The 1,143,855-nt window shown below is 45.5% G+C and overlaps 50 protein-coding genes and 6 long non-coding RNA genes across 142 annotated transcripts; 31 read left to right on the top strand and 25 right to left on the bottom strand.

The window, feature by feature from the left end:
• Positions 1-4,583: 4,583 nt before the first annotated feature.
• Positions 4,584-15,174, top strand: mfsd14a1 (major facilitator superfamily domain containing 14A 1). The gene is made up of 12 exons (XM_023813320.2): positions 4,584-4,898; positions 6,586-6,681; positions 7,137-7,199; positions 7,297-7,424; positions 7,701-7,815; positions 11,711-11,929; positions 12,782-12,895; positions 13,226-13,297; positions 13,453-13,565; positions 13,653-13,750; positions 13,841-13,995; positions 14,109-15,174. The coding sequence occupies exons 1-12, from the start codon at positions 4,818-4,820 to the stop codon at positions 14,313-14,315; spliced, it is 1,461 nt and encodes a 486-aa protein (XP_023669088.1). The 5' UTR covers positions 4,584-4,817; the 3' UTR covers positions 14,316-15,174.
• Positions 15,175-15,244: 70 nt separating this feature from the next.
• sass6 (SAS-6 centriolar assembly protein) lies at positions 15,245-20,919 on the bottom strand. 3 transcript variants are annotated; one of them, XM_023813316.2, is made up of 17 exons: positions 20,645-20,919; positions 20,416-20,476; positions 20,139-20,218; positions 19,712-19,816; positions 19,411-19,582; positions 18,855-18,932; positions 18,657-18,776; positions 18,294-18,485; positions 18,012-18,206; positions 17,853-17,942; positions 17,581-17,760; positions 17,286-17,367; positions 16,887-17,020; positions 16,661-16,798; positions 16,320-16,420; positions 16,147-16,232; positions 15,245-15,995 (listed from the first exon to the last, which is right to left on the bottom strand). In XM_023813316.2, the coding sequence occupies exons 1-17, from the start codon at positions 20,707-20,709 to the stop codon at positions 15,910-15,912; spliced, it is 1,965 nt and encodes a 654-aa protein (XP_023669084.1). In that variant the 5' UTR covers positions 20,710-20,919; the 3' UTR covers positions 15,245-15,909. The 3 variants fall into 3 exon arrangements, with proteins under 3 accessions (XP_023669084.1, XP_023669086.1, XP_023669087.1); XM_023813318.2 differs by having other exon boundaries at positions 16,320-16,423; positions 16,718-16,798; XM_023813319.2 differs by having other exon boundaries at positions 16,718-16,798.
• Positions 20,920-22,667: 1,748 nt separating this feature from the next.
• trmt13 (tRNA methyltransferase 13 homolog) lies at positions 22,668-31,885 on the top strand. Of its 3 annotated transcripts, none has more exons than XM_023813308.2 (11): positions 22,668-22,825; positions 23,512-23,561; positions 23,647-23,713; positions 27,347-27,409; positions 27,496-27,565; positions 27,770-27,834; positions 27,922-28,089; positions 28,189-28,261; positions 28,480-28,554; positions 30,215-30,578; positions 31,028-31,885. In XM_023813308.2, the coding sequence occupies exons 1-11, from the start codon at positions 22,700-22,702 to the stop codon at positions 31,206-31,208; spliced, it is 1,302 nt and encodes a 433-aa protein (XP_023669076.2). In that variant the 5' UTR covers positions 22,668-22,699; the 3' UTR covers positions 31,209-31,885. The 3 variants fall into 3 exon arrangements, with proteins under 3 accessions (XP_023669076.2, XP_023669075.2, XP_023669077.2); XM_023813307.2 differs by having other exon boundaries at positions 27,728-27,834; XM_023813309.2 differs by lacking the exon at positions 27,770-27,834 and having other exon boundaries at positions 27,890-28,089.
• On the bottom strand, positions 25,660-34,954 carry lrrc39 (leucine rich repeat containing 39). Of its 2 annotated transcripts, XR_011982668.1 has the most exons (10): positions 34,709-34,954; positions 34,230-34,478; positions 33,737-33,842; positions 33,248-33,404; positions 33,022-33,158; positions 32,212-32,357; positions 31,974-32,126; positions 31,601-31,746; positions 30,888-31,478; positions 25,660-30,675 (listed from the first exon to the last, which is right to left on the bottom strand). XR_011982668.1 is itself a non-coding variant. In XM_023813310.2 (9 exons), the coding sequence occupies exons 2-9, from the start codon at positions 34,355-34,357 to the stop codon at positions 31,405-31,407; spliced, it is 1,047 nt and encodes a 348-aa protein (XP_023669078.1). In that variant the 5' UTR covers positions 34,358-34,478; positions 34,709-34,954; the 3' UTR covers positions 25,660-31,404. The 2 variants fall into 2 exon arrangements, 1 of the variants encoding a protein (XP_023669078.1); XM_023813310.2 differs by having other exon boundaries at positions 25,660-31,478.
• Positions 34,955-37,079: 2,125 nt separating this feature from the next.
• Positions 37,080-45,104, bottom strand: dbt (dihydrolipoamide branched chain transacylase E2). Of its 2 annotated transcripts, none has more exons than XM_023813170.2 (11): positions 44,711-45,104; positions 44,096-44,213; positions 43,940-44,015; positions 42,342-42,523; positions 41,453-41,580; positions 40,095-40,341; positions 39,734-39,900; positions 39,504-39,581; positions 38,660-38,851; positions 38,495-38,566; positions 37,080-38,361 (listed from the first exon to the last, which is right to left on the bottom strand). In XM_023813170.2, the coding sequence occupies exons 1-11, from the start codon at positions 44,759-44,761 to the stop codon at positions 38,194-38,196; spliced, it is 1,479 nt and encodes a 492-aa protein (XP_023668938.1). In that variant the 5' UTR covers positions 44,762-45,104; the 3' UTR covers positions 37,080-38,193. The 2 variants fall into 2 exon arrangements, with proteins under 2 accessions (XP_023668938.1, XP_023668939.1); XM_023813171.2 differs by having other exon boundaries at positions 44,608-44,730.
• A 5,424-nt stretch (positions 45,105-50,528) lies between these two features.
• Positions 50,529-56,821, top strand: rtca (RNA 3'-terminal phosphate cyclase). Its single transcript, XM_023813332.2, has 12 exons — positions 50,529-50,737; positions 50,881-50,995; positions 51,132-51,232; positions 51,960-52,103; positions 52,416-52,539; positions 52,627-52,685; positions 53,047-53,188; positions 53,422-53,543; positions 53,786-53,844; positions 54,238-54,332; positions 54,434-54,538; positions 55,018-56,821. The coding sequence occupies exons 2-12, from the start codon at positions 50,951-50,953 to the stop codon at positions 55,114-55,116; spliced, it is 1,095 nt and encodes a 364-aa protein (XP_023669100.1). The 5' UTR covers positions 50,529-50,737; positions 50,881-50,950; the 3' UTR covers positions 55,117-56,821.
• Positions 56,822-60,657: 3,836 nt separating this feature from the next.
• cdc14ab (cell division cycle 14Ab) lies at positions 60,658-92,520 on the top strand. 7 transcript variants are annotated; one of them, XM_072699610.1, is made up of 18 exons: positions 60,658-61,089; positions 61,184-61,240; positions 61,695-61,785; positions 62,102-62,177; positions 64,208-64,252; positions 66,085-66,177; positions 70,176-70,255; positions 78,716-78,782; positions 80,572-80,634; positions 81,385-81,472; positions 81,852-82,082; positions 82,504-82,642; positions 83,372-83,528; positions 85,257-85,351; positions 86,589-86,636; positions 87,348-87,476; positions 88,285-88,672; positions 90,293-92,520. In XM_072699610.1, exons 2-18 carry the CDS (start codon positions 61,195-61,197, stop codon positions 90,320-90,322), a joined length of 1,866 nt encoding a protein of 621 aa, XP_072555711.1. In that variant the 5' UTR covers positions 60,658-61,089; positions 61,184-61,194; the 3' UTR covers positions 90,323-92,520. The 7 variants fall into 7 exon arrangements, with proteins under 7 accessions (XP_072555711.1, XP_023668969.2, XP_023668966.2 ...); XM_023813201.2 differs by having other exon boundaries at positions 60,658-61,240; positions 64,208-64,225; XM_023813198.2 differs by having other exon boundaries at positions 60,658-61,240.
• Positions 92,521-94,542: 2,022 nt separating this feature from the next.
• On the top strand, positions 94,543-96,334 carry gpr88 (G protein-coupled receptor 88). Its single transcript, XM_023813210.2, has one exon. The coding sequence runs from the start codon at positions 94,728-94,730 to the stop codon at positions 95,769-95,771; it is 1,044 nt and encodes a 347-aa protein (XP_023668978.2). The 5' UTR covers positions 94,543-94,727; the 3' UTR covers positions 95,772-96,334.
• Positions 96,335-101,632: 5,298 nt separating this feature from the next.
• vcam1b (vascular cell adhesion molecule 1b) lies at positions 101,633-105,659 on the top strand. The gene is made up of 7 exons (XM_023813169.2): positions 101,633-101,858; positions 101,993-102,268; positions 102,447-102,752; positions 102,891-103,151; positions 103,282-103,560; positions 103,900-104,160; positions 104,280-105,659. Exons 1-7 carry the CDS (start codon positions 101,813-101,815, stop codon positions 104,438-104,440), a joined length of 1,590 nt encoding a protein of 529 aa, XP_023668937.2. The 5' UTR covers positions 101,633-101,812; the 3' UTR covers positions 104,441-105,659.
• An 11,860-nt stretch (positions 105,660-117,519) lies between these two features.
• Positions 117,520-134,554, top strand: slc30a7 (solute carrier family 30 member 7). Of its 2 annotated transcripts, none has more exons than XM_023813286.2 (11): positions 117,520-117,745; positions 118,416-118,517; positions 119,824-119,937; positions 120,417-120,504; positions 121,331-121,463; positions 122,723-122,920; positions 123,080-123,130; positions 124,634-124,769; positions 133,121-133,211; positions 133,292-133,441; positions 133,539-134,554. In XM_023813286.2, the coding sequence occupies exons 1-11, from the start codon at positions 117,666-117,668 to the stop codon at positions 133,584-133,586; spliced, it is 1,191 nt and encodes a 396-aa protein (XP_023669054.1). In that variant the 5' UTR covers positions 117,520-117,665; the 3' UTR covers positions 133,587-134,554. The 2 variants fall into 2 exon arrangements, with proteins under 2 accessions (XP_023669054.1, XP_023669055.1); XM_023813287.2 differs by lacking the exon at positions 117,520-117,745 and adding an exon at positions 117,812-118,229.
• Positions 134,555-135,877: 1,323 nt separating this feature from the next.
• On the bottom strand, positions 135,878-145,201 carry dph5 (diphthamide biosynthesis 5). The gene is made up of 7 exons (XM_023813288.2): positions 144,842-145,201; positions 142,501-142,625; positions 141,580-141,688; positions 140,802-140,922; positions 138,467-138,506; positions 137,092-137,195; positions 135,878-136,664 (listed from the first exon to the last, which is right to left on the bottom strand). Exons 1-7 carry the CDS (start codon positions 144,974-144,976, stop codon positions 136,429-136,431), a joined length of 870 nt encoding a protein of 289 aa, XP_023669056.1. The 5' UTR covers positions 144,977-145,201; the 3' UTR covers positions 135,878-136,428.
• A 33,126-nt stretch (positions 145,202-178,327) lies between these two features.
• s1pr1 (sphingosine-1-phosphate receptor 1) lies at positions 178,328-182,239 on the top strand. Its single transcript, XM_023813168.2, has 2 exons — positions 178,328-178,534; positions 179,407-182,239. Exon 2 carries the CDS (start codon positions 179,619-179,621, stop codon positions 180,723-180,725), a length of 1,107 nt encoding a protein of 368 aa, XP_023668936.1. The 5' UTR covers positions 178,328-178,534; positions 179,407-179,618; the 3' UTR covers positions 180,726-182,239.
• A 1,507-nt stretch (positions 182,240-183,746) lies between these two features.
• On the top strand, positions 183,747-191,244 carry zbtb37 (zinc finger and BTB domain containing 37). Of its 4 annotated transcripts, none has more exons than XR_002838424.2 (5): positions 183,747-184,185; positions 184,447-185,400; positions 185,519-185,618; positions 186,940-187,589; positions 187,699-191,244. XR_002838424.2 is itself a non-coding variant. In XM_023813174.2 (5 exons), exons 2-4 carry the CDS (start codon positions 184,463-184,465, stop codon positions 187,408-187,410), a joined length of 1,509 nt encoding a protein of 502 aa, XP_023668942.1. In that variant the 5' UTR covers positions 183,747-184,185; positions 184,447-184,462; the 3' UTR covers positions 187,411-187,436; positions 187,699-191,244. The 4 variants fall into 4 exon arrangements, 2 of the variants coding, with proteins under 2 accessions (XP_023668942.1, XP_023668940.1); XR_011982759.1 differs by having other exon boundaries at positions 186,940-188,134; positions 188,587-191,244; XM_023813174.2 differs by having other exon boundaries at positions 186,940-187,436.
• Positions 191,245-191,782: 538 nt separating this feature from the next.
• Positions 191,783-196,694, bottom strand: serpinc1 (serpin peptidase inhibitor, clade C (antithrombin), member 1). Of its 2 annotated transcripts, none has more exons than XM_023813322.2 (8): positions 196,222-196,694; positions 195,037-195,412; positions 193,938-194,153; positions 193,708-193,845; positions 193,374-193,592; positions 192,788-192,962; positions 192,171-192,235; positions 191,783-192,070 (listed from the first exon to the last, which is right to left on the bottom strand). In XM_023813322.2, the coding sequence occupies exons 2-8, from the start codon at positions 195,406-195,408 to the stop codon at positions 191,891-191,893; spliced, it is 1,365 nt and encodes a 454-aa protein (XP_023669090.2). In that variant the 5' UTR covers positions 195,409-195,412; positions 196,222-196,694; the 3' UTR covers positions 191,783-191,890. The 2 variants fall into 2 exon arrangements, with proteins under 2 accessions (XP_023669090.2, XP_023669091.2); XM_023813323.2 differs by having other exon boundaries at positions 195,037-195,409.
• A 650-nt stretch (positions 196,695-197,344) lies between these two features.
• On the bottom strand, positions 197,345-221,539 carry rc3h1a (ring finger and CCCH-type domains 1a). Of its 5 annotated transcripts, XR_011982656.1 has the most exons (21): positions 221,406-221,539; positions 213,498-213,919; positions 210,449-210,572; positions 210,092-210,331; positions 209,812-209,987; positions 209,214-209,414; positions 208,548-208,680; positions 208,330-208,448; positions 208,018-208,130; positions 207,663-207,935; positions 207,194-207,393; positions 206,666-207,060; positions 205,856-206,026; positions 205,621-205,776; positions 204,564-204,783; positions 204,387-204,480; positions 204,186-204,291; positions 203,493-203,654; positions 202,908-203,065; positions 198,898-202,809; positions 197,345-198,555 (listed from the first exon to the last, which is right to left on the bottom strand). XR_011982656.1 is itself a non-coding variant. In XM_023813261.2 (20 exons), the coding sequence occupies exons 2-20, from the start codon at positions 213,726-213,728 to the stop codon at positions 202,662-202,664; spliced, it is 3,420 nt and encodes a 1,139-aa protein (XP_023669029.1). In that variant the 5' UTR covers positions 213,729-213,919; positions 221,406-221,539; the 3' UTR covers positions 197,345-202,661. The 5 variants fall into 5 exon arrangements, 4 of the variants coding, with proteins under 4 accessions (XP_023669029.1, XP_023669031.1, XP_023669030.1 ...); XM_023813261.2 differs by having other exon boundaries at positions 197,345-202,809; XM_023813263.2 differs by having other exon boundaries at positions 197,345-202,809; positions 202,908-203,008.
• Positions 221,540-225,191: 3,652 nt separating this feature from the next.
• Positions 225,192-236,542, bottom strand: stil (STIL centriolar assembly protein). The gene is made up of 17 exons (XM_023813183.2): positions 236,207-236,542; positions 235,905-235,992; positions 235,599-235,706; positions 235,391-235,506; positions 235,027-235,214; positions 234,172-234,416; positions 234,002-234,085; positions 233,485-233,571; positions 232,917-233,064; positions 232,575-232,681; positions 231,902-232,028; positions 229,837-230,946; positions 229,475-229,589; positions 229,063-229,249; positions 228,610-228,769; positions 227,904-228,196; positions 225,192-226,589 (listed from the first exon to the last, which is right to left on the bottom strand). Exons 2-17 carry the CDS (start codon positions 235,988-235,990, stop codon positions 225,881-225,883), a joined length of 3,870 nt encoding a protein of 1,289 aa, XP_023668951.2. The 5' UTR covers positions 235,991-235,992; positions 236,207-236,542; the 3' UTR covers positions 225,192-225,880.
• Positions 236,543-243,130: 6,588 nt separating this feature from the next.
• On the top strand, positions 243,131-258,507 carry kiaa1614 (KIAA1614 ortholog). Of its 6 annotated transcripts, none has more exons than XM_023813330.2 (10): positions 243,131-243,427; positions 247,019-247,957; positions 248,775-248,838; positions 249,667-249,810; positions 252,025-253,220; positions 253,763-253,901; positions 254,209-254,446; positions 255,209-255,330; positions 256,533-256,708; positions 256,820-258,507. In XM_023813330.2, the coding sequence occupies exons 2-10, from the start codon at positions 247,054-247,056 to the stop codon at positions 257,011-257,013; spliced, it is 3,177 nt and encodes a 1,058-aa protein (XP_023669098.2). In that variant the 5' UTR covers positions 243,131-243,427; positions 247,019-247,053; the 3' UTR covers positions 257,014-258,507. The 6 variants fall into 6 exon arrangements, with proteins under 6 accessions (XP_023669098.2, XP_023669097.2, XP_072555892.1 ...); XM_023813329.2 differs by having other exon boundaries at positions 249,664-249,810; XM_072699791.1 differs by having other exon boundaries at positions 248,748-248,838.
• Positions 258,508-261,284: 2,777 nt separating this feature from the next.
• Positions 261,285-267,171, bottom strand: stx6 (syntaxin 6). The gene is made up of 8 exons (XM_072699748.1): positions 266,948-267,171; positions 266,138-266,306; positions 265,912-266,007; positions 265,540-265,602; positions 265,055-265,183; positions 264,561-264,667; positions 264,184-264,278; positions 261,285-263,585 (listed from the first exon to the last, which is right to left on the bottom strand). Exons 1-8 carry the CDS (start codon positions 266,980-266,982, stop codon positions 263,509-263,511), a joined length of 771 nt encoding a protein of 256 aa, XP_072555849.1. The 5' UTR covers positions 266,983-267,171; the 3' UTR covers positions 261,285-263,508.
• Positions 267,172-271,943: 4,772 nt separating this feature from the next.
• On the top strand, positions 271,944-273,871 carry ier5 (immediate early response 5). Its single transcript, XM_023813178.2, has one exon. The coding sequence runs from the start codon at positions 272,313-272,315 to the stop codon at positions 273,153-273,155; it is 843 nt and encodes a 280-aa protein (XP_023668946.1). The 5' UTR covers positions 271,944-272,312; the 3' UTR covers positions 273,156-273,871.
• An 11,472-nt stretch (positions 273,872-285,343) lies between these two features.
• Positions 285,344-287,873, top strand: LOC111844664 (uncharacterized). The gene is made up of 2 exons (XR_002838447.2): positions 285,344-285,650; positions 287,371-287,873. It is a non-coding gene; the product is annotated as an uncharacterized lncRNA (long non-coding RNA).
• A 10,549-nt stretch (positions 287,874-298,422) lies between these two features.
• On the top strand, positions 298,423-306,061 carry tal1 (T-cell acute lymphocytic leukemia 1). The gene is made up of 4 exons (XM_023813302.2): positions 298,423-298,579; positions 301,185-301,828; positions 302,651-302,742; positions 304,242-306,061. Exons 2-4 carry the CDS (start codon positions 301,314-301,316, stop codon positions 304,679-304,681), a joined length of 1,047 nt encoding a protein of 348 aa, XP_023669070.1. The 5' UTR covers positions 298,423-298,579; positions 301,185-301,313; the 3' UTR covers positions 304,682-306,061.
• On the top strand, positions 304,708-312,788 carry pdzk1ip1 (PDZK1 interacting protein 1). Its single transcript, XM_023813305.2, has 5 exons — positions 304,708-304,841; positions 310,870-311,003; positions 311,616-311,730; positions 312,049-312,129; positions 312,335-312,788. Exons 2-5 carry the CDS (start codon positions 310,934-310,936, stop codon positions 312,405-312,407), a joined length of 339 nt encoding a protein of 112 aa, XP_023669073.1. The 5' UTR covers positions 304,708-304,841; positions 310,870-310,933; the 3' UTR covers positions 312,408-312,788.
• A 313-nt stretch (positions 312,789-313,101) lies between these two features.
• Positions 313,102-388,042, bottom strand: patj (PATJ crumbs cell polarity complex component). 7 transcript variants are annotated; one of them, XM_072699592.1, is made up of 46 exons: positions 387,979-388,042; positions 386,908-386,960; positions 386,552-386,730; positions 384,616-384,813; positions 384,239-384,378; positions 383,837-384,017; positions 381,208-381,336; positions 378,952-379,191; positions 378,759-378,861; positions 378,557-378,645; positions 378,250-378,388; positions 377,327-377,461; positions 374,772-374,851; positions 374,593-374,649; positions 374,375-374,509; positions 374,121-374,303; positions 373,268-373,468; positions 368,242-368,451; positions 368,047-368,163; positions 362,626-362,880; positions 362,359-362,440; positions 362,169-362,268; positions 361,248-361,331; positions 361,085-361,156; positions 358,136-358,313; positions 357,933-358,049; positions 357,025-357,060; positions 354,627-354,735; positions 338,848-339,044; positions 338,211-338,302; positions 334,438-334,510; positions 333,219-333,311; positions 333,014-333,106; positions 332,729-332,849; positions 332,533-332,639; positions 330,948-331,031; positions 330,498-330,691; positions 329,941-330,088; positions 328,676-328,762; positions 328,370-328,493; positions 327,875-327,912; positions 327,542-327,664; positions 327,056-327,160; positions 316,085-316,188; positions 315,876-315,999; positions 313,102-315,009 (listed from the first exon to the last, which is right to left on the bottom strand). In XM_072699592.1, exons 2-46 carry the CDS (start codon positions 386,927-386,929, stop codon positions 314,863-314,865), a joined length of 5,625 nt encoding a protein of 1,874 aa, XP_072555693.1. In that variant the 5' UTR covers positions 386,930-386,960; positions 387,979-388,042; the 3' UTR covers positions 313,102-314,862. The 7 variants fall into 7 exon arrangements, 6 of the variants coding, with proteins under 6 accessions (XP_072555693.1, XP_072555691.1, XP_072555692.1 ...); XM_072699590.1 differs by lacking the exon at positions 387,979-388,042 and adding an exon at positions 387,506-387,640; XM_072699591.1 differs by lacking the exon at positions 387,979-388,042 and adding an exon at positions 387,445-387,500.
• Positions 388,043-388,081: 39 nt separating this feature from the next.
• Positions 388,082-398,877, top strand: tm2d1 (TM2 domain containing 1). The gene is made up of 7 exons (XM_072699596.1): positions 388,082-388,218; positions 389,145-389,215; positions 389,461-389,569; positions 389,671-389,762; positions 391,694-391,767; positions 395,044-395,167; positions 397,629-398,877. Exons 1-6 carry the CDS (start codon positions 388,082-388,084, stop codon positions 395,152-395,154), a joined length of 594 nt encoding a protein of 197 aa, XP_072555697.1. The 3' UTR covers positions 395,155-395,167; positions 397,629-398,877.
• A 16,354-nt stretch (positions 398,878-415,231) lies between these two features.
• nfia (nuclear factor I/A) lies at positions 415,232-574,877 on the bottom strand. 12 transcript variants are annotated; one of them, XM_023813232.2, is made up of 12 exons: positions 574,651-574,877; positions 518,576-519,104; positions 461,480-461,545; positions 455,628-455,702; positions 442,703-442,820; positions 441,115-441,242; positions 438,531-438,581; positions 434,221-434,349; positions 427,313-427,491; positions 426,627-426,792; positions 426,184-426,275; positions 415,232-419,674 (listed from the first exon to the last, which is right to left on the bottom strand). In XM_023813232.2, exons 1-12 carry the CDS (start codon positions 574,744-574,746, stop codon positions 419,660-419,662), a joined length of 1,644 nt encoding a protein of 547 aa, XP_023669000.1. In that variant the 5' UTR covers positions 574,747-574,877; the 3' UTR covers positions 415,232-419,659. The 12 variants fall into 12 exon arrangements, with proteins under 12 accessions (XP_023669000.1, XP_072555677.1, XP_072555682.1 ...); XM_072699576.1 differs by having other exon boundaries at positions 427,328-427,491; XM_072699581.1 differs by lacking the exon at positions 574,651-574,877 and adding an exon at positions 528,897-529,446.
• A 180-nt stretch (positions 574,878-575,057) lies between these two features.
• frem1b (Fras1 related extracellular matrix 1b) lies at positions 575,058-641,182 on the top strand. Of its 4 annotated transcripts, XM_072699575.1 has the most exons (42): positions 575,058-575,533; positions 583,089-583,144; positions 608,920-609,083; positions 609,537-609,679; positions 609,812-609,933; positions 610,209-610,361; positions 610,732-610,818; positions 611,507-611,893; positions 612,202-612,296; positions 612,534-612,841; positions 615,143-615,342; positions 615,604-615,927; positions 616,157-616,265; positions 616,430-616,561; positions 618,309-618,653; positions 619,778-619,920; positions 620,423-620,619; positions 620,923-621,013; positions 622,386-622,553; positions 623,070-623,278; positions 623,397-623,490; positions 623,856-624,108; positions 624,219-624,407; positions 625,746-625,931; positions 626,008-626,204; positions 626,315-626,540; positions 627,332-627,476; positions 627,828-627,969; positions 628,401-628,596; positions 628,951-629,215; positions 630,586-631,000; positions 635,867-636,068; positions 636,154-636,298; positions 636,788-636,917; positions 637,192-637,264; positions 637,357-637,506; positions 638,253-638,506; positions 638,981-639,028; positions 639,464-639,658; positions 639,852-639,970; positions 640,082-640,167; positions 640,446-641,182. In XM_072699575.1, the coding sequence occupies exons 8-42, from the start codon at positions 611,660-611,662 to the stop codon at positions 640,667-640,669; spliced, it is 6,489 nt and encodes a 2,162-aa protein (XP_072555676.1). In that variant the 5' UTR covers positions 575,058-575,533; positions 583,089-583,144; positions 608,920-609,083; positions 609,537-609,679; positions 609,812-609,933; positions 610,209-610,361; positions 610,732-610,818; positions 611,507-611,659; the 3' UTR covers positions 640,670-641,182. The 4 variants fall into 4 exon arrangements, 3 of the variants coding, with proteins under 3 accessions (XP_072555676.1, XP_023668989.2, XP_072555675.1); XM_023813221.2 differs by lacking the exon at positions 610,209-610,361 and having other exon boundaries at positions 610,395-610,818; XM_072699574.1 differs by lacking the exons at positions 575,058-575,533; positions 583,089-583,144; positions 608,920-609,083; ... (1 more) ...; positions 609,812-609,933; positions 610,732-610,818 and having other exon boundaries at positions 609,963-610,361.
• Positions 641,183-641,391: 209 nt separating this feature from the next.
• atpaf1 (ATP synthase mitochondrial F1 complex assembly factor 1) lies at positions 641,392-644,830 on the top strand. Its single transcript, XM_023813240.2, has 9 exons — positions 641,392-641,632; positions 642,066-642,174; positions 642,519-642,572; positions 642,739-642,801; positions 642,891-642,941; positions 643,054-643,101; positions 643,507-643,602; positions 644,011-644,118; positions 644,405-644,830. Exons 1-9 carry the CDS (start codon positions 641,418-641,420, stop codon positions 644,585-644,587), a joined length of 927 nt encoding a protein of 308 aa, XP_023669008.2. The 5' UTR covers positions 641,392-641,417; the 3' UTR covers positions 644,588-644,830.
• Positions 644,831-644,973: 143 nt separating this feature from the next.
• rab3b (RAB3B, member RAS oncogene family) lies at positions 644,974-663,457 on the top strand. Of its 2 annotated transcripts, XM_023813241.2 has the most exons (6): positions 644,974-645,543; positions 645,796-645,893; positions 646,750-646,974; positions 654,393-654,511; positions 656,154-656,278; positions 661,623-663,457. In XM_023813241.2, the coding sequence occupies exons 3-6, from the start codon at positions 646,750-646,752 to the stop codon at positions 661,808-661,810; spliced, it is 657 nt and encodes a 218-aa protein (XP_023669009.1). In that variant the 5' UTR covers positions 644,974-645,543; positions 645,796-645,893; the 3' UTR covers positions 661,811-663,457. The 2 variants fall into 2 exon arrangements, with proteins under 2 accessions (XP_023669009.1, XP_072555690.1); XM_072699589.1 differs by lacking the exon at positions 644,974-645,543 and having other exon boundaries at positions 645,569-645,893.
• An 11,547-nt stretch (positions 663,458-675,004) lies between these two features.
• axdnd1 (axonemal dynein light chain domain containing 1) lies at positions 675,005-687,963 on the top strand. Of its 2 annotated transcripts, XM_023813179.2 has the most exons (26): positions 675,005-675,040; positions 675,286-675,419; positions 675,675-675,832; positions 676,112-676,215; positions 676,458-676,545; positions 676,793-676,878; positions 676,976-677,032; positions 677,277-677,385; positions 679,125-679,246; positions 679,381-679,521; positions 680,236-680,340; positions 680,479-680,599; positions 680,711-680,812; positions 680,920-681,086; positions 681,204-681,273; positions 681,694-681,925; positions 682,028-682,238; positions 682,331-682,424; positions 682,520-682,719; positions 684,142-684,229; positions 684,501-684,656; positions 684,737-684,796; positions 684,947-685,051; positions 686,029-686,120; positions 686,228-686,358; positions 687,387-687,963. In XM_023813179.2, the coding sequence occupies exons 1-26, from the start codon at positions 675,012-675,014 to the stop codon at positions 687,488-687,490; spliced, it is 3,066 nt and encodes a 1,021-aa protein (XP_023668947.2). In that variant the 5' UTR covers positions 675,005-675,011; the 3' UTR covers positions 687,491-687,963. The 2 variants fall into 2 exon arrangements, with proteins under 2 accessions (XP_023668947.2, XP_023668949.2); XM_023813181.2 differs by having other exon boundaries at positions 675,018-675,419; positions 684,944-685,051.
• nphs2 (NPHS2 stomatin family member, podocin) lies at positions 687,909-690,966 on the bottom strand. Its single transcript, XM_023813182.2, has 8 exons — positions 690,493-690,966; positions 690,302-690,405; positions 690,140-690,212; positions 689,803-689,885; positions 689,500-689,703; positions 689,154-689,209; positions 688,971-689,049; positions 687,909-688,498 (listed from the first exon to the last, which is right to left on the bottom strand). Exons 1-8 carry the CDS (start codon positions 690,824-690,826, stop codon positions 688,232-688,234), a joined length of 1,200 nt encoding a protein of 399 aa, XP_023668950.2. The 5' UTR covers positions 690,827-690,966; the 3' UTR covers positions 687,909-688,231.
• A 656-nt stretch (positions 690,967-691,622) lies between these two features.
• On the bottom strand, positions 691,623-693,690 carry LOC111844605 (uncharacterized). Of its 3 annotated transcripts, XR_002838426.2 has the most exons (4): positions 693,593-693,690; positions 693,298-693,392; positions 692,803-692,937; positions 691,623-692,729 (listed from the first exon to the last, which is right to left on the bottom strand). It is a non-coding gene; the product is annotated as an uncharacterized lncRNA (long non-coding RNA). The 3 variants fall into 3 exon arrangements; XR_011982783.1 differs by having other exon boundaries at positions 691,623-692,937; XR_002838429.2 differs by lacking the exon at positions 693,298-693,392 and having other exon boundaries at positions 692,803-692,860.
• A 41-nt stretch (positions 693,691-693,731) lies between these two features.
• Positions 693,732-704,598, top strand: tdrd5 (tudor domain containing 5). 2 transcript variants are annotated; one of them, XM_072700011.1, is made up of 17 exons: positions 693,732-693,908; positions 694,405-694,634; positions 695,394-695,852; positions 696,005-696,174; positions 696,383-696,466; positions 698,082-698,138; positions 698,291-698,450; positions 698,563-698,744; positions 698,836-699,056; positions 699,155-699,364; positions 699,742-699,808; positions 700,455-700,655; positions 700,765-700,893; positions 701,588-701,677; positions 702,305-702,457; positions 702,908-703,031; positions 703,934-704,598. In XM_072700011.1, exons 2-17 carry the CDS (start codon positions 694,406-694,408, stop codon positions 704,089-704,091), a joined length of 2,694 nt encoding a protein of 897 aa, XP_072556112.1. In that variant the 5' UTR covers positions 693,732-693,908; position 694,405; the 3' UTR covers positions 704,092-704,598. The 2 variants fall into 2 exon arrangements, with proteins under 2 accessions (XP_072556112.1, XP_023668959.1); XM_023813191.2 differs by having other exon boundaries at positions 694,401-694,634.
• Positions 704,599-713,656: 9,058 nt separating this feature from the next.
• On the top strand, positions 713,657-726,148 carry fam163ab (family with sequence similarity 163 member Ab). 6 transcript variants are annotated; one of them, XM_023813196.2, is made up of 6 exons: positions 716,073-716,303; positions 717,075-717,512; positions 722,869-722,978; positions 723,156-723,179; positions 723,424-723,538; positions 724,128-726,148. In XM_023813196.2, exons 5-6 carry the CDS (start codon positions 723,446-723,448, stop codon positions 724,482-724,484), a joined length of 450 nt encoding a protein of 149 aa, XP_023668964.1. In that variant the 5' UTR covers positions 716,073-716,303; positions 717,075-717,512; positions 722,869-722,978; positions 723,156-723,179; positions 723,424-723,445; the 3' UTR covers positions 724,485-726,148. The 6 variants fall into 6 exon arrangements, with proteins under 6 accessions (XP_023668963.1, XP_023668962.1, XP_023668961.1 ...); XM_023813195.2 differs by lacking the exons at positions 716,073-716,303; positions 717,075-717,512 and adding an exon at positions 713,657-714,868 and having other exon boundaries at positions 723,124-723,179; XM_023813193.2 differs by lacking the exons at positions 716,073-716,303; positions 717,075-717,512 and adding an exon at positions 713,659-714,868.
• Positions 726,149-726,553: 405 nt separating this feature from the next.
• Positions 726,554-805,535, top strand: rabgap1l (RAB GTPase activating protein 1-like). Of its 6 annotated transcripts, none has more exons than XM_072699569.1 (26): positions 726,568-726,804; positions 736,544-736,734; positions 736,830-737,001; positions 737,851-738,043; positions 738,632-738,806; positions 739,062-739,222; positions 739,576-739,686; positions 740,284-740,350; positions 743,362-743,464; positions 744,379-744,545; positions 745,609-745,735; positions 748,907-749,000; positions 751,285-751,435; positions 775,142-775,255; positions 777,333-777,407; positions 778,224-778,349; positions 780,544-780,687; positions 782,475-782,516; positions 787,280-787,408; positions 796,158-796,250; positions 798,926-799,036; positions 799,143-799,247; positions 799,852-799,935; positions 800,635-800,706; positions 800,806-801,003; positions 802,260-805,535. In XM_072699569.1, the coding sequence occupies exons 2-26, from the start codon at positions 736,597-736,599 to the stop codon at positions 802,392-802,394; spliced, it is 3,087 nt and encodes a 1,028-aa protein (XP_072555670.1). In that variant the 5' UTR covers positions 726,568-726,804; positions 736,544-736,596; the 3' UTR covers positions 802,395-805,535. The 6 variants fall into 6 exon arrangements, with proteins under 6 accessions (XP_072555672.1, XP_072555670.1, XP_072555671.1 ...); XM_072699570.1 differs by lacking the exon at positions 726,568-726,804 and adding an exon at positions 726,878-727,378; XM_072699571.1 differs by lacking the exons at positions 798,926-799,036; positions 799,143-799,247; positions 799,852-799,935; ... (1 more) ...; positions 800,806-801,003; positions 802,260-805,535 and adding an exon at positions 796,459-797,147 and having other exon boundaries at positions 726,554-726,804.
• Positions 754,678-758,102, top strand: gpr52 (G protein-coupled receptor 52). Its single transcript, XM_023813187.2, has one exon. The coding sequence runs from the start codon at positions 756,407-756,409 to the stop codon at positions 757,529-757,531; it is 1,125 nt and encodes a 374-aa protein (XP_023668955.1). The 5' UTR covers positions 754,678-756,406; the 3' UTR covers positions 757,532-758,102.
• Positions 805,536-822,999: 17,464 nt separating the features above from the next.
• On the bottom strand, positions 823,000-853,777 carry map1sa (microtubule-associated protein 1Sa). 2 transcript variants are annotated; one of them, XR_002838439.2, is made up of 8 exons: positions 853,579-853,777; positions 840,513-840,614; positions 833,090-833,172; positions 830,214-830,354; positions 826,652-830,063; positions 826,250-826,473; positions 823,656-825,981; positions 823,000-823,490 (listed from the first exon to the last, which is right to left on the bottom strand). XR_002838439.2 is itself a non-coding variant. In XM_023813274.2 (7 exons), exons 1-7 carry the CDS (start codon positions 853,733-853,735, stop codon positions 825,826-825,828), a joined length of 4,275 nt encoding a protein of 1,424 aa, XP_023669042.2. In that variant the 5' UTR covers positions 853,736-853,777; the 3' UTR covers positions 823,000-825,825. The 2 variants fall into 2 exon arrangements, 1 of the variants encoding a protein (XP_023669042.2); XM_023813274.2 differs by having other exon boundaries at positions 823,000-825,981.
• A 2,931-nt stretch (positions 853,778-856,708) lies between these two features.
• Positions 856,709-859,941, bottom strand: LOC111844660 (cocaine- and amphetamine-regulated transcript protein-like). The gene is made up of 3 exons (XM_023813324.2): positions 857,991-859,941; positions 857,601-857,684; positions 856,709-857,418 (listed from the first exon to the last, which is right to left on the bottom strand). The coding sequence occupies exons 1-3, from the start codon at positions 858,180-858,182 to the stop codon at positions 857,311-857,313; spliced, it is 384 nt and encodes a 127-aa protein (XP_023669092.1). The 5' UTR covers positions 858,183-859,941; the 3' UTR covers positions 856,709-857,310.
• Positions 859,942-860,083: 142 nt separating this feature from the next.
• On the bottom strand, positions 860,084-866,809 carry LOC111844665 (uncharacterized). 2 transcript variants are annotated; one of them, XM_023813333.2, is made up of 10 exons: positions 866,679-866,809; positions 866,416-866,493; positions 865,880-865,993; positions 865,472-865,639; positions 865,131-865,319; positions 864,899-865,015; positions 864,223-864,387; positions 861,124-861,282; positions 860,847-860,927; positions 860,084-860,761 (listed from the first exon to the last, which is right to left on the bottom strand). In XM_023813333.2, exons 1-9 carry the CDS (start codon positions 866,724-866,726, stop codon positions 860,850-860,852), a joined length of 1,116 nt encoding a protein of 371 aa, XP_023669101.1. In that variant the 5' UTR covers positions 866,727-866,809; the 3' UTR covers positions 860,084-860,761; positions 860,847-860,849. The 2 variants fall into 2 exon arrangements, with proteins under 2 accessions (XP_023669101.1, XP_023669102.1); XM_023813334.2 differs by having other exon boundaries at positions 865,892-865,993; positions 866,679-866,808.
• A 5,474-nt stretch (positions 866,810-872,283) lies between these two features.
• LOC111844594 (growth arrest and DNA damage-inducible protein GADD45 beta) lies at positions 872,284-874,226 on the top strand. Its single transcript, XM_023813175.2, has 4 exons — positions 872,284-872,558; positions 872,746-872,847; positions 872,955-873,180; positions 873,394-874,226. Exons 1-4 carry the CDS (start codon positions 872,515-872,517, stop codon positions 873,505-873,507), a joined length of 486 nt encoding a protein of 161 aa, XP_023668943.1. The 5' UTR covers positions 872,284-872,514; the 3' UTR covers positions 873,508-874,226.
• Positions 874,227-910,732: 36,506 nt separating this feature from the next.
• On the bottom strand, positions 910,733-931,001 carry gng7 (guanine nucleotide binding protein (G protein), gamma 7). The gene is made up of 3 exons (XM_023813215.2): positions 930,984-931,001; positions 915,393-915,514; positions 910,733-915,230 (listed from the first exon to the last, which is right to left on the bottom strand). Exons 2-3 carry the CDS (start codon positions 915,471-915,473, stop codon positions 915,105-915,107), a joined length of 207 nt encoding a protein of 68 aa, XP_023668983.1. The 5' UTR covers positions 915,474-915,514; positions 930,984-931,001; the 3' UTR covers positions 910,733-915,104.
• On the top strand, positions 914,240-916,937 carry LOC140578470 (uncharacterized). Its single transcript, XR_011982647.1, has 2 exons — positions 914,240-914,378; positions 915,140-916,937. It is a non-coding gene; the product is annotated as an uncharacterized lncRNA (long non-coding RNA).
• A 21,395-nt stretch (positions 931,002-952,396) lies between the features above and the next one.
• LOC140578471 (uncharacterized) lies at positions 952,397-955,321 on the top strand. 3 transcript variants are annotated; one of them, XR_011982650.1, is made up of 4 exons: positions 952,397-952,573; positions 954,159-954,255; positions 954,714-954,825; positions 954,955-955,321. It is a non-coding gene; the product is annotated as an uncharacterized lncRNA (long non-coding RNA). The 3 variants fall into 3 exon arrangements; XR_011982649.1 differs by lacking the exon at positions 952,397-952,573 and having other exon boundaries at positions 953,927-954,255; positions 954,958-955,321; XR_011982648.1 differs by lacking the exon at positions 952,397-952,573 and having other exon boundaries at positions 953,927-954,255.
• A 24,070-nt stretch (positions 955,322-979,391) lies between these two features.
• LOC111844593 (uncharacterized) lies at positions 979,392-985,791 on the bottom strand. The gene is made up of 3 exons (XR_002838425.2): positions 985,629-985,791; positions 982,780-982,837; positions 979,392-979,674 (listed from the first exon to the last, which is right to left on the bottom strand). It is a non-coding gene; the product is annotated as an uncharacterized lncRNA (long non-coding RNA).
• Positions 985,792-989,522: 3,731 nt separating this feature from the next.
• On the bottom strand, positions 989,523-1,006,564 carry diras1a (DIRAS family, GTP-binding RAS-like 1a). Its single transcript, XM_023813331.2, has 3 exons — positions 1,006,390-1,006,564; positions 1,006,164-1,006,228; positions 989,523-995,178 (listed from the first exon to the last, which is right to left on the bottom strand). Exon 3 carries the CDS (start codon positions 995,137-995,139, stop codon positions 994,543-994,545), a length of 597 nt encoding a protein of 198 aa, XP_023669099.1. The 5' UTR covers positions 995,140-995,178; positions 1,006,164-1,006,228; positions 1,006,390-1,006,564; the 3' UTR covers positions 989,523-994,542.
• An 8,790-nt stretch (positions 1,006,565-1,015,354) lies between these two features.
• On the top strand, positions 1,015,355-1,043,312 carry apc2 (APC regulator of WNT signaling pathway 2). Its single transcript, XM_023813284.2, has 15 exons — positions 1,015,355-1,015,648; positions 1,024,480-1,024,638; positions 1,028,455-1,028,545; positions 1,028,755-1,029,052; positions 1,029,164-1,029,272; positions 1,029,543-1,029,656; positions 1,029,925-1,030,020; positions 1,031,782-1,031,874; positions 1,031,991-1,032,378; positions 1,032,467-1,032,565; positions 1,033,097-1,033,236; positions 1,033,835-1,033,912; positions 1,034,255-1,034,371; positions 1,034,642-1,034,856; positions 1,036,012-1,043,312. The coding sequence occupies exons 2-15, from the start codon at positions 1,024,498-1,024,500 to the stop codon at positions 1,041,674-1,041,676; spliced, it is 7,644 nt and encodes a 2,547-aa protein (XP_023669052.2). The 5' UTR covers positions 1,015,355-1,015,648; positions 1,024,480-1,024,497; the 3' UTR covers positions 1,041,677-1,043,312.
• Positions 1,043,313-1,043,797: 485 nt separating this feature from the next.
• c15h19orf25 (chromosome 15 C19orf25 homolog) lies at positions 1,043,798-1,046,803 on the bottom strand. 4 transcript variants are annotated; one of them, XM_072699552.1, is made up of 3 exons: positions 1,046,736-1,046,803; positions 1,045,254-1,045,404; positions 1,043,798-1,044,938 (listed from the first exon to the last, which is right to left on the bottom strand). In XM_072699552.1, the coding sequence occupies exons 2-3, from the start codon at positions 1,045,387-1,045,389 to the stop codon at positions 1,044,754-1,044,756; spliced, it is 321 nt and encodes a 106-aa protein (XP_072555653.1). In that variant the 5' UTR covers positions 1,045,390-1,045,404; positions 1,046,736-1,046,803; the 3' UTR covers positions 1,043,798-1,044,753. The 4 variants fall into 4 exon arrangements, with proteins under 4 accessions (XP_072555653.1, XP_072555652.1, XP_072555651.1 ...); XM_072699551.1 differs by lacking the exon at positions 1,046,736-1,046,803 and adding an exon at positions 1,045,901-1,046,124; XM_072699550.1 differs by lacking the exon at positions 1,046,736-1,046,803 and adding an exon at positions 1,045,775-1,045,891.
• A 2,756-nt stretch (positions 1,046,804-1,049,559) lies between these two features.
• On the bottom strand, positions 1,049,560-1,058,752 carry LOC111844595 (uncharacterized). Of its 2 annotated transcripts, XM_023813177.2 has the most exons (5): positions 1,058,691-1,058,752; positions 1,058,270-1,058,531; positions 1,052,531-1,052,661; positions 1,052,367-1,052,445; positions 1,049,560-1,051,410 (listed from the first exon to the last, which is right to left on the bottom strand). In XM_023813177.2, the coding sequence occupies exons 2-5, from the start codon at positions 1,058,511-1,058,513 to the stop codon at positions 1,050,551-1,050,553; spliced, it is 1,314 nt and encodes a 437-aa protein (XP_023668945.2). In that variant the 5' UTR covers positions 1,058,514-1,058,531; positions 1,058,691-1,058,752; the 3' UTR covers positions 1,049,560-1,050,550. The 2 variants fall into 2 exon arrangements, with proteins under 2 accessions (XP_023668945.2, XP_023668944.2); XM_023813176.2 differs by having other exon boundaries at positions 1,058,270-1,058,739.
• A 1,796-nt stretch (positions 1,058,753-1,060,548) lies between these two features.
• reep6 (receptor accessory protein 6) lies at positions 1,060,549-1,067,192 on the bottom strand. 3 transcript variants are annotated; one of them, XM_023813259.2, is made up of 6 exons: positions 1,066,887-1,067,192; positions 1,064,535-1,064,628; positions 1,064,212-1,064,350; positions 1,063,547-1,063,715; positions 1,061,970-1,061,994; positions 1,060,549-1,061,358 (listed from the first exon to the last, which is right to left on the bottom strand). In XM_023813259.2, the coding sequence occupies exons 1-5, from the start codon at positions 1,067,002-1,067,004 to the stop codon at positions 1,061,990-1,061,992; spliced, it is 525 nt and encodes a 174-aa protein (XP_023669027.2). In that variant the 5' UTR covers positions 1,067,005-1,067,192; the 3' UTR covers positions 1,060,549-1,061,358; positions 1,061,970-1,061,989. The 3 variants fall into 3 exon arrangements, with proteins under 3 accessions (XP_023669027.2, XP_023669026.2, XP_023669028.2); XM_023813258.2 differs by lacking the exon at positions 1,061,970-1,061,994; XM_023813260.2 differs by lacking the exons at positions 1,060,549-1,061,358; positions 1,061,970-1,061,994 and adding an exon at positions 1,062,002-1,062,710.
• Positions 1,067,193-1,067,351: 159 nt separating this feature from the next.
• Positions 1,067,352-1,071,611, top strand: LOC111844622 (tetraspanin-33). Of its 2 annotated transcripts, XM_023813257.2 has the most exons (8): positions 1,067,355-1,068,097; positions 1,068,352-1,068,409; positions 1,069,066-1,069,190; positions 1,069,391-1,069,465; positions 1,069,659-1,069,754; positions 1,069,912-1,070,040; positions 1,070,555-1,070,710; positions 1,071,213-1,071,611. In XM_023813257.2, exons 1-8 carry the CDS (start codon positions 1,068,029-1,068,031, stop codon positions 1,071,294-1,071,296), a joined length of 792 nt encoding a protein of 263 aa, XP_023669025.1. In that variant the 5' UTR covers positions 1,067,355-1,068,028; the 3' UTR covers positions 1,071,297-1,071,611. The 2 variants fall into 2 exon arrangements, with proteins under 2 accessions (XP_072555646.1, XP_023669025.1); XM_072699545.1 differs by lacking the exon at positions 1,069,391-1,069,465 and having other exon boundaries at positions 1,067,352-1,068,097.
• On the bottom strand, positions 1,070,842-1,085,143 carry nwd1 (NACHT and WD repeat domain containing 1). The gene is made up of 19 exons (XM_072699538.1): positions 1,082,918-1,085,143; positions 1,082,731-1,082,816; positions 1,081,266-1,081,382; positions 1,080,781-1,081,135; positions 1,079,402-1,080,668; positions 1,079,095-1,079,298; positions 1,078,730-1,078,889; positions 1,078,194-1,078,311; positions 1,077,520-1,077,684; positions 1,077,081-1,077,278; positions 1,076,480-1,076,602; positions 1,076,076-1,076,269; positions 1,075,506-1,075,772; positions 1,075,296-1,075,386; positions 1,074,981-1,075,135; positions 1,074,531-1,074,798; positions 1,073,293-1,073,846; positions 1,073,083-1,073,188; positions 1,070,842-1,072,648 (listed from the first exon to the last, which is right to left on the bottom strand). The coding sequence occupies exons 1-19, from the start codon at positions 1,083,024-1,083,026 to the stop codon at positions 1,072,353-1,072,355; spliced, it is 4,833 nt and encodes a 1,610-aa protein (XP_072555639.1). The 5' UTR covers positions 1,083,027-1,085,143; the 3' UTR covers positions 1,070,842-1,072,352.
• On the top strand, positions 1,084,943-1,089,720 carry sgta (small glutamine rich tetratricopeptide repeat co-chaperone alpha). 5 transcript variants are annotated; one of them, XM_023813252.2, is made up of 13 exons: positions 1,084,943-1,084,985; positions 1,085,253-1,085,380; positions 1,086,300-1,086,446; positions 1,086,544-1,086,647; positions 1,086,782-1,086,872; positions 1,086,962-1,087,061; positions 1,087,650-1,087,754; positions 1,087,847-1,087,985; positions 1,088,101-1,088,163; positions 1,088,264-1,088,301; positions 1,088,482-1,088,574; positions 1,088,829-1,088,951; positions 1,089,055-1,089,720. In XM_023813252.2, the coding sequence occupies exons 3-12, from the start codon at positions 1,086,347-1,086,349 to the stop codon at positions 1,088,938-1,088,940; spliced, it is 945 nt and encodes a 314-aa protein (XP_023669020.1). In that variant the 5' UTR covers positions 1,084,943-1,084,985; positions 1,085,253-1,085,380; positions 1,086,300-1,086,346; the 3' UTR covers positions 1,088,941-1,088,951; positions 1,089,055-1,089,720. The 5 variants fall into 5 exon arrangements, with proteins under 5 accessions (XP_023669020.1, XP_023669019.1, XP_072555643.1 ...); XM_023813251.2 differs by lacking the exon at positions 1,084,943-1,084,985 and having other exon boundaries at positions 1,085,246-1,085,380; XM_072699542.1 differs by lacking the exons at positions 1,084,943-1,084,985; positions 1,085,253-1,085,380 and adding an exon at positions 1,085,398-1,085,537.
• A 998-nt stretch (positions 1,089,721-1,090,718) lies between these two features.
• On the top strand, positions 1,090,719-1,094,087 carry LOC111844621 (zinc transporter ZIP3). Of its 4 annotated transcripts, none has more exons than XM_072699543.1 (3): positions 1,090,719-1,090,769; positions 1,091,399-1,091,745; positions 1,091,848-1,094,087. In XM_072699543.1, the coding sequence occupies exons 2-3, from the start codon at positions 1,091,539-1,091,541 to the stop codon at positions 1,092,583-1,092,585; spliced, it is 945 nt and encodes a 314-aa protein (XP_072555644.1). In that variant the 5' UTR covers positions 1,090,719-1,090,769; positions 1,091,399-1,091,538; the 3' UTR covers positions 1,092,586-1,094,087. The 4 variants fall into 4 exon arrangements, with proteins under 4 accessions (XP_072555644.1, XP_023669022.2, XP_023669023.2 ...); XM_023813254.2 differs by having other exon boundaries at positions 1,090,730-1,090,809; XM_023813255.2 differs by lacking the exon at positions 1,090,719-1,090,769 and adding an exon at positions 1,090,770-1,090,894.
• A 5,766-nt stretch (positions 1,094,088-1,099,853) lies between these two features.
• On the bottom strand, positions 1,099,854-1,109,235 carry LOC111844619 (ELAV-like protein 1). Of its 7 annotated transcripts, XM_023813244.2 has the most exons (7): positions 1,109,026-1,109,235; positions 1,107,879-1,107,959; positions 1,106,031-1,106,208; positions 1,103,750-1,103,853; positions 1,102,847-1,103,000; positions 1,102,529-1,102,754; positions 1,099,854-1,102,398 (listed from the first exon to the last, which is right to left on the bottom strand). In XM_023813244.2, exons 1-7 carry the CDS (start codon positions 1,109,059-1,109,061, stop codon positions 1,102,074-1,102,076), a joined length of 1,104 nt encoding a protein of 367 aa, XP_023669012.1. In that variant the 5' UTR covers positions 1,109,062-1,109,235; the 3' UTR covers positions 1,099,854-1,102,073. The 7 variants fall into 7 exon arrangements, with proteins under 7 accessions (XP_023669012.1, XP_023669014.1, XP_023669013.1 ...); XM_023813246.2 differs by lacking the exon at positions 1,103,750-1,103,853; XM_023813245.2 differs by lacking the exon at positions 1,107,879-1,107,959.
• A 3,364-nt stretch (positions 1,109,236-1,112,599) lies between these two features.
• On the bottom strand, positions 1,112,600-1,123,949 carry tspan37 (tetraspanin 37). The gene is made up of 7 exons (XM_023813271.2): positions 1,123,729-1,123,949; positions 1,122,583-1,122,774; positions 1,119,742-1,119,816; positions 1,119,531-1,119,629; positions 1,116,880-1,117,032; positions 1,115,749-1,115,832; positions 1,112,600-1,112,942 (listed from the first exon to the last, which is right to left on the bottom strand). Exons 1-7 carry the CDS (start codon positions 1,123,786-1,123,788, stop codon positions 1,112,856-1,112,858), a joined length of 750 nt encoding a protein of 249 aa, XP_023669039.2. The 5' UTR covers positions 1,123,789-1,123,949; the 3' UTR covers positions 1,112,600-1,112,855.
• Positions 1,123,950-1,125,139: 1,190 nt separating this feature from the next.
• Positions 1,125,140-1,143,247, bottom strand: LOC111844630 (calcium/calmodulin-dependent protein kinase type IV). Of its 2 annotated transcripts, XM_023813269.2 has the most exons (12): positions 1,143,170-1,143,247; positions 1,142,286-1,142,449; positions 1,139,139-1,139,217; positions 1,139,003-1,139,065; positions 1,138,770-1,138,852; positions 1,138,239-1,138,311; positions 1,128,876-1,128,966; positions 1,128,611-1,128,685; positions 1,128,336-1,128,411; positions 1,128,036-1,128,162; positions 1,127,516-1,127,668; positions 1,125,140-1,126,971 (listed from the first exon to the last, which is right to left on the bottom strand). In XM_023813269.2, the coding sequence occupies exons 2-12, from the start codon at positions 1,142,390-1,142,392 to the stop codon at positions 1,126,453-1,126,455; spliced, it is 1,446 nt and encodes a 481-aa protein (XP_023669037.1). In that variant the 5' UTR covers positions 1,142,393-1,142,449; positions 1,143,170-1,143,247; the 3' UTR covers positions 1,125,140-1,126,452. The 2 variants fall into 2 exon arrangements, with proteins under 2 accessions (XP_023669037.1, XP_023669038.1); XM_023813270.2 differs by having other exon boundaries at positions 1,125,140-1,126,968; positions 1,142,286-1,143,231.
• On the top strand, positions 1,135,616-1,139,096 carry LOC111844633 (uncharacterized). The gene is made up of 3 exons (XR_002838438.2): positions 1,135,616-1,136,335; positions 1,136,587-1,136,780; positions 1,138,139-1,139,096. It is a non-coding gene; the product is annotated as an uncharacterized lncRNA (long non-coding RNA).
• Positions 1,143,248-1,143,855: the final 608 nt, after the last annotated feature.

Below are 1,143,855 nucleotides of genomic sequence, written 5' to 3'. Positions count from 1 at the left end.
CATCCAGTAGGTTGTTGAGAGAGGACAACTTGGCTAAAGTTGCAGAAGCTATAAGAAAATTCCACTCAAATCATGTGAGAGGGTAACAGGAACTGGGCACAACCATGTGGCAGATCCAACTACTCCACATACCACAGATTATCCAGACTTTTCAATGGTTGCCATTACAAGTGCATCAGAAATATCTGTGAAGGTCACTGACAGCAGACATGGCCTTTTTGCTAATGAAGATTGGGAATCTGAGCTGTTCTGGTGTCACCCCCTCTGACTACAAGGCCAATCTGTTCCCGCTCTCCGATCATCTGCTTATTACCTTCAATATAAATCTTACACTTTCCAAGATTTCCACTCCATGTAATATTGCATTTAGGAAAATTAGTAATATTAATCCTGACATCTTTTCATCTGCTGTAAATGACCTCCCCATAGCATATCTACCCCTGATGAACTGGTCTCATACTACAATTCCAATCTCCATAACCTACTTAATACATTTGCTCCAGTCAAACTTCGTTCAGTCTCATTCACCCGCTCAGCTCCATGGTTCACTCCCACCTTGCGCCATCTTAAAGCTAAAGGACGCCAACTGGAACGCCTCTTCGAGAAAACTGGACTCGCCATACACAAAAAACTGTACAATAATCATTTTCTGCTTTATAAGAACTGCATTGCCTCAGCCAAATCCACATACTACTCTGGTTTAATCTGCTCTAGTGAATGTAACCCTAAGTCTCTCTTTTCTCTGTTTAATAATATTTCTAGGTCTCTGGATTTTTTTCCCTCCCATATGTATTCTTCTGATTTTTGTAATTCCCTCATGTCTTTTTTTACATAGAAAAGTTCTGATATCCACCAGCAACTTAATTCTAATGGAGCTGTAGCTCCTGAAGCAGACTCTCTGCTCCCTTCTCAGTTTCCCTGTCAGTCATTTGCAAGCTTCTCTCTCCCTTCCATAAATGACATATCAGTAATTATTCAAAAATCTAAATCGTCCACCTGTCAGCTCGACCCTCTACCCACTACTCTAGATAAAACCTGTCTCCCCTCCCTGGCCCCCCTCATTACCACCGTTATCCACCCTTCCCTTAACACTGGAATTGTCCCTCCATCACTCAAAACTGCTTCCGTTACTCCAATTCTTAAAAAAACAGGTGCAGATCCCTATAACTTCGATAACCTTCATCCTATATCAAACCTCCCTTTTATTTCAAAAGTTCTTGAGAAAGTTGTTGCCTCCCAGCTTCACACACACCTCAGTAACCATAACCTCTATGAACAATTCCAGTCTGGTTTCGCCCCCTCCATAGTACAGAAACAGCATTACTAAAAATCACCAATGACCACCTCGTACCACCTCGAGGGAACATATCATACCAGTCCTTCAACAGCTTCACTGGTTGCCAATAGAAACTAGAATAGTATTCAAAATTCTAGTTCTCACTTTCAAATGCATTTACAAGCTCACCCCTCCCTATTTATCTGGCCTGCTTCACATTGCCACCTCATCCCGATCTCTCAGATCTTCATCTGCCACCCATTTTATTGTTCCCTCTGCCCACCTCATCACCATGGGACACAGAGCTTTTAGTCGCTCTGCTTCCCGACTCTGGAACTCATTTCCGCCGGATATCAGAAATATTGATTCTCTTCACTTGTTTAAGTCAAAACTCAAAACCCATCTGTTTAAGTTGGCTTACTCCTTTTTCATCTATTGTTGTCTGATTATGTAAATAACTCTTTTTAATTATTTGTTTTTATTGTTTATTTTTTATGGGCTATGTAAGGTGACCTTGGGTTTTAGAAAGTAAAATGCATTATTATTATTATTATTATTATTATTATTATTATTATTATTATTATACCTACAGCCTTTCAGGTGTGACCTCCATGCAGGTGACTCCATACCCAATATTACTAAACCTAAAGAGTACCGAAGGCTTCCCGCCCGAGCTTCCAGACGTTGGTGTAGAAAGTGAGGAGCAGATCACTGATGGGATGAGTAGCTCAGATGAAGATGGTGTACCTCCTTTCCTTTTTCTTGCTCTAGTCCAGGCGTCAAGAGAGAGGAAAGAACCCTCTTGGCTTTATGGCAAAGTTCTGTAGGAAAAAGAAAAGCATAACAAATGGGAAAAGCCTTGCTATGTGCTACATCCATTAAATATCAGAGTCAGACATGCCTAGGGATCCATATAGGCTTTGACCAGCACTGACTGTACATATTTTGCATTAAACACAAGAATTACAAAGATTTAAGTAAACAAACACGACCATGATGCAGAGAATACACTGAAAGTGTGAGTTAGTCATGGACTGCTTTCTAATGATGACCATCATTAGAGGTACAAATCAAAATGGGGAACCAAAACACTAATGCAATTCTGATGCCATGCCAGGCTTGTTTGGCTTTGTGATACTCAATCCTCATGCATTTGTGAGAAGTAATTCGTTGGACATTTCTTTACTATATGGTCAAGTAGATATTAACAAGAAGAAAGCAGAAAATGTGGGTAGAAATTAAGCTTATCAATAGATCAATGTCATTTGAAAAATGTGGAAATAAAGTGAGATCATTAACCCTTATGCCTAGAAAAAGAATCCATGATTGCATTATCACACTATTTAAAAGGACTGCAGTTACAAATGTAGACTCAAAAGGGAAGTGTGGTAAAATCAAAAGTGAGAACCAAGTTTCACAGAGTAAGTGAAACTAGGGAACCTTACTGTGTAAGAATACCAAAACATTTTAGAGAATATGTAAATTAGCCATCCACCCTAAAATCACTTAGCCTGGTTAGGAGGCCTACAGTCTGAACATAAGAACATAAGAAATTTACAAACGAGAGGAGGCCATTCAGCCCATCAAGCTCATTTGGGGAGAACTTAACTAATAGCTCAGAGTTGTTAAAATCTTATCTAGTTCTGAGTTAAAGGAACTCAGGGTTTTAGCTTGTGCTACACTAACAGGAAGACTATTCCATACTCTAACTACACGCTGTGTAAAAAAGTGCTTTCTCAAATTCATTTTAAAATGTTCTCCCGCTAATTTTCACTTATGGCCACGAGTTCTAGTATTTAAACTAATATTGAAGTAGCCATTTGGCTGAACAGCATCCAGACCTGTTAGAATCTTATATACCAGGATCATGTCCCTCCTTAGTCTCCTTTGCTCAAGGCTAAACAGATTCAGCTCAGCTAACCTCTCCTCATAACACATTCCTCTAAGACCAGGAATCATTCTTGTAGCCCTACATTGCACCCTTTCCAAGGCAGCAATGTCCTTTTTAAGGTATGGTGACCAAACCTGCACACAATATTGTAGGTGGGGTCTTGCCAAGGAATTGTATAATCGTAGCATCACCTCCCTTGACTTCACACACCTTGAGATGTAACCCAACATCCTATTGGCCTTTTTTATTGCTTCCCCACACTGGTGAGATTGGGACATGGAAGCATCAACATATACACCAAGGTCTTTCTCATAATCAGCTACCTTTATTTCAGTAGAACCCATAAAATATCTGTACTTTATATTTCTGCTCCCTGCATGGATTACCTTACATTTATCTGTGTTAAATTTCATCTGCCAGGTATCAGCTCAGTCGCTAATTAAATCAAAATCCCATTGTAGCCTCTGTGTTGCTAGTTCAGTATCTGCTACACCACCCACCTTGGTGTCATCTGCAAATTTAACCCGTTTACTGTATGTATTGGTGTCAATATCATTAATGTAAATTAGGAACAATAGTGGTCCTAAAATTGAACCTGCGGTACCCCACTATGAACACAGGCCCACTGTGACATTGTGCCTCTAATAACTACCCACTGTTTCCTGTCTGTTAACCAGTTTTCGATCCAAGCTATTACAGTTCCTAAAATCCCTGCAGTTTTGAGCTTAAGCAAGAGCCATTTGTGGGGGACAACATCAAAGGCCTTCTGGAAATTTAAGTAGATCACATCGTAGACCTTTTTCTGATCAATTTCTCTTGAAGCTTCCTCAAAGAACTCAAGCAGATTAGTTAAACAGGATCTACCTCTCCTAAATCCATGTTGGCTATACCTCAGAATGTTATTTGAATCCAGGTAATCTACCATTTTCACTTGGATTATAACTTTGATCACTTTTCCAGTTATGCAAGTTAAACTGATTGGCCTATAGTTTGCTGGATTACTTCTATCCCCTTTTTTGAATATGGGCGTTAAATTAGCATGCGTCCAATCAGGTACCACACCAGCAGATAAGGAACAGTAATCTCATCCTATTTGGTAAGTAAAATGTGGAGCACAAGGTGAGAACCTTGTGACTGGAATTTTGAAAAGCCCTGTATTCAGCAAAGCTGTAACAAACACAGAATACACGGAAGCTGCCACCATTTCGATGAATACTGGCAACTGAATCAAGCAATTTACAGTAATTTAGTTGTCTTTGCGATTTGGCTCCTTAACTACTGTATACTTGTAATGTACTAAGTGCATTACTTCTAAGTCACTTCAGATAAAGCACCTGCTGAATAAATGTTCGTCAATGTCGATTTGTGAGGCGCGAGCATGGAACCTGTCGTGCAAGGATGACGTGCGATGACGTAAATACGTAGGGGGGCAAGCACGAACGAGGCCGGTTTTCGGTCTGCCAAGATGGCGTCGGTGAAGGCGGCGGCGGAAAATGTCTTCAACTAGCTTGTTGTGTTAGATAGGTATTTCGGGTTGCGGCTTGTCTTTTACTTAGGTATACATTTCCAGTCCAAGCAGGACATCAGTTGGGATTGTGTAACCTGCTTAGCGAGCCGCTTTATCTTTAACTGAAGGATTAGGATGGTAATATGACACAGGGTAAGAAGAAAAAGCGGGTGAATCGCAGTCTCCTGCTAGCGAAAAAAATCATAATCAAGGATGGAGGAACGGTAAGTCCGACACATAGCCTTTTTATTTAGCTGATTTCCTTGTATCATCATCATCATCATCATCATCATCATCATCATCATCATCATCATTTAAGATGTACACTTCTTGGGTGGATAGTTGGATGGGTAATGGTCGCTCTTTATTTTAGCGGCCAGTCGCTGTGTATCACCTAGTGTTTGGGTAGAATGCCCTAAAACATGGATCTGGTTTCACATAAACTCATGTCCGTCAGAGCTGTTATTCGCCTGACTAATAGGGATCGTGGCGTTTCAGCGTGGAATTCATCAGGTCCACAGACACGGACATCGGCCGGAGCCCATATGGTTCCTTTAGTTAATAACAATCCTCCGTCCGGGGAAATGACAGCTGTTTAACCTGCAATCTGCGGTCTCAGTCTGCTGCGCTGCCGTCCGTGATCAGGGCCTCCGTAACCAGCGCAATAATACTAAATACTAAATTGTATACTTATGCCATCTGGTAATACAGTTCACGTTTAAATGATCCGGTATTGATACATAATATGATATATGTAAGGATCCACATAATAACATGTCTGAACGGAGCATACACATATAAAATTGAATAGCAGTGATGTATGAATGGCTGATGTGTTTTCCTGTCCGTATCTACAGTTAGGCCTGATAAAATTCATGCCTGCCGTTTGTGGCTTTGGTTTGAGTCCGTTATCACATATGTTTGATGTTTGTCCTATCCGAACAGTTCAAGCATCTCTGGATATATTTTACCCGGTTACAAAGAATGGCTTTACTCAGATCAAGTGCTCATAGTTTTTCTCAGGTGTTCATAGTCGGAGGACTATTAACGCTTTTAAATAGAACTAGCCAAATTATTGTGGTATGAAGAAATAATATAGAAAAGTATCTGAAACCTGAACAAATCTGTTTTTCGTTATGCAAATTATTTCTTGTGAATGGGAATACAATTTATATGGAAAGCATTTGAAATGAGCCGTGACGCACAGGCATTTGCCTCCCAATTAAATTGTTGGTTAACTGCCCACAAATTTCCGAATTAAAGAAGTCCTTCCTGCTCTTTCATTTTCCTAAGCACAACGTGGGTTGCTATGGCAAAAAAACAAGTTAGTTTTCTGGGTGATTCTTATATATTCGGATTTGGAGCAAAAGCGAAACCATAGACATTATGCATTTGGTCAAAGCGAAACTGATACGTTGATAACATGTGTTCGCCCTTAAACTGCAGAGTTACTGTGCCTGCTGCTTTTAAACTAGCTCAGATCAAAGTAAAATCAAAACAAAGTTTATTTATCAAATGTACAACAGTACAGCAATGAAGACTTTCCCGTAAATCTCCTTATAGTAAGTCATAGAAATATGTAAAGAAAATAAATAAAATAGTAAGTAATTCTAAAAATTGTAGTGAAATAAAATAGATGTGTGTAAATTGTCCATACTAATAGCATGATCAGCTGATGCGTGGCCTCGCTGGCTGAGGGTAGATGCTGTCATGGAGCCTGTTCGTCGGTACTCCAATACTGTTTCCCTGACTGCACCTCTTCAAATCGCAGAAAGGAAAGATCTCCTTAAATATACACATGAGATTAAGGGCCGCCCTTCGCTGCAGCTGACCCAGGCACACGGCACACTAGTGTTTTCCAGGACGTTTAGGTACTTGTGGTCAGTTACCTCTTCTTCTCCAACTTGGCAGCCGCAAGGTTTTGGGTCTCCCAGCGTTCATCACGCGGTCATTGTGGTCTTCCTGGAGTTCTTTGCCTGGGGCCTCCTCACTGCACCTACCCTGGGGGTAAGCTTGTTTGTTTGGATATCACATAGGCGATTGTTTCTTGTGCAAAATGGAAGTGTAGGAATAATAGCAATCTGTGAGGAACAGTATCACGTGAAATGTTTACTGTAAAGCTGTAAAATAGCCTTTTCTATTGCATAATTAACCTTCTCTTGCAAGGCCTTATGTGTGCATGGCCCAAATTTCAAAACTATTGTGCAATGCCTACAGCTCTCATACTTATTGCTATAAACAGTGTTCTCTGGCTTGGCCTGCATCGTAAATCTGATGGAAAAAGATGATAAATGTTAAAGAGCACAGTTATATCCTCAGCCTAGAGATATTTTTTAAGTTTATTTCTTTTATTAATATTTTGCTGAATTACAAACTGTCCTTAGTCACTTTCAATGATACAATGACAATTGCATTGTGGGTAGTTCTGGAGAGTCAGTCCTGACATCAGCTGTTCCCTCTAGGTCCTGCACGAGACGTTCCCTAAGCACACCTTCCTGATGAACGGCCTCATCCAGGGTGTGAAGGTGAGCCGCGCCACTCGCTGTGTTCTCTGCTCAGCCTCTCGACTCGGCCCTGCTGCTGTTTATCTTCACACGTGCTCCCCCCCCCCCCCTCCCTTAGGGTCTGCTGTCGTTCCTGAGTGCGCCGCTGATCGGCGCCCTGTCGGACGTATGGGGGAGGAAGTCCTTCCTTCTGCTGACGGTCTTCTTCACCTGCATTCCCATCCCCCTGATGAAGATCAGCCCCTGGTAGGTGGACACGTTATTCATCAGCGTTATAATATGGGGGTATGTAAAACCTGAAATGTAAGAGATTATCGATGGCATCTAGTCCCTCAGAGGGAAACAGGCTGCCGGGTTAGGTGTATGGTACAAACATGGTGTTTGCTAAACATTACTTCTGCACTGCGGTTAAGATCGTATTAGAAGCAGACCGTAACTTGGGTAAGCTCACATCTGTCCGTATGACGTCATTTTCTGGAATGTGCGTCGTGCCACCGCTAATGGCCTGCGCTTCCGTTGCAGGTGGTACTTCGCGGTCATCTCGGTGTCAGGGGTGTTTGCTGCGACCTTCTCCGTCGTATTTGCCTACGTGGCGGACATCACCGAGGAGCACGAGCGCAGCATGGCCTACGGACTGGTGCGTGCCACCCTCCCACTCGTTTGTCCCAAGAGAGCCTGTAACATGCAGTGCGTAATGGGAAGCCTGTGGGCGGCTTATACCAGCCCCCCCCCCCACCCCCCCACGCCTCACACTCAGGATAGCAGAAGTACGACTGATCCTCCATCAGAATGGCTTTTACAAAATGAGGAAGCACGATGAAAGCAAGAGTTGGGTGGGTTTTTCTGGTCTTCCGGCGGTTTGTCTTTGTCTGAGTCATTGGGAGACAGGAATCCATCCCAGGCAGCATGGGGCGCTGAGGCATGCACATACATTTTGGGCATTTTAGAGAGACAGTCAGCCCAACTGCATGTTTTTAGATGCAGGAGGAAACCAGAGTTAAACAGAAGAGCTGCACTGATATTTTACTATTCAGCTTCATCATTACAGATGAAGAATTTCCCTCTGGGATCAATAAAGTTCAACTAGTCTAATCACTAATCTAATCAGTAGTACACAGAGGTACACATAACGAGAAGTGAATATTCACTCAACGTTTCACAACCCGGTCCTCGAGGATCCTCCGGACAATCCACGTTTTTGCTCCTGCATGGAGATGGGAGGGAGAAAAAACATAGAACATCTGGGGTTTCTCAAGGGTCGGGTAGGGAAACACTCAGGGCCGGTTCTAGGCAGGGGCACGGGGGGGGGGGGGGAATGTCCCACCAAATGCTCCGCCTGCCCTACTAACGCCAAAGGTTCTTTGCAAACGCCAAATATCCAGCCCTAAAAATCTGATTGGTTGGTTTGTCCAGAGTAAAATAAAGTGACGCGAGCAGAGCAGTCAGTGTCAACTCTCGTAGGTGTATGCATCCTGTCCATTCTCTCAATCGGTCTGTAAGATTTTGGGCTGATATATCAGGAAATATTTACATGGAGTAGAAGTTGGATTACTATAACAGAGTATAGTAGGTGGGCGCGTTAGTGTTAGATAACATTAGCGTTAGCTGCACTCTTACCGTTGGCCGTGTGTATCTGTACTTTTTTGGTATTCCTTTTCTTTCTATTTTTTCTTAGAGCAAAGTCAAAATAGAGAAGCTATCTCTTGAATCTCCTTTAAACGTGTTTTAGACTGATTTCAACCTAACGTTAGCTGCAAGTTGATGGTTAGCTGACTGTTCTCCTCTGTGTTAGCTAGCATTAGCTGCATATTTCTGAACACTTCAGATCCCCCCCCCCCCCAATTTCAGTGTTATTTTCGCTATAATTTTTCTCTTCGTCATGCATCGATTTATGATTGTCAAATCTAGCAAGGCTGCTGCTCCAGAGCAACAGTCAGCAAAGTTGAACATCCCCGTGTTTTGAAGCGACATCCCAAGCCATCATGGTGCAGCCCTGTTGCCCAGGCACCTCAATCCCATTACCCCGTGCACTACGCCAACGGAAGGTGATTGCGGGACCACGATTACTGATGGTAGCCATGGATTGAATAGCTGTGCTCCAACCTAGTTTTTCCTAAGCGTAACTTCAGCCAGACTGCACGTGCATTCAACCACGGTTGGTACCGTGGGAGACAGTGGCTAGAGTACTCTACAAATCTAGATTCATGTTTATGTTTCCCCTGTCGCAAATTCAGTGCGTCTAATGACAGAGATACTGTTTTTACCAAGCAAGGATTTAATAATTGGAAAACGGCATTAGAGAAAGACAAGGGATTCAGCAAGAATGCATCTAGCCATGGTCATTTGAAGAATGTAGTAACGTGGTCTCTAATGCAAAAGAGGGCGGCAACTGGGAAAACTATCGCAAGGCTTTTGGGGCCCAACCAAATAGAAAAAAATGCATAGTATGTCAAAAGCATAGGAGAGGTAGTAAAGTTCCTTTCAGTTAATGAGCTTTCTTTTTCGTGGTAGCCAGGAAAGGGAGCTTGGTGATGATGAACAGCATTTGTCTGCTGGCCTCTTCCTAAAGCTGTTTGAATACACACTGGCAAAGGATCCCAAACTTAAAGAAATTGCAAAAAGTATTCCTCAAAATGCAAAATGCACATCCAAAAACATTCAGAATGAAGTAATTGACACTCTAGCCACTTTTAGTATTAAAATCAATGATCAAAAAGAAACACAATAATGCAGATCATACAGGGTTTGGGATTAAAAGTGATTCAACTTGAGACAGATGCAATGTGGAAACTCCTTCAGTTATAATTAGGTTCGTGCATGATGGCATTCCTGAGGAACACCTGATTGGTCGTCTTGATCTGAGTCGGCTGGATGCAGAATTCGTTACCTCCCATATAATAAATAATCTTTCTGACTCAGGTTATTAGTCAGTGCTACGATGGGGCCTCAGTTATGAGTGGGGTCAGGGCTGGGGGTCTCGGCCTTGTTGTAACAAAAGGTAGGTAAATATATTCCCTGTATCCACCGCTGTAAGCACCCGCTTCACTTAGCAGTGATTCATGCAATGGAGACAGAGCCATGTGCAAAAACATTTTTTGAGCTATCAAGATCACTACACTCCCTGTTCCATCGTCATTATGTGTCACAAAACTATCAAGTCCCCTCCCTTAAACGCCTGCTAAAGGTGCGGTGGACAAGTCACCATGATGTGACCGTGTCTTGTGGAATATCAGGATGCTATCCTTAATATCCTTTCAGAGATTTCAGAGGACAGTGCAGCAGATGTGAGTATTTGCATAGAGGCATTCGGTTTGTTGATGATGCTGAGAAAACATAATTTCTTTGAAAGAGGCAGATTCCTTCTGAAAGTGCTTGGCGCCTTGAAGCCTGCAAATTCTATTTTACAGGCTCCTTCTGTTGACCTTTGCCTTGCTGGTGAAGTAGTCAGTGCATCTCTACAGACTCTGAGGAAGATGAGAGATGATGACTCACTGAATAATTTTGAGATCGACACCCCTGTTCCTACAACTAAAGGAAAAAGAACAATGGGTTCACAGCTTACAGACAGTGTTGTTTTATACACTGTAGGTCACACTGAAACCTCTGAGAGTCCTAGCCAGGCTTTGAAGAGAGCTCTTCTCAACATTCTGGACAGAGCCATTGTGGAGATGGAGACCAGGTTCTCCAGAGGCAATCTTGATCTGATGATGGCAGTGAATTGCCTTCTCCCACTTCCTCTTTTCTGGATGTTGCCTTGTTAAGCCCCCTGCAGAAGCTGGCAGCTACTGCCTGCAGTGACAGCCTTTCTAATGAAATCTGTGTTGCAAAAGTCATGTTAGAAAAGAAGTTCACCTCTGCTGCTGCAGACCTTTCCACCATTTGCAAACACCTCCAAGAGTTTAAGGAAGCGTTTCCTCAGCTCCATCATCTCTATGTAACTGCTGTTGTGATTGGAGTGTCATCTACCCAACACCCTTCCGATGTACAATGTTACACGAGAGAGAGAAAAACTTGGTGATTCCAGGCTCATGAGGCCATAACAGCTGGACTAGATGTGGCTGAATTTGTTAGGGTTTTTGCACAAAGTTACAGAAGACTGATCCTACGATAGAGAACATATAATATGATCAATGAGTCACTGAAAAATGATAATGGGGGGAAAAAAACTTAAACAGCAAACTAAATAAACTCAAACACTGAGAATATTATGGGTGTGAGGTCAAAATACTAAGATTATGCGTTGGAGGGTTTAAAAATATTAATTATAACTATGGTTTACTTTAGTTTTGTTTAAAAAAAAAAAAAAAAAAAAAAACCTAAAACAGACCATTTTATAGCTTAAACATATAAGTATAACACTAGACGTTGGCGACCCACCAACACCTCTTACTGCCCCCCATTGAATGCAGTCTAGAACTGGGCCTGGAAACACTGCTGTAGATTTGAAACCATAAAGCCTAATAAAAAGGCCACAGGTCCCTTCGCTCTCTCCGCTGACCTGTAATGGCGCCTCATGTTCTGATCTGCTTCAGGTCTCGGCCACTTTTGCTGCCAGTCTGGTCACCAGCCCGGCCATCGGGGCCTACCTGAGCCGCATATACGGGGACAGCCTGGTGGTGGCGCTGGCGTCGGCCATCGCCATGTTGGACATCTGTTTCATCCTGGTGGCCGTGCCGGAGTCCCTGCCGGAGAAGATGCGGCCGGCGACCTGGGGAGCGCCAATCTCCTGGGAGCAGGCCGACCCCTTTGCTGTGAGTGGAGACGGGAGGCTTTACTGCCTGAGCGAATGCAAACATGGTCATTTGTGTCATGACTTAGGATTCTGGGATGTGATTTCCTGCAGGCTGCAGTTTGGTATGATTCGTTGCTTTTATTTGGATGGCCTGAGGGAGGCGCTGTATTACGCTGTTGATGAGCTGCAGCGTGCGCTCCAGGCCGCTCTCGTCATCTCGGCTGAGCGGCCGTGAGCAAATCCGGGCTCGTTTATTCAGACAAGGTGTCTCACACCGTTATCTGATCGGGGAGTAGAATGTTGATTCATGCACAAACCGCAGAGCAGCGCTTTGCTTTTGTCCTGGCAAGTATGAGCAGGTGTTCAGTCCCTGGGAGCGTTTCTGCTTTATTCAGCTGCTGACTGAGTACCTATCAGTCCTCACTGCTGCTGCTTAGGGCTTTATATGGAACTGAATCTAGGGATACACCAGCCCAGTAGGGCTGGGACTCTAGAGCCCACGGGGGGTCGTCTCAGCCCCTGTGTGACAGATCATTAAAGATGTCAGCCTGTTAAGATGCTGGACTCGCTCCTGTCTGACTTCCCACGGTCTGTAGCTTGCTGGCAGTAGATGTCATGCTGGCTATCTGGTTCTCAGGCCTGTAACCTGCTCTTTAGATGGGGCTTTCCTGTAATAAACCTTGGCTGTTCATTCTTTATTCATAATAATGACGATGATCTTGACTCTAAGCCGTCAGGGAAATAAACTTAACTGCAGCCGCTCCTGAACCTTTTCTCTGAGTCCTTGTCCTGATTACGGGGCGGCGCGTGAGGCTGGCTCTGCCCTCGGCCTCTTAGCGTAACGCTGCCCATTCCTTTACACCCCCGGCAGTCCCTGCGGAAGGTGGGCCAGGATTCGACGATGCTGCTCACCTGCATGACCGTGTTCCTCTCCAACCTCCCTGAGGCCGGACAGTACTCCAGCTTCTTCCTCTACTTACGGCAGGTGGGTGGGTCAGACCAGCCGCTCCGCACGTCCTCCTCTGACCTCACAGGCAGACCTTTTTATTGACATTTCCCATAATTCCCTGTTTTTTTTTTTTTTGCCTGGCTAATGTATGTATTGTTGTTGTTAATGTATATTTTAATTAAATAATCACAAGGAAGAATTATATTTCTTTTTCTGGCCTGAAAAAAACATTTCCTGTTAGGATTTCTCTGTTCCAGCCTGGCTGCACCAGTCTGACCTGAAATAGCCCTGATACCTAAATTGCATTGTGCTGCCACTTCTGTTGTGTTCGCCATTTGAGGCTGGTCTCTCTGCTCTGTCTTGCAGATAATGAGATTCTCCGCTGAGAGCATGGTGGCTTTCATAGCAGTGCTTGGGTTACTCTCCATCATCGCACAGGTACCTGTCCGTCTGGTCTCTGCAGTTGGGTTAAATTATAACTGGGTGTTTTATCTGGCTCATACGACATCTCCTTTCTGGTCACATTCACCTTTATACTATGTGTTTTTAATCGGATAGTTCAGGGCTTAATGAAGGACTCTTTCTGTGGCTAGACGGTGGTACTGAGTTTGCTGATGAGGTCCATTGGAAATAAGAATACTATCTTACTGGGCCTGGGCTTCCAGATCCTGCAGCTCACCTGGTACGGGTTTGGGTCCGAGCCATGGTAAGTAGTGTATTGCACTCCATCTCAGTGATGAGAGGAGGGGGTAATGGCTGAGTAAATGGTGTCTGAATGGGATTCCCCCCCCAGGATGATGTGGGCAGCAGGGGCTGTGACAGCCATGTCCAGCATGATCTTCCCAGCGGTCAGTGCGCTGGTGTCCCGCACAGCAGACCCCGACCAGCAAGGTAACCACCACTTCCCCCACGTCGGCTTCCGATGCTTCTGATTGGTTTATACCTGGTGAATTAGGACGTGTCCGGGCTTGTCTCACACAGGGGTGGGCCAGGGCATGATCACAGGAATCCGGGGGCTCTGCAACGGCCTCGGACCGGCGCTCTACGGCTTCATCTTCTACATTTTCCATGTGGAGCTGGACGAGGTGCCTGGAGGCGGTCACGAGAACCAACACCCTGCTCATGACATGCAGCCGGTACGTCGCCCCCTTGTGGTCTGAATGCCTTATTTAAACGTGTTCCTTTAGTGTGCTGGTAGCTTTTGAGGATGTTGGTGATTAACAGCCAGCCACACATCCTCCCCTCCCAGAATTCGGTGATCCCGGGCCCACCGTTCCTGTTTGGCGCATGCTCCGTGCTGCTCGCCCTGTTGGTGGCGCTGTTCATCCCTGAGCACAGCGGGCACACTACACGCCCTGGCAGCTGGAAGAAACACGCCTCCCCTCCTGGCCACCCGCACAGCCCCCAGCCTGCTGGGGAGGCGAAGGAGCCGCTGCTCCAGGACACCAATGTGTGATGGCGCGCATGGGCCTTAAAGCAACGTCCTATATAAGGTCTGCATGTACATAAGAAGGCCAGGCTCTCGGTTTTACTCTGTGGTCAGGTTTTTATAAAGGGGAGTGGCTCACTCAGGGACACGCACCTGAACACAGTGTGTTCGCCGGAAAAGCTTTCCACCACGTTGTCCGCCGGACCGCGTCTCTGGGAGCTGGAGTTCTGGACAGCCGCTTCAGCTTCCTAAAGGCCAGCCTTAATCGACGGAGAGGACTACATGGGGACGTTTCTTCCTGATCATGTCGGTTGCCTGACAACTTATTACCCAAAATTCTAAATTGATTAAATTATCAGGGTGTGATGGTGAAACGTTAGTTTTAGTTTACCAGTATTCGAGAATACTGTAATGGGACCAGATTCTCACACTGATGTTTTTTTTCAACTGCTTAACATAGGAAGTGTGTAGGGCAAGTCCTGTACTTTTTAACCCTGCATATTTACAGCAAACTGTTTACACATCAGATTGTGTGTGTTGCCTTTTAGCTGTTCTGTTGACATCGGAGGCCTGATACTGGTGCATTGTGTAGCTTTGGAAGTGCAAGATCTGTCATCAGTGGCCTTCTGTAGTGTCATGAAAATGCTAATTTACCAAATACCTGAAATATTACATATGGAATTGTGACTATAGTTTTGTGAACCCTTGTTGTATTGAATTGGTATTGTAATATTTCACAATGTTTTTGTTTTACCTGAATGGTTTTTGCTGACTTTTAACCCCTTGACTGATGCTGCTGTACATATGTCAAAATGAAACCAAGATTATTGGTTAATTAGCACATTATTTGTATGTTATGAAGAAAATAAAGTGAGAGACAATCTTATCACTTTGGCCAATGAAGCACTTCACCCCCCACCACCACCACCACAGGAAATATGGAGTAAAACTGATGCTTTTGTTGCAAAGTGTTTAAAAGAATTTTAATGAAAAAATATACATATGCACACCAACTCATCCCCCTATATACAATTTTTTACATTGATAGTCATCCTTCTACCTCAACTAAGGTAGAAGAATGACCATGGTAGCCTACATCAAGTCCACAGGTCAACCATTCTCTGGACATAATCACGAAAACTGGCTCAGATGGCCAGTGAATGATTAATCTCTCCTGCAGGGAATGGAAACGGCGACTGTACAGCACCTGCTCCGTGGCACTGCAGTCTACTGTGATCAAACATACATACATCCTGTAGTGTTTCAAAATGGCAGAACACTGTGCAAGCATTGAAAATATGTATATCATGGCCTCAGATTAGGTGGTTTAGCCTGGCAACAAGCACAGGATGGACTGCCGGGGTCTTTTTGCATGAATACACAGAGACTGCATGGTGCCGACATCATACACTGATCACCAAGGAGACGTGAAACATAATTCACCCATTTCCACATTTGCATACAAGCCAAAGTTTCATTACAGCATGGTAAACTATCGACGACTGGTTCAAAATATTTCCTTTAAAAGCACCACATGCATACACCAGCGTACGTCAACACGCCGATCGGCACGGCTCTGACGGCGCAGCTGGGACCTCGAGGGTAAATCTGTCAGCCACCATCAGCTTGGAAAATATGCTGAGGGGGCAGAGTGCAGTCCGGGCTTGGAGGGGGGGGGACCGGCAGTCAGAGTTGGTCTGGGGGCTTCTGCGGACCAAAACCATTTCAACCAGAAATGAAAAACTGAACAGCTCCCAGAATTCTTTGTTTCTGATCGGTCCTGATTTTGGTCTCACTGCTCTGACTGTCAACGGGTCACTTTACTAGGTGGGAGAGCCAGGAAACGCCAGTGTTTTACCTCTGCTGTTGGGAAGGAGGCCATGCAAGGGAATGCTGTCATCTCGCCTCTCAAAGTACTTGGAGTCCAGTCCTGGGGGCTCCCTGCTACAGGAAGAGAGCAGGGAACTGAGCCGGGGGGGTGGTGAGTAAAGGGGGGGGGGGGGGGGGGGGCTGTCGCACTCCATGACATACTTCTCCTTGTTGGAGGCGGGACCCTGATGTGCCGTGGGGCCCCCCTGCCTCACATCCACAGGAGATGGGCCTGCTTTACAGCCAATGGGCTTGAACTGCACCTGCTCAAGGGTCAGCAAAACAAGAGCAGAGTAACAGCCTTTGAAAATCACACATTATTGCCATTTTTCTGGTAGTTCTGTGGCAGAAATCAAATTCATCTGCATAGCCTACAGCTAGGAGACAGAGGGGTTACTATGTACACACTGACAAAATTCAGCTGATAGCGGTAACCATAGTGACCATGGAGGCAATGCTGTCCAACGACTGGGGGTTACAGAGCTAGAATGAGAGAGGCCTGCCTTGGGGCCAGTGTCCTCGTTGTACAGTGCGAAGGTGGGGCGGCTGCCTGAGCTCACAGAGGATGACAGGGGGAAGGCGTGCTTGGAATTCAGCGTGGAGGTGATGGGGTAGCCTGGGGCGAACGGCCGACTGTCCAGCTGGAGGAGAGACAGAGGAGCACAGGCCAATCAGAGCTGCTGCTATGGAGGCCTCAGAACAAATCAAAACCAGGGATGCAGGACTCACCATCATATGAGAAGAGCCGGTCACTCTGCCACCCACAGCCAGCGGCTGGGGGGGCGGGGTCTGGAACGCCCCCGAAGGTTCCGGCTTCCGGGCCAACTGGTTCTCATTCAACTGCTTGTTCAGCCAATTGATGACTTGGGTTTAACAAAATGAGAGAATATAAACTACTGAATATTTCATGTGCAACACTGAATAATTCACGGGGTGTTATCGCTTAAGGAAACCAGGAGAGGGTCGATAAATCAGGGACACCAGCTGCAATCCTTAACTGCAAATTTTAAATGTATGCAGGACACAAATACAAAATAACCTAACACATAAGTCTTGGGCTATAATTACGCAGAACATCTCCAGAGACAGTCCTCCGCTCACAGACATGGGCATGAACCCTAAGCCTACCATTCTCGTTGGTCTTTAACACCTCTCTGCTCTCATCCAGTTTCTGAGCAGTAGCTTCCAGTTGTTCTTTCAGTTTTGATACCTATGAGTCAGGAAATTACAGTTAACAAGAGCACATTCTTCAGCAACAGTAAATGTACTTAATGCATATTTAATGTACATGTTTATCCAATAGACTGCTATATGAATAGACAGAATGTCATCTATATTGTGATCCCCCTCGACACCCAATCAGCCGCACGCGCGTGTCTGAGTGTGTGTATATATATATGTGTGTGGGTTTGTGAGCCTCGACCTCCTCGTCTCTACGCCTCAGCTGCTGCCTCGTCTCCTCCAGCTCCTTCTGCTCCCTGTGGAGCCTCTCCGTGGTCTCCTGCAGCACCTTCTCCTGAGACACGGTCACTGTGTTCTTCACCTTGATCTTCCCCACCAACGCCCTCGTCTCCGCCTGCAGCTTCTTGATGATGCCGTTCGCCTGGAGACAGGAGGAGCCGCAGACACGTGTGAGGCGACTTTCACGTCCATTGGGGTGCCGGGGGCGTTACTCCATGCGAACGGGCGACGCACCTTGATCAGCTCCTCGGATAAGGACTTTACGGTGGCCTCCAGTTTTCCGATGTGAAGCTGCTTGTTCTCGACGTTCCCTTCCACGGATGTCTGCGAGAATTCAAAGGCGTCACCATCTGCCGGACCTCCCGTTCACTCCCAAATAGATGGACAGCCTACCTTCTGCTGCTGCGTGGCCTCCAGCACCTCCTTGGTGCGCAGCACCAGCTGCTCCTTGTCCTTCATCTCCTGCTCCAGGACGGCCACTCGCGTCTGCAGCTGGTTGACCTGCCGTTCCTTCTCGTGGCACTCCTGGTCCAGCGAGCCATTCTCCCGTCGCAGTGACATGGCCTGCTGCTTCGCCCGCTGGCACTCCTGCCGACAAACATGGAGGGTGCGGTTTGTACGAGGAGGTGGGCGGAGCTCCTTATCGCCATGAAGGCTCGCTCGAAGCAAGCTCACCTCCTCCAGTCCTGCCAGCTTGGCTTTCATGTCACGGATGGTCGAGTCGGCCTTGTACTTCTTCTCCGTCAGGTCTCGGTTGGAGGCTTCCAACTCGGTCAGCCGGCTCTGGAGGTGCTGCGTGCTCTGCAGGTGCGTGGCCTCCAGCTCCCTGCGCAGATGCTCGCTCTGCTGCTGGAGTTTCGTTTGGGTCTGTTCGGGACCGACAGTTCGCAGAGGGATGGGAAGCCAGACTGAGGCTGCAGTTCAGTATGACTTTCAGGACCCTTAAAAGTTACAAGTATGCTGATGCACAAAAGTGCTCAGGAAAATCCATTTAGAGATTAAGCACAAGGCACAGAACATCAGCCCCCGTGGGCTCACCTCTAACGCCTTCTCCCGCTCGGTCGTGAGGTCCTGGGTATGCCGGCTGGACAGGGAGGTGGTGTGGGACGTCCATTCCCCCCGCAATTTATCCAGCTCCCGGCTCTTCTCCGACAGCGTCTGGGGCAGAGAGGTGGAGGATTACGAGGCTGCTGTCGACCTGCACGGTGCATGATGGGCGGGTGGATCGCTCAGCACCTGCTGTGTATAGCTGAGCTGCCTGGTCAGGTCCTCCTCTGTTCTCTTCAGTTTCTGTTCCAGCTGCTGCTTCTCCTCCTGTCACAATGGAGGGACTCACATGTCACTGTACGTCTGTTCGTGTTTATGAAGGTCAGAAGCTGTACATTCTAAATAACCCTGTCAATCCAATTAAATCACTAAAATCCACATATACATAAAATTTGGTCTGCTGTGTAACTGCTAAAGGAGTTTACTTTGATGAATAGAAGATATGACATGTTCTTGCTAAAAAATGCTGAACATACTGTAGATTTATTTGTTAGCAAAGAACAGTGAGTGTATTTTTAGTAAATGGTAACAAATGTATTAAATCTCAGTGTGTGCAAAAACTTGACTGTGAAATTAATACTTTTGAGATTGAAACACAAGCATGGATTTAGAAACCACTATATTCCAGACATGGTCAAAGTTCCCTAAAAAGTCAGCTAAGGTTAATAATGTAGATAGTTTTCCATGGGACTCGCACGGCACTTAGGAAGTAGCAGGAAAACAGTGAAAACCTCCTTCCACAGACCTTCAGCTGGGAGAGGCAGCTGGCCAGATACTTTTTGATATCGACATCCGTCCCATGCAGGAGCTTCAGAGACAGGTGTGTGAGGTGTTTGAATGCGTTGGTTTCCACAATGTTCAGGCTCGCGTGGCTGTGCTCCAGCAGCTGAGATGAAGAGGACAACTGGAGAAGAAACCTACCGCAGAAGAAAATGACAAAGAGTGAAGGCCCAAGGGTACGGAGTTCAAGCAAAAAAAGCAAAGGCAAGTATCAAGTTTTGTCACATACGCAAACATACTTCTATGCGCTTTTTCCAAATGCTCACCTCGGACTGTCTTTGTCTTGTTCAGATATACACAGGTTTAACAAATCGATAAATTTCTGAGGAAAGGCCGAGAAGTCCACCAACAGGCCCTGCTGAACTTTTAAACTGTTAACAACAACACAGGATCTGTATTAACTTCAAAGTCTTTCAGGATGACCGCATGAATCACTACAGCGGTCATACAATTCCAAAAACCGGGTTAGTTGGTCAGAGCATTTCTTCAAGCACATATCAAAAACATTTGGTTTTGTAGGTAAAATGCACTACGCTCCAATTTCATAATAAGCTTTAAAAATATCCCTTAATTCCTTATATGCGATAGTAGTAAAGTACTCTCGTTTAACGTTTAATATAAATCTTTAATATAGGCAAATTACTGGCGATGACAATTAAATTAAAGAACGGGTAATTTTGATATGGTTAATACCTTTGAAAATCCTCCTCAGAAATGGTAAGGTTGTAGAGAAAGTAGGGGTCGGCATCATCTGTCAACCGCACTACCAAATCCTGTCAACCAAAAAGGGACAGGCCGTGCTTGGGGACAAGGACAAACATTTTTCATAATATACGTTCTTAGCAGTCAATTCGGGTAGGTAGTAATTTATAAAGAAAAATATGAATTTCATTGTTCTTGCAAAAAACCCTAAAACAAAGTCATGTTACAGTACTGTTATATTTGTCTAAAATTAAGTGCGATTACTCACTCTCTTGTGCACCGGATTTGTAGTCAGCTGAAGCTCAACGATGATCCGTATGGTGCTACGTCTGTAGAGAGAGAAGAAAAACATATATTAGCCAAAAGTGCAAAGCGTGATACATAAATCAAATATACATATACATTAATGTTCTGTATTGGTAGTATCTTATATTTGATTCAGTCTTTAGCAATTTAAAGCAACAGGCCGGTCGGCTGAAGCGGCTAACCCAGCTTACCGGTCTTCGCAGTCTTTACATTTGATGTGTACTTCTAACACTTTATTGAAAAGTTTCTCCGACATATTTGTTTCATATTCCAGAGCGCCTCGTGTGAAATCCAATATATTCTCTCGAGTTGGATGCAAATCCGTTTAATTTGTTGATTTGAGCTATTTTGAGTTTGGCGCTCCCCTGCCGCGAATGGCAGTTACGGACCAGGACCGGAAACCGGAAGTCGGGTGTAGGGCGCGTTTTGCGCGGTTACTGTGGCGACGCAGACGCTTCCCTGCTGCGGGAAGTGTGCTGGCAGTATGACAAACGAATGAATCTGAAGCATGGTGGGGCTGCATAAAGTTTTAACTTGCTGGAAGTATCGGGAAAACGGAAAATCTATTAACAGTATTAACATTTTATGTTAACATTTTATTAATAATTTCTATAAATCTCTAAAAATATATATATTATATATACACTCACCTAAAGGATTATTAAGAACACCTGTTCAATTTCTCATTAATGCAATTATCTAATCAACCAATCACATGGCAGTTGCTTTAATGCATTTAGGGGTATGGTCCTGGTCAAGACAATCTCCTGAACTCCAAACTGAATGTCAGAATGGGAAAGAAAGGTGATTTAAGCAATTTTGAGCGTGGCATGGTTGTTGGTGCCAGACAGGCCAGTCTGAGTATTTCACAATCTGCTCAGTTACTGGGATTTTCCCGCACAACCATTTCTAGGGTTTACAAAGAATGGTGTGCAAAGGGAAAAACATCCAGTATGTGGCAGTCCTGTGGGTGAAAATGCCTTGTTGATGCTAGAGGTCAGAGGAGAATGGGCCGACTGATTCAAGCTGATAGAAGAGCAACTTTGACTGAAATAACCACTCGTTACAACCGAGGTATGCAGCAAAGCATTTGTGAAGCCACAACACGCACAACCTTGAGGCGAATGGGCTACAACAGCAGAAGACCCCACCGGGTACCACTCATCTCCACTACAAATAGGAAAAAGAGGCTACAATTTGCACGAGCTCACCAAAATTGGACAGTTGAAGACTGGAAAAATGTTGCCTGGTCTGATGAGTCTCGATTTCTGTTGAGACATTCAAATGGTAGAGTCAGAATTTGGCGTAAACAGAATGAGAACATGGATCCATCATGCCTTGTTACCACTTTGCAGGCTGGTGGTGGTGGTGTAATGGTGTGGGGGATGTTTTCTTGGCACATTTTAGGCCCCTTAGTGCCAATTGGGCATCGTTTAAATGCCACGGCCTACCTGAGCATTGTTTCTGACCATGTCCATCCCTTTATGACCACCATGTACCCATCCTCTGATGGCTACTTCTAGCAGGATAATGCACCATGTCACAAAGCTCGAATCATTTCAAATTGGTTTCTTGAACATGACAATGAGTTCACTGTACTAAAATGGCCCCCACAGTCACCAGATCTCAACCCAATAGAGCATCTTTGGGATGTAGTGGAACGGGAGCTTCCTGCCCTGGATGTGCATCCCACAAATCTCCATCAACTGCAAGATGCTATCCTATCAATATGGGCCAACATTTCTAAAGAATGCTTTCAGCACCTTGTTGAATCAATGCCACGTAGAATTAAGGCAGTTCTGAAGGCGAAAGGGGGTCAAACACCGTATTAGTATGGTGTTCCTAATAATCCTTTAGGTGAGTGTATATAGGCAGAGAATAACCCAGGAGGGGGCGCCAACCGATCACCGGGGGCTCAGCTATTTGACTTGACTCAATTAGTGGAAGGTTTTAATAAGACGCTCATCTCAGTCTATCAATGAATTAACAATTTTTTAAGTTTTATTTTATTTTGTGAGATTTCTCGTAGTTACCTTTATATTAATGACATTAGCTTACAGCCATACCTATTCTCAGTTTAACCAGATAAGCCACTATGGGTATGGATCAATAAAAAACTCATTATGAGAAGGGCGGCAGTCGCACTCCACTGCAGTGGGGGGCGCTAAGGGTTTAAGGGTTATCTTTACAAACCAGCCACTGAAGGACCGCTGAAGAAGAGATTTGCTCAGCGTATATACACTAACATGGAGGGAGATGGTGTGTCGGCTCCTTTACCGGGGAGATGTGGCTTTTACGTCGTGAAGAAAAGGCGTTATTGTAAAATGATAGTGGGACGTGGGAAGGCGTTTTGTGGGGAACATGCGAATGTGGTGTGTATAACGGACCAGCGCTGGGGCGAGTCCCATATTCACCTCACATTGATTGACGCGACCTGCGGTCAATGTGAGGCTGAAACTTGCAGTGGGCTTTCATATCATTTTGCGGAATTTAAATATAATTAAGTATGTAAACCCATTAATTTAATATCAACGTATAATGGAGGTTGCTGTCAATGTAGGTAAATCGAATTACTCAATAATGTGTGGACTTATTTATACGTACGAGCTACTGGCTGACACATTCAAGACTTCACAATAATCGCAGCTTGCTAACTGCAGTTCAGATCGCCAAGCAACAGCTGTTCCTCAGATTATGGAATAAACCATTATGGAAGACAGTGAATAAAATAGAAATTGTCCCTGAGGTTTTTGTGTAAATCTTGCTAAAGTTATTCTTCTTTCTTCGTTGCTAAAAATGTATAAATCAAAATGTATAGAGTATGTCCCATTACACCAGTCATATAATGCATTTATGTGCCCTTACATTACTTGATTCTAAAATGATCTACTCATTTAAATTGTTGAAGTACTGTAGTTGGTTTTGATATCTGTTTTCTTAAGAACTACAGCCTTCTCACTGGAAGTGCTGGGATGACATTTCACTCAGTCTGCTGAATCTGACTTAATAAGTAGCTTTGTTTCATGTTTTCTGCATACTTGTGTTTTTCCTTTGTAAGGAGTACGATGCTGAGAGGATAAGAGTCCCGTGTCCCCTGGATCCTAAGCAGTGAGTCATCAGGAGGTGATACTGGAGGGTGTCAGATGGAGGTGGGATCTAGCCAATCACATGCTGCTTTTTTCCCTTTATGCAGTACAGTGTATCAGGACAATTTGGAAAAACATCTGAAGAAGTGTAACTCAAGGGAGAAACTAAAACCGGTGAGTCTTTTAATGCAGTTCATTTCAAGAGCCCTTTGTCTGAGACATTTAACTCTTGCTGTCATTTTAACATGAATGTTGTTATTATTAAAACATACAGTAATGTCCCAAATATGTTAACGTGTTAATACACTGCATTCAGGAAGTACTCAGATCCCTTCAGTTTTTTCAAATTTTGTCATGTTGCAGCCTTAGGCTAAACTCGTTTAATTTTTTTTCCCTTATTAATCTTCATTTAATACTCAATAGTGCCTAAACAAAAACAGGATTTTAGAAATTTTTGCAAATTTATTAAACATAAAAACCAGAACCATCACATTGACATAAGTATTCAGGCCTGCTACTCAGCACTTGGTGGAAGTGATTACAGCGATTACAGCGATTACAGCCTTGAGTCTTCTTAGTCATGCTGACCTAAGTATTCAGGCCTGCTACTCTGCATTTGGTCAAAGCGATTACAGCCTTGAGTCTCCTTGGATATGACACAACAGCTTTGCACACCTAGATTTGGGGATTTTCAGCTGTTCTTCCCTGCAAAGCCTGTCCATCTTTGTCATGTTGGTTGGGGACTGTCGGTGGACAGCTGTTTTCAGGTCTTTCTAGAGATGTGCAATTGGGTTCAAGTCTGGGCTCTAGCTCAAAGACATTCACAGAATTGTCCCTAAACCACTCCTGCATCGTCTTTGCTCTGTGCTAAGGCTCGTTGTCCTGTTGGAAGGTGAACCTTTGGCCCAGTCTGTGGTCCAGAGCGCCCTGGATCAGGTTCTCATTAAGGGTATCTCTGTACTTTGCTCTGCTCAGCTTTTCTTTGACCCTGACTTGTCTCCCAGTCCCTGTCACTGATGAAACACCTCCACAGCATGATGCTGTCACCACCTTGCATCACCACTGGAATGGTCTTCCACAGGTCATGAGCGGTGCCTGATTTCCTTCAGACATGATTCTTAGAATTGAAGTCAGATGCTTAAATTCTGGTTTGATCAGACCAGAGAATCTTGTTTTGCACAGTCTGAGTGTCATTTAGGAGGCCTTTTGCAAACTCAGGTGGGCTTTCGTGTGACTTTTATGGAGCCCAGATCAGTGGAATGATGCAATGATGGTTGTCCTTCTGGAAGTTTCTTCCATCACCGCACACAGGATCTCTGAAGCTCAGCCAGGGTGACTGTTGGGTACTTGGTCACCTCTCTTACCAAGGCTCTTCTGCCCCAATTGCTCAGTTTGGGTGGGTGGTCAGCTTTAGGAAGGGTTTTGGTTTTTCCAAACTTCTTCCATCTCATAATTATGAGGGTACTATGGTCTTTGGAACCTTCAATGCTGCAAATATTTTTTTGCAGCCTTCCCTAGATCTTTGCCTCAACACAATTCTGTCTCTGAGCTCTGTATGGAATTCCTTTGACCTCATGGCTCAGTTCCATTGCCTGACACCATTATATTGACAGTTCTGTGCTTTTTCACTTAAAATGTGAAAAACGTGAAGTAGTACAGTACGGTATAAACGGTATACGATATAAATTTGGCCAACGGGAGAGATTTTGATTATACCGCCCTACCGCAGATATTTCCGCTCCTTGCCTGCAAAAATGACGTAATGAAGTTTCATCAAATAATAATTTATTATTTATATGATTTATATGATTATTGCTGCACCTGGCAGCAGAGTCCTGCACGGGTCTGATTTTGACAAACCGCACCCGCCCGTACCCGTCATCATATCATATCGCACCCGCCCGTACCCATCATCATATCATATCGCACCCGCCCGTACCCATCATCATATCATATCGCACCCGCCCGTACCCATCATCATATCATATCGCACCCGCCCGTACCCATCATCATATCATATCGCACCCGCCCGTACCCATCATCATATCATATCGCACCCGGTATAAATAAATACCGACACCCGACCCACACCCGAATGAAAATCAGTCAGATAGCCAAAATTAAAGACAAAAGTTTATTGCCACAACAAACGACCAGTGACATGTGCAATATCAGTTGAAAAGGCCAAATGAAAACATTGCTTAATAACAGCCTAATAATAAGCAAAACAAACGGTAGTAGCTTACCTCCAAACTCAAATAGTGTTTGATATTGCCATGCCCACACATAGCCTTACCAGCTTACAATCAAACGTGTTAATAAAACTAAAATGATATAAAATGTACATTAGCCTACCCTGCACATTATTAGGTTTTACAGGCTACCTACGTGCACTGTCCATTTTCCTTTGATTACCCCATAGGAATTCCAATGCGAAGGCAAAGACTAGTGTTTGGTGTGGTGCTTTATATTACTGTGTAAAAAAAGGATATCGTCCACAGTTGATGGCCTCAGCTGACTCCTTCGCTCCTGGATGACATTTCCGGCACATGAGAAATCTCGCTCACTTGCGGCCCAGGATGCCGGGGTGGCGAGAGTAGATATGAGCAATATTGGGAAACAAACGCTCATGCTCTCTCCGCCAAGACAAGACGTCTAAAGAGTTGTTTTCGTTATCTGAGATAACTCCGAAATTCAGACTTGATTTTAGTGGTGGCAACTTTAAACTCTCCACTTGCTAGTTTTCTTTTCAACTACTCAGCATCCATTTCAAACAACTGCAGGAGATCACATGCGCTTTTTGAGAATGAAAGATTTTCAAATTTTCAAGATTTTCAAGCTTTTTGAAGATGAGAGATTTTCGGGAATGCGCGTGAAGGCATAAAGTGATATGGATTTTATGTTTTATGATCTTGAATGCAGGGATTTTTGTGTGTCACTAAAATATAGCCCTAGGGTATTTTTTATTGGCACATGATGTTTTGAAAACCGCAATTTAGACCCGCGCTCTCCTGCATCCGACCCGAACCCGTATCCGACACAGTAGAATATTTTTCACCCGTTTCATCAAAATTTGCGGGTCACCCGCGGGTACCCGAACCCGTGCAAGACCATGCCTGGCAGGACCTTTGTGGAAGAGATGGTCATTCTAATATAGATGGAGTTATGACACTAGTCTAATTGTATTAGTTTTGTGGCTTTTGGTTCGGTGTCTTGTTTTCTGCGTATCTACAGTTTACAAAACCAACCTGTGTTTTTAATATAAGATAAAACCGGGGAAGTTACTTGAAATGTTTTCATATTTTTTCTATAATTGCAGATTTGCACAATAAATATTCTACGTTCACGACTACTTTGAAATGTGTTAACAGTTTACTATACAACTTCCTGCTGCAATGCCTTTGCTATGGACATATATTACCCTTTCAAAAACGGTTATATTTAAATTTCCAGATCAAATTATATACCGTCTACCATCTATGGTTCAAATTATACCGCAGTATGAATTTTATGCCATATCGCACAGCCCTAACGTGAAGTAGTCTGAGTACTTTCTGAATGCGCTATACGTTACATCTTAGCAACAAAGTGAGCACATAGTATGCACATATAAACAGGCCACAAGCAGAGCGAAAGCTATCAGTATCTCAGCGTACAGAATTTGATTATGCAGGAAAGTATAATTATGCTGCAGTTAAGAAGTACAGAGAAATCTTGTTGTCAGAGATGGAAGATCTCATGTCTGTCTTTCGTAGATTGAGTTTTATATGCGACATTTGATAATCATTCTCTATATTTCAAATCTAGGCATATTACATTCAGGATGTCAACGCTGGCCCACAGGAAGATGAGGGTCTTCTATTGGATGAGGTGATGCCTGGATGATTCATTATTGGTGAGATCTCTTCTCTCATCTGTGTATTTGTTTGGTTATTAAGATGTTGGCCTTTTGATAGGTACCGCTAGGAGAACGTTCCAAAGAAGAGCTGAACTTCCTGATTCAAAAACTAAACAGTGCAGTCAGTGGTAAGTTAAGGAGACAGTTTCATGTCATATCAGTCAGCACAATGTCTATCACGGCTTCCATGCATCTTCTACAATGTTTCTGGTGGTCACTGCACTATGTATGAAACTCAAAACTGGACTGAGACATGCTTCCTTCTGTTAATGATTGATAAATACTTGTAGGGCTCAATCTTGAACATGAAGAGAGAATTCTGTTCCATCCAGCTCTCTGTGACGCTCTCAACGATCCAAAAAATGGCGATTCTGCATTCAAGCACCTAAAGCAACAGGTATGTGACCGCAGCCTTCGTGTCTTTATTTTTATGGCGTCTGTTTGATCTAAAGGAATTCCGCTCGCTGTGCTGTCGGTTCACAAGGCGTCTCTCCTGGGGAACATGGACGCGTTGGGGCTGCTGGGACCCGAACGGTGCTTCATTGAGTTCGGTGCAGGGAAAGGGAAACTGTCCCACTGGATCCACGTGGCCCTGCAGGGTTCTCGCAGTGTCCATTTCATGCTGGTGGAGCGATCCTGCACACGTTTCAAGGTGCGTGACGTGATGGCTGAGCTAAGGCTATGGCTTCTGGATTAGTCATGTGCCTGCGATGTTCTTCCAGCAGATTTACTGTTATTGTCGTAACTTTAGGTAGACGGTAAACACAAAAATGCAGACGTCACATTTGACAGACTGCAAGTGGACATTCAGCACCTCTGTCTGCGTAAGTATGGTGCATGAAACACACACTACAGTGCAGTTTTATTAATTAAAAATTGTTTTTCTGCAAGTTACAGTTTCTTATACTGAGTAAATCATTGATTCTTAGTCCAGTCTTCAACCTCTGTTCTCCAAACTGAGCACAGGGTTGAATAACACCGGTGTAAATCATTCATTCATTGCTTCATTCAGGTTGTTAATAATTTTGTTTTTGGTTTAAAGGTAAAGTTCCTTTTCTACAAGAACAGAAAGTCCCAGTCGTCGGAGTTGGCAAGCATCTGTGTGGGGCGGCGACAGGTAAACGCAGAGCCGCCTGCAGTTTGACTCCAGTAACCACGTGAAATTGCAGAAATAATATTAGGTCCTGGGGTGGCCCCCTTTTTTCTTACCCTTCAGGGTCGGAGGTTCGAATCCCGCCGCGGTTCTGTGTGTGTGGGGTTTGCGTGTTCTCCCCGTGTCTGGTGGGTTTGTTCCAGGTGCGGTTTGCGTGTTCTCCCCGTGTCTGGTGGGTTTGTTCCAGGTGCGGTTTGCGTGTTCTCCCCGTGTCTGGTGGGTTTGTTCCAGGTGCGGTTTGCATGTTCTCCCCATGTCTGGTGGGTTTGTTCCAGGTGCGGTTTGCGTGTTCTCCCCGTGTCTGGTGGGTTTGTTCCAGGTGCGGTTTGCGTGTTCTCCCCGTGTCTGGTTGGTTTGTTCCAGGTGCGGTTTGCGTGTTCTCCCCGTGTCTGGTTGGTTTGTTCCAGGTGCGGTTTGCGTGTTCTCCCCATGTCTAGTGGGTTTGTTCCAGGTGCGGTTTGCGTGTTCTCCCCGTGTCTGGTGGGTTTGTTCCAGGTGCTTCTGTTTCCTCCCATAATGGAGACATTCTGTCAGGCTAACTGGCATCTCCATAGGGTATGATGGAGTGTGCATGTGCCCTGAAGCGTCAACCCATCCCCAGCCCAGCGTTACTATCGTCGACAGAACCTGAAACTATCAGAAGACATTTCCATAAACGGAAATAAGATGCAAAAATGAAAAACTATGACTGAACCACAACTACGTACATAGCTTCCAAAATAAGAATAAACATCAAATACTTTCTGTTACCGTTTTTACTATTTAATAACACTATTTAGCTAAAGTAATGATTTGTTTATCTTTAATTACCATTAATAATACCTGGAACATTTTTTGCCTATTTGACGACATCAGTGGGGGGTGTATTTTTGTCTCATATCGATACTGATTAGCGGAATGGTCATTTTTTATTCTGTGAAAAATGAAAGATCAGTCTCCAGGTCAAATTTAATAATCCATTAAAAACCAGTTGCAGGCCATACAAAACCGTCTCGCTGTACTTTGAAACTTCTTCTAACTAGAGTTCCCTCCTATCCCGTATTTTACAGGATTCATATCCAACGCAATCATCTACATTATTGTAGTAGTTATGTCTTTAGCCCTAGTGCTACTAACTTTCGATATTTATAAAGTTCAAATATCGGTCAGCAATACTGGCCAAAATTGACACATCGGACCAACACATCTCTAACATTAGTAAATGCATAATGTGCAGTGTGTATTCAGGAAAGATTCTCTAAAGACCAGTCACATTCAAATTTCAATCTGTCCCTAGAAATTAAATTACTAAAAGTTCAATTGAAAGTAAAATATATAAGACCCAATAGTAATATATCTTTAAAAACAAAACCACACTGAAAGCTAAAACTAAACTGGATTTCAAATGAAAATTGAGAATCATATAAAAGTAAGAATTGAATTTTAAAAATCAAACCTGTAATAATGCCACCCCAGCCTTGTGCCCTGTGCTACCTGCCATAGACTGCAGGGCCCCGCGGCCCCCGTGGCCCCCGCCCAGGAGACGTCAGATCACAGGCAGATGCCAGGCCCTTCCTGCCTTGTTGACAGTGACCGCACTGCATTCCTCGTTACGTCAGGGTTCTGTCTCATTCCTTGTCCTCAGATCTGGCGCTGAGGTGTCTGCTGGATAGTGTCGAGGACGATGAGGAGAGTGGAGAGCCCCCCAGGAAGCGCGTGAAGCAGGAGGGGGGGGCTAAGCGTGACCCCGTGGCCGCAGGCGAGGTCTCCGGGCTGGCCATCGCTCTCTGCTGCCACCACCGCTGCGACTGGAGGCACTACGTGGGGAAGGAGTTCTTCCGGGAGCGGGGGCTGGGCGCCCCCGAGTTCGCTGCCTTCCAGCGCATGTCCAGCTGGGCCACATGTGGCCTGAGAAAGGTGGCCGGCGTGGAGGGCCGACCTTCAGCGGGAGAGTGGGGGGCTGAGGAGCACGATCAGGGGGAGGACGCCGTACCCAGCACCTTGAACGAGTGAGTGTGCTTTACTCATGACTGGCAGACTCCATAATCCAACCCAAGAACCAGCACTGGAACTCAGAAGGATCAACACATCTGTTATGCTACTGGCCTGCAAAACAGATGTCCAGATTCACTTTAAGACCAAACAATAAAAGTGCCAAGCAAAGAGGTGGGAGAAATCACACTGAAATCCTCAGAGTACACAGACAGCAACCTCATGTTTTGAGACTCACACTATTTTTCATGATAATGACAATGCAAGAGGCAAAGTTATGGGTATTTTAATGTTGTTTCACGGAAGTTACGTTTTTGAGTATTTACCAAAGTCGTCACTATTCCGAGCCTCATTTCCGTCCTCTGCTTGTGCTGTATTAATGCTGTGACAGGAGAGTAAGGTTATTTTCAGGTTATTTTCAGTACTGATTCACGTCATTCTTCTCCGTCCCTGTGTCCACCTGCAGGCTCGTGTCCGCAGAGGACCGCGAGCGAGTCGGGCGCCTCTGCAAGCTGCTGATCGACTACGGAAGGGTCCACTTCCTCCGTGGCAAAGGGTTCGCCTCCGACCTCCGCTACTACACCAGCAAAGACGTCTCACTGGAGAATGTACTCCTAACTGCAGTTCCAACCAGCATCAGTAGTTGAAGAACCCAAAAAAAGACGGCTGAAAAGGATTTGGACCAGAGAGCATTGACACCAACATGGAGCTTAGCGGCGCTGACTGGAAGCACGGACAAGACGGCCTTGACAGGAAGCGGTAGGCGGAACAACTTTGACAGACGGGACAGCACTGGCAGGAAACAGCGACAGGCACTGGCAGATATGGGGAGCACACAGCATGTTAGAGTGCAGGTGCCGCGTCAGGCCCAGGGCTGATGGTCACGTTTAATACTGTGGTGTATTTTGTCTGGGTCTCTGTAAACAGAAGAACAAATTCACAGCTTAAGTGTTTCGCTCAGAATGCTGTATTTCAGACAGTCAACAAAGTCCATAATTCTACCTCCAGGGCAAGCGGTGAACGTTAATAACAGTGTAACCTCTCTTGCGAGCCTCCTTGATGTAGGCGTGCATGAAGTCTTTTCCGAACATCTCCTGGTCATCCTCCTCCTCGTCTACCATGGCTGCGTCCTGCTTGGCAAGTGACACGTCTAGTGTCAATGGGTTGTCTCTGAAGTTCACGAACCTGAAGGTACAAAATAAAAGAATGTTTTTTGTTATTTTAACATTGTGCCTTAAACTGAAGCAGAAGAGAAAAAGCCTTTATTTGTCAGTATGTGGTCTCTTAATGTGTATTTGTATTTTAAAATAAAATGTAATCACGAGTCTTGTTGAGTGTTGTCAAAGTCAAACCCACAGTGGTTTGGTTGTCATCACTATTTAGCATGGCCTGTAGGGGGTGTCATTCCTCACCTGAGGTTGCTCATGCCCTCCATCAAGGCAGGAATGTCCCTCAGCTTGTTGCTGCTCAGCACCAGCGTCTCGAGGCTGTGCATGTAGCCGATGTTGTCAGGCAGGACCTCCAGTTCGTTCCTCTGCAGCCACAGTGTGTGCAGCTTCTCCATCCTGTCCGGGATGCAGAGGCCGGGGTCACCGGGTGCCGGGCCAGTCATCGAGGGGGGTCACAGGGCCGCGTCCCTGACCGGCTTACTTGTGGATGTTCTCCGGCAGGTGATCCAGCCGGTTGCCACCCATGTCCAGCCACTCCAGGGCTGGCAGGTCCACCACGCTGTCAGGAATGCTGGTGAACTGGTTCATGGAGAGGTCCAGGTGGTACAGCTTGGTCAGTTTACTCAACTGAAGGGAAAAAAAAACATTAACAAGCGGTAGACTCCAGCCATGTTTTTTGCTGCTGCAATTCTCAAATTTTATTTTAGTACTCATTAGTATCTAGTATTTAAATTTTAGTATTTACTTAGTATTCGGTTATTTTAGGACTTGCTGAGAAAGCAGAGAATTTAACTTCATTGTGAATGTGTACATAATTATATTTTTCATTCTGGTGTAGTATAGTATTTGAGAATGATCCCTTTATGATCTGTTATCTGTTATATATTGAATGTCATTTCTGAAGCAGAGTTAATCCAACCACTGATTAGTCTGTAAGTGTGCGTTTTAGGTGTAACACCACTTACAATAATCTAGATTGTGAAGTCGGCCCTCTTTGGGCGATTGAGTTTCACACACTCAGCGCCCGTGTCATAAACTCTTCCAGTGACTGTGATCAGGCAGGTGCCTCTGGAGCCTTGTGGCCGGAACTTAGAGGCTGCCTCATAAACTGAAAATAATTTATAACGGATCGGGAGAATCACAGAGGTGTCTGATTCGAGGAAAGCTTTGACACAGATTCAGGAACGGGGCTGTGGAGATGTTGGTGGGAATATGCCATCATGTCTGTGTGGCTGAAGGAGGCTGAAGGAGGTGTCGAGCCCAAGAGGAGAGCTGGTGCTGCGTGAGGGACCTGTGTGGGCAGCTCGTCCAGGTTCCTGTTGACAGCCAGCTCCAGCTTCTCCAGATTCTCGCAGCAGCAGAGCTCCTCGGGGATGAAGTTCAGCCGGTTGTAGCTCAGTAGCAGCTCTCTCAACCTGGTCATCTTACCTACGGGTCAGGAGCACCGGCTACCTTACCGACCAACGACAACGACGCCAAAAGCCTCTTGGGACCTGAGTCGTGCCGGGGACACTGACCAATCTCTTTGGGGATCTCCGTGATGACGTTGCGGGACAGGTCGAGGACGATGAGGTGCTGGAAGCTGGCGATGAAGCGTGGGATGTTCTGCAGGCTGGTCCGGTGCAGCTGCCACTCCTGGACCTGAGAGAGCTGCACCAGCACTGGAGGCAGGGTCTACGAGATGGAGATGAGAGGTGGCGCGGCCTTTAGGCTCTGCGGAACAAGCTGCCCACTTTCAAAAGCTGCTTTATTAGGTGTATCCCAACCCGGTCCTCGGAGGACCCCCAGACAGACCACGGTTTTGCTCCTACCCGGGTAAAAATATGGACTTTGTGGCAGGGAGCAAAAATGTGGAATGTCTAGGGATCCCCCAAGGCTGAGTTGGGAAATACTGCATTAGAAAACAACAGCCGCATCAACTTCCCATTAATCGTAAACTTATTTGGCATTTGCTCCTTAAGCTCCAATGGTGTTTTGGCTGATACTGAATGTCTTTAGAACCACACCTTCCATTCTTCTTTCTCTATCCTTAAGATCACTCTCCCATCCTCCGTTACCACTTTGTCCTTCAGCTTGGCCAAGGAGATTCGATCCTCCCAGGCATGTGCCAGCCTAAAGTAAAAAACAAGGCATGACAAATGACTGCCTCCCATTGACTGACTAAGGTAAGTTCTGAAGTGTTTATCAATATGCATACTTGACTGTACTTGTGTTCTCGCTTACCCATTTCACATCATGTTCCTTGCCGGAGTACAGTTCCAATATTCAAGTACAGAAGTACGCATGACAGAAAAATATCCCCAGATGTCCTTTTGCCCCGTCCCAAATATCAAGGATGCATCAGTTGCATCCTCACCAATGAGAACAATCCCATGATACATTGCAACCCGAGTTTGTTCTTGGGTTTGTTCTTGCTCTTTGCATTCTTGATATCGAGAAACACCCCTGGACTGGATCAAGTCATAAGAACACATTGTCCGTCCCGAAAAACGATCCTACCTGCCCACCGCTGCCCTCTCCTTCAGATCCTGCTGCTTCTGCTGATCCTCCCTGCATTTTTTTATCCTGGTCTCCCAGAGGGTTTTGATGGAGTTCACCGTACCGAAACACACCGTCACCCCTGTCATGGTGACTCCGGCACCTCCCAGTCAGAGGAGGGACAACAGTCCGGCTTTGTTCAACAAGGACACACACAGCGGAAACAGGCTACGCGTGTGTCAACTGAGAGATGAGGATAGACGTGCTCATCTGTGGAAAAAAAATCTAAATGGTATATATATATATATATATATCTGAATATATCCTTGAAAGTGTCAATAGTACATATTTACTTTATAAAACCATCAGTCAATAAACAATGCACATCCAGTTACTCTAAACAATCCAGACATCCTAATATATAGCATTGTGTGGTCTTAGAGAGAAAGAAAGAAAGCTCTGAAATTACATTGTAGCATTGCTCTCTAGCAGGCACTCACCCGTTTCATGATACAAGATGGTCATCTGTGGCTGTCATTGTCATAAGCCTCACGTGGTACACAAGTCAGGTCCCTACTCTTTCATGCTATTTCCTGAGATCGAATCGTGAATCACTCTTCTGTCTGAGAATTGTTATGCACTAGCCCCCCAACCTTCGCAATTCTGTTAGCGTTACCCCAGAGTGTATCTATTTTTAGGGGCAAGACCGGGAATAGTGCAGGTCACATGGGAGGGTCTGCCTGAGTGTCAGCTGTCTGCTGAAGCGCAGTGTTCTGGTTCGGCGCGATAAAAGGGCCGCATTGTGATCACTTGCCTTTAACGGACAGTGTCTCACCGCGTCAGTGGACGTGCACTCGGGAGGTCGTCTGTGGGCCACGAAATGCATCACACGGCTACTACGCCGTCATTGTGCCATATGTGCACCCGAGTGCCCTGTTGCATCTGTAATGTGTTTATTTTACCCAAGATGTTGCTGGAAATTATGAAACTGAAATAATAAACGGCCGTCTCCACGTAGCTGACACGTGTTAATGTTTTCATTTTCTTTGTACTCATGTGTTCACTTACGTCTCATATGACAAGCTGTTTTAGCTTTAATTCATTTCTAGAGGATATCACAAATTCATTCTAACTAGTTAGAATGCCAGTTCTTGATTTCAGAAATTCAGTTGTGAATACTTATGCCAGTTCTTGATATTGAAAATGATATTTATTCAAAACGTTCTCTGATTAATTTCAATGGAATTTGGAATTTGAACTAGTTAAAATTCCAAATTCTGACATCAGGAATTCAATTGTAACTATTTAAATTTTCATTTTCATTAGTTTTCGAAATTCCCCGTCCGTTTTGAGCCACCGATGCTCCCCCATTCCTGCGGCTCTCCCAATTCAGCCCCGTGCCACTGATGTCTTTCTGTAGCCGAGACTCCCCGCACCTGTTGGCCTTGTGATCTGCGTCGTTTCGACGGCTTTCCGACTCCATCAGAGCGGCCGGCTCCGATGATTTCTAAGTAAACCTTGGCAGCTTTTTCATTTTGCTGTTATTCACTTAGGCCTAAATTCTATGAAAAAAAGCTTGATCATTAATTTCAGCGATCAATACAAATATTAGATAGACTAGTTGACCTTTCAAAACCTTATGATTTAAATATGCATCATCAAAACATGAAAATCAATACGCATTTCGAAATTGTATTCTACAAAGAAAATTTAAATAAGGTACGGAAATTACACCCCCCGAGACGCGGCTTGTGATCTCCTGCTGGAGGGATCCTCAGTGTTGTCCTGAGCTCTAGATTTCATGCTGAAATAAGCACTTTGTACTTTTACTCTCTCCTGCCATCTGTAGTGTAGACAAATGAATTGCGCTCCCTTCATCGATACTCGCATATTCAGCAACATCGCCTGACTCCTTATACCGTCCTGAACATTACGTTTTTTAGATGCGATGTATTGTCATTAAAGTCATACCAATTCTTTCAGATTTTCAAGCTTTGTTTTTGATTGCTGTTAACAACACAGGCTGATTTGTATAGAGATTATTTTTGAAAACTAAAAGGCTACACCAGGGGGCAGGGAATTGCTAGAGATATCGGGCCCACTAGTCCAGACCAATCAGGTTATTTTCCAAATTTTTAGGGCCCCTGCCATAAATCATCCTGACTACCCCCACCAACAACGGAGCCCCTGCCAGGGGTGTTTGACGATGCAGGATTTCTTTCTTAGCCGGATAACTTGTTGCATTTAAGGCAGTCTGAGCTACATGTAAGTGAACAAAGATAAAATCCATCTAGATCAGGCCACCTTAAATCCAACAAGTTATCCGGCTAAGCAAGAAATCCTGCTTTGTCAAACGCCCCCCAGGGGCATAGCCAGAGGAAAATTATCACCATGATCAGTATACTATCGCGGTATTGTTAATATGCTGAAAATGTTCCAAAAGTATTGACAGGCCACAGAAACATTTCACCAAGTTTTACATTGAAAACCATAAATACAAATTAGCAGCACCACACACCATTTCTTTCCATAAATAAAAATAATAATAATAAAGATCAAGACATGTTACAGAAGTATTAAGGTGATTTACTTTTGGGATGAATGAAATTTATTTTTAATTACTCCCCTTAATTCTTATTAAAATTCTGTTTGGTCCTTTAAATACTATAGGAAATACTCATGAATGTACATATCATCAATGTAATTTTCATAATTAATAAAATTCCATACTGTGCTATAAATTGACGGCAATCTGCATTTCAGCTGTTCAAAATGTAACCGCGGTATTGTTACAGTATGTCATGTATGAGCTCCTTGCTATTATGTTTACTTAACATTAGTGTACAATAAAAAACACACAAACACAACATGCACAGATCTGACACCACAAATTTATTAAAACCTTATCCCCACTCGCCTAGCATTACACATCCACTCTATAATACATCAGAGTCTAAACGGTGGCTACAAATGGTTACGGCTGGGAACCACAGCAGTACCAATCTGTGGAAGGCATGTGTCCATTATTCCCCAGTAATTAATGATGTAATGAGAACAGCAACTACTAGAAATAAAATCAAAAAAGCAGCACCTTGGGGAGGGGGGGGGGGGAACTAGCAAATAGAGTAATACCATGATTATTAAATAGGGGAAAGCAATGAATATTCCCTGTTGCAACAGCTTTTTTTCTGGCATTCATTCAGTACAATCTGAGGCATCTAGCAGCCAGTAACGTAATCATTTTAATACATTAATGGTGGTTATTAATGGCTGCTACACCAGCCAATAATGTCATACCCAGTCAATAATGTAATTACTTCTTGTGCATAATGTAAAGTTATTACTTTTATAATTTAGAAATTTTATTATTGGCAGTTATTACATTATTGGCTGTACAAGGCATGTACCCTGAAGGTCCCGCCCCTCTGATTGCTTGTGTGCTATCACTTAGCTGACACACTCGATGCTTTTACCCAAAGAAATTCACCATGATTATCACACCAGGTTCATATAGTCAGATATTAACTAGAGTAATTGAGGTTTAAAAAAATATTTCATGGTCTACCAGCCATGTCCCTTCTGGGACACGGACCAGCAACCTTCACATTGCACATCTGTGTGTTTAACAATTGTGCTACCTACTGCCCCATAGGGTAGGGAACTTATTGACCTGATACTGATGAGCATGCCATAGACAAACAGCAGCTCTAATCTAAGATAACATATAACTCATGACTCAGTACGCAAGACAACAGGAAGGCATGTCGAGTCAACCCAACCCAAAAGGCAATGAGGACCCTACAATGGGATTAGTGTTAAGAATGTCGCAAACGCATTTCATGTGTTATGACCCCATGAACAGCAGTGTGGGGGGGGGGGGGGTGATTAGGACAGAAACACTGGGGTCGAACTCCGAAATAAAGTCAATCGATACCATTAGACAACACGGGTCACTTCAGTTCAGGTGGCTACAAGTGCTGCACGATCACTTGAGATCTAAAACCATGGTGGCTGGGTTCTCCAGGTAGGACTTCCAAAGGTTCGAGAAGCGGCACATAGTGGCTCCGTCAATGATGCGGTGGTCAGCAGACCAGCTGACGTTCATGATGTGCGCTTTCACCACCTCGCCTTTGGAGTTAAACCGAGGCAGGACCTACGGGGACAAGACTGTTTACCACCAATCACTGCACCTACCCTGAGTAATGTTTGCCAAGATATGCAGCTGAGGGAGGCAGCCATTCATGTTCCCCCATGATGGGGATTCCCCATCTCTAAAGGGCACAAACCTGGACTTTCCCCAATGCTCCAATGGACACTTCAGGAGGCAGGATAACGGGCTTCGCATAGGTGCCGCCGATCTGACCACACACACACATACACACGAGAGATGTTACCAAGGAAACCAACATCATCAAAGTCATACAGTGGGCACCTCGGGTTCCTGCTCTCACCGAGCCGATGTTAGAGACGGTGAAGGTGCCTCCGGTGAGGTCACTGGTACCAAGCTGCCCCGTTGTGCCAAGGGACAGTAGACGGTTGAGCTCAACAGCAATGTCAAAGATGCTCAGCATTTGCACGTTCTTCACGTTGGGCACGAGAAGGCCTTGCGGTGTGTCCATGGCCAGGCCGATGTTGTGCGCTGCCTGGAGAAGAGTAGAGGACCAACGCTTAGGTGGTCATATCAGGGTGTACTGGCATCCATCTCAGATCTGTTCTCCATATTATGGAAGTATCACGCAGAGCTTTACTTCAGAAAAGATGGTTTTCATTCTCTGCTTTCTCGTCTTGCTTTTACCCACAGCAAGGGGGTTAGTACTGACTACAGGGTTCCATTTATTTTTTTTATATATATACATATATACAAGACTCATTCTCCCGCTAACTCAAACAAAATCATGTCATTTTGGTACACCTTACAGATTAACTCAATTCAATTAAATCAGATAATGTAAAATATAATGTCAGATGAGGACATATAATTCAACAGTTTACATGACATAAATAGTAAGATCGCGGAATTTCGTCCGACGGAACGATCTTTTGGGAATCTGTTCCCACACGTCGGACGTTCTTTGAGACAACGCTAAACTAAGCGAAACCGTTAACCTGGTCCGGACCAGGCTTGTTCACTCATCTAAGTTATCATGGTAATTCAGCGGGGATTCATTTAAGACACGTTGATGGAACGGAATTTCCACTTAAATGAGCTAGACTTGTCGAAATAAGTCAGACTTTCCCTTAATCCTCCTCCGTGGAATACCCCCCAGAGTTGTTTTTCCTGGATGGAGGGCTTACCTTGTAGGTGATGTTCTGGCAGCCGTCGTCCAGGGAGGCATTGAGGATGGGGTACTGTAGAAGGCCTAAGGAGGCTGCCTGTTCTCACACACACACAAAATCATGTAGATATCAGTGTGGCATAAGGCGACCAACCCACCACACACACACACACACACACACACACACACACACACACACACACACACACACACACACACACTGCAGGTGCTTAAGGCACTAGCGGTTACCTTCATGAAAAACGGCATGTAGGTCAGCTTGATGCCCCGCGCCTCGGCCAGGTCCTTCAGCTCGGAGCGCAGACGCACCAGCTTGCTCATGTCCACCTCGTCGCAGTAACCGAAGTGCGGGATCTTCAGCGCTGCAGTCATTGTTTTCACCATCGCTTTGTGGAACCCTGTCGAGAGATGGGTTCAGCCAAGAAATCAAACTACACTGGCCAGGGGGGTATAGACCACAAGAAATCATCCTGAAATCGTCGGGTGGATATCAAACCCCCTGCGTATTATGATGGTGGGGGTGGTCAGTAAGATAGTCTGGCATTTACATTTGATGTATTATTGACAGGAGAGGTTGGGAATCCCACGTCACCTTTGAGGGGCTCTGTGTGGTCCTTTCCCGTGAACACTGGTCTATGGGACACAGGCCGGGAGACCCCAGGGGGGGCCCTGTCCTTCTGCTTTGCCGCTGAAGGGGCCGCTGAGGGTGGCGGCGGCTGAATCTCCTGGTAGGGCGTGGGGGGCAGGATGGCCCCGGTCTGCTTGGACAGGTAGTTGAGGATGTCCTCTTTCAAGATGCGTCCATCTTTTCCCGTCGCCACTACCTCACTCAGCTTAATCTACAAATCATATGGAGAAGACCGGTGAAGAAGCGGAGACGGCCGTCTCCGGGAGGAAAGGTCAGCGAAAAGGTTAAAGCATAGTGAGGGGCCTTCAAGGATTTCTGCTCAAACTTTAACATAACAGAAGCCAATGATGATTTCACTCACAAATATTTCAGCGGACAACTTCACAGCTGAACAGTACACACTTTCCTCTGGGGAGGGCAATCAAGTACTGAAATACCTCACGAATGCACTTACAGTCATTAATTACAGACACACAACACAACTGATGTCTCTACATACTTGTTACTGTGATGTGACTGTGTTTTCACTAAGATTCGACCTACATTAAAGCAAAACTGGGTACTATGCTATAGAACTACATTATACCCGTCAGATAACTCTGCTGACAGCTAGACTGAAAAGCAAACACATAACTTTTAGCATGTTGACATTACGCTCTTGGATGGACAACAGCACAAGTCCAAAGGGTCAAATTATGGTGTCTGGCACTGCAGTGAAAATTAGCAGTTCACAAAACAAGAGGGATCCCCTTGCCTGCCGAATAGCATTCCAGCGATAATTGCCCAGCTCTTTGGGAATCAGACCCCCCCCCCATGACAAACGCTATGCTTCACCCATCCCCCAGCCAAATAAAAGAGAAGCAGCCATAGCAACAGCACCTACACAGTGTGCAATGAGAGCCAGTTCAACTTGAAGCACACCGGTTTTATTTATAATCCCGGGACAAGTGTAGGGAAATTAACTCAAGCTCCCTGGGAACCGATTTCGGCAGAGAGCAGTCCATCACGGCCCCTCCTCTACTACTGGACCCCCGCACACCCAGCAACTCCGCCACCCCCGCTCTGTGGCAGACTGCCAGAAGGCTAACAGTTCTTCATCCACCACCCACCAACTCTCTACCAAGCACCCTAATACTAACCAGTCCCATCCGTTTGCCGTTTATAGTACAGACAGTACAAAATCTGCACAGAGCAAATTTGTAACTTGCACATGCTGTGAAGGACATAGGATAGCATAAGTACACACAGTGTCAAAGGCCATGAAGTGCTACAGGGAGACGGCGTGATACAGAAGGTGGGCACTGGGAAGCAGAGATGCTTACATTGTTCTCCATGGCCAGGCGGCGGACAGCGGGTGTGGCCTGAGTCTTGTGTCCCTTGATCTCCTGGTGGGTGTGTTCTTCGTGGGACATTGCTGGTGTTTCGACAACATCCTTCTCCGGAGCTTCCTCTGCAGAGACGGAGGGTAACGTCACGTATTGAAACACGCAGAGTGATGAGGGGGAGAGCGACGGAGGTGTAGGGGAAGCATTATCATTTTTCACACAAAGAAAAAAAAAAAACCCACAAAAAGACCACAAAAGACCCCCCCCCCTCCCTCCGACCAGGCTGATCAAACACACTGAATATGTTGTTGTTATATGACCTTTCATGCTCCCCCCCATCATAAATCTTAAGTAATGGGGGGGGGGGGGGTTAAAACATAGACATGCAAGACTATGGAATGAGGTCATGAGAACATCAGAAACTGAGGAAAAGTGGCTGATGTGTAGTGGGGACCCAGAATTAGCTAATCGTCTCAATAACTTCTACTGTCTTTTTGAAGAACAATGCTAGTCCCTCCCCCAGCATGATGTGAATATTACATCTTCACCCCAACTACAGAATATCAGTTTCCTGCTCTCACCTTGTCATCGCTGACATGGATGTGAATCACCAAGTCAAAAACAGAATACTAGGAAAGCAGCTGGTCCTGACCAGATGCTACCTGCCACTGTTCAGATCAGCTGTCCCAAGTATTGACAGACATTTTCAACCAATCTCTGGAACGATGCACTGTTCTGATCAAGTCTCCAGACATCCACTATCATCCCTGTCCCCAAAACACTGATCACTGATAACCAACAGCCAGTCTGTACAATGGCTACAGACCAGTGACCCTAATAATTGGAAGCAGAGTACTCTCAAACAAGACACAAGTCACACTTGTACCCTCAGTCGGCTCGGTTTCGATGTCCACGAGCGGCGTTCCCACCAGCGCGATGGAGTCCACGTCGTAGTGAAGCTTACGGATGACGCCGTCGTAACGGCTGGTTATCGTCACTGATGCTTTGTCACTCTGCACTTCACAGATGCTATCGAACTGGGACACCTTGTCACCTTCTTTCACATACCTGGCGTGGGAGTGCAAAGAAGGTAACTGATTAGGGCAGGAATGTATATAAAAGCTAAGAAACATCGCAATTAAAACCAGCTACAAGTGGACAAAAATTTATTCAAAGTGCTTTAACTTTATTTAATGTACTTTCAAACACCTGAACAAACTCATCAGGAAGGCCAGCTCCCTCACAGGGCTGACCCTGTACCCACTGGAGTCACTGGAGGAGAGGATGTTGGCAAAATTGGGAGAATATTATGAATAATTCTGCTCATCTGCTTTAGGGGGCGCTATACTGGAGCACATTTAGCCACCACAATGTGCTAAAACATGGTTCCTGCCCACTGGCATCAGGCACTACGGCGCCTCCTCCTGACCGCCAGCCAAAACAAGTTAGGAAGTGACCCATGTTTATAATAATGCAAATCCGGTGCTATCTGCTATCTCTAATACCATGTCTAATTTATTATCTGTAAGTATTTATATAATACTAAAAAAATCTTTTTTCAAGATATTCTATTTGTGTAGTACATACTTTTAACATTTGTTTGCACCATATATACTGTCTTTGTGCATTGTCTGTCCTGCACAGTATGCCAAATTCTATGCAGTATTACACTGAGGAACATTATTCTTACATTTTTGCACTATTTTCCCACACGGTCTTTCACAGAGTGGTAAACCTCTCCACATATTCACTGCACTGACACTCTGCCTCTCCGGGAGGCTCTTTTTATGCCCAGTAATCTTGCTGACCTGCTGGCATTTAACTTCATTAGATGTGAGATATTCAACCAGATGTTTTTTTTAGCATTATACAACTTTTCCAGTGTTTTGTTGCCCCTGTCCCAACTTTTTTGAAACATGTTGCTGGTATTAAATTTAAATAAAGCACATATTTCTAATAAAACAAAATTTCTCTGTTCCAACATTTGATATGTTGTCTCAATTAAATATGGGTTTATATGATTTGTAAATCATTGCATTCTGTTTTTATGTATATTTTACACAGCGTCCCAATTTTTTTGCAAACGTTGTTGTATGTTCGTTTGGGCAATACGTTCCTGCTGCCATAAACATCAGAATTTCCCCCTAGGATCAATAAAGTCAATCTTAATCTTAAGCTGAAAGTCCTGACACTTTCTCCAGGTACCGTTTAGATTCAAGTCATTAAGCCTTTAATAGAGTAATATGTAAGACTAATCTTCAAAAAGAAACCATAAAACTGACCAAGTAACCCCACAAAACGTTGCACTCTGATTCATCTGAAAACTAATCTAGACACTTATAATTAATACTAAACAGTCCGATTGCTACAAAGACAGTTCTCGCGACTTATAATCAACTACAATGCCATCTGCAGTCTGTGGCTGGCATGACACAATCCGCTTGTAAAGCGTTTTGAGTTGACATTGTCGGGGAACAAACTTACCATTCTTTCACCGTCACCTCCCGGATGCCCTCCCCAATGTCCGAAAGTTTAAATTGAAAAATCGGGCCGGGATTACCTTAAAAAAACAATACATCGTTAACGCGAGAATAGCAATGCTTTAATATGAACGGCAGTTTGAAAAACAAGTTCACTTACAATTACTGGTCTTAAAACTCCTATATGGCAGGCACATAAAGTGAATGCGATGGGCTGAATATTCCGGTCGTACGACTTGCACTCTTGAGCAGCAATGTTTATAGTACTGTAGAGAGAGCTGCAAAAGAACGCAGAAACACTGGCTTTTAGATCCAGAGCAAAACGTTGCGGGTTATACACGACCGGCAAAATCACTAGACCAATGAGAAGCACAGGTTAAGATTCTGAAATGTAAATTTAGCCATAAAGATAATTATTCATGCATAAAATGTAGCAGAAACAAAATATCAATTTAACTATGTATGATCATTCAACCATTCCTCATCTTGCATGACTATTTGATTCCAGTTTACTTAACAGGAACTCCAAGTTTAACATCCATACAACTAGGTCATAAAATATCGCACAGAACAGTCATCCATCCATCTAGTAGGACACTCGATAGCTGTTTGACTACCCATTAAGTTGCTAGCTGACATGCATTGCACAACAAGAACGTTTCGATCGCTTACATTTCAGTATATCATGCAGTTAGTCAATCTGTAAAATCAAACGGCAGTCGCATAACATAATAAATCATGTCATGAAAGGATTGAAAAAGAATTCAAATCATACCAAACGTCTCATTAACTTGAATGAACCTCTAAATGTTGCAAATGCCGCCATCTTTAGCCCGAATTCCTTGCTCGGCAGGAACTGACGCAAAGTTCACACCCCTCTACAAAAGCCAATCCCACGCCGGCTTTGAAGGACGGTCACCACCAATTCCCTTAAAAGTGTACGCACCACGATACACGTATAGACTGAGGTACTGCTAGAGTTGTAGTTCTTGAGATCAGGTCGACCTAATTTCGGCCTTGAGCCCACTTTGTCTTGAACTTGCCTTGGTCTTTGCGATAAGTCTCGAAGTATTACCAAACATTATCTGAATCGATGTGCAAATATACTTCTTTCCCCTCACTAAGCAGAAGTGAATTTTCCTGCGCTGTCCTCTTGCCTAAAAATGACTACTTCTCCCAGCTGCCCCGGCAGTATAATGCTATTGGACAGCTTCAGAGGGCACAGTGACTGCTGGGCAGAGGTTCAGCAAGCGGGCCCTTTAAAAATGAATGTGAAAGACGCCAGGAAGATCACAATCGTAAGTCAAGTGTGTTTGTTCGTAGGTCTTTCGCACTCTTTTGTTTTACATTTCGACCATTTTGGGTCACCGTTTCCATCTGGATGTATGTACCGTTCTGTGCCTGCTTGTCTTTGTGAGTACGTCTTCAGTGGATACGTCTTCGTCTGGGGAGCGCTCCTAAACAGGGCCACAGCCAGATATGAGGTCACCGAAATCCGAACATCGGTAATTTTTTAAGAGCTAAAAATAATATTTGAAGATAAATATTGACCTGAATAATAAAAAAATCAACAATTGAAATTGAAAATGTCTGCGGGTCAAGTGAATTCTTAATACAATTCAAATGTGTTATCTATAGTGTCTGCTGTGTGTGTGTGTGTGTGTGTGTGTGTGTGTGTGTGTGTGTGTGTGTGTGTGTGTGTGTGTGTGTGTGAGAGAGAGAGAGAGAGCGAGAGAGAGAGCGCGAGAGCATGAAGGAGGATGCGCGACTCACGAACCGCACGTACAGCATTGCGAGGGGGGTGCGCATGCTGCATATCATTAGGAAAGACATATCATTATCTTACCTTTATATGGTTACAAATAACCTGAAATTGCATGCTTCATACCCGTAATATTTTACTGCTCGATTATGTTCTAATGATACAGACCTAAATTCATTCAGTGAGACACATTTAAATAGCGCCACGTAACTTGCTGTAACCTAAACTATCAATTAATTGATATGAACTCTCATTAAAAACTGCTTATCCCCCAGAAAACAAGCCTCTTGTATGTATTGTGTGATTGATGAGACCCCCTTACCCCTGGGTCTCGCACCTCAGTATTTTTCTAACCCTGGCTACGCCCCTGCTCCCAGTCACCTCCCGCTGCATCAGGAACTGGTACGTTCCATTCGGAGAGTTGTTCGCCAGGTATTTCCTTCAGTCATCCATCATCAACTACTCCTGTATTCACCGCAGGTAAAATTAACCAGCAAGAACTAATTTAATAAACATGGATAGACAACATTTACAGTGGTTTTGTTTATCCTGGCAGCCCATCATTCATATTAGCGGCTGTGTGTTTTCTCTCGTGCATAGTGCTCTCGCTGCTGTGATATGCCATCGAACTTGTGGTTTTGTGATAATTTGAACTAGTCCCATAATTACATAGTGATATTGAAGAAAAATATATCTTATAATGATTTGAAGCGTTTTAGAAATCCTGGATGCCCCTCATCTGCCTCTTTGAAATCGTTATCCCTAAGGTGGGATATCTGCTTTTCCATTGATTTCGCGTCGAGTACCTGCAACAAAAGTTGCAAGTTCACTCTTACCGCAGCAGCAAGCCTCACATCAATAAAATATGTTTACGAATATTTAAAAAGGTGTGTATTATTATTTTCAATTTATTCTAAATCTAAACATTTAATATTTATTTCAATTTTGTTTTTACTGTTTAAGGTTTTAGTGTTTGTGAGTATATATTATAATCTCACACAACAAAAACGCAAATAACATTTTTATTGATCATGGCAGTTATCAACGATTTCTTGTCAAATTCCTGCCTAGATAATTTATCAATATGTTAATATGATTTGGATCCTGCAGATTCTAAACAAAACATAAGGTGATTTTAAGATACTGTTACATATCATGTGTAAGCTATGAAAGTTAAACTCGTGAAGAATGGCTCATTTTTTTCCCTAAGAATTATTTATGCATGTACCTATTCTATGCCTGAAAACATCAAAACAATTTGTTTTATGATAGACCTGACATACCCTGATAATGTAGAAAATCATGTAATAGAAGGCAGCTGTGAAATTTATTGTGAACTTATTTTTTAACAATAAAAAACTAAATAAATAATAGAAAGGTAATAATAAATATAGTAAAAACAGCTATGGAATTGAAATAAAATTGAATAAAATAAACATGAATTTATGGTGAAAACCCAGCACTTTCCAGTCACTCATCTGAAACATCACCAACAATATACAAACAATGTTAGTGGCGTAATGAAACGTTCACTTTGTCATAATCCACTGCTAAGCATGAACATTTACATGTTGGAATGATTTTACATGAAATTCTTTACTAAACTGCTCCATACCTATCGAAATAAATTAACTTGGGTCCTTCTCTTCAGATTCCATATCGACGATATTACTGAGCTGTCTTCGTTTGATTCTCTTTTGCGCATGCGTGGGTCAGCTGGGTCCTGAGAGGGGGGAGCTTCAGAGCTGGGGAGTTGTTCTGCGATTGCGTGAACCGGAATGGGGTTGGGTGTGACGGAGCTAGAGCTGAACGATACATCACAGGGGGAAGGAATCCGGATAGGGCAAGAGATTTGGCATGATAGTTATCTGATGTGGAAAGTAATACAATGTGTTCACTTTAGCAATAAGTATTTCCATGATGTCAATCAATACTACATACCAGGGGCTGTCAAAATGCAAAACAGATTTTAGTCCGTTTCAGCAGAACCTATAAACAGCTAAATTGCAGCAAGTAAATGTTATTGTTTTTGTTCTTACAGGCAACACGGTGGCTTATGGGTATCTCTGATAAGGAACATAGCCACTCACAGGATAGTGCTCCATCACATACTCTGGCCATTTAAGAGGCACCAGTTCATGTAGCTGCATGTTTTGTTGAATACTATGGAGCTGAACTTTGGTAGGCCTAAATGAAATGAAATGATGATACTTTATTGATTCCTGTGGGGAAATCCTCTTTTCTCCTGCCCCATCTTGCTCTCCATGACACAAAGAAACAAGACACTCCCTCTGCCTCTGAAGCAGGGGTGGGGAACCTGATCCATGGAGGGCCGGTGTGGGTGCAGGTTTTTGGGATGGCCTTTCAATCAGCCAATAACAGTGGGTTCCCAGGACTGGAGTTGAGAACCACTGCTTTATTATTGGCTGACTGCAGGTTTTTGAGATGACCTCTCACCCACACTGGCCCTCCATGGAACAGGTTCCCCACCCCTGCTCTGAAGGGACAGTCAACCACCTTGAAGATGCAGATGTAATAACCTCGAAGGGCCATGGACTCTGATCCTGGTATTTGACTGGTGGACAGAAACCAGGCTGTAACAAGTGAAACATTTTTAACATGTGAGTGGTTCTGCTGTGTCTTCGTAATGGACAGGGCTCCACCATGCTCACATTTTTAATTTTTTTTTTATAGCCAGAATTTTGTAACTGCATTTATTTAATGAACACTCTTCCATAGTACGGTTATTTAAATTGGAAACAAATTATTGTATTATCTACAACAATATTTTCTGAAAAAGTCATTTATAACTTGTACTTCTAGCTATACTTTAGTGCCGTAATTCCAGATCAGACTCAACTCCAAACCAGAATGCCAGCATTGTAAAGTAACATGGTGCTTTACATGTTTTTAATAAGAGCACCATTTGTCTCCCGTCTCCATGGGAACACCGTAAATAAACCCTGGTCCTTTGTACCTCCTGTTCTCCTTCCATGTCACGGTGTGTTTCCCTGTCTGTGTGTGTATACTGTGAGGGAGGCTCCCCCCTGAGGCAATGCCACAGAGCTACCCAAAGCACGGGCTGTAATGCAGCTGTAAAGCTTTTGTTCAATGCAGAATGAAATTTCCATGACACATAAAAGACGACCAGATGATCAATACTGCTATTAGTTAATGTTACCATTGTGAAACCTGTTAATATTTTCCTGTTAACAGAGGCTCTAGGCACAACACTGAAGAACACAGATTACATTTAACATCAAGTTTCAAAGTTTTGTCACATACACATAGTACTGTGCAGTGAAATGAGTTATTGCTTAGCTGCAGACTGTGAACAGAGGAAAAACATATGAGACATAATTATAAATGGACACAAGTATAAAGACACATGATATTATACATTAAACAATAAATATAACAATATTCATAAATATCCATAGTGTGTAATTAGCAGTAAAGCGGCAGGTCGTGCAAGAAAGTACTTGTAATTAAAACTGTAATTCTGACAATTTTACGGGTTCAGACCACACAGACCACAATATCACAAAATCATTTTCATGGAATAATGATGGAAATGTTACAAATATGACCAGTCTTTCGGTTCAGATCCCAAAAGTGAAATTTTGCTTGTAAATCCACTCAAAACTTGTTAGAGATTAGAGATCGATTTAGATCCATTTAGATAAAAATGTGTCTGTTTGTTTGTCTATTTATCTATTGTTTGTGATATATAAATTAATTGAGGATAGTCAGATTGAATGAGTAGTTGCAGTTTGAGTAGCAGCCTAACATACTTTTGGGTTCCATTAAACACCTGTTTTAGGAGAGAAACCTACTTCCTGTATCTTTTATCAACTGCCTGCGTTATGAAAAGCCACAAGGTGTTTTGCGCCGTTCATTAACCATGACGACATATCCACACATGCAAATAGTCATAGAAACTGTTACACTTGTTGCTGAATGTTCCCATAATTAAAACTTTGCACTTTCACGCCAAGGTGCATTATTATACTTGATAAGATGTCAGTTTTAAAAATACTGTATACTGTATGTAACGTCAGTAAAAATTCTTTCACATATTATAGTTTCCAGGTCAAAGAAGACGCTTATAAATTCGGATAAATACAATTTATCCGAATTCAAACAATTCCTTCCATCCATCCATCTTCTAATCAATCCTGGAAATGGTTAAAAAAGTAAAACAACATAAATGACAAAACCCGGACGTATAAATGGGTAATAGAAATTAGAAAACAATATCGACACATCCGGGTGTAATATATGTTTTGTTGTTTTGGGGGTTAATACATTATGGAGATATCCTTTAGGAAATACTATTCAATAGACTCAATGATTTCAGTTATAGAAAGACAAGATGATACAGGTAGGCTTTAAAATACACGTATAACTAAAATTACTTTTATAAAAACATAAAGTAGGCCTACTACTAAGTATTCAATCATTTTAAACTTTTTTACGTTTTTGAGCGAGATGTTTTGGCTGAGAAATTTTGAAACAACAGAAAGTGACATGGGATTATTACGGTCAGCCCAAATCTTGAAAATAAAACCAAAAAGAAAGAAAAAAACAGAGGCATATCCATATACAAGAGGTATTAAATTTTCGAAAACAAGTTGACATTATCACCATTTCACAGACAAAACAGTTATACAGTATACGGTGGGGATAGGCTATTATGCGATTGAATAGGAAGTCTCCTTTTTATTGTGCAGCACAAGGTCGGGCGTCTGGCGAGCCTTTTCCACATGTCCCAAAGTCCTTTCTTGTCTCCCAACTTTGTCACACAATGCAGTGAAATAGGCGCCTCTGCTGCGCATGCGCATGCACAGACAGGGGCTGCCACACAAACTGCCGCTGACTCGCAGGACGCTCACTTTTCACTGGGGGGGCGGAAGAGAAGATTGTTTTTGGAGGTGTCCGAAATAATAAGAGGAGCTTTTATCCACTACAGGGAGTGACAGAGGTTGCAGTGACAGTGCGTATAAAGAAAGAAAAGGATCTGGCAAACTGGGGGAATTGGTGAGCGCAAAGACTGGTGGGAAGTTCGCGGTTCGCTCATTATTGTTTGCGCCGATTCGCCGGTCTGCGGTACTGGGAGCGCGTCGCCGAGGCTGGTGCTTGGATCGGGGCTGAGAGTCCGGGCTGCTTTGTCTTTGCTTAAGATCTACTCCGTGGTTCCTCGGACTGCGGGATTTCGGAGTTCGTATCGCTACTTTTCGTCCTTCCAGAAAAATGGCCGCAACGACGTTCGAGATGGACGGAAGTGTAATGGAGGGGGTAAGCGCTGAACCGCTGATCGATTTTTTCTTATTTTCCTATGGTACAAATCAAGAAAATGATTATGGAATCAACTTTGGTGGATATTTGCTGCCCTGCTTTCCCCACGTATGCTAATGCGTCTGTTTTCTCTTAGGGGGGGCAGATCCTGAGACTGTCCGCTGCGCTGAGTTGCGTCCACGGCTCCCCTATCAAAATAAACAAAATCCGTGCAGGGAGAAGTACGCCGGGATTAAGGTAACGTTGAATTTCAACTTCTTCCGAGTTCTCCCGTTAACCAAAGACTTGCTGCAGTGTCCCTGCGGTCGTGCCGTAATGCGGAGATAGCCGATCTGCCTGGGGTGTAGGGAGACCGGGCTGCTCCCCCCAACTTCAGCCCAATGCCAAACAAAGCAAAGTTGATTTTTTCGCCCTGCTCTTCCCGCATCTGCCGGATCCCGAATCACAACCCCCCGCAGCTGGTGGTGACAGTTCCGCTGTACTACGTGGGGGTCGCAGTTTTATTCACTTTCGCATTATTTTCACTCCCCCGTTAAAGAGAGATCCGGCCCTCATACATTTTTCATATGATCCTTTGTTAGTTAACGCGTAGGCACATGGCTACTCTACTTAGTTTAATTTACGATAGGGAAAGCCATATTTAAAGGTTTCTGGGTGCATTGTATCCGGCGGTAATGCTGTCTTCAAGTTGGCAAGTACAATTTTGGACATATCATTAATAGGATATTTTTGAGTTGGAAACCAGAGCATAAATTTGAAATCGTGAAAATGAAGTACATGCATGTGTTAATGTCGATGTGGAATATGTCGTAAAAACATTATGCACTTTTTTGTTAAACCCATTGCTTTGTACAAGTTTAACGACCGATATTTAAACCAGAAGGAAATGAATGAGAACCACCAGACGGACTTTCTTTTGAATGTAATCCCCCCCCCCCCGCCCGTCCCCCCCCCATCACTCCAGGCCCCAGCATCTGTCGGGTTTGGAGCTTGTGAGGGACATGACTGACGGGAATCTGGAGGGCGCCGTGGTGGGATCCACAGAGATCACGTTAACCCCCGGCAAAATTAAGGGTGGGAGTCACGTTGCAGACACCCAGACAGCGGGGTAGGAACAGGCTTTCACACAAATGCTAATTTTCCTTATTGTGCCGATTATTCGAGATGTTTAATTTGCAGAATAACATTTAAGAGCCAATATTGAATTAAATCAAAAATCAGTAAATAAATGTGACTTGGTAAGATTATATTTAAATGGAAAAAAATATTGAATTTTATGTTGGCTCGTTTTATTTTTAAGCATTTCATAAAAATGAAACCCTTCAGTAAAACGTCTGCTGGTGTAGTGGCAGTAGTTCTGAGTTGTGCTGGGGGTTTGCTTGCAGTCTGAGTACCTGTCCCCCATTCTCACCTGCTGCAGGAGCGTCGCACTGCTGCTGCAGGTGTCGCTGCCCTGCGCCCTGTTTGCTGGCGGGCCCTCAGAGCTCTGCCTGAAGGGTGGCACCAACGCGGAGATGGCCCCTCAGATCGACTACACCGTGAAGGTAGGGGTTTGCTGGTTGCTGTGGGCTGCTGAAATGTGTCTTTCAGGGGTTTATGTGGTGATCTGATGGTGTACATTGTCTTTTCAGGTGTTCAAGCCCATCGTGGAGAAATTCGGGGTCTATTTTGATTGTGATGTAAAAATGAGGTAAAACGTGGCATTTAATTTCAGCAATTTTTTTTTGCTTTCATCGAGCCGTCTAGCATGTTTCTGAATAATTTTTTACGGTGGGGTGTTCTCAGTGATACACCCACAAGGTTGAGGAAGCTGGACTCAGCTTTCTTTTTAGATTGTGTGGTCTTCAAGTTCAGGTCCAGACGGTAAAAGTCCAGATGAAGATTTTGTTTCAACCAGCCAGTTGAGTATAAAGTCAGTCACAGTCACAGAGTCCTCAACTGAAATCTTGGTCTGGATTATTACTTGGACTATCCGCCTCTGATTGCGTGTGTGTCTGCATTCATGTTTTAGTGACTGTGGATGGAAACTCAAGCTCTGTTCTCTCTGACAGGGGATATTACCCCAAGGGGGGTGGTGAGGTGGTGGTTAAGGTCAACCCTGTGAAGGAGCTGAGTCCTGTCAACATGACAGAGAGGGGCAACATCACCAAGATCTACGGCAGGGCTTTTGTCGCTGGGGTTCTTCCTTTCAAGGTATCCAGGGGTGACCCTGTGGACTTTGTGTGCCAAAATTAGAGCACCTGGTTTACATCCTTGCATGTTAGTGCTTAGCCCATGCTTCTAAAACCCATTCGTAATGTGAGTTTGTGTCACTGTTTTATACGTGTGTTTCACAGAAGCAGGATGGATGAAACCTCAAGGTCAAGTGACGTGGGGGGTGGTCTTTATTCCCATATTTATAACTCTCCCCAATCCCATTAAACTAGCTTGCCAAAGACATGTCAACGGCAGCAGTGAGAACCATCCGGAAGGAGATCAAAGACCTGTACATCAATATCCAGGCTCTTCAGGAGAAGGATAAGGCCTGCGGTAATGGCAACGGCATCATGTGAGTGTCCGCTCTCAACCCGTCCTGTTTCCCCTCGCGACACGAAACCCCTGTCAGAACCTCTAAGTGTACAGGGTTTGTGCAGGGTTGTGGTTCAGGACTCAGACTGACTGCTGATTGACATTCAAGGAAAATATCAATCTGTTTTTGCATTGATATCCTCTGGAAGGCCCTGTAATTTAAGGATGCTGTTCTTCTGTCAAGAGGTGCTGCTGACCAAACCTTTGTTTATTCCTACTCAGAATCATCGCAGAGTCCTCCACTGGCTGTATATTTGCTGGCTCTTCACTGGGTAAAAAAGGTGAGGCTTTTGGTTCATGTCCTTGTGCTAAAGTAGTGTGTAGTGTGGCAGCCATGTTCTTTTTCCCTCAAATATATACTCATCCCTACCACTAGATGGCGATATGCTGCAAATCATTACTCAATACTTCGCTTGCATTAAGTATTTATGGACAGGTAGTGAAGCACATACAATTGCAGATATTTGAAAGACTAAATATTTTTAGAAAAAATGATGGACGTTTTTCAAGTAAACACATGTTTTATTAAATTTTATTCACCTAAAGGTGATTTGATTCATTGTGGGTTCATTAGTAGGTCTGGTTCTTCAAAGAAGCATTGCTTTCCTATAACTACGAGTGGCTGGTATGCATCAGTAGTCTGACCCCTGTCTTTTCCCTTCTGCCTCACCCAGGGGTCTATGCTGACAAGGTGGGTGTGGAAGCCGCGGAGATGTTGCTGAGAAATATCCGGCACACCGGCTGCGTGGACGAGTTCCTTCAAGACCAGGTGAGGACTCAGCCAGCACACACAGTGAAGACGTGCGTCTTGTACACCTGCCTGGCGTGAAACATGAAACGCTCAATGGCGGCTCTGTCTCCGGTCATCAGCTCATCATCTACATGGCGCTAGCCAAGGGCACGTCCAGGATCCGGACTGGCCCAGTCACCCTGCACACGCAGACCGCCATCCACGTCGCTGAGCAGCTCACTACGGTAAGTCCAACACAGATATGCTGTGAAATGAAATGACGGTCCACCTGAAATGGATGCACCGTGCCTGGTCAGCACTACGTATGTACCAGCGGGTTATCGTCTACCTGGATGGGGGGGTGGGGGAGCTTTGCCCCAATGAGGGTCTGTGGTCGGTGTGCCCGGTTCGGGATGTTTCTGGGAGTTCAGTTAAAGTGCCGGGTCATTATTTTTCTCATGAATTGTTGGCCTACTGGTTTCATGCTGGAATGTGAGTGACTCTTCGTTATAAACTGACGAAAATCTGCCCAAGTAGTTGCATGAATAATCTGATCTGTTATGTTCTCCTGAGTAGCTGCCAGTTTTATCCCCTGGAGTCTCCAGTAAGACGTCTTGCCTGAGTCTCAGTCTGGCCTCTGCTGTCTCTGCTGCCGGCGCCTTCTCCGGCCCCTGGGCTTCCTGTTTCCCTAAGTGTCCCTTTTCTGCCTTCCGCCGCCTTATAGGCCAAGTTTTCTGTGACCAAGGCGGAGGACGAGAGCTCCAGCAGTGAGACGTATATCATCGAGTGCCACGGGATGGGAGCCTCCAACCCCAGCCTCTGAGGCGGGCGGGGGTCTGACTCACGCCTTTGCCTTCGCTTCCAGCCGCCATACGCCTCATGCCAGCCTGTGGCCAGGAAGACTGTAGCAGATAAACTACTGTGCGCTGTTTTCGGTTTTTTTTTTTTTTTTTTGGGTTGCGGTTTTACGGACGGAACTTTTTCCCCATAAAGTGAATTTTGATTAAACCCCTTAAAGCTATACCCCCCCTCCCCCGCCCTGCCCCATGTCCTTGTATTTTCTTGGCTTCTGTTACTCAGGGTATTGCCTTACACTGTAATAAATCCATTCTTTGATTTTTTTTTTTCCTTCCTCTCTGTCCCTGAATGAGGGATGTAACTGACTGAAAGGTGATTGTTATATAAATTCTCAACGTTTTTGAAGCTAAATTGTTTTTGCCACAAGAATGCGACGTTGCAACAAAGCACAGTACTTTACTGTCAAGTGGGATTGGTTTTCATTAACCTGGTGACCATTTACTGTTTCTTAAGCAGAGTAGGTCGTCCTGATTCGATTAATTCGATGAAGTTTCTCTGTGCTTGTCTCCGGCTGGATAACTTATGCTGTTTATTTAAGGTTTTTGTTCGATGTCCCTGTAATTGGTCTCTCCCAAATCACTGTGGTGTTAAAGGGCATGATCCACACAGGGCAGAATGCATGCAGGTTTTTTTTTTTGTTTGAAATGGTCCAATTCCTTAGGAAGGAGAAATCCATTTCATTGGTTTATTGCCGTTAATTATTTGCATAATTTCTCGAGCTGGCCAATGGGTGCAGGTGTGATTTAGTGTGAGGTTTCACTGGTTCTGCTCATAACTGAAGCAATGTGGGGTCTTATCTCAAGGTTATTTCACTGCAGATGAAGTACTCGTATTAAACCATTTAGTTAAGGGCCCCCAGCTTGCACCATGAGGGGTGGGGTGAGGCTTTTACCTCATGTAACAGGTTGTATACCTGAGTTTTATTTATATGGTACTCATGCTGTTCCTCCTCGCAGGTCTTCTTGAGTGCCGAGGTCTGGCTGATGGATCATCGCCGGTCTCGGCTACATAACTAATGTGGCTTCCCACGGTGGAGCCCCTAGGTTCCTGCAGAGCCCGCTTCAGGATGTCGAAACCCCCTGGCCTTGCATAATCTGCCTTGGCATTGCGTGGTTTTTCTTTTAGCCCCCATTACAATCTCCAGGCTTTGGCCTTGCTAGCAGCCCTTGTTAAGTATCGGCTAGGTAGGCCTGTGCTGGCTCTGTGTGCTATTAGGAGACAGATGGTGTAGGTTAGGCCTGAGTCATTGTTCCTTTTGTTGTGCGGGGGCAGGAAGATCTTGGGTTCCGTTGTGTTTTTGTCTCAGCTGCGGGAGGTGGGCGAGATGGATGCCCTTCACTGGGGTCAGGGGTTTATACGAGCCTGAATCTGAGGGGGTGGGGGTTACATCCAGCTGACGGGAGGCCCTTGCTTGGCCCTGTGCTTTGATTCAGGGCCTGTCCTGCACATCTGTTCCTCCAGGTGACCCAGACAGGGTTCATCTCCTGTGTTCTCTTTCAGATCTGTGCAAAGCCCAAGGATGTCTGTAAAGTCTAGAATATAGGATAAACACTTTGGAAATATTGTAAAGTCTAGAATATAGGATCTGCTCTTGGAAATACTTTTTCTTTTGATTTGTAAGTTTCCATACAGATTTGGTTTACATTAAAATGGTGATGCATTACTGGGAACTATTGCTGTGCTCATTTATTTAAAAGCAGGTTTTCCTCCTGACTGGTACGGGGCTCTGGTTTCTATGACCAAACGCAGTATGAAATGAGTTCTAACTGGGGGTCTTGTTATGGGGATTTCATAAGACGGTGTACAGTCTTCTGAGACGTCAGAATGAATTTAACAAGTAGTTAAAAGCCTAAAAAATAGATACAAGCCCCCTTCCTGAAAAGTCTCCTTAATTTCAATGGGTCCGTCAATTTTTGGAAAGTTTGGTGTTCAGTGTGGCGCATGTAACGGTGATTTAATGAACAGAAAGTGTTCCTACTCTAATGGGGGAGTTTGAGTTATGTTCCCTGCCCACTGGTATTATGTTAGCAGGGAAACTGTATCAAACTTGTACATGTGTAACACAAAAGAGCATGTAACTCATTGGAAACCACCATTATTTGTAGTGAATATATGCTTCAAATAAGTGATATTAGTTGAACCAGACTTACAGATGCATGGAAGACTATTTGGTAATAAAGTGATGCGGTGGTGATATGCTTTGCAAACAGTGCCATTTGATGCTGGCTGATTTAGCAAAGGTTCTGTGTTTGCATGTAACCTCTGACTATTAGCTGCCCCAAGTTATACGGAGCTGTTGTTAGCGGGCAGCTTGTGTCCGGAGCTTCCTTACCGGGAAGGGAAGGGTAAACGGCAGGCAGTGTGCTCCTCTCAAGTTAAGGTACACTGCGCATGCCATGGGAACAGAACAGCCTGAGGAAGATTGACTAAAATGTTTGCCCTTAGTATGCTGTGCTTAGTCCTGTCCTGCTGTTTCATATCTTTGTGATGCTGTCCTGTTTCACCTCATTTTCAATTGACATGGCAGAAATGTAGCTTTGTGAGAAGTCAAACTGGTGTGAGTACAGAGAAGAGGGTCTGTCTGGCCGGCCAATTCCCCGCCCCGAGGTTACCACCCCCGAGCCAGAAGAACAAAAAGGTAGAACAAGAGGTTCACAGCGAGCGCTGGGCCCTGACTTTTCCGTGATGTCAACATCTTAGGGTATCAGATCTCCGAGTGTAGTGGGGGGTGGGGGGGGGCCTCCTTGCCCTTGGAGTGACATGCAGGAGAACTTTGTCTCCCAAAGCATAGACAACAAACCTTAAGACAGACGGACAAATGATTCTGAGACAGATCAGTGCCTGCAAAGTAGAAAAGAGCAGCAAGAATGCTAGGCTGATAAATCGGAGCAGGACCTGGGAGAGACTTGAAATTCACACCTGACCTGGGATGAAACTGAAGCTGTATGTGAGGGCAGCTCTGTTTCAGTAACGTGAGCCTGTCACCGGAGCCAGTGTCCCACTGCCCCGCGTGCTGGGAAAGGCCTCAGTGCATTCTGCACGCGTGCCTGCTCGCTTGCTCGCTCCGGGAGCCAGTCGCCAGCTGCCTCCCCTCCGGTGTGCATCTTCCCTTGGTGCCCCGCCGGCTCTGACCGTCACGGGTCCCGGTCTTGCCCCCCTAAGTGCACTCCTATGAAGGCATGTCAGACAACCAGCCCTGGAGACCCCAGGGGCAAACTGAGTGGAACTATCCAGCCTCGGATGTCCAGAAGGTCTGGATTTCTCTGATCGCGGGTAAGATCAAAATCAGGATTTTCTCCCTTCTAATCAGAAAAAAATACTTCTTAAGCTGCGTCTATGTCTCATCACAGACACCTAATGCTAGCATTTAGATGAGCTCATTTCCATTCCAGTCTTCGCACTGGCTTAGTCATTTGACAATCCTTATTATGCTAAGGAACAGACTAACAGGTACTAAAAATCTATTTAAAATGTGCCAGTCAACAATATCTTTCTATGATCATTTTTTTCTAAACACATCAGATTTTAAGTGTAACAACATTTATATCGTACAGGTTGTGAGCTATATGGTGCAAGCTGATTATGGGTTAACAGTGCTTTCCGTTACCGTTGGGTTTCTGCGCCGGCTGCGGGGTAGCCTATCTGATCTGTCAAATCTCGCAGTTCGGAGATACCCGCAGGTACAGGGTCAGATGAGAAAAAGCTGAAACCCCGTGACGCACCCCAGTCGGTCTGGCGGCACTCAGACTTATTACTAACATTCATCCAAAAATCTGATCCTATTTTATTGTAATGTTAAAAACAAAAACTAGCTTAATTGGGTCTATTTATGTTTCTTCTGTAAATAAGTTTTCTCATTATTATTTGTTGCTTAGATGACAGTTTAATGGTAAATACTATTTCAATCGTCCTGTATATCTCACTTTTTTACTACAGCACTTTAAGATAAACTGAGTCTCTCTCCATGACTGAACCTGCAGCCTTCATATAACTATTCTGTAATCTACTGTCTGCTGATCAATTACTGTTTGTTTGGTGTTTGGTCCACAGTAACTGGGAAACTAGCGGAGTTAGCTAACAAACTTAGTTGCTGTTGTGATTAACCACACACTGCGATTTTTTTTTCTTTAAAGAAAAAAATATTCATGAGTTGTATGTGCATTTTCCAGTAAGGCTTAGGGAGACTTTTTTTGTCAAATATGTCTGAGAAAGTCTTGATTGGTGACGGTAACTATGCCACCAGTTCATATCATTAATTGCCGGCTACGGCCGCTCTTTGGGTTAATATTTACAAGGATAGCTGTCGCCTTGAAGACACCACACGCTTAGGTATCCTCACTCACGGTAACCCGTGCTTGCTGGTATGATAACAAACTATTACTTCGATACTACCTTCCTGTTATAGTTAAAGCCTTCACATAAAACTAATACCGCTACAGCAATACGATTTAAAACCGTAGGCCCATATGCTCAGCCTTTCGGCATCCGTTTCCGCATCTCTGTTAAGTATTATGACCACATATGAGATATAACCTCTACATATAATTTATGTGCTTTCAATGCACATTCTTGGAAGCAAAATTACGCATGGCCTCATATTTTTAAGGTTTTAACTGCAGTGTTAGTAAATGCCGCAGCTATAAATGTGTCAGACGCTTTCGTAATCTATACCAAGTTTTATTGGGAATAATCACGTTACATTTTAAACTCATCTCACTAGACTAATATTTAAACCGTCGGGCTCGTATTGCCTTCATCCTGCGAAGCCTTGCATAATCACGTGTTGCGGTTTCAGTTAATTACCGTAATTCTCTACCGAGTCCAGTCATATGTCAATGTGAGTAGACAGGAAAGGGGTTTCCCAGACAGTGACACGGTTTGACAGGGTAAAACCGGCGCAATGTCAATCTGTGTGAGTTACTAGACTTTTGTAGGTTTATCTATGAGTGTCTAACTAAAATTTGCTTGTCACACATAGATAGATAGATAGACAGATAGATAGATAGATATGCATTGCACTCGTACGGTTCATGATTATCAGTGTTTTTGAGCAACCGAATTCAGTGCTACTACAAACCATGCTTTGTTTGTTTAAACTTGTTTTATATAGTTCTAGTAGGGAAATTTTACTTTTAATTTCAAATTTTCTGTATAACTCCTGTTAAAAAACTACAATTCAGTCTCAAAGGTTTCAAAAGTAATTTTCATGTAACATTAATTTACTGTACATGGCACTCTTAACATATTAGTTACACATCTTACATTTTACAAGAACTAACACATCGTGCGAAAGTGACAGTACTTTTCGATATCGATCTTTTAATAGATTATTAATAAATTAATCATTCATTCAAATTTGTTTTTCTGCCTACCGGTAGAGCCAGTGGAAAATCTCGCCTGATGTTTATATTACTCGCGGGTTCTGATTGGCCAAAGGCGCTCAAGACTTCGGAACGCGCCTCCGTGTGCTGATTGGGCACCGGCTCACCACGTGACGCCCCTTTAAGACGCACCTAGTAGTGGAGTATTGTTGTACGCGGCCATGGCAGAGAGCAGATTTTTTTCTGAGGACTTTACCTCGGACGGAGCGGAAGGGGGAGAGGTGTCCTGTCGCGCCGCTGGAGCCATGAGGGAGTAGTCCGATCAAACTCTAGCAATTCGAAAGACGGCGTAAGAAGTCGTCTTCGTCGCACTTGTTCACTTTTTTTGTGTCATTTTTTCCCTCGGCGGGACATGGAAGTTGTTGAGGAACGGACGGCTGCCTGGCCGGTGCCTTTGTCGGGCGGTGGGCTGGGGATGTAGTGCTGCCCGCGGTGTAACCTCGACGCTCAGCGCTCCGTTTAAATCCCTGCTGATTTCTCGGGACGTTCGAGGAGGCTTTAAGTCGGTTTCTCGGTTACTTTTATTCCGTCCTCGCTTTCGCCCTCACTTTAACATTGTAAGTTCATATGACTTTTTTATACGTTTTTTTTTGCATTTCATTCCATTGTCGATGAGTCTCGATAACGTTAAATACCCGACGATCCTGTCAGCTTTGTTTAAAATGGCAGACGACAGTGAGCTGATGGGAGCCTCCGAGTTCATAAAAGGTGAGCTTTTACCAGTGATATTATATTTGTTGGACGGTCGTCCAGCTGTTTAAGCAGCTTCATTCACTTTTGGGTGTTTCTGGGGCCGACTAACGGGTAGGCTAACTCGCCCTGAGCGCAGACGGACAGCTAGTGAAGAGCTGCTCAACTTGGTCGCGCGCTGGAGGCGGGCTGTCTGCGCCCCGCCGCTTTTTCCTCTGGTATATATATATAATCTTTTTAAGACTAAATTTATTCAGTGTTACTTTTATTCGTAGATTTCCCAGCGTGGCGAATAAATGTAATTTGGGGTCGCAAAATGTGCGTGTTCTGCGATGTGGGAGCCTTATTAGACGTGTTAACGTTGGCTGCTAACCAGTCTATGCAGTTACACGGGCGTCCTAACTGGGTGTAAGGAATGAGCGCATCGCCTCACCGGCAAAGTGATCTTGTGAACTTGGCGCTTAATTTTCAGATCGCCTGTATTTTGCGACGTTACGGAGCAAGCCGAAGAGTACAGCGAACACGCACTATTTCTGCACTGATGAAGAGTTCGTGTATGAAAAGTAAGTGCCGTCTGTCCCCCCCCGACCAAGCTTTTCTGCACCCCGGCTGCAACAAGTACGTAGTTGTTCGGACCCTGTCTTACGTAACACCCTGCATTGATGCTTTTCCAACATCCTTTTTAAATGTACTTCACTCCCTCTCCATTTTATTTGCTAGGTTTTCCACAATAGGCATTTGATAGTCTTTAGAAACAACTTTAGAAAGTTTAGAAAGCGATATTACATTTCAGTTGGCTATTGGCTATTGTTAACTTTGCTGTCTGTGCGGTGACTGATTATGGGTGTCCTATACACTGTTTCTGTCCCCTTTCCTCAGCTTTTATGCAGATTTTGGACCTCTCAATTTGGCGATGCTGTACAGGTACTGCTGTAAACTCAACAAGAAACTAAAGGTAAGTCACCTGTCTTATCCCTGATTGTACAAAATGAGTCTCACACTTCTGAAGAAATGACTAATATTTACATATGTTCAGCTGCATTGAGGGGGGAAATGTCATTATGTGTTTTTAAAGCGTTTAACCTTTTTGGGGCTTGGCCTGTTTTGTCACTTCTTGTCAGTAATTTCAAAGACTGCCTCTGAAATGTGTTGGTGCGATTTGAGTATTTATTCTGAATATAGAATATAGTTCTGTGGTTGCCGTAATGTGGTAGACTCTTCCAGTATCAATTCTCACTTGTATTTTACACCAAGTATGGTATGTGACTCAGATGTGTCTTCTGTAACATAGAAAGAATGCATTGGATACATTTTGAATAGTTTACTTTTGTCATGATTTGTAAGTGCTGGTAACACTTACTGTATAATCTATGCATTGCATTTTTGCATTCACTTGCCTGCAGTATAAAATGTTAGTGATTACAGCTCTCAGTTTGGTCTTTTCTGAACTGTGGTTTGCTTATATTGTTTTATTAAATTAGTTTTTGCTTTTCAGGGCAAACAGCATATTTAAATAGTGTTTAAATAGTAATAATTAAATGTTTAAATGGTAAACATATTTCATAGTGTTTCTGTCCCAGGGTTCGTGTCAGACTGTCGATGAATCACCATAGTACTGTGCAATGTGTTGAGCATTATTATATTAACTGGCTTTATTCAAAGCGGCATATTGTTCCATTGTGTACCCAGAAGCATTTCTCCTGGCTGTAATCGCCTTTCGCTTTCGGGCTTCTGACTTGCACCAGTGACTGCATTGGGTAATCTTAGGACTTACACTGTCCTAAGTTCTATTTGCGTAACAGTACCAAAGACTGTCACACTATGAGTGGGTGGCCTTTGATTGAATGTTTGTCTTTATTCCCCAATTTATATTTTAAGTGTAGTATTGTTGGCTGCCCTTTGGCCAATGTTTTTTGGCACCCCAGTGGGGATTGTTCAGGGCTTTGGAGGTTATTTGATGGTGAGGTGTGGAAGACACTTTTCTCCATCCAACAGGCTATTAGCCATGAACGTAGTGCGGAAATGTCGACTCCCTTTCTTAGAGAAGTGGAGCGTTTTTACCCTGCTTGGATGAGTCTAGGATTTATGAGGCATTAGATGGATGCCTGAGTGTAACTAGGGTCATGTTGGTCATGGAAGTGGGTGATGGTTGCTCTGTACACTAAAGGATAATACTGAGGCTGATGATGGCTGCTGGTTTTTATATGGATTAGCCCTCTAAGTGTGTGTGGTTAATTTTAAGACTGGGCTTCCTCTGTTTCTGAAACAGTTTTAGTTGGATTCCTAATATTCATGGGCAGTTAAAGTCCATATTAAATAAATTCCTGGTCTGTTACCTGCATTCTCCTGTTTCTGGAATGTGGCTTCTGGGTGTATGCCTAAGTATTCACATATTGTATTTCAAATATTTATCAACCTGCATGTCTTCAGGTATGCAGCTTTCTGCAGTAAGGTGACTGAGGTACATCACGTGTACTGTGTGCATAATATACTGACAATGGTGTTTAGTTTTTAGATAATATTATAGCAATTCATGGTAGCCTACCTAAATGTGAAGACTGTTTCGTTGTCTCAGTTTGAGCATTCAGTTACTCTAGGTCAGAGGTGGGCAGTCTTATCTGCAAAGGGTCGGTGTGTATGCAGGTTTTCGCTGCAACTCTCTAATTAGATTACTAATTAGAGGATTTATTAGCTGAAGAGTCCTCACACCTGTATTTGAACAGCTGACCTAAAGGGTATCCCAAAACCTATATACATACCGGCCCTTTGCGGATAAGATTGCCCAGCCCTGCTCTAGGTAACCAATGGATCAGTCCTGGCAATGAATCCTGATCTTGTGTGAGTGTGCAGAGACCAGGGCTAGCACACTGTAAAAATGGTACCTTGCAATTTTGTCACCTTGCCAAGTTCAGCAGTGATGTTTGACTAATAGAGGTCTTCTATTCTTGTTGTCATGTCTTGTCCTCTGTCATTTTTCTGAAGCAGACAAGGTGTAGTTCTGTGGTATGTACATGTATACAAATGTTGAAGGTAAAGACCAAAAACAGCATGAGACTTTTAATTTTTGTTGTCGCTACAGACCGCCCTCCTCCCTCTACTCCCACCCCCACATTTGCATTGTTTACTCTCCATTGCCATAGAAACGGCATTCCTGAACCTCCCTTGCTTTAGGTCTGCATGTCAAGCTTTAATTTGGACCAACACGAGGAGGGAGGAACAAAAACATTACACTGCAATAAACCAAGTTTTGTGATTTGTGAGACATCTGTTGCTGTATGCGTTAGTAAAACAATGTTTTATTTTGTGAATGGAAGCCCTCCTTGCTTAGTAGGACATGCAGGCCCAAGCTTGTTTTTTTAAACCGATTAAACCAATACTGTAACCTTCAGTTTTTGGGTAGTCACTGTTTTCCCATAAGAATACTCCTCCCTCCCTGCTATTTCTACATCCTTGCACATACTTGTTGTTTATTGCTTTACAGACCTTAATATTCCACTCCAGGATTAATATTCTTTTTATTAGTATCTCCCCTAGTGCTTAATTTGCTGTAGCCTTGGTTTGGCAGGAGGGAAGTGGGATTGAAGATATCTGAAATTCTCTACAAGATGACATGTATAGGGGGCATAGATCTACTGTATTTGTTCTGTGGACTTGGATAAATGCTTTGAAAGTGTTATTAAAGTTTTATTTTGCCCCTTCCTACTCCCCTTCTAAATGTATTCGGCTTCTTTAGATTTTCTAGACTGAAATGTAGTAGCAGTCTACATCCACAGTTAATGGCTATATAAGTGAAAACACTGCAGCCACTGTTTTGGCTGCCTAAATGAGACAAGTACAGGTACAGATTAATCTTGCCCCAAATGTCACCCTACCCGCCTGGCACTGGATACAGCCTGGTTTTTTTTTTTTTTCTCTTTTTCTCCTTGAGTGCCTTGAGCCCCTGCCAATATTGAGGTTGGTTTGGTTTGTGGGAGCATGTTTTAATCTCGGCTTACTAATCGGTGAGGATCAGGATAAAGGCGTGCAACTGAGCTGCTTGAAAGCTGCCCTCCACATAACTGAAGAGTCAATTCTTCATCTAGGTAGTTGTTTTGGACCTTTTTTTCTTGGGTAGTTGTTACGGCTGTCTCGGATTGGATTGGGCCAAGCACTGGGCTGGGGGTGGGGGGTGCTTATATAGTCACTTGACCCTGTTTGTCGATTTGGTTGTAAATGCACAAACTTGAATGTCACTTGCGGGTGAAGCCTCATGGGTCACCCTTCCCTCAGGAAGGTTTCGGCTTCTGTTTGCATGCCAGAACAGGAGAGGGGCCACTGTCAGGTTACTTCAAAGTGTCAATCTTGCCTCTTTACTTTGTGACACCGCATGTGCCTTTACATGCCGCTTTTGCTGCTTGCATAAAGCTGCGGTGCCTGATTTCCCCCCCCCCCCCCTTGCAGAAGCACATCTGGCTGCGGGGATCCAGAGTGCATCCCCAAGCTCGCATGCCTCAACATGTGTGCTGAGCAGATGTTCCCATTAAATTGGCACCAAAGTTCTAAGAGCTCGCGGTGACAGCTGAAAGAGATGGAGCTATGCTTCTGTTCAGCTTAACGCCGTGCCTTACTTCGCTGAGCAGATGTCCTTCTCCCTTTCTCCTGGGGGGTGGGGGGAGTTCGTTTAACCCCGGATGCCCTACAACAGCTTCGACCCAAGCCAGGACAACCCTGCTACAGTTACATCAGCCTAACCACTGTCATTAACAGATTTTACCTGGTTTTGACGCTAACAGTTCTGTGGAATATGTGTGAAAACGGCAGCTATCATTCATGTATGCAGGTCTTATCACCTTAATGCTTTTTCTTTTCATTTCCACCCACAGTCCTTCACTTTGACCAGAAAGAGGATTGTTCACTACACCAGCTTTGATCAGCGGAAGAGGGCTAATGCTGCTGTTTTAATCGGTGCCTATGCTGTGAGTATCTGCTGTTCCGTCCCCTTTCATGTCCGATCTGACCATCACCCGACAGCTCTCTGTTGTATTTCTGCAGAATTGTGTCACACTTGGTGAAACCTTAGCCCCCGCTCTGCCTGCAGGACCTTTTGGCTTTGCTGCCTCTTACAGGCAGGGGCTGGAAGAATGTACTGTGACAGACTGCTCCCTTGTGCAGCAGTTGACTGTGAAAATGAAACCTTCATTATCTGAAAGTTGTGCTTTTGGGACATTGCCTGTATGCCTTTCTTTAATGACTGAAGCATTTCTGAAAGGCTGTATCTAACTGCCTCTCCCACCTTCCTTGGCCCAGGCTAGCACCAGGTTTAGCTTATGCAGGGGTTATTACACCATAACACCCTCTGTCTCCTGGCTCGCCTGTTGTTTTGGCAGCAGCATCATCCGAGTCTTCCTCTCCTGGGGGTTTACTGCCAGGACCAGTTGACCTAGCACCTCAGGGCTTTCTCGGTCGCTGCCACCGGCCGTTGATGGGAATGGCTGGTTGTAGTGTGGGGCAGTGGCTCACTGAGGTGGGCCTTTGAACAGCGAGGCCCAATTTTTGACATTGATCCTGACTGGCACCTGAAACAGGAATGATTGGTCCCTTCTTCTCCACCACGTGGTAAAGACCATTATTTTTGTGGACATGGCTGTGTGTGATTGCATTTTTATAAATATTTGGGTCCCCTGTGTGTTATTTTAAAGTTTGAGTTATAGTATAGTTGCCCGTTTGTCATCCTTAATGCAGATGTGGGTCACCTGTATTTATCAGGTGGAACTTTTAAGATTAGTAGAGATTTCACTGGCTAGTGTTCCCTGTTCTCTTCCCAGTTCCAAGAAGAAGTGGGAGTCTGTGATGGGAAGCACTCCTCCATGGGGGGAGGGGGGGATGTGGTCTGCATGATTTTTGGGTTCATTTTTCCTCTTGCCTGCTGATTTACCCCCGGAGCAGCAGGTCCTGTCCTAATAAGGACGGAAATAGAGTGAAAACCAGCACATCCTGCGCCCTGCAGACCGGGCTTACGTGCACTCTCAGCCAGGAAGACAAGTTGGCAGAGCTGGTACTGGTGATGCTGTCTGGTCTTTCCACTGTAATCTTAGGGGCTTTTTATTTGAATTAAAAAAAATACTTTGATTGATCTGACTGGAAGATGGGGGTGGTAGGCTGGGCTGAATTGTATCCGAACAAGGAAGTACGTTAGTATTGAATCTCGGCATATTTATATGCTTCTGATTGATGGTTTCAGGATGTGGGGGTGGATTTTTATTTGGCTCTGTGCCTTTTGCCTCATCTTAGCTTTGTGTTTGATATTATGTTGCGTATTGGTTTATTGGTCTGGCTGTGCCAAACATGCTGTTGGTGGCGTCTTCCTAGGCACATGTAGAGCTGAAGGTGAACAGCCAAATGATTGTGAACTTTGCAGCTATGCCAGTCCTGCACTGTATGTGGCCATCAATGGAAATGAGGCTAATGGCCCACTGGCATTCTCTCGCACAAAGCGGTGGCTCGTCTCTCAGGTCCCGCTGTTGACAGGTTAATGCTGTAGTGATGCTGTGTCAGCTGATGAGTTTCCATGAGAGCTTGGCTGGCAGGGCTGTTGGCAAACCTATGATGGATTCATCGCTCTCTAGTGATTTTGTTCTTCCAGGTGTGAAAGCTCATTTCTCCCACATGTGTCAGTCTCATTTGCATGAAACTGATTAGTCGGGTTGGTTTGTATTTGCCTGAGGCTGGTCAGAGCATTTTCTAGCACATGGTCCCTCCAGTTGACAGACTTGCCTAATCTGTCTGGTATAGCTTGACCTTTTCTGGTTTATGCTTTTGCATCACCAATTTTTCATCACCAAGGTTTGTGATGTCACTACCTGCTGCGTATGCTCCCATCGGCTGGGCTGTGGCTGAACTTTCTGTGCTTTATGTGGGTCTCCCTCCCCATCACTAAAGCCATCCCCTCCCTGTGTTTATATACTGTTCAAACAATGATGACCATGTAGTCTTCACACGTGTTAGGTCCTGAGGATATCAACACCTAACACCTGTAGTTATCCTTTTAGATTCAGTGAATTCTACATTTGATTTATAGTGTTTATATTATGATAATAGCTTTTCTAAGTTTGGACTTGACCAGTGGCAATGAATTGTCAAGATGACAAATCAGGAATTAGGGTTAAATAAATAAATAATAATTTAGATTTAATGGCCAGAAGCTGTATGTCTGCAGACTGTTATCATTTGAAGGATGGACCAAACTGTACAGAGGTTTTATGTCCCTTTGAAACCGTGTCTACCCCAGAGCCCTGAAACCCTGCACTTCAGGGTAGGTGTGGCTTAGGACAGGATTGGTCCTGATGGGTTTTGGGACAGCACTATCAAATGGGAACCCTTGTAAATGGAGCAGCACAAGCGTAACCGGTCTCCTAGTGCCATCAGTATGGTGCTGATGTAGTCTAAAATTATCCTGCACCCTGAACCAAGATCTAAATTTATCTCTTAACTAAATGGTAGTGTGAGCTCTCCATTTAAAACCAGGCTATATGGTGATCTGCTGCTGTATCTTGTCGGTTATTTTAAAGCCAAGGAGAAAAGGGTGCCTTGGACTTGTTTTCGGAAGTCAAAAGCGCAGAGCTCTTGTCTCACGTTTTAATTAAACTGCTGGGGTGATTGATCTCTACCCGCTGAGTCTGCGATTGGTGCTTCGATCTGTGCCGGCAGAGCTTAATGAACTGACGTTATAGCATAGAATTAAGTTTACAGCAGGTAATTTATTGTCTTCTCAGGTATTGTTTTGGGATTTCATTTAAACTGAGTTAGCTGTTTGGCATGGGAGGATCTGTGAAGCTTCTTGCTACTCCTCTTCTTAGGGAAGTGCTGATGAAGCTTGGTCTGGTGGTGACATTTCTGAGTCCTGCTTTTAAGACACACAGCCTGCTTTTATCCCTAGAATGTGGGAATCAGACTGGTCTTTGGGATTCTGCCTCCTCTTTGTGTTGTTGCACGTACCCTTCCAGTGGCAGAACTTAATCCGCCTTTCTTTCAGTAGGCTCTAATGCATGCATAGTGAATATTTCACGAGGGAGACAAGGAGACACAAAGCCGGGCCCTCTCACTGAAGAGGTGTGTGGGTGCTTCACACACTGCTTCTCACGCTTGAACTTGACTTTTATGGGCTGTGCTGCTTGGCGTCCTAGCTGGGCTGACATTAGCACGGTAGTCGTTTTGGACTAAGAGCAAAGCCAGGCAGGTGTCCTGACAGCTCCTGAACTGCCAGTGAAATGGTACTGTCTGTGCTGAGACTTTCTCTGAAGAAATGCTAATGGACTGACTTTGCTGGTTTCTAGTGCTGAAGTCAACATGCTGGAACTGACTTAATGTTGGCAGGAGGTTTAATATGTGGGCAGTGTGGGACCAGATTCCTATCACTGCCCCTTCAGACCAGGTGACACTGGCGTCTGTCTTGTCAGTGCTCCGGTCATGGTGACGCTCTCACAGCTGAGGGTCAAAAGTTCCTGGGCTTTGACATGCACAGTCCTCTTCGTCTAGTTGTTCTTGGGGGATGAATTTCTGTTTCTGAGATGGATTTGTGACCTGTCATGCCAGTTGTTGGGATAATCAGGGATAATCACTGTCCATGAACACGGCTAGTTTTCTCTCTGATTTTCTACCAGCTTATCTTAAATTCGGGGGAGGGGGGGGGGTTCCCTTGCTGGTAAGTAATGTGAGCATAGCAGCAGCACCTGAGATGGGAACCTTAAGGCTGCCATCTCCTTGACCCCATCAGAGATTTATGAACATGGGGGTGACTGGCCGCTTACAGTGACATTTCTGTGCTACTGTCATGGCCGCAAGACTGATGGGATCAGGTTTCTAGCTGCACAGGCAACCGGAAGCCATCATGTTGCCGGACGGATAAACTGTTGGAGGTTCGTTTAAGCTGTGGAGAGCCTAGCAATGTATCCTCACACTTGTCGTCTCGTTCCAGGTCCTCTACCTGAAGAAGACCCCCGAGGAGGCCTACAGGGCGCTCGTCTCTGGGTTCAATGCGCCATACCTACCATTCAGGTAAAAAAACACGTTCTCTGCTGCTGCGCTGTGGATTATGCTGCTGATAATTGAGTCGAATGTGTTTGAGCAGGGATGGGCTGTCAGTGTGATTATTAGCATGGTGTCGGTGTGCCGGCTGTGACCGTCAGGATGTCTGGGGTGCTGCTCCTCATGGGTTTGTGTGGGAAGTGTGAGAGGGGAATGGGAAGGAGAGAACCTCCTTTTTCTTCCAGTGACTTGCAGTGAGATGGATTTCAGCTCTTGTAAATGTCATGCTTGGCAGGTAGTGACACAGAAACAGTCCAGCAACTTGTTATACCAACTTTTATTCCCTTAAAGACTTAACCTCACACACAGACTGGGGAGAAAATATTCTTGTGGTTTTACTGCGGTCCTTTTAATTAAAGATTGCGCAATAAAAGAGCCTGCAAAAACTGAGCTTTGTTGTCTGCCTCACGATGTCTTCAACACTTGAGTGTCACAAGTGTGAGTACTTGAGCGTGTTGTTGTTGTTGTTTCACTGCTGGCATCGGGATATGAGACAAAACATTATTGGTTATTGATTGATTGAATTTCCTGGCTATGTGGAAGATTTGGATGTGGTAGCCGGTCCCATTTTCGCTAATGTTACAGATCCAAAACCTGAAACCAGATTTTCTGTGGTGCCATGCTGGATCCATTTTTTTCTGGACCAGGGCTAGTTTTTTTGTGGTGGAAATGCACGGAACCAGTTCCAGAGGGGGGGGGGGGAGCTTGGCAGATTCCAGCACCACGTTGGTGGACACGGGGGCCTCTGAAATGCTCCCTTTTAAGGTTATGTTAACAGTAATGGTGACAGTATGATGGTATAATTCAGAGTGAATTCAGTCAAGCTATTGGGATAAGCTTTCAAAGGGCCCTGGTATGTGGGAGGGCTTCTGGGTGTGAGGTAGGGTTCCAAGTGATTGGTGCATGTCAGGTGTTTCACTACTTGGATGTTTTAAAAGGATTAAAACACATGAAACTGTTGGTAACCAATAAGGCAAGTGAGGGAAAAGGATATGGTTTCATTTAAACGGTGTGCTCCTCATTTCTGTCACTAGTGCTCATTCCCTCAAGCCGTGCAGCTTGGCTCCACCTCCGCAGCGGCAGCAGGTTCAACAAGAACCGGGGCGTGTGAAAGACGGGCGTCGTGTGGCAGGCAGACGGCGGCTCGGCACAGATGGAGGGCGACGAGCGATTTTACACCTGGTTATAAGGGTGCTGTGCCCTGTCTGGTGTGTGTGTGTGTGTGTGTGTGTGTGTAGTCTCACTTTGGGAGGCCCCTTCTCTATTGAAGATGGCAGATTAACTTTGCTAGTGCATGAGCTTGGACTATCTGTCGTGCTGTTAATCTTTTTTAGCTAAAGTTTTAGATCTTGAACCGATTTCATAGTGCTGGTACCATTTCCTTAAATTGCCTCCAAATAGTCCCTAATATGTAAGGTCATGATGCATTTCTGAGGTGTGTACAGGGAGTGTTTTTCGACCGACCCCTGTAAATAAGATTTTTTCCTTAGTGAGACCCAGCTGTCAAATGATGTGCAGTTTTCCCTTTGGCACAGCTGTTCAGGATGGACTCATTCCCCAAGGAGATGCTGAGGGAATTTCTCTCCCGTGCCACTTATACAGATGCCTTGGGAATGGGGGTCCTGTAAAGGCGCATGTTATGTGCTCTACGCTCTTGTTCGTCAGTGTCGGTCTCTGTCTCTCTGTTTAGATTTGTCATGCCCCCAAGACTCGTATATGCAAAGTTATAAAAGTTGTGCCCCCATTTTTTGAAAGCTGGATAAACTTTCCAATCTGTTCCTTCACTGTCTGAATGATATAGAGAGAAGAGACTGGGCGTTCCACGAGCTGGCATGGTTTCTAATTATTATGCATTTGGATGCTTTGTAAAATATTGCCCATCTTGTGTAGTGAAAATTATACTCACAAAATAATTAGGACCATGAGAGACCCAAAGGGAATGTAAATCAAGGTTTGAGTGTTTGCTTTCTCGCTGGGCAGGCTGATTGCAGATGGTAGAATGAGAGAAGCCGGTGAACCAGAGACCAATTGGATAGAGAACTGATGGAAAGTTCTTAAAGCTCCTTACAGGCAGCCTGGAAGAATGGCTGACATAAGTCTGCTCATCCGTTTTTTTTTTTTTTTTTTTTTTTAAAGAGCAGCTTATCCTAGCATTGGTACCGGTGCTCAGAAGCCTGTCCCCGGAAGCGCCAGGCTGCAAGGCAGGGCTTTGCCTGGTGGGGGGTCCCAGGTAGAGTTTAGATTCTCTGCCCGAGCCCGAGCCCAGACCCGACCCGACCCGTGGGCCGGGTCGGGCCGATATTTCCTGCCACTATCTTCGGGCCGGGCCGGGCCGGGCGGGGCCATGATCAAGCATTTGTGTGTGTTTTTTTTTTTTAAATCATTACTTAATTAGCCTAATTGGGTGGAGAGCTATGCCATAATTATAAATGTAGCTCCCTCCCGTAAGACACGAGCACAAGAGTCCTTTGCATTTAACTGAGCCGACGGTTTATTCGAAAGACAGTGGCTTCGTTATTATCACCATCATGGCAGACGTGAGAACTAAATACAGATACGGAAACACAAAATCAAGCACATTTACTTACAATATTAGCTAACAAACATTGAAATTCAAATGAAATATAAACATAAATAACAATAAAGACAGCTTAGAGAATTCATATACAGTTAACACGAACCTCAGTTAGCATTTACATTTACATGGCTAAATACAACAAACTTAACTAAAACTTAATTAACACATACCTCATTGGCTGCTTACGGAAGGATGTAACCTTTTTCTTAACCCTTTACTTAAAGTTCGATGCCGAGCACACAAACTGGTTCCAGCAGCAAGCGAACTGGATAAGTGAAAACGTGCTTTTCTTCTAAACGTGTCTCAAAAATCCATTCTGAATAAACAAACAATGCAGTTTACATGCTTCGTCCTTGTTGCATTTTTCATTAAGATAAATCTAAACTAATTTCTGTAGTTCAAACAACTTAGAATTGTAGTTGAGAACGTCTATTACAACGGCTCACGTATTAAAAAATAGTCGGGTTTAAATCGGGCTCGGGCTCATAATTACAGTTAATGTGTCGGACCGGGTCGGGCTCGGACACAAGGTGCACGGGCTCGGGTAGGGTCGGGTTTAATTTTTTGGGCCCGATCTAAGCTCTAGTCCCAGGCTGCCGTTGCTCTGGCCACGCGTGTGTGCAGTTTCACAGGAGCTGGTGTGGGCCACTCACGGCTGTTATAGAAGATGATTGTTTAATGAATGGAATTATGACAGCGGCCATGGCCAAATCACCCAGTGAGATCAGTTGTGGTTCAGTGCCTTCTCAGCACCTGTGGTGGGGGCATCTGGCAGCTGTCATATCGGCGCCAGTACCATCTAGTTGTTAGTGTTTTCTGGTTCTGTGCAAACCAGGCATCTGTTTACAAAATGACGCTGGATTTCTGTTGATGTTGCCATGGCCACCCCAGTAGTGTCTCGCACAGACCAGACGGTCTTGAAAATTTTCTTTGTTGGATCTCGTCTTGGCTAAAAGTTCAAGTTCATGACGTGCTTGCCAGTAATGCTCATGTGAGCAATCAGAACCAGCAAACGCTTTTTCTAAGCTTAAGCGTTGGGGTCTGGCACCCTGGTTCTGAGCCAGTGTCTTACAGCTTGTAATAGGAATATGTGAAGAATAATGCAATTATAGTTGGGGCTACTTTAACCCAAATAACCGTTTAATGACTTCCTGGCTCCACGGTTTGTGTGAAGCCAACTGAACTACATGTAATTATAATCATGTAGTTATCTGGAGCGATTGTGTAGAACTATATATGTGCAGCATAATGTTTTAATTGAATTTAAATGCTTCACCCAAAGATCTAAAAGCAGTATCCTGGTCAGTATCTCACAGCCCTGTTGGGTGCCATGAGCAACCAAGGGACAGGTGGCTAGTTTATCTATCTGAGCTGAGAAGAAGCTGAGATTATCAGTTAGAACTGGGTCAGAATGACAGTCAGACAAAAGATCTGGCGTAGTGTGGGTGGCGGCTGCCCCGTGTGCCAGCCTTCGGCGCCAGTTTCCAGGGCCGTGTGAATTTGTTACGGGCTGACGTCCTCGTTGCTGTGGCTCACTGAGTATTTTCAGGAAAAGCATCGTTGGATGAGTGATGGGGGCGTTCTGGGTCTGAAGTTTCATAACAAGCCAAATGACCAACTCTAGTGCAGCATTTATAGCCGCATTTTTCACGTGTAATTATGTAATTACATATACCCTATGATTTTTAGGTTATTTTGTGCTAATTGCAAACTAAAGATATTTGTGCTGGTTGTCTGCACTTATTTTTGAAAGCACAGGCATCATCAGTTGTCAAAAAAACAGTAGGGTAGCGGTATCCCTCAACCGGAATCTGTTCACCTGAATTGCTGAAATTTAGCTTAATACCCTTTACTGCCCAAAGACATGCCTCATTTCTTTTTCCTTCATGCTTATGAGTAACAAGAGCACAGGGGTATTTTTAAAGTTCACACCCCGTTCTCTAGTGGCATGGTTACTTATCCGCAGTTACTGTCTCCACGCCTTTGTTTTGTTTGGATTTAGTGATCCTCGTGCACTTGTGATCTCATCCCCAGGTTTAGGCTTGTTAGTAGGGGTTTACCTTTTTGTAACTGTTTAACACTTTTTGTAAACAATCACATGCTAGGTTTTTTTGCATGTATCCACATAGTAAGTATCTGATGTGGACCAAGCGTGTGACTGTATTTTATGCAGTTGAATTTCATAGTCTGATTCCCCCACCAGCATGCTGTCATATCATCATCATCAACATCACCACCACCACTAGGTGGCGTTAGTCTTTGCAGTCACTAACAAAATGAAATTCCTGAGTTGTCCTGAGACCTATTCTGACTTTGAAGCACTGGGAGGTTGCGGTACAGAGGGCCGCCTGATTGGGCGGAGGGGCAAACACATGGCCGTCACATGACACCCAGCACTGCAGCTATGACTCTCTGCCTTTAATTAGACACCTGTCATCGCTTATATGGCATATATAATAATCACTCAGGCCCTTGTTGTTGCTCGGATTTGAAGCCCAGAGGATGCAGGTGTGTACAGAATGCCGGTAGGGCATGAGTGTGTCCCTGAGCAGATGCTCTGTTCTCTGTTCTTGGTCCCCAGAGGTGATCACAGTGTGTTCCAGGACGTCCTACAGGCGTGTGTGTGTCGTGGTCTTCTCACTACCATTCCATACGCCGTGGGCGTGGCATGAAAATGGGCTCCATTGTCCAGTCCACTCATTGGGGGCTGATGATGTACACAGAATACAGTGAGTTATGAATGATGGTCATCCTGTTGAGCGCTCTTGGAAAATATGTGGTTTTCTTGGTTTTGTGTGCTTAAGTGATGGTAAGAAAAGAATATGGAAACTGTCCCCTCTCCAGCACCCTGCCCTTGGGGCTTAGGAAGGTATTTTAATCCATGCAGTATTGAGGCTTAGATTGCTGACCCTCTCAGGAAGCTAGTCGGTCTGCCTGGTGAAAAGCCATCTGTCAGACAAAGGATGTTTCAGTACCTCTCCCAGACTATTGAGGGGTTTAATCTGACCAGTCAGGATTCCTGTGGTGTGCGTTGTATGTGAGTGATGAGGAGGTGAACTGGAGATGGACGACACGTAGCAAGAGGGGCTTGCATCACCACAGCCCCTGGTTTAATCTTTTGGGGGAGTGCTTGCTCCCTTTCTCTGAACTCACTCACCCTCTCTCCCTGCCAGCTGCCTTTCTGCTGTAAATAGACTGTGTTATGGCAGTGCGTTCCCGGCCTATGCATTCAGGGGAAGTGTTCGTGCTTCAGTGACGGGCAATAAACACTCTGGTGACAGTTCAGCCATTATTATCCTGGGTGTTAATCAAATATAAACATCACCTCCAGAAGACCAGGCCACTCCCAGGAACATTTGACAGCGAGGGGGCGGAAACACGAACGGCATTTGCTCTTACATCGCAGTGGCTCCACGCCCTGCTCATCCACCCCTGAGCCCAGAGTACAGCTCTGCAGCCCGGCAGTACTGATGAGGGTCTGCTGCACCTGCACTTTGTCCCTTATAGGTCCCAGTACATTTTGCGTCGATTTGATTTATGCAAATTGTTGTAGATATTTGTAACAGAAGGTCCCATTCATTGGTGAGCATGGATAAATTCCTACTAGTTAAACCCCAATTCAAAAGGTCCCCAGTTGCCCAGGTCAATCCTGTAGGAGTATGATCTCGTGAGGACTTTCTTTGAGCTCCTTTCAGCACAGAGCCATAATGGTTGTGGTGAGTGTTGAATATAAGTGGTTGTGTAGGTTTGGCATCTTCTAGCAAACTCAGTCTGCTTTTATGTAGTCCTATGGCTGTATGTGTTTATATCCTGGTACCATGGTGCTGAAACACTTCACGGAAATGCAGCTTTCTTTGCCGTGTATGGGGCTGCTTGGCCTGCTGCCAGTGGAGATGTGGTTATCGGCTCTCAGGGAAGTGTTTATCAGAGAGATTATGACCCTTGTGCTGTCGGATTGCGTGGTGCCATATGTCAGCATTACCACCCAAACTATTGCAGCTGAAGTTGGCGACCAGGTCAGCTTTGGTTTTCACTTCCTTCAAGCCTCTGTTGAGATGACAGAAGTTCAGAGTTGCGTGATCCAGGTGGCTCCTTAGAAGAATCTGTGCATTTGCACGAGGTGAGAGCTACTGTCCACAGCAGGCCTATCCCCATTGGGTTTAGGAGCCGTCCACGGTACAGCCAGGTTAACGCGATTAACCCTGCGGCCTGCTTGCCTCCCTCCTGCTTTTCCTTGTGTAGTAATGGGGATCTCTTTCTGGTGATGTCATTGGCTTATAATTGCCGTTTGTTTGCTCGTAGACATTTCCGTCCCCTGTATCCTTTGTGCCTTTGTTTTCTCCTGCTGCGTCCAGGGCACACGACGGTCTGTCTGTTCTACCCACAGGTCCCAGTGGGCCCAGTAATGAATGAGGTAGTGTGTAGGAGAGGCAGACAGTGCACAAAGACCTTCTGCTGGGGGGGGCTTTGTGGCTCTTCTGTTTCTGCGCCCACTTATTATACTCTGTGGGCATAATGGATTTCTGGTCTTTTTGGTTGGTTATGCATTCCCTGGGGCATAGTCAGGGTCACGACGCTGACTGTCAGCTTGGAGTCAGGTCTTGACACTCATTTTAATTTTATTTATTGCATAATAAAATATTTTCTTTTGCTGGCTTATCCCATTGGTGGATTTTCCAGACGAATGGAAAACCTAGAAGGAAAAAAAGTGGTTGAATTGTCCCTGTAAAATAGTGTCTGGAGATGAAGAAACCTCATAATAGTTGTGTTTTTATGTGGGAGGCTCTGAGTCTCCCTCTGAGCCCCATTCGCATCGTGGTCGCGCTCAGACGGGAGCCAAGCCGAGGGAGAGAGGCCCAGCATACTATAAGCTGACCTGTTTCTTCACCCTTTGTGTGTGAAGTCCCAGCTGGAGCGGCGGATGGGGCTTGGCGTGGTCTGGCCCACCTCCGTGGCTGCGACTCAGGCAGCATGAAGAGCATCACCCACATGACGACGCCGCCGCCACGCTTTCAGCGGCCTGAGTCCGAGAGTGAATGGCCCTGTCCTAGCTGCTTCCCCTCCAGCTCTCGGTTGGCCCTGAACGCTATGAGGCACATGTGAGAGCCTGTGTGTATGATGTCTGGCAGCTCCGTTCCCACCCGTGTGGTATATGCCGTGAGCGGCTTGCTTACTGCCAAGCGCCTCCATTCTGTGTCACCGTGAAATCGGATTGACGATGGGGTGTTTATGACATCATCGTGCGCATAACATCTGACCATCAGCTGTCAAGAGTGGTATTTTTCCATTTAGCCTGTGTGAAAAGGACTGTCGCAGGCATTCTAGCTATACTTCAAAGAGGGAGATGATCCCACCAGCTTGTAGAATTCGAGGGAAAGATGACCTCAGGCCTGAGAGGTGTGAGAATTTGATGTCTGGTTGAAAACATTGGACACTTGAGTGGCCAAAGTATTTAGGTGGCCTCAGAAAATGTCCTTCACTTAACCATTGCTGTGTGATTTTATACAGGAGCGTGTGAGTCTGAATGATGGTTAACCTCAGACAGAAGCTGTACCTCCATAACACCCTAACAGCTGTCAGGTTTCTCCACGGTCAATTTGACCTGCCGGTTGTCAGCCAGCGGTCGGATTCCAGCCTCAATTCCACTTGTCGAGGCTGTGGACTTGGAACTCTACTCTGCTCCAGCCTGACGGCAGCACCTTGCGCTTTCTGTTTTCCTCCCTGAGGGAAATGGGATTCCAGCAGGTTCTGCCAGGTTCCACAGGAGCAGTTCCTGTTCTGCGGGATGCTTGGCTCGTCTCCGTTGTGTCCGATCAGCCGAACTTCATGCAGTCTCCTCTCCTCTCTTGTAGGGACGCCTCTTTTGGGAATTGCACATACAGCCTGACCATTCTCGACTGTTTGCAAGGTATCCACAAGGTAAGAGATGCTTTTGCTGTTTCAGAGTGAGACTTCATGTTTCAGCAGGGCCCTGTGCAGTGCCCCCCATGGAACATGCTCCGAGCTCCATGTGGCCTCGCCGGCTGGCTTGCCGTTCCTATCCCCGTCCTGGCTCTGCCACAGTGGTTTGCCAGAGAACAGTTATGTAAGGGCGCGCCGTCTTTGCATGGCTCCTTGGCGACGGCATGAAGCGTCTCGGCCGGGGGAGGGGAGGGTTTGGCTCGGAAGGAAGGAAGGAGGAACCCCCCCCCCACAGCGCACAGACACACACGCACCCAAACACTGTGCCCTCCTGAAGTAGCGAGTGTCAGTCTACCTCAGTCTCTGGCCCACCAGCTGTTTTCTTTCCCTCCCTCTGGTAAATGGTGATTGGGGGGGTGGTCTGATAGCTGGTGGGGTGCACAGGAAAGCTTAGGGGACCATTGGGGTGGGGGGTGGTGTGGGTATGTTCCAGTCAGTGTTTTACAAGGAGACCTAATAAAAACCATCCATACTGTGTGAGGCCTGGCATCATTACAGCTCTCTGTTTATCCAAGCAGATGGGTGTTATCTGCGGCCTGTGTGTTATTGGGGTACGGCTCTGGCAGGGTGTCTGGTGTAGCCCTGCTCCTTGGTCGGGTCCCGCACCGCTGCGGTGTTGGCGGCGGCCTGCTGAATCGCCCACTCTATTTTCGGCCCGTCTGAGTCAGCATTCCTGCCTGCTCTAGGGAGCAGCCGCTGGTAGGACTCGCTGTTCCCTCGTCACCGTGGGTGTGTGTGCGCCTCCAGGACCTGAGGCCGGCCACATCTGTGCAGACACACCTGACACAGTCCTGGCCCCCGATGCATCTGGATGGAGCTATTTTCTTTAGCGGACCTGCACTTTCACATGCTCAGGGAGATGCAAGAGCCTCCAGACTGAAACCAGAGTTGGCAAGCGGAGTCCAGGCATGTCAGGAGGGCCGTCCGTCCCGTTAGGTTGCTGACTGTCAGGCCTCGAGTGAGGTGTCCGCTGTCACATGCCTGCCTCTCTATGACCGGCTCTCTACCTCCAGGTCATGTGACGAATGGGATCAATCTGTTTATGCGGTCGAGTGATTATCCTCAGCTGATCATAGCCAGGCTGGCACTCAGTCGTTCTGGTTTGGGCCCTTCAGGAAACTTCTGGTGAAGACAGCTGCCAGATTAATCACTTCAGAAAAACAGGCCAGAAGAGATGGTGATTAAGAGGTTGGAATGGGAAGAGGGTGGGGGGGGGCTTACCCAGGATCTGCATGCCCCCCTCAGCCATTATCCTCTTGTTAATCGCACAGTTGATGCTGCCCGTTCAGAGGGAGATGGGGGAGGGTGTTAACTTGATTAAAGGAGTGCAAGAAAGGGAGCTGTTATGTAACTGTGGAGATCTCTCTGCCCTTCCTGTGCCCAGTATACTGCTGTCAGCACCGGGGAGGGGGGGGGCGAGGAGGAGGTGAATAAGGCCTCGTTTGTTTGGTCTCCATGCAGAGTCGTGTGTGTGTGTGTATGTGTGTCACGGTGATGCTTTTCAATCTGCACAGCCTCTGGGCCCAGCTGGTAGCTTGTGTTTCATGTCTCCTACATCTTTGGCACGTACAGCAAGACTAATTGGTTAAGCGGGGTGACATGGTAGCTTCCCCCCTGCCAGCATTTAAATCCTGGGCACGGTCGTGAGGGTCTCCTGTGGGAAGGTGTGGTGTGGACATGTGTCATGGTGAAACTTTCCCACTGTGACCATGTCCCAGCCCATCCTCAAATTGTTTCTTCCGTCCAGGCCCTTCAACATGGATTTTTTGACTTCGAGACGTTTGATGTGGACGAATATGAGCATTATGAGGTAAGCCCCCCCCCCCCCCCCCCATTTTTAATGTGCTGTTTGTAAGACCCAAAAACAACAAGTCATAGTACAGCTGAGGAGATTACATAAGCTTAAGCAAGCAACTCGCAGAGCATTTTTCCTGGGTAGGGTGCAAGTGTCTCATTACTAGCATCTTGTAAAACCATAGCTGGTAATCCAGAGCCTGATCTCAGCTGCTTATGTCAGGATTTCTACACACGCATAGGGCTGCTGTCTGAGAAACCGAAAAAATATCTTTTTAACCTCTTTCAGGTTACATTAAATATCATCTGCAATCCCTCCAAATATATACCATCTATATACATTCAAAACGCAAAGCTAGGTTAGGATTTTTTAAGAGATTGTTCCTAGGTGGTTATGCCACAATCCCACCAGGGGGCAGCAGTCTTGGAAACGTATGGGAATCCAGAAGGCCCTCAGAACTCCGTGGTGCATATCTGTGGTGCTTTAGCGGCAGCCGGCTTCCTGCGAGATCAGAGTGAATTAAATGCTTCTCAGTGTGTGGGTGACTTTCAAAGCTTATTTCGCAAAGGAGGAAATAACAGCTGCGGTCCCCAGGCTTTGTGGTTTCCTTTGAACTATGATGGTACCAGGAAAGTTCTGCTTTTTATATAGCGTAAAAATTTTTAAATAAGTTTATTCTCTGAAAGAGCCGCTCTGCCTTCGCCTGTCCGGCGCTCTTGCTGAGACTGCTTCTGTGTTCCTGTACCTTTTGATCCTCCACGGCAGCGTGTAGAGAATGGCGACTTCAACTGGATAATTCCGGGGAAGTTGCTGGCCTTCAGTGGACCGCACCCCAAGACCAAAATAGAGAACGGTAGGTTGCCTGGCCACCCATATGCTGTAATGCATTCATTGAACAGAAGATGGCACCATTGCTTTTGTTGCAGCCATATGTAATGGAAGTGAAATTGCAGGCCGAAGGTCTGGGTAGTTTTCCTTTCTGTGGGAGCTGTATGTGTGCGTGTGTGGCTGGTATATCACTACATTAACTGGCCATCACACTGCACCTACAGAGATGCACAGCTGGCTGTGCTTGGCCGTCTGACCCACAAAGCATGGAACTTTGCTGGCTAAACAGGAGTGTAATTCACACAGTGGGCATCACCGTTATATTTCAGGTGTTTTAATGCTCAGTGTGTGCTTTATGTGACCGTAAGCTGGTCAGTGACCCACATCCCTGCCCTCCCCCCCAGGCTACCCTCTCCATGCCCCTGAAGCCTACTTCCCCTACTTCCGGAAGCACAACGTGATGACGGTGGTGCGTCTCAATAAGAAGATCTACGATTCCCGGCGCTTCACTGACGCCGGCTTTGACCACTATGACCTGTTCTTCGCCGATGGCAGCACGCCTAGTGACGCCATCACCCAGCGCTTCCTGCATATATGCGAGAGCACCAACGGTGCCGTCGCAGTCCACTGCAAGGGTGTGTGTCGGAAGGACTGCAGTTTGACAAGTGTGCCAAAAGGGGGCAGTGTCTGCTGAAAAAGACTATTTCTAGTTGTCAAATCCACCAGTCTTTCTAAGTATAACACTTTAAGTATTATATAAAACTTTTTAGTTTTGTTATTGTTATTTACGTATATTAAACCAGTAAACTTTATTTTGAATAATTATTGTTATTGTGATAGTTTCTTTGAGGGCTGATGTGCATAAGCATTAGTTACCTTTCTGTGGTGTTTTTTCACACGTTATTTTGCTTTAAGTGCATCTGTCTGTGGGCTGACTTCTGAGGCACAGGCCCCTTCAGCGTGTTAGTGGTGCACAAGTGTCTCCCCCCAGTTCCCAGACGCTCTGCTTACTCTGCTCTCTGCCCCCCCGCCTCCTTTTCCTTGTCCTGGGAGCAGCTGGCCTGGGCCGCACTGGGACGCTGATCGGCTGCTACCTAATGAAGCACCACGGCTTCACAGCTGCCGAGGCCATCGCCTGGATCCGCGTTTGCCGACCGGGGTCCATCATCGGGCCCCAGCAGCACTTCCTGGAGGAGTGAGTGTAGGAGGAGGAGGAGGAGGAGGAGGAGCAGGGGCCGAGGAAGGGTGAAATTTGCGCAGAGCGTGGTTTACATGACTGGGAGTGTTGGATAATCAGCAGCGCTACAGTCTTTCTCTCAGCATGGGTTTCCGTTTCTGTGCTACGCTCCTCCCTGGCATGCCAGAGACTGCAGGAGAGCTTGTTTCATAATCCTGTAAAGCGTGGGAAGCGCTGTGTGTTTCTGAACGCCTGACCCGAGTCCCCCAGTGGTGGTCAGAGCCCTGGCCTGGCCACGGCCCAGTGATGGCAGCCGGATGGTTCTGTGTGCCTCATCTTTCGTGCGGCCTGAGCCCTGGGTCCACATGAGGGTGCCGGGAGAGTCCTTGGCTTGTCATGCCTGAAGCTGAGCAGAGTGCCGGCTCCGCGCTCCCATGTCTGCTTAATGTCAGGAACGTCCGGCCTGACAAAAGGCCAAAGATTAGTAGCTTGTGAGAAACTGGGCTGCTTATCTGCAGACGGCATGCGGCCTGGCGTGCATGTAGGCCTCATCCTGGGTATGTTAGAGGCCTGCGCTGGCTGTGATTTTAAGGACATCAGGCCTCCGTTCCGAAGGGTACCTGTCAGCTCAAACATGTTAGGGCTCTTCATGTGTGGTTAAGCGGCATGCTGAGCACCAACGCGGGTTGTGGCGTCTGCCTAGGGTGGCGTCTCTCTAACAGATGCTCTCTTGCCTCTCACCCGCAGGAAGCAGGCCAGCCTGTGGATGCAAGGCGACACCCAGCGGTCCGAGCAGAAGCAGCAGCGGCCGCTGCCCGGGGACCGCGGCGTCACGCATCTGATCTCCAACCTGGACAACCTGACCCTCGCCACATCCATCTTCAAGTCGCAGGGCGCGGAGGAGGTGAGCCGTCCGCGACGTCGTGCAGTGGCCCCCCCCCACGGCACCCCTGTGCTCCTGGGTTTTTAATTTTATTTTGCTGAAGTCCCTGCTATCCGCTAGCGGGCTATGCTGACCCGGAACCCCAGGGCTGCTTCCTTATTGTGGGTTCTGCATGTTCTGCCTTCCTGTTGGCAAAAAGGTCCAGGCTGACGGCGAGTGAGGGAGGAATGTGTCTTGTGACAGTCTCAGCTCCCTAAACACTCTCAGCCCATAAAATGATTTTGATGTTCTGTTAAAAATGGCCCAGCAATAGCAGTGTAACGGTTCATTAAATTCTCAGGTCGGTGCAAACTTTGGTTTTCGGTCCATGGTTCGGTACGGTTTGTTACAGTGGGGTAAACTGCAAACAAACATAATTAGGAAAAGGCTGTAAACCAAAAGCAATGTGTCTGCCGACGTGTGAGTAATAAAACCTAAGGGACACTTATTTTGCACATTGTGAATTTTAAACATATAAAATAAAAAAATAGCATCACAATCATAATGAACTAAATTCTGTTGAATCCTGTGTTCTCTGCTACCGAATATAGTCGCATCTGTAGCAATAAACACCCCTATAGACTTGGTCTTTTTTTTTATCCCACTGAATTTCTTGCCAATGCGCCTTGAATGCCATGGGGAGACTAACTTGCAGAGGCTGTTTCTGACTTGCTCTGGCTGTACACACACTCAGATGGTATCTCAAATAATATTTGTTTCAATTGAGTTAGTATGTTGGATGCATTTCCAGCGAGTTTGGCGTGACAGAGCTGACAGTCTTGGTATTGCCAATTAAGACTGACTAACTAGCATTAGCCGTAAACAATTCACAGCCAGCTTTAGCATATTGTTTAATGTGTTGGGATCTAAATTCACAAGTAGATGTTTATCTATGTCAATAAATATATACTTAAATGTGCATTTCGAACTGAATATTTAAGCGAGGGGCACACATCAGGTATGTGTCCCATTACAGCCCCCCCCGGGAAGCACGGGTCATCCTGCTCAAACCTGCACGATCCCGTTCCTCTTTCCACCCCTGCCCCCACTGACAAGTTCAACAGCAGCAAGTTATTCTGTTTGTAATTTGGTTGTTTTGGTTTTGTTTTTGGGACTAAACTCAGCCTGTTTCTCGTCTAAATTACAGATCCAGTGTAAAAGGTCAGATAAAAGTAGATGAATAACAGCTCATCAGCCCAGTGGATTCTTGTCTTAATTCTGTATCTTCTGAGAGGTTTTTGTACATTGTTCAGTTTTATTTAAAAGCATTTTCTGGAATGTTTACTACAAAGTTCACAAACTCTGCTATTGGTTGTCTGAGAATTCTCTGGCTGTCATTAGCTGCTGCCTTTTTTGTGGAGGAAGCCTGCTGGCTGGGCTTCTTAGGGTTATGTGATGCCGGATTTTGTTCCTGTGCACTAGAATAATTCTGGGGGGGGCATCTAGCACCTGATATACCCCCTGCCATCCCTAGCAGTTTGCTCAGCTGTTAACACTACAACAGAACAGAGCACCCTTAAGAGTAGACGCATGTTTCTGTGAAGCCCACACCAATCATTTAGATCACCGGGAGATGAAGAGGTCCCCATATCCACGCCGTTGGGACATCGCAGACAGGACACTGTTTTAGTGCTGATGATGGGTCGAGTGTGACTTGGGATAAAAGGTCACGGAACTTGAGCTGTAATGTGTCGACTCCCTTCCCCACAGGAGGACGAGAACAGCAGTGGCCTGACGCAAGGTGACAAGCTCCGTGCTCTGAAGGGGAGGAGGCAGCCACGGGCAGTCACAACAGGGGCACTCAGGTATGTGGGCAGTCACAACAGGGGCACTCAGGTATGTGGGCAGTCACAACAGGGGCACTCAGGTATGTGGGCAGTCACAACAGGGGCACTCAGGTATGTGGGCAGTCACAACAGGGGCACTCAGGTATGCGGGCAGTCACAACAGGGGCACTCAGGTATGCGGGCAGTCACTACAGGGGCACTCGGGTATGTGGGCAGTCACTACAGGGGCACTCGGGTATGCGGGCAGTCACTACTGGGGCACTCGGGTATGCGGGCAGTCACTACTGGGGCACTCGGGTATGCGGGCAGTCACTACTGGGGCACTCGGGTATGCGGGCAGTCACTACTGGGGCACTCAGGTATGCGGGCAGTCACTACTGGGGCACTCAGGTATGCGGGCAGTCACTACTGGGGCACTCAGGTATGCGGGCAGTCACTACTGGGGCACTCAGGTATGCGGGCAGTCACTACTGGGGCACTCAGGTATGCGGGCAGTCACTACTGGGGCACTCAGGTATGCGGGCAGCGCCCCCCAAGGACACCTGTTGGACCAAACGCTTGGCTCAACATTCAGAGGATGACAATAACACACACACACTGAAACTCACTCGGAATGCTGACCGGATAAACATCTCGACACGTATCATGTATCAGACCCGGGTCAGATGTCAAAGACAGAATGACACCTAACCGTGTCGTCACACAATCAATGGTTTCGCTCTCGATAACTCATGTTCAGTTTCAGTTCAGTTTAATTTCTTTTGCATGCTGCATTGTCGCAACGTTACATTGTCTCAAAGCACTTTACATTCCCCGCCCAAACCCCCAGTTAGCCAGCCAGAGGTGACAGTGGCATGGGAAAAACTCCCTAAAAAGAAAAAACTCAAAGGGGAGCCCATCCTCCAGTGGCCTCAGTGTACAAATGTAAATTGTTTATTGGAATGCCGGATGTTTTTAATTTGATAAATAATTTTGTTTGGCTCCTTACCTTGGATTCGATTTGAACTCTTGGTCAGTTTAGGGTCTGGCTGTACTCTGTCATGAGTACTCTGTCATGAGTACTCTGTCATGAGTACTCTGTCATGAGTACTCTGTCATGAGTACTCTGTCATGAGTACTCTGTCATGAGTACTCTGTCATGAGTACTCTGTCATGAGTACTCTGTCATGAGTACTCTGTCATGAGTACTCTGTCATGAGTACTCAGCCCTGTACGGGACCCACTGTCTGCTCTAAACACCGGCTATTTTCTCCAGGTTGGAGGACATGAAATCGCACTCCAGGTCTGCATCCCAGCCCTTCAGGTATGCCCCCTCCTCTGCTGTTTTGTATGTTTGAGTAGTACCCCCCCTCCAATCAGGAAGCTTCCGAGGTGCATATATAAAAGGTGGCCCATGCAGTGCTACTCAGACAGCACCACCCGGTGACGCAGCAATATCAAAGGCGGCCCAACATCAGTCATTCTGCCTCGACGAGCCTTTTTATGTGTCTTGAGGAGTGGATGTGAATTTAGCTCTCCATCTTTGTCCAAATGAGGCAGCCTTTAATTAATCGCCCCTTGTTATTGAAATGAGCTCTTCTGTGCCCCTGCACCTCGCCTATAAGGTGAGCAGATGGTGACGCAGGAAGATGGCCAGGTCAGGCTTGCTGGGTAAAGACCTCTCTCCGCTAGGGCATAAGACTATAATGATACAGACTGCTATTTGCTTTTCTTTTCAGACTGCCCCCCCTTCCCTACCCCATTATTGTAAATGCCCTTTGTTCTTGTAAAGTGTTACTCGTGTCTACCAAGCCTCAGGACGTGTTTTTGAATTGTTTTGAAAGCAGAGCATTGTCCACGTTAGTAACCCTTACTTTAATTACCATGAGCCGTCTTTTCCCCGGGGGGGGGTGGGCATAGCCGCCCAGTGGCTGGTACAGCGGACGACTCCGTGAGGGATTCTCTTCAGGTATCTGCTGAAATTGCTCTCCCCTTGAATGAGTAACAAGGAAGTGTCTGCATTGTCCCATTACAGGATGACCCCCGTTGTGGGTGTTCAGGGCTTGGGGTCTCCTCTGAAGGTGTCCAAGGCCCCCCCCTCAGCATCCCCCTCTGCCAAGAGGATCAGCCACACCTCCTCCACTTCGGCCTCCAACCTCAAGAGGTGAACTTGCTCTCACTCCTCGCGCGCTCTCACTCCTCGCGCGCTCTCACTCCTCGCGCGCTCTCACTCCTCGCGCGCTCTCACTCTTGCACCTTTGCACCCCCCTGCATTATCTGCATCCTTATCCTGTGCCATCTAATCTCCCCTTTTCATCCTGGTATCCCTATTTTCGGTTTCTCTAACTACCTTTCTCTTTGTCTCTCCCCCCCCCCCCTTTCCTGTTCCTTCTGGGTCTCAGTTCCTTGGTGGTGTTTCTCCCCCTCTGTGATTACCCCATGCTGTGAAGTAGGGCAGGTTAAAGCCACAAGCAGGGCGCCCCCAGTGATGTGTGTAGGGATTGCACTGGAGCAGTCAGCCGTGCCACGGGCAGCCTGAGTGTCCGGTTCAGAGCCTTTGGTTATTTTAGTTCCTAAAGCAGTGAAGTTAGTGACTCAACCCAACCTGAAGGAGCTCATTCAGACGAGCCTCTGACCCTGATACACCATTATTCACTTCCCCTGCTAAGGAAAATGGCAGTGTGTCAACACGCAGTGCGTGGGCAGGTTACCCTTGGTATGCAGCAGCTCTGCCAGGCTCTCTGCTGAGCTCAGGAGGTCTGTGTGGTGGAGCTGCACCCCCTGCCCTCCCCCCCACCTCATATTTTTGCCTTCCTTCCATGTCAGTGAATCCTGTCCAGCATTCCGTCTTTGTGCCGTCTTTTTGATTTCTTTATTTGATAAAGAACCTGTGTGCCCGTGTTCATGGTCCCTCGGCCCCCCTCTCCCCGCCGCCTTGTCCCCCCCCACCCCGTGTCTGTGTCCCAATTCAGCTTCTCCATAAACTCCAGATTAGCCAGCTCCTTAGGCAACCTGTATGCCGTGGATGACGACGCGAAAGCCCCCGGCCGGCCGGCCGCCCCTCCGCCCCCGCCTCGGACGGGTCCTGGCTATGCCAATGGCAGCCCGCTCGTGTCTCCTGCCCGAAATCAACTCTTTGAAGTCAACAACAACAATCAGTATAACTGTACCACCTCCCCCGGCTCCCTGGCCTCCGTGGGCCTGGGCAGAAGCAGCAAAGGGCCAGCCTTCAACCGCAACCACGGTAATGCGGCAGGACGCCCGCCCAGGCTCGGGCCAGACGAGCTAGGCCTCTACAGATCAGCACCGCTGTCTGGGCTCGGCGCCCCCTCGGCCCGATATCTCAGCCGCTCCATCCCCGTAAGTGTGCACCCCTAACCAGCGGCAGCATTCTCCTCTTCCCTTCCGCTAACTCCTCGCTGTCCTCCATGTTAGTGTGTCACTTTGCACTCGGGCTGGTCACTGCTTGTCCTTTCAGCTGCCTTAGCTGCGTAGCCTCCTGCCTCCTTAGAGGCGAGTTCAACTATAAATCTCTGACTGCATGAATGTGGCGTCTGAGTCTTTGGCAGCAAGCAGTCACCCGCCCTTAAGTGTCTCTAACATCCTAACAAATGGCTTTGGGATGTTTTTTCCTGTGCTGTGCTGCTTAAATGCTTTTTTTAATGGTGTGTTTGGATGCTGTTAAAATTTTACAGGACAGGGACACCAGTCTTCTAAATCACATGCACTTTTAAAAAGGACAAGGAACACTGGTGTGGAATTCCACAAAAAGCCCCGCAAGTATGGAATTGTGCTCTTTTGCGGATCGGCCCACTAATCGCAGGGTTTACCTCTGGCTGCCCTTTGGAAATTCCACCCCCTGTCCTGTTCACTGTGATCTCACTTTTTGACTTCCTTCCTGTTCATATACACTTAATGAAAACAGAGCTCTGCATGTTGGCTTCATCACTAACTGTTACTAAAGTTCCTTCTAACACTGATGCTATCAGCCATTTTTGAGTTCACATCCCTACTACCAGTTTTCCTTCACTTTTTTACCGAGGCGCTGTATGAGTACGTTGCCAACAAACGACAAGTGTGCCAACAAACATATCCCACGCTGACTGAGCCCTAATATGGGGGATGAGCGCTTTAGCCACTCGCATTGTCATCAGGAAATGCCACCCTTTATTTCCCTGCTGATACCTGTACAGTAAGCCTGGATATTTTAAATGGTAAACAGCTGGGCCTTTTTGAGGGCTCCTCCGTCAAGCACCACACCAGCCCTGACCATGTCCGGGGAAGCCATCGGCACATCTCCCCTCGATGGTGCGATTCCATGTGTCAGTCCGTTACCGTTTGTTCGTAGCTCCAGTGTATCCGTGTTAATTACTGGAAGAAAGTGTGTATTCCTGTAAGTACTTCAAACTGCAGGAAAGTCCAAAACCGGCAAGAGATACAAATCTTTGGAAGCAATTTGCTGCTGTCCATTGAGACGTCTGGAAACAGAGATAAAATGATATTACTTCCTAGAATTATGGGACCTCCGAAAGCCAATCTCTGCCAGGAGTTTAGTTTTACTTTTTGTGCCGCATTAATAGCCTCACAGCTCCGCTCTGTACATAATGACATGCTTGTCATGAAAGGCTGAGCCCACTGTGAGATGTGATGTCATTGTGCCGCCATATTGCTTTTGAACTACTGTCATGAAATGAAAAATGTGCTGCCTGGGGTCTAGGTCGTCCCTGCCCTGAATCCCGTCTTTAATTTCAGGAAGCTGCATTTCAGTGACGTGCCCCCCCCCCCCCTCCCGTAGCTGCCTGCGTTGTACATTGACGCTGTGGGTCGCTTCCCATATCTGCCTCTCTTGTGTTCGTCCTCGGGTCCATGTCCTTAACCCTTTCCTTGTTTCCTCTATTCCCAGGTAAGCTATCACTGTCCCTGTGCACAGCTCATTGTGTTTTAGTAATAACATCTCCTGCCTTATCTCCCTCCCTGCAGTCCCTTCAGTCTGAATATGTTCAGTACTAAGGCGGCGACGTTGCACTGAGGAGCAGGGAGCCAGCCCCCCACCCTGCCACGCCGGGCCACCAAGCAGCCCCCTTTCCTCCCTCTCGCCCCTGCTGTCCCAAACAGGATAAAGGGAAACTGGCCTGTGCACCCAGCACTTCTCTGGGTCAGACTCGTCGTTTTTGACCTGCTGTATGTAGTTTGCCCATGTCACAGGGACCTGGCAGTCCGGAGAGGACTGGATGAGTCCACTCCTTCATGGAACAAAGAGTTCTTCCCTTTGACCTCTGGACTTTAACAGGATAATTATTTGGGACTTGAAGTCTCCACTTAATTAGCTCTGAACATGTCCTGTTCTACCTGCTTAAGCAGGTAGTTGTGTGCATGTGTGTGCGTGCACGTACAGGTACCCGCTCTCCAAGCTAGCACTCTTGGTTATGAGAGTAACAGCAGCCCTCGTACTGCTGACGTATCTATGAACTTTTGATAGGGGATCTTTTTTTATGATTTTTTTTTTGTCTACAGATTTTAAGATTGGATAACACGAACATGTGTTCATATATATAATGAATTGTATCATGGTTTCATGAAATCTTCTGGTTTTTAAACTTGTTCTAGGTGTACTTTATATAGACAATTTTATTGATGTTTCAAAGGGCTTACTTTCCATGGGAGGGGGGCTTTATAATTACTGAAGTATTTACTGTGCCTGTGGAAGCCAGTTTTAATACACTAATATTTCTCGTTTCACTTGGGGGGAGGGAGGGGGACAGTGACTGATTGCAGAACAAAGGCTGACCGGTTGTCTCAGACAGTTTCATTTCACCAAGTTTCGTTTTCAACCTAGTTGGGGAAATGATTTGCCCATTCAGCCCTGGACGCTGTGAGAGGTGTAGCTTAATACCTTTGTACTGCAGTAACTGTGAGTCTCTGTTTAGTCTACTGTTAAAGATGATTCACTCCAGTCTATTTAAATTTGTGAAGAGTTCTATGTAACATCTTCGATGGGGAAAGGAAATACTTATCTACTTGCAGTTGTCTTTAAATGATAGCCTTTGGTGAGAGGCTGTCTTGTTCAGGATGTTGGATGGTATAATTTCCTGCTTCTGAAAATCTCTCCTCTGGCAGTTTTCCCTCTGTCCACCCAAATTGAGATGCTATAAATTTAAAATTCTATTTTGTGTGGTGTTTTCTCCCATATTTGTCTTTAACAACATTCGATAGTGTTTCTGAACGGTAATGACATGCTTTCTAGGATAGTGTATTTGTCTTCTGCATAATTTTAAAACAGAGCGAACAACGAATTTAAAAAACAAATTACTTTGGTAACGAAGTATAAATGTAGAGGACAAGCACTTCGTGCCCTGAGTATGAATATAAAATCTAAATGGCACCTTTTAGTTTTATGGATTAAACGCATCAGATGGCCACACGGGGATCTGTGTTTACATCACAATAAAACCCCTTATATCGGTGCATCAAAGGACAAGTCATACCAAGTGCTGGGGAAGCGAGATGTCCGAAGAGCTTTCTGGAAAGACAAAGAAAGGGCTGCTGACTTTTTCATTTTCCCTTGATTTTTAAACATTTTTCTCTCCAGACTACAGGCTCACATGCACTCCTATCGACATGGTTCTTGTAAATCTCATTTGATTGTGCTGTTCTTATTGTATCTTTGTGATGCTTCCATATTGTACAGTGACAGATACTGTAGGGCAGCATTGCAGTCTTTGATGTGTGATACTGTGTTATATTCTGTTATGGCAGAATATGCTGTTATGGCTCTGCTCTCCGTCTTGAAATGGCCGGATCAAACGGTTTACTTAGCCGAGTGTTAAATGCCTTCCCAGCCTCTCTCCCCATGTACTTTGACTGTTTGTCTTGTTTAAGATCTGACTTGTGGATCCCTTCATTTGCACTGAATCCCTCAGTGTTTCACTGTTCATTCCACGCAGGCTAGTGCTTTTCTTTCATGAACTTTGGGAGAATCTTATTGCTGCAGTTCTTCTACCTCCTTACAGAAAGCACCTGTAAAATATAATATTGCATATATTTTTTCACGCAGCGTGTAGAGAGAAGATATTCTAGAGCAGTATTCCTTTCTACTTATGCAAAATATACTGTAAACATAGATGTTTGTATTTACTGTATGGAAAACTAATACAATATATACAGAGTGCAAATGAAATGTAAAAATAAATTACATTGTTTACATTGAATTCAGTGTCATTGTGTAATGAGTCTCGTACCCATTTGGTTAATATTCAACAATCATTTGACATGGTTGTTAGAGCTAGAAAGGCACAGCTAACAATCAGCATAGGGTTCAAATCGAAATTTTGAATGAAATGGTTTTCTCTCACTGGCAAACAGCCAGAAGGTTAAATGTGTCCAAGCAGGGAGTGACCTGCTGTTTACAGAGGAAAAAGCTTCATGGGGAGTAACATTGACCGGAAGCAGTCTGAGACATGAGAAGTGACATCAAAGGCTGAAAATCAACACTCAGTGGTGACATGCAAAACAAATTGATGACTGTAATGGTCAGAGGGCTGCGATTAATGTGAACCAGTATCTCTCAATACAGTCAAGCAAAGACAGAGCAGCTGGACTGCATGGTCGAGTAGCTGCCAGAAAACCTTCACTTCATGGTGTTAAGTAAAAGACACTACAGGCTAAACAACACTAACACTGGAGTATTCAGGGCGGGCAGCAGGTCTTGTGGATGGATGAAAGTCCACCTATAGGACGAGTTGGACCAACAAGTTTAAAATGAGCGTCTAGCAAATGAGACGGAGCTGTTTGCATGTTTGTAAAGGTGTGGGAGGGTTTGGGCACAAGCTATTTCCTGAAATTGCTGGAAGGGATGCAGTGAATCTGCCGCTGTGATAAAGGCAAGGGGTGCATATTTTGATGAACCTCATACTTAGGCACTCACATTCATTACAAAGCAGAGTACATTGTTACAGTGCACTTCAGAACCAGCCAGTTACGTTTAAGTATTTCTAATATTTTCTTGTAATAAGTTTTTAAAAGCAGTGCATCGTTTATTGTTTTTAAATCCAAGGGTAGCTAATATGCTCCCTAACCTCGTGATGTTAAATCAACTGTGCAGCACATAGATTGTCCTTCATGGACCATAAGGCTGGTTTTAAAATATTCTTTTAGTTCATAACTCTATATACATACATTATTGATAGTTAATACATTATTGGCTGCTACAGTCATTTGCCTTAAATCATTGGTTAAATTAAATACACACCCTCCTGAACCCTCTAAGCCAGGGGTCACCAACATGGTGCCCACGGGCACCAGGATGCCCCCAAGGACCACATGAGTTGCCTGCGGACCTGTTCTAAAAATAGCACAACTCCCCAGTGAGCAGCATCTAAAATTGAATTTAATCCTGTTGCTATTCTTCTTTAATCACATTTGCATTCATATAGATTTGAAATTGACAATACCTAAAAAAAAAAAAAAGCATTCAAAACATGTTTATTATACATGATGTTTAGTTTAGGAGGGCGTTTCAAACTGGTAGCCCTTTGAATGGCTCAGTACCCGTGAAGTAGCTCTCATTTTCAAAAGGGTCTGTTTCACAAAGCAGGATTTCTTGCTTAGCCAGATAACTTGCCAGATTTAAGGTAGTCTGGGCTAATTAGACCTTATTTTCATCAACTTACATTTAGCCCAGACTACCTTAAATCTGGCAAGTTATCTGGCTAAGCAAGTAATCCTGCTTTGTGAAACAGGCCCCTGGTCTAAACTAACTTTACCCTGTTGTTTAACAATGGTAGGCTGAGGAAATTGCATCTAACACATGTTAAACAGCGCTTCTTGCTGAGTATGCAAAAATAAAATCTAAAGTAGGGCAAAAGGGTGTTTTTATGCATCCTTTAACTTCGGTGATTTGTCTTCCCTGGATCCTATTGCAATCTTCAGTCTTCAGAATTAATAATATTTAAATTGGTATCAGATGCAATATTTGGCATCTGGACGCACAATGACATGCATCTTGCATGTTTAGGTTGCCACATTAATGCACGATTCGATTTTGCATAATGTTGATGGACATCTACTTATCCATTGAATCTCTTATAACCGCTTGTTCTGGAAACTATACGTCTATAACATGCTTACATGCGCCTTAGGACACAAATGTTAGTGCTTGCTTATCCACGGAAATCTTGCTGTACAATATCTCTGGGCATGTTTAGTGGTACTGGTATCATCTCCACAGGAGATCGAGTCATCGACGAGCTACGCCTTTGCAAAGCTGCTGCAACTCCTCATCACTCATTACAAAGCTTGCAGGTTCTCGACAACAGAAGTGCGTTATTTTCGTCTAAAATTCCAGGCGCGATCAAATATTTAATGCGTGTAGAATTATGAATTAGATCATATCTCATCAAACGAGAGATTCCTGAGTATGACAAACCATTCGGTACCTGTTTCTGGATGCGAAGTCGGACATAGCGGCAAAACTATCATCGCCTCAATCTATATCTTGATGTGCTTGTTAGGGAGCACTTTAAATGTACTGGTCATTTACCTGGTAGTGTCTTTCAAAAAACTTAGGACCACCAGCAATGCCTTCATAGTGAACGGCTCCGTGGCCGACCTCCTGGTGTGTGCGATTTGGATTCCTCATGAGGTGATGCTGATCTCCACGGGATCTGCTCTCGCGCCGGAGATCCATGCTCTTTCGGAGGCTCTCCTGTTCCTCGGCATCACCGTTTCTCTCTTATCCCACTCTCTCATCGCCGCAAACCGATATGTTTTGATTACCAAAGCACCTGCAACATATGTGTCGCTCTACCAGAAAAGAAATGCTGAATCCATGATAATCGCTTCCTGGCTCCTAGCGCTGGGATGTCTGTTGCCTTGGCTGGTATCTTCTAGGCACGCACAGGAAGGATGCTCAGATCTACAAGTTGGGAAAGCTTTCTTTGGCAGAAAAACGTCCGTTATGTCAAACCCTAATGAAGACGTTATATTGGCTCTGACTATTTTTGCACAGTCTGCAATCGTCCTGTACTGCTATTTCAAAATATTCCGTAGGGTCCAGATCAGCATGAAGAGGGTTAGTATATTAAATTTCCAAATACTTAAAAACCTGCCTTACTCCTTCCCAAGGAAGGACAGACGCCTGGGCTTTTACGTCTTGACAGTGTGCGGCATCTTTCTGATCACCACCCAGCCGCTGCTCTGGGTTTTGGTTGTAGGGCGTTTGAAGCCGGTTCCCTTTGCCCATCGATCGACGTCTTGGATGCTCTTCTGCTCTCTCTTCGTGCTGAACCCCTTCCTATACACCTGGAAAAACGAGGAGTTCAGAAGATCCTTTAAATCCGTGCTGAGGGGAGAGATTTGCAGAGGGTCAGCAGTGGGACTTGCGCCCGTTACCGTCAACACCGTCGCTCACATTCTTCCCCGACAGAACAGCAGAAGAGCGTTTATTGGGCACATGGAGTAAACCTGCACTACCAGAACGCATAAAAGACGCTTTTTGAAACACGCTTTCCTGATTAGGATATAACTTGTTTTGATCGTTTATCGGGGAAATCGGCCAAACCTCCACTATACAACGATGCTTTTCTAACAATGATTTCTTCTTTAAGATAAAAATTTTGCAGCGAGGCTGAAGTAAACATTTCCTTGCTAATATCATGTAATACGTTTTGGGACAGTATCTTAATTTCTACGTAAAGCATTGCCGTTTGCTTTTGTAAGTAACCCCTTAACTGCTGTGGGATCTTGGTTTATATTCATGCGATCTATTTTTGTATTTGTCATTATAATTATGTTTTCGTCATTATGATTGCCTATACATTTTCTGTTGCATGTAGTGTACTCGGAAGCCTTAAATAGACCACATTAGTTTTCAGTGGGCTGATTCGTCCACCCCCACCCCTCATCTGTAGTTCTAGCAAAGAAAAGCAACTTATCTTACGTGGTTGCCATAGCAGCTGAGGGCCCATAACAGCGAATATCTATGAATTTGTTAATAAAGGAATAAAGACATCATCTTTGAACATGCTCTAGGCTTTACTCTTTGTCTTTTTCATAGACCTGATGCTAATACTTAATTTGGCTTTATTTTATGGCAGCTGCAATTTCCACTAATTTTTCCTTATTTTACAAATGTTACCCCATAACTCATCATTCTGGGATTTTAATAGTTTTGTCGCTGCTCAGAAATCAGTGCCCAGGATTAATATATAATTTCAGAAATCAAGCTCATTTTAAAAAGTAGGCTATTCCTCCTTTTGTAGTAACTTTAGCTATGCATTAAGAGTGCGGTCAGTCAGGGTCAGTTTCTATGATAATTGAATGTATGTTTTAAACAAAGGTCATCAGTAGAATCCTTAACCCAAGAAACCGTAACAATGATGATGTCGTATAATGTTCCTAATCCAGCGCTTGATTTGTAGAGTCGAAATGATGTTCCACTGAAAGTGCGAGAAAAATAAATTTCACAAATCAAAACTTACAAGGGGCTTGAGTTCATCAGCTGGGGCCTATATCATGCATTGGAGTTTATAGGAGGTCGGTACCTGACGCACATTACCTTGGAATTAGATGCTCATTGTCTCCTTTTCATTTCCTTTCCCCCCTAAACAGATATGGATGGATCAGCTATGATACTTAGAAACTTTCTTGTAAATTTAAATTTTAATATTCCTAATGCTCTTAGAAGTACCCAATTTGATAATGACTTGATTTATTGTAATTGATCTCAATTCCCCTAAAGATCATACTCCGCATTAAACTGAAACTGATTTGTTTAGAACAATACATCATGCGTCCGTGTTTGCATATACAGATATCTTGAGATTTTATTTATTTTAAATAGCCAGACGATTTTTGTTCTTAATTTTCATTGGTATCTCTTAAAACGGTGTGTACTGCAGATAATCTTGACCCAAAAAAACACTTTCCCGCGGGTTTTACACAAATAATGTTATCCTCCACTATTTCAAAATAAACATTTTTTTTAACTTCATCCAAAACCAGTTTCACTCCAGATAAGGCATGCAGAGCTACACGGGACTTTCCCGAATATGGGCGTTAATAATGGCGAGTGACATTTGGATATTGTACATTGATTTGTTGCATTACGCCACATTAGGCATTTTCAAAGGAACCCCCGAATTTGGTATTTCTAAATAATTAAATCGGGCAGCTGTGTTTTCATTATGACACACCATCTTGCACTTTTGCTTCTGTGCTTTTATTCCTTTTCACATGAATTTCCTTTAAGGAAGTATACCCTACCTAAAACCCATTGTGTGACTCTCATTGTTTACTGCTATTTCATCTTGCTATTTTAGTAGGCCTGTGTTAAATTTTAAATGCAGACGGAAAAAGCTGTATTTCTGAGTCCAGACATTGTTTGGCACTACGGTTTAAATCACTCAAACACGCAGTTACAGAACTCAATGAATTTAGTAATGATTCATAAAATAGAAATGGAATAATATTTTATGCATTACTGTTATGCAGTGATACAAAACTAGAAACACAGGCAGATGACAAGTTTTACCCTTAGTAATGCATTTGATCTGTTCCCCTGTTCCACATAATAATAGGCTTACATGTTTTCCGTTGGTGAAAATGAACCACAGAGCTTGACCGTAATTTTAATTTTACTTTGTTCTCATTTCGCCAGTGTGGAAATGAGTTTTGTAGTAAGCCTACTACGCTCACTGAGGTCTGTCCTCTGTCTAATAATGGTGACTGATGTTGATGACATATCCAGATAGACTGTTTTCTATCGCTGTTCATCCAACACCCACAAAACGCATCATACAGTGGTACCTCAGTTCTCGAACTCATTAGAACTCGAATTTCTTAAAAGTCGAACCAACCAGGTCGAAAAATAATTACCTAGAGCTCGATCTGAATCTCGCAAGTCAAACCGTGAACGCCGACCTAAGAGAACTTGTACGCCCGGGGAAATAAATCACGCCGCACGTCTCTCAGCGGAAACAAAGGGTAAAGCTTCAGTCTCAGCCTGGCATTCGCTGCAATGGCATCGTGCATGTTTACACTAGCTGAATACATATATTTAGACAATGATAGACAGTAACAGTAATTATTATTATTATATAATAAAAAACATTTAAAATGTTCTTATTAATTATTTTAATATTAATAATAAACCATTAATACATTTAACTATAATAATATTGTCCTGTCGAGTGGGGATGGAACGGAGACAAAGGCGCAGATGTCAGGGTATCGGGGAATACGGGGTTTAATTACAGGTAAGTCAGGCAAAATGCATACTCACAATACAATGACCGGACTAGGGAAACAAACTGAAACGCGGAGGAAATACAGCTAGAGGACTAATGACAACAACCAGAAACAGCTGATCACACTGGGATTCCACACGGGGATTCCACACGGGGTTAACGAGGGGGGCGTGGCACACGGAAGGAGCGGAAGATTGGGGCAGGACACATTGTTTTACACATTGTTTGGATACATTTATTTTCTTACTTTACAAATCACTGTTTTGATAAATGTGCTTAGATATATTTAGTACAGTATATGCTCTTCTTGTTTTATCAGGTTCATTTTGTGTTTAAATACTAAAAAAACATATTTAGGTGTAATTTTTGGGGGCTGGGAACCAATTAATTGGTTTTCCATTATTTCTTATGGGGAAAATTCGATCAGAACTCGAACTTTTTAGGATTCGATCCGGAGTTCTGAACGGATTAAGTTCGAGTTCTGAGGTACCACTGTACTTACGTTATGTTTTAACGCGCCTATCTGATGCACACATAACCTATTATTGTCCCGTATCGTGACGTCTAGTATGGTCTCCGATACCTGTCATCTCCGCTCCGCCATCAGAACCCGATATAATTAAACTAAAAATAAATCAGAGTTAAACTTTGTAATAAATGCAAATTGAAATAAAGAAATTAATATTTATAAAATCGTTTCCGTGGTATGATTTCTTGACACGCAGCCGCCTAAATTAGTTTGTTTCGCTTATCTGACTTCTGATTTGAAAGGGAAAACCCGAACCAAATAGATGAGGTCACACGCCAGGTTGTTAGAACAGAATGTTTGAGGCAGCGTGTGGCTCAGTGGGCTAAGCCTATGTACTTGTAATCACAAGGTCGTCGGTTCAAATCCCGCCTCAGCACGTCTGTGGCTCCTTGAGCAAGGCCCTTAACCCCCAGCTTCCTGGGCGCCCCAACAGGTGGCTGCCTTTCGCGGACAATTTACTCTTCAACAGCAAGTTGAGGGAGCCGTAAAAACGTTAAAGTATCAATTAAAATAATAGGACAAGAAATTACAGAACATCGAATGCAAAGCAACAGAGCCATCAGTAAGCGTTTAATGATTGCTAGGGGTAGAAAAACTACATCTCGCTTACCCTATGTGTTAACGTGCGTAGGCTATCTGATGAACACATAACCTATTATTTTGTCGATCAATAAGGTATCAACAATCGGCTTATGCACAGGTCCTTAGTGCCTGCGCAGAACATGCGCAATGCTGATCTTGCCAATTAATTGTAAGAAATGTGTAACACAGGTGAAAAGTTTTATGTAACTAACAGATGTCGATAGAAAATATTGCATTGTTACATGCTTAATTAATTAATAGCGCATTAGAGACCTAGTGTGTATGACCTCGTGGTCTTCATGAGCTCCGGCACTTCAGAGTTTATAAAGTAAGCACTACCTATAGGGAACCAACAAACCGCTTATGCAAATGTGCCAGCATAAAACCTAGACATTTAGACTCAGGTATCGGCGGGGGGGCGGCACTGCCCCCCCTCCAGATTCCACCGCGATGGTAACCCAGGAGCCTATACTATAAATGGCTGAACTAGATAGAGGGATACACTTAGGGAAGCACGCCCATTCATCACAGGGTGCACAGGTCACCTAAGTATATATTTTTGTGGACTGCAGGAGGATATCAGAGTACTAGGAGGAAAGTCACATGACTAAAGGGAAAACATTCAAATTCCACATACAGTTCTCAGGGCAGGAAGTGAACCAACAGCCCTGTATGAATGAGGCAACAGATCCATCCAATAACTATCATCACATAGCCATAGATTGGGTCAAGAGTGTTGGAGTAAAATTGATTGCAAATAAAACAGACGCTGTAATAACCCTCCCATGAATATGTATAGAAACTGCAGGTCAGTGGAATAGAATGACCCAATGTCATATCTCTGGAACCCCCTTGAGATAATGCATGCTCTGCAACATGGCATGTTAAGCTGCTGGAAGTATCGCGTGAAAAAGGCTTGAGTGTAGCCATGATCTGAAGCCCCTGGTCAGCCAGCAGTTCTTAGGTATGTCCAGTGTTGCTTAGCGATGCTGAATTGGTATTAAGGGGAGTATTCATTGCTAAGATAACATCCCCCCCCCAACACTGTTAAACCACCAGCAGCCTGTCCACTGACCAGGGGCAGTGGAGGGGTCTTACAGCGGGCAAGGGGGGGTGGGCTTGGTAAATTTGCTGGCCCAGGGAGGGGGGTGCTTTTGGTAAGTTCTGAAATTTGCGTGATTGTAATCAGAGGGGAAATTTGTAAAATTTGCTGGGGGGGTGGGCAGCCCAGGGACGCTTCTGCACCCCCCCCCCCCCCCACCTCCTCTGCTACTGCCACTGACCCAAGGATCCATGATATTTTTGCCAAATGCTGGTTCTACCATCGGCATGTTACAACAGAAATGAGGATCATCAGACCAGTCACATGTCTCCTCTGTTTGCCATCCAGTTTTGGTAAGTATGTGCCCACTGTCACCATAATCTTAGCTAACGGGAATAATGATGCCTGGATCTACTTAAATGTTTGCACATTATGAGATAACCTTCGGCACACCAATGCTATACTGGACTGTTTTTACACGTCCTGTTAGTTCTACTGAATCTGGCCATTTCTTGTAACCTCTCTCATCAGCAAGGTGTTTTGGCCAGATAAATGACCCTGACTATGTGTTTTTCTACATCACATCATTCACAGGAAATTTTAGACAATATAGTGTGTGAAAATTCCAGGAGGGAGACTTTCTGAAACACTGGGAGCTTCGTTTTGGCACCAGTGACCATTTGTTATGCTTAAATCACGGTCTTGCACATTGGAAAGCTGAACCAAACAGAAACTGAAACTCTTAGACCATCTACACATACTTAGAAAATACGTTTCAATAATGTTTGTCATACTTAGAAATATATCTTAATTTTGAACGTTATGTTCAGACAGAAGGGGGCGCACTTCTCTACTTCTGTCGCGTCGCATTGAGCTGGGCTGCCGAACTGCAGGGGGCTTGTTGTGTGACATTTTTGGGTTTTTTTCGGGGGAGTGTATCTTTTTTTTGGCAGTGAAATTCCCTCTAATCCGCTATAAAAACTGGTCTGTGACCAAGAGCAGAGCATTACAGCTCGGAACGAGACACTGAAAATAACTTCTATCTTTTTCCTTTCCACTTTCATATAGGCTAGTGATATTTCAAAAATATTAACATCTTTAAAATGTCGACTTTCATGTTCATTTGGATGTTCATATTACCTTCAGCAGGTAAGAGACATATAAACATATAAACGTATTATAACGCGTTTGTCCATGGAGTGCAAACTTGACGTATTGTTTCTGCTTTCAAAAGCATGTAATTCCAGAAGATTTACTATTTTTTTGTTTTTTTTTCTTCTTAGACCTTTTCTCCGTAACATTGAGTCCACGTGATCCAGTGTGGAGAGTGGGGGACACGCATGTGATGCAATGCGCGGCGGTGGACTGTCCCCACGGAGCCCATATCGTGTTCAGCCGCCCGGGTGATGAACTCCTGTTCGCTGAAACGCAGCGATTTGCAAACCGATCTCTTATCCGTTTTGCTCCTGTCGAACATCGGCACAACTACGAAATTGTTTGCAAAGTCACTTGCGATGGGCTAAAAACTAAACAAAGCACAACAACAATAACTATATACTGTAAGTAATAATTATACGCTTCATTTATTGAAATGAATATCAAATTTGTTAAAAAAAAATAATAATAATTAGAAAGATTAAACTTATATTTGCGGGTCCAGTGTCAGCTTAATTTCCTTCCAAAATTATCCAAATTTTTTTTGCACAGTTTAACATTAAACATTATTCCTTTTTTCAGCTTTTCCAAATGATCCCGTCATATCTGGGACTACGAATTTAAGGGCGAATGAAACGCGGGACCTGAGCTGTAATGTGTACAATGTCTCTGCGAAGGACTATGTAAGGATTGAGTGGACTTTGGGGGATACGCTAGTTCATGAAGCCGAGAAGGATACAGCGACACGTACTGCTTCCTCCACATACACTATCACGCCAATAGTTAAGGATAACGGGAAAAAGATCACATGCAGGGCAACTCTGTTTGGGAAAGGAATACCCGAAGAACATCAAACCAGAGAAACCACGGAGATCGTCAACGTGCTGTGTAAGTGACTATGTTCATACACATGTAAAGTGAAGATCAAAATATTATGTAACAATGCTCAAAATGTAGACTAAGACTGACCTGCCAGTCGTAGGTTGGAATTTCAGTCATTCAGATTGTGATTTGCATTTTCTGCAGATGCACCCAGAGATGTTAGAATATCTAACCAAATGACAGTGGTCTTTGGGGAGAACTTCACCCTGACATGCGAGGCAGATGGGAACCCAAAGCCCCAGGTGCAATGGAGGATGCTGGACAGCAGTGTCCCCCTTGCCACTGAGCCGGGACAGCAGAAGTTTGTCATTGAGGGTGCCACGCTGTCCCATGCGGGTGAATATGAGTGTGTAGTGAGTAATTCAGTTGGAAGCAAGACTGCGAAAGTGGCTGTGATTGTCCAAGGTTAGTGGCTCAAATGGAATTTAATTATGAGGGGAATGTGGGATTATATAAGGGCTATAAGTAACATGAACAGATCCCCACTGTTTGTTTTTATAATTTGGGATGTTAAACAGATTTATTTCTCTCACAGGCCCACCCCGGAACATGTCGATCATGGTGAGCCCAGCCGGCCAGCTGAAGGAGGGAGACGTGGTGACAATCAGCTGCCTCTCAGACACTGTCCCGGCGGGCCGTATGGTCCTGCGTAGGGTGTCTGAAGACGGGACGACCGAGCTGAACTCCGCGTTCGGCTCCTCCACCTCCGTCACGTTGTCTCCTGCCGTCCTGGCCCACTCCGGCCGGTATGAGTGCGAAGCCAGCAACCAGTACGGCACAGAGACGTCAGCCACGGTGCACGTCAGCGTGAGAGGTAAGTCCCTTGCAGGAATTCCAGGTATTTTCCATTCATGAAGTCATGCGTCCTTTGTAAGCCAAAACACGAATTTCACTTCCGCTTCTTCATGAATTATACTCCTGTCTATTCAAAGTAATGTATCTTCTAGTACCTCTTTACTAAACTTGACATTTACGTACCTTTCACCTACATCAAGAAACCAACTGACTGTACTTCCCCCTTAAACTGCTGCATAAATGTTATCTAAACTTTCAGTGCCGCTGTAACCTTTGTCAAGGTGTGATCTATGCATAGCTCTGAATTTCTGATTACGGCTTAGTGTCTCATATCTCTCAATTCTTGTTCCCCATCCAGCCCCACCCAGAAACACCACAGTCGAGGTGTTCCCTTCGTCACAGGTTCACGAGGGCCAGAACATCACCATCTGCTGTAAGACCGTCAGCTTCCCGGCAGCACGTGTGACCCTCAGGAAACTGGGGGGTGACAGGGAGCTCTATTCTGCCAATGGCACCTTCATGCTGCAAAATGTCATGGCCACTGATGCAGGCTCATACCAGGTCAATGTCACCAACGACCTGGGCTACGAGACGGAAGTTTTCACCATTAATGTGATGGGTGAGTCAAGCAGCAAGGGCAGAGTGCCTTAGCTGCTGATCGGTAACCCAGCTCAGATATATAGGTTGTTGTTGTTGTATTTGTCACATTGATCCGATTTTGTCTTCTGTCACATGCAGAGAAACATACCAGCCCCACACCCGGATGGCACGAGCTGTTAATCCCCGCTATTGGGGTGATGTGTACACTGGTGACGGCAAGCCTGATCATCTACCATCTGCGGAAGTCCAGGTTGAACAACTCCTATGAGATGGCCAAGACCAGCCCTGGGCCTGTATAGTCCCAGACATCAGGAGGTTTTGTGGAACATGCATTGAACGTCAAACCTGCTGGGTGTCAGGAGAACAATGGCCTGCTGGGGGCACTTGTTGAACTTCTTCTTCACAGTTTGCACTTAAATAAAACTTCAGGATAACTGCATAGGGCGGCACAGTAACTCAGATGGTAACAATGCAGCCTCACGTGCCACTGGCTGGTTCCGTATGGGCTGTGCATGGTCTCCTTCTGCCTGTGCCTGTATCCTCTTGCTGTTCAAAAACATTCAATTAGGCCATTTGCTGTTCCTGTATTGCCCATAGTGTGACTATCTGCTGTACCTGCTGCTTCCTTTTATAGTCTTCAGGCTAACCATGATTCTGTACTGGATAAGCAGTTATGGAATATGGACAGAAGTGTGTTCAGGGCCGTTATGTGTAATGTATCTATGAGACACCTATTGGTCGTGAGGGGAACTGCAGGGTGACTGCGTCAGGCCTCCATTAGACCGAAACGGAACATGAGCAGAGGAATAAGCGAGAGATTCTACGTGTCTTCAGCTTTTACTGATCTGTAAGAATACAGGAATGGTGGAAGGATGTCATATGTAGGACAACACAGGGATACAAAATGTAATGATAAAGGGAGCATCCAGCGGTCAATATAAGCTAGAAATCCCTTAAAACTAATACTGGAATGACTTTGTTACTTGGGCTGACAGCCATGACTGAAGCCTATTAACAGGTGGCCCTTAGGTAGCTAGCTGGTAAGATCTCGATCATTCAAGGAATCCTACCTGTACAGCAGCTGATGAGCATGGAAACAACGAATTTCCTTTCCTGCTCAAGTCATAATGGCAGCAGAGTGGTGACCTTTTTAATGGGGTATTACAGACCACGCTGTTTGATTTGTTACATGTCTTACACCAGAACATATCTAACCTGATCTGTTGAACTAATGCAGAATTTATTATTATTATTGTTATTATTATTATTATTATTAAATGATCAACTGCTAGTGACCAGAAGGTTGCCAGCTCAAATCCCAGGATCAGCAGGCTGGTATGTTTCACTGCTGGACCCTAAAGCACAGCCCCCAGTTACTCCAGTGACTGCTAAACTGCTAAAGTCAAATGTGAACGTAAATGTGTGTGAGGATTTTATTGAAATGGGCTGATCTGTTTTGTAGCATCTGTTTTGTTCTTTTTAAGGTGACTTACACAAATACATCGATACCTGTGACACGTTCTGTGTTTTCTGTGCTTTTGTGCTGTATTGTCGTCATTCGTACCTGTTGGTACAGAGAGTCATTATAATTTTTTACCATCAGTTTCAGATGCAGGAGGATATTTTGAACTGGGGGGAAAAATAGATTAGATTACAGATGAAAAATTAGGTTATTTCCGATGGGATAAAGAGGGGAAGTTCTTTTGCTTTTCTACGTGACTCACTTATTGTTCCCAGATGAACTTTCACTTTCTGTTATAGCCTGTATGTATCCTGCGTTTCTCATGGAAATTCAACGCACCACCACTTTGTATTTAAATGTCAGCAGTGGTCCCGTGTGGAGAGCAAAATGTTGGCCCCTTGATCAGGGGCAGATCCAGGGGGCAGCTAGAGGTGGCCATGGCTGCCCCAAGCAAATGCACGGCCACCTCTGTTGCCACCCAACATCAAATAATAAAAAGGAAATATGGATTTTTATTTACTAAGAGGGACCACAGAATAGACAGGGTAGGGCGCTCCCCTCCCATAAAAATTACTCGTCCCCGATGGCCGCCCCAATTGAAATTTTTGGTAGGGACCACTGCCCTCCGTATCAGCATTAGCATCTGGGTCAAGCGTAGCGCCATGGAAAACAGAACCACGTGACTTGAGGCTTTTAAGCGGTTTTATTTTAGACTCCAATTTTCCATGTGGGGAGGGGATTCACCGGCCTTTCAGAAGAATGGACATCGACACACACTCAACAGGCAAAGCTTCATATCGTGAGCAGCTCTTCTCACCTTAATCTCTGCTCTTGCCCGACTTACCGCCGAAACAGAAAACAGAGCCACGCTGGTCGCCATCAAATCAGAGAGCGAGCAATAGAAAGCAAACCCGCACTGTAATCTAGCACCATTTATATATATTGGACTCAGGCAAGCTGTCATTTTCTGCTTAATAGAATAATTTGTGTTTCAGGAATATTATGTTTTAGCCAGAGAGCATGTTTTACAGAACCTACAATGCCATTGAAAAGCATGAGTACACTTGCTTGAAATTAAAATTTTTCATAATGATAGTATATAATATTTTCCTGTAAATACATGAAAATACAAAATAAGCAATATACAAAACATATATGGTTTTCAGTAGGTTTATTACTCCAGCTATTGGCTAGTACACTCTGATGAGCAGTAATTTTGGTGCTTAAAAATCCTGCATGGAAACATTTTTACACAAAAGCAGTAGAACACTATGCACTCTCAGAAAAAAAGGGTACCAGTTTGTACCTTTATTTGTCCTTTTAAGGTACAGAAATTGACTCCCTAAGGTACAAATTACATTAATGTATCCTCAATGGTACAAAAATGTTCCTCAGAGCCATATTACCTACAGCTAAGGGTACAATCAGCAGACCTTTGAAGGTACAGGTCCAATGACAGAAAAGGTATTGGAGAAATTGGTCCTCTTTTTTTCTGAGAGTGTAGGAGTTCTGGACAATGTCAGCCTACTGATGGAAAAAACACTGTCCATAAATTTACAAAATGTTCGTTTTAAGATGCTCCAGCAGCTAACTTCTAGGAAATAATCCTGCCCATATTTGCTGACATGTAGGAGTGCACAGCTTCTGAAGCGGCAAGGAGTTTTATCGGAAAGCGTCGCTTTGAGTGTTTCATGTGGGCTATTCCTGCATTGCACATTCTGCCCTGGCTTTTAAAATAGACTGCTGTCATGGCAACTGTGGAGCTTCAGCACTATGGCAGAAGGATACAATGCTTTTTGGAGAACGAATCGGAGAAGAGAGAGTATTGGAGAGCAGTGAACACAGCCCATCTGGATAGATAGAGGAAGTCTTTGGTAATATTGCTGTCTACCTTTTGTTCCCTGCTTTGTAAGCCATTAAGGGTGACATACTGTAAGTAATATTATCATCAACAACTTATAAGCTATAACTCACTGAGTATGTTGTAAATCTGCTACTACATGTTTTTTTTAATATAGCTCATTTGTAAGTTGGAACTCTGCTGACACCAGCTAATGGTCTCCCCCTCGCATCACCGTCAGTGTGAACAAGATGATCTTCATTACAATAGTGCAACTGAGTTTCTAAGGACCAAAACAGAGTATGATCCTGCCTCAGAGATCAAAAGGAGACTGACCATGCATATCTTTTATTTAGTACCTATAAATGTTTTTATGGAATATCTTAGAGGTGGCCGATGGAAGGTTCATGATTTGTTTCAGAGTAATCCTTGCCATGGTTTTGCTATACAGTAGATTCAGCAGATAATGGTTGTAATAATTAGCCAGTAGCAAGCTGTAGCTAATCAGCATTTTCTGCTACAGATCGAATTGAGTTTACTCAGTCCTCCAGCTGGGGCAGCCTTTGAGAGTGTGGGGCAGCATTAATGTAGCGCAGTGTTTCCCAATCCGGTCCTCAGAGACCCACAGCCGATCCACGTTTTTGCTCCCTCCCAGCTCCCTGCTGGAGATCTTTTCAGTTACATCCTTTTTGTATACCCTAATGTGAACTTGGAGTAACAGTCAAGTTGTTAAAAGGTTAAGCCTTGTGGCCTCTGGCATTCTGTGACTTAGAAATAGGTTGTACTGTTGATCTGTATGGGATGTAAAGAAACAACAGCCATATGGTTACTATTTGAGACAATAGTCATTTATATTAAATGTCTTTCTACAATAAATTGAAGACATAACTGTTTTAACCCCACTGTTTGACCTGTCCTGATCTCAATCCTGACAGTAAGGTCCTTTTACATAACAGAGCCTGAGAAAGGTCCATCTTCCCCTTAGACCTTGTGAGGTTTGCGAAATATATCTTTGGAACTGTTCCATAGTCTCTCCATCACCTCCCCGAGCCCCTCACATCCAAAACCGCCTTCGCTGCAGATCTTCCGGCCTGCCGGCACCTATCAGCTGACTCAGGAGACAGCTTTCCTCGCTGCCGGTGCCCCCGGCCTAAGGGACGCCGTGTCACTTGAGGCCTCAGACGTGGTACATTCGCTGTCAGTGACCCAGCCCTCAGTCAGCAGCGGAAATTATTCCAGACGCGCGAGCAGAATTATCCTCACAGGGAAACTTCAGCCTGACTCCTTGTTGGCGTCTCTCTGACCCATCCTGCTAAATCCAACTGGCCAGCGAGTGGTGATCTCTTGTTAGCCCTGCTTCCCTTCACGTCAGAATACCTAAAACACACAGCCTGGTGTCCTATAAGTCACACTCCTCATAAGGTAGCAGTACTTGTGGATCTGTAGGAGGCTGTAAGGAAACATGGACCACATACTGTACAGTAGCTACTATATTAGACACAATCAATCATTTAAAAAGGTTTTTCTACATGACGACATGACTGTTCTAACCCTCAGTTTCCAGCTACATTGTATTATGTAAGACGAGAACACAGCAGGATGTCCTCTCCTCAAGAAAGATCAACAATGCTGAACCTGAGGCAACAGCTCTTAAGAGAACTTTGCTGAGATTTGCAAGATGAAGATGTTTATGGTTCAGACAAATTCAAGCTGTTTTCTGTTCATTGTTCACCAACCAAAAGCACATCCGTTTGCTCGCCGCATTTCAAGTACAGTAAAATCCCGTTATAGTGGACTTGCTTATAACAGGATATCGTCTATAACGGACGAGGTCCGCTGGTCCCGGCCGTGCGCCTTTACGAACATGCAGAAAAAGCATCGGATATATCGGACTCGCATATAACGGAATTTTGTGTCCCCAGGGCCGCCTTTAGCTGTAGTTTTGTTCGGCTATAATGGCCATGCAGGCTCCGCCTACAAGGCGCGTGGCGTACCGGTGATATCCAGCACAGATACGTAGTCGGGATTATCAGTAGTCACGCTGTATAAATAGGCATGGCGTAACAGCAGGCAACACTGATTGGTCTGTGTGGCTGTCCATCACCAGGCACGCTGGGTGGAGCCCTGAACGGCACGTGGGCATACAGCAACTCTGGATATAACGGACTTTGGATATAATGGACTGTTTTGCCAGGTCACTTGAAGTTCGTTATAACGGGGATTTTACTGTATTCTGTCATTCTAGTGCTAAAGCGGCATCCCAGGTTATATGTATGCTGTGTCTATACACAGAGAGAGCTGATCCTTTATGTACTCCAACTCGGATGGAGAAAGGCGGCGAGGTTCTATTTAGATATCGGACGCTAGTGACGTTCATACAGGATTAGGATCCCCTGCACGGTGGCTTCAGGCCCACTGTGGACTGGAAGGGCACACTGTATGAGGATGTGGAGGACCATGTCGAGGAAGGCCGTATGTCACACCTTTTTCTTCTCTCTGCACTTTTCCATCAGCAGGCCAGCAGCATGTTCTTGTTCCACATCCCTTAGTGAATCCATTGATTCGGAGTGACTCTAACAATTTGGTGAAGGCAGTGATCGATCACTCGTTCATAGATATTTATCATGTGACATAAAAGGCAGATGGATCAGTTGTTGACACATTTGCTGGCATGGACTTTGCCCTTCCAGATCAGGATCGTGATGCTGGCTGCCCAGTCTCGAGCCGTCGACGACCATTTTGGTTGAACGGTGTTGCAAGGATGTTGGCGCCACATCATCTGAGTTCAGTTCAATTCGGTTTTATTTGTACTGTATAGCGTGTTTTTACAACATTACATTGTCTCAAAGCGCTTTACAGCATCCCTGCCCTAACCCCCCAGTGAACAATTCAGAGGCAACAGTGGCAAGATAAAACTCTAATAGAAGGAAAAAATCTTGGGAGGAACCGGACTCAAAGGGGGAGCCCATCCTCCAGTGGTCGGCAGAGGAAGTCTAATGAACAAGATGGCGACTGTCCCAATTTTAACATTTCAGTCTCAAAGCGCGAGGCAGGCAGGTGACAGCAGGCAGTAGCTGGTGCTGCTTCAGATGGCAGGATGAACAGTAGCAGGGGATAAAGGGAAGACTTCACTGGCGAGCAGGGCGGAAAGACGCCACAGGTAGTGGAGACGTCGCAGGCAGCAGAGTAGGCAGGATATCTTGATCTTTTGGGTCTCCAGGCAGAACCCACTGAAGGGGTAGGGGAAATAAAATGTACAATTAGCCAAAGTAGGGAAGACTAGAGGCAGTGCAAACAGTTAGGTGAGTGCAATATGGACGCTCCAGCAGATATGGCCATGGCAGCATAAGTAGGAGAGAGAGGCAGGTGGGAACGCAGGCATGGGGAGTCTCTGAAATGTCACACTGCAATTCCACAAGGGGGTGTGAAGCTAGAGTGACAGCACTGACAGGTCAGTTCATCCAAAGCCAATAGCACCGATCCCCACCCACTCTTCAACTGTGAATGTCATAGGGTCCCGTTGCTTTTCCGTTCTTCATCTTTTGGATTGATGCTTCGACTTCGATAGCAGCGACTGAACAAAATTCCAATGAAATCAGCGATAAGGTAAAACAAATGGACAGATAGGAAAATCTGGAAATTCTGGGGCAATATCCAAGTGTTTTCTATCAAAGTGAATGCTGCTGCTTCTTCAATTGTCACATTACGTCAAGTCTAGGATTTTTCCAAACTTTCTCCAACAATATGCTTGTAGCCTTCTTGTGCTGAATTAGCTGTTCTAACAAGTCAGTCCTTAATTATTAATTCCGTCTTTGTTACTGAGAATAAAAAAACACTGAGTCAAACAAAAAGAAACATCTCATGTTTTGGTTAACCAATCCCCCTCAAAGTCTTTATCCTGCTGTTAATTACAGCTGAAGAATGCAGTAAATCATTTGTACCTCAGTACTTTTTGTTTTCACATTTCCCCATACGAGACAGGAATGCACTAACTGGAGCCGTGCCTGCCCCCCCCCAATTGGCTGGCTTGCAGCTGAATCACTCATGAGAATGATACCAGCTCTGGGGCTCCTGTCTGTTAACACATCTGACAAATCATGAAATAATACAGGCCAGATCTCAACCTGCCATCTCGGAGTGAGTAGAGCACTTCAACCACCATTTTGCTCGAGCAATTTGTTTTAAGTGCTTAGTTTAAAGGTATGGAAGCAAACGACAGTACAATAAAGCATTATTATGTTTCTGTGTAACTAGAAGTGTAATATGGGTGTTATGCAAGGTATCCAAATCGCATGTGATTTGGTAATCACTGTGATCCTTTGAAAGATATAGGACATGGAAATTCACACTCTATATTCCAGTACTTCCCATAAAAGTTTGGTTATGGGTTGAAAAAGTGATTTCAACACTGGCCCTTAACCCCCAGTTGCTACAGTGGTTGTCTGCCGGTTTGGATAAGGGGTAAATAAAGAAATTGTAAATGTACAACAATGAGATTTGGCAATGAGGAACTTCATGGAAGGGGTGCGACTCCATCGCAGTTCTTATCAGTGCATATGAGGGCATTGTCATCTTGGAATATGGGAACATCGTGATGGAACTGTGTTTGCAACATGGGCCGAGTGTTTGCACACTGGGTCCTGTAAAATGGCCTCATGATCCTTTGATTGTTATACGGCCGTGCAGGACCCTGACTCCCAAGAGATGGATGCAAATGGGCTGAAAGCATCATTTGTCTTTCTCTAAATGTCAATGCATCTGAGATGCAAGATAAGGGTGAAAGATGATTCATCAGACCATTTTAATTTTTACCGTTTCTCAGGGTCCGGCTTTAGTGGAAACTAAATCAAACAAGTGCTCGTTCTTCTGACGCTGCGTTTGCGCTTCTTAGCAGCCTGTGACCTTTGACTTGCCAGCACTCCTCCACTTTGCTCATGCTCATTGTCCTTGTTTGGCATATGCCATCACGCTCTTCCATATTGTTCCCTTTGACACATTAAATAATTTTGCAATTTTCATGACTATAATTTTATGTCTGTCAGAAAACGTTTGCTTAGCCGTTTCTGTGAAAGTCGCCCCAGTATTTGCAGTGACTGTCCACTGTACCCATGTATTTATTGAGTCACTATCACACCATGGAACCAAAGCAATGTTCTTAAATCCATCCAACAAGATATCAGCAACTTTTGGGAAGACAGAACAAATTCATGTTCATCTCCATATATTGTAATGTTAAACTGTACTTTTTTCTGAGGAAATATACATTTTTTACCTAGATAAATAACTTAAAAAAATATTTTATCACAATATATATATTTTTCATATCAGTCGATATTGATAATTGTCACAATATAATTCAAGATATTGATCCTTTACTGCTAGGCTTCATTTTTACTTAAAATTCCCTTAGGAGCGTTCTAACATGAAAACAGAATGTGAAAAAGGCAACACAAAATGGACTGCAAAATGACATCTAATTGTAAAAAATAAATCTACAAAAATAAAAATGTTTTGCCATAAGGGGTAACACTAGAAAACGCCGACAGTACGATTTGTTTTTTTCTCTAACCACCTCCCTACTCATTCCAGGGTTCGGGTTTGACATTACTGGTAGAGTTTTCATTAAAATAGTGAAAAATAAACTATGTCCCATTTTTAACCATTTTTTCTCCATAGTGAAAGTGGAAAACCCTATTTGCAGGTGTTTGTGACTGTAAGCATTTGCATTCAGTATGTTCTACCGGATGTCAATGCTTCCAGTGGTGAAACAAGTTCACGATGTTTCCTGCTTCAGTTGGCACAAGTGTTTGGCAGTTTACAGCACACAGCAGCAGTCTGTACCGCGCCCCACCAACCCTTTTAACCTTGTTTATTTATAATATCTTCTTTTTGAAAGCTGCTGTGGCTCCTTAGCCGGCGCCTTCTTCACCAACACTGGAAGCTTCCTTTGAAGGAGTGCTTCTCTCTTCCGTGATACTTCCAAAACAATAGCATGTGGCGTTCTCCGCTAACACAATCAGTCTTACTGTGTGTTTGTTTGTTGTATATTCTTGTGAGACCATTATATGATGAGGGGTGCAGTCAAGTGGAGATAGGTAGAAGGAATCCAAGGGCCCTAAAAAATGTGAAACATAATTGCATTGGTCTGAGTTGGGGGCCCAATATGAAATGCTTTCATGGGGCTCCAGAATCTCTAGCAGTGCCCCTGCATATGATTGGTTGTAATGGCATTTGTTTCTGTGATAGGCTGATTTGTGCTATCAATCAAAGTTCTTTGTCGAGTTTATCAAAGTTTTTGATTTTGTTATAGTTTAAATTTTACATTATGATGTTAGTATATCGTTTATATCACCCATCTCTAATATGCCTAAACATACATTCCAATATCGCGCCAGCTTATCTGAGATTATTTGCAATATATTCATGGCGAGCAAAATTTATTCCGGTTTTCTTTACTTTTTCTTCAGAAGGCAAATCTCAGCAGCTCTCATTAATAAAGACACATGCTGTGAGCTCTGAGAGGGCTTCGGTCAGGGTAACCGGGGAAACTGTCTGGACCATAGATTCCTCTCAATAGTCTACAGAAAACGTTACTATGGAAACCTTTTCATGCTTACAGTCCTTTTTGAGACACAACTCTAAGGATTTCCCTTACTGATTACCGAGTTCTGGGAAATGTTGGAAACTCACTTCATATGTCCTAATTATCTTTGGTAATTAAAATATACTTTGAGATGATCATTTTTAAATAAGACATGACACAAAAAAATATAAAGACGACGTATAAAACCATCCTGTCCGTGGTGTGTCACGGTTCTGGACGGCACGGGAACGGGAACGAGGCATGGTGCAGGCACAAAAAAGGGTGGACGACCCACTGGCGGCTCCAGGAACACAAAAACGGGGTTTATTAAACAAAACTGAAAACACTATAAACACAACTAAACCAAAAAGACCACAAGGGGTCAAGAACAGAAAGGGGATTAAACAAGACTAAATAACAAAAACCGAATACACGCAGAACACTGAAAATATCAAAACCAACGACAATCATGGACATAGACAAACGTTGACATCAGAGACACGACGCAACGCAATGAACCAGCGGGGAACAGAACACAGGCAGGAACTAATATACTATGGGGTAATGACTAACACAGGGCAGGTGAGGCTGATTAACAAAGACTAGGGAAACAGGACACAGGTGAAACTAATAAACTCAAAGGAACAAAAACAGGGAAACTAAGAATTAATCAAGGAAACAGAAGCCAACACTAGGGAATTAAACAGGTAAAGACACAGGCAAGGGCACAAGGAACAAAACCAAAATACAAAAACAGGAGGTGGCAGGATTCGAACACAGGACAGAAGGGTACTCAGACAATAACATGCTCAACACGTTGAGCCATGTGGCTAGACAGGTAACAGGGGAGAACAAAGACTAACACAAAGAACAGGATGACCAGCAGCACCTGCTGGTCAAACAGGGAAGGGACACGGAAGGACCACAGCAGGGGCTGACCCTGACATGGTGTTCCTCTGCCGTATGACTTCCTGTGATTCGCTCCAGGATCTCCATAACCCTGTATTCAAAAGCAGTTAGAAGATTAGTGGTCAATATGTAAAAACATCTTCAGCTGGATGCACGTGATTTAAAGTAGCCTATGGTAAGAAAATCACTCGTCAGAGCTTTCAAATTCTCACAAGACAATTTAGACAGATTAATTGTTCCTAGGATGTCTGAAAGCTTTTGTTAACCTGACCTGAAGACAATCTGCTTCCAAGAGAATTATTGTGCTAGTTCAGTGTTCCTCAAACCGGTCCTATGGGACCCACGGACAATCCATGTTTTTGCTCCCTCCCAGCTCCTGAGAACGCGGTTCGGAAACACAGAGCAAGATAAAAGACATGTGACATGCAACACTAGCTCAAACCCTGCCAGAATGGAGACACACTAATCTGTATCGCATATAAAGATTTCAAATATTTTAAACGGTCAAAATATAACTATAAACATTTCAGCTGAATTATTTAAAAATGATAGCACACTGGCATGTGATTTCTGCTCCCCAGCTATGTTTAGGTCTCAGTGCTCAGACGATTATTGGTTCAAATCCTGTGCTTTTACATCACCATTGGACCCAAAAATTGGCTGACCGTACGTTCACAGGAGGGCAAGATATCATACGTGAAGAGCAGCGTTCCAATGCACTTTGTAAACAAGGCAAACAAAGCATAGTTTCATTCTATTCATTCTGTGCATCCCCACAAAGACACTATGCCGGATGAGTACAGGAACTGAATGTGATAATTTGCAGCATATTGATTATAAAGGATGAGTTCCTGATATTTTATACAGGTATCGGCAGCGTCTCATAAACATTAAACCGACTGTTTGTGCTTTACCGCCGATATTTGGGTGACATCTAGAGGCCAGAAATGAAAACCAGAATAAGGGCATTTATAGGACAATTTTCTCATCATTCACTTTTCAAATAAAAAACTTGTATTTAATATCTGAAATTATTTCCTAACACATTTCCATAGTTATACATTCAGATTTAGTTTTTGTTTTGTTCTGCATACTTATCCTAATTACCCAGGCCTCATGAAAAAAACTAAATGGTAATAACAGGTTTATAGTTATTAACATGAATGAAAATGAAAAATCAAAGTCAATTTTGAGAAAATCGAGTGATGGACAGGGGCGTAGCTAGAACTAGTGGGGCCTCCTGATGAAATGTCACACTGGGATCCCTTAGTACATTTTGCTCAGCATCCCATCCAAGCTTTTTGCTACCTCATGCACTCTGTTTGCAGCGATTGACTACAGGTTGTCCATCATCAGGTCTGAATAAACGGTTATGAAAAACGTGTGTGAGTGTGTGTGCTACAATAGGCTAGCATCCTGTGTAGGGTGTACTTTATCCATGTGCTCTGTCCAGACCCCTGTGATATTAATCAGGACAAGTGGTTAGAAAATGGAACTGTAAAATGTATGTATCTAATATAATTCATTAGAAACACTGCCCCTGCAGTTCAGTCATTTCTGAAACTACAGTTTCTGCTTCTAACATGTTGTTTGTATGTATACTATACAGCTGGGACACCAGACAGTTGTGACTCCCTTAGGCCCCAAGCAGGGCTGAGGGCGCCTGTGTCAGACTTGTTAATGAACTGTTTCTTGTTTACCCACTAAACCTGTAAATATTTTTGGAAATATGAGACGTTTTGTAGCGAAACTTAATACTGGTGACTTTCAGAGTCAGTGGTCCCCTTCCCCACCAGTTTAAACAAAAATGCCACAGATTTTAAATTAACTTAATTGTCACACTAGAGGAAACATTTCAATTACAGATTAAAGGGAAGGACTTAATCAAACAATTATTATCATATAAGAAAATAAAATCCAATCAAGTCAAATTTCAAAGACAACCAATACATCATTCATATGTTATATATTTATTATCGATAAATCGACACGTAGGCCTATATATATATATCGCATTAGATGTATTTAGATAGCCAAAGCTTCGAAGATCGCCATCTATGCGCGGGAGGAATAAACAATGACGATTACGATCCAAAAGCAAAGACCTTTGTAAAACATGACCCGTTTCGGAGATCAAAGACAAGAGCATATCATCCCTGAGATTCGGCAACATTTCGAAATGTAAAATTAATTACTCCTCTTTCATGGCTCACTTTAATAACATATAAGTTATTAAATAAATAAGTTTAACAAAGAAGACATGTTTCGAGTCCAGTAATGATGGAATTACACTCTCTTTTACCTATAATGTCATAGTTCTAATTCTTGGGTATCACAAATGTTTTAATAACACTGTCTGATCTTTTTCGTTTTTCATACAACCCTGATAAAGTTCAAGCATTAACTAACAATATCTGAGTAAACTGACTGGGTCATTTTTGAAGTGTGTTTTCTGACGTAATTTTTTCACGTTTAAATTCAAAGAATCGTACAAAATAAAAATATTTGTATGAGATATTGCTTAAAATTAATTAAATGCGCATGATAAGGCGCTTAAAAACAGCCGTCTAACTTTACTATCCAGCATTATATGAAGGTTATCTACGGTGAAGCAGGAGTCAGGGGTCTTGGTTAGTAAAGTGTCTTGCCACGGACCTCTATCTACAAGCAGGAAACCGGCGAGGCAGAGCGAGCAGTCCGTATTCATTTACGGGACTTAGCAGCTTTAAAATGTTACCCTTGTCTATCAAAGATGATGAATACAAGCCTGCCAAATTCAACCTTCTTGTCAAGATATCGGGATGGTTCAGGCAAGTCGCGCAGTGTTTTAAAGAGGGCTTTTCGGCTTTATTAGTGTGTTCTGAAAGCAGCGGCGTGGGAGTTACTGTTCGCCGGAGCTCGGTTACTGTTTGGGGGCGCATTCCCCGAGGCCGTCGCCGCCGTCCTTTCGGTGCACGAACCACAAGCGGACGAAACAAGCCCAAAGACTGACATAAACTCAGTTATCAAATGGCTGCGTTAGCGGGTCATTTTTTTTAGCTGCATTAAATCCCCGGATTTGTGGGCCATGTGCAATATTATATCAGATACTCAAGAATCAAGACAGTAGAGGCTTTGTTAACAAAATCAGATGAAAAAGTAACTTAGCAGTTAACGCCATGTGTGTAAACACATTTCATTGCAATTGCCTGTATGTTTATTAGATCGGAATCGGTAGTAATTCGAGGACTTCAAGGAAGTAAGGGAACCGTACAGCTTACTAGAGGATAGCAGGTTATTCGTAATCAACTTCAGGTAAATGGGAATCCGGAAAAACTATATAAATAGTTTGTCCGGCTAAAAGATAATTGAGATGTTAGATGGGTCCGTAATTTCTTTATGAAACTCCGGCTTATCACACTAGCCAGTGGTGTGCGGTGCAGCGGCGGATGTGGCCTTTCGCGAAGCCTGCCGCCCATTACTGGTCATTCTCGTCTCCAGGTCGATCCTGTCGGACAGAACGTCCCGAAACCTGTTCTTTTTCCTGTGTCTCAACCTCTCCTTCGCCTTCGTGGAGCTGATCTACGGCATATGGAGTAACAGGTAGGGCAGCCGGAGGACGGAGCGGTGTAGCGGCGGTAGTGCTGCTGTGCGGGCTGTGCCACGTAGCGTTAGCGCCGAGGGGGCGGCTCGAGCGTGGACGCCGGGTGAAGTCGCGTGGTGAGGGTGTCCCCGTGGGGGACATGCGGCACGCTCGTCATCAGTATAGTAGTGGTAGTGATGAATGGTCGTTTCCATTAGTAGTATGGGCAGAATCGATATGATATAGTAAAATTATGGTACTGACTGTGCTATTGAAATACACATCATAGTGACAGTCACAGTCAAGTGTGTGCAAAAGTAAGCTGTATAATGGCAAACATTACAGTCTTGCAGAGATGGAATGAATTAATGAGTATATGAATGAAATTACTCTATTGCTTGGAAGATCAGTCAAACAATTCAGTCACCCTGTATTTCGTTCCCTTAGTCATAGACAGTTTTGCTTCTGATGGCATGTGTGTTTAGGAGTACTGCTGAAAAGGCCTCCACAGAGATAACATACTCCTGTATTCTGGTTCCTCTTACTAAATACCTGTATGCTAAAGTATTGTTACAAAGCTTTATTATTGAGGACAGCAGCCTTATTTATGGACTGACTAGCTTCCATTCTGTACCTGAGTAGGCAGGGTGCTTCTGTCTCACTCCTGTCCTGCAGAGTAGACTGTGTTGTGTGCTTTCAGGCGACACGATAGGAGCACTCGACTGGTAATGACTTAATATCTGTGATATTTTATTGTGTATTAGGATAGTTAGTTTTCCTGAAATTTGTCCAGAATTTGAATAACCGACTCAGGAGTGGGGCCATTAATTGAATAGTTTTCTGTCATCAACAGCAAGAGAGTTAATTAGCTTCACTCTGTTCCATATGCTTATTGGTGGTATCCATGGAGTGCTGCACTGTCTGTTGTGGGTGTCTAAGCTTACCTGGGCACTGGGATCTTGCCCTAAATACTCAGGTTACCCACAGAAACATCACCATTGCTGCATAATCAGGGCTTTGAATCAGTCTGCTGCTGCTGTTCTGGGCTGCAGTGGTACAGTTACATGTGTGTAATCAGTCTTCCTGCTATGAGTTGGATGTTAGCTGGTTTCCTGTAGGAACTGCCTGATTAAGTTGTGATGGCTCCTCTTGTTACCCCTGTGGCAGCTGCTCTCGTTCCCTGTGTGGCGCGTACTCTGACGCAGGTCCGCTGCGTAAAACGGGCTGGGTGTCACCCAGCATGGTGCCACCCGGACACAGTGTACCAGCTCACGTTTGGTTTATGACTCTGTTGTGTTTGTCTGTATGTTCTGGCCTGAATCCCAGTTTAGGACTCATATCGGACTCGTTCCACATGTTCTTTGACTGCACGGCGCTCCTAGCGGGCCTGGCGGCCTCCGTCATATCCAGGTGGAGGTCTAACGACGCATTCTCTTATGGGTGAGTGGGTTGAAACTGTGGGTGAGACCATTGTGGGGGTGGGGGTGCGGGGGGTCATTCTGGGCACTTCTGATTGGATGTTTTCCCTGGTGTTTGCATGTGCATTTTTTTTTCCACAACAGACAACAAGCAGGCACATATTATCAGCCATAAGCACAAAGCTGGACACTACATAGTGCAGGGTTCCCCAGTCCCGGTCCCGGAAGGCCAGTCTGCTACACAGTTTGCAGATTTCCCTCCTCAAATGCACCTTATTCAGCTCAAAGCCAGTTGCCACGTTTAGTAGGTGTGTTTGATTAGGGAAAATTTCAAACTGTGTCATAAACTGACCCTCCAGGACCGGAATTGGGGGACCCTGATGTAGAGTGTAGCTGTAGCAGAAACTTTCTGAGAGATCTCTACCGGTGTTAAAGGGCCAGTTGCAGTGTGCTTTAGGTTTACAGTGGGGGACAGTGGCTGTAACAAGCTGGTTTTTGCAGGTATGTGAGGGCTGAGGTTCTGGCCGGGTTTGTCAACGGCCTCTTCCTCATCTTCACCGCCTTTTTCATCTTTTCCGAGGGGGTCGAGGTACGTCCACATGCGAGCTGGAATTGTCATGTACATTACCAGTCAGACATTTCTGCACACACTGAGATTTTCTACATTTGCATGTTATCCACTTATCATTTACAAAAAAATATACTCAATATTTGTTGCTAATAAATAAAATTATTTTAACCATTTGAGTATCTTTATTAGAAAGAAAATGTCATATCTTTGAATCATCAAAGTAACCTCCTCTAGCAGTTATAACGGCAGAGAAAATTCGAGGCATTCTTTCTACAAGGGACATTAAATACTGCTCTGTTTCATGGGATGAAACGGGTAACTAGTGCATTTAAAGTTAAAGGACAGTCTAGAGTTTGACTGCCATCACCACACAACCAGTTAATAGGATGTCAGACGTGCACTGTTACATACTCTTTCCATGTTATAAAGGAAATTTGTTTTATTTTACTTATATTTTCATCTGTAGTTGTTCACTCAATTTTCAAATTCTTCACAAGAATAAAAAATCTGCAGTTTATGAAATAAATGAAACAGTGGTAAAAACCTGTGGTGTGCGGAAACCTTTGACTGGTAGTGTACACTAAACTCACATTTTTAATTTTAATATGTCTATGCTAATGAGTACACTGTCTGCAAAGGTTTTTTCTTATTTTAAATATTACATGTATAAAATTAAACATTTATGCTTGGTCCTCATTGAAATATTAATTGTGTTAAATGGGTCACACTGGCCACCTTAAGAAGTAACCATGGAAGCTCGTCCTTTGCAGTTGACCTAACATGGCTGTAGGAGTGGAGTTTTGATTTTACCCCTCTATTTCCTCCCCCCCCCCCCCCCCCTTAGAGGGCCCTGGAGCCCCCAGACGTCCATCACGACAGGCTGCTGCCCGTCTCAGTGGCCGGCCTGCTGGTGAACCTGGTGGGGATCTTCGTCTTCCAGCATGGGGGTCACGGGCACTCGCACGGCGGCGATGAAGGTGCGGCAGCGTCCGCCGCTTCCCAGAGCTGCGGCTTTGCTTTTACCAGAACCGTCAAAACCTTCGTGATGTGGGTCAAACGCGTGTTTATCAGTGAAGTCTAATTCTGCATTTATTTGTGCGTGGTTTGGCGTGGTCGCTCCATGGTCTTTGTTGCTAGTTACACCTTTTAAGGAAAATTTATGTGTGGTAAATATGTGTAAATTTCCAGTGAAAAGCTACTGAAGTGGAGGTCTGTTCCTAAAACTAGATTAAGCAAATTGGTCGTTAAGCGATTAGCCGCCCCTTATTGATATTTCAGGCATACTGTAATGGCGGTGGCTTTGTGTCATACATATTTAGATATTGTTTTAATGTCACTTTTGCGCCATTTATAACATTTTTGTATATTTATGAAAGTTTATACACTAGTATACCGTACACGGTAATAACACTTAGCGGGAAGAGTACACTGTTTTTCTCCGTATGTGACAGGTGAAAATCTGTGAGTGAAACTGTAATAAAAGAAACACAGAAAAGACGTGGGAGATCTCTTACCTAGCATGGCGAAGTTACAACAAACTGGCCGATAAGTGCTAATGTTAATCAACGGAATTACAAATTAACGATACGCTAACAGATATAGGCATGTATCGCAAATTAGCATCACTGCAATCCAGCGAATCACTTAGTGTCCTTTTGTACATTACCGAACTAAAACGGCGCATAAAAATAAGTCACTTGTACATATTAACTAAAGTATGAAGCAAGTCAAAAACTTTTGAAGACGTAAGAAAAGCATAAGACACAGGAAAACTTTAACCTTGCACAGGTCCGTGCTTAATGCATTACTGGTGGTTCCCTATATATCCCACCATACAAAGCATATGCATCAAATAAAAGGCAACGTATCAAAATAAAAGTCGATTCCGAGTTCAGTGTAAACTGATATGGCATATCAAAATAAAGGTCAATTACTGCAAACAATATACAACCTTCCTTCGCCGACCCAAATAAATCAGAGAGCAGAATTGAATAGAAACACAGCGCTACCGTTTCCACGAGCGAAGTTCTCGTACAGCTCATGATACTGGCTGGTCGTAAGTCCAGGAGCTCATTACACGGGTAGGTGTGTCTGTGAGGAGTGTCTGTATCCAATGTTACGCCAAATTGGAGGAAAGTGAAACTTTTGTAAAAAGTATTAAAGCACAGTAAGAGTCCTGCTGCGGGATTCGGGCGGCCGCGTTCTGCCCATTAATGTTTCACCGCTCTTCTTTCAGACCACGGCCACAGCCACTCCCTGTTTAATGGCATCGTGGCTCACGGGCACAGTCATGCGGGACACGCAAGCCACGGGCACGGACACAGTCACGGGTCCAAACACGGGCACGACCACGGGCACGACCACGGGCACAGTCACGGACAAGGAGGGCACGGACACTCGCACGGACATTTGCACGAGGAGCCGCATTGCCACGGTAAGCCGACTTCCCCAAGAGCTTCCGGGAGGGTGTTGTAAATATCTTATTATTACTTGCCAACCCGTTTGTAGTGTTATTTCATAAGGGCAAGATGCAGAGTAAAAGCTTTCTGTAAGTGAATGGCTGTTTCTCAAAATAATTTTCCCCATTTTCCAGATGAACATTCTCATACACCAGGAAAAGGATCAAGCAAACAGATTCTGCAAGGTAAGGTTTTTTGTAGTGTAGTACCAACCAAGACCAGCAGATGGCCACAGAGACATTCAGTAATTTATCATAAGTTGTTACCCAGTCACAGTCATAGTTTGAGCCTTGTATAGTCAGTGTACTTTTGTGGAGATGACACCTGAGGCTGGTCGCCGTGACTTCTGCAGGTGAAAGCTAGCTGCTAACTGTCAGTTACCCAGCCTAATTTAAATTTAGTGAATTATATCCGCAGTGGAAACAAGCGTAGCGTCAGGCCTTGCAGCCCTATTGGTGCACAACTGGATGTGCGTGTCTGCTTGACCCCAGCAATGGACAGGGGTCCTAATGGCATTCCCAATTGTCATTATGTTAAGCCTTTTCACCCAGGATATGTGGGATTTGTGTTGGGGGGGGGGGAGTATCCCTCGAATTGGAGCACTGCAGAATTTCTTAGGGGAAGAGTATTGCAGACCATTAACAATGTGGGGGGGGGTGGAATGTGTGTGGAGGGGGCAGGGGGGTGACAGCACTGACACAAACATCCCACAGCATTGCAAGCCCTTTGTGAAGGACTTACTCGGCTGCACCGTTAGCAGTATGTGTGGAATTCCTGGCTCTGTCTGCTTCCATCAGAGTGGTTATCTCTAACTGGGATCATGTTTTACCACATACTCCTCTGGTCGCTTATCAAAAAAACAAACACCAGAATGTTTCACGGAATCAATCTTCCAACCGCTGAATCCGAATCGGAGCCGTTTTATTTCGCCGAAGGCATTTACACGTCTTAGTAACTGAGTAAAAGTACATAGTAAAATAAACTATAATAATATGAGGTAACAGAATACAGATATTTGCAAGGTAATAGACATAACAGAGTAATAGAGAAAATAAATAATAATGTGCAAATTGTGCGTACATATGCATGGCTGTAGTATAATAGTAGTAATGCACACTGGGGTTACTGCACATGGGGAGAAAGTTTACAAGTGCCAAGCTGTTTTTGTGTTTATTGATGGAAAATGAGGGAAGTTTTTTGGCATGATATACCCAGGATGAGAGGGGCTGTTTTTCCAGCACGCTTATTTAACCTGGAATCATCGTTATCAATGGGAGGAAGATCATATCCCAAGTCTTTGCTGCTGACCTGACAATGCGCTGAGAATTAAATCAGAACAGTCTGTTGGAGGTTGAATTGTTTAAGTTGGTGCATGAAAAACACTCATTTTTTCAGCATGGCGGTGGTATTTTCATCTGTCAAGGTCCCTAAAATGAGGCTGCCTAGAAACCTGTCAGGCAATGCACTGATTAAGACAAGTTGTCAGCTGTTCTGTCGGTCTGTCTGCTTTGGAGATGAGTTCTGTGATAAATTTAAATGTGTTCCTGCTCTTATTGGGTGTGTTAATGGAGGCTTATAGCATGATATTGTGCTGGGAAATGTGAAGTGGTGACTGGCTATGGGCTAGCGAGAGGCTAAGCGCACACAGACCTCCAGGCCAAAAGGCTGACGGCCCTCATCTTCTGCAGGAGTATTCCTTCACATCGTGGCGGACACTCTGGGCAGCATCGGCGTGATCATATCTGCCATCCTGATGCAGAAGTATGACCTGATGATCGCAGACCCCATCTGCTCCATGCTCATCTCCATTCTGATAGGAGTCAGGTGAGATGCTACCAGGGGATGATCAAAGGTGGCTGCTCTGGGTTTGACATGAACCGTTCACCAATTCCTCATGTGTCATCGCACAAAAGTAAGATTTCAATTCACAAAAGATGTCTATGAAATTCCTTTAAGTGAAACATCTACAGTTAAAATATGCTGTAGGTATGCACTCCCCGACCCCAGCTTGACACTGCTTTGAAATAGCTTCCATCCATCCGCAGGAATTATGGGAGGAATTATGGGAGGAATCATGGGATACTTTTGGCTGGGTGTGGTTTTTGGGGTTTCTCTGAACATGTGCGGTCGCCTCTCTGCTCCTCCCTCTCATGGCCTTCTTCTCCTACCACCCCAGTGCATTTCAGAGCCCCATTCCAGGCTGTGATGCAGGCCTGCACATTTCCTGTTCTGGAAAAGCTTAGGAAGGCAGGGATTGTGGTTCTAGCACCTGGAGAGGTTCCGCCCTTCATTAGAAAGCACCCCATTTGGTAGGGCTTGTTCCTTCCGCCGTTGTATTACTCAAGTGTCTATGGAGAAGTAGTACGTATTTCACGGTAATGCTTAGGAGAAGCCTGATTCATCCCCGCCCTTCCTGTAATCATAGCGTCCTCTGGCTGTTCCAGGGATGAATTTGCAGCAGAGGTGGAGATTTCAGGTCCAGAGAGAGTACAAATCCAGACTAAGATTTTGTTTCAACCAACCAGTTGAGTATAAAGAGCCACAGTCACAGAGTACTCAACTGGTTGGTTGGATTTGTACGCTCTGGACCGGAAATCTCCACCTCTGATTTGCAGTCGAGTAGCTTCTGTTTGTTGTGCTGTTCAGTGTGTGAGACTATCACCGTCTCCGATGGGTGACTGACAGACCACTGCGATCTCAGTAGGAGCAAAGGGTGTCGTTATACAAAGAGGGTGTGTGGGTGTGGAGGGGTGTGGGTTTAGCGTGTTTGGATATGTGGGTGTAACGGGAGGAGGTTTAGATCTTGGCTGTTTATGCGTGGATTTGGGGTGTGTCTGTGTGGCTTTACAGAGTATTTCCAAGCTGCATGAGCTGTGGGTCAGGTATAATGGCTGATTTATCTGCTGGGGGTGAACATGCCTAGTCAGCAGCTCAGCGAAGCTTTGAGGCGAGGACTATAATGCACAGCGCCTCCTGGTGATGAGTCTATGGAACAACACTGGAATTTTACAGTGACGAGGCAGAAGGCTCATTTATTCAGAACCATGAATCACTTCTCAGACTCTCCTGTTCATCTTTTTCCCGCCACTCTTCCCAGGCTTTTTGCTCTTGGAATGTGCCCCTGATCTCTGACTTCTTTTAAATATTTCCCAACAAAGGGATCTTTTAATATGGACCCCACCCCCCCCGACACCCTTTCAACACGACAGGGTTTTTCTTTTCCCCGACACTTGAGTTATGTCGGTTTCGCTCGAGCGTCTCTTCACAATAGAAGCACGGGAGCGCGCTGAAGTCCCCGGCTCGCGGCCGGACAGCGGGGCCGAGGCGGGCCCCCCGCGACAGAAACGGCCCGGGGACACAGATACCGGGCCCCAAGCCGCAGGTCCCATTTCAGCGCAGGTGCCAAAAGCTCCGGGGGGGGGGCCAGCAGAGGAGCGTGTCGCCTAATTACGCCCTTTATGCTGGTGTTTAACGTGCGTCCCGGCTGGAAGCAGCACATGATAAACGGACGTTAAAGGGCAGGTGTACACGGCGTTTCATTCCTTACGTAGCATTTTCTCATTTCAGGAGAACAAAAAGTGTGTCACATGGGGATTCAGAACCATTTCCTGTTCATGGTTAATTAGTTTGAGCCCCACCCAGATGCAAGAGTAATCTTAAGAGCCTAATCTCCATTTCCTTGAGTTTTACCCTCCTGTGTGTTTGTTTATGTTTCTCCTGTGTCCGGTGTTGTCCCCGGTCTCTGGCGGGCCGAGTGACGTGCTTGTTTTTGGGTCGTCCAGACTGTTACAGTAACTGACTGGGCCTCTTTGCTCTTGTATAATTGCAGATTGTTCACCTTTAAATCACACACTCTGAGGGTTCCATTGTTAAGAGAACGTAGGGTTTCGTTACGGTAGATGGATAACTTCAGGTCTAAATAATCATCTCTTTATTTTTTTCAACGTGTGCCCAGAGGGAACTTGCCGGAACTGGATTGTTCTTTCTGGAGTGTGAGATTCCTGTAGCTGAAACGCAGACTCTCTCTTAGACAATGATTACATCATGTATTGTTGGAAAGGTACAGGAAGCACCACTCTAGTCTAAACTGGGGACTTTGTGCTTGTACAGAGCAGAGGGGCATGTGGTTATGCATTAGCCTACTACAAAGAGTCTCCCACAGGAATTAAGCTGAAGGCCGCCTTTTGCTTTTGGTAGGAGACAAACCCTATATCGCAGTGTTTCCGAATCCAGTCCTCGGGAACACAGCTGGTCCATGTTTTTGCTCCGTCTGAGCTCCCTGCCAGAGATATCTCTCTACAGGGAGCTGTGAGGGAGCAAAAACCTGGACCATCTGTGGACCCTCGAGGACCGGACTGGGAAACACCACTATATTGTAATTTGCTCTTGTCTGGATCTTTCGGAGGAATATTGATGCAGTGGTATCTGGACACAGACAAACTCTCACCAGTGTCCCACCCTCTCCTGTCTTTGAACGTAGCATATGGCCTCTAGGATCCTAACCCTTACTGGTCATGATCTGGTCGTGGAGGTGGGGCGGGAAAGGTCAGTTACCTAGCTGCTTTGGTTAGGGTTCCGAGGACGAACGCTCAGGATGAGTTCAGTTAGCTGACAGAGACCATGCACAAAGAGTGCCCTTTGAAAGCAAGAGGCAGTCTTACCTATCTATTTTGCTTTATTTTGTTTCAGAGGAGACTTGCAGAACGTGCGGATGTTCTTCAGTTTATAGATGCAAAGTGCCGTCCCGGAAGGACATCTAGCCTGTGTTCAATCAGTTATCAACCTTTATCATAAACACTTTCGTCCTGGTTAATTTGGTGTCGATTAAAACTACAGTACATGCATCTTAACCCTTTATCGTCAGTATTTGGCTTCTCTGGCGAGGGCAGCTGAGTTCCAAACTGTGGAGTCACATGGTATTTATTAAAACCAGATTTTAAAGCTGGAAATGTATTCTCCCCTAATAACAGCTTACAGGGTTTTCTCCTATAACCATGTTTTTTACCATTTCTCGTTTTTCAGTCCCGAGTCACACTCGGGGCGGAATCCGCCGATCTTGCTCCAACGAGACCGCAGAACGGTGGGTCTGGACCTTCTCTGACATCCGTGCCGTGTGGGGGGAGGTAATCCTGTTTCGTTTAGAAACGAGATGATGGCAGTGGCATTCTGTGGAATATGGGTCTAAGCGCCGTTCCCCCGTTACTCGCTCTGGAGCGACGTCTCACGCCAGCACTGAGAGCGAGGACATTCCTGAGGTGCACAGGCACGTCATCTGCCACTCGCCAGGAGCACTTCTGTGGTGTGGGCCTGGATTTTCCTGCCTAATATGACAGGCTTAGCATTGAGCCTGCTCTCAAATCAGACGTTAGTCTAAGTAAAGACCTCTTCTCAGCGCGATGCTTTTGAACGCTTTCATGCTGCCTCGTAACTTCTCGCGAACTGGCGACCGCTGCCTTTAAAACTGGGCCTTTGTCTTGTGGAGCCTGAATTTGTAATCGAGATCGAACTGGTGCCGTGCTCTTTTTCCTGTGCCAAGTTCTGGACGAAGGAAAATGAGCACAATGGCAAAATTCTCGGGTTCGCTTTTGTTTTTTCTTTATTTCTGTGCACAGTTTTAATTCTGTTATTGGGGGGAGAAAACGGCATAAATAATCTTTGAACTATGCAGCCTAGAATTATGTGGTGTCATTAAACGTGTGTTTCCCTCTGTGGTGAGTTAACTGGAGAGGCACAGACGGTAATTCTACAAGAGAGCTCTTTTCCCCTACTTGCGATCAATCTACGTAAATAAGGCGTGTAAACATAGAATGTCGCAAGTAGCTGCTTTGGAAACTGCCCCCTCCCTCAAAAAAAAAAAAAAAAGCTGTTTCCGGACACATGAATCCCCGGGAGGGGTTCTAGATAAACCTTTGTAATAGTATTTGTATAGTCTGCTGTTCTTTTTAGTAATGGCTGTTTTCGGGCCTCTGTTGGCCCACTGTTGTACCGCGTCCCCAGCTAACTAGTCGCCTGCCGTTGGCTGGAACCCGCCAGCTCGCACCTTTTCATGTGACTTTGATACACAGGAAATCTTTCATGGTTAAAGCAGAGGCGTACCATGTCTGAATGAGCTGATCCGAGCCGATGGTGTTTGGCTGGGACGTGCACCCCTACGCCTGATGGAACGAGGTGTCCGGTATGCGGTGCAGGAACGTTGTTAGCCTGGCCGGGTTTGTCCCTGTGCTCTGGAACATTTCACATCAGCCCGTGCTGGACCTTCCATGCCTGATGCGGGACATTGCCAGAACAATGGGATGATGTCAGAGCCTGGTGAGGCCCCTGCGATGCCCTTTCCTGTTTGGGGCCCGTCGCCTGGGAGCAGGACAGACGTAGGTCGGGGAGCAGAAAGGAGCCCAGGAGAGAGGAGCCCAGGAGAGAGCCGCCCCGGACAGCAACAGGCTATTGGGACAAACTGGGAGCTTAAACGCTGCTGAGGTCTTTCCTGAGAGACACTGTGACACTGTGCTGGGGAGCAGGTTATTGGGTAGTTTGCCGGTTCATGTTAGCGTCGCTGTGCCATGCTGCCTGGGAGGTCACAGGCTGGCACAAGGCTGGCGTAGCCCAGGCCAGAGCGCAGCTCTGTATGTTCGAAACTCCAGTCCTGCACTAAATTGGAAAGTTGGCGAGTACCTTGTGGCTCAGCAGTATCTCCACATTTATTGGTCATCATCGGACATCAGTAATCAAGCGATAAAGCATGACGGAGCATTTGTTTTTGCAAACTCATAGTTTGCACGTTCTGGGTTCCTGTGCGGATTGTCTGTCTGTCATATGTAAACACTCACATTGGTAACTCAGGTCATGTGGCCACTTGGTGGCGGTTTTTGTTGACGCTGCGGTTGCCACTTGGCAGTGACGCACCAAGCGATTCCCCATGCATGGGAAGGAAGTTTAAAATCAAGAACTAAATATTTGTTGGGTTCTCCAGGCCCTTTGTGCTAAATAAACCCCCTTTCCATCCTTCCATGGGTCTGTCTGATTTTGTCAAAAACTTGATCGTTGAGACAGCAAAGTCCAAGTCATTAGTAAATAAATAGGTCTGATGTATTAAATGCTAATTATCCCTTGTGGTTCCACTTTTAGTTTAACTCTTCAAATTTAAAAGATGCCAAGGACCGTCCCGCTGCATAAGGAGGGTGTGTTGTTGTTACCTGAGTTTGTTTGCTAAGTGATGAAATATATGACTATGCTGGTCAATTTGCACCTGTGAGAGAACTTGTCTCACATGCAAAGCAGCTGCAGCCACAGCCATTGCTTTCATCCCACTGTTGTCCAGCTGGCCCTTTTGATACTAAGTGCACATTTAAACGGCTGCATTTTCACTGGTGTAACGTACGTCCTTTGCTGTCAAGGGTACAACTCTTCAGATTATAGCTGGCAATTTTCAGGTCAGAATTTTTGCTGCATCCATACTGCTGTCTACTCCAGTAGTATGATTAGCAGTTTTTGTTGGTCACTCACTGCTAGCTCAGCTCAGCTGACCTTATACCTATTTGGCTCCTTGACAGCTGTAAGATCGTGATGTATTTGCCTTGCTTGCACGTCGCGTTCTTGTGTGGTAATTATACAGCAAATTCGACGCTAACAAACTAACACGTAGATTTAGAGAATAGTAGTTCATTAGTTGGGTTGGATATGGATGTTGGGGTTAAAATGGGAAGTTTTGAGTGCATTTACAGTGGACCTGGGGTGGTGGGGGTGGATGTGTGGGGGGGGGGCGTGGGAGGCCGAGGGGTAATCAGAGATGGAAGGAAAAAACGCCAAACCCAGAAAGTAATGGCTTGCATGTGTGCCAGTGGTCGACCTGCGGCTTTGGAAGACGACGCAGGACATCATTAGCCTGCCGTGGCTGAGCCGCCTTTCTTGGGGCAGCCGAGATGATTCTGTGATGAGGAGAGAGCCTGCGGTCGGGGGGATTCGTGCGGTACGGCTGGCACCGTTAAGCCGTCTGAGATCATCTGGGAGCAGTGGTGCTGGCCTCAGTGTTTGGGTGGCGATGAGGGTGTTGGTGCTGTAGCTCTCCTACCTTCACCCTGTGCCACCAGCAGACTCCGTGACCCCAGCGTTGGCGGGCGTGGTGTCGCGGTTTGGACAGCACCAGCCTCCCTCCTGGCCCGGGCCGGCTGTTTGTGCAAGCTTCAAGCTCTCGGGGAGCTCAAAAGAGCTTCAAACAAGCTCCAAACAAGCTTCAAAGGCCGCAGGGAAGCGATGCCCGTCGGGGCTGGCTTCCTTAGAAAGGGACGCCAAGATCTGGTTTGCCGAGCCTCAGAATTGGGCAGGGCGAAAAACCCAAGCTGATTGTGTTTCCAGACTTTCCTCTCAAGTTCAACAGCGTGTAGAGAAGGATATATGATGACTTTCCAAGCCTAAGTAAAATTTTCCTGTTTTTCACTGAATAGCTGGATGGTGGTATGAAGCCCCCCCCCCCCAGGATGTACTACTGAGCTCACCAGAGGAAACTGGTCATTGAATAAATATTTCATCGATAATAACATTAATTAAATTGATGGAGAGCCTGCAGTCAGAGACCTTGCCATGCTGTTGAAGAGTTGACGGCGCACACAGTACTAGGGTTGTTCAGAAGTCTACTGCAGGCACTTTCCCCGGGCTGGGGGGGGCGTGGGGGGGTACAGAGCCAGAGAGTCAGAACACAGCATGTACAGCAGCTGGGTAGCTGGGATGGGCTGGACTGAAAACAGACCACATTAGACTGACTCTAAATGCTGAGACTGGTCTTTCTGTTGTATGGGAAACTGGGTGCCCTACGGCAAACCCTACACCAAAAGACTTTACCATCAACGCCTACATATAAAACATTCCATACTGTATGCCATAACCAGCACAGTTAACCAGGGGGAGGCAGGCAATCCATAATGCTTAAGTGACGAGATGATGATTAAGGTCCTTCTGGAATTTGAGAGCTGGAGTGATGCGATGAGGTCATGCTCTGTGGTTTGGGTGACGGCTCACTGTGCTGCGAGTTTCGCTCTGCAGGAGGCAGTATCTGTATGAGCGCCACCTCAGGGCACTGCAGTAGTCTGGCACGAGGCAGGCAAGTGCAGGAAATGTACGGAAGAGTCCGCTTCGTGGTATTTATATCCTGCTCTGGATACCTCACCTCTGCTAAGAGAGCGAAGCAAAGTTTAAGCCCTCAGATCGAAGAGCTTGGGGTAACGTATCGTCACTGTCCGATGGGAAAACGTGTATCTCCAAAAATCCATTATTTAAGAATCGTGAAAAAATGCATTTCCTCATTTACTACTTTACAAAGTAAACTTAAAACAACGTAACGAGACCATACAAACCGCATATAGAAACCTGTCCTTACACAGCTGTCAGTGAAGGTTTCAATATTTTAAATTGACTTATGCGGATTGTTGTCAGTGAGGCACGTTTGTCAGTGTCAACCAGATACAAACTAATATTGTTTTACATTTACAATGAAGTTAGTTATGTAGTAATCTAGCTATCAACGTCAAGTTGTTAAAATTAGCGATATAAAGTAATCCTTACAGATGAACATTCAGAATACAAATGTTATCTAGTACAAACAAATACTAAATAGATGATGTCATGAAACATCTTTTCATTGTTCAGTTATATGTCAAATTATATCAGTAAATGGAGGAGATTCCATCTACAAAGTCACAATTGTCAATTAGTGCGCACATGCGTGGTTTTCATCGAACAGTGAAAATATTTGTTGGGGTGGAAGGGAGATATATTTGTCTGTTTCTTTAATAACTTGATTTAAGATGGTCAAGGAGGTCAATGAGCAAACTAGACAAGCCGCTGTTAGGTTTGCTTGAAGCCTAGCAAAGCTGTGTAAGTGTATCTGAATTTTATAAGACCCCAGAGGTACACAGTGATGATCGTGGGGGTTTCCAGTGAGGGCTGAGCCCATCCGCTGGCCTGGATCACGCCTCTGCCAGTTTATCCCCTGCATTTGCACCCAGTTTTCCTGTCAAACGGCACCTGATGTTTCACTGCCCTTGATTGTTCATCTAAAGACCGACCAGTTAAAATGAGCAGAAGCATCAGACGGGCTGGGAAAGCAGGAATCGGCCGAGGGGAGAGTTTTGCACGGCTTCTGGGCCGTCAGAAGCACCGATTCATCCTGCCCTGCTTGTTTACAGTGTGGTTCCCCTGCTGAGAGAGTCCATCGGGATCCTGATGCAGCGAACGCCCCCAGCCCTGGACCACGCCCTCCCGGAATGCTACCAGAGGGTATGTAGAGCATCATTATTAGTTTTTTTTCCCTTTCTTCCTTTTTAAGATGCGGCGTTTAACACGTGGTCGCTGTGCAGGTACAGCAGCTGCAGGGCGTATATAACCTCCAGGAGCCGCATTTCTGGACGCTCTGCACAGACGTGTATGTCGGTACGCTCAAGCTGCTGGTTGCGCCCGACGCCGATGCCCGCTGGATTCTGAGCCAGACGCACAACATCTTCACACAGGTACCTTCACCTGGGACAAGATGAACGTGTCCAGCTGTCTCCTCAGAGTGCGAGGCGTGTCTGACCATGTGCTTGCGTTTGTCTCTCCCGCCACCAGGCCGGCGTTCGGCAGCTCTATGTTCAGATCGACGTGGCCGCCATGTAATGCTGGACTCCCTCGCTCTCGGGGCTTCTGGGACCAAAGGCATTCATGCCACCATGGAGAATTCCCCTCCATCTTAAACCATGCAATTTGAGATTTCAGAGTCTCCGTACGATTCCAGGGACCAAGATGGAGCAGCTGCTTTCAACTCTCGCCAGGAAATCAAAAAAAAGAAAACAAAAAATAAAACTTGAACGTAAAATGGGGGAATAAAACTAGCTAATAATCATGTGAAATCTAAGCAAAACAAGGTGAATTTTGTCATCAGTTGCCAAAACCCTCCTCTGAGTACACCCATCTGGATGCTGTTTGTAATTTTGGTCATTCTCTCTGTTTGATCATCAGTGTATTAATTTTCCAGTAGGGGTGTCCTAGCTCTTGAAGTTGGTGTCCTGAAGTTGTAAGAAATTGAACTGTAGTTTTTTTTTTTAATATACGCATCATGCCTGACTGAGACACCGTCATGAAGAACTCCAACTGGCCATTCTTATTGCACTTTGCGGACTTCTTGAACCAAAACTCATTTCTTGGTTTCCAAAGTGCCTTTTTAATCGCATTAAGGATGACCTGAAGTAAACTGTTGCAGAAAGCAGACCTGACCATTTAAGTAAGAGTTACTTCGACTTGTTTATGGCAAAGCAACGCAGAATCTGAGGATCCTCTCTGGGTTTGGCGTTCCAGCGCCATCGGAGTTCCAGCCCGCCGATATCCCCTCTCCGTCGTTCCGGAATGCCGTGACTTTCGCTCGACCATTCTTAAACACTAGCATATTGCGTGGACGAACCCTTCGGACCACAGGAGCATCTGGTTTTGCAGTCGTCCTCGTTTGGGTCCACTAAGAGCACATGTGAACGTGAACTGCATCTGTGGTTTCACTGCCCCAGTCGGTCTTAGTTTTTAACAAGCCAAGTTGGCCAGTTATACATATACTTTTTTTGCAATGTAATAAACTGTTTTACTGCACGTTTAAATGAATTTATTTTTGTGTGTGTGTGGTGGAAGGATCTAGCATAGGAGATGCTTTGTGGAAAGCTTTAGGGAGGCTAAGCCCTCAACAAATACCGTTTTTGGTTCATCCAAGCGTTCGCTTTGCACCTGGTTTTCGTTTCTCGGTTCATTTTCAGAGGCTTCCCAGAGTTCTGGAAGAGTGCAGCGTCTCATGTTGTGTGGCTCCCCATTCAGAAGTGCACTGCAGCTTCGTACCTTCCTCTCATCTTGGCCTGTCCTGCTAACCTGACGCAGGATATTTAGTTAGATGACAGCCACATGAATGGTATGAGTACAGCTTGGGTGCACATTTTCTGATATCATTCTGATATAATCCACAGAGGTGATTGACGTTTTATGAATCACATGGGAGGACGAGCACCCATAAACTTGTCCCATGTGCAGATGAATGTGAACCCAGCTGTAATAAACCATATTGCTCTCCCTGAACAAGGAAACCTCTACTGCCTTGGAAGGTAATTCATCCCCAGACCCATAAATGGGTATATATCTATAAATAAATGGATGTAGATTAGCTGCAAGTCTGAACTTTTGCACAGGTATAATACGGCATGATCTTGCAGAGCTGGTTTCGAATGAATACAATGCAGCTATTCATGGTTGCATGCTTGATTTATAAGAGTGACCATTCAGAGCAGAGAATGAAATTGAACCACATACCCAGCCAAAAAGGGATTACTGAGCAGGTCCAAAGAGCAGAAAGCTGGAATCCCAGGGTCACGCGTTAAGTAGCGAAGCATCGAGGACGCTGCCTCATTACAGGCAGCTGCTGGAGGAATGGCAAGAATGATCTTTGGTCACTGAGCTTGGGTGTGATTCAACAGGCAAACGACGAGGGACACAGATAAGGTCGAATCTGAGGAATAATTTAATTAGTTCCGATTCAAGAAGATGAGACCCAGTTCAGCCCAAAAGCAGCACACGAAGAAACTCTACTACTGGCCAAAACATTCAATTAGGAATGAATTTTGCATTTTTCATAAAAACACCGGCTGATCCATTAGACCTGCAAGAACTGCAGCATGTCGAATAAGTTCACTTTTGCTGAAACCTGCAACCCACACGCACGTGAAATCTGGAACACTCCTCAGCTTCCATATGCCGCCCTGTGTGGGGGGGGGAGGGACGGCCGGACGGACAGACACACACACACACGTCTTCTCACACTGTTTCCTGCATGTGACCATGCAACCTGTTTCCAAACTCAAAATAGGAAGCAAATTTTTTAACATTGCAGCAAATGCAATCTGCCCAAAGGGTTGAAAATATGACATATTTTCATGAAAAGCATTTTTGAACAAGGATTATATTTAATTATTGCTGAACATAGTAACTGTCAAGATACCAATAGCACAAGACTTTATTCCTAAACTGTGCTTTTACCATCTCCCATTTTATTTTGCCCTATAACACTTGATTGTGGGGTTTTAACCTTTGAATGATGAATAATACCTGGTTAATCTTTTCTGGGGTTTAGGCAACTGACATTTAAGGGCTTTAAAGTGAAGATGAATTCTAAGGTATATTACAGAAAATCGATGCAGACCAGTTACGATACAACAAATGTAGTTTTGGGGGATTCTCAGGTTGTCCATCTGTCACAAGCAGTCCTTCATGAGCCATTTTCTCATCAGCTCTTCCTGAATACACCAGAAGGTAGCAGATGCACACATTCCGTGTGGAAATCCCAACCGGGAGGCGTGGTCTTCTGAAGGGAGAAGTGAATAATCCAGCGTACCACAGCGTCTGACTTTCAGCCTGGCCTCATCTCACAGGAGCGCGTTTGAGGTACCGGCCCTCCTGGGCACCCTGCCCTCCCTCTCCCTGCACACTGCTCCTAGGACACATACGTGGAGCTGTCCGTCATCTTGAGATTCGGAAGGGTGTCAAGCTCAATGGCAAAAAGGCGGAGCATGTCCACCTCCAGCGGGTGGAGGTGCCCCGTAACGACGAGTGAGTGGAGGGGCCCGCCCAGGTCACATGATGCCAGCTGGTGCAGCGTCCCCACCGCGATTGCCTGGTCTTCGGCCCCCACCCTCGCCAGCCCCACGCAGATGGTGTCTTCAGTGATGGCTGATGGATGAGGAGCACAGGTGAATGGCGCGCGAGTGTTAAGGTTCTTCATGGGAAGCAGTATCAGCAAATCAGAACCGCAATGAAACTAGGGAAACTGACTCTCTACACTGGGTCGTTCTGGGCCTGAAGGTCCATAGGTGGAGATTACTTGGTGATTACTTGGACAGTATAAGGCCCCGTTTTGGATCAATAATTAAAAGCCAGTGGTCCTCAAAGTGAGGAACTTCTCATTTGTACTGTGGGAAAAATGCACTTAATTTCAAGAAGGACAGAATTCATAATCTTTAGAGCACATCTAAAACTACCTTCAGAAACCTCACCAAATACTATTATACCAACAGCAATGGAATGCTATTCCTCTAACTGTTGCAGAGTCATGGTTCCTTGTGGTATCTGCGGGGGAGGTCACACCGTGTCCACTCACCAAGGTCTTCCTGCCGCTCCCTCCGGTTCTGCACGATCTCCAGGAGCTGCTCTGATGCCTGATTCACGCTCATGTACCTGGGCGGCTCGTAAATCTTACGGCCCCTTTACAAAAAAAGAAGACAGGGGTGATCTCTCCGCTGAGCTCTTCACCCCTGAGCAGCAGAAATTCTCAGATGGTTTACTGTATGTTGTTCTTGGTTTCTCTGTGGACTGTCTCAGTACCTCGTTGGGTACGGGCTTGGAGACAGTCTCCCCAATCTCTGCAGTTTTCCAGAATTGACATTATGGTTGCACACGTTCTCTCAGCTGAAACTTCAGCTAACCACTCTTTCTGATCACTCTTTCACTGTCCCGTTTGTAACAAGTTATGTATACTCTCTCCTGAAAATCTTTTAAGTAATATCTTTACAAAATACTAATTAAAATGCTGCAATCTATTCATATTTAGATGATTCAGATATAAAAGCTCATTTTGTGAATAGAAGATGAAAGTGTAGTTTGAATTCTGTGTAAACCTCAAAAGACGCAAATTGAGAGGCAACTGAATGAGGATAAAATCAGGCCATTTCCCATTTTCAAAGTGGGTCAATAAAGAAATATTCTGTGTAGCTTTATTACCATAAACACTCCACTAAATGTAATTATTTAAAAAGGTGTTCACAGGTGTTAAAGCACATCAGGAGTGACAGAGTCAGATTTAAACCTAATTACTGAAGCAAACATCAGATCATCTCTCCCTTTGTGAAGCGCAGGGCTGACTTTTGACCTGAAACTCACAGTCGTCTTTGGCACTTTTTAATAGGATATTCTGGTGACCATAAAGGTCCGTTTTTATGCTGTGACCAAAGAGCCTTTTCTCTCATTTACCCCCCACCTCATTTACGCTGTTTTACCTACACATTCATAAATCCGTTCGGCTCCCGGCAGCTAAGTTAATCACTTAAGAGTTTTTAAGTTTCCTGAAAATGGGGAAACATTCCCCATTAGATTTTTTTTTAAAAGAATGACCCCCAATAAAATACCAGGTCAGGCAAAAGCAACATTACAGCACAAAGAGGGTATGTTTAAAATCCACTGTAAATCTTTTTCCCTTAGAACATAGCGGGCAGTGCGACATAAAACGTCTCAGCTGGACACAGGCCACAAGCGGCCATGATGACAGAGCGCGCAGCCAAGACAAACATCTCATCCCTGCTCCTCTAGGCCCGCGGACGCGGCCAGCCAGCTTCGCGTATAAGCGTACAGTAAATTCATGCCTAGAATAAACCTCAAACGGCACGCATTGCAAGGCAGCATTTATCAAAAAAAAGAATGTAGGACAGGGATATAATTCAGCAAGGCCACCGTCTGTTTGGGCAGAATGTGAGACGTACCTCATCAAGTTCTCCATGGTCTGTTCCTTGACTTTGATGTCTGGAAAACATGAGGCAAGAGCTGCGTGAAGACCTGACCCCCTCGCCCTCGAATCCATAAAATACAGTGGGACAGAACTGACGGCCACAATGGGCTTTATTTTAGTCCTTGCTGGGTGCCGGCGCCGTGGGAGTTTGTGCGTCTGTCATTATTACTGGGAATATCACTGTTAGAATGAAAGCGGGGTGGCTTGGGGGCTTAATTGCATGAGTATAGTATGTGGTAATGAAAGGCAGTCATCACATCATCCCGTCTTTCTATGGAGGCCTTTTGTCATGCAGATTGGTGGGGCAGGACAGGTTCCCGCCGATGAGGTGCCTTTCACTAGTCTCCACTCAATAACCAGCCCCAGCCCTCCCCCCCTACCCTGCACACACGGCGCTCAACACCTGGGGACATATTGGGGACGGGGGGGTCGACACCCCCAACCCAAATCGCTGGGTCTGCCGCAGAATGGCGGGGGACCATCAGCCCCCATCGCCCAGAATGGTAATAAAAGTGAATTAAGATCAGTGTGGCCATCTGCCTGGCCTGTGTGCCGTCAGCAGCCAGCCGGGAAAACACCCTCACTGGGCCTCAAACAGGGCTCCTAATGTGCTGCTCCGGGGAAAAGCAATTCTGTGGAAAGTGCTGCAAGGCTGGCGCTTGGCAGGTCCCCAGGGCCTTCACCCCACCGCTCTCCCACCTGGGGAGGGACCAGTACATGTGGGGAACCCTGGAGAATAAGCCTGTAATTGGGGGGTTTGCCCGGACTGGTCACACACGGTTCTGTAGCGTGTGGTGACTGTCACTCAGTTACCGGGCGTCCCACCGTCACTCACCGGGCGTCCCACCGTCAGTCACCAAGCGTCCCACCGTCAGTCACCAGGCGTCCCACCGTCACTCACCGGGCGTCCCACCGTCACTCACCGGGCGTCCCACCGTCACTCACCGGGCGTCCAACCGTCACTCACCGGCCGTCCCACCATCACTCACCGGGCGTCCCACCATCACTCACCGGGCATCCAACCGTCACTCACCAAGCATCCCACCGTCAGTCACCAAGCGTCCCACCGTCACTCCCCGGGCGTCCCACCGTCAGTCACTCACCAAGCTTCCCACCGTCACTCGCCGGGCGTCCCACCGTCACTCACCGGGCTTCCCACCGTCACTCACCGGGCGTCCAACCGTCACTCACCGGGCGTCCCACCATCACTCACCGGGCATCCAACCGTCACTCACCAAGCATCCCACCGTCAGTCACCAAGCGTCCCACCGTCACTCCCCGGGCGTCCCACCGTCAGTCACCAAGCGTCCCACCGTCACTCACCGGGCGTCCAACCGTCACTCACCAGGCGTCCCACCGTCAGTCACCAAGGGTCCCACCGTCACTCACCGGGCGTCCCACCGTCAGTCACTCACCAAGCTTCCCACCGTCACTCACCGGGCGTCCCACCGTCAGTCACACACCAAGCGTCCCACCGTCACTCACCGGGCGTCCCACCGTCACTCACCGGGCTTCCCACCGTCACACACCAAGCGTCCCACCGTCACTCACCAAGCATTCCACCGTCACTCACCAAGCGTCCCACCGTCACTCACCGGGCGTCCCACCGTCAGTCACACACCAAGCGTCCCACCGTCAGTCACACACCAAGCGTCCCACCGTCACTCACCAGGCGTCCCACCGTCACTCACCGGGCGTCCCACCGTCACTCACCGGGCGTCCCACCGTCACTCACCAAGCGTCCCACCGTCACTCACCGGGAGTCCCACCGTCACTCACCAAGCGTCCCACCGTCACTCACCAAGCGTCCCACTGTCAGTCACTCACCAAGCGTCCCACCGTCACTCACCGGGCGTCCCACCGTCAGTCACACACCAAGCGTCCCACCGTCACTCACCAAGCGTCCCACCGTCACTCACCAGGCGTCCCACCGTCAGTCACACACCAAGCGTCCCACCGTCACTCACCAAGCGTCCCACCGTCAGTCACCAAGCTTCCCACCGTCACTCACCAAGCGTCCCACCGTCACTCACCGGGCGTCCCACTGTCACTCACCGGGCGTCCCACCGTCAGTGACACACCAAGCGTGCCATCGTCACTCACCAAGCGTCCCACCGTCACTCACCGGGCGTCCCACCGTCAGTCACACACCAAGCGTCCCACCGTCACTCACCAAGCGTCCCACCGTCACTCACCGGGCTTCCCACCGTCACTCACCAAGCGTCCCACCATCACTCGCCGGGCGTCCCACCTTCACTCAGCGAGCATCTCATTGTCATACAGCAAGCATCCCACCATCAATCACTCACCGAGCAAACATAGCGTGTGCAACCCACTGTCACGGTTCCTCTTGATTTTGTCGTAGAAGCTCTCAGGTTTCCAAGAGTCTGTCCAGAAGACTATAGACACGGTCTCACCAAAGTTATACAGCTGCAAAAAGAAGCACCCATCACCATTATTATTACTATTCTGCATTGTGTAAATAATTGTAAATGATCACTTAAAGGGCTAATACTTCATACGGTTGATAGATGAGGCTCTGAGGGATTGTGGGACAGTTTTTTTTCGTGAATTGTGTCTGTTTCTCTTCGTCTAGCCTCATAACTATGAATGTTTGCGAAACCACCCGGCTCTGTTTGAGCACAGCTGATTACCTAGCAACAGACTTCTAGTACAAAGAAATCCAGGCAAGGTGCTTCCTGTTATTCTCAGGAAGTGATGTCATATGGCCCGGCAGTGTGGAGGGGGTGTGGCCCAGCCTGGTGACCGCACCCTCTGGTGACAGCTCATCCCACCCAATGAGTGGCCTTAAAGGCAGGCTTGTTAGTCCAACCCCCCCCCCCCCCCCAATAATCCACACCCCCAACTAGTCTCTGAGACCAAAGAGTCCTTCACATAGAGTCGAGCTTGAGGTCACTTTAGGCTACGGGCCTCTGGCCATCACTTAATTACAGCTTATACTGTACTTTCTGCTGTTTTTACTCAAAGGTGGTACCACTATTCCATGGGAAATGGCAACAGGAATCCCCAAGAGGTGAGGAAGATTCCTCAATCATTTCTTACTGAGGATGCTGAGGGAGTACCTACTTGAAGACCACAGCATCCAACCGCATTCATAATGGAGGCATTGTGGATGACCGTGTATCTGATGCCAGCCTTCAGCGCCCTCAGGACCAAGTCGCTGTGGGTGGTAGCCCTAAACAAGCCCAAAAAAGCATATCAAACCAATGTAGAGTTACAAACACAAGTGTTGCTAGCCTTCAGCTGTTCCGGTAAAAGTCCTGTAGCACCGTACACAGTCAGAGATCCAGCCAAAATGGAAACACACATTTTTGGCCTCCTGCTTCATCCACGGACCCACAATATGTGATTAACTTTATAAAAACCGGAGTGTGTGCCAAGGATATCGTGACCAAGAGGGAAAGCGAAGCCTGGAGCGGGAACCTCATTCATATGGGCTTTCGTGGTTGCGGGTGGAAAAAATCTGCCGAGCTAAACGTTCTGCACGTCTTTGCCTGCGACACAAGCGGTTATAGCAGATGGGGAGTCTGTGGATCTTTCCAGAATGCTGCCCCGGCTATTCTGATGCGCTTAAGTCCAAGCTGTTTGGTCCTGTATTCTGGGAAGCACCACCAGACCTGAACAAATTCCCATAAATATTTGATTTCTGTGTTGGCTTTTAAATTCCCCTTTAATAACTTGTGCTGTCACGACCTACCATAATGAATCATAGAAAGGTCCAGAAGAAAAGCAGGGCAAAGTGCCCTGTTCACTCTCCTCTAATCACTACAGAAAACATGCCTGTGTATCCCAGTTGTATTATATCTTTAACATCAAGTTAAGCTATTCAGAATACTGTACTATACTGCACATAATCTCTTCAACTATTTAACATCAGACTTTTTTAATGTTCCAAAACGGACTCCTTGTACCCCCAAGATAACAAAGTTGGAAACTTAAATGCTAGGGTTACTTAAGATACCCCCAGTTGTGCAGCGTCCTACTCACCCGAATGGATCGCCCACAACCAAGAAGGCCACGTCGACGGTGTCCGCCCCTTTAAGGATCTCGTCAGCTTCCTGCTCCACCATGTCCCGGTCCGCAAGTATCAGCTCACGGCCGTAGAATTCCTCCTGGGTTCAAAACATACCGAGTGACGACGAGAGCAACCAACAGTGTTGGGTTTCGCAGATGGTAGATCGTGGGAAGATGTCACCCGTAGCCGCTGTGAGGTCCGTGCAGTTTGTTACGCCATCTGTCTTTGGCTTATTGTCAGCCCATAAATCTTTCTGCCACTTGCTCATTTCAGCAAGACATAAAATTTTGTGTGGTTGACATATCTCACATGAAAAACGAAAACAAATGCTTAGAACAAAACAAGACCAGTAGTGGGCCAGACTGCTACCTAAATTGATCGTAAGCAATTAGTAGAGTATAAGCTGATACTGATACCATGCAACAGTGATTTATTTAATATCGATACATATTTTTTTTACCAAATGATGCACTGCTTTTTCTGGAGCTGGTTGCTGACAGAATCCCCCTTCCAGGATTTAAACATGCAGCCTTCATCCTCAATTTTGATAATTGAGTGGCCAAGATGTAACATGCTAGCTGCCCGTTTGTCAGACCTGGCATAGTATATGGAGTTGGGACCTCAGACATACACGAGCTCATTTGGAAGGAACCCCCAGTTCCCAAGGGTCTGCTTTCATTGCTGGACTTGCCTGGATAACACTGTGGCCCTTAAACGCTGACATAGGTCTGTACTGGGGGCCGTGTGTGCTGGTCTTTAGTGTAACTCAGCACTTCATTCATGAGAGAGCTGGGAGTGTGACTTTCCTGCTAAAGACTGTCCCCTACTCTTTCTATACTGGTGGTCTGTATTGTAATGATTTATAGTTGTTACAATGACCTTACTTTGAAATAGGAACTGAGACTCTTATAGTGCATTACTGTAGTTTTTTTTTTCTTAAACTTACAGATGACTGACAGTTTCTTCTGGGTGGTGGAAAAACTGTTTCATTGTTGTTTACTTGGTAACTGAAGGAGCTGCATTTATTTTACTGTAATTTATTCTCCTTCAGCTTAGAACTAAATGATGGTTTGCTAAGCTGCAATGAATGTGGTTATGAACTTCAGGTAAAACGGTGCGTAATCAGGAAAAGGAAGGAGTATAAGAGAGGAATGGATAAGAAAGACTTTGATTATGATCTTGTTTTTTTCGGAACTTATCTTTTTGCTCAATCACTGTATGCCACTAATGCGCTATGGACCCACTAAGTAATGATGTGGATCTGTGCTCCCAGTCTCCAGAGTGAATCCTTTAACAGGGATCTCCCCAGTGTGAAATATCTGTACCCACCCATGTTCTGTAACCACCTGTCACAGCAGGGGGGTTGGGGGTGTCCAGAACCTATCCAGGGAACAACCCAGGATGGGGTGACAACCCAATGCAGGGCACATTCACACATCTACGGACATTCACACATCTACAGACATTCACACATCTACGGACAGTTTGGTAGATGTGCCTACCAAATCTGGTAACTCCAAATAGCATCAGCATGTTTTTGGACACAGGGAGAACATGCAAACTCCACACTCCACAGAGGAGGAGGAGGAGGTAAGGGACATGCACTGATTACAGCGTGTTGCCACACCCACCACATGACAAACCACCTCAGGGATGAGAACCTGAGTGCAGCCATGTGGCAGGTGATACCTCAGCATGCTAGTCTGAATGGACCAGTGTGGGTTTCTTCTGGTGGCTGGAGTGTCAATCCTGCCACCAACCTCCAAGTTTTTCCCTGTAAGTTGGAGGACCTCCTTACAGGGTTGAATGTAGATTAATGTCATACCCAGGACAAAGAAATTGCAGGTTAAGGGCCTTGCTCAAGGGCCCAACGGAGTAGAATCACTACCGATTCATGGGATTTGAACCCACAGCCTTCCAGCTGCTGGCACAGATCCCTATCCTCAGAGCCACCAAAACTCCTAACCACTGCGCCACCATGCCTCCTGTGCCAATGCCTGTACCAGTTTCTCAAAGCATACAAAATGTTCCCCTTTAAAGCTCCTCTATAAGTCACTCACTAAGCACATACAATGTGTTCTAACCGATGTTTCACCTGCTTTGTCATCTTCACTTTCGTTAGTTTTACACTGCAATCTAAATAAATCCATTTCTTAACACAAGATCTCGCTTGATATTTTGACGATGGCGTTTTGCTTTACACTGGTACTAACAGCAAGGAATGGCAGATAGTTTCCTCCTCGCTACAATTCAAACGATGTAATAATCCGCACTGAAATGAGTGAAATTTCAACAGAATAAAAACCAACCTACCAAAGCTTGTTTACCGACAGTCAGTATGGACGTGTATGCTTCCAAGTAGACACGACTGCATTGTTTAATGATTTCCAGTCCCTTTACAGTGATGTCTTTCGCATCTCCTAAACCAAGGCCAATAAAATACAGCATTTCCACTAAAGTGTCAAGTTAGAGTTATCTCATGTAATCGAGACAAAAAGCCCAGGTTAAAATATTCGGCTTCGTTGTAATTATACTATACTATATAATACATCTATGTATTATTATAGTATAGAAATAGTATTTCTTCAAGCACGCTCTTTCACGTATTCGCTACCCATGCATGCATGCCGGAATGTTTCTAACTACGATCAGCAGTCAAAACGCTGGAGCAGGCTTCTGTCGCAAAATGAAAAACGTGCCGCCGTAAAGCAGAAATGCAGTACGACACTGTCGTAGTAGTGAACAGAGTAGTTGGTGGTTGTTCTAACTATACCTATAACAAGTGGCTTTAGGTTTTTGATTAACTACATTGTGAATGGGAAAGTTTTGTATGTAGATAAGGTCGTGTAAATCCTAATAAAGTTTGGTATGAAATAGTTATTGAACATCTGCATATTGACACATCTGAACATCTGGGGGAAAAAAATAATGGAAAAAAAAAACTTAGACTTACATTAGCGTGACCATCTTTTACTTTGCAAAATAAAGGACAGAGAGATTAGAGAGTTGTCAAAACAACGCAAATATGCACAAATATTAGTATTGACTATAGAAAACAAATGCATGGTTGCCATCTCTCACGCTCATGCAAGACATCTTACAGCAAATGTATAGTATTCCATTATATATATATATATATATATATATATATATATATATATATATACATATATATATATATATATATACATATATATATATATATATATATATATATATATATATATATATATATATACACACACAGGGCGATGCTAAAGATTCTGGGCCCCATGAAAACATGTGGCTTTTGGACAGTTTTAGCCTGACGTCAGGGTTCCACCCCTACTCTTTCACAAAGATGCCCAGGGATCTTTCATGACCTGAGAGAGTCAGGACCTTGGTTTTACATCTCATCCAAAGGATGGCATCATTTTTACAGCACAGTGTCCCTGTCACTGCACTGGGGCACTGGGACCCACACTGACCACTGTTAGTCATAGCACCTCTTCCAGCAGCAAACCTGCTTTCCTAGTTTGGTCTCCCAACCAAGTACTGGCCAGGCCCAAACCTAGCTTTAGGTGTGTGTGTGTGTGTGTATTTTATATATCATTTCATGAAATCAGAGGCACTACCACGGAACAGGCAGGGCAGGCAAGCTGGGAGGGGCCCCCAAGGGCAGCCGATTACATAGCGCACATTGCAACGACAAATATGCTTTATTTCTGTATTCGGTTCTTCACAAAAGTAAAAATAAAGATGTTTATTAAATTCTCTTATTGATATTACTAATTTACACTTCATGGTAAAATAAAGAAAATTAATTGGACCATGCTGGGGGAGGGGGAGGTTTTTGCTCTGTTGCTGCCTGGATGCCTTTTCACAGTTCTAAGGCTGTGTTTCTCCTGGATTGCTCTGGTAAGGGGGAGGAGTCAGCATTATTATGGATGCAACTGTCTAATGAATGGAAGGCTCTGGGATTCGAAGGCAGTGGGGGACAGTGTGTGATCCTGCAGGTTAGGACTCCTGATTGGATGGTCACTGGTTCAAATCCTGTTGATGGTAGAGTGATCTTACTGTTGAGCCCTCAGGCAAGGCCCTTACCCTCTATTTCCCCAGACACCGACTGATCCTGCTCTCCGATCCTCATGTTGTTTTGGACAAAAGCATCTGGTAAATAAAGAAGTGTGACACGTTCACTGCACATGGGAACTGTACAGTGTTGACATTGATTTTCAGTTAGGAAAGCTGACATTCTATGGAAAAAGAGACATGAAGATGACCTCATGCAAGGAGAGAGAATGCAAGTAAGTGACCTGCAGTTGGGTTTATAATGAGTCAGGATAGCGTTTCTGTGGAAATGCATTTATCACAAACAAACTCCTCATATTATGAAAGCAATTAGATTTAAAGTAGTAATTTGAAGGAATTTAAAGCTGACAATTACATTACAAGTACAATAATTATAATTTATAAATTATAATAAAAGACAAAGAAATGGGCCAATCAGGTTTTTCCCTGGCCCGCACATGATCATCATCGCTCAGGATCCGCACTGTTCAGCCCCCCCCCAGGCTCAGCGGAGCCCACACGCCCCGTCACGCATGAGCAGTGGTGGCGCGAGCGAAAGGGAAACACTGTCAACGGAAAACCCTGTCCTCTGACCCCCCCCCAGGGAAATGTCCAAGAAGGTCAGACACAGGCCGTGTTTCCAAGCACCCGTGTGGGAAACCAGGGCGATCGTAAGGCTTCTCTCTGCAGTTTGTTTTCCCTGTCCTGGTATCTTGAGGTGGGTTTGGTGGAGTTGATTTATAGTCTGTGTCCAGCCCAGTCGTATATCTGGTAAAAGTGGACATTTTCTCTTCACCCCAGGGGGTCAGGTCCAGGGTCTGTGCAAAAATAGATGCTTGTACACTTCTGCACTACAATAAAGGCGCATTGCTGGGTTTATTTGAAGCTATTCTGAACACTGAGGGTTGGTCATCTTGCATGTCAGCGGTGGACTTGATAAAGTCAATCTCTCCAGCGTCTAATACTTAGTGGACTGCATCTGCGCTCCACACGCGAAGGAGATTCGCTTTGTTACTGTAACGCGGCCTTCGGTTCAGGAGGGCTGAATGAAAACACGGGCAGGTATAGAAAGGCGGTGAAAGCCGGCGCTCTCCAGCCCTCCTTTCTGAACCGTTACGTGTGCCGACGTTTGCGTTGAAAAGGCTGGAAAACAGCCCCCTTTCCTTTTTAATTTCTTATTGGAGAAAGGGGGAAAAAAGTGGGAACAGGGGAAAAGTGGCATTGAAGCCCCTTTGAGGGTCCCTGCTCGTCCCCACAGCCTTTTCAAAGGCCCAGCTCTGAATGGGCTGAGTGATGGGACGAGCCATTGTGCTGGGGGGCTCTGTTCGGGGGGGTAAAGAGACCACACCACTGAACCCCATAACCCCATCCCTCCCACCATCGCCACCACCCTGAAAACCAATTCATCAGGGACCCCCACCCCTCTTTCCCTCACCTTATGTGACCCCCCCCCCCTTAGCTCCAGCTGTGTCCCAGGCCCCTGTCCAACAATCAGCTACCGGTAAGATCCTCTGCTGTCCGTGGTCGGGCTCTGGCTCAGAGTACGGCACGGAAGCCTCCTGTCTGCTCTAAGGGCCGTATACAATATTATTCTCAGTTAATCACTGCTGTGCCGGCTGGTCTTATATATTTATCCCTATAAGGTTTCAATAGTTATATATCTAACTATAAAACTCAACAAAGTTTTTAATTATGTCAACATGAATTGGCAGATTAATTTGTGAACATTGTTTTTCCCACCAGAATGTAAATATTGTACTATTGCATATCAGAATCAGAATCAGAATCAGAAAAACTTTATTTATCCCGGAGGAAATTGCTCATGTTACTACAAACGGTCACACAGAGACACAGGACAAGAACATAAAAGAAAAGAATATCAGATATAAGAATAAGAACTAAAAATAAAGTTATAAGAGACTCTGCGCTATGTACACCATGATAAATACAGAAGCAGAAATACAATATATATAAATAGAATAAATATTGTTAAGTGGTAATTTACACAGGTAAATTACTGTGTGAACATTGCACATCCGAATAGCAGCAGGTTTCTTGCCCAGGCTAAGGTCTGGTATGTAAGGTAGGTATGGTGAGTGGCAGGATGGAGTTTATTTATTTATTTTAGCGTCTGAGGCTGGGTGTGAGATCATTTTAACGAGTTATAGAGTCTGATGGCCGTGGGTAGGAAAGATCTTCTGTACATCTTATGTATATAAGTGACATAATGACCATTTCTCATTTATACGTGTAAAGTAAGACTTTCATTGCATAATGGAACTGACTATTCACTATGCATATGGCAAATGAAGTCTTGAATCTTGAGTCTTATTCGTGTAATTAGTATGAAGTCTTTTCCTTTGTTGGCAGAAATGTGTAGCAGGATGCCCACAGGGTACGTGATGAGAGCTCACTGTACACATGACCTGAACTATTTCTCAGTCAGTCCCTGGACCAGGAATCGTGCGCCCAGGCATCCGTACGCCCCAGCATGCACCTGCAGGGGAATGTTTAACAGCACAGGTGGAGGTCAGAGGAACAGAGCCCCAGTGGATTATGGGGGGTGTCTGGTTTCCTCATTCATACTCACCCAGGCTGTTTATATGAAAAGTGTCTGTCCCACTATTCGCCTTTGATTAGTGACTTGCAAAATTTTCTGTGAGGGCCTTCAGATGCAGAGAAGGCCATGTCAGTGCGGCTCCGTCCCCAACTGGAGATCAGCAGGGCTGAAAATCGGCAGCGGCTAGTGATGTTTACACCTTCCAGCAGGTACCGCTGCAGCGCAGGCTGGCTTTCGCAGAGCAGAAGGGCCACCCGCCGGTACACTTTGTGCCCTGCAGAATGGGCTCACTGGGGCCCGGCGATGCGGCTTGCGGGAAGCCCGGATCTCACACCGCTGCTCTGCCGCGCGGACGCCAGGCTGCCCCCCATGCCTGAGCCGTTACTAGGGAAACCCCCCCCCCCCCCACCCGGCCCCCTTCACCCAGCATCTGAAAACAATTTGGCTGTTAATGAGAATTTATTTTGTGCGAAACGGTGGGAAACTGTGGTGAGGAAAGAGAGAGAGAGAGAGAGAGAGAGAGAGAGATATCCCAGGGAAAAAAAGAAACGCAGGAAGGAAGGCGTGAGGGCCGAACTGTTCCATGCGTGTGTCCCGGCCGGCACTGACGGACAGCGGGGATAGAACAGCCGCTCTGCATTCCAGAACCTCTACGTCAAGATGAATATCTATGTGTTGCTCATAAAGGACTTACTATATTGTTGCCGCTATTGTTCTAAAATCCAAGTTATATATTCCTGATATATATTTAAATCAATATTACATATTCCTGCCAAAAGTACTGTATTATTTAGAATATTTACTTTATTAGTTTGAGTTCCCCCACTGCTGTTTTCACATTACTGTTCACTCTCAAAAATCTAAGGCATAGGCCTCTTGATAACATAACTCCCTGTCTGGCTGTTCAGCAGGATTCTGCAAACTGCAGAAGATACTCATGGTCTTATTCTGCACGCTGGAAATCTTCAGAGGCACCATCCCCAGGTCTCCAAGGTCCCGAGGGACGTCTCCAGATGTAGCTGTCACCCAGCTTGCGATCCGCTGTGTCAGCAGCCCGTCTTTCGTCTTCTGGACACGTTACTCTCACTGTCTGAGGTTCTCCCCTTCATGGAGCTGGTTATGGTTCCTTGTGATGGGTTATGTAACGCCGGGACTCTCGGCGATCGCGGGGCCTTCGGTGCCGCCCGCGGGTGCACGCCAACTTCAAATGAGTTCTTGCTTTTGTTCAGCAGTTTCTTTTCCCCCAGTTTTGTTCACATCTAGTCAGCCAGTGGCTAATTCTCCCTGCACGGGGGGGGGCGGGGGGTTCCTGACTATGTCGAGATTGTCCTGTTGTCAACATTTTAACCCTTTTCAGTCCGCTCTCTTTTGCTAGCTGGCAACTACACCATGAGAACCAAGGAGAGGCGGGGGATGGGGAGCTGGAGAAGGGCGGAGGGGAGCGTATCAATGGACGGGACACTTCCTGTTCAGCTCAGGATGTCCTTTAAAATTCTCCCGGCTTATAAGGCGCTGAGCAGTCGGGCCCCCGCTTATCTGACGGAACTGATTTAGTGCACACACACCCAGGAGCTATCTCAGCTCAGAACGCAGGCCTGCTTTCTCATTTCTCAACTCAAGAAAGGAAAGACATTAAAGCCTCCTGGTTAATGGAATCCATAGCTGATGTAAGCTATAACTCACTGACAATAAATAACCCTGTTGATACTCCAGGCCATACGCCTGTATCCATCGTGCCTAAGTATCAGGACAGATCCTGATGTCAGCTTCCTCTCCCTGCCTCCTAGGAAGTGGGCGGGACTTCCTCAGCTGACATCACAGATTCAGAGCCATTACAGGCTGACCAGCTGATCAACTAATGAGGTCTGGGCAGCCCCCCAGCGTCACTTCCCAAAGCACACGGGCACCTGTTTCTGCTGCTGTGTTCTTTACCTGTAGCTAAGGTTGGAGTTTGTCTGCTGGCCCTATTGACGCCGCGTCGCTTTAAGCGCCATCCGTCCCCGACGCCGCCGTTGCTAAGTGTCTGCCGGGCTCGTCGAGGCAGCCCCTGTGGGAAGGGCTCCGTAAAAACAAACTGCATTTAATTGACAAGAATAGCTAAAGAGTGCCTGAGAAAAGAGAAGAGAATGGACAGGCGAGAATGAGAGGGCGAGCGAGACAGAGAGAGACAGAGAGAGAGAGAGAATATGTGAGAGAGCCTTAAGCTGAATGGGGCGAGAGAGGAGCAGAGAGACAGGGAGAGAGAGAGAGAGAATATGTGAGAGAGCCTTAATCTGAATGAAGCGAGAGAGGAGCAGAGAGACAGGGAGAGAGAGACAGGGAGAGCTCACACAGTGGGGCTGTGCTGCTGAAATGCCCATTTATCTTTGTTTTTGTTCAGTGCTTATGAATTCTTATGTAATATTCCAAAAACGGCCTACAGTCATTCCATTATGAACTGTCCAAGAAAATGGAGCCTTTCGGAACTCTAATAACTGTAATAACTCTATAATATGGAGTAAAAAATTAGAATAATTACAAAAATATCATTTGGTTGAGGACTTAAGAAATAGCTAAATAATTCTGCCAGTAATGAAGAAATTATTCTTGGACTTCCATATTTTGATAAAAATCAGTGCCTATTAAGGAATAAACTGTTTGAGCTAAACGTGAATTAAGGGGGTGGGATTCAGCCATAAAAACAAGACCCCACCCCCCACCCAGGCAGGGGTGAGTAACACGGTGAGGAAACTGAATGGATTAAATGAGCTAATTGCAGGAAGACTGTCCCCGTGTCCCTATCCTCCAATCTGGGTGCATAATGAACGTTTTCCTCTTGCCACTGTACTTCTGCAAGAAAATTTCTGCTCCCTTATTCCGGGTGCAGTACAGCTCAGGGGAATATCGAAGTATTTCTAATTTGGTGAAGGGGAGGGGGTGGTCCAGTTTGTTTTTACATGTCTCAGTGCCCCCCCCTTGCCCGACAGACTGTGACTTTGTAGTGAAACGCGACCCTGACCAACATGGGCTACTCCTGGTTTAGGGTGTCTGTCCATCAGCCCCGCAGAGAAACAAGGCTGGTGACCCTTGGCTTGACTCCCCCACGCAGAGGGGACCGGAGGTCACGCAGGTCAGAAGCACAGCTGCGGACTGAATGCTCGTCACCGCTGTAGGTACTCCTGGATCCACACTGGTTTTTGTTAGCCATATTTCGGTCTGGTAGGAAATGGACCATAATGGCAGGTAGAAATGCTTAGGATGGGGGCCTGCAAAGGCAAAGTGCAGAGAGAGGACCATCCCAGGGCTGCTGGGAGCAGCATAACCAGACCAGTGCTGAAGATGGACCATCTGCCTTATGCCCTGCACTTTCTGTGATTGGGTCGGCCCCTTGTATCCCAGTGCTGTATAATGTTGGAGGATGGATGGATGGATGGATGAATGTTGGGCCCATAATAGGCAACAAGTACAGAAAAGCATCATATATAAGAACACATGTTCCAGAGAAACCCGTAAAGTCAGTCTGATTTCTTTCACTAACTGTGAGTAAAACAAATCTGGTGAATTTATTTCTAAGTTCCGACGGTCCATTTCCCGGTCTAATCGGCCAACGAGCACCCCTGGTGGTTCTGGGCGGTCCACGCCCACCGACGCCCGTGCTGTCACATGCTGGGGGGCCGCAACCTGAATGTTTGCCCAGAGTCTCGTGCTTAATTACAGCCCACTTTAAACGGGGCCATTCTCAATGTAGCGAGGAATCGCAGCATATTAGAACGTGTTTACACACCGGTGGGGCTGTAAATGCGAAAGCGTAAACGTTTCTGACTCTGGAATCAGCAGGAAAAAAAGTGAAAAGTACGGGAGAGGAAAGTAGCAGCACGGATGTTTGTCTGTGGTGGAGAAGCACAACAATGGGTGGTCAGCAGGCAGACGGAGAGTCCTGCATGGGCACCTGCGGCGGACCGATAAGGTTAGCCTGCAGCGGTTAGAGGAATCTGCTGCTTTTCCAGAAACGGGACGCAGAGGTGGGGATTGCTCATTTCCCCTGGCACCTCAACTTCCACTGCTGCCAAATTTTATCAGTCTGGAGGAAATGGGTGGGCGTGGGGATGAAATGACAGTGGGGTTACCTAAGTTCATCTGGTAAATTATACATCTTGGATTTACACGGTGAAAATTCATAGCTGAGTATTTACCAGGAAGCCAGCAGTGTCCCATCTAATATGTTAAATACCAAACAATATAATCTATAAATAGGTCTCATAATTGTGTTGCACACACACACACACACAGACACACGCACACACAGGTTTGTAATTATATCTTTGTGGGGACTCTCCATTCATCTCTATGGGGAAAACTCTAATCCCAACAATGACAACCTTAACCCCTACCCAGCCCTGACCTTTACCATAAGTAACCAAACTATTTTTAGTTCTTTGATTTCATTCACAGATTTTTGGTCCGCAGAACATCAAAATAACAGGTTTTTATCACATTGTGGGGAACATTTGCTTCCCACAATGTAATACAAACATAATCCACACACACACATAAAGAAAGATTTATTTGTACTATTCTCTAAATTTTAGAATTATAATAAAGACATAAGAACTATAAAATAACATGCATGGAATTATTCACTGACCAAAAAAAAATATTTGTTTGGTGGGGGAGGGACTGCGTGGGTTGGGACTCAGAAGGTTGCAGCTTCAGATCCTGTGGTCGGCAGAATGATCCCACCATTGGGCTCTTGAACAAGGCCCTTAACCCCAGTTGCTCCAGGGACTGGCTGACCCTACTGTCTCCTCTAAACCAGTTCCATGAGGTGGCCTCCTGGGATGCTTCTCCTGCTGTCCAGATGGAGGTCCCACACACTATGGGACACCTTGCCATTACCCCCACTGGAACTTGACATCCCATATAGGCCTCATATGGAGGAACAGAAAAGAGCCTCTTCCCTAAACTGTTCCCACAAAGTTGGAAGCACAGACATGTCCAAAATATCTCCGTGTACATATTCTAGAATTGTTATGCAATTCTATACAATTCTACGTAGTTTGGGGAAGGCCCTTTTCTGTGCCAGCAAGACATTGCACCAATGCCCAAAGCAAGGTCCATAAAGTCATGGTTGGGTGAGTTTACTGTGGAAGAACTTGACTGGCCCACACAGAGCCCTGACCTCAACCCCATCAAACACCTTTGTGATGAATTAGAAGAGATTGTAAGCCAGGCCTTCACTTCAAACATCAGTGCCTGACCTCACAAATACTCTTCTGGATGAATGGGCAAAAATTTCCACAGACACTCTCCAAAATCTTGTGAAAAGCCTTCGCAGAAGAGCAACAGCTGTTATAGCTGCAGAGGGGGGACCAACTCCATATTGGTGCCTATGGATTTAGAATTCGATATCGTAAAAGTTCCTGTAGGTGTAATGGCCAGGTGTCCCAATACTTTTCTTCACGTGATACATATGATGAGCACTTATTGGTTCACTCCTGCACTTTCTGGTCAAACTCCTTCAAAAGCACCTCTTCTGCCTTTAGGTCAGGTACGTTTTTCCCAGAAAATCCAGGACACAAGGTTGTGAGATATTAGATATAATACATGATGTACAAAATAATGCATTTAATAAAATGTATATGTTTCTCAATGACCTTGACCATGATAAGCCATTGTAGGATGGGTGGATATATTTATATGCCGTGGCATTATAACGCAAATATACTGTCATATGTGCCGTAGAATGATATGTAGTGCATATTCTTCACATGGACAGTTCCAGCTGTGCTCACCAGTGCACGGGTGGCACAGAGAATCCATTCATCCTCAAAATGCACTGTTTCCCACTCAGCTGTGACCAGCAGCCTCTTTAACTGCCAAATGAAAGGGATAAAGAATCGGTTTGTTTTTGTAAAGACCCGTCAGAGCATGAAATTAAACGGGGCTGCACGACGTCCGTCATTTTCGAAACGTTTGACGAGCCGGACCCGTCCGCACGCCTCCCGTCGGAGCGTCGATCCCGGCGGCGTCCGACAGAGGTGTCCTGTGACTGCCTTGGAATCAGCTAGCATTCCAGAATGACTCATTATGCATGCAAAGCCCCGATGTTCGAACCCACGGCTCCTGAATGAAGCCCCTTTGTCGTGTAATTGGGGGATCGTTCTGTGTGGTGCACAAAAGGAGTTCTGGGCCTCTTTCCTCCCCAGGGTACCCTCTCCTCGAACACCGCTCTGTCCCCCCCCTCCTTCCTCTTCATTTTCATTTCAGGGCACAGACTCCTCTTGGGTTCTCCTCATGACTGCACCATATTTTAATGTTATTCTAACTGCACTATTCACAATACCCATTTTGAATTCCTTTTGTGTTTGTGCCAAATCAAAGTTTTGTTTTTCGTTCAGTCTTCCTGTTATCCATCTCTCCCTCTCTTTTCTCCCATGATTGGCAAGGTTCTGCGACGTTGACCTGACATTCTCAGGCACCGCGACACACAGCTGCCATAACACGGATGAAATCCGTCTAATCCCCTTTCTGATTTTGTTTAGCTTCTTGTCTCAGCTCCCAGTCCTCCCAGCTCCTAAGTTATGAAAACAGACCAGGGGAAAATGGGGCCACCCTAGGCTTCAGGATATCTCAGCCGGAACCGTTTGTGTTCCTGGTTCATTTAGAAGCTTGAATTTCAAATGTCCAGGTTGTCACTTGGACTGTCCCAACAGACCTGTCAGTGGAAATATTGGAATGGTTATGGTATTTCCTATATGATGTTTATGGACCATACACTTCCCAAAACAAACTGCTAACACAATAAGTAAGTTTTGGGGCATTTTTTCACCTACATTCAGTCTGTGGTCACCGTTGAATGACATGGCAATCGCGATCCTGAAGATCTCCTCTCCCGTGCGCCTCAGTAAGGACTGCATTCTGCCAAAATGTGTCTTAGATCCCCAAGTGGCCGTGAGTCAGATGACGTGGAGACAGAATACACAATGGGACCCATGTTTCTATACCGCTGTCTCTCTGTTTTGCCTGCTCCTTAGAGCGCACTCTTTGGTGCCGGACTCGCAGAAGCGTGCGGTGAGTGGAGCCTGAGAACAAGTGGCTGGCGAGGGCTGAGGCTGCCGTGATGCCGGCCTGACTCAGCTCTTGGGCGACGTCAACAGTGTAACCTCCTAATTTAAGAAAGCTCCTTTTTTTCCCACGGCTTGTGTTCTTACACGTCATTGGCGATCCTGCGTATTTAAGAACAAACAAGCTACCATGAACGTCCTGCCTTTTGAGCCCCAGGTGACGCCGTTTCAGATGGGAGATGTTCGGCACCTACGACACGGTGCCACTCGCTCACTTCCATCCTGAATCCCCTTCCTAAGTCATCCTTAGAAGAGAGGATCCTTGCATTACATGCTCTGTCCTCCCAGTATGGTCAGTCGGCTCAGGGGCTAAAATGCAGTCAATGACTCTATTGAAAGAGCCCCTCGGCCAGCTCTCTGATGGCCTATTAATGTGTCTCTGCACGCACATCACAAGCAGGAAGTGACATCGTCACAGTGGGGGAACGAGACAGCAGATAGCAGTGAGGCTTTTTTCCCTCCGTTTTTTGCTGAGGTTGCGAAGCGAGGCTCGTTTCATGCATGATGTGCCACAAATGTAAAAAGCTTCACTTCTGTAAAAGCTGTGGAAGAAAGTGATTTTTTCTACCACTAATATTTGTTTCCACATAATTATTTTAAGCAACCATACTGAAATTGTGCACATTGTGTGCACAATATATATACAACAAAAGAGTCAAAAAATAAAACACAAAAGGCATCTATTTACATACCATTATTATGACCTTGCTGCCAGTTTTGGATCATGAACAAAGCCCTGCCCTTTGTGGCATATTAATCAGTTTTAAAGGTGACTTCATCTTGGCCCCTGACAGCTCAGGAAAATGTTGTAAAGTAGATAAACATGTCTGCATCTGCTCTGTTCTTCATACAGCTCTGCATTGTATGCGAGGGAGCTAACAGCTGGACTTTGGGTTGAGGGCACAGTGTACATGACCTGGATCACTCAGAACCTCATTACTAGTCCTACAATGTGAAGGACCAGATTCCTGCTTATGCACAAGTTATTTTGGTAACACTTTATTTAAAGCAGTCATCCATCCATTTTCTGTAACTGCTTGATCGAATCAGGGTTGCGGGGGTGGGGGGGCATGTCCCAGTGGCTACAGGCACAAGGCAGGGAACAACTCAGGGTGGGGCGCCAACCTAATGCAGGGCACACTCACACACCAGTCACTCACACTTATGGGCAATTTGGTAACTCCAGTAAAAATCGGTATGTTTTTGGATTGTGGGGGGGAAATGGAGTACTATGGGGAGAACATGCAAACTCCACACATAGAGCCATGGCAGACACCTGAACCCAGGTCCCAGAGGTGTGAAGCAACAGTGTTAACCACTGCACCACCATACCACCCCTTATAGCAGTCATGTATAATGCTTTATAGATACCGTCATAACTGATATAATTCATTCATAAAGTAGTAGTATAAACATGGCTATAGCTATTTATAAAAAGGTTTAACACATTATAGTCATGTTTATTATGCATTATGAATGTTCTATGAAGCTCTCATCTATAATGCACTACAAATACCTTAATAATGCAACACAAAGCATCCTTAATTCTTATACCGACCATTATAATGCATCATAAAGGTATGTATAGTGCATTATAGATGAGAGCTTTATAAAGCATTCATAACGCACAGTAAACCTTTTTATAAATAGCTATAGCTATGTTTATAATACTTTTTGAATGCATTATAATGCATGTTGCAGATATCCATAGTGCATCATGATGACTACTTTAAGTAAAATGTTACCGCTATTTTTTTTACTATCAGTTCATTATCTGTGACCTTTTACCCAGAACGGGATTACGGCCTGTTGCCCTGTAACAGGAAACGCAGTGCACAAGGCAGGGGGCTCCCTTATCAGATGTCCAGAGACGTCCTGCTCTGCTTCACAGTTTTGGGTCTGAACCCACACACCTGATGCTCAGGACTGGGGAGTGCGATGTGCCCAGGCACTCTGGTGCACAGGATGATGTGATGGCTTGTTCCGTAGTGTATCCTCAGCTTGTGCTGAAGTATCTGGAGCTACCATCACTTTAGCAGAGAGTACAACTTTCCTCAAGCACCTGAAAGCTTCCGTAGGAGGTCGGGGGGGGGGGGGGGGGGGCATCATGCCCATCGAGCTCCTCTCTGCACAGCAGCCTGAGTGTAACCAGAATTCACACACAATAGGCTCCTCCTCCATCATGCAGCGTCTCACATCATTCTCAGAAGTGTATATTAGAATAATTTTTCAGCCAAAACTATTACATTATAATAAGATGTATTTATTTTGTCACCTTTTATATTATTTATATTTAAAATTAGTTCTACATCTACATCTACGTCTATATCTATGTCTATATCTATATCTATGTCTATATCTATATCTCAAGTAGGGTGAGCACTTGTCCAGATTTCATCTGCCCGGAAGGCTGCTGGGTGTCCTCCTTTTGCCCCCCCCCCTTGCTCTCCCTTTAATCCCCTTGTCCTCCCTTGTCCTCCCCCCAACCCATCCCATCAACAATTAGCGCCACTCTCTCCCACCTTCAGTCACACAAAAAACGTTTAACACCTGCACACACACATGCTAAAGGAGCTGAGAACGGCCAAGCTACCCATAATTACCAATATAATAATTCTCTCAAGATAACGAGATAATTATATCAACAGGTGCACTGTTCTCAGCTTCTGTAGTATATGTACTGTATGATATAACCCCCTCCCTTCGTGGGTGTCCTCCTTTTTGAACAGAGGTGCACCTCCATTTTAGTGTCATTCCAGTGGTCTCCCCAGTCTCACGGTATTCAAAGGATTCAAGGGATTTATTTGTCACATGTGAGGCATACAGTCAGGATATAACCTGCAGTGACACGCAAGGTGGTCAACTCCGCCATAGTAAGAATTAGTGGAAAGCAATAAGATATAAAGTAACGGTATCATAAATATGTGATAAATAATGGACAGTATAGATATACTGGGAAACAAGAGAGAAAAAGGAAAATCACACATGAGCAACAGAGCTCTAATGAAGTCACTGGTGCATACGTAAGCAGTGAATGTTTAATCACACCTGTCAGCTAAGTGTTAAGTAGTCTGTTGGCCTGGGGGTGGAAGCGTCTTCTGGGCCTCTCAGTTCTCACTGACACAGCAGACGGACTTTCCAAACCTCAGCCTGGTATAGAGGTAGCTGTTAGCGTGGGTTGTACCTTGCAGATGCATTCGGCTAAACTTACTACCTTCTGCAGAGCTTTATGGTCCAGAGCAGAGCAGGTACCAAACCAGGCTGTGATTCCCATGCTCTCTAAAGCTCCTGAGTAGAAGGCCCTGAAAACGGCTGGTGAGACTTGAAAACCTACTCAGCTGCCTGAGATGATGCAGCCCATGTCTGGCGTTAGATATCTGAGTCTGTACATCTAAGTCGGTCTCTATGTTTATGCTTCAATCTATGCGTATATCTATATAAAAAGGACACACCCAACACCAGAACTGCCTCTGGAAACCGCAGAGTATATGAAGCACCACTTGGCCAAACGCACCCACTGCCACCCCTCTGTTCGTTGTGCATCTCCAAGGTCGCTGTGCTCCAGCCCCTCGGGGGTCGGGGGAAGCAGATAATGAAGGGCTTGGATGACACCAACGAGATCTCTGGACCTTCTGCAGATCTGCACTGGTTAGCCTGAGATTAGCCCTCTGTCTGCTTGTTGTGAACAGTTGGGCTCAAGTGGAGTATCCAGTTAGTCCCAATAGTCAATAATAATGAACAGTTAATGCCTTACAGCGGCTACCCAATTTCCAGCTGCTCATCCAGTACAGAGTTAGCCTGGAACCCATCCAGGTAAACACAAGGCAGAACACAGGATGCCAGTGCGCAGCTGGGCACGGCATTATGGGTAATTTAGAAGTACTGCACTGCCTAACCGCATGTTGACTGAGTGAGGAAGAGGGGGGAAAAGAGCTGCATATTGGCACAGAGTGGAGGTATGAGGCAGCAAGCCTACCTTGATACATTATTCCTGTGCCTAATAGCATTTACAAGGTTAATAAATGAGGGTCCGTAAATAAAGGTTTGGGTCATGGCCAACTGCAGAACTTTGAATGAGGGATAGAGTAGACGTGTTTGAGCACACTACGTGACAGGCTGCCCAAGTCACTGGGCAGAGACGGGGCAGGATATGGTGTCAAACACAGCACACTGTCTGTCTGTGTTCAAGGCGTGAAGCCGAAGCAGATTCCATGAACACTGGCGTTGATGGGCTGAGGTGTGCTGTGATTGGTGGAAAGACACATTCCGTACTGACAGACGACAGGACGGGCAAATCAGGAAGCGTGATTGTGCTCATATGCTGACCGAAGCACTTTAACATGGTCAGAGGCCCTTGGACTATGTAAGTTATCAGAACCAGGGTGACAACAGTAAATGTTGTGGTTTGAGGCCCCTTTTTAGCTGAAGCCCCTGAGCACCCCTGTATATTAACCATTTTTAATAGTATGAGGCAAAGCGTTAGGACCCCTCCCATCATCCAGGCCTGTTCTGAGGGATTAAATGAATAATAGGAATTTAGCGATAGGAAGGACTGCAGCTGTGAACTCTGCTCCTGACCCTCTGTCATTGGGTACATAGCTTGCTGCTGGCTGTGCAGTAATCACGCGACAATCTCCGGACACCAAAGCCTGTTCTCAGGACCTGTGTCCCGTCTCTGAGGTTTAATACTCTTCATTAAATTCTGTTTATTCCTCCAGTTTATTTTTATTTTCAGCTGAGTTCACAAAGTAATAATAAAGTTGTTTTTCTGCATGCCGGAAGTGATTGCTATTGATGCTCTTCATCCTATCACAGTACTTTTTTCAAGTGCTGTCTTCTGTGTGTGTGTGTGTGTGTATATATATATATATATATATACTATTCAGCAGCAGACCTAAGAATTTAGGCCACTTGCATCAGTTTGCACTTGCAGGGTAGGCCTTCTTGATATTACATTAAAAGATGCTTGTGAAACACATGAGTAAATTTGCACAATCAAAGAAATTACTCGTTGAAATGAATCAATCCTCCTGTTGTAATTTTCTCGTATATCCATGTGAGCTTGTATGCTCAACTCCGACACCATGGAGTCCATGGATCCCTCGTGGATTTGTAGGGACCTTGTGTAACTCTGGTGGAATCCCCCATGTCCGTGTAATGTGACGTGTCCCGCCGCTGATCCCCAGCTCCAGCAGGCCGCCGGTCTGGCTCGCTCGCTCACTACCGCCTGTCTCAGTGGCTGTGTTTGGTCACCAGCCGCACGTCCTGTCGCACCGCAGGTTTCCTTTCACCGCTTCCCCACGTTTCTGTCGCCGGGAACATGGCATGCCTTACAACACCCTCTCTCTCTTTCTTAACTCGTCTCTCACACCCTCTCTTCTGCTCAGTTATTCTTACCCAATTCGTCACAAAATGGATCCTCAAGCAGAACTCGGACTCTCTGCATTATCCATCGCTGAACTTTCCCTTTTTTCTGTCGATGTTATGAAGACTTTTTTGCCAAATTGCACTGGAAATGTGTCATTTCCATACCAGCTGTAAAGCATCACCTATAGTTAATAGCCGGTTAGGTGTTTTTCCAGTTACTTGGTGGCCAGCTGCGACACATGTTTGCAGGTAATAACTCGTAAAATTGAGGTGGATGCCTGAATGCCAGTTGTGGTGGTGCATTTGTGTGAGCTTTCAAATAAGCCAGAGTTGTTCTCTATTTTGTTCCTGAGCTTACAGTGATGGAGGAAGTATCTTGCGAGGTTCCTCACATATCTCTCTGACCAGTCCTTCCTTTTGTACTGTATGTACTAGACTTTTTGAGTTTCTAGAAATGAAACAAAATTGGGCTGGGGATTCCCGGGGCGGCATGGGGGAGAGACCTAAACAAAGAGTGGCTGTGTGTCTCAGCGGCCCGCAGCTCCTTCAAAGGCCATCAAATGATGCCCATTCCGCAGTAAACCTGCTAAGAGGTGCCTCAGGCTGGCTAGGAAAAGCAGGTCTCTGAGACAGCAAGGTCTTGGTGTTAGGTCTTGGTGTTAGGTCAAACACTGTCTCCCTCTGAGAACGTCTCCCTCTGAGCGTGCCTCTGCTTGAGGGTCTCTCCAAGTCCAGCCCACCTCCCTTCTTCCACTGGTTACCTGATCCTCTCTAGTTTATTGGAAATTGTCCTGAATTCCTCTCTTAAATGCATCGTGACATAGTGCACGAGGGATGAGTGACTCAGCCATGAGCCTTTCCCAGCAGGAGTCCGGATGACGTTGAGGGAAACACAGGGGCCACAGAAAATGGCATTCCAGTCTTGTGCTGTTTCCTGTCAACCCCAAGCCCAATACTTTCATACACACACAGACACACACACACACACACACAGTCGTGTAATGATATCTTTTTGGGGACTGCTCATCCATTTCTATGGGGAAAATGGTAATGCTAACTATGACAACCTTAACCCCCACCCTGCCCTAATCATAACTATAACTAACCAAACAATATACAAGAGTTTTTGCATTTTTAGTTGTTTCATTGCAGTCACAGATTTTTATAAAATAGAGTTTTCCTATATGGGGACCAGGAAACTGGTAAAAAAAAGGGTATTCCTCACATTGTGGGAACATTTGGTCCCCACAAGGTAAGGTATACCTGGACCACACACACACACATCTACCATGGCTCCTTTTATCTCTCTATTTACAGTCATCATGTAACCCCCCCCCCCACACACACACACTTCTCCAAGAGGGCAGAGGAAACAGGTAGTCGGTGTTGATGAAAAAAGGGGATTTTTGTTCACTTGTCAAAGCTCCCTTGTCTGAAACAGATGCCATAGTCCTGAGATCAGCACATGACATCACACTAAATATGACATCAGTCAGGAAACAGTTGAAACCAGCTCCTAATCTGCATTATCCAACTGCGTCTCATTTCCCGTCCATTCAGAGACAATATGAGAAATGTAGATGAGTCTGGGTCACATCCCTTAGTCAAGAAATAGCTTCTGTCCAACTCTGAGGTAGGAGACCCCTCCCACTGGGAGTGGCCTATGGGAGCTGCCCCTCCCACTGGGTGTGGCCGGCGCGGCCCAGTCGCTGCCATCAAGACTGCCCCTTTTACATTGTCTTGGCATGTTCTGCTGGGCTTTTACGCACTGTTTCCACCCCCCCCCCCCCCCAAAAGCTTTGCATCACTCCCACGGCTTATCCTTGCTGTCCCCCAGGCTTGACCCCCCCCCCAGTCCCCAGCCGATTCAGACAGAAAGGTCCTGAACTCCACTTCTGTTCTACGTCAATTTCCCTCACATTTTCCCATTTTTCACTGATTTCTCATTCTCTTACCAAGGATTCCAGGAAAACTATCTAAAAAGCTTTAGGGACAGCCGGGCAGTGATATTTAAATAGTATCTACACAAACATCTGGAGGATAAATTTAAAACCGAGCCTCTCTCTGCTTTGTTTGCCTTACCATCTCACAAACAGCTGCAATAGACTCGCACACCATGAGAGTTGGGGCTAAGAATGTCGACAGAGAGAAAGTAGTCGAACATTTTCAAAAAACTTACATTATCATAATTACAATTGCAACTAACTGTAATTCCAGTGGCGAAAGCTGGCATTGTAAAATACAGCGTGATTTTGGGGGAGATGGGGAACAGCGGGTCAGTGTGCACATGAATCAGGCCTCAGGCTGTTTTCCGGAACTGTCCGTCAGAATTACCCATTCATTCATACCCATTTATTATTTGTACATACATGGCAATCAAGTGATCTATTGTCAAAACTAAGCTTAAAATTTAAAATTCAAGAACAGATAGCTATAAAAGATAATGAAAATATCTAATGCGTTAATTATATTGCGTGACCCGGGTGGACACCAGCACAGCCGTGTGCTACAAGCCCCCCGAGGAATCGCTGGTGCCAAATCCATCTCAATCTTTCATCTGAACAATTGAAATAAAGCGACATTTCCATAAACAGTTGCACGCAAAATTGTTTCAGAGCTTAGAAGGCAGGCAGCTCCCAGCTTTATGAAACAGGTCTTTTGCCTTCTTTGTGTCCCGATTGATTGGATCAGCATTATTTATTTATGAATCCACACGGCTGAGTGTCTTTTTTTGGTTCGTGGCTCTTTAATTAAGCAGATTTATTAGCTGGGGAGTCGTGAGCTTTTCCTTCTCAGCTGGGATAATAACCTGGAAGTGGCCCAGTCTCCCCCCCCCCCTTTGTTTCTGGTCACATTAGTGGCATTAGGTGGCAGCTGGTGCTTCCTGGAGTGTCTGCTTTATCCCGGTCTGGGCTTGGCCCCCTGACACCAGGCATTCAGGCCCTGTGGTCCACTCCTGGATTTTCCTGGAAAAATCATCCATCCATCCATCCATCCATCCATCCATCTATCTATCTGTCTGTCTATCTATCTATCTATCTATCTATCTATCTATCTATCTATCTATCTATCCTGCCATCCACCCTGCCATCTATCTATCCAATCATCCAGAGGTGGGGCACCCAAGTCACATGACTTAACCTGAGTCAGACTCGAGTCACACATTGGAGCCCTGGAATTACAATGATAAAAGACTCAACTTTGACTTGGTGTTTATGACTTGAGACTTGACGTAGACTTGAGACAGATGACATGAAAGGACTTTAGTTTTTTTTTTATTAAATATCCGCATTTAATTAAATATAAATATTACATATAAATAAATATTTGCTAGATTTTCAGAAGACATTTTTTGTTTTTGAAACACGTTGGGTGATTTTCAGTACAATCAATCAACGTGCGCAAACCAGGCGACCTACTAGGAAGTGGGAGTGCAGCAGAAGTCAACACAGGAGACAGCGTCATGGAGGGGGCTTGCATGCATGGAGGGGGCTTGCATGCATGGAGGGGGCTTGCATGCATGGAGGGGGCTTGCATTCATGTAGGGGGCTTGCATTCATGGATATTGTTCTTGATGGCAGTAACAAGAAGAGAACCGCGGTATGCAAGGTCAGCAGCTCAAAAATCAGTGACATGACCATATTTAATTACTACATTTAATGTCAGTAATGTTTACAGCATATACATATTTTTGTTTGTTTTGTATATAGTTGTTTTTATTTTATACACTATTCAGCAGTATATAAGTCATATTAGAAGCACCTTAGACAGATGCGTTAATAGGCCTCAGAAATGGTACGACTCTCCTGAAGGAGACCTATGGAACATTGTGATGGAAATGCTTTTGTCTCTTACTTCTGTTTTCACTTTAGAGCCCTTCAGAGCAATAGGGCTCTATTATAATTTGAGTCCCTGTCTCCATTGTTGTTCATTCAGGAGGCTTGTTATTGATTGCCACAAAATGTCAATTATCAGTAAGATTTATAAGGTGTAAGCAGGCTGCAATAGTTTTCATTCATGTTGAAAATAAAACTCAACTTTTCATGACCACCGTCTGGTTTAACTGATTTAAATGTGGAAACTGTGGTAGATCATCAGAATTTCGTATGACTTAACTTGTGACTTGCATGACCTGAGCAATGCTTTGAAACGTCTTGCTTGACTTGCAGGGACTTGACTTGCCTTGTTTGAATCTCACCACAGTAGCTCGGGACTTGCTTGAGAATTGAAGGTTAAGACTTGAGACTTGCTTGTGACTTGCACATGTGCGACTTAATCCCACCTCTACATCCATCTGTCCATCTGTCCATTCAACATCTATCTACAGACCTGGACAAATTTATTGGTACCCTTGCAGCTCATTGAAACAATGCTTCATTTCTCCTGAAAAGTGATTCAATGAAAAGCAATTGTGTACTGTCTTTAGTATGTGATAGAGTAAACCAATAAAATTGTGAAAAAAATGATTTGTTGTTTATTTTACAAAGATACACTAAAATAATATAGACAGATTTGTCAGTACCCCTAAAAAGATTATTTATCCTTGTATTATAGTCATCTTTCAAACTAAGTGTTTAACCTTAATTAGTATCACGTGCCTTCAAGCTTTTCATCAGCCATTCAGCCTATTTAAAGGGAAAGAACATGTTGATGTGTTGTTTGGTATCATTGTCTGCACCACACTGAACATGGACCAGAGAAAGTAAAGGATAGAGCTGTCTGAAGAGCTCAGGAAGAGGCTTATAGATAACCCTGTTAAAGGTAAATGCTATAAGATCATCTCCAAGCAGCTGCATGTTTCTGTGACCACAGTAGCCAATATTTTTAAAAAGTATGAGGTTCATGGGACTGTAGACAACCTCCCAGGACATGGATGCAAGAGGAAATGCAGCCCCAGGTTGATCAGAAGGATAGTGCGGATGGTAGAAAAAGAGCCAAGGAAACTATCCAAAACCATTCAAGCTGCGCTCCAAGGTCAAGGTACGTCATCTTCTGATTGCACCATCCGTCGCATTTTGAACAATAATGGGCTCCAAGGAAGAAGACCCAGGAGGCTCCACTACTGACAGAAAAACATAAAAAAGCCAGAGTGGAATTCGCCAAAATGCATGTTGACAAGCCCCAAAGTTTCTGGGGGAATGTCCTTTGGACTAATAAGACAAAACTGGAGCTTTTTGGCCAGTCACACCAGCTCTATGTTTACAGAAGGAAAAATGAAGCTTTAACAGAAATGAACACCATACCTACTGTGAAACATGGAGGGGCTCGGTGTTGTTTTGGGGCTGCTTTGCTGCATCTGACACGGGGAACCTTGAATCTGTGCAGAACACAATGAAGTCTCAAGACCACCAAGGCATCCTGGAGCGAAACATACTGCCCAGTGTCAGAAAGCTCAGCCTCAGTCGCAGGTCATGGATCCTCCAACGGGATAATGACCCAAAACATACGGCACTCAAGAATGGCTGAGAAAAAAAAAACATTGGACAATTCTTAAATGGCCCTCCATGAGCCCTGATCTTAATCCTATTGAATATCTATGGAAAGATCTGAAAATTGCAGTGGACGCCACCTGAGACAGCTTGGGCAGTTTGCTCAGGAAGAGTGGGCCAAACTACCTGTTGGCAAATGCAGACGTCTCACTGTGAAGTACAGTAAGCAGTGATTGCTGCAAACGGTGCCGCCAAGCAGCGATGTCGTACCCGTACCAGGCTGGTTGAAACAAAACCTTGGTCTGGATTTCCACCAACTTTCCACCAACTTTCCACCTCTGCTCTCTTATGCCCCCCGGCCCAGACGCTGGTGGAGGTCAGGGCTGAGGACACGTCTGCTCTGTGAACCCGTTTCCCGTCTCGCTCAGCCTTTGGAGTCACATGATCTGAGGGCTGGGTGGCCATTGTTCAGGATCGGCACGGCGCAGCGGGAACGCCGTGTACCGACAAACGCGAGGTCAGGAAACAGACCCACAAATCGGGGAAATTAGCAGCTCCTCAGGCATTTCGTGGCAACTTATGTTTCTACTCATACTTTTATATGGTGACAAAATCAGATCCCTTATCAGCCCTTAGTATCAGTAAGCAGAACAATCCCAGAACAATCCTTTTAAAAATGCAGCTCCGACTGTCTCAGAGGAGAGTTCCTGGGTTTGTACCCAGTGTATGTTTAAACTCTCACCTCCATATTATCAATTGGATGCACTTGGTCATAGTCTGGTTCCTTTTAAAGATGGTGTGTAAGCCTGGAAGAGGCTACTTAAACATTTTGGAAACTACTTGTAGATGATTGGTAGATGTTTTAGATCAGGGGTCTCCAACTCCGGTCCTGGAGAGCTACCGTCCAGTAGGTTTTCTATCCTACTTGGCTTCTGATGAGCCACATCTGCTCCTGGTATTTACCTTAGAACAGGTGTGGCTCATCAGAAGCCAAGTGGGACAGAGAACCTACTGGATAGTAGCTCTCCAGGGCTGGAGTTGGAGACCCCTGCTTTAGATGCTAAACATCCTTCAGGTAATTTCATTATAATTCACACCACCTAACCCATGTCACTGGGGACAATATGAGCCAGAACAGGGTTTGTAAACTACCAGTGCAACAATTTAAATTAAAAGGACCCGGATATCACTTAAGCAGTGAGTTCTTGCTGTGTGCTGATTGGTTAGTTTACTATAATAATGCAAATATGGACTAATGTTTATGTGAAACAGCTGGATGAGTCTTTTAATCAATGAAGGAAACAAATCAGTAAAAGTACAAGACGAGCCGAACAATTTAGCCGAACATGAGAGCCTTTCAGTTTGTAAAAGCTGAAGTAGCTCATAGTGTCCCCCCCCCCCCCCGACATGTATAAGATCCACACCCCGTTAATAAGTTATTGTCCTGTTATATTATGACATAAACAATGTGCAAGAAAAAGTTGAATTCAGCTGTGGAGACCCAGGGCATTGCTAAGCAGCCCTCAGTCAATGCTAAAAGGCGACTAGATGCGTGTGTACACAGAGAGCTGCACGGATGATCTGGGATCAGGTCTGAGGGCTGTTTCTGGGTAGGACCAGGTGGATGGGGGGGTGGGGTGATGGGCGAGCTGACACACATTCACTGAGTGATGGCTCCGGTCTCGCTTCCCGTGAGGCAGAAACTCCTCGGCTGTTAGAGGAAAACCAGAGGAAGAAAGGGCTGGAGAGGGGGGCATATTCCGGAACAAAGGGCGTTTCCCGCGGCTGCACCCCCATCTCCAGGCTCAGCATAGCTCGCTGTGTGCCCCGGTTACCCGCCTCTCACACAGCCCTTCTGCATGTTTTTGTTTATTTTCTCTATTTTTATTGAGCTTTTACGGGAAAGAGTCACTCCAGGCAGTCAGCATATAACGGGCACCTTGCCGAGTTTCACTTTTCATAATTACTCCTCCATCCATCTCTTAACCGCTTATGTGAGGCCTGGAGCCAGTCTCAGGCAACGTGGGGCACCAGGCAGGGTTTCACTCTGACGGGATGTCGGACTTTTCATAATTATCCTTCGCATAAATCTTTTCTCATGTCCTTCACACATGAACTCGCACACAAAAACGTCTGCACTTACAGGAATGCCATAGTTTCCTACAGGACATTCCATTCAAAAAGTTCAAGGTCTTAATATCTGCAACTTTAGCATGTGACCAAATAAAACTACTAAAACACCATTTTCCCAATAATTAGTCCACTAAAAAGCTTCTTTTTATCAAGGAAAATTACCCCTTACTCCCTCCAAAACAGGGAGATCAAATTGAACTGGACAGCAAAGCAAGCATGAAGCCTCAGAAAGAGTTAACTCTCTGTCTTGTTTTCTGTGTGAATCGAGTTGTCACCTTGTGTCCCTCCTCAGAATGATTGGGCCCCGGTACCTGCTTACATAACTGAGTGTGGGTACACTTTCTTTGTCCTGTATTTAAAACACAAAGTGCTCTTTTGTTTCATCAAGCCATACTAAGAAACGGACTCCTGTGAAACGGCTTACTCTGAGCTGAGTCACACCGGACTGGGATTTGCACAATGAGAAAGGAGCCCAGCCACACAGTCATCTGGACCAAAATCCACACGTCCGGCTTTATTCAAACCCTGTTTGTGAATTCCATTCCCTCCAAAACGTAAAGCACCAATGAGACAGATATCTTCTCTGAATGTGCTCCAGCTCTCTGGGTGACGTGTAGACTCGGCTCTCCCCAGCTCAGAGCAGGACCTCATTGCGGAGAGGCTTTGTCCTCATTCATGAACCTTCTAATTCTTTCTATAAGCAGTAGCATGGTGGAGCGTTCCAAGGCTCTGGATTAATGCTCTCCAAGGGCATAGGTTTGAATCACACCTCTGGCAGTGCAGCCTGTTCTCACTTGTTTAGGGGCTGTTGTGTGGATCTCCGGATAAGACTGTGCACACGTGTCTGGATGGTTGTCCATTTGAATCCCATGACCGGCAGGTAAGGTTATGAACCTTAAAACCTGCCCCAGGAATGCCGGATAAATGGCAGGCTCTGAACTCTGGCCGCAAACTTTGGTCTTGATGCCTGTGTGTGTTTCTCATGGAGAATATGACTGGATATGTGAAAAGCAGGAGGATTCCTATGTACTTGTCCTCATACAAATAGCTAATGATAGGGTCTAACCTTCTGAGCCCTCAAATGCACTGGCATCTTGTAATCACATCAAGGGCAGAGTATGGGGGTGACAGCAGGGGGCAGCGCCACCCCTACTCACCTTAGTCGAAATTGCAATGAAGTGGCCAAACTAGCATTGTAATGATCAGCAGCAGTAGTGTCCCTCACACAGAAATGCCAGTGGGACTCAGGAATCTCCGTACGAGCAGCATCCGACTCCTCAATACATCTACACACAAACGTAGAATTTAACTACATTTAACTTCTGTTAAATTCTTGATTTGTGCCTTGCTATTAGTAGTGCCTAACATCAAGGGTGTAACTTTAGTTTCAACACTGCGGGGTTGAGGTCTCTAAATATTTATGGGAAGACATGATTATTGGGGGAGCTGTATTGGATGGTTTTGATTATTAACCACCCCATAATTTACGCCCATGCCTAACATAACTGTGATGACTAACAATCTGTAAATGACTTTAACTAAACATTTTTCACATATGGTATTCTTTCATTTTTAACTGGCTGCTCTCGGCATGGAGCCAACATAATCGTGCCCTGCAGCTCATTACCGAAAGCGCGCTGAACATGCACATATTGTTTTCAACTTGGTTAAACAAATGCCGACGGGCCGGGCCGATGCTCACCAAACGAAGACAGCTAGGAGAAGCACTGACCTTTACGCAACAGGTACCAGAAGATAATTGTAATGTATCGGACACTGCTACCGTTGTCATATATATGTAATAAAGAAAATATATATTGCTGCATTCCGCAAACCCAGCTATACGATAAGGCAACTAGAACCAGTAATAAGTGGTAAAACAGCCTGTTTATTATTAGTTCTTAAAAAGAAATTTTACAACCCGCAATTAAGCAAGAATGAATCTTATAACTATACTGGGTCTCGCTATTCAGATCATTTTACGGTGGAAAGTCACTTACACAGTAGGTTCTCCACACGTCAAGCAGCTGGAGACACATGTGGATCGGATAGGACTCCCATATGACACAGGCACACGCGACATGCGGAAACACAACTCAGGTATTTACAAGAAATGACATACAGGGGCAGTATACAATCTCCGTAGGGGATGGGATGACGGGAGACGCAAATAAGGTCCCCAGCAAGGGATCCAGCTCACCAATGCCACAGTATGTTACTTGTTACACTGATTATTTGATCCTGTGGTGCACCGATCCATGTGGCCCGAATACAGAGACCCCCTGATCGGCAGCATTGCGTTGCATTTTAAGTGTTTTACCTGGCTTGCAAACAGAAGGTATTATGCGCGTATTCAGCAGTTGTTTGTTTTGGTTAGTTGTTTGAATGGATCAGTATGTCGACGATGTTGTGAAGGTATATTTGTGTTATATTCTGGCACTTCACACCTTCATATAAGTGGTTTGTTGGTATCCTGTAGGTCTGCAAAATAACAGGATATGTGTACTTCAGGTGTGCGGTAACACACAGGGTAAGCAAGATGCATGTAAATGTCAGACCAATGTGCTCCCCTGCACAAACAGACCCTCAGAGTTGATGAAGCCACCCACTCACTTCTTTGCAGTTATGACAACCTTTCAAACATTCACGGTTTGGCCTCGTGATTGTTAGGGAGGGATTCACAGTTGCATGTTGAATTCCTTTTGTCTCATCATAGCTCCGCCTTCCTTCTGAGCTATAGGAGGATTCCTTTCCCAAAGTCTTGCCTATGGGAAGTAAAAGTGGACGAGATTTCAGGGAATTCACAGCTGGTTACGGGGAGCCGGGCTCAGCAGGACATGGCAGCAACTGGGAACATCTGGGCAGCTGGAGAAGGCCAGTAAAGCCACGTGGGGAGCTGTAAATGACCCCCGCGGGCGTGTTTTCATCGCAGCATGGAAGTACTCTCCCAGACGGCTGAAGTGTGCAGAAGTAGCATTAATGTTACTGAAAATGTCACACCTGAGATTCGTAATGCTGGGAATCCACTAAACCAGCAGTCCTGCTCAGAATGAAGGCGTGTCCAAAACCCAAAGGCAGATAACTGGCTGGCAGGGTTTGTGTTTAGAGAAGGATTTAAAATGTCACAAAGCCACTTAAAAACATGGGGAGGGGTGTGGGCAGCTCGTTGTAGGAATCGCTGGGTACCATCGTTGCTCCACGTGGCTGTAAAATTGCCAAGGAATTCTACAGAGCAACCTTCCCCCACGGTGTGACCTGTACGATGATCCCACATCCCAAGCTGTAACGCCCCCTGCATCCTGCTTAGCAGCTTCAGGACTCACCACTCAGTCAGCAGATCTAAATATCATCCATTTTATAGCTTAGAGGAAATTCTGGAGCTGAAGAGGATTTCCTCGTCCTTCATCCCCCTTTTTTTGGAAGAACTGCCCAGAATCCCAGTTCTGAGACTTTATGACAACATTCTGAGGACTGAAGCTACTAGCTTGGTTAAGAGTGACCCTGCTCCTTATCATGCCCGTGACGTTTAGGTGATTCTGTTGTCTTGTCCATCCTCTGCACTTACATTGTTCCTTTACTGGTTTTAATGTCCATGCTGCACATACACAGACGTTCAGCCCTTCACCCTACAGATTTTGGCCCATGATGCAGTCAGTAAGAGTGATATGTTTAACAGGAAAGACCAAATACAGTGGAGTGAGTCAGCAACACGGGTGCATTCTGATTGCACTAGTTCAGCTGGTATCGTGTTATTTTTCTTGTGTTTTGTTTGTGTGCTTTGTCATGTTATTTTACATTAGCCAAAAGAGATACAGATCAGCTAAATATGACACAATTTGATCAAATATCTAGTCTTAAATGCAAAGTAAGGCTAATCATCAGCTAATTAAGAGTCAAACAGAGCTGTATAATGGGATTTACTGTAATACAGATTATTCCACTTTATAATATTTACTTAAAATGTCAGTCTGACAGCAAGATGAGATGTTCTTCTTAGATAATCACAAATTCCTTTTCTTTACTTGGCCTGTCATGCCTGGTGTCAATGGCCCAGCGATTAAAGCGCCACTCATTGTTTGTTTGGAGCCGTGCAGGAAACTCCCTCGGAGGTAAAGGGAAGCCGGCAGGAATTCCACACACGGTATCAGCGTGTCATCCGTGATAGTCTCGCTTTCTCTGGAAGTATCACTCTGTCTCAGCTCTGGATGGCAGACTCCCATTATCCCTCTGGGTGTGGTGGCCGGGACCGTGGGAATCCATCTGGGAAAGGGATAGGCATGGTACCAGGATGTCTCCATTCATATCTACTGCGGAATAAAATTTCCTTTGCAAAACCGATATTTATTTTGATCTGATGTGTTGGAAATTGTTGGACTGTTTCGTCACTAGAGGGATTTTTAAACAAATAGTCAGTAAATACATAACATGCATACTGCTGAGGAGTTGTAACCAAATTCACGAATCGCCTCTCTTCCTAAAGAGATCTTACGGTCTTCTCTGGCCAGAGAAACGCTTACCCTTTCTTCTGTTCTCGGCATCTCCATACCTGCCCAGAGCCACATCCTGTGTTTCTCCCTTTTAATATGACAGCAAACCCCATGTGACTCCATGCCAGCGGCTGCAGAGGCCCTGTGAAGTCCATTTGCTTCATCTGCACTCTCGTTTACAGCGCGTCTTCCTGCAATTAGGCTCCTCAGGAATGTTTACCGGGCGTCTCTTATGAGAACCATGTGGAGGCATTTTTATGGCCCCTCTGCATGTCTCCCTGCTTCCTGTCCGTCGCACTGGCCCTCCTGTTTTTATTTCTCACATACACAGTTATACTCAGTACAATGTGCAGTGAAATGCACGATTGCCAGAAGTGGAAAGTTCCACCCCTTACTGAGATCTTTACTAATCTTCCTGGCCCTGGACCTGCATCATCTCATGTATCTTTTCTGGAGGTTGGGCGGAGCATGTCTGATGAGTTGGGCTGACCACACCGCCCTCTGCAGAGCCTTGTGGTCCTGCTGTGTGCTCGACCGAAGCAGGCGGTGATGTCACCTCTCAGCATGCTTTCGATGTTGACAGTGTAGAAGTTCTATAATATTGAGAGGGGCAGCCTGAAGGCCCTGAGGCATCTAAGGTGGTACAGGCGGTGGCATGTCCTCCGCCCTGAGGAGTAGGGGGAGCCTCTGAGATCACCATACACAGGTTCTCCTGCCACCTTCAACATCCTGTATGTTTTTAAAGGAGGTGGTCTGAGTCAGGGGTGGTGAACCTGATCCATGGAGGGCCGCTGTGGGTACTGGGTTTTTGGGATGACCCACTGGGGACTCACTCTTATTGGCTGATTGAGAGGTCATCCCAAAAAACCTGCACCCACAGCGACTCTCCATGGATCAGGTTCCCCATCCCTGGTCTAAGCTCTCATTACAGGGCACAGCAAGTTACGTGAGACCATAGAGAATCAGTGCATTGGTGCTGGTTCTATTTTCACTTCCCCTGCTTTATCCATTCTTTAAAAATATACAGTGCCAGTCAAAAGTTTGGACACGCGTACAGAGGAGAGTGACAGTGTCACATCACATGACCTGGCCACCTAACCAAAACACAGTACAAATGGTTTGGAGGAGTTCGATCAGAGAGTGAAAGCAAAGCAGCCAATGAGAGCTCAGCATATATGTGGGACCTCCTTCCGGACAGCTGGAAAAGCATCCCAGGAGGCCACATCATGGAACTGGCATAGGGGAGACAGTAGGGTCAGCCAGTCCCTGGAGCAGTTGGGGTTAAGGGCCTCGCTCAAGGGCCCAATGGTGGGATCGCTCTGTCGACCATGGGATCTGAACTTGCAACCTTCTGAGTGCCAAGCCACAGAGTTGCCCTCCACCCACAAATTAATCTTCTTGTTTTGTTTAATTTTTTTGGTCAGTTCATAATTCCGTATATGTAATTGTGTAATGTCTTCATTATTATTCTTAAATGTAGAGAATATTACAAATAATCCTTTCCATGGGTGGGTGTATATATATATTTTTTTTTTAATTGCCCTGGCAGATGATGATTATTACACACCAGCCCAGCTGAAGCCTCCTTCATAGCCGGCCTTCTGCCAGTGAGGAGGGGCAGGAAAGGCAGGAAGCTGCTGATGGGAACAAAGAGGCTGCCTATGAATGGGCATGGCGGCCCACTGATACAGTGTGAGGCCAGTGTGGGGCAGTGCAGAGCAGGGCGAGGCCCCCGACACTGAGGGCGGGGTGGACCCCAGGACCACCTCTCCCTTTCTCAGGTTCACTTACTCACTTGGCCCTTCCTTAGGCACATTATACTGTATAAGTGAGTGTATAGCATACTTGTCAAACAGGAGTGTCACTAGAAATTAATGAAATGGGGTCGAATCTTTACTGGGGGGTCTGATGGAAATGGCCCACATTATTTAAACTAATTAGTGTACATCCCGTTGAGGGAGGGGTTTATAACCCCTCTAAAACGCCCCTGCGTTCAACTACCAGCCATATGCAGCTTAACAAACTTACTGAGGTTTTGTGAATTTAAAGATTTAGTTTATCTTTTTACTAATAAAGCCAAACTAATACCTTTAAATTCATTGTTGCCCCCAGAAGGTTGATGTAATACCCTGTCACCTTGAGGTATCAACACTCAGTGATGTAAACAGTGAAAGATCAAGTCTGTCAGAGTGGTGAGTCTGCATGTGGGGTAGAGGTCTGCTTGGACATGTTCCTATTCCCTCATGATCCTGCAGGATGAGGATGAGAATGACTGGCACTGGAAAAACCCGGGATCAGTGCACATTCTCCAGCTCCCATCTTTCCTGACATTTATCGGAAGGGTAGGAAATGTGGCCTTAGAAACACCTTATTTCATCAGGGAATCATGACCTCAAGGTCCCTCCATGATGAGTCACGACATTTTGTGACACAGGGAGCCCTGTCAGGCCGCTCTCACTCCCTCTTCCCTTATTCCTCCGGTGTAACAGACTGGTTCTCCCTCTTTTTTTTGGACCTCATAGCCAAAGGGGGCCAATCGGCCCCAACAGTGGAGTTTCAAAGCGGGTCGATTCTGTTACTGAGAAGTTGGTCTTCAGATGTGCATTGAATCCAAGAACAAAGGGAATAGTCTGTTCTTGGCACAGGGTGTTAATTGTACAAAGTGTATTTGTCTTAAACCCTTTCATTTGGATAAACCCTTTGCCCACTATTTTTAGGGATTCTGATGATAAATTTACCCATATAAGCACTTTTGTTTTACAGCAGTAATAAAGTCCATTAAACTCCTATTCTTTCTACATCTGCAAGTCACTTAATATTGCTTTAAGGCACTGAACATGAGAGTCGCACGCATAAAATCACCCAGAGTCACATTTGCTTTAAATTCTCGCTGCCATAAAATCTGCGCGACTGACTCTGTGGGCGGATAAGTGCTGCTTTTTAAAAATTATTTTTATTTTTCCAAAATCATGCGTGTAATTTTGCGCAACATCTTAGAAAAGGAGGCTGGAGATAAATAAATAAATCGGACGGATAACCACGCGACTGCTGAAATGAAAGGGCTCGATCTTCCCCCCTCAACCCAAGCGTTTGATCCTTAGCGGGGCTGGTGGCAGTAATGCTGGGGGCCTAGTTTCAGATGGCTGGTAGGATTGAACATCCTTCCTGTTGTACACTGCAGCAGACGGAGATCACTGAGCACAGAAATTCTCGTCACCTCACTCTTGAAAGCATGTAGGCCTTCTCTCAATTCCTCTTTAAGAGTTAAGCACTAAGAAAGAAGGCCGCAGAACAGTCAGACACAGATAGTGGCTGAGAACACCCAGTGAGGTGATACCAGAGGTCCTCACAAACCATCTTGGAGACCAGGGTGGCAAACATTAAGTTCTCATTCTTAATGCCCCCCCCCCCCCACCACCACCACCACCATCATCATGGGTACCCCCACAGCCAGACGTCGAACAAAGTCATCAAGCCGTTCATCCAGCTGCCTGACTTGCCCAATTAGTTTTTCATTGTTGATATCATTTTCCCCCACTGACTGACAAATTATGTCTAGCCTGCCTGAAGATGTGTAGTGGAATAACAGACCTTGGCAGTTAACCCCCAGCCCTGCCCTCATAGGTCTACCCCCCCTCGTTGAAGAACTCATGTCACTCCCCCCTTGCCCCTGAGCCTGAGGCTAAGGGACAGTGGAGAATGTGGCCAGTGGACCTGAAAAGACCGTGAAACTATTGCATTTGACATACAGAAGATGCAGGATGGTTGGGTTTGGATGGGGAGCGACATGTTTTCATCTGGGGAGACCCAGCTGGCGTCTTCCCTGAAGATGAAGAAGAAAAACACAGGCAATGTGACTGCTTCAACTGCTACAGGAAATTCTAGAGGAATCACTTTGCCCTGTTTAAGATCATTTTCTAAGCTATAAAATAAATTCTGGGCCAAAAAGCAGTCAGCATTTTCATGGTCACTGATGGAATTTCTGCATACATTACAACATTTTTCTAGAAAAAAATTAGATTACATTCTTAAATTAAAATATTTGCCTGTGTGAATTTTGATTGCTTAGTGAAGTGATTTTAGATGAAGAAGTTATTCAGAAATACTTATAGTTATTCAGAGTTGCTACACGCGATGAGTTCTCTAAATGTATTAGACGTTTCGTTTGTAAATTTTGGTAACAAATAAAATTGGCAAAGGTATAAAAATGCATATTTTTCTTTAATTTACACCTCTTGCCTTTGGCTACTGCAGTTTTTATGTTTTTTAAAATGAATTAAGTTACAGAAACCATAGGCTTATTTATATAAAATATATTTTTTAATCACCAAACTTTGGTAAGATTATTTTTAAAGCCGTTTTTTCAGGGTGTGCGATGATAAACGATTAATTGGTGACGTTATAACTTGGAATTATAATTAACACAATTAATTGGTTACATGATAGTTAACTGGCCGCATAAACGTACCTTAATTTACACAGGAAGTGCATATGTCGTTGGCATTTACATATCATCACGTGAGTTAAAGTCTTGATTTTATTTCAGCACAAATGCAAGCGATTGAATTTGAGGAATGTGCAGTGTGGATTATCTGAAGGCGAAGGGGGAGGGGAGACTGCGTGAAGACCCCCCGCCCCCGACTGCACAAAAAATTTGCTTTTACAGATACTTCAGGGAGAGTTGCAGTCACAGTCTACATGGAAGGTTGTCCCATCGGTATCTATTACTGACTTACCATTATTTGAAACTTTTTATATTTATAGCTATTTATATATTTAATTCTGTATGTTTATTCGTTTATACATACATGTTTTAAGGACACGTGTGTTTTTCCGGCTGTAATTCATACTTTCCTGTGCAGTTATCCAATTCTAAGGTAAGGCGCCAACTATTACATTTTTTTCAACTTTAATGTGAATCATAACAACAAAAATAGTTAATAGGCTACTTAATTGTAAATAGTACGTAAACTAGATGGAAGATACGGGCGCTCAACACGAAGGTGTGAATTTAAGGGTGGTAGTTTTTCTTTCAATTAATCTAAATTCTGTGTCCGTTTGCACGGTGTCTACGAGTTCTGATGTTTGTTAGCGGTGTAAATGCGGTACGCGAATATCGAAAAGCAAGCTAACTTATTGAAGTTGGGCTATTAGACTTAATAGTATTTACACTTGACCTTAGCCGTTTTGTCACGAGTAAACTATTTTTCTAAGTGGATTTATATTTCTTTGTGTATTTTGTTCATCTGTTTTTTGGAAATTACCACTTCTGTTTTATTCTACAACTACTTGAATTTATAGTTAAAATAACGGCACATATTTCAGTTCTAATTAGGGGTTTCCAGTAGTCTCATAGCCTGTGAATAATATACATTGGATGTAATTATTAATGCTATTTCTAGCCTATGTATAAGTGTATACAAAACATAAAATTATTTGTCCTGTTTACAGAAACTTTAAAATTTGGAGAATAGCGGCATGACGATGAAGTTATAGTTTTTAACGTGTGGGATCCACAGTACTTTGTGTAAACTAAATATTATTTATCGCTAATTAATCTATCAATAATACTTTTAAGACAACATTTTAAAGAAACTCGATAACAGAGACGTAAGATATGCTGGTATAAGATACACCTGCCGATCTTAACGTTTTCAGGTAAACTTGCTGTTCTCGCTGTAAACCAGGATACATTGTTCTATATGTAATAAACTATTTATTTTTAAATAACAACATTTTCTTTTTTCAGGGTCATCACAATGTGGTCTACATGCATATGGAGAACATTTTTTTGTAATAGGGATTTTTTTTTGACCTGAAGGAAACGTAAGTTAGCATCGGGATCAAGTGGAATAGAAATTTCAGCCTTTGCGTTGGACGGTGGTCCTCTAGCGCCCTCTACAGACAGTGCGGAGGATTACGACACTACGTTAAGCAGGATTTTTGATCGTACGATAAGCTATGGCTGTAGCTGATTCCATGTACCCTGACTTGATATCAAGACATTACAATTTCACGGGGAAGCTGCGAAAGGTGGAGCAGGACTCGGGTTTGAAGGCAGACTCGGTGGTCTTCATCATTGTGTGCTGCTTCATCATCTTGGAGAACCTGATGGTCCTGCTGACCATCTGGAGGACCAAAAAGTTCCACAAGCCAATGTATTACTTCATTGGGAACCTGGCACTGTCGGACTTGCTGGCCGGAGTGGTGTACACGGCCAACATCCTTCTGTCGGGGGCAAACACATACAAACTGACTCCAACGCAGTGGTTCTTCCGCGAGGGCAGCATGTTCGTGGCTTTGGCAGCCTCCGTTTTCAGCCTGCTGGCCATCGCCATCGAGAGGCACCTCACCATGCTCAAGATGAAGCTCCACAACACTGGCAACACCTGCAGGGTCTTCCTGCTCATCAGCACGTGCTGGTTCATCGCCGCCATCCTGGGTGGTCTGCCTGTCCTGGGGTGGAACTGCATCGACAACATGAAGAGGTGCTCCACCGTGCTGCCACTCTACCACAAGACCTACATCCTCTTCTGCACCACCGTCTTCAGCGTCATCCTCATGGCCATCGTCGTGTTGTACGCGCGAATCTACGCGCTGGTGCGCACGCGCAGTCGCAAGCTGGTCTTCCGCAAGGTGTCCAACGGCCGCAGCAACAAGAACTCGGAGAAGTCACTGGCCCTGCTCAAGACGGTCATCATCGTGCTGAGCTGCTTCATCGCCTGCTGGGCCCCACTTTTCATCCTGCTGCTGCTGGACGTGGCGTGCGAGATCGGCAATTGCGCCATCCTTTACAAGGCAGAGTGGTTCCTGGCACTAGCCGTGCTGAACTCCGCCATGAACCCGCTCATCTACACCCTCACCAGCAATGAGATGCGTCGCGCATTCATCCGCATGCTCGTCTGCAGCTTCTGTAGCCGACCCGGTGGGAAATTCACCCGGCCCATAATTGGCGCCGAGTTCAGCCGCAGCAAGTCGGATAATTCCTCCCACCCCAACAAGGAGGAGCCTGAGTACTCTCCACGGGAGACGGTGGCCTCCTCTGGGAATGTCACATCATCCTCCTAAGGGACCTCCCCCCCCCCCCCCCCCACGCTGATTGGCGTTTCACTCTACACTAATTTGTGAATGTATACATGTATGTATGCCCTGGGCTTCCTCAGAGGACACCCGCGATGTCAAAGAACCCCAGAAGGAGTTCAGCGAGTCATGAGGAGTGCCACGTGAAACGAAAGCGAAAAACACATACAACCAGCAGCTGTATGAACTGGCAGCAGTCTGCGGAGATGTTGTTGTACGTCTTTCCTAATGGCTGAAGGACTGACGGCCCCAGACACTTACTTGCCATGATTTTCCATAGGGAAACACTTAGCACATGATTGTAACCTTCGTCGGTCAGTATTACCTGTGTGAGTTTAATTTTATTTTCGTTAGCAATGCACTTGTTGGAATTGTGCAAATAAAAAACTTCTAAGCATTACTGACACTCTCTAAAATGTGTTTTTCAAGAAGGAGTGAAATTAGATGCTAGTTATTATTGCTGTTATTATTGAAACATTTCAGAAATACAGCTAATGAAGGACTTTTCTCTGAAGTAACTCGGAAGTTTAGTACAGTGGAAAACCAACCCCTGATTGAGAATGTTTCTCATTAAATTTTATACTTTCACCAACATTGGATAAACATTTATCGTCGTAGCAATGCTCTGTAGATGCAATAACAGTTTGTTTTCTGAAGCATTTCAAATGGGCTACATAGTGATAGAAACCCAAAGGAAGTTCTTACATCAGCCGTACTTATGTTGCCTTGTAGGGGGTTTCCATGGAGACGATATTAAATATCTTGAGACACTGATACCTTGAAATATAAAGTGGTCCGTCATTGAAATACTCAGTGACAGACTGACAGTATTTTGGCTTAGCATCCATTGGCAATATGAGAAAGCAAGGCAGTGTTTCCCAATCCGGTCCTCAGACACCCACAGATAGTCCACATTTTTGCTTCCGGTTTGGTAGGGAGCTCAAAGGAAGCAAAAACATGGACTGACTGTGGGTCCCTGAGGACCACATTGGGAAACACTGCTTTAAAGGCAAAGTTGTGTTTTGTCTGGTCACATGCAAAACTACCATCCAATTTGTGTACATCATGTGACAGACCAGAGATGGACAGTCCACAACATTCACTTGCAAACTGAAACCTGTAATTAAATCGGACCTGTTCTTCCCTAGCACCTGTTCTTTCTGGCTGGAGATGGATTTTGGCTTTGTGTTTGTGGCAATAATAACGAGAGTATTTAAATGTAAGGTGAAGAAGCAGCCAAAACTTTTAGCACATGCTAAAAATTTCCTATGGAAACTCCCATTGTGTATTTTTTTGTAAAATGTTTAAATGTTATACTTTTCAACATCCTCTTCTGTCCAGTATAAAGGCTTCATACCGAAGCACGTTCATTACTGTTAATTTGCCAAAACGTTTTTCTCTCATTCGACCATGTTGTCCCACTTCTTATTTGCACACTTTAATATTTGTGGTATTTGTGTAATTGTATTTGTTAGATGTTAATAAAATAATTCTTAAAAGTGTTTTTAGCAGTTATTTTCAGACTGGACTTATTGAAGAAAATCTTATCATCCATCCATCCATCCATATTCCTGCCGTAACTGTGGAGCCCAGCCCACGGAGCACAGGGCAGGGACACCTCTGATGGGATGCTGGTCAAATATTTCTTATTTAATAAAAATAAATCCTGTTCTGTCCTGCTACATCATGTATCACAAAGAAAACGGCTACAATCACTCCCCTGAGATACATTCACTGGCAGATACTTGTAGATACAATCAGCTAAGTGAACATTTAAATTTTAATATTCATGTTAATACTTGTAAAAACAAAATATTCAGCGATTCATGCAGCAGAGTATACACATTTGTTTATAAGAATATACCCTTAGAAAACTTTTTAATTACCTAAATGACAATTTCAGATATTTTACTGAAAATGTATCTTTTTATGGAAAAATGTAATGTTAAATAAACAAACAGTTCAGGTCAGTTCTGTCTATATAATCTAATGGTACATCGCAAATGCAAAAAGGCGTCTCATGTAATGCTTTTAATCCGTGTATATAAACATAGGTATGTTTCATCACAATATTTATTTCACTGAAATTTATATCCTGAAAAAAATACCGAGCTTACCGGGCGATTAAATACGCCTGTGTTAAATCCAGTATTGGGTCAGTATATTTTAACATTTAGGAGGGAAAACAATTTTTGAAAAACACGAGTTTCTTGCCAAAATATACAGACATAATCCTAACATCATCAAAACAAAATACAACATTCCGAAATTTTGTTTAGAATTGAGATTTATGCTAACGCAGCGCCACTTTGTGGCTTAATATTCCAATGGCACTTTAAATTTAATATTAGCTGACATACGTAACAGAAGTACAGTTTATCCATTATACGACTTTCACAGTTTTATCATGATAGGCTTGGAAATATTATAATTAATGTATTCTGCAGATTTATAAGAGTACTAGAAAATGAAGTAGATAATATAAACATACTGATAGCAATAAATGATTAATAAGTGGCCTTTTTGTGGTCGCAGGATGGAATAATGACGGCTCTTGTCAGGCTTCAAACCATGCATGCATGCATACATGCATAGATATAAACATACAATCATACATAAGGAAAATTTCATATTTTACTGCATGCCGGATATGCAAATTAGGAAAATTAAGGAATGAAACCATTTTTAATATAACCATTGTTCAATGTTCATTTTTCAATGCGTAAAATTTCTCTCGCCGTCAAAAGCAGAGTCGGGTTCTAAAGCTTGTAACTGGTATTACACGCATCAAAATCTGTCATCGCTGACACTATATGCGATACTAAGAAGCACTTGTTAAAAGTTGAGCAGACCCACCAATCTCTCTGTCATCCCGTGCTGCGCATTGACTGCGGGCAGTGCATGACGGGATTATGAGTTCAAGTTCAACGACGGCAGTTCTTTGTTACAGTGTTAGTGTTGGGAAAGAACTACTTTTCCCAGAGTATCCAGGCGTCGGGTTAGCCAACGTCTTCTATTGTATTTTGACCCAGGCACAGCGATGAAAGTATGCGAGGCAAAAGAAGTAAAAATTATTATGGATTTTATGGACACTATTTGTAGTCTCTTGTGTTATGTTCCTCACAATGCATGGGACCATGTCTAAATGACAGTCAGGATTGATTGCTGTTATTGCTTGGCGTTAACCGGGCTCCTCCCCGTATATGGAAATAGTAAGATCAGCTAGGCTCGGGATCATGTCAGTTGTGCACTAATGCGATTTCACCGCCTTGTAATCATAACGCAGCGCTATGCGTTAACTTTTAAAATGTCAGAAAAAGAAACTACGAGACAAGAATGCGTAGAAGTTGGCTTTAAACGGCGAGGCGTTTGCTGATGTCCAGCTGTCAAACGGGCAGCCAGTATACCCCAGCTGACGGTATTCAGTGTTTCATCAGCCTGTGTCCAAGTAAGTTTTTAAAACCATTTTCTGATTCCACCAAGTCAGCTAACAACTTTTGTATTCGTGAAAATGAGTCGGACTGTTTTAAGATAATTAGATCATTTGTTTTTGCCAAGGAAACTGCGGTATATGGACCGTACTTATCACTGCTGCAGGTTTAAATCTCGGTATCTCAGGTAGTATTGTAGGTAGGTGTAGACTAGGAGCACAGCAGAATGTTTCAGGACATAGGCCATTTCTCAGACTGTAACCACTGTCTTTGAGCAGGTGAAGCCACGCTGGGATGGAGCAGACGAGCAGCGTGCAGCTGGATATCCCGGATTTCAGTAACTCTGTGCTGTCCCACCTGAACCAGCTGCGCATACAGGGCCGGCTGTGCGACATAGTGGTGAATGTGCAGGGACAGAGCTTCCGTGCCCACAAGGTGGTCCTGGCTGCTAGCTCGCCGTACTTCCGGGACCACATGTCGCTGGGCGAGATGAGCACCGTGTCCATATCGGTGATCCGCAACCCGTGTGTATTCGAGCAGCTGCTGTCCTTCTGCTACACGGGCCGCCTACGACTGCGGCTGGCCGACATCATCAGCTACCTGACGGCGGCCAGCTTCCTGCAGATGCAGCACATCATCGACCGGTGCACCCAGATCCTGGAGGGCGTGCATTTCACACTCAGCCTGGCCGATGTGGAGAAGGGGCTGGGGGTCCGGGGCCAGGTTCACGGCGGTGAGGCTCGGGCTCCAGGGTCTGGAAGAAGAGGGGAAGTCAGGGCTGGGACCCAGCCTCTGAGCCCCGGCCAAAACACCCCCCAGGCCGGGGATGCGTGGAGCTGTAGAGATGCTATTAGTGATATTCAGGAGCAGACGGAGGTGTGTGAGGTGAGCCCCCCCGGGGAGTCGATGAGCCCCCAGGTGATAGAGCACAGTGAGCCGGGCACCGGAGGTCATGGGGGCTCAGAGGAGCCCTTCCTGCGGATAAACCAGTCAGGGCAGTGGTACGTGGAGGCAGGGCCTGAGGCCGACGGGGGCGCCGTCCGCATCAAGACCGAGAGCCTGGAGGACTGGACTGGGGCGGAGGCTCCTCTCACAGGCAGTGAGGGTGGTGCCGAGGAAGGCGCCCCAAAAAGGACGGGGCACAGGGTGTGGGTGCAGGAGGGCTTCAACGCACAGCCTTCTGGGAGCAGGAACTCCCATCAGCCCACCAGCAGCCTCCGTGAGACGGAGAGGTGCGTACGGCTCTCGCACTGACCTGTTTAGCTCGTTTAAATGAACATGTGCCATGTTACGGTGATAAGGTCACGTGTTCCCTCGCTGCGGAAGCTCACTCTCCCACCCCCGCGGCAGATTCAGCCCGACAGGCAGCGTGGCGGAGAAGGCCGAACGGCACAGGGCCAAGGCAGAGTCTCCGGGGAGGGGTGACGATCAGAGCCACCCCACCTCGCAGGTAAGTGACCATCTCCAAGCGTGTGTGTGTGTGTGTGTGTGTGTGTGGCTGAGAAAGTGGAACTTCCAAGAAACATTGCAGTCGTGTCCCTGCAAAATGAGCAGATTTTTTTTTTGCTTATTATTTCATTGCATCGTCTGCTTTTTCTTCTTCGGTTTTGTCGGGGGGGGGGGGGTGCATTAGCCTCTGCTAATTGTAATATGGGAGTCAATTGTGTAAACATGGCCATTTATTAGTAAGACATAAATACACTCAGTGACAAAAAAAGTTAAGCACCGAAACGGAGTGGTGGAAATTAAATGAACCTGCACGTGGTATAAGGTCATGTGACTGTATCGCAATGATTATAATATCAGATCAAATGGACAACAGAGTTGGCAGTATGGGCACACTGCTGGTCCCATGTCAGTAGGATGTGGCACCCCCGGGTCTGGATACATGTGGCAATATGATGATGACAGATGACCTGAAGTCATACCCTATGGCTCCCACACCATGATGCCAGGAGTAACGCCGGCAGGATTGGTTCTCTCCTCTCAGTGCTGCCATATGCGCACACGACGGTCATCCATGGTAATGCAGAACCGCGATTCATCGATGAATATGATACGATGCCACTCGTCACCACTCCATGACCCTGAGTTTTGGCACCACAGAAACGCAGCCGTCTCTGCGCTGGTATTAACGCCAGCCTACGCATGGGACGGTGAACCCATAGTCCGGCTGATGCCAGTTGTTGAGAAACGGTGCAGGATGCCACCGGGTGCTGTAGAGAGTCCAATACCTATGTCCGGATGGCGGGTGCAGATGTCATAGGGCTCTGTAATGTTTGTGATACGACGATCCTTCCTTGGTCTGTCTTTGGTGACTGGAACCTTCACGACGTGTGTGGGAGCCCTCATGTGCCCATTGGTTCCAACATGGGGCAACTGTCACATCTGCATGCCCCACATGCTGGGCAATTGCACGATTAGACCACCTGGCCTCATGCAAACCCACAATGAGACCCCTATCAAACTCTGTCACGTGCTGGTAATGCTGTGTAATGCGTCTACGAGGCATCCTCTGTGTCTGGTGACTAAACATGCCAGCTACTTGCAAATCGAATCATTTACATGCCCATCGGTGGTCTGCACGTGTACCAAACTACATCCAAATCAGAACATATCTTCTGGGTGCTTAACTTTTTTTTGTCACTGAGTGCACCTAGGCGTGAATCCCTCGAGCAAGCGGCACTCATCTGTGCATTATTCTCACGGGTACCGGATGTGCATTGCATGAAGTGCAACGAAATCACGGCATCTCTCCCGCTGCCCCCCAGGGCGAGGAACAGGCAGCGTACGACGGCGGGGGGTATGAAGAGTACCTGCGTGAGCAGGTTGGCGACCCCTGGTTCCGCTACAACCCACGGCTCACCTGCATCTACTGCTGCAAGTCCTTCAACCAGAAGGGCAGCCTGGACCGGCACATGCGGCTGCACATGGGCATCACGCCATTCGCCTGCCGCATCTGCGGCAAGAAGTACACGCGCAAGGACCAGCTGGAGTACCACATCCGCAAGCACACGGGCAACAAACCCTTCCACTGCCACGTTTGTGGCAAGAGCTTCCCCTTCCAAGCCATCTTAAACCAGCACCTTCGTAAGAACCACCCAGCCCGCGGTCCACACAGTGCCTCGCCTGAGACCACCACGCAGGCCGGCCCCCGGGGGGATGACTCCCCTGGTCGTGAGGAGCCCGAGGGCTCCGGCGGGGGCGGGGGGGCCTCCGTTTCCACCACGGGACCCGACTGATAGAAGGATGTCAACACCATGATGTGGTGGGTGGTCTGGGTCACCTTTTTTCCCTTCGATTTGTTTTGACACACCGTCAGAAAAAAAACTACCAATTTGTACCAATGAGGGGTACAATTACTTCTCACTGGGGCTGTACCTTCAAGAGTTTGCCAATGCCTAACTGTAGGCATTTTAAGGTAGAGAAATGGACTCTGAGGAGCATTTTTGTACCATTGGAGGTGCATTCATGTTGTTCGTAAATTGGGGTACAAAATTGCACCTGGGCTGTACCCTTTTCTCTGACAGTGTAGGGACCTATGGAGGTGGAGGCTTGTGGACCGGAACCAAAGGCAGAGACCCAGGAAGATTGATGGTGCTCAGCATTGAGGAGCTGAGAGGACTTTCTCAAAGGACCAACCGGCTGCTCGGCAAAGTGCTCGCTTAGAGATGCCTGCCGTTGGCTTGCCAACCAAACACATTAATGCCTCTATCAAGTTACCTTACACTATCCTATAAACAATGTTTTTTTTCCAGTTTACCATGAATTTTGAATATTTGTAGATGCAAGCCAGGTCAGATTAGGTCAGTTGGTGTTCGCCCCTGCCTTTTATAACAGTGAGAAATCCTTGTGTGTCAGGTACGAGACTCAAGTTTAAAATGAACCCGTTAATTAGTGGGAACAAATTTAGCATGAAGACAATCTGGATGATCAAACTTTGGAAAGCAGTTTTATCTGCTTCAGGTTAGTCAAACATGTTTCCTCAAGCAACTCGCACATGCTGTGACAGAGCAGCTAGCGTAAATGAGTATGGGCTGTACCATCTACAGCCAGCTGGGAGGGGGAGGCGTACACTCTAATCCTTGTCCATTTCAGACACTTTTCAGACTTTCATTAGCCGTATACTAGTTAGCCAGGGTATTTATACATGAATATACTCTCTCATGGTTTCCCAAATCCGCTGCTGAATGTTTACTCTTCAGAGAACAAGAAACACAATATCGACCTGTAGATAAGCTACTTTATGACTGTTAGCGCATATTACGGCCATAGCACAGGTGTAGTAATACACGCACTTGACGGACTTTTGTGTGGAGATTTTATATTTCCTCACGGTCCTTTTTTCCCTACATACATATGACTGTTTTAGGATCTTTTCATACATTCTGACTAAACTGTGTCTGTGTGTTTCTCAGAGCTTGAGTAACACATGTGGAAACAGACCAAACCACAAAGTACCCATCAAAGTCATCGCTTCACAAATTAATGAACTGCTTGTACAGGGAAGCCGTGCATGGTGCTTGGAAGGGGATCTGTGGATCAAGGATTCAGGGCTTCCAGGAATGCGGAGACATGGGCAACATCTCAGCAAGCCTTGTTCGCCAAGAAAATAACATTATTCTGTAACTCCTAGAAACACTCGTAAACTAAAACGACAATATTTAACACTTCATTACAGATCTTGATTTTTAAATGACTCCAGAAATACTGAGATTATGTATAATTTACGTAAGTAGTACATTTGTATTTGTACTTCTTGTACTTGTCATTTTGCGAGCAGAAATTTTCTGAAAAAAGCAAATGTAGCCGGTGACTAATGTACTGCAGTTTTTATACTCTGAGCTGTGAATTTACACCCCTGGGATTCTTTGCTTGAATGCAAGTTTTAAAACGGCTACTGATTTTATAGGGTGTTTTGTTACATGCAGTCGCTCACAGGTTATCTCCACCTCAACTGTACCCAACACAGCCAATATCCACCTCAACTATGGCCAACACAACTGATCTCCTCAGCTGCACCCAACACAGCCAATATCAACCTCAACTACATCCAACACAGCCAATTTCAACCTCAGCTGCACCCAACACAGCCAATTTCAACCTCAGCTACACCCAACACAGCCAATCTCAGCCGCAATACACCCAACACAGCCAATCTCAGCCTCAGCTACACCCAACACAGCCAGTCGCAACCTCAGCTACACCCAACATGGGTGATCTGCAACTCAGCTACCCTCAACATAGCTAATCTCAACCTCAGTTATACTCAAACCAGCAGATTTCCACCTTCGCTTTACATACCTCTGTCTGCACAAATTACAGGTGTTCAGCAGTAGCTGATAACAGGTTTATGCATTTTTTTTACTCCTATGTATAGGTCTGGTAGTAATCTTCATATTTCCCTACGTGAGCATAAAGATACACGTGGTTTCAAAGAAGTGTTCTTTGAAAAAAATATTCAGAAATAATATTATTCTGTGATAAACAGTGTGGGTAATGTTACATGTTATACAGTTTATTGAAGCATGTTGGTCACTGACCTTGTGGATGTTTGTATTTTACTCAGACATCCTGAGTCTAGTCATAGATATTTGATTAAATGATCCAGTACACACATAAACATCCTTTTTTATAATTTAATGTACATTTCATTCATAAAACACAATCTGATTATTATCCAGGCCAAGATGGAGACATTAATGTGAGCTATTAAGGGACCAGTCAAGGTCAGCATGCTGTCTTTGAAGATGTTGAAGTTTATCATTGTTGTTACTATTTTGCCAAATGGGTGCAGATTTGCCTTTTGTACAAAAATTAATTACATGTGTGAAAAAAGAGGGCATTCGGACCCAGGGAAGCTGGTGTTTGTGCTTCCCCAGTCACCAGTATGTGGTACAATATATAGTGAAACTTATATCTGAGACCCTGGTTTGTAGTGAAATCAAAATATGTATGTTTTGGTTATTGACAGAACAAAATTCAGTATCATAATTTTTCCCTTTAGGTGCAAAAAGCTAAACAGGAATATCTGTGCTGGGATGCATGTGCAGAGTCACAGGGCTACAATGGTATTGCAAACAAAAATATTCACACGTTTCGGTCATGTTGTTTACTTTCTTAGTTATTTTTTAATGAAAATTATCTGCAGTAATATATTTCCCTTTTATAGCATTTTAGTGCTTAGCACTGTCGTCTAACACCCCTGGGACCTGGGTCTCTGCCCTGGTTCCATGTGTGTGGAGTTTGCATGTTCTCCCCGTGTCATCGTGGGGTTTCCTCTGGTATTCCCCCACAGTCCAAAAACATGCTGAGGCTAATTGGAGTTACCAAATTGCCCATAGGTGTCCCTGTGATGGGCTGCTGCTCCCATCCTGGGTTGTTCCCTGCTTTGTGCTCATAGCATCCATGACCCTGAATAGGATTAAGTAGTTTCAGAAAATGGATGGATTTGTGAAGAAGCATTACAATCAAAGTTGTGTTTCAGATATTTTTGGTGCATTTCCAGAACTTACCAAATACATTACCAAGAGTAATATTGTTTGTGTTACTGAACGTTTTAGTTTATACTGAACAGCACAGGTTTCAAATGAAGAAACTATTGAAACCGATTGCCTGAATAAATTGTACTTAAACATCATCTGAGATTTAAAATAAAGGCAAAATGTAATATCTAGTAGCTCCAACTAACAACATGAAAAATTAGTTTTATATGAAATTCTCTCCTTGGGAATCATTTAGCACTTGAGTTTAGAGGTTTTCATGACATTTTTATTATTCATTGATTCATTCAGTGCACTTATAATGTGCTGTATCAGTGGTTATAGGTGGGTCATGGTTGGAGGGACATTTAAGTTTTATAGCTAATAGTCATGGTTGTGCTACACTTTATGGAGTGTGAATAACTGCTCACAGTACTTACTGTTACATAGATATAAATGAAATATTTCCTAAAGCAAAGCACTTTACGTGTTACTGTGAAGGAAAGTGTAGTATATTTAAGGAGTGATAAATCCATTGTTTGATTTTGCCATATGTTACATAAAACCAATAAAATGGTTTGAAAATGTCACAAATGGAGTTCTTGATGTCTGTCTTTATGAAGTATGTTTTTGCATAGTTGGCAGTTATAATGGATACTTTTTTTCTTATAATGGATGACAGGGGTCACATAGTTTATAGGTTTCTGTGGTATAGGACTCATCATGGTAAAATCAATTAACACTTTCTTGCATTTCGTTTAACAAATTAGGAAGAATTTAGAACTTAGTGATCAGTGGTTATTGTCAACACACCACAGCACACAGTGCGCAACAACGAAATGTGACCTCTGCATTTGACCCATACAGTATGTGACTTTCGTGACATAGCAGGGGGCAGCTAATTCAGCGCCCGGGGAGCAGTGCTTGGGGACGGTACCTTGCTCAGGGTACCTCAGTGGTGACTTGCTGGTGGGGGATTCGAACCTGCAATCTTTCAATTACAAGTGCACTACCCTAACCATCAAGCCACCACTGCCAAGAAACCTTTAACTCAAGTGGCAGTAGCATCTTTTTTAAGGAGCGATCATAACGTGCATGAACACCAGGGCAAGCAGAGAGGGATTTTGGTCAATTTATTTGAGGAGCACAACACAACAACATACAAACATATCTTTCTCTTGTGAGCCCTGCGGCAATGACAGGCTCCGCCCCCTGTAGGCGTCTCTGAGGAGCACACCTTCTAAAGCTGGTCACATGGGTTGGCCACGCGGCCATTGAATATGATGGTGTTGGTGGTGGACATCCGGATCAGCAGGAGGAAGGGACGGTTGGCGATGAAGACTTCCCGCTGGAAGTTGATGGAGCGGCCAACGGCCACCACAGCCGTGGTAGCTGCAGCCTTACTGCCCTCCTCATTCACCTACAGTTTGCAGAGAAGTAGTTCTGTCAACAAAATATCACTAAAAATAACAATTTCTCCTGCAGTGTGAGGTATATTAAATAACAAGCAACGAACGTACCTCCAAGAATGCCTTGTGGAAAGCGTCTGAGATGTAGAGATTATTCTCCGTTTCTCCACCAATTCCTGAAAGATTTTCCAAGCTGGGTGTTAACATCACTTAGATATTAAAAAAAAAATGTCTAGAAGGTTTTATGAAATAATCAGTCTGATACACTGATAAAGGCATAGTGCCAAAATGCTGGCACTGAATCCATGGGGGGACGAATGCAAACCACCTGAGTTTAGTGAATAACTTCATTATTTTGAGTGTACTGCATTGTCTATGAATGATGGTATCAGTCGCCTGAGTAGGTAGGGCACAGTGTTTTACATCTTTATCCTATAGAATGTTTTATGGGATATCCAAAGATTTCTTTCATAAACAAGCACACCGGGCTAAAGAAGATGACATCACAACCATGATGATTAAGCTCATGGGAGTTTTACACAAAAATGTTCAGAGGGCAGCGAAAAAATGATTGGATCAGAGATATAACCAGTCATATTGTAGAGGAAGTGGGTCCAACCAATCAGATGTCTTGGTCCCGCCTCATCTAGTTGCTTGAACCCTGTGGCCCTAGAAAAGCAGCATCATTAAATTGCTAATATTTGGAATGTTTTTCAAGGATGAGATACCTGGCAAGCTGGCCCGGCTCGGGTCAAAGAGGTCCTTCAGGCCCAGTGCTTCAAGATTTTCCTTCAGTGTGAACTCATCTTCTATGCGGAATCTCGGGATCTGAATGGACACCTTGGTCTCCACCAAGGCGTCCAGCCAGCCAGACAGTTTCTTTAACTGCAGGCTGCTCTCAATCTTAAAACACAAGACTGTACATTTCATATATTTTCCAGGAAAAACAGTTCTATATAAAACAGCTTACTTATGATCATATTGCATTAATTAGCTCCTGGAATTATACTGGATGGCGATATACAGAAACAACTTTTCAAAGCAAGGTTCATAGCAGGAGTTCCTGTGACTGTAAGCTTCAGTGAAGTACATTTTCTTGCTACCATAGTTCTACATGTTGATGTTATCAAGCCCAACTTGGATATCAAACCCCCTCTGCCTTGTTACTCATTCATTCCAGCTCTCCATCCTCTCCTTATATCATCAGTTATATCTGCACCCCTTTGTTTGGAACTGAAAGGTTATATGTAAATGCTATAACATCATAGTCTTGCTTACTCAGCTAAGACAGACAGTAACAAGGTGGAGACCAACCTCGGACAGTGGCGTGTCTTTTCTGGGCAGGATGAGAACCATTGAAATTTCTCCACCTTTGTATGGAAGGCTAAGGACTTGGACCTTATCTTCACTGAACATCTTATAGTAGAATTTGTGCTCCTGGTACATCATGGACACGGGGCAAGAATGTGACTCGGTAACAAAAAATTCTGTCTTGAAGACGTTCTCCTTATCAAACTGCCTTTCCCATTGGCCCTGCAGGAACAGCATGACACAAACCACATGACAAGACACTCTTCTGAAAGTGGCAAGACGGGCCATCTTACAGACTCTAAAGGATAACAGATGAGGTCCAATTCTCTTTAAGCACCTTAAAGTAGATGGTGTTCACCAGAACTAGCACTGTATTGGAGTCTATTGCCCCATCTGGAAGCGTCTCCTGGATCTTATTCTCTGTCTTATTGGAAATCCATTCATTGATTATCATCCGTGATAACTCTGGCTTCTCCTGGAGGGAAGGGTGTAAAAAGAGCTACAGTCAAGTACAGTGAAAACGCTAACGGTCTGTTTACAGGAAAGCGTCATGGCGATATGAGTGACCTTGAAATTGAGTGGCATCATTTTGGCTCCATACACAAGCTCACTGATGTTCTGATAGGTTTCGTTGATAAGGAAGGACTTCTCCCCAAACAGGCGGTTAGCTGAGACCAGTTCAATGGATTCATGCTTTTTACGATATATCTGGCAGTTCAATTTAGCAAAAAAGTAGTGAACCTGGTCAGATGTCTTCTCCTTGATAGAGCTAAACTCAAAAACCTGCAAGAGGCAGATTAGATATGAGATTTAAAGATTAGTACAGATGTAGCATGGAAGCTAAGACATTGTACATGCATCCAGAATGCTACTGTAGTAACATACTCAATTGAAAAAAGTTTCAAAACATCCCAGAAGCTTAAAGTCATTTTGTGCATGTCCTGTCATACAGATAATCACAGTGAACAGTGATTGGGAAGTTTACTTTTGAAAGGTAATAGTTACTAGTTACCCTGTTTAAAATGTAATAAGTAATGTATGTGTTTTGATTACTTCATCAAAGTAATATATAATTGCATTTGATTACTTTTTCTAACAAATGTTTTAAAGTGGGCAATAAAGCTGAAAATGCCAATCCTGGCTTTGCTGAGCCACATTGTCTGGAAATATGCCAAATGGTATTTCCACATGGCAAAAAGATGCAAAACAAAAAGAATGATATATTCTACAAAGAATATATTTGGATGTAACCTCTTTATGATCACCAACATTTTGATTAGTAACTAATATTACATATTTTTTCCTCTTTAACTGTAACAGATTACAAGGTTACAATGGGGTTATGTTCCGATAAACCTATTGTAAGGCGAAAATGCATTTTAATACAGTTCATAATAAACATCATGGCCTAGCCTAAGGGAGTGTCTGTACATTTATTTTGTAATTTCATTATGTAATGTCATTACATGTAACTAGTTACTTCACAACACTGTGAGTGAGTTGGGCATAATCCCAGAAGTGTGTTGCTGATGTTTAGCTGTATTTGGGTCACCCTCAAATCATTTTACTATTGTAGGGTGGAGTGGGGAGTAGTTGACTTCCTGTTGCTTGCACCCACTTCCCCCCATGCCAGCTGCGGTGTCACCCCAGAGCCACCAACTCTTACGTTCATGAGCTGCTCCAGCGTGGAGTTGCAGGCGCCCAGCTTCGTCATAGCGAAGGCATTGGAAATGCTGAGGGGGGACATGAATATGTTGGCGGTGCTGGGCTTAGCCTGTGCTAGGTGCCCGTACAGGGTGAGGGCGAAGCGGCTGTTGGCCTTGGACAGCTCCCACACCCGGGGGTTGGTGCCGTTGGGAACCTTGTCGGGCCCCTGCTCCAGTGTCGTGCCCTTTTCGGGAGACTCGGGCTTGCGATGGACACACATGGGCTCCAGCTTCAGGCTTTTGGGCTTGGTGTTACAGATGTCGACAAGGCCCAGGACGGCCGACGCCAGGCACAGAAGCCACAGAGACCAGACGCCAACAGGCCAACTCATCCTGCTGGACCAAGAAGAGCCCTGCCTATGATCGTTATTCGACCTTCCTATACTATTCCAGAGCAGCCAGAGATTCCAGCAGAGACAGAGGTCAGTACAATGTCAATATTTTTAGGACAAACAGCAAATAGTTGTCATGTTGCCCAAGCTAAACCAAATGGTCACCAGCAAGATTTCAAATTACTGAACCAGTATAATTATATTTAACACGCATGCCAGGATCAGTAGTGATGTCTTCAGTCTTTTGTCAGAAATGAATCTGAAAACTGAGTGGCTTAGAAGGTGCACCAAGGCTCAGAACAATGTACACAGCAGCTTCCCACGCATTATTGTTTATATACCACAAAATAATTTGTTTGAAGGCCATGGGTCATCAGATATGCTGCTTGTCCAAAATAATGAGGAATAGACACCTCTGACTCCTGCTGTTCATATTCACACTGCTTTGCAAATGCCAAAATACACAGGAACAGCAGCTAGATGTCGATTAATGGTCCCATCGACATAAACTGTCATCATGTGGCATCTATCATTACCAAATTAACTATTCAGATAAAATGTATCTCCGAAATAATTATCATTTACAGAATCAGTTACTTCACAGTCAATTAAATCTTGGGAAATTCATGCATTATAATAGTAATTCATTTTCAGAGTTTTCTTCTAATTTTGAGTAAAGCAAATTGTTCAATGCTGTTGATTTTCTGAAATGAAAAGTGCCCATAGACTGTAATTCAACAAAAAAAAAAATACTACGAGTCCAGAATGAATTGGTTTAGCAGAAAAAAGTAAAAAACACAAACACAAGCTTACCTGTATTCGATAACTTATTCTGTAAGAAATGGGGCTTGAAGAGAGCAGCCTGTCAGGCAGGGTAAAGAGGCACTAAGAAGCAGATGGGTCAGTACGCTGCGGTGCATCCTGGGACTTTTGGGGAGAATAATTTGCTCAGATCAACACAGTTCAGTTACCTTTGAGCTATTGATCACTTGCTAAATGCACAACCCAAAGGAATGGCTTTTGCCTTCACAAACACTAAGTAAAATCATTTTGATAGAAAATAAGCATCAAATGTGTAGCTAACAAATAAGATCAAGGAAAGTTTTTAGAGCTTAGACGTCTATCAAAGCACAAACATTTTTCCTGGAAACCATGCTGCTGCCCCCCCCTGTCCCCCTACTGAAACTGAGCACCAAACTCCTGGGGAGGGCTCTGTCCTTTAGCCCAAAGCTCAGCAAACAGTGCAGCATTGCCAAACACATCTGTTAGGTGACTGGGATAGAGACACAGAGCAACCAAACAACTTTTTTAAAAAAATAAAAACATGTATTTAACCAATAAGGTTATTAAACTTTAAGGCTGGGGGCTCCACCTTTGTCTTTTTACAGTGAGAGTAACTTCTACAAAGAGAATGATGCAAGGAGCCAATTGAGTTTAAAGATGGCATGATATATCTACAACTTTTCTTAAAATCCCAGCCACTGAATATTCATTAACTCCTCCTTACCCATCCGGGTGCTGAAGTAAAGTGACAGGCAGGTTGCCACGCCCATCCAATCAAGGCCTTTCAGGCTCAAGACCAGTTATTTAAACAGCAGCATATTCAGGTTAGTCTTTAGATCCTAAAGGAAACAATGATGACCGGAAAGAAATGGGGTGCCATTCAGAAAAAGTGGATTAAGTAAATGCAGCTCAGAGCACTCCACATGTAACTCATTAAGAGAAGTGTTTACCATGTTAAATATGCTTCAAATGCAAATGAGTTGGATTAATTAGAATATTTAATTAACCTTAAACCCCCTGGGTTCTCAGAATCAAGGTTAAAGAAGTGGTGCATTTACAGCAAACCCCTCAAGTCGAGAGGTAAAGATCCCTGACTAATTGGTGCAGGTGCTGGGGCCGTCTTGAGGTGTAAAAACCACACTGGACAACAGGAGATTTACAATTATTTAATCACAGTCCCTGCCAGTAAAGAATCACTGTTACACATAACTTACATTTTTAATTTCACAGTTTTTTTTATATTTTTCCCCCAAACTTCCAGTTTGTCATCCCTTCCCAAGTCAAAAGAAACAAGAAGCAGATTGTATTATACAAAAATGCAAACAAATTTTCACACAGTGAATTCTTTTACGAAGAAAATGGTATATTATCAGCTACATCCACATTGGAGAAATATAATTCTAAACATTCCTTAATGGAGTATAATATAAGAAACAAACTTTTTTCTTGAAGTTAACTTGTACCTTAATTTAAGCAATCTTTTACAAGACAACATGGGAGTAATCGAACAGCAATTACATTTCCCAGTGTTAGGAGTAAAATTCAAAACTATGCAAGAACAGCCTGATCTCGTGATAACAAAGCCAGTCTGAGACTGAACACGGACACTCAGCCGGAGTATACGGACTCCTAACAGGCGTGCCTGGAGTGCAGGAACTGGAGTGGACAGACTCCTCCAAAAATCCTGTGAATGACCTAATAGTGTTTCCCAACCCGGTCCATGTGGGTCCCCAGCAGTCCATGTTTTTGCTCCCTCCCAACTCCCAGTAGAGAGCAAAAAAGTAGGCTGTCTGGCTGGGAGCTGGGAGGGAGCAAAAACGTGGACTGGACAGGGGCTCCTGAGGACCGGGTTGAGAAACACTGACCTAAAACTACGAGCTACAACACTGCTACTAGAATGTGCCCTTTGTGCTATGCCCCCCTACCCCTCCCATCTGCCTATCCTAAGAGAACATCTTACTACTGAGAAAACAGGAGCATAAGTGGGATAACCAATCTCACTGTTCCTCAAACCATTTGCTGGGGGGGGGGCACCCCTGTCAGACCGCTCACCAGGTTGAGTGACCGGCGCGGGGAAGCTGTGTGTGTTCGTGCGTGGCTAGTGAAAGCGGAGTGACCAGGAGAGAATCCATTTTCAAAATGGAGCGAATCTCAAACGTGTTTCCGTCAGGGATCAATGATCAAGGCAGCGGCCTGAGAGTCAGGAGGGTCAGGAATCTGGCTAATCGCTGTCGAGACGTCGTCACGAAGCGCGCTACATAGTTACAATGTTTTCAGGAAGAACTGGTGCCGACCACAGCCTTTCCATGGTGGGGGGTGGGGTGGGGGTTAATGATGAACGGTGAATCCAGTGCTCAGTTACATCTGCCAGTAAGATATATACAAAAATTAGAAATTGCTAAACCACTTAAAACCTGCTCAGCAACGTGAGGACTTGAACTCAAGCATGTTCAAATTCCCCACACATTTTTAATTACAAAACATTTTTTAAAATCTTTAATCCCTGAATTAATTGCAAACTTCAAAAGGTAATAAAAATGAGAATTATGTGCAGGTATATTTATATAACCCTAGTTAAATGAGTCGCGGTGAGGTATTAAATACTGGAAAAAAGACCAATTTTTAAAAATGCCAATGGTTTTTTCTGAGCAGTTGAAAAAACAGCTACATAAACACATTGTAATTGCTGCCAAGGCAGTTCTTTACCTTAGAAATAGTAAGCGATAATCAGCTCAGCATTGGTAAGCAGTTCTCACAGATCTTCGCATTACCGATCCATAGAGGTCATTTAATATAAATGCAGACTCGAAGCGAATGGGGAAGCGGCCCTGCATTGGAGTGCTGTGTCCTGGAGAACAAAACACAAACTAACGAATCGCCATCAGCCCGTCAGAAAGGCACGTCGAAAGCGCGGAGGGATCTGCACGGCCGAACGACAGAGGATATTAATGTTGGAAGCCAGGTCTGTTCTCACACCCTGACTGGATTAAAAGCACATTAGTTAAAAGGTAATAAATGGAGAACCATCACAGGGTGCATGCAATTTTCAAGATTGGAAAGTTGAACAACTGGGAGGAACAACAAGTCAGCCACACAACCGAAGGGAAAGTCAGCCGAGGCCAGACAAGGGAGGTCACTGCTTCAGAATTTGAAACCCAAAGGATGGTGCCGAAGCAGCAGTTTAGAGACGGGTTTGGGGCGGCTGGCTGAAAGCAGCCTGCCTTCCGGGGGTGGCCATGTCCGACAGGGCTGTTTTGTGCCCAATCTTGGCGATTGCTTAGAAGTCCAAAGCTCTTTCACAAGCATAAAAACAACTATAAATGTATTAAGCAACATTACACAGAAATCAACTGGTTCCACCAAAATAGGTGCTTTAAGATCGCAGACTGTCTCCAAAGACCAGTATAGATAAGTAAACAAAGTAACCAAAAGAGTAACGTAGAAAGGGCATTGGTGGATGTGCCAATTAAGACAACTAATGTAGCAAAAATGTACATCAGTCTACTTGTGTTACGGTGGAGGCAGACCAGGAGAAAAGGCGGCAATGTGAGGAGGGAATGTGTCGCCGCTGGGAATCCCTGCATCCTCACGTCAGACCTGAAAGCGACCCCCCCTCCCCCCAACAAAGGCAGGCAGATAACTGCCTAACAGCGACACACTGAAAATCACTGAGCACTACCTCACCCAAGACAACCTGCACTGAACAAACTGAAAGCCCCCTACCCTACTGGGTGACTGCATGAGGTGTACAGTGAAGAACTGAGCACTACTGTGCAATGGCGTCATTTACCTTAACATCATGGTGATCCTCACAATGTCTTAAGTACGAGTATGTCAAGAACTACTAATGCAAGGTGATATTAATTCTTCCTAAAAATATGGGGGGGGGGGGGGGGCAGGAGTCCTGGGACTTACAGTACCTTCAGAAGTAACACGAGGAATGAGCAAGCAAGGACCCACCAAAAGGTCTGCAGTGCGTCTGCTTGGAGAAACATTCCGGGTTTACACTCCACTATCCTCACTGCCTGTTACTGCAAGTCCAAATCTGTTCTGACCAAAGCCATCAGAATGGAAAAAGAATTATTATAATCCCGTCATAAAGCCAGAACTTCAGTATGTTTGCATTATTCTTTTTTTTGGGGAGAGGGGTTCCTGTTTTCCTCTTTGTGGGAATATTTCTTATTAATGTGGAACAGATCGACTACACTGCCAGTTTTCCTAACATAAGGATTCCCCGTGGTTTTACGTACAGCTGTGATCTCTCGAGTACAACAGACAAAATGAGAAAACCACTCCAGCTATGAAGCTCAACCTGTACAAAGCCAACAATCCTTTGGAGAATATTGCTGTCACTCGACTGATTTCTCCAGTAATGTCAGACTCCTGGAGTGAAACAGGGCATGAGAAGACATGGGAAGATCAGGAATTTCAGCCTTTTTCTGAGCATCCAGATCCATGATGCCACAGCATAACATTTGCTGGAAAAATGCTCAGTAGTGAAATAAGCTTAGAATTTCTTTGTTATTTTTACTTCCCAGACAACAGCTGTATAAAAAAAATCCTTTAGATTAAAACAGAAGTATCAGTTGTTTGTAATTAAACAGTGTGAAATTCTTGGGATATAAAATGTAAAGTATTTCCACAGCAATATATCATTTAAAAAATATGAAATATTTGCTGGAAGTCAGATCTTTTTCCTTCCTGGAAGACGGTCATTAAATTGTGGGGAAAGTACTGGCAAGCATAATGTCAGAGAGACTGTAGGTACATCATGTGGTTAAAGGGGAATCGTGGTGCCACCACACTCCCTCAGACACCTCCCAGCGCAGAGATTAACATTCCTTAACAACTTCATAGAAGTTAACGTTAAATTTAACGTTTTTTTCCCCACCTGTTGACAAAATGAGGTCACAGAACTCCTGTGAACGCAGTGGATGAGGGCGGCGTGTGCAAGGCATGAACGTAGCGGTGAAATGCGTGTGGCACAGTGGCAGGACCGCTTGGCGTGCAAGACCATAGCTCTGGTTGCCACAGAGATCTCCTTACTGGGCATTCTTAATAACAGAATGTCCCAGTCCGTCCCCGTGTCGCTACGACACCCCCGACAGCCTGGGCCTAGGAGACAGATCTGTCCACCATTTTGTCAACAGGAGGTTTGCGCCTAAAAATTGTGGAATATATTTTTTTTATTAATACAAAAAGTTTGCAATAAAACCAAACGGGAAACAAAGGCTCGAATGCCAAGACGCGCGACACAGCCTTTCCCTCCCAGTCCCACCGAGCACAGCGACGGCTCAAATTCAATATGAAATAGTAGTTTTCTCTGGCTGTTCTGCCTCTCCAGAGGTGGATGCTACAGGAGGTGTGGTGGCCCTACATCCAGAGCGACCCAGAGTTACTGTGGAAGTATGAAACGGGGAGGAAAGCCTCCCGTCCAGCTCCATTACACGGCACCCAGTGAGCGGAGGAACCACGGAGAACATAGGCCCGTCCTGGAAACCAGAGGCCTTCAGTTTAGCCCAATGATACCGGAAAACAGACTGTAAGACATTAATTTGTAACTTTAAAAACATTCATGTTGTATAAACCCCACAAATTCTCCAAATGCCTCAAAGTCACTTTTTTTAGACAAAATACGGTAAACAAAATTCTTAACACAGGTAAGGCCTGTGCCATCGAGTAAACCCCCCTTATCAGCAACAGGAGCCCTAAGAGGGTCACCCTGAATGGAGTTTCCCCTGCTGTCAGAAACCAAACCCTCAAACACTTCGAACCAGAAGTCAGGCATATTCAGAGACAATCGAATGGTGGGACTGACAAGTAACCACAGAAAGGAGCCTTTGCAGCAGACAGGAAGTCCAGGTGTCAGAATCCCATTACTGCCGTAATTCCGGTAAACACCCAAGTAGGTGAACATGTCACTTCACCAAAAAATTTGCTTACAAGTTTCACTTTCCTCGTGTTTGTTTTCTTAAATTTGACCTATTCTGGCGACTTTCTGAATAACCTAAAAATACTTTAAATATCAGTTTAGCAAACGACCATCCAATGCAATGAGTTCCATTTAAAAAAAAAAAAAAAAAAAAAAAAATCATTCATAGAACAAAAAGTAGATATCAAATACACTGCAGATGCTGCTTATTTCTAAAGGCTTGTGCCAGCTGGGTGCACTTGCATGACTGCGGTCTAAATCCACAGAGGTCATTTACATAACCCCACCCCCATATGCAAATATAACGCAAGCGGTGACCCCCAATCCCACGGTGTATCTAAGGCAGGTCCTACTCTGCAGCTGCTGAAAGCCTAAAACGGCCTTTCGCAGCTGAGGCTGGGGATCCGGAGGCTTCCGGCCCTCGTTTCCATAGAGTCGCCAACGAGTCTGAGGGAACGGGGGCCGGGTGTGGCCAGCGGGGCTGGGGGGGCCAACTGCCGATGGATCTGCATTGGGGGGAGGGTTGCTGGACCAGGGACTAGGAGCAGGAGTGAACCACGCCATTCTTCTGCAGGTCCGAGGAGCCGCCCCCCAGGTCGCTGGCCAGGCTGAGGGAGGACGTCCTGCTGGCCAGGGAGGTGACACTGCTGTCCTGAGGCAGGCTGCTTGAGCCATTGGAGACCTCGCTGTCAAATGAGGGAAGGAGAATGGAGTCAGACAGACAGACATACACCACAGCTGGGGGGGGGGGGGGGGGGGCTGTGTCGGGGTTCTGGCTGCTCACCCAAGGCCCAGGGGCACGTCCTCGCGCTGGCCGTCGTGCTCTGCCTGCCCGTTCTCCAAGGGTTTCATCTTAAACTTCACCTCATGGGACAGGTGGTTCTCCTGAAGGAAAGAGGCAAGTCGGCACTTGCTTCGCCTGCTAGCTTTCGATACAGTCGTCTGTTGGATGGAGTGCGGTGTTGGTGACATGGTGCGTCACCCAGGCAGGACATCAGTGACACCCCCCCCCCGCCCCACCCGTCAAACAGAACTTAGAGAGGCGACATGCAGAGAAACATTTGTGGTGCTAAATCTCAGATATGCAAGATAAAACATACAGTATATACAGGCAGCTGTGAGGTCATAATGAAAAAGGAAGGAGGGAGGGAGGCAGCGAGAGAGAGAGAGAGAGAGAGAGAGAGAGAGAGAGAGAGAGAGAGAGAGAGAGAGAGAGAGAGAGAGAGAGAGAGAGAGAGAACAGCAGAGGGGGTAAAGCAGAGCGACAGGCGGGTGAGCCAGTGGCCGTGAGCGCGGGATGCCGGCATGCGGGCGGTTCCCTCCCGTATCTCTGGGTCCAGCACCTCTGCGCTCCCCGGTGCCGACTCACCAGCGCCATCTCCCGGGTCCTCTTGCCAATCTCTCGCTCCACGTGGTGCAGCTCCAGGCTTAGCTGCTCACTGGACAGGCCTCCCGCGGGCCAGTCCCCGGGACCGGGGGAAGGAGCTAGTGGGCCCGCCTCCCTCTGCAGCAGCAGGGTGTTGCTGGCAGCCTGGGGCGGGGGGGGGGGGCACAGGGAGCCCACACAGGGGGATAAACAGAGTCCCAGACTTCAGCACAAGCAGTGTAGGAAGAAAGGCGTAAATGCTGGAGGGTAGTGAGCAAACGGACACAGGTCACAGGTCACTCACACAGGAGACCAGCAACGGCACCGACGACTGACAGGAGCCAGCGAGGCACAGACACTTCAACTGCGAGCCAAGTGCAGCCCAGGAGGCAGAACCGCGCAGGGAAAGCCACCCCCCCACACGCATTAATACTCAACAGGCAGCATGTAGGAAGAAGAGGATCCCTAAGCAAATGCATTACTGCTGATGCTCATCAGCATCAATCAAGCTGGTCTTAGATGGAGATTTTGGGGTCTTTGTTCACTAATGCAATGTAATTTAATTCAAAGTGACAAAGGGAGCTGCCAGCCTCTACATGTGTCTGCCGATCCAGTTCCGAAATTTCACAGATGACCTCCCCATAGCACTGGATACTGGGCTCCAAAACGGCAGACGTATGAAGCACCCAGACACACCTCCAGACCCCGCATCTGTGTCTGCTGGCTGATCTGCTCGTTCACCTGCCGCAGCTCCATCTTCAGCAGCTCCCGGTCCGAGGTGGGGGTGGGAAGACTGGGGGGGCTGAGAGAGAGAGAGAGAGGGGAGCACTAAGGCCAACAGGCTGGGGGGGAGTGAGGCTCTGTAGACACGGGCGACGTAGGCGGAGCTGCCCCTACCGCTCACTGAAGTGTCCCTGAGAAGCCATGTTTTGGTGCTGAGCGTAAGAGGCGCTGCCTCCCCAGGCTCCGTGGTTCCCGTAGGTGTAGTCGGCTGCGAGGAAGCAGCAGGGACACATCAGAGAACACAACTCGCACACGGAGAGAGAACGAGGAGCAGGAGGGATGCAGCCATACCGGCAAACGTGAGGTGTTTTGCGGCCGACCCCTGAGAGGAAGCCATGGCCTGGATGGGCCCGGTGGTCTGGTAGCCCATCTTGGAGGTCCGGGAGATGGCCCCGAAGCGGGACACGGTGGGCTGTGGCCCGAATGGGATGATGGGGTCGTCGTCTTTGGCCTCAGCCGCCCGGCGCTGCAGGTCCATCACCGGCTCCCTCAACCCTTTGCTCTCCGAATTCTGCGCTCGGGGGCACAGAACAGCCTTCAGTGACAGTCCTCCAAACAACCACACACCAACCTGATGGTCAGAACCAGCACGGGATGGGCCGGGATTCACTAAAGCCCGACACCGCTACGGCACTGAATGACACGTTACTGTAACTGAAACATAAGTTGAAATGCAAGAATCACACATGATGTTATCTGGCTTGACGACGTAACTGAAGGGGGAAACGCGCCCTTCATGCTAAAAACCGGGAAACGGGTATAAACACAGGGCCGGCATCCTCAGCGAACTGAACCACGTGAACCAACGGGCGCCAACACGGGCGAAGAGATTAAAAACTCCCAAGCACGGACAGACCTTTGGATGGCCAACAACAACAGCAGAGCAAACAGCAGATAAGCCACAGATAACCTTCACCTCCCTGCTTCTGTTTCATAGTCAAAGGGAGCAGCATTGCCCAGCAAGTCCGTGCCAAAGAGCAGAGGAGAGCCCAAGCCCCAGAGGGGGCTAGACACTGCTTAGGTATGTGTTTATTTTAGCCTCCTGCACACCCTCGGGCATCAACATGTGGCTGCTGCCACGTTCAGCAGTGCTGCTGCTATAAAATGCAGCGACCCCACCCACAAGCACACCCACACCCCACCAACTTTTCCGTTTGCTGCAGGAACCACCAGCAGCTCCATTTGAGGCCGTTACAAAATTAGGAAATGTGTTTGATGACAAGGCTGGACATTTTGAAATGCTCAGATACACAGATTTCAAAACAGTTTGACAGACACCCTCCCGATAGTGGCCAAACTAACGCACGGCTTGTTTTATGAAAAGCAGAAACCTGCGCTCCTCACTCACCATCATCTCCATGCCGCTGGCCGTCACGTTCTCTTTGGACTTGCTCTCCTTGGTGCTGATGTAGGAGCTGATGGTGTCACATGACCAGGGGGAGTACTGGCTCTCATAGTCGGCCTCGGGACACTTCCCGTAGCCCTGCGAGTTCTCCTCGATGTACTGAAACAAACGGGGGGGGCATAATCACATCGGCATTCCTCTCGTGACCTTCACAACGACCTCAGCAGTGAGGACTCACCTTGCGCTGATAGTTGTTGGGGAACGTATGGGGCAGCACCGGCGAGGGGGTGAACGGCGGAGGGGAGAGCACTTCTCTCTCCTCCAGCTGGGCCATCAGCTCGTTGCGTCTCTGGACCAGGGAACCCAGGCTCTGCTGAGGCCGACTGTAGGGGTCCTGAATGGTGTTGGGCTGAAAGGAAGAGGACCACAGGGGTCAAACCAGTCCCCCAGGATTCCCACTATAAGCCTGCCACATTACAGACTAATGGGGGCTTTAGAGAAAGTAGGAAAAGGTCTGAGACACTGACATCAACATGGCTGAAGTTGTACCTGAAAGCTTATCTTCGTAGTGAATTATGTAGCCTGTCAGTATGTTGATAAAGCCTTCAGTTTATAGGCCATCAAATAACCATGGAGCAAACTTGCAGATAATTATTATGGGCTGCATTTAAGCGCTAGCATCTTCACCAGATTATGAGACGCTACACATTCGGACACTTCTTGTACTTTGTTTCCTGTCACATGACTCATTAGCACTTATGTGCTATAAATGACAATATTTATTACTATTAGCTCATAATAAAATACCAAGTACTGATCTACTCATCCTCCAGACAACGCTACATGCCATCCCCTGACACGTTTCACGTTCTTCTCTCTGAATTTTAAGATGGCCAGTACCCTGCCACACATTTAAGAAGCTCTGAGCGTTTTCCTACTGAGCCGGCAAAGAGCCAATCAGCATAGAGCCAGTCCAAGCGTGACTATTACTCTTTTGACACTCACATTTGTATTGTTCAGGACTTGAATAAAGCAGGCGGTGTCTCACCTTCACCCATGGCCGCACCTGAATGTGAGGCCCCACGGGGCAGTATGTATCCGAGGAGTACAATTCCCGGGAAGATTCCTGAAGGTATGCAGATCCCGTCGATGGGGGAGGGGGAGGTGGCGGTGGGGGGACATCGACAGGGCCGGGACTCATGCGGACCAGGTCGTCACGTGGCAGGTAGGACTGGCTTGTAGGGGGGGGGCGCCGCGCATCGTAGTGGTGGAACATGGCGGAAAACTGAGGCCCAGATTGAGGGGTGGTGTACTGGCGTTCCGGCACATAGGGTCCCGCGTAGGGTTCCTGGTAGGGGAGCAGGCCCGGCTCGCTGGCCTGTGAGGAGGTGCGGAGGTAGCGCTTCGGGAGATACGGCGAGGGCTGGTAGGGATAGGGGGTTCCTGCAGTGGAGAACAGAAACACACACATTGCCGGGCAGCTGTATTTATATGGGAAGGCCTCAGTCACCTTACAGAAAGGGAAGTCCCTGGGGGGCGGGGGGGGGGGGGGGGGGGGGGGCGGCCGGCCTCTTACCTGCAGGGTAATGGGAGGAGTCATACTGCATTGCAGAACCCGGAGGCCGGGGCTCGGGGTAGATGACCTCAGCCTGCTGTTGCGGGTACATGGGGGGACCCCTGTGGACCAGGGTCCCCTGCCGGTGGCCTGTGAGGGTTTGCCTTTGGTTCGATAAGTGGTGGTTCATCGCCACCAGCGTTTTGGGGACGGGGTCCAGGCTGAGGGGGGAAACCCGAGCCTGAATACCAATGCACGTGGCAAAACACAGACAGGAGCAATCGCACTAGAGCAAAGGCATGACCAGCCAAACAATGGAGGCCAAACTCCTGAGGATGACCTTGAACGACACCTCCTGCAATAATTACTGCTGTAATTCAGCCACCTGGTTAAAAACACACCGGCTTTAACCAGGAGAAGGCAAGGCCAAGATTGAGAAGCCAGGAAGAGAGGGTTAAAACGGAAGGGGAAACAGAGGCAGTTCGCTCACCAGTCCGGGGGTGATCCCGGGGCAACAGGGCTGCCAGCGTCGATCCTGGATGGCTTGCGTCCGGGGTCACAGGAACTGGGGCCCCGCGATATAAGCTGTGGCAGTGGCGAGCCGGGCCCCGCCGCTATGATACCGTTGCTGAAGCCAGGCGACTTCCGGGCCAGGGCATCACGGGCCACCTCGTCCTCATCTGGCAGCCCCGCCTCACCGCCCGGCAACATGGATGGGCAGTGGGGGCGTCGCGCCGGAGGGCGCCTGCTCATCTTGCGGTACCTGCAGCCGGACCGAGAGATTGCTCGCTCTGCGATGGGCCGCAAAGAGGATGCAAGCATGATGAGGCAGACCAAATACTCACTTGTCGAGCTCCTCCTGGGAATGCGCAAAGGTACAGCTGGCCCCGCGGGGGCACCCCCCCTTCTGCTTCATGTCCCGGCACATGTATGTCTTGTACTTGCTGTGCTGGGACGGCTGCAAATCAGACATGCGAGTGTGACCAGCACAATCACATTTGACATCAAGAAACACTCAAAATCAGGCTGTCAGGAATGCCAACGGTCAGGAAGTCAGAATACCGTATACCATGGTATATAATGGTATGGAAAATTAGATTCCACCTGAGCCTATCGGTAAGACCGTTTTTGATGGCACACATTTGATGGTGACTCACCTGTTGCTGATCATTCCCCTTCTTGCTGTGGTTCTGGATGAAGTCCACCAGGCCATGGACCACAGTCTTCACTGCCACCAACCCATTGTCAAGCTGCTCCCATATTGGGGGTGGAGCATCTGGACAGGAAGGTAGCAGTGAGGTCACATCCCGTTGCCCATTCGGGCTTTGCATGTCTGCTCTCTGCTGCTCCCACTCATCCCGGCCTGCATGCTCACCTGGGCTGGGATCGATGTCAGCCAGAAGCTCGAGGTGAGGCCGCAGGCGGTTCAGGTTAGCAGGGTCCCCGGTCCTCTGGAGGGCGATGGTCAGCTCCTGGACGCTCTGTGCAAACGATGCCGGCGTCTGGAGCTGCCAAATCAGACACAGATAAACAATAAGTGGGTAACCCCTCCCCCAATGAGCAGCAGTGTGACTGCGAGCCCCGCCAGCCGTCCTCAAAAGTCAGCAGGTGACCTCCCCGCCCCCCACCGCCCACAAGCTGTCCTGACTCCAAAGCTCCCCAGAGATGCACAGCTGCAAAAAGTAGAATTGCCGAGTGGCACCAGACATTGGCGCCACCTTGTGGCTATTGTGGGCCAGGACATCACTTTAAACCGCACGCCCTGCAAACTCTGCAAGCCCTCAACTTCCTAGTTCATACAGAAAGGCCAGACTTGTTTTTGATTCAGTGGGGGATCTGGCTTAAACTTAAGGTATCACAGGATAAAAGCTACGCATTGTGCTAGAGGTGCAATTTTATTTAGATTTTATAACATGGTGGTCTTGCACAATCTGAATTTCTAAATGCTTAACTTCACAAAAAAAAATGTTAATCATGGGCCAAAATAGGTAGCGTTCATATCTGACGTGACATGGGACTGTAGTGGTGCTTGGCGAGCTACCTTGTCGATGATGGACTGCATGTGGGACTTGTGTGATTGGTCTCCGTAGAGCAGCGAGGACCACTGGTCAGGGGCGATGCGCAGCCCCCCCTCCATGGCGATCTGCACAATCTGCGAGTCATGCTCGCGTCGCAGCGCCTCATACGTGCGGAACTCCTCCTTCAGCTGCATGAGGGACGAGTCCTCGTCGCGTTTTGTTACCTGTGAGCAAAGTGGCCATTTAGCTGTGGGCTGAGGAGGGAGAAGTGGCAGCTGCTGACCAAAATTTTTTATGAAGCCAACTCTACATTGAACCCTCCCCCACCAGGACAAACATTTAAATACTCATTACACTGTAGTCCTAAACATTTTCCATTGGTTACTAATTTCAAACCGAATGCATCCCTATTTGGCCTGTATCTCAGCCTTCAGTTGTGTAACTATTAACCTGGCAAGCTGATGCTTAGAAAGTGATGGTGACAAATTGTTTAACAGGTGCAGTCTTTTCTGAAATAACATAGAACAAATACAATGGTAAATGGATTGCAATTATACATACATACATACACATACATACACACACACAAGCTAGCAAGCTGGTCAAAGGGGAGCAGTCTACCTTGAAGCAGGAGGCACGGTACAGCAGCTGCACCACGTGCCCGATGCTGGTTTTGGAGGCCTGTGGAAAGCGTGGCTCCAACCTCTGCACCACGAAGAGGACAAGGACCTTGCGAGACAGGGCCGAGCCATCTTCCAGGGCCAGCAACACCAGCTTCAGAGCCTCTTCCTGCATGGCTGAATGGACACACGAGCTGTAAGCACCATACCACAGCCAACAGTGACAGAACACGGTCACGTGCCAGACGGACGGAGGCCAGTCTGCAGTTCCCAGAACATACCGGGCCCCAGGAACTGGCAGCCGCGAGCACGCACGGCAGCCCACAGGTTGGAGGAGAGCTGCTGGGGGTTCTGGTGCTGGAGGATGAGCTCGGTGACGGTGCGCTCGCCGAGCGAGCGGGCTGCCCGCATGGCCCGCACACGGCCCTCCTCCTCCACCAGCTGGCAGTGCACTAGCGTCACCAGCTTGCGCTGCATGGGCCGGCTCAGCATGCTCTGGGCCGGGCTGCTCAAAACCAGGCCTGGAGGGGGAGAAGAGCAGAGGAGGGGGTGAGCGAGAGGGAAAGGCAAATGGGGGAGGGGGCAGAAGAGAGGATGAGAGGGGTGGGCAGACGTGCGGTGGGCCGCGCAGGGCTTACCCTTGCTGCTGCCACCGAGGGGTTTGAGGTAGAGAGCCAACTCCTCCACACAGCGGCAGGCTTCCTCATAGTGCTTGGTGTCGTCGGCGCCGCTTAGCAGGGAGACAGGCTGCTGTCTGGGGGCCTGCGATAACGGGGGGGGCACAGTGAACATCAGAGCAAGCCACATGCAGACTCCAGGAAAATTCAGAAACTGAGTTTTGGGGGGGGGGGGGGGGGATGACACGATGTTGCTGTGAATTACCAAATAAAGCCCAAAGAGCATAAGCAGGGCCAGACCCCCGCAGAGAGCCAAGTCTGCTACAGCGGCACAGACTCAACTCTCCATTACAGCCCCTCCGGCAGTGACAGGAAGGGGCTGAACAATCCCCTCTGACACACACCATCTACGCTGAAGAGAAGCCAGCGCCAGGCACACGCTCCCCTTTAAGGGAAACCATGGGCGAGCCTGACAGGAACTGAAAGGAGTGGAATAACAGCAGTCACTGCTACCCCTTAACGAGGAAGATCCATGTGTTTAACATAATAGAAAAACGCACCTTATTCCTGCTTGTTAAAATGGTTCTGCATACATAAATTACATTTATATTAATGTGAAAGCAACCGCAAGTTAGCCAATACTACACAGCAGCGATTTAGTAAACAGCAAACCACTCTTTCCTGCTGCGGCCCAAATATAGAAAACTGCGATGATATCTCAGCTTTAAATAGAATAAAATGCATTACTAAAGGATAATAGAGAGCTATTTCTGAGTACAGGAAAGAACAGATTCAGTGAGTCATTTTTAAAAAACTCCCTTGCGAGTCTGATGACGGCCAGGTGACTGTCTGTGTACATGGTGCCCCAGCAAGCACTGCAGAGCTCAGGTGGCTGGGTGGGGCCGTGCCACCCAACTTGGAAGCTCGTTGGACCAGATTGGCAAATCGACACAGGCGAGCTCCAACCACACGCCTAAAAGCAAACACGCACTTCCAAGAACAACCCACGTGTTTCTCTGTAGATCTGAAAACACGTGTCCCACAATCACAAGCAGCACTGCCTCAACCTCCCCGCCACCCCCACCCCAACCCCAACCCCAACGGTGATAAAGCTGATCACTAAGGTCTGCAGATTCCTCCTTTAAAGACACTACTGAGCAAAGGTACTTCAATCAAGGAAAGAGGAAGACAAGACCAGACAAAGCTAAACAGGAAAATACTGGAACCACTGTATGCCTACATTTAAAGTAAATACTGAGCCAGGGTATGGAATAGTGGTGTGTCAATTTAGAAGTTTACCCTGATGGGACATAATTTCTGTTTAATATAAGTGATACCAGCATTGTGTGAAATACGGGGGGGTCCATCACCCCCGATTAACCCATGAGACCCCCTGAAAGCCTCAAAAGCAAAATTTTAAGGGGGTCTCAAGATAGGTATTGCGCAACAATAGGGAGATGGGGACCCCCCGAATATTGACGGGTATTTCGCACACTGGATACCAGTCCCCAGCTAACGCCTCAGCAATTTGCAGGGGGGTTAACGACTGCAGTGGAATGATGTTACATCATTTTTTATTCTGTTGAAAACAGAATCATATCTGCTGGCCAGGTAAAGAATTAAAAACTTAATAAAACATATGCAGGCTGTGTAAAACCAGTCCCAAGGGCTGGTACCTCTTTTGAGCAGAGATGCCACCTGTCCCGTATTGTAAAGTAAAATGCTGTGTTGTGTTTTGAACCAATACAGAATGCAATTAGTCACATATTTTCAAAGACCACAATCGTTCCCCACACCATAAACAGGGCTCTACAATGCATATGCAAGAAAAAATGTTCGAATGTGCGAACGTGAAAAAACATTTAGGCCCAGTGGAGCGAGTGACCTAAAATTATCTTTGACAGTGACAGATTATATTATATATTATTTTTTTATAAAGTAGCATGTCCAGTCCCTTTATGTAATTTTATTTTTTATACGGTATATTAAGTACACTTTAATCGCTATTACAGTTGGGTATGGGTGGTCTAATTACAAAAAGATATAAAAGACATATGTAATGTTTTCTCGTTACTCCAATAATTATTAATTGAACAATTAAAACAGAAGAACAAGCTGCTTCAGCGAAATCAGTGCATTTCACATTTCAAATAAAACGTAGGGTTGCCAACTTTGGTCAGCTGTGAGATTTACAATTCAAGACAAGTCTAGACACACAAGCACACACATGTAACATGCATGTAACAGTTTTATTACCTTGTCAATAGTCTATATGGTTTGTAAAACACCCCAACCTTATAATTTTAGATTTATAATGGCAAGACCTATAGTATGAATTGTAATGTGAAATATGACTGAACATCAAAAGAAATCCAAAATATGAAAATAAAAATCTAGTTTGTTGTCAGTTTTGTCCGTCATGCACAACTTTTCCACCCTACTCCTTGGGGAAAAAAGTTACCATAGAGCCCTCATAATACCGGGGGTTCACTTATTTCCTCAGACTGAAAGTGGCAACCCTTCCTCTAAGTGGTTAATTAGCTGACAAAATCCCTTGTCCTTCATTATGGAAAATGGCTGATCATTCAATACAATCATCTCCATTTTTTTTAGCAGTTGCATATTTAGCTCTGATGCTGCTAACTTTAAATATCAAGTTTAAATATTGCCCAACAATACTGACCAAGACTGACATTAGATTGAAGCTGATATCTTGATCTTTTAGCAAATGTCAATATGGATACATTAAACAGTAATCTGCATCTTTAGTGCAGAAGCTGCTATTATTGTGAGGGAGTCTTTCATAAAGGAGGCGTCACAAACGCGGCACTTCCGAAGAAAACCACTGATGTCATTTCTCCCATGGCTTTTGTTTTTATGTTACGAAAACACAAGACCCAGCAAATCACCAGAAATAACTATCCTGGAGGGTGAAGATGAGCCGACACCAATAGTGTGGCAGGATCACGGGACATGGCACACAACCCTGGGCACACGGAATCAGCAGGGAAGGGGGTCAGGGGTGGAGACTCGCCAAGGGGGAGGAGAGGGGAAGACGGGGCAAACTCACCTGGCCGCCCACCAGCTGCAGCAGGGCCGTGTTCACGGGAAGCAGCTCGATGTCGGTGCTGATGGCCGTCTGGTCGAAGGGGCAGGCCTTGCGGTGCAGCTTGTTCAGGCACATCTTGCACACGGTGTGGCCGCAGCCCAGGCTGATGGGGCGCCGGATGGTCTGCTCGAACGTGTGGGTGCAGATGGGGCACGACAGAAACTCCGTCCATTGTGGGGCTTGCACGGGCATTGTAACAGGCTGGCGGGCCAGGGGCACGCACTGCGTCTTAGGATCTCTCCTCCTCAAACGTCTGTGTGCTCAACTTAAAAAATAAAAAATAAAATAAAAATCTAGATTCCACTGGAATCAAAAAAAAAAATCTTCAAAACAAATATTTTCAGACATCTTGGACGTTCAGCACATAGTGTGAAATATACAACCTGAAAGACAAAGAAAATGGAAATATGCATAAAGCAGACACTGAAGATGAAGCTTGGCCATTTCCGGAGTGAGCTGGGTACAGGCGTGAACTGTTAGGTGCACAGCACCTCCAGAGGACAAACACTGGCATTACGGTCACAGGAATCCTGGGAGCCACAGATACCACAGTGCTGACCAGAGAACAATCAGGGTGTAACCGGGAATTGGGCTTCTGATGAAGAGTCCGGCTCCACAATACCAGAGGACATCGTTGACCAACAGCCACTGTAAAATTTATAGGTTGATCACCAGATCTAGCAAAGCAATTACTAGATTTTAGAGTGTAATTCATACTCTTAAGGAATGAACTCTAAACTAAACTGCATCAGAAAAGAAAACAGCTTTGTAGGAGGCTGGGGGAAAAGGGTGTGCTTCAGCTAATCTTACCACGTGTTTCTAAAGATGGAGAATGCCCCAAGTTGTGTAGTTAGGGTTCATACCGAACGGAGAGATTTAGCAAGACGAAACAGGCCGAGACTGCGCCTCGCGGAAATGTCGAAAGGAATTATGAGGCCAATAAATCATGCTGTAATTGCAAGCTTTTATCATCTGCACAAACCTGTCTAACAACAGCAAACAGACTGATGAATCAGCTGAGCAGTCTTGCAAAGTAAAAAAAGGGGGTTGGTACATTACAGATTGTAACTACAGAACGGAATGAAGCCGCTTTTGTCATGACTACAGGTTACTCAGATATGTCATAAAATGAATTATTCCAGCGCAGCCATTAAGTATTCTTGATGATAGCAAATCTAAAGGCCTTAATGTCACTGAACTCTATTAACCAATAAGGAATGAGAGGACCTCATCTTCACGAGACAAATACAATGCAGAATATTCACTGGGCCAGCATGTACTATGACAATCTTCACAGCCTTCACTCCCAGTTCCACAGCTCAGCTGTGCTTTGGGGAATTAGCTTTCCATTGACACAATTCTGCTCTTTCAAGCTAGATTCCCAAGTCTCATATGCATCACCAGCCAACATCCATCCATCTCTGCCAAAATATTAAGTGGGACATTCACACCAAGGGTATTTTCTGGCTGGCTTTCTAGTCTCTTAGTGGACGTTCCTCTTTCAAACACCAGTTGAGGAATCACTGTGAGGTCGGAGGAGGGGTCCCTCTGTACTAGAAGACCCTCCACAAAGATAATTTACCTTTCCAAGGGTTTCGAAGAAGAGAGTTCAGTGATTAAGGAAATTATGACAAAAAGGCACTATGACAAAGGACAGGAAGTGCTTGCGTAAAACAGGAAACACCATCAGTGAAGCACAGAGAGAAGTGAGTCCTTCATAGATGGAAAGAGGGAGACACTGGGAATTTAAGGTATGCATTAGTGTACAGTGGAATAAGAATATAAGTCTGAACAAGTGAACACAAATGTTAGCACATTTCTGAATTTATACAGACTACTGACTTTTGGACATCACAATACACATCACATTAATATCTTAGGCACACTACTAATTTGCTTAGCAAATTGTGGCCATAAGTAAATGTCCGTAAAGTACCGAATGGCCGGCATCCTGACAAATGTTTGAGCCCTGGTGATTATTGTGCATGTGCCATATAATCGTGATTACATAGCGACGTGATCAGGGCAGCCCTTCTCAGGGACTCACTGGGGGTTCAAATCCCACATGTGTGGAGTGTGGAGTTTGCCTGTTTTGCCCATATTGTGTGGGTTAACTCCCACAGGGATAACATCAGCCTGACTGGCATCTCTAAATTGCCAGTGTGGAACAGGCATTGTACCACCCAGAATGCTCCCCAGGTTAAGCAGCTGGAAGATTGATGGACAAGTTTAGAAAGATGAGCTGTCGGCTAATAGTTAAACAGCCCTGAGCTGCTGTTCATGTTTACATTTCCTTACTGTCCTGTTCATCTCACCGCAGGGCCATGTGACCGCAAGTCACATGACCACGGCTCTGGGCCTGTTGAATTTCTCACTACGGGTAGCACAATCACGAAGTAGAATGGTGAGTGATGCTCGTAATGTCTACTGAGCCGGAGACAGTCATGCTCTAACCATTCATAGTAGTCAGCCATATGAGTGAGTATGTTTTGTTTTCTCACCGGCACCCAACGGAACAAAGGATGATTGAAGCAGAGGTAAGCGGCAGGTTTCCGATAGATGAACTACAGGAAGTTGTTGATGGCGATATGACTCATCAAGGTGAGAACCCTGACAAACAAAGGACAAGGTTCTACCCAATCACTTACAAAACAGAGCAATATTTGACTGAAAATGTCTAGTCAAAAGCAAACCACAACAGATTCCATTACAAATACAGTAAACTTTAAAATCAACAAGTAACGATTACGGGATGACCTTTGTAACAAGATGACACAAATGAGTAGTCCATGGATTGTTTTGATCTTTAAATTAAGACTTGCAGATATAGCAAGCTTTACAAAAACATGCAGCCCATTTTATCAGTGTCTACATGAGGCACCATGGTAGGCGATCTTGTGATCAGAGATCCTCTGGATCTCTGGCACCTCATAGCTCGAGACCTGCAACCCTGTTCTTCTCAAACTACCATCCAAACAGTGATGCAAGTAGAGCACAAGCCCCCACTTCCCTCAGTAATTTGCTGCTTCGCCTGAATGGGCCCCGCCAACAGAGTTAGGGTTACATTACTATAAATACCCAAGTAGAATCCCAAACAGAGCACTTGCCTGCCCGGCCTTCTGTCCATCTTTTGAAAAGCCTGTCTGGTTACTTTTCATCAAGGACAGGTAAATAATGTCTAGACTCAAAACAGCAAAAGAAACTGTACACACCAATGCGTTTATAATACTACAGGAAAACCTTATACTCAAACAGGGCTTATGAATCAAATGCCAAATCATATCAAATACCCATTGCCGATTAGCCACTTTACATTAACACCAGGGCAGGGTATCGCTTATAATTTTGGAACCAATACAATACACCCCCACTCAAATTTTATTTACAAAACACTGCAGCAGAGCACCGTGAGCACAAGATGATTTAAAAAAACCTTTAATAGAATGCATGTCTCAAGATACTCAGGAGGTAAATGCTACTTAGTACTTAGACACGCATGCCTTTTTAACTTGCCAGCGGTGAATCTGCAGATGCATTTTCTGTTTATTCGACAGCTAATTTCCCAGCTGACTGCCCAGCTACGCGGCTTAGTCAAAAACACTGGGTACCCTGCTTGTCGACTCGGGCTGGGGACAGGAAGACGGAACCTCATTCGTGTCAAGGGTGGGCGTGAAGCTGCAAGATTTCTTGTGCAGTCAAAAAATTTTTTGTAGTTTAATGCTGTATATGATCATGTTTCATTAGGTTTGGTGTATCGCCAGATCTGGGCCTAGCTGCTATTTTTGGAAAACCCGAACCATGTTCCTCTCTTATGTCAGCTTACGTGGCAGTGAGGGGCCAAATACCGGTCACGTCACGTACCAAAAAAAAAAAACAAACAAACAAAATCCACCAGAAAAAGTATGAGCAAGTCAGTGCAAATTCATCTGAGAAAGGGTGGTCACAACCACATACTAGATACTGTTAAAAGTGCTGCAATCTAGCACCAAATATTTGTCAGCCTTCGACAGTAATAAGACTGAGTTACTTCCTTAGAACTACCAACTTTCAGTATTTAGCCCTACTCATCTGGCAGTTCATGTCAGCCTCCCACATTCTCCCACTTATGATAATTATGCAGAAGGCTTTTGGAAAAAAAATATAATAGGTACCAGGTAGACAATCTTATCCAGCTCATTTGTAAGCTACACCAATTCAACAAAAAGAAAAATTCTAATTTCACTGCATTTGTAAAGAGCGGAACTTTCCATAGTCTTACTATTGATGCTGATTCACCACTAAGGTAGTCGAAGGCAGGGCATTATAACCAGATACAGCCTTCTGAAGTTCAGACATGCTGCTTAGAGCTGATGTTCTAAATGCGTAGGTGGGCTTCTCACCCGAAAACAACTACAGTCAAACAGGACTCTGAAACTGACTGCAGCTCCCAGAGAGTTAACATTACATAACAAGGGACTGAAGACACCATCTACATTCTCAGGTATATTTAAAGTTTCATTATTCACAAGAATCCAGGACCCATCCCTTTGACCTGTTTATTCCATAATATCCCCTGTCAATTAAATGTTTTTATTAAAAGTTTTGCATGGCATTGGAAAGGATGGGAAAGCTACAGCTGATGTGTAAACAATCATTCACAATCGTTTGTAAAAACACAGATGTGGAGCCAAAGAAAACTAATTAAGAAAGAAGTTAACAAGATACAGCCCACAAAGATTAGCAAAAAAAATCTTAACTGGGAAGTTCCAAAAGCATGCAGGGTAACCCGAAGTAAGACAACAACCTGCTTCACCTCCAAGACACTTTACAAACCATTTATTTCGGACTTGCAAAGCCGGTTAATATTCCCTGCAACACCCACCACCCCGAGACTCATAAAGTAAGTATGACAACAACCTTTGATGTAATTCAAGCAAAATGTTTTCCTTAACTTCGTACTTAAAAAAAAAAAGAAAAGAAAAGCTTACTATCTACTTAACAGTTGCATTTGTCGAAAACAGCAAATGTGCCTATACGGAAGCATTTTACTATGAATATGATATGCTGCATATTTCCCCCACAGATGAATACTACAAATCCCACAACCGTCAGTCTCTGAAATTTCCAAGGTTTCGGCTATTTTTCCATCAGTCTTTCGGCTTTCATTCACCAGCATGTGCTGGCCACATACATGGTCCCATGCTCAAACAGCACAACAAGCACTGACGACAGAGAAGTCTTTAAGCAGAGTTTGCCATTTGGGACAAAATATTTGTCATGAATTTCTTACATGTGTAATTAGGAGACATGAACATCATATAAAAACTTTGTCATACACACAGTTACACTTACAACAACAATACAACACAGCCTAATGCTAACAATAACATTAACTAAAATGACAAAGAATCTGACGTGCAGGCAAAACTGTTACGGAAGTTATACCTACATCATAACTAAAAACGCTGAATTACCATACCAAGATACGACCAGCTAAGCTGAACTCTGCTGACCAACGCACTTTGAGTCTACATTGTTTTCCAAGGAACTTAAAGATGCAATGTGTGTTATTCCCCATTTTAAAACAGTTTTATAATACAATCAGAGACCAAAAAACAAGAGCTATTCAGGTATACACATGTAAGGGAAAAAAATAAGTAATTCTGCTCAAATTCTATTTAAGAAAACAACTTGCTTTTTTTTTATGAATTCAACATTGTACATTTTTTCAAGATCTAGTTTGAACTGACTTGCCATCCTGTCTAAATCAAAAGCCGCTTTATCCACCCACTCACATGAATAAACTATCAAATTAGGGTCTCTGATCCACAGCCCACAATACACATAAAACACCCCCTCCCACCAGTGTTTGCGCGCGTGCACACACACAGACACACACTTCATTAAAACATTTAAAGCATAACAACCCACACTGCTTTAGGAGTATAAAACCGATGAGTTACAAAGCTAGTGACTAATAAATTAAGACTTAACCATTCAAGAGCAAATCAAATGGAAATGTTTTCATTTTCAATGTTTTCAGGGCTGACTCATCTTGCATTTTCTTGACAAAAGGACACTTAATCCACTTCAAAAGTATCTGCTATCATAAAGATCTAGGGCCTTTCCACAGTTCACCCTAACCACATCCATACCTTGTTATGCCTGTGCTTTGAAGGAACCTTAAACCTGTTCACACTGATAATACACAACTGTTATACACAATGTAGTAATGAATTCAAATTGAAATATACAATAAAGCTCGGGATGACAGTTGTCCAATTCTGTGGTGCATGTATTGGCAAATGAGGTGTAAGTTTTTATAAGGGGGGAAAAACGTGTATTGGAAAGTTGTATTTCAAAATGTATCATTTACAGTAACAATACACTCAGTTATACGGTCAAGACGACGCAATGGCAAATTTATCAGGGTTATAAAATAACTGGATCTAACAGAAATTAGACTATAAAGAAAACACCGCTTTGGTTAAAAAAAAACCATTAACAGTAAATATGTCAAGCCGAGATATGAAAGCAGAACATAAAAAGTAATATAATAGGTGCACGGATCATTTTCCATTACATCGTGAAGATAGAATATATTGCCAACAAAGAAATGTGTTTAATACTTGTGCAGACGATCGGGAGCTACCCGGAAGAAACACAAACGGCACAGCAGCTCCGTCAGATCGGGGCGGGGGGCTGGGCCGCCTCTCCCGGGAGACACCCTTCCCACTAAGCTGATGGGGGTGGAGGGAACCGGGAAAGGCCCTAGCGAGCTAAGCCGTCTCCGCACGGGACAATGGGGAACCCTACCTCCTTGACACCCCGCTTTCGGTCCTGGTAAACAGCACACGGCCGATTCAACTTTCATGTCGCCGTGAGCTCCAAGCTGCCTCAAATTATTACAAAACTACCCACAATTAAACATTTAACTCACAAACACATTAAATAGTAAATCAAACAAGCGCAGACCGCTAAACGCCGAGCGCCCCCCACGTCGCGGGGCTCGGCGGGCGAGGCGCGGCCGGGGTAACAAAGCGAGCTGGGAGGCTGCGGCCTGGTCGGCGTGCGGCCAAGAGGATGCAGTCGTGCGGCACCAAAGTACCGGCGCGGCGTATGGGTCGTGGAGAACCGTCCCCGATAACAGGTCTTCGACGTTTCTCCCTTTCTTCCGAAGGTTTCACCGGAGGCGAGTGCCGCAGCCGCTTCGGCTAACGGTTGGTTTGGTTTCCACGGCCGATGGCCGACTATCAGGCCGTCGATAATGAAGCCCGATTTAAAGAAAGATATGCAACCGCGAAAGGAGCGAAGTACGGGGCGGGCGGCGGTGGTGATACCCCCACCCGACCCCGGAGTACAGCCAGCCGTGCGTTACCCACCGGGAAACAGAAGAGCGGGCGCTCAAAACCTTTAAGTAACATCCAAATAACATCGAACTATCGTCCATAAATATTACGCATATTCCTCAAAGCGTGGAGCCAGGCAGCATCCATCCGGACAAGATAATTCCGTGTCTTCAGCTCACAAGGGCCTGGAGCGCAGAAAGGCCGCTGGGTTCGGCTTAGTATCGACAGCTGCTTCAACTGTGGAAACCACTTTTCCGAAAGCAGTAACCGCTTAACCAGCCCAACGGGCTCAAGTTCCTTAACTGGTCAGTAAGAGCTCAAAGGACGCTGAGTAACCGGCGAGTCCGACAACACCCCAGTCTACCATAACAGCGCCCGGCCGTTTTAGCGGCTCCCGAGATTCCTCGCCGAAACTGGACCGCGGTACCAGGAAGACACCCGCGGCAGCGTCATAGCTCATAGCCCAGCTAGACAAAGCGAAAGTCGGGCTGGTTATATCCTCCCCGATGGGCTCGCGGTATTCCGGTCCACGGCTACTCACGGTTTGCGATTGAACAGTGTCAATCCTCAGCCGTCGGCGGAGAAGCGGCGGAGTCGCCTCTCGGTCGCCATCTCGTCCGTGCAGCGGCCGCCAGGGATCTAGAGCGGACACTCAGCGCAGCCGCCCGCGGGAGAGGCTGTGGGCGGAGCGTCTAAGAAACTGCCGATGGGTGCCCCTAGTGGACAGACGTCGCTACTGTATGTACCTGGACGGAGGGGTGGTTGCATCTTGACGCTACCTTCACCGGTTACAGAGAAATGCTGGGTTGCCAGCTCTCACGCATCTGGCGTGACACTGACGATAGAAATCTGTATAATTACATTATAAACCTAAAATTAGCTACATCAAAAGGGTTGGGGTGGTTTGCAAACCCTACAGACTATTTACAAGGTAATAAAACTGTTACATACATATAAACGCGTCTACAGCCTTGTCTCGAATTGAAACTCTCACTCCAGCCCATCAAAGTTGGCAGCCCTGGAAATGGATCAGTAGACATGGATGAAACTCATATCGATGTACAGTGATTTGTACGTGCATATTCATTTATTATGCTTTCATTGCGTATGGTTTTTAGTATGACAATATACGCACATAAATGTTATTACATTGACATAATATGTCCTCCTCATACATGTGTAATGACTCAGAATTTCAAGCTATTATGTTTTTATGTGGGTGTCACGTACAAGATTTGAAAAAAGAAAAAGAGTTTGGCAATCCCCCATCAACTGCAGTTATAATGGAGTCTGTGGTGCTTGATGTGGTGAACGCCAGTCGTGCCAGTTTTACTTGGTTTGCTGTGCGACGAAATCAGGTTTTCCTTGCCACGGGGATATGCCGTTTCCTTCCGACATCTTTAGTTGTCTCTTCTATGAATTAAATGATTCGTATAACCCCGTAAACGCGTTAGCTACGGTATATGAATTACAACGAACCAGATATTCCCAATCAGTGTGACAATGATTAAACATGTTATGGGCTCCCATGAGAGCTAGCGGAAAAGTTTATTCCTGTTTTCTCCTCCTCTTTTTATGTACTGCGAATTATTTGTATTTAAATAGCGCAAATCAAAAGCACACTTCACATAATAATTCAAATGAAGGCTATAATGACCATATTATTTTTAAAGTAACCCCCTGTAGAAAACATTAATGAGTATGAAAAAAAACAAAGAAATGCCAAATACCGTGAAAAGGACTGGAAGTAAAATTTCTATAAAAAATTCTGTAGTTGACTAAAACTTATTTTGTGCCTATATAAATCGAATATAATGATCATTTTGAAAACTCAATTAGGAGCCTTCCTGTGCTCCTGGCCAATTAAATGTGCAAATCATTGGTTCATTTAAATCGAACAGTAATTTATCCCGGGGATCGAGGCATTACGATGCGTAAATATTTGCACAGAAATTGTCTCTCATTTAGCTGTTTGTATATTGCATTGAAATGAAATGTTTGACTATGTTTCCAACCAGTACACTGCTGTTTATAGTACACATTTCTTTTGTGAAGTGTTACTCCGATTTTAGAGCCAGCATTAGCTGTCAGTTATGGGGGCCCTTAGCCAGACAGCCTGCCTTCCCTCCATCCGGAGGCTGTGGAGCAGTTGGTAGAATTTTTCTGGGATATAATCTAGACATGGCTTCTTGTCTTTACTTAACACAGTTCAAGAGGGTCCCTGGTGCCCACACCCTTCTGCCAAGAAGCAGCTCTGTACAGAAGCCTTAACCATTTCAGACCACAATATAGGAAGATTCTGGGCAGCGGTGGCTTAATGGTTAGGGGGGCACACTTGTAATTGAAAGATTGTGGGTTTGAATCCCCGACCGGCAAAGCACCACTGAGATACCCTGAGCAAGGTACCGCCCCCAAGCACTGCTCCCCAGGTGCTGAATTAGCTGCCCCCTTTTCATTCCATTTCATTGCTGCGGTGTGTCAACAATGACCACTGATCACTAAATACTTCTGCCAGTGGACTGTAGGTCAAATTTTATATCCATCCATTTTCTGTAACCGCTTGTTCTGTTCAGGGTCACAGGGGGTCTGGAGCCTATCCCAGAGGCTACGGGCACAAGGCAGGGAATGATCCAGGATGGGATGCCAACCCATCTAAGGGCACACTCACACCTATGGGCAGTTTGGTAGCTCCAGTTCACCTAAGAATATTTTTGGACTGTGGGGGGGAAACAGGACGTGGAGAAAATCCCATGATGGCACAGGGAGAGCATGCAAACTCTACACCCATGGAGCCATGAACGCAGGTCCCAGAGGTGTGAGGCAGCAGTGCTAACCACCGTGCCCCCACAGAGATTTACATAGATCAGGAAATAGGTGAGACCCAGACACCTTAGGGAGTAAATGTTAATGTATCATGGAGGGGCAAATCATGCTTTCAGCGACTGCCACTCTCCATCCACTACTATAGTTCCTCTCCTTTAAACCATCTCCTGCAATTGCTGGCTCTTGCCATGAATGGTGTGATATTAATTTGAGGAAGGGGACCCTCAGCTGCCGTGGTCATACATCTCGTACTACGATCTCCCAGTGTGATGCAACATGGATTCTTCTGCTCACCTGACGTTTAGAAGTTACATAAAAGATGTTCTGATAAATGTGCCTGATTTTGGCAGCCGAATGACACAGAACTGGGACAATGAGGTCAGTAAAACAGTGAGTCACACTGACACGGGTTTTAAATTATCACGAACTCCTATCAGTAGATGTGCTGAAGAATGTCTGACAATAATGAACAAAGCCATGCAAGGAGGGATATGCATGTTTGGTGGTGGATCTGTCTAGTGCACAGATGGCTGAAGGGAGGTGGATCTGCAGTGTTTTTTTATTGGCTCAGCGTTGGATATCTTTGTAGCTTCCACAACTGCCCATGAGTCATTGTTACTGCTGTCACTTTCAGTGTGTCTCGGGAACTAGGATCTTCGATGTTTATGGGGGCGTGCAGCTCGTTACCTTCTGTTCTTGAACAAGGTAGTTTGCATTTTGAAAAAGCAAAATCAGGGAGGTGACAGACAATCAAAAAATGAGCCCAAATTAGATCTTTTTAATGTTGAAACATAGATGCTCCATATTGACGGGTTAATCGTGTAAGGTCTGTGAAAACTCCAGTGAAATCTGTTTAAAACATCCACGACTGCTCTAGGAAGCTTGGCTGTCCTTGTCCCTTTCTCCTTTTAAGGACGGATGTGCGGGGATGTTCATTAACACGTTACGCAAGGCTGGTGAGCAGGGAGTTGTCAAAGGCAGCCGTGAGCTTAGGAAGCAGTCAGGAGGAAACAGTAGACGGAAACCGGTGTGCCACCGCTGTCGATCATGTCGAAATATCAGAGCACTGTCAGTGCAGAAAACTTTTCAAAAACCCCATTGTCTGTATAAGTGACTGTGACTGCAGTGACAACATGCCACCAGTCTGTTTACGCTCTGTATTGTATTATGGATTTTGTGCTTCCTGGAAATCTTGCTCTGTAGTTACACCATATTATTTGTCATTAGGTGGTTCTCTTGAGCAGTTAGCTTCCCAAAAGCAGTTAAACGAAATACTCCCATAATTTATTATGAGAGCATTATGAAGAGCTTCCTAAGGTGCAGCATGAGTAACAGATACATGATCTCACTGTGATTCTGAAACTGGAATTTACAAAACAGAAGATACCTTTTGAGACGTTCAAAAGAATGCAATGTGATCTCGTCTGAAGTTTTCAGATAAACAGAACCATTACTAACAATCATTAAAATGTGCTCTACTTGTGGAATAACCAGTTAGCAAACATTTTAAAAAAATCAAGTAGACCTTTATTTTAATTAAAAACAAATCAGAATAGTGTTAGCATAGTGGTGTCAAAAAAGTGGAGGTAATTGATGTAAGTTTTCCAATAAAATAAAAGCAAATAAAATATAACACTGACTTTGTTCACAGCCACCTGATTTGGAAAACAAATGTGGAACATAGACTGACCTACAATCAGCCAAAAATAAAATTCCATTACAGGAAGAGTAAACCACATATAAAAACATGTTCCTGACAAACAAAACATTTAAAAGGTTAAAATAAACTTAAAATGTAAACATACCCAGGTTTAAGTAACTGAAATCAATTCAATTAGCATTGATGTTTACTTCTAGCAGCTCTCCACAGAGAGACACGCACATCTTTAAAGGAAAAAAGCCAGTTCTGAAATGCTGGCGCTGACATCATGCCTCCCTCCCATTCCTGCAATGCAGCCACATCCCAAAACAAGTGACTTCAGGTTGGTGCAACAAACAGGGTTGACAGTATTGACTACACTGTAACTAATGAGGGAATAGCATGGATTGGTGATACCAAACCAGGAGGGCAATGCGGACAATTGCACTGACATCTACTGTAATCTATAAACAAACATTTTTCAGAAGTTGTCACATGTACAGTTCATTTGTTTGAATAGTTACCGCTCGAGCCAGTCAGCGGTTATGTGTTTGTCAGAAGAGCTTAGGGAGCTGGCGGAGACGGCTAAGGTCCAAGAAGTTGCCCACAGAGCTCTCTGCCGCTGAAGGATCCCGAGACGCCTGGGCTCCCACCCACACGGGCTGCGGACCTCTCTCTAGCCCCCGGGGGTCGTTCTCCTTTTGGGATCTCTTTTTGGCACCACTTGAGAGAAGCTGCATCTTTGGTCGTAGGTCTCGGAGAAGTTGGCTCTGGGAGCCCGCCTGGTTGTTCCCAATGTTCTTCAGGATCCCGCCTCGCTCAGGACTGAAATTCTCAGAAAGGTCTGTCCGGGTGGAGTGCCCCAAGGCCGAGTCCCTCCGCAGATCCGTGCTCTCTGCCTCTTCCTCCATTTCCACCTCCTCCTCGCTACTGTCTTCCTCTATCAGCCCATACTTCTTCATGTACTTCCTGGTGGCAAAGGACATGTTGCTAGAGGACAGCACGCTCAGCCCTGTCGTGGCACATTCTGTGGAAGCATTCCCAGAATGCACTGCACCGGGGCTCTGCAGGGGTACTGAAGGCCTCATCCCCAAGGAGAACCGTGAGAGATGAGAGTCGCTGAGGTATTTCAGGGCGATGGCGTTGGCCTCGAGGCTCAGGTCCACGCTGCCCCCCACACTGGGGGCCCACATGCTTGTCCCAACAGATTCTGAGAGGGTCAGTCTCGGGACCACTGCCTCGGGACTGATGGAGGCCAGCGTGCTGTAAGGGGACAGATGGAATCCTGATAAGCTTGAGCATGTTGAATGTCGAAGCAGGTGACTGAGACAAAGGCATGGGCAGGGCTAGACATAAGGATTTAGGAGGGCACAGCCACTTTGGCCTTGGCTATTCATATTTTTTCTAGGGCACAAGGCCATTAAGCCTGGGCACAAGGCCAAAATCTGGAGTAAAAATGTTTTTTCATTTATTTAAATTTCATAGGACACCTCGGGCCTTGTGGAGGAATTTTATTTCCATAAAGGATGCATTTTTTTATTTTCAAAAAAGCAGAAACTTTCCAAAAAGGCATTGGGCCAATACTGAGTCACTAATTACCAATTACTGTAATTACCAAGTTTAGACAACCTACGCAATACGACCTTCGATTTGAGACAGAATATATATATATATATATATATATATATATATATATATATATATATATATATATATATATATATATATATATATATATATATATATATATATATATATAGCTTTATTTCAAAAAACAAAATCCAACAATAAAGGAGCCGTCAATTTTTTTGTATTTGTTTGCTCAGAACACCCGTATTCTTTTAGTGTACATGACAATTGACTTGACGTTCGTTTTTTGCACACTGCACGCTACCAGTCCTATATCCTCCCAGCAGAGCTTGGTACTTCTCTGAGTCAAATCTGCTCTGCCTCGGCAAATGTTTTTTTACAACACCATCTGACACTTACCTGAACAAAGTAGATAATTTGCAACATTTTGCGGCAGTAGCCGCGAGTTCAGCTTGCTTTCTTTTACGTTCTCCGATCTTTGCGAGGCATGGTGACAGCATAAGCAGCAGACGACAACTACACGATGATTACCGAAACCGTCGGATGGCTTTTCCAATCAAAAACGTAACCCCTGATGATGCACCATTGTCATTGCTGTGGCTCCATAGTAGGCTGGACGATACATACCGTACCAGCCAATCATGCGACGAACACATGATCGTATTAGTCCAGAATTCATTGCGGTTCATTCAGTAGTTGGGAATTACGAGATGTGCGGGTCGACCTCGTTTCTCGTATCGAAGGTTGGGTTCGGGTTCAGTACAGATGCATCGATTGTTGACGAGGTAAAGTGGACCGTGTCGTGCGCAAGTCTTTTGTGTAATGAACGTTACTTTCGGTAAAAAGGGGGCATACGGCCAGACAAACATTAAAGGCAGGCCAGTCTTGGCCGTAAGGTACTTCAATTTTGAGGAGGCGTGCGGCCAATTTTGAAAGGCACGACGGCCATTGGCCGCGGTTTATGTCTAGCCCTGCATGGGGTGTTACCTGGTGCTCTCGAGGGTGCTGCGCGTGGCCTTGCCCTGCCGGCCAGGGTCCAGCTCCAAGGTCACCCCCAGCTTCTGCAGCTGCCTGAGTGTGGCTTGCAGCACCTGGTCTTGCTCCGGCTTGTCAGGCTCTGAGGTCTTCTTCCGTCCCTTGAGCTGGGCAGACCTGGGGGGCGGAGCCTCCTTAGGGGACAGGCTATGCCTCTCCGTGGGGGGTCCAGTCCATACAGCATGTTCTTGCCGCTCAGCCTCTTCCTTTCCCAAGGAGACTCGAAGGCGACTGTTCACCTGGCCCTACAGACAGACAGGGCTATGGGATCTGCAACCTTAAAGAGTTTACAGCAGAACATGGGCTATCTAGCCCCACCACCGGCCAAATTTGGGTCGTGCTTTTCTGAACAAAGGGTAATGAGGGTCCTGAGGCCAGACTAGCTGAGAACCAGACCATAAGTGGATCTGCTGAAACAGGCCAGTCTGAAGGCCACCAAAGGTTATGTGGGCAGGCTTCTGATCTTCATCTGAAAGCCTTTAATAAGTTCTAAGAGGGGGCTTCCCATGTTTGTACGTCAGGGCACCTCATGAATGCCCCCACCCCTAGCCTCCTCACGTTCACTCCAGAAGACAGACTAAAAAATATCTTTGGGGGGGGGGGGGGTACCCTCTGCACGACATCATATCAAAATTCATGCCACAAATGACAAACTGACCAGCAAGACTTTGTAAAATCTCTGCTGCTCATCCTCCGAGATGCTGGCTTCCTGCTGGGGGGAGCCCAGCTTGTCTGGAGACCGGGTCTGGTCACACATCCTGGCAGACTCTCCCAGCACTGGGCTCTGGAAGACGTGCAGTCCATCGCCAGGCGGAGATCTACGAGGAACAGGTGAGGAATGGACCCTTGAGGACTGCAAAGCTCTCCTCTGCCATCATACACCATTGACTCGCCCTGTGAGAGTAGCTGCTGCAGACTGATGTTTTATATGCAAAAACATTACAAATAGTTCATGGTCATTCAAACCACTCTGCTTGTCTGTGTGCCTCTGCTTGTCAGACAGAGGCAGATGATCCTTATTCACTGCAGTGCTGGCAGTTTTTTCCGATCCCTGTCAACCTTTACAGACAAAGCCCCGCCCCTGCGATGAGGGCACCGCGAGAAGCCGTACTTAGGTGAAGCCACGCCCAACGCCTGCCGCTGCTCATCCTCCCTGTCCGGGCCGTCGCTGAGCATGGAGGGAGAGGCGTGTTCCTCTGGGGCGGAGGCAGTGAAGGCGGAGCTGGCCTCAATCTCACCCTGTGCCTCAAGCTCTGACTCAGGCTCTCCTTGCGGGGGACTCCAGAACAAGCTGGCTCCTGTAACAGACAGAAACCCCCCACACATGCAGAGTGGGACAGACCCCAGTACAGTTACTGCCTTTTGGTGAGTTTACACAAAACCCTAAACCCAACCGCTTCCCACCCCCACTGCACCCCCCAGATAAGTATTACATTCCTAGCTTTAGCCCAGCTTTAAGCACAAAGGCAGTTAAGGGCCAAGGGCAATAGTGTGGCATAAACGTGAGATCCAGACTGCGGTACCTGTGCTCACAGCGATGCTGACTTGCTCTTTCACCTCCTCCTGCCGCCTCTCCATGGAGGATGGGGGGGCTGCGGGACTCGATTCTTTGTCCTGAGCTTCAAGGAGCTTCTTTATCTGGGGGTGGGTGGTTGCATTTAGTTAAAAGTAATGTTACAATGTATTAGAGAACGGCAGACAGGATTAGAACAGAATGACGTATCGGAATCCTCCCCTTCAGCCTCCTGGGACTAACTTAGACCTTCTTTCAGAACAGCAGCATCTTTCATAGACAGATGAGGCTACTTAAAAACGTCCAGTCAGCAAATCTGCACTCTCTGAACCCCAATAAAAGTGCCTCAGAATGATAAATTCAGGGCCGAACCTGAGCGTGCAGTAACTTCAGCTGACGGTCCTGATCCACGAGAATCCTGTAGGCATCAGCAGACAAGATGCCAGTCACTCCATCAGCTGGAGGTCCAGGTGGCAAGGCAGGGTTTGCTGCTTGGCAACAGGGGGCCTGGCAAGCAGGGGCCGGCTGTTCCATGAGCCATCTGGTGGGGGTGCTTTGCTCCCTGGCAGGGGAGCAGACTTCATGGGGGGAAGAGTGGTGGACGGGGCTGCTGGTGATGCAAGCGGGACTGTGGTGCGGAGACGACTGGCAGCAAGGGCGACGAGGTGAGGAACCGCAGCACTCATGACGTGGGGTGCTGTCCGGTGTGGGGCAGCAGACCACACCAGCACCCCCAGAGGACAGGCGGGGTACTGCAGGGCTGGGGGGCACAGTTTGCCAGGAGAGGGGAGTGTTCTGGGAGATGTGGCCATGCTGCCGGACACAGCAGTTACAGGGCAGCCCCACACACTCAGAGCTGGGCTTTGAGGACGGGGTACTATGCATGTTGCTGGATGGATGGTGGTACAGGGGGACTTGACTCAGAGAGGCAGTGCTGCACCTGAGGCTGTGGTACCCCAACGGGGGGGGGAGGGCAGGGGATGACAGTGGTGGATGAGGAGTGAAGGGAGACAGGCCTTTGGGGGGAGCCGCCAATGGCTGTGGTTGGCTTGCAGATGTGTCGGGTGAACCGTTGGTCATGGGCGTGGACGGTGTGGAGGACGAAGAGGCGGAGTTTGCTGGTGATGGTGGACAGCCCCCCGAAGATGACCTTCCGGAAGGGGAGGCGGATTTTCTGCCCGCGTTCGCTCGTAACCTCTGCTCACCGGGGCCGGGGTGATCTCTGGTGACCTTGGCAGGCAGGGTCCCTGGAGCAAGTGGCCTTCTGAGCCGGGGCGGGCCGGCGAGTATGGCGGCCCGGCCGGGCGGCTGGGAGGCCGGGCGGGAGCCGTGGATGGCAGCACCTCCTCGCTGCTGCAGAGCCGGCAACGGCGTGGGACCCAAAGCGTGGGGAGGTTCACGGCATGAGAGCTTCCTACCATCCAGAAAACTCCCTTCCATGACCAGGGAAAGCTCAGGCACTGAGGGGTGGATACTCCTCGTCTATGAGAAAACAACATTCAAATTAATACATATTTCAATGAACCTATTTTAGTCTGAATGTGATCCAAGACCCTACATGCCAAAAGCCTTCCCTACTCCGCCAGTCAGTAAGACTCCGTAACAATGAACACACTGGTTACCAGAGGTGGTTGCTAGGGAACCCAGGACACAGACTAATCTGCTTCTGTTGCAGAAATCTTGACCAGCAAGAATACTTAGTAACTAACCAACTGATCATTTAAATGCTCAGCCAGAAGAAATAAAACAATAGCCATTGGTTGCCCCGCAACATTTACAGACCAGGCAACTCTTACTCAGTATACTATTGGCACAAGTGGCTGGCAGGTTATTCCACTGTCCAATAGGAAGAGAAGGAATGCCCATGGAGACGTGGCACCTTGGAGAGCACAGGATGTACCCGACACACAATAGCGAGAAGTTAAGGTTAAACCAGCATTTAGGGGGAAAAGCCATGAGCTCACAGTGGCATAATGACGACCTCGCAAAACGCAGAAGCTTTATAAGCCAAACAAGTATGAAAAGGAAAAGCAAACAGATCTAACTGTACTTAATGTATCAAACTTTGGAAGACATTGTACCAAGAACTTAAGCATATGTATAGGATGGACCTCATCCAAACTCACAGAATCTGACCCACACTCTAAACATAGATCTTCTGATACAAGAGTTCTTCAGCTTAAAAATCAGAGATTGCTCTTGCAGGCCAACATGGAATATGGTGCCAACTGTCCCTGGGGACAAACTACCAAACCCAGGACCCCTCACCTCAGCTGGAGGCTTAGCCACTGGAAATTACTAGCCGCCCTGACAGGGGGCTGTAGAGAACAGCACCAATTTGTGTGTGTTGATGTTCCAGAGGGGCACAAGTCCGTTATCTCTCTACACTGACTCTATGAGGAGATCTGGGGCAGCCACCTTGAGATGGACACCTTACCTGTTGGCTGAGTGGGTGAGGGTTGGGAGACGGCCTGGGTGAGAGGTCCTCGTCCTCCACCCCCGAATCCTGGTCACTGATGGAGAGCTTATTTTGTGGGGAGGCTGAAGATGCGCCACCGGAGCTCCTGAAGTGATAAAAATAAAAAGGTCAGATCACAAGTCGGGGAATATGCACTGGTACAGCGTGTTGCCACACCCACCACACGACCAAACACCTCCTTCCAGTTCCACCCTCCGAAAATGGCTGTCTTATCTACCAGGTGTTACGTGTGTGTCCCCTCGGCCTGGTCCAGCCATTTTGGTCCTAAGCAATGAGGATCCTGTGAGCCGGATCACCTTCCGGGAATCGTGCCATGTGGCCGTAGTGCCATAACTGATGCTCCATCACAATGCGGGTGATGTGCCTCATTCGGGACTCCTCTAGCTAACGCTTGCTCGACACAAAGTCAAACCAGCGGTACCCAAGAATTTTCCGAAAACACACAGTCCCAAAGGAGTCCAGTCTCAGGTCACTGGAAAGTGTCCATGTCTCACAGCCATACGGAAAAACAGGAAGCACCAGGACTCTAAAGACTCTCTAAAGATCCGGGTAGGAGCATGAAACATCTCAACTCCCCGGACTTTAGTCACATCCAAAATATACACATCAAGTAACCAGGTGCCTTTCGTACCTGCTGAAGGACACACTGGATGCCACCCTCTTGAAGAATTCAGTTTCCTGGTTTACGTTTTCAGGACTCAGCTCGAACTGCAGAGGTCGCCCTGTTACCTCAGCATGCTTCCAGAAAGAACAAGACAAAAGGGTCATCTTCAAGGAGGCTTCCGGAATCCCCTGCTGAATGTAAGCTTCGTGCAAAAACTGCTAACAGGCTAACAGACCTTACTTAATTTAGATCAAGTACCAATCACTAGATTTAAATATTCAATGCAGCTTCCAGGCATGCATGTACACTATGGTAATACAGTCAGACTTGGGTTGGCATGAAAAACCCCAAACTGAGAGAGCCACCAACCTTGTAAAGGGTGATGGACTCCGTACTCGTGAGCAGCTGGAAGGTCATCTCCTGCTGTCCCCCACACGGCTGGCACTGGTAGAACTCAGGATTCCGATGGGTGAGAGAGTACAGCACCACCAGGAAGGCCCTGCCCTCAGACATCACCCTGAAATGGGACATCAGGTGCACACACACACACACACACACACACAGGGTCAGAGGGGCTGCCAGTGACCACAAAAAGACTGTACAACAGCCCCTGAATTTTAATCTGCCAATCAAATAACTGGTAACTGAAGTAAAATTTGGAAAAGCTATGCCTTGTAAATAACAGTTTAATATTTTACAACACATTTCATAATCATAATTCATTTCTATTATATCTGTATAAAGTTTGAAGGAGTATCACAAAACCTAAATAGACCCACCCAAAGAACACTGCTCATATAACCAGGTATATAAAATCACACACTGTTATGTGTTGCACAAAATATATGTCTTCAAATATGTGTCTAGTCACAGTAGGAAAATGGCACAGAAAATCACATGTACTGAGGCTGAAATGAACTCATGGATACTGACGCACCTGTCCCGGAGAGCAGCGCCATACAGGTACCTCAGACCCCACGCCCACACTTGGGGACTGTGGATGTGTGTGACCCCACTCAGCCATCTGCACCCGGGGGGGGCAAAATTACTGGTTAGCTCAGCTGGCAGCACGGGGTACGCCAAGCGACAGTTTAACAGCAGATGTCGGAGTGGCTGCCAGTGGCAAGTGGGCGGAGCCAAAGTGCCATCAGCTAGCTTATCCTAGGCCAGTACTCACGGACATATTCCCCCCAGATTGAAACCAAGCACCTTAATTAAGCATGTAGCCAAAGGGATTAGATCGGACTGTCTGGTAGGGAGCAAAAACATGGACCGTCTGAGGGTCCCCAAGGACCAGGTTCAGAAACACTGGATTGAAAACAACAGAACTACACGCCCACCCACTGAAACGACAGACCACCATCCAAAAAATATTGCGAAGAACATATTTAAGAGTTTTACAAGTGATCCACATATAAAAATAAACCAAGAGACAGAAAAAATGATTAACTCACACTCCCACAAGAGGCAGTGAGTACGCCTTTGGGTCAGATTCAAGTACGAGGAGGAGTTTACGAGTTTGATCCATGGTAAGGAACCTGCAAGACAAAAATAGCAGCTTAAAAATAAGCAAGTGATGTTAAAAAAGCTTTTATTCCCCCTAAATGAGGACAGGTGCTCTCACCCCCGCTTCCGACAGACGGCCTGCGTCACGCTGGCCACGCCGCTGAGGTTCCTGGCCAGCGCGGTCGGGATGACGGGCACCGGCCGCACGGGGACGGCGTCCAGAGTGTCGGCCACCGTGACAGCAGCCCAGCGGAGGCTGAAGCTCAGCCTGTCCAGCTGCTCGGAGCAGACCAGGCGGGCCCGCGGTACCAGGAGGTCAGAGAGCTCCACGCCGTCCCTGCTACAGCAGCTGTGTCGCAGAGTCTGGTGCGGAGAGGAGAAGGCGGCATTGGAGAAACGCCACAGCTCACAAGGATATCTGTGACATCTGCAGGGTCCTTGTGCAGCGACTGATCCATTGGTCCTTTTCTGTCAGGCACTGAACTTTGAGTATGCTGTTAGATGGGGCCACCTGTCAGTTACAGGCTGCAGTAACTGCAGGGGGAGGGCGGCACTCAAGACCACCTGGCCAAAAAATAAATGCCCCCTAATTATCCTCGTTAGGTAATTGAACGAGGTCTGATGTGAGATGGGGATATTACAGAGAAGCAACCAGCTAGGCGAGACATAGAACTATAGAAATCTAACAAACAAACAAATAAATGAAAATGCCCCATGACCCTGGAAGATGGATGGATGGATGAGTAGACGCTGGAGTCTTGCAGATGTACAGATGCATTAACAGCATTGTCCTGATGGTCCTACCTAAATTCCTAACATCAGGCCAAATCATCCCAATTCCTACAATGAGCATGAGCTCTACATTCCTCCATGACTGACTTATTTAATCACTCAATCAGTTAAGGAACAGCTCTATGCGTCCTGGATGACCCCAACATGCCACTCCCCCCCAACCAATGGGTTGTTCCTTTACCTTGAAGGTGACATTAAGGTCCTCGGCCGAGTGCAGCAGCAGATCCGCGGATGTCGCCCCCTGTGGGCCAATCACGCAGGGCAGGAGGACATCGCCGGGCAACAGGGCCGTGGGCACCTTCGCAGGCAACCCCGGCTGCTCCCGACCCGGGTCAAACCGGTCCAGCATCAAGGTGACTCCTTCCTCATCTGGGAAAGAAGGTGGGTATGACCAGACAGCGGACAGAAACGACAGCGTCAAAACAAACAACTTCCCTCACTATTGATCAACACCTATCAGCACGTGGTTTCTGAAGTGCTCAAGGAATCAGCAAACAGAAGAAACAGGTCATTAACAGGTCACCCTATTCCCCTTTCATTCTTACCATCATCCACGGTTAAAGCTCCCAGCAGGAAACAAGAAAAGATGGCAGTGCTACTCTGCCGTGCCTGGCGGTAGGCCAAGCGGAGGGCCTTCTCCGCCAGAATAATCTTGGGATTCCTATAAAGAACAAAGAGGCATGAAACCTGACACAAGATTTCATTCATTTCAGTTTAAGGTAGAGCCTTATAAGCTCTTTAGGTTAATGTCACCTGTAATAGCACAGATGGAGGCTGACAGAATCCCCGATAGGAGCTGGATCCCACAGTGCGACTTTAGACTTGGGGAAACTGAAAGGAGTGATGACATTCTCCGAAGACCTGTACAAGAATACAGACACGCATGACAGTGGCATTCCAAGAAATAGATATAAAAAAAAAACACAGATTATCGACACAATACAAAAAAGCAAACATGTGAAAAATGTTAATATTAGCTGTGAATGTAGAACTTTGTATCGTCTTTCATTTAAATACATACAAAATTACTGCACAATACCAAAAAGCAGATGAATTCACCTGAGCATTCGCTGGGGATCTGGGTTCTTGCGAACGCCTTGCAAAACGTGAGGTGGGAGGGCTGTTAAATTCACTTTAACGCTCATTTCTGAAAACCGGAAAAAAGCAATGGCAGGTTACCGACCGACGCTTAAATTCATTACAACATTTTAACGTGTTTTGCACCGGACTTGCTCTCAGCAGCAGAGCTCTTTGCACATTAAAGAACATTTAGATAGCCTGACTAAACACGGTCCGTAGTAATACGTGGAATTTCACACAATTTAGGCACATCATGCATGGCCAAGATGTGTTCTACTTACCAGAAAGCGATCGGGTTTGTTCATTGCTCCAGAATAAATCCGGTTTTTGGGGGGGTATGAGCAGCTGCCGTAGAAGGTACAGTAACGTGTAGCAGGCCGGATAAAGCTGCAAGCACTCCTCCAAGGCTACAGTTAGAGACTGCCAGAGGTCCCGGGGCGGTCTAAAACGCGGTAAGTCGGAGTCTTTCGTTTTTTTTTTGACTGTTTCAACACTTCTCTTTCAGCCCTGCAAATCCACAACAAAAAACGTAAACCAATCCACTTTAGGCGATTATCAAAACAGAGATTCCATGAGTTAAATCAAATGTAAATTTGTGGCGCTGTTTCCATGTTCCAATGGCGGGGCAAAACGTAAGACCAATGGGAACGCGGAATTGTCTCTCTGCTGACCAATCAGAAGTGCAATTCTTGCTCGCCCCTCCCTCCCAGTTTTTCGAACGGCTCGGTTTAACTGACCAAGCAGGGGCGGGTCGCGCAAAAGAGGCGGGGTCTCGGGTGTTACGTCACTAACATGTGATAGCCGAGGCGGACACATTCATTAAATGCCAGTCTGAGATCCTAAAACCGAAACTGACATTTTTATTGATAGCTGGAAAACTGTCACCTAATTGAATGTTGATTATACGCTGATGGCAGAAGTATACACTCAAAGATTGAAGCATGTGAGTAAAATCATAAAAAAACAGTATATAACTTGTAATATTTGCCAATGTATAGATATGAAGGATTTAGGTGCTAATTTTATTTCTTGAATTTTATAAGGCAGGAGTGTCGAACTCCAGTCCAGGAGGGCCGGAGTCCTCTATAGCTCAGTTCTTTCCCTGTTCCACAACAAATGATTCAGCTCAAGAGTTGTGTGGTAATTAGCACAAGGAGTTGTATCAGGTGTGTTAAATGAGGGTAGCCCAAAAACTGTGTAGGGCTCCGGCCCCCCTAAACTGGAGTTTGACACCCGTGCTATAAGGCTGATGACAATACTGTATTATTTATCATTTTTGGAAGACTGGTTTTGGATATTATTTTAGGTTATGAAAAACTTTTATAGTGTTTCTACATGTTTTACAAAGGTTTCTCTCATTCACCCATCCATCTTCTGTAACCTTTTGTCCTAATCAGGTGGCGGGGGGTCCGGAGCCTATCCCGGAGGCTATGGGTGCAGAGCAGGGAACAACCCAGGATGGGGCACCAACCCATCACAGGGCACATTCACACACCATTCACTCACACGTGCACAACTATGGGCAATTTGATAACTCCAATTAATCTCATCATTTTTTTTGGACTGTGGGGGGAAACCGGAGTACTTGGAGGATAGCTCATGACGACACAGTGAGAACATGTGTACTCCAAACATATGGAGCCATGGTGGAGACTCCAACCCTGATCTCAGATTAAATTCATGTGTTTTGTTCTTATATAGATGAAATAAAGCATTGCACAGTTTCTGAATATAAACTGAGCCTACACACTTGCACAATGACTTGCCCACGATACCCATTGAGCTGGCCAATAGCAGTTAACAAATTTTGCAAACAAAATTAATCAAGACTTTCAGAAGGAGGGGGGAAAACCCACAATCTCAGCTTTTGGGAGATGTGGGGTTTCAAAGGGGCCCCAAGGTCGGCACCCCTAGTGGCTGCTGTGGCTAAATTCTAGCCAGTGGTCCCACCTCTAAAAAACTCATCCCCAGCACCACTTACGGATCCTCTCGCTGTTGTCATCACATTGTCCTCAAGTTCTCTTCAGCACCAAAGTATTCTGGCCAGCCACAAACACCGCAGAAAGTTCCAGACTGTACAGTAAACAGCCTTCCAACTTCCTTGCTGACATCAGAATTAGACAATTTTTGGTGATGTCACTGAATATACCACATTTCCTGTTCTAAATGCATTCACACAGTAATTATGTGCTGAATAAGTGGTGTACACTCATTAATCATTAGTCTCATTTTACCACATGAGTGTACAGTTTCATTTCGAAGCCAGATTGCTGCAGGCATTAAGGAAACATCTTAATTTGCACTTGTTGAATAACTGGAACACAAGATGAGGTGTCCAAGTAATCACTTAAATAAAGCTATTAAATACCAAAATTTAAAAAAAAAAAAAAACAGTACCCATGCGGTAATACTTTGGTAGTGTTAAGCTGGCAACCCAATCGCTTTTTCTTTTGAAGTTCTGTGATACCTTAAGATGAGATTATTTCTGTAAAAAAATGGCTTAATTTCTGAGGTCTGAATATGAAGTAATAATTGAGATCATATCCTTAAACCCTTGCATCATCTAAATCCTAATTAAACTTTCTATCAAGTTCCGTGCAGCTAGTTAAAACAAGCATATTATAAATGGAGCTGAAGTTCTTCCTGAAGATCTGGTCATGATGGACTGTCAAGGATGGGAAACCAGCATTCGATTAAGGCACGAATTCCACCTAAAAGTAATGATAAGAGCGTTCTATTCGTTACTAGATTATATTTGAACTATATAAAAGAAACCATACTGAAAGAAATCATATGCAAGTAGAAAACTGAAACTTTCTGTTGGATGTTTATGGAAAGTAACATTTCTGGAAATTACAGCATGTTTGTATCAAAGTACTACAGAATATGAGACAATGGGGGTAAATGTGAGTCAGGTCAATAACCAAAGAACAAAAGTGTGGGAGACAATGAGGATTCAGTCAAAAGGGAACTTTTGAACTTACAGCTTCGAGATGAAGTTGAAACTAAGCAGTGGACTTGTCACCACGTTTCACACTCTGCAAGTAAAGTCAATCCGAATTCTGTGGAAGTCACAAGGGTTTGGGAGGGATTGGGTTTAACTGGGTGAAATCGCTAAGGAGTTGTGCTGTAACGTAAATTGTGAGAGCTGTATACTTCGACAGTGCTTCGCTTCGCAGCTGTTGAAAAGCGCTTTGTCAATTTCGCCAACTACCAGATATTGATTTCAATGCACCACTAGGTGGTGTTGTTTGACTGTTCGCCGTACAGAATTTCATCACGCATTTCGTTTCTATTTGTGAATGAGACTTGGTCGTTCTCAATGGCCCCCGCTTACTGGATATCGTCAAAGGGCCAGGTTGATTGCCACCTTTTCCCTCCCGTATTCATAGGCAAAGCAAGCGCAGATAAGAGTATGTCTGTGGAAATAGTGTGGCATGTCTGGCAGTGGACAGTGAGTAGGGGTTCAGCAGGTATGGTGGAGGTTGGGACATTCAGGCCAACCTAAATTTTGCCCCCTCTGTGACCCAAGTCACAGGCAGGTGGCTGTTATATTTAAACCGCACAGGAAGTAATGGCCTGTACTCTTAAAGGCCCATAGGGGCACCTTTCTAGACAGCGTGAAATGCATTACACATTACACATACCCCCATCTTCCAGTGGCATATCCAGTACTGGTGTCCCCTACCTCATGGGACAGGCTCCAGACTCACCACAACCTTGTAATAGGTAAGCAAGGATGGATTCAGGATTTATTGACAAAGATTATCATTTTAATGACCAGCACACAGTTTAATGTATGTAAATAGGAAGAATATTACAGTGCCACCAAGACAAATATGATGCTCGTCACCAAGACATATTTCCCTAATGGTGTGATTTAGTTAAGTGGCATGTCAGCAGGAATACATGAATCTTTTTGGTCCCTGGTTCATTTTGTGATGTAAGCGTGATAGCTGTGGCAATACCATGAGTCAGCGGGAGTGGTAGCAGCGTGGCTGTACATCCTCGTGGGCCCATCACCGTAATCTCACAGCTGGGGTCACTCAGATTGCAGAGGATTACGTAACATTTAATGCAGCGGAACTCATTTCAGTCTAATCCACATGATTTTTTTGGTTAAGGATTAGCAAAGTGATCGTGAATATTGGGGGAGAGATGTTGTAAGAAACTGGCTCTGAGACTGGCACAGAGCGAGCAAACATACACATACTCTCTGCACAAAAGACAGGGTGGGTTTGAGTGCTTTGGGCTGCAGGGTCCATGGTGATATGGAGCTTCGAACGTGACCTGGATGCCTCAGATAAGACAGATGACATCCCCGCGGGAAGCTGACTGAGAGGTAAACCCACCATTCTCATGTCTATATCAGGAATAAGAGATTGTTTTCAAGCTGTGACACTTATTCAAAATATTAAATATGTGCTATTGCAATAGTTGTTTCAGTATAACTTTTCTTAAGGTTTTGTGGGTGATGATTAGATTCATCCTGCAGTTATAATTCTTTACATCAGTGTTTCCCAGTCTGGTCCTCCACGACCCACAGACAGTCCATACTGGGAGCTGGGAGGGAGCAAAAACGTGGACCGTCTGTGGGTCCCCCAGGACCGGACTGGGAAACACTGCTTTACATATTAAACATGGGCAGATAATTTTGCTTGTAATGCAGTTGTGTGAATAGTTACTGGACCCTAACTTGCAGAGTGAGATTGCAGTGATTTAGCTCTCGCTGTGATGGGTTATGGGTGGCTCAGTGGCTCGCACTGTAGCCTCACTGGCTGTGGGTTTGATTCCTGCTCTGGGTCAGTGTAGTCCCTCTTTCCTGGGATTAGCTCTAAGCTCACCACGACCTTCTACCCCACATGCGGCTGGATGTGACAGCCAGAGAGAAGCTCACTTCGTCAGTCCCAAATGACAGCCGGGTTTACCAGCCTGATGTCATTTAGCAAAACTCTGAGCGCAGACACAAAGAGCAGAACTACTGGGGTGGTCCGCTGGGCAGGACTGCAGACTTCACAATGTAAAAGATAAATCTCTGACAACACTGGAAAGGCACATAAAGCTACAATCCTTGTCCTCCTACGTGTTTAGCATCATTAGGGTTCATGTCTAACTAAAACGCCCATTAGGTCTTAAATCTCCTACTTCAGACAGACTTGTGGTATTATTGCAGTAGGTGGGAATGCAATGTCATTTTTGGGAGCTTCCCTTGGGTGTGTACCTTAGGCTGAGACAGAGCAGCCCAGACCAACAGCACAAATGCCCCTCGCTGCTGTTGACATTACAGGCTGCTTTATGTTCACTTGCTTTTCCTGCAGATGAGCTGTTCAACTGCAAATTGCTTTGTTTACTTTAGCCGCTCTGGTCAAAGCCGGGCTGTAGCCATGCAAAAAGTTAAAACACCCTCAAAACAAGGAACATTTATCACACCCTAATTGTTTTTCTGAGACGTGGTGTCAGAAGTCACGTACAGTTTATTTAAGGCTATTTAAGATAAATGAAAAATGTTGAGACGTGAATTAAATGTGCTTAGAAACCCAGAGAAAGTTTTTTTCTTCCATTCCCCTTTGTTACTCCCATTCTTGGATACATGGTGCCCACACACAAAGATTGTTCCATGATGTTTTAATAGGACTGGTATTTAGAAAAAGTGCAAATTCTTTGTGACTTTGTATGCAATTCTGAGTAATAGAAACCATTTAAAAATCTGGATCTTTTTTTTAAAAAACAAAAAAACAAAACAATTAATTCAGGAAATTTTAGTAACAGGCAATAGAAGACATAGAGTCTATATACATATTTAGGCTATTTGGAACAATCATCAGCTATAAAGGATTCAGCAGTCAAGAGATGTCACAGGCTGGAACTTGGATCAGAGTTTTTCCAAATGGTATTTCAGAATCAACCTTTATCAGCCTTTATTCGCCAAGTGTGCTGGGGCACACAAGGAATTTGTTCCGGCAGCTTGAGACTCTCTCGTACAGGTGCCTCCTCATGGATGCGAAAGCTGGACAATGAAGAAGCAGGAAAGGAAGAATATTGATGCCTTTGAATTTTGGTTCAGATCATTAAGGATATCATGAACTGCAAGGCAAAAAATAAGTGGAAGGAAGAAGAGGGTGCCCCTGCCCCCCCCCCACCCCCCACCCCCGCTTTCTCAACTGCATGTCGCTTTAAATGAAAGCGCCCCCCCCCCCCCTCCCCCTTTAGTTTGGGACTAGATAACCCTGCTTGAAGTCCTTTCAGATTGAATCTTCAAACAATCACAGCATTCCTGGCCTTGTCAGGAAGAAGAAGGGTTTGGTTGAAGGCTGTAAGCCAGAATGCAGGTGGTGATGGCCCTACAAGGGTGGAGGAGGTCTGAACCGCAGAAGGACGCAATGTCACATTAGCTACCCTGGGGTGGAGAACCTGAAGGAGAATAATGGGCTTTGCCACCTTACGAACCAAAGTCAAGGTCCTGGGTGGGGGAAGGTCATGACTGCACAATGGAGTTTTTGTTGAATGGGGGGAGGGTTGTTCTTTCCTGATTAATGAAGTTGTTCAACCTAACATCAGCTATTAAAAACCAACAAGTATTTGGTATTTCCCATAGACCATGGTGACTGCATCTACGAACCTGTCGGGTGTAGATAGAAGGTTTAAATTTAGGGGGGAGCCAGACATGACCTCCTCCCCCTCTACCACCGAATGGTATGTGCAAGGCTACAATAAATACTTCACTTGAGTTTTTACACTTGAGTTAGCGTGCTGTGATTCTTGGATCTGAATGTACAGAAGCTAAAAATCCCCCTTGAGCTTCAAATTACACTCGACTGCTCCTTGCCTTCATAGACCTACAAATCCACTCTGCCAAAAGGCAAGTGTTTTATTGACATCCTACGTGTTTATTGCAGTTGCCCGTGAATTAGTTTCGGAATTGTTCGAGGGTATATTTTCATCAACGTTGATTAAGGCACGTAAACAGTACGCCATAAACAAAGGAAATCCCTAGGCCTGAGTCTAGGTCTGAGTTTGGTCTTCCTTTCCTCTCTGCAGCAAGATTCCTTAGTTTTTTTTTTCCTCTCAAATTCAAGGATAATGTTACGAGGCTCCTCCCACTGGGACTGACCCATTCGGGCGTCTCCACCAATAGTTTCGCTTTTGCCTTCCTTCTTGAACTCTGGGCAAGCCAATCGCCATCGGGCCTAGCCGTGACTGTCTCCCCAGGCAACAAAGAGGTCTCACACGTGTGGACGGCCTTCTGCAGGCAGCTGCTGCCTGCTGCCTGGTGTAGATGGTTTTGGGGGGAAAGGGGCAGGCGGGCAGGGAGGCTGTTTGGGTGCTCAGCGCCCAGGGGGACATCTAGGAACTTCAGGCACCGCAAGGAGAGAAAGTTTTAGACTCTCCGAAGTTGGCTGAGAGCTGCCAAAATTCCTCATGGATTTTCAAGGAGGAAGTTTAGAAATCTGTGGCCGGGACCAGCCCATCCTCGGAGCCGACAGAGCAATGGGGAGGGAGAGGTATGTGCGTGCATGTCTCACTGTGCAGCCTAGTCATTTCGCTTCCTAATTTGGTTCTGATTCTGTCTATATGTGGAAGGCTTGGTTCTGTTAAATTGGGGTTTAATGAAAGCTTTAGAGAGCATGCAAGTTTGAAGCAGAAACGTCTTGTGACACAACTTTTTCTTAGCAACTGCAGATGTGTGTAGTGATAGAGAAAAGTTCACAGGGGATATAAGTAAGTCCGTAGTTGGACTTTCCTTCCGCAGCCCGCTGCCCCCAGCACCGGCCACAGGCATTCAGACAGCCGTCCGTCGCAAGGCGGCTCCTTGGCAAACTCTCCGACGCGTTCCTCATCCCTTGGTCACGCCAAGGAATTCGGAGGCATCTGAGAGCCTGGCTGACGTGTTGTTGTGCCGTGGCATTAAAGTGTCGGCGAGCAGCTGGCTTGGGTGCTCAGCGAGAGACAGATGGAGAGGGGTTTAACGCCCCTCTGGGGTGGCGCCGCATAGCCACTAAGGTTAATTTTTCCTCTTCCCATACAATTTTACACTGTTCTTGTGTCAACAACTGCAGCCGGATATTAATGTGCCTCTTCGCCCCTTCATTCATTCCCCTCTGTGTTTATCTCGCCTTCCATCTTGGTTCTCTTGCTGTTGACATCTGGCGGGATGGGCAATAGGGGGTTAACCATGCAGTTCTGGAAATTACCACGGTACTTTCTAAGCCAGCCGCCCAACCTTCCCAGAAAGCTAGGAAATAGTTGTGCTGTGACTGGAGACGCTGTGAAGGCCTGGCTGCTGCCACTCATTTCCTGGGCCCCATAAACCAACATTATCTCCTCCACCGCCCCCCCTCCCACTTGTTTTGAAATCACAAGTGTGGTTAAACGTTGCCCAGATTTCTTACTCTCCGACTACTCAAAAGAGATTTTTTTAACCTCTACATTACTTATTCACCACCAGGGAGGATTTAGTAGGATTTGTAGCAGTTTGTTATAAAGACACGTAATCTCCTTCCAGAAGACTAGTTAGTGTCTGTCTGAGGCCTGCAGATGCTACCGGGGGAAGAGCTGAGATTAAGAGGAGGGAGGGTCTCCATCTGCAGAGATAAATTAAATTGAATTAGATTTCCAAAGGGAAGAATATTTGGGGACCTTAATTCCCACTGCTGTCATTTTTTTCATCATGGTTGCAATAATTGGACTGCAGATTGTAGATAAGAGGCCATCTTTGTGGGAGGTCAGGGTTCATTGCTGAGCCGTTCCACAAGGAGGCGCCGCAGAGCCTCCGCCGGACGGTCCACACAGGGTTCCTGAAGGCCTCATTAGGTCAGCATAATTATTGTCCTGATTAAAAAGGAGCACGAAAACTTTTAAGCTGCTAAGAGATGTCAGGTCAGGTTCTCAAAGGCTTTCATGGACGTTGTGGTCCATGTTAGCTCATTCGCTCTGCTGTGAGCCTCATAAGGGCTTTGTGTTTGCCAAAGGGCATTGTGAACAGGATTTTAGCGAACACTGAGGGACTCGCTCATTCCGACCAGCACTTCCGCAGAAGTGGAGCATAAAGATCGTATCGTGACCCCTGCAACCCTGCGTGCGGGCCTGTACCCTCGCCCAGAGACACGGCTGCAGTGCTGCTTGGCTGCACACACTGTCAGCGTTATTGCACAGATCTGTTTCCAGCTGATCAGGCTAATGCAATAGGTGGGGGGGGGGGAGCGCAACACATGCAAACAGGCCTTCACATAACACGCATGCAGAATGCATCTCTGCACAGAGCTTCTTATGGCTGCAAGGAACAAAAATGACAACTTAACCACATTGATTTACACCAAAGTGCAAGATTGTTGGATGCTGGATATTTAATTTTCCGATTCCTACGCTGGCATTACAATCACTGCAGGCAAGCAGTGTGTGTTTTCAGTAACACTTTACTTGCCAGGGCACAAATACTTAGTAGTAACTAAGTTACTTCTGAAGTACAAATCATGAACAATTATAATTGCTACTTAAAATAAAAGATGCATCTTGATTCATTAATGATGAACTAACATGAGATCAGTATTTCATTTGTGTTATTCATGACTTGTTCCTTCACTAGTTCCTTAGTAGTTCCTTCAGTAGTTCACAAAGGTTTATAGAATTAACAGATATAGCAACAAATACAGTAACTGCTTGGGATAAAACATGGGTCACAATTAATTAATGATGAATTAACATGAGTTCAGAATGTAACTAAGACTTAGTTTGTGGTTAATTAATACATAAATAATAGCATAATGCTACCTTATCTGTGCCCCGTCAAGTAGAGTGTTACCATATTTTTTCTTGCATATTTCAAACTATTATATATATTCGAGAATGATGACCAGCGAGGAGGGGCTGTATAAATACGTCACCTCTTTGGCGTCACAGAGGTTCCCCAGAGCCTCTAAGGAGCCTGCAGACCTGAACTCAGGGGCTGTTGTCACAGCAACAGTGCAGGGCTGCCGGAGCACTCGTTAGGGTAATTGACTGGTTGCTAGGCGTTTGAGGAGGAATGGTGAGTGTCTCCCGACCGTTCACACTTAAAATGACATGCTGACCCCCACGTGTCGAACAAAACACTGCGGTGCTGACTATAGACATGGCCACTTGTAGTTCTCTGTGGCACCCTAACCAGAAGTCTTGATGCGTGTGAAAAAGCTGCAATTAAACCGGTATAAGTGAGTTTTAGGTATAAAGCTTTAGTTAGTGGGTTCAAGTTAGATTTTAAAGGAGGGGTCTCAAACTTATCCCATAGACTGGGGGCCACTGGCTAGGATGTCTCTTTCCAAAGGGGTCACTTAAGCTATGTTTTGTGCCGAAAGAGAAACAAGAGATAACTGAAAATAATGTACCGACAATAATCCGCTAATCATGCCAGCGGTGAAACTAGCTGGGTGGGGGTGGAGGGATGACCTTACATTTTTTATTCTCTGTGGAAAAAGACAGATCGATCTGTTGTCCAGATTTAATAATGAATTAAAAACATGCTGTGTGTGTGGGCTGGATCTCTGTGGTAACCCAATATTTTTTAACAGAGGTCCTTGGGGACCCCCCAAGTTGGCCCACATTTTTGCCCCCTCCCCGCTCCCTACCGAAAACGTGGACCCTCTGGGGGTCCTTGAAAACCAGTTTGAGAAACACTGTTCTGAAACACTTCAAATGGGAAACAGAAAAAGAAATGGCAGGTATGGGCCTTTGTCCCGTACCTTCTGGGTGCTGGGTTTGATCCCAGCTGACATCAGTGGATCCCATACTTCCTCTCTCATTTGAGTGGGTTTCCTTCAGGTCCTCCCCTCTCCACACAGCTCTACATTGGCCTGTCTGACTGTGAGTGCTGCCTCATTAACTGACAGCCCCTCCCCTAGAAATCCCCAGTGATGCTTTTAAATCACACTCCTCCCTGCTTCCCTGATCAGTACAGAGGCTCACTCAGTCTTTGTGGCCATATTCAGGACGACAGACTTTGATTTCATTTTATCTTCTTCCGGTGTTAATCCTCTGTTTGTGTGGTCAGTGTCCGCCCCCCCCCATCTCAGTCATACTTTGACATCCATCCTCCCAATCACATTACTGACATTTTCCAGCCATTGTGTCACACCGAGGACCTACTAAGCCAAGCATGGAGGAAGGAGGCACCCCAGTCAGGCCGGGAGGAAGAAGGCACCCCAGCCCCCTGCCAGGCGGCCTGCGCGCAGTTCTGCCAGTGGATGCCGACCAGCACCCTACCGCCTCCAGCCCAGAGCCCGGGATGCCGTCACCCTGCTTCCCGCCGGGGTCAGCGGTGTCTGCCCTGCAGTCTAAGGTCAACGCCCTTTCCAAGCACAGGGCGGTGGGGAAGGAGCGAGACAACAGGGGGCAGCCAGTCAGATCCAGCCACTCACATGGGGGCAGGAAACTGTCACCTGTGCTCCCGGGTCCAGGATCACCCCCTTCCTGCAGGTCGTGGCACTGCAGCAGTGACGATGAGGGGGAATCCCAGCTCCAGGACCACGCCCATCCCTGGAATCACTTGACCCCACATGACATGGAGGTGCAGAGGGAGGTGGTGGGGGAGGATGAGGGTGAAGGAGGAGCCACCTCTAGTTCATCCTCTTTGCCTTGGGAAGCCTCTGCGGAGTTCAGTGTGGAAATCCTCCAGGAAGGACCATCTTCCAAGCCCCGCAGCCCCTGCAAAGGCTTCCCTCGACCCGGGACGCCTCCCACGAATGGGGGCACCCCCCTGGTGGAGGGGAGTCCCCATAGTGAGCCGGCAGGGAGCTCGTTTGTATGGAGGGACCTTCAGAGGTCGGACAGCCTGGAGAGCCACTTTCGGCGATACTGGGAGGGGGAGCCGGACCTGGCGGCCCCACTGGGGGGGCTCTGGAGGGCCGACAGCTGGGAGAGCGTATGCAGCGGCGGGGGCGCCCTCTCGCTGGCCGAGAGGGTCGAGATGAACCGCGCCATCCTCAGGCAGATGCTCAACAAGCCCAAGAGCATAGACGCTGAGGGCCTGAAGCAGAGGCCCAAACAGAACGGGAACAAAGGTAGGAAATCCCTCATGACACCAGCGGGATCATGTTTTCTCAGCAGAATGATTAAGGGCTGTGCAGGAATCTCCTTAATCCTCAATCATGCCAGGGCCACATGTGACCAAAGGCAGCAGAGCTTAGCTCCAGATGCAGAGCAAACAGGGAAGGCTGCTGTCCCTCAGAGCGCAGCATAGAAAAGCAGGAGACCAGGCAGGCAGAAAGAAACCATGGAAAAAGCAAAGAGGGATAGAAGCCCCCATTCTGAATCAGAATTGAGAGGAGCAGAGTAGGGAGAGCTGGAGAAGACAGAGAACTGAAAAGTAAGGGGAGGAGCAGCATGCCCGTCGTATGAAGGTCCGCTTAGCCAGGGCACCCCCCTGCCTGAGGGGTAAGAGACCAGTGAGCTGAGCCCTGATACCCTGAGACCCAGATGCTGGGAACTAACAGAGGTAGGCTCAGCCAATCAGGGATTTGGTTTGCCATACACCTGAGCCAATCAGGGGCTGGGTTTGTCATACACCTCAGCCAATCAGGGGCTCGGTTTGCCATACACCTCAGCCAATCAGGAGTTCAGTTTGTCACACACCTCATCCAATCAGGGGCTTGGATTGCCATTGATCTCATTGCAAACGCCGCTGCTGTGTAAATTCACTTTAATAAATTAAGGCAAATTTATTAAGATCCGGCCATCAGAGTAATATGTAGGAATGACTTGGAATGACTAAAGCACTATTTACGGTCAGTGATATATCACCACATGTATGTCCTTATAATGAAGGGTAACAGTGTTGTGCTTATTGAGCAGATGTATCTCTGTCTCTGAACTCCAAAGCAACCCTGAATGACAGCGACTGGGACTCCGGCATCTCGCTCCAAGATGGCGAGCACTGCGCAAGGTACGGCTGAGGCTGCGGGCTGCCCCGCTCCCGTCCACGTGGCCACACACACGACAGCGAAATGCTGTTACGGCTTCACAAAATACAACAGCCAGGCCCTTAGGAGCCTGTTTGTTTGTTATTAACAGCGCCTCCAACGAGCTGTGCAAAGGCAGACAGATCACAGCTTGTTCTGGAGACATGCTGTGATTGGTCAAACCTACCACTCAACATGAGATGCTATTGGTTGCTTCTGTAACCCCTCCCCCATTTCCTCACCTAGGATGACTTCATTACACAAATGAAGAGTCTTCAGCAGTCTAATCTCTATGATCCTCTGTCAGCAGCATATGCCATTAGAACCGTTCTGGACTGACGGGACACATACTCCCTTTCCAACTGGACCTGTTTTACGTGTTTTTTTTCATGGCAGTAAATGTCCAAAGACAGCATTTCAGACAGAACATCGTCCAAACATTACAAGTCGACTTACATAAGCTATGAAACCTATTCAGCGGCAACCTGGATGCAGGGGGAAAATCCGGCAATTATGGAGAGAACGCCACGTGTAAATCCGGGAAAGCAAATAGGAAAATGAGAAATACTGGATATGAAAAACAGCAGTGAAGGAGAGCAGTGTGAAGGCACACAGTGCATGTCCACACGCGCAGGCAGGCGTGCACACACACACACACACACACACACACACACACACACTCAGCCCCATCAGCTTAATTAGCAGTGACGGCCTGCTTTGGCTAATCCTGCACTCTCTGAGTTGTCCCCCCCCCAGAAGCTGACGTATATCTCTCTGTCCCCTTGCCCCACCCCCTCTCGCATGGGCAGCAGGGCCTTTGTGCTCGGTGATGACCTACCTCTGAGCCCCCGGCAGGAGCAGGCCAAGAGGCTGCTGGAACGCGCGCGTATGAAGGCCCGCTGCAAGCCGCTCAAGGCGGACCACAGCATCCTGCCCGTCCCGAGGGACAGCAGTCCGTAAGTGCGCCCGCCGCCCCCGCCTGCCCGCCGCCCCCGCCTGCCCGCCGCCGTTTATCCGCCAAGCTTAGCCGCCGCAGACACCTGGCCCCGGGATCCCAGCGCAAAGCCAGTATAAATTAGGAAAGCCTCCCCTTCTGCTCCATCCCTCCCCACCCCAACCCCCTTCCCGCTTCCCTTCCCTTTTGCTTCATGGGCTGAGCGGCTGCGGCTCTGCGTGTTGCTTTTGTGCCGCGTTCAGACTGGATGGTGCCGGCGCGTCCAGACGGAACCTGGCGGATCACGGGGAGCCCTCCGGGGCCTCGGGGCCGCCCGATCCGCGCTGGAGGGGCGCCTTCGGTCACACACACACTTACAGCCCCCTTGATTTCACTCCGCGCCGTCTTTAAAGTGCAAAGTGCACAGGCTCATTCTGACCACAGTGCTCACCAGGGCTCACCAGGGCCCCACGAGTTTGTGCATCTCCTATATTAACCCTTATTTGTCATTCAGCAAGTCATAGCACATAATCTCTAAACAGCATTACCTTGTTAAATATATAAAATATACGATTCCTTGTCCTGTGAATGTATGATCTGTCCTTCACAGTCCGCCGATGTTTTTGTGCAGAGCTTATGAACCAGCTGCTGCCAAAACTAACATCAGGAAAAAAACATGAAAGTATAACGGTTCACCAGTATATACATCTCCTGGCTGTAGATGCTGCAATGTTTGTAAAATCTTATATAATCTTATAGAAAACCTAAGTTGCCAAAATAAAATGGGTGCCATTATGTCCTGTCCTTTTCAAAGCCTTAGAGGTTTTTATAAGAGGCTGAAAAAGAACTGTCTGTGGGACAAACAGCTGGACCCCCCCCCCCCAACCCGCCGTGTTATGCAAGCTGGCCAGAATTATGCAAGATATTCTTGTGATTCATGATTATCACTTAATCTCTGCGCTTTTCAGTTACATTATGATCAAACAACCATAAAGAGGAGATTTCCCCAAAATCAGCATTCTGTTCTTTGAAGAAATATTTATATAGTTCATTTATTATAAATTTTTTTTTTTTTTTTTTACAGAGCCAATAAATGTAGTTGAGGATGTATTGTCATTGTGCTGGTTACAAGTGTAACAAAACTCAACATTCACCTAGAAACATGAATCAATAAAAAAATACTAAAAAGCACAAATAGAGATTCCCGGTGTTAAAACTCACAGCAGCTGCAGTGATTTATCGCACCACGTCCCAACGGAATTACGTAATGGCTTCGCATTTACATCGCAGTTTAAACCAGACACGTCTAAGAAAAACATTTTCTTTCTTAAATGTTTTTTTTTCTAAGAATGCGCATACTTTTTCTTAGTTTCTATTCACTGTATTATTTTAAGATTGTTCAAATTGAACAATTTCAGGATATTCCCTTGAATCACTAAAATATTTCATTTCCTAGTCCGTATGGGATGGACATAAATCCCCACATAAGCTGTAGCAAATAGACTGAGACACTGAAAAGAGAGTGAAACAATGTTACAAATACAGTGTAAAAGCCAAACCCTGAGACACTTACGTAACTGTAATGTCCTACAGTTTGTGTTATGCAACTACCTATTAAAATAACAGCTCCTGAAAAGAAAAGCAGTAACGTGGTTATTATGAATAAATCAAGATTAAAATATAAATAACATTCTTTGCAATCATTTACTGGCAATATGACTGAATGTAAACCATACCATTGTTGACTAACTGTCACAGGAAAACACAATTTTATCTGCAATATATCGGATAATAATGTAGATGATGGTTTCTTGAGTTCTCATTATTTATATAAGATCCATTTACGCACCCAGAAGCCCTGGAGACGTAAACACTGACCCATAATTAAGATTCCAGAGGACTGTCAAGAACATTAGAGACGAATCTCCTTCAGCGTTAATGCCACTTTACCAGTAATAATTGTGTGTGTGTGTGTGTGTGTGTGTGTAATGTCCCCATAACGTGATAAATATCCCCATAAGGGAAAACTGTATTTTATAAAAATCTGTGACTGCTATGAAAAAACTAAAAATGCAAAAACTCTTGTATTTTGTTTGGTTACTTATGGTTATGGTTAGGGCAGGGTGGGGGTTAAGGTTGTCATAGTTAGCGTTAGCATTTTTCCCATTGAAATGAATGAGCGGTCCCCATAAGGATATGTTTACCCTACATGTGCGTGTGTGTGTGTGTCCGGCAGGGAGGCCCTGTCCAGGGCTGCAGCACCGCTGCTCAGGTCTCTCCCAGGAAAGGAAGGGGCAGCATCAGGAAATCTGAGTGACTCATCGAGCAGCGACTCAGCCTGCGGCCCCCGGCGGCGACACGGCCAGTCCCCCACGCGGGTGCGCTTTGAGGACGAATCGGAGAAGGACGCCGAGGTGCGCTACCTGGAGAGGCTGCGGCAGAGGCGGCGGGCGGGCGAGAGGGCGCAGGGCCTGCTGGTGTCCAAGCCCAACCTCTCTGCTTACGTCAACGGCAAGAAGGATGGCGGAGATCCTGGCGGAGCGGCCCGCCGAGGGCGAGTGGCACAAACCGTGCCTGAGTGCCGGGCCTGGGGGCCACAGGAGGACAGCCTGGGGAATGGCAGGGGGAGGGTCATGATTGTGAGTAAGGATCCGACCAGCAGGAAGTGTCACTCTTGCGGGGGCTTAGTGGATGGGCCCCCAGGGTCCCGTGCCAATGCCGGCTTGAGCCCCCCATCACCACAGCAGCCCCATGGGAAGGGCACGCCGAGCCAAGTGCCGGTGAACAGTGTGAAGCGCACGGTCCGCACCGAGCGCATTAAGGAGACCTACATCGGCGAGGTTGCCCTCACAGAGGACCGTGGCCCTGACTGCCTGCACAGTGATGGCGGGAACCTGAGCACCAGGCCGTGGCCCCCTGGAGAAGAGTGGCAGGTCTCTGGTGATGTCACAGTGCTGCCTCCCAACCCATATGCTGCAGAGCAGCCTGAGAAACCCTGCCACTGCTCGGTGTCCCTGGAAACTCAGGTGCGCCCCCCGATGGATGCCAGTGGCCATAGCCATCAGGACACCAGTCCTCTGCCAAAAAAATCTGCCCTGAAATTGGGGCCCAGGAACCGGCCGAGCGGCCAGTGGGTGATGAAGCTCATGCCCTCACCTCAAGGCCTCTCCCCCCACTTGGATTCCCCTGAAAGTCTGGAGTCAAGACTCCCCCAGGGGGCGGAGCAAGAGCCACCTGCCCCTGCTGCTGCATGTCCCTGCCAGGAGCAGCAGTGTGTCGGGCCGGGCTACAGGCCAGAAAGCTCCGCTCTACCCCCTCTGAGCTGGGGCCCAGGTCCATGCATCAGGCCCTCTGTACTGAAGCTCCCCCCCAGCAGGGCTCTGCCTGACCACCCGGCTCTGGAGCCCTGGGATGGTGCACCGGAATCAGCAGGTCAGCACAGGCACACGCATGCACACAGGTGCTGCACCAGCATGCACACCGACACTGCACATCTATCCATCCATCCATCATCTAACCATTCTTCCTGGGTAAGAGTCACTTTGGGCCTGGACCCCATTCCAGGCAGCATTGGACACTAGGCTGGGGTGCTGTAGCTTTGCAAAACCTGCCATGGAAGCCATAATTAATCTCAGAACTTACTGGAACAAATACCTGGCCAAAGCAAGTTAACCTTAAATAACACTAATCGTTGCACATTTAACGACTTCATTCACTCGCTGCCTGGGTTTTGGGGGCTGCGGTAAGATTTCCGTCCCTTCTTCATTCACACTGCACTCTCAGAACACTGCCCATAACATCAGATGATGATGCGAAGTGGCGATGAAGGTGCCAGCAGATCGGCAGTGAGCCCCCTAGAGGGTCACTGAGCCAAGCTTAACGCTGGACAAAATACTCAGTTTGTCTAGAGACACATTTACTTTGAAGGTTGTTGATATGTTTTTACAGCCCTGCTGCTCTTCTCTCCTCCACAGGTCACTACCAACAGTGGAATGGAGACCAATGTCAAGACCCCGCCTCTGCCTCACGAGCCCCCAACTGTAGGCCTGACGGGCGGGTCAGGGGGCCAATGAGAGCGGAACACCTGAGGGCAGACAGTCCTGACATGACTCTGTGAGTAGCAAAATTGTGTCATGCGGTCATATGATAATGGTTAAGAGACTAGACTTTTTTTGAAGGGCAGGTTTGGGGGGATAAACTCAGGAATTTAAACATAGGACTCTGGTGACAGTCAGGAATTTAAACATAGGACTCTGGTGACAGTCAGGAATTTAAACATAAGGCAGATCCAGGTAGTTTCAATTATGATGCAACACTACCACCTCTTGCTCAGAAAGGGAAGTGCAGGCTTAGATAAACTGACCTTATCTGCAGTGAAGTTTTCTCAGAGCCTGAGCTTGTGTCCGTCTCCGCTTGTCAGCAGACCGGAGCCCTACAGGCGGGCCCCAGAACATGGTTCTGAGCAGCGTGAGGGCAGATCCAAACTATCACTGCGCAAGTTCTTCTCTGCTATTGGACTGAACAGCGTCGGCAAGCTGGTGAAGGCACGTTCCAGCAGCATGGAACACCTAAGCCTGCCTGCCAAGCAGAGCGCTGCCCCCCTCAGCCCCCCCCACGGCCAGCTGAAGAAGGCACCCTCACTCCAGACACTGAATGTGGTGAGGCCCCTCACCCTCAGCCTCCCTCTTCCTCCTTCTGGGAGCTCATAGATTTACACGTGACATTCAGTACATCCATGAACCTGATCATCTATTAAAGCAATTCTAGGGCTCCATGCAGGAGCAGAGTTACTAGAACAAGGGGTGTCTGTAGTCTCTTAAATCAGGGGTCTCTATCCAGCCCTCGATGTTTATTAACCATAATTAAATCGATGGATCGTTTTCCAGAGAACATTAAAAAACAATAAAACAGCATTCTGCTAGTCAGCGTCAGCAAAGTCTGGCAACATCAAATGACAAATTCATACATGTCAACCTAGCTGCAGTGAAAACAGTGAGTTGGGTGTTGGAAAACATGTACATTTTGTTGAACTCCTTATGCTCATATCTGTTGCTTTTGTTATTACTCTTATTACTACAAAAGAACGCTTGTAGTTAAACAGACACAATTTGCGGGTGACTTTCGCCTGTTTTGATTTCTCGATACAATCATACTGAAGGTTCCTTTGATCTGACAATTTTGACAAATAATGCCCGGGGCGTTTCGCTTCTGGCTGTCTTGTCTCAACTATTTTGGCCGTAACTGACTGCAGTATCACAAAACTACTTTGCTGCCCGGGGTCCCAGCAGAGACGCACCGGCTCTGTCCCATGTGCGTGCATGTCCGTGCGCTTAGCGCAAGTATTCAAAGGAATCCCGTTCCGGATGATGTTGAAATCCCGCTATGAAAATGGTGCTGCTATGGCCTCCTTTCGCCACCAGGAGTCTCCCTTGACCCAGTTGCGGAAAGCCTCGTCTGTACAAAGCCTGCAATCCCCCAAGAGGAAAACAGACCGGTCGGGTGCGTATGCCCCAGGACAGCAGCCTTGCAGCCCAGTTTACAGGTAAAACTACAGCGGTTCAGTCCAAGGCCACTGCTCAGTTTATGGTTAATTATAGTCTGCTAAACATTCCTTAAAATTAAGAATGAAGTTCTACCTCTGCAGTGTTACAAATTAAACATCATCCTCACTTTGGAATAATACTCTACTGAAAGAAATTATTTTTAATGGAGCATGTTGGTTTTTAACATGCACAGTTTTAAAAATATACCAAAATAAGTGACTTCTTGATCATTTTCCCTCCGGATTATCTCTGAAACTGAAGACAACCTATTAATCCTAAATTAAGGAGAGCTGTGTTCTGTTAGCACCTATATTCCTGCCACGAAAGCCAGCAGGAAGGTCGCGGAGGCGACGTGTCAGTCCGAGAGTGTGTCGACACACTGTTAATGGGCACTGCTAGAGCAAAGGGGTTTGCCAATTAAAATAAAGACGAAACACTATTAAATAAGTGCAATTAGAATACAGGCCTTAGAATAGTTAGTGTGATTGTTAATGCAGCTGATAACAGAATTCCACATTAGCAGCCTGAGGGTTAGAGGAATTCATCTGGACGTCCTGACTGCTGCGAGATGTTTATGAATGAATATATATATCATTTATCATGTCTGGGGGGGGGGGGGGGCATCCACGGGGGCGCGTGTTGGCCGCGATCAGGAACGGCTGAAGCATTTCCGGCCCGTAGAGACAGCTGGTGTTATGTGCGACTGGAATAGTTTCCATTTGTGCCAGTGCGGGTGGGGGGGTGGGTCTGCTAAAAATAGTGAGAAGCATGCAGCCAAAAAAAGTGACGATACACAGGAGGCGGGTGGTGGATGTGGAAGGGCGGGGGCAGAGTCTGGAGTGGGGGGGGGGGGGAACCCGATAGCTGCTGTGACGGGGACGGGCTGGGAGTGGCACTCGGCCCGTCTCGCACGGGATCCCGCCGTCGTCAGCGTAGATACCGGATCCGACATGCAGATGTCATCGCTCTCCTCTCAGGCCACGCCCCTCCAACCGCTCATTGTGTAGGAGCCTCTGATCCGGGACTTTACGTTTTTAATATTGCATGTTTCCCCGAAATGTCTTGTTATTGGGTAGATGCAGTAAATGCACCGACATTCCCTACGTCTAGCAGGTTTGTGGCGCGATTTAGTGTTTGCTTTTCTGTTTCAACAATAACATGTACCCAGATGATCCTCTCCCCTGTATGTTTGTGTGTCCAGCAGGGGGCTCCAGCGAGCACTGAGCGTGGAGGATGTGGGCTGCCCCAGTCTGGTGCGGTCAGTGGGCCGGGTTGCCCAAGCCTTCCCTGATGGGACTTTGTTGCTGGAGCTCAGCAGACCCTCCCATGGCCCCTTTGGCTTCCTCATCTCTCGTGGGAAAGGGCGACAGGATTCAGGTACTGGAAGGATCCCCCGTGCAGCGTCTGCATTGTCGTGATTATGTTGATATTAAGGATACCCCCATGAGAGGCGCGTTGCTAGCTGATGGCCCCCCTCCCGTGTCGCAGGTGTGTACGTGGAGGAGATGGGGGACAGCAGCACGCAGAAGCTCTACGCCGGTCTGCTGGGGATCGGAGACGAGATCCTGGAGGTGAACAGGGAGAAGGTGGCCGGGCTGAGCCTGGACCAGGTCACACGGCTCATGACACAGGAGAGCACGGCCTCCATCCGCGTGCTCCGACACCGCCGCTTCCCGCGCTGACTGCAGAGCAACCAAGCCTGGGATGGCATCCAGGCCGAAGAGGAACATCATGGGGGAAGCAGGTGACGAGACATCCATCTCCTCAGTAGATGCCTGGGGGATTTCAGAGCTGTCATGTTATTCCTAAATGCTCTTCCCATCCTTCTTAAACCTTTACCTGTACTTCAAACTGTGGAGATTACAGTGGACTTGCTTCAATGATTAACATATACAGTAAGACTGTCTTGTGGCCATCCTGCAATCCAGTCTGCCCTTGACCTAGCCCAGTCATGTGACCTGAGTATGTTGATTTATGTTCCTGGCCTGGTCATGTGACAGGAGGATGCTGGTTTATGTTCCTGGCCTGGTCATGTGACTTGAGTATGCTGATTTATGTTCCCGGCCTGGTCATGTGACTGGAGGATGCTGGTTTATGTTCCTGGCCTGGTCATGTGACTGGAGGATGCTGGTTTATGTTCCTGGCCCGGTCATGTGACTGGAGGATGCTGGTTTATGTTCCTGGCCTGGTCATGTGACTGCAGGATGCTGGTTAATGTTCCTGGCCTGGTCATGTGACCTGAGTATGTTGATTTATGTTCCTGGCCCGGTCATGTGACTGGAGGATGCTGGTTTATGTTCCTGGCCTGGTCATGTGACTTGAGTATGCTGATTTATGTTTCTGCTTGACTCAGTATGGATATTTAGTAAGTTCTGGTTATGATTCAATATTCAAGGTTTTCTAAATCCTTTGTTCCCCGTAACCTCATTATCAGTGTTTATTAAACATAATTGTGTTTTTAATTAATGACTTTATTACATAATAGTTGTTGGAGTCATATATCAGATGATGAAAACTAGGTTTAATACTAGTTTGAACACCTTCATACTTATTGAACTTGTAACTCTTCTACTCACAGAACATAGCTTTTAATGGTACCCACTGGTAAAATGAGGCCGCCTGAAACCTAAACCAGCATACACAGGGCCAAGGCTGTATCCTGGCAAAACTATTGAGATTCATAAAATTAATTTTCTTATTAGGGTGACCAGACAAACATTGATGGGCTAGCAGGGGGCACAGTGCCTAAGGAACTGGCCTGACCCAAAGCCTGCAGACATTAATTCTGAGTTACAGCCCTGCTGTTGTTCCCTGAAATGCGAATCCTGAACAATGAAATTGCTTCTTAGGTCACAAGGTGACGCTGCAGAAGATTCCGACTTCAGTCGCTTATTAGGAAACAATCTGGCACGTGTTCTAAAGCCAGAGATAAGCCACCTATGAATTAACACAGATCAGATGAGGCTGTGAATTGTGCGGATTTATATCACAGTGTCATTTATCCCGCCATAAACACCCGCCCACGCATCTGAAGGCTCCGGATACCAGCGCATTTAGACGGATTTATTTTCTATGTCCGAAGTTAACTTGTGCTTTTCTAATGTAGAACCACGCTTGACAGAAGGGAGGGGGAGTGCGATGGCATTTATTAATAAAAGACAAATCATTCATGTTTACATGACAACCCTTGTGAAACACGTACAACTCCCTGGTAGAAATATTACGTTAATGTTTACCAGGTAATTCGGGGGACATCAGGGGAGACACAAAGCAGTCCTCGCTTCACGAAGCCTGTCTGCAGAGTCCTGGTGTCCTGTTACGAAGGGTGACCAGGCCAATTGCCTGGGCTTAAACTAAGGAAGGCTCTCATTTTTTCCATATCTAGATGCATAGAAAACATCCAGGCGAAGGACCACCTGAGAGTGTTTATTTATTGGGGATCAGAAAGAGTGAACTTTATGAAGCCCGAATCCCAAATGACAGTGAACAGGGCAAAGTAGTTATGAAAAACAGTCCGGTTGTGTAGTGATTCCACAAGAAGGGTTTGTTACAGGGAGGCGAGGTGCACTCACTCAAAAGATGGAGTGATGAAACTGAAATCACAAACTTTCAGCCAAGACCAACAATTTCATGTTGTTTTTTCAGATCAGATGATGTCATTTGGGTTATTTTTCAAGGGATTTAAGAAAAAGTGAAAACTGTGATGTCTCCAGTGCCCAATGACTCAGCCTAGGATGCATAGAATATACATTTGCACATTTCCACTGCAGTGTGTGCCAGTATTAATTTAGTCCTGTGATGTAACAATGTAACACTTTCCATTGGTGACAAAACATGGTGCTGATACCAAAAAAGGACCCCAGTGCGATTAATGTTTCACATCCGGACCAGCGAGGCGGCCCGTTTCCCATTTTATCACCTACAACTTTTTCACTATATAAAAGCTGAGAGTCATTCTCTAATTATAACAGGTCTCTGAGGTCACAGCCAACCGGACGTCAGGGCTTACCTGCAAGGGCGGGACATGAGCTCATATCTACAATTGCATTATTACACCTTCTAGGTATTTCTGCTGTCATGTTTACAAATCAAGGCGAATAAAGAATTTGAATATATGAAACTGTACATTATATCTTTTTGCTGTTTAATCACTGGGTGTAAAGTCAACACAACTGAAATGTTTGACGGTGGCTGTAGGTGTGTAAGACATACCGAGGGCAAGCTTCCTATAAAAAGAATCCCGCATGTGGACATCAGTTGTGGTTTTGTGGGAAAAAACAGATATTTGGTTCACGACTCCATGCAACAGACGCGGACACCCCTGGCGGTAACAAACCCGGGCTTCATCTGTTCAAGGAACCCCCCACCCTGGCTGACAAAAAGGGCCGCTTTCCCTTTAAGAGCAGTGGGCCGGAAGCTCAGGGGGTGGGGGGGGGCTGAGCAGTGACAGATGTGTGGAGAGCTCAGGGCCTCAGGTGGCCAGACAGCCGAAAGAGGAGATGCGGGAGGGTTCTGGCGATCAATATGCTGCCCCACCCCCCCACCCCATGATGGGTTGAGAGATCAGCCCACACCTGCACCCAGCCACCCAGTACCCTGTGAGCAGACACACAGCCAGACCATAAAAGGCAGATGTATAAAATGTGTAAATGTGCACCTCACTCCCAATAAGACTCCTATATATTTCTTTGTTCTTCAGAATCCTGTGACATCATTTCGTTTTCTTGGGAAGTTCGGAATGTTCCATTCTGACTGTTGCCAGTAGGGGTGTGAATGTTTAATATCATCTGACACCCTGTCATAGATTACACCGACGTGACTCACCGAGTAGGCGAAAAACGTGGATGTGCGGCCGGTGGACACGGTGCCCCCCCAGAAGGGGACAACAAAAAGCCGATTCTTTAGAAAAAATGGCACTTAGGGGGGGGGAAATCCCCGCACACTGGGAAATGCAGCGAGCCGGGGCTGCAGCTGAGGTAGCCGATGGGGGGGCTGTGATGTGACGCAGGTAGGCAGGTTATGCGTGACGCGGATCCGCCTACGAGGCCCAGCGGCACCAGAGAGGCCGGGGTGTGTGCGGCACGTCCCCCCCCCCCAAACGCGGCCCAGCACGGCCTCCCAGCCTTTGTCTCTGCCTACGAGTATATGCACGCGCAGGTTTAGGGGGGGGCGCTCCTCGTGGCCCTGACCCCCCTGACAGAAGCACCTTGCGCTCTCTAGCTCTGCATTGCTATGCTAATGAGGCCAGCTGTCTGGGCCCTCCCCCCCTACCCCCGGGGGGGGTGTGCTCAGCTGGCTTCCACCCCCCTTCTCTTTGTGGATAAAGGGGGCGAGTCGGAGACCTGCAGCCTGCACCTGCTGCCTGCCAGACGCCCCCCCGGCCCCGACGCAAACAGACCTCCGGTAATTAGCTCTCCCTGGCCTTTGTAAGGAGACACCCACAGCCACCCCCACCTCCATCACCCGCCTCTTCCTGGGACTCTTTTAAAGCACGACCCCCCACCCCGGTCCCAGAGATGCAGATGACGCTGCCGAAAAGCGACTTACGGACCCCGGTGGTTCACTCAGCTCATTGACGATGAACCACAACCGAAATAATAATGTGTGACAGGTGAATCTGCTTTATGGGCCGCGGAAAGGGCTTCCCCACAGAGTCATCGGGGACCCCCCCCCCGAAATGAAGCGGGCAAGTGCGTGTTTCCCACTACTTCATGACCATAACCCAGCTACCCTCCACTTTTAGGCCGAATGGGTGACGGGAGTCTGGGGGGGGGGGGGGGGGGGCAGGACCATGTAGCAGTCATTGGTTGCTTTGTTATGATTCATCTACCCATCTTTCAGCTCCTTAGAAGGGGGTCTAATCTTGGTCAGGGAGCCTGGAGCCGATAATAATAATTATGAAAATCATATTATCATCATATTATTATGCTTCATAGGAAGAAATACACTGAAGTCAGAAGGGCAAAACACTTTAATGATGACAACTGCAGCAATTTTCAGAAGTCAGACCTTGTGATCAACTAGACACATGATCCAGAGGTCAAAGGGTTTCAGAAACAAATGGCTGGAAGAACTGTGCACACACACACACAAACACACACACAAACACAAAAACACAAACAGGAGCCCTAACGACAGATGGAATGCTCGTTTGCTCATGTCCTCATTCGTCAACGGCACACTAGACGAACAACAAAAGTGTTCAACTCAGTCAACAATGACGCCCCTCTGACATTACGGCTGATGTCCAAATATTATTTTACCTCATGATCCATCATCAGTCTCATATTTACAAAAAAGTCACCAACTCCAAGACATTTTCATCATCATATTTCCTTGTAAAAATAACCTCTTTCCGTAATGGGAAAAGCAACAGGGCACATCGGGAGCTTGGAAACAATTTTAAAACACAGATTACAAAGTTAAAAAGAGAGAAATCAACCAAAAACAACAAAAAAAGCACAAACAAATAGATCAGCAGGTTGACACACTGTCACACTTAGTTAAAGTGGCTTTATGTCGAGGACAGGCAGCAGAGAGAGTGGCTGATTTTACCCATCAGAAAGCATCTCCTTAGCGAGATCAGATCAGGGTGTAAACTCACACGCTCTCTGTCCCCTACGCAGTGTTACCCCGTGATCCCCACGGACCACAGCCATGACGCCGATGAAGCCCCAGCTGCACTTGGGTGGTGCCGCAAGCTCGGGGGATAAGGGCCGAACAGTGTGGCTCCCCTGTGCATCTCCCCCTGCAGGAGACAGGAGGCACCACACCTGAGGCACCCCCCCCCCCCCACCCCCAATGTCCGCAAACACTGTGTTGATCTGCAAGCCCTGGTTCTTCTAAAAAAAAAAAGCAGAGTGTTTTTGTATATCCAGCTTGGGATGCCAGTCCATTGCAGGGCAGACAATCAAACACAGAACTACAAGCTATGGCCACAGGAGAGACACCTGGTCTGAAAGTCCACATAAGCAGGGGAAGAACAGATACCCAGTGAAGGCCCAAACCCAGCATCAGCGCCACCTACTTGTCATATGATGTATTACTGACTGGTCCTCAATCACGGCACACTATGTGGACACTTGTTAGGGGACAGACCACCATACAGTCATTAAGATATAACGTTTCCTGCTGGTCATGACCAGCAAGTTCCAGAGGTGAATCAGCGTGAAACCAAGGTCACAGCGGACTGTCCTCATCAGTGTTATTGAATTCCCCATGACAGCCTATATCAGCCCAAGCAGTAGTAATACTCTTGAAGAACAAACGCAGTTTCTCAGTTTTATGCTCAGCATATTTCATACGCTTCTTCTGTGCATTAGACCATTTCTAGCAACTGGAGGCCAAACACTCCAGAAGTCGAGTGTTAATGAGGTTAGTGATTCACCTGCTCAGTGACGGTGACATAATCCTGTCAAACATCCCAGCGCTGACAGGCACACGTATGCGCACACACACGCGCACACGCACACACACACACACACACACACACACGCCCGGCTCCCCACCGTCTTCCAGAGCTGGGATTACGGTGCATCAGGAAGACAGACAGGCCACAGGGGAGGGTTCGGAATGCCGCATCTCCATGAAGACAGGCAGCTGCGTGCTATTCCCCTCTGCCAATCGAACCCGGAGTCACACATTTTCAGAACTGAAAGGTAAGACTGCCTAAGAAAGCCACCCTGTGAACAAACACAAATTCAAAAAGGTTTTTAAAATGGCTTTCATGGGCCACCTGCAGAAAATGTTAGAGACTTGCCTGGAAATGTTACATAGCTGCTGGCCCACAAGCCTGACAGAGACACACAGCTCAGCTTGTCACTGTAAAGGGGCAGGGGGGGGGGGGGGGGGTTTGACCTTGTAGCACTGCAGTGGGTGGGACTAGGCAGAGCCCCCCTGGGACAAAGCCAAACTATCCCACAAGCAGATTGTGATGTCAATGGGATCCAGGGTGTTTTTTTTTTTTTTTTATAAAAAAAAAAAGCATTTTTCAACGTGAAACCGTGTCGCATGAAAGAATCTGGAGGTGCCATTCTACCCAATTGGAAGGCAGGTGAAAAATCTCTCTTCCCAGTCCTGACATGGTGAACCCAACAGCAAACTGGGAAGGGAGAGGGCTGGGACTGTGCCAGGGAGCAGCGTGGTTAGTGGCGGGGAAGGGGGGAGTGGGCTTGTCGTCACAGAGCATAGAAGAGGATGAGGATCACGAAGAGAATGGCCAGGAGAATGCCGATAGCACACCACTGCCTCCTGTCTGCAAATGGAAGCAAAGACAGGAAATAGTATGAGTGGCAGGGGGACCGGATCCCCCCCCCAGCTGACAGCAGCAACAATAAAACAAGGATGTACAAAAAAAATGAAAAATATCCAGATCTGAATGAATTTCCTGTCTCTGTACCAAGCACTTCCTGTGCGGGGCTGAGAGCGGACTTTCCGGGGGTGGCAAGCTAAGAAAGAACCGCCTATCCTTCCTCTCCAGAGTGACCCCAGCAGACGCTGGGACAGGAAGCCCAGCAGAAAATCACCTGAGCTGGGAGAGGCTGACCGACCATATTCATACATCACAACAATCCGGGGCCCCAAACACATCTATAACGGGCAGGAAAATTCTGATACACGTTACCTGTAATAGTACCTTCATTTATTTACTAGGGAAGAAACCATTAGACAATTTATTACTATTATCAGTATTTCCCAATCCGGTCCTTGGGGATTCAGGGAGCTCAAGCGTGGACTGGCCATGGGTCCATGAGGACTGGATGGGGAAACACTACTATTATCATTAAAGAATGAAGAAGTGAGACTGGTTAACCATGATTATGACTGAAGGTTAGCACAGCGCCGCGACTCACCGCTGGTCATGTGAGAAACCTTAGCCAGCTTCTTCATGACGTTGTCCAGCCGTGACTGAGTGTTCTCCATCTCATGGGAGAAGTCATCGAGCATCCTGAACACAGAACACAGAAACCCCAGGAGGTGAAACATCACACGTATCACCCAGAAAGCCAAGGTATACACCACTTAGCTCAAAATAACAGCTAAAGGTTAAGTCCATCTGTCATCAGCAGTGCTCCTTAAAGGTCACGTGGTTCAACAAATGTACCCAGTTTCACTTTCTGGACCACAACCAAGTCAGCAGGGGGAGCATTTCGTATTTTAATAAGTGGACGGTAAAAGCGCGTCCCCAGCAGCCTGATGTTGGCTGAGTACTGACAGATCGGCATCTCACACTGCCTGCTCGTCCAGCTCCTGGCCGATCCGCTGCGACATGTTCTTCAGGACCCCGATGCTGCCGGACACCAGCTCCAGCTGCTCGTCCTGCTGCTCGGCGATCATCTGGTATGGGGACGTGACTAAAATGTCACCGAGCGGCTGGTGACGCGAAGATGGTTGGCAAGGCACACACCCTCACGGCCAAATACGGATAACGGAACAGAGCGAACGGCAAAGACATAAACATTGGGAGAGAACATTCCGGTGCTTATTCACAACTGTGACTTAATGGGGAAAATAAGTCATTATATAACATAATCTATACTAAGGAGAAAGGTTCAAATGACATCACCACAATACTGCCCATTTGAGCCGTAAGAACATGGATCCATACATTACGATCAGTTATAAATAACCACTCATCTGTCTAGGGTGGTGATGACTCAGAGGCTGTGTGAGTAGGAGGGGGCGTAGGGGAGCGCGGTGGAGGTGGGGGTAGTCCTGACGCACCTGCTGCTGCGTGTGTTGCTCCTCAATGAACTGCGAGTTGGCGGTCTGCAGTTCGCGGTCCAGCCGGCTGTATTTGTCTGGCCCCGGCTGCCACTGTGGCCCTTGAGAATTGCCATCCCCGAGCAAGGTCTGCGAGAGAGAGAGCGAGCGAAAACAGTAATATAGTTTGGAAAGATATGATCACAAAGTGAAATTTGTGAATATGTGAACACGTTCATCTATGGTTTGACCCCAGCGATATCACCCAATGCTCACTGGCAGCCTCTCACGCCTGCTTGCGTTTTAACTGCAGATTCACAGAATGGTGCCCAGTGCTGCTTCTAAATGACCAGACCTTCCTCTACCTTCTATACACCCAGACGAGGTCCCCCCTCTGCGGCTGTCGCTCTAATAAACGGACGCCACACCCCTTGTGTGACTAAACTGTCTGCTTTCCTTCATCTCCCTCCCCTTCAGACCACCAAAACAATCTTTGGGTAACAGACCTGCCTGCCCTTTTTCTCCGACATCGCTTGGGCCCTTGGACTAGACATGCTGTCCTTCATGTCCTGTGGGGGAGGGGTAGAAACCAAATTATGCTCAAACAAATATATATATATATATATATATATATATATATATATATATATATATATATATATATATATATATATCATACTTATGTTGCATCAATTACTCATGTACAGTAACCTACTGATTAGATGTAATTATCGCAACTGTATTAGTATTCAAATATGTCATTTCAGTTACCCTAACAAACATCCCGGGATGTTTACTTCATACAGCAAAAGTTCATTTGTTCAAAGTGTTACTTCCTGAAGCAGTTCTCACTCCGGGTGTCAGTGAGGCAGACTCACCTTCACTGTCTGCCGGGTGCTTGTGATGAAGGCTTTCCGTTTGTTGAGCTCCAAGGAATCCAGGTTGAACTTCCTGGGATTTGCCTCAACAATGCTTTCACAGAGGTTAAGGGAGATATTTAAGATTAAACATGCACTAATGTGTCATTAAATGTTAACCAAGTTTAACAAAGGTAATGAAATAGGTCTCAGTAATCAATTAGAGAAGCCTTAGAATCAGGATATTGATGGTCTCATCCAGGTCTTCCAGGTCCCACTCGATAGACCTCAGACTGTTTCGCAGCTCATTAGTGGTCCAGTCAACCTCTTCCTTGGTGGCAGCGGAAGGGTCCTGCAATAGCTCAGTCCATCGCTGGTGCAGCCCTTGGGCTGTATTCACAGCCTTCTGCACCTCCCTGACCAAAAAGGTGCATACGAGATCAAGATGCTTCCCTTACACTTGTCTTCTCCCCAAGCAAAATTATTCTGGTAGCGGCAATAAAAGTTGCAGCGATGTGGGCCAAATAGTCTAGACCAGAGACTGAAAATAAAACAACCAATCCTTTGCAAGGGGATGTTCAGCTACTTAATCAATTCATAAAATCAACAGCAGTGAGACGTTGTGGTGAATTTCTTTTCATATATTTTGCAATGGATGATTTACTAGCTATGACAATTTTGGTCAATTTCCGGCCAAATCAATGACATGATGTATCGTCCACCGTTGCGGTGATCGTAAGACTGCGACGTTTTATTTAGGGACTCCCTCAACAAACTATTAAACAAAACTTTCAATACTTCTCAGCAAACTAATATTATTTTTAAGTGATTAATTGACTACACATCCGAATATGGATCTGGCGTGATGTCTAAATCCGTGTAATTTTCCTCCACCCCAATTCTAAGACACCAAGGCTGTTGTAGACCAGGTCGTGAATTAAAGAGGAAAAGTGTCATCATATCCTTCAGCGAAAACAACACGCCATTGTCTAAGTTTTCTGCTCCAAGAACCGCAAGCTAGCTAAATGGACAAGCAGACGGATGAGTCCTCCCTTACCCCTTCACGACGAAAAACGGATCCTCCATCGACATTTTTGCAACTCACTTTCCGTAGAGTTTGTTCTGTAACCTCATACTCCAACAACGGGGCACGATGGCCAGGTTAATGAATGTTAACTTTGCGATGAAACATTCGCCACTGCGGCTCTCTGTTTACACAATCGGAGCCCCTTTCCGAGCTCCCATGGCCCGGCGTGATTCCTTCCGGGTCGAAGGTCAGATCGTTCTTCGTGTTTTGTCATTCGCCTAGCAACATGCATAGAAACAAGATGGCGATGAGACATGCGGAAGTACGCGCAAGTACACTCAGAACCTCTCAGCCGTGTTCGGGTTTCTTGCCTTGGGGCAACTGTGTTGTGAAAGACGCTATATAAAATTACATTGAATTGAACTGAATTATATTAAATTAAAACAGGAAAAGGCAGTGTATTGATCATTGTGATCAGTCTCAATGCTAACAACAACATTTCTAATGATAAGTTTTATTTGTTCACACGTAAGTATTCAGACACTTAGGCTTAGTAATTGGCGGCAGGCTTTTTCTTCTCATGTCTACAAACATTCGATGCGATGTTTACCCATTCTTGGAATGTTTGCGCAAGTTTTCATAACTGGTTTGTTATTAAAGACCGGTGTTCAACTGTTTGCAAAGATGCTTGAAATAAATGTCTAATTTTGTGATTGTTAACACAGATCATTCCAAGGACCCCACACAGTTCCTGAGCAAATATTTTCTTTTTATTGGGTATATGATTATGACCCAATATGTCCACTGCTATATAGATAAGTGGAAAATAATTAATTATTAATATTATATTATTATTATTTTGAAGAAAAGCCTAATCAATAAAATAACAATGAGGCCACAGAAGGGCAGAAAACTATTTTGATTGATATATTTTTCATTTCTCAGAATTGACATATCAGGTAGCATCAAAACTGCTTGCTCATTAATTAGACACAAAGCAATGGTATGTGGTGACATACACACTTCGACTCAAGTATGGAGAAGAGTTTTTCACGGCTTTCTCCTTTGAAGAGGATTATATATGTGTGGCTTCTGTCTGGGATTTTCCTGTACTGGATTCACAGGTTAATATTCTGGTGAAACTTGGCATGAATGTCATTGGCAACCAACTCACCAATATTAAACACTCAGATTTGCTCCTGGGGATTCAAGTGCTGACCATGTGAAACTTGTTTGGCCAGTTCATCAAGTCTCAAAGGTAAAAACATTTTTAAGGAAGGTAACAGCTTCTCACAAGTTTTTAGAAAGACAGTGTAAAATATTTCTTAGAATGTCTAAATATAGAAGAAGTACAAAGTATACGGACTAAACTACAACTTTTACTTTCCCTGTCTGGAAGAGGCACTTTTATTAGTGCAAGTTTCAGCCATTTTAAATTTTATTTAATAGAAGCTTTTATCCAAAGCGACATACATTTTTGTGAAAGCAGACAGTTCCAGGAGTAATTGGGGTTTTTAAGGGCCTTGCTCAAAGGCCCAATGATGAAATCACTATACAAACCTTGGGATTTGAACCACTGACTTCCTGCTCTCATCCACACCATCTGTATTTCATGTTTTAATTATTACCAGCCAGGTGACTAATCATTAATTGTTTGTATTATTCACATCGAATGACCAATAATATTGTCATGACCAAAATGTAATGTGATCATGACTTCTACTTCCTTTAAATATGTACTCTGAGTTAGTGGGAAAAATAATTGTGAATAAACAGTAAGGACTTCAGGATCCACCCTGAGCGATTTTATTTTTACTGTGTACTTTTAAGGATAGAGTAGGTGGGCTGTTACTGGCATCCAGCTGGTGAATAACAGTCATGAATCCAGGGGTGGTTATCACATGTTATTTCCACACAAAAGACTTTATGGTTCTGTAACACTTAACTTGGTAATCACAAAGATATTTATCTTTTCCCACTCATCCATTCAGTTCTTATAAAGCACCTTTAGTGACATATAGCTTTACAATTATACAGTATATACAACAGATTATACATTTTAACTAAGAAACAAATACATGTATATTACAAACCCTATTACCAAAAAAGTTGGGACGCTGTGTGAAATGTAAATAAAAACAGAATGCAATGATTTACAAATCATATAAACTCATACGATCGTGTCCCTCGGGGGGTCCTGTGGTGGGTGCTTCAGGAATATCGGGTATGGGGTCCATTTGGCTGTTCATTCATGGCAAAGAGGGAGTTGAGCTGGAAGGCAAAGCTCTCGATTTATCAGTTGATCTATGTTCCTATCCTCACCTGTGGTCATGAGCTCTGGGTAGTGACCGAAAGAACGAGACCGTGGATACAAGCGGCCGAATTTAGTGTCCTCCGTAGGGTGGCCAGGCTCAGCCTTAGAGATAGGGTGAGGAGCTCAGATATTCGGGAGAAGCCAGTTGTGGTGGTTCGGGCATCTATCTAGGATGCCTCCTGGATGGTTCCTCTGGGGAGGTGTTTTGGCCATGTCCAACTGGGAGGAGGCCACAGGGCAGACCCAGCACATGCTGGAGAGATTATATCTCTTGGCTGGCCTGGGAATGCCTTGATGTTCCCCGGAGGAGGTGGCTGGTGAGAGGGAGGTCTGGGCATCCCTGCTTAGACTGCTGCCCCCGAGACCCAACTCTAATGACCCCCGTAATGCACCTCTATACCATCACGGATGCTGGTTTTTGAACTGCTGACAACAATCTGGATGGTCCCTCTCCTCTTTAGCCTGAAGGATATGGCATCCATGATTTCCAAAAAGAATTTGAAATTTTGATTCATCAGACCATGGGACAGTTTTCCATTTTGCCTCAGTCCATCTTAAATGAGCTCGGGCCCAGAGAAGGTGGCAGCGTTTCTGGATCATGTTTTCTTTGCATGGTAGAGTTTCATTCTGCATTTGTGGATGCAAGGACAAACTGTTCAGACAATGGTTTTCGGAAGTGTTCCTGAGCCCATGCAGTGATTTCCACTAAAGAATTGTTTCGCTTTAAGATTACGGCTATCCAATATTTGTTTTCAGCCTCCTCCTTTGCATACAGAGATTATTTTAGATTCTCTGTATCTTTTAATGATATTATTTACTGTAGATGATGAAATTCCCAAATTCTTTGCAATATTACATTGAGGAACATTATTCTTAAATTTTTGCATTATTTGCCCATGCAGTCTTTCACAGAGTGGTGAACATCTCCCCATCTTCACTGCACAGAGTGGTGAACATCTCCCCATCTTCACTGCACAGAGTGGTGAACATCTCCCCATCTTCACTGCACAGAGTGGTGAACATCTCCCCATCTTCACTGCACAGAGACTCTGCATCTCTGGGAGGCTCTTTTTATATCCAACTGTCTTACTGACCTGTTGCTGTTTAACTTAATTAATTGTAAGATATCTGTCATAAAACAATAAAAATCTCTCAGTTTCAACATTTGATATGTTGTCTGTTTTATTTACAATTAAATGTGGGTTTATATGATTTGCAAATCACTGTATTTGGTTTTGATTTCCATTTTACACAACATCTCAGCTTTTTGTAAGTAGGGTTGAAGCAGAGCGAAAATATAACCAAATAATACACCAAAGGTAAAGGTTCCTAAATGAAACTGTAACGAGAAACACTTTAAATCTTAATAAGCAATACATAAACATCAACAAATGCCATTCATTATGACAATAAGCACGTATTGCTACATAATAGTGTATGGAACTATCTCTGGGGCTAATTCACAACGTCTTAATTTTCGGGATATAAACATTTATAAATAATACATTCTCAATTTTCAGAACCACGCCTGTGGCGTGGCAAGACTCTCCCATTTAGCACAAACTTACCATTTGACCAAACATCAACTATTATTTCATAATGAAAATAAGATTTAAGTACTCAGCAGGTTACATTAGTAACGAACTGATTACTGTGGTTCACAAATAATGCCGGACATTATGATCGTGTTAAGCAGTTAAAAATATAAGATATACACACAGCAGAAAATAAAATGAATATTTCCCAGATGAAGCGGAAACAGGTGGCGCGTTTCAGCTGGGTGTGTTTATGGGAAAGTTTCTGCTCTTTCTGGTTTAACTGGCTGGACCGTTACGTCATGCTGCCCCTCCTCGTTCACTCTGCTTTGTTTTCTACAAACATGACGACGATTAAAGACACACAGACAGACACACACACACACCTGCTCCTTCCGTTTGGTTCCTCTACTTACTTACTACGCATCTCTGCTTATGGTTACATTAAAATCCCATTCTCCCCGCCTATAACCTAGAAGCGTCTCGATCAAAACAGCCAGGTCACCCCAACCCCCTCTTTAACTCCAATGGCTCCATTTACCAGCCCTGCCTCGGACACCGCAGCGTAGATCTCACTCGCACAAAAGCGTCATGTGACTTCACCAAAACAGACGAACCATTACATCAGTCGCAGAATGTCGACTACCAAAATATAAATACTCTTAAAGGGGACACGACATATTTACACATGTAACCACTGTTATACGTTATGCCCTGTGCACACGCAGATAAACAAGTTATGTATAATGTGAGAAACCAGTGATGTATACGTTATATGTATACGTTATAAATATTTATTATTACATTATAATACACTTAGGCAATAAAAACAACGTTTACACAACACGCAATATTTTTGTATAGCTACTTTCCTTGGCGCCACAAATCTTAACAAACGCAAGTTCAAAACAGAGATCTTCTTTTTATACCATTTAAAATGAATACTAATAAATCGCTCTAGTAAATTGATAAATTAAGCTACGTTTATGTGCCTAAATGCATTTTCCCCTTTAAATCTTCTTCCCACGTTAGTATTTAAATCTTACTTGACGGTATTGCGTCCTCTGATTGGTCCAAACGCAGTTGGCGGGGAAAAATTCCAGGCATTTGTAAGAGAGCAGCTTCTTTTCATTGGGGAACGTAATCGTTACGTAGAACTATATATGTAAGTTAAAAATAGAAACCGTCTCATTCTCTTAGCAGCAGTTTGGCGGGTGGCGGGGAACGATGAAACGTTAGAGGGGTTTTAATTCCTGTAAAATAGAAATTTCCTCTTTCTATTGGTCTAAACGGCGGGCCGCTTTAGTAAAACGTTTAAACAAATAACATTGTTACTATTATTGTGTAGTTAATTCACCCCCCACTACACGCACTTAACTAATTAGTTAATGATATCGAAAGGGGATAAATATTTATTAGTATTACTATTTATCTTTTTGTCTTTTGACTGAAACTGATCTGCGGGATTTTTCACGGAGGAAGCCGTCGTAAAAGTTTCATTACACTGTAACGGGTCGCCGTTTGTCCGACCAGCTCGATCTGAGATATGGAGTATAAAGTGGAGGCTCATCGGATCATGAGTATCTCTTTGGGGAAGATCTACAACTCCAGGGTCCAACGAGGGGGGATCAAACTGCACAAGAACCTACTGGTCTCGCTGGTCCTCCGGAGCGCCAGGCAGGTATACCTCAGCGACTACTACGGCGGCGCCTGCCTGGGCTCCCAGCGCGCCGAAGCGGGGGAGTGGGCAGAGGGGGAGACGATGGAGTCGTTAGAGGGAAGGTCGAGCCCCGGAGCCGCCGGCGCGGACAGCTGCGAGTCCGAGACGGAGTCGCGGGAAACCTTGCGGGCGCCGGAGACTAACGCGCAAGCCTCGGTCGAGGTAGCCGCGGAACGGAACGCCGAGGAGCCGGCTTCAAGTTCGGATTACAACTGGCCGCAGGGCGGCGAAACGGATGAGGAGCGAGCCCCAGGTCAAGCGGAAGACAGTACGCAGGTCCCTAGCTGCCCTGTCCCGGAGAGCCGGTTTGAGTGCGGGGCGGCCAACGCCGACGAAGGACCGCAAAGCCCGGCGGCCGCGGCGCCCTGCTGTACCAGGAAGAGGAGCGCCGGCAAGTCTCCATACGCGGGATCTCCCGTGAAAAGACCTAGACCCGGCTCCGTCCCGCCGGCCAATACCGAAGGCGGGGACGCATCAGAAGACATGGACACGGGTAACGTGTCCAGCCTCATAACGATATTCGGCTCCAGTTTCTCTGGACTCTTGAGCAAAGACGGCGCACAGGCAGAGCCAGGGGCGGCGGACGGCGACTCGGGTTCTGGGACGATCTGCTGCGAGCAGATGCTGCCGAACCTCAGTCCATGGAGCACCGCTATCGTGGCTTTTTAAGACACTCATTTTCGACTGGACACTTGAAGTTGTGAAAGTGTTACGAACTTCGATGGACGGTGGGAGACTCACTTCCCGTAAGGACAAGCTGCCCCCCCTCTTAGCTGCTCTCAACCACGTGGAAAATAGAGGAAGAGTGCAATACGGGGCTTCCCCTCCCAGTGGCCACATGGCCACGCCGACATGTGCCGGGTGTTTGTCGGGGCATGTCCCGATCGGGGCTGGGGAGGAGGGGGGTGGCACGATCCTACTCTAAACGCGAGGGGTATCGGGGGGGAGACGTACGGATGTACCATAATCGTCAGTAAACATGGAGTTTAAAGCTACACTTTCCGTATATTTTGCACACTTCCCAGGTTTCTTTTTTTCTACCTTGAGTGGTTGAATATATTGCGGAAGAATAACTTGAGGTTAATGTGATGGTTCCCATGTTCGTGTTTAAATGTTTGACAAACTAAGTGCTGGTTAATGTGAATACTTGTTAACAGTGCTCAGACCATGAAAATGCAGTTATCGGTGCTTAAGCTGTCTGTAACGCATACACATTGCTTGGTCACTGATCTTTCACAACTGTCTTTGTTTTAAAAAGACTTGTATATTTGTACCTGGATGCTTGTATGGGTTTGTTTGTAAATGTTATCTAAATCTGTATTTTGGTATTTGCTATCGATTATGATATTTGCGTGGTTTACACGTATTAAATTTTTTGGAAAATTTTCTGTGCTTTTGTGCGTTGATGGGCGCCTCTGGGGGAGCGGGTGAGATTGTTAGCGTGTGCGGCCAAGTGGGCTTAGTTTCCTGAGTCTGAAGAGCCATGTGTTTCTGCTTTAGACGTGGCTGAAAAGCAGTTTCCGGGGGGTTGTTCTCTTCCTCAAAGCGATATACATATTATCACCCCCCCCTGCATAAGTAGTGCTTTGATTTGGATGATTGTTTTCAAAATGTACGGTGTCCTTTAAGGCTGGAAAATGGTTTTTGAAACGTACTTCCTTGTGCGATCGTGAATCATTTGACTAACCCGGCTTGTATGGAGTCCTGCATTGACCAGCGTGGTTGCGACACACACGGTTGGGTAACCGTACAGTTTATTACACGTGATTTGACCAGCATATAAACATTCCTTCATCCTAAAATTCGCTCAGCCTCCTCTTGTTTTAGTTACTAAACATTTCGCGTAATAGTTGTATAACACTATTATATATCGTGTTTTTTGCCCTGTACAAAAAAATTCGCTTACGCTTTATATATAATTCTTATGTACTCGGTAGAGCACTTCAGTCAGCGCCACTAGCTGCAGCATGAGGTCATTTAGTATATCCAGCTCCCTGCAAGGTCAGCTATGATTTATGCGCTAAAAAATTGTTTGCCTGACGTTCCTCCAAGACAACTGTATTCATGGGTGCAATCTTCCGTAAATAGATTATATGGAAATGCTGTGTATTTTACTGAACCGCAACCATAAGTAGTAACCAACTAATATCGGTAAGATTTACTTCCTATCACACATTGGCTCTCTACGAAGATTATAATTCTATTTCAAGTGAAATTTGATTGCCAATAAGACATAAAGATGATGCTACCGCTGGGTATGTTTCACACAATGGCCTGTCCTTCGTTTCCTGACAGCTGACCTCATCCTCTTCTGGGCTGTGTGTTTCTCACCAGGAGCAGAATACAAGAAGCCACCCCTCTATGACACACGCAATGGTACAGTCCTGGTACAGACCTTTAGACGGAAAATGAGGAGCTATGCAGAAGTTACGGGCATGAGGAGCTTCCATGAAAAAGGCGTGGGGCATTAAAGATGCAAGAAAGATGTTCTCCTATGCCTTTGTTTTGAGCCGTATTATTTTCAGTATATTTGTGCCATGACTCACCTGTGTCCATACAATAGGAGCTGTATGGCATCATGGGAAATTCTGCTGACAAGTCAGAACAAATACGCTTTGTGAAAAAGTTTGTAAAGCGTGAATGTTTCAAGTGACAGGAGAGACATAAAAAGAATTTGGGTAGTGCTATTACCCAAGGACACGTTTTTAAATGCTACCCTGTTAGACTGACAATCAGACATCAAAAGGCTAATATTAAGTCCATCCATCCATATACGCACACAGTATCGGACATAATGGGCAACTTAGCCTAACACTGTGTCTTTGCACTGTAGATGGACATTGGAGTACGACACAGAGAGAAGATGCAAAGTCATACTTTGGTCAGAACGTTAATTCTTGTGTTCAAGTTTAAGAACTTTTGAAAGTCAGCAGTAAGGATTTCTTTAGCCCTGAGATGACCTACCCTGAGATGACCTACCTCCTGACTGCACCAACCAGTTTCTGTGCTTTTGTGTAAGTCCAGCTTTTCTTGTTGGTCACTGCACTTCTACATTTTAACCGGATAATAGTCACTTTCTTTTATGTCATGTCTTCAAGCGAATTGGTATTTGAAGACACGAATATCAGCATACTGCCACCCTATGTGATGATTAATGCAAAGGGTTAATTTTACGTCTATGGACCCGGACTTCACATACCGTGAGTTAACATGGAGCAGCATTGTTTTGCTGTATGTAGTTCTGAAACCATAGTACTCACTGAGAGGTGCTATCTGCTTTTCCTGATTGCTCTTCTAGATCGTTCCACAGACAGCTTGTGGGTCTAAGATCAGTTGACTAGGAGAAAGAGTTGCTTATGGTCTATGAGGTGAATTCAGATCCTTTACGGCCCTTTCAGGGCCTCATGCTGCGACAATCATACTCCGCAGCACTCAGATCGTCCTCAGGCTGTCGTCACACGTGATCTTGTCTGTTCGTGGAGGTCACCCTAGACGACGTGTCATCGGGTCACATGACCACCAGGGTCCATTGCCTATGGCTACTGGCAAAGTCCATTTTCATGTGCTCAGCCCTAAACACAGCCTGACCTAATTTGTTTGTACACAGTAACTTAGGAGTGCTAACTTCTAATCTGTGACAACCTTGCTTATTTACCCTATGGGTTACGTTCTATTTGATGCAACTTCCCGTAAAACATTTTCAGTTTCCACACTGTTTTTCAATGTGGCATCTGCTTTATGTTCGGAAGCAGTTAATCAGTATATCACATTTATTATTTGCAGTGACTTAGGTGTTTGTGTAACCATTCCAGTTCAAAGAACCATTCTTTGCGTGCAATAAGTTTATATATAGATACCAAGAAGGGTTCATGGACGGAGAGGTATGTGCATATTTCAGATACCAGTCTCAAAACCCCTTTTGAACACATGTCAAATGTCCCATTTACATTCCACATTAAACAGACCACATCTGTGGGCAAATCCAATCCAGTGTTACTGGTCCAGTAACATGAGTGTGTTTGAATCTTGAATCAACATGTTATGAAATGCCCCGATCCTCTCGATCGCTGACGGGGAGTCACAGACGCCGTGTGACTCTGCGTTGGCTGTATACCGGGGATGGGGGGATGGGGGCGATGTGCTGAGAAACATTTCAGATTGTTTTTTATTTTTGTAAGAAATAGCATTTTTTTTTGAGAGAGAGGAAGGTAATATCCAGGGATATATTACCACTTAATAACAGCAAGATTCTTAAAAAAATTGTCTTTCCAAAACCATATGGAGGTGTACAGGCACATAAAACCTGCCCATGTTATTTGCAACTCACCCGCAGTATTTTAATATATTATTTACCGTCATTATATTGCTATATTGATCTATAATAAAAATGCATTCTTTCATGACCCAGTATGCATTCGACACAGACTCATAACTGAAAAGGTCTCAGGTTTGAACGCCAGCAGTGAGTCTCTTTACATACCACTGAGAACGGTTATTTTACTTAACCTGAATCCCTCCTCAGAACTCCTCACGTGAGTAAGCTGCATTTGAATAAGTGTTGACTAATCAGACAAAAGATGTCAGACTGGTCTATCGCTTGAACCCATTTTCCCTCAGACTATAAAGTCGAAGGTGGAGTACAGAGCCTTGTTTTGGCCTGTTATTTAACTTCTAAGGAGGCTTCGTCTGCTATGGAACAGACACCCTAGCTGGATAAACAGGTGCAGCAGTACATTTCATTTTTGATGAAAATCCCCAGATCACAGGTCATATTATAGAAAGGATCAAGTAAGATCATTATACTTATATATGTATATATACAGACTACCATGTATTGCCACTTAAAACTCTGGAAAATTGCGATGAGAAGAGCAGCGGCTTTGGAGGATGATATATTGCCGTTTAGTGGGAATGACAAGGGTAGCTTCCTGTCCCATCCCGCTCCCAGCGCCCTGGCACTCTTTCGCAGAGACCGTGCCGGGTATTTATAGTTCTGTTCCTTGGAGGCGGACCAGAGGGCAAGTATTAAGCTGACGGATCACTCGCTGTTACCGAGATGAATGTGGGTCACTTAGATCCAGCCCTCCGAGGCACCTAAGGACCGTAGGACATCCGGGGAGGGGCGGCCCAGGGGAGGGGCGGCCCAGGGGAGGGGCGGCCGGGGCGACTGCCGGTCTCAGGCACCGCATAGCATCCTTTGGTGTCGGCCTCTTGTGAGGTACCATGGTCTTCAGACAAGGGTCATGTGAGTGCATTCCCGGTGGAGGAAGTTCCTCCTTCCCTAGGAAATGGAATCCAATGACTGGATTGCTGCAGAGAGCAGAACACCAGCCTTGAGACACGTGAGCAAACTGGGGAGACAGATTCACATTCCCTAAAAGTCCAAATTTAACAAAACTCTTTTCCAGTGTTTATTTGTTTATGTACAAGTCTGACTACCACTGACATCATCTCTGTGAATATTTGTGAAATCCTTCAGATATCTTTTGCATAAAGGATAACTATAGATGAATTGTACGAAGCTGCATCAGCAGGCATTTTTCCTACATATACCCTATGGGTATATGCCCAGGTGTCATGCGAGCTCACTGTAAGTGCAGTGCAGAGGGCAGAGCACGCCACACACTGCAAAGTCTGCCCCACACACAAAAACGGGCTCCCAGGAAAAGTCGCGGGCAAACAAAGAGCCTCTCTCATTCACACAAAGACGCGCAAGCCTCACTCAATGGAGTCATTGTCCGCTCAGTAAACCAAGCACCCAGAACATATGAGCGAAATTTAAAAAAAAGTTTTAAATAAAGTGTGACAGTTACATAAACTGCATTGGACATGACTACAGCTTGTACAGCTTACCTGCGAATGTCTCTGATTTGTTTAACGGTCCAACATGCACAGATATATATGGACCTCTCATGCTTGGGGGGGGGGGGGCATACTGACTTTCCTTTAACCAAACTCTCCCTTTTTTGGCCTAAACCTAAAAGGCAAAGAGACCATTTAAATGTCCGCAGCGCTTGACAGGTGTACAATGCCACTCTCTCCAACCCCCACGGCCTCCACAAAGACATTCTGCAGTCGTTTCAGAAAAAGGAGGAGAACCTCCCCCCCCCACTTTGGCCCCCGCTATTCATGCCTGTGACCCCCGCTGGAACCCAGACAAACTAAAGTCTTTGTTTATCTTGGGAACCGACAGAGGACAGGCGGCCAGGGAGGAAAGGGTGGGGGTTAGGGTGGGGGGGGGTTCAGGGAGACACAAGGGGTGGAGTGATGGGGTGGGGTTACTGGGGATGGGTGTCGGGGGAGGGGTATCCTGGGAAAAATGCCAGTGTGAGATCAGTGACAGGGTTGGGCTTCCTGAAATGCGAGCGCACAGGAGTTGGGGGGGGGGGGGGGGGGGGCGGCTGTAAGTAGATAGCTCTCCACAAGAGGAAAGCACTCTGGGAACATATGCACAGAGACAAACATGCATTCCACACACATTGCGGCTGGGATCACGCATGTATGAGCCTGGCAGCTATCTCACACACACGCACACACACACACGTGTGGCCCTGCTGAGGTCCATATGGAAAACATCTTCAATATGGCCGTCTGCAGTGGAAGGTCAGAGCTACGAGGGTTCGAGGCGAGACCTGAGTTAGTGCTGGCTCCCTCGCACCCTCGGGTTTTCTATAATGAGGGGTGTGTCTGTGTGTGTGGTGTGTGTGTGTGTGTGTGCGTGTGTGTGCATGCTCTCCACTGGCAGGGGCCTGTTCAGACAGATCCGAACGAAGAACAAAGCTGCATAGACAAGACTAAAGGAGTGTGGCTAAGGAGATGGAAAGGGCATGAGTAAGGGGAGGGAATACTCTGCAGTGTGCTCACAGTCTGCACTCAGACATGCAGTCCTCACTGTATTCTCAGAGGGCGAACGTCTTACACACCAGTCACATGTCCGGCTGGAACATGAGATATTAACGTGTAGTATAAATTCCTCACACAAACAGTTTCATAAAGTAACTTAACACCCCCATGAAGGTAGGTGCCCCTGCCTTGTTAATAAGTAACGCGGCATGTTCAAAATGTCCAGAGGAAAACAAAAAACGCAGATAGGGGGATGGGTGACAAGATGGTGGACTAGCTAATTGGCATTACTGCTTTAACCCTTTTGTGTCTGACTCAGCTGTTGAGAGGAAGCACTTCCTGCTTGGTGGGGAATGTGTGATAAAGACGGAAATGTGATGGCTTTAGTGGAACTTACATAACAGGGTTAGCTATCACACGATAAGCGTCAACCATACACAGACGACATTTCTAAGTGCTTGAGAAAAATCTGAAGTTTAAGGAACACCTTACAAGACTGGGAATCACATGGGAGGTCTTTTCCGAAACACTTCAGCTGTGATTTATTTGTCCAAATCTCCGTCAAACATTAAACTCAAAGCCTGAAGAGGCTGACCTTTATATGCCCAGGTACAATCTGACTTGACTTTAAACAAATCCACGTGTTTGAAGGCCTTTGTGTTTATCCGGGTTCCCTTTCGGGTGCGGCTGGGAATGTTTCTCGATTTCCTCCCCAGAACTAACCTGTGACCACCCTCAGCTCAGGAGGGTCATCACGGTAATTCCAAATGTGATACCCCCCAGGAAGAACAGAAAGGCGGAAAAACCTCCCTGACGGATTTAGAAGAAAACAAGGCCGCAATATCTAAGTCAAAACTTGCCTCTGGCAAAAGCAGTATGACATGTTTAATGGACAAACTGTTGTTATGGAGACTAAAACCACCCCAGAAGCGAGAGAGCGTGGCTTAGTAACATGACACAACCGTCTCCATACTAAACAGTCTTAACCAGTTTAAAACCATACTGGTGCAATATGAGTACAGTGGTTTCCCTTTCAGTGCATACTTTCTTAAAGCTAACAACAAATATTTCCAATTTAATTGCAGAAAAACAGCTTAGAAAATATCATTTACATCCCAGACTTGTGTAAAAGACTCTATTGAAATAGATGCAGAAAATGAGGGAAAAGTGATCGAATGAGGAAGTCAACAGCAGGGTTAATAGTGCGTGACTCGCTGGTGTCTGCGTCCCCTGAGCAGCTCCTGGCTGAGCGTGCTCCCTCCGCCACGCCGTAACAGAAAACACCACGTCACGCTGCCTAGCAACAGTGATGTAATGGCAGGCCGAGCCAGCCTTGGGTAGCCTTCTCATAATCAGGAAACCTTTCTCCACAGAGAAACGGCTGCCTGCAGAACTGCTGTGTCATGTTTCGCGGAGCGCCGGCATCTTCCGGCACATTAATTGACCAATAAGGGTCGTCTCTGCCATTTGTGACGTTAGTGGGAGCCGTACCTTAATGCAGAGGAGGGTGGCGGAGATGAATTCCTCTTCATGGTCTAAGTGATTCTCCTTATGCTTATACACTCTTACTTATACACCATTACTGTCAGGCAGGCTATTTTTGAAAAGTGCTTTCATTTTAGGACAGAGGTTAAGAATCTCCCTCTTTGTGAGTAATAAGTATTACACAAATCAGCTTTATTGTCATTGTGCTGAGTACAGGTACAGAGTACAGGTACAGAGTACAGGTACAGGTACAAAGCATCTAACCAGGTGCAAATACATATAAACAAATGCAATAAATACAATAGATAATTATAGGTAAATGGGAAGTGTATCTTATTGTATGTTGTTATTGTATAGTGTATATTGTGTTCTGAGCACAATATTCATAAGGTAGACTGTAGCAGACAAGAAATACATGGAGAGAGATTGACCAGATGCAATGATAGAAGCGCAAACTGGAAATATATGCTAATACACATTGGAGATAAACAGATACTATAACTGGCATGTGAGAGGGGATAAATGACTGTGTTTGATATGTGTTTGGGAGAGATATATCTGGGTGAAAGTGTGACAAAGGCTTGGCTGGGGTCCTCAAACCTGTGTGCGGGACAGCGGAAGCACACCAAGCCCCTTAGAGAGGTGAGCACTCACTGACAGACTTACACCTCGTTACCGTCTGGCTGACGCGTTAAAATGAGCTGCCCTCAGGAGATGGGGCTCAGCCAGCCTAGGATGGGTGTCAGGAGAGGTGCCCCCCGCACCCCCTCCCCCCCGGCACCATGCCGATGGGAAGCGCTGAGCTGGGAAGGGTGACTGTATAGTAAATATGTAATCATGCCTGAAAGCTAGTGGTTGGAGATTCCGTATTTTACTTCCTGGACTTTTTATGGCACTGGATGCCCTACTGGTGTGTGTGAGTGTGTGTCTGTGAGTGCGTGTCTGTGAGTGTGTGTGTCAGTCATCGTCATTTGCATTTTTCTCATTTCAGATCTTCCCTCACTTCGTTTCTGAAACCTTGTGGGGGGGGGGGCTCAGTCTGTACCTGGGCTCTGACCCCGCTGTCCCTTTGCAGGGATAAGGAGGAGGAAGGAAAAGCAGGCATGACGTGAGGCCTCTCACCGGGCCCAAAACGGGGCTAAATGAGGAAAACAGGCTCAAGCGCCCCCCCACCCCCCCATATGGATCCGCTCAGCACGGAGGCAGTTTTTCGGATCTTCCTGGGATGCATGTGGACAGCCGGATGCAAACGGGAGAGACGGGAGACAAAGGATGGGTGATGGTGTGCAGCATGCAGGAGTGAGGTGGAGGTTACGCTCCCAAGGGGGGGTGGGCTGGGGGTGGCAGATGTCTGCTCAGCATGGCTTCAGTGAATCTGTGGGGGAGGGAGGGCACTGACTCTGACACAAGCAGTGAGTACCTTCCTGGGTGAAGGCTTGGTGTGTGTGTGTGTGTGTGTGTGTGTGTGTGTGTGTGTGTGCATGTATGTGTGTGTGTGTGTGTGTGTGAGCGGGTTTACCTATCCTTATGGGGACACAATGTCCCCATAACGTGATAAATATCCGTTTTTTTTATACTCTATTTAAAACTCTATTTTATAAAAAACGGTGACTGCTATGAAAAAACTAAAAATGCAAAAACTCTTGTATTTTGTTTGGTTACTTATGGTTATGGTTAGGGCAGGGTGGGGGTTAAGGTTGTCATAGTTAGCGTTAGCATTTTTCCCATTGAAATGAATGAGCGGTCCCCATAAGGATATGTTTACCCTACATGTGCGTGTGTGTGTGTGTGTGTGTGTGTGTGCTGGCCTGCCCCAGATCCTCCTTCCCTTTCGGGAATGTGAACGTCAGTCTGCATTTGCCTTGGTCAGCGGGTTTATGGGCGGGGGGGGGGGGGTCTGCCTACAGCTACATTCAGGTACCAACCCTCACAGAGTGATGGGCTGGATCCACACAGACACACACACACAGACACCCCCATTCCCATGCCTGCCCCCACCCCCCATTAATGCGACACAGATGCCCCGCTTCCGGCTGTCTGTCGTCCATGTTCAGCTCGGCACAGACACAACAAGCTCAGACTTGGTGGGGGGGGGCAGCCTCAGGGAGGAAATGTGAGTGGCACGTAAACGCCAGGGAGGGATGGGCTGAGACCACACAGCGAATGGGGGTGCAGGTTCAGACAGGTCGCTGTGGGAGGGGCCAGAGAGACACGACGCACAGCCGCCAATCAGCATGTGCATCACGATAAATAATAACACATTCACTGCTGAAGGTTAATATGCACCATTGTATCATACAGGGTGAGCGACCTCTGGAGAGTATTTAAACATTTTGGGGAAACTGAACACCCCCCCCCCCCCCCCCCTGCTTTGTGCTGCTCCTGTTTCCACGGCGCCCTGTAATCCCTGCTTCCTGAGAGCTGGCTTCCCATTCATCACCCCCCCCCCCCCCCCCCCCCCCCCGCCCCCACCCTGCCGGGCCATCAGCCCCCCTCCCCCCCCCAGGTCAGAGATGAGCAGTAAGGACGTCGTGTCCTATATGAGGCAGAGCTACTGTTATATAACAGGGGTGTGGGGGCACATCTTCCACTGCCGCTGCTGGGTTTTCCCGGTTTGGCTGCTGATCTCGATGCGCTTTTCTGCTCGATATTCCCAGCGCAGGAATCCCACCGGATACGGAAGTGTCACCCGTCTCCATAGTGAGCATATGTCACTCAGCCCCCCACCTCAGTTCTGGGGCTTCTGGTGCATTGTGAAAGCCAGAAAAATCCACCCCCGACTGCCAGAGCCTCACTGGGGGTGGGGGACACTCATCTGCTTGTACAGAGGTACTGGTCCCCATCACACAAATCTGTACTGGGGCTGTGTGATCTTCACTGCATCATTTCACGTTTCCTTCATTCGGGAGCCGCTCTCGCCCAAAGGCAGACGGCACATTCCCAGCACACGGCCATCAGGGCTGCCTGAGCGTAAGCGGCCCGGCTGAGCATGCAGCGTCAGTGCATGTCTGACTCACTCCTGCTATCAGTCACATGACTCTGCTCCCGCACACAAACAGCCCATCTGTGAGCCGCTGACGAATGAGGAAGCAGCAGGATGATGGCACTCGGGGTGGGCGGGGTGCTGGGAGACAATGTCACCCAACCGGCCGGTCTGGTGTGACACAGTGACACATAACAAACGGGTGTCGCCGGGGCCACATGGGCAAACCCGTCCCTGTGAGCCGCTGACCGGCACACGCCCCCCTTTAAAGGGACAGCGTCTGTTTCCCTTTGTCACCTTGTTGACATGCCACCATCCCCCATCCTCTGGTGAGAGATGCTCGGCCGTTAGGGGGAGGCTTCACCTTGCGCAGCATCCATAGTCAGCACCGCGTCTACCGTTTATTCTATATAACACGTCTACAGCCCCAAACATAATCAGTATTGCGTAAATAACACTGAGAGGATCAAAAGTTGCCCTGAATGTAGAATGAAGCCTTTAAGGAGGCAGGGGGCATGGTGGCCGTGGGGGGTATTTGTGATGCAGACAAAACGGGGGGCTCTGTATGGCTGTGACCGGGGGTGTGCGGAGGGGAGGGGGATACCATATCGCGCAGGCTGCACGTTCCTCACACGCGGTGTCTCGTTCAGGTGGCTACCTTTCCAGCGTCAGAGGAAAGCACTAATGCGACACCTGACTCACCCCACCCCCCTCAGCAGGGGGCACTGTCCTCATGACTCAAGAAACCAGTCGCCCACTAAGACCCACACGTCTACCTTCAGCACTCATAGTCGTCCTGACTAATGCCTGCCTTCAACATGCTTTTTCCGCACGGGAGACGCGCGGACAGCTGCTGCCTTTTTCAGGCATGCTAAAGACATGTACAGCACTGCGATGCCGTCGGACAGCCGGTCCCGTGTGACCGGCCTCTGGCACAGCCGCTGTCTTCCTGCCGCCCAGCCGAGCTTCGAAGAGGCAACCGGACAGGCAAAGGGGTCGTCTCAGAGGAGCTTCCCCAAATCACCAGACCCCTCCCCCCAGTATGCACCCTGGGACCTTTTGGTGGGGGGTGGGGAATAGAGGGGGAGGGTAGGTTGCCGAGGACAAGTAAATACATTCCTAAGAGAAGAGCTGTGGAAACCCCCACCCCCAAAGCCCCCAGGCATTGCTTTTTGTGTGTCGTTCTGACTACTCAGCCAACGTCCCCTACAAGGCACAATACACAAGGGCCCAGTGCAGCCCTCCCCCCTTTGACACCTCTGACAGAACCCCCAGCCCCCCAGGCCCAGTGGCTGCCCCATTGTTCAGAGCCTCTTCGGAGCGTTGGATCACGGAGCCACCCAGGACACAGCCTCGTGCTCCAGACGGTGCAAATACAGCAAGACTGAATACAGGAGGTATCTAATGCAATGTAAATACAAATATGGACGGTCAGTGCAGGGGAAACGTGTATAATAATCACTTTACTAGGAATCCCTACATAGTACCAGGTAGGACCTTCTAAAGAAGTTGAGTTGTGCATCTACATAACAGTTCAGTTTTGTGTTGTTATTATTATATGATAACTGCACTGTTACACTCAGCTGCTGTTTCTTGCGTTGGCGGCCTTCCCGTTTTAACGAGTCTGGCCATCTGATCTCTTCCATCAACGAGGTGTTTTTAGCCACAGAAACGCCGCTGCCTGGACGGCTTCTGTTTTTTTGTTCTTCACACCATTCGCTGCAAACTCGAGACACCGGAGTGTGTGAAAATCCCAGGAAGGCGGCTGTTTCTCAGATGCTGCAGGCGCTACGTCTGGCACCAAAGATCGCACCACCTTCAAAACCGCTTAGATCAGGCGTCTTAGAAGAGCAGTAAGTGAACCCCTCGACCTCGTCTGCTTGCTGCATGTATTCAGTTACAGCCGTATGATTGGCTGTTATGAGGAACGGGCCGTTTCCCTAATAAAATGGCCAATGAGTGTAATAATAAATCCAATAAGGACAGAAAGAGAAAATGCAGGGCTGCTATTGGACAGCAAGGTCTGTAAAGGCGCTCATTATGAAGTAGCTTTTTGTTAAGGAAATGCAGACAGTTTGGAGGACAGTACAGCAGTGGAGAGAAACCCGGAGGGCGGGGTGCATGTCACCATTACCCGCGTTAGAAAGGGACGCCCCAGCGCCGCGATTCATGACATCAGCATAAGGACACAGTGGCAGCGAGCCACGGCCTTCCCTGCGCTCCCAGCGGACCGGAACACGCTCTTCGGTCGCGCTGCAGTGCTGGAAGGAAAGCGCGTCCCCGCGGAAGGTTAACTGCACGCCTGTCAAAACACGATCTCACCACATTCATCTTCAACGGGCACCGCAGGCAGACAACAGACAGCCGTCCTCTCTGGCCCCCCTCCCCCCGGGGGGGCAGTGGGGACACAAAGCCGAAAGGGTCAGAGAGGGACACCTGAGGTTCTTGCGTGCATGTGGGGACTGGGAGGCAGGGGGGTATACACACACACACACACACACACACACTTTTAACCACCAGCCCCCGGGCTGTGATGTGTCAGAGTGAGGAGGCTCTTCAGTAACCTGGATGAGACGCCCAACGAGAGGAAACACGTCCGTCAGTTACCTGGGAAACTGCCATCAGTCCGGTCACATGGCCTTAGCCACATCCCTCTGAAAGCCTGACCCCAGTTATGAATGAGGCACCTCCGAAGGAGTAAGACAGAATGAACAGGGAGCGAGAGAGCATGAGAGGAAGGGAGGGAGGGAGAGCAGGAGCACTGCAGCGGACCGCTGTGCCCCCGTGCCAAGTATAGCGTGGGCCGGATATTTATAGAAACAGAGAAGCAGAGGCCTCGGTGCCTGGCGAGTCGAGCATGAATCACTCATACAACCTGGAGAGATGTGAAGTGAAAAGCCCGCCTGCAGCTGGGGCCCCCGCCCCGCCCCCACCCTGACATGTACACCGATACTTACAAACACAGACGCTGACGTGGCTCCGCCTACTCCCTATCAGGGCTGTGAAGGTGCCTGGACATTACTCCCCCCCCGGCGAGATAACGCACGGCACTGAGAGAGTGGTAAACGAAGGGAGGGTGACGACTCCTAATCTGTGCCGGCAGAGAGGCCAGGGGGCGACGCTGTAGATTAGGGGGGACGGTGGGTGGCAGGTTGGGGCCATTAACCCGCATATGGCTGCTGCCCCCCTCAGAGGAGCTCAGTCTGTGCGGAAACACCCTGCTGTAATGATACTTAGAACTAAAACGTTTTACATGAAAACTGCAGCCAAATGCCCTCTGCCTACTAACAATAAAACCTACAGTATGCATAAATTACTGAGAAAATAAAAAAAGGATGAACAGGTAGATGGAATGTCTGTCTCATGTTGTTCCGAGTCCCACCTGCATGTGCCCCATTCAGTACGTTTGCTCGCTCCAATCTGCAGTTTTTCCGTGTCAAAGGGGAATCGTCTAGATCACCCATATACATAAGGCAGCCCCGCAGAGCCCAACATAAACACTTAAATTAGCACACTGGCCCGATTTGTGACCTGTTTAGGAAAAGTGACCTCACTTGTGTTCTTTTCCAAAAGGCCTGACTCATCAAGCGCATCACAAACGCCTTAGTCTCCCGGGACTGATTCAGCTGCAGTGAATCGCTCCCCCTCGGCAATGTCCACACCGGCGCGATGGGGAGGGAACGCTGGCTAACATGCTGAGCGGAGGGTGGATACTGGCCATGAGGAAACCCAAAGCGGACCTCCTGTGCACACAGAAGACCACCAGACACCACCACAAAGACAGCGTCGGAATGAAGAGAATGTGGGACTCTACTTAAGGAAAGATGTGTCCTGAAACATCTAAGATACACATATGTACACTATATAAGAACAAAATCAATAATAATAACAATAATAATAAAACAATGTGTTTATCAAAGGGGGTCTGAATCTATTTTTGTCCTCATGAAGGGACAGAAGTACATATCATAATGGGAAAAAATACACATATGGTGTTTCTGTTTGGTTTAAATGTGTCAGATTACTGTAGTTGGCCTTGTGTTTGAAAAGACAAATAAAACCTTGGAATGAGCTGATTTGGTTAGTTTTAGTCTCTCACCAGTCTCTGCACTGTCCTAATCTAGTCTGGATACAGCTGTGAGCACATGCAGCCTGGGCGGAGTCGAGTGACCTAATTTGAACGGAAAGAATGTGTTCCAAGTGATTTTTTTTGCCACAATCTAAGCCGCCAGTGATGAGAAAAATCAAAACCTGCATGATCAACCTAGCCAGCAAGATTATGCAACAGCGACATCTACTGGGCACTTAAAGAACAACAAAAACATAGGAATTGCGCATGCGTTTACGTGGAGGAAATGTTGTATTACATGACAATAAACACATGAATTACAATGTAAAAGGAGCCATAAAAGCCATTAAGAATAAAATAAAAGTGATGGAATTACTCAGACTGAATCGTACGATGGTGAATAAACGAAAATATCTCGCATGTGGCATATACATTAGAATTAAACACTGGTAATAGATCGTGGTTGAAGCAGAGTAAAATATATTAATGCTTTACAGTGTAAAATAAGAATCGGTTCTTCACTGAGGTTCACGTATGATTGGAAATTAGACTACATTAATTACTGATATCAGAACGGCAATGTAAGTCTCAGAATAAAGAAATAAATCCACCACACAAAACGCAATATATTTTCATTTAAAAATCTTTAGTCTCAAGTCTTTTGCACAAAACATTTGAACGAATTGCAGCGCCAATCTCAGGAAACGCCAATAAAATACACTTTGTTCCGACCGGATGGGGTACAAATATCTGACATGGTAAAATTACTTCTGTATTCGACAGTCTTGGTAAGAGGGATCAGACGCTTTAGTCATGACAGCAGGCTGCCAACGTTTTAGGAACAATACGTCGAAGGAAACGACTGTGCAAGAATCATCATTTAAACGCGAACTGTGAAGATAAAGAAACAAAAGTGTCAAGAAGCGGTGGCGCGGGGAGGAAAAGGGACTGCGGGGGTTAAGCTTTTTGGGGAGGGAGGGGGGACCCTGCGCCATCGCCTGTAACTATCAAATTTAGCGGCTCTCTGGCTCTTACACGGGTGAATGATTTTTCATCGTTTCCCTTTTAGTTGCTGTTGCTGGCTGCAGAAAGATACTTAACGTGGCCTGAGTCAGCAAATACACAGTTACAGCGCTGGGAGCAGTAGGGTAACATTCCCATAGATATTCGTCTCTTAAACGATTTCACTATGTCTTGCAAGTAATTGTTTGTCACTAAACATTAGCACTCGGTATTTTGTAAAAACTGTATGGCCGGAGACTCGTTAAAGCAGTGGTTCCCAAACTTTCTCTGCAGGGCCCCCCTTTTCTAGATAGGAACATTCTTGACCCCCCCCCCCCCCCCCCCATTCAAACTACACAGGTTCAGATTCAAACTTTATTTGAAATACAACTCCCTTTTCTAACTAAGGGAAACAAATGCAATTACAAAATACAAATGGTGCAATTTCACCACTGTGGGAGAAAAAAGAGCAATCAATTAAAAATAAAAGTTTGAAATTATGCAAATGAAGATTTAACATTCCTGTTAATATTAATTGGCGTACACAAATTAAAGTTTGTTTTACGATTACCGCATTTTGTTTTTAATGATAACAGCAGTGGCCTGTACTACGAAGCGGGGTTACTGGCTTATCGGGGTAACTTGTCGGATTTAAGGTACCACAGTTTAAATGGACTTCATATTCGCTCACTTACATTTTGCCCAGACTACCTTAAATCCAACAAGTTACCCCGATAAGACAGTAACCCCGCTTCGTAGTACAGGCCACAGGTTTCAGCCTATACTATAGCACAAAACAACACTAAATCATACCCATTAATTGATAGTCTCCCTGCACTTCATGTAGAAAGTTTTAAACCTCGTTTTTCATGATATAGTTAGATTTTTTTGTCCGGCGCTGCAAAACGTCCTCACGCGTCACCATGTTACATGGTACAAAAACTTTGCAAGAGCAAGACGACTTAAGACAGATCGCACAGCACCTCTCAGCCGGCTGAACAAACTGGAACAGCCTCCAGACGACACAACTTTGCCCTTATTGGCTGAAGGACGTGACGTTTGTATGATGTTTGTATCCCTGGAAGTTCCGATGCGTTTATTTGATGTTTTATATTGGACTTGTATGTCTGCTTGAAGTTAATAAAAAAAAAAAAAAAAAAAAAGTTCCGATGCGTTATCTGCTATTTCTCCCGAATGTCACGTACAGCAGTGAGAACTGGTTTTCAGTTAATTTACCTGGTAAAATAAAGTTTAAATAAATTACATAAATGCTCTAATAGTACACGTAAGTTAGTGGTTTATTTATTGTTAGTTACTGTAATGTTGCGCTGCTTTATTTGTTTAATGGTCTAGTCTGTGAAGAGATTATTTTAGGGTGGCACATGCCCCTGAGGCTATCCCATTGGTGCGCCCCTCCGCAAAACCTCTGTGCCCCCTTAGGGAGGCGCGCCCCCCAGCTTGGGAACCACTGCGTTAAAGGATGACGCCTAGTACCTAAAAATAGGGAGAGTTTGCTAAGTACGGCAGCTGATGATGAAATTTGACATGTGATGAGTGTTTATTGATAATACAAAATTAATAATGATACGGTTTTACTCTCATACGACAAACATCGCTGTCAGCATTCATCAGAACCTTGGCACGTAGCTCGCACTTTGCAAATTGCGGAATAAAGTACCTTCACGATCATTAATCATTAATTAAGGTACATTCTGGGGCTGCTGGTTAATCATAGTACCACCAGAGGGCAGGCTTGTCTTATAATCTATCACCACATTTTAAGCTAAAGAGATACTGTGAACGCACCTTATCATTGACACTCCAAAGATGAAACTGCTCAATATTTAGCACAAGGAAGGAAGTCTTACCCTGCGTCACGTAATGTAGTAACCATCACGTAATTTTCTGTCAATGGTTGAATAATTTGCCTGATATCTATGCGTATATGTAGTAAAGTGAGTCATTAGTTTTTAAAATTATTATGATTTGATTTATTTTGTGTATCCAGCCCTACAGACAGCTATCCAGTATTGACTGATGTTCCAGGAAACTCAGTGAGAAAGGAGAAGAGTGAATGATTATAACAGTTATCTCTAGCCTCTTATCTACCCAACAACAAACACTCTGTTCACAAACTAATTTCACTGATTATCCAGCAAAGTGGATCTAAAATGCATCTAAAGGACTTAATACTTCGTTCAGTTTTTGGGTGAATGTCATACAACTAGGCATGAGCTAAAAATGAATTTGAACTAAATGATAGACAGAATTGAGAGGAGCAGATGAGAACAAAGATCATAATAATGGACTTTTAATTCATTATGTTAAAAATAGTTTTAACCAAACCAGTTTTCAGTCATTCAAATGGGAAAAAAATCCATCACATGCTCAGTGCTATGGGTACTGCTGATGACGGTGATGTTGTCCATTTCTGTCAGGAATGTTAGTGGTCAGATGTTTGGTACAGTAGTTAATGATGATCCAACTGGGTGCCACAAACTCAATCATTTACTGATGTTGTGTTGGTTCCAAATGATCCATTTTTCATGTAGACATTACATAGGAAAAACTCCACCGATCTTGAGTTCACAATTGTCTTCTTCCAATCCAGCTTCTCTCTGTTTATATTTTGCTTATAAGTTAAACAGGAAAATTGATGTTACGCATCCTGGTCAAACTTCTCGCTGGAGGGCAATGAGTAACAACAGTTAGACTGTTAGTGGTATTATAACAAAGTGGAAGCAATTAGGAACAACAGCAACTCAGCTACGAGTGGAGACAACGCATGCTGAGGCGCGCAGTGTACAGAAGTCAGCAACTGTCTGCACAGTCAATAGCTACAGACCTCCAAACTTCATGTGACCTTCAGATTAGCTCAAGAACCGTGTGTAGAGAACTTCATGGAATGGGTTTCCATGGCCGAGCAGCTGCATCCAAGCCTTACATCACCAAGTGCAATGCAAAGCGCCGGATGCAGTGGTGTAAAGCAGAGCAATGGAGACGTGTTCTCTGGAGTGACGAATCATGCTTCTCTATCTGGCAATATGATAGATGAGTCTGGGTTTGGCGGTTGCCAGGAGAACGGTACTTGCCTGACTGCATTGTGCCAAGTGTAAAGTTTGGCGGAGGGGGGATTATGGTGTGAGGCTGTTTTTCAGGGGTTGGGCTTGGCCCCTTATTTCCGGTGAAAGGAACTCTTAATGCTGCAGCTTTCGAAGCCATTTTGGACAATTTCATGCTCTCAACTTAGTGGGAACAGTTTGGGGATGGCCCCTTCCTGGTCCAACATGACTGCGCACCAGTGCACAGAGCAAGGTCCATAAGGACATGGATGAGCGAGTCTGGTGTAGTAGAACTTGACAGGCCTGCACAGAGCTCTGACCTCAAACTGATAGAAACACCTTTGGGATGAATTAGAGCAGAGACTGTGAGCCAGGCCTTCTTGCCCAACATCAGTACCTGACCTTAGAAATGCTCTCCTAGAAGAATTCCCATAAACACTCTCCTAAACCTTGTGGACAGCCTTCCCAGAAGAGCTGAAGCTGTTATAGCTGCAAAGGGTGGGCCAGCTTCATATTAAAGCCTATGTATTAAGAATGGGATGTCATTAAAGTCCATGTGTGTGTAAAGGCAGGTATCCCAAGTCTTTTGGCAATATAGTGTATCTTGGATGACAATGTCCTGTAATACTCACTCAAACCAGGGGTGGCGCCAGAGATTTTCTTTTTTCTGTTTTCTGCGAGGGTGCTCTGAAATTTTGTTTCCCCTTAATGTGCTAGTTGTCACAGTTGAATTTCTAATGCAACCCCCCCAAACACATGTATAATAACAATTGGTTTGTTTTATTTATGTATATATTTTTTCAAAGTATAATTTATAGACCTAGTATTCACACATTAAAATGTAAAAAATTCTAAACAGAAATGTCTTGGGGGTGCTAAGGGGGTGGCTATCATAGGGGTAGCTACAGCACCCCAAGCCCCTCCCTGGTGCCACCCCTAACTTTTAATCTTATGGATCCATAAGAACATAAGAACATAAGAAATTTACAAACAAGAGGGGGCCATTCGAGGCTCGTTTGGGGAGATCCACCCCATTTCTACTTTATTGTTCATTTCATTGAGTAGTAAATGGACCTAATCCAGTCCATCTAAGTTTGCTCATTTCTAACACATCACTCTCCACCTTCACTGGATTCAGCTTTCCCTGCTGCATGCTCCATACATTTCATGTTCCAGTGATTCTTTCTGTCCAGCATTCATATTTATTTTGTGTAATGGCAGCATTGGCAGATAAGTATTCAACCACACAATCAGCAGATCTGCTTTGAATGACACTTCCTCAGTCACCTGAATGCCTTTTCATCTTCCAGCAGTTTGTTTTGGGGTGTGTCCATCCATATTGGTCTCTCGGCCTGGTATAGATGTGGTTTACCACTGTCCTCTTTAGCACAGATTGTAATTTATTGTCAGTGATGTTGTTACCAGTGCTCAACCCACTGCCAACACACTGTTTACTACATATTGTCACTCCCCAGTAAAGATGGTGGGTTTGGTCCGATACCTCTACTCCAACCTGCCTGCCATAAAAGACCACAGAAGACCAACACTGATAAGAGGTAAGAATGCATGCAAGCCTTCTCACAAAGCACAGTACAATGTAGATGACTTATTTGCTTACAAATATATAGTTTGATTGTCATTCAGTGGAACACGCAGATATGTTGTCTTTATTATAACAAAACTCTGTGTAAAATGTTACTCTCCTTCCTTTCACAATCACATAGCGCATCCCCCGTTCTCGTCTCCCTTCATCTCCTTCCTACTTCTCCATGAAACATGATATAAAGTTCATTATTTTCTCACTGAATAGCAGAAAACTGGTAAATTAGTACCCAGGTAAGGCTAAAGTTAATTTTTCCTGAGAACTGACCTTCAAAGTAAACCGTTCAAAGGGACTGAGAATTACATTTCACGTTCACCCCAAATACGGCCGCTTAGAATGAACAGCTTTTGTTTGTCATTTTCTTCACATGAGTAAAAGCATAAAACTTCAGTTTAAATCAGGAGACACTAAGGAACACATGGTATGCTCAGCAGCCTAAGTATACCCGCTTTAAATAGAACATTATATATTCCATAAAGATGCTTTATATAGGCAAAATTATAATTTAATCATTTAGGTTTTAAAAAGTAACCAGCATTTAAATGACTGCTAAACAGGCACACATCACTCCACAGAACATTACACTGCATAATGCTGGAATTTTGTCACTGTCCTTCACACATATACCTTCAAAGTGTAATGCGTATTATTTAGAAATAACGTTTCAAAAGAAAACCCTCGTCTTAATTCAGACTGTCAGCTCCAGGGATGAGGTCTCCTATCTGGTATGGAGACATCTGGTCAGTGGAGGAGGGTTATGTGCATTGGTTTTACTCCACTGTAAAGGATGTTTTCAGTGGGTGTTGTTTTGTTTGGCATAACAACACAACAATAATGCTAATAAATCCTACTACTACTACAACTACTACTACTACTACTAATAATAATAATAATAGCAACAACGAGACCCTCATTAGACACAAATATAAAAACTTTAGAAATTATGTACTTTAAATTTTAGCTGATAACTTAAGACAAGTAAAAAAATTGGATTTTTAAAATTGTTTTATCAACTAAAAGTTTCATTTGCGTATTTCCGAAGGCATATTCACGAACAGGTTACTTCGGCTCATCAGTCATGATTTTAAGCCATTTATGTGTTACCTCAAAATGATCAAAGGGGGGCGCCAGAATACCAAGCAATCTTCTTATCAGCAGTCTTGGCCTCTACAACCTGCTTAGTGTGCAGGAAAGTGAATATGCGATTATTATAAAACATGATTGAATGTATGTGTAAATGGCCACACCGTTTCTACCAACCCCACATTTAGGAAAATAGCGGGATTATTTCACTTTGAGAAAAACAAACTTTGGTCGTTGGAATATTCGTATTTTTGTTTTATTTTCATGTTTTTAACAATTTATTTTATTTATTTTTTAATTTAATTCTAACAATCATAAGACATAACTAAATTATCATGATTTTCAATATTTTATAACATTTCGGGAACGGGTTTATTTTAAAGAGGGACTTCAGAGAGAACATTTGTTCATTTTGGTCCTTAAAATAATAATTACGCCGAATGTAATTACAATTCATTATTTAAATGTTTAGCTTGCGTAATAATTTATGGTGCCTGAATTATTCCCTGAATTAGTACTCCTAATTGAAGTGCGCAAATGAGCAGAGGAGAGCGAATTCATTCATTTCAGCAGAAATGTGCGTGATCAGTCTAAACGATCAGCAGTTTGTAGCTCTTAATAACATTGTGAGTATATACATTTTGCTCATGAACACCAGGCTTTGTTAAAGTCTTTATTCAGTTATACGTAGCTACACTAATCCATTGTCGAGGGGGGGGCAGTCCTGTTCATTAACCTATTACAGACCAGCTTTGCAAAGCTAACATTTGCGAAACTTCAAATATACTGTTACGGGTTAAAAACTGGTCATGAGATATAAGTGTTATGAAGGGCAGTAATTACACGTCAAATGCAGATCACTAGAAACATGTATTGGTTATTCAGTATAAATCAATAACCGGCGAGGAAAAGTCGCTGTTGTTTTTACAGGGAGTTATGAAAAGTGCCATCTGTCCACAATGTACCATTACTTGTCGTTTCCACTAATTTGTATGCACGTTTCCTTTTTTAAAAAAAGTTATGAAAACAGTCTGACTAGTAATTCAAATTATATTGACGATTTTTATACTTAATGACTTCCCGAGAAGCAGCTGGGAAATACAGTAGTAGAAGCCACACAGCATTGGTGCTGGAGTATCTTTGCGAGCAGCGGTCCTTTCTCTTGTTTCCTGCCTTTTTGAAAGACTTTTGGGGGGAGGCATGTGTGGGAAGCTGAAACTGGCAGAGTTTCCTGTTTGGTATTCTTCCATTTTAGCCCTCACCCACCGCACCAAGCACCCGCAATTAGGGACGCGTGTGCAGGATGTTGGTCGTGACGACGGCCTGCCAGATGCGAGATGTACAGGAGGACTAACATCGTGACAGAGAAGAGAGCCGTTCTGCTGCAAACTGCCTTAAGACCCTTTACAGTGTCATTCAAGTTAAAAGACGGCGTTTGAAGTTACTGAGCAGAAGCGACGTGTATGAAGTTGGAAATGGCGCGTGACCAAAAATCCATATCTGTTTATGTTTTTATTATGCATATATTATGTATATATATAACAGTTTACGACATGTTTTTGTAAAATACGAGTGTTTAATTTTATGTGACGTTTAATTTGTTTAAGCAGGTCAATTGCGCTCAATTGATAGGGAAAAATTGATGTTTCGCGCGTGACTTCTGAAAGTCAGATCGATGCCCAGGCGATGCAAAGATGGTCTGATTAAAGAAGAACAGCGATGGAGCAAGAAGTGAAACAGCGGGAGCCGGAGGCGACGAAGGGCGCCGTGTTGTGGCTAACCGAAAGCGCCGGTACATTGCGACATCCACAGGTTACACGCCCGGCTTATCTGCGGGGGTCCCTCTCCTGCTCGTCGCCTGATGGATGAACTGAAGGTCACGGCCGTAATGATACTGTCTTATCGCAATTTGCAAGGGTGCCCTTTGAGATTTACGCCAAATCCAGAGAGTGTATTTGGCCATTCTTCTTATATTCCAGTTTTGGTTGATTTAAACATGTATGCAGACTAAATTAAACATTTTTCCTTAAAATTAAAATCTCAATGCCCAACGAGCATAACAGCCATATGAGTCCCACTTGTGGCAGCAGTACTGACAAAAAAACAAAACAAATAACAACAATACATACTGACAAACAACATAAAAACGGGCGAATTCTACTGTTAATCTTATCAGTGACACTTAGCCTACACTTTTAGCTTTGCTGTCAATGCACCGCGCCCACATACTGGATAACGAAATGTGTGGATGGATGGATTGTTGAAAATTATTTTGCCTCTATTTAAGCAAAATTGTTAGAAATGGCGCGAAACACTGAACATAGACGGGGTCAAAGACGTCACACACCCACAGCAGTGTGTAAAAGTGTGTAAAAGGCAGAACCGCTTCAATATATTACACTTCTGTGGGTTGGAGCATTTCCTGAAGCGTGACCAGATACAAGTTCTGCTTTTCTCTTTAATCGCACCACTTTGTGGTCATTCTACGACAGATGGACCCACAGTAAGCATTAAAGAAATTAATACGCAACATTTACTTCTCACAGTTAAGAAAACATAACCTCTTAATTTGCCAGAATTGACTGTTATTTAACCACATGTAAAAATGAACAAACTACAAAGCCCCATTTGTGCAGATTTGCTCGCAATAGCGTAAGAGCTTGTATTTTCTGTTCAATCCAAACTGTAAAAGCTTACCTTGTATTACAGTGAAAAGACACAGAAACGCCCATCTCATTAGAGAAATATGCATATTCAAATGCGTTAGATTTTTCATTCATCTGTGGCTCTATTGCTAATTGAGGTCAAACTAGATTTGACGATGATTTGATGACAGAAAAAAGCCTCGGTTTTTCTCAAGTTGTTTATTACAATTCAATATATCTCTAATGATTTACTTATTTGAATAGTGGACTACAGTCGAGAGAAATTGATTGTTATATCAGTAATTTAATCCTATGAAATTATTTTTGCAGCAGTGCGCATAAAATCATTTTTGTATTCCCGTACTTTTCTTGTTTGTGACAGGTATTACCTAATAACTGAATAAGCAAAATGTATAAAATTTAAATTTTGTATGACAAATTCTTTGTGGTAGTTGGAGAGGGGAATACCCATTCATGTCAGAGTTTATTTCTTGGTTGTTTTATAAAATGACATTCGAAAGTTAGAGGGTAATCTGAAAAAAACGCCGCAGCAGAAGCTGCAGTCTTCGGTTGGCATTACTCTTAAATGATTAGCAGCGTGTGTGGAATTTGAACATTTTTGGATGCTTTCACGTTGCACATATCAACCACTCAAACATGATCAAACATTAATCACGTTAATAAAACCTCAAGTGCATTCAGCCATGTATAATTACTCGAAAATTGAATGCCAGTCTGTAAAGAAAGTCATACTCAAGTCAAGGGTGACAAGGCTGACATTTTTAACTGTCTTTGCCACATATAGGACAACGTCGCTTTGTCTTAGATTTATGATTATTTATACATCCTATCATTCAAATTTGTTCCGTCACTCTGCCCAATTAATATTTACCTGTGTCGTGAAGCGTTTAAACAAGACAATTTTCGTCTATTTTATTTATTTATTTGAAGGACAATGCGAAAGGCAACGATGAGCCCTTCCTATGCATATCCATATACAATATTGGTCTACACAGTTTTTTTTCTTCGCGTTTGCCTTCGATAAAAAAAGCAAAATAATAATGAATCATTTCATAAATAATGGGTTTAGGGGCTTATCGACAACGAAGTGGCCACTGCCGTGCTCTTATCTCGCCTGGCCACATTGCTGCCGTGTTCCGCTCCCCATACTAAGAGGCGCGCTGGACGTGATGTGGAATTATATAGACCTCACTTCCAGCTGCACACAGCTCTTCAGTGAATCTAAAACCTCAGACATGGATGACCCTCGACAAAATGGCTCCACACATACAGTAACATCAACAACACTGCGAAAACGGTAAGGGGAAAATATAGCCGTATTCATCGACCTTATAGATTTATAGCAAATCTAATTCGATACGAAAATATTGGCATTTTTATAAAGATATGCATTTCAATATGTCGGTCATTGTTCATTAGCAGGGATATTTGGTTTGTTTTATGAATCGGTCTTTGGGATAATGAGGCCCAATTTCCTTTTCTATGTCCAAAGTAACGTTACTGACCATTTTGTTATAAACTGATGCGGTACTTCGAACGAACCAAGTTCAACAAAGCTATATATTTTATTTTCATTTTTTAAAATGGCAATAGATGAAGCTTTATTTCTTTAAATGAAGCTCTGTCCCCATACGTAGCGATTTTATTAATCGCCTTAACCGTTAAGTTGATGATTCTACTATCGACATTTTTAGATTTCATAATAAAACGCACATGACAGTTGAACCCAAACCTGAAAAAACAAACGTTTGTTGGAAATGAATGCTGCAATGTGAGGCACATTTGAGAATGGGATATTGTGTTTTTGTCTGGAACACGTTTAAGGATAAGCATGCTTGTTTTCAGGCAGTATAAAAATACCTTACTAATAAGAAATATTTAAATAGTCCCATCGATTCAAATAATCATCTTAGTACAGAAATATCACGTTAAAGATACATTAGGTTTGTTACGAATAAATGGAACTTTAAAACAAAGTCTTGCGATTTCATGTTACGTAGGCCCATGATTTATCACATGATTTGTATTTATTACAAAGGTACTTTGTGCTTATATATTTAAATTGTTACGCCCATATGAAAACCACCAATAAAAAGTAACACCATAAATTTACGTGCATGTTTGAAAAAAGAAAGATGCGGTCCAGGAGTAATAAACATACAAACACGCAACAAACGATTTTTCCGAGGATATGATAATTTGAAAAAACGTGGAAGACACAAATCATGTTACCGGCTACATTACGATTGTTGCCTCAGGGCTACCTGCACATGACCGTTAATCAAATGAATTTTCGAATTTATTTACTCGACTTACTGTCTGTATTATTTCTCGAATGGAATAATTATACTAAACATTTAAAGGATATGAGTGCCGAATCGAAACGTAAATTCAGTCGAACTGCTTTACAAGATATCAATAACTGTATTTTATATGATATATGTCGCGCCTTGGATATTTTAGTGTAGATGAGCAGGTTAGGTGGATATAATTTTACAAACGCTTGTGGCAATTTTGTTTTCGATGATATGAGAAATGATAGGAGGATTGGTTTATATGGAGGGCTAAATGAAAAGATAATGGCTGTTGTAAATTAAAAGAAAATTAATTATTAAGACGAAAACAGGAATTAATTACTGACAAACCATTTGTTAATTGATGCATTATCTGAATCTTTACATTGTGAAATGAACATAATGCAAATTTTCGATTATTATTATTATTATTACTATTAGCCTATTATTATTATTATTCATAGTTTATATCACCAACCTCTCTAGAATAAGAACATGTAATTATATGTGTCATGGAGACTGACGAATAATTACAATGTGTTATAATGGATATTATTAATTTATAACAAAATTATACCTTTTTGTTCCATCCCTGTGGAATAAGAAATCGCAGAGAAAAAGAAATAACTTGTTCTAAACGGAACATTGCAGGCCGAATATATACGTCGAGGCAGAGATGTGAGATTTGACCACATATATATTCTGTATAAAGATCTCGACGCTATGGGAGGACCCGTTATATAAGCCTGACATAGTCTGACAAAGAGCAATTCGTATTACGTGGAGACCAATCAAAACATCTAGCTGCCCAGTGATACACATGAACGTCAGTTAAACTGTACGCCGCCTGATGCGCAGGATCTAACAATGTTTCTGGCTGATAAAGTCACACCCCACGCTCGCTTACACTTCAGGCGCCTTATCGGTGGATATAAGGCAAGCAGGTTGTATGAAACTATACCTCAAGTTAACATACCTCAACCGGGGAAAAGGAGTTAAAAACAACATCAAGCATGAAATGTAATCTATATGTGCTCAGGTGTGTTTGTAGTATGCAAACAAATTAAAGTTCTAATAAATGTATTTAGCTCAAATCCTTCAATCAGTTATAGTTTATTCCCCAACAAACAGTATTTTTTAAGTATTCTAACTCATTTTACTACATTAAATTATTAGTAGGAGTCAAGTAATATATCACGAACCACAATTTTCTAACTATACAGAATTAAAATGATTTAGGGCGTGATTTCATTTCAATCTGAAAATTAAGGAAAACGCGAATTATTTACGCAGTACTGTCTATTAACATGAAAACCCCTTATGTCTATTCATACAAAAAGAAAAAACAACAACACAGTTATTATAATACAGTTACAAATAGATTATCAAGCATAACTGATAGAGGGACAACTGCCCATGCAGCAGGCTACGCATAAGACGGTAGTAACGGCTGGGTTGGTCTATGAGGAAAGACAGTGTTAGGTACACAGCAAATGGGGAAGGAGTGCATTCTGTCTCGGATATTTCCGTTAAAGATAAAAATAAGTATAGCTTCTAAATCATATTTGTCTAATGTTACACATGTACTTCATACATGCTCTTTTTCAGGTTGCATCACGGATAACGATTGGTGGAATGCGAGGTTCGCTAAGGATTTTGCCTAAAACGTTTTCACACATTGTAACACGCGGCCGCACGTTTTATGTTTTTCATTAGTTTAGTCGCAAAATAAAGATAATGATGGAAAAACTGAAATCGGAGCTCGGACAGAGGAGTCCCGAAGGAGAGGCGTGCGAGTCGCCGCATCACGACGCATCCACCCCTTCTGCGGGTCTTTTCGGCGCTGAGGGGGGCGAGGCATGTGAGAAACAGGAAAGCACGACTGCGGACTCGGCTGAGAGTGAGCGGAGAGATGAGACCGTCTCCGGGGACCACTGCAACGGGACTGTCATCGTTAATGGCGTTGCCAAGGAGACGGCTTACAACAGCAGGGAGCCCAAAAAGGAAGTGCCAGTGATCGAGCTGGGCATGAGAGGAGGGAGCACCGATATAAAAGCCAGAGACAATAAGGCAGACAGCAACCACAAGGTGCAAACCACCGAACTGCGCAGACCGCCTGTGTCTCTGCCGCTGCCTCCCCGGGACCCGCTAAGCGAAACTCGAATGGTGCAGTTGAGTCCACCCGCTTTTCCTCTCCCAGCAAGAGCGATGCTGTACAGTAACGTGACGCAACCGCTCTCCACCCTAAACAGGTAAGACTTTATTCAGCACTTACAAACATTTCCTCCATTGTACTGAATACTAGGCACTGAGTACAGATTGTACTTGATGCATTTTATGTAGTTATTTTAAAAAGTTACAGTTAGTTAAAATGTCTAAATGGCGATTTCAGATGATAGGACGCACTAGGAAGAAACTTTCAAATTAAAATTGATAACATTTTATTTGAATGACAATAAATGGCATAGTTATTAATATGATCACTTCATACCCAAATTCCAAGAAAGATTTCATAAACTATGAATAACTTCAATTTCAGAATGTTGGCAAAAGGCTTCGTTTTAGATTTTGATTTAAAAGTGAAGGACAAGCGTGTTTTGATAAGGTCGCCGTTTTATTTTCAAGATTTTAACGCTATTGAATAATATACATTATGCATTTATATTATATAGCCTACTTAATATAGATTTCAAACGTACAAAATGAATCGATTTGCATGTTCTCTGCTAACGGATATTTTCCACAATGCATATTCATAATTAGGCCTACGACGACATGATAATTATATGCACAGCTCTCTTGTTGATCGTGGTTAACGTTTTAATTCACTGTATATATTTCGTTATATTCGTCATATGCATAAAGGGACCTAAATACATTTAACAGGTTTTCAGAAGCCATATAGTTCACCTCTGTTTGGAGCAATTCACCGTTATCGGTGCCGTTAGTGAATTATAAACGCAGTTGGGTAGCGACACTGTCGCTATAGGTTTTAACTGGATGACTAAGTTAAATTATTTAAAAATGCTGTTTTTGCTGTGTAATTTATATATGACGGAATCTTGTTCCCACAGTGGGTTTGGTGGCGATCCGGATCAGTACGGAATGTACCCCAGCAGCCGAGTAAAGCGTCGACCTGCGCCTTATGAGGTTGAAATCAGCGATGGTAGGCAGATTTTGGATCTTTATAAGTATGGTAAAATACCATTAGTTGTGTCTTGATTTTATCCTAATATTAGCGACCTCATACTTGCTCAGTCTCTTTGACGCACTTGTCGGCAGTCAACTTTTCAAAAATATATATATGCCCAGAAAGTATAGTGTTTTTTCCTCGAACAGCTGATATCAAATACTTAAGTATACAATGCTGTCTACAGTCACTACAGTCACACTCTTTTTATTTACGCATTTACTTCATTGTTAAAATATAAGATGAAATAAAGGCAAGCGGCATCCTTCGCCAGATTTTACTTCTAACATGTCCCTTCTGAAATCAGCGGTTGCCACAGCTGGATTTATTTTCGTCTGCACGATATTTTATGCAAAATAAAAAAGTGTTTATAAGAATTCCCGTCGGAAATAATAATTCCCTTTCGATTTGTGCATATATTAAACACACGCGTGCGCGCGCACACACACACACACACACACGCACAAGCGCACACACACACACACACGCACACGCGCACACACACACACACACACTGAGACGCACAAAATCTCTGGCAACTTGCACATTTTAATTAATTTGGTGTTTTTCTCAATTTCGTCCCCCTTTGAGAAAACATTCGGTTATGGATTCTGTGAGGGAAAGGGAGGGATAACAGGAAGTGTGGAGGCTCGCTCTGAGGCAGCCCTAGGCGCAGCTTATCCAGCGCAGATAGCTGGTGGATGCCCATAAAAATGCTAATAGTTAGCAGTGGACCCGGGTGCCGTGGCGGGATTAAACGTGAAGGCAGAGCTGTGTTATAACCAGATATAGTTTCACATAGGTGGCCCTGTTTTCATTTGATCATTTTCTGCTTAGGATAGCACTTTGGCGAGCAGCCTTCAAGTACAGATTCATTCAAGTTATTTTACTGTATTCATTTAACGCTAGACATGTTTGCTTTAACATGTTATTTCTGTGAAATTCCTGGATTTGTGCAATATAAATGCAAAATGTTGAGTCAGTTAAGCCAAATTATTTGCCCGGGTGAGAAGATTGCAATGCAAATTCGGCCAGATAGAGTAGCAAGCCAACATATTCTGAGACTTGAATGTACTCAGATTGTTGCAGGTTGATTTAGACCAAATGTAAGCTAACAAATAATATGGTTATTTAGATCAGCTAGTTTATGGTCCAGTGAAAAAAGCATTCGAGACAGCAAACTGCATACATATGCAATTATTGTATATATGATTAGGAGAATCTCCCAGAGAAATGAACCTGATCAGAAATGACAGGAAAGCTGGTTCTGTTCTTTAGAGGATGTTGTAAATGCAGTCCAAACATGACCACAGGCCATGTGGTGCTGTTGCTGGTGGACACTGGGATGTGAAACCTACTTTCTGTGCTGTGAAACTGACCTGCAATCAGTCATATCCATTTCACCAGGACATGTGAGGTCAGATTAGAGGCCGTAAGCCACTATTCATGCTCTCCTTTTCCCTCTCGCTCCTTAGGCTCGCAGCCCAAGGTCGTGCGGCGGATCTTCACCAACAGCCGGGAGCGTTGGCGTCAGCAGAACGTCAACGGCGCCTTCGCCGAGCTCCGCAAGCTCATCCCCACGCACCCGCCGGACAAGAAGCTCAGCAAGAACGAGATCCTGCGGTTGGCCATGAAGTACATCAACTTCCTGGCCAAGCTGCTCGACGACCAGGACGACATGGTCGGGGCCGGGAACGCCGGTGCCAGGGTGCGGGAGGGCCACGAGGCCAGCCTGGTCAGGGAGGACCTGCTGCAGGAGATGCTTTCGCCCAACTCCAGCTGCGGCAGCCTCCTGGACGGCGACGGCAGTCCGGAGAGCTTCACCGAAGAGCAGGACTCCTCGGTGGAGATGCGACCTGCTCCCAGGGCTTTGCACCACCACGGACTTCCATCAGACGGGAGCCACCAGCGATGATTGACTCGGCTTTCAGGAGAATGAGGAAGCCAAGTTCAGAGGGGAGATGCTTAGCCGGCTCTGGATGCTGGGAGAGGAACGATGGGGGAGTGAGGACAGCATCCAGCAGCAGCCTTTAAGAAGCGGCCTGCCCTCATGCTCTGTCGACCATACGGCTTCTGTACGTTGTTCTGTTTGATTTTCTTGCCTTGCTGTTTTTCTTTGTCAGTCTTTTCTACTGATGCTCCCCCAGCAGAGTCTTCTGTAACAGACTGTGGTACATGGGGGTGGGGGGGGTGGGGTCTCCAGTCTCCAGCTGATGTAGGTCTGTTTTTCTTCCTGCTGTTGTAAGCGGGTTAAGGACTGTGGGCCGGCTAGACGTGTTCCAGGACAATTTCAGCTCATGAATCAGCCCAGCAAGAGAAAAGCAAACATGATATTATTACAAGACAAAATGGGAAATTAAATGAGAACACTGATTCCAAAATGGTAGCTTGCGTTCACCAAAAATCACAGAAGGTACTGTACAACAGATTGATGGGAAGATTACTGGGATTGTACTGTACTACACAGGTAGTACAGCAGACAGTTTGTAAACATACATACTCACTCTTTGCTTGTAGCAGACTATAAACAGCATTTCTTAGAGAAAGCACACATCTTAGGCAGTACTAAATCAAACTAAAATCGTATTTTTTAAAGCATACAGTTACCTATGTTGGCACAGGTTATGCATTGTGTAGGGGAGAGGGGTCTAGGACAGAAGCATTTCATTTCGGAACATTATGTTAACTAAAGCAGGCTAATACAAAGGTTGGATTTTGGAGATGACGTCATAGCCACAAAACCTTTTCAACTTTATTACCCTTTAAAAAAGGGAGAAAAGAACATGGTATTCCAGGAGGAAACGCAAAATATTTAAGGTGTAGAGAGGGACATGTTGGTAAGTTACAGGAAGTACTTTTCAACGGTGTGTGAGGTACAAGTGGTCTGAAGTGTTCAAATGGGGGAGGTGTATATCTGCGTTCGTTCCCTATACCACTCACTTTGTACATATATATATTTTTATTGTGCTATAGTATGGTACATTGGGTTTATCTCCTTCTACACCGCCCCCATTTCATTGGTATTAAAGGCACCGCCAGACCGTCCATCGACACACCTTGGTTAAGTAAATGTTTTATTAGTGTTTAATATAATCAACCCCTGCTTTCTTTAGCAGGTGTTTAAGTAACCAGTCTTGGTACCTTCAACTCTTTTATGTATTGAACAAAAAAGGAGAGTTTTGATGTGACATTAGTAGAAACATGATTGTTGTAAAATGATTATATCTATAAATAGATGCGGTGTTATCTCACAGAATTTATTATAAAAAATCGCAATAAATAGAATAACATGAAAGACTTGTATTGTAATCTTTATAAAATTACAGATGGCGATGGCGTTACTGAATGATCTCTATATAAATGACTCATGCAGACCTTAAATGTTGTTTCTTTTGAACTCACATTGAGACAGTCTTAATTTACCTCTGATGGTGCACAGGAATCCGATGGCAATCACAAATGAATGCGAGTACGAAGTACGCAAAATTTAAATCACGTGGTTTTCAACTTGAAACATTTGGAAATTGGAAGTTGGTCAATTTATTCGAAAACGACGTTTAATGTAAACGCACAGCAGACTGGATGTATATACTATATCATATGCATTATAAATACCGAATGAAAGAGATAGGTACAGCTAAAACAAATTAAAACAACGTCACATGTGTCATGAAGTGCCACAGATCCACAGCAGGTTGAGACCTAGACCGGCACACACGCAGCGCCATGCAAATCGCATCATTACTGAAATGTTACAAACGGTTCTTTATAAGAAAGTATACATTGAGATGATTTTTAAAATAAATAAAATGCACATTTTAGACACCGTCGGACTTTCTGGGCAAAACCAGGAAACCTTGATGGCGGACCGAAGCCCGCAGCTACCGTTCTCCTTAAAGTGAGGCTTAAATTCAGATTCAGATAAGAGCAAATCGAGACACCGTTAACGCTTTTATCTATTAGCTATTAATGCCCTGAAACAAAAGCACTTTGTAATTTAATTATATAGATTCAATTACACCTTTTCAAGTGTGAAAATACAGTAATGTAGGATATGTGAGGCACAACGAACAAATTTTGAGAAATGTACTTAATTAGGTACTTTTCTGTCCAAATAAGTAACGCTTGATGATACGATACGAAGAGTGGCCACAAGCCCATTTTTTGGCATCACATCTGATGGTAGACCTGTGGCTATTTGTTGGACTGAAGGATGGGGAAGAGTGAACTATAGCGTTACGCCGAAAGGACATACAGTACAAGCGAACTAATAAACTCACCGTAAACGCTAGTGGCCCCAATTGTGGAAACACTTCCAGTTTCAGAGATTGCAGAACTTTAACTGTTGCTCCAGTTACTTATTTATTCGTCCGGTGTATGATATTTGTAAACATTTGTAAACATTCTTTATAAACATTACCGTCAATATTCGTATAGTAATTTATGAAAGCGCCAAAAATGCTAGGTGTCTCCACAATTTTGGTCATTAGTATATGTGTGCAATAATGTATAATAATAATAATAATAATAACCATGTTAGTCCCACTGAGATTTAAAATTTCTTCTGTAAGTGGGACCTGGCCAAGAAAGGCAACAATAAGTATTAATTTCATAGCACACATATAAAAAACGCGTATAAATGCAGTGAAGCAATTGTCAGGCTGTTTACCGTTGGCGGTTGGCTTATTTCCTGACTCGCGGGAGCAGGTCACGACCTAATATGAGTGAAATAAAATACTAAAATAAAAAAGATATGAAATAACAAACACAGGTGCATCTCCAAGATCAGCTCTGACATGTAAGGGCCCAGCAGGCAGCACACTGTCACCTCTCATGTCCCCAGCTCTGACTTAAGGGGCAGTGAGGACCCCTGGAAGGACAGACAGCTCATTTGGTCCAAAAGGGATAACTACTAATGACTGATAATGAAATCCTTCATGTCCACTCCCACCCCCACTGTTTCCCACGTTCGGAAAGCAGTCGATCATGTGTTCATATCACCAGGTCAATGTCTGCTGTGGGTGGGGTAGGGGGACACTAGCATTTTCCCCAGAGCTGGGTGCCGGATAGTGAATCTGATGTCTGACAACATCTTATGCCAATGAAAAAGCAATCAGGCCCTTCTCCAGTCCCACTGGGACGGGACAGCAGCCTGAGAGCAAAACCTGAATCCCAGCAGATTCCCAGTGGGATCATGCACTGATTCCCAACACAGACCCCCTGTTTTACCCTTCACCCTGCAGAGCCCATGGAAGGCAACGGAAAAACATTTAGTACATTAAGAAAAGGCAGATCTTTATACTGATACACCCACCAATCACATGTATGTATCATAGAGTATATCAATCTATCGTAAAAAATAAGTGGGATCCCAAACAGAAACTGCAGCATTCCTACCAATGCCCATCAATAAAGATTGCAATACTTTTAAGTATAAAAAAATCTGCAAGAAAGCTTTTTAAACATTGCGCTAAATAGATGAGCCAGTATGAATAACAGTATCCATTATCTACCCATTAACTCATCCATCTTGTATGTTGCGTACATGCCAGGGATTTAAACAAGTCTGGTGGTCCCCAAACAAGGCATTTAGGCCTGCTAACTAAATCAGCACAGGGTCTCACAATAGTTTTTCTTTTTTTAATTAACATGAATAATTCCTCAGTTTTCCCACAGAATCCCACGTGAGAACAGGCAGGACCCAAACTTTGATAGATCTCAGTGGACCATCCTTTCTGTTAAAGACCTGCTTACAGGCCGATAAAAACCATCACTGAGGCCTGAGATACGTAGATAGGGGAGAAGAATTCAATTAAAGGGCTCCTCCCTCCCCGCTGAAGGGACGGTCCACAGGGACCCATGGGCCTTCAGTGAACCTGAGAGCAGGCTGGTTCTCAGCGTCCGCAGGGAGTGATGGAAGGACCCCACAGCGCTCTCTCATCAAGCGAGCGATCCCCTGAGGGGGCGGGGCATCATCAATGAGAAGGGGAGGCAGTTGTGGGGGGGGGGGTGCACGTTCATGAAAGAGGCCGCTAATTTGGCCCACTGAACAATGACCCACCGTCACAATGCCGGGCTCTGCCATAGTACAACTGAGCCGGGCTCCCACCCTGACGAGTCCCTGGGGGCCACGAGAAGGGTGTGGCCCCTGCCCTTGCAAAGGTCCCTTCCCTCCGCACCGCTAATCAACCCCGCGACCAGTTTCCTCATCATCCTCAGCCTTTACAGCAACTGCAGCAGTTTGTTAGTAAGATGCTCTCAGCAGTGCCTGTAACAATAATGAAAGAGACACATAAACATGTCTAACAAGGTAAAAGGATAAAGACAAGATCCTCCAAGTATCCATCCCAACCCCAGGCAGCACCTGTAGCTGCTGTTAAAATGACAACAGAATTAAGCTGAATTTTTGACATCCTGCATAGGACAAGTGGGTATAGAAAATGGATGGATGGATGGAGGGATTGGATGGATGGATCGATGGATGGATGGATATCTGTGTAGTGCCATTTATGAATATGTGACTAAGGCTAACAAATTCAAACTAATACTTCAAAAAGTGTCTCATACACTTGTAATTTATAAATGTAAATCTGCAAAATCTGTAACCATGCAAATAAGAGAATCACCATAGAACTTTTTTTCCCATTTGGACACATTACTAAGAAGAAGACAGTCTCAAGCATATTTAACTATGGATAAGAAGTGAGGATCACACACTAACAGATACTCTCTGTAGTTACCAGGACACGGTGCAGCATTTTAGGCCTTTAGCAGGACTACAGAGAGTCTCGCACCTGGGCCGTGAGGAGTTTGTATGTGTGGACGGTTTCCTCAGAGCTTGTAACTCATTTGCCATTAACGTGTGTACAGATGCATGTTATGTTGCATTCCAATTGAACCCAGAAGTTGAAATTTCTGAGTTCCTAGTTGGAAATTTCAGCTGGACCACTCCCTGAAGTTGGAATCCCAACCTGGAAAGTTGGAGGGACCTCTGCATCTCAGACCTCAGAATCCAAGATGGCTGCATCCTTCATCAACAGAAGTGAAAGCTGTAGTTTTATACTGTCTATTAACACTTACATCTTATTTGTGGCTCATTAAATCGGTCGTACGCACAATACTGTCCAAACACTGTCTGTGGATGTGTTGGTACAATGTTTGTACTGTATGTGCCAAATACCATGTAATACATTATCATCAACAGGTATTGCTAACAATGGCTAACACTTAACTGGGCTAGAACTGGGGCCTATTTCAGAATGTGGGATTTCTTGCTTAGCCGGATAACTTATCGGATTTAAGGTAGTCTGGGCTAAATGTAAGGGAATAAAGATAAAGGCTATTTAAACTGGGGTACTTTAAATCCAACAAGTTATCCCACTAAGCAAGAAATCCTGTTTTTGAAACAGGTCCCTGGTATTGCTAAATGGCTTAGCGACTTGTTAAACTGGAATGAGGTTAACTCAGGTGTGACATCATTCCCAGCTGCGAGGTAAATGGAATGCAGCATTATTGCCATGCCAGGGTTCTGACACCCCATGAAAATACCCAGACCTGCCTTTGATACATACTGCTACATACAAACTGACTGACTTTACCCTGGTCAAAACACTGGACACTGAATAACCCACACACTAACTGTAGCAAAACTGCATACTTTCCAGGAAACTGAATGGGTCTGCCAGTGGCAGCCATCATTAGAGGACCCCCCCACCCCCCAAGCACTATCACTCTCCACTCCTAAGGCCATTAACAAAAAAATGCTTCCTGGTCCAATTTCATTTGGAAAAACATTTCCTGAACCCTGTTTCTGTGAAATCGAAAGTGACGGCAAACAGCCAATAAGCTCATTTAAACTGTGTCCTCATTACCTTCAGAGATTGTGCACGTCTGGACAGTGAGTAGCTGGATTAACCATAAAAACACTCAAAGCCTTACAGATACAGGCAGGGGCTAGATGTGCTTATCTATTCAGCACGTACTCTGCCATCACCCGGCCGTCTGTTTACCTTCAGAGGGGTGCTGTGTGGACAATGATTGACCGGGGAACTGGGAGGGTTTCTGGGAGAAGAAACGGCAGGTGATTCCTTTCCACTCTCCAAGGTGCGTCTGTGCTGCTCGGACGATTATTTCCAACTTTGGTCTTCCGCAAGACAGTCAGGAGATCATGATGAAGGCCACCACTACTGTCCCGCTCCTGCTTCTGCTGCTGCAGGGGGCAGCCACAGCCCAGGAAGGTAGGAGCCCCCCATCTCTCGCTTTCCTGAACCCTAACCTCTGTTACAGTTCACATTCTCATGGCTGCCTCGGGAAATGTGATTTAAGTCAGGTTCTTACAGGAGATGGTGGTATGGGGCTCGTTTGGCTCACATTTGTGGTAGCTAATTTGGGGGGGTGGGGGTGAGGTTAAATCCTGTACTGTTACCACTGCTCAGAACTATGCACAGCAGCACACCACTTCAGAAAACTGCGTATTTACAGTTTAACTGATGTTGCATCATTCTTTTTGTTCTCTAGTTTTCTGCTGAAGGTTAAATCCCCGTTTTTCAGGCATTTCGGGTGAAGCAGATTGAGTAGATGCATCTCCGGTTGGGTCAAAGTTATCGGAGGAAGAGAGAGAGAGAGACACCCAGCCACTTTTAAATCAGCACGGCTGGGGTTTAGAGAGCGAGTTATGGACCACAGGCGGGAAACGGGGTCTTTGCTGAAGGGCTAGAGCAGTTTTTAAGAGGACACAGCAGAGAGGTTATCTGTGAATGCAGGTGAATGCAGCAAACACACACACACAGACATGGTCATAGGTGGTATATGTGACGGCTGGGACCTCTACCTCTGTACCTGCCTCCCAGACAGGGAGCAGCGGGTGCTGAAGCCGTGGATGACCGGGATAATGGCAGTGACCGTCTTCCTCTTCCTGGTTTTCGTGGTCTTCCTCGTCAAAAAGTCGTGGTGCGGGGACTCCAGGTAACATGCCACGTGGAAGCGTACGGAAATGTGGTCACACCCCAAGCAGCCCAGAGCATCGCAATGTTTTACTAGAAGAATAAATCACTGCGGTGTGAAAGCACTGCTGACTGCGTCATTATGAAGCAGCCAGAGAAAAATTGTAGGATGGATTCTCAATCCGAGGGACAGAGCTGGGGGGGCTTAAAGATACAGTTATGATGTCACCCTTCAGGAGAGCAGTGCTAATGTTCTCCATGTGGTTCACACCATCCAGCACCATGAACATCTCCTTGCCAGGAAGCACACCGTTAATATGCTGCCATTTACTCCTCTTAGTAACGAGGAGGAAGTGGCCCAGGGCAAAGACTACAACAGGACTAACGATTCCATGTGCAACACGAATCTGAACATGGTCAGGTAAGGCTGCCATAACCACAAAACATTGGTAAATCCACCATTTTGTTTTGTCTACATACACTGAAGTACATCCTAGGTTACTAATGTCTACACAGAGTGTGAATGTGATGACTCAACAAGACCCTAAAGGTCACACAGAGAGCGGATCAGGCTGTGGGCTGCAGGCCTTATTCTGATACGTGGTTTCTGCATGTCCGTTTTCCAGGAGCGATGAATGTGACAATGCCTTTGATAACATAGCTGCAGAGGGGAAGGGAGTGATCATCACCGCCATGTGACACCCGATGCACCAATAGAGGCTTACCGTCTGTCAGCCCACCTGGCCACCATCTCCCAATGGGGCCTGTGTCTCGCTGTCTTTGGTAAAAGTGCCACTATTTAACATATATCTAACAGTTTTGCCTGGTGCTGGTGGCAGACTGAGGAAGCAGAAATCTGGAAGTTTTAGCAAAACCCCAGCCGAAGATGGTACAGCTAAAATATCCCTCATCAAATCTCTCGTTCTTTTTAAATGCAGTGTGTTGGTGATCTAATAGCACTGAGTTAGTGTTCTTGTGTAATTTTGTTAGTTTTTTATATATTAAATTTCACTTATTCTATTTTTGTGAGAACACCAGTCTTTGACCATAGCATTAAAGGTTAAACACGTACACACCTTACGTCTGTGCATTTGTTCTTGTGTTTTTATTCCTCCTCAAAAAAATTCCTGTACCAATAGAAAGGGACATAAGGGTGAATTATTATCCAGATGCTGTGCTGAGTAAAGGAGAATGTTTCTGCTGAGCGTGAGGTTTGAAGGCGTAAAGCAGAACTCAGTCCACAGGAGTTAATAACCGACTGACCGACAGCCATGCAATGAGCGGACAGTTAATCATTTCAGTGGCGTGATGTATACTGTGGGCAGAGAAGAGCCTCATGGGAAGTATGATTAAACCGCAAAGCTGAGAGTCATGACCACTCCACAGCCGAAGACCACGTGTGCATCGTGTCTTTTATTACAGCGTTAAGTGATTTCAACAATTTCTTTGGATGTGAAGACATTCTACATAGATTGGCCGACAGGTACAAAAAGAGACCCTTCTATGGCACTACAGGGGACAGAACTCTGTCACTGAGAGGTCTGAGAAGCTCTGAATACTGCGTTCTGGGTTAGACGATTCGTTGCACGGCTCCTAAATTCACCATCGGGGTGGACACACCTACTACTTTTTCTTAATCAACAGAAAAAAAAAAGACATAAGCAACAGACATTGGGCTGGACATAAGATCCGACGGTGGTGGTCGGGTCTCAGGAATGGACCTACAGACGACAGGAGGATGCTGGGAAGGGATCCAGCATCTGGACAGAATGAAAACATGACAGGGGAGGCCTAACACACAATGCAAATCTGATGTCATTTTCAAGGGACAGACTCCAGGATTGGTTATGAACAATGCAGTAAGTTACAGGGCTGGTTTCCATAGCAACGCAATAACCAATCAAACTAGAGGCACCAGTCAGAGGGGTAGACAGGTCAAAGGCTTCACCACAGCTAGCACATGTTTGACAGTCTCCTGGTACGTGGTAAACATCAGCAGAGCTGGGTGCATCCTGGTAATGCTTGTCCCTGTGCAGTCCGGATCCCAGATCTCAGCTTCCCCATGGGATGATGCCTTCTGGGAACCAGGCCCTCGAAATCCGAAGCCCATGCAGAATCACAGGCCAGCGACTACAGACCAGGCGGGATTTACTGACATCATCGGCACCGGAGAGATTCAGGCATGAGAGGGGAGACAAATGGAGGCAGACCGCCGGACACAGCGGGCAAACATACCAACACAAACGACATAAGGCATCTGAAAGACGGCATACAAAGCAAGACAAGGCTTAGCGAAACTGCTACTTGAAATCAATCAGCATTTGCTCAATTTTTAATTAAACTCAAGGCTTTTCTATGCTGAATGTTGCTTTATGGTTCGGGACCTGGAAGAGGTGCCGCCACACGAAGACCCAATGCAGCCTGGGACACACGTGATGGGCACACTGACCCCTGGCTTCCCGTCACATTTGACTTTTGTCTTCTGGTGAATGAATACGAAGTTGCCGAGGCCAGGCTTCTGCCCAGCCAATCAGAGTGCAGCGCGTTGTGAACAAGCAGCATCTGGATGAGAGTGAGCAGGTTCCCATCTCCCCCTGGTGATGAGGAGACGAGGGCAGGAAGCATTTCACAAGCTGCTGGAGTCCTGTGCCTTGGTGTCCTCAGTCCCTCGGTGACCGTGTGACAGGTCCAGTCCACACTCCGGAGCACCACCCAGACCTCCCGGCTGCACAGACCAGGGCTGTGTGTGCATTTCAATGGGCTGGTGATTTTCAGACACACATCCCTCAAACTTGACCGAAGGGCTGCATGGCACCACGCAGGGTCCCGCTCGGATCACTTTCCTCATCCTGACGGATCTCCTGCACTCACGGAGTTAAAAATTGTGATAAAAAAGGGACAAGGACACGTCCTGCATACTCCACAATCCCTTTTCAGTGGTACCTTCCAGAGTAACACATACCCCATAATCCTTCAGGCCAACCTAAGCTCCTCTTTTGGAAGGAGAACAGGTGAAGTGGGAAAACTGGGCCAGGCTCCGCCCATCTTAGAACTCCTCCAGTCCCCATGCTCTCTCCTTTGCTACCTCACCCCGCATCCCCTTCATGGCCCATACAGTAGCTCCCAGTCAGTAGGGGTGGGGGAGGGGTGTTAGCTAGGTCAGGATTTCCAGTGTAACTGTCCCTCTCTGGCGCTTCAGCACAGCCACTGCCTGCTCGTGTGTCGCCCCATCCAGGCTCTCGCTGTTCACGGACAGAATCTGATCCCCTCGCTTTAAACGCCCATCCATGGCTGCTGCCCCCTGCAGGTGGGACACAGAAATAGCATCACCACACTGCAAAACATGGAGGGTAGTTCCCATTGTATGGATTATGTTGGGGGGGGGGGGGGGGGGGAAGGAAAAAAAAAACTCTACATATAAATTTTCAGAGAGGAATAGAAGAACAAGCTAAATTTAATTAAAATACAGTAGTTGGGTTAAAAAACTTTCTGATTAAATTATACATTTATCTGAAAGAGGACTAATTTAATTTTAAATGGACTAATACTTCTTATGCTGTTAATCCCCATCCATATTTTCAACTTTTGCATTGAAAGCACAAGACATTTGTAAATTCCTGTCTTTTCTGCCCAACTGTTCAAATTTGTTTTTCAAGTAAAGTGTTTCAAAACTTGAAAGTTGGCTGAATGCAAGCAAAAAACATTGTTCTCCAATTATTTACTGTATAGAGCAAACAGGGATTAATAACACATTTTATTAAAGATTACGACAACTTCTCAGAAGTGCCCACCTGTGACTGCATGACGATTGTACAGTAGATGTTTAACCACTTGGATTAATGCCATTTTATTTAAATCCTTTGTATTTGATACTTGACATTTAAGAATATCTGACACCCTGATATTTAGGAATCAATATTTATTAAATGTTTGACTCTAAATGGTTTGGTTTACACTGTATAACTGTATAATTGGAGCTTACTGTCTTCAGGTCATGGGTATTCTCATAAAAACTGACTGGGGAAGGTTGGAGGGTTAGGGTTAGGGTTAGGCGAGAGCTTCTCTGCTGTCCTGCCTGCATGAGAACATGGACTTTAACCCTGTGAGTAATGCCGCTGTCAAGGAGGACACTGTGAGCGTGAGGCTTGGGACGAGAGAACTGCATGCCTTGGAGAAGACGGTCTTGACGTAGATGGGGAGGTCTCCGTGGGGGCTTCCGTACCCCCCCACGATGCTGAAGCCAAGGCCGTCGCAGCCCTTCTCCAGGGTGATGCTTTTGGGCTGCGGGGTCCTGCGGTATTGGGGGACAGGCACACAGAGCATCAGGGTGGCCGGTGTTACGACGGAGGGGCCTCGGTGAGGAGGGGGACACTTACTGGGGCTGGCCTGCCGGGGCTTCCGGCACACTGGGGGGGGCGGCACCACTGGACAAGCTGCCCACCTGGCTGGCAATAGCACTGATGTTGGTGTCTGCGATGACCTGGAGGCAGGAACACAGACTCTCACGTCACACTCACCGGCTCACGCACGGCTGCATGCCCTGACAAAGCTCACAACCCTGCGGGCTGCTTCGAACCCAGCACCCAGACAACAGGACCGGTAAGCAGGAGGCCAGAGACAGACTCCTCATTCACACCCCCGTCACTGTGCAGGAGATATAGCTGTTCGTATTTTATGAGTCTGCTGCAGGGACTAAAGAGGTAATGGAAATATTAACAAAAAATGAAATTTTCTTCATTACTGCACAGTAGGAGGATTGGAGGCTGAAGAGCAGCGGCAGATCGAGGCCTAATATGGAGTGGCAGCCAGGCCTGGGGGGCAGGTCAGCCCCCACGGCCATGGCTCTGCCTTATCTGCCTGACACAGCTTCCTCAGGAGGATGCTGCAGACGGGGGCAGCAAGCTATGGAGCTCTGGGAGGGGGGGCAGGTGGGTAGGAACATTCGGATGTAGAGGGGGAACACAGAGGATGCGGATCTCAGTGGGTACAGGGTGCATGGTTTAAGGGTGTCTTTCTCTTAGGGTTTAAATACATAATGTATGTTTATATATGCAGGGTGTGCGTGGGATAGTGGGTGTGTGCATATCTCTGTGTGTGATATGGTGTGTATATATACAGGGTGTGTGTGTGTGTGTATGCGTAATATGGTGTGTATATATAGGGTGTGTGTGTACTTGTGATATAGTGTGTATATATATGGGGTGCGTGTGATGGGGTGTATGTATATGGGGTTTGCGTGTGTGATAGGGTGTATATACACTATATTGCCAAAAGTATTGGGACACCCCTCCATATCATTGAATTCAGGTGTTATAATCACTTTCATAGCCACAGGTGTATAAAATCAACACCTAGGCATGCAGACAACTTCCACAAACATTTGTGAAAGAATGGGTTGCTCTCAGGAGCTCAGTGAATTCAAGCATGGTACCGTGATAGGATGCCACTTGTGCAATAAGTCTGTGAAATTTCCTTACTTCTAAAGTTAGTGGCATTATAACAAAGTGGAAGCATTTGGGAACAACAGCAACTCAGCCACGAAGTGGCAGGCCACGTAAAATCACAGAACGGGGACAACGCATGCTGAGGCGCACAGTGTGCAGAAGTCACCAACTGTATGCAGAATCAATAGCTACAGACCTCCAAACTTCGTGTGACCTTCAGATTAGGTCAAGAACAGTGTGTAGAGAACTTCATGGAAGGGGTGTCCATGGCCGAGCAGCTGCATACAAGCCTTACATCACCAAGTGCAATGCAAAGCATCAGATGCAGTGGTGTAAAGCACTCTGCCACTGGACTCAAGAGCAGTGGAGATGTGTTCACTGGAGTGATGAATCACGCTTGTCTGTCTGTCAATATGATGGACGAGTCTGGGTTTGGCGATTACCAGGAGAACAGTACTTGCCTGACTGCATTGTGCCAAGTGTAAAGTTAGGCAGAGGGGGGATTATTGTGTGAGGTTGTTTTTCAATGGGTTGGGCTTGGCCCCTTATTTCCAGTGAAAGGAACTCAATGCTGCAGCTTTCAAAGTCAATTTGGACAATTTCATGTTCCCAACTTAGTGGGAACAGTTTGGGGATGGCCCCTTCCTGGTCCAACATGACTGCGCACCAGTGCACAGAGCAAGGTCCATAAGGACATGGATGAGCGAGTCTGGTGTAGTAGAACTTGACAGGCCTGCACAGAGCTCTGACTTCAAACTGGTAGAAACACCTTTGGGATGAATTAGAGCAGAGACTGTGAGCCAGGCCTTGTTGTCCAACATCAGTACCTGATCTCAGAAATGCTCTCCTGGAAGAATTCCCATAAACACTCTCCTAAACCTTGTGGACAGCCTTCCCAGAAGAGTTGAAGCTGTTATAGCTGCAAAGGGTGGGCCAGCTTCATATTAAAGCCTGTGTATTAAGAATGTGATGCCATTAAAGTTCATGTGTGTGTAAAGGCAGGTGTCGCAATACGTTTGGCAATACAGTGTATACTGTGTGTGTGTGTGTGAGATATAGTGTGTATATATGTACACACAGGGTGTTCGTGTGATAGGGTGTATATATATATATACGGGGTGTGTGTGTTATACGGCGTATATATATATACGGGGTGTGTGTGTGTGTGTGATACGGCGTATATATACATACGGGGTGTGTGTGTGTGTGTGATACGGCGTATATATACATACGGGGTGTGTGTGTGTGTGTGATACGGCGTATATATACATACGGGGTGTGTGTGTGTGTGTGATACGGCGTATATATACATACGGGGTGTGTGTGTGTGTGTGATACGGCGTATATATACATACGGGGTGTGTGTGTGTGTGTGATACGGCGTATATATATACGGGGTGTGTGTGTGTGATACGGCGTATATATATATATATATATATACGGGGTGTGTGTGTGATACGGCGTATATATATACGGGATGTGTGTGTGTGATACGGCGTATATATATATACGGGGTGTGTGTGTGTGTGTGATACGGCGTATATATATACGGGGTGTGTGTGTGTGTGATACGGCGTATATATACATACGGGATGTGTGTGTGTGATACGGCGTATATATATACGGGGTGTGTGTGTGATACGGCGTATATATATATATACGGGGTGTGTGATACGGCGTATATATATATACGGGGTGTGTGTGATACAGCGTATATATATATATATATATATATATATATATATATATATATATATACGGGGTGTGTGTGATACGGCGTATATATATATATATATATACGGGGTGTGTGTGATACGGCGTATATATATATATATATATATACGGGGTGTGTGTGTGTGTGATACGGCGTATATATATACGGGGTGTGTGTGTGATACGGTGTATATATATATATACGGGGTGTGTGTGATACAGCGTATATATATATATATATACGGGGTGTGTGTGATACGCCGTATATATATATATATAACTGGTAGAAACACCTTTGGGATGAATTAGAGCAGAGACTGTGAGCCAGGCCTTGTTGTCCAACATCAGTACCTGATCTCAGAAATGCTCTCCTGGAAGAATTCCCATAAACACTCTCCTAAACCTTGTGGACAGCCTTCCCAGAAGAGTTGAAGCTGTTATAGCTGCAAAGGGTGGGCCAGCTTCATATTAAAGCCTGTGTATTAAGAATGTGATGCCATTAAAGTTCATGTGTGTGTAAAGGCAGGTGTCGCAATACGTTTGGCAATACAGTGTATACTGTGTGTGTGTGTGTGAGATATAGTGTGTATATATGTACACACAGGGTGTTCGTGTGATAGGGTGTATATATATATATACGGGGTGTGTGTGTTATACGGCGTATATATATATACGGGGTGTGTGTGTGTGTGTGTGATACGGCGTATATATACATACGGGGTGTGTGTGTGTGTGTGATACGGCGTATATATACATACGGGGTGTGTGTGTGTGTGTGATACGGCGTATATATACATACGGGGTGTGTGTGTGTGTGTGATACGGCGTATATATACATACGGGGTGTGTGTGTGTGTGTGATACGGCGTATATATATACGGGGTGTGTGTGTGTGATACGGCGTATATATATATATATATATACGGGGTGTGTGTGTGATACGGCGTATATATATACGGGATGTGTGTGTGTGATACGGCGTATATATATATACGGGGTGTGTGTGTGTGTGTGATACGGCGTATATATATACGGGGTGTGTGTGTGTGTGATACGGCGTATATATATACGGGGTGTGTGTGTGTGTGATACGGCGTATATATACATACGGGATGTGTGTGTGTGATACGGCGTATATATATATATACGGGGTGTGTGATACGGCGTATATATATATACGGGGTGTGTGTGATACAGCGTATATATATATATATATATATATATATATACGGGGTGTGTGTGATACGGCGTATATATATATATATATATACGGGGTGTGTGTGATACGGCGTATATATATATATATATATACGGGGTGTGTGTGATACGGCGTATATATATATATATATATACGGGGTGTGTGTGATACGGCGTATATATATATATATATATACGGGGTGTGTGTGATACGGCGTATATATATATATATATATACGGGGTGTGTGTGTGTGTGATACGGCGTATATATATACGGGGTGTGTGTGTGATACGGTGTATATATATATATACGGGGTGTGTGTGATACAGCGTATATATATATATATACGGGGTGTGTGTGATACGCCGTATATATATATATATATATATATATATATATATATATATATATATATATATATATATATATACGGGGTGTGTGTGTGTGATACGGTGTATATATACGGGATGTGTGTGTGATACGGCGTATATATATATATATATATACGGGATGTGTGTGTGATACGGCGTATATATATATATATATATATATATATATATACGGGATGTGTGTGTGATACGGCGTATATATATATATATATATACGGGATGTGTATGTGTGATACGGCGTGTATATATATATATACGGGATGTGTATGTGTGATACGGCGTGTATATATATATATACGGGATGTGTATGTGTGATACGGCGTGTATATATATATATATATATACGGGATGTGTGTGTGATACGGCGTATATATATATATACGGGATGTGTGTGTGATACGGCGTATATATATATACGGGATGTGTGTGTGTGATACGGCGTATATATATATATATACGGGATGTGTGTGTGTGATACGGCGTATATATATATACGGGGTGTGTGTGATACAGCGTATATATATATATATATATATATACAGGGTGTGTGTGATACGGCGTATATATATATATATATATATATATATATATACGGGGTGTGTGTGATACGGCGTATATATATATATATATATACGGGGTGTGTGTGATACGGCGTATATATATATATACGGGGTGTGTGTGTGTGTGATACGGCGTATATATACATACGGGATGTGTGTGTGTGATACGGCGTATATATATACGGGGTGTGTGTGTGATACGGCGTATATATATATACGGGGTGTGTGATACGGCGTATATATATATACGGGGTGTGTGTGATACAGCGTATATATATATATATATACGGGGTGTGTGTGATACGGCGTATATATATATATATATACGGGGTGTGTGTGATACGGCGTATATATATATATATATATATATACGGGGTGTGTGTGATACGGCGTATATATATATATATATATATATACGGGGTGTGTGTGATACGGCGTGTATATATATATATATATATATATATATATATATATATATATATATATATATATATATATATATATATATATATATATACGGGGTGTGTGTGTGATACGGTGTATATATATGTATATATACGGGATGTGTGTGTGATACGGCGTATATATATATATATATACGGGATGTGTGTGTGATACGGCGTATATATATATATATATACGGGATGTGTGTGTGATACGGCGTATATATATATATACGGGATGTGTATGTGTGATACGGCGTATATATATATATATATACGGGATGTGTATGTGTGATACGGCGTGTATATATATATATACGGGATGTGTATGTGTGATACGGCGTGTATATATATATATACGGGATGTGTGTGTGATACGGCGTATATATATATATACGGGGTGTGTGTGTGTGATACGGCGTATATATATATATATATATATATACGGGGTGTGTGTGTGTGATACGGCGTATATATATATATATATATATACGGGATGTGTGTGTGTGATACGGCGTATATATATATATATATATATATATATACGGGATGTGTGTGTGATACGGCGTATATATATATATATACGGGATGTGTGTGTTATACGGCGTATATATATATACGGGATGTGTGTGTGATACGGCGTATATATATATACGGGATGTGTGTGTGTGATACGGCGTATATATATACGGGGTGTGTGTGTGATACGGCGTATATATATACGGGGTGTGTGTGTGATACGGCGTATATATATACGGGGTGTGTGTGTGTGATACGGCGTATATATATACGGGATGTGTGTGTGTGATACGGCGTATATATATACGGGATGTGTGTGTGTGATACGGCGTATATATATACGGGATGTGTGTGTGTGATACGGCGTATATATATACGGGATGTGTGTGTGTGATACGGCGTATATATATACGGGGTGTGTGTGTGATACGGCGTATATATATACGGGGTGTGTGTGTGATACGGCGTATATATATACGGGATGTGTGTGTGATACGGCGTATATATATACGGGATGTGTGTGTGTTATACGGCGTGTATATATACGGGGTGTGTGTGTGATACGGCGTATATATATACGGGGGATGTGTGTGATATGGCGTATATATATACGGGATGTGTGTGATACGGCGTATATATATACGGGATGTGTGTGTGTGATACGGCGTGTATATATACGGGGTGTGTGTGTGTGATACGGCGTGTATATATACGGGGTGTGTGTGTGTGATACGGCGTGTATATATACGGGGTGTGTGTGTGTGATACGGCGTGTATATATACGGGGTGTGTGTGTGTGATACGGCGTGTATATATATATATATATATACGGGATGTGTATGTGTGATACGGCGTGTATATATATATATACGGGATGTGTATGTGTGATACGGCGTGTATATATATATATATACGGGATGTGTGTGTGATACGGCGTATATATATATATACGGGATGTGTGTGTGATACGGCGTATATATACATACGGGATGTGTGTGTGTGATACGGCGTATATATATATATATATACGGGGTGTGTGTGTGATACGGCGTATATATATATACGGGGTGTGTGTGTGATACGGCGTATATATATATATATATATATATATATATACAGGGTGTGTGTGATACGGCGTATATATATATATATATATATATATACGGGGTGTGTGTGATACGGCGTGTATATATACGGGGTGTGTGTGTGTGATACGGCGTGTATATATATATATACGGGGTGTGTGTGTGTGATACGGCGTGTATATATATATATACGGGATGTGTATGTGTGATACGGCGTGTATATATATATATACGGGATGTGTATGTGTGATACGGCGTGTATATATATATATATACGGGATGTGTGTGTGATACGGCGTATATATATATATACGGGATGTGTGTGTGATACGGCGTATATATATATACGGGATGTGTGTGTGTGATACGGCGTATATATATATATATATATACGGGGTGTGTGTGTGATACGGCGTATATATATATACGGGGTGTGTGTGTGATACGGCGTATATATATATATATATATATATATATATATATACAGGGTGTGTGTGATACGGCGTATATATATATATATATATATATATATATATATATACGGGGTGTGTGTGATACGGCGTATATATATATATATATATATATATATACGGGGTGTGTGTGATACGGCGTATATATATATACGGGGTGTGTGTGTGTGTGATACGGTGTATATATACAGGATGTGTGTGTGATACGGCGTATATATATATATATATACGGGATGTGTGTGTGATACGGCGTATATATATATATATACGGGATGTGTATGTGTGATACGGCGTGTATATATATATATATGGGATGTGTATGTGTGATACGGCGTGTATATATATATATACGGGATGTGTGTGTGATACGGCGTATATATATATATACGGGATGTGTGTGTGATACGGCGTATATATATATATATATACGGGGTGTGTGTGTGTGATACGGCGTATATATATATATATATATATACGGGATGTGTGTGTGTGATACGGCGTATATATATATATATATATACGGGATGTGTGTGTGATACGGCGTATATATATATACGGGATGTGTGTGTGATACGGCGTATATATATATATACGGGATGTGTGTGTGTGATACGGCGTATATATATACGGGGTGTGTGTGTGATACGGCGTATATATATACGGGGTGTGTGTGTGATACGGCGTATATATATACGGGATGTGTGTGTGTGATACGGCGTGTATATATACGGGGTGTGTGTGTGTGATACGGCGTGTATATATACGGGGTGTGTGTGTGATACGGCGTATATATATACGGGGTGTGTGTGTGATACGGCGTATATATATACGGGGTGTGTGTGTGATACGGCGTATATATATACGGGATGTGTGTGTGATACGGCGTATATATATATACGGGATGTGTGTGTGTGATACGGCGTATATATATACGGGGTGTGTGTGTGATACGGCGTATATATATACGGGGTGTGTGTGTGATACGGCGTATATATATACGGGATGTGTGTGTGATACGGCGTATATATATACGGGATGTGTGTGTGTTATACGGCGTGTATATATACGGGGTGTGTGTGTGATACGGCGTATATATATACGGGGGATGTGTGTGATATGGCGTATATATATACGGGATGTGTGTGATACGGCGTATATATATACGGGATGTGTGTGTGTGATACGGCGTATATATATACGGGATGTGTGTGTGTGATACGGCGTGTATATATACGGGGTGTGTGTGTGTGATACGGCGTGTATATATACGGGGTGTGTGTGTGTGATACGGCGTATATATATACGGGGTGTGTGTGTGATACGGCGTATATATATACGGGATGTGTGTGTGATACGGCGTATATATATACGGGGTGTGTGTGTGATACGGCGTATATATATACGGGGTGTGTGTGTGATACGGCGTATATATATACGGGGTGTGTGTGTGATACGGCGTATATATATATACGGGATGTGTGTGTGATACGGCGTATATATATACGGGGGATGTGTGTGATACGGCGTATATATATACGGGGTGTGTGTGATACGGCGTATATATATACGGGGTGTGTGTGTGATATGGCGTATATATATACGGGGTATGTGTGTGATATGGTGTATATATATACGGGGGATGTGTGTGATATGGTGTATATACGGGGGATGTGTGTGATACGGTGTATATATACTTGGTGTGTGTGATACGGTGTATATATGGGATGTGTGTGAGATACGGTGTATATATGGGATGTGTGTGAGATACGGTGTATATATGGGATGTGTGTGAGATACGGTGTATATATGGGATGTGTGTGAGATACGGTGTATATATACTATGTGTGTGAGATACGGTGTATATATGGGATGTGTGTGAGATACCGTGTATATATACTTGGTGTGTGAGATACGGTGTATATATACTTGTTGTGTGAGATACGGTGTATATACGGGGTATGTGTGTGATACGGTGTATATACGGGGTATGTGTGTGATACGGTGTATATACGGGGTATGTGTGTGATACGGTGTATATACGGGGTATGTGTGTGATACGGTGTATATATATGGGTGTGTTTGAGCGCATTGCTCTATCTGCTTGCTGGCGAGCTTGCTTGCCCATGTACATATACACTGTAAGTGTGTGTGTGTGTTTGTATTCGCGTGTGTCTGCTAGAGCAGTAAACAGTAATTGGTCTCCTCGGTGCTGTAATCAGCGGCTGGCAGACATGCCCCCCCCCTGCCCCCCCCCCCCGCTTTAAAAGCCTGGCGCACTCCTCCTGGAGCGGCGCTGATAACGGTTCATTTGCATAAACGCGCAGGATTATCTGGCAGCACGCGCCCGACGCAGGCGGCTGCAGGCGGCTGATAGCTGCACGTCTCAGCGGCGGGTCCTGGCCACGCAGCCCTCACCAAACAGGCCCATCGAGCGCCGCGGGGACGCGCCCCCGCCACATACACGCACACGCACACCGCCCATGGGTGGGGGGGGTGCGGGGGGCGGAAGGAATGCCGAGGCCTGTGGGCTCAGCTATGGCGGGATGAAGAATGTCCACATACACACACACAGAAAGTGCTGAAAAACACACACAGTACTGAATACACATTCATGCACACACAGCACTGAGCACATAACACACACAGTACTGAATACACATTCATGCACACACAGCACTGAGCACATAACACACACAGTACTGAATACACATTCATGCACACACAGCACTGAGCACATAACACACACTGTACTGAATACACATTCATGCACACACAGCACTGAGCACATAACACACACTGTACTGATCGTGGTGCTGAACATACCATTAAAAAAATAACATATTGTACTGAAGACACAGTGGTAAACAAATACACACAGCTGCTAAATGTTTGGAAGCTGGGAGCACAGGTGGGTTAAGTCGAATGAGGACTCATTTAGGAGTCTGAATTATGTTGTTTCTGGCTTAGAAACTCAGACAAAACCACACCATTAAACAGGGAGCTTCTGCTGGTCGCTCTGAGAACCAGGGAGCTCGCAGATTACGGCCTGATGGGCTTCGCATTGGTGTGAAGTCAGCTGAGCCATCCATTCTGTGTGTGTGTGTGTGTGTGTGTGTGTGTGTGTGTGAGAGAGAGTGAGAGAGAGAGAGAGAGTCTCTTACGCTCTGTCAGGGCCTGGCCTCATTATGAGGGTAAGCTGAGGACGGACACGTACAGCAAGTGTGCTTGCGTTTGTATGTGTATGATGGACCAGGGAGAGAGTATGGGCGTGAGCATATGTGTATATGTGTGTGTATGTGTTTATGTGTGTGTGCGCGTTTGTGTGTGTGTGCGTGCATGTGTGTGCGCGCGTGTGCGTGTGTGTGTGTGTGTGTGTGCGCGTTTATGTGTGTGTGCGTGTGTGCGCATCTGGGGATAAGAGAGAAAGTAAGATGGAGAGCATGTTCATGCAGACATGCTGGTCTCACACGGATCATGGGGTTATAAGCAAGACACCCCCCTCCCCCCACATGTCCCGCAGCCTCACTTGCAGGCTGATGTTGCCGAAGGAATTCTTCAGCATGTTGACCACCTCGCCGTGTGACAGGCCCTCCACCGCCTGTCCGTTGATGCTCACAATCCGGTCGCCCACCTGTGGGGGCAGGGCCACCAAGCATTGGATCACTGTGGGGGAGCACGGCCATGGCGACCGGCCACTCTATCTCGATTGGCCAGAGCGGCGGGAGGAACAGCCTATCTGAGTGAGGGAGAGGGGGATGCAGCAAAACATCTGGACCAGAAGACCTGCACCCTCAGCACGGGTCCAGAGAGACCCAGAATACAGCTTTACATGGAGCAGATTTACAGAGAGACGTGTATAATGCGGTACCGCTGTGAGTCCTCCATCAGAAGACGGAGAAAGGGAAGGAAGAAGGTTGAGGAAGAGGAGGACAGGGGAGACACAGCAGGATAGGGAGGACAGAGAGGAGGAGGGACAGGAGACAGGTCAGAGGGAAGGGGGTCAGCAGCCCACCTTGAGTTTGTGTGTCCGGGCTGCCATGCCGTTGGCCTGGATCATGGCGATGAAGATGGGGATGTCGCCCAGGGGGCTGCCCTTACCTCCGGCGATGCTGATGCCCAGGGCATCCGCAGGGCCCTTCAGGGAGGGGAGGGAGGCAGGGACAGGACTGAGCACTGGAGGGCAAGCTGATACTGCCACACACACAAATACATGGTACTATCCCGATGGAAACAAAGAGCATCAGTGGGTCCTGATGGGATCGTGAACGGAAGAGGAGGCTCGGTCAGCGTTATCACAACACGCCGACACTGTCGGCAGGACGGAGGCGATAAGTGCTTCTGGTACCCGTGTAATCTCCACGGTGCGCATCCCCACGTCGCCTCCTGCAGGGACACACAGAGACGACAAGCTGTCAGCGCGTCACCGGCTCACACCCAGGCCCGTCTTTGCTCTACTACATCGCCTTCATCGTCCCCTCTTCCTCATTAACCCACAGGTACTTATGGATTAACTGCTAGTTAATTAGACACTACACCTGAATCAGGATATCCCACGTAATCTCACTGCGGATTTGTAGAGCACCACTGTCCCCACAGCAGGGAGGTCAGTACCGTTTATGGACTGGAGCAGTGTTTCCCAATCCGCTCCTTGGGGACCCGCAGACAGTCCATGTCTTTGCTGCCCCCCAGCTCCTGGTAATGCGTACTGTCTGGCAGGGAGACGGAGGGAGCAAAAACGTGGACCGTCTATAGGTTCCCAAGGACCGGATTGGGAAATACTGGACTGGAGGGACAGACCCAGTGGATGGCTACAGCAGGGGGGGGGATTGGTGTCTCATACCTGGGCTCTTGACGGCAGAATCGACCGTAAGCTTCCGAACACTGTTGGTGAAATGGGAGGTGGGGGGGTTGGCAGTCGGTGCCAGGGACCCGGTGCCGGAGCCGTTGGTGCTGCCGTGGCTCATCTGGAGGCAGGGGGAGCAGGATGCAGGCTAAGCACCGCAGCGGAGTCTGCCAGCACTTTCATTTGACTTTCATGTCACCCAGCCCCACTTTCCAGAACTCAAACAGGTCAGAGTCTCTATTTAAAGACTGAGAAATAGCGGAAGGCGTGAAGAAGCACACGCACGCACACCTCACTACCCACCTGGCTCCCCTGCGAGTTGTGGCGGGACGAGACCCAGGAGGCAGCCTTCAGCCGGCCCAGCTCCAAGAGGACCAGGCCCTTGGCGCACTGGGGGTGGGGGAACGGCGGGTCAGGAATCGCAGCTCACAGCACACGAAGCGTCCCCGAGCGGGACATTATCACCGCGGCCATCGGCGGGCTGGCCTGATGCGTGTTTCCTGCCCCGCCAGGAGGACCGAGCGCTCCATCACACTCACAGTAAGGCGCTAAGCCTGGCCTACATTGACGTGGCTGGAGATGTGTGTGTGTGTGTGTGTGTGTGTGTGTGTTAAAGGCCCCGTACAGTCTGCCAAACGCTGTTTCTGCTATGACACTGTGCTGGTGTCCCATAACCAGACCAGCGCCACCACCACTGAACCAGTCAGTAACCGAGTCCTTGTCAGCAGCAGCTAGCAAGCCCCTCACTGAGGTAACTGGCAGCATCGTGATTAAAGCAGCTGCTTTTTAGTAAGACAGCGTGTTAATGGCGGCAGAATCCATATCATAACACAGTCTCTCCTAATGAGCTCCCGACCGCAGCACACTCCTCTGAACACGCGCCCCGGTCCTCACACTAACTCACACGTACCGTTTCATTACTGATGGATGGATGTCAGACAGATTTAAAATGATGGTGTTTCAGAATTAGATTTTAAAAAGTTATACGTGTGTGGGTGTGTGTGTGTGTGAGGCGGGGGCTGGAATTAACTGCTGGGGATTTGAAGGCATCAAGGTTCACTGGCGTGTCACCCATAACAGGAAATTGGATTAAAACTGAGCTGGGGGGTGAGAGATTGATGAAACCCCCCCCCCGAATCTGAAATTACTCACCTGACTCTGAGGTTAACAGCTGAAATGGAATGTGTGACATTCCGCATCTTCATTCTTTCATTTTTCTCTCCATCTTTATACTACTGGGGCTTCCATTTCACAAGTTTGTTTAATACATTTTGCAAAAAAGTGCATTAATTAGGCTGTGCCACCTCTCTGCTGCAGACTGTCAGGCTAAAGACTCAGTGAGGGAAGTGATTAATATTCATGAGGTTTTCATATGTTAATTCAGACTTCCTTTTACAAAGAACTGATATGGTATATCCTCTCAAACATAGCTGGCATTTCTATAAGCAGCCTACAGTGCCGCCTTGTGGCAGATACGGAGAACAGCAGGAGACCTGTCACTGGCAAATCATTCTGCACTGCTGAAGGCCCCACACACACCTAATAAGTGCTCCCCCCACTACCTTCACCTTAAGGATGGCTGCCACGGTTTCTTGTGAGGCCTGCCTCATGTCCTCCCCGTTGACGGACAGAATCTGGTCCCCCTGCATGAGCCGACCATCCAGGTCGGCCGCACCACCCTTGACCACGTCTGAGATGAACACGCCGGTTCCATTGCTGTGGGGGCCGCGTGGACGAGGAGGGAGGAGGGCAGGGAGGAGAGAGAAGGAAAAAAGCAAGATAAATAAAATGGACAGGATGTGAAAGAAGCTGCTGCTGTTCAGAACAATTATACTGATCAACCAGCCTTAAAACCCACACAACAAAAGTGAGCCAACAGCAGCAGGTTAGTTATCCATACATGTGTCCTACCAATCAGTCAGAGCCTTGCACAAGGGCCTCACAATTTACTCACCAGACATGGGATTCAAACCCACAACCTTCTGGACACAAGTACAGATTCTATACCTACACACCACCCACAAAAGCCAGCATTCACACAGGCTCCCAAAGCACTCTAAGGCTACATGCTAACGGTGTCTTTGCTAACTGTAGGTGGGACAGGCCGGCGCAGTGTCCCCGTTACCGCTTGCCGACTATGCTGAGGCCCAAACCACGGCCGGTTTTCTTCTGCAGCTCTACGCGGAACACGTCCAAGTTCTCCTCATCACGGTACTGGCTCTCATCTCGCAGCACCATCAGGCGCACTTTGGCCGGGGTCTGCCTCAGCACCGTGATGGCATCCTCATGCGCAGCGCCACGCAGGTCCACGCCATTTACCTGCAACGTGCACGCATGCCATTGCTGTATGCTTTCAGGGGTGCAAAGGGCCAGAGCGCATTGCCAACTTCGGCCACTAGATGGCAGCATCACGTCGGCTAGGGACGCACAAAGACAGCATCTCTTTAGGACAACTACAGTGCAACGCCGGCCTATTTTCCCCTCTGGCGATGAGGTTACAGAGCTGTCAGGCAGATAATGTGGGGCTTTGGTGCCCAGGTGAGCATGCTGTATGGAGGCGAGGCCGTAAACTCACCTCCAGGATCTGATCTCCAGCCCAGAGCCGGGCGTCTCGGGCTGCTGCCCCCTCTTCGTACACCTCATGGATCACGATGGCATCCTGGCAGTGGGCGAGAGGCAGGAAGGTGTGATGCCCGCGAGCCCCTACTGGCTAAGGTCCCTCATTTCTTTTAACACCCTGAAACGGTTTTCCCTTAAATAACTGTGAGCAGGAAGTGCAGCAGCCCTGAAGCACAGCAGAGGGCGCCGCAGAGCAGGACACGGCATTCCAGTGGGAATGCCAGCAGTCAGGCTTATTCCCAGGGAGCTCTAGGCATGCAGCATCGCTCCAAAGGCCCCAAACGTCCACATTCATCGCAGCCCTCATCCATCTCCGGCTTCTCCATCATGACGCTCTGTTTCTCTGTGTTAATTAGAAAAGGCCCAATTCAATTTGAAACGGCTGTTGCTTTCAGCGGTTGCTGCCCGTGACGGCGGCTGCAAGACGGCGCTGCTCACGAGGGCTTCATTGGGATGAAATTGGTTTGAGTGCAGCAACCTCAACCAGTAGATGAGAAATTAGGGTCTCAATCTGAAATGGGGGGGGGGTTGTGATGGTCAGAATAGACTGAAGGCAGACGCCTGTCCAGAGCTGCAGCCCCCCCCAGGTGAGCTTCTGCTGGAAGGGGGTGATGCCTTAGAAACTCCACTTCTATGCCATTTATACATCATTCTCAGGTAAATGTGCTTTGTCTGGGTTCCAGTGCAATTCCTCTTCCTAACAGTCAATATCTCAGCACTGTCCTACGTCCATTGATTTTGGTTAATATTTACAGCCTCGTTATGCCGGACGCTCATGTGCTCCTGCTGCCTCAGTCCTACCTACACTGAAGAAGCACAGTCAGACCTCACAACCCCCCCCCCCTTCTGACATTACAGCCCATAATCTCACACAGCAAAGGACAGAGCAGAGCGCCAACCCCAGCATGGCCCCCTGCCTCCCGCCATCCTGCCTCCCAAGACGGGAAGCCTGTCTCTGCTCTCGTCTGGCCAGGATGCCCGGTGGCTTATTTCAGAGCAATGCTGCCAGGTCTGCTCAGGCCGTCACCCTCACACTGAAGATCACTGCTGCAAATTTCAGTCCCATCCCTGCTGAATAACTGAGGCCCTTTCTCCGCAAGTCTGCGGAGGTGAACACACGCCCTGCAGGGGGGTCTGTACACAGCCACTGGGCCTCCACACTGCCCCTGGAACTGGCATCACTAACCGATTCATCAGTGAAGATGACAAACCCTGATGCTCGCAAAGATAAAGTGGAGGGAAGAAAAATATGTGTAAGGGCCCATCTGGGGACCACTAGGGGCCACTACCAGGCAAGGCTGTGCTCCCACACTCTGATGGCGTCTGCGAGCTGTTGGTTAGCTCAGTGCAGCTTTATGAAGGTACTTCAGCTGGTTCATACTAACACTGTGAGCCGTTGTTTACACAGCCAGCTGGTAGATGAGAGGTTAATATGACCAGCTAGTACCGAGACTGTACAGAGACGTACAGTAACCTGCTGGGCTTCCCCGTCTGCAGGGGAGGAGGAGCGGTTGGGGAAGGGGAGCAAAGGCTTCGCTCACCAGCTGCGTGTCCCGCCCCCCCACGATGCTGAGGCCCAGCCCCGAGCGACCCTTGGAGATCTCGATGACCGTCTCCTGACCGGGGACAATGGGACAAGTGGCTGGATCTGGAGACAGAGGAAAACAGAGGAGAAATCATGACCACTAACTGTGGACGGTCCCTCTGCAAGCGAGACTTGGTGGGACAGGCCTGTACCTGGACAGCAGTACTCAGGGTCGGGACTGGCACTGGATGGGGCAGGAGCTGCAGAGGGGGACGTGGGCTTGTCTAAGGGCAGCATGTTCAGGCTCTTAGAGAGTTTAGGGAGGCTGGAGACCTGGAAGAACAAAGCAGACAGTGACTAATGCCACACTGCCAATCATAACCTGGTGTCACCCAACACAAACCAAGGCAACAGAAAGGAAGCAGCTCAAGCTGACTGGGTATTGAGCACTACGTGACGCTCCCGTCCCCAGGGCGTCTTCCCGCCATGACGCTCACCTTAGAGGCCGATTCGCTCTCGCTGAGGGTCCTACGGGCTGTGTCCCCGAAGGAGGATTCCATGCCCCCCCCAGGCTCCAAGGCGGCCATCTCCTGCAGAAAAGGAGGTGGGGTCAGTGCTCTGGACAATAAAATAACACCCAGCTAAAGAGAGGGGAGCCCTGGACGTGGCCTCTTCTCACGAGACCCATGGGCAAAGCCTCACCTTGGCCGCAGGGGTCTCTGGGCGGTCGGTGCCGAGGGCCAGGCTGTCAACTGGCAAAGGCGTGTCCTCGAGGGACACGGCGTTCTGGTAGGGCTACAGAGAAAGACAGACAGATGGATTGACGGGGCCGGAACACTGCATATATTCAACGTGTGCCATTCGGTTGCACCAGCGTTTCCCAATCCAGTCCTTGGGGATCCACAGATAGTCCACACTTTTGCTCCCTCCCAGCTCCCGACAGCAAAAACGTGGACTGTCTGTGGATCCCCAAGGACCAGGTTGGAAAAAACTGGGTTACATTGTTGGTTTGGTTTGCACAACGAACGGAATGAATATATTTATTGACAAGGGCGGAACCTAAATTCTCAAGTATATGTTCAACATGGAAAACGCTAATTATGGCTGTGAGTTGGTTACGGCAAAAGTTGGTTACAGTCAGTCATAATCACCGGTTTGGGAACGTTTTGGTTTCCCAATAAATTACACCAGCACTGCAAAGAGACAGTAGTTGATAAGACCAAGACTGTCAGCTGTGTCATACCAAACTCGCTGGAAATGCATCCAACATAATAACTCATTTGAAACAAATATTATTTATTTGAGACATCTGAGTGTAAGACACGAGCGGCAGAAACAGCTTCTGCAAGTGAAGACGTCTCCCTGTGGCATTTAAGGCGCATTGCCAGGAAATTCACACTGGGCTAAAATAACAATAATAATAATAGTAATAGTAATAATTAAATTATTGAAATCAAAATTCAGTTCCCCCTGCTGCAAAAAAATTGCACCCAACTGTGAACCCAAAACTGAGGAGTGTATCGAACTGTGAATTTTGAGTACTGTTGCACCCAAAATAAATAGATTATAGAGAGATAAGACATAATATACAGATTAGATAGACAGAGAAATAAGAGAAAGATTAATGGACAGGCAGACAGGCAGACAGACAGGCAGGCAGGCAGGCAGGCAGACAGACAGACAGACAGACAGGCAGGCAGGCAGGCAGATGTTATCAGTCTCCGAGGGAACATGGGGACACGTGGAACAGGAGTGCACACCCCCTCCATCATTCAGGCCACTTGCAGCCCCGTCAGTGAACATAGCATGGAAATGTGAGACATGTCGATTTGTGACCCGCAGTATCGACCCGTTTTCATGGTGAGGGTGGCCTGGAGGAACCAGAGGTTTCAGCGGGGAGGTGGGGGGAGACACGGCTCACCTCAGGGGGGACGATGGGCGGCGGCGGGGCGGGGAAGGGCGGCACGGCCATCTGATTGATTGCATCCTCGTTCCTGCAGGGAAAGAGGACAATATGCATCACATATACACTCATCAGGGGGCAGGGAACAGAGGAGGAGGGGGCGAGAGCGACCTTCACTGCAGGGAAAAGCAGCAGGGAAGCCAACATCGGAAAAGCATCCTCTGGAGATATATGGTATGGCGACACCTAAACAAGCCTCATAGCATCACCATAATAATGTTATTAATAATGACAGTGCAGTTTCCTATTCAAAGCAGAAAATGAGAGGTTCTGATGGCATCCCCGTCTCGGAAGCAGAAGAGGACGTGGAGCCCCATCTGCTGAGGCAGGGGCTCCCACGCTCTCCACTCTCTAACAGATGTTCAGGTGCTAATGCAGGGGACCCGACACGTGGCCCTGTGATGCATCCAGAACTCGTCAGGGAGGACATCCAAACATGTGAGGTGGCACTGAGTAGGGGTGCCAGGGGGACCGGGGGGGGGGGGGGGCATGTGCCCCTAAGCAGCCGAGCAGAGCCAATTAAACAGGGCCATGCGTACGAGGGTCGCTGACTGCAGGGCGGCACCACGGAGCCATGCGATTGGTCGCATGAAAAGGCGAACGGATTTGGAGTAGGGATCAGCCAGGTGTGATTAAAATAAACATCAGAGTGAGGCCAAACTGGGGTGCAAACGGGTCAAAGGTTATGATCTGCACAACCTGAGGGTTGGCAACAAGGCAAGAGCAGCGCAGACAGAGCCGGGGAGGCGCTGTGCCGGGATGTGGAACTGGGACAGTGCTCAGGAGGAGAGCGGCTCTCAGGAGGAGAGCGGCTCTCAGGAGGAGAGCGGCTCTCAGGAGGAGAGCGGCTCTCAGGAGGAGAGCGGCTCTCAGGAGGAGAGCGGCTCTCAGGAGGAGAGCGGCGTAGCACCTTACCTTACCTTATCCTGAGCACCATTTACTTCCTCTTAAATTGTATTTCATCCATCATTTTAAAAATGGCAGAATATAGAGGCTGGGCACCATGTAAAACCACACAGGCCTGTAACTCAGGGATCTGTACCCATAAGGACAGAGGATGGAGAGGCCGAGCGCATCACCTCAGACCGCAAAGGTCCAAGCAAAGCTGGAATGACACCCAGCATCCAGTCGTCCTGCGTCCCAAGACAGGAAGCCTGCTCCACAGACCTCTCACCGGGCCGGAAATCCACTTCAGCATCATGGGTTCTGACCCAGCGTTTCTCGTCACCTTCGGGATCCATGCGGAGCCCAATCGCGGTGATCGGGTCACGCTGGGGCACTGTCAGAGAGAGGGAGATCTGGAACCTTCCCTTCCTCTCCCTCCGACCAGCCCACTCAGTGACCGAATTTCAATTACAGCTAATGTGTTTTTCTTTTGTATCATGGTGGAGGCAGGGGGGCAGAGAATTTACTGACCCATCAGCCTGCAGCTTACACTGATAAACAGCAGCCGGGAAGGACAGCGCACGCTCGGCACTGGTGAGGGCCCAGCTCCACACAGGACATGGACCATTGCAGCCAGTCAGTGTGCCTGCATCCATGGTAACTACTGTCACCATGGGAATAAGACAGAACCCCCCTAATCAGTGATTCGATGGGCGATCTTTGGCCCTTGCATGTGATTTATGATAACGATTGGTGCCAGAGTGGCGTTGCACACAGGAACCCGGAGACAGTACACACTTACAAACACTTATGTCATTCTGAGGACAAAAACATTTTGAACGGGGTTTGATCCAACTTTTCTTCATGTGATGTGTGACTCCACAGGACCCGTGCTGTATTCCTCAGAGTAAGACACCATAAAACAGAAGCGGATATGAATTGAGAGCAAGCAGCACACATAATGTGATTCTACATTAATCACGTGGGATGTTGAGAGAACGTCCCAGGTTTACGGCACACACGCTTCCTTGTGAAGGAGTCCTTTAAAAGCATCTCCTCATAGAACCTGACAGACCCGCTTCTTTGTTTGCTCCTCCCTCGCAAAAATGTGATTACGCAGAACCTCATTTCACAAAAGAACATAGTGGAGGACAGGACTGGAGACCACAGCTGTGGGAGCTCACAGCCACGGGGTCCTGGTGTCACACTCACTGCCATTTACATCACTGGTATGTAAAGGAGACAGTGGAGTAGTTATCTCACTGTGTTTGCTTTAGGGTGTGTGCTGATGAGATTGTTGCTAAGTTACGCCCCTTGCCAATATGGGTAAATAGATTACACCATTACTTGGGGCCTGTGAGGTGGATCAACCCCTGACAGATACTTGGGTGTGCACTGATCTGGACTAACAGGCCTGGGTCCAACCAGACCTCTCACAAGGAACAACTTGCAGTTTAACATAGATAACAGTACGATCAAACGAAACACGTAGCGGCCCTGGCAGCTCACAAGAAAACAGAGGGACACATCACTGCAGATGGCACTGCACAAGGAAACACAGCACAGCAGAGGAAAAAAGAGGGCACATCATAGGGAGACACAGCACAGTAAATGAAATACAGCACAGCAAGGAAAACATCACTGCAACGGCATTGCACAGAAAAACACAGTACAGCTGGGGAAACAATTCTGCATAGGGTGCTGCACAGGGAAACATCACAACAAGTAAAATACAGCAAAGGAGAGGGAAATGTACAGGGTAACACAGCACAATAGAAGCACTGCACAGGAAAACACAGTACAGCAGAGCAAAACAGCACTGCAAGGGCACTGCACAGAAAAACACAGTACAGCAAAGGAAACAGATTTGCACAGGTCGCCGCACAGGGAAACAGCATAGCAACTGACACATGGCACAGAAGAAGGAAACAGTACTGCAGAGGGAACCACATTGGGAAACATGGCACAGCACAGTGAAATACAGCACAGCAGAGGGAAACAATCACTGAAAGGGAAGGATCACTGCAGAGGGAAAAGCAGCACAGCAGAGGAAAAAAGTACTGCAGAGGGCACTGCACAGGGAAACAGCACAGCAGAGGGCATAACAGAGGAAAACACAGCACAGCAGAAGGGAAACAGCACAGCAGAGGGCACAGCATAGGGAAACACAACAGAGAAGAATGAAACACAGCACAGGGCACAGCAGAGTGAAAAACAGCACAGCAGAGGGCCCAGCTGAGAGTATGACAGAGAAAAACACAGCACAGCAGAAAGGAAACAGAACTGCACAGGGCACCGCACAGGGACACACAGCACAGCAAGGAAAACATCACTGCAGAGACCCTGCACAGGAAAATACAGCACAGTAGAGGAAAACAAAACTGCAAAGGGAAACAACTTAGCACAGGGCACTGCACAGAGCAACACAGCTCAATATTGGGAAACAACATTGCACAGGGAATTGCACAGGGAAGCAGCACAACCATGTCTATAGAAGTTCTGCATTTCTTATGTGGAAAAAAAACTCCTCATTGCCGTCTTATTTCCTCAAAATGTGGCAGGCACTTTTGTTAAGGTTTAGTACAGTAATTCATTACAGAGGGACTCTAGGTAGGCCACGTTCTCCATGGCGACCAGGCTGGAAATAACTAATCATGGGGAACAGGGCAGTGGGGTCTCATCTGGCCTGTGTCCCTCGTGAACCCCCTGACAGACGGGCGGTGGGTAAAAACAAGGCGCTCCAAGGGCTGGAGACGGACGGCCGATCTAGGGCATGCCGTCGATGACAAAGTGGGCAACAAGGGAGCTGAGGGGCGACTCAGTGTCCCGTCCAGGAGGGAGCTCACCTGATGAGAACAATCCTGACCCGGGAGGGAGCACTCTTAATGATAGCTGAGGCATTCTGGTGACTCCTGCCATACAGAACCTGGTCGTTAATCTTAAAAGAGAGGAAAGAAAAAGAGCTTAACACATGAGTACTGATGATGTCATAAGCACATTCATCATCACCACCACCATGTAGCACTGTCCCTGTCCTAGTTCAGGTCACAGGCTGGACAGGATTCAGGTGCAAACTGCCACCATAAACATAATGATGCGACCGACCTTTAAAGGGCACAGGGAAGCATGTGAGGCACACAGCGTTATTTTCCGCTACATATCCTGCATTAACGGGAGGTCATAGTGACACCACACAAAGCAAAGGTGGGAATTTCCATCCAAATGATGTGACTGGTAAACAAACCTTCCCCGCTGGTACCTTTGGATTAGTTTGGATTAGCCCTTCAGAAATGCACAGAGGGAAATGCGTCTCCCTGCGGGGAAGCGAGAGTGCTGTCCATCATTAATATTAAGCGGGAGACGCTGCCCCTCCTGGGCTCGGAGGCACGACTGGCTGGATGGAAGTTGGCACGGAGGGAAAGGCCTCATTTTGCATGTAAGTTGGACCCGGGCGGCAAGGCAGAGGGGGGTGGGGGGTCTTACCTCCAGCAGCTCGTCCCCGATGCGGATGCGGCTGTCGCGGGCCGCCGCCCCCCCGGGCGCGATGCCCACCACAAAGATGCTCATGCAGGAGCGGTCGCGGTTTCCTGCCAGGCTCAGGCCCAGGCCCTGCCGCTCCTTGTCCAACTCCACCAGCAGCAGCTCCCCGGGCAGCTCGCCGTATGTCTGCCTGATTCGCTCTGCGGGGGCGAGGGGGGGGACACGTTTACACCGGAGCCATCCTGGGATCAGCCCCCCCCGCCCACCCCAGTATGTGTGACATGGGTGTTTAGCATAGAAAACACCACTGATTTTTTGGGAAGACAAACTGATAGAGCAGGCAGCCGGCGAGCTCTGGGGTGCCACAAGCAGAGCGTAATGTTCTCCTGGCCATGATTCAGTGCTTGCAGCCTCCTGAGGGCTTTGAAAGGGTGCACAGGTCACAGGTCTCTCTGGACGGCAGGCACACTTTTGGGGATTGGTTGACTTTTTTTGGTTTTTGTGCTGCTTGCAATCAGAGCTCTGTGTCTCAACCTTAGGATGGCGGGATGCAAGGGGGGGGGAGGGGAACCAGATATGAGCAGCTGACAGACAGACAGACAGACCTCCCCTCCTGGGTCTGCAGCTCCCCTCTTGTCCCATTGTGCTCCTTCCCTTACCCCCCTGCCCCCGACCTGCAGCCTGACGTGCCTGCTGTCATGGAAACCACCACCATGCGGCGTTTCACTTTAAATCTTGAAGAGCTTCTTTCCCCTGCTAGACTTAAGCTGAAGGTCTCACACCCTCCAGGCAGACAGGGGCTCCCTGCAAAACTTGCACCACCCCCCCCCCCCCCCGCTAACCCGGCACATACAGGAGCTCATCTGACAACTGCATTTAAAGTGACAGCCGCATCAGTTCAGCAGGAACCTGCGAGATTGTTTCATTAAGGAAAGACTGTGGGGGGGTGGGGCCGGGCCAATGCGTTTCACCCAGAGCTGAGCTTCCATGCACACAGTCGTTTAAACACCACCTGTGAAAGGCAGCCTGCTTTGCAGAGGGGGGACCTGCCTCCCCTGTTCCAATATTCAATTTATTTTTACGGCAGGGAAGCTATTAATTCTGCAGCGATGCAGGGAGGAAATTAAAAGCCCTAAGAGGCCTATAAATTCAGGTGGAAAAACTGTGGCTCTATTTCCCGCTGGGCTGGGCTGGGCTGGGCTGGCGCGCTCGGAGATGGCTGGAGACGGCAATCTGCTCCCACGTGATTAAACCCCATCTCTCCCATCAGCCGCCTCTTCATGCCCCACCACAACTCTGGTGTTACTTGTCTGCTTTTGCTCATGATTAACTGAAGAGTCATGGGATGGGACAAAGCTGCCAGCCCATGCCGGACACGCCCCCCTTTCTGGGACTAATCTGTAAGTTCAGGAACTGCATTCCCCTTTCTGCTGCTGCCCCTCTAAATACATGGAAAGTCACAGAACAGTAAAACCCATATACCGGGGGAAGGGGTGAAGCATGTTTTAAGAATGACCTGAAAGAAACAAGAGCAGCTCTCTGGAGAAACTGCTCTCCATGACAATTACCCAGAAACGCTCAGGTAAAAATACTCGGGAACAACAACAGGTTCACTGCTCTGGGGGGAAAATGAGCCACTGGATGTGACAGCAAAGAAACCGGCAAATTCTAATGACGCTCACATACACACGCGCACAAAAGCAGATGCTCAGAACCACCCACCACACACACACACACACACACACACACACACACACACACACACACACACACACACACACACACACACACACACACACACACACACACACACACACACACACACACACACAGTCCACCAGGCTTTGTTTTAATACAGTGGAGTGAGAATGGGGTCTAATTATAAAATGCAGTTTTTTCTCCAGCAAGATGTCATTATCTCAGCAGTAATTATGTATGCATATTCAAATGTCATATTAGGAGTGTAACTCAGAGCTGGTTAAGCTGCACTTAGTCCTGCATTCCTGTTTTCTGAACTGGCTGGAGACAGACAGAGAGAGACAGACAGACAGACTGCATATTTGCTTTTCTAAGACACTGTATCCTTCGACAAATGAAGGACCAACGTTTCATTATCAACCAGAAAACAGCGGCGGTCCAAGAATAAAGAGCACAGAGGGAAGTATGGAAATTGAAAGACGACAAATTAATGAAAGACATAAAAACACCCTTGGGAGCTAAATCATCAGGCATGACGAAAAGGAGGGTAAACATGAAGCCTGGACTGGCTGCTCCAGTGGCCTGTACTGCGAAGCGGGGTTACTGGTTTATCTGTGTAACTTGTCAGATTTAAGGTACCACAGTTTAAATGGACTTCATATTCGTTCACTTACATTTTGCCCAGACGACCTTAAATCCAACAAGTTACCCCGATAAGCCAGTAACCCAACTTCGTAGTACAGGCCACTGGTGGGAGAAAAAAACGAACCAGCAGGTCCACCAATCAAAGTGGGCTACAGTTCTGAGTGAGACGAGGGTTGGGGAGTAGAGACTGACGGCTCCTGAAAGCCACCACATGAATTATACATACTGCTCTGGGAGCCCAGGCAGGTACAACCGTCCCCAGGAGTATTTCCCTAAGCTCCAAGGGTCAATATGTGACACTGACCAGTTCACAAGGATTATAGAATGTGACCCTTGCTCTGTGCTGAAGGTTTTACGGGTGTGAGACCAGAGGTTGCTTGCCCACACTCCCAGATTTGGCTCCATAGCAAGCTTCCCGCTAGCTGGAAAAAGCCTCATTTAGCATAATGCACCATTATTCAATGGAGGAATCAGCTGGACAAAGAGACTCGCAATGAATATCAGTATAACCGCATCCATGTGGACAGCTCTCACTGTATATCACACCTCCAGCCTTGTTCCACCTGAAACTAGGGCACTGACAAACACCTTCTTCCCATGAGCCTCAGCAATGGAAAATGGGTCTCCAGGTGTGATTTAGCCCATGGAAGCTTGCATCCCGGCAAAATTGGCTTTGGAAAGTATGTTACAGTGGCTCCTTTTCAAAGCTGCTGGCTTCTATTGATCTCCCGCAGCTGCTGTGTTGAAGTGCAACGTTTCTCCATGAAGTATTGACCCCGTTTTGGCAGAACACAAGGACACCATATCACAGTGGAGCTTATAAAGGTGTTTATGCTGCTCTCCATTTACAGTCAGGCTACAATTTACTTTAGGCCAGCTTCTCAGACTAGGAGTTGACTGGCAAACTTGATAAATTTTAAAAATCATTATCACAGCTGCACTCCTGTGCGATGAACACCCACGTGAGTCCAAAGACCGAAGGTAACGGTCCACAGGAGGACTCAGTCACTCTGAGGGCAATGGTCCGTAAGTCTCTCCCTTGTCACTCCCATGGAAAGAGTCCATAGGAGGTCTTCATTACTCTCATGGTAACGGTCTGTAGGAGCTCCCAATCATTCCAAGAGCAATGGTCCATAGAAGCTCCCCATCACTCTCAGGGTAAAAGTCCTTAGAAGTTCCTTGTCACTTTGAGGATAACAGTCTGCACTAACAGCTTCAGAGCAGTGGGAACTTCTCCTTGACTGGAAGGCAGATTTTTGCCCACATCTGGTAAACATGACAATCATGCACTGCGTTTGCTAAGCACATTTGGGAATTTTATGACTCACACACAGTGAAAATCCGAATACACCATGACCAGTAGCTAAGGAGTCCTGAGATTGACGTCCTTTGATCTTTGATTTATTCGCACACCTAGAAATCTGCTGGCACTCGAAGCAGCTTCACAGCAACAGAGGAGGAACACTGCTCCTGCATCCTCTGGGGAGGGAGAGCCTGATCCCGGTTGAGCGCTGTTCTGTGAGGAAATGGCCTCTGTGACCACACATCCCTCCCACCTCCTTTCATGGCCTAAGAGACATATTGTTTTTTTCAAAGCCTAGATCTAGAGACCAGGATGAGAACTGATGTCACTTTAATTAACCCGTCATCCAGCACCCCACAGAACCAGGACATTTCAGCACAGGGAGCCAGAGCTGACACCGCAGCAGTAAACTGGTCCATGCAGGAACCTGCTGTTTGGTCCGTTGAGTGTCGGAGAACATGCGGCCCCCTGGCAGCGCCAAGGTGGTGCAAAGGGCACCGGGGCCCACAGCAGCACCTGACGACGCCAGAGATAGCCCCACAATACTGTCCCTGCATCGCATGACTCCAGAGCTAGTTCTGAGGACACAGAGCAAGCGTACGCTGTCAAATGACTGCTTCACAAGCTGTCAGCCCAACTCACAGAGCATTTACGGCAGTCAGAACACTCTTAGCACATCATATTATCTTCTTCCACACAGAAAGAACTGTGGACTGCAGTCAATAAAATATCAAACTACTTCAATAATGTACAAAAACTTTATTAAACTTTAAGCAAACTGTTAATTCTTTTATTCTTTCCATTTTAGGGTTATTATAATTGACGTGTTAGTTGACCACAACAGACTGCAGTTCCCTTGAAGTTGCAAGGCTGTCATTTTCTGCTTACCGGCTCAGGTTAATGCAGCTTGTAGCATGAGATGGACAGCGGTTTGAAGACATGGATAATCCAGCTGCCTTATAACAGGAAATCTAAGATGGTGGTGAATGTGTAAGTGAAAAGATTTTTGAAAAAAATTCAGGGGAATCTGAAAAGGGCCTGTTGTCTTTGCATTGCTTAACCTGTATAACTCCTGCAATTTACAGTGCAGTATGTAAATGGGTGGAAGACCAGACCTCATTCATTTCAACTGAATTTATTTCTGTATATTGTCCTTGACAAAGCTAACCTAATCGTATCAGAGTGTGTAGCAGCTAAGAAAACTGCCAGTGGTTCACATCTGTCGTATCTTTGAGGGAAGTACTAAAGCTAAATTAAATTACAAAGAGCCACAGCAGCAGTTAAAAATCATACAGTATTAAAACAGCCAGTGGGCAGAAGACAGAACTTAACTCAAGGAGAAAATAAACTGAGGTCCAAGGCCAGCCAGCTGATGGGCACCCCCTGGCCAAGCAAACCAGACAAGCCAGTGGCTGATAGCCACATGCAGCCTGAAGGTTACACAGCTGCTTACAAAGTCTTGAAGAAAAGCTTGATGCACAGAGGCAACACAATAAAGGCGAGACTGACATCTGTTTCCCAGCCAGAAGGTAAAGCATCACCGCCCCCTACAGGTGTGGGTTGGTAATTCAGCTGACTCACCTCTAATTAAGCCAACCCCGCCAAGCAGCAGAAAGAAACCCCCACGCAGAGATGCAGATTAAACAGCTCCCCCTCCCAAGGCACCCGCCCGTGTTCGTGAGCCTGATTCAACCCCCTGCCATTCCCCTTCCCCCGGGAAAGTCAGAAGCGCCCCAATGTGCGCCGACAGATACCGTATGCTTGGAGTTTATTTTTCTGTACACTGTATTTTTAGCAGCCTTACACTGAAACTGTCTCCCATCTGACAAAGAGCACCTACCTCCCTCCTCTTTTTGAAAATCCAGAACATTACACCCTCCGCAGGAACTAAATCAGCACACAAACCCCGCACACCCCCTCCCTGGTTAGCGTCGACAGCTGGCCCTGCAAGCCAGCCTCTGTTCGGTGCTGACACCTGGCAGGCCATACCCAAAAAAAAAAAGGGGGGGGGGGGGCTGGAATTAAATCACGGCCACCTAGAAACCTTAATAAGGGGAAGGTGCAGAGGAGCCTGGTGCAGTGACACACGGCCTGAGGCAGTTGGGTGACCCGTTTAAAGGAGGGGAAACGAGGCTCACAGCTCACAAACCCTCAGTGTCGTTTCAAACAGAGAGAGTGCCAAGCATATACAGGGGCTCCCAGGACAGCCACTGACATAGCATCCTGCTCTGAGATCTCCACTGGGGAACAGGTGGGAAAACAACAGGACCTTGCCGGCCACATGCACCCCCAGGGTCACTGCAGCCCCGTGCAGGATCGGCACTTCCCTGTCCTGACAGACCCACCCCCACACCTCCAGCCCACTTGCCACGTGACACGCAACTCATAATTCTTTTCAAGTTTTCCCGCAGCACGGATTATGGGATCTGCAGCTGCATCAGAACAGAAGGTGAACGAGCAGACTTCGCTGATGAAGGAGATTAAGAGAGCAACACAATGAAAAGGCCGGGTCTTAAGCCGGGCACATCTCTGCACAAACTTGTCGCAGTCACGTCCGCGAAAGATGCCAAGGTCATCACGCGACGGCCGTCCCCTTCTGCGGGCATATCACAGCTTCTACTCAACACACAGCGGCCAATCAAAACAAGCCCCTCGATCTGGCACCCTAATCTATTGAGACGAGGTGCCAGTGAAGTCGGCGGGGAGCTCTGTTTTAACAGAGCATGTTAGTTAAAAGGAACAGCACCCACTGATACACACACAGGCTCCACGACGCTAACGTGCACATCCGTGGGCGGGCTTGCCAGGCTCGCCGCTTTAATCGCGTTAACGTTCTGGGGGGGTGGGCTTCAAAGATCAAAGAAAGATGGAGGGTTAATAGGGGACAAGGACAGAAGGGGAAGCTGCATCTACATGAATGACCCCCCTCCCTCTCAGGGGATAAGATGACTTTCCTCCAGTATGCCTGTTCAACAGAGGAGCAAAGTGATGCCACAGCTTCAAACTGCAACAATCAGGTGATTGGCGCATGCGCGCGCGCACACACACACAGACACACACAGACACACACTGTAGTGGATCCAAAATCAAATCAGTCAATAGTGAGTCATTACTGTTTACCTACACGCACCCCAAGAGACCAAAGTGCAGACAGAACACACACACATATAGACCAACAGTCTTGCTCTCTCTCTCTCACACACACACACACACACTCACCTGGCAACATAGTCCATGCTTCAGCGTCCCAGTGCTTCCTAGCTGAAGGTCTGCATGCGCAGTGTGTGCGTGCACGGCGGTGTGCGGCGGTGTGCTCGTGTTGGCCCCTCCGGTGCCTAGCCTCGCGGCGCTGGACGGGAGAGCGGCGGAAGGCGAGGCGTCATGCCGGCGTCTCCGGGAGGTGGCATGCAGGAAGACGCCTCCAGCGGACGGGAGCACAGAGCTGTTATGTGCCTGAACGCCAGCTGCAGTCTCTGCTCTACAGCACGCAGGGAGCAGGCGCACTCCCCCCTTCCCTTCGCAAGGTCTGCCGCTCTCTCTCTCTCTCTCTCCCCCCCCACTCCTTCTCTCCCCCTTACACTTACACGGCTCCCTGCACATCCTCTCTCTTTACACAGGATTCATTTTCTCAATTTCACAACCTCTCTCTCAAATCGTGCACAAAATGTGAACAGAGACCAGGCTGCTGTGGATGGAGCATCGGTGAGGTGTTGGGGACATCGCGGGCCGACCCAGGTGCAGGGTGATGGGGAACCTGAGCACGAGGTGCTTGCTTGGCAAAAATGAGCAGCATGGGCCAAACACACTGCAGTGCAGTGGAGAGGGGGCGCCCTGTCAGCCCGGCCTGTGACCCCCGCTGCCAGTGACAGCCTACCCATCAGGCCCCTCCCTCTCCGCAGCCCCACGGCCTCCATCACATGCCGTCATGGAGGACAAAGTCACAACTTTACATATAATTCAAGGGATTTGACTGCGGAGTCATTTTAGCAAAACAGCACTGCGCTGTGTGTGGTTTGGACGCTTCGGGAGGCATAAAGTCCATCAATCGCGGCTGTGGGAAAGCGCCCACCACTAGGCTTGAGTATTGTTTGGGGTTCTTCTGATATCGGTGCTAAAACGATACTTTTAATATGGTGATGGTACCCAGCACCAGTATTTAAAAAATAAGGCACAAAACAAAAGTCGATGACATTAAATAGCTTTTTTATTTCTAAGGCAAACTTTACTTTAAATTGAATATATTAACGTGCTGAATATTTCAACAGCTCAGGCATTTACGTGGCACTGAAATGAGGCACCGAAATCTGTGGCAGTGCGGTCATACATACAACCCTACACACACACACACGATACCAACAGTCACAAGATAAACTGGCAGAGGGGACAGGAATCAGGCCTTCGGGACAAAAGGGAAGCCCCGAGAGACGGGTCCAACAGCGCCCCCTGGCTACAGGCGATCTTCACTTCAGGGTCACCCACGGCCACTATCTGTGTGTGACGGTAACGCGGGAGGGAAGTGAGGAGGGCCGGCGAGTGCTGGGAGATTTTCCCACAGTCCTCGCCGCCTGAAAGGCAGAACAGTGATCGATGAAACCCTATCTTCCACGTCACACCTGCACAGGTGCTCAGCACATTGCTGCAGCCTGCTTTGCCTGTCTTTGCTGATTATTCACGCTGCCACAGTACCTAATTAATAAAGCATTTAGATGTAAAATATGCAACAGTGACAGCGCTACATACACGCTGTTTGGGGATTAAAGTACCAGCTAGGTACACAGCGTCCCTGACGTAGGAGAGGAAATGGCCCCACCTTCAGCTTCTGCTGTATTGGGCCGGCTGCCCGTCCACCTCCACAAGCCAAAGTATCACAGAAGCCCCCCCAGTCAGATAATCACCATGTCAGTGGCAGGTGTAAACAGGCAGGGCTAACGTGCTAACTGGGAAGTAACTGCTGATCCTGAGCGAAAAGGGTCGAAAGGATGATGCAGAAGAAACTGGTTCACCTTGAACACTGAAAGCAGAACAGCCACAGCGAACCTGCAGTCCAAAACCAGTATGACACTCGAGAGACTCCATTTATCCTACAGCACAGACAAAAGATGCAGGATGGATCGAGGACAGTTTTCTGTGGAAGTTGGAGAAGCTGCGAAAGTCCTGATTTTCCAGGGTCTAGGAGACACAGAATAAGGGCCAGAAGCCAGAGACCACTACACACTGTTAACTGGCTGATGGGCTCGCACCAGAGGCAAAGGAAAAACCGTGCCACAGCAGGATGCCAACGCCTCACTGTGCCACATTCACCACAAACACGTAATGCTGCTTTTACACTGGTATACAGGAAGTCGTATACGGTATATGGCATAGTGGTATATAATCTGAGTCGTACTGCACAGAGAGACTAGTTACAGTATGGTTCCAGCTCACTTTGGCAGAAGGGTCACTCAATAAAGGCATTGCTGGATTTGGAGAGTGAAGGTGACATAATCCTTAAGAGGCACTTATTAACCTTTGACACGGTGTTCATCAAGAAATACTATGTGCTGAGAGTTGCGGTCTTACAACCCCAATTTCCAAAAAAGTTGGGACGCTGTGTAAAATGTAAATAAAACCAGAATGCTGATTTGCAAATTATATAAACCCATATTTAATTAAAAATAAAACAAAGACGATATATCAAATGTTGAATCTGAGAAATTTTATTGTTTAATGCCAAGTATTTACTCAATTTGAATTTGATGTCAGCAATATGATAAAAAAAAAAAGTTGGGACAGGGGCAACGAAAGGCTGGAAACATGTAACGCTAAAATAAAACACCTGATTGAATAACTCACAACTAACTAGGCTTATCGGCACAGGTCCGTAAGATGATTGGGTATAGAAGGAGCCTTCCAGAGAGGCAGAGTCTCTGTGCAGTGAAGATGGGGAGATGTTCACCACTGTGAAAGACTGAGTGGGCAAATAATGCAACAATGTAAGAATAATGTTCCTTAACGTAATATTGCAAAGAATTAGGGAATTTCATCATCTACCATACATAATATCTTCAAAAGATTCAGGGAATCCGGAAAACTCTCAGTATGCAAGGGTCAAGGCCAAAAACCAATACTGGATAGCAATGACCTTAGTGGAAATCACTACAGGGGTTCAGGAACACTTCCGAAAACTATTGTCTGAACAGTTCCCCATTGCATCCACAAATGCAGGAAGGAAACTCTAACATGCAAAGAAAAATATCTAAACCCGTTCTAGAAACGTCGCCGACATTACTGGGCCCAAGCTCATTTAAAATGGACTGAGGCAAAATGAAAAGCTGTTCTGTGGTCTGATGAATCAAAATTTCTAGATTCTTTTTGGAAATCATGGACACTGTCTAAAGAGGAAAAGGAGCATCCAGCTCAAAAACCATCAAATTCAAACCGCCTCAAAAACCATCAACAGCTCAAAAATCGTTAAATTCAAATTGAGCATATATTTGTCATAAGACAATAAAATTTCAGTTTCAACATCTGATATGTCTTTGTTCTGTGTTTCAATTAAATATGGGTGTATATAATTTGTAAATCATTGCATTCTGTTTTTATTTACATTTTACAGAGTGTCCCAACTTTTTTGGAAACGGGGTTGTATATATATACAATATATATATATGCATCAAACGCTAGCAGAATTAGCATTCGTTTGAGTAAATTTGCATTATGAAACTATTTCATTTAGCTGTTCTACAGTACTTTTCCAAGCAGGTGACTGGAAATATTCAAGTTCCGAGATATCGGGAATGTATCAATACATCGCAATGTGTGATACTACAAATGAATAATATATAGAATATGCCCTCTTTTCCTTCAGATAATCCATGCATGCTGACACAGTACACTGATATCTCCCTGCATTTTGACTAATCAGATGGTGGTGATGCAACCAGCTCGGTTTGATCATGCTTTGGCCCTTCTACTACTACAGCCTCCAACTCGCAGCTGTACGACAGCTGTGCTCCATGCGACCATGCAGTGTGACCTCCAACACGCAATTCTACAACACCTGTGCTCCATGCGACTGTGCAGTGTGACCTCCAACACGCAATTCTACAACACCTGTGCTCCATGTGACTGTGCAGTGTGACCTCCAACACGCAATTCTACAACACCTGTGCTCCATGCGACTGTGCAGTGTGGCCTCCAACATGCAGCTGTATGACACCTGTGCTCCATGCGACTGTGCAGTGTGGCCGCCAACATGCAGCTGTATGACACCTGTGCTCCATGCGACTGTGCAGTGTGACCTCCAACATGCAGCTGTATGACACCGGGGCTCCATGCGACAGTGCAGTGTGGCTTCCAACATGTAGCTCTATGATAATGCGTTCCGAAGATGATGAAGGAGGTGATGGAGTGTGGTCGGGTCAATGAGATGATGGGAGAGCCTGAGATTCTGAAAGCAGAACAAAGAGCAGCAGCAACCTTGCCTCTGCCAACACCCTGAGATGGGGGAGGGGGGGGGCAGACTGAAGAAGATAGTCAAGGAGGCATTATGATGTTGGGGTCCAGGTGCCACAGGGGGCAGTGCATCTCACTGTAGCTTGGGGAGATTGGAAGGGGAGAGATGGAAGGAGAGATCGGGGAAGCCATGTAACGTCACGGAGGGACGACACCAAAAGCCTCAACTCCAGCGCCAGCAGAGGCTGCCAGTAATTACAGTCAGACCCCAATGCCTGCGGATAAACGAGGGCGGCACAGTGCCAGCCTCCGCAGCGGGTGATAGATGGGCCGTCCCTCATCTCTCTGCCTGCTGCTTGAGGCGGGGGGCACCTCTACTAACGATGTGATCATTCACCCATCGCATCCTGGTCAGCTCATGGGGATTTCCATGTGGTTTCACGGAGTACCTGGATTGGCTGTTATTCAAGCCAAAATTCCAAAAAGACATCGGTCGAGGAAAAATAAAGAATGTGAAAGACACAAAACCGCACAGCGATTGCACTGCACCTCACTGACCCCATCACCAACTGCACCCAGGGAGGTGCCATTTCTAGCCATGGACCAGACAGCAGAAACCGGCTTTAAAAAGGGGCGTCGCCAAGCTGGACCGGAACACTTACCACAGACCACATGACCACGCACGGCCCATATGACCACCAACGGCCCAAGCGACCACATGGGCCTGTAAATCAATATCCCCGTTCACATCCCACAACTGAAGAACTTCTGAAACGACACAGTATGTCAGGTTGATAATTTATTGCCATAAATGTTACACTGACAGAGGTCTCAGACAAATGCAGAAGTGATGATGGATCGGACACCAGTGTGGGGGTGGGGGCGGGGGCGGGGGCTGCTGCTTATAGCCATGGGAAGGATGGGGAGGAGAGCGATGGAAAGCGAGGTATGGGAGCAGAGGCCTCAGGTAAAATCCACCTGAATGGCTTCTGGTCTGGCATATAAGCCAAAGAAGAGATCTGATTGGCTGCCAACGGCATAGGAGTACACAAAATCAACCAACCACAGCCACCAAGGGAAGCGCAGTGCCGAAACCTGCCACCAGAGACCACGACAGGACAGAGACGAGCCCAAAAGCCTGGGGTACGCCCGAAACGCAGCCTAGTGCCCCAACGATCCGGAAGGAAGGACACCCCCCGCCCTGCGCCCAGCAGCAGCGGCCTAATTCCATCGTGTTGATCATGTTGGTCTATCGACTACAACTCAGCAGGGGCTCCAGCATCCGGCCTGAAGCAATAGAGCGGTCAGCCATTAAACCCTGCAAAGAGAGAGAGACACGTTACCTCAGGGCCAGGCGCCCGAGCGGCCTTCCTGGTCTCCGCTAACCACCGGGGTCGCCTCTTCCATGTTACCGATGCCGTTTAAACAGCGGAGCTTCAAACGATACTCATGACATGTATAACATGCTTGGGCCACAAGAGCTGGGTACAGGGAAACTAGCACAGGTAGCTAACCATCAACTAGAGAGGCAGCGGGAAGACACCCATCTTTCCAAATAGGGGAAGCCTTGTCTGTCATGCTAGAGGAGGGATGAAGGAAGGCACCCCCCCCCCCCCCTTCACAGTCATAGGGAGGGAAGGTGACTAATATAGCCTTGTCTGCAGGAAAGCGGGTCCAAGAAGCACGACCGTGAGATCAACACACGTTTAAATAGGCAGCATTAGCATGAGCATCACTGCCATGTGCCACGTGTGATAACTGATAACTCGGGGTTAGAGGGACAGCCGGAAGGCAGAGCCCACACACACAGGTGACATTTGAAGGGCTTTAAATGTGAAGAGGCAGCCGAGGCGGGAAGAGTGCAGAGCCGTGTCCGACTGGAGCGTGAGCGGCGACAGGAGACGACAGGGGGCAGGCGGATCGTGGGGGGAGGGGCGGCACCGCTCATAACCAGGTGAGACAGCGAATGGTAAGAGGCGGGAGGGAGGTTCTCAGGATGGAAGAGCAGACCACGGCAAACAGGGGGTGGCGATGCGAGAGACCTTATTAATAAAAGATTAACTGCCTACTACTACAGAAAGGTGGCATTTTTCAATAAGTTATCAGGACAAAGGGATTCAGGACAGCAATGTTATAACCTCTTGTGTCTCCGACACGCCTCGCAGCACTGGGGGGCTCAAGGGGGGGGCTTGAAAAGGAGGCTCCTTGGGGAGTCTCACCTTCATGATTCTAGACACGTCTTGCTTACACCCCCATGCGCCGACATTTCCCTGCGTCAGGCTGAGGGCAGTCAGGCTGCTCAGAGTAACTCGAACTGTTTGCACCAGGCAGACTGAAGGATTCTCAGTCACACAGCACTGGCTCCATATACTGGGTGCACTGATGAAGGAAACGCCCCCTAATTCTAGCACATGTTACTGCAGCCCACGGCAGGAGAAATAGAGCTGTCATCACGTCCTGTAGCCTCCTGCCGTACAACAACGCCTGGCCCTCACCAGGGCTCTGTCACTGCATCTTTCGGAATTATAGGGTCATTAGAGGGCAAAGTGAGGGCCGGCGTGGGATTGAAGTCAACCATCCGTTAGTAATGACCCTGCGTGAGGATGTGGGCTATGATCACAAGTATAATTAGAACTAAAAAGCCTCCCTTAACACCCAGCAGTGACGCGAGAGGCTCATTACAGGTCAACCGACTGACAACTAGCGGCGAACACTGCGACCTGACCCCGCCTTCTAAACAGGCATGAGCAGCACCCAGAATGCAATGCAGGAGCGAGCGGGCCTCTAAGAGCTCAAGATCCGTGCTAGGAGGAGGACAAGAAGCCGGCAGAAAGCTGACGGATACGGTCGTGGGCACGGCCGGCCTCTCCTCTCCCCTCTCCGTGAGCCCATTACAATTCCCATCATGCTGCCCGGCCACGAACCCCCTCCACATGCCCCGTGCGCCCGCCGTAATTACTGCGCGGTGGGACACCGGCGCGGCACCACGATCGATCAAGACGGTGTAATTAAAAACGGACAGAGCGCTGACGCGCTTATGAATCACGGCAAAGTAACGCCTGTTTGCGGGTGGCACCTCGGCGATGGAGTGGGCTGCAGAGGAGGGTGTCAGATGGGGGGGGGGGGAAATGGGGCACCCCTGTAACTCTGTCAGTCCACAGGCTGGAAGTATAAGGGAGACTGAAATGGGCAGAGTGCCACACAAACACAAGCACACACCTCCATCAGCCCCCATATGTGTCCTGCTGCTGTTCTAATGAATTAATGAGGGACATGGTGGACAGTAGGGGGCGCCCCACCTCATTCACAGACCTGCCCGGAAAGCCCCCCCATGCCATACCGTCAGGCCTGAAACCTTTTTATGAACCCATAACCCACCGCTTGCATAACAGGTTGTGCCCCCCCCCCCCCGCTCCCGCTCAGCATTCCGGAAGCGACCTGTTGACTTTCCCGGCACCGGAGCAGATGGTTGCATTAATTCCGAGTTTCACACGGATGCTAAACCATGCTTAGCGGCCGGCCATCCCAGACGGGAATGGAGCGGCTGGCGAATGACAGTGTTTCGGTAGACTTAACGCTCTGGAAACCACACGCTCAGAGAACGCCACAACACGAGGGATTCCCTCAGCCTGACGCTGCAAACTCAAAGGTGCTCAATGCTGCTCTGCAGTAAAAGGGCTCTGCTCACCGCTCCGATGTGCCAGGAATTCAAAGGCCAGCCGCACTCTTATTTACACGTAAACTTCTCATCAGTAATGGCTGGAAGAAATCTTCAGTGTGGGCTGACAACAGGCAGCTGACCACTCCTGCCTCTAACGAGCAGATATTACTGCAGCCTGAACACTCATTGATCTGCCTGCGATACAGTAACGACCTGGGAGCGCGCTACCCGACACAGAGATCAATCTATCAATACCACGATAAACATGAAGCGATGACATTGTTGTCTATTTTTTCTTCATTAAGGACAGTTGACATTTAAAAATAACAACAAGGTTCGAAAGTGAGGCATGACAAATGCATGGATAAAAACAAATAGCTCTTGCACAAGTTCTGAACTGGTTTTCTGACCGTTATTCTGATGACGTAAAACTCTGTGCACAATGGGCTTTGCAGCATTAGGAACTTATTATATATTCCAACACTGATGTATCTGAAACGTTAAATATATTGATGATGTGGCAAGATGGTATATTACAGCTGTATCATTAAACATAATATATAAATCACTACGCCAACCCATCAACATATGGGTGTACACAAGACAAACACTACAGAAAAACGTAAAAAGCAAAAAAAAATAATTTAAAAACAGGAGAAATATTCAGTAGCCATGTTGTTCACAAAAACTGTAAACTGTTGACTGTGTCAGTGAGGAGGAAGGATGAGGGGTGTGATATCCCATGAAGGAGAGGTTTAAACAGCGTTTAACTGGATAATGCCATGGAGGTGACTGAAAGGAGAAAGTCACTGTGTCATGCATACAGTGCCCATGATTTTGATCGCAGCCCGTCCAGAGAAAGACGACGATGTCAGGAATGACCGAAGAAGAGACTCGACTCATCGGCATCCAGCTAACAAACACCAGCAGGGTGTGTGTGACATGCTGAGTCCGTTATGTGAAGCGGGGGTGTCTGCAGTGACTGCAGGATGCTCCAGCAGGGGGCGGCCTTGAGCGCAGAGTGGAGACATGCTCACTCACCTCTGGCACTCTCCAGGTCCTCCTGCTGCTCGTCACCCAAAGGTCCACTGGGTGGCCTGTATGGTGGGGGCAGCCTCATTGGTGGGGGGGCACTCCCTGCATCTGTGTCCTGTTGGGAGCAAGCAGAAAACCAGTGTGCTGCGTGGTGCGTGTGAAGGGCAGTGGAACAGAAAGGGTGAAACTAGAGGGGACCTGGAAGGAAGCGGATGCGCTGTCACCGACTCGGGGCCTGTGTGCGTCACTAGCCCGGCCTCAGAATCAAACAGAGTGAAGAGTCTGTTCTGCTAAATGTCCTTTGGTTAAATTAAACCCCCCAAGGCTGTAGGACACAGAGGCAGGAGAGAGCAAGCTGGAGTCTCAGTGTCATACAGCATGTCACACATGGGACTCAAGGGAACAAGCTGTCTGCTCCAAGATAAGAGAGCCTGTATACATTATACAAACACCAGCGCAGACAGACTGACCTCAAGCACCACATGCACATAGACAGAAACAGAGACAGAGCTCACGCACCACACAGACAGACAGACAGACCTCACGCACCACACAGACGGACAGACAGACCTCACGCACCACACATACGGACGGACAGACCTCACGCACCACACAGACGGACGGACAGACCTCACGCACCTCACAGTCGGACGGACAGACCTCACGCACCAGACAGACCTCACGCACCACACAGACAGACAGACCTCACGCACCACACAGAGACAGACAGACAGACCTCACGCACCACACAGAGACAGACAGACAGACCTCACACACCACACAGAGACAGACAGACAGACCTCACGCACCACACAGACGGACGGACAAACCTCACGCACCTCACAGTCGGACGGACAAACCTCACGCACCTCACAGTCGGACGGACCGACCTCACGCACCTCACAGTCGGACAGACCGACCTCACGCACCTCACAGTCGGACAGACCGACCTCACGCACCTCACAGTCGGACAGACCGACCTCACGCACCACACAGACAGACGGACAGACCGACCTCACGCACCACACAGACAGACCGACCGACCGACCTCACACACCACACAGACAGACCTCACGCACCACACAGACAGACAGACAGACAGACCTCACGCACCACACAGACAGACAGACAGACCTCACGCACCACACAGACAGACAGACCTCACGCACCACACAGACAGACAGACCTCACGCACCACACAGACAGACAGACAGAACTCACGCATGGAGCCACAGACAGAGTAAAAGGACCCAGGCTGCTGTGTCACCTGGGCTGGGAGGACAGCCAGGGAAACTGCCCAGCAAACACTGAAACCCCCCCCCAACACACTTCTCTAAGGGGCCCCTCGAAACCATAAAGTGTGCAGGCTAAGCAGGCGGCACCAGATGGGGCACATCCTCAGTCCAGTCACGCACAGCAAGCCGCACGCTCTGGCCTGCACCCCCATCCCCCAGCCGGATAAGGAACCATTTGCTGGGTATTCATCACAGCGCAGCCATGTGTAATCAGGGCTAATTGTGCCTCCACGCGGCCATGCCGCATAGCTCTGCCAGTGGACAGCTGGGCCCGTCCTCAGAAGGGCGTGATCGATCACCATTAATGAGCGATTATGCTCTGGGGTGCCCGCCTCATTACAGGCAGCAGCCCCAGCATGGGCATGTGTGGGGCTCGGTGTGGCCACACCCCGACAGCCCTTTAATACCACCCAGAAAAAACAATATGAGCACGCTCCACAAAACCGTTCCTAAAGCTCTGGCCCACAGGCAGGTACGGCGTGCGAGACGATTCCTGCTCAGTCTCGTGCTCCCCCACCGCAAGGTGTCCCTGATGGCTGTCCGCGTGCTTATCTAATGTTTTGACACTCCTCAAAGTCTTAATTAGATTTGCCTGCTGTAATTAGGCCTTTTCACCAAAGTGGTTAACAGTCTCTTAACCCTCTGGAGCTGAACGCGACACAAATGGAAATAAGTGCAATTAAGGAAATGACTATTTCAATTAACAGGCCTGATAAAAGTATTTTACATTAAGCCCCCCCCCCCCCCCGGACTTCTGCAGAATCAGAGATGGGGCTTGATAGTATTCTTCCAAATGCTGGCTGTCACCCCACCCCCCACCCTTCTAGGCTACGGCCCAGGAGTGTGACACTGGGGATGACATATTACAGAATACAGAGACCCGTGTTGGTCGTCCCATCCCAAAGAAGGGCGGGCTACTCTTCACTCAGTGACCAATCAGACAAGAGGACTGTATGACTGAACTTGACTGACGATGAAAGTCAGAGAGAGGCTTGACAGTGACACGTGTCTGCCGAGGGAAAAGCAGCTGACAGAACGGCGAGCATTTACCGGAAAAAAGGAGACAGTCTGACACACGAAAGACAGACCAAAGTGAGGGAGGGGCTTACCGGTGGGGGTGTGTTGTAGCTGGGAGCTGCCACAGGCTGCAGGGACACACAGAGTATTCAAAATAATCAGTCACACCTCCCCTTAGTGCCAACAGCAACAGAATAACACACTTGTAGGATTAAGCACAGTGGCTCAGAAGGGCTTTTATTAATATTAATAAATAATCAGACTGAGGTTCAGAGGAGGGGCGGGCTGCATAGAAGAGTGCGGCCCTCAGCTTCAGGCCATGACCGACAGCCAGCGACACGTTACAGTAGACGCCCATTGGCGCCCTTCAAGGCACTTTCATGTGTCTGTTCATTTTTAATGCGCTCCTTGAGAGCTGCAGTCAGACCTGCTTTCCTGGCATTCACAGGGACAGGGGAAACTGGCACGACACTGGCAGATTTCGGGGGGGGGGGAATGTATGATAGGTGGAAAAGGGAGATAAGTGTGAGCCAATGTAATTAATGGCGGAATCTCATATCTGAAGGCTGCAGTTGCATCTGGCTGTTTAACAGATAATTAAATTAGCCGTCTCCATTTCATTCCCCTTTCTAATCCACATCTGTGGCTTAGAACAGCTGTGCTCTGATTTGATCTTGATTGAGAGTGCTGGTAATTGTCTCCTGAAAAAGGTAAATGCTATAAATATTTCTCAAAGGTGTGGGGAGGGGGGGGCAGGCAGGAGATGCTGAAGATTTACCATGGAACACAGGGGATCGAGGGGCCGTTGAGCCCAAGGATGCACACGCACATAAAGACATGTGCACACGCACACGCGCACACACACGCGCACGCACACACACACACGCACGCACACGCATACGCGCACGCATATGCACACGCACACGCGCACGCACACGCATACGCATACGTACACGCATACGCGCACGCACGCAGCGGGTGAGGGGGTATTTGGACGCACCGGCAGGCGTGGGGTGGACGACAGGCTCTGAACGATGAAGACCACAGGACTGGGAGCTGCCTTGATGACCTGGACCGCTTCCTCATGGCTGGAGTTCTGCAGGTCAACCCCTGATACCTGGGCGTGGAAAGCGGCAGGAGGGTCAAAGGCGGGGGCGGGGCCCCCCAGAGCGGTGATGACGGTGTGGGTTTCGCCCGCCTCACCTCCAGGATCTTGTCACCGGTCTTGAGGGCATTGCAGCGCCCGGCGGGGCTGCCCGGCAGCACCTGCTTGATGAAGATCCCCCGCAGCTCCTCGCCGTTCTTCAGCCGCTTGATGACGGTGCGCCCCCCCACGATGCTGATCCCCAGCGGCTCGCCTGGATCCGAGTATACCTCCACCCTGTGGTGGGGCGGTGCATCATTAAAGGGTCAACTGAGATCAGAGCACAAAGCGGTGTGAAAGACAGACAGGGAGGCAGGCAGACAGAGATAGACAGAGAAAGAAGGGGGCAGGCAGAGAGAGAGAGAGAGAGAGAAAGAGAGGGGCAGGCAGGCAGAGAGACAGGCAGAGAGACAGGCAGAGAGACAGGCAGAGAGACAGGCAGATACTGTACTTTGTGTACTTTGAGAAAGACACTGGTACCGTCCTGGAATGGCATCACAATTCTGCCTTTTGCTTTTGCAGGAGACCGGCATGCGTTCTCCGAGACAATCATAATCATTTTCATTCTCGCTGTTTAAATCACTCCTAGACCGGTTTGTGAGAAATTTAAGAAATGCTTTTTGCTTTATAAATACCCCAGTATTTTTACAGCAAAATTATCTGAATCACATCGGTAGTATATTAAACAAAATACTTTTTCAAGTATTTTCAAGTATGCCATCCTGATCTTTTTGTTGCATTTGTTTGACCAGATCGCAATATTTTTAATTTTTTTTTACTACGTTTATCGCTTTCCGAGTTCGCAACTTTTTTCACGATGGCGTTTCACGTGGATGGCAAAAAATTTTCTAATGTTAAACACAGAAAAAACAGAAGTACTGGTGATTGGTCCCAAGGCTGCAAGAAATAAGTTTCACCACCTCAGCATTAGTGGCCTTCCTACACAACCTAACACAGTGGTTAGAAATCTTGGTCTTCTAGTAGATTCAGATCTATGTTTTGATGCTCACATAAGAAGTATTACTAGAACTGCGTTTTATCATCTACGAAACATAGCCAAGCTTCGTAAGATGCTCTCACTTCGTGATGCAGAAAAATTAATACATGCCTTCGTAACTACCAGACTAGACTACTGTAATGCCCTCCTTTCTGGTTGCCCGTCTGGTTCCTTAAATAAACTTCAGCTGGTACAAAATGCGGCAGCCAGAGTTCTCACAAACACTAAAAAATTTGATCACATCACACCAGTCTTATCCTCCCTTCATTGGTTACCAGTTAAGTCTCGGATTGACTATAAAATACTGCTGTTAACCTATAAAGCACTGAATGGCCTTGCACCAGACTACCTTAATAATCTGCTGACCACATACAATCCCCCACGCTTGCTTCGATCTCAAGGTGCGGGATATCTGTTAGTACCTAGGGTAGAAAGATCTACGGCAGGCTGCAGAGCTTTCTCCTATAGAGCTCCTCAGCTGTGGAACGGTCTTCCACCGGATGTGCGGGTTTCAGGCTCACTTTCAATATTCAAGTCTAGACTAAAAACACACCTATTTAGTTTAGCTTATAGGGACACTAGTTCTAGCTCTAGCTAGCTTCTCACTCCCAGTTAAACCGATAGTGTGAGGTGTAGAGCTGGGTGGGGATCGGTGCCATTGGCTTTGGATAAACTGAATTGACAGTGCTGTCACTCTAGCTTCACAATTGCTTGTGGGATTGGAGTGCTGACATTTCAGGGACTCCCCATGCCTGCATTCCCACCTGCCTCTCCCTCCTACTTATGCTGCCATAGCCATATCTGCCGGAGCATTGCACTTCATATTGCACTCATCTAACTTTTAGCACTGCCTATAGTCTCCCTTACTTTGACTAATTGCATTTATTTCCACCACCTTCTCCTGGGTGGTGCTACCTGGAGCCTTCAATCTATCAAGATGTCCAGCACACCCTGCAACATGTGACGTCGCCACTGCCAATGACGACTGTGCATCCAGCTCGCCGTTCTGCCAGTGTCATCTTCCTTGTATGACCCGCTCCCTGCCTTCTGGCTGCCTGGCGATTGGAGGAAGTGTTGGCACCGGCTTGTCATCTCCCCCTGCTCCCCGTTTGTGTTTCAGACTAAACTGTATTTGACTCTCCCTGCCGGCCCCTGGAGGATGGGCTCCCCCTTTGAGTCTGGTCCCTCCCAAGGTTTCTTCCTTCTAGGGAGTTTTTCCTTGCCACTGTCGCCTATGGCTTACTCACTGGGGGCTTTGGGTGGGGATGCTGTAAAGCGCTTTGGGACAATGTAATGTTGTGATAATGCGCTATACAAAAATAAATTTGTTGTTGTTGTTGTTTCAGAGGCAGGCTATTTGCATAACCAAAGGACAAAGAAAGTGTTTCAAGTGCCACCCCAAAGCACTGAAGTACCAAAGCAGTATTCCATTCTTTTTGTACTGGAACTTTTGGTACTGGTACATCACTAAGGAAAAGTACCAAAAATACTGTAACAGAAGTGCGGTGGAAAAACTCCCATAGACAGAGATAGACAGAGAGAGGGGCAGAGAGGGGCAGGCAGGCAGACAGAGGCAGACGAGGGGCAGGCAGGCAGACAGAGGCAGACGAGGGACAGGCAGGCAGACAGAGGCAGACGAGGGACAGGCAGGCAGGCAGAGGCAGACGAGGGGCAGGCAGGCAGACAGAGGCAGACGAGGGGCAGGCAGGCAGACAGAGGCAGACGAGGGGCAGGCAGGCAGACAGAGGCAGACGAGGGGCAGGCAGGCAGAAGCAGACGAGGGGCAGGCAGGCAGAAGCAGACGAGGGGCAGGCAGGCAGAGGCAGACGAGGGGCAGGCAGGCAGAGGCAGACGAGGGGCAGGCAGGCAGAGGCAGACGAGGGGCAGGCAGGCAGAAGCAGACGAGGGGCAGGCAGGCAGAAGCAGACGAGGGGCAGGCAGGCAGAAGCAGACGAGGGGCAGGCAGGCAGAGGCAGACGAGGGGCAGGCAGACAGAGGCAGACAGGCAGACCTGCGCGGGGGGCCCCAGTGACTGAACACAGGCGTTTCCTCTCCTTCGCCTTCCTCGCGCTCCGGTAACTCGCTGAAAGGAGCAGACAGAGGGCGCTCAGCACCCAGAAACACACAGTAACACAGACTTCCACTTCCACTTATTTATTTAGCAGACACCGTACCTGTACCTATGTGGCCCTCTAAGAGGCAGAGTGCTGCTTTTCACCCGCGTCCTCCACTTCTCTGGGGCGGTGGGGTGGGCGGATCTGGCAGAGGGGGAAGGAAGGTGGTCACCTGACAACGTCATGCCTCACACACGCACACACACTTTGCAGAGCACCTGAAACATGCCGGTACACAACCAGGAGGCCCAGGGATGTCTGCAGAGCTACGAAAGCCTGAAGCTCAGTTGAATGGATGCAAGGTGCAGCATTCATTACAGTGGGTATGACACAGACCAGGCCCTGCACCACAGAAAGTGGCTGTGTATCAGGAACACAAAAGCACCCATGACAGTATGGTTTTGGCGGTGCTACGAGATTAGAAGCCATTCTCCATGGTCTTCATTTCACTATGCTACACGTCAGATGAGCTCCTAGCTGCTTCTCAATGTCGCTCGACAAAGTGGCAGGGATTAGAGCCAACTTCAAATTCTCTGCCGTACCACATTTCCACCAGCAGGTGGCACTGCAACCCCTCTTATCTGCTGATGAAGCGAATAAATCACAACCAGAAGAGACTTCAGACGCCACATAACTAAAAGCAGCCAAAAAGACTTCACTGAATGCTACAGCACGTCGGCTTGATTATTTAATGGATAACAGGCTGTTATACAAACACTCTTCAGTAACTTGAGTGAAATTGTGCGCTGTGCCTAAATTTTAATTTACTGACTCATAAAAAAAATAAACTCCAAGGAAAAATACACAAAATTGGAACACTAAATCAACAGCCAGAGAAATAAAAAAAACAAAAAAAAACAAATTACCAAGTACAACCTATGAGAAGCCTGAGAGCTTTGGTCTGGCACACGCACAAGTGTGGGAGTGCGTGTGTGTGTGTGTGTGTGTGTGTGTGTGTGTGTGTGTGTTGACAGGACTCACTCAGTGTCTGTGTCGGATGCCGGCAGCTCAGACACACTGGCCCTGGAGTCAAAGGGAGCGGCGCTTTCGGGGGGTCCAGACCATTCGGCTGCTGACTGGCCTGCGAGACGAGAACCGTCTGACACACACACCCCAAACACAGCTGCTGAGTGAGAGCACGGACGCACTAATACCCCACAGAGACACTCACTGGGAGGGAACTGGGCTCGGGGCTCCAGGCCTGCCCACCACAACCACTCGCCTCGAGCCTGCTCATCCTCCTCCTCTTCCTCCTTTCAAAAAAAGCAGTATTCCTACATTTTAAACAATACAGGAAACTTTGACCTTAGATCCAATGGCAAAGAGACAACAGTAAGGGAGCGATCAATGTTCACTGCTATAATCACTGGCTTCTGAAAAGCCACACAGGAGCAATACAGCTGGGTCGTCCGCTTCTGACCTCGCCCCCCAGACTCACCCCAGTGGGCAGGGGATTGATGTCGTCGTCTGGCTCCGCCCACAAGGTGGCGCTGGGCTTGGAATACAACGGCAGGTCCTCCACGCGGTCTTTCAGATCGTCAATCTCCGCCACGGGCTGCTCATCGTCCACAGTCATCTCGGTCTCCTCTATGGACAGAGGTGAGGCGTAGTGGGGCAGGGAGACGGAGCAGTCCAGAATCAGCTCCGGGTCGTCCACCAGCTCCTCCGGCGAGGGAGGCCTCAGGGCTTCACTCTGTCAGGATTGCAGGGGCAGGGGTATGCAAACGGAAGAGTCAGACACTCACATCACACTCTCCCCTATGTAGAAGGTTACCTCAAAACCTGCAAAGTTTAATGAAGGCCATCATGAGGAATAACCATGAAAGGACGTTCTGAGCACTGAGGCCTGTGTGCGTGTGCCATTTTCATTAACAGAAAACTGGGAAATGGTCAGATCTGGCTCTTGTTGGGGGAAACGAGTGGCCAGCTGGACTGAAGTCGAGGAGGTGGCAGAGTTTGGGGTTAAAGCTGGTGTCCTTTCAGGGTCAAGCTCACAATTACCTTGCAAAACCAAAGCGCCACATTAGACAATCGCTAACAGTGGCTACACATTGTTTGTGGACAGATGTTAACAATGAAATACCAGTGATATCAGATCACAGCAGGAGTGATAACATCTGAAGCGTCCTGTTGTATCAGTAATGTACGTGTACAGAAACACGCAGATCTTGAACCTGAGCCGCAGATCCAATTTCATTATGAAAAAGGCTTTTATTTCACAGCCCAGCTATTTCATTTCTCTTAGTAGCTTTGATTCATAGATACCGCAGTTTTGCTAAATTAAATCAGTTCCAGTACAATGTTAAAGAGCCATGCAAGGAGGAGTGATCTCAATACGAGCTGCACACTGCAGAAAGAGAATAAAACCTGTCAAAAGTACGACCTGCTGTCGTGAGTCTGGTACGGACCGGAACATGCAAATAGGCTTTTTTCCTTGCCCCAGCTTTTTAGGAAAACGGTGGTAAACAGGCCTATAATTTATAACTAACGTCTTCACGGACGCCAACAGAGCCAAGACGCTTATCAGTGCTTTATTTACGGTGTTAAGGGTGCTACTGACCTCATCTAATTCGCCAACGGACTTCTGAGTTGTAAACATCCCGATAGCGGATCTGCTATGCATATACAGCTCAAATCAGGTAATAATAGACAGTGAATAATATGGAATTTGCAACAAATTGAAAGCCGAACACCAACTGGATGCAAAAACATGCACTCAATAAGCCCCTTGCTAGCTTATTTCAGCCTGTTTCCATGAGGCTCTAGGTCAGGGTTTCTCCAACTTTCCATCCACAAGGCCCAGCTATTCATCATTTATCATGTCGGTGGGCCGGGGTGTCCCCCTCTAAGTTTGATTACCTGGGGCCAGTGGTTGAGAAACCCTGCTCTAGGGAATACGTTGCTGTAAACACTGTTATGCCACCAACTGGTCCAGTCACGCGCCCAGATTCAGCGCCTGACCCCTCCCACCTCCTCGCCCCCTCTGCATACACAGGGTGCTCTGCTGGGTCTGGCTTCTCCCCCAGTGACACGGGCCTAGGCTGCCCTGGGACGCTTTTATTTTGTTGCCCTAGCTACATGGCAGCTGGTTTCTAGGTTATTCTCCGTTGTTTTCCAGGCATTGCGTACATCCTGTCCACCCAAAACACATTCCAATTTTCTCCCCCCAAAAAAGAAGCCTTTCCAAACGGGACTGTCCGCGTGGCTCTGGTCCCCTTCATGTCCCAGTACTGCATGTTCCATACAAATTTACGAAGTAACACAACAATAAAATACATTTTCCATTAGTCAACTTAAAATTTATAATGCCCCTGCCTCTGCAGCCTGCGTTTTGGGATTTTCAACAGCAGTTTCTGCTCATTGGTCACTGTGAAACAATTTTCTACAAAATTTCATATAAGACGCCTTAATAAATCTCAGTGTGAAGACACTGGAAACTGCAAAGCCTACAGGAACGCAAGTGGAGGTACCTCTACTTCCCAGAACCTAAATGAGAATTTCATAAGAATCCAGCTGAACAGCTGTGTTTACGGTGGTGGGACCGATCTTAATTTGTCTGTCCAGTACGCACCCTGCCAAAACACTTCCTACCTTCTGCACGTCTGTCTGCCTGTTTCCCATTCTCTTCTGCATGTTGTATACTGTGGTTCCTCATGCTGGGTTTGGCTGAATGTGACTGAATGAGAATTTTAATGCACTTGTTACACACGACCAAAGACGGTTCTTGGAAACTCGGAAGATTTTGAACAGGAATAGAGGTGATGGGGAATTTCTATTTAACGTAATATCACAAGGTCTTATCAGCAGATAAATCAGATTGAATACTATGAAATGTACTTAGATTTAAGCACAATTCAATTGTTACCTGTAGATTTTAGGTGGAGACTTGGTATTCATTTGGGATTCCCCGATAACTAAAGCACAGCTCCTTGGCCCGCCCATTCTCCCCACGGTCGGCCGAGCACCCAGACCTCCATTTACACAGCAGCAGAGGGACGTCCCATCCTGGGAAGCTCAATAGGCGAACATGATTTCCTGGAGGGGGGGGGGGGGTCGTCCTCGAGCTACACTTGAGCCAGCCGCTTTGGGGATCACGCAGCCGAAAGCTCACTCACACATCACGCCACCCGACCACCGCAGAGGGGCTGACTCAGCGACTCTGTACCGGGGCTCCTTGAAGCCCAGAACCAATTTACCATGAAAAATGTGCAGTCTCTAAAATCTTAATAGCACAATTACTCCCCTTTTCGGTAGATTTACGGCAGCACTTGACTCCTCGACGAAATGACATCGGTGCTAAAATCCAAGGGTAATCTGGCACACATCGAGTGATCAGAGGGGCCGTGCGTTGACGCCACTTCTCCTTTCATATCAATTTAGGCTTTTATTCCTTCGCTAAGACCACATACTCATCCCACACTTATCTAAAAATAACACCATCAACACCAGTGCTATTTAAGCACATGGCCATAAAAGGAGGCCATTCAGAGATTATAAAACTCTTCTTCAGAAACAAAAAAACTCAAAGAGACGCTGATGGACTTTAGAAAGTTGGTCTTGCAAATGTTGCCCATAATACTTACCCACTCATCCATGCATCTACCCCCTACCACTTACCCTGGTCAGGCTCTCAAGAGGATGACACTTACGCATACTTATAAAAATCAGCCATTACTATATTAAATTGTTCGCAACCTGCTGATTTTATCAGTTTTTCGGAAGTACATGCACAGATATAGAGGTAAAGAGGCATCACCTCATGTGCTGAAAATTCAGTTAAAACAGGCAGAGATTTAATAATACAGAATGAATATAGAGGCAGCCGGCGAGATAAGAACATCTGACTAATACTGACACCTCGTACTTACCAATGGGACGCTATAAAGCCCATTACACTAAAAGGTTAACAAACGCGCTACTTTGTGACACTCATGAAAACATTGCGCAGATTCAGTGGCTCAAGGTACAATACACAGTGAGTCCTGCTACAGCACGTGATATCACACCACGAATCTGTTCTAATGCCACTGATATATTAGTACCCAAGTCCAGCATAACGCAGAATCGCATACGTATTGGAGCGATTTTCCGTCGGTGTAGCACGCAAAACAACTATCCAAGTGACTGATAGTGACGTCCGATTAGTCATGGAATCATTCTTTAGAGCCGGTTCTTTTCAGTGAAACGGTAGAACCGGTTTTCAAATCTAAAAGAATCAAACTTCTACACACTGCACAAGTCAAAATCTTAGATTCTAAAAATATTTGGCAAATGATCATATAAAAACATACAGCAACCTTTGTTAATTCATGTACACTTGCGCTTCATAGACTGACGACAGCCATATTATTCAGCGACGCTCCGCATGCCGTAATGCATCGTGTTTGGGCTGTGTGCATGTCAGGCCACACGGTGGCCGTGGCTCAGTCTCTTGGCTCTCGACAAGTTACCAAGTTCTGTATGTTCAGTTGAAATGGTCACTAGTAGGGATGAACCTATCCACATTTTTTTCATTTCTGATCCGATTCCAATACACAATTGGGGATACCGATACAGATTATTATACAAGAGCTCATTTTACTTCAATATTTTAATATAACAAATATATAGAATATATTTATAATTTGTGTTCTTAAAATTTTTAAACTAGTAGATACAAATGAAAAAATGTAAAAAAAAAAAATCTTTAATTAGGCTACTAGAAACATGCATAACATACTGTTCTGCCTCATTTGTACTTGTTTTAAGCATTTTCTGATGCACTTTGAGTTCAATTTGAATATCTTTGAAGGATAGTGTATACGCAAGTGACAAATGCTTAGAATGCACCATGATTTTTCTCCCACTAGCAATAGTGTCATTTACACTTCACTGCTTTTGCAGCCCCTCGAGTATCACAAGCTGCACCAAGTGTGGAAAACACCCCAAGTTAGCGACTCCCAAATCATACACTGCTTTTTCATATTACGCACGCTCTCACACAATTGCGTGCACTTTGTTTAGTGAGATTTTCCACTAAATGCTACTTCTATCTCACAAAACTGTTTTTACGAAGATTGCAAAACTGTGCTACTAGTTGTTGTTTAAAAGCGTAAAATATTCCCAGACGGTCACGTTATCAGATGTTCTTACGCCCCCCCCCCCACACCCCCTAAGGGTATGCACATGACATCACAGCAGACAGAAGTCACAGCGCTCACACCCACCGAGTGGCAGCGTTAGCATTCAGCTTTAATGCCACAAAAAAAACTATAAACCTAAAATGGGAAAAGGCGGTCATGCGATTGATTGTGCATATCGATTTTACAAGAAATAGGAGCCATCTTTTTACAGACTGCCGAAAACTAAATAAGTAAGTATCGGACGTGGATCTGTCACATATGGCCAATACCCGATCCGTTTAATAGGTCTGGATCGGTGCCGATACTGATCCGAATATTGGATTGGTGCACCTCTAGTTACTAAGCAATCCCCGCGAGACTCATATAACCCACAGGAGAGATTTATGATGTAATTTATTATTGTATTAAAAAAGTTACTTTGGAAGTTTTGGAGTCACATTCCCCTAACCCTTTTTTCCCATCGGATATGTGTATTTGAGTATGCGATTTTAGTGAACGCGAGGATTTTCAGGAATGCATTATAGCAGGACTGACTGTACAGTACCGTATACAGCCACTTTTATCATTATTGTATTATGTAATAATATTATGTATTATTATTATGCCTTACCTACAAATTCGACAGATTTAGGGAATGGATCTTGTTCATAACTTGTGGTTTGCCTGTACCCAGGGCAGTTCTCTCTATATCTGTGTGTGACTCTTTATACTGACTGCTGATAGGGCTGTGGGGTTACCTTAGGTACGGCCAGAGGGTCAAAGGGTCCAAGAGCCTCCTCCTGCTTGGACTCTTCTCGCATCCCAGCATGGTCCCCGTCCTCCTCCGGGATGCTGCTGCTCTCTGGCGCCTCCATCTGGTCAACACAGGCAGCAGGGTTAGAGCTGAGGAGCCACACCGTTTAACACGGTGAACCCTTCTGTGACCCGCCTACCTGCAGGGGCTTCTTGATTCCCAGGTAGACCTTGCCAGGTGGAGCCGACTTCAGCACCTCCACCGCCTGGGCCAGGTCGCACGCGTCCAGGTGAGTGTCATTGACGAAGACCAGCTGGTCCCCCGGGAGGAGCCCACCATGCGTGTCAGCCACCCCCCCAGGCACGAGGGAACGGATCACGATGACGGAGCGTGTGGCGTCAAGGGGATCCTGCAGAGGGCAGTGCAGACCATGCCAAGTGGGAAGTGAGACGGCTGACGTGCCAGGACACACGTGGGGGTTCTGAGGAAGCCCGATCCGACGTGCGGGAGAGCAGTTGGAAAGCTACGGCAATGGATAGGCTCCATTCCCATGCTTGTTGTAATTTCTAGGACAGAGATAATTCCAGCAAAGTGATGGACACACTCACTGCTGAGGAAAAGCGACAAGCCATTTAGCTCCATTAGAGAATTCCAGGGCGAGCTATAAATAAATAAGGCAAAACGTTGGGATCTCTACTCCACTGCTGAATGTTGGACATTGAAAAATGAGCATTTACAAGCCGCCTTTGCCGATAAAGCCTCACATTCAATCTCAGGCTCCCTAAAAAGTCCTCTGTCTGGGTAAAGGCTAGTACTTTAAAGTGAACACAGGGACAAACTCAGGGCGATGAATTGGTATGAGTGATGTGCTTTCTGATAACCAACAAGTAGGAATAACATGAAATAAAATTTAACCTACAGTTACAGGCAACACTGCTGAATTCCTCACGTGCAAAAGCCCTATGACTATAAATCACGATGCAATCAGGTCACACCGTAAAACTACTATTCAGCTCCGATTCGATGAGGAGCACAATATATTTGACGAGCCATGTGGGCTGGTTTTATGTGACGAGCAGCGATATAAAAGTGATTAACACGTGGTTTTCTTCACAGTCACGGAAACCAGAAGTCATACCAGTGTAACGAGGGAGGGCTTCTGTCCGGAAAGGAAGTGAACCATTTACGAGGGTCTGCTCTCAGAGGTTACTCTGCTTTAATTTACTACCTATGAATTCAGACAGACTTCTTTTCCTTGTTTAAAGGGCAGAGGGTCCAAAACGAGCTCCGCCAGGATGCTGATCCTGGGGTCAAAAGTGAAACATGTCCTCGGTGGTTCTGGCTGCGAGTCCCAGGTCACCACGGGGCCGTGGAAAGGGGGCTCTGGATGGGGCCCTCAGGCAGCTGCTTGACAGGTGCTCTGAGGAGGAGGCTCCTTATGATCGGGGAGATGGGGAAAGGCGGCGGGAACTTTAGGGAGAGGGGAACTGACGCCCGCCGAGTACATAAACACCCGGACATGGTGAGGTGGGGGGGCAAGAAAAAGTCAGAAAGGGGATTTGAGGTTGCAGGCCAGCTGCTTCTCTGCAGAGACACAGGCTGCATTGTCTGCCTCCGGATTGCCAGCCAAGCGAGTTCCACTCCCGCTGCCTCTCTGTCCCACATGGCCAGTGATGTCAGAGCCTGAGAGTGTGCTAACAGGAGGCAGGGGGGGCAAGGGGGGTGGGGGGGGGGGGTCTGACCGCAGAAAGCCGGCGTGTGGGGGGAGGGGGGGCTGTGCTGTTGGGACGGGCCTGCTGTGATCAATATAGGCTCTCGGACCACAGTGCCTTGAGAATAGCAGTCTGCTCCTCATTTGCAGGGGGGGGTGGTTGGCATAAAAAATGAGGGAGTCCTCAGCAGGGGGCTCAAGGCGGCCCGCCGTGTCACAGGCATGCTTCGAAATTGGGGGGGGGGATTGTCCTCCGTGGTTACGTCTACATGAAGGAGGAGGCGGCAATGACTCAACAGGACCGCAGGGGTATGTGCCGTGCTCATTAATCAGAACAACACGGAGAACCAAGCTCATCAAAGCAGAAGTCAGCGCGCAGTTGGGCGGCTGTAAATACACTGCATTCATTCATCTTTAATTGTGTGCTAATGGGCGGTGACTGGTTCGTGACGATCACAAAGTTGAAGTCACAATGCCAGCTCGGTTGTACCTCCTTTAAATGGACACTAGGGGGGGCACACACAGCTAAGGGAAGGTCGATCCGGTACGCTTTAGGGTCATCGAGCCTCCAAGGTGCAACGTCAATCATGATGAACAGTGACGCACTGTCAAATCCAAACTGTGGTGATTTTTGCTGTAGTCTGCATTTCTGTACATATTGGGGCACGATAGAGAAATGGATAGAAGTTTCTCCCAAAGCACAAAACACAAACGCATTACCAAAGTCGCCGATGGCGCTAAGCTGGGAGACGTGAGTTTACTCCCCAAACAAACAAGCACATAAGCTTGAGCGCCACAGCGGCTCCACAGCACCCATGCCTCAGTGAACACGGGTGGCCGGGACCCTGCATGTCACATGACCCAATGGCACGTCTGGAACACGGAACAAAGGGCCCCCGCCTTCACTCTGCTCTCACCCAGCTGTTAGTTACTGTGTTTATTTTCTTCAAGCACCCGATTTTCTCAAAGGGTACCCTGCCTCATTAGGTTTACGTGCAGATATAAATACACTTAACAATTCTTTAGGGGAAAAAATAAATTAGGGACTTTAAATGATGGAAATGAAATGCCAGCCCAAATGTCATCTGATGACAGAAACAATGGGGACATGCACACTGATTCTCATCACTTAGTGTAACAGACAGTCTGAGGGCTGGAAACACCACCAGCAGTACAATGTTAACAGCGCCCCTCAAGGGTGACTCTGGGCACCGCAGTGGCACGCTAAGGCTAGCGCTAAACACACTGACTTCACACCCAGTACCCAACGACTTTTCATATTGTGCCGTCTCACCGGCCTGGAAAAACAGCTGCTGAGTGTTTACCCAGACGGTGGGTCAGACTCCACGTGGGCCGTCCCAAGGAAAACTGGGTTAGGGTACCATGCGCACTGGGGCTCAGCGGGGGCCGGTGGAAGGACACGTGAAGCACATCTCAGTGCACCGGGCATCGGAGGGAAGGGAAAAAAAAAAAAACACATCTTCATAACTTACAGCACAGTGGTGGAATAAAACTGACTCCTAAATGGCTTCAAGAAGGTTTGCATGAAAGTGATCCAAGACCCCCCAGTGAACCCGGCTCACGCCAGGCTTCAGATGGGCTGTTTTAAACAGGGCACCTTCATCAATCTCCATTACGGCCATTAGCCGGAGATATGGGGGGGTCCTGTCCTTAGTGCGCGTGTCGCCATGGATGATTACCATCACGCTGCTCGTTTCTGAAATGTTATTAACGTCAGAAGAGAAATGGGGGGGTTATTTCATACTTTGGCATCTCCAGAGCAGTTTCGTGTGGCGTGAAAAAATCACAAGGGCTACGATTGCAAACCTCACATTACAGGCGTTCTATTAATCAATACACGGTTTCAGGCGGGCCAGCTGGCTGTCGCTGAAACACGATCACTCCTTAAATCTACAATGGACTCGGCCGGCTCCGGCACACACCGGCGAAACATGAGAGGGGGGGCCTGCAGGCTGCAATGCTCGGTGCTGGGAGGAGGGTCTAGGGGAAGGGAAAGGAGAACAAGAGGAGCGGTGCTGAGGTCCCAGTCTCCAGAGCCAGAGCTCCTTACCAATCAACCGAAACTGACGGCACCCCGAGCATCGAATGGCCTAACAGCCATTTCACTAAGTGTTGCATTTCTGGGTCCCTGAATGACACACAATGACTGATATAAAGTCTTGCTTGTGTCCTGCTCTTACTTTAAATACCTCCCTCACGCTGACTCGCGTTCCACGATGCCGCACACGTGTGTGTGTTAACACAAAGGGCTTGCCCTTGATGTGAGAAATAGAGCAGACGCACGCCTACTGCCTCAAGCCCCAGGGTGAAAACACAAGGCCCTGGCAGGCGCAGGCACACAGGGACCCTCAGCCCCTCAGGCATCAGCACCGCCTCCTCTGGAAGGGAGGACGTCTCCAGCACGGGGTGCCTCCCCTCCCCAGTGCTCATTACTGGCTGCAAAACAAAAAACACCCTCAACCGATGGAGCATCTCGTTCACACTCTCAGATAGAGGGGCAGAGCTGAAGGCCTCTCTCTGACTCATTTAAGCTTCCCCCAGACATCAGAGGAGGGCCAAAATCTTCAAACACCAAATAAACATCTACCAATCACAGAGGAGACGAGAAAAGGATAAAACAACTACCAATCACAGAAGAGCGAGATGACGGTTTGACATGGCAGAACGGGCAAAAGCACACAGAGCATGACATTGTTCTTTATTATATGACCCATCTGCCGTGACACTGACAGACTGAATTTCAGGGATCACCGCTTGGGTTACGGTGATTAAGGAAGAGCGCCCCCGCCAAGACGGCAGATCGTGGCGTGGCAAGGAGGTCGGCCACGTCGGATTCAAATCCTCAGGCCCTCTTCGGCCGTTATATTCCAGCGATGCCGCCGTAAAAGCGCGGCTCTGACCATATTCTCATTATATTTCCTTTTAGCACGTGGAGCGCAGACTTAGCCGGGAGGGAAGGAAGCGGCGCTACCTGGCCGGTGTCCCCATCACGCACGCAGACGCCCGTCGGTGCTGACGGCTGGCTAATGAAGGGAAGGGAACACGCTGGCCATGTAAAGCCGGTGAAGCCGCGCCGCGTTCGGCTTTGGCCGCTTGCCATGTAAACACGGCCCCTGCCAGAAGGGTACTGATGCAGCCCTTTGTTTTAAGTCCCCGTCACTGGCCGCTCCAAATGCCAACTTCCTGCTGTCGCACCAGAACATCGACGGGGGCTCCTGAATTTTAAAAAGAGATCCACGAAACCCGGACATGCCGCTCTAAACGGACCCTTGCCCTCTGAGAGCATTAGCTGTTGAGCCCTGGGTCTCCCGTGCCGGGCATCTGCACACTCATGGCTCTGATATCGATCTGCCAGTCCATTTAATTTTTTCAGCAATGTGGGGATCTGCCTTTAAGGGCTTTGGCTGATGTTGCCCAGAGCCAGGAACAGAGTGAGGGCTGGCACACTTGGGAAAAACATTCCCCCGATGGATTGCCAGCTGGGTTCTCCTACCTGATAGTCCAGAACGCTGAATCCCAGGCCTTGGTCTGCTTTCTCCAGCTCTAACATGTGGATCTTTGGGGACCATAGAGCCAGCTCTGGCTCATCGTCCTCCTCAACTTCCACATTCTCCCCTTCCTCCACAAAGTGATGCTGCTCCATCTGGGGGCTGTCCTCCCATTCGTCATCAGGCTCCTCCAGGATAGCCTGTTCCTACAGGATGAGGATGGCACACAGGCTGGAGACACGCGTGCATGTAGGCTGTGGTTTTCACCTCCCTGTACCTGAATTGTTTATTAGAGGCTTTTAACAAACCTTCTCCGTCACCCCAGAAAAACAACGTAAAAAATGTCCTGGGAGTTCGGGAGGGTCACTGTTTTAGTCTGCGTACTGAAGACGCCCCCCCCCCCCACCTGCTTGGCAGGTGAATTGCATCCTACAGTACGAGGTGGTGGACTTCTTCATATTATTTTCAAAACCCTTGGCCACACAGTGGCCCTGAACCACACCCGCTGTTTACCAAGTCTTTCTGCCACCTGGGAGCCCAGGAAATGTGAAAGATTGCTGCAGAAACAGGGAGGAGGGACGGACATGTCAGACCGTACATCAGGTCACGGTCGCAGCAGGAATGGCCGGGGGACAGTACACTTATATAAAACCCAGCTACCACGTGTACATAGTGAAGGAGAAACAGTGTACTGACCATATCATACCCTGGAAATGGGCATGTCTGTCTGCCATGAGGCATTCTGGGTAATGCAGCGCAGCCATCAGCGCTAGCTTTGTTAGGGGCAGCGTCTGGTCAGACAGCATTGGTAGCGATGCCTGTACATTTTTGTGCCTCAGTGAGTGCAGCTAGCTGTACCTGGAGCAGCGGCGGTCCGCCGCTCAGCCAGTCGTCCAGCTGTGGCTCCTCCACGTCGGGCTGGAGGTCGGCACTCTCGGCGCTCAGGTGGCGGCAGCAGACCAGGGTGAAGGGGGGCGGCACCTCCCGCAGGAAGGCCACCGCCTCACGCCGGGACTTCCCATACAGCTGCACTCCATTCACCTGCAGGGGGCGCCAGAGGTCAGCCCTACATCAAGCGGCTCTCAGCATGTGGAAGGCCGTCAGGCGCTCACCTCCAGCAGCTCGTCCTCTGGTCTCAGCAGCCCGTGCTCAGCCACAGGGCCCCCTGGGGCCACGGTGGAGATATAGTGGTGTCCATCGAAGGAGTCCAGCTCTACGCCCAGCCGCATGGTGTGGATCGGAAGGAGCTAAGGAAGACAGCGTCAGTGAGTCACGCAGCAGGCCAGACTGCCGCAGAGCGGACAGCACATTGTCACCACCATTACGCTACCTTGGAGTATTTCTGAAGCTCAGCATCATCCTCGATCACTGGATCCAACTCGACAACCTTTGGAGGAGGCAACACAAAAGGTTTCATCTTCCCACAGATCTCACTCCCCAGGCCTTAGTCCTGGAAGTTTCTGGCAGAGCTTCCCACTTCACTGCGCTCTGTGGCAGACGGGCTCTTACCAGAACTGTGTACTCGGGTCCCAGCGCCTGCTCCCACTTTACCCTCAGCTCCTTCTCGGCGAGCAACACTGGGTCCAGTGCTGGAACGACATGACTCCATTAGAGGCCTTGATCAGGGATAGTGGCGCAGGTAAGCGGGTGTTAACATAGGCAGAGCGGGACGGCAGTCGCAGCACGACTCCAACTGCACAGCATGATAATGGCATTTACTGGGAAAGTGCGGGGGCATCCCCAGCCGCTGCGGGCAGAGCCCTGGAGGCCTAACCAGCAGGGTGTAGGCCCAGGAAAGGTGTTACAGGAAGTCACACGTCGTACAATAAACTGGACAACCCGGCATGCGAATTACAAATCACAAAAACATCACGCTGTTGATGCCAGTGGGATTCTGTGATAGTGACCCCCCCCCCGCCCAGCCCAGCCCATCAGTGGGTTGCACACACACAATCCTCAGAGCCCCGGGAAGGGGCAAAGAACCCCAAACACTGCCAGGGCGGGGCAATCTGCTCCTGTCATATTAGTACGATTAAATTCCAGAGAGGCACCCTGTGTTTACACTGACCGCTAAGAAGGGTTAGCAGCTCTGATGGGAAGACGGTCAGTCATCAAGGGATACATACACACATACACCTCAAAGCCCAGCAGGTATTAAATTATCACCAACACACTGAAGCAGACACTTAAAATAACAGCAGTAAATGCCCCGAGAGGGTGAGCGAGAGGCTGCAGAGTTCACCCCACACCTCAGGGTCAGGGTTCAGATCCAGCCTTGGGTTCCCCTGCATGGCCCACATTCCTCCCATATAAAATACGGTTCTGTGTATGTGTATCACTATGACTCGCTGCGATTCCTGGATCTGCCATCTATTGGTACTTTTCTACTACCACCAAGAACCAAGCCGTACCCAAGCCATAATCACGCTGACATGGCCCTGTGTACTAGCAGACTGAAAGCTGTTTGTGTCACCAACATCTCGGAGACACATGCAGACACTGGTGTTCTGCATCGATATGAATGAATAATCTGAAGATAATGAATAATATATAGAATATGCCCTTTTTTATCAGCAGTATCGTACATTCCCGATAACTCAGAACCTAAAAATTTCCAGCCACCTACTTGGAACAGCTGAACAGATTGATTTGTAATGAAAATTTTACTCAAACAAACGCTAATTCTGCTAGAGTTTGATGCTAACAAAAGACTCTCAGAACACAGTAAACCATGTACTCCATGTGAACAGTAAATCAGCATCTCTTCGGTTTTACGTCACTGTCACTCTCCAAATCCCGCAGTGCTTTTACCAGCCCGTTTTTTGCTGGAGCTTCTGCAGTGGAACCAAAGCGAGCTGGAACTGCGTTGTAACTAGAATCTTTGTGGTATGGCTCGATTCCTATATGCCAGTGGAAAAGCGCCATAAGGTTGATAGACAAACACACCTAACTGCAAGTTTCTGTACTGGGTGAGGAAACCTGAGTGACCCTGGAGAACATGCAAACCGCACACACAAGAGCAGGGCAGGATTTGAACCCTCAACCCTGAGGGCCAGATCACTTAAACACAAGTTACACTGGAGCTGGCGCTGCATGGACAAGAGGCTGTGAGGTGGATTCAGTATCATGAGATCATAGGATACAGAATTCAACACCTTAACCAAAAAAGCCCTTAAAGCTGAGCCTTGCAAACCAAATCCTTCATGCTGGGCTCTAATGGTCAGCACATAACAACAGTTTGATATTAAGTATGAAAAGAAAAGGCTATTACCATCAGCAGGGGTGTTATTTAAAATCAATCTCAGTTTACTGTGGGAAATAAGATCACAATGTGCTGCCAGCACGGGGCCCGTCAGCGCGGGGGCCCGTCACTGGTGGCCCCATGCAACACACACCCTGCATACAAGGGTTTGTAAACACGGCCCCGTCTGGATTAATTAGGCTGCAGTGTAATTCAAGCCGGGCCGTTCTTCCGCTGGCGGCCCTGGCGTGCCGATACATATATCAGTGTATCAGTGGGGCTGTCTAGTGTGACAGTAACCGGGCCGGGGGGGTGGGATTTGGAGTGACAGCCTAGCCTCACCATGACCCCGCATTGAGTTCCAGCAATGCACCGATGTCAGGCAGCTCTTACAAATCCTGAAGGACCCCTGAGCCAGGCAGGAGTCACGGGGGAGGGGCTCCGCACCTCGAAGGCCCTTACTCATTACAGCGACGCCGCGGCCCAAAACACAGATTCCATTAAATGATAAAGCCGTACCGCCCACCACCCAAGCACACATCTGCCATAATTTTCCCCACTGCAACCACCTGAATCACCCTGTCTCACATTAATAAGTCTGTTTCATTTAGTAGTGAAGGGATGCAGTTTTCTGGCACCGTGTCCTATTTATAATGTTATAAGCAGGAGACTGGGTGGGGGGCCTCGTCCTTGGAGCTGCACGGCTCTGAGCACCTCGCTGACACCCACCAATCACCTACTGAGGCCAGAGGAGCAGGGCTGCACGGCGACATGGTGATGACGGCGCCCCCGCGGAAGCGTCAAGCAGACAGCGAGGTCTCACCTCTGGCTAGCTGCGGCCTGACCCCAGAGACAGGGCTCTCTGCAAGCTCGGGGGCGGGGGGGGCCTTCTGCACATCCGAGCGGACCTTGACCTCGGACGACCTCTTCAGAGACACGCGGGAGGGCTCCCTGTGGACTAGAGAGAACGAGAGCGCCCTCAGGCGGATGCTGGGAGGACAGCGCACACCTCTGCGGTCCAGAGAGCACCATCGCCAGGCTGGATGTCGGCACAGTGCAGTACGATGAAGACTGACACCGCAGCAATGTGACCAACAGGCAGGCATGTGGAACCGTTTCCTCGTTTTTTGGACAGATGCAGAGATAAAAAAATAAAATTAAAAAAAAACCTAATACCGTTTGCAGTCCTCTCAGCGCCCAACCTAGGGACAACCCCCAAAAAACGCTCGCCTCATCCGTGCAGGTCAAGCCACTCATTACTTCAAGACCAGGTGTTCTGCTGCAGGAACGTGTGAAATGGACAGTTTTGGGAACCAACTGGCAAAACACAAAGTCATGCGGACTTTCTCCGCAGATGAGCCTTGGGCAGTGTGAGAGGTGACTTTGTGCTAATGACCCGCAGGGGGTGATTTCCGAGAAGCTCTGCACTGTGAATGCAGACTGCCTGTGATAACTCTCCCATAGAAAGCCCCAAGCAGGACGTTATGCAGACACTGTCTGTAGGTGCTTCTCACTGCATAATTAAAAGCTTGCTCGCTTATTTACATATAAGTTAATTATGATGAGAGCAATAAGACATTTAAGGAAAGATTAGGCTTTATGGAAACGCAAGGTGTGCACTGAAGCTCACAGAGCCATTGTGGCAGATCACTGCAGGCACTGGGGCGGTCTCCAGTGAGGGGAGGTGGCCGAGGTGAGCTGCTGGGGGGGGGGGGGGGGCAGAGTAAGCAGGGCACCGCCACTCACCTTTATCCAGGGAGAGCTCCTTGGGCGTGGCCTTGGATGCCATCTTCCTGACCAGGGTAAGGTTGACCGTTGAGCCGGTGTGCTTCATCACCTCCAGCACCTCCTCATTGGTGAAGCCCTGCAGGTTGACGCCGTCCAGCTGCAGGAAAAGGGCTATTCAGACAGGTAGCGGAGTGCAGACACGGTGCCGTGCCTGATGGGGGCTCCCCAGTACTCAGCATCCCAGCTTCTGCCGCCAGGTTCTGCTCCTCTCCCTCATACAAAAAAGTTGGATAAATTATAATTAGAGCGTGATGGAGAGGCTCACCGCTATTATCCTGTCATGGACACGGATATTCCCGCTCTGCTCAGCGGCGCTCCCTGGAATGACGTGCTTTATAAAGACCCCCACGGCATCTGAAATGCAGAAGGACAGAGACCATGAATGGCGGTCGCTTACTCAGGCACCCGTGTGGTGTTCCTGCCCCCTGGGGTACAGACCCCACCCTAGCTCCGGCGGCAGCTCTCACTCTCGCTGGTCATGGCGTTGTAGCCCACGATGGAGATACCCAGGCTCTGACCCTCCTTTTTCCTCAGGACCACCTCGTGGATCTCATACCCATCCAGGTTCGGCTGAAACAGACGCAGACCGTGATGCCGTTCAGAAACCAGATGAGAGAGTGACTGAAAAAGAACATACGCCTCTTCATCCATCACACTCACCATCCTGGTTCCTCTGCGAGAGGGAGCCGGGACCGGAGGCAGCGTGGAAACAGGGGCGACGGCAGGAGCCGGGGGTGGCGGCGGGGCCACGTGCGGCCCCCCCAGGGGGTCCCGGGCGATGAGCATCCTGATGCGACTCCCGCAGCCCTGCAGCACCCGCACAACCTGGTCGCTGGCCAACCCCTGAGTCGGAGTCTCCCCAATGCGGAGGATGTTGTCCCCTGTGCGCAACCGGCCGTCCTGTAGGAGGCGACATTGAGACGAGAGTGCCAGATAGAACCCGTACCCCATACTTCCTGCATCTTCCACTTCCTGTTAGCATCCACTTGGGTGAGACTTCAGAGTGCTATTTACAGACAGTTACCAGGCACCAGTCAAAATGTTTTTAGGTTTCTCAAGGCAGACAGGGGCGCTGCGAGGCTACCCAGCTTCTACAGGCCGTATCCGAGGGCCTGGAGGGTGTTCAGACGGTGGCGGGACTCACTTAAAGACTCCAGTCATGTAAGCCTCCTTATGTAAATCAAGACCGATATCCTGCTGATACAACTGAATAGCAAAATAGAAGCAAAAGAGTGCAGTCAGCACTACAGCCACTTCCCAGCTGACGGAAGAGTCCGCACAATCAGACGGCAGAGACTTAAGTGGATGAAACTGCAGATCAGCCGCAGCCGCCGCAAACCCATAACTTCGGAAATAAAGAGAAGTCGCAGAGAAGTTTTAAACGCTATTCCCAGGTCGGGAAATTCACCACGATCAATAATGCAGCCTGGGTTCGCCACAACATTTAAAAAAAATAATAATAAAATAAAATGTTCTCTTCATTGGTGGAACGGGGTTGACTGGCATGAAGAATAGTGGTCCTGGAAAACCACTGGGTTCAGGTTTCCTTGGCTTGGAAAACCACTGGGTTCAGGTTTCCTTGGCCTTGAGGCTATATTAATAGTATTATTAGTAATAATAGCATAGTCGCCGTGACCCTGATCAGAATACGTGTTAGAAGACAGACAGAGAGAGAGACAGATAACAGGCAGAAAAGGGAGTACAACATAAAGCTGCTTCTTTGAGACATTCTCGGAGGAACACCTCACTGCATGGCTCAGTGCAAAAGAAAATGCATTTCTGCTGATGTCATTCCTTCCCCAGTTTAGCAGGAAGGTGCCGCCGCCTAATGCATTCCGGTCACGCAGTAAACACGGCGAGTATCGGTACATGCGAGCATGGGTATCATTCTGCCGGTAGCTGGGTGGGGAATGGAGAATTCACCTCAGGCCTGCTGAGGTCGGCAGAAAAGCGGGCAAGGTATCGAACAACGGAACTGTAAGCAGGGAAACTTCTGGAAGAAACCCGGGGGGGGGGGGGGGGGGAGATTGACTATCATTCGAGGGAAGACAGCAATCTGTCAGAAAATGAAAACAAAGACATCAAAAGCATCGAGCGAGAGCACGATCAGGCCGCATGTCTCCCACCCCCACCCGCGCACGTGCGTACGCGCAGGGCAGCCAGCAGGGGGCGTGCAGAGGCGAGGAGGACAGGGGACAAAAGGCCAATTTTGACAGCTTTTTGGAGCGTGAGCTCCGCTGATGTATGAAACACGACGCCGTGGCTTTCCAACAAGGAGGGTTTTGTTGCTGGGAGCAGGAGTTTTGAAAAGGGGTGGAAGGCGGGGGCGAGTGCGCGTTTGGGTTATAGGGTGACAGAAAGCCCGGCTGCTCCATGTGGAAAAGGGGCTGGGGAGAACTTCAAAAAGATGCAAAAAAAAAATAAAATCAAATGTTAATTATAATGGACAGCTCTACAGCAAAAAGGAAAGGAGAAAGCAGGATATGAGAGCAGACTGGAGCTGCTCGGGGCTCCTGCGGGTGAGAGCAGGGCCTGCGAGAGCATAACCCACCGACAGGGATCTTTCCCCGCTATTATATAACAGCTGATACAAGGTTTTTTCAATTATGTTTTCATTCCACTCAAGCGGCATTTAAACACTTTACAGTGCTGCTCTCGAGGGAATCGCAATTCCTATACAAGTCTTTTTACATTTTGTACAGACAGGACAAACACAACCAGACTTGTCTTACATTATATAGAATTACAATACTATATTATTAATAAAGTGAGCATATAGCTTGACTTTAAACACATTCAGAAATATGCTAGCTTGTAATTTGATATATATGAATTAAAAATACGTAAAAAACGTAAACCATGGCATTTGCTGAGCCAGATATTTAATACCATCAGGGAGATGCAGGACACACCAACCTTGTCGGCCACGCTGCCAGGCACCAGGGTGCGCACCACCACACCTGTCGCCTTCCCGCCCACGATGCCGAAGCCCAGGCCGGAGCCGTCGTTCACCAGCTCGATCTCCTCCACGTGGCCCCACAGCTCCTGTGGAAGCGGAGTGACGCGGAGTCGTGATGCCTCCCTGCCACTGCTGCCTCTCCCAGCTCCCCGCACTGCCCCCTTTCGGTTCTTACTCTGCTGCTCATCACGGAGTTCATACTAAGTAACCAAGACTTATACTCATCTATTCACGTATTTTTATGGGCTAATTTAGGTTAAGTACTCTGCTCAAGGTTAGAAAGAAAGCCACCCCCCAGGGACCTAAGCAAGCAACCTTTCCGTTACAAGTCTGTGTCCATAACCATCACACCGCCTGCTACCATGCAATAAATTAGGGTGATAAAAATGAGTAAATTATCATCCATGCTTTCATTTTCAGCAACATCCAATAAGGGAGGCAGTGATGCAGAACCTATCCCACATAAGGTAGCATGCGGTGTGATACAGGGTTACACCCTAGAGAGTCTATCAGGCCCCCTGTGCAAGCGCTCACATTTACACCCTAAGGGTGTCGACAAGCCCCCTGCGCAGTGAGCCCCTCTGTCATAAACCACGAACTCCGCACACAGAGCTGGACACGACCCACTGGGTCACAGCGCCGTGAGAACAGAGGTCCTTAAAAACCAGGGCCCTTCAAGGTCAGAAATGTAACTTGCTAATCAGTCGGGGTCAGAGAGTCTCCAGGGCCTCCTCTCGCGTGCCACCCGCTCACAGATCACAGGCAGCGTGCGTGCACACACGTACGTACGTACACACACACACACACACACACACACACACCTAAATCACCAAAGTCTCCTTGGGATTTATTAATGATCATCAGTCAGGGCACCCCTGCCCCCCTCTATGGTAGCCTGCTTATCAGATGGGTGACTTCCGTGGCAATTTTCCCCGTCTAATGAAAGAGCAGCGCTCATCGCTCCTCGGCAGATGAGTCCCTATCCAAATGCTTAGCGCAGAGCAACAAGCCGCTTCAGAGATAAGGGCACACATTCCGGCGCTGGCTTCCTGTTACCTCCTCAGCCGCTGTCTGAAGACCCGCCTACCCTGACAGCAAGCTCCACCGCTTTAACAGCTAAAATATTTATTACACAAGCAGAGAAATGAACCAGGCCAATTAAGCAGCTGAAATATCACAAAAGGAACCTTGCTCTTTACCCTAATGCTGCGGTGAAAAGTACGGTGAAAAGTACAAACACCCAAGAGACCCAGATGCTAGATTATCACTCAACGTCGCCCCTCCCCCCGGTTCATGAAATATGACGAGAATCTGAAACATGTTTGGAAAGAAAATCAAAGCAGTTCTAAGACATTAATACAGCCATAGGCAGTAGACATGTGTAGGTATACTTTACACTATTTCTCAGCTGAAAGCAGGTGGCAAGGTGCTCACCTCCTATTAAAGCCCTAGCAAGATCATCTACTGCAATGGGCAGCCCCTGTTCTTCCTAAAAAGACATTCCTCATGGCTCTCCTCTGGCCACTGCACCACTTATGAGAAAAATGGCTTCCTGGGACAGCCTGGGATGTGGTTTAAGCCCTGTCCCTCCCGGAGAGGGCAGCCCGGCACTACGTGGCAGAGCTGCTTGTTTTTAAGCATTGTGATGCACTATAATTAGCATGAAAATATTTCTGCAAGAATCTGGAATCAGTGTTCTGTGAAAATGTCAGGCTCAAGACTGTTAAATGGGGGGTCTACCAGAGTAACATTGGCTAAATCCACCATTTAAGGCACAGAGCTCAAAATCCCAGGAGCTTAGAAGACGGCACCCTGATGGATAAATATTGTTTCAGCTTTTCGCAGTAAAAGCTCAGCTATAGATAGAAAAAAGGGAGAGAGTGTAACTGTTTATACGGCCTGGGAGCCACAGAGTGGGAAAGCAGATGTGTATGTGAGAGCTCGGTGATTCAGTGGACAAAATAATCCTGGGCTTTGACCTCACCATGACAGACATGCGCTGGGGGCCGCTCCTTCATTTTTTGTTTATTAAACTGCTAAGTACAGCTTGGGGGGGGAACGGTTAGGCGTCCCGTCACACCTCTGAGCAAACAGACGCTACAGCCTCAATACATGATATTTCACAGGTGATTCTTCCAAGTCCCTCATTAATCTTTTTCATGACATTCACACAAAGCGCAAATATATAAATCAGATGACTGACTGCCAAAAAGATAATTGATAAATATTTTTGGGAAAGAATAGTTGTGGCTTTTTGTTGTTTTGACCTTCTTGTCAGATACTTAAATTTGAAAGCTGCGATAAAACAACCCGGCTCTTTTAGCACCAAAATTCAATTAACTTGATTTCTGGAGGGGCGGCGAATGAAAAACTAGCTTGATGGGGGAGCCGACGGCCAGCAGCGGGCACTCACTCACTCATAGGGATTAAAGGGGCATTAATGAAAACAGAAATAAAGGCCTCAGGGGGAATAATAATTATGTCTTATTCTGCAGGCCCATGAGCACTGTGCCGCAGGATCCTGAAAAGCACACGCTCCGTGAAGAGTATCCAGGCACCTCCACATTCAGCTTGAAGCTTCCTTACCGACTGCACCGGCCCTGGCAAACGGGCAAGGCGTTGGGCTGCCGGGTCCCTGGCCACCACCAGGTCCACCCGCTCGCCAGACTGCTGCAGCAGACCAATGGCCTGCTGCTGGGTGACGTTCTTATCCAGGGGGCTCCCATTGATCGCCAGAATCTGGTCGTTCTCCTGCAACCGTCCATCTCTACGGGAAGAGAAGAAGCTGTCAGGTGGAAGGTGCCAGGGAGCACACACTGAGTAACGGCGCAACAGGACACCCTACCGTGTCAGCTGGTAAACTGCAAGCATGCTTCAAACCATGCAGCCTAGCTACGCATTCTTAAAATTCAGTAAAAAAAAAAAAAAAAAAACAGCTAAATAAACCAGCATACAACATCAGGACCAGTAAAGGGAGAGACAGCTCACCTGTGTGCGATGCTTCCCGGCTGCACCTGCCGGATGAAGACGCCATTGCCGCCCACGCCGTCGGGGCCGAGGCCCACCACACTGAAGCCGAGGCCCCCGGACACCGGCTTCGGCAGGCTGATCTGCTCCGTCGGCCTTCCCTGCGGAGAACAGGCTGACTCAGCACCAGTCATGTCCAGTGGCAGCCCATTTGTTACCTCGTCAATCCAATTTTAATGACTTCACCAAAACAATCAATATATGGGTGGGGCAAAATATCTTTTCGGGCATTATTTTAAGTCGCTTTACATTATACCAGTAGAAAAATCACTTAAAAATGTGAGACGCTGCTTTTCTGGCTGGGAAATGTGGCACTTCGGTGACGGGAGGGAGCCAACCTCCGCTGCCGCCTGGATCCATCTCTGCAGCTGCTCGGGTGAAATGCGGCCCGGCAGGCAAAGCCCAGAGCCATTGGACACCAGTGAGCCTGGGGCAGCCCCCAGCAAGCTGCTGGGAGGCCGGCTGGCACTGACGATGAGCTGCCCCTTCCGGGAGAAACTAAAATCGCTGCAGGTGTCGGCTGGCAGGCAGTTCAGCTGGGGAAGAACGGAGATGGGGCGTTTCAGGGTTTGTGAATGGGACTCCTTTTTTGCAGGTATATCACCAAAGGGACTAATCTCTCAGAAAAAAAATGTTACAAAACAAGTGCAAATGGGGAGGAACTACAACAGATTACAATATAAATGAATACTATTATCAATTGGATTTATCCAACTTCCTAAAAAAGTGTGAGTCCTTCAATAAATTATAACAACATACCAATGACAATTAAAATCATATAAACAAGAATCCATAAGCAAATTCATGGAAGCACAGGGTCAAATTAAAGAAGAGTGACTGTTTCAAGTTCTTTCAACTGTAGAACATTAGTTTTCAACAATCAGAAAAGAGTGAAAAAAGAATCAGGAAACACACACCACTCAAAACTGTCTCGATGGGAGCTTAGGGGTGGGAATCAATACATTCTTCTGCTATGTGCCACAGCATCACACAGGTAATGTATTAATGACCTTTAGACTAACAGAGTGTAAACTTATCAGTCTTCAGCTTATTTAGCCTGGGCTGACAGGGCAAGTTCTCATCCATTTCATCAATACATCCCTGACAAGGCAGTTACTCAAACCAAGAGCATATTAACAGCTGACAGATCTATGACAACATCCACCGTCACTGAGGACGTCTGAGTGCACATACTCTCACCTCCACCTGTCTATCTCCAGGAATACACAAGATTGCTTCCTGCCAGTATCTTCATTTGGATCATGAACTGTATCAATCAATTTAAAAAAAATTCAATAAACCCCTTACCTTCCCTCCCTAACCTGGGGACAGTCACACATATTAAACCCCTTACCCGCCCTCCCTAACCTGCAGACAGTTACACATAATAAACCCCTTACCCGCCCTCCCTAACCTGGGGACAGTCACGCATAGTAAACCCCTTACCCGCCCTCCCTAACCTGGGGACAGTCACGCATAGTAAACCCCTTACCCGCCCTCCCTAACCTGGGGACAGTCACACATATTAAACCCCTTACCCGCCCTCCCTAACCTGCAGACAGTCACACATAATAAACCCCATACCCGCCCTCCCTAACCTGGGGACAGTCACACATAATAAACCCCTTACCCGCCCTCCCTAACCTGCAGACAGTCACACATAATAAACCCCATACCCGTCCTCCCTAACCTGGGGACAGTCACACATAATAAACCCCATACACGCCCTCCCTAACCTGGGGACAGTCACACATATTAAACCCCATACACGCCCTCCCTAACCTGGGGACAGTCACACATATTAAACCCCATACCCGTCCTCCCTAACCTGGGGACAGTCACACATATTAAACCCCTTACCCGCCCTCCCAAACCTGGGGACAGTCTCGCATAGTAAACCCCTTACCCGCCCTCCCTAACCTGGGGACAGTCACACATAATAAACCCCTTACCCGCCCTCCCTAACCTGCAGACAGTCACACATAATAAACCCCTTACCCGCCCTCCCTAACCTGCAGACAGTCACACATAATAAACCCCTAACCCACCCTCCCTAACCTGGGGACAGTCACACATATTAAACCCCTTACCCGCCCTCCCTAACCTGGGGACAGTCACGCATAGTAAACCCCTTACCCGCCCTCCCTAACCTGCAGACAGTCACGCATAGTAAACCCCTTACCCGCCCTCCCTAACCTGGGGACAGTCACGCATAGTAAACCCCTTACCTGCCCTCCATAACCTGCAGATGGTCACATGTAATCAATGGCTTACCTGCTCTTTCAGCTGTTTGATGGAATGCTGAAGGGTGAGGATGTGACCCAGCAGAGGGCTCCGCAGCGTGTCGCTCAGGGCCCCCAGCCGCTCGCTGTGGGTCCACTCCTCTCGCTGAAGAAGCTTGGCCTGGAGCCTTTCGAGCGCCTGCAGGACCCGCTGCCGCTCCACAGCAGATACTGCACAAACCAGACAAATGCAGGGTGCTGACCCTTTCACCATATATATCAGCTTCCACATTACATCCATTAGTAACTGGTTCAGAGGGGTCACTTTGCTACAGATGTGAATTTATTATAACCCAATACATTGCTATAACATAGATAGTATTAATTAATATTAATTTTACAGCATACCTGTGGGAACATTTTCATACATTTCAGTGATATTTTCTCAGATGTGACACAATCTGCAAGACAAATCATAGCTATAAACATAACGATATTCGGTGGAGTAACTGTATATAACACAGGCATTTCCAAACGATCGTAACGACCCCGATGAATAAAAATCAAGTAACATTACAGGCAGTTACTTCACTGTCGTTCTGTATGACAACACGAAGCAGTTCTCCGTAATCAATGCAGCTTCCGTGTAGTTCTGGCAAATATAATGTGTTTTACTATTAAAATTATAAATACTTTTAAACTAACGCTGATTATACAAGTACCTTTTTAAAACGTGGCAAATGTTTAATATAACTTTTTAAACAGAACACCACTGGTAATTTGGTATCTATAAACAAATCTGAAAATGATATCCAGGTTGTCTAATCCAACTGATAAACTACAGGTTAGCCTGTCTGCTGGTCAACGCAGATCGCCGCCCGCGACTAACAACTGGCTAACAATCTACCCCGTTAAGCCCGTCAACTGCGGCTCGCACATACGCACTCAGGTATGAAGTAGACAGAAAGCATGCAGGCAGACATTTGCGAAGCTCGCCAATCCTTACCTGTCCGACGGAAGTGAACAGCCCACGCCTCACCTGAAACAGGAAGTGCTGTCGCGTTGCGCAAGAGTGAGCCTTGAACTACAGTCACTATGGTAACGGATAACGGTCAAGCCAATGTAGCCTGCTAACTAACTGCGCTAAAGTTACTTATTTACCAGATGGTGGGGAGCTAGCCGTATCCATTAATCTCGTTTGACCAGCAGGTGCACGCTGTAAGTTACTCGGAGGCAAAAACGCTTCCAACATCTCGGTCAGCTCTGGTTTCCACCTACTAATAAAGCTAGCTAGCTGGGGTAACGTCATTTGAAATGGACTTAACCGCTCGCGAGCTAACCTGTTGTTAGCTGACAAACTTTCCGTTTGTGACAAGGCACCCGTAGTCACATTTAACGCGAGCTGGCTGTCACGGATAACATTTATGTCGCTTTGTTTTGCGGTGCGTTGCTAGCTGTAGTTAGCAGCGGCATTCTTACAGGTGGAAATCTGACTAGAAGTCGGGTCTGACGGTCGGCGTGGCGCGGTCCCTTTAAGGTCACGCGGTTCTCAACGATCACGTGGCTAGGAAACTGCGCCAATATGGCGGCTTACTGGAGGATGTCGCTTTGTTTATACCCCAAACTCCAGCTCTTTTTGTTCTGTTTAATTTATTGTAATTTAAATTGTATGTTAGCGACCGAAGTGGAAGAATGCACAAACCTACGCCTGGGACAATATCCTTCGCTCCGAGGTTCAGAAATCGAGCTGCAAATCGTTATTATGGCCTGAGCGATGTGGTTTGTTGGCCTGTTGTCAAGCGGACTGGCTTAATACTAACTTGCGGTATAGTGAAAATGTCCTTTAATTTTTACCAACCTGCTTGGCATACGTAGTCAAATCTGACATCCGTGAGTATGTCCGTAGTCGAGTACTTATTGATTTGGATCAAACATGATTTGTGTGATGCATATCCTTGTTTAAGAAGAATACCGATAGTATAGTATACACGCTTAAATACATCTAAACGGTGAACATGAATTCCGCTAGCAATTTAATTTCGTGATGTCTGGAAAAAGTCTTTTAAATGAATTCCATATCTTGCAATTTGAACGAAACATCGTAAACGTTATCTACACCAGCATCAACTGTATGTATTTAAAACGCCAAACCAATTAACTGCTGTAAATGCTGAAAATTGTCAATTTGCAGTTGTATTGATCATTCTGAATGATTGTGATTTAGGCATTTTCGAATGAAAATGAGCTATATTCATGAATTTAATAAAACACCAGACGAACTTCAAGACGTTTGTAGAAAATAATATAACTGGAAGCGAGTTTACTACAAGTATCTATTTAGATTGATTAATTTTGTCGAGATTCTTTGAGTTATATGCAACGTACACATTTTGCGATTTAGTCAAATAAATACTGAACGTTTATTTGAGGGCTTTTAAGGTGAACGATCTGGCCTTCTTTCTGAAGAGGGTTTTCTTTGGCTGGTTTTCTGAATGGTGAGTCTAGGCAACAGTTGTGTCATTTTATATATGATTTGCCTGCTATATATGTATTTATAAAAGCTTGTTAGTTGGTGTTTCTGCATGGGACGCTGAAATTATTTTCTGCAAATGTTTGATCTCAGTTTCCTTAACACTGATCACATACCGGTGTAAAGACCCTAAAATAGATGATGCCACCCAAGAGCCTGAAAATTGCAAGCACTCTTTCGCCTGGGGTAAGTAGGTTTCTTTTAATTTTAGCAAGGGAATTAGGGGTTCCTCTTAATCATAAGTGAAAACCAGTAGTCTGGGATCAGTACTAATCTGTGTGTGTGCGCATGTGTCTGTGAGAGGCAAGGATTGTACAATTTATAATGGCCTATCAGTGTCACTTTATTAATGGAACATATATAGAAAATAGCACTTTATAAAACATGTTTTTTTCATTTGTCTCCTATTGAAATCCATCTTGTGGTTTCAGTGGAATGCCTGCCAGCCCCCAATGTCACCTGCCGCCTTCCCAACAAGACACATTTTAAATTCAGTGGGGAGGAAGTTGGATTCAACAAAAGTATCCCTTGTCGAAATGTGTATGTCCTATTTCCAGTATTTGTTTCAATGAAATAGCTGACAGTGTTGAAATGTTTACTAAGCACAGTTTTGTTTGTTTTTTTTCTCTCTTGCCTTTCAGGAATGGCTATTCGTACAAAGTGGCGGTGGCCCTCTCTCTCTTCCTGGGCTGGCTGGGGGCCGATCGTTTCTACCTAGGCTACCCTGCTTTAGGTGGGCCTGCACTGCAACATCCCACCGTCTCAGGTGTTGCACAGAATATCCTGTAATAGTCCATTGTTTCATGGTAAAAGCCACTTCAGTCTCCCAATTACTGTTTTTTTTTTTTCTTTTCTTTTTCCCCAAAGGTATTGTCGGTAGCTTTCTGTGCAGAAATAACTTTTAATTTAAATGGTGGATCAGCCTTTAAAACACAGAGATGCAGCATCTCCCTTGTGTGGCAGGGAGGAGGTGTGTTTCCAAGCAAACACACACAGCATTTTTAACATAAAACTCCCCTTTTTTTTAATGAAAACTGCAAACCATACCTGCATCAAATGCAGAGGAACGCTGGTAATGAGGTATGGCATGAAAACATTGCAAAATCATCACAGAAAGCCATAGTGTTTGTGTGGAAGGCATCGGCACATAGCACACAAGCTTTTCATACATTTGAGTCACATAGAACAGTTTACCATTGTGTCCTCTCAGACATTCAGACATACTTTTATTACAGTTAAAAGCTGGATTAAAGGTCCTCGTATCCTCTCCACATCCATGATCGTTTTGATTCAGTATTCCGGATGGGTATTCTGCACTGTCCACTAGGGATGTTGATGGCAACTGGGTGTGTGTTGCCTGTGTGGAGGAGATGGGGGGGACATGCAACCTGGCGTAACACAGCGAGGCAAGGAAATGGCTGGTTTGGCATCTTATTATTCCGCATCATTCATTGGGGCCTAAGGGAACAAGAGCCCAGGCCTGTAAACCACAGGAACAGGAGCTCACCTGCCTTGTCTTCCAGGGGGGGGCACTGGGGGGGCCCAACGGAGCGCTCGCCTTCTGCTCCGCGAAATCGGGCTGAAAAATGGGCTCGGGGGGCCCAGGCTGGGAAAGCAACTTTGTGAAAGAGTGGGGGATTAATAAGCAGAGGCTGTGCCCTGCACCCTCCCGGTAGAGTGAAGGGAGCTGGTTCCTCCCGTGAAGAACGGAATAATGCCACCATTATCTCACCCAGAGGCACTCAGTCGGTAAATGGGAAATACATCAAAACACTGAAGTCAAGCATGAAGCAGCATGTATGTTTTTTTTTCCCTCCTTTTTTTTCTGATTGAGGTCTTATTTTTAATTAAGCACCTGCAAGATCACAAAGGCCCCAGCGGATGAAAGGCCTCCCTTGTCCCAGGGCTTTTTGTTTCCGGCGCCCAGGGACAGGAATGGCGGTTCACACTGTGCGGGCGCGAGCCAGCCCCGGTCCCCGCGCGGCACAGCACCTGGCCCTGCCTGGCAGCGGGCGAGCCGTGGCACCGCTGTGCCATTAAGCCATTAAGATGCGGCTGGCCGCCGGGCTGCGAGGGCCCGGCTTTGTGGCGCAGACGCATGGCAGCTCGTTCTAAATGGACACTTCAGTCAGTCGCGGAGCCGTCGCCGAATGGCCAATTTGCAGGAATATTAATGATAATTCCTTGTAATTACGTTACATTCGCAGGGGTTGAAGCTTTTTTTTTTTTCCCCCCGTGTAAATTGATTGTAATTTTGTTTGTCTATCCGGATGGTGCCCGGAACGTGGGGTGAGGAGGGATTTTTTTTGCACGCTGTTGCGGCGGTGACAAAGCGAGGAGGCGAGCTGGCCCAGGACCGGCCGCAGCGGCGTGTTCAGCAGGCCTTAATGCCGGAGGACGGAGCCGGCAGCCAGGGAGCTCTGCTTGCGTCGGAGTTGGAAGTACAATGAGAACTGGAGGACTCGTCGATGTTGTAAACAGGCAGATCTGCATGGGTGATGCAGGTTTTAGTTAGGAACAGAGATTCTTAAGAAACAGGACCAGTAAATGAGTGCTCGCCCTATTTAACATCTTCAGTGCTCACGTTTGCAAACGGCACACATGGCTGCATCTTAAAAATCCCCGTATGTTACAGCACAGGCTTGCAATGCTTTTCTCTTCTAGGTTTGCTGAAGTTCTGCACCGTGGGCTTCTGTGGCATCGGCAGCCTGGTGGACTTCATGCTGATCTCCATGCAGGTGAGCAGCACCAGAGGGTATTGGCGCATTTTTATCGAACAGTAAAAAACCCCGATTAATGTGATGCTGGCTTTTTAGTGATGACCGTTATTTTGTCTTTTAATGTTGGTGTCTGTCTGACAATGGCCTGTTTAGCCTGTTTTCCAAGAAGAGTAATAGTCGTCTGCTCAGAGCACACTAAGCCAGTGTTTCCCTACCTGGTCCTCGGGTACCCACAGACGGCCCATGTTTTTGCTCCCTGCCAGACAGTCCAGAACTGGGAGGGAGCAAAAACATGTACTATCTGTGGGTACCTGAGGACCGGGTTGGGAAACACTGCGCTAAGCATAAGAAAGCAGTGTGTAGCGATGAGTGACTGGACTAGTAGGAGCAGCCCAGGAAATGAGGCCCTCACCTCACTGGCTTTTCTGCCCTATGTACCCTGGGTCTGTGGGAAGCATGTGGCCAGAGTGGAGTTATGGGATGTGACCCAGCTTGATTTGAGGGAGTGCAGGTCAGGAGTATGTGCTTCTGTGTGCAGAGACAGGCAGTGCTCTGTGCCTTTGATATAACTAGACGCCTGGGCTAGGTGGAATGTGAATGGTACCCAGAGGCGGACATTTCTGGTCCAGAAAGTAAAAATCCAAACCAGGATTTTGTTTCAACCAACCAATTGAGTATTCTGTGACTCTAGACTCAATTGGTTGGTTGAAACTAAATCCTGGTTTGGATTTTTACTTTCTGGACCTGAAATGTCCGCCTCTGATTGTACCCCATTATCCTTACTGCATCCTGACAGCACACTACTGTAGACGCTCACTGCCACCTGAGTGTTGGGGAGTTCCTCGCCGGCAGGCAGGCCGCCAGCACCACTGGGGACTGCAGCATGTTCCCCCAGCCCAACCACCCTTGAGGCTCGGAGGCCTGACAAGGAAAAGCCAGGCCATTTGTTTGCCCCGCCCCCATCCCAAAGTTTACACTGAGGCATGTGGGTCTGGAGAAACATTGAACTGATTTAAATTTGGCTGAAGGATGTTTTAATGTGTCCAGTGCAACTGCAGGGAAAACAACATGCCGATCTGGTCCCAGTTTAGCGTTACCCACATGCAGCCTGATACAGCCTGATACATCGGGAGCTGCCCCCGAAAGTGACTCACTCAGGGGCTTCACTTTGTTTGACAGTTTGTTTTTAGAAAAGAATGCAATAGTTACCCCCTCCGGCCCTGTATTGGGAAAGCAGTTGGGAAATGGATGGATGTAACAGACACCAAACACAGAAAAACATCAGTGAGTCCGTTTTATATGAGGCTCCCATGACTGTATTTTGACCATTTGACATTCATGTCAATGTCACTTTGATCCACAGAGCTGAATATAGCTGTGGGTGTTTGCCTGCCCAAGCCGCTCATTTTGGGGGTGGAAATGGAGTAAAGTTTAGCTTTAGTTTTTTTTAGTTTTGAAAGAAAAGGCCTGAAGAGGGATCCAGCTCGCCGGATAGGCGGCGTGTCAGTCGGAAGGCGCCGTCTTTTAGTGTGAAGTTTCTCTGATCATGTGGTCGGCCGTAGATGAGCCGGCTCTCCGCGTGCTGCCCCGCTTTTGCAGATAATGAATTAAGCTAATCTCAGAATGGATCGGGGACATAAATCTCGCAGACACCGGCGGCCTGCGGGTTCTCACGCCGGTTTGGGGGCCCGTTGGGCCGCAGCGGTTTAAACGTATAACTCATAGATGCCCCGCCCTGTCCCGCCCTGCAAAATAATATTTCCTCTGACCCCAACCAGGTTTCAGAAATCTGTCTTCTTCAAATGAGACCGGCAGCTTTTCCCAGCCGAAAAAAATAAATAAGAAATCATTTTTATTTATTATTTAAAAAGTGATTTATGGGGCGGCGGCCGCGGCTTTGATTAACGGGGAGCCGGCGGTGTTTATTGTTCGGTTAATGCCGGATTGAGGGCCCTGGGAGAGCAATGCTTTTAAGGAGCGCCTCTGGCGCAGGGCACCGCCGCACGCTTACATTCGCAATTAGCTGTACTCCGTCCGGGTGCCTCCGCCGTCGCCTTAGAGTGACACCGCTGATAAAACGCTCGCTTTCCCCAGAGCCCATTTATGTACGCTATTACTTGCTAAAGTGCCATATTTTAAGTATAACTACCTTGGCTAAGAGCAGCGCCGACAAGGAAATGCCTCTTTGAGAAGTAATGAATAAACACCTAGTACATTTAATTATATGTATGTATATGAGGGTGGGTGTGTGTAGGTTTTGCTGTCCTTGCCATACTTGCTATATATTTATATTCTGAGGATTTGTCCCCACAAAGACTGCGACTGCTGGATGCTCTTCCTTTGTTGGGTTTCAGAACCATGAATAGCGTTAAAATTAGAGTTTAGGGGAACTTCCCCTAAGGAGCCCAGGGATGGCGTGCGAGTGTGTCTGTATACCAGTGACTGAGTTACTTCGCCTTGTATGTTTTTGCTGAGAAACAAACGTATTCATTTCTGTGAAAACAGTCCTCTCATTGTTAAACCACGAATGACGGCAGATCGCAGGCAAGAGGCTGATCTTGGTTACCCCGGATTATTCGCACACGAGCCATCGCTAACCTTGACATTGTTTAACGCAGAGTCGGCTTCAATCACAGTCAGCCTTTCCCTGCCCGCCCCCCCCCCGGCACTGTGCACCAGATGGGTCCCCTCCCGTCAGAGGCACTCCGCAGAGGCCAGGTGTTCACGGCGCGCTCGCGGGAAGCCATTACCCTGTCGGTGTGTGTCAGCTTCTCGCAGTTACGTTGATACAAGCTGATCTCCGGGCTGGACGGCGCCCAGCGTTTCCGTGCCGACAAGGCCGAGGCAGGCCGGGCTCCGATTCAGAAGCGTGACGCCTGTCCTCAGGTCGTGTGCATGAATATTCTTACTCATGCCGCCCGCCGTTTTCAGTGGAATAAATGCTGCGTGGACGTCTGGTTCAAAACCAGCCCCCGGCTCCTTTAAGAATAATGAGTGATTGCTTAAAAGTGTTTCGGTGATACATTGTGTAGCTTAGTGGGTTAGTCTCTGTGCATCCGTCCAGGAGGTCGTCGGTTTGAGGCGCGTAGCTGGAGAGCTTCTTAATCCCAAGTGCTCAGGGGGCTGAATGCTATTTAACCCCTAAACTAAGTTTTACCTGTATATACACGTGTCTGTCTCTGTCTGTCTGTCTCATGGAGAGAAGGGATGAATAAAGTAGCCATGTCTCTCTTGTTCTGCACAGCCCCTTGTTGGGCCCAGGATAACGTGTCTCCCTGGTTCCCGTCTCCATAGATTGTGGGTCCTTCGGACGGCTCCAACTACATAGTGGACTATTATGGTGCCCGTCTGACCCGGCTGTCCATCACCAACGAGACGTACAGGAGGACTCAGCTCTCGCCCTGAATGCTGGCGCCAGGTGAGGATGGTCTAGATGGTCCAGCAGCGTCCTGCTGTCCCAGCACATCCGGCCCCCCGAGACAGAGACCTGGCAAAGATCTGAAATCACTTCCAGAAACACAGACATCCCCCAATAGTCTCCATGCTGCAGTGCCGTAACCTTTCCATTAACACAGGGCCTTAGAAACGTTTACAGTTCGTCCCAGGAGCTGCGGTGATCCGCTGGAGAAAACAAGCAGACTCCAGCCCCCCTCCATCTGCCCGGGGTGCGGCTGGCCTTGTGCTGGGCTTGTGCTGCCCCCCGCCCCTGATCCCTCCGGTCCCCAGCCGCGGCTGAAATGTCAGGCTGTAACGCAAAGCATTATGGGGGCAGAGGCTCAAGACACGCACGCACGCGCGTCCTGACTGAGACTGGCCCCTCGCTGGTCCCCTACGTTCTTCTCCTCATCCATTCCAGTCTGCGCCGTCTCTTACTCTTCACTTGGCTTGTAAGCTTCAGCTGTGATGGAAGCGTGTGCCTCTCTGCAGCCGCATGTGGCGTCCATTACAGGCATCTAAATGTTTATATTGTTACAAGCTGGAACGCCTGTGAGGGCAAAGCTCTGCTTTTCGCTGGAGTTCTCATCCGCCCCTCTATCTATCCCCCCATGCACTCATCCCTCCATCCACCCCTCCGTCTGCCCTTTCCTTCCTGAAGTACCAGCCGGCGTCTCCGTTAATCCCAGCTGCCTTCGGCCTCAACCCACGCTTAGATTCGGCCCTGTAATGTGTGCCTTTGCTGGGTGCGTATTTTCCATCTGCACCCTGAAAATGAGACGTTGGTGGTGTCTGAAAGGGATGAGCGTAACGTGATAGTGAGCTGGTAGTGAGCTCAGGCAGGCAGACGGCTCCCGCCAGCCAGGGAGTTCGGCTGCTTTGCTCCTTCAGTCTCCTCCTCGTCCTCCTCTTCTGCCTCCTCCGCATCAAGGCAGGCCTGTCCTGGGCGGGGGATTGCGAGTCTGCGCATGCAGCAAAGCGTGTTTCCGTGTGGAAACCGTAACCGCGGCTGCCACAATCGTTATGTTTGACGGGAGACATCTGATATATGGGAAGAAATTAACCCTATTTAAAATGCCTCCCCAACATCTGTCACCTTACACCACTAACTTAAATTAGCTTTATTTTAAATGGCTTTTGCTTTGGTGGTTTTTATTGTATTGTTTTTGATGTGTTGCTACAAGGATTGTGATTTAAATTTAGGGATTGTTTTAAATCAGAGCGGAAATATTGCTTGTGCACTGAGATAATAAAATAGTAATTACAGTTAAATTGGAATAATGAGGAACAAGATGTTTTCATCCTGTGAGAGCAGGCAGCGTAAATGGTAAATATATCAGCTGTCCTGTTCGGCTTTTGCTCAGGATGGGATTCTCCTGATCAGCGAGACGTGGCATGTAGTGGCACCGTGGTAAATGTGCTCTGTGAGCTGTGGCGTTTTATCTAGTCGCAATTGCAGTGACGTGGCGCTGTGATGTTTGCTGACAGCTGGCTGGCTGTCATGCTGTCCCCACGCCCTCCAGCAGGCGGTGTTCGCTTCTCGATGCTGCCCCCTACGGACATGATTGCGGATGTGGCTTTCGCCGTCGTCCAGATCGCCAGCCACAGGAATGCCTTCCCGCGGTTGCTAGTCCAGCCCCCAGCGTAGGAGGCTCCCATAATTCTCTCCATTCAGCCAGCCGAAATGGGACTTAAGCGTGTTCTGTGGTAGCTGGCAAATTAATTCAGTAGGGCCTATATGTTACTTGTTATATCAGATTAAGTTTCATGCAGGAATCTGTCACTTTTTTAGCTCAGCTGCGCCATCTGCAGTGTGGCAGTTATTCAGGAAGCTGCATGTGAACTCTAGCCTATAAAAAGTACTGCTGGGGGGCTCCCCAGGGTCACAGAGGGTCAAAGCAACATGTGTCCTGCAGTGGTGGTTTGGGTTACATTTATTTAGGTGTTTTGGTATGTGGTCATTTTATCAGTGTTAAGTCATTTCACAGAGAAGATCTCCATTGCAAAGATGCTGTTAGCCATTATTTTCTTTATTTTATTGTGATTCCCCGCCCCCACCACCAATTTTTGTTACATTTTTAGGAGAGAAGGCCATCTGTTATATAAACGTCCAGAAGTAGCAGGATTACAGTCTATCCAACGTTGTGAAAATATCCCTGTTTTCACGCTGTCTCAGAATAACGGTGTTTTCTTAATTTAGCCACACTGTTGATGATTGTAATTAACCTGCGTCTATTGCTCCAATCCGTAGAGTTAATCTGTGTTCAGATTATGGTGAATCGTCAGAAGGTGTTTACGGTAGATTAACTCACTGATTTCTGAAGCGGCGACAATGTGACATGCATAAGGCTCTTGGTTTTATGCATTTAAGGAACAGGGATGTGAAAATAAGATCTGCTTGGTTTCCCTGATCACCCCCCCCCATTTCTCTCTCTTCCTTTTAGGTGGAAAATAATCAGCACAAGATCTGAATTACTGATTGAAACAAGACTTATTCTTTTTTGTTTCTTGAAGACACTCCAGACCCGAGAGAGGAAATTGAGTCGTGTTTTATGGCGAGAGAGACTGAAGGAATTTCTTTGTGGCACCTTAAGCTCCAAACCTGGGATGCTGATGCTGATACTGAGCCCTTGTCCCTTGTCCTGAGTCCGCTTAGGCCCGGATATCATAAGCAGTGTCCTGCCGCAGGGGCCCTGCAGTCTGTTTGTGTTCATCCCCACTGTTCCTGTTGTCATGGACCTGAAGGTATCAGCCTGTTAGGAAACGCCCCAGTGCTGTCAGCTGTCACAGTGCCGAGCTGTAAATAAAGTCAGCGAGGAAATGTCCACGGAGCCCAGTTTATATGAGGTGCCCTGTGTGCGGCCTTGGAGATCACGTGCAGGTCACCCGCGGGTCTGCGCCGTCCGATATATGGTTCATTTCCCCTTGTAAATGCCGTCCTGCTTCTCCCTGAGCTATCTGAAAGGAATCAGAGTTCAAGCGGTGTCAAGTGCGCTTCCATTTTCGCTTGAGCGTGTTCGAGTCTCGCTCGTGCACCTTCGAATAGAGTAGGGCAGTTAATCAGAGCCGTGTGATTAGTTTACAGGCCGCTCCAGTGTGTGTGTGTGTGTGTGTGTGTGTGTGTGTGTGTGTGTGTGTGTGTGTGTGTGTGTGTGTGTGTGTGTGTGTGTGTGTGTGTGTGTGTGTGTGTGTGTGTGTGTGTGTGTGTGTGTGTGTGTGTGTGTGTGTGTGCGCGCGCGCCCATGCCCACAAAGATGCAATCAAAAAACTAAAAATGCCAAAAGTCTCATATTTTGGTTGGTTACTTATGGTTAAGGTTAGGGCAGGTTAGGGGTTAAAGTTGTCATGTCGGGATTAGGGTTTTCCCCATAGAGAGTCCCCACAAAGATATAGTTACAAACCTGTGTGTGTGTGCGACAGTCTGAATCACTGCGGATATGGCTGCGCGAGCACTCTGGCTCACCCGCCAGAACCATTGTTCATGTCAGGATGTGTTAACTTCTCTAATTAGTTAATGTGGGTGCGGAGGATAATGAGGGATTGTGTAAAAAGGAACAGAATCTTAAACATTTCAAATAAAAGAGCAGCGTTAAGATAATTGGTGATGAAAACGAAAATCCTTGCTTGGGGAAATGGTGAAGTCGCCTCCATTCTGTAATTGTGACAGTGTAATAAAAGTGTAACGTGCTCATATTTATTTTTGAGTGACTGACTGCGAGCCGTACAATAGCCACGCTGTCTGCGCTCAGGCTGCTCTTTCTCGCAGTCGAGGAAGGGTCCCGCCTGGCACCTCGGATCGCCGTAAACACGCCACTGCGATATGCCACAGTGCCATCAAAAGAAGCGCATTCCGATGTTATGATGCATGTGTTGTTTGATGTGTAAGGTTCACGTTTCTGAATGTGCAGTTGTTGAACGAAAATGATTACAATAGTTACTGCAGCTCTCTGGATAGACTTCTTTAGCGTGTCGTCCGGCCCCCTTGCTGTGTTACTCTGGCTAAACCACAGCTGAGCTTATCAATATAGCACAGGGATAAGAGGGGGGAGATTTATGGAGCTCTCAGGAATCTAGCAACCTCATCCTCCATGCGCCAGGGGAAACGAAAGCACCCCTCATCCCGACGAGTGTTTTATAGGTACACCGTCCCCGTGGCGCATGTAGGCTGTAGTGCTGGGATGGGTCCCTGGGAGGGCTGAGCCTTCTGTCCCTCCCCCACGTCCAAAAAAATAAAGCTGGACCTTCAAACCACCCAGAGCTCTGAGAGCCCATACTTCCTGAAAGGGGACGGCAGCATCCCTCGCCCCTCTTGTAAAATGGGGTTCGGCGAGACCTCGGATTACCTTTCTAATCATGCTCATCGCTTCCCGGAGGCCTGGGCAGTGGCTCCCAGAATCCTCAGCGGCCTTTCTGCTGGACCGTTGATGTGGAATAACAGGAAAACCCAGATGAGATCATCCGGCTCTTGACAGCGTCTTTAAGGAAATTAATTTCATAAAAAATTGGCAGGGAAAATTCTGGCTGCATGTGTCACCCTGCTGGCGTGGTGTGGTGTGGCATGGCGGGGCGGGGCGTGGCGTGGTGGGGCGTGGCGGGTAGGATAGAACTCCTCCAGCTGCCTGCAGTAAATGAGGCTGACGGGATTTTTGGAAACGTGACGCTTGGACCCACGATTTTGGCGATCGTCAGCGCTCATCCTTCGCCGTTTTAGTTTCGGTATTGTGCTGATTCTAATTGTAGGCACATCATAGCACTTGCAAAGAATGAATAGAGTACTCATACTGCGAGTGACAAGCATTCTTAGTTGACAAAAGACAAGCTGCAGTCAATCCAAAATTCTGAAATATGTTTGCCAGATGCATTCAGCGCAGGCAGACATGGAGAGAACCTGGGCACACAATAAGACCCACAGACGAAGGAAATTAAAAGGGCTTCTCTTTCAAAGCGTGAAACGTGTTTTGGATCAGATAGCCTGAGTGTCAGCGAGCCCCTGACGTGTCTGTGACATCATCAGTAGCCTGTATTGGTGCCACGTTTAGGATTTGGTGTTAAGATGATCCCTGGCTCCCTTTTGGTTCGATAGATAAAACACCTTTATTGCTATTTTACAAGTAGCAGACACAATGAAATTCAATCTTCACACATCTCAGCCCGCTCTCCTGTGAGGCACACACCCCCATATTAATACACGGGTAAAAGCCTGCACTCAGCATGGAGGTTTTCTTTGTACCCCGGAAGAGTTTTCGAGGGTAAGGATCTTGTTCAAGGTCCCAACAGCAATGATTACTCTGCTATCCCTGGGATTCAAACCTATGACCTTCTGGACACAGGTGGAGGTATCTAACCCACATCACCCCACAGATGAAAGCATATGTCTGTTTTAAGCTGTGTGTGAACTGTATTTTGACCCCTTGTGGATGCCTGACAACCTTCTCCTAAGTTCCTGAGCAAGTACACTATCTATACGCAAGGTTCTGTCACTAATCACTACATATCACTACTGTCACATTTATAGTGAGGGGTTGAACCATAGAGTTCTGAAGAACCAAGAGGAGGGTCAGGTGACCCTTTAGTCAGAAGCATCTCGATTTTACTGTTTCATGCTATATCAACACAAACAACAGTCAGGTCAGGATTACGGAGGATGTCGGCTCTCTTACAAGGTCGTTTTTTTAAGCTGTAGTTAAGGGTTAGCTATAGGTCATGCGTCATCAGAAGGCTCAACATCAATCTTTGATGTTTACTAAGTGTCTTTAACGTGTCTGTCCTTCACGCTCGGATGCCGGCTGTAAGCTGATCTTCCTGACTGCGATCACTGGACGCTCTGCGGTCAGCAGGAGAGATGGCAGTTTCGGTGACAGTCTGTGAATTACCATGTAAACATGCCTGTCTCTCAGGACACAGCGAGAGTTACCTGCCCCTGTGTTCTGCCCCAGCCTCATGCGGGATTCCGCTACGGCCAGAAAGCAGACACCTTTGCGTTACCTTTCAAATATCTGACAGATCCTAGCTAAAAACAGACAGAATGGAAATATAAAGAAATCTTTGTTCCCCAGCTGTCCCTGATTTTCATACATTTCATATATCTTATCCCCCTCACTCCGCCACCCCCCCCCCCCCCATCCAACAAAGCACATCCTGTTTTCTGGAAAGTTCCCATCTTCTCCAGCAGGTCACGCCTCCCTGTACGGCCACGCGGGCTCACAAGCCATGTGTGTTTAATCAAAATTCAATTACAGCACTGTACCACGCTCTGGAGACCCCTGGGCTCCACGGCCCAAGTTATGAAGTATGATGAAACAGGCCAGACCTAATTGATTCAGCATGGAGGCAATATCTCCCCAACATGTTATGATAAACAGCTTCCTGTGTTAAAGGTTCTCTGAGGTATGTAAGCGGAGAGGGCCTTCCTCTCCTGGGCTCCTGTACCCACCCAGTCTGCAGACACTTTGTGATATCGCACTGGGGAGGAGTCACACCACTCCTCACGTCCGGTAACTGAGGCTCAGGGCCGCTGTATTTGAACAGCACAGCGTTAAGCGTCTCAGATTTGTACAGTTGGAATAAATTTATGGGGTTCTGTTGATGTCCTGAACAGGTAATTGAGGATTTGAGTAAAATCTCCTTGGACGATTCGCTTTTCCCCCCATAGTTCCTTCCAGGAAACCCCATGAGGGGAGGTGTGCTGTGCGATGGCAGGTCAAGCCCTCCTGCTGCCCTTTGCTTGTGCAAATGTCCCTCACTCAAAGCCTTATAAGGACTGACAGCAGCACGTAGCTCGGGACCGACGGAATGTGGACTCGGAGACCTGATGCTCCCAGAGGACTTTCGCAGAGGAAGAGGAACCCCGCCCAAACACTGATACGGAGTTCATGTTGTTTATCCAAAGAAAATAATGCCGTATTCACCTTAGACAGAGGGCTGGCTGCACCAATGGTGACAGGTTTGTACCTAGGGGACATTGTGGCTCTGCGCTCTGCAAATCCTGCGGCTCATGCGTGAACTCTAAACATTAAAGGACGTTCAAGGGGGTCTCACCTTCCCCAATGCTCATGCTGTTTCCCAGGAATCATTAGTGCACTGAGAAGACAGACTAGGACAAGAATATAAAACTGGCAGCTACTGGCCTTGGTCCACACAGCAGGAAACAGACCACGAAATAGCATTTTATCATACAGGAAAACAACATAAGGATTGTCTGTAGTTTCCGATGCATAAATCCTCCAAATTTGGTGGAGTTGCCCCTTGAAGGTGTTCGGGGTAACACACGGGCTGCACGCTGGCCCCCGCGTTCAGGCGTTACAGGAGATGTTCCCCACCTCCCACGCGGGCTTTTTTATGTCTGAGGAGTGAGGCGGGGGACAGGAGTGTGGAGCAGCGCCTCACCCAGGCGCCCCTACATAGGTCGTAGGAGCCATGAAATTACAGTCATGTCAGTCGGAACAACGTGTCGGGAAGAATTAGCGATAAGGTGACAAGCTTCACAAAATGTTGATCTATAAATAAATAAATGAAATAAATAAAAGCCCCTCGCCTCGCTCTAATCCTTTATTTTAATTTCCACATGTCTTACTGGCGTCTCACCAGATAAGCCAGTCTAATATTCGCACATGGCCTCAGTCATGGCTTTACCCGGCTGACAAGTGGGTTTCCTGCCAAGGCGAACCAGGGGGGCGGGGCAGGCTCCGTCACTGGGGGTGGCCCTCGGATTTGTGCAGACACTCGGGGCGCTGTAGGGGAGCGGGCCGCTACGGTTGGGGCCCCGATAGCAGAGCCCCTGAACACTCCGGGCCGACTCCCACGGATTAAATACCGTTACGCCGACGGACCAAACAAACAGGGTGTGCGTAGGCTGAAATACAAATACCCCCCCCCAACGCCTCCTGCCGAGATTAAGGAACAAGGGGGTCGTAAAAATACACGAACCCTGTCAAAGTCTTTGCTTTAATCCGGGCCGGAGTCTGCCAATTCACTTAAAATAGAGCAACAGCCGTGAAATAAACGGCACCTGTTTGTGAGGCGCGAACGCAAGGGCCACGGGGCCCGGCATGAGCCCGGTGACTGGCCTGGGGAGGGGGGCGGGGGGCGGGGGGCGGGGGACTTTAACCTGGACAGGCGTCTGCCGCGGCCAGCTTTAAATCGCACCGTGACAGCAGCGCTTTAAAGCAAATGGATTGCCGGCTTTTTACAGGATGTCCGCGCGCGGCGACTCCTCAGGAATATTAAACGGCCGGCCCGTTGCATTAATACGCCGCGGATTTACAAATCTGGCATCGCGGGACTGACCCACAGGACCTTGCGGGGAAGTAAAGATATAAAAAACGACTGAGCCTGCAAAGATGTGAACGGTCACCGTTAAGAGGACAAGTTATTAAACACATCTAATGAATTGGGCCTCGTCTCTCGGCCGCCCCTTTTAGCGGAGCACTTGGCAGCGGCGCAGGTTTAAAGGCGCCGTCCCGCCAGGCGCAGTCTCTGCAGCAGTACGCGCTGTAATGCGACTAATCTGCTTCTTAAGAATTACTTCAAATTTTTCAAAATATGGTATGAAAATCCACAAAAATACACAGTTCCTGCAGGTCCTCGTCCACAATAAGGGCAGAGAAGCTTTTAATCGGTATTAACGTCCAACTTCCGAGACATATCCTGTGACATTCATCAGAACGACCAGCGGTAAAAAGAGTTTTCCCCATGAAAATTTTACCAGGCCGTCTTGATGACTGCGCGACCCCTAAATCTGCATGATAACACAGTAACCGCTTCAAGAAACACGCCTACAGGGGGCGATGTTTCTGCATATAGTCGACACCTTGTCATTTTGTGTATCACCCCATGTTCCTTGTTTCTTTCGAGCAAGATCTTCATTGGAAAGACAGCAAATTAAAAAACTTAGACGCACAGGGAAATGGGGAACAGGATATGCATGTATAAAATGCAGAAAAACCAGCCTCACGGGGGTGCGGCTCTCGTGTTTCCGGGGGGGGGGGGGGGGGGGGGCGCCCCTCGTCTCTGGCTTAAGGCACAGCGGGCCCACATGGTCAGTGTGAGCGACTCCGCCTGGATTTCACCAGCCAGTGGAGAGTGAGCTGGGACGGCTGACACTCTGTCTGTGCGGCATGGCGGATAGCTGGAATGTATAAGACGAGCTGGTGCGTTGAGGGAAGCCCAGGGGGGGCCACAGTTAGGGGCCACTGCAAAAGTGATCTAAGAGGGAAGGTCAGGGGGAATGCGTCTCATATTCACACACGTTTGGGCACAACCCCCACAAAGCGGCTTTCTGCTGGGCTATGCTCGCTGACATCATCACAGGGCATGGTCCCACAGCTGAATGAAACAGGGTCTGGGCAGGAAAGGAGCAGAGCTGCGAGGTCTCCCTGTTGTTGCCTGTCCAAAAACCCCTGCAGTTTATAAATCTGCGACAAAGCAAAAAACAGAAATAGCAATTTGCAGCAGCAAAGCTGCAGGTAGGCAGCCAAACAGACTGGGGTCACATGACCTGCCTACTTCCTGCTTCCCGCCTCCCACCCTGCCTGAGAACAGGCAGCTTTCACTGACAGCATGCTGGGAGGGACAAGGTGGGGAGGGGGAGTGGTCAGGACGTAATTACCGACCAGGGATTTCTAACACGTATAAATGAATCGTCGTCGTTTTCGTTCCCTAAGCAGATGCCGGTTCCCAGAGTAACCCAACACGTTTCCCCCCCGAAGCCGCAGTCTGGCTTAAGCGTCCCGCTGTGCTGTGTAAAGGCTTCTCGGACCTCACAGTACCTGTTGGCTTTGGTTATGAGTCTCCGTCATAGAAATAACATTCATGAATGATGAATGACATCTTTTGACTTGGAACCGATTATTCAGTCATGTGACCTCTCTAATCTGGGTCACCTGCCCCCCATTTGCATTTGAGTTTTGTGGTGACATTGTGTCCCCATAAGGTAAGGTATACCTGCTCACAAACACACACACACACACACATACACAAGAAATGTCCCCACAAGGTCACATTGTTGTAACTTTATATTAACTATTCCTTCATAATACCTTTACCTTCATAATGCATTCATAAACAGCATATAAGTATACCGTAACATCCTAACATACCTTATCAGCTTTAATACACATTAATAGCAATCAGTAGAGGCCAGAAGTCATACTAGGAAGAATTGACGCGCAGAAAAAAAAATCGATGTTGCGGACAGGAAACGGGAGCCTAACAAACACAATTTGGACTTACAGTCCTCTTCGTTCGTATGTCTGAAAGTTTGTAAGTTGAAAGTTTGTAAGTAGAGGAGCGTCTGTACTTACATGCTGCTTATGAATGTTCTACAAATGCATTATAAAGGCATTATGAAGGCGCAGGTAATGTAATGTGTTTTCCAATGTAATATATACACAATCACACACATACAGTCTCTCTCTCTCTCTCTCTCCTACACACCTACACACACACACCGTGCATTTCTGGGGTTTTCAAATCCGAAATGTGACCACAGAAATGAAAAATGAGTCAGCTGGACATCTTCCACCCAGAAAAAAATAACAGCACCACTGAGATAATGTTCATGAGAAGGTCACCGAAGGCCTCCAGAAAACTTGATGAAATACCTGCTCTGGGCTCCACATGCACATGGATTACCACTCCCCATAACACACACACACACACACACAAATCATAGCAATACATATATTCTTAACAGAAACGGCCTGAGAAGCAGCTGACACAGAGCAGACAGGAAGTCATCATGTTTCGCCAAATGACGAGGGCTGCTGCACGAGGGCGGTAACTCCGGGTCACATGAAGGTGGGCATCTGCCAGGCCTCGTGTCTGAGCAGGCTTCGGAGATGGGGAGACGGGGCCACGGTGATCTGCGGAGAAGCATTTGTGTATCTTAGCAGTCTTTCAGAAGAGAGACACTGCATATGTGTCAGGAACTGTCTAGAGATGGATTTTCTCCATACTGTGTCATAGACCAGAGGATCACATGGCTCCTTTAAGCCTGGGCTGGTCAACCATGGTCTTGGAGCTCTACCATTAGGTGCAGCCCTAATCTAATATACCTGATACAGCTAATCAGGCCGTACAGTAGCATCTCATTAGAGCCAGCTATGTCTCTGCAGGGTGGTAGATCTCCAGTAGCAGGGTTGGGCCGCCCTTTTTTAAGCCAATGAACTTCTCAAGGGTGAAGAGAAAGCCAGCAGGAAGGTAGTTAGTTAGGTCACCAACTCAACCAGTGGACAGATCGCAGAATATCATCTTTGAGATTTATAACCTCCAAGAGCTCTTGCTGTAGACCTGGGCGACACCACGGAATTGCTTTAGATGAACGGGTCAGCGGCTGAACGTCCCTGAATGAATCAGGCCAGAGTGAGGAGGACGTAACACATTTCTTCACCCTAATAGGTCTTCCTCACGCACCACTTCAGCAAAGTCATATTCCTCTTCTGCAGGCCAGTCGGGACCTGAGTGTCCACTTGGGTTTTAAGCGCTAATGACTCTCTCTGTGGCTCGTTAAAATTCCAAGCGGGTCCAGCAGAACTAACAGTCTCTAATGTTATCAATGCCTCTTCCCTCTTGACCAAGCGTTGATTAATGCTGATTTCTAAATGGGCAGTGGGGACATTATCCGGCTCCCCTAACCCCCTTCATTATGGATTCAGGTGTGGTGGGGGCCTTACATCACTGCTAATCAGCACGTGCTCGGGATCCGGAGTCTCTCTCTCTCTCTCTCCCTCTCTCTATCTCTCTCAGATGTTTATTGTTTTCTTGGGGAGATTTATGTCCACGGTCGTTTCACGGGCCTCGCTTTCTTACAGGGCCGAACCAAGGGGAGGCTCTTTGACGTAAATCGAGCCGATCCAATCGGGGGATACGGTCCCGGCTCAAGCCGCCCCGTTTCTGTCCAATCCCTGCCAAGTGCTGCCTCCACAGCCCCCAGTGACATACAGCAGGGCTCCGATCTAGGGATCTCTTGCCTGAATCAGGGCCGGCAGATGGAGAACGGGGACCCGGCGGGATGCCAGGACTCCGTCACCCCAATGAAATGCGACTCAGCGGCGCCCACTGGGGGCAGGAGCGTAAAGGGCGGAGAGAGGCAGGGGGTACAGTGGAGGCAGGGAGTAGGAGAGGGAGAGGAAGCCGTGAGCAGGAGAAAACAGAGCTGTGGAGCGAGACAGGGGGCGACGTGTGGCGAAACGTGGAGTTTGGGGTGTCCCAAAGGGAAAAGTCCCTCTCTAAACTCCCCAACATCATCGCATGTCCATGTGATAGCACGATAATGGGCTCACTGTCACATGACATGTTAAATAAATGAAAAGATTACGTTTAAATATAGTTTCCGAGCATGTCGCTGTTTTGCATTAGCAATTCCTGTAGACAAAAAGTGTCCATTTGCAATGAAAACAGAAACGCAAATGAAACATACGATCCCAGCTTCAGCAGTTCCCAGCTCCTCATGAGGCATTAAGGTCCCCCAGTCGCCAGCTTCAGAGGTCTAACCTCCCCACCCCAAACCAATGCAGGTCCCTGCAGCTGCCGTGACCCCGCGAACCCCCCCCCCCCCAACTCCCTTGAAACGGCGAGCCTGAGTTTGGCGGCCTGTGCAGACGGGGGTCGTCCTGGTGTGGAAACCCGACGCCCCATGTTGCTTGTGAATTATTCACAGCGCCTCTCGTGGGTCCGTCTCGGGATTGTCTCTCCTCCCGAAACTCGACTCCGCGGCTGAGCTGCCCCACGGGGGGAATCCAAGTTCGCTGTCACACAGCTGCACAGGGAGACCTGTTCTGCAGTATTTCTGTGTGTGTGTGTGTGTGTGTGTGTGTGTGTGTCTGGCATCATGCAGGTCAGCAGTGTAGCTTCTTCTCAGCCAGGCTTCTCATGAAGCGGATGCAGATCCCCAGGGCATTTCTGTTATACCACCAAGGATGATCCAACCCACTTCAGTGGACGCTCTGAAATATGTAAGTATGAAATTACAAGCTACGTGTCTATAAGGTGACTATAAGCCATAGGAATCTGGAGGCTGTCTGTCAGCACAGATATTCATCCATCTCCTAGCAGCTCATCCTGGTCGGGGTCACCTGCAGTCTATCGCAGGCAGCATAGCATGGTTGAGGCTGAGGTACCCCCCACATGCAATGCCTGTCCATCACAGGGCATACACACACACACACACACACACACACAAACAGAGGTTTGTAATTATGTCTTTATGGGGACTCCCCAATCATTTCTATGGGGAAAACTCTAATCCCCACATGACGACCTTAACCCCTACCCAGCTGTAACCTTAACCATAAGTAACCAAGCAAAATACTAAATTTACTAATACTAAATTTTAACTTTTTTGATAGCATTCATAGCTCTTTCTGGGAACCTGAAAAATGGTCCCGACTAACGCCAGAATAATAGGTTTTTATCACTTTGTGTGGGACATTTGGTCACTACAATGCAATATAACCCTATTCCACACAGTGGGAAATTTAGTGATTAGCCTGAAGAAGGAAACCCACGTAAAACATTCATATCTAACCTATTTAGTCTATTATGCCCAGGAGATGATGCCCAACATCTCTGTCAGCAATGGGATTCAAACTAGTGACCTTCTGCTCACAGGCACAGTGCCCCAACCCAACAACTGGGATAACATGAAAACTCCTCACACACTAGTGGAGGCTGGATCAAAACGCACAACAACAGTTTTGCAACCAACTGTGTTACCCTACAGCAAACACCCCCATGAGTTCATGACATAGATTTTGACCCCACGGGGAATTCACTGGCCGCACACGCCAGTGATGTGACACACGATAAGCATGGGAAAGGCACTAACATGCGATCATGTGTCATGACTGTGACTCCCAACAGCACCTCTGCATCTGGATGGACAAGAGCAGAGTCTAAGCTCCAGGTGAGGCATGTCGAAAATATCACATCCGTGTTTCTAATCAAGACAAAGCGGCTCGGGAAACTGAATGATTTATTAAACAGAACGTTTAGCCCTCTGTGGCTGAACGCTGACTGATTATCGCTGGCAGCTTGTAATTATTCCCATCTCGTTTCCAGGCCTTTCTTTGATGATTCAAGGTGTTACTTATTAAATACATGAGCAGAGTCATTAAGAACACGTTCGCTCCGCTTCTTGCACGGAAAACACGATCCAGCGCAGCAACCGGTCCTGGTGCGGTCGGGAAGTTTGATCGATGTGAGCTGATGTCATGGCATTCCTGCCTCCTGGGAAAGGGGCCAATGAAGCACCTCAGCCCAGGAACGCAACCCGAACACCTGTGGTCCTGATTGGCCTGCTTCTCATTCTGTCATCAGCCTGCGCCGCTCGTGTATGACAAAGGTACAATGGGGCCTAATTTAGCACGATGTGGTTCGCGATGACCTGAGCTATCCAAGGTCGTTTCTAGGACTGTTTAAGGTGGGGGCATAAGGGGAGCCATAATTCATACCAAAGGGCAAATGATATGTTTTGAACTGGTGAGTGACTGGAGAGGGGACACTTCAGGAGCCAATCAGCTTTCAGCTGGAGCCAGTGCACCTGTGGTCCAACCCCTATATATACACCTGGACCTACCCCAAATATTTAAATCTACCTAGGCAACTTTTACCATACCTCCACGAGAAAGGAAGTCCTCCTTATAAGGGAAAGTAACGAAAAATCCCGGAAGCTTTTACCTGAAGTAAATCTATGTTTCAATATTTGTACTGGATTCACTTGCAATGCAGATTTTTAATCTCTGCATCCATATTACTGGGTCTGTTTACACGTGAAATGCCAGTTTCTCAGGCTGCCGTAAAACACTGTATTTATGCTAACGACAGAAGCACACTCTAGTTAGATCCGTTAGCACGGCTATCATGCCCAATACCTGCTTCGCAGCAATCCAGATGGCCCTGCTACGAGGTGACAGCCTTTTAGCTGTAATATGCCGTTATATATTTGTTTAGCAGATGCCTGTATCAAAGCTTCCTTACAAATGACGCTATTTAGCCCTTCATGGAAGCGGTTATTTACTGAAGCAATTCAGAGGAGGCCTAACATTCACCTAAATGATAAATGAGGGCTGCTAGCTAACGGCCACCTTCCCAGGATCCTCCACCAGGTCACATGGCTGAATGCTGCTCCGGTATTGGCCTGTATTTGCCACCAAAAGAGGCATCTGGACGCTGGTCCGCTATATTAAAAATATTAATAATAAGCTTAATAATTGACTCAGGAATGCATTTTATATTTATTTTGAGGTGATGAAAGTACATAACACTGGCAAACGTCTACCTTCTAACAGGTTAATGTCGAATTCATTACAAAGGTAATAAGGAAATGCCAAAAATATTAATTTCTTGGACAATGTTGAACAATATTTTTCATCAAGATTGGGAGTTCAACACAACCAGACTGAAACCTAACAGTCTGACGTTACAGTTTGTTATGAAATGATGCTATCCTGGTAGATTCAGGGGGTCCAGGACTTTACAGGGGTCTTTGAACATGTAAAATTGCAAAATTCTATTATACTGGCGGGGGGGGGGGGCAACTCAGAATTTCAATCTACACCCCTGGCTGTCCCACATGCAAGACCCAGAGTCGGAGAGAAACACAAATAAGTTGCAAAGGCGCTAAAGTACAGCATTAGCGTTCATATTTATTTTATTTCATTTATTTTTTTTCCGTTGCATAGGAAATGCACAATTTGCTTCCAGGAAGTTGAGTGAAGACATGGTTGCACTGATGGGTCAGGAGGTCTGTACCCCCTTTGAGAAAAGAAAGACAAAATAGAATAAAATAAAAAAACGGTAAGAGTACGGTAAGTTCAGTCACATGTGATATGTACAGACACAGTGGAACTCAGCTAACCAACAATGGAACCAGTGACATCATCAGTAAACAATGGGCACTCATGGATACCAGTCAGTTCAGAAGAGGTGTATTAGAGGCACAAGGTTTTGTTTTATGTGAAACAACTGTCAGATAAATGGAGATGCTTGTGTGGTGTGATTTCTGTGGAATGGACAGAACAGGAGGGGAGGAATATGTGGGACAAACGCGTATGAAACGATGACCAGGAGCATGGGGAGCAGAGAGGTGTGTCCTCCAGGTGGGACGTCACACTGACGACTGACCCCCCCACGCCAGCACGCAAAAATATATCGCCGGGATTGTCTTCATCGTGATAATTAGTCTCCAGCCACGCACTGCACCGTGTGCCCTTGAAAGATCCCGAAAGCCAGGAAGATGCTGCACACAATGATATTTCAAAGCCGAAATGGTCTTTCACAATAACCCCCAAAAGATCAATTCAGTTTTTCATTGCATACTGTGTTTAAAGTCTTCTGGCACTGGTCAGATTATGGAAAACATCTACACTCTCATCTTCTCTGCATGTTACACTCTGATATATATTTAAATGTTAGGAAAGCATGAAGGGATAGTGCAGTACACCATATGAATAGCTAGGCGGTATACTGTAGTCTGTCCCTTTTCTTCATTTATTACCCGTGACATCCTTAGATGTGACCCTCATACGGGACTTGCTGCGTGTTTGACTGCCATCGACGTGCGTCGCATGTGGTCAGGCAGGGACATCGACCGCCGAGGGTCAGTCATCGTGCCGTTCGTCGCTCTCAGGTCTTCAGCCCAGGTGTCCTGATCAACCTTTCCATCGGAAAGCGATGCCTTTGATGCAGTATCGAGGGAACAACCCAAGCTCATCTCTCAAAAGCTTCCCGGAGCCCCGCTTTGCTCAGGCAGGGATTCTGAGTCCAATAGTGCTGAATGGGCTTTATACAGCTGTCACATCGATTCCTCAGCTAGCTTAGCTTTCGAGAAAAGAGGCCTCGGATGTACATCCCAATCACTTAAAATTGCCAATTTCCTTTCCTCCTTCTCTAGCACAAGAGGCTGTGGGCGGGGCGCCCTGCTCCGTGCATCGCAACAGCACGGCCCCGGCGTGGATGTGGGGCGGGGGGCAGCTGCACTGGAGACTAACGATTGTCAGATTCGGACGTCTGTAAGAAACGCCTGGTGAGAATCCTTACAGCCTCAACCAGCAGTGCATCCATCCCCGGGGAAGCGATGGAGATCTGAGAGAACGTGCAATGAACCCCCCCACCAGAAAGGAACAAAATAAAATAGTGATTCTGAATCTGAAGGCAATGGCTTTTCCATACAGAAGAGGGGAAATACTTATAGAAAAGACATAATTAAAAAACACACCCTCACACCCAGAAAAGCAGACAGCCGAGAAAATCGAATGCGAGAATGTAACCGGGGAGAATCGGAACAAAACAGACGAATGAACAAACGAATGAACAAACAAGCAAACGATTAAAACGAAGACCAGCCGAGTAAGAGAGGCCTGCAGGAATCCACAAGGAATGATGGACGGAAGAAAAGACTAACATAACCCTTTAGTGTTTTTTAGTTTTTTTAGTAATATTCATAACAGCTTACTAGGCGATTATGGAAGAGCATGCATTCATATTCTATGTTACTCGTACATCAGTTATAAGAGGGTCTGGAAAAGGATCCTGGTGTCGAGGAACTTAAACAAAATCAAACAATACTCAGTATTCCGAAGAGCAGTATAATACAGTCTTTCACAGGCACTACATTTGTTCTTTTTTTAAATATATGACGTAATATGCTGGTTCGTTTCTCGTTAAATATTAGTATTAGGCTTTTTTTTTTTTGATTTTCACATGATTTATTCTGTAGTTAAGCTGGCATATTGAAAAACACATTGGCCATTAAAGGAGGCAAAGGCTGCCATTAACAAAGTAGTTCACTATTTTAGAGAATGTTTATATATGTATATATGTATATATACATGTGTAATTGTGTATATATACGATTATATATATATAAACGTGTCTGTATATTTGACTGATTAGTGCATAGACTTCATGCAGATAGAACTGCTATACTTTATAAGCTGTCAGAAAGCTGAATGAGCCCCGATTATCACATTGTCAGCATGTCCTCCTTCAGACCAGCCTGAATTAGCACCACGTGAGCGTTTTGCAATAGAACAGTTCAAAGGACCAGTGGCTTCATTTGGGTCACAGTCACATGCTTCCTGCTCCTGCAGATTCCTGTGGGTTTTTTTTTTTTCTCAGATTTTTTTAAAAACAGTCCCCTGGTAGAGAGCACGGCTGTGACAGTGCGAAGGAGGTTTCCAGAAGCTTGGTTCTAATGCCGCAGTTACTTGTGTAAACTGTCAAAGTAACGACCGTGACAAAAGAGGGACAGCAACCCCGTTTGCTCCCGGAGGATCCACGTTATCACTATTGAAATGCAACATTATTGTACTAAGAAAGTTCTACTGCCGTTATTATTCACTAATATTATTAATTTCTGGTTTTAAATACTAGGCATCTCTGGTAAGGAGGAAGAGAGAATACACCTTCCTGCTTTAGGTGTCTCTGAAGCTCCTCAGACGTGGTCTTAGAATCAGTTTCATTTTTTTTTTACCCTGAAGAAAAAACATTTTTGCAGCTCTACATTTTCACACACATATATATATATATATATATATATATATATATATATGTTGCTGCTGTCATACCCAAGAAACAGCCTGACAAATTCTGCCAATACTATTGCAAACCATATTTCAAGTTTCATATTCATGTCTTTTTTTTTTGTTTTCCATTTTCCTCATACTTGTCCAAGGACTAGCGATAATACTGATCCAGGCACAGTACCTGCAGGAAGTAAGACACTGGCAAACACAGGCAAGGGCTTCACTCAGCCCCATTTCCTGCTTGGGGGGCAGATTTTCTCAGACAGTCAGGGAAGTACAAATGATAGAGACGATTGAGTTTGGAAACTCAGGCATAAACGTCCTGCAGGAGAGGAATACGTCAGTGATTACCCCTTTCCAGTCCATGTCCCCAAATGGATAGTGATGTTTAGTGTGACACGGAGGCCATTGGACAATAAGTACTTGGGTCACCCCAGGAAAACATTTTAACCTTTTGAATAACAGATATTTCTGATGGTCTAAACACTGACTACCAACACTTTCTTCATTTTGCTAAAATAAATGCAACTAATCAACAGCCATGTGACAGGTGCACATGGCTCACCGCCGGTCACATGGTCATTATAAATGCGTGTGATTGGTTTGCCTGGCCTTTGTAGGCCTGCTAAGGTTCATGACTTCCTGCCTCCACAAGCCGCTTGCTGGTACGTACAAAGGTGATATTCCCTGACAATCTCCAAGGCGTTATCCCTGTTCTGTGGCTGCCGTGGCCATCCGGACTGATCGGAGAGACATGGCAGAAGAATCTGATGGAAACAACAGGGATGAGATGGCATGAAGAGCTGTCGAAAACGAAGGACAGTGGGAGATCGGAGGCGCTGGGGAATTTCGGGATGTGTGCGTTTGTGGCTCGCAGCATCGCGTTAGCGTGATAAGGGGAAGCTGGGGGCCCACATCTTTGGCAGTGATTGCCATAATGCTTTAGGGATCCTTGGAAATAATTAAAAATCCACGTAGTCAGTATTCCTCCAAGCAATCACCTTCATATACTGTAAAACCAGAAATGCAACTGAGTAAATCCCATCTCCTGTCCCCCACCAAACACAACACCTGGAGAGAGGCCTTCTCTGTATGCATGTCCTGTCTTGTTGCAGGGAGCATTGTGGGATTTTATGGCCCTCTGAAGTTCTCCACTGCTTACCCAGCACCCCCTGTGTTGGCTGTGGATGGTACAGTCCATATAATGTGGGCCATCTACAAACCTCTGCATTGAGTCTGCATTGAGAAAATTGCATGTGTGTAAAAAGGCGAAGAAGAGGGGACTTTCTAACAGCCTCCTTGGGAGTCCTTGAGAGTTTTTTGGAAACTGGTGGCAGGGATAGCAGGCGATTGGCTACTACAGGGTAACTTGTGTGGGCTGAATGGAGAGCAGGACCAATGAGAAGGGATAGAATGGAGTGCACCGCAAATAGGAAGCACCTGGGGATTTGAGGGGGACCATGAATGGTGAGAGTGGGGTGGGTCAGGCGAGCTTTTACCAAAAAGAAAAAAAAAGAACCATGTTGCATATCCAGATGTTTATTTTCCTGCATGGAATGGTGAACACAAAAAAGATGCCAAGATGTATTTATAATAGGGGGCATCCTTTGGCTGCCTATGTCATTGTCTTTTGCCTAAACTAATTTTTTAAAATGCATATAAAACACTCTCATCTCTTGCCATTGAATTACCTAGATTTAGCTTCAATACTGATGCAACAAATAACCTTCAAAACATACAGCATACTTGCAACATCAATTTACAATAGGTATTTTCACCTCAACATCCTATACTTTTCAAATATAGGAATATTCTATATCACTGAAAGCTGAAAGAAAAAGTCCTTAAATACATACAAAAAGGAAAAAAAAAGAAATATAAAGGAAACAGGAAAGTTTTCAACTTAAATCCAGTTCCCAAAGAACAAACAAAACCGATTCTATTAATGTGGCCTTGATACAAACAATCATAAATTTCATAACACTATTTTTCCTCATTTAATCAATGTTACAAAAGTCCTGCATTATAAAATAGGGCAGCTTTAAAATCAGTGTAATTAATAAAACTATACAACATACAAATGACAAATCTCCCACGCCGTCGGACACCCCCGCCCTGCCTGCCTGGGGGTCCTGCTGTCCGTTGTTTGATTTCCATTTCTGGCATCATAACTAAGTTACGCACACAACGAAAACAGACTGCCCAAACTATTGCTTTGATATTCCTGTTTTTCGTTTTTTTTCTTTTCTTTATAAAGGGTGCAATTTCGTCGTATCTTACACACACAGCCAAATGTCACTGATTAGACGCTATGCTGCTCAAAATATTTTTTCTTGACAAAAATGTCCGTGCAATTAATTTTTCCCTTCGCTCATAAGCTCCAGAAGCCGCATTTCTTCTTAATGTTCTCGCTATTTATTTATATTTAGTGCACATAATTAAGAATGTAATGCCCAACTCAATGCTAAAGGGTAGGCGAGGACAGTAACAAAAACATACACTACTGTCACGCTAAAAAAACACAAATCCTGCACAAGGTTAACTACTAAACCATGGCAGACAGCTAGGAGAACGATCCCCGTACTCTAAATGCTTCTTAATGATATTCGCAACACGTAAGTAAACAATCTCTATAACTTCGAAGTTGTCAAAATGTATATATAAAAATGGACTTTTTAAACTCGCTTCTCCTGAATGAAATAAACTGTCACATTTAAAAATAATATCAATGTGGGTTTGTGAAAAAAAAAAATGACGTTTAAGTTTCGTTTAAGGCTTGCTTGTGAAAAAAGAGAGAAAATACCTACTGTTAGTTCAATTGTAAAGATTACGAAAAAGGAAACACTCAAACTAGGCTGACTGGGCTTTATATACTGACAGTTATCCTGTAGTCAGGTATCCTTGCAGACTGACAGAGTTCAGCACTAGATAAAAAACAATAATAATAACTAAAAAAACAAAAAAACAAAATTAGTGTCTACATGAGTGCAAGCAGGTATTGCATATTATTTTTTCTCGTTACTCATTTCTGGGAACAAAAAACAGGAAGACGATAAAAAAAGACATTTCCATTTAAAAATTGCAGCAACATCCATAAAGATCATTAAACCAGCGCCGACGTGAATGGAAATCAGGGCACGAGGGGCCTGGACTATCTACAGCACATGAAGGACCTAAGATCATACACCCATTCAGTGTACACTGGAGGGGGGGCATGTCTTGTAGATGGAAGCTGACCTAGCTCAACAGCAGCAGGGCCCCACGGAGCTGTGGTGTGTATGTATGTGTGTGTGTGTGTGTGTGGGGGGGGGGGGACCTCGCTCGTACACATCACAGGTGGGGGTGATTGCATCAGAATAAGTAACACACTGTCATCATTACTCAGGCCTGAGATGTGTTTCGTTAAAAAAAATGGCTGAATGTGATGCTGTTTTCCGCTATAATCATTAACGCAGTTACTACTACAATATCCTATTAGCAACAGAATCCAACGACTAAATTCTCTGTGGTTTCCTACACAGTAATGGGTTAGGGTTGGGGGGGGGGGGGGGGGATCAGCACTAAATAAAAAGAAAAACTCTCCACAACTTGTGCAACAACTCAGGACTAGACCACCGCTCAAGGCACCTTGATGAGGAACAATTGTTTCGTGCAATTTGAGAACGTAAAAGGGATATATATATTCTTTAAACAAACAAAATTCTGATAGTTTCAAATGGAACAAAAGACAGGAAACATCAGGGAAATGGGAGGCAAATCTGAGGAAACGTTTAGCTGGTTGATTGTGAAGGATAGTAAAAAAAAACCCTTTGTCAGGATGAAACAAGTGTAGGGCTATTGGCAAGTGCCTGGTTTTGGGGTAACAATATTGTGTTTGTTCACACTACTTTAAGTCTACATAATCTATGTAAAAATTTGTCACTAACACTAGAACATGCAGATTTTTTTTTAGTTTTTTAAAATATTTTTACTCAGTCTTGATCGACGGAGGACGAGTCAGTCATACGATTGTAAATATATGTATAGATAGGAAACGATGAACAAACAAAAAAAGGTAGCAAGTTGCATGTGAAACAACAGAGAGGCTTCGCTGCCTGACCGCCCAACACGAGATTCTCCTCATATTCCAAAGGAGGTCCTTTGCCCACTTTTTTCTCCCTCTCTTAGAGTCCTATTTGTATTTATTTAATTTTTTCTTCTCCATCACACGCTACTGACTCACAGCCCACCTCAGGGATAAGTGCATGGTTCTGGAGAGGGCCGGAGGCAGACCGCTCTCTAATCAGCGCTCCCGCCAAACCCGGGCCGCAGCCAGGTACCACCTTCACGACAGAAGAGTTGGTGGGTTAGGACGGATGTGGGGTGAGCCCGACCCCTTCGCGCCGTTCCTTCTGGATTCTGTCTCACAGGAAATTAATACAGCTAACATTGTTTTTTTTCAAAATCATGTGCTTCGTTAAAATAAGCTGGTTGCTTATAGTCTTTTTTTTAAAAAAAGAACTTTACATGATCTAGCTTAAAAGCGGTGAGAACGTCTTAAAAAATGATTGTTTAGTGATTTTAAAGGGATATTTGTAGCAAAATACTAAATAAATTTACAAGATGAATAAACAATTAAAAAAATCTACATAAAATCAAATACAACTCCCCTCATTTCTCACAAGGCTATAATTTTTTTTTCTTTTTTACCCCAATATTTTAGAGTCCTGGAGGTGTAATCGGACTAGGAAGAAATATATATATGTATATATATATATATTTTTATATATATATATATATATACTTTTCAACAATCATCCCATTAATGTCTATCTTACGAAGATATTTAACTATCCAACAGCTACCAAATGAAATTGCACTTTCCTCAATTCAATATTCCATTGTTTGCCTTAAGTCATTATTGTCAGTGTTTGCGGAAGTACAGGCCACCTCTGTGCCTCGCATTGCACTGGAGGGGGTCTTTAAAATCGCCAAAATGCATCCTGCTCAGGGGACAGGACTGGACTAGTTATCTGAACACACCTTGGTAAAACACTTGACGTTTTTTTAAGCCTCTGAGTTCTTGATCTTCTGCCAACTGACCGTCATCGAAACATCAGGACCGCCTTCCCCTGCCGCCATGCCACGCCGCCGGCCCGACACCCCCCATGCCCATGAAGCGGAGAGGATAAATGGATTTGTTTTCGCTTGCTTTCTATTCGCAGTATGGCATGTCCCTGAAAAGCCCGGATGCAAGGGCCCGCCTCTTGGGGGGGTGGGGGTCCACTTCCCACGGCCAGCGCCGGTGAGAGACGGCGGTATCCAATTGGAGAAGGTTCTAGCCGGTGTCAGACTAGACGAAACCACTGGACCAGACAAACACAAACTACTTCACTCAGATCCATGAAAAAACAAAACAAAACAAAAACAAAAAACAAAACAAAAAAAAAAACAAGAAAAAAACCTTCCAAACTATTCTGAGATCACGGACCATACGCTATATATACACACCAGTCTGTAGACGCCCAGAGGCCTTCAGGACCAGCTACAGCAAAAGGATGAGAGAGGCTGTTGGATCGAGTTCCGTCCATTTTGCCCCTCTGGCCTCGGGTGACAGGAACATATCGTGCGCTTTCCCAAAAGAAATGAATCACTCCTCCATGATGCTCCAACAAGCAATTCCAGCAGAGACTGACTGCACCCATATATAGATATAGATATATAAACCATACATATAAATAAATATATATGGGTTTCATAGATATACGTGGCATATGCATGTGCCGGGGTGAATATTCCTCATGGTTCAGGGAGGGGCCGGGGTTCTGCTGTAGCCATGCGTCTCTTAGGAGCAGGTGTATCTCGGGGGTGGGGTGGGGGGTCGCTCCTCTCTGTCAGACGGGTGTACAGGTTTGCGGGCCGCACTCAGGGGAGACAGCGGGAGTTGAGCGGGCAGTGAGACTGTGGAGTCCTTAGCCCAGGTACCACTGTGGGGAGAAGAGGAGAGAGAGAGGGAGGTCAGCGCCGGGCTGTGAGGGAGTCCCGACCCGCAGGACCAACAAACAGCTTTGACGCATGTAGCCCGGCTCCCGGTCCTGCCCACACCCCCCCCGCCCCTTAGGCCACACACTTCCGGATCTGCAGCATTTCACTGATTGCTTTTTTTCCTGATGGGAGGGGGGGAGGGCTGTGAGGGAGGGGGTGTGTAGCTGGGGGGGGGAGGGTGTTCTTCACACTCCTGCCTATTCAGTAAAGTGCCTGGTGGGCAAGGTTAGCCGACGCACCCCCGTAATCCTTCAGTGAAATGGGCTTATTGATCGCTCTGCTCCATTGTTCACATTTCCAGCGAGTGGGCAAGCAATCCCCCCCCCCCCCCCCCCCCGCCTTCTCAACTTCCCTCCTCTCTCCAAGTTCAAGTTCATCCTGGTGTTACATCATGTCTGGTTGCTAGGGACAACCAGACGGCTGTAGACGTGACTATCATTAGCAAGGCCGGCCGCTGCACCCTGTATACCTCTCCCCATTTCTCTCCCCCTTTCTCTCCATCTTTTCTCCCCTCTCTTTCTCTGGCCCCCTTCCCACCGTTCTCCCGGCCCCTGCAGCAAGCACACAGCGCTATTGATTCAGCCTGATCCGTGAACCCCCCCCCGCAGCCCTCCTGTCCACCTCCCCACACACCCCCGCCACCTCTCCACCAATCCAGGACTAAGTTTAATTAATCCCCAAAAACTTTGCAGCCAACCCTGTTCAAATGAAGACAATAGTTCAATTATGGCATTTTAACTCCTCTTTGCATACTAAGTGTGGGGTGTGCATGGGAAAACATTTGGACGGGGCAGAATTATGGCCCTTTCCCCCACCCCCCCAAAGCGTCTCTTGTCTTAGGCCCATTAAGGCCACATGACATACTTGAGATGCTAAAAAGAATAGAAAATGGGAAGGAAAAAAAAGAAATGAAAGGGGGATGAAAAAAAGAGGATAAAATAAATAAAAGCGAACAGGCCAAGGGGGTGGCCACAGGGGGGCGGGCGGTCGGTCTCCTGAAGGTTCCGGCTCTGACCGCTGCCCCTTTAAATTCCGCCACCAGCACGGAGCAGAGACTCTAAGGTTAGTTTTTAATCAATAGGAGTTGCTGACTCGGGACTTTGCTTCCCGGCGCACTGCAGCGTCCTCGTGTCTTTGTCTGACGGCTTGCAGGCCCCCTCGCCCCCCCGCCACACCAACTGTCCCCCTCCCACTCACCGTGGGTGAGGTAGGGGTAACGAGCCAGCGGTTTGCCGGTGGGGGGTGGGGGGGGGCGCTCAGGGAGGGATGGCCACCAGTGCAGACGGAGAGGCACCTGGGCACAGAGGCTGAGCGCCTTTCATGCCCTTTCCTCTGTCCTCTCACCTTACAGGCACCCTGGACCTGCAACCCCCCCCCCCCCCCAATGCCCCAAAACACCAATCCACTGTAGCAATGTCACACTCAGAAAGTGTCTGGAAATCACAATGATCCACCAAAATCTTTAAAAAAAATCATGGGGTAGATCTCAGCAGTCATGGGATAGACTGGGAGAGGGACTGGGAGAGGGACTGGGAGAGGGACTAAGAAAGGGACTGGGAGAGGGACTGGGAGAGGGACTGGGTGCAGGGTGGCTATCCCTCAGGAGGCCATCGTCATCACAGTATGGCAGAAATGAGAAGTTGTGCTGATTTCCTGGTGAGCTCCCAGTGTGGGGGGGTGAGTGAGCTCGCCCACCATAAGGCTCCCTTACTGTGTCGCTCCCCTTCAGCCGGTGATGCCCTTCACAGCCAGGAGAATGAGCCGTAAAACCACAAGCGCATTTTCCCCACGCACAAACGGGGGCGCTCCTCTGCCGTTTTTCATTACCGCCCCCCCCACTCCCCCCCCATCCCTGGGGTGACTGTACCTAAGTGAAACCAGACTCCCTGGGTGACCCCCCCCACACACACACACTGCCACTGTGCTTGCCGCATGGCAAAGGCGCTGTAAATCTCCAGGAACAGCTGGATTCTGTCGGAATCCAGGAGGGCTGCTATCCCTCAAGGCTGCATCGGGAAGGTCCCTCTGCTGCGGACACATCTGGCCCACAGTCATGTTTCTTAGTGGGGGGGGGGGAGCGTGGGTCGGACATCAGGTCTCACCAGAAGCCCCCGCCCTCTGTTACCACACGGCTGCCTACAGGCACAGTGCAGAGCCACGAGCAGAGTCACCTGATGCGTGTTTACGGCACACGCCTCTCACTTCACACTGGGAGTGTGGTACTGCTCCAGTGCACCAGGACGGACTCAGCCCCTCACTCCTCTCAGGGTACAGCGCCGTGATTGTGAATAAAAACCACCACTGACCGTCGCTTACAAGAGAAATTATGTGATTTTCAGGATAACATCCCCCCAACACACACACACACAGAAACTGAAGCCACCCCCCCACCCCCGGCCCGTGGCTGTCCTCTCCCAGAGCCTTGAAGGTGAAACTGCCTTTTAAATGGAGAGGTGGGCGGGGGCACAGACACGCGCACACACACATACAGCTCATCACGTCGCGGGGGGGGGGGGGGATCTTTGGCTGTTCCTTCAGCTCTCTGTCAATGGAACAAGTAATCTCATCAGGCATAGGAGTGCTGACTCAGCCCCCCCCCACCCCAGCCCCCAAAGTGCCCGTGGATGAGTGTCATCTCGCAGGAATGCAGACCCACGTAATGCAAACCCCCCGCCTGCGGCCCGCCGCCACTTACCGCTCCCACGGGGGGGCCCCAGACACCAGCCCCATTATTTATTTATATCTCAAATTGCTGGGCCATCGGAACCGTGTTTCCCCTGTTACTAAGACACTGATTAGACTCTTATGAATTATTCCTACCCCAAGCTACTACCATCCTGCTCACCAAATTGCTGCTATGACAGCTTTCACCATTATTTTTAGTATTATTATTATTATTATCAGGCATGTCTTCCGGAGATTCGTCAGCCAATTGCAGCAGTTCTCCCCCCAAGCCCATGTGCATGGAGTTCTGCAGCTCTGTCCACACTCAGCTCAGGGCAAAAACCATCAGATTCATCTCAGATAATTAATATAATAAAAAAAACAAATAGATCTATGCCCCCTGCTGGTTCGAAGGGGAATGACATGCACCTGGAACGTGGCCCTGCCTACAGTCCCGCTTTCCCGGTCGGTACCAGTGTCGTCACTTGTTCAGTTCACTTGCTTATTCAGCCTGATCCAGAGGGAGGATCTTGCATCCTCAAATTATCACTGGGTTCAGTGCTGTTAACATCACTGCTATTTCGAGGCTGACATGTCGACCTCTCAGAGCGGGCCAGGCTGACATCAGGCTCAGAGGTCACCGGGGGTTGGATCTGCTCTCGCTGCACCTGTGGAGGGTGTGGAACCTTCTCGCAACTGCCCATCCTGCATTCTGAGAGCAGAGGACACTGTACACGGCTTCAGCAAAGCGTGGCCAATCAGAGGAAGGCACGGCCGTGCGCGTGTAAGACTGCATATACCTGCACTTGGGCTTTATGGCTCCACAGCTGCACGTTAATGGCAGCTGCAGCCCAAGACTCCAGTCTTATAAATTAGCCAGACGCGGATACGGGGGGGGGGGCTGACTATGGGATGTTTGGAAGGCAGTATCTGGGCTCAGTTACCATGAGACCACGCCGGTGTCTGCGTTCGCTGGAATGCCTTTGTTGGATTAAAGGCGGGGAGGGGCGGGGGGGCTGGCACGTCTGGAGCGGGCCGCCCCCGTGGGAACCCCCATCCACAGCAGGCAGAGGGAAGTGGCATGAAGAGGGGGGGCCCTCCGTGCTATGCCAGCCTCTCCCGTTTCGCCGGCTCTGTGCCACCCACCCGGCGGCTCTCCTTTATGTGCCGGGGCCCCCCAGCACCCGGCCTCCAGCTCCCCACGAGGCCCTCAATCACCACCACGGCCAGGCTGCCTGTCCAGGCGCGCGTTGCTGGGGAGCGACTGCCAGGAATGTTTACTGTTACTGTCCCATGTCTCACTTTCTCTGAGCCCCCCCCCCCCCCATTTCTCCTTTCTCCCCTTAACATCTGCCCCCCGTCCGGGTAACTTTTGTCCTGGGAGATGCAGGGATGTTTACAGCGACCAGGAAGCACATTCAGTTTGCGCCGTGCTTACCGCTGGGGGGTCACTTTGGGCTTTATTTGTGCAGCCTGGATGGGGGGGAGTGCTGCTTTTCTTGTTGCCCTTTAAAATAAGCACATTACAATGACTGTTACACTTTATATGACATGTAATAATGAGCACCGTGCTAGGAGGACTGCCCTCAAAATGTCAGTGCCGTTGTTTCGATCAGATGTCAAGCTCTTGCTGACTCTGTCTCACTTTATCTTTGTCTGTATCTGTCACAAAGGCCCGAAGCTCCAACGCGCACCCCTCTCCCCCAGGGCAGACTAGGAAAGTATATCTTAGCTGATAATCCTGCGATTTCCCACAGACTACCTTTCCGTGCTCCCAAAAACCCTCTGAGTTTGTCTGACTGCAAGGACGGCAGACGAATTAAATGAACTGAGGTCCCACACAAACAGAGGAGCAGAGCAGACGAAGCGGACAAATGTGAGTCAATCAAACATAGGAGTCAAGGAAAGGAGTCAAACGAACAGAGGAATCAAACACTGGACTCAAATGAACAGAGGAGTCATATAAGGGAGTCGCATAAACAAAGGAATCATACATGAGACTCAGATGAATCAAACAGGAGTAAATTGAACAAGGGAGTCAAACAGGGGACTCAAATGAACTGACGAGTCAAAAAGAGGAGTCATATAACACTAATTAAATAGGAGGGTCAAACAAACAAAGGAATCAAACAGAGGAGTAAAATGAACAGAGGAATCAAACTGGGACTGAAAGTCAATTGATCAGACTTTGAATAAAACAAAAATGGGAATCAGAGTCAAACAGAATTTACAGACAGAATAGAGGTGAAAAAATGAATTGAGTCGAAGAATTCAGAAACGACTGTCATCTGGTCGGAGGCTGAGGTGGCCAGCACTTTGGAAAGAGATCAATGAAGAAATATTCGGAAGGTGTAGGAAGGGTGGGGCTTGGGGACATGTGTGTGTATATGTGTGTGTGTGTGTGTGTGTGTATGCGTGTGTGTGTGTGTGTGTGTGTGTGCGTGTGTGTGCGTATGTGTGTGTGTCCGTATGTGTGTTTGTGTATGTGTGTGTGCGTGTGTGTATATGTGTGTGTGTGCATATGTGTGTGTGTATGTATGTGTGTGTGTGTGTGCGTGTGTGTGCGTATGTGTGTCCGTATGTGTGTTTGTGTATGTGTGTGTGCGTGTGTGTATATGTGTGTGTGTGCATATGTGTGTGTGTATGTATGTGTGTGTGTTTAAGTGTGTCAAAGCAGACTGCAGAGGGCAGGCCTCATTGTCAGGCCCGTATTGAATGCACACACTGTCACTCTGGAGGTGGAGTATAATAAAGGCCTGACCCTGCCTCAGCCATCTGATAAGGTGGAGGGTTGGAAAAAACAAAAACACAAACTGTCAACTGACAGACGGCAGCAGATAGTATCCACCCCCCATCCGCACACCCGCCTCTGTTTCCTGTTCAGGACAGCGTGCGCTGTGGCTCCTGACAGAGTCAGCAATGGTACCCTGGACAGAGTCACGGACACCGTGCAGTGATACCCCCCACCCTCATCCAGCATCCCCTACGTGGCTCTCCAGCCCTCATCCTCTCTTCTTCCCCCCCCATCCCTCCATTGCTACCCCCCATGTCCCCGCTAAGCCAATCCAACCTCATACTGCTACACTCGGGACCGACCACGAATGGGTGAATCCGGACCATGTTACACCCACAACGACTCTCCTGCCGCTAAACTAGCCGCCCTTGACTTTAGCTTTCTTTCCCCATCACACAGGCTTGTCCCAGTCAGCAGGACTGAGGAAGAAATGCCTGTGCCACACGTGTCCCTCCAGCAGGGCGGCGCCCTCCTCCAGGACCTTAAATGAGAGCTGTATTCCTCTGCTGGTGAGGAGCTGAGGGTTGAGGTTAACCACGGCAGTCACGTGCATCGCACACACGCCCACACACACGCCCGGACAAGCTGAGGGCTCTCTGGGACCCCCCCCCCCGTCTCTCAGGGCAGATGCACTCATTAGTGAGCATCACTTTTAATGTGCAAGGAGAACTGCGCGTTATGATGAAATATTGAAGCTTTTAGCATTTATACTGCCCGACGCGTGCCCCCTGTCCAATCGGCAGCGAGACTGCAGCAAATGGCCCCGCCCACTTCACCACCAGCCTTTCCTCCGCACCTGGTAAAGGGGATAAATCACAAGGCGGGGGTGACCCGTTTCCGCAGAGGACCCTGGGGTCGAGCTCATTACAACCCCGATAAATCAGTGCCCTCCACAATCCAGAGGTGGTCCAGAGGAATAGGAAGCAGATCCGTCACCCCTGGGCTGAGTGCGAGGTTGGGGGGGGGGGGGGCGCCGGAGGTGCCAGTGCTCACCTGAGGCTGCTGAGGGATATTTACAAAGCCGGGGTCCCGGGGGCCAACGCTGACAAATCGCTGGGCTGGAGACGTGCTGGGCGTGGAGTAGGCTGGGGGGGAGAGAGACAGGGTGGGGGCCCGTTAGTGAGGAAGGCCCCTGGGGCCAAAGAGGCTGGGGGGGCACTAAAGCTACCTGTCCTCCACACAAAAAAATTAAGAGCTACATAACTCAAAAGGAATGGCTGTTGTACCCTTGGTTTGGGTGCTTGGGCTGTACTGGTTGAATAACATACTCAGCTGTCTAAATGAGAAAAGCATGAAGCTGTGAGCTGTGTAGTCATGTGACTGTGGACAGAAGCAATTGCTAATTTAATCAAGTAATTCCTTGATGAATTGCTTTGATAGGTGACAGGAGCAGTGAGGTGTGAGGCATTATGTAACGACAGTGTGGAGGTACTCACTTGGTGAGGTGGGGGAGTTGCCCCCCCCCTCGGTGGAGGTGGAGGGAGGTTTGGAGTCTGGCACGGGCAGGGGCACAGGTCGCGCCATGGGTGGGGGGGGTGGGGGGGGCAGCATGGGCGTGGGCAGGAAGGGGTTGTGCACCTTTCCCTGGCTGCTCCCGTTGGGCTGTACCGAAACGGGGAGAAGACAGGTCAGCACTGGGAGGTGAGGAGCGTCCCCCCCCTTCCTGGCAGACCCGGCAGGTGTTACCCAGACGATCTCACGACTTTGCTCAGATGCACCGGGGCCGCAGACGTTAGTGTGCCCGAACTGGACCCCCCCCACCCTCCCCTCCCCGCCCCATGCGACCGCATGCGTCACTGCTGGGGCCAGAGAGCGCACGGCGCATTAAGGACCCATATCGATTCGCCGTCTAGACGTAAATATATCAGCTGTCTGACTGCAGACGTTGGGCGAGACCCACAGGCACGCCCCCCCCCCCAACCGGCCTGCCGGCGAGACAGCCACGCTGCGCCGCTTACATGCGTGCATGCGGTTGGCGCAGCCATGCGTCACGTATAAAACACGCCTGGCCGTGCTGACCACGCACACACTTCACAGACATGCCGTGGTGTGGGGGAGGGATGAAAAAGAGGACAGGAGAGGGGGAAGAGGGGGAAAGGTTCTTTAAAATGGTCCTTCTTACATTAAGGAAGCCCACCTGTCCGGCCTGCTGACCACTGTCAGGGCAGACAAGCTGGACAAACTCCTTGAGGGTCTCCTGGGGGTGGTAGCGGATGGCTGGGTGCGAGAAGTAGGAACCCGGCTGTTGGATGATGGGCGACGTGGGAAAATGCAGGCTGGAGGGCGTGGTGTGTGGACTCGCTGCAAGAGAGAGACACAGCGCATTAGGGGTTGGCTGCAACAGAGAGACACGGCGCGGTAAGGGCTCACTGCAGCAGAGAGACATGGCACGTTAGGGACTCGCTGCAGCAGAGAGACACAACGTGTTAGGGACTCGCTGCAGCAGAGAGACACAGCGTGTTACGGACTCACTGCAACAGAGAGACACGCCGCATTAGTGGCTCACTATAGCAGAGAGACATGGCACGTTAGGGACTCGCTGCAGCAGAGAGATACGGTGCATTAGCGGCTCGCTGCAGCAGAGAGACATTGCACGTTAGGGGCTCGCTGCAGCAGAGAGACACAGCGTGTTAGCGGCTCGCTGCAGCAGAGAGATACGGTGCATTAGTGGCTCGCTGCAGCAGAGAGACACAGCGTGTTAGCGGCTCGCTGCAGCAGAGACACAGCACGTTAGGGGCTCGCTGCAGCAGAGAGACACAGCGTGTTAGCGGCTCGCTGCAGCAGAGAGACACAGCGTGTTAGCGGCTCGCTGCAGCAGAGAGACACAGCGTGTTAGCGGCTCGCTGCAGCAGAGAGACACGGCACGTTACATACTCACTGCAACAGAGAGACACGGCGCGTTAGTGGTTTGCTATAGCAGAGAGACACGGCACGTTAGTGGTTTGCTATAGCAGAGAGACACAGCGCGTTAGGGGTTCGCTACAGTACACAGACACAGCGTGTTAGCGGCTCACTGCAGCAGAGAGAAACGGCGTGTTATGGACTCGATGCAACAGAGAGACACAATGTGTCAAGGACTCTGCAACAGAGAGACATGGTAAGTTAGGAACTCGCTGCAACAGAGAGACACAGCGCGTTAGGGCCTGGGGGGTGGGGGGGGAGAGGCAGGCTGCATGCTCGGACGTGCATATTGGGGAGGCATGCTAACAGACACGCACGTGCGCACACACACACACACACAGGTTTGTAACTATACTTTGCAGGGACTCTCCATTAATTTCTATGGGAAAAACTCTAATCACAATATGACGACCCCTACCCACCCCGAACCTTACCCATAAGTAACCAAACCAAATACGAGACTTTTGGCATTTTTTTCTTTTTTGATTCCATTCACAGATCTTTGTGGGGACCTGAAAAATGGTTCCCACAATGTTTAAAAATCAGGTTTTTAATACATTCTGGGGGACATTTGGTCCCCACGATGTAATATAAGCCTAATCCACACACACACCTCCCAAATACCCCCACGAGAGTAACTGCAGGAACCAGTCCCAGTGAATGAATGAGTTGGTCCCGCTAGCCTGCTATCTGAGCTAGTGGCGCTTATTTAGAAAGTGAGGTTATCTACCCCCCCCCCCCCGCCCTGTCCCGCACAGGAGAAACGACGCAGCCTCGGAACAGGACAAAATGTTCAGGCTGGTATTTCATTATTGTCATTTTTTTTGGAACAAGTTAATACAAAAGCGATAAAAACTCGGCACGGGATAATAAATGGCTGGGGGGGGTGGGGGGGGGGGGGCGGAGCGCGATGTCGCATCTCGCACCTGCGACCGACGGCTTCTTAATGCATCGGGGCTTATCGGCTCTTTAATTGTGAGCGGCTCAATCTAATTAGACTGCTCTTAATAGTGGTAATATTGGCTTATTGGTTATTAGTATAATACGGCGCGCTCTGCGGCTGTGATGTATTGCGGCACAGTTAATAAGGCCGGCTGCTCCCATTTCCTGTATCAGCGCCGGGCTCCCTTTCAGGGGAGATGGTAAGCTGATACTACGTAAACATTGTTAAAGCCACAGTTCCTCACTGCAGTAATTCACTTAACTTTGTGTGATTTATGGCTCTGTCAATAGAGAATGACTGGAAACCCCGGCCGCTGCTTCGCTATGTAGGCGTCCTATTTACAGTAATAATACAATGGATGGCTTTTTCTGCCCTCCGCTGACCCCCCACCCCACCCTACCCCCACCAACCTGCATTTTTTCCCTCACTCCCCACCCCCCCATCCCAGTTCTGGGGCACACACACACACACACACACACACACACACACAGGTTTGTAATTATATCTTTGTGGGGACTCCCCATTTATTTCTATGGGGAAAACTCTAATCCCCACATGACGACCTTAACCCCTAACCAGCCCTAACCTTAACCATAAGTAACCAAACAAAATACGAGACTTTTGGCATTTTTACTTTTTTTATCGTAGTCATAAATCTTTGCGGGGACCTGAAAAATGGTCCCCACAACCTCAAAATAACAGGTTTTTATTACATTGTACACAATGTAATATAAACATAATTCACACACATACACATGTGTTTGTGAACGCGGATGTTTTCTGACACCCCAGAAGTGCACAGATGCAGAGATGGTGGAGTGCCCCCCCGAACCCCCGCCCCACCACGCGCACCCCCACCCTGCCCTGTCACAGTCCCGTCTGACCTCTGGCTAAAACGGCATCCATGCGGCGTGGGCAGCGGCTGCTCAGGACAGGCCTTTAATTTAAACTTTAACTTGGCTTTCATACGACCCGATCAAACGTCATCAGCTCCGCGTCAGAGCCGTGAACCGCTATGGTGACACGCTGCCTGCGAAGGTCAACCGAATCAAAATCGATAAATAAATCTGCCTTTTCCATATGCAGCCCTCTGGGAGGCGCCGCGTATCGGACATCCATCATTCGATACCGCGGCTCTTTGGATCCCACATCGACCTGTTTGCATTGACGTGCGGAGCCGGGCAATATTCCCGTGCCCCCCTGCAACTCCCGCGCAGCACCGCAGCCTCAGGAAGTGCCCCCCCCCCATCCGGCAAGCACGGGATAGCCGCAGCGTTCGGACCGGGGGCCTTTAAGGCTGGTTTCGGAACCTGAAACCATGCACAGAAGGGCACGGGAGATCCCGGCTGTATCCCCAGCTGTATCAGCAGGTGTCATTTATGAATAGATTACAAAAAAGAGTTATAAAATAAAATAACACATTTTTAACAGTTACATAATTTAACTTTTGACCAAGTGTCTCCAAGGAAAGTATCCATCAAAGAGTTTTGAACTTAAACTTAATCCCGTTGAGCTTTGCGCCAGCTGTACACAGGTCTCTAATATTTATTTACGCAGCGGTGCGTACCTGTGCTGAAATTGCAAACCAACAGCCCTTTTACAATATCACAGGCCGTAAGCTGGAACTTAATGATTCACAGGCTCTCCTGCTATCTTTAATGGTGTGTGAGCCGCCCGCGAATCGCGGCGAGACCACAGTCCTAGGGTGCGCTCCCTGCCTTAGCCTCTGTATGCCTCAGGGGGCGCCGCCGCGCAATGTGGCTTTCATAGCCATAGATACAGGGTGCTGTGAACATGGAGGGCAAAGCAACCCGGTTGTCACTACAGGATCTGAGTCGACCGTGGATTTGAGTCAAGCATATGCTGCCCATCTGAGTCAACCGTGTTAAAATATTAAAGTATTAAACTATTCAAGCAATAAAGGGCTATGTGCCAATCCTGCACCCTTACCCATGATAGACAGCTAAGGTCATCTCTTGTATTTGCATACATTTTCATACAATGGCTGATTATCTTTTATTGTCTATACTGACACTGGCAAAGTCCCTCACAGGAACTGGATATATATGTTTTTTCTGTTTGACTTGCTTTTACTTAGTTTTATTATTTTTTTTTTAGTTAATTTTATTTCTCTTTTAGTTGCTTTTGTATTTGACTTCCAACACTGGCACATGTGCCGCTCACATCCACGGTTGACTGACATTCTGTAGTGACACCAGTACTCGGGCTTGGAATGAAGGGCACGATGTGACAGAATGGGAGTGAAGAACTGCTAGGGTCTAGTGGGGACTTTGGGTTGTTTCTCAATATGCGTACTTGACCATACTTGTGATCTCGTATACCCGTTTTACTCCATCTTCCATTGCCGAAGATCGGTTCCAATACCAAAAACAGAAGTACAGCGGATGGTAAAAATCCCCAGATGTCATTCTTGCTCTGCCCTAAATATCAAGGATACATCAGTTCCATCCTCGATAGATGAGACCAGTCCCTGATTCATTGCATCCCAATTTTGTTCTTGGGAGGAACCCAAGGCAGGTCTTGCCAAGACCACAAGTACAATCTTTGCATTCTTGGTATTGAGAAACACCCCATGTGACAACCATGTGATACCCATGTGACGAACATGTGACACCCATGTGACGAACATGTGATGACCATGTGATGAACATATGATGGCCATGGGAAAACTATGTGGGGATCAGAGAAAATATCCATTTGTGTTAGTACCAAAGACAAGTATATTACAACTCCCTCTCACTGCCCAAACCAAGCAAAAAAAGGCATGTCATGTCACATCGGTAAGGAGATACTGACCCATCTGTGGCCTTTTCCTGACAACACCGCGCATATTGATGTGCTGTCTGAATATTACATTTTAATCTCTTTCTACACATGAAAAATGTTCAGTGGACACTGGATGATGGAACATAGAGACTAAGGGGTATCTGCCCCCCCCCAACCAATGAGACAGGTATGATTAATGAAGCACCCAGTGCCAAGGGGCGCCCCCCTGTGTGTGACATGGGAACAGCGGAGTGGGGGGAGGCCGGGCAGGCCTGATGAGGCCTCTAATGGGGGCTTTTAGCTGCCTTTAGCGCGTAATTATGGCCCGTTACATGAAAGTGAGCGCTGGCATGGCAGGTCTCTCAGAACGGCAGTCCCAGTGGGTGGCCCCCGCAGTTAATCTGGGGGGGCTCTGCTCCGGTGACAAATATGTAAATAATAACGCCATCCTGAAAGGGAGAGCGGTTCAGACAGCTGTCGGGTATGCGCCCCCCCTCCCCCCGCCCATTGTATGACGCCTGTGTGGATGGCCGCATGCGGGGCATGAAGAGGCCGGATTAGTTCCACTTTGCAAATCGCATTGCTCCACTGGCTTTTTAAAAAAATTCATCTATTTATTTATTTATTTATTTTTTGATCACTGACTTTACTGGAGGAAGATACTTACAATCCAAAGGGGATTATCAAAATAACTACGCATGTCTTAAAATGTTCTGTTTTTTCCATAAAGATTATTTCTGAGATGTTTTAGCATCGCTGGGACCCGCATTATGGTCCTCACCAGGCACGTTGGTTATTCTGTTACTTGTGTGTGTGATTCAGTTGGTTAAGACCCTATACCTCTGCTCAGAAGATCACTGGTTCGAGTCCCAATGTCAGCAAAGTGGTTTCGACACTGGGTCCTGGAGCAAGGCCCTTAACCTGCAACTGCAGCAGGAACTGTCTGGCACTGCTGTCCCAAGTGTAAGTCGCTTTGGATAAAAATGTCTGTGAAATTAATAAATGAACAGCGCTGACATTTCCCGTATTAAAAAAAAAAAAGTCTTTAGTGCACATGACTTTTGAAAAAGGACAGTTTTTTTTTCCCTCTCAGGTCCTTCAGAATGCGGCACGTCACAGTGTGTTCACAGTCCTGCCCGTGACCGCCTCCTGTGGTTCTGACTGGAAAAGTGTCCCACACGGTCCCTCAGGGGGATTCCACTCGCGGCCTAACACTGTAGAATGTCCTGGCATGATGGAATTCGCATGTGGTGCGGTAGGAAGGCGGGGAAGTGATAACAGGTGAATCCAGACATGAGAACGGTGTTCAGGTTAGTGACGCAGCAGATTACTAACTAGATTAGAGTTTCTCAACCCAGTCTTCGGGGGCACTCCCAAACAGCCTCCCTGGGGGGGAACAAAAATGTGGGCGGTCTGTGGGTCCCCAAAGACTAGCTTGAGACACACTAAAGTAGAACTTCCTTCTGTCGGCCATCTTTTTAAAGTCCAAGCCAAATATAACCAACACTGGTTACCTCATCTGATAGAGTTAATAAAAATTACACTCTTACACCATGATGACAACGAAGTGATGGGCAGTGGGGTGGGGTGGGGGGGTGGGGTACCAAGTCTTGGTTTATTCATTTGCAAATACTGAAGCGAATGTTTATGCCGTGAATGAAACAAAATGCCCGTCAAGTGAGAAAAATCTAGGGGCAAGAGATTCTACTCCCCACTTCGGAAGAGTCCCTGTGGTCCGAGGCTGATGGCCCTGCCTGATCCTACAGCTAGTAGGCGCTCACTGGAGACGAAGAAAATTATGCAAGGGTGCGGCCAATCGGCACACGCGAGCTATAAATGACGAGCCAGTCACACACACACACACACACACACACAGGTTTGTAATTATATCTTTGTTGGGACTCTACAATCATTTCTATGGGGAAAACTCTAGTCCCAACATGACGACCTTAACCCCTACCCATGCCTAACCTTAACCATAAGCAACCAAACATGGTACGAGGCTTTTGGTTTTATGACTGCATTCACAGATCTTCGTGGGGAACTGAAAAGTGGTCCCCACAATGTCAAAATAACAGGTTTTATTACATTATAGGGAACATTTGGTCCTCACAATGTAATATAAACATAATCCCCACACACACACATACAGAAAATATCTATATGCCTCTGTCTGAGTTTACATCTTGAAGAATTTTTAAAGTAAAGGGCTTATGGTTGGGGGAGTGCTGATTTGTGCCCCCCCCCCCCACTGGCCCCGACATCACTGTCCCGGGGGCTGAGGCGGGTGATGGTTTCCACGGCGTCCGAGGCCAGGAGGACGTAGGGTGCCAGATGTGGTGGGTGTTTCGAGGGTTGGACAGGGTGGGGCGAGGTGGGGTAGGGGGAGGGGACCTCACCTCTGGGTCCTGTAATGACAGGCCGATGATGGTGTGTGAATGCCGTTCGGGGGGAGGTGGTCTGCGAAGGCACAGGGCTGCTGAAACCAGACTTCTCTGACTTCTTTAATGTGGTAGGCGATGGCATCCCTGGCAAGAATGATCGATAAGTGTAATTTAATAATGCAAGGTCATGGAGACACAGGCTGGGTCACAGGTGAGGGAGGGGCGGGGAAAAGGTGTGGCGTGGAAGGAGGGGGCGGAGAGTTGAGCTGTGGGGGGTGGGGGGGGGCAGGGCGGAGGGAGTGGTCAGGGCCCAGCGGACCGTCGTGTGAATTGTGATTGCGTTGGGGGTGTCCTCTAGAGGCGTGGCTCTGAGAGAACTCTGAGCCCAGAGAACATGTACGCTTAACTGTGAATGATGTGTGTGACCATCCTGGGCCTTAGGGGGGCGCTGTGAATGATGTGTTCCTGCCTGCAGTCGGACATTAAATATGTAAGCAATGTGGACTTACAGTAAATGGTATAACTCTACTTTATATATACTGTAACACTGCATGCAGAATAGTAAAAAACTGATAGCTTTTCCTAAATGGGCATCAGCTACAATTGGTGAAATTCACACTTTCTGTTTCATTCTCGTTAAATTAATATGGGTATGTATATTAGATTTACACGTATTTTTGATAATGTTAGTTTTTTGTTGAAATGCAATGGCTTTTGGGACTGTAGTTAATAATTCATTAGCATAACATCTTTGTTAATGTGTCGATTAGCATGGGTCTATGGATGGGGGTACTGTTACTTTTTGTATATGTAAAAATATGCATGAAATGGGAGAAGTAAAAAAAAAAACCAATGTGGCTAAATGGAAATGAAGGCAACTGTTCCTGGTCCGTGGGCTGATGGGCGGGTGGGGTGGGGGGGGGGGGTGAGATGAGGGCAGGAGGTCAGATGATGGAGACATGGGGGAGAGAGACAGGTTAGGCTGACGGCAAGGCAAACAGTTAGAGTGGGGGGGCCACGCTTCGCCACCGAGGTGACACCAAGCACAGGGGTTAAGAGACAGAGCAGAGGCAAGCATCAGTCAGTACAGACATGCAGGGCAATGCCACACACATATCAGCCATACGCCTCAAAGGTTGAAAAGCTTTTTCTGGGATGGTTATCCCCCCCCCCCATAAGCAGAGCAGAATCTGATGTCTGCTGACGATGGCGTGGACCGTCAGCTGGTTGGGTTCACAAAGCTCTGTGGCCTCCGCTCACTCAGCGAAGAGGGTCTGTCTGTGCTCCGGGCTCAGGGCCACGCAAGCGTTTGCAGGTAGATTCTCAACCTTTGTAGGGTGCTTCAATGGCCATTAGCAATGGAACATGTTCATCCAATGGTAAAGAGGTTCATCCAAGCTCATCCAATGGGACAAAATGACAGTTACCCGTCATGATCCGTACATCCCGCCGCCATCGTGCTATTCGCTGGCCCAACACCCACCTTGCTCTTTCCCCATACCCTAAATTCAGAGTTATGTCAGAAGCAGGCATGCGTGAGGGCGTTCTGAGAGAGCACATGCACCACTCGCCAAGCTCGGCACCCCTGCAACGTCGGCCTCCTGGGAGGCCACGGAAGAAGGGGCTGGGCAGGGGGTGTGCGTGTGTGGGGGTGGGGGGGTGTTGGAGGTACCTGATGGGACATGCGTTGTGTGTGTGTATGTTGGGGGGGTGAACTGGTGGAGCTCTTCATGGTGGTTTCTCCAGCTGGGGGTTTACAGTTTTGCTCTCCCATTCAGAGAGGGGGCGCCCCTCTACTGGCCCCTCCCCCACTTGGTTTACCGACTTATGCTGGGGACCGGTGACAAGAGGGAGGGGCACGTATGAAGGGAGGGAACAAGGCTGGGGTGGGGGGGGGGCAAGGCGTGAGAGAGTTACAGGGCAGGAGGGCGACTAATTCTTTTCAAGACCCGCCCCCTGGGTCACTCCCCCATCTTTAGGAGGTCACAGCGTCTTTGTTAGGGATGAAAAGATGAAGGTCTGTTTGAACATGGGACGTACTGAACGGACCAGGAGCTCAGGGCCACTTCACCAGGACGAGGCCCCCTAAGGCGTCTGCCTCCCTGCCTGTCTTGGTGGTCTGGCCAGGATTAAATCTCACAACACCCTCTCCAAAACACACCCAAACCAAAAATCAGTTCGGAAACCCCATGTTGTCCCAGGCTACAACCATGCTACTTGAACCGAAAGAATCTCATACTCTTGAGTATTTTACCATCGGTTCAGATAAACTATGGCCGCTGATGGTCATTCTTCACCCGCTGACGACATGAGACCAGAACTCGTACGTTTCCTGTTGTGCAAGTCGAATACCTCATGTCTGGGTCTGTGAATGCTGGCGGGACAGGCCCCGATAACTGCTGGACCCCCGCGGCCCTGTAAGTGCCAGAACTGCGTCCATTCTCCTTAAAAAGTTGAGCAATACTAGGCATTACGTGTATAGCGATCTGGCAAATGGGTGTGTGACGCTAGCATTTGATTTTGGCTCAGACTGGGGGGAGGGCAGGCATTTGGCCAATAAAGGCCGTCTCAGCTGAGTTCACCGCCGGCGTGAAAGGGGCGAATGTTCCTGGGAGGGAAGAAAACCACGGAAAACCACGGAAAACCACGGAAAACTGCTTAAGAGATAAGCAGGGCTGATCTATGCTAGACGCTAATCCTTAATCTTAAAAACACCAGCTCTGTTTCCTCTTTCCCAAAAGGGGTGGAGGGGCAGCTGCTGCCAGGGCATTCAGATGGGACATGCGTACTTTCAGAAGACAAATCCAACAGACAAATCCCGGCTCTCTGGTCCGGCGAGATGAAAGGCCGAGTGGGAGAAGGAGCCGCACTTTGAGGTGGCTAACAGTCAAGCGTGCTACACGCTAATCTTGCTTTCAAAAGCCCAGCGGCTTCTGTTGTTTCCTCCAGATAAAAAATGATGACAAAGGAGAGCCAGGCATGGCGCAGATGCCCCCCCCCCCAGTCAAGGGGTCCGGGTTTGAGTCCGCCGGCTCCTCACAGTCGCCCATGCCGGATTGTGGTCGATAAACCCGCGGCTGCTTCCTGGGGGAGGGGGGTGATCGCTTGGGATGCGGGGGGGGTGCCTCTCACTCCTTTCGGCCCCCAGTGCTCGCTGAGGGCGGGGGTCCACCAGTGAGTAATGAACACCTGAAGAGGTTCTGTCAGGTGGAATCAAAGCTCAGCCATACTCAGCGCTTTCTTTTCCGAAATGTTATTACGCTCTGGGCCGTTCCCCCATCCTTTCATCCCCTCCTCTCTTCCCCCGTCTCCTGACAAATTGACGGGCCGCCAGCGAGCACTGAGGCGATTCCGTATCGAGCATGTCACCCTGGCCCATGTGCCCCTGCGCTCCTCCGGGGCACCAATCAGCTGCGGAGTGGGGGGGGGGGGGGGGTTGACATGGCACAGATCTAGCCTCCTGCCCACCTTCGTCACTAACACTACACCTTTGCACGTCACCCCATTGGAAAGCCATCCGCCACAGTAAGCTCTCCTTTTCTCAGCCCCCCCCCCACCCCCCCAAGTCCCCAGTATTTCAAAGCTGCCAGGTTTCCCTAAAACCAAGCATGGCCATGAGAAGCCCTTTGGCCCCGCCCAGAGCAGGCTGAACCAACAGTTTCTAGGGGCGAGGATAAAAGACTCATGAGGGAAATGGTCACTTAGAGCACAACAGGGTAATGAAGGCAGTGCTCATCTGAAATAGCCCTTTTTTACATAAAGACGGTGAACGAAAAGGACGCTGTCACAGGTGAAGGTCTCAGGTGATACCGAATATTCCTTCGGAAGTGAACGCATGCAGGCAGGGCAAACGGGTGTGTGTGTTTGGGGATTCTCCCCCCCCCCCCCCACACACACACACACACACACACACACACACGGCTGCAAAACCTCCCATTCTGGGGGGTGCCTGAATGATCCCCAACTGACACTCAAGATGCAACACCAGCCCCCCCCCTCCCCCCCCCCACTTGCATGCACCATTCGACGATCCCAACTCCCAACACGGGACCCCAAACGTGCGCTCTCAGCAAGCGACAACGCACAGCGACACACCAGGGACGCTGCAGGGACTCCGCTCAGTACGCGTGCGTCAGGCAGGACGTCTCACCCCCCCCCCCCCACCCGTGGGGCGGGGGGCCCTGCTTACACACAGTCACGCCAGCCGAACGTGTACCTGGACAAAACACCCACAGAACAAGACACCACGACAAGCTATTCTCTCTCGCTCGCTCGCTCGCTCTCCGGCACGCGGTGGGAAATTGTAAACATTAATGTTTCATTACCTTGTCTTGAGATGAACGTATTAGCTAGCGAGCCGCGTAGCTTATATCCAGCTTTGAGAGACAGAAAGAAACAGGGGGAAAGGAAAGGAGAGGAAAGAGGCAGGTGAATATACCTCAGAGCAACCAGCATTACCTTAGCAATTAACTATTCATGCGGGCCTCGCTCCCTCGCTCCCTGTGCTGAGGCTCGCGGCTGGATCACGTTCCCGAATCAGAGAGCTCAGAGCAGGCGCTCTGACACAGGGACCAGTAAGCCGCTGCCCCCCCCAAACCCGCCTCCCGCCCCCAAGCACCACACCCTCACAGGTGGGTCCGGCTGACGACCCAACTGTCACGCAACCTCGCCGCAACGGAAGAGGCTGGTTCTCCCATTGCTTTGCGCTGCTGGGGCTTTGGATCGCTGCAGTTCTGAAACCGGACCCACCGGTAAAAGCGCTCACTGTCTGAGGTGGGACCTCCGCGGCATAAGGGGTACAGGGTGGGGGGGTATGAGGAGGAGCAGGGGAGACACACATGCCACCACACTTCATTCACGACATACAGGAGCCTCCTGAACGCCGGACAACATCTCTGGCCATTTGAGGGACCTTTACAGCAAGCCCAGGATCATACGTGAGATTATTTGGTGGACGCCGATGTTTAATCTGATTGCAAAACCCGGGGAGAAAGGATTTACTTTTCAAAGCCTTCCACTTTTGGCACGGAAGATCCAGGGAGATCCTGTTGCCTTCCGAGAGCCAAGGTGCGGAGGCGCGGTGACCCTTAAGCAGATAGCTGGGGAAAACCCACCAACCCCAAGAGAGCGTCCTCACGGGCACGACACCCGAGCTACAGAAAGCAAAGCACATCCGAACCTGGACTGCAGCATCTCCTCAAGGGCCTTTACGCATTAAAGCCACTCGCAGGGATGTGAAGACAACGGCGGACAGGAGACTCTTCAGCCGTGTCGCTCATTGGGATATTCCGGGTTCATCCGGAGTTCATTGCTAAAGTTAGGGGTCACCGCTGGCTTCCCGTTGAGCTTGGGAAGGTTACGGATGGAGCAGAAGCGAAGCTGAGAGACTCCTGTAAGGTCCTCAGCTGCATCTGCTGGGCTCTGTCACACTCGGGGACGCGAGGTGACGCCCGGGCGTGCACGTCAACGCAGCTCAGAGACGGCTGTGACAGAGAGTCGCCTGGCGAGGCCGACTCTATATTTACAGCCCCTGTCAAACCTGAAGGCCAACATTCAGGAAGAGTGATTGTGTTTAGTGCCATATGTTAATGTCCTAGGAGCTGGAATCAGCAGATCTCTGTAAATATATTTTCCACTTCTACCGCCGGTGTAATCCCTCCCGTGCGGAGTCCAGCAGGGTTGGGGGGGGGGGGGGGGGTGAATTTGGTATGATGTAAGAGGCTCCAGAGGAGAATGGGAAGAGGATGGATTTACAGCCCAGAGCTCAAGGCACAGCGGTGACTTCCGCAGGACAGCAACACCCCCAAAGCAGGGACACACTGCGGACCCACAGCGCACTGTGACAGACAGGAACAATCACACACAGAAAGATGCACCTGCGCACAGCAACAGTCATTCACAGGCAGGAACAATCACACACAGAAAGATGCACCCCCAGAAATCAAGTCATTCAAGGACAGGAACAATCAAACACAAAAAGTGCACGCTAGACAGTGACCATAATTTACAGACAGGAACAATCACAGACAGAAAGATACACCCTATGACAGCAACTATAACTTACAGATGGAAACAACTGCACACAGAAGGATGTACCCATAAAAAGCAACAGTCATTCAAGAACAGGAAAAATCACACACAAAAAGATGCACCCCAAGACAGCATCCATAATTTACAGACAGGAACAATCGCACACAGATGTGCTCCCAGACAGAAACAGTCATTCACAGGTAGGACCAGTCACACACAAAAAGACAGACCCCAAGACTCAAACAGACAGGAACAACTGCACACAGGACCTCACACAAACAAGCACAGAAATGTGCAGACATTTACTCATAAAACAACACATATAAACACACACCTACAGATGCACATAGGACAGCTCTTCTCACAGCCTTCTCTACAGACCGTATCCATGTAGCATTTAACAGAAAACTACCACACAAACATGTCAAAGTCATTATTTCCCAGTAGATTTATGGTCCTCATAAAAATGGGTTTTTAATTCACAAGCAGCTTGGTTTCTGCTTGCTCAGGTGAGCTAGCAGTCCAAGGCGTTTAAGGGGAAGAAATAAAAATGTAGAAATAAAGCGACAAGTCTGGAAAGTTCTGTTTTGGAAGAAACTTAAGAATGCAGCCAACAGCAGGACTATTGACTATTTCTGATAAAATGTGAGGAACCAAGATGAGATTTGTTAAAACACATGAATCGACAAATATTAGGCCCGTATTTGTTTTTCATATTTCTTGCTAACCAGGTTGCAATCAACGTTACAAAGGCTATACAGTCACATTTCTGTTATTAGTGAAAGACACCACATACACACACACACACATACCCATCACCCCCCCCCCTTAGGCATGGAGGGGGTGGGGGCGCAGTGGGAGGGGCCCTGGAGGACATACCTGGCTCCACGTCGTGCCAGCTGCTGGCCTGGCTGCCGCTGCCGGGGGAGCGACCCTGCCCAGGGTAGTAGGACTCCTCCCCAGGACTGTCCACCTCGTCTTCCATGCACTTGATTCGCTTTGCCGAGCTGGAGGGCAAAGAGGGGGTCACTGGCCTGGCATAACCGCAGTGACAATCAGGTAGCTAAATATACGTTTGGAGTTGGTGACTCTCCATTCATTTCTATGGGGAAAACCCTAATCCCAACATTACAGCCTGAACCCCAACCCAGTGCTAATCATAACCATAAGCAGAGGTGGACATTTCAGGTCCAGAAAGTAAAAATCCAGACCAAGATTTTGTTTCAACCAGCCAGCTGAGTACTCTGTCACTGTGACTTTTTATGCCCAACTGATTGGTTGAAACAAAATCCTGGCTTGGATTTTTACTTTCTGGGTCTGAAATGTCCACCTCTGACCATAAGTAACCAAACTAAATACTTTTGGCAATTTTAGGTTTTTGACTGCATTCACAGATCTTTGTGGTGACCTGAAAAATTGTCCTCACAACATCAAAAGGTTTTTATTACATTGTGGGGAACATTTGGTCCTCACAATGTAATATAAACATAATTTACACACACACACGCACACAGTATAATTTTGTGTCCCGAAAAACGGAAACAGAAAGGGATGCTTTGTTCCTCGACCCCTCTGGATCCACCTGTCCTCCGGTGGGCTCTGCACCGGGGTGGGGCATATGGGGGGGGGCAGAGCCTCATGAATAAGCAGCCCTCCCCAGAGTAAAGGCCAGATGAATGGTAATCCTCTTAAACAGCAGTGACTCTGGCCCCGAATCAAGAGCAGGGATCACAGCAGCTCCCTTAAGCAGAGTGGCCTGTGGGGGGCGCCCCAAGCAGTGCAGAGGTGGCCCGGGCTGCAGCGTACAGAGGTCAGGGCTCCATGAGGGCATGGTGTTGAAGACAAGTGTAAGAGATGCTGCCATTTTAATGTCAGTCAGATCTTGACACCATGACAAAAGCACCAGCAGACACCCCCGCTTCGGGTTGGCCCGTAAAGCAGGCCCAGAGGACACTCCTGCACTGTTCCCCCACCCCTCCGCTTCGGGTCAGAGCGTAACGCAAACCCAGAGGACGCCCCACACCATCCCCTCGCCCCCAGCCATGCCGCGGCTGACGCATTCGCGCTGAGGAGTTAGCACTCCCCGTCTGCGTGTTATACCTTCCCTGCATGGGCTTCCTGACCACATGCACACACATGCCGCGAGCCTGGAGGGGGGTGCCCCAGAAATACCCAGTCAGCGTGGTCACATGGTCTGTCCACCTGCCTGCAGTCAGGCAGAGCGGTGGCATCAGGCCAGAGGGCAGGAGAGTCCGTGATGGGCCACTTTCCGGGGGTAAAGAGTGGCGGGGGGGGGTGGGGGGGGCAGTAGAGACAGCCCATGTTTACCTTGACTCATGCCTGTCCCCTTTGTCCTTCTTCCTTGTTCCTGCAATGAACCCCAACCCGACTGACAGCTAGCACCACCCCCAGCCCAAGCCCCACCCTCTCAACCCAAGCCCCGCCCCCTGCCTCCATCATGTAGTACCTGCTGGACGAGGTGCTCGGCAGTGGTCGGCGCATGGCCCCCGGGCTCATGCTGTAGTAGGAGGAGCTGTCCAAGTCAGCCAGGGAGAAGTTGGGTCCCGTCCCTGCAGCGATGGGGGCTGCGAGATGCACAAGGAGACAAGGCAAGGTCATGGATCCTGTACACTCAAACAGCAAGGTGCTTAAAGGTACAACTGGGTTTCTATTGTTGGGATTCCAGCAAAACGCCTACACTGTTACAAGGGGGCTCACCATGTAGATGGAATCCCTGCAACACTCGCGGTGGAGGACAGGGGTGAAGGCCAGGCTTTTTATACAGGATGTTCAGGTGAGCATGTTTCTGATGGGGACAGTGCAAACGCATGGGGGTGGTGCAGGCTGTGATGGGGAGGATTCTGGGAGAGGGGGATTCTGGGAAGGGACAGCTGGTACCCAGGGGACGAATGCCGTCAGGTGGATTAAGTTTAACGAGTGGTGATCCTGAGGTGGGATGGGGCTGGAATCGATAAACTCTGAGTCATCTCTTTATTCTGCACACCCCCCAAACCCGGAACGCCCCCCACCACCTCACGCCATGGTTATTTACGAGGTGCAGTTAAAGCGGCCCCCACATTTGCATGGCTAATAGTGGGACGTGAAGTAATTTGTGTGAGAGCTAACCTGGGCAGCGGACCGCAGTAACTCAGCCGTCCCACCCCACCCCCCCACCCCCACGCCCCCCCCCCCCCCCCCCCGGCTGGCCACGGGTGAGAAAAACAGCCACACTGCAATCTCCCTGACTGGAGCGGAAATCAATCACAAAGGTAATCCGCAGTCCCCCCTCTTAAGGGCTTTATCAAGTGCTTTCCGTGGGGGGGGGGAGGGGGGAGCAGCTAAATGCAGCCTGTCCGTATCGAGCTCGTATCGATCTGCCCCCCCCATGGCCCCCCACCCCTCGCATCTGTCTTTCCCTCTCTCTGATTTAACCCCCCCCCCCCCCCCCCAACCTCGTTACCTGGAAGTGCATTAGCGGAAACTTTAAGTATATCTGTTTAGCTTTTGAGGTTTTCACGGGGTGGGGGGGCATGGTGGTCCAGTGGCCAGGGTGGGGCCCACGCTACAGAGATGAAGGCTGGGTGTCAAACTCAGCCGATCCGAAACCCAAAGCACGGGGGAGTGGGCTCCTCTCATGAAAGCGTGCCCCCCAGGCATCCCACGGTGATCGTCCGCCTTCCGCAGATGAGCCCCCCCCTCCCCACCCCTTGTCTGAATACCGCCCACACACTGACACACTGGAAGCGCAACCTTAAAAAAAGCTGGAGGGGGTTTCTTTTACAAAAAAAAAAAGAATGAGATTGAAATCAACAGAACGGGGCACCAGAGAACTAACTTCAGAAGTGGGTCCCCCCCCCCGTGCTTATTGCTTTATCGACTGGCCCCTGCGATGAGGGCCTCGTGCCCTGACAGGACTCTGGCCCGGTTCTGCCGGATCAGCGCTTCCTGCGAAGCTCTCCAGACCTTCCTCTCTGTTTCCACCGGCACTTTTCCCCAGAATAAAAGTGAAAAATGATGGTAACAAAAAAAAATGAAAAGAAGCAGAGGATGGAAATGGCCTGAGAGCAAAGTGGGAGCACGGGGAGCCGGGGCTGGCAGGGGGGGCACGGCCCAGCCGGGGCTGGCAGGGGGGGGGGGGGCACGGCCCAGCCGGGGCCACAACCCAACAGACACAGCGGCCCCACATGGCTGCAGGATTTACCGCCTGGATTATTAGGGTTCCCAACATCTTGGGGCCGTGGGTTCGAGTATGCCCTAGGCCGGCGTGTTTCTGAGATCCTGTGCATGGCTGTAATGTGTCCTTAGTGCGTGACACCATGTGCACATGTGCATGCGTGAGACTGCAGTGGGAGCGGCTCTGAATCGCGGGACACCGCCGGATGCGCGAGGGACAGAAGAAGAACGGTGCAGGTGATGATGGGTGCTGGGGGGTGGGGGCATCTGTGATAATCACAGCTGCGTCTTCAGATCCAGATGGCAGAGCTCCCTGGAATGCCCCCCCAGCCAATCTGTGTTGGTGCGAGAGCCACGCCCAGAGGTGGTGCCAGGCAGTGCCAGGCTGTGGTGAGCCTGTGACAGAGGGGGGCTTCTTCCCCGCTCGCTGCTCCTCCATTATTCATCCCTCCCCCCCAGTCCTGTCATATGGCGACCCTCCCAGTGCCAGGCGGGGGCCAAGGAAATCCCAGCCATCCCCACTCCCTGGCCAGCTAATCCACACCATCCGCGGTGTGCGGGACAGTGAAATAACCTGGACTCTGGGTCTCTCCCCCCCCCCCCCCCTTCTGAGGCTAGGGGTAGGAGGGGAGGTGGTCTAACCTTGCTGGAAGAAACCTCTCCCACCTGTCGGCTCCCCCTCCCTCCCTCCTTCCCTCCCTCTGGGGTACGCTAGGATTCTGTCACATCCATTGACAGAAGCCACCAGAAGGGAATGCCTCCCTTCCCAGGAACTGGGGAAGGAGCTGGATGGGGAGGAGAAAATGGATAGGGAGGGAGAAGAGGAGAGAGCCATGGTGGGGTGGGGGGGCAAGAGGGTAGTATGGAAAAAGAGGACCCAATCTCTGAAATTACCCAGGCCCGGTATTGACCGGCCAATTATGTGGAGTTCCATTTACAAAAACGCAGCCATAACTGCTAACTTTATGGAGACTTTCATCTCTCTCCTGCGCCCCCTCCCCCCCCCCCGCCCCCGCGTGCTGCTTTAATAGGATATTGATCGACAGAAGCAAATTCGATTGGGCTGCCACTGAATTGTGTAATGGGTGCACAAAGCCAAGGTCACAGCACAGAGACAGGCGGGGTGGGGTGGGATGGGGGGGCCTGTCGTTCATTCAATATCGCGACCTTTCATCTTCCAGCGGGAGCGGGAGTTTGAGCGGCTCTGCCTCTCCCATTCACTTAGATAAACCACACGCGCCTCCCTGACGCGCCACTGCCTGCCCTCATGCCATCCCCACGCCGCCGCCCTCACACCGCCACCCCCACACCACCGCCCTCACACCGCCGCCCTCACGCCGCCGCCCTCACACCACCGCCCTCACGCCGCCGCCCTCACGCCGCCATCCTCACGCCGCCGCCCTCACGCCGCCGCCCTCACGCCGCCACCCTCACACCACCATACTCACACCGCCGCCCTCACGCCGCCGCCCTCACGCCGCCACCCTCACGCCGCCACCCTCACACCGCCATCCTCACACCGCCGCCCTCACGCCACCATCCTCACGCCGCCACCCTCACACCACCATCCTCACGCCGCCACCCTCACGCCGCCGCCCTCACACCGCCGCCCTCACGCCGCCGCCCTCACACCACCACCCTCACACCGCTGCCCTCATACAGCCGCCCTCATGCTGCGTTCACACTGCCATCAATTTGCCCTCACACCACCCACCCTCACTTTGCCATCATGCCACCCGCCCACACTCTGCCCTCACGCTGCCACCCCTATGCCCTCACACTGCCCTCCCACTACCCTCATGCCACCTACCCATGCCCTCACACTGCCCTCATGCCACCACCCCTACGCCCTCACACTGCCCTCCCACTACCCTCATGCCACCTACCCATGCCCTCACACTGCCCTCAAGCCGCCACCCCTACGCACTCACACTGCCCTCACGCCGCCACCCCTACGCCCTCACACTGCCCTCATGCCACCACCCCTACGCCCTCACACTGCCCTCCCACTACCCTCATGCCACCTACCCATGCCCTCACACTGCCCTCACGCTGCCACCCCTACGCACTCACACTGCCCTCACGCCGCCATCCCTACGCCCTCACACTGCCCTCACGCCGCCACCCCTACGCACTCACACTGCCCTCATGCCACCACCCCTACGCCCTCACACTGCCCTCCTACTACCCTCATGCCACCTACCCATGCCCTCACACTGCCCTCAAGCCGCCACCCCTACGCACTCACACTGCCCTCACGCCGCCACCCCTACGCCCTCACACTGCCCTCACGCTGCCACCCCTACGCACTCACACTGCCCTCACACTGCCCTCATGCCGCCACCCCTACGTCCTCACACTGCCCTCCAGCTACCCTCATGTCACCACCCCTACGCCCTCACACTGCCTTCACGCTGCCACCCCTACGCCCTCACACTGCCCTCCAGCTACCCTCATATCACCACCCCTACGCCCTCACACTGCCCTCACGCCGCCACCCCTACGCACTCACACTGCCCTCATGCCACTACCCCTACGCCCTCACACTGCCCTCCTGCCGCCACCCCTACACCCCCACAGTGCCCTACCCATGCCCTCACACTGCCCTCAAGCCGCCACCCCTACGCACTGACACTGCCCTCACGCCGCCGCCCTCACGCCGCCGCCCTCACGCCGCCACCCTCACACCACCATCCTCACACCGCCGCCCTCACGCCGCCCACACGTCACCACGCCCTCACGCCACCACCCTCACACTGCCATCCTCACACCGCCGCCCTCACGCCACCATCCTCACGCCGCCGCCCTCACACCACCATCCTCACGCCGCCACCCTCACACCACCATCCTCACGCCGCCACCCTCACACCACCATCCTCACGCCGCCGCCCTCACACCGCTGCCCTCACGCCGCCGCCCTCACACCACCGCCCTCACACCGCTGCCCTCATACAGCCGCCCTCATGCTGCGTTCACACTGCCATCAATTTGCCCTCACACCACCCACCCTCACTTTGCCATCATGCCACCCGCCCACACTCTGCCCTCACGCTGACACCCCTATGCCCTCACACTGCCCTCACGCCGCTGCCCTCACGCTGCCACCCCTACGCACTCACACTGCCCTCACGCCGCCACCCCTACGCCCTCACACTGCCCTCCAGCTACCTTCACGTCACCATCCCTACGCCCTCACACTGCCCTCCAGCTACCAACACGTCACCACCCCTACGCCCTCACACTGCCCTCACGCCGCCACCCCTATGCCCTCACACTGCCCTCACGCCGCCACCCCTACGCCCTCACACTGCCCTCACGCCGCCACCCCTACGCCCTCACACTGCCCTCACACTGCCCTCATGTCACCAGCCCAACGCCCACACACTACCCTCATGCCGCCACCCCTATGCCCTCACACTGCCCTCACGCCGCCACCCCTACGCCCTCACACTGCCCTCCAGCTACCCTCACGTCACCATCCCTACGCCCTCACACTGCCCTCCAGCTACCCACACGTCACCACCCCTACGCCCTCACACTGCCCTCCAGCTACCCACACGTCACCACCCCTACGCCCTCACGCCACCACCCCTACGCCCTCACACTGCCCTCCAGCTACCCACACGTCACCACCCCTACGCCCTCACACTGCCCTCCAGCTACCCACACGTCACCACCCCTACGCCCTCACGCCGCCACCCCTACGCCCTCACACTGCCCTCATGCCGCCACCCCTACGCCCTCACACTGCCCTCCTGCCGCCACCCCTACACCCCCACAGTGCCCTACCCATGCCCTCACACTGCCCTCAAGCCGCCACCCCTACGCACTGACACTGCCCTCACGCCGCCGCCCTCACGCCGCCGCCCTCACGCCGCCACCCTCACACCACCATCCTCACACCGCCGCCCTCACGCCGCCCACACGTCACCACGCCCTCACGCCACCACCCTCACACTGCCATCCTCACACCGCCACCCTCACGCCACCATCCTCACGCCGCCGCCCTCACACCACCATCCTCACGCCGCCACCCTCACACCACCATCCTCACGCCGCCACCCTCACACCACCATCCTCACGCCGCCGCCCTCACACCGCCGCCCTCACACCACCGCCCTCACACCGCTGCCCTCATACAGCCGCCCTCATGCTGCGTTCACACTGCCATCAATTTGCCCTCACACCACCCACCCTCACTTTGCCATCATGCCACCCGCCCACACTCTGCCCTCACGCTGACACCCCTATGCCCTCACACTGCCCTCACGCCGCTGCCCTCACGCTGCCACCCCTACGCACTCACACTGCCCTCACGCCGCCACCCCTACGCCCTCACACTGCCCTCCAGCTACCCTCACGTCACCATCCCTACGCCCTCACACTGCCCTCCAGCTACCAACACGTCACCACCCCTACGCCCTCACACTGCCCTCACGCCGCCACCCCTATGCCCTCACACTGCCCTCACGCCGCCACCCCTACGCCCTCACACTGCCCTCACGCCGCCACCCCTACGCCCTCACACTGCCCTCATGTCACCAGCCCAACGCCCACACACTACCCTCATGCCGCCACCCCTATGCCCTCACACTGCCCTCACGCCGCCACCCCTACGCCCTCACACTGCCCTCCAGCTACCCTCACGTCACCATCCCTACGCCCTCACACTGCCCTCCAGCTACCCACACGTCACCACCCCTACGCCCTCACACTGCCCTCCAGCTACCCACACGTCACCACCCCTACGCCCTCACGCCACCACCCCTACGCCCTCACACTGCCCTCCAGCTACCCACACGTCACCACCCCTACGCCCTCACACTGCCCTCCAGCTACCCACACGTCACCACCCCTACGCCCTCACGCCGCCACCCCTACGCCCTCACACTGCCCTCATGCCGCCACCCCTACGCCCTCACAATGCCCTCCAGCTACCCACATCTCACCACCCCTACGCCCTCACACTGCCCTCCAGCTACCCTCATATCACCACCCCTACGCCCTCACACTGCCCTCACGCCGCCACCACTACGCACTCACACTGCCCTCATGCCACTACCCCTACGCCCTCACACTGCCCTCCTGCCGCCACCCCTACACCCCCACAGTGCCCTATCATTGCCCTCACACTGCCCTCCAGCTACCCTCACATCACCACCCCTACGCCCTCACATTGCCCTCACGTCACCATCCCTACGCCCTCACACTGCCCTCCAGCTACCCTCATGTCACCACCCCTACGCCCTCACACTGCCCTCACGCCGCCAGCCCTAAGCCCTCACACTGCCCTCCCACTACCCTCATGCCACCTACCCATGCCCTCACACTGCCCTCATGCCACCACCCCTACGCCCTCACACTGCCCTCCCACTACCCTCATGCCACCTACCCATGCCCTCACACTGCCCTCAAGCCGCCACCCCTACGCACTCACACTGCCCTCACGCCGCCACCCCTACACCCTCACACTGCCCTCATGCCACCACCCCTACGCCCTCACACTGCCCTCACGCTGCCACCCCTACGCACTCACACTGCCCTCACACTGCCCTCATGCCGCCACCCCTACGTCCTCACACTGCCCTCCAGCTACCCTCATGTCATCACCCCTACGCCCTCACACTGCCCTCACGCTGCCACCCCTACGCCCTCACACTGCCCTCCTGCCGCCACCCCTACACCCCCACAGTGCCCTATCATTGCCCTCACACTGCCCTCCAGCTACCCTCACATCACCACCCCTACGCCCTCACACTGCCCTCACGTCACCATCCCTACGCCCTCACACTGCCCTCACGTCACCATCCCTATGCCCTCACACTGCCATCACGTCACCATCCCTACGCCCTCACACAGCCCTCCAGCTACCCTCATGTCACCACCCCTACGCCCTCACACTGCCCTCACGCCGCCACCCCTATGCCCTCACACTGCCCTCCCACTACCCTCATGCCACTTACCCATGCCCTCACACTGCCCTCATGTCACCACCCCTACGCCCTCACACTGCCCTCCCACTACCCTCATGCCACCTACCCATGCCCTCACACTGCCCTCAAGCCGCCACCCCTACGCACTCACACTGCCCTCACGCCGCCACCCCTACGCCCTCACACTGCCCTCATGCCACCACCCCTACGCCCTCACACTGCCCTCCCACTACCCTCATGCCACCTACCCATGCCCTCACACTGCCCTCATGCTGCCACCCCTACGCACTCACACTGCCCTCACGCCGCCACCCCTACGCCCTCACACTGCCCTCACGCCGCCACCCCTACGCACTCACACTACCCTCATGCCACCTACCCATGCCCTCACACTGCCCTCAAGCCGCCACCCCTACGCACTCACACTACCCTCACGTCACCATCCCTACGCCCTCACACTGCCCTCACGTCACCATCCCTACGCCCTCACACTGCCCTCACACTGCCCTCATGCCGCCACCCCTACGTCCTCACACTGCCCTCCAGCTACCCTCATGTCACCACCCCTACGCCCTCACACTGCCCTCACGTCACCACCACTACGCCCTCACACTACCCTCATGCCGCCACCCCTACACCCCCACACTGCCCTATCATTGCCCTCACACTGCCCTCCTGCTACCTTCACGCTGCCACCCCTACGCCCTCACACTACCCTCACGTCACCATCCCTACGCCCTCACACTGCCCTCACGTCACCATCCCTACGCCCTCACACTGCCCTCACGTCACCATCCCTACGCCCTCACACTGCCCTTCAGCTACCCTCATGTCACCACCCCTACGCCCTCACACTGCCCTCACGCCGCCACCCCTACGCCCTCACACTGCCCTCCCACTACCCTCATGCCACCTACCCATGCCCTCACACTGCCCTCACGCCGCCACCCCTACGCCCTCACACTGCCCTCATGCCACCACCCCTACGCCCTCACACTGCCCTCCCACTACCCTCATGCCACCTACCCATGCCCTCACACTGCCCTCACGCTGCCACCCCTACGCACTCACACTGCCCTCACGCCGCCACCCCTACGCCCTCACACTGCCCTCACGCCGCCACCCCTACGCACTCACACTGCCCTCACGCCGCCACCCCTACGCACTCACACTGCCCTCATGCCACCACCCCTACGCACTCACACTGCCCTCAAACTGCCCTCATGCCGCCACCCCTACGTCCTCACACTGCCCTCCAGCTACCCTCATGTCACCACCCCTACGCCCTCACACTGCCCTCACGTCACCACCCCCACGCCCTCACACTACCCTCATGTCACCACCCCTACGCCCTCACACTGCCCTCCAGCTACCCTCACGTCACCACCCCTACGCCCTCACACTGCCCTCACGCCGCCACCCCAACGCCCTCACACTGCCCTCATGCCGCCACCCATATGCCCTCACACTGCCCTCCAGCTACCCTCACGTCACCACCCCTACGCCCTCACACTGCCCTCCAGCTACCCTCACGTCACCATCCCTACGCCCTCACACTGCCCTCACGCTGCCACCCCTACGCCCTCACACTGCCCTCACGTCACCACCCCTACACCCTCACACTGCCCTCACGCCGCCACCCCTACGCCCTCATACTGCCCTCACGCCGCCACCCCTACGCCCTCACACTGCCCTCACGTCACCACCCCTATGCCCTCACACTGCCCTCCAGCTACCCACACGTCACCACCCCTACGCCCTCACACTGCCCTCCAGCTACCCACACGTCACCACCCCTACGCCCTCACACTGCCCTCCAGCTACCCTCACGTCACCACCCCTACGCCCTCACACTACCCTCATATCACCACCCCTACGCCCTCACACTGCCCTCACGCCGCCACCCCTACGCCCTCACACTGCCCTCATGCCGCCACCCCTACGCCCTCACGCCGCCACCCCTACACCCTCACACTGCCCTCCAGCTACCCTCACGTCACCATCCCTATGCCCTCACACTGCCCTCACGCCGCCACCCCTACGCCCTCACACTGCCCTCACGTCACCACCCCTACGCCCTCACACTGCCCTCACGCCGCCACCCCTACACCCTCACACTGCCCTCCAGCTACCCTCATGTCACCACCCCTACGCCCTCACACTGCCCTCACGTCACCACCCCTACGCCCTCACACTGCCCTCACGCCGCCACCCCTACGCCCTCACACTGCCCTCCAGCTACCCTCACGTCACCATCCCTATGCCCTCACACTGCCCTCACGCCGCCACCCCTACGCCCTCACACTGCCCTCATGTCACCACCCCTACGTCCTCACACTGCCCTCACGCCGCCACCCCTACACCCTCACACTGCCCTCCAGCTACCCTCATGTCACCACCCCTACGCCCTCACACTGCCCTCACGTCACCACCCCTACGCCCTCACACTGCCCTCACGCCGCCACCCCTACGCCCTCACACTGCCCTCACGCCGCCACCCCTACGCCCTCACACTGCCCTCACGCCGCCACCCCTACGCCCTCACACTGCCCTCACGCCGCCACCCCTACGCCCTCACACTGCCCTCACGCCGCCACCCCTACGCCCTCACACTGCCCTCCAGCTACCCTCACGCCGCAACCCCTACGCCCTCACACTGCCCTCACGCCGCCACCCCTACGCCCTCACACTGCCCTCACGCTGCTGCCCTCACGCTGCCACCCCTACGCCCTCACACTGCCCTCAAGCCGCCACCCCTACGCCCTCACACTGCCCTCCAGCTACCCACACGTCACCACCCCTACGCCCTCACACTGCCCTCCAGCTACCCACACGTCACCACCCCTACGCCCTCACACTGCCCTCCAGCTACCCACACGTCACCACCCCTACGCCCTCACACTGCCCTCCAGCTACCCACACGTCACCACCCCTACGCCCTCACGCCGCCACCCCTACGCCCTCACACTGCCCTCACGCCGCCACCCCTACGCCCTCACACTGCCCTCCAGCTACCCTCATGTCACCACCCCTACGCCCTCACACTGCCCTCACGTCACCACCCCTACGCCCTCACACTACCCTCATATCACCACCCCTACGCCCTCACACTGCCCTCACGCCGCCACCCCTACGCCCTCACACTGCCCTCATGCCCCCACCCCTACGCCCTCACGCCGCCACCCCTACACCCTCACACTGCCCTCCAGCTACCCTCATGTCACCACCCCTACGCCCTCACACTGCCCTCACGTCACCACCCCTACGCCCTCACACTGCCCTCACACCGCCACCCCTACGCCCTCACACTGCCCTCCAGCTACCCTCACGTCACCATCCCTATGCCCTCACACTGCCCTCACGCCGCCACCCCTACGCCCTCACACTGCCCTCACGTCACCACCCCTACGCCCTCACACTGCCCTCACGCCGCCACCCCTACACCCTCACACTGCCCTCCAGCTACCCTCATGTCACCACCCCTACGCCCTCACACTGCCCTCACGTCACCACCCCTACGCCCTCACACTGCCCTCACGCCGCCACCCCTACGCCCTCACACTGCCCTCACGTCACCACCCCTACGCCCTCACACTGCCCTCACGCCGCCACCCCTACACCCTCACACTGCCCTCCAGCTACCCTCATGTCACCACCCCTACGCCCTCACACTGCCCTCACGTCACCACCCCTACGCCCTCACACTGCCCTCACGCCGCCACCCCTACGCCCTCACACTGCCCTCACGCCGCCACCCCTACGCCCTCACACTGCCCTCACGCCGCCACCCCTACGCCCTCACACTGCCCTCACGCCGCTGCCCTCACGCTGCCACCCCTACGCCCTCACACTGCCCTCACGCCGCCACCCCTACGCCCTCACACTGCCCTCACGCCGCCACCCCTACGCCCTCACGCCGCCACCCCTACGCCCTCACACTGCCCTCACGCCGCTGCCCTCACGCTGCCACCCCTACGCCCTCACACTGCCCTCACGCTGCCACCCCTACGCCCTCACACTGCCCTCCAGCTACCCTCACGCTGCCACCCCTACGCCCTCACACTGCCCTCAAGCCGCCACCCCTACACCGTCATACTGCCCTCCTGGGTAGCATTCCGAGCTACCCAGCTGTTACCCTGCATCGCTACACTCAGTGTGTGGCCACACCCCGTGACCAGCCCCTCCATGGGAGAGATGAGCCCTTGTACAGAAACGCTAATTTCAAAAACGAAAAGAGCCCCCCCCCCCAAACTCCACTGGTCCAATATCGGCAGTGTCCCCCTGCCCCAGCCAGAAGTCACCCAGCTATGGCAAGTATGGCAAGGAGGGGGGCTAAGGAGGGAAGTAAAGGGTGGGCAGGGTGGGGGGGAGCACTTGCCACCCAGTGTCGGCCTTACTCCCCCGTGTCACAGATGTTAGGATAAAAGCGGATTCTTTCCCAGAGCTGGATCAATTATGCATATTCCTTAATCTTGTTACAATCATATGCCAGGACTTCTGATGCGGGGCCCAGCTAGCTGGGCTAATCGGACTAATACCCGTCCCCCCTGCCCCAGGAGCCACACTCTCAGAGCTTTAACCCCTACCCCCACACCCCCATGACACCGGCGACAGACCCCTCCCTGCTCACCCCTCTCTGGGGTTAGCCGGCCGGCCAGACTTGAAGGCTCACCCCCAAAGTACACGTCTGAGAATGTGCCCCCCAACCTTTGGCCCCAGGTCCAGGGTGGGGTACCGAGGACCCCCACACCCCACGTGATCGATGCGCCTTTGATCGGGCCGCCCCTGTGAGTGCTGACGGGCATCTTGGCCACGCTATTGTTAGCGTCTATCGACAGCGCTGTATGGATCGGCCGCTCTGTCACTCTCCGCCGTGCACGTCGGCAGATTTTAAAGGTCGCCCCCCCCCCCCCCCACACACACACACACACCCCCTCTCCACCTGTGTCCCTCTCCTTCCTGTCCACCCCTCTCTCAGCCCTCCCGCACCTTCAATAATCTCCTTTCTCTGGTCTTAAGTGTCTGGGGTGTTCAGTGGGACATGGATTACTGTGACGGGGAAGAGCGGCGAGATTAGGCAGTGCAGTTAACCAGTGGTGTGTTTGGAAACCCTTTAATTAACAGGCTGGTGTATCTTGGGCACCCCCTCACTGAACATGAGCTAAACAGAATACTAGCTGAGTGTGAATCAGGTGGGGGCATTACCCAAACTTGCTTACTAATAATGTAAAAAGCATAGAAACAGGGACTGGCTTGTCGAAGCCAGAGGAAGGGAAGGGCACTTACTCTGGGAGACTCGCACAAGCTCAGTGACGCTGAAGACACCCGGCGTGACGAAACTGTCCTGGAAGCCCAGATGCCCTGAGACACAGACAGAGGAGGGTGGGCGTTAGTGACAGGGTAACAACTGGCAAGACAGGGAAAGAGGATGGAAATGAGGCAGGATGGGGTGTTAAATAATGCAAGGAAGCGAGGGTCCTGTCATTCATGCGCAGTGTACTGACACAATGTACTGACACACTGCTTGGTACTGACACACTGCTCGGTACTGACACACAGTCCTATGAACACTGTACAGACACACTGCCCAGTACTGAAACACTGTACTGACACACTGTCCTATGCACACCGTACTGACACACTGTCCTATGCACACCGTACTGACACACTGCTTAGTACTGACATACCTTACTGACACACTGCCCAATACTTAGTACTGACAAATTGTCCTGTACACACTGTACTGACATACTGTCCAGTACTAACATACTGTACTGACACAATGCTCAGTACTGATATACTGTACTGATACAAAGCTTAGTATTTGAACACTGTCCAGTACACACTGTACTGACAGACTGCTTGGTACTGACACACTGTACGGACACACTGCTTGTTATGGACACACTGAACTGATGCTCTGTACTGTACTGACACACAGTCTTATGCACAATGCATTGACACACTGTACTGACATAATGCTGTATGCACACTGTACTGACATACTGCTCAGTATTGATGCACTGTACTGACACTGTCCTATGGACACTGTACTGACACACTATCCCATACACGCTGTACTTACACACTGTCCTATACACACTGCACAGATACACTGTCCCTTTCCCAGCATATGTGCCATGCACCCCAGCATGACATACTCCTCACAGCAGCCTCTCGGTTCTCTCCTTGGCAGGGCCGTCTGACCTCCCAGCCCGCAGGCCCATGGCAACAAGCTGAGCCGCCCCTTGGTGAAAGAGCCGACCGACGCAGTTCACACAGAGTGCCAGTGGAGTACCCAGTGGAGGCAGGGATGGATTATAGGTTGTGTGGGCCCCTGGGCAAAACGTTCGCGAGGGCCCCCCCCCACTACCACCACCACCACAATTCAAGGGCCCTTGGCAGCCAAACGCCCTCCCTCCATGTTTCCATCAGAGGCCCTATAGGGTCAGGGGCCCTTGTAGGCAGAGGATCAAAGAATGTAGGCCCTCTAAAATAGACAAACGAAAATACATTGTTGATAAGCGTTGCAAATTGTTTTGGGCTAGAGGCCCTGCGGGCCCCCTGCACCCCAAGGGCCCCTGGGCAGCGGCCCCGCTGGCCCGGTCCGTAATCCGTCCCTGAGTGGAGGTGAGGGGGGGGGAGGTCGGGCCTAGCTGCTGCTCCCCCCATCACTGGGATATCCGTTGCCAGGGTATTTTATTACATATGCCACTCAGCTCCAACACATCAGACTTTTCAATGTACTTAAAGGTACAAGAGATCAGCCATGTATCCTCTCCTGCCAAGACAGAAGGCACATAAATGTAGAGTTCGGGGGGGGGGGGGGGGCAAGCAGGAGACAGGGTAGGGTGGTGGGTTAGGAGGTCAGACGAATGGGCAGAGTTTACAGATGGGCCCTAATTACTGAGCCTATCGACCCTAAAGCACCTCAACCAGGTCTGGCTGGGGAAACCTGCTGGTGCGGTCACAGTTCGGCTCGGTTACCAGTAGGCTGCAGCTTGGGAACATCTCGCCTCCACTCACATCCGATCCGGCGCCTTCACCTCTGAGCGCCCTCATTACAGGGGTCGCATTAACAGTAACACCTTTAAATTTCCGAGCCCTGACAGCCAAACCCAGCCTCACACGCATAAATCCGCGGTTTGGCTGCTGACAGTTTATGCCGTCGGTAGGTGGTTTTGGGGGAAACCGTCAGCCCCCCCTGAGCGTAATCCAGAGACCGCGCTCCCCCCGCACCAAACGGGCCAGGCCGTCCTCACCACAAGGTGGGAAAACACTCAGGCCCAAACCAGGAAAAGCATTCAGGCAGATTGGCAGCCCACATGTGCCGAAGACGGGGTCCTTGCGGAGGCTTTAAACACCGGGGCCGCAGGCACTCAGGGCTCTCCTCATATAACTCTCAGCTTTCCTGTGGTTTCCCTGTGGAGGGCAGGCTAGCAGAGACACAGATTAATAATAAATAATCACGCAGGCAGTCGGAGTGGACGCAGCTGGGCCTGGAGGGCGGTCGCTCGGGGGGAGGGGGGTCGAGCAGCCGGCGAGACTCCACCTCCAGCACCGGGCGGCGAGGACATCGTAAATAGCCGGCAGCAGAAATGAGTTTAGCCGTGACGGGAGCTGTGGCGGAGAGACGTGTAGCATGTGGGCTGGCAAAATAATAAATGAAAAGCACGAGGTGGGGGTGGTGGTGGGGGGGGCAATCTATGGCTCGCTGCTGCCGAAACTGCTGACGCGAGCTGAAAACAGCATCGACCCCAGAGCGGACCGGCGCCCCTGACTTTGAGAGCACGGGGTAGGGGGGGAGTAAGAGACAGCGGTGTGGGGACTCGCACTGGGGGCACGGCAAGCGCCGGTGAGGGGGGAGGGCGTGTTCCTTCGCAGATAATCGCTCCCAGCTGTGTGCAGAGCCCCCAAGGCGCAGGGTTCACAGTGAACTGGCAGCATGCGGAAACACACCGAAGTGATGCCCGGCGCAGACAAGATGGGAGTCTAAATAAAAAACTAAATAAAGGAGAAGGTTTGTACCACCGCGTCCCCAGGAGTCCCCAGGCATCTTACGATAGCACTGGGAAGGACATCCTGTTGGCTTTCCTGCTGCCCTCTGAAGTGTGTCCCCAAAAGTCTGAGGGTGGCCATCGGCACGTAGCGCCGGCCAGGGAGGTCAGGGTGTAAAAGGGAAACCCCACCCCCACCTCCCATGTCGCACCTTCCTGAGCGGAAAGGAAAAGGAGGGTGGAAAAGAGGGGAGAAGGGATGCCCGGGGTGGGGGTGGGGGGGTAAGACAAAGGGAGGAGAGCCCAGTTTGGGAGTGGGGGGGGCAGCGACCGGCAGGGGGGTCAAACACAGGTCGTGCAGGATGCGTCTGGTGGAGGCTGGTGGGCTCTGCGGCTTCCCGGATGCGGCTAGAAGACCCCCCCCCCCCCCAGACCTGATCGACTTCAGGGTCTGTCTAACTTTCTTTATTAGTCTGTTGCCTACCCAGCATGCCGCTCTTCTCTAAAGTAAATGGCACAGCAAAGCCCTATTCCCTCAGACCCCAAAACCACACCTGGCTCTGAATCCAGATGAGGCTGCCATTGAATGAGGAGCAGAGGGACAGAGGTGTCCAGGTGTGTCTAATGTGGCAACCCAGTCTGGGGCACCAGCCAAGACCCCCCGAGCTCAGCCTTTAGGAATGGACATGATAGATGCCAACCTGAAGGGGGCGCTAAACCCTAGATCCTCTGACTCGGGTGTGAGTGAAGCAACTACAGGGAGCGGGGAGGGCATTACCGCACGCCAGCATGTACCCACACAGGGGGTGACCTTCAGCTCGTCCCCGTGCCGACGCCGAGCTGACATCAGCTACATTTGACAGCGGCTGAGCCCCCCCCTCTCCGGTCCCACCACGGAAGATGGCAGCCACCGTGCTGCGTGCGTCCACCTAAACTGCGACGAGCACCACATTAAAAGATCTGCAAAAAACAAGCAAGCCCCAGCTGAAAGCTCATTGGCCCCTGGAGTACCTTCTCCCCTGTCAGTCACCGAATCAAAACATATGACTGGCTAATAATTAGGTTGGCCCTTCTGTATCTATTATGGCTCTCCTTTTGTCCCCCACCTTAAAGAAATCCTAGAACCACCCCTGAATCCTACCTCGACATTACAGGTCAGTTTAATGGGGCATGTGGTGCTGAGGATAGGGGGAGATGCTTCTCGCTTCTGAAAAGCAAGTGTTTGGATTGATAACTGGTTAACGGATAGGAAGCAGCGAGTAGTTATAAGAGGCTCGATGTCACAGTGGGCCTGCGTTCATAGTGGGGTACCGCAGGGTTCAATTTTAGGACCACTTTTGTTCCTAATTTACATAAATGATATAGACACCAGTATATACAGTAAACTGGTGAAATTTGCAGATGACACCAAGGTGGGTGGTGTAGCAGATACTGAACTAGCGGCTCAGCAGCTACAGCGGGATCTTAATTTAATTATTGACTGGGCTGACACCTGGCAGATGAAATTTAACATAGACAAATGTAAGGTACTCCATGTAGGGAGCAGAAATATAAAGTACAGGTATTTTATGGGACCTACTGAAATAAAGGTAGCTGATTATGAGAAAGACCTTGGTGTGTATGTTGATGCTTCCATGTCTCATTCTCGCCAGTGTGGGGAAGCAATAAAAAAGGCCAATAGGATGTTGGGGTATATCTCCAGGTGTGTGGAGTTTAAGTCAAGGGAGGTAATGCTAAGATTATACAATTCCTTGGTGAGACCTCACCTAGAATATTGTGTACAGGTTTGGTCACCATATCTTAAAAAGGACATAGCGGCCTTAGAAAAGGTGCAGCGTAGGGCCACAAGAATGATTCCTGGTCTTAGAGGAATGTCATACGAGGAAAGGTTATTTGAGCTAAATCTGTTCAGCCTCAAGCAAAGGAGACTGAGGGGGGACATGATCCAGGTCTATAAGATTCTAACAGGTTTGGATGCTGTTCAACCGAATAGTTACTTCAGCATTAGTTCAAATACAAGAACTCGTGGCCATAGGTGGAAATTAGCGGGAGAACATTTCAAACTGGATTTAAGGAAGCACTTCTTTACACAGCGTGTAGTCAGAGTATGGAATAGTCTTCCTGATAATGTAGTGCAAGCTGAATCCTTGGGTTCCTTTAAATCAGAGCTAGATAAGATTTTAACAACTCTGAGCTATTAGTTAAGTTCTCCCCAAGCGAGCTCGATGGGCCGAATGGCCTCCTCTCGTTTGTATAGTTCTTATGTTCTTATGTTCTTATGATGCGTTTGACCGGAAACGGCTGCCGTGCCGTGTGATGGACGCCCCAGGCAGCCTTCGAAGCCTCAGCCGCATTCTGTGTCTCACTGACCGCCAGATAAATCTGGACAAGTATGGAAATGTCGCAGGGGTGGCCTATCTTATCCGCAAAGGGCTGGGGTGTATGGAGATTTTTAGGTCAATTGTTCAAATCCAGGTGTGAGAACTCTTCATCCAATCAGTTCTCTAATTTATAATCTAATTATTGGGCTGCAGCAAAAACCTGCATAAACAACTGCCCTTTCTGTCTTGGACTGGCCACCCCTGATATATCAGAGCAGCTATATTACTTCTCACTCAAAATGCTCCAAACAGGGAGCGCTCCCGGCCGATTCCTCAGTCCGCATGCCAGGGTGTAATGCAACTCGTGGGCTTCTAAGATACAGTACGGAGTTTAGCTTGAGGGGCTCCAAAGTATCAGGGGACAAAAAACATAAGGATTCCGAAGCAAAAGTCATGATGAGCAGCTGTACTCTGCCCCAAACACAGTGCCACTAAAAAGCCGGGTGAATCTCCAATCGTCAACGTCCCACTCTGCTTGACCTTTGACCTAGACGCTCAGTCTGGTCCCCCAGTGCTGCCTTTCAGCGGTCCATGTTAAATGTGTCGAGAAGTGTGTTTTTTCTAGCATGTATCAGCACTGGACAGGGCAAGGTAGGGTTTCCCTCTCGATCCAGGCCATACAGCAGATCAGATTCTTCCTATGAAACCCGAGATGTGTTGGCAGCAGAACTAACACACCTGCTCCATCGCTAGGTGCAGAGCGGGTTGGGGGGGGGGGGGGCATGGAGGGAGCAATGGGAGCGCGATGGCGGCAGCTCACCATTTTCCGGCTGGTCCTTGATGTCAGCCTCGCTTGCTTGGTTCGGACTTTCGGTCTGGCCCGACTCTGCAGGCAGAAGAAAGAGATATGTTGGGTTTGGTTACAGGCGGGGTGAACAGACAGACAGACAGATAGACACAGGCAGACAGACGCACAAACACACAGACAGATACAGGCAGACAGAGATACAAAAACACAGACAGTCAGACACACAAACACAGTCAGACACACAAACACAGACAGACAAATAAACACACAGTCAGACACACAAACCCATAGACAGACACAAAAACACAGACAGTCAGACACACAAACACACAGTCAGACACACAAACCCACAGACAGACACAAAAACACAGACAGTCAGACACACAAACACACAGTCAGACACACAAACACAGACAGACACAAACAGATGGACACACAGACACACAGATAAACAGACACACAGACACATACAGACAGACAGATACAGCCAGACACAGACAGACAGGATATCAGTATTATATCACACTACAGACTCATATTTTAGTAAAGGAAAAAGACTGAATGCCAGCGCAGTTTGGTTGGACGCCATGAGTTTGGTGATAAGTTGCGGTGTTTCGTCCCACATCGACGGCCTGGCCGGCATTTTGGGGGAAACCCTACACCCGCGTCTCCATCTAAGAAGGTGCTCTGCTCTGGAGATCGATGACAGGGGTCTCCGTGCCGGTCTGACGGCAGACTGCCAGTCTCAGGGCATGTGGCCGGGGGGCGGGGGGCGGACAGGAGTCTGGGAGAGAACACTAGGACCTCTCCTGAACCTTCTCTCCACCCACTCGCCTGAATTATTTCACCCTTTAAACATCTACTGTAAATGTTAAATGGCTTCCCGCCCTAGTCTGACCCTGAAGGACCCCGAACATTGTTCTCCTGATAAGGTGCTTTATATAAACTGCCTGGGTAATAATACTCAGCACTGCATACACGTAATATAAGCTGCTTTGGATAATACTGCCCGTTACGTAAATGTGTACACTCATAAATGTATGTCACGTTAATAATATCACAGGACTCTCCCACATCCTTCTCCTGGGTCATATGAAAAAAGATGATTCATAATAATCATCCTTTCTGGATCAAATCCACCAGGATGGCATTGGACTAGGAGCAGGTGACCCTGCTGTGGTCTGTGCGAGGGCCTGTGGCTCGGAGGAGCCTGCAAGCCGTCAGTGCAACAGCGAGATGAAAGTGCGTCGCCGGGGCACTGAGCATTAGGGCTGGAACCTTTCTGAGCTTACAAAAAACCCAAACCACCCTGCATCTAGCAAATACAACAAGCCCTTAAAGTGGGTCAGCCCAGGTCTCTAACGAGCGCTGCTAATCTGCACCGATCGCTGTGAAACGACAACAGTGGCACATGGTGCCGGAGCATCCTGCCGCACGGAGGCGCCCCCTGGCTGACACACCTCCTGCGTGATTTGGCCGCTGCGCCGGTATTGATCTCACACTGCAGATACATTTGTTGGACAAAGATGAACATTACTCATATCCAGAGAAATTCGGCAGACACTCGCTGCAGACCCGACCTCGCCCGCTGCACTGACCGAGCTTGAACTGGGACAGCCACAAAAGGGGATGTTCGGAACCATGGTGATATGACCGCCTTCGCGAATCGTCTTCTCATCTGCTGCTTTTATTTATTTGTGTGTGTGTGGCGGTCAAGAAAGCGAGCTTAAAGCTTCCAGAAGGCTCCATGCTGAATCTTTAAGTTTTATATTCAACGCCGGCTGACCAGCCCTTTTCATTCCGGGGGAGGAAACAAAACGGGACGATCTATTACTTACTTGGCATGGGGGGAAGGGGGGGCTGGCTCAGGACGGGAAGCAGACGTGATGGGAAAATCTTAACGACGAGGCGTCCGAATGTGAACAAAACAACACGTGACATAAGTCGTGGGACAGAAAAGGCCGGGTGCCCCTCCCTGAGCAGACAAACTAAACAATTTAAAGAGTTGTTTGCATTCTGTTCAGGGTTGCGCTCGCATTAACAGCTTAAAACAAAGGCAATCTGCACTCCGGGGGAACAAAAAAAACGCGTCCCCCAGCAACAGCAGAGAGATATGTGAGAGCGGGGGGTTTTTTTTTTTTGGTGGGGGTGGGCGGTGGGTGCTGGGTGCAGGCGGGGAGGTATTTTCACACAGTCTGCCGGTGCCCCCTCAACGAAGTGCTCTCACCCGAGTCCCCCTCGCTAATTAAACATGCAAATGAGGCGTGAGATCCAGACTCTGTGTGTCACACCTGCATTTACCCCCCGTCGAGGGCCCTTCCTACATAGAAAAACCCGCTTCGAAATCAACAACAACAACGGGCAATAAAACAAAACATCCCGCACAAACACGGCCGCTCGGGGGACCCCTGACCTCCCGGACGCGTCTGCGACAATCGGGCCTTTCTGTGGGAAGCGCCACATCCCTCTGGGACCCGTTGCCGCGGATCGCTTCTGGTGAGCAACAAGAGCCACGTCGTGCATCTCGCTGCATCGACCGCGGCCCAATCAACCGGCTTGTCCATCACCACCGACCACCATGCGGTCCGTTATTCACCAACATGGGCGGATGATGTTGGATATAAGGGATCCTGTCTGCCAGGTCCCTGCCCACATCTATGCCACCTGAACAGGCTGCCAACGGTACCGTATTGACCTGTGATGAGCTGGAAGGTTCCATACGGACAGAGCAGGAGACGATCCAGTGATTAGAAACCACCGGGAACGTCCATAAACTTTTCATTTTCAACCGGTCGATCCGGGCGATTAAATAACGCCTAAATTAACAGTAACGAGCACCTTCTAAACACTACATGTGCATTTTATTTCTGGAAGGGCTGGCGGCCCCCCCCCCCAGGGTGCCCGGTTTCCAGGGTTGCGATCTGCAGGCTGCCGCCCCCCCTGAGCCACTTCATTATGCATGCGGGGGGGGGGTGTGCAGGTCTCCGTCTGGGCCAGTGCCTTCTCACCAAGTGCGCCGCTGTAATCCAATTGTGTGCCGAAACCGGGCGCTCAAAGGGGCTTTTACGCAGCGGCCCGGGAACACAGGGAACACACGGCACCATAAAAGGGAGGCAGAAACTTCATTTAGTGACACAAACGGGCCTTTCTGGGCCCTCAATGGAAGGTGAAGCCGGACGGATCGCCTTGTTGTTTCCAGAAGTATCGTCTTCTGAGAAAGAAAGCGGGAATCAGAGCCAGGCTGCTGGTTCACAGGCCGCAACTGTGAACCCACCTCTTACAGACCTCTCCAGGCAGGGGGTTTGCTGGGGGGGGGCACCTTCGAAAGGTCTTGGATGGCAGGCCGTGCATATAGATGGGAGGACAGGGCCCTGACCGCAGCGTGTCTGAGTGACCGCGACCACTCTGACCGTGACCGCTCTGACCGCGACCACTCTGACCGTGACCTCTCTGACCGCGACCACTCCCCGACCACACGCCACATGTTTGGACAAGACGGCTGGTGGCTCTACTCCTCATCCATGGTTCCTCTCGCGATCGGGGTGGGGGGGGGGTGTCTGGGCTATTTTTCTTGTCTATAGAACGTACGTCTGCTTAAAATAATGCTCTTTTTCTACAGATCAGGAGGAGGGACGAAAAAGGGCGGATTTACAGCTGATGTTTACAGGTCCTGTCTGCAATTTAAACACATGCGCGGAGCGGCCTGCGAGATAAAGAGTAAAGTACACGGCTGTAAGGGGAGTGCATACGGGGGGGGGGGGTGGGGGGGGTTAGATGGGCACCATCATGGCCTTGAACCAAAAACTGAGCACACGAACAATAAACAGACTAAACAAACAGATAAACTGCTGCAGCTCTGTATGCGGCCTGGCGTGAAGGGTGCAGCAGGGACGCAGGGCGACCCGTCCAGCTGGGGGGGCCGCAGGGGCATAACCCCAAAAACAGCAGCAGGTGTATGTCCGTTGTGTGAGCACATGGCCCCCCCTCACGCCTGCACACTGGTGGCACACAAACTGACTCAAAACCAAAGCGGTCCATATTGGGTTACTGATTTGCTGCTGTAAAAGGCCGACCCAGTTCTGCCCCCAGCACTTTCATATCAGTCTTTTTAAAGTGCTGCCAGCCCCCCCCCCCCCACAGATGGGGAAAGGTGACACGGGGTCATAGGGTCACAGGGCACCACATGAGCGTCCGGCCACCCAGAGAGCCCGGCCTGTGTAGACGGGCACCTGAGCGGTTCTGCCGAGGGTCGGCTGGGTTCGGGTTTACCTGAGGGCACCGTACCGATAAGGAGACATGCACTGTGCTTTTAGTAACCGGGTCATTAAAGTTCAACTCGGGTTTCTGTGACAGTATCCCAAGAGGCTCTGGAATCCCAATCTGCGGGGAGCTTCCGGACAGGCGGGTGGGGGGCGGGAAACACGGCGCTGACTCCGAGCCTCTGCTGCGGAACATGTGGGAAAAGCGGCTGCTCCCTCAGCTTCCCGTTTAACGCGCCCCCTCCAAAATGCAGACTCCCCTGATACGGAATGCAATTTCCAGGAAAGAGCAAGGGGGGGTGTGGAAGGAACAGGGGAGGGGAAAAGATCTTGGCCTTTTCCCAGCGAGGCGAAGGGAAGCTGAATCCCACCATTCCCCAGGGATACGCTGAAATATACAGCCTGTGGCTGCTTTCAATTTACTCCCCTCTCCCTCGCTCAGCGACTCTCCCTCTCTCTCCCCCATTTCTCTCTCCCCATCTCTCCCTCTCCCCCACTTCTCTCTCTCCATCTCTCCCTCTCCCCCATTTCTCTCTCTCATCTCTCCCTCTCTTTCTGTCTCTCCCTCTCTCTCCCCCATCTCTCTCTCTCTCCGTCTCTCCCCCTCTCTCCCCCTCCCCCATTTCTCTCTCTCCATCTCTCCCTCTTTCTGTCTCTCCCTCTCTCTCCCCCATCTCTCTCTCTCCGTCTCTCCCTCTCTCTCCCCTGTCTCCCCCCTCCCTCTTGCTGTCTGGCCCTCTCCCTTCCTCTAAATAGCTGGGCTGTGAGAGAGAACTTGAAGCTGTCAGGGATCTAATGTGTAATGTCCCCCCCCTCAGACCTCTGAAGGGAGACATATTGAGGGGGAGGGGGGTCAGTTGTGTGTGAGAGACTGTGTAGAGATTCCAGAAACTTTAATGGCCGCAGAGTGAAAGGCATCCATATCGGCACAGCACTGGAAGTCCGGCGGGAATTGGACAGGGCACCGCATGCTGATGAGGGCTCTCTCTTTAACTGAACTGATGTGTCCGGGCCCCTAGTACGACACTTCCTACGTCTGTCTAACACCTCTCTCCCTCCACCCCCACAGCAATGGCATTCAGGGGTCAAGAAACATAGCTGGGTTTGACCTCTGAGTGGCTGGGGCCACCTGCGAAATACACATCCCATAATACTCACTGTACTACACCCTACAAGCACCTGAACCCAATCTTGGTACCCACTCAGCATCTCTCACTGCCTTTTCGGCAGAGACTTAAACAAAACCAGAGGAATTATCAAACAATGCAGGAAACAGCATCCCAGAGAGTAAAACAAGCACCTAGTTTAAAGGCTGTCGTGGGCGACTGAAAGGACAGCATGCTAGTCCTCCAGGTGGCATGGTGACGTGGGTCTGAGCCTGGGGCCATGACGACCCCAGGACGACCCTGTGACGACCTGCTGACAAGCCCTAGAGCGGAACTCGACTGCTCCCGAATATCTGGGCCTGACAGAGCAGTACATCCATTCGAGTGCCTGCCCGCCCCAAAACCACACACTCCTTTAAACAAACTCGCGACTGTCCACATAAACAAGCCTCTGGGGGCAAATGGCTAAATAAATCAGCTGCAATGAAATAAACAAGTGCCCTGTATTCCTGCCTCGCCTGCGAGGGGCGCACATGAGCCCCGGACACAGCCCTGTAACTCCGCCCGGCCTCCTCGCTGTCTCCATCCCCCCCTTGGAGAATGAAAACAGAAAGTGTCGACGGTCTTGGCAGCACGTCACTGGGGGGGGTTGGTCTGGGTGATTCGCTTTGGCAGAGGCCGCGCTCCCTCCCGCGCCTCACTCGCAGCCTCTGGCCGCTACCCCAGTCTGGAGCCGACCCCAGCCCGCCAGGAGGCTGCCAAGCCCGCCACCGCCGCCGCCTCAGACGCGACCCACTGGCACAGCATCACACGGGGAACCCCCCTATTCGGCCCCGCCGCCGGACCGCCGGCCACTGCCACCTCGTCCAAGCCAGGGCGGGAGGGAGGGGAGGCTCCGTCTCCGGAACATTCCGCCGGCGTCGCCGCGCACTGGCAGCCAGGCGACGGAAGGGAGCATCCTGACCATCGTGCCAGGACCGTGGGTCACGTCGAAAAAACCCAGAGGACCTGAAGGAGGCCCTTGTGTAAATGCCCATGCCGATGTTTCTGATAAGCTGCGTATTTTGATGTGTTACACACTTATATATGCACAAAAAAGAAAGTCGGTAAATTATATAATACACAGATTTATTTCACATACATATATTACTATGTATTTATGCACTGTACATTTATTGTTTATTCTTTTTCAAAGACAAATCGTTTTACCGTAAACACTATTATTTTTCATGCGTTATTACTGGAATATTTAAATTTAGAAATGGCCTCAGTTAAAATATATTTTCCACAAATAAACTGTGGCTTTATGGAACTGCTCAATTTATATTTACTTTCAAAGTTTTATAATGATATTTTTCATATTATTTATATTTACATTGATCATTTCAATGGTTCTTCTATTTCTTATATTTAGCTACATAAATACCATGTATGATAAGATAACATTTAAAAATAATCTGGACACTATAATTTAGTAGATTTTTTTGTACTTTCAGGAAAATTTTTGTCAAATTTATTTATGCAGTTTTCTTTTATATTTATGGCGAAAGGTACGGTATTTTATGTGTATAAAAGTAATTTTGAAATTAATTCATTTAAAAAATCATTTGAGGGGCAGCAGAGAAAGGAGCATAAGGCGGGGGGGGGGGGCGCGGCCGGTCCTGGGGAGGCAGTTACAGCCCAGCCAAGTGGCACTGCCCCCCGCTTGTGTGGAGGCTCTCGGATGCTGCCAGCCAACGCGCTGGGCTGTCGCTCCCATCCTGGCAGCGCCCTGTACTGGCAGTTGGACCAACAACGACGAGGGAGTGGGGGTGGGGGTGGGGGGGGGGATTGCTGTTTTTTTGTCTTCACCCTTTGAGACGGTTCGACAGCCGAATCAAAACGCGACGGTCTCTCATCGTCACTGATGTTATAGGAGATATTAAAATGAAAAATATTCAATAAAAATGTTTCTCAAACGTACTATGGAGCCCTGACACTGTGCCAGGAGTGTGGGGGGAGGGGGGGGGGGGGGGGGGGTGCGTGTTTCCCCCGTCCTCCTCTTTTACCCTAAAGCGTCCAAAGCACCCGGGGCCATCTACTCGGCACCCCTCCCGCAGCCTCCATTTTCTGAGCCTCTCGGAAAGCCACCATTTTAGAGATCCCTCCTGAAGCCCGGCAGCCGCAATCCGGCGCGTGCGATTCGCTGCCGCGCTGCCAAGCTGAACGCCAAAACTTTCCACGCGGAGTCGCCTGGGACTCCAGCCGATTATTTTGTTCGTTAAAAATAAAAATGCTAAATTAAAAAAAAAAAAAAGGCGGGAAATCGCGCCTTCAAGCTGCCATTTTGAAAGCTGGCCACGCCGCCGCTTTCTCTCGCCGCCCGCCCCCCTGACCCCCCCACTCTGCGTCTCAATCGCGTTTGCCCGGACCATAGCCGCTAAAGCAGCCTGCCTGGCTAGGCTAGGCTACGCTACGAGAATCATGTTAAGTGTGTCTATTGCTGGATGACACATAAGTCATTGCTGCCATGGTCCTCACTGCCAAGTTGAAGTTAATTCTGATTTATTTTTAAAAACACACATATGCAGACGCAAACACACACAGCAAGGTTTAGGACGACATCACAGACAAAGCAATGTTCCCCATTCCATCAGGTTCCCCATTTTCCCCTGAATATTTATCGGCAGTATCGAGCCCTCACGCCCCCGTTTCCCACCTCTAAATAGCCAGCCCCTTGGCAGCCATCTTGAAAGCTTTGGCAACCATTTTGAAAGTGTTTTCCCTGTCCATTCAGAGCCTGCCACATTTAGTGTAATATTTTTTCCAAAGCGACAGAGGCTGTAGGGATTACCATTAATAGCTCTAATTGGAAAGCCAGAGTAGGTAAGACAAGAAATGCAGGCTTAAAAAGAAGTTGCTGCTTGGCAGAGGAATTTGGGAATATTCAAGCCCAGAATTTTCAGGACAACGTTAAATCAGCCCAAAGAAAAGGCGGACATGCATTACCTCTACTGGGTATCAGGGCGGCACAACAGAAAGGAACATTAGAGAATTCTGAAGGCCAGTTTATAAGCTACATTATCACTTTATCAGAAATGTTTTTAGTTCCCTAAAACCAATACCGTTTCAGTTTCAGTCCTCTTCGGAATCCTGCCTAATGAGAATTTTTTTTTCGATTTCAAACTATTGAATCAATGAAAGTCACACCAGACATGACTCCACTTTGTTCAAAAACTGTGACTAACAAGGAAACAAAGTTGGAAGAGATACAACTGTCTTGCTCGCATTCCATTGGTAAAGGGCAACAATGTAACAGACCAATGGCGTGTACATGCCATTGAATCAGCTTTTTGCTGAACCAGGGGGGCTGTTCCTGACGACACCAGGAACCATCTTTTTTTTTATCTGTTCTGATACTCTGGATGGTGAACACTATAGTCACCCTTGAGAAAAATGCCACATCATCCGATTTTCTGGGCATCCAGCTACTGGAAGGTGGGCTTCCATGTCGACATGGATCCGGGCATCTGAGCGTAAGTGCTCCACGGGTGGTGGGGGGGGTGGGGTCTCGGAGATACATGCTGGACAGCTGTCCAGGTTGATCAATTAACGACGGCATGATTAACATTGCGCAGGGGCTAGGGGGAGAGTAATGGACGTCCCGAGAAAGTGGATTAAGCGGGCCGGAGCCTTGATGCGCGGCGAGATAGCGCACAGCTGAAGGACACAAGTTGGACCGAAATAGTTCGGAAAGCCGTTGATGAATTGCCATATTGATTCGCCTGAGCCGCACTTACCATAATTATAGCGCCGTAATGGATGGCATTACCGGTGTTGTTTGTCTGTCTTCCTCTCCCTCTTCCTCTGATCCCTCACTGCGAGTCCCTCAGCTTGACAAAAGTGTTCACACTGCCCCCATGGGGCCCGACACAGGTTCGAACCAGTCGAAAGGCAGCTACCATCAAACAAGTCTGGCAGGATGCTGCGAAAAATCAGCCGGATGCTTCCGGACGTGACCGTCCCCTTTCCATGAGCCCCATTATTTTCCTTTCCCATTTCTATGGTGGGCTTGTCCTTCCCATTCCATAGGACACGGAAGGAATCAGACAGACCCCCCCATCCTGCGGAATGGAGTGGGGGCTCACACAGGGACTTTCTAGCTTCTCCGATACACATCACATCACCGACGAGAGCGAAACGTTTGCAGAACGAGATTACTGAGAAGCAGACAATGGGTCCCCTGTTATGATACTATAGTCCTGAAAAGAGAGTAAAGTGGGGGGCGTGGGGGAGGGCCGCATTCTGCTCTGTCTGCCTGAAGTCCAGGTGTACCATGATGCAGATCAAAACATTCACTCAACTGCAAAGTGGAGCCTGACATGAGCTGAACTGATTCATCACTTGTTCCTTCCCCAATATATATATATATATTGTGTGTGTGTGTGTGTGTGTGTGACACAAAAAAAAATCAGAATGAAAAAAATGTCAGTGCTGCATCATATTGAGAGCATTGTGATGAATGTAAGTGCTGTTATTCTTGAAGAGAGAGCGCTTCATCACCCTGAGAGACGGAAGCCCCGATTGGGACGTCCCAGACTGAAGAGCCGAGGTGGGTGGGGGGGGGGGTTGGAGTAAGAGCGATCGATGGCCCTGCCGGTGAGCGCCCTCACTCAGGTTACCCTCACTGTCCTCCAGCCGCGTATCGCGCTCCATCCTGCACCCCAAACACGGTCACTGGCTTGCGGGCGGCTAACAGGGGCTCTCGCCAGTCAGGACTGCACGGGGCCCTCAGCTGGAACGTCATCCTGATTAGCTGTTGGCTCCTGGGGCATGTGCATCCCTGGCGAGACCGACGGGAAGGCAGAGCACCGTGACAGGAAACCGCGAGCGGAGCCCCTGTACTCCGGCATGGGTTAATAAAGCTGCACATATTCAAATTTACGTATCCCAGCTGGCCGTGCTCCCTGAGCCACGTACGAAGTCAGCCCAGTGCATCGACCGGCGTATCGATTTCCACCCGAGGAGGCTGGGAGCAGGGTTAGTGCATGCCACGCTCACCCTCCCTCCCTCCCTACAGCTCTCTCTCTCTCTCTCTCTCTCTCCTGCACTCTCTATCCACAGTGTGGCCGCGAAAGGCGCAATGCCGCCTGCTGAAATTCTCCGTCACAGTTGGCCGGGACGGAGCTGGGGAAAATCCGTTTGGCCGCAAAGTGCAGGGCGAGCTGTGCCGCTGTTCCTCCAAATCCCCATATTTCCCAAAATGGGGTCAAACGTGCCCTGTATAACTGCCTCTCTTTATGCTCAGAAAAAAAAAAAAACGCTGTACTTTGTGTACTTTACATCATTTACCATATGCAAGTTCAAAAATCACTTGATGGGGACTGCGAACAGGACAGAACATTGCATCACTGAGAAGCTCATAAGAAAGATATCACAGTAATGAATAAAACGGTGAGTACCTGTACTTAACTGGGGAGATTTTCCTAATGAGACACCATCCTCACACCCTGTCCCATGTCAGGTTATGCCCAGACCTGAGTGTCCCCCAGCCGGGGCACAACCCCCCACATCCCTATGGCTGCCCCCACCCAGAGAGCCAGAGAAGGCCTCACAGCAGCTCCCCTGGTCAACACCCCAGCTGCTAATCGTCCTGCAGCTCGGACCCCACCTCCCAAGGCCGTGCCCCTCACCCCCAACCCCCCTGTGCCTCCGCCCCCCCCCCAGCCCTGGACCTCTCAGACATTCCTCAAATCATAAATACACTTGGTGGTGCTAAGCTAAGGTCAAGTACGTTTGGTTTCACAGGCGGAGGGGAGAGCCCTTCTAGGAAAGCAACAGTGCTCTGTAAATCCGGGGGGGATCAAATCTCCAGGTGCCTTCAGTCCATATTGACTAAGAAGGGACTTAAACAAATCACAGCCTGGGACAATAAAAGCTCAATTAATGCCGGTAACAGGACATATCACCTTGCACACACATATTGCACATATGGATCGTCCTTAAACCGCATCTGTATGAACACGTCACACCACACAGGCTAAATCACAATGAAAAGCTTTTAAATGCTTTTAAAATAAATCAGTATCAATCAGAAAATATTTTTATTTGCTTTTCTTAGTAATATAAGCAAGAAATGGAAATTCTCAGTATTACCTCATATTATCATCTTTGTTCATCTTAATATATTTAATACTACAAAAATACCACAGAGAAATGGATCCATTTAGCAGGAAGCTCGTTACACACAAGAAGCCGTGTCTGCAATGCTAAGCGGCATCAGGGCCCCTGAAAAAAGACAAAAGCAGGAGCCATGCCAAGGCTGGTGCCCCCCACCGCCCGCTCAGCTCCCGAACGGGGCCTAAGCCATCCCAGCTCCGAAGCAGGAGGGCATCGGGGGGGCTGGAGAGCTTTCTAGAAGCAGAGCCTCTGAAATCATGTGACGGGAGACCGGCAATGACAAAAAGGAGCCAAAAACATTACGGTACTAAATTCTGGGATGAAAAGAGGAAGAATGGATGAGGGAGTCACCGTTGGCCCTGAAGACACACAATGGTGGGGTGTGTGTGTGTTTGTGTGTGTATGTGTGTGCGCGTGAGTGTGTGTGTGTGTGTGTGTATGTGTGTGCGCGTGAGTGTGTGTGTGTGTGTGTATGTGCATGCGTGTGAGTGTGTCTGCGTGTGTGTGTGTGTGTGTGTGAGTATGTGCATGCGTGTGAGTGTGTCTGCGTGTGTGTGTTGGGGGGGCAGGGCGCTGAAAGGGGGCACTGTTTACTGTCTGCTCTGCCCAACACCACGCAGCCTCTGTGTGCTGAAACAAAGCCACTGGCAGGCGTGGGCAGGCCCCCGCTTCAGGGCCGGCGCGCTTTCAAAGCGGTTAAAGAGGGCGGCCGTCTGGAGGCTCCGGGGCCCAGGCTGGCGGACTTGGCTGCCACCGTGGCCAGGTGGCTCGGGCACACTGGCAAGGCGCTGGCACGCAGCCCGACGCAGATGGGCCCCGCCGCGCCCTTCCGAGGCACCCCTCTCATGCGAGGAAGTCGGCTCAGGGCCTCCCGTGCGGGTCGGGGTGCCGCCCGCCATCCCGTAACGAGCCCGTCGCGTGATTTAATGCCCCTCGGACAGATAAATCGCGCCACCTTCGCCCCGGAGTGGCACCCTGTCACGCCGCCACCACCCCATCACCCTCCCAGGTGCGCCCCCCCCCTCGGCTCTCACGTCCCTCAGGCTGTCCCCTACCCGTTATCGGCACCGCGTTCCAGCTCGTTATCGATCGAGGAGCGGGTCCCCCTGTCTAATGATGTCTAATCTGGCCTTTTTGCAGAAAATGAGGTAATCCGTGCTGATGGAGGGATACTTTTAATAAGGTGCAGTAAAGGGGCCAGTCAGAGAACAGGGAGACAAAAGAATAACCGGTATCACATCTGGCGTCCCGTTGCCATCGCAGGGCTCGATAGGGGGCTCGATGGGAACGGCCGGCCGGGCCACCACTAATCACACGGGGTCCGGTAGTGGGAACGCTGGCAGCAAAGCTGCGGCGTGCCCAACGCTATGTGCGGCTAATTTGGAGCTCAGAGAGGAGAGGGGACCCCCCCAGGCCCGTGAGAAGCGGTGCAGGGAAGCCCTTCTGAGCACCACCCCCCATCTCTTTGTTTATTTGTTTTTCCCAGCGGTCCCAGTAATCTCAGCGCCTGCCACGGCGCTCCGAGGATCTGCTTTGTTTCATGCCCCCCCCCCCCCCCCCACACTACCCCACCCCTCTGTCAACCCCCCACCCACAACCCATTCCTGTCTCGAGCACTCAGTCGGGAATGACGGTGTCTGATCTTTCATTTAGGGAGGACAAAAACGGCGGAACGCTGGTGCTCTAAGTCGGGGTTGGGGGGGGGGGGGTGGGGGTGCATTCCCACACATCTGCCTGAGAGGGATCCGGCACTTTTTCTAGGGATCTTTATTTTAAGTACAGAATCACGGCTCTTACGCAGAATCACACCCGCCTGGCGATGCAGCTCGTGGAAGCACTGACCCTTCGCCCCTCCCCCCACCTCCGAACCCCTGTTCCGCGCCTGGCTCTTCCCCGTCTCCCGAGCTTGCCTCCACAGGCCTGGAGCAGTGAATCCCCCTCCGCCCCAGTCACCGATAGCGGGGGCCAGACGTCTGCTGCTCTGGTTGTGCCTGGTGCTCCCCGAACATATGGAGGGGGATCCACTGTACCTCGCTTCACAGCTGTCTGCACGGGGCACTGCTGCCCCCCCCCCCGCCCGCTGTTCACACACGCGCACACACACACTCATACGCATGCACAGCCTCACACACATGCTCTCATGCCACCTGCACACCACAAAAACAACGAAATAGACGCGGGCGTGAGTATAAACATGCAATAAACAAACAGAGGGTGATGGCGTGCCGAGAGCGGAGAGCGGAGAGCAGGAGCGTTCAGGGAGCCGGTTGTAGGTTCGTGGCCATGTAAGATGGGCGGGAGGCTGGGGCCGCTTCATGCAGTTAATTATAATCATAATTATACGGCCCGCAACGATCGACGAGGATGGCGAGCAAGGTCGGCCTTCATCGCATGAGCCATCCCTGATGAATCCCCAAAGTCATCACAAGTTTCATCACAATCCCAGTCAGAGGGATCAAATCCTGGGACGTGAGCCGAAAGTGCCCTGCATGTGGAACAGCGCCGATCTTGGGATGGAGATTATCGTTAAAAAATAAAAATTAAAAATGAAAGGAAACTAAACACGGCGGCATCCTCCATCGGCTGAGCTGCTTAGAAACAGCAGCATCAGGCAGAACCCCGGGGTGCGGGACCAGTGTTTTTGTAGCTAAATAGTTAAATGCAGCCTTCCATTACAGCCCCCCCTCCCCAAGGACCCCCCCGCCGCCGTTCCACCTCCCAGCCCCATTCGGTCCCAGAGCCTAAAGACCGGACAATGTGGCATTATTACAGAATCATTATCTGGTTTTAGAGCTGACATCAGAATCACACACATTCTGAAAGAGCCCTTTCTTATGGTGATTAGCCTCTAAAACATTTCCTCATGTTACGCGCCCCCAGCCGGCTCTCCCAGAATGCACCACCAACAATTACAGTGCCGAAATGAACTGTATGCCCCGCTTTTACTGATTCGCCGATAAATGCCACAGAGAAAGGGGGAGCGGGGGCCAGGGGGGTGGGCAAATAAAAGAGGGAGAATTATAGCGGGGGGTTTGGCTAAAGAGGGGTCAAGCTTTACCCAAAACACTCATTGAAAAGGTACAACTGGCCCAGACCTCCTGTATTGTGTGAAAAGCAGATCAGGCCCTGCAGCCTTTTAATGATATTTGTACATTTTCTTCTTTCCTCCACTACACTGATCCGTCTTTCAGCCTGATCCACATAATATCCCTTACAAGCCCCCCCCCGCCTGGCCCATCAATGGGGCCATCGTGCCACACGCTCCTGCCACCTCCGCCGGCCCCCGCGCGCTCCTGCCACCTCCGCCGGCCCCCGCGCGCTCCTGCCACCTCCGCCGGCCCCCGCGCGCTCCTGCCACCTCCGCCGGCCCCCGCGCGCTCCTGCCACCTCCGCCGGCCCCCGCGCGCTCCTGCCACCTCCGCCGGCCCCACGCGCCCTGAACCCGCCCCGCTTCCACTTCTCTCAAGGTGAGCTGTGTTGGAGGAGTGGCAGACACCTGTCGACCCCAACTTCTAGAGCCCTTGAAAGTGTCAGTGCCCGTGCGGTGGAGTGGGGGGGGGGGGATCAGGGGAGAGTTATGGTCGCCCCAGGGTGACTGCAGTTCATCCCCCCGCAAGTGATGCACAGAATCGGGATCTGTCCAGCCTTTTCCCATGTGGCCCCCCGCACATAAAACTAAACACCCCCACAAACAAGCCAGTCATCAATAAAAACTACATATATATCTACATGCATTTTTTTCTTGTTTATTGACTGAATCCTAATCATCAAAAGCAACCCCATGAATGCTATCTTCCACTAGGATAATTTCTATCCTTCAAAATACACTAACTGCCCCCCCCCGGCTCGGATCTTGCCCCAGGCTCTGGGAGAGCCCCCTTCCCATGGAGGTTCCTGCCTGGCATTGTTTCCTCGCGCACACGGAACGGGAAGCCGCACATCCGCGGCCGTTTTGAAGTTTCCCGCTGTAACAAACAACGAGAAATCGCATTCGGAGGATGCAGTGGAACGACATCAAAAACAGATTTTAATCCTGTCTGAATTCATCGCCGTCCTCTTTACTATTAATAGCGAGTAAGGGGAAGGAACATGGATTTAATTTATTTACTGTGTCATTTATTTAGATCCACTCTCCGAAAAGGTCCCCCATGCAAAATTAAAACAAAATAAAATCCTTCTCTCTGTCTGATAACCTAATTCCGAACAGAATTAAATTTGATATTCCGCAAACCCCCCCTCCCCCCCCCCCCCCCCCCCCGTAGTATTTGTGTTTATATGTCATCCCGCTTTAAAGTTTCTGTTTGATTTTCTAATATTAAGTTCATTGCGCTGATTATGTTTTAGCAGAGATGGCAATTTGAGGTCCAGAAAGTAAAAATCCAGACCAAGATTTTGTTTCAACCAACCATTCGAGTACTCTGTGACTGTGACTCTTTATGCTCAACTGGTTGGTTGAAAGTAAATAATGGTCTGGATTTTTACTTTCTGGACCTGAAATTGCCACCTCTGTGTTTTAGGTTTCTGTTTTGATGTGCTTCGGCCAGTGAATATTGTATCCCCTATAGATTTACAGCAGACCTCCTTTTATGCATTTACCATCATCATATACACAATTCGTTTCTTTGTTCCTTGCCGGCAGGAAAGAGCAGTGCTGTGGCATTTAAAAAGGAAGGTTCTGGAAATCAGAACCAGGTCCCCACTGCCGTTTTCCCGCCGGAGCGGCAGCACGCTGGATCCCTGCCGCTTTCAAAAGGACAAAGTTCTGCGGTGGGGGCACCTGCCTGACGGCCTCTGGCTAACTGGTCTTGGCAGGAGCCAGGAAGCTGGTGTGGGTGGGGGGTAGTGGTTCCCTATGTCTCTGCTTCACCCCCTGAGGTGGGCCTGACACCCCAGGTGTCAATTCCACTTCACGGGCTGTTGGAGAGGGCCCACGCCGGACTGCCTAACTGGGGGGGGACTCACAGGCCAGACTCTGCTTTACTTAGGACCTCTTCAGTGCCATCTCTCTCTCATCTCTATCTCTATACCTCTACTTCTGTCTTCTTCTCTCTCTCTTTCTACTTTTTTCTCTCTGCTTCTCTTTCTGTCTCCCTCTACCACTCTCTCTGTCTCTCAGCCTCTCTTTCTCTCTATTTCTTTCCATCTCTCTCTTTCCACCACCCTCCCTATTTCCTTTTCGGTCTCAGCCCAGCACTGACTGTGCTTTGTTGGGTGGGGGGGTGGGGGGGAGTAGAAAAAAGGCCATATTCACTTGATTTGTGCCCCAATTTGAACCACAGCACTCGCGGTGCACCACACTTTATAAACAGAGGGAAGCGCTTCCCATGCAACGCCCTGAATTAATCAGCGGGGCCAGCCGGCCGCGTCAAGGGGAGGACCGCAGGGCGCTGTGGCTTTAAGAAGGAAAAACAGAGAAAGCCAAGCGGCGTTCTGTTGCTGAGGAGCCTAAATATCCGAGTACAGCCAGCCTTCGCCAAAACTGAGATAAATACGTACTATTACTGTGATTATATAAAACCCGGCATGGCTCCCCCGCTCGGCCACGGCGGTCCGGAGCCACCGCCACTGCCGCTGACGAGTGTAGACATGTGTTCCCCATTTATCTGAGAGGGTTTAACTGCTAACAGCGCTTGGCGGCTCTCTCATTACCCTGCCTGGTGGGAGGGGAGACCAGCAGCGAGGAAATCGAGCCGGAGGGAGTGCAGAGAGGGTGGCGGGGCTCCTCTCCGATTTGGTGCGGCATGGGCCCAAATCGGTCCCAATCTACAGTGGGGAAGGGAGGGTGTAGCCCAGGCCAACCACTGACCATGCCGATTATGTGTGTGCGAGCATCTGGAAGCTCCAGGGCAGACTGAGAGTTCACACTCCACAGAGATCCAAGGCAACCCCACATATCTCACAGAACAGACCACACCCCCAACTACAACAGACCACACCTACTGATGTAAAGCCCCGCCCCTGAGCATAACAGGCCCTCCCACTGGATGTGAACAGGAATCAAGGAGCTGGGTCTAAGGCACTTTCTTGCACCTCGTAACTATCACCTCCAAACTTTCATTACTTCCAGGTCTCTTTCCACGTTCCCTCCAGTCCCTGTGTCACATGTGCAAGTGCGGAGCAGGACCCAAAGTGGCTGTGCTTCACCCACTGCCACCCTCATCCCTTCGCACAGGCTCAAAATAAAAATAATACTAAAGGAAGAATGTAACATTAGGAAACCTAAACAAAGAAAATCACTGAAGGCATTCAGAAAGCAAAACCCAAGTGCTTAACACCAAACTCTAAAATGAGTTTATGAGTTTAGGAAGAGTTTAGGAGGAGTTGAGGAAGAGTTTAGGACGAGTTTAAGGGGAGTTTGTGAAGAGTTTAGGAGGATTTTAAGAATAATTTAGAAGGAGTATATAAAGAGTTTATGTAGAGTTTAGGAAAAGTTGAAGAGACATTTAGGGAAATTTTAGTTTAGAAAGAGTTTAGGAAGAGTTTAGAAAAAGTTTATGAGTTTAGCCAATGCAGACGAGCAGCAGACTTGGAAGTGTTACAGCCAGCAGATATCTCCCCTGGGGGCCGTCTGAAAGGGTACCTTTGTCAGCCTCCCATCCCATTCAGCCTCTGCCTGAATCACCGTGGCCCCCTTCTCCAGGACCAACACTGGCCTTGATAGTCTGTCAACTCAGCTTGTCACCTGTCACCTGAGTCAGCTCATTCTGCAGCTGGGACACCCTTGGCACCCAAGTAGTTGCCTTTGGCCTTGCATCAACACCTGGTACCACAAAACAGCACCCAGGACAGAGCCGTGCACCGCAGAACGTCTGCAGTCACCCTTTAATACCTCTTCCTACGGCCCCAGGGAAGGATGTCGGCATGCGAGATCCTTCCTGATGAGCCCTGTCACCCAGAGCAACTTGCAGCTGGGTCGTTCCGAAAGGAATACTCAACAGAACAAAAATCCACGGCTGTAAGGGGCTTAGCCGACTCCACGGCTGGACCCCAGAGCCTCCTCTCACCTCCACTCTGCTTGTAAATCAGCCTGGTTTGGGCGCCGCCATACCTACGAGACATTTTAGGTGAACAAAAATTCTACAGCAGAAACACAGCCTGTTATATGTTATGTAGCCTGTGTAAAATTGGCAGAGGAAGGATCAGTCAAATGCTGTTACCAATTGAAACCCCTTGGATATGATGGCAGGACCCCTCGGTACGTCCCCATCAGCCACCCACCACCCCTTCCCATGTGCACTACGCATTCCAGGCTTTTTCAAATTAACCACCATTCACTCTGCTAACTGGAAAGACAGACAGAATTGAGACAGGAATTGGGACACGTGACGAGAGGTTTCTACAGAAACGGTCCAAAACCTCAAGAAACCATCCTCACATCTCATTGGGCATTATTTTAAATGACACCCCTCCTCTGACAAATGGTGGATAAAGATGGCGAGGTTGGCCATGGTTTCAACAACCCCATCACTCGTCCGCCTTAAATCAATCTTGATGTCCTTTCACTGGCCGCAGCACCCCCATGGGAATTAGCCAAAGAAGAAGGCAAATAAAAATGAAAGATTTTACAAGATGAAAGTAAAGACTTTAATGACGCTGGAACTGAAGTCACTTGCTTTAAAGCAAATTCCTGCTAATTCTGAACTCTGGCATCATGGCTGAGATGCATGAGAAGGAATTCTGTCAGGTGTTTGCTCAAACACGGGCGCTCCGGGTCGTGTACCACTCCATCCTCATTGCGTCATTGTGGTGCTTTTTATCGTTTTGTCACTAATCTTTTCATGCTTGGTTACAGGTCAGGGCAGGAAAAAGGAGGGAAAGATAGAAAGATTGGTATGTCACACCAGGAGCAACAGTCTCCCTCCTTCCCTCCCTCTCTTTTTTTCTCTCTCTCTCTCTCTCACCTCTCCGCTTCGGCCACATCTCTGGCTCTTGGACGCCGGCCAGGAAGGGAAATCCACGAGAGGTGAAGAATGTAAGCTGTGCGGCGAGAGCCTCGGGACGAGCGCGAGGAGGAAAAAAGGAAAATAAACACGCTGGCAGCAAGCCAGGCGGAGGTGGGCGGTTTGCTGCGCCGTTAACCTGGACCGAGGAACGTCACGAACGATCCAACGTCAGGAAGCATGGCGAGTCACAGGAGGGTGCGCCGCGATACGGTGTTTAGAGGAGAAAAGGAAGCGGGTGGGGGGGGGGGCAAGCTAGGAGTAAAGAGGGGTGCTGCAGCAAGAGCCCGGGAGTGCAATCGTGGCACGTCATGTGACCAGGCAGAGTCCATCTGCTATTGGTCTGGAAGCTGCACAAATACATCCGCCATGTAAGGAGGGCTGAGACATTCCCTTCGCTCTCTCCCGCCTTCTCCCTCTTAAAATGGCCGCCCCCCGAAAGTGAGCCAAAAAACGAAGAAGACGTACTGCGCCAAGCAAGTCTCCTTCTTACTGACTTCATCTTTCTTTTTTTTTAAATCCAGAAACTGGAGTAAATCGCAGGTGGGATAGCTGCTATGAGTGGTGACTTGGATCTGGCTAGCTGCTATGAGAGGTGACGCTTGTCTATGGGCCAGGAAAAAATATTAACCATGCCGTGCCCAGGAGCCCAGGCCTGGAGCTGGAGCCAGCTGGACGGGGGGATGCAGAGGCGGGGGAGGGCTCTGAAACCACAGCAAAGTTTTGGCACAAGACACTCTCCTGGGACCCGCAGAAAACAAAAGCATGTCACAGCAAAGTTTAAGCACAGTGACAGAATCGTAACTGTCATTTACATGGATACTGTAAATTGGCACCCACACGCATTCACACACGCGTGTACACCCCCCCTCCTCAGCTAAATCCGTGTGAATATGACAAATGTTTGCCTGCGGGCTATGGCTGATGCAGAAAGGTGGGACCGCAACCGCTGCCAGGCAAAGGACCAGGAAGGCGGGGCCAGATTCCTGCTGTGCTGCGATTGGCTGGGCCTTCGTGGGCAGGTGCAGCCAGGCCCAACCGTGGTATGAGTGTGGAGAGCCAGCATCTGTGCATCTCATAGCCCTGAGATCTCTTCACTCATTAGACAATTAGTGCAGCCCAGGTGCAAACGGGCTGCTTCCACATGTAACGAGCGTGATGATAGGAGAGGCGAGTCACTGAAGAGCAGGAAGTGGAAGACTGTAGGTGAAAATCCCCTGAAACTCTGACATCAGACCCAGGGTGCCCCCCCCCCAAGCCCCCATTGCAGCTCTCCTCTCTAAGCCACCAAGTTTAAGTCAGAGGAATAAAAGGTCATATTTTGCTCCAGGCGGATTATCGGTTTTAAGTCCACAGTCAAGTATGACCCCACCCCCTCCTAATTCACTTTGGCCAGGGTTGGGGGAGGCCAGTTCTTTCAGCAGTACCTTTGGGGGGGGGGGGGGGGCACAGTGCCTTGCCTAAGCAGAGTCCCACCTGCTGCCCGTTTGCCCAGACCTGCTTTTCTTCCTCTCTCAGGCAGGGTATGAGGAAGCCAGCAGGCTAATCGCACCGGGCACCAGCGGGTCACATGAAAGCGGATCACGGAGGAATGTCCTGCTCCTCGCCCGGCCCTGTCAGAGTTAACCCTGCCGTGGGTGCCCTCCACTGGGCTGGCCGGCCACAGCCCCGGTCAAACAGATTATCTCTCAGGGTGCACCCAACCAGTCCGTGCTATTAAAAGAGATACTTATAAGCCCCCCCAACTGCTGCTCTTTCACTTTTGTGTGTGTGGGGAGATGGGGGGAGGGTCAGTCTTTTGGAGGGGAGCTGTGCATTTCAGTTTTTGCCAATTCTATTGTCAATTCCAAAAATAAGCTGTGAAATCTGCGCCTCTGAAAAGCGCCAGGGCCCTGTCGCCACAGCGGGATGCCGCGGTGCAGCAATGCAATCGAGACAGAGACTTTACCGTGCCTTAAAATGCGAGCTCTGTGTGACCGCGGTCCGGAAATCGGTCTAGCAGCACCCTGACACCGATCGGGACAGGTGCAGTCACATATACACCCCCCAGACTGCTGCCATCGCGCCACACCCCACGGCTGACTGCATTCCCTATGGTTTATGGCTGACACACCCTACAGTCAACGCCCCAGGACCTGCGATGAGCCCCCGGCACAGACAGGACCGGGAGACACCTTCCCTGAGTCGCATTTATTCCGACTGATGAATTTTTAAAACTATTATCATTACTTTTGGTGTTCCTGAGCAGTTAGCTCTTAATACACAGTGGCACGCCGTTAATGACCCAAACAATCTCTGCTCCGTGCATACATATTTAATTAGAACAGCTGAACAAATTACATATTTATGGTTTATAAAGGGGACCGCCGTTCGGGTTCATTAGCTATGCAGGCAGGTACAGGAACCCCATCTGCGACGGCATCTGTACAACAAGGGCTGGCGATTACAGGCCGCGCGGCATTCCGGCAGGCCTAGGCTCAGATGCCCCCCCCCCCCACCCGCGCGCCCCAACAAAAGGGGCCAGGGGGAGGGGCAGCCGCCTAATGGCTGCTAGAGTTGCAGGCATTGGTGGTGATTTGAGGGGGGGGTGCATTGAAGCGATACCATCAAAGACATAGCTAACTGCGCGCTCCGCGTGAGCAAGACCTGCCGATAGCAAAGAGTTATAGGTTCACGCAAGTGCCCCTCCCAGCAAAAGCCATACGAACCTATGGCCTGCTACACTGCATTCGTTTCCGTTGAACTTCCTGACTCTGGCGCCATTCACTGCTCCAGTTGAGGGATCCAGAGAGGTAATCTGACTCCTTCACAATCTAACAATCTGCTTTTACAAAAAGTTTCTGCACCATGAAAGGGCCTTTTCTCCTACACGGACAGCCCCCCGGTCTGGACCGGGTCCTCTGAAGGCATTGTTAGAACCAAAGCAAAGGCGAGTGCTTACTTTGAACCAGCCGAGAGAAGGCGGACGTACCAAATTCAAGAAGCACTGAAAGGCTGAGAAGAAAGACCACACAGACGTGCAACTGAGAACACCACCGAGGACACACACCCGGATTCTCGGAGATCTAGATGTACCCCGGTTTCTCTTCAGGTCTTGAGAAATCTAGATATACCCCAGTTACTCTTTAGATAATTTTCTGTACCCCTGTGAAATCCCATCTCTAGCTGTGACCCAGCGATAATAGCGGACAGTCGAATCTCACATGGGCCCCTGGCTCTCTGCCCCTAGCGGCTGTCTGATAGGGTCGCAGTGCGTCCCGCAATGCCCACGACACATGCTCATTGGCCCCTGCGCCGGGTTCAGGGCTGGGGTAATCAGTCCGTCTTTATTAAGCCACGGCAGTAGTCCCGTTACCTGATCAAGGATCTCATTCCGATAAAAACCTGATCTGGGAAAAGAGAAAAGGAAATGTGGATTACGGAATGCGGAACAGCTGCTCTCTCTCGTGGCGCGGAGAACGGCGCGTTCCGGCACGCTAACAACCTTAGCGGGGATAAGAAGCCTGATCCTGCCGAGTTAGGCTCATTACCGCCGAGGGGATTTGGGGCTGCTTTTCCTGTCTGGGCCGGCAGGGTTACATCTCCAGGGATCGGCTGCAGTTTACCCTGGGCTCACCGAGAACGCGTGGTGAATGCCGCAACCGAACAGGAAGCACGGGGCCCACCGCAGTCTGGGCTCTGCCGGAGTGGCCCGCGTGCCCACGCCTAGGATGGGGAAGGCGGGGTGGGGGAGCGGGGGAATGCTGGTGGCTAAGCTCAGGGGGAGGGCTGGCTATGGCACGGCTGGTTCTGGGGATGTGGTGACAGGGGGCAGCGTGTGTGGTCAGCGAGTCACAGCCCAGGCAGCCGCAGGAGGGAAGAGGGAAAGTGGGAGACCAAGAAAACCGCAGCGTGTGCTCAACACGTGGAGGCAGCCTCTCACACACACACACACACAGCATGTGCGCACACACACACACAGACAGACACACACACACACACAGACAGACACACACACACAGCATGTGCGCACACACACACAGAGCATGCACACACATACACACACACACACACACATACACACACACATCATATCGATCATTCATTTCCATGAGCATAACCCTAATCCCAACAATGATAACCTTAACTACCACACATCCGTAACCTTAAACATAAGTAACCAACCAAATACAAGACTTCTGACATTTCTAGTTTTTTTATTGCATTTACAGATTTTTCTAAAATTGAGGTTACTCTTGAGGGGACCCAAAAAAGTGTTTTCACAAAGTAAAAAGTAACAGCTTTTTATCACATCGTGGTGAAATCTCATCTCCACAATGCAATGATTGCAAAAGGGTGCACACACACACACACACACACACACACAGAGTGCACACAGCCCAGTCTAATTAAAACCATACAGGAATCTGCCACGTTTCCTTGAATTTCCCACGTTTCCCAGCATTGCCTGCGGTCCGCATTGCCAAGATTCAAAACGGCACCTTTTCATTCTCCCTCACACCCGATTAATAAATGCTCAAACAAAGTTTATGCGCCGTGACATTCGATTACGATTTCGCTTGCAGGCCAAGGTAACGACGCTGATCCAGTGAAGATCCTCACGTGAAAACAGAACCTTGTCTGATTTCTCGAAGACGCCTGAAGCCTGTACGCCCCGAAAAGGAAAAGCCGGCAAACTTGGAGGTACTTAGCTTAATGCTGTCCTGCTTTGCATAGCGCGGCCATATTTCATTAGGGTGATCCTTTTATAAAAAGAGTATATAATTTAAAGTCTTCATTTGGATTATCGATAGATATTAATCACCGAATGGGCCAATGAATAAACGGTGTGTGCGGTGCAGCCGGGATGGCCGGCACTCAATGAGACTGCACAATGAGGGGGGGCGGCGGCCCAGCCTCTCATTAGGATTCGCCGGGCGCAGTGACTCAGCCCATTTCGGTAATGGAGAGCCCCGGCCACCTAAAGATGGAAATGGCAATTTTTCAAACTCCACATTTTCTATATAAATTATCCCAGGGAGGGGGGGGAGAATGCTGCAAGGTCATTCTCAGATATTTCGGATGCCCTCAGCTGGAACGGAAGACAGGGCGGGGGGGAGGGGATGGGGGGGGTTTAGAGGCAGGGCATGTGACAGGGGGTGCATAGAGGCGCTGTTGGCGGCGGTCGCTGGGCCGGGCCGACTCTGACCCGTTTGGGCCTCCGCCGCACCGCTCTCCTGAGCTGAGGCTTCACGCGGCACTGAGGAGCGTGACTCTGTTCAGCAGTTATGTTAAGCAGCAGATATTGATCATTCTAATGGCCGAGGCGGCATGAGGACACTTTAAATGATGAACATACTTCTGTTACCTTTTACATATGCATATTTTCCATAAATACCCCAGGGCCATCCGAAAGAAACGATAAAAGCTGCATTTTGTGGTTTAGATGGATGAAAAGCTTCATTGCACTCAGGATGTATAGAGGACTAGACCAAAAAGTGCTCAAGATCCGATAAGGCCCCGAGCGAAACAGGTTACACCGGCCAGCATCGGTGATCACCTTTGCTCAGAATAAACCAGGAAATACAAACTACTGCCTGCAGAAAGGAGAAAAACAACAGCTTCAAGTTCATGACTAAAATCCTAAAAAAATAGTCCAAGGGGCCCCAAAGGGCGGTCACCCCCACAAGGCCTTCCACTGCCCCCCTAAATGTCCACCTCACATTCCCGGGGACCAATCCACTTGAAGATAGCCGACCCCCTATTAATCACATGACTGACAGAGCAGATGATTGGGGGCTAATAGGGGGCGCCGTAGGGCAGGAGCCGTCCGTGTAGGAGGAGGCTGCTTTGTACAGACTAATCCAAGTGTGAGCGGGGTCACGCCGCGACCAGATGGGGTCACGCTCCCCCCAACCCCCCAGTCCTGCGTCCCAATGACATTGAGTGCACTTCAAAAACTGGCGCGTGAGGTCAGGGGGTCGGCCATGTAACAAGCCAGAAGGAGCCGGAAAAGCCCGCTGATGGCGCCCTCGTCTTGCCCCCCCCCCACCCGTTCCGTCCTCTCCTGACGTGAATTGAGAGCAGACCCCGGGCCGTGGGGCTATTAGATTTAATCAGACTGGATTTCTGGATTACCAGTGGATTTCCTCCCTAATCGCACCTGCGTGCGTCCCTCTGCTCACGTGTGGTTGGCCATGGGGGGGGGGGGGGGGGGGGGGGGTTGTGAACTTTCTCATCTGCCTCTGCGGCCGGAAAGACCAGCTCCTCCCTGGCCACGCCGCCTGTTCATGGTAGTAATCCTGCGAAGGCAGGACCCCATGCTGGAGGACATCAGGGCCCTGTGAGCCACCTGCCGGCCTGCTGAGAGGCCATGCTGAAGGACCACGTTTCTAAAGATGGGCTTTCAGTAAGTGACTGAACAGACCCGACGAGTCGATCTGATCTGGCCCATTATTCCAGGACTATGAGCAGGAGGCTTCTCAGGGCAGGTCTGCCATGGGGGTCACTATCATCCCGTTTATCCTCCCATTTCTGTCTTCCCCGCTCCACTATCACAGGGCACTGATAGCCACGGGGGGCGTGACTCAGCTCCTTATGCCATGACAGTGAGCGGCTCAGTGACGGTCTCTTAAAAATGTTAATAAGCCGACGGGTTGGAGAATAAGAGACACGCAGTGCTGAGAGATGCTGCTCCTGCATTTCGGTGCGAGCCGCACCATCCCCAGCCCTGCTGCGATGCATCCTGGCAGCCTGTCCTATGATATCTATCTTACGAGTTGACAATCTTTCGCAGCAATTAAAGCAATCGATACAGGCTTGAGAGAAGCCTCTTACCCACAGTAATAGCTTTCACTAAATAATAAATAACACAAAGCTCAAAATGACCATGGAAACAGATTGAAGTAGCGCGAACCCTACATCAAAAACCATTGACCAACCGTGAGAGAACCTCCCCCTCCATCTCTGCTAGTCAAAACAGCACAGAAAGAGCCGGTTTCAGGGCTTGCCGCTCTGTTCCAGCCGAGCATGTGTAACCAAGTTAACACTGATTATTCCACAGAGAAATCACATTTACATATATTGCATATTGCACCTTTGACGTTATAAGATTTTACAATTGTGTCGGGCTAATTGAGAGTTTGGAATGTGACTGTACGGGGCCACCAGCGTGTGCCCGTGTCTGTTCAAACACTGACGCACTAACGCGGGGAGGACTTCACTCCTACGTTACACAGACATTCCAAAAGTTTTAAACGGAATCCCAACATTCTGTCCATGATCTCCACAGTGACGCTTGCTTTCAAAACTAATAGTAATTATCAACAGCTGTGACCCTCACCAGAACAAGCAGTTTGAGGGTGCATCAATGGATGAACGGATAAATAAACCAGAATCCAGAACCAAACTAAATAATTGTAGTAATAGGAAGAAGGTTATAAAGGGCAGGCCTCACTAATATCGGACAGTTTTAGCATTGCTTAAAAATGCAGTTGAGGTTAATGCAGGTATACTGAGTTCTTGTTCTAAAAGTCCATGTCCTTCAGAATCATAGCTGTGCTTAGGACCTCTCTGACATTAACCACAGCATTAGCATCAGCCAGGATGCTGGGGAGCGCCTTGCCATTCCCGCGCCTTCAACATGCTCCCAACATCCTCCAGAAGAACAAAGAGCTGAACGCTACCTGGACAGGAATGTCTGATTCTGAGCATCGAGAAGCTACGGCACCAGAGTCGAAACTGTCATCATCAACATATGAAGTCATGGGATGAGTCCTGACTCCGCTGCTTCCACCTGAGAAAATCTCAGCCTAGAAGGTACTTCTCTCCCAGGAGAGATTAACAAGACTAAGGAGGTAAAGTCACTTATAGAATGGCCAGCCATCCGTCACTAATCCTGAGACATTAAAAATCGTTATTACATTCACTGACGTGCATGACAAAGGAATGGATGTATGGACGCTATTGTCTCAACGACTCCAACAGAAACCACTGATCCTGATCACTGCGTCGTCCTTCTGGATACCTGGGTGGGGGGGGGGGGTGACCTAGATCCACATCTTTAAAGTAACCCCAGCTGCCAGGAAAAAGGGTGTGAGCCTGTAGATCAGAGTTTCCCATCCCAGTCCTGGGGGACCCACAGACAGTCCACATTTTTGTTCCCTCCCAGCTCCTGGTAGCAAAAACGTGGACTGTCTGCAGGTGGCCGAGGACCAGTTTGGGAAACACTGCTGTAGATCAATCGATTTCCTGATTGCAAATATACACAACGGCAAATCATCCCTACCCAGGATGGTAGCCTTATGATAGCCCGAGGTCCTGCTGGAGATAAAGGGAACATCCTGAACTGTGTTCTCTGATTTGCAAAGCAATCTGGCCCGAGCCACAGATGTCTACAGTCACTTCATCCTCCACATGTTCGGAGGCCACTATAATTTAGGAATGTGGACAGTATATCTTTCCAAGATCTCCCGTGCCTTGATTCAATCGACTGTACAAATGCAGCTTAGAAAGATGATCATTTGAACAGAAACGATGTATAATGGCCATGTTAAGCCCGGAGTGCTGCAGACAAAACACACTGTAGAACGCAAAAGTAGAAAGTACAACACAGAGAGACTGAAACCATCTTTTTATCTGGCTTATCTCAAAACTCCTCCACACATATGCCAAATGTCCCAAACCAGCTCTACCCTCCATTTTCTTGGTTCTTTAATAAAAGTTAAATCCTCTGTGTTATAAATGACTCTCTTATCATGCCTATGCATCAGCAGTCTGGAAATGTCAGCTTGTTAAAGAGAGGTTGACCTGGATTGACCTGGACTGACCTTCGGTTGAGGCTGACCCCTCTCATGTAACCCTCACATGACCCCTGAAGCCAACGACCCTAACAGACACACACACATTTCCTCTCCTGCACTCGCTGGCCGGGTTCTCCTCTTAAGCTATATTAACAACAGAAAGATGGAGCCCTCTATCTGATCCTCAGGCATGTCTCCGGTGAGGGGAGAAGCTTGATTAGCCTTCGTTGTGAAGACAGAAACGAAGCACACATGTGCAGAGACAAGGAGATAAGGCTCAGGGGAGGGGTGCAAGAAGGAGGAAAAGGAGTCGATGCCGTCTAATGGGATTTTTAAAGTCGAGATTGATGGACAGTCCAGCCTATCGCCGGATGCAATTTATTTTTAAAGAGATTCTGCTGACCAAAATATTTTTGTCCGTGTCAATTCAAAGAGTTTTACTGGTGGGAGTACTTCTGACCACGCCCCCCAGGGAATATATTTAGAAGAGCATGAGGGGAACACTATTAAACATCAGAGTTTCTTTAAGTTTATCGGATTTCAACTGTTCAGGACAGCCAGACGAGAGGCGGCAACAATCATTAAAGGAGAAATGCGAATTAAGGAACAAGAAGGAGTTGTTTAGTGTTTAGAGATGCGAGTAACTACAAAGGTTTTACGTCTCAAACTAAGAAAGTTCTCAAAAACATAGCTGCAAAGGCCGAGCAATCACCCCTAATAAGCTATGAAAACATCAACTTCTGTGTTTGTGAGAAAGAAGCAGCGGAGGATTATTTATTTGTTCAGAGGCAAAACTATTTACATCTGTGGTCCGGCGGGGTCACGAGCTCTGCACTCCGCATGCGTGTCTCTGGAAGCCACAGGGACCAGCTGAGAAACAGCCGTCCACTCTGAACGACAGAAAATCTCCTGTTTGTTTTGAGTCCCCCGGATTACGGCATAACAAAGGTGTCGGCCCCAATGGCGGCTGGTCTGGGGGGAGTCACGTGCGCCCAACTTCCCCCTCATCACCTGCGTCAGCTCCTTGCTATGCTCTACCTCTTCACTGGCACCAGAGAAAAGCAAAGAAAGAGCCGAGAGTCGTACGTTGCGAACAGGAAGGCCCACACAGCCCAGCTAACGCTAAAGTGCTAACACGCCCGGCGAACCTTCTCTAGTGCTTTAGCAACATCAGAGCTTTTTATTACTCTGTAAAAAAGGGAAAAAACTGCACATTAACCACAAAGCGACAACGTTCAGCCATACACCCGCCCATCTGTTTTCTCTTACACTTACTCGGTTGAGAGTAACAGTAACTACTGGCATAAAAAAATAGCTATGAAAGGGCAAATTAAGCAAAACACATTTTTTAAGAGTCCGTCTGTCTGCTGCTATTTCCCGATTTCTTTCATTCCTCCCTTCGGCCCCCTAAGGAGCGAGTGCAATCCAGAGGCCACCCAACGCGAGGATGCGCTGCGCTCGGGCGGGAGAGGGGGCTGCGCCGGGTGCTTGTGTGATCTTCTTCCTGTGTGGCTCTCGCCCTGTGGCTGGTGTATCCTTCATTCCCTCCCCGATCTGGCCTCTTGGCCCTACTCCCCATGACCCACCCCCACAGAACTGAGGCAGCTCCAGTCTGCTCACGGGCCATCCTTTCCTCTGACCCCTCCATCTCTGACGGCCCGCTGTGGCTCTGCCGCTCGCCGTTATTTTGGGAGCAAGGGAGGCCCAGGGGCCATCGAATCGGCAGCGAGGCTCAGTGCTTCTCGCAGTGCTTCTCGCAGTGCTTCTCGCAGTGCTTCTCGCAGTGCCGCGCACGAGCGCCAAAGTCTTCCTTCTTTGTGCGCTCCCTCATTCTCACAAAAAAAAACACGAGCGGTAATGAGAGATTAATAGCAACTGTGGATATCAAACTCCTGATCTCGGAACAAGAACCGGCGGGATCGATATTTCATTATTCGGGACGAATCATTCGCCTGCGTTTGATGTCGAAGCCTGTGGGGGTGAAGGCGATCCTGCCAACCTTTACGGGGAGGGGACGGCCCAGGTGGAAGCAGTGGGGGGGGGGGGGGGGGCGGGGGGTTGCGGCATACTAACCACACAATATACCATCAAATGTAACCACAACAGGTCACCCTATCCCTCAGCAAATGCCTTAAACCTCATGACATTCCTTAAGTCCCAATATCCAAAAAGAAACAAGTCAAATCCCAGCAATGTTCTGTAGAGTCAGTTTAAAATTCACTACTACATGTATTACTATTATTACTCAAAGCCCACAACCAAGCAAACCTGAAAATGCGTGCATCTTTGCCAGCTAGCCTGCTGTGATAGCTGTCACCAATTCCTGCACAAAGAAGTTCTGGTTGTGGGTTAAGAAAGTAAATAAATAAAACTAAGTAAAAATTCGTAGCCAGGACTTTTGAAATCGAGGAGAAAAGAAGTGATTCTTCATAAAGAGCGCTTGAGGTGCACTAAGCCTTTAGTTTTTTGTTGTTGTCTTGTGGCTGTGAACTTGTTGGGGACACCCCCTCCCCCCCAGCCCCCCCCCCAGACGGACGGCGGGCCCGTCTGGAGGAGGTCCACTGAAAAGGGTGCTGTAATTGCGGGCCGGTGCGCCTCGGCGCGGATAAAGGCAGCCGCCCGGGCGTTCCACGCCGCACTCGCGCTGCTGTCACCGGGGCTATTGTGCCGAGGGGGAGGGCCACACAAAGGAACAGGGGGAGGCCACTTAATCCTGGCGGGGTGCAGTCACTCGGAGCAGGAACCGGCCACCACTTTACAATTTATCTATTTTACTATTTAATTAGTACGTTCTCCCCGCGACGGACCAGGCTTTTTCATTTTTTCCCCTTTATTAATCCTCTTAATGAAACACGCAGGCATGCGGGGGAAAGGGGCACTTCTCATCAAAGTCTCCGATGGAAGGCGGGAGGGGGGGGAACAGCATTAATAATAATTATTTAAGAAAAAGGGAAGATTAGGGTCAAAGTAGCCCATGTGATCGGGATGGGCTCGGAGAATATCCTTTTTTCTAAATATCTGGTGAAAAAAAGGCAGCATTCTTCCTGCCGGAGTGAAAAGGGCCCAGCAGGGCTTACGGCTGCTGGAAGCTTAGGGTTGTTATCCTAGCAACTCGAGATAAAACCGTCTCCAGGAGTCTGTGGGAGACCGGCTGTTCGGAAGAGCAGATCCCTCAGGCATTTCCTGGTGCAGAGGTCCTCAGCTCCTGCCGCTCTGGCTCCGGGCTCCGATCAGATGAAGGAGCCTCCGCGTAGCGGCGGAGCAGCTGAGGAGGTGCGGCAGCTCGCTCTGGTCGGGGGCAGACCTCTGAAGCGCCGCTTCACTCTTATTTATTTATTTGTCAGCTTGTTTGCTCGGCCCGTTTGTCTGTTTGCCTCTCGCACTTATTCGGCCTGTTATTGCTGCACGAAATATACAAAACTGATCCAAACGCATGAAATGCATTATCTCCGTGTATAATGATCTACAATTATAGCCTGTAATCATTGATTAGATATAAGACTAATTGATCTATGCAACTTAATAACAGAGAGATAAGATGAAGGCGGGGAACTGGGTGATATATGATCTATATACTTGAGACTCTTGTGTTTGAATTAAGGACATTTCCCAGAGAGTTTGTTTGTTGATTTGCTTTCCATGGCAAATTTGTGCTCTCCCCTGTTATGAGGCCCTGAGACAGCACACCCTCCCAGATGAACACAAGTACAGCACTGTACAGTGCAAGGAGCTTGCAGGTGGTATCAATACAGAAGCACGGCCCAGCTTCACTCCTCTCCCAGTACCCACTCGTTGACATGCCCCCCCCTCCCGCCATTCATAGATTGTCCCCCAGCTTCATTGCTACGTCCCTCCTTTGTAATGGAGGTCGTGTATTAGTCCTGACTGTCATTTATGAGAGGTGCTGGGCCGGTTGCTGGGACGCTCTTGTCTGGAGGCGACCCGCAACGGCAGCTCCCCACGGCGCCACCGAGAGGGCGGCCCTGGCAAAGCTCAGCGTGTGGGGACGTGTGCGCAGGTGTGCATGCTCACACGCACCGGGGTGACGCGGCAAGTGACGCTCCTCATGAGACCTTCGCGTGCATCCTCTCCGTCTGCCTGACCTGCGCTGCCCAAAGCACCGCTAAGTTATCCTTCGTCAATCATTTACAGTTTTATCACTAAAAAGACTGAGCAATGTTCACAGACAGTGGTGATACCAAGGAAGTAGGAGGGGTCCACGCAGTGCTGAGGACCTGGCGGGTAACCTTGTCCATGTACGAAGCGTGGCCCCAGAGAGACACACGCCATGCCATATTTATCACCCATGCTCAGGACGACATCCGGAAGGGGCAGCGAACAGTGACCGAAATCTCAATAAATGCTAACAAGCCTGAAGCTGTCAAGGGGGACCAGCGTTTTGCTCGGAGTGGGGAGAGATGGCTCGTCCTGAAGGTGACACCTTAGGAAAGTGCAAGTTCCGGTTCTTTTTCGATATTGTTTCTTGCTCTCCAGTTTGGTTTTTATTTGTATTCTTCCACAGTGGCACAATGCGTCATTTGCTCGAGCGGATGTTGTGATTACGATGAATAAAACGCCTTCTGTGCAGGCCTGACCATCCCCTCCACAATATGTGTGCAGCATCTGTCCATGTTTAATGTCACCCAGCAGGCATGGAACCCTTTTGTTGTGCCCCCCATCCTTTTTTTTTTTTTTTTTGGGGGGGGGGGGGGATTGCCCACCGCTCACCATGCCATGGCCTGACCCAGAACCCGGCCTGGCCACTGTTTCCGCAAACACGTCGAAAACGCCCATCTTCTGCCTCAGGGACCCCCTTAATAACTATCAGCTTACAGGGTGCATCCACCCACCCACACGCCCCCGCATCCAAATGCTCCACCGCCTCACAGAAAGTCCCCCCCCCCCCCCATAGGCTCATGCTCAAGCACCACCTCAGATGTCAGAATAAAGGCTACAAGTTAGCCTGCCCCAAAGCTGCCGTAACACCACTGACTTTGCCTTCATCTCCCCGATGCCGAGGGATTCGCAGCCACCAGCCCAAGCCAGGACGCCTTGCTGCATTTTGTCTGTTCTGATCCGGGATTTTCCCCTCCTCTACCCTGAGAGCATGGGGCTCTGCATCACGGAGCCAGCGAGGTCAGAGCAGGGCCGAGGGATGACAGAAGGGGCTTAATTCTGTGTTAAATGGGACATTGCCACGATAAATGAAGGTGAATGCCGAAAGCTGCCCTAAGGACTCTTGTCTCTAGTTGTGAAGAGGACTTCTGGTGTGGAGAAGTGAGTGGGTGGGGGCTTTGGGGCAAAGCACCTGAACTGACCCACGCCTAGTCTGGGTTCCTGCCGGCTGCTGTGGTTAGTGACGGCTGTTGCCAGGCAACATGTCTGTTGATCACCCCATTCACAGCCACCCCCCCCCCCCACCCCCCCACTCCCCCACCCCAAGTGCACTAAGCATTCTTAAAGTGCTTAGGATTTACACTATCCGGAAGCGGGAGGGAGCCTCAATCCAAACGGCCAGGAAACCTGTTCCCAGGCCACGACTCCCACCCCTCCCCCAAAAGAAGTGCCTGGACTTCCTTGTTTAATGCCCCCCCCCAGCCCCCCCAAAAACAGATCGTCTTTCCAGCTGACACCCCAGCACCATGACAACTCAGCGGATCTGTCACAAGCGTCATAAACACAAACAGCTGCGCACGAATGCTGAGGCTTAAAATCTGCAATTTTAATAAGTTTGCGTAACCTTCCTCCCCGGGGGGAGAGCGCAGGGCCCTGACACCTCAGCGCCGGCGAGGAGGCGCTCTGGAACATTCTAGAATGAATCTGCTGGACGCAGCTCAGGGACAGCTAGACTTTCTCCCTAGACTGCAGCAGAGTGAGGACTTTCCCAGGCTGCGGGAGATGAGACACAGCTTGCCCCCTCACTGAGGGATGTGCACTTTGTCATCTCCTGCTCCTTGGAGGGAGGGTGGACCCTGGGTTGGGGGGGGGGGAGATACATCACGTGGGCCTCTAAAGTTTCACGCAGCTAGATGTTCTACTGTTGCATCTTCTCACCCAGAGGGTTCTGGTCTCTGCTGCTTCATCCGGTTCCAACACTATCAGTTTCCACAGTTTTTTTTTTTTTCTTTTTTAATTTTTAAATTTAAATTCCATCATCTCTGGGGGGCAGCAATAGTTATTATTAACACAGCAGAAAACTATTATACATTGAAAATGTACAACAAAATACATCTGACACACTGAAATCGGCTTTGAGTAATGTGCATTCAAAGCTACACTGGAAAGAGATCATGACAGACCCTTCCACCCCCCCAAAAAATATATTTTCTGTCCTATTCTAAATTATGGCTTCTCTGCTGGGAAATTTCAAATGAGAGCAGCATGCAATGCACTTTTTTGAAATTGCCGCAGAGCTAGAAGCTGCTAAAATGATTGTGTACAATTACGGGCTTTATTAATTCAAAAGCCAAATGTATTTTGGGCACCAATTTACAAACAGATTTGGCGCTGCTGCAGAAACCCAAGTCAGAATATTCAGATACTTTTACTTGGCACAAGATTTACACAAAAAAGAAGCTGTACTTTCAGGTTAGAAAAAAATTATAATGTGTGCTTTAAAAACTGGCCTTGATTTCCTACGCTCATAGCCGCAGTTTAAAAAGAAAAATTAAACTCGCTTGACTGCCACAAGTGTAGAGAAGCCAAGGTGGACAAGACACTGCTGAACACTATATGTTAAGGAGCATTTGCTTAGTCTGGAGTGAGACCGTGTACTACAATATAGGGATGGACTGATAAAGCTACACCGAAGTCAGCTGATAAATTAAACACTTTCATGTTTTTCTCCCCTTAGTTGATTAGGACACATGTGAAATCTGAATATTTATTTAATTTTAGTGTCAGTTCTGTAAGATTTCAGTGGTAAGCTTCAAATAAAAAAGTAATCTTTTGATCATCTAATGACCAGGCTGAGCACACTTTCAGCAGGTACAAGCCTGTTTGTACGTTATGAAGAAAATTTCAAATAAATACAGGTTGTTTTCGTACATATATGCACACAAACTCAAACAGAAGGGCTTTTCAAAAACTGTTTACCTTCGAAACTGTTTAGTTCTGAAAGCAGCTGTGGAAACATTTAACACCTGCGCCGGGCTTCTGAAAGGCTTTCCGTTAGCGTCGCCGCGCTAATGACAGGCGCTAATGAGTCGCGCAAATCGCATACGAGCGGCGCACGCGAATGCCGCTGAGACGCCGTGGCCACAAGCCGTGCAGAGGTGGCGGCCTGCCTCCGGTGCCCTGACGACAGAGGTGGCGGCCTGCCTCCGGTGCCCTGACGCCAGTGGTGGCGGCCTGCCTCAGGTGCCCTGACGACAGAGGTGGCGGCCTGCCTCCGGTGCCCTGACGCCAGAGATGGCGGCCTGCCTCCGGTGCCCTGACGCCAGAGGTGGCGGCCTGCCTCCGGTGCCCTGACGCCAGAGGTGGCGGCCTGCCTCCGGTGCCCTGACGCCAGAGGTGGCGGCCTGCCTCCGGTGCCCTGACGCCCATGCAGGTGCACATGCTTCCTGCTCAGGCAGGGACAGCCATCGCCAGTGTGGAATAAGGCTCTCTCTTCCCCTAGCTGCCCACATTCGGCCACATAGGGACAGTTAGAAGTGACACGTGGACCTGGCGGGACACGTACCCTGACATGCGGACACCGAAATGCCATGGCGACGTTGGCATCGGAACCAAGTCCGGCCCCTTCTATGACACAGAGCATCAATTATGCATTGCAGATTAGCACGGGGCTGCCACGGCAACGCGGAGCGGTCAGGGCCGGAGCGCTATCAGCCGCTCCAAGCAAACCCCTACTTAAATTCCCCTCTAATTCCCTCGCACACGGTCCGCTTTCCAGATGGGCCCCGAGCCCCCCACGCACTGCCAGCGACAGCTTGCGCTGTGTTTGTTGAAAACAAAGATGACGGATTAAATATCATGTGCCATGTGAGGGGTGGGGGGGGGGTAGATAATTTTGCATCTACTTAGCTCCTGCAATGATGAGAGATGCCCCCCTGGAAAAGACTAAAACGTGAGCGCCCAAATGCCCTCACAGCGGCATGGCGAGTGAAAGGGCAGCCAGAAGGGGGCGGGCGGCTGATGACGGCACCCCCATCCTCGCCCGGCATCTCACTCTGTGCTCCTGCTCTCTGCAACACGGGCACGGACTTGGCCTGGAGAAGCACGAAGATTGTGCCCTCTGAGCGTCTTATCTTCCCGTGGTTCCCATTATTGCCACTGTGAGTCGAAACTATGGCAACCGAAGGCGCACACTTAAACGTGCTGCCCGCCTTCCTCCCATCGCTGATGAAGGGCAGCGCGTGCACTGACCTGCTGCGCGCTTCGCCTTGGCAACGCGTTCGCACCGCTGTGTAACCGTGACGATGCCTCCTTTCCAATTCCAATTTCTTTGACCTTCAAATTATTTCAACGTAACGGTGAAGTAATTCAAGTGTTTCAGGAAGTGGTGATATAAAATGAAAATTTGAAAAATACAGGATGTTAAGGAGACGTTCAATCCACAAGCTGTGTTACGTTTAAACGATGTTCTCTGTCTGCATTAGGATCTTTCTTTTAAGATAGTTTAACTCTTCCCTAGGCCAGGTGGTCAGCCAGGGACGTGATGAAATCTTTGCCCAGCCTTCCCAAGGAGCTTCGCCATCCCGTGGCATTTAGCGGCTCAGAAACCTGGCACCTCCACCCTGCCTTCTACTCCTGTGGATAATATTTATGGCCTGGGTAAAGGAGCAGAGGGACTGTCTGCAAAATCACAGCCGCATCCCTGTTACAGCGTCATCAGTCAACTGCAGGGGCATTTAACGAGAAAGAGGACACACGCATGGGCGAATGACATAATACAACAATGCTGAGGCTGAATTCAGACAAAGATCTTTGATCAGGGCTGAAACAAAGACCCGGCTATGAAGGGGTCACCAGGAAACAGAAAGAATCTGAGATACCCAATAAAAATATTTCATCGCATCCACCAGGCACCAGGCAGTGCCCAAAGATGCTTCCCCCTTCTCTGTTATCCCCCGGCATTGGTCAGCTGGCTGAAAACCTGAAAACGGCCCCATTTCAAGTTTGATGGTCGGGTTGGTCGCTGACGTAATAGCGGGGAACCACTGATTAAAGCCAGCAACTAATTGGTTTCTGCGGCATCTGAAGTGCTAGAAAGGCCTTTGAACCTCAGCAAGATCTGCTGCAACGAGGTGCAATACGGCAATGGGACCAATGGCACTGGGAGACTGAAGGCAAATAAAAGAGAAATGAAAGACAAGCAAAAGGTAAACAAGAGGAAGAACGAAAGGCAAACGAAAGTTAAAAACAATCAGGTGCCTCACGCTGCCAAATTCTCTGCAAGAGGGACAGTGAGGAGAAAAAAAATGAAAGAGGCTAGTTTTGCACGCAGAAAAACAAACAGGCTATGGTATGAATTATGTCTGGGGTCAGTATAGAGCAGGTTCAGTGTGGCCACACAAATTACACCCCTACAGGCCACGCCAGGCTACAGTGTGAGCCAGCAGGACGCTATGGTAAAAGGGAACAAAAATAAATCACGAACCCCATCATTTTGGCTCAGCGCAAAGACAAAAAATAGAAATATTGTTTTTTTTTTGCATTAAAATAAAAATCCAGTGCTGACCAAAGTCATTGCCATTCACAACACATGGGGAGCTGCGTTTGGAGGTTAACAGCATCAAAGAGGCCCTGACATAATAAAATATGTGTTGAAATTGTAAAGCTCTAGCAAGATGCTTTCATTTTCTAATTGTACTTAACTTCTTTAATTGAATTTCGTTTTTACTTTATTTCATTTAGACAAAACAGCACCCAAAGAAATTCAATGCCCTCTTAGCGTAATTTAAGAACACTTTGATTACGTCGTATTTCCATTCTATTCCTTGGATTTCCAAGAACAGGATGGGTATCACTTTAATTCAACTGTCGAGATCGTCCCCGAGAAGCAAGGCTTAACTGAGCACGCGGCCCTCGGTTCCGAGCTCGCCAGCAGGGACCCGACATCTGCCCCCGTCCCGCGGAGGTACAGAGGGCTCCGGCGGCTCTCATCCTGCCCCGATGGTGGACTCAGGTGGCATTCCGGTAAACGACAGAGCGTGGCCTCCCGGGACGGCTGCACATGCCGACCACCGCACGACCTTGCCAAGCCTTTCAGGCGTGATGCCGGATTCTCTCCATGGAATCAAGTGGGCAGGATGCTTTCCGACCAAGCCGACTCATTTAAGGGCTCCACTTCTAAACCAGAGTTATTACAGCCTAGAACTGGATGTTTGGCTGCTTTTAAAGCAAGGCTCACACAAGAATAGTGAGATCTCACAAGCACAAATTACAAATATAATGACAGGTCAGAATTAATTTGACATAAGCCGAAACATTCCTTGGTGCACATGACGGCATCCCTTATTTTTGTGCGGATTTGCGGCAATGAGACCAATCCCAGCGTATCCAGTCACACAACTGGCACATAAGGAAGGGCCTGTCCTCCAAAACGGGAATAAAAAGAAAGTATTTATGCCTGCATTTTAACTGGAGATGCTTGGGATTAAGGTTCTTCAGCCAGTCGGCATTGTTTTGATGGAGGGGAGGAGAGGAACGCAACAAGTCATGCAGATGAGATGTTAATTAAGCTAATGGTGACCCGGAGTATGCGGGCACCAAGCGGCCCGTTGGAGTGGGACTGTGGGAATGGGGTCTGCCTTTCTGCCAGCTGCACCTCACCTCCCCCCACCACCCAGCTTCGTGCCTGCCCCCCCAGTTCGGATCCCTAATTCCCAATCCAGGAGAATGCGGCCCTGAAGCATCCGATCACTCTTCGATCTGGCTGATCATTTGCACACTGAGTTGCTGCATTCGTCGTTACGGATTTTTCCCGTTTTTTTTCTCATTTCCCGACTCATTTGCCCATTTAGCACTTCGCTGTGCAGGGAGCACAGGCCTCGGTGCTCATGGACTTATAATGGGACAAACATGGATGAATAGCAATTCAGATGCTAATGAAGGGTGAGGAAGCAATAGGACGCTCTGTTGTTATTTCTTCTAAATTTTTGTTTGTTCTAGGCCTGCTTGGGCTGGGCTTAAAACAGACTGCAATTAACTCTTTGAAGTCAGGGGCGCTTCCAGAGACATGCCACGGGAAGCCGTCTTCTGCAGCCACATTTTTTTTACTGGTTACAGGCACCCAGAGGTATGACAGCATTAACTCACAAGAGATTTAGAACCAAGAGTCACCTAAAGTCAACTGCAGAATTGTTTTCCAACACAGTAAAGTCACACACAAACCAGAGCACCAGATTAAGACACTGCTCTAAAAAGATGCAAACAAATCACTTCTGGGTGTCTCGTGTTCAGATTCATAGAGCACATGCCTTAACTGAAATGACTGACCAATGTGTGAGCCGTCTCCTCCAGGCCCTGATGAGCGGCGTGAATGCTGCACGGGCTGAGAGAAGCTCCGACACATGACAAGCTCTCCCTGAGACCCAGTGGGCCCTAAGGAGTTAAGGAGGCATTTGCCCTCAGCCTCAGATTCCCCTGGTGTCTTTGAAAGCTCCTACAGACGTATAAATTCTTCACTGTTTACTGGCTGTCAGAACCCAAATAATACTTGCTGTGTCTTGCAAAATTTTGCTACCCTCTGGGCACAAAGGTGTGAAACTGAGAAGCAACGTTACAGGTCCGGCTAGAACACAAGAGAAAAAAATTATTTAACTGTTTCTTTGCTCCATATTTTACAGCGAGCCACAGATTTGCTAATTCTTTTCTTCCCAGGTCGACATACTGTATTCACCCGATTAGTTGATAGCAGATCAAATAACATTTGAAAATGGGGCAAGACGCCCAAGAAGACTGTATGATGAAGCAGAGCACTCCTATTGGCTTGCTCCAACCACATGTTTTCTTATTACACATCATGTGGTTCGGTTTGGTGAAACATATCACACCGGTCTCTTCACGCTGAGCTCTTCACTGTGTTGAACAAATGCAATGAAAGTGCAAAACTGACCCGTGAACTCTGGCTTCTACCTTGAAACACATGCCGCCTTTTTAATTTCATTTGGATGCCATTTGGAAAAGCCCATTAGAGTCACTGGTTAGCTATTCAGAGACCCAGCTAGACTTTATCGACCTTCGAGCGTTCAACCTTATCTTAAACTGATGCTTAAGAGAACGTCTCTCTCTAGACCAAAGGAAAGAAACAGACATAACAAAGTCCATGCAATATGAATATTTACTTGCTCAAATATATATATTGTAGCATAAATGGTACATAATGATGTATAGTCACCTTATGTAGTAGTCCAAGTGTCCTCTAATTGGTAACCCTAGAGTAGCATTTCATAACCTCATCCTCTACGAAAATTAAACCATTAAAATATTTCCATTAAAATAGTCTGCCTATTGATTTGTCTGGCTATTAGGATGCAATGGTGGTGTCATTATCAGAATGTGGATATCTCATGCTGCTAATTAAGTACAAAGGGTTAGTGGCTAAATTTTTCCTGCTTGTGAAGTGCTGGGGATCAGGCCGATAGGTGTGGGAACCACTACGTTCCTGGGGCTGGGCTGTACCTTAAATCCCCCAACACGTGGATGTGACCCTCCTCACACACTTAGCACAGTCTGCCTGAATGGCAGGTTGGCCCCGATTCAGCCACCGCGCTCCTCAGCCCAGCCGGGACATGGCCCGATTCGACCCACCAAATTACACATCTGGTTTGGACCATGGCTGCCTGCCTGGACCAGGAGCTCTCCACTGAGGCTTCGAAGGAGGCCGCAGTCAGCCAGCGCCCTCTGATCTTGGCACTTGTGGCCGTGCAGTGAGCTGCTCTGTGACACGAGAGTCCGACCGTGGGCCTGCAGATGGTTAGACAAGCCAGCTATAGACGCCCCCCCTAAACCTCACTCAAGTCTCACTTTCAGCAATTAAAACTTGACTGACCTGGTCAAAACCCGATTTAAGCTCCCCCAGAATGCTGTGGAGGATCAAACCCTCTTTGGGGTTTGATTTAGTGACGCTCCATGACAATTTGCTGAAATTCTTCCAGAGAGATAAAAAAAATTAAACTCCCCAAACTGGGGTAAAACGAAAATAATAACCTTACCGCTCCAAAGATCTACTCCTGAATAGTCTAGGAGACTATAGATTACAAATGCAGCTATAGTAGGTACATGAAATTGACCTGACTGTGGACACTCGGGGGTGGCTGATGGAGGCTGAGGTTTGGGGGGCTGGTGAGGGGCGAGAGGCCCAATATGGATGGCTCTGTCACCACACGGGATCAGGCCAGCTCAGGATCCATGCCCCAGACGCCGTTTCAAGCCGGATGTCTGGGCCTGGTTGATTAAAACATTCCAAAGCTGCATTTTTTTAATTTTTTTTTTTACCCCACCTCCTCCCCCCCCCCGCCGATACCTTCCTTCAGTCTGAAAGCATGTGGTAACCCATGGATGCGTAAAAGCAGGGGGGGGGGAGGGGGTTGAATGAATAGCCGGGGTTCTGCTGGCCATTACCGCGCGGCTGTACCTGTGTTGAGTCAGCAGCGAGCTCACTTTATCCCTCTAATGGACAGCGGCGGAATTTAATTAGCAGGAGGCTGCAGAGTGGGGTTCCGAAGATTCCCCGAGCTGGGTGTGTGTATGTGTGTGTGTGTGCGTGTGTGTGTGTGTGTGCACGGGTGGCCGTGCTCACGAGGGGCTTGCAAAGGCACTCATTTCTCATTACAAGGAGGTACACTTGTTATGGTCATAAATCAGGTCTTCACAACCCTGGCTGACCGACAGGCCCAGGTCCACGAATGGTCTGGTCGCGAATGACTAGGGACCTCTGCTCTCCGAAAGTCAGCCTGAGAACAACATCAGACACCAGACCCCCGGGATATCTTCCCTAACTCTGCAGTGGTGTGGGGGGGGGGGGGGGTGGGGGCAGAGGAAGAGCAGGGCACTAACTTTTGCCTGGCTGGTCACAGCAAGAGCGGTGGAGTTGCGGCGGTCGCACGGCCCAGAGTCTCCATGATTGATCGCCGCCTTATCTCAGTATATCTGACTTTGAGTTGTACCCTGTCTCCCCCCCAGTTCCCTCCGCAGGCCCCCGGACCAGCCCCGCGTGTGGGAGAGAAACAGGACGGGGCTCCGACAGATCAGTGCATGGGAGCAGGCAGAGGCTGCTGTGTGTGACGTGGTCGGAAGGCCAGGATGCCTGGGTTCTGAGGCTGGGGAAAGACGTGACACAGCAGCGTTAAGGGAACACCTAGCGATACATACTCAGCTGTGTTTAGGGAATACCTAGCTATAGATTCTCAGCTGTGTTAAGGGAACACCTAGCAATAGATACTCAGCTGTGTTAAGGGAACATCTAGCGATAGATACTCAGCTGTGTTAAGGGAACACCTAGCAATAAATACTCAGCTGTGTTAAGGGAACACCTAGCGATAGATACTCAGCTGTGTTAAGGGATCACAGAGTGATAGATACTCAGCTGTGTTAAGGGAACATCTAGCGATAGATACTCAGCTGTGTTAAGGGAACACCTAGCAATAAATACTCAGCTGTGTTAAGGGAACACCTAGTGATAGATACTCAGCTGTGTTAAGGGATCACAGAGTGATAGATACTCAGCTGTGTTAAGGGGACACCGAGCGATAGATCCTCAGCTGTGTTAAGGGAACACCTAGCAATAAATACTCAGCTGTGTTAAGGCAACACATAGCTATAGATTCTCAGCTCTGTTAAGGGAACGCCTAGCAATAGATACTCAGCTGTGTTAAGGGAACACCTAGCGATAGATACTCAGCTGTGTTAAGGGAACACCTAGCAATAAATACTCAGCTGTGTTAAGGGAACACCTAGCGATAGATACTCAGCTGTGTTAGGGGAACACCTAGCGAAAGATACTCAGCTGTGTTAAGGGAACAGCTAGCGATAGATACTCAGCTGTGTTAAGAGAACTAGCGATACTCAGCTATGTTAAGGGATCACAGAGTGATAGATACTCAGCTGTGTTAAGGGGACACCGAGCGATAGATACTCAGCTGTGGTAAGAGAACACAGAGCGATAGATACTCAGCTGTGTTAAGGGAACAACTAGCGATAGATATCAGCTGTGTTAAGGAAATACCTAGCAAATGATACTCAGCTGTGTTAAGGAAACAACTAGTGCTAGATACTTAGCTGTGTTAAGGGAAGAATTAGCAATAGGTACTCAGTTGCATTAAGGGGACATCTAGCAGAGATTCTCAGCTGTGTTAAGGAAACAACTAATGCTAGATACACAGGAGGCATCTTATGTGGTATATAGAGCTGTTAAGATTACTTGATTAAACTCAGTTATTTGATTATTTAAAAGCATCGATTAAAAAATTCCTTCTTGATTACTCAGCAATATGGCGGAAGGAAGAGGGCACATTTAGGATGAGGATCCAAATTAAGAGCGCAAGTATCAGTTGTGTGGAAGCACTTCACATTAAAAGTGAATGAAAATGCATTTGTCCCTCAGTATCACAAAGCAGAACCTAAATATCACCACAGAGCTACTGAGATGCAAATGTATCTTAAAAGACGACATTTGGGTTTAAAGGACTCATCCAATATTGTGAAGTTAACCATAGATACGTGCCATGTGGAGTAGCCTAGCCTGTCTGTCATCACTGACTTAAATTATTTTGTTTAATTTACTATCTACAATTCCTGTACATCAAAATGATCACTACTAAAATTAAATTTAGCCCTGTTGCGTAGCCATATCAATTTACATCATATGGTACATAATAATCATATAATATTAATTATTTTTTGTAAATGTATTGTGTGATTTGGTAAGGCTGAATGAAATTGGAAAAAGCTGCGACAGGTTTTGCAATATTTGAGAATTACTAAACTTAATAGCCAAATAGAGCATATTATCTGCCATTGCGATGAAACGACTGCATATATAAGCGATTACTCAATGAATCATCAGATTAATCAGCAAATTACTCGATTATTGATATAACCGATAGTGACTGCCCTAGTGGTATAAGCGTACAGCTCATACCACGGTATTATACCTGCAGATATAAAAACAAAATAAGGTAAAGTGCGTAAAAACACAGGCGTGCAGCCTAAGCGAGGCTCCCTTTCAGCGCTAGCGCTGCTCTGAATCACACGCCGGTGGATTTCTCACATAACCGGGAGCATAAAGGTTATGGCTCTGAGGGCTGTTTTTGTCCCCGAGTTCCCAGTGCTTCCCCCCAATTCCCCGCCCCCCCCCCCCCCAGGTCTCAGCCTGACGGCTCCCATCATCCCACGAGCCTCCTGGAGCCCCCGGGTTATGGGTGTGAAAACGACACAATTGTACATGAATACCGAGTTCGAGGTGCTCCCACATCTCTCCCCCCCCCCTCACGAACACCCCCCACCCCCCTGGCACTCACTTTCAGGGTTAGGCCTATGATAGAGATGAATTAACAGAAAGAAGGGAAGAAAGTGAATGATTACTCCTCTGAGAATAATGGGCAGTGACATAAACATCTCTAAGTGGGGGGGGGGGGGGGGTCCATGTTGTTTTTTAATAAAGTTACCAATTAGCTTGGTCACCAAGTCCCTCAGTCCCAAACAGTTCACTGGGAATCAAGGGGCTCTTTTGTCCCCCGCTGGAGCATGCGGATGAACATGAAATAAAGGGTCTCCCGACAGATTAAGAACAACTGGCCAATCGCAGCAGCCGAGGTGGACGCTAACGAAGGTGCTACTGCTCCGCCCCCCTGGACAAATCAAAGGCCACACCCCCAACCCCCGAGCATATGCTGATTTCATTGTTTATTTTAGTGGGAAATACTTCAGGGGAGAGAACCATGACAGTATCCTGTCTGGCTTCGCAGGGAACAGGCCAGGACAGCAGAGGGACGAGCTGGTGTCCTACACGTCCGGCTCCGGGTTCGAGTGAGCCACACTTTTCTGACTGCAGTTCTGTTCAGGGTGCTGTAGAACCACCTCCATCTTTGCAGCAGACGTACTGGGCCGACACCACACGGCACCATCTTTCAGCTGAACGTGAGCGATGTTTAATCATGTGATCTGCACTTTGGCAATTAATTCCCTGCACGGTTATGCCCCAATCCGAATCTGCACCTTGGCTGCCACGCAAAACCCACAGAGAAAAAGAAACACGTTGCTTGAAAATGTTTCATAAGTCCAGGGAAAGTAGGGGACTTGTTAAGCATTTGAGGCCATTTCTTATTGGGTTTCGTTATGCAGAAGGGAAACTTTCAGAAGGTCATATCGCCCATACCGCTGAAGTCCTGGGTCCCATCTTTCCTGCGACCACGGTAACCCCACCCACTGCGTAATGATGGGGACTTTTTCAGTATCTAAAATCCAGTGTGCCTGTTCACAGAAGCTCCCGAATGAGGCTTGGTGTTTTACGAGGTTTGCTGGTGCCATCCCACCATGGCTAACGAGGCACCAAGCGCTCTGGCCGTCCGCTGGACCTGCACCTTCCCTCCATTTCTCACTCATTCATCCGTTTGCAGGTGTATCCCTCTGTTCATATTTCCTCCTTGGGACAGCCAGTGAACCCCAAAGTCACCTGAACACTCAGTCCTGCCCCCTAATGTCTCTCAGTTATTAAAGCCGACATTAAACGAAACCCAGAAACAAATTATGACTAAAGCCCATCATGCAATTCGGGGAAATGCTTGGCAACGGCCCCCATGCTACATACTGGTTAGTTTGTGCTCTTCCCATCCAGGAAAGGCTCTGATTGAACAGTGGACAGACCTCTTTAAAAAAGCAGGCATTCACATGCATACTGTCTTACCTCCTGAGTGAGTCAGGACCAAGTCAGTAATAACAAGGAGCTGATCAGTACATACACATCTTCATTTGAGTGGGGGGTGGGACATTTTTCCATGTAATACATCACTTGCATTGGAGTTCACTGGCCATCTGACCTCACAATCGATAACCGGACAGCTGAAAGGTCCGTATTTAAAGGCGCAGCTTTAAGTGGCAAAAAACAGCGAAAATGTAAAACTGTGCGTATTAAGAAAACACAGATTGAATCTCAATCTACAAGAAAACATCTCCAGCCCTATAAATGGCTAATATGGGGCGTTAATGTGTCGAAAAATCGGCCTTAAACCGCGTGGCAGACGGACATAAAGGGTGTGAGGATAAATCAGTTCCTGCAGAAACTACTTCTCCAAAACACACATAAAATGTAACACGCTCACATGCCCCCCCCCCCCCCCGGTGCGTACACACGCACACAGACACGCCGCACGTGAGAAGCTCTCCCACAAAGCCCAGGCCTTTCTTCTATATTCTACCAGCCATACGGCAGTTTATTTTTCACCTCTCGCGCCATCTGTAGCAGCTTCCCCCACAGACGGTCACAGCTGTGCCGTTTCATGTCTCCACGTTCTTTTATATTCCATCCCAAATGGTTTCCCAGCACAATGGTGCCCCAATCCCGAATCACCAAGCCCTCTCTCTCTCTCTCTCTCTCTCTATCCCAGTCAGTCTCCTTCTCCCTGACTTTGGCACAGAGCTCAAACACTCTGGTTGCAGTACCAGCAGTAGACTCCTGCAAAACCAAAAAGATAAGATATCGCCCAGAAATTATTTCCTGCATGATGCCAGGCAGGTAAAATGTGGTGTTTTTTTTTTGTTTGCCTTTGTGTTTTTGTTCTGGTTCATTTCCCAGTGAACTGCACCAGGAAAGGCAAGCAGGGATTCTGGTCGTTTATGAGAAAAGCTCCCAAACTGTATACCATAGGGTCACAGCCCAGCACAGGGGGGAGATGAGGGTGGCGGCATAACCGTGTGCCTCTGGGATAAACTGAAAAAAGTGCTTGTGTTACTCCAGAAGCTTTGGGGAGGGGGGTTCGAGGGCCCCTTAAGAAACCCAGCCACTGAGTGCCACAGTTATGACAGTCAGCTACGGTTTGTCATGAATCTCGACCCACGCTGCATTTTTGGAGTTGATGAACAAAGAGGTGGGGAGGGGGGGAGATCTGACATTTAAACAAAGCCAGAGATGCTGATAGTTCAGCTCTGTCTTCCCACTCCTCGGTCCACCCCCCCCCCCCCCCCCCCCCCACTTCTCTGTGTGACAGCGGCGAGGTTTCCCCCATCCTTAAAAATTCCCAATTGGCCTTGATTACGCCCCATGAAAAAAATAAAGAATTGCATCCAACCTGAAAGTAATCAGATGATTAACGGGGGTCCCCCATCAGCCGGAGGGGCACATGAGCCGTCTGCCTACGATTCAAATGAAGTCCTCACCGAGCTCCAATAGATTCACGGTGTGCACAATGCAGGCTGCGCAGTGGCTAGCGCCGTGCTAGCGGGGGCTTAAGACAATAGCACTCTTGTTGAATGACGGAGAGGCACAAAGGATCCATTCTGAGGAGTTGGTCGAAGCTGTGTTCGGGAGTGGTTAGAAACGTCCACTCCCTTTACGGGCTCAATGGCACAGGCCATTAGGAACGGATCTCCCCACAGAGTTTAATATGGTTTAACCCATTTGGGGTGAAGAGACTTTGGGTCCCGTATTGTTCCAAAAAGACTCTGATACCCCCATAGGATATTCAACACCCCGGAGAGGGACCTCTCATAGCCATCCGCGGGAGAGAGGGGTAAAATCAAAAGGGGTCAAAAAGGGCAATTATCGGCCCCTTTCACCCTTGCTTCCTGGAAATGTACTGCAGGGCCCAACAGCCACATGAAGGCAAGGCTTAGAAAAATGACCATGGAGCGGCTTGGTGCTTTCAGTCACTGCTAAGATGCTGCTCTTGCTTTAATGCAAAGTTGATGAAAAAAACCATCATGGTGCCCGGCCACACCCTTGTCCCCTCACGCTCAGAACGCACTCCACGCCAGGACGGCGCAGGTTCGACACCACCATACCTTTCATTCTGTCTCGTTCTTGAACTGTTTATCTGAAAGACTCACGGGCCAAACAAAGGGCTGTTGCAGGCAAAGGCTCGCATGCTCGCATTCATGCCGACTAACGTCTGCAGGGGTAAAGCAGCTCCAGAAAGAGGAACAATAAGGAGAAAAAAGAAAATCTGCTAAATCTCTCAAATAAGAGGGACTGATCTGCAAAATATGGCCAAAGGTCTTACACGTGGAGCTGCTCTGTGCTATAATTGTTGATGTTGCTTTTGTTTTTTTGTTTTTTTTGCTAAAATCCTCCCAACCAAAGCCTGAAACTATGCTCCAAATCCGTGAATCTGAACGGATTTTGGAGAGAGATCGGTGTTGACAATAGACATTAAACGGATTACCTGAATTTGCTGCGCAATCAGGTTTGCGCGAGATGTACCCACAGAAGGGTGACGTTGTTTGACAAAAAAAAAAAAAAAAAAAAACAAAGTATTTCACTTCAGAGAATCTTATCAGCTTTGTTTAATCCGATAAACTGTGGTGGAAAAAACAGTTGGAAACAAGGTCGCGCCTCATAATATATGGCACACCAGAGTTCCAGCGTATGCTCTGTCACGGGGCCTGACGGGCCCCAAAGCCAGTGACATATGTGCATGTGGTAATGTACTCCCAATAATTATCAAACTGGAAAACCAGGTCCAGCAGCAGAAGACACACCTAATAGGGTAAAGAGTGCGCAATTTGTATAGGCCAGTGCAAAAAGCCTTCAGGCACGAATCTGCAACTCATCCATCCATCCATCTACCTTATCTCACCTTTTCAAGATTTGAACATAACATAAAGTTAATACTGAGGTATTTATGTTGTATATATGTAGGAAAAATACAGCAATCTATCAATTTACTTTAATCCTTTATTTTGCCATAACGAGTGCTGAGTTTTAATCTACAAACCAATTTCCTCAACATAACATTTTCTGCCATTGAATATACTAAACAATGATCAGGCAGTGATTTTTCTGACACTATAATTTGAGAATATTACACATCAACATTTCTGGGCCAACAGAAATTTTATTTTATAGATTATTTATTGCAAACTGGTGTTCGGTAGTTATAAAAGCTACTTTCATTGTTCTACTGATATTTGAGAAAATTACTTAAGGTGTTAGGTTGGATTGAAAACACTATTTTAAATAGTGGAAATAGCTTTTTGACTTTAATTTTCTCGATTTGTGTTTTTCTCACGTTTGTTACATTTTTTTCCACTTTACACTTTTTTGCTTCGCTTTCGATTTTTCAGGATCAAATTCATAATGTAAATTGAGGTAAGACTGTGACCAAATTCAGTGCATGGGCAATTTCTGATATTGTTACACAGAAGACAAGAAGTTGGACGAAACAGGCCTCGGCGTGGCTGGCTGCTTCCCCTCTTTGAGAGCACTTGCCCTGCATGTGTGTGTGCGTGTGCGAGCATGCCGTCCACACGTGTGAAAGCGCCACGAAGCCGCCGCGTCACTCTCATGTTACGCTAGCTGCCGCTGCACAGCATCGCGAGCCGATCGCCAATGGGCGGCTCCAGGGAGCGGCGAGGGGGCGGAGCCCCAGTGCACACACGAGTGCCCGAAAGCCACAGTGTGTACTGCTGTAACCACAACAAAGACTGTGGTTTATCCCACAATCGCCTTAAATAGCTCCAAATTATTGTTATTCCTCAGGCTTGTGGAAAGGATGGGAAATACAAAACGTCTGTAACGTGAGACTTGCCAAAAGGCAGGCGGTGCGTATCGGTGATGCCGTCGCCCGCAGCTTGGGCCACGTGGAACCCCACACACCCCCAGACACAAAGCAACGGCGTGCACCCGTCTGCCACGAATCTCACCTACGAACCTACAGGACCAAAGGCCCAGCCCCCAGAAAGTGGAATTTAGGAAACGCTGCATTCCAGTCCATGGATTGAAATAAATCTCTGCTGCAGGGGTAACGAGTTTCTGCACTGCAGAAACAAACGACCCCAAATCTTTGCGTCCAAAATTCTAGCATCCGGAAAGTGTTTTTCATCAAAGTCGACCAGCAGACGGTGACGGTAAATCTCGGCATGAGCCTTGGGACGGACGGGCAGGGTGTCTTTCAGATGCGTCGGTGCAGCCGGCTGAGGTCAGCTGAGGTAAACGCTATATACATGTCAAAGAGGAATGCTGAATGGGGCCCCAGCGAAAGCCTCAGCGCACGGTGGGCCGGGTGGAAAGGCCGATCCAAACGACCGAAACACACTATTCCTGACGTAAAAGTCGTGAAAAAAATTTTAAACATGCCATTTCCAGTAACGACACTTGGCGTGAACAGCCAAAATATGTAAACACGCTGATATTTTTCTGGCGAGTACATCACGTCAGCACTCTTTGTCAAAACAGCAGAGCAGAGTGAATGTGGCGGCGTTGAGGACCAGGAGGCTCCGTCCCCAACCCACATCCCCTTCACTAGTGACTAACGAGAAGGGATGTTTATCAGAGAGGTCAAACGCCTCGTGCACGGGGTCACAACCCTGGCAGCTTAAGCCCTGACCCCCCCCCTTGCTGCTGCGATCCTGCCGGCTGGCGGAGGGCCTAGACGGAGGTCGAGGGGGCCCTGCCCAGGGAAGGGAAACGGGTCTCCTTTTCCAAGTGCTGACAGAGACCCGAAACAGGCCTGGGGTGGACCTGGAGGTCATTACTTTGGCGAGACTATTTTCTCTTCTGACAGCTGGATGGCATACTAGTCTACGTCTCCACACAAATATATATATATTTTTTTCTATTTTATGTATATTAACTGAATCCTCATAAGGGTTTAAAAACCCCTAAATGTTCTACTTTCATTGAAAAATCGTGCTTTATCTTCAAAAGCCAAAAGCGTTAATAACGTTGGGAAATGAAGGGTGTCACACAAGACAAGACTGAATGAAAAAAGGGGTGTAGATGCAAAGGATTGCACACAGAGACTGGTCTCACCGCGAGCGTGAGGAACAAGCCTGTTCACCGTGTGAGCCGAGCAGGAACAGCTACAGGGATCGGGCGCGGGAACCCGCCGGACCTATAGCGTCCGGGAGGATCACGACAGGCAGCACCTCAGGGCACGGACTAGGCGTACCCCGCCCACGGCATTACTCTACATGGTGCTCCCATCCTCCTCCACCTCGCCCCCGATGCCGCCAGTCGGACGTAGGCGTCCCTGGCAGTCAAGCTGGCAACAATCTGCTGCTCCCCCTCCAGAAAAATGGGAGCAAAGGAACAAATAAAGAAAAACAGAAAAAAATAAAATATTTTGCACAGTACAACCGGAGCAAAGGGTTATTGTAGAGGCTGGCCTGGGCCAGCGACCTGCACTGTATGTAACTCTGAGCGATTCTGAAAGAATTTTCCAGAACAAGCAGTCAAGTGGCTGCAAAAAGGAGGTACACAGGCAAGATGGTGCGACATTGACGCAGACGCCGAGAAGAGAGTCCTAAGTTGACTCAAAGCCTTTGTGACGTTATTTAATCTTTTAAAGTAGTGGGAAAAAATCAAGCTATAAAATTGCACTTGTTCATAAGCCTGGGGGCAGGCTGGAGGGGGCCAATGAAAGAGGCTACATTTTTCTGGTCATAACGAGCAGTGAAAACCGCCTCAATGTTGCTGGGCCGCGGAGCATCCCACGGGCATTTGGATGCAGACATAAAAGCATCACACGTAACAGCCGGACGACACCACATCACTCAAAATATTGATTTCTGCGCCCATTGTGAAAATGGGCTTTTCTCATTAACCAGCTGGTCTACACATGCACCAAATCACGTCTTACACGAGCCAATCAGATCACACCAATGACTTAACGATATCAATGCTTGCTACCATAGGCTTCATTGCGGAATTACAGTGTCTCATACATACTTCATCCTCAAATGAAATTTAGCAGAGGATGGCCACATGATGGCGCTATGTTGGCCCCCAACAAATCAGATTTCAGCAAATCAATCACCTTTTACCTCACACACATATAGGTATATTTCATATTAATCATATGACCTATATTTCCCATACTAAATATAAAACATACAGAGCAGCATAACTTGGCAACAACCCATCCAAGGTTCGTGTCAAGAAGGCCTCTAGAGACCCATCCATTCCTAAGGGGGAAATTTAGTGAATATTTTTCCATATTTTCAAAACTACAAAGCAGATCAGCAGTAAAAGCATCACTATAGAAAGCTAGGTATCACTTGGTACTTTCCACTGTGTAAAAAATTATGTGTTTTGTGCAGTTTTTCCTCGAAAAAACACAGAAATACCATATCCATTTGATGTTACCTTATCACCTGTTGCCAGCTATTATCTTGCTCATACGCATAAACTACTACAGTTTATTGTCATAACGGCTTCAGGCTCCATGAGTCCTTAACTTTACGCACTCTGCTGCATCATCAGTCACACTGCACACAGTCACAATGTCACAGGGGGTAACACCGAGAGGACCCCCCATCCCACTCACGAGATCCGTTCAGGTGGATAATATCGTGAAATAATGCTGAACGAATAAATAACGTTGTTAATTAATGTCATCTCTCTGATTTTAAAGGAGTGCAGGGAAAGGAGAGTCAGTCTCCCGTTACCCTTTGCCCTGACAGGACAGATAAATTTAATTACTGCCCCCCCCCGCCCCGAAGAACCCCACCTTCGGAATGCGAGCGTGAGGTAAGCGGCTCCGAGGATACCTTTTAATCAAGAGGGATCCTGAAGCGTTCCGCTGCTTTAAATAAGACAGAAGCGGAAACCTGATCTAGAGGACCGGGCAGCGGGGGGGCGGCGTGGTGTGGAGCGGGGCGGTTAACCCAGCAGCGGGGCGACGTCCGAGAAAAACCGGACCTCAGTCTTTGGCGCTTAATTCCTTCTCTCTTTTGTGCTCCCATTCTTGCCACTTTCACTCGCAGTCAAGCAAGAGCGCAGGAAACCAAAAACCCGCTTAAATAATTACACTTTCAGTGCCGGTCGCTTCTTTTGTGGCGAGGGGGGCGGCTCGCGAATGCTTTTCAAAGCACTTTAATGGAAAGTTTCCTGAGCCGAACTGAAGCGACTGGGAAGCCGCCGTGCGCCGCACGTCGCGCGGAAAGCGCAGACCCCTGCCCCTCTCGTGACGACCCACGCGCCCACACCAGGCCAAGAGCAGGGAAGCGAAGGCAACGGCGGCGCCCTCAAGGAAAACGGCACACAAAAGCTACTAAATTTCATATTAGCTGCATATTATATAACAATTTAATATGCACTATATATGTCTACATAAATATTACACACTACCTATATGCATCGTATTATATTTAAATTGAATATTTATACAATATATATGACACCAATACACAAGACAGCTGTAGGCAAAAAGAAAGTTTGTCTTTAATAATATATACTACTAATAAAACAAGGTAGTAACACTGTCCTTCCAAACTTTAAGCCTTGTGGTGACAAGGTCTGACAGCAAATGGTTGTAACCAAGCTATGTAACCATGTAGCTGGTCGCCTTGCAATAGGTTTGTGTCTCTCTGAAAGTGGAGTGGGGTGGGGTGCAGTGGGGGGGATGATTCCTGGCCACTGCTTACCACTTGAAAAAGAGTTTTGACATCCCCATGCAGCTGGGGACAGCCCTCTCTGTTCAGGCCTGGCGCTATTTCAACCACAAAAAGACCCTGATAAAAAGACGACAAGTAGGCGAGACTCGCTTTATGTTATACCCGAGATTAAAAGCTATCAAACATCTTAAAGTGTAAAACACATTCCTTAGTGTCACACGCTGATGTGGACTTGAAAGCCAGTATAAACGGCAGCTTAGGTAACACAAATTGCATTAAAAAGGTATGTTAAATTCACTCAGCCCTTTCTTTCGATTAGCACAGCATAAAATCGTAATTGTAAGGAAATAAATTTTTTCATTTTCAGCTGTAAAAATCATTGGTTGTGTAAAATTGCTGGCAGTAATTTTTGGTAAGATAATCAGATTCTAAAACAGAATTTATTTGGTGCAGCCCTTTGTGGAATATGTATGTTAATTTTAATTATCTATCATATCTATATAAGTATTCACAAAGTGCTCACAGAAAATCTTGCAATGCTTGTTTAATTCCGTAAAAATATTACAAAATTATTAGTTTTATAAAAAAAAGTCATTACTTTATTCATTATAAACAATCAATAGTTTTAAGTAACGTATTAATTTTAAAGTAGCAATAAATTGACACCCAAATTATAGTTGTAAAACAGCTATTGAGTGAAAAAATAATTGACAAGCAATCTCACTGGGTGCTTTTCAATTAGTAATACCTTTAAAATAACATAAAACAGCAAACATTTGTGTTTAGTATCCCTTTGGGAGCCAGTGACTACGATTGTAGTTAATAGCAAAATGGCAAGAACAGAAGTGAATGAGTCAAGTCAAAAAATTATGACACAATAAAAAGAAAATGTCTGTCCAGGAGATATGTGCAGATATGTTAAACATTGCTTGTCAATGGATTTTTGCTACAAAACCAATACATTTGTGACATTTTACAGAATTAAGCAAGCTAACTTTTAAAGTTAGAATGGGACACATCAGCTTCTGCATGAGGGCACACACTGTATATTCACTAAAAATACTGCGTTATTGTTCCAGTTTTAGATTATGAGAAAGTTTTCACTTTGTCTACATAAAATCCAGAGTTCTAAAATGTGGAACATTACACATCCCTTGGGGAATGTAAGTTTGCACAGTGCATAATAGCCTTTACTGGCAGAAAACAAACCAAACATTGATACAGAAAATATTTACAGCTATAATGAAGGTTCCCTATATAAACCCTGTTTTATACCTGGCATACATATGGAAATTCTGAAGAGAAAAAATTACGAAACTAAAAAAATACAAACAGGTAAGTAATTGCCCTTTGCCAGGGAAAAAAGAATCAATTGTGCACTCAAAATAAATTGAAAAAAATAAAACAAAAAGAGACTGAGAAAAACACTCGTGGCTACGCTAGAGTGATTTAAATGGTTAGGGGTTTCTGCTAGCTAGCTATTGACATCAATTCTCACTGACCCCATCTCCCGCACTAAACTAACCACACATTTGACAACAAGTTTTGGAACCACTGCCAGCTGGTTTGTTTTTGTGTTCCCAAACGGACATCCACTATTCATCCCCTTCATTATTATGTGAAATGCTCAAAATAATCCTTACAGTAGTGCCTGTTGTAACTACACTGCTGGTGCTTTTTTATTGTTGAAGCGAACGTGTGAAATCAGCCAAGTTCATATTTGAAAATAACCGAACCAGATGCGACGCAAAGTCTGACGGCCCTGTTAATTATCTGTCTGAATAACTGACATCTTTTGCGTGTGTGTTATTGTGTAAACTTTCTGTGTATCGTTGAAATCTGTTGGCTCTCCAAGGCTGGGTGCAGCAATTGTCTGCAAGGGCTAGCTGAGAATAACAGAATCGATTATCGCGGAATATAAATGTTTCCCCGTTTTCAAAAGACCACTGAAGCTGCAGTTGAAGCATTACGTTTGACCTCTTGATTTCAGCCCCCGTCATGAGGCGACCTGGGTTTTGTTTTTAGCATCGTATACTAAGAAAAGTATTTTGCGTATTGTTTTGAACAGTCTGTTTACCGAGGGGACTTCTGAGGAGTCGTTAGCAATGCAAGCCGCAGTTTACTATACGTTACCCATGGATACGAATGCAAAAAAACAGCAGTGTCCCTCCAAAGCATTCACAGGACATATGGCACACTGCAGATCTGAGATCTTGCTGCCCCACTGCGTGCTTTTTTCTTTTTTTCTTATTTAGCTTGACGATTCTATAAATGGCTGCCTGGCGGTATTTAAAAAGTGTCTGAAAACTTTTTGCGAAACACATTTAGACGCAGCAGGTCGGTGTCGGAGCCATCTCAATACCAACAGAATGATAAGAATAACAAATTCTGATACAGAAGGCCACCCGGATATTAGAAGATGCTAGGAGAGGCCGGGGTCCGACACAGTAAATGCATGCTGGCGGATGTCTTTGATGCTACTCTGCAACAAGTTTAAGGATGTTTGAAATAAAGCACGTAAATTAAAGTAATTGCAAACGAAACTGATCAGGACCTCAGGATTAAGCTGGCAGACACAATTTTCTTTTTGAGAATCCCTCTTTTGTATTTCACCACCGACGAGCAAATTCGAAGAAAAAGACTATAATTTATTTGCATGTATCTACAAGTAATTATAATAGGGATAATTAGCGTTCTGTGCAAGGACAGCGACCTGCGTGGGTGCGGACTCCCGGCGAACGGGCCAGGAGGAAGCCAGGGCAGGCGTGCCACCGTGGGGCACCTGGCATCGCTACGTCCCCCTTCCCTCAGCTACTGCCCCGGCGACCGCAGAGCGAAACAAAGGACCTGCTGCCGGGGGGGTGGGGGGGGGGAGGAAAAAAAAGTTTGTGTCTGGATACGAAAAAGCAGAGCAGACTCTTTTTGTTTTCCTTTCAGAGAGCCGTGCCAACCCAGGCCGCACGTTCACGCCAAAAACGTGCTGGGAAGTTTTTATTTTTATAAAAAAAAAAAAAAAACACCAGATCTTTTTTTAGGACCCGGCTTTCTGCACTTGACCAAGCTTACAGCACCGTGTGTGAGTGTATTTTTTTTATCCCTTGCCACGTCCAAAAAATGTCATTATGAGAATTTCTCTCTCTGGGCTGAACCGGAGGAAAGGGACACCTTCCTCCCCAAAAGAAGCTCTCTTTCTGAGTTGGAGTTCGTGTCGACTGCCGTAATTCGAACCCCTGCCGGCCAAAACGAGTGAAAACGTCATCGTGCCCCAGCGCAAGGTGTTGGGGGGGGGGAGGGGGGGGAGGGGGCAACGGGGAAACACGACAGGTAAGTGGATCGGGAAGAAGGAGCAGAAATGATGAGGACTTACCAGTATGTACGAAGTAGGCCAAGTACAGGTCGAGCTCCTTTACGGAAACTCCTATGTGGTGAGGCTGCACGCACAGCCCCGGGTTCGAGCACTGCGGCGACTTAACCAGGCGCTCTCCATCAGTACTTTCGAGGGGAATACCTTTGAACAAAATCACCATGACCAGGTCCAGCCTCCACACCTTGTCGGCCTGCCGCAGGCAGTCGATCCGACGCATCTTGCCCTTCTGGTCGGGGTTGGAGAGCACGCAGCACGGCGGCTTTTTGCCCGTGACGGTCAGCACGAAATCCTCGCGGAACTCGGGCCGGATGTCCTTGCGCAGCTTGGCCAGCAGCCGGGACGCCCACTTCTGCTTGACCTCGGGCTTCTCACTGAGGAGCTCGTCCTTGACCGCGCGCTCCTCGTCCTTGGACATGCGCTTCTCGTGCTTCTTGAAGTATTTCCTCTTGCGGGCCTGCAGGTTGAACCAGGTGTAGGCGAAGGCGCGCACATGCGGCAGGAGGGCCTCGATGAACGGATGGAACTCATCCTGCGACCGTGGGGGTGGCAGGAGGTGGGGGATAAAGGGAGGGACAGAACAGAGCCACAGAAAGGGATTAATTTTTCAATAATCACCCACTTAAAGTATATATACTTAAAAAATGAATGTCAGACATTTTGAAAATTGCAGAATCACACCTGAAACATTTTTTTTAACATCGTTTTTAAAATTTCAAGCAGAAATAACAGGTATTTTAATGAATCTATACTCATAACTTCTTAATCGCACATTATTAATACCAGTCGATTCAATGAAGCAGATTTAAACGCAGTCATTGATAAACATTTATCAGCGCTAGGTCTGAGATATTTTACCCTGTGACGTTACCCAAGGAAACATAAAGCGGAGTGTGAAGTGCTGCACTTCTAGGCCAGCGCTTGGCTATCTGGCAGGAATGCTAGTCCGCAGAACGGGGATGGGGGTTCGGGGGGTGGGGGTCTGCCAAGATAGAGGATGTAATAACAGGCTGGGCGCTGTGTCTATTTTTATGTTTTCATAGGCAGACATGCAGCACACAGCCGTTCTATTTGTGGCCTGTGCCTCGCTGACTGGCCCGTCTGTTGACGTCGGGCCTGAGGAGCAGACGGATGGTGGTCTGAGGGCCCCGTGCCTGATTCTGCCGTTGCCACGTCACCCCGTGATCACCTGCCATACCAGAACCCCCCCTCCCCGCCTTACGGCTTGGCGGCCACACGTGGGCGGGATCTGAACCCCGAGCGGTTCCAGGCATCTTAACTGTAAACACGCTGTCGATTTCCCCCCCATCTCAAAAAATTCATGAAAATATAAACAAAGCCTTGATACAGATTCATGTACAAACAAACAAACCAATGCAGGTCTATATAAAACCGCTCACAAACACAAATGATAGGATATTTATGTAATTATTAGAAGCCACAGACCCCTAAAAATATATGCAGTAAGTTTAGGTCCCCTGAAGGAGCGCTAATTAGCCGTAGCTTCCCCAACAACAGACCATACTGCGGGGAGTGCATGAATGAAGGCGATGAACAAATATGCTGCCTTTCATTGGATGAGAGCACAGGCTAAACAGCACAAAGCACCCGAAATGTGTGCCCACGGTGCCACTCCAAAATATGCAAACCGAGCCCCTGGCAAGGGGCGGCAATGTGGGCTATGGTGGCAACACTGTAGCACGGCACCTAAACTTGTACTCTGACGTTTTGGGGCACAAACACAAGCCACACAAGTGGTTGGGCGTCTTGGACACACAGATTGCATGAACAGGCCTGGTTCTCGAAAAGAACACAAACGTGAAAAAATAATAATAGTAATAATACTTATAACGAAATTGGAGGCATTCAATAATACATAAACTGGGGATTTCTGTGGATCTCTTCCCATGTTATTCAACATTTGGGTTCCACCTTCTCTTTCTGCTTCTTTTTTTCCTGGTTTTCTCTTCCCACCGTTCTCTGTCTGCGCACTCTGCAAACGATCCTTCCCAGGACGCCTCGTGCAACACACCACAGCTGCGTGACATTAAAAAATAACCCCGGTATATACTAAAAAGGACCTGCGCTCATTTATACCACTGGGTAACTTCTAGAGTCAAAAGTAGCTTTCAACTTCTGGATGGGCCTTGTGTAAAAAATATTAAGCGAGAAATTAACAATTCCGTGTTTTCATTTATCATTGTCTTTCATAATTTTTTCATAAACCTAATACATTCAAGTATTATAATACATAATTACCGGTAGATGATGTACTAACGCTTAGAAGTTATCAGCACAAAACACAGTGCCGGCCACAGAATGGGATTTTAAATCCGGTTCGTTATCCCAAGCGCTGTGGTGGGAAATGTTCATTTGGAAGCAGCAGGAGGAACATTTTGCAGGCCAGCGTCTCCCTATAGCACCAGGCCTCAAAAAAGCAACCAGCAAAATCACTCCCTCTCAGATTGTATACACCACTGACAGACCCTGTAACACAGACTGACACAGAATAAGATCCATCCATCCATTTTTCATACTTGCTGTAGGGTAGCAGCGATAAGAATTTTAATTCAGGTGTAAATTCTAAAAAAACAACTTTGGCTTCTAATGTTACGATTTCCCACTTCTGGAGATCTGACTACAATCACACAAAAATACATGTTTTTGAGTCATGACCGATGGCCGATGGTCACTGGCCTGGCAGCCCACACACTGAATTTTGTCCAAATCCTGTGGCACCACATCCCAGGCCGTCCGCAGTACAAGCAACCTGCCACAAGCGCCTAGTAGCCCAGAGAACGGTCAGACCATTAATCTAACTTGGTGTGACCACATACACTTCTGTAGTAATAGTGGAACATAAATTCAAATGAACTAAACTGTAAATCACCAAGAGCTAAATGGATCTGATGGGTACACACCTACTAAAATATATTGATTTCAACTTGAGGTTTTTATTAGCTGAATGCAAAATAAATGCCTTCCAGTCATACATAGGCTAGGCATAGGTCTTACAGTGCTGGATTTTTCAAATGTACTGAGGTTTCTGGGGTATCGTGATCTGGCAGCTCAAGGCAGCTACCGCATCCGCGCAAAACGTAGACCATCAACGCACTGCTCGCAGTCATTAATGCAATTGCATCAATTTAATCAAACAGAGACCTTCACTTCAATCAAGATCCGAGCAGCCAGCGCAGTAAAATTTCTCTGTAGCTCTCCTGCAGACTTTGCGTCTTGCTGCTTTACCAGTGTTTCATGTCTCGAAAACGCTGCATCATTTTCAGCGACATTTTTCTGAATGATTTTAATGGTCAAGGGTGCGTCAGCGCAGAAGGCCGAGGCCTAAGCCCCCAGAGCCTGGATCTGCTGCCCCCCACCCCCCATCTTGGGTCAGGTGGGGCACCACCAGTTGGTCACGTGCAGTCCGGCCTGCAAGATTAACGTCTATGTGCGAACTCTGCAGCACATCTTGACGGCATCTGCGCCGGTGGCAAACACCACCTTCCTCGAGACCCTCCATAAACAGCTGTAACTGTTAAACACCAGTGACAGTGGGCCCCCTTTCGCTGACACGCTCTGCGACACACAGGGCTAACTAAACAGGCGACCCCCCCCGCCCCCCCCCCCCCCCTGCTGTAGTATTTACACAGAAACAGACCGATGTAGGGGAGAGAGCTGACAGCCAACTCAGATCAAGAACTTTTAAATGAGACGTATTATAAACATACCGGCAGACTCCTGGGTGTTTTGTGTGTCACTGACTGCTGGCTGTGCAAATGCCAGGCGGACTTTTTTTTTGGCCAAAGAAAAAGTGTCTTGTAGACCCAGAGAGGCTGTTAAAACATTCCCCCTGCCCAGCGCCCACCGTCGCCGCGGCCAGCACGCTTCCAGACGCTGAGCCTTTGACTGCTGCTTTCACGTCACATGGGCCTTTGTGAGGAATAATCAAGTCGTCACCGGAATATTCCATGCGGCTCCCGCAACACAAACCGTAAAAAGATAAATCCCCTTTTTTTTAAGGAAAAAAGGGAAAATGTTTTAACAGACATCTGACAAGTAGTACAATGTGTGTCCAGCGTTGTGTTTTACAAAGCGGCTGCTTCAGCTCTTGTCTTAAACACTCTGCTGTCAAGCTGACTTTCAAATTCGACCAGATACACAAAACATTTTTTCAACAATCACCCTGCAACAGCTGCAGATTGAAATTATTTTAATTGATTAAAAAAAGCCACCTTAGTAGTCATATATATTGAGGGCCTACCACAGGGTTAAATATTAGACCATTCTGTAAACAATGTACAGAGAACCTACATTCTGCTCAGTCCTTGAGTTTATAACCTAAAAAATTGTAAATGTGCTGGGACTTGCAATGCAATATGAATACTTTTATTAACGATTTTAGCAAAAACTTTCTGGCAATACAGATTAATGTTTTGGAAGCAGACACTCCTCTGGTGCTGATTTAGTTCAAAATATCTTATTTTTTAAATAGCGCTACCTTTACAATAAGTCATATTCTAAATCTTAGGATAAGCGGGGTAATAAAAAAGCCACAACCGTCAATATTTGATCAATGAGTAAGTTATACTACCATTTTCCAAATATTTTAATCACAGTCATCTTTCTTTGGCAGCTTTTTTAAGCAGCCTATTGTCTGTTGTATTGATGTTTTCTTTTGGGGACATTTACACAAATTCTTTTAACTTATAGGCAACAGATAATTTCTAAAATGTAATATTGGATTGATCTATATTTAGAACAAAGTGAATGCTCACTTTTGACTTAGAGTAAGTTAACCACTGAACAATGCAAAGAACCAGACCTATGGTCAGATTACAAACTATGAAAAAAGCCGTAATTTTATCTACATAAAACGAATGCTTTATTAATTCATTTAATTATCTGTAATAACACTTCAGTTGTGAAGTAGTAATTTCTTGGTTTACATAACACCAGTGAGCAAGTTAATGTAAACAGCATAAACTATTCTCAAAAATGAGTTTTGCAAGAGTTATTGTTCTATTTTATTCTTATTTCACAAACACCCCTGACCCGCTCCAAAATATGCGGTTGGGAGATGAAGGGATAGATTTTACAAACAGGCCAAAGTGTATTTGTATTGCGACAATGACCAGCTTAATTATACAAGGTTTATATATCAAACGCATATTTGACCCGCGCTGTGTGATCCGATACAGTCCCTGGGATGCAACATTACTAATAATAAACTGAAGTCGTTTTTGGTAATATAATTTATTTATTAAAGCGGGGCTGCGTGTGTGGTAACCTCAGCTAACCTCCGGACTTGACGGTGCACAGGGGCAGCCGGACACAGGGGCCGGACACCGGCTACCTCTACTTGTACGGCGCGTCCCTTTAGCGCTTGTCGCGTCGGCTATGATTTATTTTCGCGTCCTCAAACTTCGTGAAGGTTTTTAAATAAACAAAACACGACAGGTCTTAAGCAAACAAACGTACTGAAAATTAAGATGTACTCAGCAGTCGTTATTTTGCTAAAAGGCCTTTGACATTGACAACAACGGTGGTGTTAAAATAAACTTTTATCAACATAGTGGCTATTCTTTTTCTCCATAATAATGATTAAACATGGAGCAGTTTGGCACAGAATCTCGTACGGTACAATTATACTTTCCTAAAAGCACTTTTAATGCCAAAAATCAACGAGATTTGATTTAGGAAAAATCGACTTCGATGGTGCGCATTTACATTTTGAACAGATTACCGCTAGATCCTTGACCACATCTAGAACTAATGTAATCCCACTTATACGGAAAGCATTTGCATAGTGTAACTGTTTTTAAAATACACTTTGGTTACGGCTTATTTCCCATATACGTGAGGCTTACCACTTGCTAGCCCCTTGAGGACTACGTTATCCAGGAAAAGCAGTAACATTTTAAGTAAGCTTTACATTATTACAACTTGCACCGTGCCCGGACAAGTCGGCAAAACGTGTTGAAAACTGCAGTGTTTTAATTTTACAGGAACCGCAGATAAGTCGATTTAATACCGGGTTGAAGTGGAAAACCACAAGACTCACACTACAGAATTACAAACCCTTCAAAAACTTAAATATTAAACGTTACGTGATGAAAGGCTGAATTATAGACTATTACACTGAACTTAACATTTTTTAACAACTTTATCACCTCGCCAACTGTTACTGCTTAATTGACTCTTTACCGTCTTAGATAGTAAATACCATATATTTCCCAGGATAGTCATCTAAGTCAATACCATCTGATATCGGACATTATACAGCAGAAACTAAAATTCAATGCACAAATCCGTTTGTGCTTATGCATGGGACTCAGACTACGCCGCCCGCCATGTGGTAGTCGGCACGGATGGCTCTGTCAGCCCAGCAATGCATATTGCAAAGTTACTTCTTGTGTTAAGCAACGCTTTAGTCCACATAAGCGCTGTCCCGCCCCGGGTAGGGAAACATTCCAAATGCAGCACATTTAGTTAATTACAGAGTAAAGGCTCACTTACCTGCGTTAGACATAACGGGGAGTACATGTCTCCTGTGTTCTGCTTGTATTGTTATTGTGTCTATAGCTGTTTTTTTTTCGTGTTATGTAGCCTGTGTTAAGTGATGTGTGTGGGTGAATGCGTGTAAGTGTATATGTTAAGTGTGTATGTGTGCGTGTGTGAAAAGAAAAAAAGGAGAGAGAGAGAAGGGAGAGAGGGAAAAAAATCAAGCCTGCTTCTTGCTTTCACATTTCCAACTCTGCGAAGTGCAAGCAGCGCTCCGCCGCTCCATAGATCTGAACTTTAACCCCGCCTCGAGTTACACGGCTCACATCTACTGTACTCAGCTGTTAAAGCAGCGGATGGGTCCCCTTCGCCGGGGTGCGCCTAACTTTCACCAGGGGCATGATCGACAACCGAGTAATGTCCCGAAGCGAAGCCCGCAGATCTGCGGAATAAAAAAACCGAAGTGCGAAGAATCGGCAGCCGCCGAGATCGGATAGTCTATAATAAACACGCAGGAACGGCAAAAAAAAAGATATATCGATCAGTTAATCACTTCACGATGCAAGTCTCCCGTTTTGCGTTTAAACTGCACTGCGCTTCTTCGTGGAGGCAAACCGGACGTTTTTTTTTAAAGCGGCGAGCATTTGCAGGCATGTGGACAGCTTTACGGCGAGAGCAACTCCGCACCGAGTCCGTCGGCTTTAGGGCGAATTAAAGCGGCGAGAGGAAATTTAAGCCAGTAGTAGCATCCGAAAGAGGCAAGCGTGCTTAATTGCAAAAACCAATTACTGTTTTATTTTTAGTTATATTTTCCAAATGGTGCAGAAGCTAAATAGAAATCCCGGATTCGTGTCTGTCCAAAGCACGGCGACGATAAACCAGTCTTCTTCACTGTGTCCGACCCTAGCTAAACAGTTCACTTTTATCCACGGCGCCAAGAGGAAAAAAAAACTCAGCTTCTTCTAGTCTACATGCTTATGGTCTGTGAGATCCAAAGTAGAAATCAAAAAGCCGATAATAGCATTCTTTATATGTGGTGAGAAATTTTGAAAACATCGTCAAGTGCTGTCCCGAGAGAAATATCCAGCATAAAAGATATAACCTTAAGGAATATTACAATCTAAGTTAATAATCAGATTTCATTTCGTCGCAAAACAATTCAGCATGTGAATCCAAAAGTTGAAGGTTTACAAGTAGGGTGTACAGCGCTCCAGTCACAAGCCCGGGCGTCTCTGCCCCGTCACGTAATGGCTTTTTCCAGCCGGAGCGCTATGCGAGACCCTTTTTAAAGCAGTTCGCGAAGTATCAGCAGCCTCGTACAGCACGTCTGTCCAGCAACAGGGCAAAATAAAAATTTATACGAAATGGAAAACACAAAAACGAGAGTGTATGAGGAGGAAGAGAGGGATACAGACACAGCGTGAGCAAGCAGCTTACACACTTGATAGGGAATATACCGCCCCTTTGGTACAAATGCTTAACTTTCTATTATTAGGCTGCGTCTAAACAAGCTATTGCCTTTTCAGTGCTATTTTCTTTGCAGTATCAGCTAAGTATGATGCATTGGTTTATACTCTGTCATGTCTTACACACGTGGAATTTATTGCTGGTTGTATTTAAAAGCATGTCGAAGACGCAACAGCACTTAACATATCAGCTGCTGTTATCCAGAATGATGTTTTCATATTTACTGTAGAAAAATAAGTGCAATCTCCGTGACACCCATACCCAACTCAACGATTTCCAATACCGTGAGGAAATACGTTACACGATGACAATAAACACTGAAAAGAGAAGTGTTATGATTCAACTTCAGAAGAACAGATATAATCCCATAAGAAAATGACAAAAAATATGAATAATTAATAAAATATAAATAATAGTAATAATATGATGTAAAGCCTGAGATATGCCACCGTTATAACTTCTTCACCAAACGATGACATGCATTTTCCAGAGTTCTATCCTTTTTATCTCTCGAGTTTCTATATATGTTGTTGACTGCAGCAGGTTTGTCGTCGCAATACGTCGTGAAGAATATGCAAAATAAAATATTAATAGTAGGCCTACCCTTTATCGACTTTTATAGTTTCATATGTTTGTATTACTGTAATGATAATATGAGGTGTTATTCCAGAAAGTATCACACATCCGCATTTGCTTAAATATACATACACACTATTGGGCAGTAATATTTCATTAAGCCCACGAATATCTGAACTATATCAAGGTGATTATAACTTTGCTAAAATGAGGAAAATGTGTTAAGTATTTTTAGTTGAATTTTCCGGCGATATTCGAAAAAAGAAATGTGTTCATTATGAACAATTTGCACTGAGCTTTAGTTTAATCTTGAACAACTGTTAGCTCTTAGCAAGAACGTGAGAGGTGAATGGAAGTCAATTGTGCGCCCTCTAGAAAATGGTCGGAGAAGTAAACTCCGCGGTAGCACCGTTAAGTATTCCTTTGTACGCCCTGAACCTCGGCTGTACTACCAGCCCAGTCTCCCTTTGATGTAAGAGGAATATGCAATGCCTCTGACAGAACCTGTATTTTGAACATAAGCTGCTAATATTAAAATTACTATTGAGAATAATAATTCTGATTTTCACATGTAGACCTCATTCAAACTGATGAACGACCGTTTTCCAATAATTTAAATCCATGTTCAAGTAGTGTAATGTAAGCTAAAAGTATTTGAATAAGTAAAATTTTAAAACAGTCCTGTGAAATTTTGCTAGAAATTTGTTTTTTCATTAAGCTGGACGAAACATGATGGAATTCAATATATTGGAATATATGTTTCAATGTTTTGGATTCACATAATTTAACGTTTGTGGAAATCAACTACACAACGTTTTAATGTTGATATAAACAATGAACAGCGTGTTTATTTAACTATGGCAGCGTATACGCTGATGTTCGTATAGGCTATGTATAAATTATTCATATAAATTAAATTAAAGCCTAAATTAAAATAAATTGCAACTGATAATGTGCAAAATCGTTCAGACAGAATGAATTACATTTGAGAAGTACCAAAATATCACTAAGTATTAAAGGGATCGATTAATTTCTAAATTAAATAGTTAAATGGGCACAATAATTGTTTGACAAAATAACCTGGCCGATATGCTACGTTGATTAACAAAATAGACAATGAAGAATAAAAAACCCTGCTATTCCAACTTCGAGAGAAGTTCCTGTATTTTGACAGGCTGCACCACAGGACACATTCTGTGTAGTTCGTTTAACCTGCTACAGATATCGGCCCACCCCCTTCGCGGGTCCGTGGGTCTGTGTCAGTGCGTTCGGGGAAAAATACGCGTGTATCTGATTGGTCAATGCTCCGGCATTTAAAGCCAAATGGCTATCTGATTGGACGAAATGCATGTCAATAAAGCCGTCCCCAGAGGTAGCGTCAACTCTCCGTATTGCTAGGTTGACTGGTATCGCCGGACGCCCTGCAGAACTAGCTTGTAGCCTTGTGTTATTTTCGGGCCGGAGCCCGGTAATTTTCCATCTTGTCCACAATGCTAGGATTTCCGTTGGACTGCTAACGGCATTGCCGTTCGTCCTCCCTAAGTAAGCTTGTTGAAATTATAAGGAAAAAAAATGCTACAGAAGCTGCATCACTAACACTAGCTTCCTTGCTAAATAATAGACATCACACTGTTACGGACCGTAGCGCAGCCTTCCAGACGCGTCTGACAGAAACACATTTCATTTCGTTCCTTAGCTTTTAAAAAGGAACCATTTGCATTTTTAAGTAGATTGCACTTAAATCAAAAGATGAACGGTTCATTCGCAAATTCGCACGTACCATCGCCATGCAACGTGTACACGAGAAACTTTAAAATGTTGAGACGAAGTGCTTCATTTTTCAGCCACGTTTGTTGCTTAATTTTTTTAAGGTGAAAAACTTGCTGCCGTTGTTTTAACAGGTTAAACGAGTCCAAAAGCGTAAAAAGAAAGGAGGAAATAGGCTATAAGCTGAATAATTGCTCCTGATCGTACTGTTTTAATCCCAAATAGGAAAAAGGCAATAAGACATTTCTTTCCTCCTCGATTTTTGACAGCGATCCAAGCTTGGCAAAGCCGGCTGGCTCGCAAGACACACTCTAGCTGTCTTTGCTCGGTTTGTTACACTTTGTGCAGAAGTTGTAATCGATTCAGCGAGTCCCCCCTTGTTTATTTCCGCAATCGCTGCTATTTGCATAGTAACCACGCAGCACCCAAGCGGCAAAGGCACACCGCTTCTCTCTCTCTCGCCATCTCTTCCCCACCCAAACCGTACTGGCAAATCACAGCTAGTAGAGGCGCCTGCCAGCAGCGATCGAGTCCGCTTGTCGCTCCAGTGCTGGAAACTGAAGTTTTTTCTCTCCCGTACATATTGCTGCAGAACCGCTGCGTACTCCGTCCATGTGCATCGCGCTGTAGGAGAGAAGGGGCTAAGGGGCATTCTTGTGTGCGATTTTAAAAAACGTAAAAATTGCAAATTAGATAAGGATCATGCATCGGAAGTGACTTTTATCGTAAAAAGCAACATTTAACCCTATAACGGTAGTCGTTGCTTCTGTCATGTTTTCTTACGTTTTCGCATTACGGGTGGTGCAAGATTCGGCGGTTTCGGAGAGAAACGCGAAATGTCCGCAGCGATTTTTGCCTACATATTTCCAGACACAGCAGAGACCGCTCGTATGAGTTTACTCTGAATGAAAACATGCTCATTTCATTCACAGTGTCAAGGAGGCTACCGAGTCATACTGAATGCGCGTTTGCATAAATGCTACATGTTTATTTATGTCTGCAGGCGATGGATGCTGCCAGACTCGTGCAGTAGCTAAATATTTCGGAATGGGAACCGCACTGGGATGGAGTTGCGCCATGTTATCGTGCCCTTGTGGCTGACTGCTGCATGTTTTCCATGCGTTAATTGGAGAGCTCTGCTACACAACATACTGCTCAATACTGGACAAGCAACGTGTAAGATGTGCAAAAGGAAAAATATTTAGAAACTTTATTATATAAATTTATTTATTACCAACTCTTTATAACGCATGGCTTCCAGTAGAGTAGTTTATATGTCGGCAACTTCCACGTGACAAAGTAAATATATTCTGTCGTCATTGTTAATTAATTGATTTTGGGAAATAAATGGAATAGATTTATATATACAGCTAAGAACACTTCCCCCATTATAATCTTACTTAAACGACTTAAAATGCAAAACTTTTACTCATGGCAATTAAATAACGTCATTCGTAGGACTGGCATGTATAGTTATGAGCTCAGAATATTCTAGCTAAATTTAAACACCCTCTTCTGTTCCGTTAATACCGTGTTTTAACATGAAAAGTGGGTGGCCTTTCGCTTTGAATTCGATGTTTCACTTTGATTATAAGTTAATAATTGGACCACTATTAATTATTCATGAAATTCCACTGCAAATACGGAATATGACATCTCAAATCACAACAATAAGTAAAACGTAAGTTGGGTTTAATTTTATCCATAGCTGCCAGGTGGTCAAAAACTTATATTCCACAAATCAGAAAAAACAAAGTTTCATTTACCTTAATTTTAGATTTAGCTAAATGAAAATACGACAAACGGTAAAATAACCCAAAAGAATTTAAAGTAACATAAGAAAACAGTGCGTTGTTCTAAGACAAGCCCGAAGTTCTTTTTAAATCGCTTTAGTCGTTACACTGGTGTGATCCAGAACTCGCTTTTATAATCCAAAGCTGAACGCGCTCCTGGCTGTTTACTTAGCAGCCTATGATTGCATCCTCCGTCAGGATAATGAAGTCTGAGTGACATCTGAGATAGTTTTGGATGAAATGCACCTCCTCTTCTCCAGCTGGCCTTAAAAAGAACACGCATTAACATGCATGCCAGAGATAGTAGTACTAAAAGGGCTCGTGAGATAATTTGACAGTGGTTTCAAATTCGGGACTTTTTCATAAAACATTACAAAAGCTTTATATTGAACTCCACTTGTTTTAAAAGAAATGATAATTAAACCTTGAGTTAAACTGGAATACTGAAAATTGTTAATCATATACTATAAATCAAAGGCATTTAAATTATAAGGTATATTTAAAACATCCAGCAGACATTCTAAGTTTGCAAATGAAACTGAATGCAAATACTTCCTTTATACAAATATGCTTCAAAGAGAAGCTCAAGTCAGAACTGATATATGATTTATATTTTGGCTGCTGATATAAATTCAAGACCATTGATATGTTGTGCTTTTGTATTGCACATTTTCTTTTCTTTAACGATCTTAGTGTAGTGACGAAGATAAAGCTGCTGTCTAGGTTATCATGCCAAGGCAACACGTTTTAACTGTAGCATCCTCTTCATGCAGTAGTGAGGTCCATACAGCGACTCATGTTGGCTGCCCTAGGATGTGCCTGTACAATATGCCCATCAGTTATTCAAAACTAAATCCAGAATCATAATAAACAGTCCTTATGTATTTATGAGTTTATTCTTCCCAAATGCAGTATCGTATGAATATTCTGGATTAAAACATCTACAAAAATACAAATATTCAACAAAGTATTTTGTTTATTGTCTAACAGTGCATGGAGAAATACTACATCGAATTGCATTTGTTTCATATGTTATAGATAATTAAATGGGAAGAATATTCAAATGACAAAAATGAATTATGTAAATATGATTAGTAAATTATTATTATCAGCTCAAACCTGTACCGCAAGCGGGTGTGGAACATGGATAGATTACTATTCTTACTGAAATAACCATTTTACGCAGATCAAACAATACATATTTTTAAAAACAGAATATAAAAGTTACTTTGTTAAACACATTATCAATTATATATTTTATCATTCAAGCGTTTTTCTTTTAATTTTTGATGGCCTTTGAATGGCCCAAAATATAGACTACTGGGCATACCTACACGTGTCCATTTAAACCAAAGTTTTTTCATCCCCTTAATGTGGCACCATCCAATATTTTGGTCCTAATGTGCGTTATTTTCATAGGATGAAAAAAGTAGATATTTGTAAACTAACTAGAAGCGCTTTTTGTAGGCGGAGGAACATCAGCAGCCGATCTCCGGATTGGCAGCGGCACTTGGTTCCTCCATGCATGCGGACGTCAGTCGCGGAGAGCCTAATGAACGTCATGTTTACATTGCAAAGAAGCGCTGTATCCAGATGGCGCAGAAAACAAATAAATTTATTAGGTAAAGCCGTTTTGTACTTAGATTAAATTGGTCCATTAGATGGCGAAGAAAGAGGCTTTGGTATAATGAAGACTATTTTTCATGTAGACTAAGGGAAGTTATTTGACAGGCAATTGAACAGGGTGGACTCCTGCAGATATGTCTTATAACTGCATATAGACTACTGATACAAAACATACAGTGGGCATTTTGAGGAAAACGTTATATTACAAACTTTATATTCTTACATTAAATAAAAACAATTAATGACAGTGACAATTTTATCTTCTATGTTTTGTTTGCAGAAATAAACGTGCTAGTATGTCGTGTGATGGATGTTTGACTAAATGAGTCCATAACGGCACTGTATCAGTAAACAATGCCTTCTTACTTAAAACAGGAACATGTGAAACCTTACATTTTTTTTCAGTTAATTATCATCTGCTGTGGTATTTTGACTTTACATACACGAAGCTATTGGGAATTAGTTTAGTTGAACATAAGGACACGACATCTATTTTTGCTTTTTCACAAAAATGGCTATAAAACTGCCATTTGATAGGTTGTGGGCTGTAAATCGTGTCAGTGGAAACGCCTTAGACTCTTAGTTCTACAAATGAAAGGGAAATTGGTTTAATACCACTACTTATCGTGGTCCATATTCGAAAGAAAGTTAGCGGAAAACTTAAAAATCCCTACTGACTTGAAAATTATTTGACGAAACGTATCGTTTCTTCTTTGTTAATATTCGTCTAAATTACTCATCGGTGTTCAAATTTTCCACAGAAAGCCATAATATTAACCACGTGGTTCACATTTCACATATTATTTTATTTCCAAATTCTTCAATACGGAACCGGTAAATTACTAAGTCTGAGTTACGAGCCTAATAGAATTGCATTGCACTCGGGAAAGTTTGCTTCACGACTGTCCAAATACTTGCAAAGTTACACTGAAACATACGCGTTGAATGCAAAGATACGTTAGGCTACTTTCCATGCAGACTAACTTCACTATAGGCCTAATGGATCACTTAATTACATGTGAATTAATTTCCACATTCTTCACTACTGTACACGACAAAAAAAATCTACAAATGCTATGTTGTATGTAAAAAATATTAATTCACAAGAACTTAGTCACAATAACCCGTTGATCACCGAGACATTCTGTTTTTGTTCATATTCACATTTTATCTAACTGGCTACTTTGTGTAAATAGGTATGCAAACGACTTTAGAGACATTTATTTTATAGAACTTGGATTTTTTTATAACACTTCGATCGAGTCCCTTTTAACGATCACCCTTAATGTTCCTCCATTGACAGAAAACTGCACTCGAGCGCAGCCAATGTATGTCTAAACAAAAAGGCAGAAGAGACGCCTTTACTGTATTTTCTGCCAAGTTCTGCAAAAAGATCTTTAAAGCTGCAGCCCCATGCCAGGGAAGCCCGAGAAAACTGGACCAAGAAGAGAGGGACGAAACAGCACTGGCGGTCGTGAAGTTAATATCTGTAGTTTTTACTGAAAGTTCCGAGAAATTAAGAAATGAGTGTTATGTAGGCTGCCTACGATGGGTTGTCAGCATGGCTAGTTACTTCACTACAGAGTGGTACCTACGAAAATGCTTGGAATAAATTACTTTTTTTCTTTCTTTCTTACGGACTTGAGGATATTCCGAGAGAGCTTGGGTACAAGGTAAAACAACTTAAAGCCGAATAAACTACATATATTTATTTTCTTTAACATTGCATCATTCTTTGTTCTTAAATTATGAAAACATAGAAAACGCATTATATAATTATTCACGAGAGTTCATACTCTTCCGCGAGAGACAAGATCAGGAGCGCGTACAGATCACCCACCTATATACATAAATATATTGAATTATGCAACCTGTGTCAAAGGTGTTTGCGGCGAGTACAACCAGGTTGATGTCAATGGCATATTAAGATATGGTCGATCATTTAATTTTAAAGAGTAAAAAACAAACTAAAAGACAAACATTCATAAGAAGCTGCTCACTACCAGGAATATGCAACTGGATTAGTTCTAAACTTGACCGGTTTGCGGGCTTATTTGATAAAACGCACAGCTCTTCACGCGACGCTAAAGCAAGGGACACTTTAGGATGAGGTTAAAGTAGTTGAACTACTTAAGCGTGGCGCTGGTGAATTTGTGGCGCTAGTGAACTTCATAATCCTAATCTAAATCGGCCAGGTCTGCAGAGTCAGTTGGTTATGACTGACGTAATGCCTTCGGATGAAGTGGCTTACAGTTGTAACAAATTATGCATTTGCCGGAAAGTGAATGTACAAAACAATACAATTTTCCTTCAACTTAATCGTACAGCGACACAAATACGGTCTTGATCGTTTAAATAGCATGAGCGTCCAATATCACGACTGCATGACTGTCCTCATCTCCGAAAGTCAAATAAAAGTTGTAGTCTTAAAGCATGGCTTCGTAACTGTCACTGAAGTCTGCGAGGTAAATGGAGCCTTAGTAGATGCTACAAGCATAAATGTGACATGTTTTATGAAACCATTTTTAATCGCGTTTTTTTTTATTGCGGACCTTTTGTAATGGTTAAACGACTATAGAAATGGTATAATATCGATGTCACATGTAATATTGAATTGAATGTTAATGGCCAAATATTGGAAAATCGGCTATGAAATATTAAATATAATGCCCCCTACGTTCGTCTTTTATTTGAGGTTTAGGATAATAAGTTTTGTGTGATGGAATATACTAAATATATTTATCCCATCAAAATTAAAAGGCAAATTTTATTTAGATTTATATAAATCATGTTAAGACCACGAACATTAACAGTCTTTTTGTTGTTATGTTTTTATAAATTATTATATAATATGGATTTTCTATAGATGCCACCATCGTCGTTAAACAAATTTCCGCTGCTTTATAAGCATCCTTAACGCGAAAATTACGAGGTATTTTGTGTTTCAGTTGGAAAAGACTGGATTGTGAAATTGGCTATATGGTCAACAATAAATCGCACGACCATTTCCTTTTGGTAAGAAAGTTAGTTAAGGGTTAAGATAGGGTGAAGTTAGGGTTAAACAGCAACGAAGCGTCTTGTATTTGGTCGACAGAACTACACCTCGTGATTTATCGCTTCGCTTAAATTAAACATAGATAAAATTATAACCCATTAAAATGACAGATAGTGCATGTTATTTAAATTTTGAAAAGGAAAAAAACAATATATTTCTTCTGATGATGTATAAAGTTTCATGACACTCGAAGAAATATAATTTCTTGTCGAACTTGGGCTTTAGCCAAGTAATTTGGAATTTAAATATCCCATCAATAAACACACATGAATAAAAACACCGAATTACAGGCAAACTGCAAAATAACGGTGTTTAAAACATCAACCTAGTATAACAACAACAATTAAGATCAGTATTAAATCATGGATAACTCATGGATTTTAACGATCCTAATGATGATTCTCTCGCAACGAATTGTTATATTAAGGTAAAGGGAAGGTAATGGGTTGTGTTTTAATACTGTATTTTCGCCTTATTTTCGTCGAACTTCGGCAAAATGGAGCGGGAAGCTAATCTGCGCATCCATGGATTCAGCGCAGTTTACGGTTTAAGTGCAAGAGCTGTGAGAGCGCGCTGGACGTCACATTTACATTTAATTTCAATCTTAAGGCATTATTTCCCATTGAAAAGTAGGCCTACTGACCAAAACAAAAGTTGTACAAAAACCTGTTAAATATTTTTTATATTATTATCATGACAGCTTGTCCAAGCAAGTGCATTTGTCTTTAAATAATAAAACTTGAAATTAATTAATAACAAACCGGTTGCAAGAGGAAACATGTTATATAAACACCATTAGGTGACATAAAAATTGACAAGAATTAATGTGTTCACAAATTATATTGTATACAAAATGTTCTTTGTGCAATTTAGGTATGGGTAAACATGAAGTATAATTGCAAGAGTTTGTGTAACTCCTTAAATCGCCAGGAAGAGCACATAGGCCTACAGATACAGTGTATGATATGTCCTTTGAAACAGTTTTATCGATGTTGGTGTGTATGCTTATAGGCCTCTATATATATATATATATATATATATATATATATATATATATATATATATATATATGCACACACACGCACACATTGACAGTTACACACATGAATATCTATGTATAACTTAAGCTTATTAGTATTAGGTCGCTTATGTGATACGTCGCATTTAACTAATAAACAACGAAATAAAATATTGTTTATTATTCATTAACAATTAGCATCCTTTAATGAGTATTTCGTCAGATTAGATATTAGGAGCGGGCCCCTAGTGTACACTGGTTAAATAGCATTACGTACCTGAATTAAATAAATAATAGCGGATAACGAATTAAAGACCTATTAAATGCCAGCAACACGGTAAAACATTATACTAAAAAAACCTTTCTCCACTCGTTTTAGCAATGAAGGTGCGTGCACAGTAACTGAGGAAACTCCAGGTTATACATACGGCCATATGTAACACATCGGCACGTTGCACATGAAAATGGCACAAGGCTCCATCTACAGGTCCTTTCCTGAACTTGCAGCCCTGCACTGATCGACGCTGAGAAACGGGAAATTACACGCGTCTCGTCTAGAGTGCAGGTATAAAAAATGACGCACTTCTGCCGTCTTTGCGTTGTTACTGTTTAGGTGCAGCAGGTAAACGTTTAAAGAAACTGTTCCGCTGACTTAAAGGTTTCGCTGAGTTACAGGTGCAGGTTCTTGGAGTCCCGCTGGTGTACCCCTTAATAAAATATATAATGCTCCGGTAAAACACACATGTATAAATATTTAAGGAACATAATCTCATGCAACGTTTTCAATAAAAGCGACAGCTTATGCTGTTTTTTTAGATAACAAAACAGAGATCAAATGAGCTGTCTTTGACCAGGCGTTTTACACTAGAAGTCTCAGACATGTCAAATGTAAATTTATCGGTTTTTCACACATGAAAACCTATCCGTTTGTTTATATTGCCTAATAAAACACCAGTAGGCACATACCGATTACGTCCCACGAGCATTGTTTGAAAATATAGTGAGCTCTACTTTTCTTTCCAACCTCTCATTATGGTCTCACATGAAAAGCTAAACATGCCAGGCTAAAATTAAAATATACAACGAGTCCGTTTACAGGGAGCATAGTGTGAAATATCGGAATCTATTCTATTTATTGTCAAAAACTCAATATGTGTTATCTTTATTTAATAATAATAACAATAATAACAACAACAACAACAATAATATTAATTATTATTATTGTTGTTGTTGTTGCAGTTGCTACTGCAATTGATTAAGGATTTTTTTGTTTTCGTTGTACTTGTACGTTTACAAATTTTGGTGAATGAAACGTATTAACTTTTAGACACGAATGTTTCATGTTTATAATTGTTTGGGGCGGTTGAATTACACCCCGCAACTAATGGTCAGTCAAGCAATTATTTTCTTAAAAACATGAAATGAATAAAACAGTACACAAAAGCGTTCCCCCCAAAACAATGCCGATCGCTTGATCGCTCACTAGACTTTCATTGTACTAAATATTACCAGAAGGTTTTTTTCTTTTAAATAATTTGGCTACGTGTATTTATCTTCAGTGAAATTAATATGCATGATATTTTACCGCTATTTTTAAGAATAATTATTCAGTAGTCAGAGTCAATAGTTACTCGTAATGATATTTACTTGTATTAGTAAGCCATTTTCACTTATATACCTAAAACTGTTCGCACTGGTAAATAGTCTTTTCTTTCTTTTGATGAGAAATATTTGTATGTACTTATGTTACATCTTATTTATTGGTAATAAATTTACGTGCTTGTTCTATTTACGCTAATGAGATGCAAGTTAACATGTTCACCATATTTTCATAATCAGTCCTGGAAACGGAAAATATACCGATGTGCCTTCATTCAGAAGATGACGCCGGCCATCGTTAGGAACGACTACTTTTGAAGTACAGGTGCGCCGGGCGGCATATTGTACGGCGCGCTTCATCGAGGGCCCTCATTTTTGTTCTCCCGACACTCGCCACACGAGGGTGCTAATTCGATACAATAATTAAACAACAAAGGGAGGACCGGAGTGTGATCCCCTTTTCTTTCTCAGCTTAGAAGTGGGCGGCGATAGTCCACTTAAATATTAGACATAGATTTTCAGTTGTTTTACGTGACTTGAATGAATCATTAACCTGAGAATTAACCACCCACCGGAAATAGGCCTACTATAACGACAAACACACAGGAGCACTTTATTTAAACGTGTCTACTTTATGGAATGCCCAGTAAAAGACCATAAACGTCGATAATATAAATAAAAACTCCATGTATTTTCCATATATTTTACAAGTAAAAAAAACAACAACTGCATATGAATTGGCATCAAAGGTCTCCACCTCTGTTGTCCATCACATACACACAGATGGTGGAGCACTTGAAATTTTGCTCTAAATTGTCATTCTTAAAGATGCTTCTTTAGTCTATAACAATTGCATGTTACGGTGAGCATTAAATTCCCCAGCATTTTTAAGCAAGGGCATAGGTGTGGTTTCAACATCGGTAGGAACCAAATCACCCCCCCCCCCCCAAACACACATGGTATTACCACAACATTGGTAGAAACATGTCCATTGCGTCCATACCCAAATCTACGCCCTTGTTTTTAAGTTTAAGAGGGCGTCATGCAAATAGGTACATATCAAATAGTGGGAGGATTGTTTCGGCTACCGGGTTTCACGTGTTTTCTGGACCGGGGATTTGACAGCAGAGGGCAGCTGGACCGGACCCGACGGCACCTGGCCCACACCTGATACATGGCTGAGGCTCTCTTTGTCTCTCAGCCGCAGCGCACGCTCCTAAATTACAATAATTAAAATATCCTTGAAATTCAGAAAGGCACACCTGGTCAGGGAGCGCTGTGAGGCAGAGGCTTTGGGGTGTAGGAGGGGCATTGCAGCGCTGGTGCGGCTGGGGGGTAATTACACCATCCAGTTCTGTGGCAGCTTGCCTCCGAGGCTCTGCCTAGCCAGGCCTTATGAATAATCAACGAGCCGCACGTCCGTGGATCATCTTTCTGTAACGCTATCAGACTCTCCAGTGACTAGAGTATTACCCGCTAGGTACACGTCTGGGTATATCAGAAGCCCAAAACAAACAATCAGCACCAAAAACAAAAGATTAATTGGACTTGCAAATGAGTGTAATGGTATTAGAGACATCAATCCCTGTGACATTGTCTGTATTTCACTTGCGTTTCATATAATTTTTTTGTTACACGTTCCTTAGTTCTTTAGAGGAGAATTTTACTCCATAATGACGTATTTCTCCCACCACGGGACGCATTGATAGTATCTGAAGTGGACAGTGAACCGCTGCCATGTTTAACCCCCCTGACTTCACCAGCGACCTTTGTGTTTTTATTTCTATTCTATGAAGAGTACATCTTACGCATTCTGATGCCAGTGTCATCACCACCTGCACATATTCTCTATTGTTTCCTAGCATTTTCTGTGTCTGACTTTTTGAAAGACTGTTCCGCATATTGTGATGCTTACTGTGGTAAATAGGGAACCCACTACACTTCTCTGGTAAATCTAAATCTATTTGCCATGATGCCATTATGAAAAGCCAAAAAGGAGATAAAACGCTTACTGAGATTATTTGTTTGTTTGTTTGTTTGTTTATCAATTTGCATAGAGAATACCGCCAATGCATGTCACGTTGTCAAATAGGCTGAATCTGTGGATGACGAATGATATTGAAGTAATTTAATGAAATTATTTAAAGTAACGCCGTCACGCTGCAAACATGGTCCAAGTGGGACGGAACCTGTTTACATCACGACTGCAAGCAGTCTGAGAAGGAACTATTTCATTACTGTCCAACAGAGGGAGACACTGAGGCTTAGTAAGTTTCCGTCGTTTTCTCGTTCTTGGTAAACGTTGCTGTTGAAAATGGAAATCAATATTTTCCCTGAACCAAAGTGACTACATTGCTTCTGTGTGTTTCTACAAACCAGTATAACAGAAAATGGAAGAACAACTGAAAAGTAAAAGTTAGGGAGGGAAAGGAACCAGATCATCTTTCTGGATGGGTCAGATTGGATATTGCTATGCTGAAAGAACAGCACGCTAGCATTTCGATCATCTATCCATCTTCCAACTACTTATTTTGCTCAGGGTTATGGGAGATTAGCGTTTCAGACACCAAAGGGGTTAGAATATGTCGATTATTTTACTTTTGTGCATTTATTATAATAATTTAAAATGTATTCATTGCAATATTTGGAATTATTTAACAAAAACGTTCACAGGAAACGTAGAAAAGCTGAAATATGTGCTCTGGAAAAGCCAGAAAGCCAAATGCTGTTTCTAACTGGGTTGCGATCAGCCCCACTGGTTCACCATGACCAAGATGGCTGCCAGTCACAGGTTTCGTTGTTCTGAGAAAACAGTGCCTTGGAAAAATGGCATGACGCAGAGAAAGCCCCACAGAGATGAATCGGCCCATCCGCATTAGCGCTGCCGGTAGGGTATGCTCCGGGCCAGCACCGAAGCCGGCCCATTCGGAGTGTGCGGCTCGGTTCCGTCTCTGACACTGGCAGTATGGGATTTAGGGGGGGGGGAGGGGGGCGCCGGTTTGGAAGCCTCCCGTTCCACCTGCTGCGCCCAAGCTGCCAACACTGGAGTGCCGCCAGGGCCGGCCCACAGCCTGTTCCCCCGCCACGGCCGCGGCGGAGCTGCCAGAGCCCCGAGAGGAGTCACACGCATAGGGGAAGGGAAAATAAAAAACAGAGAGACACGGCGCGAATACGCACACACACACAAACACAGACACTTAGCAGGGCTACAATGAGCAAGGCACAAAGACTGTGAAAAGGAGAATTACAGGGCAAAAACAGGGCAGAAAGACAAGAGAAAATGAGGGATTATAAAAGCGGGGGCTTCATGAGCCGCACGCAGCTGGCGCCGCCTGAATGACAGCCAATGCTCCTCTGCTTCATACCCCCCCCCCGGCCTGGGGCTTATTTTTAACCTTTTTAAAGAGACTGCTAGCTTTTTAGATGTTTTATTATTAAAGAAATATATTTATTTTTTAAATATATATAATTTCCATTTAAATTTACTGCCTGCCAGGTAATAAAACATTGTTCACAGCAGATGTGTTGGGATAAGGGTAACATTATTTGCTTTATGATAAAAAAAAAATGTGTTTTTTAGAAATAATCAGATGATAAACACTGCGACAAAATGGATTTGTATGATTTGTGCTCATTTGTTTACATTTACACGTACTGTATTTCAAATCAAAAACACATTTAAATATATTGGGTTCCATTATGTTAAGTAAAAGATCATCTATGGTGTTATTTATCAGGACTTATCGATATATAATCCAGTACATATTCATAAAATATCTGCAAAAATGGACCACAATTAATCATAACAAAAAGAGCACTGGAAATATTGTTTATTAATTTCTTTCTTTAAATAACTAAATAAATATTTGCACCTATTAACCGAATAATATTCACAGTTCTAAAAATAATTTTTGTGAACCTTTATATCAGTGTCACAATAGACAGACAAACAAACAAACAAATTTCCCAAACATGTATCGAAGTTTACTATGGAAAAAAAAAGTGATTTTGTTAACCACGGCACATTAACAAGCAACAGCAGCGACATTTTGGCAAGCAATTATAAATAAATCGAAGGTACTATTTTTTGTTTTGCTGTTTTTATATTTATAAAAAATATTAGTTATTATAGATTGTTTTATGCTTCTTATAAGGTTGGTTTGCTTATTCCAGAAAACGTGTCGGTTAAAGAAAATCCATAAAATACTGAACGCGACCACGCGATGGCGCCATTTCATAATTTCAAATTGAGCAAAGTAAACCATCTATAGTCTATACTTCGTTTAGAATGTAGTCCATATATCACACTAATTTCATTCAGATTAATTGAATATTCTGACTCACCGAAGACTGAAAATGATGTGTTAGGTGTAATTTAGCCTTCCACAAATCAGATGTTTTCGTATTTTATATCCTGTATAACAACTCAAGCAATGCAACAGTAGTTCATTAAAAGTCATTTCTTAAGTGCCATTTTATGTGACATAAAGCCAAGACACCCACACAATTTTTGTGAACCAATTAAAAATAGGTCACTTTTTCCAGCTCCTATTTTGAATCTGATCACTTACATGGTACACAAAAAGAAAGGAAATCATTGTCATCTAAAGGTATATTTACTTCTCATATTATGCTTTTTGTGGATATGTTATATTTGTTAATGTAATGTAAATGCAAGTTAAATATTACTTTGGTATTATTTACTTTGGTCACTTATAATTCAGAATATAACCCTCTGAGAGTCCTAATGTTGACCTACCATAACCTCTAGTAGGCCAGTTAAGCTAGTCATGATCTCAGATAGCTGTAATGTTAGTCTGTCCTCAAAATGTAAAAAGAGTTACATATAAATTCACGGCATAATGCATGATGAACAGAAACCTCCAGGGCAGGTGATCCGCCAGGTTTGCAGGCCCACCCACCCTGCATGTTTCCGTCACATGACAGAAAGCAGGCGACCTCACGGCGCATGCAGGTCCCGGCTCCGTTCTGGTTTGGCACCGAGCTAATCCCCGTCTGAAACGAAGAAAGCCAGGCGTGAAGCGGGGGAGGGCCACGTACTCCTCCGTGAGATGGCTTCGGTCTCGCCGGTCCCGCGGCCCGGAAGCCGGGAGCCTCGAAGGAACGGGCGGATGGCCGTGCGGAGGAAGTGTCCTGGTGGGCGGAGCAGATGGGGCGAGGAGGAGGGCGGACGGGGGTGCCAGGCGCTCACTTCTCAGGCTCAGACACCGGCGTGAGTGTGCCCAGCCCGGGGAGAATGGCGGGCGGCACTTCTCTGGGTATTAATTACGGTGCCGCTACAGGGAGGTGCGTGGGAAGCTCTCTCCTGAGGCAGTGGTACTGGGGCCGGCCCAGTAGGACGAGCCTCTGCCAGTCAGCCCATTCGAACCCCTCACAACTCAGTAGCGTTCGCCCCTGAACACTGGCTCGTCCATCGAGGTCCGTGAGGGCCAAAACGCCGTCTGACATACGTTGCGGGCCTCAGGGGGCATCATTTACGACTCGACACAGAGGCACCAGACGGGACAGCCGGTGCCGCAGGTCGCCGTTGGCTTTGCCGGGATGCGACCGGAGAGCAGCGACCTCAGGTGAACAGCTACCTCCAGCACGAAGGCCCATCACCTGCACCGACACGTGAGCTCATAAAAGAGCAGGGGAGCCCCAATCCTGGTCCTACAGGCCTCTGGAGCTGCATGATCTCAAAGGTCTTTAAGCCTTAAATCCTGCAAAATGACACCATGGTTGTTCAATCATATTCTAATGAACAATAATATAAATAATTAACCTGAGCTACCATTGCAAATGATGGTGAAGGATCAGAGACCCAGGTGGAGGAATCCTCACATGCGTGTGTTAGGGAGACGGAGGAGCGGACGCGATGCAGTGGGAGCGACACCCCAGCATGCACCTCCTGGTGCTTCGTACTGACCCCCCCCCCCAATAGGCACGGTGTTAGGCGGAGCCCTACGCCGCGGGACGGCCAACATTCCTTCTGGAAGCGCTGCCCCCGGGCACGTCCGCCACACGCGCAAGCTGTTGGCAAAGCCGGGCATATGCTGGTCTGATCTGACACTAGCCCCCCCCCCCACCCCCACCCGCCAACCTCCTCGCTGCTTCTGTTTGGCGGCGCCGACAGGGGAGCCAGGAATGGCGAAGGCAGGCAGGGTGCGGGATACGAATGAGGTGCACACACACACGCACACACACACACACACACACACATTCATATCTTTGTGGGGATTCTCCATTCATTTCTATAGGGAAATCTGTAATCCCCATACAACCTTAACCCCTACCCAGCCCTAACATTAACCATAAGTAACCAAACTAAATACAAGACCTTTGGCATTTTTCCTTTTTTGATTGCATTCACAGATCTTTGTGGGAACCTGAAAAATGTTCAAAATATCAGGTTTTTATCACACTGTGAGGGAGGTGGACCTGCACTCCATCTGGCTCCTGGTCCAGCAGGAACGGCCCCAGGATGGCATCCAGCACGCTGGCGTGATGTCATGCTGCGGCAGCTGCAGGTCACACAAGCAGCACATACAAAGGCTACATGTAGCATCACGTGTGCACTGGGGGCCAAGACATGCCTCAGGGAGGGGCCCGAGGCACAGGAGAGCCGGGTTCGAGAAAAAGGCTGTGGAAAAGGGTGCTTTAAGGGCCAAACAGTGCTGGAAATCCAACAAAGGATCAAAACAGCAACCCCTCCCTCCTAAACGCAGCCCCAGACCCCAAGACATGGCGCCTCACCGCCCAGCTGTTCCTGCTCAATCTGCCCGCTGACCCTATTAAAACTCCCAGTCTCTTTACCTGAGGCGCTTGGCGGATTGGCGATCAGTTGCCAAGGAGATACTTCTGATCATTTTAACCCCCCCCCCCCCACCCCCCGCTGTTCCTTTGCCTCCCAGACACAGGACACACACACACACGCTACGCAGTGGTATGCACACTGGCAGACACTCACATACGCACATGCATATTGAAAAACAGCACTGGCTGACACCTGACAGCTGTTCAGCTGACAAAAATGGTGGATTGGAGCCCACAACTGGGCATGCCCCCCCCCCCCACATCGGCACCCTACGTCATTCCTGCTTTACTGATAGGTGACCTGCAGGAAATGATCTAGATAAATGGATGAATTAATGAATTACAGCGATAAATTATACAGCAGGAATTCTGACATACGAGTATCGTCTGATGTGGGAGACAGTGATCAGGTGCATGAATGCGTCAAAGATACATCCTCTCTGTTCACACACAAGTTCAGTTTGACTGCCCGTCAAAAGTCTTTCACACACTGAGACTTTCTACATTTGCATGTTATTCGCTTAACATTTACAAAAAATGCACTCAATATTCTTTGCTAACAAATATATGATTACCTTTATTAGCAAGAAAATGTCATATCTTTGATTCATCAAAGTAACCTCCTCTAGCAGTTATAACGGCAGAGAAAATGCGAGGCATTCTTTCTACAAGGGACATTAAATACTGCTCTGTTTCATGGGGTGAAACAGGTAACTAGTGCATTTAAAGTTAAAGGACGGCCTAGAGTTTGACTGCCATCACCACACAACCAGTTAATAGGATGTGAGACGTGCACTGTTACATACTCTTTCCATGTTAAAAAGGAAATTTGCTTTGACTTATATTTTCATTTATAGTTGTTCACTCAACTTTCCAATGCTTAACAAGAATAAAAAATCAGCCATTTATAATGCAAAAGTGGTAAAAAAAACCTGCAAAAACTTTGGACTGGTGTATATATTAGGGTGGGGTGAAAAAAATCAAAATTTCCAATAGTGCGGAAAAGTTGTCACTGGACCTCGTTATTAAACGTGCAAAATATCTTTGAAATAGGTTAATATTTTCAGGTTCTGCAACGCAATCGAAGTTTTCACCTGTCACATCAATGGGCAATATACACTATCCATTATCTATATACTCATCGGTGTTGTGTTTGTGCACTTTCACAACATGATAATCACTACAAAATACCAACGTTCAGGTAACGCAGATTTTTACTGGGTATCAGCCATACACATACATTACATCGCTCTGCTGCTCTACGTGCATTACGATTAATCACAATTTTTTCACCCCACCCAAATATATATATATATATATACACACACACATATATACTGTATATATATACACAGTGGTACCTCGGTTCTCGAGCTTAATCCGTTCCGGACTCCGGATTGAAAAAGTTCGAGTTCTGATCGAATTTTTCCCACAAGAAAAACAGTGGTACCTCGTTTCTCGAACTCACTAGGACTGGAATTTCAGGAAAATCGAACAAACCAGTTTGACCTAGAACTCAATCTGAATATCAGAAGTCGAACCGTGAACGCTGACCTAATATAAATTGTACGCGCCAGGAAATGAGTCATTCTACAATGCAATTCTTACTTGAATGCCTTCTTCACAGACTGGACTTTATTTTACCAGGTAAATTAACTGAAAACCAGTTCTCACTGCTTTACGTGATATTCGGGAGAAATAGCAGATTACGCATCGGAACTGCCTGGGATACAAACGTCATGTGTATAGCTAAACTCTTCAGCCAATAAGGGCAAAGGTGTGTCGTCATGGAGGTGGTTCCAGTTTGTGCAGCCGGGTGAGAGGTCGCAATGCATCTAACCGTAATGCATTGCGTCAGGATCAGAATGCGTTGCTTTAAGCCAGCGCTGTAAGCAAGTCGAACGCACCCAATGACCAGACTGGGGAAACAAACTGAAACGCGGACTTAACACAGAGGACTAATGACAACAACCAGAAACAGCTGATCACATGGGGATCCCACACGAGGTTAACGAGGGGGCGTAGCACACGGAAGGAGCGGACGATCGGGGCAGGACAGGGGTAATGTTGGGATAAGATCTTTATTGTTTTGGAAGCCATTAAGAAAAAAATGCTCTTCTTGTTTTATCCTCTTCATTTTGGGTTTAAATGCTAAAAAAAAAAATATTTAGATGTAATTTTGGGGGGCCAGGAACCAATTAATTGGTTATCCATTACAGTGGTACCTCAGTTCTCAAACTCATTAGAACTCGAATTTCTTAAAAGTCGAACCAACCAGTTAAAAAAAATTACCTAGAGCTCGATCTGAATCTCAGAAGTCAAACCGTGAACGCCTACCTAAGATAACTTGTATACGCGGGGAAATGAGTGAAGCGCCACGTCTCTCAGCGGAAACAAAGGGTAACACTTCAGTCTCAGCCTCGCATTAGCTGTGATAGCACCGTGCATGTTTACACTAACTGAATACATATATTTAGACAGTAAAAACACATTTAGACAATGATAGACAGTAAAAGTAATTATTATTATATAATAAAATCCATTTAAAAATAAAGATTTCTTATTCAATATTTTAATATTAATAATAAACCATTAATACGTTTAGTTATAATAATATTGTCGTGCCGAGCGGGGACGGAACGGAGACAAAGGCGCAGACGTCAGGGTATCGCGGAATACGGGGTTTAATTACAGGTAAGGCAGGCAAAACGCAGACGGACAATACAATGACCGGACTGGGGAAACAAACTGAAACGCGGACGAAATACAGAGGACTAATGACAACAACCAGAAAGAGCTGATCACAGGAGGATTCCACACGGGGTTAACGAGGGGGTGTGGCACACGGAAGGAGCGGACGATCGAGGCAGGACGCATTGTTTTTTTTAACTTTACACATTGTTTGGATACATTTATTTTCTTACTTTACAAATTACTGTTTTGATAAATGTGCTTAGATGTGTGTAGTACAGTATATGCTCTTCTTGTTTTACCTGATTCATTTTGCGTTTAAATGCTAAAAAAACATATTTAGGTGTAATTTTTTGGGGCCGGGAACCAATTAATTGGTTTTCCATTATTTCTTATAGGGAAAATTCGATCACAACTCGAACTTTTTAGGATTCGATCCGGAGTTCTGAACGGATTAAATTCGAGTTCTGAGGTACCACTGTATTATGTATACACTTTGGCGAGCGTCACGTGATCACAACTGAGCCGATGGTTCTTCTCTCTCTCTCGCTGCGGGATTGTGGGTAACCGTCTCCCATGCTCGGTCTCAGTCAGCTTGCCTCACTCGTATAGTCAAAATTTAGTAGAAAAGCACCACCCGAATAAGGGCGTAGCAGTGCGAGCGATAAATCTGTTTAACGACAATGCATTGTCACATTTCCACGAAATCGAAAAGGAGGCAAAAGCAGCTGTCATTGGATAGGTTCCTTGTTAAAGTCGCACAAAAAGAAAAAGTGATTCCATTAGTTATAGTGAAAGTCGTCCTACAAAAAACCCTCCTCTTCTCCTCTCTCTCGTCTCCCTCACACCATCCACGATTCTTTTCAAAGGTAAAGTGCAGGTTAATTTGTTTTACGTATTTTTACTTTAGTCATTTTTATATGAACATTTTTGGGTGGTGGAACGAATCATCTGAGTTTCCATTATTTCTTATGGGAAAATTCCCTTTGATATACGAGTGGTTTGGATTACAAGCACATTTCCGGAACGAATTATGCTCGCAAACCAAGGTACCACTGTATATCTTGGGATGTATCAGTGTTGGGCCAGAAGAGGAGGACAGAGTTTTTTTGGGTGATGTTAGAACAATAAGCTGCAGCTTGAGAGAGACACAGGACCCGGTGGAGGCTTCCGACAGAGCAGAGAGCCGCTGAACGCCGTCACCCCCAAAAGGAAGGAGTGCAGAAAAGGTGCAGAGCTGAAAATACCTTCATGACTACATTAACGAGAGGATTAATTGGTGCAAAAAGGCTGAGGAAATCTGCAGGAAAGGCTGTCGGTCTGGAGGGGACTAGAGTCCTTCACCGTGTTCAGCAAACTGCTGCATATGTTTTATCAGGCTGTTGTGACCAGTGTCTGTGTCAACAGGGATTATGTCCAGGTGGATTAGGCTGGTACTGGATGAAACTTTGAGCCAGCTGTGTCATGGCACCGAGTTTCGTCGTGGGGGGGTGAATGGCGTCCGAACTGCACTCTGGTCAGAGAAATGAGGCCCATTCTGTTCTAGCTGAGCAGCACCCTGAGTCACAGGCTCACCACCCCGAGACGGATGACCCAGCGGCCCAGATGTTCCTCTCTGCCTACTGGCATGCGGTCGTTCAGTGCGGCCAGTATCTGTGTCCCTGAGCTCCCCCAGCACTGGGGACAGCAGTCACTGCACTGCACCCCCTGCACTATTACAAACACAAATACACACCTCATATGGGCACTATACAATTTCTAATCAATCAATCAATCAATTAGGTTGTTTATTATTTATTTATGGAGGGCTTGTTGTGTATGTTTTGTATTAACGATGTAGTACTGTAATGGATTGCCACATATTCTTGTCAAGTGCCTTGGGACAGCTCTGTCACGCTGTACAAAAATAAAGTGAATCGAACTGTACTGGGAGTTAGTCATGTGCATGATATTATTGGACAACAACTGGTATCCCATCCCTCTTGTACCTCAGCCTTACACCCCATGCTGCCTGGTGCCCTGCGACTCTGACTAGGAAAAACAGTAGGTAGATGGATGGATGGACGGATGGGGACATGCATGACCGCTAGACAAGATGCACACAACAAGATGACCTTAATCATCACGGTCAGCTCCAAAGAGAGGGGACTATTTGATTGACTGCCTCGTGTTTTTTTTTAATAGTATTTATCTATGCATGCATATTGGAAGGTTTATTTCCCATGCTCGCTGGTATGGGATCAGTCCACACTTTGGGGGGGGCGGGGGGTTCGACGGCGACTGCAGTGGCCTGTGACGGCGTGCCAGCCTTGGCCCGATAAAGGCCCAGCTCCCTCTCCTGGGGTGTGACTAACACAGGGCGACAGCGCCAGGGAGAGGGGCCGAGCCCGGCCCTGCAAGCCGGGTCCTCGCCGTCGTCCTCTGCTGCGGGCCGTCTTTGTCCTGCCTGACATGCGCTGCGGTCGGACCCGCGCTGGCAAGGACCCCCCCCCCCCTTTGGGGAAAAAAAGCCCAATCCCCTTCACTACTTTTCTTCTTTTAACATCTTAATTTCTCATGCAAGCCCCCCTCCCTGCTTCTACACAGAAGGGGTAAAAGGGAATTAGAATTTAAAGCTAGCAAAGAGGTTTAAACATTACATTCACCCCGCGGAGTGCTCAGCGGCGAGAGGCAAACCTGCCTTTGTTTCTTTACAAGCACTGTGCTCCTGCGTCTGGTTATTCCAGCAGCAGCATAATGAGGCTGTAAAATCCCAGACGGCGGAGGGGGGCACAAAAAGAGCCGCGTCGCCTTGCCCTGCCCGGGGGTCCTGACTTACTTAGGGCCCTTCGCTGCCCGTAGCCTCAGTGAAAGTTCAGGACAAGTGGAGTAGATATTTTGGCAAAACATGGGTCGTGTCAATTGACAGACCACTTGTGTACCATTGATGAACATTTTTGTCCGACGCTGTATATAATTGGGACTGCCTTTTTGTTTATATAAGTGGGCCATTTAAGCAATTACATGTTTTTTTTTCAAAATGTAATTAATTGACTTTCACAACTTTTGTGAAATTTTTATGAATGAAAATTAATTGCACAAGCTCAGCTCTAACAACTAAAATGACATTTAAAGAAAAAAAAAAAAAAGTACCGTTAGTTTTTTATTATGAGAATAAGTTAGGAAGCTAATTTTCTTAGCATTGGAGTAATGCCCCCCCCTAATGGACATTTATGTGAACTACAACACAGTATCGGAAGTCTGTAGCACGGAAGCGGGAGAACAGGTGACAGTGCACAGCCTGAAGATGTGATTTTTTTTATCTTAAAGGAAGGTGTAAACCACTCTCTTCTGAGTCACCTGCTGCTACACTATTACGGTATTTGCCGTATTTGAAGGTGGCGAAAGTAACGGATTCTCAATACCGCAGTTCCCTCCATCGCAGTAACACCGAAGCACCATAAACTTCAATTCAGCCTGAGATTGGATTCAATGAAGACCCTGAATCGAGAACAGCTTACCCATCTCTTTAGCCCCCACCCTTCCTTTTTTTAAGCACGACTCCCCAGCCTCCAGCAGTTAGGTGGGAGGGTGTTTAAAGGCCCTGCATTGCTGCGGGAATCTTAAGCGGGGGGTCAGCGAAGGTTCGCCTCGCCTCCAACGTAAACCCTACAGATTACCCTGCCTGCTAAGTCGGCTTTTTCCAAAAGAGAGGCCCGTGATGCTCGGGGGAAACTCGCATCGCAGTCGGGGCTCTGTTCAGTCTCGCCTCTTACTTCCCTGCTTTGTTTTTACTTCTCCTCGCGGTTGTGGTAAGTGCAGTAAATCCAGTGCCTTGTCAGTTAGAAAACACATACCAGACAGGGAGACCGCAGAGTGAGAAAGAACAGGTCCTCTGGGTTTTAAAGAGCAGCTCCCCAGATTCTGAAGCAAGCTAATTTAGCATGCTATCTATTATGCTACTGGTATTAGCTTATCAAAAAGCCCAGGGCTTTGGTCAGTCTCTGCAGCGGGTCCTTCACAAAATGTCTCGGTAAGCAATATAATTAAATTTCTACAATATTAGTAATTGATTTTCAGCAGTCCGAAAGGATCATTTTAATAGGGTGGATGGATCCCATGAAACATTAAGCATTCATTCTGCATGGACGTTGTCATTTGACAAGTGCGCCCCCTGCAGGAAAGACTGGAGACTGTTTGCCGAGTGAAGTGCAAAACAGAGTGTGATACAACTTCACAACAACACTAAAAACAAACTAAAACAAAACAGGATCTGGACACTTTTGAATTGTATAGCAAACAAGCCAAAGCAACATCTTTACCAAGATGGAGCCCATAATTTCTCTTCGCTTTAAACAAGCAACATTGTACTAAACTGCTGTCACAAAAAGTTTAATGCAAGTTAGCAGCCGTGAATGACTGCTTATGGTAAAAGACAGTCTCAACTAACCGGGAACCAGAGACTCTGACATGTTTAGTTATTTGTTCCAATGGTATAAATATTGTGGTTCGAGGAGAACATGAAAGAAAAGCTGAGAGGATGTCAGGAGATTTAGGGGGGGGGGGGGCAGTGCCCACTGTCAGCCATCCATTGGGGTGGATTGGGGGGGTATATGGGGGGTACTGGGATAGATGATCATAGTTGACGACCTCTCAATGCCAATCTGGACACACCTTACTGCAGATCTTCGATCCTGTGTGGAGTCTGTGGGCTCAGAACAGCATGGGGAGGGGGGGGGGATTTGGGGGGGGGACCACACAGATAAAGACAAATGGGGCTGTGAATGCCACAGGAAGTGTTTAGATTCCCCCTTCACTTTCAATAACCCTGACATGCAGCAAGCCGGCGTCTCTGCCTTCAGTGACCCCCACCCCTCCCCCCCGCTGCCCCCTCCCTTTTTACCTCACTCACTTTGTGGCCTGGCCTGGCCTCCTCACTGTAGCATTAAATGGATGCGCCCTTCCAGGCTGGGGGGGGGGGGGGGGGGGTCACAGCTTATTTCCGCACGCCTTAATGAAAAGCATATGCCCCCCTACAGCCCCTACCCTGCATAACCACAGTAGAACACACACACACCCCCCCCCCTCCACACACACATCCAATAATGCAGAATGCTGTTCCCAGGACCACGATATAATCTGCTTTTTTATCTTATGACATCAGGTAACACTTACTTTCCTACATACAGTAACAATTATTATTGCATATATTCTACATCCATGCACTGTATTATGAAATATGTATCATGAAGCAACATAACTGATATTTTATTTTGTCCTAAATTCGCTATTTTAGTCCCTGCTCATGCAGCAGAGATGTGATCAAGTTTTTGAGAAGCTGATTATTTTGCTGCTGTCAAACAGATTATATATCTACGGTATTAATGTCCTGCACTGGTGTGTTTCAGGCAGTTTTTTTTATTTTTACTAGACTATCTTTTACCTCTGCACTGTAAAGACCGGGATCATGATAAATAGATAGATAAATATGTACATATTGATAAATAAAACAAGTGTGCCTAAGGGACTGGGAGCCTGAGATTACTCTGATTTCAGAACAGGGGTGGGGGGGCTTCGTGTCATGGATTGGACCCGGCGGAGGGGCCCAACGCGGCCCCGGGGCCGATCCTGACAGGCTGTCGCAGCTCGTGAAGGATGCTGCACATCTGACTGAGGCTCAAGGACCATCTGTCAGGTCTGGGTGACATCGCTCATCGTCCAGTTACAGCCCGGCCGCCCGGAGATGCCTGGCCCTCTATCATCAGTGCGGAGGGGGGGGGGGGGGGGGGGGGAAGGTGGATGGGGGGCATTGTCCCGAATCCGCTATCTGGGATGGGGGAGGATGCTGCCTCACTTCTGCTAAAAGGTTCTCTAACCTCAGTGGAGGGAAAGTCACAGGAAAACATGGCTGCTGCAGAAAATGGGGGGGGGGGGGGCAAGAAGCCCAGGATGATGAAAAGGCTGCAGATAGTCCCATGGCGGGGGTGGGGGGGGGGGGCATCGCCTCAGGCTCAGTCCCTGAAGGGGGCCCTTACATGACATCAGTATTAAAACACTGCAGCCCTACCTGGGAATACAACCCCCCCCCCCTTAAAAATATCCAGCAGACCCTCCAGTGATAGATAATCTGCTGTCTGGGGCTGTGAGACACACAAAAGGATTATCAAGCAGTGGGGTTTTTGTTGACAAATGTGCTAATTTAAAAGTCTTCACAGGATTTCCTGTCATTTCCATTTAATGCCTTACTGGGTACTGCCTTACTCCGCTTAGCCTTACTGGGTACTGCCTTACTCCGCTTAGCCTTACTGGGTACTGCCTTACTCCGCTTAGCCTTACTGGGTACTGCCTTATTCCGCTTAGCCTTACTGGGTACTGCCTTACTCCGCTTAGCCTTACTGGGTACTGCCTTATTCCGCTTAGCCTTACTGGGTACTGCCTTATTCCGCTTAGCCTTACTGGGTACTGCCTTACTCCGCTTAGCCTTACTGGGTACTGCCTTATTCCGCTTAGCCTTACTGGGTACTGCCTTACTCCGCTTAGCCTTACTGGGTACTGCCTTACTCCGCTTAGCCTTACTGGGTACTGCCTTATTCCGCTTAGCCTTACTGGGTACTGCCTTACTCCGCTTAGCCTTACTGGGTACTGCCTTATTCCGCTTAGCCTTACTGGGTACTGCCTTATTCCGCTTAGCCTTACTGGGTACTGCCTTATTCCGCTTAGCCTTACTGGGTACTGCCTTACTCCGCTTAGCCTTACTGGGTACTGCCTTATTCCGCTTAGCCTTACTGGGTACTGCCTTATTCCGCTTAGCCTTACTGGGTACTGCCTTATTCCGCTTAGCCTTACTGGGTACTGCCTTATTCCGCTTAGCCTTACTGGGTACTGCCTTACTCCGCTTAGCCTTACTGGGTACTGCCTTATTCCGCTTAGCCTTACTGGGTACTGCCTTACTCCGCTTAGCCTTACTGGGTACTGCCTTACTCCGCTTAGCCTTACTGGGTACTGCCTTATTCCGCTTAGCCTTACTGGGTACTGCCTTACTCCGCTTAGCCTTACTGGGTACTGCCTTATTCCGCTTAGCCTTACTGGGTACTGCCTTACTCCGCTTAGCCTTACTGGGTACTGCCTTACTCCGCTTAGCCTTACTGGGTACTGCCTTATTCCGCTTAGCCTTACTGGGTACTGCCTTACTCCGCTTAGCCTTACTGGGTACTGCCTTACTCCGCTTAGCCTTACTGGGTACTGCCTTACTCCGCTTAGCCTTACTGGGTACTGCCTTACTCCGCTTAGCCTTACTGGGTACTGCCTTATTCCGCTTAGCCTTACTGGGTACTGCCTTACTCCGCTTAGCCTTACTGGGTACTGCCTTACTCCGCTTAGCCTTACTGGGTACTGCCTTACTCCGCTTAGCCTTACTGGGTACTGCCTTACTCCGCTTAGCCTTACTGGGTACTGCCTTACTCCGCTTAGCCTTACTGGGTACTGCCTTATTCCGCTTAGCCTTACTGGGTACTGCCTTACTCCGCTTAGCCTTACTGGGTACTGCCTTACTCCGCTTAGCCTTACTGGGTACTGCCTTATTCCGCTTAGCCTTACTGGGTACTGCCTTACTCCGCTTAGCCTTACTGGGTACTGCCTTACTCCGCTTAGCCTTACTGGGTACTGCCTTATTCCGCTTAGCCTTACTGGGTACTGCCTTACTCCGCTTAGCCTTACTGGGTACTGCCTTATTCCGCTTAGCCTTACTGGGTACTGCCTTATTCCGCTTAGCCTTACTGGGTACTGCCTTACTCTGCTTAGCCTTACTGGGTACTGCCTTACTCCGCTTAGCCTTACTGGGTACTGCCTTACTCCGCTTAGCCTTACTGGGTACTGCCTTACTCCGCTTAGCCTTACTGGGTACTGCCTTACTCCGCTTAGCCTTACTGGGTACTGCCTTACTCTGCTTAGCCTTACTGGGTAGTGCTTTGTGTAGTATTATATATGGATAGCGGCTGGCATAAAACAGCATATTGAATGTTAATGTCTATATATTAATGTGGCCTATATTATTTAGAGGTGATTTTTGGTGGAACGGGAGCCGTTTCGGATGGTCTAGATGAATGTTTCATGGAGGGCAGAAAAAACACCTGAGGAAATGCGATCAGCGAAGAAGAGGAGCTGGGAGCAAGGAGAGCCCTCTACGGTCTGGGCCAGGCCTGGGGTGGGGGCGGGGGGGGGACGCACATGTGCCTAGGCGAGGACAGATGCAGCCGAGCCGGCCTTGGGAATCGGGGAGTCATGAATATTCACGGTGGGCCTCTGGAAGCTACAGCAGCTGCCTGGCTGACGTCGCCGCCCCGCCTTGCGTGAGGCCTGTTCCGGAGCCTTCTTCTGGGACTGCGGAGCGGCGGATCCAGACTCCTCTGTGGCAGCAGAGGCTGCTGTCCAGTAACTGTCCCCTCCTGACACATCCCGCTCAATCAAAGGCTTTTTTTGCATTAATACCTATACAGGGTGTTTGAGGAAGGAATCAATCATTAATCACCTGTTGAACGGCAGGTACAAGGTTTTAACATGCCCCCCTCCAGCATGTAGCCCTGCCTGGGAAATATACTGTGAGCCTGTCTAAGAAAAGCAGAGCATATCTTCAAAATATATCATCCATTACTTGTTGTTTTCTTCAGTACCTTCAGTAAGCTGCCTATGCCATAGTTAGTTGCCACAATAGACTCTGGGTCCCCCACCCAGAACCTAATACAATTATGTTCCAAAATTTTAGGGCCCCTGTCCCTCAGAGACAGAAACAGCGCCCCTGTTTATCCCAAGCATCCGTTTTTACAATTCATACAAACACCCTTGAGCAAATGAATATGCATCAGCCTTGTCAATGACAGGACTGTAACGCCCTCTGTAAAGTGGGGAAGTGGGGAAGCCTCTATGCCTTTAGTCTCACAGCTGGCAGCACAGAGAAAGCTGTGCAGATTGCTGTGCTTTCTCTGCAACCGCCCCCCCCCCCCCCAGTGCAGCCTCACGCGTCCCACATGGCCCTGATAAACCCATGTACTTCATGTGATGTGAAAGCCTCCGTCACATTCAGGCTCCTGCGGCCCAGTTACCACTGGGGGGCTCAGTCTGATAAACAAAGCGGGCATTTCTCCAAAGACCCCCATGAAGCCGCTATGGAAGGCACAGCAGAATCTGATCCTGTTACAGATTTACAGCCTAAATTCTCTCTGTACAATCCCATTAATCCAAATGCTTCCTCTGAGGAAATTCAGCCATCCAGCCAAGGAACATCTGTGTAAGTTCATTTCGGGGGGGGGGGGCTCCTTGTACTCCACACCCCCCACACAGACTAGTAACACCACCCCACAAGCTCAACCTTATTAACATTGCAACTGGGAGGAAAAGGTATCAACCTGCACCAGCTAAGGTGAAATTCTTAATTGCACTGTGATTGGTCAGGGTTCCTTTAGGGTTCGCTAACTTTAGGGAGTTGGGGTCACCATAAAGCCAGGAGTTTGTCTTCCTCATTTGAGGTTTGAATGCCCTTCCTTGCCCTGACACATCCCAGGCACACTTTCCATAAATTTCCCATGCAACACTTACGGCGCTGAGGCTCGGGTAAGAGTGAGGAGGAGAACGACAGCAGCCTTGCCTCAAATTCACACGCTGACAGGTAATGCCTGGGGGGTGAGGTGGGAGGGGGGGGGGCAGTCCCCCAAGCCCAAAGCCCGCAGATGGCAAAGGGGCGACACGGGTATCCCTTCACAAGTCTGCAGGTGATACGTTACGATTTAATGAGGAACGGAAACTGATCTTTACATGAAAGAGCGGTAAGCTGTGGATGTTTTGGCGTTGGTGAGTAAAGCTTTTGCAGATGGTCAGGAATCTTGGTGGAGGACCTCCAGCAAAATCAACAAAGACTGAGAGAAAAAATAAAACAACTTATGTTCTTCCTTTGTTTCCGTGCGACATGGCTGCCGTACCCTCCCAGGTTGGGTCTCGGATACAAGTCAGGCGTTTGATCGGATCGGAGTTTAAATGGCTGCCCCCACAGCCACCCCCCCCTCCCCCCCGAAGAGCCACGTCCTGTCCTTACACCCGTCTCCGTCAGCTTCAGGAGCTGACCCTGCTTTGGGACCCGCGGCAATTTCCAGAATCAGTCGTGTGTTCTTTGAGATTAGGTAAAGCTCCCTTCCAACTTTTTAACCAAAATATTACAACTGTATGAATCAGTCTCCTGCACCAGGGTAGTGGTTGAGATGAGTTGTCGTTTGGTTGATCAGATGTTTTGGAGATGAGCAACAACTGTGTGCTGGACTCGACGTCCCTCAGGAGACAAATGCGAAGATCACTCAGGCCTCATCCGTCCAAAAAAAAAAAAAAACAGGGAAATACACCATGTTTCTCTAATATCATCCTTCTTCAGGACATCCATCTATAGGTTATGCTGAAGGTGACATCTCTCAGGTCCTCAGAGCTCTAAACTACACTGACATATACACAAACTCAGTAATGAAATCTCTGTCATATCTTTGCATATATAGTATAATCTTCATATTCTCTCACTCTTACTCTTCCAGTTTCACTCTATCTATCTATCTGTCTATCTATCTATCTATCTATCTATATGTGTGTGTGTGTGTGTGTGCGTGCGTGCGTGTGTGTGTGGACACGCGTGTCTGTGAAATTTAATTTTTTCATCTGCTCTCACAGTCTGCCAGTTATCAATACAATATGAGCCAAATCCATTGCGGAAACTTCTGTGACATGGAAGTGATGCGGAGAGGAGAACAGATGGGATAAATTAATTAGGCACTGTATGTTTAAGTAGAAAGGTATTTATTTGCGTGAGTGGCCAAGGGCTAGAATTGGAGGGAAAGGGAGCGGCGGACAAGGCGGGCGCTGCTCCACCGGAGCCGCGGACGGCATTTTCACAATCTTGCAGCTATCAAGTTGCAACGCAAAGTGGTTTCAGGGAATGATAAATAAATATGAGCAAAAGAGGCAATCTGGACATGAAGACCTTTCTTCTGTTTACTGCCTGTTCTGGAGACCTGAAAGGGACTCCCAGAATAAATAAATACAACCACTACAGGAAGTTCAGACCCCTAGTCCCAGGTCCGGTTCAGTTTTATTAGCTGCAGTTCCTAGACAGAGATACCAAACTGTGGATCAGGCCGCCCCTTGTGTGACTCCACAGGGAGCCCAGGCCCCCACCCCAACAAAACTGCGGTTTACCCACAGTGAGGCCGTCCTAAGCCACACCCCCCCCCCCCCCCCACACCCCGCACAGGTGAATTCCCAGGTATCTGTGCCCTATCGTTCCTTTTTAAGTTCCTCATCCTCCTTCAGTTTTGTTAAAAGGATGCATCTGCAGTAATGCTGTTGTATGGGACGTTGCCCCCCCCCCATTTAATAATTCACACGCAATTAGGCTGAAGGTAGAAAAAAGGCCCAGTAAACAGGGGACAGGTGTGCCGCTGCCTACCGTCGGCGCTGGGCGAGCGGGGCGTTGAAACAACAGCTTGTTCTCAGTGGGGGTCTCTCAGAAGGCGCAGGTAAAAAGAGATCTGCGGCACCTCTTTAAGAGTGTCTACCGGACACCGCCGGGGGCGGGGATGGGCCGGGGGGGGGCGGCATAGGAAGTCGGGAAATGGAGAGGGGAGTACAGACACCATCTGGTGAGGCTGTGTATGGCGGGAGATTCTGCAGGCTCAGGATGGTAGCTGGGGCAGGTGGGGGGCAGCGTAGTGATGTCACGCTCCCCCCGGCTGAGGTGAACCCCTCCCAAAGAACAGCACAGACGGGGTCTGAGAATACTTCCAAAAAATACTTTTTCGGTTAAGCTTTTTTGTCAAAGATACCCATGTTTGGCTCGTCTTTGCCACACCTTAAGGATCTTACCCACAATGCAACACAGCACTCCAGCCTTTGATAAACTTACTTCTCAGATCCCAATACCACAGCATTACGCTGTGACCCACTGTCACCACTGTGTCTCCAGCTGGTTTCCAACCCATAAAAAAAATGACGTCATATATTTTTCAAGCGCAGATGAAGACCACAGGAGCCCCCCTAGGCTGCTTGGTTCCTGGGAGGAGGTGAACCCAGCAGCCTTGTGGGTAACCAAATAGCCATGAGCAAACTTGTGAGTCTGCAGCTGGGATCGGAATATACCTTGCCACTACCCATTTAATTAAGCTATTTGTTCTTTTTCATTACCCAAAATTGCTCGTTAACCCCACCGTCTGTGTAAAGCAGCAGGTATAGACCGTGTCCTGAACTTGTCCATAACCATATTACTTTTATCATCATTTAGTCATTGTTTAGGGTGAGGAGGTGGCTCCGGTTTTTATATTAGAAGCTGAAAACTCCAGGGTTAGGGTTCGATTCCATTCCCCTGGCTTTTTGTGTGAGTAATTATCACGTTCTCCCGGGATTATGTGGAATTCCTTCTGGCATTCCAGCTTTCTCCCCAGACTAAAAACATGTGCTAAGGCAAACTGGTGTCTCTAAATTATGTGTTTGTGTGTTCCCTGGACGGACCGGCATCCCATCCTGGGTGTTCTCCTGCCTCGTGCATACTGGGATAGGCTCCAGGCCCCCTCCACCCTGCGCTGGTTACCCAGGTGGAAGATGGATGGATGAATGAATGGATTGATGGACGCATGGATTTATGGATGGTTTTATATTTCTGTTGGCTGTTGCTGGCTTGTTGATCTCAGTGAATCTTTGCCACGTCCTTTGAAATGCGGAATAAAAGCATCAGAAATAAATCATCCGAGGCTGGGAAAGCAGCTCTTTCCATAAACCGTTAAAAGTTTACTGTGGATAAAAGGTGCATTCACTGGTTTGCTCCTGCAGTCCCAGAACATGCAGAAAGCTGAACTATAATCTCTAAATTGTCATAGTGCCCCTGCTGTCTGCTTGCTGGGATCAGCTCTAGGGTCACCCTGTTCCTGAACTGAATAAGTGAAGATGGATGGATCGGTATATGTATATATTATCGTTAATGTTATAGTCAGTTAAGGCTAATTTTGCACCCTAAATCAAATAGTGACACGTGTAAATCACTGAATGTTCTCGCAGCCCAGCGTAGAGGGATAAAGACGTAAGAAACGTCAGGGAGTGCAGGAAGGTCGGCAGGCTGGGTTTGCTCTGTTTGCACCGAGCCCTGGCCTGCAGCTTGGGGCCCGGACACCCAACCCGGGTCATTACAGCTCCCAGATGCCCGTCACTCTTTCCCTCCACCCGCTTCTCCGGTTTCCCCGGCGGTGTTTGTCAGAGCGCCGGCGCCGCATCTGACCTAGAACCGGGACGAGGGGAGAGGCGGAGAATCCCACCTGACGGCTTTGCCGGGATTATTGTTTCGTTAACTCTGTTCTGACGTTGTTACCATGGTGACAACAAAGTTCCTACATTCTGATGTTTTTTCTCCTTATCAGACTGACAACATTATCTTTCTTCTTAATAGAAGGTTGTTTTGCCACCCCCCCCCAATTTAATTAATTGAATATATTTTATATTAATTAAATTAATATAATCAATTAATTTCCATTTCTGGGGCATATTCAGGGGCGGGGCCACAGATGCTTTAGCCCCAGCTGAAACCTGATTGGCCCATAGAGTGCCCCACTCCAATATCACTGATCGGTTCAAAACATATCATTAGCCAATGATAAAGTTGACCCCTCTGTATGAATTAGGCATCCTATTAATCTCCCACCTTAAAAAAAAAATTGTAATATCGCCCAGATCTGATTCGACCCCCATCTTGAATAAAATCCCCATCCTTTCACAGTCCAGTTACAGTTACCAATTACGGAGGGCTCTGTCAGGCTAATGGAGAAGGGGGTGATAGGCAGGTGTGGAAGAGGCATTCAGGGCAGGGAGTAGACAGAACCAGTTACAGCTAAACAGAACCTGCTCACCGGTGCTTGGCTCAGGTTGGAGCGGCCTGGTGCACTAGGAGCATGTGTCCACATTGAGGTAGCAGGGGTCACCTACAGTGGATGGGACAAGGTCTTTACATGTGTCACGGTGACACTCCTGTGCAGCCAGCCCCTCATCGCCTCGATTGCCCCTCATCGCCTCGATTGCCCCTCATCGCCTCGATTGCCCCCATACGCCGAGGCAGCCGGCCGTGGTCTGCAGCCTGGTGCTTTGTAGCCCTGCTCTACAGACACCCGGTTCCCCTGCCTGCCAGCCTGCTGGGTCACCTTGCTCCTCTGGACAGATGGCAGACCCCCCCCCCCCACCTACCTCCCGCTCTCCTGACCACCCCCCACTCATGCCGGACGGGTGTCTTACTGTCCTTTCCTTCTACCAACCGAAAACCCAGGAAAGGGGCAGCAGGCAATGTTCTGGGACAGAAGGGGAGAGAGAAACCTGATACCACATGGCCAGACACTCCCCCCCCCCCCCACCCCCAGCTCCCCCCCCCCCCACGCTTATGGATCCTTACACCACCAAATCCTGCACCGTCCAAGTCCTGCAACTCAATTAGCCACAATATTCCATTTCCTGATATTTTTATTCGATTTCCTGCCTGTGCTCACATACGGGCAGAGCCCCACGCCAGCAGGAGGACAGCCGACCCCCAGCTGGGGCTCCCCGCCGGCCGAGGGGTGGGGGAGTGGTGGAGTGGGGGCGCTCCTAGATCTGTCAGGGCTACAGATGTGACTGCGGCTTTGCCAGGGGTCACCTTGGACAGGCCGGCGTCTGCCCGTCCTCCGGCTGCATCTGGGCTCGCCCTGATGTGCCAGCGAGAGAGGGGGGGGGGGTCACTGAACCCTCGCGCCACATCTGTTACGCCCCCCAGCCCCCTGCACTGTCCCTCGCTGCGATGGCGAAGGTGCACACGGGACTGTCACTGTGGCGGTGTCACCCCTTGGCCCTGGGGTCACGTATGTTACTTTTACACGCAAACTACACGCGTACCAAGTAAAGACGCCCGTCAAGTTTGAGGGCCAGATAAAATACACACGGCTGTCCTCTCCACCTGCACCAGGTCCCAGATGTTCCATCCTTCACGTCCACCATCTTTTCAATTAATCTTAATTCCAAAAAAATGCCCTTCTGTCTATTTCCCATATGTCTACCAGTCCTTGTGATTTTTTTTTTTAATGATAAGGTACCTCATAAAAAAAACTTTCCTCCCAAGCTTCTGCAAGACAACCCACCAGCTGTTAGCTCTCCTGGGGGTCGGAGGTCAGCAGCCCCCCCTTGGTGGAAGCATGTGTAACACAGAGACGGACTCAGACGGGTCACTGTGGGTCTCACGTTGGACAGCCGTAAGTAATGAGGTCCTCTTCCAGCACAGGTAGCACTCTGAATCACCTTAATTAGACATTCCAGAAGGTTCCAGGGTGAGCTCGGGACAGAGCAAGGCCTCCGCTCCATCGATGTACCTAAAGCGCTCCCGTCTCCTCTGCCGACAGTGGAACGTCCCCTGGACAAAACAGACCCATCGGTTGGGGTCCTGAAACAGGGTTTCCCACCCCTGCCTGGATGAGCCCCGTGAGATTGGTACACAGCTGAAACTAAGTGGCTGCTTTAGTCACGTGCCAACTGACCTCCATGCAAGATCCTCTGCTCCCTCGTTTCGACCTCCAAGAAACTAATAACTTTAATGTCAAATTGCAAAATAAGTGCGATTTAGGCAGCAGGCCTCGCGGAAGGAACACAACACGTTCCCCTTGGCTGGAGATCTGTGGTAAATTTTTCAAACATGGCCACATGACCTGGAGGTTCTGGTTCCGATGAATCCTGAGTGTCGCCCCGTGATCCGCGTGTTGCCACAGTCGTCACAATTATGGTTTTAACACATTTCAACCCAATTTTTGGAATGCTAGACTGTGACCCAATGCCGCTGTCCAGCCCCTGTCCTCTTTCTGCATGCCCTAGAGTGTGTGTGTGTGTTCATCAGTGTAACCCCTTAGTGGATAATCTCACCTAATCTACCGCCCCCCCCCCCCCCCCCCCAATGAGCAAAGTGGCAATCGTTGGCTTTTTATTAGAGTGTTCTATCCATTTGTGTAATTGTTTTTCCTAATCAGTCTGATTAGTTTTAGATGGGGGAATCCCACAGAAACATCTGCCACTGAATTAGGCTACCTTTACGCAAATCAGCTTCAAGTTGTTATCGACACGTGGCCCAATATGAAGGGACGAAAATGATGATGCGGTCCCTTTAAATGTTTGACGTGTGCAACAAACGTGTCCATGCACATGTGTGCACACACACACAGCACGGTCAGCGGCTTAGCCAGCTGTGCACCCTACAGATCTGCCCTCATATCTCATGTCTCTAGGTATGAATTCAGGTTAGGGCCGAATGAGGGATTACCTCTTCGTATGTCAGTCATCGAAGCAGCTTAATGATGTGGGGCTTGGGGGAGTTGGGGAGAGGATCACGATAAGGCAACATAGAATTAGATCTAGGCTCAGAAGAATGGCTCAAGCATGCCATCACTGATATCCCACACACACATAACAGGAGTCCAGCTGAAGTACCAATGAGGTATATTGGCGTTACCATAGAAATCTGTACATGTACAAACCGTGAGTAAAGTGAGACCCCACCGGACCAGGCCTGCTGACCACACTCTTGTAGGGAGGCCTCTAATATGGCGCACAGTCTACTGTGAAGAAACTTTCATGTAACCCACTGTGAAGTGCAACCTAAATATTCTTCAGTCTATATTACAAAAACTGACAGTGTAACATAAGTGTTAGGGTGTAAAAGAGGGGTATTTTGTTGTAAAATGAAAGAGTTAACAGGCATGGCTCCGAGCCAGCAATACCAGCCAACTCCCACAACCCCCGAATGCAACACACACACACAAGCTGAACGCACATCCTGCACTCTTCACTGAAGCCTCCTACCACCCCATCGGCTGGCGACTGACACCTTTTTTTGGCAGTAAAGTGCCACATGGCTTGGGACCAAGAGGGGAGCCGCGGAAAGACGAGGATCACTTCTCACGTTTCTCTGCTCCCCGCACACACACACACACACACACACACACGCACGCACGTGTAGGGTAAACATATCATTATGGGGACCGCTCATTCATTTCAATGGGAAAAATGCTAACGCTAACTATGACAACCTTAACCCCCACCCTGCCCTAACCATAAACCATAAGTAACCTAACAAAATACAAGAGTTTTTGCATTTTTAGTTTTTTCATAGCAGTCACCGATTTTTATAAAATAGAGTTTTCCCTTATGGGGACCAGGAAACCGGTCCCCATAAGGGAAAAAAATGGATATTTATCACGTTATGGGGACATTATGTCCCCATAAGGATAGGTAAACCCGCACACACACACACACACACACAAAGTTGCATACAATCAAATGCCAGATGTCCTTTTTGGAACTTGGTTCCCATTTATCTGAGATCTTTAAAAAATACCTACAAAAAAGACAAGCTTGCACGCAAAGACAACAGTAAATACCACAGACAAAGAGAGGATGTGTCTGACAGTAATGGTCGCGCCTCTCGAAACTTTATAAGTGTATGATAACTGGTATGGTTTTTTTCGTGAAAGCATAATGCCAGAAAATCAGACCCAACCGAAGAAGAAAGCACATGCGTGAGCCAACGTTGATTTGTATTCTGTCCTGGGTGCCACAGAGCCACAGTAAACCGAAAAGACAATTCTTACTCTGTTTAGCTCTCTTCAACCTCCAGAAGCATTAGAGATGAACAGCCATTATGGTGAAGGTTATAAGTCAACAGTGGATCTGGCCATTATATTAAAGGGGGTTATCTTGGGAAGCAGAATACCTCCATGCATAAAAGTCATGTCAACAGCAATCTATGACTTGCTGTCTAAGAATCCACGGCGCAGGGGCAAAGTATTATGGGATGTCAATCCTTCATCTCTGTGCCCTTGTGAGTAGGGGTGTAGAGACAGCACCTGCATAGAGATGGCTTATGCTCACATCACCAAAAAAGACAAGAGCCCCCTTCCCGACTTGCAGACCCCGCACCCCACTCCCTCATACAAGGCTTCAGAAACCGGTTCAAGATTGGCCCTAAGAACCAGCTGTCTTGGCTGGCAGCCATAGTGTCCTCTAGGGGGAGAGAGAGAGATGGGGGGGGGGGAGAGAAAGAAAGACTGGGATGGGGGTGTACCCTGCAGAGACTGGTACTCCACACAGAACCATGCCAGGAATAGAAAGGATCCTTTTTCTCACACGGCGACCCCTGACCCGCCCAGACAGCAGGGATTTCACACACATCTCTTCCACACAATTGATCCCTTCATTTCACAGCAGAAAGAGTGTGGCTTACACAGAGGGAAGAGGGTGGGGGGGGGGGGGGGGGGCAGCAAGGGGTAGACCGAGTGGGGGGGAAAGGGTTAAGCAGAAAGAGAAGAGGAATAATGATGAGAAAAGTCAGGCTGTGGCTTCTTCCTACATCGGACCTTCACCGTGAATATCGAATCGCGAACAGGTTCAGGGTGAATGACAATTAAGTTTTGATTCTACTACACTTTAAACAGAAAGATGCCAGGAGTATCCATGACTGTTCATTTAAATATACTTGTTTATGGTCCCTGTTTGCAAGCAGCCTGACTGATGCCCAGAAACTTCCTCATTTCCAAGCCACCTCCCACCTCAGACGTTGGAAATAGCCGGAGGCCTTGATCCCCAAAACACACAAACACACACACACTCTATATATATATATATATATATATATATATATATATATATATATATATATGCACTGAGAAAAAAATTGACAAAACCGATTTTAAAAATACTATTTAAATCGCCGGATACATGTGTCAGTTTTTCCTCAGCCTACAGGGGGCGCAATTTGCGCGTGATAGATGTTATCGCTAACGGCTGGTAACGCGTGACGACGGCAGCACCCCGCTCATCTGGCCGGTGATCAGTTAAAAAAACGTACAGTATAAAACTTTTTCAAAGTTCACAGTCGTCAAAAAATATTGTACTGAACTACAATATGTTGTGCGTAATAAGTCTAGTTAATTTTATTCGTTATAATTAATTGTACTAAGTGAAGTTAACCGGGCTGCCATGTTACACGACCAAAGCGGGTATCGTGTTAAAGGCGGACATTTCCGAAGGGTGTGTGTGTGTGTGTGTGTGTGTGTGAAATGCATTTGTGCTTCAGAAGGTTATACTGTTCGTCATATTGATGTATTATAAAGGACGACTTTTATCTTCAAGGGAAAATATTTCTTTTTTTCAAGTTGATATACCTGGAAAATCACAGAAAATTATAGCGGAATTGTATTTTTCTGAACTTGGGGTGATAGTTTTCAGTCCTTTCCATCATCATTGTTCACTGAGTGGCTAACCCGGTACTCTCTTTATATTAATACACCTTTTACCATACAGAGTATGGCAGCTTGTGCACAAAGACACTGAACAGACATTAACGTATGGACGCATGTCTGGATATTTGTTAAAGTACGTAAAACTATATTAATTAATGCTATGTCTGTTATATGTGTTACTGTACATATCCTAACTGCAAACAATAATAATAAAATAACAGCAATAATAACAATAACCGTAATCATGATAACATTATTATTATTATTATTATTATAGTTATTATAGTTAAAATCATGTATAATATGGTTCTCTTCAGTATCATCAACAACATAATTTGGAAGAAAATCAAGGGAATTATTTCAAATTTAATACTTATTTCTTTCTAGAAAAAAAAATCAAATGCCCTTTTTCTTGTAAGATTAAAAAAAATACACTTGTAATTCATTTATGAATTTAATTTAATATAATTAGGGATAAAATTTGTTATCTCATTTGTGACTGTGCTTTGAAATCCTAAAAGCATTGTTTTCAAAGCGATTAAACGGCTGCCATCCACTGTAGTATCTGCCGCTCCCAGACAGCACTTCTGTATTCTTACGCTGCCCTCTTGATGCTGGCTGTCAACTGAAAAGCAAACTCCAAAAACACAGCACAATGCCGGCTAATTCAAAGGAGCTAATGAAGTAAATAGATAGAATGAGGTCTGAAAGTTTGCTTGTAAATTGCCTGGACACCATCCAGATTCTCCACTCGCCCCCCCCCCCTTCGTTTTCGCACGCAGACCGATCCAGATTTGATTCTCATATTTTCCTCTCCTCTCTTGTGCATGAGCCAACAGGACGACAGCGAGCCAAGCGACGGGCTTTGGCGGAGAGACACTTTTAATTTAGTTGGGAGTCGTATGTTACCTTGTGAGCCACATTAAAGCACTTAAAGTTTCAGACATACGGCTGTGGTGATCCGACAGGCATCGTGAGGGGCGGGAAAGCCAGCAGGGAGTCACTGTACCTATGCACTATTCTGCACCATAGATGCACAAACCCGGCAGAAAAGAAGTAGGATGGTACGAGGCCTTGGGCTCTGTTATCTTAAGACGCCAAACATATGAGCGGATATTAGGACTCTCACGAAAGTCACTCTGTGTATCTTACTGTGGTATTTAAATGAAAAAGGAAAGCCTAGGACTAGCCGAACTATTTGGTTTGGAAGGTCAAACTGCAAAAAAAAAGAAACAAAAATAAAAAAGGCTCGTATTAAAATGAGCCATTTTGCTCACAGTATTTTTCTGGAGAAAGTAGCTTGAGATCTTACCACAGAATCTCAGAAATGAATTTTGACATAAAGAAAATCAGTCTGATTTTGAAATCATTATGAGTTTGTTTTACTTCAAAGCTTTGGGCAGAGAAACAGACCAGTATATGTCCACCTGACCGACAATGGTTTGCTGTGTATAATTTTTTAAGTTACAACTCATCTCCACTGGAAAGGACTCGACTCCGGGTTTGTGACAAATGGAGGGCCCTCTCTCCATTAGGTGATGCAGGGGGGGGAGCGGTTGTGAGACATTCTCGGATAGTGATACATTGTGCCCCGCCAGATTGACGCGCCCTGTGAAGGCAGGCTGAGCACTTGCCGGCCGACCCGGGGGGCACATGACCGAGGGTGTAACTTACCGGGCCGAGAGGGAGAGGGACCACGCCGAGCTCAGGAAGTTCAAGCAGACAATTTTAATCCTCCAATTTCCTCCTTTCTAATCAGCTCGCCATAGTTCATGGCGGATTCCAAATTGGAAACATCTTCCTTGACAACACGACACCCAGTATGCAGTCGAACATTAAACTGCACCACAGAAGACACACCTTACTGCCTGCTTAAACATGCTTCAGATTTTACCTCTGCGTGTTGGGTCTCAATTACAGTCCATTTTGGCAGCATGTTTCCTAGTCGATTTTCGAGCAAGTATTCAGAGGGAGACTTGGTACTAATTTTTATTTCTCCTGGAGCTGTATAATGAATGGCTTGTGTTCTGCAGTATTGAAGAATAATAGCATGTATATGCTGGCTTAAAAATATCTTTATTTTATTTGGGAATTTATTTCATGCTTACAGCATATTAACATCATTTTATCTTTAATCCTTTCTGAGATTTAGTAGAGCGAGAAAAGTCTTTGTTTTCTGTTTTTAACATTTTTTGCGGATAGAGACTGGCTGAAGGTTGTATGATAAACATAACAAAATGGCCACAAGTTGGCAATATTTAATGTGTTAGTTTTAATTTGATTTTTTATTACTTAATTTGTTAGATAAAATATTACAGCTATTGTTGCAGTTATTGCTACAGTTATTTAATAGTGGGTTTAGGTTCTAATAAAGGTATCTATTCGGGAGCTTCGAGATTTGTATTGAACACAAACATTTGTGTGTAAGGTACATATTATGAAACAGTGCTGTGTGCTGCTAGATTCAAGTCAGCCTTATGTATGAAGCACAGTGTGTAAAACATACACACACTCACTTTCTGTTTGCTGGACCCGAGCAGTGTGGCATCAGAGATTGTGGCCAGAGTGTCCAGTTCGTGGTACAGTGACTGACCCCGGAGAAGCCATGTGAGGCAGGTAAATGATCTTCCTCGGTGATGCAAAGTTGCAGTGTTTAGAGGCACCTGATACCACAAAGTAAACTCACAGGCAAGCATAAAATCAGAAATCTCTGTTACTTATAATGAACATGCGTTACTGATGTATTTTCTCCTCTGTATCTTTGATATCTGGTGAATCCAAGTTGTGCTGAATTTTGAAGCGTGAAGCAGGCTATTCAGTTGTGTTTATCAGTAACCCTCTCTCTGTTTTGCGGCCTCATAACTATGACAGTGTCCTGGCCCTGTGTCGGTCCAGCCCCAGCGGTACAATCCACACAGTAATTACCCCACCCCGCACACAGCAAACTTGCGGAACCAGGCCGCCTCTCAGTGCCCCAGTCCACATACCCCCTGCTGGGGTATATGTACATTTCTACTAAAAACAAATGTAAGTCTCACACTCCCAGTCCAACTGTCTCTCACATGCACAAGCTCCCACCCACAAGCATTTGTGCCCCATGGGGGCTGTTGGGACACTCTGCCCATAGACAAGTGGATTATCGGGTCAGGAGATGAAATCACATTAACCCCTTGGGTGGTGGACCATAGGGTCGGCGCGGCACTCTGACCTGCTGGTGGGTGAACGGACCTGCTCTTCCTTCTCTCTATTAGAGTTGAACTTAGGAGGACAGACAGGGTTAAGTGCAGCCTGTAGCTATAAAACAAAACCTTCTTCTGCTTAAATATACTAGGAAACTGACCGTAATTTTTAAAAAAAGCATTTGCATGCTTATTTTCACTACATGTAAAGATCAGAGGGAGACAGTAAATTGAATGTCCTGAATATAAAATGTGACAGTTCAGGTTGAAAACAGCCACTGTCTTCATTTCTAGTACTAAACTTGATGGTAATATAACTACAAAACAACAGCAATAAATAATAATAATACTGGTGCCAGAACTTTTGAAGCTTTCTGTACTGCTAGCTGTATATTCACAGTGTTACTGCTAACTTTTGATGGAAGTTTAAAAATTGAGATAACAGAGGCATTGGAGTACTGTGCATGGAGGCCACTCGAGCCTGGCAGAGCCGGATGGCCTGGGCACGGATCTTAGCCACGGGCAGCCAGGAAGACGTGCCCGCGGGCCCGGCCAGAGACAGCAAAGAGCGAAGTGGGCACGGCGATGGTGTAGAGGGAAGGGAGGCATTTGGAGCGGTAGGGGAAAGACGGGCACCATATGTTCCCATCACCAAAATTCCACTGGCAGAAAGTAAGGAAAGGAAAGACAGTGAGAGAAGGGAATGTGAGAGTCACTGCTTTGGCTTGCCTTAATATGACACGCACTGTTACACAGCAATTAATCCCTTTGGTTAACAGCAAAGCTGAGTAATTTAAAGGCCATAAATATATGACAGAATATTCTCATAGCTGCTCAGTCTAAAAAAGAGTAAATGACCTGTTTACCATAAATGAAAACATCATGTTTCAATTTATCATTGTTATCAAAATTTATAACTAACACTATTTCATGAAAGTTTACAAATACAAGTATTTACAAATGCTGACAATTATTACTTGATACCTCACTGTAAAACTAATATTTAAAAAATGTGTGTTTGACACTCATCCAGACAGTCTCCTGGCCGTTTATCGGTACAGTAATTTAAAGAAACCAGTTTGAAGAAAAAACTGTTTCCACCCTGATGTGGGAGGTGTATGAATAAGGTCATTAATCAAAATGGTTCTTAAATGTAATACACCAGCAAACTTGTACAGATTTTATACAGATTGATAATCAGTTTTCATCATCTAATTCCCTGAGGTATGTGTCATGGGGGGGGGGGGGGGGAACTAGATAAAGAAATAAAGACAGTAAATAAATGGCATATATTTAAAAACATTAAAATGTAAATACGTACAAAAAATATCATATTCTCTTCCATATCATTCACAGTTCCTCTAATTTAGAGGCTTATAAATGCAGACAGGTAAGTTGTGTTTTAATGTTTGCTCCTAAAAGCAGCAGAGGCTAAAGTAAATGATTGGGGACATGAGATGTTCTGACAGGGAGCACAGGGGACGCTGAGTACGCTTGCTGGGATGGTGAAAATCACAGGGCTACTCGTAGCGGATGCGCGCTTCATGTCATGGTGAACTGGCTTGGGTGTGGTGTAAAGTATATCCAATATATCCTTCAGTACTGTACAAACACTGAATTGCTTTTAATTAATATATCTGTCCCATACTTTATTATTAATAGTCACACTTATAGATCAGAGTCTGTCATCATTCTGTATCTGCAGCATTCAGACCACAAGGCAGATGGAAACGTTTAGGAAAATTGTCCGTCTAATTAAAAATATGTAACAAAAATTTTTTAGAAAAACTAAAAAGTTTTCTTGCGAAACTGATAATATCTACAACTTCTAACTTTTTAAACTAAAGGTAGTCTTCGGTGATCTGTTACCAGAGGTCACCTTAAGGGCCCGTTTCTGTTGTTTGTGATTAGACTTGTCAGAAATTACTGAGAAGTTAAAGTAATTGCCTGAGTTCAAACATCTCCCAATGAAATTAAAAATAAAAAGATAAAATGTAGGTTTCATGTATGGAAACACACACAACTGATTTGTAACAGTAAAATGAATGAGAATGAATTCCAGTGCATTTTGTCTTTAAGGACAGAGTACTTCTGAAATTAATTTATTAGGAATAATAATCTGTATCAATGTTGTACTTTATGATAGCAAAATAGAAATGTAACGGTACCGTTATATAAAAGGTATTATACAGGAATTACATTAGCTGGATTGTAACTATACATAAAGTGTCAGACACATAATGGCACGTAGAAATAAAGATGTAACAAACGAAGATAATATTGTTTTTCAAAATGTTCAGTTTCAATAATTTTCAAAACGTACATTTTAATATATATGTAGAAATGTAGCTGGGTGTAGACAATAATTGGCTTTTAGTTTATTTAAAATCCTTGAAGTTGATTGGTAACTTTGTTCTAATTTTAAACACATTCAAGGCAGTAAAACAAAAAAATCCCTCTTTTTTGTTTCACTAAAGGTATGTTGTAAATGATGAATTAGTTATTAATAAATTTACAAATGAAGTGAGTCCTGATCATTTATTTAATACAGACCATTCATAAACCTATGAGGTTGTTTTCAAGCAGAAATTAAGGATCTGCCTTCTCTCATGCCCGACACACAAAAGAAAAATCTTATTAAGCAATTTATTAAGCAGAGATCTTTTGTTGTATATAATTACTCAGGCGGGTCAGGAATTGAGAGACAAATGTAATTAAAAAGCTCCGCAGTACTTACGTCACATTCAACACTACACCACACGCCTGAAGCAGCAGCACAGCGAGGAAATAATGCATTAAAATAAACCACTAATCCTGTGTCCAGTTAGCTATATACATCTTTCATGTCACTCAGGAAAAACACACACTCACGGCCACTTCGGGCTAATCCACAACAATGCTGTAGGCTATCTGAGGGGCCCGTTAATTTTGCATAAAGGAGCCGTCCGACTGAGGTGGCTGTCATTTCCAAATCCACACAGAGTCACAACCGAAAAGCACGGGTTCACGAAGTTCAACGGCCATCTGGTAGCCACGGTGACCCCTCCATGTAAATCGGACATTCTTGCCCTGCCTGTCTTCAGCGCACGGCCCTCAGGAGCAATGGGGATGGATTCCTAAGTGTCTCCGTCCCTGGTACCCATCAGAATCCCTGTAAAACCTGCATATGACTTGATTTTGATTCCAATATCTCCACTTTCCCTAAACCACCTCCCTCTGCACTTCTCTCCCATCGGTCAGAAAAAATGAATCCTTTTGGCGTTTTCCTCAGGACCCATCGACATCGGGCGCAGAAAGGAACAGCAGCAGTCCCCCCTCTGCTTTTCCCCTCTCCCCTTCACCGGTCCCCTAAACCACCGCATGGAATGCGTCTGAAGTAACAGCAGTGTCCTGACTGTGGAGGGGGCTGCATGGGGGGGGGACGGGGGGCTAGAGTGCCATTCTAAAGTTCACAGTCCCCTTACAGAGGAATAATGAAGCCATTGTCTTCTGGCTCAAACATCTCCTTTTATTCAAGCTGGCACAGAATCTGCTGGCAAAAGAAGAATAATATTTGCCACCCATCTCTCTAACCCCACCAAGAAATAATAATTGTTGTTATCATAACAGCAGCCACAGCAGCAATAATACCAGTAATAGTTATAATAATGCTCCATTAACGAGTCAGCAACTAATGAACACAGGGACACTGAAGTTTCAAAGTCCTTTCATCCCACCCGACTGGACTCATTTGTATTTGCTGGCCACAAAAGGCTATTGTGAGCCCCCTTTTCCCTCCTCACCCCTCCGTTAAATCCACAAGCTTCTCCCCGCTACTCTCCCCACTCTCCTCGTCGCCCCCATTTCGCCAAAGCGACGGGGATGTCAAAGGTTGTCTGGCCTCGATGACCGCAACAAGCAAGTTAATCTTCCCCGACGTCCCAGAGAATGCTTGCGTTTTTTTGCCCACGACCCCCCCAAATGCCCTGTTGCCCCCCCTCCGTGTTTTAATTGCAGCCATGGTGTGGTACATCCCGGCGACGGAGTGTGAGGCTCCGTGAGCTAGTTTTGGCCGAGAGCGTCCAGAGCGTGGAACAGGCTCATTGTAAACTAATGATGGCACTCCCGCTTGGACCGGACCTTACGCATTAAGAAATAACTTCTTTGGAAAGACGTTGCGACGAAAGTTTGCCTCAACTACCACAATCCGACAGCCTTGCTTTCCACTTTGCTTCATAGGTCAAGTTGTGAACGGTTAAAGAAATTTGACATCCACACTGTCGCATCTGGATGACTGAAAGAATTTTTCCCACGCTATCAATTTGTTTCTCCTGATAAAGTCGCACTAAAGTAAAAAAAAAAAAAAAAAAAAAAAAAACAAGCAAGAACCTATAAAAATATGGACAAGCAGACCACAAAGTGCATTTTTTTCTGGAAGTCTGAACTAAATGGACAAGAAAAAAAACACAAAAATGGACAAGTGTAACAAGACGGAACACTGATGGAGAAATCAACATGAGAGCGAAAAACAGCAAAACCAATTTAGCGGTTAATTATCTTGTGAAAGTGAAGTTGGAGAATGGAGCTGGAAAAAAAACAGAGAGGTTTTTGTGTCCTTTTCTGTGTACAAAAGAAGAGGGAGGGAAGGTTCTTTTGTAAAAAACTGGGAAAAGAAGGAGGAAGGCAAAAAAAAAACAGCATTGGTTGCTGCCAACTTACCATCCACCACGTCCTGGCCGAGATGTCGTAGCAGAGCTGCCATTTGATGGAGCCTTCCGAGGTTTTGACCGCCATTACTCTGTCAGCAAGCTTCATCTGATGCTAGCGCACTCACCGGAGATAAGACAACTAATTGAGAAAACATTTGCACTGGCATGTTGGGCAACATGTAGCCCGCTCCATACCATATGGAATCATGGGTAAAAAAAAAAAAAGGCTCCTTGACAATGAACCAATCTCACGCAGACCCCGTGGCAAGGTGAGTGGCAGTCATCTGCTCAGAGAGCGAGCTGTCTTTAAAAAAAAAACACACAGAATGATGAGCCCTGTTTCTTCCACATCACCGAGCACCCGAGGTCATTTTTTTCTCTCTCTCTTTAATTATGGCTTGTTCTTCATTACCATCATCATCACTACCACCCAGTTGACTTGGGCATGTATGAGTTCTCCCTCCTTTCTTTCTGTATTTTTTTTTGGGAGGGGGGGGAGCGGAGAGATTTAATAGGACAGAGTCAGGTAGGGGAGTAGGGGCAGCAGGCTAAAGCGCCATGGGCTAATAGCCTGAAATTTCTGTTGGACAGATGGAACTGCTTAAAGACTATCATGCAATGTTTTGTTTTGTATTCCTTACTCTGCAGCCCTGCTTCTCCCAGCCACTGTCTACTGTACCCAATACACTTTGACACAGAATAAAGTCAAATGCCTATATTATGTGAACACTGAGGGCTGGTTACTTTTGAAATCTTTTCTTCCCTGCAGCATTTTTTTAAATAATTGTTTTTTTTATGGATACCTTTGACTTGTGACGGGACTGAGACTTTCCTGCAGATGGTCTGAGGGTTATTTTGCCTCCCTTCGCCTTTGTCCTCTGTACGGTGGATAAGTAAGTGACCAAATTGCTCTGCTCCTCAATAATGTCCTTCAGGAAAGTGCGGCAGAATCCTGAGATTAAATGTGTCAGATTACAGCTAAATCCCTCAGTATCTGCACATATGATAACGATTTTCTATGCTTTCAGATTTACAGTAAAGGCTTTAAATATCAATTGTCAAATAAAAAGCGGATTAATATGATCTTGCAATTATTGTAGCAAATAAATTAAGAATATGTCAGTTAAGCTTGAGTTTTGGCTACAAGTCTTATTGTGCATTGAAGTGGACTACTGTAAAAATGCAAACTTCTGAAAAGATTATTTCTTTAGTATAAATATCACTGTTAAAAAGCATTCTTGGAACTGAACGGAATAATTCCTTGTGGGATCACCGTGACTTGACTGAGCTGGTAAGATCCTGAGCAGCTACCCAGACGATGTAACTTTCCTGTTGGCCCATACTTCCCTGACTTGTATTGTCTTCTGTCCTGGACGGTGGAACGCAACCGCTGCGTTTATGCAGGAGGTCAGAGCGCGCTGTCGCACACGGTGGGCAGCTCTCCGTGCAGCTCAGGTTCCCCGTACGGGTTAATGGCTGAGACGGGCAGGAGAGATCCAGACCCACCATCAAACAGTTCCCCCATTGTGGCAACAGCCACGGAATTTGATTCGGGCTAAGATATGGTTAGCGCTTGCTGGGTGGGGGGGTTAGGCGATGGGGTGTGCTGGTACCCCTAGTGCTGCGGCTCAATGTAAAGACCTTCCGCCTCTCAGACTGGGTTTAAAAGGAATCCAGATCTAGAAAATCCACTTGTTTGCCATGGGGGGAAAAATAACCTTCTAATTACTGCAGCCCATCCAGGAATTTAATTCAATAAGCATTCACTCCACCTCTCAGCTGTTTTTCTGAGTCTGTAAGAGAAAGGATAAAGGATTTTTTCCCGTTTTCTCTGTAAACATGTTTTTAATACAGTTGCAAATGACTGTTTTATACATGCACTTCAATTCAATGCAAAGCAGTAAAGTTTCTGCAAAACAATACATTAAGTTTAGGTTTAAGCTGGTGTTAAAAATAAAAACAGTTAAAAGGTTGATATACTGACAATTCACATAAAAGTGATACTATATGAACTAGCTTAAAATTATTTAGAATATTAAAACTGTACAATTTTACATTCAATCAAATAATCTGGTAAAGCTTTGGTGTGATTAAATGTGTGCATATAAGTGAAAAAGTGTATATACATAAAGGTGATGGATTATAGAAGTTTTTCATGTTTTGTGTTTTCATTTTTCCATGTATGTTAATGAGTGCAGAAAGTTCTGTTTAGAGGTTAAGTGACTGAGAAGATTTGTATTGTTAAAATATCGGTGCAGCGGGGAGGTGGGGATGCTGAGCGCCTGCCTGTCATGGGCCCCCAGTGAGTCGAGGACAATCACACACGCATGCACACAAACAAATGCCAGCACATTATAGGCTGAATGCATTTCTTTTGCAGCACAGTCACGATGTCAGATATTAGATACCGAGTAAAGGAAGACTAATTGTATTTGCTTAAATTATTACATTTCCTAAAATTCTGTTCTAAGAAATGATGTATGTTCTGTCCTTTAACTTAGCATTTTGAGACAAGTGGTGGTGAAAATTTAAGTGTATGTGTTTGGAGTGTTTGTATAAAAAAAATATGTTCTAAATTTTATTTTCAAAAGTTAAATATTTTATAATTTTTTACATCAAAAGATATGATTAAGAAAAACCAAGAATGCATTTATGTGTAAGTATGGTAAAGTTTAAAATAAATATTCTATATATAAAATTACAAAAAGTCACTACTCTGGTTTTGTTCAAATATGCTGTAGCTAATGCAATTTGATGCAATTCTTTGACTGTCCACTAGACGGCAGTATTATACGTATGTGTTTATTTTTGTAGATCCACTGAGCTTTAAACTAAAAACTGAGAGGGGAGCTATTATGCAATGAAGACAATGCATTATACTTGTCTGCTTGTGCATTTTCCATGATCACAGGCAATATCACATGTAGATGTCAGTTAACAGATATAAAGCAGTGTTTTGTGGTTTGAGCATACAGCGATCCTCCGCTATATCGCAGTTCAGGTATCGAGCCCCCGCTATATCGTGGATTTTACCCCAACGCATCACAGTTCTCTGCGAGGTGTGTACATGTATACATATTCATTACATATAATTATTATTATTATGTTGCTCATATCCTTAGGCCGACATCCACATATCATATGTGTTTACAAAGTGTGTTTTAATAAGTTTACGTGTGTTTGAACCATATGGGAGGAGTATTTTAAGCCTTAAACTATGAATTTTTTTTAATTTATATAGTCTTTCTATATCGTGGATTTTCACCTAACGCTGATGGGTCTGTAATGTAACTTCCGCGATAGGCGGGGATCACTGTACTTTCTACAGTTCTATTTTGTAGATATGAATGTCATGTGCTAATTTTTACCAGTGGCACAATACTAATTGTCAGTCACATATAGCCATGGGCCGACATTATGTTTAAATGCAGCTGTGCATGCTTAGATAATTCTTGAACAGTCTAAAACCTGCAAGACATTTACCACAGAAAAGCACACTTGCAATGCAAGATGAAATTTTGAAGCCCAGTGAGGAATCCATCCAGAAATGTGCTATCCAGCGTGTCCATAGCTCTGGAGCTGGCAACAGTCTGAACATGACCTCAGCAAAGCAACCACAGAGTAAACGGGACACCAGAACCCGCAGCACACTGCCGGCTGAAGCGTCAGCCATGGAAACAAGGGAGATTAGTTTCTGAAAATTACATCAAGCACCAACCCATCATAAGTTCAGATCACATTAGTCAAACAAATGCCTTGTGTCAAATATTGAATTCCAAGGTTAAGACTAAACCAGTGCGAACATACAAATTCAGAGAATCTCCCGTATAATCAGGAAGATGAAGAAAAAGGAAGTCTCCACATTTTTCCAATTTAACTTAAAATCCAATAACTTGGAGCAAGTGTACGCTCCAAAGTCACTTCCCCCGCTAACAGTAATTCCGAACGCTGAAGGAAACATGATTGTCAGCATCTGTTTTCCCTTTGGCTCCTTTGGAAACGCGGCTCTACCCTTTGGCAGGCAGCGGTGACCGTGTAGCGGCACTCAGCCCACTGGCAGGCAGGGTGGGGGTGGCGGCAGATATACTTCACCACTGTGAGGTCTCTGCAACTTTAGACATTCGTGGGGGTATCGGGGAGCCATGGAGGATGTGGGCGGTCTGGGGATCAAGCTCATCTAGACGTGAAAGGGGCTGCTGGTCCCCCCCCCCCATTTTAGAAGACATGCACTTCACAGGTGCAGCTGAAGGGTTTCGGCCACAATAGTCAGGGAGCCTTGCTCCTCACATAAACCACGATGCGCTCTCGCATATGCGGCGGCTGGTTTTTAAGTGCTCAATACACACTTTTGTACTTTGTATTGAAAGCTGAGCTCAACGGCACGTAACACGAGGGATCACTGAGGGTTAGCATCGACAAAACCCAGGAAGCTCCACTCCAAACAAGGCTGTTTGTTTTCATGCATTCTTCCTCTGTGATCATTGACAGATGCCTCCTTGTTCCAGGTTGTTGGGCTCCACAAGGAAATGCATGCAGCGATGTAAATATTTTCCCCCTCACATATATTTTTGTCAGTGCACTGATACAAAGGGTAAACAATGGCTGAACTTGAATCGCAGGAAGCGTCTGCCGACGTATCCAAGCTCTGTGAGGGATTCTTTCTGCCGTGGAAAGAATCAGCAGTGCTGCAGCAGTCGCCCAAGCAGTTTTTGCCACGATGCAATGGGGCCAAACATGTCGGGATGCTTTGTTTACCCAGTGTGGTGCTAGTTTGTTTGTTGGACCGCTCACTCTCGCTTCGCCGCAGCCCTTTCGGCGGAGCCGTGTTTCCCATCAGCCGAGCGCCGAGGAGGGTGCGGGGTGTGAGTCCTAATGGAGACCTGCTGCGTCCCCCCCCCAACCAAAGTTTGCCGCAGGATGTCGGCGGAAACCCTCCAATAAAGAACCTATTGTTTCACAGTCCCAAAGAAAAAAAACTAAAGTTAAAGGAAGAATTCACCTGATTTAAATCCAGGAAAAAATAGTAGGCCTTCTTGAAAAGCACATTTCCGAGACCGTGTGGATCTACGCGGTTCAAAACTGCTGCGTAAACACAAAGAAAAATGGCAGAATACCCTGCTTGAGTCTGAACTCTGTTCCTTTACTTCCTACATGCATAAAAAACAGACATTAGCATATTTATAAACTTACACCAGTCCCTATGATAGGCTGATTTCTATATTACTTATCCTAGGTTTTCAAGAATAATGCATATTAATATGCATTGACACAAACAAAATCAAATAACAAGAAGGATGTACCTTATTCGTTGGGAACAAATACATTACAAGGAGAGTTATCTGGGAAAATTAGGAAGGAGAGAAGTGGGAAAGGTTAATATATTCTTGTGGCGCATCCGACACACGGCGTCAGCGGTGTCACATTACATTACAGCCATCTGCTCTGAAAACATATTTTGTGTATTTTTGTTTTTTGTAATTCAGTGACAGTTTGTACGTGTGCCTACGCATGTGGATAGTTGTCCTACCAAACTGAATGTATAAAGTGCCAGCAGCAACCAGCCATACAGACCAGAGGGCTGCCAGAGACGGGGTTAGAATAGAAAGAGGGGAAATGGAGGGGGGGGGTAAATTTACCCATAAGGACCATCTGCCTCCCCACTGCTGACAGTGCCAAGATGTGCGGTCAACTGCTCTCCTACTCTGGAAGCGGAGAGCTCTTCTACCCTTCCTCTCCGCCTTGCATCACAATGCATTTCCGCCATTTTATTTTGGACATCCGGAGCCTCCGCTGCATCACATGACTGACATGCACCTCCGCTGGCGTGTGAGCCGGGTGGTCGCCATGGTAGCTGTGCTCGATTGTATGTCGCGGGATGTGTCACTTAGACTCCCAGATCAATAAAATACTTCACGTCATTAAAAACTTTACTAAAAGCAATAAATGGCTAGCTAATGAACGAAATGTCAGTTTGGTAAAGTTTAGTAGGTCCACCAACCTTCTATGCTATTGTTAGTTTCAAGCTGATAATATAAAAACAATTTTTTATGGGTCTACTGAATGAGAAGATAGAGGATTATTTTCACATGGTCTTACAATGTAATTGCTTAATGTCCATGAATGTTATTTAATGTAAACTGTGAAGTTGTAACTGATCCGATCTGCAGTTCTCTGGGTAAACAATACTGGGAATGCTCTGTATAAAATACGCTGGATTTAATTGAATTTCTTAAAGATGCTTGCACACAGTTAGAATGCAATACTTGTTGCGCCCTGGTGGTTGCTCTATAAAAGGTGTCCAGACCACAATGTGGTACGTTAAATGGCAAGAATTATCATCTTCCCCCTGAAAGAAGACAGAGCTCAGCTCACAGCACCCTGGTTGCTCTGAGATGTAGCCTCGGCCGTGGCGTCCATCCTGGCACATCAACACGAATCATGGGAGACTGTGTTGAGGGGCAGCTGTGACTTTCAGTGAGGAGTCCCACGTCAGCCGGCAGCAGACCCAACTGTGGTCTCCAGCCTTAATCCATCCACTTATCTGGGTTGCGTTTCGCCATTTTATGTTCAAGCGTAAACTTCAAACATGGTCCTTCATGTGTCAATATACAGTTCATCGAGCTCCATAATAATAAACAGTCACTTCTATATTAGCAAAACAAATAAAAGACTGGGTTTGTACCCCAGTAACTCAACAAAGCACAGTGCTGTCATGAGCAAATACTACAGATCGTTTTGTTCTTTTGACTGTGAGCCGTGAATACAGGTCTGCTTCACTGACCCTTTTCCTCATTTGACCTTGGTTTTTGGCACCTTCTATGGGTCGGAAACTCATGTGATTTAATTTCACCTTCTATTCAGCAGTTATAACCAGTCAGACCCAAGACTACATGTTTATGTCGGTGCATATTAACCTTTGGCTTGGAGTCCTTTTCAGAGATCTCATGGGACTTTGAGTTTCTGTTAGGATATAAATGGGGAAATGGCAGATGTAGGATATTGCTACAAAGGCTTTACACGTCTGAATGTCTCGGTTGGGAACTGGTTGACGGTGACTGACTGCTGATTTCTGAAAGTCTCGATCTACCTCATCTGGTGATTACTTAATTCCACTGCAAATGAAAGCCTTTTGTTGCGTTCTGTTCTTGGCCTTCAAGGCCAAAATGGAATATTATACCATAACAAAATTGAAAATACAGAATCATTATTTTTTTTGTACTGCCTTCAACATAAAATGTAGGCTGCAATGAGGGAAACTGTTTTCAGTGATGATTTTGTACTTCTAAATGCTACAACTTTGTCCACTGGTGAGAGAGGTGTGCTGGCAAGGTACCATTTCAAGCAGAGCTAAAAAAAAACACATTTTGGCTTCACAAAAGCGGAGAAACCTCAAGCCAATAACACCAAACTGGCAGCCTCCAGCTTCCTTTCCATACATGAGATTTTAGCAGGATTACGCTCAGGAAATGGGCCGACTGTTTCGAAGACTTATTTTATTTCTATTCTGTGCTAAGTAAACAGCAACACTGCTGGCAGCCAAGTGTTGGAAAAACGTGCCAAATCCCAGGAAAGCAACACAGTTTGAGTATGGAGCTGCATGAATAGTCGTACTTAGGGAACACACATGTGTAGCAAAGTCTTATTAAACAAATTGTCACACTATATACAGCTTAGCAGTCAATGGAGAAAAATTCTCCTGAATTCACCTACTGTAGATACTAAATATGTCTGAGTTTGATTTATGGGATGGACACCATGTGCTATGTGTATTTTTTGTGAGCCTTTAATTATATGTACTCCTAATAAATTAATGAAATAGCTATAATTCTGTTTTACTGGAAACTGTGGGGTCATGGATACCTGTCCTGGCGTGGGGGGGGGGGGGGGGGGGCAGGTGTGATGCATTGTGGTACTATGAGCCGCTCTTAAAGAGCTAAAGGTCTCCCACGTTACCGCTTTATGTAAACATGCAGTTTGTGCTTTTGGTCAGTGGCTGAAGCTTAAGTGAGCCAAGGTTGCAATACATCTGTTAGGAAAGGGTGCTTCTTCCATGGTACCGGCTTGTTACAGAAACCTTGTAGAGAAATGAGCGTTTCTATGAGTGTATAAGTGTTTTCAGACCGTATACTCAGCAGTAGTGTCTGCTTCAAGGTTGCAGTTTCCCTCAAAATTTTAGCTACGGATCTGCATGTGTACCTTAATGGAAAAATGAACACAGATATATTTGTTTTAAAGTTATGTATTCATCCACTCATCAATTCATCCACTTTATAAGCCTATAAAAAATATTTATATAAGAATTTACAATATCAGATCACATTTATTTTACAGAACAGGACAGAAATGAGGGAAAATGAACAAATCCTACATTGAAGGAATTTCTTGCTGATAGCACAGTGTTCCGAAATGAGGACAGTGACCGATTTTGTCTTGTGTTTTTTCCTCTAGGAATTCCTTCCTTTGAAGAAAAGAGTGATTTAAAACAGGAAAAACAGACAGGAAAGGTAGGAAACTGGATGAGGTGTAAGTCGGTATCCGCGGTAACGGAAATAATTAGGACACTAAATGGCTCCTTTAACGAACAGAGTCAATATTTGAATGTATGTGATTTTAAGAGGGGAGAGGATCTTAAATTTCTTTCCTCACACAATTGGCCCATTGTTGTGACTACGGATTAGTGACTGAAACCGAACTTCACAAAACCCCAGAGTCCCCAGGGTCGGTTACCTGAAAGATGCCATTTGTACATTTTTCGTAAGGGAAATCTCTCTCAGGGATATCTCCCATGGCTGCCCATTCTCGCAGACTTTGATCCGCTGATTTAAAATGATGGGGGACATTAAACAGATCAAATTATCCTACCTTTTAGGGTGACAGAATGAAAATGTGTATTCGAGGAGATTTAGAATAAGCTAAACAGATTTGTTTTTACAGCTAAAAACACCTTGATTTTGCCAATGTAAATAGGAAAAATATGTGCAATGTAAAGCTTGGCTTGTTGTCTGATAAATGTCCCATGAGCTTGAAAAAGTTTATTCATCCTATAGGCACTTAAAGGTTCAACAATGAGTGTCCTCAAACCCCGCGGCTCTAATTCTGCTCCAGAAAGAAAACTCACCTAAGTTCAGGCTGAGGCCAGGTGATGAATGGAGACGTTAATTGGGAAATAACATTATAGGTGAATGGCGAGGTGTGGATTTGGCAGCGGGCCTGGTCGACAAGACAACATGCTGAAAAGAAAAATGGCCTCAAGTGAGGGATAAACGGGGGGGTTACATGTAGGAGGCGGTGGGACAGGGACATGGAGGACGGGCGGAGATCTGAAGGTGAGATCGCCTCCTAAACTGACTCAGAGGGAAGCTAAGAGGTTATGGTTACTAAAGCAGAGAGTCTCTGGCATGCTGGGAGTGTGGCACACTGACAGTGTGTCCATGATACGCACTTTAAAGTGTCCAAACCAGCATGGTTTCCTCTGGGACACTGGTTGGCCAATAAATTATGTCATGTGGAGAGAAAGGTCCAGACCGAGATGGAAGGTGCTTAGTTGATTTATCCATTTTCACACTTTTCTTTTTAATCATGCTAATTAATTATGCATCTGTTTTCCATAACCACTTATCCTGTACAGGATCATGGGGGGGGGGGGGCTGGACGGGATGCACACGCGCACACACACCGACACACACACACACGCACATGTCAGGTAAACATATTTTTATGGGGACTGCTCATTCATTTATATGGGAAAAATACTAACTATGACCCCTTAACCCCCTTAACCCCCACCCTGCCCTAACCATAACCATAACCATAACCATAAGCAACCAAGCAAAATGCAAGAGTTTTTGCATTTTTAGTTTTTTCATTGCAGTCACAGATTTTTATTAAATTGAGTTTTCCCTTATGAGGACCTGGAAACTGGTCCCCATAAGGGAAAAAAGGGGGTATTCATCACGTCGTGGGGACATTGTGTCCCCATAAGGTAAAGTATACCTGCTCACAAACACATACACACACAGATATGCACACACACAAACACATACACACATATACACACAGACACACGCACACACAGACACACACAAAACCACAAGGGGCACATTAGAGACACCAGTTCACCAAACTGCATGTTTTTGGAAAGACACCCACAGAGACACTCGGGCCAGCAGAACTGGGGGCAGGAATGGAAGCCACGACTCTGGAGGTTTTGCCGTACTGTGCTGGGTACGGCTTTGTGTGTCAGCATTAAGCATCCTTAGCTCCTAAATTAAGAGGCCCTAAGAGAGTATGACACATAGAGCTGGGAATGGTCATCGGGTAGCATGAGGACCCCCTGAGAAGTGATAACTGTCATCTGGGCACCGTGTGTTGCAACAGCGCCACCTGCTGATGAGGACAGAGTGGCTGCACTGTGGTCCCTTTGCTGCAGCTTAGCATAATTAATCTGGTCGGCACACGATGAGGCTCAGCACCCCCGACCCATCTGCCTCCATGAATCCTGTCCTCCTGCTAACAGCCTTTGCGTGGACTCCGCTGTGCAGTGACCAGACATGCTGAGCCAGGCCTCCCAACCTGATCATTATAATTATCATATTATCATATGCTGAATGATTCACCCTGTCTCATCGTTACCATAATAATGACATTTACTCATTTGAATGAAGCATGTATCCTATTTCGGAACAAATGTGTGTAAAGGTGGGGTGGCGCCCCATCCTGGGTTGTTCCCTGCCTTGCGCCTGTAGCCTCCCGCAAAAGGCTTCAGACCCCCCCGCAACTCTGAATGGGACAAGCGGTTACGAAAAATAGATGGATGGATGGATGTGTGTAAAGGGACACATACTCCTGGGCTGCCAGCAGGATACTCGCATGTAAAGTAAGTGATGATTAAAACCATCCAACTGCATCAGTGACCTCACACATGCACAGAAGACCGTCATGGCAGCTGCCGGTGGACAGATGCCATTGTTCATGTAGGTTGGGTAACGTTTGCAAATGACTGCTTCGTTTGCTTTCTTGCTAGCCGCATGTCAGGAAGTCATGGGCTGTCTCTGTGTCCGACGGATCATGGCATGACTGAAGAAGAAACAGGCAGGAGGAACCTTCAAACACAGGCGCATGCAGAAGCCCTCCTGTCACTGGTAGCAGAATCAAAGCAACGGCTAGACATGCCAGGATCTCCATTCGTAGCCAACACGAAGGCTAGATTTCTCTGAAATTCACTTAGAGTGCGAATCAAACTGTAAAGTATACCAACATAAAAATCTTTATTGTGAATTTTACTGGAGAAACATTACAGATTTTTTTGGGTGGGAAAGCTGTGTAGAGACATATGTTCACCAAACCCCAGCAGATGTCCCTCTCAGAGCTCCAACGCGTGTAGCCTATTCAACCTGCGGCAAACGGGGGGGAATGCTCGATGTGTGTCCGCGGGTGTGCGTACGTGTGCATGTGGGTGCTAACACGCATCGTCTGGTCTGTAGGACAGAGACATTACCAGCAGGGACAACCAATTCATTGTCTTAGTGCCTTGTCCCATTCTTTGTAAAATCCATGAGCGAGACTGAAGGAGGAAGAGCCAGAGGAGAGGGGGGAAAAAACAAAAAGTGATGCCATCTGCAGCACGTTTTGCGCTTGGCATCCTGTCCTCGCACTCTTTCTTTCTAGCGAGCTGAGATTAACAGACATGCAGGGCAGCTTGGCGGCGTCGCAGGCCCAGAGCGGCAGCCTCCCGCGAGACGGAATTAGGAAGCCGCTGCATGTGGTGATACCGGTATCGCGCAACAGAACACCTTTCACGGCCCACACCCACGGGCCCGAGTGACTCCCAGAACTGCAAGACATGGGGAACAGGCAAGGGATGAGCAAGTCTGAACATCTGTGGGGGGGGGGGGCACAGACGGGTGCAGGAAAATACCCCCAAGCGAGATTCTTCCCTGGGTGCAGGACATATAGGAGCAGCAGCCTGAAAGATGGCTTGGCTCTGACCCAGCAGACCTGGGCATTGCCTCAGAGCCTGGATGTCTCCCCAGAGGCCCTCGAGTCCCATGACCCAGTGGTGACTGCTGGAATGGGCCAGACCTGGGAGACGAGGCCAGAGCATAATGACAGGCACCGTTGGCCCAAACCCTGGAAACGCAATCCTCTCGATTCCCATTTCTCGGCCAGGTCTTGGATCACCCTGTTAAAATATTAACCTGTGATGTCATGGGTCCGGATTAACTGTAACACTGGAACCTTCACCCTTGTGGGTCAGGGGGGTCATCAAAGTGATTGTGACCATCCATGGGTAGTGGAAGCAGGCTTCTGACAGCAGATTTTGTAGTAGTTGACCAACGTGAAGCAGGCAGGGGTTTTCATTGTTTAGGGAGGGAGAAGATTAGCAAGAATGATCACAAAAGCATTTACTGTACCATATGCAAAGTGGGATTTACTCTTTAACAAAGAGTAACAATAACCTTAAGGCTTCCATAAAATGCATTTTTTATTCTCAAATTGTTCTTTGGTGCCTACATAGAAGGTCTGTGAATTTGATTTGGTCAAAAAATGTCCAGAAGTGGTTTTACAGGCCCATTTATATCCCTATAATTTGGCCCTCAAATGTTTTCCCTTATTTTGTGGGCTCCTTAATATATTCATGAGCTCTGCTCTGATTGGCTCATTTACAGGAAGGCACTTTACTGGCTCACACAGAACCAACATACACTGCCTGGCTAAAAAAAAATTCGCCATTTGAATTTATATCAGCAAATGCTTAAGAGGCAATGACTGGATCATTATTACAGCTCAGCTACGTTATGCAGCAATAAAGTGAAGTCAGCTGAGTACCTGAATCTACTGAATGGCCAGGTTACACCTCCATCCATCATCAATGGATTTTTTTCTTCCCTGTTGGCATGGGCATATTCCAGGACAAGGATGCCAATATTCATTGGGTTCGAATTGTCAAAGAGTGGTTCAGGGAGCATGAGGAATCATTTTCACGCATGACTTGGTCACCACAGAGTTGTGACCTTAAGCTCATTGAAGGTCTTTGGGATGTGCTGAAGGAGGTTTTATGGAGGTTCAACTCACTTGTCAATACAGGATCTTGGTGAAAAATTAATGCAAATCTGGATGAAAATAAAGGGTGAGATGTTGCTTAATCCTGTGTAAACAATGCCATGACAAATGTGCGCCATAATCAAAGCTAAAGGCGGCCCAATGAAAAATTCAAATAGCGACTGTTTTTTTGGCCGGGCAGTGAAGATCATTACAGGTGAGGCGAAAAAATCCGTTTCACTTCCTTCTTTTATGTATCCAGGAATTATTTTTCAAAGACAGAACAACAGTTTTTGAGATCCATGATGCATCATTTCCATGTACTGAACACTTCTTTTCCAACTATGCCAAGTTAAAGTCATATTTTCATTCCAAAGCACCTCAAAAATGAAGGGGACTGAGAGGGATAGTTTTTCATTGCTGAAACATTAACTGCAAAACACGAACTCTCCTTCCTTCTTGATACAGCTGATACAGTGTGTTTAGGATTGATAGCAGAGAAGGTCCAGAGCACAGTGTTTGATGACAGATGCCCTTTCACATTCAAAACCTCAACAAGCTCAAAATAGGGTTAGACTGAAGAGGACTCTGACCGCCCATCCTTCAACAGGTCACCTATAAAAATAAACACAGAAAACATGCGCATTGTTAAGCATCAATTTTGTAGCAAGTAAACTCAGTACATGTTGCTTGTTCTACTGGTTGCCATTGATTTGCTTGTTATTTTGGGTTATTTTTATATACAGTGGATATAAAAAAGTGTACACACCCCCTGTTAAAATGCCAGGTTTTTGTGATGCAAAAAATGACACCAGGATAAATAATTTCAACACGTTTCCCACCTTTAATGTGACCTATAACCTGTACAATTCAATTGAAAAACAAACAAATCTGTTAGGGGGAAAAATATAAAAAATAAAAAACAAATGATAAACTTGTTGCATAAGTGTGCACCCGCTTAAGCTTTGTTAAAGCACCTTTTGATTTAATTACAGCATTCAGTCTGGAGTCCATCAGCATGCCACATCTTCACTTGGCAATATTTGCAGACTATTCCTTGCTAAAGCGCTCCAAATATCTCCGATTGCGAGGACATCTCCTGTGCACAGCCCTGCTCAGGTCACCCACAGATAATCAGTTGGATTTAGGTCTAGGCTCTGATTGGGCTTTTCCAAAACTTTAATTTTCTCCTGGTGAAGCCATTGTTTTGTTGATTTGGATGTATGCTTGGGGTCATTGTCGTGATGAAAGGTGAAATTCCTCTTCATCCTCAGCTTTCTAGCAGACACCTGGAGATTTTTGGTGAAAAATTAGTATTTGGAACTGTGCATAATTCCCTTCAGCTGAAGATAAACGACCCCAAAGCATGATGCTGCCATCATCATGCTTCACCGTGGGTGTGGTGTTCTTTTGGTGATGCACCGTGTTGTTTTTGCACCAAACATACCTTTTGGAATTGTGGCCAAAAGGTTCAATCTTGGTTTCATCATAACCAAAACACATTTTCCCACAGGCTTTTGGGAGACATTTGATGTATTTTTTGGCAAAATTTAGCCTGACCTTGATATTTTTCTTTGTAAGAAAAGGTCTCCGTCTTGTGACCCTACCCCATAGTCCAGACATATGGAGAATACAGGAGATTGTTGTCACATGTAGTACACAACCAGAACTGTACTTACCAAAAATTCCTGCAGCTCCTTCAGTGTTGCTATATGTCTCTTGGCAGCTTCCCTGACCAGTTTTCATCTCGTCTTTTCATAGATTTTGTAGCGACGCCCAGTTCTCGGTAACGTCATTGTTGTCCCATATTTTCTCCACTTCTTGATAACTGCCTTTACTCTGTTCCATGGTATATCTAATGTTGTGGAAATGTTTTGTACCCTTTTCCTGACTGATACCTTTCAGCAATGAGATCCCTTTGATGCTTTGTGAGCTCTCTGCAAACCATGGCTTTTGCTATAGGATGCAACTGAGTAAATGTCAGGAAATTCCTACTAGGACAGTGAACTTCATTTGGAGTTAATTACAGTCACTTTAATTGATGGCAGGTTTGTCAAAAACAGTAAATGCTGCAATTAAATCAAAAGGTGCATCAACAAAGTATTACTTTAAGGGTGTGCACACTTATGCAACCAGCTTACTTACTAAATTTTTTTCATTTTTTGTATTTTTCAGATTTGTTTGTTTTTCAATTGAACTGTACCGGTTATACGTCACATTAAAGGTGGGAAAAGTTTTGAAATTATTTACTGTGTCCTCATTTTTTTACATCACAAAAACCTTTAAAAAAATTTAACAGGGGTGTGTCCACTTTTTATATCAACGGTAATAATATGCAGCCTGTATTGTGTTTCATGTTTATCCCACTGTGTCAAATAATCCTGATTATGGGGCATGGTTCCCATGCCATCCCAGAGCCTCAATTGGACTGGATACTGGATCAAAGTCATGAGAAGTTCAGCTCAGAAACTGCTGTCCTCCAGGTGGATTCCTTCCAGGGAAAGCTCTTTAGAATACTGCATGGTGGAGGAAATGGCTTTCGATAGGCTCATGAAGGAGGGTCAGGTGACCAAGGTGATTGGAGTCTCCTGTTCCTTGTTCTCTGTGTTGCAGATAAATCACAGTGCGTCTCCTTTCCCCTCTCAGTTACCTGCATCGCATACTCTCAGGAGTCAAAGGTGATATTTAGTCTTCTTTGTCAGCATGGATCCTTTCATTTTCATTTTTAACGTTTGTGTTGCGTTGATCCCTTCAAAGTCTCATTCTTCTTACACATGACTCTCTCTACAGTAATACGCCTTTTTTTCTTGATTGCATCGTATACCTCATACCACCACCTACACAAAAACTCATCGTACTTTTCATACTTGGCAAATCATTCTGATTCTGATCTGAGAAAACTCATGAGGACATTTCTAATCACTAAAACTGGGGTCTCTGTGATCCTGGGCTCTAAATTGCCCCCCTACCAGAGCAGGATTTTCAGATCCATGCTTGGAGACTCCTGCACGGTGCTAAATGACGGATTAAACTGCAGGGTGATTGCTGGATATTGATAGTAATTAATAATCGTGGAGACGACTAATGTGTCACTGGAGGGCACCATCATTAGTAACTGTTTATAATTATACTAATTACTTTGAACCTTGTCTTTTCTAAAGAGTCAGCTTCACACCCAGGCCATGTATTCCATGACTGGCAAGTATTTCGGCCACCAAATCAACTGTGGTTTCCAATGTGTTTTTTTCAGATGTAATAGTTGTATTTTCTTCAGTTTTCGAGAAGTCAAATCAGATAGAAATAAACTGAATTTTTAAGGAATGGAAAAAGTGTACACTAACCAGTGTTAATTTCATTGATGAAAACAATAATGAAAATTATTCGCAAATAAAGGGTTTAAATAGAAACCATGCAAAATTGGTAAAGCGACCCCTAGTCTTGGCAAATTTTATTGTGGTGGATTTGGTTTTAGTTATATTTCATTTATCAATATTTAAAGTTTATTTAAAGCCATTTTATAATTAGTAGAATGTCACATATTGACAATGTTTCGCATCTACAATGACAGTTAAACCTGTGTCCAAACCAGACCGCATGTCCAAACCTAATACCATGCCACAATGACAGCTCTACAGATGTTTCCTTAGGAATGGGTAGAGAGGATAGAGGTAGACCAGTCTGTAAGTGAACACTGAAAAAAAAGTCTAAAGTAGATTTAATTGACTAAATATCCTGTAATTTTTGTTCATTAAAAATATACAAAAAATTTTTAAAATCAGATGACATAATATGACTAAAACTGAATCAATTTTCATCAAAAGCCTAAGACTAAAACTAAATCAAAAGATGCTGTCAATATTAACATTGATTTGAACATGATATAAGAGACTCTGGAGAAGTTCTCTTGGGCACAATTGGCAGGAAAGGTTCTGATTAACCACAAGGGGTATGGTATCGGGGTGCCAATAACAGTTCAGAGACTCCTGAACCAAAGCTTATAAAAAGGTTTGCTTTCCATTCTCTGACTTCATGCTTCTGTCATTGGGTGGTGCAGACAGATGCTGTGTAAGTGCTTAAACAAGATAATTAATGAGGGCTGTCAAGTGTGCACAGTTAACTCTATTATCTGTGAGGAGACCTTAACTATCTTGCCGCCTGTCCCTGAGGCATCATACTGTCCTGACAGACTTTTATCTTTGTGTAAATGGTACTGATGCTGTCACAAAGCATGTCTGTTCTCACATAAGTATTCCAACTATATACACACAGCATTTGACTAGTGTCATAAACAGGTCTTCATTTTTTAAAGAGTCCCCTGTGAAAATCTAGTTCTATGGTACATAAGTCAGCAATTATCAGCAAGTCCCTGTCCGCATATGTCTTCCTATCAGTGGAAGCTGGGATACACTTATTAGGCCAGATGCAGTGCTCAGATTTCTCTGGATCTGGACAAAGCAGGATCATGGGATTTCTTGAGAATAAGAAAAACATCCAGAAATTAGATATGGGTATAAAGCAGATGTGTCATATGAGAAGAGCAACACATTTCATGTGCTTGAAGATGTTGCTGGGTGCTGGAAAGCTGTATTTTTGTACAGATAGTGAACTGCCAGCAAAGACTACCATCCAGATCTAAAAAAGTTCAGCTTTTGGAACTATTGTTGTTTGGTATATTTAAAGCCCGGATGGTTTTGGGCAGTGCCAAATTTCTCCCTTCAGCAACACAGTTGAAAACCTTCAAGGTATTCATTTGCGGAGGTTGGAAGTACGGATAGTATATACAGTCTTACGCAAGCAAAAGAGAAGATGATATGCACAACCTGATGTATCATGGTTTCATTTCTATGACAATGGTACTTATTTGTAACAGTTATGGCTGCTTAAAGAATGTTCCAGAAGTATAGTTCAGGTGAAGAATGTAGTCCAGTGATAAAGATGACAAGCATACAGGCACGTCTGCCCTATTTCAGGGCCGTCTCCTCAGACCTGCGTAAATCTGTCCTGTCGGGCTGCTGAGGTGGCACACGTCCCAGCTGAATTTGACTTGGGCTCCACTCTCCTCTTGGTCTCGCATCCAAAGCATCCCCTTTGATTAGGATATCAACATCGGCCATTGGCTCCATCACTAAAAGCCCACAGAACACAGCCTGAACCGTGATCCAAATTACATTTTGGACTCGCGAGGGGTGTTTTTGTTTTTTGTTCTTTCTTCTTTGCAGACAGCACTAGCAGCTCAATGCCTCCTGTTCTGAACCAAAATCCACAGAAGCAGGACGATAATGAATAATTTAAGCAGTAATAATAATCAGGATTTATTTTTCTTGGCACATATGGGGCTGGGGAGGGGGGAGTCTTTCCTTGAGATGGATCTTCACTTTTTTACTCTGTTCAGGATAAAGATCTTAGAGCTGCAGGAAGTGACTGGACCCGCGGGGAGCTGCGTGCCAAAGGTCGCTTTGGCCTTTTTTGAGTGTCCCTGCCCAGATCGTGCCCCGTCTGCAGGCCTGAGCGAGAGCCCAGTGCACCACACCCAGTGGCTGCATCATCAAACCATAACATGACCCATCAGTCAATCACGGTGTGGGGCTGCTCACGGTTGGGCATGGCTGACTTTCCACCTCTTGCTCTATTCATTCTCCCAGTGTTATTATTTTCGCCTTCTTTTATTCCAAATTCACCTCGGTCAGGTCAGCCAGCCTGTAATTCCACCATGACAAAAGGACAGGGAAGAAGGAGGATGACCATATGGTCCGAGCACTAGGAGCTTAGAGGCTTGGGGGAGAAGAACCTGCAGCCAGTTCACCCAAAAGAGCAAGCAAGGGGTGCAGGAGATGAGGGTCTCTCCCGGCCCCCCCACCCCCACCCCACACACACACGCATCCCCGTGGTTTGTGCCTTACCCTGGAGCTGTGCAGCTCACACAGACAGCAGGACAGGAGACGGGGGAGGGGGAGGTACCGGTGCCAGCAGCAGGTGCTGGTCCATCCTTCAGGGAGCAGGCAGCAGGCTGGGTACTGATGTGTGGCATGGAGAGGGGACTTGGCAATCTGCTACGGCAGGAACGGATGGTGGGGGAGCTGGCCAGACGGGGAGGGGGAAAGAGGCAGAGCGAGAGAGGGAGATGGACCTAGAAGAATAGTGCCCAGGTGTACCTGTTCACAGGGAAGGAACCACTGTAAGGGTGAGACCATATAAAGAATATCATAGAAGGTATATGTCATGCCAGGCCTCCTGGATGACATCACCATGGCCTTCAAATATGCAAGATAGTGGAGTGTTTGATGATAATGTGGAAGGCTTGATAACGCCATTTCAAACCTGGAATTCCTACTCCATACAACATTTCTGACTTTAGTCTACAGGCTGCACTTAGCCCACCCCCACCGGAAGATTTATGACTCTCCTGATCATTGTACGCCACCTGGAGGCTGGCCTCTGAGCTGCTATTGCATTCATTCTGCATATTGGTCTCACCTGCTCCCGTCTGCCTGTGAGGGATGCTGGTATGAGTTCAGGCTTCTCTGACCATGTGTTGGTGGCTTCAAGGCCTTCACCTGGAACAACCCCGCTGTTAAATCCCTCCCAATCCTGAGCTTTAATTTTCCAAAGAATTAACAATTACAGACGACGGACCCCAGAGGTCAGTTATTCGCAGCTGCCCATCACTCGCCGGTGCGGTGCTTGTTATTAAAGCACACCCTCATATGTTATGCAACTTCCACCAAGGGTGTCCTCAGATTAGGAAGCACATGTCCAGCTTTTTGTTGACCATTTTCAGCTAAGAAAAACACATACGGGGGAGAATATAGCAGGAAGTAAACCTGCAGGGAGACATTACGTGGGGCGACGGCGGTTGGCCGCCTAAGCATGCCCTAGGAAATGAGCAGCATCTCTGGCTCAGTGGCTCGGACTGTCACTTGCTCGTGTTCCAGATGAGAGAGCCATGTGATGAGCCTCGCTACCCTCCTGGCTTAGCGCATGCCGCCCCCCCCTCCCCCATCCCCCATCCGCCTTTCTCTTTCAACCGCAAAGTGAGACCACAAACAAAACGGTTTTTGAGATGAGCGTGTGCGGCCTGGCTGCGACCATCGTCTGGCAGCGAGCTCCGAGTCTGTGTTTGAGAAGTGAGATCTGCTCTCTGTCCCCCCCCCCACCCAGCTCGCAGCCAGGGCCTCGGATCTGGCCAACACTGCCTCCTCTTCGGGCCTCGTGCCTCTCCCCCCGCGCCAAACGGCGCTGTGAGTCTGTGCGGCCCCCGTATGTGTGATTCCGAGCACCGCCCGAAAGAAACCACTGAACAAACAGAGCAGCAGACCTCACTGTTCCCTGACATCTATACCCCATTTGGCAACGTTTGCGCCTTTTTCCCGAAAATCCCTGTTATGTATGATAGATACGTTACATAGAGACGTGTCTAAACACCACATACGTCAGGGAGCTGCCCAGACCTCAGATGACCTCGGTAGGAGTGTCTGACTATTAACTCAGTCATTCCGACTGTCCCCAGCACCGCACATCTTGTAAGCAAGCAATGCTATAAAGCTACATAAATGTAACAAAATTTAACAAAAAATATATTCATCCCCAATTTCTGTTACAATAATATGTGGTGCAAGTACAGCACTGAGAGCTGAGTCTGTGCTTTGTACCTTTACATAGAAGTTTTTCTTTTTTTTTACTCTGCTGAAATTAGCAAGGTGTTCCTTTTCAGTTAAAATATCAGAGTCAAATGAATAGGAAAAGTAAAATGTATTTAAGACTGAAACTGAAAGAGCAGCTTAGGGAAGGAACTTAAGTTTGGCTCTGGGAGCAGCCCGTTTAAGTGTTTCATCAGGGTCCTAAAGGCGAAAGCAGAGCTACAGGCCTCTGGGATCTGCAAAGCTGAAGATGTTTCTATAAGGGAAGCTCTGCTCTTTATGGGAACTCATTAACCGAAATCTGAACTGCGAAAGAAACACAGATATAAGGCAGAGAGATCTTATGGTACTGCCCAGTGCATATCGAATTAACAAGAAGTATATTTGTCTAATGTAATCCCTAAAGCTTTGCAAAGAGATGTGAATTCAAAAGAGGCAAACTATTTTTAAAGATCAGGGTTTGCATTACACAGTAGATGACTACCAGGGCAAGAATGCTAGATGATTAGAATTATTAAAACCATTCTGCGATTAAAATTCAATGCTTCTGGGCATGGTGTGACCTAAATTTACTTTATTTTATTATATATGACGGGGCAAGAAATGTAAATCAAGTAAATACATTGTAAGTGCTTATGAGCTACCATTGTGTGAATTCTTTGGTGGGGACTGGGTTAGATCAAATTTAATTATATATTGTTCATGCATATTTTAAGACTTATTTGTAATACGTATGTTATTTTCTTTCAAAAATAGAAGACTATTCTCAAGATCTTGGTACAGCACACGAAAATTATCCTGCATTCTGCTGTTTAGCCACCAGGGGGACACCTCTTGTGACAGAAACCCTTCATCTGGTTCACTCACACACCATATGGACAAAAGTATTGGGACACACCTCTTAATTATTTAATTCAGGTGTTTCATGTAGACCTTTTGCCACAGTTGTATAAAATCAAACACCTAGCTGCGCAGTCAGGTGTACTAACATTTGTGAAAGAATGTGTCATTCTGAATGTCATGCCCTGCTCGTGCCGATCCTCCTGTGTGCCACGCCCCCCTCGATACCTCATGTAGAATCCCCGTGTTACCAGCTGTTTCTAGTCTTGTTAATTGCTGTTGTGTATTTAAGTCCGTGTTAGAGTATGTTTCCCCAGTCCGATCATTGACGTCAGTCCTTCGTGTTCCTGGATGTATTCTCCCCAAATAAATCCTGCGTTTCCCCGACTCTCTGGATTCCTGCTCCTCTTTGCCCACTCCGTGCCTGTTAGGCAAGACACTGAAGAGCTCAGTGGATTCAAGCATGGTGCTGTCATAGGATGCCACCTTTGCAATAAATCAGTTAGATATTCCCTGGTGAACTGTAAGTGGAAGCATTTAGGAACAACAGAAACTCAGACCACGTTGAGTAACAGAGCAGGGTCGCCGAGTGCTGAGGAGAATGGTGCGTAAACTGTCGCTCTGCTGACTCAATAACTGCAGAGTTCCAAACTTCCTCTGGCATTAACCCCAGCACAAAAAAGCTGGGAACTTTATGAAATGGGCTTCTGTGGCCGAGCAGCTGTATGCAAGCCTAACAACGTCAAACGCAATGCCAAACATCGGGTGAATTGGTGTAAAGCACACTGCCACTGGACTTACTTTGTTCTATGGTGTGATAAATCACGCTTCTCTGTCTGGCCTCTTGATGGACGAATTTGGGTTTGGTGGATGCCAGGAGAGCGTTACCTGCCTGACTGCCTTGTGTCAACTGTAAAGTTTGGTGGAGGAGGGATAATGGTATGGGGTTGTTTTTCAGGGTTTGGTCTACGCCCCTTAGTTCCAGTGAAGGGAGCTCTTAATGCTTCAGCATACCAAGACATTTTGGATAATTCTACGCATCCAACTTGTGGGAACAGTTTGGGGAAGGCCCTTTGCTGTTCCAGCATGACTGCGCCCCAGTGCAAGGTCCATAAAGGTGGACCAGCAAGGTGAGTTTGCTGTGGAAGCACTTGACTGGTCCACACAGAGCCCTGACTTCATCCCCATCAAACACCTTTGGGATGAGCTAGAAGAGATTGTAAGCCAGGCCTTCACTTCCAACATCAGCGCCTGACCTCACAAATACTCTTATAGATGAATGGGCAAAAATTCCCACAGATACTCTCCATAATCTTGTGGAAAGCCTTCCCAGAAGAGTGGCAGCTGTTATAGCTGCAGAGGGGGGACCAACTCCATATTGGTGCCTATGGATTTAGAATGGAGTGTCATAAAGGTTCCTGTAGGTGTAATGGCCAGGTGTCCCAATACTTTTCTCCATTTAGTGTATATCAGATTGGTGTATTAGCAGTTAATAAACACATCATTTCATATTGAAAACTAAGCACATATACAAGATTCTTAAAACTCTGAAATACAGTATAATTTTGAATTACAAAATAAAATTCGATTATTTTTCAATTCAATTATTACACTACTACATTACTGTAATAAACATTATAATATTTAGTATCTATTGAAGTAAAATGCATGGCAAAAGCAGTGCTTTACATTTCTAGTTCTAAATATATTCTACATATACATTATATCATATGTATTTGTTTCTGCAAAGTAATTTTAATGTTCAAATGGCACATTAGAGTGTACAACCTCTGCAGGAATCTGTGGTGTTTATAAAGTATAAAGTTATTTTACATTTTACCTCACTCACTGAGGTCTCCTGAGGTATTTTAAAGTGTAATGAACTGCAAAAACTTCTGGGCTTCTGAAAAAGCTGATGAACAGCTGACACCCAACCCGGATAGGAGTAAATAAGGGGGCCATTTGCATAATGAAGTATTTCTTGATATGATTATGTTTTGGTTTGGCTACACCCAGGGCAGGCGTTACCCAGGCCCCTCCCTGTGCTGCCCTGCTCGCCCTCAGCTCTCCCCCACATCAGTCAGTCAGTCTGCTGTCTGTACTGTCACTGGGTGTCAGCCTCACTGTCGTCTCTGACATCCGCTGATGAGCGGGGAGGGTAACCCGCGGTGACGGCGGGCTACTCCGATATGCAAAGCGGGGCGCCTGGACAATGGCCGAGCTGTCAGAGGAGATGCCAGCATTCGCTGCGAGGGAGATTGCGATGGGGGTCACTGAAAATGTATGCAAATTTGACATTTCTAAACTAATTAGCATATTTACACATCAAAGTTCTCAAATTATTATTTTTTTCCCTCCTGTAGATGGAGTTCGGGGGTGTCTTAGTTGCTTAAACCGCCCCCCCCCCTCCAAGTCTGACATGCCACAAAACAGTAACAACTTCAGGACGAGTTCTCTTTGTCTTTAATGGCCCATCTTTTATTCCTATCACCCAGCTTTGTGTAGCCAGTGCTGGGCAGAGCACTGGGGTGTCTAAAATTACAGTTTAAATACACAGTTCGTTTCTTGATATTATACAGAGGACAGTTGGTGCTGTGTCCTTGCAGACGGTATGCACCTCATGTGGGTCCACTCCTGTGCAGCTCACTGAAAACATCAGACATCACTGGCAAAGGGATAGTCCATCCTTTCAGAGGATAATGCCCCATGTTACCCTGCACACTCATGTTGGTTTTCCATGAGCGCCATCCTTATGCCTGGCTTTTCATGGCTTTGCCATTATGCAGTTTCAGACGAAATACCTGTCTGCTCTTGAATTTATTGTCATTCGGGTTTTTGATTATTTTCCTGTGGATCTCCTAATTGTTTTACATTTCAGGTCCTGAATCAGTCAGTTCCTGTCTCACTCTCATTTATACAGACACACAAGTGCACATCATAATAAACAACCTCCACTCACCCCCCACAGTGTGTCACTTAGGTAACGGAAGCAGAACCTGTCTCTCAGTTAAGGCTGTAAGGCTGGGTCACCCACATTTAGCAGTTTTGAAACCACCACATGAACAGTGTGGTCTTGGCAGGCCTATCTCTCCGCTACGCGGCCCTTACCACCCCCCCCCTCTCTACCGTGAGATCACACACCTGCGACGAGGAAGGGGGGAGCCCACAGCACCCCACACTCTCCTCTCCCCGTTGTCAGCTGGCTGCGAAAAGAGTGGGTCACGCTCACCAAGGACCATGATTAAGCACCAACTGGGATGCGGCCAGAACTCTGGACTCACGCCACGCTGTCTGGGTCTTGGCCACGCTACCCAGCCAAGATTAACAAGTGCTGCTGAGTCTGGGCCCGACTATGCGGGTCCCGGACTCGAACGCGGCCCCAGAGGGCCTGCATCTGTGTCACCATCTAACAGTCGATCTGGCAAATTTTATTTAGTACAGTCAAGGTCCAGAATCAGAATCCACTACATTTCATAAGTACTTAACATGAACTAGGTCCATTCATGAAGCACTGTGGCCTCACAGCCCTGGGGTTGTGGGTTTGAATCCCACCTCTGATCTGTGTGTGTGGAGTTTGCATGTTCTCCCGTGTTGGCATGGTTGTACTCTGGGATTTGCCCATAGTGTGTGTCCATTGCCTTGTCACTTGGGACAGGCTTCAGGTATTTGAGTAGCTCTCCTGTGATTGCTTGTAAAGGCAAATTGCATATAACCAGTGACTCTGAATGATGCAGTGCCAAATGCATTTGACAAAAGCTGAAAGTATTCTGATACTGGAAGACAGTAACAAGGAAAGTGAAGGAAAGTGGCCATAGTCTACTATATGTGTGAATTCTCTGTAAATACTGGCTGTTCTTACATGACTTGATTCACAAGTAGCTTTACCATGATGTTTTTTTTAATTGACTGTGATTACAATGAAAAAGGCTACTAAAAATGAATTTTGTTTATCCCATTCTAATTACCATTACAAAATATAATTACAAGCTACACATATTGTCCAGGAGATACCTACACAGAGATATTTTGGTTAAGTTGTCTTTCTCCAGGTTTTTCTTTATTTTCACTTAGCTGGATTATATTCACACTCAGATTACAGGTTAACCTTCATTTCAGTGATGCATGATACATACTCACACCTGTAACATTTTAGCAACAAGGTATTTAAAACTTTTCTTGAGGAATGTAACTGAACAGAAATAAATGTACAGGGAAACAAGTTTCATGAGTGTAAAATACAAGGGCTTCCAGGTCCAGAGGACAATAAATAGGATGGGAATTGGTGTGGTGAAGTGAATTGGGAACAGCAGAAATCTGGCAGTAGAGGGAGCCGTGGACATCTGCAGCTGATAGAGCAACTTGGAGAGCACTTCCTGGAGATCAGCCCATGTGACCCCGACCATGTGACTCAGAGTGAGACTGCCATGGCATGAACATCTCAGCCTGAAACGGACTGTAGGGCTACTCATGCTGTCTGAAAAAAACTTGTTTGGTTAGCTGTGATTAATCTGTAGGGATGGTCTAAACTTCCTGAATCCAAAATTTTTACATCCAAGTAAATTTCAAACTTAGTGTCGGAGGGGCACAATGAAACAGTGAGCTATGGTCCTCGGGATTCAAATTAAAAAAGTTATGATGAGTGAAGGAAGGACCGCAGCCAAGAGACTTCCAGCAGTGCCTCCTAACTCAAAGCTACTGCCCCAATGCCTCAGCGGTCGCTGGGGGAGACAGGCATGCGACACGGCCCCTCAGCGGTCGCTGGTGGAGACAGCCGACCCCGACCCCCCATCCCTCTCGGCCCATCCTGCCCTGTCCTGTCCAAAGGGCTGAGATGAGGGAACATGTTTCTCAGGGCCTAGAGATAAAGATGAAAGCCCCCCCCCCCCCCCCCCGCCAGTGTACCTGCACCTACAGTAAATGTATGTAATATATACAGTTGTACACAAAAAGTGTGTGCGTCTGTGAATTATATACAGACGCTCCTCTACTTATGAATGAGATACATTCCAAGTGGTCGTTCGTAACTTGAAATGTTCGTAAGTCGTTATTCAACATCATTTTAAGGGTATACACAAGTACAAAGAACTAGGATGCTGGGAGTACGCACGCTACACTGCTGCATGGCGGGAGTAGCAGCCAGAAGTCGTACTACCCGAAATTGGCAAAAAAAAAAAAATTGATGTTGCGCACAGGAAACGGGAGCCCAACAAACACAATTTGAACTTACAGTCCTCTTCGTTCGTATGTCTGAAAGCTTGTAAGTAGAGGAGCATCAGCAAACTCCAGCCTGGCTCTTTACTGCTTCTCATTAATGAAAGGCTTCTTCCCTGCTTTATGGGACTACAGTCCTGCTTGCACTTCACTTAATGTTTCCCATTCCTATTGAAGGTCACTTGATGTCATCCTCCGATTCATGAGAGACTGTCGGATAAGTTACCAGTCTTCTCTGGCATTAGAAAGTCGCTTCCGCCCTTTACCTGGCTGGTTTCTGGTCGTTCCCAGTGTCTCCTGCTTCACCTTATTCTTATGTACTGCTGTCTTAGTACCTGGAAGCAACCTGCTGCTCAGCATAACCTTCTGCCAGCAGAACCACAAATAAACCAGGATTTAAAAATACAGATTTGTTTAAAGAAAATAGAGTGGCTGTATGTATTAAATTCACTAATTGTCTCCATCTGGCATTTTTTTAACACAATGAAGCAGAGAATATCAGTGATCTGTAGCATGAAGCAGGATTTCTTGCTTGGATAACTTGTTGGATTTAAGGTACACCAGTTTAAATGGACTTTTTCTTTGATCACGTACATTTAGCCAAGACTACTTTAAATCCGATATGTTATCCGGTTAAGCAACAAATCCTGCTTTGTGATACAGGCCCCGCACTATGAGATGCTAAGTGAATATTTTGATTTTAGTTTTGATTTCTGGGATTCTGTGCAATGTCATGACCTAAACTTTCACATTGTTTACAACCGGAAAGGAATATTAAAATTCTTTGCTCATACTGTTCTCCGATATGGGTATGCAAAACACTGCATGTTTTAACATGATAAAATAAATAATAACACATTATGACTTTTAAATTAACTGTATAGGTTAACGCAATAAATTTCCCAGCCCAAATATATATATATATATACTGTATAACATGTGATGTATAATGCATATTGATATTTATAAACTGGGTCATATTGCCTAAATTAAGTTAAATCAAATCAAAGGCTGTCAGCCTTTACATTATTGTATATTGTTTTTTGTAAGTTAAGCGTGTAATAAAAGGCAAGTATATTTCCCTGCCATAAAAAAGATTATAGTAACTTAGCAAACAGCAAAAGATCCACCTTGATACTTATTACTTGATTAGCATTTTTAGTTAATTTCCTGTGGATTGTGTATGGTACAGATATGCATGTTAAAAATTATGCCACTTCACTGGGTATAATTTAAAATTGGAAGAGTTTACATTAACAAATCGGCAGTACGGGGGCTCAGTGGATAGCAGCATAGCCTCACACCTCCAAGGTTATAGGGTAGAGTCTCATCATCCAGGCCTTGCTGCCCTTAGCCATGTGTCGTCTGGGATACGCTCCAGGCTGACTGTGACCCTGTCCTGGATCAGCGGTTATGGAAGATGGATAGATGATCCAAGGATAATGATCCATGACCTCTTGTGTTTCCCAGGACCTACTGCTGCAGCTCCTCTGGGTGGGGGGCAGCCAGTGGAGGTCCTGGGTCTCCGGCCTCCCACACAGAAGGCAGTGACCCTGGCCATGCCCTTTAGCGACTCCTCTGCTTTGGCTACATCATGTCCACACATATGTCCAACCTGGCTGCAGACACTATGATAAGCAGCAGTTCCATCAATAATATACATCTGTGGTCCTTCTAACTACTTTTACAGTTCCTGCATCAAGCACAATTTATATTGATCAAATACTACCTTGGATCTTCCAGCAGACAACTGTAGACTTGACTGATCTCCATGCTGTCATAATGTTGTGCTTTAAACCTTCATTGTCTCCATAACAGTGCTCACATGCTGTTATCTGTCTGTGTGTCCCTTGGGCCAGCTTGTTGGGCCCCCGTGTGCCATCAGCCCCGTCCCTGTGAGGCCCCCTGGATCTCCTGGGGACCTGAGGAAAGCATGCAGCACTACTATTCATCAGCTGCATGATCTCCTCCTTTCCCACAAACCCCTGCAATGTTCTCTGTGGCGTTTATGGGGTATACCTGAGACCTGTAACGTGGACTTTCAGTGTCTCAACAAAGCGTGTACTTTGGGATGTTAAATGTGCATATAGCTGGGGGGTGGTAATGTCAAGGAATGGCCAGAGTTGAGTGAAAATGCATGAAGATATGCCCCCCCAGGCAGTGAAGACACTGTCGACCCACTTTCTCTTCTCAAGTGGAAAAACAAACTAATTATGTGTAAATGATAATGCATTGTGCTTCAGGATTTTCCGGCCCCTCTCATTAGGACAACCCCCCCCAGCCCCGGGTCCCCTGCCCTTCTCTTCTTCTGCTTTCTGCTCTCCTTCCCCTTCTGCACCCAGCTAATGTGTGTTATTTCTCCCAGGGAGTTCTGCCCTTTTCGGGAGCTCTGAACATCAGCGGCCGGTCTGGGGAGGTTTGCATCAAACCCTCCTTCATTTGCATGAGCGGCGACTTGCGGTCACAGAGGAGTTTGTTTCCCCTGATCTCCCATTCTGAGCAGCCCCCTTGCCCTCTGCTGCCATCTGAGGTGCGGCCGAAAGCCCCCCCCCCCCTCCTCATATCCGTTCCTCCCTTTAGTCCCCCAGTCATGACAGTAGACATGATGTGCTCAGTGTACAGTGTCAGTACTCCCTCCTTAGCACGGCTCATACTGTACTGGATAGCAGCAGATCCCTGTTAGCATACAGCTTTCTTACCCTCTGACTGCATGTCCATCATTGCTAGTTTAATGAGCCTTTGTATAAATAATTTAAATAAATAAATTAAGGGCCTTCGTGTCACATCCTGCCCGCTATGTTCACGAGATTCTCCTATTTCCTCCCTATCATAATCCTAACAAGCCACACCTGTTACTCATTTATCTTACCTCTCATTCCTAACCCTCATGTTAATCACTCCCAGCTGCCTCTTGTTAGCTCTCTCATTAGTCTAGTATATACATGCTTCCCAGTCCTAGGTTCCCCTGTCCAGTCATTGACGTTGAACCCTCATGGTGTCCTTCCTAATTTCCAGTCCTCCAGTTTTGATTGCTTGTGGCCAAGTTTTTTTCCAGACTCTGTTCATTTAAGTTCATTATATACCCCGTTAGTTTTATAACATCTGCCCTAGAGTCCTTCGTCCCTCGTAACATGACACTTCATATAAATATAAATGTAATTATTACTTTTTTTCTTCTATAATTCGTATTAAATAAGAATGTTCTTGCATATAAACAAACTAAAAATCCAGTCGATGGTCCTCAAGAATCCAGTTTATTGGTCTTATTGATGTTGGTGAGATTTCAAGCTGATCTGATGAAACTCATCTACTGTGTGGCAGCTAATTAACCCAAACATAGTGGCAGAGAGAAAGACAGATCATTTTTAATTCCCCGAAAAACTTAACAAACACATGGCAGCAATTCAGACTGGGGGGTGAAAATGCTTTTATATGAATATGCAGAAAAAGTAATAAAGAGGGCACAGAGCCAATACTCCGGCATGTAGAAAGGCAGTGTTAACAGGTATGTATGTTATGTGAATTAGATGCCTAAATACATACATGCATAAACGGAATTAAAAATGAGAGGTGAAACAGGTTTGATGACAGAAAACCACGACAGTGGAGCGTTGGTATGAGGCGTGAACGTGTAAGACACTGGTGATCCATCTGCAAAGAGGCACGCACATTCTGAACAAGGAGTAACAACACTGCTGGTGTTTAGTAAAAAAAACGGAAGCATCTGTTTGAAAGACAAATTCGACCATTGCCCTCTGGTCATTAAGATCAGTGTCTAATTGCTGTGATTGCAGTGAAAGTTCTGTAATCATCCAGTTTATGTTGATCATTAAGGTTGGTTTGTTATTGTGCTATTGTGACTTTCACTCTAGTCAGGATAATTAACGCCTGGCCTGTGTTCAGGTCACAGGAAAAACCAGAGTCCTCACCTCGCCTCCATGACCAAAGGCCTCGCAAAGGCCACGGACCATGCCCTGCGTTCATAAATTAGACTAGCACGAGTTGAATAAGGCACTGAAGAAAAGCTTAACCGAAACAAAAAATTACAGTGGCCACATGAATCATAGTTCGTTTGGGATTAGTGTTAGCAACATCATATTGATCTGAAAAGTCCTGGGTGATAAAAACCAGCGCTTTGACTTCAATTTCAGGTACTCTCAGGAAATGCACATGGTCCAGCTTTACTGTTTGGTACCAAACCCCTGAAAACATCTTATTCCCATCTATGATTTCTCACGATGCATAAGAGGATGCCGTTACGGCTGCTAATTGGGGCTTGGCGATTCACAGTGATGCTGAGATTCTGTGTCTCGTTAGCAATGAAACGTGTAATACAACAGATGACACCCTCAAACATTATCCCACCTTTAGCCCAGCCATCTCACACTTACAAATGCCAAAAGGAATATTAATTCTGAAAAATACAATTTCAACCATCAGTTGCTTGAAATAACACAGAAAATGACATAAACAAACAAACCCAGCTGAAACATACTTGTTTTTTTCTTCTTGCTAAATGCAAAGAGCAGACAAAATGTTTAATTCAGACAAAATGTTATGAAAGCTATCCAGTACTGTTTTGCTATCTCTTAACTTAGTCTTTGGGGATTCTCAGTAAAAATCTATAGGCACTTTCACACCAAAGTTCCAAATTATCTGAGTCAATATATGAGGAAAATCAGAATGTGTGACAGGGGGGCCTGGGTGTTGGTGGGCATCTGGCCAAAATCACGGCATACTGGCTGCAACTCAGCGAGCACAGGGCAAAGGGTACTAGTCAGGATGCATCAGCGGCGAGCAGACATTCAGCTGAAATGTGTCCTAAAAGTAGGCCATGATCCCCGTCACTGTGTCCATTCAGATACGATGACAAAACATACACTGTAACATTAACTAAAACTTATACCAAGTGTTATTTTTGGAATGCAGCTGTGTTGATTTAGTTTAGTGTAAAGTTGTTGGATTAAGTTAGATGACAAAGAAATTTAACTGCTTTTTAAGATGGGTCCTAATTCTCTTAGCTTAGCAGTTAAATGAAAATACAGGGTATATCATCCTTCCATCTATCCAGCTTTCGATCACTTATGTAGTACGGAGTCACACAGAGGGCCTGGGATCAGGCAGCAGAGGGTACAAAGCAAGGATAAGTCCTGGAAGATGTTATGAAGGGTATCCAGTACTGTTTTGCTATCTCTTAACTTGGTCTTTGGGGCGTCTCAGTAAAAATCTATAGGCACTTTCACACCTGGTTTCTGGTTCCAAGTTCCTGGGCTATGTTGTCCTTTGTAGCTCCTGGCTGCGTTCATCTGTCATTTTCTCACCACACAACAGGAACTGTGACCTTAATGGTAAATAAGCATGGGAGATGCAAAAAGCTTGTAGGTTAAAATTCACGGATAATTTCATATGAAACCAACGCCAAGGCCAAAACATTACAGGATAAATGAGTTGTTTTGTTAGTTATTTGTTAGTTATTGGGGGGATCAATCACGAACAAAACAGGACACATCCTTTTATTTATATTCTGGTGCCAGGCAGACTGAGGCATCACGGCAGCAGCTAATAAACATGAGGATGGATTTACACAAAACTGCTCTTTACGATAATCCTTATAAGGACTGCACAATAAGCAACAACAACAGAGACAATCAATGGCAGGGAAACGCGGGGAGGTAGACAGGAAGGCTCACACACGGTAGGTCATTATGCAACATTAAAGCACGTCAGGATTACACATACAACACAGGTAAGGGTACACACGATACTCAGGAGCACAACAGGTGTTTACACTAAACATAGACATTTACTTCTAACGAGACATACACAGGGGCTATATACACGGCTTGCGGGCATGCTGGGATACGCTAATCCCACCAGCACTACAATATTTATACGACCCACAACATTTTTATAACTCATTATTAAAACTGGCCAGTGGATTCAATTAATGTTTAGTTTTCCACATAATGAAGAACGATGTAAAGAACGTTATTCCACTAGTAAGTACTGACAAGTTTCACCCCTGGCACCAGTAATATTAGACGGAAGTATATTGGTTTTCGATCTAATTTTCCAAAGCAGAAATACGGAGACACAAGCAAAAAGATATTCATTGATGAAAATCTTTGCTACTTTTATGTCTTTTCCAAGTACTTCCACGTAACTTCCAAGTTAGCACTAGTGCTTGTGGCCAACCAATCAACAAGTTATCACCGTAAGACCCTCTCCAGTAGTTTAGGTTGGAATGAAAAGTAACTAGTCTAGAGAAGGGACTAGAAATGAATTCCAGAACTGCCTCAAAGGAAATACAATTGAGCCGAGTTCCTGTAGTGTGAACACAATAAAAATTCCTGGGTCCTGAAATTAGGTTCTGGTTCCTGAAAAAAAGTCTTGCAGTGTGAAAGCACCACATACACTTGCTGAGCAGGCCCTGAGCATGGCTGGGACCTCAGTGTGCCTAATCATGCGACCAGCAGAAAGCCTTCATCTGGAGAAGCCACAAGAGGCTAATTTGAGCCAGCAGCCGCATCGAGGCAGAGAACAAGTGGCCATGTTTTTTGTCAGTGTCTTGTTAAACATGCCTCAGCACATTCCTGACTGGACAGAGCACCCATTTAATGGGGTCTGACAGCTGAGTGCCCCTGGCTCTGCCCCGTGTGCCGCCCTACATCGGTGACGCTAATCACTGAACGCTTACTGTTCACTGAGTACATGTGTGAGTGGGGGGCTGCTCCGTGTCTATGCCTGTTTGTGAGTACGTGAAACCCAGTAATTTAATTTATCCCTTGTAAGGCTGGTGTGGTGAACAACCTCACTTTGTAGAGGTTTGTTTTCTTTTACCCATCAGCATCAGATGCCCAACTCTGTGCCCAGTTGCAGCCCTCTCCTGATCTGGTGCCTGATGTGTACCCTGTGTTCTCATGCTGGCACCAAAATGGCCGACTTCTTTTTTCTGTTCTTCTACTTTTCGTTCCTGACACGTCCCATGATGTCCCATGCAATATGCTAATACCCACAATCATGTAATCATAAGAATGGAACCACCTTGACAGGGGTGGAATTTAAGAGTTTTTGCTACTAGCCAACTGGGCTTGCTCAGCAAATAATCCAGTTTGACATGCAGCTTCTTTACTAGCCAGTGGGCTAGTGTTCAGTGATTTGTATTCGCCAATCCAGTCTTTAGGGACCCACAGACAGTCCACGTTTTTGTTCCCTCCCAGCTCCAGGTAAAAAATGTGGACTGTCTGACAGAGCTCAGAGGGAGCAAAAACGTGGACCGGCTGTGAGTGAGCAAGGACTGGTTTGGGTAAGATCATTGTTCCTACATGAGGGCCCCATGTTTTGTTAAAGCACAGTATGTGTCTTCAGATGGATTTGTCATTAACATTTAAATGCTGAGCGTTTTTTTACCTCCCTTCACCATGTGTTGTTTTCTTTAAGCACTCTGGAATGTTCCGCATCTCGTGCCGAATTGCTTCCCTCCCTCTAAGGCATCATGAACTGAATTCTCCTATAACAGATTTAATTTCTTGCTTGTGTATCCTTGACAGGTTTCAGCCACTGTCTGGAGTTATGGGCTGTGGCATTGACTGATTTCTGAAACACTAATATTAATTAGCTTAACTACAAACCATCTGAACAGCTCAGACCTTCCACTGAGCCATTGTGAGGCCTGCAGCAACGATTGGCTGATGCCACAGAGCCACATAAAAGGGTAAACAATCCTTGACTTGGCAGCAAGCAATTAGAGAGACGGTTTTCATGGTGGCTTGTTTTCAATGCGTGGATTTTTGGGAAACAGCAATGCTGTCTCACCCCCCCAGTGTCCGTCTCTCTCTCTTTCATTTAGGTATAGCAGACACCCATGGTCTGCCAGTATTTGGCCCAATATTAAATCCATAGCATGATAAGATCCTGAGCTACAGTGCACCGCAGGGTGTTTATATTGTATCATTTAATTACAAATAAACTCAGTGCTACAGTTTCAGAGTGGCCCATCAGAGGCTCTCTGAGGGTTATTACATGGATCTTTAGTGACTTCATAATGAAGACAAGCAGAATCAGCCAGACTAGTGACCCCATTTCAGTTTGAAGGTAAGGCTGACGCAGCACGGTGAGAGATCTAGAATAGGTCAGATGTTTTTCTTGTTCCTTCTTTCTGCACCAGCTGAATCAACACTAAAAGCTGTGGACCAAGCCCCTCGGAAGGTTCCGGAAGCATAACGGAGGAACTAAGGGGATGCCGGCAGGGGTGAAGAGGGCAGCCCCACATTCCCCGCCAGCTTAACAGGGCTGCCCAGCAGGAGAGAGGTATGTCTTTGTCCTGCAGGCCAGCCTGGGGCAGTAAGAAGGTGATGCTGTATGAGATGTATGTGCCTCTGTCTGTCTCTGATTGTATGTCTTTTTTCCCCCTCTCCCTGTTCCTGCTTCAACACCTGAAAGCTCGTTTTCTTTCATCTTGCGGCCAGTCGTTGGGGGTCGCTGGGGGTCCGGCCTCCTCAGTATGCCTGCAGCACAGCCCGAGATCTGGTTCCTTTGGGGAATACATGCAAACATCTGGGCTGGTGAGTGTGCAGGAGAGCCACAGAAAAGTAAAACTCCTGGATCTGCTGCGCACATTTCCTGTGTTCGAGGTTCAGCTTTTCCTCTCTCTCTTTCTGCCTTCCCCCATCTCCTTCCCTCCCTCCCCGTCCCCCACTTCTTTGTGGCTCTCTCTTCTTTGTAATGGTCTGGCAATCAGACAATCCCTAACAGTCACCCAGACCCCATTTCCTTTTGTTTCAGTAGCGTTGCGTTCTCCTTGGCTTTTTCTTTGTTTTGCTTTGTTGTGCCAAAGTAGCCCACTCCCCCACCCGAGGAGGTGCTGGACTGTAAACAGTGACCGTGCAGTCTTGGGGGGTGGGGGCAGGCGGCCGTGCTGAAGGGGATTCCTCCTACGCGAGAGTGGGCAGGAGTGGGTGACAGGAGGCCGCAAGTACAGCACCAGGAGCAGGTATGTGATCTGAGTCCCCTCACTCTCTCCCAGCTCTCTGCTCCTGCCAGCTAAACTTTCAGCAAAAACCTGTCCAGGACCTTAGGATGGTGAGGGGGTGACTGCTGAGCATTTAAATAAAGAGCAAAGATAAGTATTTGTATCCTGTCTGTCTCTTTCACTTCTTTCCTTCCATACTTATTGCAGTGTGGTTCTCAAAACAGTAGAGATGCATCTACAGCTGCCTCTGAAAAGGTGTCTGTTGTTTCTTCAGGACATTGTGGCATATTAATGTCCTGTTTCTGCAGCATTCAGAAGAACAAGCTTGAATTTTGATTAATTGTGAGCGAGAGGAAGCCTGGAATCTAGATCAGCTAGATGTTTGTTTCAGAGCAGGAAGGCCGAACTACTAAACGTGGGCAATACAGACAGTGGTCAGAGCTGCAAGATCATCACCCCACATCATGCTTGGTGAAAGGTGGACATCTTCCCTTGCCTTTCCACGAATGTGCTGCACTATTTCTGTCATTTATTAGGGATGATGCCTTTGGCGTGATGAAGAATGCAGATGAGCACTACAAAATAGACTTCAGCTGGTAACATGGGAATACAAGGAGTTTTTGACGATATGGAATAGTTGGGGGGGGGGGGGGGTCATTTCCTTTAACCTAGACTGACCCATAATTACCAAAAATCAATGTGCGCTTTTGACACAAACTGAATACCAGCTCTATGTTTGCAATTCCATGAAACACCGATCTTGGTATTTTGATGCAGATTTATGTTGGTCTATATTTCTCCTCTGCTCAGTGTCTCTGACACCTGAAAGACAGAATGTATGTCCTCAGGGGAGGATGTGACAGAACCGTAACAGGAAACATCCTCCTATCATTGCCAACACCCCCCTGAGGTCATCCAGTTTAACCCTTTACTTCCTGCAAAAAAAAACCCGTGTAAAGAAATTAAAGAACAGGAATTTGGAACAGGAAAATTAAACAGGATTTATATATTTTTTGTAATTTATTGCACATTAAGTAATATGCAATAAATGATATTTAAAAATACTTGCAGATTGTGTGTAGTACCTCCTGCTGTTTCTTGTAATAAGAATTAAATATTATCAGATGTATTATTTTTTCTTATTTGCCTCTTTTCTGATTATGCAGCCGTTAAACTACATTCGTCAGAAATCCTAAGGAAAGACTGAACACATCCATAGCCCACATCATCCCCCAAAGGAATCTTAATCCCACGACTGACCTTCTAAGCTTCATCAGTCCCGGCACCTTTCATACCGAACATCTACCTTCAGAGCCAGGATGGAGATGTTCCTGCTCTGGAGAGGATTCTCATCCCTGCTTGGTCTCTTTCCACTCTGCTGGGCACAGAGTCTTGTCCAGCTGAATGTAGGACTGCAGGTTGGTCGTGGGCAGTTTGTTTACGTGACCGGCGAGGATCTACGGTTTGATGTCCAATATAACGTGACATCCTGCAAGGTGGAGGTGGTGATGAACGAGCCCGTGACGCAAAGAGTGGGCGTGTTCACTCCCCAGGTAGGTAGGAGAACCACGAGGGTCCATCAGATCAGACCAAAGGGTTAGGGGCGTAGGGGGGACAGGGATACCCTGACACATTCAGGGGGCCAGCTCTGTACAGGGGCCCTTGAATACATAAATGTATAAAATTATATAATGTAAGAGAGAGCCCAAGGTGACATTTTCTCACTGTGCACAGAATGTCTCGCTACTTCCCTGCAAAGGACAAATCAGTTTTTTGAGTATTTCAGGTGCACTGCAAGGTATCACAGACTGAGCTCTGTTCTTGATTCACGATACCAGAAATATATTGGTGTGTTTCTTAGGTTTTCGACTGCCACTTCTTGCCAGATGAAGTTAAATACACCCATAATGGCAGCCCATTGCTGCAGGAGGACACGGTCATGCTGAGAATCTATAGGTGGGTCATGGGTCCCGTGCTTCACCTCTATCACTGTCAAAAGACTTTGCAGCTTTGTCCATACAAAACTGGAATTAAATTAAGAAAGTCATGCTTCTTTAATATATTTGTTTAATTTCAAAGTATGCAGAAATGTGAATATTTCAGACCGTTTTACCAAGAATGCATGACTTCTTCTGGGTAATGTTTACATCTGTCAATGTCTATGGATACCAGTTTTTTTTATTTTTGCCCAAGGTTTACCGATTCCGAGACTTTCATAGAACCTGTGTCAGTGAGGGTCAGGGTTGTTGAGCCCCACAACAGTCTTATCAAGTTTGGGAGCGTGCCTGTGGAGGTTCAGAAGTTCTACGGCCTGTCCAACACCTTGGACAGCAGAGTTCTAACATTCCAGAACAGACCGGGATATATTTGTAATGTCAGACTCCTCACTTCTGAAACTAACATGCCAGCACTTGGGCAACTGGTCACAGATGATTCCGTCAGCACAGTCCCAACGACAGATATGGAGCAGACACCTACATCCAACACAGGGCCCAGAAGAGGTAAGTTGGGTTTTTTGAGGCCAAATATACTGAGACAAATTAAACAGCAGTCTCTAAGTTTTACATGTGAACTGCATAAACACGAAGCTGGAGTCTGGAATCAAGGCCACAGTGTCAGAGCTGTTAGGCTATGGTGCTGTATACTGAGAGGCTATGGGGCTGTATACTGAGAGGCTATGGGGCTGTATACTGAGAGGCTATGGGGCTGTATACTGAGAGGCTATGGGGCTGTATACTGAGAGGCTATGGGGCTGTATACTGAGAGGCTATGGGGCTGTATACTGAGAGGCTATGGGGCTGTATACTGAGAGGCTATGGTGCTGTATACTGAGAGGCTATGGTGCTGTATACTGAGAGGCTATGGGGCTGTATACTGAGAGGCTATGGTGCTGTATACCGAGAGGCTATGGGGCTGTATACTGAGAGGCTATGGTGCTGTATACTGAGAGGCTATGGTGCTGTATACTGAGAGGCTATGGTGCTGTATACTGAGAGGCTATGGTGCTGTATACTGAGAGGCTATGGTGCTGTATACTGAGAGGCTATGGTGCTGTATACTGAGAGGCTATGGTGCTGTATACTGAGAGGCTATGGTGCTGTATACTGAGAGGCTATGGTGCTGTATACTGAGAGGCTATGGGGCTGTATACTGAGAGGCTATGGGGCTGTATACTGAGAGGCTATGGTGCTGTATACTGAGAGGCTATGGTGCTGTATACTGAGAGGCTATGGTGCTGTATACTGAGAGGCTATGGTGCTGTATACTGAGAGGCTATGGTGCTGTATACTGAGAGGCTATGGTGCTGTATACTGAGAGGCTATGGTGCTGTATACTGAGAGGCTATGGTGCTGTATACTGAGAGGCTATGGTGCTGTATACTGAGAGGCTATGGTGCTGTATACTGAGAGGCTATGGTGCTGTATACTGAGAGGCTATGGGGCTGTATACTGAGAGGCTATGGTGCTGTATACTGAGAGGCTATGGTGCTGTATACTGAGAGGCTATGGGGCTGTATACTGAGAGGCTATGGGGCTGTATACTGAGAGGCTATGGGGCTGTATACAGAGAGGCTATGGTGCTGTATACTGAGAGGCTATGGTGCTGCATACTGAGAGGCTATGGTGCTGTATACTGAGAGGCTATGGTGCTGTATACTGAGAGGCTATGGTGCTGTATACTGAGAGGCTATGGTGCTGTATACTGAGAGGCTATGGTGCTGTATACTGAGAGGCTATGGGGCTGTATACTGAGAGGCTATGGTGCTGTATACTGAGAGGCTATGGGGCTGTATACTGAGAGGCTATGGTGCTGTATACTGAGAGGCTATGGTGCTGTATACTGAGAGGCTGTGGTGCTGTATACTGAGAGGCTATGGTGCTGTATACTGAGAGGCTATGGTGCTGTATACTGAGAGGCTATGGTGCTGTATACTGAGAGGCTGTGGTGCTGTATACTGAGAGGCTATGGTGCTGTATACTGAGAGGCTATGGTGCTGTATACTGAGAGGCTATGGTGCTGTATACTGAGAGGCTGTGGTGCTGTATACCGAGAGGCTATGGTGCTGTATACTGAGAGGCTATGGTGCTGTATACTGAGAGGCTATGGTGCTGTATACCGAGAGGCTATGGTGCTGTATACTGAGAGGCTATGGTGCTGTATACTGAGAGGCTATGGGGCTGTATACTGAGAGGCTATGGTGCTGTATACTGAGAGGCTATGGTGCTGTATACTGAGAGGTTATGGTGCTGTATACCGAGAGGCTATGGGGCTGTATACTGAGAGGCTATGGTGCTGTATACTGAGAGGCTATGGTGCTGTATACTGAGAGGCTATGGTGCTGTATACTGAGAGGCTATGGTGCTGTATACTGAGAGGCTATGGTGCTGTATACCGAGAGGCTATGGTGCTGTATACTGAGAGGCTATGGGGCTGTATACTGAGAGGCTATGGTGCTGTATACTGAGCCACCACAACAGCCATCGTGAGCCATTGTGAGAATTTACACTCGGTGTCCAGTCACCTGGAAATGAGTTGATCATGTTTTGCACAACAGAATTTATTGCCCATATCCACACACACACATTCTCATGTAACTAAGCTTTAGTCCATATAGTGGAACGATGCTTTTATCAGGACAATAACAATGTCCTCTACACGACTGTGCTTAACCTGTGCTGGGCTGCATGTGGTACAAATTCCAGAGCTTAGGTTGTGTCCTTAGCTAACATTTAAAGCGTTTTTCAAACATATGTAAATTGCATTTTGCAGTTTGCTTTGACATAACGGATTATTTTTTTCAGGCCGGCAGACAGGACTCCTATGCCCTGGAAATAAGCCCTGTGCCCGCAATGCTAAGGAAGTCAATTTCCTGAAGGTCAACTGTGAGGAATTTCTTAATTCTCACTTCAAGTACCAGCACCTCAGCCCTCCGTCCCCCGAGACTGACTACATCCCTATCAGGGTGGAGCTACGGGACCACAGCTCAAGGGCTCTTTTGGAGGTGGGGGGGGGGGGCAACAGATCACTGCTGCACACATGTGAAAACCATCTATAACCTCTTACCATGCACAGGCTGTGCGAAATCCAAGAAAAGCAAAAAACATAAAAATCGTTTAAAAAAAAAGCGTTACATAATAGATGGATAGATCATAGTACAGATTGGTCCATTGTGACTAAGTGGTGACCAAGTCATAAGTCATAACATAGTTATTAATGTTAATAATAATACTATTCCATTGTGGTCTGTGTCTCTGCGAACTAGGCTGAGAGTGTTTGGATCCCAGTCCTGATCCGGGGTGCCTTACAAAACCAGCCTCCCCATGCCGCGTTCATGTCTATGTTCATCCTGGAGGTGGACCAGTTCATCCTCACCCCCATGACCACGGCCGCGCTCGACGCCAAGGACGATGAGACTCCACAAGCACAGCTTGTTTTCAATGTCACCAAACCCCCATCTGAGGGATACATCACGCACTTAGAAGACCACACCAAACCAATCACCTCCTTCACCTGGCAGGATCTCCACGAGATGAAGATCGCCTACCAGCCCCCCAACTGCAGTCACACTGGCAGAAGGAACTATGAGGTATTCTATTCGAAAGTACACGAGTTGTGAAATGTGGACATTCAGTGATGGTTCTCATGGTCAAAACTTTGTGAGGCTTGAAGGTTCTACAATAGACTAATCAAGGAACCACAGAAAACTATCTCTAAAGGGTGTCTGCCTACTTCATCATTTCTTTAGTCCAAGAATTCAAAAAATAATAGCCCCTTCTTATGATTCTCATGCAGTGATACCTTTCCATTCTCTTCAGGTAGAATTCCAAGCCATCGACAGTACATTTGTCCCTAGTCCTGCCATCATGGTTCACTTCTCAGTACGGACGGCAGAGACAAATGCCCCTCGTGTCTCCTGGAATATGGGTACATTAATATGTTGCAGTATAAGTGTTTTCATCTGGCAGCATTTTCCTGCTTGTCACAGTCTTTATGTACCCTGCATGTACTGTTTCGGCTATTCTGAGAGGCTCAAAGGCAGCACAGTTCATTTCTCATAGACTATCATTATATGCTGCTCTGTTTTTCAGGCATGGATCTGCTGGAGGGTCAATCCAGACCAATCACCTGGGAGAATTTGCAAATTGTGGACAGTGACAACATTGGGGCGGTGTACCTGGTGGCTGTGGAAGGCCCTTTACATGGACAACTGAGTGTTCGAGGTGAGCGCCGGTAAAGGGCTGCAGGGCAGTTTACCAGGCAGGTACCCACTAGCCAGCAGAGCTACGACAGGGCAGAACGCTTCTGCCAATTTCTATGTTTCATTGAACACTCTGGCAGTTGACTTCAGTAAAGGGCCATTATCACATTGACAAAATAGGTTTCATGCTAAGGTTGCGGATACAGAGAAAGAACATTAGAATCAACATAAATACAGGAAGAATTTGGTTACAAAAAAGTGGCCTCCGGATGACCTTGTTGGGATGGCAGGATCACGGCTTCATCTGGGAGTGCACCATGTCTTGGGAAACACATGCGGAGTGGCATGCACATGTTTGCTAATCGGGTGTAAAACACACTGTTGGCACTCTGCTGGAGGGCCCCGTCTGCGAGGATGTCATCTGAGAGGCAACGTATGTCCTTCTGTTTCGCCGCTCGACAAAGCGGCCCGTTAGCGCAGCGCATTGCGTAGGCCTGAGCCGTTTCCCAGCGCTACGCCAACCCAGCCAGATGTGCGATATGTTTTTTTTATGTTGCAGTCAGCAGGGAGCTAAGCACTGTTTAGTCTATCGTTGATTCTTTGGACGAAGTCATTAATACTCTTTGAGGCAATTTCTTCACGTTTACACAACGATTTTCAATGAGGAGTATAATTTCCTCTTCCTGTCTTATGAGTGCGGTGCCATTTTAAATGAAAACCTGCTAATTAAATGAGAAAAAATAGACCCAACTCTGCAATATGGAGTGATTGCTGTTGCTTGTGATCGTAGCTCCCATGCTGATATCTCCTAGACCAATTCCTTCTCACAAATGAATAACAACAGCTTCTTCTAAATGCACACTGCACCATTCCCGTAGTTGTTGTTTATGTCTCTGCAAAAGCACATGGATTTCTGACTTTTCTGGGCAGCAAAACTCATTTCCGAATGTCTGGCTGACCCGCTTGCTTTTAGACACCTGTTTGCTCTGTAGCCTTGATCAATTCACTTTCTAATGCCTGCTGCTCAAAAACCACATGGTGTCTCTGGAGGACTTCTGAGAGGGACTGGGAATCGCTCACCGCAGACCTCTGGAACTCTTACACTAGGGAGAGTCAGCATAGGTTTGATCCGACGCCTTCAGCCAAATGGAAACCAGCCTGTACCTCCACTCTGTGTCCTCCATCTTTGGTACCTGTATTAAGTGGCTTTATATTTTTGGGCCTGATGCCCACAGCCACCTTTGGGCCCAATTACCAAGTGTTTTTTTCTCTGTTGGACTTACGGCCATTTCCCTTGGTAAAATTGCTAATTAGGTTTATAGTGAGACTATCCATCACTCAATCTGTCTGGCGACCTTGTCCTTCTGTCTCTCTGGCAAGCAGGAGCGGTCCAGCCTCGCTTTGGGCTGCGACTCCCCTGCCTGGGAAGAAGGCCATCTTTCTTTCTGTTTTTATCGAAGGGGGACAGAACGAGTGACAGCCAACTCGGGGGCTTTTAGAACAGAAATTGCTGTTTTTCAAGTTTTGTATCCTCCACAATATGTCTAAAAGTTGACCAATGAGTCACTAATTTAAAATATCTCTTTTTTAATGCGGATATCAACTTTCCGTGTCTGTTTCAAAGAAACTTGTGAATAGCACTTATATTATTTGTACATGAGTTATTGATTATATGCATCACTTTTTTGCATTTTGCATGGTTTTTTACTGATCCACAAATCCAGAGGAATCCCTGATTGACCAAAGGTCTTTCGATCTCCACCTGTTAGGTGGGAAAGGCTTTATGTTCAAGGTGCATGACCTGCACGAGGGCGTGGTTGTGTACCATCACTCGGACAGCGACACCACCCGCGACCACATCGTGTTCCGCATCACCGATGGCCAGCACAGCATCCGGCACCGATTCCCCATCAACATCCTCCCCAAAGACGACACGCCCCCGATCCTGATCAACAACATGGCTCTCGAGGTGCCTGAGGGGGGCTCGCTCCTGCTGGAGGAGTACATGCTGTTGGCTTCAGATCTGGACTCCAGTGATGACTACATCCTGTACCAGATACTAACAGCCCCGCGGGCAGGCGAGGTCATCAGGAGGTCATCTCCCCAGCTCCCAGGTAGAGTGCAGCGTGACTCGTCTGTTCTTCTGCAAAACCTGCTGCATGTAATGTAGAAGACATGCCAAAGTATGAGAGCTTATGGCTACGGAGTAAGCTCATTTTCTGCATCAGTTAATCAGTTATAAAGGCAATATGTTATGTTTGGTTAATGGGCCGCACTGCGGCTCAGTGGGTGACGCTATTGCTTCATCACTTCATAGATGGGGGTTTGAATCCCATCTCCGCTGTGTTTGTGGAGTTTGCAGGCTCTTTCCTTGTTGTATGGGTTTCTCCTGTTTCCTCTTGCAGTCTAAAGACATTCATTTATGGAGCTGGGGTCTCAAACTCCAGTCCTGGGGGGCCGGAGCCCTACACAGTTTTTGGTTCACCCTCATTTAGCACACTTGATTTAACTCCTTGTGCTAATTACCACACAACTCTTGAGCTGAATCATCCGTGGTGGAACAGGGAAAGAACTAAGCTACACAGGGCTCCGGCCCCCCAGGACTGGAGTTTGAGACCCCTGATTTAGGGTAACTGGCGTTTCTAAATTGTCCGCGTCATACTTATGAACGGACCTCTATAAAGCCCATTATATTAAAATTTTAAGTCAAACATAATGGTTTATAATGACGAATGTATGCAGTAATCTATGACAATATTATGCAGCTTCAGCAGTTCGTCCATTCAAGGTACAATAAAATACCGGGTCTGGTTACTTTTATTATTACTGTATTATTATTATATACTGTATTCTTGTGTTTAAAATGTTTTGAAGTATTTCTTAAGTATTTCATATGCATTGAAAGGTAAAATGTATACTATCTACTAAGACAAAGATTTGACTAACTGAGGCTAAATAAGAACCGTATGTACCTGTTCTGACATAATTTGACTTATAGACAGACATAGGGTACGTGTCTCAATGGCAGCCTGGGGACTGCCTGTATGTAACCATGGAGTAACCCTCTGTCTGGAGTAGGCTGTAGGCCCCTCGTGACCTGGGATAAGTGGTTATAAGGTGGTTGGATATTTCGCTTAAAAATGCAAACTTCCTGTTAAAAATACTCAGCAGTTCAGGCGGTATTTAGAGGGGAAGCAGAGTGGATTGTATGGATGTTACCGGTGATGCTATCGCTCAGGAGTGCTGGTGACTAGCTTCCTGCAGAGGGACCTTCTCCTTGGCCTGATCTACTACAGACACCTAGGAGACGAGGTCTTTGAAGACTCCTTTGACTTCATCCTCTCCGACAGCCACCAGCCACCAAACTTATCCCAAAGACATGTGAGTGTCCCCCAACCTGGACACACCTGTTTTATTCTGCCCTGAATGAAAAAGAGAGTTACTTTCATTCTTAAAAGTAATTAAACATGCTTTAACAGTGGAGTATGAAATACTGTCCCCTGGTTAAGAACATCCGACTTACAGACAACTCATATGTTCAAACATACTGCCATAAACTCTATTACATAAAAAATTCAGGCTAAATACAATGATTCGTAATAAGGAATGCACAAACTACTTTGTGACACTTGTGAAAACATTGCGTGGCTTCAGCAGTTCGTCGGCTTGAGGCGCAGTACAGTATAGTACAGTATGCAGTTACTTTTATTATTTCTGCATAATAATTATTATTGTATTGTATTATTATTTATCTGACTTACCTACAAATTCGACTCAAAGACGGGCTTAAGGAATGCATCTCATCGGTAACCCGGGCACTGCCTGTGTACTTTTAAGAACCTGCTTCTTCATCAAGATTTTTTGCCGTCTTGCCGCCTGCCAGACGGTGGTGGTTCACGTCTCTCCAGTGAAGGACCAGCTGCCGCACGAGGTTCCCGGCGTCGTTCGCTCGGTCACGGTCAAGGAGACCGAGGTCATCCACCTCACTCAGAGCCACCTGCACTTCAGAGACCCAGAATCCCCCGACACAGACCTGATCTACTCCATCACCCGGCCCTGCTTCAGCCCCACAGCTGCCTGGTAAATGGCTTAGTGCAGTGTAGGCCAAAGCATGCGGAGACCTGGCCGTGTGGGGCTTTGAGTTATGGCCAGACAGTGACTCACAGAACTGAACAGCTTCATCTTCTTGGACATTTGAGTTGCATGTCTGAAAATCAGACACATATTAGTATTATTACTATTCCATCCATGTATCTGTAAGCCCCTTGTCCTGTTGGGACTTGCAGGTAGTATTAGTATACTTACGTACATTTTTATGAATGCTATCTGGAGTATTAACGCTTCACATGCAGGGTTTATAAGCTGCGTGCTGTCTTTGGACAGGTTAGCAGATGCTGGCAGGCTTTTCTATGCTGACAGTGCACTCTCCATGAAGAAGGACCCTGCTCTTCCAGTACTGAAGACTTTCACTCAGGTACCCAAAGCTGATACAGCAAATGCAGTTAGTACAGTAATTTGTGCCTAGACTGCTTGTTTCTGCTCAGTGTAATGCTCAAGCTTGTCGTCTCAGCACTCCATACCAAAACACATTTGATATTTTGATAGAAACGATGTCCTTTACGCTTCTATTTTTTCCTTAGTAAATGATTACAAGTGTTAGGCATTTCAGGTCCAGAAGCTACAAATCCAGATTGTGTTTCTACCAACCAATTGAGTGATAAAGAGTCACAATCACAGAGACTCAGCTGGTTGATAGAAACATAATCTTGGTCTGGATTTGTAGCTTCTGGACCTGAAATGCCCAACACTGGTAATCACATGTGTAATAGTTAATTAACTTGTGCATTGCCTGTGCATTTGGCTTCCCAGTTATTCTTCAATCTATTCAATAAGCCAGTCAAATGTTCCAGACTTGGCTCAGTAGCTCAGTCACATTGCACCCTTGCCTGTACTCCAGGCCACCAGGGGGCACTCACACCAGCTCCCTCTGTTACTCAGTGACAGGTTCACCTCAACTGCACCAGAGTATGCAGTGCAATGCAGCCCATATTACAGTGTGAATGACCTCAAAGCCCCAGCACCACCTGCATGGTTTTACATCAATACTTGTTCTGTTGCTCAAGCTGTTTGCACTGACCCCACCCCTCCTCCCCCCATTTTGACTCTGTTGGTTTCCTATGGGTTAGGCTGGGTCTCCTTCATACACTGGGGTGAATTAAAGCTGCATTCAGTGTGTGTCAGTGTGTGTCCTGTGAGGGACTCTGTGCAGGATGCATCCGGCTTTAACCGCCAGAAAGTTTCCACATCCCTTGGAGCCTCAGTGGAGCTCTCCGAAGATGGATGCATGTTTCCTGTCCATACGACGACTTGCCAAACACTTTAAAGCAATTCCCAAATGTCAGAAACTGTACTTCTTTGGGGCTAAATTTCCAAGTGCCCTTCCTGTGAGTAGATTAAAATAAATATGAAAGCAGAACCCTTTGAGTTGTGGTTTTCAAGGAGGGTAATACTTGTAGTAAAAGTGGCCGTGAAGTAAACCTCAGAAACCTGAGGTGCCACTTGTGCTGTCATGGGCACCACTCTGTTTACTAGACCGTATCTTACTGTTTCTGCTAAAGGAAAAGTGTGGGTTTCATCTCTGGCCTCTGGAGACATTAAGTGCTATGGCGCCTCTGAATTGCCCATAGTTTATTATTTTTTGTGCCCCCTGCAGACTGCCCCCTTTGCTGCCCTCTGTGCTGCCTCCTTTGCCCCCCTGTCACCCTTCACTGGGTAGGCAGTTGGAAGGTTGCGGTTCGGCATCGCCCTCTGCTGTGCTATGAAAGGCTTTCAACCTGTCTCCTCAGCATGCAGTGAACCACCTGAAGGTGGGGTACATGCCTCCACTTGAAGACATTGGACCAGAGCCCATCTTTGTGCAGTTTGTTTTCTCTGTGAGTGACCAGCAGGGCGGCGCACTCAGCGGCCTTGTCTTCAATATCACAGTTACGCCAGTGGACAATCAGCCTCCTGAGGTATGTATGTGTGACTTTGTTTGTTTAATCTGTTCCAAAAAGGCACTCTGGCATGTGGGCAAATCTTTAAATAAAATTTAATGTCATTCTGCGTCAATGACACCTCATAGACACTTCTGTTGGAAACAACACTATATTTGCACCAGATACTGTGAAATGAGGATCAGATCCTCACGTGAAAAGATGTGAGAAGGGCAGGTGTTGCGTGAATTTATATCGTCAAAGTTTGTCAATACATATGTCAAAATCCTGCTGCTAGTCTTGAAGTGTCATTAAACAGTCGAGCAAAAGAACTGAAACATGGGTTGGAAGAGACATGGCCAGGATGGGGTCACAGAGGGGGAAACAAGCACAAAGAGTCATTTCCAGAAGAGGACATGGAGGAGGAAGAGGCGGAGTGAATCAAAAGGAGCTGCCCTGGTCACTTAACTCCCCCAAATGAGACGGCGAGCGCCCCCCCTCCCCCCCACCCCCGTGAGGGTCGCTGAAGGTGCTCTCTGTCACTGTCACTCTCAGATATTTGTCAACCTCCTACGACTCGAGGAGGGAGGAGGCGTGTTTCTAACAGAGGAGCACATCCTGGTGCGGGACGCGGACAGCCGGGGGGATCAGCTCTTGGTGCGGCTGCGGACGGCACCTGAGCACGGAAGGGTTGAGCTGCAGGGGGTACCGCTGACGGAGGGGTACAGCTTCACCATACAGGACCTGCGGATGCTCCGGGTCAGGTGTGGCGGGCGTCCCCACACATAGACACACAGAGATGCACAGCTAAGGCTGTGTATGAAGAAGACGGACGGGTAAAGGTACACACAGGGCTTCACACTGGAGCTCCTCTTGCTGCAGATACATCCATGACGACAGCGAGACCCTGGAAGATGCCATAGGCTTCACGGCGACAGATGGCACCAACTCCGCTGACGGCCGGCTGCCCGTGCAGGTAACACCTTGGCGACTGGGCACACGCCAGTGGCCCTCGACCTCTCCTCACGCCCGGGTCGCTCACCCACGTCAACGTGGGCCTGATGGGAAGCTTAAGAGGTCAAGTTGGCTGCTTCTGGTGGCTCTACTGGCCACGCTGTGAAACTGGGCAGGGGATTAAATACCGGTGCCAGTCTGGATGCCAGGAAGGCCGTCTCTATCATATATCAGGCAGAAATGGCATGCAGATGTCTCTATAACTTGATAAAGTTGTAAAACTGCATAATATCCATTATTTTTGACTTAAACATCTGCCATGTGATTAAGTACCATGCAAGGTGTAGCTGAGGAACCGTAAGATCTGTTCTTTTCCTTCCTGTAAAGATCCTTCCCGTAAATGACCAGCCACCCCTGCTTGGCTTGGGGCTGCGTTCAGGGCTGACCTGCAAGGAGGGGGGGCGCGTGCAAATCACCGGCGAGAACCTTTTCGCCACGGACGCGGACAGCGACGACGCCCGTCTCTCCTACATGCTGGTGCGTGAGCCCGCCCTGGGGGAGATCCAGAGGGGCGGCGTCATGGTGGACAAGTTCACACAGCAGGATGTCATCCAGGAACTGATCTTCTATGTGCACACAGGTAATCGTTCACCTGAACTCTCCAGGTAAACACGCACACAGGTAAAGCAGGACATTCATCCAAGCTGGCCTGGTCCGGCCGTACCTCTCAAGGATTGTGCATTCCCACAGGAGGTGAGATCGGACCCCATCCTGTGTCCGACCCTGTCACCTTAATCGTGTCGGACGGAGAGGCTGGAGCTCCGGAGGGCTGTTGCCATGGAGATGCACCACCTGTCCCCCTGCACGGATTCCTTCCTGTATATGACCTTAACATCACCGTCCTTCCTGTCAACAACCAGGCCCCTGTCATAACGATTGGTAAAGCTCTGCACTGTGCGCCGTGCTACTGAGCGAGATGCGCGGAGTGCCTATAAGTCGGCCCTGGGGCTCGGGTATCTCCCTGCAGTCCGTGATACGCGAGCCGGCTCGGATGCCACAAGCCGATTCCTCTCACTTTAGCTCCATTGTGCTCAACTTCAGCTTTAAGGGTCAGTTTCTGTCCCGAACAACCTCCCAGTAAAAAGCGAGCGACAACTAAAGCAGGTCATCGGATTTGCATATTGCCTCTGAAGAGGGTTCCAAAGTGACAGGTAGCAAGCCAGGGCTGAGGAGGAGCCCCTTATCAGCGAGTCGCATGCCCTGCGCTGGGGGTGTCTGCGCATCTCACATTGTGTTTCTGCGCTGGGGTGTTTGACACGCCGGGGAGGGAGCGGGAGCTGGAACCAGCATGGAGAATTTCCTGTTAGACCTCAGCGGTTATCAATGGGGAACAGTGACCGTGTGGAGACAATGGTGGGGATGAGGCTGGGCTCCTGGCGGGCCCACGTTACCTGGCGGGAAATCCCGGCACGGGGGCAGGGGAGGCAGCAGCTGGTCAGGATTAGCGGCCGTGAGAGCGGCATGGCGAGGCAAGGCAGTGTTGGTGCCAAGATCCATTCCTTTATTATGATGGGAACGGCGACGTGGTCATTTGGAAATCGCACACGGTCCAGCCAATGTGGAGGCGCTTTGCGCGCAAATGTAATTGTTTAATTAGTTAGCGCTGAATAAAGATGCGCCGGACTGCCGGTCTGTCACTGCCACTCTCCCCGCGCCGCCTGCGTGCTTTATCATCTCTATCCCAGGCCCCCGGTCATTAATTTCTCCCCTTGTTGCTGAGTTTGATCCGTCCGCAGCCCCATTGGTGGCCGCTCTCCATTCATTATTTATCTGCGCAGTAAATGGGAGCAGATGCCAGCGAGGGCCAGCGATGATGGCTTCATCGAGGCCCAGGTGGCACAGGCCTGGCTGGGCGCCGAGCCGGACGGAAACCAGGGGGGTGGGGGGAGATGGATGAGGACAAGGCCAGACTGAGCGGTTTTTGGGACCATCGCTCCATGGGGGGGTCTATCCCTCACTATCATTTTCTGACTTTCCTTAGCACTCCTTTCTTTGAGAATTAAAAATCAGCTCATTACTGACATTGCGATGCCCTGATTTTTCAAAAGCTCACACCGAAATGGCATCTCATGTGTATGTTTCGAAATTCCCGTGATCTTGGCACGCAGTATAAATTAAAGTAAGCGAGTGTGCCAAGTATGGTTTAGTGTGTTTGTTTTTTTTTTTTGGCACAAATCAGAGTGTTTTTGCTGTGCTTGTTTGCCTCTTTTTCACCAGGGCACATGTTTATGGTTGACGAGGGGTCCGTCGCCTGCCTCTGTGGCGGCTTCCTGGGAGCCACCGACGCTGATTCCCCCCAGGACCAGCTCCTGTTTTCCCTGGATCCCCCCCCAGAACACGGCTTCATAGAAAACACCCTGCCCTCGCCCGGATTCGAGAAGAGCAACGCCGGGCTCGGAGTGGGTGAGTCCCCCCGATCTTCCAGTGAGTTCTGCCAGGAGAGCTTTGCAGAGAGCTGACTCTTGGTGCCTGGGGTCAGTCTCTTTCAGCTTTCCGCACCTCAGCGCCGGGTACATTAACTACGTCCAGGCTCGGCACCGGGGGGTGGAGGCCACGGTGGACCGCTTTGTGGTCAGAGTCAGCGACGGGGTGCAGAAGTCAGCCCCCGTCCCCTTCTATGTCATCATCAACCCCACGAATGACGAGGAGCCGTCCCTGTTGCTCGGCAACTTTTCTGTGAGCCTCTTCCTCATCCTCCTCGTCCTCATCCTCCTCTTCCTCATCAGCTGTATCTCAGCTCGATCTGGCCCATGGCCTCCACCTTTCTGGGTCCTGTCTTCCCTCAGGTGGCAGAGGGAGGGATGAAGGATCTGGGCCCGGACCTTTTGGATGCGGTGGACCTGGACGTACCTGCAGACACCCTAACCTTCTCGGTCCTAGTGCCCCCAGCCCACGGGATGCTGCTGAACGGCATCTATGGCCTGCAGATGAGCCGCTACCTGGAGATGGAGCAGGGCCTCCTCCAGCGTACCCTGCTCGTGAAGTCCTTCACTATTCAGCAGCTTCGGCAAGGTCAGGAGATTCTGCCCTGAGACACAGATATCACATTATCCACATTCAGAGCTCATCCTTTCATCTGTAGCTTTTAACCTTTTAACCATTAAGTGCTTTTTTATATTTGGACATCCTCTGCTTCTTGTAACCTGTTACAGTATATTTTGTATTTTAGCCAAATAAGCTTCGCTTTGCCAGTGGGATTATTTCACTGAAATCGTACAGGTTAACTGCCCTACTCAGGGTATAATGGAGCAGCCCAATCGCAGCTACGTCCTTAAACACCCCCTGCTGTCCTGGTTTCTTTGCTCTGTTTTGATGCTGATTACTGTCTGCATCCTAAGCTCAGCCGTCCTTCTGTGCTGGCCACCAGGCTCGTGTTGCCGTCCCGTCCCCCCCCCCCCCCCGGAGCAGATGTTGTAGATGGGCGTCACAGAGAACCCACGGCGCATTCGGCGCTTAGGAAGGGCCTTTCCAACTGTGCCCCGCGCCTCACGGTCGTAGCATGCTGGGAGTCTGGCGGCCAAGCGGCGTCCTCATTATCGAACGCGACAAGAGGGCGGAAACACACGAGAGCCAGCCACCAGGGCGGCGCCGGCACCAGACACCCACTCGGCTGCTTTCCCTATCATTTGCCACTCTTCCTCGTCTCCGAGAGGAAGGGGGCCAGTTGGGAAACTGGGGTGAGGTGGGGGGAAAAGGCATCCGACGTTCGGGCAGAGGCTTGTAAAAACACAGGCCAGCACAGAGCTTTGACTGTGCAGCTGGCTCATGTCGCCCCTCACCCTGAACCCCCCCCCCCCCCCCAGGAATGAAGATCATATACATGCACGATGACACAGAAACCTTCAAGGACGCTTTCAGCATGCAGCTGACAGATGGCATACGCGCAGTCCAGGGGACGGCACACGTCCGCGTCCTACCAGTCAATGATGAAAAGCCATGGCTGCGGAGGTAAGGACACCCTGGCACGGATTCCAAACCGTCGGATAGAGGCGGGTGGAAGTGGGCTGAGGGGGCTGCAATGCCAGAGGGACGGAGGAGAGGACAACAAACATGACCTACGCTGTCCGTGGGCCGAGGGCTCTGGGGCAGACTGGGAATTTCGCTTTCATCCTGCGGTACAGCGGCGTGTGATTCTGTGATGTTTGCCAGGGGGAGGCGTAGAGAGCACACCTGACTTAGTGTGTCTCTGTGTTTATATGGGAGCCGGTGACAGGCCGGCCCCACCCCGGTTCTGAATCAGGCTGGGAGTCCCAAACCCACTAGGGTTCCCCCGATGCCCCCCCCCCCCTGTCTGCTCAGAAATACTGGTCTGGAGCTGGTGGCTGCGGACAGGAGAGTCATCTCCAGTGTGCTGTTAGAGGTGGAAGATGCAGACACCCCAGCCCATGAGCTCCTCTACGTCCTCAGCGCCGGCCCCCGGTTCGGGCAGCTGCAGCTGAAGGTCAGCCAGAGTGCCTCAAACACCACCTCAGCTCTGACAGTCACTTAGCACACAGAGTCATGCCACTGAATTGGGCTCTTGATCTCAAGATGACTGGAAAAGAGTGTGGACTTCTGAAGAGAAAATTCTTAAGTAGGTGTCATTTCTGTGGAGTTATCGAAATTAAACATTTGAACTCCTTTGTTAGATTACATGATGACTGTGAGTTTTGGTCCCCAGTACTGCAACATATGATGAGGAAACCTGGCTTTTGTTCATTGGTGGCGTCACCTTGAAAACGATTAAAATAGACTCAGGGAGTTTTGGAAATTTGCTCTTGGAATAATGAAATCAATGTGTATTCATGGTCTCCTTTTGTTCAGTAAGAGGATTCTGGTCGCTCTGGAATTCGAGCACCAAACGACGTTCCTGATAGATTCGTGTTTGTCCAGGTCGGGGCAGGCTGGACTGATCTGAGGTCAGGTCAGAACTTCACCCAGGAGGACGTGGAGATGAACCGCCTGTGGTACCAGCAGACTGCCACGCAGGGGCTCAGAGGACACGATGGCTTCCGCTTCCACTTAAGCGACGGAGACCACATGTCGGCACCGCATAGCTTTGTGATCTCGCTGCAGGCCATGGCCAGAGGTGAGGGTGGCCGGGGGGCGGGGGGGCATATCCTATCTGCTCTCTGGCTCACAATCCTGCAAAATTTCCCCACCCCAGAGGTACAGAAGAACTGGAATCTCAGTCAGAGGAAGCTGCAGCACTGTCTGCTTTAGGGAACAGTCTGAACAGGCAGATGCAGACTAGCTTCAGGAATGAAGCTTCAATTAAGCTTCAGCTGACCTTCCCTTATTATATTCACTTCCATCCATCCATCCATCCATCTGTCCATCCATCCATCCATCCATCCATCTGTCCTTACCATATTTCTTCTTCCTTTAAAATTATTTGTTCTATGCCTTCCTTTTTATTTCTGGGATTCCCGACATGGTTAAGGGGACCTCACCCTCGTCACCAGGCCGGTGACCCTAACGGAAGGTGAGAGGGCTGTCCTGACGACAGACGTCCTGATGGCGGCCGACGGCGTGGACAGAGCGGAGGAGCTGGTGTATGTGGTGTTAGTGCCTCCGGAGCACGGGCAGCTGCACACGGTCCAAAACCCGGGAGTCCCCCTCGACACCTTCACCCAGCTGGACGTGGCTGCCCTGCGGGTCTGCTACACCCACGACAACAGCCGCATGGCCTCACAGGATGCGTTCAGGTTCTTATCACCATGGACACCGGACCCTGCCCAAAACGCTTTCTGTACCGAGCTGAAAAATATAATGAAGGCAAAAACAAGGTTTAGGATGGTCTAGTCTGATACTAAATGTTGTACACTATCAATTTTCTATATATATATTCATATATATATATATATTTTTTTTTCATTTTGACAAATCAGACAAATCATATTCATATAATTTATTTATTTCATCTATATGTCCCTATTTAAAATGTGTACTTGACTTTAATGAGACAATTCTTGCAATGTTCACTAGTTTCAATTCTAGAAAGTTTTCTAGCATTAGTTTTATAGTTTGGAATCAGTGCAGAAATGACTCTGACCAGCAGAGGGCAGCAGGGGGGCACGCAGAGGCAGCCTTTCCTCCATGTTCGTTTCCTGCCAGTTTGGCAGCAGAGCCGCATGGCTGACCTGTCTGTCTCGGGCCTCTCCTGCAGCTGTGGCCATGTTTGTCACCCAGAAGTCCTGACTGAGCGTCACCCAAGGGTTGACGTTTTTCAGCCAAGCTGGGCTCACAATGGGGGGGTCAGGGGGAAGGAAGGGGGGTTAGCTGGAGAGTGCACTTACCTCAGATTTGTGCCAGGGTGCACAGCTGACATAAGGTTCGCAGAGTGCAGCCAAAGCCCTGGCCCAGTGTGACCGCGGTAACTGACAGTGTGAACATGGATGGCCTCCTGAGCACCCCCCCCCTGAGCAGCCCCCCCCCCCCCCCCACCAGTCAGGACACACACTGCCACCGAATCCATGTGCATGAGGTGTCAGTAAAGCCTGCTGAACTGTCATGTCAATCTGGCCACTGTGGTCAAGGCCATGCTGGGCCATACTGGGCCATTCCATACTGGACCATGCCAGGCCAGGAACAGCGGCTTTCGAGGTTCTGTCTTTTTTCCTCCACGCACCGCCATGATATATGGGCATTCTTATGAGAATAATGACACCTTGTTGGTTGCCGGGGCAGTGTGGATGTGGGTAGTGCCGGCGGGTGCCCGTGCCATGCCAGGTCAGGTGACAGCTGCCACCAGCAGCAGCTCTGCAGATACTCGGCGCTGGTCTTCGGTATTGTCACCCCGGCTTGTGTTGTCACCTCGTGGGTGACAGGGACAGCCGGACTCACGGTGAGACTCCGAAATACTGCTGACGTAGAGATACAATGAGTCTATTCTTACCCAGTGCTAATTTATAGACCCTGTTTGGGTGTCCTCTTTTCTCTGGTGCAACATTTCTTTCTCAAGGTCTTCATTAGTTCTTCTCAGCTGATTTAGTATTTTGAAAGAATGTCAGGAATGTGGCTGTATGTTCCCTAACCCTAACCCTAACCCTAATATCAGACCTGATGCCCCATACAGCTTTATTATCAGCAATGGAGTGGCATCCAAAAATGGGACTTTACTCTTCCTCATCCGACATGGCGACCGCATCCCACCTACGCTGACCAACAATAAAGGCCTCCGGCTGACAGAGGGCGCTGTGGTGCCAATCTCCCCAGATGCCCTAGAGCTGACCGACCCTGACACGGCAGCAGAGAACCTGACCTACACTCTGACCCAGCAGCCCCAACATGGGAAGTTGCTCCTAAGAGGACACCCCCTTTCCCAGCCAAGGTTTACCCAGGCTGACATTAACAACTGGGACCTGACCTACCAGCATCAGAGCGGCCCAGCCCAGGCGGACAAGTTCTCCTTCCTGCCCTCCGATGGCACCAACACAGGCTTCCTTCAGTATGGCCAGCTGACTGAGGAGGCCGTTACCTTCACCATTCAGGTAGGCTTCTGTTCACTTTCACATGGAGCCAGTCCCAGTATCATCTCAACCATGGAACTTTAGCTAGTTCCAGTGAAAATGTAGAAGTCTTCATAGGCACTTTAAGATCATCCCAAAATGTACACTAAAGATTTCCAGTTTTAGAGGTCGCAGAACTTTATTCATCTGTTGCTCCAGTTACTTATTTAATCGTCCAATGAGTGATATTTATTATTTATTATTATATATTTATAACATTCTTTGATTGTTTATAAACATTACCGCCAATATTTGTGTAGTAATTTTTAAAGCGTAGTGCCACAAATAAATGCTAGGTGTTTCCACAATTTTGGCCACTACTGTGTATATGACTTCCAACTATTTTAATTGATTGAAGATATCTGGTCGCTCTGCAATTCTTCAGGTGATATTGGATCATGGACAGTTTTTTCTAGTATAATAACCTAAGTTGCATATTTAACAATGTAACAGCTCATAAATGCATCTTGAAGTCATAACCCATAATGGTAATGAAGGCAGATTAATACATTAAATTACAGAATGTAAATCACAATGTTTATAGTGCTTCAGTGTTAATGAGACTAATTTAACTGTCAGCTAATATTGTCTAAGCAGAAGTTCACTTCGTTTCCATAAGGTTGCAACCAATTCATTTTGCTTGTATTGTCACAAAAGGACAAGAATTTTTTATTAGGAACGCAATTATAAATCCAGCAGTACCCGCATATTCATTTTGAGATTGTGTTTGCACTTCTGGCTCCTAAAACGATATTTACGGCACATTTTACATAATTCTGCAATGAAATAAATATACAAATAAATTTTGTGACAATATTTTTTAAATAATAACAGGCTTGTAATTATTGTACAGAAGGCTTAGGATATCATGAAAGACTAAGAAGAAATAAAATTTTACTGAATACATAAGTAACTTATACTTAAAAAGTTTATGAAGGCTGTATGTGTCAGTTATGCATGTCTTTACATTACAAGTCAACTAAAGCACCTACATATTTCATAATAAAATACGGATAAAACATCATCTTTGAATCCTGCACCTTAAACGGTAAAAAAACTAGTTTATTAAGTATAATTAAAAACAATATCAATGTAATCTTTCTGTTCTGTTTTCTGCTGTTGGAAGTTAAGTTGTTCTTTTTCAGTGATTAGTATAATGTAATATTAAAATTCAGATAATATTTTGATTAAATGATTCAAATATCCATTACATGTTTTAAAAACTCGCTTATTGGCTGATAAATTTAGCTTGAGGTATTCTGGGAATTTCTGTATAAGCATGAATGCAAGCATCCGAGCGCATCTGAGCGCATCAGATTAGAGGGCTTATGATGAAGGAAAAGGTCAAAGGAAATCAAGTTGTCAAATACCAAGGGGAGTAATGAGCAACTGCACTGTAAACGGTCCCAAAACGAGGGCGAAGGATTAAGGCATGACGCCCCCAGCATCGTCTGCGGTGTAATAATATCCTTAAGTGTATATATGCTTTGTCTTTTGTTTTGTTTTTATTAATGTTTTTTTATCTAATTATATACACACATATATATATATATATATATATACACACACACACACACACACACATACTATATCTGATTATTTGACTTTATCACACTCATTTGCGTGATTTAGGGACGGATAGCACCATAGGGGAGTCTAGACTGTAAATCGGGAGTTAGGGGAGCTTCAGACATCCTGTTTTTACCCAATTTTTGTCTTATTTACCCTATTTTTGTACCTTGTTTTTTTTTTCTTATCCACTTAGCAATTTCTTATATATTTTTGTATACATTTTATGCAGATTGTATAGGGACCCCCCCCCTCCAGGTTGTAGGAAGGGAGATAACTGCTATCCACTGGTAACCGAAGTCCTTATTGGACGAGCAGAAAACATTAAGACAGTGCAGGTGCGTCATGTCTGCTGCGCGACATGAGGAGCTCGGGGTTCGGGCAGAGTCCCCACTGCATGCTATGCGGTGACAGCAGGGCCTCTCGCGCAGGTGGCCCCTCCCCACGGCCCCCGACGTGCTTGAATATTCTGTCGACATGCCAGCGAAGCGGCTAACACGCTGGCCGCCGCCGTCGGCCCCTTAGAGAGCAGGAGCATCGCCCTGTCGTAGGAGGCCGACACGACCCGCGTCCTCGCTCACTTGGCGGAATTGGACCGGTGCTGCTTTGAGCCAAAGAGCGCGCTCTCCTTCGGCTTCATGCCCGCAGTCTATCGCCATGGAGACGCCTCCGCGCCTGGCTGCAGTCTCGGCGTGCCGAGTGTGTAACTACTAAGCACACTTAGACTGACTGACTTAGACAATCGGAACATTTAACATGTGTGTCCATGGATAGGTGACAGAAACACAAAAGTAAAATATATATAAATACGTATAAATATCTTATAGCATTTGATTATTTTAAAGCCAGGTCAGTTGTATAATGTATTTACAGTTTTGCCTGTTCATTAAATTGTAACTACTGTAAATTCTAATAGTACAATTTAATTTTTATATTATGTGATGAAATCTTAGCAATGTGTGCAGCACATAAACATTATATTTGAAATATCTGAGATGATAATTCACCCCAAGCTTGCCTGAGTGTCCTTCAGCAGGGATTGTTTGTGGTATGACATCCTGAGAGTGCCATCTAATGGTGATGTGGTGTCAAAGCACAGCTTCTCTGAAGAATGCCCATTCATCTTTAAAACCACTTATGCTGGACAGGGTCACAGTGAGCTTGGAGCCTATCCCAGGAAGCAGGGGGCACGAGGCAGGGGACGGCCCTGGATGGAATGCCAGGCCATTGCAGGGCTCATATTCACACACAACGTGGACAATTTAAAGTCGCCAATTCACATAACTGATGACTGTGGGAGAAAACAAGAGTGACCACATGATACCCGTATAAACCCAGGGAGGATGTACAAACTGCACACACAGAACCAGGGATGGTAACGCCCAGAACCCAGGGAGGATATACAAACAGCACACACACAGAACCAGGGATGGTAACGCCCAGAACCCAGGGAGGATGTACAAACTGCACACACAGAACCAGGGATGGTAACCCCCAGAACCCAGGGAGGATGTACAAACTGCACACACAGAACCAGGGATGGTAACGTCCAGAACCCAGGGAGGATGTACAAACTGCACTATACAGAACCAGGGATGGTAACGCCCAGAACCCAGGGAGGATGTACAAACTGCACACACAGAACCAGGGATGGTAACCCCCAGAACCCAGGGAGGATGTACAAACTGCACACACAGAACCAGGGATGGTAACGCCCAGAACCCAGGGAGGATATACAAACAGCACACACACAGAACCAGGGATGGTAACGCCCAGAACCCAGGGAGGATGTACAAACTGCACACACAGAACCAGGGATGGTAACCCCCAGAACCCAGGGAGGATGTACAAACTGCACACACAGAACCAGGGATGGTAACCCCCAGAACCCAGGGAGGATGTACAAACTGCACACACAGAACCAGGGATGGTAACCCCCAGAACCCAGGGAGGATGTACAAACTGCACACACAGAACCAGGGATGGTAACCCCCAGAACCCAGGGAGGATGTACAAACTGCACACACAGAACCAGGGATGGTAACGCCCAGAACCCAGGGAGGATGTACAAACTGCACTATACAGAACCAGGGATGGTAACGCCCAGAACCCAGGGACGATGTAAAAACTGCACACACAGAACCAGGGATGGTAACGCCCAGAACCCAGGGAGGATATACAAACAGCACACACACAGAACCAGGGATGGTAACGCCCAGAACCCAGGGAGGATGTACAAACTGCACACACAGAACCAGGGATGGTAACGCCCAGAACCCAGGGAGGATGTACAAACTGCACACACAGAACCAGGGATGGTAACCCCCAGAACCCAGGGAGGATGTACAAACTGCACACACAGAACCAGGGATGGTAACCCCCAGAACCCAGGGAGGATGTACAAACTGCACACACAGAACCAGGGATGGTAACCCCCAGAACCCAGGGAGGATGTACAAACTGCACACACAGAACCAGGGATGGTAACGCCCAGAACCCAGGGAGGATGTACAAACAGCACACACAGAGAACCAGGGATGTTAACCCTCAGAACCCAGGGAGGATGTACAAACTGCACACACAGAACCAGGGATGGTAACGCCCAGAACCCAGGGAGGATGTACAAACTGCACACACAGAACCAGGGATGGTAACGCCCAGAACCCAGGGAGGATGTACAAACTGCACTATACAGAACCAGGGATGGTAACGCCCAGAACCCAGGGACGATGTAAAAACTGCACACACAGAACCAGGGATGGTAACGCCCAGAACCCAGGGAGGATATACAAACAGCACACACACAGAACCAGGGATGGTAACGCCCAGAACCCAGGGAGGATGTACAAACTGCACACACAGAACCAGGGATGGTAACGCCCAGAACCCAGGGAGGATGTACAAACTGCACACACAGAACCAGGGATGGTAACCCCCAGAACCCAGGGAGGATGTACAAACTGCACACACAGAACCAGGGATGGTAACCCCCAGAACCCAGGGAGGATGTACAAACTGCACACACAGAACCAGGGATGGTAACCCCCAGAACCCAGGGAGGATGTACAAACTGCACACACAGAACCAGGGATGGTAACGCCCAGAACCCAGGGAGGATGTACAAACAGCACACACAGAGAACCAGGGATGTTAACCCTCAGAACCCAGGGAGGATGTACAAACTGCACACACAGAACCAGGGATTGTAACCCCCAAAACCCAATGATGGGAGGCGACATTGTTACCCGCTGAAGAATTTGATTTAACGTGTCTCTGAAGGTGGAGTTTGTGGATAGGAAGCCACCAGGACTGGTGACCAAGAGGATCGCCAGTGTAGTGGAGAACTTTCCTGGAGGTAAACAAGGCATCTACATCACATCCCGAGACCTGCGGGCCTCCGACCCCGACAGCCCCGATCAGGAGCTGCAGTTCATCATCCTGAGACCGCCCCACTTTGGGCACTTGGAGAACACCCTCACAGGTGAGGTTACAGCCCCTCCTCGCTGAGTCTCAGGAGAGGTCTGCTGCAGTGCCACTGGCTGATCCCTCTCTCCGCTTTCCTGCAGGGGGCTACATCAAAGGTCGCTTTACGCAGCAAGATCTGAACCAGCGGGCTGTGCTGTATGTCATCTGGCCCAGCGTCCAGGGGACCGAGGACAGCTTTGAGTTCCAAGTCAGTGACCCTGCAGGAAACTCCATGCCTCCAGAAGTGTATGTCGATAGATACGTCTGCCATAAATCACCTGTTATAATTTATAAGTTTTGTGACTCTGGTATTTTTTATGCCAACTGTAGTTTTTACACAGAAATGGAATTTATTTATATTGCAGAAAAATTAGAATTTACAGTCACCATATTGAATTTTCATAGTAATTTTAAGATTTATTTAAAGGTTTTCATTTAAATTTCCACCTATGTGACAGTCTGACAGTATGAGTCACCAAATCCCAATACATAGCATCTTTTCAATTTGCTTTACATAGTTGCCTTTCAGTAAACAACCATTTTTTAAGTCCTTTCTCTGTTCAAAGGAATAATCAGAAGCAATAATGAAAATTTCATTTCCATTACTGCATTTCATATAATAAAATTTTAAATAATATTTTTTTCTTTTCACAAGTTGAATGATGAAGACCTACATGTGTATATCTGTGATACCAGTGTAGTGCTGAAGCTTAACTGACATGCTGCCCCCTGCAGACTGGAGGTGAAATGGTCCCGAGTGGAGTTTTCGGTGACGTGTTTCCGTGTGTGTGAGAACGTGGGGATGCTGGCCCTGCAGGTGACACGCAGTGGGAACAGCGTAGACCCTGCCTACACTGGCATCCAGGTATGCAGTGATGTGTGATGTCTAAGCAGATTTATAAGCCAACAGAATGAACAAGTGTACAAAATGATTTACATGATCAGAAATACCTTCTGCTGTCAATAGACATGCAGTCCGGTGAGGGTACCGTCTGTAAGCTGCCACAGAGCGTTCCCTAGCAGGGACTGGCTTTCTGTTCAGTCTGTTTCCCTACCTTCTGCACTGGATAAAGATCTGTGAGGCGGATGGACATTAACATTGTTTGTGGGATACTGTGTATCTTTTGTGTATATTTCAGGTGGAAAATGGAACTGCAAAAATAGGGAAAGATTTTACCCACAGCTCAGCTAATTTGATCCAGTTTGATCCAGGTTTGTTTGACCAAATAACATCAATATTTTGGCTAGATGACATTTTTAAAGCACCATTATCTTTTACATATATATCATTGTCTTTGCTCTAGGGGTGAACGTGAAGACGTGGAACATTTATATTAAAGATGATGGGTTAGAAGAAACCAATGAGAAATTTCAGGTGGTCCTGAAAGGGCAGAAGAACACGGTTCTGGGCCAGAAAAACAGAACCACCATTGAGATTGTGGACCCCAGAGGAGGTAATTGTATTACAGCTACGCCCCCTTCTGGAAAGGGGGGTGGCGGTTCATTGGACGGCATCCTTCCCTCACACGATATGCGACATTTGTATGTCACTCCGGTGTCCTCCTGTGCAGCAAAGACACGCAGTCATCAGTCAGGAGCCTGTGCGACCGTGTCAGTGTGTGACTGTGTCAGTGTGTGACTGTGTCAGTGTGTGACTGTGTCAGTGTGTGCCTGTGTGAGTGTGTGACTGTGTCAGTGTGTGCCTGTGTGAGTGTGTGTGCGCTGCGATGCACAGCCCCCCCATCCTGGCTCTGCCAGCACATACTGGTAAGCCAATGGGAGAAGGCTGGATAAACTCCATGCTTATCAACAGCAGTACATCTAGATCAGGGGTCTCCAACTCCGGTCCTGGAGAGCTACCGTCCAGTAGGTTTTCTATCGTACCCGGCTTCTGATGAGCCACACCTGTTGTCAGGTAAATACCAGGAACAGGTGTGGCTCATCAGAAGTCAAGTGGGACAGAAAACCTACTGGATAGTAGCTCTGCAGGACCGGAGTTGGAGACCCCTGATCAAGAGGGTCATCAAAGAGTAAAACTGCTACATATGTTTTGTTACAATGTCCCTGTAGCCTACGACCATGACCAGCATAAATGGTTATAAGATGGATGGATGGATGTCCCTGTAACAAATGTTTTTAGAGCTGAGATACAGCTGGATGTTTTTAGGGCGTAATGTCTGATTGGCTGTGTTTGCTCCAGGGTACTGTGACCCACATGAGCTGCTTCCCGATGATGGAGATGAGTGGTCAGCCCCCGCAGCCCCTCCCAGCGTCCACAGCGGCCCCTCACAGCATGCGGACCCGCTGACCCCGGACCCAGACGCAGACCACTGGGAAAACTACCGTCCCCGGGGGGACGTTCCGGACAAGCATGGCTTCCCGGAGGGGGGGGAGCCGCTGCAGGACCAGCCTGTGAGGAGGCCCCAGACAGCCCTGGGGAGACATGGCCACGTCGTAAGCCAAGTGTCACCTCACCTGACGACATGGCCATAACTTATGGTTGTGTGGTGATGGCAGTCAAACTCTAGGCTGTTCTTTACCTTTAAATGCACTAGTTACCTGTTTCACCCCAGGAAACAGAGCAGTATTTAATGTCCCTTGTAGAAAGAAGAATGCTTCGATTATTCTCTGCCGTTATGACTGCTAGAGGAGGTTACTTTGATGAATCAAAGATATGACATTTTCATGCTAATAAAGGTACTCAAATGGTAAACGTACTGTAAATTTATCTGTTAGCAAAGAATATTGAGTGTATTTTCAGTGAATGTTAAGTGAGTAACATACAAATGTAGAAAATCTCAATGTGTGCAAAAACTTTTGACTGGTAGAGTATATATGTGTGTGTGTGTGTGTGTGTGTGCGTGTGTGTGTGTGACCTATTCTTGATTTATGATTTATACTCTTTGTGTTTATCATCTGGAATCACAGGTTCATCCATCAGGCGTTGAGCTGAGGAACGGAGAGACAATATGGACAGTAAGCACCAGGATGTCTCCAGTGAAAGTCATTCTGTACTTACGTCATCCATTAATCACAGCCAAAGACAAATAATGATCATTTAAATTGAGTCTACATCAATCTGGTGTGTCTTATGGGGAAATATTGCCAATACATTTGATTTTGAAGTCAGGAATTCCCAGTTCATGCACCCTGTCTACATTAAAACTCTGTTTAGTCTGAATCATGATAACAAGAACAATCTATCAAATACTGTAAAACCAGAGACTTTGAGAGTGAGGTGGATGGGATGAGTTTATCTTATTGATTGAGCTGTCAGTAACTGATACTGGTTTGTGCTGGGAAGGTGGCCATTTTATCTGATTCACACACAATGCATTTGAGCTTAATCCCACAAGGGGATGTCAGAACGTCATACCAAAAGTGTGTAATGTGTGTCTTCCTCTGTGAAAGTTCCATGGCATCAATCCTGCACGGCCAGAGGGGAGAAACCTTCTGGGAGTGCAGTCAGCACCTCAGGTCCACCCCGAACTGGAGATCATGCCCATCTGGAGCTGGTCCAGCCATCATCACAGGGACCAAGGAAGCGAGACTGCTGGGGGTGGCCAGTCTCCCCCTAGAACCCGCCTAGAAGGGCTCACGAAAAAGGTCAGAACGTTTGTCTCAGTGCTAATGCGAAAATGGTTAACACAAGCACAACATCTTACTCTGGGAACACCCTCATCCACAGCCAGTCACTACAATTCTTTACTTTTTCAATGCTGGCTGGTTATGAGTCGAATCATGTCAGTACCTTCTAGTCCAGGGTCAGTGCTAAAAGAATGACCCGCCTCTTTCTCAGACTGAGGACTCCCCAGCTGACATGTGTCCGTCTGGCTGGACGGCCCGAGAGAGCCGCTGTTTCATCCTGAGTCACAGCAGGACGACCTGGAGCAGTGCACAGCACACCTGCACATTGCTGTATGGACCAGAGGGGCACAAACACGCACACAGTATCGGCTCTCGTGATCACGCTAAAATATAACAAAACACTGCTCACTTCAGTGACATCCATCTTCTCTTTGTTTAAAGGTTTAACAGCAACTTAACAAGTGTCCACTCCAAACAAGATATGGCCTGGTTATGGAAATTTGCCAGAAAGCAGCCATTTTGGATTGGTAAGGGCTGGTTACCTGTCAGTACAGTTCGAATGGTTTGTTTAGTTCCCTGGGAGCTTTGAGATCTAGCTACTGTTTTTCAGAGGTGTGAAGTTCAGGTACAGAAAGTACAAATCCAGACCAAGATTTAGTTTCAGCCAATCAATTGAGCATAAAGAGTCTCAATTCAAAGAGTACTCAACTAGTTGGTTGAAACAAAATCTTGGTCTGGATTTGCACCTTCTGAACCAGAACTTTCTGCCTCTGCTGTTTTCCTTCTTCTTGGTTTGTGTTTGCAGGACTGACTGGCTACAGGGGACAGTGGGCCTGGACTGATGGGAACTCGCTGACATTTTCCAGACTCAAGAAGCAAAGCAGTACAGAATTTCACTCCCAGGACAGGCTGGGCCTTCAGTGTGTGTTGGTCCAGAACCAGAAAAAATGGACACCAATGAACTGCACGACAGGACCAGAATATAAATATATCTGCACAGTACCAGCCCAAAATGTTCCACAACAATAGCACAGAATGTTTAAAAAGTAGCATGCAAAGTCATATCAATGCAAGAAATGTGTTTATGAAGGCCTGTTATGTTCATGAAGGCCTGTTTTGTTTATGAAGGCCTGTTATGTTTATGAAGGCCTGTTATGTTCATGAAGGCCTGTTATGTTCATGAAGGCCTGTTAGACTTTTTTTACAAATCAGTTTTTTATAATCAATCTGAGGGTCAGCCGCACAAATATAAGCAGAATAACAGTCTGTTATATATATAATTTATACAGGTTTGGATATTTCCTGTAAGACTTTTTTACTGGTAGACCTCCGAGTGTACTGCATGTATACTTTTCTGCGAAGAGAGTCTCTGCTCTGCTTTAGAAGCTGAAGTATACTTGGTCCCAAACTACATAGAATGTTTTATGTATGATCTGTATTCTCTTGCCAACATATTTATACATATATTTTTGTTAATTATGTACATTTGTTGTTTGTTTTAATGAGATTTCACAACCCGTTTAATAAATTCATGTAGTCCAGGCTCAGTGTGAAATAGTTATGGAAAATGGATGGATGGATGGATGGATAAAATGTGAAAAACCTGGATATTATCAAAAACTTACAAACCTCAAATTCCACGTGACAACATAATGATTTACTGTCAAATCTATCCAACATACCTACCGCTTGTACGTACAGTATTTACGTACCTGAGTGGTACCCGGAACGATTATTCGGAGCTAGTAGTTTCCCCCCTTTAGCCGGAGCACTATTGATGTGCGACTGTCATGAAAACAAGATGGCTGCCGCCATGGTGCAAATGTCATGTTTGTACCGTGGGGTTTTAGCGGTCAGGACACGGGCAATTAGACCACTGATTCCCGGCATCGTGCCACTTCAGTTTAGGACTTTCACAATGAAGAAAAACTCGGAGTTGGACGACAATCCTTTTTACCGTAAATATGCAGGCCAGATTGAGCAGCTGCGAAGGTATGACCACAGATTTGATGGTACAATAATTCCTGTCATGTCATTTCTGTTTAAAGGCGGCATCTAAAGGTAGTTCATTTAGATGGCTGGCATTGCATTTGCATTAGGTTGCCAGGAATGATTTTTGAACTATTTAATCAGTGTAATATGCCGTGTCCAGCTTAAGGGTGTCCTGTGTTGATGTTATTTAGAATTGCTCTTCCATAACAGATTTCCAGGTCATGCGCAGTATAGTTCTGTTACTTTAGAAATTTTTGGTCTGTGAAATCAAAAGTGAATCTGGAAATCCGAATGCAGTTAAAATAATAGTTCTCCTTTGCAGGTACGTTTGGCGACGTTGAATTAGGAATAATATACCCTGTTTGACTTAAAGCTTGTCTTTTTCCTGTACATTTAAACTGAACCTCAATGACACTCTTCTTATTTCTCTCAGCTCTAAGCCTCAAGAATTCAAAGCTAGGATGGAAAAGAGGACCGCGGTGAAAAGGGAACCGTTGGGGCACTCGAAGCAAGCAGAGTTTATTAAAGTCATGGAGCAAGAGGTATGCAGGCGCACATCAACCCTCCGTCTAATGGTTCAGTCTCACATATCTGTGAGAATCATTTTTTATTTTTTTTTTAAAGATTTTAAGTAATTGATACCCTGAGCTAAGTCATACCTTTTCCATTTTCATCTAATTTTGCTGGGTAAATATATGCAACCTGTAATTTATTTATAATGTGTGAAGATGAATATTTGGGTTAAATAAACTCCCATCGCCTATGCTTTTTGGATTTGCAGAAGGTTGGATCATGTCTCTTTGTTTTTCTATAAAATTACATTTTTGGTGAACTATGAGAGTTGTGGGTGTGACCATTTCATCAGAGCATGTCTCTCCCTCTGCAGCTAGATAAACGAAAGGAAAATGTGACAAGTTCTGGGGGATTTACCAGAAACAAGGTAATGATGCTTAAACTTATTTCAGTAATTGCATGGCATCAGTAGCATGTGTGTTGTACCCGAATGATGTCTTTGTTGTCAATCCCATTTTAGGCTCCATTTTTTGCCTTGACTGTCAGTGTGTAACATGCTTCTCTCCCCCATTACATTTGTCTGTTTTACACAGACCCTGGCATCAATCCTTAATATTAACATGGTCCAGGATAAGTCAGGGACGGAAATCGGTGAGGTCAGTGACCTTATTTTGACATGGTCAAAAAAAACTCAGAGTTGGACTTTTCTCCAGTGAGTTCTAATGCTCTCCATGTTTCTATTTAGCTTTGGATGCAGTACTTTTCCACAAAGGACACAATCAGTGCAGTCATTCCAGTAAGTTCCCAATATTGTATTCCTCTTACTAGACTGGAAATGAAATACCTACCAGTAATTTTGTGAATTTAAATATATAGCAATTATACTGACATTGTATCACCTATTCTAGGAAGAAACATTTAAAGTTATTCACAACAGAGCCATGTCCTGCCCCATGGTGAGTGTCTATCCTTTGGCCCGATAGCAGTATCTGTGAAACTGATTGCTTGTTGTTCTAAAGAGTTACCACGTGATGGCAGTGTTGTACAACTAAGAATGTGATTTACCTCAATTTCATTGATTCAAAACATCTGTCAAGATAGGCAGCAAGCAGTTCAGAGGCTGAAATGAAATGCGTTTGAATTAGCATTGAATGTAAGTTACTTTAAAATTAACAAGACAGTGGTAGATTGCTGTACATTACTGTGTCACAATGTTGTGCAAAAAATTGTAATAAAAGCCTCAGTATTCTGCATTCCAGTGAAAGGTGGAGGGTGGTGTTTACTGCTTAACTCTTTCCAAAAGCATTTAAACCAGATTTCAGAGTCCATAACTGAATATTTTCCTGTGTACTCACCAACAGTTCCTGTATGCCCTGCCTCAAAAGGAGGGCTACGAGTTTTTCTTGGGTCAGTGGTCCGGACAGGAACTGCACTTCACGTCACTGATTAATGTTCAGGTACATCTCCATGGATCTCGGTCACTTTAGTACATTTTTGGATGTAAGAATTTTGCTTATCATAATGTAAATATTGAAAGCAAAGGCTGGCCATTTGTGACCATGAGGGTTCTGCCTCTGTGCCTCTGATTGGAAGGTTGCCAGTTCAAATCACGTGTCGGCCAGAGGGATGTTTCCATTGGGCCCCTGAGCAAGGCTCTTAACCCCAATTATTCCAGGGACTGACTGACCCTACTTTCTCAATTGTATGTTGTTGCTTTATAAATAAGTGTAAATGTAGATAGTATTGGGCTGAAATTCAGTCTGTCCCTATAGATAGAACGGCTGTCGGCCTGCTTCCGCTTCATTGTGATCTCAACACCATGTGACTGTAGGTTGCTCATGTTGTCCTCATTGTCTTGCCCACAGACCATGGGAGAGAATGCTCCAAGCCAGCTGGTGTTGTATCACTATTCAGACCTGCTGAAAAGCAAAGGGATTGTGCTCATGACTGCTGAGATGGATGCCAAATTTATAGTACGTGATAATCTGAAATTTCAGATGCCTCAGGCATGCGGGAGATAAGCTGTTCTGTCTTCACGTTCCACATCAGTAATTATACCTGGAACCTGATGGTTATCTATCAGTCTTTCCACTCAAGCATTTACTGAGAAAACTAATTGCATACATTCTGAGTCATCCAAGTGGGCATAGATGTATAGGCCAGACAGACGACCTTAAGATCTTACAGGATTTATTCTTACAGTTTTATTCCTACATTTTTTTTTTCTCATCTTGCTCTGTTTAACCCTTTCCTTCCTAGGGTGTGCATCAGGCCCAGTGTTTAGCCAATCAGGTGCAGCTTTTCTATGGCACACAGCGACAAGAGACCTTCCAACTGGTTGAGACATTCAACCACCAGCCAACAATGTTCAAACATATGGCAGTAATAGCTGAGTTGGAGCAAGGTGGCATCAGTCTGGGAGTGTCTCCACTGAAGAGTTAAAGCCAGGAAGGACTGAGAAGGAGGACTTATGCTCTTATGCTCTTGAACATACATGCATTCGCCTGGCTCTTTGGACCTACGAGACAACGGGGATCGACGTTTCTGCTGAGACTGGCTCTGATCGGGCCTCTGTCTTTGTATTTATCTCATGTTCTTTCTGCTCAATGTTCTCAGAAGACAGTCATACCTTGTTCTTTCCTCCTGTAGACACCAGTGCAATAAATGGTGAAATTATTTTGTGGAGACAGTCTGAAGCCTTAAACTTCCTTTCTCTACCAGTTTCCAGTGTTTTACTTTTTAACATTGCAATGCTTGTTTTCTGCTGTATTCACCTGTTGTAACCCATGAGTAGAGAGACGGATTCATCAACAGGTTAAAAAAACATACATAACACTCAAATCCCTTAAGTAAGGTGAGGTTACATTTAGAAGTACCTGTACATCATGTCCCTAATCCCATGTATCTCTATAGTGTGTTATTGAAAAAGTCTCTATTATTTGGCTTAAGTGTAGTGATTTGTAGGGTAAATTGTGTGACAGAAAGTAAATGCGTTATTCCCTTTTATTTTCTAAGGAAAATGGATATGAATATTTGTCGTGGTGTATTACGACAAATTTTAGAAGTATCACTATTTTATTTGCTATTTATTTGCACAGTGGTAAATCTTTACTTGCCTCAAAATGGCATAGCGATCGTATGTTTTTTTGAGAAATTAGATTTCAATTACCGATACAATATGAACCGAGCTTGTACGTTACGCGAATGACTTGGTGACATGTGGCGATGACTCACGTTAATTTGTGTTTCGATTGGCGACTAAAAATAAAATAAAAGGATCACAGATGACTCATAATACAACTGTATGCTCTCGCCTGAACAGTATTGATTATTATTTATTCACCAATTTTGCCGATTGCTCTCCCATTGATCCCAGTAGCCGTCGGCGAGGAAAGCAGGTTAGTGTACGCTTGTCCCTGCGAGGGGGGGGGGGGGACTCTGCCCATCTCCTGCGATGCTCCACCTTGTATGTTAAAGCCATTGCCTCCTCCAGACGGGGGCTGCGTCCATTTAACGCGGCGCTCTTACGACTCACCAAACGGTGCATTTTCTCCGCGCTGTTTGCCATGCATGTTATCTTTCGTGACCGCGTGTGAAACATCGCAGTGGCTGAGGTTTGCTCTCCTCGCTTTTCGGCTGCCTGGCTGTAGCGTCGGGAAACGGGGATCGTTTGGCTCCGAGGTGTCTAACGCCACCCTGGTCGCATCTTTGATTACGGCTTGATTGAACAGACGATCGTCGCACAAGGGTAAGATCTCATTCTTCAAATAATGCTTCAGTACGATGTCCCTTCGTAAGGATCAGCGCATATATATGTGTTTTTTTTTCTCCTGTTAGAATACGGGACTTTGGATTTAAACGGCGATGTTAGAAATTAGCGCAAAACAGGAAATATATGATCCTACACAAACATACGTCCGCGCATGTACATCCAGCATGACATGTGTTATAAGGAGCAGATGAGAGTCTGTTTTTCTTTATGTTTTCTTGTACAGATGCAGTACAGGTGTATATAGTGTTTGCGCATCAACAATCAGGTGGTTACTTGCGGTCTCCTGCCCCCTTGAAAATGTGTGATAGGGATGAAGTGCGGATGAGCGCAGCCACCCCTTGCTGGCTCATTCTCTCGCCGGCATTTCGATGCTTGCAAACTTAATGACTTTAAATTAACGTGCCGGGATTAACGCCCTGCCTATGCCGCACAGCCTTACAGCGCCATTTCCCGGAAACTTTTCGGTTTCCCATGGTTACTGGGCATATTTCTTTTTCTGGATTTTGCTCATTCCCTGTCGTCTCTTGCAGTTTCCCTGAGGTTGCAGTATCCGCAATAGTATATTTCGGATGATGGAAATATACTATGTTGAGTTGGCCAGGAGTCTTCACATACCTGTTAGAAATATACACATTGTGATTTTACCACTTAATAGCTTTCATTAGTGCTTACACACGTTAGTGTTTCTATAATCTGCCTCCACCCTCTAAGATCTGTTATTTCCTGGTTAATTTTTTGGAACATGGAGCTGTTCCATGAATTCCTGATAACTTTTCCGGTGGCAGTTAAATTCAGGGCATGTTCTTCTCCCCTGCCCGATCTGCATGTCAAGATGGCTGCGGCCGACTACCGTATGGGTCAGAGAGACGGCTCCGATCAGAACTTCGACTACATGTTCAAGCTTCTGATCATCGGCAACAGCAGCGTGGGCAAGACCAGCTTCCTGTTCCGGTACGCCGACGACTCCTTCAGCAACTCCTTTGTGAGCACGGTGGGCATTGATTTCAAGGTGAAGACCGTCTACCGGAATGACAAGCGGATCAAGCTTCAGATCTGGGTGAGTACCGTCGGATAGGTCGTTCTGGCTTGGAGGACATATGCGGGTCACGAGCCCACTGCCCTCGCGGAGGAACGGGCTACGTGAGACTTGCTGTGACTCAGTATCACAAAGAGTCTGAGTCTGGCCGTTGGTGAAACCATGATGCTGCATCATTTACAACCAGTAAAGCCTTTAGGCCTGATTATCTGGTTATAAGCAGAGGGCTATAGCAGACACTGCCTGGCTGGAGAGCCGCAAACAACGTTTAACGTTACACCGCTCATTTCGGAGCCCTTTCTCCTGCCTGTGCCATTCAGACGACCCTTTTAAAGTGGCAATCAACTCCCAGTCATTGTTCTTCATAAAATATGAAGTGTGTGTTCAGACTCACTCTGGACGTGTCTTGAATGGATCCTGGTGGCTTGGGTTATGGAAGGATGTGGCAAGGACATTATCTGGGGTACAAACAACCCTGGGTGGGCAAGCACAAGACAGCAATTTTGGGTATAATTAGAGGGACTCAGGGACTCGGGGGCACCTAACTGGGGAAATTCCCAGGAGAGATGAGGCTTGCTTTGGGTCCTGGGGACAGGGGTGTGAGGGGGTAGGACTTCACGGTCCAGACATCTAGTCGTTAGGGGTTGGGGGGCATAAAGAGAGACTCTTTTACATTGATATAAATTATCTAAAAATGGAAGCTGATTTTGTCACCCAACTTTGTCTCATCTGGACATATCAGGCCTCCCCCCATATAAAACTATAATCTATAACATAAAGAATATCATAGTCATATATGGGTATAAATAATAAACAAATCACTCCCTCTAGAACATATAAGGTGTAATAGTATTTCATTTTGAAAATGAAGTGGAACAGCGCTGCAGATGTCAGTCTGTCACCTATGGTCAGATGGAAGTCATTCCTATATAGATTAGAAATGTGATGATGAAAGAATGTAAAGAGTGCACAGCTGAAAATGTATAAAAATCTTGGTTAAGTGGATCTGTTTACAAAGCTGTACCAACCACCAGATGTCCTATAGCCATACTGCAGGCTGGGCTGGCTCCTTCATAGCTAGCCATGTTTACAGTTTAGCACAGATTAAACGTTATGCAATCAGAGTCTGCCTATTAAGGCCCCGAGCAGGTTTTCTGCAGCATGAGAGTTTTGCTTATAATTGCTGGGAAACATGCGTCGCTTAAGTTGAACATAATTCATTAGTAATTAAGCCTTAGTGAAATGCAGCTGCTGCAACCAAGGGCAAATGTGCGAGTTCTGCATCCTCTGTCAAATGTTTGTTAAATGTATATCCGTCCATCCAGTCCTCCTTCTTGTGAATGTGTGTAATAACTTATACATGGAACTCCATGATTACACATGCATAGTGTAGAACTTCAATGTAACTATGTAACTAATACAGTGTTAATGCAGAGTAAATGGTGTCAATTTAATACATATATTGATTGTCCCAATTACATTATATGCTAAATAACAGAACAGAAAACATCAACATTAACAAATATAGATACAGTTTTGTCATAAACTTAATTTAAAAACAACAATGTTTTGAGGAGACTAATATCTATCAATAGTGACTGGCTGTTGTTGATTTCACTGTTGAATATTTCAAGTATTTTTAAAATTGTCCATGTTACATATAATCAGGCTGTGTAGCTGGTCATATATCGCTGCTCTCAAGTCAGGCAGTGGAAGGAGGCCGAGGGGTCTGTTCGTCACATGACGCTGGCTGGCTCGTGTCACATGGATGAGGCTAAACCCGAGTGAATGGCGGCTGATTGGCCGTTTCTCCTCTGTTGCCTCCAGAATCGCTGCGGTTTGTTTGCATGTCTATCTGCTGTATCCCTGCTGCCTGATATAAGCCTGGGAGGCCTGGCTGCTTTGTCAGTTTTGTGAATATTAACGTTTCTGTAACTCATAGCTATACAGTGGGTGTCTAAACAGGGTTTCTGTTAGTAGTGTTTTCTCTCATATGTTTTGTGTTTGGTTGATTCTGCATTTGATGGCTTCCACTTGCTTTATTGTAATTAATGATCATAGCCATTCGTACAAGTGTGTGTACTGGTAGATAGGAATTATTTGGTTTTCCAAAGAATTAGTTATCCCTTCTTACTCTGCATGAGTCAGGTGAAATCAAAGCATTAGGTCTGATATTTTTCTGGCTGCCCTGGAGCAGATTTTGGCATTAAGGGTCCGACTCCAGGTTTCCCCAGCAGTATGAGTGCTCTACCAGCCACACATTCCAACCGCGGCCACGTACATTTTGCATTGAGGTTTTTGTGTGTTTATATTTATGGACCATGGACCAGACTGAACTTACCAGGAATTTCATTATTGTCTGAGATGAAAATCACGAGACGCTTTTAGGAAAACTAAGGTAATTGACTGATTGACGTAATACATAACATTGTGGAGGTCTTTCTGCAGAAACCATTATGGCAACTGATTCTGATAAATACATAACAGAATATAACCCCCCCCCCACACACACACACACACACAAAAGCTACTCATGAATTACATAAAGAAACTCCTAAGTGCTTTAGTGTAATGTCTAATTCTTAAAACAATTAGTCATAATCCAGGAGTTTTCTAGGTGAAACAATAGCAACATTGAATCCTACAGCTTACTCAGAAATTGGATGAGTTTGTTTTGTTGCTGGACTTTAAGACAAAACAATGATGTTTCATTCATGTGAAATCAGAACAATTATTTTGTTGCTTCATCTCGTGCCAGTAGTTCATTGACTTATGCTGTGTGACCGTCTGTAATGGAAGTTTAATATTCAACTGCTCGAATGATTATAACTGAGCTGCCCAAAGTTTACGCACAGTTTCATGTGCTTAATAGATGAGGAAAGGATGAAGAACTAATTATTCTTTGATTTGTTTCTGCTGGTCACTGACAGAGAGAATAGTTTACATCCTACTGGTTTAATAACGATTCCGCTTTGATCTTGAATTTGTTTGACTTCTCAATGCACTTAGCAGACATTTATATAAATGACCTAATAACACGTGGAAAAATGTACGCTGTCCAGAGATGCACCTTGGAGAAGGAGGACGAGAGAGACAGCAGCAGAAGAGGCCTTTTAGTGATGCTGATATCAAATCACCTTCCTTCTCTCAGCAGAACCGGCCATCATTCCCAAAAAGGGAATCCCTGAGGCCGCAGAGTCTGTTAGGCTGCTGTGCCTCCAGCTCGTATCACGGCTTGTAGGTGGCTGGGATCCCACAGCATGTCCTCCCCCCGCACGCAGGGTCACTTGCATGAGGATTTCTCTTACATGGAGCCGCCCCTCATCGCCAGCTATGCTTAGGGACGTTTCGAGCAGATGACCAAATATACTAATTACTAACTGAATGAATTTTGTACAGTAGACTCTCACAAAAGCCAGGATACATGAATGCAGTACATCTGTTGTATGTCCATAAAAAAAACCTGAACAGAAAGCTCATGTACGCTATTACCATCATTTTCTGCTATTTGCTACATAGTACGGTCACACATACATAAGGCCGTGACCCCTGCCTCACCTAGCTGCTTACATTGAATCAAATAGAGAGCATTCACCCCTGTCTGCACAATTACACAAGTCAGTCTATTTAAATACAATAGGCATAATTTGATCCATACATCCCTTCATTTTCTGTACCAGATGGTGCTATTCAGGGTCGCAGGGGGTCTGGTGCCTGGAGACTATGGACGCAGGGCAGGGAATGACCCAGGATGGGGTGCCAGCCCATCACAGGGCACACACACACACCAGGCACTCATAGAAGCACACCTATGGGCAATTTGGTAACTTCAGATAACCTCAGTATGTTTTAGGACTGTGCGGGGAAATCTGAGTACCCAGAGCAGAGTTTAATATATTAATAAAGGCAGGGGACACCCTGGACTGGATGCTGATGCATTGTAGGGCTAAACACAGACATGCAGTGCACTATGGGAAACCCAGGGACTTCATCTCACCCAACAGTATGTTTTGGCCATATGGGAGAAAACTGTCCCAGCATATATACAAACACGCTCACACACACACATCAGAAATGCATAAAATATCTGTAATCCGCAGCTGCACATGAATGAAAGATCCAAGTGATATAAGAGACTGGCTCTTTGGTCCAGGTCAGTGGAAAAACAGCTTCATCTGTAGCTGAGCCCAGAGCCACGCATCGATGTGAAACCAAGAGTCGCACTAGTCACCTCCCGGCACTGAGACTCGGGCGTGCAGCAACACCACCGGATCCCAGAGTGAGGCTTTTAGAGCAATTCCTCCTGAGCTTGAGAAGGTCAGAGGTTCTGGCAGACTCGCCTCATCAATGACGGTTGCCATGGAAGCAGCATTTCACAGGACTCCCAGGCTGGGTTTGTCTGATGCAATTAAAATGGCCCCTTGGGGACCCAGACCAGGGACTGCATCGATCATCACTGCTCCTCTATCAGGAGAAAGGAGGTGTGTGTGTGTGTTGTTAAAAACTGTGTTAATACTTTTATGTTGGCCATGACACATTACGCCTTTATGTCACGCATAACAGCACAGTCACAGAGTACACAGCAACACAGTCACAGGGTACACAACAACACTGTCACAGAGTACACAACAAGAAACAAACACCCAGACATGTTCTGTTCTGTCAAGCCTCGTTTTGATGCTGGTCCAAGGTTTCAGATGATGTGGTGAGAATGGAAATGATAAGTAAAGGTTAAGTGAGAGTCAAACCTGTTATTCTCAGAAGCATTCAGTACGCATTCGGTAACGATGTGCCTTCAGTTAGGGTGACAGTGCTATGATTCCTGGTGAATGGAACTAGGCAAAAGGCCAAGAGCATCAATGGCAATAAAACAAATCTATTCATTCATTGCAGTTAATGGTGGGACACAATGCAGGCAGATTACTAAGTGTTGTTGCATACTAAGCCTAATAAAGTGTTTTTAAATGCTATCTCCACGATGCATGAATGCCGATGACTAATTCGGCGATGACGTGGCCGGCCACTCGGCTGGGGGTACCACGGCCTCACACCTCCAGAGTCCTGGCTTCCATTTCCTCCCTGTTTTTTGCGTGTTCTGATCATTGCCTCTGCTTCCCACCCACTGTCTGGAAACGTGCGGTTTGTGTGCGTGTGACAAGCCTGGCCGCTGCCCTGTAATCCCCGGAATTGGCTCTGCATTCATCGCAACACTACCTTGGCTAAGTGCTTCTGGGAAAGGGACGGGATCCCATCCCTGATACGAGGAAGGTCTGGTGAAATGGATTGACGCATGGTGCCTGTTCCTCTAGAAACGGTTAAAAGGGTAACACTTTACTTGACGGGGCACAAATACTTAGTAATAACTCAGTTACTACTGGAGTACAAATGGTGAACAAATATAGTTGAGATAAAATATGTGGCATGATTCATTAATGGTGAACAAACATGAAATCAGTACACTATTTGGAGCAGAAAACTAATTGTTTGACCAAAAACACCAGAAATAACTCCACGTCATGACAGCAGACAGTATCTTAGATGCAGTGGAAGATTACAGGCAGTCTGTCCTGGGTGATTAAGGTTAATAGGTGATCGTGACGGGCACTGTTGTCAGGTGCAATTAGCATCGCAAGGGTGATAGCCAAAGCTGTGGTTTATTAGGCGCGGGCAGTGCAGCTCATTGGGGTGTGAGGACGGCACAGTGGGCCAGCTGCATCTGGCGTCACTAAAGCCTCGCCAACAGCTGCTGTGCTCCAAGGCCATTTAATTAACGTGTAATTTTGATCAAATGAAAGAGTCCGTGGAACTAGCAGCTCTCATCTTCCTCGTCGGCAGCTCGTCAACATCTGTGGGTGAAACGCAGCTGGACTGGACGTCTGAGGCCGCTGTGCTGGGTCTTCTTGGTGTTGTGGCCTGGAGCTGCTTTGGGGAAACATTTCAGAACCGTGTTTATGATCTGGGCCGTATTTTTCCACAGATATTTGCGTTTGTGTGCTGTGGTCTCAAAACAGGCCAGATTCTCAGGAAGGATGAGGCCCGAAACAAAGGACTGTTCTTTAGGGCTGTGTTATTGCCTAGTCATGAGTTTATCATGCAATACTAGTCAAAAGTTTGGACACGCCAAGTTGCCTACAAAGGAGAGTGATTGTGTTGCATCACATGACGTGGCCACCTGCCCTAAACAAACAAAAAGAAATGGTTTGGGAGGAGTTTGACTGGAGAGTGAAGGAAAAGCAGCCAATGAGCATTCAGCATATATGTGTGACCTCCTTCAGGACAGCTGGGAAAGCATCCCAGGAGGCCACCTCATGGAACTGGTGTAGAGGAGACCGTAGGGTCAGCCAGTCCCTGGAGCAACTGGGGTTAAGGGCCTCGCTCAAGGGCCCAATGGTGGGATCATTCTGCCGACCATGGGATTTAACCCAGCAACCTTCTGCGTCCCCAACCACAGAGCTGCCCCCCAACCTAACAAATTAACATTTTTCGTTTAATACTTTTTTGATCAGCGCATAATGTGTGTATGGTATTTTATAGTTCTGATGTCTTTATTGTAAATCTAAAATGTCAAGAATAGTACAAATAAACCTTTCTGTGGGTGGGTGTGTCCAAACAATGGACTGGTACTGTACGTGTGATGGGAATTATTCCCCCACAATAGTAAAAATAATGATCATGATAAAAATTTCATTTATGGTATGACTTATTTATTTACGCATATGCCTTCTAATACAATAATAAAACTAGTTTCTGTGATTTCTTCCGACTGTCCTAAAACATGCAGCTATGCAAACTGGCACCTGCAAACTGCCTGTAGTGTGTGAGTGTGCAGACTGGCACCTGCAAACTGCTTGTAGTGTGTGAGTGTGCAGACTGGCATCTGCAAACTGCCTGTAGTGTGTGAGTGTGCAGCCTGGCACCTGCGAACTGCCTGTAGTGTGTGAGTGTGCAGACTGGCACCTGCGAACTGCCTGTAGTGTGTGAGTGTGCAGACTGGCACCTGCAAACTGCTTGTAGTGTGTGAGTGTGCAGACTGGCATCTGCGAACTGCTTGTAGTGTGTGAGTGTGCAGACTGGCATCTGCAAACTGCCTGTAGTGTGTGAGTGTGCAGACTGGCACCTGCGAACTGCCTGTAGTGTGTGAGTGTGCGGACTGGCATCTGCGAACTGCCTGTAGTGTGTGAGTGTGCAGACTGGCATCTGCGAACTGCTTGTAGTGTGTGAGTGTGCAGCCTGGCACCTGCGAACTGCTTGTAGTGTGTGAGTGTGCACCCAGCAATGGACTGGCATCCAGTCCACGGTGCTTTTTTATAGCTGCAGGCTCATTGTAACCTATACTGGAGAATAACTGGTGTGGAAAATTGATGGATGGATGGAGGGATGCATGAGCACACGTTTCTCTTTCTTCTTGGGCTTCATGTGGCGTATGGTACTTTCTACAGGACACAGCAGGACAGGAGAGATACAGGACAATCACCACGGCCTACTACAGGGGAGCCATGGGCTTCATCCTCATGTATGACATCTGCAACGAAGAGTCTTTCAACGCCGTGCAGGACTGGTGAGTCGCCGACCCGGGAGGATGAGGCTTTCATATTGATGTATAGATCCCTGCCATGGACTCTTTGTGAGTCCCCAAGAACCTGATTGGAAAACACTGGTCTTGGGAATAAAATAATACATCCTGGATTTTCATTTCTTAGTTAATGTTTTTATCTCAAATCCCATATTGGAACAGTGCGTGATTCTCAAGGGTTCCGCAGCGGAGACCCTCCTGGGATGTGAACCAGAAGTCAGACAGTGGTATGGTTTAACCAGGAACTTTGATATTTTGTGGGTATTCCCATATGAAAAAGTCTTGTATGGATGCATACGAGTCCTATTTGTTTTACATTGATCATATACACTTATGAGCCAAAACATTATGGCCCCCCCACCCCCCCTACGTGAAGCAAATTATGTCGACCATCTAGTAAAAATGAAGCATGTCAAGCTTCAGGAGAGATCAGACAGTAAGCTAACATTCAATATTCATAGTCAATATGTTGACTGCAGAAGAACTGCAGGGGTAAAGATGTGAGTGACTTTGCCAAGGCCCAAATCATTATTGCCAGACAACTGAGCATGTCTGAAATGCCAAGGCTTGTGGGGTCGGCCATGGTGGGGACCTGCTGAGAGCAACCTGAGGAGGGAAAGAACACCAACTGGCAACAGGGTGTTGGGACGCCAAGACTTGTCGATGTGAGATGTGAACAAATGGCAGATAATGTTGACGATGGTCACAGGAGTGATGTGTCACGAGACACAGTGCACGGAGCCCTGCTGCGTATTGGGATGTGCAATCACGATGTGCACGCAAGTATCGGAACTGAACCTTGGAAAAATGCAGGAATGAAACCTGCCTGATGAAACCTATGTTCTGTATATGTGGATGACGAGGTACTTATGAAGCATTTCTGGGATGTGTTGGACTGATAAGTCCGATCCAGGGCTACGCTGCTCCATACGCAGCACGGCTCAGTGTGCTGTGTGCCGGGAGCCATTAGTCCCAGAACCATCATTAAAGTTATCTGCCATTTATTTCACAGTAGCCCTTCAGTTAATTGATCAGATGGCAATCGGTTTTATTTCAGCTGGATATTCAATTTGCCCCTAACAGTTATTTAGCGTGAATAATACTAGGTCATTTGTCTTTGTTCTTCTCCCCATAATTTGAGTTTTTGATTATGGTAAAGTCTAATACAATAAGCTATATACATTATAATAGGATTATATTAATATATCAATATTGCATTAAAACCTTGACACACTTGCCATTATGTGAGTCTAATAGTTTTACAGCCTACATGCAATTGAAGTGGATGTTTCAGTGTGCTTGTAAATTTCATTGTGAAATGGTACCTGTAGGTGCGTGTCACATGGCATTATTCAATTAGAACTTCATTGCATTTAATCCCGTATGATACTAGCCAGCGCTTGCTAACAAACCCCACAAACATTCTATGACGAGCTGTTAAGTGTTAAGTCAATAAAAAGTGTGGAAAAACTAGACGTGTCTATGATTAACCCAAGGAGCCCTACAGGAAGTGATGTCACGTCTAGACTAGAAAATAGATAAAATCAATAAAATACTGTCATAGAATTTATACCAGCTGTCTCACTGATAACAGGTGCCTGAGGTGTGTGGATGTTCTCTGTTCCAGGGCGACTCAGATTAAGACGTACTCCTGGGACAACGCCCAGGTGATCCTGGTGGGAAATAAGTGTGACATGGATGACGAGAGGGTGGTGGCCCCAGAAAAAGGCAAACAGCTGGCCGACCAGCTGGGTGAGTGAGAGACGCCCAGTAGTGAGCTAAACCATGGTGCACTCTTAGCTGTAGACTGATGTAGTAACAATAACATTTAAAAAATTATATTAATTTAGCAACTATTGATGGTAATCTTGATAGTACTTTATAGCTGCAGTACGTGCTGAAATTGTAGTAATAAATAACAACAATAATACCAAACATTACAATGGTGTAATCATATGATTGTTATTGATGTGCATTAAAGCCGTTAAGGGATCTTAGGATGTTATGGTATAATTTCAGTTATGTGAAAAAGAAAGTACACCCTCTTTCAGTTCTATGGTGTCTCGTTTCAGGACATAATAAAAAAATCATCTGGCCCCTACCTGGTTCTAAAATCATTCAAATGTAACCTCAGGTGTAAAGCAACACACAACAGATTCCACTGTGTCATTATTTAACAAAAATTAAGCCAAAATCAGTACAAAATGAAAACTAAGTACACCCCATGGTTCAATAGCTTGTCATGTTCTGTATGACTTTATCAGTCTCTCACATCATTGTGGAGGAATTCTGGCCCAGTCTTCTTTACAACATTGCTTCAGTTCATAGAGGTTTGCAGCCATTCGTTTATACGCAGTTTTCTTAAGGTCCCACCACAGCTGGGTTGAGGTCTGTGACTTGGCCATCGCAACACCTTGATTCTTTTCTTTTTCAGCCAATCTGTTGTAGATCTGCTGGGGTGCTTGGGATCATTGTCCTGTTGCATGACTCAATTTTGGCCAAGTTTTAGTTGTTGGACAGATGGCTTCACATTTGACTTTACAATACTTTGGTATACGGAGGAATTTTTGGTCGACTCAATTACTGCTAGGTGCCCAGGATTTGTGCGTGCAAAACAAACCAAAATCATCATCCCTCCACAACTGTGCTTGACGGTTGGTATGAGGTGTTTCTGCTAATATGCTGTGTTTAGTTTTCACCGAACGTGGAGCTGTGCATTATGATCAAACATTTCTACTTTGGTCTCGCCTGTCCAAAGGACATTGTTCCAGAAGTCTTGTAATTTGTTCAGATGCCACTTTGCAAACCTAAGCCATCAGCCATGTGCTTTTTAGAGAGAAGAGGCTTTCTCCTGGCAACCCTTCCAAACAAGCCGTACGTGTCCAGTATTTTTCTAATTGTAATGACATGAACTATAACATTTAACATGCTAAAAGAGGCCCAGGACTGTTGAGTCTGTGAGGTAGATCTTGAGTTTTTTGCAATTTTTCTGAGCACTGGACAGTCTGACCTTGGGGTTGAATTTGCTGGAGTTATAGAATCCACTGTTTGCCCAAACTATGGATTAAAATGAGATAGTGTCTCTGCACATGCTGGCTCATTAACCATAGTAGCCTGAAGTGTCAGACTCTGGCATATCAATGCCGTAACAAAATCAGCCCAGTCCAACTGAGCAATTATATTAGCAGTAACAAATGTGTTCAACATAATTACAGTTAGTTATGTTTAAATTGATATTTTTAAATTGAGTGACGCTTTACATTAACTGCACCCTTATAATGTCTTTAGAAGGCATTCATAGGACATTCATGCACCTTCATAATGCATTCATAGAACATTCATAAGCAGTATGAATTCAATTTTAAGGTTTTACGCATCAGAACTTAATGAAAAAAATCATCTGGTCCTTAGCAGGTCTCAAAATTAGGTAAATGCAAAGTTGTCCTTGACCAAAGTAGAGAGGTTTGGCCATTATGCACAGTGCCACATTTAGCGAAAAACATCATAGCGACAAACAGCATATCAGCACAAACACCTCATACCAACTGTCAAGCACAGTGATGATGGGGTGATGATTTGGGTTTGCAGCCACAGGACCTTGCAGTCATTGAGTCGACCATGAACTCCTCTGTATGTCAAATCTGAGGCCACCTGTTTGACAGATAAAACTTGGCCGAAATTGGCTCACACAATAGGCCAATGATCCCAAGCACCCCAGCAAATCTACAACAGAATGACTGAAAAAGAAAAGAATCAAGGTGTTGGAGATGGCCCAGTCACAGACCTCAACCCAGCTGTGGCGGGACCTTAAGAAAACTGTGTATAAACGAATGGCTGCAAACCTCCATGAACTGAAGCAATGTTGTAAATAGGAGTGCGCCAGAATTCCTCCACAATGATGTGAGAGACTGATAAAGTCGCACAGAAAAATTTCAAATTATTTACTTAAAATTATTGCTGCTAAAGGTGCCAAAGGCCAGACACTAATTTGCACACTAAAAATAAATATGGCAAATAAATGAAAAATCTAAATAAGATTGCAGCATAACAATCATAATGAACTAAATCCTCTATTCTCTGAGCATGGTCTGACATCTGTAGCAATAAATATCTGTATAGCCTAAGGTTTTATTTTTTTATTTTTTTTGTAAGTCCTGTGTGAATTTCCTGGTAAAAGTGCCTAAAATTCTACAGGGAGAATAATTTGCAGAGACTCTTTCTGCCTTGCTCTGCTGGCACACACATTCGGATGATGTCGTCTCAAATGACTTAGCATGTTGGATATGTTTCCAGCAACATATCCGAATTCGGTGTAACAGAGCCAACAGACAGTGTTATTCTTATTGATTACTCTCCATCCTGTGTTGGTGTAATTTACTGGCAAACCAAAATGTTCCCAAACTACTGATTTAAGTGACATGGTAGCTCTCCGGCATGTTCTGTAACCAAACACAGGCACAGTTGACATAATGTTTTCTGTGTTGAACATCTACTTGTGAATTTAGGTTTCGCCCATGTCAAGAAATGTATTTATTTAGTCGTGCATACCGAACCAAAAAACATGTAGCCAAAAAAGCACATGACAATAGCGTTACAGCCCTTGTATTTACTTTAAATGTACAGTCAGGACCATAAATATTTGGACACTGACACAAGTTTTACTATTTTACCTGTTTACTGAAATATATCCCAATTGAAGTTATACAATGGGCATGTACACCAAGTGCAGACTCTCAGATTTCATGTTAGGGTATCCACATTCAAATTGGATGAAGGGTTTTGGAATCTCAGCTGGTTAACATGTTCCACCCTCTTTTTAAAGGGGCCAAAAGTAATGGGACAATTCACTTAAAAGCTTTTTAATAGACAGGTGTGGGCAATTCCTTCATTCTTTCATTATCAATTAAGCAGATAAAAGACCTGGAGTTGATTTGAGGTGTCTTGTTTGCATTTGGAAGATTGAGGTGTGAACATACAACATGCGGTCAAAGGAACTCAGTATGCAGGTGAAACAGGCCATCCTTAGGCTGCAAAAACAGAGGAAAACAATTTGAGAAATTGCCACAACATTAGGAGTGGCAAAATCCACAGTTTGGTATATCCTGAGAAAGACAGAAAGCATTGGTGAACTCAGCAACACAAAAAGGTCTGGACATCCACGGACGACAATAGTGGTGGATGATTGCAGAATCATTTCCATGGTGAAGAGAAACTCCTTCATAATGGCCAACCAAGTGAACAACACTCTCCAGGAGGTAGGCGTATCAATATCCAAGTCTACCATAAAGGGAAGACTGCATGAAAGCAAATACAGAGGGTTCACTGCAAGATGCAAGCCACTCATAAGCCTTAAGAATAGAAAGGCTTGATTGGACAGTTCTGGAACAACATTCTTTGGACAGATGAAACCAAGATCAACCTGTATCAGAATGTTGGGAAGAAAAAAGTATGGAGAAGGGCTGGAACACCTTATGATCCAAAGAACACTGCATCATCTGTAAAACATGGTGGAAGCAGTGTGGTGGCTTGGGCGTGCATGGCTGCCAGTGGCTGCCAGTGGCACTGGGTCTTTAGTGTTTCTTGATGATGTGACACAGGATGGAAGCAGCCAAATGAATGCTGAGGTGTTCAGAAACATCATGACTGCTCAAATCCAGCCAAATGCAGCCAAATTTATTGGGCGGCGTTTCATAATACAGATGGGCAATGACCCAAAACACAACAAAAGCAACCCAGGACTTTATTCCACTTCTTTGCTTTTATATTCTTGAATGGCCAAGTAAGTCACCTGATCTCAACCCCATTGAGCATGCATTTCACTTGCTAAAGACTAAACTACAGGCAGAAAGACCCTCAAACAAACAGCAGCTGAAAGCTGCTGCAGTAAAGGCCTGGCAGAGCATTAAAAGGAGGAAACCCAGCGTCTGGTCATGTCCATGAGTTCAGGACTTCAGGCAGTCATTGCCTGCAAAGGGTTTGCAACTAAGTATTAGAGTTGAACATTTTATTTGCAGTTATATTAATTTGTTCAATTACTTATGAGCCCCGGAATGGAGGGGATTGCGTAGAAAAATTACTTTAGTTCCCCACGTTTTTATGCAATGTTTTTGTTCTACCCACTGAATTAAAGCTGAAAGTCTGCACTTCAACTGCATCTGACTTGTTTCTTTTAAAATTTATTGTGGTAATGTACAGAGCTTAAAAATTGAAAAGCTTTGTCTCTGTCCAAATATTTATGGTCCTGACTGTATACCTTAAATGCCCTTCAGGAAAAAGTATTAAAAAATTCTGATAGATATCAAATCGGTGAACAGCTATGAACTATATATCGTGTTGGATAGACTTCTCATTCCTGTTTCCCAGGCCCCCCAGTAAGAGTTATTGAAGTTGTTGTGCTAAAACAATATCGAGTACCAACTGTGATGTAGTAGTGTTACAAATAGATCTTTGATTATCATCACATTTGTGATGAGCACTGGATGAATATGAAAATCTACATTTACTGTACAAAACATGGTCATAAAACTATCCATTGCCTGAAACCACTTGTCCCATTCAGGGTCATAGGGGGTCCAGAGCCTATGGGCGTAAGGCAGGGAACAACCCAGGATGGGGTGCCACCCCATTGCAGGTCACACTCACATGCCAGTCACTCACACACGCACACCTATGGGCATTTTACTCCAATTAGCCTCAGCATGTCTTTGGACTATGGGGGGAAAGCGGAGTACCTGGAAGAAACCCCACGACAACGTGGGGAGAACAAGAAGGCTCCACGCACAGGGAACTCTGGCAGAGACTCAAACACAGGTGTCAGAGGTATCAGGCAACAGTGCTAAGCACTGCATTACCATGCCTCCCTTTAATAAAACCAGTAATTTAATATTTTATACATTAGAATTTTCTGTCTGTTTATATATTTTTGTAAATATTGACTTGGATTTGGACATGTCACATGTTCACATGACTCAGACTTAGACTTGGGCACAGATGACTCGGACTTAGACTTGTACTTGACCGCTCATGACTTATGACTTCACTCTGACTTGGGATAGGATGACTGGACTGCAACCCTGACGTGTGTCTAAATCTGCAGGGTTCGAGTACTACGAGGCGAGTGCCAAAGAGAACATCAATGTGCGGCAGGTCTTCGAGCGCCTCGTGGACATCATTTGCATCAAGATGTCAGAAAGAGTGGACACAGACCCGGCCATGGTGACTGGGGCGAAAACCACGAAGCTGACGGACAAGCCGACCCAGCTACCTCAGAACTGTGCCTGCTGAAGCCGCCCTCTAGCTCTCTCTTCCCAGCGCTTCACCTTGCCCCCATGACATCATTCTTCTCCTCCCATCTTCCATCAGCCCATCTACTGCTGGTCTTACTCATGCATTACCGGTGATTTCCACTGCTCACTGCTAAGGTCTGTCTCTGGGTGATCCAGTGTGACTGCTGACTTTCGATGCTCGGCTGCCAAACCTGGGCACCTTCAGTAGGGGCAGTGGCCGAGTCTAGAATTGCAATTTGGTTGGCATCGCAGTGTCAGTAGTACCCTAAAGAAGGCAACACAACTTCAAAAGCGATCAGAGATTTATTGCCGTGGAAACGGAGAAGCCTTCATTTACTGGCATGGTGAGATTAGCTTCTTTTGCTTTAAAACGACCTCCTTCTCATGCCTGAAAGGCAGGCAAGGTGTCCAGCTCTCTCACTCAGAACTCCCTAAGAGTGTTAGATAAGAAGTAGATTGAATCCCTATTGATTTGCTTGTCCTGAATCAACTGGTTCACTCTGCTGTTTTAAATGCTAACAAGAGCCAGTGAGATCCAGGATAACTGAGGACAGAATAAAACAAGGAAATGCACATTAATGATCACAAACTGGAGGAAGCCCCATTCCAGAGTCACACCGATTTCTTTATCTGTGGGGAAACACGCTGTGTGAAATAACATGGCAGGAGTTCTTAGCGCTGTAGGCCGCCATCGTGTTAGCAGTGTGCAGCAAGGAAATCGCCTGGGAAAACCCCCCCAAGGTGGCCAGTAAATACACCATGACTGAGGCCGTCCTTTTCAAGTTGACCCCACTGTTCAAGGTGCATTTGATGAGCTGATCATACGTGCTGAGTTCTGATGACAAACCGCTGCTTTTGAAATGTCCAGCACCTCGTGACAAAAGCTCGTTTGGATGTTCACACACTTTGCACACAGTACACAAAGGTTACATTTGGTCAGTGACTATATCGTCTTGTATGAGTACTGTTTACAAATATGTAGTATGAAAATGTGCTTCATAGGAGAACATTGTATTTGGTGGCTGTATAAACTACGTGCAATCGTGTGGTAATGGAGTCGAGTTTTGCAATATATATTCACACTTTTGTGTTTTTGGTCACATTTAAACTGGGACCACTGAAATACATACTGCTTTTAGGGATGTGTTTTTATTATTCAGAAAAAAGTACGATAGACGTGATACGTATATTTATTATAAAAGATGCACAACACCCAAGTAACAGCTAAATGTCTCAGGATATTGAGAGTACTGGTGACTGGGAAAAGTGACATGGTTATATTTAAAACTATTTCTATTCTAGTAAGTCACTTGTTTTAAAGAATAACCTTCCCCACAGGCACAATATTAAAGAATCAATGTTAACTATACTGTAACAATGACAATGTCTTGATGTAATTATTTTTTTAATGAAATGGTGTTAATGTTAGAAATTATGATGGAGTTACATGTGTATTTATTTTTAAAGCTTTAGGTTTAATTAATTATAACAATGTATAGTACATGTTGGCGTTTATTACTATATTATGGTTATATCCCATAATAGCAAAATAAAAAAATTGCACAAAGCACAAATTAATGGTACAATTGTTGTGTAACTGGCCACTTTGAATGTGTATGGTTTAATAAAATGATTTTTTTCTTGATTCCTTTATGCATTGTGAGTCTGTGACTGTGTAGTGGATTAGCAGCCACCATAATATAGCTCAGGGGTCACCATCCTTTTTGAAACTGAGAGTTACTTCACGGGTACTGAGCCATACAAAGGGCTACCAGTTTGAAACGCCCTCCTAAACTTATCTAAACTTCATGCATAATAAACATGTTTTAAATGCTTTTTTTTTAGATATTGTCATTTTCAAATCTATATAAATGCAAATGTGATTAAAGAAGAATAGCAACAGGATAAAATTAAATTTTTGACACTGCTCACTGGTGAGTTGTGCTATTTTTAGAACAGGTCCACGGACACCATGTTGGTGACCCCTGTTATAGACTATGGGCAAAAGAATGCAGACACCCGTATTAAACAGAGGATTTTTGTAATTAAGCCACACCCACAGTGTACAATAAAGCAGACAGTCATTATCAGCAGAATGGGTGGTTGTGCAGGAGTGATTAATGACTTTCCCCTTGGCACCGTCATAGGACTCCATCTTTCCAAGAAGTCGGTTTGCCACCAGGGCCGGATAGAGGCATATGCAAAGCGGGCAGCTGCCTAGGGCCCAACTGGCACAAGTGGGGCCCAGACAACGATGTGAAAAAATATATAGATTAAGTACCTGGCAGACTGCAGCTATAGGGCGATTGCACTATACCAGGAATTATCTGTGCTGCAGTGGAAGTGAAATGATCATCAGTTTTCTTGGTAGGGGGACTTCCCAAGTAAAGCTTTGCCTAGGGGCCTTGAAAAGGCAGATCCGGCCCAGTAGGGACCCTGAAAAGGCAGATCCGGCCTAATAGGGACCCTGAAAAGGCAGATCCGGCCCAGTAGGGACCCTGAAAAGGCAGATCCGGCCTAATAGGGAACCTGAAAAGGCAGATCCGGCCCAGTAGGGACCCTGAAAAGGCAGATCCGGCCCAGTAGGGACCCTGAAAAGGCAGATCCGGCCCAGTAGGGACCCTGAAAAGGTAGATCCGGCCCAGTAGGGACCCTGAAAAGGTAGATCCGGCCCAGTAGGGACCCTGAAAAGGCAGATCCGGCCCAGTAGGGACCCTGAAAAGGCAGATCCGGCCCAGTAGGGACCCTGAAAAGGTAGATCCGGCCCAGTAGGGACCCTGAAAAGGCAGATCCGGCCCAGTAGGGACCCTGAAAAGGTAGATCCGGCCCAGTTTGCCACTAGGGCTGTCCTAATCAATCGCAAGTGAGGTGATTGTGAAGGTCAAGGCATCTGGGAGCAAGTTCAATTAAATTAGTTATTAATAAAATATGAAAACTGAATATTCTGAATATTTTGCATCTAGAAGGAGAATAAATATTTAAACTGCATGGCTGGCTCATATTAAGTTTTTTGCTGTTTATTGGCATTATTAGGTTTATTCCTAGTCCGCTGTGGCAGTATCCTGTACAGCAGGGGTGCCCAACTCCAGTCCTTGGGGGCCGGAGCCCTGTGTAGCTTAGTTCTTTCCCTGTTCCACCATAAATGATTCAGCTCAAGAGCCGTGTGGTAATTAGCACAAGGAGTTGAATCAGGTGTGTTAAATGAGGGGAAACCCGAAAATGTGCAGGGCTCCGGCCCCCCAGGACTGCAGTTGGGCACCCCTGCTGTACAGTATCCTGTATGTGCTGCTCTTCCGGCCTAATGAGCTTTGCTTTGCAGACATTACTTTCCGATTGCGCTGTTAAAGCAGCAGCCAAGCACAAGTGGGTCACTTCGTATCTTCAGGCGGATTGTTACAGCCACCCTGGTGTTAATGTCAAGACAAGGGCTGAAGTATGACGGATGATTTACACTAATGCGACTCTGGCAGGAATCATGCGGTATCATGTAAAACGTCTATGGGATCCTACTTTGTATAATGGAAACATTTGTATAGTACTTAGTTGGGTAGAGTTGCTGTCTGTGTTGCCACTCACCTGATCGCATTACATGCTGAACTGGCATGTCCTTAAATAATATAATGTTACCGCATTAATGTAGTATTATTTTAAATATTTAGATTGACTGAGGTTTTGTTTAGGCTTTACAGTACTATATAATTAAGGCAGAATGTAGAGAAAGTCTTATGATGATAATGGTCATGTTGACGGAAGGAAGTGGATGGTGTCTGTAAAATAGCAATGGAAACAGAGTTCAGAAAAACAAGAAGGTTCTACTAAGACTTAATGTCAGCATGTCTGTAAAATGGGTCTTATACAAGTCCAAGACCTTTTAGACCTGTATTATTTTTATTCTCCTTTAGTGATTTTTTTTTCCAAGCAGTAGTTCAATGACTAGTAATTTTGGCCCCTAGGTAGAGAGTCAGGTATGCTGAGATCTTAGTGATGGCTTTATAAAGTGTGGAGGATTGTATTGTAAAAACTTGAGGCTGTGCTGAGAAGTTGGGCCTGCAGATGCTCTCTGTGTTGGACTGGGGGCTTCACTGATCTTCCTTGAACATAGTGAGTTTCCCGCATTCCAGTCGCTAAGTGACATCACCATGGCATCACCGTTTTCCCACTTCTTCTCAGTGGTGTTTATGGGCACTGAGAAGTACCCTGATCAGAATGGATCCGATGCGTTACCAGAGAAGCACAGACTCTGTGATCATGTCTCCATAAATTGGTGAAAGACCATTCTTTGATTTGACGTCCAAAAGAGTCACTTCAGGGGGACATAGATAACTCAGTATGATCGGGACGGAGGATATTATCCACCTCACGTATCCCTGGGGCTTGTCTTCCTAAAAAGGGAATGTAAACAGAGCGACAGCGCTGAGACATCGGTTGGGGGGGCACTAAGTTTGCGTAATATGTTGGTGGTGAGCAGGGCAGCCATGCGTGTGATGGGATGCGATATGATGAGGGAGTGATAGCCATCTGTCACTCGCCCCCCAGAGGCTCTGCTGAGGGAGATCTTCCGAGAGATCTCCACCGAAGGCCTGCTCAGGCTGTACTCACACATCTATAAACAGTCATACTCTCACTTCCCAGCTTATGACTGCACCCACACATGTGACTGTGTACACAACCTCACACGTGCTAAAGGCCTGTTTATCCATGATACTGTTTCTGTGCTAAGACTAAGCCTGCCTTCTCTGACCACGTGGATCATTTTCTAACTCTGGCCTACAATAACCTTCCTTCCTATTTGAATCCGCCATTGAATTTTTAGAATGGCATTACATTTAAATAAAGTATGAGCCACGTTTGGTATTATCTGACAGAAGGAATTTGTGTATCTTGTCTTTGCTAGCGGTATGTTGCTAATAGTTATCGATTACCAATTCATTTGGGCCGTGTAATTTCGGTCTTGTGTTGTAGGGATACCTGTGAGTGAGGTGCATGCTCTGGTTACCAATGAAACCACTTCATTGTATTCCTGGTTCTGTCACGAAGGCCCTGAGACGATCCTCTGGGGAGGTGAGACAGAAGCAGCTACATTCCCAGCGGCTCGCCCCTGCTTAATGTTCAGGATGGGGCATTTCCTGCATGGGAAGTGTGCAAACATCACGGAATTTCCCATGGGAAGAGGAAATATGTATTGGAGTGAAAAGTGATATAACTGTTGAAAACATCACATCAGTTTGTGCCCTGTTTCTTTTTAGATTTTTTGGTATAAAACACAGCATAGTTATGCTTATTCCCAGTGTGTTACTGGTTTAAAAACAGCACATGGACCGCTAAGAATAGCAGTACTGGCAGGTGACTCACCGGGATTTCTAGTACCTGACAATGCCTGGGTGCGGGGGGGATGGGGGGCATTCTCTGCTGAAGGCGCCCTGGTTTGAGGTGCGATACAGTGATTATATGGCCCCTTAAGCTAATTTAGCTACATGGAGCTACTTTTTTGGGTCATTATTTAAAAAAATACACAATTGAACTTATAGCCTTGATTAGTCTAAATTAAATACTTTGCAGTAATCTTAAGAACGATTGAAACATGACTGAGATTATAGCAAACGTTCACTTAGCATGTTGGGTAAAATATGATGATAATGATTCGTCAGCAGCTTAGTCAGAGCAAATTAAAAGCTCTGATAGAAAACCAGCGACACGCAGTGGGTCACAGACATACCAACTGTGACGATTGTCTTATGGAAAGACACATAGTGTACTTGTTAAAGACTTTCCCATTTGTGTAATGGGGAGGTTCATTTAAGGGGTTAAGTCATTTCCCCATCTGCTCATCACAGATATTGAACAGGAGCAGAAAGACCGATAGGCTGAGAATTTTGAACTGTTCTGTCTGTTCATCTCCCAGCATATTCAGCCTGATTCTGTATGTTTATACAGTATGTCTGTCAACACATCTGTTCTTAGGGTTATTTAAAAAATAAAAAAAAGCTGCATTTTAGTTGTTGTTATCTGTTATGTATATATTTTTCATCTTTTCCTGTGTTGATAGCTACAGATAGTACCCAGAATGCACCTGTGAGCACTGACACTGGTTTCTCTGTCAGAACCGTCATCACTAAGAAGGGCTGCATCTGGTTCATGAAGGACAGATTCAGGATAACTAATGGTGTCCTCGTGTGCACGATCAATGTGCCCGGAAAACACAAATAAGAAATGGAACTTGCTCAATTTCAGTAGTTCCTTTTAAGGACTATTTCTCAAGTTGCCGTGGTTTTGGTTCGACAGTTCCCTCACAGCCCAATGATTGTTCCTTGCCAACGAGTTTCTCCTGTGATTCAGGCGTCCCCAGAGAAGTAAGTACAAGTTCTTATAATTTAATGACTGTAATAAGAAATAGCTGATTCTTTTGGAAAATGTAGAGGAATGCCAAGGTTAGAAATTACTGTAATGTCACAATATTCAGAAAAAGTTTTTTTTTTTTTTTGCTTTTAAGTTCTGAGAAAATTATATATTATTTTGCAGGACTTACTGTGCTTTTTTACTATAAGAAATGTGAAGTTTATTTGGAAGTTTATTGCTTGTGTCTATTGATGGACAAAATGATGCTTCATGAACCATTTGCTGTATTTTTTGGCCCCACTAGATGGTGCTCTCTGTTCAAAAAAGGGCACAAAGCATGACCAAAAGTAAACCAAGAGCGCCATCATGTATCATGTGGGCTCAAAAAATACAGCAAATGGTTCATGAGGTGTCATTTTGTCCATCACTACTTGTGCCTTGTCACCCCTTTCCCTCCAGCCTGGTGCTGTTTCCTGTTTTTGTGAACATTCTGGCCCACAACTTGCCCATCCGGTGTATAGGGTCATGGATGGAGAGGACAGCTTGCTGGTCACTGGGGTCGACTGCAGGTTACACATAAGTTCTACATGTAAACACACTCCCACGCACCGACATACAGGCACCCTGTCCTTCATCTTGGCTGGTTGCAGCTTCTCGTCAGCCCCATCATGGACTGGCTGGCAGACTTCCTGCAGACCCAGATGTCTTCACCATGGATAAGGCCTACTTCCAGCCAGAGAGGCTGGGAATGTAAGTCTGTGTGACTCAGCAGCTGCAGCTCGGTTCGTGTTGGTTCTGCGGTTGCCTCATCCCCTCTCTGGCCGGTCATGCAATCGCACCGCATCGCTCTGTCTCAGAGATGTGCTGCCTTCCCCCGCGGAGCACCACTGGTAGCCTGCGGTCCGGCACTTTCGGCACGTGGTGGACGGCTCGGTCTGGCTGACCTCAAGGAGCTTCCCGCTTTGAGCCTGACCTGTATGCTGAGGGACTGGGGCAGGGTTGGGAGTGTAAATTTATAAATATGCACACACCTTTGCTTCCATACGAATTTGATTTCTGCAGTCAATCCTTTTTTAATTGTGGTGTGTGGTTGTTTTAATATTGGAATTGGTGGAATATCTCTATTTCTTAAAAATTCTTCTCGTTTTTTTTCTTCTACTCTAATGGTTCTCATTTTAGTCTTTTAACACTTGAGATTTTATTTATTGGATGCTTTAAAGACTAAGCAAAGTTTATACCAGTGGAATCAGGCTCTCTGCTTCTGATTACCTATTTTTTGTCCTCCTCAGTAAACTGCAGTTCCATCCTCTGCCAGTGGAGGTCCCTGTTGTCCTCAGTAAACTGCAGTTCCATCCTCTGCAGGTGGAGGTCCCTGTTGTCCTCAGTAAACTGCAATTACATCCTCTGCCAGTGAAGGTCCCTGTTCTCTTCAAAGTGGTTCACCCCCCCCAGCAACCATACTCATGAAAAATCTCCCAGCAAGGAAGTTTGTTACCAGGTTGCAGGCTCTTTCTGAAGCATCTTGTCTGTTTTACATAATACTTGTTTAAGATTGCTTTTGATTTTTTTTTTAATTAGTGCAGGGTGCTGGTGTTTACATTATTACTAGTTAATACAATCACTATCCAGTTTGTTTCATTAAAACATTGAATCAGGTAGATGAGATGAATGTGAGTCTTTCTTAGCAGTATAATATCCATTATAAATCTCACTTCTTCGTCACATGCCGGTCCTGTTCTCTCCCAGAATATGTTCTCCAAACTGTTTCCCACTTTAACATGGCCAGACTGCCCCCCCACTTTTGGGTGTGCTCCACTTTAGTATGACTGTTGAACTTGTTCACTTTAGCCCAGACAGAAGAACCTGCGTGCACAAACTCCACTGTAACTGCTGGTCGTATCATGTGGATTTATTTTCTCTTCGTAAAACAGTCAAAATCAAAATGTCTGCTAATCCATATGCACAAGTGCAGTAGTTAATACTAACACCTGTCGCTTTAAATTCCTGATCTGTGAGTCCTTAGTGAAATTACAGTCGCAGACCTTAAATGTCAATATGAAGGTACCCACCATATGAGTGTGAATGATCAGATAGGATACACCAGACACACATCCTTGATGTATTATGGAAGAACCAAGCAATCTTACAGGGGAAGAAGTACTGAGTACTGAATACTCTGAAAAAACAAAGTACAAATGTGTGCCTAAAAGAGTACAAAGGTTTGTCTTTGAGGCTGTACCCAGCTGCAGCACAATCCAGTGCCTTCCAGTGAGAGTACAGTATGTCAGGAATGTGTACCTATTAAGTAGAGTAATGTGCCCTGAATGACAAAGGTGGCCCTTTCACCTCTGGTACAATAATGTCCTTTTTCAAGGTTCACCTAATATGTCCCTTGAATGACACCCCAGCCACTGCTTTTAGCACTCAAGGTCGCAGAGGTGACCAAGCAGACGTATGCAGTAAAACTTTCTTTACTGTTTATTTCTCTTAGAAGCATGAGTTTAAAAATATAACATCACTGTGTTTGTCAATAAATAATTTAAAAACAAAGCAGGAATAAAAACAAACTTTAATAAATTCATGACATGCCGGCATCAGTGTACTGTGGAGGGTGAATTCTTGAAAAGTGTACCTGTAAGTACAGGACTATACCTGCATTATGGTTCTCTATTTGATTATGAAGTGAGTCAGATCCTAGTTGGGTTTATTTGCAGGATTTGTCCAGGCACATAGTACACCATACCATAAAACTGAAATAGCTTTTGCTGTTCCATTCTGTGAATACCCAAACCCCTCAGCCCTCCCTGTCCAGAATTTTTAAAGCTCATTTAAAATCCAACGTGATGGAATTGCATTGTAATGTGGAAAACGCATTGCTGTGAGATAAAGTCAGGCTGGAAAAAATGTATTTTTTCTTTGAAGGGGGATCCTGTGGCTCAGCAAGCTAAGCCTCTGTGCCCATAATCAGAGGGTCACCTTTGGCAGAATAGCCACATGTCTATGGGCCCCCAAGCAACGCCCCCAGCTCCTTGGGGCCCTTCACTCCCAAGCCTGCTCTCACCTACTTGTGTGTCAAGGCAGGCAAACGTGATCATTAAAGTGTCATTATTACTGTTATCACAAAAGTGTGGAAATTTTCCAGAAAGAAGGTTAAATAAGTCATCTCACATGTTATACTGCTGTAGCTGGATAACTTTTCTGTTCTCAGAGATGTAGGAGGCAGAGGTAACCTGAGGAGAGTCATTAGCAATGTCGAAGGACACAATGACTACATCCGGCCGTTCTCAGAAATGCAGACATCATCTGTTTTATTGTGGAATTTTAGTATGACAGAATTGAGTGGACTTGGGTCCTGAACCTGGAGCAAATATATTTCTAGAGAAAAAATTACATTTTTGAAAATTATTTTTGTATAGTTATATATTCAAGGTAACTGGAAAAAATTAAACAAAGCAACTGAAACGATTAGATGGAATATGACAATAATATATTTGTATAGACAAATATATGGGTAAAGAGATCTTACAGATTTTAAGATATTAATTTCTGAGGGACAAATGTGATATATAATACTAATGTCTAGTGATCTGGACAAATAAACATTAAGGGCTACACATTAAGTGGTGCATAAAAAATGGAATGGAATAATATTAATTTTATATTACCCTCTTTTCTTGTATTGGATGAGCAGTTGGAAGATGGATGCAATTTTGAATAAAATGAATGGGAGTGTGTGGAATGAGTCAAAATGGTGGAATTCCTGTGTTTATTCTGCATTCTCAGTAGTGGAGATCAAGAGTCAAGAATTCTTGGTTAACTCTGGGGCAAGATGGCTAGCTTGACAGGTATCTGCTCTGACCACCTGGACAGAGTGTGAGGACACTTGGGAGAAGTAGACAGGAACAGATCTAAAGTTGTCACCCAGTGGAACATCTTTCACAGACTCAAAAGTGATGTAAGCTATGTTTACAGCTATAGTTAATTACCGCTGTGAATGCATAATATTGATTTTAAGCAACATAATTGGTCTGCACATAGCTGAATCATTCCCGGCAGTATTTGTTTAAAAATTCTGTTGTTTTTCTTTTCTGTCAACACCTTTTGGGCTGAATTTTTTCTTTCCAGATATTAAAAATATTTCTGGAATATGCACAGTTATTTCCGTTTGCCATTCTTTCTCTCTTTGGGCCCAGCTTCGTGTTTGAGGTTTACACTAAGGGACCTGCTAAGCTGTGGTGCCCTAATGCTGATCACCAAGTGACCTCCTGTCTTGGTTGATGGACTGCACAGCCACTGATAGCAGATAACTGTGTTCATGTAAGGCCAACATTGCATTGGTGTTCAGTATCTTTTAAAAATGTTCAATAGTGCTCATTAATGATGGTCAAATGAAGTTTCATGAACCATTTGCTGCATTTTATGACCCCACTAGATGGTGCTCTTGGTTTACTTTTGGTCATGCTTTGTGCTCTTTTTTTAACAGAGAGCACCATCTAGTGGGGTCAGAAAGTACAGCAAATGGTTCATGAAGCTTCATTTGGCCATCACTAGTCTTTACATCGATAATTCCACTAGGTGGTGGCATTTGGGGTGGGAGATGCTGAAATATATGAACAATGTGGCTGTAATGTCATTGATAGGTGAGTATTGTTAAAATGGAATGCTTTCTGAAAATTTGCTCTCTGGAAAAATCATCTCAGTGTCTTCAATCCCAAATTGCATTATAAATACATTAATGCCCCTTGAACACTATATAGAAGAGAAAACCAAGTATTGCTAAACCCATATATTAACTGCAAAGTTTTACTGTCCCATTTTTCCAGGTGTCCCATTTTCACAATACTCACCTTAGTGATGAGGAAGGAGGTCACACTAACTTAGTGGGTGAAGATATATCCAAGCTCACCTTCTTTCCAGCCTCTCTCCTGCCTGCTGTTACCATAGTGATTACAAATGTCAGTGCCTTTACCTCCTCAGTGACCCTTTATGAATTTTATTCATAAAATATCATAAGACCCCCGCATCATCCAAGGCAACAGAAGGAATGACCTCTTGTGAGGTCTCCATAGTCTTACTTCAGATACCTAGAGACATGGGTGTCACTAGAACCCTTTTACTGGGGCACATGCTCCAATATTTATGTGCTGTGCCCCAGTGAAATCTCATGTTCAGCTTAATGTTACACATCCAGGTAATGGGGGATGCTGGGCCTGTGCTACAGCAGAGCTGTCAAGCAATGCTCCTGCTTAGAGGGAAAAAAACCTGATTTTGAGGATAAATCATAAAAATAAGAGGTCAGATATACAGATTGTTCATGCCACTTGCATCCACTGTATCATGAGGGACTGGGACCATAAAGGGACACTTTTAATAAATCATCCTCTGCACAGATCTAGAACTGGAGATGGAAAGTTTGCTTCACTACAGACAGCTGGATTCTGCTTGCCTCGGTTTGTGGAACTCAATGTAAAGAACTCAACTCTAGCATTTTGTTCTACCAGCAGAGAAGCCCTATAGCTATAAAAGTTGACGTGAACAGTGTATCTCATCCTTTCCTCCTGCTTGGTGCAGTGTTTCTAAGCTGACAGGGGAATGAGTCTGCAGAGATTTGTGTGTATATGAATCTACGTCTAAAAAGTGTTCCAGTTTTTACCACTTGTCACCATAATAATGCACCGCTTTCCCATCAGCCCTCTAGAGCCCTGGCTGGTAATACACCATTGTCATAACCTGAGATGAATATCCCATGTTACAAAATTTTCAGCAACACATTAGTTTTCCTACACTTAGTTCTGTAGGGACCCATATTTATCCATTGACCTCAATTGGATAAATGGCACAAATATGGATTGGTGGCTAGATATTTATTAATGCTGACGTTCATTTTTAACAGCTAACATTTCCGAAATGGAAAGACCTTTGTTGGTTTATATAAAAATGCAATGTCATCACTTATTTGTACAAACTAAGTGTGATTGCTCTTTATAGGGGCTTACGGTATTTATCCTTTCTGAATAGAAGCTACCTCACTGCATGGCAGCAATACTATATTCCATTTACCGCCCTTTCAGGACTGGGACTAAGTACTGTTTGAAGGGGTCTGATTCATTATGTAATTCTTCACTTGGGAAACAAGCCCCTGCTTTTATAATGGGTGTGACATTTCATATAACAAAGTTACCTAACAATACGATGCATAACTGTTATTTATCTTGTATATGATCTGTGTTTATGTCTGCACGTCTTTAGCTGGAGGTTACAGAATTGAAGTTGCTATACACTGGGAGTCTGCTGTAACACTGAATAATGTAGCGCTCTTGAATTTTTGAAGAATCGTCTCAGCATAATCATGGCTCTGCTGTTGCAGAAAACAGTATATCAACATTTAATAAAGGGAGTGTCGCTGTGGATTTAACAAAATTACTTTGGCTGAGTACGGAACTTGACTTCAGGATTGAATAATCTTTAGTCTAAACTTAAAAAAATTGGATTAGTGCAGAATCTACTCATCATATATTTTCATCTTCATGTTTTACATATTTAAAAGAAATCGGAGAACAGCAGATTCTTCAATACAATCAGGTTTTGAATTTCCTGAAAATCCCAGGATTAAAATTACTTTGTGCATCCTGACAGTGAAAGTTATAAATGATAGGTATAAAAAAAGGGCTGAATGGCGTAAAAAGTAAGCAATTCGTACAACCAAACATTTGTAACCCACTGTACGAGGCTCCAGACTATCAATCCGTAATAGAATAATCGCATAAAAGGTGCGTGGATGGACAGGGTAACTTAAGCTCAGGCACTATCGAAGACACCCCTGGGGTATGAACGGCCCTCCACGGATACCTGAGGACCTCCGCATGGCGTCCTTAGAAACGGAATACTTAAGGTTGTGTCTAAGGAGACCAGGTTAAACCCTTTGACAAAGGTGTTAGTATCTACGTTTAGGATCTTATGGGTGTTAAAAAATAACTGATTAGTTGTTAGTTCATTGTTATTATGAATGAGGCGCACACTGCCAAAAGTGTTTGTATTGTTCCACTTGATCGCAATATATCTTTATTTTGTTTTTCACATTTTATTTGCTTTTTGTGGAGAGTTGGTTGATTTATTGGGCGTTTGATATTGACATAGACAGTGTAAGTCGAATCACATGAGGATGTCTGCATCTGTTAAACCAAGCCCGTCACCTCCAGCTCTGCCGAAGCCAGCGGGACTGAGGGTTAAAATCAATACAGCGGCTCCGTTGATCGGAGAATCCGAAAGAGGTAAAATGTACAATTCGAAAGTTACCAAATCACAGGGAAACAGGAACAATATAGCGCGTTTATTTTAATATTAGGGTAAATATTTCAGTTAAACAACATTTGCTATCATTTAATAAAAGACAATTGCAGATTTAAATAGAAAATACGCATTAAAAGAATACGTGTGCTGAAAGCCTGATATTGTTTTCCATGGGAACTCGTGTGCTCCGGGGTGTATGTGTGCCTACATGGTTCAGATTTAGCTTGTTCCCTCAGCCCGGAGAGAGAAGACGGCCTCTGGGGATCGGTCCAGCCTGCAGCTCCCGTCCCTACGCTATGATTTCATTCCCGATGAGCTGCTCAACTCGCTCATTTCTACGGTGAATCCCTTGGAGACATGCAGATCCTCCAGAGTCACCAGGAAAGGCTTCAGGGTTTGTGTAGACACACGTACATCTGTGTTTGTTGGATTTACAGGTCGTTAGTTAGAAGGTAATCAGTTAATTGTGATCTGGACTTATTTCGATTTTTTTTTCTTCTGGGCCCCCTATTAAACCCCCAGACCTCCCTTATTTAAATCCATGGTGACGATATGGTGAATTTTATTCATTACATAGAAAGACGTTTAAAACATGCAACAAAATCAAGCTGAGTTGTTTGGAAAAACTGATACTGTCCAGCAGCTCAGCGAATGACGGTTTTTATGCGTCCAGGTCCGTGGTTTGCACAAAACAGATGCAGCCTGGTACCACGCATTTGGGAGAAAGAAATACAAGTATTTTCTGGACCAACCGACTTCCGTGACCGGAGCTGGGAGGTAATGATATACATGTCCCCGTTTAAGATGAGTGACGCCAAATGTCCTCCATGGCATCGAAATACCAGCTCCTGTACAGATCTGTAGACTCCTATACATCGTATTTCCGATGCATGACATTTTATGTTTATTGCGTTACTCGCTGGTTTGATTAACCTCATCACCCAGTTGTTTTTTTAAATGTCCCCTCATTTTTAATTTTTAATCAATCTTTTTATGATGAAATGTATGTGTATACTCAGAGATATCTCCTTCCTACGCGACGCCATATCTGCGCAGAAGAAAGTGAGTCTTCTGCCCCCGGTGGCAGACCTGGGAAGCGTCCAGAAGGCAAGCTCAATCGGAGGTCAACGGGAATCGTTTGTCCTGCTGAGGACTCAAATGATGAAAAGTTCTATTCGCAGGGGAGCATGTGAAAACGGTGCACTGTGATATTCTTGGAGTCACGGCCTAATTCTGTCTATATTATTTACTTACCCGTGGTAACACTTTGGTCTGTGAGAAAAAAAAAATCACTGGATGTCAAAAATAGTGCTCTAAGGTGTTATTTACAGATGTCTTTGCTTTGTAATTTTAGGATGTAAACCTGATGGGGAGTCTGATACCAGAGGAGTATCACATTGTGAAGAACAAAGGCGTAGTTGGCCTGACATACTATGAGGAGTGGGTGGATATCGTCATAACTTATCCTTGACGAAGAACCTGTTTGTGTGTATATTTGCCATTTATTTGTTTTAATCTTCTCCATTTCCCTGGCTAGCAAATACACCATCCTTCTGGAGGATGAGGAGAACAGGCTGAAGATCTTCCCATCACTGTGAGTAGAGATGTCACTTATTACTTTTTATATGTCACGATTATATGTCAGTAGATTCCTCAAACAAGCAGCAGGTGGCACCACAGAGACTGCAGCCTCAACTACCACCCCCACCCCTTCCACAACCACCCCAAAAGTTGGGCCTGTTTGTTATTTCCTGTCACTTACAATGAAGGCTTTGCCAAAGGCAGTGAGGTGACAAAAATGGCAACTGACAGCAACAGAACATCCTTTGAATCTTCAGGAAGCCCAGCGGGAGAGTGGAAGCGGTACAGCTGATGAGGGTGATGGATGCCATGCTGGACAAGGCTGGGGTCAATCAGGACTTTCCAGAGCTAAGGGAGTCCTCACAGGTTATCATTCAGAGCCATCCAGGTTGCCTTTATTCCCAACTCCCCAATTTTGGTGTGAAAATCCAAAATTCCTAACCTAAGATGTGTATATCAGTCTACCTCAGTATGGAAACCACTGTCATGTCAACATGGTTATGAATATACACGTGTGCAGAATTATTAGGTAAGTACTATTCCTGGAAATAATTTTAGCAAAAGTCAGGCAGACTTATGAAAATGAATTCAGAAGTTTTCTTTTGGTTCAAGTAAATTATTTTAGAGAGAAAATGTTACATTAGTCTATCACAAAAAAAACACTTGATTATCAGTGTGCACAATTATTAGGCAATTGAAATTTTGGATTTTATATAGTGATTATATAGTGGATTTTTCTCTTCACCATCAACAGAAAAAATAATAAAAACAATCTTAGTTATTCAGTCTATATAAGGAATGACAAACTGTTCTATACCGTCCACTTCATGGCATTTAATGTCCTGTACAGCCACCTTTCTTCTCAGTGATCATCATTAGCCTGTTGTCCTTTGAACCAGTCAAGTTTTTGATTTGATTCTGTCCTATATTAGCTGAGCCAGCTAAGATCACCTCCCAGAAGCTGCTCTAAGCAGGGTACAGCTTGCCCCCTTGGTAAATCTCATACTTTAGTAAGACCCAGTAGCTCTCAATCTCAGGCGCCGAAGGGGACCAGGTCATAATTCAGTCACCTTTCAAGCCTTTCTTAGCCAATCTATGGAATACTCTGATGCATGAGAAGGGGCATTGTCCTGTATGCATACCATAACCTTTTCAAAAGCTGCTGACTTCTTTGTACAAGTGTTTGAAGCAGGTATCATCTATAAGTTGGTAGTAGATCTTGTAGTTAATTTTTACATCTGCAAGTTGTGAAGTTCCGACAAGTTAATCACTGAAACTGCAGCGTGCATCCTTACTCCTCCTCCACCTTGTTGGCGCTTGTAGAAGGTGTCCAACCACTGCCCCATCCATCTGCTCCATTAAGAGTCACCCTCACCTCACCTGTCCATAAAGCCCATGTAAAATCAGTCTTCAGATCTGTCTGTGCCTTACTGAGTTGAGGATGCGTTTCAGCCTGTGTGTCATTAGCAGTGTCACACAGCACACTGCACCTAGTACTTCTGGAGATTCGGTTCAGATTATAGCTTTGAAAAATGGTGGCATTTGATTCTGGAAGTCTCCCCTTTAAATTGACGTGTATCTCAGGCAGGTGTGTCTTCTCTCTACATGTTTCTTCCATCTTCTTTGGCTGTTGGCCACAAAACACTCGATTGTGTGATGATCGCGTTTTAAAAATTTGGCAATTTAGATTATTTTGCATCCCTCTGACAGGCACTTTACTTTTTTCTTTTTTTTCTGCTGTCTAAAGTCCTTTATTGTAGTAATAATAATTGGCTTAATGATTCTTCGTAGGGAAGTATCTATAGTTTCCTTTTTCACTCCAAACAGAAAGTACTCAGATAAAATACTTAGCATGCTCTATTTTTAAACAGGCCTTTCTGAATTAGAAATGACTGGACTGAAACTATTAAACTGGAAGAGGAAATACAAGCAAAATACACAATTGTCTACTAATTCTGCATGCAACGTATGTGTTGTATACCATTTTAGATTTATGCTTTGTCAAAAACAAAATTTTCTGATGATTGATTTGCAGAAATTACTGATGATTTTCTGATGATTGATTGATGTGATTTGCAGAAATTACTTTTCTTTCACTTTGTTAGATGCAGAGTCTTCTGGAGTTAGTGCAGGTGGAGCAGAACATCTATAACATTATCTTCCATGAGGTGATCCGGCAGGTCAGCGTGGAATGTGCGGAGAGAGGGCAGCTACTGTCCAAGCTCAGGTCAGGCGGACTGTCAATGTTGATATCCAACCAGAAATTATAACGTAGGATGCATGGAGAAGTCAGGTTCATATGAACATCTCATGGAGTGTGTATCCGTGGAGCTGAGTGGGATTGGGTCACGGTGTCTGCAGACAGAGGTACGCCGCCCTGCTGGACCGCATCCCACGGCAACTGAAGGGGCTGCACACGCAGAGCCTGGCTCAGCGGGGCCTGGACCGGCGTCTGATGGAGGAGATCACTCGCTTCAAGAGCTCCGTCTCTCAGCTCAGCAAGTGCGTCCTGCTCAAGTTGTGTGTGTTTCTGTCTTTATGCAGCTGTGTAGATAAGATGAGTCAATCTGATGAAGGCTTTCTCAGTGGTGCCCTAGCCAGTACAAGGTGTGCCCTGTATTAGGGGTCCAGGTTTGATTCCCACAGGCCTGGGTTATCAGGCTTGGGGAGCACATGTGGAGCATGTTCTGTTGGGTGGATTAGGTAACGGTATCCCTCTTGTCACTCTACAGTGCCATCTGCTGTCAGATAGGTGTAGAACAGTATGTTGTGTTGCTCAATGAAACCAAAGACATACATTTTTGATCCCAGAGGGAAATTTGTTGCCCACAGCCCACGCACATGTTATGGAAAGTACATACCGGGGCTCTTCAAATGTGGCCCTCAATTCCAAATCCAGGCCTAGTTTTTAGTTCTGCTGGGTAGTTAATTTAATAATGACTGATTCTGATTGGTCAGAGGCTTCACACCTGGCTCACAGGTAAAGGAAGGCAGGAAAATCAGCAGGACCGTGATTTGAACAACCCTGGTGTACATTAACACTAAAGCTCCTGAGCCGGTGTGAGTGTCACTTACTGAGAGTCAAACCCTCAAAAATGATGATGTTGACTCCTGAGCCATTTGTAAGGATGCTCCTGAGTTCTCCATGGAAACGGCTCCCGTTAACATTATCTCGTTCGCTCTTGTTTTGTGTGTGCTGCTATTTGTTTGCTCAAGTGAGCTGAGCAACATGAAGGCCCAAGATGAAAACATGTCAGGACAAGTGGCCAAGGCACAGGAAGATCTGTCCAAGGCACTGGAACAGTCACAGAGGAACTCAGAGTAAGGCATCCAACTGGGAGAGCTTCATACCACGGCACCACGTCTATGAAGCAAACCGACGCTAATGGAGTTTAAATGAATGAAGCTCATTGGATAGGAACCAGGAAGTGATTATATGTGCCGTTCTCTTGCCCTAAGCCTGGTCGCAGAGTACCATCAGCTGTATGAGATGCAGCGCCGGAGGCTGGAGGCCCAGGTGGCCCGGCTAACTGAGGAGAGGAACCTCTGGAGCAGAGTCAGTTACAGTGTGGTTCTTAAGGTGGGATGACCGTCTTAAGGTGGGATGACCATCCTGAGCACCTCTGCCCATTTGTCCACTACCTGCATGTGACCCTCACTGACGGACTGATGACTGAGTGCCACCTGGCAGGTGATTGAGGCGAAGAGACTCCAGGTGGCTGACAGGCTGCACGTCAGCGAGCGGACCTGGGCTGAGCTGGCAGAGCACTTTGTCACACTGCTGACGTCCAGGGTGATTCCTTATGCGCTCAGCGCATGCAGCATCGTACTGGGAGCTCTACCTTCATCTCTGTGACCGTGATGTCACATCCTGCGTCTTGTCTCCCTCTCCCTTTTGAGGACGCGGAGGACATGAACCGCATCCTGCAGTTCACAGACCAGTGGAAAGACTGCGTGCGCGGTTTCCTGCGGGAGATGGAGACAGCCGAACGCAGCCAGCGTGAGGAAATGAGGGCCGTCGGGGCCGGCGTTGCAAAATGGCACCAGTGGTCTCTGGCTAATGTCAAGTGAGTGGGATGTGGGCCTGCCGTTGCCGTGGAGATACTGCTCAAAATACAGCAGCTGACGGTAAGGTTGTTTTTCTTCTGTCTTCATCAGTTGAGATCGTGTTTTCTCTTCTGTAGGGGACTAGACAAGACGCTCAATAAGGAGTCAGAGGAAAGTTTGTTTAATGACCTAAAACACTGGGTGGCAGTAAGTGGCACAAATTGCTTTATTAAGTGTTTTAGTCAAACATACAAAAGACAGATAAAATCTTAATTTACAGCTTGAAAACAGTATTACCTTAAGCGAGCACTGCAATGATAAATCAATTAATCACAGAAAAGTGTTGCTTTTACAGAGACTACTAAGCAAATCAAGCGCAAAGCAAGAACTTTGCAGCTATTGGGTTTGGACTGGTGTCAGGAAGGTGGTCAGACAGGAGCTTGGGGTGATACCTACATAGGAAACAAGGCATGTGACCTGAATTTTAGCAGACATTAAACTTTCTCAGGATAGTGGAGTCCCCCCCCCATACAGTTCTAATATAATATAACAATTTTAGCTGCTGTTTAGTTACTCTTGTGTCCTCCTGGTTCTTTGTATTCCTACCTCATTGCAAACTCTTTCCAGGCGTTGAACCTGCAAAGTGACCTTTACGGAGGCAGCGACCTTCGCTTCCAGGAGACCCTGGACTTGCTGTCGCAGCTGCATGAGGGATGGCTGGAGGTGGGCTTGCGGCTTTTTAAGAGGCACCTTCAGCCCGACGGGCAGCCCCCTGCGGGGTGGCGAGCCATGCAGAATCTGAATGCGACTATCTCAGAGCTGCACGTGCAGCTGGGCACTCGTGCTGCTGGGGAGAGCGGTGAGAGTTTCCCTGGTTCTCTGGATGGCATTATGATTGGTGATCCTTCTTGGTTGCTCTGTCCACCGATGCTGCGTTATCTGTCCCACCATACCATCCCAGGTGTCCGCAGGCTGCTGTTATCTCTAGCCAGCATGATGGAGCCCTGGGCTGCCAAGCTAACGGCAGCGAGTGATTGGCCAGGAGGCATGCCCCCTTGTGATTGGTTGCAGCTGGAGAAGGCTCTGGCCAATTGGACAAAGCTAACAGAAGGAGGCCTGGAGCAAGTGTCCAGGACCCAGCCAGGGAGCGAGAAGCCGAGTCCCCACATCAGGTATCGGAGCGGGACGGGGAGAGGGAAGTGTGCTAACCTTAAGATGCCATTACAGTAAATGTGATTCTGCTCTTTCGCGTTCCACCTGGCAGGATCAATGTTCATGAGGTTCTCGCTGTGCTACGTGAGTTTGTCTTCACGCAAAGCAGCTTTTTTGACTGCGAAAACCAAAAGCTAAGTGAGGAGGTACAGCACTGTACAGATTTAGTCATTCAGCCAGCCTGGGTTGGGTGACGTCCATGATTATTTTTCATCATTTTGTTGTTTGTGGTTGATGGCAGGTGATCTCCATCCACACCTCCCTGACCCGCTGGATGGTAGCCCTGCTTCTCCTTATGGTTCCCAATTGCACCAGTGACCTCGAGGCACCCCAGTTACCAGGCCCCGAACGAGACAGTTATCCTCTCACAGTACAGGAGTTGGAGGAGGATGCCAGATGCATCGTGCAAAAGCTGGACAGATTCTCCAAGTATCTCATCAAGTATGATATCCCAAAAGTCAATTAGCACGAATAGCTAAATTCAGCCTGAATAAATTGTGTTAGTATGAAATTTAAGTTATCATGGCTCTGTTTCTCAAGAGACGGGGATAAACTAAACCGGTAAGGACTGATATCTGAATTAATAAGAGCACAGCAAACAGGGCACCCCATTATATATAAGTACTGAAGATGAGGTATGAACAGAAAAAATGTGACCCTATAACCTCGATCACCTGACTCTATATGCCTATATGCCCCAGCCTTCAACCTAAAACTACAGAAATTCAGAATTTGTTCATTTTTCTGCATTTCTAAAATGTTCTATCAAGGTCGCAAACACAGTTCGAATATTAAAGATTGAGAAGTAAAATTTGCAGATACTTTGTTTTAGTGGTTACTTTCTAATAAACACATTATAGCCGCTCTGGTTCAGACAGACAGAAAAATGTACATTTAATTAGCACGATAATCTATGTATAAAGCAAATAGCTATAGCTCCCCTCTGCACAACTCGAACAAGACTTGTGCAACAAAGAGAAAACTATATAATACACAGAACACCTTGTGCAAATGTTTGGCCCGGATACCTCTGAATCTCCAGGTGCTGCAGATCCAATGGGTTTCACTGACCTGTAGCACAGGTGGCCGTATTTTTAGACTATCTGCAGAATACTTTCTTTCAGAGTGGGTGCCACCTGGTGGAGGGCATGAAAATTAAACTATAAACCAGGTACTGTTGGGGGAGCATTTCTAGTTTAGGGAAGAATTTTTGCAACACACTCATTTGTGGTGTTTTGCTTGTCTAACCTGTCATCCTGCTCTCTCCAGTAAAGTATTTTTACACAGCATTTGAGACATAAGTTTTCAGAATATTTTACCTTAAAAATGTATTCAAACGTTGTAAATAGCTTGAGTTTCTTTGGCATGTTGTGATTTATCATATCAAAGGCAGAACTTTATTTTCACTTTGTACAACTGACAGATTTATCCCAGCTTGGCATTTTACTCAGCCATTAAATGCTTGATTAATATGAATTGAACTATACTTTTTCATGCTCTTTTCAGAGACAGGTCAGATCTTTCATGTATTCGTTCTTGTTGACTTTTTAAAATCTTAGACAGTTTTATACAGCAGCAGAGAATTCTGGGACGAATCAGGCAGGAAAAAACAAGCCATCTGCTACATTTCGTCTCTTTTTTGTTTTTAAAGTATAAAGTGTCCCTGTAACAAATGACAATCTAGCAGGTTGTCCTCTGCCTTGTACCCTGTGTTTCCAAAATAGGATGCAGGCTCACTGTGATCGAGTTGGATAAACAGTTATGGAAAGAGGATCATATATCCCAGATGCAAGTATGTGTTTAGTAAGTGAAACTGGTAAATGGAGGAATTAAGAAAGGCTATCAGATCTCTTTGTCACACAGCTTATATCAACCTGTCATTGAAGAGGACATCCAAAGGGGAATGGGGGATGAGTCAGCAAGTCAGCTTGTTGAGCTCAAAAAATTACAGGTACTGACTCTTACAAGGGGGGTGGGACTACTGCACACTGTCAATCACTGCCTAGTTTTATCCAATGGGAACCAAGTAATCTCAGGGAAGTGTTTAAATCCATTTTTGACAGTGATGATCCCTGCCCACAGTGGCCTTTGAAGCCTCAGTTCCCTCATTGCTACATTATACTGCTATATAGTATCTGTATTACCACATTATATACTACACACGTGTTTTTATTTACCTCTATGTCTGCACTTTATCCTTTTTGATTGGCTGTGATGCTTAGCGGGAGTGTGGAGAGTGGATAGACACGTGTCAGATCCTGCTGTCAGATCTGAGGGGACATCCGGTGGACCTGCAGGTGACCACGACCGTCGCCAAGGCTGTGACAGAATCCATCGGCGATGTCCTTCCCGCCGTAGAGTCCCACAAAGAATTGTTGGTGAGATTCTAATAATCATTGCTACTTGCGGCTGTTTGTGAATGTTGGGACAGAGCCAATTCCAGCGTCCGTGTCATCAGGTGGATCAAGTGACGGGGTCATCTGCAGCCTTGGAGCTGGGAGGAGCAGTGCTGGGAGAGGTCAGTCATTGTGGGAAGTGTGGTGAGAACACTGTACTGGTCAGCTGACATGGTCAGTTACTGGTGCACGCCTCTGAGCACTTTTCATAGACCCTAAAGCTGATGCTAAAAGTCTTTGCGCCACCATGTTTGTCTTCTTTTGTCCAGCAGGAGGTTCCAGATAGTCCAGAAGAAGCAGCCCATCTGAGGCTGATTGGTCATGACGGCGACATTGTTGAAAAGAGCCTGGGGGCAGAAACTGTACTGCTGGCGGGGGTGAGGGATATGGGGGCTCATGTATACAACTGTAGCCTTGTTTTAGGGTCACTGTGGTTCATTTGCAGAACTGTAGCAGCAAAACTGTATATTTTGGACCAATTTAATTGTAACTAACACTGCTTTCAAGGCACATGAGTTGCAATTCCTCGAAAAGCTTTCCATCCATTAATCAGACAACTCTCCAAATTGTCATGGAGTGAAATACTCTCAGTAGAATGCAAAATACAAAATTTGTTTACCATGTGCATGTAAGTTCCTACAGGAAGAACCAGGTACCCAAACATGACGTAGCCAACAAAGGCAGTAGTGCTATTTCTGACAGAAAGACGCCTTGTTGACATATCTGTCACTGGGCTGTACAAAGACAGGACATCTCTGCACAGTAATAAGTGTGGGTCACCCAAACGGAGGTGACTCAAAGCCTTGGTGTCGCAAGAGCTTGGTGTGCAGTCACCTGCCCCCGCAGGAGGTTAGGAACACACTGGCTCCTTCGTAAAAGATTCCTTCAATCATTTATATGTCACATTTGGCAGTTCATAAATTTAAAAAAAATATAAATACTGTATGTATCCACCCCTCTTCCATGATGGCTTATCTAGTACAGGGGTAGAGTTACCTTGGAATGGGAAACATGGGAGACAGCATCCATTACACGGCACACACACACACACACACACACACACACACACACACACAGAGACAGACTGTGGGCAATGTAAATACGTTGCTTTGCTTAACTCCATGCTTTTTAGACAATGGGAGCATATCTTCATAAACATGGAGAGAACGTTTATGTCCCACAAACAATGAGGGGGGTGGGAATCTAACCCCCAGCCCTGCAGGTGTAAGGTAGCAGGTTACAGTGCATCTGTGCCGCATTAGAAATAGATATAAATACAATAATTTAGTGGTTTCTTTGTTCGTCAGTCAGAGTGTGACGAGATGACGAGAGCTGACGGACTCTTCTCTCTCAGACGGAGACCCAGGTCATGCGCCCACAGACTCCCAGTGCACAGAGAGCCTTTAATGCCTTGGACACCATTGGGCTGCTCCAGCAGCAGTTACTGTAAGAGCCGTCTCTACCTTACAGGTGCTGGTGTGTGTGTGTGCGTGTGTGTGTGTGTGTGTGTGTGTAATTGCTCATATCAGTCTGGGCTCGCATATCCACACCAGAGGGGCAGAGCAGCGGGCCCTAAGTGCGGAAGAACGGGCCCTGAGCGCGGAGGAGTCGCTGCAGGCTGCACTGGTCAGGATCCATGAACTGGAGCAGCAGATTCAGGGAGGAGGTGCCATGGAGGAGAGAGGTGAGCCAGAGCACTGCACCTCACACTAAACTTCCTCATCCAATCAGGTGAGAAGGACACACAGGGTGAGAGACGCCGTCCTCATTAGTGAGACCACCTCATCCAATCAGGTGAGGAGGACACACAGGGCGCGAGACACTCCCTTCCAATCAGGTGAGTTGGACACGCTAGCCAAGAGACGCCATCCTCTTTAGCGATACCCTCTCATCAAATCGGGTGAGGAGGATACACAGGGCAAGAGACGCCGTCCTCATTAGTAAGACCTCCTCATCCAATCAGGTGAGAAAAACACACAGGGCAATAGATGCCGTCATCATTAGCGAGACCTGCTCATCCAATCAGGTAAGGAGGACACACAGGGCGAGAGACGCCCTCCTCATTAGCAAGACCTGTAAATGGTGGCTCTGGGCGGGTTTAACTCTGTTAAACTCTGTTTTTGTGAGATCAATTTATTCAGAGATTTTATATTATTGGCAATTATTCACATTATACATCTACTGTTCACATGTGATTAAACGGGCCTCTCGTCTCCGATACTATACCCAGGGACGTCCCATCCGACATAATGAACCTGTAAACTGTAATGCAGTAATTAGTTTTTTTCTTTGAATTAACTATTACATTAAAGAATGGGCCCAAATACACAAGTTTATAAAACCAGTTATGTAAAATGAGCATACACAAATAAGCCATAACATAACATTATTCAGGTTAATGTAAGCAAACAGTTTACATATATGTGCCTTAGTGTAGGTTCCTTCCCCCTGGCGTCCATGTAACAGACCACTGAAAAGCCACTGAAATGCCATTATGAGTTGATTCACATGATGGAAGAAATATTGGCTGGTGGCAAAGATATTTAAGGGGAACCTTCGCGATTGAAGTCAAAATATTCAAGGGGGAGTATTAAAGCCCCTAGTCTTTATTTCATAGTTACTTATGAGTACATGGATTCACAGTAGGGTCTCTAGCTCTGCTCCATTTTAAGGTCAAAAATAGCTAAAAGCCTGAACTGACTTGTTTTACAGATGACAGTGTTTTGGCACCAGTAACTAATGGAGAGTCTCCTGACCCCAAACCAGCAAGTGCAAAGACAAAAAGCAGGAGGCCAAAGCTGGCGCAGAAGCCCTGATCTCCATTGTCAGGCCACAGGACTCTCCGGAAGACACTAATCCCAGTGTTATGGAGCAGTAAACATTCATTGTACCAGAACAGCACACCATTCATCCAAAGTTTGTAAGTCTGTAGGTTGGTGTTCTCTAATATGACTTTTTCTTCTAAATTATTTGGTATATATTTTCTTAACCCACAATATGAGCTCAGCAGATGAGGAATCTATGAATGAGAAGCATAAACTGTCAACAAATTCATATGTAAGTTTATTTGATTTTTTTTTTGTATAGCATTATAGTCCACAATGAGGAAAGCAAAAAAAAAGTACACAGAGAGCCCAGCATAAAGCATTTTTACGGCTTCTGTCTTTAGATGTGTTGATGGTTGATGAAGTGTGATAATATTCCTCAGGAATTTTACAGTGACTCAAAATATTTATAAAACACCCAGAGAAACAATAAAGCATCGATCCATCCTTTTCCCATAGCTGCAGTGATGTGGACCATGTCTTTCCTGGGAAATATGGGCCATAACTCAGGGCACTCCCTGGTCAGGATGCCTGCCTGGCTGAGATCCCTCATGCATTAATTCCCACAGTCACACACAGTTTGCAGTCCCTGATTCACCTGAATGGCGCATTTCAATCCAGGAGTGAAACAGCGCCACCTGCAGGACACCCAAGAAAACCATTTTTATTTTTGCTTATTTCTGTTCTGTCTAGGATTGGGCTTTAATGCGTGAAAGTGGAACAGGATGCGGTTTACATCATGGGGGAGTCTGTATGGGACGTCTTTGTGGGGTCGTCGTCTGTGGGCGTGGCCGGAGGTAGACCGAGGGTGGGGGACACATCAGGGCGCAGGGTCATGAGGTCGGAGGGCAGGTTGAGGACAAGGGCCGGGTGGTCTGTGCGCAGGGTGTGCAGGAGCTGCAGCAGGCGCAGGTGGACTGCAGCCGGGGATCCCGACAACGTATCTATGGAGGCCTTGAGGGCTTCACAGACCGCTCTCTCTCCTTCTGCTGCGATGACCTGCCGATATACAGGTGGGAAGGATCTAATACACACCTCCAAAGCAAGTCCTTATTAAAAAAATTAAGTGCTCAAAAATTTAAATAATAGTTCTAATCTGGAAACAATAAACAAATCCTCTCCTTGGAGACCCACAGACCAGATATATTTGCTTCCTCCCAGCTCCAAGTAGGGAGCAAAAAATGTGGACTGTGCTGGCTGGGAACTGGGAGGGAGCAAAAACAAGGACCAGCTGTGGGTCTCCGAGGACCGGATTGGGAAACACTGCACTAAGTGATCTTTTAAAATTTGTTATTAAGAAAATTACCACAATATGATAGTGTAAGAGGTGAAGGCCAGCAGCCTTTAGGATGAGTTGTTACTTTTTAACAAACAGCCTCTTATCGCTAATTATTCATCCACTGCTCTTTAATTTAGCTAACGTTAAGGTCAGCCGGGTAAAAGAGTGGCACTCAACGGGGGGGTCTCTTACTTTGATCTGGGCCAGCCGCCTGGCCTCCGCCTCCGCGGCCACACTGCGCTGGAGCTCGGCGGGGATGCGGACATCCTCTCTGAGACATGTGGGGCAGACAGCGAAACCAGTCAGGGCCCGCACCATTAAAGAGACGCCATTACTGTCGCTCAGTGTTAGGGGCTCTCTGTTTGTGACACTTACATTTCTGCTCTCTCAACCTTGATTCCCCACTTAGAGGTAACGGCGTCCAGAGCCACCTGGGTCGTGAAGTACAAAGGTGGATGTGTAGCTTTACTTTACAATCTCTATGTCCTGCTGAAACCTCTTATTATCATCCATCATTTTTCTAAGCGGGACACCAGGACAAAGTCAAGCAGAGCTGGATGCTCGCCCTGGAACCAGAGCCCAGAAATAAACGCAAACTTCATGTCCTGTTATGTAATGCTTCATATCCTAGTCCCCATCACACTTTTAGAAGCACGTCCGCCCTTGAGGTAGCCAACAACTTGAGAGGCCCTCGCGCAGAACCGCGTGGAACCCGAGGCACCTGGATTTCCTTGGTGATGTCCTTCCTGTCGAGCAGAATCTGGTTGAAGGTGCGGTGAGCCAGGACCTCTCTGTCGGTGAGCTGGACGAGCGCCTGCAGCATGGAGGAGACTCCGGAGAGCACCGTGAAGCAGAGCGACACATTCTCTACGCGGTAATAGCAGGCGGAGCTCAGCTCTGTACTCACCAAGTCCTTCGTCACCACCTGGGCACCAGATGGCAGAGGTTATAACATCACATCAGTGTTTTCAGTAACTTTCGGTGAGTGTTTTGAGTCCTGTTTGCGGAAGGAGCTGCTCATTACCGTGTGAACGGGAACTTTCAGCATTTTCAACCGAATGTCGACTTTCTGGCACACATCTAAAAACGGGATGTAGAACAGGAGTCCTAGACACCAGCCATTGAGAGTGAAGGAGACATAAACTTTGTTACTTTGATATTAGCTCAGAATAGTCTATTATGCTCATATTCTTTGCAGAAAAATCCCCCAGAGAGATTTAAGTGATGATTCACTGTGGTTAGATGAACTACAGGCCTTTGGTAGAAAGCAGTGTAGTTGCCCATCATGAAAAATGATGAAAGCTGTTGATGAATAAACTGAGATCTCTTGAATTTTTGAAGTTTTATTAAAGTAATGACACCTGGTCCTCTAGGCCTTCCCTGCAGTAGGTGTCCCAGTCTGAAGATCACTGCTCGTTCATGCTCTCTGACTACCTGTGAATTCACATAGTTCAAAAGTAAGAGCTTAACATTTATAATTTATATTTAGATTTTAATTTATGGTAAAAACAAATAAATCTTACCATCACGCAGAGCCAGATGGACAGGGGAAAGGAAAGGATTATGATGACAACAGCTAAAATGATGAGGAGCCATTCACAAATACCCAGAGTCCTTTGCTTTAAGCCTGTGAATGACCATCGGCAGAAGTGTAAACGACCGTGTGACTGTTGGTTTTTCGACTGCATGTCCTGCTCATGCATCTCAGACCTACCATCCTCATGCTGCTCCCACTGTAGAAGCCCGAGCGCCTCCTCCGCCTCCTCTTCCTCCTCGGTGTCCCTCACGCTATCCACGTTGATGACTGTGGAGTTCCCCTTCACTTTTTCCTCCTCCGACTGCCCCGGCGGGGCGACGGCCTCCTCGCTTTCCGTGCCCATCACCTCTTTCTTCCTCACTGGCACCGTTGGCTTTGCCGCCTTGCCATGTCTGTGTCGCCTTTCCCGTAAGGTGGCGGAGTTGTCCTTCTTGGGCCCTCTTCTTGCCTTTGAAGAGGAGCGAGAGGAGGCCACTTTTGTGTTTCTCTCCACCCTGATCGTTGTCTCCATGGAAAGGTAAGGATGAAATTAGACCTCGATGAAGGAGACTCAAAGACCAGATTCCTGGGTGGAGGAGGCTTGTGAGACTTATCAGATTCTTGGATTTTTATTTTTTACCAATGTGCCACTTCTTTGTATGTCCTGCTCATCTGTTGGGAGTGTTTGAAAGTGAACAGAAGCTGGAGTATTTAAGGGAAGGTGGGGATGGGGGGGGGGGGTCTTGTCAATGGAGGGTGTGGGAGGATCACATTGTAACACAGGATGCACTACTGAAGTACATCTTAATGAGAGAACACCTTCTGAAGCTCAGGAATAACCTGCAAAATTGCAAGTCATAAACACATCCAGGGATGGAAAAAAATTCTAAGTCATATTTTTGTACACTTAAAGCTTAGTGAAAAAAATTGAGAAGCCAAATAAGATGATAAAATGGGTATGTGGTGTTTAAAGTCCCTTTATTATTCACTAAATGTGACATTATAGACAGGCTGTTTGTGCATTTATCTCCTATACATGTATTAGTTCTGCCCCAGGAGTTACTGTGTGGGTCTGCGAGGAATTTGCAGTGTCAGAATGTATTCCTTGAAAGAAGCTGATCTTTGGGTTCTCTGTTATGGGAGCTGTAGAGTACCAGGCCCTCCCCAACACCATCTTAATTAAAACACAAGCAGATGAACTGGCCTGCATTTTCTCAAAATCAGTAACTTAAATGACCCAGTTCTTAAAACATTTTTTCAGGTATCTATGGCTATACAGTGGTATCAAAAAACATGTGATACTTTATGTACTTCTAGCTAGAGGCTAAAGCTAACAAAGAGAATGAATGAGTCTGAGTGATTCATTCTCATTGAATTGATTTATTCTGTATGGAAAAGGAAATGGAGCCAAAATTTCAAACTTTACCTTAAAAATCATTACCAGTATTGAACATTGGGGTGGAGGTTTTACCAAAAGGCAGGGCAACAGAATTTAACAAAAAAGTAGTTTATTGCTGAAAAAATTACATAAAATTGGGAAGAGGTCTGATCAAGAAAAACAGGAAATTGAAAAGACTGCAATGGATCTTTTGAAACCCAAAACCAGTGTACATGTTGAACAAGGCTACCTCCCCATTTGGCTCAGCCTTTACAAGCCCCTAACAAGCTAATTAGTCCAATCAGAGCCAGCTGGGTTTCATTAGCACAGGCATCTGTGGGCACAGAGGATGGTGATCAGTTGCCATGGAAATGTCACCAACCACCCAGAGCCGGTCCCGTGACGTTGCTCTGCCTCTCAGGGGCTCAGATCCGCGCTGCGAGGACCATGCCAAAAAAGGAGCTTTGAAAACAGAGGCAGGGGTCCATTATCCTGTCTGAAAGATGTGGGAAAAACAGATAATGTTATACCGCTCCGAAATTGGACCGAGAGAAAACAAACATTTTTTTTATGGTTTCCCAGCACCTCCCCGCAGAGAGAGGAAGACTGTGGCTGTCCCAGTAAAAAGACCTACACGCCAAACGAGAGGAAGAGGATGGGTGAGACAGTGAGACAGCGAAAGCTTTAAGATCCCTGCAGCCCGAACCAAGCTCCTGCAAACAGGAAACCTGCTGCAGACAGTTCGATGGCAGGCAGCTATTTTAGGCGCAGTGTCCCGCAACATTTAGAAATGCGTGCTGATAAGCAGGGGAAGGAGGCAAGCAGCCGGTAAATAAGCTGCCGCATGCAGCGCCATCGCAAAAGGGCCTCGGCCCGGCTGACGCAGGCCGCATACTAATGCGCCACAGTCCCCGCTTCTCGGCGTGAATGCAGTGCCTGCTCTCGCAAATGCTGAGTGTCGTGTCGCCGCCGCATGTGGTCCGAGAAGATGAGAAAGAACAAGAGCATCTGCTTCAGAGGTCCTTCCTCCAGCTGGAGGACGTGGGCGAATCAGGGCCTGGACCAAAGATAACAGGTTAAAGACGATCAATACAGCTGTTTTATAGCTATTATGCGGTGACAGAACTAACCTGTTAGCTGAGGCATCTGAAGAGGGCGCTGTTTCACGAGGAAGTCAACCACGCACTGCTGTAAATGTATAGTAGATGGGCGTTTTAGAAGTGAAGCTAGGGCCCTTCAGGAAGGGCGTGGCAGTGAAATGGCTCCTGGGAGGGACCAGCAGGGAGGGGGGCAGTTTATATTTAGATTTAACTACTAAAATGATGCTTTAATTCAAAGTGATCTGCAATTTTTTCCATTAACATTGAGGTAGATTTGTAGGCTCAACCAAGACTTACGCAAGTAACCTTCCAGTGACGTGATAAATATAACTGTGGAAGGTGGGGGAGCACAGAGCCCCTCTGCAATGACATAAATCTTACACAACCGTGTAATTTCTACAAAACAATATTTAACAATGTAATGGAGCACAAAAAATACAATAAAATCATATATAAGTATTTGTAATGTACATGTAATGTTTTGTGGGTTGGGAATTTCAAATGTTCATGATTGTTAGTACCCACCAATTACTTGATTGAATGACACGTACAGTGGGTCTTTACAAAAGGAACCTTTCGACGGTAGGAGAATGGCGGGGTTACCAACTTTGGTCAGCTGGCTGGAGTGAGATTTTCAATTCGAGACTCTGCACACACATGTTCGGGCACGCGCCTGGTGACCTACACTAGCTGAGGTTAGGTGCCCGTTTCAAGAGTTAAAACGATTCATTCTAAATTCTAAGATTAAAACTTGCAATCTTTGCACACGTCACACAGATTCATAAAGCATGTTACAATTTGTGGCAGGCAACCCACTCACCCCGTTACATCAGAAACGTAACTTCCATCTTTTAAATACAGCAGTAATACACAGTACAGGTTGGGTAGGTAAGTTTCTGCGTTGCCTGTTAATGTATCCGGCCCAATCACCTTTGGCCGACGGCACCACGTGATCGCGCTCCACGCGCGTGGAAGGTGCACGGTGCGCATCACGTTAGCAGCGACCTGTGTTATGGCTGTCTTTACGTTTTACTCATTTTCTGTGCGATTTCACTGCCCCTAAAGTACTGGCTCGCCTACAAAATTAATAGTCAATCAGTCTCAGAAAACGCTGCACTTTAGTGGACACCGCACAGGTTCGGTGTTTGTTTTTACATCTCAGATTTATAGTGCATTAACTGATTAAGCGAAATTATTTTCTTTTCAGCGCTTTGACTTTCAGTGCGTGACTTACTGCGTGAGTTTTAACGGGTCATTTTCGAGCAATCCCGTAGCAATGACAAATAAAGCGTACGGTATCTTGCGGTCACGCTGTATTGAACAATTGTTAATAATCGTAATAATACCCACAGTTCAATTTTACCTCACACAGATTAAATTGCAAGTTAAAATATCAAAAAAGGGTTAGAACTATCTAGTATCTGTATTGATCAGTTCTACATTTTTAGTAGACGCTGACCTGAAGACGTGTTTTAATCTACACGCAATCTTGAAACGCAGTTTAAAAATCCGTTAATAAAGATTTAATTCAAAGAGCTACTGGAACATTTGCTATTTTGTAATCGAAGCTTTAGTTCGGTCTGTCCCCTTTACATATTACTCAGTGGCCTCCTGTCTCTTACCCGCAGTCAGAATGGCGCAGGAGAAGTTGATTGAGGCGCTGAAGAAAGATGTGCGCTCCCTCCTAGTGTCGGCTAAGGGTGGCCTGGCCCTGGAGCATCTGAAGCGCGACTACCTGAAGATGCTAGGCCACCCCCTGCCCCTCGTGGCCCTGGGCTACCGTAATGTGTTAGACATGGTGCGGGACATGCCGGACGTGGTGGCACTGAGCTGCTCCGACGACGGCACCACGCTGCTAAGAGGTAACGTGCTGCTCATATCTGGATGCATGTCGCCTGCCTGAGCGCATCTACACTGGTGGCCAAAATTGTGGGAACACCGAGCATTTTTGGCATCACTTTAAAAATTACTACACGAATATTGGCGATAATATTTATTAACAGTCAAAGAATGTTTACAAATATCATACATTGGATGATTAAATAAGTAACCGGAGCAACAGATGAATAAATTCTCTAGAACTGGAAATTTTTCCAGTTTTGGCCACTAGTGTGTGTTAAGCTTGTTAACTGGCTTTGTATTCCATAATGTAGTACTGCCAGAGGTGGGTAGTTAAGGTCCCAAGAGTATAAGTCCAGACCAAGATTTTATTTCAACCCACCAGTTGAGTACTCTGTGACTGTGACTCTTTATACTCAACTAGTTGGTGGAAACAACAACTTGGTCTGGATTTTTTTTTTCTCTGGACCTGAATTACCCACCTCTGATTACTGCTTACAGAAGGATGCCAAGCAATTATCAGAAAGATCGTTGTAAGAATAGCATATATAATGGAGAGTTTCCTAATAGCATCATATTCCTGTAACACCAACGATAGGTGTAAGTCACAATGAAGAAAGATGGGGGAGATGGACTTTATTTGGGTGGGGGTGCAGACTGGTTGCTTGAGAAACAAGCGTTTAGCATCATTATAAATAGATTTCAGCTGTAAGAAGGAACTTGTGTACTGCCTGCCTCAGCCTGGGACGTCCATTTGACCCCCCGATCCCTTTATTTTGCAGCCGTCAGCAATGATAGCACCAAAGGCATGGAACAGCTGGTAGCAAAGCAGCGCAACTCCAAACCTAAGGGGTCTGCGAAGAGGGTAAACGTGTGGCCTGGTTACCATCACCATGCACAGCAAGCCCAAGCCCTGCCCCGTCGCGGCCAGGCACCCCCCGCCATTCCTGCGCAGTTGCGCAGTCAGCTGCGACAGCTGCTTTCTCAGGGGCCGGTCATGCTGTCCGAACTGGAGACTTGTTTCTTTAAGCGCTTCGGTCGGCCGCTGCAGGTGATGCACTACGGCTTCTACTCATTCGCGGAGATGCTGGCGGCGGCCTCAGACTTCGTAGCCATCGAGCAGGGCAGGAAGGGATCGCTGATATCACTTAAGAGTGATACCGGGTCTTTGAACTATGCCCAGAAGTGGACATCGACTGGACTACAGCAAGGACTGACAGCCAAACCCACACAGGACTCAGGTGTGCGCAAGTTTAATATGTATTTAAATCTGAGTTTGTTGATCAGCAGCTGAAAAAGTTGATTTTCATGATTTGTTTGTCTTTTGGGCATTTTTTGTTAGTTTCTTGCAGTGCCCGTTCAGTAGGTTAAGGTCCTTTTCTGTTAATTCTAGTGGTTAAGGATAAATCCAGGCTGTTGAGTAACTGGGCAAGCGGACCGGTTCTTCTACATAAAAGTGGCCCCAGTGTCTCACTGGGAGATGGGAAGCCTCACATCGAGGGTCCTCACTTACAGCCAGAACCTGATCAAGAGGAGAGGGCACTTGAAAATTGCATCGAAAAGGTCCGTCTGCTCGTGATTACTTTGGTTGGACCGTAAGTGATTATTTGGCTAAGGAGCAGGAATCAGCAGGAAGGCGATGAAGGTAGTAATTAAGTCGATTTTGAAATATACAGAGTGGAACATGCAGGAGAGCAGGAGGGACAGGCCCTTGTAGAACGCAGGGTGTGTGTCATGTTGTTGTCGATCACTGACGGTATATTTTACATAGCTGGAAGAGCAGCTTAAGAGTCAGATCCTTGAGTGTGGGGCAGGTGATGCTGTCAGGCCGGAGCTGAAGGAGAAGCTGCGCCAGGTCAGTTGCAGGCCTGAGACTGTCTGTCCTCTTGCCTGGATTTCCTACTTGACCATGTGATGATTATGGCTGTCAAGCTGCATTTTAGCATTCTGACTCCAGGGGTGAATCTCAATACTAAGAATGTTAAGATCGTACTTGCGGTTTTGGCAAGACCGGTCTTGCTAACTTGCCTTCCAGTAACAAAGTTTGGGGCGCAACGAATCTTGGGATTGGTCTCGTTTGGTGAGGATGTAATCGATGTATCCTTGATATTTGGGGCAGAACAAGACCAACATCCGGGGATTTTTATTGTCCTCTGTACTTCTGTTCTTGAGTATTGGAACTGGTCTTAGCAGTGGAATACGATGTAAAACGGGTACACCAGAACACAAAAACGGTGAAGTATGCATATTGAGATTCACCCCAGGTTTTCAGCAGTCATCATAGCGGAGGTACATGGTTAATTATACACTTGTATGCCTTATAATTAGTCAGTGAGTGAAACAAATACGGCTTATACTTGTGATTTAGTATTCCATCAGCACTAATATTTTTCTATGAGTAAAGTGAACTACTCTATCCTGTAGTATTACATACTTTTATATTCACAATAATGATAGAAATGGGTGGATGATTTCAGCTGAATAGGGGGAAGTCAACACTGCAGGAAATACCATTGACCTGCAAAAACAGGAAGCTGACCTGAAACACCTGACCGTGTGTCTCTTGTTACTAAGGGCTCCATGGAAACATTCGATGTTTCTCTTTTATGCATGTTTTTTGTTTTGCACAGACCACCACTTATGTGTGATTTGAGACTTGTTCTGCCAGGTACTCTATGCTGTGAATTGTCTTGCTGACACAGCATTGTGAAGAGCTTTGAAGTGTATATTAGCATTGAGGCTGAGTTTGTTCTGGACAGTATGAACGGAGTGATGAAGGCTTACCACAGGCTGTGTTGCTTCTCACTGAAACCAATGCATTTATTAATAATGAGATTATTTATTAAGAAAACGAAAGTACTGTTATATTTTTAGTCAGGATCAATAAAGTGCATCCATCCATCCATCCATCCATCCATCTATCACAATGTGTTGTACATAGTGCGTGATAGTATAATTTTCCTGATGCTGACATGCTTTTTCAATTCAATTCAATTTGATTTATATAGCGCCTTTCACAACAGAATCCACGTAAGGTGCTTCACATGGGTGTGTTGTGATACATCACAGCATCATTATGAAGAATACAAAAACAGCCCCATTAAAACAAAGTTTTGAAATATTGTCTCAGCCCCATTTTACAGTTCTTCTTGTTTGTTTGTTGTCTCTGTGAAATGTTGAGTACACATTATGACCCCTACTAAAAGTTTACAACAGGGTAAGCCTACAGTTTGAGTTGGTACAGTATCTTTCTGTAGATAACCGTGAATAGACATACACACAGCCGGTTAACTGATTAGTTAATTAATGATGAGTGATTTATAAAGAGGCAGCTGCAGTAGTAACATAATTGCTAAAAAGTTTGTCGGAAGCTGTGTTGACCCCTAGTGGATGGAGGACTAAAATGGCAGGTCCCTGGTCAGTAAGAAATCCTAGGTCTTTTGAGGTAATGCAGTGTAAACTTCTTTCAGGTTGTTGCTCAGAGAAGTGATGGAATATCTATACATGAGCTTCCTGGAGAGTTCAAGGTAAAACACACAACTTCACAAAAGCTCTGTAACAATAGCTGGTGAAAACAGCACATTGCATTAACTTAATTGTTGTAATTATGTATTAATTTTATTTTCAAGTACTGGACTATATTTTGTTGGTACTCACATCTGTGTTGAACTTACTTTAGAAGATGTTTGGGGAGGACCTTCCCATGGCCCAGTGTGGTTTCTTGAGTGTGACAGAGATGGTGGAGGCTCTGAGTGAAACCCTCTACCTGAAGCCTGGATACGGCAAGGAGGGGAACCATTGGATCATCACGGACATCCAACACAGACACAACAGCTCAGGTTCTTCTACCCAAACATTCTCAATCTGTGAGCAAGTCTCAAACTGTAATCCTATTAGTGGACCGAAGAATGTGTAATCTGTCTCAATTGTGGCTGTGCGTGTCTTTGCCAGGGAGAGAGGAAGTTAAAGGCGCCAATGCAATTGAGCCTGCAAAGGATTCAAAACTCTTTAAACGCAGCTACTCCTCCTGTGGGGAGTCTCCTTGGGACGAGAAATATGGTGATAGGCAACTGTCCTCTGAAGTTATGGAGGATGAGACCACCTTCAAAGTTGCCAAAAAGAGTTTTCATCAGGTGAGGTGTGCCCGGACCTCAAAGCCTATCAGTTTTGGTTTTGGTGACATAATCAGTAATGTTTTACATGTTTGTGTGGATCCACGATCAGATGGTTGACTCATTCCCAGTCACGCCACTACCCCTGAACGGTGGAGGTGCAGTGCCCCTGGATGCCCTGCTTGACCAGAAGCTGCGCCCTGCCCCCTGCTGGCAGGAGAGGGCACTAGTGGCCGTGCTGGTCGAGAGGGTGGAGTCTCCTAACCACTTCTACATCCGCTTCGACGGAACGCCAGAGAGCAGGGCACTAGAGAACATGATGATCGAGATGAGGTGTCAATCTGAAGGATCCTTGGTGTCATTGTGTTTCTTGCTAGCCTACGGTGCTTCGGAAGAATTGGTAGCCGTGATGTTTTTTGTGGTGTCCTCAGGACCTGCTACACATGCCCTGAGGTCTCTGAGCGGTACCGGCTGCCGCAGAGCTTCGTGCGACCCGGCCAGGTTTGCTGCCTAGCACTGCGGGATGTGTGGTTCTACCGGGTGATCATCCATAGGGTTCTGAATGACAGCCAGGTTGAGGTCTACTACGTGGATTATGGAGACTTCAATACCGTGGATTGGAGGAACCTGAAACTCCTCAAGTACGTGTTACAGACTCTCACAGTGCCTGCATATTAATTCTCCTGTATACTGTAGGTTTACATATGCCTTTTTATTTATAAAGCAAATGCACTTTTTTTAGTTCCTTTTCTTTATTTTCAGTTTAGCAGGAAGTTAGCTTTCAATAAAAGTTATTTTAATGAGGCGAATGTCCAAAATTTAGCATTCCTGTTTAAAATCCTCTAATGATTTAAATAATCTGCCGATGTCTATAATTAACATTATAGCTTAAAGGTTACGGGCAAATTGTCAGAATATGCAGAATTCTCTTTGTAGATTAAAATAGCGCCTCTAAAAAATGTGCCCGTTGACTTTCTCGTGACTTAGTCCTTTGCTGAGGTTTTCATGTTTCTTCGAGGTCCTGCTACTCGGAGTTGCCCGCCCAAGCTGTCCTTTCATCGCTGATCGGGGTCCAGCCCGTCGGTGTAAGAGCTGCAGACGCCTCAGAATTCCACGTGTCCTCATGCGACTCAGTCAGCCGATCAGATCTCAGGACAGGCTACATAGTCGCCTGAGCCGAAACCCCTTTCCAGAGAACAGCACAAAGAAAAAAAACAAGTAAATTTTAACAGCTGAATTAACAAAATAATGGGAAATTAAAGTGACCAGAGTCATAGTTACATCTATGCATCTTCCAGCCACTTGTTCAGTGCAGATTAGCAGTGAGCCAGAAGGACAATGGTGCTGTGCAGGGACACCCTGGTTGGGCTGCTTGTCGCAGACACATGTGCAGTCACACACTACAGTTAATTCAGAGATATATTTTTGGGCTGTGAGACGAAAGCGAGGTACCCAGGGAAATCACATGCACACTCCAACCACAGTGGAGTGGGCGGGACTTATGTTTGTAATGTACCGTTTGCTTATATATCACTTTGGACCCTCAACCATTGAGGCGTGAGACTGCAGTGCTTCCCACACAGCCACAGTGCTGAACCCTATGCTGTCTTGTGTCCCAGTGTTACGTATATCTGCTGTCGAGTGGGTTGTCATAATGTAGCAAATCCCTTGCTGCTTCCAGTCCCTTTGTGGTTCTGTGTAGACTTGAGTTTGTGTCTTTTCTTATCGCAGGGCAGCTGGAGCAAGAGCTCTATCAGTTACTTCCAGAAGTTGTGTTGCGAGCACCCTCTAGTGGCTATCATCCATAGCTACCAGAAGGACGTCCTGCACGTCTTCCTCTGCGACACTCAAACTGAGGAGGATGTCTACATCCACACTGCCCTGATGACTGAGGGCCACGCCTTCCAGTGCCCAGCCTCAGACAACCAGCACGTCAGTAGCTGCCATTCTCCAATAGGCCTCTGGATACTCCATCCTCTAAGTGATTCTCATGATGCCTAATTGTGTCTCTAAGAATTACAGTCATGTCTGCCGTTTCCAGATCTCCATGCAGTTCAATCCCGTGACCCTCTATCTGGCGACGGGACCTTGTGATGTTGGGCGCCATTGGGACTCTCCTGGTAGACCGAGGACAAATGAGGACGCCTGGTCCGGGCCTGACACACAAAGGGTGCGGCCTTCCTGCTGGCAGACCAACGATCTCGCTTTAGAGTCCAGGTTCTGGGCCGGGCTCCGCTCCAGTGGGCCCTTCAGCTCTGTGTTAATCACGGAGACGCTCCTGGTTAAAAGAGGCAGTTAAACACTTTCTGCTGAGACGGTGGAGAACGGGTGCCGTCAGCTCTGGGGGGGTGTCATATATGGGCATCTTTAGAATTCTGGACTAACCATTAGGAAATCAAAATATGGGCTGATGTTCATGCACTGCTGATTTGGATAATGACCATGGAATGCAGACTGAATGTAGTGGGTCACTGTTGGCCTGCTTGCATTTTTTTGCTCCATTCTGTACCTGTTACAAGAAATGTGTTTTGTGACTTTTCCAAGATGTTTTATGAATAAGCAAAAGAAGGAATAGGAAATGGCTGGCACTCCTGTAAATTAGGACTATGAATCACTTTTAAAGCCACATTATCAGAAAAATCCCAGAGCATTTCACTTTTTTTTTTTTTTTGAAATTCTGTACTAAAATAGATTTACACGCTTAATGTTCTTGAGTGCTGGACATCTATTTTTGTTTTCCCGTTAATGCTTATTTTCATCAGAAGTGGCAATTTTTTCTTGAATTTGATCTTTGAACGGTCACTTTACCCTGAGCTCATGCTGTCTGTCCGTCCGTCACCCTCCCTCCCTTCCTCCCTTCACAGGAGACCTGCACAGTGAGAGCAGAGGACGACATCACTGACCTCCCAGATCTTGAGGTCATAGACATCACTGAAGTCCCCAGGACGGCCCAGGTGTGCTCTGCTCACTGCTTGCCTCTTTTGTTATACCACCTCCTCCACCCCTAACTTCTGTTTGAGAAGTTCCCGTGAATACACAGAGCGATGGTCTCCTCCACATCCCATCCATCCATCCATCCATCCATCCATCTTATTCATCTTCATAACGGTTAACCTCTAATCCCAAGTATACTCAGTACTGGTCCATTGCAGGGTTCATGCACGCACACACACACACATACACACACACAATCAATGTCCCAGAAACACACAGCTGACACCACCAGCAGAGACACATTAGCCCCATGGCTGTGGCGTATGTAGCCCTCCAAGGCCGTCTTGGTTCTGCCTGACTGCTGGACTTAGTAGCCGATACAACTTAAAGATCCATTTTCCTCGCAGGAGACTTTATGGTAAGTGAACAAAAGGAGTCTGGAGCTTGATGCACATGTCAGTCTTCAGACATTTTGTTGAATTTGATTATGACTTAGTCATTTAATCATACAAACACTGAGAAGCATCAGGGGAATTTGCATAATGAAACTTTTTGCATAATTAGATTAATTAGCTGCGGAAGGGGGAAGCAGGCGAAGGAGCTGCCTCTGTTATAGACCCTGCATGGTGGTGTTTGTTTAAACTCAGGCAATCCTGGCGAATCCTTTCGGGGCTCTGCTGTGTAAGGAGTCAGTGCACTGTGGAGACCCGGTGCAGGGTTCCACTGCTGCTGCGAATGCAAGGAACGCAGAGCCCAAGACTGAAGCGAACCAGAACAAGAACCATGGAGACGAGACATCGGTAAGGACTTGGTTCTCTTATCATGTGACCTGCTGACCTTCAGGTCGCCGTGGAGGTGCGCCATGTAGCATCGGTACGTTTAACAGACACTTCAGGGTCAGACTATCCCGGGAGCAGTGGGGGGTTAAGGGCCTTGCTCTTTGCTAAGGCTGGGAATTGAACTGGTGACCTTCTGATAACAGACACAGCATCCTGACCCAATAACCACATACTGCCCCCCCCTTACTGCTAGTCGTGATCAAACATAGTTCTGTGTGTTTTTTTTTTCCTCTTTGAGGCTTGTGTGTTTGTCTGATTGGCTTTGCAACAGCAGCTGGTGTCGGGATGGTCTGTGTTTCACACTGATGCAGGCCATGGTTAGCGAGGTGTGCCAAGCCTGTGGCACCTCGCCTGCTCTTTAGAAGTGTGTGTAGAAGGTTCTGATTGCTGCCCCCAACCTCCCCCGTGCAGCTGGACACTGTGGGCAGAGATGCCGCGGCGCCGGAACTCTTGGGGGTGGGTCGCGTTGGCCAGGCCCCACCGCCCACACCACTCCCTGCTGGAGAGGCAGCACAAGCGGGGGACCACAGGGGAGGTAGGCTATGCTGTGTGTAAGGGAGCGGGTGGGGTGGGGGTTGGGGGGTCAGCTCTAATGAGGGAGGACGCGATGAGATTAGTCCCCTGTCAACCCGGGTTCCGCCGGACGTATTGATTGCAGTTCAAGGCTGCAGCCTATTTCCCAGATTCCAGCTTGGGTCCACTTGCTCGTTTCCCATCAACACGGCGATCGGTGTCTTCCGTTTTTTTCTGATTTAAGATAAGGTCCATTTCATTAATGTCATGCTCCTCTTAATTTGCCTAACAGCAGGGCCTTTTCGCGCAGCATTCAGATAAAGGCTTCACGCGGAAATTAAATTTAAGAGGAGTCGACTCTAAACGTCTAACGTTTTAGCTGTAAGTGGGATGCATCACGTAGACAAAGCTGTCGGTTTAAATACTCTGTTCATTTACTGTTCTGTGTGACACATGCTTTGGAGAAACTTGTACATTCTTTATATAGATTTAGGTAGATAATTCCATCCATCTTCCAACCATGTATTCAGTACAGATGGATGTATACACCTGTGTGGATGTCCGCACCTTAATGAGTGCCAGATCATGTCAGAGAAATATTTGAATTTGGTGCGAATATTAATTCCTGATAACAAATCTTTAGTCAGTTTTTTGTTTTGTCTTTTTTTTTGTAACAAAAATGTAATTATTAAATGTATGTAAAAATGATGTTGATTGACAGTTGGATAATTGGTATTTAAGGTGTTCTCCATCATGCTGAAATAGGTATTTTTGATTTAATTGAGGTTTCCTGGACCCTCTGATAATCGGGTATTGGTGTACACAGCTTTACTGCTTATATATAATAATAATAATACTTGTGCTCTACAGTCCACTGGTCTTTCCTAGTCTAAGACACTGACTGGAGGTTCTGCTCTTGCCCAGTTGCCCCTTCCCTGGCTGCGCCGGAGAAGGCCCAGAGCTTCATCTCCTTGTTTGCCCCTGGTGGTGGAGTGAAATCGCCCCGGTCCTTTCTGGGGCCCGCGGCCCGCCTGGCTGCTGGGACGCCCTTCCTCCACTGGCACTGTCACAAGGCGTTCTGAGGCCCAGTGGGGCGGGAGGCTGAGGCCCAGTGGGGCGGGAGGCTGAGACCCAGAGCGGACGCAGCTGCACTGGCGGGCAGAGTGCGGAGAGGTAACGAGAGAAGCGGCTGGGGAAGCTGGACTTCACATTTCACTTCTATTTTTTTGCCTAAAAATAAGACATTTTGGGTTATAACTTTTCTTTAGTTAGATTAATGTTCCTGTGTGAAGGTTAAATGTGCAAACACAATCCTCATAAATCTATAAATTAAGTAAAATATACTTAAAAAAGGGACTTTATTTTTGTTGTTTCCGCCATCAGGCGGATTTTAGCTTTTAAGAGAGAATTTTTGAATTCCTTTATTTTTGTTTGCTTCAATGTATGGTGAGAGTGTAACTTAAGTTATCATTGGTTGATGGAATTCGATCACATCGTTTGTTGTTGTTGTTATATAAGGCTACAGATATCTCTGTAGAAAAGAAGAGTTGAAGTGTTTTTTTATTTTGTCAATAAAGGGTTTAAGAAAAGCTGTTTGTGTAAAATGTAAGCAACCCTGATTGGTTGAAGCGTGTTCGCAGCTACAAACACCTGTACCAGACAGAAGAGATGGCAAGAAGCAACTGTATCCAGATTTATGTGCAAGATAAATGTCAGACCTATTCTGTCATGCACGCTCTATCGACATGTAGCCTGGTTTAAACAGATCTTATACTTTAGACATTAATTAGACCTTTCAGCAAACACCAGGTCCAACTGGTTTTCATTCCAGCCCATTTCTCAGAAATTGAAATTAGTTGCAATTAAATGGCTAATATATGCCAACTGAAAAACCGTTAAAATGAAGTGTAGTTTTAACTGGCTCAGGACCTGCAGTCACTTTCTGTCTCATCAGTTTTTTTTCCAAACATAAATTAGTAAATGAATTGCTTGTGAGTAATTGGGTTATTAAGAGGGGTTAAGAAATGTCCTTCTGTTGACTGAGCTTGAGATGCTGGCTTTTTGAAGATGGTAAGGCCTTGAGCTGGTTAAAGGGCGGCTTGTAGGAACTGAAACATTTATTAACAGGCCTCTACGTGACCGTTCTGTGACCTCGCTTCCCTCTGGTCATGGCTGCTGAGTCGCAGCTCAGTGAAATGCGTCAATCATGTGGAGTGGAATGGACCAGAAGACCTTAACCAGAGGCCTGTCATCTGCCCTGATTTATGTATTAATTCATGCGCATCTGTTTTTGTGTGTTTTTTTTGGTTGAAAATCAGCTTCATGCCAAAGAAAGTCTACCACAGCGGTAGCATCATGATAATGGTCAAAAATCCATCCATCCATCCATTATCTCCCGCTTATGCGAGGTCGGGTCATGGGAGCAGCAGTCTCAGCAGGGAAACCCAGACTTCCCTCTCCCCGGCCACTTCATCCAGCTCCTCTGGGGGAATCCCGAGGCGTTCCCAGGCCAGCCGAGAGACATAGTGTCCCAGCGTGTCCTGGGTCTTCCCCGGGGCCTCCTCCCAGTGGGACATGCCCGGAACACCTCACCAGGGAGGCATCCAGGAGGCATCCTAATCAGATGCCCGAGCCACCTCATCTGGCTCCTCTCAATGCGGAGGAGCAGCGGATCTACTCTGAGTCCCTCCCGAATGACCGAGCCCCTTACCCTATCTCTAAGGGATAGCCCAGCCACCCTGCGGAGGAAACTCATTTTGGCCGCTTGCACTCGCGATCTCGTTCTTTCGGTCACTACCCACAACTCGTGACCATAGGTGAGGGTAGGAACGTAGATCGACTGGTCAAAAATATAGAATCGAAATTTAGTGATGCATACGAGGTCCACAAAGATTCACGGGCTCATTCTGAGCTTAGTGGCATCAGTATGTCAATCGCCTGTCTTCCAGTGTGTGTTCCAAGTTGTCATCTGAATTATGCCCATTTCTGTAGCTTCTTCCATGTGAACCTGCTCAGAGATTAAACCTTGGCCAAAGTTTCTGGTTAAAATTATTCTTGCTTTTTCAGTACAGCACACTTGCATAGGAAAAGCTGATGCCTCCCTGATTGGGTTTTGACCATGTGACACAGATCGTAGTTATAAACACACTTAGACATTCCAGGTCACAAAATTTATCTTCCCCTTGATCTTTCCATCATGTACATTTATCCATCTAGAACCTTTGGTCAGGCACTTTCCAGGTTCTGGACTCATGTGGAGGATGTCAGGAGCAAGGAGGATGTAAGAAGTAATAAGCAGTAATGGAGCAGCATTCCATGCATGAGACTCTACCATGTACAGTGGTACCTCAGTTCTCGAACTCATTAGAACTCAAATTTCTTAAAAGTCGAACCAACCAGTTCAAAAAAAAAAATTAGCTAGAACTCAATCTGAATCTCAGAAGTCAAACCGTGAACGCCAATCTAGGATAACTTGTACGCGCGGGGAAATGAGTCATGCGGCACGTCTCTCAGCTTCAGTCTCAGCCTCGCATTCGCTGCGATAGCATCGTGCATGTTTACACTAGCTGAATGCATATATTTAGACAGTAAAAATACATTTAGGCAATGGCAGACAGTAACAGTAATTATTATATAATAAAATACATTTAAAAATAAAGATTTCTTAATTAATTTAATATTAATAATAAACCATTACTACATTTAATTATAATAATATTGTCGTGCTGAGCAGGGACGGAACGAAGACAAAGGCGCAGACGTCAGGGTATCGCGGAATACGGGGTTTAATTACAGGTAAGGCAGGCAAAACGCAGACGGACAATACAATGACCGGACTGGGGGGAACAAACTGAAACGCGGACGAAATACAGAGGACTAATGACAACAACCTGAAACAGCTGATCACTGGGGGATGCCACATGGGGTTGACGAGGGGGCGTGGCACACGGAAGGAGCGAACGATTGGGGCAGGACACATTGTTTTTTTTTTACTTTACACATTGTTTGGATACATTTATTTTCTTACTTTACAAATTACTGTTTTGATAAATGTGCTTAGATGTGTTTAGTACAGTATATGCTCTTCTTGTTTTATCCGGTTCATTTTGTGTGTAAATGCTAAAAAAAACAAAACATATTTAGGTGTAATTTTTTGGGGCCGGGAACCAATTAATTGGTTTTCCATTATTTCTTATGGGGAAAATTCGATCACAACTTGAACTTTTTAGGATTCAATCCGGAGTTCTGAACGGATTAAATTCGAGTTCTGAGGTACCACTGTATATAGGAGACAGATGCAGTATAAGGGATACAAGGAAGCAGAAGCAAGGTTAGCAGCTACCAGGTCAGAGGGATGGTCCAAAGATGGTGTGGTGAGCGGTAGATGGCTTCCCCGCTGAATGGCGTGAATGGCGTGGAGCTGAAGCACCCATCACACGACTCTCAGAAATGGTCAGGTGATCAGGAGGATGCTGGGAAGCTGACACTGGTTAGTGGGGCAGGCTGCAGGCACCTTTCCTGTCATGTCTATGCAAACTCTGGGAGTAATAATGTCACACGGGGGTCTTACAGAGTATGGAGTTCTTATACAGCTCTGGGAAAATTTAAGAGACCAAAGCAAGATTTTCTGTTTCACTCATTCCTCAATTTATGGGTGTGCGCCTGTGTAAAATATACTGTACATGTTTTTGAAGAAGACAGCAGGGCTCCTTCCTTGCCTTGTGGGTCTTCAATCCTGCTTCTAGAAGCCTGTTATGAATAGCCCTAGCAGTGCAACCTGCTGCTTCAGCGTAGCCTTCTGCCAGCAGAGCCACGATTAAACCAGGAAATGTGGAATGGTGTCAGTTTTTTCCAGAGTAGCATGTTCAGAAAGCCTTATTCATGTAATTAATCGTAAGATGCAGTATTGTGTGCTTACTGTACATAACCTGTAAATGTTCCACCTGCCCGAACTCAAAGTGGCTTTTCACACACTTTTCCAAAAATGTCTGCCGGGAAACGGTTCATCCGCTGTGAGGACTGATACCCCGGGTACCTGCTGCTCTTCCGTCCCCCTGTAATGGATAGTTCCTGTGCAAATGTTTGCTCTGAATGTGCTAAATGGAAAAGGACGAAGGGAACGGCGTATCGATCCTGCCCCAGCCGCGAGGATTAAATATAAAGAGCGCTCACAACGTGATCCTCCTGCCCCGGCGGCATCGTCAGGAATATTACACCTTCAGCTCCCGTTCACAAATCGTAGCGCTCTTCTGTTCCTCTGTCCCCTTTGAAAGAACAGGGTGACAATAAGATTGGATTTGTCATTTGGACGGTGCTAATTGCGACTATTTGCGAACTGATGAGCAATGATGATGAGAAATAGCTTGGTAGGAACTGGGAGACTTAGACGTGATACGTGTCGCTTGTTGCCGCCAAATCCAAATGGACGCTCAGAAACGCTGCCCAATATCAGCAAAGGCTCCTCAAGGGTGATTTAATCTGTTTTCAGAAGCTTGGATGAGCTAAAGGTCAGTGTGATGGGGTGATTATAAAGCTGTCATTGCAGACTGCCCCCACCTGTTCTAGGTAGATCAGCTTAATTAATCCCAATAGAAATCTCAGGAACAGAGCTAGACCGAATGTTTTTGTATATATTTGTTTGCTTTGAGTTACTGCCAAGTAAAAATTTGATCTTGTGATAGCTTTGACAATTCCCCTGGCCTGGGCAATCCAGTGCGGTGTTGTGGTATTAGGATGGAGGTGAGCTGCATTTGTATATGAATTCCCCAAGCCAGCTACCCCCTGCTGGTAGGTTCTGAGAACAGCTGGTAGATTTCATCTGCATAAGGAAAGTTTCCAGCTATATTAGAGGTCTGGCTTTCTTTGATAGGTCCCTGTAGGTGTAGGAAGTCCTCCTATGTGTGTATTGTGGCGAGGGAACCAGAATGAATCATTTCAGATTAAAATATCATGGCACTGTGTTTTTGGAGAGCATTCTTCATATCGTGAAATCCATCCATTCTCTGGGAGGGCCAGGCCGCTGGGCGGAGGCAGCTCTGCACTTCGACTATGGATTCAGTTTCAATGAGGTGAAGCGGAATGAGCTTCACTGTGGTCAAGGACATGAGGATGGCCAGAGGTGGCAGGTACCCTGCTGGTTAATGTGTGTAACAGGCATTACCGTTTCCCTGGAGGAATCTGCTGTTGCACTATTGAGTAAGGTAGCAAGGCGGAAATAGCACCGTATGGCTGAATACCATTTTGGAGGAAGAAGCATGTTTATCTGTGTTTCTGGATCATTTAAAAGAAAGGGCAGTTTTTGTGTTTATCATTTGATGCAAAAGAAGAGTTTAGTATTCTGTGACTGTGACTTTTTATGATCAACTGGTTGGTTGAAACAAAATCTTGGTCTGGATTTTTACTTTCTGCACCTGAACTTTCCTCTTATTCACTTTGCATCTCTGCAGAACACAATGAAAAAAACATTCTCAGATTTCCTCATTACCTCAGCATCCCCCCACCCAGTGGTCCTACTGTTACAACCCTAATTTCTTCTGCAGATGTCTACCAGTGCCAGTAAAAAAAAAACTTGGGCTGGAAGCAAGCAGTTGCTCGTTCTGTGTGTGTGTGTGTGTGTGTGTGTGTGTGTGTGTGCTCCTATTTTTAATTAACCAACCTCCCGGAGAGTAGCTGAGTATGTCTCTGAGAGGCTTGGCTCTCCAACACTCACCCTGAGGCAGGATGCTGGTCCTCCGGAGACGAAAGACCTTGACGCTTCTTCCTTGTCATCTTTTTAATTGCTCAACTGAAGTCATTACTTGAAGAGAGAACCTCGGCGGGGCAGTTCGACCGTGTTTCTCCTCCCAATCTGTGAATATTCTCTCATAAACTGATACTACAGGACGTGTGGTGGGATGGAGGACGGGGAGACGAGGCACAAAAGACTGCTGCAACGGCCTGGATTATTTTTGACCTAAGGCGTTAATGTAGTACCCTAGTACAAGGATGGCAGTAAGCGCATGAACGAACGCTGCCTGCTAGTGTGTGTGAGGTAGTGCTGTAATTCACACTAACTGAATATCGGTCCCAGTATGACTGGTAATCCAGTAAGAGCTCTTTTTTAAAGATAAGAGTGTTTATTGTAATTCCAAAACAAGTTGTACATGAAGGGAACAAAATGAGGTACTCCGGACCCAGTATAGCTAGCAATAATAAAATATAAATAAAATACAAAACAATAATGCAATGAATGAAATAATGTAAACAAAAATGAAATAGAATAATGACATTTAGATAAATAACGTTAGGAGAATATAACAGTGGATATAAAGTGAGCAAGTCTGAATGTAGTAGAGGTTATTGAGATCATTGCACAATGAAGTATATGCAACACTGGTTGAGGAAGGAGCAACATGTGTGTGCAAAAAAAAACACAAAAGTGCAGCACTGTTGCCGGTAGCAATGTCCTGGTATGTTTGGGTCTCTAACATTTCCCAGTTACATCTTGTTAATTGTAACTAGTACAAAAGAGTGACTATACAAGATGGAGAACATCAGAGGCTGTTTAGCCTGAAAAGTTGCATTTGAAATTAAATGAATTTGCAGGCGCGTAAAAGATGTCAATTCCATTTAAATTTATTTATAGGGAAGCATGTAAGCGATGCAGAACCCACAGGGATTCAGTGTGACGTGCAGAGAAGCCCCACATCGTACACAGTATTTAAAGCCCGCAGGCCGATTTCAGACACATTCTCAGCTTTTGTACCGTTGCACACACACGGCCTGAAAGCCCTTGAGATTTAATGGCTGTACAGTTGCAGGCAGGAAATTAGATTCATATTGTATAGGCCTCATTTTTCCAGCATCGCCATCAGTGCAACTACACAATGAACAGTGCTGAAATCTGTTTAGCTGTTTTATAAATCTGTACTCATCAACCATACATAGGAAGGCCATCAACCACAAAGTGAATGGTCTCTATTGTGGGGCGGTTGTGTGTCTGAGAATTGGGGAGCATTCAAACTTGTGGTATGTGTTTGTGTAGCTGTGTTTGGCCCGGAGGAGTCATGTGGTGACTGTTTGGGCAGCAGGTTAGCATCAGCAGTGTTCACACCCATGCTAGGTCCAGGTGTGAACTCGCTGAGTCACCTGTGTCCTGTGTAGGTCAAACACATTTTTAGTAGGAATGTGCAACGCCATCACTAAGGCTGATGCAATACACATCTCGACGCATTGCCTGCAATCTGATACATTAAAGATACATATCAAGCAACTACTATTGCGATACGATATGATTCACCCCTATTGTGGTGCAGCGTGATTCAATGTGACATGATGCTATGCAATTCAATATTGGTCAGAAACAGTTTCGAGAGGGGGAATCCAAAAATAAATTATTAGTCAAATTTTTTTTAGCGCATTTCTAAATAATAAAGGCATGGGGCTTCTACTAATAATTATATATTAATAAATCTGATTTTACCAATCCAAACATGTCAGAAAGATGCACCCGAGTCCATCCCAAACTGTATCCAGTGCACACTTTTTAAATCGGGGAAATCGTATCGTGATCTTTTATGCCAGTGCACCGACACAGATCAGAGAATCTTAACAATCCCTAATTTTGTTGAGAGTTGTTTGGAAACAGCTGCAATCAGAGACGGACACACAGAAATGACATCGTGAGAGAGACAAACACAGGATAGTGGCATGCTGTCTGAGAGCTTAGACACATCTCTTTCATGAAGGAAGCGAAAGGTCTCTGTCAACTCACATGCCTGAAACTAAACAGAGGAAACGTTTTTGCATAAAGTGTATTTAAATTAAAGGGGAATTGGTAGCAATCAGCGGACTAAACCTACTCACATTAATTTGATTACAGCTTTGTTTGTGCTACTGCTGATATTTGAAAAGGTAAAACATTTTGTTTACATACTGTATAAAAAATATGATTTACTGATGACTCCTAGAATGATTTACACCCAGAAGAATATGGGTCTTGTATTTATTATTGCAACCCTAATGCCATTAAAAGAATGCATTTATCCACTCTGTGACTAAGTGTATCCAAAGAGACTCTGCACAGATAAGGATCAGATAAGAGTACAATGGTGCACAGGAAATTACATTAGCCGTGATCTGACCGACTCAGACCTTTCGCTTGCCAGGATGCTGCTGGTTGCCATAGAGATACCATCCATTTTCACTCCACCTTATCTTGGTCTTGGTGGAGAGGAAATTCTGTCTGTTGTGAATGGGATGTGAAACTAGGCAGAGGCCTGAAAAACGAGACAATTATTTTAAAAAGGAAAAATTTGCATCCGGAAAATAACAATATATGCCATTATTATCTACATAGCTACGTACAATTCCATTGTTTAAAAATGCTAATATTGCAACAGCCTTCTGAACAGAACCTCAGATCATGCTAGTAATGCCAACACACCAAATTGAGGCAGTATTTAAACTTTTAATAACTATTACTTTAGACCTGCTTTATGCAATGCGTGTCATTTGACATAGATCTTCAATATCTCACTTGTTTTCAGCAATAGACCTACTTCGGGCCATTTATTTTAAAAATGCCATAAACTTACAACACACTGCACATTGAGAAGTATTATCAGGCATCTAAGCCTGACGGATCAGACAACTGTTCTGTGCAACCACCAAATGTACCAATTTGTTTACAGGGTAAAAACTACGTATGAGTATGTACTGACAACTTGAAATTGTGTATGAGAAATGTGATAAAACACTTAAAAATGACTCATTGTGGGTAGTTCCCATGATGATGTGATTCAGCCGCCATCTGTGTCTGTAGGAGACGTACGTTCTTGCCCCCGTGAGGTCGGGATGACATGAACTTGATGAAAGCTCTTTAACTAAGCATTTTTAAGCTAAGATATCATTTCAGGCGTCGCTTCATCGTTTTCACGAATCGATAAGACTGAAGTGCCCCAGCCCCCGGTGTCAGGTACACCCCTAGCTTATCCTTCTCCGCGTCCATGAATCGCGCTGCCAGCGGTACTGAAATTTAACCTCGCGTCCCCCTCCTGTTTACCATCCCCCTCGTTTCCACACACTATGGACGGTGCATGAAAGGTCGGACTGCCGTGCGGAAATCCAGTTATGAATGAATCGCACCCAAACTTAATTGCAGCGTATTCATGTTTTCATTGGTGGGTATAATTCTTTCAGTTTGCTGCCTTTTGCTGTATCATCTTCATCAGAAACCGATGAAAACGAACGCATGAAATTTGTACTTGCTTGACGGCACTATTTCAAATAAGTTGGGTTCTATCAGATTAGTGTAACTATAGTCTAGTTTGATTTGATCTTTTCTGTTGAAAGGGTGACAACCCTGATATACATTAGCTGTGATTATAGTAATCAAGATCCAAGCTCAAAAATAAGGGCTGCTGGATGGGACGGCAATCTGTACTACTAAATCTCTCCCCAAAGGGTGGTTTGAAGTCACCAATTTCCATAAACTATATGCCTTTGAGATGCAGACAAAACCACACACACTTGTTTTAACAGAACATAATTCAGTTCTTTCCACGCATATTCTGTAGTAAATACGTCATTACAACACACGGATTTACATATTCGTTTGTATGTATCGATATATTCGTTCGTATATATCTTTTTGTATATAATTAATTTAGGCTCTACATTTATAGAAAGGCTACAGGCCTTTGTGATTTTTGTTCTAGTGATCTTTTATCTTTATTTTAGAAATATGTTGAAACAGCTGGTGTTCGAAATGCCGCCCGTTACCGTCTGTCCACGTTATAAAGTTCCGTTCTGTTAATTATCGCAAGTGGTTTAATTCTGATACCGAATATACATTGATTTGGCTGCACTTTCTTAATGGAAAAGCGAAATCATGCGCCGAGCATCTTGACTTTGAATAATTGATTGGGCTGAGCAATTTATTAGGATTTTTTTGCATTACGTTATAGGGCACATGGCATGCCCGTTTGATGGCAGGGGACATGGGCAGCACGGAGCGCTGGTTTTCTCCCCGTTTGAGTAGTTGAGGAGCGCTCCAGAGACAGCTGTTGCGTAATGGGATTACTGGGCGCTTTCACCACAGGACCAGTCGCCGTGCTTCTGCAAGAGCGCGTGTGTTTTTTACCTCCAGAAAGACGAGCATTTTGAAAGGAAATCGGCGTACATGTCGTGTGGTATCTGGTTTCCTTTTTGTCATTTTTGCGCCGGAATACCCCGTATGTTCTGGATTTCCATGAAATATACTTGGAAAAACTTGAAAAAAGAAAGAACGAATTTACCATGGTGAATAATGGGAGGAAATTCACAACATAACGTAAATATATTTTCTTAATTCCGATTGTTTGTTTTTGTTAAATTTTATGATTATGGCATACTTTCATGATGAGTGCCGTACAAACCTATTTTTATCCTCGAGTTGGTTGCTGGATACAGTTTTTCTCTCTTGATTTTCAAAAAAACGACGACTCTTTTTTCCCCCCTAATTATTTACTTTGTGAGTTTACACTCTGACCTTTATCGAATATACTATCCATCACCCATGGCTGTTGCATCTTCCTGAGGGACTAGCGGAGTGGATGCGTTTCTTACCCGCAATTTCATCTCCCATATACTTTAATATTCTTTAATTGTGGTTGAACTTCGGCTGGACAAACCCCTTTCAATTATAACTGGAGACGAGAATAAGAAACGAACGATGTGCCGTTTCGTGTTATCCAGTAGTCCCTGGGTTGTGGAAATAAAGCAGGCGAATCAAGAAATCCCATAAAAGAGGACCGTGCGATCAACTGGGCAGCGTTTGGGGAGATCGCTCACACTGCAATTCAGTGCCGATCATCAGAAATAGGGACGGTGCTTTCAAAGGTAAGGTGATTTTGGATGGTGAGTATAAGTCTATTTCTCATATTAATTGTTTATTATTGATATTCAAAGGGGGGAAACATTCTTTCAATGGGAAGCGTGTGTGTATTACAGGTTCTGAATAAATATAAGGGGATTACTGGTGCAGCATACGGCTGGCGCTGAAGGTCTTGCATCGTGTCCGCTGCAGATATTAGGAGGAAAATGTTTGCGTTTCGAGACGATCGCGCCCGGGTTTCATTCTGCTGCAGCTGGCCGGCGACGCGTGTGATCCCTGTGCATGGAGCAAACTGATGTTTGCATTTCTCCTTCCCACTTACACCCAATGCATTTGAATTTTACTCTTATATGCAATAGGCCCGGCATGTACAGCTTAAATGTGTTCTTACTGTCCTCTTTGCCATTAGTGCAGTGTGGTTGTGTGTTTGCGAGAATAAACCAGTACAGGTCCGTTTAGATTTATAACATATATGTGGGTTTGTATAGTTTCTCTGCCCGATTCTTGCTGTTTATAAGTAATTCACTTTTAAATGCACGCGTACACTTATACTGTAGGCTACTGGACACAAGAAACAAGTTAAATGATTCAAGATCGCTGACCTTTCAGTTAACGGGATAGATGCTTTCTGAAAGACGCCCTGGCCGCGCTTCATGTACCGTTATTTATATCATCGTGACTGCTTCTTCTCCAGGCGACGGAATTATTTTTTTCTGCAGTGTTGTCCGGCTTGGCTGACAGGACGAGGGTAGTAACACCTTAATTACTACTAACAGTTGCGGCGAGTGAGTGGTAATGTCGCGTTGTTATGCTGTTAACTGCGCTAATGTCAGCCGTTTCTTTTGGTGTTACACTATACCGCTTTTTGAAGTTATTTCTACTTTATACTTGTATGCATGCGTGCATGTATGTATGTATGTGTGTAGTTAAGTGCCATCATTTCAGTGAGGATATTTTCTTTGTCAGGAATAATACCGGCTAGGGGGATGAGGTATGAATTATAGGCTACGACTGTTTTTTCAAATTCTATTTATTCTGTATTGTCTGAATGTAATTTGAGTCTGTATTTGTATACAGGTTTCCGTGTCCAATTCTGTTATTTACCAATCGTGATCGGATGTTACATGTTTTCAGGTTATTTTTTTTTTTGTGGTAAGTCAGGTGTGGAAGATCTGAAGAAAAAACATTGTATTTATGCTTCATGTCCTTCACTTCCTGTGTGTGGCTGTCCCTTCAGTGTCCCTCTTGTAGTAGTAAAAAACATTGATGTACCATTAAAACAGGAACAGCTCGCCTTAAAATGTAGTCTGTGTGGCCGTAACCCTGAACCTGAGTGCTGGGGATGCAGACACCTGAAAAGGAAGAAAGAGCAGAGTCTTGTGTGGGATCCACAAGGCGTTTAGTGCAAGTTCAGCCGTTGGATCATAATGCTTATTGCTGGTGAGCTTCCATTTGAATTTTGCATTTGGAGCACACAGGGCTGGGATATTGTTTTTATCAGCAAAGGTTACAACTGACGCTTATATGTGAAGTTATCTCAAGAGCTGAGCTATCACTAAAAAGTTCCAGTCAAGTAAAAGAACCTCCAAATAGTCTTATAACTATCTGCGTGTTAAAACTCCCTGGCCAAGGTTTGGCTGTTTTGCTTATCCTGCGTTTGCCTGCTTATCCTATTGAAGTGGCCTGATCATTGCTTTTCTTTTTAGAAAATTGCCAAAAAAAAAAAAAAAACACCATCCCGTTTGCAGTGGAGGTTCGTACCGCAATAGAGATAGCCGATCTCAGCAGACAAGGCAAGGGGAGGTTACAACGAGCTGGCAAACGTGAAAATTACAATTTGTCAGACGCTGCAGCTTTTCCATGTTAATGGTTTCATGTTTATTCTATGAATGAAGCCAGACACAGCAGTGAGTCACAACTAATTATATTATATCCCGATTCTTAACATAAAGTTAAAAGATTACTGAAGGTTAAGTTTACTGAAGTGGTGACCTCACCATACTTTCATGACGGTTTTCAGAAAGAATTTCGTTTATATATTCAGTGACAGAATAAGGCTGCACCTTATCAGTCCTGTTAAACAGCTTATTAATAATTCAGTTTTCATTTAATCAAGCTGTGATATTACTGACTCCCTGATAAAAAAAAATGATTTTAAATTCAGCTGTATTCAATACCCTCAATGTGAATAAAAATGCCTTTTTTGCTTAGGATTTGGGGGCACTTCTGGGTTGCAGCTGCGGAGTTGCCTCCCCAGGAGTTAGAGTCAGTGCGCCTCATCACCGTTAGTGAGGAGCCGAGTCACAGCGTCGACGCTTTAGCATCAGCATGGTAAAACCCCAGCGAGCACCTCTGCCGGCCTCAGCGCTAATTAGAGGCTGTCCGGTGGATCCTGTCCGTCTGCCAGATGTGTTCGTTTCTGTGTACGGTTGAGCTGACCACATGTTGCCTCTCGGTAAGCTGGCCAATCAGTAGCCTGTGGCTGTTTACGTCCTGTCATGGCTGATTACTGGCATTAGAGACGCAGGAGTGCCATATACTTCCTGTCTCATTTTCATTTCTCAGATATTTCCCTCTTTGTTTCCTTTTGATACGCACACAGATGAGAGTTCTTTGTGGAAGATGCCGTAAAGCTGTGGACAGAGTCGGGTGGGTGCTTAACTTGAATACTTTGCCCAGTGATGGAAAAATATTGTTGCAGGAATTATACTTAAATATTTGAAAAGGTGGGTTTTAAAGTTGAAGGCTTGCTGTGATTCCAAGTACAAAGTTATTCACCAAAATCCATGTGATTATCTAGAGATGGAGGAAGGACAGACTTGGGCTGGTTCACAGCTCATCTGTGCTCACAGCTTGTTATTCGCGATATCGATGATCAGATGCTTCTGTTGGCCATGGAAAATTATGTCACCTTTATAGCTGTGTAGTTAAATATTTACAGAATGTCCGATTGCTTTGTGTCAAGTGACATTAAAGACCTCTGCCTTTGGGAACAGTTATGGAAGTGTTTGTTATGAATAAATGAATGATAAAACTTCTAAAATATTGTCCTTAAAAGCAAGCTTTTAAGTAGTGTTACTGCATTTGTCTGGAGGTGTGAGAGATTCAGATTGTTCAGTCCTTTATTTTTGCATTAGTGTGTCAAACCTAAGGTTAGGCGGGCGTTGTTTTCTAGCTGCCTTAGAGGATGGTTTTGAGGTAAAATACTCTGTTAAGCACTGAGGCCATTTTTGCCTCATTGTGAAAACACTGTTGACAGAGCAGATACTGTTTTCTGAGTTAGATTGTGCGGCATTCAGTTACTTGAGCATGCAGACTGGCTGGGAACTATCTGAAAAGAACCATTTCTGAATGTATTTAAGGACCTCCGAGCATGCAGAGTGCTTTGCTTTAGCCAAACAGTAATAATGATTACTGCTGACTGTGGTCCATCGTGGAGAGCAGAATGTTACCCAAATGTTTTCCCTGAAGGCTTTTATTTGGGAATTTCGAGCTGTCCCCTCCCTCTGAAGCATTTCAAATTGGCTCAGAGGGACTGAGGCACACGACCGCGAGGGCTGGCTGAAGCGATGGCTGGCATCCGCGTGCAGCCTGACGCTGTCCCCCGATTTGTCCTTGGAGCGGGATGCATGGTCCGAGCAGCCATAAATCTGCCAGCCGCCCGTCGGTGACGCATGCGGCCCCAGCTGGAGCCCAGAATGGCCAGGGAGATGGACGGGGTGGGGGGTGCCGACGGCAGAGGCCTTCCTGCACAGGATGACCCTAGGATTCTGGCAGATTTTCCAGCCAAGGAGAGCGAACGTGCCCAATTTCTGTCCATACTTGATCTCCTCTATTGTAATCTCCAGAATATGGTTCCAACAAGGCCAATGAAACATTATGCCTGCTATGTTACTCTCTGGGGTTACCTGGAACAGCACCTGAATAGACACAGGGGAGCTGAAGACCGAAGTGAACTGCACGCATCGCCAGTGGAACTGGTACTGTTTTGTTGTTTTTTTCACCACACTTCACCCCCTGAAGTCTCTGGCAAGGCTCCGTGTTCCCAATGTGAAACTCCGTGGCTGTAGTTAGCAGTGCGCCTGCAGACAGGGGCTGACGATGACCCGCGGGCTGCCAGCAAGGGGTCACCTGACCAGGAGGGGACAGATGAGTGTGAGAGCTGGGCACAGCAGGTCAAACACAACCCTCACGCGACATCCTGCACCTCTTGAGTTGACGCCCACAAGACTTCCCACTCTTTGTTCTATAAGATTCTGTTAATGTCCTCCTAATCTCCTAGTTTAAAGGCTGGGATTTACAAATTACACACAAGAGTGAAGGGATAGGTCGATTATAGGTCATCCTTGTCAGACAACCTACGTCATGAGTTCACGCCTTGGCAAATCCCCATTCCTTTTCATTTGCCTGTGCAAACATATCCAGTGGGAGATTGAAAAAGCAAACGCTTGCTGTGTCTGCTGATGAAAGAATTAGAAAACGGCATTAATTCCCTGACCAGTGATCCCATTTCATTTTCCCCCCAGATGATAGTGAGCCAAAGCGTTATTTTTAATAACCCCCTGGCTGAGAAGCTCCAGTTGAAGCTTGCTCGGGAGATTTACTGGAAACCACCAGGATTAGTGACTTTCCCTTTCGTGCATGAGCTCACACATTTGAGTCAGCAGTCGGTTGTCGTGAGTGAAAATGTGTAAAACGTGCCTAATAGCTTTGATATATTGACGGCTCTGACGGCGTAAAATGACAGCACAGTGCTGACGGATTCATTATGGACGCAACGTTACACTCAGACGTGGTCAGATGTTGTCACATTTTGGATTTTTGCAACTCTAGGAAGCCTGAGAACCCGGAACGCTCCACCTCGTATAGGAAGTGAAATGGGTGCTGCCTAACTGGGGAATGTGAGTGGCAGGTGGCAGATCCATAGTGCCCCACAAATTGCCTGGGGGTAAAATGTCTGCTGGTGTCCTGTGATTCACCAGCAGGAATCCTATTCAGATAAATCAGCTGTAATGGGTGGTAGTTAAGGCAGCTCTGACATTGTTATTAGATAAACCTGCTGATCTGGTTAAGCTAACTGTTAACCTGGGTGGGGGCAGGTGTCGAATTCTTATCATTTGCACTTTTGCTTCGGGCAATAGATAGGTGGTAGTTGGCTGGAAGTAATAATTACTTTCTCACGAAATATTGTTGGTTAAGTAGCAAAAATGGGAGCTCCGTTGGTGGACAGACAAAAGGGGGTAGGTGTGTGTGTGGGGGGGGGGGGGGGGGGGAAGAGGAACAGGAAATAAGAAAATTGACCAGAGGGGAAGAAAGACGACGGGTCAAAAAGGGGGGGGGGGGCAGATGGAGTGGTGGGGGTACACAATGAGCAGGCTGAGGGGTGGGGATGAGGACTAACATGGCTATCTGGGGTGTTTGTGGGGACTGGGTCAGGGGTGGGGATGGGGACTAACATGGCTATCTGGGGTGCTTGTGGGGACTGGGTCAGGGGTGGGGATGAGGACTAACATGGCTATCTGGGGTGTTTGTGGGGACTGGGTCAGGGGTGGGGAAGCAGCCTTGGTGCCATGGCAACTAGAATATACGAGCTGGAGCCTATTGATCTGCAGACTCATTGCTATAATAGAGTGAACAGGATGATATAGGGGTAGGCCGGCCGGCCCTGCACTGCTCTGCGCTGCTCTGCGCTGCGTCGCTCCTCTGCAATTCTGCTGAGCTGTACGGTCCTTGGTGCCCCCGGGGGAAGAGGTGGGCTGGTCTCAGACATGTCCGTGCACTGTTTTCGGGGTGGAATAAACGGTGGCCTTTGCTTTGGCGTTTCTGAGGCCTGATGAGCTCCAGTGCCACAGCCCAGGGTGTGGATGCGCATGTATTTAGGATGGGTGACATTCCAGGCCAGTGAGGGGTGTTTCTCTGAACGACACGCAGGCTTAAAGGAGGACACTCATTCTGTCGCGTCACCATATAGCTTTTCCATTTTCATTTTTGTTAAATAACAAGAATTCCATTTACATGAGACGTTTTTGAACTTGAAATGTAATCAGGATTGTGATTAAGTCTTACATGTGGTTTTAAATGTTTTTCTCATTGTTATCAGCTGTGTGTCTTTTTCGATATTTACTAGGTAATTTCTTTTATTAGAGCAGACAAATAATGTCAACAGCAACAACAATATAATAATAATAATAATAATAATAATAATAATAATGTTACTATCGTACAGTGATGGTCTGAATTTGCCGTGCATCTCCTCTTTCAATGGCCTCCTCCGTTGTTGAGGAGATTGAGGTCAACATGGTGGCTACATTATCATGCTAATGTGGACTGTTTGCTGGAAGAGGCTGTGGTCCGGGGCTGTCAGCTTTGCGGACCGCTGGGCTTTGTTGTGCCCTCCCCCAGTCCCGGTCATAATGTGGACAACAGAAGGCCAGACTGACAAAGGCGGGCAGGAGTGAACTTGATTGACCACACTCGCAGTGAAGTCAAACGTCATGGTGGCTGGGGGCCTTTAAGGTCAAAGGAGGCACTTCTGTGTCTTTGTTCTGTGTACATTGATCCTGTCATTGTGTAATGAAAAGAATGTACATGTCACCTGTCACAAACTCAGACCACAGTATCAGGGTAATGGATTCCAGTTTGAAGTCAATAAGCAGGTGGATCAATGCTCCTGGTTCAGTATTATTCAGAATGAGTCCTTCCAGATTCCCTTTTTGATTAATTCTGGAACTCATGGCCGTGGGTTTGCAGCCACAGGGGTTTGGCCTTCAGAGTTCCATCTGTCAGAGACCTTTGCGTGTCCCCGGCGACCGCAGGTGCCTCCCAAAACATCGAGAGCAGATCTGTTGGGAGAGGGGATGCGGACATGACAGGATGCTGCCCAGACCCCCTGGCCCCGCCCCCAGGGAGGAGAAGCACACACGCGTCCTGAGATTTCTGCTGTGTGGTCATCATCCTCCAGCAGCCGCGTAATTACATTCTGTTAGACTGGCCCCTATATCAAATCCCTGCTGCTCGTCAAACTTAATTCTCTCCAGCCGACTGGCCCCCGGCTTCCTCTTTCAGCGCCCGGTCCTGCCGCCGCCATGTGAGGAGAAGCTCTGCTCTGTTCCCTGCCCCCCACCCAGGTCTGGTCAGATCTCGCTCGCATGGCACAGAGAGACAGAGCATTGCAGGAAACAGGAGTAAAAAAGAGGCTGTGGGGGGGGGCAGTGGTTAGCACTGTTGCTTCAGTGTGGGGGGACCGGGGGGAACCGTGGGACCGGGGTTCCAGTTTCCGTCATGACTCTGCCCTGTGATGGATGGGTGCCCTGGATAGGCTCCAGACCCCCACAACCCTACCTAGAACAAGCAGGTATAGAAAATGGATGGATGGATGGATGGATGGATGGGTGGATGGATGGACAGGAACTGGCCGCAGGACAGGTTAGGATCGGGGCTCTCATCTGTGCAGACAACATGGTGCTGAAGCACTTGCCTCTCTGGGCTGGTCTCCTTAGCTTGTGATACATTCCGGTTTGGTGTGTTTGGAGTGTGGCTCAGATTTTTAGTTACCAATTCAGAAACACAGAAGTGTGTGTGGTAAAGCGTCCATCAGTGTGGCTGAACAGAGTGTATTTTAGGGAAATAAACAGGATACGACTGTAATATAGCTACTTTGCTTTATTCAAAACAAAAATATACATTATTTAAACATTGCGATACACACATTTTTAAAACCAAATCACAATTTACCACACAATACAATTTTTAGCTAAAAACATAAAGCGACCAATTAAACATTATTCTGTTGCGGGTGCCGTGAGCTGGGTTGTCAACTAGCTAAAACAAAGCAAAAAAAAAAGATTCATGCAGATCCAGCAGCAACTTCTTTGCAATCTGTGTAATTGCATGTAATCAGCAATTTTTTTATTTTTTTTATAACTTTTTAATGCATTACTAACACCATCTTCCCTGTGTTTTTCATTCCCATAATATAACTCCTGCTCTTTCTTTTTACTCGTAGTGACCACAGAAATAAGAGCCAAAGCCTGCTGCATCCTGCAATGCTCTGCCGCTGGGATCACTGACAGCCCTGGCCCCTTCCATGCAGCCTCCCGTAATCCTGCTTTAGGTGTGAGTATCTGCGCACCATTAGCATACAGTCCTAAATATATATATAGTGCTTTAACAAATTCACCTTATACTCAGAATGCTCTTCTCCAGTATACACAACATAAGCAATTTATAAGTACGTTTTGTTTCCTTGCAAATTAATCAGTGACTCATGAGCTCCCCCTGCTGTTTTTTCAGGTATTAAAGCACACTTATCTGGACGTAAGTTCAATTAAAAGTGCATACTTATGTGTGCTTGTCCTACAATACAGGCAGAGATGACTGTGGCTTTGTGTAACTGCTGCATTTAAGATGTTAAATACTTAGCCTGTTTGTCCCATCTCAGTTATTTCCCTGGTATGTGCAACAGTCTGGTGTCTGTTTCTGTCAGAAGTCTCCGGCACTCACATTTTTACTGTCTGAGAGGTGGCAGCACCGCCGGTGATGTTAATGTTCATGTGCACAGGGTTTGATGGAGATCTGGTCGAATGACAGCTGGAACTGTTGTCATAACTGGAGGAATTCTTGCTACGGTGATACTCCTGTGTATCATCGCCGTGCTCTGTTACTGTAGGCTTCAGGTAAGCAGGACAGCAGTGTGGAAACTGGTGGTCAATGCAGTGCCAAACGTTTACACATTCTCCTCACTGAATGACTGTCAGATTCAAATGGAGCAAGAATAAACAGGAGAGTGAATCATCTGTCATTATGCATGTTGTTATACATTTAACCTACTGTATACAAATGTACAAATCATGGGCAGTGGTGGCTTAATGGTTAAGGGAGCGCACTTGTAAGTGAAAGATTGCTGGTTCGAATGCCCGACCAGCACGGCACCACTGACGTACCCTGAGCAAGGTACCGCCCCCAAGCACTGCTCCCCGGGCGCTGAATTAGCTGCCCCCTGCTATGTGACAACGTCACATATGGGTTAAATGCAGAGGACACATTTCGTTGTTGTGCACTGTGGTGTTTCGACAGTGACCACTTATCTCCAAATTCCAATCTGTTTCAGTTTCGCATTTGAACATTGCTTAATGATGCCACTCTACCAGTTTTCTCCATTCTCCTTCTTCCTCAATCATGTGCCTCCCCCACCTCCCTTCTGCTTCATCCCTCCATCCGCTGTGTCCCTCTCAATCCGTCTTTCCGCTCTCCCCATTCCCGCAGTATTACTGCTGTAAGAGAAATGAGCTGGAGGGTGACTTGGGGCCCGGCGCCCAGCCACACTTCGCTTGTAATGCGTGCAGCGCCCCTGGGCTGGACGGGAGCACCGTCACGCCGCTCTCCCTGTCACCGGACCCCACACCGCTCCGCGGCTACTGTCCCACATGCTCGCCCTACGGCTCGCCCTTCTACATCCGCGCAGCAGAGGAGACACCGAACGGCGGCGAGCTCATCGCCTACATGCCCACTCACTACGAGAACCCATCGATCTCCTTCGCCCTGCCTCCGGGCCGCAGGGTGGCAATGAGCTCTCGGAACCCACGAGAAACAAACAGCCGCACCATAAGCACCGACGTCTGACCAGTAGGTGCCGGAGCACCCAGTGGGTCCAGCTGCACGATCCCGGTCCTCCCTGCTGGTTGCAGGCGCTGGAGTGCCAGCGGTGAACTTGGATGTCTTTTTTCCTCATTTTTTTTATTTCATTAGGATTGAAACCCATTCAAACACATTGAAAACAAGAAATCCTAGAATAATGGATGAGGGCTATTAATACCGTAGTGACACCTGCTCCTAGTTTTGTCGTGTATCTTATCCACTGTATAAACAAAAATGAAGATGAATTTATATATTTAGTTCTGTAAATGAAAAATAAAAATCTGCATTGTTTTTCAATATGAAAAATACAGAGAGCCCGTTTTTAGGTAAATATTTTCACTCTGTAAATTAAAATGAGTGTTAAAAAAATAATGCATTCTCTATGCAAATACTGCAGAAGTAGGCCTTTGTTCAACACATACAAGGAGTGCTACGATGATATTATTTTTTACTGTTTTGCTCACGCTGTGAAGAGGCGATGTGAGTAGGGCCTATCTTCCTTTGCGAGTGAGGAAGACAGAATTAGCTGGTCTTTTTGAATCTACTCCAAATAACTGATTTGAAATCAACTGCCCCCCCCCCAGTTCTAATGTTAATAAATTAATAATAATTGAACTAACAAAGGGTCACTTTTAAGATGTTATGCATACAAATACATATTTGAGGACTGATTTTTTTCCCCGGGGGTGGAGCAGTTTGACATGTTTCTGAAACAGACATCAGTGTTGTGAAAAAGCAGTTTTACATTTTTTATATCACAGTACTTGTTAGGCCTATCTTTACCGAAAGAGATGCAAAAACTTACGCGAGTGGAAGATGACAATTAGTAGGCCTACCTTACTTGTTTGTTTATCTAATCGACTCAGGTTGCTGCATCTGTAGGCTAATTTTCACGAAATACTAAGGTAGCCATTGCATTTGAGAGAGTGATCTTGGAAAGCAATGTAACGTCCGTGCGTGGTTTAGCCATCTGGGATGAATACCTTCATAAATCTTATGTCACTGTTCAACAATTGTTATGTCTATTGTCTTTTTAACACTTATCACTCGTCTATCTGATCTTGTAAAAAAAAAAAAAAAAAGGAATGTCTACATTTAAATATTTATCAATATTTATTTTTGTGACACCAATGCTTGCGGTATATACAGTATTACTTTCCTCCCAGGTCTTTCTAGTTTAGAATGTGACAAAGCATAAAAAAGTTGAGTCAATCAACAATACTTCATATTAAAAATAATTGAGATAAATATGTCGATACTAATTGTATGCGTAGTCCAGTAAGATTTTCTCCTCTGTAGTGCACAGTTATCTGAGGCAATGTTCTTATCTCTCACAATCAACCACTTTCTAACTCAGTATCAAACGTCGGTTCGGTTCACGCAATAAATACAACACACCTTCTGACCCAAGTCAAGCAAGACTGTTAACTTGGTTGGTTGTAAAATAAAGTTTGTTACAGTTGGCTTATGCGTATTACACCGACTCAGACACTTACCTTCGCTTTACTCCTTTTGCTTATTACCTAGGCTTATTGTATTTTTAACGAGATGTATTTTTAAAAAAACACTCAAATTACTGAAAAAGAACAAAAAGTGTCCACCTTTCACAGAATGCTTTTGAAAAGAATTAAACGTTTATAATTGCTTGATGTGTTGTGCATGTTACTGTCTCTGAGCGTTGTGTGATATAAAATGATACAAGAGTACGTGTGACCTGAGAGAAAAAACATACAGGAGGCAAATGTTTAACAATAACAAGGGACGGTACAAAACAATTAGGGCTATAGATCTTGCATTTCAAAATTGGAAGAAAAAAACTGAATACAAAAATACATTTTCTTGTTTTTTAATACAAGTACATACATCCACACACATTAACTACGCATAGTTCACGTTAATATGCAGTTATAACCTATAGTGTTTTGTATTCATCTGTTATTAAAAACTAAATGTTTCACCAGCACTTCAAAAACAATTCAAAGAATCGTGAGGCAGAACGGGACTCTGGGGAGTCAGTGTCAAAGGGCATGCAGTCACACGTGGACGGTAAGTGTTCTCGGATATGTACATACACATGATATACTCGGCTATGAAAGACGCTAAAGTAAATCATTTCGCAACTTGCTAATTTGATTAAAGCGTTCGTAACGCGCTCCCCGTGACTGCGCACAGCCGGCTATTGTGCGACGCGGCGGCTTTAAGCGCCGCGGGGGCGCGCTTGGTGACCGGGCTGTTTTGCGGACCGGGATGCGTGTCGATGAGGAGCTAGGACTGCGGCGGGGTCGGAGCTGTGCCGTTTACACAAGTAAGTGGCCGGATGGGGGGAAATGCGCAGCTCAGCTGATCCTTTTAAAGCCGCGATCGTGCACCGGATCAGCCTGTAGCCCCCGTACTGTGCCGCGGAGCAGTTTACGTGCTTGCTTCCCCCAGTCTGCTGCGAAGATCGCCACTTCCTGCCACTAAGTGCGGCAGTGCTCGGAGTTTCTCCCAGTCTCTCCATCCTGTAAACAGCTACGCCAGGATCGGCCGACCGTGCTTTCCTGTCCGATCGGGTTCCCCCGATGCCGCCTGGCGGCGTGAGTCCGGCAGAGCCGCGGCCGGGGTTCGCTTCGTGTCACCGCCCGTTTCCTTCCTGTCCAGCTTAGCTAGCTTGTCCGACACGGCACTCGACTGTGTGATTTTATTTTTTTTATTATATACCATCTTAAGTTTCTCGCTAATTTAATGACAGCGATAGTTTGGCATGGTCATCCCGTCCGTGGGCACTGACCTGGCTGTTTAAACAGCGTTTCCCCAGGAAGGGCTTGGAGCGGACTTATATCGACAGGGCTGTGCCAGATTTTATTTATCTCCGTGGTCCTGAGCTTTGAAATTCTCAGGTGAGAACTTTCGTGCAATAACACAAAATAAGTTTCCTTGATTTTCTGTAAAGGTATTCAGGGGTTAGTTAATTTGGTTATGGGCTGCCACCCCAAGAAAAAGTAGCATAATATTAAAAATTAAAAAGCATATCATCTTTTATAAGCATGACATGTTGGAGTGAGTGAGGGTCTGTCTGTGTCTGTCTGTCTCTATCTATCTATCTATCTATCTATGTATCTATCTATCTATCTATCTATGTATCTATCTATCTATCTATCTATCTATCTATCTATATATATATATATATATATATATATAGCTAGCTAATATATATATATATATATCGCAGTCTAGTCCTATACTGGGGGAAAACTAGGCCAGGTGATTTGTTTCTTCATTGCTGTCAAAAGGTTAAACCGGATGAACAGGTCTAAATAAGGAGTGATACAGAAATAGCAGGAGATGCAAGACAGACAATTCTGGCAACAAAAGTGTATGTAAAATGCAGTATCCCATAACATTGCCCAAGCAGAATATGCACTTTTATATAGGCAATTGTGAAGTTGGAAATAAGTTGAGAGGTCTGTCGACTGCTCCTGCAATGTTGCCCCCGGTCGTACAGTATTGTCTGGAGGGTTGGTAGTGTCAGGAAATGCGATAAACAGCTGGTTTGTGGCATCTCAGCACTGCAGTGTTCATGTGTGGTTGGATTATGCCCTAACCTGCTTTTGCATGAAGAAAAAAAAAAAACAGCCAGAATGATGCAAGTTTGGCTGGAGATTCGTTCATGCATACATTACGTCGTGCAAGGCACTACGTTCGTTCACAGGGAGACTATAGATGGGACGCTTCTTGATGCCCTTGCTGGTTTATTCATGCGCCTTTCATGAGAAATTAATAAGAAGCAAAGTGACTGTTAACACTTTTTATTGTTTTAGGCAAAGTTAGTTGTCTCATTTAGAAACTCTGTGTGTCTTTTGAAGCTGGCATCACCACATCTTTGTCTGACCCATCTCCTTTGTGAATGACTTAACTCGTGGTGAGTGTGGGTGTGTTTCTGATTCAAGGAGTCTGTTTTTCCTGAAATGGCAGCAGGCTAGGTGACTTCTGGCTACACACCCATGTCGCGTGTGGTTTTGTCTATAGAGGCATGGCAGTTTGGCCATTTTCAGTGCTGGGCACATGCTGACTGAAACTCTTACCTGCTTCAGTACCAGAGTCTCTATCCTTTTGGATTGTTTAGCCCTTAGTTGTAAATTGAATAGGACAGTAACTCCAAGGTTGCGGAGCCATTATCCTTAGATACAATTATGATGCATACCTAAACTGTTAATTACAGTTGCAAAGGGGTGGAAAATTTCTGGAAACTTTCCTGAAACTTTCCATTGCGTGGGAAGTTAAGCTGAGAGATTTTGGAAATATCCCAAGTTGGAAACTTATCATTGAAATTAACAGGAATATATGGGAATTGACGGGAAAATTCCCATAATTTTGCAGCTCTAGTTACCAGTAATATCACTTTTCTGTAGGCTCTGTCTCTGAGAGTGGGCTCCTCTTTGATTATAAGCTACAATATTAGAGTATTTGGTTAGGAACCATTGTTTTTCTTTGTTAATATTGGTCATATGTGAAGTGTGCTGTTCTGTTTTATATCCTTGCACTTTCAGAAGAATATGCTTTTGCTGTGTTCTTAGAATAGGGTGTTGAAACAAACCCAGGGTGGTCTTGTGTAAATGTAGAAAGAGTGTCACCATTCACTTGCAGTGAGTCTCCTTTAAAAAGGCCCTTAAATGGCAAATTGTTGAAGATTCAGCCTTTGTTTTCCTCTTTTCTGGTTCCTCAGTCTGAAGTTTGTTGTAATTGAATGAGAGTGATGGCTACCACATGACCACAGTCGATTACAGCAGGAAGGAATGTGGCTCACAGATATTGCATGGTTACCAGGGTTTCTGGCGGTCATTTTGTGGTAGTGTCCAGGTCACTGAGTGTCCGTGACCTTTCAGGGTAGCCATAGCGTGAAGCTTGTCGTTTTGTTAATACTGTAGTTTATTTATGGGGATGCAGTATTTCCAAGGGAGATTTCACTTGACAGAACATCAGTACATGAGATGTCCCTAAGGTGCTATTAAATATGCTTTGGAAGATGCTGAATTTAAGTTCCTACTGTTTTAGTATCATAGTGATCAGCTGCTTATATGGGTCACTAAGTTTGGGACCAAATAATTCCTGTACAAATACAGTTTAAATAATTTGCATATAGTAATCAAGCAGTCTGCTTATAGTGTTCATTTTGGGTGTTTTTATACATGACAACATATTGTAAAAAATAAAACTATGGTAATTTAAATTTTTTTTTTTTTTTAAACTTTGATAGGCCACGTTCGCCTTGCCGTAAACCGTCTGCTTCCAGTTATCTACCTGTGCTGCATGCACAGAAAACATTATGGGAAAAAAGAAAATAATTTTCTCTCAATAACAAATACAGACTCATCAAAGCTCATGACAAAATGCCGAAAATGAGCTAATGAGATTCAGCAACAGAAATACAATAAGCTGTATTTTATGTACATTACTATACTGTATTGTTCCATATTTGAATTTTACACAGTTCAGTAATTTAATTTGCACAGTACTGTAATTTGAAAAGCATTTGAAACAGATGTAGGTGTACTATGTTTCGAAAGAGTCAATAAAACTCAGCAAATAGCGACAATGTCCATTTCGTTACTTTATAATCATGTAATGAATATGAATTAGATGGTAAACTCCCTAAGGAAAAAAAAAGTCTGTATTATATTGATTATCTGCTTATAATGATCACTTTCACCTGGACAGATGTGATCACTATAAGTGGTTTCCACTGTATTTGTAGATTTACATCTGTTTTGAATACATTTTTTAAAAATAAGTTTTTAGCATTACTCATTACATCTTCTGTTGTAGATGGACGCTCAACTGCTTTGCGAAACTCCCATCTCTCTACCCTTCGCTTGTCTTTGCCATTGACCTGTTACGTTTAATGTTTGATGATAACGCTCTAAAAAGAAAATCTTTGTTACATTTGTGGCATTTCATTGGCATTATCAGTATAACTGCTTGGTCTTTAAATGTGTGTTTTTGTTTTTAGGGCGTTGCCTGGAGATTTTTGGAGCGCGTTCGCCCTTAATTGCTAGGTAGCTTATTTTTCCGTTTAGGATTTCGGCAGAGTGACTTCTCACTCTCTAGGTCTCTTACAAGTCATGATTACCGTGATGTAAGTATATGGTTTAGTTGTACGATAAATCCACAATGATTATTTTCATCCTCTAAGTAATAAGTACCTTCTGCTGTAAATGCATGGAAAATTGTCTTAGTGGGGGTTGTAATTAACAGATTGTCAGTAAATATCATAAAGCGATGGCATATACGCTACAGAAGGACCTCTGTGCTAAAAGACATGCTGATGGTGGTTTTGAAACTTGGTTTGTGTCAGACAGTGGTTGGTTGGGCATCCTTCTCAAGATAACTAATAATCCTGGCCAGTAATACTATTTGCACGACAAATATTATTTGTTTTGTTAAAGTGAAATCTAGTGGACATTATTAGTTGAAAATGTAGAATTTGTTCCTTTGATGGGTGATTGATGTTACTTTGTAAAAGGATCCTGCTCATTTTCCTTTGGATCTGACTGGCTTTTGGAGGCATCATGCTTATCGTCCAATGGTTGGCTGGTCCCTGATTCCCTCTTTGGTCTGTGGGCGCCTGTCTCCATCCCGTTGTGAGCACTTCGGAATCTGAAAGATACTTCTATTCAGCTGATTTTATTTATTTATTTTTGCTGAGAATAGAATTGAACGGTGATACTTTATTCCCATGGGGCAATGCTCTCTTTACTTACCGCTGTGTCCCCATGAGACACATGCAGGTGAGAGCAGGCTGGGGGGTCACAGTGCAGGGTCAGCCAGCGTGCGCCGCCCCTGGAGCTGGGGGGGCTTGTTTAACGGCTCAGTACCTCCCCCTTTATCCAACAGAAAGCCTGTGCGTCCTTTACAATGTGGTGGCGGATTATTTGCACCAGACGACACACTGCTGCAGCTTGACACTAGCAGTTGGCACTATCATTAGACCTTGGTGTTCGCTTATCAGCTTATGATCAGTTTTCATCCGTTTCAGGTGTTTTACTGATAAGTAACCGTTACGTTCTGAGCATTTTGGGTGCTTGATACTTTATGCCGTCACCTTAAGTGTCTTAATGGTTTTTTTTTTCCCCTCCTGTGGAAACTGTTTTGAAGAAGTGCTCTGCTTATGTCACTGTTTCACATTTAAATTTGTGTTGCTCGTGTATCTCTTTGCACACCTGCTACCGTCATGGCCTTGCATTCATGGCTTTGGACTTTTAAAAAGGGAATTTCTTAACAACCCCCCCCCCCCCACACTAGCATAAGTAATGCTCCGTTCATTAGTGTTTAAATGATTTTATTGTTTTTCGTCCCGTGTCGGCCTGTGGCTGTTGTTTAGACTGCCCGCTGGCTTTTCACAGCTCTGTGGGTCTGTGTGCATCTGAGGGTTTGAAAGTCCAAAGCAGAAGGGGGGGGGGAGCATGATGTGGCAGGGCAACTTGGGTGAATCCTGCGGTGTTTAGGACAAATGGCTCATCAAATTTTAGGTTATTTTGATTTTTCAAGGTCTAGTTCTGGGTGCCTGTCACAAAGGTCCCTTCTTCCCATAATGCATCCTGGCACCATCTCTTCCAATGAAAACATGATTCATCAAACTAGGCCGCTTTCTTTCATTGCTCCGTGGTCCAGCTCTGGTGCTCACGTGCCCATTGTGTAATGTGTACGCAGGGGTCACTATGGGCAGTCTGACTGGTCTGAGGCTATGCAGCCCCATAGGCAGCCAGCTGTTCTGTTCTGACACCTTTCTGTCACAGCCAGCATTAACTTTCAGCAATTTGTGCAACAATGCCTCAACTGTGCGATCGGGCCAGATGGGCTAGGCCACAGCTCCCCACGAGCCTCAGTGCGTATTGGGCTCCCATGACTAGTGGTGTAATGGATCATAGTTGATCCGTGATCTGTACGGTAATAATTTAAAAATAAGTGATAAATAATAATTCCATACATCTCTGTGTTACGGAAGTCTGTAGAGGACATGCATTCACAGGGCAGAATTCCCCATTTATATGTAGGAATTATATAGATTTTTGGTGGGAGTGCAAAAAAACAAACAAACTGCAGATTCAGTAGCATTAGCCTGGGATTTTTAGTGGAATTCACTTCCCTCTTTCTTTTGATAAATGACAACTTTTGTCTTCCTGAGATAATAACCTTTTTGTTTAAGTTGTGATCTTGAGAAAACAACGTTGGCTATGTTAAGATCACAAGAAAAGACACGAAAACATAATGGTGGATGTCCTTTGTGGACTTCCGTATGATGCAGAGCTGCAGTGCCAAGATACAGACAAAGCAGGTGTGTGTTCACATAAATGGGGCATATTAAAAGTTCCTCATTTAAGTGTTTTAATTAATGGAAAGCAAAGTTTATACTGTGTATATATATAATTAAAAAAAAAATTTTCTGATCCAAAAAAATGATCCGAGCCATGACTCAAAACCATGATAAGATCCAAACCATGAGTTTTGTGGTCTGTTGCACCCTAACCATGACCCCATTGCTGGGTAACCGGTTGACCTTCCTTGGACCACTGGACCACTTTTGCTAGGTACTGAACACTGCATACCGGGAACAGCCCGCAAGACCTGCTTTTATGGAGATGCTCAGACCCAGTCACAAAGGACGCAAAGTACATTTATTTTAAATGCATTTTGGAATGAAGGTGTTCATACTGTAACATTTCGATCTATAGGTCTTTCCCAGCAGCGTGGTTAAGAATGATCTGCTTAGGCTCGGAACAGACCGCGCGGGTGGTCTGTTCGGTGCAGCTGCGAAAAGTATTTATTTTCATTTTGGCGCCCATGATAACAGATTAGAGCAGCCACACTGCCTGCGTGAGACGCGCGGCTCAGTCGTCACGGCAGTGGCCCCTCGTCTAGGCAGTCGGGGTGGCACCTCACTCTCTCACTATCTCACTGCGCGGTAAGCGATTCTCCGCAAAAATAGACGGTTATAAGATCTGTTGACAGTCATATTGACATCATAAGAGCAACATTACATATCCAAAACCGTTCAGTACAGTTTCAATGTCTAGGCTGTATATAATACATAAAAAATATAGATAATTATTTTAACCACGTTGGCTATTGCATGTTGCTAATAAAGAAGTTCTGAGTGTACTATATAGTCAGAGCAGAAACCACAGTGTAGGTTATAATTGTATTATGACTAATTTAACAGAACAATAGGAGAAGCAGAGTAGTTTTCAGTGCCATCTTTCACTCTGAACGAGGGTAAACAAAAAGAACATGACTGCTTGCTGTTTGACACTGATCAACTAGACAATGTAGAAAGATGGCGCTTGCAGTAGCAACATTGCAGCAATGTCGGCTGTGTGGACAAATGCGCAGATCTGCGATGCAGCAGTTCAGCGACTGTTCTAGGTTCCCTTTACAACATACAAAAAAAAAACACAATGGTGTTTTTTGTTTTAAGGGTTTTATTGAACTTCAGATTGTCAATAAAACCCTTAAAATCAATAAACCCTTAAAACAGAAAACAAATGTAACAATGAAAGTGAGTATTTTTACTGTCCCATGAGATTCTGGGCCTCTTGACAAATCAGAGAAAGAATTTTTTAATCTTAAATTGGGTATGTGCTACAAGCTAAATAAACACATATTTGGGATTAGGCCAAAGACTTCTATATCCACCATTTTTTCGAGGTGCCTAGGTGTTAAGGTCACAAAGATACAGGCAATTGTCGACCAGGTGTTTTTGCGAGCAAAGGAAAAATCCAATTGAATTTCAAACCAGTGTAACTCCTACAGTACATGAGCTAGGACAGAGACATTTTAGATTTTTAATATTCGCCCAGGAGAAAACAAAATTCCACAAAATGGTTCAGTTCTGAGATGGGTGAGCTTGGGCAATTTGTTGAGTTGAGCCAGAATGACCCTTTATTTTGAGACTTCTGTTTGCAGTATTGAAAAAAGGGCCACCTGGATTAGGTGACGTAGTCCATGATGTCGACACTGGAAATTGTTTGACATCAAAATGTTTTAAGTCAATGTTTTTTTTTATTTTAATAAAATTATCATTATGAATTATAAAATGCTTCAATTCATTATAGCTAATGTTTTCCTTTAATTTCATGATGTAGTTATGGGAGTAATTCAAGTTCATCACAAACGAAAAGGTGGTTTTGCACTGTGCAAAGTTTTGATGGCACATCAGTCTAAGTACTGGCTATTCATGTTTATTAAATTAGCATTAGAATTGAGGGCTTTTCATATATTTTGTACTTGACGCTGCTAAATACATTCATTATTAAAGCCACAGAGCTGCTATTTTTTCCACCTGCACAAAGCACAACACAAAGTGGTTTTGCTAGTTTCGTAGCAGCGCGTTGCTCATTTTCCTGCTATGCACACGAATGCTGACGCTCCAGCGTACATCACCTAACAGTTCGTTGTTGTCAAAATGAACTTAACTCAAACGGTCAGGTTCATTTTCTGGTGGAAAATGAATCGTTTGGATTAATCAACCAATCGATAAAATAGTCGATGGATAAATCTTCAGAAGAATAGGCTTAGTGGCAGCCCAGTTGTAAATGTGTACATTGGATAGTTGCACATTTGCAAACAGGGAAGGAAACCCTGTGTTTGCATTTTGTTTTGACTACACTGTTTAAAAATGTGTTTGAGACTTGTGGCTTTGACTTAAAATTATCGTGTATTTTTATTTTTGGTCCATATCGCTGAGCCCTACGTGTGTCACAGTGCCGCTTACTCATCAAAATAAGCCAAATTCTTAAAAAAAACTAAGTAAATGACCACAAAGCATAGTTGTTGTCCATTAAACCAAGTACATGAGAATACATTTGGAATGGGAGGCATTATTATGACGATATGGGCTCAGAGATGTTATTGACATGCACAACATTAAGAACTAGATGAGCATAATTCCTATTTTCTGCCATAGAATTGGTTGAAACTTTGACAAGTGGCTGATCTAGCAGAATCAGATCAAGTTGGATTAGCATGAATACAAAGATTTGAGCAAATAAATGTACTACCATAGTATATGCACACTTATCTCCAGATTCTGGTTTTACAGTCACATTTTCTTTAGGCAAGCACAAAGCACCAAAATAGTACATTTTGAGGCCACAAAAAATGTATATAAATTGGACGTGTTAGGAATTTTGTGAGCTGTATTTTAGTATTTTGTGAAGCTCCAGGCATCTATGTACCATTATAGTACATCTTACCGGTCTCACTGTTACCTTTGTCATGCAAAACATTGGTCATAGTGCAAAAGAGAAATAGAACATAAACATTTATACATATAAATGACATTTGAAGATGTAGAAGACAAGGAAATATAGTTATCTGCCTAATTAGTGAGGAAAGATTTTGCAAGTTATGTGTGACGACTAGGACTCTGAGCATTCAGTTAAACGTAATTATTGGCTTTCACATTGCCAGGTGACCCATCCAGTACTTCTAGAAATTGCTGCGGTTGGGCAATATGGGGGGAGGAAGGGTTAGATGGATGGAGCTAGTGATGGGGCTGTCATTCCTACGGACCCCTTTGTAATTTTCGTAATGTTTTCCCCAGGTATAATTGTGTGTAAATGTATAATTCATCCAGGGTAGCAGAGTGACTGAGCAGTACTGGTGCATCACGGCCCCAAGGTTGTGGGTTCAAGTGGCATATATGCAGCTGAATTTCCCATAGTGCATCTGTGTGTTTGCCCTGCGATGCACTGGCATCTCAGTCAGGCTGTTCCTCTGCCAAGTGCTCTGTTCTTCCTGGGATAAGCTCCAGCCCCGCAGGACCCTGTCCTGGGTAAATGCTTGGAAGATGGATGACTAAAATTGATCTTTATTTTCTGTTTGGTTAATGTATTAAACATGTCCAAACTCTTGCCACAATCACACCTACAGCCAAACAATTGGGTGAAATGAGGGAACTGTGTTTTGGTTATGGTTGCTTATATTAAAGTAGCTTTTTTATTCGCAGGATATGTTGCTATTCTGCATATTCCTCCAGAAAAATAAGTGTACGGTCTTCTGAATAGGGTAGTTCCCACCGCCAGAGGCCCAGCACTGGGAAGACCAGCTCTGGGTTGCCATGGACGACCGCTCATCCCTCGGAAAAGTGAGCGGCTCCACAGAATCCGTGTCGACCGTCACCAGCGAGGAGTTTGTGCTGGTCCAGCCGAGCGCGGCGGGGTCGCCTTCCTGCTCCGAGGCCAAACCCAGACTCAAGGTGCCCCGGCGTGACTTTAAGCAGATGTGCAGTCGCACAGACTTGGCGAGTACTGATGTTTTGGTGAGTACTCATGAGGGTGTGAATGTTTCCAGACGGCCTGGAACGGGAGCGAGCAGCTGCAGAGGGCGATGGAGGAGGTGCTGGAGGACGAGGGGAGAGAGGAGGAGAGGCCCGCGGGAGAGCGAGGAGATACAGTAACGGGAACTCCAGCTAGTAACAGACAAACCATCCCCCATAATGTCCCGCTAGATGCAGCATCGGCAGGTCAGCCTCTATCCCGCTGTAAAACACAGTAAAAGGCCAGAGATTCTCTGACTGAAACCTCTACTGCCAAGCGAACGTCATCCTTCTGTTTTTAAAATGATGGTGATGATGATAAAATAATAACAATGTAGTATTATAATAATAATAAGAAGAATAATAATAACAGTTGTTCCATAAACAAGCAATAATAATAATAATAATAATAACAATTTCTATTTGTGGAACAGCTGTTGTCCAAGAGACCAGCTCAAAGTGCTTTATGAAGAAATTAAAGAAACTAAAATGATAAAAAAAAACATGCAAGATGTGTAAATTTTTCAAAAAAACGTTTTGACCCATTTTTAGACCTAACATAAACTAATATGATAAACTGATTGTTAAAGTTCCATTTAAGTTGAACAGCAAAATTGACGTCCATGCTTTAATTTAGTGTAAACAAATTGATGCTAATCTGAAAACATTAATGCCATTTTTCTGGGATCATTTTTATGTACTTCTGGAACTTTGTAGGGCTAATGCGGCCCTTGCAGTGGCAGTGAATGTAATGCGCTTTGATAGTGACTGGATGGAAGTGCAGTGCCAGTGAATGTAATGGGCTTTGATAGTGACTGGATGGAAGTGCAGTGGCCCTTTCACTGCGTGTTTGCCAGGTGACCTCGGCACCGACTTCCTCTTTCAAAAGGAACTTCCTCTCCCACATGAAACTCCTGCCGATTCTGACACGATTTCTGAAACATTTGCATACCCTGTTTTGTTTTCTGCAGTGCCGATAACGAGGGAGATATGGGGTGGGGGAGTTGAGCGTTTGCGTAAGAATGTATATCTTGGCCGTAACCCTTTGCCCCGCAGATGGTGAGTGTCCCCCTGTGCTGGAGGAGGACGGCGTGCAGTTTAACAAGCTCTCCTACCTGGGCTGCACGTGGGTGAAAGCCCCACGCAACGAGGCAGAGGCTCAGAGGGCCATGGCCACCCTGAAGGCGGAGAGTGCTGGCCCCGTCCCCGTCACCCTCTATGTCCCCAACGTGCCCGATGGCTCCGTCCGGTAAGACACTCGCTCTCAACATGCGTATCTGCTTACTTACCCTCACTCTCTGATTGTAGGCTTGACGGCCAGGTGGTCCTGATTATCCTGGTCGGGTTGATGTTCCTGTATCTCCTTCCGCTATATTCTCTTTCTGGTCTCTCCCCCCCCCCCCCCCCCCCCCGTATCCCAACGCCAAGGCTCTGATAAACCTAAGAAATAAGCCTGTTTGTTTCTCTCCTTTCCCTGTGTCGTAGTATTCTGTCCTGTCTGAGATTAATTTACCAAAGACAAACAAGCAGCCATTATTGTGATGCATGATGTGCGTAATCCTCATTGTCGTAACTATGTTGAAGGCATCAACATCTCGATAAGTTTTAAGTACTCACTGCTACTGGACATTTCTGAGAATGGGAAGATGAATTTTTGAACTATTTAAAAGGGTTAATTGCTTTTATAATTTATATGAAATGCAGCATCAGCTGAGAAGGACTTTTTTGTCAGTTAATAGTTGTAGATGTATAGATTCCTGCTTCAGACTTTGCGGAGCATCTATGTCTTTAAACCCCCTGAGAAACCGGCCTGTTGTTTCGCCGCTGCTGCGTCCAGGGTTGTGGACCAGGTGACTGGCACCGAGATCACCGCCCTGCCCATCTACAAAGTGCTGTTTTGCGCACGTGGCCAGGAGGGGACGCCGGAGAGCGACTGCTTCTGCTTCACGGAGAGCTACCGCAGCAGTGAGGACTTCCAGATCCACGTCTTCTCTTGTCACATCAAGGAGGCTGTGAGTGTCCCTGTGGGCTGTGCAGCTTGTCCCCGTCTCGGTATCCCTTTCATTCCCAGCTAGGGTGGTGGTGGTGGTTTTGTTGTGGTGCTGTGTGTAGTGACGTTGGGCCCCAGTGAGTAGCTCTATGGTCTCACACCTCTGGGGCTTGGGTAGGGGATAGAGGAACATGGCTTTGTGACCTGTGACTTTGGTTAACCAGTGGCCTGTGGTCTCTCCCTGACTTGCTCTCTCTCGCCCTCCCCCTCTGTACAGGTCTGCCGTATCTTATACAGCTTTTCCACAGCCTTCCGGCGCTCCTGTAAACCTGCTCCAGATGTGAGAGACTCCACTCCACCCCTCTCCCCAGACGGCGACATCTTTACTTTTGTGGTATCGCTGGAGGTGCGAGAGGATGATGGCAAAGGCAACTACAGGTCAGGAACCCCCCACCCCCCCCAAGTGCTTTGTTGTTGCCGTGGTGATGATGCTGGCCAGTCAGTCCAGACAGAATTAGCTGCCCCAGTCCTCTTGGTGTGTTAATTATTTTTTAACTATTATTCTATTCTACCTCTAGCTTTACTAAGCTGTATATTGCTTATTCAACTGTAATTAAAATTGAGTTGTACACTGCACTGAGCCTTTCTGATTTAAAAAATTGCATTTAATGCCATAGTTTTCACCTCTTTCCTATACATACATATAATTCATGTTTACCTGGAAATCCAGCCAGGTAAGCAGGTGTTCTCCACCCTTCACCCAGGACCCCTATTCTGTGTTTGACTTGCAGTCCCGTCCCAAAGGACCGCGACAAGTTCTACTTCAAGTTACGGCAAGGTGTGCAGAAGAAGGTGGTGGTCACAGTCCAGCAGCTGAGCAACACGGAACTGGGCATTGAGAGGTGAGGCCGCGCAGAACGTTGCGGTGCATGTGTGGCCTAGATGGCTCCTGCAGGTCCCAGTTCCTGCTGAAGGTGGTTGGCCATCACAATTGGACATAGAGCGATTGGGGAAATCCCGTAATGGCCATGGTTAGTTTTGAAAGTCAATTTTCTGGAAGTGAAACGGAGCATTATTACAATAAGAATGATGGTGAAGAAGAAGTGCTTCACTCTACACAGAAGTTACATGGACGGGAACTTGTTCCTCCATGTTGTGAAACATGATTAGGGCTTTTGCATCATGGACTTCAATTCTGCCTTTTATTACTGTACTCAAGGACAGATATTGGGTTTTTTGGCTGTATGGAAATGCCGCCCTTTAATTTGGGAGTGTAAGCTCAAGATCAGCTGTGGAAATTCAGCTGAACTTATGAGAAAGTGATGTATTTTGTTGATCAAAAAATAAGTTGAGAGTTCCATACTTACCCCTACCTGCAGTGCAGTTTAGGTGCTACTGAAGGTGAAATTTTAAAGGCAACCACAAGATGGCGCAGGGGTTCTAAGAAGAGCATGATGATTTTTTGTTAAAAGCATGGTATTAACTCTTGTGTGCTTTAGGTGCTTCGGAATGCTACTCAGTCCAGGCCAGAAGGTCCGGAACAGCGACATGCATCTCTTAGATATGGTGAGAATCCTGTTTTCCTTCTTTATTTTATAACCCTCTTTGCAAACAGAGTTGGGACGCCATGTAAAACATTAATAAAAACAGAATGCAGTGATTTATTAATATTATAAACTCATATTTAATTGAAAATAGAAGAACGACAACATTTAAAAAGTTGCAACCGAGAAATGTTATGACAAATATTTGCAAATATTTGATGCCAGGAACATGATTTAAAAAAAACTTATGGAACATTGGCTTGTTTTAACACTGTGCTGTATCACCTCTTCTTTTAACAACACTCTGCAAACGATTGGGACCTGAGGAGACCAGATGCTTGAGTTTTGAAAATGAAATCCCCTTCTTGCCTCATAGGATTTCAACTGCTCAACAGTTCGGCGTCTCCTTTGATGTGTTTTTCGTTTCATGATGTGCCAAATATTTCCAGTGGGTGACAGGTCTGGACTGCAGGCAGGCCAGTCTAGCACCCGGACTCTTCTACTACGGAGCCATGCTGCTATAATATGTGCAGAATGCGGTTTGTCATTGTCTTGCTGAAATACACAGGGCCTTCCCTGAAACAGGTGTCTGGATGGCAGAATGTGTTGCTCCAGAGCCTGTGTGTATATATCATTCAGCATTAATGGTGCCTTCCCAGATGTGCAAGCTACCTAAGCCATGGGCACTAATGCAGCCCCATACCATCACGGATGCTGGCTTTTGAACGGTCTGCTGATAAGAAGCTGGATGGTCCCTCTCCTCTTTAGCCTGGAGGATGTGGCGTCCATGATTCCCAAAAAGAATCTGAAATTTCGATTCGTCAGACCACAGGACAGTTTTCCATTTTGCCTCAGTCCATCTTAAATGAGCTTGTGCCCAGAGGAGTCGGCAGCGTTTCTGGATCTTGTTTAGATACGGTTTCTTCTTTGCATGGTAGAGTTTCATCCTGCATTTGTGGATGAAGCGACAAACTGTGTTCAAAGACAATGGTTCACAGAGTGGTGATATTCAGTCAGGTGTTTTGTTTTGCTCCTGTCCCAACTTTTTTAAAACGTGTTGCTGGCATCAAATTCAAGTCGAACTTATATTTGACATAAAACAATACATTTTAAATTTTCAACAATTTATATGTTGTCTTTGTTCTATTCTCAATGTAATACGGGCTTATATGATTCGCTAATCATTGCATTCTGTGTTTATTTACATTTCACAGCATCCCAACTTTTTGGAACCTGGGTCTGTCTGTTTGCATCACAGAGGTCAAATATCACGAAAACAGAATAATCACACGTCTGCTACGACCTTGATGTATAGTTGCTGTGAAAAATATTTTTTGTCGTTTCTTCTCTCTGATTTGGGCAATAATGCATAAGATCAAGTTAATCGGTTTCCGTAGATCTCATGGGTCTCTGGATCCAGTAAGTTTATACAAAACGGTTTCAGGAAGAAAAAAAAATCACTTGTCCCTAGGAAGTCCCTCAGTTGGTCAGTGTGTTTATAAACTTCGTCACTAAGAACACAGGGAATTACAAACAGGATCTGGGATGAGGTTGTAACGCGATATATAAGTGATCAGTCATGGGAAGGAACGCTTGCCACAACCGTGGACGGGCACAGAACAAGTCGTCCTCAAGGACGGGTGTCGATGTGTCGTGGGGGGAGGTCAGGGAGGTCAGGGAGGTCCGGGCGAACCCCCTCAACACCGTAGGGCAGATTCGCTCCCCTGTGGCTGGAGCGACAGGCGCAGGGGACACTGAAAGCCTGACCGTTTCATAAATCTGGCCTGAATGGGGGGGGGGGGACACCTCACATAACAGCCAGGAGGCCTGGGAGACCCTGAGCGGGGGCTTTTGTGGCCCGATGGCGATGCAGAGCGCTGCGATTGGCACAGGGCTGGTACGGCGCGTCATCCTGTGGACAGCAGCATTGCATTATGGGTATAGAATGCCAGCCGGTGCCAGTCGCAGAGAGATACCCATGGCCGGCCTGATGCCATCTGCAGAAGAACCTTTGCCCTATAATAACACATAAAAGGCATTTTTCTACTTTGGCAATATGAGGTACTTGTTAACCAGAGAGACAGAATTCCTTTTATTTCCATAGAGGAATGGGAAGAATGCAGAGGGCTTGTATTGTTTGTAGGCACATTGCATGAGCAGGCAGGCATTCCTGTGCACACAGCGCCCCCTGTCACCTCACAGTGGACATGGCAGCACTTCTGTACTGCTTTGCTAGCTGTGTGATTCACCCTGTTAATCTGAAAGTACAGTAGATGCCCAGAAGTTGTCATGTTGGCTACAGATTGTCCTGTTGGGATGGTGACGTTGCTGTGATGATATACATGGAAAAATGTGTGCATATAATGATGAGATTTTTTTTATGCATTTGCTTCTGAGCAGATGTTAAATGTCTGCCACAGAGAGCTATTTATGCAAGACATTAATCTGCATTTTTTTCTTACGAAATAGTTTGTTGGAAAATACATCGTGCTGAGTAATACTTTTAAAAATATTTATCTTTCAGGCTATCCTTCTGAAAATAACTAGTTTATTACTCAGATCTGACATTTTTCTTTAAAAGGATGTCTGCTATTATATTAGCTAGCTGATGTTAAAGGTGTGACTTTTTAGTAGTATTTTAGTAGAATTTATAATAATAGTAAGGAATCATTATTAGTTAGGCATTGTATCAAAAATTGTTTTCCTTACTTGGCAAACACAGGTAATAGATAGCTAGCCATATTAGTGCTAATGTGTCAGTATTAAATTGCTAGCCGTATTTGTTACATAGGTGATAATCTGGCTTTATTTAAATATTCATTACATGGTTAATCGTACCATTCCTGTTTGATATTACATTCAGTATTGTGTCAAAATGTAACATCAGTGTTACGTACTGATGAAATGGCTGTATATTTCTATCACGGTGAAACAATGCAAGGTCAAATAAAATATGGGCTTTTTATGTGTTTGCGTGCCGGTCCTTGTGCATGTCTGTTTATTTACGTTTTATTGTGTGTCTCTAAATGTCAGGAGTCAATGGGGAAGAGCCTGGATGGGAAAGCCTATGTGATCACAGGTACCTGGAGTCCAAACGCCCCCACGTTCCAGGTGCTGAACGAAGACACGCCTAAAGGTGAGGCCGCCTGTCAGAGACACGCTGCATCAGTGTGTTACCGGAACGCCTGAGCCCCCAGGACTGACCTTGTGCTTGGGGGCTGTCGCTCTGAAAGCCGGCAGCTCTCGGCACTCATGATTACCTCTGACAGTGCATTCTGCTGTATCTGAATATGTAATAATATGGCAAATAGGCCAGTTTGTGAGCTGTCTCTTGGTGTTGCTAGGAGACCCTCACCATGCCTGTCAGTGTTTTCAGTAATTAATTGCGACGTACCTGAATGTGACCGTTAATTGCGATGCACCTGAACGTAATCGCGGACTTTTCTTTGGGATCGTCCCTTGGTCCTTCCCCACCTCTGCCAATGCCCTGATATATTAAAATGCCCCTCCAGCGGTCGAAGGGAATAGCTGACATGCTGCTGAAACCCTTCTGGTCGTCCCCAAGCTGCTGTCACCCTTCAGAAGATGAGTGGCCTCATAGTAACTGAAGCTTACAGATACTGTATACCGTGTCCCACAGCATCCTTCCAAATCAGTAATTGGAATCTATTTTTAGGCTTGTTTTTTTTTTTTTTTTCCCCTGAAAGGTTTTTGTCTCTTTATTCGTCCTGTTAATTAAAATAGTAAAATCTCCTTGGTGTGAAATAGGTTTGTTTTCCTCTTGTCCACAGCTTGATAATTAGACTTGTTTATAAGACTCTTAACGAACGTAATTATTTTTACCGTCAGCTGTTCGCGGTGCACACGGTAAGGTGGAATGCTGCCTTCCACTGAACTGGTGTGTTGGATTGGATTGGATTAAACCAGATAGCTAATTGTAAATCGTAACCCAGAAACGACTGCATCGCCTTCTGTGGTTTGCGGTCTCTTTCGAGGGGCACCCAAGTCGCACTGTCCCAACTGAAGTCTTCTCCACCCCCCCACCCACAGACAAACAGGTGTACATGACGGTGGCGGTGGACCTCGTGGTCACAGAGGTGGTGGAGCCGGTCCGTTTCCTGATGGAGACGCTGGTGAGGGTCTACCCGGCCAACGAGAGGTTCTGGTACTTCAGCCGGAAGGCCTTCACTGAAACCTTCTACCTCAAGCTGAGACAGGTATGTCGGGGGGGGGGGGGGGGGGGGGCACTGTTACAGTACATCCAGGGGTGACCCTTTTGTTTCTTGCTTTTCGACTTTTGTCATGCGACAAATGTGTCGCATGTAAAGTTCGTTCAGGTGTTCGACTTATCCAGCAGGCTAAAGAAGGCAGGTCCTTGGGTGGGGGGTGGAAATGCCCGCAGCTTCCCCCCGCCGGAGCCCTTCATGCGGCAAATGGAGCCTCTGTGTTATCGGCAGCTAATAAGGGGCCAACTCTCGTTATCCTGCCGGGCTAATGAGGGCCACGGCCGCCATCGCCGCCTGATTGGCTGCATCGCTATCTCATCATGGAGGGGGAGAGAGTGCCCACGCTCCAGTCGACAGCTAATTAAAAGATATAGCATTACGGTGTTAGTGCAGCATCCATTCCCGCTTTTTACTGCATGCTTATTTATTTATTTTAAGCAAGGGGAATTTGCGAATCATTGTCATCGCTGTTAATAAATGCGCGGTTTATATCTTGGCGCTGGTAGCAGCCGCAGGCTGTGACAGACGTTGCTTGCTGCGTTTGGAGCTGCAGGTTGCAGCAAACTCTGGCTTAGGCAACCGTGAGGGCACAGAGATGGCTGACGCCCCAACACCACGAAATGACATGTCCTGAAACCACATGTCGATGTATGACTGTCAAATGCTCAGTCATTTTTGGGTGATTCATCTGTAAAAATGCATCATGATTTCCCATGTTCCCAGCGCGATGAATATATCAAATCTAGATATGCCATCTTCATTTGCGGTCATGCTATGCATGACTCTCCCTTTACTCCCCCCTGACTCTCTCCCTCAACTCCTCTCCCCTGACTCTCCCTTTACTCCCCCCTGACTCTCTCCCTCAACTCCTCTCCCCTGACTCTCCCTTTACTCCCCCCTGACTCTCTCCCTCAACTCCTCTCCCCTGACTCTCTCCCTCAACTCCTCTCCCCTGACCCTTCCCCCTCCCCCCCGACTCTCTCTCCCTCAACTCATCCCCTGACTCTCCCTTTACTCTCCCCTGATTTTTCTCCCGACTTTTTTGCACCCCCAGAGCAGCCAGAAGGGCAGCCAGGGAGACGCCATTTTCGAGGTGTTGAGCCTGCAGAGAGAGACAGAGAGGGCAAATGGGACACGGGACCGACTGCTGTCCCCTGGCGAGGAAGAGGAGCTGGAGGAAGGTACGGCACGTTTGTTTATTTGTACGTGTTGCAATACAGTTACTCTACAATGTCATGTCATCTGAGGACATCCACTGGAGCAGTGATGGCACGGTAATTTCACAGAACACGTTGTGAACTTTTTCTTGGAATATCTTCAGGTGTCTAACTTAAAAGGAGGGACGAAAAAACACTGAGCGTGAGCCTATTTGAACACACACCGGACTGCTCATTCATTTGGAGAATGTTCTATATTTAGACACGTTTTTGGCATGTTGTGTCACATTACAAAATGAGATGATCAGTCCTGGCCCATTTTGGCCCTCCCCCCTTATTTTGGCAATCATGAATCAACCGTGAAATTTAATTTTGTTGCATTTGGAGCACTGCTCGGGGTGGGGAGATGTCTGCCGTTTTTAGCGTCTTTAAGGGCCTGTTTTTGACAGCTGGCCGCACAGGATGGAGATGAGGCGGCGAAAGCCCTTCGCCGGCCCTTTCACCGAGCTCCGTCCAGGCCGGCGTGCCCCTGGTTATAAACCGCACAGAGCATGCTGGACTCGCCACGCACGTGCTGCTGCAGGTTTCCTGCATCCTTTTCTTCTTTAGGATGGAACACCTTTCAGTGCATCCCGGTATAAAACCAAAAAAACAATTTATGCCTTTTTAGGGTAGACAAACAGCCTTTTGCACATTTCTGGAAGGTTCCTTTTACGAGCATTCTTATTCCCATAGATGGATGTGTCTTGGAACGACAGCCCCCAAGTCAGTTACAGCATTAGAGTAGTAAATACAGTTTCTAAATGTCGAAATATCAGTATTGCGGTGCCTTATGTCGACATCCGCGGAGAAGGGAAGCCGGCAGATCTCTTTGATCTTCCTGCAGTTGGATTAAAGCAGTTTTGTAGGTGAATCTTGCACGTTTGGCTGCCCTGTGTCGTGCTAGCGTCTCGTGTAAGGCGTAATTAGCCCCGGGCCATATGCCCCCAGAAATGACTATTTGGATAAGCAGTTTCTGAAAAGAGACTGGATGGAAGGTAGCCAGAAATAAGCCCCCCCCCATACATCACCGTGAAGTCCGTGTCAGTATGTTTCCAGCTAATAGGCGGCGTGCACCGTGCGTAAAGGATTTATGGTGGTGTGTGTCTCTTCATGCATCAGCAGGAAGTGTGTTTGAGTGAAAAATACGCCGAGCGTGTGTTTCGACTGGAGGTCTGGGTGCTGTCGGAATATCGGTTGACAGAAACTCAGATTTTTATGTATTTTTTATTTTTTTTGGAGAAGGCTTGCAAAGGGAATGCAATGTTTACACAGTAGAAATGATAAAATCAGATTCTGATAATGCGCGACTGTGTTCTAGCGTTATTTTTAATTTGCCGTCATGTGGAATTAAGATTGAACAGTCTGTCCTGGCGGCTCTCAGGGTCAGATCCTCCCCGGCGCCTTGACCTGTGCATCTGGTCTCCGGTTCCGATGATATTCCGTCTCATTTGATGGAGGCCCAAAAGGGGCCGAAATCCCAAAAAAGGGGGCCGGCGGGGCGGGGCAAAGAGCACCGGTCACCTTCCTGTTACAGGAACAAAAATAACAGCGATCCGGCCAAGCAGTGACCGCCGCACACTCAGGGACGGCTGTGCTTTCCTTCGGGAATCTCTCATAAGAATTATATTCTGATTCAATCTCGATCTGAGTTATTTTCAGCGTATTTGTTTATGTCCATCTATCTGTCTATCCATCTTGTAACTGCTTATCCTGGATCACAGGAGTCTTGTGTAATACATTTATTTTGTAAGACGTGCCCTGTTTTTGATGGCAATATGAGGCTGTAAGGCATTTGCATCATGTCTCAGAGGCGCCCCTTAGAGGTGATGTTGGGTAGTAATACAAACTATAGTAAATAACGGGAGCATTGCTGGTTCTGCCTTCCACTGTAAATAGCGTTCCCTCAGTTGGCTACGATGCGGCCATTCTGCTCAGCGGTCGGGCTGTTGGCGCGTAATGTTCGTTATGCAGTAAATAATAAATAAAAGGTTACTTATGTGGTTCCGACCGCCCGTTCTTCTTGGAGCATGGCGCTCCTGTAAGTGGAGAGATGATGAATAAAGGAAAGATGGGACAGGGGGGCGGACAGGCCGCCCACAGCCAAATCCATACAGATTGTGCCATCACTGTAGACAGCCCCCCCCCCCCCCCCCAGTGCGCTGCTATGAGGGAGCCATTCTAAGCCTTTTTCTGAGGAATAAAATGTCTCCCAGTGTCCTCAGAAGAGCATTGATGGTCCTGCTGGAGGTCGGTGCTGCCAGACATCAGGGCCCGAATGCTTCGCATTGTGAGAGCTTAGCATCCCCGTCTCATGCGGCGCCGGCTCGCTGTTGTGCTCCCGATAGCAGAATCTCAGTCTGTTTGCTGAAGCATGTCTGTCTGGGTAGCGTCCAGCCTTCAAGGTCACCTGAAGGTCAAGCTGTCGTAGGGCCTACTCCAAGTTTATTCCATTCGTGTCACAGTCGAAGGGTTGATCTCCTGTTCCTTCTTTGTGATTCCTGTTTCTGATTCATTTTGCCGGTTTGGTAAAAGTGCTTTTTTGCCATGGAATATGAAGGTGTCGGTGCTGTTTGATTCTTTGACCAGCAGGTGGAGTAATGGTTAAGGCTATTGACTTGAAGTCTCGGGATGCTGCCTGCTATTGTACTGAGAAAAGGGCCTTTCATGCTGACCTGCTGGCAAGTAGGAATTACATTGTACACGTTACAGTGGGTAAATGTGGCTACTAAGCTGCAGTTTGTGGATGATGATGTGAAGCGTGTTGGTTTTTCAGACCAGGGGTCTGTATCACAAAGCAGGATTTCTCTCTTAGTGGATTACTTTTCGGATATAAGGTAGTCTTGGCTACATGTAAGTGAATGGAGATAACGGCCATTTCAACTGTTATACCTTAAATCCAACAAGTTTTCAAGCTAAGCAAGAAATCCGGCTTTGTCATACCGGCCCAGAAATATGTTTACAAGCAGTATTTCTAACAAATGCACTCTTTTCCCTGTATAATTGTTTTTTGTGTGATTAGCTACTTGGTATAAATCGTGCTGTTTGCTCACGTGTGTCAGGTTCCGCATTTCTTCTGCATTGCTTGAATATTCTGTACAGTCGCTTAGGTGGCTTTGGTCCCTCATCTTAGCTGCCACCACTATTCTCCTACAGACAGCGACAATGAGATCTCTAGTGGCACCGGTGACGTTTCCAAGGATTGTCCAGAGAAGATCCTGGAATCTTGGGGTGGGATCCTCAGCAGATGGTGAGTGAAAAGTCTAAGGTTGAGTCCGCAATGTCAAATGTTTGATAACGTGTATCAAACCGAAGAAGAAAAAGATCTTGCAATCAAATAATAAATCAGCTGTTTAAAATATTTAACACCGGTATAATTAGTAGTGATTTTTCCGCACTCTAATAAGTTTGCTGTTTATTCGTTCTGAAGTTCACCTTTGCTGTTTATTGCGTGAACTGAGAAATGTAACAAAAACGAGTTAAGCAAACGAGAACTGATCAGAAGATGTTTGTCTTCCATGTAGATGACATTATGCACAAGCAAGTGAATTGTAGGTACTGCTTTGTGTCTGTTGGCATAACTCAAGGCAACAAGTGTAAGAGAGTATGATTATGCTGCTGCTGTTAAATTTATATGTACAATTTATATGTACATTTATATGTATATGGTATGTTGTGGTTAAAAACGTTCTTGAAATTCATATTCTGTGAAATTCGTTCTTAATCAAATGTTTAATAAGAGTGAATTGTCAGTGCACCAGTAGAATATTGTGCTACTTTCTGTTTAGCAGAGTGTGACCTGCTAACTTGCCTTTCCCAGTAAACACAGACTCTGTTAATAGATAATACCAAGTTCTATTTGGGTCTAGTTTACTTTAAGTACATTTTCAACTTTTTTTTTTTTTTATTATGTATTGTAATATTTATCGCAAAGATTTCAAATATTGAAATGTGAATTTCTCCACTATCATTCAGTCCTCGTTTCAAGGCCACTCTTAATGTTCGTTTCCTTTTGCATCAGCATGTGATGTGTCATGAAAATAAACGAGTGAAAATACATTAAAGGAGCAGCCTGTAACCCAGAGAAGTATTGTTAGGATTGTTTAGTTAAAAATGAAGAAATCACCATTTGTCACTATTGCCCAAGGCACAGCCTATTAAAGCTTATTGTATACCGCCGTACTTCAGCTGTCTCTTCAGTTTAATTTAATTAGGATTTCAGATGGTGCCGCCGTTTAATCTGAGTTTGAAGTTAATTTATTCAAAATACTTTTTTTATATTTTACACTATCCTTTGGCAGGAAGGAGTATTATCACATTTTGCATGGAAAGAAATAAATATTTTGACCCATGTCCCATACAAATTCCTGTGTCTGTGGTGGGGGTGAGGCAGGGTTAATCAAATATTATTCAAATAAAGACTAACGAAATGCGACTATTTCTGCCAGAAAAAATTCTGATCGCCACCATCCTTCAGAATGGCTGTTACCCTCGGGCTATGCAGGGATGATTCCAGGCTGTTTGCTAGAAAGTACAGAATCATAAAGGGAGATCAGAGATGGCCGAACAGATGAATAATTAAATGTCATGATGCGAATGAAATGTAGCACGAGGCCTTGGGTTTCGCCTGCTAGCTATGGTGGCGCTGACCCCTGACCACAGAGGCGATCGGCAGAACTCGGCGAAAGCGCTTTCGGGATTCCTAAACATAATGAAAACAGATCTCCACACGCAGAATCGTCTCCTGCGTCCCCTCGTGGAGTGCCACTGCTGTAATGGACGCGCACGGTGCTGCAGATGCTTGGGAGATGGCCTTTACTCATAGCATAGCTGTCATGCAGCATTCGGTGACTTTTTGTTTCACTTAAAGTAAAATTCACTCAATGCAATAAAGAGAGAATTTGCCCCTGTCAGTGGCTGCTAGTGATAGCAGGCGGCTGATGCAGACAGCCAGCGCCTCCTGGGGGGTGGGGGGTGGGCTGGGGGACTCACAGCTAATTACTTTCCATTTACTTACGGTTGGAACTGAATGAAACCATTCTCTATTATTATGTTTAAATTTTTCAGTCGGTGTTTTTGGGAGACAAGCCTGCAGTTTCATGTTAATTAAAGAACTGGGAGCAGTATAGTCCAAACGTTTATTAAATTTATAGATTAAAATGCACATTGATCAGTGTATTTATAAAGTTTCAGGATTTAGTTATTTAATGGAAATTGAAGTCTGGTAGCTTTGCAATGCTTAGCAGTGTAATGAAGGCTATATTCCTTAATATATAGTAAAAGTAGGGCTGGATATAATCAACTTAACTATAATAGAATACATTATTGATGGGGTATGTTCTTTAAGGTAAATTTTATTAAAAATCTTGTGATGTGATCCTGGTTGGGAACCTGTCAGGAGATGTGGTCTGTGTTGTGGATGTGTAAACCTGCCCCAATATATGCCGTCACTGTCGATGTCGGAGTAGCGCGTCTGTGATGTTTTGGCCCTCACGGTGTCACGCCGCACTGACACTGTCCCCTGTGCCCGTCAGGCACGGCAACCTGGCGGCGCGCCCCAAGGGCCTGAGCGCCCTCGTCCGAACCGGCATCCCCGAGGCCCTGCGCGCCGAGGTCTGGCAGCTCCTCTCCGGCTGCCAGAACGACCCAGAGCTGCTGGAGCGTTACCGCGTGCTCATCACCAAGGTAAGGGGGGGCCTGCATGGGGCTGCTCTGGGCCGGGGCTCCTCCGGCAGCAAGATGGCCGCAGTGGAGTTGTCTGATGATGCGGCGTCGGTGCTGTAGGGGGCGCTGAGGGGTGCGGTGTTTCGGCTGTCTGCCCCCCCCCCCCCGTCCTCCCCTTCGTATTTAACCATCCTGGAACTTTTCATTCCGCTGCCCTTTGCTTGCATCAGTCCGAGGCCCCGTTTCTTCCGTGGCTGCATGAGGCTGTGATGAATTGCCCCTTGAAGTGATTACCGTCTCCAGCGTCCCGCTGGCCTGCTGTCTCACTCCTTTCCCAGGAATATGTGTTATTGGTTTGCGCTGATGTTTCACAATTTGAAGGGTGTTTCTTCCTCCCCCCCCCCCCTTCCCTGCAATTATCTTAACGCACTGATTTGCTCCCCACCCTCCCCCCCCCCACCTCTCAGTGTGTAATGCACTGATCCATGCTGTCAAGAGCAGCCACAAGCCGGCCTGTGGAAAAACACAGAGCGTTCCTCGTCCTGTATGACCTCTTCTCCGTTGCCTGGCGTCCGGGTTGATGGAATGGGGTTAATGCTGGGAAATGGAGGTGGGGGTGGGGGGGGGGGAGGGGTCATGTCCCCGCCCTCAGCACTCGTGGGCTGCACTCACATTGTCGAGCTGGCATGTGAAACGCCAGGAAACCATGTTCCACCCGACACGCAAAACGCCATTCGCAGTAATAATATCAGTGGTCGCATTATATAATCGGCACGTTGCGGCATGGCTGAACTCTCTCTGCCTAATCTGATGCAGCTGACGGCTGCATTTATTGCGCCATGCCATCCCCGCATTCCCCCCAAACAGGGGCATCGGGGGAAATCGATTCCTCCGTCTGCCCGTGGGCTCGCTGGGTGGTGTCGGCTCCAGCTCCGCTGCGGGCCTTCGCAGCGCGGCGGGAATACCGCGGCCCGAACGAGCCGCCAAGCGCGCACCTGCGCTTGCATAACGCCGGCTCCCGCGGGCTGTCGCCACGCAATTCATTCATTAATCAGATTCTTATTTTCACTCTCGCTGAATTAATGGCATGGATATGTCCGTCGCCGTGACAATAACATAAACGGGAAGGTGGGGGGCGGCGGGGGCAGTGGTGTGGGGGAGGGCAGCGGGCCATTCTGCTTTGGCCGTGATTTAAACCAAATGATCCCTCTGTATTAACAGCTTCTCCCTGCGCTCAGTTGTGATGATCGTGCTGATTGAATCCTGGTTAATTACGCGGCCTGCGGTCACAGGATATTGGCGCGGTAAATCTACACTCGTTCCGATGGCGTCTTAGCGTTTGCGTGAAGGTGGGAGCAGTCTCTGTGTCGAGGGGGGGGGAGGTGTCACCGTGTGTAGCTTGTGGTCTGTACATGGGGGCGTCTTGCTGATAGGTGAGAGACATTCACCTCAAATGGTGGTCGACTCTAAGCAGGCATTGACGAACACCCCCCCCCCCCCCCTTCCTCATCTCCGCCTCTCTTTGTGATGTCTTGGATGCGCAGAGTGACGCTGGCTTGCAGAAAACAAACGTGCAGCAGTTTGCTGGGTTTACTGATTTACTACGGTGGCATCTAGGGCCCCGGGCCCCACCTAAATGGGGGGGGGGGGGGGGGGGGGGGTCACTCTCAGTTTGTTTTTACGTATTTAATTTTTAAGGTGTTGGTATTCTTGTAAGGATTTCTTTGGCCTAAAAATTCTTTATTTTCACCCCTCGGTCGAGCGGCACTCTGAACTCTTAAGTGTAATGAGCATGCAGCTTTTCTTGCGCTGTGGTCCTGCTCACATGTATTTCGGTGGTGTACTGTAATTACAACGCCCCCCCCCCCCCCACCATCACTCCTCAGATACCTCTGCTCCCCACGCTGCCATATCCTCCCCACAGAGCGGTGCCACGGGACCACGTCCTGCTGTCGCTCACCGCGCCTCCCAGTCTCGCTGGGCCAGCTGCTGCGTCCCCATTGGCTGGCTCGCAGAGGCCCGCCCCCGCCGTGGATTGGCTGTCGGAGAGCCGTGGGCCCGTCAGTCTGCTAGTCTTACCGGCCATCTGTGGGATAAAAGGAGGCTCTCGCACATTTTATCTTAAGCTGCGCCGTAGCTTTGAAGTTCGATTTTCTCTCTTCAGAAATATTCTGTCTGTTGTTTTTTTTTTTTCCTCCGCTTATGAATGATTATTTAATCCCGTGAGTTATTTATAGATGCTGCGAGGGGGCTTCCTGTGGGTCTTTATAGTGTCACAGAGTCTGTCCCTGGCTGACCAGCGCCTGGCTCAGCGCTGACGCTAAAGTGACAGTTTGGATTACAGAGGGCGGTCTGAGCAGAACTGCTCCGGTCCGGATCACTGCGACCCGCTCTTCTCCTCTCAAAGAAGCTGCCGGCTTGGTGGCATGGTGACGCTTGCGGCTCAGGTTCGGGCGTGCGGGTGTGGAGGGACGCGGTATTCCCACATGGGTGAGGCCCCTCTGTTTCTGACAGACCCCGACTGGAGCTGTCTGGGCAACGACTGGGGTACTCTTCCTGTCATGGCTCCCCTGGTCCCCCTTTCACCGGGGGAGGCAGAGTGCCTGGCCTTCCTCATGTCACACCTGGCCCCGTGCAGATCTCACACTCCTCTCTCTTGTGACTGTTCACCTGTCAGTGTGACACAGTCCTGAAGTGAGATGTAGCAGCTCAGTGTTTCACTGTAATTCCTGAACCCTGGATGGATGTTTTTTTCATAATTTATCAATGGCATATTTTATAAATAAAAGTCAATAATTCATCATTTTAAATATATACATGGAAAAAATATATATGTCTGTATATATGGTATATTTTCCCCTTTTCAAGCTGAGTGATGGATGGTTGAGGAATGTGAACAGCAGCCAAGCCTCCTCCCTCTTTCCCGGGAAAATACCCCCCTCCCCTCCTAATTTGCCCCAGCCTGTTGTGCATTTTGGCTTTGGTTGAGGGGAGGGTCCCAAGCAGCTGAATTGCCTGGCAACTGTAACCAAGGGGCAGACTGATCCGGGGCTGGTCATTGGTCTGTGTGGCTAACTGAGGGGCACACAGAGATAAACGGGGGGGTGGGGGGGTGGCTGAGGGAAGGAGAAAGGCAAAGACGAGCCCCGGGGGGGGGGGGGGCTGTATTCATTTCGGAGGGGAGGGCAAAAGGGTGACTTTTTCATTTTGGCCGTGAGGAAAGGGGTGGGGGGGTGTGAAGGGGGCATGAAGGGAAAGACGGTGATGTGGAAGAGCTGAGTGAGAAAGGAGATCAGGTGCAGCCGGCAGGGGGTGGGGGGAGAGCGAGAGAGAGAGAGAGAGAGAGAGAGAGAGAGAGAACGAGCGAGAGAGAGACACACAGGAGAGGGGGGGGAAAGGGAACTGTGAGCCAGTGACAGCATCTCCTTCCCGCTGCACCATCGGTGAGGGGACTCCTCATTTCCATCTTTTATTCTTCTTCATTTCAGAAGGTTTTATTTTCCCGTTTCTAGCCGGGAAGTAGTTCCGAGTCTGTTGCGAGCCACCCCCCCCCCCACCCCCCCGACTTTACGGGGTTTCTAAAGACCCATCCATCCACTCTGTTTTGCTCCGAGCGCAAGGGACTCTGCTTTGGGGTCCGCGGGAGGAACGAGCGACGCCCCTTCGCAGATAACGGCACCGGGGAGGCGTCTGCCCTTTCTGCTGGCTCACTTTCCGTCGTGCGGCCAGGACGGGGATTTCACTGAGAGGGGAGGCGGGCTGACATGGGGGGAGCCTTCCCACTCTGAGATTCTTAATTCGACTGGATCGCAACAAGAAGAACAACAGGCAAGGAGAGCCAGTGCTGCTGGAGGATTGGATATATGTGGATCTTGTCCTCCTTCGCAGGACAATGAGAGAAAGGCAGCGACGCAGGGAAATAGGCGGCTGATCTGAGTGCGGCGGACGAGCTGCACGCGGCCGCAGGAGCTTGCCAGCCAGAGGTAAACGCTGCAACTTTTCTCCCGTTTCCTGACGCACTCGTTCGGAAGCCGGCGGAGAACCTGAAAATAAGGGGAGTCTCTCATTCCGAAAGTGATAAGAAACTTTACTCTGGTTACGAGCTGAAGGGAGGCAGACTCTGTTATTCCAGGATGGACCAGGAATGAGGGAGACCAGCATCATCTAAAGTCAACTCTGTTTGCTTAGTCTCTCTTCAGCCAGCGAGCCTCGAAGACAGTCCCCGAGGCGTCCGTAGAGAGAGAGACCTTTGACACCGACTGCAGCTGAATGTTTATTCGGAGCACTTGATTGGCCAATCAATGCCGGACCGGGTGCCCAAATGGTTACAGTGATGCCCTGTTGATGGAGAAGGGATTAAAAAGTAGCGGTGTTTTGCAAGACTGGACTTACAGGACCTCGAGGGCTGTGCGAGAAGGTTCTTGCATAAGAAACTGCCTTTCCAGACGATTCAACTGTGTTTGGGATTGGAACTGAACACGGGCGATGGTGATGTGTGCTTTCTAGAAGACAATCGCCTGTTTAATCTTCTTCAGCTGGGTCTACAGGCAGATCATCTCCCCTGGGTTTTAGGAATTCCTACCTCCCCAGCCTTGTTCTCGCCTTTGGACCACAAAGCCCCCCACCCACTGGACTAGCATGACCACGACCCCCCGTATTGCAGGATGTGATCGCCACCTGTCGGGAGGTGCCCTGATCCACTGGCAGAGGCACATTTTGCAGCTAATTTTACAGGTGGTATTTTTAAAATTTGCTATTGCTTTTAATTGATATTTTTATTGCCCATGCGACTGGCACTTCAGTCTCCTGTCTTTGTTTGACTGATGCCCAGGAATGTGGAAAGGTGCGCAGGGAGCTGTAGTCCTTTTTCTTTTAGCTGTTGTATTTTCTTTTTGTGGTTTATTCATGAGAAAGAAAGAAATAGTGGGCAGGAGTTTTAGCCTCGCTCTGTATACACTAAGAAAAGGCCCGTAATCCAGCAGAACCAGAACTATGAACCAGTCCAAATCCATTGAACTGCTGCCCAGCTATCTGCCCGCCGCAAACGGCAGCATCGAAGGCCCAGTGAGTGTGTCCCTCAACCACTCGTGCCCCTTGGGCTGGGCGCTGAGCGAAGGCACGGAGGCCTGCGTCCTTGAGACGGCCGTCATCGTCCTGCTGACGGCCCTCATCATCACGGGCAACCTGACGGTGATCTTCGTGTTCCACTGTGCCCCGCTACTGCATCACTACACCACCAGCTACTTCATCCAGACCATGGCTTACGCCGACCTGCTGGTGGGACTGAGCTGCCTCGTACCCACGCTGTCCTTGCTGCACTATCCTGCCCGCGTGCAGGAGCCCCTCACGTGCCAGGTGTTCAGCTACGTCATCTCCGTGCTTAAGAGCGTCTCCATGGCCTGCTTGGCCTGCATCAGCGTGGACCGCTACCTGGCCATCACCAAGCCGCTCTCCTACAACCAGCTCGTGACGCCCTGCCGGCTCCGCTGCTGCATCGCCCTCATCTGGATCTACTCCTGTCTGGTGTTTCTGCCCTCTTTCTTCGGCTGGGGGAAGCCGGGTTACCACGGAGACATATTCGAGTGGTGCGCCCGCTCATGGCCTACGTCGGCGCTCTTCACGGGCTTCGTGGTCTGTCTCCTGTATGCTCCCGCTGCCTTGGTGGTCTGCTTCACCTACTTTCACATCTTCCGCATCTGTCAGCAGCACAACCGCGAGATCAGTGAGCGACGGGCGCGATTCCCCAGCCAGGAGATGGAGGCCGGAGAGGGCGGGCACCCCACGGGACATGGACCCGACCGTCGGTACGCTATGGTACTTTTTCGCATCACCAGCGTCTTCTACGTGCTCTGGCTGCCCTACATCATCTACCTCCTGCTAGAGAGCTCTCACGTGCTGGTCAGCCCCATCCTCTCCTTCGTCACCACGTGGCTGGCCATTAGCAACAGTTTCTGCAACTGCGTCATCTACAGCCTCTCCAACAGCGTCTTCCGGCTGGGCTTGAGACGCCTCTCGCAGACCCTCTGCTCGTCCTGCTCTTTCTGCATCTGTGCCGCCGGGGGCCAGGGCGCCACCGGCCCCAAACCCAAAAAGAGAGCCAACTCCTGTTCTATTTAAGATGTCCAGAACGTCTGGAAAGCAAGAATGGACGTAAAAGTCGGAAGTAACTAAACTTCTGTACGCTGAGTAAATGGAAAGATGTCGGGCAAAGAGAAAAATCTTGTTCTTAACGCTGCTAAACCATGTGCCACTGGTGGATCTCAAATGTCGGGATGTTTCCTTTCCCTTATTTCTCCTCGTTGAGCGTTCGTTCTCATTTCGAATGTAACTTTGAGCCTTTAATATCACACTTGTGACGCTCGTCACTCTTCTAGTGTTTTTTTACTTGAAAGGATGGTTATTTCATGGCTAAGAAACTTGACACGTGAACAGCCAAAATAAGGCTTTAATAATGACAAACTCAGCCATGCTGTGTTTCTATGTATCCAAGTGGGTGGCAGTCGGATGTTCTAGCTCCAGACAGGTCAACACGGGAAAGTAGCTTATGGTTCCTGGTTGGTGCACCTCAATGGGTCGGCACTGAGATAGAGCAGATTGAGGGGAGCCAGGGACTGCGTTGGAGGAGATATCAGGCTGTAAAACTGACCTTTCTAAGAATTGGGGGGGGGGGTGGTGAGTAAAATGCTCTACGGGGCATTAAATGGGGGTCCGCGGAGAAACGGCCTGAAGCGCGGTGACTCAACAGAATAGCTGCCAAATTGGGCGTTAGCTGGGGTTTAGTCTATTGTGGTTATTTGGTGACTAAACCCCTGTTGCAGCCTGGTTTGCTTGCTTGCACACACACGCCCTCGTGTGGCTGGGCAGAACGTGTGTACATTAAGGATGGCAGATGGTCATGTTTAATGCAAGCTGAAGTCCTGGAGAAGCTGTAGATGGAAGGCTTGGGAAGCGGGCCGGAAAGGCAGGATCTGTAAGGGTATTTAGCGATCTGGCTCTGGGTCGGGCCCTCAGCAAGGCGCCTTCGCTTGGCTCCTTGCAAACACCGAGAGCAGAGCCTCTTCTCCTCCTCCACACCTAAGGGGCTTCTGCAGTCTATCGCTCGTCGAACGCGTGTGCCGGTGAGAGACTTGGGAGGGAGAAGTCATCTCACGGCAGCACCGTGATGTCACGGCGTTCCTCAGTGTCTTTGGGCTTAAACAAACGGCGCCACAATCCTTCTGAGTCTCGTGTGCATCTTTAGGCCAGTCTGTAAATAATCATACTAAAGAGGAACACCGTTTCTCCCAGTGTCATCCGCCATCGGAACTCTCTGGCTCGGAACCGTGTGGCCCGTGAAGAGCATTCAGTTTGGGTCGTGTGGCGCGCTCCTCAGCCAGTTCTGCTCGCTGTTCTGTTTGATCTGTTGGGTCTGATTCAATTTTTTTAAATAAGGTTTTGTTTGGGGGGGACACTACAAAGTTCAGGGACTGCAAATGAAGACATGCTATGTAATATGTGCGTGTATAAAATCACACGCACACACACACGCACACAAGCTGTGGAGCCATGGTTACCCAGTTCTTGAGAGAATGGTGCTGGACAATGTGCAGATGAATGCAAATAGATGAAATAACCACAATTTACATATAGCAGTTTGAAACTTAACACAAATGTAATAATTTCTGTGTACCTGCTACACACAACAGTCAAACTTACAAATTCAAATCTGAAATGTTGGTGAAACCTTTGCTTTCCTGGCAATCACTTTCATTTTTTTATGAAATAGATTTACCGTGTACTAAAACAAAGTTATTGGTATATTTTTCTTTTTAGCCATGATAGTCTTTTTTTTTATATAAACTCCATTTTATGGAATAAGATTGGTCTGATTAGCTATTCCAATATTTATGAAGTTTGTCATCATTTTCAACAAATCACCACGGTGATGAATCTGCTATTTAAGGACCGGGGACAAACTTCAGCCAAGCAGCCGTGTTCCCTCCTTTTGCACAGTAATTTAAAAATGGTCACGCTGCAAGGGATGCTGCTTTGTATCGGGATATTCATGTTTCCAGTCTTGTATATTACATCATCGATATTTGCAATGTTTGTCAAACTTGCACATATTATTTATTCTAAAAAGTGTCACTAGTTTAGCAAAGTTGCTTTGTTGTGTTTTCCTATCATTTTAATTTTGTGCCATTTTCCCTAGTTTAAAATTATTTAAAAAAAAAAAAAATAAATTACAAAATATTATCTAACCATTTATCCAATCATGCATATTTTTATACATGCATTCTCTTTTTAATTTAAAATTTTACATTCCTGGTCCAATCTGAGATCCTAATGATGTTTTCCATTGATTGATAAACATTATTGTTTGTACACGTTCTGCGTGTTTTAAGTCAAATTCCTGAATTTTGATCTCACTGGTAAATCCAGAGACCTCGAAAATTCTCTGATAATTACTGTACCTTGGAGAGCTTTTAATGACTAGATGTTTAAGCTACATTTTAATACTTTCTCAGATAAAGGAATACGTAGAAAAAATTAATCTGTGGACATTACCAGCTTATTGGCTTCAGAATTATTACTTGGATAGACCTCGTAGATTGAATTTGCATTTATAATCAGAGTGATGACTTAGACTATAGAGAGTAGAACAATTTGCAGCTTTACAAAAAGGAAGATATTGTGTAATCAGCAATCTTTAACAACTTGGTGTGATTTTAAAAAATGCTAATGTACTTGCAGATTTAAAGAAATTAATTTTATGAAGTTTTGAGAAACTAAAGGATGTGTTGTCCAGAAATGCAGATATGGCATAAATTCTGCACGGAAGGGACCTTCATAGATAGTACTTTGTTTCAGTACTAGCTGTGGTTAATGAGAACACTTAGATTTCCTCTCAGTGATTTTAAATAGTATTTCTAATAATTAGTTTTTGGTATTTATCGTGGATATGTTGACCTTGTACAACTTTGTGATTAAGTTAGCTGCAGTCAGATTATTTTGTGTTTTTGCTTTAATTTGGCAGTACCAGGTTGGATATCTGCTCTTTAAGTACATAGATACTTTAATATATTTTTCTTACATTGAATCATGGGAATGCAAATAAAAAATGATGTTCAATGAGGGTGTTCATTTTAAATTTTTTCAAATGCTATAACTGACAATATATATATAACGTCTGTTTATCTGATTAATTTAAAAATGGATTCACTACTAATTGGTAGTATACGTATGTACCTTTTTTTTTAAATTATGCTGGTGTTGAGCGTTTGTAAACAAGCTACAAACCCCCTTTAATGATGCCACGTACCTGTGTGTACAGTCAGTGAATTAGCTGCTGTGACTACAAAGTATGTTCTGTTCATTAGCAGACTATTGTAAGAAATTATACAATCTATTTTTTTATTTTCGAGACTGTCAAGAGGCTCTGGGTTTTTGCTGTTGTTGCCAATTAAATAAAAACAGACATGAGAAACCAGATGAGTTTGGTCTTGTCAGCTGTTGGCAAGCGGGTCTCCGGCGGACCAGCGCATCTGGCAGCAGGCCTGCTGCGCGTGTTGGCGCGTGTACGTGCGGTGACGGCGGCGGTGTGGGGGGGGGGGGCATTCTGACCGTGGTTTTAAAGGTCACCAGCACCATCCGAAGGGAAATTAAATATGTGTGTTTGGGAAGGGGGAGAGTAACCTTTCTTTCCCGATAATTTAATCATATTTGTGCATAATCTGAGTTGTTGGTTCCCTCCCCCACCCAATAGATTTTGTACATGGATTTTTAATAATTTAAATGGTGTCTTTCCTGAATTCATAGTAGTTTCTTAATGACCTTACTTGCCTTCCTGTCCCTCCATAGTGAAGCCGGCAGTGTGGTGCAGCTGGGCTGGGATTGGCATTGTGGTCGGAGGTTGTGGGGGGGGGGGGGGGGCTGTCATTCGCTGATGTCAGAGGAGGCGGGGCTTTGTCACGCAGTCCTGTCCCAGCTGGGGGTCTCTGGCATTTGGAGGAGCTCCCCGGGTTAGATGGAGGACAGTTGTCCACGGAGAAGTTCATGGGTAACAGCCTCGCACTTACACAGGAAGGACTGATCTGAAATGTAGGCCAGCGTCGGGTCGAACATTTGCCGCTTATCTGAAACTTGGGGCTCCTTCCGGGTCCTTCTTGACGGCCTCCCCAGGAGCCGAGCTGTGAGCGTTTTAATGTAAGCCCTCCAGTGTCTGATATCACAGCTCCCTCCTGGGAATCCACATGTTCCGTCTTCATCCTGGTTATGGTTCCGCTTCCTTCATTGTGTCCTCCTAGCATTCCTCACGTGGGGCTCCGCGTCTCTTTCAGCAGCAGGCACGTACGGGGGAGGGGGCTGGAGGTACCGGAGCACCTGGCTCTTTTCCTGCACAAATGAAAGTGCACCCCTTTGATGTTCCAAGTGCCCTTTCCCGATAAGCGATGATCACCCAGCGCCCCACAACCAATCGTGAAAATTTGCCTGCACAAAGTACCAGCCACCCCCCCCTTTTACGCATCTACCCCTCAAAGTCTGGGCACGTCTGATTTTGTGCTTCAGGCCCGTCCTTGTGCACATTCACACTAAAGCCTGCATTGTTGTCATGCATAACAAACCCCATATACAGCCTTTTTATATTAATTAATGCTGTACTGCTTTTCACTGTGTAATTAACCGTCGTTGGCATTAGAGTTGGACATTTTGCCTCATAGAACCGAACAGAAAAACATCCCTGTAATTGATATATTTTTTTTTCCATTTTTACATTTTCTGTTAATATCCAGCGTCTTGTAGCCGCTGCAAAGCTGCTCAGCTGAAATCCCATCTTAGCACTGCCGCCCCGCCACCGCTCCTCTTTGTTTTTGCGCGATAAGGCATTCGCTCCTCCAGCGGGTTTGCATCCCTATTCATGTGCGCGTGTGGCAGGAGGGCGAGCGGGCGGGGGGGGGGGGGGGGGGAGGATGGGGAGCGGAGCCTGTACAGTCTTGGCTCGTGAATATTTATGCAGATCCCCTCTGCGGAGACTGTTAGGGATTCCGTTTAATATTAATCTGTACAGCTGCAGAGTTTCTTGTGAAACTCCCTCCTTCAAAGCGACGGTGCAGCCCGAACGGCCCGAACACCTGGCCCGCTCCAAACAACAGATGTGCGACCCGCAGCGGCCTCAGATAAAAGCGCTTCTGCCCGTAGCCAGAAACTACAGTGCAGATCTGTTTATTCCCCTGAACTGGGGGTTTTCTTCGTGGCTCCCGGTCCACTTTCTTTTTATGCACTGAAAAGTTTCGGATGCATTAAACGTCATATGAGATTTCCAGGGTGTCGCTTTGTCATTTATTAGCTGATAAAAACATGGCGGCGGGGGAATGGCAACTAAAGGGAACCCTTGAATGGACGCAGTTGCTGGATAATTTACAAATAAAGCGGCAGGTTTGGAGCCGCTCGACGCTAACGCTAACGGTCACTGACAGCTGAGCACACTCTGCCATCGGGCTGGTCGCGTGCCTTTCCTCGGGCACGACCATCTGCACATCCCGAGTGTGACATGGGGGGAATTGTGAACGGTGGGGGTGAGAGATGGGGCGTGAAAGAAGTAAATACTAAAGGAAAATTACTCTCTAGTTTATGATTGAATAATATATCCCCTGCATACCTACTGTAGTGAGGAATTACTAAGAAACAAAATGCTGTGGTCCCAGAAGCTGCAGGGGGGGGGGGCGTTTGTGTTGCGGGTTCCCTGAATGAATTGTGGTGATGTTGGGACGCTAGGCGAGCTGTTAATGATGGGAGACGCTGTACTTTCAGATCTGCTACCTTTTGTGGTGCCTTGATTACGGCCCTACCGCTCTTTTTGACCATTGGTCTGGGTATATAAATAGCTCCCTCCCCATGGATGCTCGTCCATCCTATCCCCCCCCCCCCCCCAGACCCATCTTCAGCTGCCAGCTTTCTATGCCTTGCTCGGCCTGGCTCTCCCACAGAACTGGCATGCCCCCCCCGGCTCCAGCGCAGAGCTGCGGCTCTCGGCTGGTATGAAATATCCCGAGGTCTTGCTCCCTCTGCCGCTCTCCCTGTTGCCAGGTGCCTCTTCCTTCCAGCTCAGCCGCCCTTTCTGTCATCTGTTTTCACCTTCCAGAGGTCTTCTGCTAAATTAAATGCCTCAGGATGTCAATCTGGCCGTCGTTCTCCTGGATTTCGGCTTCATTTCCATGTGTATTGTTAACGAGCTCTCTATGCTCTATGGGCTGGTGATTCTGCCACGCTAGTTATCCATTCCAGTAAAATCTGGGTGTGTGATTTAATGGCAGGCTGATTAGTATGATGTGTGTAGCTTTGCCTGTGGCATAACATTCACGATGGCGTCCCCGATAGCCAGCACACCATCCGTTCATCTTCCTGCTCGATGGAGTGTACCATCCTCTGGCGGTTCTGCTGAGCAGGTGTTCTGATCTTGCCCTGCCTTCTTGAGCCAATGAAAAATGTGTTTATTGCTCCAAACTTGCTACGTGGTGTCTTGGTTGATGCTCACTGATTAGCTGCGACCTCCAAGCAGCTAAAGATTGGGAAAGTGGCGGCAACTGGAAATCGGGAACAGAAATGAGTCTGTAGATTTAACCGGGCTTTAAAATTTGGGTGGGCGCACCTTATCAGGCAAAATGCTCTTTAAAAGTCTTTATGATGAGGTTGTGTCTCAGGGTGCCAGTAATGATTTTTGTTTATCTACCAAAAATTTCTTGCATAGATCTGATGTCTACAATTATAGAGGGGGTAATTTTGGCTCTAGCCTGCAGGTGGAAGAAGATATACTGTTATGTTCACATTGATATGTAGATGTAGATTCTCTGGTAATGTGTCATGTGATGTGCAGCATAGAGTATGATGACAGGTTTAACATTTCATCATCAGCCCAGGTATACCGATGTTTTCTCACTAGGGCAATTAAAACCGACTTTAACGAGGGTTAAACGTATCCGTTAGGAGTGTGCAGGTTGGATCTGTCATGGTGGCAAGCCACCTTTTCCGAAGACGTGTCTCTCAGCCATCCCAGTCATGTGACCATTAATTAGACATGAGTTTGCCGTTTCCTGGAGCTGTGAAGAGCGATTCATTAAGAGGCAACCGTCAAGTGCGGGAATCAGGCAAATTTAATTTAATGTAACGCATCATTAGGAGTAAGTCGCATACGGCATGTACAGATAGTCTGTACCTGGGGCGTGTGTAGTCTGATGTGTATCGCAGCCCCTAACCCCATCATGCCCGATACGCATCTTTCCCTGTGGTTCCCCTTGAAAAGCAGCATGTGGAATTGCTGTCGCGGGTATTAGCCAAAAACACAGCTTACATCGGATAGACAGCTAGCATAATTAGCAGATGATGAAACAGGTTTATGCAAATGCATGGAGAAAAGGGGGTTAAAAAAAAAAAGAGGAGAGCGCCCCCTACCTGCACTTTGGGTTAATGCCTTCAGAGGAAATGAGTAGCAGACACAGTGCGGAGAAAATTTCCAGCTCTGACACCAACCGTGCCTGTGTCTTTTGACACTGGTAACCAGTGCAGCCATTAAAGCTGGCAGAGCATGAAATGGAGAGTCTTCTGCTTATCAGTGAAGAGTTTGTCCGCTGGGTAACTTGCACTGAAGAAACAGCGGCACTGACGCAGGTTCGGGTATTTTGTTAAAAAAGAAACATTTTGGTTTTGGCTAAAAATACATTTGCTGTGATTATAAATGCATCTCGGGGCCGGTAAGGCAGGCAGCCTCCTGTAACGCTGTCATACGGAGGAGCGCGTCTCCTGTGTTCCTGGCTAATTTGATTACCATAAACATGATCGAATTATGAAGGCTGTTGAGAAGAGAGACGGTTAGGCACGGCTAAGGAAGAAAGCTGCTCCGGGGGTGGGGTGTGACAAAACGGTGTCATCCGTTCATGTACGTTTACGGCTGTGAGAAGCCGTGTTCAGCCTGGGGGGGTCATGGTTAACTTATAGGGCCCATACCGAAGATAAAGACCTCACAATCAGCTGAAACCAAATAAACATTTTGGCATTTTTCAATTCGTATTGCGAGTCTAAATTTGGTGGTTAACATGCTCACAAGCTGCATAGATTTTGCCTATAGGTATGGCGTTTAGTTGTTAATGTTTTATTTTATCTGTGACATACATGTAAGAAAATTTGTGGATTTCCTTGAATGTTTCTTCCTGTATCACGTGAACTGCTTTGTGTTTTATTGTACAAAAATAACTAAAGATGAATTTGCATGACACTGTAATTTTGAGTGACATGGTGTTAATTAAAGCCGTTTCAGTCAGACTTTTGTTACCTACAACAAAACGCAGTTATGTAACACGGATGCCGGGATGCCCTGGTTTCACAGTGGGCCCAGACTGCAGTGACTCGGGTTTGAAGTCCATTTTGGGGGACGGAGCTGCCTGGATGTTGTTGGGCCGGTCCTGACCTTTCTAATCCAATCAGAACCTTGCATGTACATGATATGTGGATTAGTGACTATATGTCATAAATTATTGCTTTATCGCATCTTTATATAATAAATGTGCCAAAAACACACAAGATGTGCGTAAAACACCTGGTACAATGATGGTGCTGAAGAAGATTACAGTGGTGTACAAACTACATTTGGATTCTGGTGACACAGGTCTACAATCAAATGAAGCATCATTCAGTGCCGTCACTTTCCCTCTCTCCTTTCACAGACATCATCATTATTATTTAAAAATATGTAGCATTATCCAAAGTGATGTGTTAGCACCTGAAATTGTTTAACTTCTCAACATCAGTCACCGTCAAAATGCTAAAACCTATTCTGTTGAATTATCTGCCTCTAAATCAGCTCTGGTTGGTTAATGCCCATATCTGTCAGATTAAATCCCTTCTGTTTGTCTGTTTCTTTGGCTGTCTCATTCACGTTTTCCGTTGTGGAGACATGGGGTGAATCTCAGTACCAAAAATGTAAGTACCATACTTGTGGTCTTGGCAAGAGCGGACTTGCCAACATGACTTCCAGATATTAACTTGGGGCGCAATGAATCATGGGATTGGTCTCATTTGGCGAGGATGCAACCAATGTATCCTTGAAATTCGGGCGGAGCAAGACCAACATCTCGGGATTTTTACTGTCCTCTGTACCTGTGTTCATAGAACTGGTCTTCAGGAATGGAAGATGATATAAAACAGGTACACGAGAACACTAGTACGGTCAAGTATGCATATTGAGATGATGCATATTTTCTATCAAAGTGGCGTTCAGGAAATCATAGCCTCCATGTTGGTTATGAACAGAACTCCTCATTAGCACGCTCTTTCATTCTCAGAACCTGGAAGGTGGTCCTTGCTTTCATTACCAGGTTTTATTGTCAAAGCAATTGTTTTTTGATTAGTAGGAATTAAGGGAGGAGTCTAGGGGCCTTTGGCCAATGAGGGCAAAGGGGGTGTGGCCACTGGCCTTCCCCCCGCAGCCACTCCCCCTTTGCACATCCCTGCCAAGGAAACTGTGATTGAAAGGCACTTCACCAGTTAGACCAGGCCTTGACAGGGAAGTGCTATAGCACAATATTAATTGTATAATCAATAGTAATAATCACTGTGGATTTACTTTATTTATTTTGACGTTTTAATCACTAACGTGTGATGTTGCTTTTCATAGGCGACCTTGGGATAGAAACGATTGTGTTTTTGTTTGGGTCTCTGCCTGTGCTTCCCCGCAACACCCGCATGCATAATGCATGAACACGATTACTCTGTCGTGGCAAAGTGCTTCCGCTCCCTCCCCCCTTCGCTTTCACCTTTCCGTTCTGTCGCTTTCCTGCAAGGTTGTGCCGTGTGATCAAACTAATGCGGCCGTTTGTCAATTTCAATTACGGCCCCCTTTGAAGTGCTGGATTTTGGCTAACGGAAAAAAGGGGCCGATGGTATCCTTCCTGTCAGTCACTGCTGACCCCTGTCGCTACTCCATGCCTGAATCGTCGGCTCTTACTAATAATTAGCCACAGTTACTCAGCTAATTCTTTGTGACTTAGAATAGGTTGGCTAACTTGCAGTACTGTGTAAACCTTTTAAGCGGGTATTTTAAGTCTTCAAAATAGATGTTCTATGTAAGCCAAGACACTTGGTCATGGACTGTGGAAAATGACCGTGAAAGACACTGAATAGCTTGGCTGTGCGTTAATACATTTTCTTATATAATGAAGGATACACATTAATGTTCTTAAATATGTATTAGAATTAAAGTGTCATAAATGTTTATCCTTTTAATGCAGCGTTACGTTGCAGCTGTTATGGTTTGATCCTGTTGGGCTAAGAATGGGAACATCATTTTATTAGAATAAATTCAAATAAAAGAATTATATACAAATTTTAAACAAAAAATGGAGAGAAAATGTCACCTCTGTCCTTCACATGCAGCCAAGGGTCAGAGGGATTGCATTGGGTTGGTGTCAGGAAGGTCTAGATACGATGTAAAAGACCACCCACAAGGACGTCTCTGTGAGCATATCGATGGATGGGGAAAAGGTTGGAGCTGGAGGCATGGAGAAGCTGGATAGCCAGTGATGGTGCATTATAGCACGTGGCTTTTGACCCAGAATGATGTTGTCCTTGGAGACCAACTGCGAAGTTCTGCATCCAGTGATTTACCTGCTGCACCACACAGGAAGTGCTGGCTCATTGTGGAGACCATCGAAAACATTCCATCAGGATGTTGGGCTTTTAGGACATAAATATGGCGTGTTCTCCAGGCTGGGATATGACCGGGGGGGCAGAGACATTGTGCTTTGAGGGAATGGAGAGTTTGAGGGCAGATGTGGAGACAGGTTTAGCAACAGCACAGATGGGACCTCACATGAAAGGGAAAGCACAATGTCCACTAGGTCATGGAAGGCCACACATCTCGATTGGGTCGGGTATGAGGTGAACTGAACGCGTGTTCATCTCCTGCTCATCACTCCAGTCCTTAGGGACGGCTTTGCCATTTCCTCAGCTTAGCAGAAAGCCTCCAGCTGTAATACTGAATTTATCAGGCTGGTGAAATGCGCATCGTCACATACTCGCTAGTCATTCTCTGTCGCCTTTGTGTTGCGTTTTTGATCTCCTTGCGGGAGTAGAAGCCCTAGTATGGAAGCGTCAGGTGTCTCGTTAATTCTGCAAAGTTTCTGATGTCGCTCCGGGCGCTGGGACTGAGGGTCGTCTCGGATCAATTGGTTTGAAGGTCAAGAATTTTATCTTCCTTTGAAACCCGGGGAATCTTACAAGAGAGTCGCACTGCTTCCCGCCCCAGACGCAGCTCTCGATCAGAGGTTTTGGATCGAGCTTCAAGGGAAGACAGGTGGTGAATGAGCCACACCAATTATGCCTGTGAAATTACTTGGGGAGAAGGAGCATGTTGGGTATTGATTTTCGCTCTCTGTCATCGCCTCTGCCCAGTAGACGGGAGCACCTTTCACACATTATAGTGGCTACGGTTGTGTTGTTTTGGTTCATTCCACATGTTAGAAATCGGAGGGCTTGAAACTGCAAATTATTTTTGATATCAAAGGAGAGTAGGGGGGGTTCCTTGCAGACCGTGATAAACTATTCAATGGTCGTCATCGTTTTGCTGTTGGCACTGTTTCATGTGGGAGATGCTTCCCAAAAACTGACCAGCTCCCTACAGCATACATATTGGGTCGACCTTGTGAGGGTTCTGGGTCTCCAGCACAGGGAGGGAGTGAGGATTTTAATTTGACCACAGGGCCTGATGTTTCTATCTGTCGGGGACTTGCACACAGCCCCATCCTCCCCGGGCCACTTCTCTTTCAGTCGGTAACTATTTATCTGTTTTATTTTCAAATAACTGTAGATTTGAAATACTGTGATTTTATTAAAGAGCAATAACACTTTGCTCGGGGGAATAGAGGCAGTCAGCCTCCCGCCTCGTGCCCCATAAATTCGCACCTTCCTCCATTCGGCGGAGTACGGCGGTGTGAGTGAGATCGCAGAGGTTATCCGTAGGACACGAGCTATGAAACTAAATCAGCGCTTTTTAGGTTGGGCCCTAAACGGGTTAGCCCACTCTCTGTGCACAGCTGGTCCGAGTAATTCGGGATGTCGGATGAGTCCCTTGATTGGCTGTTAGGAGTGCTTTGTGATAGCGAGAAGGCAGAGAGTGAAAACCTGAGAGAAGGATTTCTGCTGGGAACTGTTCATCAGCTCGCACACAGTTAAATACCAGCAGTAGGTGGAATGTAATTATTTGATATTAATGTTGCTATGCAGGTTCCTTGGTGTGTTTTTTGCGATTTTTCTCGTGGGTCCCCTTCAGGTACTCCAGCTTCCTTCCACGATCGGAAAACATTTGGTCAAAATATCATCTCTCCGTTGCTCATAGTATGTCCTGATAATGGGCTGGCACACCACCCTGGGCGCCCTGCGTTTCCTGGGATAGGTTCCAGGCTCTCCGTGACCCAGCACTAGGTCTTCAGTTATGAAAATGGATGGGTAATTTCCACTGCGATTGTCCAGATCAGGTTCCTTAAACGTTTTAGAATACATTTTAATTAGCGTCCGATTAAATCGGAAACACCAGGTGAGTTGGCTTACTATCCAAATAATGACTTCAATAAATCAATTAAGAGAGGAAGCAGGGTGAAAAATCACAGTCCAGGCAAGTTTGTGAATTCCTGCTGGTTCGTTATCCCAACAGAGACACGATTTTTAATGAGATAGTCCATCTTCTCTTTGACAAATGCCCATTTGTATATTTATTATATTATCCTAAACTCCTTTGGCTATTTTTTCATAATAAACAAATGTTTGCTGTTTAGCTGGCAGCCTGGGAGTTGTGCAGTGTCTCTTACTCTCTGTGTGTGGTGTCCCTCCTCCCGACTCACCCAGCTGTGCTCTGGCCCACGGTTCCTTTCTCGACACGAAACATAAGCACATTCCGGACCAATAGCGTGGAATCGGTGCATTTTCAAAAAACGATATTTTCCAATTTCTGACATGGCAGGTCAAACTCTACAGCGCCATCTCTCTGCAGTGGGGGGTCCCTTCAAAACACTTTGGCACAGAAGCAGGCAGAGTGTGAGACGGAGGATCCCAGTTTCATCTGCCGCCTTATTTTTAAACTGGAAAACGAGATGCATTCTGGAATTTATCGCAAACGGGAAAGTGCAGACTGGTAGTGGAACTGTAGAGAAAACCAAGTGCAAGACATGAAATTACAGATTTGTCTGAATATGTGAAGATCATCTTAGTCAAATAAAATAGGGAAAGTGAAGTTCTACTTTTATAAATAGTTTCACTGTGTTAATTTTACTGAGGACATTTTCATTATAAGAAAATTCTCTCTCTCATATATATATATATATATATATATGTGTGTGTGTGTGTGTGTGTGTGTGTAATAGAGAGGGGTGATGAATTTTGCCATGAATTATTTTGACGTGCTATATCAAATACTAACATAACATACTATGGAATTTCAAGCATACATAGATGAAGAAATTCCATCCATCCATCTATTCACCTTCCAGCTGCTGGTCTGGGTTATGGGAAATAAATGACATACATCTTGATGAGTGAAACCACAGTTCAGGCTTATCGTTTCTCTCTTATGTACAGATATTCTAAGAGGTGCACAACTAATGATTCTTTTCTCTCTGAAGAAGTGATCAAGTGGCCAAAATAACATCCCCTTCATTTCCTTCCTTTTGTTGACAAATGGCTCTTTTAATTCGCAGCGACATCGGCCATTAATTTAATCAAACTATTTACAGCAGCTCCCCATCAACCCCCTTCTCTGATGTTGCCATGGTTGCAGTCTTTTAGTGACGGGGCTAATTCTCTGCTGTCAGAGACAGAGCATTCGTTTTCGAGGAAGGCAAAGGTGGCTTCGACGCGGTTTTTATCACCAGCTTTGGTTCTCGTTCCCAAACCCGCTGTTTTGCCCTCCATCATCTACCTGACTGATCCTTTTTCATCCTCTCTGGGTCGTTTGGCACATGGCCGCCTCGTCGTATTTGTTTAAAGCTACCGTTCTCGCCACCAGCTCAACACGGACCAACCAGCTTCCTGGTTAGCATGTAGGAATCCAGAAGTGCGGCGTGGATCCGCGGCCCACTCCCCCCCTCCTTCATAAGACGTGTTGCGCTCGGAGGCGAAGTGAAACAGAGCGTGTAAGTGCCCACTTTCCCAAGCTGCGGTGTGTCTTGATTAAAGTCGGCGTGCTGTGAGTGACACGGTTCGTTAGTGATGAGCCAGATGAGGGGCTGGAATCTCGAACTCTGTTTAGGCTCTGACCGTGTAGGTGGGCTTCCTCTTACTGAAACGAAAGGCTATCATCACACCTGCTGAAGACCAATTGGTCTATTCATGCTGTTATTCACTGATGACTCTCCAAAACCTTGATAGTCTACCAATTTTGAGTGCTTTGAAAACTGCCAGATTTTCACTCGTAACAAAAAAAATCATATTAATTCCAATTTTAAATATAAATTTAAATAAATGGATTTTTACTAACCTCTAGAGTGCTCTAGATATTTGCTAAAATTGTACCCAGATCAAATGAGATGACATATTGGAAATAGAGTATAGAGACACTACTGTTAATTAAAACTGAACTCAAATCCCCATGGGGCATCTATGTCTTTGAATTATCGCATCATCTATGCTATTCTACACAAAGGGCAGTAATATAAACATTACCAAATCTATAAATGAATATTGTTCCGGGCGCATAAAATTTGTATTTGGTTGAATGCTGGTGGTAAAGTATTAGCTTGAGTCATATAATTGCATAGTGTAATCCCTTTAACAATAGATAATTATGTTGTATACGGAATTATAATTGTAAATGAGTCATAGAAAGTTCCTGAACATCGAGGTGGACAAGAAGGCCTCATGTGTTAATAAAACAGTTACTAACAACTGGGAGGCGTCATGTACAGCCTAGGATGGCAGGCTGAAACTGTATTGGTGTAAAGCGCAAAGGTCTGGTCGTGAAGCCTGCCAGACTGGATTGTTGTACTGTTAATGTCACATGATCTGTTAGCAGGTGAGCTGAGGCTGTCTTCAGCTTTTAGACGGAGAGAGATTCTCTTTTGTGTCTGTTTAGCCCACTGGCTGAGTCCCGTTGTTGGGCTCCTGCCTTCGATTCGTTCATCACGTTCCTCCCGTTAATTGATAGTCGCTCCCCATTGAAAACTCATAACCGACCACTCATGGGCAGTCAGCTGTAGAATGAAACCTTTTGTTATCTTTCTGTGGATAAAAGGCGTCGGAACGGCTGAGCTGTTAGCGCCACAGTCGTTTGAGCTGCGTTTTATGGAGTCACTTGTAATTTATTCGCTTTTGTTTGCATTGAAGCAGCTTTAACTCACTGCATTTTCTGCTAGTCATTCAGCTTATGAGCTAAAGAGTGGCTACCTGGTCACTGTGCACAGAAACCCCCCGTCCCCTCATCCCGCACCACCCCCCCAAGGTTCGACCCTTATCTGCAGGTTGCAGTATGCCTCTTGGCCCTCCCTTTGTCTCGGAGGAGGTGCTGGACTGTGGAGAACGTGTGTCTCCAGCACCTAAGATGTGCAGTCGGCATTTTCTGGTACAGCTCCGGCTGGTTCACCTTCAGCAGACCCAAACTCGCCGTTTTGTTTAGGTTTCTCTAATTGATTTCACTGGTTCTGATAAACCGCCTCATTGTCGCTCGATTGATGATTTCTGTGATAATGTCACAGTTGATAGATGGGCTGGTATTGCCGAGTGTCCCGGCCAAATCACATCGCTCCAGAGTCACAAGTTTTAAGAGTGCACTAAAACTTCAACATAACTTTAATATGCTTGAGTTTATAGCAAGCCACAAATTAACTTATATGCTTACTAATAATTGCGTACTTGAGTATCTAGTGGATATAAAAAGTGTACACACTCCTGTTAAAATGGCAGGTTTTTGTGATATAAAAAATTAGACCATGATAAATTATTTCAAAACTTTTCCCACCTTTAATGTGACCTATAACCTGTACAATTCAACCGAAAAACAAACAAATCTGTGAGGGGGAAAAATATTTTTAAAAATTTAAAGTGTGCTCACCCTGTTTATGTCTAAAGGTTTTTTCAAGATGCAGAACTTGCGAAAAGCTGTTTACAGAGCCCCAGCACAAAGTTAGCATTTTTTACTTCCCTCAGCATGCCCAGGGAAAAGGGATCAAGTTGGGACGTTACCTAAAATCGATCACATTTTTCTAAAGACTGTCGCTTCTTGGGAAGTGCTGAGCGGCCTTGGTTTGTAACGGATAAGCAATTACCCGGCGGGTGATGTATGGCTCTGGAGTTTGTGCTTAGAGGCGTAAGACCGACATTGGCTCAGGGTTCTTCTCCTTAAGTAACGCTAATGCTGCGCCTGGGGATTTGCCTTTAGATTGCTGAGGGCCTGCAGTAGGCGCCATCGTAAATATCCAGGAACATCATGCTAAATAGGGTACCATTGGTGTAGATCACTCACGGCAAATCACACGTGGGATCAAGGTTTAATTCTTCAGTATCCGAAGCATAAGGTTCATGTCATTCAAATAAATGTATTGTTTATATACAATAATAAACTCTATATTTGTACTAGAATGAAAATATTACATCCTGTGTTGTGACTGGTTTATTAGCAGATGTGATAGTATAAGCATGTTGCTTATTAAAGGCAACCCCCAGGGTGCGGCTGAGATCCGTTCCCCTAATTCTGTCTTTAAGTTGGAAAAGTTGGAAAAATAATAATGCAGTATATGATACCATACAATTATTATTGTTAACACTTTACTTGAGGGGTAACTTTTTAACTCAGTTACTATCCATCCATGGTCCAACCCACTTATCCTACCGGGTCACGGGGGTCCGGAGCCTATCCCGGAAGCAATGGGCACAACCCTGGATGGGGGGCCAGCCCATCGCAGGGCACACTCACACACCATTCACTCACACCTACGGGCAATTTAGCAACCCCAATTAGCCTCAGCATGTCTTTGGACTGTGGGGGGAAACTTGAGTACCCGGAGAAAACCCCACGACGACACGGGGAGAACATGCAAACTCCACACACATGTGACCCAAGCGGAGACTCAAACCCAGGTCCCAGAGGTGTGAGGCAACTGTGCTAACCACCGCACCACCATGCCGCCCCACTCAGTTACTACTCAAGTACAAATCATAATCAAATATAGTATCTGCATGAAGTACATGAACCATTATGGCTGATTAATGATGAATGAACTTGGGATCAGTATGTAACAAACACTTAGTGTCTGTTTAATTAATTAATACATTAAGTAAGAGTGTACTGCTAGCCTACATTGTTTGTGGCGCCTTCCTCCATTCAGCAGAGTATGGCGGTGTGTTCCCAATTATACAGTAGTAATGAAAGTAACATACGGTACTGAACCTCAAGCCGATGAGCCATTGAAGCTGCGCAATGTTTTCACGAGCATCGCAAAGTAGTGCCTGTGATCGTGATCAAAAACCTTCGTATTTAACCGAAGTTTTTAGTATAATAGACTATATGGTGACCTGTTATTAAGTAGAAGTGGTACATGAGTTGAGCGTTCTTCACTCGGGGACTGCCGACTTTATTAGTGTGATAGATACTGTGAAACTAATTTTTAGTACGGGAGGAATGTCTGGGAGATGTTAATTCTGTGTGTATGTGTGTGTATATATGTGCGTGTGTGAGTGTGAATTTTTGATTGGTGTTTGGTTTGTTTGTTTAAGGACTCCCTGCAGGAGGGTGTGATCACACGCGATGTACATCGTACCTTCCCGGCCCACGACTACTTCAAGGACTCCGACGGTGAAGGCCAGGAATCCCTGTACAAGATCTGTAAGGTGAGAAAAGGCGCGGTGCCAGCGGCAGCTCCCAGCATCCCCCCGAGCGTAGCCGCTGCAGCTCTCTCCTGATTGGCTAGCCGGCAAAAGAGCCCGGGGCCTGAATTTGTTAGAGGGATCTGTCCGTGTAACAGACGCCTCTGCTGAATTTCCATTTAGCTTGAAATTAAGAACAGATTTACTGGGACAGCAGACCGCCGCGTGGTCCGTAAACGAACCCACTAACGTCTCGCCCTTCGTGTGCATGAAACACTACTTCGGAATGGCCTGACACGGCCACGAGCGCTGCTGTTATTACAAACCACAAGGAAAATTCACAAAGTAAATACTGCAGTAACTGTAGGCTCTGCCCCATATAATGATGTGAGCCTCTGAAAGGTGAAGAGATGAGCGCCAACAGGGTGGCGTGTGTGGGCCGTGCTAAGCGGTGCTGCCCTTGGCCGCTGGGTAGGGATCAGCACCCAGACGGCCTCTTATCTGGGGTTACTGAAACCAACCCTGAATGGACACAGTCAGCAGGGAAATGCAGGCCCAAGGCCTCTACTGGAGTCTCACAGGAAAAGGGCTTACTGATTTCATCTGGCACTCAGAGGAAGCTTGTACTTGGGTATAAAAATATCTAATGTGAGCTTATATTTAATGTACCAAAGACTTGGCATGTCCATTGGAGACTCTGCTTTGTTCTTGCTATGGTTGTAGTTATTCTGAGCACTATTCAACAGTCACACAATACTGAAGCAGTACAGTTTATTTTGACTGTTCTAACAAACCAAATGAAATCATGGCAGTTTTATATTTTGTCTTATATTTTTAAAATGTTTAGCACTTTTAGCAAGATACAGAGGGACTGATCGCTGATTTTGGCCCAAATGTGTTGGAGACTGAGTTAGCCAATGGGCAGTGAGGAAAGGTCATGTAACTGGGCAGTGCGGTATGGGCAGCTGAACCTGAGGCGTACAGGTCTGGCTGAATTATAAACATTTTTAATTTTTGCCAGCTTATCTCTTAAAATGTAACCAAATGTGTGCCAGAGGTTAGCCCTAACCGCTTCGTGCACAAAAGCCAACCCGGCAATTTGCTGTGCACGCCGATTCCCACCTCGGTACATGAGATGCTCTGAGGAGTAATTTAGGCTGGAAGGTCGTTTAATGTGGAATGAAATCTGGCAGAGTGAGCTGCAGAAAGCCATTAGGCTGGGCCCCGTGTCGGGTGTCGGGAGTCGGGAGCGCTGTAGAACCGTAATGGCGAAATCCCGCGTCTGAAGCCAGGATGGAGGTGTTTGCTTTCCCAAAGATAATTAAATCCGCTCGGTCGTTAGATGAGAAGGACGATGCCCCTGAAACCAGTTTATATGCCGTATCTCCCCCCACCTCATAGTCCAGTCATAGTGTGTCGGTTTAATTGGGCCATGAATCTGTCATGGGAAGTAAGACTTCTTTGGGTTGGGATTTAGAAGGGGCTCAGCCTAGTGTTTCAGTGCTGGCAGGATAAGTGAGGTGTCTAACACCCATGCAGAATATTAGGCTGTTTACTGCACAGAGTGATAAACGTCTTTATGTCCTCTGTTTATTTTGCTGCCGGTTAGCAGTCAGAGTTGAGGTCGTGTTGTGTCCTGTTACTTTAGGACAGATGGGTGTGAATCCAAATTTTGTCATGGTGTTTTCTGGCCACTAGCAGCTGCCTGTCACGTCTGTCATTTTGACTTTAATAATAGTTCCTTGTGAAAATGACCACAATGTGGTTGTGACCATTTTTTCGTGAATCTGTGAATGCAATCAAAAACCTAAAAATGCCAAAAGACTTTTATTTTGTTTGGTTACTTATGGTTAAGCTTAGGGCTACACAGGGGTTAAGGTTGTCATTGCTGGGATTACGGTTTTGACCATAGAATGGATGGTGCCCACAAAGATACGAGTACAAAGGTCTGTGTGTGCGTGTGTGTTTGTGTGTGTGTGTGTGTGTGTGTGTGTGTGTGTGAGAGAGAGAGAGAGATGCAGAACAGTGGTGTTCTTTGCATGGATGAACCGTGACAGCTGCTAATTGCTAATCGTTATCTTGCTTTGTTGCTGTGTTTTAGGCTTACTCGGTCTATGACGAGGAGATTGGATACTGCCAGGGTCAGTCCTTCCTGGCAGCTGTGCTGCTGCTGCACGTGAGTGTCTGTCCGGCTCTTCACGGCTTAGCGATACAGGCACGCTGCCCCCTGCAGTGAGGGGGGAGCTATGAAGCGGGAACATCCTGCATCAGACAAGCATGTCATTCTGTGTGACACATTTCATTCCCGTGAAATCCAGAGCTTCATGTTGAGGTGGACGGTGCGCGAATCGTATAGCGCTGTTACGTTATAATTATAATCTTTCGCTTTGTCAAGCCTGTCAACTGAAGACGGGCGTCAGGAGGATGGGGAGGGAAGCGGGAGGGAAAGAGAGATGGAAAGGAGGCGAGAAAAACTGAAGGGGGGGCGAGAGGAGAAGAGAAAAAGGACGAAGGGGAATGGGAGGCAGGCAGGAGGTGGCAGGAGGCCTCTCAGTATGCAGACGGCACTGCAGGTGTCCGGGATGTTAATGAGCACGCCTGTCCACCTTCAGGAGCCCATCCTGTGCAGGAGACACCTTGTCAATGAGATTAAATACCTGCTCCCTCCCCGTCTGTCTCTCACGCCCATCCAGACCTCCTCCATCACTCTTATGGAAACACCTCTGGTCTCTTTCCTTGTCTCCAAAGCCCCCCCCCCCCCTTTCACACACACACACACACACACACACACTTCAACACGCTCCACGAACCCACACACCCCGCCTTGCCTCCTCCAGTTCACACATAAAACTCTGTCACTGTGAGGATTAACATTCGCCTCACGGTGGAAGTAGCTGGTAATTGCAGCGGGAAGCATGGGACATGGGACATGGGACATGGGACACAAAGAAACACCACAGTTGTGTGATTTAAACCCTCCTCTTTTGCCCAGATGCCGGAGGAGCAGGCCTTCTGCATTCTGGTGAAGATCATGTTTGAGTACGGCCTCCGGGATCTGTACAAGAACAACTTTGAGGATCTCCACTGTAAGTTCTACCAGCTGGAGAGGCTGCTGCAGGTCAGTCCGTCATGGGGCCACAGGGAAATCAAACCTCTCGGCCCTTTTTCGTTAATTTTTTGTTTGTTCATTGGTATCACTTTACAATAAGGCTCCCTTTGCCACTTATAAACGGTAATCATTAATAATAGGAAAACTGCGGTATAACTTGTTTATAATTGTCTAGTAATGGTTTACAAAGTGTTACAACCTAATTAATAACCTGCTTATAAACCATTCATAATCCCTTTATAAGGGTAGCCTTATTGTAAAGTGGCACCTGTTCATCTGCCAATTTTGCCCGTGCGCTTGGCAACGCGTGACCGTCGATCTCAGTCACCTGTAGTCGTGTTCGTGGCAGTTTATTAAACCCCCTTCCTGAGTCAGTGCCGGTCTCCGTAAGCTATTAAACTAAATCCACTAAAAATAGGGTTTTAATTTTGTGCCAAAATCCAATTAGACCCAAGGTGAGTTTTTTTTGGTGCCAGACTGAACAGGGTTACTATTGACATGGTTCCAGACGAGAGCATTAGTATTGATTAGTCACGGTTGACATATGGTGGTTTGCAGCCGCTGTTTCAGAGCAGGTCTTTCCTACTTTCTCCTCTCTTTTTCTATGCCATTTCTATCCTTCCTTCCTTCCTCATTTAATATTTGTTTCCTGGCTAATACGAGCGTATGTAATAAGAGCAAACAGACATAGCTACCCAGAAATAATGTTATTTGTGCTCGTGCTTACATGAGGCACGGTGTGCATGTAAGAAGGTAAGAAACCTTCGGTTGGGGCAGCAGATTAAAACCACGGTCTGTTTTATCCTTTTTTCACGAAGGATTTTCCGTTTAATGTGAGAGACCAGGAACTGGGAAGCGGTTCTGTGACTCGTGCAGGGCTGCTCTCTGTCATGCGGTCATGGACGTCCCTCTCCTCTTTAGTCCGAAAATCGAAATGTCAGGCTCTTTTGCCCCCCCCTCATCCGTGTTGCCTAATTCCCTGGTTGTGTTGTTATTCTGTGCCTCTGTTTTGTTCACCCTCACACTTTGCCCTGCCCCCCCCCCAGCATTGTGGTATCGACGTGACCTCTCTGTTTCAGCGACCCCCGCTGCTCTCCCTAATGACTACACCTCACTCGGGATAATGCAGCTATCTGTCGAAACACACTGAAGTGACAGACTTTCATGGGAAGCCACTCTCCAGAAACATGCAGTATATTGTCTAAAAGGGGGACTTGTTTTATTTTTATTTTCTTACTGTTTTATTCCCTGTCATTTAAGTAACTTCATAGGTGTGTGTTCTCTTTTCTTTCCGAACACAACAAACCTGTGAATTGATTACCCTCTTCTGTCAGTTAGTGTCACATTATTTGATTTCACTGCTTGTCTGTCAGTTGGTGTCGTCTAATTTCACTGTTTTCTTTATCAGTTAATATGTCAGTTATTTGATTTCACTCCTTGCTCTGCCAGTTAATATCACTGTGATTCAGTTTCACTGTTTTTTCTTAGTTGGTGTCGTGTGTGTCGATTTCACAGTCTCGGTCTCGATGTGATTTCACTCTTCTGTTAGTTAATATAACTGTGACTTGATTCAGCTGTTCTGTTTCATGTTTGCTCTGTCAGTGATGGTGTCACTCGATTTCACTGTTTGTTCTGCCAGTGTCTGTGTGACTTGATTTCACTGTTTGTTCTGCCAGTGTCTGTGTGACTCGATTTCACGTTTGCTCTGTCAGTAATGGTGTCACTCAATTTCACTGTTTGTTCTGCCAGTGTCTGTGTGACCTGGTTTCACTGTTTGTTCTGCCAGTGTCTGTGTGACTCGATTTCACTGTTTGTTCTGCCAGTGTCTGTGTGACTCGATTTCACTGTTTGTTCTGCCAGTGTCTGTGTGACTCGATTTCACTGTTTGTTCTGCCAGTGTCTGTGTGACTCGATTTCACTGTTTGTTCTGCCAGTGTCTGTGTGACTCGATTTCACGGTTTGTTCTGCTAGTGTCTGTGTGACTCGATTTCACTGTTTGTTCTGCTAGTGTCTGTGTGACTCGATTTCACGGTTTGTTCTGTCAGTGATGTTATCACTCGATTTCACTGTTTGTTCTGTCAGTGTCTGTGTCACTCGATTTCACTGTTTGTTCTGTCAGTGATGGTGTCACTTGATTTCACCTTTCTTGGCTCTGTTGGGGCACATGTGACCCCTCTTTTCTGCCCCCTGTGTCACTGTCCAGGAGCAGCTTCCAGATCTGTGGTCCCACTTCCAGGAGCTGAACCTGGAGGCTCACATGTATGCCTCACAGTGGTTCCTCACCCTCTTCACGGCCAAGTTTCCCCTGTGCATGGTCTTCCACATCACCGACCTGCTGCTCTGTGAGGTGGGAGGCCGTCTCCTTACTCATTGCTCATTATTCCCTACCAGAGAATACTATACATCAGTAACACCAGGATTACTCATATACAGTACGCTGCAAAATTCTTTGGCAGTCATAGAAAATTGTTTAAATGATCGTCATGTTAGTGTAAAACTTTGCTATTATGTCTGTCAAAGTGTGTCAGATTAGCCATTTCAACATCGTCCCTCAAGTAACCTTGATATTTGCAGTTACTGTCCAATACACCCATCTATTTTTGTGTCTTGACCAGTAGCACACCTCATGGCTAATCAATACCTGGCTGACTTTTAACTTAACTTTCTAAATTAATTGATTAAGAGAATTTGTGATAAAAGTAACAAATACATGGAAAGGTTGCGGTGCCCGTGGCGAAAGGTTTGGGGACTGAAACAATGTTCTGCTAGCCAGCCCACGCGGTACCAGAAACTCTTTGGAGAAAAGAAGAAATTAGTTTATCGTGTTATTGTTAATATCCATCAATTCTGATGTTAAATTGTGTTTTTTGTTCTGGGCAGATATGTATTTACTGCACAGATCAATAGCTTTAAACATTTTTTTTGCACAGTAATAGTGCAACAGTTAATGAGTACTTTATTCACCTGATATGTATTGTGCCTGTGTACGTACTTTTGATTGCATTGAGTACTCTGAGGATTAACACACTGGAGCTAAGCATGTCCTTCCGTTGCCCTTCTCACTGCCTTGTGAGCTTGCTGTTGTCACCTTGCTGTATAGATGGTCTGACTATATATATATCTGTTAGAGGTACAGTACCTGGGGTTTCTTGGAGCCACTGAAGCCTCATAATTGACCCTGAAACTTTGCCCTTCTTGTAATTCTCACTGTCAGCCTCCATATTGCAGAGTGGGGGGAGGGGCAGATCTCTTGACCCCCCCCCCCCCCCCCACCCCTTTTATTTTCTCCCACTTGCGTTCAGCACTTTATCAGCCCAAGGCAGAGCAGTTGAGTTCCTTAAGCGAAAGGGATCTGCAGGGTGACAGTCTGTCCCATTTGATGTTTTTGGCTCCTAGGCTGCCCCTTCCCCCGTCTGGTCAGGCTTCATCCTCCTCAACCATCAGGCGTGTTTCTGGCTGCAAGTGGGGCTGGGTGGGGGGGTTTCTTAGAAGTGGAGCTGAAAGGCGCTTGATCCGTAAGGTGCGAGTCCCCAGCACAGGTGTTGAAACAGGCGTGTCCACACACACCTGCCTGACTGCCTACACCTGATGGTGCCCAATTCCCTGGCATGCATGGACCTCGTTCTGCCATTTGGAGACGTTCGTGAGCTCCTTGGTTAAAGGGTAGGGGGTTATGGGGCAGACCCCCCTGTTCCCCCCCAGCCACAGTCATGCTGTGCCCTATGCCATTAGTTATCTCGACCCGCCCGCCACCACCGGCACATACAGGGAGTCTCCTGCCGGGGTTATTAATAGCACAGAGAGGATATATTTGGCGAGCTGTTGCCATGACAACAGGCCCACTGAACGGCGGCGTGAACGGGTCTTCCCGCGCGGAGCGAAGTGGCGCGGCTTCAGCCTGCCTTCCCTCCTCCCCTGCCTCTGTCCGTCCTCCCAGCCTTCCACCTGCTTTTTTCTGCCTGGTGCATCCTGAATGGCGCTCATGTTGCCGGCATAGCTCAACAACACGATGGCTGTGCTGTCCTCCACATTTCCACCATGAATTTGGAGATATCTCAATGTATTTCAGATGCTTGGCTTGAGTGTGATTTGCTTATTCTGTCCTCAAATTAATGATGATTCTTTCCTCCCCAGGGTTTAAACATCATCTTTAATGTTGCCTTGGCTCTTCTGAAGGTAGGATTTACCTTGCTAACATCAGAAGTTCCCTTCACTGTGTTTGCTCGTGTATCATACCTCTGATGGCTGCATTCTCACTTACACTTGGGCAAATATAGTTGGGAGAGAATTCTTTGTTTTGTCTCTGGCTCCACCTGCTGGTCCAACAAAACACAGACATAACAGCCCTTCATAGCCACTTTGTTTCCCAGCATAAAATCAATTTTATGTTTATAAAGAATATTGCATACCCTTCACCAGGACATGAAACACAAACTCGCTCATAAATCATAATCTGTAAAAACCCATTGTTGATAGCAGTCATGAACTAAACCTCAGGACATTCAAGGCAAAGTATATTTGCCTTCCTCACCAGGACAAACAAACTTGCACCTAGTGGCCTTTGGATCATCAGCAGCTGTTTACAGATGACCCAGCCTCATCGGATTTGCCCTTTCATGCTTTTTACATATGCCACCAGGCCTTTCTGAGGTGACATCTTTTCCGACGTTTACAACGGCACGTGAACGGGATTGTGGGATTGACACACAAACGCAGTGCAGTGGGATTGGCTGTCTTCGGGGATGTCTGATGTCTTTTCCTGGTTTATGTGGGTTCTGGTGCCTCTGTAGGACTCTGACGGTCCACACTGCTACCCTTGTTGTTGCACAAAACATGCATGTGGCAGGTAAATTAAATTAACTGAAGTTGCAGCCCTAGCAGCACGTAAACCTTTACAAGCATGATCCCTGTGCAATATAATTGAGGAGCAGTAGACAGTCAGCACCATTCCAGCTGCATGACTATTGCTCTGCATTGTTTTATTGTTCACAAATATTCCAGGTAGCTATTAAATTCTCTTTTGGGCATTGATCAGGTCAGTAAAGTATGCTAATATACTACATAGTGTTCTTTTGTGTCGGGTTTCAGCCTTACAGTAATACTGCCGTCATCATACTGAGCTCAAACAAAATTTCACAATATACGCACTTTTAAAAGTATTTTATATATAGGCTACAAGATACAGATTGAAAATGTAATATTTTACAAACACACCCAAATGTAAATATAAAAATATAGATATGTACAGAAATATATAAGCATATAAAACATAGATGTGTGAGCCATCCGTCTTTTTGCGGCACGATATGGCATTGCATATAAACCAGTGCAGTTTATCAAAGCGCGCGCTGCTCTAGTTGCAGTAGTAGTGTGCTGAATCCCATAGGTAGCGGTTTAAAATAGCAGCGGTGTCCACAGAGCGCCAGGTCGCTTCGTACCCATTTGTTATCCTGCCCGAGAGCTCGGCGCTGCGTCCCGGAGCGTCACACCTGGAACGCAGGTAGAGATCCGGACGGCGCGGCGCTGGTGTGACTCGCAGTGCTCTGCCGTACCGTCGCAGGGAGCAGGTATGATAGCGGCCGTTATGTAGCCATCTGGAAAATCTCCCCCAACAGCTTTCCTGCATTGCTGTTCTGTCCACGATCACTGTAAACCAGGCTTATGACTCGCAATTAAACGCATAGGCTCTCTGTGTTACCGGGGGAAACGCTTAGTCTTGTGTGATTATTTGTGCCAGTCTTGCGAGATGCATGCTAGTTTGCAGTGTCAGATAAATATTAATAAAAATATTATGTTTGATTGGTAAAATGTTATGGTTTAACCATAGGCTTTAAATTTCTGAATAAATAGCAGTGATGCACAGATGGCATATTAGGAAACGGAGGCAGTGGCAGCCCCGATGTATGAGTTTGGGTGTTTCTGAGTGTGGATGTGCAGGGGATGGAGAATGTTGCGTGCGTGCAGGAGGGCTCGCAGGCGTGCCATCCTGAAAGTCATGTGATCCTGAAAGCCCCTGGCAACAGACTGGCGGTCCCCCCCCCCTCGTACCGTACGGGGCGGATGTGCGTTTGGATGATCCGCCGCGAGAGGCTGGTTGTGATGGAGGAGAGGCGGCGAGAGTGAGAAAAGGGATGGGGGGGGGGGGATTGCACAGCCGCTTTCCTATTGGCTGGGCATTACGGCATTCTCCCTGGAGGCAGCCCCCCCCCCCCCCCACCTCTCTTTCACATCCCAGCTTGCTGAAATACACCCCTCCACCTGCCATTCCCCATTCACAGTGTACAGCAACGGATCACGGGCAGTGGCAGTGACGGAGCGGGGGGGGGATCTCGTACCACAAGCCCGTCCACACAGTCACTCCACGGATCCCCAGCACTGCTCCTCCGCACCCCTCCTCCTCCTCCTCCTCCTCTCCCTCCTCCCTGTCTCCTAGCACACCGCCAGCAGCCTCCATCAGCTCTTCGCTCTCCCTCCCTCTCTCTCTCTCTCTCTCTCTCTACCCATCTCTCCCTCTCTCTCCCCCGCTCCCCACCGTCTGCCCAGACCGCTGCGGCGGAGCTTTCGGATCAGCGCTGTGAGCCCACGCCGGACGATGCTCTGGCACCGTGCTGTTTTTTTCCGGACTTCCTACGTCATCGTTTATCCGTAGCTGTTTTTTTTAAAGCTATATCTCTATAGATCATGTGTAACTCTTCGGCGCATCTTTAATGTAAATAAGTGCACGCCTGGCTGTGGAGGGCCTGGCCTCCCCCCCCCCTCTCCCGTGACCTGTCCGTTACGTGCGCTGTGGAGCTTCAGTCGTCGGTGGTGAGGGAGTCCAAGATGACGGGAGCGAGGCTCCGCCTGCGATCCGGCGGAGTAACCAGGGCCGTGTGAGGATTCCCGATCGGCCGGACTTCCGTTTGCGTCTCCGGCAGGATACCCGGCTCGCCTGCTCCCCCTGAAGCATGCCAGCAGACGTGGATGCCTGAAGTCACGCCTGCTTACTCTTCACTTTTCAGCCTCATTCGAGGGTGGGGGGGGGGTGGTGTTATCCATCGGACCTCAGATGAGTTTCAAGGGAGGGTTGGAGGGGCTGTTTTCTATCCGTGGCCTTGTTTTCCCGTTCCGTCTTTTTCTTGCATGCCGGCAGCCGCCTTTTGGCCCTGAGACTGCCAGGGTTTGGAGGGAAGCAGACAGAGAGATGCTCTCTCTGTCATCCCAGTAACTACAGCCTTTTTTTCTGTTGCTAGGCAACGGCTTATTCATTTGATTTATTTCCTGATTGTTACTATTATTATTATTAATTCTGGGGGGCTCAGAGGGCTGAGGATGAACAGATAGCACGCCATCTCTCAGATGCCAAATATCCAGGAAGGAGGCTGGCGTCCGTCTGACTGCTGACAGGGGTGCAGATACTCTACTTCCGTCTTGTTGTGGGGAGGACGGTCTGGCCAGTCATGTGGTCTTCCTGCGCTCATCCATCATCGCTCCATGGATGGACCCGTGTTTTGTGACAGTTTCCCAGATCCACGGATAAACTTCCACCTTGACGGATAAAGGCCGGTCGTCATTCTGTTAATGTCAGAACTGTGTTTGAGTTTGGGAACACAGCTCCGATCTCCCTGGGTTCGAGGTGCTCCAAATGGCCTGGAAAGGAGGGCAGGAGTGACCCGGAACCATCACAAGTTATTCGGAACCTCAACTGCACCCAACACACTTTAACGTGGACAGTGGAATAACCTTGGAATCCACCGTGGCTGACGCAAAGCCTGACCTGGACCCTGATCCGGGAGGGACCCTGGAGTCCCCTCGCCCCCCGGCCTCTGAGAGGGACCTGCCTCCCCCACCCCCCCTGCCGCCAGCAGTACGGCGACCAGAGGAGGGGGCTCCCGGCGAGGATAGGAGTGGCCCAGTGACAGACTGTGCTGGCCGAGTACTAGGCCTACTGGGAATGGGCCATCGACTCTTTGTCCCAAGACTGCTGGCGGTGAGGGGGCAGGGGGGCAGGGGGCAGGGGATTGCTTGCTGGGAAGTTTCAAACAATGTCAACCATTTTCTCACAGTGCCGAGAGTTTTTTTATGGTTTTCCGTTGCGTAACCATATTACGTAATTATGTGTACTTTATGGGGCAAGGCAGATAACGATAAATATCATGCCTTAACCATTTCAGTCTCACTGTAGAGAATTATTCACAGCATGGAGGTCCGGAGTCAGGAGCTGCAGCTATTTTGAGGTGTCAGCGATTCGCTGTTTGACATTTTGCGCCAGGACAGCCACCCGCCATACGGTGGCACTGTTATACTGTGGTGTAGCATCAAAAAAATTGCAGCCTGCCGAAACGCATGTCGGTAGGTAATCTCAGGGCCTGGTGCGCGTGCCATGGATCGGCAGTTCAGTATTCGCTTAAGCAGCGCGCGTCTTTGGCCGACCCCCTCCAGAGCTGTTGTTTGTCAACATGTCAGGTCTCACGGTCAAAGAATCTTTGTCATTTTCAGTTGTGTGATCCATGGGTCATACATGAAATTATGATCTTGTAAAAACAGTGATAAGTAGAATATAAATATGATTTTCAAAGACATGTAATCTAAATATTCTAACATTATATACTGAGACATGGACATAAAACAAAAAAGTTTTTTTTTCAGTTTAAAAGAAATATATTGTTGTATTTATTGTTTAATTAGTGATTTTATTTTATTTCATGACCTGAAAGGCGCCTTAAAAATAAAATGTATTATTATTATTATTATATAGTTAACTTAACAATACATGGGTGTCTAATTTTCCTCTTCAATTCATCAAAACTGCCACATGCTAGGGAGGTTCAAGCTCGAACCCCGGGTCGCTTCGCTCGAGTTGGTTCACTTTGTGTTTTTGAGCTGCTTTCGTTGTTTTTCTCAGGCTTCCTGTGTGACTCTAAAACTCCGCTAATGGAGGCCTGCTTCTCTCCTGACAGACGTCCAAAGAAGACTTGCTGCAGGCGGATTTCGAGGGGGCCCTGAAGTTCTTCCGGGTGCAGCTGCCCAAGAGGTACCGAGCCGCGGAGAATGCCCGCAGACTCATGGAGCAGGCCTGCAATATCAAGGTAGGAGATGCATCCTTATCCGCGCCTCGTCATGTTCTGCCATCGCAAATCGAATTGAAAGGCACGACGTAAAGTAACTGGGGCTTGAGCCACTGACCTTTTGGAGCCTTTTCTGTTTCCTGAGGCCTCCTCCTGGCCGGAATGGGTATTGCAAGCAAAACCTCCCACTTCGCTGAATTAGCTGCCCCCTGCTATGTCACATTGTCACATATGGGTTAAATGCAGAGAACACATTTCGTTGTTGTGTACTGTGTGCTGTGGTGTGTAAACAATGACAATTAATCACTAAATTAAAATTAAAAAATATCCGCATTGTGATATCATTCGGTGCTGGTACCAGTTTTTACGGCACTTTCTCAGAGCTCCAAAAACGCGGTACCGGGTGTGGTGGAAAAGAGCCCCGAGAACCTTGCTTGACATCAGCTTCATCAGATCCGTACTTGTAATTGTGCAAATTGGTGTTCACACTGGGCCACATCGAACCAGTAGGCACAATTCACCATGATTCAGGGTCTCTGTTAACGTGGTGGCTGCGCCTGGGCATGTCACTGCCTTTTCTGAATGCTTTAATATGGTGACATACCTGCAGAACGCTGCCTAATCTGCACTCCCAGTGCCCGCGGACTGGTCCCGCGCGCCGAGCTGTACCGGCAGGGGGAAGCGTGCTGCGCCTTCATCCTCATGTTGTTCTGTTTTCCGTGCTTGTTCTCTCGGCTAGAAGTGCAACGTCAGCCATTAGGCTGCGAATCGAAATGCACAGTCCTCTCACTGAGGCATGCTGGGAATTCAGTTGAACTGTTTGAAGTTAGAACTGGCTCAAGGCTGAACAAAAGAGCAGGCAGAGAGATGGCTAGTCTCGCGTCTGAGTGCCTCTTGACACGTTGCTTTGTGGTGTCGTTTGGGACCACTGGTTGGTTGAAGGAAGTAAGTGCAGCTGGAGTGGGTCCATGAAGTGCAGTAGTGACCGATGGGACCTGCTGGGGCCCGGGTTTGCTTAGAATAATTGATTCCTCTTAGCTGTTAAACTTTCGGAACCAGATGCTCCGACACTAAACCTGATATAATAAGTACAACAGGACATCCAGAACGCTGGCATTTGATTCCTTCTTCTCCATCATACAGTCCATTTTCCTAAAAGTACCTGAAAATACATAAAAAATCACATTAAACATATATTAGAATATATAAATTAGATCATCAGAGGTAACAGAAGTTTAAAGTTTACTTTTAATCCTGGATTCCATAGATGGTCTTCAATCCTTTTCATTCCATACTGGTCCTATGGGAAACTGGATCGTTCATTTTCTTTCTTCACAGGATAGTTTTCACATGATTTTCAAGTGTGTCTCGGGTCGTTATCTTGCAGAATAATGAGGTTCTGTCCAGTCAGCCGTAATCGTGATAGAATGGACTGATAGTGAAGTAACCTATGATAGCCAAGCTGATTGAAATGCCCATGTATTTGACAAAGATCACCAGCTCTCTCACCAGCAAAGCAACCCCAACCCATGACTTGGCAGCTTAAGACATGATTAACTATAACTTTTGATTGATAGAGTGTATTTTATACATTTGCCAGGTATCACCAGTACAGCTACTATGCTAAATATATAAGTCGTTGCCCTTAAAGGGGCAGTGCAGTGGCTATTCTATAGCTTTTGATTGATACTGAGTGTGCAAGTCTTGCGATGCCTGACTGTATGGAGGCTGCTACAGAACTACAACACAAACAGACTGATGTGAAACAAGCATTTTCAGCTTGCGTGACATCTCTGCGCTGTCTGTATATCTCACTTTGTGAATAATCTGTCTCAGTGGATCTCAAGTTAGTGACTAGATCTTGAACTCGATAATTGATCTTTTACGAAAACAAACATTTTATGTATATATATATATATATATGACTGCTAAAAATATAGCACTTGTGTCACGCGGCAAACAACACACGGTCTCAGCTACGCTGTCGCATAATCAGTGTGTGCAGCATGGCTGATGAGGATGAATTGGTTCCAAAAAAAGCTTCTGCTTAGATTGTGTGAAAATGGTTTGTATTTGCGAAATCTGACATGACCACTCTACTGTTATTTGCAGACTTTGCAAAGATACAGTTAATGCATAAATGTTCATTTGCACTCCAAACTTTTCAGACTTAAATGTTAAAAAAACATTAAAACGCATTTGCTATAATGAGTTGTTTTCTTTTATAAGTATAGTATTTTATATACACTGATAATTAATTATGATTACTTTTATAATACTACAAGCAGTGTTTCTTGTTAGGATAGAATTGCTGGTTATGGTTAATTAACATTACTGCATGCATTCCAGTTTGGTTCGTTTGTAATAAAAGAATTGTGATCTAATTATATATATTTACATATTTAGCACATGCTTTTGTCCAAAGTGACCTATGAACAAGGCATTTATCATGGATTGTGATTCTAACCTAAAATATGACATTTTGTCCGTATTTTGTCCTAAACGTGTTTGTGCCCTGTGATGCACTGGCATCCTTTCAGAGCGTCCCCAGCCTGGCGTCCTGTTCTGCCTGGGTTAGGCTCCCAGCCCCCTGTCACCCTGCTATGGAGGATGGATACATGGATAGAAATAGCTTTTAATAAAAAAAAAGATCAGAATTGATAAATAAATCATCCTTATAAATATGTCATACAGGAACTTAAGTTAGTCTTAAATGCTTTTTGAAATCTTAACAATGCCACGACAGGGGATTAATGTAACTGGAAATTAAATCAAAACAAGAACATTAAGTAGGCAGAACTTCATTAATTACGGTCTGCAGGTTATGGGTGATTATTCTGTCCTCGTTAGCCGGTTGCTGTGCCTTGATGCTGAGCTCTGCTGCGTTTGACAGGTTGTGTGCCGATCCAAAACATTCCGGCGACATATGTTGTCGTAATCACTGAGCACAGGGATAATATAGCGTGTTTATGCTCATAAATCAAAACATTGCATTCATATTCATACCCAGTAACATTTCAGTTTACTTATGCACATTTTATGACATTTATGTAACTGTTGCATGGTGTGTGTTAATGATGAATGTGTGACCTGTCTGTGTGTGATACGCTCTGTTTACTTGGTATCCTAGGTTACATTACTTAATAATTACTCAAATGTAAGGATTAAGATTCTAATACTCTGAAAAGCGTTACCCAATAAGCACAGGCATCCGCCGTGCCAAAAACAGCTGAGTAATACTGATTGATGTAACATTTGGCCATTCGGGTGGGTAGGTTTTGCCAAGTTAGCAAACACAGGTATTAAAAATAAGTCCACATAGTGACCTTAGCATTTCAGGATTAACATCTTTTCAATCTATTGAGTAAGCAAATCCATTTGCAGTTAAGTTTCGGTATTACATGGTAGCGGACTAAGCTCTTGGGATCTCAGTCTACAGTGTTTCTCACGGTTCTGATATCGGAGGGGGGGGGGGGGGGCACATCACAGAGTGCCCCCAAAGCCCGGTGTAATTACGCTCTATTCATCTTCCGGTGCATTGCCACCCATCCCTCAAGGTGATCATGATAATGGTGAGACTGGTCAACTTGTGACATTTTCTGGCATTTAAACCTGCATGGTTAATGCCCCCATTGCTCAGACTTGCTGCTAATGCAACTCGTGACTCTGAATTTGAACGGCATGACTTTAAATTAGGTTACAGCAGTTTGGGGGAAGATTGCAGCCCGAGAGAGAGGTTGGCTTCTCAGGCATGCAGTTCGCAGAGTTCACTGCACAGCTGAATTGTTTGTCGACAAGTCTGTTAATCTGAAGCTCTGTCATGCTTTTTAGGTTACGTTGTACTTCTTGGAGAATGGATGATGTATTCGATTTAACAGCGACCCTCACCTGTTTATTAATAACAACATAAGGCTTGCTCTTCTGATCACACTACAGTCAGATGACCATGAGATGCTTTTGTTTGGAAGTTCACAAGAATTTCACAATGAATGCATGATTCCTGGTATTTTGCGTCTGTCCCACATGCTCACACACATTGTCTTGGATGCGGCCTGCCCTTATTTCGCAAGCAGGTGTTGTGATCCGGCAGACTCTATGGCCCTGGAGACAGGGCGGGGTTGGGAGTGCAGCCTGGGAGGGGCGTGGCCTTTATCACCTGTGCGAGAGCCAGTGAACAGGTGTATTGGTCTGCTGAGTGAGGATGAGTCAGCAGGCAGGTTAGAACTTAATTGCGGCCAGTGGGCCATGTCCCATCGGGCTGGGAGGCTTTCCTGTCATGGTCTGTGGCAGCCCACAGCGCCCCCCCCCCCCCCCCCCCCCCGTTTTTTCCGATCGCCGGAGCAGGAGGCTCTCGCCTGGCTTAGGTTACGCCATCTCAGCGTGGGAGGGGCTTTGCCTGTTAGCAGCACACGTGGGCCGCGGGCTGCTCCTGGTGTGGAAACGTCCGGAGCGTTGGTGCTTTAAATGCTCCTGGTCTCGTGCTCTCCTGTCTGTGTGGAGCAGAGGCTGGCAGTGTCGCCGAGTGCAGCACCAGGAAGTGGCACGGCAGGATCGCTTAGCTTGTAGTTATTCAGCCGGGGATGGGCTCTAGGAGCCCTGTCTGGGCGGAACCAGGCACCACCCCGGTCGACAGGCTGGTGGAACCTGCACGGCTTGCTCCTGATGTCTGGCTCACCGGTTTCAAAAGCAGGGTTATGATCTGCGGGTGAGCATTTTCTCGCCTCCTGACCCAAGAGCCACCACAGGAAGAGCAGCAAAGATGACGTGAGCTGGAGCCCGGATATTTCAGCCTACCGCCGGCAAGCACAGGCTTTGTTTCAGAACGCCGTATCTCTCCTCACCGTCTTGGAAGGGGCAAGACGCAGGCGGCCTTGTCCCTGTCAGACCGTCCCTCTTCCATTCCCCGGTGCACGGAGGCGGAGTTTGTTTGCACGAGGAGCCTACTCTTGCCGTGTCTCCTGGGACAGAAATGTGAGTCAGTGAGCAGGGAGGGTGTCGCGTGGGGGGGAGGGGGGGGGGGGGGGGGTACAGGAAGCTTTGCATCATACCGCCAATCGAAGCTGTCTTTGCGTCTCCAGCGTCTACGCAGTCGCTGTTTCCCCAGGGCTGCTCTCTCGCTCTCGCTCTCGCTCTCGCTCGCTCGTACGTGTGAAGCTTGCGTTTTTCTCTGTTTCCACGGAAGGAGTAATCTGGGCCCTCGCGGTCAGGGAGGGGAGAGCTGCAGGCGTTCCTTCGTTTCGTAAGGGGGGGACGGACCTGACTTGTAATCAGCTTACAGACTGCAAGAATCCGCTGGCACCTGCTGCCTCCGGGGAGGGACGGCCCCTCTGCGTGGGCTGCTCCATCCTCCCGTCCTCGGCAGTACAGAAATAATTACAGTTTCACTCTGACGGTCTTGATCGGCAGCTCAGACATTGGACACTTGAAGATTGGACATTTTTTTAAGTAAGCTCACTGGGTCTTAATTTATTTTTTTTGTCTGTATATATTTATATGTATACAGTATATGTTTTGGTTTTTAAAAATGGCTAATTCTTTCTAGACCTGAGCTGTGGATTTCCTTGTATCTTTAAATTTGTACCTGTTTGGCTCCAGCACAATCCTCCAAGGATCAGTGACTGAGTGGAGTGTTGCTATCACTGGAGCAGAACGGGGGAGGGCTGGGGGGAGTGGCCTGGGCTCTGATCCTTGAGGACCGCCAGCCAGTCAGAGGAGGCGCCTGAGGGACAGTGACAACAGGATCTGCTGTGCTGTAGTAACCAGCCTGGGAGAGAGGGGGCGGAGCTGCGCTCGCGGGGTCCTGATTCTGCTGGCACTCGTACTAAGGGGGCTGGGGGCGGTGGCCAGGACTGAAACGCCACCTTTAACTAGAGGGGAAAAAAATACAGAAGGTGACTGTGTGCAGGAGTACAGCTAACTTCGCTCGCAGAGTACGGAAACAAAACCAGATCAGGTGTGTGTTCCTGGCTGGGCCTTCCCCCCCCCAGACCTGCCCTGCATTTCCCACCCCCGAGGGCTGGGCTTGATCTTTAAGAGACATCCAGAGGCTACAGAGGCCACACTGCGCTAGGCAGCCCTGCTTAACCTGCTGCGTCGCTCCTCGGGGGAACACAACTGTCAAGATGATGGAGGAGGTGTCTATTAGCGTGGCCTACAATGCCCATGTGATCAACCAGATCCTGGAGGAGGATTACCTGGCCAGCCTGGTAGCCGACTCCAGACCCAAGCCCTCGGTAGGTGTCTCAATCGGGTTGGCACACGTCTTGCCCTAAATATGAGGAGTTTCACTCTCGTGGTGTACAGTAAGGAGAGAAAGAGAGAGAACGAGAGAGAGAGAGAGAGAGAGAGAGATTATCATTCCTCTGAATTCAGGCAGTGTTAAAGATCTTTTGTACGTCTGAGAGGCAGGTCTGTTGATTCAGGCTCTGAAACATCAGTGCTCAGAACATCACTCCGATAAACAAAGTCTACAGACTGACGGTTTATAACTCTGACGGTTGCTGGTTGGTGCTTCTGCGTGCTGTGGGTCTCTCTGTGCATCCATTTGAGGAGACGCCGTTAACCTGGACAGCAGAGCAGCGACGGTGGGAGAGGCAGGGTACTGGCCAGGGGAGCAGAGCAGCGACGGTGGGAGAGGCAGGGTACTGGCCAGGGGAGCAGAGCAGCGACGGTGGGAGAGGCAGGGTACTGGCCAGGGGAGCAGAGCAGCGACGGTGGGAGAGGCAGGGTACTGGCCAGGGGAGCAGAGCAGCGACGGTGGGAGAGGCAGGGTACTGGCCAGGGGAGCAGAGCAGCGACGGTGGGAGAGGCAGGGTACTGGCCAGGGGAGCAGAGCAGCGACGGTGGGAGAGGCAGGGTACTGGCCAGGGGAGCAGAGCAGCGACGGTGGGAGAGGCAGGGTACTGGCCAGGGGAGCAGAGTCCCTGTGAGGTTCCATTCACTGGCTTCTTTGTATCACTTAATTAACTGTTGCTTCTGTAGTTTATCTTTATGTAGAAGTCTGTGGAGTTGTTCAGGTTTGTCTCACATCATAGTTGGGTCTTCGATGTGGATGATATAAAAACACCAGCCTAGGAGCCGTCATGAAACTTAATTCATGTCTGAAAGCATCTTCCTGTTAACAGATCTCAAATACACAATAAAAGCAGCAAGAATACGTACAGCAGAGCAAGGTGCATTCTGGGTATGAAAGGCTGATCCTTATTTCTCATCGCTTTGAACGTGGTGTGACAGTTAGTACCTCATGGAAACAGTGAGTGGTTTGATGACGTGACATTTGGGTGTCCGAGGGGCCAAGGAAGAGGTGAGCTGTCGGGATGACGTGAACGTGGGGGGGTTTGCTGTGAGCCGCGTACGCAGAAACCCGCTCTGCCACAGAAAAGGTCAAAGCTGCTTGATAAACGCAGAAAACACGATTAGTACGGCTCCCAGTTTTATCGTGACACGTTTGATGGCTTCCATGACTCCGCAGGTACCAAAACACAGTCACTGTGCTGTTTATCTCTCGCACCGACAGAGTGGAGGTCGGCGTCGTCACTCTCGGCCCCAGTGACGCACCCAGATATCTGAGCGCTGCCTCCGTTACATTGTGAAATCTCCCTCCCTCGTGCCTACATGGTGAATGTGGTGCCCTACGTCTGTCCATCGCGGGTGACACACGTGTTTCTGACGTATCATTTTTTCCAGATCGTTCCCTCAGTATGGTTTCCCTGCTGCTCCGCTCTCCAGCTCTCGTTCTTACTTTGTCATTTGCCTGCGATTGAATGGATGTGTCGCTCAGCTTAATGCTCTGTATTGTTATGCCTCCTACACACCTAAGATGGCCACTAAGCAGCTACGCTAGTTTTAAATGGATATAAAAAGCTGTCTTCACTTCCTGCCATGCATGCATGGAGCAGAGAGCCCTAAGTGATGTGCCCTTTGTGATCATCTCTGGTGGCAAGGCTTCTCCCTCCTGAGACAGACCTGTAAACTCTATCTTAGCCGCAAGAAAAACATTCCTGCTGCTACCATGGCAACAAGGCGGGCTGAGACCTCATGTCTGCATATGACGTGGAGCTCTGTTTTGTGCATTTTTATGTCAATTTTTTATGTGGTTAAGTATAGATGTTTTATTAGGCTCCTTGGATCACCTAAGAGGTTGATCTTATGGAGGTACAGGTAGCTTCTTACTACACAGGTGGACTTTTGGTGCAGTTTAGGTCGAGTAGCAGGGAGACCACAGGAACTAGGTAAGAGGGAAATGTAGCGTGTGTGTATGACAGCACGTACAAAAGGCTGCTAAAGTGATTTTATTCCAGCGCACAGGAAGATGTGTTCATTTCACAGATATGTATGATTGACTAGAACAACCTATAAACTTCTCCATACTGGTACTTGTGCCCGCAGCTGTTTAGTTTACTGAAGAGTCAGGGACTGGAATGGAACAGATTGTTGGTTTTAAGACATCTGATATTTGCTGCCTTGGTTTGTTATTTAAATTGATCGGTCACTGGCTGGCATGCGCAGTGTAAACCAGGTGGTCAGGGACAAAGTGAAAGAGCCCTAAGGCAAGTAATCCTGGGAAGTAGATTTTAAACTGGTTTTTAATATGGCCTCAGCTGCTTACCTGGGGCAACAGCGAGTCGTGGTGTGTTTATGCTCATCACATCGCCACCTGGTGGCTGAAATAGCTCCTGCAATTCCATACCTGCCAAGCTCACGTCCGGCCCACTCCTACTGAAGCACTGGCATTTTTCTCACGAACCCACAATGCTTCTGCCCTCTGCAGGTGCCCACAAAGAAACTGAAGAAGTTTGAAAAGGAGTACCAGTCCTTGCGGGAGACTCAGTTGCAGCAGGAGGACCCCATCGACAGGTATCAGGTAGGCATCCTAATGGAGCGTGGGCTCTGATCAGAGGCATGTCTGACTCGCCAAACATAAACAAGATGTAACTAATATAATGTGACCGGCTAGGTCCGAATTTTCTCATCCACCTGCCGCGCCATTCCCCCCCCCCCCCCCCCCCCCCAAGATGGTCACACCAATCCACCGCACCCATTTCCTGTTTCCCTTTCTCATCCTGTTTCAGTTCACCCATGTGTAGAGGTGCTTCGGTGACACATGAAAGACTTCGGGGCGCACAGACGACCAAGAATGAGATCTGTGTGCTTTTGAAAGCTGGGCAGCTCCACAAATAAGCTTTTTAGTAGCCCAGTTTCTGGTTTTTGCATCTGTAATATAAGGTTTGCTGCTAAGATCAAATGACAAATCTAAGCATTTGTTAAGTTCAGACAAAAAAGTAGACTTGTATTTCTTCTCAATTACAAAAAACCAGAGGTGGATAGTTCAGGTCCAGAAAGTAAAAATTCAGACCAAGATTTTGTTTCAATCAATCATTCGAGTAAAGAATTACAGTCACAGAGTAGCTTGTTGGCTGAAGCAAAATCTTGGTCTGAATTTTTACTTTCTGGACTTGAACTATCCACTTCTGCAAAAAACTGACAGTTGTGTTTGTTAAGCTGACTTGAGTGAACATTGTTGCCTGTAACACACCTCTTATGTTCAAGTAAATAAGAATATATTTTTATTTTAGTTAGTTTTTTGCACTTTATAATTGTGTCAGACTTACAGGTCAAAAAAGTGTTTGGAAAGACTTGTTTTGTTCAGTCTGAACTTATTTTTGAACAGTGACTGATTTTAAGTTTTTAACTTGTGTGTTTCATACTGAGGCTGTTTTATACTTTTCACAAACGTAAAATAAAGGATACTTTTAAATAATGGCCAGTTGTTGTAATGTTAGAATTTAGGGCGGCTCAGAGGGGTTGCTGACAGGGTAAAAGAATGTGTGTTACCAGAGAGGACTGAGGAACATGCTAGTGCGCCCCCTGGTGGCGGAGCCGCGTTGGCAGATCAGGGAGGTGTCGGGGATGGGCTTCACAGCAGCCTGGTGGGAGGGACTTGGCCGCGAGCTCAGCCAATGAAGCAGCTGGCCTCTCCCCTCGCCCCTTGTCGGTTGAGGGCATTGTCAGAAACCGCGTTGCGGCCCGTGATCGCGTAGGCAGCCGTGAGCGTCCAGGTAAGCCCCCAGCCCGAATCCGACGTGCTGCGTGTCGCTCCCCGCAGTCTGCTCCGCACCCCCCCCTCGCTTCTGCTTCTGTCTCGGTCCGTCCGGCAGACGGTGCCCTGCGATGCTCGCTTTGCCGTCAGAGTTCCCTACAAACCCGTCTCGCTGCTCTGATAAATATACTCTTGGCCTGTCCACCTGATACGCTGTATTGATAACATGATCAGTGACAACATTATTAATAACAGGGTGTAATGTTCACTATGAATATCGCTATATAATGTTAGCAGTAGGAAAATGGTGACTAGATTTTTGTGAGCAGGAAAATTGGCTGTGAATTTAATTAGGCTTTAATGGGGATTTTTCTAAGTATTAGAGGGGGTGGGAAGCATCCAGTGTTTAATTACTATAATTACTAATATCATGGTAGAGTTCTGTCAGGAGAGCCTAACCAGTTTGAAGTGATGGTCAGATTAACTGATTTTTTTTGTAATTTGATGGCTATCGGTCCTCATGTGAGGGTGCATAATGTCATGGGATCGCATGACCAGTGCTTCCTATCTGAGTTTGTAACAATGGCGTCTTTAAGACAAGCCGTGCTTGTTGAAGGAAGCGTCCAGGAGGCTGGGCTGGTGGTGACCAGTCCACAGGGGCTCAGCGTAATGAGCCCACCTCCCTATTTGAAGTGATGGCTTTGTTCTCTTATAATCTCTTTCGTCCTATAATCTCTCTTTTTGTTTGTGGATAAGAATCTGTTATTCTCTCGTTCACCCATAACGGGTGTGGAGATAAAATTACCTGCAGGTGCCCTTTGACCTGAGGTGCGCCGGTCAGTCATGGGCGGAAAGTGAGATTCGGATTTAGGTTTTACTTGGGCAGTCTGATGCTAACTGCATTCCAACTGCTTTCTAAGGCTAAAAATATCCCAGCTGGAGTTGTCAGGACCACGATGTTGCATTAATATTGCACCAGATACGAAAGTTTTTGCATTGGGCTACAGTGACACTCATGCCAACTCCCTAGATAACTCAAAAAAGAGCTCAAAAGACTTACTAATGGATTGAAAATGAAATGTAAGGAAATATATCAGTTGTTATTTTTAGCAGGTGGATGCCAGTGAACAAACTGAAGTGTGTGTGTGGTTGTGTGTATGTATGAAAGCAACTAGGGAGAGACTGAAAAATATTCTAGAAAAATTTTGACAAGCGTGGGCTGTTTTTGTCGATGCTGGTGTGCTCGGTTGTCAGTCAGTGTCTGCAGCATTTCCCTGAGTGACGGTGGCCACAGTCTATACTGTATGTGTGAATGTCTCTCTCTCCCTACCCCAGCCTCACTCGCGCGTCGCTCTCAGCCGCTCTGTCAGTCTTCAGCTAGCAAACGATTGTGGCCAGTATCACCATCCTTAACGCTTCCGTTAGCGAGCGAACACTTCTCCGCGTTTCCTGTTTTTATCTCTTTCCTCAAGCTCTACTCTTATCACTTCTGTTGACAGAGGGAGAACCGGAGGCTACAGGAGGCCAGTATGCGTTTGGAGCAGGAGAACGACGACCTGGCCCACGAGCTCGTCACCAGCAAGATAGCACTGAGGAACGACCTGGACCAGGTGAGCATGCCCCCCACCCACTGCCATCGGACGGGCTACGGTGGGAACTTTGCATTGGCGCGACCTGATAACTCCATTGCTGTAACGACTGCGATGTGCTTCGCAGGCGGAGGACAAGGCCGACGTCCTGAACAAGGAGCTACTGAACACAAAGCAGCGCCTGGTGGAGACTGAGGAGCAGAAGAAGAAGCATGAGGAAGAGACTGCACAGGTGCTGGGGCGCTGTACACATCATGTCCCTAGGGGGCGCCGTGCATGACTATCGGTGTAGGAAAATACATTTAAATTGCTGAAATTTAAACTTTGTGGTGGTGGTGGCTTGGGGGTTCGAATCCCCGACTTTGAGTGTGGAGCTGATGTACTGACCCCGTATTTGCATGGATTTGTATGATCATGATCATGATTATGATGTTACTAAGAATTACACACGCACGACTTTGTGTGTGATTTCCTTCCCTTTGAAGGACTGGCATCATGTCCAAGATCTCCTCCATCATCTGCCCTGTGTTTTCTGGAGTAGCGACCAGACACACACATATTGGATAGACTGGATTGATAATACATTTTTTTTGCATCATATGCCAGTTGCAGTACCTGGAATATATTTCTGTGGTCTTTTCATCGCCTCCATAGTATGCCTCACATGAAATCAGAGAAATCAGAAATAAGCAGAAGCCGCCAGCTGTTAGGACACGAGAGAGGCTTTCACCTGATGATGGGACGCTTTTCCCTTGGGTGCCTAATGTGCTGACTGTTGCATTATGGGACCTTTGTGGGCGTCCCCTCATCTGACTCTGTATAATCCCTTCCACCAGCTGAAAGAGGTGTTCAGAAGGGAGCTGGAGAAGGCTGAGTCTGAGATTAAGAAGACGACGGCCATCATCGCAGAGTACAAGCAGGTGAGGCAGGGTGACCAGCATGTGACACCTCTGTCACCCGCATGCACTAATGCTCACCGCGTACAAGACAGTCAGCCAGCCAGCACAAGTGTTTAATCACCTGTAATCTTTAACCAATGCACTGAATTATTTAACGCCATATACAACTTCAGGTGTTTTTCTTCTTGACCTCCCATTTAATGCTGCCTGGAAATGAAGTGATTAAACGTCATTGATCCCAGTGGGGAAATTCTTTTTGCCGCCCCCATGTTTCTCTCTATAGAAGTTCAGCAGCGAAGGGCAGCCACCCGTAGTGGTGCCCAGGGAGCTGGGGGTTAAAGGCCTTTTTCAAGGGCCCACAGACATGCTGAGACCGGGCTTGAACCGACGACCTTCTGATCATAGGCAAAGAGGCTTAGCCCACTGAGCCCAATTATTTTTCCCCGAGAGCCAAACACAAAGCCAAGGGCTCCTGCCCCCGATGTCATTCCCTTATGCCAGTTCATGTTGAAATAATGTGCTGAGGGGATCTGGGGATGCTGTTGATCAGATTTGCTGGGTGGGGATCGAATGGATCGAATCCCCTGAGACAGGGCCCCGGTAGCTTAGTTAAAACGCAGCGATGCACATTTTGCACAAGCAAAACATTTGACTGTTACAGGCTGCGTACTGGGGATCCCTGTGCTATGGTAACGGCGTCTTCGGATATCTGGTTTCTAGATCTGTTCCCAGCTGAGCACCAGGCTTGAGAAGCAGCAGGCCGTGACCAAAGAGGAGCTGGACATCGTTAAGGTGAGGGCTTAGCTCGGCTCGGGCGCAGCCACCCGCATTTTGTGCTGCTGCACTCGCATGCTGCCGTGCATGACCATGTGGCACACTCTGCAACCACAGAGCAAAGTGATGGCGTGTGAACGGTGCCGGGAGGTCTTCAGCAAGGAGGGGCCGCTGCAGGTGCCGGCGGTGAGCAAGGACAACCGGGACTCGGACCTGGACGAGGAGAAGGACTCGCTCAAGGCCCAGCTGAGAGAGATGGAGCTGGAACTGGCCCAGACCAAGCTGCAGCTGGTGGAGGCCAAGTGCAGGATCCAGGTGAGTCTTGGGCCTCCGTCTCCCCAGCAGCCTGTCGGGTTCCCGGGAGCCGAGTGGTGTACCCTCGCCCAAATGGGACACGCACACATGCGTTCTCCTGCAAAGGTGTGCAAGGCTGCTGCTTTCGGCAGGCAGGAAACAAGCTGCACCACCAGACTTAGCAGCAGTCCGGAAGAATGCTCTATGGTCTGCATGCTTTACCCTCTGAAGTCAGGAACGCAGACTGAGGATGTCTTCACACGTTTGTTATGAAGTTCTAAAAGTAAAAATGTTACTCTGCTGGTCACATGGCATCAGTATTAATACTGACAGACGTGACCTCTATTTTACATATCACCAGAAAGCTTTTTACCGGACTCCTTTTAAAAATCAAACAAAAAAACACTTCGAAAGAGCTCAGAGCGCGCTATAAATAGTTTTTCATAGCTGATTTTATCTGCGTTGCTCGGCTAGTTGGTTCATTGCTGACTAATCTTATCACTCCGTCAGATGAGCTCACAACCTGTCACATGAGTAGATGCACAAAAAGAAGCTTGTTTAAATGAAATTCTGCACTCATTAAAATCAAGAGGCCTGTTCCCAGAGTTGAGTTCATTGGAGAAGAGCATGTGGGCTGTTCAGCTTTTCATTTCGGTCTGATGGGAAATGCATGGATGTCTTCTGCGTCTGTATGAATCACCAATATTTCACTTCCACGATATTCTTTGAAAACTTCTGGATGGAGAAATTAAGATTCGTAACCGCAAGTGCAGTGTTAGTCACGTGCAGGTTTAACTTGCATTGTATTGGTCACATTGATGTTTCCTGCTGGGTTAAACCAGTTGGCAGTATGTGATGATCCCGCCCACAATTAAAGCCTCTCACCTTTAATTGTCCCCAGATATATTTTTATTCCGTGGAGGTATTTTAAAACATTGCTTAAAAAAAAAGATCTTGTCAGCTTAATACAAGATCTTTGTTGAAGACATAGGGCAGGGTCAGAAAAATTTACAACAACCACACTTTTGGAATTAAAAAACAAATGAGTCAGAGGGCATTGTAGATTCACTAGGTCACATAACCTGAACGTGTCTTTAAGATGGTTTTGCTTCCAGAGGAACCCCAAGGAGAAATGGGGGTATTCATGTCAGTACCTGTAACAGTTGAGGTGCAGCCCTTTATTTAAACACAATGAGTTAAACTGTCAGGAACTGTCAACCGGTTACATACACAGGATGTTACCTCTGTTTACTCACTTGTGTGTTTTGATCTGGCAGGAGCTGGAACACCAGAGAGGGGTGTTGATGAACGAGATTCAGGCCGCCAAAAACTCCTGGTTCAGCAAGACCCTCGGTTCCCTCAAAACGTCCACAAGCAGCCAGCTGCCCCCCTCTCCCAAGGAGGGGCTGTAAGCCTGTGTGAGCACAAGGGAGGAGAGGGAGAGCACAGAGTGGGACACTGGAGGAGTGGAGTCACAGGAAAGAAACAGGGGAAAACAAGAGCACAGGGTGGGAATGCAGTATTCCCTTTCAGGGAGCGAGACCTTGGGATGTGGACGCGTAAATAGCTCTTCACCCCCAGATGGAGAGCTTGGATGACAGACCAGCAGTGGGGGGGTGGGGGCAGTGTTACCCCATAAGAAATGGTTCAGGAATTAAGAGAGAAACTCTTAATTCCTTAATTTTAAAGGATAGATGTGATGGTTTAACATCCATCACGTGGATCTGATAAATGCTTGAGGATGTTTTCCAGGTTGCGGTAAAAATCATTCACCAAGAACCTGGTTTGGTTCAGTTTTACTTGGCAAAGTTCCACATTCTTGCCGAAGTCCCATGTTCAGTGTGTGTTTACCATTGTCAGCCCATAATGAACGGCCCATTTTCTTTCCTTAATCAAATGAGATCCATAAGGTTTATGACGTCCCTGTAATGTAACACCTCAGCCACATACCCCTCTCACACCAAGCCCTGGCCGGAACCGGAACCGGAACCGGTGTCAGTGTTCGGCCAGAGCTGGGCAGGAGCTCACATCAGCTCCAACAACAACCATCTTGCATTCACACTGCACTTGGTGCCGAAAGGGTAGAACGATGACGTCAGTGTGTGTGTGCTGCTGTGGGAGGGATACTGTTTTGGAAGTGAAGACAAAAATGGAGGACCGTGCAAGGTGCAATGAACGCAAGGCTTTTTTGAATTTACTGCATATGCTAACATTTTATTTTTGTTGCTTTATTTGTTATTGTCCCCAAAACAGTTCTGAGTGTCCTTTGAGTACATCTGCTAACGATTAATTCCTGCGCTTCAGCAGTCGAACACAAACTACTATTTGAGTGTTCCAGTTAAAAAGCAGGTCGCAATCGGAGATGCATTCATGGATGAACTAGTTGTGAGTCATGCATGATAATATGCGCGGATGCACAAAACTGTCACGCATGTATGCATTCACCTTTAAAAATGATACATGCGGCAATCGATTGTTATAACAGCGCAAATACGTACTTGTATGTATGACAAGAAATGACAAGAAATTATCGTGCATTTTAGCCTTTAGACCGCAAATGAAGTACGAATTAGCATATAAAGGTTAAAATGCATAGTAATTTCTTTGCAAATCAGCACAAATGTACATTAAAAAAGTACAGGACCCTGAAGGAACTACTGCGCAATATGCATTAGTGGACTACTTTAAAGGGGAGAGTGAAGACAAGAAAACGAAACATTTTGGTAAACTTTTATTTTACAAATATACAAATAATCAAGAAATATGTAAATCTTTCATGTGGAATAAATATAAGAAGTGATGCTCCTGTCCATCTGCATTCTCTTCACCGGTGTTAAAACAAGACACGATAGGTAAATTTCACCCAAATTAGAGACATATTTGTTTTTCATACAGCCAACACTGTATTTATTTAGCTCTTTTTGACTTACTGTATTTTTTCTTTTTTAAAAAGTCTTGTTCACGTTATTCTGATAACCTCTACTTTCTCCAGTTCACTCCACTTTGCTTTCCGCTCTGACTACTCTAACCCTGCCACCTGACGCCACGCGCTCCTAACTCCGGCCAAGCCGTCTTTCGGGGCCAGAAAAATGAGCTCCAGCCCGGATACATCAGCCCCACACTGCTGTTATTTTTGCTGTGAGTGCGACGCCTGGAATTTAGGCTCAGCCCGGGCACTGGCCGTGGTGTGAAAGCCTGACCTCTACTGGTTTTCTATCAAAATTGCAGTTTGACAGAATCTCCCTCCTAGATTTCTTCAAGCACCTGGGTGAAACCTGCATTAGCACAAACAAACAGGATGAAGTTAATTGACTAGCAAAATATATAAACATTTCATCTTCACTGCAAGCCAACGAGGAGCATTATGTTCAAAGGTTTGTTTATATAGAGCTACTTTATGTGGACAGGGGAGAGTGACATCGCTGATGGATATCCTGGTTGGCACATTCTGTTGTCTGCATTCCCTGCTAATCAATGCAAATGGATATCTATAAATATGACAGATGACCTCACTTAAGGCATGTGCTGTGGAAAAAATTTTGTGTTCAGAAAGGGGATACTGCATTCAAAATTTTTATTTTGGTTTCCACATTTAAAATTTGAAGGAGCATTGTGATGTCATATAATTATGTATATCTAACTCCTAATCATTTTTAACCTTGTATAGTTAAATAAAAAGGAATAGTACTTTGTTACTTTTACTACTTTGAATTTGAATGCCGTCTTTATAATCGTACTGTATATTGTGTGAAAACCCCCGTCTTGTCAAAAAGCCAACACTGCAACATTCCAGTTCCTTGTGGTTTTGTTTATGTTTTCGGCTGCTTTCCTGCCCTGTTTTTCCACCAGCAGAGATGCTGAAAGTCCTTCAGATTGAAAGAAAGTGCCACAATACCCTGGACATCCCATAATCCATGACCCACGGGGCACAACACAAGCGGGGTGGATGTTTGAGTGGCACTTCATAGTGTCTGGGTTGAAATGTTTGGACAGTAGCTGTTGTCATGTTTATGACGTCACAGCCATTGTTTTTGTGTTTTGGGGTCGCAGTCCCGCTCGTTTTTTGATGTTCTTGATAATGGTGTTAAATGGTTCCAAACAAGACTTCTAAGGTCTCCATGTTGTTGCCAGCCGCTCACGAATGTTCTGAGTATGGTAGTTAAGGACACCTGGCAGAAAACCTGCTATAAACTCGTGGAACATCTTGCAAATGTGTTCTGAGTAAGAACACTGCCTCTGGGTTGGGTTCAGGGTTTCATTCTGCAGTTATTCTTGCAGCCCAGTATGAACCTTTTAAGTCGCCGTTTTTTTTTTTTTTTTATCTGCTTAATGTAGTCAGATTTTGTTTCACCCAGTCATTTCCCAGCATGTACCTAATGGGCGCTAGGCTCTGTTAGCACATTCTGTTTAATAACACTATTTTTTTTTTTTAAAGCAAAATGTGAACTTAACATTATACTAAGAATAGGCGTCATATTTGTTTTTATTTGTAAAATAACCAAACTTCTGCCAAACTATAATTCCAACAGTACAATAAAAAATATATATACTAAGTAAGTGGAATGTATTTTGCTTTCTGGGTAGTGTGTATTATTTCAATTAAATGTATTCATATAGTCCATATAATATTTGTCCAGTGAACATTAATTAGCTTCTCCTCTGTTGTGTTGATGGCTCACAAAGGACAAGCCTAAACTGCCTGCTCTTTGTCATTTAAGATTCACGACCCACAGCAGGTGAGGTTTACAGGGGCTGTCAGTCGCATGCAGGTTTAACTTGCTTTGTATTGGTTATTTTGGTAATTGTAGGAGTGTGAATCCATCCCTATCTATAGCGATACCCGTACGAAAGCAGACACTAACCAGCCTCTAGTCGGACTCATCTCTCAACACATGTCAGTGTCGTCTTCCTCTCCTGGGACTAGTCTCTAACACTTATGACCCTATATTAGGTCCACTCTAACGGTGCTACGGGCCTGTCTGGGTTCGATGGCAATGGTGAGACCTCAAAATTCAGAAAAATCTTCGGTAGACATTAATTGTAGTATCTGAAGAACCATATTTGCATTCATTACAAAGGGAAGAAATTTTTAATTCAGTAAATAAATCTCCCTCTTTATAAAATATGGATCGGAAATAGTTTGGTTTGGGTTCTGTTGTAAGACTTGACAGGAGACAGAATGAAAGTTAACTGCGTGTTTATTATAACTTTCTCTCAGGCATAACATAATGGCGCCTCCATGAAGTATGTACATATCTCGCGATGACTAAACTAGGTACGGCAACTCACACAGATCAAACAGCAGAACAGGTACACAGCACATATGTCTACATCCTCCTTCTTTAGCTGTGGCCCCAAACAGTAGAAACCCTATTCAATGACTTCTGAAGCTATATGTCAAATTCAAATTTTATTTGTCACATACACAGTCATATACAATACGATATGCAGTGAAATGCTTGGACGACTGCCCGGGACCATCACCATAAGAGACTAGTAATAAGAGATAGAATAATAATAAAAAAAGAGATTAGTAATAGGAAATAAATATGGAAAAGAAAATAGAAAGTAAATTTGACTAAGAGAGAATAAAATATCTGTACAAATACAAAATATACAATTTAAGAAAAATCTAAAAAATCTTTGTTGGAATGAAGTGAATATAAATAGAACATGGAAATGTCTAGGGGGTGTGCAAATATGCCTGAAACAAGAAGCATATGTGTGGATGTGCAAAATGGATCAGCACTGTGTGGTGTACTGACTTAGAGACCGTATCGCCTGCAGGAAGAAGCTCCTCCTCAGTCTTTCTGTATTGGTCTTCAGGGAGCGGAATCGCTTTCCAGACCTCAACAGAGAGAACAGTCCATTGCTGGGGTGGCTGAGGTCCTTCACGATCTTCCTGGCCCTGGTCCAGCACCGCTTGCTGTAAATTGAGTGCAGGTCAGGGAGCTCGGTGCGGATGATGCGCTCAGCTGATCGCACCACCCTCTGTAGAGCTCGTCCGTCCTGCATGGTGCTGTTTCCGAACCAGGTCGTGATGTTTCCGGTCAGGATGCTCTTTATGGTGCAGGAGTAGAAATTCCTGAGCACTCTGCAGGGCAGTCTGAAGTCTCTCAAGTGTCTGAGGTGGACAGGACCATGACAGGTCCTGCGTGATGTGGACACCAAGGTATCTGAAGCTGTCCACTCTCTCCACTGGGCTCTTGTTGATGACGGGGGTTTGGTAGTTCCTCTCCTGCTTGGTACTAAAGTCCACTATCAATTCCTTTGTCTTGCTGACGTTTAGAAGGAGATTGTTCCTCTGGCACCAGTTCTCCAGATTTCCAGTCTCCTCCAGGTAGGCCGTCTCATCGTTGTCAGTGATCAGGCCCATCACGACGGTGTCATCAGCAAACTTGATGATGGTGGTGGAGTTGGTAGAGGCTACGCAGTCGTGCGTGTACAATGCGTACAGCAGGGGGCTCAGAACACAACCCTGGGGGGCTCCAGTGCTGAGAGTGAGGGGGGCTGAGACATGTCCGCCCATCTTTACTGCCTGTGGTCTGCCAGTTAGGAAGTTGGAGATCCACTGACACATAGATGAGCTGAGTCCCAGGTGCTCCAACTTGGTGGTGAGTGTGGAGGGAATTATGGTATTAAATGCTGAACTGTAGTCGATGAAAAGCATTTTAACATAATTCCCCCTTCTAGTGTCCAGGTGAGTGAGAGATGAATGGAGGAGATGAGATAGAGCGTCGTCTGTAGAGCGGTTTGAACGGTAAGCAAACTGTAGTGGATCCAGTGTATCAGGTCGTGAGGAGATGATGAAGTCTCTGACCAGCCGCTCAAAGCACTTCATCACTACTGAGGTGAGGGCTACAGGTCGATAGTCATTGAGGGAAGCAGGATGGGGTTTCTTTGGAATGGGAACCATGATGGACTCTTTGAAGTATGTGGGAATCACCGACTGAGGTAAGGAGAGGTTGAATATCTCTGTGAACACAGGTGCCAGCTGGTCTGTGCAGGCTCTGAGGACTCGACCTGAGATGCCGTCTGGTCCTGCTGCTTTCCTGGTGTTCACTCTCCTGAAGGCTCTCCGAGCATGACGTGATGGACGAGTTTCCGGTGCTGGCAGTGTCGTTCCTGTCTGCAGCCGTTAGCGCCGCCAGCATTAGCCTCGCTAGCGTCTTCAGCTGCAGCCTCGAAGCGAACATAGAAGGTGCTCAGCTCGTCTGCCAGAGACACGTCCACGGATGTTGATGCTTTATAGTCCGTTATTGTTCTTAGTCCCTGCCACAGGCTCCTCGAGTCACTCTGTTGGAGCTGTGACTCTAGTTTCCTCCCGTAGCGCTGCTTTGCCTCAATTGTGAATAACACATTAAATAAAACTTCAACTGCTCACACTAGCATGAAAACAAAATAATGTGAATATTTCACATTTAAATCTACTATGTGGAAAGTTAAACATTATAATAATACAAATATTAATAAACGGAATTATTGTTTTTAAACCTCTGATCTTAGTACTTTGTTTTCCATTTAGTATATATACTTTTTGTTTGGTTTTGAGACTCTATCAAACCTAGTGACATTCACAGGAGTGGTGGATTGAGCTGGGCCTTCAGCTTGCCTCCTCCTGTGCTGCCGTGACACTGTGGAGAGTCTTTTCTGAACCTAGTTGTTTGTGACACTCCTCAGGCAATGTTCGTTCAGTATTTCTTGTCAGGTGTGTGCTGTGACATCTCCAGTTCACTGATGTGCACGATGGTCTCTGAAGGCTGAGGCTCCATCACGGGCAGAATGTGACGTCTGTTGCGTCTATATTTCTTTCCTTCAGACTCTATCGCATATGAACGAGGCTCATCACACCTTTAATCCACTAAAATTGTCTAAATTTAGTTCATCGTAGTTTCAGTCAGCTTGCCTAATTTGACTGGGTATAGATTGTATGGAATAGTTATTTTGAATCTATTTGTGATTGTCTAATAAGTCCTTATTTAAATTTCATTTTCCAATATCTTTAGCGTCTTTCAGTAATCCCACATGTTCTACTCAAAATTCAACATTCATAAAGAAAAATTAAAGCGAATTGAATTCAGGCATAACAACGTTAAAAGGTCAATACTCAGTTCATGTCATGATGTAAAGGGGAGAGTGAGGTCTTTGATTCAACAGCTTATGCGATGTAGGAAAGATTAATTTTCTGATTTAACCAAAAGAACAAAGCTGAGAATAGTTTTAAGTTAAACCACGACAAACTAGTGAGTTGTGTTACACATAATTCATAAAGGTAAAACTGTTAGCTAATTAGGCCTAATTACCTCTTAATTAGAAGGTTACCTAAAATGCTGGTTGAATAATAAGTTGAACTGTGAAGGATGAGTAGATGTAACTTTTAATTCCTTGCAGCGTGTGCTAGGGGGATATAACGAGCCTATCCACACCTTACAATCGTCCTTTTTTTCTTAAGAGATAATCAATTTTATTGTCAGTATACTGCAAATGTGTTGATTGTTTCTGTCTATTTTGACTTTTTAAGTTATTGTTATTACAAGAGTTATTATGTAAAAGATTTAGTGACCTGTTACCATATGGGTTCTTCACTGGTACCTTTGCCAGAAACTGAAGACCGGAACCTTATTTTATATCCTCCTGAGACCCCAACCATTCATTTATGTCCATTGTAGTGGACATGTTGTTTTTGCATCTATCTTTTCACTAATGTAAGGAAACATATTTATTCCTGTTGTACACTAAAGAGGACATGCTGTGAAATAAAAAATAAAAATAAATTTGAAAAAATCTAAATTATAAGATGTCTTATTTCCTCCAAAGACAAATAACCTATAATTGAAGGACACTTTTTCCTTTGGTCTCAGGAGGATATAATGAAGCTGCAGCTTTAGGATCTCAGTTTTATCCGACAGCACCACCTAGGGCCGGCACACCAGGATAGGTTTGTCTAATAACGCAAAAATTTTGTAATATATATAATTTTTTGCTTCCCGTGAGGAAATTTGATTTATACCTCCTTCAGCTTGCTCTCTGTAGGTATAAGCAGGCTTGGCCACGAAGAATAGACAACCATAGCAGGCCCAGAGACCTGGGGGTTATGGCTTTGCTCAAGGACCTGTGAACATGATGAGGCCGGACTTCAACCAGTGGCCTTTAGATTAGAGGCACAGTACATTGAGCCACAAGCACAATCCAATGTCTGATTATAATGTACTGCATAAATATATTAAATATAAAAAACAATATAATAATTCTATTGTAATTAGAATGTTTGCCATTCATTTTGTCCTGTTGCCGTATGCTAATAGTATGCACGTGGTCCTTGGGCATCCGATATGCTAGGTGGCGCTGTCGTGTAAAAATACGGTCCTAGAATTTGCAGTAAAACTGCAGGAATATGCTGCTCCATAATTTTAGTACATTTTTTGTGGCACAAATAGCGCCATTATATTAAACGTAATTCCAACCTAAATTTATTAAAGTTATATATACTTTATGCTAAATACTTAATATAGAAGATATTATTTAATCCTCAAAATCAGGACCTTTTTATCCACTGTCTTTGGGACTTAATACAGATTGAACAGAAGAATATTGGAAACACAATTCTTATTCTAAAGCAATGAAAGGATGTTTTTTTAAATAAAACTTGTTGCAATTGTTTCAAATACTTCAAATAAAAACACATAATATTGTCACAGGGCTGCACTTTTTTATACATGTTAGATATCACAGCTCCAGAAAAGTTATCTTGAATGATCAAAAAGCAATGCAACAAAATATTGTGTTGTCTTAAAACTGGAAATACATAAGAAAACTAGACAATTTGGGAAGCTTACACCAAGGGAATGGGTCATTGGTTGGTTGTTAAGGTCATGAAGCTCTCCTAAAGAAAGGTAGATGTCTATAGGAAGTAAGCCTATCTACCTAAGTTGGTTGAGGAGCATAGAGCACTGCAGGGCTGGACTGCCCAGCTGCCACATCAGGCATCATCCTGGTGGGGCAAAGGGACCCCTAACATCCAGGACCAATTTGTAATCCCAGCCCAGCCCTGGTGCTTGGGGCAGATACACCATATTGCCAAAAGTATTGGGACACCTGCTTTTACACACACATGAACTTTAATGATATCCCATTCTTAATACATAGGCTTTAATATGGAGCTATAACAGCTTTAACTCTTCTGGGAAGGCTGTCCACAAGGTTTAGTAGAGTGTTTATGGGAATTCTTCCAGGAGAGCATTTGTGATGTCAGGCACTGCTCTAATTCATCCCAAAGATGTTCTATCAGTTTGAGGGCAGGGCTCTGTGCAGGCCAGTCAGGTTCCTCCAGACCAGACTCGCTCATCCATGTCCTTATGGACCTTGCTCTGTGCACTGGTGTGCAGTCATGTTGGACCAAGAAGGGACCATCCCCAAACTGTTCCCACTAAGTTGGGAGCATGAATCTGTCCAAAATGGCTTTGAATGCTGCAGCATTAAGAGTTCCTTTCACTGGAACTAAGCGGCAAAGCCCAACCCCTGAAAAACAGCCTCACACCATAATCCCCCCTCCGCCAAACTTTACACTTTACACCACTGCATCTGATGCTTTGCATTGCACTTGGTGATGTAAGGCTTGGATGCTGCTGCTCGGCCATGGAAACCCATTCCATGAAGTTCTCTACACACTGTTCTTGACCTAATCTGAAGGCCACATGAAGTTTGGAGGTCTGTAGCTATTGATTCTGCAGACAGTTGGCGACTTCTGCAGACTATGCGCCTCAGCATGCGTTGTCCCCTCCCTGTGATTTTACGTCAGCTACCACTTCGTGGCTGAGTTGCTGTTGTTCCCCATTGCTTGCACTTTGTTATAATACCACTAACAGTTGACTGTGGAATATTTAGTAGCGTGGAAATTTCACCAATGGACTTATTGCACAGGTAGCATCCTATCACTGTTCGAGCTCCTGAGAGTGACCCATTCTTTCCTAAATGTTTGGAGAAGCAGTCTGCATGTCTCCGTGCTTGATTTTATACACCTGTTGCTATGGAAGTGATTGGAAATGATTTGGAGGGGTGTCCCAATACTTTTGGCAATATAGTGTAGCTTGGAAGTGGAAGACGAAATTGTGCTTATTATCAATTACTCATTTTGTGATACAAAAGTACCGTACATGTTCCTTTCCAAGAACTATGGACTAAAATGTTGTGATTGATTTTGTCGCATAGGTTCCAGTTCCTGTTGTGTTCTGCACTCATACTTTCTTTTGCAGAAAATTGATGTGACCTGTGGGCAGTAAGACAGGAAGTGCAGAAACACATAGAGAAAGAAGGTCTGGGAATAACAATGTACCCTGACATCATCTTAAATAATGCTGATCTGCAGTACATTAGAGGTAGACCTATGCAGATTCCCCTTACAGGTGTTTTCATTTGGTCTGGTGTTCAGTAACAGTGATTAGATGTTGCATAATTAAGGAGTATGATTGATTGAGCACCACGTGATGTGTCTGCCTTAGAGCCAAGGTCATTCTCACTGCAAACATGTTTTCTGTTTCTTGTGGTTGGTCTGCAGGGGTGGCATGGCAGTGTAGTGGTTAGTGCCGTTACTTCACACCTCTTGGAGGTGGGTTCAAGTCTCCTCCATGGTTCCATGTGTATGGAGTTTGCATGTTCACATTGTGTTGTCATGGTGGTTTCCTCCAGGTACTCCAGTTACCCCCCACAGTCCAAGAATATTCTGAGACTCTTACCAAATTGCCCATATGTGTGAGTTTACCCTGTAAAATGGTTGTCACCCATATTAGGTTGCCCCCTGCCTTGTGCCCATAGACTCTGGACCCCCTTCCCCCTGATTAGAACTAGTGGTTTTGTAAAATGGATGCTTGGCCTGCATGTCTTATAGGTTGCCTAAGCTTAATCTAAAAATAAACTGGTGTTAGTATCCATGACAAATACTAAGTGTTAATTATTCTATTCTTGTCTCTAGGGAGATTTATTTGCATAATGTCCCCACACCAGCCTCTATTGCTCATTTGAGGAAGCACTCCTTTACACAGTGAGTAGTTAGTGTATGGAATAGTCTTCCTGCTAGTGTAGCGCAAGCTAAAACCCTGGGTTCCTTTAAATCAGAGCTAGATAAGATTTTAACAACTCTGAGCTATTAGTTAAGTTCTCCCCAAATTAGCTTGATGGGCTGAATGGCCTCCTCTCATTTGTAAATTTCTTATGTTCTTATGATACCTCATCGAAATAGCTTTCAGCCTAGTGTAGCATTTGATGAATGGCTCTGAGCAGTAGGATGTCACAGTTCTGCTCCAGCTTGTGGGAGTAGTTCTTCACTGTAGCTACAAATGTTGCAGATCTGCCCAAAAGTAGGGGCATAACGATACAGTCTACTCACAGTTTGGTTCCATAGATGATTCAAGACTCACAGTTTGATACACTCACAATCACTCACACTCAGAAGATTACAGTAATTTATTCCTTTTTATAAAAATAGCTGTTTTTAAATGTTTTTTTTTTTTTTTGGCTGGAGTAGGCCAGCGGATTTATGGTTGCTGACCTTGTGTTGGGTGCAGATTGTTCAGGACAACACAAACTCCTCCACTCTGTGCCTCCAATCGAACCACCAGTAATGACGGGCGAGCGGTGCTCGCGACCCCTGGGTGGCCGGAGCTATGGGATGTGTGGACCCACTGTGAAGCAGCAGAGTGGCGGGTAGAGAGGACAAAGACCTTCCATGTAGGGCATTGGACCAGGACCCAGGTCACCGGGCTCAGGAAGTAGGATTGCGGGAGAATTGGGACAGGATCATCACACACCGCTGGGGGTCAATCTGGCGGGACAAGGCGTCGGCCTTCAGGTTCTTTGTTCTGGGGATGTAGGGCCACCTTTAAGTTAGACCTGGTGGAAAAGAGGGCTCAGCAGGCCGGATGGTGGTTAAGACTATTGGCTGACCTCAGGTATTCCAGGTTCTCAGGTATTCCAGGTTCTCAGGTATTTCAGGTGGTCAGTGAGCAGCAGGAAGGGATGTGCCCCACCCTATGACTACACTGCATGCAGATTTATTAGGCAAGTGTGTATTTCACTTGTATCTTCTCAACCGACCAGTACTTTGAGTCCAGATGAATCTCTAATCAACTATTTAAAAACAGCAAAATGTTCAGTATTTGGTCTGAAAACAAAGATACTTTCCTGTGCAGAATTATTAAGCAAATTATTATTATTATTATTATTATTATTAATAAAATGGGCCAAAGAGGACCTTACAGAGAGCAGGAAAAAAACAAAATAGTAAAGTACCAGTCAGAGAGATGCAAAACGATCGAAAACTGCCAGACTTTTGAAATGTGATCACTGTACAATCAAGTGATTTGTTGCCAACAGCCAAAGAGGACTGAAGAGGCTTGTAGAGAGAAGATAACACACATAAACTGGCAAAGTTCTGTGTCAAAGTAAAGGGGAAATTTCCAGAAAGTCTTGGGCATCAAATCTATAAGATTATCAGATCTATAAGATTCTAACGGGTCTGGATGCTGTTCAGCCACATGTCTATTTCAATATTAGTTTAAATACAAGAACTCGTGGCCATAAGTGGAAATTAGCAGGAGAACATTTTAAAACAAATTTGAGGAAGCACTTCTTTACACAGCGTGTAGTTAGAGTATGGAATAGTCTTCCTGCTAGTGTAGCGGAAGCTAAAACCCTGGGTTCCTTTAAATCAGAGCTAGATAAGATTTTAACAACTCTGAGCTATTAGTTAAGTTCTCCCCAAATGAGCTTGATGGGCCGAATGGCCCCCTCTCGTTTGTAAATTTCTTATGTTCTTATGTTCTAAATGCCATAATTTTTCAAAACTGCAATCTGAACAGAATCTCTAGATGTTCTAGGTGCAGTGTGCTGCGTGACATTCCTAATGTCATACAATGTCATACGCTGACACATGGCCTACACTCAATAAGGCATATAAGGTATAACATTAAGAATGGGCACGGACACGTCTCAAGACTGATGGTACAATGGTTTTTGGGACAGATGAGATGAAAGTGACTCTTGATGGAGCAGATGGATGGGCCAGTGGATGGACGTCCTCTTCAAGCATCAACAAAGTGGCGGAGGAGAGATGACGTGGACTGCAATTATCAGTGATGAGCTTGTCATACCTCACAAGGTCTACTGCCAATTTCTAGAAGATACCTTCTTCAAACACTGGCACAAGAAGAAGTCAGCAGCTTTCTAAAAGGTTATGATATTCCTGCAAGACAATGTCCCTCCCTATGCATCAAAGTATTTCATAGATTGGCCTAGAAAGGCTTGAAACATGATTGAATTATGGCCTCCCCCCCCTCCTTCATCGCCTGACTCAACCCCATTGAGAACTACTGGGCCTTACCAAAGTGTGAGATTTACTAAAGTAGCGAGCAGTACCCTTCTCAGAGCAGCGTCTCGGAGGTGGTCCTAGCTGGCTCAGCTAATATAGGACAGGATCAAATCAAAAACCTGATTGGTTCAGTGGGCAACAGGCTCATGATGATCATTGAGAAGAAAGTTGGGCTATATTGGGCATTAAACTGGGTGAAGTGGACTGTATAGAATGGCAGATAGCTTGTTATTCCTTATATATACCAAATAACAAAAATTGTTTCTTATTATTATATCTGTTGATGGTGAAGAGAGAAAATCCACTTAGTTTCTGATTACTAATACTTCTGCACACTGATAATCAAGCGTTTTTCTTTTATTTTTGTTTGTGAAAGTCAAATGTAACTTTTTCTCTCTAAATAAATTTACTTTGTGCACAAGAAAGCTTCTGAATTCATTTTTATTAGTCTGCCCAACTTTTGCTAAAAATGATCTCCAGGAATAGTACTTGCCTAATAATTCTGCACACAGTGTAGTGTCTCCACTTCTCCATGGCCAGCTTCATTATCAACACCTCATGGTTCCCAGTGTCATAGTTCTGCTCAGCTGGCATCAGCTTCCGTGAAAAGTAGCCGCAGGGGTGCAGGCTCCCCATCTCAGCCCGTCACTGCAATAGGATGGCGCCTCCAACCTCCAACCTGTCCACCTCCACAGGGAATGGCATGGAAGGGTTGGCTTGCTGGAGGTTGGGTGTAGCGCAGAAGAGCCACTTGAGTTGGTGGAGGCCTCAAGGAGGTGAGTGGGGCTGTAGCTGTGCTGAACCCCCGGATGGAGTGACAGTAGAAGCTGGTGAAGTTGAGGAAGCATTGGAGCTCCCTTCCAATTGAGGCAGTATCTTTTAAGCAATTCAGCGTAGGTTAAATATTTCCAAGGTTTGACAGCAGCCATTTTACAACTGTGGTTTGGTCTTAGTGACTTAGGAGTCCTCTTGACTACTTATTGATTCTCCCAGACTTAGATGCTACTTTTAGCGCTTAGGGGCCTTAGTCAAAAGATAAGAAAATTAGGAGCTACTTTTAGCCTTAAGATGCTTTGTGAATACGGGCAGTAGCTGACACCATCTACACTGGTATCCAACAGAGCAAACATCAGCTTCCAAAAAGGCAGGAAGGGAGATAAACCCGAGGTGGAGCTCAGGGCCTCAACTGGGCTACTAGCTTCAGCTCATGACTTGCAGCTGAAGGGTGACCTAGGGAAGCAGCTGACGTTTCCAGAACACATTACAAGGACAACACACAGGCCAAATTTGATCTTAATATCTAACTGTTCAAAGCAAGTGGTTATGTTGGAACTCACTGTCCCCTGGGAAGACCAGATATAGGAGGCTCATGAGCACAAGAAGGCTAAATATCTCAAAGTGGTAGAGGAATGTAGAAGGCATGAGTGGAAGGCCCACTATAGCTTCATCATTGAAACTACAGAAAAAGCATCATGGTGGTTGTGGTTCGAGAGGGGTGATGCACATACCTGTCAAGTTTTGGATTTGAAAATAAGGGAAATTTTCCGGCACCCACCGCGAGCCACCCCACCCCCCCAACCAAGCTCCAGTATCCCTTACATTTTAAGACAGGTATACAAGAAATCTAAAATAACCACTCATTTACATTTTATTTTCATTACACATTTTCTTTTAATTTCTCATGTTCACTCATGTGGCTCTCTGGCATTCACTAATGACTTATTATACAGATTTGTTGCAGACTTTGTATCCTTGTTGAAGTCATCACAGAAGGTGAAAGTAACGTTGTTTTTGGCACACAGCATTGCCATTTTAACCTCCGCATTTATGACCTGGTTAATGTTGTAAATGACCTGCAGGCTACTGCAGGTGGCAGTTCTCGCGAGGCTACTGACAGTTCAGTTTGGAGAGGCAGAGGAATTTTTTTTTTAATTCCCGGGAGATTTACGGGAAAATACTAATAAGGGAGGACGGCGGGAATGAGGGGTAAAATACGGTAGTTTCCCAGCCAAAACGGGAGACTTGACAGCTATGGTGATGCATGGGGTAACGCGCCACTTGGACACAAGCTGGGGATTGATCCCTGGCTGGGTCGCCCCGGTGAGGGTGATTCAAGACCTTGAGCAAGGTCCTCAACCCCCAGCTCCCTGGGTGCTGCCATGGGTGGCTGCCCTTCGCAGATAGCTTACTTACAAAGAGCAAGTTGAGGGAGGCGTAAAGACTCCAATTAATAAAGTGATGATTATGATTATGATTATAACCCTGGGTTCATCACTGATGATGTGTCCAAGTCACACTATCAGATGTATCAAGAAACTGAAATGTTGGATGAAATGTCAGACACCAGTACGACACCAGTGGGTAGACTCTGCAGGTATGAAATTAACAGGCTTAATTACAGGTAAATAAAATTACAAAGCAATAACATTTATCAAATATAAGTTACACACCATGTAGGTCCCGCAGCAGCATTTAATCACACAATACTACCGCCAGTATGGGGAAGTCTATGGGTGTTGTCTTAAAAAAAAAGAAGTAGACTCTTTGCTACAGTTCACTTTCTTTTCATTAATTTAAAGTCTCACAACTATACCAGAATATATTTAAACCCTGTTAAATTCTCACACAAACACAAAGATGTTTTGAGGAGCTATAACGTATTTGTTTGTACAGAAGTTCCCAGACTACCATTTTTATAAGGTGCCATATAATGCATTTTCTTCAAATTATTCTCTGATTTCTACGTAGAAAGTATGTGGACTTAATTTGGTCAAAAAATGTCCAGAAATGGTTTTGCCTGCCCATTTACAGCCCTACGATTTGGGTCTATTTTCCCTTGTTTGGTGGGATCATTATTATGTTCACGAGTTCTGCTCTGATTGGCTGGTTTAAGGTATGGCATTGCGATGGCTCACACAGAACCAACATAGATCATTACAGGTGAGGTGAAATATGGAGCACTTAGGCCAGGGACGGATTATGGGTTGTGCGGGCCCCTGGGCAAAACGTTCGCGAACGCCACCATTGTCTGGGATGGCTAGTTACTACGTCATCATGCCACTTGTGGGTCCAAACTAGTGCGGCGTACCATGTTGTAAAAGCAGAATGATGTTGACAAAACTATCTTTTGCCGCTTTTTACCTCGGAAAAAGTGAAAAGAAGGTGGCTTAAGTTGATACAGTAAGTTGGATCTCAAATTATAATCAGTACAGCCTAATGCCATTGCCTCACGTTAATGTTAACACCAGGTTACCCATCTCTGTTTATAGAGACAGGTAGCAACGTAGCACAACCAGAACGTACAACAAACATTATTTGTTTGAATAATCCAGAATGTGCTAGTTCGAAATAGAAATTGAAATGTCTATAAAAGTGAACCAAAATGCCATGTACCTGTTATAATCTGCAATTGTTGCTTTGCAGCTTTCCCAAAGAAGACAATTACATCCTCGTAGCTAGGGGGCAGTCATATCATGCGCAGGGCCAGGAACAAATAAATTCAAGGACACCAACAGAATGAAATGGTAAGCTAAATCACAAATACTACCCACCCGTGTCATATTTAATAAATCAATAACTTAGATAAACAGCAGGTTTACACGTGGGTTGTCAGAATGTTGTGGAGAAGTGCGCTCATGTAGTTGAGAGGTGACCGGGCGTTAGCTTGCCAGATGCAAGTTGACATGTATAAAAAGAGGTGGGTAAACCGTGTTTACTTGCGTTTAGCCTCCACTACAGCCCTGGGAGTGATTACACTGGTCAAACTCTTACACTGCTACACTGGTCTGGGGGCCACTCAGCGGGCAGGTTAACCGCCTCCATCCCACCATGCTACCGCTCCCTAGTCAGAGGGCCTTCTGTAAGGCTGTTAACACGCCCCCCCCCCAGAAGCCAGGGGCCCCATTGTAGGGGCCCTTGTAATCAGATGGCCCTCTAAAGGTACACTACACCCTCCTCCCTAGGGCCTCCTAGTAGGGCCCTCATAATCAGAGGGCCCTCTAAAATCCCCCAAAGCCCCCATCCTCCCTAGGGCCTCCTAGTAGGGCCCTCATAATCAGAGGGCCCTCTAAAATCCCCCAAAGCCCCCATCCTCCCTAGGACCCCCTGGTAGCCAGAAGCCAGGACCATAATAGGAGGGCCTAAGAGGGCCTTCTAAAAGTAGGCTCCCATGCACCCATTTCCCTTTAAAGTTCCTATAGCAGGGCCGGGGGCCCCCTGAAAGCTCCGACCCCCCCCCACCACCACCACCACCACCACCACCACCACAATTCAAGGGCCCTTGGCAGCCAAACGCCCTCCCTCCATGTTTCCATCAGAGGCCCTATAGGGTCAGGGGCCCTTGTAGGCAGAGGATCAAAGAATGTAGGCCCTCTAAAATAGACAAACGAAAATACATTGTTGATAAGCGTTGCAAATTGTTTTGGGCAAGGGGCCCCATGGGCCCCCTGCACCCCAAGGGCCCCATGGGCAGCGGCCCCGCTGGCCCAGTCCGTAATCCGTACCTGACCTTGGCATCCAACCATATATGTTTGAGCCCGTATCAGAGGAGGAATTGAATGATGAGGAACAGCCAGTTGCTCGGAGATTGCAAATGAAGGCTCTTGAGTGGTAAGTTTATCACTTAATGTTTCCTGGAACAATTTGCCGACCATAACTGAAATAGTCCCACTTCAGCCAAGGCACAACATTAGCATATTAATAACTTTTTACCAAGAACTCAAAACAGCAAGCGGAGAAGCTTGTAAATATGTTGTTTGTAATGAATTTGGAAATGTGGTTTCAATTCAGTATCAATTAGGTCTTGCAGTATCAATTAGATATTGCAGTATCAGTTAGGTATTCGTTTAGCTAACCAAAATAAGGCTATGAAGAAGTACTGAAGCCTCATCACTGTCAGACTTTGTAATATTACTCATTATTCCCCTGCTAAACTAGGTGACGTTTTCACGTTGCTAGCAACATTAGCAACTTACATAGAATCGTGCAACTGAATGTAATCTATGTAATCAGAATCAGAATCAGCTTTACTGGTTAACACATAAAAGGTCTTCGGTTTATTGTTGCTCTCAGTATACTTAAACAGAACAGACATACAGCAAACAACAAGACTACAAAAAACAGTTAAGTACAGTATGTACAGAAGCGTAAACCAGAGAGCCATAGTGCAGAGGTGCATTGTGCAGATATATACAGTGCCTTGCAAAAGTATTGAGCCCCCCATAAAATGATCAGATTTGCCTGACTTACAAATGATATACACATATTCCTCCTCCTGTATTTTTATATTTATATATTTTATATTAATCTATTCTTGCCAGAGTAGACGAACGGTCATATCCTCAACAAGGTGCATCTCAAGCCACCAGAGGGCACCAGTGAGCAGCTAAGAGACAACAGTTTTCAGGAAGCTCCGTTAAATGAACCCTACCGCTGATATATACCATTTAGGAGCCCTCTATATTATGGAACCCTCACTGTTTCTATAAGATATTAATTGCTTTAATATTATAATCATGAGCAGTATCATGAATAACATCCATACTTGTTTATCAACAGATGTATGCAATATCACTTACAGAGCCATCCTAGATTCCTTGACCACAGGCAACAACCTCTGAAGACCTTCATCTGATCTGGTGCATTTCTTCATATCAAACACATTCAGCTTCTCTTCTGACATCAATATCACAAAGGCCAGAGCTGACTTTATAATATTACAATAAAAAGGGCTCATCGGAATCTGTATCAGTATGAGCAGTTGTGTACTGGAATGGTATCGGAACTGAAAAAATGTAGATTGGCCCATCCCTGATTTTCTTATATTGAGCAAATATCTCCATTTCATGATTGCTGCTTATTGTTTCTCAGTGTGTACTATATACTATTAAATTGTGGTCCATAAACAAATACATTTGCTGTGTAGTTTGAATATGAAGCACAGCAATATATTAAAAGGTAAATGAATCACATATAATGTAATTATTGTATAAATGAAGTATAAAACAAAAGGCATTCTGCTTAAACTGTTACAGCATTAAATGCATAACAATAAGCCTTTTTCTACATGCCAGCATTTCATTTAGGGAGAATGTGTGAATTATCTGTTATGAGATATACTGTATTGTAAGATAACACAAATGGTGTAAGAGCTGAAGGTGCCGGGGTGTCAGGTTTAGCGGCCTGCTTTACACTGCAAAATCTCAGATTTAAAGGTGACTTCACTGGAAGCCCTCATGTCAAGCGTGGGTCATAAGAATGTCCGGAAAAATCCTTGAAAAACGTCCCAAAAAGAGTGGGAACCCTGTAAAGGTTATGACTAGAGTTAACTTTCACAAAGAATGCTTCGTGTTTCAATTTCACTTTATTTTACAAAGCTAACATGGTTATCAAGTAATGGAATCTACTCTGGATGGGGAGGAGGGCTAACATGAATGCTATTGTGATTCAAGATTTGCTTTATTGTCATATGTGTAAAGTACATTGATAAAACCAATTACAATGCTGTTTTTACTGCATTATATCTTATTGCAGAGTATGACAGATAGCTATATAAAAAATAGGTACTACTGAGCAACATTTAGGTAACATGTAATGTAGACAAAAGGTAACTTATGGCAAAACAGCAACTCTATCAAGTGACTGACTTTTGTAAAATAAAGCCGCCATTTACGATGTATTCATAAAATAAAGAAGCAATACCTTTTTTTGTGCATGTTACATTGTAATCAGCTGTAGTATAAGTATTTAAATGCAATTAAAGTGACAACAGCAGATGAACTTCACAGGTATATAGTAAAGTGACATAACAGTGCAAAATTACAGAAACAAAATTAGATTTCACGCTGTTAAAATCGTTTTGTTGTGTGTTGCAGGATGTCAGCAGGGATGACATGACACCTACACTCAGCATGTTCTGAAGATCTTTGTGATGCCATTGTGGTTGAGGGCACAGAGGTAGGCTATTGGCAGACTGTAAGAATGTCAGTAACCCATCTGAGCTGAAGTATACTTTTGTATACTTGTTCCAAAAACTTTCTTGAGCTGGATGGGACGAAGATGCCTCTAAAGTGCAGACATTGCAGATTATGCAGAACACAATTCGTTAGCCCCGGTGCTTGTAGTAAAGCAATTATAGCAAGTTTATCACCCCAAGCGCTTCCAAGTAGTTGAATCGGACCGATGATGTCGCTCACAAACACATACACAATGACGCTCTCTGGATATTCACGTGATATGTTGGATTTCTTAGGCATTACTTACACTACGCCTTCATGTAGCGTTACATTAGGCAATCACCAGCGACTTCAGTTCTTTACACATGTAAGTATGCTGCGTATTAGATCACATACGCTAGATTTACTGTTTCGGTATCGGAATTTGGCACCGAAAGGAAATCGATTTTTCGATCATCGATAGGATTGGAGCATCTCAATGGGTACCACAAAGTACCGAAGTTCAGTATCCAGCCCTAACTGTGACTCATGTGGTTTACTTTGCACATCGATGTAGATTGTGTCACTTGCTATACTTAAATGAGGTTACGGACCTTAAATTTAGTGAAGAGCAGAAGCACAAGTACGCCCCCATACTTAGAGCACAGTGGCGAGACGAGCAACAAAACTTTTTACAATTAGAAATGAAGACTAAAGAAACAATTGTATAAAACAAGCATATTTATTGAAAAGAAAAAGACAACATTAGTGTTTAAATACTGCATCATCTGCCTTCATACATCCACGACTGCTAGCACTCCTTCAGGATAATCGGCAACTGTGGCAGTTTCAGTCGTCCAATAAGAACATCTGCAGAATTAAGCTCCAAAGCCAAAAACATTCCACATGTAAAGCACAGTATTTGGGAAAAATACTGAGAAATGGGTCTTGGTATTGTCTTGAAGTCTCCTTCCATTTCTGTTTTTTTGGAAACGCTGGTGGACCTCGACCTCAGGGTTAGCTGTGCTATAATAAAACGAGGGAGCAGTCCAGTCGTCTGTGGCTGCCCCGGTGGCATGGCTGGGCCCCGGTGGTCCAAGCACACAGTGCAGCAAAAAAAAAAAAAAAACACAGTCCAGATACTAATACCTTTGTACCACTGAGAGACGACAAAAATCCAAACTTACATCATGGTTTAGAGTAGGGGTCTCCAACTCTGGTCCTGGAGAGCTACCGTCCAATAGGTTTTCTATCATACCCGGCTTCTGATGAGCCACACCTGTTGTCAGGTAAATACCAGGAACAGGTGTGGCTCATCAGAAGTCAAGTGGGACAGAAAACCTACTGGATAGTAGCTCTCCGGGACCAGAGTTGGAGACCCCTGGTTTAGAGTCACTGGTTTTGCATTTGGCAGATATTCCAGGACAGTTACGCCTTACAGCCATTAGAGGGCAGAGCATCCACACATTTTCATTCTTCTGAACCACTTTCAAAACATGCCACAGCAACCGAGAAGACTGCCAGCCTCAGCCAACTCAACAAGGTAGCTTACTGCGCAGTAGAAACAGAATTACAGTTGGAAAACTTTGTGAATATAAAATAGTTGAAATGCTGCACTTATGTTCAGTTACAGTTTAGCTAAAGGCATAGGTTACAGTATCACATACAATACTATTGCGTGGCATTTCACAGGTGAAAGCGAATTTTGTTCTAAGATGCTGCTAAGCAAAAAATAAAAAATGAAAAGCAGGAAACCAAAAGAATAGAATCACTTCTTAGAGGGTAGGCATTAGTGTTGCGTTAATCCTGACCAAAAAAAGGTAATAATTTAGAAAATAAATAAACTGATATCTGAATTTCAATCAAGTTCAAAAGGTTCACGTTTAAAAAGGGAATGAGAGGAAAAAAAAAAAACCTAAATGCATTTTCCCAACAAGGCAGGTCCCAGAATTCAGGAAAGGTCCCAGGAACATGGAGGCATCGTAAGATTATGGATTCCCATCTCAATAAATACTAGAAGACAGGCCTGGTAGTGAGAGCCCATAAGAGAGTCTTCATCTAAAGTAAATGGAGAAATGAAAACTACACATGTAAAGTTCAGCATGCTTAAACAGTAACCATTTCAAGCATCAATAAAATAAAAAAACCCACATTGTTTGCTGATTGACAAACCCACAACAGATTTCTTCAGTTATTCAAAAAGGTGGGCGAGTTTTTTTTTTTAAAAAAAAAAAAGAAAAACCCTCATCTTAGTGCAGACAGGAATGCTGATGGGGAGGCCCAGCATGCTTTCTCAATTCTCTAGCTAACACATGCTAAAGGCTACGATTCTTGGCTCACGCACAAGCCGCTTACATCCTACAGTGTGATGCATCAGGCCGTGTCAGAGAAGAACGAGGCATCCCTTTGCTTTTCTCCTGATACGTGTCCATCTCACTCGAGGACACTAAACACTCAATCGGGTACCGTATTAGGTTGATCGGATCCTTGAATTGTAGGCACAACTTTACAGTAAACAAAGAAAGCTGTCACAGGATATGAATATAAAATTGTTGATTTACACATATCAGGAAGAAGAAAAAAACATTTTAGCATCCAAATAAACCAAACTTGTCATCTGTAATCACTATTTCATCATTTCCACAAAACCGCAGCATTTTCACTCTATACCAGACCCAGTTGGGTACCTTGTAGTTTGCAGGCGTTTCAGAAATCTGACATCCTCACAGGAGAGACCTCTGTACACGGACTTGAACCTAAAACTCCCTCAAAATGCCACAGAACAGTCAGTGAGGTGGCTTTGCCGAGCCCACACACCAGTGGCAGCCTCACACAAACTCTGACATCCTATAAACATTCTTTGACACATTCATAGATTTCCCCACTTATTTTTGAACAGCTAAACTGTGTGAAATTAAATTTTATTTTTAATATAAAAGACGACGTGACATGGCTGAAATTCTCAGTCTCAGGCGGTGGAAGATGGGAAAGAACTTTCAGATGTCCCACACATCTCGTGACTGATGACACCCTTAAGATCTACAGCCCAACAAGGCACGGTCAGGCACCGGCTGAAACGAGAGCTGCTTATCAACAGGAAACCAGGTCAGCCTTTCGTTGAGGATGACACACATATGTATGTGCACGTGTGTGTGTGTGTGTGTGTGTGTGCGTACATACGTCAGCAAATGTGTTACTCTGCATGTGCTGCGCCTTGTATCCATTGAGCAGCGTCTACAGCATGTAAAGAGAACACAAGTTCCAATGTTTTATCATTACCAATTTGGCCAGTTCACTTTGAGGCTTACCAAAGAGTAGCATGATTGCACATATTCAATTCCCCCCCCTTAAATGATCATCACCCCACCCCCCAGAAAACTTATATCGCAGGTTACAGATCACACACCCTGACGGAACAGGGGGGTTTGTGAAGGAGTGGAGAGCAGTTGCTACACAATAAAAGAGGGAAGGAGAGAGGGAGGGACTGTGCCACTGTGGGTCGGGGGGGGGGGGGGGGGTGCATTTTAATGCACAGACCTTCCCCTCCCATCAGAACTCCACTTTGCAGGCAGGAAAGGTCTCCTCCTGCATGGCCACGGTGCTGTTGCTGCCAAGGACAGTGATGCCCAGCTCCCTCTGCCTCTCATGAGTCTCCTGGTACCACTCATGCATGGTTCCGGAGTCAAAGGTGGGGATCAGAGTCACCTGAGGTGAGAGGTATCAAAAAATTAAAAGTAGTACTTCACTGCTACCATTTCAATCTATAAACAACCAAAAAATACTCACTAAACAATACAGCATGAATTACAAATTAAAGTTACTATATTATTGCTATACTTATGTCAGTTCTAAGTCACACAAGTCATTTGCATGTAGATATGCCTCTCTACGCATATGAACACGAGGTAATGCTGTACAAGGAAAAAAAGAGAATATTAAATAATTTTATTAAATATCTAAAAGTTGGACTGACTTGCACAGTAGACCAGGCCGTTTTGCCTTCCAGTAGTGCATTCAGAATGGGCCTCATAATGTTCTCCTTGAGGGGCTCATCCCCGCTGACGATGTAGCAAGAGGAACGCAAACGGCGGAAGAACTCGACGTCAACAGTGGCAGCTGCACAGCCAGAGGGGAGGTAGGCCAGGTCCAAACAAACAGGTGTACTGCCCCCCACATTTGGCTTACTGCTCCCCGAGCCTTAAAAAGAAGAATTGCAAATGAGGAATTAAGAGTTATGTACAAATGAGAGCTGCCATTAATGTAATGCTGCAATAAATCAAGTAAAAAAAATACATGTTTTATAATTCCCCCTAAGAAGAATAAAGCTGTGTTTTCCATATAGGGTTGCTACTTCCCCAGCTGTTTCCTTACTTACTGGCTGTAGTAGATCTCATGGGTCCCACTTTGGAAGCAGGGACCGTGCTGCGTGATGGAGGTCTCGTGTCAACATTAGAGCTCGATTTCGTAGTCCCACTAGCAGGGGCTGAGGTGCCAGCCTTTGTCTTGCTGTTCTGTGTGGAGATGTTTGTCGAGCTTACTCTCTGCATGCCTCCAGTGGGCTTCTTGGATTTTGTAGTTACATTCTTCCCATTTTTGCCTTGTGTTTCGGCCTCAGGATCAGCCATGCAGGCACCAGGCTGTGGGGGCAGCGGGGGCAAGTCCTTCATGGGTGCAGGGGGAGGATCTTGGGAAGAGTGACGAGTTCCCCTCTGAGACGTGCGAGATCTGAGATGGTCATGTGGCTGGTGGGGTGGGAAATTGCCCCCAGAGTCCTCGTCGGAGTCTAGCCCGCAGTCTGCAGTGATGGAGGGACAGTCCTCGGTGCCTGGAGGCACATCAGACTCCGAAGCCGTGGGCAGGGACTCACTGGCAGATGTTGGGGGTGTCTCTTGGCCCTGGGGTGAATGCAGATCGTCAACTGCGTAACACTGAGCAAGTGGCTTCGCCAGCTCCTGGGAGAGGTCACTGTCATCGGAAAGATCACGTGAACCAGGGTTAGCCAGCCCGGGAGAAAGTGGAATGCGTTGGTTCTCAGGAGGTTTGGGATGCTGAAATTCACAGGGGGACACCAGACACAAATCGACATCATGGGGAGGAATGTCTGTGATAAAGTCCTGTGGTCCAGAGAAGCGCCCCTCTGAGCCATCGCCTGGTTGCCTCATGTTATGAGACGCCCTCAAAGGCAAGGACATTCCCGTTTTAGAGTCCAAGTCGTAGTGCCCATTTGAGTAGGGCCTGACATCCATATCTTCCTTAGGTGACTCATTAAGTGGTGGAAGTACCTGCTCAAAAGAAACCGATAAAGATTCGTCAACCTCTGTAGAGTGCGGGGAGCCAACTTCAGCTGGCAAGGAAGGGGTGGTAATGGTAGGGGAAACATCGGGTATCATGTCCTTTACAGGGCTCAATGACAGGAAGCTTGAGTGCTTCTCCAGAGAGGAGGAGGAATTGTTCTCTATGTTGTTTTTAGGGCATCCCAACTCAGAGTTTCTACAGGATCCATTGGGTCGGCTGTCGTCAAACCCCAGGCTAGATATTTTACCACCAAGGCTACTGTCTTCCCCAGACCCTAGGGGTTCTGCCTCGGGAGACTGCTGAAAAGGTGTATGTCCAGCACTGTTTGGACTTGAACCTGGAGGAGAGACTAATTCAAGAGTCTTCTCGTCAGAGCTGGCACATGCATCATCTTGGCCATTTCTTATCAAATTGTTCTTCAGGGCTCCCTCAAGTAACCGATACTCTGTGGGTGTGAGGTCAAAGTTAACACTGCGGTCACTTTTTGGAGTCTTAGCCAGAGGAGAGGGTGGTCCCATAGCCTTGATAGGATTGCTAATGGTTTCCATGCAGCGGAATTTCTCTGGACTGTCTAAATTTTCATTTGCCTCCCCTACATTTGCTCCATCAAGCTCACAACGATCCTCCAACTTCTTAGACGATCCCTGCTCTGAAGATGCCCTTCCTATTGTGGCAGCCCCTTCATTTGTTGCATTACATCTGCTTATTCTACATGGGCCTGCGTCATCCTGCGCACTCTCCTCTCGCAGCTTTTCAAACTCCGCCGTCATATCCTCTGGTGTGGACATCTTGGAGCGATCTGCATCCTCTTGTGTGGAAGGAGGGGCTTTTTGACTTTCTTTCTCCTTTTTGGATTTAGCCCCTTTATTAGCTTCCTTCTTTGGGCCAGATCCATCCTTCTTTAATGCCCCATTTTTGCCTATATTTTTCTTTTGGTCCAGAGCAGAAGATGAAGGAACAGTTCCTCCTGGTACCTTTTTCACCTCCTTGCTCAGGGTTTTCAGTCTCTTCTCTTCGAACTTACTTTCCTTCTTGAGTTCTTTCTTTGGTTCTACCTTTGTTTCCTTCTTGGATTTCACTGAAGGTGGCTCCTTTTTGGTTTGGTCCTTCTTTTCTCCATTCTCTTCTTTTTTAGAAGCGACAACTGTGGCCCTTTCCTCCCTTTTGACTTCCTTCTTATCATCCTTTGAAGGTTCTCTCTTTGATAGAGGCTTTTCAGCCTTTACCACTTTTGGCTTTACATCACTATCCTTTGGTTTGTGTTTTTCTTCACCTTCTTTGCTGTCTTTTGGAGCAAAGTCATTTGTCATTTTGGATTTGCCCTTTAAATCTTGCTTCTTGATATCAACACGTCCAGGTTTCTCCTTTAGGGCAGCACTTGCTGGTCTAGACTCTTTGGTTGCCGACTTCAGGCTTTCCCGACTCTCCGTTCGTTTTGGCGGCTTGTCTAATTTGCATGCCTCAAGATCTTTGAGGCTTACTACTGGGTGCTTAAGGAAGTCAAGGTGCTTCAGTTTATCCAGTCCCTCCAGGATCTTAGCCTGAGGTGTACAACCTGGGAACAGGACTCGAATAATCTTTTCATGATAACTTGCAGGATGCCACACCAGCAGAGCACAGATGGAGACCAGGCTGGGTACAGGGAACTCTGAGCCTTTGGTGTTTGACACATTTTGAGGCCAAGTTTGCATGAGGGCCTCCAGTTCCTTGCTGCCCTTGACAGGGTTGAGGACATACATCTCAAGGCGACCAACTCCCATTTTCTGGAAGAGAATGATTGGCTCGATATTAGAGTTGTTAGAGCGGTAGAGTGGTTCTGGTGTGATTGATAATTTTTCCAGGTATTGTAAGGTGAGTGCCACCTGGTCGCAGCTCTGTAGTACTTTGGGATCCCCAGGGACTGCTTTGAGCCTGTCTGGGGCATTCAGGAAAACTACCCCTATTTCAGGTGATATGAGATTCTTCATCCAGTCCTCGTTGCCTTGGGAGCCTGCAGACTGCTCCTCCTCAAGCTCAGCAACCTTCCTTTGCAACATACTGTTCACACCAGGTAGGTTGTCAACCCCAATGTGAGTAAGCAGCATAGAGTCAACCCGGTCCAGATGTCGCACAAGCTTCCAAAAACATGAGCGTGGATCTGACCCACCGTTGACCAAGACATTAAAACCATTCACAGCAAAAAAGGCAGAATCGCCTCTCCCTCCAGGAAAGACATAGCAGCAAGGACGAGAAAGCTTGAGAAAACCTACAGTGCTAGGGGGCTCGAGCAGATCAAAAGGAGACTGAGGTTCCAAAGACTCCGAAAGATATTCTGTAAACTCCTGCAGGCCTTCCATCTCTGGCAACACTGAGGATGGATTGGTTTTGATCTCAATAAAGTCCTGTAGATTGTGTTTCTCCAACACAGAATTCTTCCATACACCAGAGTTAGGACAACTCAATGTCAGGCAAGCTTTCTGTGTCGGGTCCGCAGAGCTCAACAGCTCACCAATCTGGGAAAAAAACAGAATTGAACACATCCACTAATAAATCTCTTGATAAATATATAGATATACAGTACATATACCCATCTTAATTATTCTTACTTTCAAATAAAAACTGTAGTAAGTTCCTAAAGAATAACTATGAGCATTCAGACTTACCTCTTCATCTGTAAAAATCTGAATAAAGTCATGGGGAGAGAAGCACCCTGTTTGCAAGACCAGATCCCCCCTCTCCTCTACACACTGTCCTGCAAGAATGAGCAGCTTGTGACGAGCTGAATCGGATATCAACCGACGAACCTGAAGGGGAGAGATTTGAGACTGCTATACATCTGAATTTGGTTGACAAATGGCCTAGTGAAGATTATAGATGTGGCTACATCCTAGAATAAGATCACAAGAAGCACAACTAGTACCACTGGTGGATGAAAACAAAACAATTGGGATATGATTTTTTATTTTTTTTTAATTCACTCTGCACTATATAATTGGTTACGGATGATGGACTGGTAGCTTTTAAAACTCATAATGCATAACTTACCCTTACTATAGGGTTAGGGCCCCTTTGTCACTACAAAAAATTAACGTGCCCTTAGATCTTGCCACCTGAATTACAGGACCTCAAAGAGACCAGCATAAAAGTTCTGTTTCATATCTACTTCAAGACCAGTTCCTCCACTTTACAACTACAGAGCACAAAATCTGAATAATAGTTACCTTTTTCGTAGATGTACACATAAGCTGCCATTTAAATTCTTACTCACCGTTTCAATTTTCTAACAGCCATAAAAACAACAAATACAGTAAAAGCTGGAACTCCAAGCCAACTGAGTAGTTCATCAGGACCAAAGTGAACCTACACAGTGGTGGATCCCCCAACTGCATCGAAAACGTTGTTGCTGTGATTTATGTAATTTTCTTATTATTTTATGTAACTAGGCATTGAAATTTTTCCTCCTCAGATGCTCCCCTCATTTTTCAGTTGCCCCCTCCTCCCCCACATGCCCGTCCCTCCCCTGAAAAGAATCTTACGCAGTTTCTATACTTGACTCCCTTGCACAATTGTCATGGAATGCCGATATATGAAAAGAAACACTACAGAAGGCCCTAACCAAGGACAAATTACAGTTCTACGTTTGGCAGCATACGTGCTAATCTTTTCTTTTCAAAATGTACTTTCAACTTGCCTATCATTTTATACATTTCCTAGGGGTGTAACGGTACACAAAATTCATGGTTCGGTACAAACTATGATTTTGGATTCATGGTTCAATGCAATCTCAGTACAGCAGAGAAAACGTTTTGTTTTTAAAACCAAATGCTATGCATCTACTGAAGCATGAGAATAACAAAACCAGAGACAATTTTGTAGTTTGTAAAAATAAATACATAAAAATTCAAAAAATTAAAATAATAATTAAGTAAATCCCACGTGCTCTCATACGGAGTGTGGTCACATATCTGTAGCTGAATATCCCGGCAAAACCAGTGAAGCCACCTTGCAGGAATACACACATTCAGATATTTCATCTCAAATGAGTTAGCATATTGGATGCGTTTCCAGCAACATATCCCAGTACAGTAAAACAGAGCTGACAGACAGTCTTGGTCTAATCAACTACTCTCTCTCTCCAGTGGTGGTGTAATTGATTAGAAAATCAAAATGTTCCCAAACTGCCAAATATGACTGACTGTAACTAACATTAGCCGTAACCAAGTCACAGCTACAATTAATGTTCCATGCTGAACATCTACTTGTGAATTTAGGTTCCGCCTGTCAATAAATGTATTAATTAGTTCCATTATGCACACCAAACTGGAAATAAAGCCCCAGTGTACCGTCAGAGTCCTAATATTTATGTTAATACTTGTGTTGCAGTACATGTAACAAATAAAGGCACATGAAATACGACGGCTTTCATGTGTAATTGACATTTTACAGCACAGCTTGTGGGCAAGATGGGTAGCAGCACACATTCAACCTAGCAAAACAGACAGGACCTTGTAGAGGAAGTACTGTACCAAGAAGTAGACAACCAGCACACACAAAATAAAAGCGGTTGGTTGAAATTTAGTCCAGTATGCCTAAAATGAAAACACTCAAAGGGTCCATTATTTGCACATACCAATTACATGACATTATTTACTTTAGACAGCAGATTTCTTCTTAGGACTGAAACTGGTAACAATCTCAGTGTCAGTTTTGGTTTAGTAGGAAACATGATCAGTTGAGCAACCTAAAGGTGATGGTTTCAGGAAGAAGAAAACCCTCCTCAATACTCTTGGGATCAATATTTGCATTGTCCATCAGAGCCCAAAGCAAATGACAAATGTGAAACCCATCACCTACTCTCCACATACGGTCTTTAGTACCAAAAGTTAAACTGCGATTCATTTCATAACAATTGGTTATTAGTCCACAATAAATAATTTTATCTGGAATTATGCATGAGGAGCTGTACAAAATTAGCCAATTCGTTTCCAAACTTGGCATGATAAGCAACATGTTTTCTCCATGCGGCTTAAGGTCCATGCTTTTACAACACAGGTATAAGAACCATGTCTTTTGAAAGGAATTTAAATTGGCCATTAGAACCCAGAATAAATGGTTATCGACAAATGCTGTGTTTTTTTTGAACAGCTTGACATTTGAAGGAAGCAGTAACATTGAGGTGCAACTTTGTTTTTAGATGTATAAAAGAAACACCTAAGTAAGCTGTCTGTAGCAGGTGATGAAACACAGCGCTAGTATGATGGAGAGAGGAGCAGGAAACATTTCCGCTTTTGCACTAAAATCTATCAAACTGCTAGGTGTTTGGACATGGATTAGATCAGTGTTTTCCAACCCGGTTCTCGGGGGCCCCTCCCAAGACAGTTTTTGCTCCTCGCAGCACTCCACAGTGTTAGATTGCCCATTACTCAAAGCCAATTCAGGGCAGGGAAGCAGCTACATTAAATTACACATCAGAAAAATAAAATAATGTGCAGAGAGAGCAGCTGTGAGCCCTGGCTGCACAGACAGTGTCAGGCCTCACCTCTGAACACACGTACGCGTGGGAGGGGTTCACCACCACCCGGCTCTCCAGGACGTCTCCACCATGCTGCAGCGTTCTCTGGCCTGCGGGGAGATAGGGGAACACAGAGTAACACTATTAAAGGGTGAGGGGGGGTCCAGAGCCTATCCTGCAGGCTTCGGGAGCAAGGCAGGGAATAGCTCAGGACGGGGCACCAACCCATTGCAGGGCGCACACACGCACACACAAAATTCATTCATACATACATGCACATCTATGGGCAATTTGGTAACTCCAGTTCACCCCAGCCCAGAAAGAATATGATTCACTCTTATTATATTTGAGAGAAGCCCATCATTTCTACAGCTGATATCTCCACAACTAGGCAACTCCCAGCAGAACATCCTAGATGGACAGATAGCACTAAAAAGTCCTTCTAAAACAGGGGTGTCAAACTCCAGTCCTGGAGGGCCGGAGCCCTGTGTAGCTTAGTCCTTTCCCTGTTCCACCACAAATGATTCAGCTCAACAGCTGTGTGGTAATTAGCACAAGGAGGTGCAAGGAGTTGAATCAGGTGCGTTAAATGAAGGGAAACCCAAAAATACAAAGGGCTCCGCCCCCCAGGACTGGAGTTTGACACCCCTGTTCTAAAACAAATCTTTTTTTCAGAATTGGGGTGAACTGCCCCTTTAAAACCACACACATAGCAAACCCACGGTCAGCACGAAATTCAGTGTGCAGTGTAAACCACAAGAAACATCAGCTTTAAAAAGACAAACCAATCTGCAGAAAGCTCTTAATTGGTGGCCTATTAACAACGTCCTTAAGAGAAGCCTGTACTGGCAGCAGACGCGTCCGTCGTTAACCTGGGAGAAACACACCCTAATTAAAAAGAGAATCACCAAATCTGTCCCGAGGCAAAAAGGCTCTGTGCGACAGCAGATGCAGCAAATCCACTGCATTCAGGAGCGGCTGGTACCTTTGAACCCTTGTAATTCGGCTCTGTGGAGAATGCAGGCCTCCAGCGGCAAAACTATCAGCTGATCTGCCTCTGAGAGAAGCCACCGTAAGGACAAAATGGAGTAAGAGTCATGGTGACTCTGGAATGGGAGCCAGGAGCAGACAGTCACAAACCTCCAATGTAAAAATAAACTTCACTAGAGGAAGAGGTAGGGTGAAAAGGGAGTTCAGAGGCAAGAAGGAAAAAAAAAAACCACAAATCCACAAACAAAACCACAGTCTACAGATGGTTTTAAATCTTTGCTTAAGACCAATTTCTTGGCTTTGGAATGACTCCAGTTCAGTTTGGTGTCTCAAACACATCTATTTATTTAATTTAGATTTTTTTAAATTGATTTTATTTATGTTATCTTTTTCTGTGTTAGTGCTCAAATGAGTTCTTTGTTTTGCTAATTTATGCTATCTCTGTGTAGCACTTTTGAAACTACCACAGTTGAACCAAAGTGCCCTACAAATGACTTGTGACTTGATAAATCTTCCCCCGCCACCCCCACTCTTCTGGTAGCGTCTTCTTAAGCTTCAGGCTCAGTAAAAGGGCCTTTGCTCATTTGCTGGGAGTCTTTGGGCCACACGATTGGATTGGGATCACATGCTAGCAGATGACAGAAGCACAAACCCATATGTTAACCAGCCATATCGGGGAGTGGGGGGGGGGGGGGTGTTGAAGTCTCTGCAGGGCTCTTTGTTTGGTCTTGTTAAGATTCCAAATCAATAAACAGATGGAAACTGGAGGAGAGAGCCAGGCAGATGAGAGAGAACCAGAGAGAACACTGGTTGTACACAGGCCAAGCCGTATGGAGATCTGTAGGCGTCAGAGTCTGTAGGAACCAGAAGGGCTGGTATATGCTTGCATGACAATATCATCACCATCTACAGATGAGATGGACTTGAGTAAAATTGTATGAAAATTAAAAGTTCAGTGAATGACAGTCCACAGATCAGTGCATTCACAAGTATGGGAGTCTCCCATGACAGAGCATCACAGAAAAGATAAGGGGTGGGGGCCTGTTTGTGTAGGTCTATGCTGCCATGAGGCTGAGGGGGCCCTAATTGGGTTACATCCCTGTTAAGGAAGCTGCCAGGAGGCTTGATGCTCACAAGCACCTTATAGTTGGGGAACAGCTGTGTTACAGCCCTGCCGCCACAACGGCCCTGGGAGACAGAACTGTCCCTGGATGCTTCCTCAAAGGCAAGGAACCGTAATTGGCAATGAGCTTCAATGATGATTGGGGGGGGGGGGTTGGGGGGGGTAGGATGGTGTCACACTTCCAACCTGGATCGCTAACCCCTCCCCCCCCATTAGTGACAGTGATATGGTAGGAAGTACTTCCTTTTCCTGTAGGCCAGCTGAGCTCGCCTGCTGCCATGGCAACCACTGAAGGCCTTTCCTTGCAGAAAAATAGGCCAATACATACCAGCACAAAAATCTGGGCCCTAGACCTGAACACATACTACTGGAATCCTCACAGACCTGCTCTTCCATAAGATACAACTCCATGGTAAGGCAGTGACCATGACAATTTCCAATGACCCTGCTGTACTGGATTTCCCAGTAACTTCCCCAACTTTTCATTCCATTTCTCCTTCCCAACTGAAGCTTATCCTCCAAAAGATGCACGTCAGAATGTGATACTTGCCGAGAGCAGCTGCATGGTTGCACGTCTCAGAGGCTCTATGAGGAACTGAAAGTTAACAGGCCTCGCTCTGGGGAGAGGATGATCCCAAATTTAAAAATATTTGACACTTTCCATACTTCTTCAAATCAAGTTGACATTTCATAAAGTGTAAATTTTCTTCTGCAGACCTGAAATGAACAGCTTTCCAGTGCACTCTGTGTGTCTATAAAAGCTTGTTTTACACAATGCAGACAAACAATGGCATGTTTACAACATGGTTAAGGACATGGGGGCTCTGATTTCCAGCTAAAATTGTGTCCTCTCACAACATCTAATGACCTTTATGTGCGTCTCTTCACCTACACGGAACAGACCCACAGGAAGAGCGAAAAATGCGAGATCCACCAGTGGATATAAATAGCAACGGTGTAGGCGCGGTGTCACCATCACCGCAGCTGCTCACGACGCTTCAGATCATGCTCACTGCGTATCAGGGCCACTCCCCACACACCTCATAGGAGGGTGACAGGAACACAAAGAACAGCGTCACATTCCATACCGGCCACCCCACGGCACAACCCCCTCCAAAGTCACATCTCCTTCCACTGTGCAGGAAGGACGCTCAATAAGTCCCCACACTACCCACCCATTCCCTCTGCCACGCGTAGAAGCCCGAGTCACTGCACAGAGACAGTGTCGACACATAACAACTCCCCAGCTGCCTCACAGGTTCCTTGGGAGTCTGGAATGAGCTTTCCAGCCCAGAATCACAGCCACATGTCGCAGGAACGGAAATGAGAGGCCCTAAGGTTCAGCCCATCTGCAGAGGCTTTCTGTAGTGAGCACAGTTCTTGGGGACTGGGGTCTGCACACAGCCTCCTCAACATATCATCAGAGGTGGATAGTTCAAGTCCAGAAAGTAAAAATCCAGACCTAGACTTTGTTTCAACCAACCAGTTGAATATAAAGAGTCAGTACTTCACTGAGTACTCAATTGGTTGGTTGAAACTAAATCTTGGTCTGGATTTTTACTTTCTGGACCTGAACTATCCACCTCTGCATATCATTGTTATGACACTCCTACCCTTATGATCTGCAGGAGGCAGTGCCAGTTAATCCATGTTGGAAACAGGAAGAGGTGCTAGGTGTGGGAGGAAGGCCACTGGACTCTACAGGGTCACATTGGTTCTTTGCACTTATTCCAGACAAGCAATATGCTTGATGGGGAGGTGATGTCACAGGCGTGGGCCAGCAAGTGATCGGTCCAGTCAACCTCTACCAGTCTGCCCAGAGTGCCCAACCTCACAACACCCCCCCCCCCCCCAGGTTTCTCGAAAGCGTCTGGCATGTGTTCCCAAGCAGCTGGTCACTGATGAGTCATGCCAGTGGCTCAAAGAGGAGGCATGACAGAGCCTCACTGGGTAAAAATTACATTACAGGAAGTGACCAACCCTGACAGGGAGGGGCCTGTGGTCCACATGACACTGTAGAGGACACACACACACACACACACACACACACACACACACACACACACACACACACACACACACACACGACAGTTATGGACAAACTATTTTCAGTGCCAGATCCTGTTCTGACAGCCACTGGTCTGTTATCAAATCCCCCATGCTGCAACTCTCCATCCATATCACCTGCCTATATTGCTTTTCTCTGAGAGCCAGAGAAAAGCAAACTACTGTTAAAAAATGGCTTGTGGGAGTTTTACTTACACAAAAATGTTCTGAAGGTAGAAGGAAAAGAGAGAGAACCAATCAGATTGTAGAGGACACAAGTCAAAGCACCTAGAGGAGGCAGGACCAAGACATCTGACTTCTGAGGAGAGGTTAGCAGAGCCTCGAGCAAAGGAGACTAAGGGGGGACATGATCCAGGTATACAAGATTCTAACAGGTCTGGATGCTGTTCTTTGCAGAGCGTGTAGTTAGAGTATGGAATAGTCTTCCTGCTAGTGTAGCACAAGCTAAAACCCTGGGTTCCTTTAAATCAGAGCTAGATAAGATTTTAACAACTCTGAGATATTAGATGAATTCTCCCCAAACGAGCTTTGTAAATTTCTTATGTTCTTAATTGGTTAGTCTGACATCTGACCAAGATCTGATTGGTTATCACTCTGAACCAATAATTTTTTTCTTCTGCCCTCAGAACATTTTTGTGTAAGTAAAAGTCCCATGAGCTAAAAAAAAAAATGATCACATGTGACCCGGAACGTTTTCACTTCAGATCAAGACTGTATTGAAGTGGGACTCAAGAGGATATTTAACCATAGATAACCATCAAATAACAGGCCCTGCATCTCTGAGCATGTCAGATTTGTGCCAGCCACCCTGGTGAGAAGTGACTGCATCGATTATACAACAAACACTCCCCTAAGCTCTCCACTCCACCACGAGCGTTCGAGAATGAAAATCCCAAGAACGGGAGTCCAGAAGTAGACGACCTGCAGATAGAACCTTGAAAGTGAGCGAACAGTTAATGTCCCCACAACCAGAATAACTAACCATGATGACAGAAGCACTATGAACGGCCCGTCTTTAGAAGGTGAGGTCAGCTGAGGTTTTGTTCAATGTTCCAAAAAGCAAAGCTAGGCTGCCTATCATACAAGGGAAAAGATATCCTAAAAAAAGAAAAGCTGCCTGAATTGCACTAGCAGTGTCTAGACACAAGTGAGTGCCAAGCCACACAGTGCGAGCATCGATAGACACCAGGGACAGAAACGATTCCTTGAATTTCACACACTGAGGCTCGGACAGCAGATGCGACGCCGCCACTAAAAGTTAATTTAAATTCTCAGATCCTACACGATAGAAACTCCACTCCAGCCAAGAGGAACAAGTAAATAACTGTCCTCCCAGCACAGTCACAGAGAAATTTAGAAAACTTGACATCTAATAAGACTAACATGTACTTTAGGTCACTCCGATGGCCTTCTGGTAGTAGCACAAACAGAATGATGGACTGTACGACAAACACAAACAAAAAAAAACCACAACACTCACATGGAATTACATCTTACGACATTAAAGCACATCTCAAAGTTTGAGAATCTCATACACAGCTCCTAGCCTTTTTCGGTCATAAGATCTACGGACCACATAATTACATGCGGTTTGCTCCAATATACAAAGAGGGAACTTCTGCATTCAGTTCGGCTTTTCGGCAGATGGGATACCGTCAGACATTTCTGGCAGGCTGGAAGGACTTTTGGCATGGGGAGAGGAAAATATTTAAAATTGTAAGACTTGCAAACTACTCGTCTTTTGCAGAAAGAGTGTGACATAAACTGCAACACTCTACCTGAGAATATCAAGCCCCAGGAAATCACTGCAGGTGAACTTCTCTGTTTTTAAAATATAGCAGGTTAACGTATATCAGCCAATAGAATCCTGCAACACAAACTGATCATCCACTGTTGAAGCACTTATGCTGAAATACAGCAGGCCGATGGTATTCAAACAGACCAACAATGGAAAAGCTTGAATTACTACAGCACACATCAGAATCCATCCCCCAGTGACGACAACCATCCCCCCCCATCCATGCCTGTGGTTCTCCAACAAACTTCAGTCGACCAGACAAATCACGCCCTTCAATTCACACAAGGCATAACTCAATTACTACCTGGCAGACTTCAAAACCAGAATATTCCACTAGAACACTTTAAAAAAAAACTGTCATTTTAATTTGAAAACAAACGAGCATGATGTTACTCTGTAAGGGCAGCATGCCCAGGCATCAAGCACAGAACTCAGGGAGAGATCAGCAGTCCCACAGTCTGCTCTTAGGCCAGACAGAGCCAGACAGAGCTTTGCTGATAATCTCGGGCAGTGCTGCGGCTGCGACAGGGGTCAGCGGGCAGCTGCAGGCTTTCCGTGGAATTCGGGCAGGAAGACTGGGTGCTCGTCCCAGTGACATTAAAATGTTGATTCAGCAGGAAGACAGAGCAACAGACAGGCAAATGCGCTCACTTAAAGTCAGGCTTTCGAGCAACTTAGATGATCAGAGTCAATTTTCCCTGCATTCCTGTGGGTGTGAGCTGAAAAATGAAGCAGAAGGTACCTTTGAAAGCAGCATCCGCAAAGCTGCATCAAAACACAAGCTAGATCGCATACAGCACTCCTTTAGCATGTGCGCTACCAGCTCTCGTGCTTTACCACTGGGTGGTGCATAAAAATATGACACATGCATTTCATTGTGTTACATACTAAGCACAGACTAAAGTGGCACCCCATCTACACTCTATATTAAATACCATATATACCCACACACACATTGCCTTCATTATAAAAATTATCCATACGATCACAAATATAATATCCTACAAATCCCCAAAAGTTGTATCCTTTTACAACTGCTAGTACTACCCTCAAGGACAGGTCGTATAAAACTTGAACACAAATGGCGTACAGTTTTAGTTGCGCTTAATGGGGGGGGGGGGGGGGTGGTAAACAAATGCAAAGGCTACCCCCCCCCACCGCGTACTTGGTGACTGGCAGCCGAAGGCACGTGTCAGGAAATCCCAGCACAGGATGGATGAGGTCAGCTCCACCAACATGCACACACAGAACCAAGCATGACTAATCAACATGGAGGAACCAAGCACAGAGCCAGGTTAGAGGGAAAACAACCCGCTCTCACACTACATAGTGACCAGAGAACAAGCCAATCTCCCAGCCACCGGTCTCGTTTGGCCTGGTTTCCGCCTTACACCATAGATCAACAGCGAGTCAGAGATCAAACAGACACCTGGAGGATGGGGGTGATGTATTGATGTGAGGCGTTTGTTTACCTTTGAGTTCCTCAGAGAAGGAGGCCGAGTGTCTTGACACAAACAGTTTCAGCTGCTCGTCCAGGTTACAGGTCGTCAGATTCACATCCCAGGAGCGAATACCTAAACAGGGAGCGGGACACAAAGCACTGAGTCAGGGGAAAAAAGAAAAACCCAAATGGTTCAACACGAGGCTGTTAAATGGCACGATGGTCACGGAAAATGGCACACATGACGGAAACCTTACATTCAGATAAACATCAACGCAAACACTTTTCTGATTTAATTTCCCTGGGGAGGGGGAGCACCCGACTGGCCAGGCACGGCACAGACCTTCTACTTAGTTACCTGCACACACCTGCTGATGGGAGTCAAACTTCCCAAGTGCTCTTCTGAACGAACCAGCACATCCAGGCAAGCTACCGATGCCGATAGAGATGCACTGATCAACTGGCCAGGGACCAAAAATCGTTTGATTTTCAGGATGCGTGGTCTGGACCAGAAACCAGCTGATCAGTCTTGTATATTTCCATTACCAAACTTTCACACATACGAACGAAGAGGACCGTAAGTCCAAATTGTGTTCATTGGGCTCCCGTTTCCTGTCCGCAACATTTTTTTTTCCTGCACGCCAATTCTGGGTAGTACGCTACTCCCGCCATGCAGCAGCGTAGCGTGCGTACTCCCAGCATCCTAGTTCTTTGTACTTGTGTATACCCTTAAAATGATGTTGAATAACGACTTACGAACATTTCAAGTTACGAACGGCCATTTGGAACGTATCTCATTCGTAAGTAGAGGAGCGTCTGTATATTGATGTAACAAATATACAAATATCAATTAGATGCTAATCTGCCCGAGACTAAGGAAAAAAAATCGGTTATAATGATCGTCCGCTTATAGTAATCAATTTCACCCAGACAGACGTGATCACTATAAGCGGGTTCCACATAAAGCCTAAGTAAACAATGGTAAAACAGAGGTAAACTTTAAAGTGAATATTAAACAAATGCTATATAATCTTGAAAAAGAATGATCATTATTGCAAATTGCAAAGCTAACCAAGGTTTTTTTTCCCCAATACATAGTAAAAAAGAGTATTGTACACTTCAATTTTATTTGGAGGTTTGTGACCTATGGACTGTATTTTAAAACAAGAAAAAAAATTGAAAAATGATTCTAAAGATTATGCAAAAAAATATTTGCAGTCAGTTAAAATAATTGCGATCAAGCGATTATGTAATAACTGCAACAGACCTAGTCATGGTTCACTCGGCAGCTAGACATGCACCGATTGCAAAATAGCTGGATGAGATAAATCCTCATATTTCTATAACCATTTCCATATTGTTTTCTACTGTGTAATGTTTGACTGGCGCTCGTTGAATGACATCATCTTGTTCCGATTCTGAACCGATCCATAACACCTGTCATTTGTACCTCGCATGTCTACGCATGCGCAGCATTACACTTCATGGCAAATATTACAAGTGTTCTAGTTGTATCACTTTCTTTCACAACACTTTCATGACCCAGCCTGATCCCATTAGCATTTTTTTCACTACTTCAGGTTTATTTAACCTGCTGCTTGTGCCCGATCTCCAACAGCCCAGAATACCAGCCATATATTCCGATTTTGGATTCTTTGTGCTTTCTGTTTAATGAAAGTTCTGCATAGTGCCTGCACTTGTGTCTGAGTGTGTGTTTGTGCATCTTGTTATGATGAGATGACTATATGTGTCCCTGACGGCCGCCACTATTATGCTGCAAAGTCAGTATATTATGCCAATAGGACAATGAACTAGAGAAACGTATGTTTTGTCCATTTATTTCTGATCCCACTGCTTTGGAGTGATATAAACAGGCGCACAAAACTGTTATACAAGTAGGCATTCGCCAGGGATACGCACAGCAATTTCTTGTTGTAGCAACGCAAAGGCATATTTTCTGTGCATTCAGGCTGTTATGACAAGAAATTACCGTGCATTTTAATCTTTCTGTGGCTAATTTGGACTTCTTTTGTGGTATAAAGGCTAAAATGCACACTGATTTCTTGTCAGGGTGCGAATGCACATAAAACAAATGCGCATTTGGATACATGGCAAATGCGTAATAGACGCAGGATATTAATATGGCTGAAACAAAACACAAAATACACCAAACTTCATATTTCAGTTTAGAGGGAAGCAAAGGTGTATGTATACCAAAATACCATGTCGTAAAATGAACAGAAAAAGACAACTGAATCATTAATCAATTATTTGTATGACAATTAATCGTCAACTAAAATTTCATGATCATGACAGCCCTAAAAATGACAGTTTTTCATGGGGGGACAAAACAGAATTGACATGCACCGTCTTTTGTGGTAACAGGATTATAAATGACCCTGTGCTCAATGTTAAAACCAGGATGCAGATCCAGCATTCTGATCAGATGCAACCAATCGTTTGCACTGGCTCACATTTAAGATCACTACAAAGATTAAAAAAATACCACTACAAATACCAAGACCTCATCCATCCATCCAAATGAGATGTGGAACAAGTCACAAATGTATCAGAGCTCCACAGTTCGTTACATCCGACTAGGGCTGGGTGATATCACATCGATATTATACTGCACTTGCGCAATCATCACTAGGGCTTCAGATGACAGGCAAAATATTTGTCCAGACACCAGCTTTTTGGTACTATATGTTATCTGCTGTTTGTTTACCCTCACGATTTGTTAAGCAGATTAAGTAGTGCTAAAATATTAATGAAATGCGTTTTCTGACACCCAAAAGTTGGTAATCTGTATAAACTTGGCTGTATCAACTATGGTTTGGTATACTTCAGTGTGATATGCACTGTAGCGGAGCACAGCACATAATACTGTTTTGGTATACTATGGTTTGGTATACTTCAGTGTGATATGCACTGTAGCGGAGCACAGCACATAATACTGTTTTGGTATACTATGGTTTGGTATACTTCAGTGTGATATGCACTGTAGCGGAGCACAGCACATAATACTGTTTTGGTATACTATGGTTTGGTATACTTCAGTGTGATGTGTACTGTAGCAGAGCACAGCGCATAATACTATTTTGGTATACTATGGTTCGGTATACTTCAGTGTGATATGCACTGTAGCGGAGCACAGCACATAATATTGTTTTGGTATACTATGGCTTGGAATACTTCGGTGAGATATGCGACATGCACTGAAGTGTCGGTGAAGAAAGGAACAGCTCAGCAGCCATGACATCTTTTAAAGGAGGATAAATAAGGTAAAACAACATCGGTGGTGTGGCAGTACTTTTAGCAGTTTAAAGTCCAACATGTTTATTAAACATAAGGGTATGCTGAATTTATACTGATTACTAACTTTTGGGTGTGATAAAATGCCTCATTAATATTTTAGGTGCACTGCTAATTTGCTTAAATTGTGGGCGTAAATATCAATATAGCACTGAAAGGCTGGCGTCTGGCCAAATGTTTCACCAGTCAAACCCTGGTGATTTTCACGCATGCACAATATATTGATGTGATCATTTCCCAGCCCTACATCTGACTAGGCAATAATAGCCAGAGGCATCACGTTCTCAGTAACACCGGAAACGTGTCTGAACCTATGCGACGAGCTTTGCGTTAACAGTTTAACTGGTTGCAGTACTGTCCTCCGCTACCACGCTAGCATTCCATGTCAACGCCAGGGCATATATCAGTGTCCCAGACAGTGCTGAACACCTGGATGTCTTTTGGTAGCAGAGGCTGGAATAAGACCAGGCAGAGTGGAGGCTGTATTCCAAGGAAGAGGGGAAAGAAAAAAAACAAACTGACAGACAATGGAACTACAAAAGAGGAAGAAATCTTAGTTTCTGTCTGGTCTGGGCAAACACAGGCCCTGCCTCACTGTCGTTTTCTTCCACACCACACCGCTGCTTTGAGTACAAAGACACAAAAGAAGCAAAAAGACAGATGACAATACTCACTGCTGAATCCAGCACGCTATCAACAACCGTTGCCGCCGCTGGCCCTTTAAGTTAAAGCGGCAATCTGGCCCGCAGCCTTGCAGCTCTAATGAGGCCCAGTCGCCCCTTACATGCACTACTGCTAGTGACGTTTTTAAGCTTCCTTTGCAGTGTGTGCCCTAAACCAGAAAATGTGACCAAAAAAAAATAAAACCCCATAAGACAAGCAAATGTCATATAATAACATGCTGCTTTCAGAAAGTATACTGACCATAAACTAGAGAAAAACATGGTCCCCTTTCCAAGTTTATCTGGAAGAGAGTAACTTAGCACACCGAGGCCAGCAACTATAATTCCTACTCAACCAAAAGGGATGACTCGTTGTGTAAAATCAGGGCGGCTTGGCCCCAGAGCTACACGTCTGTCTCATAGGTTCATGAATTCTTCACACGTAGTGTCAGACTGGTGCCCAATGAAGAGGAAGTGGAAATTCCGAGGCAGGGCAGAAGTGAATGACACATAGCTCTCGGGAAATGAGTGCAACCATCAGAACGTAACCAGAAGAACAAACAGTCGAGCTCATTAAATTACAAAACCACACCTTAAGTATCAGTGCATCATCACCATCATCACTTAGCCTGAAGCTGTTCCAGGATCAGGCCTGCTGCCATGAATTCACAGTCATCATTCATTCTAATGTACACCATGTTCCCCAAGTTTCCCTGAAACACTGGGAAACGTGGACAATAAATCCACAAAGAAACCCAAAAACACACCTGTTATCTCCCTGTAGTTCAGTGTCAGCTGTATTTATGCACGGAAATGAAGCCATTATTTTAAGTCCGCAGATGTTTTGACGAATGAGAAGGCCTTGACTTCCACAGCAGAGTTTAATCAAGGCTCCGTGCACCAGAGAGGCTTCAACAAAAAGTTCAAGTACTACAGACGATAACGAAGCTTTGCAGATAACTTCTAGTTTAGGCACTCCAGCCCCATGTGTCCTCGAACCGCCGTACGTCCTTTACCAAGGCGTGATGGAGGCTTTGTGTGATTCTGTGGGCAAAGTCTCTGTGCCTGTGATTGGAAGGTCACCAGTATGTGTGTCTGTGTGCATCTCAGGAGAGCAAGAAGGCATAAGCGAAGACTGAATTCCACTGTAATTGCTACCTGTACAGTGACAAAGGCTTTCTATTTTAATCTGTTCACCCACATGTTAAGGAAGGAACCCAGCTCTAGTTTTGGGGGCTGAGGGTGGTCATCAACTGGCACTGCTCAATCAGTTTGAGCCCAAAAAGGATGCAGATGGACCTCACTGCACAGACACAGTATGACCTCAAAGAGCATCCGCATTTCCCATAAGGAAGGCTGACTGTAGCAGCATGGTCTTGCAGTAACAAAACATCCACAGGTACAGTTGTGGCCAATGGCACCCTGAGCTGTACCTCGACACACAGGTCGCAAAAGCCCAAAACTGCATTCTCCGTCAGCATGAACAGACAAGACCATGCAGATAAACGTGCAATTTAAGCAATGCAATGACCGCCTGATCTAAATAAAGATAAACCAAGCTGCCCCACACGGGCTCGACAACAGAGCAGCTGACATAACAAGCACTTTAACCTTCAAAATCCATATTTCTTGGCACGTGTGAGGAACAGGAGGGCTGTGTTTAAAAGAGGACAAAGTTCATTAAAATTAAACACCTAACGGGAGAACAGTCGAGCCTTTGAACAACCCGATATGAGATGTTTTGAAGTGAAATGAGCAGGCATGGCCTCGGAGGCTGAGTGTGGCAGTGGGGGTGGGGTGTCGGACTGGAGTTGAGGGGAAGCTGAGCCAACAAAATGGATAGCTGGGCAAGGGCATGGAGCAGGTGGGGCTGTCCTCCTCAGTCTCTCTCACACACACACACACACACACACACACACACACACACACACACACACACACACAATCTCTCCTGGCCCGGAAAGACGGCCTGTTCAACCTTGATGCTCCGTCAAACTAAATCTTGCCTGTTGGCTGACAAGAGCAACTTCTCCCCAAAAAGAAAATCGTTAAACATACAGTAGTGACTCCAGTGAGCGTAACAAAGACCTCCACACAGATGCACACCCAACCCCCAGCAGCTAACAAAAACCTAGCTAAACCACAGCCACAACACCTCTGCATGCAAACTACATGCCAGAGGTGTAATTCTCCATGCAGCAAGTGATGAAAACTGATTAAATACCCCTGTCATGACATGAAAAACACAGGAATTTCTGAAGCCAAGAATAACTACCAAACTAAACAAGACATGCATTAGAAATAAATCACTTAATATCTGAGCAGGCTTCCATCACAGCGTCACAGTGAGTTTGTCCTGGAAACATGGAGACTAAGGGAGGGGGCACCAGGAACAGGGTGCCAGCCCATTATAGGGCACAGACACTCACATCATACTTAGTTTAGAGACACCAACGTGCCTAAATCACATTTGTCAGCTGTGGGATAAACCTCACTCAAATACAGGAAGATAATGCAAACTCCACATATCCACAGAGCCAGAGACATTCAAGTTTCCTTTACGGTAAAAGGAAATTACAGTCATGCATAGCCTAACAACAAGGATAGATTCTAAGAAATGCTCCGTTAAGGGATTTTGTTGTTGTGCAAACATCATGCGGTGTACTTACACAAGCCCAGATGGTATAGCATACTACACACCTAGGCTACAGTAAACTTTTTTTTATACAAGTACACACTAAAATAGACATAAATTACAGTATAGTAAATACTTAAACCAGTAGCATAGCGATCATTATGAAGTTTTATGTACTGCACATAATTGTACGTGCTATACTTTTACACGACCAGCAGTGCAGTAGGTTTGCTCACACCAGCATCACCAAAAACACGCAAGTTATGCAATTGTGCTACGTCACAAGTAGAGCTGCACAATTAAAAAAAAAAAATTTGAATTATGATTTTTTTTTTTTTTTGCTTAGAATTGAGAGCACGATTTTCAGTAACAATTTTTTTTCTCAAATTTAAATGTTTATTTGCACTCAAACTGCAAAAGGAAACAACATGATTACGCCAAACATATGATTGATCCAGTATGGTATACCAACTTCTGACAGCAGGAAGGAAATGCTCAACTGGCCATTCAAGTAGGGTGACCGAAACAGCCATACCAACAGTTCCAGTACCAAAAGTGCCAATTGGGTACTTTCTTGGTACTTCAGTACTTTGAAGTGGGAAATGCTTTCTTTGTTGATCAATTATACAAACAGCCTGCCTCGGAAACGCAATACAACCGCAGTCTTGAAAACAGTTGCGAACTCAGAAAACAATGATAAAAAAATAATAAAGATCATAACAATGGATGTGTGGATAAGTGACCCAGAAGAACCAGAGATCAGGATAACAAGCAATGAAGTATTTTACATAATATCGTAGGACAGCACAGTATTGGGAAATTTCTAAGTATTGAAATGTTCTAATTAGGGGTGCACCGATTGCAGTTTTCTGGCCGATCAACGATCACCGATCCTTAGGCAACCTTACCTGCCGATCTCGATTTTTTTTTGCCGATCTTGTTTCTTTCATAACTAAAAGACAGTTACTTCAATGTTTCCATTTTTATTGAGTAAATTGATATGAATACTCACAAAACATGAGGTAGTGTCCTCAAATATAAATGAACATATAAATGAGCATTGCTGTTTGAAGTACAAAATCATATTTTTTCTTCCAGACTTTAATTTCTCTAATTTTGTAAAAAAAATATATATATATAGCTGTTATGACACACTTGTCCAAAAAATAGGGAGGGAGGCAGCCTGCACTGCACCTCTCTCGGGAATGGGAGAAAAGGCTGATTTAACCCTCTGGGGCCTAGGGGTAGGAAACACACTTTCACTGACTGGGGCATGATCACACATTTCATCACACTTAATTCATGGCAAATAAATTATTTCTTATATATTTGTTTTGCCATTACACTCATCTTTATTTTAATATATATTGTAAATATGTCAGATTTTTGTTAAGTTTGAAATTTGACATCAAAGTATAGACATTGCAAAATGCAGTTTGGAACACTTGCAGAAACATTATAAAAGTATAGTAAGCAATGCTGGCAGTTTGTTTTGATCCCAGATATCTGATCACCAAAGTCTTGGCTACATGAAGATGACTAAATGGTGTAGATGCAACATTAATTTGGATAAATAAATAAGAAAAACCTAACTCATGTAACTATTTCTGGCTCCTTTCATTGAATATGTAGCAACTTTCATGTGTATGAATGAGCCATTGTCACCTGGTCACGTCCCCAACCCCCTTTTATGGCGCTGAAGGGGATGTATCTGGATCGCGTTTCACCGTTGCGCTGTTAATCAAATTACCATGCTAATGCGGCTATTTAGAATGTGAATAGCGATCTTCGGGTGAGAGCGGTACTATACACGCCCCCGATGCAGGTAAAACAAAGTAAGATGACATGGTTTACTTTTTTGCCGATTTAACCTAATTAAAAAAACTTCAATACTTCCGACAATGGACGTTTTGAAAAGAAGACAGATTACGGATTTAGCCAGCGTTTTTTTCATGATTATACATTAAGATTTCAGCGAGATATTTATAAACTGAAATAGACGCGAAAAGTACGCGATGTCGTCGACGACATACTCGACCCCAAAGAGTTAAAAGCATATAACCAAGATCGGTGGATCTCATGGGAATATGGTCGATTTCTGATCCCCTCAAATTAACGTGATCGAGGCCGATCGATCGGTGCGCCGATCGATCGGTGCACCCCTAGTTCTAATAAATATTGGGGTATTTTTAAAGCAAAAAAGGACATACATTTTTCCAAAACCCGTCTACGAATGATTTAAACAGCAAGGACGTAAATGATTTTGCATGCAGCACTCAGGTAAACTTTAAACTGATTTTTAAACATATACTTGACAGTCTTGAAGAGAAATAATTAAAATTGCAAAATGTTTTCATATGGCAGAATAAAAATGTTTTAGCGAAACCTAAACTCCCGGCGCTATAATGTCCGTTAGGTAAGAAAAAACCTGATCTTAATCTAGTGGATTAGCGATGTAAGAATTGCACATGCACAACATACGATGTTGGTATTAATATCACACATCAGCTAACTCCATAAAATGCTACAGGCAATTTTCAAATTCAGTACAAAATACCCCACCTCACGCTAAGATGGTTTTCCACTGGCATAAAATTCACAAGCTACAGCATTTTCATTCACTTTTAATGTGAATTAAATTAGCTGGACCCCTATACGCTATGCCCGTCTTCCTTCCGCCACATTGCCAAGTAATCGAGAAGGAAAATTTTAACGAATGTTTTTAGCGATCGAGTAATCCGGTTTAAATCGAGTGATTGTGACAGCTCTAGTGAAATCCCATCATTAGGCCGTCCTTATTTAAACGTTCGGCAAAACTTCACAAGATTAACACAAATAGGAAGAAATATAAATACTATCCAAAAGTAGGACAGTACAGGGCATCGCAACTGGAGGGAAAAGGAAGCTGAAGCAACTTCAGAAAATCGTTCAACACATTATTCATCCAAACGCAGCCCATAGCCTATGTCAAATCAGGGTCAACACAACACTGGAATATTTTAGAGCCGATTCAGGTAAAGGTGGGTCGGGGTAGGGGGACGGGGGGGCTGGAGATGAAATGCAAGTATATTTAAGGCAGCTATGTTTCCAATTCTCAAGCAAACTGACACTGGGTGATGTAAGACCTCATTGAGCAAGAAGCTGACTGCCCCCGTTCACAGTGGAATTCCAGCTTCCCGACGGTTAATATCACATTACGTGCTGCAGGTCTGGGCACTAACATGCCGGCGCAGTAAAATGGCAGCAATTTATGAAAATCCACCACAGCCCACAGACTTTCTAAACAGTTGCATTGCCCACGAGGAAGGGCTGCAATGCGAGCTGCATGACGGTCAGCTGGCTGACTCTTCGGCGACACAGAAAAGAGGAAGGAATGGACTGATGAGACGAGAGGGCGGAAAGAAGTCTAGATTGAAACAACACAGCAAAAGTGGCGGGCAGGAGCTTTAGAGGGCCCCCCCGGCCATGACTCCCCGCTGAAGGCAAGCGTGTACCAGTTTCTGTTTCATATTGACCTTTAGACCTATACAATACAACTGTTGGAGTGATAAACATGCGCAAGGCCTACCTTGCCCCAACACACACACATCCAGCTTGCCCCGCCCTCTCCAAAACAAGCCGGTCGGCCCTTTATGTGGCACTCCCGAACCCTGCACACTGCATGTCCCAGACGTCTCCACACCCAATCACATTTCAGAGCCAGATGCCTCTAAGGACTCACAAGGGCAACAACAAAGATCCAAACATGCCAGCACCCGTGAGAGACGTTTCCACTCTGCCGTTCCCCGGCAAAGCAACATCGCCGCAACCAGGCTGCATTATTCATGCCCTGCAGCACAGACAAGGTCTGTAATCTTGCCATGCACCTGCGGTACGGTTGCAATTAGAAGGCAGGAACCATAATTTTACAGATTAAAATGTGTAGGTGAGGAATAGCATTTAACTTAATGATGTTTACCCCCCATAAACAGATCCTATATCCTGGTCTGCTCCAACATGCACTAGACAAATCTGCAAAGATCTTACAGTTTTCAGAAACCTTTCAGTTGGAAAAACAAAAGCGTAATAGAATATTAAAAGCAAACCATCTTCAATTATAATTATGCAACAGAAATAAATGCCAGAGGTTGTGAGAATGCTGAAGATTTTTTAAAGCCTGGAAACCAAAACCAGAGACAGATACACGATTTTCCTACTGATATGTCCTAATAGATAGAGGTGGTCACATGACTCAGAGTGCAGAACAAGCCATGCTTTTACAGCATAAGCCACATTGTAACCATAGAAACATGGATGCATACGACTAATCATGCCTCCCAAGGTAAGGCTTGTGGGAAGTCTCCATTTTAAGCCCTACAAGATACCATTAGGTCTGCACAGCTTTTACAGAGCATCTGGATTTATTTCACACCAGGGCTGTATTATTCTGCTTGCTGAAACACATTTGCTCCCAAGTGCTTTTGCCTGAGACAGACATCTATCCTCCCTTAATTACCCTCACCTGCCCCCCAAATTATGGCTGAGACCCCTGTTCTGAAGTCACACTGATGAATGAAGTCTGGAGCTTTCTGGTGCTTCAGCACCCTGCCAGAACAACCTGATCAGCAACTGGCAGCCATTTAATGACCTTGCCCTGTAGGAGTCACATCTCTGAAGATATCCCCACAAATTAAATGCAAGCGAAGAACAGGCACAAACATCCGTCTGAACAGCAACATAAACAAAGTAATAGCTAATCACATGATTATTTTGGTCAATAGTGAGACCATGACTATTTAACACGATTCTTTATTGACTCTCGGAATATCATGCATTTATTGAACTTAATAAAAAGTTTTTAGCAGTGCATTTCTTTGTACAACCGAGAAACAAAAATAGGCTGTAAAGGGGCGCACTGGGTTTGCAACAAGACAAAACTGGAGCATTATTGTGAAATAAAGTGTGGCACAATTTTCTCTCTATTTTGTTTTCATAATCCATTACTACCACACGAAATTGGACTCCTGCTTTCCTATTATGCTGATCTGGACAAGGACTCCATTGCAGGGCAAGGGGCTGCACTCCCTGCAAAAACAATGCCTGACAGCCCCTTTAAAAACATTTCATAGGCAGAGCTGGCCAGCTTGTTTTACATTACGATGCCCTGACAGGGAGATGGGGAATCTCACTGTTGATACTTCACAGAGTTTTATTTACTCAACGCTAAAACTTCGCAGTCCGTAAACACAAAGCACCATGAGGTCACGCAAATCCTGGCAATTTTACAGGTACTTCCTCTCCGTTTTATGGAGGCTCCAATATAAGTTGGCTGAATCCTGTCCATTCTTTTACGTTTTAACTTCAGATAACCACACATCCGACCTTGGCGTCAATATCGACGCTGGTTTTTAGGGAGGATTCAGCCTCCCGTTAACCGCAGACAGGCCGGGGTCACGTCGCTCTTCTGTTTTAATTACATCAGATCTCCCAACGTTTGTAAATTTTACAGTTTCATGGCAAACAAAAGCGACTCTGAATACACTGGCTACATTAGGCCTGTTTGTTTTACTGAAATTAAAATGAACGGCCGCCAATAACACAAAAAATGCATATTCCCCGCAGGCACCCCGCCGGCGTTTACCTGCACCAGACAGATTTTACATTTTAAGCATTTATATTCTCTGTCCGATGGGTTTCATAAAATAGACATTATGTACAAAAACTTCCTGGTTGTCAATCGTGAGAAGTGTGATTAAACTGCAAAAGCTTAAAAGGACGCATATATTTACAAGACGCTGAACAGGGTGCGGCTAACGTGAGAAGCGGGACTGGCCGCTGCACCTCGGCAGACACGGCGACCCAGTGTTTTTCTGATGACATTACATATAACGATTTATTTTAACATCATGTTTCTATTTCTGGTAATCGTGATAATTTCATGTGCAACCGGCTCCCCTTTGGTTGCAGCCCGTGAGCCCCGCAAACACGCAGATCTCCATCCACGTCCATCGCCGCAGCGCCGACGTTTGCGGATCCGAGCCAAGCAGCCGGCAAACCCTCCGCGCCTCGCCTCTGGTTGGGGAAGGAAACGCTCACAGCCCGGGGCTTCAGCGAAAAACAGTCGATTTCTTTACTTTTAATTGCGTGGTCGCGCCTCTCTGGAGGTGTACCGAAAGTGAAATACGAAAAGCTGCAAATGCATGAATAGTTTAGAGGGGAAAATAAGTGCAGCGTGTTCGTCTGGTTCCACTCCCCTCCCATTTTCTCTACGACATGTGGCAAATGGTCTTGGCGGCTTTTGATCACCCCCAGAGTTCAGGAAAAAAAACCAGAAACCTCTTTGTATCAAGGGCTACCCGTGAATCCGAACCGCACCGCGACCATCCAGGTCCCCTTAGTTTCCATCACCTGTATTAAACAGCCAAGCCAGGAGATACAAATGCATCGGCAAAGCGGAATTACTAGCTGGTACAGATTCATACGGCAGCCTGAAATGCAGCATTTACCTCTTTCGACCTCTTCCAGCACGTATTCCACTAGGCCGGGGCGACTGTGCTGTCCGATGACGACAAGCAGGGAATACTTATCATTGCCAAAGCCAGGGTGAAGAGATCGGCTGGTATTTTCTATCCTCTCCATCTCCCCAGACTGTCCTGTCGCCATATTGCGAAGTTTGACTAATGGGATTCCAGTGAGAAAGTGCCGATTTATGAAAAGGGGCGGGGGCCTGGTGACTGGCACGTCTCCCGGCCAATAAGAATGCAGGCGGCCAGTAGCCCGTGGATGTCCGCTTCAAAATCAGAAAAGAAAAAACTCCTAAGTCCGAACTAAAAATGTCGAACGTTTTGCCATTTTCATTGAAATGATCTTTCGGATATACCTGTCTTATATTCGGTTTCGTATTTAATATTAAATTGCATCAATCCCTTAAAACCTTTAAACTGATTTAGCTCAATGATATTATACTTATTAATCTTTGGCACTGGTATAACTGCACATTAAGTCCATTTTTAAAGATATCTCGGAAGTAAAACTTAAACACCAGAGTTACCAGGATCCTAAACTATTTCCAGATTATTAGCCATTATGAAATTTCTGGGTTTGTCATGACTGCCAGATACCAATAGTTTCAAACCTATGTACAAACGCTTTAGCACTTTGACTGCAATTTCCTCATTAGGTAACTTCATGTTGATGAATTGAATTTGTTATGAATAGATTTCTTAACTTCAGGCAACTTAGCGCCTCTTAGTGGTTAAATATAGCTTAGTCATTTAAGGCTTTGTTTGAAGCTAGGTGATTCTAAACCCTATTTACCCCCCCCATTTGTTGTTTCAGGCCCCCCACCAAAAAAAATAATTTCCTAAAACTTTTTAGACCTTTCAATTTGTCCTGTATTTTCATATACATGTTGTACCCCCTGTTTAGTAAATTTTGTGGGGGATTGGGGGTGTTGTGTCCCATATTTCTTTGAAGAGTGGAGCCCTCCTGAAACTCAAATCCTAGAATCAGCCTTGCTTTAGAGGTTTGTATAGTTTTAAAAACTGGTGCTTTATTAACTCTTTATCAGGGCTGAACTGTTTGTCGGGCACACCTGGCAGTTTCCAGGTGGACTGTTGGGTATGTGATCTGGGAAAATTAATCATTAACTGACTAGAACTTGAGGAAGTGAAACCTTCAGTATGGACATTTGTGATCCAGAAAGTACAAATCCAGGACACAATTTTATTTCAACCAACCAGTTCAGTGCTCTTTGACTGTGACTCTTTATGCTCAACTAGTTGGTTGAAAGAAAATCTTGGTCTGGATTTTTACTTTCCGGACCTGAAAAGTCCACCTACTTAAACATACTTTCAGCCTGTCTGGTTCTCCAAGGGGAACCACTCAGTCTCAACATCTGTTTACTAGAGTGTGGTGTGAAAACCATATAAAGACTGGGAGAAGGTATGGACCACCATAACCACCCCACTGCTATTGCATCTGTCCATTTTCCAAGTGCTGATCCACTACAGCTTCCTTGAAGTTTTCTGTAACTGCAAATACAGAATGTAAACAACTACAATTACATCAGACACCCACAGGGGCGCCGTAAGGGGGTGGAAAGCTAGGACGATTCCAAGGGCCCCTGAGTGACAGGGGCCCTAAAAAATTAGGAAAATAACTGGATTGGTTTGGACTGGGGGGCCTAATATGATATGCTTTCATGGGGCCCAAAATCTCTAGCGGCGCCCCTGGACACCCATACAGCAGAGCTGTAACATCCTGGGAAGCCTCAATGGAATTATTTTTATATATAATTTAAATATGGAAGCATATACGATGAGACAGCAATTCTACTTTTCAGAGAAGCATGGCCATAATGTAGATTAATGTAAATTATTATGTCAGTGAAGCAGAAGGAATGACTTGGCCCATACACACACGCAACCTGTCAAAATTTTGATGCAGCACAATGTTTCTGGGCTGAGATTTCTTATATAGGTTTCTTAAATTCACCAAATTCGTATTTTAGATTGGCTGTACAGACAGAGTTATATTCAGGGGCGTACCTAGAAATTCTGAGCCCCCTGACAAAATGTCAACTTTGCCTCCCTTCCCTCCACTGGCCAATTTTAATTTATAAAATGTAATAATTTTACATATTGAAGGTCCTCTATCAAGTGACGGACCACCTGAATCTGGCAGGGTATCAGTGGTCCTCTGACATTCCTGCTTGGATATCATTCCCTATAATTAGCTATTTCTTCACATTTCATGACTTTGGGACTTTGAGTGGAAATCCATGATGGTATAAGCGTTTCGTAAAACTGAAACTGATACGTTGTTGCTGTTTTACTACGAGGGACATATTTCTGTAAAATCCAGAATTAATTTGTAAGCCATCACTTAGAATGATCTCTAACTGAATTGCGGTTGCCACAACCTTCAGGACAGAACGCTCGTCCATTTCAGTTAAATTTGATTAAATATGAAAATGGAGAATTATATACATATATGTCTTCGTTTAAAAATAATAAAGCTATTTAATATCATAAAATATGTCATACTTTTATCACAATGTAATACGTTCACCAAACAGCACTGCGCAAATGCCCCCTTGTGGCGGATTTACTGAAAGCGGGAATGATAAAAGATTTTACAACAATCCGATTCGTTCTCATTTTCCATATTATTCAAAATAAAATTATTTGTTTGATGTTACGTTGTAAAAAAAATGACTGACTGAAATATGTTTGATTTTCATTAGACGAAAATTATTTAAGAAATTGAAACTGATTTTCTAATTTTTCTTTTCCGTTAACGAGCTAGCTAAAAACTAAAAACTTTTAGTGTATGGAGAGAGTTATGAATAATGAGTAGCGGGAACTATTAAATATATGCGTTAACACTAATGACTATGTCGAATGTCACATTTTCTTATATGTGCCATTTATTAAACTGGGGAAAAAACAAATGATGGAATGTTGTACGAAGTATAAGTGTATAACGAGACTGCAGAAAACGGAGAGTATTTTAATCCTGCTGTGTGTGGATAGGCTACTTGATTTGTGATTAGCCACAAGAAAACAGGAAAATCTTTTTTTTATTGAATAACAAATAACGTACATAAACAAATTTGAAAGTACCTACCTTTACAATACAGTTTTCAGCAACCATTTTTTTCTGTTTTCTGCAAAGGAAGGATATATATATATATATACCCCCTAATTACCATATTCTAAAGTGACGTGAAATTTCACATAACACATAAACTAAGCAAATATTAAATTATAAATTTGTGTTGTGATTAAGCAGGGAACATAAAAGGGAGAATGAATTTGGGAGACAGTGGCAAATTAGGGGCGACATTAAATTACCTATATATACGATTATACAAGTATAGCTGGGGAGTATTTTACTGCCATATAAAGCATGCAGCTGTAACCTGAGGCATGCTGAAATGAGGTGCAGCTCATGAACTTATGCTAAGCCACTAACAACATATTCCATAAAGGGTCATTTACGTGTGCTTAGCCCCTTTAAGCTGCAAATAGAGTGTTTTGATATTGGTACAAAATTCAAAGCGCTACAAATGTTGATCCTAAATCGACTTCCAACAATGAAATCTGTTTCAAGATATTCAGACAACCTAAGATCAGATGTTCCAGAAACGGAATAAATGACAACGATATGTTTTGATTTACTGTAATGCACAATAGAGTAAACAAACCCCAGTTTATTGTTTTTGGATTTTTTTTCTACAAGCACTTCAAGATGGAGAAGTTACAGGAGGTCCCTCGCGGACAGTTGCACAGCCTTCCGATCCTCGCGCCCTTGCGCACCGCACACTGTTCGCCTGCATCGCACTGAACACGGCAACAATAACAGTTAGCGCTTGCTCAGTTAAACACGATAGCTCAGCACAAACATAATATAATCTTCACATAGTGTTGTTCTTTTAAAATTGTACAATAATTTTAAAATAGAGACAAATGCGATACATTTTAGCTGGAGAAAGCAATAATTTTATTTTGGATGAGAGCCTTACCGATGGGACCCAGCCTAATTTCTTCTCGGCTGACGGCAGTCGCTTATTCTTCAGTTTTTCTAGGACTTCCTGCAAGGCTTCGATCTACAAAAATGCGACGCACTTTAACAACGTTGCGATATGATCCCGCATGCAACTTCCACAAAGTATCTCCGCGTAGAATCTTGTTTGTTTATTAGTTTGTTTCTCTGAGTTTAATACATTATAAATTCTTTACTGTCAAGATAATACAAAAACTTCTCGTCTAAAAATATTTAAGATGATACTTATTATACGACGAAAAACAGGAATATTTATTATAGGGTACTGTCAGTGACTACATTGAAACATAAACAACCAGAAAGTGCACCATTCTGATATAATTCATGTTAAGTTAGCATTTATGTTTACCAGCTCTTTCTCTTCTTGGGTCTTGTCCTGGTTCTCCGGGGAACGCATTTCCAGCGACTCGTCACAATTAACCAGAAGAAAAAGCAGGGAGCCGATGACGCCCAGAAGCCTGAGCCGTCCGATGACCATAGTGCTAACAGACGCTGAACTCAGGAGAAGCAGCTCATTGCCCCCGACCGTCAAGAAATCCATTTTATACTGTAGGTACTGACATCAGCTGATGCAATATTAATAATGTTGATTTATCACTGGAGACCTGGTTTCTAAGGCCAAATCCAAATGTCCAGTTATCAAAACCAAGCTATGTTAGTTTTGCGTAGGGGTTAAAAATGCAATCTTCCCTTGAACATAATATTGGCTTCCGTTTCGATGAAAATTTCAACTTAATTCCCACCCCCCAAGATATTAGTTATATTTATTTCAAACTTTTTCCCCCGACCCTGACACAGTACCTGATTCTATCAGACTAAATCGAACACAAGAAGATTTTAAAGTCAAAATTTCATCATGGTTGAGAAACGGTCGGCATCTATTGACAGATTATCAGAAAATCTTCACAGTCCCAGAATGCGGTGATTTCTTTGACTGTTCTTCAAAAACACACCTTGACTGGTTAATCGTCCAAATGAATTAGTGGTAGGGTTAGTGTTTACCACCCTGAATTAATTTCTAGCTGAAAAAAGGTTTTACAAAGAAAGGTAATTATATAGGCCTGATAAATTGTGAATGTTGATATCTTTATAACACAGGTGATTTAAAGATTCAACATTTTGCAAAAAAAAAAGCTCAACAAAAACCTCCTGGCTAAAGCACAATCACATTAATTTCCGTGCTCATATCCGTTTGACGTTTGTGTACCTGACCCTACATGGTGACCAGTATCTTGTTCCAATCTCTCAATGTTAACCTTGCTGCCACTTTGCGTCACTCGCAGAGCGTCACGTCCTGATAGACAGACATTTCTATTAGATTCCATCCCTTTCCCATCTGACCCACTATTAATCATTTTTCTTTCTAAATCAACCCCCCTCCCCCAATGTAGGAACAGTCTTCAGTTACATCTACAACTTTAGCAGCAGACTGGTAATAGATTCCAGACTGATTTCCACCAAACCTAGGAATGTCCAGCGTAGGGCAGATTCGACCACTGCCAGGACATTAGATATGCACAGTGTCTAGCCATCTAATACTGATTCTTCAAACATTGCAGCCAGAGGGCAGGAATGAGGAAGACAATGGCGAGGGAAAACGCTGGCCGTCAGATTTAAATGGATTCAGAAAGAACGTATAATATAGTTTTCATTAAATTCCACAGATTTAAATGTTAATACTTCATCGGTCAAACATAGCATAAACTCAGATATCGCACACCCATTTTCTGGAATGTCCAGTCCAGTTTATTGGCTGTGGGTGGACAATAAACTGGACTGGACATACAACACACAGCACCTGTATAAAAAGAGCCAAAGCAGGCTGTACTTCCTGAGGAGGACTCTGCACAAACTGCTGTCCATTATGGATAATGTCAGGCAGCCTCTGCACACTGTCACACTCAGTGACAGGGTGCTACTCCTCAAATCCAGAACTGACACTGTCATTAACAACCAGAGGAGTACGCTCAGTGACAGGATACTACTCCTCAAATCCACAACTGACACTGTCATTAACAACCAGAGGAGTACGCTCAGTGACAGGATGCTACTCCTCACATCCAGAACTGACACTGTCATTAACAACCAGAGGAGTATGCTCAGTGACAGGATGCTACTCCTCAAATCCAGAACTGACACTATTTATTACTTCTCCCTATACTTTTATCTGTAACTGTAATGTATGTGTATGTGTAATTGTATGTTGTTTGTATGTTGTATGGTACTATGGTGCTACTAGAAAATGAATTTCCCGGAAGAACCTTCCCGAGGGATTAATAAAGTTTTCTACCTGCCTACTTCAGTGGGATGCCAGTCTGGGATGGGATTGATGCTCCTTACATGAACAAAAAAATGTGCCTTAAACCTACATACATACAACTCCTTTGTCCCAGTTACTCTAAAATGGTCGGGCAGCTTACCTGTAAGAAAACAACTTGGACATTTAACATTTCTCATTTTAAATTTTATTGGAAATCTGTCACTGCAAATTTCAGCTTATTTATAACAAGCTTCTGTCTTTCTGTCCATGGTTTCGAATTTATACAAGGAATGAGAAACTGAAAACACTCTCAGAAAAAAGGGTAAAAAATTTGTACCTTTGTTTGTCACTGGGTCTGTACCGTAAAGGGTCTGCTGATTGTTACCCTTAGCTGTAGGTAATTGTACCTTTTTAGGTACAGAAATGGACTCTGAGGAACATTTCTGCACCAATGATGTAACACCAATGCTGTTTGTACCTTCGGGATATTTCTGAGTCCATTTCTGTACCTCGAAAGGTACAGTTACAGGGGTACAACCTCAGTGACAAGCAAGGTACAAATTTTTGCCCTTTTTTCTGAGAGTGTAGATGAACCCCCGGTGTGATGGAGCTTATACAGATCCAGAAGAACCAGGCACATGCTAGACAGCACATAAGCAGTGAGGTCAGGAAATCCCCTCCACTCAGTTTAAGACATACTTAACCCAACACAACCAAAAATGGGACTCGTCACTCGTCCTTCCATGTGTCCTTTTCAGGGCCAAGAATGGAAAACCACATCAAAGGCACTTAGCACTGGTAAACATGGCACTGACTTAAACCTCATTTTGTCTCCAGCCCTCATATCGTCAGAAGAAACGCTGTTAAAATACAAAGACAGAAGGTGATTTCTCCATCTAGCACAAACACTCATTTAGCAAAGTAAGAATTTTTGAGAAAAGGTACCTCTTAAGGCTCCTCACACTTGTACTTGTTCTTAGGTTTCTTCGTGTCTGTCATTGCGTTAGCTTTCGTGCGTTGTTCGGCCTGACAAGGACAAAATGGAGGTTTCTGTGCATAACACCCACGCTAGCAAATCTACACTGATGGCGGACAAGTCTGACTGATAGAGTCGATTTAAGGTCAACATTTGTAGCACTTTGAGTTTTGCGCAAATATCAAAACATCAATTTACAGCTTAATGGGGCTGAAAAATTCAAGGCAGGGGATGTGGGTTCCTGACCATGTAGTAGCCGGTGTGGTACCCGCAGAGGTACCAGGAGAGCAGAATGCTGGACAGATGAGCCACTTCCTGGTCCAGACCAGCGATGCCGCCATCAGCCCCCGCTCTGGTGGGCAAGGCGCAAAGGGGAGGTGGCGGCGGGACGAGAGGCAAAAACCCCTGAAGAGAAACAAATTTTACATTTCAAACCAAAACATTGGTCCATCCATGATCTAACCATCTACGGCATCCTGGGTCAGAGGCGGACCGAGAGCCTAACTGGACAGCACGGCACACAAGGCTACACACTGAGCGGGAAACTACTAAAGCTTCACTGATCGTTCAGCCAGATAAAAGAAAGCGGAGCACTCACTCTGTCCGTTATAGTGGGGTGTATCTGCACCTACAGCAGGGAACCTTCTGAAGGTTCTAAACTCCTCCCGCTTACATCAGTTTCACTTGATGAATAACGTCGCCACAAAGCCAAAATGACCTCCATTTTGAAACATACTGCTTTAAAAATGTTGCCTTGTTTAAAGTGTGTTAATATTCCATCCATCCATACATACACTTTCTGTACCCGCTTGTCCTATTCAGGGTCGTGGGGGGGTCAGAAGGCTATCTCAGGAGCTACAGGCGAGAGGTGGGGAACAACCCAGGATGAGGTGCCAACAAATCACAGGGCAGTGATTAATATTTAAAGTGTTACATTTTTGTTCTTGTTCTGATTTTCTATTAATTTTAAAATGCGGCATACCCTGGTTTGAAGTGTGATTAATTATTATAATAATAATAATAATAATAATAATAATAATAATAATAATAATAATAATTCCTTTGGTATGTTATTAAGGTTAAATATATTTCAAGTTAAGCAGTTAAAGTTATGGCCACTGACAAACCCTGCATCGGTCAACCTCTAGATACTAGTCCTCAAACCCAACAGACACAAGACACGCAACAATGAATCCACTCCCTTACTGAGGGAAATGAAATAAACTTAAATAAAATGTGGACCTCCTCTCTTTGGCCATGATGTTATTAAAGATCAATATACCAAGTTTGCTTGTGTGCTAGAATGAAAACAAGCCAAATCAAGGTGTTTATCAAGCATTACGCTAGTTTCCTTAATTTTTGCTCTATAGTCCAAGTACTTCGCCTAAGAAGGGTTGACATGTTGAGTCCAGCATCAACAAAAGCTAGTCAAGGAACTCAAAAAAAACCACAGACAGACCTTAAACAGCAAGTAAATGATCTTGTACATATTTTGATAAACCATCATTCACCTAGTAAAAGATTTATACCAAGAAGGTGAAGAGAAATCACTGTATGTATGTACAAATAACTCCTTCCAGCAATTATAGCCCTGGAGGTTCTCAGTGAACTTCGTTATTCATTCTTCCGTAATGATTTTGGACAACAATTCACAAATTCCTACGAGTGGGAGAATGCGGGGATGTACCCTGAGATGTACCCTGTGATGGACGAGCACTCCATGGAATCCACTACGGCTGCAACAACTAATCCATTATGTTGATAATAAATCGGTAATAAAAATAGGGGGCAATGAATTTTGTCATCAGTAGGTTGCATTTTTGCGGTTTGCTGCGTAAATTGCGTGTAACAATATTTTGCAAGGTAAATAAGACAAAGGCAGCAGGTTCGTCTGTGGAGGCTTGATGTGACAGCAAAACATCAAAACTATGGAATCACTTTCATCTTACACCATCAAAAAAATCAATATCTTGCAATGTTTGCCAAAGCAATACAGCCCTGATAGAATCTTTATTGTAACCCCTGCAGCCGCCGGCAGATCGCGTTCCATGTCGTGTCAGCTGCAGACAGACCTAAGCCCAAGTCAAACGCACCCATTGCTTCTTTAAGGGAGGATGGGCAAAATTACAACGTCGTCGGTGATTGGCTGTTGCGCTGGCGTTCAGTAAACCTCTGCTCGATAGGCCATGGAGTTTTCTGTCTCAGCGCATTCTCTAAAACGGACTAAACTTGGTTGATCGAGTTTTATAGTCTGTGTGTATCATCGTGATTGTCCTCATCGTTTTATCGCCCAGCACTAGTTTGTACCAAACCGTTATACCCCAAGATTCTCTCTGCTATATAAAGTTTTTATAACAACTATGATTTAAAAATTCCTTGATTTTTTTATTTTTTTTTTTAATAATGAATTTGCACTCTTCATTGATCACTCACTACACAATATGCACTTAAATGAGGAAAAAGTACACACTAAGGCAAGTTACTTGGTGCAATTCCTTTGCACGAAAGTACACAACTTCGTACTTTCCGGATGCGCTACACCACCTTTGAACTGCTGGACTTTGACTTTTAACGCCAGATGTCCTGATAACAACAAGTACCAAACAAACCATGTACAATTATCAATATGTTCAATACGTTTATCAATACTTTATGATCATCTGAGTTTCCATATTAAGAATTGTATTCACACTTAAAACCACCATTACCTTCGCCCAGCATGTTCAAGTTCATTGCAGACTTTCCCAGAATTCATGTCTAGGATTGTGGGATTGAATAGGATACAGTGTTTGCACACTTCGGATTTTGACTGGATGTAGGATGCCATCCAGAAACTTTTTGTGCACTAAGTGATGCACACTGTGGTTTCGAACACACTATTATGTTTCCTGCACACTATTTAGTGTGGAAGTGTGCAATTTTGTATGCTTTTACCATGTTTTGGCCCAACCAATCAATTAGTTGATTGGCTGATCACATGATTAATTATTACAACAATCGGGTTTTTTGCGGCCATATTCTATGATTCTGGCTTGGACTCCATGGTCACAGTGACTCTGCACTGACTCAATAGTATGAAATATGCTCAAAAGGATGAAGGTTATTCCACCTGCTGTTTGTATTGGCTGTTAATTAGCCAATTGTCTGAATTACTTCCAGGCGGTTAAACACGTATAGAATATTACATCAAAGGTTACATTATTACAAAAAACTGCAGGAGTCTTGGCACTTTAGGTTTGTCAGGCACAAGTTTAAATAGGGTGAGTTGCAGTGAAGGGAAATTATTCATTCATACTGTGTGATGACATGTAAACAGGGCTATGGGCACCTAGACGGCTGTCTGACCTCTGAGCTGTCATTGGCTGCTGGCACAGAAGGAAAGCTGGGAAAAGGGTGAGCTGATGTGGGGCAGGTTCCTTCTGGTCTGCCTCTCCAGCTGCCTGTCATCTTTGTGCTTTTCCGTTCTTTTTTACTCCTTGTATAGTAATTATTGCCGTCTTCACCAGAACCCTGATAACACACACACAGGTAATATTATCATTTTATCACACAGAAGATAAATACCTACAACACAAAGAGAATATGCAAAAATAATAATTACGAACAGTGTGATGTTACAATTCTCCATGATTTCCTTATTCCGCTGTTTCACTTGGTTTCACTAGCATATATTAAATGCAGCCTGCTACATAGAATGTTTTACTTTTGCACACTTCTAAAAGCATTGCACGTGTTTAAAATTTGGATCTAGCATTTTCCTGTAATTATCTGAATACAGTTTGAAAAAATGGTTTCTTTTGGTAGGAAATAAAGAACCAAATCATTTCCACCAATATTTATGGGAATATAGGCTATCCTCATCAAAATGACCTTTGTGATAATAATCTCCTGTAGCAGCAGACAGTCAACCACTGTTCACAGCTGGATCGCAGTGGAAAATCCATCTCACTGACAGCTGTACAAAGGCAGTGTTGATGGGAAGAGGGGCAGTACAGCAGTGGGACGCTCTGATGATGCTCACAGTGACGCAGCTGGAGCCCAGGCTGCGCAGACCCTCTCTGTCAGCACTTATCTTCTGTTTCTCCTTATGTTTGCAGTCGGAGCTGCTACTACCACCATCTGGGCTCCTTTCCAGAGCCTAGACACACAGGACAGAGGTTTGAGAACAGAAGCAATACAGAAAAGAAACGTAAGAGCAGGCAGTGCAGAGGCACCGTCAGCCTGCTGGACATGGCCGGGCGCGGACATCTCGCCTGGTCTGCAGTGCTGCCACTCTGCTCCGGCTCTCCTGGGGGCAGCAGAGCACTTAGCTCCAGTTCCTCCTCATTCCCGTAGCCATCAAATCGCACCCGCCCTCGGTCCCCATTTATGGAGATCAGCACCGCAGGGTACACCAAGCCGTCTCCGGACCACACCACCCGGCACTGGGACCCTACTGTCCACTAGGATTGTAGTGGCAATTTAGAAAAAGAGATATGAACAGTCACCATAAGGGGGCAGCAGAGACCCTAAGCGCAAAGTAAGTGTGGCACAGGACAGACCCAAACGAAGACCCCAGGCCTGATCTGTGACCCGAAAACAGAAGATGACCCACCGGCTCAGGCTCCCCAGGCAGCAGCATCGACAGCTGAAGCTCCTCCTCGTTTCCATAGCCGTCAAACTTCACCCTGCCCTGCACGCCCTCGACCCAGACCAACACGGCGGGATAGACCAGGCCATCCGCAGACCAGCGTGCACGACAACGCGACCCCACACCCCAGTCCTGCAAGGAGAAACATGGATTTAACTGCTACCTGAAACTGCTGGGTGAAACCCAGCTTAAACTCATATCAAAATTACTATCCAATACCTAATTTGGATAACTAATATCTAATTTATAGATGCTTTCATTACAAAAGGTTGACTGCATTGCACATGCAACAACAAAATTGCTTTTGAGAGCTTTAAATTTTCCCTGACCATGGTTTAAAATGGCCTGCTGATAAGCATTTTAAACCCGCGCCTCATAATCAACCTGTTTGGACACAGTGACATCATCAGGTTCCTCGCTGTGACCCGCAGCCTTCAGTGACCCTTCCTGCTCGTCGGTCGGAACTTTTTCTTCACAGTCTGAACCCTTACAAAAAAGAGGCCCTCCATTTATCAACAAAAACGAAAGCTATAGGACCCTAGTAGCTCACTAGCAATGAAACGCACATGCAACAGTAAAAACTAAAGACTAAAACACTAACAATCAATAAACTAACATACAAGTAGCCAGCTGATGCTTTATTTATCCATTTGTTCTACATCTAAAAACGAAATCGAACAATTTCCTTAGATTGCAAAAAAATAACATGGAGTAGCACCAGTGGACCCCAATCGTAATACACCTGATGTTTGCCAATTTGTTAATGGTCGATACTAACTTGATGATACCCCTACTAACAATATTTAAGTGCATATTACATTTTCAAACAAATGTTCTGTTTTAATTTCGTGTTCAGCTGACAGCATTAGGACACTGCGACTGAAATGCTGACCCGTGACCAGCTTTACCTGGAAGGATGTGATCGCCTTGTCATAAGCCTTCACTAAGGCTGCGTCATCCCCTGCCACCGCCGCTGACATCTCCAGCTGCATTGGGATTTGGGTTTAATTATGCATTACGGGAACAATCTTATTACAGGGCGAACATCAATGAAAAGTGCAACGAAAGTCGGCACTCCGGAGATTCAGAACGCTTTACGACCACCCGTGAATTGTATAACACTGCCCTAACCACCGGTTCTGACGGAGCGCGGAGGGCAGTCGTGACTCACTTCGCCGTCATTCGCCCGATAGACAACATCCCGACAGCACTCGGCCATGCCTGGGCGTCTTCCGCCGTCCGAGCCGGGCACCCGCACGCACGTCTCCAATTCCCGCGAGCGCGCCTTTAGACACGTGACCCGACGTGCTTCCTCGCCGTCATTTGTAACGTCACGCGCCGCCTACTGGAAGCCTAAAATGGTCTCTGTGTGTCGCATTTACTTGTGTGATAGGGCAGCATTAGACGTGCGATACTCTCTTATCTGTGTTAAATAAACTCTTACATTTAAAAAAAAATCTATATTTCTTCACGGTGTATACAAGATAGCAAATATTTTAGTATTCTCATTATTAATGTATATTAGTTTTGTTTAACATGATACGATGACAATGGATAATACTGTTACCTGATAACTCCTGGGTTGGGGACTCGAATTTTACCTTACCTCTGTGTACGTGGAGTTTGCATGTTTTTGCCGTGACATGGTTTCTTCCCACAGTCTAAATGCTTCCAAATGTATTTATGCAGAATGCAGAATGGCTGCTGTCGCATCATCCAGATGGGGGTTACATTGTGGTGGTTGAAGTGGCTCCCCATAAGTTCTGTAAAGCGCTTTGGGTGTCTTGAAAGGAGCTATATAAATGTATCATCGATTCATATATCTGAGTGTGTGTGACCTGTGATGAATTGGCATCGGTGCAGGGTGTATTCTGTCTCGCTCCCAATGCTGCCTATGCAACCTGGGCAAGTGGTTGGAATTTTTCAAGGAGGAACAGCAAAGCTAGTGACAGTCAGGTACATTTTGAATGTTAATCCAGCCTTTTATTTGACATTATCCAGTACTGGATCATAGTGGCACAGAAGCCTGTCCCAGGAAACAATGGGGACAGACAGGTAATGCCCTGGTTAGGATTCCAGTCCATCTCTTGGCAAAAATTCACATACTAATGGTGCGTTCGATTATTTCTCTCCAAGTCGGAACTCGGATGAAAACGTCACGATACGTCACGAAAAACATCACTTCCCGTCGGAAACACGCCCCTTTTATGACGTTGAAGTCGGATAAGATTTTGTTGCCCGAGTTGCCCTTGTGACGTAATTTCAACATGGCGACTTGGTTTGTTTGTAGTTTATTTACTGTTCGAAAAAAGAATATCGCTATGAATGTACTAAAATATTTTATAAAGCTTTTAATGTGGTTTGACTAGTTCGTGTTTCTTGTTTGTCTCTCGGAAAAATCTAAATTTCTCCATTTTCTTCATTTGTAAAACTCCAAATCTGCTAAAATATAAAGCAACAATACACAGCAACGTGTTCATGGAGGCAGTCATGTTTGTTCCGAGATGTGGGTAGCTCGAACGGGAGATTGTCGGACGTGATGTCACTCAACTCGGAATTTCCGAGTTCCGAGAGAAAAACGAACGCACCATAAGGCCAATTCAGTGACCTCAGTTTGCATGGAGGCATGTTTTTATGTGGGAGGACACCCCTAACCCAGGGGGGGGGGGGGGTGGTATGTGACTCAGCGAGTTAAGCCCCTGTGGTTTGAGCAGAAGCTCGCTGGTGACTGCTGCCCTCACCTTGGCAGAACTGTCACATCTCTGTTGGGGACCTGATATGCTCCAGGACGCCTGAATAAACGGCCTGTCCCTGTACCCAGTTCTCAAGCTTCACTCTCAGTTACATGTATATGTGTCTGTATGTCTCAAAGGAGAGCAAGACAGGCTATGGGAAAGAAGCCTTCCAGTGTTCCTGTACTCCTGCAGATAGTCGCCTTGCTTTTGTGTAAACAAACATGCAAGTTATTGTGTCGCATGGATGATCTGGTATTATTAATTAAATTCAATTATACTGAATAGCTCATATTTTTCTTCTAGATTTTCAGAATAGTATTTCTTTCATGATAAAGCATATTGCAAAAATTGGCCTCTACTGTACACATTTTATGCATTTTATATGTAAATAATATGCTTAATAAATTTGAAGAGAAATTAGTGATCTTCTTTGTCCCATTGACTTTAATGTCTCAGGCAAAGACTCTTAAGCGGGAAGAAGACAGCACCCTTAGATTATTTTTCAAAGTATATTAGTAAAAGGACAATGGAAGTGCAAATTAGCGTTTCACTGTTGCTTCCTTGACGTGCCATTCCCTGTGAAAGGAGACGTGAGAGGCTGTGTATTCTCCACTGTGTGTATTCTCCCAGTTCAATGCTGGCTTTGACCAACACAGGCCAGGGTGATAAATTCAGCACCTGAGTAGAGCTGCCTGTAAATTTACTATGCATGATCATTACTAAATGACCAGAGTACATTTCCTGTTCTGTATTTCCTCCTGTGTATTCAGCATGTATAACAAGCAGGTAACTAAAAAAACTAATTTACACCATAGTCACATGCTGGGCGGGACAGGGAACGATCGCGAGTGACGGTAAGGAAGGTGAAAGGAGGATCAACGGTATCAAAAATTAACTGTGGATAAAAGTGCATCTCCTGGATATTTGGTACATGGGAGTGTGGATTTTAAGCATTGCGGGTTAATGAAAATTGTAAATTTAATACTGATATAACAACTTAGTACCTTTGAATCAAGTGTTTGCAAAAATCATTAATTTTACAGTTATGCAGGGGCGAGGCCATTGATCGTTTGACCAAGGGCAGACCGGCAAAGAGCAGCTCGAGTTTTTTTTTTTTTTCTTGGGGGGCTTGGTATATTTTGCCGCTTACCGTGAATCACCGTGAATTGGAAAGATCACGGGCTAAATCAAGTTTACTTGGGGCTTGACTTTTTTGTTACTCGGGGCTAGGTTTAAAATATAGTGATCGGACCGAACGGCGCCCACGGGCTCTGTAATGCCGGGGCTGAGGAAGAAAGACCGGCCCTCAGAAGACTGGTCCACCGGGAGAATCCCGATCTTCATAATGGCCAGTCCGCGCCTGTGGGTGACAAACCGTCTCTTCACCAAGCTTTTTGACAACAGATAATGGGTACTGGTAAGTTGATTTTGCAGATTTACTGAACGCAGACTCGGGATGACCCTTTTACCATCATCCCGCTATGCAGCACATTTTGCTGAAACCAACGGGGACACTTGTGGACTAGTAACTCCAGTCCACGGTATTCCCAATCCCCGTGGAGTATTATCCGTAAAATATTCCCCTTTTTCTCAAAGCAGTAAGAAATATAAGCCTAGTTTCCCATCCTGCAAGGTGAAATTGCATGTTTCCAATTGCTTGTGCACCCATGTGTGTGTCTCTGTGTTTTATATATATATATATATATACTGTATATATATACACACACATATATAACTTACAGGTCTAATTACCGAGAACTGCCCAATGGTCAGCTTCGGCATGAAGGGGTTTCCGTATGAGTAATTACGTATGATGTGAAATGACTCCCCTGGTGTTTTCATACTACACTGAAATGACTTACTCACTGCTGTGAATCACTGCCTACACAGAATCGAGTTGTACTTTTTTTGTCCTACGATTTAATAAAACTCCCTGTTCTTGGGGGGAAATCTTTGTACCCGGAATCTTAAACCAAACTAAAACAACAAACAGTATAGAACTTCCAAAGAATGGGCCCCTTCAGCGGTTCAACACTCAATTAGAAAGTAAATGGATTATAATCAAAGAAGAAAGGGAAAGGAATTAATCACAATTTAGAATAATGCATACTGATTGCTTTACTGTACACACTTTTGTTTGACAATGTTTTTTTTCTAGGGAGAATTTCATTTCTTCTTTATCGCCCTTTTAGCAGTGTTAGATCAACGCATTTGGGCTCCTTTGTGCACAGGACAATTAATAGGTTTCATTGAATAACAATTGAATTGTTATTATGCAGTTTCTGGAGTAATGTCCTTTGCATTCTCCTTGAATTAATGAAATATCGGATGCCCACAAATCCCCACATTTATTAATCCATCTCAATTTAAAAAATGGGGAAGTAATATAAATCACTTAACGAAAGATCTGAAATTATATGGAAATAAAATATTTTCAATTTTTTTAAAAAATTTGAATCATTTAAAGGTATAAAAATTGGAAAGACGACTTTTATGCAACCGCTCTACCAAATAACCAAATAGTTTGTTGTGTCGACGCTAGATGGCAGTCGCTCATAATACAAATATGGTTACGATTAAAATAATTTATTCGCCATCAAACATTTGCCGTTTTTTCGAGAATGTATACGCAAATTTATTTAATTAATCATTAAATCAACATTGCTTTGTTGAATAGCATTGCAATTTGATTATATAGTAAACGAAATGCAAAACGGCTGTTTGTGTCATGTTGAACTGTCCACGTTACTGATGTCCGCACTAAATTAAAATATTTTACTGCAATAAACAGGAGGATAAATTGGCTTAGAGTCAGGGTGACTTAAGTGGTCTCAGATAGACTGAAACATTGCAGCATGTTGCAACATGTTTCGTCCCCTGTAATGACGGACATACTCCACTGTGTGGCGACTTCAGTATAGTGCTTTCTAATAAACTACTGCGTTCGGGGTGACTGGGTACGAGACCTGAACGCAAAACATCACGCGACCTATTAACAAAATAACCTTTACGTTTTTGCACACTGATTTCTTCGCATTGGAAATCAGTCAACAAATCGCAGATTTTTACTTTTGTCATTTTTACAGAAATCTATAAAATATAGAAGCGAAAAAAATATTAAACATCTATCAAATATCAGAGATGTGCACAGATTTGTTTCAGTATTTGCAGTGCTGCGTGGAATTTTAAATGTTTCCAAATACTTAAAATAATATACTGCGAGTGGAGATTTAGTAACGTGGATAATATAAGATGACTCTCTTCTGGCTTTTTGTAAACAGCTCTGATCCTATGACTGCAGACAGCTATAATTGTACGCGGCAGAATTAGATGAGAGCGATGAAAGTTCGAGGTAAAAGTTACGGGCGTTCGGTTGGATTCGAGAAGCAGAACATTTGAGAACCTAGAAGCGAAGGAAGCGAGGCGATAGAGGTATTGCTGAGGTGGATAACATTCGCGAGCATATTTTTAGTTTCTTAGTTACACAATATCAATACATGGGTATACTTGTCAATGGAAAAACACGAGGATAGTCAGGTGCTCGCATAACACAAACCCAAGTCATTGCAACCTTCCCCTCTAATTGCAAAGAATGTGTGTTTGCAAAGGCATTTGCTGTAAGCATGCAAAGTAAAGTTTGCAATCGATTAATTTGCAATTATTGGAATATGAACACATGATTTTATGATGATATTTTTTTTTACCATTATGTGACGAATATCGTGGCACGTTAACATAAAGTAATTTACATTGTACACACATTGAAAAACGAATTTGACCTTTATTCTCCTGGTTTCTCTATCAAAGCTGAGTAATACATCAGAGGAATTTAGATAAACAGATTGTGTGTTATGAGAAAGAGAAGGTTCAGTAGGGGCGCAAAGAGGGATTCTCCAAAACGGCCCACGTGAGAGCCGGAGACGCGTTAGCGCAGGCATCCAATCGTAGCGGAGGGTGGGGATTCAATTGAAAGAGCAAACCAATGAGACGTATGCGGACACTAAAGTCACGCCCATCCTCCCGAAGAGAATAAAATAAGCCGACACGGATTGTTCAGTGCATTTGCCGAAACGCTGCTGAATAGCAACTTACACTGAGCGATACCGAGGAGTACAACTACTGCCGAGCTTTGGAATCGCAAACGTTGAAAACCAGCAAGGAAATTACTTGGATTACACATTTTGCAGACGGCGCTTAGAAGACTTAGTGCCGATCCGGGAATTTACCTTTTGGAGTTTATCCTACAATCTGTGGATTATATTTTACTTCAACATGACTCTGGAAGAAGTCGTTGGATGCAATATTACTGACAAAAAGTGAGTACTAACCGTATTCTGGCCAATCTTTCTCGTATGTACCGGTGCAATTAGGCTGTAAATCATTAGGTACATAATAACTCTCGTGCACAGAATGTAGTATTACATGACAAGCATTAGCAATTACTGATCGTATATTGGCATTAAAATTCGAACTGTTTTTAATCAAAGTTGTTTTCTTTTTAAGAATGGAAAACGTGGGTCAAGCATTGGAGGAATTGTTGGTTGCTGCCCAGCGGCAGAGCTGTCTCACCGTTGGAGTATACGAATCTGCAAAGCTGATGAATGTGTAAGTATTAATCTATGTTTTTCATAGCGTGGTTATTTTTAAGACAGTACGTGTGCATGCTCGTTATAGTTGCAGTATTAATGTCGCGATGTATTTCTCTTGTTCAGTGATCCGGACAGCGTGGTGTTGTGTGTCCTCGCCACTGATGAGGAGGACGAGGACGACATCGCACTGCAGATTCACTTCACTTTGATCCAAGCCTTTTGCTGCGACAACGACATTAATATCTTGCGCGTCTCCGGCTTGGGGCGGCTGGCAGAGGTCCTCGGAGAGCCAACCACCGCCGATAGCAACGCCAACGAGCCGAAGGATATGCACTGCATACTAGTCACTGTAAGTCACACCACGATGACTCATTTTCTATTAACCACGCACTCTGTATAGACTTGCTCACTGATGCGATGCCTTTGCAATTCCTGCCTATATGCATTTGATGATAAGAAAAGTGCAATGATTATTCCTTATGATTATCGTAATTGCAATATATGTGAACCTGGTACACTGAAAATTAAATTTCTAACTCCTTTATGTGATGTTGTTCTCCAGAGTCCTCATGTCGACACGCTTAAGTGCCAAGCGCTGAAGGAAGTGGGCACCTACTGCCAGGAGAGTCGTGGCAAAAACCAGTGGATACCTTACCTGACCCTGCAGGAACGCTGACTGAACCCGCCGGTGGCGTGTGAACGTGATACGGGAAAACCCAAGTCGTCATTCTTTAGGAAAGAGAAAGGCGTTCATAAGGAAGGCATGCCACAGTAACTGCAGCAGTACGCGGACGCCCGTGCATCTCCGGCTACGGAACATGGTGATGGAAGGAGAGAGAGAGATCTAAGGGACAACACGCTCTTCCTCCGCCAGACGGAACAATGGCGAAACCGGGGGGGGAAAGTGAGCCGTATCGGAGTATCGGAGCTGTTGCCTTCAAAGGACAGGGGCTGGCGGAACGGCCGAGGGCGGCAGTAGCGTGGGAGCCGACGTGCAGTTTCGATTTCTCGTGGGGGGAAACTGATACATATCCTACGTGTTACGTGGTGGCTGTACGCAGGCTGCTGGGTCCGAAAGCACCCATAATAAGTGGACTGACGAACAACATGCTATAAAAATGCAGAAGAATGAAATGAACTGTGCTTTGTTGTCGAATTGTTTTACCCAGTATGCAGATTCTCTTGCAATTAATGCTTTAAAAACATGCTTATACTTAGTAGTTGTGCAGCACAACAGATTTGTATTGCCCAAAAAGTGGGTTAAGGATATTTTACAGTGGAAGAATTATTTTATTGTAATGTTTTGTAATTTAAACGAAGATTAATATATAACAAATGAATGTGCAACAAAACACAAATGTGTGTTTTTTTTTAATAAATTATTTACTACAACTATTTTTGTCTTTTTGATGATTGTGGGTTTTCTGGGGGTTTTTTGAGATCACGTGAGCCATTGGAAGTTGTAGAGACAAAAAGAAATTGTGGTAGACACATTTGGAGATGCAGTATGTGAGAGATTCTATCTTCCAGTATGCAAAATTGTAAATCAGAACTAGGCTACAGGGCAGAGCATACCACTACAGTGCACATATCCTGCCTGTGCTGTGATAATATTGTGAGAAATGCATCTGTAAGAGGCATTAGAATGTTATCCAGCATTGCACCAAACTGGCACATGTCACTTATTGCTGTTCACACATCTGCAAGATGAGTGATTGAATAGAATTTTCTTTCAGGAAATGTTTTCTCATCATATCATTAGTAGTTTTTGTAACCTTTGCCCCGGATTGGCTTTAATGGGATGTTTGATGTCCTTTAATCACCCAGGAAAGTTTTTTAAAATCCTAATAAATCACATTTAAACTGTATGACCTAACAAATGTAGCTAGAGTAAGACAATTTTTCCAAAGTGGACAAGGCTATGGGATTTCAGAGGCCGAAAGAGAAGCCACGTTTCCTGGCATCCTGGTACCTACGTCACGTCCTGTATGTCACAATGGTGTTGTGACACAGAGCCGAGCAGCAACTGGGAGGAGAGGCTCTAGTGAGCCGGTGACGCATGGCCAGTGTTTCATTTGGCAGACAAAAGCACAAACCGCAAACATGCTGGCCTCCCACAGCTGCATGTTCACTGGGACAAAGTTGACCTTCATCTCCATGCACATAAATTTATCGCTCCCCCGAATGGGCTCAGTGCTCGAGCACGTCGCAGCAGATGCCAAATGCTGCTTGCCCCTTGCTGGTCGATAACGCGGGTTTAGCACTGGGAATGCTCAGGTGTGCTGCATGGTAACTGGGGCCTCTGTTCTCTGCTGCTGGCTGGTAATGGTTCTTAACAGCTCATCTCTGTCAACAGCTGCTAAAACAACGACTCAGGGTGGGGGCGGGGGGGGGGTTGGCTGTAGCTGAAGAGACTCTGGCAGAGCCAACCAGGTCGTTGGTAAGTGCACAGAAAAAGACCACCTGTCTGGATGGAACTGGACATGTACAGTACAGCCATGCCCAAAATGTTCACCCCTGAGAAAACGATAACGTCACACATCTTCATTTAAACTGAAGCGTGTAACTGTCATACATAGACAGTCCATGTTTTTGCTCCCTGCCAGCTCCTGGTCAGAGGAGTAGAGGATCTGAGGCTAAGGATCTGTGCCAGCAATTGGAAAGTCACTGGTTTGAATCCGGTAAATGCCAGGAATGATGCTACTCTGCTGGGCCCTTGAGCAAGGCCCTTAACCTGCAATTGGTTCATCCTGGGTATGACGTTAATCTACATCCAGCCCTAAATCCAGCAACTTACAGGGAAATTTGAGGATTGGCGCTCCAGACAACACGAAAGAAAACTCACACTGGTCCATTCAGGCTAGTTTGGTGCTGAAGTATCACCCACTGCATGGCTGCACTCAGGTTTTCATCCCTGACGTGGTTTGTTGTGTGGTGGGTGCGGCAACATGCTGTAATCGGTGCACACCCCCTTACCTCAGCTCCTGGTAGCAAAAAATGTGGACTGTCTGGTGGTTCCCGAGCACTGAGCTGGGAAACACTGGTCTACTGTGTCTGCTTATCCACTGCAATATAGAGGATCTTGACAAAAGCACTCACTACTGAAGTGTTTCCCAACCCGGCCCTCAGGGACCCCCAGACAGTCCATGGTTTTTGCTACCATGAGCTGGGAGGGAGCAAAAACATGGACTGTCTGTGGGTACCTGAGGACCAGGTTGGGAAACACTGCACTACAGTATAAATGCACACTACCCAATGAAACGTGTCGTATGCATTGTCCAACTGGTTTTGTAAAAATACATATTCCTTAAGCCTTAAGTCCTGAGGGCCCTGAATGTACCCATTTCCTCTCAGTTTAAGGAGAGTGAATTTCTGTGGCACTATAACAGATGCATTTCTGTTGCAAGTACATGTGCATAATAAAAAATAGGGTGCTAAATTAATCATTTAAAAATGACAAAATATAAGTGAACACACTGTAATAAAAAGAATCACATTTTAAAACGATAGGAGAAAGTTCCCAATGAAAATGAAACATTTTGATTTATAAATAAGTTCCTCTTACATCCCACAGCACCAAACAGCAAGCTGATCTCTCTTTCTGATTCATCTTAATATCTCATATTTCACCGTGCCAAAGTTTTCAGCTAAAAAAGGTCATTGGTTCCATATTAAAGTTTCCTGGCCCAGCAAACAGCAAGGGGTTGAGCAAGGGCTTGAAACTGTACTTAGACAGACAAATAAACAGGCCTAACAAGGCTAAAGTCTGAGCCCCCACATAAACCTCCACCCCCAGCCTTTGTCTGTTTTCCAGTCCCAGACTGACACTGGAAGGAGGCTGCCCTTTTGACCTCTCTGCCAGACCCATGAGGTTACTTGGGCAGTGACATGGTCACTGTCACCTGCTCTGCTACATCAGCACTAACAACACGGGGGCTATGTGGCTCAAAGGGCCAAGTCTCTATGCATACGATTGGGAGGTTGCTGGTTTGAATCCTGTGCCCAGCAGAGTAGCAACATTTTTGTTGGCCCCCCAAGCAAGGCCATAACCCCCCCCGCCCCCTCCCCCCCCATGGATGCTGGCTAAATGGCGAACACAGTGCTATCAACTGTATAAACACATATGTCTCAAAGGAGAGAAGATGGTATATGTGAAAATTAAAGGATTCCAATGTTCTTCTTAAATGGTCAAATAAAGAACTTAATTTCACAGGACAGTGCAGGAGCATATTGTATGCAGGATCAAGAGGCTTACATCTTATGACTGACTACATGTATATTACACCCAGCTTTGCTACGGATGTATTTATTCTGTTCCATTATTGGGATTAGCTGCCTTGGTAACTAATTGCTTGCCAAGGCATCTGATTATATATTACATATCCAGCTTTACATATCATTTGCAAGCAAGCAAACGATAAAAAAACAGGGAAGACTTTTGTAATCTCGGTGTATCAGTATCAAAATTACTATAAATTGGTATTATTTTAAAAGTAGAGCGAACGCGTTACTAAACTGCATATTGCATGGCATTTCGTCAGGGCAATATTGCAAGCCTTTTGTAACACCCATGTTTGTTCTAAAACGAGTATTTTCGGACGGTGGAGAGCAAAATAACGCCCGAATGGGAAGCACGCATGCCCGCATACGCGTAGACTGTAGCGGAGCAAAGTCTACATCAGGCACCAAAAAAAGTCATATCGCCATGGAAACAATGAAGGGTTCACGGCGCGTTTATTTGTCATTACTTCTTCCAGCCAATCGCGTTTCCCTTCTGACGCGACTAGAGACGGTCAGGGGAACCTCCGGAAACGTCATTAACCAAATATGGTCAACATTTGCTCTCCGGTCATACGCAGTCTAAAATTAATATTAAAAGAGGTTTCCTGTTAAAATGTGTGTTCGATTATACACATTCCAAAAATAGCAACACGTAGGATATGTATCGAGTAAATCTCAATAATCATTTAACTCTGCGTAATGGGGAGAAATCATCTAAATATTCTTCTTACATATTTTCCTAGATTGCATTGATATACCTCTAAAGAAAATACTGCCATCCAGGTCGGAAAACCATATTAGGTTTCATAGTGTCTATTATGAAAAAAATCCAAAATCACCTAATCCCAGGCGTAATAACTATAACCATACAAATCACCGTTGTTACGCCTACCGCAACAATGTCTCATGCAGGAATGCAAAGAATGTCGACAGAAGCTTGTTCATTAACCGTGTTTAGTCTTTCGATTTGGAGTCAAATTTTAAGTCACAGCGAAATCATACACATGCACGTAACGGCACAACCCGAAATTCCACGGAATCAATATTCAAATAAAATGTAAGTCGGCGACGTTAAGATGCTCAATGCAGCAGAAGCCGCGTCAAAACGCGAAAGATGTAAGAAATTAACATCTGCTAAGACACAATCAACCGGAAAATGGGACACCGATCATAACAGGAAAATGTGCCACCACGATAATGGGCAAACCAAAGGAAGTCGAAAGCTGACATTTAACATGCCATTGTTTTATGTCAGGACAATACGAAGCTCTACCCGTGAATACTTGTATTATATGGGCTATTTATATGTAATATTGGTATTTATTAATGACAGGAGAAATTATAGGTTTCAAAAATTCGAGTGTGAGGCTGTCGTGCATAGCCACGGACGGCTGTTAAAGACTTGATGTTGGATAATATATTGGAATTAGTTGTCTGAAAGCAGATAGCCACTGTGTACAAACGTATACGTTTAACATGTCACTTCCACTTACAATCAGCAAGACAAAACCTATTAAGAAGTATTCAAGATCATTACTAACAGTCGAAAACCAGTAAACGTACAAAATCAGATTGATTCTAGTGTTCGATTATTAGTGCATTTCTGAATGTGAAATTCTGTGGAAATTTTTGGGAAATGAGGAGAGGGGGTCATCATGTTGGGAAACGCTTGCATGAAAAACGATTAAAATGCTTTTCTTTTGATACATGACGACTTACGTCATGCACATTACACGTTTGCCAACAGTACATGCATTTGGGTCTGATCTATTCTAGCTGCTTTTCAGTTGTTGTGCCCAATTCTGCTGAATCAAGCCTCCTCGCCGACGACCCGCTAAACCACCACCAAGGTGAACGGCTTGGGCTCGCCAGAAAAGCATCTGTTTGTAGATTGGAGGTCAAAGTAAAAAATAAAAATGAGAGGACTCCAGGTGGAGTTTATGGCCTGTTAACGTCTAGCTTTAATTTAAACCAAATCAAACGGAGACCGAAAGCAGCGGTCTGTGATCACACAAGTTAATGTCTCGTTTGGAGAGTTTAATCAGGGGGCGATCGATCGGTGGTGCGCACACACGGATTACCACACGGATTACCGGTCCACAGCGGATGCAAGGGCACAGTCTGTTCTGGGGTCTGCAGTCCAGACTGCAATCCAGCTTTGCGAAACTGGGTTACGACAGGAGCCTCCCGAGAGCAGGAAACAGTGAGGTTTACATCTGATTAAATCAGCTGCAGACACATGCCTGCACATTCACGTGAAATGGCACGTTATCCTTGGGTAATGAGGAGGCACACATCTGTCACCGTCCCTAAGGCTTGACCATGACTTGGGAACAGAAGCTGTGCTTTTGATGCCACAATGATCACTGCTCTTGGGCAATTGTTTTGGTAGCAAACTGTCGAAGATGTTTGAGATGTCAGAGCTTACCTATAAATTGCATAATATAATGTAGTGACTGTATTGAAATAATACATAGTTTCTGATATACCTCACTTAGAGTTTAAATCTAAGTCATATAAAATATTGTTTACAGGTGAGGAGTAGTTCAGGTGATTATTGTGGTATGGAAAGGACAATATGCTGAATCAGGGGATGCTGGCTGTTAGGGGTCATGCAATCCATGCTCTCTTCATATCGTCACCTGTCTCCTCTCCTGCAAAAGTCACTTTTCAAAGGCGCTGTGTGACAACATTATGGGTGGAGAGCAAATAAAGGAAACAAGTCTACTGTTCCTGAAAGAGAAAAGAGAGAGAGAGGGGGAAATGAGGGTGGGGATGATTCGTTTAAAAAAAAAAACAAAAACAAAAAAAAAACAGAACAATCAGGTATTGGAAAGGAAACAGGTGCATTAAAAAGGGAGTGAAAGCTCTGCCTGCAGAGCCCATTGTAAGGAGAAGCTTCTGGACGATGCTGGGTTGTGTGTTTTAATAGCCTCTCCAAAATTGTGGAAAAATATATGTGTTGCCCCAAGGCCTGGCGCCAGGGCACAATAGCCACGTTCACAGGCATCCCAGCCTGTCGCTGCCGTGTATTTCACAGGGCCTCCGCGGCCGGGATCCGCGCACGGCAGAGAAGACTGACGTCAAGCCGGACTGCGGAGGGGGAAAACAAGAACAGAAGGCCTTTATTTTCGACAGTGCCAATTGCTGTGGCTCATTCAGGGCTGCTGACAGCACAGCGTTCGTAGACTGTGCTATTAATAGCACACCAAGAGGGCTAATTTTAGAACCATGGGGCTATATTTAAGTCATAAGCAGTGGCCCTATTATAGAATGGTTAAAAGAAGACCAGGAGGGGCTATTTCATTTCATACGGACTAAACTGCAAAATGTGCTCTTTCAGTTCTACCCCCTCCCCCTAGCCAAAATAACTGGGCTGGCCCCTCCACCCTGAGAAGCAGGATTGTACACAAGGCATTTAAGTGTGTTTAAGGGAGCGACAGGGAGACAGAGATTCGGCGGCAGGCTAATTCGGGTGGGGCTGGCTGGCAGACCTCGGAACAGGGAGCACAAAGCTAAAATTACAGCTTCTCATTGCCCCCCCCCCCCACACCCATCTTAGCCCAGTGCATTCAGAGCAACCTCTGCAGCAAAGATGTGCAAGGAAGGGCCCCAAGTTTCGTATCTTAACAGCATCACAAATGATTCAAAAGCCCCCCACAGGTGTCCATTCAAATTGAGCCTGGTCTGATTATACTGCGGTTCAAAATTCCCCACTGAGAAGCTTCTATAACGGGACGTGTCACAGAAAATAAGGAGTCATTTTCCGATGACAGTTGGCCTTAAAACGCCCACTGCAGCACTATCAGATGCCCTTCAGAATCTGCGTTTCTGCTTAGATCCTAATTGGATTCTTGCTGGACTCTCATCTTGTGCCTGGCCCGGTGCAGGCAAAAAGCATTTCTCATTATTTTCAAAAATGTGAATAAAATGTGTAACAGCCGAAGCGACCTGCTTCGCTGAATCTATTAGCTAGATAGTTTCTTTCACCTCCTGTTTCATCTGTTAGTCACATGCTAACTAAACCTCCAGGACTGAACAAATCCCTGAAGCTGGGAGTGCTCAGGGCAGGACTGGCCATCTGGCATGCCGGGCAGTCCCCCCCCCCCCCCCAGCCAACACAATTAACCATAGGCGTTCCCCATAACCCTGCTCAGCAAATTGTTTCGCTCAGCAAAAGTTCTGGCAACCCAACCCCCCCCCCCAGAATCAGCTAGGCTCAGTTATATGGGGCATTGAGGCACCCCAAAGTCCAGGGCCGAATTTTGTTCCCAGTCCAGCCCTGGACGTGCGAACAAGTGGAAAGATAAGAGTGACTAAAGGCATCATCTCCGCAGCATCTACGTGTTGCTGGGTATAAGGCATTAAAGTTGGTCCCTCACATGCCAGATAATGAATCTGTATTTGTTTGATTTTTGATGATGATTCTTCGTAATCTTTGTTACAGCAGATGTGTGCTGTGAAACACTTTTACACAGTCCAGTGAACAGCACTTTACTGTTGGCTGCTGATATGAATTGCTCCCTCAGAAGCTAAAATGACTCAGATTTTGGTCTTGCCATCAGATCAAAAACAGAAGCAGCAGAATTACTGGAGGGGGGCTCTCCCATCTCAAGCTGACCTGAATGATTTATCTTGTCATTTCTGTTACAAATTTTGCTAATTCTTGCACCACAATTTTGTAGCTTTCTACAGGGGACTGAATATATATCTAAGGATGTTTGACAGCTCAATGCACTGCACACCAACAGGGTTGGGGATTTGACTGCTTAACAAGTGTGCTTAGTGGTTTAGGATGCTGTGACTGGGATCAGAGGGGTGTTGGTTCAAATCCCAGCCTCAGTGGAGTGTTTAGGCCCTTGAGGAAGGCCAGCACTGGATTGGGATTTGCCCAGATAGGCCTGCCACACAAAGATACTTTGGATCCATTTTGCCAGATGTCCACTCCCAAGGAAGGTCCTTATACCATAGTTGCTCCAGGGATTAGCTGACCTTGCTTTTTCAAAAATGTACTTTGCTTTGGATAAAAGTGCCCACTAAATAAATGCAAACGGGGAAACTCCAGTTTTGTCTCACAATACAAAAATATAGTCAGCCTAAGTTGCATCTCTATAGTGTATGTGCCCTGCAATGAACTGGCTTCCTGCCCAGGCTGTACCCCTGCCCCATGCCCTGTGCTGCCTGGGATTAGGTCCTGGTCCCCACAACCTAAGACTAGATAAGCATAAAAGGTGGAAGGATAAATACTCTAAAGTAGCAACTGAGGATAAAATAAAGTTGCCTAGAGATGGAAGTCAGGTATAGAAGACAGGTTATTTCCATAGATTAAGATAATAAAGCTCAGAGCCCCAGTGTCTGAATTACAGGGTAAACAAAAGTGAAACGTCTCTCACATTACTCGAGACGGCAGACACCATCGTATATTTGTGTGCCAGAAAAAATGAGAAACATCCTGAAAAACAATGGTGACCAGGTCATGGGAATCCCAGGTTTTCAGCCACCACACCTGCCAGCGGAGGGTCTCGCTCACAAAGTCTCCCTGATGCAGTGGAACGCCCAGTTTGCATACGGAAGCACTGCGCGATAACGTGCAAATAAACCCATGATGCGTCTGATCGAGCCCACGGCACTTCCTGTTGTTGTGACAGGTTTTTTTTTCTGTTCCAGTGGTAATACTTGTACACAAAGAGCATTTCAGAAAGCCCCCAACAGATAGCCTGATTTAGATATGATATATATCCTTTTCTTAAAAAAAGTCATATATTAAAAGGGAACTAGCTTTTAGCAGTATCATCCGTTATATAGTTGCTTGAGCGCAAAGGGGCGGCACTCTTAATGCAGCTCCTAATGTTGTAAAAATATGGCAAAAACTCCTCAGTCCTGTCATAATTCCCCATATTCTAGCCTTGTTTCCAGGCTCGTTACATGAGGCATAGAAGATGCCGCTTATACAGCACATGGACACATTTGCTGTCAGGTAAATGTTTCCTTAATCCACCTTTCCTTACTTTGATTTGCGAAGTTTCTCAGAAAGTAGCATAGCATGCTATGCAAAAATGGCCACAGGATTGTCAACTCTGTAGGTTCTTTCATCTCATCATTGGCTTTTATGGGTTTTCAACTAGCATCACCAACGATCAGACAAGTGTCCTTACAGGGGTGGCTGTAGATCGCACAGCACATGCGAACCTCAGCCGCGATGACTCAATGAAAGCGATTGTTTGAATAATAAGTGACTGTTGCTCTCTGGTCTGAATCAGCGGCTAATTGGAAGGTTCGGGTAAATCTGGTGGGGAGGCCTAAAGACTCAAAGGCCAGGGGGGGGGGGGGGCAGCCATTGGCGGGGATCTTGGTGAAAATTAGAGCTTCTCCTGCTATAAAAATGGAAAGCTGAAAGAAAGCCCAGATGCTGCCAGTTTCAAAGATGTGCTGCCACATGCCCGGCCGCAGTGGGGCAGGGGAGGGCGACGGGGCTGATTGAGGGAACAACTGGAGCTTTGAGGAGGAGTGTGGCTAGAGTAAAAAAAAAAAACCCAGAAAAGAGCATTTGGAGATGCACATCTATGTCGGTCACATCAGAGGACCATGCGGGGGGGGGGGGGGGCGCCTGGACTACTGGAAAGTGTTTATGCTCTGGAGGCTGGCTGATTGAAGCTGAGGCACAGAAAAGTGCACTACTGCACCCTCATATACCCCCACGCCGTCCCGGCAAGCCCAGGGATTTGTGGTCCCGGCACGTGTGACTCATTACAATCAGAAAGGGGGACACAGCGGGGTGGGGAGCAGGGTGGGCGGTGGGGGACAATAAAAAGATGCAAGCCCCTCATTGCTGTGACTGATGGATTAGTGGCATATGAACAGGGCTGGGGGTTGTGGGGGGTGGGGGGTGTTACAGAATCACACAGCAGGTTTATTAGCTTTGGCAGTCTGATACTTAGCTATAGTCATGTGCTGTTAGACACCGGCGGCTGTGACTTCATATCCTGTTACATGCCAATCTGCACCGATCCGGTGTGTCTTCCGAATAAGAGGACGTCTGAGCCTTCAGGTCGGGATGGAATCTGCTGATCCTTTAGAAGAGGAGCGCTCCATGATACTCATCCTGGAAAATGTCCCCGTCCCCTTTATGGACCTGCATCTTGCTGCTTGCGGTCAGCGACACGAGTCTGTGAGGAAACTGAGAGGAGCTCACAGGCCCCTCGATGGCTGCCTCACATGACTGAGCTACAAGGGGACCAGCTTCATGTCTAAATGCCATAAAAACCCTTAAATCCTTCAGTAATATATCTACTGCTTTCATTTCCCTGTAGTAAGGAACCTAAATAATTAAAAATGTATAGATATAAAAACAGAAATGTAGTCATTGTAACAACAATTTGCTAGTAAATCAACAATAACAAACTACAAATGATATCTCACATGAATGATGCCCCATGATTTAAATAAGCTTGCATGTCATGCGTACAACTCTATGGTAACAGGCTGAGAAGCCATGCTGTGTTCGCTACTTTTCGGTCTGTCCTCACAGCTTTTGATATCCAGGCTTATTCCTGTCTGCAGCGCACAGATATTTCTCTAGTGAACCCAGAAAGGTGTTGTTTCAGTCACGAGCCTATCCTGTTTCTCTCAGTCATTTAAACAACAGGTTTCCTTTACAGTCCTACAGTTACATACCAAACACATTGGCTGTTATTACAGGTCTCCCTGTCTCTAGGCTCTAAGACTTAACTTGAGGCATCATTAGACCTAAATACTTAAGTTCACACAGGGCCAATGGATGCCTGCAGAATATCTTGGCCAAACTGCTCAGGCACACAGAGTAAGAATCTACTGCTATTTATAGCATGAAACGGGCCACGAATCGTCTTTGCATTTTGCTGTGTTTTGGGTTAGCCATGTTGATAGGACAACACACCAACCCCAGGCAACATGGGGAGAATTGCACAGGCAGAGTAAGTCACATCAACACGCCCCTATCCCATAACCACTAATGACAGCGCTCGGTTGAAAAAATAAATACGTATTTCCATACGTTTACCCTGCCACATGGATTTCTGTCACAGCCTGGTCCCAGGTCTCCTCCCCGTCTGTCTCGCAAACAGACACAGGAAGAAGACAAAGGCTGAGAGGCGGGTCTGTCTGTGACACCGAGCCGCACAGATATCAGCTTTGCTCCCAGCGACGGGTGCCAGCACAATGCCGGGGTCACAGGTCATCCAGCAGACACGTTCCAGAAGCCCCGCCCCTCATGACATCCATCTGCTGCCATGGCACGTCTACGCGCGTGGCTGAAGCCAAGTGCCCCCCCAATTCACTTCAATCTGCATCCCTAGTGTTCTGTCTGCCTTTAATTCCTTTATAATGTGACACAATACCACATGATTATTCCGATATTTCTGAAATATATTCAAACTACCAGAAGTCAGAAATCGTGGGCTTCGTGGGGCTTTGCTAAAATCAAATTTCTTTTTCATTTAAAACTACCAGTAATTTTAAGACAAATGTGCCTTGTATGATACTTCATATTGCTTTAGGTGTTTGGTATATAAACAAGCCAATGGGCAGTGAGTTCCAGGTAACTGACTCCAGCTTCTATTTTACACCCCCCTAAAATGTGCAGGACCTTCTGCGAGAGACGCTCCTGGTTTGCGGGCCACTGCAGCCATAAACGGGCCCGTATCCTCGACGGACAGCCTGGAATCTCCCTGCATGACGCCAACCAAAGCCACGTCCACACGGGCACCTGCGCTGCGAGGGTTAGAGTCCCGGAGGATCAGATCATTTATATCATGTGTTGATCCCAAAGTCCTATTAGTGTCAAGAAAGGAGTCTCTGAAGCAGGCTGCAGCAGCGTCACTGGCACAATGGGCGGGATCCCTCACACAGGCTGAAGCTGGAATGCCCCCCCCCCCCCCACCGCCACCCCCCAACACAGCTGAACTCTCAGGCCAATGCAAAGCAGAAATTCCCTTCCGTTCTTACCCCGCCCCCCCCCCCATTTAAACTTTAAATGGCATCAACCCTAAAAAACACAAGCATTCCTCACTCCCATGTAACCAACCCTCCCCCCCCCCCACACCCCCACCAGAAGCAACACCCTACCCCTGCTGTTCTTACTCTTTGTAATAAACAAAGGCACTGAGAGCTTGCCCATTGCTGGGCTGGGTCACTGATGTATTAATGAGGTTTTGCTGACATGCCAGTTTATGTCTGACTAGAGCTGGAGGTACCTTGCCTGCAGGTGTCAAACTCGGCATTCAACCCGGCAGAGCGCAGTAATCATGGACACCCCGACCTCTAATTCAGATCCCATATGTAACTAAGAATTAGGGGGACAGGCTTTACTATGTTTAGAATATTTTTTGTTCCATTGGGGTGGAGGGGATGTGAACTGGATTATAATTCCAACAGTTTTATGAAACATCTCTGCAGACCCCCTGCAGCAGGGCTTTGACCTGGCGGCAGAGAGGGACACTCCAGACCAGACCAGAGATGGACACTCCAGACAGAGATGGACACTCCAGACCAGACCAAGATTTTGTTTCAAAACCAACCATTTGAGAGCAAAGAGTCATAGTCAGAGTACTGGTTTGTAGAAACAAAATCTTGGTGTATATTTTAAGTTTCTGGACCTGAAATGTACATCTCTGCCTAGCAAGTAGGCAGCAGCTAACAGGGACGCATGTCGGGGGTGTGACTGAAGCTACAGCGGAGAGCGAGACAGTACGAGACTGGGGCGAAAACAGGAGGAAAAAACACAGAAAAACTGTGAATTTCTCACACAGCTGCGAGGTTCAAGCACATTCCAGGAAGCTGGGAGTAATTCAGCTGCTCAGCCCTGCGTCTACAAAGGGGGGGTGGGGGGGTGCACCTGGGGAGGGAGGACTATCTGGCTACTCTGCTGGGCGGCCTCCCAGTCTGGGGCCCGTTGCTGGGCTGGGTCACTGATGTATTAATGAGGTCGACTGCACCATTGTCACCTTGTAGCTCATAGGCGATGGTGCACTGTACTGGGAGCACAAGACGTGTCACGCGGTGTAACCCTGTCCCCAGAAATAACAGCAGGGCATGTTCCGTACGGGTCCGGGCTGCAGCATAGCAGGTTCTGTACTGCGCACAGCATGCTAAAACGGCGTCCTGCAAAATGAGAAACACAATGACCGCCAAGATCAGAGACTCTCAGTAATAACAGGTTGTGTAATTTCCAGATCATGTGCAATAAGTGAAACAAGGTTAAAAATAAAAACAGCACGCCCTGGTTTCCATGCAAGTGTGATTCAAGCAATGGGCCAGTATGGCGAAACCCTCAGCAGGTCGTCCCCTTACACAGCAGCCGCTTGGTGAGTCACTGCATACGACTAAGGAGGCTGTCTGAAAACGAGCGAACGGGCGGGGGCCACATGAGCCAAGTGCACCGCAGACAGACGACCCGTTGCCCCGTCTGCCCCCCCCCCCCCCCCCGATCTGTGACATCAGGGAGCGGGGAGAGCGATTTTAAATAGGCATTTTGCAGGAAGCACATGCTCTTGCGTGACGGATCACGGCGCTGGGCTCAGCAGGCTCTTGGCCAGGATCAGAAACATAACCCAGTAACTTTGCCACAAAGCCGCCCCCACCCCCGGGAACAGAAAAACAAAGGAATTAGTGCTTATAAGTGCAAGTCCCCACATTGTCTATATAAGAGACCTCCCCCCCCCCCATGGCAGAAATATAATCTGTCTTAATGTTAGACTTCGGACAGGAAAGGGAAAAAAAAACATATGTAATGATAATTACACTAACTGGCTTATGCAACACAAACACAGACCATTTTGTACCTAATGCACAGTCTAGTCCCTTGTATCATATTCCAATGGAGAGATAAAAACATGCACAGTCTGGAAATCTTGTCCATCTTGTTAGAGTCAGCAAGACAAGCTGGTCCCCAGAGCCTATGACAAGCATGAGACTGAGACTGTCTCAGTCGTCTCTCTGGGTTACTGGGATTATCTTGTCAGCTTTCAGAGCAATGGGAGTGACCCAGTAACTTGTACACATACCCCAACCACCCCCCCCCCCCCCACACCCCACACCACCACCAACAACAAACAGCTCCCTGCAGACTATGGGATGGAAGGGTGTTCTGTGATGCTGGCCTATCCTGACCGCTCACTGACTAAGCCACAGACTTCCAAACATCCAATCATAGTTGGGGGGGGGGGGGCAGTTCCCAAACTCCCCCTTCCTACAGCCGCTATCACCCCTCAGCAACAGTTGCCAGGCAATTAGCTTCCCTCGACCTACTTAAACACAACTGCCTGCTCTGCTTTCTGAGAACTGTCCCCTTCCCTCTTTTTCTGCTGATTTAATGTACCATAACCATTCTATTTTGCTTTAGAGAACCTCTGATTTAATCGTAACTACAAGTGAAATGCAGTAATTTTACATCGGCCTGTTTATAACAACATGGATAATGATCATTTGATACATGTAAACAAAGAACAACAACTTTCCCAAAGTTCAGACGATCGTCTACATACGAACTTTCAGACATATGAACGAAGAGGACTGTAAGTCCACATTGTGTTCATTGGGCTCCTGTTTCCTGTCCGCAACATCAAATGTTGCTCTGTGTGCCAATTCCTCCTAGTACCAATTCTGGCCGCTACTCCCACCGTGCAGCAGTGTAGTGTTCTACACTATCCCGGTTCTTTGTACCTGCGTATCGGTAAGACATGCTCTCTTGAGATCAAAGTTTACTTTGTTTTTATTGTGGAATATTCTATGCATCCATTATCCATTTTTGTTTTAATAATGTGCTTTAGAATAAGAAAACATGTATTGATTTTGTATCATACTTTTATTTAAGTACCCTTAAAATGATGTTGGATAACGACTTACAAACATTTCAAGTTACGAACGGCCGTTCGGAACGTAACTTGTTCGTAAGCAGAGGAGTGTCTGTACAACAAATTGTATGGCAGGGGAAATCCCTTCTTCATGCACTTTAAGGTATAGTATTAGTTTCTGACAGATCTAATAGCAACAGATACTTTATTAATAATCGTAGGGAAATTGTCTTTACACCTCCCTCAACCTGCTCTTTGTAGAGTAAGTTGCCCACGAAGGGCAGCCACCTGTAGTGGGGCCCAGGGAGCTGGGGGTTAAGGGCCTTGCTCAAGGGCCCACAGACATGCTGAGGCTGAGTTTGAACCAGCGACCTTCTGATTACAGGCACAGCCCACTCAGCCACACGCTGCCCCAACTACTTCATGTACCGGATCCTGACAGTTGCCCGACATGATGCACTGCACTTGTTTACTGGATGTATAACAGAAAGATGGAGATGTCTGAAATGTCCACCATGAAATTCTTTTTTTATGAGGCCCATTCATATAATACGCCCATAGGGACTGTGTGATTTTTGTTTTTGCAAGTTGGGGGATATAACAAACCTCACGTGGGCTTGGACAGGTGGAAGCAATGGTCTAGTTTTGGGAATGGAGGTAAACAGAGATTAATCCAAGATTGGAAATGTGTCACAGCGAAAGCTGCACTGTCAAACAGTCACTACTGCACAATAAAAGCAGCGATACTTTGCCATCAGTATGAAGAAAACCTGAGGCGGAATATTAGCTGACAGATGTAACAGGGCGGTGATCCATGAATAATACTTTCCGGACAGGCAGAAGTAAAGATAAACAGCAGTCATATGACAGGTCGGAGCAGCCTGTTAATGCAGATTAGTTATGTTAATAGTTCACTGCTCAACTGACTTCTACTTACAGATGTGTATTTGCTTACCTACCAAGTTAAGACCTCAAGGGACTTGAACTGAAGTTGCAAATCTGTATTTTGATATATCAGGAACAAGCAGCCATGTTTCATTTGGGGGACATGTTATGCAGTTGATGCTATATGCATGTTTCAGAGTGCAAATATCCACCACACTACCATATTCTCAAAATACACTAATACCACAGATAAAAAGTGCTTAGATTCTCAAAGCAGCATGTGGAAAATGAGTCAGGTCGGGATAGAAAATGAACAAAGAAATATTTTGCGTGTGTTGAGAAGGTCCGATGCCACCTGCATGAGTATAAGCAACTGATACCAAGCCGCCTGGATCAACGGCACCGGCACCTCTGTTCTTTACATCCAACATTCTAGTGCTGACAGCACAGAAACCGCCTGTGGGCAGTCCTTCCCAAGCGCTTTCTGGGAGACGGGAGGTAGCTGTACCAGGCGAGCGGGCTGAGACACAGACGAAGCACGCATTGCTAAACCCGCTGGAATTAAGTCTGGATCGCCGACATTCCACGAATTCCAGCTACAACTGCGGCAGAGACACAGTGCGGCTCCCAGATCGCACCCAGATGTCAATTGCTGCCTTTTTAAAGGAGGACAGCATTCCGTGCAACAACAAACAAAAACACATATCGGACAACTATTTCTAACATTTCTGCGCTTCATCACTTACGTGGATTTAACAGCAGAATATAACGTGCGCAGGACTCTGTCAGTAATATCCGACTTTTAACGCATGTAAACACGTTTTTGCGTCATCTGACATACCGAACGTCCGAATTAGTTAGTTTTCGTACATTGGCATCAACACATATATTGAAACGATTATGGGAGATGAAGTTTAATTATATATAGGCCTAATATATTATGACATGCGGCTTCAGAAATCTAAATGCGATTTACATGTTTTTCTACACTATCGCATAACTTAGGTCCAGCAGTGTTTGTCTGGATTTTCCTTTTTTTCCCTTCCCGTCGCCTCCCCGTATTTTCCCCGCTCTCGTGCTCCAACTCCCACCGCTGATAAAGAAGGGGAGGGGGGCTGCTTTGGCGTGAGAGCCGGTGGTGAGTCAGGCAGGGAAAACCCGCCGTCATGGGGCAGCGAGGGCGGTAGGAAAAGGCTCCTCAGACGGGATAAACACATGTTTGGGGGTTTGGGAACGCCTCATCCCAGCCGCGGGATACACAGGTGACGGCCACGTCTGTGCTCGCCACTGGGGCACAGACAGCAAATAATAGAAAGTGTGAGTCCGCAGTCTGGAAACAGAGATTCCTATACTGGAGCTGGGAGTCCATAAAGACACTTATAGCAAGTTGAGGAATTTTAAATGGTTCCCTTTACCCTCCAGACTCATACCACTAACCACACAAGAGGCAGACAAGGCATTTGATTGTTTTATTAATAATGTCATGAGGAATAAACAAAACGAGAATCTTCCTCTATTAACTACAGAGTGACTGATGCCACAGGGAGAAGAGTCCGAGGAAGAAGAGCGTATCACCTCCGGGAGTCGGGACGAGCTTATTTACATAAGCAGAAAACCAGAGTTGTGCATTTGAGCATTTTCTTTGGAAGCACACTCAGTTTAGGCACTATATACACCTCCCGAGACTGTGAGTCATCCCCGCCGTATGCAGTTATGCAGGCGAAGCAGGGTGTGATAAAACTGCCAACAGTCTTGGTTTCTGTGCGGTTCGTCCGATCAGCCGCTGCTTTTAACGCAGACCGACCGGGGACGGTCAGACGCCCTTTGAGGGGCGCGGTGACTAAGACCCAGGAGGCTGCTGTATTTTTAGGGACCCGTTCCAGACAGCGTCTGTTCAGCTGTGACATCAATAGGAATCCACGACTAAGCAGTTTTCTCCTGTGTTTGTTATAACTGCAGCATTTAAACAAAACATGTTTGTGTTGCACAGAGACAGGTCCCGATTTTATTTTTTCAAAAGTCTGTTGGAATTATTTGAATTTGATTTAAATATAATTTTGTGGTGTTTTATTTTAATGCTTGTTAAAGCACAATGTACACGTTGACGCGTATATCAGCAGAACTGCATATACAGCCGTCGATATGACTAGTCACATTAATCACGACGCACCAGTGAAGAGATGATGTCATCTTAACCCAGAACAGCCAGAAAGTGCAGACTGTAGTCGCACAGTGAGACTTTCACCCGGCGCTCAGCCCGACCTGATGTCTATCAGCAGACCGCGCCCGACCGCCAAGCGTCTCACCATAAGAAAGTGTCTCCGAAAACTGGCCAGACAGACCCACGGGAACGTCCTAAATACGTTTGTCTACTTTTTCCTATGCGTAATTTAAACATAAAAAACGATCACTGCTTGTCTGTTGAGGTCAGATTTATTTTTATTTCAGACAAGGAAACCAGTGAGGCGTTTTTTATCGTTAAATTCCAGATAAACTGATCCAGTTTTAATGGAATTACTTGCACTGTCGTTGCGTGCCTGTCCGTCGTGCACAGTCAGTCTTTTTCGGTCCTGTTCAAACAAAGACAACATCACATGTTCCTGTTACCTGACATCCATCCATCAATCTATCTTTCCAGCTGCTTATCCAGAATAGAGTTGCAGGGAGTTCATGTGTATGTGTCCAGTAGTATTGTGTCCCCTGCCTTGTGTCCCGTGTGGCCCCTGCCTTGAGTCCCGTGTGGCCCCTGCCTTTAGTCCCTTGTGGCCCCTGCCTTGTGTCCCGTGTGGCCCCTGCCTTGAGTCCCGTGTGGCCCCTGCTTTGTGCCCTGTGCTTCCAGAAATACTGCCTTCAAATAAAACATTCCTGAAAATCAGGAAAAACTAGGTACTATTGTGAGTTAAACTATTTCATAAGGGCTGTTCTTTAAAATATGCCTAAATAATTATATTTAATGTCACAGACTTGGGGGGGGGGGGGCAATCCTACATGGGGTGCACCCTGGACTGCATGCCAGCCCATCACAGGGTGCATACACAGTCATACACTATGAGCAATTCAGCATATTTGAGGATGCTAGCTTGCATAACTGCATGACTTGTTCATGTGGGGGGAAAACCACACACCAAGGGGGTAGAACATGCAGACTCCACCCACCACAGGGGGTAGAACATGCAGACTCCACCCACCACAGGGGGTAGAACATGCAGACTCCACCCACCACAGGGGGTAGAACATGCAGACTCCACCCACCACAGGGGGTGGAACATGCAGACTCCACACACCAAGGGGGTAGAAAATTCAGACTCCACACACCAAGGGGGTAGAACATGCAGAATATGCAGACTCCACACACCAAGGGGGTAGAACATGCAGACTCCACCCACCACAGGGGGAGAACATGAGCAGGGTATGTAGGGTCCCTCCTGCTCCTGCTCTTGTAAATGTCACTGACGGTGGGTAGGCTGCTACCAGTGATCCTCTGTGCAGACTTTACCACCCACTGCAGTGCATGTCTGTCCGCAGCAGAGCAGTTACCGCACCACACAGTGATGCAGGAAGCAAGGACGCTCTCCACCACACACCTGTAGAAGGATATGAGGACTGAGGTGCCAAGGCCAGCGCGCTTCAGCTGCCTCAAGAAGTAGAGACGTTAGTGGGCCTTCTTTATCAGGCTGGCCTTGTTGATGTTCCAGGTGAGGTTCTCAGAGATGCGTACCCCCAGATTTTTGAAAGAGAAGACCATCTCAACAGCTGTGCATCTGACGTGAAGGGGTGGAGAAGTGAGGTTTGGTTTCCTAAAGTCCACAATCACCTCCTTTGTTTTCTTCACATTGATGAAAAGGTTGTTTACTTACTTACAGATTTATCACTGTGAGAGATGAGGCCCACCACTGCTGTGTCATCTGCGAACTTCACTTTATCATTGCTGGGATACTTGGCTGAGCAGTCATAGGTCATCCGTGTGTACAGTAGGGGGCACAGGACACATCCCTGGGGGGAACCAGTATTGAGGATGATGGTGGAGGATGAGATGTCATGAATTCTGAGGGACTAGGGCCTGTTTTTTAATGATGGTGTTAAAGGCAGACCTGAAATCCAAAACGAGCAGCCTAACATACGAGTCCTTGTTCTCCAACTGAGTGATAATCAGGTGATGCACAGATGAGATGGCATCCGCAGTAGAGTGGTTCTGTCTGTGTGCATGCTGGTGGGGATCTACAGTAGAGTCAATGAACTTCCTCCTGTGCGTCATGACCAGCCATTCAAAGCACTTCATGTTTATTGGGGTGAGCTCTTTGGGACGGGGATGACAGTGGTAGTCTTCAGACATGTAGGGACAATTGCCTGGGTGTGTGAGATGCAAAGATCAGAGCTGAGGTGTGATTCAAACCACCAAACATGGGGGTGTGAGGCCCACAGATGTACCCACTGAGCCACTGTCCCCACCCCCCCAAGAGAGGCGCCCCACATTAAATATCCCTCATAGATTTTGGTGTTCTGGAAGCTCAGTGTCCCTCTGACCTCGCAATTCAGATGATGGTGGATCAGCCAGCTCTACTGGTGTTCTGCTTGAATTACTGTGTGTCTCCCCACGAATGGCTATATTGCACACAATAAAAGTGAATTAAAAAACAGAATAACACACCATGAGGACGCAAATCAGTCAGAGGGAGACATGGAAACAATTACCATATGACTGCCATGTCTAAGTCTAATGCACCTTTGGAGTTTACTACACATTATCAGGCTGTGGATGGGCAGCACTAACAGGGCTGGCAGTAAGGAATCTGTTGACCACATTTAGGGGCTGGGGAAGCAGACAACTGGCTAACAATACACCCACACAGACAGACAGGCAGACAGGCTGATAGACAGGCAGACAGGCTGATAGACAGACAAACAGGCAGACAGGCTGATAGACAGACAGACAGACAGGCAGACAGGCTGATAGACAGACAAACAGGCAGACAGGCTGACAGACAGGCTGATAGACAGGCTGACAGACAGGCAGACAGGTTGATAGACAGACAAACAGGCAGACAGGCTGATAGACAGACAGACAGGCTGATAGACAGACAGACAGGTTGATAGACAGACAGACAGGCTGATAGATAGGCAGACAGGCTGATAGACAGGCATACAGACAAACTGGCAGACAGGCTGATAGACAGACAGACAGACAGACAGACAGGCTGATAGACAGACAGACAGGTTGATAGACAGAAAGACAGGCTGATAGATAGGCAGACAGGCTGATAGACAGACAGACAGACAAACTGGCAGACCGCATTACAGACAAACACAGGGAGACAGAAACACAGACAGATGGTCTGTGGTGAGACTCTGGTGGAACTTTGGCTTTTGGCATGAATTGGAACAGTGCATGATGATGGTAACTTATACTCAAAAAGGCGTCCAGGAAAACAGTGACAGGGGCTGCTGCACTTCTGCTCTGCCTCCAGATCCGTCTTACTGTCGTATTTCTCCTTTCTTGGCAGAGAGCTTTTCCGTGTCTCTCGAAGACACAGAGAAGGAATGACCTTCCAAAGGCCACCATGTACAGAGCTTATAGAAGTCAATGTGTAACAGCAGATGTTCACATACTTAAGAAGACCTAAAAAAAAAGTCCAAGCGAAACAATAAAAAATGAAAAAGATTTCAAATTGGCTACAATTGCTCTACATTCATGCAGACATGTACCAACAAACATTAATACAAATGTCTAATACAAGAATTCAGGAAGAGCCAGAAACAACTCAAAGGGATATTATATTTGGTACATGTCTGAAGACTGTTCACTGCCTACATACGACTGTTAGGAGTCTGGTGCCAGAATGGTGTTGGTTCAGTACCCGTAGAGATTCTGGCAGATTGGCTTGCTGCTGTCCACCTGCAGGAAGCAGCTGTGCTCGCATGGAGTTGCTCATTTTCACGTTCCGCAGGCAGTGATTTGCTGGCCTGCTAAAGCACTCGACCGAATCTCATTAGCCGAAGTCAGCCTGGTGTAACGGCCACCAGACGAGGCGGAATCTGCATGAAAAGCTATTAAATCGAGGTGGAGAAGAGGATGTTTTCTTTGCATTTGTTTTCTCTGACCACATGACCCCCTAGCCCCCTATATCCCTCCTTATAAGAATGTGACGAAGTGGCTGGTGTCACCTCTGGGTGACCCTGTACAGGGAACAGCCAAGTGACTGACTGTGACCACTCCTCCCCCGATTGGACGGCCTACAAACAACACTGCCTGGTGATAAATCCACGCCATCACATGCAGAAATGACAGAAAGAGACCTAATACTGCACTTGGCATTGTATTATATCTCATTTCCCAGTAAACACGCACTGCGCAAAATCAAATACATGGATGTGTGCGATTTGCACGGACGATTGACAAAATACTTAACAAATGTGCATATCAGCTCGACAAGCACTGCCATCGTTGACCAGATGTAGAAATACAAATTACATCAGACACTCCGACAAACTGCAAACTCATTCATCAGGTGCACGCACACGCGCACAGACATGTGAGGTGCTATGTGACCCTGGGCTTTACTGGAGTTTTGCACTAACGGGCTTCCCACAGCTGTCAGTATGCGCTACTCAGATAAATCACCCAGTTTCCTTCTTCAAGGGAAGCGAGCCGAAAAGACTGTGGGAAGCACCTAGCGCCCAGACCATCCCTCCTGATGGGGGATCTCCAGCGTTCTGAAAGGGCACGGCACTTTCTCTTTGACATTATAGGCTGACACCCTGAAATGCATGCTGCTAACTGAGCACGAGGCCATCATAAGTGAGGATCATGTGACTGCAATGGGTTCCCAGAACAGCAGGACATCTCAAACCCCAGCACCAGCTAGTGGCTGTTTCAAAACAAATGTTACACAAACAGTTTACATGGGCTGACAGGACCAGACTGTGCAGGCCGACTACAGGGAAGGGTTATGGGAAATAGCACGGAATAAGACTCGCTCCTGGGATGGGAAACGAACACAAGTGACACGGGAGTGGAGGAAGAAGTATGCGGGTATGAGAGCAGTGGGTGGGGGGAGGAATATCCATATGGAAAAGTTTTTAAAAAATAACATACAACACTTATGGATTTCATCTTAATTTGTCATTAGACATATATGTCCATTATCAATGTAAAATACATATGAAATTAACGTACCATCAAATGTATAAGTCCTACATTCATGTACAATCCATATTAAATATATGTGTCATTAGTCAAATGTCTTTTAGTCATGTAAAATATATATTAATGTTTTGTCAAACAAATACGTTCTACATTGATGCATTTTAAATGAATGTTTTGTCAATATTAGTTTTTATGCATAATTCTTTGAATGAACTCAATTGAATCATGGACAGTGGTTCCACACAACTAGAATGAATTTTGAAAAGGAAACATCCTTTTTCAGGTGATACATTAACTTTGTGTTCTGACAGTTTTCTCATGTCTAATTAAAGCAAATGAATGTGGAGAGACCATACAGGTCAAATAATATAAAAGCAATATAATTTTATTGAATTACATTATACACTGACTTGTAATGAACATATAAAAAACATCATGCTTTGTCAAATACAATTGAAGTAAGAAAAATGCTTGATACCTTATATGGACCATGCGTTTTTTTCATATGGGAACAAAAAAGTTAAGCGCCCAGAAGTAATGGTCCGATATGGATGTAATTTGGTACACGTGCAGACCAGTGATGGGCAGGTGGCTGGCATGTTTAGTCACCAGACACAGAGGATGCCTCGTAGACGAATTAGACAGCATTACCAGCACGTGACAGAGTTTGATAGGGGTCTCATTGTGGGTTTGCATGAGGCCGGGTGGTGGTATCGAGCAATTGCCCAGCATGTGGGGCATGCAGATGTGACAGTTGCCCCATGTTGGAACCAATGGGCACATGAGGGCTCCCACACACGTCGTGAAGGTTCCAGTCACCAAAGACAGACCAAGGAAGGATCATCGTATCACAAACATTACAGAGCCCTATGACATCTGCACCCGCCATCCGGACATAGGTATTGGACTCTCTACAGCACCCGGTGGCATCCTGCACCGTTTCTCAACAACTGGCATCAGCCGGACTATGGGTTCACCGTCCCATGCGTAGGCTGGCGTTAATACCAGCGCAGAGACGGCTGCGTTTGGAGTGGTGCGGTAACCGGGAGGCATGGATCTCCAGGGCCAGTTACAACAGCTGTGGACCGACTTGCAGCAGGAGAGGATGCAACGGCTGAGGCCCACACAACAAGACTTTCACTGGAGCTCATGTCCACCGAGGAGAAGGTCTGGACTTGTTTGGAAACACAAGGCCAAGTTCCTGGTAATAGCAGCTGGGTGGTATCTGTTCTCATGAAGCGATTATATATTAGACATTTCACCCCTGCACACAAACAGCCCAGTTCACGAATACAACACAGGGACTTCTGGCTGCTGTCCAACCAGCGACAGTGACAACACTAATTTAGGCTCGTTAACTCTTGTAGGTGTTTCAAGCGAACAATAAAACGCTAGGGAGAGGCAGAGCAGCCCTGCTGAACACACTGCTGGTCGGATTAGTTCTTTTATTCCTAAGAATGAAAGTGCCTTTGCTAATGTAATCTACCAAGAATACATCAGGGTTCAGTCATCTTCAGGATTCAATCGCCTTATCTGCTAATGGCAGATGGTCTTGGGTAAGAAGTGTAACCCATTAAAAAGAGTGAACTGGGGAAAAGGCACTAACCCACGTTACATAGCAAGATCCAAGATCTTCACGGAGCTCCGGTCACCAGATAAACAGGGAACAGGCCGAGTTTCCAACGTGCCATTAGTTAAAGTCTACTGCAGCTGTCTGGGAGAAATAGCAGTAAACAAGCCTGTAGCTCCTCTGTCCTTTCTCATCCTGCTCTTTCTAAGCACATGGGACTGGGCCAAAGCTGGAACGAAGGGAACTAATAGGGCCCCATTTCCAGGAACACACCGGAGGTGAAGGGGAAGAAGCAGGGTTGCAGGATAGGAGCACACTTTCCATACACACACGTTTCCATGACTGTATTTCATCAGAATTTTATATATATACACACACACATGCACAAGCGGACAATATGTATACACACAAACACATACATATTACAAGGAAGCATTTTTCTTTCAAACATGCTTGTTTACAGTCAAAATTTTCACCAAACTGATTTATTTACTTGAATATTTGTGTTGAGTATAATTTCTTCTCATGGTTATTAAAAAGGAAATCGAGATAACACTCTCTCTGTGAATGCTCATGCGGTACAGGGCAACAGAGGGTCTGGATCCTATCCAAGTAGGCACAGGGCACGAAGCGGGGCGGGGCGGGCTGGGGGAGCACCCTGGACAGGATGCCAGTCCATCACAGAGCAGGCTCTCTCAGTCCCACACATTGGGCAGTTCAAAAACACAGATTCATATAACCGCATGTTTTTGGACTGCAGAAGGAAAACCATGCAAACACAGGGACAACATGCAGGCCCTGCAGACACTGCTATGCACCAGATTTCACCAATGAGGTGCTGGGCCACAGCACCACCCACCGAATCACTATCCCACCTGAAGCGGGCAGATTTCTAGTTCATTTCTATTCAGTTTTCTATGAAAACTACTTAAAAAGCTGCCAGTCAATGCAATACACTCTACAAACTGGGTCTTACATTTTGTCCTCCACCACCAGCAAAGGAATCTGTTGAAACAGACTAAATGAGATTAAGCACAATGTCACACAGCGATGTGAGCAATTATCAGGTGATTGGCAAAGCAGCGAGGTGCCCCGCTGTAATCCCAGGACAAACACAGCTTGTAGGTCTAGTGATAGCATGCGGACAGAGAACACACCAGAATCTGGCGGTTTCTTCATATCGCAGCCTTTTGCCGTGATTTTTTTGCAGCTACTTATTTCAGTTATCTTTCGACAGTGTATACGCAGCATTCATATTGTTTCCATTCCTGCACCTGGACATGTCTAGGGACTGTTGTTTTAAACATTGTTTTTCTTTCCGTTTTTTGCTATTGTTTCTCGTGCAACTGCACAAGTTTTCCCTATAAGACATTTGTCAGCGGAGTGGGACAGCCTGCCTCGGTGGGGACAGCAGAGGCCCGTGAGAGGAAGTGACCGAGGCCCACATGACAAAGAGGCATTGTGCTCAGCGCGGCTCCTACCACAGACCATGACTTGGGAATGGCTATGCAGAGGATGGCCCAGAATTCAGCAGGAGGACAATGTGCAGGGCAGAGCCAGGAGGGAGGGGGGTAAAAAGAAAAGAGCAAGAAAAGGGACACATATCCCAGGCTGGCCTTCATAAACGTAACCTTGTTTCTTATTGTCCTGCTTCTTCCTGCCAGGTTGCATTCCCAGGCTTCACCATTAACTATCACAAAGAAAGGAAGATAAAATATTACCGGAGCACTGAGTGCAGAGATTCACAGTTTAACATTTAACAGTGACACAGCAATGGTGTTAACAGCCGCAGTTCAAGTAAAGAAACGATAACAGGGCAACGCTGAAAGCGATATTTATATACGGTGACATTGAGATCCCCCTGCAACGGGGCCCCTGAGCCGTTATTTCGGGCGAAGGGGCTGCCGGCTCCCAGCCCCGAGTCTCGGCATGTACTGTACCCTCTGGAAAGTTCAGTCTGCAGCTATGAAGGCGCACACTGAGGCTGAGGGCTCTGGCGTTCTCTGGGCATTTCCAGAGTGGTCCTTGCGTAAGGGACAGGCAAAGGATACCATGCAACAGAGCCAGGGCACTACTCTGAAGGCTGTGTGCACCCTAATCAACATAATGTGATTAGGCTGTATGCAAATGACAGACAGGCTGGAAGGAAAAGGAGATCTTTCTGTGAGAAGAGCAAAATGAGCTGCATTATTATTATTGTTGTTGAAATTACTAGAAAATTAATTTAAAGACCTTAGAGCAGGGGTACCCAATCTTATCCGCAAACGGCCAGTGTGTATGTGGGTTTTCGCTGCAACTCCCTAATTAGATTACTAATTAGAGGACTGATTGGCTGAAAGAGTCTTCACACCTGGGTTTGAACAGCTGACCTACAGACCTATAAGATTGGGTATCCCTGCCTTAGAGGATCCACACAGATTTACAACTTATTTATTGTTTTTAGCCTGTAACACACTGAAGTGGTTGCTAGGTAGCATGCAAACAAATTTGGTTTAGGCGTCAAAAAATTTGCAAACGATGTGCATGGATTTGTGAGCACGGTTGTGTAACAGTGGGGACAAGGGAAGGGAACCCGGTTTACTTTCCTCGGAAGCGTGGTTAAGATAGCAAGCTGAGTTATAAAGCTGAATACAGCAACGAATTAAACTCCCCTGCTATAATGTGTACATTGTTTTCAGGCACATGCACTTAAATACCTATGCTTTGGCATGAATCAAGTACTAACTTCTCATTTAATTAACCTATAGGGGTCAACGAAGCAGCATGATCACGTTGCATGGGTCAACAGGTTAAAAATATGGAGTCACGACTCCAAAATCTTGCATCACGATTTAGAGAAACGTGCGTCGTTAACAGGAAACCACTTCCGGGAAAGAAAACTCTGGGGAACGTGCATGGGGTTGCAAAACAATCGACAAAACTGTACTACTCCATGCACCATCCTAAATTACAAAGCATTTCAAAATCAAACAGAATATTTTATTTTGCGAGAAATGTTGAGTATGGCAGCCAACGATAGGTGTTTCGGTTATAATTAAGGTTGCATAAAGATCTGCAACGCGCAAGCAGTACGTTGGTGAATGCATGGAATTAACAAACTACAATATTAGTAATATTGAGATTACACCCGACAAGCATCTGTTCGTTAACGTAAATGAAATAATCAAATTTGTATTATATAACAACAGGCACGTGAATTCCCCATTTTGTCTGGGCTTTCACTGCAGTCACGCGAAATCTATATAAAAGAGTAAAACCTTTATGTACGAAACAATCCGACGTTAATTAGAGGTAATAAATCAGCGTGGTTACAGTTGTCCAGCTTGCGCTTCACCCTCCGCCCCCCTGACATGGACAGACGGGACCGCGTGCACTGCAACGTCAGCACAGCAGTCTCGAGCTTTCCCATGCCGCTAAATCACGTGTCTGCAGCTGCGAGTCCCGTGACTCTTTCCACCACTTGGATAATATTCGCTTTTATTGACCAAATACAATACGACACCAGTGAGTTTCTGGTTCGCGCTGACATAGTCTTTTGAGGCATAAGAAATGCATGATGCACATATCAGTTAAGCATGAAAGAGCGATTACAAAGCCCAGGTTTCCTATAGCAGTGCACAAATTAATTCTTCCAGTAAGTTCTTTTGTCCGATGTGCTGACGTAAAAACCTGTTGGAGAGACGATTAAATATTAATACCGCATTTATCTAAATGAAAAGCAATCTGTGTAATATTTTTCTTTACTTACTGCATGGTAGTCTATTTATAACCCCTTAAATGTACATATGCACTTACTGGAATAGACTGAGGTACTTAGGTTGGAATGCAGTGACACTGCATGAGAGATATGCAGAGGAAACATTTTCCCCGTGATGCCATTTTAGAGTATGAGCTCATCAGGCACCGACAGATCCAATTCAGGATATGGTGACTTCAGGTTGTTTAGTCTCCAGCCTAATCTGAGAGGAACAGGGCAGCTTGTCCTCAGCCTGTCTCCTTTGAAGTTGAATTACTGCCTGACAATGCTATACACACCAAGGAACATTTGACGCTCCTGGAAGATGAGTTTCTGGATATAGTTTATGGAGACGCCGAACTCCGAAGGTATGAACATGTCACCTGTTGACCCTCAAATAGATAAGTGGTCTGGAAAATGAGTGGGTGGATGGAAATGTCTCAGTGTTCTTATTGCTTTCCCTTGAGCACAGACTGAGACTCTGAACATGTTCTGCTTGCAGTTAATGGGGTGTGATCTGCTGGTACTTTCACAAACCCCAAACATTTTAACTAAAATCCATGGGTCGTCTTCAAAATAACATGCAATTGATGCAAAGTAGCAAAAACTACAGTCATCCATTTCTCCATCCCCTCTTATCCTGAGTGAAGGTGAAGGCGCCTACACTGCATCACGTTTATTTATTCAGCGGACGTACAAGCCAGGCTGACAGCACATTACAAGCCGAAAGCTGTCAGACAGCCAACTAGGCATAAGTGCAGCTAGGCTGAGCTTCCAGTGAATGCTCAGTTACAAGTCCAACTTAGCATTGGAGCTGTTAGCTGTGCCATACGGTACAAACATAGCAAGAACCTAATAAAAGATCTATTCAAATCAGAGACCAGTGCAAAAAATAGAATTCAGGATACGCAGGACAGCAGCTGAGGGGTCACAGACGAAGATAGAACAGGTCAGTGATTGGAGCGCTAGATGAACAGATGGGTTCTGAGGCATTTCTTGCCTACAGCATGACGTTTTTGTAGAACATGTTACAAATATTCGACTTTGGTAGACGAGCTTGATATCTGATTCCTGATGCAAGTGACTGACAGAATAATTGCAGGGGGAAAAAAAACGTTGACTTTGAAAGGCGTATGAAAGATGTCTAATGTGCTCAGAACTATCACCTTTCACTGCCACGGGAGCAGTGATAGAGCAGCTGACATGTCAAAGACTTTCATCCCTTTTGCCAGAAAGAAACAATGTAGATATATCAAAATCCACTGATCAATGTCACTGCACAATGAGGAAAAAAAAAAACAGATCTGAGTAGGTTCCATTTCTCCTGCTGACTTTGCTAGGACCGATCTGTTGTGTTAAGAAGTTTCAATGTAGGTGGATGTGTTATCATCCCATGCAAGCGGATTGTCCACGACTGCCTGCGATGTAGCATTAGAGGCGACGTGTTACATTATATCAAATGAACCAGCTTAAAGTATTTAGCGATAATAGTGGTAACATCAGGTACTTAAACACTGTTTATCCTTCGAAAGAAGCACTCACACCGATCACCCTCTGGTACGATAACCTGGTGCCAGAGCTCTTTGATGTCACCTGTCTTTAAAGGTCTAATAATTAAGACAATCACAGCAGAGGAAGGTATTAAAAGTTGACAAACAATAATGTGGGGGTCGTATAGATTTCAGAATGTAAAGCTTAACTAAGAACTGGAACAGAGAGGCTCAGGTTAAACAATCAAGTGCAACCATTGTCGGTGAGCTAGGTGAGGTCAATCACCATGTAAATCTGGTGTCAGCAGGAAGGGAGAGAGAACAACATTGTTACACAAGTTAGAAACAAATCCTGCATGAATAATTGGATTGCTGGCCATTTCATAATAAATGCAGTTCACGAAAAGGAGGATTTACACAACTTCTCGTAAGACTGCTTAATAAAAGCCTGTCCGAGTAAATGGCGATTAATAGCAAAGCTGTTTCATAACCGCCACAAATAGATGTGAAAAAAATAAATCAGCAACATGCGGGTGTTCTGAGATGTGGTGAGTGTTGTGTTCCTGCCCCAAGCACGTGGCCAGTATAAAGGCCACGGGTGTTTTGTAACCTGCCAGCTTAAGCCTGCGAAGAAGGCTGGTTGAGATGTCAGCGTGACCTCGGGGCAGCACACGGCCTCACACTCTTTCCCAGCTGGAGCTGCATATTACACTTTGTATCATTGATCATTATGCCGCCAGCTGTGTAGTCGCTGTTCACCTCTAGCGTCCGCTGGCCGCAACGTGCACCGGCACAGCCCGAGGAATTTTTAAAATGCAAAATGAGTCGGGGCTTATAACTGTGAATTCTGGAGTTAATGCAAAAAGGAGAGAAGTTCAGCTTGGGATAGTCTGTTCCCTTGTTGCAGAAAGAAGCAGAATGCGTCAGCATGCATGCAAGGTCTGCAGCGGCGCTGTGAAGATGCAGCAAACTTGCAGCCCAGCAAATGCAGCAGGGAGCCTTGCCGTGATCCACAGCCTCTGCCTCTCTCCAGCTACCTCTCTCTGCACTTTATTTTCTATTTTGCACTCTCTCCCCTCAGCTCTAAGCACCATCCCTTTGCCCTCCCTCTTTCCAGCTTGTAAATAAAGTCCAGAATATCCCGGAACATTCCGTATCCCTCATGCCCTTACTCTGTACTCTGCTCAGGCTCGGGGTTACAGTCAGCCAGTCACAAGGGCAGGTACATTCCAGAAAAACAAAGCACTTCAGGGCTCCGTTCCCGTCCTTTCACTGCACGCCCCCCCCAGCTCCTGTTGCATAACGGCCCATGTCTGTTTATCAGAAAGCACTCTGTGATCTTGCACATTTTAAAGAAGGGCAGAGTCTCGCAGGCCTTTCTGGGGCAAGCAGACTGTGAGGGTGAGGTGGACGCGGCCTTATCGGCCTTCCGTCCGACTCACGTGTCTGCAGTGACAGGCAGACGAGGGAGAGGAAGGAATTTAAGGGTGCACTTACACACGAGTACGGGTGCGTATGCACATGCTGCAAGTGTGAAAGTGTACACCCCCCCACACACAGGCACTACTTGTTTTGTGTCAGCTGACCCCATCCTGAGATTGCTTTATGCTTATGGGAGGGGGGGGGGGGGGTGCAGCCCAGTTTACTACCCGATGTCCCAACGTGCAGGAAGCAGACACACCGGGAGCACTTCATTCTGGCATTGGCCTTTTGTGAACAGACGCCTGTTTATTTTGTTCCACACCTGGAATGAAGGTAAACTTAGGTCATAAATCCCACACAAAGCATACATCCCTGTCAAGGGAAATCTGAACGGACCTGATTGAGGCGGAACAGTCTGAGCCTCACGTGCGAAGGTACAATTGTAAACAAGCATGACGTGGGCGTGAGGCTGTTGCCAGAGCAGCATCGATCCAGTTCCCAAGTATCGACAGAGGCCGTTTGGTGTGGGGGGGAGGGGGGCATCTGGGTTAAATGCATCTCCACACCAATGACAATAAACAACAGCAGAGAGCAAGGTGGGGGGGGTGGGGGGGTGGGGGGGTGGGGGGTTAGCAGGGGACTGAAGGAGGAGCTTGGAAGTAAAGATCTGCTGCTTGTGTCATTTTTCCCCGCTGACTGTCGGACGTCTTTCCGCAGCACAAATGTATGAAAATTTAATTGAGGCTGACGATGGAACTATCTTGTTGCCTCTGGCATCGGGTGACAACGGCCACAGGAAACTAATACCTGACTTATTTAGGATATTATACCATCACACACGTGCGCTTGCTCTTCTGGACGCCACCCGTGCCGTTATCTACCACGCGGGTTACGCTTAGCATGAAATCAGCATTTGTAGGAGAACAAAGCAAGCCAGCAGCTGTCTCCTGTGGAGTGTGCATGGTGTAAACGGCAACAGTGAAATGTTAATTGCTGATTTGGGCAAACATGTGACGCGTTTCAAGGCTCCCCACACAAAAGAGTGAAGAAAGCAATGGGCAAAAAAAAAGACATTTAGACAACAGGCCACAGGCATTCAGAGGTGCATTATAAACGTGTTTTGTGTTTGTGCAAAGGAAGGGAATGACAATCGGCCTTTAACTATTGGATGCTATCCAGACATGTTCTGAACCAGGAAAGAAATATTAAAAATAAACGGGGAGAGCTGATTATAAGCCACAGAGACCTTGGGCTTATCAAAAGTAAGGCCCATCACCTGAAGTTCAGCTCAGGTTACCTGCAGAATTTGTAACTGAATGGTAGTTAGACCCACCTCATTCTTCCAGGGCAAATTCACGTGTCTGATTTAAGGAGCATCGTTTTATCATATCAAAAGGAATAATAAGCAAATGAAACACCAGTAGCTAAACCCTTCATGTAGCTATTCATGTTCATGACAATGAGGAGGCTGTCACCTCCTGCCGGCTTTGAATCCTCCCCCATTCTGCATGCTTGTGGATGTGCTCCCTGTCTCACCGGTTTCCTCTGCAGTCCAAAGACATGTAGCTATGCTAAAAGGCTAATTGCCCACAGTGAGAGTGTGTGCTTCCTCCCTGCAATGCACTGCTGCCCCATCCAGAATGTCCCCTGCACTGTGTAAGTGTTAGATAGGATAAGATTCACTGATTCGCAACGGTGTACCGGCAGAGAAGCAATGAGACCAGTAATATTACATTCAGTCTGATTCCTCCTCTCTAAATGTTCTGTATCTGTACCATATTGAATTGCATAGCATAATATTCTTTTGCATCACTTTGTATTGCGTTGAATCACATTCTGTCGAATGAAATTCAGTTGCACTGCATCGCAATATGGGTGAATCAAATTGTATCGCATTAGTAGTTGCTTGGTCTGCATATTTAATGCATGGGATCATTGGCAGTGCATCGCATCGGCCTCAGTGATGGAGACGTACATTCCTGGTTTCTAAGATGGATGCATTAACACATTGAAGGGTTAGTCATTAAAAGAGGTGTGTACATGCTTGTGTAGAGCACAGCATTGCAACACAAATCGTTGAGAGGTCGCATTCTCAAATTTCATTTTGTACAGTCAATTCATTGTCAAATGGCTGACTTAATGAACGCGTCCTTCCTTGACTGCCTGATCTGAGACCTGCCAATGAAGGTCCCTGATGGCCAACTAATCCCTTTCAGCTCTCGCCTGTTATTTTTAGCAGCCTCTGGCTTTCATAGTAAGACAGACTGAAGTACAACAGTGACCCCGCTGACACCATGACGCCCGTCTGGAAGCTACTGAGCCTCGCAGGAGGCGGCTCTGGCTAATTACGACCGCAGAGCCGTTTCTGCCGGCGACCGCCTCTCGCCGGATTGCCGCTCCTGTTTTCCCACGTTTGTCTGAGACTTGAGCCGTCATTATTTTCAGCTGATTTGAAATGCAGGACAGAGCACCCATTTAGCTTTTTATTTGTAGCTAGAACCATGTTAGAAACTGGCACAGAGTCATATACCACTTTTACTGGTATCCATCCATCCATATTCCATAAACACTTATCCAGTGCGGGATGGCAGTGAAACTGGAGCGTATCCAGAAAAGCACTCGGTGCAAGATGCCGGTTCATTGCATACTCACATATAAACAGCAATTTACAGACACTGATCAACTTAATTGTGTGTTTTGACTATGGTAGGAGATCCATGTGACACAGGGAGAACATGCTAACTTCACACGTGCAGAGCGGAAACGGGATTCGAACCAGCAACCCAGGAGATGTGAGTGTACAGTGCTACCCACTGACTCACCAATCTGCTTTTTCTGGTAAATATAAGGAAGTTGCGTATTTATAACATTTTATATGTCCATATCCACAATCATAAGCGAACAAATTAGCATGCAAACAAATAAATACAGTTTTACTAATCATGTCATTGCACACAAGTTTTTAAAAATATATGTAATACATTAATGAACCTGTAAATGCCTTTAAACTAAATACATGTTCTAAAACACTGTGCTGCTAAACACACTTAGAGGCTATATTCTTATAAATACACATCTGCTCTTATCTTAGCAACACAAAATAAGAATCCCTTTGAGGCCTTTAATGTGGGCAGAAGTGTACCATGGGCAGGAGGACCAAGCCATAAAAATATTTTACACTCCACACATGCTAGATATTTCTCTGTATAGGGTTGCTTTGGAAAAAGCGGGATCCAGAAAAAGAGGAAATAAATAAAAACACTCACATGACTTCTTAAAACAGGCTCAGATGGCCCCAAAAAGGCTTTGAAAGATTAAATTTGGCGTGAAAAAACCTGAGTACAGATACATACAAGTTAAAGGGTACAGCTGCATGCTAATAGGAAGAACAGCTATGCGAGAGATAAACCGAAAGGAGAACCCAAGAGTTTGTAAATCTCAAAAGCAACCGAATGCTTAGGTTGCCAGATGGAAAGCTCAGTTCTGGTTTTAATACCGCTGAACTCTTCCCTGTGTCACAAAGGCCTGCCCATATATGGCCTTCCTCTTTCTCACTGCGGGAGAGGCTGGCACAGCTCAGGGCAGAACCACATGACATGGAGAATCGGCAAGAAAAAAAACCCTGACCTTTATGGGTGGGGGGGGGGGAATTACTCTATCATTCCAATTTCAGGAAATACAGGATACTATGGAGGAAAACAGGGCGGGAAAGGCTGAAGGAATTTTCCATCTTTCCGGGAAAGGCGTACAAAGTGTCCCAAATTACTTGCTGGGCTGCAGGTTGGCTTGGGACACAAAACAAGGCTCGGGACTGGGGTTGTATGTTCACTGAAACTTAATTGTATTAATTTGCACTGTCAAGTTAATGATGCCGTGCCACTGTTATATCTTTGTAGAGCCTGTTGGTGCAATTATGTCAGAAAGGGCACTATACATAAATATATAAACTGACTTCAACTGGCAAAGCACCCCATCCATCCTGGTGCTTAGAAGGAGTTACCAGAAACAGGCATCAGCATTATATGTACTGAAATACTATGTATGTGTGTGAATCAAAGAAAACAGAGGAATGTTCTGCAACATGTCTTCATAAAGATAAATCTGCACACTGCATGACCTCTAAAAAGCAAATGTGATCCAGCACCTCTCAAAATGAACACTAAGTACAGTATTCACATCTATGTAACATCCTCCATCATTTTAAAGTAAGCAAAGTATTCCTATCATATTCATATCAGCATTCCTTGTCATATTGTTATGCAGACTTTTAAATGACATCCTTGCATTTTTAAAATTTCCTTCATTATTTTTCAGGGCATTCACAGGCATTCCTTGACCAAGTATCGATTTGAGGGGGGTGGGGATAGGACACATTGTATGCATTTTTGTGGCATCTTTTGGAAAATATTTAGAATTCACTGGAAGTACCGAAAGTTTCCAGGGAGTGGATTCCCCTCATTCCATTCGGATGGTCTTCACCGTGTCCACATTCCATGCACTTCCTTGCTCAGCCTCCACTTGTTTTCTGTTGTGCGCCCAGTTTCCAGTAATTACTCCCTCCACACCACCTCCCACCCAAAAAAACGTTCCTGCTCTTTCCTTAAGCAGGAAACACATGTGCACACCCTTTGGGAAGCAGCTTGTTCTTGGAACTAAAGTGCGAGCATCATGCTCTGCAGGAAATTGTCAGCATTTTAACCATTTTTTGGTGAGATGATATAACGGGGGGGAGAATGGGACTGACCAAACCTAACCTGCACTGGCTCATCCAATCCAGGCTATTGTTCTCCCAGTGCCACGTGATTTGAGCAAAACAAAAAAAACATCTGAACAAAACAACCTGAACCTGTACTATCAGGTAGAGTTCTGATGACCTAAGGGAGAAAAGAATGAGGTGGTAGTTAATGAATTACCCAGGCATGGCTGTCGATCCAGGAACAGGAAGAAGCAGACTGTGTCACGTGCTGGGAGAGGCCTTACCTATGTTACCTGGAATTTTTCCCCAGGTGAGAGCAGTCAACACTTGGATATGTGAAGGAAAGCGATCTCCATAGGAACACCACTCCATCGGACCTTGTCCTTCACAGAGCCTAAAGCGTATTACAGGCTATGGCTCCTCCCCTGTTTGGTAAGAGAAACCTGAAGGCAGCCACCTTGTCCCATAAGAGTGCCTGAAGAGGAAGGCCAGGTGGTCCCTTAGCGTTGAGGTCGGGTCCATCAGTGTTGAGGGTTAGGCTGCAGCAGCATATACCTCATACCTCATATATAATCATGCCTGGTTAACTCACACGTGGGCCTTGTGTTCTGCCCTGTCCCCGCTATCCGGGAGTTAGCTATGTGACCACTTCGTGTGATCATCTTGGACAATTAGGTAGGTAAGCTGATGCGAACCTTAGGAGTTCAGAATGAACCATACATGCTACTCAGTGTTTACGATTTATAAAAATTCTCTTTACGGCTCTGGTGCAGCTATGAGTGACCTTCTCCGCCGCTGTATCGCAGTAAAAACCAACATGCACACAACAAGCAACACAGTACACAACCGGCTTGTTTCAGTTTTATTAATCTTTATGTACGTCTTGATGTCATCGTCTTCTGAATTGTTTAACATCAATATCCACAAAATATTAAACAGTGTGCAAGAAAACATGGGTTATGGCACATCAGAGAAGAAACATTACAAAAAAATATATAATATACTTAGGATTTCTTCATTTTTTTGTAATTATAATTCAAGACAAAAAAGATCAAATACATATACATACAATAAAAGTAATTAAACTAATGTGAAAAAACACATCCTCAGCTAATAGAAAAATGATGACTGAGGTTAGGGCTGGATTTCATGGGCTGGTTCCCATCTCTGGGCCGGGGAACCCCATCCTTGCAGTGTTACAGTCTTGTGAAAATTTTCACCATTACCCTCTAGGTATTAAAACAGTCAGTAGTACCTGGAACCTGTATCCATCTACAATACTCAATCTCAAGAACCAATCAAATTCAGCAATTAAGGCGTGGAGTGGAATTAAAATGAGTAGCATCTCTGGCACCCTGGATGTGGGGTTCCCCACCGACACATGCCCACATTATCTGTGGTATTACCGTCATGCCAGATCTTAGTGATCGAATACCACAGAAAGGCTTTTCTAATAATATTTATCCTCTGACCCTAACCTACCTAAATAAGCAAAACATAACAGATTGACTATTTAAATCAGAATAGAGATTATCTGGTGTAATTCTTATAACAAGAAAAAAAAAAAAGTAGAAGAATTTTATACGTCAAGCGACAGTGGTTCTGAAACCTAGTTTTGGCAGAGCCCTGGCTCTCATTGTGAGGCGTTACCATGGTCACTCACGGCAAGACGTAGCTTAGTGCTGCTGGAAAGATGTCCTGTGGATGCTGTGTCCAGAACCAGGGTCTAGAACCACTGTTTTAGCGCAAGAGGGAAACATGAGGTTCAAGAGACGAACTTCTACTCTACATGGCGTGAAGCACAGGAGGTTCAGACGCACCGAAAGGCATACAGTCGTTTTAAAAGCTAGGGTAACGCGCACACTCACGCACAAACGAACGCAAATACGGCCTGTCTAGATAACTAGTAAGGACTAACTATCCAGACAATTCATATTCTCAGAAATAATTCACTAAGCTTTTCATATATCCTCCCTGTGACATTAGGTGCTGCGTGTACCGGCGATGGCCGACCCAAAGGCCGCTCAGTGTGCTCCCCCCATCCCACTTTATCCCCGTCCCGCCGAAACAGTGCACCGCTGACGGACAGCAAAGGTGGAGCACACTGTTGTCACGCACCTACTGAGCTCATTCCGCCATATCAATTTCATGGAATCAGAGTCAAAAGAAAAGCAAAAACTGATGACCCCAATCAAAGCATTTAATGAAAATCAAATTAGCATGTACAGAAAGACAGCGTGTAATCCTTGGTAAGTCTTTGCCTTTCGGTCATTTTTTAACAGGGTCACATTGTCAATTATGGATGCAGCAGTGGGCTGGACTTCAGGGAGCCCGACCTTACAGTGCTGTATGGGTTTGACATGTACAGTCGCACTCAAAAAGACCCATGACTGGCCTGACTTGGGGATCTGTCCTATAGACTGCATGACGTTCCCTGGCTGAATGTTGAGGGCCGTGGTATGGGTGTCCGCTTTTTGGCTCCCCATATAGGTAAGACAATCTCTCTGCCTGCAAAGACTGACACCCACCCCAGTATTGCCCTACAAGTCCTGGTCAGAGTCTCCTGCACACTCTAGACCGACTCACTATCCAAATGCAGCAACTCTCATGCTAAGGATTGCCTAAAATATCAGCATAAAGCAGCATTAATTGGTATTAAGCATCTGATGTTGTAATGGCTGGTCTAGGTCCTTTTTTAGAAACACAAAGATGTTACGTGAAAACACCCCCCAGCAACCCGAAAGCATCAGCAGAAAGCTAGACCCTTGTTCCTGAACTTTACAGACTGCCATGTGACTTACCACTCCGCTTAATCACTGTGGAACAGGACCCAGCTAAATACTACAGCACTCGTGCCAGCACCCTGGGGGGGCCCGAAACACAATGCAACTTTTGTCCCAGTTTAATAATGCCCTGCCCCCCCACCCCCCGCCACAGACCATTATCTGTACTCCCTTGTGCTAAATGTGCATGAAGAGGGACTCATTGGTATCTATTTTGGGTAGGGGCTGAATGGAGACGGGCGCGTTACGCAGCGGTAACTGACCTGCGTATCTTTGCCTGCCCCGTTCATCATTGCACCCACTGACTTGCGCACAAACACATTCTCTCACGCACACACATGCATGCGCACAGGCTGTTCCACAGGGATTCCACTGTGTGGGCCATGCATCTGGCAGCCCCCATGTGACAGAAATGACTAAACCAATCACATGCCTATTACATAAGCCTGAACATCCTGCCATTTTACTCAAGGCTTAAGAAGTATCTCTGTGTTTTCCTTGAATCTGGCTGCCATTGTGCCTATAGATGGATTCTGGATCTTACTTACCGGAATAGTCTACAGTCTATTAATACTTAAGGGTCATTAAGCGAATCACAGTTCAGCATTGGGGCTGCCTTCATAATCACTGAACAATGAGCCGCCTTGGTCATTCCTGAACACCATTCTGCATCGGTAAACACACGAAGCTGCTTGGAACGTCACGGAACGTGACGAGCACCTTGGGCGTCGTGTCACACTCACAGGACGGTCAGCTTGAGGTAACTTGAGGCGGGACAACCCTGAGCCGGGGTCCCGAGGGCGGAGCTACACAACGCAGACCATCGCGGGAGAGAGAAGCGAGCAAGCCAACATTGAAGGTTATGCTCTTAAACCAGAAGAAACACAGATTTTGAAGGTATGGGAGGATACGGAAAACCTCCACAATCAAATTAATCGGCTTGTTAGAACTGAGCATGGCTTTTCCTTTGGGTGTGTAAAAGGCTGGTCGCCCATCAGGAAGTAGAAACTCTCTCCTGCTCTCTAAGGGATGGGTAGATTCCCCCCCCCCACCCCCACCCTGATTTGCTTGCAATCCGGACGGGCTCCCCTGTTAGTGGGTGATGGCACTGTGTGAAACCTGCCGTTTAGTCACTCTGTAACCTGACCGGTGCTGAGGAGGACCCGACTTTGGCACAACTTAAAAGACCAAGCAAGATTTTGAGGGGGATCTCCTCACCCGCTCTGGCAGCTTGCATGCTTTTCTCAAACCCCTCTGAATTAAATGCTCTGTCTCTATTTCCTCTTTCCTACAGGTGGTTCTGTTTTTTTTTCTTAAAATAATTCACACATCTCATCTAATACTTTGTTTACTATATATGGCAACAGGTGAGAAAATTGTCAGCATAAAGAAACACTAAATATTTCTCAAACAGGCCTCAGGCGACCAGCCCACAGAAACTGCCAGCATGAGGGGTTTCCCTCACGATGCTCTTTTCGATGAGCTGAAACACCTGCCGTGAGGCGACTCCCTCACAGGAGCTGCTAATGGAGCGTGCAGCGGGCCGGTCCCCGACACGGTGATCCCGGCAGTGCTGGGGGAGCAGCTGTAACCGGATGCCTGCTGGCTTTCAGTCTGTGGGCCCCCGCCGGCCACATGGCACGACCCACGTTTGGCAAAGCTGTCCGAGGACAGCGTGACGAGAACACACAGAAATAAAGGTCACACCCTGGGTAAGCCGCTCGCATACGATACCCGCCACAGTATGGAGCGTTACTGGCACTGCTCATGACTCGGGGGAGGGCGTGGCCACGAGACACATGCCACGTGACGGGGTCCCCGGGGGAAGGCAAAGACGCGACCTTTCAGGGACAAGTTCATGTCCCGAACCACACCTCAACCTTCTTGTCTCAGAACAAACAAGGGCAAGTGGGACACCTACGCTTACCCTGCTGTGTCCCACGGATTGCGTGAGCAATGTGTCGCTCTACACAGAAAACTGTCCAAACCTGGCTAATGAGAGATTAAATTTGGCCTTCATCCAAATTATAATTACCCCACAATTAAAAAAATTTAATAAAAAATAAACTAAAAAAGAGGATGTCCTGCTGCTCTCCGCACTAGGAATCTGCTTTTTGATGTCTATATATGGATATATACATAGCTACAGCTATATATATATGCATATATCAACAGAGCCACCTCAGGCTGATGTTTACGGGGGGGGGGGGGGTTTACGATAAACAGGAGCTCTCTCTCTGGCTCCTATTAAAGGACTGGGTTCCTTGGAAAAACTGGGCGCCTGTAGCTTTCAGGCCAAGGGTAACGCTGGACAGGCTGCACCCAGTACCTGGTCTCTGAGAGGAAGCTGAAGGGGGGGAGGGGAAAGGGGAGTAGGGGGGGAGCTGACCTGGGGTGTGAGGCAGTGGGTGTGGGGGGCGGGTAGTTTGGCCATGAAGCTATAGAATGATGCAGGGCTTTTTGTCTTTAAAAGGGTTCTCAGAGGCAGGGACTCCCACCAGCAGAGGGTCCCCGCGGGCGTGCTGCTCACAGTAGTTCATCAGCTCGGCTGCCGCCTTCGACACCTTGATGGGGGGGCAGGTGGAGGGAGCCCAGGAGGAAGAGAAACGGGACAACAAAAGGAGAGTCAGATGCAGCGGTGAGGAATGACAAGTCAAGAAAGAGGTTTTCCTGTGTGAAAGCCTCTCCGAAATGCCTCTTGGGAAGACGGAGGGGAAGCGGCGAACCTTGATGCGCTCGATCCCGGCCTCGATCCGCAGCTGCTCCACCAGCTTCCGGGCCTGTGCTATGTTGTTAGTTGTAGACATTCTTTGCCATCAGGTTCGCAGACCGAGAGGATGAGGAAAAGCTGTAGAGACAGAAAATTAGGAGAAACTGTGGGACAGAGTGGGAGATGAAAAATTACATCAGCCCAAAAGCTTTTTTACTGGGCTGCCCGTGGCACCATGAAGAAAGCCCTTCACACAGTGAGGGGGACACAGCAGGGATGAGGGGCCATAGAACAATACAGAGGCTGGTGACGTCACTCAGCCTGACATCAGCTGACAAGCCACTTTAGGAGAAAACACTGCAATTAAAGCCAAACATCAAAAAAGAAGAGAGGTTCAGAGACCTTAATTAGTAGCCATGTTTGCTGGGGTATGACTGCAGTTCTCCACTGTAACTTGACTCCAAAGACTTCTTTCTTGTTTTAAAAATGTAGGATTTCCACGCACACTTACAAAGACCACATTGTGATACTCCACTCAGCGTGTCGAAAACAAAGCCAGTCATCGAATAGCAGTCTTACACATAACATAATACATGGCAGCAAGTCAAACCGACTAGGGCTGTCAATAACAACTATTTTTCTATAAATTAATCTATCGACTATTTTATCGATCAGTCGATTAATCTAAACGATTAATTTTCCTCCCGAAAATCTATTTGACTGTTTGCAGAGCTTTAGATAATGTACGCTGTTTTTTGGGCACTATATGAACATTTTTTTTTTCGCCCACGATTCGATAAGCAGATTAGTAGTATGCCTTCGAATGTTAATGAGATGCGCATTGTGATGCCCAAAAGTTAGTAATCTCATGCTTAATAAATTCGGTTAGTGAAGCACACCACCTGTGATACAAGTGATAAGCATGGAAGTGGCGATGAAGGAAGGGACTGATCAGCAGCCACATCTTTTAAAGGAGGAGATACTGTGGTTAAACAAGGTAAAAAGATGGTGGTTGTGTGGAGGGACTTTTTGCAGATTAAAGTCCAATGTTTTTTTGGTAAATATGGTTTTCATTTTTATCTCCGTTCACTAATTTTTTTCTTTTATTTAGTAGCAGTTTTCATTTCAGTTTTAGTTTATGATGATAACACTGGTCCCAACAAGTCCAATGCACACACTTATTCAGTGGAGACTCTAATGTAACAGGCAGACAACTTTATGGCTTTAATAATCAGGGTACTTAACATCTACAAGGACAAAAGCTCTCCATATTAACTGTAATTTAATAAATATGAATAGACAACACGGTGGTTTTGCCTGTTCTGGCGATCTAGAATAGCGTCTGTGTGTTTTCTCTTCCGCTGCTCATGCATAGCGGTAGTGCTGCCGTGGTATCGCAATTCGCAGAGTGTAAAACCACCTTTTTATTTAGTGATAATTGGAACTAACACCATAATTTTGGAGTGATATTAAAGGAAAACATTTGTTATAATGAAGTGAAGGGTTTTAGAAATCATAAAGGTAATTTAATTAAAATAAAAAACAATGTATCAATTTAAAATATTGATATTGGTGCATTTTCATCATCAATGTCATCGACTACAGACCATCTTTCGGGACCAGATGGGGCAAACAAAGGAAAGGGGGAAGGTTCTGAAAGCGCTCTGCAAATCCAGGGACTGTCAAATGTAGAATATGACACCCTCATGCTTTTCTTCAGATGGGCGGGACATTTAAAACAAATTGGCTTTTCCGACATGGCCACTAACGGTCGTATGCACTTAATAACTATGAACCAGGGAAGGGAAAAAAAAGCATTGAGAGAAATGTCAAGAAAAGAGATTAATGGGGAGGAGACTTTAGGGCCAGGACTCACAGCTGCACGCGAGTTCGTAATTATGTATGTGACACTCATCATAAAAAAAAGTGCCTGTGGGCTCAGCAGGAACATCTCGGCCACAAGGGAAAGCCGCGGATGAGTAAGGTGTGAGTAGGCTGGCTGGGTGAGGAGATGGCCTGGGGCAGCACGGGCGGGTCCCGATAACCCCCCGTTTTACTACATTAGGAGGCACGATGAAAGAAATAGAAATGAAATGCCGTCAGACCTTAAAGCCTTTTCAAGCAGGGAGCGGGAGGTGCGGAATGTTTTATGGGGCAGGAGACGAACAGTTCCTTCTGGATCTTTACGATCCTCTGGCACATCGCCCCATAAGGCAGCAAAGAATTTAGGGAGACTAAGACGTATTTTAATGTTTATTTCAAGCAAAATCACCCACGGTCGTAAATGTAACATAAAGTAAGGGAGTTTTGTGGGTCACACACACAGTTTTGCAGTAATATATCAAAAAGACCACCCTGCTTTCTGCAACGTAACAGACTCGCTCTCACTGACCCCCCCCTCAAAGTTACAACCATGGCTGGTAACAGGTGTTTGCAATCCGTGCTGTGTCACTGGGACAGAGTCGACTGGTCGGGAAGAGTAACGGCCCACCGACGGCTGTGAGCTGAGGCCAACCGGCTGGTGATCCAGGCCACACTGTCCCGGGCGGCACAGCTGGAATGTAGCCGCACACAGCATGAGACATCACACACTGTTCCCTGGAACGCTCTCATCTGTCACGCGAACTGCCGTGCAAGGTAGTGCTCCGCTCTGCCATCCCGGCACTGCAGATCCACTGCAGATTCCGCACAGGCCATTCCTGCAGCTTGCGCTATCACTAGGGAGGGTCTGGGACGGGGGGGGGGGGGGGTGCCAGAGTCCGGTCAATCAGCCCATAAACAGCAGGAGGCACACGAGAGAGATCATCCTGTGGGATACCTCCTTCAGAGACTGCACACAGGAACAGCTATTAACATATAGCTGGGAAAGTAAAAAAACTAAAGTTTGTGCAGTAACACTAAGAAACAGACGTAGGAATCTGGGTGGTGGCAGCTCTCCTGTACAATCTGATGTGTTGCAAGTGGTAGAAATGAGAACAGGTCCCCTGGCGTGTGTGCACTGGATGCCGGCAGACTGGGGGCACAGAACGCAGCGTCCGATATGCATGACAGTGCCTGTGTTTGCATGGCAGGTGTGACCCAGCTTCATGAGGGAGCGACTGCCTCTCCTCTGTCCTGCTTACGCAGGATCTGTGCTTGTTTTTATGGGCTCGGCTGTTGTACCCTTAAGCGGCATGCTGAGTTGCTCCAGTGAAACATCTTGCTAGAATGGGCAAGGTAACTAAATACAGTCACAGCATGTTAAAAGAAAGCCCAGTGACTCAGCAGAAAATGAATCAGAACGAGGCTTCCTAACGTCTAGATCCTGACGGCGTTAAAAAGGACTGTCCCGCAGCCACCCCCCCACCGCAGCCCCCGGCAGTGCTGCTGCAGGAGTCGGCGCCCAGACCGCTGTTGGTGATCTCTGGGGAGGGAGTTTCCCCACGTAGGGGGAACCAGTGCTATAGGATTCAGACTTTTTGTCGATTATCTTTGTCACTTAGACGTTCCTGTCTTACCCTGGGCAACTTATGTGGGTTTCCTGAAAGGAGATTCCTGAATAGTTTTTATGGAAAGAGTGGGTGGATAGGTGTGTGTGCGCATGGGGGTCAGGTTAGGAGCAGTACCTGCCTTCCAAGAATTTCCCCTCCCCCTTCCTTTACTTCAGTCCCGTTTCCCCAGAAGAGTCAACACAAGCCAAGTTTCATTTAAAGAAAAGAAAAAAACTGAAACTAAAACTGCACAAACTAAGTAACTAAACTAGACAACGCCAGCAGCGAAGAGGGTGAGAAAGGCACTTCTTATGATGGGAAACGTGCAATATTTACAGAAAGGGGAAGCAACCTCCACGGGGGTGGGGGCGACTGGAGCGCTCCTGATAACTCCCCATATGGCACACAGCAAAAGTACAAATGAAGTGCACCAGAAGGATTATTATACTTGCTACTCAAACGGCTGCACTATACGCCATATTACATTATATCATTATACTCGCTCAAGTAGGTACACCCTACGACATTCTGTTACACTGTCTCAAATAACTGCACTGTACATCACAGTACACAGTACTTATACTCACCCATAATAGCTGCAAACCATGGTGTCCTACATTCATTATATTTTCCATACAAATAGCTGCACTATATGCTATACTGCTTTTATAATATATGCTATACTGCTTTTATAATATATGCTATACTCACAAATAGCTTCACTATATGGCATACTGCATTTATTTGTTACACTTGCTCAAAAAAACTGCACGCACTGCCATATTGTATCATATGTGTAATTTTCACTTCAATAGCTGCACTATATGCCGTATTATATTTGCTATACTCGTTCTAATAGCTGGACTCAACGCCACACTGTACTATGTGTGTAATATTCACTCAAATAGCTGCACGCTCATTATATCTGATATACTTAAATATCTGTGCTTTACGTCACACCGTATTTACGCACTCACTTGCAGCTGTGGCTTTCATACAAGAAGATGTCAGATGTGTTTTTGTGTCATGCTGTCAATATCGTGTGCATTTCACCACTTGTTTTGCACTGTGTTGTAAAGAATCTTGATGCTACTGACCTGACTGAATGCTAATGCACCACTAATGATTCAACTCTGTTTCAGTGCAACCTCAAATCAACCTGCTGATTTAATACAGCATCCGAATAATGAATGACATGGGGAAAATGTGCCATTTTGTAAAAATATCATGTAATGGCCGAAGAACAAGCCCCCGAATGACCGGCCCAGTTTCACAGAGATGACACGGTGGCAGGTTTGCAAAATGCCTTACTGAAACATGATGTGGAAAGCTGTTTCACAAATGAACTCCGTTTCTGGGTTTATGGTAACTCTGCCCACAGGTCAGCTGCTTGCAGGGAAAAGAAATGATGTAACTGGCACTGGGAAACAATGGGGGGAAAATGGGGGGAGATATTGAGCAGCAGTTGAGCAACAAGATCGTCGCCTGCGATCTGCAGATAGGATCACAAGCAGGCAGTTGCAGCTTGTCACACAGTCATGCGGCTTCTTGCTCGGGGGGGTCGAAAAAACACCGTCCCGTCACGTGTGCCTGGGGAATCTAAGGGCAGCCATAATCGTCATCTCCATTCACCGACGCGAAGAGGCAGGGTAGCTGCCTAGTGGCCATTGAGCAGAGGGAACACTGCTCTCCACTGAACGCGAGACCTGCTCACGTACTGCAGGGCCACACGTCCACATCCAGCTGTGTTTTGCAGGGCAGAGGCGTCATTCTGCAGTTGCGTATTACACTGAACGGGTGGCTGCAGGAACATTAGCTGTGAGTACGTGGGGTCCCTTTCCCTGCAGACAGCTTAGCTCCACCAAGGCTCCTCTATGCCCTACAGGAGTGCTTGCCATGAGATGAGATCCCAGAACGTACCAGTGGAGGCTGGATGCACCCGCATCAGCTCCAAACTCCAATGCAGACAGAACAAGTGCTTTAAAATGACTTCACGGTCAAAAAACTGAACTCTCCACATAATGTCTCGTAAACGATACGACGTGCAAATGCCTATGCAAATACATTTAATTAGCTTGTCCATCAGCTGCTAGCCTTCATAATGCATACTTATGCAAATACTTTTATGCAAATCATGTTTATGTAGCAGCTTATGCAAATCGGGCCTATGGCAACCGACTGCACTCATGTCAGTTCATGCTCAGACGCATCCTCTGAAAGCAGGATGCTCCACGGTGCAAAGAACATCCCGGAAAGACAGAATATAAAAAAAAGTGTAAGAGTGCAGCATAACCCCTGCCTGCGTTAAGTGATCCCTTGGATTGGCTGCTGTGACAGGGGAGCACAGCAGCTGGGGACGCCAACCGCTAAGGGTCACGCTGCAGGGGGCGTCTGGGGGGCAGAGATCTGGGTTCATAGGTCACTGTCCACTCCACCTGTTTGTTAATGCAGTGTGACACTGTAACACCATTATGGGGGGTCTGCCCCCTCCCCCATGCCTGCCCACACCCCCTGCTGTGGAGGGAAGAACGAACCACCCACCCAGGGAATGGAAGATGGGATACAAAGGGTTCACAGCAAAGGTGGGAGGTAAGAGGTTAAAAATCTGCTCTGGGGGTGGGGGCTAGATTTATACAGAAATGTAAATGCCCAGCACAAGCACTGGGGTGGGCAGGGTAGGAAGCAGGAAGCGTGCCCATCCAAAAGTCCATTTCTCAGGCAAATGAGCAGGCAGGGGGTTGCATCCCACTTGGCCCTGTGCTGAGCACTGTGATTGGGGGGAAAGATAAAATGAGGAGAAATGGAGAGCATGCACGGGCTGTCAGTCACGCAGCATGGCCAGGCAGATCACATGGCTTCTCACACCTCGCACGGGGATCTGTAAGGACACAGTTCACCACCACCTCTGCCCCCATGAATGCCAAACTTTTCCTTACAAATTTGGTGGCTTACTTTGCTTCCTGTGAAAGGATGTGAGGAAAAGGGATAGTAGGTGTGTGTGTGTGTGGTTGGGGGGGTTTACCTGGCACCATGGAGCACTCCCCCCTCCCCATATGAAATGAAGCTGCTGTCCTCTTCCCCACTGAGGAATGCTCCTCCTTTCCCAGGCCAGCGACGGGACGCCACCCAGACCAAGCACCCCCTTCCCCGTCCCAGTAATTAACTCCCAGAGACAAGTGAGCAGACTCCCCCCCACCCTCACTGCCCACCCACTCAAGCAGGCCGGGCTGCATGTTGGTTCTGTGGAACTGTGGAAGGGTGAAGTGCAAAAGATTAGACACAACATCTTGTTCAAACTGCAGTGGGAATCAGGTCATGTGAGTAAGACACAGCATGTTCACTGAAAAACCAGCAGCCTAAATGAGGTACAGGGCCGCTCCTGGAAGCAGGGGAATGCAGAGGATGTGCCACAGGGCGCTGAGCCCAGTTCTGCCAGCCTGCTGGACACTGCAGGCCCGACTTCTGCCACTTGGCGAAAGCGGCTTCCAGTGCCCCTTCCGTGATGCGGGGAAGCCTGGCAGGAAGCAGGAGGGAGAGCTGCAGGGGCTCTGCAGCAGGAAAGTAGCTACCAGGCAGCAGCGTCCGGCCCTGAACGCATAGGCCATGTGTGTTAAACTCACCCCAGTGGGGTGGGATACAATGGCCTCACATCTCCAAGCTGTGCTGAACTCGGGGAACATAACCCTAAACTGTGCAAAGGAAAGGAATCTACAGAAGATAAAAAACAGCAAAACTATGGCACATAACCCCAGCCAGGGGAAAAAAAAATCACACAAGTGCTTCTCTGAGTTCATAAAGTTTATCGCCCATGTGATGGGGATCATCATCCTGCCTTGTTTTTGCACTTGTTATTTCTTGGAAAAAAAGCAGCTCTTGTTGAGTCACTTTGACTATAAATAGAGGTTAAAAAGCAGCATGGCCTGACTGGGAAAATCCCCCCCTATTTGTTTATCTGGCTTTCATAAGCGACCACGCCAGTACAGGCTCTTCTACATAGTCTTCCTTTTCTCACCATAAATGGACAACGGCACCTCCATGTGATGGCTTATCACAGAGTGACAAAGAGGTCGGTGAAGACTTTCTCTCACAGCCTGACAGTGATGTCAGCCCTCACAGAGCCCCCTTTCTGTCACTTGCACGGCAGCGGCAGCCCTCGGTTGGCTGTTTCTCTGGGGCTCAGCCCAGCTGAAGAAAATAAACGCTGACATCAGTGCGGCTGCGGAGACAATACCCTCAGTTTCCGCCGCGCTGCTTACTCCACCTCCCCGTGACTTTCCGGGAAGCTGTGGGAGCCGCTACCGGAAAGCTGCAAGGACCTGACGGTCAGATGATCTAATGTTGCCTGTGAGCAGAGCATAGTGGTGGTGGGGGGGTTTGCTGGGAGGAGTTTTCAAAGGGGGCAGAGCCCCGTCACGTGGGAAAGGGGTCTCCAGGCTAGCAACAGTCACGGTTTCCCATGGTCACGTGTGGGCAGGGTCAGTCTAGAAGGCGATGCACTAAGAACAGCCACAAAAGCACTCGGCACTATATGGAACTTCCAAGCGAAATCATTCAGCCTATACTGCAGCACAATGCTGACATAATTCCACAAGCCAACAGAATACTGTGTGACAATCCACAGTGTTCTGGAATGCTGTCAATCATGCCATTTTCAAGTTGCATCCTGCGACCAGCATGATTTCTACTTCTGTCTTGTAGACAAAGGTTTTGACACCGTTTGCATGTTTGCCCCTGTGGAAAAGCAGTTTTCAAAAAAAAAAACCAGCAGCTAAATTAATGACAACAGATGAAAATGGAGCATTCCCAGTTTATAGCCTTCAATATTATCTGCCATATTGCACAGCATTGTAGATATGGCCTGGAGTGCATCAGATCATGAGCTGCTAAGTGCAGGCACTCAGAGAAAAGGCCATCCAACTTCCAAGAAATGAGCTGGAGAGTATACCCACGGAGTTCACGGAAAATGTCAGAAACTAATTTGTGATACTACACCTACTCGAAGGACAACCAGAGGAACTGCGCTAAGAAAATAAGGAAGTTAGAGAGGAACCTGACAAAAGTTTGATGAAAACGAAAGAGCCAAAAAAATCACAGTGGGTAACAGAAGACCTCTTAAAAATTCTGAATTGCAAAAGACAAGAGCAATACTGTAAAAGCCTCCACAAATCCACTGAAGAGGGAAATTAACTAGGAAAAACAAGGGGAGTTTTTGATAGAAAATGAAACAGATGTGAGGAATACACAGGAGACCTCAAAATCCAAGACAGAGGTTAGCCCAGATCAGCAATGAAAAGGAAGGCCACGGGATAGATGGCATCCCAACAGATACATTTCAAGCAAAGTGTTGACCAAATTATGCCATCAAATTCAAAAAAACAACCCCTGACAGATTAGAAGAGATATATATTCTGATACCAAAGAAAGGAGATCTGAGAATATACAAACTCATTTAATTTTCCTTATATTACATTTCAAATAAATTATGATTAAGATCTTTCTACGCAGATCAGAACCCTATAGAAAGAGACTCACATGATGTACAGACTAGAGTCCAGAAATGCCGAAAAACAGGAGACATCATTTCAAAGTACAATGGATAATTCATACAAACAAATAAAAACCAAGGAATACCAACAAGAGATTAAAATGAGCTTTTGTTGATTGTAACATAACCTTTGATTGTGTTTTCCAGGAAAAAGAATGTACCAGAGCGGGTATTGTCTTTGCAGCAAAGTGGGAAGTTTGGATCAGCTTAGAACAGCTTGCGTTTGATTGGCTCACCTCAGTCCTGGGCGGTGTTTGTCTCTAATACAACGTGGGCGGCGGGGTAGGAATGGCGCTGGTGCCGGCTGTGGTGGCGGCAGCAGTTGGGTTAGCGCGCAATGTGTACCGTCCCTCAGAAACTGAAGTGGTGTACGCCGGGGGTTTGGCAGTAAGCGTAATACACGCGTGCGGGAAGCCTGGTGATGGACAGCCACACAGACCAATCAGTGTTGCCTGCTGTTACGCCAAGCCTATTTATACAGCGTGACTATTGATAATGTAAAGAAAAGTGAGGTATTTTGTACTGAATTTGAAAAATGCCTGTAGTAAGACTGGATGATGTGCGATATTAATACCAACATCGCATGTTATGCACATGCAATTCTTACATCGCTAGTCGGCTAGATTAAGATCAGGCTTTTTCTTAAATACAGTTCCGTACAGATATAGCACAGGGGTTTATGTTTCGCTGGAACAATTTTACTCTGTCATAGGAGAACACAGCAAGCTTTGCAATTTTAATGATTATTCCTTTTCAAGATAAACCAGTATACATTTTAAAACAGCAGCTTAAAGTTCACCTGCACTGTTTTGCATTAGTGCTGCATGTGTTCTTCTGAGACAATAAATATTTTCATCCATGCGGTTTAAAGGCGCTTTTCCACTGCACCAAATACCGTACTTTAGGTACTTTCCCTTTTCCAAAAGTTCCAATACCAAATATGCCTAACCAGCTGGGGTACTTCTTTGGTTTTTTGGGGTGGGACTTGAAACATTTTCTTTGTCGATTGGTTATGCAAATAGCCTGCCTCTAAACACAAGACAACCACAATCTTGAAAAAAGTTATGAATTCAGAAAACGACGAACAAAGTTAAAAAAAATTAAGAATTTTTAATTTAAAATTCAAGAAATTTAAGAAGTATTGCGTTAAATATAATAAGACAGCACACACTATATGCAATTTGATTCTGTTGTAAATATAGTGACCTGATTTTGTAAAAAAAATATTGAGGTAATTATAAAGCAGGAGTTCATAAATTTAGTAGTGATTTACGCGGCAAGGATGAAAATGATGAATATTGTCTAGGAGTACACATGCAGTGAAGGTAAACTTTAAATTGAATTTTAAACATGTTAGATAATGTAGAAAAAGGAATAATAATTAAATTTGAAAAGCTAACTTTTTTTTCCTGACAGAGTAAAAATGTTTTGGCAAAACTGAAACTCTCTACAGAACTGAAACCATGAAACAGTCTGCCCTTAATCTAGCTGACTAGCAATGTAAGAACTGCATGTGCACAACATGCGATGTTGGTATTAATATCGCACATCAGCCAACCCTATAATATACCAAATACCCTGTCTCACGTTCTGATGTCATTAGGTGCCGTTACCAGTTTTTTCTCCAGTGGAAAACCAACACTGCGCCCTAAATCACTCCTAGATGAGTTTGTGGAAAATTTATGTTGACCTTCTTTTTTGCGATAAATACCCCAATATTGATTACAACAAAAATAAAACAAAATGTGTTTAGAGGCAGGCTATTTGCATAAAAAGTCGACAAAGAAAGCATTTGCCAGTCCAACCCCAAGTACCAAAAAGTACCCCAGTTGATTTGCTACTTCGGGTGCCCGTGGGAGTTTAACTTACAGAAAAATGTTCTGAGGGTAGAACAAAAAAAATGATTGGTTCAGAGAGATAACCAATTAGATTGTAGAGGAGGTGGGTCCAAGACATCTGATTGGTTGGTTCCACCTCCTCTACAATATGAATGTTATCCCTCTGAAGCATTTTTCATTCTGCCCTCAAATAATTTTTATGTAGGTAAAACTCCCATGAGCACTTTGTATACTGGTACTGAGCTGTAAGTTAATGGAAAAGGGAAAGTACCAAAAGTACAGTACCTGGTGCAGTGGAAAAGCACCCTTCCTGTCGATTAGAGTGAGATTATAGACAGCTTGTGCCATCTTGGAACAATAAAGGACATAGCAGCCAAGAAGGAGAAAAAAAAACTATAAAAGCACCAATGTATCTCTCAGAGCAGAGGAATATGGTATTTTCCATGACTATTTATGGATGTGAAAGCTGTACAGTAAAGAAGCAGGACAGGAAAATTACTTTGAAGATGTCTGAACTTTGGTGCTGGGGAATAATATCATGAACCACAAGCAAAACAAACAAGACGATTCCTGATCAAATCTACTTCACTTGAAGCACTACTGGCTAGACTAAGGCAGTCTTATTATGGGCATATTATTAGAAGAGTCAGTGAATTGGAAAAGAATATAGTGGCTGGAAAAGTTGAAGAGAAAAAGAACAACCAGCAGCAACAAACCAATGATCATTCCATCGGGAAACCTGAAGAGCCAGAAGACAGGACATTCTGGAGTTATACTGTCGAAATGGCCACCAGGAGTCCACATTCCCTTCATAATAATAATCATCAGCATTGGAGAGTCACCTTTTAGATTTGGAATTATTAGCTAAATTAACTGATGTTCCTGCATATTCTTAAAATGTTTTTTTTTTTTTATATATATATATATAATTATTTGCACATGCCAAAGGCACTTCTAGGTACCTCTGCAATCTGCACTGCGATATCAATCAGCTATACATATAGCATATGAGATTCTAAATCACAATCGTGCAGGGTATGTGTATGACATTTTTTTTAATGCCTAATGACAGGGACTTGGGCACTGTGGCCGAGAGCGAGCCGTGTAGGGATCAGTGTCTGACCAGCCTGTTGCTGTGGGGTGACCCGGGGCACACAAAGGCACACGTGGAAATTTTAAAAAACCAGCCATGACTTCATACAGCAAATTCGCTGACTGGCCCCCAAAATCCCATCCAGAGTCAGCAAGCTACATGCTCGTCTGGATATAGAGACTGGGTTGGGGGGGGGTGTTGTCCCAGACTCACCACAGACTGTTCAGGCGCGGGATACGACTGCCAAAGCATTCCCTGACGCTCAGGACGGGAGCATTGAGGCCATCGCCTACCAGGAAATGAAGTGGCTCTTTTTACTGAAACATTAATAAAATATACGAGTACCAGGGCACACCTGGTGAACCAGTCCCCTTCATAGGAGGGAGGCAAAGAGCAGCCGGACAGTGCCACCCCTCCCTCAGACACAGAGCACATTGCCCCATCCTAAAACAGGCAAGGAGCCGCATTTTAAACATTACACAAAACTCATTATGTTACACGCGCACATCCTCTCTTAATGCTTAACGGATAACAAGTTCTTGATTAATTGAGAACACTAACTCCCTGAAAGAGTTTGGATCGTGTTCCTGTCAGAAATGACCGCCCCCCCTCCCCCCACCACCACCAATAAACGATGTGCTGGCTGGGTCAAACTGTTCTGGCACATGTCAGACAGAACAACTCAACTTCATTCTTGGGAAAAGTCGAAAGATAACGGAGAAACCAGACTGGGGTATTCCGGCGCGTCCTGAAGCAAGGCTAAGAATCATGCCGACGAAACCTGTTTCCCACCACAGGGAGGAACAGTAACAAAAGCTTTGAAGGCTGGTTTCTGCAGGAGCTGGGAGAGAAGCAGAATCCCAGGGGTTTAAGGTGCTGTGTGCTTCTGCCAATCACACAGGTCAATAAAAACGCTTGGAGAAACGTTGCTGAATAGAGTCATCATAGTGTAACTAAACACTCAAGTGGCTAAACGGAATGGGAGAGCAAACAGCGACGGTTCCCAAGCAGCGCTGTTCCCAGGACGTTCTCTGAGACTCTGCTCCCAGTCTGTCTCTCCCCTGCTCTCTCACAGCCCGCCGTCATGCGATACTTGGCGCATTTCCTGCGCTCCCACACACTTCACACACAAATTAGTCTAACCCTCCCGGAGGCTGCTTGGAGAAACGGGAAAGGAAACAAAGCCGCAGAGTCTCTCATACCGACAGGCACGAAAACCGCACCGTTTTCTCGGGGCGCCGAAACTGGCTGCTCCTAGTCTTTGATGGCATTCAGGAAGCCGTGGACGACTAGGAGGACCCCAGGGCACTTGTCTTGAAACGGGCCTTGCAGGGGGACACAACGGGCTGCGGGGCTGGGGCTTGGGAACAACAGACCGCAGACAGGACCTGGGGCACGCCTGACAGGTGCAGGAGCGAGGGAGCCAGGAAATGAAGGCTAACGTGGGGAAGAGCTCACTCTGTGGTGTGCAGTCTATCAGGCCCCCTCCTCTGCACACAGCCACCCTAGCGCAGCAATGTGTGAAAATCTCCCTCTTCTCTCCCACACCAACAGCCCTCCACACCATCACACCCCCCAGGCTTACTTCCTGTCCTCGGGCAGTGCTTACTTGGTAGCTATAGGGATAAGAGGCTATATACAGTCCCTCCAACAGTGAGCATAGCGCATGAGAGTGCAATGCATTAAGTTACCCTGACAGCTCAGCTGCAATGTCTCCAGTGTTTGTAGGAAAAGGAGCGTTAGGTATCGGGTGTGGGATCGGGGGGGTGTCTTAAAATAAGGGGCAGTATCAGGTACTCCGCCAGCACTACGCGCAGCGCAGAGAACCCCGCACACAGTGAATAATGGCTGCCCGAGGCCTCTGGGCTGTGCAGCCTTCCACTGCCCCCACCCCCACCCCCATTCTGTCTGCCGAGCGCCGCCTGAAAGTGGGGGCCACAGCCTCCCGGCTGTTGGTGGAAATTCCAGGAGCCATCCGTGTTTTACCCACAGAAAGAGCCATTTGTCAGTCGCGGGAGCCGGTGAGACTGGCGGGGCAGGTAGGGGGGGCTGCCATACCTGCTCTGCAGGTCTCTGTCTGGGGGCGAGGCAGCAGGTCGGCCCCGACCTCTAATCTAAACTAGTCGAAACCAAAAATCCGGGAAACTGGTGGCCAGTGGGGTGAGGGGGGCGATAAAAAAAATAAATAAATCATACCGCTTGGGGAACACAGAACATATTTTAACTGTAAGTAGCACATGCCACCAACACTGGAAGCAATGTAGTACTAACTACTAACACTGATCTAATCTAGGGAGGCAGAGAAGCTTAACTCATTCCTACACAGTGAGAAAATGCCATGCAGTGAATGGCAAAGGAAATCTGACCTTTCTGGCCAGGAGATTTTTAATAACGTGAAATTAAATTTCTGCATCTCATTGGGAAAAAGGGTGGCATGGTGGCACAGTGAGGAACATGGTTACCTCACACTTCCAGGGCTGGGGGTTCAAGCCCCACCCTTGCTCTATGTGTGTGTGGAGCTGGCAGGTCTTCCCTTATTATCCAATGTAAATCTTGGATTGTGTAAATTTATATACATTTCTATAATCTATATAAATAGATTAAAAACGTGCACATGCATCACTTCATGCTTGTCTACCTGGTCGGACCCTCTTCTGCATAATTGGTGCATTAATTTCACGTTGAGTTCCCAGCTATAGCCCACAGCGGCATCGATAAGAAGTTGCCCAAAGCAAGAGGGACTCAGCATGCAGGACGTCAGACATGAGGACGGACTGGGCCCAGGCCGTCCGGCGCCGCATCCCTGCGGGGCAGCCTTGGGGGACAGATACGCTGGGCCGGCTGACGCAGAAATCTCTCAGCTCTGAATCTGCACCTTGGTAGGCGAGGGTAAGTGCTCCCTGTCCTGAACTTCGCCCACAACCTCCTTTCTGAACATTGCACATTATTATGCAGCAGGATACTTAATCTAAACTATCCAAGTTACACATGTTCCTCAAGGCTATAGCAAGGCTTTGCCCACCCCCACCCCCCATGCAACCTCATGCTAACCAGTGCAGTCTCTTGACCTCAGAGCTGCCCCCCGTCCACCCCCCGTCCACCCACCCGCCAGCGCGTGCAGGCTGGAACTTATGTCCGGTGCCGTCCGGGCTGGTTCCCACAGTAACGTTTGCCAGCTATGTTTTTCACACTGGAGCTGAGGATTTAATTGTCCCAGGGCAGCTGATTTACGCGACGCTGACACAGCTGGGCGTGTCGGGAGCCGGGGGTGGGGTGGGTAGGTTGACGCTGCTGGTCCGCATAGGCATCAGCAGGACCAAGAAAATAAATAAACAAAACAGCATGTTTATTTGATTAGCCACAAAGAAGTGTACTGCATGTGCCGTCCTGCCTGGATGCTGTCCAGGCTGACAAAAGGGAACAGGATCTTTCAAGCCTGACAATTAGATTTGAGAACATACACACCCACATTAACACTGACACACACGCACACAAGAAATGCACACACCCTTCCACAAAACCTTGGCAGATGCCAGTGTGTGCCACGTTTGCATAACTACGTTAACAGCACACAGCCAGAAGGCGGCAAGATTAAGGAAGAAGCGGCTCTGAGTTGATGATTAAACAGTCGTCAGATTGGCACCGTTTGTCAAATACTTACATCAATATAAAAGGACTTGCTCCCACTTTCTGCTCTGGTGGTCAACGCCTGGTCGACGCCTCCTGCGGAACAACGGAAAAGCAGGAGACATCGTTACCTCCACAGATGTACCCAGACAACCTCCTCCATGCACTACAATACCTTTCATACAGTCCCAGGGTGAGACTGTAATATTGAACATAGGCAGAACATTAGATTATTCACTGAGAAAGACACTATTTGTTTTGGCCCCGTTCCACCGAATGCAGTGGGGGTAGCGTACCCCCGCCTCCTCCACCACTGATTTGTTTTCCCCTGTATGACACCTCCTGCTAGCCTGACTGTGGCTCTGGGAAGCGTGGTTTTCTCTGCTCCCGCCCTAGACGGCGATGCCACAACGCTCCTCTGTGAGCCAGCCAACAATGGCTCTTTCTCAGGCCCAGCAGGGGCACGGCCGATTCTGCTGCGGGGCGACGCTGCGGGCCGCCGTTACAAGCACGCCTCAGCACGGGCATTTCGAGAGGCACAGGAGATTCGTGCACCCCAGGCTGGAGAGAGCCATGCAGTCCCTGTATGACGGCTAACCCTCCTCTTGGGATCAAACCTGCCTTCTCTTCTCCATAGACCGAGCTGGATAGTTCAGAAGGTAAAAATCCTGACCAAGACTTTTTTTTCAACCAACCGACTGAGCACTCTGTGACAATCACTCTTTATACTCAACTGGTTGGTTGAAACAAAATCTTATTTTTTGTCCGAATTTTTTATTTCTGGACCTGAACTATTCACCTTTCTCCATGAGTGTACCACAGTATTCCCCAATTCTGGCCCTGAATGGTCAGAATCCAGCAGAGTTTGCGGATTTCCCTGCTGATACACACCTATATCAGATAATTGCCAGGTTCAGCAAGTATGATTGAACAGGGAAATCAACTGTGCTGGATTCTGGGCCCCTAGGACTGGAACTGGGGAACTCTGGTCTAGCAGCTTTTCTCACTGTGCAACAAAGCAATGTGAACATGGGCATCCTGCAATGCTGTGACCTGCTTTTACACTCTACACTAGAGCTGAGGAGAGATATCAGAGGGAGAAGTGCAGCGTCACACCAGTGGCCCTGCTCTCCACCCAGAACACCCACTGCTGCCTGGCTGGGACAGAAGGAGTGCGCCTCAGGGGGGCGCTGCAGGGAGTGAGTGGCACAGTGTGATCGGTGTGGTGGAAAAGCACAGATAAAAGAAGGCCTCCAGCTCCACTTTCTGCCAGTCTGTCCATATACAGCGTGACTCAGGGGTGACGGTGTGGGTTCCCAAGTGTCAATGTCAGGTAAAGTGTTATTCAGAACCACCTATGCACTCGAGGGGCAATCCTGTGACACAAGCAGCAGACCCTCGGCCTACTTTGAGTGGACTGTGCAGAGGGCCTAGGTGATAGGCAGACATCATCATTATCATTTATTCAGTGCAGAGGCAGGCACCACAAGGCAAAAGCAGTCAGCAAACGAGAGAGAGAGAGAGAGAGAGAGAGAGAGAGAGAGAGAGAGAATTACAGGCGGAGGATGTGGGAGGGAAGCTCCATGACGAACCACTTTCACCCAACTGTGCAAAAAAAAACCCATATATGGGCAGAGGAGGAACTACAGCAGGAAGTGGGAGGATCTGTGACGGACATATATGGTGTACAAGGTTCTCATGACTGTATAGGGAAACATCTATGGAAGGAAACAAAGGCTACCTGATCACCAGCATGGCGGCAAGTGATGTGTGATACCCTACAGGCTGCAGATAACTGTCACTTGGAAAAATCACACACTTATTTCACTGAAGCCTGACCAAGGTTTTACTGTGCAAGTTCTGGCAGTGGGCCAGGGGCACGGCAAGGCTGGGAAGGAGCGAAAGGTCACAGGAAGCCATGGGTGAAGGGAGAGGCTGACGCAGGTTGGGAGTGACTCCCAGGAAAGCGAACCTTGAGATGGCAGCCCACCCCCACCCCCACCCCAATAATGTAGTGCTGCTGCAGGATCCCCACTAATCAGTGATATTTACATAAAGCACCTGGGAAAATCCCACGGGGCCTGTTCTCCCTTATATGGGGAAAACTGCTCACTGAAAGACTGGAATCCTCAGGCAATCAATGATATCATTAACCTTTGATGACACTTGGCTTATACGATTATCTGTTTAGTGCAGGTGACGCTGAGGGTGTAAAGAAAGGGACAGTGACGCCCCCACTGAAGGGAAAGCCCCACAACACTGCCCTTTCCGCAGTGTGAAGCGTACTGTATGACAGAATCAGAAAACCACAACCGAGGAATCCCTCTCCGTTCACCGTCATTGGTCAAAAAACCCACACAGGGGGGTGGGGGACACACTTGTGGGCGAGACGCACCCGCGACGTTTGAGCAGACCACGGTAGCGGTTCTCTAACCAAGCGCCGTGAGGCAGCTTTGTGCCCACGAGTCGGGTAATCCCCCTCAGCTGTGAGCGGCGTCACTGTGACAGAAACCCCTCCCACGCTCCGCCTCCGCTGCCTGATTGCGAAAAGCCGCCAGAGAGCAGACGGTGCCCGGATCGGCGCCCGTAGACCAAAACTGCAACCTGCAAGGTGCACTCAAGTCATCTGGCCTGATGGCACTTGCAGCAGTGCAGAGTAAATCCAAGTGTTTGTTACTCAGCAAAGCTAGGAGTTTGCTAAGGGCTACACAGGACAGACTAAGGCAAGGAAGCAACCCCAGGGTGCAGGCTGCAGTCGGACCAAGTTACCGCATGCTTTCTCTCACATGCACACAGTGCTGTAAAACGATTAAAATTCCTCCCATGAAGTTCTTTCTCCTTCCTCAAACAAGGTTCTCTTCTCCAGATCTGCTCCCTCCGCTTCCCAAATTCTGGGTAAACAAAGACTGGCCTCATTTCGGTCACTAACTAGCTTGGGATGTGGCGCGGGATCTGCGACAGTAACATGACGCATGTGTGCATGCGATACAGTTCGGAGCTGCAATTAATTTAACGAATTCCTCATTTAGGATCATGCACACAAGGATTATGCAAAAACCCGACATGGGGCTCAGCAGCGTGGGCTAGGAGGGGACTGATGAATACATGATGAATAGGGGACATTAGGGGCATGGGACAGACTGCACATCAAACAAAACTATGGGAGGGGGGAACTTCGAAGAGAGCATGCATGCTGTTAAGAGACATTCAATACATCTGTGCAATATATACACACACACACCCTGCAGATGTTTTCCAGTTTGTGCATAACGCCGGTCGGCAGAACGTGGGGAACTCTGATGCACAGCGGCACCCCATGGAGTTCGAGGCCGGACCTTTGTACGCACTGACTGCAGCCTCGAGGAAGGTACGGGTGGGGGCTGTGATGACTGTACATGCCAGAAGCCTGCTTCTACGCTGCCCACCTCCTTGCTGAGAGTGACAGCTCTGACGTTAGCAGCCTGGCACAAAGGCCCACCCTACCGTCACTGCCAGGGGAAACTTGCTAGCGCCGCGGCAGCTCTCCGCCTGCGGCTGTTAACACAGCCCCGCCTACCCGCTCGCATGCGTTAACAACGCCGCATGACTGTTTCCAAGCTTGTGGGGGGGGGGGGGGGGAGGGGGTTGTCATTATGAAGACTATAAGCAGGGAGTGTTTGTAAGCTGCGGGATGAAAACCGGATGCAGACCCACACTGTGAAAAGTGCTCAAGGCCACTGCTATACATTTACTCCTCCATTATCCATGGCTGCAAGTTCCAACACCAGACCACCATTTAGGTTCCTTTCCGCAATGGAGTACTATGGTGGTCATGCATGCGATTCTAAGGCCCATAAGGTCTGGAATTGTGACGGACTTGGATTGAGCAAAATTTCTGCTCCCTGCACCCTGGCACTGGCATGCCCTACGACCAAGGAGAGTCCCCTTTGGATCATTTCCGTCCTGCAGTATACCAGTCAGCCGCTGGAGAACTGCGAGCCGCCTACTCTCTGCTCCAATTCCTGGGCCAATAACTGTTTGCTGCGAATTTGGTGAACACCCTGCCACCCACTGTCTCTCCTCATAGAGGCGCTTTCTGCGTGCTGACGTCACTCCAGGGACTGTCCCATGAGATGCCGAGGTCTCCCCCTCCGCAACTGTAACAGTACAATCTGCGCGTAAATATAGCACACGCTCCAAAAGGTATGGAGGAAACAGATCTGATTTCATGCTGATCAAGTAGTAGGAGTGATGGGTTTCCATACCTTCACCCAAAACACTCTTACAGAAACTCCTAAACTAGGAGGAAATCTATCAGTTTCTATAATCAATGAAGATGCTGGGGATCTTCAGTCTATATAACAGACAGAAGATGAGGCAGCTGGCCAGCTGTGTAACAGCAAAGTGTATTGATAAAGGAAAGCCATGTGAAAAGAGAACGCACACAGAAGGCGCATTCACACTGCCGGAACTTTTTTCTGGAACCAGGAATTTTTGTCATGTTCACACTGCAGAAACTCGGCCTGATTGTAGTTCCTTGGAGGCAGCTCCAGAACCCTTTAGTACCAAACTCCAGACTAGGTACTTACCATTTAGACATGAACTACTGGGAGGCACTTACAGCCATAGCTTGCTGACTGGTTGACCATAAGCACAGGTGCTAACTTGGAAGTTGCACGGAAGAACAGAGAAACAGAATTAAGCACATGGAACTATTTTTGTACCCCAATTACACTTAATGCATCAATTAATACATTTTTTTTTGCTTGCGTCTCCATGTGTCTGCATCTGAAAATTCGATCACTAACCATCAAAATTGCTTGTGCCGGTGGTGAAACTTGGCAATGCTTATTAGTAGGATAACATTACTTTTTTGTTCTGTGGAAAACAAAAGTTTGATCTGCTGGCCAGATTTAATAAGAATCATAAACATGGCATGGCACATAAGGAAAATATAAATAAAAGGTTTTGTCCCATTTTGATTGTGACTGATTCCCCAGTAACTAACAAATAACTAACAAAATGACTCATTTATCTTCCACTATTTTGGTATGGCAGTGCAGTTTCGTATGAAATTTTGTGTTTAGTTTAATCTACAAACTTCTTGCCTCTTCCATGTTTATTTAGTGTAAAGGTCCCAGTACCAGTTTGGTGTGAAAGTGACACACGAAAGCGGGCAGGAGCTACAGAAGTGGAGAAAGTGCCTAAACACAGCAGCCCGAGTTAGAAAACCCATAGCAAGGAGATCCTGCCTCTAGTGGAGAGTGACAAGATGCTACAAGACAGTACTAAACATGTTTGTATTTCACTAACACAGCTGGAATCTGGGCTATATAAATCCTGGTGTAGCCTAATAACTGACGAACTGCAATAATTACATTTGTAATGTTTCCCAGATCCTATGTGCCCATTGAATACATTCAAACTATAATTTCATAACAGCCCTCAAGTCAAACTCATCTGTGAAAGCAACACATTCCACTGCTGATCTGTCGGAGACAAGACTGAGTAATATTAGTGAAACCCAATTAACAATGTTGTAGAAATTAGTGGTGTGTGGCACAGCCCTGGATCAAGCGAAGTGCAGCAGGTTGTAATTTTATTAAGGGATATACGGCACCCTTTTGTAATTGGACAGGAAATTTGTGTGAGATGTGTACAGTGCGAGCGGAGGGGGTGTTTGTGATTTAGGAATGAAAGGGCATGGGAAGGAGGGAGAGATCAAGAAGGAAGCAGCAAACGGGATGGGGTCAGGGTTAGGGTTAGGGTTAGGCAATGGGTCTGTTGCTTTAGGCTGGCAGACAGAGGGGGCAAGGCGTCCTGCAAAAAGCTCTCCGATCACAGGAACCCACGGTCCCCACAAAGTGGCGGTTAAGGGCGGAAACTCCATCCACAAACAAACACAACCACGAGTCAAACACCAGAATCAAATCAGAGGAATTAAGTAAACTGACCAACTGTTAATCTGTGTACAAAAATGATTAGACAACATAACGAGAAACAATGACAAAAAGTGAGAGTAGCTGAGACCCGCTAAAGCAAAGGTGACACCATCAGCAGGCCAGTCTCTAAGTGAACACCCCCTTCTTCATTCTGATTCAGAGTGCACACTTCCAGCAAACAGAGAGCCTCAGTCGTGTCACTTTGATGAAAAAGGGCACCGAGGCGATGGCAAGCTCAGCTCCGCGAACTCCAGGCTTCTTATCAGAAGCACTCTGGTTTTGACGCTAGGTGTCCTTTGAGTCAGAAGACGAAGGCAAACAAGTGTTTCTCTGGCCCCCATATTGATGGGAAACCCCCAGATTCTCGATTATCCAATTTAAAATATGAGAAATCTTTTCTAAATGCAGTGCACACGGACACTAGTTTTTAAATCCTTGTAAATCTGCACCAACTGGTGCTTTTTACAGCCAGGAAGATCATGGCATACTTAGGCCAGTGAGACCAAATCACCACCACTAATTTCCAACTGCTCTGTTTTACAGAACATAGATTACCTCAAATACTTTATTTCTAATATAGTGGAAAATCAAAGGCTCATATGGGACTCATATGCAGATGAAATTAATACAGGACAAATAAGTCAGGCTCTAATTTTATTGAAGGAGAAAAATAATCAAAATATACATACATAGCTGGTGTATTTCAAGGCAGTTACTCAACTTTAGCATTAAGAGTATTAATCACAATTTTCATGTTTTGTAGAAGAGATCCTTATCGACTGCTTATGAGCATAATTTCCAAGTACCAGTTCGCCCACGAACACCAGGCTGACCAGCTTATTGTTTCCCATACCTCAGAAAATAACTGAAGAGTGATACAGGAATAAGATCGAATTCTCCAATGGTCGTTATCCTTTTTTACAGTGCAAAGTGCTGTTGATCATGATTGACCTGTTACTGGAATAATGTAATCTACTGTACGAATGCTGCACCAGGGGAAGGTGAACCAGAACAAGGATTTCTGAATGAAGGCTAGATGTCACCAACCACAAAGAATCCTTACAAGAAATGTCAATGTGAAGTCAGACCCCTATCTAATAAGCTTATGAGAAATATGCTAAGCGCCAGTCTCAGTCTCACACTCGTGGTTTTAAGGGCACATTCACACTTGGCCCTGTTGCCTTGTACCGTGCCAGAGCAACACCCCCCCCCACTTCCCTGTTGGTCTGTGCTCTCATTTCGCTTAACAATGTTGGCCTGAGCACACCTCCATCATCACTGTGCGACTTCTTTGTGTTGAAGAAAACACAGGAAAGAAAGCAACCGCTGCACAGCATAATGGAATTCACGATTAATGTCCTTATTTTGTGGCTTATTTGCAGTCGTTTTGGGGATGACGACACACACAGATTTATTAAAGAATGCAACACTGATTTCTAACTATTCATGCTGCACCAATAACAATATTCCAGAGCTTGTGCAGACTAGTGCTGCACGGGATACCAGTACTGAAAAGGTACCGCATTTCTGAAAGCTGCTTGGTATTACATTTCTTTAATACCATTAGTAATTACACTATTACAGACATTGCTAATGCTACATATCACTGATCACTGAATTAGAACCATGGACTCAACACGTCTGAATCACTGCCAAGAACGAAATGATGTCAGAATTTCACACATTATGCTATACAGAACACTAAAATGGCAGCTAGTTAAGTATGATCTCCCTAGCTTTAAATCAAGCTTTATGTAAGGGATCAGATAATATAGCAAGATCTAATATTATGGCAAACAGGTTATGCTAATCAACATCATCAAACTAGCATCTTTACCTACAGGTTATGCTATGCTGTGTTTTAAGTAGTTAGATATTCAAACATAATGCACTGATTGGGAAGTTATTTTTTATGCTTACTGAGCATATGACCGGAAGAAAGCAGAAGGAACTGTGGTAACCTTCATGGGCGCTTACATTATCAGTTCGCGATTTTCTTTTTTTAAAGCTGGAAAGTAATAGTGATCAGTTTGATCACAGAAGAAATGTTTCACCATTTTGTGTGCATGTGTTTTTCCCCATTCATTAGCACGGCACCCTCTCAAAATCCCTGCAATGAATCATAACCATACTGACCCCCCCTCTCCTAACATGGCCCCCAATACTTTCCTTAAACACTAATTTTTCCTCAACGCAATTTTGGGGAAAAAAAATGATGCAATCTCTACAGCCTACACAATCTGTTTCTTCCGGGATCGCTTCATGTATAATGTACATACGTCTGTCAGTCATATCTTTACTGTCATGTCTCTGTTCTGTACTCGGGCACGGCTAGCGATCACACTACACCGGCACCAAAGTCCAACTAATTGTTCTCTGGCCCACCTCTCCAAGTGGGCCAGGGCACGGTACTAAGCGATCACACTAGTCAAACAAACTGGACTTTGGGGGGTCAAATATGCTACGGTATGGTATGTATTAGGTAGTGTGAGAACATCCTAAAGCAAGGAAAATGAATCTAATCAGCATCCTGAAAAGGCTGTAAAAATCCAAGCAGGTCAGGGGAGGGACACAGGAGGCAGAACCAGTCAAGTGGGCCGTGCTGAACCTGTGCCCATGAGCATAACAGCAAGCCACACAGGTCATACGAGACTGCACAAGATGACAGGATGACAAGGCAAAGTCCTTCCCAGTGTAGTGTAAGTGGCTGGCTGCCTCTCTCACAGGTGTGGTGTGGAACAAAGAGGACAGGCACCCCCTCTTTGGGATGTTGGAGTATATCAGCCCTAAAACAGGGAGGCCCTCCCCTAGCAAATCATATTTGGTTAAAACAGGGACTTAATACTGGATCATGACCTGGGAATAATTCACAATACTTAGTCTCTTCAAAAGAAATAATCTCTAGGCCTGAATTTAGGCAGCAGCAAAACCATGAAGAACCCACTGAACAATAAGAAGAGTAAAGAGCATCGCTCATGTATCGTTCACACTGCAGGCCTTAATGTTCAATTCTGATTTTCTGCTCAGATTGGATTTTTTGCTTGCCTGTTCATATTACTATTTTTAATGTGGGCAATATCAGATTTCAATGTGAACGGTTCACTATACTGAACTGGCAGGCGTGCGCACAAAACAACAAAGATGCATTGACGCGTATACGCAAAAACAAAGATGTCACTTTATTGATTCGAAAACTGCCCGGTTACGATATGAGCCTTCCAGTTTTGCCTGAATATTTTTCTCTTACACACTCATAATAAACAATAAGTTTGTAAATGTTTCTTGTGTTTATTCAACAAACATTTACAAAATCATAAACACCAATCATAAAGACCAAGCCTAATCTAATTAATTAAATTAATTAGGCAGCTAATTAAACCCTCACATTACAGTATAGTGAAGTTGATTCATTGCTTTAATATGACATGCATAGCCTGCTTACATGCAGTAGAAAACTAATGACTGGTTCTCCATATATACACTTACCACACAGACCTCAAGCAAGGGCTAGCTTTGCTAAAATAATAAAACAATATTATAATTTGGTATGTGCACTGAAACATACATACGTACATAGATGCTGTCTAAAAGACGATCTATATCAGCACGCGCAGGGCTCGTGGCTAATTTAAACGAGACATGGAGCAGACGGTGCACAACGCTTTCATGCTGCTATTTTTTATGTACTGCAAGTGTGTGACCACTTCTCATTAGGAAGGAAATACAGTGTAATATGTTATAAATACCTGCTTAACTCCTGCTGTTATCAATACCGCAAGTGTGTTTTGGAGCATGTAGGATCACGTCAGAGCTTATAGCCAATGACATGTCAGTAAGCAACACACACAGGGTACTGCTGCGTCGGGATGCCTTCAGGGCCACTCGGAAATGACAGTTTTCCGCTCAGATCTTTGCCCGATCTCCTTATTGGTATATTTTAATGTTTACCATTTCCAGCGGGGTGGCAAGGGCTCTGTTGGGCCCTTTTGGCTCCGCCCCTGCGTAAAGGTTGCATGAATTCCGATTCCGCTGTTAAGACTGAGGTTGCATTGGAAAAAATCAGACCTGTATCCGATTTATGACCACATACTGAAATGGCCCAAATCGGAATTGAAAAAATCGGATTCCATGAGACTTGTGCTGTTCACATTGTCATGAAAAAATACGATCGGAGTCACATATGAGCAAAAAATTGGATTTGTCCTGCAGTGTGAACGTAGCCTAAGAGTCCTGTCTAAAAACAGATCAGGACACTCAGAGGGACACTCCCTTACACTTTGATATGACCGCTGAGTGACTGTCACAAGGGTCAGTATGTCCTCTTTAAGATGTGCTTGCCTTAAAAACAAGCAGCTTGCAAAGATCACAAAACCCCCTTGAAAGTCACACATTATGATAACTCAGCTTCCCAGGGGTATTACCATTAAAAAGGCACATGTGATAATGTGCAGTGTGTTGATTTCAAACGTTTGAGAAAAAACAATACATCTTCTACTAAAATTACATGAACAGAAAAGATTTACAACTTTAATTAAGATCTACTTATAATATGGCACAATGGCGTTAATAACTGGACTAGGAAGCCCTCTGTACAGTTCCTTGTTTCAATTTCCATACCAGAGGGTCAGATCTGCAGATGCATAACAACAAACTGGTGTTTAAACAAGTTTTCACACCTGCACCCTGGTACAGAGAACCAAGAATGTTCACATGAATGAACTTTCCAAAACAAATAAATAAAAACTGCCTGCCCCATGGTCGGCCTACTACCCACCCTGCACCTCACCCTGACCCCACTGATCCCTAGCCCCCCCCCCCCCCACCCAGCTTCTCAGCTGCACAGGTGTGAAGCACTCCAACCCCCCATTCCCAAAATTGCGAGATTTTACACCCTGGGTTCACACCGAGGAACGAGACTTAAATTACGCCACACGGCTCCCGGTTATTTGTGAGAAAAATGGTCATTTGGAGGTAATACCATCATGCATTTAAAGTTAATTAAAGGCTTTAACAGTATTTTTTACTGAAGTCAAAGTGATGTTAAATCAGCACAACAGGCAATATACGGAAGGAAAAAGACATGGTATTTGAATTCACGGTGAGTGCTAGAAGCCATTGGCTGCCTGTGTGAAATACCACACTCAGAACAGATTAACAGGAGTGCTGACATTAACACTTTTTATGGCATTTAGGGGCTAGAAACAGCAAATTCTTATTCACTGCACCTTATATGTCTAAAAAGCTCTAATTCATTGCCAAACTGCATTGCCATTCTATGCAGTTCAGTTTTAACTATACAACTGCACACTTTGACCAAGACACAGTACAGGACTGAACCACAAACTGCTGATACATAAAGCATACGACACATGTCCACACCAAAACATGCACTGCAAGTCATTCTTTTGGCAGCAGATTTCAAAATTGCCACATACTGACAAATTAATAAAATGATGACATGTTAAGAATGGAACTTGAAGACAGCACAGAATAAGGGGGATACCTGGGCCTGGCCCTCTCCTGGTGTCTGTAGCCTTTGTGAATTTAAGGCCCTGCAGAGAAGTAAACAAGTCCCAAATCTGTCTTAGATTTGAATGTCAAACTGCTCCTAAACCAAGCCTCCAGTTGGGTTGTTCCTAGAACTGGATAAGTCATGTGTTGCACCCTCCAGAAGACAAGAGTCAGTCCCAGAAATCGTGTTTTAGTTTTGTTTCTCAGTGGTTTTTTAAAGGCCACTGCCTACGTAGGAGGCTCTACCAGGACCTTGAACGCAGACCCGCGTACATGCTGTGTCCCCAGAGAAACCCTCAGACATTCACGTGAACCTAAGAGCATTAAATCATGTTGGTCATGTGATTCAAGGAGAGATGCCATTACTGTGAATTATTTGCCTGGCATTTCTTAGCATTTTGTATTTAAGATAATACTGCTGCAGCCTGAGCTTATTTGACAGGGCCGGTGCAGCACAGGTCCATATCATTCAGTCATTAAAATACAGTCAGGTGTTCATGAATGCAGGCAGTGCTTGTGACACCAGAAGCAGCTGTTAAGAGGTCACCCGGCTTCGTTCCATGTGCAGACAACGTCACCTGACCAATGGGCCGATCAAGTGAGAGATCACATGGTCCCGATCGAGTGCCTGTCCAAAAAACACATTTCTGGTGTGAGGGAGGATACGTTTTTATCTATCAGAGCCAGTAAATAAGAGACCTATTTTTGCTGGCGTCTCAGCAAATAGGTCATAACTTGAAACCTTGTTTAAAAAAGCCTGGAGACACAAAATGCAAAACAGCAGATATATTTAAGAACTCTGTAGCATGCACACCACTTCCTGACTGCTTCCACTAATTGACATATATTCAAAAAATAAAAAAGGACAGCAGATGTACAGATTATGAAACATAATTAACACTATATTACATAACTTATTCAAAATTGTTACGATGAAGAGAAGGGCCACGGGGACAATATGATATCTACTACAGTTCAGGATGTATAAAGCACATGAGGCATGCTTGATGTTCGGTTTCAGCAAGAGGTGTGAGAGGCAAAGCACTCCCCAGCACGTCTGCTTTTCAGATTTGGAGGGCGACCGCTTCTTTACCCCCAAATGCTGGGGTCGTGGGGGGCCTGCCAGCCATGGGAACAGAGGCCAAGACCCGGGGGCAGGTGTCAGACCTGACAGCCGCTGCCTGGACTCGGAGTAGGAGCATGGCCCCCTGGGGCTCACACCTCATGGACAGGGCATGAGAGAGGGCATGGCGCGCGGGGGCGGGGGGCTTGCAGAGGCACGTGCCTGTAAGATCCCTGTACACACACTCATGAGGGGACTTCCCACTGAAAATAAGGGGACGGTGAATGACAAACAGCAGAAGCGAAACACTGGGAGTAGGGGGGCAAGAAGACAGAAGTTTCAACACTTCTCTGCTCTTTTATTTGCTTAATATATACACACACACACACACACACACACACACACACACACAGCAAAGGCCCGTTAAAAGGGGGGTATGGGTGGCCTCCCACTGCAAGGTCAATTTCTCATGAGTTATGCTTGTAATGACCCCACAAGTGTAGAAAAACAGAACATGTACACAGGTGCCGCACGCAATGTTACACGGATGTTACAAATGCAGACAGGACACGGAAAAAGGGAGAAATACACATTAAAGGACATTGACCGTAAGTAGGGGTGATGGGGGGGGGCAGCGGGTGAAAATCCCAAGGTGAGAATGTGGGAACCCGGCCCCCCAGGAAGATCAGCTGACAGCCTGATGACCCTGGGGCTGATCCAGCTAACGAGGGTCTGCACAGCCGACACCACACTCAGCTTGGCCCTGGGATCTGGGGTCTTTCATCAATATGCACAGGAACGCCATGGCAACAAAAACACAAGAGTGTCAACTAAGGCCCAGAAAGTGTTTTTTTGTTGTTTTAAGCAAATCAGGTGACGTACCTAATCACTCCAAGTCTCTAGCTCTTATGCCCAATACTCACGCACCAATCTGGGTGGCAACACCCCTTAGATGCAAAGAACATCCAAGAAACACAGGGAGTGATCACACAGTAACCAGGCGTAGCACAACTTGCAGAAATTAAAAGCAGCACGTAGGTCAGCATTCCAGTACTGAGCCCGGATGGGAATCTCCACGATTCGCAATGTGAAACCAGTCTGCAAGCGCAAAAATGAGACGCAGCTCGCTAACCTGACATAATACAATGTTACATTAAACTGAAAAGATTAACTAGAATGTTCCCTTGAAAAAAAACCCATCAGATGTGACTACCAGACTTCAGGTTACTCTGTTTTTTTTAAATCAGGATAATAACCACTAATAGCACCAATGAACACTTTTCATTCTAATCAGCACTAAGGGACTCAGCCACAAATAATACTGAACATCATTACCCATCTAGAGAGGGTAATTTGGAGATAACTACATATATTACTCAATTATGGTAACACAGGTGAAATGCAATAACTGAAACTACCTCTAAAACAGACCTACAGTATGTACCATACTGAACAGTATGTGCTTAAAAGAAATGACGAAACAGCACTATTTGCTGTTTGTACAAGTATAAGCACAGGTACATTCTTTAGCTTTTGCATCTCTCATCTTGCTCTCCTTTTTGACACACGCACACGCACACACACAGACGCACACACACACACAAGCGGTGAGTGCACTGCAGGCCTGGAGATATTTTGATGACCCTTGACGTTTAATACCAAAGTTCAGGCTGGGAACACAGGCCCTGATATAGCATCAGCAGGTAATTTGAGCCGACTTGAAATGACTGGGAATCAGGCTGGAGAGCCAGAATAATGTGGCTGCCTAAACCCAGCCTGTTCTTAGGAAACGGCTAACATGATGGAGTATTTAAACAGGGACAAAACTAATGTAGCCCGTAACGTCCATCTATGCAGTGATGCAGGCCACTAAAGGAGAATCAGAGAGCTGGGCTGATGCAGGCCTGCCAAGCTCCACCATTGCTGCTGATGCAGGCCTGCCAAGCTCCGCCCTTTAACCAGCCCGGCTTATAACTGTCACCAGGCAGCAAATACAGAGGTGTTTTCATTCTCTTAGTGCATCGTGTTCCCAGAAAGACATCAAAGCTACACCTCTGGAACAAAAAAGCAAAATTGAAGCCAATGCCACAGAGTTGGGGGGGATATGTTGGCTAGGTGATAAATTCAAGCTTAGCACGTGACTGCAAAGCTGGTTTCTACGAGCTGCCGCTGTGATCCAGGGTGCCGTGCCTGTGGGGATGCCACGCCTGGGGAGCTGACGCGGAACCTTTGGAGGAGCGTGTCCTCTTTGGCGTGGCGTGCTCTCCTTGGGCACCATAGGCACATTCTCAAAGGAAACATAAACTAACACAAAATACCAGAGCTGCACCGACAGCAATATCAAGTCTGGCATGTGTGGTTCTGTCAATACGCATTGTGTATGTCATCCCAACAAACTCGAACAAACAGGAAATCGAGCTGAGACACCCAGTACACCAGAGCTTATTACAACTATTACTACTACTACTACTACTACTACTACATCACTGATACCATTAATAGCCACATAAACAAACTGTGATGGACTGGCATCTCATGCAGGGTGTCCCCTGCCCTGCATTTCCAGGAATTGGCTCTGGGTTCACTGCGATCCTGTACTGGGTAGGATGGATAAATAAAACAATTCGTACTAGAGGGGAATGGGTTAAATGAATATCATTTATCATGTTAAAAACATTCCCAGTGGAGCCAAGGGCACTGAGGAATGACAAGTGTATTTATGCTAAGGCATTTAGGATAGTTAGGAAATTAAGGCAGTGCCCAAGCTTACTCTTTACACAAAAAAACTGCTGACTCATTCTCTCTCTCACTTGGCCAGCAGCCTCCGTTTTAATATGGCTTTAGGCAGGTTTTACCCTTCAGCTTGCCCTGTCAGTTTTAAAATGCTGCCTGGTTTATTCTCTTCATAAGGGGCTGCCTGATTATTTTGTACCCCCCACGCCAGCTAAGTGCTGTCTTTCTGCCAAGGTTTAACTCTCCTTGGAACCCCTTAACAGGGCACTGGGGCAGTCTGTTTATAAAAACTGGGCCACAGTTTGAAATCTAACAGGCTGGCTGGTTGCACCATGTTTTTCCATAGCAAAAAAGGGCAGCTGATTCACACTGAGCACAGTGCTGCCCACACAGTTCAGCTGACCACCAGGTCTCAGCAGTCACAAGGGTCCCGGCTGAAAGTATGACATTAAATCAAAGATCTATTTTTTTGGGAGGGGAGGGAGGGAATCACTGCAGAAGATGTAGGAATACTGTTGAACCCCAAGGTGACAAAAGGGAGCTCAGCAGGCAAAATGTCGCACAGAGACTCTCATCGGTGTGGTCCTAACAGTGTCAGTCATGGCATCGCATGCTGTCATTCGCTTTCTGCATAAAAGACCATTGATGGGCCACCGGGACGGCAGCAGCATTAAGTGGCTGGGGACAGTGCGGAACAAAGACGAATGCAGCACAGGCCCTTCTGTCTGAACAGGAACAGCAAAGAACATTCTGCAAAAACAGCATGTTTTTTAAGATGCTCCTTTTACTGTTGAGAAAAAAACATGTACAAAACAAGCTTCAATGTGGAGACGGACTACCGTCAATCCATTTCCAGTAAGCGCTTAGGTAACTGGGTAATCAGAATGACAGTGATACACAGCTGGCCACAGCAGGCACCGCACAACCTGCAAGACATGTCGGTATTACTGTATTTACTACTGTTTTCCCCAGCTGACAATCATTCCGAATATTTCCTTCATTACTGGCAGACATATTTGTGTGTGTGAAGGTGGCTTGGGGACATGGAAGGGAGGGACAGGGATGAAGTGAGGGTGGGACTGACAACAAAGTCTGTACTAAATTAAAACATGCACAGACATTCTGGGGTAATCAATTAAACAGTCCTATTAGAGCTAACTTTGCTTTTCCCTGATACAAATTCAAAGTTATGTCTGCCAAAAAGACTTTTCAGTAATGCATATCAAATATGTTACGTTGAATGTGAACCACTTAAATCGGCACTTTCAACAAGAGACATATCCATACTGGTCTGAAGGTTAAACAGACTAATGCTTGGCATAGAAGAATCTCTTCATGTGAGGAAACAAGCTTTGATGCTATTCAGAGGCATGTCCACTTTAAAGAGAGGAATGTCTGCAATGTGGCCCAAAGATTCCAGGAAGCTTTTGTTCAGGACAGACGCTACCTATTGGGATGGGCGGGGGGGGGGGGGGCATTTATTAAAAATGTAAACTATGTAAACAATTTAACTGTGTATGAGTATGTAGAGTGATTCATGGCACAAAAATGTACAAGTGCAATAGTTAGCATACATTACAGCATTTTTTTTAATTATGGAAGACGTTATTTTAAATGCCACAGGGTATATAATACACAATGACATCAGTGACCAGGGAAAAACCTTCAGTTTTTAAAGAGGCCCCACACCCCCTCTCCCGGTCCCTGACAGCACGCAGGCTAAAACTACACTAACGTGTGACACGTGTGGCGTGCCTCAACTCGCTAACAATACTGTGGCTGTTAACAGTTCCTGCAATTCTTGCCTTTTCATGTAAGGCCTGAAATTAGCCACAGTTGTCTTCCCTCATTTGAATACTGACCGCCAATGTGACACCGTCAAAAAGCAAGAGTAACTCCACGTGAGATTCTGCTACCAATCGTGAACACGAGCACAGAGGAGGCAGCTAATCTGGTCCAGGAGACGTGACTCCCAGCAGCAGAGCAGGATCAGCGCTGAGCAGACTAAAGCTCCGCTTGATGCACTCCAAAGCCTCACTCTGCTGTGGGCAGCTGTGCTACATGGGAGGGTGAAACCCTGCCAGAGACGAGGCCTGCCTGCCGTGGTGATGCCCGGTGACCGTTTTCTGGCTGTGTCTATCAGGCGTCGCCCCCCCGGCGGCACCACATTTAATGCGTGCGGCGTGGCCCGCTGGAAAACGTGTTTCATAAGAGAGTTTCAGGGCGGGGCGGGCGCGACTCCATGCTGAGCGGCGGTCTGAAGAGAGGCTATTAATAGTAAACGCCTGCATGGCTGAAAAATGTCGGGAATCAGCGGTTACACCAGCTGGTATCCAGGGCGGCTGCACACAGGCCCAGTGTTCCCAGCATGGCATCGGGGGCCGATGGTACTCTCCTGGCATTAACACCTCCGTTTTCTAGGGGAAGGCAGGCCACGCATGTGCTTTTAAAGATCCTCACACTAGCACACGTATGCCCCCCCCGACACACACACACGTAAATGCTTATTCCCACACATAAAAGACCCCCACACTCGCTAGCTGCCCCCCAGTCATATGCAAACAAACCCTGGGTAAAGGAAAGGTTGGTAGGAATTCTGCCATCTCCCATGCAAAGCTCTCAGGATCTTTCTTAGGGCTATAGGCCGAGTCACGACAAAGATTTAACGTCAGCGTGAGGAACAAAGTTCCCCCCGAAAAGTGCGCAGACAAAAAAAGAAGGTACAGGAAAAAAAGAACAGCTTCAGCAGTTTTATGTGACCCCTACAGACGAAATAACCGGCAACCAAGACTTTCTCTCATTATACTTTGATATAAGTTGACTTAAAATGCAGGTTATATATTGATATATCTATATCCAGGGTACAAGAGTCCCTCATTAACCAACCAACTATAAATGATGCCCTACAAAAAGTAACCCCAGCTGATTTTTCAAAAGGAGTAATGATATTTTTATGTGATACATTAGATGTTGCGTATTAATGTGCATCTTGGAAAAACATGCGAAAATAAAGGCCTTCTTAAGGTCATTACTGAATAGGTGTCTGCACCAGTTTCTATAACCCCAAGGACTTCTACGGGACAGGAAAGACATTTTTTTAAGCCCATTTCGTTCTTAGCAGAATGAAACTGACGACTAATCCAAAGCAAGGTTGCTTTCAATCTGACAATGAACTTTGAGTCTTTCCAAGCAGTACTGCAGAACTCTGTGCCCCTGGGGCAAACCAGTAAAGAGCAGCACACTTTCAAACAAGTATGTCTTCTAAGAAATGCTATGTTAAGCACAAGGAACTTCTGTGAATGTAACAGGAAGGCCTGCCCATTGCAGATGTAATGCAAAATTGAGCCACCGTGCTACTCAGCATGCTCTTTATACTGGCTACATGTACAACCTTGTTTTCAAAAAAGTTGGGAAGCTGTTTTAAATGTAAATAAAAAAACAAAGAGTGCAATGATTTACAAATCATACAAACCCATACTTAATAGAAAATGGAACAAAGACAACATGTCAATCTTAACTATTGTTTTATGACAAATATATAGTCAATTTGAATTTGATGCCAGCAACATGTTTCGAAAAGTCGGGACATTGGCTTGTTTACCGCTGTGCTGCATCACCTCTTCTTTTAACAACACTCTGCAAACGACTGAGACCCGAGGAGACTAGTTGATGAATGTTTTAAAAGTGAAATTTTGTCTCATTCTTGCATAATATAGGATTTCAACTGCTCAGTAGTTCGGCGTCTCCTTTGATGTGTTTTTCATTTCATGATGTGCCAAATATTTCCAGTGGGTGACAGGTCTGGACTGCAGGCAGGCCAGTCTAGCACCCGGACTCTTCTACTACGGAGCCATGCCGCTATAATATGTGCAGAATGCGGTTTGTCATTGTCTTGCTGAAATACACAGGGCCTTCCCTGAAACAGGTGTCTGGATGGCAGAATGTGTTGCTCCAGAGCCTGTGTGTATATATCATTCAGCATTAATGGTGCCTTCCCAGATGTGCAAGCTACCTAAGCCATGGGCACTAATGCAGCCCCATACCATCACGGATGCTGGCTTTTGAACGGTCTGCTGATAAGAAGCTGGATGGTCCCTCTCCTCTTTAGCCTGGAGAATGTGGCGTCCATGATTCCCAAAAAGAATTTTGATTTATCAGTCCACGGGCCAGTTTTTCATTTTGCCTCAGATGATCTTAAAGGAGCTTGGGTCCAGAGAAGTCGGTGGTGTTTCTGGATCATGTTTACCATGCAAAGAAGAAACCAGACCTAGAGTTTCAACCAGCGTTTTGGATGCAGCAATGAACTGTGTACACAGGCAATGATTTTCGGAAGTGTTCCTGAGCCCATAAGGTGATTTTGACAATAGAATTGTTTCTGTTCTTAATGCAGCGCCACCTGAGGACCCAAAGATCGCAGCTATCCAATATTGGTTTTCACACTTGTCCTTTGCATAGAGATTCCTCCAGATTCTCTTAATTTTTTAATGATATTATGTACTGGAAGTGATAAAATTCTCAAATTCTTTGTAATATTAATTTGAAGGACATTATTCTTAAACGGTTGCACTATTTGCCCATGCAGTCTTTCACAGAGTCTGCCTGTCTGGGAGGCTCTTTTTATACCCAATCATCTTACTAAGCTGTTGCTGATATACCTAACTGTGAGATATTCAACCAGGTGTTTTGTGTTAGCATTACACAATTGCAAGTCCTTTGTTGCCCATGTCCCAACTTCTTGAAATGTGTTGCTGGCATCATATTTGTCATGATACAATAAAGATTTCTCAGCTTCAAAATTTAATGTCATCTTTGTTCTATTTTCAGTCAAATGTGGGTTTATATGATTTGCAAATCATTGACTTCTGTTTTTATTACAGAGCGTGCCAACTTTTTGGAAACGGGGTTGTATAGTTGTATAGAGGGAACTGACATAGGGGAAAGAGACTAGCTGTTAAAGCAAAATGTATTTGAGGACAATTGCAGAAGGACATGAACCATGAAAACACAACCATTATTTCCTGCAAAATTCTGTCTGAAGTGCACAGCACACTGGTAATACAGATTTAAAGGTCAGTGGTGAGAGACACAGTGGCGCTCACGCGCTCCCTCTGAGGACTGGTACATGGGGTGGGGGGAGGAGGTGGTGGAGGAGAAGTGTACAGGCGGGCTCTTAGACAACAAAGGGAATACATAGAGACGCACTTACACACATACAAGCTCATGCACGTGGGTGGCAGCGTGGGAGGGTGAGGGAAGCAGAGAGCAGAGACTGCTGGAGAAGAGGAGAAGGGAGGAGAGCTACGTGGAGAAGGATGATACTACTATTACACCCCTACTCATTTCCACTTAAAGACAAAAACCTAAAGAAATTCAAAGGAAAAAAAAACATGTGAGTGGACAGGGAGTGGGGCTGACTGCCAGGGGATGATGCATTCGCTGGACACAAAGCAGAGGACAGAATCACTGAAATAACTGGATGGGGGGTCATAGAAGACCAGTTTCGGCTGTGCAAGTCCAGGTTGCAAGCAGAGGCATGCACAGAGGGAATCACCCACACATGCAAACCTCAGTCTGTGCTGGAGGCTACCATGCAAATAATACAGAGCAAGAGGCAAATTCTGCAACACGGGCACTCCCCTCTAGTCTCCCAGCTGCCCTCAAGGACAACCCCACTCTAATTCCACGGCCCCTTGAAAGCGACACAACTGACAAGCAAAGAGCAGTTTCAATATTTCATCAGACTGCTCTTTTCAACATGCCAGAGGCCAGCATAAAACAGATATCATTCAGACATGCATACACACACATTAGGGTGCGATATGAATACATACAGCAACCTTCCAAGGCTTATCATGAACATGGTCATGGTTTACTCGTACACATGTAACACTTTTATATATACACAGGGATGCACAAAACTGGTATGCAAGTACGCCTTCACCTTTAAAAGAGATACACGCTGCAGTCGATTGTTGTAGAAGCGCAAATGCGTATTCTATGTAGGTTTGGGCTGATATGACAAGAAATTACCGTGCATTTTAAATTTAATGTTCATTACGGTATAAAAGTTCAAATGCACGGTAATTTCTTATGTATGTCTGTGTATATACACACAGACACACACATATATAAATGAAACAAATGACACATTGGGTGTCATTTGTAAATCATTTCTCTTTAACGTGTTTATTTACGCCTGCTCTGTGCTAAGTGCTTTTTTGCAGCCGCGGCTCCGATCTGCGCTGGGTATGACTAAGAGCGCCATTAGCTCCTGCGACACGGTTCCCATTAAGCGGCAAACCAGTGAAAATGTAGAGAGAGGGAGGGAAGGAGAGAGAAAGGGAGTGAGCGAGCAAGCGGCGGCCCGGTTCCTGACTCACGGCGGAAGTCCTCTAGGTGAACCCCTGCGCCGCGCCATGACTCAGCCTCTCCCGCGCGGGCTGACCGAGGCGCGTACGGCGGGCGGGAAAACTCAGGGAAGGCCGCCGGGCCTCGCGGCGAAGGGGTGGGGGGGGGTCGCGTGTAGACACGGTTACTAGCTGCAAAGAAGCGGGAGAATAGTGACTGGTGCTCGCTGACAGAGCTGCTTCCAGAACCTTCTCCATGTCGGGAGAGCCGAAGCCTTTATTTTAAAAGCATTCACCCGTTCAGTCATAAATGCCTTACGTAGCACATATGAACACGCAGAATATATACCAACTGCCTGAAAGCCGCGTCTGGCCTCATGGGGGACATAAAATTAAAATAAATAAAAATCGAGGCTGCCTAGCTGCAGCAGTCTGATAAACAGTCCGTGCAGGGAATCTCTCAATTCAGTGGAATTTAAACAGAAAAAGAAGGATAATTTTTAATCTGTTTGGAATCCAGACGGCTGTCCGCTCCTCCACCAGGAAGGTGGTTTCCTTAAGCTTGTTTTTCAGACGAGACCAGAAACCGTCCCGGTCCGCCCATGAGTCAGTGTCTGCCAGATTCCTGCCCCGTTACATCAACCCGAAGTAGGTTCGACGCGTCTAGACGATCCGCTCCCCTCTCCACGGTGGGGACGCAGCGGCGAAAAAAACAAACGCAGCTCACTTCTCCACGGTCTCTTGTCGCCACCTAGCGGCGGATCCTAGCACCATGGGAATTAGGCGGCATTTCCGAACGACAGGCAACCTTTAATCCCACGTGGTTTCGGCATAACAACCCCCACTGCGCCTTTGAGGATTCACAGAGCAAATGCTTGGCCACAACTACGGTTTCGCTTTCCTCAAATTCTATTGCCAAGAAATGTTTGTGTAGGAGGCAAAAAACTTTCTTTTTAATCACGTTTTTTTTTTTTTTTTTTGGGGGGGGGGGGTAAAAGTTTAAAGTGTAACAATTGTTCATACTAAGTGACTCAAACTACATAGATGTGCATGTGAGGGATGTTTCCCCACCCACGAGTGTGGGTATGCTTGTAGAGTAAACAGCAACCCATAAGCAGAGGTCACCATACACACCCGCTCTAGGAACTGAAGTGCAAATCTAACAGTGTTGAAATAGTACCGGTATACAATGCCTCTTACCCATAAGTAAGGGAGGGAGTATTTATAACAACAACCATTTTCTGTTTGAGACTGTGCTTATGAGTCACATTTCACAAATTTGCTCAAATGAGGCTCTAGTGTTTTCAATTTGTAAAACTGAAAATCTTATAAATGTGAAATTTGTTCCTTTTTTTCTTTTACATGAAATAGCATTTTATTCATCTTCTTAGAAAGAGCAAAGGAAAGGGCAAGTGACCCAGATAATGCTCAGAAATGAAATTCCTTTAATGAAAACACTTGACTGTTGAACTGAATAGCTGTCATCCACTCATACTTGTAAGAATATGAATATATACAAGGTAAATTAGAGGAATATACAGTTTCCACAGGCTGTGCTGCAGCAGTGTTGCATTCACTTAATTAAAAACAACAAATGTATTAAATATAAAATGTGTCAACTCATCACATTGCAGATGCTGGGCTGACTACAAGCTCTGGCCAAGTTGTGCCCTCTTTACCAGTCTGGCCGACAGCAGAGCTGCCTCTGGAGCACACTGGAAAGAATATTTTGTAAGTCAATCCACTGACAGTAGTACAGAGTAATCTGCTTCCTTGAGCACGGACAGAGAGTGGTCAGCACACTTATGTGACTCAGGCATTTTGGGGTTGGCTAGAGGACCTCTGCATGGGTGTTTGTCACCAGAGTTAAGGGATCCTCTACCCTGTCAGGTCACACCTGCACGTAATGTCAACACGAGGATTAGGCATTATCCCACACGGAAGCAACGTTCCAAATGGCAGGGGGCTGGAACGTTTTTGTGGAAACACAAAGGTGGGTTGTATTTTCAAAGGGAATATTCCCATCACACGTAGATATTCCCATTACACAGCTACTCCTGCCACATGAACAAAAACAGCATCATTCTAATAAAAGTAAACAAAGGGAAATTGTTTCACGCTCTTGATGGAAAGCAGTTTCCACCTCCATCGCATGCGCAACAGACTGACGGGCGTTGTACCCTTAACAGCTTTCCATATGGCCTCTCACAGCAGAATATCGAAACTCCATAAACATGCTTCCCACCTCTGACAAACCGGCACCCCTGGGACATACAGGCAGGGAGGAGGCCGCACTGTCACGTAAGCATAACAAAGAGCTGTTAGTTAAAAACAGCCAAGCAGAGGTGCTGCAAAGCGGTAAGGTTTCATGTACAGCTGAAATGTGGAATCAGAAAAAGTTTGCTCTCCTGTTTTGCTCCCCTATCCTAGCAGGCACTGGGCTGGCAGCGGCCCAGACTCCCAAACATTGGCATGGAGTCGGCGTGGATGCACGTCACCGAGCCTTCAGAATGGGCCCCGACTCCTCCGTCATCAAGCAGAACATACACGCATGGTCAGAACTTCAGAAGACATCTTCAGTGGTTAGGTCAAAGTAATAATAAGTCATTAGGTGTGTGCCAAAACGAGTGGCGACAACAGTCTGATAAAATAACCAAAAGTGTCTGTTTGGATTCAAAACAATCCGGTAACCTTATATAGAAGGAAAACCAGAGTGCTATCTAGTGTTATCATATGTCTTTGCAAAAGGAACACATGCTCCTTCCTTTGTTTTGCATGTCAATAAAAGATGAAGATTTCAAAACTTCAGCTGACAACAGATTCCTTCCCCATGCACTTAAATTTCAGGGGTCACTTCATATGATTGACAGCTCCTGCTTTTGTTTTGATTATAATAAATTCTTTCAGAGATATGTGAGAGTGCTCTTGGCCACAGTCCCAGGACAGCAATAATCATCTTAATAACTCAGAACAAAACAAAAAAAACTCTTTTCAGATAGACCTTTACCCCACTCCTCTGGGAACATGGTGGTTTCCATGGAAAAAGAGCAACAGACCGATTTCCAGGAGAGGCTCGAGTGGAGTAGCAGTCAGTGTCTCTGCATTTTGGAAACACACTGCTCCTTTCCTAAATAATGAGAAATTAACCTGCCAGCATGACCTTTCTAGTCAGGAAAACCAAAGTATGCAACAAGGAAGAAGCTTGGATTTCTTTATTCAAACACAAAAACATTACACTGTTGACAGATTGAAAACATTTTCCGGAACTGAAATTTACAGAACAGATAACTGCTCTCTTCTGGGAAGCGTCTGGCTGCACACCTGTTGATGCATAAGGGTGGGACTGGCTGCAGGGGCCGACTGGGCTGCCCCGAAAGGTCCGTTCCTCCACATCAGAATCACTCCCCACCCTGGTTTTTGACACAGACAGAACCCTGGCCAGACAAGAGGCTGGCTGTCGCCAGCTGTATTGGATGAAGGACTGACTGGACTCCTTTGAAGAGGACGGCGCTACTCTTAGTACAAGCTAACAGGAAAACTCGCCTATTTATGAGCCAGCCAGTTCCACCGAAAAAAAAGAAAAACTCCCGTAATAGATTCCACACTAAGGGCGGCCAACAAAAGATAGGGGGCTAGTACAGTGCCTGAGAGGGAGCCGTGTGGATCGGAGCCAGCCGTGTGACGCAGACGGGCAGCGGCATGTGGCGACGGACACATTACATTAAAACGGGGCTGGTGGGGTTACTCATAGCCAATGAAACAGTTCAAGAGTTCATCGGACCATGACGGCAAAATTTCAATGTAGTCCCACTTACAGTCAACAGATACCATAGCTGACAAATTATAAATGTGCTTGTAATGAGGCAGCAGATGGAAGGTGGGTCCCCCTTTATGCTGCCTTCCGGTTAACCGGGCTCAGCTGCTTTGGGGGGTGGGGAGCTTGAGTCACATGTGGTACCTTCCAGAACAGAGAAGGGGGGGTGTGTTTGGTGTTGCGTTGTTATCGGGTTTTTTCCCCAGCCAGTTGTGTGTTCCTGGTTGCGAGGAGGAAACTGGAACTTGGGCCAATTCAGTGGGATTGTATTTGATGAGGTGGGCGGGGTTTCCTGTCAAACCCGGAGTCGTCCACCTTTCCCATGCTGTCGTACTTCAATCCTCTGCTTTCTCTTGTAACTCTGCATTTTGCCTAGTAAACTCTCACTGTCATTACCCACTAGAGAGAGGACCAGATTAGACCAGCCGCCATCTGCATGTGTCTCCTAGCAAGGTGTTGCGGTGATGGTACACAGGGGGACTTTGAGTAATGCTGCCAGGCAATTGCCAACCAGATGGGACAAGGGGCAACTCATCTGCATCCGGATGATCATGAAAAGTGCCGATCAAAGTTTTTCAAATAGAAATTTGTCGCCCTACATCAATGGGAAAGGGCCCGAGCAACACTGGTCAGCAACACAGTCCAGTAACATTGCTCAAAAAGCAGGGCTGTGGAGTCGGTAGATAAATGCTCCGACTCCGACTCCTCAGTTTCTAAATCTTCCGACTCCGACTCCCCGACTCCTCTGTATGTATATACTATGCTAATGTATTTTCTACATCCATTAAAGGAAAGGAAGGCAACATACATGTCATTTCACCACAGAACTACTGGCTAGGAAGCCAACACTCTACTATAATGCCAGATTAAAGACAAACACAATGAAAACAAGGATTTTGCCACCGACCGATGTGCGTGTACAATCGCGGCAATTGATTGGCGGCCGCAGATTGCGGGTGTCCACATGGACGGTCAGATCCAGCTTGCCGAAAATCTCGACCACCGCCCCCATCCAAAGTAATGTGATGCCTCTGTCTGCTGCAGTGGCTGTCTCCTCTGTCAGCCAGCCAGAAGTTTAGTGCATTGTGTCACTCACCGGCCAGCTGATCAGCAGAACGAGCCTCTGCTGGAGACAGGTAGGGAGATCTGTGTTCTCGGCTCCTTCGGCCCCCTTCACTAGCGCATAGCGAAGGGGAGCCGACGGAGCTGAGAACACACCAGATGATTTTTCAGGCATTTGACGCGTGATGACTGGTTGAACGGCCGAAAAATAGGCAGTGCATCTGTAAATGTATGGGGGGCTTTAGGCTAGGTTCACAGTTCCCTGTAACAGTGGAACACGACACAATGGAAAGCGGTGCCGCACCTTACCTGTGCATTACATCCCATATAGTGACGCATACAGTCAATGAAAAGCATGCTTCATGGTTACTTGACATGTTCGTTTTGTGGTAACATTATGCACTGCATGCATTGGGCTTTATTCTTACAGCAGAGAAGTAGTTCATTATGACTGTTTGTGAATTGGGACATTTCAACTTACTTTTTTAATTCCCATTTAAATTTAGTAGGAGTCGGAGTCGGTTAACTTTTTGCCGACTCCGACTCCGACTCCAGGTACCCAAAATTGTCTCCGACTCCGACTCCTCGACTCCGACTCCACAGCCCTGTCAAAAAGTAGCTCTGTGTATTGTCATCCTTACTGGCCAATCACTGGTAGCTCAGCCTACCAGCACTTGTATATAAGCTGATACATTTCAAGCATACAGCGGCCAATTGCAATCTCATTTTGGACAAAAACATCAGATCAGCCAAATAAAAATTAGAATCTATTAATCTCTTGTGGAATTAGGCAGCGTGGCTTTGCTTTCCAAGCTATTTCCTGCAAATGAGAAATTTTGGTGTGGGTCCTCCTTAATGTGCCAGTCTGTGTGCTGCGATAAACTGGAATTCCATCCAGGCGGTGCTCTGCCCGGTGCTTCCTGAGGTTAGGCTCCAGGCTCACTGTGACTCTGTACTGCAGCATTTCCCAATCCAGTCCTTGGGGAACCACAGACAGTCCACGTTAAATGTGGACTGTCTGGCAGGGAGCTCAGAGGGAGCAAAAACATGGACTGACTGTGGGTGCCTGAGGACCAGGTTGGGAAACACTGCTGTATTGTATCAGTGGTTGTGGAGATGGATGTTCAGGTCCACCAACAGAGTTGAGGGGAGAGTATCTGACTGACAGGTAACTTCTTCAGTTATCTGAGAAACACGTAATATCAGGCCATTTAAAGGACAGAGCTGAAGAACAAGGCTGACACATTAGACAGCGCTGTAAATGGAGTTCCAGCCAATGAACAGCATGGCCCATGAAGGAAACAACCAATGAGAGAGTAAAACTGAAAACATTCCAGTTACAACAGATGCTGTGATGTCTCCATGACAAAGCTCTTTCCTGATAAATCTTCTTCAGCTATAATTACAGCCGTTCGACTGCTGGTTAAGGTACGAAGGGACGGGCTGGGACATACCCAGCATGTAAGTGAGCCAGAGCACAGTAATGTACATGTAACACAGGGAACACCTCCCTCCTAACATTGTGAAATGCAGCCTTCATCCCCTGATGCAAAAGTCTGCTGAGAAACGAAAGCACTTCTTTTCCTGCAAGTCATCATTTCCACAGAAATGACAAGCACATGGAGTGCCAAATCAGACTGCATGTTCTTTTACATCTGTTATTATAATGGTTTACGTGCCATGACAATGCTTTCTGATGGAAAACAGGCACCATAATGAGGTGGGGAGTCTGTCTATGCTTCTGCTGACATTAAACTCAATCGATTACTCGAGTGCTTGTGTGAGATTCGTCTACCTACCCTTTTCATTACACTTGAAAAGCTGTTTATACATGTTTGTCATATACGCAGAGAAGGCAGAACGGTGAATGCACTGCAGTATCAGCTGTAGCCTTTAAGCCTACAGAGAAACATCCCTGCCTTGTATTGATTAAGGCGATGTAATCACGACGGGGGCCTGCGCACAAAGGGAGTGGGGTTCTGCTGATCACAGGAAAACAGAGGGTACCTGGCACAATGGGGACAACTGAAGGGCAGCTGCTAATGCATTGGGAGAAAATGAAAGGCTGCAGTGATTAATCCCAGCAGCCCACCAACAGTCAGGAGAAAGGATGATGTACTGCAAAGTGATCACCTATATAAAAAGTCATTTTGAAACCATCCCCACCAAAGACAGAATACAACTAAATGGGCTGCAGGAATCTGCAGCCTGAACAGTTCTGGCCTCCGTTGTAAGAGCAGGAAGTAGGCAGTGATTACTGGCAGCATAAGGCAGTAGCGAGATACTGGAAACCTCCTGAGCAGGGCGAGTCTCTCACTCTACTTGACAGTATCCATTTATTGAGAAGCAGGAGTGTGTTCAGGCTGATCCGGGGGCAGTGATACTAGACATTTGTGCAGATCCTGAATTCAGAAAACAAAGTGGGGAAAATGCTGGAAGAGCTGCCCTGGAAGGCCACTCAGTCTCAGTCTCTCTCTCTCAGATGAAGATGAATGGGTCTCCACACTGCCTCAGTATGAAACGAGCACACCACACAACCATCCCGTTCACCACCAGACAAAATCCCAACCATCTCTCAAAACATGAAAGAGAACAAAATGAGGCATCATCTGGTGTTTAAATCCTCTGTGCTCCACACAGTGGGTTACAGCCCCGTCTGAAACAGACCACAAACAACCATGTGGATCATCTGCTCGTAAGCAGAAACCAGCACAGGGTCAATCAGGAAGAAATTCACCAAAAGCTGCAAAATAAAAACCGTCATCCATATACTGGAAGGAAAAAGCAAGACCAACATACTGGCACCCCCCCCCCAGCCATGTGGAAGAACAAAGTATGGTCACCCAGTATGGTCACCCAGTATGGTCACCCAGTATGCATCTGTTCCCACACTCAGGTCACTGATCGATACAGATTGCTGTTCACCAATTGCCAGCCAAAAGTAGCCATTTGAGAAATGAGACATTTTCCCATGTACTATAGGTATAGGTGCAAATTATGGGGGGATGTAACCCTCCCCAGTATCCAAACCCAGCCAATACAACCCCCTGGACACTCTTAAATGGGTGGAGAACTCAAACCCCACAATGCTCAACCAAAAGTTATGCCCTTCATTACAGGCATAGTTGAATGGGATCACTTTCACTAGCCAGCCCTACACTTACCACTGTGTGACAACATGATACGTGTTTAACACATAAGGAAGGTGTTCAGCACTTTCAGGGAAAGCTCTACGCGCTATTTGGGAGTCATTTCCTGACATTGTGTAATTAGGGCTTTCAGTGGAGAACAGATTACTGTCTTCTGCAAAGCTCTTTCCTTCTTTTGAATAAAAGACAAACAGGCCTCCTTATAGATCCTGAGGCTACGTTGTTTAAAAAAGAGAGATGAACACACAGTATTCTTTGCATGGGAAGCCAAGTAAGTCTTCACCATAATAATGCCCTGCAGAACAGTGAGGTAAAGGAGAAAAAAAACAGGCATTTCAAACAATGAAATCTGAACATGCGTCGTACAATTTAAAAACACCCATTGCCCGACTACCCATAATGCTTCCTAAATCACTAGCTAAACTCGAACATCCTGTTTGCTGTTATGCGTGTTACATTACCTTAATGATATTTATGATACACACTCAAACCAAACAGAAGGTTTTCCAATTATGGAGAACTACACCACACAATTATTATCGGATACATACAGCTTTAAGAGTGGACAGCTATGCAATGTCGATCTTAAGTATAGAAAGTCTTTTAAAATATAAAATGAGCTAACCATTCTGCTTATTCACTTAAACTACAGACTGCAGCATGTCTCTGAGGGTTAAGCTTTCCCATTTGAGCAAAACCTTTGCTTCACCCATCATCGTTTAAAAATTATTTTTTTAACCTTAAATTTGATAGATTAATTTGTACTGCAGATAATCGGCAAATCAGAATTTAAAAAAAAAAAAAAAAAAAAAGAGGAGCAAGCAAAACAAAGAGTGCAGCTGTGAAATGGATGAGCTTCTAAGCCAGGGGTGGCCAATCTTATCCGCGAAGGGCCAGTGTGTCTGCAGGTTTTTGGGGTAACCTTTAGGTCAGCTGTTCAAATCCAGGTGTGAGGACTCTTCAGCCAAATCAATCTTCTAATTAGTAATCTAATTAGGGAGTTGCAGTGAAAACCCGCAACACACACCGGCCCTTTCTGGATAAGATTGCCCACTCCTGCTCTAAACCATACGCGCTTGGGCTAGTTCCGAGAAAACGCCCCTTAAGACAGGGAAATGTTTTGCTGTGAGCAGCCGAGCACGCCACTCGAAAGCAATTTTGTGCGAGTGCTGCGGCCCTGGCAGAGCGGGCCGAAGTCGCGCTCCCCGCATGACAATACCTTCTCGGAGCCACTTCAGCGCTCATCTCTAGCCGCGCATTAAAGAGGTAATTAACTTCTCTAACAGCAACACCAACAACCGCATCTAGGGGTCACGGCCACATGGAAGGAGAGCCGTGTAATTAGCCAGCGGTGAATAAGCTGGTGAGGTTTGCCAGGGGTCGTGACTCACTTTGTCAGCCCTGTGCACTGTCACGTTTAAAGAGGCGAACCTGGAGAGGCTACCCTTCATATCTCCTTTCTCTCCCCCCCCCCCCCACCCCCCGGCCCATAACCCAGGGGCTCACCCACCCATGGCAGGGTCGGGGGGGGGGGGGGGGGGGACAAGAACATGAGTAAGTGTCAAGTGAACGTGAAGCCAGGTGGCTTTATTAAGTAGGGAGCCACAAAACCCGCCATAATCAGACTGATGTCATATAAGGTCTTAAACTCTTGGAGACAGCCGTGTACATACTGTGCACTGGGCTGCAGGTACGCTCATAATCACCACTGACTGAGATTTAAAACTAACTGGATTATACTGGAACACTATGACACCATTAACTAAATCACCTTCTTCCAGAACATTCAAAGTTTCTAATTTACTCTAATTTACTCTAATGTTTGGTGCCCTATTGTTGGCTGCTTTTGTAAACCTTGTCCACAGACTGAAAAGTAGGCAGAAGGGCCTCCCATCTCATCTGCATTGCCCTCCCATAGGATATTTCAGAATAATACCACCTTCCTGTCAAAGTGGTTCAGCTGGGCCTCTAGGGGGCACTACTACCTCCGGGCTGCAGCCACAAGGATTCAGTTACTTTGAAATGTACCTGAGCAGCTTGTCACTTATCCTGTCACTCTCTGGAAAAAGTATATATAAAAAGCCAATAATCCTGCCAATCGCGCCATAATCTATGGTGCATTAGATAAATATGAAAAGTCTTGTGCGAGTCAGTCATGGATTGTCGTCGCCTGAGGAGAGCAGTTAATGCTGCTTATTCCGTTTGCCATTCATCATTGGACTGTGCCAAATACCAGCAAATCCACTACAAATCATTCACACACCGGGGCCAAGTTGGGACAAATGGGTCAAAAGGCATCAGCAGCCTGACATGCGGATCGAGCCAAGCACACGTTGTTTTAGTGTAGTGTTCCCTTAGTGAGCACAGCTGTCCTGCATTTAAAGAAACGGCACACACTGTCTTCTTTGATGGACTTTATGCTCAATATGTTCCTTATGAATGCAGAGTTCACTGTAGGACTATCTATCCTAGATAACTTCAGGGCTTGAACTTGACATATGGACATGAAAGGACACGTCATTCAGTTCTGGTCTGGCGCACTGATACAATCGCTGCACTTTCACGAGGATATTGCCCACTTTAGTGTCATGTTTAAAGGGGGGCGCTCAAAGATTTTTACTCCAATGATCTAGAAGGATCAAGTAAGACAAAAAATAAAAACCAAGAGCATCTCGGCACTCTTACTGTTTATGTATGATCGGTGATGAGGACCCGTGTATAAGCACCCCTCTATCTCCCAGCTGCGTATCCAGCCCCAAGCCTGTCCCAAGTAGCAGGAGCTACAAGACTTCGTTTCAACCTGGATGGGATGCCAGTCCATTACAGGGCATGGGACTGGGGTACAGCCTGGACAGGATGCCAGTCCATTACAGGGCATGGGACTGGGGTACAGCCTGGACAGGATGCCAGTCCATTACAGGGCATGGGACTGGGGTACAGCCTGGACAGGATGCCAGTCCATTACAGGGCATGGGACTGGGGTACAGCCTGGACAGGATGCCAGTCCATTACAGGGCATGGGACTGGGGTACAGCCTGGACAGGATGCCAGTCCATTACAGGGCACACGCACACAGAGCGGGCAACAAAGAATTGACAAATGCCAAACTGTGTTTTTGGGTGAGTAAAATAAAGTACATGAAGGAATCCCATTGGGACAAAATTCAAACCCTCCAGCACTGAAGTTGCAAGACAATAGCATTACCCACTGAGTCACAACCAGAGGTGGAGATTTCAGGTCCAGAGAGTACAAATCCAGACCAAGATTTTGTTTCAACCAACCAGTTGAGTACTCGGTGACTGTGACTCTTTATACTCTCTCTGGACCTGAAATCTCCACCTCTGGTCACCATACAGGTGTATGTGTATATATGTACGGACATCTTTATGTAGAAATATCCAGCTGAAGTTGTAAGTTTACATACACTTAGGCTGAAGTCATTAAAACTCATTTTTTAATCACTCCACAGATTTCATGTTAGCAAACTACAATTTTGGCAAGTCTGTTAGGAACATCTACTTCATGCATGACATAATTTTCCTAATTATGTAGAGACAGATTTAATTCACTAGATCACAATTTCAGTGGGTCACTAGTTTTCATATGCTTTGTCAGTATTTGGTAGCATTGCCTTTTTAATTGTTCAACTTGGGTCAAATGTAACTGAACGTAAATTTCCAACATTAACTGTATGTGAAATTAGGCCACAAAACTCATCAGCCGCATAAGATTTAGATAACAGACCGTTAATTAAGGTCCAGCACTGATTAAGTGCTATTAATCACATTGACCCAAAATAAATAACCATATGTGCTGTTAACAGGTTACCCAAACCCTTGTTTATGTAAAGATAATAATAATAATAATAATAATAATAATAATAATAATATGTATGTTATTATTATTATTATTTACTGTCTCTGTGAGGAAATTGTTTTTACGTCTCCCTCAGCTTGCTCTTTGTAGAGTAAGTTGTCCGCGAATAAGTTGACCCAATAACCAATCGGGTCATGTGTTTAAAACCACCACAAAAAATATGCACGAATGAGGTGTTTGGTATTAAAAACTACACATTTCAGAGAATAGTGTCATTTTATTTCTTCTTTGTTTACCTAGACCTCAAATTCAGGACATACATTCTAAAGGTATGAAAGGAGGGCACAGCCTCCTTTTTGGAATGCCAATTCATCACCCTGTAGCTTTGAAAATATTGATGAACCCGCTTATAAACTCGAGAACATTACTACAAGACAGGAAATTGAAGTTTCATTGCATTGCACGCGAATACCATTAATTCATTTAACCAAGAAATCACGAGACGCGTGTTCGAAATGTCAATCATGCAGCAATGGCCCCCTCGTGTGGTGAAAATATATTACTGCGCGAACACGGACGTCTGGTTCCTGTTCACACATTCGTAATACAAACACTCCTTGCAGATTTATTTAACCTTGAAATGCCATCACTATATGTTCAGTTTTGTTCTAGACCGGAAGAAAAAAAGTTTGTACAGTGATTAAGAAGGTAAATCAGACTATAAATAAAAATAAAATATTGCTTTTGTACAATGCAAAAAGAGAATATATGAAGACAGCAAGTACAGAATGAGGCTGAATCTGGAGCGGTACACAAGATTTATGAAATGGCAGTACAAGCCTTTACTTGGGGGGGGGGGGGGCGTACTTTAATGAATACGAACGACAGCTGTGTCATTAATAAAACTAATTAGTATATTTATTGGGTGGGGAGGATATGACATGATTTTTTTTATGGAAGATAAAAATCACAAAAGAAGCTGTAAAAGTGAGAACTACGCATACGACTAAAATGTCAATGACAAGCATGTCCCATAGAACAGGCCGAGCCAGGTAATTTTTTTTCGAACTGGTACATCACCAGATGTCTAGTCAATTTAAGAAATTTGAGTTCTAATGAGTTCGAGAACTGAGGTACCACTGTATAATGCTGTGTCCTATTTTCAACCAATGCTGGATGAGATTTGTTCTGCATTTCTCCAGATTGAAAGTGGAAAACCCTATTTGCAGGTGTTTGTGACTGTAAGCATTTGCATTCAGTATGTTCTACCGGATGTCAATGCTTCCAGTGGTGAAACAAGTTCACGATGTTTCCTGCTTCAGTTGGCACAAGTGTTTGGCAGTTTACAGCACACAGCAGCAGTCTGTACCGCGCCCCACCAACCCTTTTAACCTTGTTTATTTATAATATCTTCTTTTTAAAAGCTGTTGTGGCTCCTTAGCCGGCGCCTTCTTCACCAACACTGGAAGCTTCCTCTGAAGGAGTGCTTCTCTCTTCCGTGATACTTCCAAAACAGTAGCATGTAGCATGTTCTGCTAACTCAGTCAACCTTTCTGTGTGTTTGTTGTTAGTCGTCCATTCTTAAAAGACTACCACATGACTGGTTGGAATTGCATTTGTTGCTTTGATGTGTGCTATCAAGTAATATTCCTTACTGACAGCTTACTGAATTTTCTTTTCTTTTCGGTAACATTTTATAAAATAACATTGTTACATTGTTTATTTCACACAGCCCTATGCTGAAGCTACATACACGCTGCTTAAAGGACCTGCACCTGCTCCTACCTGGAAGGCAGATGATGGCCTGGGCAGCTGGGACTTTGCCTGAACGGTCCTCTCAGAAAATGGGTCCCTGTGTGAAGAGGGAGACCACAGTCATCAGCACCTGTGGATACAACCTACCTAAAGGCTTACATGACAGACACTGGGTCATTCCAAATCACAGTCTTGAAAAACGTCTTTCAAAACTACATGCAGTTTTTTTCTAGTATGTACACCTTTTGTAAATTAAGAATTATCAGAAAGATTAATATGGGCCTCAGTTCTCATAGCAAAACATAGCAATAAAAATGTCATTGAAGTTACAAAAATAATGCTTTACCATTTATTTCCACAAGATGGCGCCCAGTTACTTAAATCAGAACTTAAAAAATCTGGGCATATGAGGTGCCTAGTACAGAAAATGAAGTTGAGACTGGATTGACACATACATCTAGTTAAACTTACATTTGGACAAAAATTTAAATCTAGTACTCATACACTGGACTGATGCACAAGTGACAAAAGTCTCCTGGATTCTGATCACAGATAATCTAATCAGTGGTTCCCAACTGGTTTGGCCTCTGGATTTTATCCTGGTGATTATGGATCAAAATTTAAACATTTTGAAACAAAAACCCTCCTGGATTCTATGTACACAGACTATGTACAATGTAAAATTAATGCTTTTTTTTTGAGAAAAGGTTAAAATCTCTGGTTGAAGGCACCAACGTGCTGATTAAAGTATGCTGCCGAATCTAGTTGAGCACCCACGCTATAGTACACTTGAGTAAGGTACTTAACCAAAGTCACTCCATTAAAAAATATCCTGCTGAACAAATGGGTAAAACTACACAACTCTTTGGACAGAAGTATCAGCTTAGAAACTAAATATATGCAGATGTTGGAGGGGGAGGGCAGCACGGTGGCGTGGTGGCGCAGTGGTTAGCGCAGCTGCCACCTCACAGCAAGAAGGTCCTGGGTTCGGTCCCGGGTCCTTTCTGTGTGGAGCTCGCACGCCCTCCCCATGCTCGCGTGGGTGTTTGCCGGGGGCTCCGGTTTCCTCCCACAGTCCAAAAGCACACAGGATAGGTTGATTGGTGAGTCTAAATTGGCCCTGTGAGTGTGCATGTGACTGTGTGTGCCCTGCAGTGTTTTGGCGGCTGCCCGGGGTTGGTTCCCGCCTGTGCCCGTTGTTCCCGGGATAGGCTCCGGTCCCCCCCACGACCCCAGTTGGGATTAAGCGGTTTCAGAAGATGGATGTTGGAGGGGGATAGGGGGATGAAGTCCAGGCCTCAAGCTGGGCAAAGACTGCCTTCAACTGTCTAGAGTACAACATTAACTGAACCAAGCTTCGTTTACATGAGACTAAAGCAATTAAGAAGAAGGTCCCATTAATTACCGGCACTGCAACAAGAAGGTGAGCGATTCATGTCAGTAATTTCTGCTCTGAGTCAGAGCGCTAGTAATTACACTATGCCGTCTGGAAGGTCTGCTCCCCTCGCTGCCATCGGTCGAGCCGACGGAGCGCAAACGGGGCAGAGAGCTGCTTACATCTGCTGCTTTATCTTGGACCTCGAGGCCAACATAAATCAAAATCCCCTCCAACGCTTCCCCAGACATAAATAACTGCAGAGGACAGACATTTCGTATTGGATTCTCATTTCTTAAGGGAAAACGCCCAGCCCTATTTGTCTTTAAAAAAATTAAATAAATAGCAGAGACAGCAAGAGCAACGAGATGAGATGCGTGAAGTCACAACGGGCGAGCGGACCTCTCCGGGAGGCGGGGCTTGCGGAGCCCAATCTCTGATGGCCTAGCAGTCCCGGGAGAGCCTGGTGTACAGTGTGCTACTGCTACCCTGAGCCACACGAGTCCCTTGCTGCCATCATTACCTTGGAACCCCCCTCCCCCCACACACACGTCAGCAGCACCAAGCCCCTGGTGGCATCATCTCCCCATTACTCATGCTAGAGGTTTCCCAGTTCAGCGGAGAAAAGTCAATTCAAGCAATGACTGCAACACTGTAGCCTTTGTGCAAAAAAATACTCATCCATGCTTTGCCAACTGGACAAAAGCAAAGCACTAAGGGCTAAGGGTGCCCAAAGACCTGGCCATCTCTAAGCCTGCCCAAGCAGTCCATACAGGAAGTCAGACATCGCTGCCCTTGGGATGCCTTTTAAATCTCCAGCCTGCACACGAGCGGCAGTGGGCACCCTGGTCTGGCCATGTTAGCTGAGAAAACATTCAGAATAAGAAAGATCCTTCTTTTTTTATTATTATTGCCCAGAGGGTGTAACCCTGAGTGTCCTCCCCTAAACGCAGATTAGCAGAACTGCCAGATGTCTAGTCAGGCAGCAGGTTTAAGCTGCTCAGAGGCTTCAAATTTAAATGTCAAACAAATGAAGGAAATGGACCAAGAAGACCCCAGCTAAATAGAATGTAAGTGCACATTGGGGTGACCCATTCTACAATCAGTTAAGTTGGCCATGGTTATGAATCAGCTGAAAGGCTGTACAATGCACAACACAATCTGTTTATACTGACCAGCCTGTTCAGAAACCCCACACATTTGCCTACACTCAGCACAGAGACGCAATGCACTGTGTGCATGCGGAGCTCATTTTTGCCTGGGTGCTTTTCCAATACATTACACCACACAGAACAAAAAACACACAGCACCAGTAGCATTAAACAAGGCCATGATTCTGCATGATTTAACATATGAACATATGAATGCTCAGAATTCGATTCTTGGAGGCACACTGATACCCACGTGTGTGCCCCCACCCCCTGCCGTGTGCTGTTTTATCAATGCACGCCCCCAACACTGTGTAAAGAAAGCCATCTGCCAGGCTGCTCAGAGAAACTGCTGGACATGTCTTTCTAAAACAACAGGATCGTGGCCAAATTGAGTCCAACACAGGTACTGAAGGAGCCCTTCCTGATCCCCTTAGGACCAAACACACCAGTCTCTTTCATGCAAACCTGTGTTCAGAGGCAATGGTAACTATGGGGCTAACTATGGAAACCCTACTCTCATCACATGAATGAATGTATACCATTCCTAACCTAGACGTTCAGCTAGTCTCACACATATTTTGAACATGTGACCATCTCTGACAGTAAAGACTATTCCATTAGTGCGTTCCAGTGCCAATTTAATCCTTCAAGTAGGCTGAAGGGTTTCTATTCTGACATTAAAATAACGACAGCAGCTGTAGTACCCCCAACCCTGTTAGCAGCTAAACAAAGACACAGGTGGAAAAAAGCCCCGGGCGGTGTCTGAACAGGAGTGTTTCAATGCCATAGTGATGCCAGTTTTACCGTGGGGATCCGGGCCTCTCTTCAAACCGGTTTAAACCGGTCACCCGCAAAAGTTTGTACTGAAGATAAACTCACAATAACGTACACTGATAAACTGCACTTAAAAAAAATTAAAATAAAATCTGATCGTTAGGTTCCTGAAAAGCAGGCTATACGATAGGAGAGAGACCAGATAAACATTCGTGAGTGCTGCCCAAAACTGCGTCACCACTGATGAAGACGACAGATGTTACTACTACTTAAATTAACCCTTACATATAGGAAGGGGGGGGGGGGGAGAAATCAAATTTCAAATTTTGGAGGGGGTGTAGAGTGTGTGCAAAATAAACAGAATGAACACAGAGCGTTATGAAAACTGAGAGCAACCAGCTGATGAGGAACTGCATTTAAATTACTAGCAGGTTCTCATAGCCTGGTGCTGCAAGACCATTACAAAAGGTGAGCGATTTATGTTAATTACAACGTGTAAGAAACAAGAGTAAAAGCAGCAAACTACCTTAATGTGGGCAGAGGACAGCTTAAAATATCAGTCACTTTTCATACTGAGGTCAAAGCCCAATTCCTTACAGCAAATACAGAAAAAGAAATGATATCCATACCGGTAGCTACTTAGTTTAACCATTACAGCCTGTCACTCCTTCACCTAAAACGCCAACGTACCTTCATCAACATTTCTGTTACAGACACCGCAATACTCACATGAAAAAATATACTTGCCATATATGGAGGCAGGGCAGCACAAAAGCTATACCGGGGCACCCTACCAGGAAGGGCGGCCAGGCCTTATTTCATAACAAGGGGCCTATCTGCACAGCATTATCTAATCGGACACCACCACACATGTAAGGTCAGATGTCATTTCTAATCTCAAGATGGACACAGCTCAAGATTTACAAAACAGGAACTTTTTGATGATGGACTGATTAATTTGTAAAAAACAGTCAAAAAAATTCAGGTTTGTTAAATAAGAGCTTGCTAAATAAGGTGTATGACATCGCCTCGTGCGTTTTTGGTACAGTCTGTTGGTTTTCTTAGAATATTCCTATATGATGAGCTTTTTGATACAGTATAACTTCCCTAACATGTGTCATACAATAAAATTAAACAATTTAGTAACCTGTAGTAAGCCAGACTGAAAGCCCTGTATGTGACATTCAAGTAACTGGCATGATTAAAATAAATTCTAAAATATCAGCATCAAAAAAAAAAAAAATCACAATATAAATAACATTAAGAATTTGCACTAAAAGTAAAGACAGACATTGTACAAAGAAAAGCAGCATGCTTTAAGTCTGTCCGCTTGTTCAACCATTGTTTACCTCACAGTATCTTTTGTAGTACTGAATATCTGACTTCATCTGGCACTTGTTCATTCAGAACAATAATCATTAATCTGTGTGGATAAAAGTATAAAAGTAACAGTAAGAAATCTGTTACAATTCAGCATTTTTCATTAATAGACTTCAACTATCCAGAAAATTCAGCTATCTAGCAGTGCCTCGGTCCCCATGTTACCGAACAGAAGAGCTTTTACTGTATCTAAAAAGTGTATTAATCCAGTTCTGCTGGTAATAATATCCATGTGTACCAAAAACACACACTCAGTGAGCAGGTTTCTTTGGTACACATGCCTGTTAATACAATCTGCAAATTGTGTGACTGCAACTGAATACATATGGCACACAGACAGGGTCAAATGTTTCATTTAATGTGGGGCCAAACATTAGAATGGCTAACATGCATAATTAAGTGATTTTTAAAGTGGTGTGATTACTGGTGCCATATGTAGTGGCTCCATAACCTCAGTTACACCCACCATGCAGGAATATTCAGAAAATACAGTCTCTAGTTCAGTAAATGGTGCAGTAAACAAACAACAGCCAGTCAGCATCAGTTTTGTGGCTGAAAGCACCACATCAATGAGAGAGGTCAGAGGAGAATGGCCAGACTAGTTAAAGATAACAGGAAGGCCACAAGCGCAAGAATAACCGCTCAGTACAACAGTGGTGTGCAGAATGGCATCACCAAACAAACTTATTATTGAAATGTTGTACCAAAAAGGTCATGCATAAACTCTTGCATTTTGACCCAATATTTACTTGAAAAAAATACAAGGCACACTAATTTTGAGATTCTCGTTTGAAATAATGTACTGATTCCAACTGTGAGCTGAAATAAAGTATATTTTTTCCCCAATAATCTAAATCAGTCAATTTTACAGCTATTTATTGCTTTGAAAGGTAAGATCGGACCTGCAAAAGCACCACATACTGAACACAACTCATCCCTTCAATGTCATGTTAATAATTCATTGTTATATTAAGCATTAGTTTAACTTATTTTAATAAAGTAAAGGAAAAACATAAGCAACATGTTTGAAATGGGAATTTTATGACTATACTGAACCCAGTACTTCCAAGGTCTTGTTTTCTATTAGTTGTAAAGATTTGCCAGCTGGTATTTATTATGATATTTAATCACCATAGATCTTAATTTGAATGAGACCGGTTTCTTATGAAAATGATCATTCATTTACCTCAAACAGTAAACACTTAGTTTGTTTACATAATGATAACAGTCACAGCTACTATAGTTACCCTGGAGGTGACTGACAGTCTCTCGACAGCTGCATTACAACGGCCTGCCAGGGGACATTGGACGTCCTACTCGAGGGGGTACAGACCCACATCCACACCTGTGATCCAGGGCTAGAGTGAAACCATAATATTGCTGCATTTCAGTGCGTGTGTATAGGAGGTAACAAGTCACACAAAAGTTGGGCAAATGAGATGAGAGTGCTGATTAAGTGGGGTGGGCTCAGTCCAATGCCCTCACTGATGGAGGAGTGACAAAAGATGCTGGGAAACATGACACACAGCCACTCAGCAGTGCCCCCTGTTGGGCAGCCGTCAGTCATGCTACCAGCCAGGTCCTGGGCATGTGGGGAGATGACACCATGCAAACCTCACGACACATGTATTGGCGGGTGACGCCACCTTCCGCTAGACGATAAAACATCTACCGGCTCCATTTTGCTTGTGCCGTGGCCCTGGGGGAAACCATCCTAGGGGGTCTGAACAGGCAAATGTGAAAGACATTAGCTTCATGTCATAAGCGCCAGTGCATGGAACACTCGCCCACAGCAGGCAGGAGGTGCTCTCTTCAGAGAGTCATAAAACCAAATAAAGTTCAGTCATTTCTGTAAGGAACAATACTAAGATACAAAATTAATCATACTGATATTCATTCAAATGCCACTTAAGTACTTAAGACCATAAATAATATAATAACATACACCCGTGACACAATAATGATTTTTTTTTTGTGTTATACAGATTAAGTGCTTGGCCTCTACACAAAAGCCCATAAATAGTAAATGTACATTGTGATTCATTTAATTGTTAAAATAAGAAGCTGTGAGGTATAACAAGGCGAGCGTCTAGCAAACCCAGCTGAACCAGCTTTCAAAACTAGTTCTGGCAGGTACACAGCAGTAACTTCCAAAAGGCAGCATTCTGCAACGCGGATATTGGAACAACCATTAAAAACACAGTATTTTCAAAGCTCCTTATGTTTGTCAAAATAATGTATATAGTTTATATTATATCAAGGGATAGCAAAGGCTTGCATTGACAAATACACAAGATTAAAATGCCATAGGTTGCATAACCAACCATATGTCCTGTAATGGCAGCCCAAACCACACTACATACAGACCTGCACAGATAAACCTAATGAGTTGACAAGATTATAGGAGTTAAAGTCTGTGAGTTAATCCATTCATATTCAATGGGGGCTTGGGGGGGGGGCATTGAATGAAGAGTTTACATAAGGGGACGCTAAGCAGAGATTATTTACTTGGCTGACACTGTAGGTCTCAGGAACACAAAGTGTTGAATGTCTGGGACCACTGCTTGAATAGCAGCCCAAACATTATCAAAGGAATCCAGAATGTGGCATGCCTCATTGCCTTTAATGGGTTTACAGGCCAGCAAGTTAAAAATCTAGTCTTAAGTTAAAGCTATGTAGATCTATGCAGAGATTAGATGAGAATGAAGGAAATGGCCCCAAGTGAAGTATACACTTCTTGTTTGAGCTAGTAAGTTATCAGACTAGTTTAGTGACCATTCTTAACCTTTACTCTGCAATTCAGGCATCTAATGTTTATGAACTATGCTGTCACATATCCTCGTGTAATAACTAGGACAAGCCAAGTCAACTTTATCATATAGAGCTGATGTGCATTTAATAAATTATAATAAAAAGACAACCAGTCACATAGTAATTAATAAATAAATAAATAAATAAATAATAATCCGTCAAGACCTTGGGTTTTGACGGATTAGGCCTCGTACAAACATTACAAAACACAGCAGCTCGTTTGAAAGTTGGTTATTTTTTCCAGAAAGTTTAAAAATAGCATTCTACTATTTGTGGAGATAGCTTGAAACGGGGATCTACGCGGCAAGACTAACTTGGACAGCTGTGGTATAGTACCGGAGGAGCGCTCTTAGACTCCGACCATCAGAACGCCAGCATTTAACGGAAAAGGAGACACTAATTAGATATTAATCAGCCGCACTATATCCAAATCATTGGACAGATGTCAGGTCCACATGCACATACATATCATCTATTAGAAGCATAAAACAACATTCCCAACGGGGTTCAGGTTTCTGGTGTTTTTCTGGGTTTGCTTTCTGCACTAAAAATCGAACGTTAACGCTATAAATTGAAAAGGCGCAGTATTTCCCCCAGATCCTATCACTTTAGGTCCGGTTTTAACATCGCTACCAGCGTGTTACTAAGGCCGTACGCAAGTGCGCCTGGTCACTCCGAGCTGATTTCATTAGCGGAGTCAGTCAAAATAAGATTTATGTGCCCTTAACTGTATTATATACACACATTCCTTTTTTTTTTGTGATCAGATTCAAGATCTCAGCTTTAGCTTTCTATAGCGATCAAGGATGTATGAGGCGGCATACAGTTAGAAGATGCACGTACTTTCACAACAGTAACGTCGGCAAAAGTAGCGTTTCCAGCGGCTCGTCGGTGTTACTGCCCAGCCTCCATCTTACTGCCTCACCCCGCTCGCCCCGTTAACCAAACGGGAAATAAGGTTTATAAAGGGGCGCTGGGTATCGAAGCCTGCCCCACGGCCGCGCGGACAGTAGGGCTGGATAAGACCGTGTTAGGGTGTAAACACACAAACCGCCCTCCCACGCCGCCCCTCAACGATTAAAATAACAAAATAACCACAAACATCCGAAAAGGGCACAAACGCAAGATTTTTCCGACAAACCGTACGCGGCAAAAGGAACAGAGGGGGACGGAGCTGCTCACCTCGGCGTGGATGCGCGCTTTAAAGGGCCAGGTCTGCCGCCCTCCACCCGCCGCTCCGCTCTCGCTTTCTCCCCTCGCCCGAAGAGCCCCCCCTCCGTTTACCAGAATCCACCCAATTTCGCCCCTTCTGTCCACCACTTGAGACGCCGTCCTCACAGACAAACTTGCTTATCTATCGCTCCCTTCTTTTTTTCTATTTCCTTAGTATAGCGGGGTAAGGAAGAGCCGCTCTGGGAGTAACGAGGCGTCCCCCGGCGGCCGCGGAGACCAATCAGCGCTTGAGCGTCCGCCCTCTGCAGCCCTCGCGCCGGCCGTGTTAGGTTGAGGCTGCCTCCTCCAGCTCAGCGCTGTTTGTTTGTTTTAGACTATAACATTTTTCAGACATCTGCCTGTACAAATTAATAAAGGTTATGATTAACATCTGATTATTTTTTTTCGGTAGCATCTTTTATTTTCATTTTCAGTTATTCGATCGCGCCCTTTGCAATATTAATATACAGTGACTTTAAACAGAATGTAATGTAAACATGAATGTCAGTGCAATAACAACAACAATAATAATAATAATAATAATTACCAGTAGAGGCTGTAGTCAAATAGCACAATCAGTTGTGAGGATTAAAACGTTATTTGAGCTTTATTTTCTTGTGCGTAATCCAAAGGCCACTTAAATGCATTCGCATAACCGTATGTTATACACCAGTCACAGGACAAAACTTTGTCACACTGATGCGAAGTTTGAAACTCTGTCCTTTCTTTCAAATAACCCTATAATAGTCACTATGTGCGATCGTGTATCCGGAATGGTTACTTGGTAAAATCTGACGGATGTAGTTTATTTCCGTTCTATAAAACGTACTTAACCTTGTATACTTCTCATGTTAGCCACCAAAGCAGAGAACTTAATTTCACGGGAAAATAATTTTATGTGGAAAATTCACTGCAAAACATGTAATGAAATGGTAACCGTGCAAGGTAGCGAATGATTTTCATTGTGGGAAATACTGCACTCTGCAGGATATGGGACCATTGAACTGCTCAAAATGTAAAAAGTCAAGACCGATTTACATTGAAAAAGTAATACATTGCTCTTCAATGTGGGTCTGGAAAATGGACAGGTCCGATTGTTTTATTGGTCAAAGGAAAAAAAAACTCAGAGGCGCTAATATATACACTATATTGCCAAAAGTATTGGGGCACCTGCCTTTACACACGCGTGAACTTTAATGACATCCCATTCTTAATACATAGGCTTTAATATGGAGTTGGTTCACCCTTTGCAGCTATAACAGCTTCCAACTCTTTTGGGAAGGCTGTCCACAAGGTTTAGGAGAGTATTTATGGGAATTTTTGATCATTCTTCCAGGAGAGCATTTGTGACGTCAGGCACTGATGTTGGACAAGGCCTGGCTCGCAGTCTCTGCTCTAATTCATCCCAAAGGTGTTTCTATCAGGTTGAGGTCAGGGTTCTGTGCAGACCAGTCAAGTTCCACCACAACAGACTCGCTCATCCATGTCCTAATGGACCTTGCTTTGTGCACTGGTGCACAGCCATGTTGGAATAGGAAAGGACTATCCCCAAACTGTTCCCAAAAAGTTGGGAACATGAAACTGTCCAAAATGACTTTGAAAGCTGCGGCATTAAGAGTTCCTTTCACTGGAAATAAGGGGCCAAGCCCAACCACTGAAAAACAGCCCCACACCATAATCCCCCCTCCACCAAACTTTACACTCGGTACAATGCAGTCAGGCAAGTACCATTCTCCTGGCAACCGCCAAACCCAGACTCATCCATCGGATTGTCAGAGAAGCGTGATTTGTCCGTCACTCCAGTGAACACGTCTCCCCTGCTCTTGAGTCCAGTGGCAGAGTGCTTTACACCACTGCATCTGATGCTTTGCATTGCACTTGGTGATGTAAGGCTTGGATGCAGCTGCTCGGCCATGGAAACCCATTCCATGAAGTTCTCTACACACTGTTCTTGAGCTAATCTGAAGGCCACACGAAGTTTGGAGGTCTGTAACTATTGATTCTGCATACAGTTGGTGACTTCTGCACACTGCGCGCCTCAGCATGCGTTGTCCCCCCTCTGGGATTTTACATGACCTACCACTTTGTGACTGCTGCTTTGTGTTGCTGTTGTTCCCAATTGCATCCACTTTCTTGTAAAACCACTAACAATTGACCGTGGAATATTTAGTAGCGAGGAAATTTCATGAATGGATTTATTGCACAAATGGCATCCTATCATGGTACAACACTTCAATTCACTGAGCTCCTGAGAGTGACCCATTCTTTCCTAAATGTTTAGAGAAGCAGTCTGCATTCCTAGGTGCTTGATTTTATACACCTGTAGCCATGGAAGTGATTGGAACACCTGAACTCAATGATTTGGAGGGGTGTCCCAATACTTTTGGTAATACAGTGGTACCTCGGTTCTCGAACTTAATCTGTTCCGGACTCCGGATCGAATCCTAAAAAGTTCGAGTTCTGATCGAATTTTTCCCATAAGAAAAAATGGAAAACCAATTCATTGGTTCCCGGCCCCCCAAAATTACACCTAAATATGTTTTTTTTTTTTTTTTAGCATTTAAACACAAAATGAACAGGGTAAAACAAAACGATAAAGATCTTATCCCAACATTACACCTGTCCGCCCCCGATTAGATTAGATTAGATTCAACTTTATTGTCATTAGACATGTACAAGTACAAGGCAACAAAATGCAGTTTAGGTCTAAGCAGGAGTGCAATAAGCAGTAAGTGCAGGATAAGGTATAAGTTATAAGTGCACTTAAATGGGATATGTGCAGGGAGAAAGTAAGGGTAATATTTACAGATGGATATACTGTGAGCATAATATACAGATTGCTAGTGACTATAATCAGAAATTTACTAATAGATGAACAATATATACAGGTTGCTATTAACTGTGATCAGGAATTGCCGATAGATATGAACATAATGTACAGATTGCTATTTCTAGATACGAGTTGCTATTTTTAGAAATAGGAATTTACAAATAGACATTTACAGATATATATAATCAGAAAATTACAACTGTATTGTGCAATGGATATTGCTTATGTATGTACAGTGTAGTGCATTAAAAATTAAATAGTGCAATGATAATGGAGAGAGTATAGGAGTGTGTGAGGGTGGGCAGGTGTCAGTGGGGGGCAGAGTTCAATAAGGAGACCGCTCTGGGAAAGACGCTGTTCCTTAGTCTGCTGGTTCTTGACCTGGGACCGGAAGGCAGGAGAGAAAACATTTTGTGGGCAGGATGAGAGTAATCCTTAAGAATACTGCGTGCTCGACGCATACAGTGTTTCTTCTGGATGTCCTCAATGGCTGGAAGTGGAGTCCCTATAATGCGCTGGGCAGTTTCCACCACCCGCTGCAGTGCCTTACGCTCAGCAAAAGAGCAGTTTCCATACCAAACTGTTACACAGTTGGTTAGGATACTTTCTATTGTACAGCGATAGAAGTTCACCAGGGTGGCTGAGGACAGCTGGTTCTTCTTAAGTGTTCTCAAGGAGAAGAGGCGCTGGTGAGCTTTCTTGACCAGGCTAGAGGTGTTGGTGGTCCAGGATAGGTCCCCCGAAATGGGGGTCCCCAGGAACTTGAAGGATGAGACAGGCTCAACAGCCATCCCGTTGATGTAAATGGGTTCATGTGAACCTCTTCTTCCCTTCCTGAAGTCCACAATGAGCTCCTTGGTCTTAGTGGTGTGGATCGTCCGCTCCTTCCATGTGCCACGCCCCCTCGTTAATGTGTGGGATCCCCATGTGATCAGCTGTTTCTGGTTGTTGTCATTAGTCCTCCGTATTAAGTCCACGTTTCAGTTTGTTTCCCCAGTCCGGTCATTGGGTGCGTTCGACTTGCTTACAGCGCTGGCTTAAAGCAACGCATTCTGATCCTGACGTAATGTATTATGGTTAGATGCATTGCGACCTCTCACCCGGCTGCACAAACTGGAACCGCCTCCGTGATGACACACCTTTGCCCTTATTGGCTGAAGAGTTTAGTTACACGCATGACGTTTGTATCCAAGGCAGTTCCGATGCGTAATCTGCTATTTCTCCCGAATATCAAGTAAAGCAGTGAGAACTGGTTTTTAGTTAATTTACCTGGTAAAATAAAGTTTAAATAAATGACATAAATGCTCTAATAGTACACTTAAGTTAGTGGTTTGTTTATTTATTGTTAGTTACTGTAATCTTGCGCCGCTTTATTTGGTTAATTGTCCAGTCTGTGAAGAAGGCATTCAAGTAAGAATTGCATTGTAGTATGACTCATTTCCCGGCGCGTACAATTTACCCGGCGTTCACGGTTCGACTTCTGATATTCAGATCGAGTTCTAGGTCAAACTGGTTTGTTCGACTTTCAAGAAATTCGAGTTCTAGTGAGTTCGAGAACCGAGGTACCACTGTATAGTGTATCTGAAACTAACAATACACTACAAACAGCACAAGGTAATGAGATGAGCAGTGAAAACTATTCAACGAAGGGTCAATTCACTTAAATAAAGGTACCATCCCAATGGGAAACGAGCTGGTCATATAAATGCAAAGCTGCTACTAATCATTAAACAAAAGAAAATTTAATTAACGGGCTAAAACAATCTATGAAGACTGAAAAGTAAAGATTGTTGTTACATTTACATCAAAATAAAGATAACTCTTTAATAAATGACATATATGAGGTATATTGAAAGCAAGTTCTTCCACAATGGTGTTATTCCTAACCAAGTTACGTATCATCATGTAAAAATCCAGAGCTAGCTACATTGCCTGTTATTTTGGATATCATGGTCATTGAATAGAAGATCCAGTCCAAGCTGTCCCCTGCCTTCTGTCTTCAGCTTCCTGAGATGGGCTTCCTGTGATGGTATACTGGATTAGCGCTCATGGATGCTTCGATGGTTAGAAGTAAAGAGTGTTACTTTTGGGGTGGAGGTGATGGTGATATTACTACTATCATTGGGATTGGAGTATGTTTGGTAGGAACTATAGTGAGGTAACTTCAGATTGTTGATGTTTACAAGGAACTGTGCCTAAGGTAATATGGAAAAAGACATCACTGGCTACGGCTCACTGTGGATAAGAGGACACACTTCCTGAAGGTCATGTCAGTGCTGTGTTTTGTGTTTGGCTGCTGCTTTAGTTTTCAAGGCAAAGAATAAAATACAACACCCCAATCGACTTTCGGCAATTGTCAATCTATGGTACAGAGAGGCAGTGGACCGAATGTCGAGGGGCTTCACACAGAGGGGGGCTATGGGTGGCTTGGACCACAACAGAGCAATGGTGCAAAGAACACAAACAGTAGTCTACTGAGAAGTGGAAAAAAGTCATATGGTGAGATGAGTCATCTTTCACATGAGTGGGGTGTGCCAAATGAAACCTACAGGCTTCAGTGATTGTTTCCCATGGTTCTCCCGAGGGTTCTGGCAGCCATCTTATAATCTGGGGTGCATTTTCCTGGCCTGTTTTTAGCACCACTCAAGACGTCAGAGTTTGAAGTAAATGACAATAAATAGAAAGTCATCGACTGATCACAGTAGACCTCTTGGTGAAGCATTTAAATGCTGACAGTAGTTGAGTCTCATGTGATTCCGATATCATCTTCCACAGAGCTGTAACTTAGTAATTCGAAAATCAAGAAAGAAAATGTAACTCATATACCACTCATATACCCGTCACTAGGTCTCAACCAAGTGAGCATTTGCTAGAGATTCTTGCATGGTATCTTGGATAACATCCACTGTTGCCATCATCCGAAATTCATGTGGAAGAAAGGCAGGGGCGGATTGGCCATCTGGCAATTCTGGCAAATGCCAGAAGGGCCGGACCATTTTTTAAATGTGGGCCGGTCAGTTTTTTTTTTTTTTTTTTTTTTTTTTTTTAATATGTATTGTTTTTACATGCAGGCAGCTTTTATCTCTTGCAAGATGTGAATATTATGATGATGATGATGATGATGATGATAATAATAGTAATAATAATAATAATAAATGTTAAGCATTTGGCCCAATTGGCGACAGCCGGCTGGTTTTGAGATGGGCCGACCCAATCCGACCCAATCAGAGGTTACGCGGACGTAATCAAAATCTGGCAAGAATGTCAAACAGTAAGTGCAACACAAGCTAATTGTCAGAGATGGACCGTAAAAAAAGGAAAGGCGGTGCCGAAAAGCTCAGAGAAAGCAAGAAAAAGGCTCTAAAATCAGACGCTGCCAAATGCATAAAATTAACTGAAATATTCTCCAAAGGTTTAAATTCGGCTGCTGCATCGGAGGACAGTAGCGCGGTAGAGGAGGTAAGAAGAAAACAGAAAATATACTTCTAAGTCATTATACTAAAATATACTAAGTAATTTTCACACCATTCACGCTACTTCTGACAGTTTTTGACAGTAACCTACACTGTGTTTAACAGTTGTAAGCTTAGCGTAGAACTCCCGTACATTTTAAAATGTCATTATCAGCAGATAACGTGGGATTTAGGGTATACAGACTGCTGTATGCTACTAGCAATATAGTCTAACATGCAAAAGAACCTATAGCTATAGCCATAGTACTGTAGGCATTTGTAGTGAACTCTGAATACATAGCTAGTCTTTAAAGTAAAACATTAAATACATGCATAGGTTACAGTATGTAATTAATCCTTAGGTAGGGTGGAACATAGACTTCTATTACAGGCATTAGTGTAATATATCTATGCAATAGTTAGACAATGTATTAAAATTGCAGAGTTACAGAGTTAAAATGGATGAGAAGATGTAGAATCAGACAGACAATGTGTACAATGTCAACATAGAAACAAGGAGAAGCGAACATATAGACAGTGGCAATAAAGAACAACACTGCAGAGAATGACATATATAGTTATTTGTCAATAAAAGTATGCTGAAGTGTTGCTAGTGCTGCATGTCCATTTGTGTGTAAAGGTGTGTGTGTGTGTGTGTGTGTGTGTGTGATACAGGTTTCTCCTATCATAAGTAATAGCAGACAAACAGCATAAACAGACAGCACACGGACTCTACAAGATTCACAGATTGTTTTTTATTTAGTTTTTACTGTATGTATAAATTTGTTATAAACGGGTTATTTTTGTTCCAGTCACATACATTACATGTTTAAATATCTATTACATATGGTACTGCTTATATTATTTCACCATCTATACACCAATATAAGTAGTGAATGTGCGTGTCCGTGGGTGGGGCTGTGTCAGTGTGGTAATGTGGGCTGGTGTGGCTACAGTGCCAGGGCTGAATTTTTGTCCCAGTCCGCCCCTGAAGAAAGGTATCGTGGGTAGTCTATTTGCCAGCTAAAAATCTGAATAAAGTTTCTGTGATAAGCTTGATGTTCTTTCATGCCATCAACAGAGAACACAACACCCCCAACTCCAGTGCCATACCTAAAATAAGTAACATGCATAATCTAGAACTGTAAGTTTTGAGTTTAACTAGCTAATTTATAATATAACCACAAAGAGAAAGCTGACTGTTAGACCAGTGCCTCAGCATAAAGGGCAGACCCCTGGACAAATATTTCCCAGAGAGTTGGCAGCCACAGAATTAGGCTACTGCAAACCACTCTAAAGCCAGAGTCTGCCCCCCAGGGGTGCTATAAAGGGGGGAGGGGGGAAATAGGACAATTCTAAGGGCCCCTAACTGACAGGGGCCCTAAAAATTTTCATACATAATTGGACCGGTCTGGATTGAGGGCCCAAAATGATACTCTTTCATGGGACCCAAAATCTCTAGCAGCACCCTTGCTGCCCCCCCCCCCCCATCTCTATCTTGTTGACTGTTTCTTAAGCAGGCAGTCATCCACAGTTCCAATATCTAGTAACCACTTCCACCATACCCAAGTGATGTCCCAGGTTACACCAGTATTAGATGGTTAATTACAGCTACACTGTGTGTGACATAAGGCAGCAATGTGATGAAACAAGCCTGTGTGGAATTCAGCTCACCAACAGCTCAAGTCTCTTGTGAAGTTGCAGGATGTCTTCTGGCCGGTTCCTCTTTTAGCTGCACAGAAGCAGACTGATGTCTGATAATACTATGCGCCGACTGTTGTGGCTCCATGCCCAGGAGACAGAAAGTAATCACATTCATCACATCTTACTCTATTGCCAAGTAGCCCTGCATAGCTAACAAAGTCATTATCCATTTGCTTAGCTGCTGCATTTATCAAAAGTGATTTGTGCTGCTTAAAGCATTTTGTACACTTTTATATGTTTATTGATGCATTTCTGATTAATTTTGCACAATGGCACAGCTACTCCAAGTGCCAACAGTATGCAGTGGTCTTGTACTACCTTGCAGCACAGATAAGACATACCCCTTCTTCCTAAGATACACACACTGTTCATGAGCTTAAGAATTGACCAGTCCTTAGTAATACGGCACAGGTATTTTAGTATTTTTATGTAACACACTCTACATACAACCAAACACTCCAGGCCAGATAATTAGGTAGGCCTGTCTGTTAATGTAAAAAGCCCACTCCACCAAACAGAGAATCACATGGCTGCAGCCAAGCACAAACAGTACACAGCCAGGGTCAAGAGTTTCACTTACTGCTTGGCTAAGTATTACATAGAATGACTGAAGTGCCTAATGTATGAGATTTTCAACAGCGTGCAACTGATGGTGCCACGTGTGTCAGTTCCAGCACCTCAGAAACCTCCTGGGATTTTCACATGCTACAGTGTCTAGAGTTTGCAGTGAATCGTGTGATGAACAAAAACATCCAATCAATGGCACTTCTGTGGGTGAAAATGCCCTGTTAATGAGAGAGGTCCGAGGAGAACGGCCAGACTCATTAAAGCCAACAGGAAAGCAAACATAACAGCTCAGTATAACAGTGGTGTGCAGATTGATCTGAACACACAACTGGTCTACCCTTCAAGCAGTTCAGAAGGCAAAAGTGTGTCCTATCCAGTTGAAGCTATGTGTACCTAACAAAGTGGTCACTGAGCATATATTCCAGTCAATAGTTTGGACACACTTACTCATAGACATGTTTATTTGTACTATTCTGTAGCTATGACCACTTTCTCTCTCCCTCAAAGGGATAAAGTCTGCATCTTCTGCCCACTCTGCCCACCACACTCTGGTGCCAACCTGTACAGACATAATAACCATGTCCAGACATTTACAAGTCAGGCCCTCGACTAGCAGTGTGGCTCAATGAGAGATGCTGAGCATCTTTATGGGTTTCCCTCCCACTTTGACTAAAGACTTTCCATACTATGCAATCATTCCCATTATGAATCTGGTTCCATTTCATGGTTCTGGTGGTCCAGACTCCTATTTTTTGCCTGCTCTTTTGTTCCACTCATTTCTGGATACCCAAAAATAAATTTGTATAGTGTATCTAAAACTAACAATACACTACAAACAGCACAACGTAATGAGATGAGCAGTGAAAACTATTTAACGAAGGGTCAATTAGCTTAAATAAAGGTATCATCCCAATGGGAAACGTGCTTTGAAAGTGCTACTTGGATACTAAAAAATTACATTGAATGCCTCTATCAGGTGCACACAGACCTACTGTACATCCTAGTCTTATACTGTTCAGAGTCATATCCTCCAATGCAAATAGGATTTGCAGGAATCCTCCATTTGTGTTTAGGGTACATATACTACAGTTCTAACACATGTTCCTGCTTGGGGGTTTTAACACCAGAAATCATTTTTAATTCGGATAATTCCATTATCATAGTTTAAAAATGACTACTGCTTGAAACATGAACAAGCTAGCAAAGTCTGAAATAAAAATACTCAAAGTGAATTGTTCCACTTTGAATATTAATGCTAAATATTTGATGTCTTTATACAAATGGTACTTCACATTTAAAAGGAACCTGTTTGATTATGCAAGTTTAATTATATTTTAAAAAATGTTAAGCCTTAGGTGGTGCCCAAAAAATCTGTGCTGGGGAGGAACCTACAGGTTTGCGTTTTAAAGTTTTTCATAAAGGTGGATTTTATTCAACACTGACATTCACTGCCCACAGAAGCACTGTGGGAAGGAACGTAGCTACAGCAGTCCCTCTGAAAAGGTGAACATAAATGAAAATATATGCAAGTAAACATAAAAAAATTGCTTTGTATAAGGGAAGAATGAGAGCGACTGGTGACCATGTAGACACTGCAATCTGTGGAGATTCCACTGAAAACACAAACTGAACTGTTTTGGTAGGTCAGGTAACAGGTTTACACTATAAATAAAAGTACAACAGATTTAAGATTCAACAGCAACTAGCAGTAACCAAGCTAGAGGCTGGGGGATACGCAGTTCAAATAATGGTGGAACCTGACAGCCTGTCTTACCGCACTGGTAAATGGCCCACTGTAACGGTTAAACCTGGCTTGCTAAATAAAGACAGAACGATTAGGAATGTAATGTTGCCTGTTTGGTGAATAGAAAATGCAATACACTCTTACTACAGTGCCAGTGGTCCTCCCATGACACATACCCCACTCACTATTAACCAGCCTGGTCACGTGGGCAGCGGCTAGCTGCCTGCTGCCATGGCAACAAGGCTCGCACTACCGTGAAATTCTGCTGCTCTCCCTCCATTTTAACGCTCTCCTCTGTCTGCTCGACAGCCTAAATAAGCAGCTTTGTGGTCTAGACTCCCGAGCACACCGAGACAAACTGTCCTGCAATTAGAAGATCCATCAGCCTCCCGTTTAGCATCAACGGCACCAAATTAATCATTTAAAGTGGGTCGTAAAAGGCAGGGTAGATCTGAAAATGGGCACATCCATTCACATGTATGCATAAAGACAAGCCTGTTTATACTACCGGGAATCTGAGGAAGAAAGCTGCCTCCAGACCGGGCACCGTGCCGCTGTCATGGGGCGATCCTCAGCGCCTCGGGCACAACGAAGCAAAACACACCCGGGCAGGCGGCGTGGCGGCGACATGCTGCGCTGCGCTTGCTTTCGGTGCGATCAAACGCGCTAAAAATAAGCAGAAGGTCCCGGAGGTGCTGAAATTAATGAGTTTACGCCCAGGTGTGTCCCCCGGGAGTGGTGCCGCCCCAGTGGGCGCCTCCTCAGCGGCCGCTTGACACAACAACGACCAGAAATGGCATGCGGTTAAACAAATGTGCAGGCTGTTAAGCTAAAATGTGTTCACGGTAGGGGTAACTTGTTTTAAAACGAGCAAAATGACCCAGCATATGGCGTATTTCTTTACCTGTTATATTTATTTACTACTACAAAGACTGCATAATGGGAAACCAGCACAGTAAAATAAACAGATTCCCACGCTAAATCTAGACGAAAGGTTAAAGATAATCTAAGCACCTAATGCGTATTAATATTTAATTGCAAGTGTCAAGCTGCAGTCTGGGATGTTAGAGAGGCAGGGGGTACATGGGTAATATTTTACAGAGTTAAAGGCATACGGGGTGTGTAGGGAATGTAACAGATGTCTGCGACGAGGGTGTCTGGAGGAAGCACAGCGGGCCCTGGAGTGCCCAGGGATTACTATTGGAGTGCAGAAATTCGTGCCAGTAATGTTCGCCCTGTGGATCTGAAATCCTACTTGCACACCAGGGTGAAGTCTGGAAAAAAATGGATTGTTTCTTTGACTCCTGAAAATGGCATATAGGTAGCTGTAAGGGTATAAAGAGTGCCATAAAATGTTCACAGTAACCAAAGTCCCAGAAATACCAATAAGGGAAGATTATAAGGCACACTGAAAGAATGGAACTGGAGCCAAGATGAAAAAAAATCTGTAACTTCTAGAAGCAGAATTTTTTTGGGAGTTTTGCAAAAGCCGCAGATGACACACAAATAGTTTAGTAACTTATAAATGCATAAAATTTATATAGTGCTGGTTTGGAGGATGCCAGGTGTTTACTGCAGCATCTCGTGTGATATCTCTCAGCGATCTTGTTTCTCTTCGCTCTGCTCGCCAGGGGGACCAAACAATTTTACATGGCTTTTCCAGATCGAAGGGGGCCTGGACCTCTAATAACCCCCACCAAGTGGAAGGGTCGACTATTATTATTCTCTAATCTACAGCTCCATACCCGCTTTACCTTGGTATTCATTTTTAGATGACCCTTCCATATCAATCATGCAGACTGTGATTTGCTTGTAAATGTTTTTGCTCATTATCAGAGTATGGTTATTTGATGTGGAAGGAAGCCAATTTCCCCCGTGCTGCTGGCTTTTCGCTCCTTAAGGAAAGTCCGTGTTAAATCCCATTTAAACCCTCTAGTGGTCCCTGGCTTTTCTCTGCCGGTGATGGCCAAACCCTGCTAGTGGAGGGAGAGCTCCATTACCTGCTTTTCCTTTTGAACTTCCATTTAAAAACGATGGCCCAGCTTTACATTTTCTACCTCGCTTCTCTGACATGCTGCTGGTAACTACAGCAGTGACGTATTGTGTTCCATGACATGTATTGCAAATCAGCAGATTCATGGCTTATTGATTGTCCATCCACAGGTACCGAGTTTTCCGTTTCCTATGCATAATCATCCGGAGTTGCTGTGAGCCTGGAGGCCAACCCTCAATACACAGGGCGAACACGCACACACAGTCACACGCCACAGCCAATACCAATTCAGTTACTTATATGTTTTTTCAGTTGTGGGAGGAAAGTAAATACTTGGAAGAAGTCCAATCACACACAGCCAGAACATATAACCAACACATACACGCACACACAAACACACATACACACACAATCCATGTATTCATATCTTTATAAGGAAATCTGGTCCCCACAATGTAATGATTACAAAAAATGCGCGCGCACACACACGGCCAGGAGTAACATTCAAAGCCACAGTCTGGGAGGTGTGATGCTACAAGGTCACGCACCAAGCAAGCTTACCACCCCCAAGTTTTCATGGAATTGATAATTATTTTAAGGAATATTTAATGAACTTGGAGCTTCTGTCTTGTACACATGTATAGATACTGTGTGACGACTTTGGTGGTTCCCCATTGTCCGCAGCCGGCCTCCAAACTCTGGGCTGTCTCTAGTGGCATTTCATCCCTCAGGACGGTGGAGTTCTCTGTTGACTCATTTTGCGAGTGTTATTTATAGACAATGAAAAGGCTTCCACTGAGTTAGCCTGATTTTTCCTGATGCATAAAATTATGCTGATGCCTGTACCTTTCCCCCTGCTGCCATTAAGGCCCAATTACCAATAGGCATGTCCCTTAGCGGCCCTGGAGCAGCAAATGTGAAGCCAGTGACATCCTGGGACGGTTAACCTCTACACCACACGGAGGTCAGGCTACAGCGGACATACCGAGGCGGTAAGCGTCCGCCTTTTAAGTCCCTGTAGTCCCATGCGATTTCATTCCGCATCCATGTTAGCTGTTTGAGGAAAGGACTGCAAAATTCTCCCCCCCCCCCCAAATTTGTCACCTAAAGCCAAAATAATTCAATATCCCTGAAGAGGTCTGGGTTTAATCAGAACATGTTTAATCAAGGACAATTTGGAATCAGAATGGGCGAGCCTAGATACGGGAGACATGAAGGATTTGCTGTGAAAATCTGAATGAGACTATTTAAGTTTAAGTGGCAATTGACTCTTAGTATCCAGCAAAAATGAGGAACTTTAGAAGAAATCCTGAACAGTTCCTACACCCAGAGTTGTATATGAGCTTTCTGGGTAACCTAAAACTGTGAGACAATATGGTGTATTAGCTTCACCGCTTGTTTCAGCCGTCAAATGGATAATGTCTGGAAATTCTGAGTCGGAATCCTTGAAAGGAGATTTAAATGATTTAAAATGGGATTTTAAAGAACTCTCGCTAAGAAACAGGTCTTTCTTCCACAAAAGTATTTTGCTTGCTTCTGTATTCAGCTTCACATGTGACTTGTGCGGTCCGGTTGGATTGCCGTGTGGCACTCATTACAGCCCAGAGGCTGCACCCATGACCTTCTTAAAGTGGTGTGCCGGCTGAAAGCACTGTAATTCAGAGAAATTATAGTGGTGCTAGCTGCCAGAGCCACTGGCACACAGAAATTAAAGGAAAAGAGAGAAAAACACAGAGTGAGAGGGACATTCAGAGCCACAGATAACTTGGCTTTTATTTTGGCTGTTGGCCCCAAATACAAAGTCAGGTGTTTTTCAAACCACATTTTGCAAAAATATACGAAATGGAGAAGGAATCGTCGGCACAGAAAAAAATCATTTGGATTAGAGGAATAAAGGCAGGTAAGAATAAAGAAATGGGATTTGCCTTCTATTTACATACCTTGCTAGGCTTTTTGAAGAGTTTAAAAATCAGGTTAATCGTACAATTTTGATTAAGTATCTTGAGAATGATGCTAGTTATAATGACTAACTCAGGCTTGCCTAGGGGAATGTATGGTCAAGACTATAATAAGTAAGTTTATGTACAATACTGGGTGCACTGTAGTCACAAACTAATGTTGTGATACAAGCCATGTCCTTTTATTGTTTAAAGTGGGAACTCTTGCTTTTGTCAGTATCCTTACCTGGGCGAACCAGCGTCTCCATGTGGATTGAGCAATGGAGTTACCATGGCAACCGCATCTCGTGCAGAATGCAGAAAGCAGGGGTTGGAATTAAACAGGAGCACACCGTATGCAGATCATTCCTGAACAGCAGTGAGATTTGAGCAAATGAGACCCTTCCAGATCCTCTTCTACCAGTGAGGGTCTGGTAGCAAGATGACCAAAAAAAAACAAAAAAACAATGGCTGCATTTTAAAGGGTGTTTTATTAAAAAAAAGTCATTTTGTATGCAGACTGATTATAATATTATTTTTATTACTATCATCATTTGTCATGGGATGCATGAACACAGTATATCATTGATAGGAAGACTATTGCTAGGAGGGAATGCTAGATGGTCACTTCATTAAATAAAGAGCAAACATTGAAAATATCTGGTCGTAATCTTAAAAACGAAAACAGTGAGAACAGAAGACTGCACAGGGGTTCAAAAGACGGATGCTTCACAGTCTCGACCTTTGCCCTCATGCTGGCGTGTGCAGACAGCTACCCATAGTGACAATGCTGGACATGCGGGGGTTACAGCAGTGATGGCCACAGCCCCCAGTCGCTGTTAAATGCTGAAATCAAAGAACATCCTCAGAGGTCCACTATTCTCTTTCTGTCAGCTTCCCTTCCAGCGCTGATGTCCAGGGATGTTCTCATTTGTATGAGGACAACCAGTCGTCACGTCCAGCTGCAGCTGGAAGCCGTGGATTGCATCTTGGTGCGTCGATAAGGTGAACGTAGGTTGCTGAAATTTGCTGTGGTCTAACATCTGTGCGTCATTTTCACTCATGCTGCAGTAAAACCTCTAGCATTGTCCCACTTCTGTCCAGAATGTGTGTGAGGGTCTGTGTGTGTTTGTGTGTGTGGTGTGTGTGTGTGCACCTGTACAAACATATATTACACTTGGAAGTATTTACAACAGATAACAGACCTTAAACCAAAGCCTGAAACAAAATTAGGGAAAAAATGCCATGACTGGAGTTTGTTCGGAAAGGCAAGCATAAACGGACAAACACACATAAAAAGTTGATTCTTACAGAAATACATTTGATCCTTTCCTACAGATCTTTCCCTTTCACATAAAAAAATGTACAAAATTTGAAATGCATTTAATGATGCATCGTGTGATGCACTGCCCGCGCAGTCCGGTTTGGAGCATCTCCTTTCTTATTATGTATGTGCTTTTCAAAGCTCTCTTTGCCTTCACTTTGCTTGTAAAAAGCTTATCAGCAGAGGAAACAAAACAAGACAGGTGCATTTTTTTTGCTACCATAAGAGGACTAAAAAATGGTGGGATAGCTGGTGAGCATAACGGACAGTCCGAAAGACATCATTTCTGAGTTTGGCCCCGCACTGCAGTGACTTTTCCCAGGTGTGGGCGGGGGGGGGGGGGGGGGGGGTTATCAAGGAGCACGCAAAGGCTGTTGAATCCTAAACTTGCTGCAGGCAAGAATATATTACACAACTTGGAAACCAGCGGGGTGAGTTCAGAGAAATGATAGCTTTCTTTAAAACAATTCCCATGTACGATGCAATGTATCCACCCCCACCGTATTTAAAGGTGCAAAAAAACCAGGAAATAATATGAAACATCTTCTGCATGCAGCACTCAAGCAGACTCACTGTTCTGTGGTCCTGGTCCTGTCGTGGTGGGGGGATGACATCAGGAGAGCACACTCTCCTGTGGGGTCAGAGTAGCTAACAGTTGTGCTCCTACCCTTTGGCTCCCTGTAGTGTTCATTCTCCTATGTAAATTACACTAATAACGATAATAGTATAGTTCTGTGGTGAGTCAGTCAAATCCCTGCACCTGGAATTGAATGTCATTGAAAAAGAACAGAGGAAAGCTAATTTCCATTAGGACTGTGTGTTTCTGTTAACAAGATACAAGATAAGCTGTCAAAAGAACCAAAAGAGCACAAAATAAATGCAAAGAAAAAAAAAGAGACAATAGAAACCTTGGCACAAAAAGGAGGACTTTGGAAAACAGACACACCTCTTTCAGACAACGCAGACCCGAAATCTTACCACAGTATTGCCATGTTCTGAGTTAAATCGCAACATATTTAACTCCAATGGGAAGTGCCTAAGTTTGGAAGTTTGTAATCTGTGATTATTGTGATTTTTTTTTCAGACAGCAAATCAGATGCTGGTAAAACAAATCCCTGCTTCAAATCCATTTTCTGGTTTGAGTTCTATGCTCAAAAGAACATTCATACAAGTTTCATCTTTAGTGTCTGAAAAAACTCCCTGATGTATAATCTAGGCAATTTGAAAAGTGCTAACCTGTCTGGACATTTTATTTATGTATGTTCAATGTCCAGATATATAATTGTGTGTGTGTATGTATACATATATTATACATACAACTTTTACATGCTTTACAGGAAAGAATTTGCTTGTGCAACACAAACCTTCAAATACCGGGCACTTTGTTGAATTATTCTACATATTACATAGGGTATATATTTGTATATGTATATAAAAGAACATAAACATTTTTAAATATTTTGGTAGTCTGCTCCTCATACTTACAATTGTGCCATAGAATAAAATATATTTTTTAAATTATGTATAGTATAGTAGCTATAAAATAATTCTAAATGTTTACATGCAATATGCCATGTTATGTCTCCAAATATTTTACATCTGGAAAAAATTATAGGTTCTCTTCTGCCATATCCATTGATGTGGATGCATGTCTGTTGCAAACTATAATAAAATGAACTGCAGTTATTCACTATTCTAATTAGTTTCATTGGCCATGGTACCATCAGGCATACTGGGGTGTCATACTGTGCTTTTTAGACTAACAAAGCATATTGTTTGAATCCAACCTCAAATAATCTTTCTTTGGTTCAGGTTAGGTTGGTTCCCTTTTTATTAGATCAAAAGAAGTGGGAAAACAAAATCTTTTAATCTGGGTGGTTGTCGCCGTAGATGGAGACCTCTGACATATGAATGCGGGACATTGGGAGTTCTTGCAACCTGAGACACTCCAAAAAGCCCTAAATGAACCTGCTCAGGACATCAACCATTATTGCTCTGTCTGGCCACGCCCACCCTTTGGATCACACCTACTTGTTGGTCTCTACATTCCAACCACTCCTCTCCTTCCTGACCTGGCCAAATCACCGGACAAGACAGCTGCATTATTCCAACCCCTTCTTGCATCTAACAGGAAGTCCCAGGGGTGAATCAGTTTCTATCATGACATTGGGGAGGAGGAATAATGTACCAAATAAATATGATAATTTATGCACACATGTTGTATGATACCATGGTACTCCATTAATAGAGTAAAAGTATTTATCTTATTATTTGAATGTTTTTTCTCTACAGGTCAAAACTGCTCAGTACTTGTGATTGATAGTTTAATCATCATAGTCATAATATCTATCTTTCCTGCCTTGTCATGTATCTATGTCTGGATTATGCAAATTTCACTCAAAAGTACATGACCAAATCAGTACCTGTATAATTTCTAAGTCTTCCATAAGTGCTGTTACTCTAAAAGACACATGGCACATAAAGGTTAGTAGCTCCACTTGTCCTATTTGCTTACTAGATCACAAAAGAGAAGGATATATACCTTCTATCGCCTGTTGAATGGAGAATTGTGGGACTGTGCATTGTGTATCTCACATGACGTTCATGCTACAGGATGCAGCTGTCTAAATGTATCAATCTCAAGCCTGCATTTCAGAGATAACCGATTTGAGACGGGTGATGCCACTGGGGGAGGATCTCTCAAGGTGTGCAGGCACCTACTTTCAGCCTGACTCCCTGCCCAGTGGTCATTGGTGGTGCCTGAGGTGATGCTCTGCCCCTCCACCCCATCCTCCACCTCCCCCGCCTCATCTGTGAACATCTCGTTGGGTTTGGAAGACACCAGCATCGAAAACAGGCTGGTAAGAAGTGACATTGTGCCTAGGGCTTATGAGAGCAATCAAGTCCTGTCTCTGAATGGGGAGGGAGAGTAAAAAACAAATAAATCAAAAATATGCTAAGGACTCAAAGGACGTTCTGTTTCACAGATGACTCTTCAAAGCAGTAGATTTTAGCACTGGAGAATTTTTTTTTACACTAAAAAAGGCCACTTCATCAGCGGGATGTTCTAAACAGCCCCCACAACTTGGCACGGATGGGCAGTAGCTGGTCCCGTGTGGCACTGCTGGACACGTGAGGAGCATGCAGACGGCTGGAGCGGAACCAGCAAGTGAACCTTAAAGACTACCAGTACTGAGCACTACAGAGAGACACTAAAACAGTCCATTTGCCTTGTAGCTGAGTCACATTGTATTATGAGAATAGAAAGAAGACATTTACGCATTGGCAAAAAATTCAGCGTGTGGCATTTCAAACGTGACTCAAGAATTTGACTTCTGTCCTGTGTTTCTCTGATACAGAACACCAGGAGAGGTGAGATTTCAGCCGGCAGAAAATATCAGGGCTAAACATGGAGAAGCTGAAGGAGTTTTCTTCCTAAACAACATAAATCTTAAAAACAGCAGCAGAAACCTGCGGTTAACTTTATAGCTGCCTTTTCCTTCCTTCCGTATCAGGATCTTTCTGTTGGGCCGACTTAATAATGGAGTGAATTTTTTGGCTGAGAGCATCTGACCGGTGGATTTTGCGGCCGTCTCGCTGACACAGCAGCGGCGGGGTGTCAGCGGCCTCCGTCCCGGTGCCTCGGCCCCCGGATTAAAACCTGTAACTTATGTGGCTGAAGGAAAAACAGAAGAGGAGGAGGGAGAGGCAGCCCCAAGCTGACCCACCATGCAGGACAAATGCCACACACACCAACACGCAGGGGTCGTCTCCCTCAAACCACCACCATGATCCCGGCTTTAGACGCCCCACTCCCTCTGCTACCGTCACCCTGTGGGATCACTGAAAGCATGGCATTGTCCTTTTCCACTATTCCACACTTCTTCTGTGTCAGTCTCTCCTTCCGTGATGGAAGCTCCTCCTCACGGACGACACATTCCGATTAAAAAAGGTGACGCTTAATGGACTGAGTATGCTGTGAATGGATCATGTTTTCATATGAGAAAGGAAAGTGGGCGGTGTAAGGGGTTACATAAAATTCTGCTAGGTCACATGGTTCTTCGCTCTTCTTTTTGAACACACCTACTCTTCCCCCAGCTTCCACCTCCAACTCGTGTCTACTTGACCCCATCTCCTCCTCGTTCCTTCTCCCCTGCTCCCACCAGGCCTACATGACGCTACACTTTCCCTTCAGCTTGTCAGCACGCTTCTGCTTGTTGGAGCGTTTGCCGTCGATGTTGAGGCTCATGTTCCGCTTCTTCTCCAGGTTGAGCAGCTCCTGGAAGAGCTCCTTGACGTTGTAGTTCATTTTGGCTGAGGTCTCCATGAAGGCGCACTTCCAGGTGGCCGCCTGGGCCTCGCCCTCCCTGGTCTCCACCTCCCGCTGGTTCTCGTCGCACTTGTTCCCCACCAGCATGACGGGGATATTCTCTATGCTGCCCTTGATGGCCAACACCTGCTGGTAGATGGGCTTGAGCTCCTCCAGTGACTGCCGACTGGTGATGGAGTAGACCAGGATGAAGGCGTGACCCTTGGAGATGGACAGACGCTGCATGGCGGGGAATTGGTGACTGCCCGTGGTGTCAGTGATCTGCAGGGTGCAGACGCTCTTGTCGCAGCTGATCACCTGCCGGTACGTGTCCTCCACAGTGGGGATGTAAGTGTCCCTAAAGGTTCCCTTTACGAAGCGCAGCACAAGAGAGCTCTTCCCCACCCCCCCGGCCCCGAACACCACCACCCTGTAGTCATTGCTCTGCTCTGGCATCTTGGCCTTGAAGCTTCCACACTACGTGTTTTCCTAAGCCTGAAAAGTAGAGAGAAAGCATGGCTTTGTAGGGCATACATCTCAAGAAACATCACTAACATCACTAACATTCTGATACCCCCACCCCCCATCCTCAAGGATAGATGCATGTGGTGTAAAATACCTCAACCACATTGATGCAGGAAATCTGTGCAAACCAACCTCTCTGAAAACAAGGGATCACATATGTCTGATTTAAGATGGATCTTTGCCAAATGATGATTCTGAGTTCATCTTTTACTTTATTTGGGGTTTTGAACTATTTAAAAAAAATTCTATTTCACGTCATTATTAATAGAAAGCATTAATAGATTTTATGATAATTCTAAACCAGGTAGTCTTTCATAATTTAATACCTGTAAATAGATGTGCATGCAAGTTTGGAAGACTACAGTATTCCAGGTTAAACGCTCCTTGACCCAGTGTGTAGCCATTTAAGCAACACGGTTTACAGGCCCTTTTGAAAAAGGTCCTTATACATTATCGTTTATCTAAGCCTGAAGCATCTCAGCAGAGCAATGGACGATCGATAGGCTCCTTCAGTGCTGTGACTGCCCCACGGGCTGCTATATCAAAACACATCGCGGCCACAGCATCTCTGAAATATGGCCGGTACAACACTGGGCCCTGGGAAATCAACGTCGTGTTCGTGCGTCCAGAAAACAATGCTGGCACTTTTAACGCCGGGATCAGATTTCATTGTTAATGTGATTAGGCAAGGAAACGGAAGGCAGGTCCCGTCAGAGTAATGTGATCAAACTGCTTCAGCGTCAGGCTCATTACCATATGTGCCTCATTTAATTTAATATGACATACTGTATGTATGTAACTGTGTATCTGCGTGCGTGTGAAACAGAAATGCAGAAGAAAATCGGAGACTAAATGTGGGCGATGCAGGAAATGCACATTACTTAATGCATCCCTGTGTGAATCCATGTTTACGTATTATTCTGGGCAGCTGAGTTAACATCCCCACCCACATCAAATTGCATTATGCATCTGAGTGCTCCTCTTCTCTGCATGCACGTGTATCAGTGAAGTTCAGCGTTTGTTGTGCATCCCTGCATGCATCGCTGTAGATGGGCATATTTGTGTGTTTCTCTTTCTCACACCTACATACATCTGGGTACACACCACAAAGGTCAATATGGGAAACACTAATTTTCTATATATCAATAATTGGTAAACAAGAAGAACTATATTTCTGGATCCAATCTCTGGGTTTATAAACCAGAAACTGCGCATAACTACTGATAACCAATTGAAGTGCCCCAAATTTCCCCAAAACCATGCTAGTGTGATGTTCTACTTCATGCCACCACACACTGCACATTATAAAAATGAGCAGCAGCTGTTAGACGGCACTATTTCCCAGATAATTGTGTCTTTTAAGGGCAACATTGCAGATGTGGATTCCCAGCTTGTTGAAGGCATCACCTGATGCTCTCCTCAGCCACCGGTGCTGATCTGTTTTCCCGTTTTGGCCGCGCTCATGCCGCTTGTGCCCCACGCATCCCCGTCCGTGCGTGTTCCCGCGTGCTTCAGACTGCGCCCTCTGTCACCGTCAGCACAAGGGCTGGACATCGTTAACTCATTTATCTTGCTGAAGCTCAACCTGAAGCCATCGGTCTTTGAGGCAAGGGAGACTGGGAAATGAGGATGACAGATGAATCACACCTATGTGTCTCTCAGAAGGTGAGGAGGACAAGCCGTCATCTCCATCATTTTAACCTGTCTTACATTGTGCTCAGAACTACAGGGGCTTTGTTAACCCAACTCCACGGACTGACAAGAAAAGCAGTTTTTACTCTATAACTTCTGACAGGCATATAGAACTGTAAATATATAAATGTCACTATGAATCATGTCAAACTATAGACAAACGCCATTCCAATGTATTACTGGCAGATAATAAAGCAAAGGATTAAGACAGTTACACGAGGACCACTATGGACAGAGACCCCGGTGTGACTTTTACAGGAGGGCATCATGTCATCCCCAGCGCCCCCCAAAAAAGAGCTGCTCTGAAGACCCCAGGCACGCTCTCCGATTGAGGCACACGTGAGGTCACCCCATGCGGTTAAATCAATAAGTAAATGGCAAGGACCCTTTGATCGATGCCTTTCAGCTCTATGACAGAAACAGCAGGATCTCCAGTCCACTGCCAGCAATGCTAACTGACTTATCCTTTCGGGGGGGGTGGTTGGGGGCATCTTATTAATTTATATTTGCCTGGGGCTTGCAGCTGAAGCAATTTAGTGTATTAGTGACTTTAGCCAACCTGCCCTGCCAAAGCCAACATTAACTCTGGCACGTCCCCCTCCAACGTCCTCTGCTGTTTCCATGGAGACCAGCCGATGCCGTCACGCTCGGAAATAACCTCCACACTCGTGTTCATCAGGCTCGTAAATGCAGAGAAGGCCGCGCGTTGGGCCGTGGTGCAGACCACACCATTCAAACCGATAAAAACCTGCCACCAGAATCTGCCCTTTAATAACAGCTAAACGCAGTCACCCAGAGTAACAAGCCGAGTCACCTGTCCTGGGAAATACCTGGCACAAGGCAGCTACGGCTGCTAATCTGTAACAGGCTTCCAAGTAATACCTGCCTTTCCCTTAAACGAAGCCTCCTCAGCCATCCATCTTCCTGAGGCCGTAACACACAGTGACAGCTGGGGCGAGAGGAGCTGCGTGCCATATGTCTGGCTGCCATTTTCCCTGACGCATTGACCGGCCGTTAGTAACTGCGGATGCCACTGTGACGAGCACACGACGACCTCGAGGAGGCCGGCGAGCAGGAAGCCTGCTGGGCCTTAAGGTCACCTGTAAGTGCTCATGAAACGTATAAGCCTGTCCTGTGAGTGTGCTGTAAATACAGCACGTAATGAACGCCCTGTACAAAAACAATGCACTCTTTTGTTCGCACCCCAGCCAATCTACAGCATGGATGAGAGTCGATCTGACAACTGGCGGTAAACGTGCACATATGTGGGCTAAAGGTCGATGATGCCAGGGCACGCTGGGAGGGGGGGGGTCACTGCATGGGGGCTTACACACCGCTCTGCCTTCATTTCACATACTTTCTGGTGTTTTGCATATTTTTTGAGACTGAAGTACTGAAAGAACTCTGATTAAGATCTGTTGCGGAGGGAAAGCAGGTAAAGACGTGAACCGCAAGAAGTCATCGACGTCATCTGTCAGTCACTGTAAAAAGTCGTTGGATGGACTCAAACGAAAAATTATTCACCTCTTTTTTGAAACCCCAGCTATAATTACACCATTAGCATTCAATTCATTAACATTAAGCTGTAACTATTCGGTATTTCACTCAGTGTACGTAGGGCTACCGCTGTAGCTGCATTTCTGGGTTTAACGATGTCTGGCGCTCGGGAATCCTAGATGCACACTTACATTCACTGTTATTGCGCTGCGTCCTGTTGTGCTGAACGACCGTGGAGCCCAGTCATTAACGGTAAGTGGTCCATTGTTATCTCTTTGCTGGATCAGCATAAACGCACACAGGCGGAGGAGATGTACAGGCATAATGATTCATTTTAAACTATTTATATACGGCGCCCCTCCCCCATAGTTACCCCGAAGTGCACTAATGAAACTCCCTGTGGCCCAGAAGCATACATGATCATATGGTACAACTGCGTGTTGGGCAGGTTGACCAAGACCACCCCCCCTGGCCGGCCAAGTCAAGCAAGGAACAGACGGACGGAAAAAAAGGACAGCAGCCATCAGACCTCCAGTAGCCCTACGGTGTGTAGGAGTGTCCCGTGTGTCTGAGGGTGAGGGTTAATGCCTGGGAGGAATTATGGATCCTCATTGTGGGAGTCAAAATCATCACACAACACCACCTGCTTAATTAACAGTAGTAAACTGCAAGAAATAGTACAAAATAAAATAAAAAAAATAATAATTCCCAAAACCAACCTTGCCAAGTTTAATGTTTATTTGTGAACTGCAAATCATCAGGTTTCATGCAGGTACTCCTCTCACAGTCCAAAGATGCTGAGTTAGGCTAATTTGTCTTTAATTCGCCCATAATGTGTTAGTGTATATGCCCAGCATGGACCGGCGTCCCATCCAGAGTGCGGCGAGCATCACCTAGCATTCTGTATTAAAGGACCTACACTGAATTGGCCAAACACTGTGAGATATAATGGCAAGCTTCTTATCAGCTCATAAATACACACCCAACTGCCCTCCATCTCTCACTGCCCAATAAATGTTTCTTCCAATGGTTTTATTTAATGAATTGCCAAAAATAAATCAATAAATTATCAAATAAATCCGAGAAATAAAGTCTCAAATCATAAAATGGAACAGGACCTACCTTAATGACTGTCTTTCAATGGACCAATAACAGATTTTAAAGGCTACTGAGTTTTCTTAGTTGCTACCAAACACAAAGATACAAGATTTAACATATAAAGATTAAAGTACATATAGCTACAGATACATCCACCAATCCCCCACCTGCTTGTTCTGGTCAGGATAACTACTAATAAAAACTAACTCTCAAAAGCAATATAAGGTAAATCTTTACAGTACGGATTTAATTATTTATACAAAATAACGATAATGGAACAATAATATACATATAACCAATAATGATAATCCCATGTCAGAAGTCATTTCTTATTGTTCACTGGCATGAACAGAAACTAAGAGTAGCCTAGCTATTCTGAATGTATATTTTTTAAAAAGCATTTTATTGGTTTTAAATCGCCTGCTATCAATTTCGCTCCTAAAAAAAACTCACATAAAATCCAGCTGATCGTTTATGTCTCGAGGGAGGTCCCTGCAACTCCACAAACACGAAAGAGACTCCACTATAAATAAGACACTGAATGTGGGTCAGTGACCAACTGGTAAGCTTCAGGTCCTTCTACACACCCAGACTCCAGAAAGTATATGATCTCTGGTCTTTTAACATGTACAGATTGGCTCAAAGAGCTCCGAACAAAAGCCACCTAAGTGTCAGAGTTTGAAGAGTCCGATCCGGTGCGGGTGGGCACAGCATGTCCAGCATTTTAAAATCTAATTATCTCATTTTAATCTAATTTTTATCAAATTAGAAAATTAATAAGTGCCTAGCTGCCCAGCTGGTTCAAAAACCTGATAAAATTAGAATGGGATGCTCTGAGTTTAGCAAAGAGGACCAAGGCAGCATCAGACAATTTTATAATTAAATAGTAATTTAATCTTTATTTAGTTAAATCCTGACGCAGCTCCACCTTCTTGAAAAATCCCTGCAGCCACTTCTCCCATACCAAGACATTTGCTTGAAAACCATTGCGTTATGAAAATAACATCATCATGTTAGTACATTTAAACAGTACGTCAAAGAGTAAAAGATTTGGAGGTTGAGGGTACTAGAATCACAGTAACAAGAGTATCTCTTACGGAATCTGTCTACAAATGTAAGCATAGACTATATAATATTGTTATTACAACAGCCAGTGAATGACACCCAACAAAAACAAAACAGAAATCACATAGAAAACCCCGAGTATCACATAAACACATGAGACTGGAAACCATTTTTGCTATAAAAACAGTAAAGTAAGTGCATTTGTTTAATCAGGTCATGATTATAGTAAGAGATGGAAGTTGTGGAGTTAAAGGGAGGATAAATAAGGGCTCCTGGCCTGGCTAATTTTGATGCCTTTTTCCTTCTTATTCAGGAGTGGTGAGGTGTTCTGTTTTATTTTATTGAGAAGGTCAAAAGGGGGGAGCCACCCTTAACCAGGAAAGGGAAAAAGTCACTCAGTGGCAAGTCCGAGTCAAGCCTCGAATCAAAACAAAGTCAGATCTCAGGTCACGTGCCCTCAATCAAAGTCGAGTCAAAGTCATCATTTTTGCTGTTGAGTCGAGAGACATCAAATTGTGACTCAAGTCCAAGTCGAGTTGTGAGTCATGTAACTTGAGTCCATACCTATGTCAGTTTTTTTTTAAACTTTAGTGATTAAAACCCACTTCACAGGCAGAGATGGGTTGAAAAGAGAGTCTCCACTCTGTCACAGTTGTCCTCAAACAGTTTTTATGTCCTAGTATGTGCAGGGAGTGACCGTAGCCATATCTGCCGGGGCTTGCACACTGCACTTCATATTGCACTCATCTAACTGTTAGCACTGCCTATAGTCTCCCCTACTTTGACTAATTACATATTTTACTTCCCCTACTCCTCCTGGGGGGTGCTGCCTGGAGACCTCAATCTATCAAGATGTCCAGCACACCCTGCAACATGTGACGTCATCTCTACCAATGACGTCCGTGCATCCAGCTTGCCGTTCTGCCTGTGTCATCTTCCATGTATGACCCGCTCCCTGCCTTCTGGTTGCCTGGCGATTGGAGGCAGCATTGGCACCGGCTGTCATCTCCCCCCTGCTCCCCATTTGTGTCTCAAATTTTACTGTATCTGACTCTCCCTGCCGGCCCCTGGAGGATGGGCTCCCCCTTTGAGTCTGGTCCCTCCCAAGGTTTCTTCCTTCTCAGGAGTTTTACCTTGCCACTGTCGCCTATGGCTTACTCACTGGGGGCTTTGGGTGGGGATGCTGTAAAGCGCTTTGAGACGATGTAATGTTGTGATAATGCGCTATACAAAAATAAATTTGATTGTTGTTGTTGTTTGCATCTTTCCAACAAGCTATCTCAGAAGACCGTGCATTCAGCCAATTGAAATTGCGGACAACAGAAAAGTAATATACACTGAAATAATAAAATTAACGTTATGGTATCCAGAGGGGGGACTATAACCTCAACTCTTAAGTCATAGGGTCCAAGAAAGGTCCAAGTCTCCTGTTGTCAAGTCCAAGTCAAGTCCAAGTCACTCATGTAGAGTTACAAATCATCAAATTAGTGACTTGAGTCTGAGTCAAGTTGCGAACCAGTCACTTGAGTCCCCACCTCTGCCCTTGACACCCTGGATAAACTGTCTTTATCATTCTGCAGCCAAAACTTTACCTGCATAGTGGAGAGGACTGCAGGGCCCTGGAGCCTATCCCAGGCTGCACAGGGCACAAGTCTGAAGGACAACCTGGATGGGATACCAGTCCATTGCAGGACTCACACAATCACACACTGCAGGTAATTTAGAGACACCAATTAGCTTTCAATGAACTTTGGAAAGAAACCCACCAACATGGGACAACAGGCAGACTCCACACACACAGAGCCAGGGGGGATTCAAACTCAACAGGGCAACCGGCACAGTGCTACCCACTGAGCCACCATATTGCCCCCCCCCCCCCCCACATAAAGCAAATCCTATTTCAAAATAACATTTACTTCACATAAAGAAAATGTATTTGTCGGAAATGAACATTCGACATAGATCTGGGGTTTCAGTCAAAAACTATTCATTTGACAGATATCCAACATGCAAAACACCCCAAGTATCTAAATTACCATGGAGATTCAATGGAGGACTCATCAGATGGGTTCAAGTAGCCAGGCATAATGACCCATTTGAGGTGGTTTCCATTTTAACATGTTAGTTTTAATGAACCCATTGACAGCTACATGGATAAACAGGAATCTGTTGTTGCTGTCCCACTGACAAACTAAGGTACATTCAGTCCTTTGATGTGTTAAATATGTTAAATTGAGTCTGATTCTTTATGAATCAAACTTTAACGTCACTACCTTTGGGGTTTTGATCCATAAAAGTTTAAACCTAATAGCTATTTACATGTCAAAGACAGTAGTGCATGTTCATTTTATTTCTCATAGGTCTAATGCCGTTGTGTGATTAGTTCTGACTGTTGCTGCTTAAAAGTATCTACCACAGCGAAACAACACTGTCCCCCCTAGACCAGAACTGAGTAATCAGTCTGGGCAGAACAGGTGTGAGTCCAAATTCTTCCAAAAAAGCATTCATACCGAGTACAGGGAAATATCAGGAATATGCAGGACTGAGACGAAACCTGACTTATAAAGGGTGCGCTCAGCCTGTGTTAGAAAAACATACTTTCAATTATCTGTGATTTATTGAGTATTTTTGGTACATTTTTCACAAAAACAAATCCCACACGAACAACATCAGATAGCCTACTGTTCACAGCAAATGTTTTGCATTAGTCTTCACGTGTCTTAACCTATAAACATGGCACTGCAGAAGGGCGATTTCACGAATATCATTGCTAGTTCTATGGAAGTGTGTGCTTGTGGGATACGTGTGAGATATTTGTGCTTGAGGTGTTTGCCTTCGGGTGTCGACCGCAGCATAAACGTACACTACGCCGTGATTCACAGGATATTAATAACAGCTGAGCTATTTGGAGCTTTCAGTTCTAATGTGTTTACAGTCTGTTCCATTTGAGCCTTAGAAATCAGATCAATTGCTGGGGATATATTCCTCCATCCATCTTCCAAGGCCTTACCCTGGTTTTGGTCACAGAGAGGCTAGAGCATATCCCAGGCAACACAGAGCATACACAAAGTCATACCCCACAGGCAATTTAGAGATACCAGTTAACCTAAATGCATGTCTTTGAACTGCACAAGAAAACCCACAGAGTACAGAGAGATCATGCAAACTCCACACATAGGAGAAGGGACACTCGAACCCACAGCCCTGGAGGTGTGAGCTAAAATTATTCACTGCTCTTTCAAATCTGATGCCATGAAGCTTAGTATACTCATCGCCCCAAGATTACAGCCCAATTCACTGCCTAAACAGGCAAAAAAAAAACCACTTTTTAGAATAACACATGTTCTCGTAGACCTAAATCACAAGTATTTTCACTCCCTGGAGTCATAGATATGTTTTATGGCCCTTTCCTTTGTGCATAACATTCAAAAAATATGTTTTTCTAGACATTCTAGGATTCTCATTGATTTAATAATATTTTCAAAACAAGCAGAAAATCCTATAATATTTCCAAATGAGACACCAGATGAGTATGTGGTCTGAATTTCATTGCATTGTCAGTAAGCTGACTGAAATCAGCTAAACCTTTCATGCAAGTTAAAGCTTTAATGCAGTGAAGGCTAGCACACCAAGCAATGAGAGTAATTAAAATAAGTTATCAGTAAATAAGCCAGCATGCATAATATGGAGAAATTCTGACAATGAGAATGCAATGCTGAGATAACACAGAGGAAGGTCTTCAAACGGCCATCAGCTAACCTCAGACAATAAGAATGGATTTTCCTCTATCATCAACATTACTAGGTAGAATCTTCCGATAGATGAAAATGATTTGTCAGAAAACATTTGTTTTTGTTCGGTTTAAGAATAGAATTCAGTCATTAATATAATTTTATTGTATATAACATAGAAATAAATTACGAAGTAAAAAGGTACTTTGTAGGATGACTAATATATCTTTTGTAACAATACCAATGATTTACTCATTAAATTATAGAAACTGTGCATTTTTAGAAATTTTTGTTTTCCCTGGGTTCTAGTTGTTTCTGTATTGTGATTGAATATATCATTAAGCCAGGTGCAGCATACCAGACTGTGAATTTTTAATTAATTCTTATAATTAACTCTGCCAACTTTAGGTACCACTACCTAGTTGCCATATAAAATCCACTGTTATTTGAGCCATGGGAAACTTCTGGCTTAAAAATCAGCTTTAAACCAGGAAAAAAATTATATAAAAATGTGATGAATGTGTTGTAAAATTCCTTCTTCAACCTCGTATTTTTTCCTCTCTGCCTCTGGGAAGATGGTTCCTCAGAGGATGAAACTGCTCACACAGTCATCATTAACATACTTCTGAATGTAAATTGCTCACTAACTTGTCCAGGTCCCACACACACACTATGGGCACTACGAAAATCATCATGTCAGTATGAAATAACCATGTCCATACGAAATACTGCAATACTCTCTTAGCAGGAATGGCTCAGTTTCAGTCCTGAAAATGGACCGTTTGTCTAAACTAGGCTGCCCTCCGAGTCAGATAAATGTTACAGCGGTTGGCTGTTCAACTTTAATCTTTAGGCAGGAACTAGCAGATAATGGACCTTACTGTAAATATCACACTAAGAAACACGATGATGGCTGAAAACAACTTGAGGCATCTGAAATCATATGAACTTGTGCCATTCCATTGATTTCCAGCCAGCTATAGGTTTCTGCAGCATGTCACCCCTTTGCCTAACTCCCAGACTGCTGATTTACCTTTAAACAATAGCAATGCTTAAACACACACACACACACCACATACCCCCACTTCAAATGTGTAGTAATCAGTCCTTATGTATGCGTCAAAATGCACACGCAACTGAGAGCATTAACATCCAGATATTGAAACAACGTGGGTGTAGGGGCTGGAAAAGAGCATGACGTGATTTTTCTACCTAGGCAAATCGTGACTTGGACGTATACTCCCACGGCACATGTAAATAATGTCCAAACCATCACTCCATACTTAACTCACAGTTTACTCGCCGTCTTCCTGCACGGCGGCTGGACGATGGACAGTACAGCGGATCAGAGGCACTGTGTCTCATGCCCGGCGAAATTGGGATAGAGTGAGCATCACACTACCACTTACAACACCCTCCCTCCCTGCCAGCTACCCCCTCCACCCAACCCCCAACCCCAAAGCCAGCTGTCAGATGCTCTTGCGATCCTGTAGATATTTTCCACAAACACAAGCAATTAATTTTTATTATATGTGCCCATACACATTGTAACACTCGCATCTACAGTGGCTTGTGCCTGAATAGTCGCTGAAGCACAACGGAACGACACGTATGAAGCGATACATGCACTCTCATATGTACATGGTATAACATCGCCGTCGTTTTCTGAATAATGAATAAAATAAACCGTGCAATCATCATCAAGTTGTTTTCACGTAGCACGCAATGCACACATAAGATGATAAATACTTGAAGTTTACGTTAGACTCATATTTTGGCACAGAGTTGCATCCTGTCGATTTACACACATTCCCAGGCGGACCCCGTTTGTTTTTCATTCATAAATAGTGGTCGGGAAAAGGTTTTCCTCACCTGTCTCCTTACTCCGCTCCTTTCCAGCGCGCCGCTACCTTCTAAACACAACAGCAAACGGTGTCCTGTAAAATTTAAAGAATACCTTTTTTCGGTCAATTTTTAAAATATTTTTGTGAAATCCATCACTTCCGTCTATGGAAATAATATTTTAGGAAAGTGTAAACAGGCGAAGCAACCAGAAGCCAACTGCTCATTTATCAAATGAAATAAGTATTTTGCGTACCTGAGCGCGAGCGCTGCTTTCCTTGCCCTCTGGTTATATTAACAAAAGTAAATGAAAACCCGCGCCGTCTATAGCATTTTACAGTATTGTAGCGCTGACGGACTACTCCTCTCTTCACTGCAGTCTCTCGCTCTCTCACACTCCCTGTTCTCTCTCACACTCCCTCCGTCCCTCCCTCCCTCACTGTTTTTCTGATTTAAATCCCTTGATACTAAAGATAGGAGGTGCTCTTCTTTTTCTATCTCAACTAGCGCCTTCCACACTGAAAAGTGACGCAGACACTATAACCCCCCAGCGGGTTTTACGCTCTTTAAAAACACTGGTTTCTTAAATCCCATCATCTGGAAGTCGTCGCTGATACACCGCTCCTGAAATCAGGGCACATCTAGCGCTTCCATTCTTCCCGACGGTCCTTACTGGCATATATTTCCTTTTTCCATGACTACCACGCTTATCATCTCACAAAAAACAATTTACATTTACCACCATAAAACTTATCGTTGCAAACAGAATGATTTTTCATAATTCTCTAATTTAAATTTCATCACTATATTATCGTATCGTATTATAAAATATTATTAGGGGTCCAAACAGCGTAGCTGCTCAATCCTAATTCTTCTTCTTCCTATTATTATTATTATTAGCATCCATTTAAGTGTTATAACGGAGTTCAGAATGAATACATATTTAATTATATGCAATGTAACCTAGTGGTTTGAGGTGCGAGCATCTATTTCGTGGACAACGTGCGTCAGGAGTGACTTTAGCTTTGCCTTTTGAGTTAAATCCATCTAGTGCTGATAAACCTGCTATGTAATATAATGTTGACGAGACTCCCACATCGGAAGCTAAATATCTGCAGTTTCAAATGTTTTGTGCAAACTGAATGTTTAATTCACACATTTCATTACCTTCATGTACTATGCTGAAAGACAATACATGTAACAAGTGTAATTTGCCTGGTTTGGAACAAAGCATTTTATATGAATGTTATCTTTCCAGAAAAATAATAAAATAAAAGAGTATAGCCGCGCAGAATGATGATATCCTGTGGGCCCAGTAAGTCTTACGGTTCATTGTAAAATATAGTGATGTAAATTGCATTCAGGCCACCGTGTAATTTGTTATATGGACATAATATATAATTTCATAAAAATATAGTGTTGAATTTGTTTTCGTATTTTCGCACTGATAGCACGCCGAGGTTCAATTTCTGGGGTTATGAATAAGCCTTTGTCTCCCTCCAGCGGCTAACTGATGAACAGCAATTGTCCACACGGCAGGAGTCGAGCATAGGCTAAGATTAGTTTAGCAGTAATTTATTCAAATAGCAATAAAATTATATGATAAAGCTTATGGTTGTAATAGTGATAAGTCATTGAAAAAGAAGTAAAGTACAAATACCTTAAACAATCAAAACGAACGCGATGTTTTTTGTTGGTAGGATCGTTTAATAGATGTTATTTGTTTCACATTAAGATTTCACATTACGGTTATTGACAACTAATGACTTTCAACACTACAAGTTAAAATGATCCAGGATGCAAAAACTATAACGTTGCTGTGTTGTTATGATACAAACCAACAAGGTGTCTTGGTCACTGGGCCACCACAAGTTGCTATAACAGCCTCACTAGGTCTTGGAACAAATCCTAGTGTCCAGATCTGTGGCACCATTCTTCCAAAATAAATGTTATCAGCTCACGTTTTGTTGTTTGCAAGGCCACCTGCCCTTTGAAGCAGCTCTCTGGCATCCCCTGCATGTGATCTGGTGATCGAGATATCTATGCCAGATGCATTGCATTTTTATCCTTGTTCATCGAATTACTGGGTAAGAGGTCATGACCATGTGAGAGTATGTATTGTCACTCTCAAAGACGTGGCCACTTAACAGCTGTGTTCTTAGAGTGCGATGTAAACATCCGCAGCTACGGAATGGAGCCAAACCATACCAGGAAAATCCACCCAAACCATGAGGGTGAGGTTAGACCGCTCCACACATTCACTCAATCCCATAGGCTTCTTATAATATTTCACAACAAGGCAAATGAGTCAATCGCTCAAGTTCCTCCACAAACCTTTGCCTGTCGGATCACTTTACATGCAATGCATTTCTTGTATAAGGGCTTTATGTACAGCCATAAGAAAATTCTGCAATCTTTTTTACTGAACACCAGGGATTGTCAGTCTGTCCATGCACTGTCAAATGTGTTTGTGGTAAAATGTTTTCACTGGGATATGTAGGCTATATATTTAAATAATATGTGATTGGTAAAATTGCATTTTGTTCCAAATATACATCAGAAATTCAGAATTCACCAGACCCCCACTTAACATCCTTTAATGGAGGGTCTGCATTTACGGCACTTCCCTGCTGGAACATGTCCCCCTCGGATGGACTGAGTAGCAAAAAACTACTGCAACATGGCTTACATTAGTTGAGGAAACTGCAAAACAATTATCTTCTTAAATTAAAGCAGTTGGACTCGACAGACATAAAAATCCTCACACCCTTTCTGCACCAAAAGTGTCAGGATTAATCCCCCCCCTTGCCCAGTTCAGTCCATCATTTCCCTGTTTGGTCAGCAGGTGTCACTGACCATCCCGTTTTCCACATGTTTCCATTGTTCTGTATCCTAGTACATTCTCTTTGCTCCTTGGGCCAAAAGTGGGCAGATGCCAACTAAGCATCTCTCCTGTCATGGGTTGGAGGCCAGTTCAAATTTGTTGGGCATCTTATGTTTTTCCCCCCTAGGTTTTGTTTAGTACTCTGTGGCTAATTATGTTTTTTGTGTTTCTCTATGGATTCCGTTTTTGTACCTTTTGCTAATTTCTCCTGCTTGTGTCTAGTTTAATAATTAAATCCTGTTTCACCTTTTCCCCCCCGAGTATCCCCTGTGTAGCCCTAGTCCCTAGGGATGGCTGTGCTTAATCAGTAATTGGTCCACACCTGTCCCTCATCTAATCTTTTTACTTGTGTATTTCTGCTCCTACTCTTGCCCTGTTCCTTGGTCAGTCATTCAGTCATTATGCGTTTGTTGTTCGTTTGATTCCTGTAAGTTGAGTTTCCTCATATGAAATGTGTGTGTTACCTGAGTGCGTCCCTTACCTGTGTCCTTGCTACAGTTGTACTTCTCAACCTATCTTTGTGTGACCCCTTGTGATTTCTTTTGGTAGCTGTTTCTGGGCAAAATGTAAGTGAATGAATGTGAAATCCATTTAAACTGTGATACCTTAAATCCAACAAGTTACCCCGAGAGGCCAGTAACCCCGTTTCGTAGTACAGGTCACAGGAGTGTCCTTCCATCATGCTCCACCCAACAAAGAGCTTCTTGGCAGTATTTTTATCTGGGATTGTCAAGGATCCGGGCGGCTCGGGCACGGGAGCGAGGCATCAGGCACAAAAAGGGCGGACGACCCACTGGCGGTTCGGGCACGGGAGCGAGGCATCGGGCACAGAAAGGGCGGACGACCCACTGGCGGCTCGGGCACGGGAGCGAGGCATCGGGCACAGAAAGGGGCGGACGACCCACTGGCAGCTCCAAGAACAAAAGGGGTTTATTAAATAAAACAGAAAACACTACAAACACAAAAGGACCACAAGGGGTCAAAACTAAAGGGGATAATTAAAGACTTAATATTACAAAACAAAAACTAGGAAGGAAAACAGGATGCAGATTTAACCAAGACAAGCAACAATACACTCATAGACAATGAACCACTGGGGAACTGAACAGAAGCAGGAACTAAAATACTAAGGGGTAACGAGACTAATACAGGACAAATGAGGCTAATTACGAAAGAGCAGGGAAACAGGGCACAGGTGACACTAATAAACTCAAAAGGAACTAAACAGGGAAACTAAGAACTAACCAATGAATCAGAACACTGGGGAATTACAGACAGGTAAAGACAAAACCAAAAACCATATACAACATCACCAAATACAATAACTAGACAAACTAAACTGAAACACTAGGGAGCAAAATACAAAAACAGGAGGTGGGATTCAAACACAGGACAGAAGGTACACAGACAACCACATGCTCAAGACATTCAGCCACATGACCAGCCGGGTAACAGGGGAGAACAAAGACTAACATGAAGGACGGGATGACCAGCGACACCTGCTGGTCAAACAGGGAAGGGACACGGTAGGACCACAGCAGGGGCTGACCCTGACAGGGATGGGATGTTAATTGGTTTATTAACATATGAGCCACACCTGTGTGGAAGACCCTGATTCCAAAGTATCTTGTATAACTCAATTCCTAAAATGCTTCCTATGTTGGACATACCAGAAACTTATTAAAGAATTTCCGGTATCACTTTACAATAAGACTCTTTTGCCACTTGTAAATGGTAGTAACCAATTAATAAAAAGAAAACTGTGTTATGATTTGTTTAAAATTGTCTATTAATAATTTCAAAGTGTTAATAACCATTAATTAATAACCAGATTATAAACCATTCATAAATCCTTTATATTGGTAGCCTTATCGTAAAGTGCCACCGAATTTCCACCTGGGAACACTGAAGAATGATCTTGCCTTTTCAATAACTACTCTGTTTAAGGAAAATGATGCATCAGTGTCCATGCAATTAGAACATGGAAGATTAATATTTTTTGTTGGATTACAAATGGCAATTTTATGTCCCAATTTGATCTTTTTATACTTAAATTTACATAAGAGAACACTAGTATGTTGTTCATATGAACCATTTGTGTCTTGCTGCAGCTGGCATGAAGCAGGGAAGCAGCACAGGAGCTGGGGAAATCGGGTGAACATGGGATTTATTCAGGATGAGATACACAAAGGAGCACAGAACGACGTTAATGACCGGACTGGGGAAACATACTCTGACGTGGAGTTAAATACACCACAGTAATTAACACAACTAGAAACAACTGAAAACATGGGAATTCCACACGGGGTAAATGAGGGGGTGTGGCATACAAGAGGATCGGCACGATTGGGGCATGACAGTTTGTAATTTTTGTAGTAATCAGTTGTCATGCCTTGAAGGACTCGAGGGTAGGCGAGTTGGCTAAACAGAAAAAGGTTTTATTGAACAAAATGAACAAAGATGGTAAACAAACAGGATTGAGAAGGATCAGAAATGGGAGGACTAGAAATTAGGAAGGGCACAGGCAACAGGAAGGTACAACATCAATGACTGGACTGGGGAACATAGGAGTAGGTAGTATGTGTATGCTGGACTAATGAGGGAGCTAACAAGCTAACAAGAGGCAGCTGGGAGTGAGGGTTAAGTATGAGAGGTAAGATAAATGACTAACAGGTGTGGCTTGTCAGGGACACACTCGGTAGGGAGGAGACAAGAGGGTCAGGTGGGCATGGTGGGCAGGAGATGACACTACCCCCCCCATAACATAAAAACATAATAAATTTATAAATGAGAGGAGGTCATTTGGCCCATCAAGCTTGTTTGGGGAGAACTTAACTAATAGCTCAGGGTTGTTAAAATATTATCTAGCTCTGATTTAAAGGAACCCAGGGTTTTAGCTTGCACTACACTAACAGGGATACTATTCCATGCTCTAACTACATGTTGTGTAAAGAAGTGCTTTCTCAAATCTTTAAAATGTTCTCCCGCTAATTTCCTCCTAAAACATGAACTCTGGCCATGAAGGATGAATGGGTAGGGGACCAAGGTGACCGAACGACAGGGTGGACACATGGGGTTGGAGACAGACAGGACACCAGACATGACAGGGCATGGCAGGACTGACAGGGCACATGGGGCAGACACCACCAAAGACCAGAGGGACAGAGCCCCTAGAGAGAACAGGACACACAATACCACCAGGGGCACAAATCAGGCAGGGACCAGACCAGGGACCAAAATGAGAGACTAATGAACAATACCTCCCCAACAAAACAGACCAAACAGGGGATAGGACCAAGGACTACAGGCCTGAGATTAGAGGGAAATAACACTAGACATTGACAGGGACCAGGTTGCTGGAGAGACAGAGATGAGACAGACTGAGCATACCACAAAACACTGGACAATACACAAGACATAATTAGATGCATTGATCAATTCTGTACAAAACCAGGGACAGCAGAAAGGACATTCAGCATGACACACAGCAGGACAGAGCAGAGACAGAAACACATCAGAGGACCACATGGGACACAAGCTAGGGTAAAACAAAGGCAGGGCAGCGTAATGGGACCGGGACTGAGGAGCAATTGGAGGGAAAGGGGAATGTTCGGAGAGTCTTCCGGATCCTGGAAAGCTGGGTAGTGAACATGGGATGTGAGTCTTACTGACAAGGCAGGACTCGTCTAGACTGAAGACGAATGGCGAACGAGAGCTGACACTTTAAACTACGGTAGTGGCAATTACGTTTTGAACGTACATTCCTTTGAACTTTATCAGAGAATTTATTAACCTGCAAATCGTGCGCATTATTATCGCTTATCAAAACAAATGATGACAAAAACTGGTTAGAAGGGGGGCCCCCAGTGAGTTTTTGCTTGGGGCCCCAACAGACCCTAGGATCGCCTCTGCCCAGAACCTAGGACCAGAGTGGCCCAAGTCTCGGGCGGAGGCAGGGCAAAGGGGATGAGAAGAGTGCTAGTAGTGAGCCAAGAGGCTTCGAGGAGGCAGCCTGGGCATTGACAGGAGAAGAGGTGGACGCTAGTGGGACATCAAAGGGGAGGGGTCAGGCACCAGAGGTACATCAGCTGACAAGGCAGGTGCCGGCGGGACATCAGGAGATAAGACTGTGGATATCCTCAGTTTCTGTGTATAAGCAGGTCAGTGGAACACAATCTTATCGTGGGGCATATGTGACAGTGGGCCCTGGACAGGATGCTGGCGGATCAGGATTCAGCTGGGGCATCGAAAAGCCTGCAGTCTGGGCAGTTTCTGTCCAGCCCTCTAGGGAAGGTTGGGTGACCAAAAGTGTTTTGGCTGCAAGCATGGCTGGGAGCAGCTGGGGAACCTGAAGGCGAGCAGGGGGCAGCTGAGGCACCCGGAGTGGAGCAGGTCAGGACACCAGGCGCAACCCCTGGAGTTCACTACGAGATGCCAGGCAACACTAAGTGGCCCACACTGGCCAGAGTGGCATCTTGATCGATGGTATGACATCATCTGGGATGGGCATAGGCAGAACGGTATTACTCGGGGCGGGCTCAGGCTGAGAGACGGTTCCTGCTGGGCTGGGTTCTGGGGACTCGGGAAGAAAGATGGCCTCTTTTGAACCTGGCTTTGGAAACTCAGGTTGAGTGATGGCCTCTCCCAAGTCAGACTCTTGAGGCTTGGGAGAAGGAGGTATGGCTCCTCTTGGGCTGGACTTTGGAAGATTGGGTGGAGTGGCAGCCTCTCCTGGGCCAGGATCTGGGGGCATGACGGCCAGGAGGGCAAAGAAGTCCTCTGCTTGTAGGCAGCGTGGTTCTGGCAGATCCTGCAGCTCTGAAGACCTTGCTGGTCTTTAGATCCGGGGAACATGGGGAATTCAGTCCGTGGGATGTAGGGAAGCCTGAAAGCCAGGACTGATGTCACAGCTATGAGGTTTCTTTATGAGTCCAGTCATTTTGTCATGCCTTGACGGACTCATAGGAGGGATTTGATGGTAGATCTATTCAAAACAGAAGAGGATTTTATTGAAGTAAATGAACAGGGACAGTAAACAGGATCGTGAAGGATTAGAAAAGGGAGGACTAGAAATTAGGAAGGGCACAGACAACAGGAAGGTACAACATCAATGACTGGACTGGTGAACATAGGACTGCGAAGCATGTATATGCTAGACTAATGAGGGAGTTAATGAGAGGAAGCTGAGAATGACTAACATGAGGGTCAGGAACAAGCGGTAAGACAAGCAAGTAACAGGTGTGGCTTGTTAGGGCGACGCTAGGGAGGATACAGGAGGGTCAGCTGGATATGATGGGCAGCATGTGACATCAGTACTATAAAGAAAGTTGTTTTGAATGATTCTCAAAAATAAAGGAATCTTAAACACTTCTCAAATACAATGTGTTTTACAGCTTTTTACACAGGCTTATGCCTTCTGAAGAAACATGCTGTCACGCCCTGCCGGTGAACTGGCAATGGGAGGCGTCAGCCCCGACCAATACTGGGACTCCACGTTGGATATAAACCCGAAAACACTGCAGCCCGGTGCGAGGTATTGTAGATGATTAGATACAAACTGAGCATAACTTTCCCTGTCTTTCGTTTAGCTCCGTTCCACCCTGCTTGCCCTGCCCGACTCTTCCTACAACCCGTCTCGACCTCCCTCCTGCCCTTTCTCCCCTCGCTCTTCCTCTTCGTGAACCCCCCGTGTGCCGTGTCTGTGTCACCGGACGGATCTCCTGGCTCTCGACCCATTTGCCTGCGACCCCGATAACGAATCCGGATCCTGACCCCGGCCTTCCCGATCTCCTGGTTTTCGACACTGCCTGTACGACCACGATTCTGCCCGCTCCAAGTTTCTAGTGCTACAGCATTGTGCAATAAAGACTCTGTTGAACGTCCCTCTGTTGGTCCTAGCGGGTTTGTGACAGATGCTGGCAACGCTTTTGAAAGTTAAGTGGCCTTGTGGCTTTTTACATGTTTTAATTAAATTTGTTTTAGGCAAAAATGAACCTCAAAAAGCATATGAATTGAGAGCAGACTGCCTGTTAACAGAAGTTTGAGTTAGCTAAAATGTAATACAACAGTACGGAAAACAAAATTAATTCTGTCCTCTTAGATGCTAATCTATGTACGATTTTACATATTATGACTTTTTCTTAGATACAAATATCAACATTTAACCAATGGTCACTCATAAATAGCCTGAGACAACTGGCAACCTTGACCAGGACAAACCAGTAGAAAATGAATGGATTAAAAAAATCTCCACTTCTTTTACTGGCAAGATTAATACGTATATAACAATTACTTGAGATAGCGGCCCCTTTTGGTGATATGGTGAAAAACGCGAAAATATTTGAACGCATAAGAATCGTAACTGCGCGTTTGTTCAGTCTATCTGCCTGCTGTGACATAGCGTTTCATAAAGCCGGTAACTATCTACTTATTATATACAATATATCTATATACAAACATAATGCATTTAGATTAATCACTTTTAAAGAGAAGGAGATAAGGAGAGAGAGAGGAGGGAGGGTCTCAATTTGACATCAGGCAGCATCATCGGGCGGTGAGGAGCGGTCACTCCAGCGTCCGTTCTGCATTGGGCTTTCACACCCTAACGCAATTTTCATTATTCGAAAATGAGGTAAGAAGCAATTTCTAAACCATTGTCAGTGTTTGCAAATTTTAAAAAGAAATGCCATTTGCGTTTGCGGCGCTGTCTTGTGTTGCGACATTAAATAACAATGGTGGTCTGGTGCGCTTGGTGGGATCTCCGCCGAGAGTGGTGCTGATGTGAATATAAAACAGTCGGCGAGGCTTCCAGAGACAGAATGAAAATATACCTTTATACATTTATGTTTTTTTAAACGTAATTTGTTTGACGAGGGGAGTTTTCCAAATTCATTAACGGCATTATTAATAATTATCTTTGGAATATAACACAAATGACATTGCATACGAGCAAGGTCGATAGAGAAAACGCATAGATAATTTTCATTTACTACATTTTATGAAATATTTTATCATAAACATGTTAATTTTGTACATATAGTTAGTTAATCGTGATATTTATGTATATTTAGATACATTTGAATTGTATGAATTTTCAAGATGCAATAGCCTGCTGTTAATATGGGAGTGTGATACTGATCTGATTATGCTGGATGAGAGAATTCATTGTTAATCAGACACAAGCGGGGCGCACACGGACTGTTAGTCTGTACTGTACATGCTTACAACATACAGTTTATGCTGACGTCATAGGGTGTTACACCTGTGTACAAAATGGACGAAATGCTTTAGGAAATAATGTGTTAATTGATACTGTAATAATGACAATACGTATATTGTATATATTATTATATGTTTGATATATATTGTGAAATGGTTTCTGTTGTATTTATGTAATGTGATGGTCTTAACACAAACTTACTTTGTGCTTGCCGTTCAAAAAAGATACAGATGGAAATAACAGTGCTGGCTGTTATAGCCTTTGTTAGGTACCTACCCACTGCGCATAGTGACGTCGGAATGACATCTTTAATATGTCGTTTTTGGACGTCCAATTTTGGTCCACTGAAGGGGTTGTTTTGTAACGCCAGGCGACGTCTTTTTTTGACGTCTAATGAACGTCTAGTATTGACGGCCGTGGGACCTCCATGTATGGGCTATTTATAGTCCAAATGTGGTCGTTGTGGACGTCTTATAATACCAAAAGCAGACTAATTTTAGACATTGTGTATGTCGTGTCTCGACTAAATTCATATATAAATGAACAATTTCACCATGCTTTCAATTAAAACTTAAATTTAAATAACGTATTGCTGCGACGGGCAGATGGAGGTATCGCGAGCAGAGAAACACGGAGATTACTCTGTCGGGGAACATCCACTCAATTAATAATCCGTACAAGGATTACATCAGGCACCCAAAAAGCACCAAAGATAATTATATGTAAGAAACACAAAGTAGTCAGACGACGAACTGTAAGACGCATCCACGGTGGGACATTTATGTAAGCTAATTACACACGAGGATCAGACCGGGTACACACAAGACACATGTAAACACATGCGCAACAATAAGGAATTACCAATTAATTAACAATAACAGCAACAACACAACAATGGCTATTTACAACTGCACGCGGGGCATGCTGGGACATGAGCCCCGCCGGTGCTACAGTGTATACAACAGAGCAGTACAGAGCTAAAGTAAAAAACATAATTTAGCATTAACCTGGTTTAGCAAGCTGGATGTTAATTTGTTCGACCGGGCATCAAGCTGCTGCCAGATTTTGAAATCCCGCGTTCTGCACGTGCACAAAAGTGTCCGCGAGGGACGTGGATAAAACTGTTACAGCTGCTCTGCACTACTCAGTTTTCACATGGTTTTCAGAACGAACATAAAAAACAATGCACGATATAATTTATTGTCATATCAGCGCAAATGCACATAAAATACGTACGCATTAACATAATAAATCATGTTTATTTCGAAATAATCATCTGTATTACATTTATTATGTTGATAACAACAATGTTGATATTTGTAAATAAAACTATATTTCCTGCACCTGTCGTAGTCGTCCAAATAACGTCAAAAAAATTACGTTCAAATGTTGAATGTCATATTGACGTGCAAGTTGGGTCATGGATGGACGTTCAAATTGTGGACCTAGTTTGGACGTTGTATAGATGTCCAGAATTGGTCATGGACTGACGGACCTAATATAGACATGATCTGCACGCCTATCCGACGTCCAATGTTTAGTGGGTACAGTCTGAACGAATGTATAGTTCACATTACATAGCTTCGAAGTGACTGGAATGTCTGCGCATTTACTGAAACACCGAAACAAGAGTCTTCAGCGCGACATTTCAAAGGACATACAATGGACAGGGGCGTCGGGTGACCCGCAACGCGCGTGCTGTAGTGCAGTGAGATACATGTCCTTTTGCTGAATAGTTATGCTCGCAGTAAAACGCGCGCAAACGGGCGAGCAGATCGAGTAAAATAAACTAACAGAAGGGTGGCTATAATGCAGTGACAGGCTCCATCAGTCTTTCAGGGACTAGAGACCTGTCCTTTAGTTCTGATGGCTGCATTTCGGGGCTGAGCTGCATGGTCTGACCTTGGACCTTAAGCAGAAGGGCTGAAAACAACTAGGGTCACCCTCCCATCCTGGCAGTGTACCTCATGCTTGCATGCTTGGGCGTTGTTAGGTTTGTTCAGCCTAGCCCCGATGCCAATCTTCCTTCAAAAAAACAAAAAATCCAGCCCCAGGTAAACTTGACTTACCCCCTTATCTTTTCAGTAGCTAGAAACTGCCCTGCTTTCATGCATTTCGAAACCCCAGCAAACATGCGTTATTAAGAAAGGCATGGTCCCTCCACACAGTGAGGAACTATTTTTAACAAAAACACAAAAAAATGAGACTGTGCATTGTGGTCACATGTCATGTGGTTTGGAGGAGGCATCACTACACGTCATGAGGCCTGAGACTGATGGAGTCACCCTTCATCCGTGAGTCACGGGCTCTTTGGGGATGGTCCCACAGTCCCAAAAACGTCAGAAGCAAGGGACTGCGTTTATGTAATGAGGGCGTAGCATCGAGGCACAATTAATTTTGGAGACCTTTTTTTAGGTGGGGGGGCAGGACTGGCATTCACCTGCTGGACTTGATGAGGTAATTAAATAAATTATTGTCATCGTGGGCTGTGTTAATTTGCTGGCTAGAGCCTGGTTATTGTAAAAGTTGTTGTAGGTGATCAGGAAACATGAACTAGTTTGAATCAGTTAATATGCAGCAGAGAAACGGCGCTGATTAACCCTTTCGCTGAGTGGAATTCTCTGTTCGGACGGAGGCGCCATACCCACAATGCACCGGTAGACCTTTTGTTTACTCCTTACTCCAGCTGGATCCTTTACCTCTGATTCAGCACATTTTGGAAACTGTTACACCTCACTTGCCATTAACAGGTAATAGAGAGATGCTTAGAGTGTCCCTAAGACAACATAAAAGTGCTTTAATAGACAGACAATCTTTATTAATTCCCAAGGGGAAATTGTATGCAATATGTATTATAGATGCTATATATACAATATATATTGTATGCATGTTCCATATTATAAGGATTGTATGTATAAACTGTTTTATCTTAGTACATTAGACAATAGATAGCTTTGTTTAGATTTCTGAGTGGGAGACGCAATAATCTGTATATGTACTGGCCACATTATAGGGAAAAACTCCTGTCATCTGATGGGGGCTGCCGCCCGCAGGCTGGTTCATTCGATGTATTACACATTGTTCTCAACTCAGTAGCATCTCAGGAAACCAGTTGTTTTGGCATCTTCAGATTGATTTGTCTCCAGAGGGACAGTTAGCAGTTATACCAGGGTTATCTGAGAGCTGAAGATTTAAGCTAAAGCTGCTCTCTGATGGGTCCCTTTCGATAAATTGCAGTCGTCTCAGATAATAACACCATATTGATCGGATCTTAATGAGTTTGTATCGAATTGCAGGACAAATCTGTGACTACTGAATTCTGGCCCTCAACAATGCCAGTTGTTTAAGCAAGGTCTCTTTTGAAAAAGCTCTAGAAATAAGACATATTTACAGAAAAGTCTTCAAAAATATGCTTTAAAATACATTTTTTATTTTGGTGTTATTTCCAGTAGATTTGTTCAAGAAAGAATACTGACATTATCGAGGATCAAATTATAGCATCACAATGTTTCAATGAAACTCATAGAGACATTATTCATTACAGCTTCAGCTAATTAACCTCCGCATTTGTTGTGGATTTTTATTCAATAAGCTGAAGAAACATTGTGCAGTTTGGAGGAAAATGTGTCTGTCCACATACAATTAATTTAGCTGTGATTTTAGTGGCTTTGAGAAACATGTGTTTTGTTCATTTGTCTGGAATGGGACTTGGCAAACAAATAAACAGGGTGTAAGATATCTGTTATACAGAGATGTTATCGATTCTTGACGTTCTTAAACAAATTTTAACAATGTTGTTTGCTTAACAGTGGAATAAATATGTAAAATATTGCTTTATTGGGGTTGGTATTAAACATGTTCTCTGGGGCCTGAGGCTGCATGAATAAGGCACCTAGATGAACCAACGAAAGGTTTATCAGTCCTTATTGTAGAAGGATTTTGAAAAAAAATAAAGCGTCCCAAAGGATTCGCCGATATAAATCAAATGAATAATGATCAGTATCTAAAGCACTGTTTATTTTGACAGCAGAGGAGAAGCTGGATTTTGCTGAGCTGGGAACTTGGTAAAAGGCCCCTGTTTTCTTTGTGCACATGGGTGAGGGTCAGATGGGTTTGATGCGGCTTTTATTAATCCATCACGAACTGCCGCAGAGCTGAGAGGCAGAGGGAGAGCCAGAGACAGACAGGGACAGATCAGACTGAAGTCAGGAAAGACAAATCATTATACATGTTTAAATACATCTCCAATAATAATGCTAAAACTATTATAAGCGGGTGCCATGGGAGATATTACACATGTGGACTAATACATTTTATCTAAATATTTATCTAAACGATAATTTTGATTGTTCATTTGTCAGGGTCAACATACTTTAATTTTCTAAATGTCTTTTTACAGTACAGAACAGAAGGTTTAACCTTATGCATCAATTATACAAATCAAAACCAGATTTAAAACATTAACATAAATAAGATGAAAAAATAGAAAGGAAAGCATCACTGATCTTAGGTTATCAATTTTCAATTTATAATCAAATATTATTTTATCTGTTTCTAGTGTAATTGCTTACAATTGTATCCAGGGTCAGATGCTGTATTTCAGGTTTTCTTTGGACACGTCCCATATCAAATTAAACAGCAAAGACAATGAATGTACATTAGTCTCAGCCATTCTTAGCAGTAGAGCAAAGCTATGAGCACCTTCAAAATCGGTCCTTTTTAAAATAACGGTCATGTTTTAAGAAGGAGACAAGGGCGGAAAATATCTTGATGCTGAAATTGGGCTGCCAACAGTCTCCTGCCACTCAGGCACAGCCCTTGGTGTTTCTATGGTAACCAGACTCCCTTTGATTGAATGTGTGTGTGTGTGTGTGTGTATGTGTGTGTTTGTGTATAGCAGTAGAGCGTAAATCCAGCACTGCTGCGTTCTTTGTCCTGGCTTAATACTCAGTGATTCAACGTAGGTCCCATTTCAACACACAGAATGAAATTTATTCACATTTATTTACCCAAATGTCCTCATTTGCATAACAACGTATTAAACTGCTATTGCAGTTTGACCACAGAAATCATGCTACTGCAGGGTTTTCGGTGCTCACACACTTCGGTTTAAACTTCGCAGGACAGATCAGTAGCGGCCGAAAGACACCACCATTAAAGGGAATATGGGCACCATAAAATGAAAATTTTAGATTAGTGTTTGAATTATACACTCTGAAATAATTAAGCATGTAAGAGATAGCATGTGATGTGTTGCTGGATCCTGTATAGCAGTTTTTCAGTCGGTGTCTGGCTGCATATTAATATGTATGGATGACCGTGTTTGGCTGCTTTGAATAGCCTGGCTCAGTTCAGCACTTCAGCAGCAGCTGAGCACAGGAGGGGAGGCCCAAACACCTTGGGCTGTTGTACTGCGCCAGTGTAAGACCTAATGGCACAGTTAGATTAGGTCACCGCACCAAGAGCTACAATCTCAGTTCAAGGTTAGGTCTTGGGGGTTTAAGTGCTGTAATGTATTATACTGACAATTCTGGGCACATTTAATCTGTTTCATGTGCAGTTTTATGTACCCAATGATGTTCTGACTGACTTTGAATGAGATGATTTTTTAGTTTACATCAACTAATTCCAGTAATACCAGTGAGGGCATCCTAGGTATCCGGTCAAGGTGGATATGAGATGCAACGCTGCCACACTGATGTGCATCACAGCAGCGGCCAGGATGTGTAACCAAAGTGGCTGCCAGCTAATTACATGTCAGTGTAACTACATGTCTAACTACATGTCACAGCTACATAAAACTTGATGAAATGATGCTTCTGTGCTACATATCCGTCTTTTAAAACGCCTGACTGCAGGCTGTCGTGTAAAGTGGATGCATGTCATGGCCGCACCTCAGCACCTCATCCTTTCTGAGTCGCTGACCTCATTTGGCGTGCTGCACTATTGAATAAACATCGCCCTGTAGGGGTGCAACTTTGAGGATCTCTGCAGGAGAAAGCTTGAGAGCAGCCATCATTTAGTGGAGGGGGCCAAGTTTTAAAAAAAATACATTAATTGAGTTACTGAATTATTCATCTTTGTATTTTTTGGCGGAGCAGCGTCGTTCTTCCGCTTTAACGCTGCCGGATGGGATCAGCAGCTGTTGCCATGGCAACCCCCGAACCCCCACATCCCATTGGCAGGCCTTTGACACTCCCCGGGCTCTTTGAGTTATTCTCCTCCGGGTTTCAGAGCCACTTACCCAGAAGGCATTGCAGCACCTTTGGCAGCACGTGCTAACGAAAGGAAAAGGGCAGAGGACCAAAAAGACAGAAAGAACAACAACAAACAAAAACATGTAATTAATGCACGGTAATTAATACGTTGCTACCAGCCAATTACGGGGAGACGCATTGGCTTCTGCAGACCCCCAGCATTATATTCATTTAAAAGACAATCAATAAAATAAAAGGAAACCAGGGCGAGGACAGCTGTGGTAAATCCCTGGAGACAGTCCGCCGTCGCTCAGTGCTGTGAAACACTGCATCAGCGTTCTCATTAACAGCTCTGTTTGCTGCGTTTCTGCCTGCTGAGCTCCTCGCGGCCAAACACACGTTTGTTTGTATTCGCAGATGCTCAGAAAAGTGACCGATGTCTGGCATATAAAACCATCTTTCTGTAGATTCTGTACACTTTGTGTAGTGTGATGTGAAGTGAGAGACTGCAGGATTAGTTTTCTTTTAACGTTGATTAAATTGCTTTTAGTTGTCTTAGACTGATCATTCTGGCTTCTCCGCTTTGTGGCCTATAATTTGTGGAGCATATTTTAGAAAGGATGTTACCTAACTTAGGTATTTTTTTGGTTTTGAATTTCAGATTGGATAGGTGATTATAGGAGATGAATAATGATATTGTTTTACATAATTGTATAATCTCTGTGTACCTACATAGCTATATAATTATGAAATGTATTTAATTGACATTTATGATCAATATGGTTAAATACTGCCAGTCGTAATACTGTGTTGACCTAGAAGGATCCAACAAATCATAAAGTAGATGGGGAGGGGCTCAGCCTGACTGCCCCCCTCTCCTGAGGCCCCTTCTTTACATAAATTAAATAATTTTTCAAATAGTGGAGGAGATTTTGCCCTGCATGAAGATCACAGCCTCAGAGGTGTCTGGCCTCCCCCCACGCGACCCGCATGCCTTAATGAAGCGCTGTCACACGCAGGGACTCGCTGTCGTCCTGATGGGACGCTGGGACCACCTTCCCCCACAAAGGCCAGCTATATGGGAATCCTGTTCACATGAGCCATTTCTCATATGGATCCACAGAATATGTGATATACAATATTTATGTACTTTTTAATATCGTTGCTGTGTGTCTGTGTGCGCATACATGCATTCATAATTAAAAATATGGGGATGTTTTTTTCATCATCCCTCCCAAGACCGACTGTTGAGTCCTGCTGTCTGTCATCTTCAACTAATAACGCAGCAGCAACGATTTCTGGTGGCCGTCCTTGTAAAAGTGCATATCACGCATCATGTCTATTTTTAGGGTGTGGAAATCGCTCAGTTCCTAAAGGATCATATTATCATATGTAAATTGAAAGGTGCACAAAAAAAACATTCTATCAGTAATTCCCTTCCCCCTTTGGGGTTTGGCTTATCATTTCACTCTTGGGTAACTGAAGCAATCAATCAGTACGTTCTTTGTTTGAGATAGCCAATCAGCATGTGCTTTGTTTGAGATAACCAATCAAGAATGGCTCATTGGGACATTTTGATGAAAATAATTTAAAGTAAAAATCAGATTAATGAAAAGAGCAGGGAACAGATATGAAAGGAAGGATATGGCTTCATCCTTGAAGAGGATTTATCAAGCGCAGTAACAATGAAAGACATTTGAGGTTCTTTGCTCCTAAGGTTCTTTACCTAATATTGGCTACTACAGACCATACATTAGAACTTGCTCAAGCGAGAAACAGTGATGAAAGTGGAGATGAATCTGATTGGACAGACGACTGGGTTTCCAACATCAGCTAGTGCTCAGCCCCATGGCGTCTGGAATGGAGCAGGAATAATGCACTGTGAGAATTGGTAAAAAGTAGAGCACCTTGTTCTGACATCTGCTTAATGAATATGCTTCATCAAAAGTGAAATGAGTGGAGCAGGTGAAGCTGCAGTTCAGGGCAAAGCCACCACACCGCTTCACACGCCATTATCCTCCTTCTCTTTCCACCCTCATCTCTTAGGAGTTAGACTGAGCAAAGATGTCCAACTCGGTGGCTTCCTATGACCAGCTGGTGCTCCAGGTGGAGGCTCTCAGGAAGGAGAACACACATCTTCGCCGGGAGCTGGAGGACAACTCCAACCACCTATCCAAGCTTGAGAATGAGACTTCCGACATGAAGGTAAGAACAAGCAGAGTCTCCCAAGCCGCCAGTATCATCGAGAAGTTTCTCTTTACCTCTAAATGTTCCATTTCCTGCTGGAATCAGAGCCCTGTGCTTTATTAATACGTTTGGTGTTGCAGTAAAATGTATGTGGCATTTTTGACAGCAATGGTGCTGTTGCGAGTTCATATTTATTGACCCGATATCCTGCCAGCTGACACGCGGCCACAGCAGATAAACTGCCCCACTGTTTTATATGGCATTCTGAGACTGAGACAAAGGTGACTTTCCATAGCAACACAGCTTGAATAAAAATACTGTGAGATGCTAATTCACCGTGACGACCGTCGCTGCCTTCGGCAGAGTAAAGCAGGCCTGCACACAAACCATGTCTTTGGGCCGCACTACAAAGTGCTTTTTACCACTAATGAGCCCAGTGGGGAGGGAGAGATGCTAAGAAGGGGAAACCATTAGATGATGAAAGTCCATTAAACGTACGAGCATTTTCTTAACATCGATCTTTAGTCTGTTACGGCATGCTGCGTGCACAAAATTCAGTGTTATCAAATCATTCCCCTGCAGTCTGGCCCAGACTTACAGGGGAAAAGCCTCAGTTTCCAATTTCTGCCAGTAAGTTCTACCTTGTCAAATAATAGTAATGAGCCAAACTGAAAACAAAACAAAACAAAAAAAATACAATAGAATAGAGAGCCAAGCTAACCTCAGGTGTGTAAAGCTGTTTACGTTTGAAATGATTTACAAAGGCTTGGCATTTTGTTTGCAAAGTTTACAAGCGTAGAAGGTATTTCATTTACATTTACTGTTGGCTAATTATTTATTTAATATATGTGTTTCATCAGAAATAAATATGCATCACAAATAACTGAGGTCAAAGTTCAGGCATCCAAGCCAGGAGAGTTGCAATATAAAGCTACTTTTGCTGTAGTGATGAAAACAAATGAAATGATTTAAAAACATGCAAATGTGTCCTTGCTTAAATAAAGTCATTTTCAGTGTTGGATTGAATTGAGAGCAACTTAAAGGTGGACTTTATTCAGTCTTTTCTCACAGATATCCTATCAAATATAGCACTCTGAACACATTATTTTTGAATATTGTCAAATGATTTTAGAACATTTTTGCTATTCAGCAATTCAGGTTAATTTCCTACACAAAGTTGAAATAGTTTTAAAGCCAGTTTGAGGCATTTTTACAGTGGTAAATTCTGGTGAAAGTTTTAAATGTTTAAAAGATTTCCACAGCAAAATCTGCTAATTTAGAAAATTTCCCCCACATCATAAACTCCAAACTTTAAGTATAACCTTATTTGCAGCAATATTTTAGAATTCAATTAAAGTCATATACAGTGGTACCTCAGAACTAGAATTTAATCCATTCAGAACTCCGGATCGAATCCTAAAAAATTCGAGTTGTGATCGAATTTTCCCCATAAGAAAGAATAGAAAACCAATTCATTGGTTCCCGGCCCCAAAAATTACACCTAAATGTGTTTTTTTTAGCATTTAAACACAAAATGAACCGGATAAAACAAGAAGAGCATATGCTGTACTAAACACATCTAAGTACATTTATCAAAACAAAGTAAGAAAATAAATGTATCCAAACAATGTGTCCTGCCTTGATCGTCCGCTCCTTCCGTGTGCCACGCTCCCTCGTTAACCCTGTGTGGAATCCCCGTTTGATCAGTTGTTTCTTGTTGTTTTCATTAGTCTGTATTTCATCCACGTTTCAGCTTGTTTCCCCAGTCTGATCATTGTATTGTCCGTCTGCGTTTTGCCTGCCTTACCTGTAATTAAACCCCATATTCCCCGATACCCTGACGTCTGCGCCTTTGTCTCCGTTCCGTCCCCGCTCGGCACGACAATATTATTATAATTAAACGTATTAATGGTTTATTATTAATATTAAATAGGGAAATAAAAAAAAAATATATATTATTTTTTTTTTTCGAACTGGTTGGTTCGACTTTTAAGAAATTCGAGTTATAATGAGTTCGAGAACTGAGGTACCACTGTATTAACAGATAAATACTTTTAAGAACTCTCAGGTCTACAGGAAACACACACTTAATTAGTACAGTAGTCCCCCTGTATGTGTGATATGTTCCAAAACCTACTGATAGCCAAAACCACAGATAATAGTGAACCATCCACGGACCCCATATATAACATGATTTTCGTGTACATATATATGGTAAGGGTTCATTGATAAATTATGCACAGTTAGACATTGCCATAATTAAATACAGCAACAATAAAGTGCATTGTACATTTCTCTTGAATGAAAGGCATTCTGAGGTTTGAACCGAATTCTCAAGAGAAGATAGAACAATGAAAAAATATCACATGTAAAGGAATGATGGAGCAATGAAATTTATGCCTTTAATACATTTTTATAACACTTCAATGACATGGCAATGAATGCAATGACTGAGAATGTTGGGGACAGACTGGATAAGAGTCCTGCGGAGAATGATGGATATGCGGACAAAGGGAGAAGAGACACGTACTGGGTGTGACTGGGCTTGCGGGTTTCACAATGTTGCAGTCTGCATTCTTTGGTGCGCAGTTTGAAACTTATGAACTGTTTTTTTCTGGAATTTTCCTATCTTTTCAGACCGCAGCAAACCATGGACAACTGAAAGCTTGGTTACTGAAACCAAGGATATAGGGGTCTCACTGTATTGCCAAATAATTCACTACATTAGGTTATTGATACAGAAATTCCAGCTATCTTGTTAGTTACAGTAGTCAGGAGGGATCAGGACAGCATCATCGTATATTTTCTTTTTTAACATCTTTGACATGTGTTGTACATTTAACTACTAAAGCATTTCAGGCATAGGAAATTACACCAAGTCTTGAAGATATCTTAGTAAAACGCTGCTCTTCACCACAGGTTGCACAAGCAAGTAACAATGTGATTTGGTTGAAGTTGGAATTGATTGTTCAATTTTCATAATCTGACACCTTTACACAAAAACCCTGGAATGCCAGTGAGATCAGATATAATATTATGATAATATTCTCAGTTTCTGCTAACAAATAAACAAATAAAATCTGACAATTATTCATCATGTCCTCCAGTATCTATACCAAGTTGTCACTCCCATGGCATTTATGTATGTTGTGAAGGGGTCTGGTTATTACGTTACAGATATACGTTACAATGAAATGGAATTAAATTAGCATTTTAAATCGCAAAAATGAAAAAGGAGTAAATCTAAAATATTTCATTAATGTGTATTTGGCATTTCAGTGTCATGGCCAGATCGACAATTCTGTTTTTGCTGCTTAGTGACCATTGAATAATGCAAATTGTGTTTTTTGATTTTTTTTTTAACCAGTGTGGGTTGGGAGAATAGGATTTTAATATTTAATGTTTTTTTCTGCTGCATGTAGTTTTATTTCAGTTGAAAGACGGACAGTCCCCAGACTGTCCTTCTGCATATTACCTCTCAGTACCATTCGCTGCATGTTATACTTGCAGTGTTCTGTGGCACACAGTCACGGCTGGGTTCTTATTTTCAAGATCTGTCCATGTCCGTGAACAGGGGCCTCGTCTGGAGCCCATGCCGGATCTGGTTCTGAGAACATCGTTCTAACGTTACTTAAACCAAATTCAATGAAACCAGCAGAGCAAAACAAACCTAATCTGGATTCCTGGCAGAAACCGTTAAGATGTTTTACAGACTGCACTCATGCCCAGGGCAAAGATGTTATTTCTATCAGAATTAAACAGGGATATGGAAATGGAGATATGGAGTCCTGAGAATGTCGACAATGGATGTATCAATATTTTTCCTGTTTGTAGGAGGTACTGAAGCAGCTGCAGAATAAGCTGGAGCAGGAGGCTTGCACACTGACTTCATCAGGGAGAACTGATGTCCTGGAACAGCTGAAAGGTATGTTGTCCTTGGACAACCTGAGCACTTCATGTTCACACTATCATTTGCCGATTTTTTATCTTATGATTTCTATAACCGGTGAGGTTTTTGGGTGGTTTTTTTTTTTTTCTTTCAAAAAATGACACATTTTATCTGATACCCTTCTGAATTATTATAGTTTATCAGTCTTCCTACGTGCAGTATTATAATGGCCTTGCATTTTTTAGAGCTGCACATGGATTTGACCAACTACTATGAGCTGAAGTACCAGCCACACAACCTGCGAGTGCTTCCCGATAGCCTGGCTCCGCCGGCCCCCCAGGTGGACGACAAACTCCCCCATCATCCTTCCGGCATGTTGAGAGCCAGTAGCCCCCCTTACATAGCCACCCGCCAAGGTCCCGTCATCTCGGGTGAAGGAACGGCCCCCCACCCTGGACCTCCACACCTCCTCGAGCCGAGAGTGGGCCTACCCGGAGACGGCCGGGTCACCACTCAGCACCTGGAGGACCTCTGCAAGGAGAGGTGAGCGATTCAGAAAGTATTTGAGGCTTCACGGCCGTTTAGCCAAGCGGATTCGCGGAGATACGCCTTTGGCAATGGAGGTTTGCCCTGAGACATGTGCGGGTCTTTCAGGGATATGCTCCTGAACGAGATCGAGAAGGAAGAACGTGAGCGCCGCTGGTACTACTCCCAGCTGCAGGGACTGTCACAGAGGCTGGCTGAGCTTCCGCGCATCGACACTGTGAGTACAGCCGCGAGTGCTGCGCCCACGGACCACTCCACTTAAATCTGCCTCGGGGCGGAAGGTCTTGGAAACGGCTTTGACCGAAGCTAACAAAAATATAGCCGCCGCTGGCAAAATGACATCTTTGTTTCCAAACCATCACGTTGAGACTGTCTGTGGAATCACTAATGAATTCCGCACGCCTGTCTGACTGAACGAGCCGTCTTAAAGCGGGTTTGCTGGAGTGTTTGAAATATCTTAAAGGCTTCCCAACGGCTCCCCCCACAGTTCTCAATGCAAATGGACCTGATTCGTCAGCAGCTGGAGTTTGAAGCGCAGCAGCTGCGCTCCGTCATGGAGGAGCGTTTTGGGACATGCGATGAAATGGTGCAGAGAACCCAGGTGCGTGGAGCGGCCGCCAGCCCCTAGACTGGGCCATCTTTACCAAGATCTAAGGGGTGTCCCTAAGTAAGCAGGGGTTTAACAGACAGCCACATGCAAATTGTCCCTCTGCCACCATAGGTGGTCCATTCCATGAATCATAAAATTGAGATTTTCTTGGATCTTCCCCAAAAGGACTCTTCAGTTGCTTTATTGACTGGAATTACTGAACCATGGATCCTGTTCTGAAGGATCAGCGAGCTCAGCTGTTTGTCCTCTCTTAATGCAGATCCGAGTGGCACGCCTGGAACAGCTGGAAAGGGAGCTGCAGGAGGTGAAGGAGGCCCAGGGCTCCCAGGAGAAAAGCCTCCCGGTGGAGAACCAGGTGAGGACTGTGTGCTGGGGGAAGATGCTGGTGCCCAAAGATGATGGGGCGGAGTTTTATGGAACCATCTGATATGGGAATCGCCATCTCACATCTGACATGGTTTTTGTTTTGCTTTAGGCCTCCATTTTGACAGCTGCCACAATGTCTGTGTTTTTGCCGCTTCTTCAGCCCTGGACTTACTCCTTCCCCCCTTTCTCTCCTCCTCGCTTCTTGGCAGCCCTGAATGTTTCATGAATGCTCTGAAATATCGAGGCGAGGGAGGTTCTGGGGGTAAATAATGTAACATCTGGCACAGGGCTGTTTTTTAAACTCATGTCTTGCTTCATCTTACAAAATATATTCTCGTTTACTCAAGCTAAATGCATATTAACTGTCCTGCAATATAAACTTCAGCTGTCAGAACCGTTATCTGAACAAGTTTATTTTATATATAATATATAATTATTATATATTATATATTTTATTATTATTATTAAATTATTAGATTTTTAAGGTACAGTATAAATACATAAATACATTTTGGGAAGACTGTCTGGTCTGCAAACACTTTTTTATGATGTGGTGAATGCAATGGTGAATTGACCATTCCTGGCTTGTAGGATTCTAGTTAGGATGGATTATGAAAACACAGTCAGCAATGCAGATATAAAGCAGAAAGGGAGCATTAGGCTTGAGAATAACAGGGTGCAGGAGTTAAACTGGGTCATCTGACTGCACTTTGTTTCCTGATGCTGGGGGCCTCCGTGCCGGCAGATGGGTATAAAAGCGGCGGCAGGCCAACGGCGTGCTCCGTCCCAGTCGCGCTGCGTGTTGCTATGCAGAAAAGGGGGCGGCACCTGGGCGCTGCTTGGCTATGATTGGCTTTCGCAGCCGTGGGTCTGAGAACCAGCACCGTCTGTGTGCCAGGGCTCCGCATGAGGAGAACAGAAATCTGCTTAACGTGTGACTGATGTACAGGAGAAAAGGAAGTAAAAGAAAGAAATGTTAGCATATGTTAGCATAACATTAATGCTAAAGGGATTTTTTTTCAGTTCTGTACTGTCAGTTCCCAGACTGTTGCTCATATTGCAGATATTAGAGATCATTTCCTTTGTGCTGTACGTTTAATGAAAAATAGCATTTCCATAGGCATTTTTCATTGCACATGTTTCCAGGGAAACAGAACATATCCAAATCTTACCCGCAGATCTCACTTGCCCTGGAACGTAGAGATGCTGCGTGTTTTAACATTGTGCTTTTGTCTGGTGGGGTGTATGGCAGGCTTCAGCTCTCAGCTACAGACCCTGGGGTTGCCATGGAGACGGATGGGTTGGGAGTTAAGCTCGTGCGTGATTCCCTTAGGTACAGATTGGTGTGTGTCTTTCTGAGTGTGGCAGCGCATCTTTTTCAAAGTGAGAACGTTTACGATACGGTATGAGCCATCCATGCTCCTCCATGCCGTGTTCATCGATCTTGCCATACAGACGTTATTGCAAGTGGTTTATTGACACCGAGGACGGTCTCCTAAGGGCTCGAAAACCTTCAGCGTTCTGATTAACAGCAGCCTTTCATTTTAGAGAATTACGGTTCCTCAGCTACAGTAATGTTTAAGCGAAGCAAGACTAGCTACTGGCAGACAAAGTCATTTGAAATAATAGCATTGCCTCAGAAGACAATGAAAACAAATCAGGAAAAACTGAGAAAAAAGTTCAGTTTCCACGAATAAAGGTGGGTTTTCCAGAATCTTTAAAGACATGCTGAAAAATCCCTTTTTCGCAGGCTACTGCCGGGGAGAAGACAGCTGTCCCGGGTGAATCTGAAAATATATCAAACACCTCTGGTTTGGACGTCCCTGGAGAAACAGGAAGCAAAGTAAGATTATGACTGCCTCCAGTACCAGCCTGCGAACGTCAGCGCTAACGCTAACAGAATGTGAACCTGCCTCTCTTATCCTCCCTTCATTGGTATTCATTGTTTCCACCCGCTAGGTGGAGATGGTGTTCTGGCTGCTCTCTATGCTAGCTACCAGGGACAGGGAGGAGATGTCTCGGACATTGCTGGCCATGTCCAGCTCTCAGGACAGCTGCATGGCCATGCGCAAGTCAGGTTGCGTCCCCTTACTGGTGCAGATCCTGCACGACGGGCTAGGGGGCACCGGGGAGGTGCCAGGCAGCGGGGGGTGCAGCCGGGAGGCCCGGTCCCGTGCGAGTGCCGCCCTGCACAACATCGTGTACTCGCAGCCGGACGAGGGACAGGCACGCCGCGAGATGAGGGTGCTGCACGTGCTTGAGCAGATCCGCTCACACTGCGAGAGCGGCTGGGATTGGATCGAGACCCATGTCACGACTCCATCCCCTGGAGGCACCAAGAATGGAGGTAAACCAGCATTTTACGAACAAAGGAATCCGACCAACCCAAAAACCACACAGACACAGAACATAGAGTCCTCCATATTATTTCCCAGAAATCCCAGAAGCAGTGGAGCCCCAGATCTGCCAAGCCATGTGTGCCATCATGAAGCTGTCCTTTGAGGAAGAGTACCGGCGGGCCATGAATGAACTCGGTGAGCGTCGATACAGCTGTTCTCTGTCCCTTATTGTATAGTCCTTACAGCCACATCCAGCTGTTCTCTGTCCCTTATTGTATAGTCCTTACAGCCACATCCAGCTGTTCTCTGTCCCTTATTGTATAGTCCTTACAGCCACATCCAGCTGTTCTCTGTCCCTTATTGTATAGTCCTTTCAGCCACATCCGGCTGTTCTCTGTCCCTTATTGTATAGTCCTTATAGCCACATCTGGCTGTTCTCTGACCCTCATTGAATTGTCCTTACAGCCACAGCCAACAGTTCTTTCATCTGCAACCCAACACACACCTATATTATATCTGATTCTACACAAATCATGTATTAATCCAGTTGTTTCCTGACTGTGGCTTGAATTCATGTCTGATGTCTTATTGCACTAGAAGACACACATTTAAAAACCATCACTACTGTGTTAACTCACCAGTCAGGTGATTCATTTTATTTACGATACATGTCTCAGAAGGTGAAGGGGCCACTAAAGGTGTCACTGCATGCTCTGTGTCTGATAGGGGGTCTGCAGGCTGTAGCTGAGCTGCTGCAACTGGACCAGGAGCTGTACGGCACGCAGAACGACCCACTGAACCTGGCGCTTCGGCGCTACGCCGGCATGGCGCTAACCAACCTCACCTTTGGAGATGTGGTTAACAAGGTATGAGTACGAGTTGCCAACTTTGGTCAGCTGACTGGCGTGAAATTTCGATTCAAGTCTGCACACACATTTACATGTATGTAAGAGTTTTATTACGTTGTGAATAGCCTGTAGTGTTTGCAAACTACCTCAACACTTTTGATGTAGCTAATTTTGGGTTTATAATGGAATAATATAGATTTGCCGTAAGATTTCTTGCGCGAGTGTGAGAGTCTGAAAGCGTGAGTGTCACGCCAGATGTGTGAAGACTGACAACCCTGGTATGAGTGGATGATCCAGTAGAGGACAGGTTCACTCTGGGGCCTTCAGATACCCTGGGTTACTTTTTATAGGAACAGTGTCCTGCATATGACCAACACAGTAATTAGTAATTAATAGTATTTAAGAGTAATTACCCATAATTTGATCGTGTCCCCTCTGAGGGGCTGGAGGGTCCAAGGTCCCCCCACCCCACCCTTTTGCCCCCTGCTGCCTGGGATAGGGCTCTGGGCTCACAGAGACTCAGTACTGGATAAGCAGTGGGAAAACTGATGGATGGATGGATGGATGATTGACAGCAGTTGTCAGCTGAAGTCTGTTTATTTCATCATTACTTTAGGCCACGCTTTGCACAAAGAAAAGCTGTCTGCAGGCAATTGTAGCACAGCTCGCATCTGACAGTGAAGAGCTGCATCAGGTACAGCAACGTTCTTTATGTGTTTTTATGTGTTTACTGTTTAAATGCTCTTATCAGTGTTGTAGTACAGTATCAGTGTACTTCCAGCAGCAGCAGTATCTTGGTCACAATTTCAGCTGGACTGAAACACAGGAATGCCTTTGTGTGTTACACAAAACATCTAATGTATCATTTAGCATTTTTAAATGTAACATGCAGCACTGTGTGGCATTATGAAGACAGTAAGAATGTATTCATATTTACAAACACATCATCAAGGAATGAAGCAAAAATGAAGAAATGTCTGTAGTTCTGATGGCTCAGAATAAAAGTGTTCATCCTGCTTTCCACTTTGGCTCTCAGGTAGTAGCCAGCATTCTGAGGAACCTTTCCTGGAGAGCTGATATCAACAGCAAGAGGGCGCTAAGGGACGTGGGCAGCGTCTCCGCGCTCATTCAGTGTGCACTTCAGGCAACAAAGGTAACGTTGAGCTTGGAGGAGAATTAGCTTGATCCTCCCGCCATTCTTCATCATCATTCACTCATGAGCACATTAAGGAAGTCAGTTAGCACCTTACACACAAGAAGAAACAAGTACATAAAAAACAGCCCTGATCTGGAAAATATTGCAATCAGAATTGAACTTGACGGTACCAATGAATCAATCCTCAACACATTTCTTATGAATTGCAGTCTGATGGAACTTTGCTTTAAGCCACTAATGCTCTGGGAATATTTTCTTACATTTTAGGAGTCCACTCTTAAGAGTGTTCTGAGCGCCTTGTGGAACTTGTCAGCACACAGCAGTGAGAACAAAGTGGCCATCTGCTCTGTGTCTGGGGCCCTTGGCTTCCTGGTAAGCACACTCACCTACAGGTGCCAGACCAACTCGCTGGCCATCATCGAGAGCGGTGGCGGCATCTTGCGGAACATTTCAAGTTTGGTTGCCACACGTGAGGATTACAGGTTGGTTTCCATTTCTGATGCAACTATAATTTTGACACAATATATAGCCAAAAGTATGCGGCCTCCCCCATTAATTAGAGGAATCGCCCAATTATGTGACACATTCTGCTGACAAAGGTGTAGAGCCTATTGTAGAAACAAATGATGGACCAAATTCATATTAATTCATAATGGGATGCTGGACAACCAGTGTCCATATACTTTTGACCATAGTGTAGCTGAATTCGCAAAAATCATAGGCATAATTATTGTGAGCTTTAAGAAAACACAGTGTTTCAAATGCTATTGTAAAGAAAGAATCCTTTCCAATGCTCATTTAATTTTGCAGAGTGGAACCTTGGTTCTCAAATGTCTCACATCTTGTAAAAGTTGGTTCTTAACCATATTGTTTGGTAAAAAAATGTCTCGGTTGTTCAGTGTATTTTTGGTTCTCAACCAACCAACCCTTTCATGCTAAAACCTGTCAGACAAAGCATGCATCTTATGCATAAACAAAGGAGAGAATGCATGCGTAAGAGTCAGGCTGCCACTAACGCTCGCAAAGTGAAAATCTCCACTGTATTGTGCTGTGATTATTCTCGTTCTTTTTTGCTTTTTTTGCTCTTTTGTTTTTAAATAAGTAACCATGGGTCCTAAGAAGGTTATTGATTGCAACAATCCCAAAAGGAATGTTGTGAGAACCACAATAGAGCTTAAAAGGGAAATAATTGCAAAGTATGATAGAGGTGTTTGCCTGTCTGATCTCGCCACAGAGTATGCAATGGAAAAATCATTTTTTCATTTATTTCAGGTTTTAATGGGTTTTAAAATTTTTATTTATGGTTTTAGCATTAGGTATGTATTAGGTTTAAATTGGCAATCATTTGGGGTCTGGAATGAATTAATGCAATTAACATTATTTCTTATGGGAAAAATTGATTCGGTTTTTGACCCAGTTCTCAAACAGCCTTCAGGAATGGATTCAGTTGGAGAACCGAGGTTCCACTGTATAATGTTACAATGTTACCTGCTCTTTATATAATAGTATTCACTCAAAATCCATATAGCCTAGTTGAAATAGCTTTAAATAGGAACTGATATTGCCACACCCTAGTGGGGTTTCAAGCTGCACAGAGTGCAGTTGATTGACAGGTCTTTCAATTTTTTCTTACACAGGCAAATCCTCAGGGACCACAACTGCTTACAGACGCTCCTGCAGCACTTGCGTTCCCACAGCCTGACCATCGTCAGCAATGCCTGTGGAACCCTATGGAATCTTTCAGCACGCAGCCCCAAAGACCAGGAGCTGCTCTGGGACTTGGGAGCCGTTAGCATGCTGCGTAACCTCATCCACTCCAAGCACAAGATGATAGCCATGGGCAGCGCTGCAGCACTCCGCAACCTCCTAACCAACCGGCCCCTTAAATACAAGGACGCCGCTGTTGTGTCTCCAGGGTCCTGCATGCCCTCTCTCTACATGAGGAAGCAGAAGGCCTTGGAGGCTGAGCTGGATGCTAAACATCTGGCAGAGACCTTTGATTCGATTGAAAAGCAAACTGCTAAGCATGCATGCATCAATAAGCCTCTAAGACACATCGAAAGTCTGGCAAAAGATTATGCCTCTGATTCAGGCTGCTTTGATGATGACGAGGCCCCGAATGTCTCCAGTAGCTTGGACACAGGTAATTACTCAATGCTCCCCATGTTTCTAAACAATACAAACTTCCTTCAGGGTCAGACTCGGAAGAAAGACTGTGACCCTCAGCATGACATGGTGCCAGAGACGGACAATAACAAGAGGGTCTTGTCTCATGAAAATGAGGGGTCTGCTGCAGCAGAGACCTTGGCCAGAAAGATCACCAGCACAGTGGCGAAGATTGACAAGCTGGTGGATGACATCACCATGCACACGTCCTCCGAGGACAGCTTCAGTCTGAGTTCGGAAGACCATTTTGTAGACTGGCAGTATGGATCAGATGAGGTTAATGAAGCTCGGGCTAAGTCTTGCTCACCCTGCCGCCTCTCTGACACCAGCAGTTTTACACACAGAGAACGTCTAAGCAGAGCCCATGCTCTTATACGCCTTAAAACTGCTTACACGAGCTTATCTACGGACAGCCTTAACAGCGGCAGCACCAGCGATAGTTGTGGCGGCAAGGATCAGATACGACCCTCCGTAAGATCAGCAATGGTTCAGAGGCGCCCTAATAAACTGGAACTTAAGACTGCCCATCAAGGCTATCTCAACAACAAGAGTCACCTTGTGAATAATGAAGAAAGTCACAAAGAGGTACCAGAAAGAGATACAGGAAACAGCAGAGAGAATCGGGTTCAAGAATTAAGTAGCACAGATACAGAGAAAGATCAGGAGCCGCCCCCTCCAACACCAGCTACCACAAAACTCACATCTGCACCTAACGTATCCACCATCAAACTGTCTCCATCCTACCAGCACGTTCCGTTAATACAGAGTGTTGCCAAGTTCGGCGTTGCCAAATCCGGCATCAGTGTTCAGGCAGCCCAGGCGATGAGAAGGCAGGCCTGGGTCCCGGCAGCCATGACAGGTGGCAGTATTACCAAGTTTTCTCCCATGAATACACCACGGAGTCCAACTGTAGGCCAGATGGAAACTCTGCAGAGGTATTCAGTAGAAAACACACCAATCTGCTTCTCACGATGTAGTTCTTTGTCCTCTTTGTCTTCTGGTGATGGTGCTCTAGATGGTCAGAGTCAAAGCGAAAATGAACTGGACAGTGACTCATCTCTTGAAATTATTGAAGTAGAGGATTCTAACCTGGAAAGAGGAGAGGACGAGGATGAACTGTTGGAGGATCTCAGTGATAGCCAGCTCTTGATCACAGATCCAAAAACATTTGGAAGCAGCAGTAGTCCCACCTCTGAGCCCATTGACATTCCCAGCTCCACTAAACAGGATAAGTTGTTCCCCAGAGGAGTTTCACCTGGCATGCATGAAGACAGGACCCCATCCACCTCTTCAGAGAACTACATCCATGAGACTCCACTTGTTATGAGCCGCTGTAGCTCTGTAAGCTCCCTTGGCAGCTTCGAGTCACCCTCCATAGCTAGCTCCATACAGAGTGACCCCTGCAGTGAGATGATCAGTGGAACCATAAGTCCAAGCGACCTCCCTGACAGCCCAGGACAGACTATGCCTCCAAGCCGTAGTAAGACACCCTGCTGCACTGACTCTAATTTGCAGGAAACACAGATTGGAGGTGGAGGTGGACAGTGGGAAAGCAACATGTGTAAGCTTGTGGAAATCGCTGATTTCAAGGAGCGGTTTAACCTGCCTCCCGACTTGGACACCATGATTTACTTTACAGTGGAAAAACCAACGGAGAATTTTTCTTGTGCCTCTAGTTTGAGCGCCTTGCCCCTTCACGAGCATTACATTCAGAAGGACGTCGAACTCAAGCTTATGCCTTTACTCCATCAGAAGGATAATAATCCCACGTTCACTGTGACACATGCAGAGCGAGATGAGTTGGGAGAAAAGCACTCGTCATTTGTGGATCAAACAGAGAGATACAGTGAAGGTAACTCAGATGATGACATTGAAATTCTTAAGGAGTGCATCAACTCAGCAATGCCATCTAAATTTAAAGTCAGAACCTCACTCATGTCTACACTTTCTACACAAGTTCTTAATTCTCAAGCTCGAAAGTCAGTGCAGTTCCCTGTTTATATGGTACTACCCAATCATAACAATCAAAAGTGTACACCAGCAAAGATGGGAATGCCACAAAAGGATGTATATCATGATGATTCCTCCTTTACTGACTCAGCAGAAGGAACCCCAGTAAACTTCTCAAGCACTACATCCTTAAGTGACGAAACACTCCAGTACCCAGTGAAAGACAAAAGCTCCAAAGACTGGCGGCCTAGAACCATGGATAAACAGGAAGTTATAGACTTGGAAGCAAAGAGAATTGAAGAACTCAGAGCGTTTTCACGCTTCCAGAAGCCCACTAAAATAACTCAGTCACAAGGTGTACCTGGAAATCAGATGAACAGAGCCTTTAAACAAGGTATACCAACACAAAAAATGCAGATGAATAATAGAGAGATGGATGCTAAAATGTCTCAACAAAGAAGTAGAGATTCATCCCCCCAATACCTAAGTTATAAGCAGGAACAGAATAAGTCATGGAATATGGCACATTTAGAATCAACCAAAATGAAACAAAACATAGGTGGTGGCCAGAATCAGAACATGCTGTACAAAGATCTCACCCATGGTATGGCAGCACGCCAGTCAATGAGTCACCCCACCCCTGCAGGAGAAGCCATCTACAGCTTCTGTGATAATTTGAACACAAAACAGAAGGACAAGAACAGTATCGGGAGGAAGCAAATGAAAGAGTGCAACAGGAATCTGACCCACGGTGGATCTGTTGCTGATCGAATGAAGCACAAAGGTGTTAGGATTAAGCACAACTTAATTGCTGATGAGACTCCGCCATGTTATTCTCTCAGTTCATCGCTTAGCTCGTTAAGCGATGTAGACCTCGAGGAGTACAATGGAAAAATGCAGCAGGTGTGGGTGAAAAGCCGGCATCACATCACCTCCAACCTGGCTTGTGACACATCAAAGAATAACTGTAGTCAGTATGAGGAGAATGGCTCAACCAGTTCAGGGAGTCTGAATTCTGAGGATGACCTTCTGCAAAAATGCATCACCTCTGCTATGCCTAAGCAAAGGAGAAAACAGTCTGCAAGGAAAAAGAAAAGTGAAAGGAAGCAAAAACTTAAATCAAGGGATGGATGGGCCTCAGAAAAGGACTTGGACAGTGATGAGAGAGCCTCTGATAAAGACTCAGATCTCAATAGTGTTGAGTGGAGGGCAATACAAGAAGGAGCGAACTCGGTTGTTACAAGACTGCAAGCAGCCTCAAAGTCACAGGAGCCTTTATCCGAATCTGAATCCGTGCTTTCATTCATGTCTGGTGTTTCAACGGGGTCCAGTCTTCAAACTAAAGCAGGAAAGAATGAAAAAAGGAAGACCACTAAAGATCATGACAACAAAGGGCGAAAAATATCGGAGGGTAGAAACACAAGGACACAGCTTGATTTTGCTGTACGCAAGCCAGTTCCAAATTTGCCTGTGGTATTTAGAGGCAGAACAGTGATCTACATGCCCAAGAAAGAGACAACCCTCTCACAAAGACCACCAACAAAGAAAACATCGTCAAAGGCTGAAACACAAGTGAAAAATCCAAACCTGGCTCAGCAGAGGTCGAGGAGCCTGCACAGACTAGGGAGACCAAATGACTCAAATGAACTGCTTCTGCCAAGAAGAAGCTCAACTCCACCAGCCAGGATACCAAAGAGTACATCATCAGGATCATCTCAAAGCTCTACACCATCAAGGCAGCCTCAGAAAAAACTTGTATCCCCCACACAAACTAACAAACCTGCTTTAAAGAAAGACGTAAAGCCAGCAAATATGCAGCCAGACATAAGAGGGAACTCTAATACACCTACAAGTCAAAAGCCAATAAACACAAAGTTGCCAGTTCAGAAAAAAACTCAGAAGTCACCAGTAAGAATTCCCTTCATGCAGAATCCATCAAGGCAGCCCATGGCTTCAAGAACTATATCACCTTTGGTCACTAACCAGTCCTCTGCTTTCAACAGACAAAACTCCCAAGTGCCAGTCAAAAGAACCCTACCAGCCAGTCGCCTAGAGTTAGTACGCATGACTTCAATCCATTCAAATAGCGGGGAATCTGACAGAAATGGCTTTCTGAGACAGCTGACTTTCATCAAAGAATCATCCAATGTGTTGAGACATGAGGTTCCGTCTTCACGCTCTGTGCCTACTTCCCAGTGTGCATCACCAAGAAGAGCACGACCTGGTGCACCAGCAGTGTTCTTGTGTTCCTCACGTTGCCAAGAGCTAAAGCCTTCCTCACTTAACCAGAGACAAATGCAAGGGAGGCCAGACAGATCCACCCAAGGAGAAGGGCAGACTATAAATCTCTCCAGGGCAAGCTCCAGTGAGCGAGACCTCTCTGTAAAACGTCCTGCCAGAAGAACCAGCTCCGAGAGCCCCTGTAGGGTACCTCAGAGGACTACCTCAGGGACTTGGAATAGGAATCAAGAAAGCTTCAAGAGGCACTCTTCATCACCAAGCATAAATATTCTTAACCGGGTCACCAGTCAGTCCTCTGTTCGTTCTTCATCTTCTGATTCAAGCGGGAGAGCAAAGAGTGAACATAATGTAAACCATCAGCAGCCAGGAACACGTGCCAATGGCAGAGTCACCTGGAGGAGGATTCGGGATGAGGACGTGCCTCACATATTGAGGAGCACTCTGCCATCCTCCGCACTTCCCCTGATACCCTCTCCAGATGGACATAAGAAAACAGCATCAATAGTGCCAGGAAAACTGCCCACCATTTCATCGCCATCACGCAAAACAAGCGACGCCATAGTTCAGACTGAGGATTTCCCAACCAAAAAGACCAGTACCTCGTCAACCCCAGAGAAGGTACCGGTAATCCCAGAGGAAGCCGAAAAGTTGGTTCCGATTAAAAAGTTAAGTAAGGCCTCCGAGGCCAATATCCACTTGCAAGATGAGGGTTCAGATGGCACTGCAGCGAGGATTATGAAGAGCCAGTGCACCACCTCCACCTCTCTGTCAACTGCTGGGCACAGCGGGGGTGTGGCCCCCTTCCGTCACAGCTCCCCAAGCAAGGCTGCAAGAGTAACCCCTTTCAACTACGTACCCAGCCCTATGACCAGCAGTCTGCAAGACACACCAGGGCAAGCCCCAGTGCTTAATGAGAAGCCAGGAGATAAACTTGAGGCTCAGTAGAAAATGATTCTATAAATTGACATCTGTAGATTCTTTCTGTGCTCCTAAGATTTAAGCACTCAGGTGTTCTTGTATGAGCAAAGGATTTAAATTATTTTACCTCTGGAATGTAATCTTTCCGAATTCCCATTGCATCAGGAGTACTTTATTATGTAAAAAACCTTTAGTCGCCAGAAACAACTAATATAGACTAATAACCTAATTCTTTCACATTGTATTTATGCATTGAATTACAAAATCAAGGGCGAACTTCTTGAGAAATCAAATGAAATATCCTTTGAATTAGTTGCAGGCCCTTTTTTTTACTTTTTGTATTTGTATATAAACAATTGCCTGCTGCCTGTTCAGCTTATATTCAGCTTGTTGTCATCACTGGTGGGAGAAAGCTGAACAAATCAATAGCCACCAATATGCAAGCCATTGAGTCAGAGCGCAACAGATCTGTCTACAGTATGAGTAAAAATGACTAATATTGAGTGTGTGAAAAACAGAGACTGTTAAACTATGAGAAAAGGCCCAAATTATCCATTAGGGTCAGATGTCATTGGTACTCATGATCTTGTGACAAATCACTCTGCTTTTCAGTAGACAAACTAAGACACTGTATTGACAAGCCTCACTTTTAAACCAGCCACAGAAATTACATCCATAAACAATTAATCACCAGATAGCTGTAGAATTGGACTTCAGTGTGATCCTTGACTTTATGAGTATTTATCCTGTTAACCTCAACAAAGTGCTCTACAAATATTAGTAAAACTATTTCACTTCCAGTTTTTTGACTGCATGCTAAACTTCCACTATTTTTTGTCCCCTTCAGTTTTATTGATCCGGAATAAATTTTCTCATTCTTGTAAATCTTGAAAATGGAGAAAAAAGTAGAATTGTATCTCTGTTATCTGTCAAATCAAAGAACACATTATTTGACCCTATATATACAATAGGCGTAAGGATTCTATTTAAACCAAGTGGATGGCTGTAAATACTTCTGCTTGTTGTATGTTCACTATTATTGTGTTGTTGAATTGGAATATGAAAGTGAAAGACTACCGTGAGACTGCAGGAACAGTGGGTGCAAATGGCAGAATCTAGTGAATCTGTTATTTGTTCGGACTGCTTTGTATTAATTTGGGAAAGCTTTTGATGCAAATGGTTGACATGTTTTTCAGAAAATGTGTGTATAGGATGGGTGAATTTGAGATTTGCGGCAGTGTTCTAAGGCTCCCATTGTTTTGCTATTGTACCCCACAAGAATACACAGCGCTCTTTCTTTCCCATAAGTGTTTTTGTATTAAAATCTGCATTCTGTTAATAACTGTATTTTACAAAGGAAACTCAACAGGCTATGCAGAGATGACTATACGTACTGTTCCTGTCCTATACAGCGTCAATCGAATTTATAACTAAACATGGGGAAAGATATAGAAGTAGAAAATACCGACTTGGAAGCAATGAGGAAGATGGAGTAAAATAATTTGTTGCCAGATGTTTAAAATGATTTGAAATTACATCAGTTTCCTTGTTGTATTACCATACTCATACCAAGATGAAAATAGGAATAGTGGAAAGATTGTTCGCAACAGCTAATGTATTCTGTACGGAAGTTGTATCCACAATAAAAGTTTTAATTAAACAATGAAGTTGTGTTATTTACATAATCAAGGAGGCTGCATTTCCTTTGTAAAGACAGTGGCACTTATTAATTCCAACAAAAAGCAGCTTGTGTAATGCAGTTGTGTCGTTTTACTCTTTTTCATATGCATGTCTTTGCCACATTATACAGATGTATGGATGGTACTATCATTCTTCATACGACTCCACATGTGGACACAGATTAGTATTAAAACTACTCTATGAGTGGATTTAAGTTCAATGAAGAACTCTCAAAACGTTTTAGTGAATTTCCTGTAAAAAAAGCATATCCGATGTGAATTAAAAAGAATAAAAATTTCATTAACCTAATTCTAACCTATACTACAAGCCAAATCTACACTTTTAAAAATATTTTATTTACAGCTGGAGAGCAATGTGCACTTACAGATAGTTAGGTACACTTTCTGTTCAGGTTTTATGGAGTAAAAAGTATGTAAAGTTCAAGTAATCAATAATTATTATTAATAATAATAATAATTGATACTTTATTGATCCCCGTGGGGAAATTGTGTTAATCACACAGAACAAGAATTGCGCCTCATCTTACCTACTGGGCCTGAAACAAAGCAGCTGGAAGGAAATAACTGAAGCCGTGCCGACTTCCCAGAATGAATGACAGCCTTCATTAAAACATCACTCAAACGCCCCTTCCTGACACCTTCACAGTGGAGAAACCTCCAGCACCACTCCTTCCCATCCCAGCGACATTTCAATGTATTTGTGGAGTGGAAAGTAGATTCCCTCACTTCAGTGTACAAACAGGAGCAGCCAATGTTGTTTCACAATGATAACATGAAGATAATTTGAACTCACTACCATTTCTGTGCATGGTACAAAACGTGACACAAATGACACTGACTGCTGTCCTGTCTCTTCAGGGACACTATGTACTGGCCACTAAGGTATTGCCAAACCCCTCCACTGTGCTCCACACACAAGAGTGCAACGTAATACCTTAATCAACAGGCTTACATGCAGTGCACTGCTGTATAACAGTAACAATGTGTCAGCATACTAAAACTACTCACTGCCTCTACCTGGTTGTCATATGGAAAATTATCACGTAGCTAAAGGAAATCTTCAGTAATCTGACAGTACAAAAACCAATTAATAACAAGCATTTGCCTTTTTACCAGATGGGGAAAACAGCTCGGTTTTTCCATAGTTTTAATTAAGCTGAACACTGAAAACTGATACTATATTATACTACAAAACTGTTGCAATACCGATAATCTTGATGTTTCCCAAGAAAAGGGGTTATGAAATACAGACTCTCTAAATATTACACCATGTACATTACCATTACAATGGTTCTTCAGAAAAAAAAATATTTTGCAATGTTTTAGAAAACATTGTGGCTTTGACTGCTATGACAAAGTCCCAAAAACTGAACACTCCCAAAGTGAGGGTGAGGGCAGGCAACATCATAGCGCTTGCCCCTTGATCTCGGCCATGCAGCGCTCCAGGTGCTCCCCCGCGGCCCTCAGCTCCTCCCTCTTCGAGGCGAGGTCGCTCCTTGCCTGCTGGAGTCGCTCATTCAGATCCAGGTACTGTCGGCTCTGGTGGTATCGGCTGTCTACCAAACCGTCTGTCAATCCAGCCTTGGCATCTGCCAATGAAATCCACCAAAATGTGGTATTAAATCAGATCTTAAATTATATTAAATACTTGATGTAAAAGTGGTTCTCATTTAATACATATCTATAGACATCTATATTTGCATTATCTATAGATGTTTAATATATCATACAATATAATGTTTAATATAATTATATAATTAACGAAATATATTTAAAAAACGGGACATTCGACCCTAAAAAGTGCTCCTCGACCACAACATGAATTCAGTTACGCCATTCAAGTACTGTGTAAAATTCACATTCGTTACAAAAACTACTATTCCCAGGCCGAAGCATCCCCGCACCCTGGAGCCCATCCTGCAGAATGCCGAACGCGGGGTCGCTGGCGGACGCTCGGTTGACGTCTTCCACGATCTGCTCCACGGATGGTGGGTCAGGTCGGTTCGGCAGGATTACTCTCTTCTTGCTTTTTGACCCCATACTTATTTTTACTGCCTGCAAGTGACACCAGCTGAAATTAATGACTGATGAAAAGGCACAGGCGAGTCAGCTACTGCTAGTTTGATAGACTTTTATGCGAGCATATATTCCCACCTATGAACATCATTACATGACAAGTCAGAAAACCCCACATGCCACTACTATACTGTGATTTAACAAGCAAACTGATGACTAAGAAAGAAAAATGTTGCATTTGTAACTAAGAATACGACTCCATGGAGTCTTATATAACCAGCTAGAAAGCGAGTAAAAATCAAATGCATTTAAACCATGGGTCTCCAACTACGGTCCTGGAGGGCTACTATCCAGTAGGTTTTCTATCCTACCTGGCTTCTGATGAGCCACACCTGCTCCTGGTATTTACCTGAGAACTGGTGTGGCTCATCAGAAGCCAGGTAGGATTGAAAACCGACTGGATAGTAGCTCTCCAGGACCGGAGTTGGAGACCCCTGATTTAAACAGTTCTAAGAACAACAAACGGGGTAAATACCCTTTTTTCTTTGCCATGAAGCTCTATTTAAACTGAAACATGACGTTGACTCGCCCGGAATTGGTCAGAGCTCATCACGTGATCACGGCAGTGGCACCGTATTTTATCTCGATCTCAATCTTGCATTAAATGTTTTGAGATTCAAGCCATGTGGTTCTTTTCTACAAGGAGCCGCCGTCCATTTACACAGGGACAAATATTTGCTCTGCATTAGGTACTGGGACAGACGTTCACGCATGCGTAGAGCAGACAAATGGCTACTACGACTTCCGGGCCAGAAGGGGAACAGCGGAAGTATTTTGGCTACGTCGGAGGAGGTTACATTTTAGGAAAGCTGGGTTATGTAGTACAGTAACAATACATTTTGGAATTAATCATTGCTTTATATCTGTACGTGTTATTTGTGTATTTATAGTGCAATCATTGCTATTTTTAGTAGTATGTATAGCGTAGTAGAATTAGATGAGCTTGTGAGAAAATGAACGTATTTATATACGTGCTTGTCACTCATTCTTGAGAACAGGGACAAAATCTTATTTTGGGTGGATTTTTATTTGTACTCTTCAGTACAGAACTCAGTTACATTGAAACCTTTATAATATCTGATTTGAGTTGATAAAATTGTTGTATTAATTTCACAGCATAGTCTTAGTTAGTAGCTATTTAATTTTTTTAAAGTTGCTAAGAGTTCTCTTAACGTTTATCAAAATATGCATTTTAAAACCATAATTCTTATTTAGTTTTGTTTTAGAATGGCTAAAGAGTTGACCTGTTATGGTTGAGACACACCTGATTAATATTATTTCATGAATTTATATAAAAAAAGAGAGCTTACCAGTGCTTAAGCAGTATTCTCTCCTTTTTTGAAACCAGGAAGTAAGGCAGGGGTCCTTAGGATATAGCTGATTCTTTTCATCCCTGATTAAATTATGCTTTTATAGAAATCTGATGGACTTGACAAAAATCTGAGACACAACTTTAAAGGGGCAACATTTTCTTAAAAAAAATATATTTTAAAACAAATATGATTATAATAGTAAAAATTTACTCCTTTATTATCAGTAGATTCTGAAGGCCTTTAACCCTTTCAGGCTCAAATTAAGTTTTAGTAACAGGACAGGACAACCAAGTCCTGTGGTACTTCTGAGTAAAAAAAACTCATAAAATATGTATGTGGGGTAATAAGGTAGTTAGTTTGTAACTGTTGCAAATCAGCAACGCCTGCCTTGAGAGGGTTAATGCATTTTTTTTTAATTATTTGAAGTGTATTCTTTTCTAGGACAAGGGTGTTTTCTGGTATGGGGCAAGTTTAGAAGTTAAAAAAAGAAAGCAGACCAGTATTTATATAAATTTTATTGATTTCATACATATAAATATTTTAAATATAAAATTTCACCATAAATTAGAATTAGTATGTCAATATGTAATCATTTTAAGTTTTTGGTAGGAAGTACTTTGGCCCAATTATCAACAATGGGTTTTATACGAATAAAGAATAGGAGAAAAGATGGAGAATGGAAAATATGAAGAAAAGGGACTGTACTGGGAGAAATTAAATCCCAATGCCGAGCAACGGTATTTGGACAAACTAAAACATAGATCCATATGACTTGCCAGCTGAAGAATGGATTACAGACCCTAACACACTACCTCCATTCAAATACCTGGACAAAATGCATACACTTTGTGTGAGTTTAACAATTATAAATCCCTTGAAACTCATGAACAGATCGGCAGATTCACAAGACGGAAAACTGCAAGAGCATGATCATACCATCATGCCATAAGATAAATTACACATTTACTGCTGCCATGCGGAAATTCCCTGAACTGTCTTCTGGATGATGAGACTGGAAACAGGCCTAGCTTGAGGACTTGTTCTCGCAATTGAACGTAAGAGGACTTTCTTCTGAGCTCCTTAAACAAGGTTGAAGATCTATTATGCTGAGCGTGCAGCCACACTACTGTGAGGAGTTTAGAGATCCTGTGCAGCCTGTCACAAACCTGAAGTCCCTTCACTGCCCACGTGACACCAGGCTTGATGGATGTGACTACTCAGCTTTGGAACAGCATTGCCAGGCAGTGAAAAGACAAGCGGATGTTTCAGAGAAGTAGGCTGAACGGATTGAAAAGAGGACAAGTAAAGAGCAGGAAACATCTTTCTGGTCTGCTGCACAAGGCAACAATAGACAGGCAAGATCGCTGCCTCCAATATGCATGCTGTTTATGCGATTGACATAAAGTCACCAGCTCTGTCAACTACCAAGAATGCACCACAGCGGATGTCATCTGGCGAATAACATATGAAGAGGAAGCAAGGAAGACCTACATTAAAAAAACCAAAGGACAACACAACAGCCAAGAGTTTGCAACATAAAACAGAAAAGCAACTTTAGGAGAAAAGTGACATGGTGGCATTTGAGAATGAAGACTGTAAGGTCCAGTGGTTTCATTTCGAATGTGTGGGACTTGAGGATATCCCTGCAGCAGACAATGCCTGGTTTTGTCTCTCCTCTTCAAAATAAACATGCTAACAATGGCATAAACATTACACCTGAGGTATAATTTAAAGGTTATTCATGTGTAGTTCCTTATTTTATTAATCTAGAAGGAAAACACAGATATTAAGCTTGTAAGCATCACCTTTAGTCAAGTTATGTTATTATAGTCTATGAAATTAAATATTAAAGGGAGTCATCATATCTATTAAAGAGTAATATGCTGTGCCAAGCACTGATTTGTACTCCTCCATTGAGAGTGTACTGGCGCACCGTACTTTAGTATGGCATGTTAGCTTTCCAACTGCAAACAGGAAAGCTCTTCACAGAGTTAACATCATGGCACAGAACACTATCGTCTGTCCACTACCCTCACCAGAGGACATTTTTAGCTCTTGCTGCATTAGAAAAGTCACCGGTATCATTACCCTCTGGTGGCCACTACAGGTCGATTAAGACCTGAACCACTGGATTTAAAAACAGTTTCTTTCCAAGGGCTATATGTGAATTGAACTCTGTAACCCACACTCACCCATGACACTTATCTGTGTCTGTGACAATGAAGTGTATATAATATCCTAAAGTATAATATTTACTGTATGGTTCAAGCTCAAGCTGCTATTGATAGATTCATATTTTTCATATCCACATGTTATTAAGCTACTAAATTTGATTTTACTTTTTATATTAAATAATTATAATATAAAATATAATTATATATAATTATTATATTAATTATGTGTTGCTACTGTGGATGTTAAGTTTGCACTGATCAGGAGTAGCCATTTTAAATTTCATTGTACTGTATGTTGTGCAATGACAGTATAGGCTATTCTATTCTATTCTATTCAGTACTAAGTGAAGAATTACCATATTACATATGATATAGATGGTTCATTGACTGATCAGCTTACCACAGTTTCCAGTTCTCTTGCCGATTTTTTAAATGACTACCAGAAATAATCCCACAGGTGAAACTTCATACATTTATTTTGGCTTTCGGGTCACCAGTATTGTTTGTAGCTTGTCTCGCAGCAGGACCTGTGTGCAGGGCTCATCACTTTGTCCTCTGTATGGCTTATTTATAAGTATTAATCAGTAAGAACCATAAACAACCATACTGTACCACCACCCCCCCACACACAGCTTCACACTCAAACAGGCAATCCTTGCAAATTTATTGTTTCAGCACTGTAAGAGTAGCACACACTGCCTGTCAAACGTACAAGGATAACAGTGGAAGGAATCATGGAAAAGGCTGGTCTGTATCAGCTTTAACACTGTAAAATGCGCTATCTGAACCTGCAGACTACTCTATTTTCTTGTATCTATAGACTTACTGTATCAGTCATTTGTTAGCAAGCTTGTCTTTGAAAAATGGTTAAAGCATCATTTGCCCATCTTGTGTAAATCCCACTCTAGACATGGCTCCTTGTGTCCTGTTCATTCGCGCAAAAATGTACAATAATGTGCCTATAGTACGGTGAGGGAAATAATTTTTTGACCCCCTGCTGAATTCCTCAGCTGACCCAATGATAAAGAAATGAGAAGTCTATAATTTCACTGGTAGGTTTATTTTAACAGCAAACGATAGATAATCAACAAAACAAGCAAGAAAAAAAACATTATGTAACAGTTACAAACCAATTTGTCATCTATCTAGGGAAATAATTCCCATACAAGCCAGCAAGAAATAAGGTCAAGTACATGTGCACTAACACAGCACAAGTAGTACTGATTTAATTATTAACAGATACCAAGAAAGCTTTCACATTTAATGGCATTACTTTGTTAAACAGTATTCTTGGGTCACTAACCTGTCTACATCTTCAACCTTATCACCATGGGAATTACCAAAGAGCTGTCTAAGGACATCAGAGACAAGACTGTTAACCTTGGATCAAGAAGCTTGGTGAGAAGGTCATAACTGGCTTGTAGGGGACCAAATAAGTACATCCCTAGATAGATGACAAATTGATTTTTACTTGTTACATAATGATTTTTTCTTGTTTGTTTTGTTGAAAATCTATCTTCTGATGTTAAACCTACCTGTGAAATTATAGACTTCTCATTTTTTTTTGGTTAGGAATTCAACAGAGGGTCAAATAATTATTTCCCTAACTGTAAATAGGTAACAAAAAAAACTGTGAGTCTAACCTGTCAGGCATGTTCTCTTCGTGTTGTGGACAGACATGTGTCTCTTTAGATGACCCAGCTGAGCGAAACATTTCCCACACTCACTGCAGCAGAAGGGTTTCTCTCCGGTGTGAGTCCGAAGGTGTGAATAAAGATTACATTTGTGAGAGAAGGTCTTACCACACACTGTGCAGATGAATGGCTTTTCTCCTGTGTGAAGAAACTGGTGGGCTTTAAGGTATCGCTTGGAGGTGAAGTTCTTCCCACACTGAGCACAAGTAAAATAAGGCACCCCAGCTGTTTCACTGTCATTATGGATTTCTTTGTGCCTTAAAACATTCTGTTTCTGAGCAAAGTGCTTCCCACATTCGTCACACTCGTATGGCTTTGTTTTTGTGTGAATGCATTTGTGAACGCTCAGATCATGTTCCTGCTCAAAATTCCTCCCACACACCTCACAGCTGTACATCATCTCTCCCATACGATCAACCTGGTGGCCTTCAAACTGTCGTCCTACGATTAAACCCTTTCTATAGCCTGTCCCAATGAACGGTCTGTCATCTGAATGATCTGGCAAGTATGTTTCTAACTGATCAAAATTCTCAAAATTCCCCTCACAAGGTGTGCAAATAACTTGTGTTGCCATGCGACCTTCACTGCTAGTGGCCTCGTTGATGTATGGACTCGCAAAGGTCTTGCTGAAGGCAAAATGTCCGCTTGTATATACAGATTCTTTGTCCTTTTCATACTCTTTCAGTCTGAGATAAACATCAGTCTTCTCTGGATCTTCGGAAAGTCTGGGCTGATTGTCGGATTCCACAGAGGGCTGCAGCTCAGCTGAACTTTGGTCCTCGGCAATAGATCCGTGTATTTTTACTATTGGTTCGAGAAGAAAACACATAGCTGGATTCAACTGGAATATACATATACCAGAATGTTACTAATCTTCTACCAAAAATTATGCATTCTATGCATTATAAATTAGCTGGAGTTTTACCCATTTACAACTGCAGGTCAGGTTAAGTGATTAGGATTAATAAACAATAGGGGTGTAACCTACACAAAATTCATGGTTCAGTAAAAACTTCACTTTTGAGTTTATGGTTCGATGTAATTTTGGTGCAGAAGTGAAAAATTTGTTTTAAAATAGTTTATTATTAAAACTGTAAATGCAATTAAAAACAATTGTAAATCAAACAAAAGGCAAATGTGTCTATTGATGTGTGTGTAAACAAAACCTGAGATGCTTCTTTGCATATTGTAAAAATAAATATGTCAAAGAAATAAAAATTCAAAAATAAGACTGCATAACAACTATAATGAATTAAATCCTGACAAAATCCTGTGTTCTGTACTACTGAGTATGGTCGTATACCCATAGCGAAACATCCTTAAAGCCTTAGTTTTTTTTTCTGGGAATATCGGAGTTCGGTATAACAGCCAACAGTTGGGCTTACCAGCTCTCTCTCCAGTTTTGGTGTTATTTATTTGGAAATCAAAATGTTTCCGAACTACTGATTTATGTGAGGTGGGACGGTCTTCGAGCGCTTGCTTGGCTGATATGACTGACTGTCCCCAGCACTGGCCATAACCTACTCGCAGACACAATTAACAAAATGTTTTCTATGTTGAACATCTACTTGTGAATTTAGGGTCCAAATCTGGAAATGTATTGATGTGTTGCAGTGTGTGTTCCAAACAGTAAATGATGCAGCTGAATGCTGCACAATGAATATTCTTAGGATTAAACTCTTGCCTGCTGCCTTATAGGATAATGAGACTAACTGCTGATGTTTCGATAAGCTGGTCAGCCAACACAGATTTCCACTTACACTCCTGAATGCCCTCAAATGCTTCCGGTGGGAGATTACTGTCCACTTCTTCTTTAATTGGCTCATTGACTTTTGCAGACTGTTAAAGAGAAGAGAAGCAGTTAATAGGAATCCGAACTACAGAAGCCTGAAAAAAGAAAAACCAAAAGGAACACTAAACTAGCCTTGTCCCTCATTCTTCCAGGGGAGCTGGCCCCTCCCTCGTCCTCCATAGCACACAGCGCTCCATCATTGCATAAGCCCAGGAAGTAGTTCTTCCCCAAGATACCCTCTGTCAAGGGACAATGTTTCTCCTCTGTAAAACAGGAAGGACAACCTGAAAGACACTATGATATTTTACACAAGACTACACAAGATTTTTTCAAGCAAGTTTTTTTCTATAAGATCACTAAGCCTGCCAGTAATAGTTATGCTCCATGTACAACAACAAATAAAAAAATGGGGAATCACTTATTTTTTTTGCTTATTCATACAACAGGAAATGGACGATTACTTAAAATGGTTCAAATCTGCAGAATACCAGAAAAAACACATGGAAGATGGAAGCAAATGTAGAAGTATAGACTTTTTAACTAATAGAGCCCAGTAGGTCAGATTAGCTAACGACATCTCTTCCCCCCTAACTCTAAACACAGATGCTCCACAGTGATGCATGCTCAGCCCATTACTGTACTCTCTCTCTTTACACAGCTCAAACAAGTGTCAAGTTTGGGGACAACACAAACACCGCAGGGCCGAGTCCTACACTTGACAGGAGAGTGCAGAGATGACAACCTCACCCTTAACAAACAAAAAAAAAACATAAGAACTGATCCTGAACTTCAGGAAGTGCAGAGGAACTGCACACAGTGCACGTTTTATACACAGAGAGGAGATGGGAAGACCAATTTTCAGTTCCTTAGGGTTCACATTACAGAGAACGTTACTCGGTCACCAAACACCCCCCACCTAGTGAAAAAAGCCCAGCCACGTCTCTTTTTCTCTGAAAACTCAGAAACGTCCAACTACATCAACAACTTCTCAGTTTGAGTTTCTGGCACTGTGCCACAGAAAGAATCCTCACTTTCATATCTACATAATGGTGCGGTATGTCAGCTGCACATTCGTCGACAAGAAAGCTCTAAGGCAAGCCAATTAGCCCAAACTACCGTAAATCCGACAGATAATCCAACTAATCATGAAATCCAATTCTCGCCCGGTTAATTGTTAGCAATATCAGTTGATAACACATTACGCGCGGTGCTTTACGTGTAAAACTCCATAGCAACACGTCCACAGATAAGCTGGTATAGTGTGTGCGACCGATTTAATAAGCCATAAATGAGAAGTAATGCTTAAACAGTATAAAACTTTCCCTTCTGTTGATAAAAGATGCAGCCATCTTGGATTCTGAACTTGGGATCCTATGGAAGCCCGTTTCCGCCACTGGGGAAAAAAATAATATAAAATTTAAGTCGAAATTTCTCTCTCGAAATTTCGACTTAGTGTCACTATCTCGAAATTTCGACTTAATATCTCGATATAACGAGAACACTATCTCGAAATTTCAACTTAATATCTCGATATAACACGATAACTCTCGAAATTTCGACTTAATATCTCGATATAACGAGATAATTATCTCGAAATTTCGACTAGAAGTTTCAAGTTTCTAGCTTTAATAACTTTTCACGGAAGATGGGGTGTTTTTAATGACAGAATTGTGTTGTCGACTTCAGACAACGATGCACACCGATTACGAAAACACGTAATCAAGCAATTCAGCTGTGATACATTTGCTTTGTCCCACGGTGCACTGCCTAAATCACACTTTACAACTTACTTATGGATTAATTTGTGTTATCAATTAACTGTCAATATGTATGAAATGGAGCAATGGCATGTAATATGGATACAATGTAATAATAACTGTTAGACAGAAAGTGATCTTGAAAGTCCAAGGGGTGTGCATTGTCCCCCAGGTCTCCCTGAGGCTGATCCATGCACTTCATAGGACATGACTGTCTCATTTTTTTTCACAGCTAATACATTCGAACATTCAAAAATGAATTAAAATTCGTACGTAAAGCACGAAACAAAGGGGTTTGCATCAGTCACCAGGAGCCCAAAATGCTAAACCACCATGTCATTACAGCTGACAGCACCTATAATATCAGCTATTAACACGATTTTGCACAAATCACGAAATGGTTTGAAGCGCAAAAATAATCGTTGTGCATCTGTGTACTGGACAACACAATTCTGTCATTAAAAACGCACCACCTTCTGTGAAAAGTTATTAAAGCTAGAAACTTGTTTCGAGATAAGAAGTCAAAATTTCGACTTAAATTTTATATAATTTTTTTCCCCGGTGGCGGAAACGGGCTTCCATAGGATCCTCTTGGCTGCTCCGAGATATTTCTTGGATCTCCGAGAAACGGGAGTGCGCATGCCGTCACTTCCGGCTTCAAAACTTGGAATCCGACTCGGAATACGAGTTCCCAGGGCAAATGGAATGCACCAAAACTGCCTGAAATGGGTTGACAGAGACATTTCAGGGATTTTGAGTCATTCTGTGCTGCAGATGGGTTAATTGCGTTAAAAATTTAAATCAGATTAATCATGATGATGGATTAATCTGCGTTAACCAGTTAATTTCGACAGCCCAAATAATAATATAAATAATATAATATTAATATTTTATAAAAATTACCCACCCCCCTCCCCCAACAGCCTTGGGCCAGTAAAACTCTGAGACACTGAATTATCCAACTGCCACATGCTCCTTTAAAGGCTTACACACACACTCGTTCAGTAACACACTTAAATACACACACACTCACTCACCTTCACTTACACACACACTCATTCTGTAACACACTTAAACACACACACACACACAGTCACTCACCTCCACTTACACACACACTCATTCTGTAACACACTTAAACACACACACACTGTCACTCACCTTCACTTACACACACATGAACATGCACACATCATTCCTACCTCATCCAGGAGATACAGTCCTGTCAGAACTTTTTTTATGCCTCCTATAAATGTACAAGAATACAGAGAGGACTCTTCTACTACGGAGCCATGCTGCTATAATATGTGCAGAATGCGGTTTGTCATTGTCTTGCTGAAATACACAGGGCCTTCCCTGAAACAGGTGTCTGGATGGCAGAATGTGTTGCTCCAGAGCTTGTGTGTATATATCATTCAGCATTAATGGTGCCTTCCCAGATGTGCAAGCTACCTAAGCCATGGGCACTAATGCAGCCCCATACCATCACGGATGCTGGCTTTTGAACGGTCTGCTGATAAGAAGCTGGATGGTCCCTCTCCTCTTTAGCCTGGAGAATGTGGCGTCCATGATTCCCAAAAAGAATTTTGATTTGTCAGTCCACGGGCCAGTTTTCCATTTTGCCTCAGTATATCTTAAAGGAACTTGGGCCCAGAGAAGTCGGTGGTGTTTCTGGATCATGTTTACTATGCAAAGAAGAAACCAGACCTAGAGTTTCATCCTGCATTTTAGATGCAGCAATGAACTGTGTTCACAAGCAATGATTTTCGGAAGTGTTCCTGAGCCCATGAGGTTTACATTTTACAGAGCATCCCAACTTTTTTGGAAATGAGGCTGTAATAACTTCTATTTTCATTGCATGATATGGTGTTATTACATAATGTGTTGTAACACACCATGCAATTATGTAATAACTTGACAAATTGTAACAAATTTTCATTAGATAAATTCAGGTATCTCTTCAGGGGTCCATTTCCCAAAGGCTTCGTGACGCTAAGAAGTTTATCTTCTTGTACTATCATTCACAAATTTATGACTGATCCCACCCATTTGTTATTTTCTATTTCATTCATCATTTGAACTTTTGCCTGCTATTCTGTCACAGAGACATAGAAGTAACTCTGAATGGATCACAAAAACACGCTGATGCTCTTATTTGGATAATGTAATAATAACGATAATAATAATCACAATGATGATGATGGTAATGATAATATATTAATGCTGCAATACAAAATTATAATGCAGGTTGTAAATGCTACATTTTGTTGAGTTATTACATAGTGTGTGACAACACATTATGTCATAACGCTGTGATGAAAATTTGTTACATTTCATAGTGCATGATGCGGTATTATGGCATAATGTGTTGTCACAGGGCCCAGGGAATCACCCGACTTCCCAGTCACCCCGGACATCACCTGTTTGCCTCCCTACCATCATGCAAACATATGAAACATCAACCTCAAGGCTGACAAACAGGTTCTTCCCATGAGCTGTGGCCAGAAACTTGACGTTTGGTTTACACAACCACCACTTTATATATCTAGCCTGTACACTGTCACCTTATTTTATACCTTGCTCAGGTTTTATGGTATATTCTACCCACATTGTATTTGGTTTTAAACTCTATTTCACATTTTCCAAAGAATTGCTATAAATGCCGGTCTTATTTATTGTTTCTGCACCTGTTCTTTGACATGTGACTTTATCGTTGTTCACTGATGCTGCTATTCGGAGTGAACCAAACCGTTTTCATCATACATACAACCCCGCAATAACAACAAAAGATCTGATTCTGACTATCTGAAGACCACGTGAATTCTTGAAAAATAAATTGACATGCAGGTGTCTTGTAGTCCAAACACGAACACAATTATAATGACTAGCAAGCCAAAGGCAATGCGTCTGTTGACGTGTCTGAGTAAAAAAACCTGAGACACTTATTTGCACATGATAAAAATAAATATGCAAGATACATTTTTAAAATTAAAGATCATAACAATCATAATGAACTATATGCCATGTGACTCCTACTGAGTATGGTTGTGTATCTGCAGCAGTAAACACCCCTATGTTGTAATTAATGTTTTTAGCCCGATCTTTATTTCCTGGTAATGCACCTTAAATTTCACGAGGAGACTTACAGGGGATGTTTCTGTCTTGCTCCAGTCGTACACACTTGGATGATGTCTCAAATGAGTGAGCATATTGGTTATGTTTCCAGTAATATATCCAAGTTCGTGTTAACACAGAAAGTCTTGGTGCTATCCAAGTTTTGGGCCCCATGATAGCGTCTGATTTGACTCTCCCTGCCGGCCCCTGGAGGATGGATTCCCCCTTTGAGTCTGGTCCCTCCCACGGTTTCTTCCTTCTAGGGAGTTTTTCCTTGCCACTGTCGCCTATGGCTTACTCACTGGGGGCTTTGGGTGGGGATGCTGTAAAGCGCTTTGAGATGATGTAATGTTGTGATAACGCGCTATACAAAAATATTTTTTTTGTTGTTGCAATGGCCTCAAACCCACACCAAACCTATTATGTTCCAAATTTTTTTTATTGCCCCTGAACTGTCTACCCCCCCCCCCCCCCCATTTCAATTCTGGTTGAAATCAGGATGCAGAATTGCAATTCTAATTTCAATTTATCTATGATGAATTAAATAGAACTGAATTCACATTGAAGTCATTCAACATGAATTACACGTTACACGTTTACATTCAATACTGTATAACTGCTATAAAAACACAGAATTCAGAATGAAAGAAGGCAACATTGTGTCAGCTATAAAATTATTTTTGTGTACTTTGGAAAAGAACTTCATACAGTCAAATAAGTAACCCAATAACAATTAATTGCACTGATTATTTTTTTTTTTATTGAAATGACTGAAATATTTCTTCCTGTCATTCTAATTCAAGTCATATTCCAACATCCTGCAGGGTGTGGCCAGATCACCTCAAATTCCGATTCATGAATGGTCCACAATTCATAAATTCTGAACAAACCTATATTATGCTTATTATTGTATACACAAGCATACAAGCGCGCTAACACTCATGAATACGGATTTCAGGGTGTCACAGCTTAAGGAAATGTTTGATGTGATTTACGCTACCTTTCTGCACAGCCCCGACTTGATCGCCGGTCTGTACCCCAACAGAGCACCGGCTGGGAGGTCTGCATGCCGCTTCCACTGCGCACTGCCGGGTGCTTTTCAGTTCGGTCTCGACAAGAAGAAGCTTCGTCTTCAGCTCCTCGATCTCCTCCTGACTCCGACACATCCGTAAGCGAAACGCCGAAGAGCTCTCCTGCACAACTTTTACGATCTCCACCACCGCCGCTTCTGTGAACATCCCCATGATTGAGGACAACTGCGCCTGGAAAGTAACACAATCCAACATCTTTCCAGAAATCACGAACGCCTCCCTTAAACCAAATTTTTTTTGTGTTTCCGCAAACTATAAATACACAGTTTCCTTAATTCTGCTGTTGGAAAAAAAGTATTTCTGGCAGGATCCGATAACTATGAGACTCACGACCAGTTCATTCTTCAGATTTCAGAAATTCAGATGCGCCTTACTTCCGTCTTTCCAGAAACATCTACGTCATTTCCGGTGATCACTTGGGGGATTCTTCTACTCGTCACGTGCTCTTAAAATACAATTTACTCCAGAAATTTTGTGTAGGTAATTAATTACTGGTACAGCAGTACAGATTTACTTATGAAACTAATGGATTTTATAACCGTACCTTCTCCGTGATTACCTTTACGTTTTTAATTTATTCTTTTTATTAGTCAATTTACACAGTTTACACACAATTCAAGACCAATAAATGATATATTAATACGTTTAATACAATGTAAATGATATATCAATATACAATATAACAACTTTGACTCACATTTTATAGGGCAACGGGTAGCAAGAAGCTGTTCTTCGTGTTAAGTCTATTTGGTTGTTCCAGGCCAAACTTTGTACTCCTAAAAAATGTATAATGAAACCTATGCATGTAAAGAGCAATTTGATTACAGGCATTGTCCTTTACCAGAGTCTGTCTCTAAGTATAATTTGTAGGTAAGTCCGAAAAATAATAATACAGTACATAATAATTATACAATAATAACAGTAACTACAGACGGTACTGTACCTCGAGCTGATGAATAACTGAAGCCACGCAATGTTTTCATGAGAATCACAAAGTAGCGCGTTTCTTATTACAAACCATTCTATTTAACCTGAATTTTTAATATAATAGACTTCATGGCAGTCCATTCGTATGTACGAGGTGTTCGTAAGTCGGATGTCCTTAAACCTAGGGCCTGGCTGTATATATCCTCCTGAGACCCAAGGAAAAAAGTGTCCTTCAATTTTAGGTTTTTCGTCTTTGGAGGAAATAAGACATCTTACAATTATTATATATTTTTAATTTCACAGCATGTTCTCTTTAGTGTACAACAGGAATAAATATGTTTCCTTACATCAGTGAAAAGATGCAAAAACAAAATATCCACTACAACGGACATAAATGAATGGGTGGGGTCTCAGGAGGATATAACAGGAAATGATTATAGTGCCAAAAATGTGCATATTACAGAAAGATCAACTGGGAAACAGGTGACACTTAGAAGGTTGGTTTATGCAAGTAGTTCATTGAATTTTCTTGGTGCTGGTTAAACTGGTATTTACTGCAGTTGATTTGACAATACTTAGAGAAGTGGATAAAGAATGGGTATAAGATCCATAAAGATGCAGCTCACACAAGTGTGTCAGGGGGGCTTGGTGTAGTGTTTCTCAACATGCTCCTCAGACACCCCCAGACAGTCCAGACAGACAGTCGAGAGCTAGGAGGGAGCAAAAACATGGACTGTCTGGGGTTCCCCGATGACAGAGTAGGGCAACACTGTCTTAGAGGATAACAGCGTACCCTCACACCCCAAGGCAGAGAACCAATCAACAGCGGAGCTAGAAATCACAGAGTGGGAGGGTCGGCAAAAAAATCAAGCGGGTTGTTCCCATAACGATTTACTTGGTGATAATCACATTATAGACTCAGCTACATTTTTGTATCAGTTTTTAAATGACCCGTGGAATTACAATGATGAAATGAACAAAGAAAGAAAAATTGATATCCTCCGATTGATCTAACCAGAAACATACATCACACAATCATTTTACTGTACTGTATTGATGTCATTAAAATGCTGTGTATGTATGCAGACACCATGCAATGGAATGGCATTCCATGCCTTCTGACTTTCTGGTATAAAATTCAGGGTCTTTGACCCTGTACTGGGTAAGGAAAATGGATCAACTAAGGCCATGTTTGAGATCCAACCAGGACTGAATTTTCTTTCCTACACGAAAGTTTAATTTCCATCAAACACACCGATAATAGAGTTTAATCATCATTGTTTTATTAGAGTACAAATACATGGACAATCCTTCATTAAAATACATTTTGTCACGCTGTCTGAAGATTTATTCAACCTTATCCACAGTCTAACTGAATTTCTCCATAGCCTAAGCCTATCCATAGCCAATTAGATGAGTGTTCCATGTGGTTTGTTTGTATGGACATTTTGTGTTCAGCTAGTACTATACCTTATTCTGCATTAATGTTGTACTGCTTTTCTATAACCCTTGTAAAGGAGATGGCAGTAAGGAAATCTGGCAAACAACAATCACACCATATTTCTAACAAGTTCAGATAAGTTTTCCATGTATTTAATTCTGTGACCCAGCCCTAATCATCAGTTACAAAAAGACTATAATGGATAATAACAAAATTGCTCAATTATTAAAACCTTCTGCTGGACATACATAAGATACTGATTGATTGTAAACATCGTTAAGTGTTGATATCAGCAACAGAGATTGTTGCACAAATAAGAATGCAACAACCAATGGCTAATATGTAATGGTTTAATATGACTTCCTGATTCATTTTCCTGATTCTAACGTCTTGATTCTTGTGGAATCTAGCATCCACAGATATATCAAAATGGGACACATTACTTGAACCTTTATTAAGGAAATGCAAGACAGCATTCCTCCTGGTCCCCCTCAGTAGGTCATTATCTATCAGTTGTGAATTAGAAGAGTGATGAGAGTTAAACCCGGTTTAAACATGTGACATCAACACGCTTCAGTCTTTCATCAGGTCACTTAGATTTTGCGGTGTTCTGGTTGAGGAATTTGTTTGCTGTAAAAGACAAAGAGACAAGATGGTAATTAGACCTTTGAAATATAGACACACATTTTACACAATTTAAGTGAATTTAAAACAAAAACACTTTTACTGCATTGTAATTTACTGCGAAAAGTTTTTGTCTGAAAACCCCAAAAGCAAACAAACATATAACATAAAACAAACATAAAAGGTATAATTTTTGATATTAATAATAAAAATACTACTGTAACACCTGGTGGAAAACACAAGTCAATTGGTGAAATGGCAGAGATTCAGAAATGTACAATTTTTTGATATGCTGGTATGCTAACAACATGGTTACAAGGTAACAAATGGAAACTGACTGGGTAGATGACAAAGAAAATATTTAATTAAAAGGTGGATTGTACAATGCAAAACCAGTAATACTCAGTAGTGTAGCTGGTTAGGGACACGCATGCACGCATTCAAAATAAGCAAGACAGCCGTATTTTTCTCTCTTATTACTCATCAGATTATGCTTGCATGCTTAAATTCTATAAATACAAATTAGCATAATGCAGTTTTGTAACAATGTCAAGGGCTTTCATATGAGTAAGAGACACTTGGGCAGCAGACAGGAAATCCTACAACACTGAACTTACCGAATTAGTCTACATTCAGGTCAGTCTATAAAGGAAGGCATGAAATGTTTCATTATTATTAATAAGGGAGAAATGCCACCAAATGCAGCATGTCAGACCACATGAACAGGGTGCTGCACAGGTCTATGTAAAGTCTAGAGTTGTGAGCACTACAATTAAATTCTAATGAAGTAATTAAATTCTAATGAAGAATACTCAAACTAGATTCTACACTCAGTACTACAGCTTCTTGTAATGCATATTTGTTCTGATGCAAGTATAAAAGGAGTCACATAAACGTCAGCTGTTCATTACTCTATATGAACCCACCCCCCGCATTCCACCCTGCGGTTTTCGTCCCAGAACATAATGTGCTGTATAATTGTATATTATACTAGACTCCAACAGATGTGGGTGCATCATGTGATAATCTATAGGTTGAAATTTAAAAACGGTATTAACTTTACGGATAGTGAAAGTATTACAGGTTGCCACGGTGCCCTCAAACTGCAAAATGAGTATAGCTACTCCATATGACGATGGGAATTCTGGGTGTGTCTGGCTGACAAAAGTAACACGCCGTGGGCAGACTGCATAGAAGCAAGGGGTTGACATGACAGAACATCAGGGAGGATGGGACTGTGGAGGAGGGAGATGTGGGAGCCAAGTGATGAAATGTGTTACATACAGATGTGCTTGGCAGCGCTTTAGAAGCTGCCTCAGTAGGCAGAAGAGCTTTCTTATTCACCAGCGTGTGAAGGACTGCATGATGGGGAGAAAGGAAAACAAGGCCGGTAGGGTAAGACAGGCCAGAGTTCATTTAGAAGAAAGAAGGGACTGTTACATTACAGGAAAGGCGACATGAACAGATAAAGAGGGAGGGAGGGAGAGAGAGAGGGAGAGAGAGAGAGAGCGCTTGATTGTGCATGGCTGGTACAACATGTGTGTTGTATACCAAGACATACATTGTTAATAAGGGTTCACTTAAGTGGACAAAATAAAGAAAACAGGGGAAACCCAGATGTATTTGAAGACTGGGTCCTGCCTTACTATAACCTGTAGATTAATCATTAACAGCTTTAATGATGTGTCAGTGGACCAGGCCAGACAGGTGTTCCTTAATCAACATTTATCTGCTGAAGTACAATCTAGGAGAAGGAAACAGCTCTGAGCAAGCTATTTATGGATTTTAATGAAATCCACAAATGATCAGGATTGCACGTTTAATATTAAACAGGACTGTACTATAATACACTAATAGCAGTCAACAATATAGATCTTTGTAATCAGGATTTGTTTAAAAAAAAAAGTCCTCAAATTATCTTATTTGAGAGTATTATAATGCAGACTAAATGAAACTTATTGGATACCATGAACCATGACAATAAGATGAGCAAAATCTATTTGTGACCAGGGCATACCATTTCTGTGGTATGTGTTTTCTATGTCAATGCATGGGCAATATGTGCTCAGTAGCATATATACCAGCATATGTAATATAATATTTTAAGCCTTTTCCTATAGTATGAAATTAAAGTCAATGAATGATGTCATCTGCTGATATCTTTGGTCCGCTGGATTTTTAAAGGGCCAGCTACCTTCTTTGGTGACGCTCTCCGCAGCGCTCATGGCCTTCCCGCTGAGGTCGTTCACCACTCTGTCCAGCTCGGCCTCGTGTTTGAGGAAGAATGGCCGCACCACTCGATGGTAAAGCATTTGAGACCCGTTCCAGCTCCCAGGAGCCATGCACCAAAGCAGGAATAAGCACTGATATGGAGAGATAGCAAGAGAATGGGAGAGGGAGAAGTGCATTCATTTGGCACCTGCAACATCCTGGATCTCTATCATACACTATACTGCCAAAAGCATAAGGAAACCAGCCTTTACACACACATTAACTTTAATGACATCCTATTCTTAATACATAGGCTTTAATATGGAGTTGGCCCACCCTTTTATACACCTGTGGATATGGAAGTGATTGGAACACCCGAATTAAATGATTTGGAGGGGTGTCCCAATACTTTTGGCAATATGTCCATAAATCCTCCATAACCTCTAATGCTGGGTCACAGCCAAACCAGGTTGCACAGAACATGAGGTAGGGACAACTGTTTGTTTTTTCTGACAGTGGGAGGAGACTGGAAATGAGGAGAACACATGCAAATCCACACAGGAAGATGGCTCAGGACTCTAACACAGTGGCACCTTAATGTCTTTGACAGATATCTGAAATTATCGTAAATATAAACTATGGCCTTACCTTCCCAACATAGTAGAAAGGGCACCAGTAGAGGAATATGTCAGAGAAAAATTCGCCCACACTAAAAATTCCATAGATGACCCAGTAGGTCAGCCAATTGGTGTCATCTTCTTTGTCTGCGCTCTCAATCGCCTTAATGCTGCACACAACAGATAAGCCCAAGACATCCCAATGGACACTGTCACTGACATGACAGGATCTTTATACTGTTACACAGAGAGATCACCAACACACTATATGCAGAGGATTAAATTTAAATCATCATTACTAAAATAAGTCAGTCACTCACTGCATTGTAATATGAATTGAGAGCAAATACTTACGACAAATATGCAGGATACACAAAACCGATCAAATTACAGAGCAGAGAGGCGCCATATCCAAAGACTAAATACAGCCCTATAAGAGAGAGGGTACCTGCGGACAAAAGAGAGGCAGGTCACAAAAGAGAGGCAGGTCACAAAAGAGAGGCAGGTCACAAAACCAAGCCCCAAATATCCTGCTGAAGGAGCTGAAGACCCTGAAATGTGATGCGAAACATACAAAGATAAGATCAAATAACGTTCATCAAATCTCAAATGCAGAAAAAGGACTGAGACATGGTGCTGGAGGTAGAGAGGGTGTCCGCTTCACCAGCCCCCCTCCCCCTCCATTCTGGTGATGATCTAACACTGTCCCATTAACAGCATCCAAACTGCATGACAAACTGTGCCTCAGTACGGTACAGATGCAGAACGGAAGATCCTCCAACCTTAACAGCACATCACCGGTGCCCAGCTGCCAATCATCAAATTGGCAATCATCAAAGGCACCTGTGAAGGACAATCAGGGGCCACACCGCTCACCCTACTCCAATCCAGCAAGCAATATAGCAGCTTCTGCTCTTGCACAAGAAGGCTGAGGAACAGCTTTTTGCCCACGTGTCAATATGCTCAATAGTACCTTACAGCAGTTATTCTCCACACACACACACACACACACACACACACACACACACACACACACACACACACACACAGCTTGGAACCTCCACTGACTGCTTTCATCTGTACTGACTGCTCATTTGCACATTGCATGTCACACATTTTGCATTGTGTCTTGTATCATATTTCTCATCACAATCATTCACTCTGTACTTCCTGTCTGACTACCTTGTATATCATTTTTCACACATAAATTTGTATTCACAAAATGCTTAGAAATTATTGCATTTGAATGTACATTTTTGCACCTGGTTGGATGCCTACTGCATTTCATTGGCTCTGTACCAGTACCAAGCACCATGACAAATCTAACGTAACAATTCAAAGCTCCACATTAAGAAGCTAGTAAAAAGAAGGATCGCTGTACAGTTCCGCGGTCACATATAGGTGCGTAATTTTATACATCACAGGTTAAATTTACACAGTACTATTTGAATGGAACAGGGAACCAGGCACCACTGTTTGTGCGGCCAAGCTCCTGTGATTGGAGTGTCATGTGGCGATGCAACATTTATTACGGGCCCTTCTGACTAACAAGCGTGTCAGCATTGCAAAACAGCAATGAAAAGTATTCAAGGCAAACGTCATGTTGCATTTTTTTTCCACGTCGTGCCGATACTCGTTTGATTACACGATTAAATCTCGCTGGGTGTTTAGTGCGCAAGGAAATCCAATGCCGTTACAGCCTAGGGAATAACTGCGAGGGAATGTCTTTCTAAATAAGAACACCAAGATCCAAGTAACTAATACTATATGCAGCAGTTAATGAGTACGCTATTCATTATTTATAACCGAACGCAAAATGCAATTATGGTGCTATATGATAAACAATCGATTTCATTTCCTCATGCTTATTTCCTCTTCTGAAAAACAACAGCATTAACCAGCATGATTTCCTGGCTGGTTTGGTGCTGGTGTAGCTGGTGGACCAGCATAGCTGTGCTGGTCCACCTGCAATATTTCATTAATGATGCTGATCCACTACCACCAAACATGCTAGTACGTATTACCAGAATGCATTATGCTGGTCATGCTGGTAACCAGTTACGCAGGTTCTTCACAATACTAGCCTATCTTTAAGAAGAAAATAAAAAGTAATATAGTATAGTACCTCAGACTAGATCGTATAGTAATATTGTAAATCCCTAAATTCTTAAAATGATTAAAATGGTCGTTTTATATACACCTGGCTGCAATAAACAACACTGGTCACGGGATCTAAATAGTTCTGAAAGTCATTGCCGCTTTTTGACTGAAACAGCAACAAATACAGTGTATATCGTCCAGTGAAAGTGAAAAGCGGGAGATTATGTTGTACAGATAGAACAGAAATCGAACCATTAAATAAATCGATCGCAACATCGATTAACTCAAAACCTACAGCCGCAGCAACAGACCCCGAAACCTGATCTTGCGGTTCCTGCAGATCGGCTGTATAACAGCCCTGCGATAGCAGCTTTCTTTTGTTTCTGTGACATTAACAGACAACTGAAGCACAGACCTTTATCCAAATTACTGCAGCAGCAGTTTATAAACCCGTTTTGATATATGTAAGCATCCACTGAATTACACTAAAACGAAAAGAAAAACTCTATTCTGAATGCGAGTTTAGCAGAAGGAAACGTTACGGTACTTTGTTCCAGCGGCAGGTCAGCATATTGTTAATAATCAGCGGAGTTCGGACTAATTTACCTGCAACAATGTAGTTCTTTTTAATTCCAGTTTTCTCCTCGATTTTCCCCAGATAGTCTGTTACGAAGTTCTTCTCATTTAGAAACTTGTCATAACGCTCTTTCAGTTTGGCAAACATTGTTGCTCGAAATTAAACACTATGTGATCCGACTTCAACACAAACACAATGAGTAGTACGGGAATATTTACATATATTGAGATAAGCAAAACGTAGAACTATTTTATAATAAGGAGCAACCTTTGCAATGTCCAAAACGATAAATATTGCTGACAGAATGATTCAACGGCTTTCCTTAATTTAATCGGCTTTACCCAGAGTTCTGCCCCAGCTTCGGGCTGCACCGGAGGTATGAGGGAGGGATCACAAGCCTGATTGGCAGGGATGTTGGGAAAGGCGTGAATTCAGGTGAAGAAAAATATATAGGCTAACCGTGGAATAAAACTGTCCTGGCAGTGCACTTCACACTTGCACTTAATGTTTCCCATTCCTTTTGAAAGTCATCTGATGTGACTTCGATTCACTAGAAACTGTCGGATAAGCTGACAGTCATCTCTGGCATTAGAAAATCGCTTCGGCCTTTTACCTGGCTGGTTTCTGGTCGTTCCCAGTGTCTCCTTCTTCAGCTTATTCCTGTGTACTGCTGTCTTAGACATTTTGAACCTGGAAGCAACTTGCTGCTCAGCGTAGCCTTCTGCCAGCAGAGCCACGATTAAACCAGGATTTTAAAATGCAAATTTATTTTAAAATATGAATTGGTCTCTGAATTTTCCCACGGCTGTATGTGTCTTAAGCAGTACAATTTGTCTCAACAGATAAAACATTTACGCGTTTCCTGTGCCGTCTTACATTACTGTTGCCGAATGCACAGTTAAATGTGATTATTTAGAATGTTGTTACTACAGGGCGCGTTTATTTCAGTATAAACCGGAGGAGAAGGTGTTGGGCCTTTGTAATACGTAAGATGCTGGTTCCCGACAGCAGGAGGCGCCCCTGCTTCTTAGAGGGAGGAATTCGCACTCTTTCCCAATAGCAAGTTTACACTTGTCAGTATATACTGTAGTATGCGAAATCGACGATTGAACCCATTTCGTTAAACTTTACTTACAACCGCCGCACCCTTTTAATAGAATTAACGTAAAATATGGTTAACAGTACGAAAACGTACAAGGCTATCAAGTACATTTTGTTTGTCGGCTGTTACTTATTTTGGGTAAGTTTTACACGTACCCTCAACAAGTACTAGAATAAAATATTTGATTTGATCAATTCCACAACGAAAATGATGTACTTTATCTCTATATTGGAGTTGACATTTATTAGTGCTGAAAAGATATTGGTTGGGGTATCACGTTATTTATAGGCATATCTTCCCATATTCACAAAAGATGTGGGTGGCAGAAGCTGGAAAAAATATGACTTTACGTATTTTTCACAAAAATAAATTGTTTCATTCTATTTGTTCAGGTTTCTAGTGCTATTCTAATTGCAGTTGGCGTCTATGCTAAAGTTGCCAAGGAGGGAGGTAAGTAACAGTTTATTATCAACTTAAAGTTAATTTGTAATGATAGATCTGTTATTTAATCATACTTACTTGTCTCTTTTGTGTCTTATTCTAATTCTCAGTGTAACGTACTTTGGGTTGCATTTTATGTACGAACGGTAGCATATAAATAAAGATGATTATTATTATTATTATTACTACTACTACTACCATTATTATTATCATCATCATCATCATCATTGTTTTATTATTGTTACATTATTATTATTGTTATTGTATTATTAGTATACTGCACTCCTACTTCATTGTTAAACTGTTTTGAGCATTTTTTGTTTTTGCTGTTTTAGGTTTTTGTGAGAGATAATGTTTGCTATACTCTTATGTACACATGATTCTGCAAAGTAGTTTTTGTCTTTTTTAAAAATGGTGCCTTGCACCTTGTTCTATATGAAGTAGACTGTCCCCCACTCAAGCAACCTTTGAGTCCCTATTCCTAGGCATTATGCTATGCTGCAGTTTTACCAAAACCCTTTTTTGTCAATGCAAAACAGCACAGCAGAACAGTATATATTAATAGAATAACACAGTGATAAAAGTACATTGTGCATGGAAGCAATATTTGTGGATGAGACAGAGCAGCGGCGACCGGTGTATGAAGAAGCTTCTGTCCCTCTCAGATGTTGTGGACTCTCTGACAGCTGACCCAGCCCTGTTATTCATTTGCATCGGCTCTCTGATGTTCACTGTCACCTTCTTCGGATGCTTTGGGGCACTACGTGATAATGTTCGTCTTCTACAAATTGTAAGTTAGAAAACTTGTCTCATGGTGGAATAGATATTGTCCTAGTGACAAGGCACTCATTACAGTTATGAACCACGGCATGTATGTGGGTGTTTTGTTTTGTTTATTGTGATTTACACTTTGCATCCTTTGCCATGGTCCGTATTATAGCCCGATAAGAATCACATACTTCACTTCCTAACATCTGTGTTTATTCCCAGTTTGTAGGGATCTTGGTAGCTATTCTTCTTCTTCAGATATCGGCAGCTGTGCTGGGATTCATATTCTCTGACTTGGTAAAAAAAAAATAATAATAATAAAAAATCCGCTTGGTGCGAAACACAAAAAAATAAATGGTAACTGTAATTGAAGGAAGTTTCCTGCAGATGTCAGTGTTTCAACAGTTTCGATCATTTTTTCATAATACAGTACTGCAGATACTCAAGTATTATAGGGAGTCGAATCATAATTGTCTATGGGTCCCACCAGGTACTGGAAAGGACAGACTTATTGATAAAAACTGGAATTGAGAAATACCGTGATGACCTGGACCTGGAGAACATAATAGACTTTGTACAAAAAAAGGTGAAATTAACCTATTGTATCTTCTGAAACTGCAAAAAAACAATATATACAGTGTAACTGCATAGTGTACATGTATTAAATGTTAGTGTATTCAATTTGATGTTTTTTTAATTAGTGTTTTAGATTTAAAAAATTTAAATTCATTGTTTTTTTGCAGTTCCAGTGCTGTGGGGGTCATTCCTACGGAGACTGGTCTTACAACGTGTACTTCAACTGCTCCAAGACCAACCCAAGCATAGAGCGTTGTGGTGTGCCTTTCTCTTGCTGCATACAACAAAAGAAGAAGGTCAGGACAGGTGCAGAAACAGATTTAAGAGGCCATGTTTTAGTAAACCAAGCAGATGGTAACATTGTGCATTTAGCTGATCTCTCAGGCAAGTTTCGGTGGTACAGCAGTGATGTACTGGAGAGTTTCTACATTACAATACAAACCTTATCCAATTTAAAATACATTGACTAGGAGTTTTTATTTATTTTTTGTAAAGTGGTCATATTTCCTAAAATAAGGTAAATTAGATGATATGAGCCTTGCGATGGGTTGGCCCCCTGTCCAGGGTTGTTCCCTGCCTCGTGCCCATTGCTTCCGTGACCCAGTAGGATAAGCGGGTTGGATAATGGATGGATGGATGGATAGATAGATAATATGAATTTTGAATCTTAGTTTTTTCCACCTGATTTGTTGTTTGTTTGGATTAGGGTGCATTTGTTTAGTGCCTCACTGAACAAATCCTTCTAACGAAGTACAGAAAAACATCTGGCTTCTGGGGCTTCATGCAAGTTTTCTTGCTGTTTGTTTTCAGTCAGTACTTAACACCATGTGTGGCTATGGGACACAGCAGGAAGTCAGGGCAGGGCAGAGCATCTACACCACTGGCTGCCTGGATAAAATCGCCAAGTGGGGAGAGCAGAATCTCCTGCTCTTGGCGGGAATGGCTGCGGGGTTCCTCTCTTTGGAGGTCAGGCATGTTTTAGATGAAGGGTATTTCTGCATTATTATCTTGGTCTGATATAAACCATTATGTCTTTCTTTATAGTAAAAATAAAGACATTATTGCTTTAAAGAAAACAAAGAAATGTGAAAGATATGTCTGTAAGCAAAATGCAATATTTAATTAACTACATCAATCAAATAAATATTCTTATTAGGCCAATGCCAGACCATCAGTGCCAAAATGCAATGCAGAAAATTTTCAAGTGAAACGACGTGGAATAGGACACAACAGGATTACAATATCAGTCATGTTACAGAAAGCACAGTCAGGCATAGCTGGGATGTAGGAAAAAGTTGTGCATGACATATAATGGCAGGGCTGGGATGTAGTCATGCATGACATCATATAAAGGCAGAGCTGGGATGTAGTTATGCATGACATCATATAAAGGCAGAGCTGGGATGTAGGAAATAGTCATGCTGACATCATATAATGTGTTTGCTGCTTCTGCATATTCTCCTTATAGATATGTATGGTCTCATTGGCAGCAGCCCTTATACACCAAATCAAGTTGAAGATGACAAAAGGAAATGGAAAAACAACATCCTGACACACCCAAAAACGTCTGTTACATATAAGGAATCTGTATAAACACAGGATTGCACTCAAAAGCGCCACTTGTGTATTGTTTATTGTGTTATTTGTGAATTGTGGCCTGTTGACAGTGAGTTAATTTCACATGCAGTTTCTGCTGACTAGGTGATTCAGTTGTTATTGTGATTTCCAGTGCATTGTTTTGTATGCGTCAGTCTGTGTTTGTATGTGTGATATTGTATATCTGCTGGTTTTTCTATTTCCTTCATACAAATCATATTACTCAAATGTATTATTTTATGTATTTACAGAATTTTCTCTTTTTTGAACACCTCTGCTTGTTATGCTGTGTCATTTATGAAGCTATTCTGTCGGGTGTGTGTGCCCTGTGATGGACTGGCATGCAGTCCATAAGGCTAGATGTAGGGTGAGGATTAGGGTTAGGGTTATGGCTAAGGCAGGTGCTGGCTTTAGAGTTAAGGTTAGGGTTAGCTTTGTCATTAGGGTTAAGTTTAGGTTTAGGGTTCAGTTAGGGTGACAATATAACAGATCAAGAAGTACAGTATTAGTCAAAAGTTTGGGCACACCTACTGAAAATCATTTGTTTTGCAACAAGATAACGACTCAAGGTTATGCAGTAAGTATTATCATGTGAACAAGGAGAGAGGTGGAGTGCTGTGACAGATGACCGGCCCCCACAATCCCCCCACCTAAACTGCTCTCTGATCCTCATCTGTCATTTGGAAGGTAGCCAACTTGTGCCCAGAACTTGTGGGAACTCTTCAGGATTGTTAAAGAAGCATTCCAGGTAGCTACAGTATATTTGGAAGCTGAATGCAAGTCTGCAATGCTAGTTTGGGGGCTATTTAAATTAGTCAAAAATTTGAGAAAATTTTAAGATGTTGAGTACTTCTCTTGGTCATTGAAATACTTGATTTGTATGACCTAATTTCTTCGAAGCCTTTTACTATAATGTGAATAATGCAGCCAAAATAGTGACAAATGCATTAAATTAAAAGCAGTTGCAGACAATTGTGGGTGAATCAGTAATGAAGGCTTAAGGCATTTAGTGTTATAACACACAGCATGTGTGTAGAGACGTAGTCTTAGCAAGCTGGGGTTGGGCAGACTTCTGCTCTGTGGTTTTTGCCGTGGTTGAAGGCGGAGTTTCAGGGTCCCTCTCTCTGCGTGTGATTTTGTACTGCCTCTGGATGTGTTGGAGTCGGCTACACTGCAGGTTCACTTGCCTTGGACACTGGAATTTCTCTTTGATCACATGACCCAGCTGTGAAACTGCCACAAACCCCTCCTTGTATGGCAAAATTCTGGTGACGGGGGCGTAGACGTACTGAATAACTAGTAGGTTTCCTATAAATGACAATGAAGAAGATGTCAGCACAAAATATTTACGTACAGCCAATATTTTTGTGGTTTGACATTTCATCCAGAAACTGTTATGCAACATTATACAGTACTGTGCAAAATTCTTAGGCAGTCAAAGAAAATGGTGTTTAAATAATATTTATGTTGGTGTAAAACTATGCTACGGTGTTCATCTAGCCATCCAACTAGATATCAGTAACTTTTTGGAGAACAGAAGAAATTTGTACTAGTTTTTATTGTGTTACTCTTAATTTCCATATGTTAAATTGTTTTTTGTTCTGAGCAAAAGTGTACTTACTACCCAGATAAATAGCTTTAAACATTTCTTTTTGACTGCCTAAGACTTTTGTGCAGTACTGTACCTATATACAGAGCACTCTTTCAGTTTATAAAAGAACATAATGAAAACAAGAATTTACCACTAATGACATCCCAGACTTTAATAGTTCGGTCTTGGGACCCTGTGAAGATATACTGTCCGTTTTCCGAAAAAGCTGAACACAGAACACCCTCTAAAACGAAACCCTGTAAATTGGAGGAAAAAATAAAAGAATGAGGAAACTGGTTTTTTTTTTTATTTAGAAGATACAAAGTCCTTGTAAACAACTGCACGTTCAGCGAATGCTAACCTGGTGCTCCATCGTGTAGTGCAGCTTCAGAGGGGACAGACTCCACAGCCTCTGGACGGAGTCCTGGGAGCCAATCAGAGCGAGCGATTCCGTCCTACTCACCGTGATGCACGTAATCTTTGTTTGGTGTCTCCCCAAGGAAGTCACGCAGGTATTCTTAAAGTCATACAGTGTGACTTCCCCACAGTTTGAACCTTTAAGCAACCTGCATTCTGACAGCAGAGCCATGCAAGAGATGGGAGAGTGGAGCAGGGAGAGGGGCAGCGTCTGAAATGGACCCTCCACGCCGGGGAAGCCGTCCCGCTCTGTGATTTCAAACACGCAGATGCTTTCCTGGTAGGCCACGGCCATCCTGTCCTCCGCCTGGCTCACCGCCATGCAGCAGACCGTGGGCAGAGTCTCAGGCGGGGGGATACACAGGGTTTCGGGCGAGTTTGCTAAAGGGTAGATCAAGATGGTGCCGGTCTTCACGCCGCAGAAGAGCAGCTTCTTCTTCTGGGCCAGCTCCATGCAGCTCACTTCAGACGACACGGCGATGGTTTCAGCTGGAGTTCCTGGCAGATCAAGGTGGCAGAGAGGAAACAAACTTACCAACAATCTGATATTTCACATTAAAGACTCTCCATCCATCCAACTGTTAGCGTAGAGTCACAGTGAGCCCAGAGCCTGTCTCAGGCAGCATGGAGCACAAGGCTGAGGAGGTTAATGACATCACACACAATGCATTTACAGCTATTTAGCAGCCACTTTTGTCCAAAGGGGCAGACAGAGCAAGGCAGCCTGTATCCCTGAAACACCTACAGTTAAGAGCCTTGCTCAAGAGACCAAACTGGACACCATTACTCTGTCAGCCAGGGGCTTTTAACTCACAAGCTTCTGGATATAGGTACAGACCCCTAATTTGTCAAGTCCTACAGCACCTCCATTTTCAGATAAAAACACACATTATGGGCAATTTAGAGACATATATATGTGTTAGTTGTATCTTATACACGTCTATTACAAGGCTCTGAAAATGGCCATAAATTCAAAACGGCGCCCTGAGAGCTTCTCACTCAGATAATATGCTCGATAAAACACTCGGTTTTATTTCCTGTTACTTAAGACATATTAGCCCATGTGTATGTAGTAACCATATGCATTACTGTTGTGAATTTTTTCGGTGGAATCTGAGAGGATGACCTGAATTTGATATGGAATGACTTTTATGTTATTAATGCAGATAATCTAAATGGTACCTGTGAGGCAGTCCCACAAGATGACCTGCGTCCTGTCACCATGCTGTAGGAAGCAGGCCTTCTCACCATCGTGTGACAGGGTCATGAGCGCCCTGCTGGCGGGGAAGCAGCTCTCGGTCTTGTGCTTGTAATTGAGCTGCCAAAGCTTCAGCGGCGGGGCATCGCTGGAGGCCGCGATGACCGTGTCTCCGTACGTGACCAGCCCTGTGACACGGGCCCCCATGCCAACAAAGGAGTCCAGGAGGTCTCCTGTGGACAGACACCACACCTGAAAAGAAACAGGCCAACACAGAAATCATTTCATTATAGATATATTATCTTCAGTAAGCTTTCATGTACACATTCTTCCTTTGCATTTATGCACCTAAAGCTAAAACAGATTCTGTACTGTAGCTCATGTTTGTGATCTTTAACCTTCCAATGTATGATAATGAATCTGATGCCTCTGACCCGTATGACGTGGTCCTCGGAGCCGGTGATGAGCACCCTGCGATGGTCGGGTATGGCCGCCGTCCACACGGCGTCCTCGTGCTGGAACGCCTGAGCCAGGAACCTTTGCATCGAGCTAGCCTGGACATGGAACATGGCTACCTGCTTCTCGTAACCTACGTCCAAACAAACCAAGTCAGATACTGATCCATGTGATGAGGAGCACATCTGCAGATATCCAAAACGGAATATTCTATTACTCTGCATAAAATTCATAAAAAGTTATAACGGCACATAATCTGGTCTCAGTTAGCTTAAGAACATCTTGAGTGTTACCAGCACACAGCAGCTTTTCATCGCCAGACAGGATGAGGAATGAAACTGGAGAGGACAGTCTTGCCACATCCTGTGACCCCTGACTTGAAACCTACAAATATAAACATGTGACCACAGGGAATGCTCAGGTGAGTCTTGACTGCAACACCAAATACTGTTACCTAGTATTAAATGGAAGAGTACAGCCATGTGTTTCACACAGATCAGTACCAGATAAAGGACACCCTGTTTGGACCCGACGACCAGCCCGCCTCGAGTCGGAAGGGTCACTGTACATGCGAGTATCAGGTTCTGGAGGTCAGTCGTCAAGCAGGCCTGTGTTTTCTCCACACCGGTAGAAGAGTCGTATAGCGTGAGGAGTCCTCGATTGGAGAGGACCGCGAGTTCCTCGTCCAGAAACCCCAGCATGATCAGCTCCTCACCAGCACCTTCCAGCTGGAAGAGTGGTTCTGCTGTTTCAAGGTGCCATGCTTTTATCTGTTAGGAATAAATGCGCAATTATTCTAGACTGGAAATTAGTCCGAAACAAACACCTAACACATAAATGACATAATCACTGCACTGTAGTGTTTGACATAGTATGAACAACACACAGATAACTGAGTTGTTGCTCAAGGATTTAAAAATGGATAAACATCTCCGTGTCCAATATGAGTCATGCCAAATAATTGGCTCATGGTACATGGTTTGATTGCCTGCAAAAAGCACCCAAATGAAAAAGAGGCAGTATGGGGGAAAACAGAAACTCCTAGAGCCATGACCCTTGGGAGATGAACACACCTTCGTTCCATATGAGGAGCAGAAGAGTGGCATCCCTTCCACCACATGGATCTGCGGCTGGGCATCCGTGGAAAACTCGTCCAAGATGCGCAGCTGCCTGCCACTCAGGAGGCTCCACAGCCGCAGTGTTCCGTCACACGCCAGGGACAGACACCGGGCCCCTCTGCTGACTATCTTCACCTGCAGCACGGCGCCTACACAGAACGCAGACGTGCATGTCGAGACCCCTCACACTAACCAGTGCTCAGCTACAAAGAGCGACGAATTCAGCAAACATTTTTGCTTGTCTCTTATTGAAAATATTTATATAGAGAAATAAATAAATATATAAAGTAATTTTACAAAGAAACTTCTCGTCTGAAACTGCCAATCTGTAAATGGTTGAATCTGTGTGGGCTCTTCACCTGTGTGCCCAGTAAGTGTGTGGGCGACCCCCAGGTCGTCCAGGTGCCACACTATCACACTGCCATCTGTTGATCCTGCTGCCAGGAGACGTTTTTCCTGGCAAATATCCATTCCAGTGATCCCTGAAAAATGAGACCATCAGTTCGTAACCAGTAGTAATGGGGACAGATATACGGGAGGTGTGTGTGGGGGGGGTTGCTCGATATACACTGTAATTGTGTTACAAAAAAGCATAAATTATAACAAGATTACACATATCAGACGTCAACTGAACTAATGCACGATGTGAAAGATACATTCCAGACCAAAAAAATTATAATTACAATTACAATTATAATAACTGTAATTGTTCAAATAATTAGAAAATATAAAAATATTTTATTATCCTTCCTATTATTGCTCCTCACTCAGTGTAAAACTATGTCCGGGGAATATGTACCAATGTGTATGCAAACAACTCATATGGGAGCAGCGAATATCGAGGACCCACTGTATCTACACCATCTTTGCTCCAGACCCCAAAGCAGACATGAATCTAGCAAAGTAGAAATAATCCAACACAAAAAAACAGAAGATAAAACTGTAGAAGGTTATATGCACCTTTTTGGGAACCAGTGAGGACTGTCTTCAGTGGTCCGCCTGGTGACTGAAAGAAGCCACAACTGGGAACAAGAATTGGATTGGGCGATGAATCGAACCAGTCCCGACACTGGGAGTACAGTCGACCAATGACATAAGGATACATCTCAGCAAGGGAGTATAGCCTGGCGAAGATCTCAGTGTAGAAGACGGATGGGTCTTTAGGGATTTAAAAACACAGGATTTAGTAGAAAAGACTACTGTGACATCGTAATCGAGTTACGTGAGTACACACTGAAGAGCTGAATACATATTTAGTCAGCGTGAGAGTATGACACAGCACCTTAAATGTGTTCCAACAGAAAATTGGAACACAGAAATTTTTTCATTTTATGGAACCTTGGAGAAGTGTGAAATAAGCAATTCAGAAAACGTTACTGGCATACTGATCTGAACTCACCCATCTGTCCCTCTATACTGTCGAAAGTAGGTTTCATGAGTAGGAACATGTCCCGGACCAGTTCGATCTCAGGACAGTCGTGGACCTCCAGGCAGAGTGACAGGTCCTCGATAACGCTGGCCACCCCACAGGTCGTGGTCTGACACCATAGCCACTCTGCATTGCCTGGTAAAAATGAGTGATCTGTGGGCACCGTCTTTGTAATACCAGCATAGGAATGCTGAACCTGGGTACATGATCTGTTATTCACCCTCTCTGTTTCGGTGAGTAACAGGGGTCAACATCATAGCGGATTTTTATGAACATTTTTATCAAAATGCAACATTTTTATCATGGGTATGGTATTTAAAAACAAAGCCTGCATCAGGGCTCTTCAAATCTGGTCCTCGATTCCAAATATAGGCCTTGTTTTCAGTTCTCCCAGGTAGTTAGTTTAATAATTATTGATTCTGATTGGCCACGGAGGCTTCACACCTGGCTTACAGGTAAAGGAAGGCTGGAAAATCAGCAGTGCTCGGACCTCGAGGACCATGATTTGAATAGCCCTGGTCTACATATTTTTCTTCTCAGTCAAAACACTTTGTCACGGACATAGATGAGTCTTGCCACAGACACGGTTGTCTGTGTGTGGCCGGCTTGACGATTCCTGGTGAGTAACGCAGACACGGTCTTACCGATGACTTCCTGACGCAGTTCCTGCCAGCTCCCTCCATGAATCAGATGGTAAGGTAGCTCTCGTAGCTTTCGTATATTGGCAACACCCTCAGCAAACCATAAGGGCTGAGAGATCACCTGAAAAGGCATGAAAACACCTTTCAGCATTTACCAACAGGGCTCCTCAGGGCCTCGTGTCTACAGGAAGTCCCCAGGTTATGAAAAAGATCTGTTCCGTAAGTCTATCTTTAAGTCAAATTTGTAGTCAACACAGGTACATATGGTTCTTATTTAGCATCAGTTAGTCAAATGGTTGTCTTAGTATATAGTAATGTTTTCATGAGTGTCATAATGTGTGTGCATTTGTTATTATAAACCATTGTATTTAACTCAGATTTTTCATATAATAGACTTTATGGCATCCATTCATAAGTACAGGTTGTCTGCAACTCGGACGTTCTTAACTCAGGGACTGCCTGTATATGGGCCTTCATATGAGGGATTCAGGAACGGTTATTTCATTATTCCATCAGTGAATTTTGCAATACATAAATACCTTCCTGTCAGCATTCAGTTTGGTTTGAAAGGAAGGCAGCTGGAGATGTTTGACTCTGCCCTGGCTCCAACGCCCCAGGAAGTACTCGGAAAACACCTGGTGTCTCTTGGTCCTCTGCTCTGAAGACAGGTACATCTCCTGCACCATTTCAGTAAAATGCCTGGCAAATGTACAATTATACACTGAGAAATAGTCTAGCTAAAAGTGAGCCCATATAGTAGCTGACTGCTAGTAATCAATGAGTTAATCTCTGCCCTGTGACTCTGCATTGGATAAGTCATCGGAAGATGGATGGATGAAAACATGTCCAGTGGTTTCCAAATGTATATATTCATATTCCCTATAAGAAAGGTGTCTTACGTTACCTATTATAGAAACCAAGCACCTTGATCCCATCTGCCTCTTTCTCCAGCAGATATTCATCAATGTCATGCCTCAGTCGTGTCCACAGCAAGGGGGGAAGACGGACTGCAGTGTGATTTATAGGCAGCTTGTACTGGTACACCTCAGCTAGTACCTCATCATCCAGTGAAAGCAGGTCACGAAGCTCCGCCTCTGATGCCCCATCTCTGAGAAAGGAAATGATACAGTATTACAATAAGCTCAAGTAAAGACCACCTCATTGGTATATTGAGATGAAACAAAGGTGCGTCAAATTAAACAATTTTATACCTTGATGATACAATGTATCCAAGTGCAGAGCCGACCAGTAACTTCCCATGTTTCTCCTCCAGGCCCTGGAATAATATGTAGACAGCCTGCTGCAAGGTGGTGCCTAGCTGCTCCTCTGAAACTGGGGTGTATGACGCCCAACGCCTTGCTGTGTTCAGAGCCAGCATGAGCAGCAGTGGATTGCCAGAGATCTGTATGATGCTCAGAATCACATTGTGCTGCTCTGGAGTCAGGCAACGCTTCATTTTGCTCATGTAAGCGTGGATGACATCTTTTCCTTGATCAAACGTCAACTGCTCAACCTCAAAGAAGTTTTTTGGTTCTATCAATCCCTCCAAGTTATTTAAGATATGTTGACTGTTCTCCTGCGTGGACACCACAAGATGGACATTTGGAGGAATCTCTTTGGGAAGCCAGTATAGCCTGTGCGCATGACAGGTCTTTGAAAGACAGTCTAGGCCGTCCAGTATAATGAGAAGTGGCTGCCTCTTTTGTGATACCCTGGTAAGAGTGAGATGAAAAAACCTTTTTAGAGCTTCATAGTTGTTGGTGGTTAGTGAGTTTGGCAGCGGCAAACTACAGGCTCCGCATATTTGTAAAGAAATGCTCCTCAGGACAGAGCTGATGTCAGAACTCAAGGGTGAGCTTCCTAAAAGCCTGAGGACAACAACAGCCTTTGGGCCCAGAACCCCACGCATCTCCTGCGCCAGTTTGCATAATAGCGCGGTCTTGCCAATTCCAGAAGGTCCATACACAACGAGTGGAGAGTGACTGTCACTGGCAGATTCCCACATGTGGAGACAGATCCTGCCCAAGAGATGTTCTCTTCCACAAAAGACAGCACACTTAGTGGAACTTAGCACCAGGTGATGGCTGATCTCCTTCAGCAACCAGCACCACTCTTGATCTGGTGTCTGTGCTGTTGCCCACTTGATCTTTGCCTTCATTTGAGAAACAAATTGTTCACAGAAACTTTGGAGATACGAGGCATGTTCTTTGCAGCCAGGATCAATTCTGCCTTTCCTAAGCTCCAAACAATGCAAATTCAGAAAGCCAGAACACGTGGCATAGATGCGGGCCTTGAGCGCTGACAGAAGGTCCTGCGCTTCGGTATCTACCAGACCATCTGCAGTGAAGTCAACGAACTTGCTGAGCGCCCCCTGGCTTTTGTTCTTTTTCAGCCGTGGTAATTCCCTCACAAAAACCACAGCATGCTGGTTGTTCGTTTGAATCCCAAGGAGGCCCTGTCCAATCTCCCACTCGCTCACTGGAAAGTAGAGAGGTGGGGAAAAAACACTTAGGTGACTGTTTTATAACCTTCTGGAAAACTTCAGCTTGTATTCTATCAACGAATACACAGTTCAATGCAATTCTCAGACCAGATTTAAAGTATTTCTGTTTCTGCTCTGTGCTGAGTTCTCCTTCCTCGGAAGCCTGCAGGGCAGCGGTACGGAGGAGCCCCAAAATCCGAGCCTCGGTCAGTTGCCAGCTGATGACATCACTGTCATGCGAGGAACAATCTTCAGATCCAATGTCAGAATAATAAGGGAAGTGAGTGCTTATTGGCTGCAGGACATATGTGGGCAGAGCAGAGTTATCATCTTTCCAGAACCACTGGCTCAAGAACCTTATTCCCTCCTCATTCTGAGCCAGTTTGGCCAACAGCAGCTCAAACTCATTCTCTGGGATCAGCCGGGGAATAGGGCGATGTCCATAGCAATTTCCCAGTAGAACCTTAAAGGACCATGGATTTAAAAAAAATTAGTATCACAAAAAGCAGTAACATTAAGAACCTTTATTCAAACCTTCAACACTCAAAGCTGCATACATAATACTAGAAAAGCTAAAGATGTGTTAAACTCACAGTGATGCTTGGGCCCACAGAAACCCTCTTACAGGACTGTATCTCCTCTAGACACAGTTCAGTGGTCATATGATCCACAGCAACCACATGACAAACTCCCCATTTTAAATCCACAACCTGGAAATGATATTAACACAAGTAGTATCTGTCAAGAACTACAAACATTAACATTAAATAACCTGGCAGGACCTAATTGGGGTTCCCTGCCCCAACAGTAAACTAATACATAAAAAAACAAATATTTCTGTTTATATAAAATATTTAGCTAAATAAAAATGTACTATATAATTTATTCCTAATTGTCTAAAATGTTCTCCTTTGTGTTTAGTCTCTCCCTGTTTTTTATAAACAATTATTTCTCACACATGGCTTTGTCCCCAGACACCGTGGTGCCTTGGGATAGACCACAGGCCCCCAGTGACACTGCACTGCAGCATGGATGGATGGACCTGGCTACTGGCAGACTGCTGAAATATCTCCAAACATCCATCCTCCATAATTTATCTTCCAATACAAGGTCATGGTGCCCAACCAGATATTTTAAGAATCTAACCGAACGTGAGTTATACAGAATTAAATTCAGTAACCATTTAAATCTTTTCCCCCCACAAAACCACTAATATTAAACATTTTATCTTGCCTAAGTAAAACAAATGGCAAAACTAAGCATATCTGTAAAACTTGTAGATATGTAAAATTGAAATAGGAATTATAATGGATTTCCGTTTAACTGAATGCTAAAAAGGCAATTTAACAATAAACTCTGAGGCTTAAATATTCATTTTATATAACTATTTTTATAAATACCTAAACATGTAACATATTAACACAAGTAGTATCTGTCAAGAACTACAAACATTAACATTGAACAGTTCAATGCTTGAACACTTCATTTAGTGTGTAAGCAACTGGCTATTTTTCACAACATTAGTGCACATGATGTATTTATGTCTTTTATTTGTTCCATTATATGTGCAATGAAATGTAATGAAATATAATGATACAGTAATTTACTTTGAATTATTTAATAATAAGTACTACTTGTGTGTAGTTATTAAGGCTATAAATAATCAGTCATAATAACAGTGCTGATAATAGGGTGATAATGATACGGTTACCCAAACTGAACTATGGCAGAGAAGCCTGCCACATGAATAATGTGAACGATTCATTTGATATTTTTTTATCTATTAAACCAAATGAGTCATTACTGGACTAATTTACCTGCACACCTACAGATATTTGAGATTCTCTTTCCCACCAAGACATCAATTCTATTGAGGTATGTTACTAATCATGAAGAGGCAGATCTTTTGCTTTTATTCTATCAATGATCATGGTAAACAATTTAAAAAATGTATGAATTTTGCTGTTATCCATGCTATGGGTTTCTGTTTGTAAGTAGTCACAAGCAAATCAACACACAAAGAGTGTTACAGAGATTTTCAAGTCGTAAACCACACACCTCAAAGACTAGGCCCAAACTCTGACAGAAAGCTTGAAGTTCTGGATATGCCTTTTCCAATAAAGCATCCCTCTCGCTGCTCATATCTGCAAACAGCCAGGTCGATTGGATTCACTGTCAGTACACTAACATGAGTCATGTGTTGGCAAAGCACAGAGCCTGAGGTCAGCTGATGGACATCTCTTACCTGAGAAGGTTGAGCTAATGAAGACCCGCACCACGCTGGACCTGATCTCCAGATCCTCTGGTAACTGACCCATTAGCAGCCCTAAACCCACTGCTTCTTTGATTGACATATTGATCACTCACAACTCTCTGGGTCTTTGCGTTCTCTCTCCTTCAATCGGAGTCCAAATGCTTTCCAAAATTATATATTTGTTTAACGTCAACAATACCACAGGTGAACTATTAAATCTTGTCCCTAAATAGATCCTGAATCAATTTCCTGCCATTAAACTAACATACACTAGAAATTTATTTTAAGCTTATCCTCGTTTTTAAAAATGCAGCATTTTTAAATGATGAAATATTTATCTTGACAATGAAAGAATAAAAAAAAGTACCTTACAAGTCACTATCTTTGCTCATCGTAAGTACGGAGTACGCCACGAGTTTCAGACAAACTGCACTTGTGCACAGAAGGATGACATGCTGTTTTCTTGATTTTTTCATCTGACCCTCCCTGGAGAACCAGCACTCCAAGACAACATTCGTTTACAGTTTCTAGCCTGGATCATACTGCAGACCCATGGGGTGACATAATGCAGCTGAGACCCACACGGACGTAAGGCATGCAGCCTATCAGGCTGCACTCAGAAAATCTTTGGTGTTTACACCAAGCAATTGTGTTTCTCAAAATTATACTTCAGATGTGAAAGTGTAACTTTTGCAGTTTTCAAGGCTTGTTGAATGATCTAGTCAGTGATGACAGATCTCATTCCAGTTAATGAATCTTTCACTTTTTACTGCTTAATTTACAGACCAATAAAATAAATTAGCAGGTAAGCATTTGTATAGTATTGATACATTTTACATATTGTTAAATAATATTGCTTATTAAATTTTACATTGAATGTACTGTTAACAAAACACGAGTTTTCCCCCATACAGCCCTGACACTGTCCAAATTATCATCATGATCACCTGGATTTGCATTTGCCTCTACTGTAAATCTCCTGGGAAGTTTCCTGTTCCAAAGCTATTATTTTGCTCACAGGCTGGAACTTACACACTTGACTTTGCCGTAAGCTGAGACTTGCACACGTAATCCTAGACCTCCAGGGATGTGAGAAACAAAGTCTCAGCAAAAACAGCAGCTTTCGAGTACTTGCTATAGTACTGCATAGATTCAGTTAACCTTGTGTATAACAGTGAAAGGGAAGTCTTAGAGTAACATTTTAAAAATATAATTCCATCCATTTTCAATAGCCACTTACCCTATTGAACTTGCAGTGATCGAGAATCTAATTTGAGAAGCACAGGATAAAGTGAAAATACAATATTCTAAGATAAATTATGGAAGTTTACTATAAAAGAACTTCATCCATCCCTACTTATTCTGTGCAGGGCTGTGAGGATCAGGAGGCAATGGGCATAGGGCAAGAATAACCCAGGATGGGGTGTCAACCCATCACAGGGAACTCACACACCATTCGTAATTTGGAAACTCCAATTCACCTTTTTGGACAGGGGCAGTGTGGTGATGTAATAGCTAGAAGTGTGGCCTCACACCTCTGGGACCTGGGATCAAGTGTCTGCCAGAATTTCATGTGTGTGGAGTTTGCGTGTTCTCCCTGTGGGGTTGCCTCTGAGTACTCTAGTTTCCCACTAGTTCCTTCAGTAAGCTATGTAAGTAATGATGGGTTGGCACCCCATCCTGGGTTGTTCCCTGCCTTGTACCCATAGCTTCTAGGATAGGGTCTTTGGGATTTTTTTGCAAGCTGTTCGGTTTGAATGGCTTAGCAAGCAGAATTGTTAACTCACACCTCCAGTGGCCTGCACTACAAAGCGGGGTTACTGGCTTATCGGGGTAACTTGTCTGATTTAAGGTACCACAGTTTAAATGGACTTCATATTCGTTCACATACATTTTGCCCAGACGACCTTAAATCCGACAAGTTACCACGATAAGCCAGTAACCGCACTTCGTAGTATAGGCCCCTGGGCTGTGGGTTTAAATGCTACCCGGCTCTGTTTGAGTGTGGGTTTCCTCTGACAGTCCAAGCGCATGCAACTGGTGCCTCACTAACCACAATGTGCGTGTTTTCCCCCTGCTAAAAGCAATAAATAGAAACTAACCATGAGTTAACCATTAAGCAGGAAGAAAAAAAACGTGCAGCATTTTTTGCTTTTTTTCCTGCGTCTCTATTGCTGTCATTATTTTAGGAGCCCATGACTCGGCATTAGCTTTTAATATACATGAAAGAGCCATATCTCGTTGCAAAAGGCATCATATGTATTTTTTTCTCCTCACAATATTTTCCATCATTGTTTACAACCAGCTTTGTGACCTCCTCTACAAGTAGGGGCAGTGAGCTCCGGCAGCGTGGGCTTGAAGCAACCCGGACGCAGGCGTGACGCTTTAGACATGAGACGCGCAGACGGCCGCCCCCGTTTACCTGCTCCACACACCGAGACCCGGCGAGCAGCGGTAAGCCTGGAGTTTCCCATCGGTTAATCCGCCTTCACTCAGTGTTTGACAGCCGCGCCGTATGAGGCGCCACGCCACATGAATTCGCATTAAGAATAATGCCTGTAGGATAAGGAGCCGGTGATCTGAAGCCCTGGTTCCCATGGGAAACCCCATTGTGCGGTATTTAGTCCAGCATGTTTTTAGCTAGCCTTGTAGCTAAAGGAAGGCCGCACGGCTAACGGCTAGCAAGCTAATACGCTAACCGGCTAGCAGAGTAATAACCAGCTAATAAGCTAGCAGGGTAACAGGCTAATAAGCTAGTAGGCTAACAGGCTAGCCGCCACCCCTTTGCTGGAATATTCGGTTTCCACTGAACCGAACCGCCTCACTCTGCTGACTGTAAACTAAGTAGTTATTAGGGCGAGTGGAGAGTGACACGTCGACGTCGTATTTACCGGTGTGTTTTTTATCCTTTCCCTCACGCTTATCGTTACATCAACTCTGAGGTGGTGCCGGTACCGTAGCCTGGTTCCGTGGGCCGACTGGTTAAGTTTGCGAGTTTGTGATGAGTAGCTGACATGCCATCTGGGCTCTGCTGTCCCACTTAGATATATGTTAAATGTTATTGAGGCACTTTAGGTTTTAACGCGCTAACGCGCTTTCTTTCCTTAATCTACACATGTAGTGGCTGTAGATCGAGTGTTTGTATGGGCTCATTTTACGATTGTATTGCTGCATTTTCAATTAGAAGCGAACCGATGATAATGCTATTGGGTTATTACTCGGTTTTATTAATTTATTAAAACGTTTCTTTCTATGTGTTATATTAAGTATAATCCACTAAATATTCACATTTTTAATTGGGTCATCGTTAATTTAGCATTAAAATACACTGTTCAGTCGCTAATCAGTTTCACTTGTTCTGTCCTCCTTACAGCTGCTTACTTAAAATATAGCTGACAGAGATTAGACCTCCTGGTCAAAATGACAGACACAAAGCGTCTAGCATTCTCCATCATCCAGTTTCTACACGAGCAGTTAAACTCCGGAGGTCTGTCATCAGACGCACAGGAGAGCTTGGAGGGTAAGAGAAACACTGTACTTACCCTACAGCCATCTAATCACTAACCATTTCTTTTTACATTGATAAACGGGTTTGCATGTTCTTCTGTATTTTTTAGTTGCTATACAATGCCTGGAAACAGCTTTTGGTGTTTCAATTGACGACCAGAGCCTTGCAGTCAAAGAGACGTTACCAGAGATTTTTGCCCTGGCTACTTTAAAGGTAATCGGGTACAATTTCCTTAAAGCGGAGTAAAAGTGAATCAAGAATGTGGGCTTTCAGATGTCCTTAGTGAGAATGTATTAATAGATTCAGTGCTGTATTATATTAATGCTGAAATTCCATTTCTTTGTCAGTCCCAGGAGACCCCAGAAGTAAAGATAAACTTAGTGGCAGATTCACCGACTGAGGAGCAAGTCATTGAGGCAGAAAGACTAAAGACAGAAGGTTGGTCCCTGTAGGTGGTTAATCCTTTGGCTCAGTTAGTATTTTTGCATTTAAAATGTCTGGTGCCTTTTCTTTTTGTTTTTTTAAAGGTAACGACCAGATGAAAATCGATAACTTCAATGCAGCGGTGGAGTTGTACTCTAAGGCCATCGAGTTAAACCCGAAAAGTGCAGTGTATTATTGCAATAGGTATTTACCCTGTTTGTGCTTCTTTGCCCGGCAGCCTCATTTATACAATGTGACTTGCAGGTGCAGCAAGTGAATTAATTAGGTGCGCATATACAGTGCTTTAAGGGGTAAAGAATGTAATGAAATACAAGCTATATTATTCTGACAGGTGTTTGTGTGTGTGTGGGGAAAAATTCAGCAAGACTACGCAGATATGGAATGAAGTGTGTGTATAGTTTTAGTATGTTCACTATCTTGGGTCACTGTAGCATAATTGCGATATGTGAAATTATGTGAATGATATCGTGATATTTTTAAAACAAAAACATGAAATTCCCTGAAATAGAGTATAGCCAAATAGAGCTTATTTTACCAATAATGTGCAGCAAAGAAGTTGGTAGTGTTACAGCGAGTTGTCAGCAAACATAAAGCAGTGCCAAAAAATGCAAAGTGATTGCGCCTGTGCACATGGCTATGATGCTGAAACAATGTACCGAGCAGCCCTATTAGCAATGAAAGGTTTCCTGTAGAGAGGTGTCTGCATAGCTAGGAACTCAACCAAAATCCCCCTTGAAATATATTTGTAAAAGTTGCTTTCTGATGTTTCAGGGCTGCTGCTTACAGCAAATTGGAGAATTACGCAGGGGCAGTACAGGACTGTGAGCTTGCTATTGGGATAGACCCCAGTTACAGTAAAGCCTATGGGAGAATGGGGTAAGTAACTGGCAGGGAGAGGCTCGGATGATGGGGTTCATCACCACTCGGCACTCTTTGGTGATAATGTGAATGTCTGTCTTTCTGTGAAGATTGGCTTTGGCAAGTTTAAATAAACACACGGAAGCGGTAAATTACTACAAGAAAGCGTTGGAGTTGGATCCAGACAACGAGACCTACAAATCAAACCTGAAGATCGCTGAGCAGAAAATGAGGGAGACATCAAGCCCGGTTAGTCAATACTGACATATCTGTGTGGGAGAAGAGGGGGATGTGGGTCACTAGCAGAATATGAGAGTGTATCTGACATCTTGCTGTGGTTGGCTGCACCATCTCGCTTTCACAGATGGGCGGGATGGGTGGAGTTGACCTGGCTGGTTTGCTTAGTAATCCTGGGTTTATGAACATGGTAAGAGCAAAATTTGAATTGATCTCCATTCCTCTGATGATCAAGTTATTTACTAACCCCTGGATTACTGTTTTTAATGGATTGTTATCTTTTGTTTCAGGCGTCTTCTCTAATGAACAACCCACAAGTACAGCAGCTGTAAGTGATGAGATGTGACCATTATAGTGACATGTTGTTGTGATAACACCTTTCAGTCATCTGATTTCAGCCAAATAAAAACGCCTTTAATTGCACGACCATCATGAAATTCTTTTTAGAGAAAAAGTAAGTGTGTAAGGTGATGGTGTCTGAACTGTCTTGCCTCCCTGTGCTGTTCAGGATGTCAGGGATGATGTCAGGAGCGTACGGTCCTGCTGGGGGGGCTGCTGCTCCTGGTGGAGGTGCCAATGACCTTTCTGGCCTCATCCAAGCGTAAGTGATATGGACGGACTCCAGTTTTCTGGCTCGTGTTAGCGTTTGCATACAGGTGAAGGGCTTTCACTTTCACTTTGACTTCCATGTCGCTTCTCATGTTCAGAGATCGTATAGATCATTAGAAGAAGCACCAGTGGAGCAGCTGAAGGGTGCATTCCAGAATGCTGCAACAGCATGTTGGGTACCTCTAGGGCTCCCCCGGTGGCTATATGCTGTAATGAGATGCCTGTTGGTCTTGCTTGATCATGTAGGGGCCAGCAGTTTGCACAGCAGATGCAGCAGCAGAACCCAGAGCTGATCGAGCAGCTGAGGAGTCAGATTCGCAGCCGAACGCCGAGCGCCAGCAATGAGGATCAGCCTTGATACTCACACTGGTAAGGCTGCTGAGGGGTTTAAAAATCTGACTCGATCACATAAGCATGGTGCATAAACTGTGACATTCTCCCGGTAATTTTTATGTTTTATCTTTTTTTTCAGATAACAATATATTCATCAAGTGAAGACATTCTGCCCTCATGTTATTTTCATTTATTTTTTCCAACTCCAGGGATAAAGTGTTTAACTTGCATGTCTGGCCCCTTTTGTCCGTCTGACTATTGTTTAAAATAAAAGAGGAAAATCTACAAAACCAAAAAAAAAATACTGAAGAGAGATTGTTTCTGGAAAAGTCACAGCAGTTTTCACAACCATGTAAAGGTCACATTCATTATAGTGGAGTAAATACTGTCAGTGTAGCATGTGGTTTAGCTGTCATGCAGATCCATTCCCAGCAGGAAAACCCTTTCATATAAGGAAGTAATAATCCGCTCCCCCAGGAGCCAAACTTAGCCTGTGAATTTATTTTTCTTCATGACATCAATGCAATTATTAACATTTGCACAGCTGTTTGTATAAGAAATGGCCAACTACATCATTCTGAGCTTTCAGTAGTGTATCATTAACTGAACTTTTTTATGACGTCCTTTATTGGTTGTGTGAGAAAAAGCAGTTCATGCGGTCTTCCCTAAGAGTTCCATAAGATTTTGTGAGTTGATTATTTTTTAATTACAGCCTCCTAAAACTGCTCCTTCCTGATAACTTGTTTCATTCTCTCTCTCTCTCTCTCCCCCCTGTTTGATTAAACCAATCTATGGACTTCTTGAATGTGACTGTCTTCATTAATCTTTTTGTCTACTTCCTGTTGCGGATCCATAACACCAAATTGAGGTTCACCAACAGCCACTGTACCGCTGTCAGTCTAGGGGAAAAATTGAATCCCCTTCTACCCCGTTTTGTTAGTTTTCCCACTGTTTCTTACAGTTGGTTATATTGACAGCTCTAATTCAGTCCATTCTGTAGATAAAATTGTGTTTCCTTGGAGAAGGAGTTTTGCATTGCATGCAGTCTAGTTGAAATAAAGATTTTGAAACGTGGTATTTAGACACGATGGGAAAATGTGATTTATTTCTTTGGGAGGTGATGTTTGCACTTGGCATGTGAGCATGGGGGTGTCAGTCTCCTCTAGAAGCCCATTAGAATCACTCCCCATATTTGCCATAACTAGGAAAGCTAGCAAGAGTGGGCAAACATAATTAGCAATAAATACATTTCCCATTAAATTAATTTGGTTAATTACTAAATAAATATGACAACTAAATTTTTATTTCTTTAATTGGACTATAATAAAACAGGCTCACCATTTAAAGGGCTTTAACTAAACAACACTTTACATTTTAAATATTTGAATATGGACCTATGATCAAAAACTATTTTTACTCTTAATAAGAAATTACAGCAGGAGCCGGCTCCAGCGGCTCACACCTGCAAGGTTTGAGCTCTGTATACGGAGTTGGCATGCTCTCCCCCTGCTAATGACCCCCCATGCTATCCAGGGGGCACCCCAGCTTTCTGGCCTACGCTGCCTAAGATAGGCTCGACCTTGACCACGATAAGCGGCTTGCAAAGGGCTGGGAGGAAAAAAAACACGGGAAAACGCTAACCTGAAGCCAGAGTCATTTAAAGGGGAAGGTTAAAAAAAAGTATGCACGTCAGACTTTAGCGTAATTCATGATGAAAGAATTGTGATTGAAAATATTTTTCTCCAATCATCGATAAAACATTATTCCACGTGGCCAATAATATTAAAACGGGGGAGGGACTTACAGGAGGTGCCCCGGCAGAAGACGGAAGTGAAGCCGAAGAAGGATGTGAAGGTGAAAGCATTTTGTTTACGTCCTTATATCCCCGTATCAGGTAGTTAACTGTTTTATACTAAGCAGGTCTACTGGTTTACGTGCAGCTTGATTTTCGGATGAGCTTCCGTACCTCGTAACATACAGTACGTTATTATGAAAGCTGATAAAATCCAGTATCGATGGCTCTTTCGCAACTAGAAATATCCTGGCGGTTTTTGTAATTTACCTGCAGTTTTCACAAAATAAAGGTGTGATGCATCAAATGATAATTTGTAAAATACCAATGTATATATGTACTGTGTGGCATTTCTGGACGATGAACCAAGTCATTGAGCCAGAAAAATATAGTTTTTATTAGTCGTTTACGTTTGTACATTAGAATGTGGTAATTTAATATTCCGTGTGTGGTTTATGTAAGACATTACTTAAATGCTGCATGCACGTATAAAAAAGTTCTCTGTTATTCTTAATTTTCATGTGTAAAGTGTAATTGTCAAGAATTTTAATGACCAATGTAAGTACTGCGTTATTGAAGGATAGTCTACATATATTTGATGAAATATACCATATGTTTTATCACCTTATTTTTATAGTTTTGTAAATGCTGATGTTACTGTAAGTATTAAAATACATATTCTTACCCTCAGCTGGACACAGAGCAAAGATGGTTTTTGAAGTCTTGCAAGGGAGTTTCTTCCCTCTTTTCCCCTGGTGACCCAGCAGAGTGGAAGGCAGCGGTACGCCGTGGTCGCCAGGTGCCCCTGTAAACCGTCCATCTCTGGCAGCAATGGAGATCATTGTGGCCAAAGTGCTCTGTCTCCTGGGAGTGTTTGCTCTCATGCTGGCTGGAATCCTCATCCCAGTGAGGGTCCTGCAAATTGACTATGAAAAAGCCCAGCGATACAGGAAGATTTTAGCTCTCTGCAATTCTTTTGGTGGCGGTGTCTTCCTGGCGACCTGTTTCAATGCCCTCCTGCCTGCAGTGAGGGAGAAGGTATGTTGAGAAAAACCGTAACATGCTTCTAACTTTCAATACTCGTTTTACGTTAATGAAAAATGAATACATTGAAGTTGCCTGACCTTTTTGTTCTTTCAGGTGCTCCTTGTCCTGAACGTGGTGCAGGTTCAGACAGACTACCCCCTGGCAGAGACCATGATGATGCTTGGGTTTTTCTTAACAGTGTTTGTGGAGCAAACAGTGCTGACTTTCCGCAGAGAGAAGCCATCTTTCATTGACTTGGAGACATTCAACGCAGGGGGTTCAGAGGCTGGCAGTGACTCTGAGTACGACGCACCATTTATTGCACCCCCCAGGGCCTCTGTTCGCGGTCCCCACCAGGACGGCCACCACCACGGACGCCTCAGCCCGTCAGAGATAGCGCGGGCAGGTCTGCTGAGGCTCGCCAGCCTGGTGCTGGCCCTGTCTGCCCATTCTGTTTTTGAGGGGCTGGCTCTGGGGCTGCAGGAGGATGGGGTCCAGCTGGGAAGACTTTTTGTAGGGGTGGCTGTTCATGAGACCTTGGCCGCTGTGGCTCTCGGCATCAGTGTGGCTAAGGCGGGCCTGTCCATGCGGGACGCTAGCAAGCTCGGGGTCACTGTCAGCCTCATGATCCCTCTGGGAATAGGGCTGGGGATGGGCATCGAGAGCGCCCACAGCCTGGCCGGCGACATCGCTTCTGTCGTGCTCCAAGGCTTGGCCGCTGGCACGTTCCTCTTTGTCACCTTCTTCGAAATATTGTCCCATGAGCTTGAGGACAAGCATGACCGTCTACTCAAGGTTCTCTTCCTCATTTTGGGATACGGTGTGCTTGCAGGCCTTGTCTTCATAAAATAGCGACCCCTGGTGGCGGGGAGGGGGTTAGCCTAAGTGAGGTGCTGAGGTACTCCGATGAGGCTGTTAATTAACCAGCATTTCTGAAATCTAAGACTGGTAGTAATCTGATAAAGGTCACCCCAGCAGCCTTCCCTGGATCCTTTCACCATTGTCTGTTATTGTGGTTACCTGCCGACTTGGGCGATTCAGTTCCAAATTAAGGACCTGTCACTGTTTTAATACCTGATGTAGTTTACAAAGGGGCAGCTGGGCCTGATGCTCACATTTATTTATTAAATGATGCAGAATTATAAATTCTTCTTCTGAAATATTTACATGAGGTTTCTTAAATATTACCACAAGAGGTATTTCATTTAGTGTAACTACATTTTGTATACGTTAAAATAATTCATTTCAGAGGGTGTATTTATTTTGTAATGAAATGTGTGTCTAATCTGTCCCTTTTGTATGATGTCAGTTAGGTAAATATAATTCAGTGTTTAGCATATCTGTGATTTGGTTAAAATATATCATTTTATGTTGGTTAATTTATTTCTGAAGTGAATTTCTAAGAAGACAAAAAACCAGGGATTTTTGATTATATGACTGATTGATGATATTCAGTGTGATGATCCAGTATGTATCGGTGATTTATCATTTTGATGCAGTTAGTTGAGGTTATATAAGGTTTTATTTTGTAGAGGGAATGCTGTTATTTAAGGGTTTGAAGGGTTTGTCCATGCCTGGAAATATTTTTGTCTCACAACAGAAGCTCACCTATAGACCAAGTAGATCTACAGGGGAAAAATTAAGATACAGGTTGAGTAGATAGTTTATTTTCAGTTTATTTGGCTTTTTATCATGCCACTTTTATGTGAGTTTTTCTTAAGAGCCAACATACTTTGTAATGTTGCTAGACGTCTCTGGGTGGTGATTACTGTTCATTACGCTCAGCATATGTATGTCTCTTTGGCTGGTTTCTGTACACTTCTGTGCTTAAATGGTGTTTCTTAGGAAAACCGGGAGTGTATTTGTATTTATGGTAGTAAAGCAGACAAAACCCTAAATATGGTACCATCAAGTAAAATGTTGATTTTATAAAACAGATTAGGATGTGAATGTGTAGTTCTGGTAAATTTGTATAGAAGTACATGCATTATGGCTGGTTGGAAAACTTGTGCCAGTTTTAAAATTGACATCTTTATGGGCTGATGTCTGGCCAAATTGTGAAATGAGATCTCATTTCCTTTGATTTTATTATGGACCTTAATCGAAATTTTTTACTGCATGAGTATCACACAAAATGACACTAATGATACACCTGATGAACAAGCTACAAGGATCCATGTTTCAATGCTTTCTACACAGATAGTTCTGTAGAAGGAAGTACTTCGTAGTAATAAAGTCTGTGTTAAATTATGTAAATATTTGCTATGACTGACACTGCTAAAAAGTCAAATAGTTACATATCTCCATAACAAATGAAGTGTAAGTTTAAAGTGATTAAAGGACCATTAAGTGTGTCAATTTCTTTAGAACAGTTTGATCATTCATTGTAACAGGTAGTTCACCAGCACATCTTGATACGAATCATTCTGCAAAATGTATCTTTTCCTGACATTTCCTTTTTATTTGGACACCTGTGGTGATGGTGAAATGATTTAAAACTGTCAAAATCAGGCGTAAATAATGTGCCAGAAGTACGGAGGTTTTTTGAAAGACTGGAAGGTGATTAAGCTCTAATGTATGAAGGCTGATGTGTCATTAGTCATTGTCCAGTTATGTTAGTGTTAAGGAACAATGGGAGGGTAAAGCGTCAATCACAGATAACATTTATATTTACATAGTGACACCTTCTGTGCTATAAAACTTATGAGCTCAGTGACACTGCACTTCTCACGGTTCTTGTACTAATCCCATTACAAAACTGAGCCCATAGTATATCTGGCTCTGGACTATATTTGCGCTATTGTCTACTGCTATGCATGTATAATGTACATATCTATACACATCTATAGTTCCATATTTATATGGACATATTAATATGTGCTTTACCCAAGTGTTTTTCCTATTTTATTACCCTTTGTTGAATTACCCAGTCTGTTGGAAACATATAAGTAAGCTCACTGTAGTCAGTACTTGTTCTAGTACAAATGACAACCCTTTGAATCCTTTGGATCTAAATGCATCAACATGACAAATCCTGTAATAAGAAATAAGCAAAAGTATCCAAGCAGAACAGGAAAACCAAATGCTTTACCTGCTGGCACCCAGATCTTTCACCCTGTGCCTGCACTCACCATCTCTGGATTCCACGGTGGTGGAGTTTCCCTCCGCTGTGCTGTGCTATTTCCCACTTCCAACTGTCCCCCTTTACTGGCAGTCAGACATGAGTTCCTGCTACTCTGACTGCCAACGTGCCGCTGCTCCAGTGCCACTGCATGCTAAAGATGATCAGGTTCCAGCTTCTCTATGTACCCACATATTAGCAGAGATCACACTGGGCTTCACAGAACGTGCCGAGCAGGTGACGGGAGAGCGAAGCTGACTGACGTGTCGTAGCATTACTGGGAGCCTCACAGGGGGTGAGCTCTGCAGGTCGGCCTGCTCCCATGTGGGGGGGGGGTAACTGTACCCAGTTGCAAAGGGAAGATCTGATAGCAGCGTAGGGCCCCTTTGACATTGAATGTCCAGAAACGGAGCCACAAATTTGTTCTCAGGGACATGCTAGTCACCATGACAACAAGTCCGTTAACTCATTGTAAATGACTTCTTCCCACAGCTGCAGGCATTTTCCCTTTTGCCATCATATTCCTGATGGCTGGACATTTAGCTAACCTGTTATTTCTAATTTTGTCATCTTCTACCTTGTTTATTGCACTGTCTGATGTTGTGGCAATTTCATTGCACTGCTGGGGTACCACTACATTCACGCATATGACAAGCAAAAATCTTGCATCTTGAAAGATCCATCCAATGTCGTAAAGATGTAGGCATGTACACACTTACTGTACTTGCAGGGCTTCTTGTCTATAATTTCCCCTTTTCTACCTTTATTCTACTTCTAGATTTTGGCCAGGAAAACCCAAACTTTGTTCGATACCCCCTGCAGACTCATCGCCATGGTAACCTAGGACTCCAGATGGTGTACAGCTGTCTTGTGAGATTCTGGAGGCATTACATAAATAATACAGTTTATACACAAAGAATTTACCTTGTGTTGGTTTATCATTTGAGGGAATCAGATACAAGTCTAATATGTCACAGTGGAAGCACTGTGCTGAAGGCACCAGATATTGTCACCATAATTCCAAATTATAATCTCATTAGGGTGTCTTCCAACCCAGAATAATTCATGAAGTTGCTGCTGGAAATCTGAGAGTGTCATGTGACTGCGGGCATTTGCCACAAGCTCCCTGAAAATGAGTGAGTCAGTGACTCCGCCCTTCTCTATGCAGCTCAGTCATCTAGCCAATCACCATGAAGTGCTTGCTGGCACACGGCTTGTGCAGCCCGGTGATGTGACCGTCGCCATGGATTCTGTCAGAGGCGATGGCTGCCATGCTTATTGCATGGGTTAATGGATGGACAGGCCTCCATCAGGCAATTAAATCAAGGTAATTCACCTCTTCACACATGAATTATTCAAAAACCGATGCAAAATTTTTAAATTCTTTCCCTACAGTATCCTGGATTTGATAGGCAAGGTTGGCCAAACTCCTCCTCTTCAGAGCACAGGTGGGACTGACCATCCTTGACTAAGCTTTTCCCCCGACCATGCAGCTACCGACACCATGAACTTACTTAAAATAGCCCTAAATCAACTGTATACAAGAGCGAATTTCATGCATGAAAGGGTTTAATTTAGAGCACTGTCACATTCAATCAGAGGCAAAGCAAGTCTCTGTGGGGGCCCTAGGCAAAAGAGATGCCCCCCCCCCCAACAGCATTCATAACCTGCTCTCTCAGTAATCTCACTACTGTCCAAATGCGAAATGCGAAACAGAGAAATGCTTCTCCAAACAGCTGGACCACATTCTTAAGTTCTCATAATTATCTTCACTCTTACCAATGTCCTGCTTCCACTTTTTTTCTTGTCTGCTTTCTTTTCTGCTTTATTTTTGCCCGGTTTGGGGGTTCCACTCAATACACAGTATTTATGTATAACCCATATGTTCTCAGCTGGGGGGGGCGGGAAGGGGGGTGGTCTCTGTCATCGAGATGCTTCAGCTTTGTTGTTGTGGCCGTGAGAATAATGCAGTCAGTCGTCCCTCCATACAGCCATATAGCGACTGCCTGCATTGCCTGTGCTGTTGCAGCACCTCTGCAGACCCATTGTCACTCTGCTTTGAGTGATAACACAATGGTGGTGGGACACTTTCAATGGGTACAATGATTCCATATGTTCACCTCTTCCTGGTAGCAGCCAGTAAATGGAGTTGCTGGAATCCCACAAGCCAGCCTTTTCACTACACAGCGTTTGTCCTGCATCAGTGAGATTACCCCTAGGTAACATTAATGTGGCTAGTAACTGGCTGTTGTAAGCACAGCATTAATAATTTCTGCTTAAAACTGCTATGCCTCAACTGCATGATTTTGTAATAATATATAAATGCCAATTGAACTTGAACCAAGAGTTACTTTTTACCAGAAACGTGGCATGATGAAGGTGAGGAAATGAGGGTGAAGAGCCACTGAGCAGCTCCGTGATAAAGGGTTTATTGGATAAAGCAGAACACAACAGGGAAAACAATAGAAATCAAAAGAACCATGATAGACCAAAACAAAACAGGCAACTTAAATACACACAATCAGGCTAACGAGGGCGCAGGCATAGAACATAAGACAATCAAGGAAGGCATGGAGATAACGAGCAACAGGTGAAATGAATTATCAACAAACAGCCAAGACGCTGGGGAACTTAAACACCAAAAACTAGGATACATTAACAACGCACATGAATGCAACACTAGGATAATGATATAACACAAATGTACAAGCAGGGTGAACCTTAACTGAGAAAAAACTTAACTAATAAACACCAAGAAAGGAAGAAAACCAACAAATACAGACAACCGGTGACCTGTACTACGAAGCGGGGTTACTGGCTTATCGGGGTAACTTGTTGGATTTAAGGTAGTCTGGGCAAAATGTAAGTGAGCGAATATGAAGTCCATTTAAACTGTGGTACCTTAAATCCGACAAGTTACCCCGATAAGCCAGTAACCCCGCTTCGTAGTACAGGCCACAGGTGAGGCTGGCCAGCCTCGAAATCTCGATTAGAGGATTAATGCCTCTGGGCCACACACTCAGCCTGTTAAGTGGGGGGAGAACCCACTGGGGCTGAAGGGGAAGAGATAGGGAGGAGAAAGGAGGGATGACCGGCGACGCCGGCTGACCAAAACAGGAGAGACACATGAAGGGCAGGGTCAGGTTACCCTGACAGAAAAACAAGCAGATAGGCTTTCAATGGTAGCAGAAGTTACCATTTTACTACAGGAAATCAGTTAATGGTACTTGATAGCAGGTGCTTTTGCAGGGTATAATTTTCCCTATTTTGGCTTACAAAGAGATGCTTGTTGATGCCCTGGCTGGAGGCACCACTGCTCTAAAAAGCAGCTCTGAGAAGGTAGACATTTCCGTGTCCACCAATCACCATGCTGCATGGGAGGAAGGAATTTCAGACAAATACTACAGTGAACAACTTTACTGTTTGGCCTTATTTTTTCAATATCACCTAATCATATGCTCTGGAATGATGCTGAGCAGAGACTTGCAGGAACCGGGAGGAGGTTGGGGGGATTTCAGTCCTCAGACAGCCTCAACCCCTCCCACCGGTGCACATGCCTCCTCTGGAGGGCTAGAATACAAAACATCTTGCTAATTCAGCATCAGCTATCTGGTCGGACAGTTTTAATATGATTAAACCATACTTGTCTGACCGAGGAGCAATAACACTAATTTAGATCTAAAATCCTTTTGAGAAAGAGTACAGTCTCGTTTGTGTGGAGAGCTGTGACCGCTACTTGGTTGCCTCACCACTGTCATACAGACTGACCCAAATTTAAATTAGGCCATGGTCACTCAGAAACTGCTGTGCAGTGAACACAGACATTAATGATGGAGAGCATCTACCTTGCTGCATGCAGACCGTGGAGAACACTGCAGCAGCAGCTCCACTACTGGCCAGCAAAGATATTTTTTTATAAAGTGATTAGAGATGGTGTTGGAGAAACCAGCTGTTACGATATCTGCCAAGTCCAACCCAAAGAAGATGAAAAACAATGTTGACTACGCCAGATTCTGGATGTATTCAAGCTCTTCGCATTGTGTCTTTGTGTCACGGAGAGAAAGAAGGGACAGGCGAAAAGGGAATTTCCCCACTGGATCTATACAAATATCATTACATCATTACACCGTATAACAGGTGCAAGTCACGGCAGATCCGGCTTGTGCTTATATTGTGAAACGGAAATCACATATTTTCCCTGTTAACCGCAGAATTAAGTGTACTCTGCAAAACAAACCCAAAGTATGTGCTTCCGAGCCAAGAAAAATCCCGTGAGCTGCCAGTTTGCGCTGCGCGGTCTCACCATCAATGGACGTCACATTGTTGCGCAGCGTTCGTGTGCAAAACAGCCGCTTATCGGAAGAGTGCAGCAAACGGTGGGTCTTACCATCTTTTAAAAGAGTTTATTTTAAGCAACGATTTCAGTAAAATAGTCTAAAAACTTCTGGATTCAGGCTACAACCAGAGACGCAGTATTACTTACGAGCGGTTTCGCTCATCTCCATACTACGACAGACCACGTATCCTTCTTGTTTCTCCGTTGGCAGAAACTATTTGCTTTTAAACCAAAACGATCCTCGCTTTAGTAGATGTGACACGAGTTTTGCTATTGAAGGATCAGTCTTTGATGTAGGGCTTACCAAGTATAGTTGACGGAGCAAATACGCAGAATTGGTGGATGAAGCATTTATTCCTATACCTGGATTGGTGTAATAGAGTTAGAATGTTTTTTTTACATACCAGAGATGGAAAAAGTCCACAGCAGTTAGGAGGAAGTAGAAATCCCACGAACTTCTCATTGTACCAATATGTCCAATAGAATTACAATTCAAATTCATTGGCGGAACCAGCACCCTCTAGTGGTGAAACAAATCCTCGAAACAGAGAACCATCCACACCTTGGTGCAGAACCATCGCCAAGCTCAAATATAAACACGACGGGTTTGTTCCCGTGGAGTAAACGTTCTACCCATCTCTGATTCACTCCAGAACAAGAAACCATAAGCGATCATCTTTATTTTTCCTTCAGCTTTCAGGAAAAGTGATTAGACAATACACATGAACATAATTACCTTAAATACGTAACCCCCCAAAAAGCAAATCGAATTAAAAAAAACTTAAGACTACAAATTTTAATATACAATATGTAAAATAAATAAATCCTTCCTATGCGTTTGCCACCAACAGCCAAACCACTGTTCCTGATCTTAAAATAAGGGTTTTTAAAAAAACCGGTGATACATTATGAAATCCAGTTCTTAAAAAAAGTCATACAGCAATGTTAAAAAAATAAAATGTGCCGAAGGGCTAAGACTATGACAACCTTACAGTACTAAGTAGTACTATTTAAAACTTAAAGGAAAATCAGGTACACATTTCTTCCACATCAAAGGAATGCATGAAAAACGTCCAAAAACAAAAAAACAAAAACCTGATATGACGAGTGATCACGAGAGGAGAAACTGGGAAAACTGAAAGTTTCTAGAGACTGCTAGGTTAGAGCAGCGTCTTAAGTTATGGAGAACTTTTCAATTTTATGAACGAGAGCAACTACGCCGACCTGTGCATGTCTATTCTTTCAAAATACAGATGTATAAATTCTTATATCTAGATAAGGGTGTCAACTACAGGGAATCGACTATGAACACTTAACAGTGAACAATACTAGAGTACAAACACAGATAATGCAAAATGACCTCAAGGTTAAAGGTCCACCCACATGCTGTCAGCAAGAAAAGGTTGCTGGGTTATCAGCAGGGTTCAACTTGGGGAAATAACTCATTTTAATTGAAAAGCTGAGGCAAAAACTATTTTAAAGTGTCTTTACGTTATATCACTGAATAAATTAACATGAAATTCATCTGCAAGGGTAAAAAAACATTTACAGACCATGTTAGCTGTACTTAAGCTTTAAAAAGGAAAAAAAATGCATTTTGAGGTGGATCCCAGCAACTGAGTCGCCAAAGTTTGTCTGTAAACACTTAACAGTCCAACAGTACGGGATAAAATTGTATGCTGGCACAAACTAATTCACTGTGTGCTTACAAACCAACAGATCATGCAATTCAAAAGGTTATGTATTTATCATCTGTAAATCTCTGTCCGATGGACAATAGTAACACGCCTACGGGCATTTTTAAAAGCAGGAAGCAAAGGGATGGTAGTTTTCCTATTTCTGTCCTCTTCATGTTGTCCCAGTAAACAAAAACTAGAACTAAATACCTGTAGAAAAAGAATAAAAACAAAAGAAAACAAAAAAAACAACAAAATGTCAGCAAAACAAAAATTTAATGGTCATAAATGCAGAAGAAACAAAAAAATAGCAAAGGCAAACTACCACAGTAAACTGAAAAGCTTCACTTTCAGCTTCCAGAGCACGAAACAAAAGCCGACTTCAAACAACTGGCTATTAGGGATGAACAACCTCTCCTGATGCTCAAATGTTTGAATGAAAGGAAAAACACCAGACTTGTGAATTTCTAAACATTTCAGCAAAATCCAATCTAGTGGGTAAACAACTACGGGATGGCCCGTGACCACTTACACCTTAATTTCCTTCAGTCTCTTTGGTCCTCCTTTATATAGTATTCCAAGTCTTGACTAGGTCCCCTACAAAACCTTAGCTTTTTATACATATAAAAAATGCATGCAACTGCCAGTGTATCACAAATACCTATGTAGACTGTTCTTTCATATTGTTCTAAACCTCTGAAGCATGCTATGCTCAAAACTCATTTCCTCACGCAGCTCTGATAGTGAAGGACTTTTGATGCATGTTCTATTTTTACAACCCTGCAACACCAGGAAAAGAGACAGGGCTGGTAAAGGAGCAAAGGGGTTTCAGGATTACTGTCTGCAGTGTCAAATTTGTCCAGGTCAAAGAATGAACCTACAAATGGCGAGAGGGAATCAGATTTTGACACAGCATGCTTTTTGCTTAAACTAGGCAAAAATTACATTTAACTTTAAATACTCTGCTACTTTCACAGACAACATACACCCTTCAAAAAAAGGAAAAAAATGACCCGAGTTAGTCTCTAGACAGAAATGAAACATTTGAGCAAATTAGTTCCATCCCAGAGCATTAAAAAAAACACTTTCCTAGATAAAAGGAACTGAAAACTGCTGCGGAATCTGTCACGCTAACAAAACGAAGACCGCGTGGCTTCTCGCTTTCTCCATAGAAAACTCGAGCAAGCTTTCGGTCGTTCGTGCTTCTTCACTTGTGAGACTTGCTGGTTTTGAATGACACCTGCAGTATCTTGTCTCCAAGGCGGTAACCATTCAGACTGGCAATGGCCATGGCCGCCTCCTCATAGTTTGTCATGGTGACGAAGCCGAACCCCTTGCATTTGTTGGTGTTGAAGTCACGGATGACTTTCACGTTGGTGACGGCGCCGAAGGGGCCGAACATCTGCCAGAGGATGCCCTCGTCCGCGTCTTGGCCCAGGTTGTATATGAAAATACACCAACCCGAGGTGGAGTTTCCAGGCATGTTGACACCTGACAAGCCACTCATGTGATCCACACTCATTGGGGAGAATCTATGGGAAGGGGGTGTTCATTTAGGGAAGAAAGCAACAGCTGGGTTTAGCCCACAATTCAATGACCACACTTTAGATGAAGTTATGGGTTAAGTGTCCATGACAGAGTGGGCCTCTATGGGTATCTCACCTGAACCTTTGGGCTTGGTGATGAACGGGACCACCGAAGCGGCGAGACTGTGAGTGGTAGATCTGAGAGAGCAGCTGCGAGCTCTTTGCCTGATTGGGGTTGGCTGCAAACTTCACCGTGATGGGCTCCGAGGCACCGGGCGGCTTCTGACCATTCAGGTTCTTGATGGCATCTTCCGCCTCCGCCCTCTTGTCGAACCGAATAAAAGCTACGCCTCGGGACAAGCCTGCAAGGAAATGGAGATGAGGACTTCATGGCACAGAAATTGTCAGGTGATGGCCGGAGAGGACTTTGGCTACTCGCCACAGGTGAGCTTACCTGAAGCCTGATCGACAAGGACCCGGGAGTTAATGATACGGCCAAATCTCGTGAACATGTCCTCCACATCTTTCTGAGTCATGGTCTTGGGCAGCCCACTAATGTAGAGGTTTGCATCCTTAATGGTGTCAGAGCTGGGCCTGGCATAAGATACCTGACGGAAAACGCCAGTCAACCATAAATATTATACTATACAAAATACAGGAAAACATAACTGCAAAGCACATCCACCATTAAAAATCAGATAATTGGAAAGTATTTTTAAAAAAAAGTAAATAAAATCCAATTACAGTTTAAAAGCCATTCCCAACCCTTTAAAAAAAATTAAATATAAAAATCAACACAGGTGCCACATATATTCATGTTACAGTCCTTGAAAGCACAAAACCATGTTTTAAATAGGAAAACAAATTTTAAAGTTTGTTCGGATACAAAACATTGAATAAAAATAAAAATGTGTTTTTCTGCTGTGCAGGGCCTTAAACTGGTGGCAGTGGTGGGGATGCAATGAGGTTACAGTGCTCCTTGTAAGACATTACAGCTAAGGTATGTGTAAAGGCCTGGTGACACAAACATAACTCTAAATGACTACTTTTAGTCACAGGGTGGGGAGAGCAATTAAAAAAACAAACATTTGGAAATTCTAATTAAGAGCCTAGTTATCCAATTGGTGAGTGTTTATATACATGAGTGTATATATAAATAGATAGTTTGTTTTAGAAGAAAGGTACCTTACATCATACCAGGCTTTATCTACTGGAGCATTGACTTAGTACGGTCATGTTTAACGAAAGTAGACACTCAGCAGCAGAGAGCTTCCCCTCTGCTGTCCAAGGGCTACTTGAAAGACATTTCACATTTATCAGTTGACACATGTATACAAGAACACCTCTTTCACGTTACCTTGATAGTTTTAGACTGTAGTCTCAGCCCATTGAGAGTACTGATTGCCCTTTCTGCATCACTAGGGTTAACATAGTTAACAAATCCGTACCCTAAACTGTGGCCTAGAAAAAACAAAAAAGGAAAACAACAAAATAAAATAAAAAACGTTTGTTCCAAAACTTTGCAGACTGGACAAATGAGTATATTCACAAAACAAATCTGTACAATGCATGCCAATTTTAAAAACACATTTACATTCAGACCTGCAGATGAGGAACGACTGTACTGTTAAAACCAAAGGGTTGGTTAAAGTTGAGGTAGGTCAAAAAAAAAAAATTTAAAAAAAGAAAAAAGAATCCGCATACTTAATGGTAAAGGGGGTGTGGGGGGGTGCTCTGCATGTTTGTTGGTCACAGGAATGATTAACGTGATTAAGATTAAAAAAAATAAAAAAAGAAAATCCCCAGTCTGTTCATAGTTACATATCCCGCAGATCACCATCAAAAGTTCTCAGGTGATTCACAAACATTTTATTTTCCATGGCTGGCGGAGTTTGTCTGTTAGCTATAGCCACCTGCTTAGTCTTCCCATTTATCAGAGCTGTGATTAAAAGCGCCAATGCTTATCACTCCTAGTTTCCCTCCTATATATGGGGCCAATACAAACTAGATCATTAGAATCCCCCTTTTGCCTTCTGCCGATACAAGGTCAACAAAAAAGCAAACGTTCCATTATTTAAAAAAAACCATCAATTCAAAGCAGAGGTGCCAAACTCCAGTCCTGGGGGGGGGGGCAGAGCCCTGTGCAGCTTAGTTCTTTCCCTGTTTCACCACAAACGATTCAGCTCAATAGCTGTGTGGTAATTAGCACAAGGAGTTGAATCAGGTGTGTGTAATGAGGAGAAACCCCAAGCTGTGCAGGGCTCCGGCCCCCCAGGACAGGAGTTGGACATTCCTGATCTAAAACCTCTATATCTGCCCATTGAGAGATTAGAGACAGAACAATTAGTACAGTATGTTGAAACACCACCGGCCCTGATTTTGTCAACCATGTCTAACAGACTGCCCATGATTTTTTTTTTTTTAATATTTTTTTGAAAAAAGATGATAAACAGGAAGACTCCTACGATAAATATGGAAGTGCAAAACCATTGTTTTGCACAGAAATACCAGGTTGGAGGAAAATTAAAAAAATATATATATTTAAAAAATAAATTAGTCCAACAGGATTGGAGAAGGGGAAAAAAACCTTCTATGAACAGACCAACAAAATCAAATGAATAACCCAAATATAACCCCAATTGGAACTTTAAATGCATTATTGTTCCACAACATATCCATGACAACAGCTTCTGAGTTGTGTTGAGGGGATTAAAAAAAAAAAAAAAAAAAAAAACCACGACAAGCTGAGATGACATCACAAAAAGCATCCGAACCCACGACTTGAGATTGATGTTACTTTAAGGTATACAATCATTTCCCTGCAAAGAGTTACACAATTAGATTAAAACAAAGAAATGGTCAAATCAGCACATCAAAAAGTTTAACAATGCATGAACAGTAACAAACGGAAAATGAAAACATTTAAAGAATTTACTTGATCATTTGCAGACAGCAGGAAGGACTACTGGAACTGTAAGGAAATATACTCGGATGTCCACAAAAATAAGAAACAAGAACAATTAATAGCGTGAACACATTCAGCGTGCAACACCTTTGGGAACAACTGCACAACACACAGCTCATCTCATGTGCAGACAGGTCTGAACCGTCACTGCGCCTCTGGCCAACATCAGGGCCTGTGCATGTTTTAGCAAGCACAGCTCACTACATTCAGCTACACTACTGCATCTGCATCCTAACATACACACCTAGCTTTCCCCAAGTCACTTTCACAACATTGTCATCATACAGACAACACCAAAAGAATTTACTTAGTCTACCTAAATGAATATAAAATAAAATTTAAAAAAAAAACTTAAGACGACAGTGAAACATCTCTTAATCATTAAGCAATTCTCTATCACAAACTAGTCTGGATGTCTAGAGATAAAACTAAAAAATAAAAGGAAATTGCTTGTGCAAGCTTTCCTGGAACGAATAAAGCTTGTAAAAGAGGCTCCCTTTCATAATGCTTTAATGTGCATTCCAAATTGATCAAGCCTTCAACAACTTGTTTAAATTTTTTTACAGTGGGCAGGGCAAATACGTGAGCAATGTAACAGCATGGATGGGCTGCACGCTAATGGCCTAAACGATCTCCATGGGGCTTGAGAGAAGGCCGCAGGTTCCCTGATTACCTGCCATCTTATCACGGATGAGCTTGGCAGACTCCACCTCCCCGATGCTGCTGAACAGACTGCGAAGCTCATCCTGGGTCATGTTCTGCGGCAGGTAATTGACGATCAAGTTGGTCCTGGCATCCTTTGGCTCGTCCGCCATATGGTCTTCGTAACCGTTAGACATGTCATACACTTCCTGCAATGGAGGGAAAGAAACAGATGGGATTAAGTCCACAAAAGGAAACACAAGGCAAGTGATGTAAAGGCTTCAGACAAAATCCCCCATTACAAACCTGTGTTTCTATGTGCTTTAGTATCTACAAGCTATTACAGCACAAATCACTGCAACTCAGAGCTTTAAACCTAAAACTCGAACTTACTCAGACTCAGCTTACGAGTGTTCATTCAGTATCCTAGAGCTCTTCCAATACATTAGCAGGCATACCAACACATGACCTTACTACTCCCTACAAAGCGGGAACCTAAAATATCAGCAGCACCCGCAACACACAAACACGCACAGACACATGATGAATTTAAATCAGGAGACATGCAGGTTTACATGTAAACCAGCAGCCGACAATAGAGAGCTGGAGGAAAACAAACCAAAGAAATCTGTACCTTTGGCTCCCGAGTCTCACTCCAGGGAACACACACAAAAAGGCAGAGTACAAAAAAGCCTTAAGCTAAACCACCAAAATATCAGCCATGGCTGTGACCTTTACAAAACAGTGGCCCCATTTCTTAAAACAAAACGTGCAGAAGCAACAGCAAAATACATGAAGGGGAGGGGGGGGGGGGGGGGGGAGGCGGAGAAAAGGCAAGCTGGAACAACATGATTCAGCATGGTAGACAGAGCCCTAGCCTTTAGGGTGCACCATGGACAGCACGGCCTTACTGACACGCAGCCTGAATTTCAACTCAAGCCCCATCTGACCCATTGGGTGGCCTCCATCCAGCCATCATTAAATCAAAGAAATGACAATGTCCGCAATCTGAGAAGCTCGACGGGGAGAACGGAGGAGCTCTGGTAACTGATACAAAAGCAGGGCTTCAGACCTCCTCTTAATGGACAGAATATGTGGAAATGAGGGTGTCCTGAAGCACCCACCACGTTTAACTCGTTTGCATATCCATGCGCTGTAGGTTCTCACACCGTAACATGTGAAGTGCTAGGGAATCTGTCTATGGTGTAGGGGCCGCCAACAAACAGAATGGACTTAAGTAGATCACTGATAATTTGACCACAAGTAAAACTTCCAACACTAACAGCAGCGCTGATGGACTCACTGAACTAATACTGGATCAAAGAAATCCAGACGACTGTAGTGTCCAGCATCTGGTACAAGAACTCCAAGCTCAGTATATGTTCAGAGCGAGATACAAGTAGGAGGCAAAATGTATATGGGCAACTATGCTGTTTAGGAATTCACTGTGACTCAACAACGTGCTCTTAAAAGGAATCCAGCTTTAACGGCACATCTCCCCCTCCTGAATTGAATGAACACTGCATGAGAATTATCAATGATCTACTGTACTTCACTGCAAATTCTGTACAACTGTCCAAGCGAATGGAGCAGGAGGGAGGGAGGGAAAAAAAATTAAAAATCACGGTTCTTGAGTGCTTCTGCCTGTTGGACAGAAGCAGTCTATGCAAACGAGTGTGGATGTTGGCTAAACACATGCAACATGTACGAAGTTAATCTCTCACTTTCGGGTGGAGATAAATCTCAGTTAAATTAAGTGTTTTAAAAGGGCCTGCTAACCAAAACTTAACCCTAATGCTAAAGAAAATATCTGATGAGTGAAACTGGAATCAATGGGAAAAAATACAAGCACTGCTCACGTTTGCCCCTGTGAACATACCTTCAGTGAACTGGCACCCTTACTGCCGTGCTGCTGCGCTTCCCTGTTTTCATTACCCTGGCAGCTCTGAACCTCGCAAACCTGCAATAGCAACACTCATATTGCATCATTCACGATCAGCCTGAGGACTCTGGCGCTCCGTCACCTACATCCTTTGTTTCCTGTGCATTTCCCCCATGCTTCACAGTTAAGAGCGTAGTGGTCACCGCTCACAGAGGTCTGCCAAAGACCAGCACGTTCTGCTGTAATGGTTTCCATTGATGCAACAGTGGGGCGGTGGACATTTTTAGGAGGCAAATGAGTTGGGGACAGAAGCGCAGCACGTCATTTCCACTCACATATTGACTCATTCGTAACATGTACACATGCCAATATAAAAGAAACATTTAATTGCCAAACGTTTCCCGGTAGTAAAGACTACTCGGATGGGATGTCTGGACCACATTTTGCAGATAACCCCGCCCAACCCACAATTCAGCAGACAGACACTGAAGGGTCCAAACGCTCGAAAGACCATTTGCAACAGAGTAACTAGACAAGTACTGACTGTTATACATGTTAGGAAGCAAACAACCCCTGTTTGTTAGCTCTGCATTGTGCTACATAGATTATGACTTTACAACTCTAGGATGCACATCCAGAGAGTGACCTGAAAATAGCCCAACCAAGCGCCTGCCACATAAGCTCTGAGATACTGCTTCAGCACTACTAGAACAGATCTCAATGCACCAGGAGAGGATAACAGGCTAATGGTCGGTTTACCAAACTGAGGTCATCACACGACTGAATGGCAGAAGCTGGGTGTGCTGAAATCTACTGCACTCTCCAGCTACTCTTCAGACTGTCATTTCATTAGGTTTGTGGAAATCTAAGTGTAAAAATGTATTCACAATTCCACTGGCGATTTGCGAATGATTATGTGGAATCAGGAATAACAATACTCAAAAAACAATACTACCATTAACACATGATGCCTCAATAAAGCTTGCAATTAATTGTCAATGTTGCTTCCTGAAACGGTAATATCTGCCAGAACAACTAATCACATGCAATTGAAGGTAACTACAGTGTAAACTAAGTGACTATGATAAAAAATGTAGCTAAACAGTGTTTAAATGGTATACAAATATACAGATCTGCTACTCACTTTCAGGTACCTAATGTGTCCCCTTCTGACTGCCATGAAGACACTTCACAGATCCCGAATCTGAAGGTACCAAAAACAAAAGGTAGTAAAAATACACGCTAGGGAGGAAGGGGGAAACCAAATTAAAACACAAAAACAAAAAAACTGAACAGAAAGGGGGAGGATTTATTTCACCAAAAAAATTAAAGAAAAATCGAGCAAGATGTTCAGCCTTCTTCAGGAAATACCTGTGGAGAGAACAGAACAACTGTCAGTCTCAACGACTGGTTCCCAATGAGTGTCCTTTTAAAACTTCACCCTTAACTCAAAGATGCAGAAAGCCCACTGGACACCAGAAAAATTAAAACGCACCATAAAGAAATGTCTTACGAATTTTAGATAAGCAGATAATTAGTAGGTTGTGTGTGAAAATGCCTGAAATGCACTTTTAATACTGGCTATTTAGCTTGATTTCATTAAACTTATGTATTCACAAAAAGAAAAAAATGAACTGTAGATCCAGCGCTACACATATTGCCCCCCAACCCCATGCAGACATGATCCCATCGTATGCGACACTGATACTTAGGGACACATATTGGGAAACGAAGCAGGGCACTTTAGTTTGCACCGTCTCACTGGCTACCTAGCAGTGTCCTAACACGGTCCGCAGATATACACTCAGCTTCCGCATTATCACCAAATGCACACCATCCATCACGACCGGCGCATCCTACTCACTTAAGTGCAACTGAAAGACCTCGGTAAAATCAGACAGACTCAGCTCAAACTAAGGCGGGAAAAGTTTACAACGAAAACGGCCACAAAACGCACGTTAACCAGCCGCATGTAAGCGCTTAGCGGCACACTTCCGCCCGCTGGTTACCGCCACCGTGGGAAGACAAACGGGTTAATGTGGCTCTCGGCCCATCTCTGCCTGGTAACTAACGGCAAGGCGCCAGCAGCCATTTTAGGTACAAGTCCTCCGAAATACAACATAAGGCGATATAAAGGGCCATCGGTTTAAGAAGCACGACAAGATCGCTATGGGCATATTTATCTAAAAATCAGCCAGCCAGCGTACAGAAAGAAGCGGGTTTGTTAGCTAGCTTCTGCTATTCGTTAATGACGTACAACTAATAAGGCGGCTTTACAGCAAAATGGCTAACTTTACATATAAGCGTGCATAATGCCCAACAAAATGTCCAGACGAATATAAAAAAGTAAAGGGGCAGCCTGTCGCGGCACACCATGCTAATAGAGTCCCAGCTTTCTGCCTAAATACTAGGTCCAGATTTTACAGGTAAAAGCCGTGCGGTAAGCGGCGGGAATTCGCCGAAGCCTGAGTAGGCCTCGGTTTTTCCTAGCCGCATGGGCGAAACCCCCGCTTCCCCTCGGAGTTAATGACTAACTCGGTAAGAAGTGCACCACTCTGAAACACCTTAAACACTTTACCTGCTCTTTCTGAACCCGGACTCTGCTTTTAAACCGATTACTCGACCTGCTCCAAGGACACGAAGACCGGTGCTGCGGATCGAGGCTGCGTACTACTCCCCTCAGACAATGAAGCTCGTTGAAGACGACGATCATCCAATCGGCGAGGGGGCAGGCACTTGCAGGGTCCGCCTCCTCGGCCGTATCATTTGATATATTACATGTCATTCATGTGCATCTCTCAGATCCATTGGTTGCAGTGCTGCCATTCTTCTTTCTCTATCCTAAGGAAGGTGCAGATGTTCATGGTATGGCTCGTCGCGCAGTCTTTGAGGATTGAGAATATTGAAGAGTACGTGTCATGGAACCGGCTGTACAGCCATTAAAAGTAATTTAAACGCGCCATTATTGTATACAATCACAGATATTCCTGAACTGACATTGGTTGTATGTTATGTGAGTGAATTTATTTCTCTAATTAGGGAGAGATGACTTTTATGACAGATATCACCAGTAGTTACCTTCCACAAATATTGTGATTTTCCAGCATTGGGAGATCTTACCAACCTTGTAAAGTAAGATACTTTCAACTTCACTTCAAACCACTTCATATAGTAATATTAACAGTAGCAATGTGTGTGTGTAATATGTTGTTTCATATAATTGTGTTGTGCTCATATATATGGCTCTTTAAGTAAAGACAGAACCCAAAATTACATAAAAAAATAAAAATTAACACTTTTTATTTGGTAGCACCATAGTCTCCAGCTTCAGGGGTTGTTCAGATCCCACCTCTTTGTGTGGGTTTCCTCCCAGAGTCGAAAGACATGCAGCTGAGCTAACTGCTATCCCTAAATTGCTTGCAGCAAATGATTGCACATTTGTCCTGTGATGGACTGGCAAGCCATCCAGAGTGTACTCCTGCCTTTTTCCCTGTGCTGCTTTGCAGAGGTGGAAAATTTCAGGTCCAGAAAGTCCAGACCAAGATCTTGTTTCAACCAACTAGTTGAGTATAAAGAGGTACAGTCACAGAGTACTCAGCTGAGTGTTGAAACAAAATCTTGGTCTGTATTTTTACTTTCTGGACATGAAATTTCCACCTCTGCAGTGCCTTGGACAGCTTTCAGTGTCCTGCATGCCCGTAACCAGGATGAGTGATTAGAAGGATGGATAGAAATGCTTTTTTTTTTAAATAAATATATATATATATATTAAAAAAAAGCATTTCTATCCATCTATATACACACATACATACACACAGAAATATGGGAATATCATGTGTCATTCTAAGAACACACAAAACATATATTCCAAGAAAACACAATCAGAATGGAGGTTTCACGAAGTGGATTTGTGTAATGGGTCCCTCTGGTGGACTGTGGATGAATCTCTTAGCAGTACGAAAAGAATTGTATAGTTATTTGGCATTTGTAGAAAAACATGTACATAGGACTTTGTCAGTTTTTATGTATTCCTTCTTACTCTACATGAGACACACATATAGGCAGGGGTAGAAATTAAACTGCCCACTCACCTGCGGCGGGTAAGTCAGACAAAGGGCAGGTACAAAAAAATTAAATGCTAGCCTAAGAAAATGTTAGAATACATTTTTTTTACTGAGCAACCTAGTTGGCTAGTAGAAGACAGTTCCAGCCCCGCATGCAGGTAAATTAATGTTAATCCGGAACCTTTCACTGTGAGAAGCTTCTTTCAGAGTGTGCAACATCACCCAAACCACAAGAAAAAGTCACTCACCGAGGACTAGAGCAGTGTTTCTTAAACCAGTCCTCAGAGACCCCCAGATGGTCCATGTTTTTGCTGCCTCCCAATTCCCTGGCAGGACTGGTTTAAAAAACACTGGGCTAAAGTAAACTGAATAAATACCTTTTTTCTACTGCTAAATACATTGCAAAACTAAACACTGCTTCAAATAAAATGCAGATGATTTACTTCCATTGGTTTTACAGTTTCATACACCACTGCCATTCTTCTGGTCTTCCTCAGTGTTTCTCTATATGAGCAGGTAGCAAAGGCACAGCTTACACTGATAATTGTCCCAATTTAATGAGCAGAATATTTTACTGATGCCATTCAAACTAGGTGAACTTGCTCAATGCTATGGTCTTCTTATGCTACTTGCCGAGACAAACATTCCTGCTCCTTATTCATTGTGACAATTTATACATTTATTCAATTTATACATTTATTCTATACAAACATTACGAATAAGCAGAAAACACCCCTGTTCATCACATCTGGAAAATGATTATCTTTATCTTGTTTATGCTTATTAAAAGGCTAAAAAAATAATTGCAGAAGTCGATTTCCCCACAGTTACAAAATGTTAATGACTTACTCTCCAAACGAGAAATTAAATTGTGATGTTTGTTGGACATCAGAATATGCACAGAATGTGTCTAGTTTACTGAATCCCTGTCCAGGATTCGATACTCCTGCAAGGGTTGATCTCTCATCAGCTGGGCTGCAGTGACCAGCCCAACGACCTAGAACAGAAGAGAAATGATTTTTGGAAATTGTGGAAACATGGATACATACACATTTGCAATCTGACCCTTTTAATATCATCAGTGGGCAAAACGCCAGGCGCCTCATTTGTGAAAGGGCTTCATGGGCAAGTCCACAGCTGTGTCAGGGATATTTATGCTAACCAGTCAGGTAGGAAGGCAGGGTTTTGGTTGCAGTTCTTAAAATAAACACAGCTCTTAAGCATATTATAAAAATAGCCAAACTGTTTGTTCAAATGCAGCCCTAATGTTCATGTTGAGCCATGTCTGTTCACAGAAATATAATTTCAAAAATTGCCTGTGCTTGCAATGTTGGCTTCTGTACATTTTACTCTATTCATTTAGAAATAAGAACAAACGCTAATTGGCATATTTTTGCACATAATGAAATCTAAGAAATCTGTTTTGATGCAAGTAATGGTATGAGATTAAATTTTAATTAAGTTAAATTGTATTAAAGCAATCGATTCTTATTACACACAATTAAGACAAATACAAAAGACAATAAAGAGAATAAAAAAAAAATAGAAGCAGAAATTTGCCATCTTCGGCTTTCGCAGAACCATATTCAGTTAAAATGTCCCATCTATGGAATTTCAGGTCAACACGATGGACAATGTCGCACAAATCCCACAATTTTTAGTTTTAAGAGGACTGATGAGAAGGGGTGAGGTAGAGGTGGAGGGAGGAGGAAAAAAATAAAATGAATCTGGTGATTGCCATTGTGCACAGTAATTTGTTCAACCCTAACCCCATTCCCAAGGTTCTCCTACTGTTCTGACCACTACCCCAGGCCAGAACCGCCCCCTGCCCTTGGACCTGTGCTTTTGCATTTAGCAGGACACCCCCAATCTATTCTGAAGGCATTTTGTTCTTCTGGGTTCCCCTAATTCCCATCTGCCCCCAAAAAGCTAACTCTCTCATATACCAAACTCTCCTCAAGCATTTACGCAACGCATTTCGGTGTCTTCGGTGGAAGATCATTTTTCCTATATTTTTTAACATGCAGATACTGCCAAAGAGAAAAAGAATTTTGCAGATATACTATAACCATTACTTATTGTTTATATAATCTTCAATACATCCAGTGGCATACAACCTGCAACATCAGTAGATGTTATCTGGAATAATAAGACAGTGAATCTGAATTTAATACTTTCTTAAATGATGGGCTAAATTAGTGCTTAAATATGTTGACTTTTGGAATATTAAAAGTCAACATTTCATTGATTTAAGCTAACAGCTTATTCCACACACTACCTAGCTAGACTCAGAAGGGTGCATTAGATGAGTGTTATGCAGACAATGTGTTTTGTACTTGTGTAATTGAATGCACATAATTTGTTAAAATCAAACAATAATAGACTCGGAACAATAAAAATAAAAGCCAACACTTTACTGGAGGGGGCACGTATAATGTAGTAATACACTCTTACTTAGATAATGGTTAATACACTAAGTTACATACTGATTTCATGTTTATTTATCATTCATCAATCATAACGGTTCATGTATTTCATGCAGCTACTACTTTTGTTCATGATTTGTACTTGAGTAGTAACTGAATTACTACTACTCCTCCAGGAAAGTGTCACCAAAAATGCACCAAATGTGAGCCCCGTTTTGTTATAGTGGCTGAATTCAGGCAGCACAGAATACAAAATGGGATTTGAAAGCTCATCACCTCTGAAGCTTTTAAGCATCAGGTCAGCTCCCCTGAATCTTGCTGCTTTGACTGCCCTTTTTCAAAATGTGAACCTCCTGGGAAGCGTACCCAGTGTTACAGGAGTGTTCCTCTTAGCCTCAAAGCCCTGATTTAGAAACTAATTTACTATGTAAAAAAAACCTGCTTTTCTTTGCTCAGCTGGACGTTCTCCTTGTGGGAAGAATCCCGCAGCCACAGGGCGATTTTAAGTCAGGCCGCATCGTTCGCTGACCTGTAGCCTTTGGCACCGCCAGACTGTCATGGCAGGTCCACAGCTTAGTGGTCCCACTGGTCTATCTGGTGCCAGTGTGCTGTAGGCAGAACTGTCCAATTAGCATGTTAATCTGCCAAAGTACAAAGTAATCCTCAGTGTAAAAAGGGTCTAAGGTGACGGGAGCTGAGGGAGACGGCAGTCAGGCTGAAAATAGCCCCCTGACCAATGACCACCCTCTGCGGTAGGGCCAGTTTATCAAGGACATGGAGGGATTCAGCCGATGATTAACTGCGGTGGCGGGGGGGGGGCGTGAAAACTGACACTCTTTCACCATTTCTCATCTTTAAAGTACGGCTTTGTGTTGTATGGTATGGGTGATAACGCTGTTTCCTGGGCACCATGCTTCTCGTTACCCTAACACGATACAGGACGTAAAAACCAGCCCGTTCCGTACAGCTCAAACCTTATGCTGCAGTCACCATTGCAAACACCTTAAATATACTTTAATACGCTACTATGCTTTTAATGCAACTTTAACTTTTTTCTACTTACAACGAATACTACATTATACAATAATATTATAATACAACCAAGAATGCTACTGAGGTTGTCCCCGCACAGTATACAATATTTATCTGTACTTAAAAAAAAAAAGCTTAAAGCATATCATAAATGTATAAAATTCTCTTTGAGTGTTTGATTCTCAAAGCTGTTGAGAAAAAGCACCCGTTCTTTTAGGTTGGTGTTATCTGCTTGGTGGTGTATTACTATACATTGTAATATACCCTTTAATTAGATAGGCTACCCCATTACAAAGGTTGATAGCCAAGGCTAAAGGTTAGTGTGTTATTAGTGGACAGACTCACCTGAATGACAGCAACCACCGCAGAGGAAATGATAATAAAGTAAAGGACAAACATCCAGCCGCCCTCCAGCTTCGCCTGACAGCCCTGCACATGCAGACCGTAAAGCAGTCAAGTACACACCTCCAGAATAAGTGAAAAAAATGTACAAGCATCAAACTGCTCCTTTGCATAAAATATTAAACAATGTGTATCATAAAATTCAAGTAAAAAAAAAATCATACCAGGAAAGACTAAGAAAACCGGAAAAAAACTTTGGATTTAATTTGGTTTGGCCGATTTCCATGCAAAGACATTTCCTAAATATGCCAGAATGCACCTCATCTAACATCAGATGCAGCAAACAAAAACTATGCTAGCAAAATCAAAAATAGTTTGCAGTATTGGCAGTGTGTTGAAAACAGATGGTGGTCCAAAGGCTTCTTTTTCTTGAACTTAAATAATGATTTTCATTGGTCTGATTTATAAGGCCTAGTATTGCACAGGCTTGGGTCTGGTTCACTGACTGTTTCAGTGACCTGATACAGGTAACAAGGCTAGCAAGACAAGAGGCACATGAAAATGGATCAACAACCTAATACACTAAGAGACATCAAGATCATTTATTGTAACGTGCAGCTAATTAGTTTCACAGCAAGCCACAGAAACCTCAGTGAATTGATTTACTCAGGTCTGCTAGTTGTGTAAGCATGTAGCTTTAATCGCATTTGCAAGACTTTTTAAATACTTTTTCTAGTAATTAAGTGGCAGGCAGGTCCAGGTTGCGTCTTGTATTAGGCTAAGCGCTGCATCTCTGAGAGACTAACTGGACACGCTCCTGTCATTCATTCATTCGTTTTTCCATACCTGCTTATCTCGGAAATACACTAAATGCTTTCTGCTAGGTTAGCCTGCCTTTATTTTCTTTTTGGAATGATTGACTTTTAGCTAGTCCAGGAGCAGATACATGTTATGTTTCTAATTTGCTACAGGTCATGCTAATGAAAGAGGCCTTTCTCTTCAGGTTTTCTGTAAACAATTATGGGACTGCACAGTAGGAAGAAATTTAGTAAAAAAAAAATTCACAAAAAATTAGGTGGAAGTTATTGCTTCAGGATTTTTCTGTCGGTGCTGCATGGAAAGCTTAGAACGTACCTGTGGATAAAGGAGGCCTGGCCTGTCCAGGGTGCCATTGCACGTGTCGAAGGTGATGTTACAGCAGCTGTGGGGCACTTGAATTTTACCAGTGCGGTTAAACCAAGGGGTGCCGAACCAGTCACTGTAATTATGGACTCCACAGCACTGAAACTGTAGAAACAATTAATTTATGTTCAGCCAATACCTACTTAGTCACATGTTCATTTAAAAAACAATGGACATAATTCTCTAAACTTCATCACATGGACAGAAAGCTCTCAGTAAAAATACTATATAATATTTACAGCAGCCTGGTACAACTCGAACCCGTAGACAGGCATGCAAGAGAACATAAAACAAAGAGGAAAAAAGATAAGATTCAGGTGTCAAGTACCATGATGCAGTTAAAGCTTTTCAAAAATTATTGGGAATAATTGCCACAGGCCTAGAGTTTGTTTAGTACCATAACCACAGCTGCTAATCTGAGCACTCCTACCTGCCTCGTCTTCAGCAACTTGTGGAGATGGTTTTTTTGTTGATAAGACTACTGACATTTAATCTCGCCTTTTCCTTCCTGCCCATGACCGACCCTGGCCATACATTCTGCTGTCATGAGTCAGTGTGTGTCTCCCTGTCTTGGCAGAAATAGCTGGTAACTTGAAGCCCACAACCTGTCCTGCTGACATTGTCCCCTCTAGCCTTCTCAAAGAGGTCTTCCACAGTGTTGAGTCCATAATCGTGGCTATTTTCAATAGCTATTTCTGGAGAAAGCAGTTATCCTGCAATTAGTCTTTTTTTGGAGGATAACGGCCTTGGTGAAGTATTTCAATCTGGTTTTAATTCTCATTCTAGCACAGATTCTGCTCTTTTAAAGCTTCTGAAAGATCTTTTATTAATTGCCAACTTTGGTCACGCTGTGGTTCTTGAGCTCTCAGATCTCAGTGCAGCTTTTGATACAGTGCACTATAACATTCTTATCCCGTGTCTCGAGCGACACGTCGGCATACAAGGTACTGCTCTCACATGGTTTGAATCAGGGGTAGGCAGCCCTAATCCTGGAGTGCTGATATCCAGCAGGTTTTCTATCCCACCTGATGACTTACCATCTGCCTGAGATCAGCTGTGGTTCATCGGAGACCAAGCCAGATGGAAAACCTGCTGCATACCGGCACTCCAGGATCAGGGTTGCCTACACCTAGTTGAAATCATATCTGACAGGTAGAAGTTTTTCAGTCAGTCTTAAGGACTGTTCACACAAATCTAATCTGCCACTGGAACAGGGAAACTCCACTAAATCCTCGATGAACTGTGAGGATATTATATTAGAACCATGATATTCGAACCTTGAGGCACTTGCACCTTTCAACAGGCACTCTGCTAAGAACTTGGATGTGATATTTCCCAGTGATTTTAAATTTGACAAAGATTAATTCTGTTGTCAAGGTCAACTTCTTCTAGCTGAGGGTACCAAGACCAAACCTTCTCTCTCCATTACTGATTCTGAGAAGGTATTCTATGCTATTATCTCCTCTCTCCTGGACTATTGTAACCAGATGTACACTGCTGTAAGTCAGCATTGTCTCTCTCACCTTCAACTCATCCAGAACACTGCAGCTCGACTCCTGATGTATGCAAGACCATATATAGCTTATACTAGCCTCTCTTCATTGTCTTCCGTTACAGAGTTGATATTAAGGTATTACTGCTTGTTTTTAACTGCCTGAACGGTTTAGCACCTTCTTCCCTTGCCGACATTCTGCAACCCTGCTCCCCCACTAGGGCACTTAGGTCCTCTGATAAGATGCTATTCATCATGCTGTGGGGTAAACTCAGGGGCATCGTGCTTTCCTGACACCCACCCCCCCCAGATCAGGTCAGCGCCTGGTCTGAGCTCTTAAGAAACCAAGTTTTCTCACTGGCTTTTGATTAACACGAGTAGCTGTCTTTTATTCATTTGATTTTTAAAATTATTTTCATTTATATTTAATTCTTATATTCCTATCCATTCATCCATTTTCTGTAACTGCTTGTTCTCTTCAGGGTTGCAGGGGGTCCGGAGCCTATCCCAGAGGGTACAGGTGCATGGCAAGGAACAACCCAAGACGGGGCACCAACCCATCGCAGGGCACACACACACACACACGATTCATACATGCACATCTATGGGCAATTTGGTAACTCCAGTTCACCTCAGCATGTTGTGGACTGTGGGTGGAAATCGGAGTACCTGGAGGAAACCCCAGGGGAGAACATGCAAACTCCACACACATGGAACCATAGGAGAGACTCAAACCCTGGTCCCAGAGGTGTGGGGGACAGTGCTAACCACTGCACCACCTTTTAAAAATTGTATCATTATTTTAGCTCTTATTCCTGTCTGTCTTAGTTGCATTTGACTTGTCCCACAATTTAGTCGACCTTTGTTGTCTTAAATGTGCTCTCAAAATTACATTAGATTTATACTCATATCCAAGAGAAACCGTTACTTGTGTACATAAAACATGCATAATAGAATGACAACATTTCTTAAAATGCTAATCAGCTGAACATGAATTATTGAAACTACACACATCCTGGGTGAATTAAATAATTCACAAAATATAACAGATGCCAAGCTTATGTTGGAAAATTTGATTTCACTGAAAACAAAATATTTATAATTAACACACCTCTTCCTGAATGGCATCCACTGCGTTAGAATTGAAGTCCTGCTTGTCGCCAGTGTAATTCTGAAACATCCCCCAAAAAGGCTCAAATTCCGAATGCACCTAGAAGTGAGTACAGATGGCACCATAATCAAATTAAATGCTAAGATTAAGGTGACATGAAAAATTAAAATGTTCCGTAGCTTTAATTAATTAAACCAGTTAATCACGTTACCTTGCCTATGTTCACGTAGGACAGGACAGATGCTGTAGCCTCAAGGCAAAATACAATGACGAGCAGATATACAAACTGAAAAAAAGCATTAAAAACGGGTTTGTTTACCATTACAGTCAAAGGGTAGGTCTTGTGAAAGATCACATATTAAAATCTTACATTTAAACAGAGATCCAGATGTATGCAAATACACCTGTGCGTATGATCATAAGATTCCTAAGATTCTACTAGAAGGTACTAGAAAAGTGATGTGGTGACTACTGACAGGCTGTATCACGAGTTCTTAAGGAAAATCTGTCAGGTCTGTATTACAGTGTAATTAACAGGGCTTCGGATGACAGGCGAAACATTTGGCCGGATGGCAGCTTTTCGGTACTATACGGATGTTTATTTACGCCCACAATTTGGTAAGCAGATTAGTAGTACGCCTAAAATATTAATGTGAAACCTTTTGCGGCACCTAAAAGTTAGCAATCTGTATCTTTGGTAACTACTGACAGGCAACATCGTGAATTATCTTAAAGAAAACTTGTCAGGTCTTCTGTATTACACTCTAAATTATTTGATTTGGAAGGAGCTGTCATGTCTAGTCACCAGACACAGAGGATGCCTCAGAGACGCATTAGACAGCATTACCAGTTTGATAGGGGTCTCATTGTGGGTTTGCAGGAGGCCGGGTGGTCGTATCGTGCAATTGCCCAGCATGTGGGGCATGCAGATGTCACAGTCACCCCGTGTTGGAACCAATGGGCACATGAGGGCACCCACACACATCGTGAAGGTTCCGGTCACCCAAGATAGGAAGATCGTCATATTGTGCGCCAAGCATTACAGAGCACCATGGCATCTGTGCCTGCCATCCAGACACAGACTCTCTACAACACCCCGTGTCATCCTGCACCGTGTCTCGATGACTGGCATCAGCTGAACTACGGGTTCACCACCCCATGCGTAGGCTGCCATTAACACCAGCATTTGGAGTGATACCGTAACCGGGAGACATGGACTGATGACGAGTGGCGTCGTACCATATCCAGCAATGAATCACGGTTCTGCATTACCATGGTTGACCATCGTGTGTGGGCACGGTGGCGCAGAGGGGAGAGGACCAATCCTGCTAATGTTGTGGAGAGTCACACCGGCGTTACTCCTGGCATCATGGTGTGGGGAGCCATAGGGTATGACTTCAGGTCATCTCTGGTAGTGATTCAGGGGACCCTGACGGCACAGCGCTGCGCCAGTGACATACTGCGTCCGCATGTCTCACCCCTCCAGAGACAGCGCCCTGGTACAGTCTTTCAACAAGACAACACCCATCCCCACACGGCGCGTGTGTCTATGGACTGCCTGCGTCATGCTGTGGTCCTCCCGTGACCAGCCAGGTCCCCCGATCTTTCCCCAATTGAACATGTGTGGGATCAGCTCAGACACCAACTCAGACCCAGTGCCAATCTGCAGGATCTCGAGGGCCAGTTACAACAGCTGTGGGCCGCAGGAGAGGATACAACGGCTGTACGACTCCCTTCTGGGCCGTATCGCCTCATGTATCCAGACTAAGGGGGGTGCCAGCAGTGTGCCCATACTGCCAACTCTGTTGTCCATTTGATCTGATATTATAATCATTGCGATACAGTCACATGACCTTTCACCATGAGCAGATTCATTTAATTTCCACCACTCCGTTTTGGTGCTTAACTTTTTTTGTCACTGAGTGTATATCAACTGATCACGTTTGAGTGTAACTCCAGTAAATAAAGGCCATTTATCCATCCATCCATCCATCCATCATACATTCGAAGTGAACCTGAAAGTAGGCAGCATGGGGTAAAAGGCAGGGGTACACCCTTCCAGTAGGGCTGGGCGATATGATATTGATATTATACCACACGTGCGCAATAATTACCAGGGCTTCAGATGACAGGCGAAACATTTGGCCAGATGGCAGCTTTTCAGTACAATTTGGACGTTTGTTTACGCCCACAATTTGGTAAGCAGATTAGTAGTGCGCCTAAAATATTAATGAGATGCCGTTTGTGACACCTAAAAGTTAGTAATCTGTATGACCTCGGCCTATCTATGTTTATTAGATTCGGTTAGCAGAGCAGAGCACAGCACAGCACATAATACTGTTTTGGTATACTTCAGTGAGATATGCACTGCAGCGAAGCACAGCACGTAATACTGTTTTGGTATACTACAGTTTGGTATACTTCAGTGTGATATGCACTGTAGCGGAGTACACCACATAATGCTGTTTTGGTATACTACGGTTTGGTATACTTCAGTGTGATATGCACTGTAGGGGAGTACACCACATAATACTGTTTTGGTATACTATGGTTTGGTATACTTCAGCCCAATATGCGATATGCACTAGAGTGGTGGTGAATGAAGTAACAGCTCAGTAGCCAAGACATCTTTTAAAAGAGGAGATCTTGTGGATAAACAAGGTAAAAAGACACCGGTTGTGTGATGGCACTTTTTGCAGTTTAAAATCTGACATGTTTATTAAACATTAAAATATGCCAAATTTATACTGATTACTAACTTCTGGGTATCATAAAATGCCTCATCAATATAATCTGCACTTATAATCTGCATAACAAATTGTGGGTGTAAATAAATGTCTGTATAGTACCTAAAAGCTGGCGTCCGGTTAAATGGTTCTCCCGTTATCTGAAGCCCTGGTGATTATTGCGCATGCACTGAATAATATCGATATATCACCCAGCCCTACTGGAAGGGCCCTTTGTGACTTTGATGCCTGATGGATGGAGGGACAGATGACTGGCTTTTACCTCTGGTGTCATCCTTGCACTGTAGCTGTATAAAGCATCTCACCGCAGCCTGCAGCACGGTGCTGTCCCTGATGGACATCCAGCAGCCGATGCCCCCGCTGGCGAGCAGGACAGCCGCGCTGATCAGGGCCACGATCGCAGGTAAGATTAAGTAGATGTTGTGGAAAAGCAGTCCAGTTTGCCTGAAGTTTACCAGCAGGTACATGCCACTCAAGCCCACTACCAGAGCGGCGAGCTGCAATACAACAAGAGACAGAGGAGCATCGGATTAGGCGGGCCTGTACACCTGCCGAGCATGGGGGGGGGGGGTCCCTCAGTCTGGGGAGGGGAAAAGCCCCACATGAACCGTAAATGCTCATTATTGGTTATTCCTTACAAGGCTGTTCGAGTAAATAAACAATTACTCTGGCCAGCCCTGCTGTAATCTTATCCACAAATGGCCGGTGTGTGTGCAGGTTTTTGGGAAAGCCTTCAGGTCACCTGTTCAAACCCAGGTGTGAGGACTCTTCAGCCAATCAGTCCTCCAATTATTAGTTTAATTAGTAAGTTGAGGCAAAAACCTGCATCAACAATGGTCTTTTCTGTATGAGACTGGCCACCCCTGTCCTAAAATATTTTAATAATGGCAGCCCAGGAAAAGCACAGGAAGTTCTTAACCAACCAAAAAATTAGATGCAACTTGAGTCTAACTGAACACATGCGATTATTAAGTTGTGAAAATAAAAGTGAAAATAACATCATGAAAGTCATGTGACAATGTTATCCTGCGTTACAGAACTTCCTTTTCTGACAAACATTTCCTAGTGAGCACAGGACTAGATGAACTGAACAGCCAAGTAATTATCATCACTAACTGTTTGCATTGTAAAGCGTCCTTGAGTGTGAGAAAGGCGCTATATAAATAAAACTTATTATTACTAATGTGAATTTAACGAGGTTTTACACATAAAGCAGATCTGGGTGCCTACGAGGTTGTTCAATACATCCAAGAGTGCGACTCTCAAAATATTCAAAATGTATTACTATAACACAGACGAAATGGACAACTTCAAAAAATGATAGACATTTCTGTGTAAGGCGTAACTAAATTTGTGCCACGTATTTCATACCACGGACAAACAAAAACGACCATGTTTTGAAGATTATGCCATCGATGCTATGAGCCACTTGGTGATTGTAATTTCCTTACCCATAAACACTGGCACGCGATCCGTAGAGTTATTTTAGATATTCTTCTCAAGTCACTCATGACTTCGACGTAATTAAAATTAACGGCGTGGGACTGCAAATTAATAAAAGGGCGCCGGAGCCTTCAGCCGCATTTGAACCCCGTGATGAGCCTCCATGCACATACTGCATACAGAGGGTGCGCTTCATAACGCGCAGCACTGCCGCTCTTCTCGCGCTCCCATTGGTCGCTTTCCTTCTGACCCGAGCCGTGCACGCGCTCGCACCGCGCGCCGCCGTAACTAGACAGGTTTTTTTTTCTCTCCTTGTGAAACCGGTTTTGTTTTGATGCATTTTAAATGTTCCAAGTCATCTGCTATACAGACGGGCGGCTGGAGCTTATGCACGAATCCGTCATATATGCAGGCATTTATGCAGGTATGTGCTGTATGTACTACATATCTGTATTTATGTAGAATAAAGCTGTCTAGGAACTCGAATAAATTGACACATTTTTATTAATGAATGACATTATTTGTAAACTGTTCAATAATATTTCCAGAGCATTTGATCCCTTATAATGCAGTGATTCACAGTGAAACTTATTTATGCTACATAATTTTGTCTGCATCTATAATTTGTTGCATTTAATGCACTTCCTATTATAGTGAAAGAGTGACAACATACTTTATGTAAAGTAGTACAGAGTATTAACGATGCTCAATGGTGAGCAACTATATTTTCGGTAACGATGCATAATAATCATTAGTTAAAAATAGGACAATTCATTGGTATGCCAGTTTATATAGTGATAACCACTTTAGCCATATATAAATAAAAAAATAGGTTCAGATAATATGAATACTTTCCCCATACCTAATCAACCATAATGCAAACTATGTATTGTAATACAATTGTTTCTCTTAGACACTCTAATCCAAAGGCTTATAATTACACCATTTATGCAGCTACATACTTACAGTACGGAAGCAATTCAGGCTTGGTAAGTGAATGATTTGTGGATTGTATTAGTTCTTATTCTCTTAGGAACTAAAACTGTCAGACAAAACAAATCCGTTTGCAAAGAATATGTACAAATCACTGTAATTTTCGTTTGATGGTATTACCAGGTTTCATATAAACATAATTAAGTTAAATGTCTATCGCGAAACATAAGCTTGGAGAAAACAATGTATTGTACAGATCATTTGAGTGAGTCTGTAGCCCATGCAGGAAGAACCAGACAAAGCAGCAGAATGGGACGCCATTTTTAAGAAAAACCTTCCTTTTTAGTAATAGGCACCACATCTGCCATAGCTACTTGTCCTCCATCCATCCGTTCTTCCTCCCATCCTCCAACTGCTTATCTGGTACAGGGTCATGGGGCAGCTTGTCGCGTATTCCAATAACACAACTTGACATCAAAATAAACAGTCATTTAAGCATGTATTTATTCAAAGTTCAGGAAAAGGTTAAGTTAAAGGTGGTTACCGCTGTATGGTAATTAAAGATATTGGTAAATCTGCATCACCATTCATACATCTCAAAAATGCTCAAATCTCAGACTACCCATTACGTGTATTAAGCAAAACATTTAACACTGTAACATCATAACAAGCACGAACTTTGCCTAAGATGACGATATTTTAAACATAGCATTTTAAAGCAATGATACTGGTAAAATCTATATTCATATACCATCGTACAGATTTAGCCAATTATCACCCTTTTTAATTGTCCCCTGTCCATTGCTATCGATGCTTCAGTTACTTTTGCAAATCTCTTGTTTAGCAATGATACTCTTACTGTATCTGCACAATTGTCTGGCGAGCGACAGTATACACAAATTAACCAAGGAGATCCGAACTTCCTAACTGGGGACAGATTCAACGTTTGCTATATATCTGGGGTCCACCGTGTGCAGCCCTTTGATAGAAAACATATGGGGATGGAGATCAAAAGTGTGACTGTGGAAAATGTATCGAATTAAATCAAATGACCAGCATTCCATTTTTGAGATTCCAGTGCAGTCACGAGGTAGATAGTGAATTAAAATAAAGGGTAATGTTGTCAGTTCGACATATAACTGACTCCTTTGAAAATATGCCTCATGACATCTGTAGTGTCTCTTTAAACAGGAGACTGTCCTGTGTCCAGGACCTAATGACGTTTCTCTATATAGAGAGGAAGTACCATCTTCTTTCTATATGACAAGGACCCAAAACCGTTCCGTGTGAATTTCACTCACCCTGAAAAACAAATTATGTGTAGTAAAGGAGATGCATGAAGGACGAAGAGCATCAGAGAGCATTTTTGCGTTGAATGGCTTTCACAATAAAAACAAGTTCTTATACAGTTGTTACAAAAAGAAATAGACACCTTCATCCTATTCGTATATGTCAGACATTTCTGTCTTTAGTGTGCAAATGCTTAAGAAGCGGAAAGGAAGTGCCAAGACTATTATTAAATGCCAAACTGATTGAAATTGCTGTTGAGGGTGTCCTCAAAAAAAAAAAAGAGCAAATATTTGATGGAGGCAAGGATGGTAACTGGCAGCAATGGCTGCCTTCCAGAAATCACCACTTGGAACAGAAAATGACGATGTCTGAAACTGTCATTGGTGAATCAGTATACACAGGAAGTGGGCAGAATAGTGTTTTTTCCTCCTGACATTACCATGATGTATCTTTAACCTCCTGCCACAAAATGAGTCCCCGTTTCCTTATGATTCTTGCAGTACTCACAGTCACTGACACTGAGTTGTCTTGTTGCTGGTCTCTACCTCCACCATAAAGCCATTGCTGATATTTCTGGGGCTCGGGGGGGTAGGTAGGATTGGGGAGGGCTCCCGCTTGTCTACCGGAGCCACTGAGCAGCTCTTTGCAGTGATTCGGGGCCGTACGACTGCAGTTTTAGGGATGACGGACAGTTGTTTGAGTCCGTCTGGTTTCAGGGGCGGCCGGGTGGGCGGGAGGCCAGGAGGGCATCCTGTAGGCAGTGGACGGGCAGCGGGTTTCTTTGGGCTGCATTGTGGAAGAGCATGAATTAGCGGGGAGGACTGACTTGGTGGTGGAGCCTTTTCATCAGTGAGGTCAGGAGTGTCTTTGGTGTGACTCTGCTGACTCCGGCAGTCCGGGGATGACTTCTTTTGCACGCTCTTCTCCTGAGCGGTCTTGTCGGACCCGGGGCTTTCGCAGCTGTCAGTGCGTCGCCGGGAACCCTCGTGCATGCGGCTGGTGGCCACCACTGCTTTCATCGCAGCCTGCTTGGGGAACAAATCTCACTGTTGGTGCGGAAGAGCAGATACCAAATGCAAAACAGAGCCAGTGCAAGCCACTTCTTGTCAAGCAGTATAACTGTTCAGTAATAAATGTCAGATTTCTGAAATAGTATAGACCCAAGAGAACACACAAGGCATCTGTCCAGAGGAGCGGTAAAATGACGAGACGTGCGGAACCCCAACAGAATGTCCTGCAGAAAACGGCAAGAATATCCTGCTAGGGACTATACCACGAGAGAATCCAGTGAGTGCATGGAAGAACCACTCTAAACAGAGCAGTTGATGGACAAAGAAGAACTTCATATTTTCAGTGTAACTTCACTGAATGTCTTAGCTGCAAGCTGAAGTGCTACAAGTCATTATAACTATAGTACACAGTGCAGTGCCTTTGCTGCTATATGTGGGTACCTGCTTAATATGTAGCCTCTGCTAAACCCGGTTTAAGTAACCCTGTTGCCGATGGTGATCCAGACCGGCGCTCCCTGCATGCCCCCGTGAAGCAGTGAGCCCCGACGAGCGGTGCGCTGACCTTGAGTTTGCGCCGGGCGTTGAATTCCTGCAGCTTCCTCTGGGTGGTGTCCATGTGCGAGAAGCGGGCAGCCTTCCCCAGCACCCACGGGTGCTGCAGGGCCTGCTGAACCGTCAGGCGCTTGCGGGGGTCCAAGACGATCAGCTTGCTGACCTGCCCCCACGTATCACACAGAGTGGGGGGAGGGATTTCAGAACACGGCCCCAAGCAGCCCGACCCATACTAAGCAAACATCATTTTTATTAGTGGTTATATGACAAAAAAAAAAACGGGCATATTTATTTATTAATAGGCTGTAGATATTTTATCTGTTTCTTCACTTTGCTCTCTTTAGTTAGATGCAATACATCATTAAGCCATGACGCATATTAAGCTTTGCCTTTTTTTTTTTTTTTTTTTTTTTAGATTGGAACAAATTTTCCTCAAAGAATCGTTTGTAATAGGCAAAATTTAACTGTGAATATAGTATCATTTAGCACTGTAGTTCTTATAACCCCATTGTCCTGTTCGAAATCCTCACCAGGTCCTTGGCATTTAAGGAAACTTCATCCCACCAGGGGGAGACAAATTCGTAGTCGCAGTTAAGGATGCGGCTGTACATGTATTGGTCTCCCCTTGGGTCGAAAAATGGTTCAAATCCACAAAGCCTAAGAATGGGAAACAGAAAATCTGGCAGTTATTCATAGGCATGAAAATATAGTGGTTTTATATACCATACACACATGTACATTGCATAAACACACATCAATATTTCCTCTGCAAAAGCAAAACAATCCGAACTTCCCAGAATGCACCACAGCCTCGTTTGATCTGAACTCACAGTATGTAGAGAATGACTCCAACGGACCACATGTCCACCTCCGGGCCGTAGCTGCTGCCTCTGAGGATTTCCGGAGCTGAGGGGAGACGGAAGAAGCGCCTGTCACGTCCACAGTACGGGGTCCCTGGGCGGCAGCGCTTGACTTGTTCCTGGTGTGTCACCGCTGGTTTCTGTTACATGTTGACTCATGTTGTGTCCTGTTATGCGTGTCTAGCAGCTGCATTCACAGAGCGTCATCTGTCTCTCGTAAAGTGATGTAAAGGGGAACGACTCACCGCAGTACCCAGGAGTACCACACACTGTTTTCATTGTCACTTGGTCGTCTATGATCTTGGAGAGGCCAAAATCCGCTGTGACAGTGAAAAGAACGTCTTATGGCATGTGTCCCACTAGTCAAAGCAGGTTTTTACAGTTTAGCTTGGTCAAACTTAAACCAGTCTGCGTTTCTTTGTGTCATCCACAGCCTTTGGTGACATTGGCATTACGTAAACAATGCCCAGAAACAAAAGGTGAGCCTCTGACGACTACGTGTTTAATCACCTATCTTCAGAGGGGCATCCAGGGAAAGGTCAGCATAGAGGAGGTTCTCTGGTTTCAGGTCCCGGTGTACCACTCCATTCTCATGTAAATACTGCAACGGGAGCACAGGCAGATCCGGGGGCAAGATGTTACACATTCATCCCCGATAAAACACCCACACATTCTGATCGATGGTCTCCTCTCTCTTACAATAGGCCGTTTTTTTTATGGATTTAGGGTGTAGTTCGGCTTCAAAAGCCCGCCTGGAAAGAGCTGAAGAGACGTATAAGATAAGAAGGGTTCAATTGTTTCCACATTTGCATGTGTAGCAGCCTGAAACCATTTATCTCTGCTTGGTTCAATATAAGCAATATTACATAAAGCTTCCTGCCTGATATAAAATACTGACAATCATGTAAAAGTCTAATTCTAAGACAATTTATTGAGCTAAAAATGGTGTCACTGACCCAGAATATTTATAACTATAAATGACTTTTGTCAGGCTGAATATGTAGGGAGGTTTTTGACCTGCCATCTGGAAGCAGGTTCACTGTTTTTACTGGTCTTTAAGGACCCTCATTGTCTATCTCGTTCACACACTCATGTTGTGTCCTGTTGCTCTACTTCTTGCTTGCGCAATTCCGGAGCCACTGAGCCGTTGAGCGTTTAGTCTCCTAGGTGGCTGGTTCTCGTTTAAGCACGCTCGTCATTTCAGGGCGGTGCTGCCGCAGCAGCCCAGGGGGCAGCGGTGGTCCCCATTTTCTGCTCCCCACCTGTCAGAGAGACCAGTGCCTTCAGAAACCCAAGACAGCAGGATCCTGGTTTTTATTATCCTGCTTCAGCAGCTGCTGCCCCCCTGAGAAAGATACTGATGCCTCAAAAGTCACCCCACCATCGTTACAGCAAAATAACACTGATCTTCTGGGAGAGCATTCAGTGAAGATGGGCTCCTTTTGTACATTAACAATCCACTGCATCGAGTCTGACTCCTAACCTTACTGGAAACACATCTAATGTCATTGGTATTAAATCATACAAATGTCATTGATTCTGGTTTCGATTCACAGAGTTTATATCATCAGAATGTACTGTATTCTCTGACATTGATATTATTGGTGGTATTGAATTTGATGAAATATTATATGTCATAACATTATCCGCATGCGTGGACATTTTTGTGGGTCTCAATGGCTGTGTTTTCTGCCCCAGAAAATGCATGCATCTGATAATCGTATCACCATCATCCTGTCCTTTTAACCAACCCTCACCCTAACCCATTGTTCAATAATTACAACAAAGTTCACCAGTGGGAACGGATCAGGTCTGTTTGATTTTGAACATACCACCATTATTTTGGCTATACCATTCAGCCTAACTGCTTGTCCTGAACAGAGTTGTTGGGTATTTTGGCTGTTTCTCATCTCTGAAATGTAACCAGCATGTTGAGGACTGGATAAGCAAGCCCTACGCTATCAATGCTCCCATTTTAATCCCTTCTAATATAGGCAGGCCCCCAGCACCTTTACTAGGGGTGTAACAATACATCATTCGCAATTCAAATATGTGACAATACACATTGTAGGGGTGTAAAAACATTAAATCATTTATCAATGTTAACACAAGAGGGCGCAATAGGCATAATCTCAGTTTTGGTTTGAGATTTTATTTTTGCATTTTGCACTGGAGAATAAGAAGAAAACTGCAATAAGAAATGGCTTGAAAATTTTCTGTAAATGTACATGCCTAAAAGGAATAAATAAAAACTGTGACATCTTTGTTTCCAGTCTTGTACATTGTTTATACATTAAGGGAATTTTGCTGTATTCTTATTTTTCCATTAGTTTCAAGAAGGTAGGTATGTGCTTGTTTTTTTAAAAATCACTTTAATTTTTTAATTTTATTTTTGCATTTTGCACTGGAGTCTGAAGAATAAGGAGAAAACTGCAAAGATCTGGTGTAACAACAGTGTTTTTGTAAACATACATGTCTAACTGCAATAAATAAGAACTGTGAGATCTTAGTTTTTCAGTCTTATTTTGTTGACTATATTGTGAGTATATTGAACTGTAACCCTGAATCGGCTATCAAACTGAAGAGGAGATTGTATCGATACCCCCCTAATCTTTACATATTTCTTTTATCATTGTACTAAACTTTAAATGTTCCAAGATCCTAGTCATTACTTGGGTAATTTTATTTAATTTGTATATTGAGGTATTAGTAGGAGACATATTGATTTTTGTAAATAATTTTTACTCGTGTAGGTCTTTAGCGAGTATGCTCTAAATGTCCCCTTGGTGGCCTTTCTTTTCTTTGTTCCTCCTATGACAATGTCAAACGTTTAGTTGGCATGAAGCCATCCTGTAACCCTACCACCAGAAACCCACTTTTTCTCCAGCCATGGGAGTCTGGTAGTCTGGCTCCCAGTTGAACTTGTGGCCTAGAAAATAATCACAGGCGATTCCTGCTTTTTAGCTAGACACTCCTCTATTATTGAACAGCTCTGATCATGTGGGAGTTTCCTCATGATGTAAGTAATTAGCTTCTTTGTGTGCTTTCTCCTTGTGGAAAGACGACTCTCCTAGGCACAATTATCTGCACGAATTTGGGGCTGTGTAGATTGTGCATGTCATGAATTCTCTCACTAGGAGCTCTAGGAGTTGCACCAACCCATGAGCAATTGGATTTTCTGCAAATTAAGTGAGTTATATCTTATACATTTGAGGACAAATTACATCACTACCGTGCACAATGCCTAGCCTCAAAACTAGTCTTAGATCATGCACAATTTGCAGGATGTACAGTCCCCTACATTCTGGTCATCTCTGCCAGGTTTTCTCAGTTCATCAGTGAGGAACACATGCTTTCCTGTTTGCTATTACAGCATTTTGAAGTCCACAGGCCCCAAAATTATACGACAGCTCCAGTGATTGGTGGACAGCTCAGTTCTCCCTACACTTTACCATGTTTCCAGGTCCTCTCTCCCTGCACAGAAAGCAGATCCTGCAATACCCTCATATATTGCATGTTAAATGGGTTTCTTTAATGGATTATGGTCCTTAACTGCACTGGGTTCTCTAACAGATGTTTGTCCTGGTTTTACACCCAGCAGGCCTTCTGGAAGATGTCTTAACAGCTGCTGTTTTTCCTCTGACAGGACTCTGCTTGGCCCTCTTATAGTCCTACTGGGAATTATTCCTCTGACAGCATTTCAGGGAAAGTAGAGTGAACTTCCCTCTGTTTCACAGACCATCTAGTTAAGTGCCTATGAGAGATTTTTCACCCCCCTCAGTCGGCAGGCAGCGTTGTGCTTTTGTCCTCGTTCCTCATTTTTGTGCTCCCCTATGGCATCTCTATGTGCAGCCTCTGTAATTTCTGCCCTGTCCCATCTTTCCACACTTCCCAAGGAGTCTACGCAGTCTGTATCACTTAAATCAAGATTCTATTTAAATTTTTACTTTTAACTCAGTAGAGAAATTTTGTCCTGCACACTGATTTCTTCCCAATTTATCATAAATGGGGGAAAAGGATTCATTTCATAAATGTATCCATTTCATAATTAGAAATGTAAACTGGGATACTGCCTGAGTCATGTGGCGTAAAAAAGTACAATCTATTTCTTTATTGTGAAATTATCCACAAGTAACCATCTCTATTTCTGACACTACAAACCTGAATCAAATGTTCCATCCACCAGAAATGCCTCTAAAACAGTGTTTCTCAACCCGGTCCTCAGGCACCTCAGACAGTCCACATTTTTGCTCCCTCCCAGCTCCCTATGGTCGACTGTCTGCGGGTCCCTGAGGACCAGACTGGGAAACACTACCCTAAAACCTTAAAACGTTTAAACCGGCAGATTCTGTAACCATGTAATTTATGGCATTAACTACAGGTTTCATGTTCCTGCCTGATCCAGGGTCAGCAAAAATAACGGAAATGGCAGATGAAAGATATCTTAAAAGTAACTAGATCACGTTTACAAACTCAGCTACAAAAGTGAGTCATATTCGCTTCAGTGCTAATGAGCAGGATGTATCAGACAAAAAGGGTGCATCCAGACTTTGATATGTACATTCTGAAAGTGACATCAGGCTTTCAGAGAGGTTATAAGTGCCTATTTTGCAGGCACATCTGCTGAAAACTGCAAAATTACTGGATGTGTCAAAAGCAAACAGTCTCTATAACCATGAAAATGTCTGTGGAACGTGGACAATGACGAAGAGGAACTGTGGTCGCAAGCTGAAGCTCACCAACCGGGCCAGACCGTATAAATGTATGACCTCAAAAACTATGATCTGTGTCTCAACAAAAGCTGTAGATTGTGAGTTTCACAAAGCTAGAATTTATGGCAGGGCTGCCATTTAGGAAGCATGTGTATCCAAGGCCAAGAAAGATACATAACCTGGCGTGAAACCACAGGACCTCTGTCCTTGAGCAATGGAAAAGGTGTAATATGGCCTGATGAGCCGTCTGTCAATGCTTTTCCCACATCTGGGGGACCCTGGTTGATGAAACTGGTTGATGTGTTTCTTGTAGGAATATTACATCACATTTATTCCTCTTTAAATAATACAAACCTTCTGTTAACTGATAACTTTCGTATACATGTTTGGTATTAAGTCATTTTTTACATGGCAAAACAAAAACGTAACTTTATATCTGTTCCTCCAAGATACAGTACATGGTTATTAAAATGTGAGCATTATTATACGGTACATAGTAATTATGACATCATAATCTTGCAGAGCTACTTATCGGAAGCTGTGACATGCTTCTGAGGCAGCTGTAATTAGCCTATTTATTTAATAACGATCATGCTGTCTTAATTACTGCTGCTACGGCGAGGCCCATGTCCCTCTCCCCGTCGTTCTCCTCACCATAAAGTGATCATTCACTACAGTGAAGAACACTCCATCCATATCTCACAGACGGAACATCCCACTCATTAAACATGAGGGTTAGACTTAATTAGTCAGATGTAAGGACTCCATTTACACTTCATTCCATTCAAAGATGAATCTGTGATTAATGAGGACCATGTACAAGCCATAAATAATGGTGGTGAGCGTTATTTTGGTTCCTCCTTGCTTGAGTATCTCCAAAGAATAAATTTATCAAAGAAATACTTGATAGCAAAAAAGGATGAAAGAAAATGTACCATTATTCCACAGTGGACAGTCTTGCATTTCATTCTGACTTGTTCAGACAGGTTTTCAAATACTTGCCTTTTGCTGCATTCAGATAACTCAGTAATCTGTAGTCTTTCTCTTGGTGACAGTCTCATCTCTTTGACCTGGGCTGCCATGTCAAGGATCATCTCCTAAACTGGTTGCTCTTGTCAACTTCATGTCAAGCGAGATGTTTTTAAGAACCTTGTCACCTTCTTAAGGATCCCGGCAGACATTCTGGATTCCAGAATGTTTTGGGGACAAAGTTGATGTTTGTCTGGAAACAAAATATGGGATTGAATCTAGTGGTCTTTCTTGAATTTGCTGATCCTCTGTTTGTCGTTTGATCGGTTTATAGCGACCATTTCCGAGTCATTGTCGAATCCTTCATCTAAGTATATCAGACCTTCTTTGACCTTTAAACCCTGCCCCATCTAAGAAGCTCTGCTTGCATCCTCAGTCCTTGCTTGGTTAGAAATGTTCTGATAATCCTGTCCAACGGAAACCAATATTTATTGAGAAATCAAAAGTTCACACGTTATGATAACGGCATCCACCCCCAGGAACTGGCAACATCTCATGAGCTGCATGTCAGGGCGTGTCTAAGCCATAGCTTCTTCCGGGTGCAAGTGCAGGCAGGCACATATTTGCTCACGACTAATAAAGATTAAAACGTAGCGAGAGGGATGGATCGACAGCATGGCAGTGCTAGACATGCGTTAAAAAACACGGAGCGTGTAGCGCAGAAGCATATGCTCTGTGACACCATTACATAACAGATGTCCTACTGACTCTTTTGGATGGGGGATTAACAGAATAAAAAATGTGAAAGCTTTTACAAGCGGATTATTTCACATTTTCAGCTCATCTGGCCTCTCTCCTCCTATTCATGACGACAAACGTGACCCACATTTATGACCTGGGCACCCTAGTACAGGTTCACTTCGCTGGCCTGCATGTGGTCATCAGGACACCTCTCAGAGTGAAAACTTCTCACTGCTGCAGGCTTTTCCGTCAAAACACAGCACAGGGATTTGCCACAATCTAAATACATGTTACGAAATGTGAGACTGCAAAAGTCTGAGGTAGTCAAAGAAAATGATGCATAAATGATCTTCAGCTTGGTATAAAACTACGATATTATGTCTGTAAAAGTGCATTAGTTTAACCATTTCAAAACATCTCCAAAAGTCACCCCAGAATTTGCAGCAACCATCCAATACACCCATATATTTTTCTACTTGACCACAGCTCACCTCCTATGGCTAATCAATACCTCATTGACTTTTTTAAACAATTAAATTAATTAATTAAGTGAGCTTGTGATGAAATTTAACAAGTACATCGAATGGCTTAAGTGCACCCAGAGGAGAGGTTTGGGAACTGAAGCAGTGCTCTATTCATCATCCAGCAAGATCAATAACTTTTTGGAGAACAGTAGAAATTGCTGTTAGTTTTTATTGTGCTATTTGTGTGTATTTTTCTGTGCAAATATACAGTTACTACCCAGATAAATAGCTTTAAATTTCATACTTTCTGCATTGAATTTTCTTTTGCTATCAAACAATTGCTTTACTGACAGACTAGCGTTATTCAGAAGTACTGCAGCCTTCTTAAACGGATTTGTTATTCAAAAACTCTTCATACTCTTCACTGTCTTGCCTTAAGATGAGCAATCAAATTTGTCGTGATGTTGAAATGTGTATTAGTATATCCTCCTTATAAAATTTTTGCAAAGCCATGTTTGCAAAATGCATGTGTGACACCATTTTCGCTAACAAAATTATTCCACACGGCACTAACTGTTTAATAAACAGGTGTGCAAAGCATTATGGGTCACCATTTTAAAAGGAATTGTGTGTGATTAATATCAGCTCATTTTCAACCATCGACTGATTGGCTGATACTGATAGTTGGCCAATAAAATCGGTGCACCTCTACTGCCTATTGGTTACTAGCTACCAGATGTCCCCCCACTAACGAATCAATGCTGAGCATAGCCTATGATAAGCATCTCAAATAAACAAAAATACATATGGCCTCACAAGATGCACCATGTTTCATGCAAAGAAGGGATGGGTGATACCACTAGACAATATATCGGTGAAAATATCAGTATCGGAACGTTATTCATTAAAAATCAACATACTGGCATTGGACTGATGTGTCGATTTTGGCCAATATTTAAACTTTATCAGTGTTCAAAGTTAGCACCTCCAGAGATAAAGACGCTCCTACAATGAGATGATTGCACTGGATGATCAGCCAGTGGAGGATAAGAGATCTCGTTGGCTCTTTCACCACTTAGAAGAGGTCAGTACTAGTCAGTGACATGTTTATAATTCGTTTTTTTAGTGAACGGGTTGAACCGATTCGAAAGTCTGATCGAATCGATTTTTAAAATTATTTTTAAACATTTTTAAAACTGATCTTTGGCTATTCAACCTCCAAAAGCCTCCCCCGCGATTTCGGATTTATTTTTCATGTTCCGTCTGCGCTAGTCTTATCACTTTTACGTTTATTCTTTTGTTCGTCACTTACATTCGTCACTTTTGCGTTTGTAGGCTTCCTTCTGGTGTCGAAAATACCCAAACGGCCGAGTACCTGGCCGTCGTGAGAGACGGTTGCTGTATAACTGAAGGAAGATACGGTCTCTAACTCGGTGACTCCAAAAAAAGAAAAAAAAAGCAAGAGCCCGGAAAATTGATAACAAAAAACGTGATTATGAAAATCTTTGGAAACTTCTATGAGATTTTATGTAAGTCACATAAATCGCAGTTTGTGCTATATATTTATGATTTTGTAAATTGTTTCAATGGTTTCATTCTTTTGTTTTTGCGTTTGAATTAAAATGGACTTGACCTGACTTGAGAGGATTCAGATTTTTACAATGTTTTCTGAGGTTTTGTTTTGAATTTTAATGGATGAATTACCAAAAGATTTCAGAGTACCATGAGTATGAAGCTGCACTTGAACCTGAATCTGACACATAACATCCACACCATGCATGTTGTTTTAGGATAGTAGAATATATTAATTATGTTTTTGCTTAAACAACAATAAAAAAGGTACACAGTTGGTCTCCCACCATGTGCACTGTCATCAGCACAAAATATGTCTGATAAACGATAAAATTCACCATCCCCCCTGATTTGTTTTTACAACTCGACTACTGGTTGTAAGGTAATTTTGCTAATCTGTTCCAATAAGCCTGGCAAGTTTAATTCCTAGCAACCATAAGAGTTAATATGCATCTATCTGTAACACAAAGGGTTAGGGTAACACAAAATATGTACAGCCAGTCCTGATGTAACGTGTGATATCACACCGCAAATCTGTTTTAATGCAATTGATATATTAGTATACAAGTCCAATACAATGCAGAATCGCATTTGTATTCGTGCGATTTTCAGTCAGAGATTAAAGTACTATGCGAACTACAACCTGATATGGCTATCCAAGTCAATGATCCAAGTTTTCTTTAAACTGGCTCTTTTCAGTGAATTGGTTGAACCGGTTTTCAAATCAAAAATAATCTTTTTGTACATCCACACACTGCACAGGTCAAAGTCTTATATTCTAACAATCTGAAAATATTTGATAAAGTCTCATATAAAAACACACAGCAACCTTTGTAAACTCACATTTGCTTTTCGTAGACTGTCTGTAGCTATGTTGTTTTAGCATCATAGCATGAAACATAGTGTAATCCAGACCATGCAATTGACCACCCCACTACTGAAGGGACCCTCCCCGATCAGCACAATCTACTGAGGGCTTCTAAAACTAAACTGAAACTACATTATGAAGCTCAGTCAAAATGCAAACTGAAATAAAAATGGTTGAAAACTAATAAAACTGAAACAACATTTTTTAAAAGTATTAAAATAAAAACTAATTTAAGAAATGGAACTCAAATTGCCGTGCTTTAAACATTTCCATTGACTTTCTTTTGACTTTTGTATGATACTGTATAAAGAAATGTTCTGTTCATATTCCTCTATCCACAGTTGTGTCATGTTCATCGCACCACTAATTTACACCCTCAAAATCCTGCTGAGCTGAAATATCTTCAAATTTTCTTAAAATTTTCCCTTCTGTTTCCCTGTTTTTTAGGGTGGTGATGTAATTTTACTTTGCAATATAAATCTATGGAAGGACATGAAGACAAACTCCACATAGGAGCTTATCAGCGACCTCTCGGTCCTGGTCTTACCGCCACCGCCTCCAGAATCTGCTTGATAACGTGAGCAGCGTCCCTCTCGCTGTAGTATCCTCTTTCCACAATCCTAGGGGGGGAACACATGTGCTGTCAACATGGATCCAAGAACTAGCCAATCATTAGATGACAAACAGGTGCATTCTGGGTAAAAGCCTATGGCCGCATAAAAAGAAAATGATAGGGCTACACCTAAGAACTGAGGCCAAAAATTAAGACAATCATATTATAATAAATTGCTTTTAATTTACCGGAATTTAGTGCAAAGTTTTTTTTAGGGATTGTGGTTTCTGACGACAGATGCATCAAGCATTAACGTGCAATCTGTTATTCAGCAAGGAAGGTGAAAACATTTCACTCTTCATTCGACTGAAGCCTCTGTAGTCCAGTTATAATACAGCATGAATACAGCACTTGTCACGAACTGGCTTCTGTAATGAAACTGGATACAGAGCTAAATGACTAAGGTCCCATAATATTCAACCAGGGTACTGGGCTGTGAGGTTCATAAGTATTTATAGAAACAACCTGTCAAAGAGTTCCCCCCCGGTCACTAGCTCCAGGATCAGAGCGATCTCGGTATCTGTCTCGAAGATCTCCTTCAGGCGGATCTTACACCCAGGGGAAACAAGAAGGTAAAATCTAAACAATGGACTTCCCTCGTACCACCAGCTCCATATTATGGTTAAAAGTCTTGGAATTCACCAACGAAAAACACCTAAGAGATGTTTTGTATTCACAAGGAGTCTGACAGTACTTACAATATTCGGATGGGAGAGCCTCAGCAGGACTCCAATTTCAGTCCTCACTATTTTCTTGTCAATCTAGCGCAGCAATAAAAACATTAGACGCTGAGGCCTTGCTTTTGAAAATCATTACAATGCTGGTACTACTTACAGTTTTCTTTAGTATCTTGGAAGCATAGAGCTTCTCAGTCTGCTTCTCTTCACACCGGAACACCACAGACGTGGCCCCCCTTGGAGAAGAAATAAAATCACTCTTGCAACTGTTAACAAACTATTTTTCTGCATGATATGTGCTGTATAACCGCTGGAGTTTGGACTGTTTACTGACTAACATCTGGTATATCAAGAAAACAGAGTGCAAGTGTTACAGACTCATACGATATCACTATGATAATGCACAGGTAAACAAAAAGCATGTGGACATCTGGATCACTTTGCAGGACACGCTGCGCTGTTCTTGGTCATTTCTTTAAAGCTACAGAATAAACAAACAAGCCAACAAATAAAAGAGTACAGATGGAGCCTGCTGACTTAATGTTACCCTCGTGTGCCTGGATCACATCACATCCAATGTGTGTAAATCTTCCTTTGTGGAAAATTATACAGCCACAGGGATATGTCATTAAACGCATCTGCTTCTACAGAGAAGCAATGATGAAGGTTTCTCTTGGCCAGGAGTGCATAAAGCATGGGGGAATTCATCTATATTCTATTTTTTTTCTTAACAATGATTAAAAATGTGAAAATGAGACCATGCACTAAATATTTTCCCCAGTTATAAAACTTCTCAGCCATTACTGACACAGAATAAGGAAGAGCATTGGACAGACCATAGCCTCTGAGGAATCCCAACCAGGAAACTCAGTGTAGACTAGAACTAACCCCTTTCATAAATAACACCAGGTCACCATCCTTTAGTCTGTAAAGACCCACAAAGGACCATCAAACATCTGAACATCTATTTTTCACATATTAGCCGCCCAATGTCCCTCTAATTCGACCCCTCTCCTTCCATCAATCCGTTTTATTTCTTTGGAAGGCTCTGCATCCCCTTGGCAACCAGTATGGCTCCTCCACAACATAAACCCTGGTGTCCCTTCTCATCCATATATGGGAGGACCATGGGGACTCTGTGTACCAGGTTTCGCAGATGGTAACAGAAGGAGCTAGTAGATAAATGGGCTTCTGATTGAATTATACAGAAATTAAAAAGTAGAATGTCCTTTAACTGACACATAAACAAAGCACATGGGGGCTTCCAGGAAAACGAGGAAATACTGAAATCATCATTTGTTAAAATCATCATTTCTTTTTTTTTCGATGTTTTGTGGCAAAATTGTTTGCAAGCAGGTGTTTATTTACTGTACAGTTCATGCACAATTTAAATAATAAAATATTGTATCACTGTTAACTGAAACAAAATACAGTGGGAAATTTACATGTATTTATTTAGTAGACAATTTTGTTCAAAGTCACATAGAAGGAAGTCAGAGATCAGGATCATTCAGTATCTAGAATCGCTGGAGCAGTTGGGGTTAAGGGTCTTGTTTAATGGTCCAACAGTGACATGAATACGACCCTGCCCAAGGGGTTCAAACCCATGACTTTCCAGACACTGTCACTGTTGTTCTAGTCCACATGACATGCTGTTTGGTTTCAAAGGCAGTAAGAATGACTCCCCATCCTGCAGACACATGCTAACCCATGACAACAGGCAAACAAGAGACTCTCTTCAGAGAAGGGCAGATGCACTCTCCGGTATCATGGTCAGGAGAGATAGCGAGATGCAGACTAAAATAAGACAGGGCTCTTATCTCCCCTCTCTGCTGATCGTATCCTTCACTAAAGCAGAACGATCGAGGTCAATGAGACAGGCTGCCACAATGAATGAACAGCAGCACGAACATCTCCAGAGCCGCTTGCCAGAGCCAAACACTACATCGCAGAAGAGGAATTCAGGAGAGATTCCATGTCAGCCCCCGAAATGCAATCAAACTGCTAACTGTTTGTCACTCAGTAAATTCAGAGGATGTTGAAAGCTACAATGTTTCATTTTGTATTTGAAAGAAATAATCAGCGAAGAACAGAATAGCCCCATCCATTTTTTTTCAAAATCATTTGTTAATGTAACATAGAAGTAACATATATTTCATAATGAAAGTTCATTAATGCTGTCCAAAGTCAAAATGGCTTACTTGTCATTCAGTAGTTCCTTACTGCCACTTAAGTTAAATGTATTGTGACATATTGGGGGAATAAACATGAAAATGAACAGAATTACTGTCAGATCGAGATAGGAGATAAACAAAAACAGTCTGAATTTGAAGTCAGTTTCCGTTTTTAGGTTTTTGGACCTGATGGCAGTTATATATAGAAATATTAAAATGTATATAATCTTAGTTTGCTGTAGTTTTAGCCCTCTCTAAAAAATGCGTTTAATAAAATATGTTTTATCGCACTATGTATGCGCTATGTAATGTCGCTAATAATTTAGCAATTATCGATTGTGCAGATCTATACATATAAGATCATGCACATTTATCTCCTATGGAAACTATACAACTTTCCTTTCTGTATGCAGCGTTTTACTTTATTGCTTTCAAAGACAGATAATTGAAAAGCAAGAATCTACAGCCTACAACAAACGTCGACAGAAACCCTAACCTAAAACCTAATGCCAACCTTGCATTTCTATTCATAAAAGGAAGAGATATAATCATTCTCAAATAATCTTTTCACACCCAAAATGGCGGGCAGACCCTGTATTGTGAGGGGAACTCTTCGGATTGCTATCACCAATTACTGAAACGTTGATAAGAGTGATAAACTCATGTAAATCCAGAAGAGCAGTGAATGAACTTGAGTGATCGGTGTTCCGGTTGCAATCAATAATAATCACTAAAAAAAGTTTCAATACTGTTACAAAAAATAAACTAAAAAATGGATCCACACCTGCTCCACTGTGCCCTCAATTATTTACCTTATTTTATACAGGTAATATATGGTTATTTTGTATTTGATATTACTTGTACTAATAAATGCAGCGGACTAGGGCTTATATAACAAAACTGTCGAAATTTGTAAAAATGCAATGCATTTCCACTGTATGCACATCTGCCTGTAGGTGTGGGTTCGATCTGCAACATGGACCATACATGGTACGGAAAACGCCGCAGGTACAGCGTATAACGTAATCTGGGATACAGCAGGAGCCGTCTGCGCGGACATTAACGGACATTCCACACCAGTGTCCATGAAATTAGGGCAGCTGCAAGGCAGAGATCGGGGGTTGCCGTACCTTCCTAATTCCGGGCCCATGATGTAGAAATCCTCTATAGAGGCGTCTCGCCGCGAGCCGTCGACCCAGTATTCCGCTGCGCTGGCGCCGGAGCGTGAAGTCGGCATGCTTGCCGGCGGCACCGTGCCTTCCCCGAGCGCAATTACCCTTTCCCCAAACGCTTTCTTCTTGCAAAAAATAAAAATATAAAAGTGCACGGCGAAATCACATAGCCAAAAATCTAAAAGCACGCATACTTTTCATTGCAGACGCTAGGCATGTACGAAAACTACTGCTTGGTGCTGATGTATACTATGATGGAGCATCACCCGCAGGTTGTTCTCGCGGTGCTACCGTCGATTCTTTTAAAAGTTATTTAATCCAGATATTTACCACATGCCAGGTATGAAACCCATCTTAGGCTCTATTTAATCGAAAACTTAAATCAGAGCAATGTATGTTTATCTTAAAGTCTGGGTATCACTACTTGACAACCAATCCGCCACGAATTTAAATTAAATGTATTACTAATTTCTGAGCACTTGCGTTCACGGTCATTTATCTAGAATAATTGCATCAGTTTCCACAGGGCCGCACCTTCTAATGTGTAAGAGATTCTTCATTTTCTTTATATATTTTTGTACCACAAATCCTAGTTAACATTTTGCAAAACTACACTTTTAAGGATAGTAAATGAATGCGTTTTAGTACTATTTAATACAACTAAAAGCATAGATTTTTAAATTTAATGAACAAAAGGATTAGTGGTGAAATTGCAAAACGCCTTATCGCGTTGTTAAACAAATAGCTATATTTTTATAAATTAATGTACCATCGCTTCCCTATACCAAAGCGTAATACAGTTAAACACATTTCTAAACGCTACTATCGTAACCAGGTCTTACAGCGAATCAAATGAACACCTATCACGCGCTCCAGCATCATCTCCGTATGTGGTCCTTTCATTCTGTCTCCGCTTGAAGGTTGGGGGGAGGGCGGGGTCATCTTTAATCACATGTCCAACACATCCTCACTCTTGTCCAATAAAAAAACCTTTCATGTTGAAAAAGCCGTGCTGCGATTGGGAAGTTGATAGCAATCAAAACAATGCATAACAACGCTGCGTGATTTATAACCGTAAACCCCATTGCCTGGGCGCCATAAAAATAGCTGATTTGTTTAGATTTTAATAATCTGGAAGGTTTGGTACATACACCTCACAGACGTCGGAAGAAGATATCTGTCGTAGTCAACCTTTTAATTTATATAAACGTGTTTATACGGCACTTGGTCGTTTTCTGCCGTCGTGTTTATTTGCGCATTTAATTCAGCACTGCGGACAGCTCCAATCCTTTTAACTGATTCGAGACGTTTACTTAAGTATTCGCAGCGTTGTCCAGTATGTGTTGCATATTTCAGTTTTCCAGGATTAAGCAACCAATGAAATAGTCAGCTAAGCGATCTGCATCCATTAAACAGCTTACCTGGGGTCCCTGTCATAGGTAGCATAGATCACATAGCAGTGGTTCACCCAGATTGGGGTGCCAGTCCATAATAGTGCACATACACACACATGCTGCAGGTCAGTTGA

This window comes from Paramormyrops kingsleyae, chromosome 15 (assembly GCF_048594095.1).
Source record: "Paramormyrops kingsleyae isolate MSU_618 chromosome 15, PKINGS_0.4, whole genome shotgun sequence".
NCBI classification, from domain to species: domain Eukaryota; kingdom Metazoa; phylum Chordata; class Actinopteri; order Osteoglossiformes; family Mormyridae; genus Paramormyrops; species Paramormyrops kingsleyae.
Note: the sequence above shows the minus strand (reverse complement) of the source record. Positions and strands in the feature narration are given on the sequence as shown.

Excerpts from the sequence above, each read along its gene's own strand:
- mfsd14a1 (XM_023813320.2), top strand. The coding sequence starts at position 4,818 with ATGACACAGGGTAAGAAGAAAAAGCGGGTGAATCGCAGTCTCCTGCTA. Across the intron at positions 7,200-7,296 it reads GCCTCATCCAGGGTGTGAAG|GGTCTGCTGTCGTTCCTGAG; the intron begins GTGAGCCGCGCC and ends CCCCTCCCTTAG. Across the intron at positions 13,566-13,652 it reads GGGTTTGGGTCCGAGCCATG|GATGATGTGGGCAGCAGGGG; the intron begins GTAAGTAGTGTA and ends TTCCCCCCCCAG.
- sass6 (XM_023813316.2), bottom strand. The coding sequence starts at position 20,709 with ATGTCGGAGAAACTTTTCAATAAAGTGTTAGAAGTACACATCAAATGT. Across the intron at positions 19,583-19,711 it reads CAAGACAAAGACAGTCCGAG|GTTTCTTCTCCAGTTGTCCT; the intron begins GTGAGCATTTGG and ends CTTCTGCGGTAG. Across the intron at positions 16,421-16,660 it reads ACGAGGACACTGGCCCCAAG|GTGCAGTTCAAGCCCATTGG; the intron begins GCAGGCCTCTCT and ends ACCCTTGAGCAG.
- trmt13 (XM_023813307.2), top strand. The coding sequence starts at position 22,700 with ATGGAGGGAGATGGTGTGTCGGCTCCTTTACCGGGGAGATGTGGCTTT. Across the intron at positions 22,826-23,511 it reads GTGGGGAACATGCGAATGTG|GAGTACGATGCTGAGAGGAT; the intron begins GTGTGTATAACG and ends TTCCTTTGTAAG. Across the intron at positions 28,090-28,188 it reads GATCCTGCACACGTTTCAAG|GTAGACGGTAAACACAAAAA; the intron begins GTGCGTGACGTG and ends TCGTAACTTTAG.
- lrrc39 (XM_023813310.2), bottom strand. The coding sequence starts at position 34,357 with ATGACAGGGGTGACGGTGTGTTTCGGTACGGTGAACTCCATCAAAACC. Across the intron at positions 33,843-34,229 it reads GAGAGGGCAGCGGTGGGCAG|GCTGGCACATGCCTGGGAGG; the intron begins GTAGGATCGTTT and ends TTTTTACTTTAG. Across the intron at positions 33,159-33,247 it reads GGAGATCCCCAAAGAGATTG|GTAAGATGACCAGGTTGAGA; the intron begins GTCAGTGTCCCC and ends CCTGACCCGTAG.
- dbt (XM_023813170.2), bottom strand. The coding sequence starts at position 44,761 with ATGGCGGCATTTGCAACATTTAGAGGTTCATTCAAGTTAATGAGACGT. Across the intron at positions 44,214-44,710 it reads TCAAGTTAATGAGACGTTTG|CTCTCTCTACAGTACTATAA; the intron begins GTATGATTTGAA and ends GTTCTTTTGCAG. Across the intron at positions 39,901-40,094 it reads CCACACAGAGCCCCTCAAAG|GGTTCCACAAAGCGATGGTG; the intron begins GTGACGTGGGAT and ends ATCTCTCGACAG.
- rtca (XM_023813332.2), top strand. The coding sequence starts at position 50,951 with ATGGCCGCAACGACGTTCGAGATGGACGGAAGTGTAATGGAGGGG. Across the intron at positions 52,686-53,046 it reads GATTGTGATGTAAAAATGAG|GGGATATTACCCCAAGGGGG; the intron begins GTAAAACGTGGC and ends TCTCTCTGACAG. Across the intron at positions 54,539-55,017 it reads TCGCTGAGCAGCTCACTACG|GCCAAGTTTTCTGTGACCAA; the intron begins GTAAGTCCAACA and ends GCCGCCTTATAG.
- cdc14ab (XM_023813198.2), top strand. The coding sequence starts at position 61,144 with ATGAGTCTCGATAACGTTAAATACCCGACGATCCTGTCAGCTTTGTTT. Across the intron at positions 62,178-64,207 it reads AACTCAACAAGAAACTAAAG|ACAAGGTGTAGTTCTGTGGT; the intron begins GTAAGTCACCTG and ends TTTCTGAAGCAG. Across the intron at positions 82,083-82,503 it reads CGTCGCAGTCCACTGCAAGG|CTGGCCTGGGCCGCACTGGG; the intron begins GTGTGTGTCGGA and ends TCCTGGGAGCAG.
- gpr88 (XM_023813210.2), top strand. The coding sequence starts at position 94,728 with ATGACAAACCATTCGGTACCTGTTTCTGGATGCGAAGTCGGACATAGC.
- vcam1b (XM_023813169.2), top strand. The coding sequence starts at position 101,813 with ATGTCGACTTTCATGTTCATTTGGATGTTCATATTACCTTCAGCAG. Across the intron at positions 102,269-102,446 it reads AACAACAATAACTATATACT|CTTTTCCAAATGATCCCGTC; the intron begins GTAAGTAATAAT and ends TCCTTTTTTCAG. Across the intron at positions 103,561-103,899 it reads GGTGCACGTCAGCGTGAGAG|CCCCACCCAGAAACACCACA; the intron begins GTAAGTCCCTTG and ends TTCCCCATCCAG.
- slc30a7 (XM_023813286.2), top strand. The coding sequence starts at position 117,666 with ATGTTACCCTTGTCTATCAAAGATGATGAATACAAGCCTGCCAAATTC. Across the intron at positions 121,464-122,722 it reads CTCGCACGGCGGCGATGAAG|ACCACGGCCACAGCCACTCC; the intron begins GTGCGGCAGCGT and ends CTCTTCTTTCAG. Across the intron at positions 124,770-133,120 it reads TCCATTCTGATAGGAGTCAG|TGTGGTTCCCCTGCTGAGAG; the intron begins GTGAGATGCTAC and ends GCTTGTTTACAG.
- dph5 (XM_023813288.2), bottom strand. The coding sequence starts at position 144,976 with ATGCTGTATTTTATTGGCCTTGGTTTAGGAGATGCGAAAGACATCACT. Across the intron at positions 142,626-144,841 it reads CTGTCGGTAAACAAGCTTTG|GAGGAATTCTACGGCCGTGA; the intron begins GTAGGTTGGTTT and ends TTTTGAACCCAG. Across the intron at positions 141,689-142,500 it reads GTTGTGGGCGATCCATTCGG|GGCTACCACCCACAGCGACT; the intron begins GTGAGTAGGACG and ends GGGCTTGTTTAG.
- s1pr1 (XM_023813168.2), top strand. The coding sequence starts at position 179,619 with ATGGCTGTAGCTGATTCCATGTACCCTGACTTGATATCAAGACATTAC.
- zbtb37 (XM_023813174.2), top strand. The coding sequence starts at position 184,463 with ATGGAGCAGACGAGCAGCGTGCAGCTGGATATCCCGGATTTCAGTAAC. Across the intron at positions 185,401-185,518 it reads AGCCTCCGTGAGACGGAGAG|ATTCAGCCCGACAGGCAGCG; the intron begins GTGCGTACGGCT and ends CCCCCGCGGCAG. Across the intron at positions 185,619-186,939 it reads AGAGCCACCCCACCTCGCAG|GGCGAGGAACAGGCAGCGTA; the intron begins GTAAGTGACCAT and ends GCTGCCCCCCAG.
- serpinc1 (XM_023813322.2), bottom strand. The coding sequence starts at position 195,408 with ATGAGTTGGCCTGTTGGCGTCTGGTCTCTGTGGCTTCTGTGCCTGGCG. Across the intron at positions 192,963-193,373 it reads AAGACACGCCACTGTCCGAG|ATTGAGAGCAGCCTGCAGTT; the intron begins GTTGGTCTCCAC and ends TTGTGTTTTAAG. Across the intron at positions 192,071-192,170 it reads TCCACAAGGCATTCTTGGAG|GTGAATGAGGAGGGCAGTAA; the intron begins GTACGTTCGTTG and ends TGCAAACTGTAG.
- rc3h1a (XM_023813261.2), bottom strand. The coding sequence starts at position 213,728 with ATGCCCGTGCAAGCCCCACAATGGACGGAGTTTCTGTCGTGCCCCATC. Across the intron at positions 210,332-210,448 it reads CCTCGGTGGCAGCAGCAAGG|GCCTGGTTTTGAGCAGCCCG; the intron begins GTAAGCCCTGCG and ends CTCCCCCTCCAG. Across the intron at positions 202,810-202,907 it reads GACGTGCCCCTGGGCCTTGG|CGAGGTCTCCAATGGCTCAA; the intron begins GTGAGCAGCCAG and ends CTCATTTGACAG.
- stil (XM_023813183.2), bottom strand. The coding sequence starts at position 235,990 with ATGAGCGTTAAAGTGAATTTAACAGCCCTCCCACCTCACGTTTTGCAA. Across the intron at positions 230,947-231,901 it reads CTCACCCACTCAGCCAACAG|ACGAGGAGTATCCACCCCTC; the intron begins GTAAGGTGTCCA and ends GTTTTCTCATAG. Across the intron at positions 229,250-229,474 it reads CAGCATCGCTGTGAGCACAG|GAGCCAGCTTGTTCTGGAGT; the intron begins GTACCGCAGTCT and ends TGTCTGTTACAG.
- kiaa1614 (XM_072699789.1), top strand. The coding sequence starts at position 247,054 with ATGGAGGAAGGAGGCACCCCAGTCAGGCCGGGAGGAAGAAGGCACCCC. Across the intron at positions 249,811-252,024 it reads GTCCCGAGGGACAGCAGTCC|GGAGGCCCTGTCCAGGGCTG; the intron begins GTAAGTGCGCCC and ends TGTGTCCGGCAG. Across the intron at positions 254,447-255,208 it reads CACTCCAGACACTGAATGTG|GAGTCTCCCTTGACCCAGTT; the intron begins GTGAGGCCCCTC and ends TTTCGCCACCAG.
- stx6 (XM_072699748.1), bottom strand. The coding sequence starts at position 266,982 with ATGTCGATGGAGGATCCGTTTTTCGTCGTGAAGGG. Across the intron at positions 266,008-266,137 it reads AAGACCTGGATGAGACCATC|AGCATTGTTGAGGCAAATCC; the intron begins AATATCCTGATT and ends AACCTCTGTGAA. Across the intron at positions 265,603-265,911 it reads GCACCCGGCAGACAGTGAAG|GACATGAAGGACAGCATGTC; the intron begins GTGAGTCTGCCT and ends CCTCCCCCACAG.
- ier5 (XM_023813178.2), top strand. The coding sequence starts at position 272,313 with ATGGAGTATAAAGTGGAGGCTCATCGGATCATGAGTATCTCTTTGGGG.
- tal1 (XM_023813302.2), top strand. The coding sequence starts at position 301,314 with ATGATGGAAAAACTGAAATCGGAGCTCGGACAGAGGAGTCCCGAAGGA. Across the intron at positions 301,829-302,650 it reads CCGCTCTCCACCCTAAACAG|TGGGTTTGGTGGCGATCCGG; the intron begins GTAAGACTTTAT and ends TTGTTCCCACAG. Across the intron at positions 302,743-304,241 it reads TGAGGTTGAAATCAGCGATG|GCTCGCAGCCCAAGGTCGTG; the intron begins GTAGGCAGATTT and ends CTCGCTCCTTAG.
- pdzk1ip1 (XM_023813305.2), top strand. The coding sequence starts at position 310,934 with ATGATGAAGGCCACCACTACTGTCCCGCTCCTGCTTCTGCTGCTGCAG. Across the intron at positions 311,731-312,048 it reads TCGTGGTGCGGGGACTCCAG|TAACGAGGAGGAAGTGGCCC; the intron begins GTAACATGCCAC and ends TACTCCTCTTAG. Across the intron at positions 312,130-312,334 it reads ACGAATCTGAACATGGTCAG|GAGCGATGAATGTGACAATG; the intron begins GTAAGGCTGCCA and ends TCCGTTTTCCAG.
- patj (XM_072699592.1), bottom strand. The coding sequence starts at position 386,929 with ATGTATGAAAATGTTCCCACAG. Across the intron at positions 358,050-358,135 it reads CCGGTGACAAGATCCTGGAG|GTATCAGGGGTTGACCTGCA; the intron begins GTGAGGCGGGCG and ends TTCCACGCCCAG. Across the intron at positions 334,511-338,210 it reads GTCAGGATTGTTCTCATCAG|GAACGAGGATGCAATCAATC; the intron begins GTGAGCTCCCTC and ends CTTTCCCTGCAG.
- tm2d1 (XM_072699596.1), top strand. The coding sequence starts at position 388,082 with ATGGCGGCTTACTGGAGGATGTCGCTTTGTTTATACCCCAAACTCCAG. Across the intron at positions 388,219-389,144 it reads AACCTACGCCTGGGACAATA|CCGGTGTAAAGACCCTAAAA; the intron begins TCCTTCGCTCCG and ends ACTGATCACATA. Across the intron at positions 391,768-395,043 it reads TCATGCTGATCTCCATGCAG|ATTGTGGGTCCTTCGGACGG; the intron begins GTGAGCAGCACC and ends CCGTCTCCATAG.
- nfia (XM_023813232.2), bottom strand. The coding sequence starts at position 574,746 with ATGAAGCTTGCTGACAGAGTAATGGCGGTCAAAACCTCGGAAGGCTCC. Across the intron at positions 519,105-574,650 it reads CGGCCAGGACGTGGTGGATG|GATGAGTTCCATCCGTTCAT; the intron begins GTAAGTTGGCAG and ends CCACGGTCGCAG. Across the intron at positions 427,492-434,220 it reads TGTCATTACAGGACCCAGAG|CGAGTCCACACACCACGCCC; the intron begins GTGAGGTCCCCT and ends TCTCTCTTGCAG.
- frem1b (XM_023813221.2), top strand. The coding sequence starts at position 611,660 with ATGGAGATGTTCCTGCTCTGGAGAGGATTCTCATCCCTGCTTGGTCTC. Across the intron at positions 629,216-630,585 it reads GCCTCACAGGATGCGTTCAG|CTTTATTATCAGCAATGGAG; the intron begins GTTCTTATCACC and ends TGCCCCATACAG. Across the intron at positions 636,069-636,153 it reads CTTGGAGAACACCCTCACAG|GGGGCTACATCAAAGGTCGC; the intron begins GTGAGGTTACAG and ends GCTTTCCTGCAG.
- atpaf1 (XM_023813240.2), top strand. The coding sequence starts at position 641,418 with ATGTGCGACTGTCATGAAAACAAGATGGCTGCCGCCATGGTGCAAATG. Across the intron at positions 641,633-642,065 it reads CAGATTGAGCAGCTGCGAAG|CTCTAAGCCTCAAGAATTCA; the intron begins GTATGACCACAG and ends TATTTCTCTCAG. Across the intron at positions 644,119-644,404 it reads AGATGGATGCCAAATTTATA|GGTGTGCATCAGGCCCAGTG; the intron begins GTACGTGATAAT and ends TTTCCTTCCTAG.
- rab3b (XM_023813241.2), top strand. The coding sequence starts at position 646,750 with ATGGCTGCGGCCGACTACCGTATGGGTCAGAGAGACGGCTCCGATCAG. Across the intron at positions 646,975-654,392 it reads GGATCAAGCTTCAGATCTGG|GACACAGCAGGACAGGAGAG; the intron begins GTGAGTACCGTC and ends TACTTTCTACAG. Across the intron at positions 654,512-656,153 it reads TTCAACGCCGTGCAGGACTG|GGCGACTCAGATTAAGACGT; the intron begins GTGAGTCGCCGA and ends TCTCTGTTCCAG.
- axdnd1 (XM_023813179.2), top strand. The coding sequence starts at position 675,012 with ATGGCGTCCTTAGAAACGGAATACTTAAG. Across the intron at positions 681,274-681,693 it reads ACCTAAAACACTGGGTGGCA|GCGTTGAACCTGCAAAGTGA; the intron begins GTAAGTGGCACA and ends AACTCTTTCCAG. Across the intron at positions 686,359-687,386 it reads AGGTGCCATGGAGGAGAGAG|ATGACAGTGTTTTGGCACCA; the intron begins GTGAGCCAGAGC and ends CTTGTTTTACAG.
- nphs2 (XM_023813182.2), bottom strand. The coding sequence starts at position 690,826 with ATGGAGACAACGATCAGGGTGGAGAGAAACACAAAAGTGGCCTCCTCT. Across the intron at positions 690,406-690,492 it reads GTGGGAGCAGCATGAGGATG|GCTTAAAGCAAAGGACTCTG; the intron begins GTAGGTCTGAGA and ends GGTCATTCACAG. Across the intron at positions 688,499-688,970 it reads GGCGGCTGGCCCAGATCAAA|GTCATCGCAGCAGAAGGAGA; the intron begins GTAAGAGACCCC and ends GTATATCGGCAG.
- tdrd5 (XM_072700011.1), top strand. The coding sequence starts at position 694,406 with ATGGCGCAGGAGAAGTTGATTGAGGCGCTGAAGAAAGATGTGCGCTCC. Across the intron at positions 698,451-698,562 it reads ACACAGACACAACAGCTCAG|GGAGAGAGGAAGTTAAAGGC; the intron begins GTTCTTCTACCC and ends TGTCTTTGCCAG. Across the intron at positions 699,809-700,454 it reads TCGGGGTCCAGCCCGTCGGT|GGCAGCTGGAGCAAGAGCTC; the intron begins GTAAGAGCTGCA and ends TTCTTATCGCAG.
- fam163ab (XM_023813195.2), top strand. The coding sequence starts at position 723,446 with ATGACAGCTGGAACTGTTGTCATAACTGGAGGAATTCTTGCTACGGTG. Across the intron at positions 723,539-724,127 it reads TCTGTTACTGTAGGCTTCAG|TATTACTGCTGTAAGAGAAA; the intron begins GTAAGCAGGACA and ends CCATTCCCGCAG.
- rabgap1l (XM_072699569.1), top strand. The coding sequence starts at position 736,597 with ATGGACGACCGCTCATCCCTCGGAAAAGTGAGCGGCTCCACAGAATCC. Across the intron at positions 780,688-782,474 it reads CCGACCTGCTGCTCTGTGAG|GGTTTAAACATCATCTTTAA; the intron begins GTGGGAGGCCGT and ends TTTCCTCCCCAG. Across the intron at positions 787,409-796,157 it reads AGCAGGCCTGCAATATCAAG|GTGCCCACAAAGAAACTGAA; the intron begins GTAGGAGATGCA and ends TGCCCTCTGCAG.
- gpr52 (XM_023813187.2), top strand. The coding sequence starts at position 756,407 with ATGAACCAGTCCAAATCCATTGAACTGCTGCCCAGCTATCTGCCCGCC.
- map1sa (XM_023813274.2), bottom strand. The coding sequence starts at position 853,735 with ATGGCGACAGGACAGTCTGGGGAGATGGAGAGGATAGAAAATACCAGC. Across the intron at positions 830,064-830,213 it reads AGATTTTTACAGATGAAGAG|ATTGGTGAGCTGTTGAGCTC; the intron begins GTAAGTCTGAAT and ends TTTTTTTCCCAG. Across the intron at positions 826,474-826,651 it reads CATGAGATCTACTACAGCCA|GCTCGGGGAGCAGTAAGCCA; the intron begins GTAAGTAAGGAA and ends CTTCTTTTTAAG.
- LOC111844660 (XM_023813324.2), bottom strand. The coding sequence starts at position 858,182 with ATGGATTTCTTGACGGTCGGGGGCAATGAGCTGCTTCTCCTGAGTTCA. Across the intron at positions 857,685-857,990 it reads CCCAAGAAGAGAAAGAGCTG|ATCGAAGCCTTGCAGGAAGT; the intron begins GTAAACATAAAT and ends GCATTTTTGTAG. Across the intron at positions 857,419-857,600 it reads AATTAGGCTGGGTCCCATCG|TGCGATGCAGGCGAACAGTG; the intron begins GTAAGGCTCTCA and ends TGCCGTGTTCAG.
- LOC111844665 (XM_023813333.2), bottom strand. The coding sequence starts at position 866,726 with ATGGCCGAGTGCTGTCGGGATGTTGTCTATCGGGCGAATGACGGCGAA. Across the intron at positions 865,994-866,415 it reads AGGCGATCACATCCTTCCAG|GGTTCAGACTGTGAAGAAAA; the intron begins GTAAAGCTGGTC and ends CTTTTTTGTAAG. Across the intron at positions 865,016-865,130 it reads GTGGCAGCACTGCAGACCAG|GCTCTGGAAAGGAGCCCAGA; the intron begins GCGAGATGTCCG and ends CTGTGTGTCTAG.
- LOC111844594 (XM_023813175.2), top strand. The coding sequence starts at position 872,515 with ATGACTCTGGAAGAAGTCGTTGGATGCAATATTACTGACAAAAA. Across the intron at positions 872,559-872,745 it reads TGCAATATTACTGACAAAAA|AATGGAAAACGTGGGTCAAG; the intron begins GTGAGTACTAAC and ends TTTCTTTTTAAG. Across the intron at positions 873,181-873,393 it reads TGCACTGCATACTAGTCACT|AGTCCTCATGTCGACACGCT; the intron begins GTAAGTCACACC and ends GTTGTTCTCCAG.
- gng7 (XM_023813215.2), bottom strand. The coding sequence starts at position 915,473 with ATGTCTACAACTAACAACATAGCACAGGCCCGGAAGCTGGTGGAGCAG. Across the intron at positions 915,231-915,392 it reads CCGGGATCGAGCGCATCAAG|GTGTCGAAGGCGGCAGCCGA; the intron begins GTTCGCCGCTTC and ends CCCCCCATCAAG.
- diras1a (XM_023813331.2), bottom strand. The coding sequence starts at position 995,139 with ATGCCAGAGCAGAGCAATGACTACAGGGTGGTGGTGTTCGGGGCCGGG.
- apc2 (XM_023813284.2), top strand. The coding sequence starts at position 1,024,498 with ATGTCCAACTCGGTGGCTTCCTATGACCAGCTGGTGCTCCAGGTGGAG. Across the intron at positions 1,032,566-1,033,096 it reads GCGGGCCATGAATGAACTCG|GGGGTCTGCAGGCTGTAGCT; the intron begins GTGAGCGTCGAT and ends TGTGTCTGATAG. Across the intron at positions 1,034,372-1,034,641 it reads GTGCACTTCAGGCAACAAAG|GAGTCCACTCTTAAGAGTGT; the intron begins GTAACGTTGAGC and ends CTTACATTTTAG.
- c15h19orf25 (XM_072699550.1), bottom strand. The coding sequence starts at position 1,045,795 with ATGAGCCACACCAGTTCTCAG. Across the intron at positions 1,045,405-1,045,774 it reads TGAGCCACACCAGTTCTCAG|GCAGTAAAAATAAGTATGGG; the intron begins GTAAATACCAGG and ends TGTCACTTGCAG. Across the intron at positions 1,044,939-1,045,253 it reads TCTGCAGGATGGGCTCCAGG|ATGCCAAGGCTGGATTGACA; the intron begins GTGCGGGGATGC and ends TTTCATTGGCAG.
- LOC111844595 (XM_023813176.2), bottom strand. The coding sequence starts at position 1,058,555 with ATGTTGGATTGTGTTACTTTCCAGGCGCAGTTGTCCTCAATCATGGGG. Across the intron at positions 1,052,446-1,052,530 it reads CTGGAAGAATGAGGGACAAG|TCTGCAAAAGTCAATGAGCC; the intron begins GCTAGTTTAGTG and ends TCTCTTTAACAG. Across the intron at positions 1,051,411-1,052,366 it reads ATTTGAGGGCATTCAGGAGT|TAAAAATACACGGATCTATT; the intron begins GTAAGTGGAAAT and ends TCGAACCAATAG.
- reep6 (XM_023813260.2), bottom strand. The coding sequence starts at position 1,067,004 with ATGTTTGCCAAACTGAAAGAGCGTTATGACAAGTTTCTAAATGAGAAG. Across the intron at positions 1,064,351-1,064,534 it reads GTGTATCCTGCATATTTGTC|CATTAAGGCGATTGAGAGCG; the intron begins GTAAGTATTTGC and ends TGTTGTGTGCAG. Across the intron at positions 1,063,716-1,064,211 it reads CTTTCTACTATGTTGGGAAG|TGCTTATTCCTGCTTTGGTG; the intron begins GTAAGGCCATAG and ends TCTCCATATCAG.
- LOC111844622 (XM_023813257.2), top strand. The coding sequence starts at position 1,068,029 with ATGGTTAACAGTACGAAAACGTACAAGGCTATCAAGTACATTTTGTTT. Across the intron at positions 1,069,755-1,069,911 it reads TAGACTTTGTACAAAAAAAG|TTCCAGTGCTGTGGGGGTCA; the intron begins GTGAAATTAACC and ends GTTTTTTTGCAG. Across the intron at positions 1,070,041-1,070,554 it reads GCATACAACAAAAGAAGAAG|TCAGTACTTAACACCATGTG; the intron begins GTCAGGACAGGT and ends GTTTGTTTTCAG.
- nwd1 (XM_072699538.1), bottom strand. The coding sequence starts at position 1,083,026 with ATGTCAATCAAAGAAGCAGTGGGTTTAGGGCTGCTAATGGGTCAGTTA. Across the intron at positions 1,082,817-1,082,917 it reads CATTAGCTCAACCTTCTCAG|ATATGAGCAGCGAGAGGGAT; the intron begins GTAAGAGATGTC and ends GGCTGTTTGCAG. Across the intron at positions 1,074,799-1,074,980 it reads CCGAGGACCACGTCATACGG|GTGTGGTGTCTGTCCACAGG; the intron begins GTCAGAGGCATC and ends GTTTCTTTTCAG.
- sgta (XM_023813252.2), top strand. The coding sequence starts at position 1,086,347 with ATGACAGACACAAAGCGTCTAGCATTCTCCATCATCCAGTTTCTACAC. Across the intron at positions 1,086,447-1,086,543 it reads CGCACAGGAGAGCTTGGAGG|TTGCTATACAATGCCTGGAA; the intron begins GTAAGAGAAACA and ends TGTATTTTTTAG. Across the intron at positions 1,087,755-1,087,846 it reads AAAGCCTATGGGAGAATGGG|ATTGGCTTTGGCAAGTTTAA; the intron begins GTAAGTAACTGG and ends CTTTCTGTGAAG.
- LOC111844621 (XM_072699543.1), top strand. The coding sequence starts at position 1,091,539 with ATGGAGATCATTGTGGCCAAAGTGCTCTGTCTCCTGGGAGTGTTTGCT. Across the intron at positions 1,091,746-1,091,847 it reads TGCCTGCAGTGAGGGAGAAG|GTGCTCCTTGTCCTGAACGT; the intron begins GTATGTTGAGAA and ends TTGTTCTTTCAG.
- LOC111844619 (XM_023813244.2), bottom strand. The coding sequence starts at position 1,109,061 with ATGGCAGTCAGAAGGGGACACATTAGGTACCTGAAA. Across the intron at positions 1,107,960-1,109,025 it reads GACACATTAGGTACCTGAAA|GTTTGCGAGGTTCAGAGCTG; the intron begins GTGAGTAGCAGA and ends TTGCTATTGCAG. Across the intron at positions 1,102,755-1,102,846 it reads CCTTGTCGATCAGGCTTCAG|GCTTGTCCCGAGGCGTAGCT; the intron begins GTAAGCTCACCT and ends ATTTCCTTGCAG.
- tspan37 (XM_023813271.2), bottom strand. The coding sequence starts at position 1,123,788 with ATGAGTGACTTGAGAAGAATATCTAAAATAACTCTACGGATCGCGTGC. Across the intron at positions 1,119,817-1,122,582 it reads GCACCGTGCTGCAGGCTGCG|TTTGTATATCTGCTCGTCAT; the intron begins GTGAGATGCTTT and ends GCTTTTTTTCAG. Across the intron at positions 1,112,943-1,115,748 it reads CGGTGGTTGCTGTCATTCAG|GTCGTTGGGCTGGTCACTGC; the intron begins GTGAGTCTGTCC and ends CTTCTGTTCTAG.
- LOC111844630 (XM_023813269.2), bottom strand. The coding sequence starts at position 1,142,392 with ATGCCGACTTCACGCTCCGGCGCCAGCGCAGCGGAATACTGGGTCGAC. Across the intron at positions 1,128,686-1,128,875 it reads GGATGCCCCTCTGAAGATAG|CGGATTTTGGCCTCTCCAAG; the intron begins GTGATTAAACAC and ends TCACTGTCACAG. Across the intron at positions 1,126,972-1,127,515 it reads ACGCCCGGCGCAAACTCAAG|CAGGCTGCGATGAAAGCAGT; the intron begins GTCAGCGCACCG and ends TTGTTCCCCAAG.